This window comes from Schistocerca serialis, chromosome 2 (genome assembly GCF_023864345.2).
Source record: "Schistocerca serialis cubense isolate TAMUIC-IGC-003099 chromosome 2, iqSchSeri2.2, whole genome shotgun sequence".
NCBI lineage: Eukaryota > Metazoa > Arthropoda > Insecta > Orthoptera > Acrididae > Schistocerca > Schistocerca serialis.
In genome coordinates, this window is record NC_064639.1 from 777,792,170 (window position 1) to 778,945,602 (window position 1,153,433).

General features: G+C 42.6%; 2 protein-coding genes, 1 non-coding gene and 3 pseudogenes across 4 annotated transcripts; 5 read left to right on the forward strand and 1 right to left on the reverse strand.

The window, feature by feature from the left end:
- The first annotated feature begins 68,106 nt into the window (after positions 1-68,106).
- Positions 68,107-353,129, forward strand: LOC126455701 (ATP-binding cassette sub-family C member 4-like). The gene is made up of 25 exons (XM_050091469.1): positions 68,107-68,227; positions 128,422-128,532; positions 129,992-130,096; positions 157,777-157,981; positions 192,836-193,058; positions 204,951-205,107; positions 243,192-243,330; positions 243,509-243,619; positions 252,974-253,204; positions 259,789-260,075; positions 262,217-262,400; positions 275,013-275,192; positions 282,045-282,259; positions 290,642-290,958; positions 296,713-296,792; positions 300,534-300,684; positions 303,791-303,897; positions 308,285-308,405; positions 313,263-313,433; positions 323,317-323,444; positions 323,537-323,782; positions 325,020-325,189; positions 334,828-334,957; positions 348,761-348,871; positions 352,923-353,129. Exons 1-25 carry the CDS (start codon positions 68,154-68,156, stop codon positions 352,947-352,949), a joined length of 3,981 nt encoding a protein of 1,326 aa, XP_049947426.1. The 5' UTR covers positions 68,107-68,153; the 3' UTR covers positions 352,950-353,129.
- Positions 353,130-417,818: 64,689 nt separating this feature from the next.
- LOC126455702 (probable inactive tRNA-specific adenosine deaminase-like protein 3) lies at positions 417,819-949,270 on the forward strand. 2 transcript variants are annotated; one of them, XM_050091470.1, is made up of 7 exons: positions 417,819-417,869; positions 578,408-578,501; positions 640,369-640,457; positions 738,109-738,204; positions 878,366-878,412; positions 932,690-933,244; positions 948,150-949,270. In XM_050091470.1, the coding sequence occupies exons 6-7, from the start codon at positions 932,696-932,698 to the stop codon at positions 949,131-949,133; spliced, it is 1,533 nt and encodes a 510-aa protein (XP_049947427.1). In that variant the 5' UTR covers positions 417,819-417,869; positions 578,408-578,501; positions 640,369-640,457; positions 738,109-738,204; positions 878,366-878,412; positions 932,690-932,695; the 3' UTR covers positions 949,134-949,270. The 2 variants fall into 2 exon arrangements, with proteins under 2 accessions (XP_049947427.1, XP_049947428.1); XM_050091471.1 differs by lacking the exon at positions 640,369-640,457 and having other exon boundaries at positions 417,825-417,869.
- Trnat-ugu (transfer RNA threonine (anticodon UGU)) lies at positions 516,951-517,025 on the forward strand. The gene has a single exon. It is a non-coding gene; the product is annotated as a tRNA-Thr (tRNA).
- LOC126459657 (5S ribosomal RNA) lies at positions 794,599-794,716 on the forward strand (annotated as a pseudogene).
- A 30,056-nt stretch (positions 949,271-979,326) lies between the features above and the next one.
- Positions 979,327-979,444, reverse strand: LOC126459628 (5S ribosomal RNA; annotated as a pseudogene).
- A 96,820-nt stretch (positions 979,445-1,076,264) lies between these two features.
- Positions 1,076,265-1,076,382, forward strand: LOC126459664 (5S ribosomal RNA; annotated as a pseudogene).
- Positions 1,076,383-1,153,433: the final 77,051 nt, after the last annotated feature.

A 1,153,433-nucleotide genomic window follows, 5' to 3' on the forward strand; every position in this document is an offset into this window, starting at 1 on the left:
AGTCGTGCTTATCATCAGTAGTAGTAGTATCGGATTTGACAGACGTTTCTATGTCTCACTAGGAAATAGAGCGAGGAAAAACCGATATGAATATTTGCAATAGGTGATGCATTGAAGTACCACCAACACCCTGCAGCACGAAAATGCACATGAGGAAGTAACAACTTCTTATGAGGGAATAAGCACCATGGTCACTAGCCAAAGAAGATTTACCAGTCTTATTGCTGTTTACACCAGTATCACCACATCTCTGGAAGCACTTCTCTTGCGCAAGGAAGATCTGTTCTGATGTTTGGTAGTTTTGCTCACGTGTAGGATAATAACAGCAATTTCGTCTCTTGAGTATAACAGCCTCACACTATTAAAGGTGATAGATGTGGTATCGGTCCGAAACGCGTTGATTCTTCTTTTTAATGCTTACTGATGAGACACAACCGTAATTCGTTAATATCTGTATTCGACTGCATATGTGAGAACACAGTTATGGATTTGGATACTTATGTTTCGTCTGCTGCAATATGGCGTGCCTTTGTAATACTAATGTCTCCTTTGTTGAAATACGTGATACGTAAACCCACATAGGAGAAGGGGGAGGGTTAAAACTGAATGTAGCCAGATGCTAGATGACTGTAGCAAGGATGGAGACAGTCCTTCGTGAATATTATTGTTTTGTGCAGTACAGAACAGCACATTAGTTGGACAGTTTTTTTTATTTATTATTATTTTTTATTTCTTTTTAGACGCAGCACGTAAAGCAAGGTGCTGTTAGTAGCAAGACTTATTGCCTTTTCTTTTTTTTTTTTCTTTGGCCTCCTTCCTCCCCTATAGCCCTACCTTTTCCTCTCCAAAAATGCCGCCATCCTCTAGTGTCGACGCAGCACGTAAAGCAGGGTGCTGTTAGTAGCAAGACTTATTGCCATAAACCGAAAATAAAAGCGGAGGGATACTCTGCTATGCCTCAGGGGGCGACGACACACTACTCAGAAACACACCTCTCTCTGCAGATGTGAAGCAAGTGATGAGTTTAGAAACTAAAAAGGAAGAAATAAATAAAGACAGAAATGAAGGCAAAATAAAAAAAAAAAAAACAGGGACGGCAGCATACACAAATGAAAACGAAACTGGCGAGATAATCCCCTCGCCCATGGAATTAACGAAGTAATAACCCTCTAAGATATATTACGTGTTTTCTAATTTTCCAATAATTTTTCATACAAGGTTCACACAATTCCCATGTTACCAATTGCCATATTATCAGTACGATAGAACAGTCTACTCTAGTGATGCCCAGAAGGCAAATGTCAAATCTTGGGTATAGGCAGGTCAAGGGTAGTTTGAAAGTCCGAGTGACAAGGGTCCAGGGGTAAACTCAGGCAATTCCTGGACGAGGTGCCTTAGTCAACCCGGAACTCCTTTTGATAACCATGAACCATTGCAACTTTCAGAAATCTTGCAAAAGTAATGGTATATTTCCGGTCAGATTCCGCCAGGCGATGCTGGCTCCTCAGGTAGTCCATGAAAGAGACAGCATCGGTGAGGGAAAGGTCATAGATCGTGAAAATGGTGTGGCCCAAGAGCCACACCATTGCGTTACGTCGTGTTCGGGGGTTGGTCTGAATATCAGGGGTAAGGAACCAGTCGATTGACACATTGTCTGGTGTCGTCCCACCGATCAGCGCTAATAGCACACGTGCAAGGTCTCACACTTCTGTGACGTGAGGGCATAAGAGACGATGCTCTCTGGTGTCTACGTCACCACATCGGCCGCAAGCAGCCGAGGGCCGTAGGCGGATGGCCGCCAGGCGATGATTAGTGGGTATTAAATTGTTTACGACACGATACCATAGCGCTGAAACTTCCGTGGGAAGGGCTGGGTTGATGATATTAGCCCAAGCTTGGTGCCAGATGACCGACGGTCGTCTGTCCTCTAATTTATGTGGTGTGGGCTGGCCTCGAAGTGCCTGGTAAAGGCGCTTCGACGTGCGTGCCTTGTCAGTGGCCACTGTTAGGACGTAACTTTGATTAAGGTAATAGTCCTTGACTGTCGTCATCCGGAACGGAATATGTGTCAAACATGCTGGTGCACGCGCCGATTGTGGGCGATAACGGTCGAAAAGAACCGCTGTTGTCCCACCTGGGTCAGTTGCACGCAAAGTGGCGATACGGTGAATCAGGAGGGCCGCACATTTGCGGGGAAAGTCAATGAGTCCAAGGCCACCATCGACCTTTGGCAGTGTACAAGTCTGTGCATCAACTTTGAACAGTGCATGCCGCCACAAGAGCCAATAGACTGTTTGTGAGATTGCTCTGCCGGTTTGTTTCGGTAGCGTAAGGAGTTGTGCTACATACCATGCCCGTGATAGAATATAAGTATTAATCAGTTGGATCCGTTGATGGAGGTCGAGTCGTCGATCAGCGTGACTCACGCAAAGTCCTCTGATGCGCGTGAGAAGCCGCCTCCACGTGAGTGTTAACATGCGCTGCGGACAGGCAGTCACCTCAAGGCCCAGGATACGTTGTTCCCCCCACAACTCGGTACCATGGGCGTTCGATGGTCAATGATCGTGGTCCTAGCGGGATCAGCACCTTTTTGTTGGAATTTAACATGGCACCGGATGCTCATTCATAAACGTTGAGAACTCGGCGAACTGAATCGATGTCCCTAGCGTTTGCAACGAACACACCGACATCATCCGCGTATGCCGCACTGCGGAAGGTGACGCCTGGGGGAGCGACACCATCGACCATCCGCCCGATGTCACGCAGCATGGGGTCCAGCGCTAAAGCGAACAAATACAATGACAAGGGACACCCTTGTCGAACTCATCGTCTGATGGGAATTGGTCGTGATCGGCAGCCGTTCACAACGATTGTGGAATTTGCTCCATTCAAGAAGTGCCGGATGATTCTTATGAAGCGCTCCCCAAAACCCATCCGTGACGTAACGGCCAGCAGGTAAGGGTGGGAGACCCTGTCAAAGGCACCGGCGAAATCTAGGGAAAGAATTGCAGCCGGGGTTCGAGTGTCGGCGATGAGTAAGACAGCATCACGGTATATAGAAGCGGCGGTGAAGATGGTTCGATTCGAAACGCCACATGATTGAGTGGGGCAAAGTACCTTATTCATTACCTGTTTAATACGAGAGGCCACGCTTCGTGCCACCAACTTATAATCAGTGTTAAGAACGGTGGTAGGACGCAGGTCTTTAGCTCGACAGTGACCTGTGACCTTTGGAATAAGGGCAATACGTCCAGCTAGAAATTCGGCGGGTAGTTCGCAACCAGCAAAAATCTCCTCGCACATTTTGCAGAAGCGGTCTCCTAACAGGTCCCAAAATTGTTGGTAGAATTCATAAGGGAGACCGTCGGGGCCAGGTGATTTTTGTCCTGGACAGGCACGGAGGACAGATGTGAGGTCAGCGAGTGTGAGTGGCTCGGTTAAACAGTCGCGGTCTCGATGATCCAATGAAGTTGGGACCCCACCGATAAGTGCTCGTCTGTGGCAGCACCGATAAGTGCGACGTCTACCGCAACATCCTGGAAGAGGTGCGTATAATGGTCTGTTAGGTGTTTGAGAACTTCACGATGGTCTGTGAGGCGCGTACCATCGTCTGTTTTAAGGCGTAGAATGGTGTTCTTCTTTGCGTGATTCCTTTCAGAGGCAAGGTGACAGATGGATGGCCTCTCGCCCTCAATCAGGGATGTGGAGCGGCACCTCACCACCATCCCCTCGGCCTTCTCCCGAGAGAAGCGAAGGATTGTCGCTTTAATTTTGTTGAGGCGCATGCGTAGCTGCTCATACCTGTCAGCAGGAAGGGTTAGTGCATCGTTTAGACATTGTTGATAGAAGTCTAATGTGCTACGCTTCCAGTGTGCGACTTCGCGACTATGTTGCTGGATAACACGTCGCAGCCGTGGCTTCGCACAGCGGAGCCACCAAACTACAGTGGTAGGGTACTTCGATGCAGTAGCGATGCAATCCCGCCATGTTTGCGTGACAAGAGTGCGTAGTTCGGGCGTTGGGAGATGAAGTGTATTCATCTTCCAATAGGTGCCCCGAGGAACCGGGGTTGGACCCGTGATATGCAAGGAGCAAGAGTACGCACAGTGGTCACTAAAGGCCACGGGAATGAAAAAAATGGTTCAAATGGCTCTGAGCACTATGGGACTTAACATCTATGGTCATCAGTCCTCTAGAACTTAGAACTACTTAAACCTAACTAACCTAAAGACAGCACACAACACCCAGCCATCACGGGAATGACATGGACGGCACAGAGGGCAGGAATCAGATCGGCAGAGACATAAACACGGTCAATACGGCTTGTCCCAGTGGGATATATGTGAGTAAACTGTTTGTAGGCGGGATGAAAGTGGCGCCACGTATCATTAAGGTCAGCCGCCTGGAGGAGTGAAGCGAGCGCTTCACACCGCATAGGCGTTGGGACCTGATCAGCATCGGCTACCACACAGTTGAAATCTCCGCCAAATACGATAGGACGACGAGCTGTCAAGAAAGGGGTGATATCTGACGTAAAAAGTGTTGTTCTGTCATGCCTGTGATTAGCTCCTGAAGGAGCATAGACATTAATAAAAAGTACATCTCGAATGATACATGCAAGGACGCGACCATTGGGTAGTTTTGTAACATCGGATGGAGTTAACTCTGATCTGTATAGCAAAGCAGTGCCCCGCCTGGCATCAGGGTCGATGTTATATAGTGTCTCATAACCAACTAGGTCAGAGAGAAAGGGGGCACAAACCTCCTGCAGAAAAACCACACCAAATGCACCAAGGCGCAGAAAGTCCTTCAGAGAGCGTAGTTTTACTGGGTTGGAGATGGAGTTGATATTTACTGTTAAAAGGGAGAGGGCTCCCGGCTGACGGTCAATTGCAGGCATGAGAAAGCAACACAGGAAAAGTAACGTCAGATAAGGTCATGGTCGTATGTAGGCAGGTGTGTAAATATCGAAACTGTAACCCTGCTACTTCACCCCGAATGTTAAACACAAATACCAGGCAGCTCATGTGGGAACGAGCCCACTCAATCACGCATTTCGTCGTCAGCCCAGTTCAGTCCTCCCCCATCGGCGGGATAGTCCGAACCAGGCGGCGCAGACGGCTCAGTCGCAGCGGTATGTGAGAGGGTGCGAGTGCGCTGCAGCGGCTGTTCGCTACCCTGTTCATTTTTACGTTTTGCGGGGACTGCTCCCCGATCTCGTGATGAACTAATGAGTGCTTCTAATTGGCGAGCAGTTTTCCGCATTCCGTCCGAGTGGTCAGCGGAAACAGAGCGTGTGACTGATGAGGCCTGAGATTCAGCCTCACTGCTGCTCTCAGGAGGGGGACGTATGACGCCCTCCTCCTCCGCCTGCTGTTCTTGGCTCGTCTTCTTGCGCCTATGACGGCGCCGAGGGGACTTAGCGTCATCTGCCGGTGGGGGTGGGGTAGCAAGAACTACCTCCATCTGTTCTACAGTGACAACATCACTGGCCACAGCAGGCGCACTAGTCGCCGCCGGCGGTACTGCCACTACGGGCGTCTGGTCCGGGACAATCTCAATAGGGCTGTCACCAGATGCACTAGGTACCGGTTTCACCTCTTCTGACGGGCCCGGGGTCGATTCGTCAGTTCTCTCAGCGGTTCGGTGGGCAGCACCCGCCACTATCTCGCTGAGAAGAGGCACAAGGTTGTCACCTTCAGTGCGTTCCCGCGGCAGTTGCACAGGCCGCCCGCGCGGGCATTCCACGCGTAGATGCTCCGTAGATTGACAGAGGGAGCATGTCTGTGGTTGACCTATATAGGTAACCTGTGCCCTTGTACTCGCAATATTTAAATGTGACGGTATGTGCTGGCGGAGGTCCATACGAACCATAATCGAATGCGCCCAGTCACTCACAAGCAAATATTCTACAGAAGCAATTTATTTGCTCTAGATTTTCTATGTCTATGTCAATGTATGTGTTTCAGATGGCTCCAACAAACCTGACCCAGTCCTCCCGGCGGTGGATCCACTGGTCATTGCGTCCAGAATGGTGTCTAGAGGATGATCCACTATGTAGTACGTCCAGGATAGGATTCTAAGGTGGATCCACCAGGATTGGGTGAGGTTAATGTCAGCCATCCATAGCATTCACATAGACGTAGACCAACAGAAAATAGAGTAAATGCACTGCATCTGTAGTTTATATGGTCGTGAGTGACTCGACGCATTCCAGTGCAGTGCTATTCCTTCTGAATAAGGTGCTGTTCTGTACCATTCATAAAAATAATACTCACAAAAGACTGTATCCAGCTTCTAACGGACATCTAACACACAAACTAGCGGCGTTGCGATGATTATGTGCCATCATCATGAATCTTTAAGAGTATAAAAGGAGATTGGATAAGCGCAGCACGATGGCTTGGTTTCTTGTTATTGCTGGAGAATCTAGACATTATTGTTACGAAATATCGGTAATATAAACTACATAGAAGCTGTTATGCTCTTTATGAATTTAAATGTGCTTATATCCCCTGCAGAATCGTTTTGCGAAGAGTTTTTAGCTATTAGCAGGGCTCTAGCAATGTCGAAAATAACTACAAATGGTTGAAATCGAGACTTCGCAATTGGTAGATACACTACTGGGGATTAAAATTGCTACACCACTAAGATGTGCTACAGACGCGAAATTTAACCGACAGGAAGAAGATGCTGTGATATGCAAATGATTAGCCTTTCAGAGCATTCACACAAGGTTGGCGCCGGTGGCGACACCTACAACGTGCTGACATGAGGAAAGTTTCCAACCGATTTCTCACACACAAACAGCAGTTGGCCGGCGTTGCCTGGTGAAACGTTGTTGTGATGCCTCGTGTAAGGAGGAGAAATGCGTACCATCACGTTTCCGACTTTGATAAAGATCGCATTGTAGCCTATCGCGATTGCGATTTATCGTATCGCGACAGTGCTGCTCGCGTTGGTCGAGATCCAATGACTATTCGCACAGTATGGAATCGGTGGGTTCAGGAGGGTAATACGGAACGCCGTGCTGGATCCCAATGGCCTCGTATCACGAGCAGTCGAGATGACAGGCATCTTATCCGCATGGGTGTAACCGAGCGTGCAGCCACGTCTCGATCCCTGAGTCAACAGATGGGGACGTTTGCAAGACAACAACCATCTGCCCGAACAGTTCGATGACGTTTGCAGCAGCATGGACTATTAGCTCGGAGACCATGGCTGCGGTTACCCTTGACGCTGCATCACAGACAGGAGCGCCTTCGATGGTATACTCAACGACGAACATGGTTGCACGAATGGCAAAACGTCATTTTTTCGGATGAATCCAGGTTCTGTTTACAGCATCATGATGGTCGCATCCGTGTTTGGCGACATCGCGGTGAACGCACATTGGAAGCGTGTATTCGTCATCGCCATACTAGCGTATCACCCGGCATGATGGTATGGGGTGCCATTGGTTACACGTCTCGGTCACGTCTTGTTCGCATTGACGGCACTTTGAACAGTGGACGTTACATTTCAGATGTTTTACGACCCGTGGCTCTACCCTTGATTCGATCCCTGCAAAACCCTACGTCTCAGGAGGATAATGCACGACCGCATGTTGCACGTCCTGTACGGGCCTTTCTGGATACAGAAAATGTTCGACAGCTGCCCTGGCCAGCACATTCTCCAGAGCTCTCACCAACTGAAACGTCTGATCAATGGTGGCCGAGCAACTGGCTCGTCACAATACGCCAGTCACTACTCTTGATGAACTGTGGTATCGTGTTGAAGCTGCATGGGCAGCTGTACCTGTACATGCCATCCAAGTTCTGTTTGACTCAACTCCAAGGCGTATCAAGGCCGCTATTATGGCCAGAGGTGGTTGTTGTGGGTACTGATGTCTCAGGATCTATGCAACCAAATTGCGTGAAAATGTAATCACATGTCAGTTCTAGTATAATATATTTGTCCAATGAATACCCGTTTATCGTCTGCATTTCTTCTTGGTGTAGCAGTTTTAATCACCAGTAGTGTACATGCGTAGTCTCTATATGTATATGTGTAGAGCTGTCAGCGGCGGATGGTTGTGTTTTGTGTTCGTTTATAAATTAGTTTGTCAGGGGTGCGTACTCTGTAAGTACAGAGAGGGAAAACACTCACATTCCAGGCTGCTAAGTGCAGTCGACATACGGTCAATAGCAAATAACTTAGTACTAGGGTAAAAAAATACCCGAAATCTACATTTTGTAGATGTCCTGACATGGTTGTGGGGACGTATCAGAGTTGGAAGGTGTGAACAAAAGTAGCGAAGCCCATCTGATAAGCAATAAGGGAATATACTTATAAGAAACAAAAATATCAGAGTAGCATCAGAAATCAACTCTCTACACATGTCAACTATCTGCTGCTGATCCCTAAACGGTTAAGTGGAAGCCAGATGAATGTGTAGAACTCTGCCAGACTTTGACTTTCCATCAGCTGCATCGCTGCATGACTCTGGACGCAAGCTCTCTGATGTGTCGTAGCAACACACAGATTTGTTTCCAGACTATGAGTTTCCAATCTGCACCACCCTTTGAGTCTTGTCTAGGTGCGAGGCGAGTGTTACTATACTTTTCATTGCATTCTTATCCAAAATGCATGCATGTAGATCATCTTGAAGAGGGGAATTCTTAGGATTTTTTATAGCCTGGTGTAAAGGACACTCAAATGTCCCCGAATAAAATCAATTAATGTATGGGTATGCCAGCAATGTGACCATGCACGAACTGAAAAATACAGAAAAAATGAAAAAAAGGACATAAAATCGGTAAAAATCGAAGAAAACCTGGTTCAATTACGACAAGTTAATGAGAAATACATAAAAATGAGGGAAATACGACGAAATTCGCAAAATCGCGAAAAAACTTGCAAAAATACGTACATTGAATGTGAATAAATAAAATTTGAGAAAAAGTAGCATGAAATGCGGGGAACTGAGGTGAGTTGAGTATATCCGGACACCCACGACCGAAAAAAGCTTAAAAATTACGCTCTGGCTGCATTCGGTTTTAGCCCTCAACCTTCGTGGGTTTTGTAACACATGCTTCACCAAAGGAAACATTAGTATTACAAAGAGCCACTATATTACAGCAGGCAAAACATGAGTATCCCAATCCACAACTGCACTCTCACCCATACAGTCGAATATAGATATTACTGAATTACGGTTGATTCTCACAAGCAATGTTATTCTGTAAGTTTTAAGGAGAAGAATCAATGCGTTTATTGGACTTAAGTCATTCACTTGACTGTTCTGCAGGAGAATGGAACGATGCCCACATATATCACCTTTAATAGTGTGAGATTGGTATACTCGAGAGACGTGGTGTTAGGACGATATTGCTATATTATCCTAAACCTGAGCAAAGCTACCGAACATCAGACCAGGACTTCGTTTGCAAGAGGAATGCTTCCAGAGCTGTGGTGGTGCTACCGTAAGTAGCAATAAGACTCACATCTCCTTTGGCTGTTGATCATGGTGCTTACTCCCTCGTAAGAAGTTGTTGCTTCTTCATGTGCACTTTCGTACTGCAGGGTGTGGGTGGTACCTCAATGTATCAGCGCTCGAAAATATTCATGTCGGTTTCTCGTCACTCTATCTCCTAGTGAGAAATAGCCAAGTCCGTCAAAACTGATACTACTACAACTAATGATAAGCACGACTGATGTGGGAAGTGTGACTGAGGATACGTATGTTTCCGACTTAAAAAGACATATAAAATTCATTAATTTCGTAAGACACAGAACAGCACTCTTCTGACTTCGTTCTAGTTGGTTCATAAGCAGCTCGAGAAGCGATTATACACAGACGATGCCTTGCTTGGACACCAGAATAGTATAGAATGAGATAGTGTTATCATTTTAAAGTTTGTTACCATAGCGATTGAGGGAGGAAACTTGCAGGTTGGTTGTATGTCTGATGTTGGCCAAATATATCCTTCATTACGGTATTAAAAGCGCTGCATTACACACGAATAATACTTCGGAAAGCGTACGGCTTTAACAATATAACATTTTTTGGTGCAGGACCATATAACCATAGAAGTGTGTGCTTATGCTCTACGATCATCTGTCTCACGCCGATAACTTCCTGGTACTGACTCCAGATAGTGGAATAATGCTTCAGAATTGATAGCACGGTTGATTTATATGAAATGTTTCAAACTCCATCCATCTGGAGCTCCATCATGTATAAATCACATGCTTCTTCTTAACCATCTGTTACATCACCCCAATATTCTTATGTATACAATACACCAATAAGATATGTTACCCTCAGTGACACGCACGTATCTGGAGAGATGTTGTCTATTTGGATGGGTGCCATGGGTAATATTGGTGTTGTAGCGATGATTGGTCAAGGACAATGTGCGAGAGATCTGTCAATCTCTTACTTCATCCTACAAATGCGAGAATACACTGGAACGCCCATCCACACGGGGACAGTCGTATTTGAAAACTCTGTACTATGAACGATGCTCTGGAAATATGAAGATAACCTAATTGATCTGGTATAGGATGCCGTCTGGTATGGTTTTTATGTATGTGGCCAAATATACCTACCGTACAGTCATCTATCTGCATTCTCAATCTAGTATATGGTGCCTGCAGAGTAGTGGAGGGATGATTTAGCGATGGAGCAGAAACTGGGAAGCATTCTGCCATGCCATTGGCTGGCGTTGAAATTACACGCCAACTGGTATACTTTGATGTATATGGCTAAATGGAGGTACTGCATAGTCATTTATCTGCATTCGAAATATAACATAAGGCACATGCAAAGTGGTGGAGGGGTGATTTAGCGATGACACAGAAACTGGGTAGCAATCTGCTGTGTTGTTGGGTGGTGTTGAAATCATGCAATAACTGGTAAGATTACTAAAATTGATCAAGCCATCAAATGCTGTACATATTAGAATACCCTGCCCCATATCAACGGTGTCTTTCCTGTTCCATCCATGCACTCTTATGCTGTTTATTACCACAAAATGTTTTACTGACACCACATGCTTGAGATGGAGAGAGAACACTGGATATCTGCTATTTACCGCTGTGGAGCATGGAATTAAATGTAAAGGTCATCACCTTCTGACAATTGTTTGGAAGCGTTCCTCAATGCTGCAGACTTGTGTTGTTTCTATATGCTGCAATGTTGTCCATATGTTTTTTCTTTTCATCAGTAAAATAACAGTACCTCTTTTTATTTTTACTACCTCATGCATGTTGTGAACAGCACCTTCCAGTGACGATCAACACTGCAATAGTATTCATATTCATGACTGCAAAATCAGGAAACAATGTTCGTTGAAACTGGGGCATCCACTACGCTGTGGCTGTGGAAGATGAGATTAATTGTATAGGTCATCGCTTCGCATAGCTGTTGGGAACACTCAACTATGTCGCAGACTCTTCCAGTTTCCATAGGTTGTGATGTGTTCCACATTTTTGTTACTGAGAGACATCGCCTCTATCTTTTATTTCTACATATTTTTCTGTGAGAGCCGAGGAGCGAAATGTGTCGATGTTGGTTGAGCACCAGACACAAACCTCGAAGCCATGGTAGAAAAACAAAGTGTACCGCTGTGTATAAATCTGCAGTCATACACTCTTTGGATGTGTTAAAGCTGAAAAAGCAATGTATTAAACTGCTTTCGAAGAAACAATGCAGTAACCCTCTCTTGTAACTGGTAATCTGTCGGATATAGTCTTCCTCCAGTACAGTCGATAAAAGTGCAAGTTACACTGATCACTGGGCGCCTGCTCAAATGGAGCAGTACATGTGTATGTAACACGCTCTATGTTGATACGAAGACAGTATTTGTTTTTCGATGTATTGGAAGAGAGATGCTGTAAAATCTTATAGTAAGTTCTATTACAAGGGTTGGTTAACTGATCAAAGTTGGATATATATTGTTCACTCAAAACTATACTCAGTGATTTTGCCCATAAAACTAATAGAAATTGGCTGTTCTGTTCTTGTGGTATCATGATGGAGTTCAGTACTGTCTCGAGTGCATGTTTCAAAGGAGACGTTAGCACAATTCCTATGTTATTTCATACTTCATAACTTCAAATTATAAACTAGACACCACTTGAATTATAGCTCATTGTGGAACCTAGAAATGAAAATGTTTTCTCCCAACATCTTAGGTGTATCAGGCTGTGATGATCTATTTGCTTACGTAACTAGAACTCAAGAATTTCCTGTATCGTCCGCAGCTCGTGGTCGTGCGGTAGCGTTCTCGCTTCCCGCGCCCGGGTTCCCGGGTTCGATTCCCGGCGGGGTCAGGGATTTTCTCTGCCTCGTGATGACTGGGTGTTATGTGATGTCCTTAGGTTAGTTAGGTTTAGGTAGTTCTAAGTTCTAGGGGACTGATGACCATAGATGTTAAGTCCCATAGTGCTCAGAACCATCTGAAACAATTTGCTGTATCATAGAAACTTGACAGACATGTCGTTAGAGGTGATCTATGGATAAAAAATGACAAATGTGAGACGGTACTTGATTTCGATGTATATGAAGAGAGAGACGCAGTAAGATCTTATAGGAGGTTCTTTTACAAGACAGATACTCACGATATGTTCCGTAAACGCCAGTGTGATATAGAATCACATTGGTGAAAGAGCCCCTGCTATGTTGTAAAAACAGTAACATCTTGAATTACAGCATGTTGTTGTCAAATGCAGAATGATTATTTTTTTCTGACATGTGACTAAATGGCTTGAAAGATTGTATTCTGTAGTATTATATCATGTGTCTGAAATGTTTTTCATATACATGTGGATGACAGTTTATTCACAGATACTGCTTTAAACGCGAGGGACGCCCTCAGATCATATTATTTGTTCCTCAGTCTCGAAGAAATTGCTTAATATAGATGTTTTTCTTTAGAGTTTAAATTCTTTCCTTTTTTTAGTTCAATGACGGTTTCGAAATAACATGGAGATACTGTGGTGATCGGTAGATTTTGCACCAAAATAGTGGATTTTTTTCCAATTTTATGGAGGGCTGATATGTGTAGTCCTCTGCCATCTAATCATTTATAATCGACAGTGGATGTCGCAAAAAATGAGATACGAATTGTATCCTCCAGCCGAACATAAAAACTATGCCGATTTTGCTCATGAAACTAAAAGAAAATGGACAGAGGATATTTACTATTCTTGCTATTGTCATCTCCTTTTAAATAGATGATTACAAGAGATGCGTTGACATTAATTACAGTTGTTATAGTGCACTGGTTTCCTTGCAGAGCAGCATGCACTGGCGGGGGAGTTATTGGGACCATCCTGTGTGTGTGTGTGTGTGTGTGTGTGTGTGTGTGTGTGTGAGTGAGTGTGTGTGTGTGTGTGTGTGTGTGTGTGTGAGTGAGTGTGTGTGTGTGTGTGTGTGTGTGTGTGTGTGTGCACGTGTAGTTGTTCTAGGCACTTAGGTAGCTGAATGGGGAGTGGCTACATTTTAGCCTCATTCATCTCATGTATTTCTCCAGGCAGCCAGCATTACAGCCTTTTGTGTTAGTGAAGAACTGCCGAATGGAGCATCCGGCCGCGTGGCTCACCCTGGAGGCTGCTCCGGCCACAGCTGGGGATGACTCGGCTCCCAGACATGGCAAACATCTTTCTGGCATACGTGGTGATCCGCTTGTTTCCACGCAGTGAAATTTCAGTAAGAGATCTGGAGAGTTCTCTGGAATTTCGTTCTTGTCCCAGGAGAGTCCAGTCTTTCCGAGAAATACGTTAAACAGATTGCAAAAACATCTTCTTCTTGTCTTATGTCTATCTGTGACTAATTTCCGAAGACTGGAAACAGTATATCAATGCCACCAAGAGAACCTCTTTGTGGACCGCCAGCAGCAAGACAGAAGAGGCCCCTATATCTACCTATGGTGAAGAGAGGGAGGGTGGGGGTAGGGTCAGACTACCTCCAAATTGGTTAGTTTGTGAGCGCCTATCGAGCAGAACACAACTGTTAACTGCTGCCCCTCTGCAGTCTACTGAGGTCAGTTTTAGCGGTAGTTGTGTTATTACAATGATTTTATCCCAACCCCAGTACAAGTGTTTCATTATGACCCATTAATTACGAGTGCTGGTTTTTTCACGACACTTTCGTTGTGTAGTTAGAACAGTGATCCATTTTCCATCAGTTGTGGTAGCATATATTGGCTTTTATTAACTGGGCTGCAAGGTGATAGTCAAGCAGGCGTCTGTAGCGAATCCTGCCGTCAAACAGCGATAGATACACTCCTCTGCTGTTTTCTTACAGGTTTTGATTTGGTTTGGTCGTGTGGCTATTGCCTCCCATCGGATAGACTGTTCGCCGTGTGCACGTCTTTCGATTTGACGCCACTTCGGCGACTTGCGCGTCGATGGGGATCAAATGATGATGATGAGGACAACACAACATCCAGTCCCTGAGCGGAGAAAATCTCCGACCCAGCCGGGAATCGAACCCGGGCCCTTAGGTTGGACATTCTGTCGCGCTGACCACTCAGCTACCGGGGACGGACATGCTTACAGATAATACACTTATTAAACTCCTCTCTGTCCAACACCAGGATCTTGTCAGTTGAATATATTTCCCACCAAAATATATATACCAGGTGATCAAAAAGTCAGTATAAATTTGAAAACTTAATAAACCACGGAATAATGCAGATAAAGAGGTAAAAATTGACACACGTGCTTGGAATGACATGGGGGTTTATTAGAACAAAACAAAAAAAATTCAGATGGCGCTGGACAGCAAAACGTCAGTGACTGCGCATGACAATCGTATATAAAAGGAGCTGTAATGAGAGAGAGAATAAGATGCGCCAACAGTCGCAGCATCATCCCCAGCCTGGTGGAACGTACGATGTTTATGCAGGATGGCGCTCCACCCCATATTGCTAGACGCGTGATAGATCTCTTGCGCGCGTCGTTTGGTGATGAATGTGTGCTCAGCCGCCACTTTCGTCATGCTTGGCCTCCCAGGTCCCCAGACCTCAGTCCGTGCGATTATTGGTTTTGGGGTTACCTGAAGTCGCAAATGTATCGTGATCGACCGACATCTCTAGCGATTCTGAAGACAACATCCGACGCCAATGCCTCACCATAACTCCGGGCATGCTTTACAGTGCTGTTCACAACATTATTCCTCGACTACAGCTATTGTTGAGGAACGATGATGGACATATTGAGCATTTCCTGTAAAGATCGTCATCTTTGCTTTGTCTTCCTTTGTTATGCTAATTATTGCTATTCTGATCAGATGAAGCGCCATCTGTCGGACATTTTTGAACTTTTGTATTTTCTTGGTTCTAATAAAACCACATGTAATTCCAAGTATGTGTGTCAATTTTTACCTCTCTATCTACATTATTCCGTGATTTATTCAGTTTTCAAATTTATACTGACTTTTTGATCATCCAGTATATATATATATATATATATATATATATATATATATATATATATATATATATGTATATGTATATAGCACCTTACACCACAACCTTTTCCCGTCAGCTTATATGTGAATGGTTAAGTTTGAGTGCGTTTCTATCAGTCCCTCCAGATCCTTGCGCGTCATGCACTCCGCCTCGCCTTCCGTATCCGCCTCCCGTCCCCCACGCGGATCCTCTATGATCTCATTCCTTTCCCCCATCTGCTCTTATTCCTCGAACATATCCGCATCCTCTACACCTCCCGCCGTCTTGAACCCCCTCACCCCCTGGTTGCTCCTCTCCTCTCCCATCCCCGCCCCCTGCCACGTCTTCACCATTGTGTCCCCTCTACCCTCCATCTCTACACCCTCCATCTCCTTTCCCAAGGTGGCTTCCGTCAACTCCCCCTCCCGGATGATGCCCTCTCTCCCACCTTTTATCCTTCCTATCAACTCTGATCCTCAATCCCCCTCCTTTCCTCTGTCCTTTCCCTGGGCTCCCTCTTCCCCCCCCCCCTTCCGTCCTGTTTTCTCCCCACTAAACCTCTCCCTACCTCCCTTCTCCCCTCCAGTCCTTTTGTATTCCCCTCCTCTGCCTACCCCACTCCCTGTCGCGTCTGCCCCCCACCCCTCTTATGGGTCCTCATCCTCTTTCAGCTCCTTTCCCGGCTCCCCCCTTCGCTTTTACTCTCCTTTCCCCCCTTTTTTTGTTTTCCCATCTTCTGTCCAGTTTCCCCCCACCTGCTCTCGACTGTGGTGTTGCATTTGCCAACTTTTTAGTGCAGTGTTCCAGTGACTATTCAGTGTTGTTTGTCTTTCTCGTGTTGCGAACAGAAACCATGCTGTCGCTAGGTGTGAATTTTATGTCCTTTGCGAACAGAATCCAGACTGTCGCCGTGTTTTTTTTAATTGTCTATTGTTTTCCCTGTCTGCTTCGTATGTATTTTTCTTAGCGTCATCATCCCTGTGTTGTTGTTTTAAGTTCCACGATTTCTTTTCGCCTTGTTACTCTCTAAGTCTCCGATTTTGTCACCTGTTTTTTATTATTTGTTCTCTTGATCTTTGTCACAAAATCTGTCGGCTGAAGAGCGGCATACTAAGCTGCTGCCAGCCCGCCCCCTTCGGGGGGAATTGAAATTCAATAAATGAAAAAAAAAAAAAAAAATTGAGTGCGTCTGACACTAGTTTCAAATAGTATTGCGAAATGTTTTCCCAGCAGGATAACACCAGTTGTGTGGCATCGTCAATTTTTGGGGTGTATTGTGATTTTAGGCAGTCATTGTGTAGCGCTATGCATGTATTCGTGTAATTAGGGCCGATCTTTATGATTAAACACATAATTAGGACCGGTTTTTATTTCAGCTCCCCAACCAAAATAAATACTAACCTTAACTTCCTCTCCTGCATCTGGGGAGATTACATGTTTTGGGGGATGCACTTGGGCTTTCCGTCCAGAAGGCCCGGTGTTCGCGTCCCAGAAATGGACACCATCATTTTTAATTTCCCGCCAATTCCCAGGTGAGGGCTGGAAAGGAACATCAGCACAGTCCTGGGAAATAGAAATTCCCACAAAATTCGAAATTCCCGCCAATAGGATTGGTTGGGTAGTGGGAGGGGGAGGGCTTCGGAGGGGCATGGGATACCCACATGCAAACTGAGGAAAAGACATGATGTCTTCTGAGTGGGAGGGGGGTAGAGGTGGGCGTGGTTTGGTGGTGAAGATGCGTATTGGGGTAATTATTTGATCACTTTAATTATTTGCATATGTTTTATATCAAAATTATGCTCTTGCCACCATCTCCCTACTACTGCGGTGGTCTTATAAATTATTCAGTGATAGGGATCTGCTGTGACCTTTTGCCTTTAGCACACTTACTTGTTTAATAAGAAATATTTTTCATGTGGGGCATATATTCAGTCAGCGTGGTTTTACTTCCACTATCTTCAGTAATATTCTTACAAGTAGGTTTTTGTCGAGATATTCAGAGTAGCATGTGCTACGTTATGTTCCAGCCAGTATTCTTTGAATATTAAATATTTACAGATACTTGTAGGAAGATGTATACACTGAGGTGACAATAGTCACGGGGTAGCTATATGCTTGTATACAGATGATGGTGGTATCGAGTATACGAGGTACAAAAGGGCAGTGTGTTGGAAGTCCTGTCATTTATACTCAGTTGATACATGTGAAAAGATTTCTGATGCATTTATAGCCGCGCAACGCAAATTAACAGACTTTGATCGCGGAATGGTAGTTAGAACTAGACTCACGGGACACTCAATTTCATTAGGCGCTCGGGAATTCAGTACACCGAGATCGACACTGTCCAGAATGTGCCGAGAATGCTTAATTTCAGGCATTACATCTCACCAGCGACAACGCAGTGGCCGACAGCCTTCTCTTAACGATCGAGAGCAGTGGCTTTTGCGTAGAGTTGTGCTAATAGACAAGCAACACTGCGTGAAATAACCCCATAAATCATTGTGGAACGTACAGTGAACATATTCATTAGGATAGTGGGGTGAAATTTGGCCATAACGGGCTATGGCAACAGACGACCGATGCGACTGCCTTTGCCAACACCTCGACATCGCCTACAACGCCTCTCCTGGGCTCGTGATCATATCGGTAGGACACAAGACGGCTGGTAAACTGTGGCTTCGTCATATGAGTCCCGATTTCAGTTGGTAGAAGCTGATGGTAGGGTTCGAGTGTGGCGGAGTCCCCAAGAAGCCTTGGACCCAAACTGTCAACAAGGCACTCTCAAGCTGGTGATAGCTACGTAATGGTGTGGGCTGTGTTTTTTACTGAACAGATTATTGACTGGAAATGGTTATGTTTTGTGAGCTGTGTTCCCAACTGAGCCGATCATTGACTGGATATGGTTATGTACGGCTACTTGAAGACCATTTTCAGGCATTTAACGATGGAACTTTTATGGATGATAGTGTGCCATATCACCGGGCTACAGTTCTGGACAATTCGGCCGAATGATTTGGCCACCCAGACCTCCCGACATGAACCCCATTGAACATAAGGGACATAATCGAGTGCTCATTTCATGCACAAAATCAGTATCGCCATAACTTTCGCATCTATAGATAGCTATAGAGGCAGTATGGCCCAATATTTCTTCTGGGGACTTCCATGTATTTGGTGAGTCGATGCTACTAGAGTTGAAGCACAACTCAGGGCAGTAGGAGGTCCGACTCGATATTGGGAGGTATCCAATGACCTTTGACACCTCAGTGTAGAATCTTGCTCAGTGCACGTGTTTTGCTTAACGGGGGACTCATCTTCCCATCCTGCTGTCCAGTATGGCCACAGGGTCATACTCCTCAACACATTGCAACGCGGGATTAGCCGAGCGGTCCAAGGCGCCGCAGTGATGGACTGTGCGGTTGGTCCCGGAGGAGGTTCGAGTCCTCCCTCGGGCATGGGTGTGTTTGTTTGTCTTTAGGATAATTTAGGTTAAGTAGTGTGTAAGCTTAGGGACTGATGACCTTAGCTGTTAAGTCCCATAAGATTTCACACACATTTTTTTCCTCAACACATTCTACACGAGCATTTGTGACAGTCGATTCCGTTCCATGGAAAACGTTGTGCGGAAGTGAGTGCGTGTGACGATGTCCGACGGGCTGTAATTCACATCACTTAGCGGTTTTCAGGTATGGCGATTAGAGCTTCAATCCAAGGGTATCACTGACCTTTTAATATTGGCAATACATTACAATGAGGTTCGTGAAATTTGTGCAATAGAGTAGCGTAGTGAAAGCGAACATTATCGTCACGAACACGTAATCTGGGCCAACTATATCCCTGAAAGTCACATATTTATTTGTAGTACCGCAACTCTGTACTTGTAGAAATGAATCATAAAGTTTCGACCATCGACAACGATATGAAGTGTAGTAGGAGAGAGTATTATACCTCGAAACCCTTTTCAGACCTTTTCCTCTGGCCAGCCCTGGTACAGAAATTTAATATATTTTCTTATTCCATTTTGAAATGATAACATTCAGCTCAAGTGTCTTGTAACATTTTTCTGAAATTACAAAAGTACTCTGGAGAAGAAAGTTTTTCCCAATTGTGAAAAACTGCTCCAACGTGTAACATGGTCATGTACGTAGAAACAAATATTCTATCCAAATTTAAGTGTTGCCATCCACAGTATCTTATCAACACCATATTCAGTTGCCTGTCTGTTGCATTACTACTCTACTATACGCCAATAATCAGTAATTGAAATCAAATTAAGAAGCAAGCTTACAAAAAATCAATTACAAGTTGAAAAGTTTTCCATTTTGAAAATTGTTAAGACATTTTAAAAAATCAGTTCATTTGCAAATATTATGTGTTTCAAAGCAGAAAATCTCCTTCCATTTTAAGGTACAAGATATTGTACGACTGACGAAATAAGGTGTAAGTGTCCCCACTGTAAATAAAATAAGTGGTTTTAAAAATATTCAGAATTTTACTCACCAGAAAACTATGTCGCTGAAGAATTAACTGCACCCTGCAAACGGCTTTAATATATTATACAGAATTTAGATATGTAGAACTCGTAATACACTCCTGGAAATGGAAAAAAGAACACATTGACACCGGTGTGTCAGATCCACCATACTTGCTCCGGACAGTGAGAGAGGGCTGTACAAGCAATGATCACACGCACGGCACAGCGGACACACCAGGAACCGCGGTGTTGGCCGTCGAATGGCGCTAGCTGCGCAGCATTTGTGCACCGCCGCCGTCAGTGTCAGCCAGTTTGCCGTGGCATACGGAGCTCCATCGCAGTCTTTAACACTGGTAGCATGCCGCGACAGCGTGGACGTGAACCGTATGTGCAGTTGACGGACTTTGAGCGAGGGCGTATAGTGGGCATGCGGGAGGCCGGGTGGACGTACCGCCGAATTGCTCAACACGTGGGGCGTGAGGTCTCCACAGTACATCGATGTTGTCGCCAGTGGTCGGCGGAAGGTGCACGTGCCCGTCGACCTGGGACCGGACCGCAGCGACGCACGGATACACGCCAAGACCGTAGGATCCTACGCAGTGCCGTAGGGGACCGCACCGCCACTTCCCAGCAAATTAGGGACACTGTTGCTCCTGGGGTATCGGCGAGGACCATTCGCAACCGTCTCCATGAAGCTGGGCTACGGTCCCGCACACCGTTAGGCCGTTTTCCGCTCACGCCCCAACATCGTGCAGCCCGCCTCCAGGGGTGTCGCGACAGGCGTGAATGGAGGGACGAATGGAGACGTGTCGTCTTCAGCGATGAGAGTCGGTTCTGCCTTCGTGCCAATGATGGTCGTATGCGTGTTTGGCGCCGTGCAGGTGAGCGCCACAATCAGGACTGCATACGACCGAGGCACACAGGGCCAACACCCGGCATCATGGTGTGGGAAGCGATCTCCTACACTGGCCGTACACCACTGGTGATCGTCGAGGGGACACTGAATAGTGCACGGTACATCCAAACCGTCATCGAACCCATCGTTCTACCGTTCCTAGACTGGCAAGGGAACTTGCTGTTCCAACAGGACAATGCACGTCCACATGTATCCCGTGCCACCCAACGTGCTCTAGAAGGTGTAAGTCAACTACCCTGGCCAGCAAGCTCTCCGGATCTGTCCCCCATTGAGCATGTTTGGGACTGGATGAAGCGTCGTCTCACGCGGTCTGCACGTCCAGCACGAACGCTGGTCCAACTGAGGCGCCAGGTGGAAATGGCATGGCAAGCCGTTCCACAGGACTACATCCAGCATCTCTACGATCGTCTCCATGGGAGAATAGCAGCCTGCATTGCTGCGAAAGGTGGATATACACTGTACTAGTGCCGACATTGTGCATGCTCTGTTGCCTGTGTCTATGTGCCTGTGGTTCTGTCAGTGTGATCATGTGATGTATCTGACCCCAGGAATGTGTCAATAGAGTTTCCCCTTCCTGGGACAATGAATTCACGGTGTTCTTATTTCAATTTCCAGGAGTGTATTTACAAATGCTGCAGAAAACACAATCTCACTTCTCAGCAACAAAAACAGTAGAAAATGATGGCAACTGCTTATGGCGGCTTCTAGTACCCAATTGGTTGTGTGGTTCTGAATCAGACATTAGACTGAAACGTCGATCAGGAAACATCATGCGTCCCCAGGTACAATGCCTCCAGGTACAACACTCTCCGCTGTGTTCGTCCAACATCACCCTTTGCCACATTATTACCCATGAATTTCAGAGACTACCGCCTCCCCTCCCAGACAATTGTCCAACTAGTGCGATTCTGAAAACTGAAGCGGTATTCATATGTGAAGAGGAAACTGCTCCACTTATTGATTGTCCAATTTTGATGTTGCTGGCTGCGCAGTAAACGAGATCCATTACGCAGTTTCGTAAACAGGATACATATCGCCGAACATGACGACTCGTAATGGTCACTGATAGTCAGGTCTACACACTTCAGTCTCTCCAATCTGCATACAAGACGTGCATCGCCGATGGGAAATTTTGAATTAATAGACCCTGCAACGATAACAACTACTCCCATCGTCCCAGTACAGAACTTAACTGCACGTACCAGCCATCTAGTTCGCTATGGTATCTGATTACTGTAAAATCAATAAAAGACTCAAAGAAGGTGGTTTCTTATGAAACTGCCAGTATGTTGTACTATTTCACATATTCCTACTAAAGAAGGAAGTTCTAAGCTGGAAGCAGATATTAGGTTTAACTATATAACCCTAAGACGTATGTTATCTGCAAAAGATCAGAAAATTAGACTGTTGATAACGACTCTCTTAATAAATTATGATTGTCTATTCAGACTAGTTACTTCTATATCACAATTCCTCTGTACGCCAACGACTTGAATACTCTTTTATAGTTTAATTTTAGGGATCTACCCAAAAATATAGTACTTTTCTCTATGATGCACTCCAATATTAAATCGAACATCAATTCTCTTTTGCTTCCTTTAAGCTTATGTCGTTAGGGCACTGGGTTTCCGAAAACGTGGTGCATCAGCTTGTGTGATTAAGTTTACTCGTAAACCCCCTATATCTATCATTCAACTTGATTCACCTCCTTCTTTGCGTAAGAAACAACTAAAAAACGATTAAATTTATTTATATGCCCACGCAAAACTAATCTTTTACAAACCTCCTTACTTATCTCCGCTTAACAAGCTGAAACTAGACATGCTGTCCTTTGTTCTGTGAAACGTTCGCCACAGAAGCAAAGACCTACCTGTTTGGAAAGTCAGCGATAGAGCTTTTTGTGTTTCTATAAAAACACGTTCTACACCGACTAAATTTAATTTTTTCTCTTTTTTTATTTCTTTTCTTCAAGTGAGGGACAGAACAATTCTTTCCTACTTAATTTTCTTTAAATATGAAAGATTCCACTATATCCTAACGACATTTTCCTTTTAAGGTTACTTTATAGCCGCAATTGAAAAAATAACGTCATTTGCCTCTGAAATTCAAAGGTTATCTTTGAAATATTTTTATTCCGAAAGCTCGTCTTATGTAAAATAATGCTATTATTCCTTCCTACGACATCCCCTTACTATGCCTATTGAAAAATTAACTTTCTATGTGTAACACTACGGTATAGAATATGATTTTTGTTGTTTGAGAAATTTTCACTGTTCCTGTAGTTCTTTCCTGTGCTGATTTCAGGTCTGTTACTGGTTTGTTATATCACGTGCAGTTTTATCACAAATGAATTAAACTCAGTTTTCACTAAAATCCAATCCCACCGAGAGAAATTTTATTGCAAGTAAGGGTAATTTAGCCCGCCCGGTTGGCCGTGCGGTCTAACGCACGGCTTTCCGGGCGGGAAGGAGCGCCTGGTCCCCGGCACGAATCCGCCCAGCGGATATGCGTCGAGGTCCGGTGAACCGGCCAGTCTGTTGACGGTTTTTAGGTGGTTTTCCAACTGCCTCGGTGAATGCGGGCTGGTTCCCCTTGTTCCGCCTCAGTTACTCTATGTCGGCGATTGCTGCGCAAGCAAGTTCTCCACGTACGCGTATATCATCATTACTCTGCTACGCAAACAAAGGGGTTACACTTGTCTTGTGTGAGACGTTCCCTGGGGAATCCACCGGGGGCCGAACAGCACAATAACCCTGGGTTCGGTGTGGGGTGGTGGAGGGGTGAAGTGGACTGCGGTAGTCGTCGTGGGGTTGTGGACCACTGCGGCTGCGGCTGCGGCTGCGGCTGGGACGGAGCTTCTCCGTCGTTTCTAGGTCCCAAGTTAACCATACAATACAATACAAGGGTAATTTTCAGAATGAGATTTTCACTCTGCAGCGGAGTGTGCGCTGATATCAAACTTTCTGGCAGATTAAAACTGTGTGCCGAACCGAGGCTTTAACTGGGGACCTTTGTCTTTCGAGGGCAAGTGCTCTACCACCACGACTCACGCCCCGTCCTTCACAGCTTTACTTCTGGTAGAGCACTAGCCCGCAAAAGGCAAAGGTCCTGAGTTCGAGTCTCGGTCCGGCACACAATTTTAATCTGCCAGGAAGATTCAAGGGTAATTTTATTTTAGTAAGATGAAACAGTTGACTACACCTTTCTCGCCCATATGGCTGTTATGCGGAAAACGTTATAATTCATTGTTAACATGCTACATTGTTGTGATGTTATGTTTGGGCTATTAAAAGTTGTCTTGCAGTTTCTAAGAAATGAGTTCGTCAAGTGTTTCAATAATCCAAATGTATTCTGTTATGTTTGTGCCAGCTACCTAATTGCTAAGAAAAGTCAAGGCATTCATGGTTTCGTGGGAAACGTCTACTGCACATACTTTGGTTTAAGGTTTGATGGTTAAGACAAAAGCTGAGCACCACACAAGGGATACCGTACGTCCAGTGTATCATAAGAAGATGCCTGAAAAACCTCACAGTTGTGTTGAAGTACGAGGACCATGTAAAACATTCTCGGACAAAGTATGGAGATTTGAAGGCAGTTGGCCGGCCGATGTGGCCGTGCGGTTCTAAGCGCGTCAGTATGGAACCGCGTGACCGCTACGGTCGCAGGTTCGAATCCTGCCTCGGGCATGGATGTGTGTGATGTCCTTAGGTTAGTTAGGTTTAAGTAGTTCTAAGTTCTAGGGGACTGATGACCTCAGTAGTTAAGTCCCATAGTGCTCAGAGCCATTTGAAGGCAGTTGGCGCGTTAATTGGTCAGTAAATTCGGCTGTACAAGAGCATCTTGTGCGTTTCTTCGGTGAGTGGGACAGCGGTGCCAAAGACAAGCATTGGTAGGTAACTAAATCGCCCGAAAGAAAAAAATCCTTCAACCCGATTCACAGAATACAGTAAATAAACCAAATGTTCAACTAAGCAATCACATCGAGCTTGGATTAATGAAATAGTGCACTAAGGCATTTCCAAAATATATTGACTGCTTTCTGTATTTGATAACAAGATTTCCAGAAGTACCTTATGAGAAACAAAAAACGGATCCTCGTGGGACTAAAGATGAGTAATTGATGACAGACAATTTGTTTGAAGGTACAACCAATCCATTGGAAAAAAGAGCTTGGATTTCTTTTAAAGAATCAGTGACCAACATTTTGGGAAACAACAACAATTCAAATGATAAAAACATGGTTAAAGCAACGGTGCAGGGTTTCATGATATTAAGATGTAACTTGAGTGTGAATCCTTGTTTTCCACATTCACATGTTGCGTTTCTCTGCGAATCTTGGTATTGTCAGTGAAGTACAAGCAGAACGGTTCCACTAGGACAGGACCGAGACGGGAAAGAGATACCAGGGAAAATGAATGGAAAAGTTGTAGGTGACTACTGTTTTATACCAAAAATGGGTGGCATTGGTGATGGGAGACCATCAAGGAAGAAAAATTTCGTCTTGTATCAGAAAGAACTTGATGCAGTGAAGTCAATGAAGGAAAATTAAACTGTCACATATGTGTTGTGTTTTTGTAGTGATTATTAGCTTATTTAAGTGAACACATTCGATAGCCAACTGTAACGAAGTGTGTAGTGATGCCGTACAAAGCTATAAAAATAAATCATTTATATTTAATACAATAGAAAAATATTGCTTGTTAGAAGAAAACTTCAGATGTGCTTTGTACAAAAATCTGACAAGACACAGAAAACCAGAATCAGATTTGAAATCAGAATGAGAAATACTTTAAATATCACCTTCAGATCATAAAACATCGGTCCAAAAGTTTTAAGACGTAGCATGGTTCTTGAGATTCTATTTTTTTATCTTTTGATTAAGATTCTGGGACTATATCGCCATGGGCAAAAATCACAAAATCGGGAACTAAGTTCGCATATTTAAATAACACCCAAATATTTATTCGCCACGAGTGAATACAGTGGTACAACACGGTGTAAGCCGGCCGGTGTGGCCGTGCGGTTCTAGGCGCTTCAGTCTGGAACCGCGTGACCACTACGGTCGCAGGTTCGAATCCTGCCTCGGGCATGGTTGTGTGTGATGTCCTTAGGTTAGTTAGGTTTAAGTAGTTCTAAGTTCTAGGGGACTGATGACCACAGCTGTTAAGTCCCATAGTGCTCAGAGCCAGCCACCACGGTGTAAGAGTGCCAGTGTGTCCCAAACCCTTAAAAAAAAAAATCTAGAAAAACTTTTGCCACCGCTACTTTGATCCTCTCCTTAACAGAGATAAGCAAAAGTCTTCCTCCTCAGGCTTTTGCGTCTAAACTATCAGTTTTCCCCAACGTGTTACCATTTTCTTAAGTGCGAAGTAACGCTGAACGTGATTCAAATTAATGGTTACACCATTTTCGTAACAAATCCTTAAATCAGTAGTATATCTTGTCAAATTCAGGGCTACTACGGGCGTATATCAAACCACAAGTTCCAGAATTAGCTCTCTAGGGCCTACCAAACCACATTCGCACTTGAGTCGCCCTACAAACTCAATACTAAATCATACAGAGAACAACAACGATCATAGCCGATACTTCCTCATGAGAGCTTGCATCCTAACTGGAACAGAATCGGAGCCAATACAGATCTTCAGTACCCTACCCACCAAATATCCTCGACAATATTAGAACTGAAAAATCACACCCAGATGTTTACAATCTTTTTCGGATAATAACGACGTATTTATGCCCAGCCAGTACTTTAGTACTGAGGAAGATCCCAGAGTATGCTCAATACCTTATCGTAATTGAACACGAACTCGTAAAATATGCCGTGGAACCTCAAATAATTCTTTCCCGAAATTTGGTAATAACGACGAAAGAATCACGATGCTCACTGGTAGTCAAACATTTACACAGACTCACCAAACCACGTACCATCAAGCCCGACTACACCTGGAGCGATAAAAAACTTACAGTCGTAGATCCGTTCATAGGTCAGACCAAACTGTTACCAATCCTAAAATCGATGTTTAAACGTGTCGGAAGCATTAAAAATAATAAGTGAACAACGCTACAGCCACTTTTAACAGTGGTTGTATTGTTTTCGATGGCCTTCGGTATGCTTTGTGATGGTCACCTGCGGCGTGATGTTTGATATTCGCCGCTCGACAGGCTGGTGACTGGAAAAGCTTGCCTCATCATCGTCCGCAGCGACCTTCCTCCGCTCTCTCTTTCCACAAAAATTAATACACAACAACTTACAAAACGTATTAAATAGATTACAATAATCATATTTTAACTAGATATTTGCCTGCGGACTATTCCGTAATGAGTTGAGGTGCCACACTGTTACATAACGTCCCACACAACACGCCGTGGCACGTTGTAAAGACCCGGCACCCCTTGTACCTTTCACCTGCATACGAGACTCGCCGCCTGATAGCTCACTGAATCCAAGTAGGCGACAGTATTCTCGAGTAACATTTCGACAGACGCCTGCAGGCATACTAACAGAAATGATTTTATCGGGAAACATCGCTCGAGACTTTATGAAGCTGCTACAGGTGAGTTTTTATTCAGAAATCATTGCCTACATCCACTTGTTCCCTGGATAATCCGTGACACGACAATGATTAGCCAGTGTTGAGGATTGGACACCACCTGAATACGATACTACATATAAATGGCCCAACCATTACACTTACAGAACAAGGCACCCTGTAGGGTTCAACAGTTTTCAATGACGGAAGACGACGGAGCATTAGAGATGGAACTTACACTATCTCAAATGGTTCAAATTGTTCTACGCACTATGGGACTTAACTTCTGAGGTCATCAGTCCCCTAGACTTAGAAGTACTTAAACCTAACTAACCTAAGGACATCACACACATCCATGGCAGGCAGGCAGGATTCGAACCTGCCACCGTAGCAGCAGCGCGGTTCCGGACTGGAGCACTTACAACCGCTCGGCCACAGCGGGCGGCTACACTACCTCAACCAAAGTATCTGAGCACCCCTGTGTATTGCGGAACTAACCACTAGATGCTGCGAGGGGCGGACCCACCACTGTATATCTGTACACCACAGTGTAATGTGGAGCGGACCATTACACGTCACGATATGCGGGCCCGCCACTATACAAGGAGTCGGAGAGCATGTGTTGTCAGTAGTGAAGCAGTAACAGCAGACTGGGTTGGTCAGGAGAGATGCGTGACTTCGAAAGTGGACTAGTCATTGGATATCAGTTGAGTAACAGATCCTTCAGGAACATTGTAACCCATCGATTGGTGACCGTAAAGTAAAGCGATGGAAGAACATAGCTAAAGCAATACCAGGCAGACCTCATGTAGCGACAGAGTGGTACCTCCGAGCACTACAGAAGTTGGTTGTACAAAAATGGCATGAAATCGGTGGAAGGAATCACTCTGGGATTTAAAAGTGCTGCCAGCAGTCCTTTTATCATAATGACCGTACGCAGGGAGTTAAAAATAGTGGGGTGCGGTGGTCGATAATCTTCTGGCACGCCACAAATTTCTTTTGTCACTGCTAGGCGACACTGGAGGTGGAGTAAAGGGTGGCGCCACTGGGCAGAGAACGCCTAGAAACGAGTGACTTGGAGCCATGAACCACTCGGTATCCTGTGGCAATCCCGTGTAATGGTTTGGTTTTGGCGAATGCCTGGAGTGCGTTAACTGTCAACAGGTGTAGTGCCACCAGTGTGGTACGGTGGAGGTGATGTTTAGGTGTGAGGGTGTTTTTGGCGGTTAGGGTGTGGTCTCCTTACTGTGCTTCAAAAAAATCTTGTTACAGGACGATATGAGCATGTTTTGCGGCACTGTCTACTGCGTGCAGTTCAGGAACAGTTCGGAGATGACGATTGTTCATATCAGCATTAGAATGCAACCTGTCTTGAAGCAGCGTATGTGAGGCAATGGTTTGTGGATAATAACATTCCTGAAATGGACTGGCCTGGCCATAATCCCCATCTGAATCCAATGGAACATTTTTGAGATGGGTCAAAACTTCGCCTTAGCTCCAGACCCCAGCGTCTAGCATCTTCTCCGGCTTCGGCTCTTGACGAAGAATCGACTGTCATTCCTCAACAGACTTTCAGACACCTCACTGAGAGAGTCTCCAGAAGAGTTCAAGCCGTCTTAAAGACGACGGGTGGACACACTCAATATTAACGTTACTACATCTACATCTATTTCGTTACTCTGCAATTCACACTTAAGTGCCTCGCAGAGAGCAATTTCATACTACTTCTCTGCCATTCCACTCTCGAATGGCGCGTGGGAAAAAGGAACACCTAAATCTTTCCGTTCGAGCTCTGATTTCTCTTATTTTATTATGATGATCATTTCTCCCTAGGTAGGTGGGTGTCAACAAAATATTTTCGCATTCGGAAGAGAAATTTGGTGATTGAAATTTCGTAAATAGATCTCACCGCAAAGAACGCCGCCTTTGTTTCAGTGACTGCCACTCCAATTCGCATATCATATCAGTGACACTCTCAACGCTAGTGCGCCATAACACGAAACGAGCTGCCCTTCTTTGCACGTTTTCGATGTCCTCCGTCAACCCTACCTGGTAAGGATCCCATATAGCGCAGCAATATTCCAGCAGAGGACGGACAAGTGTAATGTAGGCTGTCTCTTTAGTGGGTTTGTCGCACCTTCTAAGTGTTCTGTCAACAAAGCGCAGTCTTTGTTTCGCCTTCCCCACAATATTATCTATGTGGTCTTTCCAATTATAAATTGCTCGTAATTGTAATTCCTAGGTATTCAGTCGAATTGATAGCCCTTAGATTTGTGCCATTTACTGTATACCCAAAATTTATCGGATTTCTTTTACTACCCATGTGGATGAACTCGCACTTTTCTTTGATTAGTGCCAATTGCCACCTTTCGCATCATACAGAAATTCTCTCTAGATCATTTTGTAATTGAAATTGATGGTCTGATGATTTTACTAGACGGTAAATTACAGCGTCATCGGCAAACAATCTAAGGGGGCTGCTCAGATTATCACCTAGATCATTTATACAGGGTGTTACAAAAAGTCGAGCGGTTAGAAGCGCTTCAGTCTGGAACCGCGGGTTCGAATCCTGCCTCGGGCAAGGGTGTGTGTGATGTCCTTAGGTTAGTTAGGTTTAAGTAGTTCTAAGTTCTAGGATACTGATGACCTCAGATGTTAAGTCCCATAGTGCTCAGAACCATTTGAACCACTTTATTTTTGTTACAAAAAGGTACGGCCAAACTTTCAGGAAACATTCCTCACACACAAATAAAGAAACGATGTTATGTGGACATGTGTCCGGAAACGCTTAATTTCCATGTTAGAGCTGATTTTAGTTTCGTCAGTATGTACTGTACAACGTGATCAAATTGTAAATATTCACAATCAACATGTGTGGGCTGACGACAATCCGCACGCAATTGTGCAATCACGTCATCAACACAGATTTTCTGTGAACGTTTGGGCAGGCGTTGTTGGTGATGTCTTGATTGGGCCCCATGTTTTCCACCTACGCTCAATGGAGCACGTTATCATGATTTCATACGGGATACTCTACCCGTGCTGCTAGAACATGTGCCTTTAGAAGTACGACACAACATGTGGTTCATGCACGATGGAGCTCCTGCACATTTCAGTCGAAGTGTTCACACGCTTCTCAACAACAGATTCGGTGACCGATGGATTGGTAGAGGCGGACCAATTCCATGTCCTCCACGCTCTCTTGACCTCAACCCTCTCGACTTTCATTTGTGGGGGCATTTGAAAGCTCTTGTCTACGCAACCCCGGTACCAAATGTAGAGACTCTTCGTGCTCGTATTGTGAACGGCTGTGATACAATACGCCATTCTCCAGGGCTGCATCAGCGCATCAGGGATTCCATGCGACGGAGGGTGGATGCATGTATCTTCGCTAACGGAGGACATTTTCAACATTTACTATAACACAGTGTTTGAAGTCACGCTGATACGTTCTGTTTCTGTGTGTTTCCATTCCATGATTAATGTGATTTGAAGAGAAGTAATAAAATGAGCTCTAACATGGAAAGTAAGCGTTTCCGGACACATGTCCACATAACATATTTTCTTTCTTTGTCTGTGAGGAATGTTTCCTGAAAGTTTGGCCGTACCTTTTTGTAACACCCTGTATAAATCAGGAACAGCAGAGGGTCTATGACACTACCTTGCGGAACGCCAGATATCACTTCTGATCTACTGTATGATTTACTGTCTATCACTACGAACTGTGACCTCTCTGAGAGGAAATCACGAATCCAGTCACACAACTGAGACGATATCCCATATGCATGCAATACGATTAATAGTCACTTGTGAGGAACGGTATCAAAAACCTTCTGGAAATCTAGGAATATGAAATCGATCTGAAATCCCTTGTCGACAGCACTCATTACTTCACTATTAGGAATCCGGATATTGTTGATCATATCGTATAAGATCGAGTTTGGGAAGGCAGTCAGCTTTGTCCCTTTCAAATGAACCGTTCCAGAATTTGGAAAATGGATGACCGGATGACGAATTTGTACCGCCGTCTTCCAGTATGCGAGACAGTGTCTTAGCTAATTCTTACTTTGTTCGGCTAAACTGCTTGTTGGAGGGTCGAGGTAGTCCTAAAGTAGTTTACAGAAGTCATACAACGTTTAGGCTTTTAGAAATTTCACATTCTATGTTAGCAGCATAGGCTTCACTACGATATTATAGAAGGCTGGACATGTGAAAAAAGAGTCCAGATGAGCCAGGAACAGTGATCTCAGTTGGAAAGTATAACATTCCCTCCTGTTTTATCCAAAAGCAGGATCAGCGTTCTGCAGAACAATGCAGAATATTCTGTATTTCTCAATGTCAAAAATAAACGTGGAGCTGAATTTACTTTGGTGACTGCATTTAATTGTAATTAACCATCCTCTACCTACATATTTTTTCTTCTTTCTGTTATCAGGAGGCATTTCTCATACTGGACTTTTTATAAATGTTTGTACAATGCTTGGCGCCTATTAAAATTTGTTTTCTATTCCCTTTTCGGGTTAATTTTAATTCATGTGAACATCCAGTACCTCTGTTTGAGATATAGAACGAAACGTATTATGAAATTAACACCAACCATACACTGAGTCCTCGATGGACAGTTGGAGTGGAAATTACAAATCCGAGAGGCAGCTGTAAGCTCTGCACATAGATGTCTCGCATACATTTTCATGTCGTGAAAGCCGTATACCGATATTTTAGTGGACTATGACGAACATATTTTCTGCTTAGGAACAGTTGGTATGGGAAATCGCCCATAAAGGCGGATGAAGCAACGTATTTTGGTCAACGGCACAGAGTGAACAAGCAATGGGAAACCACTCCATTAAAGATCTTAAGGACATGCCAAGTAGAATTCAACCATAAAAATTAACACTGATGAGAAATTAACTACTGATCATGGATCTAGGAAGCCAAGATCTGGCAGGAGACATAAGAGGGCTTCTCACCTCATCGTCGAGCGAAATCGCTCTAAAAAAGCACAAAGATGGGAAACAACCGCAAGTGAGAAAACTGGCTAAAGTGAAAGACGACATGAGAAGAATGAGACAAATACTTTAGGTCTATGTGAAACAAGACAGGAAAGATATAGAGATTTCTACAGCGATGACTTTAGCGTAATTGATAGCGGTCGTGAGAAAAGATGAAAGCATGGACTGGCAATTATAGTAAGAGGAAAAATGATCAAAAAATGTTTTCAATACTTATCATGTCAATGACCTGTTAAGGATGGTAAAAATAAATAGACACCTATGGATGTGGTAGTAATATTTCCCAACATCTGGAAACTATGGCCGGCCGGAGTGGCCGAGTGATTCTAGGCGCTTCAGTTCGGAACCGCGCTGCCGCTAGGGTCGCAGGTTCGAATCCTGCCTCGGGCATGGATGTGTGTGGTGTCCTTAGGTTAGTTAGGTTTAATTAGTTCTAAGTTCTAGGGGACTGATGACCTCAGTAGTTAAGTCCCATAGTGCTCAGAGCCATTTGAACCATTTTTTGAACCAATCTTCAATAGTTAAAAATAAATAGGGACTATTCCCAATACACAATGATATGTGCTCGATATAACGAATGCATAGATCGTTACGATGGTAATGACTCAAAAAATGAAAGTAATCTAGCTGAAGGCATAAAGGAGTGCGAAAGGGAAGTGCAAGGTTCTCAAATTATGAGGCATGCTTTTGACATGCCCTTCGGTGTCTCAAAGAAAGAAAGGCAACCTGTGCTGATGACATTCCTCCAGAATTGCTGAAAACTTAGGAGACAACGTGGAAGACCAATTACGCAGGATGATAAACGACTGCTACGAAAGAGGAATCATGTCAGAAGGCTTAATACAATGCAGATCCATCTCCATACCTAATACAGGAAAGGTAGTTGACTCCATCAGTCATAAACGATACCATTTTTACCAAGTTTATCCAGAATACTCATTAATATAGTCTAGTTAAGAGCAGTATACTGGAGAAGACCAATCTGGTCGGCATAGGAACATGGGAAGCAACATTGGCCTTCTGCATGCTACTGGAGAGAAGGGTGGATATAAATAGAAGAATTTATCTTACCTTCATTAAGTTATATAAAGTTTTCGACAATGTAAATTTGGAGCTAATCTTCAGAGACATGAAAAAATAGGACTTAATTAGAAGGATACAAGAGTGAGTAATCAACTGTAACAGAAATAAGGCGAAAAAAGGAACATCTTTTAGGTAGAGGAATAAGCCAGTATTAGAAAACAGACAAAGGTGTCCCATATCTCCATGTTTCTTTAATGAGTTCAATAAGGAAGCTGTTCAGATCATAAAGGAGAAATCAAAGAGAATAAAAGCCATTGGTGAAAGGACACAGTGTATCAAATTTTTCTGATGACATCCTGATAGTTGGGGATTCCGAAAAAGAAATAAAGAGAATGCTGCAAGCCCCATCAAACATTCTCAGATTGTGGTAATTAAAAGTGAACAAACGGAAAGCATAAGCAATAGTAGTACGGAAAAATGTGGGAGAAATTAAAACCAACATGGAAATTCACGACGATAAAATCGATCAACTGTGGTATAATCACCGAGGACAACATATGCTTAACGGAAGTGAAGAGTAAGATTGCATTGACAAAATAGGCATGCGATTAAAAGCCCAGCAAACATATGAAAATTGATGGCAGAAAATCTTTTACAATATAAATTGCATGGAGTACATCATACTACATAAGTGAAAGTTGGACTCTGGATAAAGTGAACAGGAATCAACTCGAAGCTGCTGAAATGTGAATATGGCGGAAAGTGACAATAAGGAGCTGGACAGAAAGAAAAGCAAACTTGGAATTCTTAAGGGAAGTAAACGAAGAGAGAAGATTCTTAAAGGAAATGGAAAAGAACAAATAAAAATTTATTGAAAATGTCATCAGACAATATACAGGGTGTTACAAAAAGGTACGGCCAAACTTTCAGGAAACATTCCTCACAGACAAAGAAAGAAAATATGTTATGTGGACATGTGTCCGGAAACGCTTACTTTCCATGTTAGAGCTCATTTTATTACTTCTCTTCAAATCACATTAATCATGGAATGGAAACACACAGCAACAGAACGTACCAGCCTGACTTCAAACACTTTGTTACAGGTAATGTTCAAAATATCCTCCGTTAGCGAGGATACATGCATCCACCCTCCGTCGCATGGAATCCCTGATGCGCTGATGCAGCCCTGGAGAATGGCGTATTGTATGACAGCCGTTCACAATACGAGCACGAAGAGTCTCTACATTTGGTACCGGGGTTGCGTAGACAAGAGCTTTCAAATGCCCCCACAAATGAAAGTCAAGAGGGTTGAGTTCAAGTGAGCGTGGAGGACATGGAATTGGTCCGCCTCTACCAATCCATCGGTCACCGAATCTGTTGTTGAGAAGCGTGTGAACACTTCGACTGAAATGTGCGGGAGCTCCATCGTGCATGAACCACATGTTGTGTCGTACTTCTAAAGGCACATGTTCTAGCAGCACGGGTAGAGTATCCCGTATGAAATCATGATAACGTGCTCCATTGAGCGTAGGTGGAAAACATGGGGCCCAATCAAGACATCACCAACAATGCCTGCCCAAACGTTCACAGAAAATCTGTGTTGATGACGTGATTGCACAATTGCGTGCGGATTCTCGTCAGCCCACACGTGTTGATTGTGAAAATTTACAATTTGATCACGTTGGAATGAAGCCTCATCCGTAAAGAGAACATTTGCACTGAAATCAGGATTGACACATTGTTGGATGAACCACTCGCAGAAGTTACCCGTGGAGGCCAATCAGCCACTGATAGTGCCTGCACACGCTGTACATGGTACGGAAACAACTGGTTCTCCCGTAGCACTCTCCATACAGTGACGTGGTCAACGTTACCTTGTGCAGCAGCAACTTCTTTGACGCTGACATTAGGGTTATCGTCAACTGCACGAAGAATTGCCTCGTCCATTGCAGGTGTCCTCGTCGTTCTAGGTCTTCCCCAGTCCCGAGTCATAGGCTGGAATGTTCCGTGCTCCCTAAGACGCCGATGAATTGCTTCGAACGTCTTTCTGTCGGGACACCTTCGTTCTGGAAATCTGTCTCGATACAAACGTACCGCGCCACGGCTATTGCCCCGTGCTAATCCATACATCAAATGGGCATCTACCAACTCCGCATTTGTAAACATTGCATTGACTGCAAAACCACGTTCGTGATGAAAACTAACCTGTTGATGCTACGTACTGATGTGCTTGATGCTAGTACTGTAGAGCAATGAGTCGCATGTCAACACAAGCACCGAAGTCAACATTACCTTCCTTCCATTGGGCCAACTGGCGGTGAATCGAGGAAGTACAGTACATACTGACGAAACTAAAATGAGCTCTAACATGGAAATTAAACGTTTCCGGACACATGTCCACATAACATCTTTTCTTTATTTGTGTGTGAGTAATGTTTCCTGAAAGTTTGGCCGTACCTTTTTGTAACACCCTGTATTTTCACCAGTAACATTTATGAAAGGAAACTGTTGGCAAAGAAAGGAAGAGGGCGATCTAGGGTGGATTATTTAGAAGATTTCCAGAAGACGATAGTATGCGACAATTACATTGAAATGAAACGGACAGACAATGACAGCAGCGAATGGCTGCATAGACAAGGCATTAGCCATTAAAATACGTATGAATGAACCGTAGCCACTGCCCTGAAATTCTTCGACGATGTTGAGATTGCAATCTGTCACTGAGATGTTTCAAGGCGTCCGAATTTTTTTTTCTTTCAGAACAGGGTCTAAATGGCGCCTTGGTGGCATCACATTGTACACTTCATCAAGAGATACATGGTGCTCGTGTAGGAAGTGGAATCACGATTCAGACATCATAACTCTAATGTATTGCTTTTTGCTATCTTCGAATCAGATAACCTGTTCTAAAGAGTCTTTTCGCACACAAAGAATGCAGTTATAGTTTGCAGGGAAACTGCCACTGCCATTCATAAAGAGCTCTCATCCTTACGAGTTTAATTTTCTTCATTTGTACACACCACTTTAGTTGCCAACTCCTGCTGTAATCCACAGTTTCACCTATTGACCACTGGTTGCTCTGCAGTGATGCCGGGTTTTTGGTACTGTAACTACTTTAATTCTCAGAAACTCTTTGCACGTTTTCGGCACAAACACAGTAAATAGAACAACATTTATTATATGGACAGTCGTAGTATGTAAAGTTCTTCATGTTTCACGCTAATTCTGTTAAATTCCCTTCCTATTGATCAGATTGTACGCCAAATCAAGTTTTGAAAACAGCTAATACCAGAAGATGCGCAGTACGAAAAACTAACCAAAGCTTTCGCTGGGGTACGACGGTAGAGGGATACAAATAGCACCCTAGCTTATTTGCTTCAGTAATTTAAAAAATATCGAGATAAATGTTAAGATTGTATTCTATGCCAATTATTACCGCGTAGGGAAGCTCTTATAGGGATAGTTCATCCTGCGATAGATCAAAATTTTACATGGAATCCCGCACAGTTGTTATGGTATTACTCTGAAAACAATATTTCAGTGCATTAAACATTTTTATTTTACCTCGGTGTCACTGTGAAAGTCACAGTTATCCTATAGAACAACAGTAACAAAAAATATTAAATACTGGAATTGTTCTTCAGATGTTGATAGCACTGGCTTTCTCTGAACGTAGAACCAGTTCTCTTGCCCTTCGTTACTTCAGTTTTAGCTTCCATTGGTGAGGAAACCCGACGCGAATCGTAAAAATCGAATTTAAGAGGTGCGGTGTAAAATACCCAATTATCAGACCAGGTTTAGAATTTCTGTAGTTTCCTTAATCACTTCAAGCGAATCTAAGATGAATTCTTTGAGTGAGCTAATGCTCCGAGGACATGGACGTCGAATGATGTGAAACTTGAACCTTGCTTCCTTTCATGATAATCCATATCTTATTGCCAGTCTATACAATGAACCTCAATTTATAGACGCAAATAAAGAGACAAAGCAAACCGCAACTGATTGACGTCTTCCTGATCGTAGGAATATCATATTTCATAATCCAGCTTGTAAGGTGTCTGTATGAGGAGAAATGTGCTACTGTACGAATTATCAAATGAAGTAAAAATGCTGGGTAGATTGTTTTTGATTAGCTCTAGAGAACCTTCGTGCGACTGCACGAATTATAAACTGAAATACTCAAAAACAGTTTTCCTGGATTTTATAATACATGATTAGTTTTTTTCGATTTGGCTATGTTACTGTCGAGGGGCCAACCAAACGCTTTTATCGCAATTATTCATGAAAACTAGTCACAGGAGTTAAAAAAGAAATGTATGGGCAGGATTATACGGCGATAAATAATTAATGTTCACAACTCGCAATAATGTTGATTAACTATTACACAGTTTGTTACTGTCTTTGTAGCACTGAATTACAGTAGTAATTGTTTAACACTGAATCAAAGTAGCGACCGTGCTAGAGCTTAACGAAAGTCAAAGCAATATCTCACGTGGAATTAACGCGTAAATTACGGTAAAACCTCGGAAATATTTCAATGTTCATTCAGCTTATGTATTCAAATTAAAGTTCCACCCGCCACATTAGTTAACCAAATAAAACCATAAGCTCAAATCACTCTCGCAGTTAATCATGGAAATGTTACAGAGTTTTGTGCTGTTCATCTAACGTGAATTATTCTGAGTCCACAAGCTAGCTCACTCGCTGAAATATTTAAAAGCATTCGTCGCCGACGCACGTGTAAAAACACAAGTCCACGAGCTAACGCTAATTAATTTTCCGGACACTTCTGAGACACGGTGGTTCAAGGTGTGGGTTCCTGTAGTCATGTCCTAGTTCATGAACCACGGGCAACGTATGAGTGGCCAAGTAAGTGGTCCCGACAGTCGGGATACCAGTTACTTTGGAATAAGGCTGGGCATCTCGGACATATTCTGAGTCGTGGTCACCTTTGTGCTCATACGGCAAAGACTACCAAATCCACCGGTTAGTTCCTCCACCGTTAGGGGTAAAACTCAATGGGACTCGGGGCAAGTAAGGCTAGCAACCTGCTTCCCTAGTACTTTAAATATGATGCTGGCAACAATCAGAGCAAAATGCCTCGGACCTTTGGAGGTGACGGAGTCCCACCTCTAACTGACAAACCAGGGACTCCTAAGATACGACTTGGCAAACAAATGGTAATGAGATGGGGAGCTATTAATATCAATGGGGGCTACTCTGGGAAGAAGGTAGAGCTGGCAGAGGCTGCAAGTAATATGGGGCTGGACATTTTAGCTGTTAGTGACATTCGGGTAAGGGGTGAGAAAGAAGTGGGAGAATACAAGGTCTACCTGTCAGGAGTCAAAGCAGGAATAGCACAATGGGGTGTAGGGCTTTACATCAGGAAAGAAATGGAACCCAGCGTAGTTGCAATAAGGTATGTAAACGAACGACTGATGTGGATAGATTTGACAGTGTCTAGCAAGAAAATTAGGATTGTGTCAGTATATTCGCATTGTGAAGGGACAGATCAAGATAAGATGGATAGTTTTTATGAGGCACTCAGTGATGTAGTTGTTAGAGTAAAGGACAAGGACAGTGTTCTGCTCATGGGTGATTTTAATGCCAGGATTGGAAATCGAACAGAAGGGTATGAAAGCGTTATGGGTAAATTTGGAGAGGATATGGAGGCCAACAGGAACGGGAAACAACTCTTGGATTTCTGTGCCAGTATGGGCTTAGTAATCACAAACTCCTTTTTTAAACATAACATTCACCAGTATACTTGGGAAGGCAGGGGAACCAGATCTGTCATTGACTATATAATAACAGATCAGGAATTCAGGAAGGCTGTGAGGGACACACGTGTATTCAGGGGATTCTGTGATGACACTGATCATTATTTAATCTGCAATGAAATTGGGATTGTGAGGCCGAAAGTGCTGGAGGTCAGGTCCATATGTAGGAGGATAAGAGTGGAGAAACTTCAGGATAAGGAAATCAGGCACAAGTACATAACAGTGATCTCAGAAAGGTACCAGTTAGTTGAATGTAGTCAATTACAGTCATTGGAAAAGGAATGGTCAAGGGACAGGGACACAGTACTAGAAGTGGCTAAAGAATGTCTTGGAACAGTAGTGTGTAAAGGTAGGATGAAGGAAACAGCTTGGTGGAATGATACAGTCAAGGCAGCCTGTAAAAGCAAAAAGAAGGCGTATCAAAAATGGCTGCATGCTAGAACTCAGGTAGACAAAGAAAGTTATGTTGAAGAAAGAAACAAAGCCAAACAGATAATTGCAGCATCCAAAAAGAAATCTTGGGAAGACTTTGGAAACAGGTTGGAGACTTTGGGTCAAGCTGCTGGAAAACCATTCTGGAGTGTAATTATCAGTCTTCGAAAGGGAGGTAAAAAGGAAATGAAAAGTATTTTGGACAGGTCAGGAAAACTGTTGGTGAATCCTGTGGAATCCTTGGGCAGATGGAGGGAATATTTTGAAGAGTTGCTCAATGTAGGTGAAAATACGATCAGTAATGTTTCAGATTTCGAGGTACAATGGGATAGGAATGATGATGGAAATAGGATCACATTTGAGGAAGTGGAGAAAATGGTCAATAGACTGCAGTGCAATAAAGCAGCTGGGGTGGATGACATTAAGTCGGAACTCATCAAATACAGTGGAACGTAAGGTCTTAAATGGCTACACAGGATAACTGAATTGGCCTGGGAGTCGGGACAGGTTCCATCAGATTGGACAAAAGCAGTAATCACACCAATCTTTAAACATGGAAACAGAAAAGATTGTAACAACTACAGAGGTATCTCTTTAATCAGCGTTGTGGGTAAAATCTTCTCAGTTATTGTTGAAAGGAAAGTGCGAGTATTAGTTGAGAACTAATTGGATGAAAATCGGTGTGGGTTTAGGCCTCTTAGAGGTTGTCAGGACCAGATCTTTAGCTTACGGCAAATAATGGAGAAGTGTTATGGGTGGAACAGGGAATTGTATCTATGCTGTATAGATCTAGAAAAGGCATATGACCGGGTTCCTAGGAGTAAGTTATTGTCTGTTCTACGAGATTATGGAATAGGAGGCAAACTTTTGCAAGCAATTAAAGGTCTTTACATGGATAGTCAGGCAGCAGTTAGAGTTGACGGTAAATTGAGTTCATGGTTCAGAGTAGTTTCAGGGGTAAGACAAGGCTGCAACCTGTCTCCACTGTTGTTCATATTATTTATGGATCATATGTTGAAAACAATAGACTGGCTGGGTGAGATTAAGATATGTGAACACAAAATAACCAGTCTTGCATATGCGGATGACTTAATTGTGATGGCAGATTCGATTGAAAGTTTGCAAAGTAATATTTCAGAGCTAGATCAGAAATGTAAGGACTATGGTATGAAGATTAGCATCTCCAAAACGAAAGTAATGTCAGTGGGAAAGAGATATAAACAGATTGAGTGCCAAATAGGAGGAACAAAGTTAGAACAGGTGGACGGTTTCAAGTACTTAGGATGCATATTCTCACAGGATGGCAACATAGTGAAAGAACTGGAAGCGAGGTGTAGCAAAGCTAATGCAGTGAGCGCTCAGCTACGATCTACTTTCTTCTGCAAGAAGGAAGTCAGTATCAAGACTAAGTTATCTGTGCACCGTTCAATCTTTCGACCAACTTTGTTGTATGGGAGCGAAAGCTGGGTGGATTCGGGTTACCTTATCAACGAGGTTGAGGTTACGGATATGAAAGTAGCTAGGATGATTGCAGGCACTAGTAGATGGGAACAATGGCAGGAGGGTGTCCACAATGAGGAAATCAAAGAAAAACTGGGAATGAACTCTATAGATATAGCAGTCAGGGCGAACAGGCTTAGATGGTCGGGTCATGCTACACGCATGGGAGAAGCAAGGTTACCCAAGAGACTCACGGGTTCAGCAGTAGAGGGTAGGAGGAGTCGGGGCAGACCAAGGAGAAGGTACCCGGATTCGGTTAAGAATGATTTTGAAGTAATAGGCTTAACATCAGAAGAGGCACCTATGTTAGCACTGAATAGGGGATCATGGAGGAATTTTATAAGGGGGACTATGCTCCAGACTGAACGCTGAAAGGCATAATCAGTCTTAAATGATGATCATGATGATGATGATACTGAGACACGACTAACTCGTCGCTCATGCATAAGCTTTCACAGTGCTAGTTCTGACAAACGTCTGACACGTATGACTGCCAAATGACTAATGACCAAGTTCAAAATGGCTGCCAGTTATTTAAGCACTCGTACTGTAGCTAGTTAATTCAAGACCCTTCCGTCTTCTGGTCCATACTTATAAAGTATTGATTTTACAATACACATGAGTATGATCCATCAGTTAGCATGTAAATTTTCTGGGCTTATCACTAATGTCTTTGGTTTTCTTATAACTTAATTAGTTTGTTCAATATTTGGTATTTTGCTAGCGCAACCGCTACTTTAAGCTATCTTGTTAACAAATAAAACTAATGCATTTAAACACTATGCTACCACAACTTTCGTTGTTTTTTTTTTTATTATTTTGGTGAAAATTCACTTTTTTACGCACAGAGTACATATTCTATCCTGTAACTCAAAATACATAACTTTTTTTAATCTACTGTTATATTCTGCTGTAACTGCATGAGCCCCCAACTGTGGACACTTAATTTATAAAAATCGCACAAAATGTTGCAGAGGAACCAATTTTCGAAATTCATTTTAATTATAAAACCTTTGATATTTGATAACATAAAAACTACTTTCTTGATTGAGGGCTTGTTTTCACACAAGCATTCGTCTTATTTTTCTCTTTTAACAATGTTACCGAATTTTCTGTAACTGTTATGGACCAGCTTTGATTGAATTTATGTTTATATAATGTCTATGGCAGCCACTCAGTTCAGCCATGACGGTTACTCCTTCCATACATTCCGCCAGTAACTACCATGTCCCAGGTTTTCCCAATCCACTTGTCGAGCTCCGAGTTTTCCTCCTCCCTTCCTGCAGACATGGTGTTTCTCATAGTCTCAGTTTCCACTAATCACTGAGACTGAAAGCTGGCGCCATCTATTGGCGATCTTCTGACACTTGCGTCACGCCTCCTTGGCTGTCAAAACATTCGCTTGCCTAGCTGCTACTGGTTTTCTCCCGTCATAACAGAAAACACGTGCATGGCCGCGTCTGCTTTACGAAGCTAGCGTTCGCTTGTATAGGGATGAATCCCAGCAAGAGGCAATATTTTGTGTAGTCCTTTTCACACTGAGCCTTGTTCCTGAGATCATGGATGGAGGAGTTCTCTTTGGGTACCAGAGTTAGTGTTACAGGTAGATGACGTCACTTACTTGCTTTCTTACTTCTGGTGGGACACGCGTTTTTGTCTTCGGCTTGTACTGTTTGCAGTGATAGTGTGGAGCCTTGTTTTCCGATGCCATTTTCTCCATCTGTGGGAATACTGAGTGACGCAGTGTATTTGCATTAGTTTCCATTACAAATATATAAGTGGCTTGCTTAGGCAAGATTTTTCATTTTGCGAGAAATTAAGTTCATGGTTACCAGAACATTGTTTGGTCACTTATTTAGCGGTTACCATACATGGACTCTAGAAATCGTTATATCACTGTTAACCCTTTTCTATGTGCCTAATTCCATGATAAGATTTGTTTTAAAAAGATTTAAACTATCCGTGTACCTTTCTGTTTCATTCTTTCGTCAGCAGTGACATAGCGACTATTTATCGTCTCTCACTGTAAATATCGATATCGCCAACCTGACAAGCAGAAACAGCAACATCTTTGAGTCCGATTTCGGTTCGCTCCTTCGACCATAGATACTAGTAGACTGGCCTTGCTGTGCAGAAGCTATAGGGCTGGCGTGGCTCCAACATAAACCTCGTGACTGTTGGCAAAACGTGGCGGGTTTTCAAATCAGCGGTCTGCCATCCTACGTTTGTATCGTATTTTACCCACATTTCTCAATTGACTGCCAAACGGTTCCAACAAAAATTACTTTTTTACTTGCGAATAATTATGTCAGAACTACGTTTGACCTGGATTTGTTCACAGTACCATTTGTACTATCTAACAAATACATCGAACGCCCCTCTGGTGGGCAGCGGGACGAAATTACTATAAACTCTCAGTTAAAGTAAAATGTCGTTAAAATTCTTTTAAACAGTAAGCGTGGGCTCGTGTCAAAACTTTAAACATTGGATTCGCCGCGTTTTGAGCTCTAGTCACTTATAAAAGAAAATGGAATATGGGAATTATGTCAACTATAGGTGCCAAAATTGTCGACTTTAGGAGCAGGTCCATTTTAGAGTATCAATTTTAGGTGCACTTCAAATGTCAGTTCCTACTATTTTTATAAAAGTTTAAAGTTTAAACTACTAGTTTAAAAAAATGATAATTTAGATGAAAGGTGAGACTTTGAAGTTCCAGAAAATAATTTTGGAGCCTACATTTACTCAATAGTATTAGAAGTTAGAAAAAAATTCTCTTCATGTGTCGACTATAGGTGCTCACTTGTATATACAAAAAGGCGCGTGTGTGCAGATGGCTTATAGTTTTTCCGTTTCAGGGCCTGTATCCAAAGCTGCCTTCGGTTTTCATCCTCAGGGAACCTATGAGTAGGAACGAGAAACTGTTATACTTACTTCTGTAACCGAATTATCACAGATACTTTCCAAAATGTAATATGAGTCTGACTTTACAGGCATCACTTTCAACACTTTAATTTACGTGATACTCTATTTCAAGTGTGAAAAACATATAAAAGTCACGTCAGCAGATTTCAATAAACAAATCTGCACTACCATAGAAACACTTACACGTGAAATGTAATGCCATTTCCCCCGACAAAATGCTGAGTACAGCCATAAGCGCAACACGAAACAACCATGTTTTGCCAACATTCACGTGACTTTAGCCCAGAGATGTTGGAGCCACGAAAATAACGTCAGGGCCAGCCTATTATATTTATGGTCGAAGGTTCGCTCTGTACCTCCGATTTGAGTGTCACGATGTATTCTCTGAGCAGCACGTAAGGTAACATCTTTGACTCTGATTCCAGTTCGCTCTGTACCTCCAATTTGAGTGTCAAGGTGTATTGTCTACTCAGCTGATAAAGTATGGAATTGTCTACTCAGTGCCGGCGTAGATTATTCTTTATACGCACCTACCAGTACCACACTTCCTATATGTCCATGGGAATGTTGCCGACAAAAAGACGCCCGCAGCTCTCGTTGAAAATGCATCTAACATACGTTAACTGTGAGTTTTCTGAGCTGAGATTTAGATTGAAATAAATTTTGATTCTCTTTAGTCTGAAATTCCACATTTCTGTTTGATGCCTGGTAACGTACTTATCTCGACCGTTCTTAAACATATTGCATAGTTGTGTGATTCGAAGCATGCACCTTGCGTAATTTATTTATACGGCTTTACATAACTGCGCTTTGCAAAAGCAACGTGATTAAATTTCAGATCAGTGTGCACGAAAGAGATATAATACAGGTCTCGTGGCGAAGCAGAACAGATTTTCGTTGCCGTTGTTGCACAGGTGAAAATTTATATCAGAGCCATGACAAAACATTATTTTGTGGGTCTAGGGAACTGTCGTCATTCATTTGTTTCTATATGAATTACGATTAGTGCCAGTAACTGTTCTGTTTGTTGTACACATCATTGAGTATCAAAGTCTTGACTGTCGTTAGAAATTTCTGTGCCATTCTACATTCATAGTGTTGCACAGAAAAAGTCCTTCTTCAGAGATTAGCGCAGTCATTACGCAAGAGCATTACGAAGTTACGCACGGAAGTTATATACTAAGAAGCGCAAACGTACATGTTACATAATTAGAAGTTTAAATCGAGAAGGCTGCACAAACGTAGGTTACTCATAACAGGTTATATACCAAAGTTATTCATTAGAAGTTCAAGCACAAACGCTTCATAAGCAGAAGTACAAATACAATAGAGTACACAGGAATCACCTTTAGAAGCTCAAACCTCGAAGGCTACAAACTCAGCTTTTTTTTTTTTTTAATTAGGCCTTCTGAATAAGATTATTACAGTACAGGAAATGTTGGCTGACCCTCTATCAGATTTGTCTCGTTCGTTTATTCGTGCACCTGTCTGATTTCCGTATCTATCTTAGAGGCACAATACATAAGCGTTTCAAACGTGAAATGATACAAATACTGGCTCCAGAGTTAGAGAACAGATAGCGTGTAAGACTTCATTCCCACTTCGCTAAATACAAATTGTAGCGGTAAGATTCCGGCAGTTACAACGGTAAGAACACCACGTGGGACGGAGAAAAAGCGTGAGAGGCAGAAAATGTGGGGGAAGGGGAGGGTTGACTCTTTCGTATCTTCAGCCCAGCGGGTTCAAGCAACTGACTTCACGTTTCACTTGTGATGCTTTCAATTTTTACAGTGCGTTCCAATGTCGGGGAGGATACTCATCAGACGGACAGGGAGAATGAGAAAAGCTCCAGTACTGGCCACTGCCTTGGGTCAGTGTGGGATTCCTTTAGTGCTCCCGACTGCAGCTCGTGCTCTAGTGGGTAGTGTTTCTGTCTCTGGATCACCGGGTCCCGGTTCGATTCCCGGCCGGCTTGGGGATTTTCTTTGCCCAGGGACTGGGTGTTTGTTGTGTCCTCATCATTTCATCATCATTCGTGAAAGTGGAAAGATTGGACTGTGTACAGATTGGGAATTTGTACAGGCGCTGATAACCGCACAATTGAGGGCCCCCACAATTGAACGCCCCACAAACCAAACAAATATCATCATCAACGCTCCACTCCTCCAGTCTGAGAAGGAATATATCAGTTATGGACTTCTCGACGTCTATGTTGTGGAGGATGGAGTTAAACTGAGAATGGAGACAGTTGGGGGACGGGCGTGGCCTTAAACAAGGAACCATCCCAACATTCGCCTCAAATGAACTCGGGAAAGCGTGGAAATTCTAAAGTGGAAAGGAGGGACAAAGATTTCAACCCCCATCCTACAAAATGCTGTAGCCCACTGTACAGGTCACGACACCACCATGATGAGCTAGGGGATCTACCAGCATTTCATTTACCGATTCTACATCTACATCTACACTCTGCAAACCACTATGAAGAGTATGGCAGAGGGCCGGCCGAAGTGGCCGCGCGGTTCTGGCGCTGCAGTCTGGAACCGCGAGACCTCTACGGTCACAGCTTCGAATCCTGCCTCGGGCATGGATGTGTGTGATGTCCTTAGGTTAGTTAGGTTTAACTAGTTCTAAGTTCTAGGGGACTAATGACCTCAGCAGTTGAATCCCATAGTGCTCAGAGCCATTTGATTTAGTATGGCAGAGGTTAGGTCCCATTGTACCAGTTATTAGGGCTTTTTTCTGTTCCATTCACGTACGGAACTGGGTAAGAATGAATATTTAACCACTTTGTGCCCGCTGTAATTAATGTGTTCTTGTCCTCACGATGACTGTGGAAGCCATATGTAGAGGTTGCAGTATACTCGTAGAGTCGTCATTTAAAGCCTGTTCTTGAATCTAAGTACGTAGGCTTTCTCGGAATAGTTTACATCTGTCTTCAGGAGTCCGGTAATTGATATGGATATTCTTGGGAATGCAACAAGCTCTGAACATCGCAACACACGCTGATGAGGAAATTGAGTAGGATACGATTGTTTGGTCCATTTTTGGGTGCACACAAATTGCAAAGACAACCCGTCAAACTATATTAACGCTGATTAAAGCTGTAAAAATTCGCCAAAACGCAAACATGGATACATATCCAGGTACTCGTTCCCCTCAGCAAGAGAAGCAGTTATTAATTATTAGGATGACAATTCTATGAGCGAGACTGTACTCATGGTTCGCCAAAAGGAGAGAACGAATCTAAGTAAATATTCACTTCAAACAAGAGCAAAAATCGTTAATTCTCTTTGTTGATAGTTTAAGTAAACGTGAAGATTACCCATATCAAAAAGCAAAATGTTTAATGGATCCTGACCACAGCTGAAAGTTATACTAAGCGTGTTCCGGAGAGTGCGATCCACTCACCAAGTCGTCACCAGGAACGGTGTCTTGTGTAAACCTAGATTCCCCTGCTATTCGCCGTCGAATGGTGCATCTTTACAGAGTGGGGGGTGCCGTACCAATCGCAAAAACCGCCAGATAATCGCCAAGCATTTTCCTAATCGGGAGGACAAAATTTTGAACAGAGGTCGTTGGTAAAGTTCCATGTGTTTTGCGTGATGGCTTGCTTGACCAATCGTACAGTCGCACTCGCCGAAAAAAAAAAGGCGGGACGTTCGTTGGCCACAAGCCACGTTTGAACAAAATTCAACGGAGAGCTCCCAAGACCCTAGGAAGAGGAGTAATAAAAAGTAATCCGACCATTAATGGTACATGTGCACGTACAGTTACTCGCACATCACACGCCTCAGAGCTTTTCATGGTGGAGATGGGCAAATGAGCTTGCTGATGTGAAACACAAAAAAGTGGTGTATAAAAATGGATTAGTTTGCAGTTCTTCTGTCAATATAGAAATATTATAACAAAACAAGTAAATAGAAGACCAGTCCGCCTGTCTAATTCAGAGAAGCTAGGTATTACAAATGATAATCTCATGAAAGAGGGCTAAAACAGGCTTTTTCAGACTGACTGCTTGCCTCTGTCCCAAGCCCCAAGCCTGTCATGTTCTCGCAGTTCTGCTGCATGAAATATGTTGGAAGCAGAAGAGTTGTTAAACATCCTTCCTCGAATACCAGTTCTCTCGTTTTACTCAGCAGATGTTCACGAGTAAAACACCTTCCTTCCAAAAACTAAAATTTAATGCGTACCAAGGCTCACTGTCATAAATACGATTACCAGACGTGCCTGTCATGTGGCTTATATCGGTCTGTTACCATCCAAGCAACGAGTCTCTCCATTCCTTAGATTTCTTCGGTCACACCTACTCCATTAGGATTCCAGCCACTGCGTACTTATTCTAGGAATGGTTGCAGTAACGTCTTGTATAAGCGATCTTAAGAGATGGACTGCAACGAGAATCTTCTCGACAGTAGAATTGTATTTACGTTCCCATTCTAAAGCGTGAGCTTGATTTCGCATTACTTTGCAGTGTTCTCCCAGGAATTTAAAATGAGATGACGGTAACTAGAAGCTAGCCACTAATCTTGTCTTGATAACAAGTTCCCCTCTCTGGCTGATTCTTTGCGTGAAACTTCTTTCCCTCCTGGAATGTCAGATGTTTGAGCTTACTAAGTGCTCTAAGATTTAGCAGCAGAGGAAAGAAGATAAAATTATTTTCTTGCAAAATAACTACACCAAGCTGTTAAAAGCTTTTTTTCCTTTTTTACCACATTTCAACCGGTTTCGACCCTAGGGGTCATCGTCTGGCTGAACCTGAATACGATACACAAACAAGAGCATACAATTTTTTACTAAGGGACAAGAGAAAATACATAATGCAATATAACGATCGTTAAAACAATCAAGCACTTACTTTTAAACGGTTTATGGTGAATAGCATATCTTAATAGTTTTGAAAAGTTTCATGCGGCTATTTTGTAAGAAAATGTCTTTTATACAATCTGTGCCGAACAATTTCAAGAATAGTTATAGTTAGTTAGTTACTTGTTCCATAGATCATTTGAACGATTCTTTATCGATGTGAAACGAGTCAGTTTACAGGAAACGTATACAGGATTAGTGTTAACTTTAATTAACACGTACCTTCTTAGCCTTACTCATCCAGTTCTACTTAAAAACAGCTCTCTTTTTTCAGGCTACCAGTTTTTAAATAGAAATTCACCCATGAAATACAAAACGTTCTCCAGGAAAAATGAGTTTTATTTAGATTTATAACTTGCTTTGCACTACCTGTCATAAGAATTTGTTACTGCGCTTTTAGCTCCTTTCTGAGCCACAGACGGCTTCAATAATGAGAAATAAATTTTACTTTTTCCTCTAGTGTTAGAGGTATGGATATCACCGGTCTTCTCAAATTCTGATGGATTATTTATAATGAATTGCTTTAGCGAACACATGTATTGCGCCAGAGCAGTTAAAATCCCTGACTCCTTGAAGAGGTAACAAAATGATGACGCTGCTGAACGCCAAATACCATACTGGAAATTAAATGTATTCGCAACTGCGAATATGATTAGACTTCAGCTGCACGACGGATTAGTGGCAATCAGAATTTGTTCTGGGACGGGACTCGAAGCCGGCGTTCGCGAGCGGTTCTGTTAACCACCTCAGCTGTCCAGGCACGGCTCCGGGACCAACTCAAACTTGTGTCAAACTGTGTGTCTACGTCCTGCTCTCGCAAGGTTTCTCAGATTCCCACACAAGGAGAGACTTACGTTATTATTGTTGTGGCCTTGTTTAGGCATGAAATAATATATACAGTGTCTGTGTAGTACGATGTACTACGTAACATCCTTCAGACATACACGCATGTTTGGACATTGAAAAGTACATCTTACAACATGGACACTGCAATTACTACATATTACATTTACTGCTCACTTTTGTGGAATCAATACTTTCTTATTGAGTGGCGAAATACCCCAAAAATCTTTCCATAAGACTGGATTGATTGGAAACATGCAAAATAGCTGTGCCAGGAAATTGATTGTTTGTTTGCAAGACTACCAGTTACATGAAAAGCAAAAGTATCTAAATTTAATTGTTTATGAGAAGCTCAGTAATATGCTAAGTCCAGTTCAAGTATTCATCAAAATACACGCCCAGAAATTTGGAGCACACCACATTATTTACTGACTCCTGTTCATGTAGCCTCTGTTAGTATGACTGTTTGTTGTACAGAACCGAATATAACGTGTTTTCTCAAAATTTAGCGAGAGTACGTTTAACCAATTAACAATTATTTGAATAATGTCATCAACAGTCTCTTGCGAGCCTTTCTCTCTAATGGGATTTATTGTAAAACTAGTGTCATCTACAAAAACGATCAATTATGGTCGTTGAATGTCAAGGGGAAGATGAAGTTTTCAAATGGCTCTGAGCACTATGGGACTTAACACCTGAGGTCATCAGTCCCCTAGAAGTTAGAACTACTTAAACCTAACTAACCTAAGGACATCACACACATCCATGCCCGAGGCAGGATTCGAACCTGCGACCGTAGCGGTCGCGCGGTTCCAGACTGAAGCGCCTAGAACCGCTCGGCCACACCGACCGGCAGATAGAAGTTTAACTTACCGTCGACGACTACAGTAAAAATGAACGCCAAGTCATTACAAACGATCCACTTGCTCGGACTAGGGTGGGAAATCGGCTGTGTCCTTTCCAGAGGAACCATTCCGAGTTTTGCCTCAAGTGATAGATGGGAACAATAGAAAACTTATGTCCCAAAGGCTAAAAAGTGACTGTTGAACTGCCGTTGCCCCGGAAGCGCGTCCACTGCGTTAACCACCATCGCACCCAGCAATCTGATCAGTACACAGACGTGACGAGAGTCACGGGATAGCGATATGCATGTATACATGTCACGCTAGTATTGGGTATACAAGGAATTAGAGGGGAGCGCAATGACAGAGCTGTCATCTGTATTCAGTTGATTCATGTAGAAATGTTTTCGACGTGGTTATGACAGCACGACGGGAATTACCAGACTTTGAACGCGGAATGGTAGTTGAAGCTAGACGCATGGCACATTCCGTTTTGTAAGCCATTAGGGAACTCAGTATTCCGAGATCAACATTGTCAAGAGTGTGCCGAAAATACAATACTTCAGGCATTATCCTTTCGCCAGGGAAAATCCAGTTGCTGATTTCCACTCTTAACGGCGGACAGCAGCGGCATTTGCGTAGAGTTGTCAGTGCTAACAGACAAGCAATACTGCATAAATAACCACAGAAATCAATGTGTGTGGTACAATGAACGTTTGCATTATGACACTGCTGCGAAATCTGGCGTTAATAGGCTAAGGCAGCAGGTGACTAACGCAAAGGCCTTTGCTAACAGTACGATGTCGCTTGCAGCGTCCCTCTTGTGCTCGTGACAACATCGGTTCGATCCTAGACGACTGGAAAACCATCGCCCGGTCGGATGAATCCCGATTTCAGCTGGTAAGAGCTCATGGCAGGGTTCGAGCTTGGCGCAGACCCCACGAAACCGTGAATCCAAGATTCAACGAGACATTGTACAAGCTTGTGGTGGCTCCACTGCAACCTCCCAACAGTTTAAATATGTATAACATTCACATTTAGTGTAACCTCCCAACAATTTACTTTACCATAACCTCGCAATAGTTTATTATTCCGCAACCTCGCAATAATAACGTGACTAACCTCCCAATAAAAAATGTGACCTTTCAATAATTAACTGGCTGTGAATCTAAACTGGTAAATTTGGACGTCAGCAGTGCTGCGTCATGGCCCTGAAAGACCATACTGAATAAATTGAAAATTCTTACCTCAGTGAAGTCGCCGGATAACGTGTATATATCTGCTCCTTTATAAAATTTTCTGGCACAGCCCGGTGCAATGCTGGCCGCTAGATTTGTCATGTATAGAAAGAAGCAACTGATTTTTCTTTACGATAATCGGGATGACCATGGATTGCAGAAATTAGTAAATTCTTTAAATTCAGATGAATGATTCTCAAATGGTTAATTTTATATAAAAAGATTATTACTAAAAGATTTTTTGAAACATTTACATGGGGCTTGATATAAGAATAGTACAAATTTACTTGTAACAAACTACATATGCGCGCGACTGCTTTTACCTTATACTACATCGCTCAGGCACCGCCATCGCTCCCCACGATAGGCCCAGCCAAATCCATACACACGACTGCTAGCTACTACTTACTCCTACTGCTGACACCGCTGTTACTGCATGTTGTGACTTGGCAAGACAGCCAAGTCACAATGAGATAGCCGAAAGGCACGCGTTTAAGCTCACGCAGGCTGGCGTGAGGTCTGGAACAGTTAAAGGAATAGAGACTAGCAAAAAAGGTACGTAGCTTCTGGAATACTTAACTTTAATCCATAATTGGTGAACATCGGTCTGACGGTACATGCATCACAAGATAAATAGCAAATGATAATGGCGCCTTGCTAGGTCGTAGCAAATGACGTAGCTGAAGGCTATGCTAACTATCGTATCGGCAAATGAGCGCGTAATTTGTCAGTGAACCATCGCTAGCAAAGTCGGCTGTACAACTGGGCGAGTGCTAGGAAGTCTCTCTAGACCTGCCGTGTGGCGGCGCTCGGTCTGCAATCACTGACAGTGGCGACACGCGGGTCCGACGTATACTAACGGACCGCGGCCGATTTAAAGGCTACCACCTAGCAAGTGTGGTGTCTGGCGGTGACACCACACTGCAGCCAACACTGCTCTCTGGTCTGAGATTCTCTTATAGCTTACATATCGCAGGCAGCGCGTGAGCAATCCATCGAAATTACACCTGCTCGAGTGCGCTAGCAATAAATTCCTTAGTCATGGACCTCTTACATAGTCATGGACCTCTTACATAACCCTCCACTGGGGGGGGGGGGGGGGGCGGCAAAAATTTGGCAGCGATGGTGAGTCAATTGGATTTGCCATGAGCAACAAATTTTTCTATAATCTATTTAGTTTACTAAGTCTACAGTCACAGAGTATATACATGTATATAACATTATTGATAACTAATGTAAGTACAGAACGTATTAAGAAATTAAATAGAGTGCACATGCACTGCGCAAGTCTTTACCATTTTACAAGGATTTAAACATACTGAGAAATGAAATAAGGTGCACACGCACTGTATAAGTCTTTACCATTTTACAAGAATTCAAACATATTGAAAAATGAAATAATGTGCACACGCACTGTATAAGTCTTTAGCATTTTACAAGAATTTAAACGCACTGTATAAGTCTTTAGCATCTTTACATGAACTGATCACATTAAGAGATGAGATAAAGTGCAGACATACTGTAAAATCTTCAGCATTTTATAAGAAATAGGAAAGGAATGGGAAGGATAGCATCATGTTTGTAGCACAGTGGGTTGCACATAGCTGCACTAAAACTCCATATCTTTCTACGGAAGCATGACACCAAGTGAGACAATCTGAAGTTCTCTTCCCTGAAGTATTTATCAGTGTAGTCAAGATACTGAAATGTTGTATTAATATTGTATGTTATCATTTTGGTAGTACAGTAGGTACACCAAACAGTAGGACTATAATGACATCTCCTTCGGTCAGAGTGGTGGACAGCTTGATGTCAACACAACATTCTTGTAGAACCCATACTCTTACATCAACGTAGAATTAGTGCAAAAACCACATAGAGTGCTCCATGATCATCAGGATGGATAGGGCATATGGATATTGCAGTAATTGGTGGTAATTAGAAGGTGAAGGATACATTAACTCTTATGCTAGTCATCATTCAGAATTACACTAGTGTATCAACCAATTTGAATAATTATTGGCACTCACTGGCCAGATACAAAGCATTTATGTAATATTTATGGAGTATTACATAACATCATAAGTCATCTCATTGCAGTAATCATTGGCAATCATTGGCCAGTTACAAAACATTTATGTAGTATGTATGGAGTATTAGAAAACATCATTCATAAGTCATCTCATTACAGTAATTATTGGCATAGCATTTATGCATAAGTCATGTCATTACAGTAATCGTTGGCATTCATTGGCCAGTTACTAAACGTCTATGTAGTATGTATGGAGTATTACAGAACATTATTCATAATTCATCTCATTACAGTAATTATTGGCATAGCATTTATGCATAGGTCATCTCATTACAGTAATCATTGGCATTCACTGGCGAGTTACAAAACATTTATGTAGTATGTATGGAGTATTACAAAATATCATTCATAAGTCATCTCATTACAGTAATTATTGGCATAGCATTTATAGAGTATAACAAAACATTATTAAAAAGTAATGTTATTGCAGTAATTATTGGCACTCATTGGCCAGTTACAAAGCATTTATTATGCATTATTCAGAAGTCATCATTCAAAACAGGAGTTATTGCGTGTAGGCGCTAAAGCTGCTAGTGTTTACATAGGATATCATGCAAATGACATAAGACATATTTAAAATGTAAGACATTGGAACTATTATTCAAGGTGTTTAGTCCAATAATACATAGACATAATGGAATTAATACATCAGAAAAATCTGCATTATATTTAGGACTAGAAATATATCTTAAACTGGTAGCTTTATTTAGTTGTATACTGGTAGTAGTTGGGACTGGTAATAATAATTTTTTTGTGTTAGCAGTGCATTGCATTGGGATCGATAGTCAATTGCTGGGGCATGAAAATATTTGTTTTCGACTTATTGCTGGAAATAAGGATTAATAACGTCATTCATCATGAGTCAGCTCTAGCAAGGAAATGAAATAAGTAGAGCATATGTGATCACATTCATGAATGATACACACAACTGGGTAAAAAATGCAAATATTAGAAAAGGTTTAATAAATAAGTGCTCATAGCGTATTAATATCACGAAAAGCTTCTCCTGGAAAAAATACAAAGTGGATTATTGAGCTGAAAGAACAAATGTATATTATGCTGAAAAGTAGTAAACTTCGAATTGACAGGTAATGAAACGTGTACTTAATATGTATGTACTCTAGCTGTCTTTCCCAAAGCTATCAGTCATTATACTATACAACATATGACATACTGTCAAAAAGAACTGCAACAAATACTTAAATAACTACATAGCATTTCTTGTTGTTGTTGTTGTGGTCTTCAGTCCTGAGACTGGTTTAATGCAGCTCTCCATGCTACTCTATCCTGTGCAAGCTTCTTCATCTCCCAGTACCTACTGCAACCTACATCCTTCTGAATCTGCTTAGTGTATTCATCTCTTGGTCTCCCTCTACGATTTTTACCCTCCATGCTGCCCTCCAATACTAAATTGGCGATCCCTCGATGTCTCAGAACATGACCTACCAACCGATCCCTTCTTCTAGTCAAGTTGTGCCACAAGCTCCTCTTCTCCCCAATTCTGTTCAATACCTCCTCATTAGTTATGTGATCTACCCATCTAATCTTCAGCATTCTTCTGTAGCACCACATTTCAAAAGCTTCTATTCTCTTCTTGTCTAAGCTATTTATTGTCCACGTTTCACTTCCATACATGGCTACACTCCATACAAATACTTTGAGAAACGACTTCCTGACACTTAAATCAATACTCGATGTTAACAATTTTCTCTTCTTAAGAAACGCTTTTCTTGCCATTGCCAGTCTACACTTTATATCCTCTCTACTTGGACCATCATTAGTTATTTTGCTCCCCAAGTAGCAAAACTCCTTTACAACTTTAAGTGTGTCATTTCCTAATCTAATTCCCTCAGCATCACCCGACTTAATTCGACTACATTCCATTATCCTCGTTTTGCTTTTCTTGGTGTTCATCTTGTACCATCCTTTCAAGACACCGTCCATTCCATTCAACTGCTCTTCCAAGTCCTTTGCTGTCTCTGAAAGAATTACAATGTCATCGGCGAACCTCAAAGTTTTTATTTCTTCTCCCTGGATTTTAATACCTACTCCGAACTTTTCTTTTGTTTCCTTTACTGCTTGCTCAATATACAGATCGAATAACATCGGGGACAGGCTACAACCCTGTCTCACTCCCTTCCCAACCACTGCTTCCCTTTCATACCCCTCGACTCTTATAACTGCCATCTGGTTTCTGTACAAATTGTAAGTAGCCTTTCGATCTCTGTATTTTACCCCTGCCACCTTCAGAATTTGAAAGAGAGTATTCCAATCAACATTGTCAAAAGCTTTCTCTAAGTCTACAAATGCTAGAAACGTAGGTTTGCCTTTCCTTAATCTTTCTTCTAAGATAAGTCGTAGGGTCAGTATTGCCTCACGTGTTCCAACATTTCTACGGAATCCAAACTGATCTTCCCCGAGGTCGGCTTCTACTAGTTTTTTCCATTCGTCTGTAAAGAATTCGCGTTAGTATTTTGCAGCTGTGACTTATTAAACTGATAGTTCGGTAATTTTCACATCTGTCAGCACCTGCTTTCCTTGTGATTGGGATTATTATATTCTTCTTGAAGTTTGAGGGTATTTCGCCTGTCTCATACATCTTGCTCACCAGATGGTAGAGTTTTGTCAGGACTGGCTCTCCCAAGGTTGTCAGTAGTTCTAATGGAATGTTGTCTACTCCAGGGACCTTGTTTCGACTCAGGTCTTTCAGTGCTCTGTCAAACTCTTCACGCAATATCATATCTCCCATTTCATCTTCATCTACATCCTCTTCCATTTCCATAATATTGTCCTCAAGTACATCGCCCTTGTATAGGCCCTCTATATACTCCTTCCACCTTTCTGCTTTCCCTTCTTTGCTTAGAACTGGGTTTCCATCTGAGCTCTTGATATTCATGCAAGTGGTTCTCCTTTCTCCAAAGGTTTCTTTAATTTTCCTGTAGGCAGTATCTATCTTACCCCTAGTGAGATAAGCCTCTACATCCTTACATTTGTCCTCTAGCCATCCCTGCTTAGCCATTTTGCACTTCCTGTCGATCTCATTTTTAAGACGTTTGTATTCCTTTTTGCCTGCTTCATTTACTGCATTTTTATATTTTCTCCTTTCATCAATTAAATTCAATATTTCTTCTGTTACCCAAGGGTTTCTACTAGCCCTCGTCTTTTTACCTATTTGATCCTCTGCTGCCTTCATTATTTCATCCCTCAAAGCTACCCATTCTTCTTCTACTGTACTTCTTTCCCCCATTCCTGTCAATTGTTCCCCCATGCTCTCCCTGAAACTCTGTACAATCTCTGGTTCTTTCAGTTTATCCAAGTCCCATCTCCTTAAATTCCCACCTTTTTGCAGTTTCTTCAGCATTTCTTAACTAATAGAAAATATATAAACTTCATCATTATCATCATCTGCAAAGAAAAACTTCATTATTCATATTACCATATTCTTCATATAACTATTCATCACCATTTACTATCATCTGCAAAAAATAGACACTTCATTATTCATATTAATATTTTCTTCAGATAACTATTCATCATCATTCATTATTTCATATATTAGAGAGTTTCTTACTTCTAGCATATTTCATCACTAAAATTAACATGTGTAGTTTTGTCCGACAGCTTGCCACAATCGCCTCATATTCTGAAAGAAAAATAATTAGACAAGACTGCTATCATACAGCGTGTATAGTATATTCTTGTTAATGCTTGTTAATTCTGATCCATTTACTCTTCATGACAAGGTATTGCATTTTCTTTCGTTCATTCCGATGGTGAAATTCCCATTTCATAGTAAACCACTGTGGTTTGTTTAATTTATTTCTTTTACACGTTATTGCTTTCTGAAAATGATGAATATGGATTAATTTCTTGCATTTAAATCATATACCCATTAAATGAAAACTTGTTTCTAATGATATGACTAAGCATACAGCACAGCATGACAGAAAACGTATTAGGTCAAAGCCATAGACAATTTTCAAGTGCAAAAATGTACACACAGTATCATAATGTGGTAGCAAAAAATGCAGAATAGTCAAGATATTGAGATATCATAAGGCAAAAATGTCCAAGTCAATTGGTGTTCGTTACATCTTAAAGATGCAGACAGAGAAAAATTAAACTTTCGATAGGAAAACCATGCTATATACATAAAAAAATGGAAAATGTGCACGGTCTGATATATAATGACAAGAAAAGCGACCTGCTATCCTTACCTTGCCGTGCACTTCTCAATAAAAAATATGATCATCATCAGTAAGTAGTCACATAGATATAAGTGCATAAGTGGTCACATAAATGTCAGGAAACTGCATTACAATGTGATAAATCATAAAGCGCGTTTATTCAATAAAGGGTTCAATATTGGAAACATTATGATTGCCCTTGCTTTTTCTGGTTCTCAAAGTTTCGACGTGTACTACATTGGGGTGAGGAATGCTGCGAATTCTATATGGACATGCGTATAGAAGCTCAAATTCACTGCATCTACTCTTTCCTCTGTTGGATAAATAGTGTGTGCGTACTAATATCTTCTGTCCAATGCGAAAATCACGGTGTGTACAGACCTGTTTTTGCTGTCTTCTACGGCGCTCTGTGGCACGTTTGATGTTATTGAGCGCAAAGTCAATTATTTCATGGTGGCGTAGTCGACGAGATGTAGGAAAAGATACTAATTCTTTAATTTTGTTAGGTTGTTCAACATTTTTCAATATAACAGTCGGAAATAGCATAGTAAATTAATTTGGTATCGAGTTAATTACATCCTGAAATGAGAGTATGTGTGTATCCCAATCAATATATCTTTAATGGCTGTATATTCTAGATAGTTTACCAATTTCTTTCATCAGTCGTTCAGAAGGGTTCGAAGAAGTGTGATACCTGGATATATAGATCGGAGAAATGTTTCTAGCTCGTAACATATATGTCCATATCGCAGATCGAATTTGTGGTCTATTGTCGGACATTACTTTCAATACATGCCCTACATTGAATAAAAAATGTTTTACAAATCCATTCGAAATAGATTTAGCAGTAGCTTTGCGTAACGGAGTAAAGGTAACAAATTTCGAAGTGACTTCAACAGCGACAAACATGTAACAAAATCCTCTATTAGATCTGGGAATCGGACCAAAAATGTCTGCAACGGCCATGTGTCTTAATTTAATGGGTACAATATGATGTAACGGAGGAATATGTGAAGTCGTGTCTGATTTAGTTCTCTGGCAGATTTTACATGACGCTAAAACTCGCCGAGTACATTTCTCCATGTTGGCAAAATAACAGTTCTGTCTCAGTATAAGAAAACTTTTTCTCGCTCAATAATTTGAGTAACTTAAATGAGTATACCAAATTAATTTGTTAACAAGTTCGTCAGGAATAAATAATAACCAGTGGTTTCTGTCAGGGTGAGAGCTGCGGAACAGAATGTTCTTGCGTACAGTATAACGGTTTCTAATGGTAACGTTATTCCTATCTTGCCGAAGGTGTTTAATTTCTTTCCATATGTTGTCTTTGTTCTACTCTTGTGTTATGTCTCGTAATGACGACGAAATGAAATTTTCAAATGCAACTTGTTGAATGTACATGACACTAAAATTTGCTTGGCAGAAATTGGTTGCGATGTCTTCCTGATTGTTGCTGAGAGAACGGGATAGTGCGTCTGCTACAATGTTTTGTGTACCGGGAATGTGAACAATTGAAAATTAAATTCCTGTAAATAGAGCTTCCATCTGCTTAACCTGTCATGTGTAAATTTAGCTGAAGGTAAAAACTGTATAGCTCTATGATTGGATAAACGGTAGTACGTCTTCCATAAAGAAAACGTCTAAATCGCGTAAATGCCCATACAACACATAATGTTTCAAGTTCTGTAACAGAATAATTGCGTTCAGCAGGTGACAGAATTCGACTTGCAAAGGCGATTTTTTTTAATTACTGCAGTACTGTCGTCTTCAATCTCCTGAAAAATGTGTACGCCTAAAGCGGTGTTAGAACTGTCGGTGGCAATCGAAAAATTTCTCTTAAGATCTGGGTGGGATAAAAGTGGTGTGTTCAACAAAGCTTGTTTTAAATTAACAAATTCAGACTGTGCTTGGCTATCCCAGGACCAAACAGCGTTTTTACCCGTCAATTGGCATAATCTAGGGGTGTCTAAAGGAGAGTAATGAATAAATTTATGGAAAAAGTTAATTAATCCCAGATAGCTTAGTTGCTTCTTCGTCGTTGGAACAGTAATGTAACGCAAAGCTTGAAGTTTTTCCGGGTCAGGCGCAGTGCCTTCTGCTGAAATTACATGTCCAAGAAATTTTATAGAAGTTTTGCCAAAGTGCGATTTGCTAAAGTTAACTGTGAGTCCTTGTGCACGAAAAGTTTGCAACAGTTGTTCCAGAATCAAATTGTGTTCAGACCAGTTAGCTTCTGCAATAAGGATGTCGTCTACATACGTTGTGATTATGTCTTTAAGTTCTGTCGAAAGTATAGTATTTAAATCGCGAATGAATGCTGCTGAAGAAATTGTTAGATCGAATGGGAATTTGCAAAATTGATAACAATCACCAAAACAGAGAAATGATGTGTGCTTTCTGCAGTTCGGATGGCGCTGAATTTGCCAAAATCCCGATTTCAAATCTAATGTGGAATAAATAGCAGTACCATGAAATTTCTGTAAAAGTTCTTCTAGTGTCTGTGGGCGATCTGTTTCATTAATAATAATGTCGTTGACATGACACTAATCAAGTACGAGGCGAAGTGATCCATCCTTTTTCATAACAGTATGGACCGGGTTTATGTACGACTAACTGCCGGTTCAATAATACCTTGGTCCAGCATAGCTTGCGATTCTTTCTTAAATTGTTCCCTGTGAATATATGGAATGGGATAATGTCTGGCTTTAGATGTGTCATGCTGTTTAACTTGAAATTCATACATGAAACCGGACATAGTACCAGGAATGTTGTCAAAAACTGGAACTTGCTGTAAAATAATTTCGCGTAGCTGAGTACGTTCGTCATCTGTATTTGCACTGCTCTGTTTTACCTTACCTGAAATCATTTGGATACCGTCATAGTCGGCTTCGTCTGGTGTATTGTAGTTGTGTACGTACGTATCTGTGAACAATGTGGAATGACAGTCTATGTTGCGCGATCTAGAAATGACCTCTGCCCGATTAATTGCTTGTTCTTCTGCAGATAAAGCGTGCTGAAATTCTAATGCCAGTTGTACCTTTTCATCCTTTAACATTAAATAGGAATTTTGAAAGTCAATAATTGCGTCATGTTGTACCAAAAAAATCGTACCTAAAATAACGTCTGTCGTTAATAAGGGAACAATCCAAAAATTTGAGTGGAACATATGACCTGCAATACAAAACGATAAGTGTGTCTGTAATTTTACATCTACCCCTTTACCAAATACTGCTCCTTTTACTTTAGTTTTGCCTAATGGTAATGTAGGATAGGTGTTCTCTTTGTTACATTCGTTGAAAGTTTCTTCATTTATAACTGACTTAGGTGATCCAGAATCGATTACTGCTGAAAATGTGGATTATCCAACATTTACTTCAAATACAGGGTGGGAAATAGTTTTTTGAATAACTGGTTTTTCATGCAAAAGTGTGTCTCGGATATCGTCAAAAGTTATAACATTCTCGTGAACAAGATTCTGTGTGTCAAAAGTATTGCTTACGTTGCTGGAAGATGCAATCTGTACTGTATCTAGTCATATTCTTTCTGACGTGCTGTTATTTGCTGGAGGATGCTGTGGCATATCGACTATTTGTACTGTTCTGTTATTTCGTCCTGACGTATTAGGTTCGGGATAATACCGACTGTCTGGTTCATTCATGGTAATCTGTCGTTGTGGCTGATTCTGCTGCTGATAAGATCTACTGTTATTAAACGTGCGCTGAAAACTGTGTTCATTACTTTTACGTCTGTCATGATAGTCATTACTATACGGCGCGTTGCGATAGGAATTGAAATGATGTGTTTTCTGTACATATTGATTTCCTTGATGCTGTGCGTTACTATTGGGCGGAGCCGACGCTATACGTGGAGGCAGCGAAACAGTAAAGCTTGGTTGCCCTTGCAGACCACATTGTTGGTTAGGTATGATAACCGGCTGGTTTTGTTGTTGTTGTGCGGAAAAACCTCTATTATTATCAAAATTTGTTTGGTGCTGCTGATAATTTTGATGATACTGATAATTAAATTTTTGTCTTTATTAAAGTTCTGGTGGTTGTCATTCCTGGAGCGTCTATCACCTTTGCTATTAAAATAGCGTGGCTGATCGTAATTACTGTGTGCTTGTTGGCCTTGGTTATGATGTGAAAACTTTTTGTTTATGAAGGAATAATCTGATTGCTGAACTTCCAAAAGCTGTAACAGATCTCTGAATGCCGAAATATTTTCTTTCTTCTGTCCTGTTAAAAGTGATACTCTTAACGATCGTGGTAATTTTGAAATACATAATTGGATAAGTGCTGATTCACTGTACGACTCACTTAAGTATTGGTTCTGTTGTACCATGTGTTAAAAAAATTGCGTGACAGTGGGAAAATTTGAGTTCTCATAATTCGGTAAGCTAATTAACTGATCCTTGATTCCGCGCTGTGTCGTCTTCGACCAATACGCTGACAAAAAAGCATTCTGAAATTCTTCTACCGAATAACATTGTCTCGCGATTGGTCTCATACGAGTTGCCGGTTCGCCTTCCAAAAAACTGCAAATAAATTCAAGTTTGTGTGTTACGGGCCTAGTTGATGGAAAAGCAAAGCTAAATTGTTGTATCCAGTCCAAAGTGTGAATCTGTGTTCTGTCATTCTTAAATACCTTAAATTTTCTAACGGACAGAAAGTGCTTATAATCAAAATTATCGTCTCTGAATGTCTGAACAGGTTCAGGATTGTATGATAATCTGTTCGTCTGTGACTGTTCGGAATCTAAGTCACGTACTCTCTGTAAATTACCTAAATTATAAGGGCTGTGTGAGTTTGAGAAATGTTCGGAATGTGGCGTATGCTGTGTCGTGTTAGAGGCTGAAATATTTTTCATCTCCGTCACTTCTTGCTGTAAAGATAACAATTTTCTACGTCATGTATTATAGGACGAACCTATCTCACTGACTGTCTGCTGTATGTTTTGGATTTCGGGTGTTTGATTGAACGAAATTGGTGACGTATCGTCTGATTTGGTGTCATCGTTATTTTCGATAACGTCAATACGACTGGTCAGTTCATCAATTTTTTCAGTCAGTGCTTTTACCTGATCGTCATTTTTAGTGTCACAAGCATTAATTTGTTTTTGCGTTGTACGTGTGGTTTCGTTTAATTTCTTAATGTCTGCTTTAATGGCTTCAGGATCCTGTATTATTTCCAATTGTTCAAGTCTGCTGGTCACTGTTTGAAAGTCTACTGTGTGTGTGTCTGTTTTTGTTTTAAGACCGGAGATTTCATCATACAATTCCGTGTTCAACTGTTTGATAGTACTGATTTCGTCTGATACTGTAGCAATGTTGTTGTCTATGTATGTTTTTGCTTTCGTAAACAACTTACGCTTATCTTCCCGTCTCTGTGTAGTAATTTTTTCCATGACTTGTTTCTTTACTTTGTTCTATTCCTCTATCAATTTGCGGTAACGCATTTCACTGTTTTGTAGGTGGTGATTAAAACGTTCATCAAATTTCTTGTCGACTTTCGCATCCAGAGTGCATGAAAGTTCTGCTGACATTAATTTAAACTCGTCGTGTAACTGTGCTGCGTTTTCTGAACATTGTTTAGCAACTGCACTAATTTCATCTCTAAGTAATTTTGTTGTGGCTGCATGTGTATTACTTAATTCTTGTGCAACAGATCTAATTTCTTCACTACTGTTCCTACCACAAGCTTTAATTTCCTCACGTAATTGTTGTTTAGTTCATGACATTGCACGGCAACGGCTGTATTCTGTTCACAAAGTTGTTTGTTCTGTTCACTAAGTTGTTCGCTTGATTCATTAAGGTTGTCGTGTTTTCCATGCGACTGTTTGAGATTTTCATTAAGTTGCCTATAATTGTTGTAGCAATACAGCCATAACTTGATCCAAGCCAAAATTAGCGACTCTTTTCTCTGTGCTGTGTGATGGTGTATCTGCATGTGTCACGTTTTGTGTAACCATTTTGACATTGTCTGTTTCAGGAAAAGCTTTGATAATAGGATGTGCACTGTTGGTCACTACATCGGAATCAAATAAATCTGACATATTTTGCGTACATGGTTCGTCTTCGTTTGAAACATTTATCTGTTCACTGAGTAAATTTCGCAAATCCGGTGTGTTAAACTGGGCAGTGTTCATTGTGTCGGAACTTATCGCGTCAACAATTGTCGTTAAATTTAGTGTGGACATAATTGAATTTGTTTGTTCATCATTTGAAATAAAATCATTGCTGGTGGTCGGCACCCACTGATTGTCTGAAATTGGAGGATTATCATTAAGAGTGTCGCTAGTATTATCAGTCAGATTATTCAAGTCGGCTTTTCACTCATTACGGATCGCGATGTACTGTTGGCAGTTTTTCGCGGCATTTTCACAAGTCATAAGTAGGCACAAAATCAAAGACAAAGCAAAATGGTACAAGTACAATAACAACAAAGAGCAATAAATTGCCGATGATCTGTGAATGAAAGAGCGACAAATTAGTAAATGCGTTGTGCCAGATGCAAACTACATTTAACATTAGGTAGATAAGAGCTGATATATATACAGTATAACTGACGACTTCTCAGGAATTCACAAAAAAATACGATCCTGGCCGATTGTCTAAAAGCGTAACATCCCAACAGTAAAAATAATATGTATAACATTCACATTTAGTTAACCTCCCAACAGTTTACTTTACCATAACCTCGAAATAGTTTATTATTCCGTAACCTCGCAATAATAACGTGACTAACCTCCCAATAAAAATTGTGACCTTTCAATAATTAATTGGATTTGAATATAAACTGGTAAATTTGGACGTCAGCAGTGCTGCGTAATGGCCCTGAAAGATCATACCGAATAAACTGAAAATTCTTACCTCAATGAAGTCGCCGGATAACGTGTATATGTTTGCTCCTGTATGAAAATTTTCTAGCACAGCCCAGTGCAATGCTGGCCGCTAGATTTGTCACGTATAGAAAGAAACAACTGATTTTTCTTTACGATAATAGGGATGACCATGGATTGCAGAAATTAGTAAATTCTTTAAATTCAGATGAATGATTCTTAAACGGTTAATTTTATAAAAAAAGATTATTATTAAAAGATTTTTTGAAACATTCACATGGGACTTGATATAACAATAGTACAAATTTACTTGTAACAAACTACATATGCCCGCGGCTGCTTTTACCTTATACTACACCGCTCACGCACCGCCATCGCTCACCACGACCGGCGCAGCCAACTCCATACACACGACTGCTAGCTGCTACTTACTCCTACTGCTGACACCGCTGTTACTGCAGCCAACACTGCTCTCTGGTCTGAGATTCTCTTATAGCTTACATATCGCAGGCAGCGCGTGAGCAATCCATCGAAATTACACCTGCTCGAGTGCGTTAGCAATAAATTCCTTAGTCATGGACCTCTTACATAGTCAAGGACGTCTTACACCATAATGGCTCTGTTTACATGGAATGGTCATACTGAACCGATTATTGACTGGAAACGGTTATGTTTGGCTCCTTGGAGATGGTTTGCAACCACTCATGGACTTCATGTTCCCAAACAACGATCTACATCTACATCTACGTGATTACTCTGCTATTCACAGAAAGTGCCTGGCAGACGGTTCAATGAACCACCTACATGCTGTCTCTCAACTGTTCCACTGTCGAACGGCACGTGGGAGAAACTAGCACTTAAATTTTTCTGTGCGAGCCCTGATTTCTCTTATTTTATGGTGACGATCGTTTCTCCCTATGTAGGTGGGTTCCAACAGAATGTTTTCGCAATCGGAGGAGAAAACTGGTGATTGAAATTTCATAAGAAGATCCCGTCGCAACGAAAATCTCCTTTGTTTTAATGACTGTCACTCCAGTTCACGTATCATGTCTGTGACACTATCTCCCCTATTTCGTGATAATACAAAATGAGCTGCCCTTCTTTGTACTTTTTCGATGTCATACGTCAGTTCCAACTGATGCGGATCCCACACCGCGCAGCAATACTCCAGAATAGGGCGGACAAGCGTAGTGTAAGCAGTCTCTTTAGTAGACCTGTTGCACGTTCTACTTGTTCTGCCAATGAATCGCAGTCTTTGGTTTGCTCTACCCACAATATTATCTATGTGATTGTTCCAATTTGGGTTATTTGTAATTGTAATCCCTAAGCATTTAGTTAAATTTACAGCCCTCAGATTTGTGTGACTTATCCCGTAATCAAAATTTAGCTAATTTCTTATAGTACTATGTGAATAACTTCACACTTTTCTTTACTCAGGGTCGATTGCCACTTTTAGCACCATACAGATATCTTATCTAAATCATTTTACAAGTCGTTTTGATCATCTGATGACTTAAAAAGATAGTAAATGACAGCATCATCTGCAAACAATCTAAGACGGCTACTCAGATTGTCTCCTATGTCGTTAATATAGATCAGGAACAATAGAGGGCCTATAACACTTCCTTGGAGAACGCCGGATATTACTTCTGTTTTACTCGATGACTTTCCGTCTTTCACTACGAACTGTGACCTTTCTGACAGAAAACTACGAATTCAGTCTCACAACTGAGGTGATACTCCGTAGGCACGCAGTTTGGTTAGACGACGCTTGTGAGGAACGGTGTCGAAAGCCTTCTGGAAATCTAAAAATGTGGAATCAATTTGACATCCCCTGTCAATAGCTCTTATTACTTCATGAGTATAAACAGCTAGTTGTGTTTCACAAGTTTTCTGAAACCGTGCTGACTATGTGTCAATAAATGATTTTCTTCGAGGTACTTCATAAGGTTCGAATACAGTATATGTTCTAAAACCCTACTGCAAAGCTACGTTAGTGATACAGGCCTGTAATTCAGCGGATTACTCCTACTTCCCTTTTTGGGTATTGGGGCGACTTGACCAATTTTCCAGTCTTTAAGTACGATCTTTCTGTGAGCGAGTGGTGGTATATGATTGCTAAATATGGAGCTAATTTATCAGCATACGCTGAGAGGAACCTGACTGGTATACATTCTGGACCGGAGGCCTTGCCTTTATTAAGTGATTTAAGCTGCTTTTTTACACCGAGGATATCTACTTCTATGTTTCTGATCTTGGCAGTTGTTCTTGATTGGAATTCGGGAATATTTACTTCGTCTTCTATGGTGAAGGAGTTTCGGAAAACCGTGTTTAATTGCTTTAGTGGCACTGTCACCAGTGATTTCGTCGATGTAATTTTTATGGAAGACAATGGGCCAAGCCGGCCGAGGTGGCCGTGCGGTTCTAGGCGCTGCAGTCTGGAACCGCGAGACCGCTACGGTCGCAGGTTCGAATCCTGCCTCGGGCATGGATGTGTGTGATGTCCTTAGGTTAGTTAGGTTTAAGTAGTTCTAAGTTTTAGGGGACTAATGACCTCAGAAGTTGAGTCCCATGGTGCTCAGAGCCATTTGAACCATTTGAACAATGGGCCACGTCACCGGCACATAGTTGTTTGCGATTGGTTTGAAGATTGAAGACAATTCGAGCGAATGGTTTGGCCACCCAGATCGCCCGACGATAATCCCGTACAGCATATATGGGACATAATGGAGCGGTCAGTTCGTGCACAAAATCCTGCACCTGCAACACTTCCGCCGTTATGGGCGACCATAGAGGCCGCATGGCTCAATCTTTCTGCAAGGGACTTCCAACTGTTTATTGAGTCCGTGCCGTGTCGAGTTGCTGCAATACGCCGGGAGAATGCAGGTCCGACACATTATTAGGAGGTATCTCCTGACTTTTGCCACCCCAGTGTGAGACGGACACTGGTGACGTTGGTGAGTGCCGGTGTCCAGCCTGCCAAGAGCGTGGCAAACAATTGGCGCCAAGCGTCGCTCTCGGAGAGAACTCGTTCTTCCACTCGGGCGCGCGGCCTTCCAGCGGGTGCTCGGCGCCGCCGCCCGCCCTCGCGCTCGCACGTGTCCCCTTCCAGCGGCTCCAGCGGCGGCCGGCGGCGCTCGCAGACGGCAGACCGCGCCGCCCTGACACGGCGGCCGCAGCATCCTGCGTCCAGAAGCAGCTACCCGCACACTCGCTATGGACGCCGGCAGGAAGCGCACGCGCGCCAACCCGCGCAAGACGGCCAACCCGCTGTCCGTGCTCTGCTTCTGGTAAGTCGCCGGCCACCGGCTACCCGGCAGCTGCTCCTCGCAGCTCTCGGCGGTACTGCGCAAATTTCACGCACTATCCGAGAGGTGCGCTGCGGCGCCGCTCCCACCTGCACTATAGACGTTCAGCCGTACCATCCGTATTCAAGTGAGCACTTATTTTATAGACATACTACGACAAAGGCGTCTGAGGTAAAAATGGTTTCGGAATTCTTCAGATGTCTCTATTACCCGTGCGTGTGAAGTTACCAGCGCTGAACGAAATGAACACGGTGGAAGAAAAAATACAGACCGTCCGTATCCTGTCTCAAAGCTACTGAACTAACTTCGATACTAACAAGTAGAGGATTCGGGAATATCTTGTGAGTATTTAATAGCCTCTTTGTTACATCATTACCCTCCTACAAATCAATAATCAGTAACTGAAATCAAATTAAGAATAAGTAGTATCAAAAACCATTTGCAAAACAAAATCATTTTCAAATGCAAATTATTGCCAGTTACACAAATTATCAATTTCAAGACAAGAAAAACTGATAAGACGTTATAGAAACTAGGTTGCTTTGCAAATATCACGTATTCCGAGGTAGAACTTCTTACGTACGAACTACTCCTTAACTGTCCACGCGTTACGTAACTACTTCTAAAAGTGTTCTGTAACTTGCTTACCAAAAAACTCTGTAACTAAAAATGAACTATATCCTCCAAATAGCTTTAACATATAATACAGCACTTAAACATGTAGAACTCGTAATATTTACAAGCGCTGCACACAACACAACCTCATCAGCCGCAACAACAAAAACAATAGATAATGCCGGGAACTGCTTACGGCGGTCCCCATGTGATTCTAAAGTCACCCATTAGACTGAAACACAGTCCAGGAAACATCATGTGTCCCTACGTACAGTGTCCTCCAGGTAAAACACTCTCCCCTACGATATCATCGAATGGGCAGCAAAATACAGTGTGACTTCCACCTCGGTTTTGACACGTGTGCCGCTTCTCGCATCTGTTCCATGACATCTCAAATTACTTTGGCTTTGTTAGTGGACGTTACGGTCACAAAATTGCACCAGAGCAACAATGCATAATTACCAGTGATTTTGGCAGCTAGAAGCTGCGAACATTCGAGCATTGCAGAAACTTTTTCCATCGTACATTGTGGTGCAGTTGGTAAAGACCGGTCTTACATTCGGGAAGAGCAGGGTTCTGGTCGCGTTCGGCAATTTTGATGAAGTTTTTGCCGGCCGGTGTGGCCGTGCGGTTAAAGGCGCTTCAGTCTGGAACCGCGTGACCGCTACGGTCGCAGGTTCGAATCCTGCCTCGGGCATGGATGTGTGTGATGTCCTTAGGTTAGTTAGGTTTAAGTAGTTCTAAGTTCTAGGGGACTGATGACCACAGAAGTTAAGTCCCATAGTGCTCAGTGCCATTTGAACCATTTTTGATGAAGTTTTTCGTGCTTCCACAAAGCCGTTTCAGACTGATGCTGGAGTCCTTCGTTGATTTACTCATGTATCCTAGTTCATAAGCGATTGCTTTTTCTCTTCTCTTTTCTTTATTTCTTCTTTCCCTATTAAGTTATCTTTCCCACGTGCTAGCCCTGTTTTCTATGTCTTGATGATTGAAGAACTTCGCACTAGTGTTCGTAGCAGATACAGAATCAGTTCTTCATTTATACAGCGTACTGAGGGAAAAGAATTAAATGAAATGTCGTCATACTACCCGAAACCATCTGAAACAAAATTGGCAGTGAAGAAATTTAGTGATTAGCGAATGTTGTAGCAGTTCATAATTTGATCGCTAGTATCATCTGAAATATCTCCCATTTTTCCTACAAAAATCTGCCAAATTACATCGATATGCTTTTTAAAGGCTGTACTTACTCTAAGCATTTCTCTGTGGTGGAAATCCCCCGGATGGTTCGAAGTATATGCTCGTATTAAGAGCGTCGGCTTACACATCCGGGTGTTTCTCTTTATGCCACGTAATGGCCTCAGAACCTGCGATAGAGGCGCCTCATCTACTGGAAAGATTGCGAAGGTCTGGTTACAAAAACTCCAACAGACATTTCCTATACTGCTTGTTAAAATAGATTCCCTTGAGTTTTGGCAAGACTCTTCCGAATTTAGAAACACTTCCAGAGACTATGTCCACTGGCAATCAAGCTCACTAGCGAGTGGCTGATTTATTTATGACTGTCCTACATTGTTACCTACATCCTAAAGCGTAAAAGTTGTTACACTTGTAGCTTGGACGTAACAAAGGTGCGTTTCGTTCGAAAACTCTAACACTATTACATAATTGTTAAGCAGGTCTATATTTATCTCTTTTCAATATTCATTTTTCCTATTTTCTTATGTTACTGGGAGTTCAATACCGTTTTGCCCTCCTTTGGCGAGACAGATAGAGATAGAACACTGTAGATGAATAACATACATAAATGGCAACAGTGGAAAAGTAAGGCTTGCGTTCTGCCGTGCTATGGTACCTTAAATGACTTGATGCTAGGCGATTTTGCGCGTGTAGCATCGTACTAGTATTAACAACAAACCTTGTTAATTCAAAAAATGGTTCAAATGGCTCTGAGCACTATGGGACTCAACTGCTGTGGTCATAAGTCCCCTAGAACTTAGAAATACTTAAACCTAACTAACCTAAGGACATCACACACATCCATGCCCGAGGCAGGATTCGAACCTTTAGTAACCTTTGGAATGTTAATCTTTTTAACAATTGCTGTATCAACGAATTGGAAATGTCCTCTATATATTAATTACAAAGACATGCATACACTATTAATGTATTAACTATCACCACTCACGCCCACTTGCTTAAGTGACTTTACAGATGCAACGAACCAAAGGCGCGGAAATATTATAGAACCCGTGGTAAAATCGAAACGAAGTTTCATAATAGACACAGCCGACAGTTAAATGAGATCCGACATTATCGATTCAAAACATGCCTCCCTCAAATTGGATTACAAGATGAAAAAATTTAAAATTCTTTAATATGCGTCAAAAATGAAAATTATTTTCCCAGTCATCGTAAAAGAAATAAAATGTCTCAAATAATTATTATAATAATTATTTTGCGTATGCTTTACATTACGTAATTTTATCCTTTGTCTTATATTTCGTAATCCATTTTCTGTAATGTCTCACATTTACAGTTCAGAACATCGAAAACTTGTAAATCAACTTGAATTGAGTGTAAAATTGCAATAAGCCTGAAACAAATAATAACTATTTTCTTACTTCTAAAGGAACCCAGAATTTCAGTTATGCTAGACTGTTCAAAACATACTGTACTTTTGTCTATGTGCACAAAAACTAATTACTACTTGAATTTCGGGGAGTTCATTGAAGCAAGGAACATATCCTATTCGTCGTAGTCTCATTGCTTTGCAGTTTCAGTACCGCATTTCTCTTCGCCTAAAAGCTCGGCGCCCGTAAAAGGTTGAACGCAAAGTGCTTCACATTAGTTTTTATTGAAGCATGCTTTCCAATACTAATCTAATCGTTCTCAATCTTTATGCCTTTGTGTAGGTAGTATCACGAGAAGTTGCTTCGTTACACAACACACCAGCGCGAACCAATAGTCTTAAACGGTTGCGTAAGCACCAGCCAGATCCTTTACGTAAAAATGAAGAAAGCAACTGAGAATTCTGTACCATTCTGCACACTCAGATCCTTATTGGTCTGTTTCGTAAGCCTACTTGCTATTCTGCTATAAACTAGTAGTGCCTAGGTATATGAAGCAAAATTCTTTCATGTTCTTTTTTTTTTCCACGCAGATTCAGTGTCTGTCCTGCTTGTATCAGGAGCAGTTAACAAAAATTTTAGGAGAAGAACACTTTCTATAAGTTAAGTGTGTGTTCACATTGATTGTAGGCTTTCATTGTGCCTCTCGTCTACTAAAAAAAGCATGGACTAGACAATTTGCACAATGCTTGGAAGAAATAATAATAATAATAATAAACAACGATATATTCAAGAACAATATGATTAATAAAATCAATAACTGCTGACGTACTGTTGGAAGAGTTGCCAAAACTTCATGTATTTCTTTTATATTTACTGTAACAGTCTCAGCTGCAATGAGTCACACTTGATAACTAGCTTTGCTCAAATGACAGAAGCCACGGAATGTTGTCACAGATATACTTTAGCGCTGTTCATTTCATTTTGGAACTTATGACTACGTTCTTTTTAAAGAATTTTGACCTTTCATAACTCGTGTTTTACACATCAGAAAATTATCATCAAAGGTGACAAACTAGTTATTAAACGTGACTAATAATTACAGCTGAGACTGCTACAATAAATATATTAATGATTATTAGTATCAGTCGAAAAAATAATAGTAATAACATAAAAGCGGCAGTGAATGGAAATAAAGGAGAACGAAAGTAGGATTATCAGATACGGGGATAGTGGTCAGACTGAAAGCCATGTTGAAGAATGAAAGATAGTAAACAGCAGAGGGAAGAAGAAAATTTCGGAGTCTTAAATGTTTTATTCAGTGCGGTGTTGAAGGCAACATAAATTTACTTCTGAACGTACGTACATGCGTAAACTGTTCATTGCCAGATGTCGCAAGAATATACAGGATGAGGTTCGTGTGGTAGGGGGGAGTGCTATACCTGGAGGATAGTGTAGCCAGGAATACATGACGCTTCCTGATCGGTGTTTCAGTCTAGTGACTGATTTTAGCATCACATGAAGGACGTGTTTTGTGACACATGAGATTTTGTTTTGTGCAGCGTTTGTAAATATTACGAGTTCTACACAGTTCAGTGCTGTAATTATTAAAGCTATTTGGAGGATATTTTTAAGTCTTCAGTTACAGAGTTTTATGGTAACTGAAATTATATATTTTTAAAACCAGTTACATAATACGTAAATGCTTAAGCCATACGTCGTGCGCCATCTTGTACCTTAAAACGGAAGAAGATCTTCTACCATGGAACACGTGATATCTGCGAATGAACCTAATTTCTTTAATGTCTTAACAATTTTCCCTGTTTTCAAAATGGAAATTTGTGTCAGTTGACAAATGCTTCTATTTCAGTTTATTTAACTGGTTTTTGATGGTACTTCTTCAGTTGATTTCACTTAATGATTATTTGTGTGTATTGGATCAGTAACGTAACACATAGACTATTAAGTACCGTATTAACAAGATTTTTCTCGATTGCAGTGCTTTTTAATCTCAATAAAAAAAATTTAAAATTCTTCTGGGTCTGCAGCATTATATATGTCTTGTAAGGACATCATGTGTGCATTAAGCCAAAACGCTGCTTTGTGTAACAGTTGTTATTATTGTGACTTTATTTTCATTGGCTATAGGCCTATTTCGGCTCAAAGGCCACTTTCAAGCACTCTGCAACATTTAGATCGTATATCTGTGAGTTTACGTAATAAATAATTATTTTGTACTTTTGACGTAAGACTTACTTCGATATTAGGTTGTTGACGCTCTTGCTGTCATATATCTTACTTGGTTCGTTTTTAAGCAAAGCACAGACGAAATTATAAATATCTCGTTAAGTAATATCTCAGAAATGGAATATTTCTTTGTTGGCCAGTATCGTAAAGATCTTGTTAACATTTTGCAAGTTTGACAGCTTCGATTTGTCACCGATGTTACATGGTTACAGATTTGTTTTTATAAATCTATGGAGTTGTATGGCAGTAAAATCTTTGCAGGTGTATATTGGTGTTCGTTTTATGAAATTATCCGTGGTCAATAATTTCAATAAAATTATCAAAATAGTTTTTATGTTTTAAATCGGTATGTTCGTTTAAAATTTTTTCTGGATATTTGCGGGTGTGTATATAGATTTCTATCTCTTCCAGAAAGTTCAATATTGCGCCTTTTGGTGTTATGTGGAGAATTTGCATCGACTTTTCAATCTAGTTTATGTTGTGATTTTCAGTTTTTACATGGTTAAATAATGTAGATGGGTTTGTGTCACTGTTTCTGGTATGTTCTCGGTATCTAATTTGGAAATTGCTGCTTGTTTGGCCTATATATTTGTTGCTAGACACAAGATCATGTTGTACCTTGGAACAGTTTGCCACATTTGGAAAATGTATTTTTCCCGGAGTAATTTTTGTATTTCAGAAAAAGACTGCAGCACACTTAAAGCAAATGCTATCATTTAGAAATGGAATAAGAAGATATATTAAACTTCTGTTCGGGACTGGCTAGAGACAAAAGTCAGAAGGATGACAAAAGACCAAGAGTACCAAGAACCGAGGGCGAAATTTAAAACGTACGCAGAAACTGAAATACATATTTATATAATACTGCAATAATTATATCGTGATGCCGATACTGGAGAGGCGATTGACAGGCACAATAAGGATGAAATAGCTTCCACCTTCAGCTCCTCTGCAAAAGGACCTCTGTATTTTGACACGGCGTGGGCAGCGGACGTTGCCTGCACTTGCCGCCTTAGGCAGACCCGCTGCCATGCTTACGTAACTGCTGGCGTGAAAGGTGAGCTGCAGTTTAACGATTCTGTACGCTGCATCACTGACTCATAACGTGTTCCTGCCAGCTGAAGCTCGACATCTCTTCATTCTAGTTTGTTGTAATTTCAAACGAGGCTCCTACAAACTTATATTTCATTTTCGTCTGTGCTTCGCTAGTTCTCTGAGGGGGAAGCGTGCATTACCACTGACGACAGTCTTGGACGGCTTTGGAAGCTGTGTTACGTAACGTATATTCCAAGTTCTTATGGAGTGAGCAAGGGGAAAAACTGAAACGTAAACTGAGACAACTGTTCGTCGAATCGAAACACCAGCTTTTCGGCCGTAATCAAAAAGTCTGTCCTTCTCATTTACAGACATTAAGTGTGACCAAGTTAGTACTTTGTTTGTTTGCTTAAAAAGCAGGTCGGGTGGTCAGAGGCGGCGAAGGTCAATCAATTTGTCAACGGCGTAACACTTCTTGCCAATTTATTCATTTAGTTACGTAATTACAGTTACATAAGAGTGATAATTATTAGTTTCATGGACAAAACTCGTGGGAGATGAACATTGAATATTTCGAACGAAACAGGCTTTCTTATAGATATTCGTGCAAGAACCTGCAATAACTTGCAGTTTTTCGTTCAATTTATCATCATCATGCTGCATCTCAAAACATCGACCAGTTGAAGTGACGCAGTAGTTAACCAGTGGATCTTATTCGCGAGGAATGGGATACACGTTCCCCAAATCACAGCATAATTTAAACCTTTCAGAACCACTGGCTACAATTGTGTGCATTAAATTTTACTTGATTTAGCTACAAGAAAAATATTTTTCATCGATGGAAACCTGATGCACATGTTTGTGAATTTTTCGTTTTTTCGTAGTGAACAAGTGCTGCCACCTGTTATGCATCAATGTAAAAATATCAGTAAGTGAATATAGTACTGCTCAGCATCTTGTGTTCATCAGAAAACATTTTATTGTTGTTTTTTACGTGGTAATTATTGAATCATCAGTTTATTTATGATACCACTGATTACTTCAAAATCAATTATTTTAATCCATAAAAATTATATTTTGAAACATAGATACATGTATATGTACAAGTATTACTTGTAAAAGCATTAAAACATCATCTATGAGCATGAGAGCTTAAAAAAGAGTTCCCACCCTCCAGCAAAATTTTGGTCTGAAAAGGTTAAGTTTTCCTGGATTTTCATAAATCACTGAAGGCGGTATTGAGATGGATTCCTGAACCAGGCACTGCCTTTTGTTTTCGTCACTTGTTCAGTCCAATATCGGCCGCCTTAAACTCTGCACTTCTGCGCTTCTTTTTCATAACTTCGTGATGATCCGTAACATCTGCACAAATGAAGCGATCTCCAAATGAGAGGGAGAGTGGTAATATATGCCACGTGTATTTCTTAACATCTTGAGAAAAACGTGTAACTTGCAAACTGTTATACTTTCAAAGTTTAAATTCGGCGAATTAATTGTCATTCGTGAACTCCTTAAGTAGCCAGCTTATTCGACGATCTGAAGCCGTTGTCAGTTTCGAAACTCAAAGGGAAGGGAACAGTGAAAAAATACTTTGTAGCGTTTTTATAGCACGTACATCTTTCGTAATTAATAATATAATGCCCCGTTTTATCCTTTGAATTAACAATGTGAGAACGTAAGTGGTTACACAAGTTGAGGCATTATGGTGATGGTCCTTTTCTTTCTTTTACACAAAATCACTGTTGTGGTTCTTTTCTGCAGGTTTTTGTTCACACATTTCGTCATCCACATCTGTATTCACATGTTGAATCACTTTGCTGTTTCCGATCACATGTCTATAGTAGTGCATACTAGTATCCTTTACCCATTGCGCTCCAAAACGGTTCACCAACGTTTTCTGAACGTCAACCACCTTTGCCTCTGCAACAGGAATGCTAATTGGCAATGGGTTTAGGTGCACAGAAGACCCTGTTTTGGATTTCTCTAGGAAATGGATGCCGAGGTTCTTTCCCCGCGTTGCTTGGGCTATGCTTTGTATCAGTTCCCGTACTCTTCATCTTGGCTGTCAACACACACAGTACTCAGAACTACAACTCACAAAACACTGTCTGGCGCCTGCTCTAACATCCTAGAAGCAAAGCAGTTAGGGTGCCGTGGCCTGGCACGAAACATTATGACTGGTGCGTACACGATGCAGATTTTGAAACGGGAAAAAAATGGAATAGTTCTGTTCACTTTGTAGGGGTTGAAACTCGTTAATACTGGTTTATTTCCTTCAATAATAATAATAATAATAGTCTTATCGCAGCCTCCTCGGTGATCTTTGGGGTCAATGCGTGACCAGGGAAAAATCATCTTAATAGTGGTAGTTGTCCGTTCCCATCAGCCTAGTAGATGTATTGTGTAGATGATTACAGTTGGTGCTTGCGTAATGTAGTTTTCTCTGTTGTCATTGACAAGAAGGTCACGATTGAGAAGGAAAAGTGTAGAAACAGTTGTCGACACTTACAGTCTCTCCAGATGAAGTGTGAGGCTTGCGATGAGGGTAGCGTGATCCGCTTCAGAGAGGAACAGATAGGATAATACGTACGACCAAAGGAAAATAAAATCTGACACATTAAATACAAATGTATACGGTATAGCTGTGATAAAATTCAGGAAACACACACACACTTCACGCACGCACGCACGCATGCACGCGCACGCGCTCGCGCGCGCGCGCGCGCGCGCGCACACACACACACACACACACACACACACACACACACACACACCTACATTTTACTTGGTCGTGCTGTCGGTACCGCCACTCGAAAGAGGAAGTCAATTTAATATTCTCACTCGACGTACGTATCGCCATTAACAACAAAGGAAACGCTAAACGAACGATTTGGTACGTACCTTTCTTCCCCCATCCCAAGAAATGATGCGATATATGTTCCTTGTACCACAAATATTGCGGTCACTTCACCGTCAAGTGGCAAAGAGTCATGACAATTTAGTGACTTTGGCCACAAAAGCGAGTTACTCGTTTCTGTTACTTTCGTGCAGAAGATCAATTACCAGAGTTCATAATTTAGGTTTTAAGGCGAATTATCTTTCGCCCCAAGGTACTTGCTTTTCTCACAATTTACACAACGACGAACTCGTAATGGCTGTATATCTGAAAACAGGCGCTGCTGCTGCCCGAAGGCCAGACAGGGCGTGATTCAGACAGCAAAGACGGATTACAATTCCGCAGACGTCTACGGCTGCTATTACACTCGTGAACCCTCCGTTGCTGTCCGCTCGCTTCAGGAGCGGTGCTAACTGGGACAGCAGATTGCTGTGTTTCTCAACAGAAATGCCGCTTCGCTGACTCCTCGCAGATGCACCACCGGTGCGTACAAGGTACGGAAAGGCCTTCAGCGTAAGCGATCTGTGTTAATTAGTACGTGCAACAGCAAAAGCAAGTTCAGTGCTGTTTTTACAGACAGCGGCGTTCACAGTCCACCCCTTTCTAGCCTCTTACGTAGAACATGCCCGAACAGTTATTTACCATTTGAAGTACCTGTGCGGCTGGTCCCGGCGGAGGTTCGAGTCCTCCCTCGGGCATGGGTGTGTGTGTTTGTCCTTAGGATAATTTAGATTAAATAGTGTATAAGCTTAGGGACTGATGACCTTAGCAGTTAAGTCCCATAAGATTTCACACACATTTTTTTTTGAAGTACACACGATTAATACGCTTAAAGATGTCAGCACAAGGTTTTCGACTAGTTTAGCTATGTGACGTGAGGCGTGATTAATGATTACATTTACTGGGATACTATCGGTTTGAAGCGTTCTCGGTAAATTCTCCAAAAGAAGATTACTGTGATACAGTGATTTCTAATGCTTGTTGTGAAATGTGTTGTATAAATATCCTGAACAGAGTAAAAATTGTACGAACAAATGAAACGCAGTTCCAGTCCCGTTAGTCGATATTTATCTGGCCATGAGCTGCAGTGTGTCGCAGCCTTGGCTTTCGCTGTCAGCGCCTGTCCTGAATATTACTTCGAAGTACAATCCAAACATGACATGCAGGGCGTCACTGAACTCATATTTTCAATAGCAAATGAATATTAAAAAAAAAGAATTCATAGCCTCATAACAAAACGAAATATCACGGGTGATAAGAATTACGACTTCTGAGTTTTCGAAAATGTAATACTAAGACTAAATATAGCTTTTCTCACTGGTTCATCCAGACTTGTCTAAAACTATGTCTCCATCACCGAGTCATGTCTCTAGAGCAGAGTTTCCCGAACTGTGAAATCTCACGGTTGATAAAAATTTCAACTTTTGACTTTTCTGGTATTCCGCGGGAAGTTAATAAGTGTTCCGCGGAAAACTGTTAATAACATGCCCGTTTTTCTGAAATTTTGAGGATACTAATTACCTTTTTAAATTTTATTCTGATTTCTGTGTTATTAATTATAATTTAAAACTGAAGCAATCACTGCATAAAACACATTTTTATCATTTTCAAAATTTTTATTAACGTTCAAAATAAACAAGGAGAGCTGTCAGTGTAACAGGATTCTCGAAGTGTTCCGTCAGAGGTTGGGAACCTCTTCTCTAGAGTCTAGAACGACCAAAACTACTGCAAGTCCGAAAATGGTGGATCTCACTCTGAAATGTTGTTCATGTGACTGGTTGCTCCTTTTGTAGACTATAATCGTGGCGTGGGCTCTGTATGTTACACCATACCTCTGGAACGCTAGGAACAATTTCAATTACATTTGTGACTTACTACCTACACAGAAGAGAGTGAGGGAGAACTATGGAAGTAAGACATCCGTAGTATCCACCGGAGTGTGAAATTTAGTTTACCTCTGGCAGAAACAACGGCTCTAAAACACCTGTGTATCGAATAGAAATGACTTTGGATGACAGATGCAGGTAGATAAGTCCATACAGGTACATGAGAGCCATGTGCTTCAACAATCGCAATGGGTGGGAAGCAATGGCGCAACAATGTTTTGGTATCTTCATCTCAGGGTAGCACTTGCACCCTACGTCCCCAACTAGTTGTTGGATGTATTCTAATCTTTGTCTTTCCCCACACTTTTTACCCTCTGCAGTTCCCTACAATACCATGGAAGTTATTACGTGATGTCTTAACGCATGTCCTATCATCGTGTCTCTTATTCTTATCAGTGTTTTCCATATGTTCCTTCCTTCGTCGATTCGGCGGAGACCCTACCTTATCTTACCAATCCATTTGATTTTCAAAATTCTTCTGTAGCACCACATTCGAACGCTTTGATTCTCTTCTATTTCGTTTTTGTACATTCTCAGAAATTTCTTCCTCAAAATAATGCAATTGTTTGGTATCAGTAGACTCCTCTTGGCCAAAAATGTCTTCTTTGCCTGTGTTAGTCTGCTTTTTATTCCTCCTAGCTTCGTCCGTCTTGGGTAATTTTGCTTCGAGGATAGCATAATTCCTTAACTTCTCTACTTCGTGGTCCTCAGTTTTGATGTTAAGTTGTTCGCTGTTTTATTTCTGCTACATATCAGTACCTTTGCCTTCTTTCGGTTTACTATCAGTGCATATTCTGTGCTCAATGAACTGTTCATTCCATTCAGCGGATTCTGTAATTCTTCTTCATTTTGGACTCGCATTCGGGAGGACGACGTTTCAAACCCTTGTCCGGCCATCTTGATTTAGGTTTTCCGTGATTTCCCTAAATCGATTCAGGAAAATACTGGAATGGTTCCTTTGAATGGGTACGGCCGACTTCCTTCACCATCCTTCCCTAACCCGATGCGACCGATGACCCCTCTGTTAGGTCCCCTCACCCATATCAACCAACCAACCAATCTTATTCACACTCAGCGAGGGTGACAACGTCATCAGTGTATCTCATCACTGAAATCCTTCCACACTGAATTTTAATCCTACTCTCGAACCTTTCTTTTGCGGGAAGTGGCAACCAAACGACTATTCGAGTTGGTGTGTAGAATCTATGAGACTGGCGACGTACCAGCAAACTTTCGGATAGATATGATCCACAAAATGCCGAAGATAGCAAGGCCAGATAAGTGTGAGAACTATCGCACAACCAGCTTAACAGCTCATGGATCCAAGTGCTGACAAGAAAAATATGCAGAAGAATGGAAAAAAATATTGATTATCAGTCAGATGACATCAATTTGGCTTTCGGAAAGATATAGGCAGCAGAGAGGCAGTTCTCGCGTTGCGATTGATAACGGAAGCAACACTGAAGAGATATCAAGACCCGTTCATAGGATTTTTCGACCCACGGAAAGGGTTTGACTCTGTGACGTAGTGCAAGATGTACGAAATTTTGAGGAAAATGGGAGTAGTCTTTGGGGAAACACAGGCAAAATACAATATGAATGAGAACCAAGAGGGAACAATAAGGTTGGAAGACAAAGAACGAAATGGTCGCATTAAAAAGTATATAAGACAGAAGTGAAGTCTTTCGCCTCTACTGTCCAATCTATACGTCGAGGAGGCAACGACGGGAATAAAAGAAAGGAATTAAAAGAAAGGTAACGCTTTACCGGATGTTTGCAATGGGGGAGAGATCTACAAACTTAATGGCCAGGGCAACAGTCAAACACGTTCTGTGTCGAGACACGTTAGGACAACATGTAGTCTTACGTTATCTTGTTGGAAGATAATGTTACAGAGACTTCGAAGCTAGCAAACAGTCACGGCCTGAACAGGTCGGAAATGTAGCACCTGCTTTCCAGATTAGCAGCTGGTCGAACCACAGGTGTTCGTATTGTGTACCCAATGACTCGATGCAGGCCAGTCCATTACAGGGATGTTATTGTCGTGTAACCACTCCGCCACAGGCAGTGCATAATGAAAAGGTGCTCGATCGTGTTGAAAGATACAATCGCCATCCCCGAATTGCTCCTCAACAGTGGGAAACAAGAAGGTGCTTAAAACATCAATGTAGGCCTGTGCTGTGATAGTGCCACGCAAAACAACAAGGGGTGCAAGTACCTCCATGAAAAACACGGCCACACTATAATACCACCGCCTCCGAATTTTACTATTGGCACTACACACGCTGGCAGATGATGTTCACCGGGCATTCGCCATACCCGCACTCTGCCATCGATTCGCCACCACACAACGTTTTTCCACTGTTCAATCGCCCAATGTTTACGCTCCTTACACCAAGCGAGGCGTCGTTTTGCATTTACCGGCGTAATGTGTGGCTTATGAGCAGCCGCTCGACCATGGAATCTAAGTTTTCTCACCTCCCGCCTAACTGTCATAGTTCTTGCAGTGGATCCTGATGCAGTTTGGAATTCCTGTGTGATGGTCTGGATTTATGTCTACCTATTACACATTACAATCCTCTTCAACCGTCGGCGGTCTGTGTCAGTCAACAGACGATTTCGGCCTGTACGCTTTTGTGCTGTAAATGTCCCTGCACATACCCGCTTCGCTATCGTTGGACGTAGGGATGTTTAGGAGTGTGGAAATCTCGCGCACAGACGTATGATACATAGACACCCAATCACCTGACCACGTTCCGCGGAGCGCCCCATTCTGCTCTCTCACGATGTCTAATGACTACTGAGGTCGCTGATTTCGAGTACCTGGCAGTAGGTGGCAGCACAGTGCATCTAATATGAAAAACGTATGTTTTTGGGGGTGTCCGGATACTTTTGATCACATAGTGTACATGTAAACAGTGAGCTATCTGTGTACACTTGAGCTTCGTCATTTTGTGAGTGACGTAATTGTGTTTGAAATGAAAATTTTTGGCAGCTGTATGAGTTGTGGCAGGGTTAATGCTTGTTTACATCGCTGCATAAGGCAAAAAATAAAATAATAAGAAATGTGTTTGGCTTCGTGAACGGATAAAGAAAGGGCCTCAGCTCGGTTACTCAGCGACCTTGCTTTACGAAATTGACTAGAAGACGTGGAAGTTATTTCAATAATCTATTCTACAATTTGTGAATGGAAAACACTATTGTGCCGTTTTGAATAAATTAACCTTGAATGAAGAATTCATCTTTCCAGATTTCTGTACCCTTTTCTTCTCTCAACTATTTTCCTCGAAAAAGAATCGGCCAACTTGAACCAAGGGATTTTAGTCTCGTTGACGTGGCTGTTCCTTGCCTGTATTGTTCTTAATTCATTTGTATATGTACTCCTAACTGAACGAATATTGCACTAAATCTCAGATATTTTGTACCAATCCATGTTCAGATCACGTGCGACAGCCTCGAGCGCGGCAGCACGTCGCTGGTTGCTTTCGTAGTCAAAATCATTAAAATCCCACAAACACCTATGAATAGCGTCGATACCCAAAATGCGAACAATTTTCTCCCTTCCCCGCATCATGTTCCGTTTTTTTCACACACGTGATTTCAATGTTCATGCAATTAGTACAGCCAAAGTTGAAACAAGCCGAAAATGTTTAGTTTCGCCAACGAGTTGCGCAAATGTGCGCCGCGCATGCGCGGTGGCCGGTAGCACAGTTGCGTGCAACTTGGTGTCGTCGTCGAAACTAGGGTTAATGTTCAGCTGTCCTACAGCGTCGCCCCTCATTTGAGTGCAGCGCCCGGAGCATTCACGTAATTGTGTGAAACAGTCGAAACTGACGTTCTTTGAGATGCTGTTCAACATTAGCTTGAGCCGATCGTTCGCGTGAATTTCTGCTCGTTGTCGTTTTGTAGTAGCTTCATAATCATAATACCAAGTACCGTCATCCCTCAAAAGTTTTTGCTTTTCAGTCAAGTCGCGGCATGCGACCACGTGTCGCTGTTTTCGCTCAGGAGTCGAGTAGTGCGGGACAAACTCTGCGAACACTTTTCTCCTCTTTAAACCATTCTGGAGAATGTCTTGAATATCTGATGTAGAAAAGTTGCTCAGTTGCCACGTGTGACACACCGGTGTTGACACTCTACGATCGTACGTCCACTACTTAACACTGTTGCTCATAACTGAATGGTCGAATGCTCACCTGTTGTTTACAACTGTTAGTTCAAACTGCGCTCGTAGTTCCTACGCTGACATAGCTTATACTCCAGAAATACGAGAATCGGTCTCGGAAGCTTTTGGACGGACGGTGTAGAATGTAGATGATGTTACATAAACTTAACTCGTGCGGTTGCGCTGAGTGCTATCATTTGCGTGTCCAAGAATGTTGCATACTTTAGACGAAAATTTCAGGCTCTTTGCATGCCGCTTTCATGTTGTCGCTATTTTAATGTCCAACAACATATATTAGTGATGATTACTCCTTCATTTAAAAAAAATCTTGAGAAGTTCCTACGGGACCAAGCTGCAGAGGTCATCGGTCCCTAGGCTTACACACTACTTTTTTTACACTCCGTCTTCAATCCACAAGTGGCCCATCGGTACCATCCGACCGCCATGTCATCCTTAGCTGAGGATGTGGATTGGAGGTGCGTGCGGTCAGCACACCGCTCTCCCGGTCGTTATGATGGTTTTCTGTGACCAGAGCCGCTACTATTTGGTCGAGTAGCTCCTCAATTGGCCTCACGAGGGTCAGTGCTCCCCGAAAAATGGCAAGAACGCACGGCGGCCCGGATGGTCACCCATCCAAGGCAACGCCCGACAGCGCTTAACTTCGCTGATCTGACGGGAACCGGTGTATCCACTGCGGCAAGGCCGTTGTCGTCTTACACACTACTTAATCTTAAGCTAAGGACAACACACACACACATACACACACACACACACACACACACATATGCCCGAGGGAGGACTCGAAACTCAGAAGGAGGAGCCGCGCGAAACGTAGCAAAGCGACTAAGACCGCGCGGCTATGCCGCTCGGCTGTCCGTTCTCACTCACTGTGTCGTGCGGTACTAAAATACCCTCGGCGGCGCAACGGTGGGTTCTTTGAGTTGCTCCGGAAGCAGAATGAGCGGAACTATAACATATAAAATAACAGTTCACTTCATTACAATACAGATATGAAGATTTACTAACTTTGTATAATTCCACAGGAATTTCCTGAGTATTTACAACTGTCTCTGAATATTGAAGTGCAACCCGATACAGACAAATTTACAAGACTTTTCATTTGCAGAACAACGGAAATAATGTCCACGTTATGTTCTGCCTAAGACATTTAACACACTGGTGGCCTATCTAAGACGATGCTGCAGTCTTGATCATTGACTGCGAACTGGGCTGAGGACGGCGTTCCTCATTGGTGCGGCATGCAGCGACTACGCTCCTCTGTGATTTCGGTGCGAGGTGCCAACATTTCTTCGCACTATCGCACATTGATTATTAGTGATCCCACTCTATAAAATGAAATTGACTTCGGTTGAAGAGAGGCCGTCGAATATTAGTGCAAGTCGCAGTAAGTACTCAGATACTTGCTACACTGGTGGCACGTAGCACATGAGATCGCGCACTCGACCGGAAGCCATGATACTGTCTCATCATACGAACTGTTACGACACAACCATAGTTTCTGACATTTTCATGTGAGCTAGCTTAGGGAGTGTTACACTCTTAATACCGTTATGTTCCAAATGCTATGAGCAATAAACGCATTCGTGTAACATGTTTGCCCCATATGGTACGCCACGTGTCACTACTTTGAGCGGCGGGGTCAGGGATTTTCTCTGCCTCGTGATGGCTGGGTGTTGTGTGCTGTCCTTAGGTTAGTTAGGTTTAAGTAGTTCTAAGTTCTAGGGGACTTACGACCACAGCAGTTGAGTCCCATAGTGCTCAGAGCCATTTTAACTACTTTGAGCGCAACCTTTATACACTACTGGCCACCACGAAGATGACGTGCTACAGACGCGAAATTTAACCGACAGGAAGAAGATGCTGTGATATGCAAATTATTCGCTTTTCATGTTGGGGCCGGTGACAACACATACAACGTGCTGACATGAGGAAAGTTTCCAACCGATTTCTCATACACAAACAGCAGTTGACCGGCGTTGCCTGGAAAAACGTTGTTTTGATGCCTCGTGTAAGAAGAAGAAATGCGTACCATCACGTTTCCTACTTTTATAAAGGTAGGATTGTAGCCTATCGCGATTGCAGTGTATTGTATCGCGACATTGCTGCTCACGTTGGTCGAAATCTAATGACTGTTAGCAGAATATGGAATCGGTGGGTTCAGGAGGGTAATACGGAACGCCGTGCTGGATCCCAACCGCCTCGTATCACTAGCAGTCGAGATGACAGGCATCTTATCCGCATGGCTGTAACGGATCGTGCAGCCCCTTCTCGATGCCTGAGTCAACAGATGGGGACGTTTCCAAGTCAACAACCATCTGCACGAACAGGTCGATGACGTTTGAAGCAGCATGGATTATCAGTTCGGAGACCATGGCTGCGGTTACCCTTGACGCTGCATCACAGACAGGAGCGCTGCGATGGTGAACTCAACGACGAACCTGGGTGCACGAATGGCAAAACGTCATTTTTTCGGATGAATGCAGGTTCTGTTGACAGCATCATGATGGTCGCATCCGTGTTTGGAACATCGCGGTGAACGCACATTGGAAGCGTGTATTCGTCGTCGCCATACTGGCGTATCACCTGGCGTGATGGTATGGGGTGCCATTGGTTCCACGTCTCGGTCACCTCTTGTTCGCATTGACGGCTCTTTGAACAGTGGACGTTACATTTCAGATGTGTTATGACCCGTGGCTGTACCCTTCATTCGATCCCTGCGAAACCCTACATTTCAGCAGGATAATGCACGACCGCATGTTGCAGGTCCTGTATGGGCCTTTCTGGATACAGAAAATGTTCGAATGCTGCCCTGGCCAGCACATTCTCCAGATCTCTGACCAATTGGAAACGTCTGGTCAATGGTGGTCGAGCAACTGGCTCGCCACAATACGCCAGTCACTACTATTGATGAACTGTGGTATTGTGTTGAAGCTGCATGGGCAGCTGTACCTGTACATGCCATCCAAACTCTGGCTCAATGCCCAGGAGTATCAAGGCCGTTATTACGGCCAGAGGTGATTGTTCTGGGTACTGATTTCTCCAGATCTATGCACCCAAATTGCGTGAAAATTTGATCACATGTCAGTTGTAGTTCCCTTGTAAGAAGTAGCGGCTCCGGTCACGAAAAATGACGGCGGCCAGAGAGCAGTGTGGCTGTACACATGGCCCTTCACATCTGCGTCCAGTGGGCCTATCGACTGAGGATGACACGGCGGTCGATCGGCACCATTTACCGTTCCGCAGGCTGTTCGGAAAGAGTTCAAAAAATGAAGCACATTATTGAATGATGCACGAAATCATGTACAACAAATTAAGTACCCACTGAATATTTAAAGCTCAGTGTTTAAATTTCAATCTCAGAATTTTAAACACTGCTCGAGGATATTTCTCTCGTGGAATTTCACTCAGTTACGTCACTAAGGTATGAACATATCAGCGGCTGTCCACTGCTTTGATTGTTCAGTAGCGCGTCAAATGTTTCTCTAGTATATTTTGTTCCTTACTTTTAAAGAAATCATTTCGCAAAACGCTTTACCAATTTTTCAATATTGTTTTCCTTTTTCTTGGGGTAATTAATATTTGCAAGCCATACACATGATGCACACTCGTCATGCATTAAATTTAATTCCTGTTATTTGCCATATTCCATTTCATTCATCACATTGTTAAGATACGCCGAGACGTTATCTCTTTGCGAATAAAGTAAATTTTGTTCCAGTATTTTGACCGAAGCAAGACAGTAAAACGAGTACAACTTTCTGTCGACGACGAAGTCATTCGGGATGAAGTATACGCTCGGACTGGACCAGGGCAGGAATGGAAATCGAAAACGTAATTTTCAAAGCAACCATCTCGAAATTCATTTAACTCGGAAAGAGCAAACTCACAAAAAGTAAATCTGGATGGCCGGACTGTTATTGGAACCCTGTTTCTCCCAATGAGAGTCAGTTTTGAGAGGTCAGAGAACGAGGGCCCATGGGTAATTTTTGTGTGCCACATAACCTTGTCGGCGACGCCTGCGTTCACATCGTCGGATTGTTGTCAGTATTTCTAAAGCTCTGTATATCGTCGCAGTTCGCTGTCGGTGACAATAAAGCGCCTGCGGTGCAGTACTCTACAAAGGAGTGTAGCCAGTGTTTCTCACACTCGATCTAGCTAAGCCGGCCAAACTGTTTCGAAAGCTTTAGGAACGCCCAGAGTTAAACTGATATCGCTTCTTTGCTCATTTCATAAGTTCCGAAAGACATGCAGGTGCCAGGAGGCGCGTTTCTTGCGACTCTTAACGAAGGGGCCACTGTATCCTTTTTATACACCAATCTGGTCGCTAGCTTTCGAAAGACAAGGGATTGAAACTGTGGGTCACAGTCACCTGTTTCATTGCGTTCCGAGCGTATTGCCAGTGCTTGTTAAAAGCCTTAGGATGTACTGGCGCAGCCGGCCGGAGTGGCCGAGCGGTTAAAGGCGCTGCAGTCTGGAACCGCACGACCGCTACGGTCGCAGGTTCGACTCCTGCCTCGGGCATGGATGTGTTTGATGTCCTTAGGTTAGTTAGGTTTACGTAGTTAGTTCTAGGGGACTTATGACCACAGCAGTTGAGTTTCATAGTGCTCAGAGCCATTTTTTTTTGTACTGGCGCAAGCGAGACGGGGGGCCTACGACACTTCACAAAGAGCTACTGTACTTTATTGTTACCGCTGCTCGAGGCATGCCACACACGCTTTCCAGAAGAAAGTGTTATGAGGAGGCAAGGACCCTCCAGAACCTCGAGGAACTACGCCGCCGCCGGCCGCTGTAGCCGAGCGGTTGTAGGCGCTTCAGTCCGGAACTGCGCTGCTGCTACGGTCGCAGGCTGGAATCCTGCCTCAGGCATGGATGTATGTGATGTCCTTGGGTTAGTTGGGTTTAAGTAGTTCTAAGTCTAGTGGAATGATGACCTCAGATGGTAAGTCTTATAGCGCTCAGAGCCATTTGAACCATTTGAACTACGCCTCCCAAGCCTTCACTCGGGATGGCGCGGGCAGTTTGCTGTAAATTTAGAATATAACTCCTTACCCGTTACCAGCAAATTTTAGCTGAGGCATAGAGCAATGCGCTGGTTTCCAGAATGTCCAAAACGTGGGCTCAGCTGATTCGCTAGAGAGACAGTTCGATAGCAAAATAGGGATGTCAGGATGACTTGTTCAGAACTAAGTCCTTTCATAGGATAACATCGCAAACTCGGAAGCTCTTGATTGTAGGTTCGTTTGAGCATTTGCGGGCTCATGTGCATGCACAGAACTGAAGTCGCGCATGAGTAGCACCATCTCTCACATCTGGCTACTTGAAGCATGGCTGTTAGCTGTATGATAAGTAGTAGCAAGTAGCCAGATGCTACACGGAGAAATTTTTCTGACATACCCAAGCTGACAGATTCGCGCGTGCGCAGATAAGAGAACAAAACTGGCTTCTGTGGCTCGGAGCTATGAACTGAAATCAAACACATTCACATAAACATGAAGGACTAAAATACGTTATTAGTTTAGTTTTCTGATCTTATTTTCTTTTCGCGTTGTTAGCAATCAAGCATTAATCGTCTTGTAGAACAATGAAATTATTTTTGTCGGTTTGCTAAAGAAATTTGGTTCTTATTAATCTGTTCCCCAGAGGTAGTCAATGTATCTGAATCGAAGTGTTTCATTCCACACTCTAGGCTAATTTTAACTGTTCACTCAATTATAAGCGCACACTTTAATTTTCTGGAACGTATGGCACTATACGATAATAATGAACCAAACATGAGGTAATACAGAACTGATATAAAAATAAAATTGACACCCCGAAAACCGCACTGAAAAGATTAATACCAACTACTTCACTGTACGAGGTTGCGATGCTCCTGGAGTATTCCCTGATGTCTCTTTCTTTTATGGCACAATGTAAGATCTCTTAACGGTGTATGCGTGCGAGTCCGCAGCTCGTGGTCATGCGGTAGCGTTCTCGCTTCCCACGCCCGGGTTCTCGGGTTCGATTCCCGGCGAGATCAGGGATTTTATCTGCCTCGTGATGACTGGGTGTCGTGTGCTGTCCTTAGGTTAGTACAGTTTAAGTATTTCTAAGTTCTAGGGGACTGATGACCATAGATGTTAAGTCCTATAGTGGTCAGAGCCATTTAAACCATTTTGTATGCGTACGAACATACGAAAATGTTCTCTTGAAGATGACTATGCAGGCAAATTTGGTCAGTAGTACTGAACAAAATATTTGCTTCAGATATATTGACAACTTTAAAAGAATTTTACAGATCTGCTCTCCGTGAAGCACAATAATTTTCGATCACAAGGCACTTGTCTTGTTCCTCATCTAGGCTTGACGTTATTTCCTAATTTATGTTGCTTACGCCTTAAATTTACAGAATGCTATTCTTTAATACATTACAGGCTGGCAGCACACCCTGTTTTATCATTTTAACTCCCCATACGTCTTTATATTTACTCCTAGAGTAGAATATAACCTGTCAGTTATACAGTTTCTTAGTTTCACAGATTATCTTGTTAATATTTCATACAGTTAGAAATATACATGAAATAACTTATTGCCCTTACTGCTGGTGTATACAAGGAACTACGTTTTTTCAGTAAATTAGTATTCCTTCTTACTAGCTTTTTGCAGTTCTATGTAGATGCAAACCTGATTGGAAGTGCTACGTAGCAGTGCTGCAGAGTACGAATAAAAAAGAGCAGAGCAAACACCAAGCAAGTGTATCCTACGTCATCGTAGTTGCTCACGAGCAGTAACGCTTGTTTTCTGGCGCTCCCTGGCAACTGCTCAAATAAATCTTTGCTTATGTCCATGCCATTGGGCAGAACTTTGTAAAATCATCTGACGGGTGCACTGAAACGCGCACAGACACAGAAGGGATAGTGAGTCTGGAAAGAGAACTGAACACTACTTCTCCTCCAGGCGCCGAACAGAACACTACTTCTCCGGCCGTCTCACAGGACCCAGTCCGTCGCCTAGGACCTCCGACAGTTCGCTTTCTCTACACCAGCAGCATATCATGACTTCTGCTCCACTACGCTTGGTAAGATGGCACGAGCTCAGGCAGGCGAATGAGGAGACTCGGAAATTATTGGTAGGCGCGGTGTAAGGACTGAGCATAATTTTAAGACTCATTCAGCTTATTTATTATTGTAGTATGCAAGCACCAGATAACCGACATTTTGAAATAATCACGTAGGCACTGGGCTAGCACAGCTATTTCGTGTTTTGTAAACAGGTAGATTTACAATTCATGGTACACCCTTCTGGAGGTTGTAGAGGGGGACTTAGTAGCTCAAGGTTTACATAGGAACCCAAGTCCGGAAACGGTTTATTTCCTTGTCACAAGGAAAAGAAGAGCTACTCAGTCGCGTGCTAGATGTTTCTTACGCAGTTCGGGGGTTACGGTAGGCTACCCACATTGACAAATGGTACGTTGACTCGATGTCACGTGATGTCCTCTGTTTCCGTCTGCGTTGTTTTCATGCTTCATGGTGACGGGTCAGTTGACATGACGGTGACTAGTACTGCAGTAACAGGAAGGCTAAGCACACGTTCGCAGAGTATACCATTATGTTGTTATTTTACGGTGAAAAAATGGTTCAAATGGCTCTGAGCACTATGGGACTCAACTGCTGAGGTCATTAGTCCCCTAGAACTTAGAACTAGTTAAACCTAACTAACCTAAGGAAATCACAAACATCCATGCCCGAGGCAGAATTCGAACTTGCGACCGTAGCGGTCTTGCGGTTCCAGAATGCAGCGCCTTTAACCGCACGGCCACTTCGGCAGGCTATTTTACGGTGAAGCTCGCCGTAATGGAAGAGAAGCTCAACGTCTGTGCCGTGACTACTTTCCAAATCGTGTGACTCCTTGTCACTCCATTTTTGCCAGAGTTGAACAACGGCTGCAGGAAAGTGGGAAATTCACAAGCGATACAGCAACTGTGGTGCTCCAAGAAGGTGGTGCGCTGTCGTTTTGGAAGAGGAAGCACCTCATGAATTCGAAGGGAACCCATCGATGAGTACTTGAGCCATTGCACGTGACTTGCATGTGTCTGGCTTGTTCACATGATCGTACCACCGTCAAAGGTACACGCCATGCTCCCGGCGGATTTTGTGCCACGTGTCAATTACTGTACTTGGTTTTTACACCAGTGTGTGTATTTTCCTCAGTTTAAAAGCGAATTTTGTTCACCAGCGAAGCGCATTTCACAGGGAAGGAGTTTTTAAAGCTCGAAATAGCCACATTTTGAATCAAAAATATACCACAGCCACGTGTGCACGAAGATTTCAGCACACCTTCGGCATAAATGTTTTGGCGGGTATCTGCGAAAGTGGTGTGATTGGGCCGTACATCCTTTCTCCCCTCCTAAAGGAACTCGATATTTCTGCAGCAAGTGATGGCGGTGTTTTTGGAAAACGTGCCATTGGACATTCCAGCATGATGACGTGGCAGTACATTCTGCATTTCGCGACCGAAACCATCTGAACGTAGTCTACAGCGACAGGTGTATCGGTCGGAGTGGACCATATGTTTGGCCACCAAGATCCCCAGATTTAACCCATTTGAACTTCTTTTTGTGCGGCCACATGAAGAGTCTTATAAACGTAGGCTTCCGCCGCCATTATCGCGGTCAATTAAACACCCTGAAGAAGTTCCCTTGTAACTGTGAATGAAACGTCAGTAGTTTTACGTTTTAACAATGAAGAGACTTATTTACTGGGCCCTGTCCAGTCTGTGGAAAATCTGGTTGCACGGATCATGGCTATGACAGAAGTGACTAATCACACACGATGTATCTTGGACAGAGTTTATGCGAACTTACTGCGTAGATACACAGTGTGCACAGAACGTGGTGGTCGTCATATCGAACAGCTTTTTTAATACCACAGTAAATAGGTGTAAAATCTATACATCTTGTTTTCCTTGTAACATGGAAACGAACCGTTTCCTGACTTGGGTTCCTATGTAAAATTTGATCTACTAAATCCTCTCTACAGTCTCTAGAAGAGCGTATCATGAATTGTGAAACACACTGTAGATGATTTATGAGACGATAACCTAATGCACTCCATTTTATTCCTGTCTTTACCAAGACTTTAGTATTACTCATGTTCAACAGTCACTTAGCCCGTGTACTCGCTACTTCGGATCCTCAATGAGATCCTATGATTAAATACACATCAATATTTTCTAACTGCAGTTTGTAATAAATTAATTTGGTTTTGAACTTTATTTCCTTTCTTAATTAGATGAGCTTCTTGGCAGTAATTAAATATATTAATAGGTGGTCAACCCAAGTCTAACGTTTCTAGTGCCAGTTTGTTAAACAAATATATCCGGTTCGCAGAATTCAGTTAATTGTTCAAATGTGTGTGAAATCGTATGGGACTTAACTGCTAAGGTCATCAGTCCCTAAGCTTACACACTACTTAACCTAAATTATCCTAAGGACAAACACACCCATGCCCGAGGGAGGACTCGAACCTCCGCCGGGACCAGCCGCACAGTCCATGACTGCAGCCCCTTAGACCGCTCGGCTAATCCCGAGCGGAACTTCAGTTAATTCACGTGAGTCTATCACAACCGAGTGATCACTAATAATTGATACGTGAAATTATCTGACGCCCACGCTCAGAGAATGTCAATGCACCCGCCGACAGTTGTCAATAAGGGGGTGGACTCTATCCTGAGTGGATGCACCTCCCAGTTACGTAAATTAGCACCGAGAAAGGTGGCGCTGAGGTTCAGGAAATGGATTTGCAGATTGACGATATACAACCATGATTTACATTTTTTCCATTTTCCCTAAATCAATAAGAGCGAATGTCGGTACTTTGAAAGGGTGCGCGGTTACGCCCTAGCCGGTGGTTCTAAAATTTTAATTTGTCCGACATGCAGCAAAAGCTTGTACCTTCATTGGATGGTTCTAACTCTCTTTAATTATGGTACTGGGCTACCAAGTGCCTCTCGTACCATATACTGAAGTTACGTGTGCGAGGCAATTCATATAATCCCCAAATTAATTTGATAACTTTTGAAGGAAACAATGTGGGCAACGGATAACTATCCTTGCACACAAAAGCAACGCATACTGGGAGAGGCGGTAACCACTTGCTGTAAGCATGCCTGGCCGGCCGAAGTGGCCGTGCGGTTAAAGGCGCTGCAGTCTGGAACCGCAAGACCGCTACGGTCGCAGGTTCGAATCCTGCCTCGGGCATGGATGTTTGTGATGTCCTTAGGTTAGTTAGGTTTAACTAGTTCTAAGTTCTAGGGGACTAATGACCTCAGCAGTTGAGTCCCATAGTGCTCAGAGCCATTTTTTTGTAAGCATGCCTCATCTAGGGATATAACTACTGTCTCAACCTGATACGAATACTGCCTATGACAATTACTACCATTGAACATCTTTTATGGGGACAGTAACTATCTTTCAAGCTCATTGTTGATTATTGAGTAGATTTGCTTAGGAAAGGGGGTATCATTTTCGGTTCCAACTTCATAATTTTTACTGCCATAGACCTGACATTTATTCTTTAAACAAAACTCTTTTTCATTTGACTCTACACACAAATCTAAAAGAACTATGCAAATGGCCTCTAATTTCATATTACTGTGCACCACACTATGCGAAAGTTGGTGGGATGAACATTCTGCTCTCTCTCTCTCTCTCTCTCTCTCTCTCTCTCTCTCTCTCTCTCCCTCTCTAACCGGGCCAAATATCTCACGAACTAAGCAACAAATGAAAAAAACTACAAAGAATGAAACTTTTCTAGCTTGAAGGGGGAAACGAGATGGCGCTATGGTTGGCCCGCTAGATGGCGCTGCCATAGGTCAAACGGATATCAACTGCGTTTTTTAAAAATTGGAACCCCATTTTTTATTACATATTCGTGTAGTACGTAAAGAAATATTATTGTTTTAGTTGGACAACTTTTCCCGCTTTGTGACAGATGACGCTGTAATAGTCATAAACATATGGCTCACAATTTTAGACGAACAGTTGGTAACAGGTAGGTTTTTTAAATTAAAATACAGAACATAGGTACGTTTGAACATTTTATTGCGGTTGTTCCAATGTGATACATGTACCTTTGTGAACTTGTCATTTCTGAGAACGCGTGCTGTTACTGCGTGATTACCTGTAAATACCAAATTAATGCAATAAATGCTCAAAATGGTGTCCGTCAACATCAATGCATTTGGCAATACGTGTAACGATTTTCCTCTCAACAGAGCGTAGTTCGCACATACATTGACAGTACGCTGACGCATGTTGTCAGGCGTTGTCAGTGGATCACGATAGCATATATTTTTCAGCTTTCCCCACAGAAAGAAATCCGGGGACGTCAGATCCGATGAACGTGCGGGCCATGGTATGGTGCTTCGACGATCAATCCACCTGTCATGAAATATGCTATTCAATACCGCTTCAACCGCACGTGAGCTATGTGCCGGACACCCATCATGTTGGATGTACATCGCCATTCTGTCATGCAGTGAAACATCTTCTAGTAACATCGGTAGAACATTACGTAGGAAATCAGCCATACATTGCACCATTTAGACTGCCATCGATAAAATGGGGGAAAATTATCCTTCCTCCCATGCTGCCGCACCGTACATTAAACCCCCAAGGTCGCTGATGTTCCACTTGTCGCAGCCATCGTGGATTTTCCGTTACCCAATGGTGCATATTATTACCGCTGTTAGTGAATGACGCTTCGTCGCTAAACAGAACGCTTTCAAAAGTCTGTCATCATCCCGTAATTTCTCTTGTGCCCAGTGGCACTATACACGACGTTCAAACTCGTCACCATGCAATTCCAGGTGCAAAGAAATATGGTACGGGTGCAATCGATGTTGATGTAGCATTCTCAACAGCGACGTTTTTGGGATTCTCGCGCAATTTGTGTGCTACTGATGTGCGGATTAGCCGCGACAGCAGCTAAAACATATACTTGGGCATCAACATTTGTTGCTGGTCGTGGTTGACGTTTCACACGTGGCTGAACACTTCCTGTTTCCTTAAATAACGTAACTATCCGGCGAACGGTCCGGACACTTGGATGATGTTGTCCAGGATACCGAGCAGCATACATAGCACACGCCCGTTGGGCATTTTGATCACAATAGCCATACATCAACACGACATCGACCTTCTCCGCAATTAGTAAACGGTCCATTTTAACACGGGAATGTATTACGAAGCAAATACCGTCCGCACTGGCGGAATGTTGCGTGATACCACGTACTTATACGTTTGCGACTATTACAGCGCCATCTATCACAAAGCGAAAAAAGTGGTCCAACTAAAACATTCATATTTCTTTACGTACTACACGAATATGTAATAAAATGGGGGTTCCTATGAAAAAAAACGCAGTTGATATCCGTTTGACCTATGGCAGCGCCATCTAGCGGGCGAACCATAGCGTCATGTGGTTTCCCCCTTCAAGCTAGACGAGTTTCGTTCTTTGTAGTTTTTTCGTTTGATGCGTATTTCGTGAGATATTTGGCCCGGTACTATCAATGGACCACCCTGTATAGTATGTAAAAGAACCAAGAGGGAACAATAAGAGTGGAAGACAAAGAAGAAGTGCTAGGACTGAAAAGGGTGTGCACGCATCTCGTGGTCGTGCAGTAGCGTTCTCGCTTCCCACGCCCGGTTTCCCGGGTTCGATTCCCGGCGGGGTCAGGTATTTTCTCTGCCTCGTGATGGCTGGGTGTTGTGTGATGTCCTTAGGTTAGTTAAGTTTAAGTATTTCTAAGTTCTAGGGGACTGATGACCATAGATGTTAAGTCCCATAGTGCTCAGAGCCATTTGAACCAATTTTTGAACTGAAAAGGGTGTAAGATAGTGATGCAGTCTTTCGCCCCGCTACTATTTAATCTATACATCGAAGGAGCAGTTACGGACGTAAAAGAAAGATTCAAGAGCGGGAGTAAAATTCGGGGTGAATGGATATCAATGTTAAGATTCACTGATGAAATTTCAGTCCCCAGTGAAGTGAAGAAGAATTACAGAAATTGTTGAATAGATGAACAGCCTAATAAGTATAGATTTTGAACTGAGAATAAATCGAAGAAAGACGAAAGTAATGAGAAGTAGCAGAAATGATAGCTGCGAGAAACTTAACATCAGAATTAGGGATCACAAAGTAGACGAGCTCTAGGCCGCAAAATAACCCACGATGGTCGGAGCATGGAGGACATAAGAAGCAGATTAGCGCCGCCAAATAGATCATTCCTGGCCAGAGACGTCTACAGGCATCAAACGTAGGACTTAATCTGAGGAAAAATTTCTGAGAGTTTACGTTTATAGCGCAGCGTTGTGTGGTAGTGAGCATGGACTAAGGGGAAAACAAGAACACAAGAGAATCGAAGCATTTGAGATGTGGTAGTACAGATGAATGTTGAAAATCGGGTGAACTAATAAGGTAAAGAATCAGGTTCTCCGCAGAGTCGACGAGGAAAGGAATGTATGGAAGACACAGACAAGATTAAGGGACAGGATGATAGAACACTTGGTAAGACATCAGGGAATAACTTCCATAGTACAAGAGGGATCTGAAGAGATTAAGGACTGTAGGGGGGACAGTGTTTGCTGCCGAAGTAGCCGAGCGGTTCTAGGCGCTACAGTCTGGAACCGCGCGACCGCTACGGTCGCCGGTTCGAATCCTGCCTCGGGCATGGATGTGTGTGATGTCCTTAGGTTAGTTAGGTTTAAGTAGTTCTAAGTTCTAGGGGACTGATGACCTCAGAATTTAAGTCCCGTAGTGCTCAGAGACATTTCAACCATTTTTGGGGACGTGTATTGGAATACATCCAGCAAATAATTAAGGACTTCGGTTTCAAGTACTACTTTTCAGACGAAAATGTCGACACAGGAGAGGATTTTGTGGCGGATCGCGTCACACGAGTCAGAAAACTAATGACTCAGAAAAAAAATTAAAAAATATAAAAAATGTGCGAGGACAGAAAAAGGAAGAGCCGATTACACAATAGACGTAGGGAAACGGCGAAGGTGTACTCTTATAGCATAATCCATCATAACACAGTCTTTACAGCGTCACTGCGTCAAATTGGAACTGACTGACAGGATAATATAGAAGAAATCTAATGGCAAGATACGCGGTTAAACAACGACGCTAACGATTATTATAGCAGCTATAATGACGCCATTAACCACGGTACTAAACTAGTAGTGAAAAGGAATATGCAGGTAATAATCTGTTATACTAGATAGTTAAAAAGATGCAAATTATGAGAAACATAATTACTTTTCTTAATTAGCACTGAGATCCTGTTTACTACTCGCTCTGTCGTGATAAGCCGTGTGTCTCACACACAGACTGCACTGACAGTCTTAGAGATTATTCCACAAAATTCTGGAAAAGATGTCCATAATAAACTCGCATGATACTTCGATGTAGAGTTTTCTACACACATTCCAGAAAAAGACTGACGCAAGTACGAAGTCATCTATATAATACGTTACGTCAAGATCACTCAATAATCACAATGTTCACATTACCGGTTTCGGCGATTGATTTCCAATTTCAGACGCGATTAATCCACTAACAACATCGTTATGATATAAAGAGTGATTCAGCGATTATGTTACAATCTTTCACACTTAAACTCAGGCGAAACATCATCGCACTCCTGAGGACTATGTTATGCTTTGGCCTTACGTTGCACAAATTGTTTCCAGGTGGACATTCATCCGCCAGATCCATATACACTGAAGCGTCAAAGAAACTGGTATAGGCATACCTATTCAAGTACATAGATATGTAAACAGGCAGAATACGGCGCCGCGGTCGGCAACGCCTATGTAAGACAACAAGTGTCTGGCGCAATTGTTAGATCGGTGACTGCTGCTACAATAGCAGGTATAAAGATTTAAATGAGTTTGAACGTGGTGTTATAGTCGGCGCACGAGCGATGGGACACAGAATCTCCGAGGTAGCGATGAAGTGATTTTCCCTTACCACCTTTTCACGAGTATAACGTGAATATCAGGAATCCGGTAAAATATCAAATCTCCGACATCGCTGCAGCCGGAAAAGGATCCTGCAAGAGCGGGACCAACAACGACTGAAGAGAATCGTTTAACGTGACAAGTGCAACCCTTCCACAGACTGCTGCAGATTTCAATGCTGGGCCTTCAACAAGTGTCAGCGTGCGAAACATTCAACGAAACATATCGATATGGGCTTTCGAAGCCGAAGGCCCACTCGTGCACCCTTGATGACTGCACGACACAAAGCCTTACGCCTCTCCTGGACCCGTCAACACCGACATTGGACTGTTGATGACTAGAAACATGTTGCCTGGTCGGACGAGTCCCGTTTCAAATTATATCGAGCCGATGGAGGCAACCTCATGAATCCTGGGAGCTGCAAGTCAACAGGGGACTGTTGAAGCTGGTGGAGGATCTGCAATGGTGTGGGGCGTGTGCAGTTGGAGTGATATGGGACTCATGATACGTCTAGATACGACTCTGATCGTTAACCCGTACGTAAGGGTCCTGTCTGATCATCTGCATCCATTCATGTCCATAGTGCCTTCCGACGGACTTGGGCACTTCCAGCAGTACAATGCGACACCCCACACGTCCAGAATTGCTATAGAGTGACTCGAGGAACAGTCTTCGGAGTTTAAACACTTATGCTGGCCACCAAACACCCCCGACATGAACATTATTGAACATATCTGGGATACCTTGCAACGTGCTGTCCAAAAGAAATTTCCACTTCCTCGAATTCTTACGAATTTATGGTAGTGGAGTCCATTACACGTCGTGTTGCGGCACTTGTGCGTGCTCGCGGGGATCCTATACGATATTATGCAGGTGTACCAGTTTCTTTAGCTCTTCAGTGTATAAGCTGACGCACAGCTCCAGTCGTCAGTTAGGCAGTACCTCAGGATAGTAACTTATAAATGAATCGGGTACAGTCGCCGCCAAACTGGACTTTATACAAGTGATATTAGTCACTGTTCACTAGATGTCCAAATGGTTCAAATGGCTCTGAGCACTATAGGACTTAACATCTATGGTCATCAGCCCCCTAGAACTTAGAACTACTTAAACCTAACTAACCTAAGGACAGCACACAACACCCAGCCATCACGAGGCAGAGAAAATCCCTGACCCCGCCGGGCACTAGATGTCCAAGTGAACATTGATCTATATAGACACGTGTCATGTTCATATTCCAGTTAAGCATGGAAGAACTTTATGTCAATACATCATTGTAAACTGTTACTAATCTGTGTTGTCTTCTACTTTTAACAGTCCTGTTGCCTAAGCTTATATGATCATGTGACAAATCTGTGTAGTTGCTGCGTGCAAGCGAGCCATCTTAAAAAAAAAAAAAAAAAAAAAAAAAAAAAAAAAAAAAAAGTTCAAATGGCTCTGAGCACTATGGGACTTAACATCTGTGGGTACCAGTCCCCTAGAACTTAGAACTACTTAAACCTAACTAGCCTAAGGACATCACTCACATCCATGCCCAAGGCAGGATTCGAACCTGCGACCGTAGCGGTCACGCCATTCCAGACTGAAGCGCCTAGAACCGCACGCCCACACCGTCCGGCGAGCCACCTTAATATAACAGCCTTTATTCTGTGGTATGGGGCTCTCTTGCGGCCACATTTATAAGTTCGATGTCAAGTACATTTAGTGAATACAACAGGTGCATTATAACGGCTTCCTGCGAAACACTGCGTGTCCATGAACATGTAAAATGTATTTCTTTGCTTATAATTATTTCCTTTTTTTTCGCGTACGGAAGAATCACTTTATCATTAATGAAGCATTTCAGTCGTGAAAGCGCTCGTGTTAGCGAGACCTCTTTATACAAAGAGTAATCGTAAAGCTTTAGTAAGTAAAGTTACGTAATTATTTATTATTTGTCTGCAGGCACATATAAAGTCTATAATTCCGGTACACATTAAACTTCCCGCAGCACAGCAGCATAACACGAGGCTGGATGCGCCAAACCAGAATGACGCAGCCCTCCTTCAGTTTGTCAGTGGGCTGTGTAACTTTGTTTCTGGCGCCTCTAGCGCCGTGCTACTGTACTGGGGTTTGGGGATTTGAGTGTGTGCCAGGACTGCAGACATACAATGTACCTGTAAATATACAAATAATTAATTACATTCCTTCATTCTTTGGAGGTGATAAAGTTTTATGATTACCCTCGCAGTGACTGATGAGAATTATTCTTGTCTCCAAAGCAAAGGTGCCGAGCTTTCATTCGTATGATGGAAGACACTATGGATACAGCTCCCTGCGGTATACTTATAAATGTCAGTTCTTGATAGCAATATTACTGTGAACAATAATTTGTAAAGTTAGTAATGAATACTTGTTCTTTAAAAAAAATGTTATCGTCTATGACGCGGTCTTTGCTCGAGTTAAATCGCAGTGTTTACGAGTGGTTACCATCCGTTACGACGGTCCACAGTGGTAATCTAACGTTTTCTTTCGACCTTTTTGTTTTTCCTCACTGTTGATTAATACACTGTAAGTGCTCGCTGCGGTTTACCTTTCGCCAATTGTACACATTGTGGTTTTGCGCTGCCTGAATGTCGCCGAAGTTGTTTACGCCACAAGCGTAGTTCCATGAACAACACTGGTCCCTCAAGCTCCTCACGGAAGTCTTGGTGATCCATTCAGCTGCTTTTGTTGTCATTGTGTTGTTTTGGCATTATTGTCATAATCCATCTAGTAGTGTTACCACGGAGTGGTTTCATCGGCATCCTGTACCGTCTCTCGGCATCTCCAAAACTATTTTTTTTTTCATGCAAAGTGTCCTGATGGCTCTTTGTGACACCAACACTTTCACAACATTCCTCTACATCAGTTTAGTTTTTGGTACTCGAATGACAACTATAATGAACCACTAGGAATTCCAAACTGCAGGTTAATTTGATCGTTATTATTTATGTTAATATTATAGATACTTCTTTACTTAAGCTGCAAGAACTTTCGGCGTCTGTTTACTCTTACGCCCTGGTGACATTCACTGCTTCTACTCATAATATAGCGGCTGCTAAGCAGTTTGAGTGCTAATTCCCTCTACTGGTTCTAGCTCATTTGCCGTTGTAACGTTTAATTCGTAATATATTCTTTTGTTTCTCCTTTCTGCGTTGGTGTGGAATCTATTTTCATTTCATTTTATTACTTCCAGAAACCGTGTTATGTCTTTCTCATGTCAAATACAAAAATTTATGTCATCACCAGACCTCATCTTGTCAATGACTTTGCCATACAATCGTATTCCTATATCTTTCTCTCTTCCAATCCAGCTCCTCTCTCCCTACAAACTAGAGACAAGTGGAGATAATACAGAGCAACATTGCATCCTTTACAATTCCACTGGTACCTCTCACTGCCATTCTTACTTATGCCTTTTGGTTTTCCCGTATGTTGTTTAATGGTTGCGGCATTCGAAGATTCTTCACAGTTCCAACTATCTGAAATAAATATTGTATGTTTTTACAATCTATAAAACACCGTATTAGCGTAATCATCTCATGTTGTGAAGTGACACCGTAACTCTCCACTGACGAGATTCTGCCAGTTCCCTTTTTCAGTCCCCCATTAATAAACACTTCCAATCTCTTCCGCATATTAGCAAAACTTTTGTGTTATATGTTGAAAATTCCATTGCGCGTCTTTTTTGCGTCTTCTCGGATTTCCTTTAATTCAGATTTCGCATGCTCACTACGAAAAAGAAATTAGTTCATTACAAATTATGTGGAGACTAAGTCAAATGATGCTTTAGATAAATAATTAAAAATTTGTACTGCCATAAAATGGGCTTTTCGTATCCTCACCACCGTTTCGCTACAGTCAGATCTTTACTTGTTAGTACAAGAATATAGCCTTCCTCATGGAATATCATGGGCTCCGGAAGCATTTATTGCACAAACTCAGTTTACCTTACACGTACAAGCATTACGTGCTCAGTGCCACGGATAAAAGAAAGAAGAAAGATTAGGGCCATCAAGCCCTTTGTTACATCGGCCCAGGTTTTCGCACATGCAGTACCTTTTTCACATGATAATTAACTAACAACTAACGATTTTAATATGACAAACAGTATTAAAATGATTGAGTGTCCATAGCAACAATGTGAGTATATAATACAGAGTACGAACATATGAGTTGGTACTGGCAGACTTCTGCTACTGCTGCTGCTGCCACTAATAATGTAATAATAATAATAATAATAATAATAATAATAATGACAATAATAACGTTAATGATAGCAACAGATTTAAAAAGAATTTATAGGTGTACAACATAGATGTTTTCTGATGTAAGGAAATCGATCGTCCCCTTTCAGCCAAGTTAACTCAGCAACTGCCTCAAGTGATTTAGTGAAACTACAGAATGTATGACAAAACTGGGATATGTACCGCAGTCCTCCGATGAATATAAGGAGCTACGTCGACTCCATGTTTCTGGATTTCGAAAATGTTTTGGTTTACTGCTACATTTGCAGCATTTAAAGAAAATAAGTTGCTATGGGATATCTAAACAGGTTTACGATTCTGCTCGAACAGTCCACGGGTGTACTGCCGGTTCATAGTGTCCAACGGGCACAATATTTCGGCGATCAGACACGTCGCCGTCGTCAGGTGCGCTGACGAACTGAGCTCCTGAGCGCGGGCGGCCGTCTTAAATCCCCTCCCCTCGCGAGGCGTTCTCTCCACGGTCCACGCCCACGCGTCAGCGCTCGGTGAGACGTTAGCGTCGGCGTTTGTGGTGGCGTCGCTGTAATTGCCTCGTCCGCCCTAGTCGCCCGTTCGTTTCCTTTGCTGAGCGTCTTTTTAATTAGACTCAATGCTGGTTCCCATGACCCGCTGAGGTTGTAGCCGCAATCTCGGTTGATGAGTCCGTCCCTTCGAAAGCCTCTCTAACGACGCTGTCCCAGTATTTAGATGTCTGTGCCAGGACCCTGGTATGTTGGTAGTGCATTTCGTGGTTTTCGGACAAACAGTGCTCTGCGACCGCCGAATTGTTGGGGTACCGAAGTTGAGTGTGCCTCTCATGTTCTCGGCAACGATCTTCGATGGTGCACACTGTCTGTCCAATATAAGTCTTCCCACATTGACACGGAATCTGGTATATGCCTGCCTTCAGCAAACAGAAATCGTCTTTGACAAAAAATGTTGAAATGTGTGTGAAATCGTACGGGACTTAACTGCTAAGGTCATCAGTCGCTAAGCTTACACACTACTTAACCTAAAGCATCCTAAGGACAAACACACACACCCATGCCCGAGGGAGGACTCTAACCTCTGCCGGGACCAGCCGCACACGTCTTCGACACTTCCCAATAATGCCGCGTTTTATTTAGTGCGCAAAAGACAGTTCCTATTCGGTGTTTCCTCAATATTCGTCCTATTTTCCCCGATAGTGCGCCAGTGTACGGTATATAGGCAGTGGTTATCTCTTTCTCCGTGCCTTCTTCCGTCTACCCGCTGTACTGTAGAGGTGGGGCGGAGAGCGCGTCTGATCTGCCATTCCGAGTACCCGTTTTTCCGGAATACAGCTTTGAGGTGTTCCAGCTTTTGGGGCAGACTCTGCATCAGACATGGTGCGCGCCCTGTGCACCTGTGTTTCTAGCACCCCATTCCTCTGCGCAGGGTGGTGGCTTGCAAATACATGTCGGCGTGCGTTTTCTTCATACATACCCCGTGGCCCAGGGTGCCATCCGCTCTTCTTTTCACCATGACGTCCAGAAACGGTAATCTTCCTTCTGCTTCGGTCTCCATAGTGAATTTGATGTTCGGATGTATGGAGTTCAGGTGCGTAAGGAAGTCTAAGAGCTTGTCCCTTCCATGGGGCCAGACCACGAACGTGTCATCCACATAACGTAGAAAACAAGTAGGTTTCCATTTGGATGACGCCAAAGCATCCGCCTCGAAGTACTTCATACAGAAATTCGCGACAACATGGGAGAGTGGGCTCCCCATTGTGACTCCTTCTGTTTGTTCATAGTATTCTCCATTAAACAGAAAATACGTGGATGTCAGAACGTGCTAGAAAAGGTCGGTCGTCTTCTCGTAAAATTTCTGTGCAATGAGCTCAACTGACTCTCGAAGAAGCACCCTGGTGAACAATGAAACAACGTCAAAACTCACCGGGATGTCTGAGTCTTTCAGCATGAAGTTGTCGAGACGTTTTACGAAATCCACAGAATTACGAACGTGATGAGGGCATCAACCCACTTAAGGGCTTTGTAATTCTGCCAGGTATTTGGCCAGCAAATATGTAGGTGCCCCAATGTTGTTGACAATTGGGCGTAACGGCACCCCTTCTTTGTGGACTCCAGGGAGTCCATAAAGTCTTGGCGTTACAGGTCCTTGAGGTGTCAATTTCTTGGCAACACCATCTGCTAAATCTGCGTCCTTGAGAAGAGCTCTAGTCTTGTTCTCCACTTTCTTTGTGGGATCAGCGTTGATCTTCCAGTAAGATTCGTCATTTGACAGGCTCTGCATCTTCACCATGTAGTCCTTATGGGAAAGAACAACCGTAGCATTGCATCCAACTGGCAACACTACACAAGCGAATATTTCTACAATGAGTCCAACCAGCCACAGACTGCACACAGCAGAGCCAGTGATTTTCATACAGAGCAGTACGTGGCGTTACCAACACAAAAACCTAAACAGGTTACTTACATAGCCCCCATGCTCCAGACAAAAAATTTTACGAATTGTTTTGGGCAGTGTCCAATACTGATTTGAAATTTTTTTTAATGATTACGATAACAAAGATGTCAAATGCACACAGTTATTAATACACTGTTGGTCAAAAGCAAAAATTATCCTCACAGTCCATAAAGACAGTCCTGATCATTCATCACAGTAGCAATTGCAGTTTTTTTTCTCAAAGTTTGAGCAGTAAAAGAAAATGGACACGGAAGTTTTCATTCCTGACGATTTAGTTAATAAGCTCATCTGGTACATTCATTTCGGCTACGCACAATTTGTTCCACGAAAATGTTATCATATTCTTCGGACCACTTGTTATTTTAACAATATGGAAAAGAGAATTCGGAGAGCGCTGTCAATTTGTAAACTTTGTCAAAAAGCTAAACCATCTAGCATCTCACATCGTGCTCCGTTTTTTTCCTATCATTCCTTCTAAATTATAACGTAGAAGTTTACCAGCACAGTCATTCATAATTTTTCTAAGGCGACGTTTCAAAGTGAATTAAGTTTATTGACTATTAACCCATGTTGACACATGTTATGAACGATTATTGTGTATAGACGTGTATTGTTATGGTTGATTAAGGAAATGAAAGGAAGGGCCATAGTTAACAGCGTAGCATACATACACTATCAGATCAGTAGTATTCGGTCACCTGTTAATGGAAATTAACTTCGGGTGTGTCCGCATTTCCTGTTAAGACTCTGCTGGGGACGCTGTTAGTGGTATATCTAAGTGTCTCTGGAGGAACGGCGACCTATTATTCAAGATTCGAAGCCACCAAATCAAATAATGTAGGACGCTCGGGTCTGGATCGAATTCAACGTTGTGACTCACCCCGAAGATGTACCACTGGTTCAGATCGGGACTCGGGGACAGTCCACATCAGGAATGTTACTGTGCACAAGTCATTGCCTCATAGATGTTGCTTCATAGTAGGATGCATTGCCATGCTGATATAAGCATCGAATGGTTCAAATGACTCTGAGCACTATGGGACTTTACATCTGAGGTCATCAGTCCCCTAGAACTTAGAATTACTTAAACCTAACTAACCTAAGGACATCACACAGATCCGTGCCCGAAGCAGGATTCGAACCTGCGACCATAGCAGCCGCGTGGTTCCGGACTGAAGCGTCTAGAACCGCTCGGCCACAACGTCCGGCTATAAGCGTCATCGACTCCGAACTGACCCTCTAGTGCACGCAGTACAATGTACTGTAAAATGTATTAATATCCTTCTGCAATCAGCTTTTTCTTAAGCGTAATAAGGGGACCACAGCCTAACCAACAAAGACACGCCAATACCGAAACACCACCTCCTCCATATACTTCACGGTTGGCACTACACGTGATGGCAGACAACATTCTCCAGGTATTCGCCGAAGCCAAACCCTTCTTACGGATTGCCAGAGGGTACAGCTCTGTTCATCATTCCAAATCACTCCTTTCCAATCATCCACTGTCAAGTGAAGTCGCTCCTTACACCACCTCAAGTATCGCTTAGCATTCATTACAGAAATGTGTGCCTTTTGGAGAGCTGCTCGACCGTTGCACCCTACTCTTTTTTACCTCCCTCCGAGCTGTCAGTTCCTGGCTGAACTGCTGGTAGCTTTTTGGAGCTTCCAAGTTATTCCTTCCGCTGATCTCGTGCGACTTTTACAACCACGCTCGGCAACGTACGACGGTCCCCATCCGTCAGTACACGAGGTTTTTCCTGGACTTGGTTCAGCTGTGTTTGGAAAATTTGGAAATTTGTAGTAAGGTCTTATGGGACCAAACTATTTAGGTCATCTGTCCCTAAGCCTACACTCTACTTAATCTAACTTTAACTTACACTATGGACAACACATACACCCAAGCCCGAGGGAGCACTCGAACCTCCGACAGGGGCAGCCGTACGGACAGCTGTTCGCGTTTCCACTTCACGATCACACCACCAACAGTCAACTCGGGTGTTGTAGAAGGGTTGAAATGTCGCTGATGGAGTTGTTTCGCAGGTGAAATCCAACGCGTAGTCCACGTTCAAAGTCACTGAGCCACACTAACTGACACATTATTTTGTTACTACGTCTCCATTGGCAGTACAGTACTCCTCGCCTTTTCTTTTATACTGGCGAGTCGGCCACTCGTGACATCCAGTGTTCAACTCCGCATTACACATGGTTGTGCGGATACTTTTCATCAGACAGCGTAGTTCATTTCTCTCCAATAGAACCAAGGCGACCAAGTATACGAGCTGGATCAATATTAGTATTAATACAATGCTAAAATATTGTTGGACAACAGACAGAACTTCGGCGTGCAGTCTCTTAATCAAGAATTGCTTCTGAGCCTCCCTCTGTTACCTGCCAAACAATGGCAATTAAAAATTTCTTGCATTACCACTTAACTCCGGTGCGAGAGAGAGAATATTAGCATACATTAATGACAGCAATTTTAAGTCATGTTTCTGAAAAATACAGTTAAACAAATAACACCAATAATTCGGTCAAACGTAATTCAACAGTAAAGAGAAATTAGTTATTTCGGCAGCAATCTCACAAAACTACCACGTGTTTACCAGTGGCACTGCAAAGGTTTAGCAGAACGCTCGAATGTCGGGTGGCGACTGTGCGAGAAGGTGAGACGAATAATTAACTTTGGTGAATGGCGTCGAAGCGCAATTCATTGGAAGTAGTGCGATGGGGAGCATGTCAGATTAGATTATATTAGATTAGATTTACGTTCATTCCAATTGATCCGTAGTGTGGAGGTCCTCAAGGATGTAGAACATGTCAGAAAAACAACAATTCATAACAAATATTTACAATTCAAACAAATAAGCTAATGTACCATTCCACAGGTCCCAAGCGGAATGATCGTCATTTTTTAATGAACATCATATGAAAGAATCATTTTACAAGTACTAATCCACTGAATTTAAAATAAAAGTTCTTCTTAATTTATTTATAAGGTAATAAACGTGTAATACAACTACTATAATACTTATTTACAATGAACACATTACTGCACTGAAATGGTACAGAAGTTAGATTGTACTTGCACACACACACACACACACACACACACACACACACACACACACACACACACACAAACACATAATTATTTACAATGAACACATTACTGCACTCAGTTGGTTCTACTGAGAAATTCATCAATGGAGTAGAAAGAGTTGGCCACCAATAAATCCTTTAGGCTTCTCTTAAACTAAATTTCATTGGTTGTTAAGTTTTTTATAGCTACTGACAAATTATTGAAAATGTGTGTTCCTGAATAATGCACACTTTTTTGTACAAGACTAAGTGACTTTAAATCCTTGTGAAGATTATTCTTATTTATAATATTGATTCCATAAATTGAGTCCGCAGCTCGTGGTCGTGCGGTAGCGTTCTCGCTTCCCACGCCCTGGTTCCCGGGTTCGATTCCCGGCAGGGTCAGGGATTTTCTCTGCCTCGTGATGACTGAGCGTTCTGTGCTGTCCTTAGGTTAGTTAGGTTTAAGTAGTTCTAAGTTCTAGGGGACTGATGACCATTGATGTTAAGTCCCATAGTGCTCAGAGCCATTTGAACGATAAATTGAGCTGTTGGTTTGAAAAAGTGATATATTTTTAATGACAAATTTCATCAAAAAATAAATATATTGGGAAGCAGTAGTTAGTATCGCTAGTTCCCTAAATAGGCTTCTGCAGGATGTTCTTGAGTTCACACCACATACAACTCTTACTGCACGTTTTTGTGCCCGGATAACTTTAGCTTGGCTTGATGAATTACCCCAAAAAATACTCCCATATGACATTATGGAATGAAAGTAAGCATAGTATGCCAGCTTTTCCATATTTATATCCCCTATGTCTGACACAATTCGCACTGCAAATAGAGATTTGTTAAGATGCTTCAGCAGTTCTGTGGTGTGCTTTTCCCAGTTGAATTTATTATCAGGCTGTAATCTCAAGAATTTAACACTGTCCACTTCTTGTATCTGCTTGTCATCGTATGTTAGGCATATACTCGTGAGACACCCCTTACAAGTTCTGAACTGCATGTAGTGTGTTTTTTCAGAGTTTAGTGACTTAGGAATTGGCTAGGAACCAGTGATTAATGTCCACAAATATTTTATTAGCTGATTTTTCTAAGACTAAACTTGATTTGCTATTTATTGCAATGTTTGTATCATCAGGAAACAAAACGAACTTGGCATCTGGTAATGTTACTGATGAAAGGTCATTGATATACACAAGTCAAAGTAAGGGCCCTAAAATGGAACCTTGTGGGAGCCCACATGTAATTAGTTCCCAGTTGGATGAGGCCTGATAGCTTGATACATGTCTCTTTCCTAATAACACCCTTTGTTTCCTGCCGGAGATATAAGATTTTAACCATTTTGCAGCATTTCTTGTAACACTGTAATATTCTAATTTACTTAAAAGGATATTGTGATTTACACAGTCAAATGGCTTTGACAGATCACAAAATATATCACTACCCTTTAGAAATCCGAACTGTAATTTTGACAGTACGTTATTTGAGATAAGATGGTTATAAAGCCGATTGGACATTACATTTTCTAAAATTTTTGAGAATGCTGGCAAAAGTGAAATTGGACGGGAATTTGATGCTATTTCTTTATCTCCCTTCTTAAACAATGGCTTAACTTCAGCATATTTTAACGATTCAGGAAATATTCCACTGATAAACGACTGGTTACACAGATAGTTTAATATGTTACTTAACTCATAATCACATTCTTTAATTAGCTTTGTTTATATTTCAACAAAGGCAATTCAAAGTCACACCGTTCGTTCTTCTGCTGTCCATAGATTGCGTTAACAGTAGCTAACCACATTGCACTGTGGGGATTCAAAATGTTCAGCCAGAGAGTGCAAGAACGGCAGCATACTCGTGCACATCAGCGGGAGGACGCTGGTTGGAGCTCCAGGATATTCTCCAGAGGTGCGCTGGTATTCGCAGTTCTATGCTGCGCTGGGAGCTGCGTTGCAAGGAGAAAGGAATTCTCACAATCAACAACACACCTCGTTTGTTCTGCTATCTTGGTGCTCTGGATAATAATAGACTCCTTATCGTTGTTATGTTTGCTATACCAACTGGCACATCTATTTACAACCCACAAAATATATTTTACCTCGTAACAGGAATTCTTGTTCCTGAATCGATCATTGTCTTTATTTATCTACACTGTTTCATGAATTTCAAACTACGGCTAAGTTCCATTAAATTCATTCTGTAACTTCAAAATATCTTGTCTAGCTGCGATATATTTATTTACGATTCGGACGCGTTTCACGTTTTATTTTAAAGACGCTTTCAGTCCATTTCTTCAAGAAAATAGAGATTTGTTTTTACCTATAGATTTGAGGCAGTTTACACCATAATTTTTACGTGAATGAAATGTTACTTACCGTTACTCATCCGTATTGCCAAAATATGGTCGTAGGTTTCATTACACTTTTGAAAAATGGGCACATAATCCTTTCAAGATCTTTTGGTTTTGCAGTTTTCATAGCTCGTTTTTCGTAAGGTAAATGATGTGAAAAAAAAAAACATCACTGCTGATTTGGTGCGAATTTCGGATTTCTCTCATGAGAACTGCAAATATTATCTTCGTAACATTTCTACTCCTTCCTCCACTCCCCCTCCGCCTAACCATTAAAGGATTTTGAAATCAAAGTCAAAGCTGTGTAAGATTGATAGAAATTTATTTACTCTAATGACTGACAAAAATCATTACAAAAATTAAAAGTCAAACCAAACTGCAAAATGACGCTAACACAATGAGGGGATACTGAAAGTATGGAAAACAGTATGAAAAAAGTGCAACAAGATCTGCTATTCTGGGACAGCTCGCAAAATCAAAGTTAACGTTACAACAAATGCCACAGATTACAACCAACGTTATCAACACAAGTTTCATGGCAAAACGAGAATATACCAGTTTATGAGTTCCACAGCAATTGCAACACATACATTTCTCCAAAATAAAATCAGCGAACCGTCCAGCCATCAGCATCAAACGACGGCTGGGGGACGGGTGTTCTTCACAGGAGACGGGGATCGAATGACCTTGAAACATCTCTTTCCAGATCTCTCTACTTTCAAAACAAACTATTTGGAGGGAATGACTCAATGCTGTCGCCAGTGTGATAGAGGACAACATCGCTTGTTTCATTAAAAAATGGGGAACGCTCCAGAAACTTCTCACACTTTACGTAAAAATGCACCTTAACTAATAGGCTATTGGTACCGGTATGGAACAGTGTCACAACGATTGGTCGGCTTATTCATGCCAAGTATACTCAGTTCGATTGAGTACACCAAATTGTGAAGGGAAAGCAACAGACTTTTCCACACTGGTTGGCTGTCATCTCAATGTCTTATCCTTTGATTTCCGAACAGAATAGGCAAGAATGTGAGGCGTCAGTTACCCCCTGGGAATAGTAGTTGCTGCTTCACCTCATGCCTAGAAGGCCCGCTGACACTGCTGACAAAAGCACGAAGCAGACCGAAGCCTTACTTTCGCGAACACTACCCGACTCCCAGGGTACATTAGCCCTTCGCAATGAGACTCAGTAGCTGCAGAGAGGACCCAAGACCACACCGCGAGAACGCCTTCCCAATGTAAAACACACAAAGCTGTCCTCCTAGAAAATGTGCCCCGTAAACTCTAAATAAAATTAGCCCCGAAGTGGTGGCAGAAATGAATTATTATCATTTAGCAATATGTCATCATAGTGGCACAATATCTTTATGAGTTACGGAAAATAATGTCATACACTAATCAATAACAATACTGCACTATACGTGAAAATTTCTATAGTGTGCTCACATAAAAGCAAAATCTGTCAACAATGAGAAATAGCCTAGCACTTCGTTCTCGTTTTCCTTTTTTGGCAATATTAGAGTTCTTATCCTAGAAAACAGTGGGTTACTGACTAAGAATTTTTGAATATAATCATATTGCAATTACCATTAACCTGGACACATAACACATACCTAACAAATTAGCACCATATTATATGCAATAACACGCCAGTGATCATCGACGTTCTTCTCCAGTACACTGAGTCACTGTCCATAGAGTATATCTCAAAGTTTGCCATTATAAACTTCTTGCACAACGTTGCTGACAATAGGGATTTACGCTGAAGAAAAATAAATGTCCCATTTAAAATTTGAAAGAGTTGTACTCTCTGATTTAACTCATATAGAGAACATTTCGATATATCTGCACAAAAGCTAGTTTAATTATTGCGTCCGCTTATATGAAACAGAAAAATTGAAAGCAACATTCCTTGAGGCACTGCACTGGTCTGGTTTGCAAATCAAATAAAATTATTTGTACGATATCGCGAATTGTAACTTATTGTAAGTGTTGAATATTTTCCCCGTCTATTACTGCGCCGAGATATAGCATCTAGAATTTCGTGTTTTCTGTCTTGCAAATAGTTTAAAACCAATGCGGCATGCAATATAACGTTTGTATTGTCCGCCTAGTTGCCTGGGCGGTCATTACTCCACGGCCTTCGAGCTCGGCGCCAAGCCGTGCCAATGTCGCGCCCTGCTGCAGAGACATTGCCTTCTTAGACAAGCTGCAAGTAATTTCAAGTACCAGTTCCATGCAAGGCCGTACGGAATGCGGATAACCTTACGCAGTACAATAGCGCTGTGTTTGACGTCCAAGACATTTCTAGACCACACTTTATGACGAAAACAATCCTTAACGTGGACGAAATGTAGTATTATAATGCCTTTCTGATGTAGCTAATTGTTTCTTTTTAGAAGTTTTCGTGGAAGCGGTTCATATTGCAAACATCTGCAATAGCCTGGCTCCCCAGCTAAACTTCTTACCGTCATCTCTTCGTTACTGATTGTTGTACATCTCACATTTGCTTTCCTTCTTTTAGTGTCTATCAACTCGCCATTCCTTTCATGTGAGCTACTACTCAATAACAAAAATAGTCTCGTTTCACTTCTTTATCTCCGATAAAACTGCCACTGCCTTCCGCGATGGCCGAGCGGTTCTAGGAGTTTCAGTCTTGAACCGCGTGACTGCTACGGTCGCAGGTTCGAATCCTGCATCGGGCATGGATGTGTGTGATGCCCTTAAGTTAGTTAGGTTTACGTAGTTCTAAGTTCTATGGGACTAATGACCTCAGATGTTAACTCCCATAGTGCTCAGAGCCATTTGAACCATTTTTTTTTTTAACTGCCACTGATGACCTGTGTTCCATTCTTATACGCTCTCATAATTACTTTCCCACTCCTACATATAAGGTCGTCTCATCACCGTCCCTGAAACTGCAGGGTGTACAAAATTAAAGTTCCATTTTCAAAACTCTGTAGAAAGAGAGTTTGAGTAACGAAGATTTTTGTGAGGTAAGTGATTCACGAAAGGTATAGGATATTGTTAGTCAGGGCCATTCTTTTGTAGGGATTTTTGAAAGTCAGTTTGCGTTGCGCTAAAAATATTGTGTGTCAGTTTAGTGTTGATCAGAATAAGTAAAGAGAATAATGTCTGAGTACGTTCAGTTTTGCTCAGCTGTTTGAAAAGCAAATAATGTAAGAGGTTAATCAGCACAGTCATTCATAAATTTTTCTAAGGGGACGTTTCAAAGTCACACCAATAACCAAGAAAGGCAATAGGAGTAATCCACTAAATTACAGGCCCATATCGTTAACGTCGCTATGCAGCAGGATTTTGGAACATATATTGTGTTCGAACATAATGAATTACCACGAATAAAACAGTCTATTGACACACAGTCAACATGGGTTTAGAAAACATCGTTCCTGTGAAACACAACTAGCTCTTTATTCTACATCTACATCTACATCTATACTCCGCGAGCCACCTTACGGTGTGTGGCGGAGGGTACTTATTGTACCACTATCTGATCCCCCCTTCCCTGTTCCATTCACGAATTGTGCGTGGGAAGAACGACTGCTTGTAAGTCTCCGTATTTGCTCTAATTTCTCGGATCTTTTCGTTGTGATCATTACGCGAGGTATATGTGGGCGGTAGTAATATGTTGCCCATCTCTTCCCGGAATGTGCTCTCTCGTAATTTCGATAATAAACCTCTCCGTATTGCGTAACGCCTTTCTTGAAGTGTCCGCCACTGGAGCTTGTTCAGCATCTCCGTAACGCTCTCGCGCTGACTAAATGTCCCCATGACGAATCGCGCTGCTTTTCGCTGGATCATGTCTATCTCTTCTATTAATCCAACCTGGTAAGGGTCCCATACTGATGAGCAATACTCAAGAATCGGACGAACAAGCGTTTTGTAAGCTACTTCTTTCGTCGATGAGTCACATTTTCTTAGAATTCTTCCTATGGATCTCAACCTGGCGCCTGCTTTTCCCACTATTTGTTTTATGTGATCATTCCACTTCAGATCGCTCCGGATAGTAACTCCTAAGTATTTTACGGTCGTTACCGCTTCCAATGATTTACCACCTATGGCATAGTCGTACTGGAATGGATTTCTGCCCCTATGTATGCGCATTATATTACATTTATCTACGTTTAGGGAAAGCTGCCAGCTGTCGCACCATGCATTAATCCTCTGCAGGTCCTCTTGGAGTACGTACGAGTCTTCTGATGTTGCTACTTTCTTGTAGACAACCGTGTCATCTGCAAATAGCCTCACGGAGCTACCGATGTTGTCAACTAAGTCATTCATGTATATTGTAAACAATAAAGGTCCTATCACGCTTCCCTGCGGTACTCCCGAAATTACCTCTACATCTGCAGATTTTGAACCGTTAAGAATGACATGTTGTGTTCTTTCTTCTAGGAAATCCTGAATCCAATCACAAACCTGGTCCGATATTCCGTAAGCTCGTATTTTTTTCACTAAACGTAAGTGCGGAACCGTATCAAATGCCTTCCTGAAGTCCAGGAATACGGCATCAATCTGCTCGCCAGTGTCTACGGCACTGTGAATTTCTTGGGCAAATAGGGCGAGCTGAGTTTCACATGATCTCTGTTTGCGGAATCCATGTTGGTTATGATGAAGGAGATTTGTATTATCTAAGAACGTCATAATACGAGAACACAAAACATGTTCCATTATTCTACAACAGATTGACGTAAGCGAAATAGGCCTATAATTATTCGCATCTGATTTATGACCCTTCTTGAAAATGGGAACGACCTGCGCTTTCTTCCAGTCGCTAGGTACTTTACGTTCTTCCAGCGATCTACGATAAATTGCTGATAGAAAGGGGGCAAGTTCTTTAGCATAATCACTGTAGAATCTTAAGGGTATCTCGTCTGGTCCGGATGCTTTTCCGCTACTAAGTGATAGCAGTTGTTTTTCAATTCCGATATCGTTTATTTCAATATTTTCCATTTTGGCGTCCGTGCGACGGCTGAAGTCAGGGACCGTGTTACGATTTTTCGCAGTGAAACAGTTCCGGAACACTGAATTCAGTATTTCTGCCTTTCTTCGGTCGTCCTCTGTTTCGGTGCCATCGTGGTCAACGAGTGACTGAATAGGGGATTTAGATCCGCTTACCGATTTTACATATGACCAAAACTTTTTAGGGTTCTTGTTTAGATTGTTTGCCAATGTTTTATGTTCGAATTCGTTGAATGCTTCTCTCATTGCTCTCTTTACGCTCTTTTTCGCTTCGTTCAGCTTTTCCTTATCAGCTATGATTCGACTACTCTTAAACCTATGATGAAGCTTTCTTTGTTTCCGTAGTACCTTTCGTACATGATTGTTATACCACGGTGGATCTTTCCCCTCGCTTTGGACCTTAGTCGGTACGAACTTATCTAAGGCGTACTGGACGATGTTTCTGAATTTTTTCCATTTTTGTTCCACATCCTCTTCCTCAGAAATGAACGTTTGATGGTGGTCACTCAGATATTCTGCGATTTGTGCCCTATCACTCTTGTTAAGCAAATATATTTTCCTTCCTTTCTTGGCATTTCTTATTACACTTGTAGTCATTGATGCAACCACTGACTTATGATCACTGATACCCTCTTCTACATTCACGGAGTCGAAAAGTTCCGGTCTATTTGTTGCTATGAGGTCTAAAACGTTAGCTTCACGAGTTGGTTCTCTAACTATCTGCTCGAAGTAATTCTCGGACAAGGCAGTCAGGATAATGTCACAAGAGTCTCTGTCCCTGGCTCCAGTTCTGATTGTGTGACTATCCCATTCTATACCTGGTAGATTGAAGTCTCCCCCTATTACAATAGTATGATCACGAAACTTCTTCACGACGTTCTGCAGGTTCTCTCTGAGGCGCTCAACTACTACGGTTGCTGATGCAGGTGGTCTATAGAAGCATCCGACTATCATATCTGACCCACCTTTGATACTTAACTTAACCCAGATTATTTCACATTCGCATTCGCTAATAACTTCACTGGATATTATTGAATTCTTTACTGCTATAAATACTCCTCCACCATTGGCGTTTATCCTATCCTTGCGGTATATATTCCATTCTGTGTCTAGGATTTCGTTACTGTTCACTTCCGGTTTTAACCAACTTTCCGTTCCTAATACTATATGCGCACTATTTCCTTCAATAAGAGATACTAATTCAGGAACCTTGCCCTGGATACTCCTGCAGTTTACCAATATTACGTTAACTTTTCCTGTTTTTGGTCTCTGAGGACGGACGTTCTTTATCAACGATGATAATGTCCTCTCTGGTAAGCCGTCAGGTATTTTATCGTTTCGCCCAAGGGGGGGGGGGGGGTCCCTCTAACCTAAAAAACCCCCGTGTGCACGCCACACGTACTCTGCTACCCTAGTAGCTGCTTCCGGTGTGTAGTGCACGCCTGACCTGTCTAGGGGGGTCCTACAGTTCTCCACCCAATAACGGAGGTCGATGAATTTGCAACCATTATAGTCGCAGAGTCGTCTGAGCCTCTGGTTTAGACCCTCCACACGGCTCCAAACCAGAGGACCGCGATCGACTCTGGGCACTATGCTGCAGATATTAAGCTCAGCTTGCACTCCGTGTGCGATGCTGGTTGTCTTCACCAAATCAGCCAGCCGCCGGAAGGAACCAAGGATGGCCTCAGAACCCAAGCGGCAGGCGTCATTCGTTCCGACATGTGCTACTATCTGCAGCCGGTCACACCCAGTGCATTCAATAGCTGCCGGAAGGGCCTCCTCCACATTACGGACGAGACCCCCCGGCAAGCACACCGAGTGCACACTGGCATTCTTCCCCGACCTACCCGCTATTTTCCTAAGGGGCTCCATAACCCGCCTAACGTTGGAGCTCCCTATAACTAATAGGCTCGCCCTCTGTGACTGTCGGGACCTTGCCGGAGAATCGGCCACTGGCCCAACAGGCGAGGGATCCTGTGGTGGCTCGGAAACGATGTCATCACCACTAGGAAGCACCCCGTACCTGTTGGAAAGGGGTAAGGCAGCTGCCACGCGGCCAGATCCCACCTTCGCCTTTCGGCCAGGCACGCGCGAGCCCACCACTGTCCGCCATTCACCCTGGAGTGATGGCTGACCGGTAAGATGCTCACTGCCGGAAGACGCAGCGACATCAGGGGTTCCATGTGATTCCAAGGCCACCGAAGTAGGCATAGGTCTCACCACAGTTGCCCCAACGCCACTACGAGCCGACGCCTGCGCCTCGAGCTCGATGAGCCTAACAGACAAAGCCTCCACCTGCCCCCGAAGAGTGGCCAATTCTCCTTGCGTCCGCTCACAACAACCACAGTCCCTACACATGGATTGATGAGTGCTATTGACAAGGGATTTCAGATCGATTCAGTATTTCTGGATTTCCAGAAGGCTTTTGACACTGTACCACACAAGCGGCTCGTAGTGAAATTGCGTGCTTATGGAATATCGTCTCAGTTATGTGACTGGTTCTGTGATTTTCTCTCAGAGAGGTCACAGTTCGTTGTAATTGACGGAAAGTCATCGAGTAAAACAGAAGTGATTTCTGGCGTTCCCCAAGGTAGTGTTATAGGCGCTTTGCTGTTCCTTATCTATATAAACGATTTGGGACACAATCTAAGCAGCCGTCTTCGGTTGTTTGCAGATGACGCTGCCGTTTATCGACTAATAAAATCATCAGAAGATCAAAACAAACCGCAAAACGATTTAGAAGAAATATCGGAATGGTGCGAATAGTCGAAGTTGACCTTAAATAACGAAAAGTGTGAGGTCGTCCACATGAGTGCTAAAAGGAACTCGTTAAACTTCAGTTACACGATAAATCAGTCTAATCTAAAAGCCGTAAATTCAACTAAATACCTAGGTATTACAATTACGAACGTTTTAAATTGGAAGGAACACACAGAAAATGTTGTGGGGAAGGCTAACCAGAGACTGCGTTTTACTGGCAGGACACATAGAAAATGTAACAGACCTACTAAGGAGACTGCCTACACTACGCTTGTCCGTCCACTTTTAGAATACTCTTGCGAGGTGTGGGATCCTTACCAGATAGGAGTGACGGAGTACATCGAAAAAGTTCAAAGAAGGGCAGCACGTTTTGTATTATCGCGAAATATGGGAGAAAGTGTCACAGAAATGATACAGGATTTGGGATGGACATCATTAAAAGAAAGGCGTTTTTCGTTGCGACGGAATCTTCTCACGAAATTCCAGTCACCAACTTTCTCCTCCGAATGCGAAAATATTGTGTTGGCACCGACTTACAAAGGGAGGAACGATCACCAAGATAAAATAAGGGAAATCAGAGCTCGTACGGAAAGATATAGGTGTTCATTATTCCCGCGTGCTATACGAGATTGCAAAAATAGAGAATTGTGAAGGTGGTTCAATGAACCCTCTGCCAGGCACTTAAATGTGATTTGCAGAGTATCCATGTAGATGTAGATGTAGATTAGTGTATGTTATACAAATAAAATTATGGTGTCTTAACGACAATCCTTGGAGGCGGTTCCGAAGCCCACAGAGCAGCGGCTCGAGAGCAATGACAAAAAGTATCGTCGACAGTGGAAAACCTTGTCTAACCGATTGCCCCACCATGCCGTTCACTGAGGAGGCGCCGCAGAGTAGTCACATCACGACAGTTACAAATCTTTAGAGGCACTTCATGTGCGTCATCGCTTCCACAAGATAGTTGTGGCTCACCTTGCCAGAGGCGCAAGCAAAATCTGTCCACACCAATATGCCCCCGAGGCGACACGTTGTTGCCTGTGCAATCACATCAAGGTAGTCGCTGAGTACCGCTTGTATATTGCTATCCCCCCTCAGCTGCGTTTGGTCGAATAACTTCACTTTTCGCAGTAAGAGTTTGAAATGCGCCACAAGTATGCTAGTGTAGATCTCGTAGTCGCAATTAAGAATCGCTAGGGGCCGGTAGGCCTGTATCCTGTGCTGCCGGATGGTTCGTGGATGGGGTTGATCATTCCTTCCACAAATGCGGGTGGGAGTGGGTCATTGGGGAACAAATATTCGTGGTACATGGCAGTCCATCGTGGAGTCATGAGATCTTTAAATGTACATCAAAACTCTAACGGAAGCCCATCGGCTCCCTTATCGAATGCTTCCATTATGTCGTCCTCCGTGACTTCCCCCGTTGAATGGTTCAAATGGCTCTGAGCACTATGGCACTTATCATCTGAGGTCATCAGTCCCCCAGAACTTAGAACTACTTAAACCTAACTAACCTAAGCACCGTAGCGGTCGCGCGGTTCCAGACAGTAGCGCCTAGAACCGCGCGGCCACTCCGGCCCGTTAAAATGACTTTGTTCCACGAAGTCATTGGCAATTTCTTTTTCTGGTATCATGTGGCAAACATCTGACAGTACGATCGCCTGTATTAAAGCTCTGCGCCTACGTCGATTTTCTCTGATAACGTCGTACATCGACGGCGATTCTCCGCAGACTCACTCAAAGACCTTTGCGCGGACTTTGACCACTTCCAGATGGCCCGCCCGGTTAGTCGAGCCGTCTAACGCACGGCTTTCCCGAGTGGGAAGGGGTGCCTGGTCCCCGGCAGGAACCCGCCCGGCGGACTTGAGCCGGGCATCTGTGGATGGTTTTTAGGCGGTTTTCCATCTGCCTCGGGGAATGCGGGCCGGTTCGCCTTATTCCGCCTCAGCTACACTATGTCGGCGCTTGCTGCGCAAACAAGTTCTCCACGTACGCGTACACCATCATTACTCTACCACGCAAACATAAGGGTTACACTCGTCTGGCGTGAGACGTTCCCCGGGGGGGCGGGGGGAGGGGGTTCACCGGGCGCCGAATCGCACAGTAACCCTGGGTTCGATGTGGGGCGGCGGGGGGGGGGGGGCGGGTGAAGTGGACTGCGGTAGTCGTCGTGGGGCTGTGGACCACTGCAGCTGCGGCGGGGACGGAGCCTCTCCGTCGTTTCTAGGTCCCAAGTTAACATACAATACCTCCAGATGGGGTCGCGTCAAGGAAATTTTTTAGGCCAGCGTTCGTTTTATGGCAGCACTCAGATCTAGTAAAGGAGCTTGCACAGAAAGTTCGTGGAGCATAACGTAATAAAATTCCATCGTGCGGCACCTCCACGTCATCTGCGTCCTTCCGTATGCAATCAAGCCTCACCGCAATACAGGTTTAACACATTCCAGCCACCATCATCACGTCGACAGGTATGTCGGATGGCGTCGTTCACGCACGTGCCAAGTGTCTTTGACTAAGCATTGCCGGTCACGTTCCCTGAGGTATGCTATACTCAGTTCCCAAGTACTGTGACTCCTCTACACCCATTAACGACGTAGGGAGACCGCGCACGTGTATGCTTTATGATATGAGAAGGCGAGAGGCCGTAATTCCGCATCGAGGATGGTGGAGTCGAGACTACGTGTGGCATAAATTCGATCGAGGTGACTTTCAGAACGGCTTGTAACATATGGTGCAGCCGCGTCTCCCATGTATTGGTTAGATTCATGTCCTGTACCAGTTGCCGCAGCTTCTGGCTTGAATTATAACGTGGGTACTGGTCCTTTGGTGCGAGAAAGCAGTTGAAGTCGCCCCCGAGTAAGAAATGTTCATAGCGGCCTAAGAATAGTGACGCAATCTCCTCTGCGTAAAATCGGAGACGATCGCTCCTTCTGTCGGACTTTGACGGGGTATAGATATTGATGATCTGTACTCCCAGCACTATTAGGGCCAGTCCTCGCTCTGACGGCAGGTACCCCACGTCCTCAGCTACTATGCCTTCGTGTATAAGTATCGCTGTTCCGCTTCCGCCATGTACAGCGGGTGTAATGTATGTATCGTACCCAGACAGGTCGGGAAACTCTACTTCCTGCAGAAGGATGACATGACGTCCGTCGCACGCAGTATGTGCCGTAGTAATCGCAACTTGACTGGCGTTCTAAGGGTATTAATTTTAACAGAGGCTGTTCGATATGCCTGTTGCTACTGCTCAGTGCGTGAAGCGCACATGAACGCTTATGTTGCTGCTGTAATAGTTTGGCGACATTCACCATAAACGATGTGAATGTCTCAACACCTTTACGAGCAAGTTATAGCTACAACATCAAAACACAGACTGATGGGCTTCAAGTGCACTAGTAAACACAAGAACCATAACTGAGTTACGTTTTTGCCTACACTTGATATAAAAGTACTGACGTTTGTGGTACCTTTCCTCCAGATGGAGATTTGGAGCTTGTACTAGGTTCATCTCAGTATCCTGTAGAACCTGACCCCCAAGATCTGGAGTACACACAGTCCGCCGCCTCCCTACACGTTCGTCTGTCTGTAAGGTCCTATGAGCACACACAACCGCCCAAAAAGGATTTGAAATATTGTGTGATGTAGTTGCTGTCTCTGAGGGTACTCCTTTTGGTACAGCCGTGCTTCGTCTCTACCGTTTCCATCTGATTAGCTGTGCACAAGCACATCTCGGTCTGTTCCAGACATGAATACCGGATCATTCAGTTGGTTACAATACGGTGCGTCAATCACACTGCCTACAACACACAAGGAACACAGTTTTCATGGTCAGAGGAACTGTCATTCGTCAGCGTTATCTACTGTGGCAACGATACATTTCCGGACACATGTTCATAGGACCTTTTCTACTCTATTTCCAGTCAGGAATTGGTCCCTGCCGTTTGTTGGTTTTATTAATGTTCACCCTGTATACACAGTTTGTTTCAGATAAAGTGTATGCTTCTGTAACATGCAAAATAATGGGTGACGGGAATACTTATTGAGATAGGTCCACATAAGAAACGTCACACTTTTTGCGGTTTTATGAATATAGTTATTTATTTTTCAGAGAGGTACAGCAACGAGAAACACTTTTTTACATAGAAAACTTGTTTTTTTTCTATCATGTAGATGATGTGTTGAAACCATCCGTATACGAATCCATTTAGATTACATTTTTATCACGTTTAGTTTGGGAGCTAGAAACTTTCTATGCTATACGTAATACTCGGCTGTGTGCTGATGAATGTTCAAGTGGAGGTTATTGTAGTTGTTGTTGTCGTCAGTTTGAAGAGTGGTTTGATGCAGCTCTCCATGCTAGTCTATTCTGTGTGAGCCTCTCTACCTCCGAATAACCACTGCAACCTACATCGTCCTAAATCTGCTTACTGTGTTCATCTCTTGGTCTCCCCCTACGACTTTTACCCCCACACGTTCCTCCAATACTAAGTTGCTGATCATTTTATACCTCAGAATGTGTCCTATCAACCGATCCCTTCGTTCGGTCCAGCTGTGCCACAAATTTCTTGTCTCCCCAATTCTGTTCAGTACCTCCTCATTAGCTAAGTAATCTAGCCATCTAATCTTCAACATTCTTCGTAGCACCACATTTCGAAAGCTTCTATATGCTTTTTGTTTAAGCTACTGACCGTTCATGTTTCACTTCCATACATGGCTACACTCCAGACAAGTACTTTCAGAAAAGACTTTTTAGCTCTTAAATCTGTATACAATGGTAAAAAATTTATGTTCTTCAGAAAAGCTTCTCTTGCCATTGCCAGTTTATGTTTTGTATCCTCCCTACTTCGTCCATCAACAGTTATTATGCTGCCCAAATAGCGAAACTGTCGTTTCCTTATCTACTTTCCATTTCGCAGCTCGTGGTCTTGCGGTAGCGTTCTCGCTTCCTGCGCGCGGAGTCCCGGGTTCAAATCCCGGCGGGATTAGGTATTTTCTCTACCTCGTGATGACTGGGTGTTGTGTGTCCTTCATCACCATTTCATCATCATAGACTCGCAAGTCACCGAAATGGCGTGAACTAAAAAGGACTTGGAATACGGCGACCGAACTTCCCCGTATGGGGCCTCCCGGCCAGCAATGCCTTACGATCATTTCATCTAATTCCATTAGCATCACCTGATTTAATTCAACTACATTCCATTTACCTTGTTTTGCTTTTGTTGATGTTCATCTTATATCCTCCTTTCAAGACCATGTGCATTCCGCTCAGCTGTTGTTGTGTTGATGTAAGTGAGGTGTTCAAATGTCTGTCAACTTTCTTGTATGCACAACGCATTTCGCCTTCTGAGAGACTTGTGGACGAAAATGAAGTCGCCGGTCTCAAGGAGCGACAAGCTTCCTCGATGCGCTGTTAGATGTCATGTTCGATCAGACATGCCGACCTTCGTCTTAGACCGCCTTATACACGGCAGGCCGGACCGTACAAACAAACGGGGTTCAGTGTGCCCAGGACACCGACGTCGAATAAATGTGGCATATTCATCTAGCGAGTACGTCGACGTGTTGTTGATGCTCGGCGAATACTGATTCGATGCCAATGGAGCAGACCTGGCGTATGCCATGAGATATCCTGGTAGAAGAGCTTCTTTCTTCCGTGGTGAACAACGGCTTCGTTGAACAAGTAGTCTGAGAAATCACGGCTTAAAAGACGAAGACCAGCAAAAAGTGAGGAGATGGAGGTATTTGTTTTAGCTGTAATACGCCACGGTCCTCATGTTAGATTACGATATGTTGCTGCACTTACCGGTATAAGCCTTACATCTGTGTGACATATAGTATGAGGTCAATTGAAGAGCTACTTTCTGCGAATAGACCATGCTTAATTTCACTCCGGACACCCTTCAAAGTCTGCAGGCTTTCGTGGCCGTTGTCACTGAATTAATTATGAGAAGTGAAGAGTAATCAAACTTTTAGGAGAAGTTCTTGTCTCGCTATACATAGGTAACGTCTCGACTGGCTGACTTACTCACTGACTTTTCATTGCCCAGCCCAAAGCACTAAGAATAGAAACTATAAATTTGCAGACGGTGCTGATCGTATACTGCTGGCATCTTTTAAGAAGGGATGGTTTGAATTTCCACTTCTAAGGGAGTGGAATAGGAGATGAAAGGCTTTTTGAAAAATGTTGCTATTGCTGTTAAGGCAATTTTGAAGTTAGAAGTACGAAAATTAGCATTTGATTTCTCAGTCAGAAATAAAAATAATAGAAACATGTTTCAGCGATTTTGGAAATTCATCCACTAGTGGGGTAAAATATTGGATGACTTTTTTTAAAAAATAAATCATTATTAAAAAGCTACTAAAGTACTTTAAATCTACATCTATGAAAATTGGTGTTTGACTTCCCGATTGGAAATAAAAAAAATACGTGTTGCAGTGTTTTTGGAAATTCGACCATCTAAGGAACAGAAATAGGGCATAAAATTTTTTATGAGATTATTTCATTATGGAAGCATTTTCATAGGTAAATCTATGAACATTTGTATTTGGCTTCTCTGTTAGAAATACATGTTACATTGTTTTTGGAAATTCAACCCCTGAGGGGATGAAATAGGGGATGAAAATTTTTAAGAAAACATTTCGTTAAATTAAGAAAATTTAAAGCTATATCTACGAAAATTGATATTTCACTTCTCCGTTACATATAAAGATATGTGTGTTAGAGGTTGAGAGTTTCTGTGGAAATATCACCGTAAGGACGTAAATGGCATGATTAACAAAAACCTTAGACTCTAGGTTCCAGAATCGCTTTTTGGACAGAAGTACTTCGGAAGAGACGTTACCTGTGTGGCCTTAATTAGCGTGATCAATATTTCGCTTAAGGAGAAAAAAGAAAGATCTGTGCATACCTTGCAGTCCAAGCAACTGAATTCCTGGAGAACATCAATACCGAATAGAAAGAGAGGGTGGTATAAACACATATATTACAACAGTAAGAAACGTCACACAATTCTCGAACCCGTTTCACTGTTTCACGGTGAACGTTGGTGGTAGCGTTTCTCGCCAAAATATCTATAAAGAAGCTATATGAGAACTGACCTCCGTAGCCGTCGTCCCTACTACACACTTGTGCAGTGACGGTTGGCTCTGGGGTGGTGGAAGAAATTTTCACCGCTTGCATGGGGAGGCGCAAAGTTGCTGACCTGTTCACCAGACTTTGCACCAATGTACTGGAATAAATTCCAAACCACTGCGCAGGCGTCTTATGAAGTGAGGGCGTGTCACACCGTTGATGGTGATACGTCCGTCGCATGGTGACAAACTCGGCGGAGTAGGCTATGAGCCGGCACTGGATTTTACTCTCTCTCTTCTCTCATCATCTTACGAAACAAACAAACTTGACACCACACTATATACATGCCCTTCACAGACATCTTCACTCATCAGATATAATTAAGACTACTCTTACTCATACACTGCGTGGAAAGGGATCATTTAGCCCAGTGTAAAAAAACTGAGACGCCTGCTAAACCCACTGGGCAGAACAGGTAATAGGATTGTGTAAAGAGCCAAAGGTTGAGGTCAGTTTCTCCTTATAATTGTCATTTATTGTAATTTAATAACCTTTACAACCAAAGCGGCACATAGCCGGATCTGTACCGAATGCAACTCTTTCACGGCTGAAGGCCTCCAACAAGAAATCTTAACAAGATAAAAATCCAGATAGCAATAAAATAATTTAAGGAAGCAACATATGCAAAGTGCAATACGAATGGCTGAGGGCCACAATTAAACTTCAAAATTTTAAAATATATTACCATAATCTTTAAAGACAGAAGGCCGCAATGTTTAAGCTTCAAAGATAATTTTAAAAATTAATTTTGCAAAATTTTAAGAAAACAAAAACAGATAACCATATGCCTAAAATTTAAAGTAGCTGACAACAGACAATTAAACACCGGTGACACTCAAAAAGCCTCCAGGGAGGTCGGTCTGCCCTAGTTCACTTAAGCGAGACAGGTGGTGAGCCCAACTATACTTGATCCGTCGGAACCCAGCCAAGGGACAGCGACGGACCGACCGACACAACGACTTGCTTCCCATCAATCAGTACATGAGAACTCAAACAGAAAAGGTTACCAACGTGATAATCCACAATGGAGTATGTATTAACTGTCAAAACCTTGGGCAACTGAAAGCACTACTCAACCTTGACGTCCTGGGTCAGTGAACCACGATCGGGGAGCTACACACACGCTCCGACACTGTGCAGGGACCGGCAGCGGACCCAGCCGAGCGCGCCACCAAACGACCGACTCCTCTCAGAACGCCGACAACATCTCAAATGGTCACCAGTGGAAATAACACCAACTACTCACACAACCTGACAAACACTTGCACAAAGACGTGAACGATACGCAACAGTAACTAAACACACACGAAGACACACACACACACACACACACACACACACACACACAAAGCCGACTCACGAACGATCGGCGAGCCTAAACGCGTCGTCCGGTAGGACGACCGGCCGACGATCCAGCAAGACCGTGGTCCGGCTCAAGTGATGCGTTCCGGCAATGGTCGGGCGAGCCATGTCAACGCAGACCTCGCTGCTGCTCCAACCCGACTGTCCTAGTGCCACATTGCCACTCCCCGACTAGCAGGTCCGGACTGCGTTCCAGACGCTTTCCAACTGACTGGTAGACCCGAACTCACGACTCGAACTTCAAAAATGGTTCAAATGGCTCTGAGCACTATGGGACTTAACTTCTGAGGTAATCAGTCCCCTAGAACTTAGAACTACTTAAACCTAAGGACATCATACACATCCAAGCACGAGGCAGGATTCGAACCTGGGACCGTAGCGGTCGCGCGGTTCCAGACTGTAGCGCCTAGAACCGCTCGGCCACTACAGCCGGCGCGACCCGAACTCACGACACGAACTCCTCTACGACAGACAACGACCGGGAAGTAATAGCAGTCAAGCAAAGATACTGCGAGAGGGGATATATTGATACGCGCTGCTAACGCCGCTCACGGTCAGACAAAGCAGCAACTCAGTGACAGTAGATATTGAAATTAACGTAGTGAGGTGGAAGTACGTTAAAAGCAGGGTGCAAAATACATGATGGCAGGAACAGGAGCCACGCACGGCTCAAAAATGTTTTCCCCGTAAGCGGCCTTCTGTATTCCAACTAACAACGCTTTACGAATTTTTTTTTCTTTTTCTATATGAACGTCACTTGACAAGAAGAAGGGACCTGTTGGTAGGACATGTTCTGAGGCGTCAAGTGATCACTAATTTAGCATTGTAGGGCAGCGTGGAGGGTAAAAATTGTAGAGGGAGACCAAGAGATGAATACACTAAGCAGATTCAGAAGGATGTAGGTTGCAGTAAGTACTGGGAGATGAAGAAGCTTGCACAGGATAGAGTAGCATGGAGAGCTGCATCAAACCAGTCTCAGGACTGAAGACCAAAACAACAACAACAATATGAACGTCGTGAAGTCTGCAACAAATCATAAGTATTATGGTAATCGCAACCAGTTTATCTCAATAACTAATGTACAGATTGTTATTCGACTTCTTTTTCGAGAATACAAATTTCTTCTTATTCTACCTAAAGTATTAATTAAATGAGCACGAAAATAATAAATGCAATGTAATTTCAGGTCCTCCAGGGTCGCTGAGCATAACTCTGGATTATTAATTAAAGACATTAAAGGTGCTACACAGCACTACAATCGTTGCGTTGAGCGATTCAGTAACACTGCATTTTCATGCCACATTTTCTGAGCTTCACTGACAGTCTCGGCGTCTGTTCCAGTTGGACGCTGCCCGTGTTCCGCGAAGGCTACACCCGTGATCTGGAGGTAGAGGATTTGTGCGACCCGCTGGACCAAGACTATTCTGCACCCCTTGGTGACAGCTTAGAAAAGTGAGTATACTGCCTTGACCTTTGGAAAGGCTCTCCACCACATATATTTCTGTGTTGATCACTCTTACCTTTATCTGTCTCAGGTGTTATTAAACATTTCCTGTTCAATAAACGTCATTAATTTATCTGCTACAGGTATTTTCATTAACAAGAAATTCTGTGAATTTTGTCAACACACTGTTGATTTTTGAAGTTCTTGTTACCGTTTTCACACATAGAGAGGAATAGAGACTTTTTATAAAGTCGGTTTCTTTAAAACACCAAGTAGTCTTCTTTCCTTCTGTTACCCAGCTGATTAACCACCTACGTGCTATATTCAGAGTGTCTTGCTTTATTTCTTCAAATGCATCCTGCATGACTAGTAACAGTAGAGTCAGTAGATGGTAAACATGTTTCACGCGAGAGCTACTGTGCTTTCTTACGTCTTTAAATCCCGCGTTTGCGACACACATAACCGTCTTCCGACTGTGGAACACGTTTTTGATTTCGCAAAATTGACTGTATTTTACACTGTTTCTTACTCCAGAGTACTGTGTGTGGATTATTTTAGTTCGTAGAGATACCCAGTATGTAGAAATTTTTCAACTATGGCGTATGCTTTATTTATGGGAAGACGGTGATGGCGCATTCTGTAAATTTCATTCACGCGTCTGTGAACGACTTAATGTAGATCTTCTGCTACGTTTTATCGTACCTGCCTCACATGAAGAACCTCTTCTCCTTCAGTGACCACTTGACTGGTTCGAGTAATTTATTTTTCTTGTTGAGTTGCATCAAAAATCGTGGTTTTCGACTGTAATGGCAGCTGATTTGGAACAACAGACAAAGAATAGTTAATGCAGTTCATCGAACACAGAACATCGGATAAGAGTTAACTACCTTATTCACGTTTGGCATAACACTAATGACTGTCTCATTGTCCAGTAAGGCGTATTTTATCCTTGGAGAGATTATCAGGTGTCTATCGTCTAACTTCTGTTATGTCTTGTAACTTCATTTAATTGCATAAAAAGGCTTGAGGTACCTACTACAAATCCGTATTTATACTGAAAATCTACTTCCTTTCTCTTGTTGTCGCTATAATGTCTGAAAGACATTAATTTTAATAAGATTACATCCAACAAGCTTCACAAACCTTTCAGCCTGTTCTCGGAGCTATTTATTAAAAGTCCTATCAACTACTGCCAATGGAAAGAATTGTATCATGTTTAAAAAATGGATGTTCCTTTGTACAAATCCACACTGTGCTACATATATAATATTAGATTCTTATATATGTCAGCAACGGAACACTGATATAACGTGGAACAAATTTCTGTGGAAGCGTTGAGAATCTGAGAGCACGGGACAACAGGCGTTACACAATTAGATTACGTGACTTCGAGTCTTTATTTTCTACAGCATGTTACATTTTTAGGCAGACCGTTCAAGTTTTAACTTTACGTATCTACTGTTCCAGAGAATGGGACAAGAAACACAACCTGTGGATAGCGATTGCAAAATGCTTCTACAAGGATTACATCCGGCTTGGAGTCATGGTCTTCATCTTCGATTGCGTCTTGAGGTACGTCAACTGCGTCCCTCACGGGCACTGCATACATTTTAACTATTCTAACTTCAGATCTAATTTAAGCAGACTTTCTATGCATATCAAAGTTGATACAGAATAGATTAAACGGACACTGATGACTTTATTTGAATCAGAACCTTAGAATTCAGAAAATATAGGTACTAAAACGAGAGTTTTCTTGCGGATAAACAGTAATTCCTCTTATTTTCCTACTTGCAGAATCTCGTCTCCTTTGCCGAGATGACCAAAATAGCAGTGATTTGACAGACCCCGAAATTAAACTAACCTTTTAAAATTTGTGTTTTTTAGATTACGTATAGACGTCGCTCCTTAATATCTTATGTACAGAGGCTTAGTAATGGCGATTTGTTCCTTGTAGAGGTGTCTAACCTAAATGGAACCTGTAGTACTTCTACAGGATTATCTTTTTTCCAATCTCTTTTTTCAGTCCTAACTTCACCTAAACCGAAAGGAACAAAACATCGCCGTTACCAAACACTCATGGCAATGATCTTCCCTTTGTGACCTCTGACGTTTTCTCGGTGTTAATGAGTGAAGTATTTATTGAGTGTCTTGCCGAAGCGACTATTCCATTCCGTGCATACTCTGGAGTGTCTCCAGAACTCTATAAAAGCGTTACGGAGCCTTGCTGGTCGAATACAGCGGCGTCTCTCCGATGTTTTTACTTCAGTCAATGTCATTAGCAGAGTGGTTCCAATAACATGACTGGGTTCAAAAATGGTTCAAATGCCTCTAAGCACTGCGGGACTCAACATCTGAGGTCATCAGTCTCCTAGAACGTAGAACTACTTAAACGTAACTAACCTAAGGACATCACACACATCCATGCCCGAGGCAGGATTCGAACCTGCGACCGTAGCAGCAGCGCTGTTCTAGACTGAAGCGCCTAGAACCGCTCGGCCACAGCGGCCGGCCACACGACTGGGCTTATTAAATTTTGCAACCGTAAGAAATACTATACGACTACTGGAAACACATTTAGTGGAACGTTTATCTTTTGCATATTGCGACGGTATGATGCCACATCCACAAAAGGCCATCCGCCCAGCGAGCTTGTTACACATGCCTCAGAGAACCGAACCGAACCGAAATAATTACAACAGGGAGCCCCTTTTTGATTTCTATCGCAATGAAGTACCTGTGTAATAAGCTGCACGCATTTTCATTGAACCACCAAAAGTAGATTAGAAGTACACGAGTGACACTACCTTTCCCCCTGACCCCTGATTCTTTTTAAAGAACTAGACTCCCATGTATAAAACTGTTTCAAGCGTCTAATTGCTTCAAAAATGAGTTAATGTGTTAAATACACTACTGGCCACTAAAATTGCTACACCACGCAAGTGACGTGCTACAGACGCGAAATTTAACCGACAGGAAGAAGACGCTGTGATATGCAAATGATTAGCTTTTCAGAGCATTCACACAAGGTTGGCGCCGGTGGCGACACCTACAACGTGCATACATGAGGAAAGTTTCCAACCGATTTCTCATACACAAACAGCAGTTGACCGGAATTGCCTGGTGGAACGTTGTTGTGATGCCTCGTGTAAGGAGGAGAAATGCATACCATCACGTTTCCGACTTTGATAAAGGTCGGATTGTAGCCTATCGTGATTGCGGTTTATCGTATCGCGACATTGCTGCTCGCGCTGGTCGAGATCCAATGACTGTTAGCAGAATATGGAATCGGTGGATTCAGGAGGGTAATACGGAACGCCGTGCTGGATCCCAACGGCCTCGTATCACTAGCAGTCGACAGGCATCTTATCCGCATGGCTCTAACGGATCGTGCAGCCACGTCTCGATCCCTGAGTCAACAGATGGGGACGTTTGCAAGGCAACAACCATCTGCACGAACAGTTCGACGACGTTTGCAGCAGCATGGGCTATCAGCTCGGAGACCGTGGCTGCGGTTACCCTTGACGCTGCATCACAGACAGGAGCGCCTGCGATGGTATACTCAACGACGAACCTGGCTGCACGAATGGCAAAACGTCATTTTTTCGGATGAATCCAGGTTCTGTTTACAGAATCATGATGGTCGCATCCGTGTTTGGCGACATGACGGTGAACGCACATTGGAAGCGTGTATTCGTCATCGCCGTACTGGCGTATCACCCGGCGTGATGGTATGGGGTGCCATTGGTTACACGACTCGGTCACCTCTTGTTCACATTGACGGCACTTTGAACAGTGGACGTTACATTTCAGATGTGTTACGACCCGTGGCTCTACCCTTCATTCGATCCCTGCGAAACCCTACATTTCAGCAGGATAATGCCCGACCGCATGTTGCAGGTCCTGTACGGGCCTTTCTGGATACAGAAAATGTTCGACTGCTGCCCTGGTCAGTACAGTCTCCAGATTTCTCACCAACTGCAAACGTCTGGTCAATGGTGGCCGAGCAACTGGTTTGTCACAATACACCATTCACTACTGTTGATGAACTGTGGTATCGTGTTGAAGCTGCATGGGTAGCTTTACCTGTACACGCCATCCATGCTCTGTTTAACTCAATGCCCAGGCGTGTCAAGGCCGTTATTACGGCCAGAAGTGGTTGTTCTGGGTACTGATTTCTCAGGATCTATGCACCCAAATTGCGTGAAAATGTAATCACATGTCAGTTCTAGTATAATATATTTGTCCAATGAATACCCGTTATCATCTGCATTTCTTCTTGGTGTAGCAATTTTAATGGCCAGTAGTGTATTTGACAATAAGCATACAAGTTTAGAAATGGTTTGAAATTATGTATAAAGTTTGTTGGAGCTCACTAAGTGCTCTCACTATGAAACGCTGGATGGATATAGTCTGTTCACTCCGTTTTAAGTAAAAGCTAGTTTTTCAGTATATCAATGTTAATGACGTCATATCTCCTGAACTATAAGTCGTACAGTTATATAATTTTACGGGTACTTTCAGTGATATATGGGAATACAGTCTGCAAAATGTCTTAAGAATAGAGTTAGTAGTACAAAAGCAATAAATTAAAATATCATGGATAATGCTGAAGTTTCACTGCATGAACAGTGAAAATATAGTAAACGATCAACTTTCATAGTTTGGGGGGGGGGGGGGGGGGGTGAGAGGGCGAGGGGTAACGAGAAAATATTTCGTTAAGGTTTATAATTATGTGTAACTTTCATTGGAATTCTCAAATACTAGATTAATATAATCTGCCTAGTTTGCGCGCTGTGAGGTACACCGCATCGAGACGTACACTGAGGTGACGCGAAGTCATAGGAGAGCTGTATGCAAATATGCAGATGGGGGCAGTGTGGCGTACACAACGTATAAAGGGGCAGTGCATTGTACTCAGGTGGTTCATATGAAAAGGTTTCCGAAGTGATTATGGTCGCACGGAAGGAATTAAAAGACGTTGAACGCGGAATGGTAGTTGCAGCTAGACGCATGGAACATTTCATTTCAAAAATCCTTAGGGAATGCAATGTTCTGCAGATCCGCGGTGTTAAGAGTGAGTAGGGAACACGAAATTTCGCCGGCCGCGGAGGCCGTGCGGTTCTAGGCGCTTCAGTCCGGAACCGCGAGACTACTACGGTCGCAGGTTCGAATCCTGCCTCGGGCATGGATGTGTGTGCTGTCCTTAGGTTAGTTAGGTTTAAGTAGTTCTACGTTCCAGGGGACTGATGACCTCAGATGTTAAGTCCCATATTGCTCAGAGCCATTTGAACCAATTCGAAATTTCAGACATTACCTCTCACCACGGGTAACGTGGTGGCCGACGGCCTTCACTTAAGGACCGAGGGAAGGGGCCTTTGCGTAGAGTTGATATTGCTATGCTAACAGACGAGCATCACTGCGTGAAATAACTGCAGAAATCAATGTGGGACGTATTACGAACGTATCCGTTAGGACAGTGGGGCGAAATCTCGCGTTAATGGACTATGGCAGCAAACGAAGGACGCGAGTGCCTTTGCTTACAGCGCGACATCGCCTGCAGCGCCTCTCCTTGGCTCGTGACCGTATCCTTTGGACCCTACATGCCTGGAAAAACTGTGATCTGGTCAGATGAATCCCAATTTCAGTTGGTAAGAACTGATGGTATGGTTCGAGTGTGGCACATCCCCACAAAGCCATGGACCCAAGTTGTCAATAAACCAATCTGCAAACTAGTGGTGGCTCACATAACGGTGTGAGCTGTGTTTACTTGGAATAAACCAGATCCTCTGGTCCAACTGCAACGATAATTGACTGGAAATGGATATATTGGGCTACTTGGAGATAATTTACAGCCATTCAGGGACTTCATGTTCCCAAATAACGACATCATGTCACTGGGGCACGATTGTTCGCTGTTGGTTTGAAGAACGTTTTGGACAATTCCAGCGAATGATTTGGTGACCCACATCGCCCGGCATGAAACTCATCGAACATTTAGGGGACATAATCGAGAGGTCATTTCGTGAACAATATCCAGCACCGACAACACTTTCGCAATTAAGGACGGCTACAGAGGAAACATTTCTGAATATTTCTGCAGGGCATTTCGTACGACTTGTTGAGTCCCTGCCCCGTCGAGTAGTTGCACTACGCCGGGCGAAAGGAGATCCGACACCATATTAGGAGATATACCACGACTTTTGTCAACTGAGGCTCACAAATGCAGGTACTCCGTAAGAGGAATATGAGAGTAGTTACGCGTGTCGAGGGCTGCTGTTAACTGTGAGGTAGACATATTATAGATCAAACTGAAATTATCAAAAAAATGGCTCTGAGCACTATGGGACTCAACTGCTGAGGTCATTAGTCCCCTAGAACTTAGAACTAGTTAAACCTAACTAACCTAAGGACATCACACACATCCATGCCCGAGGCAGGATTCGAACCTGCGACCGCAGCGGCCTCGCGGTTCCAGACTGCAGCGCCAGAACCGCGCGGCCACTTCGGCCGGCTTAAATTATCAGACAGAGCTAAGAAACTGATACGGCATTCAAAACAGTGTACTGTACGACTGATCGTCTGGTCAACCATTGCAAAGAACTTCTGGTTCACGTCATCTATACCCAAATCTACGCTCCCCAAGTCACTGTACGATGTATACTGGAGGGTACACGCTCTAGCAGAATCATTTCCTCGCCTTCCTATTCCATTCGTAGATGGCGCGCAGAAAGAAAGGTTATTGGTACCACACTCAATAACATGAATTTCTATAATATTGCCCTCAAGTTTGAGGAAGTAATATGTTGCTTCGTATTGAGAAATGTATCATCGGAATTTTGAGATTTTACATGATGAATGGGCTTTGCTTGTAGCCTCCCCAGGTAGTAAAGACCTGGCTACCGTACGTCCCGACCAACGTGTCATCGTGATCTGTCATCTCTCTGTTTGAGAGACCTTCTGACTAAACAAGTCCATGGCGAATCGTTCTGCTCCTGTTTGAATCTTCTCTACCTCTTCCGTTAATACTACTTGATAAAGAACCCATGCCGTCGAGGTATGATCAGGATTTGGACAAACGAGCGTCTTACAAGCGACCGCCCGCGTGTGAAAATTTCGCTTCATTATTATTATTGCGATGGATCTCAGTGTGGTGTCTGGTTTCCCCACACTTAATTTCATGTGGTCGTTCCGCCTTGAATCGTGTCAGTCAGCTATTCATCGACACGTGGTAGGTGTGATCATTTCAAGGACTGATCGCTGGTCGTCTGATCATACGATGTCGGCACTTTTTGTTTACTAATGCATTTTACGTTACTTATGCGTAATAAGTACAAGAGACGTATAGGGTTCATAAACCACGCCACGGCGAATAACTGTTGTTAGAGACAAAATTTTCCCTTACGCTTCCCGGCGACGATAGGCCAATTTTATATCTGATTAATCCCCTGAGGGGCAGCAGGATGTAGGTGTAGGCACTATGCGGTGTTGGTGTGTAATGTGTGTTGCCTATAATCCAGTCCTCTGCTTTGCGTGAGAGGGGGTGGAGTGGGGTGGGGGGTAGGCTGACATTTTAAAATACCTTTCTCCACTTACAGATACTCAAGGATTTCTCGTTGAAAATCACTCTGCAATTTTCTGGAGCAGGTAGTAGGCTGATACAGCACAACTGGTCTCTAGAACCCGTCAGTTTGATTAACTCTCATCCTTCCAGATTTGGCGAATTCAATTAAACGACGCCTGGGAGCATCAGCGAACATCAATTCCGTATTCTGAGAGGTGGTAGTAAATTCTAAAACAAGAAAAAAAAGTGCTTCGCATTCACTCTAGGGCAAAAAAAAAAAAACCGCCGCACCATAGAAGAATTATCCGAATTGGACGGAAATCGGTAGATGTGTTGTACATGTACAGAAAAACAAACGATCACAATTTCACAAAAAATTAATAATTTATTCAAGGGAAAGAGCTCCACAAATGGAGCAAGTCATCTCTGGCGCTTATGCAAGCAATTATTCGGCTTGACATTAATTGACAGAGTTATTGGATATCCACCTGAGGGAGATCGTGCCAAATTCTGCCCAACTGGTGCGTTAGATCGCCAAAATCCCGAGGTGTTTGGCGGGCCCTGCCCAAAATGCTCCAAACGTTCTCCATTAGGGAGTAATCCGGCGATCTTAGTAGTCAAGGCAGGGTTTGGGTTCGGCAAAAACGAAGACAAGCAGCAGAAACTCTCGACGTGTACGGGCGGGCGTTATCTTGCTGAAATGTAAGCACAGGATGGCTTGCCATGAAGGGCAATAAAACGGGGCATAGAATATCGTCGACGTGTCGCTGTGATGTAAGGATAAGTCATTGATGGTGCACAGTTCCACGTAACTCCTTTTTTTCCCCTTGTCTTGGAGTGTATACCGGCTCTAAGAAGCATACCTTGAGTGCTATGAGCACTTGTTCACCTTTACTATAATGAGACACGTCGCCTCCGCTGCAAGCTCTTTCTCGTTACAAACGACTTACAGAATGCAGTAAACAAGTGACATAACAAATCAGAACACATTATTCCTACACTGTGCAAGAGCACAGCTTACGACGTAATCTCCTTGATATTAAATACTACCTGTACGTTTGATCCTTCGCTAAAGGAGATTTGCAATTTCCTATGAGGAATAACAGGGTTCGACTATGCTGGTAAGTACAAACATCAACTGTAGTGTAAAAGCATTTCGAAAACTTATCGAAACACAAACTGGTTTCATTAAAACTAGCATATGCACTGTACTTACCCAGGACTGTGAATACGGTTTACGGCAACAGCACTAAGAGATGTTTATTGCATGCTGTATCCACGGACACGTGGAGGAATGTGTCATTTGGTTACTGCGTTCTGTAGGTCGTTCGTTACGGAGAAAGACACTGCAGTAGAAGACATGTGTCTCACAGCAGGAACGACGAGCAAGTGCTCACAGCTCTTAAGGTATGCATTTTAAAGCCTAAGTTTACTTGACATTTTTGTCTTGTTTTGGTCCATACTATCACGTATCAAATTATGGAACATATTTTTTGAGACGCTATATACAAGGGCGTGCTGAAAAGTAATGCCTCTTAATATTTTTATGTGAAACCTCGTAAAGCTTTTTAAATAAAACCAACATTATTAAAATTCTGTACATTTATTCTTCAGGTCTACATACTTATTTCTTCAAATAGTCATCCTGACAACGAATACGTTTCTCCCAATTAAAGATCTGTTTGTAGATGTCGTCGCAGTAGATATCTGCTTGCACCGTCTAACAATACCACTACTTGCAAAGTAGGTTAGAAATCAGATTAATAATGTTGCTCACGCAGCATATGTTCGCTTTATCGGGCAACAACAAAGTTGTTGAATGTGGATGGTACCGTTAGAATGGAAATAATGAAGTCACTGTAAAAAAAGTCATTAATTTTGGCACTTATCTTGAATGGATTCCCACGTAGAGATCCTCGAAGTTGTTATGGCTCATCTTGTTGATTCTAGGGTGATTCCACTTTGACTGCTAGAAGGTCCAGATCTGTATTTTAGCAATATTTGAAGACCTAACAAATGCGTTTTTCAGGAACTTCTTAATGATCAAACAATCCCAGATCAGAACAATGGTATGGCAGAAATAATTTTTGACTCAGTGTTCACGATCCACTTCTTGTAAATTCACATATACTTCTTAATTGTCACATCATCAAGAAAACAGTTTTGTATCAATCTTCATTTATTTAATTTCCACTTTAACCAAACACAAGACTTGACGGTTATTTTACAAAGCGAAATAACAACTTAACATCTGCAAAGTGAAAACAAAGACTGCTCTGTGTGCATTCGTGCCAAAACGGTTACAAGTAAGTCAAAGCGAAATAACAACTTAACATCTGCAAAGTGAAAACAAAGACTGCTCTGTGTGCATTCGTGCCAAAACGGTTACAAGTAAGCCAAAGATTATGACAGTCTCACAGACATGAATACACACAAGAACCATATCACTGCAATATATCGATACATCGGAGTACCTATACATTAATAAAACCAAATTTGAATATTCTCACAAAAATATGTCTGTTACTTCGCAGAAAAGTAGTACGATACTACTGGTATCGAGAACTGGGGTTGGAGTGCCGTAATGGTCACGTAAATAAAGAACCATTACAACCGCCTAATCACTAATCAAGTGAAATCCTCGAAGGTGTTCTTTAAATGTTGGACACAGATGAAAATTAAATGGGACCAACTCTGGGCTATATGGAGGTTGATCCATGACAGTGAAGCCAAAATGTCGAATTGTTGCAGATGTCTCGCAGCGCTCGTGTGTGGTCTGGCATTGTCGTGCTGAAGGACAGGGTGATCCATACGTGGACGAACTCTCCGAATTCGAAACTCAATTACAGTACGCTGTTCCTCACGCGCCTACATAGTTATATTACACGCTGGCCTGTTACAGGCTGCAACGCGGACGCAGAGGGCTGCAACATGCGTCAGCAAAACGGGAAAGTCGTGCGAGCAATATCCACGTGAAACGTGTATAATTCAGAAATGTGGCCAAATCGTACAAATATTTCAGTCCCGCAGCGATCGGTACAATTTCATATGCTAACTAGCTGAGAAAGTCGGCGTTACTCGGGTAAGAATACATGACATGGGAGAGGGCACGAGTATCATTCTAGATGTGAGATGCATGCAGACGTACATCTCATTAAACATATTCTGAATACAGCTACCTTGTTGGTAAAATGGTTTGGTCGCAGTGCTTGGCAGTGGGTGAGTGTGGTGGGCAAAAATCCGCCTAATATGGGGCAATAAATACTCTTAGACAAAGCTAAATAATACATGACTTACGAACTTTACCGTATGTGTGAAAATGTTGTTATTGTTTCATTCACGATGCAACGTAATGGTGGTGTAACGTGGTGGGTCGATGTGGGTGATCATGGTTGCCACATACCTCAGTATAATGCGTAAAGAGGAACACTTAGTTATCTTAGAAAAATCTGTTTTCTCCGTAACTTTTGAAATTTACCGCATTTGTGAATATACTCGCTTATACGATCCTCACCCAGTTCCATCCATACTGGCGGTAACATTATGTTGCACTGACATAGTAAACCACGGGTAACAACACAGGGCCAATTCTGGTTTAGTAGTACTGGCTTAACGTAATGATATTTAAATGAAGCTGGAGAGGAATACTATGTGGTCAAAAGTATCCGGACACCTGGCTGAAAATGACTTACAAGTTCGTGGCGCCCTCCATCGGTAATGCTGGAATTCAGTATGGTGTTGGCCCACCCTTAGCCTTGATGACAGCTTCCACTCCCGCAAGCATACGTTCAGTCAGGTGCTGGGAGGTTTCTTGGGGAATGGCAGCCCATTTTTTACGGCGTGTTGCACTGAGGAGAGGCATCGATGTCGGTCGTGAGGCCTGGCACGAAGTCGGCGTTTCAAAACATCTCAAAGGTGTTCTATAGGTTTCAGGTCAGGACTCTGTGCAAGCCAGTCCATTAGAGGGGTGTTATTGTTGTGTAACCACTCCGCCAGAGGCCGTGGATTATGAACAGGTGCTCGATCGTATTGAAAGAAGCAATCGCCATCCCAGAATTGCTCTTCAACAGTGGGAGCAAGAAGGTGCTTAAAACATCAATGTAGGCCTGTGCAGTGATAGTGCCACGTAAAATAACAAGACGTGCAAGCCCCCTCCATGAAAAACACGACCACACCATAACACCACCACCACCGAATTTTACTGTTGGCACTGCACACGCTGGCAGATGACGTTTACCGGGCATTCGCCATACCCACACTCTGCCATCATATCGCCACATTGTGTACCGTGATTCGTCACTCCACCAACGTTTTTTCATTGTTCAATCGCCCAGTGTTTACGTTCCTTACACCAAGCGAGGCGTCGCTTGGTGTTTACCGGTGTGATGTGTCACTTATGAGCAGCCGGAACCCAAGTTTTCTCACCTCCCGCCTTACTGTCATAATACTTGCAGTGGACCTGATGCAGTTCGGAATACCTGTGTGATGGTCTGGATAGATGTCTGCCTATTACACGTTAGGATCCTCTTCGACTGTCGGCGGTCTCTGTCAGTCAAGAGACGAGGTCGGCCTGTACGCTTTAGTGCTGTACGTGTCCCTTCACTCATACATCGGAAACAGTGGACCTAGGGATGTAGCGGTGTGTAAATCTCGCGTACAGACGTATGACACAAGTGACACTCAATCACTTGACCACGTTCGAAGTCCGTGAATTCCGCGGAGCACCTCATACTGCTCTCTCACGATGTTTAATGACTATTGAGATGGCTGATATGGACTACCTCGTAGTAGGTGACAGCACAATGCACTTAATATGAAAAACGTTTATTTTTAGGGATGTCCGGATACTTTTGATCACATAGTATATATATATATATATATATATATATATATATATATATATATATATATATATATATATCTTGTTTGCACAATACCTCCCGATATACTATACTTGCAGTGGTTGACGAAAATGTGCTAAATTATGAAAAGGATTACACTAGCGAAGAATAAGTGAAATGTATATCCGAAATCTCTGTAGTATACCGTTCCATTATTCATTTGTTAGTTACGAGTATTTTTAGTTTTAAGTCTATCTGGATTGTTGCTTTTGTATCTCTGTTGACCGTCGGTAAGTGTGATTGATGTTATTAAAGTCCGAATAACGAAACCGCTCTAACATTGTATTATGTCGGACGAATGGAATAATAAATGTATTTTCACATGTATGGTAAAGTTTTTAAGTCACGGAGTAATGCTGTTCCGAAAAGCATTTATTGCTCCACATTTCGCAAATTTTTGTTTGCCACACTCACCCACTGCCACGGACCGCGTCCAAACTCACATACTAACAGCATGAGACCAGGAGCTATCTACCACCACAACCAGGAGTGGATGGCAGTGAGTGGTCATGGAGAAAAGTCTGTCAGTACTTACACACCACAGACATATATTACTAGACTGGCAGTACCGTATACAGTGTCATTGGTGTCACTGAAGCCAGCACTTTAGTACAGCAATATGGTGGCGAGCGTAAAGGACGTGCAAACAGCTGTTTATTTACTGATGAAAGAGTCGTAGGAAGCCGGGAAAAACTGATATAACTATGTTACCTTTAGAGTTTTGACAAAATGGTTAATACTTGCGTCGTGTCTGGCTGTAATTTCTCGTACAGCGGACGGAAGATACAAGAAAAGGAACATGTCACAATGCAAGAATAACTAGAAACATCTTACGTATTTTTTATTTTGTGCTATATGCAGCCCTAAATAATTATATTAAATATTGTCTCATCTGAAATACCGGCCCTGATTCAATACTTTATGTATATTTTAGGGAGTTTCGTAAATCTACTATTAACAGACGTAGCTTAATGATGTGTTTTTAACCATTTTGATCAACTTTGGCTTTTCTTAGAATAGTGTGCTCGTTATGAAAGTGCTCTTATAAGAAGAGGGTGGTACTTTTGGGTGATAACAAGTGTCTTTATTCATTTGAGTGTTCTTACGAAGACTACGGTTGCTTTAATAGCGTGTACATGTAACTTGATTTTCTTCTGATAACACAATACTACAACGTATGTGTTAACCTCAACTAGAGCGCAATTATTTGCTCCACTGCAGAACTTGATTAGACCACCTCTTAAAGTGACAGCGTGAATGTGGTTTCAGAAAGTCGTAGTAGTACTGTGTACGAACTTGTTGACATCGCCATCTTACCTCACCAAACGTCAGGCTTCAGTAAAATATGCATCTCTGCCAGTCTAGTATGAATGTGGTACACACCAAGTCTTTTATACAGAGATATAGTTTTTTTGTACCAGGTGGTTATAATTTAAGTGCTGCCACTCACAATTATCCAGTCTGGGTTGTTGTTATCGCATGGAAGCAAAGCTTGGTAAGTGTCTTAATGCGTTAATGGTGAACCGATTTACGCTGGGAAAAAAATTTGTTACAATTTTGGCCACCAGGTGCAAATCTAGCGCTGTGAATTCAAGAAAGACGTACAGAAATGTTTCCTTATGTAATGAATTAGAAACGGGACGTGAGAGGAATGGATCAAACAAGTGACAAAGGCAGAATGTTGATTTTTATTATTAACCGCCGCTTACATAATCTGTTCAATATGAACACAATAGAGGTCGAAGAGCTGCTGGATCCGTGAAACGACTTGGTCAACAGTTGCTCGCAGCAGTTCCGTTGGAAACTGAGCAACGTGTTCCTGTATATTGGTCTTCAGAAGAGGCACAGACCGAACGTGTCCCTGGTGAACGCGTTCCTTTAGATACCCCCAGAGCCAGAAGTCAGATCCATTTAGGTCAGGTGGTCTTGCAGGCCATTCATCTGGAAAATGTCAGTAGATAACACTTTCTGGTAGGTTGCATTAAGCAGTTCTTTCAGTGGGAGAGTGACGTGAGGTGTTACGTCATACTGTTTTCAAACAGTAGTTTCCAAAGCAGTAATCACATGTTGCACAAGGAGGTCTCGAAAACGCGCAACCGTCACGGTTCGCTTGACAGGCAATCTGAGTGTAATTTCTTCAAAGAACAACGGATCGAGAATAAAAATGCTTGGGTTCAAAAATGGTTCAAATGGCTCTGAGCACTATGGGACTCAACTGCTGAGGTCATTAGTCCCCTAGAACTTAGACCTAGTTAAACCTAACTAACCTAAGGACATGACAAACATCCATGCCCGAGGCAGGATTCGAACCTGCGATCGTAGCGGTCTTGCGGTTCCAGACTGCAGCGCCTTTAACCGCACGGCCACTTCGGCCGGAAAAATGCTTGGGAATCCACACCACAGTCACATATGAGGAGTGCAATGGCTCTTCGTGCATAACACGCGGTTTGAGAGTACCCCGAATTCTGCAGTTCTGTGTATTCACTCCATCCTCTAATGTAAAATGTGCCTCGCCAAAACCATAGAATAATACCTGGCCACATGTCAATTTTCGATTCGTGCCAGAAACCAAAAGTAAATTCAAGATAGTTGCTGTGAACGACGCAGTTCCAGTTCCGCACAGTCTGGATCCTGTACAGGTATCAGTGTAAAACAGACTGCAAAAGCTTTCAGTACTGTTGATCATGGGATGGACAATTCTCGTTGCACTGCACGAGCCTTAGCACTACCTTGGGCATGTGCTGTATGGTCAGTTACACCAACAGCGACCTCTTCAATACAATTTCCACCGGGATAGGACGCTTCCTCTTGCAGGTTCCACACCAAGCTCACCAGTGTTTTCGAATTTCATTATCACCTTCTTTAAATCATCTGATGACACTGGGCCTCTCCCCAGACCTTTCAGTCAGCGACGCTCTCTCAATTGCAGCACTCAAATTGCTTCCGTTCGCATAAAACAGTTATCTTTTCGATAGACATACTATTCATTCGTGCTATGGCTTGTCAAAGGACAGTGTGAATTTCATATCGTTATACAAACAGTGTACAGTGCCAGAATTGAACCTGGTGGCTACAACTGGAACTAATTTGTTTTTGAGCTTAAGTCGGTCCCGTGTTAACGCTTTAGGATATCTACCAAGTTCCACTGCCATACGATAATTGCAGCCCACACGGGACGTCCCTGTGTAGCTGCTCTTTTATTATACTCACCCAGTATAAAGTGGAGCGTGTCTAATGCGGAAACAGAATGCAAATTTTAAGATTTAATTAATAAGTCCTTGTATATTGCGAAATAAAGCTTATACACTACTACTGCATTAGAATATACATTCGTTATTTACATCTCTATAACGACGCTACTTTTAACGCGAAGATTGTACTGTCATGTCGATGCTGTTATGTGAAAGGGGTTAAACATGTAAGTAGGCAATTTAGGTTTTTATGTTGGTAACGCTACGTAATGCTCTGTATGAAAATCGCTGACTGCGCTGTGTGCAGTCTGTGGCTGGTTGAACTCATTGTTGAAATATTCGCTTGTGCTATGTTGGGCAGTTGGATGTGAACAGCGCGTAGTGTTGGGCAGTTGGAGGTGAGCCGCCAGCAGTGGTGGATGTGGGGAGAGAGATACCAGAGTTTTGAGCGGACTATCTGTACGTGCGTCCGTCAGAAAAAGGAAATTTGTTCAATTGGATGTCACAAAATTATATATATATATATATATGATTTTTCAATTTGATAACTATGCCTATCAGTAGTTTTATTTAGCTGGCAGTATTGGCGCTCGCTGTATTGCAGTAGTTCGAGTAACGATGATTCTTGTGAGATAAGTTATTCATGAAAGGTTATTGTCAGTCAGGGCCACTCTTTTGTAGGGATTATTGAAAGTCAGATTGCGTTGCGCCAGAAATATTGTGTATTAGTTTTTAGTGATGATCAGAATAAGTAAAGAGAAAACTGTCTGAGTTTTGCTCAGTTGTTTGAAAAGCAAATAACGTAAGAAGTTTACCAGCACAGTCATTTACAATTTTTCAAAGTGGACGTGTTAAACAATGATTCAGCCCAGCAGGTCAAGCGACCCAAAAAAAATGTGATTCTTGAGTTTCTCCCGGCGTATTTGATAATCAAAATATCCACGGGTATGCTGCCGGTATAGTTGTGACGACCACGGCGGACAGAGCCATCACACCGACGTCACCTCAGACGCCGTCGCAATCTGTTCCACCGCGCGACCGTGGCGCGGGGCGCGGACGGCGGAGGGAGCGCGCCGCGGGCGGAGGGTGTTTAAATCGACCGCCGCCGCGACCGAACCCAGTTCCCTCTGAGCAGCCATAGCGTACGGATCTCCATGCCGGCACGTTCACAGGAGCTCAGTCCGTCAGTTCACCTGATGATGGCGACATGTATGATCGCCGAAATATTGTGCCCGTTGGACACTATAGACCGGCAGCATACCCGTGGATATTTTGATTTAAAAAAAAAATTGGTTAAAATGACTTAACATCTGAGGTCATCAGTCTCCTAGAACTTAGAACTACTTAAATCTAACTAACCTAAGGACATCACACACATCCATGCCCGAGGCAGGATTCGAACCTGCGACCGTAGCAGCCGCGCGGTTCCAGACCGAAGCGCCTAGAACCGCTCGGCCATTCCGCCCGGCAAAGAAATGTACTGCCTGTGTTATTTTCTGCCAGTTTCAGTTTATTTGCAGTACTCTAAGAGACAGTATGATGTCGAATAGAAAGTATACGAGGTATGTCCACAAAGTAAGTTCCGTTTGGTTATATAAAACGAACGTGTACAGATACAGAAAAAATATTTATTGTACAAAAATCTACAACTAACTACTTTTCTATATAGCTTCCGAAATTTTGTAGGCACTTGTCATAGCGTGGCACCAGTTTTTGTATGTCTTCTTCATAGGAGGTTGCCGCCTATGTATTCAACATTGTGATGACATGTTCTTTCAGCTCGTCATCATCATTGAAGTGTTGACCACCAAGGACAGATTTTAGGTGTAAGAAGAGATTAAAGTCGCTAGGAGCGCTGTCCTGGCTGTACGGAGGATGATTAAACGCGTCCCAGTGAAATTCCCGTAAGAGTTGTTTGGCCACATTCGCCGTGTGAGGTCGGGCATTATCGTGGAAAAAACAACACTTTTTGACAATAATCCTCGGCGCTCGTTCTGTATTGCGCGGCGCAATTTCTTAATGGCCTCGCAGTAACCATGTGCATTGATAATTTGGCCTCGTGGTAAGAAATCAGTCAGCAAAATGCCTTTTCTGTCCCAAAAAAGGGTGCACATGACTTTTCGAGGTGTCAAGATTTGTTTAGGCTTAACCCTCGTTGGGGATGAAGTGTGCCTCAATTCCATTGATTGCCGTTTTGTTTCAGGGGTGTCGTACGATACCAAAGTTTCATCCCCCGTGACTATCCAAGAAAGATACCATCGCTTTCTTCATTGTTACGTGTCAAAAACTGAAGTGCACTGCCCATCCGTTGTTTTTTGTATTGTTCAGTAAGAATTTTGGGTACCCAACGTGAGCAAAGTTTTCGAAATTTGTTTTTCAGTAAGAATTTCATGAATTAGTGATCGAGAGATTCGCGGAATTTTCATAGCAAGGGCACTAAGTGTAAACTTACGATTGTGCTAAATCTTCTCTTCAATTGCGTGAACCAGTTCATCAGTAACCACAGGTGGGCGTCCACTTTGTTCTTCATCGTGCACTTGATCACGTCCTTCATTGAAGAGTCTGACCCATCTTGTAACCATTGAATCACTCATAGCATTTTGTCCGTAAACCTCGTAGCTTTGTCGATGAATTCCCTTTGGTTTAACTTTCTTTGCATTTGGAAAACGAATCACAGATCTGATTTCACACGCAGCGGCATTTTCAATTACAGCTGACATTATAAAGAAGCACTACAAAGCACACGTCGGCAGCAGCGATCTGAAAATGGCGTACATGTCTTCTCCTTGAGCCAGAGTTAACTGCCGTGCATGCTCGGAACTGCGATCATAGCGCTGCCGAAGATAGAAATAGAAACGGAACTTACTTTGTGGACGACCCTCGTATATTGTTAACACTTAATGAAAAGATTAAAGTGATCGAGGCGAATGGGAAATAATGTTGTGTTTCAAATGCGGTAAATCATAAATTTATGAAACTATAGGAAACAAGGATAAGATACGGGATGAATGGGTGAAAGGGAATGAGCAAATGAAAGGAAAGGCGAAGAAGACGGGAAATGATGAAATAAACAAGATAGTGTGGGAATGGCTCGTAAGTGCGCGGACGCATGTTGCAGATTGATGCCCTGAAAGTTGCTAATGAGCTTGGGAATGCGGAGTTTAATGCATCTACAAGATGGCTGGACAGTTTCGAAGCTAGACACAACATTGTGTGGAATGAAGTAGATGAGGAAGTTAAGGATGTGCAGGAAAATTTAGTAACGGAATGTAAGACAATACTGCGGAGCCTAAATACGAATTATGATCCGGAAGACATGTTCAAAGCCTGTGAAATGTGACTGTTTTATCGCTCACTGCCTTCAAAATCTCTAGCAATTCGAAGTGAAAAGTGCATCGGCAAAGAAAAATCCCGGGAAAAACTCACAATACCGCCGTGTGGAAAAGTGTAAAGTGAAATAGAGAAGCTATTGACTATTAGAAAGACAGAAAAAAACAGTTGTTTCAAAAACAAAAGTCGGTAGGCTTTCAGTCACAAGCTGAAATAATAAAAAGGCGTGGATGGTGAGTGGTATTATGGAACAGTGACTGGGCTATTTCAATGCCAAAATGAAAAAAGGAATTCCAGAAGTTCTCTTTTCCTAGACAGTGCAATCGCCCACCCGAAAGTATCAAATATGTAATTGGATTAGTTCGCGCCGGTTGCAACCAGCCTCACATGGAGCGCGGGATTATTTACACATTCAAGTCCCATTACAGGAGATTTTTCATACAGTCTCTTACTCTTAGTGTTGAAGAAGTCTAAAGTGCATTTGCTCATGCAAAGCCAGTTTTTATAGTATCTTGAACGCAGTAAATAAGACTGGACTAGCAGTAAGGGGAATAAAGCCAGAACCGGTCACTAAGTGCTCCAACAAAGCGGGGTTTGCAGGTGATGAACAAGGCGCTTCTGTACTCATCAAAACTGAAGAAAATGCAGCAGCAATTGCTGAATTATTTCAAAACAAAACATTTTAAGTGGTCGAAATGACTGTAGTCAAAGTGATGTCTTTCTGTCAACTCACTCTACTTTTTCTTTAGCAACAGATCTAACAGAAATCCGCAACGCAGAAGGTGATGAGAAGAACGCAAAGGAAGAAGAAAAGGAGCAAAATGTGTCTGGAAAAATTAATACGCCTGAAGAAGCTATTACATGCGTAAACGATGTTATGCAATTTGTAGGGCCCACACACTCTCCAAAGCTGTTGGAACTACGGTACAGTGCAAAACTGCGTAGAAACAACACATCTGAACAGGAAATTCAGATTTCCCTCTTTGATATGTGGCGAAAAAATAAAATGAAAAGCAAATAAACACTGGCACTATATGTATACACCACAACAGACGAATTTACCGTTACAGTAAAAATATAGACATACCGTATTATGTATCAATTATTGTAATTAGTATAATACTCTAGTATTGTATTGTGCAATATACAGGAAGTGAACATTTAGCGTACAGAAGTAAAGATACGTAAATACATGCATAATTAAAAAGTTATACTTTTTTGCATGATGCTAGACAAATTTTATATAGCCTAATGTGTTTTGTTTGGAATAGAAACTTGTTCAATTTCGAAAATTGTTTCAGTATCAAGTGATTCCGTTTTCAACGAGTTTTACTTACGCATACGTTGCCCTGTGATCGTGTCTTGATTGCATGTCGACGATGTGTTACTGTGTCTGACACCTCTCCGAAGTCTTAAGAGTCTGGCTCTTCATCTTTGGATCCAAGTTGTTTTTTTTTTCCCCGTGTCTGTGCGGATTATGTGAGAGAATCTTGTTCTCCTCCTAGAAGATCAAAATGTTTGAGGTTAGAATGCGTTCTAGGACCCCACAACAGAAGAACGTCAGCGATATTAATGTGTAATCTGTGTGCACCTGACCTTTTACCAACTTTGTGAGCAGGGGTGACATGCAAATTTTTTTCCAATTTATTCGCTGTGCAAGAGATTGTCGATAAATATGAGCTAGGAGAGGCACTGATTCCGCAACGTAGTCAATGTAAAGCCAAACTGCAATTCCGTCAGGGTCTGGTGCCTTCTTCACTCTGAATATTTTTGAATGTTCAGGGGCCTGATATCCACGGTTCTCGTTTTTTAGTCTCTGCAGCGGCAGACTTGGTATACTGTTATCTTCATTCCTAAATATACCCGTCACAGTTTTCGTACGGCTATCTATGGCCAGGAGCGAGATAATGCATGAAACTCTTGATCAGAGTTATGTCGTGCCTGGCTTTCAGAAAGAGTTTACAAAGTGCGAGTTAAAGCCTGATGTTCTAGAGCCGCTTCCAGTCTCGCCTCCCGATCTTCACTGAATTCTTGAGACCGCGCTGTCTTTTAGCCTTTCTAGTGTATTGAGCAGCACACAGCCATTTCCTAGCGATTTTTACTCGTAACTAAATCAAAATATAATAAGTAGGCACACAAATCACATAGCAGACTCAATAAATTCGTCTTTCCTGGCCAAGACGTCAAATATAAGAAAACCTATGGCAAGAAGCAAAGCGATTTAGTTAAGCGTTTAAAACAAAAAACGATATCAGTAAATCTGTATAGGCTATCTTAACCAAGTAAAGTCAGTATTAGTTTCTATTCGTAAAGGTAAGACTGCAGCTCTTAATTCTGTCGCTGACGTGAACTTCAGAAAATACTTACGTCGCTGAAGTAAAAAGAAAAACAAATGTGCCATCTATTGGTTCTTTCTTGCACTAAGAAACCAACAGTGACATATATTCTTTCTTCCGTTTACTACACCGAACTGCTAAGCTGAACTGACTACTAAAACTTTAAATTAAGACATATTTTTTTCTGTGAGCCGATTTCGATGAAGGAAAGCCTATACGTCGCCCCAAACTACGCTAAAGTTATCCATGAAAACCCCATGAAAATTTGCCAAGTAGTTCTAGAGATTAGCATGTTCAGACAGACAAAGATTTTAAAAATCGTCGTATTATATTTTGTTGCGCTCCCTACATAATCCACAATCTGTTTTTAGCAAATATTTTCAGTGCACAGACACGAAAGTTGTACAGTTTTGTTATTGGTATCTAGATGATAATGGTACTCAGTACGTCCTATTGGGCAGCGAATGCTGAACTGAAACGAAACTTACACCCTGTGTGCTCCATAGAAGCACAGTACATCCACTAATCTTCCTAATGTAAGTAAACAATTCGTCAAATGAGGTCATTAGCATTATTACATTCTTAGCTTACGAAGTTACTGTCTACAGGAAAATACACGATTATTCATGAAACGACTGTTGGAATAACTATGGATTTCCCATAGTCTCCGGCAGTGACCAAATTCTTTATGGAGCAGTCTGAGCAACATGCATTAAATTTGTCTCCATTTCGTCCGTCTTCATTTTATCGTTATTTTGACGATACGTTTGTGGTGTAGCCACATGGCTGCTCTTGAGCAGTTTCTTGAAAACATGAATAGCACGCATCCAAGCATCTAGTTCACTGTCGAATCCGACAGAGAGGGAATGTGGCCATTTTAATCTTTTGTGCAACGAAATCTGTTGGGTCTCTCGGCCACTCTGTGTACAGGAGACTGATGCAATTTGATTCATATCTCAGCGCACACAGTTTCCACCATCCAGTCCAGAAGAGATCGGCTTTAAATAAATTGATGTACAGAGCTACAACTGGTTCTGACGAGGACCACTTTGATTCCTAAATGATTCATCCAAAGTATGTTTTCCGAAAGAACGGTTACGGTTATAAGAATCAACGGTAACAACTGTAACCCGACCAGCGGATATAATCTTAGCAGTACATGCAAGCAAGCAGTAGACGCTGAACAGAAATAGAGACATTGTGTACGCTCCTACAGGAGATGTGGCGCCACCGGTGCTTAAGTAATTTCTAACCAATCACAAGCCTTCTACGAGATATAGACAGCACAGCAGCAGTAGCCATGACAGTCAGTTGCCCTTGATGAAGAGAATGATGGTAATGGTCGAAAGCTTGTGGTTTTATCCAAAGCTGAAGGGAAGGACTTCGTTCTGAAACGCAGGAAGACATCGACAAAATTTACACTTTCTGTAATGAATGGCAGCTTTCTTTAAACGTGCATAATTGGAAAACAACTCTGACAAGAAAGAGAAATACCTCTATAGCATCCAACTGCGAGATGATTGGTAAATATGTAAGCCCATGACAATCTTTATTTACAAATACAGATACTTTCCATTTTTGAACAGAAATTTGTTAACATCGAGGATAGATTTAAGTGTCAGGAAGTCATTTTTGAAAATATTTGTATGGAGTGTAGCCATGTATGGAAGTGAAACATGGACGATAAATAGTTTGGACAAGAAGAGAATAGAAGCTTTCGAAATGTGGTGCTACAGAAGAATGCTGAAGATTAGATGGGTAGATCCCATAACTAATGAGGAGGTATTGAATAGAATTGGGGAGAAGAGGAGTTTGTGGCACAACTTGACATGAAGAAGGGACCGGTTGGTAGGACGTGCTCTGAGGCATCAAAGGATCACCAGATTAGTATTGGAGGGCAGCGTGGAGCGTAAAAATCGTAGAGGGAGACCAAGAGATGAATACATTAAGCAGATTCAGAAGGATGTAGGTTGCAGTAAGTACTGGGAGATGAAGAAGCTTGCACAGTATAGAGTAGCATGGAGAGCTGCATCAAACCAGTCTCAGGACGGAAGACCACAACAACAACGAGACCATAAGAAATGCTGAACGGTATAGAAAACTCCTTTCCGTTGTGGTGTTGGAGGAAAGTCCTTAGAATTCCACGGACTGCAAAAAGAACGAATAGGTCAATATTACAGCAAACAAAACCATATCGCTCCTTGGAAAGTGTGGTACTGAAATGGAAACTGATCAACTGTAGATAGGGCACATCATGAGAAGAAAAGATTCGCTGGAAAAGACTTTAATGTTGGAGAAGATCGAAGACACAAGGAGAAGCGGGCGAAAAATGATGAGACGGATCGATGGCATCACAGACGCAATGCATTCCAATCTGCAAAGTATTTGGGAGATTGTACAGGGCGAAAGAAATTGGCGTGGAATCACGGAGAGTCGTAATCGACTAAACAATTAGAGAGAGAGATTGGGGAGGGGAGGGGGGAGAGAGAGAGACTAAAAAACGAAATTGAATGGGACAAACACTAAAATCTGTAGTACGTCACTCTAAAATTTTGAAGGCTTCGATTTGTTGGAAGGGTTCTGTCAAAACCCAATCCATCTGCAAATGAAATCACATATAAAACGGTAGTGCGATTGATTCTAGGGTACTCCTCCAGCTCGTGGATTGATTCTCTAGTAGGCACAACAGTAGACATCGAATGAACGCAGAGATTCATTGCTAAGATCGTAACAGGTCAGCATTGCCCCTAGGAGAGTATCTGCAGGCAACTTAAATGACAATCTTCGGAAGACCGGCGATGTTCATGGGAAATCCGGTTCAGTATATTTACAGGATCGGTATTTGAGGACAACTGTGTCACAGTTCTACTGCTACTATCACGTATCTCTCGTATGGATGATGACAATAAAGTAAGAGAGATTATGATGCGTTCCCGTTGACACTGTTGTGTTCTTCAGTCCAAAGACTGATTTGGTGTAAATGTCCACAGTAGTCTACCCTGTGCAAGCCTCTCCATCTCTGCTAAGTACTGCAATCTGTTTCCATTGGAAGTTGCCACCTGCAGTCAAGCCTTCGTCTCCCTCTTCAAGTTTTACCGCACACAGTTGCCTCCACCACTAAAGTGACAATTTCTTGGTGCGTCAGGATGTGTCCTGTCAACCGATCCTTTCGTTTAGTCAAGTCGCCTCACGAATTTCTACCCTCCCTAATTTGAGTCAATACCTCTTTATTAGTCATCGGATCTACCCATCTAACTCTCAGCCTTCTTCTGTAGCAAAAGATTTCAAAATCTTCTGTTTTCTTCTTGCCTGTACTGCAGATCGTCCACGTTTCACTTTCGTATATGTCTCCATTACAGACAAACGATTTCCTTTTTTTCTTTTACTTGCGCCTTTCTTCCACATCTGCGCAAGGTCGGCATGCTTATTATCGTATGTCGCATATTTAGTTTATAAGCTGGTCACACGCCCTTTCAGTCTCCAAACCGTTACCTCCACACTGCCCCCCCCCCTCCCCCAGGCACAGAATATAATTATATACCTTAACTGTCTGCCTGCAGTGCAATTGATGAGGAAGTGACGAAATTTTTCTGAGTGTTTGCTTATCTTATACATGAGGTCGTACTAGGGTACAGCCCGGTATTCAACTAGTGGGATGTGGGAACTGCCTAACATCATATCCAGGGCTGGCCGGCACACCGACCCTCGTCGTTAACCCATCGGTTGCATTCGATCAGGGGCTGGCGCACCTCCCCGCCCGGAAGCGGCGTTTTGACACGCTCGGCTACCCCGACAAGCATGACGCTTCAATTTATATTTGGTGTTAATAAATTTCTGTTTCCTTTGGAAATGCTTTTCTTTAACGCCTGTTTACAGTTCATATCCTCTCTACTTCGTTGATCGTTATTTTTCTGCTCAGTCGCGCAGGGTAACCAAGTGGTCTTGGGAGGCTTGTCACGGTCCGTGCGGCTCTCCCCGTCGGAGATTCGAGTCCTCCCTCGGGCATGGGTGTGTGTGTTGTGTCTAACGTAAGTTAGTTTAAGTTAGATTAAGTACTGCGAAAGCTTAAGGACCGATGACCTCAGCAGTTTGGTGCCATACGACCTTACCACAATTTTTTTTCCAAAATTTTGCTGCTCAAGCACCAAAACTCACCAACTAGTATCCCAGTCACATTTCGTTGATTTATTTTCGATTGCATAGTCTTATTTAATTCGACTATACTTCATTACTCTAGATTTACTGTTTCGCATTCATCCTATAACCTTCTTTCAAGATGCCATCCATTCCAATCAAGCGATGATCAAAGTTATTTTGTCTCCTTTCACAGTATTACAATTTCATCTGCAAATATTATAGCGTGCATACAGAGGCGAATTGATAATTATTTTTCCCTCACTCAATACGTGAATGAAATAGTACATAAAATTGTAACAAAATAGGCTTTTCCTAGTCTTGTACAATGGGTTCAGAAATCTATGTGTAAATGTGGATATATTTTCGGTTGTATAATGGGCGATAAGAAAGCTTCCATTCGAGGGCTGTACAGTCCGGAATCGGTATGCCAATCAGGCGAAATTGCCGCGAGCACTGAGGCAAGCATCCAACCGGCGGACCAGGATGAAGATACTCATTTGGTAAAACACCTTACCCTGCTGTCCGAAAAAGTCGTAGCTGCCTGCTGTGCATTGTCGTTCGACAGGAATCGTCGATCATTGCAGACCGTTTACAAGGTACCGAAGGCGGGATAATATCGTGGGAAGATATCTAGATTATAGGCTGGTGCTTCAGCGCCTTCCCCTTCAATTGGCGTAACTTCTGCATTACAAAATTTGCGATGTGGTGAGGTGGGTTATTGAACTGGATTGTACTATTGAATGCGTGAATTCCTAAGGGACCTAATTGCTGAGGTCATCGGTCCCTAGACTTACACACTACTTAAACTAATTTATGCTAAGAACAACACACCCACCCATGCCCGAGGGAAGACTCGAACCTCCGACGGGAGGGGCCGTACAATTCGTGACATGGCAAGTCTAACCGTGCACCCACTCCGCGCGTCTGACGTGCGTTATCATGAAGCATCAGCACCAATTGGCGCACAGTACCATAAGGATGGTTTTCCGACGGGCTCGTTTCCCCATACACATTCTTCATTCTCTGATAGATGTCTACGGGTGTCTGTCCTCCGGTTGCTAAGAAAAGAACAACAGCACTTTGGTCCTATTTGGCCACATTTAGTAATAACGTCGTCGTAGTTCCCGTTTCCGCATTTCATGCACGCACGTCCGAAAGCCATGAATGCCACACTGATCCCTGGTCTACATGGCGACGCTTATATAGGCGGATTGGGGTCGCGCTGAGACGCATATACACTGCAGCAACGCCCACAAAAAGAAACGGTTTGATCACTGCTTATACTTATCCATTTAGAGTGCCTATAGGCATACAAACACATTTTTTGTTTGGTTGATTTGGGGGGAGGAGAACAAACATCGAAGTCGTCGGTCCCATCGGATTACGAAAGGATGGGGAAGGATATCGGCCGTGCCCTTTCAAAGGAACCATCTCGGCATTTACCTGAAACGATTTAGGGAAATCACGGAAAACCTATATCAGGATGGCCGGGAGAGGGTTTGAACCGTCGTCCTTCCGAATGCGTGTCCAGTGTGCTAACCACTGCACTATGTCGCGCATCTCGCTCGGTACTTGTTGATGGCCTTCTACAGCGTACGTATCAGCTGTATGTCGCCAAAGGACAAGGAAGAAAAAATTAAAGAGATACAAACTCCTACAAAGTCTTACCCTCGGTCGTTCTTCCCGCGAAGAATTCGCAGCTGGAACAGGAAAATGATGAAGTTACTGTAGTAGAAAAATAGCACGTGCCACATACCCAAGATGATTCACGGAGTATAGCTGCAGTGAAGGTGAGTAGATATTTGGCCAAAATACAGTGCCACCATGATTTTCTATAGTATTAATTTCTTTTACAAGACATTTGCATCTGCCTTAGTAAAAAAAATTCTAAAAATCGATGTGTCACACAATTTTGGTATCAATTTCCACATGGAGCTCAGTCTTACAAAACAGTTATTCAGATTTCTCAGCAGTATATACAAAAATGAAAAATTGTTTCAGGATCTGTCTTGTGAAAACAAGTAGACGCTAAAAGCGGTGTGAAACTTTCTGGCTAACCAAAACTGTGCGGCTAACCGGTACTCAGACCTGCGACATTTCGCGCGCAAGTGATTTACCGACTGGGCTATCCACTCACGACTTACGATCCGCCCTCGCAGCTTTATTTCCTCCAATACCTCCTCCGCTGCCTTCAGAGAAGTTCTACATATACTACTGGCTATTAAAATTGCTACACTAAGAAGAAATGCGGATGATAAACCGGTATTCCTTGGACAAATATATTATACTAGAACTGACATGTGATTACATTTTCACGCAATTTGGGTGCATAGATCCTGAGAAATCACTACGCAGAACAACCACATCTGGCCGTAATAGCGGCCTTTATACGCCTGGACGTTGAGTCAAACAGCGCTTGGATGGTGTGTAAGGTACAGCTGCCCATGCAGCTTCAACACGATACCACAGTTCACCAAGAGTAGTGACTGAGGTATTGTGACGAGCCAGTTGCTCGGCCACCATTGACCAGACGTTTTCAATTGGTGAGAGATCTGGAGAATGTGCTGGCCAGGGCAGCAGTCGAACACTTTCTGTATCCAGAAAGGCCCGTACAGGACCTGCAACATGCGGTCGTGCATTATCCTGCTGGAATGTAGGGTTTCGCAGGGATCTAATGAAGGGTAGAGCCACGGGTCGTAACACATCTGAAATGTAACATCCATTGCTCCAAGTGCCGTCAATGCGAACAAGAGGTGACCGAGACGTGGAACCAGTGGAACCCCATACCATCACGCCGGGTGATACGCCAGTATGGTGATGACGAATACACACTTCCAATGTGCGTTCACCGCGATGTCGCAAAACACGGATGCGACCATCATGATGCTGTAAACAGAACCTGGATTCATCCGAAAAAATGCCGTTTTGCCTTTCGTGCACCGAGGTTCGTCATTGAGTACACCATCGCAGGCGCTCCTGTCTGTGATACAGGGTCAAGGGTAACCACAGCCATGGTCTCCGAGCTGATAGTCCATGCTGCTGCAAACGTCGTCGAACTGTTCGTGCAGATGGTTGTTGCCTTGGAAACGGCCCCATCTGTTGACTCAGGGATCGAGACGTGGCTGCACGATCCGTTACAGCCATGCGGATAAGATGCCTGTCATGTCGACTGCTAGTGATACGAGGCCGTTGGGGTCCAGCACGGCGTTCCGTATTACCCTCCTGAACCCACCGATTCCATATTCTGCTAATAGTCATCGGATTTCGACCAACGTGAGCAGCAATGTCGCGATACGATAAACCGCAATCGCGATAGGCTACAATCCGAACTTTATCAAAGTCGGAAACGTGATGATACGCATTTCTCCTCCTTACACGAGGCATCACAACAACGTTTCACCAGGCAACGCCGGTCAACTGTTATTTGTGTACGAGAAATCGGTTGGAAACTTTCCTCATGTCAACACGTTGTAGGCGTCGCCACCGGCGCCAACCTTGTGTGAATGCTCTGAAAAACTGATCATTTGCATATCACAGCATCTTGTTCCTGTCGGTTAAATTTCGCGTCTGTAACACGTCATCTTCGTGGTGTAGCAATTTTAATGGCCAATAGTGTACTTTGCGCGAATGCGTACTCGAATTGCTGAGTTGGCAGACCACTTTCCGCTGAAACGCAAGTGTCCCAGGTTCGAGTCCCGGTGCGGCAGACAGTTATAATCGGCCAGGAAGTTTTAAATCTCCACTGCAGAGTGAAAATTCTATGTAGTGAGTGAGGGCGGTGTCGATGTGGCAGGATAATGCAGCCGGTGCTGCTGGGGTACCTGCTGGACTACTTCACGCCGCCGCGCACCATGAGCAAGCACGTGGCGGCGCTGTACGCGGGCGGCGTCGTCGCGGCCACCGGCCTCAGCGCGCTGCTCTTCAACCACTACATGCTGGACGCGCTGCGCACCGGCATGCGCGTGCGCACCGCCTGCTGCTCGCTCATCTACAGGAAGGTGAGGCCGCCGCGCCGCGCTCTTCTCTGATTCTGTGCCTTTCTCCCATCACCTAGCGGTTGGCCGCGCACGCGATTTGCTAGCGATCACAGCAACACGGCGCTGAATCCGACCTTGCCCTTATGTCATACACTGAGGGGAGGGGTGGGGGGGGGGGTAGACGAAATTATATGGCATGCTGATCCTATTTATAGACGCTGCCATCGGAGCACAAAAAGGCTCCTGTTTAATGAAAGAGTCTGACTGAAAAGTGAAGTACCAGTTGGCTCAATCTACCTTCTTCACCACCTTTAAATTTTTTTTGCAGAAATATTGGCATGCGGACACATTTAACATGCGCCTCACCTGTCACCCCTACAAGCTGCCCTAATTGTAACTCGCTCACACCCACTAGTCCATCGCTGTAAGTCTCACATGTCCATCCACTCCCAACTGCCCATTGTCTCTAGCTCACTCCGCCCTACTGGTTTTCATTACCTCTGTGTAACTCTCCAGCTTATCACGGTCTCCTGTCTCATAGCCACAGTGACCATAGTTCTGTCCTGCTACTAGTGTGTGTTCTCACTTCACTGTCTCCTCCTGCTCTCTCGTACTCTTATTATAGTGAAGAGCCAAGTGAACTGCTACACTTGCCTAATATCGTGTAGGCCCACGGCGAGCACGTATAAGTGCCGCAACACGACTAATATCTGAAGTAGTGCTGAAGGGAATCGATAATATGAATCCTGCAGCGCTGTCCATAAATCTGTAAGAGTACGCGGGGGTGGAGATCTCTTCTGAACAGTACGTTGCAAGGCACCCAGATATCCTCAATGTTCATGCCTGGAGAGTTTGGTGGCCAGCGGAAACGCTTAAGCCCCGAAGAGCCTGGAGTCACTCTGTAGCAATTCTGGACGTGTGTGGCGTCGTATTGCCCTGCTGGAATTACACAAGTCCGTTGGAATCCACAATGGACATGAAGTGATGCAGGTGACAGACAGGATGCTTACGTACTTGTCACATGTCACAGTCGTATCAAGACGTATCAGGAGTCCCATATCACTCCAACTGCACACGCCCTACATCATTACTGAGCCTCCACCAGCTTGATCAGTCACCTGCTGACATGCAGGATCTATGGATTCATGAGGTTGTCTTTATACCCATACACGTCCATCCGCTCGATAAAATTTGGAACGGGACTCATCCGACCAGGCAACAACATATTTCCAGCCATCAACAGTCCAGTGACGGTATTGACGGGCCCAGGCGAGGCGTAAAGCTTTATGTCGTGCGGTCATCAGGGATATACGAGTGGGCTTTAGACTCCGAAAGCCCATATCGATGAGGTTTCGTTGAATGGTTCGCACGCTGACACTTGTTGATGGCCCAGCACTGAAATCTGCAGCAATTTGCGGAAGCGTTGCACTTCTGTCACGTTGATCGATTCTCTTCAGTCGTCGTTGGTCCCTTTCTTGCAGGATCTTTCTCCGGCCTCAGCGATGACGAAGATTTGATGTTTTATCGGATTCCTGATATTCACGGTAGTCTCGTGAAATGGTCGTAAGAGAATATCCCCACCTCATCGGTGCCTCGGAAATGCTGTGTCCCATCGCTCGTGTGCCAACTGTTACACCACGTTCAAACTCGCCTAAATCTTGTAACTATGAAGGCTTTCCCGGCGTAATAATTGATAATATTCTTCTCGGGTATGCAGCCGGATCATAACGTCTTCATGACACAATATCTCCACCGTCCAACTGGCCGCCGTCTTCAGGTGAGAGTGCTGGTGCACGATCTCGCCGGCGGTCCCTATATAGGCCGCAGAAGACCCACAACGCGTGCGCGAGAAGGTGCCCTAACTGCCCTCTAGCGCAGTAAACATACCGCGCCGCCAGTGGTGGAAACAGGCGAAATCGAGATATCGCTGTCAAAAATTTAAAAAAAAGAAAAAATTTTAAATTTTGTTCCGACGATCGAAACATATACCGTTGTTTTTTAATGTCAGATAACACCGGGTCGCAAGTCTTACTTAAAAGATAACGCTTGTCTCTATTAATAAGATTGTCAGATAAACGAATCTCTATGGATTCTTTTAAAACACAGTCCCAATAGCGAGATGCAGGGGCAACCATTTGTGTCTCGTCATATAGCATTCTGTGTCCCTCGGTGAGACAGTGCTCCGCCACTGCAGATTTCCCAGGTTGAAGCAGCCGTGTGTGCCGCTGATGCTCAACACATCGATCCTGAATGGTCCGGATTGTCTGACCAATATAAGCCTTCCCACAGTGGCAAGGGATCTTGTACACACCGGGCTTCCTCAAATCCAAGTCATTCGTAACAGAGCCAAGAAGCGCTCTAATCTTGGCTGGCGGACGAAAAATACTTTTGATATGATATCTATTCAGAATTCTTCCTATCTTCGAGGAAATGCTCCCAGCAAAAGGCAGAAAAGGCACCGATTTGCAGGTATCTTCTGATGGTTCAGGCGAAGGTCCAAACTGGAAAGCACGACGGATCTGTTTGTCTGTATAGCCATTCTGCTTGAACACAACCTTAAGATGGTCCAATTCTTGTGTCAAGCTTTCTACATCTGGAATGGCATAAGCTCTTATCGCCAACGTCCGCAGGACCCCCGTACATTGGAACGATGGATGACAGCTAGAAGCATGCAGCTAACGGACCGTGTGCATAGGCTTTCGATAAACACTGTGTCCCAGTGTCCCATCATCCTTTCTGTACACCAGAACATCCAGAAACGGAAGCTTTCCATCACTTTCCACCTCCATGGTAAACTTGATGCTAGGATGCAGGGAATTAAAATGATCTAGGAGGCGGTCAGGAGCTTCCCTCCCATGAGGCCACACGATAAACGTATCGTCAACGTACCTCCAGAAACAGGTTGGTTTTAAGGACGCCGTCTTCAGCGCCATGTATCTCGATTTCGCCTGTTTCCACCACTGGCGGCGCGGTATGATTACTGCGCTAGAGGGCAGTTACGGCACCTTCTCGAGCACTCGTTGTGGGTCTTCTGCGGCCTACATAGGGGCCGCCGCTTGCGCTGGGAAGTCAGTTCCGGCGAGATCGTGCACCAGCACTCTCACCTGAAGATGGCGGCCAGTTGGACCGCGGAAATATTGTGTCATGAAGACGTTATGATCCGGCTGCATACCCGAGAAGAATATTATCGCTTAAATCTTGATAACGTGTCATTGTAGCAGCAGTAACCGATCTAACAACTGCGCCACACACTTGTGTTACATAGGCGTTGCCGACCGCATCGCCGTATTCTGCCTGTTTACATATATCTGTATTTGAATACGCATGCCTATACCAATTTCTTTGGCGCTTCAATGTATATTTTTGCCTCACACCCAATTTTACGTGCGTATTCTACTTGTAGATGGGGGGGGGGGGGGTAACTTTGTATCTCTGTATCTTGGAAACGGACAAAGCTATCGAGAAAAGTTTTCAAGATTGTTTGAAATCGGGAGCTTACTAATATACCCCAAAAATTTAAGTCATTTTCTGTGCATAGCCATCTCAGAATAAGCGGCTCGGTTTTTGTGCCCGAAACCGTGTTTTTCGGGCTTTCTCAGGAACTGCCCATGAACTACCTGGTGTCTCCATAAACCCCTTAAGGCGCACCGTAGACCACACCTAATACAAAAAGAACCAACCTGTTTGCTCAGTTTGCCTAAGCCGGAATAAGTGAAAAATATTCCAAATTTGACCCTGTAATATAGGTTACAGTTAGACTAGCCTTCTGTCTGCTACGCAAATGGTCCCTAGACCAAGGGCTGCCCAAAATACCTTTCTACCACTAGTAGAACCCGAGGTTTGAGCTCCGGAAAAAAACCGTTTATACGTACGGCATTTTGGAATATATTAGGTAGAGGATGCTGTCACATGCGTACCGATAACACATCAACAGCAAAGATGACAATGCATCAAAACAACTTAGTAACCGGAAATGTCGCAGTATGCCTGAAGAGATGGTGCGAATGGGACTCTTATACTGAAGGAATGGAGGTAAGTGTCCCGTCTGGTTACCCAGATCTGGGTCGTCCCTTGTTTTTCTAAATCATCTAAGACGGATATCAGGATGATTCCTTCGAAAAACACACTACCAATTTCTTTCCCCTTCCTTAAACAATCCCTCTTATTTGTCTCGATTTCAAATGGTTCAAATGGCTCTAATCACTATGGGAGTTAACATCTGAGGTCAGCAGTCCCCTAGACTACTTAAACCTAACTAACCTAAGGACATCACACACATCCATGCCCGAGGCAGGATTCGAACCTGCTACAGTAACTGTCGCGCGGTTCCAGACAGTAGCGCCTAGAACCGCTCTACTGCTGCGGACGGCCTCAATTTCACACCTCAACCGTTGTCCATTATCCTGCGGGGAGAACTGTCACGTAGTACGTCCAGGCACACATGGCTCCCTGCCCGATATTGGACGCTCTTGCTGACTTGTTCACAGTTGTTACGTTTTTATAGGTGCCCTTCATACCCTTCTAGGATCACGAGTTTTGCCGCTTATCCAAATGCTAGCTATATAATTCGATACCTGAGGCAACTTGAGGTTATCGCCCTGCATCATCACATCCATATAGGGCCGAATACTACACATGGTGTTCTTGAATCACCTTAACCGGATGTACCCCTGCGAGTGAGTGACAGGATATGTTGATTAGGCATTGATTTCACAACTGACATGCTGCGCTCGTTAGCCCTTAGCTGCTGGCGTCTATTAAACCAGATTAGAGCAGGGCTAAGTGATCACCGTCTTAGGACTCTAGACATGTACCAACGTCTATTTGGCCTCGCGTATTCTCCACGCTGGGCAGACGCATCCGATCCAGCCTGCTGTGGCCCGCCATATGCTGGCGTATTTGGGATCCATTGTTAGTATCGGCATGTTGAGTAAAATCCAGTACGATTCTCTCACCCTCCCAAGGGACAGAGGAGACTTGGGCCTTTTTCATGTTCAGGACGGAGCGAAGGCCCTATTTGTAAGCTATCCCATGAAGATGTGGCGACATTGCCCGCCATGCCTTACAAGCCTGCTGCTGGAATCCTTAGTGCCAATCTCTCTCTCTCTCTCAATCTCTCTCTCTCTTAGGTACTGTTATCGCACATCCCAGCGCCTTTTTCCTACATTGGTCAATTCTTTCTTGAACTAATCCGCACCGCACTGTGGCCCACACGCTTGACATCAGCGAAGGCGATATATACCTATATGTAGTTGAGTAGGACACTGGACGTGACTGAAAATACCCCCCAAATTGAGTGCCGTGTCGTGTAGCTGGCGGTGAGTCTCGTCATACTTGATACAGTCGTTCAGTCCTCTTGGTGCATAACGGTTAATGAGAAGCAGGTGCACCAGTCTCGCCTGCATCAAATGCACCCCGCAAACTCTCCACTGTGTGTCACCTGTGGAGTGATCGATGACCATCGCTTTGTCTGGAGGTCCTCGAAGGATGTTTGGCAGTTGGTGCACCAGGTACTGGCTTTCGTCACACGCGTGACTTCCAATCGGATAAGTGCACAATCGCTCCTCTTCCCGGATGGGATGTATTTGCCGAGATTCTTTGACGGTAAGAAGACAGTCCTCGATTTTTGGCACTGCTTAAATGAACGACGCTGTGCGGTACTACGGAGCCCCTACTACCAGCAATATTTCTCAGGTTTTCTGTGGGTCGCGTTCCATAACCCACCTCGCAGCTGAATTATCCATGACATGAAAGGTTGAAACACGAACTCTTTTTGTTGGGACTGAAGTACCAAAGGCGGCCACATTGCTACAAGAGGACATCCATCGTTAATCTCGCAGCGAGTGATGCCATGGAGATGACCTGTTTTGTTTTTCTTCCTGTTTGGCAGCCGACGAGGATGGGCTTAAATTTACCTTTCCTCGGGTTTATCAGGCATGCAATAGCACGAGCTTATGCAACTCACTGGTGATGGCACAAAAAAATCTTTTCTCATTTTTCTTGATGCATTCTGGCCCCCTTGAATCCTATGGCGTCCATCCTTCTCAGTTCTGATGGGGAGCACGGGAAATTCGTGGTCACTTTGCCCCCCACATCCTCTCCCTTTTTCGTAAAAAAATAGAGAAGTGCTAAAGTGTCTGGCTGGAAACTGAAATGTAGTGTCGAACCCCGACTGGGTCCCCTTTTTTACATTCTGCTTAGCATTCAGATCTCATTGATGTGGAGATTCACCAGAAACGAAACGTGGTTGCGATTCCACGTTACACTGTAGCTCCCCTTTTCCCAGTTGGATAACTGGTTAGGAACGTGCAAGTGGCCTAAGTGACATCCAGTTGATTCCGATTGTTTCACGATAACTACAAAGAGATGCAAGTCCAGTCGCGAAAGTTATATGAAAGTGATGATATCCATCTACTTCCAAATTGTGCACCCACGAGTGGTAGTTGTCTACTCATGTGCTCTGCAGCAGCGTCGCAAGTGTTCGGGAGTTTATAACTTGAGTAGTGTTTCTGGCTTTATGTGTAGGACATGGTGGTTGTCTCGTCTCGTCCTTCGTTATATGTGTGTCTGACGGCGGTGTAGTCCGCTCCTGTTGTTTGTCATGGCGTCCAAGCGTTCATTTTATAAGCCATTGCCTAAAGTGCAGGCCGGATCTTTCGAAATCCACGACTGATTAGATGATACTTTTCATGTTACCTCGGACCAAGTGGATATCTCCTCTTTTGGCACTGAGATTTATGTGTTCTTGATTAAATTCGTGGATCCCCTTCAAGTAGACTAATACGAATTAAAGCATCGTAATCAGGCTTCCTTCCGGCGTAGAGGTGGTTTGAACACTATGATGCTCCTTGCAGATGTGGTCATTAAATATATCAATGTTCAAATATTCAGTCTTCTTCCGGAGGTGGAGAATTTACCATAAGGAAGTTCGGCGCAATGCAGTGACGCGAGAGGAATTTACTGTGAACGCTGGTGAGGTCAACACAGGCTCGAATGTTGTAGCGTTATAAGTTCGATAGAAATGCAAATCAAAAAGAACAATCCGTCTCATTTGCAGGTTTGTGGATATTCTATTCATATTACATACAGTGGTCACGTGGGGACGTGTTTTCTGTACACCGAAAGTGGAAATCTTCGAATAAAATGCCTGCGGTGAGTTTTTGCTTTACAGTCTTCCTCTGAACAGCGCGGTAAATTAGGGATTATTGACTTCGTATGCCCTGGTAATGAACTTGGAGCTACGTTTTCCCTCGTTTCTGGTGATCATCCAAAAGTTTCCACTATCTCTGCGATTGCTTTTCCACCGTAGTAATCAAAGCCTGACCCCGTACCTGCTACCGCTTGCACGTTGGCGCACTCGATTCATAATAATCGGCGCCGCAATCAGGATGGTGATGATTTAGTTGCTCCTTCTCCTGTCCCATCTTCCCCTGAGCCGTGTTTGTCTGTTACTCGTATAATTGGCGTAGTACCATACAGCTCTGGCGCTCTGGAGATCGGGGAGGGAGTCTCTGGTACTCCTGCTGCCCCTATGGAGCCGCCCCGGAGCTAGTGTGTATCGAAATCGTCTTCTTCGCAACCACCACCACAAGTACAATCAGTAATACAGCAGCGCCCTCGTGTTCCTCTGTCTGCTCTCAACGACGGGGATCGTGATTTGTTGCCTACTGTCACTCCCGTTGCAGAAATTGTTATTCAAGAATTGTCTCCCGCTGCCTCTGAGATCCACACTGATTGCCTCCTTTAGAGAGTGGGCATACCGTGCGTAGTGACTCTTCTGTGAGGCAGGCCTCTAACCCTGGGAAGTCACAGATTGTTATGAAAGTGGTACAAAATCCGCCTGCGCTGCCGACTGCAGTGGCTATTATGCCTCGCAACCGGCGTAAATAACGCGTACAGCAGGAGCGTGCAGCAGCTCGGAAAACAACGAATTGTAAAGATTCAGTTACCGCCTGTACTAGCCACTCGCTCTCGGATTCGTCACTGGGTTCCACGCTGGACTGTGGCGAGCGACTGATGGAGTAGTCATGCTGCTCTGTCGCTGTTTATGTGTTTTATCTTTTGAATGATGGAATGATTTCTAAGACATATGCACCAGCCACATCAAATGGTTTTTTTTTGTCATCAGTCTACTGACTGGTTTGATGCGGCCCGCCACGAATTCCTTCACTGTGCTAACCTATTCATCTCAGAGTAGCACTTGCAACCTACGTCCTCAATTATTTGCTTGACGTATTCCAATCTCTGTCTTCCTCTACAGTTTTTGCCCTCTACGCCTCCCTCTAGTACCATGAAAGTCATTCCCTCATGTCTTAGCAGATGTCCTATCATCCTGTCCCTTCTCCTTATCAGTGTTTTCCACATATTCCTTTCCTCTCCGATTCTGCGTAGAACCTCCTCATTCCTTACCTTATCAGTCCACCTAATTTTCAACATTCGTCTATAGCACCACATCTCAAATGCTTCGATTCTCTTCTGTTCCGGTTTTCCCACAGTCCATGTCTCACTACCATACAATGCTGTACTCCAGACGTACATCCCCAGAAATTTCTTCCTCAAATCAAGGCCGATATTTGATATTAGTAGACTTCTTTTGGCCAGAAATGCCTTTTTTGCCATAGCGAGTCTGCTTTTGATGTCCTCCTTGCTCCGTCCGTCATTGGTTATTTTACTGCCTAGGTAGCAGAATTCCTTAACTTAATTGACTTCGTGACCATCAATCCTGATGTTAAGTTTCTCGTTTTTCTCATTTCTACTACTTCTCATTACCTTCGTCTTTCTCCGATTTACTCTCAAACCATACTGTGTACTCATTAGACTGTTCATTTCGTTCAGCAGATCATTTAATTCTTCTTCACTTTCACTCAGGATAACAATGTCATCAGCGAATCGTATCATTGATATCCTTTCACCTTGTATTTTAATTCCACTCCTGAACCTTTCTTTTATTTCCATCATTGCTTCCTCGATGTAACTGACCCTTAGCATAGACAAATGTAATGTATTGCGAATACATAGAAAGAAGGATCCTTTATTGTATGATTATATGATAGCGGAACAAACACTGGTAGCAGTTACTTCTGTAAAATATCTGGGAGTATGCGTACGGAACGATTTGAAGTGGAATGATCATATAAAACTAATTGTTGGTAAGGCGGGTACCAGGTTGAGATTCATTGGGAGAGTGCTTAGAAAATGTAGTCCATCAACAAAGGAGGTGGCTTACAAAACACTCGTTCGACCTATACTTGAGTATTGCTCATCAGTGTGGGATCCGTACCAGGTCGGGTTGACGGAGGAGGTAGAGAAGATCCAAAGAAGAGCGGCGCGTTTCGTCACTGGGTTATTTGGTAACCGTGATAGCGTTACGGAGACGTTTAATAAACTCAAGTGGCAGACTCTGCAAGAGAGGCGCTCTGCATCGCGATGTAGCTTGCTCGCCAGGTTTCGAGAGGGTGCGTTTCTGGATGAGGTATCGAATATATTGCTTCCCCCTACTTATACTTCCCGAGGAGATCACGAATGTAAAATTAGAGAGATTAGAGCGCGCACGGAGGCTTTCAGACAGTCGTTCTTCCCGCGAACCATACGCGACTGGAACAGTAAAGGGAGGTAATGACAGTGGCACGTAAAGTGCCCTCCGCCACACACCGTTGGGTGGCTTGCGGAGTATCAATGTAGATGTAGATGTAGATGTACAGATTGAAGAGTAGGGGCGAAAGGCTACAGCCTTGTCTTACACCCTTCTTAATACGAGCACTTCGTTCTTGATCGCCCACTCTTATTATTCCCTCTTGGTTGTTGTACATATTGTATATGACCCGTCTCTCCTTATAGCTTACCCCTACTTTTTTCAGAATCTCGAACAGTTTGCACCACTTTATATTGTCGAACGCTTTTTCCAGGTCGACAAATCCTATGAAAGTGTCTTGATTTTTCTTTAGCCTTGCTTCCATTATCAGCCGTAACGTCAGAATTGCCTCTCTCGTCTCTTTACTTTTCCTAAAGCCAAACTGATCGTCACCTAGCGCATTCTCAATTTTCTTTTCCATTCTTCTGTATATTATTCTTGTAAGCAGCTTCGATGCATGAGCTGTCAAGCTGATTGTGCGATAATTCTCGCACTTGTCAGCTCTTGCCGTCTTCGGAATTGTGTGGACGATGCTTTTCCGAAAGTCAGATGGTATATCGCCAGACTCATATGTTCTACACACCAACGTGAATAGTCGTTTTGTTGCCACTTCCCCCAATGATTTTAGAAATTCTGATGGAATGTTATCCATCCCTTCTGCCTTATTTGACCGTAAGTCCTCCAAAGCTCTTTTAAATTCCGATTCTAATATTGGATCCCCTATCTCTTCTAAATCGATTGCTGTTTCTTCTTCTATCACATCAGACAAATATTCACCCTCATAGAGGCTTTCAATGTATTCTTTCCACCTGTCTGCTCTCTCCTCTGCATTTAACAGTGGAATTCCCGTTGCACTCTTAATGTCACCACCGTTGGTTTTAATGTCACCAAAGGTTGTTTTGACTTTCCTGTAATCTGAGTCTGTCCTTCCGACAATCATATCTTTTTCGATGTCTTCACATTTTTCCTGCAGCCATTTCGTCTTAGCTTCCCTGCGCTTCCTATTTATTTCATTCCTCATTGACTTGTATTTCTGTATTCCTGATTTTCCCGGAACATGTTTGTACTTCCTCCTTTGATCAATCAACTGAAGTATTTCTTCTGTTACCCATGGTTTCTTCGCAGCTACCATCTTTGTACCTATGTTTTCCTTCCCAACTTCTGTGATGGCCCTTTTTAGAGATGTCCATTCCTCTTCAACTGTACTGTCTACTGCGCTATTCCTTATTGCTGTATCTATAGCGTTAGAGAACTTCAAACGTATCTCGTCATTCCTTAGTACTTCCGTATCCCACTTCTTTGCGTCTTGATTCTTCCTGACTAATGTCTTGAACTTCAGCCTACTCTTCATCACTACTATATTGTGATCTGAGTCTATATCTGCTCCTGGGTACGCCTTACAGTCCGCTACCTGATTTCGGAATCTCTGTCTGACCATGATGTAATCTAATTGAAATGTTCCCGTATCTCCCGGCCTTTTCCAAGTGTACCTCCTCCTCTTGTGATTCTTGAACAGGGTATTCGCTATTACTAGCTGAAACTTGTTACAGAACTCAATTAGTCTTTCTCCTCTTTCATTCCTTGTCCCAAGCCCATATTCTCCTGTAACCTGTTCTTCTACTCCTTCCCCTACAACTGCATTCCAGTCGCCCATGACTATTAGATTTTCGTCTCCCTTTACATACTGCATTATCCTTTCAATATCCTCATACATTTTCTCTATCTGTTCATCTTCAGCTTGCGACGTCGGCATGTATACCTGAACTATCGTTGTCGATATTGGTGTGCTGTCGATTCTGATTAGAACAACCCGGTCACTGAACTGTTCACAGTAACACACCCTCTGCCCTACCTTCCTATTCATAACGAATCCTACACCTGTTATACCATTTTCTGCTGCTGTTGATATTACCCGATACTCATCTGACCAGAAATCCTTGTCTTCCTTCCACTTCACTTCACTGACCCCTACTATATCTAGATTGAGCCTTTGCATTTCCCTTTTCAGATTTTCTAGTTTCCCTGCCACGTTCAAGCTTCTGACATTCCACGCCCCGACTCGTAGAACATTATCCTTTCATTGATTATTCAATCTTTTTCTCTTGGAGAGATCATCATGACACTTCTTCAAATACAGGCCACATGTCAAAATTTAGGCAGTGGCGGGGATCGAACCCGGGACCGAAGGCGTTTTGATTGTGAATCAAAGACGCTACCCCTAGACCACGGGTAACCGAGTGGAATCAGAGCTGCGCCTAGCTACGCTGTGTCGGTTTGTGCCGAAATCGTGTTTCTGCAATAGGTTCTAAGTTGGGCAAGAAAATTAAAATTGTTACTTTTGCGAAACCACATAATTGTCTCCACTGCAATGCGTTTGAAATTTGGGTCAAAGGCGCCTGGAACCTTTACAATCTTCCTCTGAAATGGTGCAAGATCATGGCACCTTGCGACACCATCTTCGTGCTTGACGATACTTGAAACAGCAGTGTCGGCACGTGTGAAAATAGGCCACAGCTCAGAAGTTCATGTAAGCTGTAAGGTGGATTAATGATGTCACATTGGTACCAATTTCACGACAATTTTGACCAGCGTCACAGTGGACGTGTTATACGTTGAGAAGGTCGTCACAGCTCCTCATACCCACATTTCACCCCTTTTTTGATCTCTCTGCGATGGAGATCAGAACCGCGACACTCAGCACTGAAATCATGCGGTTTTCTTCGGTGGCCGACGAAAACACTCCAGACACACTGCTTATCAGAATCTACAAAAGAAGGTCTCAGGGAGTGGCAGAAAGGGCGTCAATGAAACCACGCCTTCGCAGACATTTCGTGATCGAAAATGACAGTTCGCAGTGCGATGAGCAACACGAAAACGTTCTTCGCGACTTTTGACACTGCTGACGCCCTTGGACGTTTCAAACCTTCTCTTAGGACATCGTGGGGCTGCTTCCCCATTGAACGTGATGGTGCCTCCTTGGGGCGCAGCGCGATCGCAGTTTTTGTTCTCGCGACTAGGGACCGTTCAAAACCATTCGTCGAAGTTTGAAAGTGATCCGAAGCAGCAAAGATTACTTACGCTTTATCAACCCTCCTGTTTTCCGCCCTCGTGTGGCGTGATCATGCAGCATGCGGGAGTGAAACATTAACGCGTGCATGAATAAAATGGCAAAGGCTCCCTCTAAGATAGTTCGGTAACAACCTCGGTGCAACGCAATTTCGTTAACGGTTGGTTGATTGAGTGGGGGGAGGGATCAAAGATCGAGGCCAATGGTCCCATCGGATTTGGGAAGGATGGTAAAGGAAGTCAGCCGTGCCCTTTCAAAGGAGTCACCTCGGGATTTTCCTGAAGCGATTTAGGGAAATCATGAAAGCCTAAATCAGAATGGCCACACATAGGTTTGAACCGTTACCCTCCCGAAAGCGAATCCAGTGTCAACTTTATTGAGCTCGTTACAAATATTCCTATGAGAAAATTTGACACTAAATCAAACTGGCGGCTGCTTTTGCGCCCGAGGATATGCAAACCACACCCAAGGGGTACCGTAGGGGTTGTCTAACCTGCAGGCTCTAGAACAGCCGCCAGGCTGATTTTGTATAGAAATTTCTGAAGGAACATTTCTAAATTAAGCAACAAAGATGCGTGGGTGGCACCAAACGTGTTGCAGAACTAGAGGGTCTGACAGGGACAATTTACCGTTTGATTCAAACACTTGTTAATGTTGCAATCCCATATGTTCGTGCCACAGGAGAGCAGGAAGAAGGAGGTGTGAAAAAGCACAAGTAACAGTTGCTGCTTCGGGTCATGTTCAGACTTCGTCGAACGATTTTTAATGGTGCCTAGTGGTTCCAACCGGTACAGGAGAGCAAAAATTGTGGTCGCACTGCACTCTAAATTATTAACGTTCAAAGGTGGTGCTGCTCCACAATGTCCTTACAGAAGGGTTGGAACCACCGAGGGTGTCAGCAGTGTCAAAGGTTGTCAGGAACGTCTCCCCGTTGTTCATCACACTGCAAACTGTCATTTTAGACCGCGAAATGCGTGGAAATCAACGCCCAGGGTAGGGATGGTCTCATTGATGCCCTTCATGCTACCCCCTGAGACCTTTTCGTGTCGATTTTGAGCGAAGATGCGTTTGAAATGTTTTCGACGGCCACCCATAAGAAAACGGTATTTTCAACGTTGGGTATCGCGGTTCGCACCTCAATAGCAACGACGTCGAAAGAAGGACTGAAATATGTGCGTGAGGGACTGTGACAACCTTCTAACCGTATGACATGTCCACGGTGGCGTTGGTTAGAATTCTAGTGAAGTTCGGCGTCAAAATTACATCATTAATCCACCTTATGACTCGCATGATCTCAAAATCTATGGCCTATTTTTCAAATGTATCGACACCTTGCTGTCTGAAACAGCGCCGAGCCCGAGGGTGATGTCGCAGGGCACCAAGCTTCATTACAGAGGAAGGTTGTAAAGGTTGTAGGCATCTTTGAACCAAATTTCAAACTTATGCCACGCAGTTAGAGGCAATTACGGAGTCCACTGTGGGACCAAACTGCTGAGATCATCGGCCCCTAAGCTTACACACTACTTAATATAACTTAAAACTGACTTACGCTAAGGACAGTACACACACCCATGCCCGAGGGAGGACTCCAACCTCCGACGGGGGAACTGCGCGAACAGTGACAAGGAGCCTCAGATCGTGCGACGGAGTTTCGAAAAAGTGATCGTTAATGCTATTGAACAATGTATTTACCAGTTTTCCTTTCTCTGAATTTCTAGGTGTTCGTAATGTGGTGCCTGAATTGTCGACAGGAACTTCCTTAGTCCTTCGGGAAGGCATTCTCATTGCTGAGGTAGAGGTGCTTGAGTCTGATAGAGGCGTAGGCTATAGACCTTCTGACCTCACCTTGGATGTATTATGTGCTTCGTCTGGTTCTGGTCCCACAGTGGAACGTTCGCTTTTTTATAAGGAGGAGATTATTTATCTGTAACATATGAGTCCTCGGCGTCTATTGTTGGGTGGTGATTTTAACCGTGTTCTGCGTCCTGTAGATCGGTCTCCCCATTTTAATTATTGTCGATATGTAAACGAGTTGATATCTTCAATGCACTTGAAACATATCTTGGAGTGTAAACATCTAATGTTGGTCAAATTTACGCATTTCTTTGTGACTTCTAGTAGCAGAATTGACCGTATTCGTGCAGTCGACGGGATCCCTGCTAGCTTTGCTGATCACTGTGCCTTGGCCGCTAACTCTACAACTTGATCGGCAACCTGTGAAACTATTCCGTTCTTATTGGATGTTATGTGTTTCTCACTTGGCAGATCCTTCTCTCGATGATGTGATACACCACGAGTGGGAGCGTTGTCTTCAACCCGCTGGGAGGCACTATGCCACTCTGGAATGGTGGACAGCCCTAGCTAAACAGAAGCTCCGTCAATCTTTGATCACTTATTTTGCTGCGAGGGACTTTCGGAGAACTCAAGAATGTTATTATTCTCTCTTTGCGCTACTTGCATGACTTTGCAGATCGCGCCCCTCTGCAGACAGCAGGTGTAAGAGGCATTAAAGCGAAGTTGTTGCATTGGACCGGCGACAGATGGAAGGGCTGCGGATGCGATATCCAAACCATGATCACTAGTGGCGAAGGAACTTACTTCATTACACCATCTCGTTCGGCGTCAAGCTTGGTGTTGCCGCTCTTGCGTTACCCCCCTTAAGGGGCTCCGGAAAGGCTCAAAATCATGAAAAGTTCAATTTTTACTTTTTTGCGTTTTCTGAATCTGCAGACTATTACCTTTTAAAAGATATATAATTTATTCAATTCCGAAGACTACAACTATTTTTAAATTTTTTTTGAAATGTGTTCTACATGGGCGTGACCCACTGTGGCGCTGTTAAAATAGTGTTATTGTTAACGTCCGTGTTCATCAGGTACATTTTAGTGATGTGAGATAAAGTATGTGTTGTGGCTAACCTGTGATGGTTCAATATATATCGCTGGTGTGATTGTCGATTGTTTCATGTTTATTTACTCTGTCGTTATCTCGAAAATATTGGTAATTAATTCTGTTTCCTGAGTCTCTGTTTTGTTGAAGTATAATAATGAGTAAAAGTAAAGTTATTAGAAATCCTCTGAAGGCTTTTAAGAAAAGGAGAAATGTTGGAAAGCCAAAGGTATGTGTTATTACTGTAAACAATAAAGACGATAACCAAGTGAGTGAACCTAACCTCTCAAGTACACCTGCCCATAGCAGTCAAAGTGGAAAAGAAAATACTTCACAGAAGAAGCTTGGTTCAACGAGTGAAAACTATGAATGTTTTATGGGCGAATCGGATGTGAATGAAATATTTGATATGTCGGTTCTCAAAGGAATTTTTTCAAACTGTGTAAGATGTATTCATTGTAGTGAAGTTGGTCTGGAACTCTCCATAATAAAGCACGTAGGACTTGCTAGTGAAATACAACTGAAATGTGATAAGTGTTCATACATGACCACCTTTTGGAACAGTGTTGCAGTAACTGCAACTGAAGAAAATGGTAGCAAAATCTACGAACACAACAACGAGCGATGCTTGCTTTAGACAAGGAACGCCTTCGGGCTGCAGACAGGGCTGTAAAGAGTCTAGAAATACAAGCAAGAGTAAACAGGAGGAGGTACAAGAGGAAGCTGGAGGAGGAGTTTGCAGAGGATGAAGATAATCCATCCTATGGACCTGGAATGCACTAAAAAGTTATCCAATCTTTGTCGCTCGACTCCCAAAACTTTTATTTTCTCATGCTAATTACATGTTTTCTAAGGATCTTCCAAACATATTTGTTTCAAACTTTCAGTAAATGTTACACAGTACCTTCTGCATAATTTAACACAGCCTTTTCCCAAAAAACTGTATATTTTTGAATATATAAATAAAAAATTGCAAAAAAATGTTGTGAATTTTCATTACAATTGAAAAAAATCATCTTTAATAACTGAACTAAAGTTTTGTAAAATCCCTGTGTTAAGTTGTAGCCCATATTCCAATAAATAATCTGTAAAAAGTTCAACTTCCTTCCTCAAATACTTTGTGAGGAAAGATGTAATTTATAAGCGTTATTTTAACATTGCAAGTATAGGGCGTTCCGGAGCCCCTTAAAGCAGTTCACAGTCATCAGCTGACGGCGGAAGCGGACGTAGTTCACGCCTTACATCAGTACTATGAATCTCTACGATGTGAAAGCACGTAGCGACTTTCCCTTCGACCCAGAAATTCGGACCCTTTCTACGCTGCTCGTGGCCGGACAGAGCACCGAATTCATGGCCACCTTTCGACCGGATGGCGTATATGATCTCACAAATCGTTAGGTAAGGATGGGCTCCCCAAGGAATTTTACGTGCTTTTTTGGCCCTTTATGGGGGTGATACTTATGTCCATGTTGAACGAGGTGATGATGTGAGGGAGGGTGGGGGGAGGGGTGGGTGGGTGGAGTTGTGCTTGCTCCATTCAAGGTGAGGAAAACTGTGTTGATACCTAGACATCCTGTTGAAAATTTTCGTTTCGTCCTCTCCCGTTATTGCGTTTTCATTAGAAGACAGTGGCAAGGGCGGCTAATCACATGATGCGTGCCTTGCTGGGGACTGTCATCGGCCATTGTCAGAGTCGCCTGCCCGGTCGCTATAATCTTACCCCTGTGAACAAACGCCGTGATGTGGTTTCGGTTGCTGCCGTTGCTTCTGTCCATTGTGCTTTTGCCTTTATGGATATCGATAAGGCTTTCGATCGTGCATTCCTGCTTCGGATTTTGGAGATGAACGGGCTGACTGTCGAGGCTCGTATGGTGTTATTGAACTTGTTCGCGGGCATTGCAGCTTCGGTAATTGTCAATGAGCACTTAACGCTCCCGCAGGGGAGCTCGCTCTCGATGTCTTTGTTTGTCTTATCTCTAGAGCCACTGCTTCGGAAGGTTGCGCCCAGCTTCAGGGATTGACACTTTCTGAAAGGACTCTCACTGTTCGCGCGTACGCTGATGATGCTTTGCTTTTTCTCCGTCAACGTGCTGAGATACCTCTGCTGAAGGCGATCAACGATCATCATTGCTGCGCCTCGTGAGCACGAATGAACGAGGGCAAAAGTAAACTTATTAATTTATGGTGTTTCGATGGAACAGTAATTATATGGGTAACAGCTGCAGATCGACATACATCACGATACTGATCGTTGTCCGCTCCATATGGCGACTGTAATTGGAAAACGGTTACTGATAGGATCCAGGGGCAATACTGGAACCTGAACGACGCTGTCGTACCTTTCTTCAGAAGGAACAAATTTTGGATACGTATGTGCTATGCAAGGCATAGTACATCGCGGAACTTTTCCCGCTTTCCTCCATGGTATCCAAAGAACTAAAACAGTTGTCCGGACATCTTTTAATGAAGCGTCACAGCTTCAGATTATGATATGAGATTGTGACGAAGCCTCGTTCTCCCGGCGGACTGACCCTTTCTGGCATTTAAAGAAAGGCGTTCGTCTTATATGTTCAGTGCACTACATTGACGATCACTCAGGAGTGATATACTTTTACGTCTTGGCTGTTCCCCTTAGCACGTCCAGCGAGTCTTGATCCCCTCTTGACGGTGTGTATTGTATTGTTTATTTTACCTAGAAACGGCGGAGAGGCTTCGTCCCGCCATAGCCCTCAGTGGTACACGACCCCACAACAGGCGACAGCAGTCCACCCACCCCAGCGCCGCCCCACACCGAACCCAGCGTTATTGTGCGGTTCGGCCCCCAGTGGACCCCCGTGGCAACGTCTTACACCAGACGAGTGCAACCCCAAATGTTTGCGTGGTAGAGTAATTATGGTGTACGCGAAAGTGGAGACAGAGCTTGCGCAGCAATCGCCGACATAGTGGAACTGAGACGGAATAAGGGGAACCAGCCCGCATTCGTCGAGGCAGATGGAAAACCGCCTTACAAACCATCCGAAGGCTGGCCAGCACACCGGACCTCGACACTAATCCGCCGGGCCGATTGGTGCCGGGAACCTGCTCGCCTTCCCGCTCGGGAAGCAGCTCGTTAGACCGAGTGGCCAGCCGCGCGGGCTCTCTTGACGGTGGTCGTCTGAGTTTTAAACTGCGACACATTCGAGAGTTCCACCTAGCTGTAAACTAGTTGGGGGCTGGCGTATTGCAAAGGCCGGTGCTACGAACAAAATTTTTTTTGGTCCGCTGGGAAGGGATTCCTTGGTCCAATCCCGTTGAACTGTTTTCACCGCGATTCTCCCGTAGAAGTGTGTGGACCAACATCAGCCTTCCGGTTCTATTAATGGCATCGACCTCCTAGTGGTACAGAGTAGTCAACGATTCGATTTCCACCAACGAGCGTCTATACCGTATCGGGATTAGTGACGCAGATGAGTAGGTGTGCGTCCCTAGATACTCTGCAGTTCCAGTTTACTTGTCACGGCCAGCTAGCTAAATGGTCTTGGCTCGGGAAGTAATTGGCTTTCCTTTTCGTCTGTTGAATCTGCATTTTCCACTGACATACCTTTGCGGTCGGCTACTTCTTTTTTTCCGAGGGCAAAGACTAAAATGTTCGAATGTGTGTGAATTCCTAAGGGTCCAGACTGCTTAGGTCATCGGTCCCTAGACTTACACACTACTTAAACTAACTTGCGCTAAGAACAACACTTACACACACCCATGCCCGAGGGAGGACTGGTACCTCCTGCGGAAGGGGCCGCAAAGACTAATACGGTCATGTGGTTGGTTACTCACTTTGTACGTTTTGTCGTTGTTATGAAGGTGATGACCATATGGCTTTTCGCCAGTTTATCTTTACGGCTTACTGGACCTGCGTGCAACTGCCACGATTTCGGGAACCGTTTACCAACAGACACTGAATAAATCTGGCAGCAGCTGCTGCCCTCATTGCGCTTTTGTTTTCTTGCATCTGTTTTTGCTATTTATTCTTTCCTTTCGCGCTGTTGGTATTCTTTTTAGGGAAAAAAGAGGCATGTGAGAGAGCAACTCAGTAACAGGGGAGAAAGGGGAGGGGGGGAAACGTCATGGCCAGACCTCGGGATTCGACCCCTGCCCACTTTGTCTCCGCCAGCCTGAAGCTCTGAAGCTGACTGTGCCTACTACTGACTGCTGTTAGCACAATGTATTTCCTGTTTTGCACGAGTACTCAGGTACTTCTGTTGTACTTCTTCTAATTAATTCCTTCATGTCCACGTTTATTTTCTTTATTTCAGTCATCTGTACATGTAGAACACTCAGTAGAGTACTTTTACGGATTTAAAAAAAAATAAAAGAAACCGAAAAGTTGTAGGATCGAATTCCGGCTGGGTCACTTTTTTGTATTCTACCTTTCAACCTAGCATTCACCTCTAGATGATGTGGAGATTCGCCAGAATCGGAACGTGGCTCGGATTCACGTTACACTGTGGCTCCCCTTTTTCCTGTTAGATAACTGGTTAGGGACATGCGAGTAGTATAAGTGATATCCACTTGATTCCAATAGTTTCAGAACAACTACATAGCTGCGAGTCGAATCGCGAAGGTTATAAGAATATGAAGATATCCACTTACTTAACGTTGTTCTCCGAATTTTATTCGAGGCCCCCAAATAAAATACGCTACGGAACGAACCACAAGAGGGCTGAAAATATCATTCTCGTGTTTCGACGCTTACTTGTAAGTTATCGGTCAGCTTTTCTACTCACACGTTCCACGAAGTACATTATCCACCTCTGTCAGTAGCCCAGTCGTAAGGGGTTGCATTTTAAGGATAGAGCTACGTTTTAAGGAAGCTCTTTCATACGAACCAATTCATCCTTGTTTATTACTTTTATCGTGGTCACTTGAGCACCTAAGTAAGAGCACGAAGTGGCAGTTAGAGAGAAAACTGATAATGTTTGGATAATTTAATTCAAGAGAAACACGTAAAATAAAAGGTCAGGGTAGATGTTACCTACCACAAATTGCTCAATACGCATATATTAAAAAGCTGTCGCTGTTGGCTGCCCCTTCGTTGGACTACAAATAGCAGAGCTTGCTGATGACACGGCCTACTTGACCATCTAGGCAATATCAGACAACTGCAAGAACAACTCAACGCCACTGCGACGTGGTACAAGATTAACGAACTACAGTTTAACCCGGCTAAGACGACTGACACTTACTTCAGTAAGAAACGCCCGCAGATGCTTGTTACACTGAGACTGAGTGGACAAGACATTCCATGAAGTACGAGTACTAAGGCACGGCCTTAGGAGTTACCCTGGACAAACAATTCTTCCTCCATAAACATAGATCTTAGAAACAAAGCCACTGGAATGGCTAAAAAACTTTTCCACTTTTTTAAACCTCGGACTTAAGCACTACGAACAAATTACGACTGTATAAATACACAGTCCTTTCAAAAATGCTGTACGGCAGCTCTGTTTGGGGTATGAATAGCCAAACGCAGATCAGTCGCCTAGTGGAACAAAATATGAATCTTCGATGGATACTTGGTGCTGGCGTCACACCAGGGTAGCTGATCTACATAACGAACTCCACACGAACAGGGTAAATGAAGTGATCAGGCAGCGGTCGACGAAATTACATAAGAAAGCAGACAACTTGAGAGGCTCGGTGTATCGTGTACGAACATTAGGGTGGACAATGCCGCTTCCTTGGTACCGTTGTGAAGTACCACCATCATTAGCACAATGAAAATATGAACTGATACAGTAGGTAGAGGTGTCTTACGAACGAACGCAAAGGCTCTGCTAAGTTAACCTCAAAAATTAAAAAAAAAATAAAGTGAACACACATCCCTACTTGACACCAAGGAGTATAGATCGTCGTTGACTGTGGGACTTCGTTCTACAAGGCGACAATTTTTTTTTTTTTTTAAATGAGAGATGTTGTCCCTACGTCTTATAGAAAGATATGCCTCCAAACGTCGTACACACTACATGGAATGCACGTCTTGTGTTTTAAAAGCTTATTCAATGACAAATCTAAATACGTAATTGCCTCAGACGTGTTACAGACAGTTGGTGTCACAGTAACACTATCAAATTTTTTAGTTCAAACAGCGTTTAAATAGTATAATATAAATGTTGAAAACTGAATGTAAATGTTGAAACTGAAGAAATATTACGGACAGTTGCTGTCACAGCAAAAATGTCAAATTTTTTTGTGTAAACAGCGTCTAAACAGTATAATCAGGACATAAATAAAATAAATTATGCTATTATAATTAAACTTCATGTTTTAGAAGACTTTTTTAGTCAGGGACAGAACATGACAGAAAGTCCTTTTGTCGCCCTTCCGTGCTCATTGTAATCGTTTTCGCCTTTCCTTTACGTGTGTTTAGCGGCCAAGGAGTTACAAGACGGTCGCCCTGTCTTGAACTTTCCAGTGACAAGACTTGTTTCTCGTTCTTTCAGAACCTGTTCACCACTTCTGAGATACTCACGTATGCACTGGATGAACCGGTCAGAATTCGCAAGGCCCTTTTTTTGCTTTTTTTGTTTTTTTTTCTTCCTTTTTTGTCAAGAGTCGAAAAGTCGACCTTAGAGGCCCCACTATGTGTAGCGAACAGACGATCGTCTGAGGAGATTCATAAATTAAATTAATTTCATTTACTGTCTTCCAAATAATTCAGTTTGTCCGATTAAATCCGGACATTTCACACTGCACTTTTGAATTGTTTTATCGGCTTTCTGACCATTGCAGTGAAGTTCGTTAAATACATTTCAGGTCAGAGAACTCATACTACGATAAAGAATGGGCTTCGTTGCCAGCAGGAAAGAGGTATGGTGCCTCACTTACAAAATCATATTGGACTGCAAGATGTCTTATGCCAGTGGAATAAAATATCATACACAGTCCAGTCACAATAATGTTACCACCTGTAAAAGCCTGAATAACCACCTTTTGCGGCCCAGGTGTTACAGACGCGAAATTTAACTGACAGGAAGAAGATGCTGTGATATGCAAATTATTCGCTTTTCAGAACATTCACACAACGTTTGGTGCCGGTGGCGACACCTACAACGTGTTGACATGAGGAGAGTTTCCAGCCGATTTCTCATACACAAACAACAGTTAACCGGCGTTGCCTGGTGAAACGTTGTTGTGATGCCTCGTGTAAGGAGGAGAAATGCGTACCATCACGTTTCCGACTTTGATAAAGGTCGGATTGTAGCCTATCGCGATTGCGGTTTATCGTATCGCGACATTGCTGCTCGCGTTGGTCGAGATTCAGTGACTCTTAGCACAATATGGAATCGGTGAGTTCAGGAGGGTGATACGGAACGTCGTGCTGGATCACAACGGCCTCGAATCACTATCAGGCGAGATGACAGGCATCTTATCCGCATGGCTATAACGGATCGTGCAGCCACGTCTCGACCCCTGAGTCAACAGATGGGGACGTTTGCAAGACAACAACCATCTGCACGAACAGTTCGACGACGTTTGCAGCAGCATGGACTATCAGCTCGGAGCCCATGGCTGCGGTTACCCTTGATGCTGCGTCACAGACAGGAGCGCCTGCGATGGTGTACTCAACGACGAACCTGGGTACACGAATGGCAAAACGTCATTGTTTCGGATGAATCCAGGTTCTGTTTACAGCATCATGATGGTCGCATCAGTGTTTGGCGACATCGCGGTGAACGCACATTGGAAGCGTGTATTCGTCATCGCCATACTGGCGTATCACCCGGCGTGATGGTATGGGGTGCCACTGGTTCCACGTCTCGGTCACCTCTTGTTCGCATTGACGGCACGCGGAACAATGGATGTTACATTTCAGATGTGTTACGGCCCGTGGCTCTACCCTTCATTAGATCCCTACGAAACCCTACATTTCAGCTGGATAATGCACGATCGCATGTTGCAGGTCCTGTACGGGCCTTTCTGGATACAGAAAATGTTCGACTGCTGCCCTGGCCAGCACATTCTCCAGATCTCTCACCAACTGAAAATGTCTGGTCAATGGTGGCCGAGCAACTGGCTCGTCACAATACGCCAGTCACTACTCTTGATGAACTGTGGTATAGTGTTGAAGCTGCATGGGCAGCTGTACCTGTACACGCCATCCAAGCGCTGTTCGACTCAATGCCCAGGCGTATCAAGGCCGTTATTACGGCCAGAGGTGGTTGTTCTGGGTACTGATTTCTCAGGATCTATGCACCCAAATTGCGTGAAAATTAAATATATGTCAGTTCTAGTATAATTTGTCCAATGAATACCCGTTTGTCATCCGCATTTCTGCTTGGCGTAACAATTTTAATGGCCAGTAGTGTATATGTCAAAAATTTAACGGCAGGTAGAGGGGAGCGAAATAAGCAGATGTATAGGAATGTGTGTGTGGTAATGCCGCCTTGAGCCGGTAGAGAGAGCTAATGACTGAGCGTATAAAAGCTCTTCGCTAGCTGAATTCATCATTTCCCGCGCGGATCGCGAGCAGCGTGCATCGTTTCACGAATGCGGAGCTGGCCGACACGCACTTCATGTATGGGACTGCACAAGGAAATGGATAAACTGCTCAAAGGATGTACAGGGGGTGATTCCCGGATAGTAATCAGCTGGATCGCCGAACATTCGAGCGTCTTCATCGGGAGTGACGCACGAGTGGATCGTTTTATGCTTTCTGACGTGGAACTGGCATTGGAAGATATCGCAGTGGAAGAAAGAATACTAAACACAGTAGAGGATATCGACAAGCTCGAGAGCTGTAGACGTGCGTTAGGTGTGAGCCATCAAAGTCCTCTGAGGACTACGTGAAGGCGGAACGTCCGTATCATTTACAGAGGGTGCGAGCAATGACCCCTGACGATTATCTTCCACGTCTCAACTTTGCTCTTTGGTATCTTCAGCAGACTGCAGCCAAAGAAACCTTCCCTGCAGATGTTTTATTCACTGATAAAGCTACCTTTACGCCGTCGGGTATGTTGAACATCCATGATTTTCATTTGCGGGCTCATGGTAACCCACATGGCACAATAGCACACGCCTACCAAGGGAGGTTTTTTGTAAATATTTGGGCAGGCATTCTGCACAATCAATTAATAGGACTGTATATTCTACCTAGTCGTATAACTGGCCACTCGTACAAAAATACGTTCTTTCTATAGGAGGTCTTGCCTGGACTTCTGGGCCGTGTTCCTGTAGCTGTCCGCAGACGAACGTAGTTCTAGCACGATGGAGCCCCATCCATCTCACTTCAGTCGAAACGTCAGGAATAACATGGACGCTGTCTATGGACAGGATAGGACGGGGCAGTCCAGTTCGCTGACCACTGCGTTCTCCCTATTTAGCCTGCACCAAGAAGCCTGGTGTGCGATAGTCCCGTCTGTCTGTTGCTACTGGACATGTGATCGACTTGCCTGACGTCTTTTCTAATGTCCGCCGATCCATGCGCCGTGGCTATGAATCGTGTATCTCTGTTGGTGGTCGCTTTTTCGAGCACCTCTTGTAAACTATTAATAAATTTCTGATTTCATTCGTCTTTACGTGCCTTTTCAGTTTCCTGTGATCGATACTGCTGTACAAGCTAGCGCTGTAATGTGTCATTACCGCATACATATTCCTGTACCAAACCTGCTTAGTTAGGTCCCCTCTACGTGCCTTTACATTTTTGACATATTGTTTAGGACTACCCTGTATAGTCTCCACTGCTACTACCGCCACCGGTCGAATGCGATTGGTTATTTTGTCGTGAATATTGTTGCTAATGTCAATGACTTGTTGCTGAAGACGAACTATAAGAGTTATGCATTTGTGAAAACATCGGGGCTGGGTCGTCTTTCCTGCCGCGTAGCTGGGCTCAGCGTAGATACGTAGTATTTAAACCGTTTCTTTCGAAGTGTACATTCTTCGCTTATTTCCACATCTCAGATATCTTACTCTGCGGGAACCATGCAATACGACTAACGTAATGTCATTTGAGTGCTGATTAGTGGGTGGTGTACACAATTGCAATTCATTTCAGAAAACGAGTTTGATATGGAAACTGAAGAAATATCATTTACGAACAGTTAGTTACAGGAGCGCAGGGAACATAAGGAAATAAAAGACTTCGAAGCGAACTTCGTACTTCCAAGATACTGTCTATTTTGTTTCACCAAGAATTCGAATTCTTAGTCTCTATATCAATCTTTTTTCTGCACAGTTCTTTTCGTTCGTACTGTGTCTAGTAGTTTGCACTACAGCTGTAAAGTTTTACTACGATGCTCGATTCGTTTTCTTTCCAATAGATACTTAATATTCTTCTTGCGATAACCATTTCGATTTACTCAGGACACATACATACCCGTATATTCGTAACCGCCTATCGCAGTCTCCACTGTATAGCTAAAGCGTATTTTGCGATTCTCGTTCGATTTCTTTATGATAAATATCTTTTCTTTAGGTTTTACTGTGTCTCGTGGTTCCTACAACAGCATCTGTAGGGTCTCTGTTGCGAGACTCGATTCGCTTCCAATCCGATAAGGGTTAGAGTTGTTCATTTCATAGTTGTTTCGATTTACTTCTGATACATACATAATATTCGTAACTTTGTACTGAAGCTCCTCTTGAGTAATACAGCTCAAGTGTATGTTGCGATACTAGCTTCGATTTCCGTACGCCAATGTTTTTTTAAGTTTATACTGTGCGTCGCGATATCAGTTACAGCAGTAGAGTTTCTTTTATGGTATCAGAACTGGGCTCGTATTCTTTTTGATAAACTTTGCTCATTGGAGATGCATCAGACAAGTCTTCAGACAGAAGATAGCAATAATAACAGTAATCTCTGTCACTGACTAGTTGTAGCACGACGTAATTTTTTTCACCGAGGCAGCTAATAAAAACTGTTTTATTTACTTTTCAAACTATGGGTAAAGATATGAAGTTATAGTCCCCATATTATTTGTGTCGTCTGGGAGCATGTCCACTCCGTCACTGCTCAAAGCCGAATGCTAGTATTGCAATTGTTGTTGTTGTTGTGGTGTTCAGTCCTGAGACTGGTTTGATGCAGCTCTCCATGCTACTCTATCCTGTGCAAGCTTCTTCATCTCCCAGTACCTACTGCAGCCTACATCCTTCTGAATCTGCTTAGTGTATTCATCTCTTGGTCTCCCTCTACGATTTTTACCCTCCACGGTGCCCTCCAATGCTAAATTTGTGATCCCTCGATGCCTCAAAACATGTCCTACCAACCGATCCCTTCTTCTAGTCAAGTTGTGCCACAAACTTCTCTTCTCACCAATCCTATTCAATACCTCCTCATTAGTTACATGATCTACCCACCTTATCTTCAGCATTCTTCTGTAGTACCACATTTCGAAAGCTTCTATTCTCTTCTTGTCCAAACTAGTTATCGTCCATGTTTCACTTCCATACATGGCTACACTCCATACAAATACTTTCAGAAACGACTTCCTGACACTTAAATCTATACTCGATGTTAACAAATTTCTCTTCTTAAGAAACGCTTACCTTACCATTGCCAGTCTACATTTTATATCCTCTCTACTTCGACCATCATCGGTTATTTTACTCCCTAAATAGCAAAACTCCTTAACTACTTTAAGTGTCTCATTTCCTAATCTAATTCCCTCAGCATCACCCGACTTAATTTGACTACATTCCATTATCACTTCAATTTTTTGTCACTTTGTGACAATGCGGATTCAGCAGCACTACCCCCTCTCCCCGAAGTCTGAACTGATCCCCTATACATTTGTTTGCTTTTCTAGTGCTGCCATCGCTCATTAAATACATCTGTTTCCATTCTGCTATTACTTTGAGACTTTACATCAGGATAATCAGTCTTGCTGTTACTTCATACAATGTAAGCTTTCACGGGTAGTACTGACATGACTTAAAACTTCCGGGCTATTAGGCCGTGGTCGATGTATGGCACATTCTGCCATTTTACCTCTGAAGATGTTTCCGGGAGTCTGAGAGGAAACGTTAGGAGAAACTTTTATACATCGACCGCGGCCTAATAGTTTTAAGTGATGGCTTGCTGTTAGTGTCTCAACCAACTTAAAAGTTTTTTCATCCATTCCGTCAAGTGACTTGCCTCGTGGGGAATGGTTGATTTCCCCCCATCCACAGAGACTTTTGAGCAGAGTGGCTTGTTGGTGCCGCGAAGATGATTGTCCTTAGCGCCGCCGTGGCCGGAACTTGTCGCAAGCACGGACGGCGTGGCGATGATCAGCTTCAGCAGATGGAATCAGCAACATCTTCCGGAGGCCAGCGGCATCGCCGCGGTGGTACATCTGCATCTGCATCTACATAATTATTCTACAATTCAAATCAAGTGTCTGTCAAAGGGTTCATCGAACCACCTTCAAGCTGTTTCTCTACCGTTCCACTCTCGAACAGCGCGCGGGAAAAACCAACACCTAAATCTTTCTGTGTGAGCTCTGACTTCTCTTATTTTATTTTTATGATCATTCCTCCCTATGTAGGTGGGTGCCAACAAAATATCTTCACACTCTGCGGAGAAAGTTGGTGATTAAAATTTCATGAGAAGATCCTGGCGCAACAAACAATACCTTTCTTTTAATGATTGCAACCTCAGTTCACGTATCATTTCCGTGCTGCTCTCTCCCATATTTCGCGATAGTAGAAAACGACCTACCCTTCTTTGAACTTTTACGATGTCCTATGTCGATCCTGTCTAATGCGGATCCTACACCGCACAGCAACACGCAAGAAGAGGACGTACAAGTGTAGTGTAGGCAGTCTCTGTAGTATGGTTCAAATGGCTCTGAGCACTATACGACTTAACTTCTGAGGTCATCAGTCGCCTAAAACTTAGAACTAATTAAATCTAACTGACCTAAGGACATCACACACATCTATGCCCGAGGCAGGATTCGAACCTGCAACCGTAGCGGTCGCTCGGCTCCAGACTGTAGCGCCTAGAACCGCACGGCCACTTCGGCCGGCTCTCTGTAGTGCAACTGTTGCATTTTCTCTGCCAACAAATCGTAGTCTTTGGTTTGTTTCGCCCACAACATTACCTACTCGATCGTCCCAACGTAAACTATTCGTAATTGTAATCCCTAAATATGTAGTTGAATTTATAGGCATTAGATTTGTGTGATTTATCGTGTAACCGGAATTTAGCGGATTTCTTTTGGTACTCATGTGGATAACTTCACGCGTTTCATTATTTAGAGTCAAATGTTCAAATGTGTGTGAAATCTTATGGGACTTAACTGCTAAGGTCATCAGTCCCTAAGCTTACACATTACTTAACCTAAATTATCCTAAGGACAAACACACACACCCATGCCCGATGGAGGACTCGAACCTCCGCCGGAACCAGCCGCACAGTCCATGACTGTAGCGCCTTGGACAGCTCGGCTAATCCCGCGTGACATTTAGAGTCAACTGCCTCTTTTCGCACCATGTAGAAATCTTGTCTAAATCGTTTTGCAGTTTGTTTTCATCACTGATGACTTTACAACATGGTAAATGTCAGTGTCATCTGCAAAGAATCTAAGAATGGTATTCATATTGTCTCCAAAAATCGTGTATGTAGATCAGCAACTTCCTTGAGAAATGTCAGATATTACTTCTGTTTTACTAAATTACTTTCCATCACTTATTATGAACTGTGATCTTTCTGACAGGAAATCACGAATCCAGTCATAGGCACGCAATTTGATTCTACGTCTACATCGATATTCTTCGAATCTCATTTAAGTGCCTGACAGAATGTTCATCGAACCACCTTCACAATTCTCTATTATTCCAATCTCGTATAGCGCGTGGGAAGAACGAACACACACCTATATCTTTCCGTACGGGATCTGATTTCCCTTATTTTATCATGGAGATCATTTCTCCGTATGTAGGTCGCTGTCAACAAAATATTTCCGCATTCGGAAGAGAAAGTTGATGATTGGAATTTCGTGAGAAGATTCAACCGCAACAAGAAACACCTTTGTTTTAATGATGCCAGTCCCAAATCCTGTATCATTTGAGTGACACTCTCTCCTGTATTTCGCGATAGAAGTCGCCTGTGAGGAACGGTGTCAAAAGCCTTCTGGAAATTTGAAAATATGGAATCAATTTGACATGTTCTGACTTCTGAAATTTTCCCGGCGTATTTCTTCTTCCAATAATTTCCGGGTATGCAGCCGGATCCCGTCGACATTCTGCCACGATATTTCGGCCCAGAGACGTCCGGCCATTATCAGGTGAGTACACAACTACTGAAGAGCCCAGGTGCAATCGCGGTATTTATGCCGAATCTCGCGCATGTGAAATGTACTGGCATCCTACAGCGCATGCGTCAGGTGTTGACATGCGCAGCATAGCCGAGTTGTACGTGCTGCCCTCGGTGGTGGAAATAAAGGTTCATCTAGTCATTGAGTATCGAATGACACTGTCGATTCCGCTGTGATTGTATAATTTTAATAACAGGATTCCAATTTTTATCCAGCTGAAAGCCGTTGTCACGATTTATAAGATTATTGGCAAGACGTATTTCCACTGATTCCTTGATTACGGAATCCCAAAAACCGGAAACCGGGGATAAAATTTTTGTTACATTGTATTCCATTGAATGTCCCAAAGAAATACAGTGCTCTGCTACTGCCGATTTTGACGGTTGCCGCAGACGGGTGTATTTTATCCCCGGTTTCCGGTTTTTGGGATTCCGTAATCAAGGAATCAGTGGAAATACGTCTTGCCAATAATCTTATAAATCGTGACAACCGCTTTCAGCTGGATAAAAATTGGAATCCTGTTATTAAAATTATACAATCACAGCGGAATCGACAGTGTCATTCGATACTCAATGACTAGATGAACCTTTATTTCCACCACCGAGGGCAGCACGTACAACTCGGCTATGCTGCGCATGTCAACACCTGACGCATGCGCTGTAGGATGCCAGTACATTTCACATGCGCGAGATTCGGCATAAATACCGCGACTGCACCTGGGCTCTTCAGTAGTTGTGTACTCACCTGATGATGGCCGGACGTCTCTGGGCCGAAATATCGTGGCAGAATGTCGACGGGATCCGGCTGCATACCCGGAAATTATTAGAAGTTGACATGTTCTGTCAACAGCACTCATTACTTCGTGAGAATAAAGAGCTAGTTGTGTTTCACAAGAGCTGTACTTTCTGAATACGTGTGGGCTGTTTGTCAGTAAATCGTTTCCTTCGAGATAACTGACAATGTTCCAACACAGCATTGTTCCAAGATCCTAAAGCAAATCAACGTTAGCGATACGGGTCAGTAATTCAGCGGGTTACTCTTATTTCCTTTCTCGGGTATTGATGTGACTTGTGCAGTTTTCCAGTCTTTAGGTACAGGTCTTTCGTCGAGCGAACGGTTGTATATGATTACTACATATGGAGCTATTGTATCAGCATACTCTGAGAGGAACCTAACGGGTATACAATCAGCTGTTTTGCCACTCTGAGGATATCTACTTGTAAGTCCCTCATGCTTCTTGGTAGCGGCGGACAAGGCTGCGGTGCGTCGCCGTGGACCGGATTGGGGCGTCTGGCGAAGTGTCCGGACCGGCGGGCTGAGCCCGAACGTGTTGGAGAGGTCAGTCGCTCAACAGAGACGAACGAGCGTGCCGGGCAGAGCCAGGGGCGAGGGCCTCGAGAACTGGTCAGCCGGACCTCAGTACGGGCTGCGCCGGGGCCAACGAAATAACGAGATACAGGGGCCCCGACGCTTGCGTCACAGCACGTGACACTGCAGGTCTTACGAGTTGCAGCAACTGTCTCCAGCGAGGAGCGAGTTGTTATTTCAGCCCAGTTTAATGCTTGGTGGCTGCACGTTTAAATACGCTCGCTCTCGTTATAATTTATGTCAAAGTTAAGGATTTTATTTTCATTGACGTCACAAGTTAGTTATGCAGCCCGTATTTCCTGTGGACCCCGGGTCTGCACGGGGTGTCGAACCTGTAGAACCGGATAGACAGCGATCTCAGTGTTGGCTGAGAAAGGGGCTTCTGAATGTCGAGAGGAGCAGTACCCCGACTGTTTTTAGGAGCTGATGAGCTCACGCTGGTGGTTTAATGGTTGATACAATGCACTGTACGGCGTGCGAGTAGTACACTGGGTTTGACTGGTAGCCACCAAATCTGCTCGGAAGTCGGTAGTTGTACAACAAGCTGTTGTTCTTTAGTGGTGTCACACAGTAGTGCGGGTGTGTGCGGTGTAATCGAGGGCAGTTCTACTTGTTAACTGCATGCTGTGAGTGTGTTTCAGTACCAAAGTGTTTTGTTCCAACTACGTCGTGAGCGTGACTGCATAGAATTCATCTTGTTACTTATTCTATGTGAATAATCAGTTGTTCGTATTACTGTAAAGATTTTGTTAAGATATATGCGTAGGTAATTTGTTAGACACTTGTATGTAGAGTGCTGTGGTAGCTATCTGACGACGGTAGTAGTAGTAGTAGCCAATATGTAGACTGAAAATTGTTTTACCATTTTATGTTTTACTGCTGCAACCTCAACGAACTGTTTTAAATCTGTAACATATAAGAGCAAATGATAACGTGTAAGTGAAAACGAAAAAAATGTGTCCTATTTCAGGTCACCCACTGAAGCTGCCTTGTAACCAGGGCGAAACGTGTCTGGATGCACAAAATAAATATAAAAAAAACTTGATGTTCAGCATGCAAAAGCGTTTATCTTTTAGCTTCGGTAGTTTACATTTTTTTATTAATTTCGTGGAGCCGAACTTAAGGATCTTTACGGGCTATAGAAGTATTTTGTTTTGGTGAAAGAGCATTTCTATTCTGTTGTAAAATAAAATAAATGTTAATTTGAGCCTCACGTCTGCCCAACCCCCAACCCGAACCTCACTCCACCTAAAGCCTTAGCTAGAGATGAGATACAGTCCATGCTGAATACTTTCGTAATATTTGAACTGAATTTTTGCTCAGATTGTCCAAAAACTGAAAATTACTCTACATTCTAATGCTTCAATTCGTGTGATATCCGCAATATTTTCGACCAGCACACTCTCTTCTCCCTGAAGGCTGCCGAACGTAGTACAAGGACTGAATGAATGAAAATAATAGACGATTGTCCTCCTACCGTACTCTTGTGTCTTAATCCTCCGAAATAATGACTCACACCTTCGATTAAGAACAGTATGAATCCCATCTACCGATTATCTGCAAAAATAAGACACTCTCTAAGTTGCGTTCAACATTAATTGTGGCTTTGTAGGCCTATAGTACATGGTGTACTATCGAAAAATGGCAGAAATTACATCATCCAGAGATGTATTTATCTGAAGGAGTAAACAGAATACGGATGTCATCGAAAATGGTTCAAGTGGTTCAAATGGCTCTGAGCACTATGGAACTTAACATCTGAGGTCATCAGTCCCCTAGAACTTAGAACTACTTAAAACTAACCAACCTAAGGACATCACACACATCCATGCCCGAGGCAGGATTCGCACCTGTTACCGTATCGGTCGCGTGGTTCTAGACTGAAGCGACTAGAACCGCTCGGCCACTCCGACCGGCACGGATGTCATCGAGTGCCGCTCACTGTGATGAAAGAAATGCTCTTGCCGCCGTGTCGCAGCGTGTCCGATCACTACTGGCTCTTAGGCACATGTCTACAGTTAAGGAAATAAATGTTTATGCGTTAATACCGCCAACGTCGAGCGCCTTGAACCCAGTCAATCAGTCTTTGCGCATAGTGACTTCGCCAGATGTGGGACACGAGAGTGTTGCTATGAAAAAAGTCTCGGTGACCCTGCGAGTTGAGAGGTTAGAATTCAGGAAAGCTTTTACTGCAGTAATACAATCTAAGACAAAAAAAGAGACACACCATGAAGTAATTACCCGAATAGGGTGGAAATCCGTAATTATGATGTACATGTACAGACGAACTAATCATTACATTTCATAATTGGATGATTTATTCAAGAGAAAGAGCTTCACAAATTGAGTAAGTCAATTACGTGTTGGTCCACCTCTGGTCCTTATGCAAGTAGTTATTCGGCTTGGCATTAATTGATAATGTTGCTGGATGTTCTCCTTATGACCATTCTGTCCACTTGGCACTGATACGCTCCCAGACTCTCCCACTACTTCACACACAACACACCACGGACAACAGCGCATTCAGTGGGCTGTTTAAATGGCAGAAAAGCATACTGAGCAAAGACGCTGATTGCAACGGGGTAGGTTGGGCTAGAATAAAACGTCGAAGAGATTGGGTGGGTAAGACACATACGTGCGCGCCAAAAAGACACATATGTCCGCCGAAAAAGAAATGTACATTAAATGTGTCCTATCTCGAAAACCATTCGGAACAAGGTATATGCCCATATGAGGTATTTTGTTTCAAATGATTGTTCTAGTGATATCCCTGAATACTGACCATTGCTCCTGGGACACCATTCCCACTCAGCATACAATTCCAGTTCACTAAAATTAATACTGTATTAACAACAAATATGCAGATTAGAATTACGGACAAACAAGCATATTTTTGCTAAACGAGTATCCTCACTTCATTAATTATGGTCTCACGGAGCGTTGATTGCCACTGTTTCCTGTCTACTCCGAGCTAAGCATGCTTCTCAAACACCGAAAGGAATCATATTGTCAACATTAACTGAATTCATTGGTGCTTGACAGAACCTGACACTGGTATTAAAAAATAAACCATTTCCTAAGGTTCTCCAACAATAACATCAGGGAAATGTTTCCTTTTTAGTATTTTTTTATTTTAGTACAAAAGTTGTTTGCAATTTTAGTACCTACATGCACCTGACAGTTGTTCTAATATCTCATGGAACGTCGTGTAAGATGAAACATGATAACAGGAAACGCAGTCAGTCTTAAGTAGATTGAAAAGTATGTACCCGCAGCCATACATTACCCTTCTCCATTGACAAAATCGGCAGCACCGACAATCATCCTCTTGACATCCAGCATAGCTGCTTATTTCCCAGATTTCGACATGTCTGTATGTTTTGTCGAATAAATTAGGAGTTTCCACATATGTGAAATATTTGGAAAATCATAGCCCAACTGTCAACTTTCGCCCCAACTTAGAGCTAAATATCAGTCTGTCACCACAACGTATATTCCAAAAATTAATATAGACGCAAAACATGTATAGTTAGTGTTCTGTTCGCTTTCTGTCTGCATGTGTATGACGTCACATATCACAACGCTATTACCTTACAGTTCAAAGCCAACGCCGAGTATCGGTAGGTTCAGTTGGGACATGTGTGTTTCAGTCGCTGCGCCTGAGCCGCACCGCTATGGGAGAGACAGCGGCTGGCCAAGTGGTCAACCTGCTGTCCAACGACGTCAGTAGGTTCGACCTGCTGTCCGTCTTCATGCACACCATGTGGGTTGCCCCCATCACCGGCCTCATTTGCGCCTACTTCATCTACGTCGAGATCGGTGCTGCTGCTTTTGTCGGGATAGCAATCGTGTTCATCGTGGTACCTACGCAAGGTAAGCAGGAGAATTTCAAGATCTAATAAGAATTTTTGAACTTGCATTGTGTATCCATTTATTTATTTCTTTGGTATTGCTATAAATTAAATCTTCAGCCTCAACATTTAACGCAGGTTGTTTAACACACTACTACTACAGTGTAATAGTGGCAAATACTACAGCATGGATTCATACAATCGTTATACCTTCGATACAGCTAGAATAATCTATGGTAACAACCCACAACCTAAGCCCTTAAAAGTAAATATCAGGATTATGTAACTCTATCTGATCTAATCCGGATTCCTAATATTGGACACTAAGATGGAGTTTGTTCATCCTTCGCGTTCATGATTGCTTGAACTCTGCTGCGGGCACTTTCAGTGAGGTGTCTGCCGAAACTACAGATGTGGTGAGAGCAAAAACCACAGAAAATAGTGAAATTCGACCCTGGGATATGAAGCGAAGTCGACGTTCTAACTCATCCCAAAGATGTCCCACTGGGTTCATGTCGGAAATGTGGACAAGTCAGTCTATTTCAGGCATGTTATTATCCACAAACCATTGCCTCACTGATTCTGCTGTATAACATGAAGTATTATCAAGCTCATACAATCGTCGTCTCCGAACGGTTCCTCCACCGTATGCAGTACACAATGCCGTAAAATTTTTTCACATCTTTCCGCAGTCAGGGGCTCACATCTATGCACATGATGGCACATAACCTTCTCCAGGCATTCGTCAAACTCAAATCCTTCTATTGGAATGCCACGGGGTAAAGCGTGATTAATCACACCAAATCACTCGTTTTCAATCATCTGGTTCTCCAGTGGTGTCGCTCTTTGCAACACCTTAAGCACCTCTTGGCAGTGATTGCAGATACGTGTGGCTTATGGGGAGCTGCTTCACCACTGCACACAATTCTTTTTAACTACAGTACCTACGCGCGATCATTATGCTAGCTGGATTGCTGACCGGACGTTTAACGGACTGTCCGTCAGCACTTGCGGTCTGTCTGGTCTCCGTTTAGCTCAAGTTGTTTCTTCGCACTTCCACTTCATAATTACATCACCAACAGTCGACTTAGGCAGCTCTGCCGGCCGGAGTGGCCGTGCGGTTCTAGGCGCTTCAGTATGGAACCGAGCGACCGCTACGGTCGCAGGTTCGAATCTTGCCTCGGGCGTAGATGTGTGTGATATCCTTAGGTTAGTTAGGTTTAATTAGTTCTAAGTTCTAGGCGACTGATGACCTCAGAAGTTAAGTCCCATAGTGCTCAGAGCCCATTTGAACCATTTGGGCAGTTCTTGGAAGGGGTGAAACGTCCCTGATGGACTTGTTACTCAGGTGACACCACATGACGGGTCCATGTTCGAAGTCAAGGAGCTCTCCTGAATGATCCATCTTGCTGTTATTGCTACTCTAATAACAATATCTGTAGCTTCTGCCTCGTGTGACATCTGGTGCTCAATTCCACATTGCATAGGAGTGTCCGAATAATTTTTATGACATAGTTTATGTACAAATTATGACCTAGTATTCATGGAGGAACTGGTCTTCCGACACTTCGCAGCAATATTTAACTATTCAAGGAATACAAGGTATAACTATTCATTGTAATTGCAGAATATATTGCTACAAGCGGACTACACTCTGCCCCCTCTTCCCCAGTTACACTCACAAAAAATTGCCTTGTATTAGTCGTTTGTCTCTGATCTTTCTTAGAGTTTTGACTATCCGCATTGTTCGACAGGTCACGTATTGATCTTCTCATTACTGTTAGTGGTATTTCTTCAACTGCATCAGTCGTTAAAACTTGCTAGTCTGTAATCCCTAGTGACCTGAAAGCCGCTCGGGCTACTTTGCAGATTTCCTCCGTCAAGGTGCAATTTTAAAATTATTAGTAAATGCGTGTGAGTGCCACTGAAGGTTTTCCTGAACTGTGTGGTTGTTAGTGGGACCCTCTGCATTCTATTCACGGATGTGTTAGTTTCGCACCTCTCCATAATCATGTCACAGGAGGGCGTGAAGCAGTGGCACTCAAAAAGAGTATGTATCCTTTTTCTGCTTCTGTACATGAGAGCGAAAATTGCGGTCACGCTGCACTCCTAAGAGGTGCGATAACTTTCTTGGGGATGCAGCCCCACAGTGTCTGCAGAGGAGAGTTGAATAATCTGACGGTGCCAGCGGTGTCACAGATTGAGAAGAAAGTCTTCCCGTTGCGCATCGCACCACGAAATTTGTTGCAATCAACGTCCCTAGGGAAGGGGTGGGTTCATTGACGCCCTTTGTGGCACCCCCTGAGGCCTTTTCATTTCGATTCTGAGCGGCGTTGTGTTTGGAATGCTTTCCTTGGCCAGCCATAAGAAAACTGTTTGATTTCAAAACTTAGCTCGCGGTTCTGATCTACATCGTAGAGGCGTCGAAAGAAGATGTGAAGTGTGGGCAAGAGGGGCTGTGACGACCTGCCTGTCGTGTGACACATCAACGGTAGCGCTGAGCAGAACTGCTGTGAAATTTGGTGCCAGTTCCCATTAATCCACTTTTACACGTCACATGAACTTCTGAGCTGTAGCCTTCTTTCCGTATGTGTCGAGACCTTGCTGTGTGAAGCGTTTTCGAGCCCGAGGCCGATGTCGCAGGGCGCCATGCTTTTGCATCTTCACAGAGGAAGTTTGAAAGCACCTTTGAGCCAAAGTTTCAAACTTATGCGCCGGAGTGGGAGACAATTACGGAGTTTCGAACAAGTGAGTTTTTAATTCTGTAGTGCAGTGTAGTTGCAACGCCAACATTTTATCACTTGAGACTCAGTAATTAAGATGAAAGAAACAAACACGCCCATTAACAAAGTCGCGTCAGCACAAACTTAAATAACGCTTCGCAGTTGCACAAGCCGAAATACACGGTACAGTAATTAGAACAACGAGTGCCGACTACGTAAGTGTAAAATTTCAAACATAAATAGCCAGGTGCAATGTGTCGTGATTTTAATTAATGCGCATCTGAATTCAGAGCCGATAAATATGGGAAGTAATCCATAGTAACAGTTTTCATGACTGAACAGTTCAAATATAGTTGAAACAATGCGTCATACAAACTACTGTTGTTTGATGCGCAAATTAAAAAGAAAATTTGTTACGTAAGACTTTCCAATTAAATGGGTATATTAGGCACTGTTTCTCAGGACATTTATTCCATAATAAAATTTTTCATCAGTAATATATGTGTCCTTCAAATGAACGGTTAAGTTCGAATTCTGTTATTCGTTAGAGCATCAAGCGGCTGCCGCATATGCTGTGGACTATGCTGTATACACCATCAGTTCTTACGTACACTTCCTGCCTAAATTGAATACATCGTTCACATTCAACAAATTATGTTGTTATGTGACTATCAATCCACAGTTGTCCGTTTATGTCCTAACCTTATTAATTTTACGTAAATACGCAAGATATGGATCATTTTCTTAAAAGAAAAAATGACCAGCTCTTTGGAGTGGTTCGTATAATGTGCTTAGTCTTTCGCGGACACTTCGGAAAAACCCATGAACCCGCCGTGCTGTACTTATCACGTCCTAGTCACGTTGCTGTTCGGCAAGCATCCACTGATTTGTTTTTTGGTGCTCGGTCAGCTAAGCCTCGTCCCTTTGCTAGGTTCCTCTGCGTAACCAGTGACAGGCTCCTAGAAACCAAACTTTCATGTCTATGGGGGGAAATATCCAGAAAAGGATGGGGCGCTGTAATGACGACTTTTTATGTGCCTCTGCCCTGACTTAATTTATCTTCACCCTTCTTTCTGGAGCAGCAGGTGGAGAGGAGAATGTGGGCTCATTAGGCACTTATATGACATCATCATATGTCTTCATCCTTTGTAGTTCATGGGGAACGCAAGAAACACCCGGCTGCTCTTACTGTAGTGTTAGATGGAGTTTATCTTGCTCGATATCATTTCCTTGGCATAGATTGGAAGTAGTGCCGCAGTGGTCAAGACATACCATCGGGAATGTGTTCTAATCCGCGTAGGGGCCATCCACATTTAGGCTATCCATGCTTCCTCTCAATCGCCTCAGACAAATGTCGGGAAGGTTCCTTTGGAAATCACACGGCTGATTTCGTGATTCATCTTCCCCTAATCAGAGTTTATGCCCAGTCTCTAATCAACTCGTCGCCGACGGCTGTAAATCTTCTTTCTTTTTCATCCCAACACATTAATTATCAATAGTACTTGCTCTACTACACTTCAGCACATCTGCTCCATTAGTAGCACACCACCTGATAAAAAGTGAAGCGTCCAGAAGACATGGTCGGATGTCAATGTAACTTCGTACACGTACACAACATAGGCGAGTAGAGTTGCAATTCTCTGTGACAGGTAGATCGGCCACCGGAGCGCATTAGCGTTTTCCGTGTTTAGTGTTGTTACGAGGCTTGGTACAGTATATAAGGGGTGGCATCAGATGGTGAGTGATCACTGTGAAGGACACGGATGCTGCGTACTCATGCGAGACACCGTTATCGTCAACTGGCAGAATTCGAAAGAGGTCTCATTGTGGAGGTCCATTTGGCTGGCTGGTCGAATCGTGCATTATCCTCATTTGTAGACCATTTGGATGTGACAGTGGCATGACGTTAAGACTGCATGCGAACGTGAAGGAAGGCATACTCTCATCAAGATTCCGGGCGACCACGTCTGGCTACTACAGATTAGGACTACCATATTGTGCACCAATCAAATCGTAACGTCTTCACACCTGCGTCTGCGCTCTGAAAACAACTAGTGTTCTCCATGCACATTCTGTGTCATCCCGCACCATTGGCTGGGGACTATCAGCAGACGGGCTGGGGAATTACCATCCCAGCGTAGGCTATGGCTACCACCACAATACAGACCGCGAAGTTCGAAGTGCTGCCGTGACCGGGAAGCAAGGACAGAAGACGAACTGCTTCGCGTTGTGTTCAGCGATAAATCGTGGCCCATCACTACCCCGGATGACCATCTTCGGCGAATATCGAGGCGATCTGGGGAGAGGTCCCATTCTTCTAGTGTTTCGAAGAGACACAGCCGTGCTACTCCAGGTGTCACGGTGTGGGAAGCCATCGGGATAGAGTATGACTTCAGGTCACAGCTGGTAGTGATTGAGGGAACTGCGACAACTCAACGGTACGTCGCGGACATCCTGTGTCTTCGCGTCTTATCTCTCATGCAACAGGATCGTGGTGCCATTTTTCGGCAGAACAGCGCCCGTCCACACATGGCACGTGTTTCTGTGAACTGTCTGCTTGACACTGAGGTACTCTTGTGGCCAGCAAGATCGTTGGATCTGTCCCCAACAGAACAAGTGTGCGATCAGCTTGGGGGTCAATCCAATACCGTTTCCACTATCCGGGATATCAGGAACCAGTTACAACAGTTGTGGGCCAGCGTGCCCTCGGAGATGCAACGGGTTTATGACACCACCCCCAAACGAATTAGTGCACGCATCCGGGCTGGAAGGGGTACAACGTCCGACAGATACGTGGTCTCATGCCAAATTCTTGACAAATTTGATTCGATTTTCTAATCACTGAAATAACCTCAGATAACCTCTCAACCTGCGAAGTCTCGTTTCGTGCTCTCCTCCGCTTCTGCCTGCTTCACTTTTTTTTGTCAGGCAGTGTGCATTAATAACAAATTAATTTGGAGAACAATACTACCTAAGTAGACGATACTAGCCAGGCCTCCACGCGACTGGTAAAACCATTAAAAATATTGAATACCAAAAGGTACTTATAAGAGGTATCATGATTACGGAACAGCATTACCGTTAGAATTATCGGTATCGTGTATAATTTGCACAAGGAGAGATACAGTTAAGGCTGAAAAGGAAAATAAATTGGTCCTATTTATGCGCACTGGTCTGTAGACACACTATATGTCGTTGTGCAAATGGAAATCAATTACACGGTAACTGACTACCGATGTTTAACTACCACATAGGCTCCGAGCTGGAGCATTGTTTTTCGAAGGTACAAAGTCAAGTTTGTCTTTATGTGAAAAACACGTTTATATCACTCGTCATTCCCATACTCTACAGGAGAGAGAAATTTTACTTCCAACAGAACGGCGTATCAACTAGATGCACGAATTTCGTTCGTTCACAATCTTCCACGATACCCTACTGTATAAGACGAGTAAGCGCGACTGAGATCCTCCACCTTTTTCAGATTTGGCATTGTCGGTCTCATACGTGCAGGGGAACCCTATAAGATGTTACGCGACACCTATCACCGACTATGCCGGTACACATTCTGCAAACTGTTGAAATGTTCTGTGCAGGAACTGCAGCTGGTGTTTTGACAAAATAATGTTGCTCAAGCAACATTCTTCCGTAATCAGAAGTACCTGTACCCTGCTGGTAGTATTTTTATGCAACTGTAGTAACTGTGAAATGCGAACGCCCTCGTTATGTTTTAGTATTCACACAGTTTTTACTCTTCCTAAAATCTGTACCCATTTTGAGAGTGCCTACGTGTTTTCTCTTGTATGCCCAGGTGTTAAAATGCTTCAAATACTAAAATAGATGAAATAAAAGCAGTATCCCTGGTACTTTCTCAAACAAATTTGCCACGGATGTTTATGCATTATTGTTATCGTAATCCTTCAAAACCAACCTTTCTTCATGCCCATTTCCTTTACTACATGAATCACGGCATCATCTCCTGTGCACCATCTTAAGGATCCATAATGGTCTGCTTTTCTTGCAAATAGGTTAAAGGACCATTGAAATCACGTACAGACATTTGTGTTGTTGCTTGTGGTCCAAAATTTAACAACGTCGCCATCCTGATGTTTCTGTGCATTGAAAACCAGTTACTCGTATCCATGTTCCTTCTGCGTGGTTTCTAAAGTCATTTATCCAACCTCCACTTCTCTCTTGGAATCCAGCGAACAAATTCCCTGGCTCATTTACAACCCATTCGATTGGCTACATATCCCTCCCATTCTCTTTATTTTCGTTGCAGTCGTCAGATCCGCGATGTTATTTTCACACGTTTCGATTTTTTAGCCACTAGTGTTCTCCTCGCGTTTCACGACCCTGCCGTAACTCCATAACTTCAGTACGAGATATGATACATCTAGCTTCTTGGCTGTACCTATTCATAACACTAAATCTTTCTCCATCTCCTTCTCTCTTTCAGTTATACGACTCAGGGACAAACTACCCACTCCATTAACCTGCATCTGATCCATAACCGCGCTGCGTAGGTTCAAATGGTTCAAATGGCTCTGAGCACTATGGCACTTAACAGCTGTGGTCATCAGTCCCCTAGAACTTAGAACTACTTAAACCTAACTAACCTAAGGACATCACACACATCCATGCCCGAGGCAGGATTCGAACCTGCGACCGTAGCAGTCGCGCGGTTCCGGACTGAGCGCCTAGAACCGCTAGACCACCGCGGCCGGCCGCTGCGTAGAGATGAAGAGTAAAGCCTTACTTAACTTCTCATGTGATTAATATCTCATGGTTGGGATTCACAGTCATACAATATTTCTTAAAAGACATCATAGTTGCCGTTAACTGTATAAAATATTTATTGTTACATTCTGTCAGAATGTAAAACTATCCGACTCAAAATGCAGCCTTTTGACTGTGAGAGTCCCACAAGATCTGATGAGTACGACACTTATTACATCGTAAAATGTTGTTAAATATATACTTAACTGTCGATGTTATCATCGTTCTAATAATCTATCACACATACAAGTTCAGGTGCACTGACAAATTAAGAAATTAAAGCTTTACTTATTATCATCGGCGTATGTTTCCTCCCGGCAGATGTCAACTTTTCTTTCTGTCCAACTGCGAACGAATATTTAATAATAATAATAATAATAATAATAATACAGTTTTCCTGATAATACAGTTTTCCTATTTATTTCACTTTTTCCTTTTCATCTCATTTGCAAACTTTAATCCATTATTTCTCTTTTCCCCGGACTAGTCATCAACCTTCTTTCTGTAACAGGTACTGTCCCTTCCGTACTACGGCCGTGAATTTCTACTAGTGTGTCATTACTTGCACTCGACAGGAATGTTATGTCATGAGAAAATTATTAAACTCATTGTTAATAAGACACACATAACTGTACTACCTATTTTGTTACTATAAATTAAATGTACTAAGCATGTCTGATTAAATGTAAGGCAGAGTCTGAAGAACCCAGTTCTGCCGTGTAACGCATATTAATAATAAGTCTGCTCTCTCTTAGTTCCCCTGTCTCTTCTTAGTAATATCCGATTTGCGTCTCTCAACTGTTTCCTAAACAAGACTCAGATTTTGAATCGTCCATGGCGCAGTACACACAACACGTATTTCCTGATTGACAAATCAGAAGCTTAGTTCAAAAATGAATGACCTGTAGATTAAAACTGAAGAAACTGCAAAAAGGTGGGAATTTAAGGAGATGGGACCTGGATAAACTGAAAGAACCAGAGGTTGTACAGAGTTTCAGGGAGAGAATAAGGGAACAATTGACAGGAATGGGGGAAAGAAATACAGTAGAAGAAGAATGGGTAGCTTTGAGGGATGAAGTAGCGAAGGCAGCAGAGGATCAAGTAGGTAAAAAAACGAGGGCTAGTAGAAATCCTTGGGTAACAGAAGAAATATTGAATTTAATTGATGAAAGGAGAAAATATAAAAATGCAGTAAATGAAGCAGGCAAAAAGGAATACAAACGTCTCAAAAATGAGATCGACAGGAAGTGCAAAATGGCTAAGCAGGGATGGCTAGAGGACAAATGTAAGGATGTAGAGGCCTATCTCACTAGGGGTAAGATATATACTGCCTACAGGAAAATTAAAGATACCTTTGGAGATAAGAGAACGACTTGTATGAATATCAAGAGCTCAGATGGAAACCCAGTTCTAAGCAAAGAAGGGAAAGCAGAAAGGTGGAAGGAGTATATAGAGGGTCTACACAAGGGCGATGTACTTGAGGACAATATTATGGAAATGGAAGAGGATGTAGATGAAGATGAAATGGGAGATATGATACTGCGTGAAGAGTTTGACAGAGCACTGAAAGACCTGAGTCAAAACAAGGCCCCCGGAGTAGACAACATTCCATTGGAACTACTGACGGCCTTGGGAGAGCCAGTCCTGACAAAACTCTACCATCTGGTGAGCAAGATGTATGAAACAAGCGAAATACCCTCAGACTTCAAGAAGAATATAATAATTCCAATCCCAAAGAAAGCAGGTGTTGACAGATGTGAAAATTACCGAACTATCGGTTTAATAAGTCACAGCTGCAAAATACTAACACGAATTCTTTACAGACGATTGGAAAAACTAGTAGAAGCCAACCTCGGGAAAGATCAGTTTGGATTCCGTAGAAACACTGGAACACGTGAGGCAATACTGACCTTACGACTTATCTTAGAAGAAAGATTAAGGAAAGGCAAACCTACGTTTCTTGCATTTGTAGACTTAGAGAAAGCTTTTGACAATGTTGACTGGAATACTCTCTTTCTAATTCTAAAGGTGGCAGGGGTAAAATACAGGGAGCGAAAGGCTATTTACAATTTGTACAGAAAGCAGATGGCAGTTATAAGAGTCGAGGGACATGAAAGTGAAGCAGTGGTTGGGAAGGGAGTAAGACAGGGTTGTAGCCTCTCCCCGATGTTATTCAATCTGTATATTGAGCAAGCAGTAAAGGAAACAAAAGAAAAATTCGGAGTAGGCATTAAAATTCGTGGAGAAGAAATAAAAACTTAGAGGTTCGCCGATGACATTGTAATTCTGTCAGAGACAGTAAAGGACTTGGAAGAGCAGTTGAATGGAATGGACAGTGTCTTGAAAGGAGGATATAAGATGAACATCAACAAAAGCAAAACAAGGATAATGGAATGTAGTCTAATTAAGTCGGGTGATGCTGAGGGAATTAGATTAGGAAACGAGACACTTAAAGTAGTAAAGGAGTTTTGCTATTTGGGGAGCAAAATAACTGATGATGGTCGAAGTAGAGAGGATATGAAATGTAGACTGGCAATGGCAAGGAAAGCGTTTCTGAAGAAGAGAAATTTGTTAACATCGAGTATAGATGTAAGTGTCAGGAAGTCATTTCTGAAAGTATTTGTATGGAGTGTAGCCATGTATGGAAGTGAAACGTGGACGATAAATAGTTTGGACAAGAAGAGAATAGAAGCTTTCGAAATGTGGTGCTACAGAAGAATGCTGAAGATTTGATGGGTAGATCACATAACTAATGAGGAACTATTGAATAGGATTGGGGAGAAGAGAAGTTTGTGGCACAACTTGACCAGAAGAAGGGATCGGTTGGTAGGACATGTTCTGAGGCATCAAGGGATCACCAATTTAGTATTGGAGGGCAGCGTAGAGGGTAAAAATCGTAGAGGGAGACCAAGAGATGAATACACTAAGCAGATTCAGAAGGATGTAGGTTGCAGTAGGTACTGGGAGATGAAAAAGCTTGCACAGGATAGAGTAGCATGGAGAGCTGCATCAAACCAGTCTCAAGACTGAAGACCACAACAACACAGTTCAAAAATGGCTCTGAGCACTATGCGACTTAACTTCTGAGGCATCAGTCCCCTAGAACTTACAACTACTTAAACCTAACTAACCTAAGGTCATCACATATATCCATGCCCGAGGCAGGATCCGAACCTGCGACCGTAGCAGTCGCGCGGTTCCAAAATGTAGCGCCTAGAACCGCTCGGCCAGGAAGCTTAGTTTTGAAACTCCTATTTAAATTACCGAATGCACACCAGGCTGTTCCGCTGTCTCTTCTTAGTAATGTCAGATTTGCATCTGTCAGTTGTTCGCTCAACAACACTCAGACATTGAATCGTCCGTGACCCAATACACACAGCAAATACTTCATGATTGGACGTATTGGAATCTTGGTTTTGAAACCCTATTTAATTACCAAGAACACACCAGGCCGTTTTTACTGTTATGTTTCTTCCTTCAGGTGTCCATTTAGTCATTGTCTTCAGCTGCCCGAATGCAAAAAAATCATCAACTGGGTCCATAGCTACATTCTGTAAACTGCTACTCTTTTCTTTTCGACGTGTTCATTGAACATTATGTTAGTCTTATTACAACAGAATTTCAAATCTACTGTCCAACTTGCTCTATTAAGTTCTTCCATTCGTTGACTGAAACCTATCTGCTCACAGGTAACCGGTAAAATATCACCGGATAAACGAATGTGATCCACTTAGGCTTCATTAATCAGTATTCCTTCTTCATTCTCCCAGTTTAACAATTTTAAAAACTCTCTTTGCGAGTGCCGGGTACAGTTAAAGCTTATGGAGACTCGACTCATATTAGTTGATAGTTTCATGATAAACAGACATATGGCAGCTCCATCTCTAATTTCAGGTTCTCACTAATGACAACTTTGTCAAGTTGTATGCATGTAAACAGTGGTACGTGCCAAAACAAGGTTGCTAGTAACAGTAACGTGTGCAGTGTTCCGTACCTATCCAACGTTAACGTGAATTTGCGTGACAGAGTAATAGCACAAACTATAAGAGCCGTCCTTAACATTGTGCTGAATCATGTATTCATTTTTTAAGTTGTTATACTTCATTATTTCAAAAATTCGTATTGCCAATCTAACTATCACAAACTGAAACAACGCAGACCTTTAAAATTTTTATTTTTGAGAGGTTTCTCATCAATTTTTCATTAACTCGCTATAAACAGTATTGCTGCGACCTTCTGTTATTGTATTAGCTCATATTTCAATGAAGCTCTTACTGCATATGCCCCAACTAACATTTACTGAATAACGTATATTAATCTGTTGCATTTCAGGTTGCTTTTTAAAAAACATTGTTAAATATTACGCTTTAGTAGTACATCTTCTTGTATTTTAATTTTAGTTGTGTGACTTTCAGCGTACATGGGGAAACTGTCGTCTCACTACCGTGAACAGACGGCAGAGAAAACAGATAAGAGAGTGCGTCTTACAGAAGAGGTCATTTCTGGCATGCAAGTTATAAAAATGTATGCCTGGGAGAAACCTTTCGCCAGTCTTATAGAGATGGCAAGAAAGTGAGTATTTCTTTACATTTGTGAGTAGTGTTCCATAATGTAACTGTCCTTAGCAACTAAGATGTCCATTGTTATATGAATGCAGCATCTTTCTTTTAAATTAATAACAAAATTTTGCTGTCGTATCAGCTGGCTTATATGTGGATTTAATGAAGTTAATGCTATACTGCAAGTATGCGTTGTAATCTGTAGCTACAAATGCGTCACAGGCTTCAGAAATAAGCCCTGCGGAGCAGAACAAATTTTTGAAACCGAAAGTTATTTTGTTTATATGTAACATCCTCAATGTAAAGTTTTATTCTCCCAGATATTCACTATTTCATATGTCAACTTTATATACTCCTTCTACTCTTTTTTGTCAACCTAGATAATCGTCACTTCCTTAAGCGATGTTAGTGGACGAAAAAGGTTTTCTGGATTTTTATAGGATTATCTTGCTGTCCGCTATTTCGGTCTCCTGCCGTTTTTAAGCTACTGCCTGTGTTTCCAGAAAATAATCGTCGACAGAGCCACGTTACTTCCCGAATGGATTTTTCGCAATTATTCAGCTTTCCCGCCAAAGTTTCTTGTATTAAATTTATGCTACTGTCTCGATAACATCATATTCCCTTAAACCACATAGATTTTATTTTGGTTTTGGGAGAGAACTCTATAACCTTCACAATCTGTCTGGCGAGGCAGTTAAAGTATTTACGTGACATGTCGTAGTATAGTGTTCACTAATACTGATGTGAAGAACCAAATTTGGTACGAAATTTCGCACTCATAGTTCGCATTTATTTCCATCTTACCTCCTTATACAAAATAAATAACAAAAGGATTAATTGGTTTACCAAAAAATCGAAAATATATTTCGTTCTAGCGCATACGTCAAGTTGTCCACAACTTTACAAACATATCTCCATAAGAGCTTAAAACATTGGTCCGAATCAGGACCCGGACACACACCTTTCATCGAGTTCGTGTTCCTGTCTTTCACATGATTTTAAGCTGTCAGGAAGGTTCACAGCCGTTTTCGTTCAGATGCAGATAGAAAGTTTCACGTTGGAAGCTTAACGTCGCGTCGATAGTGATGTCTTCAGAGAAGGTGACGAACTCAGTTTCACAATAAACTGGACAGAAATCAGCCATTGACTTGGAGACATAGGGAAACTATGGAAATCTAGTTAAGTATGGGCATACTAGGATTTTGATGAGGCTAGCGTCACAATCAAGTGAGGTTATTGCTCTGGGCGATTCAGAGATAGTATAAGTATGTGACATGGAAGATGTCAAAAGTGTAACGTCGCCTTCTGTCCTATGGTCTTACAGATAATGGTATACATGCCGGTATAAGTAGCATTCATTTCAGAAGAGCTACTGAAAAAGGACCATGACATTAGAGACAGTAAACGTACACTATGTGATCAAAAGTATCCGGACATCCCCAGAAACATACGTTTTTCATATTAGGTACATCGTATTGCCACCTACTGCCATGTAATCCATATCAACGACCTCAGTAGTCATTAGACATCATGAGAGAGCAGAATGGGGCTCTCCACGGAACTCACTGACTTCGAACGTGGTCGAGTGATTGAGTGTCACTTGTGTCATATGCCTGTACGCAAGATTTCCACACTCTTAAATATCCCTAGGTTCACTGTTTCCGATGTGTGAATGAAGTGGAAACGTCAAGGGACACTTACAGCACAAAAGCGTACAGGCCGACCTCGTCTGCTCACTGACAGAGACGGCCGACAGTTGAAGAGGGTCGTAATAGGCAGACATGTATCCAGACCATCACACAGGAATTCCAAACTGCATCAGGATCCACTTCAAGTACTATGAAATTTAGGCGGCAGGTGAGAAAACTTGAATTTCATGGTCGAGCGGCTGCTCATGAGCCAAACATCACGTCGGTAAGTGCCAAACGACGCTTTACTTGGTGTAAGAAGCGTAAACATTGGACGATTGAACAGGTAAAAATCTTTGCGTGGAGTGTCGAATCACGGTACGCAATGTGGCGATCCGATGGCAGGGTATTGGTATGTCGAATGCCCGGTGAACGTCATCTGCCAGAGTGTGTAGTGCCGACAGTAAAATTCTGTGGCGGTGGTGTTATAGTGTGGTCGTGTTTTATATGGAGGGGGCTTGCATCCCTTGTTGTTTTGCGTGACACTACCACAGCACAGGCCTACATTGATTTGAGCGCCTTCTTGCTTCCCAATGTTGAAGAGCAATTCGGGGATGGCGATTGCATCTTTCAAAACGATCGAGCACCTGTTCGTAATGCACGGTCTGTGGCGGAGTGGTTACACAATAATAACAACTCTGTAATGGATTGGTCTGCGCAGAGTCCTGACCTGTATCCTATAGAACACCTTTGTGCAGCACTGCGTGAAGAATGGGCTGCCATTCCTAAGAAACCCTCCAGCACCTGATTGAACGTATGCCTGTGAGTGTGGAAGCTATCATCAAGAATAAGGGTGGGCCAACACCATATTGAATTCTATCATTACAGAATGGAGGGCGCCACGAACCTGTAAATCATTTTCAGCCAGGTGTACAGATACTTTTGAGCACATAGTGTATGTCCCAATTAGTGGCTAAAAATCAATTCAGAAAATAAACCATAGAAACTCATACACCATGTACACCCTTGTATCTGCTGTGCTTTAATACCAGCATCAAAGCCTTTTGATGGGTGTAATAAAATCAAACACTATGCATTCTGAAACTGAAAATTATACATATTCTGATTTCTAGCTGAAATCAAGCATTGATTTTAGCCATGGGCGACCTGTTATTTTCATATTACGTATGTAGCAACATATTTTCTGCGAAATAATGAATACTTGGATTATATTTTTAACATTCAGCCAGGTAAAAACATAATCAACGAAGTTGTAAACATTTTATCTGCGTTTATTTCTGTATATAATTTTTACAATCGCCAGAACTACCATTTATTAAATGAATTCCGCTTCTTCAGTAAGCAGGACTGGAAGACAACGTATCAGTTTGCTAGAAATCTGAAAAATACGTGTAAAATACAGAAACAGTTTGGAGAGCAGAAGAAGACCACATGGGAAAAGTTGATTACTAACAAAAATGTTGTAGTGAGTCGTATAATATTACCATTTTATCGCCTCAAAATCTTCGTCATACATATAAGTTTTAGATCTGAGGATCAACATAAATGCTCCTTGTAGTGAGTATTCATGCAGATTAACAAAAAAAAAAAAAAAAAAAAATGCTTCAAATGGCACTATGGGACTTAACATCTGTGGTCATCAGTCCCCAAGAACTCAGAACTACTTAAACCTAAGGACATCACACACATCCATGCCCGAGGCAGGATTCGAACCTGCGACCGTAGCAGTCGCATGGCTCCGGGCTGCGCGCCTAGAACCGCGAGACCACCGCGGCCGGCCAGGTTAACAAAAATTTGCTACTATGGTCTACAAATGTATACGCCAGCACAGCTACTGATGTTGTACTCTGTGTTGCGTACTATTATTGTCCTTATAATAGTGCCTCTTATTCAGCTACACTAGCACTCATGCTTTATATGCAAGCCAAACCGAAATCTAGCAATAAAGTTTCAGATGGAATAATACTATAGGTCTAAGCGATTGAAATTTGTACATTACAATTTTCTTTACATTCATATCGTAATAAATACAGGTACAATGCATTTACATTTCAGTGTCCGATGCGGATAAACCTTCATGTCTATTTGTCTGAAATGGAGGTTTTTATTCTTTCTCTTACGTGCCAAACACGAGAAAAATTAAAAATTGGCGGCACATGATCTTCCTTTAGTTTTCTTCCGACAACAGAGACCTCGATTTGAAACATTCAAGCAACAAATGTTTGCTGCACAGCGTGAAAGGTTTTTTTTTTTTTTCGTTGAAAATGTTTCCCTTTCAAGGCAGAGTTTGAAACATTCCTTCGCCCTCACCAGTGGGAAAACTGTTACTGGTGTTAATGGTTACGTAAGAAGAGGTTCGTTTCGTGAACAAAAATTAAACGCGCAATAATTAATGTTTAACGAACTTTCGTACGAACTTTTACGAGACTGGTGTATAAACTGTGACCTTTATCAGTAAATTCGTAACCTTTTTGCACAAATACACATTTTTAAATAGAGGACGACATGCATCTCTTCGGTAATAATACCACTCCTAAGTTTCAGCCTATAATTTAAAGCGTTATCGCGAAAATTTTCGCATTTTTAAAACAATCTTGCATACAGAAAGAAATACAGTAACCGGTTCCTTTCTTTCACCGAAAAGATATAGGTTTTATGAAGACCTGAGTTTCATCCGCTACACCACAAACATATTGCCATACACATATGCACGTTACAGTCATTCAAAAAATGGTTCAGATGGCTCTAAGCACTATGGGACTTAACATCTGAGGTCATCAGTCCCCTAGACTTAAAACTACTTAAACCTAACCAAACTAAAGCCATCACACACATCCATGCCCGAGGCAGGATTCGAACCTGAGACCGTAGCAGCAGCGCGGTTCAGGACTGAAGGGCCTAGAACCACTCTGCCACAGCGGCCGGTTACAGTGGTTCATTCGCGAAGCGCCCCACTACCAAAGCTGGGGTCGCACGCCTGCATGGTGTCGTTCGACTCTGACGCAGCCGGTTCGAATCCTGACAGTGGATGAAATCTTCACTGCAGGTATTTGGGTGGCGAGGGGAGGAGAGGTGATGGATGAAAGGTCCTGGTCACCAGACTTTGCACCATTGTTCTGAACTAAATTCCATCACACTTCCATTGTGTCCCCTGTAGTGAGGGCATATGACACTGTTAACCGTGATCCGTGAGTCGGATGGGGATGAAAAGTGCGGCGGCCCTCTTGGTGCTATTCGGGAGGAATAGGCTTATATGCCGGTTCCGTATGACATCCTCTCCCTTCTCTCATCATCACACAACAAAATCATTACACCACTGCAGTCACCTACACGCAACAGAGTGATGAGACGGCTCTCATATACAGAGTGGAAAAATCACTTTGTGCACGGAAGAAGAAAATCCTTTCCTCAGGGTCTCCCATCAAACAATGCGATGCTTTTTTTTTCTCTCTTTCTTTCTCTATTCCGCACTACTCCAGCTTCCCTACAGCGAAACATAACACGTCGTATGCAAGTCAGAGGAAGGTAACGGAAAACCACTACTACTAAAACCTCGGTGAAGGCAGCAGTGTGTGATTCCCGTGTTGTTTCCACCGCTCACTAATGAGCGCGTGACCCGCAGAAAAATTCTTATCTGGCAGCAAAAGGACGATTTTGCTCCCATGACGTACATGGGTCTCTTAACGCTCACCATTGCGCTTGCTCCTGTTATAGAATGCTGTTTCACTTGAGGGTACTTCTTCTCCAACACAACGTTATTCAGCTGCCATAGAAAGCACATAATGTGTCGATGTACTGAAGGACGGCATCTCTGCCATTTCAAACTGTCAAACTGATAGCAAGTACGGCTTCGCCTAGCTTAATGCCACATATTTAACATAATTTCAGTGTTAACAGGAATCAGTATTTGACTGTCAACTGCGTCATTTCTTTAGCTAGGCAAGATTTTGGTTCGCTTAACATTTCGCTTACCGCAAAGGCATCAATCAGTCACTCCTTGAGTACTGCAACATCTTGATTTTATTTACAAATGGAAATGGAAATGAAGTCCCATGCTTCCTGACAGAGCGTAGGGGAACGATGCGGGAGACCCGCATCGCCGTACTAGGCTAGGTCCTATTGGAGGTGGTTTGCCGTTGCCTTCCTCAGACCGTAATGGGAATGAATGATGATGATGAAGACGACACAACAACACCCAGTCATGTCGGGGCAGGTGGAAAACCCTGACCCCGCCGGGAATCGAGCCCGGGACCCTGTGCTCGGGAAACGAGAACGCTACCGCGAGACCAGGAGCTGCGGACCATTTAGAAATATTTCGTAAAAATTTAGGTGTGCCATGCCGCGCAGTTAGAAAAACGTTTCAAGTGTAAATTATGTTTTCAAACTATTTGACACTGAAACTGTGTACCAAACCAACAGCCGAAACCAGAGCCTTAACTTTTATCTGCAATACTAATCGGCAAACACGAACCCGCCTCATAGCTTCAATTTTCTCCTTTCCGAACAGCACAGATGCTCTTCTGCGTACCTTTTTGGACTAGCGTTTACGAAAAACAAGTATATCCTATGCTGGTTTAGCCACAGAGGTTGTTTTCTGAATATTCATTTCACTGTATGGTGGATTATATTTCGTCTTCACACTTCCTGACAGTGTTCAACTGTTACAGTTTCAGAACAACATATAAGAGGCAGTAGAATGAAATAGCGTTCGCGGATATTCTGTTTGTCTCATCACTCGATCGTACCAAATTTCAGTTACGGAAAAACTGTTCTAAATGTTCAAAAACAAACCGAAGCCAGTGCTGAAGAATACACTCAAGAATTCTAGTATACCGTACCCTCTGGATCCGCTAAATGTTCGCCACTGAAACAATAATACACTCACGTATGAAACACAGCCACATGCACACTTCTTCCTTTTCTTGTGCCTTTGTCCCGCATCGGTGCAAGGTCAGCATGGGTATTAATGGATTTGGCATGGTTAGTTTAAGGAGGGGCCAAATGCCCTCCGTGCCGCCAGCCCGTTACCCGTGGAACGGAAACGTGTACCACAAGCGTTGGCGCCAAGTGTTCATGTGAATGTGAGCGAAAGTTTTTTTAAATGTTCGCTAGTGGCATGATCAAGGCAGGTCTTGGGTACCAGCCTGGTATTTACCTATTGTGATGTGGGAAACCGAAGCCACACAAACACACACACACACACACACTCACACACACACACACACACACACACACACACACAAAAAGGTTTGCGTCTACGCACCTATTCATCCAGCTCAGCAAGTCGTTAGAGGATGAGTAGTTTCAGAGATGTGGTCGGCCGATTATTAAATTTTATGCGATTACTCTCTTTAGCAGATTTGTACCAAATTACCATCTCGTGATTACAGCCCGTCTCATTACTGATTCTACACACGCGCACACACACGCACACACGCACGCACACACACACACACACACACACACACACACACACACAGAAACACACACACACACACACACACACACACACACACAGTAGCACGGAGTGATTCATTTAATCCGACGACGATGTTTGAGGCGGGACTCGAATCCGCTGTCTCTACTTTCGAGACAGCAACACTGCCCCGAAACCACAGACGCCAGCGACTAGTCGCTTAACCGCTTCTATTAACCAACCCACTGCATTACCGCAAGCAGTTTCTCTCTTTTTCATTTCGGTACCATCACTTATCTCTGCTAACGGTAAATTGTCGCTGTCAGCGACCAAGTCGTATTCATCTTCATGGAAACCGTCACTAATACACCCTTATGCGGTAGCGCTCCAACGGAAAACGTCCAGTTCCATTACCGGTGATGGAAAAAGTATGATCAGTATTTTCCTGGCAGGAGGAGGAAAAGTGAGAGTGTACATTGAGTCAACTCAATGGTTAAGGCTCTGCCCATCCCCAGGCGCGTAAAATGAGATTCAAACTTCATTATAGCTATCCTGTTTACCTTAATCGTTTGAGGCGAACGATTCGTTCACAACGGTGAGACCAATTTCATCTCTCGTCTTTATCCGATCTCAAAATTGACGACTCCTTGAACCATATAATCTTGCTTCCAAATTTTTCCGTAGTACTTCATAGACAGGTCACGTCACGTAGTTGACACTGATCCCGTTCGTGGTGTCGGAAACTCGGATTTTGCAGCAAGCCCTACATATACTATTTCTGGGAGAACGCGATAGTGTGGTGAAACATCTTAGTTCAGAAGAAGTCTAGAAACACTATTTGTAAATACTAACATGTTACCTCTGTTTAAAACAATGTGTAATCGTGGCTTTTTGTCAAATATTTCCGTATTGTCCAACCACAACTAACACGAATGACTTAAGAAAATCAACAAGTTCATGCCTTAGTATGAAAACTCGCTCCTCCTGCCGGATGATCCTTGAATAAAATGAACTGAGCATCCAGCAATGTTAATGTGGTAACAGGTGTCGTTCGCTCTCTTCTCATAGCATCTTGTAATCTCTACACGTATAGCCTATCGTGTTACTGGACGAGTTATCTTACACTGACTGCGAAGCACGTGGACCTTCCATGTCGCTAGCACGAAGTTTCAGCATATTCCCTTTGTTTACTCATTGCTGCTTCCACCTATTACAAAACTACAACAGTTCTCTGCACGAGACTCATCAGTCATCCAGGAATCAGATTTTAATCGGCAGTCTAGACCCAGGCTAAAAATGGATGCCATTTCAATATTTTAAATGGTTCAAATGGCTCTGAGCACTATGGGACTCAACTGCTGTGGTCATAAGTCCCCTAGAACTTAGAACTACTTAAACCTAACTAACCTAAGGACAACACACAACACCCAGCCATCACGAGGCAGAGAAAATCCCTGACCCCGCCGGGAATCGAACCCGGGAACCCGGGCGTGGGAAGCGAGAACGCTACCGCACGACCACGAGATGCGGGCTTTCAATATTTTACCATGATTCTTTATAGCCCAGGATGATATAGCACAATACTCTTGATTCTAACAGACAAATAGGCTGAGAGAGTACCTTCCCGTGCCAGGACTTCCAAATCCTCTATGACTTTGCAAAATACACTCCTGGAAATTGAAATAAGGACACCGTGAATTCATTGTCTCAGGAAGGGGAAACTTTATTGACACATTCCTGGGGTCAGATACATCACATGATCACACTGACAGAACCACAGGCACATAGACACAGGCAACAGAGCATGCACAATGTCGGCACTAGTACAGTGTATATCCACCTTTCGCAGCAATGCAGGCTGCTATTCTCCCATGGAGACGATCGTAGAGATGCTGGATGTAATCCTGTGGAACGGCTTGCCATGCCATTTCCACCTGGCGCCTCAGTTGGACCAGCGTTCGTGCTGGACGTGCAGACCGCGTGAGACGACGCTTCATCCAGTCCCAAACATGCTCAATGGGGGACAGATCCGGAGATCTTGCTGGCCAGGGCAGTTGACTTACACCTTCTAGAGCACGTTGGGTGGCACGGGATACATGCGGACGTGCATTGTCCTGTTGGAAGAGCAAGTTCCCTTGCCGGTCTAGGAATGGTAGAACGATGGGTTCGATGACGGTTTGGATGTACCGTGCACTATTCAGTGTCCCCTCGACGATCACCAGTGGTGTACGGCCAGTGTAGGAGATCGCTCCCCACACCATGATGCCGGGTGTTGGCCCTGTGTGCCTCGGTCGTATGCAGTCCTGATTGTGGCGCTCACCTGCACGGCGCCAAACACGCATACGACCATCATTGGCACCAAGGCAGAAGCGACTCTCATCGCTGAAGACGACACGTCTCCATTCGTCCCTCCATTCACGCCTGTCGCGACACCACTGGAGGCGGGCTGCACGATGTTGGGGCGTGAGCGGAAGACGGCCTAACGGTGTGCGGGACCGTAGCCCAGCTTCATGGAGACGGTTGCGAATGGTCCTCGCCGATACCCCAGGAGCAACAGTGTCCCTAATTTGCTGGGAAGTGGCGGTGCGGTCCCCTACGGCACTGCGTAGGATCCTACGGTCTTGGCGTGCATCCGTGCGTCGCTGCGGTCCGGTCCCAGGTCGACGGGCACGTGCGCCTTCCGCCGACCACTGGCGACAACATCGATGTACTGTGGAGACCTCACGCCCCACGTGTTGAGCAATTCGGCGGTACGTCCACCCGGCCTCCCGCATGCCCACTATACGCCCTCGCTCAAAGTCCGTCAACTGCGCATACGGTTCACGTCCACGCTGTCGCGGCATGCTACCAGTGTTAAAGACTGCGATGGAGCTCCGTATGCCACGGCAAACTGGCTGACACTGACGGCGGCGGTGCACAAATGCTGCGCAGCTAGCGCCATTCGACGGCCAACACCGCGGTTCCTGGTGTGTGCGCTGTGCCGTGCGTGTGATCATTGCTTGTACAGCCCTCTCGCAGTGTCCGGAGCAAGTATGGTGGGTCTGACACACCGGTGTCAATGTGTTCTTTTTTCCATTTCCAGAAGTGTAACTCACATGTTTTAGCGGAGAAGAGGAGTGTCACAATTCAGTTTATTGATGTGAAAGGACCGATGAAAGACCCAAATGAAACACACAATTCACTGCTTAGTGATGCTTAGATCCCGATTTCCTTCCTTGAGATGCAAACAGATCTTGTCGTAAATGGAAGTTAAAAAAAAGGAAAGAAAAAGCTGACTGGAGTTACACTGATCGTCATAAAACAGTGCTGAACTCAAGACAAGATGGACTGCCGCCATTGTTGGCAAGCAGGTGCCACACGTACGAAATGATTACACATTTTAAGATTTGAAGGACCAACATTTATGGCGCTACACACACACATATATATATATATGTATAAATACGGCGTCGGATCCCATGGTAGTGGATAGATGTTACGGCAGGTCCCGGATGTAGTTCTGTTAGACTCTATCCCATGCTGCTTGGATCTGAGCTCACAGTTCCCGCAGATTCGTCGGTAGAGGTGCGGTCTTGATTGCATGCTCCTTGGCATCCCGCACATTCTCCAATGGGAAGAGATCTGGCGATGGCAATCCAAAGTTGAAATGCAAGCTATGAAGGTGGCAGCAGTATAAGGTCTCACGTTATCCTGGTGAAATATGGCAGTGGCGTGAGCGTTCACGAATGACAGAACCACCGGTCATCAGTCCCCTAGAACTTAGAACTACTTAAACCGAACTAACCTAAGGACATCACACACATCCATGCCCGAGGCAGGATTCGAACCTGCGACCGGAGCGGTCGCGCGGCTCCAGACTGAAGTGCCTAGAGCCGCTCGGCCACAACGGCCGGCAGCGCTGTTGGCAGCCGGGGTGCTCTCAGCCCTTGTGAGGTAAACTGAGAAGATACTTGACTGAGAAGTGGCGCCTCCGGTCACGAAAACTGACAACGGTCAGTAGAGCGGTATGCTGACCACATGCCCATTCATATCCGCATCCAGTGACACCCCTAGGCTGAAGGATGACACGGTGGCCGGTCGGTACCGATGGTCCTTCCAATGGCTACTCGGACGGAGTTTAGTTTAGTTCACATCAACCGATGGACACATATCATGGCCCCGCTCACGCTCCCCGAATGCGCTGCCGACCGTCCGATAGTACTCACTGACACTGCTGACGCAGTGCAACACACCCACCCGGTCTGCCGTTGATTGGTCGCATCCTTCTGTGTTCATTTCTTTTCAAGACGATCAATATACATATTACACAACACGGCTTCTCTGTTAACGTTCGAGCTCTGCTCTCAAGAAACGTAAGAATAGACTACTTCACTTCTTCCACTCTACTGGATACTAAGCAGCAACACGGAAGATCTTCTGTGCTTTGCTGTTAGTAGCACATAACTTGCCCTATGCCACGAAAGGCTATACTTGTAGACATCACAATACGTACGAAGAAGACACTCGTCATTTAATTTCATTAAAGGATCATTCGCTAGGAGGAATGTGCTTGTATGCTACTGTCTGAAGAATTTCATTTCCTTCCGTCACGGAAGAGCCACGATTTCAGTCTAACAGATAGCGTTTCAATAGCTCTTCTGGGCCAAAATGAACGTGTCACGGTTTCACCACATGATCCCTCCCCCTCGCCGTCAATAGTCTCTGAACGCACAGGACATGTTCCTCCCATTCCATTTCGTTCTGTGCCTCTTTCATATTTCTAATTCGCAGATCTGAGGAACTTCACTTCTGAGATTTCTCGTTGTCTAAGACATTTCTATCAGGCCCCAAAATTCTGCTCCGTGTGGCAAAGCGGGAATTGGAATTTTCACTGTCATCATTTACCGTTTATCGTTCGTTCGGTTCGTTTTCCAGTGACTAAGATTTCTACAGTATACTGTATGGACACTTTTAGAAAGTTGCCAGTATTTTGCAAAATTACCTGAACAAATTTGTTCTAAGAATTTCCCCTAGCATTATAAACACAATGTTCAACATGATGCACAGTGTGGTGTTTTCTTGCGGTGCCGAAGGCATCCATCATGCTAACGAGTTCTTTGTCGCACGTCTGTTTCGTTACCCCATCATTCAAAGAAATGTATAAGCAATAATTAAAGAGTAGTGTTTTCGAGATTTCGAGATCTTTGTGGTCTCTCTGGAGCGCTGCGACTAGTTCTCCAGCTCCGATACAGTTGTCTTTCATTCATCTTTTTTTGTGAGATGAGGGAGGGGGGATGTTCAAAATGTGTTTTCTCATTGGTGTCTCAATTTGGGGGACCGTGTCGACAGGTACCCTCCCTCCCTATCCCACAAATACAACTCACCGACTATATCTACATCTTCATCTGCCATTTACATACATACTCCGCAAGCCACTGTATGGTGCTTGGCGGAGGGTATCTGGCACCACTACTAGTCATTTCCTTCCCTGCTCAACTCGCAAACGGAGCGAGGGAAAATCGACTGTCTATATGCCTCCATACGAAACAAATTTCTCGCATCTTATCTTCGTGATCCTTAAGCGAAATGTGAGTTGGAAGCAGTCAGCTTCAAATTCCGGTTCTCTAAATTTTCTCAGTAGTCTTCTGCGAGAAGACTCCATGGATTCCTACAGCAAAATGTCGACACGCGCGAGAAAAGGCCACATCCCTTATGAACTTTAAGGTGGGATAATGTTGTCACATTGGCACTAAATTTCACCACCATTCTGCCCAACACCACTGTGGACGTGTCACGCGATGCGAAGGCCATCACACCCCCTCTTACCAACATTTCACTCCTTCTTTTGACGTCTCTGCGACGGAGGTCAGAACCGCGACACCCAGTTTTTAAATCACGCGATTTTCTTATGAGTGGCCTACGGAACCATTCCACACACACTGCCGCATAGAACCGGCACGGAACGCCCTCAGGAAGCGGCATAAAGGGCGTCAGTGAAACAACACCTTCCCTTGAGGCGTTGATACCCATACACTTCACTTCACCGTCGAAAACGATAGTTTGCGGTGCGTGAACAACAGTTCGGTGTTCTCGACTACGTTCGACACCGATACCGCACCATTGGCGTTTCAGCCCTTGTCTAAGGACATCGTGGGGCCGCAACCCACTGAACGTGACATGGGCTCTTTGGAGTGCAGTGCGACCGCAGTTTTTGCTGTGGAATACAGGGTGGAACTACCAGGATCCGTTCGAAAGCATTCGGCGAAATTTGAAAGTGATCCGAAGCAGCACAGAGGTTTATGCTTTTTCAGCGCTTCTGTTTCACTCACTCCTTTAGCGTGATCAAGGGTGGGGGGTGGAGGTTACTACATTATCAAGAACCCCCAGTTCGGCAATACCGTCAAGGCCACCCACGTACCATTACCGAGCACTTTAAATGTGTACTTGTCGTAGACAAGCTCCTGAATGTAGGCAACCCCACCTAAAGGTCGTTAGGAAGGCCGTGAGACTAAGTTGGTGTAGAAGTTCCTCACACATAGCCGCGCGGGATTAGCCGAGCGGTCTTGGGCGCTGCTGTCATGGGCTGTGCGGCTGGTCCCGGCGGAGGTTCGAGTCCTCCCTCGGGCGTGGGTGTGTGTGTTTGTCCTTAGGATCATTTCGGTTAAGTAGTGTGTAAGCTTAGGGACTGATGACCTTAGCAGTTAAGTACCATAAGATTTCACACACACATTTTTCCTCACACGTACATTCTTAAGTGCTCAACAAATGTGCAGATACTGTCAAACTGGGACCCTTTGCCATATCATTCACGTACATGATAATGTAGCACTCCCCCGTAGTCACGCCACAGGAGGGGCGAAATGGAAAGCTAAAAAGCATAAATCCCTTGGCTGCTTCGGATCACGATAAAATTTCGTCAGATGGTGTTGAAAGGTCGCTAGTGGTACCAGCCTATACACGAGAGCAAAAAGTGCGATTGCGACCAGCATAAACGAGAGGAAAAAGTGCTATTGCGTTGCGCCCCAAAGGGGACAGATTACGTTGAATGGGACTGCGGCCCCACGATGTCCTTAGAATAGGGTTGATACGCCCACGGGGCGGCAGCAGAGTCAGACGTATTCACGAATGTCGTCCTGTTTCTCATCTCACTGTAAACCGTCGCTTTCGATGGTGAAATGTGTGGAAATCAACACACCAAGGGAAAGTGTTGTTTCATTGATGTCGTTTATGCCACAATCTGAGGTCTTTTTGTGTCGATTCTGAGCGACATTATGTTTTAAATGTTTTCCTCGACCATCCATAAGAAAATCGCGTGAATTCAAAGGTGGATGCTTCGGTTCTGACCTCCATAGCAGAGGCGTCTAATGGAGGGGTAAAATTTGGTAAAGAGGAGGTATGACGACCTTCCCATCGTGTGACAGGACCACGGTGGCATTGAGCAGAATTGCGATGAAATTTGGCGCCACTGTGTCGTCATTAACCCGCCTCATATCTCACATGAACTTCTGAGCTGTGGCCTTTCTCTCTCATGTGTCGACACCTTACTGTTCAAAGCGTCGCTGAGACAGAGGGTGACGTCGCAGGGCGCCACGGTTTTACACTGCTAAAGGTTGTAGGCATCTTTGTGACAAATTACAAACTTATGCATCGCAGTGGGAGACAAATACGGTGTTTGCTAAAAGTGAACCTTTAATTTTGTTGCGGTGTGTAGATAATTCGTCCATCACAGGAATCGATAATCTCGGCGATTTTTGCCTTTTAGTGATGCCGATACTGGCAAGAAATCGGCGCTAGGAATTTCAAGACCGTATCAAAATCTCTAGAGTAGTTACTGAGACTAGCGCGGACATTCATAAAGAATCGAGCAAGGGACTTCAGTTTATATGTGTAGAGAGGAAAAATTTTATAAAATATTTTTATTTACTTACTAAAACATGACTGCAACTTACGTTTTATGTTTGCATTCAGTGATATTTTTCTGTTACGGTTCTGAGGATGATGAATGCAATCTAAGTTCTACTAGCAAAAATACAGGTTTCATGTGATATAATTACCACTTAACAATTTTCAGAGTTTTTTTTCCATTACTTATACTGTGAAACCTGTCTTCTTGCCAAATGTCATGATTGTAGGTCAATGTGAAGTACCCTGTAGATCCGTGCGACCTAACGCACTGCTTTCCGGGCGGGAAGGCGTGCCGGTCGCCGGCACGTATCCCCCTGGCGGATTAGTGTCGAGGTCCGGTGTGCCGGCCAGTCTGTGGATGGTTTTTAAGGCGGGATTCCATTGGCGAATGGTGGCTGATTCCCCTTATTCCGCCTCAGATACACTAAGTCCGCGATTGTTGCGCAAACACTATCTCCACGTACGCGTACACAATAATTATTCTACCACGCAAACATTGGGACTGTACTCGTCTGGTGTGAGACGTTCCCAGGGGATCCACTGGGGGCCGAACCGCACAATAACCCTGGGTTCGGCGTGGGGCGGCTGTGGGGTGAGTGGACTGCTGTAGCCTGTAGTGGGGTTGTGTACCACTGACGGCCACGGAAGAGACGAAGCCCCTCCGTCGTTTCTAGGTCCCCAGTTCAATATAATACAATACCATACGATACCCTGTAGATTCTGATGAGTGAATTTGTGAGTACCAAAATACGTGACATATTTGGCCACATCTTTTAATTTCATTGACTTATATCCTTAAACGTTTTAGGCGCCAAGTGACCGTAGATCATAGAATGTGACGTAAATTTCAGCTTGATGCGTCTACCCTTCCCTGAGAAAAAGAAGTTTAAATAGACTGACAAACAGTCGGATAACAATTGACAAAGAAGTATTTTTTGTGTGGTATAGTTACAAATCAACAATTTTCGGATTTTTACGCTCACCTGTACCGTAAAACCTTGCTTCTGGTTCTAGGTCAACGGGAAGTACCGTATAGGTACAATGAGTCGGTTTGCGAGTATCAAAATGACATACACGTCGGTATCTTTTGATTTCATTGACTTAGAAGCTTCAATGTTTTAACACCACCAAGGGAATGCACAGCTTCGTACATGACATAAATGTGAATTTGGTACACCTACCAGTTACTCGAAGAAAGATACCTTAAAAGACGGACAGACACCGAACGACAGACGGACAACAAAGCGATCCGGGTTCCATTTTTACCGACTGAGGCACAGCATCCTAAAAGAAGTGGCTGTCTTGTCTTGCCTTACTGTTCTCCCTGTGCTTTATCTTACCGGTTCCACCTGCGTAATCGCGGACTGTCAACTGCGTCAGAGTTGTTCTTGGTAGCAGAAGGTATGGACAGCCAGCGAATGGCAGAGTATACCTGACCGGAATATTTTCTGCAGACGCCCAGGCCGTATCTCACCCACGTGAAGTTGCCCTCGGGAAGCAACTCAAGTGTTTCTTATACAATGAAGCGCCAAAGAAACAGGTATAGGCGTGTGTAATCAAATACAGAGATACATAAACAGGCAGAATACGGCGCTGAGGTCGATGACGCCTATATAAGACAACAAGTGACTTGCGAAATTGTTAGATCAGTTATAGCTGCTACAATGGCAGGTTATCAAGATTTAAGTGAGTTTGAACATGATGTTATAGTCGGCGCACGAGCAATGGGACACAGCATCTCCGCGGTAGCGATGAATTAGGGATTTCCCCGTACGACCATCTCACGAGTGTACCATGAATATCAAGAATCCGGTAAAACATCACATCTCCGGCATCACTGCGACCGGAAAAAGATCCTGCAAAAACAGGACCAACGACAACTGAAGAAAATCGTTCAATGTGACAGAAGTGCGACCCCTCCGCAAATTGCTGCAGATTTCAGGCCTGGGCTATCAACAAGTGTCAGCGCGCGAATCGTTCAACGAAACTTCATCGATATGGGCATTCGGAGCCGAAGGCCCACTCCCATACCCTTGATGACTGCACAACACAAAGCTTTACGCCTCAAAAGGGCCCGTCGTCACCGACGTTGCACTGTTGATGACTGGAAACATGTTGCCTGGTCGGACGAGTCTCGTTTCAAATTTTGTCGAGCGGATGGACGTGCACGGGTATGGAGACGACCTCATGAATCCATGGACCCTGCTCGTCAGCAGGGGACTGTTCAAGCAGCTGGAGACTCTGTAATGACGTGTAATGCAATTGAAGTGATAGGGACCCCTCATACTTCTAGATACGACTCTGATAGGTGGCACGTATGTAAGCATCCTGCCTGATCACCTGCATCTATTCATGTCCATTGTGCGTTCCGACAGGCTTGGGCAGTTTCAACAGGACAATGAGACAGCCTACACGTCCAGAATAGTTACAGAGTGACTCCAGGAACACTCTTCTGAGTTTAATCACTTCCGCTGCCCACCAAACTCTCCAGACATGAACATTATTGAGCACATCTAGGATGCCTTCCAATGTGCTGTACAGAAGAGATCTCCACTCCCTCGTACTCCTACGGATTTATAGACAGCTCTGAAGGATTCGTGGTGTCAGTTCCATCCAGTACTACTTCAGACATTAGTCAGACCCATGCCACGTCTGTTGCGACACTTCTGGATGGGGGAGGGGGGGGCTACACGGTATTAAACAGGTGTACCAGTTTCTTTGGCTCTTCAGTGTATTAAATATAACTGGTGCTTCTTTTTATATAAATTCTTGCCCGTTTCCAGATCCGTAGTTTTCATGCAACTTTATTCTATATAGGTTGGCTGAAAAACTTGGAAATTGATGCAAGTAAAACTGTAAATCGTTTCAGTAAATTGTTCTTTGGGAGGGGGGAATTCACAGTCATGCATCATTTTAATTTCATTAATTTTGCTTTTATTCACAGCACTGGATACAATCATCAATTCCAGACACATCAGTTGGAATAAGACTTTACTCGTGATTTGGCTGTGTACACTGAATTGCAATCATCTCAAGAATGAACAACATACCGTAGTAAATCTCATGTAAAAACACCTCACCACGAACAAAGGCTTTCTTTTGTCACGGAAGGCATTCCTACCAACGCTAACGACACTGATCGTATCTGGAAGTACGGACAAAGCGCCACACACGGTGTGGTCGTTTCTTTGTAGGGGATAACGGAATCTGTTGTACCTCGCTTGTGGTCCGCAGCGCAACCGCACGTTTTGCCTGCAAGACGACACAGTACAGTATTTCGAAAGCAAGGAAAACAAGGTCTCGCTAGTGCTTGCGTAAGGTGGATAAAAAGTAAAAGAAAGAAAGAAGCGAATATCTTATTATGTACTCGTTTGCCGTCGAGGAAGAAGCTGTCTGCAACGAAGAATATTATAGTGGAACTTCTGCGGTCCGTAACAGGAGGCACTAATAACATCCGCTGGCAACTTCGCAAAGCTTTTCCACCACGATCTGAGCTCTGCACTTCGTTGCGAAAATGATGATAGAGATAACATGTTATTGTGCATGTAATCGTGTAAGTACCATTATATGCTCTCTCCGAATTATAAACTAAGATTGTTAACTGCTGAATATTGGCCTAACATTTCAATTTTCTTAAAGATCGTACCCTGAAACATAGTGCTCCTCAAGAGACTATCTACATTTTGTTTACTGAGATTATCGGTATGCACGCGACAGCATTTTTACCAATATGTCCCAAAACGCCGCCCATAGAAACGGAATTTTTCCGGGGCTCAAACCTCGGCTGCTGTTGGTGATGAAAAGGTAGTGTCAAGTGTTTCTGATAGCCCTTGGGCTAGAGACCATTTGTATACCCAAAAGAAGGATCGTCTTAGTGTCACTGTCCCACAGTACAGGGTTACACTTCCTCCTGCTCAGGCAAATGAAGCGAATCGGTTGGTTCTTTCTGCATTTGATGCGGTATACTGTGGCCTTGGTGCGACTTATGGAGGCACTATTAGTTCATGGTTGGTTCCTCGGAAACCTCCAGAAAAAGTTTTTTTTACTATATTTTCGCCATCACTAACGGACCAAATCCGAGCCGAGGATTCCAAGATGGCTATGCACAGCAAATGACCGAAATTTTGAGGGTGTATTCCAAAGATCCCGATCTGTAACATCCTTGAAAATTTTCTTGTTATCTTTATCCCTTTCCGAGGTACAGAGGTTCAAAATTACCCTACGCGTACACTTAAAGAATGCACGGAAAAATTAAATAAATCGACTGATGACGAGTACACCCGTACTAAACTCATGATTTCATTAACAAGCGGATATACCCGTGAATAAATGAATGAATAAAGCATTTGCGTAAATTCATGGCAGGTTTCTGAGTAAATCCTCAAAAAAGCATTTTCCACCATTTTTTCGCCGTCAGCAGCGGATCAAACCTGCAACCGTGGATACCAAGACGGCTACGCACAGACAATCGCTGTAATTTTTACAAGATTCCAGTCTCAGACAGCCTTGAAAATATTCTAAATATATTTATCCGTTTCCGAGATAATTGGAAATTTGTGGTAAGATCTTATGGGACCAAACTGCTGAGGTCATCGGTCCCCAAGCTTACGCACTATTTAATCTAACTTAAATTAACTTACTCCAAGGACAACACATACCCATGCCCGAGGGAGGACTCGAACCACCGACGGGGGAAGCTACGCGGTCCGTGACAAGGTGCCCAAGACCGCGCGGTTTCCGAGATACACAGGTTCAAAGTGACCCTACCTCTCCATTAAAATACGCAAGTAAAATGCGGTGTGAGGTGATAACGTGGTTTATAAAGTGACGCAGTACGGAGAAATATGCTGTAAAGTGTCTCCGTTATTACTAGAAGTGTTCTGCGAACTCCACATTGTAGTAATGAAGCACGTGCAAAATTTTTGTACACATAAAATCCTGTCTGAGATGCGAAATAAGTTTTGCGTAATTTCAGTTTCAGCTAAATTAACTATCAAAATTTTACTGACCCATCAAGTTCTTTTCATGTGAGTGGCAGGTCCTGCTGTGCCAGGAAAAAGAAGAGAACCAGCGGAGAAATGCTCCTACCGCACCACAAAAACGGCAGATATACTGCTCTCCATTAAAACACTCTGATTGCAAAGTGAGGTACCAGCTGCTTAGCTCTACCTTCCTCAGCAAAAATATTGGCATGGGAACGTATTTTTTTATGCTGGGAGAGAAGGAGACAGTAGCAGCTGTTGACATGTTGTTTAAATTCATTTTCTGTGAACAGAATAATATGGAGCTGTAATTTTGTATGAATCTATAAATCAGCGAACTCAAAAATTTTGAAAATGTAATGTGAGGCGTCATGTGTTGAGCGGTAGGTAAGCTTCGTGAACGCTTTAAGTGCACTGTTTTGATTGTAGACAGCACAGTGCATACTGTGTGCAGTGAAATTAAACAAAAATATAATAACACATTTTCATGTCGTGAACTAATATTACGAACAATCTGAACCGAGAGCGTACGGTGTTCCAACCGCTGCTAGGCAGCTGTGATTGTACGGTGACTTTTGAGCACAACACGGATTATTTAGTGCATACCGCAGACTATCGGTTCAAATTACAAACATATTTACGTTATTTTTTATTGTGGACAGTTGTATTATGAAATGTGCAGAGCCGCGATCGAACTGAAACCCATAAATCTGAAACTGTGACTAGTAACGGCTATCAAACATTATGACGTCGAGATACGTCACGCATTAATTGAATGAAGCGCGTCTTGCATTCTTCGCTGCGTGTAGATGCGTTAAATGAGATAATGCCACAACCATCGCGCGTTCCAGCTGCGTAGCCAATATGTGGCTACGAGCAAGACGACGATAATTAGTGGACGTCGCCGACTGGCCGACAGCACGAGCTAAGTGGAGACTGACTTTGAAAAACATTGATAATAAGCTCAATTCTCGTGAATTATATCTCTAAATAATGCTGTAAGGACTTCTTACAGGTGTTATTTTCTCACTGTCATTGATTTTACGTAACTGCAAATTACCACACTGAACTGCAGATGTTTTTCGTATCAGTAACATTCAGAATTATACTACAGGCCCCAAGTGTTAATTCTTTAAACCAATTAACTTATTGCAAACAACTGCTGTTACTAAAAATGATACCAGAGTTATTCAGCCTATGTGTGTGTGTGTGTGTGTGTGTGTGTGTGTTATTTTCTGGTATTATTTTTTACTTGCAAATTTTTTGCGCTAATTCTCGTATTGATTGTTGTGAATCGAGCAGTGGTGCTGTTTCCGCATTACGTTAGCAAACAGCAGCCGACCACGATTTGTCCAGTGTGTGTGGTAAAATATTTTGCTTCGCTGAAACTCTTTGATTTGGACAGAGGGTGAATGCTCATTATGCTACAGTTTTATGACTCTTGCTTGCGTGGATGAGCGTAATATTCAGTTAATCCTGGAAAGAATAAAATATTCTTGGCTTCAGTCACCAGTCATAGACCTATAAGTGGGAAATCAGGGGAGGTATCAGGGTTCCTCCATTCTAATTAGGTGAACACGATCATATCTAGTTAGATTAATATCCGAAGGCGTCCTGTTTCGTCACACATGGCCAAATTTTGTGAGAAAACTGACTCACTTACATCACATACGTCGACAATATACAGAACAGTAACACGGCATTATATGGCTGTTATTGAACCATGTAGCGAGAGGACACTGTTGTAGCAGTGACCGCCCCAAACCACGTCCCTACTGCTACAACCGCTGACGCGACACACATCACGCTAAGGACGCTGGCACAGGCCGTCAGCCCACGTGGGGGACTACTTCGTTGAATAGGGCAATGAAATATTACTCATAGTGTAAAAACTGTGCCACACTATCAATGCATATGTTGTCAAAAATATTTTCTTTAGATTAATTATTGTGAAAATCTTGAAGAATTATTTTTAAAGAATATTATGACATACATCACTTTTGCTCCTTTATTTCCGCTTACAGTCCTAAGGGAATAATCAGTTAAATGAAGCCACTGGCTTTGCTACAGCCATTGTGTTGGTTCTGTTGCCGGTACTGTCAAACTTCAAATTGCCAGTGAAGTTTGTTTTAGGTGTGTTAACAATTGTACAAGATACAGTTTTTTGTTTCTTGACTTATTAATTACGCTACAGAACTGTTGAAGTTGCATATATAATTTTATTGTGTGTCTTTGTGCGTTTCATGTTTATTGTTCTACTAACGTGTCTTGCAGTGTATGATAGAAACTTTCTGAAATGACTTTTGCAGGCACTAACAAAGATCTCAGTGTACCCCAAAACACAGTGTAACTTGATGTTTTTCTTATTTTCAGATGAGAAAGAAAGATAAGAAAAAGGAAAAAAATCGTAGAATCAGCGGGATTTCTATCCTAAACCTTTAGCTTAATATCCTTGATCGTAGCCGATTGGGCTACTGAGACACATTTATAAATAAACCATTAATGAGCTATTTATCAAACAGATACTGCACTACTCCATGGGAACAAACACTAGATATCGAACTCTCTACAAGTACTATAAACGGCGTCATTCTTTGAGTTACGAATAATATATTCGTGAATAAATTTGTCTGACTAATCTTCTTATTCGAATATTTTTTTGTAAATGTTGACCTCACTCTATTAATTTGATACCTCATTCGTCTATTTTACATTCTTCGCTTGGCTATGAAAATTTGGATTTTTTAAATCTCAAAACACTAATTAAGATCTTCTTAAGTGGCCCAATTATTCTTAAGCTTTCGAATATTGTTGGCCAAATGTTTTGAGTGCAGCGAGAACAGGACGTACTGCAAATAACACAATGGATTTTTGTCCGAATTTTTCATAGACAAGCTGTGACGAATGCGACTTACTCCTGTCACGAAATTTTGCCATATGTGACGAAAAAGAACCACCCTCCTCTCCTCAAATATTAATCTTTCACCGAGAGAGATGGCGCAGTGGTTCGACACTGGACTCGCATTCGGGAGGACGACGGTTCAATCCCGCGTCCAGTCATCTTGATTTAGGTTTTCCGTGATTTCCCTAAATCGCTCCAGGCAAATGCCGGGATGGTTCCTTTCAAAGGGCACGGCCGACTTCCTTCCCCGTCCGTAGCTATTACGATGAGACCGATGACCTCGCTGTCTGGTCTCCTTCCCCGAAACAACCAACCAACCTATTAATTTTTCAAGTTGAATTAACAGTCTGTAGTATGCACCAAACAATCCGTGCTGTACACAAACGTCATCGTATAAGCACAGCAATCTCGCGGCGGACAGCACGCCGTACATTTCAGGTAAAAGTACGTTCTCAGTTAAAAGTTCTTAATATCAGTCCCTGAGAGGGAAAGGCGTTAACATATTTCTGTTTAATTTCACAGTCCACGGTATGCACTAAACAGTCTGTGCGGTCTCCAATCAAAACAGTGTATTCAGGTAGATTAGCGGTTAGCACGTAACAGTTTTTAAGATTAATGAGCCGAGTAGTAGTTCAGACTAATTAGATTAGATTAGTACTTGTTCCATAGATCATGAATACGACACTTCGTAATGTTGTGGAACGTGTCAGGTTAATAACAGGTGTCTATACAAGATATTACATTACACAAAAATTACATGACACTTAATGTTTTTAACTTTTTTGTGGGAGTTGGGGAAATTACCCACTTATAATATCCAAAAATTCATCTAATGAGTAGAAGGAGTTGGCATTAAGAAATTCTTTTAATTTCCTTTTAAATGCTATATTGCTATCTGTCAGACTTTTGATGCTATTAGGTAAGTGACCAAACACTTTTGTGGCATCATAATTTACCCCCTTCTGAGTCAAAGTTATATTTAACCCTGAGCAGTGAAGATCATCCTTTCTCATAGTGTTGTAGCAATGAACACTGCTATTACTTTTGAATTCGTTTGATTGTTAATAACAAATTTCATAAGTGAATATATATATATTGTGAGGCTACAGTGCAGATCCCTAGCTCTTTAAATAAGTGTCTGCAGGGTGATCTTGGATGAGCTCCAGCAATTATTCTGATTACACGCTTTTGTGCAATGAACACTCTTTTACTCAATGATGAGTTACCCCAGAACATGATGCCATAGGAAAGCAGAGAATGAAAATAGTCATGGTAAGCTAATTTACTCAGATGAATATCGCCAAAATATGCAATGACCCTAATAGCATAAGTAGCTGAACTCAAACGTTTCAACAGATCCTCAGTGTGTTTTTTCCAGTTCAACCTCTCATCAATGCATACACCTAGAAATTTTGAATATGCTACCTTAGCTACCGATTTCTGATCGAAGTCTATATTTATCAATAGTGTCATTCCATTTACTGTGTGGAACTGTATGTACGTACTGTGTTTTGTCAAAGTTTAATGAGAGCCCATTTGCAGAGAACCACTTAATGATTTTCTGAAAAACATCGTTTACAATTTCACCAGTTAATTCTTGTCTGTTGGGTGTGATAGCTCATCAGCAAAAAGTACCAGCTTTGCATCTTTGTGAATATAGAATGGCAAGTCATTAATATATATTAAGAACAGCAGAGGACCTAAGACCGAACCTTGCGGCACCCCATACTTGATTGTTCCCCAGTTTGAGAAATCACCAGTGTTTTGCATATTATGTGAATTGCTTATTTCAACTTTCTGCACTCTTCCAGTTAGGTATGATTTAAACCATTTGAGCGCTGTCCCATTCATACCACAGTACTTGAGCTTATCTAGAAGTATTCCATGATTCACACAATCAAAAGCCTTTGAGAGATCACAATAAATCCCAACAGGTGACTTCCGGTTACTTAGAGCATTTAATATTTCATTAGTGAAAGTACATATAGCATTTTCCGTCGAAAAACCTTTCTGGAAACCAAACTTGACGCTTTGTTAAAACTTTATTTTTACAAATGTGTGAAGCTACTCTACAATACATTACTTTTTCAATAATTTTGGATAAGGCTGTCTGAAGAGAGATGGGGCGGTAGTTGTTGACATCAGACGTATCCCCTTTTTATGCAGTAGTTTAATAATGGCATACTTCAGTCTATCTGGGAAAACACCCTTCTTCAAAGAGCTATTACATATGCGGCTAAGAATTCCACTTATCTCTTGGGAACAAGCTAATAAGCAACGAGACACGCAAGTTTATGAATTCCGTGTCCGTGATATACACCTAAATCACAAAACGTATCACCGTCCAAACTTATTTTTACGATGGCCATGGACACAATACACACTAGCACTCTTGCGGCACAACCATCACCTCGTTGGTCTTGCTCCAGACGCGTTGCTCACGCTTTTCTCTCTCGACCTATCAATATGTTTCTACGTCGCTCAACACATCTCGCTTCACACTACACTTTCAAAATTTCTAAGTACATGGAAAATGAATTTAAACAACATGTTAATAAATGAGAAAACATGTAGCAGACATGTAGCATCAGAACAAATGAAAACACTAATTATATTCATGACGACTGCGCGACATAAACAGAAATATGGTTGGACAAAGAAATAAATTTATAGCGCTCTTCCGGAAATAACTCTTTCAATCTATTATGAAAATAACACAGAAAAAAAGGAAAAAGAAACCACAGGAAACAGAAAAAAAAATCTCTATCATACTGTAGTGTGATGTTCTCTCGAACCTCATATGATAAAAGTCTAAAACACAAATGAAGTCTGTTGTCTGGGTACTGCTTGTATTCCCGTAAGCTTAAAATACTACTGTCATCTTTTGAGCATATACAAAATTACACGTAAATTGTCTTTACAACAGATAGACAATAAGAATTACCTTTTCGTGTCTTTTAAATTATTCTACCAAAAGTACAAATAAATGACACAGTCTGTTTAAGAACGAATGTCATCTACCCTGCACTGGCGTGCAACAAAACATAACACAACTGATACTTTGTACGGAACCTTGCTAATCACGTTTTGGCTCTTATTGTGATTAGTCCTTTAGCTACAAGTGTTGTGAAATTGATGCTTGTTATTTTGTTTTATGATACTCGCGGTCTCTCAAATTATTCCTTATTACTGACCTACGCAATAAACTGAAAATTACAGATTTTTACATATTCCAATTCTATTTACAACATTAAATAAGTCTTTTCCATTGCTATCTTTCCTATTTTATTCTTCAATTTGCATCTTGTAGACGAATTCGGAGAAAAAAATTGAACTATTAGTACATTAACACTCATCATACTACGAAAAATCATGAAAAATCATCTGCCTTAGTTGGCTTTGCAAACTAAAAAATAATAAAACCTCCATATTTGAGTTTAAAAATAAAATTACGTACTTTTTGCACCTCGATTCATTTTTTCTGGACACAGTTAGTTGGAAGATACATCCATGTACGGACAAATTTACAATGCCCTGTCTTATTTGCATTTACCAGTTGTCATCCTGTTGAAATTACTACTCCTGTACGTCTTCTCTAGGGTTCATTTACTAACCCTTCTTCAATCTCTCTTGATGCGCACCATCACTATAATCATCCCATCTAACATTTTTTACTGATCCAACAAAACATATTATCCAATTACTTCCACGCCTTTACTGAATTCATTCACTCCCTCTGCCTACACTACAGCAAAGTCCCTTGCAACTTCGAACTATGATATTTCCTTTTGTTCCTCCTATCTTATCTTTCTCTTCTTGGCATGACACAGCCAATAGATCGCGAATGATTTTAATTGTTGCATACATTAAAAGCGAAGATCTCAAGCCATGCAATAAGACCACAGGCACGGCATGTATCAAAATATTGAGGTGACTTAAGTCATGGGATAAAGATATGTCTATCTACAGATGGCGGCAGTATCGCTCTCACAAGGCATAAAAGGACAGTGCACTGGCGGAGCTGTCATTTGTACTCAGGTGATTCATGTGAAAAGATTTCCAACGTGATTATGGCCGCGCGACGGGAATTAACAGACTTTGAACGCAATATGTCAGTTGGAGCTACACGCATGGGACATTCCAATGCGGGAATAGTTAAGGAATTCAGTATTCGAGATTCACAGTTTCAAGGGTGTGTCGAAAACACCAAATTTCAGGTATTACCTCTCACCACAGACAACACAGTGGCCGTCGGCCTTCACTTAACGACCGAGATCAGCAGCGTTTGCACAGAGTTATCAGTGCTACCAGACTAACAACACTGCAGAAATCAATATGGGATGTACGACGAATGTATCCGTTAGTAGTGCGGCGAAATTTGTCGTTAATGGGCTATGACAACAGACGACTGACACGAGTGCCTTTGCTAACAGCATGACATCGCCTGCAGCGCCTGTCCTTGGTTGGTGACCATATTGGCTGGACGTAGACGACTGATAATCCTTGGGCTTGTCATATGAGTCCCCATTTCAGTTGGTAAGAGCTGGTGGTAGGTTTCGAGTGTAGCGCGGAACAAATGGCTCTAAGCACTCTGGGACTTAATATCTGAGGTCATCAGTCCCCTAGACTTAGGGTTCCGGATGTTACGTTCCATAGTGCTTAGAGCCATATGAACCATTTTTATAGAGGCAGCATGGCTCAGTATTTCTGCTTCCAAAACTTGTTGACTCCATGCTACTTCGAGTTGATGCACCACGCTGGGCAAAAGGAGGTCCGACACGATATTAAGAGGCATTCCATGACTTTTTGTCACCTCTCTCTCTCTCTCTCTCTCTCTCTCTCTCTCTCTTTCTCTCTCTCTCTCTCTCTCTGTCTTTCTCTCTCTCGCTCTCTCTCCCTCTTTCTCTCTCTCGACACACGTTGCTTCATTCGTCTACGAACGAAATACTGGAAGTCGGGTTATGTAAGTAAATATATGTGCGAAATACATGGATTTAGCCTGATCTGATTTCTTAACACCTTCTACACTAGCGTGACAAAGATGTACGCGGTAACAGTAGTTTATCCCAGTAAAAACATCGAAAATCACGGAGCACAATGAAGGTCATAATCACAGCGGTAGCCGCGGTATCCTGATTTTGATCATGAAACATTTCAGCCGTGGCTTTTCCGACCGTCAAAGGAAGCCGCAGCACTGCTGGAGGCTGGTCGGAAATACCACGGTGCAAAAACTCGTTGGTGTGAACCGTGGACATCTCAACCGGTTTGTAACAGGACCTTCCCTTCTCATTTTCTCCATAGTACATAGGCATGTTTAAATTTCTTTATTCATAATCTGATTAAAAACGGAAAGATTAAATTACTGTTAGTGAAAAGAGCAGCAATGACATTTGTGTTCTTGCTTGTCACAAATATTGCATGTTTTTTTCCGAAGGTGTGGTTAGACAGGACTCTAAGAGTACAGCTTAAATTGCTGCTCGTGAAACAAGCGTCAATGACATTTAGTCATGTCGCAAATATTTGGTTGTTGATTCTGAATATGTCGCGCTTTGCGAGGATGTCTGTGGTTTCTTGCTGACTGACAAAACAGTTTTGAGTTGTCAGATACAGATGAACTCTTTCTAAGTGAACACACCAATAATGAGACACTCGTGCATATTGTAAGATGCTAAGGAGGGCGACTGTGGCACACGTAAATTTTGATATGTACTTTTCGTGCATCTGTAGGTGTGTAAGAGAACACTGCTCAATTCTTTTGGTTGTTACGCGAGTATAGACAAAAGGAACTCTGAGTCTTGTATTGAAAAATAAGGAATCCGGTGTTCTTGTGCTACGAGGAGAAAGAAAGACATGCACAAATAACCAAGTGAAACATGACGTTTGGTACTAAGAAAAGAATTTCGTACTTATCAGAGTAGCTGTAAAGCTTATCATTTGTCAAAACAATTGTGAAAAATCGATGATAGATTTCTTAGATGTGACAAATGTTTTCAATTTTATGAATGGAGTACATTTAACAATATCAAACAATAGGGGCTGCATTTGCGAGGTGATAGACTCCTGAAACTTATCGGAGTTACTGGTAGACATTTCATAAAGCGCTATGGCGAGCGGTGTTACTCTATGTGAAAGAAAAACTTTGCTGTTGGCAAAAGGCATGAGCTCCAACCTTACTCATTTCATGGATTCTTCTACTGTGCATGGACTGGAGTGCATAAATGGGTAAATTAGTAGAGTGACACTGTCTGTTGTCAACTGTTCATAGTTACTTATTGCTTAAGCTTCCATATTCTTACACAAAAGCGGAGGCGAGATTCCAGCACTTCATAGTCTCGTAAATTTGATAAGGCATCGACGGGAAATACTATTTTTGCTCTTACTAAATTATGCTTACAATTTTCTTAAAAAAAAGTCACTTCAGTTTAACCCAATAGATTATTCATTCATGTAAATTGTACAATTAAACTGTTCCGTTTAATTTCTTTGCGCACTTTCCTATCATCTGTTCACTTCCAAGTCACAGTCTAGGTAGAAGACCTCCCAGACATCTCTGAAGCTTGTTTCCACCATAGCACGTTTGGGTGTCACCAAAACATCTTATACCGTAACAAAACTGTACGGCATCCAATTGCGTATAATGACAGATGGTGCTCTAGAGCACACCGTGATGAACGTTGTCCACTGGCCGATATGATATTGGTCAATATTGGGCTGAGCTTGCCTCTAACATTATTACGTTATTTTAATTTGACTAACTTAACCCTGAGTTGGTCCCGTGGGATGTCATATATCCTCTGACTTATATTTTGTCGTATGCGTTGTATTTCCACATTTCATTTTCTCCTCCCCACTCGTTCTGTAACGAAGATTGCGACAATGAACAGCCAGTCAATCAGCGGCAACCAAGGAAAATATGAAATTATTCAACTATCGTGTATCTCACACCCCGCCACACAAGTTACCCAGACAGACGACAGTGGTAAACTCTTCATTGTAAGATAAGTATTTTTTGTACTTCTAAATTTGTATCTGTTAGTTCTACAAATCTGTTGAACAGCGAGTAATAGTAACGCATGAATCGCAGAAAATCTGCATACTGAAACTTCTAGAAGACAGTGAAGGCTAAGCTGATGTTGGGTACGAATGTGATGCATGGCCAGACCATTAGAGTGATAGTGATATATAATACGAATCCTGAAAGCAACGCTGAAGCTGAAACTACTTCAAACTTCGAAGAAGAAAATGAAATTTCAGATTTTTTAATAGAAAAAGAAGGAGTTATTAAACGGAGCACGGAAATAGCCTACCACGCAGAAATAACAGAACAAGTGTTTTTAACATCATAAGAATGCATCCACATTGTGTTAGAAATGAAGCAAAACTCCAGTGAATTGTTTCCAACTATTTTGTACTGTCGATTTGTTGGGGGTTATGGTCGATAACAATGCCAGTCTACATCGAAAGTACACTGAAAATCATAAAAATAAAGTAAAAAGAAAAGACCTATCTGAATTAAAATCTTGTATCTGTCCGATGTAGGGTCTACAACTCTACATAGTCAGTGTAAACAAATGAAACAGACTAATATAGGGAAAATGCTAGGTGTCCAGTGACTTAGTGCTTTAGATTTCTTTTTCAGAGTCATTTGTTTGGTCACAAATTAAACAGAAAAAAAACTAAAACTGTAGCAAGCAAACCAGGAAAGTACAGTATTAAAATTTTTGTCTTTAGCCTTCCATTCACGAAACTTAGATATACACTGCCAAAAAAATTCACACACTCAAAATTTATTGTTGTGACTTTATGTATGGAGAACGTGAAATGATTACATTTACAGATCAATAGCACGAGTGGTCTGAGGTATCAGTTGTTGACTCATTCTGAAACACCCACATTGACACATGTTGTACGAGGGTTGGAACTTTAATAGTGGCAGCTACTTATTTACAGCTCGTAAAAAATAGATACGTGTTTCAAAGTTTAACTGACCTTCAGAGTAGTCACCAGCATTGTGTATAATGCATTGCCATCGATGTGGAAGTCGTAGAATACTCTTATCAGTGCCAGTTGTGTTGACAGGTCGAGCGACATGGTCTATTGCCCCGACGGATTTGTGGCAGTCCTGAAGCGAATGCCGTAAAATGTTTCCTTCAGTTCAGAAATCGAGTTGAACTCTCGAGGGCATAAGTCAGGAGACTGCAGTGGGTTGGATTGCACTTAGCAGTCCCCATCAGTCAAACAAATCAGTAACAGCTTGCACTGTACGTGCTTGAGCATTGTTCTGCAAAATGATGGTCAGATCCTGCAGAAAGTGTCATCATTTCTGTCTCTAAACTGGTCGTAGGTTGTGTTCCAAAAATGGACGGCATAGAGACAGAAGTGATGACACCAATGGCACCAATCGAATTGTGCATGTCGATGCTGTGGCGCGAGTGGATGATGGGCTAGTGGTGTGCGTGCCCGTAATCCCACAGCTAATAACCGGTTCGCAACAGTCCATGTTGACACGACTGCGCTCACAAGCTGTCTTATCTGTGCTGTGGTTGTTGTACGATTCGCTAGTGCTGCCCTTTCAATACGACGAACCTGGTGGGCGTCTGTGCTGTGTGGACATCCGGAACCTTGACTACGGATGTGAGAATGCTCATGTGACCACTGATACTAGCGTGGTTGCACCGCTGATGCAGCACGTTCAACTTGTGTGGCAGTTCTCCGAAAGGACCATCCTGCCACTCTGAAGATCACAAATTGACCTCTATCAAACTCACTGGGTTGGCTGTGGGAAGCGAGTGTGCGTATCCGTGGCATGGCTGCCTACTTGCGTCACAAGTTTAAACCACACTGAGCCTTCTGGCAGTGACCATTCCCTATTAAAAGGTAGACACAGATGGCATCCTGTAGCTACATCACTACGCTATCAGCACATGTACTGTCCCCCAGGCGGCATATGCCACCATCGGATCAAAATCAACATCGTCTTTCCAAATGTACTTTTTGTCAGTGTATATGCAGGGAAGCAACCAGGGTCAACTCGATCATTTTGTGAATGCTGCTGGAAACATGTCATGTCAGCTGCCATAGCTGAAACGACGGCAAAACGCGTAACTAGTTCAGGAAAGAACATAACCGTAGGTAACTGGATTGTGGGCATATGCGTAGGCATCTGGATCAGATTGGGCGCGGAAGAACGATTTTTCGCTCGGCTAGTCACATTACTTTATCGGAGTACTTGCTTGGACGATGAAAAAATCGGCCGATGATTAAATCTTCCGCAAGACACAAAATTATCAGCCGAAGGGGAGATGCCTATATTGTTGGATATAGGGTCGCAGGTGCATTGTTTTTAGTCGGACAATTGTTGTGCTAAGTATGAGTGTTTCAAAGGGAAGTACAATTCAGTACTGATACATAATTGTTGATTTTCGTGGTAGAATGGAGACCCGCGCTTAATGGTAAAAAGTTGAAGAATTACAGCGGCTGCCAATTAAAAAAGAAACTATGACTAGAAATCTCTGAAGCATTGACACAATGTTGATAGAACTAATTTTTGGAGAGAAAATGCAAATAGGCCAATACCACCATTTTGTTAAGCATAACAACTACATATTAACGATATTTATGTATTTATTGGTGAATCTCTTTAAAAAATGGTTCAAAGGGCTCTGAGCACTATGAGACTTAACATCTATGGTCATCAGTCCCCTAGAACTTAGAACTACTTAAACCTAACTAACCTAAGGACATCACACAACACCAAGTCATCACGAGACAGAGAAAAGATGACTCTCTTATTACATGACAGTAGTTTATTCATCCACAGACAATGTACGATCATTTTCGTCAGAAAATATGTAGCGTAATGAAATACTAGTGAGTATGTAGACAAAACAAGGGTGCGTAGTACCCTACACTCCGCGACTCAAAATTGCGTGTAGAACTTTGAATAATTACAAAAATGTATGAAAAATTATTTTGCGTGGTACTCAGAGTTGACGTTTGCATAAAAATAAATCAGAGATCGAACACTTTTGTTCAAATTATTCATTAACGTTGAAGCAGGCACTTGATTAAACTGCTTGTGACACATGGTACCAGTCCATGAATATGGTTATTTTCCACATATGTATTGCAAACATTCGATTACACTATGTCTAGAAAGATATCATTGGACAGTATCGAATGACTTCAGTAAGTTTATTCTTATAATACTGCTGTTTCTGTGAAGTCCCATTACGATATTTTCAATGAGTTGAGTAATAGCTGATTCCGTTGGGCCTACTCTTGACTTCGCAAAAATTGCATTGATTTTCATGCAAGAGACAGAATTTTTCAAGTTAATTTGTAACTATGTTTCATGACTGTCTCTGTTACTTACGACAATACTGTTTATGCAAGACAAGTTGACACTGGACGCAGTGCTTGATGGAAGTGACCGTAAACGCATTTCCCATTAGTGGTCTTAGTTTGAGCATGTAGTACAGATAACAATGTTAATGGTCTACAGTTTCCCACTTCATGTATATCGCCCTTTTCATACAATGGTTTTATTTCTTAAAGTTTTAATCAATTTGAATATTATTTCTGATAATGTATTTCTAATATGTGAGAATGGTTCTGACATGACAGTAGCACACTTAATTATGACAGTATCAGGCATGCAATATACATTTATTTTAGGTTACTAAACATTACAGAAGCTAGTGGTTATTATGGCCAAACTGCCGCGGAGCAGATCCTTTTAGTGAAGTAAAGTATTCAGAAAAATATTTGTGAATGTCATGTGCCTCTGACACTAGACCATATCCTATTGCTACAGAAACTTGATGGTATTGGTATCAGAGGTACATCTACATCTGCATCTATACTCTGCATACCACTGTGAAGTACATGGCAGAGTGTATGTCCCATTGCACCAGTTATTAGGATTTCTTCCTGTTCCATTCACGTATGAAGTGTGGGAGGAAGTATTGTTTGAATGACTCTGTGTGTGCAGTAATTATTCTAATCTTATCCTCATGATCCCTCTGTGAGTGATGTAGGGGGTTGTAGTATATCCCTCATATATATTTCATCAGTAGAGTTTCTCAGCATAGTTTACTTCTATCTTCAGGAGACTTCCAGTCCAGTTCCTTCAGTATCTCTGTGACACTCTCTCACCGATTAAACAAACCTGTTGCTATTTGTACTGCCCTTCTCTGTATTCGTTCAACATTCCCTGTCAGTCCTGTCTGGTACGTGTCCCATAGACATGAGCAATATTCTAGAACCAGTTGCATGAGTGATTTGTAAGCATTAGCAAACTCCTTTGTAGACTGGGTACATTTCTGTAGTATTCTATCAATAAACTGAAGTCTACCACTTACTTTGAACCTATATGATCATTCAGTTTCGTATCCCTATAAAGTGTTACACCCAGGTATTTTTATGAGTTGGCCAATTCCAACAGTGACTTATTGGTATTAGTCATAGGATACTACAATTTTCGATTTGTGAAGTGCCATTCTGAAAATTTAGAACAGGTTGAGAATCTCTGCACCACGTTGAAATCTTATCAAGATCTGACTGAATATTTATGCAGCTTCTTTCAGATAGTACTTTGTTACAGATAACTGCATCATCTGCAGCAAGCTGATTTTACTATTGATATCGTGTGCAAGGTCATTGATATACAATATGAACAGCAAGGATCCCAACACACTTCTTTGGGGCACAAGTAGAGTTACTTCTACATCTGATGATGGCTCTCCATCCATGGTAACATGCTGTATGCCCCCTACCAAAAAGTCCTCAATCCAGTCACAAATTTCACTTGATACACCATATGATCATACTTCTGACAATAAGCGTAGGTGCTTTTTGGAAATCAATAAATACTGCATTTACCTGTTTACCTTGATCCAAAGCTTTCAGCGTGTCATGTGAGAAAAGTGTGAGTTGGGTTTCATATGATCAATGTTTCCAAAATTGAGAAGGTCATCCTGGTCATTATATTTGAGCTCATAATATGTTCTAAGATTCTACAACAAATCAGTGTCAAGGATATTGGATGGTAGTTTTGTGCATTGCTTCTACTGCCCTTCTTGTAGAGGGGTGTGACCTATGCCTTTTTCCAAGAACTGAGCACGGTTTTTTGTTCGAGTGATCTACAATAGATTAAAGCTAGATGAGGGGCTCGCTCAGCTGCAAATTCAGTATAGAATTTGACATGGATTCCATTGAGGCCCTGAGCTTTGTTCAGTTTTAACTACTTCAGCTGTTTCTCAACACCACCGATACTAATACTTATTTCATTCATCTTTTCAGTGGCGCGAGGACTAAAATGGGGCAATTCTGGATTTTCCTTTCCAATGCAACATTTGAAAACGGAGTTGGACACTTCAGCTTTTCAGATTTTGCTTTACTACCCTGAATTTCAGTTCTTGCCTCATTCACTAGGGACTGGACACTGGCTTTGATACCACTAACAGTCATTCCCAAGCAACTGGCTTAGATCATATCTTACTGGCCACAAGCAAGTAGTAGAAAGACAATGAGATATGTTAATAAATCAATCGGACATTATTATGATTACAAAGATGTAAATTATCCGTTTTTTATAGATGAAAATTACCTAGCATTAATCAAACAGTGTCATAGCACTATCCAGTTTGCAGATTACACAAGCCATTTAGTCAGTTGGAAGACACCAGAAATGTTACAGACAACACTATCCGAGACATTAACTAATGTTGTGAACTGCCAAAACAAACTAATAATAAATAAAGGTATAACAGTAGCGTTAAGTTTTCATAATGTTGATAGAAACAGTGAAGAGGATATAAAAATGCAGATATCAAACACAGATATTGCAAGTGTAGTGAATACAAAAGTTTTGGGATCTGTCTGCAAGATAACCTTAGATGGCATACTCACATTGATAATATACCATATACTATTTAATAAGAGTGCTTGAATGACTGTCTAATGATTGTTTATTGTGCTAAATAAATGTAAATATCGTGTGATTAGGGCCTCCCATTGGGTAGACCGTTCACCGGGTACAAGTCTTTCTATTTGACACTACTTCGGCGACTTACGTGTCGATGGGGATGAAATGATGCTGATTAGGACAACACAAAACCCAGTCCCTGAGCGGAGAAAATCTCTGACCCAGCGGGGAATCGAACCCGGGCTCTTAGGATTGACATTCTGTCGCACTGATCACTCAGCTACCAGGGTGGACTGTTGTGCTAATATACCCTTTATTTTGAAGTTTGGGGCCACTTTCTTGGATACTCATCATCCTGTCTAAAACTCTTCTGGATGCATAAAAGGATAGAGAAAATCATGGCTGGAATAAAAAAAAAGAACAAACCTTGCAGACCACTATTTAAAATGATGAGGATTCTTCCTCTTCCATGTATTTACATCTTTGAAAGCACACTGTTCATTAAGAAATATGCAATAACAAATCCTAATGTGCTCCTCAAAAATGAAAATGTGCATCAACATGATGCAAGACAGAAAACTAACATGCTCCAAATAAAAACCAATTTGCATCAAAAAAGAACATTACACCTTGGTAAAATTATTTACGATAAGCTGCCAAAAGAAATGAAAGTAATAACTGATCTAAGAAATTTAAAGCTGTATGAAAAGAATGTCTGTTAATGCATTGCTTCTATAGTCTGGAAGAGTTCCTCCAAAACCTTTGAGAGCCTAAAAAGAGTTAATGTTACACTTATAAGCCACATTGTTTATCATCTACTAAAACATTGTGCAAATCGGACTATCTGCTTATAGCGTGTAGGCTAAAGACTATAACCATTAATATTAGTTTATTCACATTTTCAGTCGTAATTTTCTAGCTAAAATAGTTTAATTATAAGTTAGAGATGAAAAAATGTATTAATTATTGTAAAAATGAAGATATTTGCACTGAATTGTCCAATATCTGATGTGCTGTGCTCTACATGTTAGATTTACTGGACCAAATAAATACAATAAAATACAATACAGTACGCTTATGGAATACACCATTTTGTTACAGAAGTAACAAAGGACAGTTTTCTGTGGGAATTTTTTCACCATCTTCTCTTTGTTTACCATCAAGGTGTCTTACAAAATTATGATGCATGCAACATATTTTTGTAATGTTTTACCAAAATCAAGATTTGTATCAAGAGACTGGTTTAATATACTCCACAATTACTGTGAAGAACGCCTAAAGAACACCACAATTTGTGAGCTCTACATAGTCTGTTAATGAAAACTTATTTCGCATATGGCAAATTCCTTTTTTGAATAAGGCCTTAACTCAAGTTCTGATAAACTAAATTATTCAGTACCAACACACATATATGGCATTGCTGTTCACTGTGTGTCATCTTGTAAACAACTTATATCAGGACTGTTTAAATTGTTTTGTGAAAATAACATCCAAAAATTTGTGTTTTTAAATGTATACAAAAAGGTTGAAGGTATTTCCACAATTCATCACATATATCTCTCATTTATCAGTGAGTGAGTAAGAAAGCATATTGGTCAAACTCAGCAAAGGAAATATTGATCCTTCAGATTTAAGTCAGCAGAAATAGGAAATAAAAAAAAACTACAGTGTGGTGGTAGACTGTAAAAAACATACCACCTTCGTGATGCACACTGGATAAATATCACTGAAATTCGCATGTCCCACCTGCTTGAAATTTAAAAAAAGGGAGGTGTTTTTAATCTCTTCATGTACTTCACTTGTTCTCCATATTGCAGGCATAATTCGAGAAGTTAATAAATTCTTTTCTGTGGATCGTAGTTACTATACTCAAATAGTTTCTCATGGATGATCTATGATGAATAAATTTCTAACTGAAGTGTTTGCTACTGCTTCACCATCTTGCACCATAACCTAACACCATCATTGTATTATGGTATGAAGCTTGTACATGGAATCAGTAGGTTCAATTGATTCCCAATACAGGCCTATTGGTTGTCTGCAGTATGAAATATGAAATACAATGGAAACTGTGAAAATGGGACTGTCATTCCAGAAACAGATGGTTAGGAATCTAATAAAGTTACTGTGCTCACAGGAAACTCTTGGTGACACTATTTCATTGAGGTACCATTAAATAAACTGTATAACATTCTGAGTAAAATGTATTTATCAAATCAAGGGCTGCAAAAGTGAGTGAGAATTTAAAAATGTGTATTTAGAAAATTTATGTTGCCGTGTCACTATGACTGGTGTATAATCATTCTGAAGTATTCAGAAAAGATTTTCTTTTCCAGGCTGGAGATGATAGTTATCCTGAAAACTTCCTATATTCGAGGTATTTTTATGAGTTTCAATCTATGTACAACTCGGTTGGCCTTGTGTTGTGCGTTGGTCACATTTGTACAGCTGGGAAATGAATTGACTGCAAACAAGGTAATTTCTTTTAATGACCAAACTCAGAATCAATGAAGTTACTTAACATAGTTTTTTTATAGACTAGGGAAGAATTTTTTTGTTTTTCTGAAAGTACCTGTACATCATTTGTATTAAATTTATTATATGCATCAAATACATATACATTAAACAAATGTGACTTGTGTTGTCTTTTCAGATATTTGTTGTTCTCACATACTTCAACATTCTTGCACAGTTAATGTCGATGGTTTTTGTAAGAGGAGTGGCAGAATTAGCTGAAGCTGTAGTTTCTGTCAGACGTATTCAGGTAACAACTTAATTTGTTGTGTTCCTCACAGATTTTAAGCAGATGTAGAAATATTTGTATAGGCTTGTATCTGCTTCAATGTTTACTTTAATTGTAAATACAACAAAAAACACAAAACAATTAAATGTCTCTTACTGCTCCACGCATGTGCAACAGGTTGCAGAAATCTGTAACATACAACACTGCTGCAATCACTCACCTCCAGCATGCCACACGTGAGTGGTTAATCAAGAAAGTTCAACAAATACTGTGAACACCACTGTTCCAAGAAATATTTCAAAGGAAAATAAAAATGTTTAGCAGCAGTTGCAGTTGATGTCCATATCCTACAAATACTTGCAAAAATAAATTAAAAAGAAAGGGAATAGGAATTTATTTTGAAACGCTTTTATTGGGAACTGTGGGTTACTTTGCAGAATATATTACATTTTTCACAGACTCCAACTGGGTTGTGTACATCTTACCAGTGAGCCAATACAATTAGTTTTTCCTTTATTAGTCCTCAGTTGCTTTTTCATTGTTTAATCTTATACTCCGAGTTTAATGGCAAGTATTAACACAGTTAGTTTTACAATCTCAGTTTATATGGTAATATTATCAATAGAAGCACTGCTGATTACCATAACTCTTGTTATTAATTGTATGAGAGAAATTAGATTTGTGTGAAATGACAAGGTACTTGGGTAGAACTACAATATATTTGCCCCATACATATACAATGAAGAGCCAAAGAAACAGGTACACCTGCCGAATATCGTGTAGGTCCCTTGCGAGCATGCAGATGTGCTGCAATACGACATGGTATGGACTCGACTAATGTTTGAACTAGTGCTGGAGGGAACTGACACCATGAATCCTGCAGGGCTGCCCATAAACCTGTAACAGTACAAGGGGGTGGAGATCTCTCCTGAACAGCACGTTGCAAGGCATCCCAGATATGCTGAATAATGTTCATGTCTGGGGAGTTTGGTGCCCAGCGGAAGTGTTTAAACTCACAAAGGTGCTCCTGGAGCCACTTCGTAGCAGTTCTGGATGTGTGGGATGTTGCATTGTCCTCATGGAATTGCCCAAGTCCTTCAGAATGAAAAATGGACATACGTGGATGCAGGTGATGAGACAGGTTGCTTACATATATGTCGCCTGCAAGAGTCATATCTAGATTTGTCAGAGGTCCCATATCACTCCAACTGTACACTCCCCACACCATTACAGGGCCTCCACCAGCTTTAACAGTCTCCTCTTGGCATGCAGGGTCCATATTCATAAGGTTGTCTCCAAACCTGTACACATCCATCCACTCGATACAATTAGAAACAAGGCTTGTCCAACCATGCAACATGTTTCCAGTCACTGTTGACTGGTCCAGGCAAGGTGTAAAACTTTGTGTCATGCAGTCATCAAGGCTACACGAGTGGGCCTTCTGCTCTGAAAGCTGATATCAATGATGTTTCGTAGAATGGTTCGCACGCTGACACTTGTTGTAACCCAGCATTGAAATCTGCAGCAATCTGTGGAAGGGTTGCACTTCTGTCACACTGAATGAATCTCTTCAGTCAATCCCGTTCTTGCAGGATCGTTTTCCAGCCACAGCGATGTTAGAGATTTGATGTTGTATTGGATTCCTGATACTCACGGTACACTCATGAAATGGTTGTATGGGATAATCCCTACTTCATAGCTACCTCATAGATGCTGTGTCCCATCACTCGCATGCTGACTGTAACACCATGTTCAAACTGTCTTAAATCTCGATATTTTGCCATTGTGGCAGCAGTAACCCAAGATAACAACTACACCAGACAGTTGTCCTATGTAGGCATCACTGACCACAGCGCCTTAATCTGCCTGTTTAAATATCTGTGTATTTGAATACGCTTGCCTATACCAGTTTTTTTGGCGCTTGAGTGTAAATTAAAATGTCAATATTACGGTATGCCATTCTGTTTAGAACTTAAAAGCTTTAAGAATGCTTTAAATGTTTCAAAAATAACTCAAAATCAGCAGGTGGATCCCCGTGCATCATGATTATTACTGCGTACTAACCATCACTTCTACATCTACTGCACATGCTTCAGAATGCTAAATGCTGTATAATTGGAAGAAGTATTTTGTATCACTTCTAAGTATGAATGGAATCCCTGGCCTGGGCTTCACTTCCCAGAATTTTTGTGGTCTATGAAGAACTATAAATTGTAACATAGGGTTCTTACTCAAAGAGGGCAAAATGAAGTGAAACAAAGCTACAGAACCATGCTTAATAACTAGACAAGCAAGTTACAATGATGCTGCCGTACATCACTGCTAAACAGCTGGGCAGCCTTACAGCACACAAGAATCACATTTGAAATTGATCATATTGCTTGGGATTTATATGTGACCAGTGACTGATCACTGCTATTTGCCCACACACACGTGTGATATACAAAGTGATCAATTGCTTTTGCGATTGATTGCTGCAGTCTCCTACTCATCTATGGGACCCTTTAAATAGAAGAAACTGGATCAGTCTAAGAGGAACATAATAGAACAAATCTTGAGTAGAGCTATCAAGAAATGACAATTTCTTTCAAGGGGAATAATCACATGAGCTTGCCAAGAATGGCACAAGGAAAAATAAGTCACTAAGAAATCTTACACATGGGTTTGGTGAAGAAATGTGTGGTACGAGAAGTGCAGATGACAAATATAGGATTTTGTAACTACATATAGAGAAGATGAAATATAAATTTAAAAAATCAGAAAATTAAATACAAAGATCAAATAGATAGAGCTAATAAGGAAAGCAAGACTGCATGAAGATAAATAGTGTTGAAAGAAAAAATGGAATGTAACATAACAGTACAAGTTGAGATAGGCGATAGAGCTAATAAGGAAAGCAAGACTGCATGAAGATAAATAGTGTTGAAAGAAAAAATGGAATGTAACATAACAGTACAAGTTGAGATAGATTCTTTATTGTGATTTATAGATTACTATAAAATGTATAGCTGTTCACTAAAATTTTGGGATTGATCAATGTTGGAAAGATCATAAATGATGATGCAGGTACTCCAAATAACTCCAGTAATAAAATGTGTAGTATGATGCTTATTGTTATGGATGCTTCGTGGATCAGAAATCAGTGCTCGTTTTCTTTTATGGGGAGCTTCTTGTGATCAGCCTGAAAAATACTGGTACTTTGGGGCACGGATGGTACAATACTCTTAATTTTTTATTCAATTGGCATGCTTTCAAGATGCACTGTTTTTTAACAGGTGTGCAAATTAATATAAAAATTGGTTAAAGGAAAGGTTGCAGGAAAGCATACAGTCCAAAAGGCATGTTTTAAATTTGGCTTTCTGAAAATGGTAATCATAAAGAGACCTGAGGACATTTAAAGGCCAGGGTTTTAGTGCGTGAGACAGGGAATTTGAAACTGCCTTGATGAAGCTGATTCACAAAATACAATTTCAGCAAACAGTAGGTTGTGAAATACATATTTTCATTATTTTAATGAAACATGTTTCATTGCTGCTGCAAAGGGAACAGGGGTCTGTTCATACTAGCAAGTAATATGGATAGAATAATTCATTGTTTAGTAACGTATTAATAAGATTGGTGCTGTACAAACTATGTTTTACTTATATTCCTGTAAAAACTGCTGTAAGAAGGTAATCTATTACTTATTAAAGTCCACAGCTGAAATGAGTTATTTGTATGAGAACATTTTTCCTACAAAATATGGGTGGCTAGGCACAATAAAATAATGTGAAAAAATTACACGTGGAGAAAACAGTAAATACAATGGCAGCTAGGCTGTTAATGGATATTATATTAGCAAATGTTTAGGCCAAGTGACTTATAGGACTGTGTAATGGAAAAGAAAGGTATCCCTCACAGACACATTTCTGAAGGGATAATCTAAGTGAAGATTTCACAAGAAGTGAAGTGAATTAGTTGAAGTGACACATATAAACTGCTGTTCATTCCAGAGATGGAATAATTGGTATCCCCGCCAATATATAAGACTACATAATGGTTTGCATGTATCCACATGACTTTGGTTTCAGAAGAGTCATACTTTGTGATGAAGAAAGACAAAAGTGTAGTACTCATTCAACCACAATTATTCAGGCAAGAATTGTATTGTCAGGACACTGGGTTTAAGAAGAATATAGTGAAACCCTATAATAATAGTCAACAGAATGCCGCTCTGAAGTGACTGTCACTGGAAAAACTGTTCTTAGCTGTAATATCCCCAAAGGTTCAGTAAAAGATGTAATTTGGCTCTTAAGCAGCTGGAATTATGGCTTTACTAAAGTATTTCAACATGGATTTTCTGAAAGAGTCAGATAGAAAGCTTGAACTTGAAGTATTACTTGGTTCTTTCAATTTGACATCAGTTATTGATTTTCCTACTCGGGTGGTACAGGAAAGCAGCACACTGATAGATAACGTTTTCGTAGACCAAGATAAATTTATTCAAATAAACACTTTTCCTGTTAAGAATGGTCTGTCTGATCATGATGCACAGCTAGTTACAGTACCGTATATGAGATAGCTCCATACAGTAAAGCAGAACAGTCCTCCAAAATAGTGTGTTCTATTAACAATTTAACACTTCAAAATTTTAGGGGAAGCTTGCAGCAGACTGGGATGAGGTGTACAGGGAACATGATGCTGATTTAAAATTTAACCTATTTCATGATATCTTTGTGAGTGTATTTGAAAACAGTTTCCCTAAGAAAACAGTGAAATATAATTGTAAGAAACCACGTAAAAAGCTATGGCTTACTAAAGGGATAAAAATATCTTGTAAACAGAAAAGGGAAATGTATCTTATAGCTAGGAGGAGTAATGATCCCAAAACAGTGAAGCGTTATAAAAACTACTGCATATTAAGGAAAGTTATTAAAAAGTCCAGAAGTATGTGCATTATGTCTGAGATTAGCACATCTGATAATAAAATTAAAACAATTTGGAATATTGTGAAAAGGGAAACAGGGCAACCGGGAGCACAGGAAGACTGTATTTCTATCAAACACAATGAAAATAATACAGGGAAACATTCCACATGGGAAAAATATATCTAAAAACAAAGATGATGTGACTTACCAAACGAAAGTGCTGGCAGGTTGATAGACACACAAACAAACGCAAACATACACACAAAATTCAAGCTTTCGCAACAAACGGTTGCTTCATCAGGAAAGAGGGAAGGAGAGGGAAAGACGAAAGGATGTGGGTTTTAAGGGAGAGGATAAGGAGTCATTCCAATCCCGGGAGCGGAAAGACTTACCTTAGGGGGAAAAAAGGACAGGTATACACTCGCACACACACACACACACACATATCCATCCGCACATACACAGACACAAGCAGACATTTCAGCTTGTGTCTGTGTATGTGCGGATGGATATGTACCCCCTAAGGTAAGTCTTTCCGCTCCCGGGATTGGAATGACTCATTACCCTCTCCCTTAAAACCCACATCCTTTCGTCTTTCCCTCTCCTTCCCTCTTTCCTGATGAAGCAACCGTTTGTTGTGAAAGCTTGAATTTTGTGTGTATGTTTGTGTTTGTTTGTGTGTCTATCGACCTGCCAGCCCTTTCGTTCGGTAAGTCAAACACAATGAAAAGTTTGTTAACAAGAAGTCAGAAGTAGAAAACATTTTTAATAATCATTTTTAAGTGTTGTAGAGAAAATAGGTTCTAGCTATTCATTAGAAAATGCAAGGCAGTATTTGGAAGAGGCAGTACCTATGCAATTTGATAGAATTGATATTCAACCCACCTCACCTACTGAAATTAGGAAAATAATAAATTCACTCAAAAGAAAAAGCTCACATGGAATTGATGGCATTTCCAACAGAGTACTAAAAGCTTATTCCCAACAAATAAATAGGATTCCCAGCCACATATGTAGTAGTTCACTGAAACAGGGAATTTTTCCAGATAGACTGAAATATGCTATTGTTAAACCATTGCATAAAAAAGGGGATAGAGCTGATGCTAACAACTACTGCCCAATCTCACTTCTGACAGCTTTATCCAAAATTCTTGAAAAAGTAATGTATTCAAGAGTAGCATCACATTTTTGTAAAAATGAAGTACTAACAAAAGATCAGTTTGGTTTTCAGAAAGGCTTTTCAACAGAAAATGCTATATATGCTTTCACTGACCAAATATTAAATGCAATGAATAACCTAACATCACCCATTGGGATATTTTGTGATGTCTCAAAGGCTTTTGATCGTGTGAATCATGAAATTCTTCTCGATAAGCTTAAGTATTGTGATATGAGTGGGACAGTGCACAAATGGTTTAATTCATACTTAACTGGAAGAATGCAGAAGGTTGAAATTAACAGTACAGATAGTCTACAAATACCAGCAGAGTCCTCTGACTGGGGAGGTATCAAGAATGGTCTCCCACAGGGTTCAGTCTTGGGTCCCTTATTGTTCTTAGTATATATTAACGACTTGCCACTCTGTATTCATGAAGATGCAAAGTTAGTTCTTTTTACTGATGATAGAAGTGTATTAATCATACCCAAGAAGCAAGAATCAGCTGAGGAAATTTTCGAATAATGTATTTCAGAAATTATTAAGTAGTTCTCTGCAACTGGACTGTCACTAAATTTTGAGGAAACACAGTTTATACAATTGTGTACAGTAAATGGCATAACACCATTGATAAATATAGACTATGAATGGAAGTCTGTTGCTAAGGCAGAAATACTCAAAATTTCAGGGTGTGTGCATTGATGATAAATTGAATTGGAAGGAACACATCAATGATCTGCTGAAACAGTTAGGTTCAGCTTCTTATGCTATTAGGGTTATTGCAAATTTTGGTGATAAACATATCAGTAAATTAGCCTACTATGTCTATTTTCATTCACTGCTTTCATATGGTGTCATATTTTGGGGAAATTCATCATTAAGAGAGAAAGTATTCATTGCACAAAAGCATGTAATCAGAATAATAGCTGGAGCCCATCCAAGATTACCTTGCAGACATTTATTTAAGGAACTCGGGATATTCACAGTACCTTTGCAATACATATATTCACTTACGAAATTTGTCATTAATAACCCATCCCAATTCAGAAATAACAGCGAAGTGCATAGTTACACCACTAGAAGAAAGGATGATATTCACTATTCTAGATTAAATCTCACTTTGGCACAGAAAGGGGTGAATTATGCTGCTACAAAAATCTGTGGTCATTTGGCAAATAGTATTAAAAGTCTGACAGATAGCCAACTAACATTTAAAAGCAAATTAAAAGAATTTCTGAATGACAACTCCTTCTACTCAATAGATCAATTCTTAGATATGAAGTGATAACAGAAAATAATTAATTAATTAGTGTAAAGAAAACTTAGGTTAAAGTGACATATTCCACAACATTATGAAATGTCATATTTATGATCTATGGAACAAGTATTAATGTATGTCTGTATGTATGTATCACCCTTTTTGGACAGCTGATAACGATGAGGCCAAAGGGTATTAGGGATTTCAGTTTATGTGGGATGAGGGAACAGTCTTTGCTCAAAGCATAAAGACTTTAAGCGATTTGTTGGTCACTAGTACACTGTGAGGTAGAATTTGCTGTTTAGTCCACATAATTGACAACAGTGGATATTTCTTTTCTCATTCAACCAGGGATCATCTCATGATGATAAATGACTTGTCATAATAATACAATGAAAATATGCATTCAAACAGAAAATTATATTTTTATGGGGATAGGGTTGGTGGTTAGCCATGGCCTAACTGAAAGAACTGTCCCAACATTTATCTCAAATGATTTAGGAAACTATAAATGAAGATGGCCGGGCAGAGCAGACTCCCTCCTCCTGAATATAAGATCAGTGCCATAACATCATGACTTGGCTGGTCCCTGCTGTAATCATTCAACAACATTATTATCTGTAAGAGACTGGTGATGTACTAAATTTCTGAGAATTATGAGTTTTTAATTTATAACATGTACTGTAATAATTGTTTTATAATGACAGAAAGGTAGCAAGTGGAATAGAATTCACAGTAAATAATGGAAGGTCAAATGATATGAGGATATGGTAAATACACTATGTGATCAAAAGTATCCGGACACCCCCAAAAACGTACATTTTTTATATTAGGTGCATTTTGCTGCCATCTACTGCCAGGTACTCCATATCAGTGATCTCAGTAGTCCTTAGACATCATGAGGGAGCGGAATGGAGCACTCATGGACTTCGAATGTGGTCAGGTGATTGGGTGTCACTTGTGTCATACATCTGTACATGAGATTTCCACACTCCTAAACATCCCTAGGTCCACTGTTTCGGATGTGATAGTGACGTGGAAATGTGAAGGGACATGTACAGCACAAAAGCATACAGGTCGACCACGTCTGTTGATTGACGGAGACTGCCAACAGTTGAAGAGATTGTGATGTGTAATAGGCAGACATCTGTCCAGACCATCACACAAGAATTCCAAACTGCAAGAGGATCCACTGCAAGTACTATGACATTTAGGCGGGAGGTGAGAAAACTTGGATTTCATGGTCGGGCAGCTGCTCATAAGCCACACATCACGCCGGTAAATGCCAAACAACACTTTACTTGATGTAAGGAGCATAAACATTGGATGATTGAACAGGTAAAAAACGTTGAGTGGAGTGATGAATCACGGTACACAATGTGGCGATCCGATGGCAGCGTGTTAGTGCCAACAGTAAAATTCGGAGGTGGTGGTGTTATGGTGTGCTCATGTTCTTCATGGAGGGGGCTTGCACACCTTATTGTTTGTGTGGCACTATCACTGCACAGGCCTACATTGATGTTTCAAGCACCTTTTAAGCACTTTTAAAGAGCAATTTGGGCATGGTGACTGCATCTTTCAACACGATCAAGCGCCTGTTCATGATGGACGACTTGTGGCAGAATGGTTACATGACAATAACATTCCTGTATTGGACTAGTCTGCACAGATTCCTGACCTGAATCCTGTAGAACACCTTTGGGATGTTTTGGAATGCTGACTTCTTGCCAGGCCTCATCGACTGACATCAGTACCTCTCCTCAGTGCAGCAATCCATGAAGAATGAACTACTATTCCCCAAGAAACCTTCCAGCACCTGATTGAATGTATGCCTGTGAGTGGAAGTTGTCATCAAGGCTAAAGGTGTGCCAACACCATACTGAATTCCATGATTACCGATGGAGGCCACCTCAAAGTTGTAAGTCATTTTCAGCCAGGTGTCCGGATACTTTTGATCACATAGTGTATGGGACATGCTCCCTATTATGGAATTGCAGAGTGGGAGAGAGATCTTTCTAGTTTAATTGCTTAAGTGATGTTATTTTTTCTATTAGGCATTCCTTTTGAATGAAGAATTAATTGAGACAAGAACCTCAACCATTTTGGCTGTAAATAATGTGAATCATGAAAATAACAAAGAGTTAAAGGGAGAGATAGCAGTTAGTTTGGAACACGTCTCTGCTAAATGGACGGAAACTCTCACCAACAATACTCTGGATGATGTAAACTTGAGAGTTTATAAGGGTGAACTGCTTGGAGTTGTGGGCCCTGTTGGATCTGGCAAGGTATGTTGGAATTCTGTGCTTTCAATAACAGTAACAGCTAATGATGTTCTGTCTTTACAATTAAAATAGTGAATCCAGTGAATGATCTAATATCTGGTTTAAGGTCTACTGGTTTATTTTTGCTTCACGGAGTTATATTACTTTTAATGGCCTCAGAATAGTTATTCACAAACCACATATTCCCAACTGTTTGTACTTCATTCACATGCAGTACATACATAGCTGAAGAGTTGTGTACGTATAGTTTTTAGATACCTATTCTGAGATTATGTCCATTGATGACAATGGCATGTATAATTGTGTGTAGGAGATGATGATTTCTATTTTGTACTACTGACAAAGATGATGTGTCCACATCTATGGTGCACATCGGAATGAACACATGCTAGTCTTAACAAAGTTCTTTTGTAAACTAACAACCTTGTGGAAACTTGTGGGAACAACGATTCACAAAAAAGTACAAATAATCTTAGTTGCACAAACTTTGTTGATTCACTAGGAAAACATTTGCGACACATAATGAGGATACATATTACTTCAAAATCAGAGGTACTTCACATTTTCATTTTCAATCTTAGTCTTCAGCTAATCATGTCATTTCTTCTGGAGAGTGCAGCTCCTGGGACAAATGAATATTCATGCTACATGCCCTGTCTTGGTGCAGACTGGCTATTAAAGGGAAGAAACTGCAAAGATACCTGTGGAGGCTTGTCCAGCAATGGCCTTGTCAGTGGTTGCGTAAGTTGGCATAAGTGTTGGGTGTGCATGTTTATCTGGTGACATTGCAGAGTTAACAGCCTGTGTGTGAAGCAAGATAGGCATCAGTTGATGATGGCTGCCCAACTTTCAATGTCATCCATATAAAGCAAATGGTTGAAGGAAACCTGGGTCGTTTTGAAGTTCACATGTTTTAGTAACAACAAAGAGAATCTCAAGTTGTATTGACTGGATCTACCTGTTTATTTGCTGTGTGATCATCATCACAAGTGTCCTGCACTAAAAGAAGGGGTGATGCCTGCAGGATGTCAAAATGGGAAATAATCCTTTTCGCGTTCTTTCTTTCCTTCACACCAATGTACTGTCTAAACACCCTCACTGTTGATTCAGAGTTGAGTCTCCGTATGGATGTCAATGTGAAAATTATATAAAAAATCTGCTATCTGCTCCAAGAATTGGTTCAGCGACATCCACAATCAGAAAAGTCTGCTGGAAATTCTTCTAGAAACCCAAACTCACCACCTCAATGCATTGTCAAAAAATAGGTATCTTCAAGTTATTAGTGGCAGTGAGCCAGGATGCAACAGAAGATTGGTCTTCAGACTTTGCCGGTGGATATAGGCTGATGTCGGATCCCAAGTAGATTAAATATCTGTGGGACACACACACTTTCTGGATGTATAAGTGATGTGGTGTTCCAACTTTGTGATCCATGATTTGTCAAGTTGATGTGACAAGAAGAGTCACATGTCCAATAGTAGTAAGGGATTTGTCTTCTTGAGAACAATTGTTATGAGTCAGGAACAATTTTTATGAGCCACTGTCATATCATGTGATATGGTAGATATTTCAGTTGTTGCAGTGGTACAGTATCTTTGCACATTATGGTGACCTGTCATGCCTACACTACCGTGTTGGCAATTACACAAAGGTGTACATTCTGAAGCCAACCGTTCAAAGTGGGAATGATACCAACACTGTCATAAGTGTGTGCTGATATCATGGCAAGCACTGGATTGTGCAATAGGCTCAAGAATACTGGGACTTGCTGGAAGTTGCCTGGAGTGTTATTTGCAGCCACAGCGTACTTGACCAGAAAAGGCAGCTGTTTGATCAACAATGATGCCAATGTTGTGTCTGACACTTCAGCTTCAGAATGAGGTTTTCACTCTACAGCGGAGTGTGCACTGATATGAAACTTCCTGGCAGATTAAAACTGTGTGCCGGACCGAGACTCGAACTCGGGACCTTTGCCTTTCGTGGGCAAGTATTCTACCATCTGAGCTATCCAAGCACAGCTCATGCCCTGTCGTCACAGCTTTACTTCCACCAGTACCTTGTTTCCTACTTTCCATATTTCACAGAAGCTCTACTTCAAACCTTTCACATGGTGAAGTGAAAAATTTTCCATGTGGCGTAGAAGATACAATGCAGTTTTCGCAAAATTGTCCACAAGCTGCAAATCACATATAGTGTCTCGTACTTGTCCCAAATTTATTGCTACTGTTGGAATGGTAGTCACTTTCTCAGAATTACAAACGACTGTCATGGTGAAGTGGTGTGTATGATGCTGTCCTCACATTTCATGTGTTTTTTTCATCCACCATGCCCTCTGTCAAGTCACTACTTGTGAGAACAATAATCCACATAAATGTGTGACCTGTTTTAGTTACACACACATTTTAATGATTCACTAGGAAAATTCATGCAACACACGGTTAGGATGCATATTACATGTAGGTGTAAGCTGCATTTTGATATACCACAGACACTGAGATCATTTGAATCCACAACTGGAGATATTCCACATTTGTGTTTTCTCTTAGTCGTCGACTAATCAAGTTACCACACTTTGTCATTATTAAAATGTTGGTTCAGTTTGGAGATAATTTTTCTATTGATTCTGTGCTACTAAATTTTTTCTTTCAGTTTCATTTGTTCTTTTTTATGAACTTTCTGAATTTTGTGTTCTAAACACTTTTTTTATTTATTCTCATGTCCTCATTATATTTCAAAAACATGTTCTTGATTTTAAATGAAAAAATTAATTAAACTGTCATTTTACCAGAGAAAGTCATTTCCTCACCCATCATCTCAGATTTTGGTAGAATTTTGTTTGTTTGTTCTACTGATGGAGAAAAATAAATATGACAAGTTTTTAGTATTTTTTATCACTCATTGTTTCATTTTAAAGTTCTTCAACATTTAAAAGTTTTGTTCTTAACATGGCAATGGCACAAAACCCTTGCTAATATTTTGAAAATAAACTACTATTTTTTTATCATCCAAACTATGTGAAATTTCATTGTTATTTACAATATAGTGCAAGGATTGGGAGGTATGAGAAAGATGTATCTTACATTTTTTGTATTTTATTTAGTAAAAAACACAGTTCACCATTACATTAAATATCACATAAAGGAAAAAGGATAATCCTTAATATCTTTTTTGCAAAATAATTCTCAGGGCATAGAATGTCACTTGCAGTGTGAGGAGTCAAATCTCACCTATAGTCACCTTTTTTAAGTGTTGTCATCTTTTGTTGCCTTTTTTAATTTTTGTCACATTTTTTGACCTTTTTGATCTTTTATGAAAAAAATAAGTTACTTATTTTTTTGTCCAGTTTCTGTATTCATGTTCATTCATTTAGCTTTTTAAAACGTTCACGTGATGAAAGTAGATAAAATCTAATCTGTAGAGCATCTACAATTTGGGATAGACTGTACCTTTTTGATCTTTTTTAACTATTTTTCCTCTATTACAACTGCTTCTATTTTTGTGCCATATTCTAATTTTACTGTAGTAATAAAAGTGGTGCTGTGATAGAAGAAGCATGTTCATAGAATTGATAGAAGAAGCATGTTCATCATATTGCAGATTGAGTTACGATAAAACGATCATTGTTAAGGATAAAAAAGAATTACAAACAACCATTACACTTTGGTCAGAGAGTAATTGTTGCATAACAATGTGTCACCTAAGAACATGCTTGTTGGCAAGGCAGATGATGCAATGTTAAATGAGAAATTATGTGCAGTACTTTGTGAAGCCAACTTCTTCCAAAATAACTTCCATCTGATCTTCACATTCATTCAGTGTACTAAGCTTTTCAGTTACTTGCCTGATATCAACTAGACATTCAAGAGGAAGCAGGTAATCCTCAAGCCAAAAATGTTTAAAGTATGTGATCAGATAGGGATCAGATGGACCTAACATCAATAAAAATTGTTTAGGCTTTTAGATACTGATGTCCAGGAGATCTGAGGCAGACAACTTATAGCCACCAGAACTTGTAACATTCATACAATGTGTAATGCCTATGTAAAGGCTTTGGAGTGCTTATGTGAAGAAGCATCCCAATTTGTGGTCAATATATACTATTATTTTGACAGTTGGCCACTTTGCTGAGAAGAATTTAAAGGAATTTAATCTAATTTTAAGATTCCACATCTTAAGTTTTTGAGGCATACAACCACAAGGTGCTTTACTTTAGGACCTTCAGCCAAGAGTAGTTTGGAACAGTGGGATGGTATTCAGTATTACTTTCTTAAGCATATACCTCTATAAGCAAATTCTGCTAATGTTTAGTCCAAACCCTACAATCCCTCCCATAAAAGCAGAACTTCATTTCATCTGCAGAACTATTCAATAAGTTCACATTCAAAGCCAAACACTTTCAGTTCACAAGTTGCATACAGAAACAGAAAACATACTTTAAACATTTTTGGATTGAGGATTACCTGCTTCCTCTTGAATGACTAGTTGATATCAGACAAGTAACTGAAAAGCTTAGTAAACTGGATGAATGTGAAGAGCTGTGGTTTGTAAATATTACCCAAAAACATTACATTGCCACTCACAAACATGTGATGGAAAAGACGTGCTTGTCGAGTGCACCACTGAAAAATCTTACGTTATTAGACCACAAAGAAATAATAAAGACCATAAGCTGTAGTGGCATGTTACAATTTGCAAAAATAATTACTTATTACACAAGTAGACAGCCCTACAGTTTGAAAATGATGGCCCATCTTTGGATGACAAAGGTATTGACAATTATTGATAGCAGCACATCTCAAAAAGACTTATCATCCATAGATTTAAAAGTATCCAAATGTTTCAAACCTTGTTTAGGCTTCTCTTACTTTGTCCAATGGAAATGTGGACACAGAAAGAAGATATTCCATTCTGAAGCATAAATTAGGAGAAGACAAGACAGCAATGACTGGAAGATTTTTTTTAAACAAACAATGGAAACTCTAGGTAGGAATACCAACAATGTAGGAAAAGATGGATTGGTACTTACCATTAAAATGACATGTTAAGTTGCAGACAGATTTTTGAAACTGTGTTTTAACTCTGAGGAATGCTATGGGATCTTACACCATTTTCTCTCCGTGTCCATTGACTCGCAGCACATTCGGTATGCACGTGAAGCACATGCAGATTATGCTGCTTATAAGGAAAAATGTGAAAGGGAAAGAAAAACTGAATTAGAAGAAGAGCAAAAAGAGGAACAAAACCAAAGGCATCGTGGAAAGAAGTTTAAAGATCAATGATGTGAAAAAAATCAATTGAGTGTGAGACAGCTGCTCTGAAAGAAAAGAACATTAACTACGTAAGGAGGCACAAGAACGTATCTCTCAAACTCTCTATCAAAAATGATTTCAAGGGAGCAAAACTGGCCCTGGGTATGCTTGAGGGTGCACAAATCATGAAAGTAGAATAAACTTTGAAAGAAAAGAAGGTGGAAACCATTCAAAAAATCTCGAGAAAAGAAAATCTTGTACGATTACTTCATTTTTTGCTAAGATTTCTGAGAAACAGTGGCTCAATAACATTTTGTTGATCTTCTTCTAGTGTAGAATGTCATTAGACTTAAAAAATGTGATGTGGATTTTGTCTGTGAATTACGATTACCAATATCAAATTATCAGTACTGAATTACCAATTTACCTTCATACATTAATGAATTTGTATGAAAGAAAAAGAATGGCCATACCTCATCCTGGAACAAATAGAGAAATTTAACCCTGTGCTTGGGAAAATGAATTTAACGGGATTTCTGCTCTTTTTTTCCCCAAACAGATTATATTTTCAATTTCTTTTCTCGGGAACCTGAAGTAAACCACTAAGATTTCAAAAGCACTGAATAAATAAAAGTGATTTGCCATAAAAATGAATCAGAGAGAGATAAAAGCTAAATTTTTGTATGTTTACTTATCTGCATAGGGAAAAGGAATGAACAAAGTTTCATCTAAATCTGGGATGGTGGATGAGGTGGCCTGGATGACTTGACATGGAATGACCTCATTGTCAATCCAGAAAACTGTCTTGACATTCAACAGATTTTTTTAAATATTTTTATTTCTTAATTTTTGTTTGTAATGTATATATTACTGCAGTAAATAGACACAATTAAAGTCTGATATTATTTGTAACTAGAATTAATGTATTTCTGTTATAGTTTACTGGCCATGTGCCTAGAAAGTAAATTGCTGGAAATGTTTTTCACATCTCCTTTTAGTTTGTTGAAGCAGAAAATTATAAATCAGACAATGAATTTCATATAATTGCTGTTGGAACTTTTAGTGCCTTCCTCACAGATGAATATGGATAGCTTGAGAAAGTTTGGAAAGGAGACCCCAGGTTGAGATGGATTCATCTGTTGTGTCTCAAAGTGAGAGTCAAAATTCATGTTTGTGATAGATGTTTAATATGTTCTAGTATTTTAATTCAGTTAAGTACATCCAAAACAAATATATTTGTATGTGAGGTGTGTAACATACTGAAAGGATAGGGTTTTTTCAGTAGAGTTCTATTTAGATGTTACTGCAAAAAAAATCATTACTATTTATATATTTCAGAGTTCTCTTCTGCAAGCAATATTAGGGGAGTTACCTCTAAAGGAGGGATCACTACATACAACAGGAAAGTTTTCATACGCGTCCCAAGAGCCTTGGGTCTTCGCAGCAACAGTGCGCCAGAATATACTGTTTGGTCTTCCTTATGACAAAGTGCGATACAAACAAGTCATACATGCATGTGCCCTGCAACGTGACTTAGAACTTTTACCTCAAGGAGACCTCACAGTGGTTGGAGAAAGAGGAACCTCGCTCTCAGGAGGACAGAAAGCTCGAGTTAATCTGGCCAGGTAAAATGCTTTGCTCTTATAATCGTCTGCTGATGATGAGTATTAAGTTTAAAACGTAACACTGACCTGTATGAAATGAGATACACATACATGTGGGTTCTTGTGTATACAGGGTGTTACAAAAAGGTACGGCCAAACTTTCAGGAAACATTCCTCACACACAAATAAAGAAAAGATGTTATGTGGACACGTGTCTGGAATCGCTTGATTTCCATGTTAGAGCTCATTTTAGTTTCGTCAGTATGTACTGTACTTCCTCGATTCACCGCCATGATTTCATGCGGGATACTCCACCTGTGCTGCTAGAACATGTGCCTTTACAAGTACGACACAACATGTGGTTCATGCACGATGGAGCTCCTGCACATTTCAGTCGAAGTGTTTGTACGCTTCTCAACAACAGATTCAGTAACCGATGGATTGGTAGAGACGGACCAATTCGGTGGCCTCCACGCTCTCCTGACCTCAACTCTCTTGACTTTCATTTCAAAGATCTTGCCTATGTAGAGATTCTTTGTGCTCGTATTGTGGATGGCTGTGATACAATACATCATTCTCCAGGGCTGCATCAGCCCATCAGGGATGCATGTATCCTCGCTAACGGAGGACATTTTGAGCATTTCCTGTAACAAAGTGTTTGAAGTAACGCTGGTATGTTCTGTTGCTGTGTGTTTCCATTCCATGATGAATGTGATTTGAAGAGAAGTAATAAAATGAGCTCTAACATGGAAAGTAAGCGTTTCCGTGCACGTGACCACATAACATATTTTCTTTCTTTGTGTGTGAGGAATGTTTTCGGATAGTTTGGCCGTACCTTTTTGTAACACCCTGTATATGGAACTCATGGTGAAATTTCAACGCCAAACTTGGTGTACATATGACTTACTGTCTTTACAAAATTTTGTTGGGCATAAGAAACTGTTAAGCACTACTATGAGTAGGGATGGGAATGGTTTCCTGTGTAAATAAGCATAGCTAATTAATCCCTGGAGCAGTTGTAATGAAACAGAAGGCTTTAACTATCAGTTTTGCGTGCACACTGCTTCATAGTTCAAGATGAAGTTTGTGCTTGATTTGGCCACTAGAGGCCATCCAGCTTGTTAATATGACAGCAGTTATGTGCGCAGCCTCCCAGCTGCACCCCTGTCAGAAACAATGTCTATGAAGGTGGGAGTGCAAGGCTCCTCTAGCCACTTGTGTGTTGCTAATTGTAGTGTACCTTGCCTTCCATGTGTGTGTACTGTTCGAGCAATAAATTATAGTGTTCTTGGGTTAGAACACATAACATACATAAGACTTACTGTATGGAGGAAAAAATGAATTGATGTGGTGTGAGTGATTGGGAATGATAATAACTGCATACAAAATATTGGATTTTAATCAAACAAGCTCTCTCTGAAAGGTTTATAATGCTTCTGAACACTCATTTCATTGCATAATTAATTTAAGAATTAAAATTACAGGATGTTGTTGAAGTTTGGTAAAATATGCAAGAATTTAACTAGAAAATGGCTTGGTAGAATTTAAGTTGTAGATTTATTAGTGCCAGTCTGAGGAGCCTGTGTTATTAGAGTAACCCATTGTCTAGTATTTGCTGCTTTATGTGGAATGTGCTTCTCTAATGAATTTTCTGTTAACAAATTACTAAGCCATAACCTACCTTAATGTTGCTAGTATGGACTATTTATCTGTCATACCGATTATTGTAAAATTAGAAATAAGATGTTGCTTTCCTTCTGTAGGTAACATTCCAGCAATGCTGACAGACAAATTTTCTTGATCATTGTTCTATGATGTTGAGTGCAGGAAAACATTTTACTATTATACTTGTTCAATGCGAGGCTCATTTACCTTTTCATTACATTTTTGTTCTTTTTCTCTGCTTTTCTTGCATACAAACAACTTAATTCTGAGATGATTGTGTTGATAAATAGTGGTTAGGTTTCCAAATAGTACAATTATGATATAGAATATTACACAGTAGAAAATGCCTAACTTCCGTATGAGCTTCTTTTTGTGTGATTTCCTCAATAGAAGCTAAATTACAAAAATAAGGAAATTGTGACTGATTGTGATTTCTCCTGCTCTTGTAGCAATAAAGCTGTTGTTACCCATATGATGTATTCAGTAACGTGTTTCAGGGCAGTATATCGTGAGGTTGACATATATCTTTTGGATGATCCTCTCTCAGCAGTGGATACCCATGTTGGCAAGCATCTATTTGAAGAATGCATCAGCAAATTCTTACGTAATAAAACCCGAATACTGGTCACACATCAAATTCAAAACCTGCCAGACACCGACCGTGTTATCATCATCAATAATGTAAGTTATAATTAAAAATGACATCAGTATGCCATGGCTATTCATGCCAACTGCAGACAATACTAATACATATTTAGTATTTCAGTCATTCCTTTCTAAAGGACATTTACTCATTAATGTATAAAATGTTATGATTTAGAAATGAATATCTCATGTGATGTTTTTAGTGACCCTATCAACCTTTTTCTTCTCCCCCTCCCCTTGCTCCTGCTCCTCTCTCTCTCTCTCTCTCTCTCTCTCTCTCTCTCTCTCTCTCTCTCTCTCTCTCTCTCCCCGTCTTTTCATTTTATTTTGCTATTATGTGGTGAATTGTACTGAAGTGGATCAAAGTTGCTAGCTCGACATTGCTAAAGTAAGCCTCACCCAGTTATTGTTGGGATTTATCACAAAAGAAGTCAGTGCCATAAAACTGGCTATAATGAAGAAAAGGCAGGCATGTAGAAGATGCATGGTAGTCATTGTTTATTGTCAGCATCATCCTCTTTTGATACATTACTCACCAGGAGGTTGGACTGTTTTATAATTATTATTATGCACTGGTTCATATATTTTTACATGGAACTGAGAATGGTAAAAATTCAGGTAATAAGGTGTCAGTGTGTTAACTATGTTCTGTGAGAAACCAATGAACTGCTCTACATGTGACAAATGCAGATGCCTTCTGCAGCTACCAACAAAACAAAGGACATAGTTTTGCACCATCTAAGCTCTTTGGAAACGGTCAGTTGCCCAATGTTACCACAGGAACAAACTACACCTCTTTCCGTTTGCATGTGACTTTTACTTCATCTGCTGTACTCTTGTATTTGGTCATATCCTCATTGCAGATGTTTTGTAAATTATAAATGTTTGAATACATTAATGCTTATGAGGGAAGTGGCTTGCTCAGCTTCATTGATCGTTGTTTAATGAGGTTGATTGCATAAAGGTGATTTACTCCTTACATTTCTTGCAAACATTTTCTAAGAAAGTACACCACAATACCAACCCTATTTTCTAAGTGTAACTTGTTAATTGCTTCATATGTTGACCTCCATAGAGGAATCATTATAGGGGTACTAATACGTGACTTCACAAATTACATTTTGGGACAGCTAAACAAGAAGATTATTCTGATGACTTATTTTCTGATCTTAGCTTCTTTAAAGAAAACATAAGGTAACATTCACAAAATTTCTCCACATGAATGAAACAACTCAAAATTGGGTAATAGTTGTTAAAAAATTCAAGCAAGTAATGAAAAATTCATGCAAAAAATAAACTTACGTTGTAATATGCTCTTTACATTTAAAGAAAGGGGAGGGGGCCACAAGTACATGCAATCTTCCACTCAAAAACAGAAGTAAAAGCGTATGTAAAAATAATCGAAACTCAAAATTTTACATTTTTAGAAGAGTGATGTACAAATTTCAAAACTATGGTGAACATTTACAGTCATTCATAAACAAAAACAGAGGAAAAACATAAAAATGATCACAGTATAAGTGGCAAAATAGGTAGAGACCCGAAGATGCAACTGCAACAAATATTTTATAGCTGTGTCAGATAAATTTACTGCGAGAAAGAAAGCAGGTGAAGTGGGCAAAATTCATAAAATTCTGTAAGAAACGTATCATATTCACTGAAGTAACATAGGAAGAAATTTCAATGATTCAAATCTAGATGATGATACTTTACATTTCATAATGCTCCGCAGTAGCAGTCTACCAAATCCACTAACACATATATTAAATATTGAAACAGGAGAAAATTTTTGCCATATTATTTAAAAGAGAGTACATAATATCCAGTTTTTAACTGTTTCATTCATTCATGTGTTGTGGCCTGTAGATTGCATGAACCTTTTGGGATGTGAAATGAGTCGAATTACACATCAATTGGCAGAAGCAGTCATTGCAAGCTATTATGGAAAGTATATTAACAACAAACTGCAGCTATTGCTAGTCTACTAACATTGATAATTATGGGACTTACTTCTAAATTACTTTATTGATCACACAGGATTTCACTCTGCATGGTGGTTGATGGGAGTTGCAGAACTAATAAAAGTTGAAGATGGGTTATGACTTTGGACTGATATTCAGTTGCTTTAGGTCTCTGGAAATCTTAGTCTTCAGTACAATGCAGTGTACACTGACAGTGTTATCACCATTCTATGTTCAGTAGCAATGTTTGTTTTGTGTGTGCGTAACTCCCCAAGTCATGTCTTCTTTCACAATCAAAAGTAGATGATATGTTATACTCACTGTTGTCTGCTAACAAAGTCAGTAGCAAGGGAAAGATATCTGTGCTGGTCAAGTGCCTTCAATTTCTATTGATCCTACTAGCCCCTAGTAGTCACTGTGCTAGATGCATTCAAGTAGTGTGTGAGTAATATATATTATTAGCAGAAAAGCAACTGCTCAGAAAATGCCACTGTTCTTCCTCTTGCTTCTCTTTTTATCTGATGCTTCAAACTATGTATGTATCTAACTTACACAAAAAGCTATCTACTGTCTATATAATGGTATGTTTGAAGCCTGCTACTTATAGAAGTATTTGTATTAAGTGGGTATTTATGTCCCAAATGCTAAATGTTATATAATAATAGCAGATACAAATTAGGAAACTTTGAGCCAACAGGGTGATTTCCAAGCTTGGTAAAGTCTTTGAAGTAATGGTAACAGAATTTTTGGTTGTTTTTAAAGTATTAAAATAGTACATTCATCACAACATGGGTTCATGGAAGAAAGGGGTGCCTATTGGCAACAACAGATTTTGATGACCATAATCTGAACTCATTTGATGACAGTCATAAGAACACAAGAGAAGAATTACGACATTGCGAATTTCTGCATAACAAAAATGAAAAAGATATACAGAAATAAGTAATTACTGTACTCATTAAGCAAACACCACAAACCTTAGGAGCTTATATAAATGAGTATATGAATTGTAGCCACTTTCTTTCTAATTTATTCGTTTATATTTAGACAGCAAAGTGTGAATAGCACTAAACAGCATAGTAACTAGTTATTGTTAACACAATATACAGATTAACTTTGTATAATTTTTTGTCTTTGACCCATGCCACATCCCTAAAGGTTCTAGTTCTTGATGGAATGTACAGAATATAATGGATGGATGAATGAATAGTGGAGATGACATAGATAACATGCACAAGAAAGTGAGATTTTCCTGCTGCACTCAATGAAAAAGTTTATTAATGAAAAACGTTGAAGACTGTATATAATATGGACTAAAATTCCCATGACTATTATTTATTTTTTCTATGTAGAAGTACACAAACATGTTATATAAAAAGAATTTTCACCATCAAAGTATATCAGATTGGTGTGCTGCTAAGATAAATGTAAACGTCCTTGGAAACATGTTTTTATAAAATTTAAGAATGTGGCAGTGACACCCTCTAAAGAAATCAGATCATGTGTCATTGAGAGACAGCGAAACCCACTTTCTGAGTAAGAACATTCATGAACATGCACTGCTAGGAAAGTTAATTACTGATGATAAAACAAAACATCAAAATGGAAATGGGGGTGCCAGGTGAAATTGGTAGAATGATTTTTCAGCTTAGTATCCAACATGTTAAAGAAAATAAAAGAAATAAAGATCTTTGAAGACTATCTTAAAAGGTATCCAATGGAAAAGTGAGTACTGGTAATCTAACCAAAACTAAGATAGGAATGGCATTCTTTGTGTGTAGGCCCTCTAACACACCTTGCTGTAAATGTGGGTTCTTATAATTATTATTGTAAATATACTTTAAATTCACTGAAATTATGACTCTATGTAGTGTAAAGTGATAAATATGGCATTAATTTTGTGAGGTCATAAGTACTCTACTGACAACATTTTCCATGTTTCAAAAAGTGTGCCATACCCAACAGTTGGTGCTGAAATGGGCAGAATGTGTTCACAGGTAGGATCTAAATAAACAGACAAATAAGTGTTTTATGCCCTGTATTATTCTTGAGTGATATAAATAGTTTAATGAAGACATGAAAGGACTCTTTTCAGGTGACACAAATTTATTGGTCATAGCTCAAAACTCATCCATACCTAACATGATCAAAACAGTAGCCAACCAGACTCAGTGGAGGATACATATGGCACATGCAATGTCCCCCCCCCCCTTCCCCCCACACCCCACCTCCTTGCGGGGCCACCCACATTGCCACCCACACTGCCTCTGCCAGTCATCCTGCATGCTACTCGTTTGTTTCTTTCATCAGTCGACTCGACTGAATTGAGTTATTGAGTAGTTGTACTTTCCTATGTACCACGCACGTCCACATCATCGGAATTTATATGTTTCTGTCTGGCACAAAGACTGCTAGCACATACCTACAAGAAAAGACTCAGCCATTCTGGTGACCTTGATACATTATTCTGTCTGGTGTTCTACTGTTTTCTTGTACAGAGAACCTTCGATACATAGCATTATAAATACAGAAAACTGCAATCATAATGATGATGCTATGACATACTGGAAAAGAATTGTTTTTATTCCAACACTGGACCATGTTATGACTGACATGAGAGAATGTTTTGTTGAAGAAAACATTTATTATTTAAAATTCAACATATTTTTGCCCTCACAACTACTGAAGCATGATGGTAATGATCTGTTACCTAAATTGAATCAGTGCTTAACTGAACTGCCATTCTTTGAAAAGCAAACAAGCATAAACACCCTTAATGATTGTGATTCTGTTATGCAAGCCTTGTCTGTTTGTCCTGGATCTGGCCATCCTACTTTCCACATGCTGTACAAAATATTTGCTCGTCTGCCTGCATCTATTGCTACAGTAAAAAGAAGTTTTTCAACACTGCGGTGTATAAAGACATGGCCGAGGTTGACAACAAAGGAGGATTGACGTAGCAGCTTACCTCTGTTGAACACTCGTCCTGACATTGATTGTCCTATTGATGACATAATTAACCAATTTTCTAGGAAGAATAGGTGCACAGATTTCATCATTTAAGGAAGAGAACCACAATTGTAACTTTCTTATATCATAAGTTGGCAAATGTCTTGTATATGTGTATAATCAGTTTAAATAAAAATTTCTTAAACTTTGCATGTGACTTGGTTATTTTTTTATTACAGTAAAAGTAAAGGTAGCTCAAGATATCTTTAGCACCCCCTTCTTGAGGTTTTTCTGACCAGACTTATTACTAGATCACAGCAGTGGTAGCATGTACCAACTGAAATTGGGGGCGTTCGCATGCAAATTCAAAACTGTCCATACATTTGAGAATTCTTTACAAAATTGCTGTGAAACACACCATATTTTACTACAAAATACAACTGTAAATGAAATAAATTAGCACCTGTATATGACAGAAAAGCATGCATATGTGTAGTTATTGAACACTAAGTCTATTCTTTTGTCTTTTTTTTAAAACTGAACAACATTGTAATGTTTCCAAATTAAGTACGCTCTGAATCATATTCTTTACTTTGGAGACTATTGCTAATGCACTCAACCTTAGTCTCAGTCATTCTGTTTTTGAAAAGTCTTGATCCTGTTCAGTGTTTAGAAGAATCTGTCAGCCTCAGCAATTGTCATAGATGTCAAGGACACAACTGTCTAAAGTTAGCAGCACATTTCTGTAAACATTGTTGCCATTTATGAATTACGAAATAAACCTCCAGACATTATACACACTAACACAATTTTTAAATATAACAGTTCATGAAATATATACACATATCCACATAAGGCAAAACTGCCACTGCATCACATGTTACATTTGCTATTTCAGTATTATCAAAATCATATTACAAAATTTCAGACAAACAAAAATGACCTGCTGGTACTAGAGATGGACATTACGAAATACAGTTTGTAAACTTTATCTCCAGATGGCTAACAGGCTTGATGGAGCCATTTTATATCTGGAGTATTTTTACTAACATAAGGATTCATCCTGATTAGATTTGATTAGATGTATTTTTTGTCCCAGTTGATTTGTAGTGAGGACATCCTCTGGGATGCAGAACACATCAGAAACCAAGAGTACACAATAAATATTTACAAAATAAGAGCAGATATTATGTGTATCTTAAACAGATCCCAAACAAAATTGCCCTTGTGGACGTGGAACTGGTAGAAAAAAAATTAAACATATTTATATTTAAAAGTATATAAAACTTGTCATCAAATATTAAATGTTCAATACACTTAGATGTATATGATAATATATGATAATTCTTAGGATATTGTAGCCACATGTCATCAATGAAAATATTTAAAAAAAATAAATAAACATTTTACACTACTTTCTTACAATGATCACATTATTGCACAATATTTGTGCAGGAAGCCAGATTATATGCAATATTCACATTATGTGATACTGTAACATCTGCTAAGAAATTGATCATTGGAATGGAAGGAGTTGGTCACCGATAGACTCCTCTCAAACTGAACTTTATTATTAGTTAAACTTTTTATGGCTGCTGGCATGTTATTGAAAATGTGTAGTGCTGAATAGAGGACACCTTTCTGCTGAATCAAAGTAAGTGCCTTTAAACCTTTGTGAAAGTAATTCCTATTTCTATTTCTAGTATTGATTCAGTGAACTGAGCTGTTGGTTTGAAGGGGGGGGAATTGAATGAGAAATTTCATTAAGGAGCAAATATATTGGAATAATTCTTATTGCATGTATCTGGTCTTGAAAAACTGTAGCTTGGCTTGTTGAGTTACCCCAGAAAATATAATTCCTAATGACATTATAAAATGAAAGTAAGCATAATATTTTTTTATCGCCTTTGTGAGGTAACATTCACATAGGAAATAGAGATTTGTTTAGGTGCTTCAGCAGTTCTGTTGCATGCTTTTTCCAGTTAAATTTATTATCAAGCTGTAATCTCAAGAATTTACCGGTGTCAACTTCTTCTATGTGCTTGTATTTATATTTTAGGCATATACTGACAGGCAACCTTTTACACGTACTGAACTGCATACAGTATGTTTTTTCAATGGTTAGTGACAGAGAATTGGCTAGGAACCATTTATTGATAACCATGAAAATTTCATTAGCCAACCTCTCTAAAGCTGTACTTGATTTACTATTTATTGCAATATCTGCATGGCCTGCAAACAAAACAAACTTGGCATCTGGTAATGTGACTGTGAAAGGTGATTGATATACACTGGAAAAAGTAAGCACCTTAAGATGGAATCTTGATGGACACCATGTTATTGGTTGTTCCCGGTTGGATGGTGCCTGATGATTTAATATATGTTTCATTCCTATTGAAACCTTTTGTTTTCTGTCAGAGATATAGAATTTAAACCATTTTGCAACATTTCCTGTCACACCACAATAACCCAATTAACTTCATAGTATACTGTGATTTACACAGTCAAATGCCTTTGACAGATCACAAAATAAACCAGTAGCCTGTAATTTATTGTGTAACAAATTAACTACATTTTTCACTGTTTAACTACATTTTGCAAGTTGTGATTTGGATAATATTTTATTTGTGTTCAGATGGTTAAGAAGATGACTGTATATTATATTCTCTGAAATATTTGAGATTGTGGGCAAAAGTGAAATTGGGTGGAAGTTTGATGGTATTTTTTTTAACTATTTTCTTATACAAAGTCTTAACTTCAGCACATTTCAACCGTACAGGAAATGTTCCACTGATACAAGACTGGTTACACAAATAACTTACAATGTCACTAAACTCAGAGACATAGCCACCAGTTTTTGATTTTAAGGATTTTAAGGTGGACATTACTTTCACTGGTGTTGTGATGCTCCACTCATACTATTGTAATCATTTTTAGTGACTTGTCTGAGTTACTCTATGGCAGCATCTACTGAACTCGACACCCCTGTCTTTTCAGTAACATTTATGAAATGCCTATTGAAAAGTTCAGCAACACTGCACACTTTTTTTGCACATGTACCATTTACTCTTAATGCTATGTAAGCCTTTTCATCTCTGGTTCCTCCAGTCTCTTCCTTCACTTTATCCCATTTTTTTTTTTTTTTTTTTTTTTTTTTTTTTTTTTTTTTTTTTTTTTTTTTTTTTTTTTGTCATCAGTCTACTGACTGGTTTGATGCAGCCCGCCACGAATTCCTTTCCTGTGCTAACCTCTTCATCTCAGAGTAGCACTTGCAACCTACGTCCTCAATTATTTGCTTGACGTATTCCAATCTCTTGTCTTCCTCTACAGTTTTTGCCCTCTACAGCTCCGTCTAGTACCATGGAAGTCATTCCCTCATGTCTTAGCAGATGTCCTATCATCCTGTCCCTTCTCCTTATCAGTGTTTTCCACATATTCCTTTCCTCTCCGATTCTGCATAGAACCTCCTAATTCCTTACCTTATCAGTCCACCTAATTTTCAACATTCGTCTATAGCACCACATCTCAAATGCTTTGATTCTCTTCTGTTCCGGTTTTCCCACAGTCCATGTTTCACTACCATACAATGCTCTACTCCAGACGTACATCCTCAGAAATTTCTTCCTCAAATTAAGGCCGGTATTTGATATTAGTAGACTTCTCTTGGCCAGAAATGCCTTCTTTGCCATAGTGAGTCTGCTTTTGATGTCCTCCTTGCTCCGTCCGTCATTGGTTATTTTACTGCCTAGGTAGCAGAATTCCTTAACTTCATTGACTTCGTGACCATCAATCCTGATGTTACGTTTCTCGCTGTTCTCATTTCTGCTACTTCTCATTACCCTCGTCTTTCTCTGATTTACTCTCAAACCATACTGTGTACTCATTAGACTGTTCATTCCATTCAGCAGACCATTTAATTCTTCTTCACTTTCACTCAGGATAGCAATGTCATCAGCGAATCGTGTCATTGATACCCTTTCACCTTGTATTTTAATTCCACTCCTGAACCTTTCTTTTATTTCCATCATTGCTTCCTCGATGTACAGATTGAAGAGTAGGGGCGAAAGGCTACAGCCTTGTCTTACACCATTCTTAATACGAGCACTTCGTTCTTGATCGTCCACTCTTATTATTCCCTCTTGGTTGTTGTACATATTGTATATGACCCGTCTCTCCCTACAGCTTACCCCTACTTTTTTCAGAATCTCGAACAGCTTGCACCATTTTATATTGTCGAACGCTTTTTCCAGGTCGACAAATCCTATGAAAGTGTCTTGATTTTTCTTTAGCCTTGCTTCCATTATTAGCCGTAACGTCAGAATTGCCTCTCTCATTCCTTTATTTTTCATAAAGCCAAACTGATCTTCACCTAGCGCATTCTCAATTTTCTTTTCCATTCTTCTGTATATTATTCCTGTAAGCAGCTTTGATGCATGAGCTGTTAAGCTGATTGTGCGATAATTCTCGCACTTGTCAGCTCTTGCCGTCTTCGGAATTGTGTGGATGATGCTTTTCCGAAAGTCAGATGGTATGTCGCCAGACTCATATATTCTACACACCAACGTGAATAGTCATTTTGTTGCCACTTCCCCCAATGATTTTAGAAATTCTGATGGAATGTTATCTATCCCCTCTGCCTTATTTGACTGTAAGTCCTCCAAAGCTCTTTTAAATTCCGATTCTAATACTGGATCCCCTATCTCTTCTAAATCGACTCCTGTTTCTTCTTCTATCACATCAGACAAATCTTCACCCTCATAGAGGCTTTCAATGTATTCTTTCCAGCTATCTGCTCTCTCCTCTGCATTTAACAGTGGAATTCCCGTTGCACTCTTAATGTTACCACCGTTCCTTTTAATGTCACCAAAGTTTGTTTTGACTTTCCTGTATGATGAGTCTGTCTTTTTTGATGTATTCATATTTTTCCTGCAGCCATTTCGTCTTAGCTTCCCTGCACTTCCTATTTATTTCATTCCTCAGCGACTTGTATTTCTGTATTCCTGATTTTCCCGGAACATGTTTGTACTTCCTCCTTTCATCAATCAACTGAAGTATTTCTTCTGTTACCCATGGTTTCTTCGCAGCTACCTTCTTTGTACCTATGTTTTCCTTCCCAACTTCTGTGATGGCCCTTTTTAGAGATGTCCATTCCTCTTCAACTGTACTGTGCTATTCCTTATTGCTGTATCTATAGCGTTAGAGAACATCAAACATATCTCGTCATTCCTTAGTACTTCCGTATCCCACTTCTTTGCGTATTGATTCTTCCTGACTAATGTCTTGAACTTCAGCCTACTCTTCATCACTACTATATTGTGATCTGAGTCTATATCTGCTCCTGGGTATGCCTTACAATCCAGTATCTGATTTCAGAATCTCTGTCTGACCATGATGTAATCTAATTGAAATCTTCCTGTATTTCCCAGCCTTTTCCAAGTATACCTCCTCCTCTTGTGATTCTTGAACAGGGTATTCACTATTACTAGCTGAAACTTGTTACAGAACTCAATTAGTCTTTCTCCTCTTTCATTCCTTGTCCCAAGCCCATATTCGCCTGTAACCTTTTCTTCTACTCCTTCCCCTATAACTGCATTCCAGTCGCCCATGACTATTAGATTTTCGTCCCCCTTTACATACTGCATTACTCTTTCAATATCCTCATACACTTTCTCTATCTGTTCATCTTCAGCTTGCGACGTCGGCATGTATACCTGAACTATCGTTGTCGGTGTTGGTCTGCTGTCGATTCTGATTAGAACAACCCGGTCACTGAACTGGTCACAGTAACACACCCTCTGCCCTACCTTCCTATTCATAATGAATCCTACACCTGTTATATCATTATCTGCTGCTGTTGATATTACCCGATACTCATCTGACCAGAAATCCTTGTCTTCCTTCCACTTCACTTCACTGATCCCTACTATATCTAGATTGAGCCTTTGCATTTCCCTTTTCAGATTTTCTAGTTTCCCTACCACATTCAAGCTTCTGACATTCCATGCCCCGACTCGTAGAACATTATCCTTTCATTGATTATTCAATCTTTTTCTCTTGGTAACCTCCCCCTTGGCAGTCCCCTCCTGGAGATCCGAATGGGGGACTATTCCGGAATCTTTTGCCAATGGAGAGATCATCATGACACTTCTTCAATTACAGGCCACATGTCCTGTGGATACACATTATGTGTCTTTAATGCAGTGGTTTCCATTGCCTTCTGCATCCTCATGTCGTTGATCATTGCTGATTCTTCCGCCTTTAGTGGCAATTTCCCACCCCTAGGACAAGAGTGTGCCCTGAACCTCTATCCGCTCCTCTGCCCTCTTTGACAAGACCGTTGGCAGAATGAGGCTGACTTCTTATGCCGGAAGTCTTCGGCCGCCAATGCTGATTATTTATTAAAATTTAGGCAGTGGCGGGGATCAAACCCGCGACCGAAGATGTTTTGGTTATGAATCAAAGACACTACCCCTAGACCACGGGTCATATACCCCATATTGTCTTTATTTTATCTGATGTGACTATTCTTTTCTGATAATGCAGTTGCTTTGATATCTGTATTACTATCTTCGATATTTTGCAGCATGTTTGGTAACTATCTATAGAATTTACATCAAAGCTGTTTCTGACTGACAGATATAGTTTCCTTTTTGGCTTACAGGATACCTTTATTCCTATAGTAATCTTGTAGATTGTAGGATATACAATATGTGATCTTTTAAAGAATACAAGACTCTTTCTTACTTTTAGTTTGTGTCCATATCTATACTTTCTACCCTATATCCATATTACTGCCCATATTTATGCTGATCTTCTTTGTTACTGCCCATCTTTATTCATAAATATCAATTCAAACGCAACTTTTTTTTCAAAATTTCATTTTCTGATGGCAACACAGAATTGATTTCCTTTGTATCCATCACATTCATACAGATACGCCAGCACGTTGTAAAATAAACCAGCGTTTTATACTTCAAGGCAATGCTACTTCAATTTCTTGTTTTTGATTCTGTTCTCATTTGTTTATCCTACAGTGTCCCTCTCTAAACTGAGAGTCATGCCTGACCTTCAAATAGAATCACTGAATAGTGCACTCCTTCTTTTTCATGCGTGAAATTTTCTTCAGTGAAAGAAATCCAGAGTCTGAAAGTCTCTCGCCTTCTCCTTGTATGTGTGTATGACACTCCAAGACAGTTGACTTTGTTCCATTTTCTTTCATTACAGAAGTATAATTTCATTTCTGCCATTGCCATCATATTATATCAGTGAAAAGAATGTGTTATCTATGGTATCCAAAAATGTTGATTATCTCTCAACAGAACTGCAAATTGTACATCAGAGGTAATAATTTATTTCATGTTTCTGGAAAATGAATGTCATTATTTCCCAAATTGCCTCTTTTTCCTCAAGCAAAATGCATTCCATTCATCTTGGAACTCATATTTTACTCAGTAGATTACAGACCCTCTTTTATCCTATCCAGCGTGTTTCTGGTAGTGCCCCAACAGAAATTTTGTTTTATGCCTGCATGCCGCATCACCATTACCATCCTCTCAACAAAAAGAAGCTGCAATCGCACTGATACTATCATTCCTCTCTACCCATGGGAGAAGAACACATTTTGAAAACAATAATCAATTCATTGATAGTGTACATACAACAGATTGCTCCATATTTAGTTTTATTCTGTGTCTGCATTTTCTGTAAGCATAGAACCAAATATTTACTGTCATTTTAGGGACGCATTGTGATCCAGAGTACATACGCTTCACTTATTCAAAATCCATCATCTGCTGCTGCACTAGTGTTTATAGAAGATAACAACAATGAGGATCAGCCAGAAGAAGATCAAAATCAAGAGAAGAATTGCAAACAGTTTGTAAGAGGACATAAACAAGCAACTAGAGCATCTATAAGGGTAAGTAAATATTCAGTATACTAATAGAAACTTTTTTATGAAGAATCACTGTTATGTACAATATGATTTTATCTAACTTAATCATAAATTCACATGCATGTAATGCAGAAACCTACATTATCTGAGTGCATAATGCCATTGTTTTTGAAATGCAATAATATAAATCCTAAATGATCCATGAATTTCATTAGGACAAAGGTGTATGAAAACCAAGCTGAATCATCTCTATGTAAAAAGCAGAGAATTTGGAACTGTTTGAACACTGCCAACAAACCAGTTTAAGCCTCTTGATTTCTCGGAATTGAAGGAAGCATAATGTCAGACACTTCTAAGAATTTTACTCTCTTAGCAAACGAACACAGTGCTTCATTTAACAGTGTAGAGGAAGTGTTTTGCTACAGTGTTATGACTGTGAATGTTAATTACATCACAGTCAGTTTTATTCTAAATGAACATTTTTAGATGACTGAAAATACACTGACAGTCTTTGTAACTAATCTTCACAAAGTGGTAGGAATGTGATGGCATCATAACTCAAAAATATCTAATTGTAATACATTTTTGAGTAATGACACAGCCACATTTCTCCTACTTTGCTAACCAGAAGAGATTTATTTAGAATGAAACCCATTGTGGTGTAAGAAACATTTCTGAAATACTTTTGTGGTGGTTTTTATTAACATTTACACTATTTGGCTGTGGGGCTCAAAATGATTAATAATGTGATGACTGTTTCACAACAATGTCACAAATAATATTTTTATAGATGAAAAGTCACACATCCTAAGAGAGCAAATGTGAATATCCAGTAGGTTTCGTAATAATGAAATTCAACTACTTATCTAATTGAAATCTGTATTTATACTCTGCATATCATTATAAAATGTGTGGTAGAGTCACATTTGTACTCTTCATGAGATGAAATTAGAGTGAAGATCCTATAAGGGAAATATGAAATAATTTGAAATATGCCATCCATTTGTTCCAAAACTTCACATAGTTGCAAAAATAGCTCTTTTGATAGTCTAATAAAGACAATATTTTCAATCACTGTTGTTAGAGTAGTAACAAATACATGTATCTTGAACCAGGGTGATATTCTGAACAAATGTGCGCTGATGGTTTTGACACTGTAAACCACTCTGATTACTGGCAACACCACTCTGCCAACCCAGAAGATCATGGTACACAGCAGTTGTTGTTTGGCAAGGAAAATAAATTAATAGCTTCTTAAATGTAATTAAGTTATTTATTTGTCCATATAAATCTCTTTTTCAGTACATATATTGTACACAGGATATTGGACAGAAAACCTCTTTAGCTATTGGTTTTTCAAATGTCAAACATACATTATTTAAATTTTTATAACAAATTGGATCTATACAGTTAATAATTACAATTTTTTAAATACTGTATATTTATAACTTACTTCTACAATTAAAGATACAAATTACATTTTTTCTTGCATAAGATACTGTGAGATTGAATAGTAGCAGTCTTTCAGAAGGTAGGCTGTCACAGATGTTTTAAAGCTCTGTAGTTCAGGAGGAGATTTTGTATGTCTTGGTAATCTGTTGTATAGTTTTGTTCCTGCATGATATACATCTTTTTGACATAAAGTGATGTTACAATGATTAACATGTATGTCACTGTCTGACCTGGTACTGTAATCATAGACACTTTTGTTTTGAGGAAAAAGGTTTTCTTTTCTCAGTATACTTTTTTTGACATGCGTGACTACTTCCAGTATATAAATGCAAGGAAGGAGTAGGTTCTGTAGATATTTAAAGAAAAATTTTGCATGGTTTTCTGCTGCTCACTTGTTTCATTATTCTCATTTTGTTTCCTGAAAACTATTATGGCCTTGTGTACATTTCCCCAGAAAATGGTACCCTACTTCAGTATTGAATGTACACAATCAAAGTATACAGTCATAATTGTTTCTCCACTAGTATAGTTGCAAAGAATTCTTACTACATAGCTCATTTTTGCTAGTTTTGAATTTAAGGATGTGATATGAGTGCTCCATTTAAGATTTTCCTGGATATGAATCCCAAGAAATTTAGTTTCATTGACAGCACTAATGTTTTCGTTATCTACATATTATGGGTTAAGCTGCATTTTTATTTTGATCAGTGTGGAAATTCATAAGTACCATTTTTGGGGATTAACTATTAGCCTGTTACTGGCAAATCATTCAGACAATCATTTTGTAATATCTTTTGGAGATGCAGTAAGATTTTCTTCTTTATTCCCTTCAGTCAATAAACTAGTGCCATCTGCAAACATTACTGGTTCGGGATCCCTAATGAGCAATGGGAAATCATTAATGTACACAAAAAAAGAAATAGAACTAAAATGGAGCCCTGTGGAACACCATGACTTAGTCCACATGGTTCTGAAAGGTGTAACTGGAGTTCATTTCCTTTCCTTTCATGTACTTAATTTCAGTTACCTGAGAGCAAAATTCCAAATATGATTTAATCCACTGATTTGGCACACCTCTTACAACATACTCACTTCATTTACACTGAAACCAATCTCCAGAAGAACTGAGACAGCTTCAATGTGAACTTATGTCTTCCATAACACTTATAATTTGTGTGTGCCATGATTTTAAAGTATAAGTTCCATACATTTAGACATTATTTTTGAAGTGCCTTTTTGTTGTGAAATGGGAGTAATCTCATTTATTCTGCAAAAACATAAAAAAGGATACAATTTTACACCAATCATATCATAGTCTTATGAAGCCTCAGTAGACATTGCCTTACTTATGCTTTACATTCCAATTAATTCTGTCAGAAGGTTGTTACCTAAAATATGAGTAAAGATGTATGTACCACTACTTTTGCAGGATATTAATACTGATGAAGTGATATGCAGTTATAACTGGAAACTGAAGGAGATCAAGAGACAATTGAAAGAAGTAGTTCCATATTTATAAGAAACTAGTATTAACAGAATACAAAACTGTATCTTAATACTACAATAACGAAAATTTTATGTTGTAAACAATCAACAGAAGTGAAGAAAAACAACCACTCACTTGCAGCTAATTGATGCATGGCAAATAACCACACTATGCACCATCCACCAATCAGCTACATGTGAGTAGTTGTCTTTCCTCATTTTTGTTTATTACAAATATGAGCAACTCAGTGCATCAGGAACTGAGGAGAATGTGAAAGACTTGCACAGTGCAATACATTGTAGGACTTTTACTACAATGAAGAGTATGTTCACATACAGGAAACTGTATAAATTTACAACACAGGTAAACTTTTTACATGTGCATGCTACCATGACAATGAAAGTTGTTTAACTTTTGTTTAGGACTTCTGGTTAGTTTGCCAAGCTTCAGTGGAAAGTTAAATTTGTACACACATTTGTTAATGAAATGTCATGGAGTTTCTGGGGCACTTCCATGTCCTCTTTGCTGTTGATGCAAGAGTCATAATCAAGTCTAACAGAAGTTTAACAACAGGAGGAACAATGAAATTGGCTCACACTTTGTACTTCCATTTATTAATAGCATGAGGGATATTTCTACATGCAGACACAAATTATTCATTGCACAGGAACATACTGTACGGATAATATCTGCCGTCCATCCTCATACCTCATGTTTGCATCTGCTTAAGGAATTATGCACACTGACAACAGCCTCATGGTACATTCAGTCTCTGGTGATGTTTGTTGTAAGGACAGGAGCAAAGTATTCAACCAAAAAAATATTTGACAACCACCATTGTGAGGTAAAGGTTGTGGCAAATTATGCATCTCAGAAACAAATCAGAGTTGTTTCTATTTGACAGCTACTGCTCTTTACATGTATTTATGAACAGAATAAATGTCTTATGTGGTTGGCTTACATTATTAAATTTTATAGTTAAATTAAATTAAAGTAAAAATTTAATTAAAATGTAGTCATACTGTCACAAAGGAAATGTATTTTGATCTATGAATTTCAGACAGTGTGTTCATAACCATTTTCAGAAACATTATATATCAAGAAATATGCCATGAAAACATGAAGATAAAAAATGTATATTATTTGTAAACCTACTGACACATTGCACAACATACCAAATCATCATAAATATGATTGATGAAATGTGCAAATAAATAACTGTCCATGCAGAATCGAACAACAGAAAATTCAAGATGGAATGCAACAACACAGTGGAACTTCAGTTTTACATTCTGCAGTTTTACATTTTTTGCAATGCTACACCACAAATTCTTAGCCCCTGTGAAAAACCCCTAGGAACAATGCTGAAAATTCCCCAATTTTACATTTCTTCCTGGTAATGTTTACCTTGAGTCTAAGTTCTTACTCATCACCTTGCTTGATATTGCCCTGTTTTCTTCCTATTGACATTTGATGTCTCTGAACAAGTTACAAGTGGCTCAAAAGACAAATGGTTTGCACCACAGGCGGTAGTGTAATCAAGGGAATAGTTTGGGCCATTTTGGAGAGAGGAAATTTGAGAAAGGAAATGCTGGCATAAGCCACTATCGGTGTTGCCAACACAACTTGCAACATTTACCTTCACCATGCAGTTATGGTGCAACTACTGCTAGGTTGCCGCAATAATGGAGAAACAGTTGGCACAAAGTGTCCCAGACCAAGCCGATGCATGACGAAGAGGCACAGCCACCACCTTTTCTTGTACCACTTATAACTTAGTCTCATCTTTTTGTACGTATTTCCGATGTGCTATATTCAGCAACAATATCGATTGTTAACATTTTAAATTCAAACACTGAGTCTCAACTTGGTCATAATCAGGGAAACGTAGCCCATTTCTGGCTTGTGAATTCTTATTGGCCGGTAACTTGTTAAGTCACTCAATGGTCAGTGCAGCCACCAGAGCACGCTAACACACATAAAATGAGCTCACCTACTTGATGTGTGGAGAGTGGGAGTTGCCCTTCAGTGATGAGAGTGCAGGTATGGGTGAAAGCACTTTTTGAAGTGGTGAAAATATACTTTTTGTGCAGATGATGTGATATGACAGAGACGTCACATGGAAACAGAACAACGGTTTTGTGATAGTACTCTTTTAAGACTTCCATGTTCAAATCTGACATGATACAGTTGCAACAACTACATACCCATGTATATACGTTGCACCTCACACCCCACACACTGTAGATTGTAAAAATTGGCAGCAATGATAGAGGACATGAAGCAAACTATAGCACCTAAGCTTTCTTTCCAGTTTGCATTTTACACAGTGTACAGAAATTCAGTGAGCTGACTTCTAATAAGCTCGTGACATCATATGGAGAAGTAAACTCTCATGTCTCTATTTCTCTCATCAAGCCTAAAATAGCACTTAAACGGTGGTGAGCATATAACAGTAATGGTGGCAAAATACGTTATTAAGCAGATGTTCGCATTTATGCTTATGGTTTAACCACTTAGCACTGTGATGTTTGAGATTTAATGCAACATGTGCATCAATTTTTACTTTTTTCTGGGTGAGCACAGAGGATGATTTCTCAAAAATGTGTGTTTTGAATGTATAATTTGTAGTCATAGCATGTCAGAAAACAGCTCAGTTACCTTGTATCCAATTTCAATTTTTTGATGAGTTTTTATGTGACGTTACACATCTGCGCAGATGTTAATTATGTGAAAAGCAACAAGACAAGTTAACTTTAAGTCTAATGCTTATCAAAATGATGACCTTTGATTCATAGTGTATTATTTTTGCTCAGTCTTCCTGAGATCCTTTTACAAAGTTTATTTCAGGATCCATATTTCTTTTATGGCAGCTATACCTGCTTGTGGCTCATAGCTTTAATAACTTTCTTCTCAAACAGCCTCCTAAATATGGAAAATTTTTCTTTGTAGTTATTCTTCTGGCATTCCCAAAGCTGGGTTTATAGGCGGTAGCACCCTGGCTCAGATACTTCCCAGTGCTCCCCTCTCCTCCCTTACCTATGGTTTATTTTTTTACTTTTGCTGTTTTTATTTTTCTCACTTTTTACACTGCTCTGGAAAATTAAATTTTCATGTTGCAAAAAAATGTAGTCAGTAGTGGAATCACTTAAAGGAAACAAGTCATTAATTGCACACTTTTACCTCAATTGGTGCCTTCCTTGTTTCATTCAGTAGTTCATTTCATGTTTTGTATACTAATTAGTATCTTCATGCCTCTCACAGTGTTTGATAGATTACTTTTTAAAAATAATATTAGCTAACATGCACAACAGTGACAAATGACAACAAAAGCAGTTTGTACATAAACCAATGCAAAGCACAAGGACACAGCTGTTGTGACCTGTGACATTAACAATAGCACTCCAACTGTTCTCAGTGATGAACCAAATGGCACTCTAGTGACAGTGCTGCTGGTTGGCCTTTCATGTTTTCAAATAAAATCGAAATTTTTTTACGTGTGATGAAGCCTACTGAAACTAAAAGCGCCAATCAAGGTCCCTTGGCACTCCCATTTTTCTCTGCATCCTAGCCTGAGTCTACCTGGCCTGTGCATAAACTTGGCCCTCAGTACTGCCAAGATCAGCTGTTGATATTTCCTTGTGGCTTCAGGTTTTTCTCTCTTACTTGGTCTATTAACATACCAAGGTACTTCTTATACTCATTGTCTTCTGTAGGCTTCATGACAATCACTTTGCTCACTGCAGTCCTATCTCTTACAACTGTTTCCTTTTCTCTATTTTTTCACCTTTCCTCTACTTGTACCTCATTCTTTGTGTTTGCCATTCTTTTGTCTATTAATAAATGTAGTCAAATAATTATCCATGATTGGTTGGTATCTCTGCATCCATTATACTGAAAGTGATATGTTATAGATAATATATTTCTCTTTATTAAAGAGTGTCTCTTCATACCATGGACCAGCTATTGGTGAGGAAGAGGATGAAGAGGCACCTGATATGATAGAAGCCACAACCAAAGGAGTTGTGAAAACATCACCATACATTGGCTACTTCAGATCAGGAACCAACTACTTTGTCATACTTTTGATGCTCATCTTGTTTGCATTGGCTCAGATACTGGCTAGTGGATCTGACTACTATGTGTCATATTGGTAAGTTTATGTATACCACCAAGTTTATGGTACCTTAAAGAAGGAGATTTAATTATGTGTAATGAACATTAGAAATTAAGTTTCATTTTTTCATTATTTGTAATTACTGAATTAGTTGTTGGTATTCTTAGTGGATAATGATTTATTGTTGCAAGTTATATACTGATATCATTGACACACACCAAGTAGCATGCAACATCTCCTTTCCTCATGATGATGTGGCTGTGCATTACAGTATGGACTACAACGAGTCAGTGAAAGCATTGGGGAGCAGTTCTGTTCCATCGCTCATGGATATTGGTTAGAGTTGACTCCAAGGCATGCAAATCTTGCTCAGGGCCAAGCCTAATGTACTTGATGGCACTGATGTCAGATGACATGTGCTGCCACAAATTGCTTTCATGGGTGAGGAATATTCCTGAATCCATTCTGACACAACTTCGGTTCGATGGGGTGGTGTAGTGTCATCACAAGTCACCTGCAGGATGTTGTAAGAGAATAAATGGAAGCAAATTACTAGACAGCGAATTCCTGGCTAAGAGACTATGGCAGATATGTCATTTGCCTCTTTGTATCCTTTTGATTAAATACTACAGGAGAATATCTCTGCCACATACCTTAATAGTGTCCTGTTGATAAGCAGCCTCATGTGCTTGTGATGTTGTTACATATAACTGTGTGTTCTGTGACCTGTCAGTTCAAGCAAATTATGTAAAACCTCCAAGATCGGCAATGTTTTACAGTAGCTCAAAGTTTACTGCAAGTGTCAATGCAAAATGTTTTTAATAGTTTCCTCAATTAAACTCTGTCTTGAAATCTGGCAGAAAATCCAAAGAGATTCTGGTGGTATTTAATGTATACCAGTGACAAGATACAATCAGAACCCTCACTGCATGATGTGAATGATAATTTTATCAATGACAGTGTCACTAAAACACAGTTTCTGAACACGGCTTTTCAAAATTCCTTCACCAATGAAGATGCAATAAATGTTCCTGAATTCAATTCAATAACAGCTGGCAATATCAGTAACTTAGGAGTAAACACCCTCAGTGTAACACATATGCATGGACATACTGTTATCTTTTAAATATGTTATTGTGATGCTGCAACTTCAGACTGATGTATATTGATGAAGTAGCTCCAGTTTTGGCAAATCATATAAAACAGCTTGCTTGATGAAAGATCTGCACCAGAGAAAGTTGTGTGGCCAGCTATAGCACAATAAATCAGTTTGCAATTTATTCTGATTTTCTGATGACTTTAGTAAACAATAGATGATTGCATCATCTGCAATCAATCTAAGAGGGCTCCTCGGATTGTCTCCTATGCCATTTGTATAGATTAGGAGCAGGAGCAACAGAGGCTCTGTAACAGTTCCTTGGGGAATACCAGATATTGCTTCAGCCTCACTCAGCGACTTCCCATCATTTACTATGAACTGTGACCTTTCTGACAGGAAATCATGAATGAAGTCATGCAACTGACATGGTGCTCCATAGGAACACAATCTGATTAGAAGCCACAAATGTGAAATGATCTCAAACAGATTCTGTAAATCTAGAAATATGGAACTTCAAGTATTCTGCTTATAGCACTAGTACTTCATGTGAATAAAAAGCCAGTTGTGTTTCACAAGAATGGTATTTTCTGAATCTGTGCTATATTGCAGCAAATCATTTTCTTTGAGGCATGTCATAATGTTTGAACACAGTATATGTTCCAAAATACCAGTGCAAATCAGTGTCAGTGATTGGGTGTATAATTCAGCAGATTACTTTCAATTGCATACTTGTGTATCAGTACTGTATGTGCAAATTTCCGGTCATTAGGCTTATATGTTTTGTAGAGGATCAGTGAAGTTAGATTTTGGAGAGTGACATCAGTGCAGTTCTGTCTTTGTTACATGTTACGAAAATGGAACAGCAGAATTTAGAGCAACATTATGCCATCACATTTTGTGTAAAACTTGGGAAATCCATGAGTGTGACATTTGAAGAGTTGAAACAGGCCTGTGGGAAACATTCCTTGTCAAGAGCACAAGTTTCCACTGGCACAAATTATTTTTGGGAGCCTGAGAATACGTTGAAGATGAACCTTGCTCAGGGAGACATACAACTACAAAAACCAGTGAAAATGTCAAACATGTGCATGCTCTTGTGAGGCTGTTCCTTCAGGACAAACTGTCAACCAAATGTTTTACAAAGATGTCCTTGAAAGGCCCAGGAAAAGGGTGAATCGAGTGAGACTGGACATTGCAGGCAAATGAATGCTGCATCATAACAGTGTCTTATGTCACACGGCCACTTCCATCTGGAATTTTTTACCTCAAAAGGCATTTCTGTTCTACAGATAAAAAATCAGTCTGAAGCATATACAAGGTGCGTGAGGAAAGTAATGACTTTTCTCACACAACTTGCATATACTTCAGGAAAGCTTGGGGGGGGGGGGGGGGGGGGGGGGCTTCAAATGGCATGGGTTGTGAAGAAGCCCCGAAAATTAAGGATGATGTGCTCAGTAGTGTGCCCCACCCATGAGTGGTCATTTCTGTTCTTGGCCACAGTTTGGCCTACGGCCATTTAGTTGGATGCACAGCTTGTTGGTAATAATGTCCACATAAAATGATATAGAGAAATTACAGTAGTGCTGGTGTATGCTATGGCTGCTTTCAGAGGTGATCCTGCCTCCAGTGGGATAGGGTAAGCCTGTCACAAAACTGTGTAAGATGTGCTTGGTGACTTCATCAGACAGTTCTTGCACCTGGATATTCCTCTTGGATTTGACTCCTGTTGGGGTTGGTGGGAGGGTTATGCATGTGTGATGATATAGCATGGGAAATCTGCCTGTGGACTACGTTTAGGGTATAGTGCCTGTTTGTGAAGGCCATAGTAAGACCTGTGGCATACTGGGCAAGGGAATCCTTGTCAGTGCAGAAGTACTGTCCTTCAGTGACCAGATATATGGGACTGATTTTTTGTATGTAGAAGATGACAGCTGTCAAAATAAGTCCACATGTGTCACATGGATGGGAAGACACTGCATAATAAATAAATAATTTTCCTATATTTAATCTCGCCTAAGACAAAGAGTCCTTGCAGGTAATTCAAGATCTACCAAAGACCATGTTATTCTTCATTTGAATAAAATAATGTCAGAAAAGTACAAATAAGCCACTACAAACAGTCTTTATTGTCATTCTAACAAAGAGATAGAGAGGCTGGCCAGTACTTACCTCAGCTCAGTACAGCCGATAGATACACAAAAAACAGAACCGAAAATTTACGTTCCTAGCTTTCGGAACAAATGTTCCTTCATCAGGAAGGAGAGAGGGGAAAGAAAGGGAAGAAGGGAAAGTGGATTCATTTACTCACAACCCAGGTTATGAAGCAACAGGGAAAGGAAAACAGGGAGGGTAGCAAGGATGGAGGCATGGTTGTCAGGGGGAAGCCAAAGATATTCTACTGTAAGTACTGTGCCAGCTTCAAACCAAAGATGATGCATACAGAAGTAAAGAGGTATACAGTATAAAGATAAACACAACTATGTAGGATGAAAAGATGTGTGAATGGCTAAAGACAAAAGGGAAAGAGGAGAAGACTGAAGAGTAAATGGGAGTGAGGTTGTTTAACGTAGGTTTAGTCCAGGGGGATGGCGGGATGAAAGGATGTGTTGGAGTGCAAGTTCCCATCTCTGCAGTTCAGAGGGACTGGTGTTGGGTGGGAGAAGCCAAATGGCACATACGGTGTAGCAGGTTCCTAGGTCCCTAGAATTATGCTGGAGGGCATGCTCTGCTACTGGGTATTGGACATCTCCTAGGCAGACAGTTCGTCTGTGTCCGTTCATGCGCTCAGCCAGTTTAGTTGTTGTCATACTGATGTAAAAGGCTGTGCAGTGCAGGCATGTCAGCTGATAACTGACATGTGTAGTTACACATGTGGCCCTGCCTTGAATTGTGTATGATTTACCAGTAGCGGGGCTGGAGTAGGTGGTTGTGGGGGGGTGCATGGGGCAGGTTTTGCAGCGGGGTCGGTTACAGGGGTAGGAACCGCTGGGTAGAGAAGGTAGTCTGGAAATATTGTAAGGTTTAAACAGGATGTCACGGAGGCTAGGGGGGTGATGAAAGGCAACTCTGGGTGGTGTGGGGAGAATTTTGTCAAGGGATGATCTCATTTCAGGGGTTGACTTGAGAAAGTCGTATCCCTGGCGGAGTAATTTGTTGATGTATTCAAGGCCAGGATAATATTGGGTGACAAGGGGGATGCTTCTGTGTGGTCTGGGGGTAGGAACATTGTTGTTGGATGGGGAGGAATGTATTGCTCGGGAGATCTGTTTGTGGACAAGGTCTGCAGGATAGTTGCAGGAGAGGAAAGCACTGGTCATGTTATTGGTGTAATTGTTGAGGGATTCATCACTGGAGCAGATACGTTTGCCACGAATACCTAGGCTGTAGGGAAGGGAACGTTTGATGTGGAATGGATGGCAGCTATCAAAGTGAAGGTACTGTTGTTTGTTTGTGGGTTTGATATGGACAGAGGTGTGGATGTGAGCTTCAACAAGATGAAGGTCAACATCCAGGAAGGACCAGGTGAAATTCAGATCCGAAAAGGAGTTGAGGTTATGGAGGAAATTAAGGAGTGTTTCTTCACCATGAGTCCAGACCACAAAGATGTCATCTATAAACCTATACCAGGCCAGGGGAAGCAGCTGTTGGGTCTTCAGGAAAGCCTCCTCCATGCGGCCCATGAAGAGGTTAGCATAGGACGGAGCCATCCTGGTTCCCATGGCCATTCCCCTGATTTGTTTGTAGGTCTGGCCTTCAAAAGTGAAGTAATTATGGGTTAGGATGAAGTTGGTAAGCGTGATAAGGAACGAGGTTTTTGGAAGATCTTTGGGTGGGCGTTGGGAGAGGTAGTGCTCAAGGGCAGAGAGACCATGGGTATGTGGGATGTTTGTGTAAAGGGATGTAGCACCTATGGTGACAAGAAAGGTTTCAGGTGGGAGAGGAGTGGGAATGGATTTGAGGCGTTCTAGGAAGTGGTTTGTGTCTTTGATGTAGGATGGGAGTGTGCGGGTGATAGGTTGGAGGTGTTGGTCTACCAGGGCTGAGATACGTTCTGTTGGGGCTTTGAAGCCTGCTACAATTGGACGGCCAGGATGGTTCTCTTTGTGGATTTTGGGTAATAGGTAGAAGGTAGGAGTACGGGGCTCAGGTGGAGTGAGTAAGTCTATGGAAGCCATTGTGAGGCCTTGTGAGGGACCTTGGATTTTTAGGATTTTCTGCAGCTCAGTCTGGATGGAGGGAACAGGATCCTGGGTAACAGCTTTGTAGGTTGAGGTGTCGGAGAGTTGACGCAGTTTCACCTGGTCCTTCTCCAAAACCCAAGCCACCTTCCTGGATGTTGACCTTCATCCTGTTGAAGCTCACATCCACACCTCTGTCCATATCAAATCCACAAACAAACAACAGTGCCTTCACTTTGATAGCTGCCATCCATTCCACATCAAACGTTCCCTTCCCTACAGCCTAGGTATTCGTGGCAAACGTATCTGCTCCAGTGATGAATCCCTCAACAATTACACCAATAACCTGACCAGTGCTTTCCTCTCCCGCAACTATCCTGCAGACCTTGTCCACAAACAGATCTCTCGAGCAATACATTCCTCCCCATCCAACAACAATGTTCCTACCCCCAGACCACACAGAAGCATCCCCCTTGTCACCCAATATTATCCTGGCCTTGAATACATCAACAAATTACTCCGCCAGGGATATGACTTTCTCAAGTCAACCCCTGAAATGACATCATCCCTTGACAAAATTCTCCCCACACCACCCAGAGTTGCCTTTCGTCGCCCCCCTAACCTCCGTAATATCCTTGTTAAACCCTACAATGTTCCCAGACTACCTTCTCTACCTAGCGGTTCCTACCCCTGTAACCAACCCAGCTGCAAAACCTGCCCCATGCATCCCCCCACAACCACCTACTCCAGCTCCGCTACTGGTAAATCATACACAATTCAAGGCAGGGCCACGTGTGAAACTACACATGTCATTTATCAGCTGACATGCCTGCACTGCACAGCCTTTTACATCGGTATGACAACAACTAAACTGGCTGAGCGCATGAACGGACACAGACGAACTGTCCGCCTAGGAGATGTCCCATACCCAGTAGCAGAGCATGCCCTCCAGCATAATTCTAGGGACCTAGGAACCTGCTACACCGTATGTGCCATTTGGCTTCTCCCACCCAACACCAGTCCCTCTGAACTGCGGAGATGGGAACTTGCACTCCAACACATCCTTTCATCCCGCCATCCCCCTGGACTGAACCTACATTAAACAACCTCACTCCCATTTACTCTTCAGTCTTCTCCTCTTTCCCTTTCATCTTTAGCCATTCACGCATCTTTTCATCTTACATAGTTGTGTTTATCTTTATACTGTATACCTCTTTACTTCTGTATGCATCATCTTTGGTTTGAAGCTGGCACAGTACTTACAGTAGAATATCTTTGGCTTCCCCCTGACAACCATGCCTCCATCCTTGCTACCCTCCCTGTTTTCCTTTCCCTGTTGCTTCATAACCTGGGTTGTGAGTAAATGAATCCACTTTCCCTTCTTCCCTTTCTTTCCCCTCTCTCCTTCCTGATGAAGGAACATTTGTTCCGAAAGCTAGGAACGTAAATTTTCGGTTCTGTTTTTTGTGTATCTATCGGCTGTACTGAACTGAGGTAAGTACTGGCCAGCCTCTCTATCTCTTTGTTAGTATTTGTTTCACATCTTTATATGAGATTTTCCATTAATCATTTATTGTCATTCTGACATATACACGTTTTCATGTAGCAGCTGGAAATCTCAGTTTTTCAGGGAAATGAAAATGCATATTTTACTTATCTTCAGCTTTTTCTTGGTGTTCTGTTTGGGAAAAGTCTTCAGTTCTTTCTGGTTTCATAGACCATTTTTTCTCCAAATTAGGGTTTCACAATATGTCCTTTTTTGGTCTGCTCTTTCTTATTTTTCATGTGTTACCTCTTTTTCTTTTCGAATCTTTTGTTTCTTTAGTTTACCTTCACTTTATTTACATTGCTGTAAACATAAAAGAGATAGTGTTCTAATCTTCAATATTCTAGACAGAGCAGTCAACTGAAAAGTTACTCTTCTCAGGTTACTATGTTGATATATAAGTTCTTCTGTCATTTTCATCTTATTAACGGTCTGGAATTTTTTTCAATTAAAACAAACATCTTCTACCTTTTGAATTATTTAAAAGATAACTTTTGCACAGGGAGAAAAAAAAAAAAAAAAAAAAAAAAAAAAAGACAACACTACAGTTCACATTACAACAGCATTCAACAGTAAGAAACAAATACAATCTGTTGAACACTGACTGACAGAAACATGATGCCAAAAAAATATGAGAACAACTTGGATATTTTAGTGCTCCTGCATAACCAGAGATATACACTGAACTACTTGCAGAGTAGTCCAAATCTGATCTGAGTCAGTGACTGACGTCTGGTGCATCTTCTATAATATTTATAACCTATGTATGTGCACCAGAAACATTGTGGAAATCTCCATTGTCGTATTAATTATTATACTGACATCCAGTTTTCCTATTAGTGAAAATTTAGACTAAATTATATCTTTTCACTTGTAGAAAAATCCAAGAACAAAAATGATTTCAAGAGATATGTTAAATAATCACAAATTAATGATCAAAGCTTCCAAAATATTACATATGTTAAACATAGTTTATATTTCGCATGTAAGTGATTTTACATTGAATAAAAATGTTTTTTGGAGTGAATTGCAAAAGTGGTTTAGACAATGAATAATAAATGTTAGCTGGGAGCAACCAAAGTAAAATTTCATGGTTTATGTGACATGTGCTATATTTTGAACAAATTGAGTTATGGAAAGCTACACTGCTGTCTAAAAACATTTGTCTTGGAAATTACATTCCCACACATATTTATCTGTTTGAAAGTGAAACTGAGGGAATGAGCAGTTTTCTGGAATATCATGCTTATGAGCTGTAACTTTCAAAAATGTTCTCGTTAATGACAAATAAATAAACAAAATATTATTGCTGAAAATACTCCAGTGTATTTATTGTGTATTTCAAAGTGAAAATGGCATCAAAAAATTTAAACATAACAGCAGTAACAAGATGTTCATTTTTATCCAGTTGGCCTAATATTGGTATATTATAAGCTGCAAAAATGACTTTTTTAACATATCATTTTATCATTAAGCTTCAAAACTGCTTCTCTCATATTGTGTCTGGCATATAATGTAATGTAAATTATAAAATGTAGTTTGTTCCTTTAATTTGAAGGAATTTTCTAATTATAGGAATTCAATCTTGTTGGCAGGACTACTCAGGAAGAAAAAAGGAAACTACATATGTTGCCAGATAATAAAGAATTTTATAATGTGAGTGAAGCTTCTCAGGATGAAATAATTATTCACAGTAATGGAACAGCCCAAGCAGGAAATCATGATGAACTGCTGACCACAGAAAATTACATCTCCCTGTATGTTGGGATTATTGTTGCTTTGCTTGTGACAGCATTCACACGTTCACTTGCCTTCTACAAAATCTGTGTCACTTGTTCAAAAAACCTTCACAACAAGATGTTCACTAATCTTATGAAGGCCCCAATGAGATTCTTCCATACAAATCCATCAGGTACGTAAAAATAAAAAACACGTAGTAACAACAACAACAATAATAATAATAATGAATATATTGTATTGACTACTAAGTAGTACTGTTCCTGACTGCTATTTTCATTATACATTGACTGGCTCTTTTGAGGGACAAACACAAAAGTGGTAGTTAGTGACAGGTAAAATGGCTCCCAGGGTGCTTTAATATTGTTAGTGTTTAGTGTTGTTCCCAGGCCTCATAGGGTACATAAGGGTCATGAAGAGTGTCAGATATTGAGTGTTCTCTGTGAAGAATGTGGAGATGCTGTTGTATTTGTGTGAGACAACTCTGTCAACACCGGGTAATATTTGAGTGTGGCCTCATTGTGGATCTCCATGTGACCAGCTGGTTGAATTGTGCAATATCCAGATTTGTGGGTGCATTTTCAGACATGACAGTGCCCCGATGTTAGACTGCATGGGAGTGTAAAGGCATGTACACTTGTCCTGAACGTTGTGGTTGACCATCTCTGATCATCATAAGGGAGTATCACCATATTGTCCACCAAGCATGCTGTAACCTCGTCACATCTGTACCTGCCAAGCAAAGGAGTTGCTGCAACATTCTGTATCATCCTGCACCTCTGATTGGAGATTCGGAGCAGCCATATAGGGAAATACTATACCACCACAGCTGCATTTTGTGTGGTATCATGACTGGAAAGTATGGACTGCTGATGAATGGTAACACATTGTGCTCAGTGATGAATCGTAGCTCTGCTCTACTCCATATGACAGTTTCAGTGAGTATAGTGATGACTTGGAGAGAGGTGCCCTTCTTCCATTGTTTTGGGGTGGTTCAGCAGTGTTACTTCTGATGACAGGCTGTTAGGAACCATTGGGTATGGCTTCAGGTCACAGCTTGTAGTGAGTGAGGGAACCCTGATGCCACAACGGTATGTTATGGACCCATTGCCTCCTCATGTGTTACCTCTCTTATGATAGTATTGTGGTGCCATTGCTCTACAGGACAAACCTTGTCCACACAAGGCACATATCTCCTTGAAGCCTCTGTGTGATGTTGAGGTTTCTCCCATAGCCAGCAAGGCCCCCAGATCTGTCCCGTTAGACATCTGGGGGACTAGTTCGGACATTCCTAGGTCCCAGTGCCAGTATCCAGGATATTAAGGACCAGTTAAAATTGTTGTGTGCCAGCTTGGCTCAGTAGATAATACAAAAGCTTTATGATACCATCCCAACTGAAACAGTGCATGCATCTAGGCCAGTGGGGATGCCTCCTATTGGTAAGTGGGTCATCCAGACAAGTTCTTCGTAAATTTTACTGAAATAACATCGCTTACCCTCGATCAATGAACATCTACATGGATACTCTGCAAATCACACTTAAGTACCTGGAAGGGGGTTTACTGAACCACCTTCACAATAATTCTCTCTTTATCCAATCTCATCTCAAAGAGTGCATGGAAAAAATGAACACCTATACCTTTCTGTTTGAGCTCTAATTTCCCTTATTTAATTATGATGATAATTCCTCCCTGTGTAGGTTAGCATCAACAATATATTTTCAAATTTGGAGGAGAAAGTTGGTGATAGAAATTCTGTTGGAAGATTCCACTGTGACAAAAAAAAAATGCCTTAGTTTTAATGATGACCACCTCAAATCCTGTATCATGTCAGTGACACTCTTTGCCTATTTCATGATAATACAAAATGTGCTGCTCTTCTTTGAACTTTCACAATGTACTCCAATAATCTTACCTGGTACAGATCTCAGACTGTGCAGCAGAACTCCAGAAGAGGACAGATAAGCATAGTGTAGGCAATCTCTTTAGTAGATCTTCTACATTTTCTAAGTGATCTGCCAATAAAAGACAGTCTTTGGTTTGCCTTTCCCACAGCATCTTTTATGTGTTCTTTCCAATTTAAGTTGTTTGTAATTGCAATCCCTACGTATTTACTTGAATTTACAACCTTTAGATTTGACTGATTTATCCTGTAACCAAAATTTAACAGATTCCTTTTAGCACTCCTGTGGATGAGCTCACACTTTTCACTATTTAGGGTCAACTGCCAATTTTCGCACCATACAGATATCTTTTTTAAATGATTTTGCAATTTGTTTTGATCTTCTGATGAGTTTACTAGATTACTAGACGATAAATGACAGCGTCATCTGTGAACAACCTAAGACAGCTGCTCACATTGTCTCCTAAATCACTTATATAGATAAGGAACCGCAGAGGGCCTATAATGCTACTGTGGGGAATGCCAGAAATCATGCCTGTTTTACTTGAAGACTTTCCATCAGTTACTATGAACTATGACCTACTTGACAGGAAACCATGAATCCAGTCACATAACTCAGATAATATTCCATATGCATGCAATTTCAGTACAAGCTGCTTGCGTGGTACAGTGTCAAAAGCCTTCTGGGAATCTGAATCAATTTGAAATCCCTTGTGAAAAGCACTCAGCACTTTGTGTGAGTGAAGAGTTAGGTGTGTTTCACAAGAACAATATTTTCTAAATCTGTGTTGACTGTGTGTCAATAGACCATTCTGTTTAAGGTAATTCATAATGTTCAAACACAATATATTTTCCAAAGTTCACTCCATATTGACATTAAGTTTCATTTCATTTCCTCTTCCATTTCTGGGTGCTTTGCTTTTTCTTTGTCTGGCAGTGCATATTGTGTTGTAGTTTTGGTAACACATCAATACTGCCAATGACCGTATGAATATCTAGGGAACCCATCAGCTTTCCTTCCATAATACTGCAGTAATTCCCCAGCTTCATTGGACACATGAAAAGAAGGAACAGGAACATACGTTCTGTTCATTATAGTAAATGTGTTGAGCCATTTCTCCTGTAAAGTAATTTTCAGGTCCATTTATTGCATAAAGGGGTTACACATAGTGTAGTAGTGTAGCAATGAATATTTTCATAAACATGACTATTATAATTCTTAAAGATGTCCTAAGAAATCACAATAATGTTGATTCAAATGTGCAGGTCAGTAGAACACTGTCAGGTGTCGATTCTTTTGATTCTTTGAGGGGTGAGATCAACATAAAGTCAACAGTAAAGTGATTGAGCAGCTTCATGTGAAAACCCAGATAATAAAATTTATACAGTGCCGGTTCTATTAAGGTGACACTTCCAAAATGAAGAATGTCTCCAGGAGTTCTCTAACTGGGACTCCAAAGCCCTCTCTTCTGTTCCAGTGTAGGCATTGCATACAATTGGAATTTGCTGGTTCCATGGAGCGAACTGGAGACCATTGGTGTGCCTTCCAGTGATGCAATAGTCCCTTGATCATTGACCTGAAAGAGAGACGTGGGGATATCAGATCCTGTGGATGGATGAGACAGTGCTGCTGATAGCCACAGCTGTGATGGTGTACATTGATGACAATTAATGCAACTGGAGGAGTACTGGCAATGGGAATGTCAGTGGCTGTGGTACGGGTGATGGCTGTCATCAAAGCAGGATGATATTTGGATGTGACAGTGGCAGAGATGTTGTGACAGTCAAGGACAAATATCAAGCCATTGTGGAACAGTACTAACCTGGTGATGTTGCCATAAATACTCAGTGGCACAAGATGGAATGAATTCTCCTACTCTGAAAAAGCTTTGATTGTTTATCACAAAGTTGAACAACATTCAAATACCATTGATTTCAGTTGAATATGTTTTCACTTTTATTTGTATTAAAGCACACTTCAGCAGTGATCATTTCACAAACAACCCTCTTTATATTTTTAACTGTTTGACAGCCAGAATATGATTATTAATGATATTCTGATCAGTCCAGTTTCCTTCAAATGAATACTAAGACAGCAAGTTTGGTATAAGCCATAATAAGGTCCTCACAATGACAATGTGTCTTATACATATTCTCATATTGGTAAAGTAAAGTTTTATGGTATGAAAAGCTGGGAGACCCTGATGGGCATGTTCAGCTGCCTGAATGGAAATTTGTTTTCCATACTTTGTGGCCAAAGGCAACTTTCCTTCACAAAGTGTAATGTGTTGTGTGTTGTTTAAGTGTAAATGTTAAATGTAGATGACTGTAATTCATGTGTATGTAGTGTGATGTCATGTATGTGATCGATGATAATTAGGGCACATATACTACTACTCTCGATACATAGACTACTCAGTCTGATGGATGGATCACCATCAGTGTCACAAGCCCTCACTTCATGAGAAACTGGGAAGCAGTTTGAAATTTAATCCAGGACATTGGTATTGAGATTGGTGATTAGGGGCTAGATGTAATCATCCATCCTGTCCCCTCTGCTGTGTAGGCAAAGCAGGAAACTGCCTACACTGCTTGGTGTACACAGAAGGGCACCCATCCAAATACTGGCCATGCTTGACAGTGTCCATCTTCAGTGATCTGATGGGAACTAGTTTATCCACCACAGCATGGCCATTGACATTCTCATGTTGAAGTCAGATGAAAGCTGAATGGAACTGCTTTTTACATTTTGTTCTTATTATCAGTCCTTCAGACTGAAATACCCGCAGCTCGTGGTCGTGCGGTAGCATTCTCGCTTCCCACGCCCGGGTTCCCGAGTTCAATTCCCGGCGGGGTCAGGGATTTTCTCTGCCTCGTGATGACTGGGTGTTGTGTGCTGTCCTTAGGTTAGTTAGGTTTAAGTAGTTCTAAGTTCTAGGGGACTGCTGACCATAGATGTTAAGTCCCATAGTGCTCAGAGCCATTTGATTTTTTTGAATCAGACTGAAATATGATTCAAATTATCTCTAGGCACTATTCTTTTTGCAAATAATGGTGTTGCAAGGATTCCCAATCATGTAATTTTATTACATAGATGTCACTGTCTTGATTGCCATACACAAAACAGTTTCTTCTTGGTAATTACTTGAAGTGACATAGAGATGCTAGTTGGATGATAGCTAGCCACCAACTTTTATACAGAGGTGTTAATGCAGATTCCATCACAGAGATGTTATCTGGCTGATAGCTAAGCATGGACTCTCAGAAGTTCACAAAAGACACTGTTCACTGATATTGGCAGACTGTGACACAAAGTGGTGCGAGCAGAGCAAATGTTATTCACTAAATGATGGATTCATTGAATGAGAGATGTATAAACACAGGCATATGGATAATTGATAAAAACCGTAACAATATTTTACATAACAACAACATAAGGGTGTCATGCTATTGAGTCACACAATAATTTTCATTAACTGTATGTTAAATAATTGCAAAGTTGCTTCTAAGGTTCTTGGGTGTACCACCGGAAGCTGTCATCGAAGGTCTATGATATTTTGGTGAAGCACTGTTCTGCCATCGTCAGGTTGTACTGATGGAATGGGGGGTCTTTGGTGCACTCCTGGTATGTATACCTGTGGTTTCAGAGTTCTGACCTTGCAGGCTCCGTGCCATGCTCGGTGGTGAGGGGACATGCAGCTGCAGTGCCTGTAACACAGCAGGAAGAATACTTTAAACACCCAAGTACCTTCATTGTAAGATTGTCATGTTTTCACTTAATTACTGTTGTTTTACACTTCACTAACTGATTCATATGCAAGAAACTCACATGCTGTCCCTCTGATTGTCCATGTTGAACCTGAAACTATTTTTAAGTGACTTATTACTTGCAGACAGCAGCCTCCTCACAAATACTAGTTGTTGATGAGTGTATCATTCTAGATTTCTCATATAGTCTTTTAACATTCTTTACTGCATCCTTTAGATTTATTTTTCAGTTTGATGTCAAACTCGATAATTGTTTCAGGACGTATACTAAACCGATTCTCAAAAGATATGGGTGCTGTAGATGAGATTCTTCCCAAGTCATTGTTGGAAGCTATTCAGGTCAGTATTTTATGAATAATATTCTTGTGTACTGGCATGATTAAATAAACATAATAAACATGGCATCAGTAAATAACACTAACATTAAGAATGTAAGACTGTTAAAAAACAAACACCAAGTAAAAAAAGTTTTGGTAGAAGAATATGGAAGTTGTGATTACTTTTCAGTCTATCTTCAGTACAATTTGTTTATTTTTTTGGAGTCTATCGAGACCAACTTTTGTAAACTATTCAGAAAGTTAATTAATTTAATATCATTACAGAACATTGACTTACAAATTACAGTTTGGGACAAGAAAAAAAAATAGTGAGCTTCCTCTGGTTATCTACCATAGAAAGCAATGAGCTATTGGATTCCCACTGGAGAAAACAGAAGGGGCATTCATTTCCCCAGCTTAGAATTAATTAATCCATGAAGTAAATTGAAGCTTCTGAGCAGTGCTTATCCTGCAATTATCTACAGTGCTATCAAAGGATACAACAAAGAATTGGATGAGATAGTCATTTGACAAAAGGCAGTGAATAGACAGTGACACTCTGTGTTGTAATATGCTTTACATGTCATGCAGAGAACATGGGATGTCAAAGTTTATATAGATTCATGGATTCCTCCTTCCCCTCTCTCTGCCCTTCTCCTTGTCTTCCCTTTCTCTGTCCATCTCCTACTTTTCCCTCTCTTTCTGTCCATCTCCCCTCCCCCCCCTCCCCCCCATTTCTCTCTACATCACCATGTTATCACCCCCACCTCAATAGGAAATTGGTGCTTAATAACTCCACAGTATTTGTTTCCAGACAGCAAATAGTATGTGCACCAAGTTTAGGTGAAATCAATCCAAGGGTTTACACCTATGGCTTCACTCGCATATCCACATGTCACATAAATTTAACATATTCCACAAATATTTAACCTATATCGAACTTTGCCCTGTAGTTCTGTTTTCGTGTAGCTCAGTGTTTATTTACATCATATTTCATGAGCTATGTGTCATACAACAATGTAATTTTGGAGTTACATTTTTAAATGCTTGCCTCAAATCATCGAATCTATGGCGCTTTGTGAAGAAACTTTAACTGACAACAAACATGAGAGTTGCATTGCTTAATGATACATCTGCTGAAGATTTCTTTGAGCAATTGCTGACTATCGGTAATTGTCGAGTACCTGTCGAAGAATCGAGCGGATTGATTTCATTTCCTCATAATTTCTGTAACTTTGTCTCATTGAAAGACGAACTTATCAACAAAGTATTCCCAAACATCATTACTAACTACAAAAGTAATGAATGGTTGAGTGAGTGAGCAATTTTAGCGGCTAAGAGTAAAGATGTAGATGACCTAAACTACATAATTCAGAATGAGATCATTGGTAAAATGCATTCATTCAAATCTATTGACTGTGTAACAAATGACGATGAAGCCACCAACTATCCAATTGAATTTTTAAACTCTTAGGATGTGCCTGACATACCACCGCACAATTTATGCCTAAAAGTTGGCTCCGTAGTAATCATGCTTCGAAACATAAACCAACCAAAACTGTGCAACGGTAAACGTTTTGAGGTAAGTAAATTGATGACCAATGTTATTTACGCGATGATACTCAAAGGAAAATTCGAGGGTGAGGAAGTTCTCATTCAGAGGATCCCGATGGTCCCAACCGATGTGCCGTTTGAGTTTAAAAGACTTCAATTTCCGATCCGTCTTGCATTCGCCATGACCATTAACAAATCACAAGGCCAATCCTTGAAAGTTTGTGGTTTAAATCTGGAATATCCATATTTTTCAAATGGTCAATTATATGTGGCATGTTCACGGGTCGGAAGACCATATGCGTTGTTTGTTCTTGCGCCTGATAATAAAACAAAAAATGTTGTGTATCACAAGGTACTGAATTGAAGAGTGGAAGCTATGCACCAAAAAACATAAAGAATCATTAAAATACTTAATTTTTATTTGTCCTAATAAAAAATTGAACTTAACATTCAAAATCTGATTATTTATTGGCTTTAAGGCGGAACAGAGTTCGCCGGGTCAGCAAGTGAAATATAAATGCTCTGAGTAACTGGAAGTCACCCACTGGGATTTTTTGTGATCTCTCAAAGGCTTTTGACTGTGTAAATCATGGAATACTTCTAGATAAGCTCAAGTACTGTGTCCCAGTTGGGATAGTGCTCAGATGGTTTAAATCATATCTAACTGGAAGAGAGAAGAAATAAACAGTTCACACAGTATGCAAAAAACTGGTGATTTCTCAAACTGGGGAACAATCAATAATGGGGTGCCGCAAGGTTCGGTGCTGTTCTTTATATATATTAATGACTTACCATTTTATATTCACGCAGACGCAAAACTGGTACTTTTTGCCAATAATAAAAGTATAGCCATCACACCTAACAGACAAGACTTAACTGATGAAATTGTAAATGATGTTTTTCAGAAAATCATTAAGTGGTTCTCTGCAAATGGGCTCTCATTAAACTTTGACAAAACACAGTATATACAGTTCCACACAGTAAATGGAATGACACCATTAATAAATATTGACTTTGATCAGAAATTGGTAGCTAAGGTAGAATATTCAAAATTTATAGGTGTATGCATTGATGAGGGGTTGAACTGGAAAAAACACACTGAAGATCTGCTGAGACGTTTGTATTCAGCTACTTATGCTATTAGGGTCATTGCAAATTTTGCCAATATACATCTTAGTAAATTAGCTTACCATGCCTATTTTCATTCTCTGCTTTCGTATGGCATCATATTCTGGGGTAACTCATCATTCAGTAAAAGAGTATTCATTGCACAAAAGCGTGTAATCAGAATAATTGCTGGAGCTCATCCGAGATCATCTTGCAGACACTTATTTAAAGAGCTAGGGATCTTCACTGTAACTTCACAATATATATATATTCACTTATGAAATTTGTTATTAAGAATCTGAACAAATTCAAAAGTAATAGCAGTGTACATGGCTACAACACTAGGAGAAAGGATGATCTTCACTACTCAAGATTAAATCTAACTTTGGCTCAGAAGGGGGTAAATTATGCTGCCACAAAAGTCTTTGGTCACTTACCTAATAGCATCAAAAGTCTGACAGATAGCCACATAGCATTTAAAAGGAAATAAAAAGAATTTCTGAATGGCAACTCCTTCTACCCATTAGATGAATTTTTGGATATAGTAAGTGGGTAATTTCCCCACCCCCCACCCATAAAAGAAAGAAAAAATATTAAGTGTCATGTAATATTTTGTATAATGTAATATCTTGTATAGACACCTTTTATTAGCCTGACATGTTCCACAACATTACAAAGTGTCGTATTCATGATCTATGGAACAAGTACTAATCTAATCTAATCTGCAACATTTCAAATCATATGCGCTAATACAATCTTTAGTATATATGTAAATACACTTAACAAAAGTAATTTCAGTAAAAATAAATCTCTAAATTACTATAAAATCCAACATTATTCTAAATCCATTACATTAAAAACTGTTAATGCAAGTCTCAAGTAAACAGTAATACCCATTTCTGTTAAATGTGTGGCACTGGTTACTTAGAGCAGTGGCCAACAGACAAATCTGCATTTTATCTGTTAGAAACTGAACAAAACTGTTTCAAGAATGTCACTCAACAATTTTTTCTGTTATTTTATTGAAATTTATTATGCTTATGTGTCTACCCCTATGTGTCACTTCTGACTCCTACTTACTTATTTTTGTTTACTGTTTCAGGCATTGATGCTTGTGGTTGGAACATTGTTTGTATCTGTCTCTGTTAACTGGGTATATCTTATACCCATAATAATTATGGGATGTATATTTTGGTGTGTAAGGAAAGTTTACCTCAAATCTTCCAAGAATCTGAAACGACTGGAAGGAATGAGTAAGTTTGAAACAAAATTGTAAAATATATATCAAAATAGTTTAGATCTGTAGAAAAAGTTTTCATCAAGTTCGTGGAAAATGCTGCCTGTGTCACAGAGCAGCATTTTTCAGTGTTTACATGAGAATTGTAACATAGGGAAAATATCATCTGTACACTGCTGCTTGCAAAATATGAATCAATTTTTGAAATATATTATTATGAATTCCATGACACATTTATCAAATTCCAAGTGTAATCATGAAGTGAAAAAGGAAAGGAAAGTAAAATTTTTAACTATACAATTCAGGTGGAAGTAATTTAAACAAATCTGAGTTGCTTGCACACAAAGTTCTGCACAGTAAGGACCAACAGTAAGCTGCTAAACATGTTGAAAGGCTTTAATTTTTCATTATTATCTACAGTATATAGATAGGATACTATTCTCAAGTGACTGGGATTTTCCCCCTGAAGATTCAAAAAGGTTATTATTTTGGTATTCCCTTTATCAATCCAGCAACCAAACAACTGTCACTCAGTAAGGAAGTTACAACCATTGCCTTTCTGACTCCTTCACTCTCTTTAGACCCATAAAAAGTTAATTGATCAAATTTTATGGAATCACTGTGTGTTTGTGTGTGTGTGTGTGTGTGTGTTTGAGATTATAAGTCTTAAGCTGTTAAAAGTATGAAGTAGAGAGTGTGACAACTGTAAAAAGTATTTTGCACTTATATATTGTCATTTGTTATAAGTTCTTCATCCTCATGGTACAGTCATCATAGCTTAATGTTCCCTTCATGCTAAATCTGCATATATTAAATCAGTAACACTAGGAATGTATTTTCTTTTCAAAATTGATTTATTTCACAATCTGCAATTTCCACAATTTAACAGACTTCGTAACAAAAACTGATAACTTCCAACAGTCTTGTGCCAAAATGTGTACTGACCACTTCAGCCAGTTCAGTTACCGTACAACTTTGTGAGCTATTTCTTTATTCCTTAAAGATGATGACTGTAATACTGTGGTTCAATACAAGCAACAGCTGAACAAGTCTATTGCAAACATGTGAACATATATTGAAAGGGGACAGCATCTCTGTCTGTGCACAAGAGATGCAATAACTAATAATGGAGTGGTCGATGCTAATGAGTTCAGTCAATTTGTCATACTAACTTCAACTTTGACTCCCTGTCATATGTAATGAGATGGAATAAACACCGTGATATTTTTGATCTTTTTGTGACCATAATGTGGATCCCTAAATGGCCTGAAATAATGTGGATCCCTATATGGCCTGCCATAACATCGAAGTTCCTCCTAGGACAGAAAGTAACTGACTGCAATGATATCATCACATATTTCTTTCACGGAAAGGTTAGATATTTGTTGTTATTGTCATTAAGGGCGAGGTATTTGGTGCTCTTAGATTTGCGCTAAAGGATGGCAAAAGTGTGTTTTACCATAATGAACTGATTTCTCTGTTTTGAAATATGTGTTTTCTGTTATTAATGATGCATATCTCAACATTGATCATATTGTACATGAATTCATAATGAATCATGTGATATACGGCCATTATGGTATCCTGTATCAATGAAATCCTTAAATGGTGGACAGAAAAGTGCACTAGAATGGTAAGGACATTTTGTCCAATGAGGATGGCTGTACTTCATACTGAAAGCAAAGCAGAGATGATGTTGGGTCCACCGTGCAAATCAATATGATAATCGCTGGCAATAGTGCTGTTCACATGGGCAATCAACAGATCATACCACTTCAGTCCTGCGTTTATTAAGGCTGTTAATGTGGTCGTCAATATTGTGCACCATAACTCATTCAAAGCCATGAAATATGTTCACAAATATGTAGACAAAGTTAATAATCCAGCGGTATTTAATGTGATGAAAGGACAACTCACAGATTGGGAGGAACATAGTTATTCTGTATCAATCATGCCATTACTTGAGCAGAAATGAATCAAGCATATCTTTGCATTCCCTGTAGGTGACAGTCATACATCTCACAATTTATATTTAGAATGATCAGCATGTGTATTTTAATGAAAACAACATAAAAACTACAAAAAATTGACCACATTCTATCAACTGTGCTATGAATGCCAGTTAGCTGAAACACTGCTGTACCAAGGCAGTCCTCATTATTACACCTGGGTCACCAGAAGGCAGAAATTTAAGCATAATATTATCTGGCGTCATGTTGATGATCACTCACACAAAACTACTCTTATGTGCGGTGTGTGTGGTCCTACATCATTCTAACACTTGAAAATTGTTGACTGTCACATGTGCAGAACCTGCAGAGAGGCCCACAAGGCTCTACCTATAGTCATAAAGTTTGTTCGATACACCATATTATAGTGATTTCATTTATGGTGTTCAAGGGATGTAGATTGCAGTAGTTATGCAGAAATGAACAGACTTGCATAAAATATACAAGTGTGAAGCACTGTATCAAGCAAGTATTTTTCCTGACACTACTAAAACTGCATGCAGTGTTTGATATGCATAACGATTTAATAGTAGTAGTAGTAATAGTCATAGTCACAGTAGTGCAGTTGAATAACTGTTTCAAGTATTGACATGCCAGAGAAAATACAATCAAAATTATATTTTGTTTTACTAAAATATTAAAAATTAACTAGACTTCTTTCTAATAATTTTTTATTATTTATTCCACTTTTTCATCCAAGTGGGAGGAGACCGCTTTGGATGATAATGCAACTGTCCAAAGAGGGGTGGGAGGGGGTGACAGTACTGGCTGTGAGAGCTGAGATGTGTATGATGGTTAAGGTGAGTTGGCAAGGGGAAGGGGTCAGGCTTGGAGGTACTTGCCATAGAGCCCCAGTGACTGCAGCTACACCCCATTAGCTATCCTTATGCAAAATTTCAACTCAAACCATTCTCTTCAAATAACTCTCCCTCCTTTTCCCTCTCCCACAATCTTTCTCTCTCTCTTCATTTTTATGTATTAGGATAGATTAGACAAATGATAAAAAAGATGGAAAAAAGAATAATGCTCTTACTCTTTCTATGTCAAGTTAATGAACAGTTTGTTACAGTACTTGAATGAAACTTTTTACCTGATTTATTTTTCTTTCTACAGCTAAGAGTCCAGTATTTACACATGTAATAGCAACTCTGCAGGGTCTGACAACAATTAGAGCCTATAATGCTGAGGATATTCTCAAAGAAGAATTTGATAAACATCAGGTAACTCATATTTCCCATCTGACTTTTGCTTGGAGAGGTTCTTTACAACTGCAATATATTAAATTAGCTGCAGGTCCACTTGACACAATTCCACATTACAGAAGCATGTTAAGACTAAAATGGAAAATGCTCTAATTCCCATATTCAGTCCTAAAAATGGGCTGGGAATTTTTCATCATTTTAAAAGCCCCCTCCACCTTGACATAGCCAGCTGTCAAAGTAAGTGCTTCTCTGAGATCATTGGGTGTTACAGACTGCATCTCCTCTTTGACATTAAAAAAATTTGAAACTGTAATGCACATCTGTCAAAATGGTGCTGTTGTAAGATGCCATTGCTGCCTGTGTAGCAGAATGCAGCAGTTGGTTGGTGCCATCGCAACTCAGTTTAAGAGATAATAAAAGATGAACTGGTAATCTGAGCAAGATGCAGTTCATCAATAGTCTTTTTGAGTAAACATAGCTCTTTGTTAACAGTAAAAAATCACATTAGACGAAATGTGCAACAGTAATCTGGAATAAGGAACCCTTTAATATATTGTAAGATCACTACACTGGGCAAATTTCTCTCAAGTAAAGCAAATAAACAAGAATACAATTGCAAAAAATGTGAAAGTCCATTGTGATATGAGATAATAATTCATATCTGTATTAAACTAAATGAACATATTGTTATGAGTGAGGTGGCACAGTGGTTAGCACAGTGAACTCACATTCACGTGGACAGTTCTTCCAACTTGCATCCAGACATCCAGATTTAAGTTTTCCATGATTCCCGAAGTCGTCCCAGGCACATGCTGGGATGGTTCCTTTGAATGGGCATGGCCAATTTCCCTACTCATCCTTGACACAATCTGAGCTTGTGCTCTGTCTCTAATGATCTCAATATCAATGGGATGTTAAACCCAATCTTCCTTCCTCCTTCTATATTTTTACAGTGTATTCAAAACATCAAATTTCATTGTGGAGGTAGCATGCATATTCACAAAAGCTTGTTGTTCCTATGTATCTCTTCTACCACAGACAATGATTGGTATGAAGCACAAAGTTGCTGGTACTGTTTTCCCACACCTTTCCTCACCTTGTGGCCACCTAAGTTTTCATTCCACCACTCCCAAGTCTCATGTTTATCACCTGAAGGATGCAAAGCTCCATTTTTAAAAATTCTTGAGAGGCAATTGCTTTGGAAGAATTTGTGTCAAAAAGCATATGACTCCATCAACAGCTGACGTTGTGATTCGCCCAACAAAATGACCAAGCAAGCATTCACAGGCCGCAAATTTATTTACAGTACATGGTGGATTACCCCATGGTAAAACTGAAGGATAGCTTCTTTGCTTCTTTGTTAGTAATATTATGTCAGTCTGTTGCTGTTGAGTAGTCATCTGCTCCATAGACCTGTTTGACAGATATCAATACAAGTCTATAGTCTTCATGGCTACGACATCTTGTTTTCGACTGCTGCCAACAACAACAGTCTAAGAGTTGTTGTAATAAGTGTTACTAGAAGCTTAACTTAATTTCTGATATTGTGATAAAATGAACATGAACATCTCATTCAAGCACTTTTACGAGGGCAGTTCAATAAGTAATGCAACACATATTTTTTCTCGGCCAATTTTGGTTGAAAAAACCGGAAATTTCTTGTGGAATATTTTCAAACATTCCCGCTTCGTCTTGTATAGTTTCAATGAGTTCCGACAGGTGGCAGCGCTGTACGGAGCTGTTAAAATGGCGTCTGTAACGGATGTGCATTGCAAACAACTGGCAGTGATCGAGTTTCTTTTGGCGGAAAACCAGGGCATCTCAGATATTCATAGGCGCTTGCAGAATGTCTACGGTGATCTGGCAGTGGACGAAAGCACGGTGAGTCGTTGGGCAAAGCGTGTGTCATCATCGCCGCAAGGTCAAGCAAGACTGTCTGATCTCCCGCGTGCGGGCCGGCCGTGCACAGCTGTGACTCCTGCAATGGCAGAGCGTGCGAACACACTCGTTCGAGATGATCGACGGATCACCATCAAACAACTCAGTGCTCAACTTGATATCTCTGTTGGTAGTGCTGTCAAAATTGTTCACCAGTTGGGATATTCAAAGGTTTGTTCCCGCTGGGTCCCTCGTTGTCTAACCGAACACCATAAAGAGCAAAGGAGAACCATCTGTGCGGGATTGCTTGCTCGTCATGTGGCTGAGGGTGACAATTTCTTGTCAAAGATCGTTACAGGCGACGAAACATGGGTTCATCACTTCGAACCTGAAACAAAACGGCAATCAATGGAGTGGCGCCACACCCACTCCCCTACCAAGAAAAAGTTTAAAGCCATACCCTCAGCCGGTAAAGTCATGGTTACAGTCTTCTGGGACGCTGAAGGGGTTGTTCTGTTCGATGTCCTTCCGCATGGTAAAACGATCAACTCTGAAGTGTATTGCGCTACTCTTCAGAAATTGAAGAATCGACTTCAGCGTGTTCATAGGCACAAAAATCTGAACGAACTTCTCCTTCTTCATGACAACACAAGACCTCACACAAGTCTTCGCACCCGAGAGGAGCTCACAAAACTTCAGTGGACTGTTCTTCCTCATGCACCCTACAACCCCAATCTCGCACCGTCGGATTTCCATATGTTTGGCCCAATGAAGGACGCAATCCGTGGGAGGCACTACGCGGATGATGAAGAAGTTATTGATGCAGTACGACGTTGGCTCCAACATCGACCAGTGGAATGGTACTGTGCAGGCATACAGGCCCTCATTTCAAGGTGGTGTAAGGTCGTAGCATTGAATGGAGATTACGTTGAAAAATAGTGTTGTGTATCTAAAAGATTGGGGAATAACCTGGTGTATTTCAATGCTGAATAAAACAACCCCTGTTCCAGAAAAAAAATGTGTTGCATTACTTATTGAACTGCCCTCGTACAAAACTTATTACTTCCACGTGTTATTTCTGTCATAGTACATTATCAGTGCTTTGTGCCTGACTTGGAAGCAGTGAATATCCCCTCTCTCCCCATCTCTCACACAGCAACACCAATCAGTTTCCTCACACCCCTGACTCACGCAAAAGCTTAACGAGTTTTTAACAGCTATGAGTCTTTATGTACACATTGGATCACCAATGAGTAGTATGTGTATAACATGTAGATCCCTTTGAATATTCGAATGCTATCTGAAATATTGCATAAGGTTTAAACTGATAATATATCAGTATAGATTGAAATCTTAAAAATTGAAGTTTTTTAATAAAGTTAAGGTTTTTTTCTTGATTTTGAAAATTCCCAGTTTTTTCTAAGTTTTGAAGATTTACTGAAGACACTGTATTAGTGCATATGTGCCATCTTGGAGTTGTCTTAGATGGTCTGTGTACACAGGATGCCTGATTTTAGCATTTTATGAACACACTGCTACTTAATACCCCACTTTCACCATGTTTGTTTTGGTACGTGTACTGTATGTAGTGTTGCGAACTGTTGTCCTGTATCTCTCTGTTTGTCCTCTGTTTGTGTTATGGAATCTGTATGTAGTTTAATACTATTTTGTTTGTTATGTGTGTGTATGTGTGTGTCATTTATTTTATTTATTTTCATTTGTTTATTTATTGGTGTTTTGAAATATTGAGTTATTATATAGTCTGGTTATGTTCTACACTGCTGTTTTCTATTGTTTTGGTATGGTAACTAATGTGATCAATGAGTTGTCACTTTTATTGATTTGGTCAGTTAATATTTTCTTGTTCACTGCAGTGGCTGTTTGTATGTGAAAGTTTTTCCATAATTTTAGGAGTTTTCTGTTGTGATTATTCATCCCAACAATTTTAATATCCTGTTCTAGGTCAGATGGTTCATGTACTCCGATGGTTCATGTCCATAGTATGTAGGAATATATGACAATTTAGTCTCATGAAACTTGTGGTACAGAAAGTTTTTTCCCCACCTAATAACAAAAGAAAAAAAAAACCTGTAATGTGGTAACAAATATGTCATTTTATATAATATGAATGTACCATTGAAGACACTTCACAAAAATAAAGAGAAGTGAAACATGTATGGCACGATACAAACAGCCATTCATTTCATTGCATTAGATGAACCACATCAAAAAAGGATGATCATATACTTGTCAGATTCAAAAGGGAAAACAGAAGAGGTGCCTGCAGTTTGTACTGAAAAAGTCTTCACAGTATGAAAACTGAAGTGGAATTCAATATGCAATGACCAGTTTTCATGAGTATGTTATTGATGACCGAAAAGACTATAATTTTTGTACTCTTTAAATAAATCATCTAAAATCTTTCATTATAATCCTTGTATTGTTAAGTACTGTTAAAAAAAATAAACATTCAATTTTTATATAGTTAAAGATACACACAAATTTCATCTTTTTTGTGTTGTTACAGGATCTACACACTTCTTCTTTTTACATGTTCCTCACAACTGCACAAACATTTGGATTTTTACTAGATGTTATGAGCCTTGTTTATATAGCATTTATTGCTTTCAGCTTTCTGTTCCTTGAAGGTGAGTTGTGAATTTGTATATACACGTGTTACTATGAAAACATAGAATGGAAATAGTATTTATTTATTTACTTCCTATGTTATATAGTTTTTGGATGTTAATTTCTTTAACTCTCAATTAGTTAGCATTTCTATGAGTCATAATTATGACCTCTTGTTATGATACAGAACAAGTTAGCTTTACAATTATAATGCAATTTCTCAGTGAATGCTTATTACATGATTGTCTTAAGTGATTTTTTTTGTAATATATCGATTTATACTGTGTTCAGTCTCTCTCTCTCTCTCTCTCTCTCTCTCTCTCTCTCTCTCTCTCTCTCTCTCTCTCTCACACACACACACACACACACACACACACACACACACACACACACATACACACAATTTTGTTACCCAGTCAGAAATTCTTATATGGTGTATAAGATGGTATCAAGCAGATATGATTGCGTTGTTTGTGTGTGAAGTTGATTTTATTATTTGTTATATTTTTACATCACTGCATAGTTGACCAAAGATTTTTAGTGCTGAATATCTTAACTCCTTTCTGTAATTCACTGTGAAGATGACATGTTGAGCTGCAGACAAGCACAATGCAAAGGCTATTACACACTTAGATTTTGAGGCAGAGAAGAGTGCTGTCTGACAGAGCTGCAGGGGTTATGAAGCAGCCATTACTCAACCTACTGTCACCACACCCTCCACCCAACAGTTTGCACCCTCTCTGTCCTGTCACCTCCTCCCTATTCACATTCCCTCACCCTCATTGTGTGTCACTCTCTGTCAATGCACTTACCCATCTTTCCCCTTCCCTGCTCCTCTGCTTTTCCACTTCTCATTCACCTCCCTGACCCCCCCCCCCCTTCCCCACTGTCCCCATCCCACAGGCCCCCAATGCTGTGCCTATTGGCAGTGATGGCAGTTTTGTCACACTTCCTCCTGTCTCTGCATGCTCTGCCAGACAGCACTCTTCCTTCCCCCACCCATACCCTGCTATCCTTTCCCCTTCCCTGTCTCCTTCAGATTGCTGCTTTTGTTCAATGTGGCAATTGCATTTCAGTCTGCACTGCTGGAGATGGTGGTCATGTATGTGTGAGGTGTGTTTGCTTCTGTGAATGAATGTGCATGTGTTTCCTTTCCTGAAGAAGGCTTTGGCCAAAAGCTAAATGTGTAAAAGTCTCTTTGTTGTGCCTGTCTGCAGCTCAATGTATCATCTTTAAGGAGAGTAGTAATCTATTCTTTTCCTTATATTGTTCCCATTGTTTGATTACTCCTTTCTGTACCACACTAAGGCTGAGTGATGGGTGGTATAAGTCATTGCTCCTTCTAATATCATGTTAATGAATGTTGTTGTTGTTTTTAATCTGTAATTCATAAGGGAAAAATGGCAGAGGACATTTGTGTAAAGATTTTGACAGAGAGGGTCAGGTTTTGCACAGTAGGCGGAGCAGGGAACAGCCTTGCTAACGACAGATATTACAGTTTGAGGGGTGACCTGGATGAAATTGGAGTAGCAACTACACACATAAGTGTGAGCTTTGTGGAGGTCCTACAGCACCATGACTAGCCCTAGATTAATACTGGTGTGAGTCATGTTATTGAGTTAAGCAGGCTGCCGCTGACAGAATTAAATCTCATATCAGGGTCATTGTGTAAGTCATGGCAATTTGGTATATCATGCAAACATGTGGCATCACCAATATTTCAGAAAATATATTCAAAAGCCCGTGGCAAACAGTACCAAAATCAGCCAACAGATGGCAACTGCATGGGAGGATGACTTGGTACCAGCACCTGAAACATTCAGTGTGAGATTTGCCATGCTAGAAGATGAATGTAAGCTGAGTGGAACACTGAGCTTACCTTTCTCCCTGGCAGAAATGCTGTTCAGTGTCATGCGGAACAACAAACAGCTGTAGTTGATGGGTCATCAGCCATGAAGGTCATGCTCATTCTGGCATAGGACAGCCACAATATTTTGCAATGTGACATATATTTATGGCAATTCCAGTGGCAAGCAACATCTTCCCCATCATTGGCAACACTTTGTGGATGCAGTGGGCAACTATTTTGAAGGAAAGTAGTTGATTTTGATTCATTTTTGTTTTATTTTTACTGGTACACAATAACCTTACACAGAGTTTCAGTGCATGTGTTTCATGTCAACCACTGCTGTGACCTCCTGTACTGGAACCCTGTATTGTTGGCATGCAGATACACACTGCTTTACTGGTTCAATGTACATTGTGGAATTCCCATGTTGTCGCATTATTGCAAGATATACCATAGTTACCATGAGTTACAGAATGCCACTCGTATAAGTTCTGGGACTTTTGCTACAATTTGGAGATAGGGACAGGGATGTACTAGACACGACCTGCACCTGAATAAGAAAGAGAACAATAAATTGGCTAGTGTCTTGCAGAAAATGAACAAATGGCAACCATCACACAAAGCAAGATCTTGTGGGTACTGGTGTCAGAAGGGTACCTTTTTTAGATTAGAATCAGAATCCAGGTGTCCTGTTATGAAATAGGTTAAAATAACAGAAGAACCCCACAAAATGCACAGAAAAGTGCATTACAACATTAGAGGACTGAGTAACAAGATGGAAGAGCTTTTCATCTGTTTGCAAAATTTAGAGAGCTCTGAAAGGACTGACATCCTGTGTCTTCCAAAGTACCACATAACCACTGGGTTGGAGAAGTTAAATATACAAGAATACAATCTAGAATCATACTTATCTAGAATTAATATGGGAAGATGAGGAGTTGATACATATTTGACAGAAGTAGATTTTGTACTGATCAGCACATGGAAGTGAGTGCTTGCGAATTAATATTGAAAAATTGTTCACTTTTAATTGTAGCTGTATATAGCTTCTGAATTGTTCATTATCAATATGAAGTTCTTATTATGCTCTCTGTCAGATAGCAGGAAGCAGTTAAAAGTCAGTGGTGTATTAGGTTATTGCATTCTTTCATAGCAGTTTTGTTTTGCATGTTGGTATTCCATTTGCTATGGATTTATTCATTAATTGAAATTTCTTATTTGTAGTTCACTGTTGCTATCTGAGTTCACATATTGTCATTTTGTCATTTAGAGGTAGTGGGTGAAGCTATGGACACTATAAAATGGAGTGCCAGGTGAATAAATCGGTATGTTTCTGACATATTCTTCTGTTTGAGGTCAATAGAGGGGTGACAACAACAGAGGCAGCCAACAACATTTGCACGATGTAGGGGAATAATGCCATTGGACAGGGCATGGCAAGAAAATGGTTTTCTTGTTGTAAGCTGTATCACTTTGACATTAGTGACTGTCCACATTCAGGAGTACCTACAGGATTTGGTGAAGATTGTTTAAACAAATTAATCCACTATGATCCACATCATTGTACTCGAGAACCAGCAGATGCCATGAACTGTGATCATTTTACCAACGTGTGATATTTGCATGCCACGGGGAAGGTGCAAAATTCAGGTGTATGGGTACCACATGCCACAGGCCAAAATCACAAGATTAGTGGCTGGCCATATGGGCACCTCTGCTTGCTCATCATCAATTGGCTCATGAACAACACTGACCATTTCTATCCTTAGTTGTTACCAGTGATGAGAAATTATGTCTTTATCATAATGTAAGGAAAAGAAAGAAATGGTTGAGCCCAAACAAAGCAGCAGTTTCCCATAGAAAGACCTGTGCACATCCACAAAAGATAATGTTACACATCTGGTGGAAAAGTGACAGAATGGTGTTCTATGAATTGCTTCCCCAAGCTGTCACTACCAGTGCTGACATTTATTGTCAACAACTGGGATGTCTTACAGATGCAATCCAAGAACAACAACCAGGAATACTGTGTGAAGTGATGTTACTCCATGATAATCCCTGCCCACACTATACTAGACTGACAAAAAGTGTATACAGGAGTTGAGTTGGGAAGTCATTCTGTGCCACCTTATTCATTTGATCCTGCACCCTCAGATTTTCACCTTTTCTGCTCTCTGTCGAACAGCCTTCAAGGAACTTCCTTTCTGGAAAAAAGTACACTCTGAACATGGCTTAAAGAGTTCTTTGCTTCAAAATCACGTGATTTCAACAACTGCAGAATCAAGAGTTACCACAGCACTGGCAGACTGTTATAAATAGTGAAGGAGAATATATTATTGATGACTAAAATTTCTGTTATGTGTATCTATTGTGTTTATAAAATGTATGGGAAAACTCTATGAATCTATGCACCAACTTAATATGTTTTCTAGAGTATTCTGATAGGAAATATGATCTGGAAACATTATTTGGATTCTACAATTCATTGTTGGTAATTAAGTTTCTGGCATTGGTGGATAAAGATAATAGGACCCTAATTGATAACATTTTCTTTTATGAAGTTCAGAGCAAGAAAATAGCTTTATGTGTATAACAAATGCTCTCTCTGATCATGATGCACTGTTCGGATAAACAAGATAGTGCCTTGCAGTACTGATACTCCTCAGTGGAAACCAGTTAGAATAATAATGAATGACTCCAGAAAAAGTGTTTTTAAGAATGGTTTACAAGAAGTGACTTGAGATGAATTTTATAGTGAACGAAATGCTGATGTAATATTCAGTCTATTCCATGATATGTTCATATCATATTAGAAAATAGCTTTCTGTATAAGCTAATCAGAAAAGACATTAAAGAGCCAAGTAAAAAACCACACATCACAAGAGGGATTACAGTATCTTCCAAAAAGAAACGGAAAAGGTCATCATAAAGTCATCATAATTGAGTTTTTTGGTTTGTCACATATTCCTGCAGGCTCATTGTAATTGTGCAGTTCTCTGATGATGGTATGATTTATTTATGATTTCAGATTTGTTTGGTGGTGGAATGGGTCTGGCATTGACACAAGCCATGAACCTCACAGGCATGATACAGTTTGCAATGCGATTTACAGCAGAAGCAACAAATCAAATGATGTCAGTAGAGCGTGTACTTGAATACCTGCATTTGGAAGAAGAACCAATGCTGGAATCTCCTCCAGGTAATATTACTGAACACATCCTGAAAGTAGATGAGTTGCACTGTTTTTTTTTTTTTTTCTTCAGGATTTTATTATGGGAAAAAACTGTTCTTTATATTTTCTCAGTGATTTATGACACACAACCTAAGCAGAACACTCTTTATCTGTTACTTATATATATAAAGTGAAAACTGCGTGTCAAAAGTTCCAACTTCATATCAGTCTGTGAAGTGTGCATGTCTGGTGCACTTGAAAGAAGCTGAAAGAGCTGGTATAGTGGTTAAGATAATGGGGTCTCATTTGGGTGGAAGGCAGTCAAAATCCCCAACCAGCCACCTAGATTTTGATTTTCCATGATACACGCTGGGATAGTTACAGCAAAAGGATGTAGCCAGTTTCCTTCACCAGTACAATCTTGTGCTTCCCTCCACAGACTTTGTCATCAATAGGACATTAAACCTTACTGTGTCTTCCTTCCTTTAAGTGGCAGAGAAGTGTTCACAGATGGTTGATGTTCTTATTTGAGGTACAGTGCCCAGTAAAAAGTGCTTACTTGTCACTAAACTTCAATGCTTACTATGTAATCCAAGATTAAATGAATTATAACTCAGATACAGCCTTTTGTTTCTGTCTCTTGCTTTCTCCCTCAGAATTTTGTATTATATCACAATGACAATGTAATGTATTGCGAATACATAGAAAGAAGGATCCTTTATTGTATGATTATATGATAGCGGAACAAACACTGGTAGCAGTTACTTCTGTAAAATATCTGGGAGTATGCGTACGGAACGATTTGAAGTGGAATGATCATATAAAACTAATTGTTGGTAAGGCGGGTACCAGGTTGAGATTCATTGGGAGAGTGCTTAGAAAATGTAGTCCATCAACAAAGGAGGTGGCTTACAAAACACTCGTTCGACCTATACTTGAGTATTGCTCATCAGTGTGGGATCCGTACCAGGTCGGGTTGACGGAGGAGATAGAGAAGATCCAAAGAAGAGCGGCGCGTTTCGTCACTGGGTTATTTGGTAACCGTGATAGCGTTACGGAGATGTTTAATAAACTCAAGTGGCAGACTCTGCAAGAGAGGCGCTCTGCATCGCGGTGTAGCTTGCTCGCCAGGTTTCGAGAGGGTGCGTTTCTGGATGAGGTATCGAATATATTGCTTCCCCCTACTTATACTTCCCGAGGAGATCACGAATGTAAAATTAGAGAGATTAGAGCGCGCACGGAGGCTTTCAGACAGTCGTTCTTCCCGCGAACCATACGCGACTGGAACAGGAAAGGGAGGTAATGACAGTGGCACGTAAAGTGCCCTCCGCCACACACCGTTGGGTGGCTTGCGGAGTATCAATGTAGATGTAGATGTAGATGAATTTAATTCATTTGTTCACAAAGAAGTCTAAATGAAGTTTATGCATTCTACTAGAGCAGCTAGACTGGGGAAAGTGAAAATGACATTTTGGACAATCAGTGAAGCTCAAAGCTTTAAGAAGTTAGTAATGCTTGGTCATTGAAAAGGTGCCATGGAGGACAACAGACCAGTGTAGCATAGAATTAAGAAGTGATGAAATATCAAACAATGGAAAATCCAGGATGGAATAACAACAATATTATGAAAAGAGTAGATTGCCATTCACCATATAATGGAGATGTTGAGTCACAGAGAGGCACAACAAAAAGACTGCTAAACGAGTAAGATTTCAATCAAAAGGCCTTCTTCTGAATTAGACAACATACGCACACACACTCGTGCATACACAATTAAGGAATAAATACGCCCAGGAAGAACAGTAGATATAATTGTGTACAAATGGTAATCAAAAGGGCAGTAAATAAGAAGATGACAGAAAGAATGAGAAGAATGGCCAACTCAACATGAGAGTTTTCATAACAAGTAATGTGAGGGCAACTAATAATAGAAAGAGTTAATAAGATCTGTTGAAAATAATCTGAGACACATTCATTTTATATCATAAAAGCTATCTGCTTTAATGAGTTTCTTGAGCTACCTTCATGGCTTTAATTTTGACATTTCTGTTCTATTTTCTCTTTTATTTCTTGACATTTCTTTTATTTCTTGACTGCTGAAGGATTGTGGCTGTTTTACATTGCTCCTGTAAAGCAAGATAGCACAATGGTCAAGACACTGGACTGCTGAAGGATTGTGGCTGTTTTACATTGCTCCTGTAAAGCAAGATAGCACAATGGTCAAGACACTGGACTGTGTTATGGAGAAACAGGTTTAAAGTATCCATCTGGCGATCCCCCCCCAATCCCCCCCCTCTCCGGCCTCCCTTCCTCACCCTTTAAATAAAATGAAGCAAATGTGATGATAATTCCCTCGATGAGAGTACAGTGTGTTTCTTACCCTACCATTGTCCTACCTGAATCTGTAATCTATCTGTAATGAATATGACTGCTTTTAGATGTGACACTGTAAGTTTCCTCAACTGCTCCTGTAAACCTACAACACTGTACAGGGTGTTTACAGAAAAGTGTGCAAAAATGTAACATGACATAGAGAATGCTCCACTGAACAGGGAACCTGGGGTCAGTGAAGCCAGCTTAAAGAGATATGGAAGTAAACATGTCTACCGCTTTGTCTAGCACCCAGGATGGTGGATCACTCAGCTCGTGGGTCGATGAAGAATGCAGCAAATTGCGCATCGACATGTGAACTGCAGGACACATGAACATTGATATTTCAAATGCACATTGCAAATGCAGCATGCATTCTCAATGGAGAGAAGTCTTCCGAAGTAAGAGTGATTTCAGGTGTGCCGCAGGGGAGTGTCGTAGAACTGTTGCTATTCACAATATACATAAATGACCTTGTGGATAACATCAGAAGTTCACTGAGGCTTTTTGCGAATGATGCTGTGGTATATCGAGAGGTTGTAACAATGGAAAATTGTACTGAAATGCAGGAGGATCTGCAGCGGGGGCAATTGAATCAAAATGTAGACAACTGTAATGTCCTACAAATACATAGAAAGAAAGATCCCTTATCATTTAGCTACAATGTAGCAAGTCAGCAACTGGAAGCAGTTAATTCCATAAATTATCTGGGAGTAGGCATTAGGAGTGATTTAAAATGGAATGATCATATAAAGTTGATCGTCGGTAAAGCAGATGCCAGACTGAGATTCAGTGTAAGAATCCTAAGGAAATGCAATCCGAAAACAAAGAAGTAGGTTACAGTACACTTATTCGCCCATTGCTTGAATATTGCTCATCAGTGTGGGATCTGTACCAGATAGGGTTGATAGAAGAGATAGAGAAGATCCAACGGAGAGCAGTGCGCTTTGTTACAGGATCATTTAGTAATCGCGAAAGCATTATGGAGATGATAGATAAACTCCAGTGGAAGACTTTGCAGGAGAGACGCTCAGTAGCTCGGTACGGGCTTTTGTTGAAGCTTCGAGAACATACCTTCACCGAGGAGTCAAGCAGTATATTGCTCCCTCCTACGTCTATTTCTCATGAAGATACCATGAGGATAAAATCAGAGAGATTAGAGGCAACGCAGAGGCATACCGACAATCTTTCTTTCCACAAACAATACGAGACTGGAATAGAAGGGAGAACCGATAGAGGTACTCAAGGTACCCTCCATCACACACCGTCAGGTGGCTTGCGGAGTATGGATGTAGATGTAGATGTAGATATTTTCTGGTTTATTTACAACTAACATGCATACAAGTTTACACATACTGTGCTGTTTATTTACACGTACATTTTTTATTTCCTGCAAGGAAACAGAGAGGACGAGCCTGATTACTAGGAAGATATGATGAAGGTTTTGTTTACATTTCTTGTCCATAAGGTGGCTCTGCTGTATCATATTTACATTATCCCATGACAGAACATGGTATGAATCAATGACAGACCCCTCATTACTCAGTGTTACTCATAGATGTACAATACAATACAGTGGAGCAGTACTGGCAGAGTATCACAGAACTCATTGACATGCACTTTATGTACAGGAAAGTAAGTTTCAATGCTCTTGCTGCTGAAAGTCTGTACAGGGAATGCTTTCCTAACAGGCATTGTCCATCATGATGAGTGTTTATTTCTCTCAAGTGACGAATTTGGGAGACTGGTTCATTGGAAAGAAGAAACAAAGAACCTGACAACATGACTACCATTCACGCACCGAAGAGGGTTCCTGGAACATATTGCAGTGGACTGCACTACAAGTACTCATCATATTGTGTGTGAAATGGGTGCTGCACATACTAGCATATGGCAAGGACTCCACAAACAACATTTACACGCAGTCACCCACAAAGATTCCATACAATGCTTGTGACAGACTTTGCATCAAGGATTGCCCCAACAATGGACTGATCAACCAGATATCCTTTAAATTGTGCCATTTACTGATGAGGTCCCATTTGATCATGATGGTATTTTGAACACCAGGAATAGCCATGGGTGGGATGAGGAAAACCCTCATGCTGTAGTAGAGTAACACCCTCAGGTATGTTTTGCTGTGCATATCTGGGCTGCCCATTGTAGGCGACAATCTCATTGAGCCACATCTTCTACCTGGCTACCTGAATGGCCACTTGTACTTGACATTCATGCAAAGAGTTCTACCTAAATTGTTGGATAGTGTACCCTTGGCTGCTTACGAGAGGATGCGGGCACAACATGATGGTGCACCACCTCACTTTTTATTTATTTATTTATTTATTTATTGTTCCGTGGGACCACATTTAGGAGAAGTCTCCATGGTCATGGAACGAGTCAATACATGAAATTATAACACGATTGTAGAAACAGATAAAATGAAACAAGTCGTTAGTTTAAATAAAGAAAATCAAGAATGTAAAACTGGAATTTGCTTAATTTTTTATCTCTTCCAGGAGCTCCTCGACAGAATAGAAGGAGTGAGCCATGAGGAAACTCTTCAGTTTAGACTTAAAAGTGTTTGGGCTACTGCTAAGATTTTTGAGTTCTTGTGGTAGCTTATTGAAAATGGATGCAGCAGAATACTGCACTCCTTTCTGCACAAGAGTCAAGGAAGTGCATTCCACATGCAGATTTGATTTCTGCCTAGTATTAACTGAGTGAAAGCTGCTAACTCTTGGGAATAAGCTAATATTGCTAACAACAAACGACATTAAAGAAAATACATACTGTGAGGGCAATGTCAAAATTCCCAGACTATTGAATAGGGGTCGACAAGAGGTTTTCGAACTTACACCATACATAGCTCGAACAGCCCGTTTTTGAGCCAAAAATACCCTTTTTGAATCAGAAGAATTACCCCAAAAAATAATACCATATGACATAAGCGTATGAAAATATGCGAAGTATACTACTTTTCGTGTTGAAATGTCACTTATTTCAGATACTGTTCTAATGGTAAATAAAGCGGCATTTAGTTTCTGAACAAGACCCTGAACATGGGCTTTCCACAACAGCTTACTATCTATCCGTACGCCTAGGAACTTGAACTGTTCCGTCTCGCTTATAACATGCCCATTCTGTCTGATTAAAATGTCAGTTCTTGTTGAATTGTGGGTTAGAAACTGTAAAAACTGAGTCTTACTGTGATTTAGCATCAAATTATTTTCCACAAGCCATGAACTTACTTCATGAACTACATTATTTGATAATGTTTCAATATTACACACAAGATCCTTCACTACCAAGGTGGTGTCATCAGCAAACAGAAATATTTTTGAATCACCTGTAATACTAGAAGGCATATCATTTACATAAATAAGGAACAGCAGTGGCCCCAGCACCGACCCTTGGGGAACGCCCCATTTAACAGTGTCCCATTGGGACTGAACATCATTACCACTCTCAATATTGCGGAGGATTACCTTCTGCTTTCTGTTCTTAAAGTAGGAGGCAAACCAATTGTAAGCTACTCCCCTTACTCCATAATGGTCCAACTTCTGCAGTAATATTTTGTGGTCAACACAGTCAAAAGCCTTCGTTAAATCAAAGAAAACACCTAACGTTCTCAACCTTTTATTTAATCCGTCCAAAACCTCACAGAGAAAAGAGAATATAGCATTTTCAGTTGTTAAGCCATTTCTAAAACCAAACTGTACATTTGACAGCAAATTATGTGAATTTAAATGCTGCAGTAACCTTGTATATACAAGCCTCTCAATAACCTTAGCAAACACCGATGGCATAGAAATAGGTCTATAATTGTCAACATTATCCCTGTCTCCCTTTTTATAAAGTGGCTTCACTACCGAGTACTTTAATCGGTCAGGAAACCGACCACTGCTAAAGGAAAAGTTACAGATATGGCTAAGTACTGAGCTAATATACGTGGAACAATACTTCAGTATTCTGCTAGATACCCCGTCATATCCATGAGAGTTCTTGGTCTTTAGTGATTTAATTATTAACTCAATCTCCCTCTTGTCAGTATCATGGAGGAGCATTTCAGGTAACAGTCTCGGAACACTTTTTTCTAAGAGCGCTATATGATTCCCTGTTGGGACTAGGTTTCTATTTAGTTCACCTGCTATATTCAGAAAGTGATTATTAAGTACTGTACATATATGCGACTTATCAGCAACACGGACATCCCCACTACGCACTGATTCTATATCCTCGACCTGTCTCTGCAGACCAGCCACTTCCTTTACGAGTGACCATATGGTTTTAATTTTATCCTGAGACTTAGCTATTCTATCTGCATACCACATACTTTTTGCCTTCCTAATAACTTTTTTAAGCACCTTACAATACTGTTTGTAATGGGCTGCTGCATTTAGATTTTGACTGTTTCTAACGTTTTGATATAATTGCCACTTTGTTCTACAAGATATTCTTATCCCTTTAGTCAGCCACCCAGGCTGCCTGTTTGTGCTAGTACCCTGTTTTAAACGTTCTAACGGAAAGCAACTTTCAAAGAGCACGAGAAAAGTCTTGAGGAAAGCATTATATTTATCGTCTACTGTATCAGCACTATAAACATCTTGCCAATCTTGTTCCTTGATAAGGTTTACAAAAGTCTGTACAGCAACTGGATCAGCTTTCCTAAAAAGTTGGTAACTATATTTAACATGTGTTGAAGCACAAAAATCTTTTAGACTTAAAATTTGTGCATCATGATCTGAAAGGCCATTCACCTTTTTGCTAACAGAATGCCCTTCTAATAATGACGAATGAACAAAAATATTGTCTATTGTTGTTCTACTGTTCCCTTGCACTCTCGTTGGAAAGAATACGGTTTGCATAAGATTATATGAATTAAGGAGGTCTACCAGCATCCTTTTCCTTGCACAATCACTTATACAATTAATATTGAAGTCAATATTCAGTGTGGATCTCTGCAACCATCTCAGTGCTGTATTTCCTGGTCGCTAGATTGGAAGGGAAGGTCCTATTCCATGGCCTGTGAAGCCTCCTGACCTGGATCTCCTTGATTATTTCCTACGGGAATATCTAAAGTCACTTGTGTGTGGTACCCCAGTGGATATGGAGATGGAATTAGTTGCCAGAATTGTAGCTGCCTGTGATGTGATTCAAAAGTAGCTGCCTATGATGTGATTTTAAACACACCAGGGATATTTGTTAGGGTGTGTCAGAATCTTGTGCACTGATGTCATGCTTGCACTGAGGTTGATGGCTGTCAGTTTCAGCATATTTTGTAAGACGCAGTACAAATGATACAGTCATTGTGTCACTGATGGTAATTGCAGTTAAATGTAACTAATGTGAATAAAAAAGTACTCAGCAATGTGATTTCATTCCTATTAACTCCTTAAGCTGCCTTCTCTGACCCCAGGTTCCCTACCTCAAATTATTAAGGGGGGCATCGTCCACACTCTGATAAATTTTTGCACCCTCTTATGGAAATACTCTGTCTAAATTGTCAGTAAATTGTGTTTAATATCAGTCCTTTTGTATTTTAAAATATTTTCTTAATTTGCTGAAAAAGTCATTGCTAGTTGAAACTCATTATATTGCTTTAGCTCTTTTGTTTGTGACACTTTGTACCAGTATCCATGGCAAGTTTTCATGCATTCTCACAAATTATTACTTCTTCCTCTTTGCTGTGAAATGATTACTGTTTCTTGCCATTAAGGTTAGCCAATCTTTGAACTTGATTTTTCTAAGCTCATAGATGCAAAAACTGTAGTATCATGTAGGGACCATCTGAAAATTTTGAAATTTATATGTTTGAAATAAATGAGAAAAGTTTCAAACCTGTACAGAAATGTTATTAGCAGAGTAGTAGAATTTTGTGAAGTCTTCACAAACGTATTGTTTTATACATTATTGTAAAAACCTAAAGTTTAATTCTTTCAGTCCAAGTCTGCAATTCATTTTTATTTACCATGGAAGGACAGTATTTAACAAGTTACCATCATCCAATTCTTCATTCTTTGTCCAACCAAAATTGTAGAAATTGGTACATAACCTTGACAATTTTTGTGCTCTTGTGTATGCCCACAGTTAATAGCAGCAGAGAATATCAGCAGTATCTAGCATTGTCCATATCAGTATACCCCTGCTGTTCATTTGGTATGAGGTACAATTACCCATGCTGTAAAATGATACTGAGTTGTCTAAACACACAAAAATCAAGAAAGGCAGCCACTCACTTCCAGATAAGGTGGCAGAAGACTATTTAATCTCATTAATTTGTAATTTTCATCTCTTATTGCTGTATGAATTATCACTACCAAACTGTCACTCTCCGTAGACTTTGCCACCCTATCATTGAACAATTAATTTACAACACCATTGCCTGCTGCAACACAAATACAATTTAGGTTATCCCACTCCATTCCCTAGTCCAGACTTATACTAATCAGCATCCTCAACCATCCACTTCCCACCTCCATGCTCTCAGTCTCTGACCTCACTAGGCACTGTCCACCTCATGATCCTCTGTGCCAGCATTGTACTCTTTTTCTCTCTCTTGCTTATGACTGTTTACAGCAGAACTTATGAATCCCCATTTTGTCACAACTACTGGAAGCCCTCTCTCTCCCCCTCCTCCACTTTCCAAATCATTCCAACCTCTTCCTTGCACATGATGTTTTCCTCCTTTCCTGCTGACTTACTCCTTCCATACTATCCTCTACCCCTCCCTGCCTGCCTCCCTCCCAGACACATTTTTGCTTTGTGTGTGTGTGGGGGGGGGGGGGGGGGGGCATGCACTCACACACTTGGTGGGTGGAGTTGTGTATTAAAACTGGAACACAGCTGGAAGGATATTTGAGTGGTCTAGAAACATTAACTGTTAAAAATCTTGATCACATTATTCATGTGCGTGCAGCGTCCACAGCCTGAGACATTAATGATTGTATTTCAGCAGAATAATTCATACCACAATTAATAGCATGCACATGACCATTATATCAACAGCTGCTGTCTCATAATGGAACATTTGTGCAGCTAAAAACTTGTAGAGGCTCTAGAATTCATCATCAGTTCTACAGAGAAAGTGTATGAGCTGTAGATATGACTGGGAAAGCACTGAAAGACAGTGGCACAGGTTACCCAAAAGATGTATGTAAAAATATGCATACCTGATTAATTTACATAAATTCAACTAATGAAGGAGGTATAATCCTCCAAAATGCATAGTGGGAACATTAATAAATGTGATTGGTTACAATAAATTTTATTTTCTATTGACATTCATAACAATGTTAGTCATATCTCATCTATCTGGTGTTTAAAGATTGTTTCAGATAACAATAATTTTGGTGACTACAAATGAATGCTAACATTTTGCATTAGTTTTGCTATTTACCATCTCCAAAACTGAGTCTCTGGGGACTCACCATCAGTGTTTACCCATTATTGAAGTAATATTTTTTTGTAACTATGCTCTTGTTAATTTTGTAATTAGAGTCCTATGAATTCTAAATATATATAGAACTACCTTTTTTTGCAGACAAAAAACCACCAAATACTTGGCCAGCTAAAGGTGAAATAGAATTTCGGCATGTGTATTTGCGTTATGGACCGCAATCTAATCCAGTTCTTATTGATCTTAATCTTCATATTAAAGCAGGCGAGAAGGTAACAAAATAATACATTCACAAAAAAAGACAAGCTTACATCTGTATTATATCATCATTTTACTAACCCTCTTATTCCTTTTTACCAATCAGGTAGGAATAGTAGGTCGAACAGGTGCAGGAAAATCATCTCTGATTTCTGCATTGTTCAGGCTAGCCACTGTAGAAGGTGAACTAATCATTGATGGATTAGACACTGCACATGTTGGGCTGAAAGATCTAAGATCACACATGTCTATTATACCACAAGATCCAGTATTGTTTGCTGGAACATTACGTTTTAATCTTGATCCTTTTGATGAATTCTCTGATGATGTGTTGTGGAGAGCTCTTGATGAGGTACTGTATCAGTCATCATATTTTGATTACTTTCACATATTAATATTTGTCACAATATAATATATTGAACTAACTTCGATTAGTGCACTAAATTGTGTTTTTTCTCTTATTTTGCTTATAAAATAGCAATAAAACACCAAATTTCTTCATATACAGTCCAGTGACATTAATGTGACCACCACCTATTTTGACATAAACATGCAATATCAAATCCCATGAATGGTATATAAAGCATGTCCACGAGTGAGGGGGGGGGGGGGGGGGGGGAGATGAACAGATGCCAAGGGTGGAAGCATTTAAAGTATATCTTGCATTTCAAGGTGGCACTATCCAAAAACAGAGCTATGGCAGCTGTTACGCACCACAGGCCGTAGACGACAGGAGTGAATGACAGTTACGGAGATGCACATAGGTAAATAAATGTGCAAATGTTGAGCTCCTGATCACCTAAATGAAACAAGGCCATTTAGCAAATGTTGCTTGGTATGTATCTCTGCAGCAGACACCTGGTTCCTGCACCAATGCTGACTGCTTTTCATCAGTGACAAAAGCTGGAATTTGCACACTAGCACCACAATTGGATGTCCAGTGTGTGGGAATAGATGGTCTTCCCAGATGAATCATGCTTTATGCTCCATCAGACAGATGGCCACTGTTGTGTATGGTGTGAAACATCTGAAAGCAAGGGGTCAGGAATGGACAAGGGAGCATTATGATCTGGGGAATGTGTTTAGTATGCATCTATCCTTGGGAATCATGTCCACATCTATATGCAGTTCATTTTTCCTCAGCAAAGTGGAACCTATCAGCAGGACAATGCACTGTGTCACACAGTTCACAGTGTATGTGCAAGGTTTGAAGAGCACCAGAATGAGTTTATCACTCCCTTGGCCAGCAAACTTCCAGGCTTTTAACTCAATTGAAAATCCAGTGGACCACCTCAATCGGTCTGTTTGTGGCATGGATCCTTAACTGAGAAACCTAATGCAGCTGGCCACAGCACTGGAGTTGGCAAGGCTCTGCGTCCATGTCAATATCTTCCAAAACCTCATTCTCTCTTCCTCCACATCTTGCAGCAGTCTGTTCTGCAAAAGGTGGTTATTCAGGCTTTTGACAGATGGTCACAGTAATGTGACTGGACAATATATTAGTTATTTTACATGATAACAAGTTAAATGAAATTTGTAAGAATATTGACGGAATGGATATTTTATTCATTAATCATACAATAATATAGGTAGAGCTTCGAGAGATGCTAAATGACAGTCTTGGTTTGGACTCACTTGTGATGGACCAGGGAAGCAACTACAGTGTGGGTCAACGTCAGTTGGTGTGCCTGGCACGTGCAATATTACGAGATAGTCGTGTGTTGATGCTGGATGAAGCCACAGCAAATGTTGATAATTTGTGAGTACATGTTACATGCCATTCTGACATAAAATAACAACTCAGTTACAATACACACAAACATAAAACAAAACATTCTGAGTGTCGTAAGGAGATGGAAATTAAATCAATTAAATTTTTTTTTTTTTCCTTTTTTTTTCATGTCGTTCAGCAATGTAAAATGAGGGTCATGCATCTTTTTAAAGTAGGTGTAATTTGTGGGTTTCACTTAAATGGATAAAACTAAATGCTGCACTGTTATACAGTTCTTTTTCTTTGAAGTGAAACTCATCATGAATACTTACATTCCACACTGATGATCTACATTATATCAGTTGAAAGAATGTTACACTGTATATGAAAAATTATCTGCAAGAAAACTTGGTGCAGTATGGATGGTAAATTTGTTGAATGTGGACCAAAAGCAAATGTGAACATGAATTTCTCAGTAATACTAAAATGTAGACTTTCACAGCTGGAAATATCATGTCCATTATAATTATCCGGGTTGTTATGCCATGGTCGGTTGATGAATTCTGTGTCAATTCCCAACGTTTTGTCCCCGTCTGCAGAGGACATCTTCAAGGAGGTCTGTAGCTCAATGGAAGGTCCAACACACCCAGTAGCAAGCTAGTGGGGGTGTTGGACCTTCCATTGAGCTACAGACACCCTTGAAGATGTCCTCCACAGACGGGGACGAAACATTGGGAATTGACACAGAATTCATCAACCGACCATGGCATAACTACCTGGATAATTATAATGGACATTTCTCAGTAATGTTAGGTCTATTTTCAAAATTGTGCAAATTTATTACTGTGGATGAGATATGGATCTGCCACTTCATACTAGAACAACAGTCAAAGCAGTGAATGGAAACCACTAGCCCTTTACCAAAAAATATGCAGAGTCAATGACATCTGTCAGAAACAGTTACCTTATAAAGCATTCAGTGGTAACTAACAAATAACATTCATCTCTTGTGGACCGAATGAACAAAAAAGGGCATAGTAGAGGGCTGGCGTACATAAGAAAAAACAGTTTTACCTCATGGCGGTGCACTTGATCACAAATCTGCAATGACAATATGTGATATCTTAAGAACTTCTTGACTGGAAAGGGTTTTGAGTCTGAGAAGAGATCATGGCAAGAAAATATAGATTATACTCCTTCCACAATTCTACTTGTGAAGTAGAATCTACTCACTGCATATTGTGAACTATCTAGTCACAATCTTTCTGTAGCAGTGTGTCTGCTGATATGAAACCATAACTATCACAAATATTCCTTTAAGTGAACACTCCTCCATGGTGTGAGAATTTATCTTCTAGATCCACTCTTGATGCAGTGCTCAATCTATTTTCAACCAGAATGTACGTTCCAATACTGAGAAGCTTTTATAACTTTTTATTAAAATTGGTAATATGAATAAGGAAAAAGGAAAGGGGGGTTGAAGGTTTCAGTAAGGCTGTATACTGTGTGCAAATAATGCAGCTCCCAGAGTGATGCTTGTGATATATAGAAATAATTATTTGAGACTGGCTCCAGGATGCACTTTTAATACATGCAGGATCACAATACAGATTTTCTGTTAAAAAATTAAAACGCTAGAGGGGCTACCAACTTTAGAACATTATGCTCTCCATTTGCATTGATTTTCAAAAGATGTAGTATTCCAGATGAGTGCTTCCGTGGTACCTGTAAGTCACCAGAACATTTTAATACAGAAGTTATTGAAAATAAGCTCTTGCTGTCTGGAACAGAACTGGAGGTTGAGAAATGAATGCACACTAAATTGAGAAGGATTAGCAGCTTCCTGGCTCCTACTATAAAACAGGCTATCAATGATGTAGCTTGGATCTTTCTGCCCCTTCTTGATTTACTGTTGACACCATACTTTATCAGTGAGTATACATTTGTTAAATGGAATCTCCCTTTACCTAGTTCTTACCATTTATATACTTTTTTGGTCTCATTGGACAACTTTAGTTACTCATTTGATGGGCATCTTGTTTGGCCAGTCCATGTTTCATTCCTTCCGAATTGGCCAATATCTTTTCATTCATTCCGATCTTTTCCAGCTTTCCTCATCTGTAAATATACTTTTCACTGTGGTTTTTTTTTTTTTTTGTCTTATTTTCTTGTTTTTCTATTTCTTGACATTTTATGTTTTGTTTTCCTGATCATCAAGACTTATCTCTAGTTGCTCCATATACTCTATGGTTTCCTCAATTTACACTACTTGATGTTTCAAATTCCAGAGTTTCTCTATAATTCCTCTTGTTAATCTTGTTTCTGGTGTCTTCATGATGCATCCAAAAAAGAAATCCTCTTCTTATGCGCAGTGTCTGTAATAGGTCCAAGATTACAGTACATCACTTCAGTTGGCACTATCGTACATTGCCCTTCTTTTTGATATTTTTTATTTGTACAGATTCTAGATTTTTTTCTCTTCTTTTATGATTTTTTTGATTCTGTTTTTCTGAGTGACTCTACATATATGACCTGTGAGTGTATCACCATCTTGTAGTGTTTTGATATTGTTTTTATTGAAAGACATTTTCCATTGCTTGTAGATCATGTTAGCTTTTTGAGCCTTTATCATTCTATTAGTTCTTTATTGTCAAGCAGGTTTTTCATTTGTGGGAGTGACAAGTTGATAGTTGACAGGACAATGAAACACTCTCTTTGCGAATGAGGTTCTGTGGGGAAAACGACAGTGTATCGTTTCCCGCATTAATGTACATTTGTATTGTGTTTGTGCGGTATAATAAAACTGATTATTTCTGGTATAAAATCCACACAAGCATTTTCTTTTATGTAGTTTAATTACCCCTACACATTCAAGTTCTATGTTATAATTTCTGCTAGATATTTAAACTGTTTCATCTTTTTTGTGTGCTTACTGTTACGTGGTTTATTCATCTCAGTCATTTTTAATCATATCTGGCATTCTATTTTTGTTTTAAATTTTGTAGGCTTATTATTGGATTCCTGGCTTCTTGTATACTGTTAGCTATTAGTGCTAATTCATCTGTAAATCCTAAGCAATTTGAAGTTATTTCATCTTGCTTAATCCCAATTTGTATTTTATTGAGATTTTCATTGTACCATTCTGTCATCAGGTATGCGAGAGTACAGTTGAAGAGTAGTGGTGTTGGACAATCAACCTGGTGTTTGTGAGGGTTAAGTTTATCATTTTTATTAATTTGGGATAAAGTCTGAAGTTCCTTTGTATGTCCAACACTGAAGATCTGTGGATACAATCGTAAAATTTTTGAAACCTACAAAGGTTACGATTTCTTGTTTTTGTCGTCTTTTGTAGACATCCATTATAAATTTTAAAGTGATAATATGTTCTGAAAATCATCTCCATGGTCTAGATCCTCCTTGGTAGTCTCCTAGTTCCTGTTCAAGTTGATATTTACAGCGACTGTACAAAATTCTTGACAAGACTTTTTACATCTAAATCTACATGGTTATTCTGCAATTCACACTTTAGTGCCTGGCAGAGGGTTCATTGAATGGTGTGTGGGAAAAAGGAACACCTAAATCTTTCCGTTTGAGCTCTGATTTCTCTTATTTTATTGTGATGATCATTTCTCCCTATGTCGGTGGATGTCAACAAAATATTTTCGCATTTGGAAGAGAAAGTTGGTGATTGAAATTTCGTAAATAGATCTCACTGCAAAGAAAACTGCCTTTGTTTCAGTGACTGCCACCCCAACTCGCGTATCATATCAGTGGCACTCTCACTCCTATTGTGCGATAACAAGAAATGAGCTGTCCTTCTTTGCACTTTGTCGATGTCCCCCGTCAATCCTACCAGTTGAGGATCCCATACAGCGCAGCAATACTCCAGGAGAGGATGGACAAGTGTAATGTAGACTGTCCCTTTAGTGGGTTTGTCGTATCTTCTAAGTGTTCTGCCAACAAAGCGCAGCCTTTGTTTCGCCTTCCCCACAATATTATCTATGCGGTCTTTCCAATTTAAGTTGCTCGTAATTGTAATTCCTAGGCATTTAGTCAAATTGACAGCACTTATATTTGTGCGATTTATTGTATACCCAAAATTTATAGGATTTCTTTTAGTACCTATGTGGGTGACCTTGCACTTTTCTTTGTTTAGTGCCAATTGCCACTTTTCACACCATACAGAAATTGTCTCTAGATCATTTTGTAATTGGAACTGATCGTCTGATGATTTTGCTAGATGGTAAATTACAGCATCATCTGAAAAAGATCTAAGGGGACTGCTCAGATTATCACCCAGATCATTTATGTAAATCAGGAACAGCAGAGGGCCTATTACACTACCTTGCAGAATGCCAGATATCACTTCTGTTCTACTTGATGATTTACCGTCTATCACTATGAACTGTGACCTCTCTGAGAGAAAATCATGAATCCAGTCACACAACTGAGATGATACTCCATATGCATGCAATTTGATTAATAGTCACTTGTGAGGAATGGTGTCAAAAGCCTTCTGGAAATCTAGGAATATGGAATCGATCTTGAGATCCCTTGTCGACAGCACTCATTACTTCATGGGAATAAAGAGCTAGGTGTGTTGCACAAGAATGATATTTTCTGAATGTTTGTTGGTTATGTATCAATAAGTCATTTTCTTCAAGGTGATTCATAATGTTCGAGTACAGTATATGCTCCAAAATCCTACTGAAAATTGAGGTCAGTGATATGGGTCTGTAATTCAGTGGGTTACTCCTATTTCCTTTCTTGAATATTGGTGTGACCTGTGCTACTTTCCAGTCTTTAGGAACAGGCCTTTTGTCAAGTGAGCGGTTGTATATGATTGCTAAGAAAGGCTCTGTTGTGTATACATACTCTGAAAGGAACCTGATTGGTATACCACTGGACCGGAAGACTTGCCTTTCTTAAGTGATTTGAGTTGTTTTGCAACACCTAAGATATCCATGTGCAGTCCAAGAGGAATCCCTCTGTAGTTATATGGATTTGTTTCCCTCCTTTTTTGTGTAATGGTTGCATTGTAGTTGTAGTCCAGTATGGTATTTCTTGATCCAGATTTTCACCATGAGTGATGTAATGATATCTTCGCTGGTTCTTCTGCGTACTTCCTGAGTTGCACAAACGTTTAATCTTCTCAACATACTTTGTAGTTCCTGAGCTCTCTCAAAACTTTGTAGGCTTCAGAGATTTTTGGTGGGTTTATATTTTCCAGTGGTGTTTTAGTCAGTGTTATTCTGTTTGTTAAAGTGATTAAAATTCATGGCAAAACCTTCAGCTGTCATTTATTTTGCATAGTTTGCTACTAGTTTCAGTCTGTGATCATTATCGAGCTTAGCTGGCATAAACAACAAGAAAGTTATACCACAATTTGAACAAAAGTAACTTACTCTTTTAAGTCCACAAAGGTACATAAAAAATTTGTCATAGTAATAACTGTACAAGATAACTTTCGTCAAGAAGCAAGTCCACATTGACAGCTAGTAGAACATTGTGTTTGTCTGAACTAGTTCAGGGGCATTTGGATAGTGTAGTAGTTTGTTAAATGTTTCTGCTAAAGTTCTATATTTGCTCTGTTGTTGTAAACTCTTACAGTTTTTATCTTTTAGTGTTAGTATTGGAGGATCATACCTTTGAGGTTGTCTGCTGAATGTTTTGTAGTAATCATCTGGGTTTTTCTCACTGTTTGTTCCTGTCATTAAAATATGTCTTTTTGGTACTGGAATTTAAACCTCATTACTTGTTGGGTTATCTTTCTTTGATTAGTGAGCTTCAAGTGTGATTCTTCTGTTTTTCAACTCTGATATCTTGGCCAGTTTGCTTTTATCACATTCATCATTCCACCATCAGTTTTTTTTCCCCTTGGGTTTTTTAGGGCTGCTAGTTCAGCTGTTTGTTTCAGTTCATGAATTATTTCCTCTAGATCAGTGGTCACCAAACTTTTTTTCCTTGAGAGCCAATACTGCCTTTGTGGGCAGGCATCTCAGGTTTCATATGTACAGGTGTTATAATTAATTGCAATATACGTAAATTAGTATGTTAGGAGCCCCTAATAGACTAGTTATGGTAAGTCTGAGATAAGTTGGCTGTTGACCCCCAAATACTGATCATTAAAAGTCAGCACCATTTGAAACACTTCGTGTGACTGTTCTTTGTTTCAGACTGCTGCTAAGCTTGATGACCCCAAAGTTATGACACTGTAATTGTTTGATGAAGTGTTGTTCTGTTGTCTGTGAGACTGAATAATTAATTGATTAATAACAGTAGTTATAATGACATTTAAATTCATTAAGCAATATGAGCCACAATGACAAATGTTTTCTAAATGTTTTGAATGTCATTTTCCTCTACTCATTGCATTATATTACAATAGCCCTAATTTAGTTTCATATTCCTTGTTACAAAGATATACTCCATTTGAAGATGACCATGTCTATCATGCACGTTTATGAATCCATGTTATTCCATTTGAAATTTACAACCATAGCAGCAGATCAGTTGTGCACACCTGTGAGTAGTCAGTGCTCGAAGACCATCAGTAAAACTTTTTGTCTCTGACATCCTCTAATCCTGCAGTGCCAATGCTACCTGGTATTTGTTGCTCTGTCCCTGAGTTAACCAGCCAACATTAGGCCTAGCTAGCTTTTGGGTGAATTCACCTATGTCAGTTAAAATTAAGTGCATCTTACAGTATTAGTGTCTCTGTAAGTATCTTTGTTTGTTACTGAGCAGGAAAAGTACACTCTTCAGAAGTCAACTCATTAGTTACATCTTTGGATTTTGCTGTTGGTTGTGAGATGCATATTATTATAAAATATGGCTGAGAACCATGAGCCGCACAGATACTTGGTTTGGGCATCATGTGGCCTGTGAACCATTACTTGATTTGGGTAGCATGTGGCCTGTGAACCACAGTTTTTCAACCACTGTTCTCGATTTTATATTCCTAGTTTGTTCTTCATATTCCTACCAGTTTGTAAGACTCATAGGTACTCCTCTTTTTTGGGTGAGATTTTTTCTGCATCAGTGGGGTGAATTTAATTATTATTATTAAAAATGAGCTGGATGAAGACTACACAAAGTTCTTAAAGACATTAGCTGTCTGTTCTCTGTGTTCATATTTCTCTTTATTTGTGCAGTTTTTCCCCACACTTCAAAACTATTTACCGCAGACTTCTGTAGTTTCTGCATATTAATTTAACATCATCATCATATTATTATTATTATATTATTGTTATTAAGAGAATGATAATTATTCAAAATATTAATAAAAATTATCATCACAATTAAGAATTAAAGTAAAAAAATTAATACTGATGCTATGAATGACATGAGAGTGGTGTTTACTGGTCAACTGGCACAATAGTTGTAGCTAGGATGGTGGTCAACAATGATAGAATCAGTCACATTGTGACTCAGTCAGTCACATTATGTAAAAGTTGAGAACCCGGAAGTAAAAAATACAAAGATTCTGATAGGAGAAAAAATACTTTTGAAGTTGTAGACTGGAAAAGATGTAAGGCATAGAAAATGGAAAAGTAACACTTGTGAAACCTGGAGATACAACTTATCTTTAAGTTTATGTCACTGTCAGTCTTCTGTTAGCTGTTTATGCTTCAGTGGCTGGTCATTATATGCTCCCTTGTCATATATATTGGCAGTGTTATTATTATTATTATTATTATTATTATTGTTACTACTACTACTACTACTACTACCACTACTACAACCACTACCACTATTGCTATTATGTTGATGTTAAAAGTCTTTTCATTGGTGGTTATAGTACCAGTTGGCTAGAATTAAAATGCAGCTACTTATAGTGGTCCACTGTGGGTCATAATTGTCATATGGAAGTGAAACTTGGTAGATGTTCTAATGCATTAATGCAGAACCAGTTTGTACTAGAAAAAATTAATTCCAATTTTGGCCACCAGATGCAAATCTGGTGCTGTGAATGCAAGAACAACATATAGAAAAGTTTCCATATATAATGGACTACAATGGGACATGAGTGATTAGTACTGGGGCTGTCAATCATATGATGTGCAGTGCCAGATTTGGATCATAGCCAAAATTGGCACTAAAGTTTTTGCAGTGCCACTCAGTTCTGCATTAATACATTAGCATATCTGCCAAGTTTTACTGTTGCATGATAATTACAGCCCACAGAGTAGCTGCACTTCAATTATCACCCAATACAACAGCTGTATAGTGTACACAGAATAATGTGGCTGGTAGATGCACAGTCAGCAGGGCTAGTATGGAGAGAATGATAGTGGTGGGGGTTGCGAGCAGGCAGTCAGCATGCTGTAGGGGAAATGCCAAACACTGGAGGGGAAATGCCATTCTAAAGTAAAGCCTGCACTTACATTTTTTGTAAATATTAAGTGAAGCCTTCCCATTCCCACACTAGCATGGCGACCATCCAAAAAGATCTACTGTCATCTCTGCTTTGGTTAATATCTAAAAAGAAATCCACTGAAAATGCAACAAAAGCAGTTATTTATTTTCAACTGACTTGTTAACCATTTGAAACTTACAGAGCAGCATCATGAGTGGCAAATTTCAGTGAAACCTACACTTTACTTGTTGGCATCTTAAAATTTGCTTCTTTTGTCAAAACACAACAAAGCTTACACAGTGTTACCTTACTAACATGTTGTACAGATGCGGTCACAAGAGAATTCTGAAACGGTGGCTTATTAAGTTTATTAAGTAAGGAACTGAGCATCAGCAAGGTCAATAGCTACTGAGAATGAACATCCTCTGTTCAAAAATAAATGTGTAAAGTCTTCTCTGATGTTGTTCCAAAACGCACAGCGTTTTTTCTTTCACCAGTTTTCAATAGCCCTTAAAAGTTACATTCTTTTGTCGAGAAAGTCTGTAGTTAGTGGAATAATATAGTAGATGATGAAGTTTTGCATAATAATCATATGGCAAAATACTCTCCTCATTTTGTGCTATTATTTGTCAAGATCTTGTTTTAATATCACAATTAATTTATGAAATATTCTGAGGAATGTTGTAGAAATTGCTTTATATTGTTGACATACATGTTCACAAATGTGTGTGCAACAGAAGGTAATTTTTTTTTAAGCTGGTGACAGACAGCTACCTCTACCCAAGTCTAAAGAAAAATTCAATATGTTAAATAACTTTCATATGCAGTAGCATATAATGTAATATGCCCGAATTGCAAAATCACAGTGATCCCTATTTCTCGTTGCAAACTTTTTCAAATTTCACACTCTGTCTTATTTGAATGCAAAGATCACACCTATGATCATTAATAAAATGATGAACACTTCACCTTGAACCTCATACATAAAGCTGCACGTTAAGCAAACATGAAACTTTTTTCCAAATAGTTTCTGTAAAATCATTGAGAAAGATTACAGGGCATGCACCTCGATTCTGTCATCATAGCACATTGTCAGTCAGCTGAAAGGAAGCAAGCAATGTCAGCCTCCCCTTCTGAACAAACAAATGAACTTGCCCAGTGCTTTGGACGAAAACTGGTCACTGCACATGTGCTGCTGTATCTTGCATGATGGATCTTTTTTTCTGACACCTTTAATCCAGTGTCAAATCAATGAAATTTCTCCAGTATTAATTAACATTTAATAAATAAATCACTAGAATGTAATTTTATGTTATTTGTTCTGCAGCACTGACAGCTTGATACAAAGAACTATACGGCTGAGGTTTTCAAAGTGCACTGTTTTGACAGTAGCCCATCGTCTGAATACGATCATGGATTCTGACAAAGTGTTGGTGATGGATGCTGGTCGTGTGGTGGTAAGTGCTTTTCTTTCATTCCTTTTTTTTAATGAGTCTGTTGTTTGTAAATTTTGAATCCTCTCTCTGAATGTTATTTCTAACCTGTTAATTTATTGTCAAAAGACATCATCTTCAAATAAAGTATTTAAATTCTATTTTGAAACAGTAAAAATAAAATCTTTTCATATGCATATTATAAGATTATTCTTCTGTCAAGACATCATGAACTTCATTTATGATTTCTCTTGAAGAAACTTGAGATGGACATTTGGAAAGCACCAAATACACAGTTCTTGATTAGCATTAATCAATCTACATGATGTATCTGCAGTATTAGTTGTAGTTGGTTTTGTTGCTTCTGCCACTTTATACATCTGTAGATTGCTCTATCAAGAATATTGGACATATCATGGTATTACGAACTAAGAATAAATATCACAGTTAATGTACACAGACATCTTTATGCTTACAGACCAAATTTGACTAGGATAGACAGGTAGGCAGCCATGGCCTATTACTAAGAACCATCCAGGCATTTGCCTCAAGTAATTTAGAGAAACCACAGAAAACTTAAATCAGGATGGTTGTATAGGGTTTAGAGCCTTCATCCATCTCCCTCCCCAAGTACAAAGTCTTTCTGTTATTGGTACAACAGCCTCATTTGCTTTATCCTTAATGTAATGTTGTTTTGTTTGTATGTGCATGCAAAGGAGTTATTTCATAATGTAAAAGACTAGTGCTACATTGTTTCTCAAAATGAACTGCTGCACATTTTATTCTCATTATCAACTGACAGGACCTTGCCTGAAAAACAGTCATCATTCCTTCATAAAGAGAAAGACTTTGAGCTCGGAAAGAGGATCATATGGTGGTATTATCCATTATAGAGCTTTAGTATTGGGTTTTTCAGAAAAACAAGAAAGTTTTTACACTCAAGCACCAAAGAAACTGGTATAAGTATGTGTATTCAAATACAGAGATATGTAAATGAGCAGAATACAGCACTGTGATCAGCAACACCTATATAAGACAACAAGTGTCTGGCACAGTTGTTAGATCACTTATTGCTGCTACAACGGCAGGTTATCAAGATTTAAATGAGTTTGAATGTGGTGTTATAATTGGCACATGAACAATGGGACACAGCATCTCCAGGCTAGCAATGAAGTGGGGATTTTCCCGTACGACCATTTCATGACTGTACAATGAATATCAGGGATCCAGTAAAACATTAAATCTCTGGCATCACTGTGGCTGGAAAAAGATCCTGCAAGAACAGGACCACCAATAACTGAAGAGAATCGTTTAATGTGACAGAAGTGCAACCCTTCTGCAAATTAGTGCAGATTTCAATGCTGGACCATCAACAAGTGTCAGCCTGTGAACCATTCAATGGAACATCATCAACATGGGCTTTCAGAGCCAAATGCTCACTCATGTACCCTACATGACTGCATGACACAAAGCTTTATAAAGCTTTATGTCTTGCCTGGGCCCATCAACGCCAACATTAGGCTATTGATGACTGAAAACATATTGCCTGGTTGGGTATGGAGAGAACCTCATAAATCCATGGACCCTGCATGTCACCAGGGGACTGTTCAAGCTGGTGGAGGCTCTGTAGTGATGTGGTTGCATGTGCAGTTGGAGTAACATGGGACCCCTGAGTAGATACAACTCTGACAGGTGACATTTATGTAAGCATCCTGTCTGATCACCTGCATCCATTCATGTCCACTGAGCATTCCAACAGTCTTGGGCAATTCCAGCAGGACAATGCGATACCCCACACACCCAGAATTGCTACAGAGTGGCTCCAGGAACACTCTTCTGAGTTTAAACACTTCTGCTGGCCACCAAACTCCCCAGACATGAACATTATTCAGCATATCTGGACTGCCTTGCAACATACCGTTCAGAAGAGATCTCCACTCCCTCGTACTCTTACGTATTTATGGACAGCCCAGAAGGACTCATGGTGTCAATAACCTCCAGCACTAGTTCAGACATTATTTGAGCCCATGCCACATCATGTTGTGGCATTTCTGCGTGCTCACAGCGGCCCTACACTGTATTAGGCAGGTGTACCAGTTTCTCTGGCCCTTCAGTGTAATTCAAAAGTGTGTTGTGAAATGTGCAGAGATGTTTAAGTGCTATTTACTTATGTCACCTTTTCTGTCAGACCTGTACAGTGTTTTATCTAAGTAACCTTTCATTGTATAGAATGTAATACTTAACAGATACTTTCTACCTACCTTTTTAAATAATATTATTTTGGCAATCTCTTTAGGCAATTTATTTTACAATTTTATTCTTTGGTAGAAAATACTGTTATAGCTTTTATGTTTATTCTTTCTTGGTAAATGTAAGTTCAGTCTAGACCTCCATCCACGGTCATGGACAGAGCAGTTTGTGCAGAAGTATCAAGTTTTGATGTGCATAACTGAATGGTAAATGTATTCATGTTGTGTTGTTAAAAATCTTCGAAATCTGAACAGATCTTTACAATGAGCCCATATCCATTTGTGGTTATTATTCTTATACATCTTTTCTGTAGTTTGAAAGCTACACTACTGGTGATCTGAATTTAAAATAAAAGTATCTGATGTTTCAACTATGACACACAACTATTAAGTGGTGAATGAACTCAATCTAAAATTTATCACCATAATGTACGTATAATCCCTGCATAATAAGATTTACCACAATTAATGTACTGTTGACACACAATAGGTAGTATGTCATGTATTCCACCAACCTACCAGCCTTAAATCAAATGAATGTCAAAAGGGACTATGAAACTGAAGCTAAAAGTTATAAGTTCATCTTGGTTATTACTACAAGTTTGCTACAGTTTACCAATCACTATGTGGAAACTTTGAATGTTTTGTTAATAAATTGGTGTCATTGTTAAACAAATTAATAAAGTGAAATGTGATTTGATAATTTGTGGATACTTGAACATTAATTTTCTTACGAAAATTAGCAACAGGTAGGCCATTTTGAACCTCACTACAGTCTTTAAATATGTCTGCTTGTGTCTGTATGTGTGGATGGATATGTGCGAGTGTGCGAGTGTATACCTGTCCTTTTTTCCCCCTAAGGTAAGTCTTTCCGCTCCCGGGATTGGAATGACTCCTTACCCTCTCCCTTAAAACCCACCTCCTTTCGTCTTCCCCTCTCCTTCCCTCTTTCCTGATGAGGCAACAGTTTGTTGCGAAAGCTTGAATTTTGTGTGTATGTTTGTGTTTGTTTGTGTGTCTATCGACCTGCCAGCGCTTTTGTTCGGTAAGTCACCTCATCTTTGTTTTTATATATATATGATGTAAGATACACTCAGACCTCAGCCACAATCGGACACTGAACTAAACCCAATGGTGACAAGTCATAATTCATGCTGGACCAGGACTCGAACCTGAATTTCTCTCTCTGCATGAGCAGTCCCCTTAACCACTTGGACCATCTGAGCAAGCTTCCCACCCAATGCAAATTCTCAACTTATCTCCCATACATATAATAGTATAAGTGCCTGTGCCTTCTAAGAACAATGACACCATCATTGTGGATGTATACTATGGACGAACTTTTGAGGGAATCAGTTGAAGCTGCAAGCAATTAGGATAATCGACAGTGGGTGCTACATGTGCAGAGTGTGACAATTTGAGAATTTTGGGTGGGTGGGAAGCTTGTGGTGATAGCTGTATCAGTTAAGGTGATTGCTCACATAAAGTGGAGAATCTAGGGTTGAGTCCTGGTCTGCCACAAATTTTCACATGCCACCAATGGATTCATTTAAATGGCCAATTGTGGCTGAGGTCTGAGTTCCTCTTATGTCATGTACAATTTATATATGGCCATGGTCAATTTTGGCTGAGGTCTGAGTTCCTCTTACATCAAGTATATGTATGGACACTGCATCAAAAATGGTGTTTGATACTACACACATATACATTCTGTTGTGACTTGGCAAGACAGCCAAGCCACTATGAGGTAGCCGAAAGGCACGGGTTTAAGCTCACGCAGGCTGGCGTGAGGTCTGGAACAGTTAAAGGAGTTGAGTCTAGTAAAAAAAGTACGTAGCTTCTGGAATACTTAACTTTAATCCATAATTGGTGAACATTGGTCTGACGGTACATGCATCACAAGATAAATAGCAATTAATAATGGCGCCTTGCTAGGTCGTAGCAAATGACGTAGCTGAAGGCTATGCTAACTATCATCTCGGCAAATGAGAGCATAATTTGTCAGTGAACCATCACTAGCAGAGTCGGCTGTACAACTGGGGCGAGTGCTAGGAAGTCTCTCTAGACCTGCCGTGTGGCGGCGCTCGGTCTGCAATCACTGATAGTGGCGACACGCGGGTCCGACGTATACTAACAGACCGCGGCCAATTTAAAGGCTACCACCTAGCAAGTGTGGTGTCTGGCGGTGACACCACACATTCTCAAAATGAAGTGAAGCCCATGTGGAGTGTTCTAAAAAAAAAAAAAAATGGGGAAAAACTGAACATCATGTAAAAATATAACACTGCCACAAGAAAACCATGTGTGACAAATGAGGTTGTTGCCACAGTATCCTGTGAAGACTGTAGGTTATGGTTTCATTGGGGCGAATGTAACAGCGAGGAAATGGGGGTAGATAATGAGGCTCTTCCATGGCAATGTAGGTTATGTAGAAAGGACAGAAAAATCGCTGAACAGGAGGCAAAAATTTGTGCCCCTAAGGCTGAATTAGAAAGTGTGTATTTGGAATTATGTAGGTTAAGGGGGGAAAAGGAGACACGGTGCCAGGAAAAGGTAGCAAGCAATGGGCAGAAAAAGGGAAATTGTTGAAACAATTTCAGAAATTCAGTTAGTAAATCAGTTTGGCTTGCTATCTGAAGTAGCGGAGGAAGGGCATCATCCAGATGGAGTTGAATGTAGGTTGAAGCAGAATATTAATCAATTCAGAATAGGGAAAGAAGAATTCTGCTTCTAGGTAGCAGACATGGAAGTGGCTTTAGGCCAGCAGCATCAGGTGAAATTAGGTGCTGGGATCCAGCTTTGTGAAACCAAGTGCCAACCTTAGTCAGGTGACAGAAAACTTAGGTCAGCTATGCAGGGAATTTGAGGAGGAAGACCAGGTAATTATAGTTAGGGTAGCAGGAAATAGCCTGGCTATGAATCCAAGATACAGTATTTGCGAGTGACCAAACTGGATACACAAATGTGGGGTTTGTAGAGGTCTTTCAGCACCATGATTGGCCGTGGGTAAACACTGCTGTAAGGCATGTTAACCCTGAGCTGAACAGGATGGTCCAGACACTGGCAAAATCTCACATAAATGTTGTTCCAGTTGATGCTGTTGGAAGGTGGGGATACACTGCACACGGCCTGCACCTATATAGGAAGGGGGAAGATAAGTTAGCTCCTTTATTAGCATATAATGTAAGGGGGGCTACAGTCACACAAGGATGAGCCATGTAATTAATGGGACCAGGCAGACAGTTTTTTAGGTTAAAGCCAAAGTCTAGACAGACAACAATCAAGAAAAATAGAATAAAAGAGCTTCATGTACAGTAAACAGGGATAAAGCTAAGGCTAATATCAATTTCCTTCATCAAAATATCAGGGGAATAAAAAATAAAATAGATGAGCTGTTAGTATGTTCAGCTGATCTCAAAAATAAGAATGAGACTGATATACTTCATCTGTCTGAATGTCATTTAACTGTGGGGATGGAAACTGTCAGTATAAATGGGTACAATAGATACAATAGAGCATCTTGCACTTGCAGGTCTAGCATGGATAAAGGAGGAGTTGCCATTTATACAAAACAAGGGTATAAATGTAAAACTGTAGAAGTAAGTAAAATTTGTGTCAATCAGCACTTTGAAGTTTGTGAATGTGAACTACAGCTAGATAATGTAATGTCAGTATTGGCAACAGAATACAGGGCCCCATTGGGAGATTGGGAGCTATTCATAAAAGAGTTTGATTCCCTATTATGCTGCCTATCAGACAAAAAGAAGAAGTTATTAATCTGTGGTGATTTCCATGTTTTACAAGCAATTCTTTAGATTTGGTTAGTTTTTCGTTCCATAGATTTGTGCTGAGGAGATCATCGTGGATGTGGAACATGTCAATTTTTATTTTTTATTTTTTATTTTTTATTAAACTGAAATAACAATGCTAATAGTATGAGTATATACAATACATCATTTTTTTAAGCTGAAATAACAATACTAATAGTATGAGTATATAAATACATCATATGTTTCGTCTATAGAGTAGAAGCAGTTGGCCGCTAGTAAGTCTTTCAGGCTCCTTTTAAACTGATCTTCATTTGTAACTAAATTTTTTGTGTTTGCTGTCAAATTATTGAAGATGAGTGTTCCTGAGTAGTGGACCCCTTTTTGATCTAAAGTAAGTGCTTTTAAGTCCTTGTGCAGATCATTTTTGTTCCTGGTATTGTATGTATGAACTGAGCTGTTTGTTGCAAAAAGAGATATATTATTTAGGACAAATTTCATTAAGTAGTAAATATACTGAGAGGCAGTAGTTAGTATACCCAGTTCTTTGAAGAGGTTTCTACAGGTCGTCCGTGAATTTGCTCTACAAATTATATGTATTACATGCTTCTGGACTTTGAAAACTTTTTTTTGACTTGAAGAGTTACCCCAAAATATTATACCACATGACATTATGGAATGAAAGTAGGAAAAGTATGCAAGCTTTTTCATTTTTATGTCGCCTATGTCTTCTAACACTCGAATTGCAAATAAAGATTTGTTAAGGCGTTTCTGCAGTTCTGTGGTGTGCTCCTCCCAACTGAATTTATTATCAGGTTCTAATAGGAAAAGTGAACTAGAAGTGTTATTAATGGCATATAACTTCAGATCAGTGGTCAAGACAGTAGCACTCTAATAGATAATGTATTTGTACAGCAAGAGAATGTAAAAGTAACACATGCTTTCCCTGCGATAAATGGATTATCAGACCATGATGCACAATTGATTAACTTACAAAACCTAGCAAGGTGTACAGTTCAAAAACCATTAAGTAAAAGTGAGGTTGCTCAACCCAGCAGTCAAAGAAAGTGTGCCATTTAAGGGAATGAGGTAGATAATAAAAAATTTAAGCTGAAAAAAAACCTTGATTCCTATGTGCATTTCTAAAGCACCTAACACTTTTGACAGCATAACGGTTACCATGAAGCTGATCAGTGTAACACGTAACTAACTAACATGTGTTGCAAATAATATGGTAAAGTCAGACATAAATAAGAACATACAAATATAAGGTCAATGTACATCTCCACTGTCACACAAGATGAAGTAGGAAAAGTAATACGAGGACTAAAAAAATCCAACTCCGCAGGCATTGATAATTCCTCTGCAATATTCTTAAATAAGAGTACTCTAAACGTAATAAAACTACTTACATACTTATTTAAATGCTTACTTCAACCAGGCACGTCCACTGACCTGTTATCTAAATTAAATCCAATAAATAAAAAGGTGGGAGAGATAATGCAGATATCTACAGGCTCATCAAAACTGTCTTTTGCGTTTCAAAACTAACAGATAAAATTAACCCTTAATTGGTACCATACAATTTTGTAAATTAACTGGTATCATGTTGTCTGTTAGAATCCAGAAGTTTCCTATTGTTTTATACAATATTGCCTTAACTTACTAATTGTTCAGGTATTACGTGTGCAAGCTTTCAGGACCAGGTTTTCAAATCTTGTCTGTTACAGTCCCCTACAAGCAGTCTCTCCTTCTCATCCCCTCTGGTAACTCCCCTTGACCTGCGGTTCTGGGTGACTTTTCTGAACTCTACCCTTTTTCCTAAACCCCACCAGTCCTTTCCCTCCACCTTTCTTCTTCTCCTTCAACCCTTCTGCCAGAAGATGGTGCCACTGACTCAAAAGCTTGCATACATAATTAATGAACAACACAGACATTTGTGTGTGAACTGTACACTAAGCCTGACAGACAAGAAACAGGATTCACCTGGAGTACTTACCTAATGAAAGCTTTTAGCATGATAGATCATAGGATCCTGCTGTCAGAAATTAAAAAGTATGGTATTCAAGGTCTGTCCAGCAGTTGAGTCAGTTCCTTCTTGAACAATCATAAGCAAACAATTAATATCAAGCACACTGCCATCCTAAAACTATTTCTGAATACTTGTCAGAGTATAATCTAATTAAATATGGTGTACACAAGTACCAGTAACGGGACCACTTCTGTTCCTTTTATAAATAATTGATCAAAGCTTCAATGTGGATGCCCATAAAATGAACATATTTGCAGATGACAGCACAATTGTGTTAAAATGGGAAAGAAGGAACAGTTGAGGCAATGAACAGTCACAAAACAACTTAGCAACTGGGAACAGAATAATCAGTTTTTAATAAATGGTTGAAAATACTACCACACTAAAATTTCACAACCCTCCAAGCAAGGACATCCCGTTTCTCTCTGTCAGCAATGAACCAATTGATAACAGTACAGAAACCAACTTCTTAGGGTTATGGCTGTGAACAGTATAAAATGTAATAAGCATATGGAATATCTTAACACAAAATTGAGCAAGGCCTGCTACTGTATTTGCTCACTAAAAATCTGCTGTGCTGAGAAAGCAGTAAAGAGTGCATATCATGCATACTTCCTTTCTCACCTTCAATATGGAGTCACATTTTAATGGAGTCACATTTTAGGAAAACTCAAATGACTATCAGTGCATCCAAACAGAAAAAACCCATTAGAATCATATTTGGATGCAAATCTAGAGGCTCCTGTAAAGGTTTGTTTAAGATTTCTGGTATCCCTCCTATACCATGAATCTATATTACGGAAACCATTACATTCAATAAAATGACAGTTGATTACTTGCTGTAAAAATAAAAGCAAATACTGAGGACAAAAGCTTGGGAAATTTTTAAAATTATTTTTACAGTATCACTGCATTTACTCCATTGAGGAGTATTTAAATGTATAAATCATGTTGCTTAAATATTTAAATGTACAAAATATGTTACATAAATATTTAAATGCATGAAGTGTGTTATTCATAATTTTGAATATGTATCCATAGAAATCATTTTCACTTGTACACATATAAACTAACTTGTCCAACATCTTATGCAGCAGCTGCTTTTGTAGACTTCATCAGTAGCACTACATCCCTTGGTGGGCCTTGGCTTCTTCAACAATCTTCCTCCGCATTGCTTGGTTGTTTGCTGCCCTTTTTCCACCCCCAGGCTCCCATAATGGTGAGATTCACTATTACATCATCAATCCATCTTCTTCTACAGCTCCCTTTTTGTCTAGCTGAATGGATTACACCTTTCATCATTTTCTTTGGAATTCTCCTCTGTCATTTTCTGCACATGCCCTAGCCATCGTATTTGCTGTGATGTCACAAATTTTACTACATCCCTACCTTGTATTAACACTTGTTATTCAGTGTTATGGTGTATTCTCCAGCTTTCTTCCTCCGTTATTGGACCATAGATTTTGTGTAGTATTTTCCACTCAAAGGTTCTTAGTGCATTTTCATCATGCTCTGTCAACATCCATATCTTTGACTCTTATGTGACAATTTGGCAGACTAGGGAGTTATATATTAGCAGTTTTGTTTTTGTTGTGACAAGGCTATTTCTGAAAAGTTGCGTATTTGCAAAGTAATCTCTGGTTCCTGCTTTCATTCTTTTCTTTATTGTCTTTACAATACTGTTGTAGACTACAGGACCAATAAAAATACAATAAAATACATTTTGTGTTTTGTAGAGATTGGTCTCCAATAGTGTACTGCATAAATTAATGGCAGTATAGTGCTGTTACTTCTAATTTACCAAAATCTGTATCTTCACATTGTGACACACTCCTTATGTACTACTTTTATACAAGATAGCTTCAGACTGGAGTTATGATGTCAAAACTAGACACAAAGAATGAAACATCTATATCAATAATAAAACTGTAAAACCATTGTGTTTGTCTGTTTGAACAAGTTGATCTCCAAAACCACTAGATAAATTTTCATAGGATTTTCAAATTTAACTTGAGTGTAGCTTGGTGCAATATAAAGGCTTTATTTAATCAAAATCATGACAATAAAAGAAAAGATACTGTAATTTAAAATTTTATCTAACATCATCTGCTCAGCTTAGTAGTTGAGATGTTTCATTATTACAGTAGAGTACATCAAAGAACCAGTAGATGGCATTGTTAGTGTTTGTTAGCTGATGACAAATGTATTTTTAGAAGTTTACATCAGTGATAGAATTAAGGTTGCAATCTTGTCTTTATGAATTCAGGCTAATGGTGGATTTACTTGACTAGGATTTATTGATTTTGCTTTGTGTGTTAAAAACTTAATGACATTGCTTGGCTTCTTTTGATAGGTTTTATTTATATTCTTTGCTAGGATAAATGTATTTATTAAGTTGGTTTTTTGATTTGAGTGCCTACTTTGTACATTTTTATTTCATTTCATTTATGAATAAAAATGCCTAGAAAACAAAGAAATGGTCAAGTCTTTCTAAATACAACAAAAAGACTAAGAGACTGAGAACTATGCAGTCTCAAGAATCCAGTGAAGGCATGAGTTGAGACTTTTTATGACTTGAGAACATCAGGCTTTACTTGTCTCCAGCATAACATCATAGAAGTGGAAGGCCAGACACAGCATGTTGTGGATGTGGACCTTAGTGTTTGTTTGCTTTATCCACAGCCAGCTCTACTTGTCTCTCTCTCCCTCATGTAGGTGAAGTAAACATGCTCTTCATTCATATCCCCAAGAAGCTTTATAAACCGAAAATAAATTTCATGTGTGTAAAGTCTCAGGCACAGATATAAATAAATACCTGGGCAATGCCACATTTCTCAGATAATAAATAAATAAATAAAATTAATGCCAATTTAAGAAAAATATGGATTGCTACTCACCATATAGTTGAGATGTTGAGTCGCAGAGAGGCATAACAAAAAGATTTCTAAACAAGTAAGCTTCCACCTAAAGGCCTTCTTCTAAAGTAGACAACACACACACACACACACACACACACACACACACACACACACACACATCGCCAAGGCCAGACTGCAAGCAGCTGCACAAGATGGGAGCAGTCTGGGTGATGGGGAGGGGGAGGGTGGGGGGAGGGGGGTAAGGAGGAGGCTGGGGCAGGGTTAGAAGGATAGGGGTTGGGGGTGGTAAAGTGCTGCTTGTGGGAGCATATTGGGACGTGGTGGAGAGAGGATAGGGCAGCTAGGTGCAGTCAGGAGGTTAGACCTGCACCACCCTGTTATCCCTTTCCCTCCCCATCCCAACCTTCTCCTTACCCCATCATGTTGTAGTTGCTTTCAATCTCATCTTTGCAGCCAGAAACAGTGGTTGTAAGTATTAGAGTTGCGCTTACACGAATGCGTGTGTGTTTTCTACTTTAGAAGGTCTTCTGGCTCGAAACTTACTTGTTTCACAGTCTTTTTCTTGTGTCTGTTTATGATTCAGCATCTCCACTATATGGTGAATAGCAATCTATCCCTTTTTTTAAAATTGTCAGTATTCCAGACTGGACTTTCCCATTTGGCTGTACCATTTGGTTTTGGATCCTCTATCAGCTTCCTGTGACACTGTGATTCATGGATTTCAGTCTGTATCTGGATTGTAGGTTTCTGGCATTAAGATCAAGTTCATATCTTGTCTACTTGATCTTAATGCCAGAAACTTGTTTGATTCATCTATTTTTGTCATCAACTTTGTCACCATTCTCTTGGGAGTTGGTGGATGTAGCTATGGGAGCATAACAGCATACTAGTTTGTGCAAGACAACGTCTAAGCAATGTAACAAGTTTGATCGTTTATCTCACGGAAGAACTGACATGGAGAATGATAAGGCCCACAGAACAGTTGTTAATCTCTCCAAACAAGAACCAGATGATGGTTCTATAGCAGTCCCACAACATCTGCCAATTTTGGAGATTATTAGTGGAATAGAGTAGTGCATTTGGCATCTCTTGCACAACACAGCTGAGGATGTTAGACTAACCGCCAGCCAAATACTGTCGAAAGCTAAGCCACCGAAATCAACTATTAGCCAGGAGGAACAACATGGCTTATGCTTATTGCATGAGAACAAAGACTTGGTTATCTTGTCAGCTGACAAAGGAAATGCCACCGTTGCTCTGAAAACTGAAGACTATCACCTGAAGGTGCTACATTTATTAGAAGATGACACATACTGGAAGCTTAGTCATGATTTGACACAGGCCATAGTATGAAAGACAGGGAAGTTATTAAAGGAATCTGGTTTACCAGATGAAGTGGTCAAGAAATTAATACCTCTCGCCACCAGACCTCCCAGGCACAAGGGACTGCTGAAGATACATGAGGAACATGTTCCTCATAGGCCCAGTGTTAGTGCAATCAGACCACTCACCTACAGACTGGCAAAACATCTTGCAGGATTATTAGTGCCAAAACTGGGCCATTGTGAATACCATGTTGTATACTCACAGACATTTGTTGAAATGCTCAAGAAAATGAAAATAGGTTGACACGATGTAATGCTTAGTCTGTAAGTGGTGTCACTTTTTATGAGAGTGCCAGTACAAGACACGCTGGATATTTTGATTCAACAGTTTCCACCAGAAATCACCAAATTGTTCTGTTATGTTCTAATGACAACATGTTTCTCGTACTGCAACAAGTTTTATGAAATGATGGATGGTACAGCAATGAGCTCACCACCATCTCTTGCAGCCATGAATTTCTTCATGGAGCACTTTGAGGAGCAGTATTGTGTCCATCTTGCTTCCTTAGATATGTCAATGACACCTTCCTGATATAGCCTCATGGTGAAAATACACTGCAGCAATTTGTGGATCACATGAATGGTATCCATCCCAACATTACATTTACCATCAAGATGGAGAAAGAGGGCAAGCTACTGTTCTTAGACGTTTTAGCTAAGTGGAAGCCAGGAGGCTGGCTTGGTTGTTCAGTGTACAGAAAGCTAATGCACACTGATTGATATTTGAGTGCCAGTAGTTTTCACCACCGTGTACACAAGAGAGCGGTCCTGAAAACGTTAACACACAGAGCCAAAGTTATTTCTGATGATGACCACCTACAGTCAGAATTGCAGCACTTGAGGCACATGTTCAAGGAGAATGGCTGCAACAAAAGAGACACTGCAAATTCTTTCAGGTGTCATTGAAGAAGGATGCCTTGTAAATCGACAGAAGAAGCCAAGCTGGCAGATTTCCCACCATACTGTGGGACATCAAGCAGCAAGTTAGGATGTGTACTGCATGAACATGGATTGAGACCAGTGTTCTGGCTCGCCCCCAAGATAAAAGACATGTTGCGCCTTGTTAAAGATGTCATAACTCTTCATGCACCCAGTGTGTATAGTGTGTATAGTGTCCCTTTCGAGTGTGGGAGGAGGAGGAGGTGGAGAGAGAGAGAGAGAGACGGAGAGAGAGAAAGAAAGCAAACGCAGAGATTACTCAGTGTTTTGTTGTTTCCTTTTCTCCACACGTCTCTTTCTCCTCTTGATTGAACTACCTAGTAAGCTTAGAAAAAGTATTAGCATCAGTGATTTGGGTTTTCTTTTATCAGCAGTTACTATTGAGACAATCATCTTAGCTTCACAGAGTATGAGTCTTACGGGTCTTCATTTTTGTCTTTCATTATTTTGAATTTTGTTGTTACAGAGTACTGAATTTAATGCACAAGAAAAAAATTAACTTCATTGACTTCCTTTTATATTAAAGCTGTTAAGTTGATAGATATAAATAAGGTATATTTTAAATATCCTTTGCAGGAATTTGGCCACCCATACTCATTGCTCCAAAATAAAGAAGGATATTTTTACAAAATGGTGGAACAGACTGGAAGCTCTATGTCAGAGAAACTTAGGAGTATTGCTGAAGAGGTAAGCACAATGAATTATTCTTTGTTATTCAGAAATTTCCAATTAATTGAGTTTGCAATTTTATGTTTGTAAATGTACGTAGTTCTATGAATTAACACAGTTGTTGCATTATTATTGGGTTGGTACATAAGTTTGTAGTGTTTTTCATAAGTTTAATAAATGAACACATACACATAACAAAGACGTTAGTCATCAATAACATATTTTCCTTCATTATTTACAACTGCTGCCAATGTTTGGGTAACTTTTGAATACTGCAACTGTACAAATAAAGTGGTTTTGAGGTGAAGAAATCATCAAGCCACTTTTGGAGTGGACTTTCATCCAGAAAGGAAGTTGCTCTTGAAGGTTGCTAAGCAGAGAGTGGAAAAGATCCAAATCTAAGGGTGCAAGATCAGGTGAATAAGATGTGTGTGGAATGACTTCTCAACCCAAGTCCTGAGTAGTCTTTTTTGTCATTCTGGCAGAATGGAGATGGGCATTATCATCGATTAACATCACTTCATGCAGTCTTCCTGGTCATTGTTCTTGGCTTGTAATTGCAAGACATATCAGCTGTTGGCAGTAAATGTCAGCAGTGATGGTTATACTTCAGGGGAGCAACTCATAGTACACCACACTATTGCTGTTCCACCAGATGCATAACATTATCTTTTGTGGATGTGTGCAGATCTTTGTATGGTGGGAGGGGGGGTTGCTGCTTTGTTTGGGCTCAACAATTCCTTTCTCTTCCTTGTTGTTGTTGTTGTGGTCTTCAGTCCAGAGACTGGTTTGATGCAGCTCTCCATGCTACTCTATCCTGTGCAAGCTTCTTCATCTCCCAGTACCTACTGCAACCTACATCCTTCTGAATCTGTTTAGTGTATTCATCCCTTGGTCTCCCTCTACAATTTTTACCCTCCACACTGCCCTACAATACTAATTGGTGATCCCTTGATGCCTCAAAATATGTCCTATCAAGTGATCCCTTCTTCTAGTCAAGTTGTGCCACAAATTTCTCTTCCCCCCAATTCTGTTCAATACCTCCTTATTAGTTATGTGATCTACCCATCTAATCTTCAGCATTCTTGTGCAGCACCGCATTTCTAAAGCTTCTATTCTCTTCATGTCTAAACTATTTATCATCCACATTTCACTTCCATACATGGCTACACTCCATACAAATACTTTCAGAAATGACTTCCTGACATTTAAATCTATACTCGATGTTAACAAATTTCTGTTCTTCAGAAACACTTTCCTTGCCATTGCAAGTCTACATTTTATATCCTCTCTACTTTGACCATCATCAGTTGTTTTGCTCCCCAAATAGAAAAACTCATTTACCACATTAAGCATCTCTTTTCCTTATCTAATTCCCTTAGCATCACACGATTAATTCGACTACATTCCATTATCCTTGTTTTGCTTTTGTTGATATCCTTATGATATCATAAAGACATCATTACTCATCACCAGTAACAATACAGGATGGGAATGGTTGGTGTTGTTCATGAGCCAGTTGATGACTAGCAAGCACGCTGACCACCTGCAGATTTTTTTGTCTGCAAATTTTTGAACCCTACCCACTGCATGCAAATGCTGCGCAAGGGGGGAATAATTACAGTTCATGACATTTGCTAGTTCTCAAGTGCACTGCTGTGCATCATTGTGGATTAATGCATTTAAATGATTTCATCAAACCCCTAAGGTATTCCTGAACATGGAGAGTCTTTAATTTAAAAACGATCCTCCTTAAAATTAGAAAATCAGTATCTTGCCATGCTCTGTCCAGTGGCATTATCCCCATATATGGTGCAAATGTTCCTGGCTGCCTCCACTTCTGTCTCCCCTCTACTGAACTCAAACAGAAGAATATGTTGGAAATGTTCCGATTTTTCCACTTGGCACTCCATTTCCTAGCATCCACAGCTCCACTCCCTGTCTCCAAATAACAAAATGACAGTATGTAAACTAAAATAGCAACAGTCAAATACAATTAAAAATGTCAATCAGTAAATAAACCCATAACAACCAGAATACCAACATGCAAAACAAAAATGCTACGAACTTATGTACCAACCTAATACATAAAATAATCTTCATTCTATACTTTGTAAGTTTAAATATTCTTCATGACTATATTTCCTGTTTATTTTATCTTAAAATATACTATTGCAATATTTTGTACCTCTAACAACCTGGTGTGGGCATTACTTTCTCTAATGTACATTGGAAGTCGACACTTATTTTTAAAGTGGTTTATTCTCGGTCGATTCTTGTGAAAACTGTTTCTGAGTAAGCCACTAGTTAGTTACAGTATGCCATAAAATTTTGTAGGAAAACTGCTGTGGTAAAGATGTATAGGGTTGTGTCTCTTGTACACAGTAACTTTCATTGTATAATGACCAGGAGATACCACCTTGTGGATTTTCTGGATAAATATTTATAAATGCTTTGCTGCAAGACTTTCTCTTTGTGTTTTTGTTAAGACATATCAACAGCAGTGCAGTGCCTGTTTGGGTTGAAGCTGTTGTCAAACTAATTCATGTGATATATTTATAAGAGAAACAAGATGCTCAAATCTGTGTAACACTCTGAATGGTAACAAGAGCTCACAGTAATGTAAGTGGGCAGAAAAAAAGCCAATTGCTTGTGGTTGTGGCTTCTGATGATGCCTACTGAAACCTATCACAACATTAATTTGGTCGGAAGATGTAGACATGTACTACATTTTTGCATTTCATGTGGGATTTTTGATACAAACAGTTAATGATAGCTGATCTGCTAACTACATGAGCCATTCACTCCTGCATCAGTATTACTTAATTTTACATTTGATAAAGAGAATGTGAGTTATTATCAAAACTCTGAATTAGAAGCTTGAACTAATACATCAAAGGCAATGGAAAGATGAAGGTTATTGTGGAAGACTTGCGACTTCAACTTGTTACTTTAAAATATGGTCTTACACACAAAATATATACATATGATGTGGCATTAGCTGCAAGCAGGGAAAATGTGAGTGATTTCTGTTTTAATTCAAGTGGGCTCCACTGTAAACTGAATTATTAAATTCTGTAGATACTCAGATGCAATACCACTACATGCTTAGCCTAATCCCTCAGCACCTGGTGCCTGTTATGCTTTTAAGATTTGCTGCTATTTAGTTTTTCTTTAAATTATGCCCTGAAAACTATGACAAGTGAACTTCCTACGTGGTTACTTCCACAGTACAAAATATGTGTTTCCACATACACAATAAAGGTATAGCTGTCCCGACAGATACAGATGAAGTAATGCTGGCTTTAGGAGCTTTTACAAAGAAGGCCATTACAGATTGATCACAAGTTTGGGTTTTACCTGAATGGGGAATCAAACAATCCTTCTAAAAGAAGTATCATATAATTCTCCTCAACAGATTATAGGAAACTAACAAATATTTCTTTCTCATGAGAAAGTGGGAGAGTTGCCACTCCTCTGGGTACTGGTGTTCTTTTATAGCTGTTAATTGTATTTTGTATTGAAATCAAACATCAACAATTGCCCATCATATTTTAGGTTTAGTCACAAAAACCATTTTTGACTCAATTACGAGTCGTTCTCCAGCTATTTACTGCTTATTCCAAGGAAACATTTTTGCTGGAGGTGAAAATCAGGCTTGTTGTATAAACTTGCACATCATATATGTGACAATGCTGCATTTCATTTCAGTTTCTATGAAAAACCTATACCTGTATGGCCTGACAAGGATTCAACCCTTACTTCTTCATAATTCAAGTCCATTGTATAATTTCCACACCTCTCACTGCAGTCATATCTTTTATATTCAGTTCTTTGCCTCCTTTGTATAACATGTTTTCTTAAGTTAAAGTGACATAACTCTTCTGCTAAAACAGCTCTTTATTTAGCAAGCTTAAAAAAATTTAGTTCCTCTCCCTCTATGTTTACTTTGCTATACTTCTATAATTTTTGGTGAGTATTCTCACTTTGTTTTACTATGTTTATTTTTCAGTTTTTATCTTTAACTTAATGTTCTTCTTTGTAATTAGCCTTTCATTTATTCTTTCAGTGTTACAGTGAGCAGTGTCACCTTTGAGACTACATTGCTGTGAAGTACAACAATAGAACAAAATACCTCAACTTAGGGTCTTCTACTTGGCTCTTATATCTGAATATTGCCAAAGTTTACAGTGAGCTGTTTTAAAGTTCACTGTTATACTTATGTGTTATACACATCCAGTTACTTTAATTCAAACTACATGGTAGTTTGCATTAATACCGGAATTTGTACATATGAATAAATGTAAATTAATGTATATATTTACTTTTTGTACAATTTTGTGTTAACTGTAAGTAATTTGTACATAGTGGTAATGTAAAAAGCTAAAATGTCAAATAAAGAGATTGATTTTATAAATGTCTTGCTTTACTTGGAGGTCATGACAAAATTAGAAAAAAGGGAAAGTAAAATATCTGAAACATAGTTACATGTGCCAGAAATTTTGCATTTATCTTATTCAGAAAAGTTGCTTGTTCTGCATTCAACCACAGCTTAAGAAATTACTGAGGCCATTTTCACCTGTAATTGGCCTCTTTCTACTTGTTTCTGTAAGTTTTCAATAATTTTTGTTGTTTCAAAACAAAATCTATTTTGTATGAGATGTTTGCTTTGATGTGTGTGATGTATTAAATCAAGTTATTGAAGCATCAGGGCTATATTTTTATACCTGTTGTTGGATTTATTGTAATGTGTCAGACAATTCCTTCAAAGCAAAACTGACAATTAAAATTACCCATATTAAACAACTGAAAATCCAGGGTGGAATAATGTCAGTATTTGAAAAGTTAGATAGTTACCCACAGTATAAAGGATATGTTAGTTGAAGACAGGCACAACAAAAAGACTGCTGAATATGTCAGCTTTCAGCCAAAAGGCCCTCTTCTAAAGTAGACAACATACACACATTCATACAAGCACAACTTACATGATCACTTCCTCTGGCCTCTGAGACCATACTCTACCAAATGCACATTATGGGAGTTGTAGTCTGGATTGTGGGGGTAAGGAGGAGGCTAGAGGAGGGAGGGGAAGGATAACGTGGTAGAGATGTAGGATGGAAAAGTGCTGCTTGTGGGAACATGCTGATAAAGTTGGGTAGTTAGATGGAAGGCAGGGGGGTTGGAAAGGAAAGAAGTGGAGGAGGAAAGAAAGGACACTGTGGGTGCTTTGGTGGAACAGAAGACTGTATGGTGCTGACTTACGAGCAGGGAAGGGGATGGGTGAGTGAAAGACAGAGACTAACAAAGATTGAGGCCAGGAGGGTTATGGGAACATAGGATACATATTGCAGGGAGAGTTCACTCCCGTTAAGTTCAGAAAAGCCTGTGTTGGTAGGTAGGATCCAGATGGTGCAGGCTGTGAAGGAGTCATTGGAGTGAAGAACATCGTGTTGGGCAGCATGCTCAGCAACTGGGGATCCAGCTGTCTCTTGGTCAGAGTTTGTCAGTGCACATTCCTGCTGACAGACAGGTTGTTGGTTGTCATGCCTATGTAGAACACAGCACAGTGGTTCAAGCTAAGCTTGCAGATCACATTACTGCTTCCACGGGTAGCCATGCCTTTGATGGAATAGGTGATGCTTGTGACAGGACTGGAATTGGTCATTGTGGGAGGATGCATGGGACATGTCTTGCACTTAGGTCTGTTACAGGGATATGAGCGGTACGGGAAGGCAATGGGAACAGGGGTGGAGTAGATATGGACAAGGATGTTGCCTAGGTTTGGTAGATGACGGAATATCAGTGCGGAAGGAGTGGGAAGGATAGGGGGTAGTATATTCCTCATTTCAGGGTACTATGGGAGGTAGTCGAAACCCTGGCAGAAATGTGACTCAATTGCTCCAGTCATGGGTGGTACTGTCACAAGGAGACTGCTCCTTTGTGGCCATATGGTGGGACTCTGGGAAGTGTTTGTCGGTTGAAGAGATAATTCACAGGAGATCTATTCTTGTACAAGGTTGGAAGTGTGATTTTGGTCTGTGAAGGCCTCAGGAAGACACTTAGTATTTTTGGAGAGTGACTGCTTGTCACTAGAAATGTGACATCTGTGGGTGGCTAAGCTGTATAGTATTGGTTTCTAGGTGTAGAATAGGTGGCAGCTGTCGAAGTGGAGATATTTGTTTGTAGGTAGTGGCTTCAAAGGTGAAGTAATTGTGGGTGAGGGTATAGTTGGTCTTGGTGACCAGAAAGGACTTGCAGGTTTGGAATCAGTTGGGCATTGGAAGAGGTAGTGTTCAATAGCAGCAAGACCGAGGGCATTAGGGATATTAGTGTAAATGGAGTTGACATCAATAGTGATGAGCAGGGTGCTGTGTGGTATACGAAGAGGACCTGTGGAGAATTAGTTGAGGAAATGGTTGCCGTCCTTTATGTGGAAGGGTAGTTTACAGCTAATAGGCTGAAGGTATAGTTCTGCAAGAGCAGGGATTCTCTCAGTGAGGGGCACAGTAATTGGCTATAATGGGGCATGCTGGGTAGCTGAGTTTATGGATGTAAGTAAGCATGTAGAAGGTAAGCATGTGGGAAGTGTTAGGAGTGAGGAGAGAGACAGACTCTGGAAAGATGTTCTGGGATGGGCCTAAGGATTTGAGGAGAGATTGGAGATCCTGTTGGTTTTCTGGAATGGGGTCTCTGTGGCAGGGGCTGTAAGTGGAAGAATCTGACAGCTGGCGGAGTCCTTCTGCAAGGTACTCCTTGCAGTTTTAGATCACAATGGTGGAGCTTTGTCAGTAGGTAGGATTTTAAGGTCAGGATCAGTTTTTTGGTTTGTGTAATGCAGTTTTTCCCACAGATGTAAGGTTAGCTTACATCTTGAGGGGTGTGGGGAATGATGATGAGGCAAGGTTAGAGGTTAGGAAATTCTGTAAAGTTAGCAGGGGGTGATTTATTTGGGGGGCATGGGTGTGGATCGTGATTGGCAGGGCTACCTTTGCATGCATTCATGTGATGTACAAGCTTAGCTGAAACCACTATGCTGCATTCTACATTGGCATGACAACCAACAACCTGTCAGTCCACAAGTGGCCACTGACAATCTGTAACTAAGAGGCAGCTGGACCCCTCCAGATGCTGGGCATGCTGCCCAACACAATGTTTTTCACTTCAATAACTGCTTCACAGCCTGTGTCCTCTGTATCCTTCCTGCCAAAACTAGCTTATCTGAACTGTCCAGGTGGGAACTCTCCCTGCAATATATGCTACATTCCCACAATGCCCCTGGCCTCAACCTTTGGTAGTTCCTGTCCTTCACCCACCTATCCCCTTCCTTTCTTCCACTCCAGAACTATACAGCCTTCTGTTCCACCAATGCACCCACTGTCTCCTTTTTCCCCTCCTCTATTTCTCTTGTTATCACCCCCCCCCCTTCTAACTTCTTGACAGTACGTACGTGCTCCCACAAGCAGCACTTTACCATCCCCCACCTCTACCCTCCTATCTCTACCCACCCCCGCTCTAGCTTCCTCCTTACTCCTATCATCCAGTCCACTTCTCCCATCATGTGTACTTGCTTGCAGGATGGACTCTGTGGCCAGAGACAATGGTCATGTGTGTCTGAGTTATCTACTTTAGAAGAGTGTCTTTTGGCCAAAAGCTCACATGTTTAGCAGTCTTGTTTTTTGTGCCTGTCTGCAACTCTACATCTCCTCTATATAGTGAGAGTAGTAATCTATTCTTTTCATAACTATCCACATTAGGTTCTTAAAAATTCCTTTTTAGCACATGCCGTTTCTTTGTACATGCTTTCATATGCATATTTTATATACTGCATATAATGAATTAGAGCTATTTTTACAGAGTTGAAATCAATAAAGGCTTAATTTGAAGACTGAAATAAGAAGATATGCCTGACAGAAGATATAATACTTTATGAATGGTTTTTATTCTCAGAAAAGAGTGACTGTTATAAATTTATTGCATGGTGAAATGTTGGCTGAGTTGCTTAGACTGTCCTCCACATTCGTTAGTGGGGAGTGTCCGGGGCACATGTCGCATCCTAGATGCATTAATCTTGCACAGGCATGTGATTATCTGTCTGAGTGGGCTTACATAAGCCTTGTTTCTCATAGGGCACTAGTGCAGCTTACTGTTTCAACAGGGCTACAGTTCCAGGTACGGTAATCTCTTTAAAAGTAATCACACAAAGACAACCAAAAAATCTTCTTTAAATTACCCACTCCATCTACATCTACATGATTAATCTGCTATTCACAATAAAGTGCCTGGCAGAGGGTTCAATGAACCACCTTCAAGCTGTCTCTCTACGTTTCACTCTCGAACGGTGCGCGGAAACAATGAGCACTTACATTTTTTTGTGGGAGCCTGATTTCTCTTATTTTATCATGATGATCATTTCTCCCTATGTAGGTTGGTGCCAACAGAATGTTTTTGCAGTTGGACTAGAAAACTGGTGATTGAAATTTCATGAGAAGATCCCGTCACAACAAAAAAATGGCTTTGTTTCAATTATTGCCACTCCAATTCACATATCATGTCTGTGGCACTATCTCCCCTATTTTGCAATAATACAAAACAAGCTGCCCTTTTTTGTACGTTTTCAGTGTCATCCATCAGTCCCACCTGATGTGGATCCCACACCGCACAGCAATACTCCAGAATAGCGCAGACAAGCGTGGTGTAAGCAGTCTCTTTAGAAGACTTATTGCGCCTTCTAAGTATTCTTCCAGTGAATTGCAGTTTTTGGTTTGCTCCACCCACAATATTTTCTATGTGATTGTTCCAATTTAGGTTATTTGTAATTGTAATCTTTAAGTATTTAGTTGAATTTACAGCCTTCAGATTTGTGTGACTTATAGCGTAATCGAAATTTGGTGGATTTCTTTTAGTACTCATGTGAATAAATTCACACTTTTCTTTATTCACAGTCAATTGCCACTTTTCACACCATACAGATATCTTATCTAAATCATTTTGCAATTTGTTTTGGTCATCTGATAATTTTACAAGACTGTAAATGACAGCATCATCTGCAAACAATCTAAGACGGCTACTCAGATTGTCTCCTATGTCATTAATATAGATAAGGAACAATAGAGGGCCTGTAACACTGCCTAAGGGAATGCCGGATAGTACTTGTGTTTTACTCGATGACTTTCCATCTGTTACTACTAACTGTGACCTTTCTGACAGGAAACCATGAATCCAGTCACATAACTGAGGCCGATATTCCATAGGCATGCAGTTTGGTTAGAAGACGCTTGTGAGGAATGATGTTGAAAGCCTTCTGGAAATCTAAAAATATGGAATCAATTTGACATCCCCTGTTGATAGTATTCATTACTTCATGAGTGTAAAGAGCTAGCTGTGTTTCAGAAGAATGATATTTTCTGAATCCATGCTGACCATTTGTCAATAAATCATTTTCTTTGAGGTACTTCATAATGTTCGAATACAGTGTATGTTCCAAAACCATACTGTAAATCGACATTAACGATATGGGCCTGTAATTCAGCAGATTAATCCTACTTCCCTTTTTGGGTTGTGGTGTGACCTGTGCAATTTTCCAGTCTTTAGGTACAGATCTTTCTGTGAATAAGCAGTTGTATATAACTGCTAAATATGGAGCTATTGCATCAGCATACTCTGAGAGGAACCTGACTAGTATACAATCTGGACTGGAGGCCTTGACTTTATTAAGTGATTTAAGCTGCTTTGTTACACTGAGGGTATCTACTTCTGTGTTTCTCATGTTGGCAGTTGTTCTTGATTGGAATTCAGGAATATCTACTTTGTCTTCTTTGGTGAAGGAGTTTCAGAAAACAGTTTTTAATAACTCTGCTTTAGTGGCACTGCCATCAGTGACTTCACCATTGTTATAGCACAGTGTAGGTATTGATTGCATCTTGCCACTGTTGTGCTTTATGTATGACCAGAATGTCTTTGGGTTTTCTGCTAGATTTTGAGACAGAATTTCGTTGTGGAAATTCTTAAAAGCATCTCGCGTTGAAGTATGTGCTATATTTCAAACTTCTGCAAAACTTTGCCAGTCTTGGGAATTTTGCGTTCTTTTAAATATAGCATGCTTTTTCTGCTGCTTCTGCAACAGCAATCTTACCCATTTTGTGTACCAAGGGGGATCAGTACCATCACTTATTAATTTATGTGGTATATATCTCTCAATTGCTGTCAATACTATCTCTTTGAAATCATTCCACAACTTTTCTATGCTTACATGATCAGATCAGAATGAGACTTGAGATGTCTATGGTATCTAAACTATATTGGTAACAGATCAGATTCTGCAGTGAATAATATATTTATTCTTATTGATATAGGTCAAGCTTTATTTGAAAAACTGACACTTTTCTATATTTGTAAGGAATTATGTGGGGCTGCAGTATCACCAAGTTCAATAAAGGGGCTGTCCAAATAAGTTTTACATGCTAAATTAGGAAAGCATGCTGTAAGTTCTGAGCCAAAAATTTTTCTACATTATAGCAATGTGGTAATCACCTGCAAAAATATAATACTTCTAGATAATAAAGAACTGTAACAAAAATGTGAAGATGGTAGTACCCTTGAAGTCTGAAATATTATCAAGAGAGTTAACAGTCAGGCAGAAAAGACTGCCTTCTAATTTACTTTTAATATACACTACTGGCCATTGAAGTAGCAAAACCATGAAGAATGCTTGTGACAGATGCCAAATTAGCATAAAGTGTCATACATGCTTGGATATGCAAATGATAAGCATTTCAGTGCAATCTCTCAATTTAAGTAAGAGTAACACCATCTACATTCTGTATACAAGGGAAGATTACGTAGCAAGTTTGTTATTCAGAAATAACATTTGAATGTAGATCATTTGTGAGAAGATCATGTTATGCCATGGATAAGAAGCAGAAATGTGTAACAGCATGTGTTATAATTCCATAGAGGCAGTATTGTGGTCTATTAAGATTGCTATTTATCAATCCATGATATTACTTTTTAGGTTGGTGGGGGTCTCATGCATGACTGTCATGCAAATACAGAGCACCTATGTTCAGGGACGGGGGCACACTCAATACCATGCAACATCTTAGTGTCACATGACTAGTGCCCAAGAGGACAGCCGTATTTTTCACTCATCTGTTCAGCGATGTACAACCATGTCCCATGCCTTGAGTCAGGAAACAGGCTTGTTTGCAACAAGGCAACTATCCACATGAACAATGTGATGATGAACTGAGCACCATAGACAGTAAGCATGGTGGCATTGTTGCAACTTCCTGGATGTGACAACAAAGAGAATTGGATTGATAGTGATGAAACCAATGGTAACACTAGACACAGGAGTGAGACCACATTGTCTTTTCAGATGAGTCTTGGTTCTGCGTACACCATCACAATGTATGTATCTAAGTATTGGAGGCTCCAAGGAGCACATATGTTACCAGGTTGCATTATCATTGTACAAACCCGGTACCTGGCTAGATGGTATGAGTTGCCATTGGCTACACAACATGATCACCTCTGATTTGCATAGCTGGTAATTTAGGCAGCAGCTGTTATATTTGTAATGTGTTAAGGTCAATTCTGTGCCCTATATTTGAGGTCTTGTGACATTATCTTTCAACCAGAGAATGTAGGATCACATGTTGCCTGTGCTATTCTGAGCTATTGCAATAAAGAGGGGTGTTCAAAGATTGATCTGATCAGCACAGTCCCCTGATCTCTCACCTGCTGAAAAAATCTGGTGATATGTTGCCAAGAGAGTGGTAAGTCACCATTTGCCAGCCACTGTGATTGCTGAACTCTGGCACACAACCAAAGCAGCATGGAATTACATACCAATACCTGCCAACCAAGCTCAGTTTGTTTCAATGTCTAGTTGTTTTACTGGGTTATAGTTGCTGTAGCTACCAGAAGTGGCAACATTGTGTACTAAATTTCCCACCCTATCAACCCTCCAAATCAGCTAAAAATTAAATAATGTTTCTTCCAGTTGTACCATATACATACAATTCCATTATTTTCTATTCCTGCTGGTGTTTCAGTTTTAATGACCAGTAGTGTATTAACATTAACAGAGAACATTGCAGCAGACATAATTTACTTGTATGCTGCTTAAGTATCAGTGTTTTAGGTGTAACACAGTGGCATAATGAAAAATAGCAGATGAGATTCAGTTGCCTGTAAAGAAATTAGTCAGTGTACTACTATGCACACATGCGTCAATTGCTCAAAAAAGCATCCTGTTTTGGGAAGAGAATGACTTAATGCCTTTACAAATGAAAAATGATCCCAGGTAACAATGTTTACTGAACATATTTCATATTCTGAAGCATAGAAAGCTTTTTAAGCTTTAACAAAAGCTTTTTAAGCATCTACTTTCGCAGTTAATAACTTTGATTGAAAACACTTCATAAGGCATAACAACATTTTGTTGAAAGCAGCAGACACATACCTTACTAGATTTCACTTGTGCATGTAAATAGGAAGATATATCTTGTTACTTCAAAAAACAAATGCTGATTTTTAACAGTTTTTTGTTTGATAAACGTCTGCCACAGTCCATGTCTGTAAAAGTGCTTTGCCTCAGTGTTCTGCAGTTAGTTTTTCAACCACACTCTTTAGGCTCATGTATAAAGAAATTGTGATCTGTTGAGGAAGTTGTATGAATTCTATTGCTGAGGGAAACAGCAAATGAAATATTTAGAACAAACTTACTGGTAAATTTAAAGAAACAATGGAAAATCCTTACTGGAAAATTTGGTACAAATAATTCACCAAAATTGGTCCACTTTTCTTCCACATTTATTGAAATGATGGTTCCCTGTGATGTTGCTGTACCATCAGTCCTTGACTCACTATCTAAAGTGCCAGAATATACAAAGAACGCTCATGTTCCTCACCAGTAATCCAATTGGTGTCAAATTCCTGCATTTAACAATAATCACTTGCCTGGTAGCCACTTTTCCTTTTTCCATTTTAAAATGGCTGGTTACACACTGGCAACACTGCCATCCTCCCCTGCCCCCCCCCCCCCCCCTGCCCTCCTGCCTCTGAAATCTGTCAGTTACAAAGCAATTTTAATCAGATTATAACATTTTTGAACCTCAACATCAAGAAGCAGCATATAAGGCAGCATGTGTGGCTATATAATGTAGCACAGAAGATGCACATATTTCTTGAACACCATGTCCCAGCACAAACGTATTACTGGCTACATGTATGCATTGTGATATTCTTTGAAAATTTCACTTATTAAATTTCCTGTGGATGAATGGCAACATATTTCTCCATTGTAGATCACAAAATCTCAGAGTCCTGGATTTCAGCAGAACCAGCCATTATGTGGCACTGTGGAACAATGCATAGGAACATTTTTCTTTCATGCCCATCAGTTTCAGATTTCAAAATACTCTTTCACATTCCCAACAAGTTAGATTCAGAGAACAGTGACAATGGGTGAAATTTATGTACACCATGATAACAACATCCCCCTGCCATCTGCTGAGAAGTTGGAGCATCACATTGTAGCTACTGTTTCAACCATGAAACATTCCCATGAGGTGCTAGAACGATAAAGACTAAATCTGACCAGAAATCAACATGGTAATACCTCTTAGGAGACTTAGTCTAAAAGTTGATCACAAAAGAGGCTTCCTCCAAAGATCAGTGCAGGTATAAAACTTGAAACATTGCTCTCATATGTAGAGTTGGAATTCTGTGCTACTGGAAGATTAATAGGTGAATGAAGAATTGCACAGACAACTTCAGTAGAAAGTAAAGTTCACAAGGCAACAGGCAGACAAGGAGAAACAAAACAGCATGTCTGGTGATATTCGTTCACCACTTTTGTTAAAAGCGAGTGATGCTATTAAGATCAGGATAACCATCTCAAAATTTTAAACAAAAAAACTGTGATACTATGTGGCACATGGATGACTGTATCTAGATGAGTGTATCTACTGCAGATTGATCTTTGTGATGAAGATAAATGATTATGTGATGCCAAATCACTTCTTGTGAAAAAGGATACAGTAAAGTTTGGCTAATGCAGTGTAAGAAATGTGCATATTTTGTTACCAGCATTGTGTTTGTGTGTTGTTTTTGGTGTGGTAATCATGTTTGAGGAAATGTGAAATAAAAGGGGCAGATCCAGGATTCAGGATCCAAACACATCAAGAAAGGAAGCCATACGAGGAGTTGGAAGTGAACTGATCATTTGTTGTGGTAGTTTGGCAATGGCAAACAGTTTGGGCATCACATTGAATGCTCTGATTGGAGGAAATCAGTTCCAACATATAAAGTGTCAGCTAACAAGCAATTATAATTGCACTGTACTCAAGACATGGATGTCATTCGAGAGATCCTAGTGGGGTGAGGGATAGAGACAGAATGAATATCCTTATATCAGTCATTGTGGGACAGAGGTTAAGGCACTGTTGAATGTTAGTATGAGTCTTAAAAAAAATTGAGAGGCTCTTGTGGATCTTATACACAGATCCTCTTACCCATTCCTCCTCTATGAGCAATTTAATTTGGACAATATACTGAAGAGCTCTCTACCAACTGTCTTGAGGTTGATCTGTTGTGAGTCCCTTGTTGTCAGAAGATTTTTTTCCTGACCGTGTTTTGCAGCACTGCACTGTGACACAATCATTCTCCAACTTCAGTGTCTTTCAGTGGAACAGGCTCACAATTCCTGATGATTTCAAGTATTAAGAAACTTACAGCTTTTCTGGTGGTGAGAGAAAGATACCATTGTAATACAAAGGAGAGCAGAAAGAGATTATAGTAAGAGTTAACAAAGTCAATCAATTGCACCACTAAATCAGTGAAAATATGGAAGGCCATAAGAAGGCTTTCAGAAACTGGTGGACGGTTTTGTATCATTCTGAAATGGGCAATGGGAATCTCCTGACCAGCCAAGGAGACATTTTCCAGATAATGGCATTATTTATATACTCACTTTATGTTTTTACCTAATACTTCAAAGTATTTATGTAATTTTACACACAGCACTACCAGTTGTCTGCATGCTGGCAAAGTCAAAAACTATACACACACATGAGTTAAAAGGTTTACTTATCTTTGTGTCTTGATGAATAAGAAGTCTGCAACACTACTTGTAATATAACACACACACACACACACACACACACACACACACACACACACACACACACACAAAAAATAGCCCTCAATGTGATGGTGAAAAGGTAAGGTTTTCAACAGATGACAGCATCAGTCCCGAAAATTTTGGATTGCACCTTGTATCATGAAAAAATCTCTCAGTTAGGACCAAATTTAAAGCCTTTAATGCAGTGATAGTGCCAGTGTATTCATATGGAACATAAATGTCAAGCACCACAAAAAAGACAAAGAGAATCAGCTGATCTTTGAATGGAAAATATGAGAAAAATTTTTAGATCAATCTGCGAAGAAAATGCATGGAGACATAGAAAGAACCAGGAACTGTATGACCTAATGAAACAACTGAACATCATGTAGAAAATAAAATTGCAGAGAATAAGCCTGGCAGGGCACATTGTTAGGCTAAAGCTGTGTTTATTGGTAATCCTGGTTGAACTTGTCCAGTTGGAAGACTAAGGAAGTAATAGGAGGATGAACTGCAGAAGGACTTTCAGCAGCTGGATGTCCATGAGAACTGGATCCAAAGTGCATAAGATCACCATCTATGGAGGAACATTGTAAGGTCGGCACATGATCTTCAGGGTCCATGATTGCTGATGTGTATGTACATCTGTATATGTGAAAATTATTCTAATCTAACTGATAATATCAATACCCACTGGCATCATATTTTTTTTATATTATTGGCTCAACTGAATTACAATACTTAGAGCTATTTATAGTCATTACATTATCATGACAGATCCTGTATCATTATGAGATAATCCCTGGATGAATAAATAAACCAAATTAAAAGTCATTTTTATTTGTTTCGAATTGCATAATATGAGTCTTTGTGAGATTAAGAGAAGCTGTTTATTGTGAACCACTTTTATACCTGTTCTGTTATTCTCTTGACTGTGTCTGTCAATAATGCTGGCCACTGTGGTCGAGCGGCTCTAGGCACTTCACCCCGGAACCGCACGGCTGCTACAGTCGCAGGTTCAAATCCTGCCTCAGGCATGAGTGTGTGTGATGTCCTTAGGTTAGTTAGGTTTAAGTAGTTCTAAGTCTAGGGGACTGATGACCTCAGATGTTAAGTCTCATAGTGCTTAGAGCCATTTCGTTTTCTGTCATTAATACATTAGGTCCCTCTATTAATACTTTTGTGTCATCAGCATACATTGTTTAAAGAGTCCTCCACTGTCCTTGATAAATAATTTATATAGGCCAAGAACAAGATTGGGGCCAAGAATCTGCGGGTTTTGATCAACGCTGATGAGTCTCTGTTTAGAAACAACCAACATTTACATCAAACATTCTTTATTCATGCACGATCACATGAAAATATAAAACAGCATGCGAAAATAAAACAAAGTCCAAAGTTTTCACTGAGGCTCACTGTATCTGAAAATAGAGCAATCCTTCTTCCAGAATCATTGGCAATTGGTCACCACAGAGCCTTCCCCCACCCCCTCCCTGCTAAAAGGATGGACACACAAAAGAGAAGGTATAGTCCGCCATCTAGTAAGGAGGATGGACTGGTTGACCTGCATGTACAAACTGGACCAGCACATGAGATGTCAGTGGCAGGGGAGCGGCAAAGAGGGGATGGGTATCTTGGACATCCCATTGGTCCCAAGTTAACTGTTATTCTGGCCATATCTGCCTCATCTGGAACAGGGACTGAGCTGAGGATGGTTACATGTGAAGAGGGTGTGGGCTCATACAAAGTGCCCCAGCATGAAGGATGAAGAGTTATTGATCTTGGAGCTGTAAGGAAAGCTTGTCATAAGCACACCCAGAAGTGTTCATAGAAAAGCAAATCTTATCAATGGTAATCATAGGGGCACTATAGGAGAAGGGTGGGGTGAATATTGTAGCTTGGAAGAAACACTAGAATACACAGAGGTAACAGCAGCTGATAGCACTTGCAATGATGTAATGTCATATGCAATGTGTGGTTGAACCTGAGGAAGTTGACATCACATATAGAATCTGAGCGAGGCAAGGGAGGGGGATCGTCACATCCAGCCATTGAGGGACTGATGGGTATAGACTCAATGTATGCAGGATATGGTTGGTGCACAGGCAGAGGGGTGGTATGTGTGGGTTCGGGGCCACCATGTGACAGTGGAGAACTTGACTTGAGAGGTTGTGGGATGGATTCCTCAATCATCCAAGCTGGTTTAACCCACTGAAGTTAATAATTCTGATGGCAGCTGTTGATGAGGACATCCAACATATTAGCCTCGCATGTCAGTACCTGATGTGGACCAGAGTAAGGTTGCTGTAGTGCCGATTTGACTGTGATCTCACAACATAATAAACTTGCAAGAACCCAGGGCCAAGGATGCCAGTTATGTGTGACCAGACATGCTAGTCAAGAGTGGCAAGGTCAGATAGGTCAATGGTTGCAGCACTGTCAACAAACTCAGCTGGGAGGAGTTATGTCTCACCATGCGGGACCTCGGCAAGTGATGCTTGAGATCTGCCTTGTAAGCCATGCAGATTTGTAGCATAACACAGGGAAGGGTATTGAGCCACTCACCACCATGGTACATGAGGGCCACTTTCAGAATCCTGTGCCAATGCTTGATGAGCCCATTGCTCTGAAGGTGGTACACTGTAGAAATTCATCCACACCACAGAGGATGCAGAGTTTGTTAAATAGCAGTGATTTGAACTGCCTACTCTGATCAGTGGTCATGGATGTAGGGCACCCAAATCTTGCTATCTAGGAAGACAGAAATACTTGCACTTTAAAATATGCCATAATGCCCCAAGAGGAACTGCCTCCATACACAGTGTAACACAGTCACTGATGGACAAGATATATCTGAAACCATCAGACACAGGTAACAGTCAAAGAAGGTCAAGGTGCAGATGTCGGAAATGGCCTCTTGGAACATAAAATTTGCTTAGGCAGGGGCTGCTATGTCTGTCGACTTTGCTGTGTCGACATGGCACAAAGGTGCAAGTCCACAGACAGCAGTCCTTCACACCTGCCCATACAGAGCACTCTGTGACAAGCCATGTATTAGCTTTAGTGCCAAGGTGTGAGAGATTATGCAGAGCGGCAAACACTTGGATATGTAAAGCGGCCGGCACAATAGGCTGAGTAATGTCCATGGACGTATCACACCGCCATGGCCAGACCGAGCCTGTTAGGTAGCAAGAAACTATCTGTAGGAAAGTGGAAGAGGCCTGACATAGGTTTTGGAGAATGATGTCATTGTCCTGTAAGTGGGACAGTTCATCGAAATTAATAGGAGACAAAATAGCATTGACATGTGACAGATAATCAGCCACCACATTTTCTGAGCCACAGATATACTAGATGTCCATCATGTACTAATAGATGAGATCCATCTGCTGAAACCTGTGTGGGAGATCACTGGCAGGGCTGTGAACAGAACCTGCAAGGGGACCTTTCTTAAATGTCTGCGTGGAAATATTTGATGGCCTTATACACTGAAAAAAGTTTGTTGTTGAAAGCTGGCCATTTATGGCGAGCTGTAGACAGCTTTTGGAAAAAAGTGGAATGGCTGAGTTGTGTTACCAATGTGCTGTTAAAGAACTGCACCTATTGCAAAATCACTAGTGACCACCATGACAGAGATGCGAGCATCTGGCAAGGGGTGAGCAAGAGCGTTTGCAAGTTATAAAGCTGTTTTGAGATCCTCAAAAGCTTTCATCATACCGTCAAACCACTGTAACCAATGATTACTGAAAGTTTTTGCCAAGTAATGCATCAGTAGGATGGTCTTGAATAGCTGCCACCATTGGCAGGCTGCACTTGTAAAAATTGATGGCCTTGAAAACTGGTGCAATTTGCGAAAAGTCACTGGGAGTGGCAGACCATGAATGCAGTTGACCCAATCTGGAGGAAGATGTACAGGGTGTTTCATAATGAATATATGGGTTTTAAGGTTTTGTATCATTTATTATATTCAGCTTTCAATTAAAAATAATACATCAAATGAAGGAGCAACTCAAATAGTTTTTCTTAGAAGAGTTCAGTCCGAGCACCATTCGTCACCCAGCTAGTCGATAGGCGAGTTCTTTGAAACCTTGACAAGTGTGCAATTGTTGCAACAATGCTGTTTCTAAAGTCAAGAAGATCAGCTGGTAGCGGAGGCACAAACCCACAAAAATAAAAATAAAATGGCGTCAGATCATGTGTGGACATGGAGGTCACACAAAACAAGCTCTGTCATGCGATGTCTTGTAGTCAGTCCTGTCGTCAGGCACAATCGCACACTGGGTTACACCAGTGAGGCAGTGCACCATCTTACTGCCAAATCAAGTTCTGTGATTCAACTTCTTCCAATTGAGGAAAGAGCCATAGTAATAGCACTTCAAGATAAGAAACATCAGTTAAAGTTGCTTCACTAAAAAATAAAGGCCTATAAACTTTCTGTCAGAGTATGGCACAAAAAACATTGAATGTTGGGGAGTCTCTTTGCAGCTGTATCATCCCATGGGGATCAGCTGATCCCCAGATGCACACACTATTTTTGCTCACATTTCCAATAAGGTGAAATGTCGATTCATCACTGAAGACAATATAACCCAGAAAATCTTTATCCTCACACAGCAACATTTCGTTTCCACAGTTGACAGGTTTGGGGCAACACGTGAAACACTCTCTCTTGTTCAACACATTCTTCAGTCACACATGCACACAAGTATACAAACAAAACTGTTTGAGTTGCTCCTTCATCTGATATATTATTTACAGTTGTAAGTTGAATGTAACAAATGCTACAAAGTTTTAAAACCCATACATTCATTGTGAAACACCCTGTATAACCTCACAGTAGACAGTGTACCCAAGAAAGATAACAGAGGTGCATTGAAGTTGTGATTTATCTTAATTAACCTTGACTCTGTTACATGCCAGCAATTCCTGTACTAGGCCAAGTGTAGCTCATATTCTTTTTCAGAGGAGGAGAAAAATGAGAATGTCATCTAGATATGCATAGCAGACAGAGCAATGAAAGAGAAATGAGTCTATGAAATGTTTTTGGGGTCATGAGCATGTAACAAAATTCATAAAGGACAAGGGGGGTGATCAAGGCCCTTTTTTGGTATGTCACTCTGTTCCATAGGTATTTGTAAATATACCTTGAGACAGTCAAAAATACTGAAAATGTGTGCTTAGCTAAGTAGTTGGGTGGAGTCTTGAGTGTCTGGGACAGGATACTTGTCTATAGTGGTATGTGCATTGAGACAATGGCAGTCATGGCAGAGGTGTTCTGTGCCATCCTTCTAGGGGACCGACTGTATGGGGGAATACCGATTACTGTCAGATGGTCAAGCAATGCTTGCCCACAGAAGTTCATCAACTTGAATTGAATTGAATTTTATTTGATCCTGTAAGATTACATTGTGTACAGTAAATGTACGTGTAATACAGGATATGTCAAAGTATTAACATTCTTTATCACTTATTTTTCTACACCTTTAGCTTACATTTTTACATCACTGATAATGAGTAACAATATATACAAATTTAATGGCATAAGTATTCTGCAACACTGTAAAACTCTTTTTCATTGAGATAGTCTTTAACTTTCTTTGGAAAGTCATTGTGAAGTACACTATCTTGCAGGTTTTTGGACAGACTTCTTAGTAGTCTGATACCGGAGTACTGGGGTCCTTTTTCTAGCATTGCCAGTTGGTAGGGTATGCTCCGTACTTCATTCTTCTTTCTTGTATTGTGGGTGTGTACACTAGCATTTGTAATCCAGTCCTCACTACCTTTTGTGATGTATATTATTGTTTTGTATATATACAATGATGAAAAAGTTAAGATACCTAAATTCTTGGAACAGTTTCTGCATGTTTCAGAGGTCTTTCTTCTTAAAATGGTCCTAATTGCTTTTTTTGTAATGTGAACACTTGTTTTGTCTCTTGTTTGTTTGAGTTTCCCCACACAGTCACTCCATACTGTAAGTATGGTTCGAAAAGTCCATGATACACTGTACACAGAAGGTTCTTGTCTCAATACTGTGATAGCTGCATCATTAAGAATATGACAGAGCTCAATTTCTTACAGACATTATTAATATGTTTTTTTCCATTTCAGTTCATTATCCACAAGAATACCTAAGAATCTAGCAGATTCTGCTTCTTCCAGCCTTGTTCCATCAACCTCCAAATCCATGTCCTTGTTTTTAAACACGGCATACATAGTCTTTTTTAGATTTATAACCAGTTCATTTTCCAACAGCCATTGAGCTGTGACATTTGCAGATATGTATGCTCTTCTCTCAAGCTGTTCCATATTTTGGTCACTATTTAGTATTGTCATGTCATCAGCATACAATATTTTCTTTTCTTCCTCCTCAACACCTATATCATTAACAAATACATTAAATAACAATGGCCCCATTACTGAACCCTGCGGCACTCCATATTTGATGGATCTGGTTTCTGATTGGTACGAGTTTCCTAATGATACATACTGCTTGCGGTTGCACAAGTATGATTTTATCCATTCCCCTGGTTGCCCCCGAATGCCATAGTTGCTTAATTTTTGTATCAGCATTTCATGGTCAATGGTGTCAAATACCTTTGAAAGATCCAGAAACATTGCAGAGACAACCTTTTTCTCATCTAAGGACTGTAAAATGTATTCTGTTAGACTGACAATTGTTGATTCTGTAGAGTTACCCTTTCTGAAACCATGTTGTGAGGGCATGAGAATGTTATGTTTGCCCAAATAGTTAACTAATCTGGTATACATAAGCATTTCTAGGATTTTTGAGAAACCTGATATCAGTGAAACTGGTCTGTAGTTGTTGGGATCATCCTTACACCCTTTCTTGTACTCTGGAACTACCTTTGTTATCTTCAGTTTTTTTGGAAAAATTGCATCTCTGAAAGAACAGTTTGCTATGTTCAGCAGTGGTGTTATTATCTCCTCACATACCACCTTTATTACATGATTTGATATCTCATCGTCACCAGCTGATTTCTTGGACTTCAGTTTCTGTATAGTTTTCCACAATTCATCTTCTGTGACTAGTCTTAAGAACATAGTACTGCATGATCATTTTGGTACCTTAATACCCTTCTGTTTTTGACTATTTCTTTCTAATTTTAGGTTTTCTACTACACTGATATAGTTATTATTCAGTATGTTTGCTATTTCCATACCATCTGTGACCACTGTGTTGTCTATTTTAATTGACCTAATACCTTCTTCTTTGTTTGACCCATCTTTTTCCTTTCTTTCAGCATTGATTGCATTCCAAGCTGCCTTTGCCTTGTTTTTTGAGTTCGCTATAGTGGTGTCAATTGCTCTTCCTTTTGCTTCTCTTATTGTTTTTCTATACTTCTTTTTTAACGTTTTATATTTTTCAGCTTCGCCCATCCATCTCACGTCCTGAAGCTTCCTTCACTGTTCTAGTATTTCACTGGTAATCCACTGTGTTTGATCTTGCTGCCTTTCTTGTCTCTTTACTTTGGGAAAATGCCACATTAAAATGGTACTTAATTGTTGAAATAAATGCATCATATTTTTCATTTACACTCTGGGCCTGTAGGGTTTCATTCCAGATTTCCTTACTTAACATTGTTCTAAAGATGTTGATATTTTGTTCACTGATGATCCTAATTTCTTTGGTTGTCTGTTTTGGTTCTGATACTGTGTCATTACTGCAGTCTTAACAACGTATAGTTTGTGTGGAGGTAGGCGGTGTGCTTTATGACTTGCTGGGGAGACAGCTGTTGTGACAATTTTATGTGTCATCTCATTTGTAATAGCATTCATTTGTACTGGTGAAGATGACAAGGGGATGTCTTGAGCGGGATTCAGTAGCACACAAGAGTCACTAACCTGTTGAGATGGAGTGGTTCAGTTATGCATTGTGAGTGAAAAGGTCGTCAACAGCAGAGCGCTCGGTTTGGAGCTTAGTGATGGAAGCGGCAAGGCAATTCACCAGACAAGAGCACTCAATGAGAGCTGCATCAGTGTTGTCAGAGGAGGAGGGGGAGCTGAGGGAGTGACTGAACATGGAATATGTGTACCTAAAGCATGGTGCACTAAAGCAGTTGACAGGAAGTAAGGCGACAGGCTGAAGTGAATCAGGAAATCAAATTTAAGTACTAGGTCTTTGATTTTGGCCACGTGGAAGGCCCATGTGAGCAGTTCATCAGGAATGAGTTTAATAGGTGATACAAGCATGCAATTGACGTAAAGTATTGATTTATTTTCCATTCGAAGGAAAAGTTTGATTGGTATCACATCTGCTACAGTGAAGGAGAGTGGGACAACACTAATGTCACATACAGTGTTGACAAGGAAATGTCAATGTGAACATAAATGCAAGGCTTAAAGATGACCTCGTGGAGTGAAGGATCAGACAGACTGCAACGTCTGTAGGCACGCTTTGTCATCCTCATGAGCTGTGGCACCCACTGTGGCCTGCATGAAGCATTTAGGAATGTACAGGGTGGTTGACAGTTGTGAGCAGTCACTCCAAAAATTGTATAGATCCAGCATAACAGATATACTGGTTGGAGGGCTGTGCATAGATCAGGTGGGACCACTATGCCTCCCACAGCAGCGGAAGAAGAGAGTGGAAGGGGGTTCCGCACTGACTCAGCTGCAGTTCGTGAAGTTCGGTGAGAAGTGGCTGGTGCTTCCTGTTGCTGGCTGTTAGGTGGTTGCAATTCATTGTGCTTCTCAAGGTGAGCCCATGCTCGACCTCTACCAGCTGACAGAAAGTATAGGTGCTGGCATACCAACCTTAGTAGCAGATGCTGCACTGCACGAGGGAAGCAGGCGGCAGTGTCAGATAATAGCGTGTGCCTGGTCAGGCAACGCTAGCTTATCCTCATACGATGATGAGGTATGAGGAAGCAGTTGTAATTGTAATTCTTGTGGCATTTAACTAACCATAACGCCCAGAGTGCTAAGTCGTGCATGACCTCTGTCATGACCTGAGCACGGAGGCGTCACCTCAGTTGGGAAGGGGTTCTGCCACCTAAACTCTTGTAAATGATGCTAGGGATTGCATCTGCTAGTGTACATGAAAGACGCTGAATGAGGAGTGCATGAGTAGAAGCATATTTGTAACACTCAGGTGGGTTTAGTAACAAGATCATGATGCTCATGCAAATGGTTCACCAGATAAACAAAACGAGTGCCATTGTCTACGATACTGTGTGTGTCCAACAAGTTGTCCACCAAGGTAAACTACATCATGGGGTTGTCTATTTGTGTCAGCAACAGCTTTGGAAAGCATCTGAAGGCAGATTGTGTGGCAGAGTCAGTAGGGTGTGGACCATGTGAGTGTTCAAAGTAGCATGCACTGGTGTTGACTGTGCAATGGTGACAGGCATGATGTTTCGATGAAAGTCTGGCAATTATGTTGGTGCATATGGAAAATACAAAACATTCATTAATAAAGTTAGCACCTTATTTGAAAATTGTTTTCCCCTGAAGGTAACTCAAATTAAGCAGAAGTCTAATAAGAAACCATGGATCACACAAGGGATAAAGATATCACGTGAGACAAACAGGAAACACTATCTGATACATAGGGACACCTTTGATAGTAGCATTATAGCTCATTACAAAAATTACTGCAAAATATTGAAGATGGTTATCCAGAAATCTAAACACCTGCATTATGAGAAGAAGATAAATGCATCCAGAAATAAAATAAAAACAATATGGGATATAGTTAAGTCAGAGACAGGTAGGACCAGAAATGAGGAGGAACAAATAGCTCTAAAAATAAATGAAACCCTGGTAACAAATGCATGTTGTGTTGCAAACCGTTTAAACAAGTATTTTGTCTCTGTTACTGATAGCAAGGGGTTGTCAGGTTCAGTAAATAATGCAATGGAATATCTGGGACCAGTGCACGCAAGCAATCTCAGTAAAATTTACTCTAGCTGGTTATATTTGTCAGAACAAAAGTAAGGGAGGTGGTACAGCAATCTATGTCAAAAAATATTTAAGATACAAAAGCCTCACAAAGTACAATAATATGCAAATAGAAACAGACTTTGAATTCTCCTTAATTATCTTAACAGACTATACCCTATTGATACTGAATGTATATAGAGCCCCTGATGGGAACATCCAAACCTTCAAACACTCCCTCGAAGCACTACTCACAAAAATTCACTCACTAAACAAAAATCTATTAATAAGTGGAGACTTTAATATTGACTTCCTCACACCTGGAAAAACCAAAGATGAATTGTTGAATATTACAAATTCATTCAACCTATCCCCAACTGTAAACACACCAACCAGGATCACAAAAAATTCAAAAATAGCTCTAGATCAGATTTTCATAAATGCAGACAAACTACACAACTCAATCGAAGTCATCAGCACAGGTTACAGTGACCATGAAGCCCAAATACTAACAACAAATTTAAATTACATAGGACAATATCCCACAATAACTAAAATGCAAAGGCAATTTAATGATGATAATATAAGGCTTTTTAACTATCTGTTAAGGGCTGAAAACTGGGCAGAGGTCTATAAAGAAAATGATGTAAACTACATATTTAATTCCTTCCATGAAACATTTCTCCACCACTTCAATACTGCATTTCCACTGAAATCCAGGAAAATCGGAAACAAACACACAAACTCATGGGTAACAAAAGGGATAAGGATTTCCAGCCAAAAAAAGCGTGACTTAAAAAATCACATGAAACACCATGACGTCGATGATCAGTTTAGGTCATATTGTAAGACCTATTTTGCAGTCTACAGGAAAGTTATCCAACAAGCAAAAAAATTATACAATGATAAATTTATAAAGGAATCTAACAATAAAATGAAAGGCTTGTGGACAGTTGTAAAAAATGAAACAAACAGTAAGCAGCATGTTGTAAACAAAACATTAAAACTAAATCTAAATGGTGAAGTCACATCACATTCCCAAAAAATAGTAAATGGTTTTAATCACTATTTTAGCAAAATAGCAGAAAACCTGATAAAGAACAACTGCCACACACCAAATACTCAACACCAAACACTAACAGAAACCATACCAGTACAGGCATCAATGTTTCTTCACAAAGTCTCCAATACTGAAGTACTTACAGCTATAAGAGGACTAAAGAATAAGTACTCCAGTGGAAGTGACAATATTCCTGATTTAATTGTAAAGAAATGTGGAGAATCCATTGTAGAACCCCTAACCCACATAATAAATGCATCCTTTACAAATGGAGTTTTCCCTGACCTACTAAAGACTTCTAAAATTATCCCACTTCACAAAAAGGGCTCTAAAAATGATGTAGCCAATTACAGGCCCATAGCACAACTCAGCTCATTCTCAAAAATATTTGAAAAAGTATTTTACACCAGATTGGAAGACTTTACTAGTAAACTATCCTTATTGACAAAACACCAGCATGGTTTTAGAAAGCAAAAGACAACTACCACAGCTATTTATGAGTATCTCAACAAAACCTTAAAAGCACTGGATAATAAGGGAATCACTACTGGTATCTTTTTAGATTTGTCCAAAGCCTTTGATGTAATTGACCATACCATACTCCTTAAGAAGTTAGCAAATAAAGGTATAAGAGGAATTGCAAACAAATGGTTAGAATCTTACCTGTCAAACAGATTTCAAAAAGTTGAAATTAATTTTGAAAAAAAGAATACAACCACCCATCAATCTACTGTCCAATCCTCTGACACAATGCCACAAGGCTCAATCCTGGGACCCATACTGTTTCTGGTATACATTGATGATATAAGCACAAAGCTTGCTGCAGGACATACCACACTATTTGCCGATGAGACAAGTATACGAATAACGGGTACTGATACAGAGGACCACAACCAAAAAATTAAACCACTTATGTCATCACTCAGCAAATGATTCAATGAGAACAAACTGATTATAAACATACAGAAAACAACGTACATCGACTTCAGACTCTCATCCCAAAAACAAGAAACGCCTGATGTGTGTGGACTCTGTCAAGTTTCTTAGCATATGGCTTGCAGAAAATCTTAAGTGGGAGACTCACACAAATTATATCTCAAAAAAGCTCTCAACTGTGTGTTACATTTTAAGGATACTCAAAAAATCAGTCACAAAATCTGTTCCCATACATGTATATTATGCTTACTCCCATTCTACATTACAGTATGGAATCATATTTTGGGGGAACTCACATGGAGGTAGATATATTTTCAAAATGCAAAAAAAGGCAATACGCATAATATGTAATCTAAGACATAACGAATCATGCAGACAACATTTCAAAACAAATGGCATTATGACACTGCCCTCTGCTTACATTTATAATATCGTCTCATTTGTCAAGTCATACCTGTTAAACAATGACTGCACACTAAAATTCAATGGAGATATTCATAACTATGCAACAAGGTAGCAATCTGACCTACATATGATTCAGTCCAGAACTACCTGCTACCAAAAAAGTGTTTTAAATGTTGGGATACAAATGTATAATAAATTACCCAATGAAATCAAAGCAACAAAGAACCCAAGAGCCTTCACACATAAGTTAAAAAAATATCTCTTGGACCATTGCTTTTATGCAGTTGATCATTTTTTTTTTTGAAAGGGGTTAAAAATGTAAAAAATATGATAAATGTTCAATTAGGTCTGAAAATTATATACTGTGCATGTCCTCTGGATTACTTTACTATTACATTTGTATTGGCTGTTTGTATTTTACCATACAACATTTGTATTTACTGTTTTGTTAAAGATAGCTAACTTCCTCACTGCAAAATAATGTAAAATCAATTTATTAAATATTACCTGCAAATATGTTCCCTTGACCTATCCAATATCGCATGTACAACCTTACATTTCTATGATTTGTATTAACGGTTTTGTTTAAGATAGATAATTTCCTTGCTACAAAATAATGTAAAAATCAATTTGTAAAAATTACTTGTAAATAGCTCCCTTAACCTATCCAATATCATATGTACAGCTGTACAATACTATGATTGCCTGGATCAATAAAAACACAATACAATACAATACAATACAAAATGGGGTTGACACTTACTTCACCCAAAGAAATAGAATCCATCATAAAGCCCTTGAAATCAAAGCATTCTAGTGGTTAATATAATAGAGGGAAACATTCCATGCGGGAAAAATGCATTTAAAAACAAAGATGATGTGACTTACCATACGAAAGTGCTGGCAGGTCGATAGAAACACAAACAGACACATACATACACACAAAATTCAAGCTTTCGCAACAAACTGTTGCCTCATCAGGAAAGAGGGAAGGAGAGGGAAAGACGAAAGGAAGTGGGTTTTAAGGGAGAGGGTAAGGAGTCATTCCAATCCCGGGAGCGGAAAGACTTACCTTAGGGGGAAAAAAGGACGGGTATACACTCGCACACACACACATATCCATCCACACATATACAGACACAAGCACACATATATGTGTGGATGGATATGTGTGTGTGTGCGAGTGTATACCCGTCCTTTTTTCCCCCTAAGGTAAGTCTTTCCACTCCCGGGATTGGAATGACTCCTTACCCTCTCCCTTAAAACCCACTTCCCTACGTCTTTCCCTCTCCTTCCCTCTTTCCTGATGAGGCAACAGTTTGTTGCGAAAGCTTGAATTTTGTGTGTATGTATGTGTCTGTTTGTGTTTCTATCGACCTGCCAGCGCTTTCGTATGGTAAGTCACATCATCTTTGTTTTTAAATGCATTCTAGTGCTTATGATAACATATCAACAAAGTTAATAAAAGAGTATTCATGTGAGCTAAGTCATATCTTAAGTTATATGTGCAATCAATCACTTGTCACAGGAACATTCCTGGACTGGCTTAAATATGCTGAAGTTATACCTCTCCACAAGAAAGGGGACAAAGAAATGTCGTCAAATTACTGACCAATCACACTTTGCCAGCTTTTTCAAAAATCTTTGAAAAGGTTATGTTCAAGCATCTACTCAAGCACCTTAGTGAAAATAACACAGTTTGAGTTTCTTAAGGGTTCTGATATTCAGAAAGCTGTTTACACCTACAGCAAAAATTTCCTTAATTCATTGGACAACAAATTAGAGGCAACTGGCATATTCTGTGACCTATCAAAGGCATTTGACTGCGTGAATCACAGCATTCTTTTAAGTAAGTTAAAATATTATGGCATCACTGGTAGTGCTGCAAAGTGGTTTCAGTCATATCTTACTAACAGAAAACAAAGGGTGTGATTATGTAACACTTCAGCAGTAGGCAATCAGACATTATCTGACTGGGAAGAAATTACATGTGGTGTTCCCTAAGGTTCCTACTATGTCTACTACTGTTTCTTGTGTATATTAATGACCTGTCATCTGTTACATTACCAGATGCCAAGTTTGTCTTATTTGCAGATGATACAAACATTGCAATAAATAGTAAGTCAAATATAAATTTAGAAAGGGCAGCTAATCAAATTTTTACTGACATTAATAAGTGGTTCATAGGCAATTCACTTCAAAAAGACCCACTATATGCAGTTCAGAACTTCCAAGAGATTTCCTTCTGGTGTGTGTATAAAATATGATGATATGGAAATAGGAGAAATTGAGAGTGTAAAATTCTTGGCATTACAACTTCATAATAAATTCTGTTGGGAGCAACATACTAACGAACTGCTATAGCGCCTAAACAAGTCTGTGTTTGTAATGCAAATGATGTCAGACATAGGAGATATAAATATAAAAAAACTGGCGTATTTTGCTTATTTTCTCTCCATTATGTCATATGGTATCATATTTTGGGGTAACTTCACAAACAGAGAAAAAAGTTTTAGAGCACAGAAGCGTATAATAAGAGTAATGAGTAGTGTAAATCCAAGAACATCATGTTGAAACCTATTCAAAGAATTGGGCATATTAACCACAGCTTCTCAGTATATTTATTCCTTAATGAAGTTTGTTGTAAATAATACATCTCTTTTTCCAACTAACTGCTTAGCACACAGTATCAATACTAGGAATAACAACAATATACATAAAGATTTAAAAACACTTACTCTTGCCCAAAAAGGAGTCCAGTATTCAGCAACGCATATTTTCAATAAGTTACCAGCAAGCATTAAGAGTTTAGTTTCAGACAAGCTACAATTTAAACATAATTTAAAAGAATTTTTGGTGGCCAACTCCTTCTATCCCATCCATGAGTTTCTCAACAAGTGCAGTAGATCATTTTAATGATGCAACCAAGTAACTTTCTACTGTGTGAATGATGGATGTATGTAAAGCAGATGTAAGTCTTAAGTCTGTAAATAGTGGAAGTTTAATTTTAAATCTTGTACATAATCTTACTTTTCTTAACTGAGGATCACTGAAATGAATAATTTACTTTAATTTTTGACAATACTTGGTTGTAATAGCCAAGAAACTAGCAAATGTCCGAATGATGGATTTAATGAAAGCAGATGTAAGTATTAAACCTGTAAATATTAGAAGTTTAAATTTAATTCATATACATAATTTTACTGTTTATTGACTGAGGATCATTAAAATTAATGAAACTCAAGTTTTTCTAATTACATTTTTGTAATGTGTTTATCTGACATGTTCCACACCCAGGAGGATTCCATCTTTTATGGGTCTATGGAATGAATAATTAATCTAATCTAATCTAATGCCCAGCACTCAAAGGTCATGTGGAGAAGTGGCCTGTATGGCCACACAATGAACACAGGATGGCCAACATGGAAGAATCATAAAACAAGGTGGATGAAATGAAAGCAGGGATGTCGATGTGTGTTGCCAGAGATCCATCATCTGTGTTATGTGTAGGAGGGGGCAGCATATGACCAAAAGCAAACCCCAATGCAGCAGCATCAAAGGCTGACACATAAGGTGCGAAATCGCGACTGAGTACAGAGTGATGCAGCAGAACCACAGCTGGTACGTCGGCCAAGGTCTGCATGGTGCAATAGATTGGGTAGATTCAGCGGTACACTGGTGCAGTTGACTCAAGTTTTCCATTGGCCGGTGCAAAGATGGGCCCATTAAAGGACAGAGTGTGATCGGTGAGAAAGTCGGTGTTGAAGGTGTATGAAGCATGTAATGGCAGACCACACTGTGGAGGGGGAAGCCTTGTATGTGTCCCCTGAAACTGTACAGCCAAGTAGTCTGTAGTGGAGTGAGGTAGAAACTCTGCAGAGAGGCAGCCAGAATCACGCGCATCCAGACTGAAGCGCCTAGAACCGCTCGGCCATAGGGGGCCGGGCGTTATTAAACCATGGTGTGTCTTTTCCGTCCTTAATCCACTTACTAGGCACAGAATCCTCCAGACCACGATTTACAATGTGCTTAAACTTTGCCCATAATTAATCTACATCCATGTTATTGGAACTAAGTTACGCCAATTCTCTGTCTAAGTGAGATGTTAAGAACTGCTTATCTTCTCTGTCTAGCAGAAACACTCTCCTAGCCTTCTTGTCTGAGATATTAACTTTCGTAACAATAGTTGTAATAATGACGTCATGATCGCTAATTCCTGTTTCTATACTGACATTGGCGATAAGGTCCAGCCTATTTGTAGATACGAGGTCTAAGGTATTTCCATCGCATTTGGGCTGCCGAACTAGCTGCCCAAGTCAGTTTCCAGATAATGTGTTCAAAAGCACTTGGCATGTCTGTCTGTCTGCACCCCCTGGAATGAATCCTCGGTAGGTTAAAGTCGCCTCCAACTACTAATGCATGATTTGGGTATTTACACGCTACTGACCATAGTCAGTTTTTGGATGACTCTAGAACTGTCGAAGCACAATCGGGTGGCCGTTAAAAGCATCCAACAATTAGCTTGGTTTCCCCTGGACCTGTTATACGAGACCACATAACTTCACTCTCACTCTCAACTTAGACCTCAATAGTAACAATGTTTTTGTCAACTGCGGTGACTGTGCCCTCCTATGGTCTCTACTCTGTTTTTCTTATATACATCCCATGACTCGCTAAATATCTTAGAGCTTTCCAGTTCGGGTTTCAGCCAGCTCTCGGTTCTGAGAATAATTTGAGCATGAGAACTTTCCCAGATGGTAGTAAATTCGGGAACTTGTTACGAATACTTCGACAATTTACCGATAAAATTTTGACAGTCGAAGTGTTTTTACTCTGAATGTAGTCTCACATCCCTTTCTGTGTATTGACTGGCAATTCTTCATGCAAGTACCTCAAACTATCGTGCAGCCTAAGAAACCATCATGTGCACTCCACAAGTACTCTGCTACCCGAGTAACTGTTCCTTTGTGTAGCGCACCCCTGATCTGTCAAGGGAAGTCCTACAAATCCCAACTGATAAGGTCAGGAAATCTGCAGCCAAGACCGTCACAGAGTCGACGAGTCCTTTAGTTGAGACCCTCCACTCGGCTCCAAACCAAAGGATTCCGATTCAGAAAATTTATATTGTATGAAAGACAAGTTTCCGACGAGTATTTTGATACATATTATGCATGTATAATTATATAAACTTCGAAAAATGCAAGAGGGTCTACTACGGTACTGTTCCCTAACTTAAACCGTCACAGGTGAGACAACTCAATCATATGCTGAGGACCATGGAGCCCAACTTAGACGACAGACAACTTCTGCGCCTTGGCTGCTATTGGTCATGCAAATTTTTTGCAAAGTGCGACGAGATCACCACGAATTGGTGGAGTGAATTGATTGCCTCAGTTAACATAAACACCTCTTGAATTTAATATAGTTGAGTCAGCATTAGTTCATCCATAACAGTTGCAGCGGACTGGCACGGCAGCTGTTTGTGCCTACCGCAACCAATAAGCCAATAATGTAACGCGATTTTGTAAACGTCTCTCTGGCAGTTCCTCAGTGTTGTCAAAGTTATGTAAACGGCTACTGTTCTCACTGCAGCCGTTAGCACTTTGCAGTAGAAAGCCGGCAATAGTGTCGTGAGCTGCCATGGATCTTCTTACGCCGTATCGACTGTAGTACGCCACTAGAATAAGATGGCAGCTGTCAAAAGGAGCATTCGAACCAAGTCTTCGAAACCTGAGCATCTGAGCTTCTCAACACAAGCAGTGGTCTGACTCCAACGAAAGCCCGGAGGAAAAAGTAGTATTCTTTACTACCAACAGTAAGCTGTGCACCACACCATAACAACAGACCAGCAGTGAATCTGCAGAAACATTGAAAAAGCTTAAGGGTGGATTCTCCAAACTGCCGAGAGTTACTTTCATTTTAGATGGATCATTGCACAACAAATACAATGATGTGGAACAAGTCATTTGACATTCACATCCCAAATTAGTATGTAAATATGGCTATTCCTAAAAGAACTGCCGCTCTCCTTGATAACAGTAAATCAACGTAGCTATGAAACGTAGCCTAGTGCTACAAATTCACCCTAAGAACATTACAAAAATAAAAATCTTAAATGCAATTCTAGGCCTACTCTATAATTTATTGGCAAGTGAATTAACGTATTACATTATTTTACCGGTCTCATTCATACTTTTAACTATGGGCATAAAGAAACAGTTTAGCCCTATCTGAAAAAAGATTGTCGCTTTTATCTTAGTTGCCTCGAATATACGTTACTTACCATTATGTGAGGCGTCTGTGACTGTTAGTCTAGCTGAATACAGATCAGCAATATATTTTTCGCGCCAAAACATTTTGGGAATCAAAAAGACAGGTGTCTTGCCTGTCTCAGAGCCATAATAAACGTATCTGACGTACAGGCATTCCATTCGTAAGCCGTGGTACGCTAAGCTGAATCGCTGTTATGAGACGTTTTGGATATATTTCCGTGCAGGACTTATTTTAAATTATCGTTCCACCGGTTTATTCAGTGTTCCAAATTCACAAAAGGGTAGAGACTTCAGTCAAGTGGTCTACAGCTGGTATGGTAATCTTACAGAAATAATCCGCCGTAAATTGGAATGGATGAGACTGTCGTAATAAGTCCCATTAATTTGCATGCAGAGCCGAGTTAATCGCAGGGGGCGCGCATCTCCGCCAAACAGCTTCAGCCCCCTGTCATGTGGTCAGGTTCTCTCGCGGAGCGTAACCAGTTATGCCCGCCCACACCGCTTCGCTACAGATATAAATTTCCCAGCGACCGACGCACATGTAACAGGTCCGATGAAATACATCTTAATCACTCGGCAGATCCCACGGGGCACTTGGCCCGTTCGCAGTGGCCTTTCTGCGCAGTCTGCACTTTCACGCCACCGCTACAGCTGTTTTTCTTCTTCGTCCTCGACAAGAACCGTTGTGATGAGACGGAAAGCTGAAGTAAACGTAGTAGGGAATACCTACTGATTAAATCAACAATCATTTCGAAAACTTTCTTTTCTCACTCCCAGTTTCACACATGTTTTCGAAAGCTCGATAATCACGAAATCAAGTCCAACTTGTTTCGGGGAAGTTAGAATAAAGTTTCTTTCCACACCATTCTAATAACGCTGGAAAGAAGAAAACAGAGCGTTTGTTGTGCTTGTTAGCAGAACGTCTTCTTCCTCTGCACCAGGAGCCGATTTTCGGTATCAATATTAGGACGACAGCTAAATTATTTCTATATTAACTTGCAAAGATGTTACCCTACTGTGCTGCATCGTTCAAATAACGCATTTAACGCTAGTAAAATTTGAATTTATAATCAGGAAACAGTCTGCAGGGATAATAGGTCAAGACTTCTGTACATAATTTATGCACCCCTTCCCTGGTCGGGCTCAATACCATACGCCAGTGTCGTCCTGTGAAAACCACTTCAAAACCTGATGCCGGAAGAAATTTTCATTTGCAGGATTTGTTTGATACGGGGTGGGCCTTTCAATAGAATAAGTGTATGAGGAACTGCTAGGGGTACCCCTCTGTCTGAGGTTTTTTTTATTAAGGTCGATGGTCCCTTGGTGCCATCCCTCTAGAACTGGCTACAGGACAGCAGCTGTTTTCATCGTCTCCTTTCGTTTCATTCCATACTTGTTCAGAAGAACAAAAAACACTGCGCTATACTGTATATAAAACTCAATACAGTTCGTCCATATGCTGGAGATACACAACTGACACCACCATAGCAGGTCGGATGAAGGCACTGGCAGACCATGTCCATAAGCATGTTGCCCGGTGCTGCAAGCAATACGGGATTTTCATTCCGTCTGTAATGGTCATTGGCAAGAATGAAAATGTTTTTGATGTGACATTGTTTTGGTAAAGTACAAACGAAATATGCACGACTGAGTAAAATGTAAGTAGTGTGTTCCATGTCGAATTCAGTAAGACGGTAATGCATGTAGGGAGTTTAGTTTCAGCTGTGCGTAAAAGTGTAAATATGATTGTACAATATCAACAATGACGCTAATGCACTGTTGTGGAAACTGCAGTGTTCCTTTGATGAAGTTCCCCAAACAAATAAGATGTGAAGCATAAACCCAGAGTCTGTGATAACATTGTTTCACAGAGGAGCGACTCTGGAGGTGCTTTCGAATCGCCTACGCGAAAAAACTTTGGTTTAGATAACATTTTTAGTCGCACGCAATATGGATTGCCTGTTCTTCAGGCCGAATTCGTCTAGTCTAGGCACGAGTGAACTGCTGATGTACGTATAAAGAATCGTACTCCAATGTATAAAGCAGCTTAAAAGATCTAATTACTTTACAAATGAATTAATGTCTTAAATATTTGACGTTAAGCACGTAAGCAAGAAGCAGCTTAGCAAATGTTGGAAATTATGTTTAATGTTTGTTGGGAGTCGGGAAGTGTACTCATTACGAAACACTGGATGAGTATACCCTAGGCTAGTGGTTCCCAACCCGGGGTTAATTACCCATAAGAGGTAAAATGAAATTTTCTGAGTGGTAAAAATTAAACGATTTGGTTCTGTTTCAGTCACGAAACTAAATTATTTTCAAAAGACCCTTACTATTGTCACAATTTTGTAAAACTCTAACATTGGTTATATAAGTTATCGATTATTAATTTTTCCCAATTTTTGGCATTAATGAGGTGGAGGTTACAGGTTCCTCACATAGTCTACCCACTACACACATATGTCATGCTTTGTCCCGTACATCGCTGACGACAAAAGTGAGACATATACGTGACAAATGCTAAATAACTCAAGAAAATGTCTTCTCCAAGTTATAGATAGTAACTGCAGTAGTCTAGAAATTGCTTCGTTACTCTCTTCGAGAGAGATAAATGAATTAATTGACAGCAAGACACAGTAGTAACTGCATAAGGACTACTATAGTGCTGCACATAGTTTTATTATTATTGTTATTATTATTATTATAGAGGTTAGACACAAAGCATTGACAGCTTGAAGTCGTCCAATTTTTGCCAATTAGGAAGTAAGAACTGCAGCAGTCAAGTGATTTACAAGCCGTAAGTACAGTGCACATATATGAATCTGTTTGATTTTAAATGGGACTGCAGTGAGCAGGTCAAACGAGTGCTCACTGGAGAGGAGTAATGCATGGTATTTTGTAACAAGTGTCTGTCCTAACTGTGGATAGTTAGTTTTCTTGCCTGAGCGGGAGTTGTGGGAAGCACTTGTGATGCACCATTAATTGCTTCGTCATTCATTCTCGAACACACACTCAAACTAAATATCATTCCTTTTTCATCAGTTTAAAAATAAAACTATTTTATTCTACAATTTAGGTAGGTGCTAAAGTTGGTGATAATGTGTGGGATGGATGGGGTGGGGTGGGGGACGGCAACAGAAGGCAAGGGGGAGGGGTTACTAATTGTACTCAGTGGTAAGGGCCCAAGAAAGATTGGGAACCTCTGGTCTAGGCAATCCACGCTCTGTTTTATGCATAAACCAGTTTTTCACCCATTTCAATGTTTATGACATCGTGCCTCATGAACTGTGTGGCGTACAATGATACAATTTTGCAGGCACATCAGTGATATAAGTGGATGCCGTCTGCAAGCAGAATTAGTAGTAGTAAAAAAGTAATAAATTAAAACATTATGCCTGTCATTGAAGTTTTATTGTTGTATGAACGACTTGTCAACTGTTAGATAGGCAGCCCACAACTGTGACAATGAACTATGATCCATAAATCATGAGCTAGGTCAGCCACTTAGTAATGTAGATCAAAATCAATGAAGAACTCGATATGAAAATCTTACAAGCAATTATTATCTCAGGAAAGCTTCAACAGCACAGGAATTTGACATTTGAAACAACGAATAGATTCTGACTTTCGCCAAAGCTAAGCATTAACAAAAGTTTATAGGTATTGCATATCACAGGTGTCATTTGATACTGCTGTTCCTCGTTTTCAGTTGTTACTGCCGACAAATCTCAAACTCAATCAGGAGCATCTGAAGTTTCAATGTTCCTGAGTCAATAACTTTGTAAACATATAGTACCCCAAGAACTAATTTTTACATGACATTCACAAAACTGTTCATATCTTAAATGATTGATTTTATCTGCTTAGTATTTAAAGATAGATTACTCTGACACCTAAATAGTAAACATGTTTCAACATACCTGCTAGTAAAGTTGATATGTATCCTACATACAAATAAATTCCACCTATTAATCAATCTAATTCTAACCACAGTACGTTTTCACTTATGTTCCAGCCATATTGCAATCCATTTCATTGCAAAATATTAAATATGGTACCAGCATGTATAAAAATCCATTTTATGAATATAATAGAGGGCAAATAATTTAGTATGTCCATGATGTACAATTGACAGCTGCCTCTCTGCTTCAATTAATATTTCGTCATTTATTATAAATTTTAAAAAATAACGAAATAATACAAGTTATAAGAAATTACAAACACGAGAAACTAATATGAACCACAACGAAACAAAGTATGGAGATCTGTGTGTGGCCATGTACCAAGAGGAAATGAGCTTGGGGGTCCCATGGCCAGCAATGGACAGATGTCATCAGCTGTCAAAACGTTCTTCCCGAGTAACCTTGATGGTGCCGGGATGTGACGTGATGGGAAAGGATGTCCAGTCTGGATGCCACCATTTGAAATGCATTGCAGAATGTTTTGACAGGATAGGACGTGATGTGAAGTGACGGCAAGTGTGAATTGGCCTACAAAGTGCAGTAACATGGTACAAACTTTAAAATCAACTCTGATGTCAACTACAACACTCGTTTGCTTACGAAACTTCACAACTAATCATGTTAATGCATTTATTGCATTACTTTCATACGTCCTATTTTTCATTATTGATAGGAATAACTGAACCTGAAGAATTTTTGTTTTTTTTTCTGACAGCTACCTCTTTTTCGGTTGTTAGATAATGAGTGTCGCAGGGCAAGTGTTTGCCTAGATGAGCCTGGGAAACCACCTTCCAATTGCTGAGTACTATTTGTTCACAACTTCCTGAAACTGAGGTCGGTTCACACTAGACGTCAACGGAATGAGACATCACATCAAGTTACGTCACTTCTACGTCAAGATCTATTCACATCAGACATCATGTCACGTAATGTCAATTCGCATAGCCCAATACCGAACAGTCAATGTGAGGTTAAGAGATACCATCTGTGATACAAAAAATCTGAATATAGTATCGTAATTGAGGAGCTAACAACGATAAAATTTAGTAATAGCGAAATCAAACTTCATAAGGTATGTTCTTGATCAGTTTTGTATGCTAAAGTACTGAAAAGTAAAACAACATTTCAGAACACTGGCATTTATTTTCTAGCGAAAATACATATGAAGAAACACATCAGACAATATTTGCAGAAAATAAACTCAGCCTATTTACCTCCATCCGCCCCGATGGCTGAGTGTGTTGTTAGTACTGGGATGTTATTTAAACTCAAATATGACACGTTAACGCTACAGTTCCGGAACGGTGGCCTCAACCTCACAAACGTGCGAAACAAAGCTCTGGCACTTTACATGCGAGCGATGATACGAAATTGGCAACAACGTAAGCATAGCATAACGTCAGCTCTGATAGATGTACTTGTTCCGCCTTCGTACGAATCCCCTATTGCGGTGGGCAATATTTCGCCTTCTCTTGCACACACTGCCTCATTTCTTGTTGATTACAGTGATGTTCGTCTGAAAGTACCTTCGACGAGAATACCCACGACTCGGAAGATCTATTGGTGCTTGATGGATCAACATGGCCGCAACATAATGGAATTCAAATATCCGTCGAGAACGTGGAACCACATTTGGTGTGCAGTGCATACTCCATTACTATCAACAGCAACGGGATCGATATGTTATATTCTTATAAACCGTAAACTTGTGACCAGGAGTCGATTACATACGATTCATATGGTCGATTCTCCTCTTTGCACAAACTGTGGACTGTTAGCAACGGAAGAACATGGTTTAGTGCGTGGCGCAGCGAGGGACGTCTGGTCGCTGACGCGTCGAATATTGGCCTTCCTTCGGCGCACTACCTACACAGAAATCACATCGGATGTACTCTTTCTACCGGACAAGACCTTTTTTCCCAAACAAAAGACGTATGCGGTCAATTGGATCGCTGGACATGCGACGAAATATTTGTATTCGTACGATATTAAGTCCGTGATGGATTATTGGATTATTTACAAGAACAACACGAGCTCATACGGAGTCATACGAAATACAGGACTTACTTTTCCAATTTTTTAGGAAGTGTTTTTCACCATCCCAGAACTGAGAAGACTCCTGCAGCAGAACGACTAGAGACAATACTGTGCGGTTCAATTGAATTGGCACATGGTACACTGAGAAGAAAACTGGTCCCTACCTGTTGGCGCCAGTTATGACTGGATTATGTTCACGTGAAAAAAAAAAAAAAAAAAAAAAAAAAAGATGGTAAACACCGAAACCGCCTCAGATAATGGTCCTTCGAATGGTCAACGCAGGAGAAATACATGCCGCCCACATTGCCAGAGATGGTCAAGATTATATGGCTTGCTGCCAGATTTATGATGCGACACCGCGTGCTGCAGGGATTGTGATGCAGATGATAACTTCATTTTCACTCCCGCCCGTGACTAGGATTGTCATTTACTTTATTCATGTCACAAAAAAGGAAAAAAACAGAGGGCGGCCTTTACGTTGATTTTATATTTTGTGGTTTTCAAATTGTTTTTGCTGTCTCGATACTTTCCCCTAGGACAGCACAATTGTACGAATAAACATTGTTTTTTTACCCTGCCTTCCTGTTACAAAAAAAAAAAGTGGTCGTGTTGTTGGACCATAAAGCGAAGGAACCGCGTTTTTATTTTTATTTTACTTTTTCTTTTTTTTAAAAAAAAGCGCGCTAACGCGTTGCTAAACAAAAAAAAACAAAGTTGGTAGAAAAAAAAGTGGTCAGTGCAGTGGTCTGTCATGCCAAGGGGGCGGGGTTCGGTTCTGGGCTGGGTCGGAGATTTTCTCCGCTCAGGGACTGTGTGCTGTGTTGTCCTCATTATCATTTCATCATAATCAGTGGAAGTCAACGGGAAACCATCACTGGAATCACTTCCCTAGCCACTCATGCGGTGGACCTCTCTAAGGAGGCTTCCCCCATGACAAGACCTGCCGTAAGGCAGGACACAAAGTATTATTTACCTCCAGGGATGGTTTGAGAACATTTTTCCACACAAGCGGCATATTATTTCGCTCCCATTCTTCAACACAAGCGTCATATCATCCCTGACCCTTCCTTTCCGTTCCACCCTCTTACATTACTTCTTCTTTCCTGGGGAATCCTTTAAAAATAAATCCGAATCTGTTGAGCATGGAAATGGGCTGATTTCGCTTCTAATTACGGTACAATATGCATCCTATGAGTCCTCGGGCACCCCTCTCAGGCTGATGCCCCAACTTATGTTATTTAACGAACTGCTTCCTCAAATTACGTTCTTATTTATACACAGTGTAAGCGTCAGCTCTGTTCTGTTATTTTGAAATTTACATCATTTTCTGCTTTCAGATATCTGGCCTCGCTTGCAGGAAAAAAATCCAAGTCATGATAGGACATATGCAATTTGCCGCGAAACAATACAAAACTATAAAAATAAATTAAGATTAAGAAGACACAAAATCTGGAAACGTATAGTTCTGGATCAAGGGCAGTCGGTTGACTTTGGCCTTCTGATGTTTGTATCCAGGCACAGCTAACACTGATGATCTAACAATACTGTACCTGTATGTAACCTAGATGTTTGAAGTGACTGTCGTGCTGTGCCATGGCACACCAGTAATAAAATGTGTATTGCTAGAACTGCACGACAAAAGTGCATCTTGTTCCCTTTCACACCGCATCTCTCCCCACAGATGCCAAAGTGCTGGGAGTCAGTAAGCAGGTTTTGTTTCCTGTGCTCCCCGCAAACCCCATGTCGATTCTTAACAGGTCAGGACTGAACCACAGTACTCGTTGTGGCTCTAGTTTGTCAGTAGTCGAAAAATCCTTAATGCAGTGAAGGCAGTTAAGGACAAGAATAGCATGATCATACCACTTCCACCAACAAACACAGCAACTGAAAATTTCCAACAAGAAAATGAAACTGAATCACTGACAACAGGTCCAGCACTAGAATCTCCACTTTCCTCAAAAGCAGCTGAAATAAATGATTCAACTAGGACAGAAGTTTCCAAAGCAGCTTCAGCAGAAGCAGCTACATACTACGCAACTGCATCATTAACAAGAAAAAAAAACACCTGATGTGCCAGCAGCCAATGACCTTTCATCAGTATTGGCCCCTCCTCACTCTTCAACTGTGAAAGAGTTTTTACCAGCTTCAACATCATCAGCAGTGACAGAAGCAAACAGAAGAAGCACAAGAACCAGGAAACTTACAACTCTGCAGGATTTTTGGTACCCGACCTCAGTTACAAGACTAACATAAGGCAGATACCTTCAGATACACCAACTTCCAAGTCTAACTGGCAACAGACTCACCTCCACTGTCATCAACAGAAGAGTAACCACGCCACCAGCTCATCTAAAGGATTTTTTAGCATCAGGTGTAAAGGGAAGGATGCCATCAAGATAAGTGAAAACAAATGCCTAACAGTGCTTCACCAAAACATTCAAGCCATAAAGAACAAAGCACAACAACTAGAAGTAGAATTGGAAACTTTTGATAGCAATATTTTGTGTATCACTGAACACTGGTGCGAAGGGGAAGGAAATTGAACACATTGCATTAGCATCATATGACCTTGCATGTTACAATAGCAGAATCTCAATGAATGGTGGAGTTTCATGAATCTATGTAAAAAAGGCATGTCATTTAAAGTTAGACACGATCTTTTAGATCTAGGTGAGGACAAACATTTCGAACTTTTCACTGTTGAAATAATAGGACCTGGCATAGCAAAAAAATTAGTCATATTTTGTGTGTGTTGCTCTCCCAGTGGAGATATTTATATATTTTTTTCAAAACTGAATCAAAGCTTAGACAAGGTTTCTGGACCAAAAGCAAATGTAATTATCAGGGGTGACTTAAACATTAATATGATGAAGCCTGATAAGGCTAGCAACATATATGTGAATATTCTAAGCTGTTATAGAATATCCTCCCTTGTTAATTGTCCAACTAGAATAATGAAAGAATCTTCCTCATCTATAGATCATGTAGCTACAGATATTGATAGTAAAAAATGTCATATTGTTGTCCAAAACCTGGGCCTATCAGACCACCTCTGCCAGATCTTAAAAACTAACATACATGTAGAAACTCCTCCTAAACTGTGTACATAAAAAAGGATGATTTCCAAATCAGCCCTGTATGAGTTTAAATCCCAGCTAGAATATGAAGATTGGGGGAAGTCTATGCAGAAACTGATGCAAATCAGAAATTTATCAAGTTCATGTCAATCTTTAAACTCAGATTTGAAGAGATGTTTCCCAAAACTCTTTATCAAATTAAAACTACAAAGAGAAAAAGAAATGGGTGACTACAGGTATCAAAAAATCCTCAGAAACTCTTAGATATCTCAATTCCATAAAAAATAATCAATCTAAACCAGAAGTTCTGCAATTCTACAAAAAGTACAGGAAAATATACAGAAAGGTGCTGTTAGCCGCAAAAAAACTTTCAAACAACAAAATATTACTTCAAGCTGAAAACAAGAGCAAAGCAGCCTGGAACATTGTCAAACTGGAAACATCTAACTCTGCTAAAAAGGACCTCAATTCACATATTAAAAACAAAGATGTACCAGTACGTAACCCTAAAAACTTCTCTGGTTTTGTAAACTCATATTTCAGTAGTATTGCAAAAAAATTACAGCAGAAATTTCCAGATACGTATGATTTACCTACTCAGAACCAGCCAACAAACTCAATGGTGCTCTTGCCAACTACAGAAACGAAAGTGGCACTAGTATTACACCAACTAAAAAATAAAACTTCAGTAGGACTTGATGAAATACCAGTCTGCATATTTAAAGAATGTATAGACTCCATAAAGGGCCCATTAACAGATATAATTAATGAATCTTTCGAATCTGGATATTTTCCAGAGTACCTAAAACAAGCAAAAGTTATACCTATCCATAAAAACAGAGGTGTGGAAAATGCAGAGAACTACAGGCCGATCTCTATACTGTGTATTATTTCTAAAATAATAGAAATACTAGTCAAAAAGAGACTGCTAAATTACCTGAATAAATATAACTTTCTTTCCAATGACCAATTTGGTTTTAGGCCCAGAAAAGTCACACAATCTGCTATAGCACAGTTCACTAAAGTAATTTTAGAAACACTGGACAAAGGTGAAAATGTTAGTGGTATCTCTTTAGACTTGTTTAAGGCCTTTGATACAGTTGACCACAAAATCTTACTTCATAAATTAGGGAAAATAGGAATAAGAGGTGTGACAAAGAAGTGGTTCAAATCATAGTTGGGAAACAGAGTTCAACGAGTTGAGATATCACAAGTTTCAAACAATTCCCTTGTAAAACACCTGTCTGACCCAGAACATGTGAATATAGGCGTCCCACAGGGAAGTGTATTAGGTCCAATATTGTTTCTTATATACTTTAACGACTTCCGACAAAGTATCAGACATAGAGAAAAAATACTTTTTGCTGATGACAGCAACATAGTAATAACAGGTGAAAATCCAACACAACTGTCCGAAAGAGCAAACGAGGCTCCCAGTGATGTCCACAACTGGTCATTAAAAATAAAGTAACCCTAAATGTAAACAAAACTAACTATATTAACTTCCAATTGAACAAAAAACACAATGCCACTGGAATAAAAGTTAATAATAATGAATTAGAATGTGTAACAAGTACCAAATTCTTAGGGATGAATGTAGACAGCCAACTGAAATGGACAAACCATGTCAACATTTTGCCCAAGAAATTATCCACAGCATGCTACGCTCTTAGAATCCTTGCACCGGTATGCAATAATACCTTTCTTAAAATAACATATTACGGATATCTACACTCAGTACTCAGCTATGGGATCATATTTTGGGGAACAAGTGCCAGTAACATACAAACTGTGTTCAAAGTACAAAAAAGAGCCATAAGGATAGTAACAAACAGCAACAACAAGGCCCACTATCTAGAATTATTTAGAAAGCTAGGCATTCTAACTGTTTCTTGTGAGTATATCTTTCAGAACATAATGTTCATTAAGAAAAATCTCAACATGTATAAAACAAACAGCCTAATACATGACCATCAAACAAGATCTCGTTACCACCGCCACCTAGATGGAAAGAACAAGGCAAAGAAGCAAAAAAGTATATTTTATAATGGGATAAAACTGTATAACAAACTACCACAGGAAATTAAAGAAATAAATGAGCCCCTCACTTTCAGACAAAAGCTTAAAATCTTCTTAGTAAGTAAAAGTTGTTGTACTGTAAAAGAATATTTAACATAGATGTAGATTATTAGCAACATATAACATTATCACAAAAATATGATGTAATTATAGATGTGTGTATGACTAGCAATAAAAACTACGCAAAATATGTGAAATCTGCTTCATTGTAAATGTAAATGTGTGTTCATGTATTATAAACTGACAACATCCATACAATATATATTGTTCCACGAATGAATAAATAAATAAATAAATAAATAAATGCAATACCAACTAAATTGTAGAATTCGTAGCTCTAAGAGTGCATGTGATTATGCAGTACACCTCACAGGATTAAGAAGTTGCCAGTTTGTGGAAAGGACATACTTCTGACCTTGAACTTACATAATTTTCGCCTTCTTTTCTGGCACAGAAAATTGTATTTTCTGTATCTCAGTGATGCCTTTTGGCCTTTACAGCCACGTGGTGTTCTTCTTCAGTCTACTGCAATAGCTTTGCCATGTAGCACTAAATGGAGGACTAGTAAGTCATCAGGGGACTTTCTTGTCCACAAATACAAATTTCTGTTGTGCAGCAATGGGAAGGGAGTCCTTGGGCAAACTGGAGATGAATGACAGCATGTATACTGCTGCCACATTTATGTTGTGTTTAAATTGATGTTTCATTGTATTGGATCCATCCTTCTCAGTAGTTCCAGTGTGAGCTGTACAATGAAGCGAGCAAGAAAGGTTGAGACTGTGTTCTTAGGACAGTTCTGTAAAAGTCTGCATTCATCTTGACTGCAGAACAACTCTGAAACTACTGCCTTACTGAGGAATCAGGATAATTTCCTGTGAACAGCATGACAACTGAAAACTCCACAGGTAGTGACTACTAAGTCACAGCATTTCCTGTCGCACTCACCACTGTTAAATCTGTGGCTAACTAGAGTTATGAACAGTCATTACTAGAAATCCGAGTGTGTCCTTAATGAATAAAATGCCTTCACACAGTTAGTTTACCTCAAACTATGTGTGGTGATTAATGATCACAGATGTGATATGACCACAGTGAAAAGACATTTTCAACTATGGTAGTTAATTATGCAAAAACAGCTATTGATACCATATTCATGGAAACGTCCAATGAAGAAAATTGCACAACAGAACTAGTATTCAATGGCCTCTCAAGCCATAACATGCACTTACTTTTGTTAAATGTTAATATAATCAGGATACAATGTCTACTAAATCTAATTTTAAGAGGTACCCAGTAAGTCAAAGTTGATTATTTTAAGAAACTCCTCAACGGCATGAAGTGTAGTGATGTACACAGATCTCATGGTACAAATGAAAAGTGCACCACTTTCATTAATAAATCCCTTACTTATCTGAATGCTGTTATTCCCCAAAATTCAGCTGGATTGGGTCAAACTCTACAAAGATGTCCTGGATAACTCAGGAAATGTAAGCAAAAAGAAAATTGTATCTGTCAGTCAGAAACAGCTCTGATGTTTATGCTACAACAAAACAAATGCATTACAAAGAACAGATAATCACATCAAGTAGCAAAATAAAGAAAATATAGGATAAAGCGAAGGATGTGACTAATAGAACCAGAGATGAAGAGGAGGACACAGCATTCAGAGTAAATGATACACTGGTAACAGATGTGTGCAGTGTTGCAAAACTTTTTAATAATTATTTCATAACTGTTACTAAAAATATGAGATCATCAGGTTCAGTACATGCTGCCCTGGAATAACTCAGACTAGCCATTACAAATAACTTTAATAATATGAATATGATCCTCACTACAGCAGCAGAGATAACCTTCACCATAAAATCTTCAAAAGTAAAAAAATTATGGTTGTTATGATAAAATATCAACAAAGTTAATTAACGTGTTTTCTGCAGAGTATGGTAAATTATTAAGTTATTTGTGTAAACAGTCTTTTGTTGGAACATATTCCAAATGCTTGGTATATGCTGAAGTTAAGACTGTATAAGAGAACAGATTAAGAAATATCATCAAATTTTCATCCAGTTTCACATTTATCTGCATTCTCGAAAATTTTAGAAAAGAAGTCATACAATTGGCTTTGTAGCTATCTGACAGGCAATAATAAATTTTTGAAGTCACAGCCATCATTTCTAAAGGGTTTGAATACTGAAAAGGCTATTTACATATACAGTGAGACAGTATTTAATTCATCGGACAATAAAATACAAGCTATTAGTATTGTCTGTGATCTGCCGGTCATCTGACTGAGTAAATCACTCTATACTTTTAAGTAAATTACAATATTTGAATGCAACCACAAATGAAGAAAAAATGTTCAACTCATGTCTCACTGACAGGAAACAAAGTGTGTGAACAAAAAAGTCTTGCACTAAGCATGCTGATAACCTCACTGGTGGGTGACCACAGATCACAAATACCATATTAAGCTATCAGACATTGTCCAATTGGAAAGTAAGTGAGTGTACCACAAGACTCCATCTTAGGGATCTTACTTTTTCTTGGGTATACCAGTGATCTCTCCTCAGTAATAACAATTAATTTAGAGAGATTCCTTTCAGTTGTACTAATTATTTATTCAAACTATGACCGGTTTCAGGATTTTAAATCCCACCTTCAGGTGTATGAAATTATTGGATTTTGAAACACATAACATGTAGTCGAACCAGTCAGTGCAAGAGCTCTAGATCACTGCATCTTGACTGCCCATCTTCAAGCAGCCGCACAGTGTCACCATCAACTACAACTGAATTGAGTCAGTCATGGTTGGCGTTCATACTGTGTGGCTGCCCAAAGGTGGACAGTTTCTTCCAGGATGCTGTGATTTAGAGCTCTAGCACTGACTGGCCTGACTGCATTTATAAATCAAACAATGGAAAATCCAGGATGGAATGTAACAGTGTTAGGAAGAGGAAAGCTGCTACGCACCATATAGTGGAGATGCTGAGTCGCAGGTAGGCACAACGGAAAGACTGTCACAAATAAGCTTTTGGCCAACAAGGCATTTGTCAAAAACAGATGACAGGCATGCACACACACACACACACACACACACACACACACACACACGACTGCAATCTCCGATAGCTGGACCTACACCAGGTGTGGTTTCAGCTGCCAGAGACTGCTCTCATGTGTGTGTGTGTGTGTGTGTGTGTGTGTGTGTGTGTGTGTGTGTGTGTGTGTGTGTGTGTGTGTGTGTTGTCTATTTTTCACAAAGGCTTTGTTGGCTGAATGCTTATTTGTGACAGTCTTTTTGTTGTGCCTATCTGTGACCCAGCATCTCCACTATATGGTGAGCAGCAACTTTCCTTTCCATAATATTGTTAGAAACCTAATAAAGATATTCAAAGCTTAAACAGAACAAAGAAAAAAAATAGACTAATGGCTGGTTGGGATATGGTAACTAAAGCTGACAAAGGCAATAAGCTAATTGTTATTGGAGAGTGTGATTACATTAACAACACCTTACAATTTTTAATTAAAATGATACTCGCAAACTGGCTAAGGACCCCACTAGGTGCTACAGACAAAAATTAGAAAGTTAATAGATAACAATAATTTCTAGTTCTTTCCAAAAGAGGAAGTATATCTGGAAGCAATAAACCCACAGCTGGTCATATTGAGAACTCAACCTAAATTACATAAAAAGGGTACTCCAATTCAACCAGTTGCCAATAACATCAACTCCCTAACTTAAAAACTAAATAAAGAAAATGAATAAACATTCACTATTTAAAAAATGAACAAGCTCACGCAATTTTTAATGATTAACGTCCAGATCTTGCAAAGTTTGCATCATTACACTTAATCAAACTTAAAACTAACATTCCATTTAAAGATAAAATATATATTTTTAAAGCTAATTATTGAGACACAAATGGATGAATACTGGAGAATTAGTAAAATTTATAGTTTCACTAGAAACTGCATTAGACATTAACTGTTTTTCTTTCAATAATAAGGTATATTGCCAGTAAGATTGGCTGGCTATGGATGATTCTCTTGCTGGGACAGCTGCAGATATATTCCTGAACCATGTCGAATTTAAATTTTTCAAGGAAAATCCTGAAATTAAAGTTGAAACTATTTACTGCAAAAGATACAATGATGAAACATTAACATTTTACCAAGATTAATAAGATGAAACTGATAAGATTGTGCAAATCCTATGTAACATGCATCCTAAGTTCCTATTCACAGTAAAACATGAGTATGACATGTTAATTAAGTCCCTGGATTTGAGTATCACAAATTGTGGTGGTAGGCATCAGTTTAACATTTTCAGAAAGCCTGTAACTACTGATGCTGTTATTAGCACCCAATCATGTGATCACTTTAAATATAAGAAGGCTTTTTTACTACAGTGGTTCTTAGAATATTAAAGCTATCTTTGGACCATATTCAGACTGAAAAGAAATTACAATTTTGATACAGATTGCAAGAGAAACAATTACAGTACTGGAAAAGTGGATGCCATTTTGAATAAAGTGAAATGGAAAACTAAAAGAAATCAATTACTGGAAGATCCAGATTTGTCAGTATGGCATACAGGGTGATCAGAAACAATCCGAAAAGCCTGTAAGGGTGTTGCAGGGTAGGTTGTGCTGTGAAATAATTGTTAAGAAAAAAATGGATACATTGTGCCATTTCTAAGTTAATTAGCCTTGAAGTTATCAAATCAGGCTGTTTTTCATGCAAATTCAATGTCACGGAATGTGTTCATCATTTGGCTTCCTAAAAACAAAAAAAAGATTGATATGAAAAGTGGGCATGGTATGATAGTCAGGATCAACCTGAGCTGTAGGCTGAGCAGTATTGTGCACTGTCATCTATGCTATGAAAACAACTGGCACTAATTGTATCTGGTGAGCCACTTGAATTGATGCATGAAATGGCCTGATTAGATAATTTCAATACTGATTAACTTGGATATGCAGAAATGTATCACATTTTTTCTTACCAATTATTTTTCAACACAACCTACCGTGCAACACCCCTACAAGCTTTGCAGACTGTTTCTGATGGTGCTGTAAATGAGCCACATTTTGCACAAAATATGGCTTTTAGTTAGAAAGAAAAATAATAATATAAGTTATATGACTGCAGATACTCTACAAAGGAATTAGAAACTTTCTGTAGATAGCCTCCATAACAAATTTAACTAGTTTGATGTTTACAAAATTATATGCAAATACTCTGATTAGCAATACAAAAGTCATACGGGCCAAAGTTTCAATATCTGCTTCAAAGTAGATACCATTCAATGTGTGTACAGAAATCCATATTTGGTCAGCACCTGTTAAAGCGTGAGCATTCAGTGGACACCATTAATGACTGTATAAAAATTCTGCACTATGCTCCAAAACCAAAACTTCTATTACTCAGTGATCTAGAAGAAATATAAATCTATAGTCATTATAATCATTACAGAAGTTGTCCCCAAGATCTACTGAAGAACAGACTGATTAAAAACAAATCTTGTGCACAGATTATAATGTTTTTCTGCAGTGAGATGCTTTTTGCATTATTTTGTTATTATTATTTTGAGAAGGTACAACTACACAGGAATCCTTGGAAAGCAAGTAGTAATACTATGTTTTAGGCCCAGCAGTGTCCCCTTATTGGCCTAATGCTTAGATTTGGGCACAGAAAATCATTGTTTAGGTACTTCAGAGTTTGTTATGGTTACACGGCAACTTAGTTTCTCTGAAAGTGACTTTTTTAAAAATATTTCTTTCATGTCTTGTAATTAATTGACCACCTTTATTTGGATGTAAAAGTTTTGTAATTAAACCTTATACAACACTGAGCATGAGGTGGAATATGCATTGTTCTACTAGCTGGCCTGCAGGACATAGTACCACTAGGATGGCAGTATTAGCGACTGTGTATTCCCATGACAACCAGTGGTATCCTGTACCATGTATCTTTGCTTCACTGTTTCTATGACCCATGCTATATTCTTTGGCAACATGTACCTGGTGTTCTATCTACTGCACATTTGTTTTAAATGTTTCACATATAGCCTACCTGTGGACTATAATTAACTTTGGATGATGTTGGTATATACAATATGAAATTTTCCTAATTTTACCCATGCTGTTTGTGAATTTTACCTCTCATCGGTTTACACTGCCACTCATGCATGAAATGGTGAGTAGAGCTCTCTTTTTACAACCTCTAGCATCCATGTTATAGTCAGCAGCTGCTGACTGGTACTTTTGATACTTACTGCTCATCCATGTATTGGATTTGTGCTTCATTGGGGGTATACAAATAATGTTATTTTTGTAACCATGTTGCCTGTATGTTAGTCTGTAAGGTGAATAGCTATATCATACTATAGCTATATTAAGTTCAGAGTAACTGATCTGAAGATAGTCACTTCTGACTGAAATCAGTTATCATAATTAATAAATAAATATTAGCTGCAATCTACAGTAATGTTTCCATAAACTGTTAAACACAGTTGGTGTTGTTGAAACATAACTACTAAAGTTGTATGTTTCTTTTGTCTGCAGATACATCATTGTAATAAATATCAAACCACGTATAATTTTAGAAATTTCAGTTAATGAAACATTCATTGACATTAATAAATTTTTCAAGGCCAATTCTTTGTCATTAAACTTTTAAAGACAAACTACATGCAGTTCAGAAGTTGTAAGAAAGTTTCCCTCCAGAATACACCTGAAATACGATGACAAGCAGTTTGAGAGGTTCACAGTTTTAAATTCTTGGGATTACAGCTTGATAATACATTCAATTGGGCAGAGTGTATCCACAGAGTTGCTGAGGTGCCTAAAAAATTCTACATTGACAATGTAGATATGTCTGACATGGATGATATAAAAATAAAAAAGTTTGCACACTTCATTTTCTTTCATTTCATAGTGCGACGCAGGATAACTTTTTGGGGTAACTCGTCGAACAAAGCTAAGGTTTACTTATTCCAATATTGTATAGTACAATTTTTTATTTGTTGTGTGAATTCAAGAGCTTCCTGCATAGATCTGTTCAATGAACTGGAGATACTAGCTACTACAGCTTCCTAGTATACTTATTATTTAATGACGTTTGTTGTAAATAATCTCTTTTTCAAAACAATAGCTCAGTCCACTGAAACAGAATTAGAATTATGAAAAATCTGTGGTGTCGACAGTTCGTATTGATGACAAAACTTAATACCTGTGAACTCTAAGTGCTCTGTCGAGCCTCCATCTTAACTTTACTTTAGTCAGTTCTTCGTTATACTTCATTCTGTATGGCCACAGTGTGAAGTGTAAATATGTGCTACATCAGTTACAGTTGGGCCATGTCCAATGCCGCCATTACTACAAACTGTGCCATATCCATTCCGCTCACGTGGCGTTCCAGTTGTGTCTAATTTACATGCACAATTTAGTGTTTCACTTAACATGGACCCCTTACCTCGCCTCAGTGGCCCGCCACATGCACCACAGGCGTGTTATGCATCAAATAGTTTCCATGCAGGTGGCATTCTCAACCCCCCTGCCCCCCCCCCCCTCCCCACTTGCGGGGGTCCTCGTTTCCGGTCACTCAACTGCCTGCCGCTCCCACAGCACTGCCTGTGTCTGCCATGCCGCTCTCTCTCCTTCTTCTGGAAGTGGATCATTTCCATCCAGCACTCATCACTCACGGTCCAGTTTCCGGGCCTCCCTCATGTGCTGTCCATCCTCCTTTCGCCGCTGCCTGCACCAAAATCCGAGTTTGCGAAGAAGACTATAATGGAACGACTTCCCTGCTCGCCACAAGAGTTAATAATCAAGATTCTATACGAGGAGCATCTGGGGGAACGCACTGCCTCACAACTCTAGCGCTGCAATTGATTGCTCGTGAATGAGCATACCATGCCTGACGCCACACTATGGGCTGTGTGGTATGCCAATCTACAAATCCATCTGTTACCACACTTGTTCGAGTTCATCGGCTCTGCATCGCTGACCAGTTGTGTTCGCGGCTGCGGCAACATCAGCCAGCTCATTCCACACCATTTGTCGGCACAGCCCCCACCTGCATATTGACCTTTGGCCGGCAGAGGCACGGCTCACTTCGCCATCACCTCATCTACTTCACCTGCCATCATCGCCTCAGTCTCTCCGCTTTCCAAGCACTCCAGGATCGCCCACGCACCTTACATACTGGACTATTTACTGGAACAAATCAACGAGGACAAGCCGCCTCTGCTGTTGCAGTCTCCACCCCCTCCTCACCCTGCTCACCCTTTCTGCTAGTACCACAAAGTGTTCGGCGACGACGCCAAGAGGTGCAGGTTGCCATGCAAACACCCAAATGCTGACTGCAGGAACGAAGAGACGCCGAGTTCTGTGGGGAACGTAACTGGCGTCCTCTTACATTACACTTTGTTCACTCGTCTGCCCAGCCAAGTGGTCGTCTCTATGTGACTGACATTGCATCAGGTCTAGCTTTTCTGCTCAACACTGTTGCTGATGTGTCGATCATAACTACTTTGATGGCTCCATCTGCTTCTTCACAGATGAAGTCACTTCTACGAGCTGTCAACGCGTCGACGTTACCTACCCCAGGCTCAGTAAAGGTTATGGTGACCCCATCTCCTTCTCTACGTTTTCTGTGGATGTTCTACATTGTCGACTTCGATGAACCGATCCTCAGTATGGATTTTTTGTCTCATTACGAACTATCTCCGAACATTGTACAGGGTTCAGTGCTCCACCGTCCTATGAATGCTAACATACCGTGCACCCACAACTATGTCCAACGCTCTGTTTCCACCACAACATATGATATCACACGTGAGTGCTCTGCTCTCGTGGGCAACATTGTGACCTGCGTTACCGACCTACTGTTAGAATTCGACTCAGCGACGCAACTCTTCCAGGACAATGAGAAGCTGAAACAATGCATCACATCCACTTACAGCGAGCTTTTCATGGCTCGTACCTTGCTTCTGCAACTGCAGTCCACGGTGCCGCCACCTAAACAAGATTGCTCGACCGAACGTAGCTCGAACTCTCACCAGGTTAGCCCACAAACTTTACTTGTGTGTGACTTTCCAACCCCCTCGTCGCGCTCGCCTCATCCAATGCCGTGTGTTTCAAATAGTGCTGCTAATGACAGTTGCACGTGCGATGCCACCACACCCACCTCTCGGACAGCTACAGCGCATGTTGATAAACATTCCCCCTCTCTCACCAGCCACATGACCCAGCAGCCATTGTGGCCCCACGTGCGACGCCAGCGCTGCTCTCGCCCACGCAAGTTGTCCACTACAATGTTAACAGCAGACAGTCGCCGCCTGTTCCCCTTCACTCGGCACTGTGCGTGCACCCACCTGCTCCACACAAGCGCACGCCGCGCTCCCGTAACAGACGTGTACTTGGTGCTATCTTTCCCCACTCGCACTAATGACTATGCCCCGTCATGCCTATTCGCCCGAAGACTCGGCGCCAGGATGTTAACCAATCTCATGCGCAATTCTCACTTTCTTCCGTCTATGATGGAACGACACACAAGATAGTTACCAATTCCGACCCTCCTATTAGGCATAAGGTCCGACGCCTCATCCCTATCAGGATGCACGCGGTCCGGCGGCAGATTAATGAACTTTAGGCGCCAGGTGTTCTGCAACCTTCAGACAGCAACTGGTCTTCACCAATCCATCTCGTCACCAAACACGACGGATCTTTTCAAATGTGTGGCGATTACAGACGCTTAAACGCTTGTACCATCATGGACAATTACCCAGTGCTGAACATCAATGACTTCACTCATATGTTATCGGGTGCCACAATTTTCAGCGTTATTGACTGTAAACGCGCCTACCACCAGATTCCTGTGAAGCCGGAAGCCATTCCTAAGACGGCCATTATCACTCCGTTCGGTTTATTCCAATACCACTTCATGCCATTCGGCCTAAAGAACATGGAGTAAATGTGGCAAAGTTTCATTGACTCTATCTTGTGACAGTGCGAAGTTTGCTTTGCTTATGTGGATGATATTTTCGTTTTCAGCAGCTCAGCGGAGGAACATGAAAATCATCTGTCTGCGGTCCTCCAGACCTCGAACTCCAATGGTGTCGAGGTCAACCAAGACAAGTTTGAGTTGCGCCAGGCGTCAGTCTCCTTCCTAGGTTATACCATCTCCACTGACGGAATACAGCCTCCGAAATCTCGTGTGCAGGCTATCATGTCTCTGCCGCCCCCGGCTAGTTACAAAGAGCTACGCTGTTTCCTCGGCACCATCAATTACTATCGTCGTCATCTGCCTTCCGCCGCCGCTGTTCAGGCACCCATGATGGACGCGCTATCAGGCAAACAAACTTCCAGTATCAAATCCGTTTTCGATAGAGAGCTCCTTGCTGTTTACGAGGCAATAAAACATTTCCGCCTTGACGTCGAGGGACGTCCGTTTTTCGTCTTCACCGATCACAAACCACTGGCAGAAGCGTTTTGCAACCCACCTGAGGACCCACCCCATCGACGTTACCGCCACTTTGACGTGGTTTCTCAATTCACAACCGGCGTCCGTTACATCAAGGGTGCAGATAACGTCGCTGTGGATTTCTTCTCACGGATCAGTGCTGTTTCCCAAATCGTTGATCTTTCCGATCTAGCCTCCCTCCAAGCTTCTGACGAAGATTCTCAGGCTTTGCTACGAGTCCCACAAACATTACTAATTTCACAAAGGTTAATTTCCTGTCGTTTCCGACGAGGTGTGGTGTGATTATTTCACTGGCACCCTAAGCCCTTTGTTGCCCCCCCCCCCCCCCGGGCTGCGCCGACAGTTTTTGACGGCCTGCATAACCTAGTCCACCTGGGGGGTTGGAGCAACCACACATCTTGTGTCAGTACGTCTTGTTTGGAAGAATATCAAATGGGGTTGTCAAACCTGGGCACGCAGCTGCATTGCTTGCCAGCGCAACAAAATCATCCACCACACCTCTCCGCCTCTGGGCAAGTTCGACATTTCTGCAGGACGATTGTGTCACGTTCATACTGATCTAATGAGGCCTCTTCTTCCTTTGGAGGGCCATAGATGTATCTTATCAACTATCGACCGTTTGTCTCGCTGGGTCGAGGCTGTCCCTCTCCCTAACATTAGTTCTGAGATGGTAGCCAAGGCTTTCATTGGCTTGTGTATCATTCGTTTCGAGTGCCTGACCATTATCACCAACAATCAGGGTCGACAGTTCGAATCCTCCCTTTTCACTATCCTCTGCAATATCTGTGGTATTAAAAAAATACACACTACTGAAAAACACCGACAAAGCAATAGGTTGGTGGAGAGATGGCACCACACCCTGAAGACAGCCCTTCAATGCCATGATTGTCTCTGATTGGAAGCTATCCTTTGTCTACGCTCGACGTATAAACCTGAGCTACAGGGGACTAAATCCGAATTTGTTTACGGTGAGAATCCGGTCCTACCAGGGGAACTTATTCTTCCCCAGGTTAGTGAGGATCTTCCCCCCTCACTAGATTTCATTAGCCAGATGCGACGGCTTATCATCAAACGCGTTTGCACCTGCCCATCAGTCACTCACTGCCCAATACTTATGTTCCCATCCCACTCTTCGACTCCTCCCAGGTCATGCTCCATGATGATGCAGTTAGGCAGCCTCTTCAACCTCCTTATCTTGGCCCATACAAGGTCCTGTGGTGGGGGGACACGAGTTTTGATATTGTGATTAAAGACCGCACACAGACAATTCCTCTGCATCGCCTGAAACTGGCTTTCATCGACCCTGAAGGTCTCACACCGCCACAGTCGGACTCTGCAGATGATCCATCCTTGATCAAGAACGAAGATGTACTCCCATCAACCTCACCGCACACCTCTTCCACCAAAGACTGTTCGCCACCATCTACTGGTTTCCCGTCCTCGTCCCCTGTTTCACCCTGCACAGGTTTCATGCCCTCACCTCCAACGTCGGAGACACGCACACCTACTATCAGTTTGTCCTGCAGCGTACCACCTTACCGAGTGAACGACGTTTCTATAGTGACGTTCGACGACCGAGGGCTCATTCTTTTGACAGATACCGAGGTCTCGCCCTCAGACGGTCCCTTACACGTCAACATTGCACACAACCTCACACTCCTGCATGAGTGTGACCTAGCATCTGTACGTGATTTCCTTTCTACGAATGGTTCGATCCACTTAAGGGCCACACACGCCTCCACCACACCATCAGCTGCCCCGCCCGCTTACTCCTAGGCCGACTGCCATCTCATCTGGCCACAGTGGCTGACTGACTATGAAGTGGACCTGTATCTCGCTGCTCTGCCTGCACAAGCCACCTCGTTTGAGATGGAAGTACCTGTGGTGCACCTACCTATGTGCACGATCTCCACTAATGTCAACACTTGGACATCTGTAGTATTCCGTACTACAGGGGGGGGGGGGGGGGGTGGGGGGGGGGGCTGTGCGGCGGCGATAGTTTGGTTCTGAGCACTGTGGGACTTAACATCTGAGGTCATCCATCCCCTAGAACTTAAAACTACTTAAACCTAACTAACCTAAGGACATCACAAACATCCATGCCCAAGGCAGGATTCGAACCTGCAACCATAGCACTCACGCGGTTCCGGACTGAAGCGCCTAGAACCGCTCGGCGACCGCGGCCGGCTGGTGATAGTTTGTATCGACCACAAAACTTAGTATCTGTCAACTCCAACTGATCTGTCGAGCCTCCATCTTAACTTTACTTTAGGCAGTTCTTTGTTATACTTCATTCTGTACGGATGCAGTGTCAAGTGTAAATATATTCGAGCTATGACATATATGGGAATTAAGTTTTCTATATCCCAATTACTGATCCAATTCCCATATATCTTCATAAAGTTTAAGTCTCTTACTTTGGTCTAGAAAGTTTCCATTTTTCAAGAATACATATTTTATTAAACATGCTGACAGACATAAAAGTTAACTACTTTTGAAATTCAGTTTAAGAAGCACGTAAAGGATTTTTTAGAGGCCATCTCTGTCTACTCCACTGGAAATTTCTTAGTGATTTACTCATATGTATGTATTACCATCAAGAAATCTATTACTTAAAATCGAACTTTCCTACATCTTCAACACAATAATGTGATTGAGGCAAGTAAATGTTATAAAGTGATTTTTCTCTTTGACAATGAGTGGCTACAATAGCTAAGGATTACCATATGCACATCACTGTATTGGACATTTACATCTCTTGTAACAGATTTTTTACTGTCATTTAAAATTAAAATATGTTTAACAGCTTTTCACTTATTCCACATCAGTTATGATCATTTCTGTTGGGATTTGATGAAGTTACAATAGCATATCTTTCTTTCTTTCTTTCTACATATATATAATGTATTCTTGTTTTCTGACATGTGCTACATAACTGAGGGTTTCCTCACAATGTCTTTATGTAATTGAAAGAACATCTAACCTAATCTACTGTAGGTGAAGCCATCAGTTTGCAACTGCAACTCAAATATGCAATCAAACATTGTCATAATTCAATGTAATAGTTATACTGCTTTTTTAACTTTTCCATAAATCATGAGTGGAGCATACTGTGCGACAAGGTCTGAGGACTGATAAACAGTCACTTGTCACACTTGTCATAAGGTTCTCATCCACAGCTCTGCTCACACCTTGCCGCCTTTTTACACACTTTAACACCACACACTAATGTGGCTTTTTGCCAGAGAAGAAACAAATCAAATGGCCTATGTAGACACACTTTATCCTGCCTTCAAAGAAGAAGAACACATCTTGAATGTTTTTGACTAGTTAGTTTATGTTAAACACACCTTAACACCACACACTAATGTGGCTTTTTGCCAGAGAAGAATAAAATCAAGTGGCCTATGTAGACACATTTTATCCTGCCTTCAAAGAAGAAGAACATATCTTGAATGTTTTTGACTAGTTACTCTGTTAGTTTAGTGTTTTTACAATTTGGATGTTGACAGAGTACAGGTGATGAATGTCATGGCACAGTCATGTGTTATCTGGCCCCATGCACTGAATATAACATTAACATGCTAAAAATTAATGAATTTTGCAGACACATTCAACAAACATGAAAGGAAAGGTCTGAATGTGATCTTGTTTGGGACCAGCAGTGTACATGATTTCATAATTGTTGTGCTCACTTGTTTAAAAATATTTTCTGGTAGATTTTTTTCTGCATTCCAGTATTTCTAAAATAATTCTAAACTTCTTCATCCACTAAAATCAGAATAGGCTCCTTCTATGGTTAGGAACTGTCATTTTGTACTCTCTAAGCACAAACTGGTCATATTTTGTAGTTTTTCTAAATGATATAATTCCTGAAGAATGGTCCACGAAAATTCATTCAGTTGATAGGGAGTGAGAAGGACAATACAACAACAAGAAGTTGTCACAGTTAGCTCCATTTGTGGAGCTCCTAAATTACATTTTGCCTCCAAGTAGAGTCACCAACCATCTCAAAGTAAAAACTATTGTCAATAAAGTATTGTCAGCAACCTTAAACTGATAGACTGAGTGACACCTCATGAACCTATACTGGAAACAGCAGAGGAGCTGCCTAGAATCTGAAGCCCTGGATAGGGAACCACGATAGGACCACTGTTGCTCTCTATGTATATAAACTGTCTGACAAATAACATGAACAGCAATCGGAAAATGTTTGCTGATGATGCTGTAGTCTGCAAGAAAAAGTCGTTGTTGAGTGACTTGCAGGATATAGGAATTAGGCAGATTTCATTTTGATGTGATGAATGGCAGCTTACACTAAACTTAGAAAAATGTAAGTTAATGCAGATGAGTAGAAAAACAATCCAGTAATGGTCAAATATAGTGTTAGTAAAGTGCTGACTAACACATTCATGTCTGACAAAGTGATATGAAATGTAACAAGCACATAAGGTCAATAGTATGGGAAATGTATGGTCAACTTTGGGTTATTGGGAGATGTCCAGGATAGCATAGTTCAACTATAAAAGAGACTACATAAAGAACGCTTGTGCATTTTGTTCTTGAGTACTTCTCGAGTGTTTGGAATCCCCCTCAGGTTGAATTAAAAGAATACATCAAAGCAATTCAGAGCCATCTTGCTAAATTTGTTACTGGCAGTTCCGATCAACAAGTGTGTCTTTTGGAGTTGCATTGTGCGCTCAAATGAGAATCCCTGGGGGCAAGATGACACTCTTTTCACAAAACACTACTGAGGAAATTTGGAAAACAGGCATTTACAACCGACTGCAGAGCAATTCTAGGGTGGAATGTACATTTTGCATAGTAACCGCAAAGGCAAAATGTGAGAAATTAGGACTTGTACAGAGGCATACAGACCGTTGTTTTTTCGTTGTTCCATTTGTGAGTGGAACAGGAAAGGGAATGACAAATAGTGGCACAAGGTACCCACCGCCATGTACCATATGGTGACTTGTGCGCTATGTATGAAGCTGTAGATGTAGTCAATCACACACTTTTCTGTTTTTTCAACATAATAAGGTTAACACTGTTATAAGTATTGGGTGATGTATCATGTCCTGATTTCAAGATTTTGGAGTAGTATTAACAGGACTGGGAATGGAAGATTGGTGCAGCTGATTCATGAAAGTATAGGAGGTGGATGTTGGGCCACACATGGTCAAATACCCGTTGTCATAGGTAGGAAAACTAGGTCTTTTCTTGGACAACAGGTTTCCCTGCCTAAAGAGTATCTCAGTCAGTTCAAAAAATACTAAAACAATCACTCACAAGACAGATTTTAGCACCTCAAATATCACACATACCAGATGTCACAAAAAAACAAAAACAAAAAAACAAAAACAATCCATTGGCAAGAATAACATGGGGCATATCACAGACTTAACATCCATCAAAAAATGCAATTATTGAAAAATAAAATACAACTATTAGAAGTTGAGCTCCAATCATTGAACTTCACAGTTGTTTGTATTGCTGAACGCTGGTGAAGAGACACAGAAATCCAACATGTAGTATTATCATTGTATGAAAGGGCATACTCCTACTCCAGAACTACTTCAAGGGGTGGAGGATCATGCATTTATATCAGAAAAGGAACACAGTTCAAATAAAGACATGACCTCAGTACAGCAAGTGAAGACAAACACTTTGAAATATCAGCTGTCGAATTAGCAGGGCTTGATATCACCAAGAAATTGATCATTTTGTGTGTGTATAGATCTTCCTGTGGTAGTGTGGACACTTTTTTCAATAAGTTAACAGAAGTACTCGATAAAGTCTCAAGTACAAAGGTCAACATAATTCTGTGTGGGGACATTAACATCAGAAGTAATATCATAAATGAATCCAGCAGTACCTTTATAAACATCCTTCAAAGTTTTGGCATGTCCCTATTGGTCAATAGTGCAACAAGGGTTACTTCAATGACTGCATCAGTAATTGACCACAAGGCCACAAATATGTGATGTAGCTGTAAAAGATATTGAACTATCAGACCATCTCTGTCAAATGACAACAGTGAAATCAGGCATTGAATCATTCCCTAAACTACAAACCTACAAATGACATCTATCAGAAATCAAAATAAAAGATTTTTTAAAAGAACTAGGAAAAAAAGCTGGGATAAAGTGTATAAGGAAACCAGTGTGAATATGAAATTCTCTAAATTCTCCACATTTAAAATGAACTTTGAACGCACACTTTCAAAAGTATGTTTGTCTATATCATCATCTCACAAAAACAGATGGATAACAGTAGGTATTAAGAAGTCCTCCCAAACACTTAAACACATCAGTTCCATGAAAAAGATTTGCAATGATCCAGAATTCTTAAATTTCTATCACAGATACAAAAAGATCTATAGGAAGGTGCTGAGTGCTGCAAAAAAGTAATTTAATGAGAAAATAATATATAATGCAGAGAATAAAAGCAAAGCAGTCTGGGATGTTATAAAAACGTAAACGGGGAGAGGCAAACAATCGCAGAATAACATACTTCTAAGGGAGGGGGATAAGGTAATAAATTATCCACAACACTTAGCAAACTACGTAAACGAGAATTTTTCAATTATTGCAGAGTAATTACAGCAAAAATCCCCAAAACAAATATAACACCTGTAAATAATGTTGCACTAATACAATGATGTTACTTCCAACCACAGAGAATGAAGTCAATGAAACTGTTCAAACACTAAAAAATAAAAAGTCAGTAGGCTTAGATGAATTACCAATGTGTGTACTGAAACAATGCACAGGAATTATACAAAGCCCCTTAATAAATATAATAAATGAATCCTTCACATCAGGGACGTTTTCAGAGCAGTTAAAACAGGCAAGAGTTGTACCTTTGCTTAAGAAAGGTAATGCAGAAGACCTAGAAATTTACCAGCCATTTCCCTGCTGTCAGCATCCTCAAAAATAATAGCAGCAATTATGAAAGACAGATTAATGAATTAACTTATTAAATACTGTCTTTTAAGCAAATCACAGTTTGGTTATAAAGTGGCAAAAATACGAAGTCAGCCAAAGTAGAATTCACAGAAGTTGTACTTGATGCTCTTGACAAAGATGAGTGTGTCACAGGCATATTTTGGATATTTTTAAGGCATTTGATACAGTCGACCACAAGATTTTATTAAATAAATTAGAAGCACCAGGAGTAAGAGGAGTAGCTAATGACTGCTTTCGATCATACCTAGCAGATAGGTTAGAAAGAGTAGAGGTAACACTTCTTCAAATAGATCTAAAAATTTACTAAAGCACTTATCAGAACCAAAAAATGTTAGTATAGGGGTTCTGCAATGTAGCATATTAGAACCAATACTATTCCTGATATATATCAATGACTTTCTCACTAGTGTTACTCATGGTGAAAAAAAAATCTCTTCGCTGATGACAGCAATATTATAGTCAATGAGAAAACAAGAGAACTCGTTGCCAAGAAAGCAAGTGAAATTCTAAAGGAAGTTTATGACTGGTCAATAAGCAATAAAGTGACACTGAACATAAAGAAAACTAATGCCATGTATTTCAGTTTGAAGGGGAAAAATGACAATATTAAATGAAATGTAACTGACACATCTATAGACTGTGTAACAAATGCAAAATTTCTGGAATGAATATTAATTCTCAGTTGAAGTGGTGTGAACACACAAAGGTGCTTGCAAACATATTGTCATCAGCATGTTATGCCCTTAGTAACCTATCATCAGTGTGTAACATGCAGTGTGTTTTCGTTACATATTATTCATATGTAGACTCAATTCTTAGCTATGGTATTCTTTTTTGGGGAACGAATGCACAAAATATGAACACAATTTTCGAACTCCAGAAAAGAGCCATAACAATAATAACCAAAAATACTAGTCGAGTTCATTGTCTATTTATTTATTTAATAATACAATACAATATATACAAGATTATTGGAAATGGTTAGGTCTTTACAAGATAAAATACAGTTTGTATTGCAAAAAAAAAATGGTTCAAATGGCTCTGAGCACTATGGGACTCAACTGCTGAGGTCATTAGTCCCCTAGAACTTAGAACTAGTTAAACCTAACTAACCTAAGGACATCACACACATCCATGCCCGAGGCAGGATTCGAACCTGCGACCGTAGCGGTCTCGCGGTTCCAGACTGCAGTGCCAGAACCGCGCGGCCACTTCGGCCGGCTAGTTTGTATTGCATTCCTAAGGACTAGATATTGAAGTAATTTAGCAAAGAATCATACATGCAACAAATATTAGGGGCAACATACAAAGTAGAATATTCATAATGTATCTTTATTTTTGTTGTTTGGTTTCTAGGTACTCTGTCAGACTGTAAAAGCAATGATCAATTAAATATGCCTTTAGTTCAGCCTTAAAACTACTTAGTTTGGTTAATGATTTAATATGGTTGGGCAGATTATTGTAAATTTTTATCCCAGTATGTAGAGTGCCTTTTTGGCACAATGATGTTCTCGCCTTTTTCATATGCTTTTCAGATTTTTGCCTTGTATTATATGCATTTATATCTTCATTTTTAATAATATATCTGGGCGTCTGTCAATATATTGTTTGGTGAAAACTGATGTTTTGTAGATAAAAGTGCAAGAAAGAGGAAGAACTGACAGTTTTTTGATTATGGGTCTGCATGATTTCGTATTGTTTACCCCTTCAATAACTCTTAATATTCTCTTTTGCATCCTGAAAAGTTTAATATTTGTTGTTGCATTGCCTCAGAAGATTATGTCATATTTAATTACAGAATGTGCATATGGGTAGTATACATTTAACAGGCTGGCTTTGCTGCAGGAAGTTTTTAAGATCCTTATCATATAGCAGGTCTTGCTTAGATTTCTTTGCAAGTATTCAGTGTGTACATCCTATTTTGTGTTGTTGTGGAGCCAGAGCTGTCAACACTTTCAAGAACTCTGTCCCTTAGTTCTATTTGTGTGTTTGGGTGGTGTTTTCCTTTTAGATTATAGAAGTTCAGTGATACTGTCTTTTATTTTTTTATAATTGCCTTGTTATAGCTGAACCACTGATCTACACTGTTCATTGTTTGGATAGTGGAGCTTTTAGTTTTTCTTCTCTTTTCCCATTAATAAGGAAGCTTGTATCATCTGCAAACTGGAGGGTAGTTTGACAATACTTGTTGTACATAAGATCATTGACTTAGAGGAGAAACAGAATGGGTCCTAATACTGATCCTTAAGGGACGCCATATTTCACATTTTCACATCATGGATAGTAGTAGCTGATTTTGGTGTGGTCAGTATATAGCACTTCAACCACCTGTTTGCGACCACATAGGTAAATCCTGAGCCACTCACTGGATATACCTCTAATTCCTAATTGATCGCACTTCTGCAGTAGGGCATTATGGTCAATGACATCACAAGCTTTTGATAAATCAAGACATATGCCCATCACAAACTCAGTTGCATCCAGTTTAGTATAGATTTCATTAAGAAATTCAAATATTGCACTTTCAGTTGATAGCCTTTCCTGAAAGCATGCTTTGAGGGAGAGAAAATTTTATTTTTATTTAGGAAATTAGACAATCTCCTATAAAAAAAATTTCTAAAATTTTTTAAAATACAGGCAGTAGGGTATTGGTCTATGATATGAAACACCTTCTGGATTTCCTTTTTTGAGCAGTGGTTCTAGTTTTGCTGTTTTTAAGCATGAAAGGAGGTTCCGGATGCCAGTGAGCTGTTGCACAAGGGTGTCAAGGGTCTAGCTAAGGAAAGACAGCCTTTTTTAATAATTGCATCTGGTATTCCATCAATTCCACATGAGTACCCAGTTTTCAAGGTTTTTATAAGGGATAAATTTTCTTCAGTATTTGTGGGTGAAAGGAACAATGATGTAGACACATTTCTCAAGCTATTGGATGATGGAGGTGATATTTTGTTGTGTTCTTCCATTCCACTCACCAACTGTTCACTTATATTTGCAAAATATTTGTTGACGGTCCCTGCAATTTGTAAAGATCTGTTCAAAACACTGGGGATTTTAACTGCTCCATGTGAATACATTTACCAGTCAGTGATACACATCAAAAATAAATTGGTAATTACTGCACAAACAGCTCTCTCCATGATCATGCAACAAGAGGTAGACCTAACTTACATCTACCAAGAAAAAATGAACATAAAACTCAAAACAGCATTTTCTACCAAGGAATAAAACTGCACAATAAATTACCAAAAGAGATTAAAGAAATCGCAAAAATACACTTGTTTAAAAAGGCAGCTAGTAAGCACTTGTTATGCAATACATTTGATACATTGAAGGATTACTTAGATAAAACAGAGTAGGGGTTTGATAAAAATGTTGTACTAATAAATAATAATAATAATTATTATTATTATTATAAAACATTCCACAACAACATCACTTTATGTTTTTTTCCTTCTTTTTTCCTTTCTAGAAATACTCACCCCCAAGCTGTGCACATCACAATACTAACACCTCTTCCTCTTTCTGAGCTCAACATTTCACTCATTATGGAGGGATGCTGCCTTAGTTTTCCAGGATAGCAAGTGGGAAGTTGTGGTCCAGAAAATGGCCCAGAGATCACCAGAGAAAGAGAGAGAGAGAGAGAGAGAGAGAGAGAGAGAGAGAGAGAGAGAGAGAGAGGGGGGGGGGAGAGAGAGAGGGAGAGAGAGAGAGAGAGAGAGAGAGAGAGAGTAGTGAGTGAAGTGTTATAAAACAATGTGTGTATAGTTCAAAATGGTTCAAATGGCCCTGAGCACTATGGGACTAAACTTCTGAGGTCATCAGTCCCCTAGAACTTAGAACTACTTAAACTGAAGTAAGCTAATGACATCACACACATCCATGCCAAAGGCAGGATTCGAACCTGTGACCATAGCGGTCGCATGGTTCCAGACTGTAGCACCTAGAACGGCTCAACTACCCCGGCCGGCTGTGTGTATAGTGTGTACAGTGACTGATAGTGAGATATGAGCGGTGCCATTACATTATGTAATAAGTTATTTGTAAAAATAGTATTGTATACCAGAAGTAAATCTAATGATTATGTCTAACTAGAACTCTGTAAATATATGTGTATAACAATTAGCTTATTTTAAGTTTGTCTAAACTTGTAAATGTCCTATATCCTATATCCTTGTACAAAGAGATCTACCGATTAATAAAGCTACTACTACTACTACTACTGCTGCTGCTACTACTACTACTATTACCACTACTACTACTATATTGTGAGAAACATAAAAATTCTTTCCAGAATGAGATTTCCACTCTGCGGTGGAGTGTACGCTGTTATGAAAATTCCTGGCAGAATAAAACTGTGTGCATGACCGAGACTCGAACTCGGAACCTTTGCCTTTTGTGGGCAAGTGCTAGAGCACTTGCCCATGAAAGGCAAAGGTCCCGAGTTCGACTCCCGATCAGCCATATATTTTTAATCTGCCAGGAAGTTTCATAAAAATTCTTTGATTATCTGATACTTATTTGTATTATGCCCTCTCAACGCTAGACAGTGAACAAAAGAAAGAACAAAATTTAAATTAATAAATGTTCTCAAAAAATGAGGTCTTCTTGTTGGTTTCCAGTTATAATCTCACTCTCCTGAGTTTTTATAAGCTTGTTTTAATCATGTTCATGTTTCCACTAAGCTTAATATATCAAAATTTGAGCATCACACTGTTGTGCACCGTCTATTACTTGTGACATTTTATATGAAGCTGCTTGAAATGCAACATACGCTTTGCAATTGTGTTGCAACATTTTTAATTCCAAACAGAAAACACACCACAGATCAACAAGTTCTTTTTGTGATTCTTCAATTTCTCCAGTCGTATTTTATGACGATATAAATCTCGGGTGAACAGCCTGTTATGAGTGTGCATAGGACACAATATTTCGGTAATCGACCACGTTGCCATCTTCAGATGCGCTGATGTACTAATCGGTGGTAGGCCGGCGCCATGTATATATCGTGACAGTGGTTACATCCTTAGCAAGGTGTGGGAACCCGCGATCACCTGGATTAAGAAGAAAATGGATATTTCCCAGAGTGTACCGTCTTTGGGGGAGGAGGGAAGAATAACGAGAGCAGTGCCGGCAGACCCTCCTGAACGAGAAGACCTAGGACGCGGCGCCCAGATGGCGGGAGAAAGGACGCTGTACTGGACCGAATGCGGGGCGCGGACCGCACCGACTGATAGAAAGCGCCTGAGGGAGGGGGATTGTCCTATATACATGGCGCCGGCCCACCGCCGGTCAGTACATCAGCGCACCTGATGATGGCAATGTGATCGATTGCCGAAATATTGTGTCCTATGCACACTCATACCAGGCTGTTCACCCGAGATTTATTTCGTCAAGTTCTTTTTGTTGTATAAGTATTAAAGTATATTGTGTTATCTTCTGTAGGTTCAAAGTGTTCTGCATGTTCAGCACAGTCTTCTCTGTACCTCAGCATTAACTCTCTCACTTCAGTGTCATGAAATAAAATGGAATAGATTTTAAGATATTGCACTGTATTATTACTTTTCACTTTCCAATTACTACTTCAAAAGATACATGCCTAGTGATAGCATAAGCACAATACATAATTGGGGAACACAACACAGGCAAGTGAAACTGTAGACTCTGCAGTCCACTTTCTGCCATATAGCAAGAAAAATTGTGGGGAAAAGGCGTTGCAACAGTAATAACAAATTGCATTACATTTTGCTGACAATCCAAGGGAGAGAACTAGATATGTCAGGTGACACAGTAGATAAATGCATTGATTGCACTCTTGAATAAATACTGAAGTTCAGAAGCATCCATCAAAGGAAACTATTGGAAATTACAAAATTGAAAACATGTTGTATTGACAAATTCATAGTTTAGGGTGAATATAATTATCTGCTAGGTGTGGTGTGGGTGTTGATTAGGGGATTGGGGGTGAGCTGTAGTTCTGTAGTCACTCTAGGATCTGCCGCTGGAATCATATAATTACACACACACACACACACACACAGAGAGAGAGAGAGAGAGAAGGCATTCGCAATGACACATGCTACATTGAGAGGCTTGATGGTAGTAAATTACTAAGCAAAAAATATTTATTACACTCTGATTTAGGAGGAAGTGTAATGAAAAACTGATTATTGGAAAGACATTTCTTAGTTTATTAAAACGTTTTAATTTATATTTTAATTTGAAAATGGGTTTCTAATGCTGTTTCTCAAAACAGTAGGCTGATACTGACAACAATTTTCACAGTGAATCAGTTCCATATTGCTTTGTGGTTTAAAAGTCGGCAGGACTCTGTGTTACGTAAGACAGGAAACAAAAAGCGCTAGAGATAGCGTTCACTGATAAGTTTTCAGTGGCGTGTGCTGTGAGCTGCGGTTTTTCATTCAATTTATTAGTATGCTTTCGGTGAGCATCAGTTTCCGACTGATTAAAAGAAACTGAATTCATCCCTTGCTACGTTTAGCTACTCTACTTGACCGTCAAAATATAGACACATAATTGGACATATGTTAGTTTCCGGCTTCTCCCAAGCCTGCCAAAGATGTTATTCCAAAGTTCACAGCTATATTTATCGCTGCACACATGTTTCCGGAGTGCGGTCTCTTTCCGCGGTGAGTTCTTTGGCTAGCGTTCTGGTGTTTACGTCGGCGTGGTCTGCTATCCCAGACAGTGAGTTGTCTTTAAATGCAACGTTGTATCGTACTGCAATGTGTTGTGTGTGTTATTGTAGTTTTGTCGATGTAATCGTGTGTAACCTTCTTTTACATGCATAATACACAACTGTGCCCTTTTTATGTCCAGAATTTTTTATAACTTTGTGGAAAGTATCTGAGAAGCTTTAAAAGTCACGTGCGTCTAATGGACTAGAAGATGCAATTCTGATGTTGGAATGTTTTAAATAAAAACTCGAACCAAAATCGTCTGCTGGACGTTTCGTTTTAGGAATTGTAAGAAATATGAAGTCCCATAAACAGACCCGTCACTGAACCGTATTCAGACCATTTATTTAAAAGTTTAAAAGTTATTTAAAATATTCCTCACCAAAGTACGAAACTTAGGTTACGTAAGTTTTTGTTTTAAAGAATAGCTACAAACTAAACGTTTAACTTTCATGTGTGTGTGCACAATAGCACTATGGAAAGTGCAGTCATGCCTTGTTTAGTATCTGCGTGAAGTCCCGCAAATTTGTTGGCAAAACTAATACTGACAGTATCGTTGTCTTTTGTAAGTAAGTACAATGAATTTAGTGACTCGCGTAATATGCCTAATGTATGTACCCAGAAGCGTAATTTCTGTTTTATTACTGGGATCTCTTAGGTTTTGTTGGCGTAATTAATAATGTGCTTTTGGATGTTGTGGCTGCCACTTGTCTGCGATTTCTTATTAAAGTTATATTGCGTCTATGGGTAAGGTGGCATGTCTGTTATTGTGCGCTTTTGTCATTTATGCATTTGGCGAGCTGTGCGTTTCGCATAGTCGTTGTTGATTCTAGATTTCAACGTAATTAGGTTCATCTAGACACTTGATCTATGTGTAGACTTTCAAATTAATCGATTAAAGAGGCAGTGGAGGAAATACGTATATGTCATCTCTTTACTTTCGTTACTGGCATTTCAAGCGTATAATTTATCAACAAAATCATTACGAGTAGTTCATGGTAATGTATTTAGTTACCGGCGTGCCATTTCACTATAAATTTTGGTGATAAACATATCAGGAAATTAGCTTATTATGCCTACTTTCATTCAGTGCTTTCATATGGCATATTTTCGGGCAATTCGTCATTAAGAGAGAAAGTAGTCGTTGCACAAAAGCGTGTAATCAGAATAATAGCTGGACCCACCCAAGATAACCTTGCAGACATTTATTTAAGGAGCTCGGGATATTCACAGCACCTTTGTAATACATTTATTCAGTTATGAAATTTGTTATTAATAACCCATCCGAATCCAAAAATAACAGTGAAGTGCATAACTACAACACTAGAAGAATGGTTGATCTCAACTATTCTGGGTTAAATCTGACTTTGGCACAGCAAGAGGTGAATTATGCTGCCACAAAAATATCTCGTCATATGCCAAATAGCATTAAAAGTCTGACAGATAGCCAACCCAACATTTAAAAGCAAATTAAAAGGATTTTTTAATAATAACTCCTTCAACTCAGTAGATGAATTTTTAGATATGTAGTAGTAAAGAAACCTTACGTTAAAATGACACATTCCACATCATTATGAGATGTCATATTCATGATCTATAGAACAAATATTCTACATCCATACGCCGCAAGCCACCTGACGGTGTGTGGCGGAGGATACCTATTCCAGTCTCGTATTGTTCTTGGAAAGGAGGATTGTCGGTATGCCTCTGTGTGGGATCTAATCTCTGATTTTATCCTCATGGTCTCTTCGCGAAATACACGTAGGAGGGAGCAATATACTGCTTGGGACTCCTCGGTGAAGGTATGTTCTCGAAACTTCAACAAAAGCCCATACCGAGCTACTGAGCGTCTCTCCTGCAGAGTCTTCCACTGGAGTTTATCCATCATCTCCGTATCCGTATATCCTGTAACAAAGCGCGCTGCTCTCCGTTGGGTCTTCGATCCCTTCTATCAACCCTATCTGGTACGGATCCCACACTGCTGAGCATTATTCAATCAGTGGGCGAACAAGCGTACTGTATCCTACTTCCTTTGTTTTCGATTTGCATTTCCTTAGGATTCTTCCAATGAATCTCAGTCTGGCATCTGCTTTACCGACGATCAACTTTATATGATCGTTTCATTTTAAATCACTCCTAATGCGTACTCCCAGATAATTTATGGAACTAAATGCTTCCAGTTGCTGACCTGCTATATTGTAGCTAAATGATAAGGGATCTTTCTTTCTATGTATTCGTAGCACATTACACTTGAGATTTACAATTGAGATTCAATTGCAATTCTCTGCACCAGGCGTCAATCCGCAGCAGATCCTGCTGCATTTCAGTACAATTTTCCATTGTTACAACCTCTCGATATACCACAGCAATGTAATGTACATTGTATAGCACAAGTCAAACAGATGATCGGAAACCACATATACATTCAATATTGCTACATGTAGTATACACCACACAGAAGATATATTAAACATGTATTCTTACTCAATCATTCAGTGTACAGAAGTGAAGTTCGTAATGAAAGATGCTTTCCCAGGCGAGTAATCTTGGGAAGACAAGACCTATAGGTATTAGAATCTAGCATTTTGTGTTGTTGATGTATGTTGTTATTGTTGTCTGCAGTCCAAAGACTGATTTATCCAGCTCACTTCACTTGTCTATCTGGTGAAAGCCTCTAGATTGTAAGTATTACATCAATCCTTGTTCAGGAAATGCCCAGATTCTTACAAAAGTTTCATGGTGATGCTGGCTTTTACATAACTGGTGAAGTTATGTGTTTAATAATAGAAACAGATGCATGGTATGGTCGACCTTGATAGATGGAGTCATTTCATTTTGTGACTCAATTATTAGTTTACTGCAGTGTTCAGTGGTTTGACAACTTCTTATTCTTCAGCACTTGATGGGCCCTGGCCTTCTCAACAATCTTCCTCCATATCTCTCTGTTTTCAGCTTTTTTCTTCCATCCACAGTTTCCCATTTTGGCAAGGTCAGCCAGCACATTGTCCATCCATCTAGCTCTTGGTCTGCCCTTCCTTCTGGTGGAATACACTCTGGCATTCATTATCCATTTTTGACAACAGCGTTAAAGATATTAGGTTTTCTTCTGTTGCATTCCCAGACATCAACTAGTATAGATCAGTATGTCTGTTATCGCTCGAGAAACCATTCTGGTGCTATGTCAGTGTCATTTCTGAGTGTCTTTTCAAATTACCGATGCTACTACTATATTACTACTACAGGTTCAACATCTTGAAGTTTAAGGTTCTCCTCAGGCCTGTGACTGATGTAGCCCGCCACCAATTCCTCTCTCGCACTAACCTCTTCATCTTGGAGTAGCATTTGCACCCTATGTGCTCAGTTTTTTGTTGGGTGTATTTCCATCTCCGTCTTTGCCTACAGTTTTTACTCTCTGTCACTGCCTCTAGAAACCATTCTCTGATGTCTAAACATATATTCCTTTCTTCGCTGATTCTGTTCAGTCTACCTAATGTTAAACATCTTTCTGTAGCACCACAGCTCAAATCCTTTGACCCTCTCCTTTTCCGGTTTTTCACAGTCCATGATTGATTACCATAGAATACTATGCTCTAAAGTCTAAACGTACATTCTCAAGAATTTCTTCGTCTAATTAAGGCCTATGTTTTATACTTATAAACTTCTCTTGACCAGAAATGCCCTCTTTGCCTTTGCTAGTCCGCTTATTATGTCGTCATTGCTCCATCCCCGTGAAGAAGAATTCTTTAACTTTGTATACTTTTTATTCACATATATTGATAAGTGTTTTTGCTAATCTTATGTCTGCTACTCCTCATTACTTTCGTCTTTCTTCAGCTTACTCTCAGTCCAAAGTGTGTGCTCATCGCTTCTTTGATGTATCTTTTGAATGGCAGGGCTGAAGGACAGACTCCCAGTTTCACACTCTTTTTAATCTGAACACTGTATTCTTGGTGTTCCATTCGTGTTGTTTCCTCATACATATCGTACTTATATTAGCCATCTTTCCCTACAGTTTGTTTCCATTTTTCTCGGAATTTGGAACAGCTTGCACTGTTAGACAGTGTTGTGAAATTTTTTCAAGTCAACAAAGCCTACGAAGTGTCTTGATTTTTCTTAAGTCTTCCTACTGTTATCAAGCACAATGTTGGAACTGCCTCTCTGTTGCCTGTACCTTTTCTAAAGCCAAACTTATTGTTATTCGAGATATTTTACATTTCATTTTCGATTCTTCTGTATATTGTTCTTTTGAGAAATTTGGTTGCATAGCTGTTACTCTGCCTGATAGTCCTTACATTTACCTGCTCTTGCTATTTTTGGGATTGTATGGATATTTTTACGAAAGTTTGTGGTATATCTCCAGTTTCATTGATTCTAATACCAAATTGAATAGTTGGTTGGTTGCCACTTCCGTAAGTTATTTTAGATTCCAATGGAATGTTACCCATGGGGCCTGCCTTATTTGATCTCAAGTCTTCTAAACGTCAATAAAACCCTGGCACCAATACTTGATGTTCTGTGTCTCTCATATCGAATCCCATTTCTGCTGTCATGTCCGCCCCCTTATAGAGGTCTTCAGTCTACGCCTTACAAGACGCAAATTAATTTGACATTGGCTGTGAGTGGGCAGTTGATTGAAATCCATGGGGTAAGTAGAAAATTTGTTCTGTACTGGGATTCGAACCTGGGTCTCCTGCTTAGTAGGCAGATGCTCTGAGCACTTAGCCATCGGCGCAGATTAGTCCTTGCATCTACACGGACTACCCTAGCACGCCTACCGTCAGACTCAAATTCTCAAAAAATGGTTCAAATGGCTCTGAGCACTATGGGACTTAACATCTGAAGTCATCAGTCCCCTAGAACTTAGAACTAATTAAACCTAACTAACCTAACGACATCACACATATCCATGCCCGAGGCAGGATTCGAACCTGCGACCGTAGCGGTCCCGCGGTTCCAGAATGAAGCGCCTAGAACCGCTCGGCCACACCGGCCGGCTCAAATTCTCAATTTATCTACACACTACTAATTTACTGTCCCTTGCCCATTATCCTTATTACTTGCGGCGTTTCGCAGATTCCCATAAGAGTTTGAGCTAGGTGTGCATATGCACTGAAGAGGTTGTTGGCCGTCTTGCCGACTTGAGCATTTGCCTCGTAAGCAGGAGATCCAGGTCTGAATACTGGTCCGGCAGAAATTTTCAACTTTCCCCATTGATTTCAGTCAATGTCCTGTGTCAGCTAATCTCTGTAATTTCCTTGTGTCTTCATTCATAATGGCTGCTGGATCGAAATGGTGTATGTTCTTTAGGACATGCCCAAAAGAACAGTCACTTCGTGTATACAGGGCGATCATTTTATCTGAAGGCATTAAAGTATCTCGAAGATTACACATCGGATCAAAAAATGTTGTAATTCCAATTTGCCTCGGAGGGGAACATCCATGATACAGTCAAACCTCGATATATCGAACCTCGACATATTCGAGACCTGTCTATATCGAAATTTTTCTTCTTTCCCTTCACTCGGGAGCCAAAAACATTGATATTTCAAAGAAAACCCGCCATTATATCGAAGTTTTTGGAAGATTCAAGAATGGCAGACATTACTTCTATAAATCAAAGTTCAGTTGACAAAAACTCTTTATATCAAAGTCACCTCTATATATCAAAATCTTTCATATGGCATCTCTCTCTGCCGAAGTGCATGCAAATAGGAATCCCAGTCCCTCTCCTCCCTGCATGGATGCATCAGCAAGATCTGCGTCATGTAGTTCCCACGCCCTCTGTGCAGGTACGATTTCAGGCAGGTTTTTTTTACTGACGTAAACTGTAACTGTCAGCTATGGTCTCAAAGCGGAAACGTCTGACAGCCGCTGAAAAGCAGAAGTTCACTAATGAAGTTAAAGCAGGAGTGAATAAAAAGACGTAACTACAGAGTTTGGGATTCTAGCAATGATCCACAATGATCGAGAATGAGGACAGCTTGATTAACACAGATAAAGGGACAGATTGGAAACGATAACGAAAGGTTGAGTTTCCAGATTTAGAAGAGTGTTTAGTACAGTTGTTCCGACAACAGAGGTACAGTAATGTGACTATTGGTTGACTTATTTTGAAATAAAAGCCAGATTACTTTGCGGCAGCGTTGAGATACGATACATTTTGTGCGAGTGACGTGTGGTTAGAAAATTTCAGGAAAAGACGTAGTATTGTTTTTCGAAAAGTGAGTGAGGAAAGAGGCAGTATAGATAAAATTTGTGATGAGTAGAAGGTAGATGTGCATAGGACCCTTCAAGATTACAAAGCAGATGATGTATGCAGATGAACTTTGACAGTTTTCACAAATGTCTTCCAGACAAAACACTGACTTGTCCCGGAGGCAAGCTAAGCAAAGATCGTGTTTCCATTCTGTTAGCAGCAAATATGACTGGCACAGAAAAACACAAACCACTTATGACTGGAAAACATAAGAAACCGCGATGTTTTTCCGGGTGTAAGTCTTCTCTGTGGAACATAATGCGAACAAGAAAGCACGGATGACTTCAGAAGTGTTTTCCAACTGGTTAAAGGCTGTAGATAGGAAAATGACTACTGAAAAACGAAAAGTTGTGTTGTTTGTGGACAACTGCAGTGTGCACAATGCTATCCCTCCGTTGAATCTGTGACAGTACAATCTTTACCACCTAACATTACGACGAACCTGCAGCCCTTAGAATAAGGAATAAACGCCAAAGAAAAATACAGCTACGAAATTGTCCGAATGACAGTCCGTAATATTGACGATGACAACCCCACAACTGTGATCTATGAGAATGCTGGAAAAGCGTAAAGAAACACGAAGGAACAAACGATCGTCAATTGTTACCGAACATGTGGGTTTTCGACGACAGATGAAAATGAGCAGCTGGTGGGTTTAATACGTAAGCACGTAAAATCATAGTTTGATTCTGACACTGGATTATGGTAATTCTGATTAAAGTTTTTATTTTATACAATACTTAAAGGAGACGTCCCGTATCATTATCCTCGAATCCGATTGGACAAAAGTGGCGACTCGCTTTAGCACCGCTCACGTTTGTTTTGAAGATTTCGTGGATATAAACAACGATATTGCAGTATCAGGATCGCTGAGAGAAGCCGAAATTGGTGACTCCGTGAAGACAGTAAAGAAAACGACAGACGAAAACGACAGGGAAAGGAGGAGAGAGACGTCGAAAAAGCCAAAGAGGCTCTCGATACAGTCAGGGTGTTCTCAGCCGTCGTAATCATAGTCAATGAAATTTACTCACAGGTGATCGAAAGTTTAAAGCAAGTCAAAATTACGGACTACGTTTAAAGCCAATGATTTCTGGAAATTTTTATGTATGTACTGCGTATTCTTTTACTGAATATAATTTTCTTACGATGAAAGAACTTTATTTTAAATTAATAAATTGTTCTCTAATTTATAAGAAATAAAATAATATGCATAACAATGTGATTACTTTTTTGTACTACCTGTACTAAATACAGGCCCACACCTAGACACACGCGAAAAAATCGTGGGTTGTAATTTTTTTTCCGGGAACCCCGTTATGTCGAACCCTCGATGTATCGAATCTCTAGGGAAGGCAAAATTCATTAGATATACGAGATTTGACTGTACAACACTCGACCCGCCACCCCCCTACCCAACTCCGTGCGTGGGTGGCGGTGGGCAGCTTTGAAATCTTCAGTTTTTTAAGTGCGCATTATGATTCTATAGAAAATCACATACGTTTTGTCTGAAGCATTTTCTTCGTTTCACCACAGATGGCGCAGTAATCTGTGGAACAGAAATGGGTCCACAATCGTAATTTACGACATGCTACGCAACGGCCCTTCAGTATCTAATGGCATATGGGGCCCCACGTCCATGCTGCGAGGGTTGAACACGCCAGTATTTCATAACTACTAATTGTAGACTCCATTTGCAACGTTGTATTCCTCCGTCATGCCGAACAGGGGACTACTCGACGCCCCACTGTGACCGTGGCTCGAGGCGACTACTCTTCCAGTTAGTGTGTTCGAACGTAGTACTGCCAACTTCAATACACTTAGTGATCCTCATTTGAAATGACCGTGCGTAGGACAGAAGCATATCTGCGGGAATGTCAGTACAGGGGTTTCTGATGTCCTCAGGGGCTGTTGGCACTTGCTGGTACGCCTTATCTTTTAAAAATGCCCACAGAAAGAAATCCGGCGACCTAGCGGGCCAATTAATAGAGTCAACTCTGCCGATCCACCGACCAGTGTAAACACGGTCTAATACCTCCCGTTCTTCAGTTGCGAAAGGCTCTGGGCAGCCATCTTGCTGAAGCCACACACATAGACGAACGTCCAGGCTAACATCTTGCAGTAGTACAGTAGTTATTCCAAAAGCGTTCGATATTTGCTTCCATTTAGCGTGCCGTCGGTAAAATACGGACCAGTGAGTTTGTTCCGCTGTATGCCACACCATACGTTAACCGACAAAGGACGTTGATGGTCAAATTGCCGTAATCAGAAGGGTTTTATTATCCGAGGGTTGTGGTGCTCTGCCGCTAATACAGCTATTTCATTAGCTTCCCCTATAACACGTTTGCTTCGATTCCTTTTACCGATCTGCACGCTGCCATGGTTCACGACCTTGTAAAAGAACGAACGAGAGCGTGCTTTCTCTAGAAAATATTATGCACATTAGACAACGGCAGCCTCAACGTTTCTCTTACGCTCTCTGTAAAACAGGATCATTTCAATTTTTTCCTCAGTGGTAGCAATATTCGTCGTCCACTTGAACGTTTGTTCTCTAAATTAAAGGTAGATATGCAGGCAATGAACACTGCGCAAGTATTGAAATGTTTCAAGCCACTATCTGTCCTACCTCTGCACAGTACGTGAGCTCCAGTCGCGGTGTGCTGCCTGTTACAATATGTCATATTTCGCTAGGGAGCCATGGTGACAAGTCAAGTAGTCCCCCTGTTCGATATGTTGGAGGAATACATCGTTAGGAATGGGGTTTTCAATTAGATGCTTGTCGTAAATTACCATGTCTATTCCTCCGATTACAGCGACATCTGTGGCGAAACGAAGAAAATGCTTCAGGCAAAACATGTAAATTTTGCCGTAGAATCGTAATCTGCAATAAAAAATGGAGGTTCCCGTTGAAGATTTCAAAGTTGCCACCCACTTACAGGGTGATATCATGCTATATGTCCTCCGCGACAAACAAATCTAAATTATAAATTTTTTCGATCCAGTGTGTAGTTTTTGAGACAGTTCAATGTCTTCAGTTAAAATGAACACACTGTATTCTCCTTACAGTTATGCTCTCTCTCTGTGTTTAACAGCAGAATTCCTGTCGCACTTTTAATGTTGCCCTCCTTGCTTTTAATACAACGCAAGGTTGTTTTGGCTTTTCTATATGCCGAATCAGTCCTTATGACGGCTAGTTCTTTTACGATTTCTTCCCATTTTTCCTGCAACCGCTTTTCTCTTCACTTCCTGTTTATTTCATTCCTAAGTGATGAATTGTGTTGCTGTATGCCTATCATTACTTGAAAGTTTTTGTATTTCCTTCGTTCGTCAATCAACTGAAGTATTTCTTCAGTTACCCAAGATTTCTATGGAGCTGTTTCTCTTGTACCTATATTTGTCCGTCCAACTTTTGTGACTGCCATTTTTAGAGAAGTCCATTCCTCTTCATTTAACTGCCTATTAAGGGTCTCGTTATCGAACTATTTGTAGTCTCAGAGAACTTTAGACTCATCTCATCATTCCTCAGTACTTCAGTATACCACTTCAGTATGCCACTTACAGATGGCAGGCCCGGTTGGCCGAGCGGTTCTAGGCGCTACAGTCTGGAATCGCGCGCCCGCTACGGTCGCAGGTTCGAATCCTGCCTCGGGCATGGGTGTGTGTGATGTCCTTAGGTTAGTTAGGTTTACGTAGTTCTAAGTTCTAGGGGACTGATGACCTCAGAAGTTAAGTCCCATAATGCTCAGAGCCATTTGAACTTTCAGATGATTTTCTTAAACTTCAGTCTGTTCTTCTCTTCACCATTACGAAATTGTGATTTGAGTTTACATTTACGTCTGGGTAAGCCTTAGAACCCAGTATCGGCTTTCTTAATCTTTGTCTGACGATGATGTAATCCATATGGAATCTCTGTGCCTCTTCGAAGTATTCCTCCCCTTGTGATTTTTGAACAGTGCTATTACTAGCTGAAATTTACTGCAGAACTCAATTAGTCTCTCTTTCCTCTCTGATCCCTATTACCAAACCCACATTCTTCTGCTATTCCTCCTCCTACTATTCAGTTCAAATCTGCCATGGTTATTAGATTATCATCTCCGTTTACATACCTAGTTACTCGTTCAATGTCCTCATCCACTTTTTCTGTCTCCTCATATTCTGTTTGTTGCGATATCGTCGAGTGAACCTGAATTATTGTAGTTGCGGTGGTTTGATCTCGATTCTGATAACAACAATCTTATGCTGAATGCAGTAACTCACTCCCTGCTCTACCTTCCTATTCATAACAAATCCTACGTCCCTTCTAATATTTACTGCTATATCCACCTGCCCAGAAATTCTTGTCTTCTTGCTATTTCGCCTTTCCACTGCACCTAGATTGCGCTAGCCTGTACCCAGCCTCTGAACGGGCTCCCGAGGGGAGAAAGAGGACAGTCTGAGGTTAGTACTGCAGGACCAAAAGGGGAGTAGTGCCGCAGACACTCAAGTCTCCGTGTTAGCCAAACACGTATTCACAAGAATGTAGTGATACCCTTTGAGAATCGGTGGTGTCATTATATACATATAATGAATAAAAAGTAAGAAAACGGGGACTATAATTACGTGAAATAAACACTCAGACACATATGTAAAAGCAATAAGATTCCCAAGGATTACCTGTCAGGTGGAACATAAAACTTATTAAGCCTAGAACTTTGCAGATATCGTAATTTGACGTAATTTGGCCCTAGAGAATATCTAAGTATATTGGTAAAAATCTGAAGATCTTTTCAGATTGTGTAATAAGAACTCAATTGTTAATTATGTTGATAAAGTACTATCTTAAATATTTTCTTATATTTTGTCTTGAAGTTAGTGTACTTTATAAAAGTGAGGGGTAAGTTGTAGCCTTGTTACGAATTGCATGTTACAGTTAAAGAAAACGTATGGAGCAATTTAGGTGTTCTGTAAGTTGATACAGAAAGACGAAGTTGCTATGACGAGAAATATGTACGAGAATGTGTGTTAACTATATTATATTAAGTATTCCTGGATTGGCGAAACTACACCAGTCATTCACTTGGAAATTAGGCTCAGTTCCAGCGTTATTAACAAAAGATGATGAACCGGGTACATCAACAAAACCTATACTGTATTGTAGAAGAGAAGCCCTCTCTTACAGAAACTGAACGTTAAATATGATGAGCGTCTTCCTGATTACTGTCTACACATTAAGCATGAAACATGAGTGACTAACTGCCCATAATATTTCACGCTGGATGTCTTATAATAAAATGGTTTTCAGCCGTGGAGGGTGAACCTTTGACAATGCCAGCCACTCGTACTGGCAAAACGTCAGGAAGATCGTTAAACAGCGGCCGAAGATCCCGACACAGAAGCCAGCAGAGCATTACAGTCTTGTGTCCCGCCAGACTTTTGTTTAAAGTACAATGGATTGTGGTGCAATATGTTTGTAGAAAAGTTCAAAACTAAATAGAAAACACCTGATTTTTTTTAAAGAGTCGAACTCCCCTGTAGAAAACAGTTTCAAACTTCTAATTGCTTTACAAATACGTTAGTGTGTTAAATGTTTGACGTTAACCTTGTAAGTGAAAAAAACGTTTAAAAAGATCTGAAATTACAGTTGCAAGTTTATAAGTGCTCTCAAATACTGGTTGAATATAATCTGCAGCCATTCATGTTCATTGCGCAATCCGACGGACTTGGACAATTACAGCAGGACAATGCGACACCCCACCAGTCAAGAATTGTTATAGAGTGGCTTCAGGAATACTGTTCTGAGCTTAAACACTTCCGCTGGCCACCACATTCCCCAGACATGAATATTACTGAGCCTATCTGGGATGCCTTGGAACGTGCTGTTCAGAAGAGGTCTCCACCTCCTCGTACTCATATGGAATTATGGACAGCCCTGCGGGATTCATGGTGTCAGTTCCCTCCAGCGCTACTTCAGACAGTAATCGAGTCTATGCCACGTCGTGTTGCGGCACTTCTGCGTGCTCGCGGGGACCCTACAAGATGATAGGCAGGTGTACCAGTTTCTTTGGTTCTTCATTGTAAAAGGAGACTGTCACAGTCGAATACTCCATAAGTCTTGATATTGCACTATTCCACCAGCTGGGCAAATGCAGACCTTCAATGAAGCCCCTGTTCAAACTCTGTCCGGTGCTGACAATGCTTTCTCAAATGAACGCTCGGCATCTCCGACTACTTCACAGTTATCACGCCCTCTACATATCCTCCCAGGACTAGTAACAACAATAAACACGAACGACACTAACGCACTTTGGTGGCGTCTACCTGTCACAGACAATTGCAATTATGGGTGGTGTGTTCATGTACAATGTCCCATTGACATTCGACCGTGTACTTCACTTCTTTCATCAGGCTGATGTAACCAGTATTAGTGCAGATACTTCAGTTGGTCGCTGAGGACGGTGTACGTCGGTATTTACGTCATTTGTAGGCTAATAATTTCAGCTGTTACAAGTCGTATGTTTTTAGTTTGGGTAGTACCTCCTAGAACATGTGGCAAGAGCAAACCGTTAATGCTTATTTTCCCCTGGACAGCAGATCAAGTATTGAAGGGTGGACACATGGACGCAAAATGGCTAGTCTGTACTTATGGGACAGTTAAAACCGTGCGGAAAACATCAGGTAGTAAATTATGTGACATGTCTGTTGGAAGACTGTTCAGCACAGATAAAAAACAAACAACACACTGATGTATGTTCGCATTAAGGTACCGCATATAAAAATATCTGTACTCATAAGTGTTCTTACATTAACATGGTATGGAATTATTAATTATTGTCTTATGATAAACATACATCCGCTTTATTGTAACTGACACAGTAATATGTAAATGAGCATTAAACACATTTTTTGAACAATGGAAAGCTTTGTTACTTAGGTACATAGCACAAGAATTATTGTCCGCTAGGTTACTGGGTGTTATTTACAGTGACAGTCATTATATATTTAGGTGCACAGTGAAAAGAGAGTAATCTGCCGTCACCTGGCAAACACATTGGAAACTGCCAGGAGGATACCAACTACAAAGGTGTCCATATTTTGGCAGAGTTCGTTTTTCTATACAGCTCCCCATATAGCTAATTCTCATGGCGATAAATTAAAGTCGTGTTATCCATCTTCTTGTCATGGAGTCAGTACCCAGCATCACGTTACGGGAATAAACATGTAACTTCATATGCTCCATCTGGAGATGAGCCTCAAAGGTTCGGAAAGTAATTTATGGGAATAGACGAATGTTTAAAAGAAAGAAAAAAACCGAGCGATTTCATTTTCAGTGTTATATTCAAAAGATAGTCATGGGTTTTTGTAGTCCATTACCTTAAACATTATGTCATCCCGCTCATGAGTTCATTACGGAGACAAAACTAGATCAACGTTGTCCTGGCTGAACTAACTATTCCGCCGGTCGGAGTGGCCGTGCGGTTCTAGGCGCTACAGTCTGGAGCCGAGCGACCGCTACGGTCGCAGGTTCGAATCCTGCCTCGGGCATGGATGTGTGTGATGTCCTTAGGTTGGTTAGGTTTAATTAGTTCTAAGTTCTTGGCGACTGATGACCACAGAAGTTAAGTCGCATAGTGCTCAGAGCCATTTGAACCATTTGAACTAACTATTCCGGCATCGCGTAAAGTAACTTACAGAAGCCTCAGACAAAACCAACCTAGGAGGCCAGATGGGATTTAAACTCAGTTATTATCTAAAGAAAACCCAGTACCTCAACCAACGCAGGAGTCCACTTTTCCATGTTGTTGTTGTTGTGGTCTTCAGTCCTGAGACTGGTTTGATGCAGCTCTCCACAACAACTAATAATTCACTATTTCTGATCTCAAACGCCTGAATTTTTAACACTTAATTTCGTAAGTTCATAATATGCAGAATACCTTACTTTGAGGAGCCAGTCCCGTACTCCGTACTGCATATATACCCAAATGCACCCATATGAGGCATGGCGGAGGGTACCTTCTACCACTACTAGACATTTCTTTTCCTGTTACACTCGAAAATGAATGAATCAAAAACGTCTGTCTATAAGACACGCTCCGAATTTTATTATTTATTTTGTCTTGTCTCGTATTAGCGGACATTACGCGATATGTATGTTGGCGGCAACAGAATCTTTTTGCAGTCAGCTGTAAATCCTGGTTCCCTAAATTTTCTCAACAGAGTTTCGGGAAAAGAACTTTGCCTTTTTGCGAGGTTCCCATTTAAGTTCACGAAATATCTCCGTAATACTCGTGTGTTGGTCGAACCCATCGGTAGAAAATCTAGCAGGACGACTGAATTGCTTCGACGTCTTTCTTTAGTCCGACCTGTTGGTGATCAACAAACACTCGAACGGTCTTCAAGAACGAGTCGCACTATTGTTCTATACGCAACCTCCTTTATAGCTGAGTTGCACTTTCCTAAAATCCTCTAAGTAGACTGAAGTCGACCACCTACCTTCCCTACAACTGACCTTAGGTGCTCGTTCCATTTCATATCGCTTTTCAAAGTTACGGCTGGATATTTAATCGACCTGATTGTGTAAAGCAGCATACCACTAACACAGTAATAGAGCATCACATGATTGTTTCTCCTACTCACCTACATTTAATTAGAATTTTCCGAATTTAGAGCAAGTTGCCATTAATCACACGAAATTGAAATCTAAGTCATCTCACGTCTTTCTACAGTCACTCAACGACGACACTACCCCTACACTACAGCGCCATCAGCAAGCAGTCGCAGATTACTGCTCATCCTCTCTGTCAGGTCATTTGTGTATACAGAGAACAATAGGGGCCCTATCACACTTCCCTGGGGCACTTCTTACGTTAACCGTGACGAACACTCACCCCCGTGGACAACGTACTGGGTTCTATTACTTCAACTGCCTTGTAGCCACTCAGATAATTGTATGGGGACCTATTCTGTATGCTCGAACCTTCATTAGATGCGTGTGTCCACTAGCAAGTAAACTTCCGCAAGTGGCTTACAGAAGCTACTTCTGCAAGTTCTTTGACGTGAAACACTCCCAGCAAGTCGATTTCTGTAGGTTTCGTTAACTTGCAGAAGTAGCTTCCGCAACTTAGTGGAAACAGTTTCTTGCTTCTTGCTGCAAGTACCTGCCGAACTTGCCACTTCCTGCAAATTTATTGCGTGTGTTCAATAACGCCACGAAAACGTCAGTGTCGAAAACGAGAATGGAGCAAAGCCAGACGGGCGAAAACAAATTTAACGTTGGAGCCCCTGTACATATACCGGGTGTCGCTTCTGTGGGTCATCTCTGGTGTTTCGGCAGATATTTGCAATTTAGTCTTTGCATCGTGTAGCTGGCGTCAGACCAAACAAATGCTGCTCATGATGTCTTTCATACGACGGCCAAGCGTCGACGAAAAATGATTTTTAAATGGGAATACTACGTTCCCATTCCAAAAAAACGGTCCTTTATTGGTCAAGTGCGTTACTCATTCTACCGATGTGTGTGAAAGTGGCAGTATAACAGAAAGAATAACCACGACTCCAGCAGCGCCTGTGTGTGGCGATCGCAGTCAGCGCGGGCCACGATGCTCTCGCTGTTGGAGTCTTCGTGTTTTAATGTCTATGTTAACACTCGTCGATAAAACCAATAGCGTAATAGACTAATTCGAGACCGCTCTGTCGAAGGGCAAGCAAAATTACACTTTAAAAATCATCTTGTTTGTAACAGGGAACAAACTGACGCTCATTATCGAAGCTGGCCATCGCATGAAAGACGTGATGACCAGCATTTGTTTGGCCAGACTCCAGCTCGTATTTCTGCAAAGTACATTGGTTAAGTCAAGAGGCATACCTGGAACAGTTTTTCGATTTAAAACTCACTGTATTTTTAATTTATGATGGAAAATGGGGTGCAGAATCGAAAATTAGAACATCCAGAATGGATTGCAGACTTCTCATTTCAATGGACTTGGTTGCACACTGCTCCTAGTAAGACATTGCAAGGTAGCTTCGTTCAGACTTCATGGGGATGTAGTAAATAGTGTTGTACAAGGTACACAGTGTGACGTAGTCCAGTTCCCTAAGCTCACTGGCATTAAAGAAAATGCGAGGTTCGAAGAATTCGTATTGGCCTTGAAAGAATTACAAGGATAGTTTTATAAAGGTTTCGGAACACTGTCAGTCTTGCATCTGTTTTCAAGCTGTCTTCGAGATCGTTTGCCGTTTCAGTTTAAAGCGTCCCTGTGCACGGGCAAATGTAATTGATTGACCTGCAAGGTAATTCCAGTTTTAACGAGAAATCTTTTTAATTTAAAATTGTCCAGGACATCTACATTACTTTCCTCAGGTAGAGTTTCAAAGTCTCCCTAATGAGTTCAAATGGCTCTGAGCACTATGCGACTAACCTAAGGACATCACACACATCCATGCCCGAGGCAGGATTCGAACCTGCGACCGTAGCGGTCGCTCGGCTCCAGACTGTAGCGCCTAGAACCGCACGGCCACTCCGGCCGGCCCATAATGAGTGCTACAACATTTCTGCACATTTGTGTGAAACACCTTTTCTCGATTATGGAACTAAATATGTCACTATTACGTGGCAACCTGAATGCGAAACTGTGAAATTTTCTGCGTCTGTTTGTATGCCGACAATTTGTACTAGATAAAAATTATATTGTCTTCATCGCTCCGGAAATGATTAAATAACATGAAAATTTGTTCTGTTTGTGGTCTGTGTTGTTGAAAAATGTGAAACATAAAATAAACTCGTACGCAGTGCAACTGCAGTGCCATTTAAATGCGGCGCGTTTGCTGATTTCCTCTCTCCGCCCCCTACCCTCGCCCCCCTCCCTACCCCCCCCCCCCCCCCCGCCCCCCCGCCACGCATCCCATCATCCCGTCTTAACGGCTTCAACTGTACGAGCACGCTTTCTGTCCGCTCCAAATTCTCAGCTCATCGTACACTACTACGTTGCTTACGGGCGCTGCATCAAAAGCTGTATTGAATCTGTCTGCTGCCCTTCATCCATGGTTCACGGTATGTCATGTGAGAAAAGGGCAAGGTGAATTTCGCTCGAGAGAAGCCTTTGAAATCCGTACGGATGGATGCATTTCTGTCTCAAGGGGGGGGGGGGGGGAATGTTGCATTATAATCGTAGAATAAGCTCAAGAATTCTGTAGCCAACCGACGTTGATTACGGTTTCTAGCTACAGGACATTGTTTGACGTCGACGCTGCAGACAGACAGAGCTCAATGTTTCTCTGGAGCAGAGGCTTCCCTAACCGGCAGTAGATGGATACAGGGAGAGAGCTGGAGCGCCGTGGCCGGCTGCCTGTCGCTCCAGAGACGGATAGGCGGCGGCGGCCGACACGCACGCCGGAAAATCCGATAGCCACGTCCCGCTTCATCCGCCCCGACACACATCCATTTCCATTCCCAATGTTTGATTCAACAACTTTCACTCACTCCCGGCAACAACAGTTCTCTCTGATTTACGGCTGCCGCCGGACAGCTTCATTAATCCTTCAGTGCGCACCATGAATAGGCAAACGGTCAACCGTTTCCCGATAAACGAGTAACAGCCCTTTACAGCTTCCATCGACAAGTAGTTCTTATTTCGTCCGCCTGCTGCCACCCAAATGTCCTATTAGAGGTAATTTTAAGCTAAGCCCTATCGAAACTCAAATTTGGTGAATTCCATTTAATAATAAACGGACAGAAAAAAATCGCAACACTAATGTAGAGTTAATGCAATTTCGGAAATACATTTGTTTAGGTAACATATTTAAGTAATTAACATTGCAAGATCACAGGTTAATGTAAGTGCGAGTTAAGTCATTGCAAATGTGAAATCCTGTACATCAATAACCGGTGTAACCGCCAGAATGTTGAATGCAAGAATGCGGACATGCATGCATTGTGTTGTATAGAAGCCGGATGTCAGTTTGTGGGACGCAGTTCCATGCCTGTTGTACTTGGTCAATCGTGGGATGGTTGATTCTGTTTGTTGTTGATGTTGAAGTTATTTTCCGGTGATGCCCATATGTGCTCGATTGGTGATCGAGCAGGCCAAGGCAACATATCCATACTTTGTAGAGTATATTGGATTACAACATCGGTATGTGAGCGAGCGTTATCCTGTTGAAAATCACCCCTTGGAAAGCTGTTCATGAATGACAGCACAACAGGTCGAATCACCAGATTGACATACAATTTTGAAGTCAGGTTGCATGGGATAACCACGGGAGTGCTCCTGCTGTCATACGAAATCACACCCAAGACCATAACTCCCGGTGTTGGTCCAGTGACTATCACGCAGACAGGTTCTAACCAACACACGGCCATCACTGGCATTGAGGGAGAATCAGTTTTCATCAGAAAACACAACAGCCCCTCATCCTGACCTCCAGTGAATTCAAAAATAGTGGTGGTTTGGGCTCAGTGGAATGCACGTTACAGGGCGTCTGTCTCGGAGCTGCTATTGAAGTAACCGACTTTTAAGAGTTAGTTGTGTCGCTGTGGTGCCAACTGCCGCTCAAATTATTGCTGCAGATGCAATACATTGGACAGAGCCATACGCCAAACACAATGGTCTTCCCTGCCACCGAACGACTGGTCCCGGCGGAGGTTCGAGTCTTCCCTCGGGCATGGGTGTGTGTGTTTGTCCTTAGGATAATTTAGGTTAGGTGGTGTGTAAGCTTAGGGACTGATGACCTTAGCAGTTAAGTCCCGTAAGATTTCACATACTTTTTTCACCAAGCGAGGTGGTGCAGTGGTAGCACACTGGGGCCCTATTCTATATCGTTAATACCGATCGGTGTAGTAGGTTAGTCTCGGTAGTGACGTCATTTTCGGTTCTATATCGAAATATCCTATTCAGTAAGCTTCTAAGGCCTGTTACTGAACGGTGCTCCCACCGATTTTACGACAATTGTACCGCGAGGTTTTGGATTTCGGTGTGGCCCTGTCGATTGGTGAGCTGTGCTTTATGTACACCTATAATTTGTTATATTAAACATATTTAGCGTTTTTAGCTTTGGATTTAGTGATTGTGTTACTAAAGAATCACCAGAGGACGCATCCGGTTGGAAAGTAAGTTCATAATAGACTATTTTCCTTTGTTAGAAATATGGTTAGTTTAAGTTGTTACGGTGAATGATTACATAAAAAAAACGTTTTCGGTCAATATTCTCTCAAAATACGTTTTATTTTTATGCAAATAAGGGTTTAAAGATCATTTAATATCAAGACATCGGCTCTGCTTACGTATATTACATGGGTGTGAACTGACGTAACTAGTGACTTCGTGTACATTTTCCCACAAATGGTTTAGTTAGTAACTACCGAAACGTGTTTACATCTTTCAAGTAACAATGGTAAGCAGTTGTGTGGTGCCTGATATTGGAAACTTTCCAAACTATCACGCATTTATGACTTACGCAGCACCATTTGGCAATGAAGTCAGCCTACGTTCCTACACACAATAGTACGAGAACTGAACCCTGCCTTTCTGTTGCTTGGCGTGGCAAAGTAGATACTGAAGTTATGCGATACTGAAGATCACGGGTTCACGCACGGATGGGAGCAATTTTTTTTTCCTCTTCATGTATGTAACACGTTCTGAGACATTGTTATTCGTGTAAATTAAGATTTTTCTGCAATATTCGTTATTACTTACATGTAAGAGCGCACGTCCTTAGTAATGATTTCGTGACTTCTGTTTAAAAAACGAAATTTGAATTGCTGTGAGTGCAACAACCGACAGTGACCTTTATATTTTTTTTGTCTGAAATAATTCACCATTTTTTCCGAATATGTAGCGCTTTCCGAGTATGCGGTTAGACAGGAATGTAAGAGCACAACCTTTATATTTTTTCTTGTCAGAAATAATTCACCATTTTTTTCGAATATGTAGCGATTTCCGAGTACGCGGTTAGACAAGAATCTAAGAGCACAAATTACTGAGAATGTAACTAGCAGCAGTCATCTTCATAAACTTGCTTGTCACAAGTATTTATCTGCGATCGAATCCTCAACAACAGTAGACGGAGATGGAAGATCTCCGCCGTAATATTTTTAGGCTCTAGCACCATATAAGAAACATTTTCATTCATGAGATGCAGGAGCTCTTGAAAATGCGTTTTTTCAATCTTGTTTTTAAGGCCCAAATCGTTGACGTATCTTATAGGGAAGTGGGCTGCTTAATCATTTGGATCTCTAGGAGCGAGTTATATCCACATTCTGTTTATATTCTTATTCTTTGAAACTCTCGAAATCAAATTTTCGGGTGTTTTTATAGATGTATTAGTACACTATTCATAACTTATTTTCCGAAACGTAAAATCCAAAACACCGTGTCAGTGTGAATGAGAATAAGATGATATAATGCGACAATCTGCAGAATACAGTCAAATACGAAATCGTTATTATACATGCATGGAAACTGTAAAAATTTCTATGCATTTCAGCTGAGATTCGTGGAAATGTATACATTGCGCCTGATACTGTTAAAGAGGAGGCAAGAGCGATGAAGGCAGGCACGTCAGCTCGATGGAATACGGCGTCATTCGTTATGGCAAGGTAAACTAAATTTTCTGTACTTCGAAGAATAGCACGCCTGTGTCGTCTGCTAGCCGCTTTGTGTTCGTGGCGCTGTGCGCGCTGCAGTGCGCATGCCCGGATCTGCGGCCGCTTGCTTTTGATTGCCTTGCGACGCGAACCGACAGCAGCGCTTCGGTTCTCTAGAATAATGCAAGGGCTCTAATTCGAGTACTAGACCGTTCGGTGCTCTTGAGTACCGAAACGATCGGCGGAAGGATACAGAGTAGGCACCCTGGACTCGCATTCGGGAGGACGACGGTTCGAACCCGTCTCTGGCCATCCTGATTTAAGTATTCCCTGATATCCCTAAATCGTTTGAGGCAAATGCGGGGATGGTTCCTTTGAAAGGGCACGGCCGATTTCCTTCCCATTCCCTCGATAATCCGAGCTTGTGCTCCGTCTCTAATGACCTCGTTGTCGACGGGACGTTAAACACAAATCTCCTCCTCCTCTTCCCTCTCAGTAGTGACACGTGGCCGTCCGGAATCCAGTTTTCTTGCGACCGATATTCTTACGTTCTCGTAACCACTCCGGCCAGCAGTCATGTTCAGTGGCTACATTTCAGTCTTTCTGCAGTATCGCAGAACGAACATGCAGCTTCTCTTAGCCCTATTAAACGACCTATTTCAAACTCAGTGAGGTGTCGATAATGGCGTGTTTGTCGCCATAAGGGCATTCTTGATTAACATGAACTCACTACGTCCAATCTCAAAGATAAATATCGTTCACAATCGTTACAGCGCGTGTCTAAAGCATACCTGACGTGCATTCTCATAGTGGCGTTACTAGCACCACTCTAATCTTTCAGATTAGAAACAGGTGTACCAACTTTGGTTTGTGCTGCACAACTTGTTCTTGGTGTTGAGATTTTTTTTTTTTTTCGGTGTATTTTGCTATCGTGTCTAAACATCATTCTGGGAAGATAAGTAGCCTGCTAAGCGTGTACATATGCTTGATGAAGAATTTTTGACGTCATCTAATATACAACGGGTTATCCACATAAACACTTGCAGTAGCTTTACAAGAATAAGACCACAGAGCTTCCTTCAACATTAAAGTCTTGTAAGCAATAACATCACGAGGTGGAGTACTGTCCAGAGATGTACACAATGATTTGTCCACAGCAATAGCTGGACTAGCAGAGACGAATACTACCAAACAAATGGTTCAAATGGCTCTGAGCACTATGCGACTTAACTTCTGAGGTCATCAGTCGCCTAGAACTTAGAACTAATTAAACCTAACTAACCTAAGGACATCACACACATCCATGCCCGAGGCAGGATTCGAACCTGCGACCGTAGCGGTCACGCGGTTCCAGACTGAAGCGCCTTTAACCGCACGGCCACACCAGCCGGCTATTACCAAACAGTCTTGGATTGCTGGCTGCTATGTAACCGATTTCTTCTTTCCTTTTTAGCTGCAGTACTTGATATTTCGCAAAAAAGCAGCCCAGGCCGCAATATTGGTAAATTATTTATTTCTAACTTCAGTAATCGGTTTAGCTCTACACAATAAACTTCAGGCCGGAGGCGCCAGATGACTCGAGGAGCCGGTTCACAGAGATGCTGTGAGCATCAACTGGTACATGTCACCAGCTGGACTGTCAGTTGGTCATCTCACGTCATCTGGAACCTCTGGTCCGAAACCGGTTGAAATAAATAGTTTGTTGCGATTTGGACTGTTTTGTAACATATGCGTGATTGTAGTTGTGGATTCTACAGCAGACTTAGATCTTCACTTGGGGGATCCAAATCAAAGATCAAAAATGGAGTTTCCCTCTGCGATTTTGGAGAGGAGACGATGGATGACTCACCTGCTGGACAACACCTTTTGCACTCTATAATGCAACGTAGAAGACAACACTGAACGTGGCGCCACTAAATAATGATCTAATTTGCTTTAACAGTTGCCCTTACACAGTAGTGACATGTTCGAGTATAATGACTTTTCTGGAGACTAGAAATCTACTCTGTAGGAATCAGCTTGGGTCTCGAAAAAAACGACCGTGTGAAAGCCAGCGCGCGCTATTCGTCCACGAAACTCAGACGGCCATGGACACGGGTTCCCACGTAGGTGCCGTGTTTCTTGACTTCCGCAAGGCGTTTGATACAGTTCCTCACAGTCGTTTAATGAACAAAGTAAGAGCGTATGGACTATCAGACCAATTCTGTGATTGGATTGAAAAGTTCCTAGATAACAGAACGCAGTATGTCATTCTCAATGGAGAGAAGTCTTCCGAAGTAAGAGTGATTTCAGGTGTGCCGCAGGGGAGTGTCGTAGGACCGTTGCTATTCACAGTATATATAAATGACCTTGTGGATAACATCGGAAGTTCACTGAGGCTTTTTACGGACGATGCTGTAGTATATCGAGAGGTTGTAACAATGGAAAATTATACTGAAATGCAGGAGGATCTGCAACGAATTGACGCATGGTGCAGGGAATGGCAATTGAATCTCATTGTAGACAAGTGTAATGTGCTGCGAATACGTAGAAAGAAAGATTCTTTATCATTTAGCTACAATATAGCAGGTCAGCAACTAGAAGCAGTTAATTCCATAAATTATCTGGGAGTAGGCATTAGGAGTCATTTAAAGTGGAATGACGATATAAAATTAATCGTCGGTAAAGCAGATGCCAGACTGAGATTCATTGGAAGAATCCTAAGTAAATGCAATCCGAAAACAAAGGAAGTAGTTTACAGTACACTTGTTCGCCCACTTGTGAATACTGCTCACTGGTGTGGGATCCGTACCAGATAGATTTGATAGAAGAGATAGAGAAGATCCAACGGAGAGCAGCGCGCTTCGTTACAGGATCATTTAGTAATCGCGAAAGCGTTAAGGAGATGAAAGATAAACTCCAGTGAAAGACACTGCGAGAGAGACGCTCAGTAGCTCGGTACGAGCTTTTGTTGAAGTTTCGAGAAGATACCTTCACAGAGGAGTCAAGCAGTATATTGCTCCCTCCTACGTATATCTCGCGAAGAGACCATGATGATAAAATCAGAGAGATTAGAGCCCACTCAGAGGCATACCGTCAATCTTTCTTTCCACGAACAATAAGAGACTGGAATAGAAGGGAGAACCGATAGAGATACTCAAGGTGCCCTCCACCATAAACTGTCATGTGGCTTGCGGAGTATGGATGTAGATGTAGTGATAACGTTCGTTCCTAATGTATCCTTACCTGTTTAGTATAATTTGGACCTCTGTACCACCCTTGAGTGATGAAATAGTGAACGCAGCGAAGGATCAAATAGGCAAAAAGACAAAGCCTTGAAGAAATCGTTGAATAACTCACGAGATATTGAATTTAACTGACTAAGGAGAAAATATAAAAGAGAAACGAAGTATGCAAAAGCGAATACACACGTCTAAGGAGTGCAAAATGGCTACCCATGAGTGACTGGACAAGAAATGCAATGACGTAGAAGCATGTAACGAGGGGAAAGGTGGGTGCCGCCTAAAGGAAATTAGAGAGACCTTTGGACAAAAAGAGAAGCACCTGTCTGAATATCAAGAGCTCACATGAAAAACCAGTACCAAGCAAAAATGGGAAAGACAAGAAATGTATTTGTAATTGCGAATATGAATCACCTTCGGCTGTATATGGGGATAGCTACAGTGAAAATTTGTGCAGTACAGGGTCTCGAACGCGGATTTCCCGTTTTACGCGAGCGGTCGCCTGAATTGCTTCGTCCGTCGGAGCACGAATCTTGCCCAGACGCTAACTTCCACGTGTCGTCGTCCATGTGCCAACCTGTACTCGTACGTTACTTATTTTCCCGTCCAGGAAGGACATTTTTATTGGGAGTCGACGTTCTGGTAATGGCCAATAAATACGAAATGGCAGTGCCTGTGTTACTAAGAAGTACCATGCAATGCGTCATCGGACCTGCTTGCATGTACGTATGTTCGTAAACAACTTGATCTATTTGAACCACTGTGGATGTATGAACCACCTACCTCTACAAAGTGTTGTGAGTAGGGATGAAACAGAAGTGTAACTAATCGCGCGCAAATACTCAAGACTATATTCATCCAGTATTTGAGAATGAGAGGACCTAATGACTTGTATCAAACTTAACACATAATTTCAAATGATTACGAAACTATTTTTCTCTTACACGTCGCACAAAATGATAAAAGGAAAATTTTTATCACTTACTACATTTTCACTGTTCCTGCAGCTAAACAGCCACACGGGGAACAGTGTTATAATTAATTATTTGTTTACTTATTAACTCTATTTGTAACACATTTTTCAGACATTATCCACATATACCTCTGAATGATTGTACGACATATAGTATAGGAGGTAGGACGTCATACAGACCGAGATGCGTGAAAAACTAGGTTTTCTTAAAACTGAACAGAAATTACTCAGCTTATACTTGTCCAGTGCGTGATAATGAGAGCACTTAGCGACTTACAAGAAACTTTTTTTAAGCTAATTTCTCACATTTTGTAAACATTTTCTCGCGTAGATGTCTTCGTAAAATTTTTAACACATTACCCCATTTACAGTGTAATCAGAAGTTTGAAGCTCTTCCGTAGAAAGAGGATCAACTCTATAATAGTATGGGGGTTTACTGTTTACTTACTATGTGCAAAGATCACTGTGGGATTAGGAACCAGCTACATCCTGTCTGGGCGGGAATGGAAAGTAACTCAAAAACATCTGCTTTAATTTCGACCAAATTTGTTAGCTACATGAGAATGAGCTCTGCAACGAGCCAATAATTTTGTCAATGTGTTTTGGGATCTAGGATCAAGCCACGTGGCTAAATAACAAAGATAAGTTTAACATCCCTTCTGGTATTGTGGAAAACATCAGAGAAAATAATTGGCAACCAATGTTGCATAATCGCAATAAAGTCATGAGATGTTCAATTGACTCTTTTATTAGAGCATGTTACGCGTTTCGGGATTACACCCATCTTCAGACATCACAAACTTCAACTCCTTCCTAACCAACTAGGCATACAGCCTTGACATCTCAAAAGTGTCAAATAACACATGACTGCGACACAAGCAGTATACGCTCTAAATGGTTCAAATGGCTCTGAGCACTATGGGACTTAACTTCTGAGGTCATCAGTCGCCTAGAACTTAGAACTAATTAAACCTAACTAACCTAAGGACATCACACACATCCATGCCCGAGGCAGGATTCGAACCTGCGACCATAGCGGTCGCTCGGTTCCAGACTGTAGCGCCTAGAACCGCACGGCCACTCCGGCCGGCAGTATACGCTCTGCTTCAAGACTGCTTGTGTCGCAGTCATATGTTATGACAGTCATATTTGAGTTGTCAAGGCTGTATGCCTAGTTGGTGAGGAAGGAGTTGAAGTTTGTGATGTCTGAAGATGGGTGTAAGCCCGAAACGCGTAGCATGTTATAATAAAAGAGTCAATTGAACATCTCATGACTTTATTGCGATTGTACAGCATTAGTTGCCAATTATTAACGTAAAAATGATCGCAGGCCTCAGATGGGGTTTTATGTCCTGTATATCAAACAACAGAGTTAGCTGCTGGAAAAAGATTAGTACACTTGGTAAGACGACGTCGATTTTGATCTGACGACAACATATGCCAACTCAGGGATAGTAGATGTACAGATAATGGTTTCAGAGAGCCACAATCTGTGTCTACCCTTCAATAGGGAAAGCTCAAACGAGGAAGCTCATAGTGTTGCAAATGTGGGAAGCAAGCAGGCGACCATGTCTTGGAGATGTACTCTTACTTCCTACGGCCAACTGTGCGAGTTTGAAAATGATCAAATTGTGGCCTTCCGAGTGGCGGGATGGTCCTTTCAGAGAACTGCCACACAAGTTGGACGTGATACGTCAGTTGTGCAGTGATGCTGGTATCAATGGTCACGCAAATGTTCTCCCTCCCGTAAGCAAGATCTTCAGGAGCATCGTATTGCGATGCCAGCAGTAGCAGATCGTACAGCTACCACAGCACAGATAAGAGGACTTGTGAGCCCAGACGTGTCTTATTAAGTATTGTGAACAAATTATTACCAGTGGAACTATGGGCTCACTCACCTGTAGCCCATCTTCCACTCACGCCACAGAATCGACGGGCACGGGTCGACTGGTGCCTTAGAGAATCACCTGGTAGTTGGATTAGCGCGCCATGGTCTTCAGCAATGAAAGCAGATACTGCCCCTAAGCAAGTAACGTTCGATAGCATGTACAACGTATACCTGGTGAGCGCTGTCTCTTACAGTGCATTCGTCCAAGACGCAGTGGCCCCACCCAAGCGTTATGTTCTGGGATGTGATAAGCTACACTCTGGTTCTCCTTTGGTGTTCCTGGAAGGGAACCTAATCAGTGCTCGGTATGTCCAGAATGTTGTTAGACCTGTCCTTTTGCCGATCTTGCAATAGGAAGGTGATGTGTTTTTTCAATAGGTTAATGCTCGCCCACACATTCCCCGTGAAACTCACTGTGCTCTGCAAGACGTGCAGCGTCTTTCCTGGCCAGCACGATCGCTGACGTATCTCAAGCCGAGCACATGTGGGATATGGTGGGATGAGAAGTGACTCGTGCATCTCGTCAATCAACAACTCTTACAGAACTACGCTAACAATTGGACCACGTGTGGCATAACATATCTCAGGACTCTATTCACCATCTGTACGATCGACTGGATGCCAGAGTCAGCACATGCATTGCTGCCTGTGGACGCTGCAGCACGTACTAATACGGGTGTTTCAACGTGATCGATACCTAGTTCGTCAATACCGCTTGTGCTAGTGATGTGTAAATGTAATCATTTTATGTACTACATATGCATTGTTGGAAACAATAAATCTTGAGTGAATTGGAAACCTCTAAAAGGATGTACTTGTTTTCAGTCAAAGTGTGTCACATACGCGTATGTTCAACATCTTTTAAGCCCTCAGATCGATTTCAGCCAAACAGGGTACACATATTACTTGCTACCTGGAAAAGAATACTGTGGGGGTAAAAACCATGAACCTCCCATTGGTGTGAGGTGGGTTTGATATCAGAATGATGCACGGAGAAAAAGGAAAGAGTTGGAGGAGGTGTACAGAGATGAGAATGAGGTGATGGAGAGAGAGAGAGAGAGAGAGAGAGAGAGAGAGATATTTGAGAGGGGGGGGCGGACAGAGGGGGAAGGAGGAAATGGACAAGTAGATGGGGAGGAGGAGATGGACAGGCAGGGGGGATGAACAGAGAGAGGGGGAACAGAAGGTGTATAGAGAGATGGGAGGAAGAAGTGGACAGAGAGTGAGGGGGAGGAGGAGATGACAGAGAGAGCGAGTGGAGGAGATGAACAGAGAGTGGAGTGATGAGGAGATGGACTAATAGAAGACTGGAATAAATAAACACACGGGCAGCACTGTCTTTCTAAGCTAATGTGTAGAAGACCCACCGTAAAATCAATAGACAGCTGTGTCAATAGTATCAGCTCTCTCTCTCTCTCTCTCTCTCTCTCTCTCTCTCTCTCTTTTTTTATATATATATATATATACTCCTGGAAATGGAAAAAAGAACACATTGACACCGGTGTGTCAGACCCACCATACTTGCTCCGGACACTGCGAGAGGGCTGTACAAGCAATGATCACACGCACGGCACAGCGGACACACCAGGAACCGCGGTGTTGGCCGTCGAATGGCGCTAGCTGCGCAGCATTTGTGCACCGCCGCCGTCAGTGTCAGCCAGTTTGCCGTGGCATACGGAGCTCCATCGCAGTCTTTAACACTGGTAGCATGCCGCGACAGCGTGGACGTGAACCGTATGTGCAGTTGACGGACTTTGAGCGAGGGCGTATAGTGGGCATGCGGGAGGCCGGGTGGACGTACCGCCGAATTGCTCAACACGTGGGGCGTGAGGTCTCCACAGTACATCGATGTTGTCGCCAGTGGTCGGCGGAAGGTGCACGTGCCCGTCGACCTGGGACCGGACCGGACCGCAGCGACGCACGGATGCACGCCAAGACCGTAGGATCCTACGCAGTACCGTAGGGGACCGCACCGCCACTTCCCAGCAAATTAGGGACACTGTTGCTCCTGGGGTATCGGCGAGGACCATTCGCAACCGTCTCCATGAAGCTGGGCTACGGTCCCGCACACCGTTAGGCCGTCTTCCGCTCACGCCCCAACATCGTGCAGCCCGCCTCCAGTGGTGTCGCGACAGGCGTGAATGGAGGGACGAATGGAGACGTGTCGTCTTCAGCGATGAGAGTCGCTTCTGCCTTGGTGCCAATGATGGTCGTATGCGTGTTTGGCGCCGTGCAGGTGAGCGCCACAATCAGGACTGCATACGACCGAGGCACACAGGGCCAACACCCGGCATCATGGTGTGGGGAGCGATCTCCTACACTGGCCATACACCACTGGTGATCGTCGAGGGGACACTGAATAGTGCACGGTACATCCAAACCGTCATCGAACCCATCGTTCTACCATTCCTAGACCGGCAAGGGAACTTGCTGTTCCAACAGGACAATGCACGTCCGCATGTATCCCGTGCCACCCAACGTGCTCTAGAAGGTGTAAGTCAACTACCCTGGCCAGCAAGATCTCCGGATCTGTCCCCCATTGAGCATGTTTGGGACTGGATGAAGCGTCGTCTCACGCGGTCTGCACGTCCAGCACGAACGCTGGTCCAACTGAGGCGCCAGGTGGAAATGGCATGGCAAGCCGTTCCACAGGACTACATCCAGCATCTCTACGATCGTCTCCATGGGAGAATAGCAGCCTGCATTGCTGCGAAAGGTGGATATACACTGTACTAGTGCCGACATTGTGCATGCTCTGTTGGCTGTGTCTATGTACCTGTGGTTCTGTCAGTGTGATCATGTGATGTATCTGACCCCAGGAATGTGTCAATAAAGTTTCCCCTTCCTGGGACAATGAATTCACGGTGTTCTTATTTCAATTTCCAGGAGTGTGTGTATATATATATATATATATATATATATATATATATATATATATATATATATATATATATATATATATTAGGGTTGGAACTTTAATAGTGGCAACTATTTATTTACAGCTTGTACAAAATAGATACGTGTTTCAAGGTTTCATTAACCTTAAAAGTAGTCAACAGCGTTGTGTATAACCCGTTGCCAGCGATGTGGAAGTCGTAGGATACTCTTAGCAGTGCCAGTTGTGGTTGACAATTCGAGCGGCGCGGTCTATTGCCCGACGAATTTGTAGCAGTTGTGAAGTGAATGCCGTGAAGTGCTTCCTTCAGTTTAGAAGTCGAGTTGAACTTACGAGGGCTTAAATCAGGGGAGTGCAGTTGATGGTATAGTACTCAGCAGCCCAATCAGTCAAAGAAATCAGTGACAGGTTGCACTGTACGAGCTTGAGAATTGTCCTGCAAAGTGATGGTCAGGTCCTGCAGAAAGTGTCATCGCTTCTGTCTCTATGCTGTCCATTTTTGGAAAACAACCTACGACCAGCTTAGAGACAGAAGTGATGGCACTTTCTGCAGGACCTGACCATCACTTTGCAGGACAATGATCAACAACGTATAGTGCAAACTGTTACCGATTTGTTTGACTGATGGGGTTGCTAAATGCTATACCACCTACTGTACTCCCTTGACTTAAGCCCTCGTAAGTTCAACTCGATTTCTAAACTGAAGCCGGCCGGAGTGGCCGAGCGGTTCTAGGCGCTACAGTCTGGAACCGCGCAACCGCTACGGTTGCAGGTTCGAATCCTGCCTCGGGCATGGATGTGTGTGATGTCCTTAGGTTAGTTAAGTTTAAGTAGTTCTAAGTTCTAGGGGACTGATGACCTTAGAAGTTAAGTCCCATAGTGCTCAGAGCCATTTGAACCATCTAAACTGAAGGGAACACTTACAGCATTCGCTTCAGAACTGCTACAAATTCGTCGGGCAATAGACCGCGCCGCTCGAACTGTCAACACAACTGGCACTGCTAAGAGTATCCTACGACTTCCCATCGCTGGCAACGAGTTATACACAATGCTGGTGACTTCTTTGAAGCTCAGTGAAACTTTAAAGCACGTATCTGTTTTGTACGAGGTGTAAATAAATAGTTGCCACTGTTTATGTACAAATAGACAGCCACTGGCAAACAATGCACTAAGTGCCACTCTGCAGCGACAGAGCATCATTGTGCCACACCTAGACGGAGTAGCGGCCACACACGATTTCCTGAGGTGTGCGGTATAGATGAGAGTAGGCTGCAATCCCCTCGGTCGACTGTCATTGACGAGGACAGGAAACAAAGAAGCCCCGCGGCGCAGCCCTGAATAATGGATCGTGGCCAGCGCAGGCATCGCCACTTGGCCGCGCGGCGCGGCCCCGCCACCGCCAGACAACGCAACATGCAGCCGGCCGCGGTCAGTGGCGTGTACATCTCCCGGCGGGCAGCGCGGCCATCTATTTCTAATGCTGTTCTTGTCGCCGGGCGCTCCGAACCGTGTTCCCCAGTGACCCGCTGCGTCCCCAACCACCGCGGGCACTTTTCCCACTTTCAGGAGCGCGCCGATTCGCGAGTGTCGACACTGTTCAGCAACCAATGAAATATTCTCCAGTCAGCGCCAAACATCAAGTAAAGGCGTAAATTATTTACTTGTGTGGTGTCATCAGTTTTCACTAGGCGTATTTTATTTACAAGCTTCATCAGCTGTAAACCAGTGTCAAACTAATTTTCAATAATATCCCAAACAATTCCTGTTATAACCCGATCACGTGGCCAAAGTAGCTAAGGCATGCCTGTACACTGGCACTCGACTCGGAGATAGCTGGTTTGAATTCTGGTGGGGAAAGTAAGTTTCGTCACCAGTATTTGGCTAGCAAGGAGAGGAGACCCGGAGGCATAAAGTTAGTGACCATCAGACACTGCGTCATTGTCCTGGATTATATTCCAGATCTCTCCACAGTATGTTATGAAGTGTGGGCATGTGACACCGTCGATGGTGATGGATCGTCATCCCTCTGTCTGATGTATACATCAGGCCCGGCGACCACTTGTGATATCATCATCCTACAACACAAACACACCTCTACACTGTACACACTCATTACAGTTTCCTATATTCAGTGAATGCACTTCAGACACAACTCTAACGATTTGCCAAGGAAAGAAAAACCAATCCACTCAAGTGGATGTACGTGCGTCTTTAGGTGGTCCACAACTCAACCGCGCCATAGAGTACTCTATTCCTTTTATATGGCCGGCAGGGGTGGCCGAGCGGGTCTACGCGCTACAGTCTGGAACCGCGCGACCGCTACGGTCGCATGTTCGAATCCTGCCTCGGGCATGGATGTGTGTGATGTCCTTAGGTTAATTAGGTTTAAGTGGTTCTGAGTTCTAGGGGACTGATAGAAGTTAAGTCTCATAGTGTTCAGAGCCATTTGAACCTTTTATATGTAGTAGACGTGAGCTTAAACTTCTCACTTAATTTCATTTAAGTAATCGCCTGATCCCTGCGTCAACCAAAACTTGTAGCCATTGTTACACAACCATTTTCAGAAACAATCGCGTAATGTATGCAGATTAATAACGAGAGACACATTTCATCAGATCGTTTAACTGACGCCAAGAAATATGATAAAGAGCAACACTAGTGACTGTCGTTAACGCCCAATGTATCCTTACAATTATTTTACTCTTGATTGGGATTTGCGTGCCTTGTAGAAGTGAGATAATGTTGAAACCATTCTGGACGGTGCAGGGGCAGGAAGAGCTGGCAACTAACCTTAGAGCCATTTTGCAGAAGGCCTCCCGAGGGCGAGGCGAGGGTCAGTAGCCCACAGTCAGCCTTTTGTAGTGCCACCCGGAACGTCTAGCTGTATGGTCAAATACGGGTAGGACATCCCATGGCGCAAACCTCAGGCGAAAACATTTTACAACCTGGGAGTGAAGTGAGAAGGAATCCTTTTTAGCAGAAGGCACTATTGTGCTCAAATGTAGAAAGTTGACTTTTTCTCTCGAAAGCACTGTCACCAGAGAGAAACATCTCGAAAATGGAATGGGAACTCAGTTTTAGGCCTTCGGAGACATGAGATACTATTAGTTCTATTGTCTCTATAAAAGAAACAAATGTTTACGTAATGTAAGAATCACAGGGATTGGCCCACTTAAATAACGTACAGGTTAAGCAGAGCAGTTAGGCCGTGGCCGTGAAGACCGCCTCATTGGTCACAGAGAGAGCTTGAGAGAGAAAGTGAAGCAACAATTTTCTGTGAGATAATAGGAGGAAGTTTATTGGTTAACCAAATAGAGGAGAGCCCAGGGAAGGGGACTAGCGTGTTCTAAGGAGCATTCTTATTGATCAGCGCTCAGAAGATCCAGGGCCCAGCCAATTTGAACTGAAATAAGAAATGCAAATTTGGCAATGCGTGGTATTCTTGTAGTAAACATTCGTGCAGGCTTCAATTCATCTTGGTCTTCATCTTGAACTACTTCATCTTGTTCAACGACACCACTGGGCCACTAAGAGCCGCTGGTCTGTCGCAGCCAGAGCTGATGTATCGAGAAACTTAGAGAAATGTTTGGCTGATCTATGCTTTATTGTTGGTTCCGTCAGCTGATTTTGCAGGCACTTCAGCTTTCACCTACAACTTTGAAGACTTGTATTTCGTATCAGTGAACAGTCTTCTTTCAGCTCCAACAGCAGGTGTTATGTATCCCCTTCTGTAATATTATCCTTTTCCAATTACTATCATGGCAGTCACTGGGCACTTTGTGACTGAAGTTAATTCACTTGCTCGATTATCAGTATCTTTACTCCCCCCTCACCCCTCTTGTCAGATATACCTAAACCTTATTATATGAATATTACGACTGTTTGTCATTTGTTTTGTCAATAATTTATCGGAATAGATCAGAGTAATTGTGATTCGTGTCTCGTTTAGCAGTCACAGGTTTCCTCATTCATTATTTTGGAGGGCATCCCAATTTTTGCGACGCCTGCCAGGCTTATAGTTCATTTAAACCCAGGTCGCCCCCACACCATTTCGTCTATAATAACTCAACGGACGAAAGGTGATTACATCCAATGGGATACCTGTATATCCTATACAGATTATGCGACATAACTTGTTCCTCTTCTATCACCAACCTATTTTAGGTCCTTGGTCCGACGAAATGGTGTTGCAGTGAAGTATCAGAGGCCAGCATACCGAAACACTCTGAAACTTTACCCGCACAGTTGCATATCGTTACACTAGCCACCTACTTAAGTGAACTTCAAGAGATAAAAAACCAAGACGACTGACTAACTGAAACTGCAAGTGGATGCATGTCGCAGAAGATGGTAGTGCACTAAAAAATCTAAAGGCGGTGTTTACCCTGCAGTGGATATCACGTGGCTGATGATAATGACGATGACAATGCAGATGACAAAGAGGAACAAATAGCTGACGCACTACGGTGTCTATAATATAAGATGTTGCATTTGGAAGACAGAAGCAGCAGCATGTTACAGGAAGGGTATGAAATGTCATGACACATGGTTACGGAGTTACTAATGGTTCAAATGGCTCTGAGCACTATGTGACTTAACTTCTGAGGTCATCAGTCGCCTAGAACTTAGAACTAATTAAACCTAGCTAACCTAAGGACATCACACACATCCATGCCCGAGGCAGGATTCGAACCTGCGACCGTAGCGGTCACGCGGTTCCAGACTGAAGCGCGGCCGGCTACGAAGTTACAGCTTGTGGATAATCATATACGTGTAAGGGTCTATGGGTTGCACACAGCCGTATGGTACGAAATACGCGCTCGCCAGCCGGCCTATCTGGAATGCTGACAATTTGCGCGGTCAGTACACGTGTGTTCGGCCGGAGTGTGAGGCAGCTCATAAGCCACTGGCTGATGTCCGCAGTGCGCAGTATTAACTACCGCGGCCTCGGGCGCGAATATGTCTCTTTTCTTAGCTCACCATGGAGCCTTTCGATACGACCGTAATTAGCCGGTGTTAGCATGTCAGACACACTGATAAAGGGTGCGCGTAGCGTGCGCGTTTTACAATCAGCCTTTGTTAATAAAACTGTTTAAACTTACTTCTCGTGTTCGCGTATTGCTATTCCTCAAGGAGCCACCGCTTACAAATCCTGTTAAGTATTTTGCCTAATTATCATTCGGGGCAACAACTAAAACAACCCCCTTATATATGGTCATTGTACATTTCAACAGTCTTACAGGTATTTCCAAAACTGAAGCCCTGCAAGTGTAAGCGAAATCTCATCACATTTGTTCACACGAGAGACAATAATGAGATTCTTCAACAAAGTGGATATAAAAAAGCTATGTACGTTGATGAACCAAAACATTATGACCAGTCGTGGAAGCAATACGGCAGCGATTCAGCGTGATATGGATTACACAACTTCTTGGTATATTTCCGGAGTTATGTGGCACCTGATGCCTACCCACAGTTTAAGTAATTGCACAGGTCGGATATATATATGGACATCGAGGTAGTGTCCGACTGTGTCCCAGATGTGTTCCCCCAGGTTGAAATCAGATGAATTTGGTGACCAAGACATCAACGCGAATTTGCTGCAGTGCAAACCACTGCAGCTCAATTCCAGCTATGTGACAAGAGTTATCCTGCTGGAAGATGACATTGCCGTTGGGCAAGACATAAAGTATGAAATGATGCAGGTTGTTCACAATAATGTTCACAGAATCCACAGCTGTCGTTGTGCCTTCCTTACTACCGCAGGCCACATGGAAGCCCAAGTTAATGGACATTTTCTGCATAGTACTGCTCCCTCTGGCCTGTATCCGTGGTGTGGTGCATCTTTCGGGCAGACGTTTGCCTCGACGATGGTGTATTTGTAGACTACTATCGACCTGGTGTAACACGAAAGATGACTCATGTGACCAGTCGACACGTGTCCATTGACCTCGACGATCCCATGCCCAATTCATTCGTAACTGATGTTGTCATTAGGTGAACTTGGGAAAACGTAGGGATCAACTGCTGTGGACGCCTATATTCAACAATGCGCGCTGGATGGTCTGCTCTGAAACATTTGTGCCTTCACCAGCATTGTACTCTGTCGTTAGATCTGCCACAGAATGCATCTATCCTGCCTTACATAGCACATAACCCTTTGACCTGTACGCCCTGCAATGAGGGATGAACGTCCAACATCTTGTCGGAAAAACTAAACCTGGGTAGGCGGACGGCAGCTCGAACCACCTTACTCCCGAATGGGGGTCCACTGTGACGCCTCGCTCGGTAATGTAGTTCATAGCTGACTATTTGTGCTAATCGAAATATTAATATAACGTATTTTTACATATGCTGAATCTGCTGACATGGTGTTCGTTTACAGGGTGTGAATTTTAAAATGGAAGTGATCTTGCTGTGTGTCAAGAACATCGAACAGTTTTCCAACCACAGAGTACAACAAACGTAGGCAAGCAGAGCTCCCAGTTAACATAGATCAGCCTATGGTCGGTAGAATATAGTCCTACGCCAAGCACACAGAGGATTTAAACTCACTTTGGTGTTGCGCTTACGTAAGTGCGGCATACACCGATAAGCCAATACCTTATGGCCACTGTCCACCGTGACGTTGGAGGCCGCCTGGTGGCGTTGCGGGCACGGTGGTGCGGCGACAAAAGTATGATGGCGGAGCAGACACGAACGGGGGGATCGCACGAGCGAAGATATGGTCTACAAACGGGAAATCCATTGCGATAAGAGACATTGACAAAGGGTAGATTATTCTCACGCGCAGCCTGTGAATAATGGGTGTCTCGAAAAGGGCGAAACTGGTTGAATGTTCACATACTTCTGTCGTGACGCTAACGGTAATTTCTGCGACCGTCCACAGAACGTGGGGTCCTGAGGCTTGCCTGCTCTGTAAAGCAGGAGAAATGATGATCTATGGCATCTCTGCCTAAAGAGTACAATGCTGGTGCACACAGAAGTATTTCGGTACACATCGTTCATCGTACATTGTTGAATATGGATCTCCGCAGCGGAGTACCCCTACGTGTTTACATGTTGACTCAACGATATCGTCAGTTATGGCTGTTGTGGGCGCAGGGCCATCGGGATTTGACCGTCGAACAATGAAAATGTGTCGGCTCTTTGGGCGAATTAAATTTCCGGTACACTAGGTCGACGGTCGTCTCCACAAACTTCGTCATCGAGGTGAACGGCGGCTCGAAACGTGCAGCGCGCCACGGGTGCAGGCTGGTGGGAGCAGTATTACGCTATGGGAGACGATCTCCTGCGCTTGCACGGGACCTGTGGTAGTATTCGAAGACAAGCTGACAGCTGCGTACCAGCTGCGTAGTTTCACGCCTATGTTTTGCCCAACGGCGATGTCATCTTTCAGCAGTACAATTGCCCATGTCTCGGAGCCAGAACCGAGCTACAGTGGTTTGGGGAGCATTAAAATGAACTCTTACGTTGATGTCTCGGCGACCAAATTCGTCTGATCTGAATCCTATGGAGACCATCTGGGCCGTTGTCGGGCGCCATCACCGCGTAGGCAAAGCAGCGACCCGTTAGTTGCGCGAATTGTATGACCTGTGCAGACACGTCTAACGCCACATACCTCCACAAACCTACCAACAAACTGTTGGATCCCAGTTACGCAGAATCAGTGATGTATTTCGTTTCAAAGACGGACAAACAAGCAGTTAAGGAGGTGGTCATAATGTTTTGGCTCATCAGTGTATCTTACCAAATCATGTCATGTACTATTTCGTCAGCTACGCGACCGACATGTTCACGTACGTAATCTCACGGGGCGACTTAAATTTCTTCGCTATAACTACTACTTTTACATTAATTATAAATGTACCATTCACGAGCGAAGCTATATTCGCATGTGGTGACTTAAACAACGGTCGCAAATGGTTACGGTAGTGCGATAAAAATCTACAAACTATTAGAGAGACATCATTTGAGCATCGTACCTCCGCAAGTGTCTGAAGCAGTGGGATAAAAGATCGGTTAATTGGGCTTGTTGTCTTATCGAATGGTTTTATGGGACTCAGGTACGAAACTAGAAATTGATCACCTGCTGCCACTGGAAGAGGGACGTTTTGCTAAATGGCTGATCACGGTCTTCCGCCCTTCACCGGTGGATAGCCTGTACTGTTAGAGTCAGTTAGCAACTGCAGTCATCAGACCTCACGCAACAGATTCTTTTTCGTGGATATTGATGAACAGCATAATTTACAGAGATAAAGTAAACACAAGAAACGAATTAGTCGTTCGTATTATCAACAGTAATCCTACTAGCCAAGACATCCTTAAAAACATAATAATAGTAATCCCAGGCTACACATAATACGAAGAGAGCTGAAGAGTATGTAGGGATCAGTGTTGTACTTAGAGAAGAGTTTCCCTAGAAACGCAAGATGCTTTTTGTTGTTAGTACATCAATCTAGTGACGGATTTTACACTCCTGGAAATTGAAATAAGAACACCGTGAATTCATTGTCCCAGGAAGGGGAAACTTTATTGACACATTCCTGGGGTCAGATACATCACATGATCACACTGACAGAACCACAGGCACATAGACACAGGCAACAGAGCATGCACAATGTCGGCACTAGTACAGTGTATATCCACCTTTCGCAGCAATGCAGGCTGCTATTCTCCCATGGAGACGATCGTAGAGATGCTGGATGTAGTCCTGTGGAACGGCTTGCCATGCCATTTCCACCTGGCGCCTCAGTTGGACCAGCGTTCGTGCTGGACGTGCAGACCGCGTGAGACGACGCTTCATCCAGTCCCAAACATGCTCAATGGGGGACAAATCCGGAGATCTTGCTGGCCAGGGTAGTTGACTTACACCTTCTAGAGCACGTTGGGATGCATGCGGACGTGCATTGTCCTGTTGGAACAGCAAGTTCCCTTGCCGGTCTAGGAATGGTAGAACGATGGGTTCGATGACGGTTTGGATGTACCGTGCACTATTCAGTGTCCCCTCGACGATCACCAGTGGTGTACGGCCAGTGTAGGAGATCGCTCCCCACACCATGATGCCGGGTGTTGGCCCTGTGTGCCTCGGTCGTATGCAGTCCTGATTGTGGCGCTCACCTGCACGGCGCCAAACACGCATACGACCATCATTGGCACCAAGGCAGAAGCGACTCTCATCGCTGAAGACGACACGTCTCCATTCGTCCCTTCATTCACGCCTGTCGCGACACCACTGGAGGCGGGCTGCACGATGTTGGGGCGTGAGCGGAAGACGGCCTAACGGTGTGCGGGACCGTAGCCCAGCTTCATGGAGACGGTTGCGAATGGTCCTCGCCGATACCCCAGGAGCAACAGTGTCCCTAATTTGCTGGGAAGTGGCGGTGCGGTCCCCTACGGCACTGCGTAGGATCCTACGGTCTTGGCGTGCATCCGTGCGTCGCTGCGGTCCGGTCCCAGGTCGACGGGCACGTGCACCTTCCGCCGACCACTGGCGACAACATCGATGTACTGTGGAGACTTCACGCCCCACGTGTTGAGCAATTCGGCGGTACGTCTACCCGGCCTCCCGCATGCTCACTATACGCCCTCGCTCAAAGTCCGTCAACTGCACATACGGTTCACGTCCACGCTGTCGCGGCATGCTACCAGTGTTAAAGACTGCGATGGAGCTCCGTATGCCACGGCAAACTGGCTGACACTGACGGCGGCGGTGCACAAATGCTGCGCAGCTAGCGCCATTCGACGGCCAACACCGCGGTTCCTGGTGTGTCCGCTGTGCCGTGCGTGTGATCATTGCTTATACAGCCCTCTCGCAGTGTCCGGAGCAAGTATGGTGGGTCTGACACACCGGTGTCAATGTGTTCTTTTTTCCATTTCCAGGAGTGTATAATGGCATAAAGAATGTGTACTACAAACCACCATAATTAGTTTTCATCATTTTGTATAGGTTTTGTTGTAGTTAGATATGAGTTTGGTTTTGTCTAGCATTTGTAAACATTTCGAGTTTTATATATTTAAGTGCTATGTAATACGTCGGAGATATTTAGAATATACCGTTAATTCTTCAGTTACTGAATTTCATGGTGAGTTAAATGCTATATATTCTTAGAACTATTTACACTGAAGCGACAGAAGTCATGGGATACCTCTTAATATCGTGTCGGACCTCATTTGCCCGGCGTATTGCAACAACTCGACGTGACTTGGGCTCAACAAGCCGTTGGAAGTCTTGTGCAGAAATATTGAGCCATGTTGCCTCTGTAGCCGTCCATAACCGCGAAAGTGTCGCCGGAGAGGGACTTTGTGCCCAATTTGATCTCTCGATTACGATCCGTAAATGTTCGATGGGGTTCATTTCGAACGATCCGGGTGGCCTAATCATTCGCTCGAATTGTCCAGAACGTTCCTCAAACCAGTCATGAACAATTGTGACCCGGTGACATGGCACATTGTCGTCCATAAGTTCGATCATTGTTTGAAAACAAAAAGTCCATGAATGGCTGCGAATGGTCTCCAAGTAGCCGAACACTACCATTTCCAGTCAGTGATCCATGTAGACACAGCCCACACCATTATGGAGCCACCAATAGCGCTGTGTTGCAACTTGGGTCTGTGGTTTCATTGGGTCTGAGCCACATTCGAACCCCACCAACAGCTCTTGCGAATGAAATCAGGACTCATCTGACTACACAATGGGTTTCCAGTCTTCTAGGGCCCAACCGATACGGTCACGAGCCCAGGAGATGCACTGCAGGCAATGTCGTGCTGTTAGCAAAGGCACTCGCATCGGTCGTCTGCTGCCATAGCCAATTAACGTCGTATTTCGCCGCACTATCCTAACGGATATGTTCGTCGTACGTCCCACTTTGTTTTCTGTGTGTACTTCACGCATTGTTGCTTGCCTGTTAGCAATGCCAACTCTAGCAAAAACACCGGTGTTCTCAGTCGTTAAATGTAAGCTCTCGGCCACTGCATTGTGGTTGGTGAGAAGTAATGCCTGAAATTTCGTATTCTCAGCACATTTTTGACACTGTGAATCTCTGAATACTGAATACCCTAACGATTTCCGAAATGGAAAGTCACATGTGTCTAGCTCCAGCTACCATTCCGCATCGCAAGTCTGTTAAATCCATCCGTGCTGCCGTAATCACGTCGTAAATCCTTTCACATAAATCAGCTGAGTACAAATGACAGCTCCGCCAATGCACTGCCCTTTTAGGGATTTTATACACGATACTACAATCATCTGTATTGGTGCATATTGCTATCGCATGACTTTTGTCACCTTCTTGCGTATCACACGTTGACAGTTACGCCGTATTTCGTCGATCGTGCACCACCTTGTCACCTTGGAACGGAAGGAGGTTTTTCACCGCGGAACACATGATACATGCAAATGAACTGAGTTTTTAAAGTCTTAACAATTTTACCTGCCTTGAAAATGGAAATTTTTATGAGCTTCCAATAGCTTTTATTTAAAAATGTCTTTAATTTTAATTGCTTATTATAACACTTGTGGTTAATTTGATTGCACTTCGTGATTTTTAGCGTGCAAAAGAGTAGTAATGTAACAGATAGGCGATTAATACAATATTGCCAAGATTTTCTCATTTGCTGTGTTTCTAAATTTCAATAGAACATCTGTTGTTAGTTACGAGACCATGTTGTACCTTGGAACATGCTTTCACATTTGAAAAATCCTTAATTCAAATGGTTCAAATGGCTCTGAGCACTGTGGGACTTAACATCTGAGGTCATCAGTCCCCTAGAACTTAGAACTACTTAAACCTAACTAACCTAAGGACATCACACACATCCATGCCTGAGGCAGGATTCGAACCTGCGACCGTAGCGGTCGCGCGGTTCCAGTCTGTAGCGCCTAGAACCGCTCGGCTACTCAGGCCGGCAATCCTTAATTCTACGAAGACATTTTTGTAATTTCAGAAAAGGACTACATCACATAACAGTGAATGCCATAATTTAATAATGGGATAAGAAAATATGTTAGTACTACGGGGCTGGCTAGAGTCGAAAGTCGATATAGTGTACCATGGTTCAACGCTACATGTCAATGGCAGATTTTAGAACGTTTAATTAAAAGCTTACGTAAATTATTCATGTATTTTTGTACCAGTAAACTGTTTCATTGAGATTAGTAAATGAAATATGGGGTGTCCATACAGATTTATCCTGTTGTTGTTGTTGTTGTTGTTGTGGTCTTCAGTCCAGAGACTGGTTTGATGCAGCTCTCCATGCTACTCTATCCTGTGCAAGCTTATTCATCTCCCAATACCTACTGCAACCTACATCCTTCTGAATCTGCTTACTGTATTCATCTCTTGGTCTCCCTATACGAATTTTACCCTCCACGCTGCCCTCCATTACTAAATTGGTGATCCCTTGTTGCTCAGAACATGTCCTACCAACCGATCCTGTCTTCTAGTCAAGTTGTGCCACAAATTTCTCTTCTCCCCAATTCTATTTAGTACCTTCTCATTAGTTATGTGATCTACCCATCTAATCTTCAGCATTCATCCATAGCACCACATTTCAAAAGCTTCTATTCTCTTCTTGTCCAAGCTATTTATCGTCCACGTTTCACTTCCATACATGGCTACACTCCATACAGATACTTTCATAAAAGACTTCCTGACACCTAAATCTATACTCGATGATAACAAATTTCTCTTCTTCAGAAACGCTTTCCTTGCCATTGACAGTTTACATTTTATATTCTCTCTATTTCGACCATCATCAGTTATTTTGCTTCCCAAATAGCAAAACTCATCTACTATTTTAAGTGTCTTATTTCCTAGTCTAATTCCCTCAGCATCACACTGATTTAATTGGACAACATTCCATTATTCTCGTTTTGCTTTTGTTGATGTTCATCTTATATCCTCTTTTCAAGAAACTGTCCACTTCGTTCAACTGCTCTTCCGGATCCTTTGCTGACAGAATTACAATGTCATCAGCGAACCTCGAAGTTTTCATTTCTTCTCCATGGATTTTAATTCCTACTCCGAATTTTTCTTTTGTTTCCTTTACTGCTTGCTCAATATACAGATTGAATAACATCAGGGATAGGCTACAACCCTGTCTCCTTCCCTTCCCAACCACTGCTTCCCTTTCATGCCCCTCGACTCTTATAACTGCCATATGACTTCTACACAAATTGTAAATAGCCTTTCGCTCCCTGTGTTTTACCCCTGACACCTTCAGAATTTGAAAGAGAGTATTCCAGTCAACATTGTCCAAAGCTTTCTCTAAGTCTACAAATGCTATTTGTTTATCCTGATAACAAAACAATTTAACTCTTTATTGGATACTGTAAATGAAACGTGCGGTATACTACATATGCCTCTACTAATTAAGCATTTAATACAGGTAATACATTGTCACAATACTGCAACATTTCTGGCGTAATTGTGCCAGTGGCATCTCTGATGTTTTGTTGCAATGTCACAGTATGAAGAACTGCCGTTTTGTCCAAAGTATCTTTCAAATACCCCCAAAGAAAGAGATCTAAGGAGGTAATGTAAGGTGATGTCAGGGGGTCATGGGTCTGGGTCGTCTCTGCCAGTCCACCTGTTGGGAAAGGTTTCGTTAAGAAAATCGCGTACTTGTAGAGACCAATGAGGGGGATCACCATCTTGCTGAAAGATGATAGTGTCTTGTACATCCTGCAGCTGGGTGACGGCATAATTCAGGAACACGTCTAGGTACACTTATCCACTTTTATTGCTTTCAGTGAAGAAAATGGGCCAGTCACTCGATCACATATTAACCCACACCACACCTTTGGACTCTCACAAACGTGTTCTCGTACAACATGAGGATTTTCTGAGTCCCTAGACCTGCACCTATTGGCGTTAAATGAGCCACAAACTCGATATGCAGCTTCATCGGGCAACTACACAGGCCCTCATCCAAACGGTTCAGCATGTCCATCGCAAATTGTTCACGTTTTGGGCAGTCATCTGGTTGTAATGCCTGAACAATTTGGACCTTGCATGAATACAATGTATGCGCTTGAAGCTCCCACGAAACTTGTATAATCGATTTCTGTGGCGACCCCGTGAACGCGGTTTGTACTGCCTGCACCGTCTCATCCGAAACAGACGGTCTGCCGCTGCTTGTCCGTTTCTTAATCGAACTCGTTGCTAAAAAAAATTCCATCCGTGTTATCATTAACTTGACATGAGCTGCTTTCTTTCCGTAATGGGACACACACTTTCGCAGCACGGTAATCAGTGATGTGATTTCTGATAGCCAAACAGCACAGTGATTGAACTTTTTACGGTGTAGCTCACACAGTGCTCCTTGTGGCGAAAGTGTTGAATGAGATACAGCTGTACAGAAACTTCACGGGTTCTCCAGTAGACCTGTACCAAGAAGCAAACGTTGCCACCATAAATATAATTAATATTTAATTTTGAAATCGGGGTAAGTATTTATGGATGCCCTGTATTTCTTCGACAATTTTAGTAAATAAAAATTGTTATACTTCATCAGCGCAAATATTTATGGATGCCCTGTATTTTGTCGACAATTTTATTAAATAAAAATTGTTATACTTCATAATGGCAACAGTTCCGAAATTTTTGTTTCATAAAATACATCTTTGCAGGAAATACGATTACGATGGAGTGTGACGTGGTCACAAAGGCGGAACAGCGATTCAGTGTGTCAAGATGTAGAATTTGTAACTGTTTTGCTTGCAAGGTTTTAATATTTTGTTTGATTACCAATTACGATCAGTTATAATCTTCATATCTGTTTGTGTTAGTAAAATGGTGTATAAACCATAAACTATGTAGCCAATAATGAAAGCATCAGAAAATTAAAGAAAAAAATTGTGCATGACCCGAACGGTGGAGGCAGCGTCAGCTCACTGAGCTCTCAGTTACGGCTGTGGACCGATGCACAAAGAAGTATACTCCAATGAGTTATTTGTGTGCTCTTGCGTGACGTACTGCACCGCGGATTTAGTCGGAAAATTGTACTGGGTTAATTCTCTGCTCTAATACAGTATCAGTATACTCCAAATAAGGGTCGACAGCCCGCGCTTTGACTTGCCAGACGGGGGTTCAGCTTCTCACTGCTCCAATTAAAAGCTTAACTGCTACGACGAAGCCGCGCGGGATTAGCCGAGCTGTCTCAGGCGCTGCAGTCATGGACTGTACGGCTGATCTCGGCGGAGGTGCGAGTCCTCCCTCGGGCATGGGCGTGTGGAAGGAAGTTTGTGGTACGTTCTGTGGGGCCAAACTGCTGAGGTCATCGGTCCCTAGGCTTACACGCAATTTAATCTAACTTAAACTATCTTACACTAAGGACAACACACACATCCATGCCCAAGGGAGGACTTTAACCTCCGACGGGGGGAACCGCGCGAACCGGAGCAAGGCGCCTTAGACCGCACGGCTATCCCGCGCGGCTGGGCGTGTGTGTTTGTCCTTAGGATAATTTAGGTTAAGTAGTGTGTAAGCTTAGGGACTGATGACCTTAGCAGTTAAGTCCCATAAGATTTCACACACATTTGAACACATTTTTTTGCTACGACGAAGATTCCGAGAAGCAACCAGCGGACTGGAATATGGTACGTCTCGATAGTTCATTCACCGCCACCAACTGGCCACTAACAACTCTCGCCGATAATCACCTCAAAAGAGGAATACAGTTAGAAGTCAATAGGGAAAGAGTCAGACAAAAACATCACTATTAAAATTTCATGGAAACAAATGAAATTTGTTTCAGTTAATTATAGCCAAATTCGTCATTGTTATCCAACACCACCTCTAGCTAGATAATGAATGGTTCCCTGGTCTGCTCTGAAGCCTCTCTCTTTACAAGTCCGCACTTACTGATTCATAACACTCGCCGAGAAATAACAGGAAAGTACCGGACCCGAATTCCATTCCTGCGCCTGGGTACGAACTGCGGATTCTGTCTTCCGTCGTGCAACAAGTAACTTGGTTGCTCGTGAGGGATCACCTACACACGAAAGACATTTATCCCTCTGGGAAACGTGACGATCAATTCCTTTATCGATTGCTGACGGATACACAACAGCATACACTCTTGCGCTTGTCCGACTGGAACCGACCTCCACGCATATCTTTATTCAGGTCGCCAAATGTGTGAAAATCACGCTGTGAACGGTCCGGGCTGTACGGAGGATGTTGCAGTGTTTCCCATCCAAATCGGTGAAGCGTGGCCTTCGTCCAGTTCGCAATGTTGGGGCCAGCGTAGTCATGTAACTGGATAATTCCGTCAGACAGCATTCCTGGACGTTCTGACTTTCGCGTCGTAGTTTCTGCGCAATTATCATCGAAGCGCTACACATTGATTGTTGTTTCATGCTCGGGGAACTCGACGAACGGACGGCCCCTGCAGTCGGAAAAGAAGGGCATCATGACCTTACGTAGCTGCCATCATTTAGAGCACGAGAGTGAAAGGCAAGACCAACATTGGACACATCTTCCCCGCCAAACAAATATGAAGCTTGAAACTCCTCTGTGTAAATTAATTTTAAAAGACGTACGGAAATGTGTGACGTTACATCTCTGACAGTAATAAAATTCTGATTGAAAAACAAAGAAAAACAAAAATTCGAACAGAAAGCTAGTTAGTCCTCCCACGAGTTATAAAGAAATTAATTCTCAACCGTCTGACTGCGAGTTTTAAAATATCCTCTAACGTCTCCTAACAACTGTTCTGCAATGCTTACGAAAGTAGCAGACAACTTACCTCGTATTCCGCTGCGACTGCGTGATCAGCAACATGCTAAATTATTTCAGAAAGCAGTACTGCGGTCCATGCAGAGTGCAACGCATGGACTAAATGCGACAGTTATTGCCATACTTTTATAGATAGAAACTGAACGATCAGGAGGGGTTTGGTCAACTAACCTTAAATGATGTAAAGAAAAATGAAGGAAATCAATAAAAAACTTTTATTTTTATATTCAGAAAATTGATGATCTAAAGGCTGACAAACTTTACACAGTCTTTTAATTATTCCACAATGTCTGTACTCAATAAACACGTTTCTGGCCACAGCAAAGATACGGATATTACTCTGAGTGCACCCATACACATATCTGACAGAATCCCTCCAGTGCGCAAGCAACCCCCAACTACGTGCAGCAAAAAGGCAAATTATCAAAAAAATATCAGTTAATACCAAAGTCTCCTCCGGCGCTACTAGCACGATCACGGCAGGTTGCGACCTCTCATATCGCGCAGCTTCTCTCCACAGCACAATGCGTCCGACCGCTTCCGACTCCCCTCGACAAGTGCTCGCTCACTACTACTCGCGATACTAATATCTCAGACTTAGAGTTAGTGTATGCACACAGCAGAATCATAGATGTCCAACTTTTAAGCTGTTCATACAGGTTTCGGTAAGATAATAGTTCAAATGGCTCTGAGCACTATGGGACTCAACATCTTTGGTCACCAGTCCCCTAGAAGTTAGAACTACTTAAACCTAACCAACCTAAGGACATCACACATATCCATGCCCGAGGCAGGATTCGAACCTGCGACCGTAGCTGTCGCGCGGTTCCAGACTGAAGCGCCTAGAATTCGGTAAGATAACTATGACCTTCTTTGTCGAGCGCAGGCCCTCTGCTCGTCGAGTTTCTCGAACACTGAACCATAATCAACTTACAGCACTATGGAGAAAATGCGACGTGCTGTGTAGCAGAAACGCGCAGGAATGCTGTCGGATGGAATCATCATGTTGGCCCCATACTGCCAATCAGACGAAGGCCACGCCTCAGCAATATGGTTGGAAACACTGCAACATCCTCCGTACAGCTCGGTTCGTTCACCTTGTGATTTTCACGTATTTGTCGACCTGAAGATAAGTATGTGTAGACGTCGGTTTCAGTCGGACGAGGGAGTGCCAAAAGTGGCTGCGGTTGGGGATCCGTCGACGGCCGTCCGCGTTCTGTGAAACAGGAATTGATCATCTCGTCTCCCAGTGATACAAGTGTCTTAACACGTGTGGTGATTATTTTTGAATAGAACCGCTCCGCGGTGTCGTCGTGGCGGGAGTTAGTTTTTTATTTGACTGCCCCTCATACACAACGAAAACGCCACTTCCTCCCTGTAGGGCACGCGACTTTTCCACCACACGAGGACTGCTGATCGACTCCTCGATTTCGCTAGTTATAAACCTTCCCATGAAATTATTTAATATATAGGCCTATCGGCCAGTCAGATTCAGGAGCAGAATTTCGGCACTTCCCTTGACCATCTCCTGCTCCCACTTACAACACTTCTGTAACTTGCTGCTTCCTATGAAGGACTTTTATAAGTTTCTGTGTAACCGGTGGTGGATACAATAACCCTCCTGGGGAAATACTCGACGTTGAACCTACGGCATATGTCCAGACCACTACCCGTTTAGGGAGCTAGGGATAGACCTGTTCACCAACTCTTGAAGAAAGCTTCCTACCCCCAGAAACCGATCTTATCTTAGACAGTGGCCATAGGCACGGCCAGAAAATGAGATGTTACAAGACGACACCACGTTATCTTCGACGTATAAAAAAGAAATTCCAAAACGAAACAAGCACCCAGTGAATGAAACCACAGAAAGGGAGAATCTGCGGGCCAGGCCAGTACACGAGCTCAGGAGAGGAAGCTATGCGTCGTCGCTCAGGTCAGATGAGGGCCGCTATCTCTCTCACAAACCAGGGGGGCTGCGACACCGCCGCGCTGCAATTTACCGCCCGCTGCTGGAGCGCTTTTTGCCGTGCGTCCTGGAGACCTTTCTGCTAGTCACACATCTGCCGCCGGATAATGCAGCTGTTGCCGTTCACACTCCAGAATGAATCTTGTGATACTGTGGCGAACTGGATGTGCTGTTAAATCTAATAACAGACAGCAAACACAAATTATAGAAAAAAGAAAAATATAAATCCACTTGCATTATGAATGTTGGTGTTTTAATCCTTGATAATCAAACTCACGTAAAATTTACGATTGCTGTTAATACCATTTCCCGGTTCCCGCAACCGCACGGGGTAGCCGTGCGGTCTGGGGCGCCTTGCAACGATTCGCGCGGCTCTCCCCGTCGGAGGTTCGAGTCCTCCCTTGGGCATGGTTGGGTGTGTTGCCCTTAGTGTAAGTTAGTTTAAGTTAGATTAACTACTGTGTAAGCCTAGGGACCGATGACCTCGGCAGTTTGGTCCCATAGAACTCACCACAAATTTCCGGTTCCCTCCACTTGTCAATATAGGGTATAGAACATGACTTTTTGTACTTATTCTGTTTTTGATATACGTTTGGACACTTTATAACTGTAATTTACTAGTGCATAAACTATAAATTATGATCATATTAACTGATTCTTCCGTCAATTCTTGGTAGAACAACATTATAATAAATGAAAATCACTATTTTACTGCCCGCATCTCGTGGTCGTGCGGTAGCGTTCTCGCTTCCCACGCCCGGGTTCCCGGGTTCGATTCCCGGCGGGGTCAGGGATTTTCTCTGCCTCGTGATGGCTGGGTGTTGTGTGCTGTCCTTAGGTTAGTTAGGTTGAAGTAGTTCTAAGTTCTAGGGGACTGATGACCATCGATGTTAAGTCCCATAGTGCTCAGAGCCATTTGAACCAGCCAACTATTTTACTTACGTTCTACGCGAAAAATTTATTGTTTTAACCAGTTCCAAAGGAAGCAGGTTTTGACAGATGTGACTATTACACGAATTCTTTACAGAAGAGTGGAAAGTCTGATAGACGCCGAACTCGGGGAAGATCATTTCGGATTCCAGAAAAGTATACGGATATGCGAGGCAATACCAATCCTACGCCTTATCTTAGAAGATAGGTTAAGCAAAGGAAAACCTAGGTCTGTAGCATTTGTAGACTTAGAAAAAGGTTTTGAAAATGCTCTCATGGTAGCAGGTGCAAAATACAGGGAGCAAAAGGCTATGTACAACTTGTACAGAAACGTGACGTCAGTTACACTGAAGCGCCAAAGAAACTGGCATAGGCATGCGTATTCAAATACAGAGATATGAAAACAGGCAGAATACAGCGCTGCGGTCGGCAACGCCTATATATAAGGCAAATGTCTCGCGCAGTTGTTAGATCGGTTACTATTGCTACAATGGCAAGTAATCAAGATTTAAGTGAGTTTGAACGCGGTGTTACAGTCGGCGCACGAGCGATGGGACACAGCATCTCCGTGGTAGCGATGAAGTGGGAATTTTCCTGTACGACCATTTCACGAGTGTACCGTGAATATCAGGAATCCGTAAAGTATCAAATCTCCGACATTGTTGCGGCTGGAAAAAGATCCTGCAACAACGGGACCAACGAAGACTGAAGAGAATCGTTCAGCGTGACAGAAATGCAACTCTTCCGCAAATTGCTGCAGTTTTCAATGCTGGGCCATCAACAAGTGTCAGCGTGCAATCCATTCCACGAAACATCATCGATTTGGGCTTTCGGAGCCGAAGGCCCACTCGTGTACCCTTAACGACTGCACGACACAAAGCTTTACGCCTCGCCTGTGCCCTCCAACACTGACATTGGACTCTTGATGATTGGAAACAGCCGGCCGGGGTGACCGAGCGGTTCTAGGCGCTACAGTCTGGAACCGCGCGACCGCTACGGTCGCAGGTTCGAATCCTGCCTCGGGCATGGATGTGTGTGATGTCCTTAGGTTAAGTTAGGTTTAAGTAGTTCTAAGTTCTAGGGGACTGATGACCTTAGAAGTTAAGTCCCATAGTGCTCAGAGCCATTTGAACCATTATTTTTATTGGGAACAAGTTTCCTGGTCGGACAAGTCTCGTTTCAAATTGTATCGAGCGGATGGATGTGTACGGGTATGGAGACAGCCTCATGAATCCATGGACGCTGTGTGTCAGCAGGGTAGTTTCTGTAAAGATGTGGGGCGTGTGCATTTGGAGTGATATGGCACCCTGATATGTCTAGATACGACTCTGACAGGTGACACGTATTTAAGCATCCTGTCTAATCACTTGCATCCATTCGTGTCCATTGTGCATTTGTTTGATAACTCTTAACTGGTTGGCACTGTAGGTAAACTGCAGGAACTGATGAGAACAGCTGAACTGTTGAGAAACGGTGGGGTATCGGTATGCAGTCGCTTAAATCATGGGCTTGGCGTATGAATGTCATCTTGCGAACCATTTGGCGATACATAAAATCAGAGTAGGATATATTCTAATATACGACGACAAAGGACAAGCTTGTAGATGAATACAGACAAATGCTTCAGCTTCGCTATGATCTGGGACCCTGTCGCTTCGTCATCCACGTCCAAAGGAAAGGTCAAAGGGACGATATGGCTCTAGCATTTTACATAAATGTGTTCACTGCGGTGTAGCATTTAGGTGAATGAATTTCAGCCCTGTACTGCTTTACAATATGTGTTTAACTGGAATGAAGAGTCGTGCGGCTGTCGTAATGTACGTTATTGCATAGCTCGTCACTAGTTATCAAGTAATAAAGAAAATCAATATTGCAACTTCGACAGTTTTCTGCAATTTGTAACGTAATTTGAAGAATGTGTTCACTGACATCACCCAACACTTGTAGATTAACACGTTTTCAGATGATTCGAAGTAATGGAAGAGTACGATACTCTTGACGCGCAGTATTTAAAAAATGTAATACACAATCATTGATTAAGTACATTATATTAGAGTTAGAAACTATCGTCAAGTTAGTATAAGGTGACAACAGTAGAAAACGAGTTCTTTTCTGGGAACTACGCAAAACTTTCTGGGCTGAAAAATCGATGTGAAGATGTTCAAATACAATCTGAATTTTACTTCGTCTTTTTTCTATAGAAATGAGGAGAGAAGAAATCTTTTAATGGCCACGTCGGTCAGAAATTCATCTTATTTTCAGATGAGAAGTCTTCTCGTCACTCGGAAGCGACATCGAAATCTTGCGGCGGAAACACCGCAGTTGCGGACAATTTTAAGTTTAGTGCAGACATAAAAGTCAAGTTCGGCGTTTGCAGGAAGTTTCTTGCACCGCGACGCCGTGCTGCGGTATGCAGCTAAAAGCTTCCGGCGTCGCAGCCATTGTTATTAGGGTCTTTAGTTCCGAGGCTGTCGTAATAACAGCGCTGCGATGTATCGGTAACACGGCTCGGCGCGGTAGCCCGAGAGAACGTACAAGCCGCCAACACGTACTGCTGCAGTTTCTCGGCAGTTGCTTCTATTAAAAAATTTATGCACGAAGAACGTGCTGCTCTACTAACTGCATACTGAATACAAGTATTTTCTAAGAAATGTAAACTGTTAACTGTAAATGGGAGTATTTCATAAACCAGCGGGAAATGCTGCTGTCGGTGCGCATAATATGCGAATACCGATGGCAGACAATCAAAACCTCGTTGCTCCATTTTGCTAAATCTTACAAGAGAAGCAAAAACGATTTCTTAAAAAAATATATAAAGTGAACCAGATAAAGTTGCTGCATGTGTAACTATGTACAATACTGGCCATTAAAATTGCTACACCACGAAGATGACGTGCTACAGACGCGAAATTTAACCGACAGGAAGAAGATGCTGTGATATGCAAATGATTAGCTTTTCAGAGCATTCACACAAGGTTAGCGCCGGTGGCGACACCTACAACGTGCTGACATGAGGAAAGTTTCCAACCGATTTCTCATACACAAACAGCAGTTCATCGGCGTTGCCTGGCGAAAAGTTGTTGTGATGCCTCGTGTAAGGAGGAGAAATGCGTACCATCACGTTTCCGACTTTGATAAAGGTCGGATTGTAGCCTTTCGCGATTGCGGTTTATCGTATCGCGACATTGCTGCTCGCGTTGGTCGAGATCCAATGACTGTTAGCAGAATATGGAATCGGTGGGTTCAGGAGGGTAATACGGAATGCCGTGCTGGATCCCAACGGCTTCTTATCACTAGCAGTCGAGATGACAGGCATTTATGGCTGTAAAGGATCCTGCAGCCACGTCTCGATCCCTGAGTCAACATATGGGGACGTTTGCAAGACAACAACCATCTGCAAGAACAGTTCGACGACGTTGGCAGCAGTATGGACTATCAGCTGGGAAACCATGGCTGCGGTTACCCTTGACTCTGCATCACAGACAGGAGCATCTTCGATGGTGTACTCAACGACGAACCTGGGTGCGCGAATGGCAAAACGCCATTTTTTCGGATGAATCCAGGTTCTGTTTACAGCATCATGATGGTCGCATCCGTGTTTGGCGACATCGCGGTGAATGCACATTGGAAGCGTGTATTCGTCATCGCCATACTGGAGTATCACCCGGCGTAATGGTATGGGGTGCCATTGGTTACACGTCTCGGTCATCTCTTGTTCGCATTGACGGCTCTTTGAACAGTGGACGTTACATTTCAGATGTGTTACGACCCGTGGCTCTATCCTTCATTCGATCCCTGCGGAACCCTACATTTCAGCAGGATAATGAACGACCGCAAGTTGCAGGTCCTGTACGGGCCTTTCTGGATACAGAAAATGTTCGAATGCTGCCCTGACCAGCGCATTCTCCAGATCTCTCACCAATTGAAAACATCTGGTCAATGGTGACCGAGCAATTGGCTTGTCACAATACGCCAGTCACTACTCTTGATGAACTGTGGTATCGTGCTGAAGTGTAGTAGAAGCCCAGTTATTGATAACATTAGAGAAATTCACGCACTTTCAAATCTCTCTTGGTTAAAGGAGATACTGGTCACTGGAACTGAGGGTTTTTCACAGTCAGATGGAGTTACGAGTGTTTTTTTTTTTTTTGCCATCGCCGTGCTCGTCCAAAGATTCTGACTGAGAAGTGAGCAACTAGCTGCCTTAGTCGTCATTCCGCCTTCCTCGGCAAAAATTTTGGCATGCGAACATCGTCGCCCTCTTTAAATGCAGAACATTGTACATCATTTTGCCCAGTCTCTCTTTGTAGTTAAATGCTTCTACTCAGCAATTCCATCGGACTGCCACTGTCCATATATGTCTCTCTCCCACTGTCTCCTTTCCCTCACAGTGACTTAGAGTACATCCCACTGCCACTGGCATCTCTCACTCACACTGTCTCCTTTTGTCCTTCTTTCCCATTGACACTCTCACCGCACCTGGGCAACATAAAAATTCCGGGGCGTCCAATTTATTCTATCCCCTGTACCCACGTGTTTAAAATTTCAGACCAATACTCATTCTCCCTTTTACCTACATGTTAAAGATCGCTGGTGTGGGAGATCCAGACCACACACGCCCCCCCCCCCCCCCCCCCCAAGTCTATTTATGGTCTCCACTCATCTCTCGTTTGCTCCCACTGCTCCTGTCTCCATAAAATTTTCTTTCTCTTTCACTACTACTGTCTTTTACTGACTATCAATATCACCTTTCTCTTTGGCTCCCACTGCTATTGTCTTCATCGATCTGTCTTGATCTTTCACTGACACTTTCTCTCTCCCACCACTGTCTCCTCTCTTTTCCCCCGCACTGTCTCTCTGCTACTTTCTTTGAGCAAACAAAAGCACGAATATGTTCACATGCCAAAATTATTTGTGAGGGAGGCGGAATGAGGACTGAAGCTGCTGGTCCCCAATTTTTTCTTTTTAAAGAGCAACAGATTCGCCTTTCTTGTGCTCCAACAGGTGCATTTTTCAGCTGGTTCTCTTCTTTTATCTGGTACAGCAGTGTGCGCGGCTTATACAAAATGAATATGTAGGGTAGTAAAGTTTTGTCCCCCCCCCCTCTCCCCCCATGAATCATGGACCTTGCTGCTGGTGGTGAGGCTTGTGTGTCTCAGTGATACAGATAACCGTATCGTAGGTGCAACCGCAACGGAGAGGTATCTGTTGAGAGGCCAGACAAACGTGTGGTTCCTGAAAATGGGAAGCAGCCTTTTCAGTAGTTGCAGGGGCAACAGTCTGAATGATTCACTGATCTGGCCTTGTAACATTAACCAAAAATGTTCAAATGTGTGTGAAATCTTATGGGACTTAACTGCTAAGGTCATCAGTCCCTAAGCTTACACACTACTTAACCTAAATTATCCTAAGGACAAACACACGCACTCATGCCCGAGTGAGGACTCGAACCTACGCCCGGACCAGCCGCACAGTCCATGACTGCAGCGCCCAAGACCGCTCGGCTAATCCCGCGCGGCGTAACGTTAACCAAAACGGCCTTGCTGCGCTGGTACTGCCAACGGCTGAAAGCATGGGCCAACTACAGCGGTAATTTTTCTCGAGGGCATGCAGCTTTACTGTACGGTTAAATGATGATGGCGTCCTCTTGGGTAAAATATCCGGGAGGTAAAATAGTCTCCCATTCGGATCTCCGGACGGGGAACACTCAGGAGAACGGCGCTATCAGGAGAAAGAAAACAGGCATTCTGCGGATCGGAGTGTGGAATGTCAGATCCAGTAGTCGGGCAGGTAGGTTAGAAAATTTAAAAAGGGAAACCGATAAATTAAAGTTAGATATAGTGGGAATTAGTGAAGTTCCGTGGCAAGGGGAACAAGACTTCCGGTCAGGTGAATACAGGGTTACAAATACAAAATCAAATAGGGGTAATACAGGAGTAGGTTTAATAATGAATAAAAAAAATAGGAGTACGGGTAAGCTACTACAAACAGCATAGTGAACGCATTATTGTGGCCAAGATAGACACGAAGCCCACGCCTACTACAGTAGTACAAGTTTTTGCCAACTATCTCTGCAGATGACGAAGGAATTGATGAAATGTATGATGAGATAAAAGAAATTATTCACGTAGTGAAGGGAGACGAAAATTTAATAGTCATGGGGGACTGAAATTCAGTAGTAGGGAAAGGAAGAGAAGGAAAGGTAGTAGATGAATATGGACTGGGGGTAAGGAATGAAAGAGAAAGCCGCCTGCTAGAATTTTGCACGGAGCGTGACTTAATCATAGCTAACACTTGATATAAGAATCATGAAAGAAGGTTGTACCCGGGGAAGAGGACTAGAGACACTGGAAGATTTCAGATACATTATATAACCACAATTTATTGGTTATGAACGGTAAACGAAAACTGAAGAAACTGCAAAAAGGTAGGAATTTACGGAGATGGGGCCTGGATAAACTGAAAGAAACAGAGACTGTAGAGAGCTTCAGAGAGAGCATTAGGGAACGATTGACAAGAAAAGGGGAAAGAAATACGGTAGAAGAAAAACGGGTAGCTTTGAGAGATGAAACAGTGAAGGCAGCAGAGGATCAAGTAGGCAAAAAAGACGTGGGCAGGTAGAAATCCATGGGTAACAGAAGAGATATTCAATTTAATTGATGAAAATATAAAATATAAAAATGCAGTAAATGAAGCAATCGAAAAGGAATACAAACGTCTCAAAAAATGAGATTGATAAGAAGTGCAAAACAGCTAAGCAAGGATGGCTATAGGACAAATGTAAGCATGCAGACGCATATATCACTAGGGGTAAGATAGATACTGCATACAGGAAAATAAGGAGAGCTTTGGAGAAAATGGAACCACCTGTATGAATACCAAGAGCGCACATGGAAAACCAGTCCTAAGCAAAGAAGGGAAAGCAGAAAGCAATATGTAGAAGGTCTATACAAGTGCGATATACTTGAGGGCGATATTATGGAAAGGGAAGAGGACTTAGATGAAGGTGATATGGGAGATATGATACAGCGTGAAGAATTGACAGAGCACTGAAAGACCTAAGTCAAAAAAAGGCCCCGGGAGTAGACAACATTCCATTAGAACCCCTAATAACCTTGGAAGAGCCAGCCATGACAAAACTCTACCATCTGGTGAGCAAGATGTATGAGACAGGTGAAATACCATCAGATTTCAATCCCAAAGAAAGCAGGTGTCGACAGGTGTGAAAATTACCAAACTATCAGATTAATAAGTCATGGCTGCAAAATACTAACACGAATTACTTACAGACGAATGGAAAAATTTGTAGAAGCCTATCTCGGGGAAGATAAGTTTGGATCACGTAGAGATGTTGGAACATACGAGGCAATACTGACCCTACGACTTATCATAGATTAAGGAAAGGCAAACTTATGTTTCTAGCATTTGTAGACTGACAGAAAGGTTTTGATAATGTTGAATGGAAAACTCTCTTACAAATTCTGAAGGTTACAGGGGTAAAATACAGGGAGCGAGATGCTATTTACGATTTATACAGAAACTAGATGGCAGATACGAGAGTCGAGGGGCACGAAAGGAAAGCTGTGCGTGAAAACGGAGTGATACATGGCTGTAGCCTATCCCCGATTTTATTCAAACTGTATATTGAGCAAGCAGTAAAGGAAACAAAAGAAAAACTTGCAGTAGGAATTAAAATCCATGGAGAAGAAATTCTGTCAGAGGCAGAAAAGGACCTGGAAGAGCAGTTGAATGGAATGGACAAAGTGTTGAAAGGAGGATATAAGATGAACATCAACAAAAATAAAACGAGGATAATGGAATGTATTCAAATTAAATCAGGTGATGCTGAGGTAATTAGATTAGGAAATGAGATACTTTAGATAGTAGATGACTTTTGCTATCTGGGGAGCAAAATAACTGATGATGGTCAAAATAGAGAGAATATAAAATGTAGACTGGCAATGGAAAGGAAAGCGTTTCTGAAGAAGATAAATTTGTTAGCATCGAGTATAGATTTAAGTGTCAGGAAGTCTTTTCTGAAAATATTTGTATGGCGTGTGGCCATGTATGGAACCGAAACGGACGATAAATAGTTTAGACAAGAAGAGAGTAAAAGCTCTCGAAATATAGTATTACAGAAGAATGCTGAAGATTAGATGGGTAGATCAAGTAACTAATGAGGAGGTGTTGAATAGAATTGGGGAGAAGAGGAATTTGTGGCAAAACCTGAGTAAAAGAAGGGATCACCAATTTAGGATTAGAGGTAAGCGTGGAGGGTGAAATTCGCTGTGGGGTACCAAGAGATGAATATACTAAGCAGATTCAGAAGAATGTAGGTTGCAGTAGTTACTCGGAGATGAAGAAGCTTGCACAGGATAGAGTAGCCTGGAGAGCTGCATCAAACCAGTCTCTGGATTGAAGACCACAACAACAACAGCCGGCTGTGTGGCCGTGCGGTTCTAGGCGCTTCAGTCTGGAACTGCGTGACCGCTACGGTCGCAGGTTCGAATCCTGCCTCGGGCATGGATGTGTGTGATGTTCTTAGCTTAGTTAGGTTTAATTAGTTCTAAGTTCTAGGCGACTGATGACCTCAGAAGTTAAGTCGCATAGTGCTCAGAGCCATTTGATAATTATCTCATCGATGGCAATTCATCTAAAACGCCCGGGTTATGATTTGTATCTTAAAAAAGTGAAAATGTTATTAGAAATATATTGCTGAATTTGCATTTTTACATAATTTTTGGTAGTCATTTTAAGTATTTTCGGGCGTATTAAGACCCTTTTTAGCTCATTTTTTGTCACTGCAGTAACATTTTGGTCATATTTTTACAGGCATAAAGCATCCATTTTACAGACACAGCGCGTTATAAAGTTTTTTGGTGTGTTAATGCTGATTTAAAACATTTTTGGTTACCTCAGAAGCCCTGCGATGCCCCTATAATCTCTACCATATGTTCACTAATTCAATTAGAACTACATTTCGTGCCAAAACGGATATTACGTGCATATTTTTATGCATAAGTGCAGTAACTTTAAACCTCTCTATTTCGGTAACGGATAAGGATATCGAAAAAGTTCCAAGCTTCCTCGAGAACATAATCTTAAGAGTATATGATAAAACTTTCGACGATTTTCCATGAATAAATATTATAGAAGTGGTCATTCGCACAACTGGTTCTTTTGCTAACCAAAACTCATGGTGTTCGGGTTTATCTTGGTAACGGATACAGAGTTTCGAAAACGGGAAAATTGGGTAAAAATGTGAGTCATTTGGTATATTAAATTATTTAGATAATTGCGGCCAACCATGCAAAAACTCAAAAAATCTGGTTTTTCAGTTTTTTTGTATAAGCACGGTAACTTTGAACCTCTGGACGTCGGATAATGACACCGGAAAAAGTTTCGAAGTTCTCCGAGAATTTCAACTTAGAAACATATAATAAAAATTTCGACAATCTGCCATGAACTGAAAATATAGAAATGACCATTCCCACAATTTGTGCTTTTTGTACCCAAAAATCATGACTTTTCGGCGTTTTCTCAGGAACCGCAGGTGAAAAAGTGGTGCTTTTATAAGTCGTCTAAGGTCCACCCTAGCCCACAGTGTAAATCAACCATCCGATTTACTCAATTTGCCTGGGCTGGAGGAAGTGTGTAATGTTGAAATTTTGACCCCGTACTGTGGGATAGCTACAGTACTCCCGTTCTCCCGATAAAGATTCAAATAGTCCCTAGGTCAATGGCTTTCGAAGACCCTTGTCACCTTATGCCTGTGATCAATATAATCCGAGTCCTGAGCCCCTGAAAATTCGCGTTTTCGAGCGCATCTTTTTGGAACGTATTAGTTTCTTTGATACTGATAGAACAACTTGAACGACATTCGTACACAGTAAATATACAAATTCAGCCATTTCTTCTAATCTGTAAAGAGTTCATAAAGTTTCTATGTGAGAGTTCACAGACGGACCTTGTAAATTTCAATGAAATGGCGGAATGTTTTCAAGCGCCATTGGTGTCATTAACCGCGAATCCTTTTGTACTTTTGTCAAACTGTGAAACAGATGCAACACGCAGTTGATGGTTTGTAGGTGTTTTAAGTGATATGCGTCACATACTTTGTACACATGGATAAAGACGCGCATCGTGCAGTGACAAAACATTTTTGTTTTAAAAGATGAAATATAGTTCAGACATACCTGAAATTAGAGAAATTTAATAACTATTCTGACGAGTATTGGAAAACGCATATCACTGCCTCTCGGATGACAATAGGTAGTGGACCGAAATGGAGTAAAATATACAGCGGATCAGTTACTGGGCGTTTCAGCAGCCCGCCTTGCTCCTTCCCAGTTAGAAGAATGCTTGAGTTCTAATTGGACACTGTTCGCTGAACAAACCCCGGCGAATCGGACTGATTCAACCCTACCGGCTATAGGCATGCGGCAGTCAGGAAAAAACTGGAGCCGTCTCAACTGCGTCAAAACCAGGCATGATAGATTCATAACGTTCCTTTGTAAATTGTGGATCATATACAGCCTTGAATGTGACTGTAGTGCAAAGGAACAAACAGTAGACCACACTATTCACGAATATGCACTACAAAAATTTAAAGGAGACCGGAACCACATCATAAAGGTCTCTCTCAAGGCAATAGTATGGTTAAGGCCCCTGGTCACAGAATTATGGAACCGTGAAATTATTGATGTCTCCAAATGTTCATTTTCTGTATTTTTACTTTAATTTGCTAACATTTTCGTGTGTTGTTTTGTATCCTATTTTTATGTTGTACACGTGTCGTATTTTTCTGTAGTTTTGTCATGCTATAAATGATACTAAAAGGTAAGAAAGTAAAATACTGGATAAGTATGATCATAAGAACACTGCGTTGCAAACAACCGAATGAAGTTTTTTCTGAATTAACGGTCGATAAATGTCGTGGTGTCGTGCTAGGGGACCGTCCACTGTCGCTTTAGGTTTCCTGACTTCTGACTTGGTAAGCAGTTCATGTGATCGGCTGTATAATATCCTGAATAAAATTCTTAGTCGAAAAATCAACAGTGCGCAATAGCTGCAGCGTTTGTTGGTTCCAGATCAAAAGCATTCGGCGGAGGATATTTGAATGCAGTGTTTGTAAAATATGAATCATAATTTGAAAGATTTCTCGCATTGTTGAGTGGTGACTAAAAGCTAGACGTGCATCCACCGTTACACAAAAAGGCAGAAGTACGGTCGAACAGAGCGCTGGGAGCGAAGTTCCTCGCGACGAAATCCTTGTATGAAGTAGTCTAGGTCAACTTGCGGTGCCAAATTAGAGTCAAAATTAGAACGTCGACGATTACATCCTTCGCCTTTGTAAGGAGCAACTGTTTGTCGTTACTTCCGCTGTGATGGTGAAACTGAAAGTGCTCCGCAGAACGTATTGGCGGCATTATCGGCGTCATCGTGACTAAGAATTTGTAAAAAGTGGGCGTGTCCACCAGATGGCGCTTCCACCAACGCAGGCTGTCTTCAATCACCCGATTGCCATGTGAAGTTACATAAGCACGACACCAGCCTGACATTTACGTCTAGTGATAGGTTCAGTTTCATTATGAGGAGATTCACATCTAGCTCAAGCTACGTTATTTTACTCCCATTTTTTATTTCCCTCGATTGAACTCTTGAATGCCGCGCTAGTAGGGGCCTTTTTTCATTTCTACCCACTATATTTTCCCGACATGGCACACAGTGACTTCTTCCTCTTTCCTTGGAAGAAGAAAAAATTGCATGGCTACTACTTCTGGAATGATGACGAGCTGATTCTTGGGGTGAAACGTTTCCTGACTGGCCAAAATGAGATTTCTACAGTCAGAGCCACCGTCAGGTACTCCATTGCTGGGACAAATGTGTCAATTGAAAGGCGAATATGTAGAGAAGGGGTGACACAATAACCAAGTTTCATTGTCCCAGCCTGTTTTTTTTACGTGTTGATTCAAGTTGTATGATTGCGCCTCGTAGTTGATTATCTTGATACACAGTCGTCGGCTTCTGCAGCTCACACGCCAACATAGGTCTCGGACTGTGCTACAGACCAGTCTGTTATCCGAGATTCCAGAAAGTAACATAGAAGCAAAATTCTCACCCTCAATGTTTTTTTCAGGAAAAAAACATTTTAATAGAGCTGGAGACCAAAGTGATTCGTTGTCTGAAGATAATTCATTCTCCGACACACTCGCACTAATGTCCAAATGAAATGACCGATTTCGACCGACATGCGCCATTCTCAGATCTACATGAATAGTTTTTCAGTAGCCCTCCAGGGGTTTATATTTTCAATACGGGAACATCCTCGTGTGCGCTGCCTGGCAAAAAAGTGAAGCCCCTAGAAAATTTCGTCGGGTGTCAGTGAAGCTTAGTGCGGATACTCACCATCGGGGAGTATATAAATGATTAGAGTTGCATTTCTCTCTGACTGATAGAATGGCCTGCAGAGTGTATTAGCGTCGTTCGTGTTTAGTATTGTTACCAGGCCTGGTATGGTATTTAAGGGAGGTCGATAGCGCCAAATGTTGAGTGATCAGTGTGAAGGACACGAAGATGCTGTGTACTCGTGTGAGACAGCGATATCCACTTCTGACAAAGTTTGAAAGGGGCTAATTGTGTACCTCCATTAGGCCCGCTGGTCGCATCGAACCATATCCAGAGTTGTTGGACATTCCGATGTGGCAGTGGCCCTGTGCTGGACTGCGTGGGAACGTGAAGTCAGACATACTCGTCATCAAGGTTCCGATCGACCACGTCTGACCACCACAAGGGAAGATCACCGTATTGTGAACCAACAACCCCTTAACAACTGTGCCTGCCATCCGAGAACAAGTATTGGACTTTCCGCAGTATTCATCCATCACCATTGGTCTGGGATGAGCAGCAGCCGAACTAGGGAACTACTGTCCCATGTGTAGGCTGCCTTTAACACCACAACACAAACGGCTGCGTTTGGAGTGGTGCCGTGACCAGGAGCACAGAATACTGATGAATGACGTTGGATTGTGTTCAGCGATGAATCGTGGTTGTGGGCTGCTCCATATGACCATCGCCGGCGAGTGTGTCAGCACATGGGGAGAGGTTTCATTCTTCCAGTATTCTGGGGAGGCACATCGGTGTTACTTCTGTTGTTATCGCGTGGGAAATCATCGGCTGTGACTTCAGGGCAGCTGTGGTGCTAGTTGACGGACATCCTGCCTCCTCATGTGCTACTTCTCAGCCGACAGTATCGTGGTGCCGTTTTTGGACAGGACAACGCTCGCCCACACATGGTACGTGTCTCTGCGAACTGTGTGCATGATGTTGGGGTACTCTCGTGGTCAGCAAGACCCCAGGATCTGTCCCGGGTGAAAAACGTGTGTGGGACCATCTCGGACGTGGAATTTGTCCCTGTGCTGGTATCCGGGATATCAACGGCAAGATAAGACGGGTCATACTGACGAGTTCTGTGTAAATTTCGCTCTGTTTTCCAATCACTGAAATAAAAAGAAATGACGTACAGTCTCAACCCGCGAAGGCGCATTTCCTTTTCTCATCTCTTCTGCGTACTTCACTTTTTTTGTCAGGCGGTATACTCGTATGGTAATTGGCAACGTGGTTTTCACAGTGGGGAGATTGAGTCATGGGATGTATTTTATTATATGATGTCACATTATTTTAGTGTATTTTAATTTTGAGGTAGTATGCATCAGTCCTCGTTCATTTTTTTTTATTTGTTTGCCTTATACACAGCCTACTCACATTAGTGTGACTTAATGTGACCTCTAAGTTGGACGCCAAAATGCAAGAACCACTCACAGGCGGCGGGCGACAGCACAAACAGTCGAGCAGTAGAGGGTATGTAAAGCGTGTTGAGGAAGGGGGGGGGGAGGGCGACGGGGGTGGAGAGAGACGGGAAACGGTGCAGTCGTTGTCATAATGCGGAAACGGAGCGATTTGTCTGACGTACAAAAGTAAGGCCATGACCATTAGTTTCAGGCCAAGGGTGGAAGCATTTCCGAAACATCTAAGTTTTTAAACTGTTCACGTGCTGCTGTGGTTAAGGTACACCGTGCATGGCAAAATGGCGCTATCCAAAGACTGTGCCGAGACAATTATGGTGCACCATAGAACAAAGAGGATAGGGTGAACGATGTGGCTGTGGAGGGTATGTGCGGGCAAATAGCGAGCAACTGACCGCATCTGAGCAGCCACCTGCTTCATACACCCATGCTGACTGCTGTTCATTGCCGGCCAGGGTGGCCGAGCGGTTCTAGGCGCTTCAGTCCGGAAACACGCGCCTACTACGGTCACAGGTTCGATTCCTGCCTCGGGCATGGATGTGAGTGATGTCCTTAGGTTAGTTAGGTTTACTTAGTTCTAAGTCTAGGGGACCGATGACTTCAGATGTTAAGTCTCATAGTGCTTAGAGCCATTTGAACCATTTTTTAAAACCAAATCGAGAACCTATGGGACTACCTCGATCGGGCTGTTCGCTTCATGGATCCTCAACCGAGAAACAGCGCCCCTGTCACGGTACTGGAGTTGGCATGGCTGCACATCCATGTCGGTATTACCCAGAAGCTCACTGACCCTCTTCCTATGCGGCTCGCAGCGGTCCGCTCAGCAAAACGTGGTTATTCAGACTTTTGACAGGTGGTCACCATTAACCCTCTGCTGGACACCTGGGGTCTTTTGATATCCCATACCAATTACACTTCGTCCACTTCTTTATTTACTGGACCTGCAACGCTCATGGTACCTGACATCTCTCTCTCTTAGTTCTGATCTAAATGACTACTATGCAGAAATACGATTAATTAAATATTTCTTTAATCTATGACAGTTTAAGAACCGACGAAAATGGGCACTTGGGGTCTTCAAAGACCCGGCTGGTTTAAATGACTCAGTGTTGCCAGAAAATGGCTGAAGTTGGCACAACTTATTAAGAATGAAGGTTACTCAGGTGTTAAGCTTCAGACAGCGTTGTTGATGCGAGGGAAATAGATGATGGCTGGCTTTATTAGGTAAGCACAGTATTTGTTTTTAAATATTACAGTTTTGCATACATGTCTGATATTATTCATAAAAAGAAAGGAATATCTGTTCACTCTGGGAACTCTAGGAAAAACTATTTTCTTATAACTTAGGTTAGAATTAAAATACAGGATTAATTTTTTGTATAAGGCTGACGGAAAACTTCTTTGGGCTGAGGAAGCTGATAAGATTTTTCTTCAGATGTGGGATGATGCTGATGTCGATAATGGAAGTATTTCTGACCTGAATGATGATGAATACTTGCCCTCAAATAGTGAAGAGGAGGGAGGCAGTGATGTAATGGAAGAGGAAGATAATGTAGATGACGTCATTCACAGTGATGATGATGTGACTATGTAATGGCAACACTGTGTAATGGTGACTATGTAATTGGAAAAAATAGAGTGATTTGGTACAAAGAGCCTCCAACTAAGTGCCAAACTCCACCTCGTAATATAATTCGTGATAAACCTGGTCCGAAAGTGGTACGCTCCAGTCCAATAAAAGAAGCCCTGAAGCTCCTAATTATCCCACAAATAATGTCCGTCGTGGTAAGGGAAACTAACAGAGAGGCTAGGCGAGTGTACAAAAAGTGGAATGAAGATTATACCTAAGGTATGGAAGGAACTAGATGCGGAAGAATGAGAGGTGTATATTGGTTTGCTTGTATCTACTAGAGCCAATACGGATCAGGCAGGAAGGGCTTGAGTGAACAGTGGAAGGAAGAACATGGCAGGCCTATTTTCAGAGCAACAATGCGCCTAAAAAGGTTTCAAGGAATCACACGTTTTCTCAGATTTGACAATAAGGAAACAAGGGAAGATCGTAGGAGTCGTGATGAATTAGCTGCATTTAGAAACATCTGAGATATGTTCATTTCACAGATTTCTTCCATGCACAGACCAGGCTTTGACATAACTGCTGATGAACATCTGGTCGCGTTTGGAGGTAAATGTCCATTTCGACAATACATGAAAAGCAAGCCTGCTAAATATGGCATTTCATTGTACTGAAGTTTTCATTTTCTTTCCAGTGTGGAATATAACAATTTGATGTTATAGCAAGGAAATAATGGCATAACCCAACAATAAACAAAGTGGTCCAGTCAAACGAATTGGGTCCGCAGCTCGTGGTCGTGCGGTAGCGTTCTCGCTTCCCACTCCCGGGTTCGATTCCCGGCAGGGTTAGGGATTTTCTCTGCCTCGTGATGACTGGGTGTTGTGTGATGTCCTTAGGTTAGTTAGGTTTAAGTAGTTCTAGGGGACTGATGACCATAGATGTTAAGTCCCATAGTGCTCAGAGCCCCTTCTTCAAACAAATTGGGGTCTTGAAAGAGCCCAAGTGCCAAGTCATGTAACTTTTCCAACGTGCCAGCGGAGGGTTAATTTGAGTTGACGGTGTAGATCTCAGGATGGGCGATGTCAGCCAAAACCGGTCGTTTCGGTTGAGATTTGTGTGACTGTATGAGACAATGAGTTATTTTCAGTTTTCTTTTTTTTTTCCTATGTGGAGTTGCGCGCACATAACGCAACACGGCAAATGCCACTGGTCAAGCCAACGTATGATACAGCTGACTTCAACGCTTCCGCCCTTGCTACCTGCCTGTACCGTTAACGGACAACTTTTATTCCATTAACTTTTATACCTAGGACAATGTAGTTTTTTACTGATTCCGTATGGTGTGATCTGCTGTTATCTATTGTTAGCATACCGCTTTTTAGCCATTTATTTTTAGACCCAACTTGATAAATTCCTCAGATTATTTGTGGGAAATTGGATACTTGTTGACTGCATCTGATGGCTAAGGTTAGGATTCGGATGGTTTATCGCCGTTTCAACGTTGTCCTCTACTTCTCCATACAGCTTACGGCGAATACTGTGATGTTCTTGCCAGATACGCGTTTCGTTGTTTATGGAGTGTGATGCCGACCTGACTTTAGTTATAGTTTTTGAGTTTATGGGATACCATTGTGAAACGTAATCGGCTTGAGACTCTATGCGTATTTGGTCTTGCACCAACACTTTCTTTCATTGTCTTGGGCTACTACGTTACTGGCTATGCCTTATTATTCACTCAAGAGCACTTTCTAATGTCATTCCAGTTAATGCACCCTTTTTCTCGCGCAGTCGGCGCCCCTTCGGTGCGCAAGCACGTTACTTACTTAGTGATCTTAAACTTTGATGTTATGTTATTCTTCGCACACTCACCTACTGTTTAGATTTTTCCATACCCGTACTACCTATCCTGACCCAACTTGCTGTGTGCTGTTATTAGTTAGATGGCTTCGTCATTTTATAGATAGATCGTTAGTGTAATGGCTTATACTCCCAGGAAAATAATATGTCATTATCGGCTGAGAACTTGCAGGACTGCCCTTAGTTAAGTAGGGTTTGAGATCATTGGTGATTTGTTTCACCGTGGTTGTGCCGACGTGTTAAAGCGATATAAAGGACACCATATCATATCCTTTCACTTTGATTTGTTGTATAACATAGGCTCACAAGATATTTTTGAACATTCTTAGCGTGCTCTTTGCATTGCGTTTTTCTCTTGATATGTCATCTGCCGTTGGCTTTTGCGTCAAGTTGTACTTTGATAGCGTGACAATTAATTGTAGCACCGGCTGTGATGGTACCTAGGCCGTAAATATGCACATGATTAGAGTGTTACATTTTACTTTAAATGAGGATATGTCTTCATATATACTAGGGGTTCCTCATCTGTAAGAATCGTGTAGAATTTTTATTAAAAAAAAAAAAGTAATTGACAAGCTTTGTTCGGCGGTTCTCCTGGTTGTATACTGTCTATTTCTGATCCTTTAATGTTTTTGCGTGTTCTCTTATAAATCCTTTATATTAAATAGTTTCATGACTGACAAATATGTACAAATGGTTGAAATGGCTCTGAGCACTATGGGACTCAACTGCTGAGGTCATTAGTCCCCTAGAACTTAGAACTAGTTAAACATAACTAACCTAAGAACATCACAAACATCCATGCCCGAGGCAGGATTCGAACCTGCGACCGTAGCGGTCTTGCGGTTCCAGACTGCAGCGCCTTTAACCGCACGGCCACTTCGGCCGGCAAATATGTACACATGGTTATTCTATTGTGATGGATGTACATAGAGATTTGTTTTACCGCCACTACTTTCGTTTTGTAGCTTTAAATGCTTTTATGATTACCCGCCACTTTCTGTAAAGCTTGTTTAGTACACCGTGAAATACACTACAAGCGTGCACTTCTATTAGGCAGGGCCTGAAGACGGACAAAGGAAAGCCGAAATTGGTAGTCAAAATACAATGAAGCGCCAAGGAAACTGGTGAGAGTGGCGCAGTTGTTAGATCTGTTACTGCTGCTACAAAGGCAGGTTATCAAGATTTAAGTGAGGTTGAACGTGGTGTTATAGTCGGTGCAGAGCGATGGGATACAGCATCTCCGATGCAGCGGTGAAGTGGGGATATTTCCCGTACGACCGTTTCATAAGTATACCGTGAATATCAGGACTCCTGTAAAACATCAAATCTGCGGCCGGAAAAAGATCGTGCAAGAACTGGACCAACGACGACTGAAGAAGATAGTTCAGCGTGACAGAAGTGCAACCCTTCCGCAAATTGCTGCAGATTTCAATGCTGGGCCATCAACAAGTGTCAGCGTGCGAAATATTCAACGAAACTTCATCGATATGGGCTTTCGGAGCTGAAGGCCCACTCGTGCACCGTCGATGACTCCACGACATAACGCCTTACGCCTCGCCTGCGCGCGTCAACACCGACAATGGACTGTTGATGCCTGGAAATATGTTGCCTGATCGTACGAGTCTCGTTTCAAATTTTGCCGAGCGGATGGACGTGTACGGGTATGGAGACAACGTCATGAATCCATGGACCCTGCATGTAAGCAGGGGACTGTTCAAGCTGGTGGCGGCTCTGTAATGGTGTAGGGCGTGTGCAGTTGGAGTGACGTGGGACCCCTGTTATGTCTAAATACGACTCTGACAGGTGACGCGTACGTAAGCATCCAATCTGATTACCTGCATCCTCGCCGTCCGCTGTGGCCGAGCTGTTCTAGGCGTTTCAGTCCGGAACCGCGCTGCTGCTACAGTAGCAAGTTCGAATCCTGCCTCGGGCATGGATGTGTGTGGTGTCCTTAGGTTAGTTAGGTTTCAGTAGTTTAACGGACTGATGACCACAGATGTTAAGTCCCATAGTGCTCAGAGCCATTTGAACCGACGGACTTGTGTAATTACAGACTTGTGTAATTACAGAACTACTTAAACCTAACTAACCTAAAGACATCACACACATCCATGCCCGAGGCAGGATTCGAACCTGCGACCGTAGCGGTCGCGCGGTTCCAGAGTGAAGCGCCTAGAACCGCTCAGACACACCGGCCGGCCCCACAGATCCAGAATTGCTTCGGAGTGGCTCCTGGAACACTCTTCTGAGTTTAAACACTTCCGCTGGCCACCCAACTCCGCAGACATGAACATATCTGGGAGGTCTTGCAACATGCTGTTCAGAAGAGATCTCCACCCTCTTGTAGTCTTCCAGATTTATGGACAGCCCTGCAGGAATCATGGTGTCAATTCCCTCCAGCAGTACTTCAGACATTAGTCGAGTCTATGCCACGTCGTGTTGCGGCACTTCTGCGTGCTCGCGTGGGCCCTACACGTTATTAGGGAGGTGTGCCAGTTTCTTTGGCTCTTCAGTGTAAAATAAAATGCGACCTGATTTATCCGGCTTTTGGTGAATTTCACTGATAATTAACGGATAAGTTCGGCGTACGGACGTGCGTGTCGTGACGTATTCAGTGGAGAAGCCCCTACAATAGGTGGCGGCGTGCCGGCAACTGTAGTCGCCAGCCAGCGGCGGTACAAATTATCTGCGCCCTTGCAGGGCCGGGCGCCTCTGCAGCCGGCATAATACATCACAGAGCGACGCCGGCAGCAGGCCTGAGAGGCTCCGTGACCGCCACTCGACCGTGAACCTGATAATGAAAGTCGTTACTGATTTAAAACTGCGCCGCGCCGCGCAGCACTCGCTCTATCCGCCCAAAGCACATTTCTCACCCGCGGCCAGAAATTCAGTCACGGCGCCCAGCACAATATTCTGCTCTTCTCTACCCCCGCCGCGCCGCGCCGCTCACTGCAGTCGCTCATCGGCCTTTTCCGTGGAACTCTCGCCGACACAATCCTCAGATTTATGTGGTGCTGATAGATAGGAGCGGACAGCAGCGGACGGGCAACAAAATTAACTGGACTGTTAAAAAAAAATTTTAAAAAAGTGAGATACATGTACTGCTGCAACACTCTTTCCCCTGCATCGGTGCCTCGCCGTGAGCAATGTGATATACGTGCTGATGGACGGTTGCTTCCGTTTTCTTTTATGAGCAGAAAAGTTTCCACGAATAATGGAGTTAAAACGAGTGCTTACTAGAAACGATAATTTATCCATTAAGACGGTGTGTGAAAACAAAAATTATTAAATAATTGGTAAGACAAGGTGCTCCTTAGAAGGTCGGCCACTGATCCTATGCACTGAGGTGACAAAAATCACTGGTTAGCGATTTGCGCATATGCAGATGGCGGTAGCATCGCTTGCAAAAGATCTCTGCATCATTTGGTTCAAAATGGCTTTGAGCACTATGGGACTTCACATCTTTGGTCATCAGTCCCCTAGAACTTAGAACTACTTAAACCCAACTAACCTAAGGACATCACACACATCCATGCCCGAGGCAGGATTCTAACCTGCGACAGTAGCGGTCACGCGGTTCCAGACTGAAGCGCCTAGAACCGCTAGACCACCGCGGCCGGCTTAGAAGGTACCCCATGACTTTTGTCACCTCAGTGTACGTTAAAAACGGCGCTAGTTAGAATGAGTCTGCCGCGCATACACACTGAGAAACATGTTCACAAACGCCTCCTCTCGTGCAAATCACCGACGTGAAGCAAGCTAACGAAGTAGTGTCAGAACTGACGGCAGTGGAGCGCAAAACAGAGCAACGCGTTGAAATCAAGTTTTGCTTCAAATTAGAGGAAATGGTGACGGAGATTCATGGCAAAAAGCGCAGGTGACGCCTGTACATAAGAAGGGTAGAAGGACGGATCCTCAAAATTACAGACCAATATCCTTAACATCGGTTTGTTGCAGGATTCTCGAACATATTCTCAGTTCGAATATAATGAATTTCCTTGAGACAGAGAAGTTGCTGTCCATGCATCAGCACGGTTTTAGAAAGCATCGCTCCTGCGAAACGCAACTCGCCCTTTTTTCACGTGATATCTTGCGAACCATGGATGAAGGGTATCAGACGGATACCATATTCCTTGACTTCCGGAGAGCGTTTGACTCGGTGCCTCACTGCAGACTCCTAACTAAGGTACGAGCATATGGGATTGGTTCCCAAATATGTGAGTGGCTCGAAGACTTCTTAAGTAATAGAACCCAGTACGTTGTCCTCGATGGTGAGTGTTCATCGGAGGTGAGGGTATCATCTGGAGTGCCCCAAGGAAGTGTGGTAGGTCCGCTGTTGTTTTCTATCTACATAAATGATCTTTTGGATAGGGTGGCTAGCAATGTGCGGCTGTTTGCTAATGATGCTGTGGTGTACGGGAAGGTGTCGTCGTTGAGTGACTATAGGAGGATACAAGATGACTTGGACAGGATTTGTGATTGGTGTAAAGAATGGCAGCTAACTCTAAATATAGGTAAATGTAAATTAATGCAGATGGATAGGGAAAAGAATTCCGTAATGTTTGAATACTCCATTAGTAGTGTAGCGCTTGACACAGTCACGTCGATTAAATATTTGGGCGTAACATTGCAGAGCGATATGAAGTGGGACGAGCATGTAATGGCAGTTGTGGGGAAGGCGGATAGTAGTCTTCGGTTCATTGGTAGAATTTTGGGAAGATGTGGTTCATCTGAGTACTGCTCGATCGCTTGGGATCCCTATCAGGTCGGATTGAGGGAGGACATAGAAGTAATTCAGAGGCGGGTTGCTAGATTTGTTACTGGTAGGCTTTATCATCACGCGAGTGTTAACGGAAATGCTTCAGGAAGCCGGCCGCGGTGGTCTCGCGGTTCTAGGCGCGCAGTCCGGAACCGTGCGACTGCTAAGGTCGCAGGTTCGAATCCTGCCTCGGGCATGGATGTGTGTGATGTCCTTAGGTTAGTTAGGTTTAAGTAGTTCTAAGTTCTAGGGGACTAATGACCACAGCAGTTGAGTCCCATAGTGCTCAGAGCCATTTGAACCATTTGCTTCAGGAACTCGGGTGGGAATTTCTGGAGGAAAGGAGGCGTTGTTTTCGTGAATCGCTACTGAGGAAATTTAGAGAACCAGCATTTCAGGCTGACTGGAGTATAATTTTACTGCCGTCAACTGATATTTCGCAGAAAGACAACAAAGAAAAGATAAGAGAGATTAGGGCTCGTACAGAGGCATATAGGCAGTCATTTTTCCCGCGTTCTGTTTGGGAGTGGATCAGGCAGAGATGATGATAGTTGTGGTACGAGGTACCCCCAGCCACGCACCGTTTGGCAGATTGCGGAGTATGTATGTAGATGTAGATATATATATGTTTTTACGGGTGTGCTATGTTGAAGCAGTGAGTAAAATTCGTGGCTATGAGTGGTTTAAACCTTTTGGAGACAAAAGGGAAGTGTAGAGGGTAAGTGGCGTTCGGGTCGACCTTCAATACGCGCAATATGAAGCAACAGCAAACAAGGTGACGGATGCTTGCGGATGGTCGGCGGCGGTCTTTGAGAATGGTAGCAGAAGATTTGAAGATGAGCAGAGACATGTAAGCACTGTTGTTCATGAACATTTGAAAAGCTGAAAGAGCTGTGTTCGATTTGTGCCGCACACGCTGACACACGAAGAGAAGCAAACTAGCATGGAAACGTTTGGAGATTTCATCGACGTGTCTGACTGGAATCCACAGTTTTTGAAAACCGTCATTACAGAGATGAGGCCTGCTGCTACCAATACGATGAGAATACCGAGGGCCAGTCAGTGGCATTGTGTTCATAGTGTTCCCCACCTCCCAAAAGAAGTCGGCTGACAAAATCCAGATTAACCCTTGTGGTATCAAGGGGAGGGGGAGGGACGTACTCTGTGCCCACTTTTTGAAAATACTGTAATATACTCAGCTACTGTATGTTATAAAATTTTGAAAAGTATTTATAGTTTCTGATGAAGTCATCCACCAGATTCCATAAATATTGTGATTTTTTTCAGTTACATCTAACCCATAAATTTAATCTCATGAGTAGACGTGAATTTTCACGTTGAATGTCTCATTCAAATTTTCGTGTTCAGGACTCTAAACATCGGTATCTCTTAAAAAGTATGTTGCCAAAGAAAGTTAATGATGAAGGAAGTTTGTACTTTAAGATTTATTTGTTCGTGGTCATCAACTAACCCCCCCCCCCCCTTTCCACTCGGTCCCCCCTGATAGTACGCGTAAGTTCTGGAGTGCACTTGCGCATCAGTACATCGTTTAAAGTCTTTTGTTAGTGTAAGCCAACAACAATTAACAAATTTTCTTTTTTTTAAGGTGGCATAAAGTACCTCTCATCCCCTGGTAAAACATGTTACTGAAAATGCGCCGGTATTCCGGGTTTAAGACGATGTTGATCGCCTTTTTCAACAGTAAGAGTTTGATGCATCATGAATTTCCATCCGAAGGTCAGACTGTGAAGTTTACGAGGAATTTCTGAAAGGGCTGCTGCAGCGCATGCCGCTGGGTTCAGTCAGAGCTGTACCGTAGTGGATAGTGGAATTTTCTCCACCACAACGGCCATCTGACTTGCATGCTCGACTTCCTCGCTCAACGCAAGGTGACTGTTCTTCAGCACCCTCCTTATTCTCCAGATTTGGCGCCGGCAGACTTCTTTTTGTTTCCCCTCCTTAAATTAGGACCTGAAATGCTTACGCTTCGCAGAGGTAATGGATATCCCACAACACGTGACCACGGACCTCCGAGCGATTCCACAAGACGCCTTTGCAGACTGATTCCAACAGCTTGACAGCCGATGTTAGAACTGTGTTGTAAAAAATGGTGATTAATGCGAAGACAAGTAAACGTATTTTGTTTGCAACTCTTGCTTCCGTTAGTTTCTGAGGCCATTCACAGGATTTTTCAGACTCGCCCCTTACCATAGGGCTTCCTTCAAATTCACGCAGTAGGTAAGATGGACACATTAACATTGACATTTGTTTCAATTTCAAGCGAGCTGAAATACTAAACATATTTGTTGTTTTGCGTTTTGGGACGAAAACGTTACCGTAAGCTACATTGTGGAAAAAGAGATTGGCGGGTTGATAGTCGAATTTCCTCTCACTTCCTCTTCTCAGAGACTATCAATTATATTTTAGTAATATGTTAAGCTTTCCAGGTTTTGACGGAACTGCGGGAACGCAGTGGTATTATAAGCTCAGAGTAAGACTGAATTTACCTCAGAAGGAAAGTTCATCACTTATTTCCCGACGGATTTTGTGCTATCATAGAGGGATGTGATTTATCTGCAACCAATGTCTTTGTCGCCTCCTGCATATCTTTGAGGACAGATTCTCACAATGATAAGAGCAATCCTCATAATGACACACGAAACCATCGTCTAGCGCCAGCTGCTTGCGTTTAATGAATGCATCACCATTGCTCACATGTGTTGACTATACACACCAGTTTTTTTGTTTTTTGTTTTTTTTCCCTTTTGGCGTCCTACTCCCCAGCAGTTGCTCCAGTCAGCAAGAATTATTTCTCTGTAACAGCCCAACGAAAGTTCCAGAAGCCCCACATGGCGTTCCTTTTGTTCTGAAGAAACGCTTAAAGTCAGAACGCCAACTCAGGTTTCTGTAATAACTCCATTAGAGTCGAAGGATGGGATGGCGCGAGTGGAGGTGGGAGGTGTCTTTCGATTTGACATCAGTAGCCTGACTGGCGTGCCAGTGTTGCTGCTTATTTAATGGGACCACAAAAAGTGGTGTGAATATAACATTTTGATTTTATTTTTTTGTGGAAAGTTGTTGTTTGGAGTTTTCTATTTAATTTGATCTATGTTTCGTTGATTCTGGATGACTGTAAGTGTTTTTAATTCATTTTAAAATACTTTACTGCACAAGTAATACCTACTACAGGTTTCATGAGCACTTGCTCACGAACCATATCTCGGGAATCGTTTGTTCTAGAAGGCGGTGATTTATGTTGATTTGCTGCTGCATAGGTTTGCTGCATTGATTGCTGTGATATCACTTATAATGCAGGGTATCATCCACATTTTTTAAGGAGTATTACACCTTTTGGTACGAATGTTTGGATTTGTTATTCACTGATTTTGAGTATCTTGCCGTTGGTGGGGAGGCTTGCGTGCCTCAGCAATACAGTTAACCGTACCGTAGATGCAACCACAATGGAGGGGTATCTGCTGAGATGCCAGACAAACGTGTGGTTCCCGAAGATGGGCATCAGCCTTTTCAGTAGTTGCAGTGGCAACAGTCTGGATGATTCACTGATCTGGTCTTGTAATATCAACCAAAACCGCCTTGCTGTGCTGGTACTACGAGTGGCTGAAAGCAAGGGGAAACTACAGCCGTAGTTTTTCTCGAGGGCATGCAGCTTTTACTATTTGGTTAAATGATGATGGCGTCCTCTTGGGTAAAATATTCCGGAGGTAAAATAGTCCCCCATTCGGATCTCCGGAAGGGGACTACTCACGAGAACGTCGTTATCAGGAGAAAGAAAACTGGCGTTCTATGAATCGGAGCATGGAATGTCAAATCCCTTAATCGGGCAGGCAGCAAACTAAACTTAAAAAGAGAAATGCGTAGGTTAAAGTTAGATATAGTGGAAATTAATGAAGTTCGGCTGCAGGAGGAACAAAACTTCTGGTCAGGTAGGATTATAAATACAAAATCAAATAGTGTTAATGGAGGAGTAAGTGTAATAGTGACTAAAAAATAGGAGCGCAGGTAAGTTACTACAAACAGCATAGTGAACGCATTATTGTAGCCAAGATAGACACGAAGCCCACGCCTACCACAGTAGTACAAGTTTATATGCCAACTAGCTCCGCAGATGATGAAGAGATTGAAGGAATGTATGATGCGATAAAAGAAATTACTCAGGTAATTAATCGAGACCAAAGTTTGATAGTCATGAGGAACTGGAATTCGATATAGGAGAAGGAAGAGAAGGAAAAGTAGTAGGTGAAGGAAAAGTAGTAGGTGAATATGGACTGGGGGTAAGGAATGAAAGAGGAAACTGCCTGGTAGAATTTTGCACAGAGCATAACGATCATCGCTAACACTTGGTTTAAGAATCATGAAAGAAGACTGAATACGTGGAAGAGACCTGGGGACACCGGAAGGTTCCAGATTGATTATATAATGGTAAGCCAGAGATTTAGGAACCGGGTTTTAAAATGTAAGACATTTCCAGGGGCAGATGTGGAGTCTGACCACAATTAATCAGTTATGAACTGTAAATTAAAACAGAAAAAGCTTCAAAAAGGTAGGGATTTAAGGAGATGGGACCTGGATAAACTGAAAGACCAGAGGTTGTAGAGAGTCACAGAGAGAGCATTAGGCAACGATTGACAAGAACAGGGAAAGAAACACAGTAGAAGAAGATTGGGTAGCTTTCAGAGATGAAATAGTGAAGGCAGCAGAGTAGCAAGTAGGTAAAAAGAAGAGAGCAAGTGGAAATCCTTGGGTAACACAAGAGGTCATTGAATATATTGATGAAAAGAGAAAATATAAAAATGCAGTAAATAAAGTAGGCGAAAAGGAATACAAACGTCTCAAAAATGAGATCGACAGGAAGTGCAAAATGGCTAAGCAGGGATGGCTAGAGGACAAATGTAAGGATGTAGAGGCTTATCTAAAAAAATGGTTCAAATGGTTCTGAGCACTATGGGACTTAACATCTGAGGTCATGAGTCCCCTAGAATTTAGAACTGCTTAAACCTAACTAACCTAAACACATCACACACATCCATGCCCGAGGCAGGATTCGAACCTGCGACCGTAGCGGCAGCGCGGTTCCAGACTGAAGCGCCTAGAACCGCTCGGCCACACCGGCCGGCGAGGCTTATCTCACCAGGGGTAAGATAGATACTGCCTACAAGAAAATTAAAGAGACCTTTGGAGAAAAGAGAACCACCTTTCAGGTTTGAAGAGAGGAATATAATAATCCCAGTCCCAAAGAAAGCAGGTGTCGACAGAGGTGAAAATTACTGCACTACCAGTTTAATAAGGCATGGCTGCAAAATACTAACACGAATTCTTTACAGGCGAATGGAAAAACTGATAGAAGCCGAACTCGGGGAAGATACTGATCTCCGTGGCAATGATGGAACACGCGATGCAATATTGACCCTACGACTTGTGTTAGAAGATAGATTAAGGGAAGGCAGCCTACTTTTCTAGCATTTGTAGACTTAGAGAAAGCTTTTGACAGTGTTGACTGGAATCCTCTCTTTCAAGTTCTGAAGGCCGCAGGGTAAATTCAGGGAGTTATAAGAATAGACGGCATGAAAGCGAGCAGTGGTTGAGAAGGGAGTGAGATAGGGTTGTATCCTGTCACCGATGTTATTGAACCTGTACTATTCATCGTTTAAAGTCTGTTAATTATCGATCCTCTCTTTCAAGTTCTGAAGGCCGCAGGGTAAATTCAGGGAGTTATAAGAATAGACGGCATGAAAGCGAGCAGTGGTTGAGAAGGGAGTGAGATAGGGTTGTATCCTGTCACCGATGTTATTGAACCTGTACTATTCATCGTTTAAAGTCTGTTAATTATCGTTGTGCGGCCGTAGTCACCTGAGTCCAAATGACGGATATGCGAAAGCGCTTCTCTTTTGTACATTGTGTACGCGGTCTGCCGCGTGTCGCGTGTCGCTATCCCATGACTCTCGTCAAGCCAGTGTATGCTTTATATTTGAGCTTTAACCAGAATGTGATGTAATTAATATTAAAAGACAGTCCTACGTCACAGAAAGCTCTTTATTAGGTCAAAAACGACAATTTTCAGCCGGGTGGGGCATCATAGCATTATCTGGAAGTACAATCAAAAATGTACATAATTCCTTTCGTGATTTACTATACTCAACAGCGAAAACTAGAAACGTAAATGTGTAAGTCGTACAGGGGAAGCAAGTGAAAACATTTGTCAAATACGCCTAAATTAGCGGGTCGACGAATATGAAAACCATCGTAATAGATGGCATATAAACCACGAAGAATAAACGTACAGAGGAATACCTCGTGCAAAGTGGGTCATCAGTCATAACGGCGAAGAGTAAGGCCACTCCCAAAAACTGTAAATATGGCCCCGGAGCAAACTGTTGGTGGCTGATCGGTGCTCACACAGTGTATACATTGAAGCGACTGATAGCGCTAGTTAAGATAACAAAATGGTTCAAATGGCTCTGAGCACTATGGGACTCAACATCTTAGGTCATAAGTCCCCTAGAACTTAGAACTACTTAAACCTAACTAACCTAAGGACATCACACACACACCCATGCCCGAGGCAGGATTCGAACCTGCGACCGTAGCAGTCCCGCGGTTCCGGACTGCAGCGCCAGAACCGCTAGACCACCGCGGCCGGCAGTTAAGATAACAGTCAATATGTAGCGCCAAATGCAAATACAAAGCCGTCAATGAAAAATCATTATAGTAGAGAGAAATAAATTTTGGTAAGCGAGCTACAAACACGCTGAATAGGAAATAAGTTGTATAAGTATTATTACAGAATCCTGTCCAATACCTGAAGCATGGGGAAAGAAAACTGGCGTTCTACGGATCGGAGCGTGGAATGTCAGATCCCTTAATCGGGCAGGTAGATTAGAAAATTTAAAAAGGGAAATGGATAGGTTGAAGTTAGATATAGTGGGAATTAGTGAAGTTCGGTGGCAGGAGGAACAAGACTTCTGGTCAGGTGACTACAGGGTTATAAACACAAAATCAAATAGGGGTAATGCAGGAGTAGGTTTAATAATGAATAGGAAAATAGGAATGCGGGTAAGCTACTACAAACAGCATAGTGAACGCATTATTGTGGCCAAGATAGATACGAAGCCCACACCTACTACAGTAGTACAAGTTTATATGCCAACTAGCTCTGCAGATGACGAAGAAATTGAAGAAATGTATGATGAAATAAAAGAAATTATTCAGATACTGAAGGGAGACGAAAATTTAATAGTCATGGGTGACTGGAATTCGAGTGTAGGAAAAGGGAGAGAAGAAAACATAGTAGGTGAATATGGATTGGGGCTACGAAATGAAAGAGGAAGCCGCCTGGTAGAATTTTGCACAGAGCACAACATAATCATAGCTAACACTTGGTTTAAGAATCATGAAAGAAGGTTGTATACATGGAAGAACCCTGGAGATACTAAAAGGTATCAGATAGGTTATATAATGGTAAGACACAGATTTAGGAACCAGGTTTTAAATTGTAAGACATTTCCAGGGGCAGATGTGGACTCTGACCACAATCTATTGGTTATGACCTGTAGATTAAAACTGAAGAAAATGCAAAAAGGTGGGAATTTAAGGAGATGGGACCTGGATAAACTGAAAGAACCAGAGGTTGTACAGAGTTTCAGGGAGAGCATAAGGGAACAATTGACAGGAATGGGGGAAAGAAATACAGTAGAAGAAGAATGGGTAGCTTTGAGGGATGAAGTAGCGAAGGCAGCAGAGGATCAAGTAGGTAAAAAGACGAGGGCTAGTAGAAATCCTTGGGTAACAGAAGAAATATTGAATTTAATTGATGAAAGGAGAAAATATAAAAATGCAGTAAATGAAGCAGGCAAAAAGGAATACAAACGCCTCAAAAATGAGATCGACGGGAAGTGCAAAATGGCTAAGCAGGGATAGCTAGAGGACAAATGTAAGGATGTAGAGGTCTATCTCACTAGGGGTAAGATACATACTGCCTACAGGAAAATTAAAGAGACCTTTGGAGATAAGAGAACGACTTGTATGAATATCAAGAGCTCAGATGGAAACCCAGTTCTAAGCAAAGAAGGGAAAGCAGAAAGGTGGAAGGAGTATATAGAGGGTCTATACAAGGGCGATGTACTTGAGGACAATATTATGGAAATGGAAGAGGATGTAGATGAAGATGAAATGGGAGATATGATACTGCGTGAAGAGTTTGACAGAGCACTGAAAGACCCGAGTCGAAACAAGGCCCCCGGAGTAGACAACATTCCATTGGAACTACTGACGGCCTTGGGAGAGCCAGTCCTGACAAAACTCTACCATCTGATGAGCAAGATGTATGAAACAGGCGAAATACCCTCAGACTTCAAGAAGAATATATTAGTTCCAATCCCAAAGAAAGCAGGTGTTGACAGATGTGAAAATTACCGAACTATCAGTTTAATAAGTCACGGCTGCAAAATACTAACACGAATTCTTTACAGACGAATGGAAAAACTAGTAGAAGCCAATCCCGGGGAAGATCAGTTTGGATTCCGTAGAAACACTGGACCACGTGAGGCAATACTGACCTTACGACTTATCTTAGAAGAAAGATTAAGGAAAGGCAAACCTACATTTCTAGCATTTGTAGACTTAGAGAAAGCTTTTGACAATGTTGACTGGAATACTCTCTTTCAAATTCTAAATGTGGCAGGGGTACAATACAGGGAGCGAAAGGCTATTTACAATTTGTACAGAAACCAGATGGCAGTTATAAGAGTCGAGGGACATGAAAGGGAAGCAGTGGTTGGGAAGGGAGTAAGACAGGGTTGTAGCGTCACCCCGATGTTGTTCAATCTGTATATTGAGCAAGCAGTAAAGGAAACAAAAGAAAAATTCGGAATAGGTATTAAAATTCGTGGAGAAGAAATAAAAACTTTGAGGTTCGCCGATGACATTGTAATTCTGTCAGAGACAGCAAAGGACTTGGAAGAGCAGTTGAATGGAATGGACAGTGTCTTGAAAGGAGGATATAAGATGAACATCAACAAAAGCAAAACAAGGGTAATGGAATGTAGTCTAATTAGGTCGGGTGATGCTGAGGGAATTAGATTAGGAAATGAGACACTTAAAGTAGTAAAGGAGTTTTGCTATTTGGGGAGCAAAATAACTGATGGTGGTCGAAGTAGAGAGGATATAAAATGTAGACTGGCAATGGCAATGAAAGCGTTTCTGAAGAAGAGAAATTTGTTAACATCGAGTATAGATTTAAGTGTCAGGAAGTCATTTCTGAAAGTATTTGTATGGAGTGTAGCCATGTATGGAAGTGAAACATGGACGATAAATAGTTTGGACAAGAAGAGTATAGAAGCTTTCGAAATGTGGTGCTACAGAAGAATGCTGAAGATTAGATGGGTAGATCACATAACTAATGAGGAAGTATTGAATAGGATTGGGGAGAAGAGAAGTTTGTGGCACAACTTGACCAGAAGAAGGGATCGGTTGGTGGGACATGTTCTGAGGCATCAAGGGATCACCAATTTAGTATTGGAGGGCAGCGTGGAGGGTAAAAATCGTAGAGGGAGACCAAGAGATGAATACACTAAGCAGATTCAGAAGGATGTAGTTTGCAGTAGGTACTGGGAGATGAAGGAGCTTGCACAGGATAGAGTAGCAGGGAGAGCTGCATCAAACCAGTCTCAGGACTGAAGACCACAACAACAAACAACGGGGTTCATGTGTGCGAACCTGTTACAATGAAATGAAATAGAAAGGATTTAGAAATAAGAAGAAGAATATCGGCGGAAGTGCGTAATACTATAAACCGAATGGGGAAACTGACGGACAGGACGAAGATAAAGTAAAAGAAAAATATACAATACAACATCCAAACCTAAGGTACGTAAGCGGGAGCGCTTGTCAGAAAAAAATAAATCGTTAAGCATTCCTATAGCCTACTAGGAAGGATGTTTTACTCAATGCCCATCCCGTCCCCCTGTGCATAATTTTTTTTTTTTTTTGCTGTGTGGATACTGCTTTTAATTTGTTGTAGGTTTCTATTATGTTTCACTCTAAAAAAATTTTAGTTTTGTATTTGCTTTATATATTATGGAATATTTGACGTTTGCAGTTGTGTCTTACTTGATACTGGAGGTTCCTGTTCATGACAGCAGAAATATATGCTAATTTCAGGATTATAAACTTGTTGTGTTTTGGGCTATTCGCTCTTGACAGTTACTCTTTTAGTTTTAGTCATTCTGCAAAAAACAATATTTAAGTTTTTTTTACTGTTTTTGAGCGTGACCTTACTCTTTGCCGCTATGACTCTGGACTCATACTGCACGGGGTAAACTGACGGTTACACTTTTTAAGCAATCCTCTGTACGTTTATTCTTATAGCGTCTATACTCTGTACCATCTCTTACGGTGTTTTTCGCTTTCGTTTACCGGCTATTTTGGGCATAATTGACAAATGCTTCTTTGCAGTAATCATAACATTTTTTAAATGCTTCCCTCCCCTTTATGCCCCGCATATTTACATTTCTGGTTTTCGTTGTTGGGTATAGTAGCTCAGGACAGGACCACGCCAGGTTATTTACTATGTCTGTTTTTCATTGTACTTCGAGAAATCCTGATGATTTCCTACGTGGGTACCGGCCGCTGTAGTCGAGCGGTTCTAGGCTCTTCAGTCCGGAACGCGCTGCTGCTACGGTCGCAGGTTCGAATCCTGTCTCGGGCTTGGATGTGTCTGATGTCCTTAGGTTAGTTAGGTTTAAGATAGTGCTTAGAGCCATTTGTACCTTCGTGGGTGAAATGCATCGTTTGTTAGCCAGTGAAGAGATTTCTGCAACCAACAACCGCCTTTTAACATTAATCTCAGTAGATCTACATCTACATCTGCATGGATACTCTGCAAATCACATTCAAGTGCCTGGCAGAGGGTTCATCGAACCATCACAATAGAAGTTTGATGTGTCACCGCACCACAACGGATTGGAATAAATTTTTGAATGTGATTTATTTTTGTAATTCACCGTTATTTATACTCGAATCAATTCTGATACCTCATAGTTCTCTTTCATTAACATACTAGCTGTTAACCACGACTTTGCTCGCATATCGATAGTTTTGTTATGATGAATGATGGTAAGTAAATTACTGTTCGTGCAGTAGAATCAGCTGCCGTCACATGTCTGCTCGTTTGGGTAAGCATGGTTCTCGATGTGTGCCTCGCTGTCCCCACTCATTCTGTTCCAATGCACGACGCGGTGGCATCCCTGCCGAGCGCTGCATTCGTAGGAGCATAAAGATTGTATAAGCACTGTATTCATTACTTCGAATCGTATCAACCAATAAAACCATTTTCACAAATACGATAAAGATCAAATGCCAAAGAGCAAATAGCTTTTTCAAAGAGCAAATATTTCCCATAATTTGCGTAATATTCTTCTAATGAATAAGTATCTTCTGCTACACACTTTCTGAAGTAGCTTATGTTCTTCGTAATGGTTCAAGCGATCACCATACCTAATTTCATCGAGATCGGTTCAGCTCGTTTGTCGTGAAAACGTATTAGAGTTACTTTCGCATTTATAATATTGACATAGATGAAAGTTTCAATTATGATATCATTTTTCCCATGATCCGATTTTTATGAAATAAAGCCTGTACGATGTTCCAACATGTGCTCAAGTTACCTGCGAAAACCCCTTGCAAGCTCGTCTAGTAGTTTTGGAGATTAGTGTGCTTTCTTTCGGTGATTCGATGTTTTTATATATATATATATACAGGGTTGTCCATTCTACATCTACATCTACATCTACATTGATACTCCGCAAGCCACCCAACGGTGTGTGGCGGAGGGCACTTTACGTGCCACTGTCATTACCTCCCTTTCCTGTTCCAGTCGCGTATGGTTCGCGGGAAGAACGACTGTCTGAAAGCCTCCGTGCGCGCTCTAATCTCTCTAATTTTACATTTGTGATCTCCGCGGGAGGTATAAGTAGGGGGAAGCAATATATTCGATACCTCATCCAGAAACGCACCCTCTCGAAACCTGGACAGCAAGCTACACCGCGATGCAGAGCGCCTCTCTTGCAGAGTCTGCCACTTGAGTTTATTAAACATCTCCGTAACGCTATCACGGTTACCAAATAACCCGGTGACGAAACGCGCCGCTCTTCTTTGGATCTTTTCTATCTCCTCCATCAACCCGACCTGGTACGGATCCCACACTGATGAGCAATACTCAAGTATAGGTCGAACGAGTGTTTTGTAAGCCACCTCCTTTGTTGATGGACGACATTTTCTAAGCACTCTCCCAATGAATCTCAACCTGGTACCCGCCTTACCAACAATTAATTTTATATGATCATTCCACTTCAAATCGTTCCGTACGCATACTCCCAAATATTTTACAGAAGTAACTGCTACCAGTGTTTGTTCCGCTATCGTATAATCATACAATAAAGGATCCTTCTTTCTATGTATTCGCAATACATTACATTTGTCTATGTTAAGGGTCAGTTGCCACTCCCTGCACCAAGTGCCTATCCGCTGCAGATCTTCCTGTATTTCGCTACAATTTTCTAATGCAGCAACTTCTCTGTATACTACAGCATCATCCGCGAAAAGCCGCATGGAACTTCCGACACTATCTACTAAGTCATTTATATATATTGTGAAAAGCAATGGTCCCATAACACTCCCCTGTGGCACGCCAGAGGTTACTTTAACGTCTGTGACCGGGCCAAATATCTCACGAAATAAGCATCAAACGAAAAAACTACAAAGAACGAAACTCGTCTAGCTTGAAGGGGAAAACCAGATGGCGCTATGGTAGGCCCGCTAGATGATGCTGCGTTTTTTTTTAAAATGTGAACCCCCATTTTTTATTACATATTCGTGTAGTACGTAAAGAAATATGAATTTATGAATGTTTTAGTTGGACCACTTTTTTCGCTTTGCGATAGACGGCGCTGTAGTAGTCAGAAACGTATAAGTAGGTGATATCACGTAACATTCCGCCAGTGCGGACGGTATTTGTTTCGTGATACATTACCCGTGTTAAAATGGACCGTTTACCAATTGTGAAAAAGGCCGATATCGTGTTGATGTATGGCTATTGTGATCAAAATGCCCAACGGGCGTCTGCTATGCATGCTGCTCGGTATCCTGGACGACAAATGGTTCAAATGGCTCTGAGCACTATGGGACTCAACTTCTGAGGTCATCAGTCCCCTAGAACTTAGAACTACTTAAACCTAGCTAACCTAAGGACATCACACACATCCATGCCCGAGGCAGGATTCGAACCTGCGACCGTAGCGGTCTCGCGGTTCCAGACTGTAGCGCCTAGAACCGCACGGCCACTCCGTTCGGCCCTGGACGACATAATCCATGTGTTCGGACCGTTCGCCGGATAGTTACGTTATTTAAGGAAACAGGAAGTATTCAGCCACAGGTGAAACGTTTCCCACGACCTGCATCAGTAGCAGACAAACTGCGCGAGAATCGGGAATCTCAAAAACGCCGGTGTTGAGAATGCTACATCAACATCGATTGCACCCGTACCATATTTCTATGCACCAGGAATTGCATGGCGACGTCTTTGAACGTCGTGTACAGTTCTGCCACTGGGCACAAGAGAAATCACGGGACGATGACAGACTTTTTGCACGCATTCTATTTAGCGACGAAGCGTCATTCACCAACAGCGGTAACGCAAACCGGCATAATATGCACTTTTGGGCAACGGAAAATCCACGATGGCTGCGACAAGTGGAACATCAGCGACCTTGGCGGGTTAATGTATGGTGCGGCATTATGGGAGGAAGGATAATTGGCCCCCTATTTTATCGATGGCAATTTAAATGGTGCAATGTATGCTGATTTCCTACGTAATGTTCTACCGATGTTACTACAAGTTGTTTCACTGCATGACAGAATGGCGATGTACTTCCAACATGATGGATGTCCGGCACATAGCTCGCTTGCTGTTGAAGCCGTATTGAATAACATATTTCATGACAGATGGATTGGTCGTCGAAGCACCATACCATGGCCCGCACGTTCACCGGATCTGACGCCCCCGGATTTCTTTCTGTGGGGAAAGTTGAAGGATATTTGCCATCGTGATCCATCGACAGCGTCCGACAACATTTGTCAGCGTATTGTCAGTGCATGTACGAACATTACGGAAGGCGAACTACTCGCTGTTGAGGGGAATGTCGTTACACGTATTGCCAAATGCATTGAGGTTGACGGACATAATTTTGAGCATTTATTGCATTAATGTGGTATTTACAGGTAATCACGCTGTAACAACATGCATTCTCAGAAATGATAAGTTCACAAAGGTACATGTATCACAATGGAACAACCGAAATAAAATGTTAAAACGTACCTACGTTCTGTATTTTAATTTAAAAAACCTACCTGTTACCAATTGTTCGTCTAAAATTGTGAGCCATATGTTTGTGACTATTACAGCGCCATCTATCACAAAGCGAAAAAAGTGGTCCAACTAAAACATTCATATTTCTTTACGTACTACGCGAATATGCGCTAAAAAATGGGGGTTCCTATTTAAAAAAAACCAGTTGATATCCGTTTGACTTATGGCAGCGCCATGTAGCTGGCCACCCATAGCACCATCTGGTGTCCCCCTTCAAGCTAGACAAATTTCGTTCTTTGTATGTAGTTTTTTCGTTTGACGCTTATTTCGTGAGATATTTTACCCGGTCACGATCAATGGATCACCCTGTATAGAGAGAGAGAGAGAGAGAGAGAGAGAGAGAGAGAGAGAGAGAGAAGCGTGTTCCAACGGACAAAGACACGACAATTTTACAAATTTGTTATTAGTATCGATAGATATTCTCTTTAGATAGATACTAGTATAGATAGATATTCTCCGGATCCTGTACCGGTTATCTGTGAAACGTCTATTCCGTCGTGTTTTAGACTCTGGCGGGATTGTCCAAAATTGTGCCGGATTTAAATTGAAATCTCCGTCCCTTTTTATTAGATTTTCCGACACTCTTATTCCGGAAGACTCCTTCATTACGCTAACCCAGACACCAATTACTCCGGCCCAGAAACTTGGAGCCTGCACGTCGGTACTGCTGTGGTCGTACCTCATTGCGTGATTATATGCCAGCTCGTCTCAGTGAAATTTAATTCGCCTGTATGCTTCAGTTGGGCGTGTCACGGATGTTTCTTGCACGTCTCCTCGACTGTTTTAGTACACTCTGAACCACGCTGATAAGGAAGAGTGTACGCAACTATTTTTCATAAGTCAAGATCGTCTGAAAGCTTATGAAGCGGGAAAATTATCAAAAGAATCTAAGCCGCAAAATACATAGCAGGGAAGCCGGACATGTGAAACGCAAGACGTGATTTACCCTCTATAAATGAAATGAAATCTGCTAGCATAAACATCGTCGGTGTCTGTTATAAGAAAGCGTAGCGAGAAGTCAAGATACTGCTCTATTAGACTGGAGATTCTGTGTGCATCCAAAGCACCAAACCAGACACACAAGTTCCGAGAAGAGAACTTGAAAAGTTCAAACGAAGCATTGGTCGGGAGACCTGTGGATCAGTTGGAAACGAGAATGGAGCTTTACGAATAATGATGAGGTGTATGAATGGTCGAGAAAGGTAACAGGCTTCATTGGGAAACGTTGGATGCTGACCCTCCTTCAGTTACGTCCTCCGTATAACAGCAGGCTGATAAAAATATCACAGATAAGTAAGTGAATTGAAACTGAAGATGTGAACAGTACAGTATTCAGCCAATTTTTTTCTCACAAACTAATCATACGAAAACTGCGAAGTTTGTGTCACTTCTCAACGTAATCTAGTGCGCTGATACACGTTTTTCACATGTCGACGCCATGATTCCCTGCCCGCTGCGAACGCTTCTTTATGGCTCTAGTTTCACCACTGGAAAAACGATGACACAATAGCGGCACAGTTTATAAACATTTCAAAGAAAATATTAGATCTACAACTTCGCTTCCGCCGTTTCGCAATAGACAGCAGTAGCGGCAAGTGGGGTTCAGGTGGTTGGTCATAGGTGTAATACAGTAAGCTTAGGCATCTGTAAACATAATGCCATAAAAATATTACTCGATTTGTGATTGGCTGGTTCAAATGGCTCTGAGCACTATGGGATTCAACGGCTGTGGTCATCAGTCCCCTAGAACTTAGAACTACCTAAACCTAACTAACCTAAGGACATCACACACATCCATGCCCGAGGCAGGATTCGAACCTGGGACCGCAGCAGTCGCACGGTTCCGGACTGCGCGCCTAGAACCGCGAGACCACCACGGCCGGCATTTGTGATTGCATCATAACGTTATTCTCGATTAAGTACGTCAACTTACGTATGCATTTCTCGCCATTTGCGGAAAGTTTTAATTTTCTGCTTTAACATGAAGGAATGTGCGGCTGTGGCTCTTAAAATGTTGGGTAAGACCAATGGTGAGGGAACTCTTAGTGGAAGAATATGCAGAGAATGTTTTGAACGCCTTAAGAACGGTGATTTTGATGTCGAAGACCGGTATGGCGGTGGAAGACAGAACGTTTTCGTAGCTGCTGAAACAGACGAAGACAGTCACAGGACATCATTATCGAAAGCAACTGATGCTTTCGAGCCCAGCACTGAAAAACAAACGGCCACAATACAGCGACAGACACGTAAAGGTAATTTTGTAGCAGGTCAGTGCTCGACCCCATGTCGCAAATACAGTCGAAATATACGTGGAAACGTTGAAATGGGAAGCCCTATCCCTCCAGCCGTATTCGCCATACGTTGTTCCCTGTCACTATCACCTTTTTCGACCAGCGACGTGGCTGACCAGCACTTCCGATCAAAAGAACAAGTGCAAAATTGAATCGATTCATGGATACCCACAAAAGACGCGCAGTTCTTCCGCCACGGGATTCGTATGCTATCCGAAAGGTGGGAGAATGTAGTGGCCAGCGATGAGCAACACTATGAATCATAATTCTTTTTTTTTGCAAGTTTTTCACAGTAAAGCCCCGAACTTCGAGTAAAAACGGCGGAAGCAAAATTGTAGACCCATTAACAGTTAACAACTAGTGGTCTCAAAGATAACGTCAGCGTCAACAGATAACGATGAATGACTGAAAAGAATATTTATGTAGGGAATGAAGAATTTGTGGGCAAGGATGTTCACACATGGAGGAGCGAAAATAATCGAATCAGGATGTGTATTAGCAAACTGCGAATACAGGACCACCGCAACAATATAATTTAGGGGAAACAAATCAAAATTTTTGCTGGACCAGGAATCGAACGCGGATTCCCCACTTTACGCAGCCGCCTTATTCGCTTCGGCTATCTGAGCGAGCTTCACGGAAGGACCTAAATTTCCATATTTCCTAGAGTCTTCTGCCCATAGTAGTCGCACAGTGACGTGATGCCTGCGCAGGCAGAGACTTCAAATATTCTCGTCAGATCGCCTTGGCTTTGGCATGAAATACATTAGTGAAGTGCCTGTATTTGAAGCTTTTCGTAAAGTTCGGGGCAGTATTCCTTCGTGCATGCATGGTTTTGTTTCCAGTGAATTGTATAACTGTGACGGCCCAGTACACATTTCCCGAATAAATTTCGTGACTTAATAAAGCTTTAAATCGTCAGCAGTGTCCGAAGGAATATTGCATCGAAATTTACAGATACTGTCAAATATAAACACTGCACTAATGTAAAATTATTGAACATGAAACTTTGAAGATGAAAAGTATGTTGCAGTTAGTTTGTTACGTCAAAATATTAGAAGAGCATAAATTAACATTAATCTCAGAATAATTCAGATGAAGTGCATCTTACAAATCATATTGATGTATTGCTCTACTACGATCATCGTTTTACCATCGAAGGAAGAATACTGATTATTGATGGATATTTTTTAGCATTCAGATGTAGGAAAAGGAGAAATTTCCACTTCCATAAGGCTGGGAAGTGGGAACGGAAGTATAAAAATGAGGTTATTCTGAGGTGATTACCACTTAGAAGCTTTTATTATACATACAGAAATTTATAGAAAGTTAATGGTAATGATTATTACACTACTGGCCATTAAAATTGCTACACCAAGAAGAAATACAGATGATAAACTGGTACTCATTGGACAAATATATAATACTAGGACTGACACGTGATTACATTTTCACGCAATTTGAGTGCATACATCATGAGAAATCAGTACCCAGAACAACCACCTCTGACCGTAATAACGGCCTTGATACGCCTGGGCATTGAGTCAAACTGAGCTTGGATGGCGTGTAGAGTTACAGCTACCCATGCAACTTCAACACGATACCACAGATCATCAAGAGTAGTGACTGGCGTATTGTGACGAGCCAGTTGCTCGGCCACCATTGACCAGACGTTTTCAATTGGTGAGAGATCTTGAGAATGTGCTCGCCAGGGCAGCACTCGAACATTTTCTGTATCCAGCAAGGCCCGTACAATGGCAGTCTGGTCCCTTTCATCCCCCAAACCAACCAACCAAGGCCCGTACAGGACCTGCAACATGCGGTCGTGCATTATCCTACTGAAATGTAGGGTTTCGCAGGGATCGAATGAAGGGTAGAGCCACAGGTCGTAACACATCTGAAATGTAACGTCCACTGTTCAAAGTGCCGTCAATGCGAACAAGAGGTGAACGAGACGTGTAACCAATGGCACCCCATACTATCACTCCGGGTGATACACCAGTATGGCGTGACGAATACACGCATCCAATGTGCGTTCACCGCGATGTCGCCAAACACGGATGCGACCATCATGATGCTGTAAACAGAACCTGGATTCATCCGAAAAATGACGTTCTGCCATTCGTGCACCCAGGTTCATCATTGAGTACACCACCACAGGCGCTCCTGTCTGTAATGCAGCGTCAAGGGTAACCGCAGCCATGGTCTCCGAGATGGTAATCCATGCTGCTGCAAACGTCGTCGAACTGTTCATGCAGATGGTTGTTGTCTTGCAAACGTCCCCATCTGTTGACTCAGGGATCGAGACTTGGCTGCACGATCCGTTACAGCCATGCGGATAAGATGCCTGTCATCTCGACTGCTAGTGATACGAGGCCGTTGGGATCCAGCACGGCGTTCCGTATTACCCGGCTGAACCCACCGATTCCATATTTTGCTAACAGTCATTGGATCTCGACCAACGCGAGCAGCTATGTCGGGATACGATAAACCGCAATCGCGATAGGCTACAATCCGACCTTTATCAAAGTCGGAAATGTGATGGTACGCATTTCTCCTCCTTACACGAGGCATCACAACAACGTTTCACCAGGCAACGCCGGTCAACTGCTGTTTGTGTATGAGAAATCGGTTGGAAACTTTCCTCATGTCGGCACTTTGTAGGTGTCGCCACCGGCGCCAACCTTGTGTGAATGCTCTGAAAAGCTAATCATTTGCATATCACAGCATCTTCTTCCTGTCTGTTAAATTTCGCGTCTGTAGCACGTCATCTTCGTAGTGTAGCAATTTTAATGGCCAGTAGTATATTTCAAACCTGAGGGATTTTTTCCTTTCTTATTCTTTAACATCTATACACAATAGCAGCAATACTTGGTGAGAAATTATTAAATAATATTTGCAATGATTATAATGAAATCAGTGGTGAAATAATGAGATGTTGCTCAGCAGAGTTTTGTAGCATAGTAAGCTACTTACATAATGAATCTCTTCGCAGAGTTTTTTTTTTTTTTTTCACGGATGCTTAAATGTTGTCTAGCAGTTTCACGAAAAGAAGGTAAAACGATAGTAACGAACTACTAACCGACCTCAATATTGTTTGTATTTTCAAAAGATTTTAGAAATATGTACAATAAATTTTGTAAACAAGTAGTAGTGCTGAAAATCTTGGTCAGTATGAATCTTGTAATATTTCGACATATTGACAACTCGATGATGATCGTGAATGCAGCATATCGGTGTTAACTACCCCCCCCCCCCCCACACACACACACACAGTACTACTTCACCTGGGCACGTACTACACATCTTCACAAGACTGACATCGGCTCTCTCGTGACGTGGCGGTAAGCGACGAGCGTTTCCAGTTGTCAAACGTCATCGAGAACTTCCTCAGTGTTAAATAATTTGGATTTTACAGAAAACTGTCAACTAAACAGCGTATATTCACCGTGGCACGTATTGAAATGAGGAATTTTTACAAGTTTGGTTATATTGTGACTTAGCTAAGGCTTTTGATTGTAAGAACTGTGACAACGTTGCACAGTTAACGGCTAATTATTACAGCAAGATTTTAACCTTACCTACACTAGAAAAAGTAGTGTGTTGCTGTCGCCCATCACGCTCCGTAAACACTCTGTATTCGGAACATTCACAGAGTTCTGTCTTGTATCCGTTGTTGTTTCAAACCTACATCAGTAACATCTGGTTTGAGTATAACAGGATGCATATTTTGTCCTCTTTCACAGATGAAGCAAATACGGATATAAATAACAGCACTGTTACCGAAAAGACATGTAGTTAAATACGAGGTACATTCTTGTCATAACAAAATACACGTGAACATGTGAATCGGTGACAAAGACAGCAGCACCGTACACAGAACTGTGTCAGCAGCGGGGGAAATTTCATTACAAGAACAGCGTGTAACACTCGTTTTCTCCGTTTGTGTGGTATGACACCTATTATAATTCGTTACCAGTCGAGTGAGACATGTGGTTATGGTGGCATGGATGTGTGTAAAGTGCATTCTTGAGTGCGGCAGTTCAAAGAACGTCGTGCGATAACAAACCAAGGCAATTTCGGCCATGCATCAGCCGGTCTAACGACACGATCGAGCGAGCAGAGAAAGTTGTTTTGTTGGATCTCCGAATGAATGTGGAATACATCGCCTCCAAAGCTGGCATTTCCGCGGAATATGAGCTCGCAATCTTGCATGAGAAACTGAAGATGCGAGAAGTGTCCTCCAGATGGGCGCCACGAATGTTGATGGACGACGAAAGGATTCTGGCGTAGCATGTTGCCAGGCAGTGTTTACGCGTGATGACGGCTTGAAAGGCGTCTTCGTTTCATCGATTGTTAAGCCTAGGTTACACAACGACATTGGGTTGCGCCACTGGTTGCGTGGAATGAGTTGGACGCAAGTGGTTTCATATATGACTGTAGATACGGCGACACCAGTATACACTTCAGTTTCGTAGTTTCGTGGGTCCTTGAATCGTGTCTGAAATGAAAGTTTTGGCAGCTGCGCGTCGCAGATGTTGTGATGGAGTTAAGGCTTGTTGCGTGGAAACGTTGCATAAGAAAAAAAAAAAAAGAAACGTGTTTCGATTCGTGACTGGATGAAGAAAACACGTTAGCTCGGTTGCTGAGCATCCTTGATGAAATAATTTATAACGGAAGATCCAAGAAGTTCTTTTAATTATCTTAGAATGTCACCAGAACTGTTCACGTTTCTTCTAAATAGAGTTAATTATGCAATAAGGAATAAAGGTACTGTAATGCATCAAGTACTGTCGCCAGAACTGAAATTACATATCATATTGCGTGCATTACAATCGAGAACACTCGGCATGCTATAAGATACGGTTTTAGTTGTAGACGACGCTGTTTCATTAGCACCAATAATTATTAACATTAAGAGTAATAATTATCAACATTGTTGTTGTTGTGGTCTTCAGTCCTGAGACTGTTTTGATGCAGCTCTCCATGCTACTCTATCCTGTGCAAGCTTTTTCATCTCCCAGTACCTACTGCAACCTACATCCCTCTGAATCTGCTTAGTGTATTCATCTGTTGGTCTCCCTCTACGATTTTTACTCTCCACGCTGCCCTCCAATACTAAATTGGTGATCCCTCGATGTCTCAGAACATATCCTACCAACCGATCCCTTCTTCTGGTCAAGTTGTGCCACAAACTTCTCTTCTCCCCAATCCTATTCAATACTTCCTCATTAGTTATGTGATCTACCCATCTAATCTTCAGCATTCTTCTGTAGCACCACATTTCGAAAGCTTCTATTCTCTTCTTGTCCAAACTATTTATCGTCCATGTTTCACTTCCATACATGGCTACACTCCATACGAATACTTTCAGAAATGACTTCCCGACACTTAAATCAATACTGGATGTTAACAAATTTCTCTTCTTCAGAAACGCTTTCCTTGCCATTGCCAGTCTACATTTTATATCCTCTCTACTTCGACCATCATCAGTTATTTTGCTCCCCAAATAGCAAAACTCCTTTACTACTTTAAGTGTCTCATTTCCTAATCTAATTCCCTCAGCATCACCCGACTTAATTAGACTACATTCCATTATCCTTGTTTTGCTTTTGTTGATGTTCATCTTATATTCTCCTTTCAAGACACTGTCCATTCCATTCAACTGCTCTTCCAAGTCCTTTGCTGTCTCAGACAGAATTACAATGTCATCGGCGAACCTCAAAGTTTTTATTTCTTCTCCATGAATTTTCATACCTACTCCGAATTTTTCTTTTGTTTCCTTTACTGCTTTCTCAATATACAGATTGAACAACATCGGGGAGAGGCTACAACCCTGTCTTACTCCCTTCCCAACCACTGCTTCCCTTTCATGTCCCTCGACTCTTATAACTGCCATCTGGTTTCTGTACAAATTGTAAATAGATTTTCGCTCCCTGTATTTTACCCCTGCCACCATTAGAATTTGAAAGAGAGTATTCCAGTCAACATTGTCAAAAGCTTTCTCTAAGTCTACAAATGCTAGAAACGTAGCTTTGTCTTTCCTTAATCTTTCTTCTAAGATAAGTCGCAAGGTCAGTTTGCCTCACGTGTTCCAGTGTTTCTTCGGAATCCAAACTGATCTTCCCCGGGATTGGCTTCTACTAGTTTTTCCATTCGTCTGTAACGAATTCGTGTTAGTATTTTGCAGCTGTGACTTATTAAACTGATAGTTCGGTAATTTTCACATCTGTCAACACCTGCTTTCTTTGGGATTGGAATTATTATATTCTTCTTGAAGTCTGAGGGTATTTCGCCTTTTTCATACATCTTGCTCACCAGATGGTGGAGTTTCGTCAGGACTGGCTCTCCCAAGGCCGTCAGTAGTTCCAATGGAATGTTGTCTACTCCGACGGCCTTGTTTCGACTCAGGTCTTTCAGTGCTCTGTCAAACTCTTCACGAAGTATCATATCTCCCATTTCATCTTCATCTACATCCTCTTCTATTTCCATAATATTGTCCTCAAGTACATCGCCCTTGTATAGACCCTCTATATACTCCTTCCACCTTTCTGCTTTCCATTCTTTGCTTAGAACTGGGTTTCCATCTGAGCTCTTGATATTCATACAAGTCGTTCTCTTATCTCCAAAGGTCTCTTTAATTTTCCTGTAGGCAGTATTTATCTTACTCCTAGTGAGATAGGCCTCTACATCCTTACATTTTTCCTCTAACCATCCCTGCTTAGCCATTTTGCACTTCCTGTCGATCTCATTTTTGAGACGTTTGTATTCCTTTTTGCCTGCTTCATTTACTGCATTTTTATATTTTCTCCTTTCATCAATTAAATACAATATTTCTTCTGTTACCCAAGGATTTCTACTAGCCCTCGTCTTTTTACCTACCTGATCCTCTGCTGCCTTCGCTACTTCATCCCTCAAAGCTACCCATTCGTCTTCTACTGTATTTCTTTCCCCCATTCCTGTCAATTGTTCCCTTATGCTCTCCCTGAAACTCTGTACAACCTCTGGTTCTTTCAGTTTATCCAGGTCCCATCTCCTTAAATTCCCACCTTTTTGCATTTTCTTCAGTTTTAATCTACAGGTCATAACCAATAGATTGTGGTCAGAGTCCACATCTGCCCCTGGAAATGTCTTACAATTTAAAACCTGGTTCCTAAATCTGTGTCTTACCATTATATAACCTATCTGATACCTTTTAGTATCTCCAGGGTTCTTCCATGTATACAACCTTCTTTCATGATTCTTAAACCTAGTGTTAGTTATGATTATGTTGTGCTCTGTGCAAAATTCTACCAGGCGGCTTCCTCTTTCATTTCTTAGCCCCAATCCATATTCACCTACTATGTTTCCTTCTCTCCCTTTTCCTACTACCGAATTCCAGTCACCCATGACTATTAAATTTTCGTCTCCCTTCACAATCTGATAATTTCTTTTATTTCATCATACATTTCTTCAATTTCTTCGTCATCTGCAGAGCTAGTTGGCATATAAACTTGTACTACTGTAGTAGGTGTGGGCTTCGTATCTATCTTGGCCACAATAATGCGGTCACTATGCTGTTTGTAGTAGCTTACCCGCATTCCTATTTTCCTATTCATTATTAAACCTACTCCTGCATTACCCCTATTTGATTTTGTGTTTATAACCCTGTAGTCACCTGACCAGAAGTCTCGTTCCTCTTGCCACCGAACTTCACTAATTCCCACTATATCTAACTTCAACCTATCCATTTCCCTTTTTAAATTCTCTAACCTACCTGCCCGATTAAGGGATCTGACATTCCACGTTCCGATCCGTAGAACGCCAGTTTTCTTTCTCCTGATAACGACGTCCTCTTGAGTAGTCCCCGCCCGGAGATCCGAATGGGGGACTGTTTTACCTCCGGAATATTTTACCCAAGAGGACGCCATCATCATTTAATCATACAGTAAAGCTGCATGCCCTGGGGAAAAATTACGGCTGTAGTTTCCCCTTGCTTTCAGCCGTTCGCAGTACCAGCACAGCAAGGCCGTTTTTGTTATTGTTACAAGACCAGATCAGTCAGTCATCCAACAACACATCCAATCAACATTAGCAACAATAATTATTCGAAACAGGTCGCATTAAGAAGAGAATGGTTTCCAAACTACTCTCTTGAAGATAGATCTGTAGGTCCTACAGTGGTAATATTTCAAAATTCTAACATATGTGAATGGGGTGCACTGCAGCGACTTTTGAAATAGATGAATATTGAATAAAGAATGCAGCTTCATGAATTTGTATAGCCTTCCCTCCTGTCAAAGTTATTCCTTAACAAAGAGTTGGCCAACTCGAACGATGGGATTTTAGTCTTGCAGACGAGAGCTTTGCCACCGCTAGAATTACAGTTGCTTGTATTTTTCTTAATTAATTTTATATGTGCTCCTAACTCAATAAATTTTGCCCTGCAGCTCAGATATTGTCAAACCGTCTATGTTATAATCGCACATGACGCTCTCAGCGGCAGCAATGTGTTCCTTATTTTTGTAATCAGCAATAATGAAATCCCACAAACATCTAAAGCATAGATATCCAAAAAGCGAACATTACTCTCCGTTCCCCACTTCATATTTCAATTTGGTTACACTCTACGAACACGCTTAACTTCAGAACTCATGCAACTAGTGTCGCCAAAGTTGGAACACGGCGAAAGTGTTTAGTTTCACTAACGAGTTGCGCAAACGCGCGGCGCGCGGCCGTTAGCGCAGTTGCCTGCTACCTAGTGTCGTCGTGTAAAGTGAGCTTTACAGTGGATGAGACATGGAAGGCGTTTCTCAATACTGAAACGAAGTGCCAGTAAACTAAATGGAAGCATACACACTCACACCACCAGAAAAAGATTTCGGTAAATGCCATTATGATACTCATAATGTTCTGGGGCAGCTATGGAGTAGTCCTTACCCATTGCGTTCATCGTGACAGGCACATCCTACCGAACAAGTTCCTCCCAGTACTGCGTGGAAAACTGCCTGGAAAGGCTGGTAGTGTGCTCTTTCACCAAGACAATGCACCAACGCATCGAGCAAACGCGACGCTTAAGTCTCTTAGTGACAACAATTTGAAGTTATTTCTCACGTTCCCTGCTCACTAGACCCGGCTTCTGGCGACTTTCGGCTGTATGCAACGATGAAAGACGTTCTCAGTGTTCACGCGTTCACTAAGGTTGTCGCTATTGCATCATCAGTTTTCCAGTGGTCAAACTAAAGAAACGTTCGCTGTGGCCGTGCAGTCATGGCGCCGGCACTGTGAAAAATGTGTATCGGTGTAGTAGATGTCGTTCAGAAATGACACAAGCATCACAGTTGTCGTATGTTTACCTTGTGAGAAAGAAATCGGCATTGTAACTAGAATACACTTCGTATTTGAAAATGTCGGCAGAGCCCAAAGCAAATTGATTGTGTTAAATTTTTACAAGGCTCAATACATATGCTTCAGTAATTCTTTTGGAATTCCTGAAGCTATAAATGTGATTTATTCAAACACTGACATACAAGAAGTAGACTGATTTCAGTTTTTCGGACTAGAGAAGGACTACGACCTGAATGAGAAAACCCACAGCTTGAAGGGCAGCAGTGCAGATACATTTACTGTTGACAGAATTACGGATTTAGGTGATTTGAAACAGAAGAAATTGGTTTATTCTGTTTCCATTGCCTAATGAGCTATAGCTCACCTTTATGAGAAATTTTGCTTAGTCTTGCACTGTTCACTGAAAGAACGTTGCACTTTCTTCTGAAAGAGTCAATGTTGCCAACAACAGATCCTATGATGGAGTTTGTAGCGATAATCCAAAACATTATAACCGCCTGCTTAATAGTGCGTTGATCCACCTTTGAAAAACCAATACAGCAGCGATTCGGCGCGGCATGGCGTCGACAAAATGGGATGCGAGAGGTATGTAGTATCAGAGTGTACACACAGGTCATGCATTCGCGTAAATTACGGATCGGTAGTTTGTGGATTCGGAGTTGGCGGTCGATAGTGACCCAGCTGTGAAATGTCGGATTCAGATTAAGCGAATTTGGTGGCGAAGACATCAAGTTCGCCACCACGCTCCTCAAAACACTGCAGTACGATTCTGGCCTTGTGACACGGACAGTTATCATACTATGAAATGGTAATTGAATCGAGACCCTAAGCTGTCGGCAGGCGTTGATATACACCAACGGGGACAGTTGAAAATGTGTGCCCCGACCGGAACTCGAACCCGGGATCTCCTGATTACATGGCAGACGTTCTCTATCCATCTGAGCCACCGAGGGCACAGACGATAGTGCGACTGCAGGGATTTATCCCTTGCACGCCCCACGTAAGACCAACATTCCCAACTTAATGTCCACACACTACATTCGTAGTGCCCCTGCCCACTACACTCATTATTCGCAGCAGACAATCTTACCGAGTCCCGTAAGAGTTCGGGCTATGCGTTTGCATCCAGCACAGAAGGGTCACTTGCGAAAGAATAGATACTATCTTTATATAGTTAAGGCTAACCGGCCATTGACCTTCTTTTGTGCTGGATGCACATGCATTGCCCGAGCTCTTACAGAACTCTGTAAGATTGTCTGCCGCGAGTAATGAGTGTAATGGGCAGGGGCAATACGAATGTATAGTGGAGACATTAGTCCGCAGCTCGTGGTCGTGCGGTAGCGTTCTCGCTTCCCGCGCCCGGGTTCCCGGGTTCGATTCCCGGCGGGGTCAGGGATTTTCTCTGCCTCGTGATGACTGGGTGTTGTGTGATGTCCTTAGGTTAGTTAGGTTTAAGTAGTTCTAAGTTCTAGGGGACTGATGACCACAGATGTTAAGTCCCATAGTGCTCAGAGCCATTTGAACCATTTGAGTGTAGACATTAAGTTGGGGATGTGGGTCTCATGGGGGGCGTGCAAGGGATAAATCCCTGCAATCGCACTATCCTCTGTGCCTTCGGTGGCTCAAATGGATAGAGCGTCTGCCATGTAAGCAGGAGATCCCGGGTTCGAGTCCCGGTCGGGGCACACCTTTTCAACTGTCTCCGTTGATGTATATCGAGGCCTGTCGACAGCTTAGGGTCTCGATTTAATTATCATTTCATTCTAAGAGAGCTGCATGGTGACCGATGCTATCTGTTCTTTCGGATATGGCCGAAAGAACAGATACCATCTTCATATAGTTATCATACTGGAAGACCCCATCGCTATCAGGGAAGATATCAGTGATGAAGAGATGCAGGTGGTTCACAGTAATGTTCTCGTAATCCACAGCTATCATGGTGCCTTCAGTTACTACCACATGTCTGATGGCAACCCCGGTAAATGTCACTCATAGCCTTATACGGCTCCCACCAACCTGCGTCCGTCACACGGTGCATTTGGTCAGCATTCGTTCGCCTGAATGACAGCGTATCCGGACGTGACCATCGACGTGGTGTAATAAGAAACGTAATTCATTCGACTAAGCAACACGTGTCCAATCATCCACACTCCCCCCACTGCAGTCGTAATTGACAATGACGTAGTGTCAACATGGGAACACTGCGAAGCCTCGTGTGTGCTGAAGGGTGTGCTCCGAAACATTTGAACATGCGCCAGCATTGTGCTTTGTGTCAGATCTACCACAGAGGTTCGTTTATTCTACTTTCTGTGATGAGACCTGCACATCCAGTATCTAGTGGCGCAGTTTCAGTTTCGCCGAACTTCAGATTTCCATAGACCTTCACGACAGTAGTATGCGATCAATCGATTAACTTCGCCGTTTCAGGGATACTCGTTCCCAGGCACCGGAAAGTAACAATCTACCTTTTGTAAATAGTCTTCACGGGTTTGCCACCGGATCACGTTGTGCAAATTCCACAAAATTTCCTCGGAGCAACTGTCTGACATCTTCAGTCGTACCTAGCCACGAGCAAGATTAAACCACTGGAAGATGTCGGACAGTTGCTCCGAGGAAATATTGTGGAATTTGTACAACGTGATCCGGCGGCAAACCCGTGAAGACTATTTACAACAATCTGCCTTTTGTCAAACTCGCTTGTTGTTGTTGTTGTTGTTGTTGTTGTTGTTGTGGTCTTCAGTCCTGAGACTGGTTTGATGCAGCTCTCCATGCTACTCTATCCTGTGCAAGCTTCTTCATCTCCCAGTACCTACTGCAACCTACATCCTTCTGAATCTGCTTGATGTATTCATCTCTTGGTCTCCCCCTACGATTTTTACCCTCCACGCTGCCCTCCAATGCTAAATTTGTGATCCCTTGATGGCTCAGAACATGTCCTACCAATTGATCCCTTCTTCTAGTCGAGTTGTGCCACAAACTTCTCCTCTCCCCAATCCTATTCAATACCTCCTCATTAGTTACGTGATCTACCCAGCTGATCTTCAGCATTCTTCTGTAGCACCACATTTCGAAAGCTTCTATTCTCTTCCTTTCCAAACTATTTATCGTCCACGTTTCACTTCCATACATGGCTACACTCCATACAAATACTTTCAGAAATGACTTCCTGACACTTAAATCTATACTCGATGTTAACAAATTTCTCTTCTTCAGAAACGTTTTCCTTGCCATTGCCAGTCTACATTTAATATCCTCTCTACTTCGACCATCATCAGTTATTTTGCTCCCCAAATAGCAAAACTCCTTTACTACTTTAAGTGTCTCATTTCCTAATCTAATACCCTCATCATCTCCCGACTTAATTCGGCTACATTCCATTATCCTCGTTTTGCTTTTGTTGATGTTCATCTTATATCCTCCTTTCAAGACGCTATCCATTCCGTTCAACTGCTCTTCCAAGTCCTTTGCTGTCTCTGACAGAATTACAATGTCATCGGCGAACCTCAAGGTTTTTATTTCTTCTCCATGGATTTTAATACCTACTCCGAATTTTTCTTTTGTTTCCTTCACTGCTTGCTCAATATACAGATTGAATAACATCGGGGAGAAGCTACAACCCTGTCTCACTCCCTTCCCAACCACTGCTTCCCTTTCAAGCCCCTCAACTCTTATAACTGCCATTTGGTTTCTGTAGAAATTGTAAATAGCCTTTCGTTCCCTGTATTTTACCCCTGCCACCTTCAGAATCTGAAAGAGAGTTTTGTCTGAGCTGGCTCTCCCAAGGCTGTCAGTAGTTCTAATGGAATTTTGTCGACTCCCGGGGCCTTGTTCCAACTTAGGTCTTTCAGGGCTCTGTCAGACTCTTCACGCAGTATCGTATCTCCCATTTCATCTTCATCTACATCCTCTTCCATTTCCATAATATTGTCCTCAAATACATCGCCCTTGTATAGACCCTCTATATACTCCTTCCACCTTTCTGCTTTCCCTTCCTTGCTTAGAACTGGGTTTCCATCTGAGCTCTTGATATTCATACAAGTGGTTCTCTTTTCTCCAAAGGTCTCTTTAATTTTCCTGTAGGCAATATCTATCTTACCCCTAGTGAGATAAGCCTCTACATCCTTACATTTGTCCTCTAGCCATCCCTGCTTAGCCATTTTGCACTTCCTGTCGATCTCATTTTTGAGACGTTTGTATTCCTTATTGCCTGCTTCATTTACTGCATTTTTATATTTTCTCCTTTCATCGATTAAATTCAATATTTCTTCTGTTACCCAAGGATTTCTACTAGCCCTCGTCTTTTTACCTACCTGATCCTCTGCTGCCTTCACTACTTCATCCCTCAAAGCTACCCATTCTTCTTCTACTGTATTTCTTTCCCCATTCCTGTCAATTGCTCCCTTATGCTCTTCCTGAAACCCTGTACAACCTCTGGTTTAGTCAGTTTATCCAGGTCCCATATCCTTAAATTCCCACCTTTTTGTAGTTTCTTCAGTTTTAATCTGCAGTTCATAACCAATAGATTGTGGTCAGAGTCCACATCTGCCGCTGGAAATGTCTTACAATTTAAAACCTGGTTCCTAAATCTGTGTCTTACCATTATATAATCTATCTGATACCTTCTAGTATATCCAGGATTCCTCCATGTATACAATCTTATTTTATGATTCTTGAACCAAGTGTTAGCTATGATTAAGTTATGCTCTGTGCAAAATTCTACCAGACGCTTCCTCTTTCATTTCTTACCCCCAATCCATATTCACCTACTATGTTTCCTTCTCTCCCTTTTCCTACTACCGAATTCCAGTCCCCCATGACTATTAAATTTTCGTCTCCCTTCACTACCTGAATAATTTCTTTTATTTCATCATACATTTCTACAATTTCTTCGTCATCTGCGGAGCTAGTTGGCATATAAACTTGTACTACTGTAGTAGGCGTGGGCTTCGTGTCTATCTTGGCCACAATAATGCGTTCACTATGCTGTTTGTAGTAGCTTACCCGCATTCCTATTTTTTTATTCATTATTAAACCTACTCCTGCATTACCCCTATTTCCTCGCTTATGCCAGTGGATTTCCCATGTGCGGCCCGTATCGTCGCTACAATGATTCCCCCTTCGTCTTTGGTCCACTTATGAACTTTCCTTGTCGCGTCGCGTGTACACAGTGCCACCAAACGGTGTTCAGTCTTGCGATGTCCAGCATTCATAATGTTTTAGCTCGTAATTGTATGAATTTAACTGCCATTCAGCACGTAAATTTCATGTAGGTAATATAGTGGAGTTTAAGGGTGGGTTAAGGGATTTTCTCTTTCCATTTCGTTTTATCCGTGAGGATAATTCTGTACGGATTCGCTGGACTCGCATCCGGGATGACGACGACTCAGACACGCGTCACGCCATCCTGATTTGGCTTTTCCGTGATTTCCCTAAACAACTTCAGGCAAATGCCGGGATGGTTCCTCTGAAAGGGCACGGCCGATTTTCTTCCCCATCCTTCCTTAATCCAAGCTTGTGCTCCGTGTTTAACGACCTCGTTGTGGACAGAACGTTAAACACTAATCTCCTCCTCCATAAGGATTCTTACAAGAAATGTATTAGTTATCATATATTTCTATATTAGCAGTGTAATATTATAATACTGGTGTCTCAAACCTTTTGGGTGAAGTTAAAATAGGTGGTACAGGGACCACAATTGATTGTATTGATACAGAGAACCAGTGGCTGGCTGGCCTTTGTGGCCGAGCTGTTCTAGGCGCTTCAGTCAGGAACCACGCGGCTGCTACGGTCTCAGGTTCGAATCCTGCCTCGGGCATGGATGTGTGTGATGTCCTTAGGTTAGTTAGGTTTAAGTAGTTCTAAGTCTAAGGGACTGATGACCTCAGATGTTAAGTCCCATAGTGTTTAGAGCCATTTGAACCATTTTGAACCACTGGCTGGAAATGAATATTTATTGTATTTGGACATAAATACCACACATCGCATAACAAAAAAGTTGCTCATAGTAATTGTTCAAAGCGACGACCGCCAGTCTCAGTGCATATACTGCAACGTGTCCAAGCAGTGGAACCAAGGAATTTTGAGTCCCGCATTCACTTCTGTCAATGGATTACCGACTGCAGTGCTGTAGTGCCGAACTTTGTACAGTTGGTATTGCTCGCGGTTGATGCCTCATTCATCTGTCATTGTGTTTTCAACAGCCGCAACAACCATGTCTGGCTTGAGGACAATCCTCATGTCACACACATCGATGGCCACCGGCAACGATTTTCTGTCAACATGTGGGTTGCCATTCTCCGAGATCACCCAACTGGACCTTGTATGTATCTCAGTACTTTAAACATAGCTGCGCTACAGCAACGGTTCCACGTAAATCAGACTAAGAACAGCCGACCAGTTGCAAAGGATAAAGTAATCTTTACCTAGGTTTCAATAGATATAAATCTATCTTCTTCAGAAGACGGCAGTATTATAACATGAAGTGATATGTCCTTATCGTTTAGGCAAACATCCGCATAGTTACATTAATCATATAAAATATAGCCCTGAAAACAGGGTTTGTCAAACAAATATAAAAAAAAAAAAAAAATTATTTGTTTGACAAACCCTGTTTTCAGGGCTATATTTTATATGATTAATGTAACTATGCGGATGTTTGCCTAAACGATAAGGACATATCACTTCATGTTATAATACTACCGTCTTCTGAAGAAGATAGATTTATATCTATTGAAACCTAGGTAAAGATTACTTTATCCTTTGCAACTGGTCGGCTGTTCTTAGTCTGATTTTGTATGTATCTATTGAACTGGGGACCTAGAAACGACGGGGAGGCTCCGTCCCCGCCGTAGGCCTCAATGGTACACAACCCCACTACAGGCTGCAGCAGAATTATTCAACAGGACCTTACTTGCTGCCTCCCCATTTGACTGATCCACGTTACCTTGTGTTCCTCGAGATACGCTGTCACAGTTCTTGGAGACTGTCCCCTTGTCGTCCGCGAAAGGAAGTGGTTTAACACGACGGTGTACCAGCTCATTTCGATGTTGATGTCCGCGAGCACCTGAACAACACGTAACCTCATCGTTGGATTGGAAGGGGGGGTCTTGTCCCATGACTAGCGCGATCACCGGATCTTCTGCATTTGGACGTTTTCCTCTCGTTACATCAAGGTGTTGGTGTATAGAAGTCCTGCAGAAACGGAAAAAGACCTGCTTGCTGGGGTCCAAGTTGCCTGTCTGCTGGTTCAACAGAATCCAGGGACGCCTGAGAGAGTGTGGCAGTACTTCATGCGGCGTTGTCACGCATACGTGGAGACTGGCGGTAGCCAATTTTGACAGTTTCTGTGAGCTTCGTTGTTGTTATGCGGTGTACGCTGTGTATGTTCATAACACAATAAATATGCCTTTCCGATTATTGATTCCCTGTCTCAATATAATCGGTTGTGGACCCGCCATCGTCAGTTTCAGTTTGACCCAAAAGGTCTGAAACACTCTGTTTTTCTTAAATGTACTAGTAAGTCATGCTGTTAGTGTTTGACTTCCATACACATTGGAGAGAGTTCTACCTGCGTTATCCACGGTATACGATTTATGTAACGTAGAAGTAATGTGAAAGCTGTTGTTCGGCGAAGGCCCGTCGATGTCATTGTATCGACGTCTCCTAGTGTGAAGTACAGTGGATACCATGTTGCTTTGTAATATTATTGACGATCATCAGCAAGATGTATACCATTTTATCTGCTGATTTGGTACCACAAATTTAGGGGCCGACTATAGGAACATTTGAAGAGTTGAACACCGAACATCGCCGTCGCACCTGATTCAGTCAACAGAATGAGTTATCGAATAGCCCAGCCTGGCGTTAATTGCGATGAGATAGGAGAATATCAGTGTTTCGCTACAGGCTCCAAGCTTCTGAGGTACTTAAATGAGGAGTCTATCGTAATAAGATAGTCAGGGAACCCAATAAACAGCGACTTAGATTTATGTTCCATTAGAGCTTGGTATCCTCCACTTTCTGAGATCTTGCAGACTACCTCTTGCGTCAAGATAGAAAACGCGAAGGGTTGGTAAGTTTCACTTGACACTAGCACGGGCGCCGGGAAACGAATAAGCATCAACAGACGCAGCGAACGCCTGGATAACTTCCGGGTCTAAATAGAGGAGGAGGGGCTCGACAACGAGGTCATTAGAGACAGAGCACAAACTCGTATTAGGGAAGGAAACCGGCCGTGTGCCCTTTCAAAGGAACAGTCCCGGGGTTTCCCTGATGCGATCTGGGGTAATCACGGAAAACCTAAATCAGTACGGCCGAACGCGGGGTTTGACCGTCGTACTCTCGAATGCGAGTTCAGTGTGCTGACCACTGCGCCACCTCGCTCGGTCCTAAAGCGACGTACGAGGATGGAAAGTCAAGACAAAAAAAATGGTTCAAATGGCTCTGAGCACTATGGGACTTAACATCTGAGGTCATCAGTCCCCTCGAACTTAGAACTACTTAAACCCAACTAACCTAAGGACATCACACACATCCATGCCCGAGGCAGGATTCGAACCTGCGACCGTTGCGGTCGCGCGGTTCCAAACTGAAGCGCCTAGAACCGCTCGGCTACACCGGCCGGCTAAAGTCAAGACAATTGAGATGAAATTCTCGTAGTATATCAGTAGCAGACAGATAAAATTGTCGCTAGCAACTCTGGAATAAGACGAAAACTAAGTGCGCAAAATACCAAACGTAAGGATGAAATTAGTAAGACAGCAGGCACAGCAAAATACATTGCGCAGCAACTGCGTCAGCAAAAGCTCAGACATCAGTTCTGCTCCACAGTATCGCGCTTAGTATATAACAATAGCCTTCTTTGTTTTTAAATTTATGAAAATAGTTTTAGTGGTGGCGAAGTAAGGTTAATACTTGTACGTGAAAAGGGGAAATATACTCGTAAATTATCGATGGATACCTACAGCTCAAAGCCTACCACTAATATTTAATCGCGAGAAGAGGCATCTGCAAGAGAAAAAAATTGGGCATTTGCGAGCAGCATTCGCGCATTGAGGGCTCAGTGCAAACTGATCATACATATTTTATATTTACGTAGTAAATCAGTACTGCAAATCAGATTTTATGTTTACTTGCAGTAATGTTCGTCTATTATGCTTTTGACGGACTATGAACGCAGTGTATGTTCTAATGATGAAAATATATTTTTATGTGATATGATCACAATTTATCAATTTAAAAATTAACAATTTTAACATTTTTTCCTCTAATTGTACTGTGAAACTTGGTTTCTTGCTAAGTTTCATGATTCTACGTCAACGGCAAGTGCTCTATAGGTTTCGATGAGTGAGTTTTCAAGTATCAAAACATGTGACATGGAAGGCCGAATCTTTTGCTTGCATTGACTTAGAAGAATGAAATTTTTGCACCGCCAAGAAACTATAGACCGCTTTACGTGACACGGATTTTAACTTGATACGCCAGTGCGTTCAAGAGAAAGAGAGACCTTAACAGACAGACAGACGGATAAGAAGATAACGAAAAAAATATTTTCTAGTGTTATGTAGTTACAAATCAAAAATTTTCATATTTTTTACTTTACTTGTACTGTGAAACCTTGCTTCTTGCCAAATTTCATGATTCTAGGATAACGCGAAACCCTATGGGTTTTGATGAGTGAGTTTTCGAATATAAAAAAAATGTGACATTAATGGTCGTATCTTTTAATTGCACTGACTTAAAGCTTAAAATTTTCACACTGGCTACGGACCATAGTCGTTACTATATGACATGAATTTTAAGTGGATACGTGTATCCGTTCCTGAGGAAAAGAGGTTGTTAACTGTCGGAGAGACAGACTGACAGACGGACGGACGCAATGGACGGACAACAATTGTGTTCCGTGTTTAGAGTTTGAGGCACGGCACTCTAAAAACCACCTTCTTTATCGATTTTTTGTCTACAGTTTTTATAAATTACTATACTAATTATTTAGTGTCAAGTTAGCGTTATGTTGATTGTTGATGTAAGGCACAGTTCCTTTAAATATACTTCTGGCGAAGTAATGCGCCAGGCAGCTTATTAATGTCGTGAGAAATGTTCTGTTGTTTCATTTCCGCTGCCTTAACTTTTCTCTTATTAATGTTGTGAGTAATGTTCTGTTGTTTCATTTTCGATACCTTAACTTTTCTCTACAACTCCAGATAGCAAAGTCGGTGCGAGAGCCACGTAACAAACTAGGAGAAGGCTGGACAAGTATTGGATGGAATTAACACAAATTCTGGATATTCCAGTGAAACTACTCTCAATTAATGACACAAGAATTTGTTGAATGGATCTTCCAGTTGTTCCCTTTCCTGTACTTTGTAGACTGGAAAAGCGTAATTGCCGCTCTTAAGTTCTTTGATATATGCCGAACTGTAAATCTAAGTGAAAAAGCAGAAACGAAACGAGTTCGAGAAGAAAGAGTGACTTAAGAGGAGAATGTACCTTCTATCTCCGTCATGTTAAATTGACCATTTTCTGTGTACGTTCCCTCAGGACGTTTTAACAATAGAACATTGAATTTTTCCACATACTTTTCACTGTGTGCTGATAAACTGACATTTTTTTTAAGACAAGTATTCTAAGTTGTAATTTTGAAATGTTTTTATAGTGACCCGTTGTTCGGTCAAATTTTTAAGATAAACAAGATCAATGGTTCCTTTATAATAAAGCTAGATAGATTAAAAAAAGTCATTGCATGCACGTTTGTGAAGGCAATGACTGATGAATGTCTTTGCTCTGGGATAACTGGTTTCAGAGAAAAGGAACATTAGGCTAGAAAAAACAAACGTTTTAGGAAATTGAGTTTTAGATGTTATTACTGCATATGCAGATTCTTTAATACATTGCCTCTATGCACTCATCATTTACATTCACAGCTTCTTTAACTGCATCTCTCATAAATTATTGTCACAGGGATTTGCCAGCGGCATGCAATAAAGAATGGCATTTCTGAAATTGTGTAGGATAGCTTGGTAAGTTCGTAACAGCAGATAATGTTTTCCTTGCTGTTAACCCATTTCCACCAGTACGCATGCTGTGGACAAACCTAACATTATTTTCATGATTTTCACTATTTTCTTTCCCCAGACCTTTTGTTGCCAGATCTGGAGGTCGATCTCGGCATTTCCTTGCTCAGAAAAAAAGAAACTGTTACGTTATTGTTATAAGAAATAACTAAACCCAAGACAACAAACGATGTAGCTAATAGTTGAAAGCAACGGTAATAAATGTTCTTGGCTTATGAGTTCCAAGAAGAGAAGTCACAGAACAACCAGTGGGCGTGTGTGACTCTGCAAGCTGCCATCTGAACTGACATTTCAGACCTTTGTATATTATATATTTGGTCTAAAAACTTCTGTATTCGCACAAAGAATACTTCAAACCATCATAATCACCAATAAAAACAAATTTCATATTTTCATCATTTTCAAGGTATCATCTGCTCATAAGCGATTTCGCCGCACATCATGTCATGTTGATGTAATGGGTTTTGAAAAGATCTAAAGCCTTCCACCCACTAGAACGACAAGCAAATCAATGGCTCCTGGTTGAACAAAGTTGCACAAAGCGGTAGGCCGGTAAAATTTTGTTTGCGCGCAAATGTGTTGTTTTCTTTGATGTTGAAATGAATAATCCTGGTCACGTCAAGCCCCCAGCCGAGAATATATACATATGTGCTCGTATAGAGCTTAAATTGATGGTCACCTGACCACTATCGACACCCTTTATTTAAGCTTCGCTACCTGTCACTATTCCACACGCGTGTGTTTTGTCGCCAATGTGTCTGAAAAGGGCTATGGAAGAGATTCTCTGTACCATTACATTACTGAAATCAAATTAAAGGTCTAGCATGATTAAAAAAAGGTCTCTATTCTCGTGAGGTTTACCGTAAACTAGTGTCTTTTCGTAATTAGATTTACTTTTAATTAAATGTTTGCAAGTTTATGGAAAAGTACCAAACTTTACTGGTTCATTAATTTGAGAATAAGTGCCATGTAAGGCAGACTTAGTGAAGAAGAGTAAAAGTTTTTAAAATTTTGTCTGTTAAATTACCGCAATATCGTATATATTAAAAAAAATGGAAGCCAACGAAGTCTTCATATTCTTGGATATTACGACGTGGACGAGCCATCAGTTAAGCACGCTAAAACCATGATACTAATCAACCTCATCATATCTGGCAATAAGGTAACGTAACTCCTAAGACATCAATGATTCCAAAATATAGTTCATGTTTCCGTGGGTCTACCATATTGCCTAATGATTTACATCATTGTCGTAAAGGGAAAAAACTATTGAACGACCTGTGGGCGTCGAGGTCAGTAGAGGCAGAGCACAAATTTGAATTCGACAAGATGTGCCAGAAAAACAAACGTGTCAGTTTCAGAACAACCCTCCCTGGATTCATGTTAAGTGATTTAGAACATCCGCGCTGAAAACCTGAACGTGGATGCGTGGACGGGTATCTGGGTCTCACACCACATCAACATCCATGCTCTGCAAATCACTGTGGAGTGCATGTCAGAGACTAGCTCCCATAGTAACACATCTTAGTGTTTGTTCCCATTCCATTGCCGATGGTCTTCGACAGTCTGCCAGGTTAGGTGTTTCAACATCTCATTGACGCTTGGATCAAGCAAACTTGTGACCATTCCTGTTGCTGTGCTTTGTGTACGCTCAATATCTTTTCTTTGTTTTATTTGATATGCTTCCACAAATTTGAAAAATAATCTAGGATGTGTGGCACAAGTGTTTTGTAAACAATCTCGTTTGTAGATTACCAAATTTCCCAGTATCCTACCAGTGGACCGAATTCTGCCACTTGTTTTACCTACGAATGACCATCCCATTTCATAGCCCTACAGATTTTTACGTACATGTATTTATATAAGCTGTCTGATTCTAGTTAAGACTCGTTGATACTGTTATAATAGGATACTAGTTCTCAGCGTTGTATAAACTGCACAATTATACATTTCTAAGAATTTCAAATAACTTGTTATTCTTTGCACCACTTTGAAATCTAACAAAGCTCCGACTGGACATTTGGGCCGTTTTTTTACGTACATGTATCTATATAAGCTGTCTGATTCTAGTTAAGACTCGTTGATACTGTTATAATAGGATACTAGTTCTCAGCGTTGTATAAACTGCACAATTATACATTTCTAAGAATTTCAAATAACTTGTTATTCTTTGCACCACTTTGAAATCTAACAAAGCTCCGACTGGATATTTGGGCCGTTTTTTTCAGCTGGTACTTCATAATAAATAACTGCGTCATCTGCAGATAGCCTGCCAGGTGTTTAATATACAAAATGAACAGCAAGAGTCTCATCACACTTCCAAAGGGCGCGCCTGCAGTTACTTCTACATCTGTCGTCGTCTCTTCATCCATGCTGCATCTTCCTTGCCACGAGATCTTCCACCAGATGGAAGTCAAAGACATTGGAAGATAGTTTAATGGATCATTTCTGCTACCCTTCGTGCAAATGAGTGTGACTTTTGTTTTCTTCGAACCACCCCATTAAACTTCCTGGCAGATTAAAACTGTGTACCGAACCTATACTCGAACTGGGGACCTGTGCCTAAGAAGAACGAAAATTTCATTCCCGAAACATTCCCCAGGCTGTGAATAAGCCATGTCCCCGCTATATCCTTTTTTGAGGAGAGCCGGTCCTGTAAGTTTCGCAGGAGAACTTCTGTGAAGTTTGGAAGGTTGGAGACGAGGTACTACCGTAAGTAAATCTATGAGGACGGGTTGTGTGTCGTACTTGGGCAACTCAGTCGATGGAGCACTCGTCCGCGAAAGGCAAAGTTACCAAGTCCGAATGTCGGCCTGGCACTTAGTTTTAATCTGGCAGGAAGTGTCAGCACAGTGACAAAGTGAAAATTTCATTGTGGACCCATTATCCATGTTTCGTTAAATGTTCATCTCGTAGCTTCAAGGCACTAACTATAATATTCAGCTGCGTACCTAGTCCTTTGCCGCCTCTGACATAATCGCAGTGTAATTGGCAAAACTTAAAGTTTTTATTTCGTCTTTATCCAACTTTCTTCTTAATCTCCTTTGCCGCTTGCTTAACATAAGTTTGAATAACGTGGGGAACAGGCTACAACGGTGTCTCACTTCCTTGTGTATGACGAGGTCCATTTCACATCCGTAGAATCTTCTAACTGCAGTCTGGCTCCTCTATAAGTTGCTGATAATTTTTCGCTGACTGTATTTCATCAATAACAACTCCACATTTCGAAAGAGAGTATTAAAGTCCATTGAAGTCAACACTGTCAAAAGCTTTTTGTGAAGCTACACATGCTATAGCTGTCCGTTAGCCCTTCTTCCGTCTCTTCTAAAATAAGTCGCAGGGCCAGTATTGACTCGCGTGTTCCTACTTTTCTCCGAGTTGCTGATATAGCGTAACGCGCTGGCTCTCAGGACAGGGAGGTGAGCCAGACTAGGGTGGAATCTGCGCACATAGGACAGCCTGAGTGTGGTTTTTAGGCGGTTTCGCACACTCGTTTCGGCAAATTCTGGGCTGGTTCCCAACTTCTGCTTCAGAGAATACGATGTATAAATAGATAAAGTACAATAACGAACAGAAAAAAGTTGCGCACTCGTCTTCCCTTTCTTAGCTTACCTCAACGACTGTGGCGTAAGGAAGAGCATCCAGCCACAAAATAAAATTTTCCAAATTCTGAAACAGCGGATCCCGTACCAGACGGGATAAACGCTACAGAAAAGAAGAAGAAAAATAAGGTCCTACATCTCTATCGAACCGTAACTGATCTTCTTGGAGGTTGGCTTCTAACAGCTTCTCCGTTCGTCTGTAGGTAATTCGTGTCATTATTTTGCAACGATGACTTCTTAAGTAAATGTGCTTGGGTATTGGATATGTTTTCTGTCAGTTACAGTGTGACTACTGTACTATAAGTACTCTCGAAGATTACTTTTATTCACAAACTCCGTGTTTTTATTTTAAAGCTGGCTTTGTTGCATTTCTTCATGCTATCATCTTTCGTCTTAGTATTGGTCGAGAGCCGGCGGGAGGCCATTCACAGCTTTGAGTGTTCGTTCTTGGATGTAAGAGAATTGTTAAATGATATGGAAATCGTTTAGTAAAATTTGGCAATATCGTCGGATGTTACACAACGTTACCCTTGGTACTTGTACAATAAAAGACGTTGGGATTCAATTTGTCTGCTTCCTTTTTAGTACCAATGACTGCCCGAGAGAATAAACAGCATAATGTAGCTGAGTCTAAATAGGGACCTTGGCTGTTTAGAAAAGCTCCCTTCTCCAAAACTAGACCAGATTACTAAGGCCAAGAAGCTGTCAGATACTTTGTGTGGGTATTTTAAACCGGTTGTTGTAGTTTAAGTAATTAAAGCGGTATTGTTTGAAGACTGGACCTGTTATGCGCGGAGCAGAAAGCTTGGGAGGGGGGCTTGGCCTTACTTCTCGCACAATAGAGGTCTCCTTCCGCGATTACGAGAAAGCCGCACTGCGGCACAGCTCTGGTAGAATTACTGAATAACACGCAGCAGCAGCCTATGTAGCAGCTTACCCCACTTTTGTGATTGTTTTCTGTACATTTTATTGTTATTTACTTCACATAAATAAATTATGTAGCATTTTATGTGGTGTTTGCAAAGTACGATGAAGTTTTTGGACGAACATTGTTTCTTAGTCGATCAGTGCAACGCAATTCAAAGTGAATTTTATTTATTTTCGAGAGACTACGTCCATTGGGGCATTACTCTGGTGTTATCTCTGTTACGAAAAGAAATGCGAGTGTTAGGTGTAATGGAAAAAATGACGATAACCATGTGGCCGTGTCTTGGAATTAAGGCCGTTAGATCCACGGATTTACGAGAACAGAATAAACACACTGAAGTAGTTTCGACATATGTTTAATTGCTCGCCGATACGATGTTTCAAGTATTAATTCTCTGAAATTATAGCCACATTCAGTTGAAAATGAATACACTGTTGCACTTTATGCCGTAAGATACTCCGTAGGTAACTGTGAAAGTCAAAGTATTATTTTGATTTACCTTAGTGTATGAGCTTGATCTTAGGGTTTGACATCCGGCCAGGGTGGTTCAAATGGCTCTGAGCACTATGGGACTTAACATCTATAGTCATCAGTCCCCTAGAACTTAGGACTACTTAAACCTAACTAACCTAAGGACAACACACAACACTCAGTCATCACGAGGCAGAGAAAATCCCTGACCCCGCCGGGAATCGAACCCGGGAACCCGGGCGCGGGAAGCGAGAACGCTACCGCACGACCACGAGCTGCGGACCCGGCCAGGGTGGCCGAGCGGTTCTAGGCGGTACAGTCTGGAACCGCGCTGCTGCTACGATCGCAGGTTCGAATCCTGCCTCGGGCATGGATGTGTGTGAAGTGCTTAGGTTAGTTAGGTTTAAGTAGTTCTAAGTTCTAGGGGACTGATGACCTCAGAAGTTGTCCCGTAGTGCTCAGAGCCATTATTATATTAGGGTTTGACAGATAGTTTTCCATTGCCAGTTTTGTTACAGTTTATAAAATAAGAGGGGAACATCGACTTATCGATAGCAATGATAATGTTAGTGATGGCAGTGCCACTAAAGCAGAGTTACTGAACACGGTTTTTCGAAATTGTTCTGCCGAAGAAGACCAAGTAAATATTCCAGAATCCGAATCAAGAGTAACGTAGATATCCTCGGCATAGCGATGCAGATACAACCGCTCTCTCGTAGAAAGATCCGTATCTAAAGACCGGAAAGTTGTACAGGTGTCACGGTACTGAAGAAAGTAAATGGAAGTAATCCGTTGGCTTAGAGACCCGTATGTATCAACCCGTATCACTCGCTCTGCGCCAAGTCGTGCATGAGTTAAGTGTCTACGTCTCTGCCAGTATTGCTTCGACAAAGTTAAGTTTTACCACTTTTCATCGAGGAAGCGCGAATATTCACATAAAATTTTATCAAAATCCGTGATGGTCTAGCAGGGTCAGTTGACACAGAGCGAATGGCAGTGAATCGATGCCTAGCAAAAATGAGAGTTTAGCATTTTATTTACCTACAGCTGAGCCTCTTTGATAGTTGCACTTCATACTTCGACGCATACGAATATTTTTGTTGATGTAATTGCTCTTGCTTCCAAAGCTAATGTGTTAAAGATTCTTGCCGTTTCTGCCTCAGATGTAGCCACAATATTGTGGAAATGGTTTCGTCTGGGTCGGGAAACAGTTTTATTGCTCTTGATGTTTTATTATCACGTCTGCGTGATTTTCCTTTCAGCTACATGTGTGGAGGGTTATTTGGTATCTTTCTGCGGATAGTCGGGTCTTCTGGTTTCTACTAGTAATTTTTTTGTTCTTCAAGGAAAACGACATGCTTCAGTAAATATCTATACGTTGCAAGATAATCATAAAGAAACTGTCCTGTAATGTGCCGTAAATTTTCTACCTCCCATGACCATTAGGAAACTAAAGACAGACAAATGGCCTGTCATATTTTAGTTACTGTCGATTTTTATGGCGCTACATACGTTCCCTACTATAAAAACTGTGTTACAAGTCAATACAAAGTGTACTATTCGCTTTAATTCGATATCGTATACGGAAATGTAGCTTACTGGACGTTTGACACACTGCATCGGTATGGCTAACGAAAACCAGACGGAGTGTCGTGACTGTTGTGTAAGACTGTGGTAAAACCAAATGCTCATGAATAATGTGTGATTATGTCTGAGGCTGTGTATTTGCATCTGTTCCATGCAGTTTTGAAATCACTCTGTTACGTCGTCTATGATGCTTGTTCTGTGGCGTGCAAATGGTAGCAATTTATCCAGAGGCACAGAAATCGGTTGTCGTCTCAGAGAAATGTTATATGGGCTAGTACGGGTTATGTTACATGTTACCAATCTAACAATTAATGCCAGTTGCAATTGCGTGGATGATGTGGCTACTTATGAGGAAATGTTGTACAGTAAAACTGAAGTATTATTCCGTTACATTTTGGCGAAACGTCGGCCTAATATAGAGACTGGCAGCAAGCTCTTTAGATAATGATATGTGAAGTCAGTCTGCAAATTATGTCATAAATATGCGTGGAAGTATGAAGTGAAACTGACAAAGAGACTCACCTCTAGGTAAATAAAATGCTAAGCTCTCATTATTGTCAAGTCAATTACGATAGGCATCGATTCACTGCCAAGTCTATTACTGATTCGTTCTATGGGATAGCAGAAATCGACTTCCACTGAGATGGAGCACATCACGTGTCCCTACTACTTCCTCATCAGTAGTAATGAAAGGCTACGAAATCGGACGCCATCATTCACTTAAGCACAGCCAGTTAGCATCAACTCTTGTCAATGGTATGATGTCTTTATGCACAGTGCTAGGATTCGAAACCATCATCGCTCTCTTGGTAGTTGTCATTTATTATACTGCCCATGCTGTAGCTGTCCCTATAGTCGTAGTAACTTCTTTAAACTCTACTGTGCCGTTTGCCTGCGTTTATAACTTATTAGCCGTCGTCATATCCCTCGCTTTTTTTTCCTTACCTCGTTCCATCAACCGAATTTATTTATTTTCATTTGTCGTATACTCGTTCATTTCACTCAGCTTGTTTTAACTATTGTTAAGCCCAGTAAAATGAAACTGTCCATTTCGGAACTGTCTGTTAGTTCAGTGAGTTAAAGCATAAGGCCAGTGGGACCTTTTGTCTGTGAGAGAGAGTAATTTCAAAATACCTTAATGGTACCTAAGGTCCGTAATAGGTTGTACATCCCGTTAACGACTATGCCATTACAGGCGGAGCAGAATCTCGAATTGAGGAAGGGTGGAGAAGGACATCGGACATGTCCTTTTCAAAGGAACCGTCCCAGCTTTCACCTTAACCGGTTTAGGGAAACTCCTGAAATCTAAGGCTGGATGGGCGGATGGGGATATGAACTACTGTCTTCCCAAATGCAATTCCAATGTCTCATGACCGTTCCACCTTGTTTGATCAAGAGGCGAGTGTTATAGGACCATAATTTTTCACAATATGTGTATGACCTAGTAGATAACGTCGAAAGTCGCATGAAGCGTTTCGCAGATGATGCTGTTGTACAGAGAGAAGTCGCAAAATTAGAAGAATTGTAGCGAAATGCAGGGAGGTCTGCAGAGGGTCGACACTTGGACCAGGGAGTGGCAATTGACCGTCAACATAAACAAATGTAACCTAATGCGAATACGTAGACAGAAAGACCGTTTATTGCATGATTACAAAATCGTAGAACAATACTGGAGTCAGTTACTTCCATAAAATATCTAGAAGTATGCATACGGAGCGATTGGAAGTGGAACGAGCACATAAAATAAATCGGCGATAAGGTAGATGCCAGACTGAGATTCACTGGAAGAATCCTCAAGGAATGTAGCCCATCAACAAAGAAAGTACCTCACAAAACACTTGCTCAACCAATACTTGAATATTGTTTGTCAATATGGGTCCGTACGAAATAGATCTGACACAGGGTATAGAGAAGATCCAAAGAAGATCAGCATCTTTCGTTACAGGTTCGTTTAGCAAGAGCGAAAGCGTCGCGGTGATGCTCAGCCAACCCCAGGGGCAGACGCTGCTAGACAGGCGTTCTGCATCACGTTACGGTCTACTGTTAAAATTTCCGAGGGAGTAATCTCCTAGAAGAGGTTTCCTCCTATGTGTATCTCGCGAAAACACCATGAATATAAGATTAGACAGATTCGAGCCCACACGGAGGCTTATTAGTAATCGTTTCTACCGCGAACCATATGCGACTGGAACAGGAAAAGGAGGAGGTTACACTGGTGCACGAAGTAGCCTCCACCACTCATCGTAAAGTGGCTTTCGGAGTATAGATGTAGATGTAGATGCATATATATAAAATGAGTGGGCACAACAAGGAACAGCGAAAGTGTACAAAGAAGAGAATCGCCTATGGTCACAGACTTATTTGGTTGTCGAAAAACTAAAAGAAATGTTATAAGATCTGACCAGGTAACCACACGGGGAGAGAGGGCTAGTGTCTCGCGTAAACTTCAAGATCTGGTTTTCATGAGAAAAGCTGCAAGTAGTCTGCAGCCGCCGCACAGTTAGAGGCCGCGAAGATAAAAAAAAATAGTCATGTAAAACCTTTTTCTTTGTTGTTGCTTCAGCTTCCTAGTCTATTGAGGGCAGAGCGGTACAACATCGCAGTTTTCACTCAATAGGTTTTAAATATATACACTACTGGCCATTAAAATTGCTACACCAAGAAGAAATGCAGATGACAAACGGGTATTCATTGAACAAATATATTATACTAGAACTGACATGTGATTACTTTTTCACGCAATTTGGGTGCATAGATCCTGACAAATCAGAACAACCACCTCTGGCCGTAATAACGGCCTTGATACGCCTGGGCATTGAGTAGAATAGAGCTTGGATGGCGTGTACAGGTACAGCTGCCCATGCAGCTTCAACACGATACCACAGTTCATCAAGAGTAGTGAGTGGCGTATTGTGACGAGCTAGTTGCTCGACCACCATTGACCAGACGTTTTCAGTTGGTGAGAGATCTAGAGAATGTGTTGGCCAGGGCAGTAGTAGAACATTTTCTGTATCCAGAAAGGCCCGTACTGGACCAGCAACATGCGGTCGTTCGTTATCCTGCTGAAATGTAGGGTTTCACAGAGATCGAATGAAGGGTAGAGCCACGGGTCGTAACACATCTGAAATGTAACGTCCACTGTTCAAAGTGCTGTCAATGCGAACAAGAGGTGACCGAGACGTGTAACCAATGGCACCCCATACCATCACGCCGGGTGATACGCCAGTATGGCGATGACGAATACACGCTTCCAATGTGCGTTCATCGTGATGTCGCCAAACACGGAAGCGACCATCATGATGGTGTAAACATAACCTGGATTCATCCGAAAAAATGACTTTTTGCCATTCGTGCATCCAGGTTCGACCTTGAGTACACCATCGCAGGCGCTCCTGTCTGTGATGCAGCGTCAAGGGTAATCGCCGCCATGGTCTCCGAGCTGATAGTCCATGCTGCTGCAAACGTCGTCTAACTGTTCGTGCAGATGGTTGTTGTCTTTCAAACGTCCCCATCTGTTGACTGAGGAATCGAGACGTGGCTGCACGACCCGTTACAGCCATGCGGATAAGATGCCTGTCATCTCGACTGCTAGTGACACGAGGCCGTTGGGATCCAGCACAGCTTTCCGTATTACCCTCCTGAACCCACCGATTCCATATTCTGCTAACAGTCATTGGATCTCGACCAACGCGAGCAGCAATGTCGCGATACGATAAACCGCAATCGCGATAGGCTACAATCCGACCTTTATCAAAGTCGGAAACGTGATGCTACGCATTTCTCCTCCTTACACGAGGCATCCCAACAGCGTTTCACCAGGCAACGCTGGTCAACTGCTGTTTGTGTATGAGAAATATTCAAATGTATGTGAAATCTTATGGGACTTAACTGCTAAATTCATCAGTCCCTAAGCTTACAAACTACTTAACCTAAATTATCCTGAGGTCAAACAGACACACCCCTGCCAGAGGGAGCACTCGAACCTCCGCCGGGTCCAGCTGCACGTATGAAAAATCGGTTGGAAACTTTCCTCATGTCAGCACGTTGTAGGTGTCGCCGCCGGCGCCAACCTTGTGTGAATGCTCTGTAAAGCTAATCATTTGCATATCACAGCATCTTCTTCCTGTCGGTTAAATTGCGCATCTGTAGCACGTCATCTTCGTGGTGTAGCAATTGAAATGGCCAGTCGTGTAGAACCAAATGAACGTAAGACGAGGTACTTAATTTTTGTAAATGGTCAAAAACATGTTCGCATTTATGGCATTAAAAACAGTTGAATTTTTTCGTTTTAAATTTGGAAAAAAATGAAAATAAAAGAAAATATGGCACAGAAAGGTGAAGACATTAAAATGAAGCAAAGCGTATTTGCTGATAGTTGAAATATGTGCACTAGGAAAGGTAGTTAAGAGAGAGAAGAGTGGACGTTCTGTTGGGCCATAGCGTAAGGGTGTATATATATATATAAAAAGCAGTGGAACGAGCTCTAACTGGAAGATGATAGCAGGGCTAGGGTGGGGAAAGGCTACGGCGCAGAGATAGAACAGGGTCATGGGGTGTGGGTGCGGAATGGTATGAAGAAGAAAGGGAATAGGAAAAGATGGAGAGTGGCGAGGGGAGCTCTAGAGGGGCGTGAGATAGGGAACAAGAGACCTGAGTTACTAGAATGGATAAATATCAGAATGACGCTCATTGTCTGGTAGAGGGTGTCGGTTCAGGTTTTGTCGGGAAAGTATATGGAGTGCGTGTTGGTGTAAGATTAGTGAGATGTGTACGTGTAGGCGCGACGCCGCGCCTGGATTAGACATTAGAGGAGAGACAATGGGGTTGTTGGAGTCTTGAAAGAGCTGGGTCGGAGGCACAAACACAGCTAGTCTTCCCACGTATCATCCGAGAACGGAACGCTAAGAAACCTTGGTAGCGTATGGCACACAATAAAAGGCGTCCTCTCCGGCAGATTTCATGGTGGTCTGCAGAGTACAGGTGCTGCTACAGACCCTGCTGGTGGGCGCGTCGTAAGCGCTCGGGCCGTGTTGGACGCCTCGCCTTCCGTTGGAGACCGCCGTGTTCTCTGCCCGGCCTGGCCCGCTATCATCTGTATCCCTTACGGCGTCCGCGGGCGCGATCTTTTACCGACCTCGGCCGCTCGTTGCGGCCGGGAAATTGCGAGTGAGGGGGCTCTCTGGCAACGAATAGGGACGAATGAAACCGCGCGCCGGACTGAGTGCCCATTAAAGGCCGCTTCCTGGTTAGTGACGACGCCCTATACGTCTTTATCCTGTCGGCGCCAACGAGGCTGTACAGCGAACTGGCCACATTATTTCATCCGGACCTGTCCCTCGGAACGTATGTTCTAATTTTCTCGGTTATTGCGTCAGCTGCGGTTGTTGCGTTTAAACGGAACCACGTAATTTGAGATAAAACTAATTGCATGTTGTGCTTTACCGTAATGAAAGAACCGAAACAACATTTTCTCACAGAGGCCATTGGTTTTGGGCGTCGCGAACAGTCAGATTTGTGATGTTTTTGGAGATATGTTCCCAAAAGAAGAGCGATGAAAAAGTTTCCGTTTGGAGGCCCTACAGTCCAGAATCGGTATGCCAATGAGGTAAAATCACCGTGAGCATTCACTTCATCATCCGTCGGACGCACCGCGTTGAAGAAACTCATTTTATAAAACCCCATGTCCTGTTGCGGGAAGAAGTCTATAACTGCCTGCTGCGCATTCTAAAATGGTTCAAATGGCTCTGAGCACTATAGGACTTAACTTCTGAGGTCATCAGTCCCCTAGAACTTAGAACTACTTAAACTTAACTAACCTAAGGACATCACACACATCCATGCCCGAGGCAGGATTCGAACCTGCTACCGTAGCGGTCGCGCGGTTCCAGACTGTAGCGCCTAGAACCGCTCGGCCACTCCGGCCGGCTGCACATTCTCGTCCGGCAGGAATCCCCGACCCTTCACGACCGTCTTTAAGGAACCGAATTTGTGGTAATCGCATGGGGAGAGATCAGGACTATAGGGCGGGTGCTCGAGTCTCTCCCGCTTGAGTAAGTGTAACTTCTGCGTTACGACAGTTGCGATATGCGATCAAATCTCGACCAGCACGGAACTTGACGCACCATTCCTTAACAGATATTCCACAGACATGCCACTCTATACATATTTTTCATTCTCCGATGGATGTCGACCGGTGTCTGCCCTTCGGCAATCCCAGAAAAGTTATTTCAGTTTAGACGGATGTCGTAATAACAACCGTATACCGCAAGCGCGTCGGAAAGACACGAATGCCACACTAATCGATTGTCTACATGTTGGCGCTTATGTAACCGCAGTCGCAGTACGTTGCATGTACACTTCATCAAAGCCCACGAACAAAAAGTTTTTGAGCACCCCTTACATTACCCACCCTCTTAAAACAGCACAGTATTTACCTCGTCGCGCTGTAGATACTGCAGAAATGACCCTCCAACGCTGACAAGTCATGTGCGTGAAGTGGTGCGTATGCACCACTCGGTACAGTTAGGAGGACGCGGAGACGTGATACAACGGCAGAAAAGAGCTATTGTACAGTGACGGCAAAAGAATCGCAACACCAAGAAGGAGTTGGGCCACCTGAAAGATGATATTTATTCAGACTTCGAGCCAGTTGCATAAAGTGCCGCTAGTAGCGCCACTATGAGGATGCAAATCAAGTTTGCTTTTAATACACACTGTAATGGTCGTGAGCGCTAATTGCCTTTGAGACTGGATGTGGTGAGTTGATGCTAGTGAAGGAAGCCTTTAAGGCGACGAAGACGCCATTTCCAACACGTCACTGAGTTACAACGAGGTCATGAAATGGACCTACAAGAAGCTGCATGCTCCTTGTGCGATACTACAGAAAGACTTGGCAGGAATGTAGCCAAGGCTGGCAGAGGTCGTTACGGGAATGTACGGTCGCAAGCAGACCGGGCTCCCAATTGCCACCTGACACTGCCGAGAGGGAAGAACATCGTGTTCGGCGTATGACTCTGTTGCATCATATTGATTTCTGCAACAGCAGTTTTGAGCAGCAGTTAAGACCACAGTCACAACGAACTGTTACAAATCGGTTACTTCAAGGACAGCTTCGAGCGAGACGCCATGCAGCATACGTTCCACTGACCACAAACCTCTGCCATTTGCGGCTTCGGTGTTGTCAAGCAAGAGCTCATTGGGAGGCAGGGTGAATGCCTGTTGCATTTTCTGATGAAACATGGTTTTGCCTAGCTGCCAGTGATGGTCGTGAATTGGTCAGAAGGAGGCTAGTTGAGGCCCTGCAACCAACCGGTCTGCGTGCTAGGCACACTGCACCTACACCTGGAGTTATGGTCTGGGGTGTGATTTCGTATAACAGCAGGAGCCCTCTCGTGCTCATCCCACACGCTCTGACGGCCAATTTGTACGTCAGTCTGGTAAATGAAATGATCGTATGCCATTGTTGGCTGGGAGGTCCCATGCGGGTTCGGCCACCAAGTGCAAGTTTTATTTCAGTCGGCGCCACATCGGGCGAGTTGCGGCCGATGATGAGGATGAAATGATGATGAGGACAACAACACCCAGTCCTCGAACCGAGAAAATCTCCAACCCGGGCCCAGTGCATCTGAGGCAAGCACGTTAACACCCAGCTAAGAAGGCGGACTCGTCGGTCTGGTGATTCGACCTGTTGTGCTGCCATTCATGAACAGCGTTCCAGGGGGTATTTTCCAACAGGATAACGGTCGCCCTCATACCGCTGTTATGTAACCCAACAAGCTCTACAAGGTGTCGACATGTTGCCTTGGCCTTTCCGTTCACCGGATCTGCCTACAACATCATCGTCATTCACAAACGGCATTAACCGTCCCTTTATTGACCAACCAAGTGCAACAGGCATGGAACTCCATCCCACAAACTGACATATGGCGCCTGTACAGCACAATGTATGCACGTTTGCATTTTTGCATTCAACATTCTGGCGGTTACACCGGTTATAAATCTACCAGCATTTCACATTGGCAATGGCGTATCTCGCGCTTACATGAACCTCTGAGCTGGCGATGTTAATCTTTTAAATATGCTATCTGGACAAAAGTATTACCGAAATTTTATTACTGTAAATTAATTATTTCTTCGCATTGCTATATTTTTTCCGTTAATGTACACTCCTGGAAATTGAAATAAGAACACTGTGAATTCATTGTCCTAGGAAGGGGAAACTTTATTGACACATTCCTGGGGTCAGATACATCACATGATCACACTGACAGAACCACAGGCACATAGACACAGGCAACAGAGCATGCACAATGTCGGCACTAGTACAGTGTATATCCACCTTTCGCAGCAATGCAGGCTGCTATTCTCCCATGGAGACGATCGTAGAGATGCTGGATGTAGTCCTGTGGAACGGCTTGCCATGCCATTTCCACCTGGCGCCTCAGTTGGACCAGCGTTAGTGCTGGACGTGCAGACCGCGTGAGACGACGCTTCATCCAGTCCTAGACATCCTCAATGGGGGACAGATCCGGAGATCTTGCTGGCCAGGGTAGTTGACTTACACCTTCTAGAGCACGTTGGGTGGCACGGGATACATGCAGACGTGCATTGTCCTGTTGGAACAGCAAGTTCCCTTGCCGGTCTAGGAATGGTAGAACGATGGGTTCGATGACGGTTTGGATGTACCGTGCACTATTCAGTGTCCCCTCGACGATCACCAGTGGTGTACGGCCAGTGTAGGAGATCGCTCCCCACACCATGATGCCGGGTGTTGGCCCTGTGTGCCTCGGTCGTATGCAGTCCTGATTGTGGCGCTCACCTGCACGGCGCCAAACACGCATACGACCATCATTGGCACCAAGGCAGAAGCGACTCTCATCGCTAAAGACGACACGTCTCCATTCGTCCCTCCATTCACGCCTGTCGCGACACCACTGGAGGCGGGCTGCACGATGTTGGGGCTTGAGCGGAAGACGGCCTAACGGTGTGCGGGACCGTAGCCCAGCTTCATGGAGACGGTTGCGAATGGTCCTCGCCGATACCCCAGGAGCAACAGTGCCCCTAATTTGCTGGGAAGTGTCGGTGCGGTCCCCTACGGCACTGCGTAGGATCCTACGGTCTTGGCATGCATCCGTGCGTCGCTGCGGTCCGGTCCCAGGTCGACGGGCACGTGCACCTTCCGCCGACCACTGGCGACAACATCGATGTACTGTGGAGACCTCACGCCACACGTGTTGAGCAATTCGGCGGTACGTCCACCCGGCCTCCCGCATGCCCACTATACGCCCTCGCTCAAAGTCCGTCAACTGCACATACGGTTCACGTCCACGCTGTCGCGGCATGCTACCAGTGTTAAAGACTGCGATGGAGCTCCGTATGCCACGGCAAACTGGCTGACACTGACGGCGGCGGTGCACAAATGCTGCGCAGCTAACGCCATTCGACGGCCAACACCGCGGTTCCTGGTGTGTCCGCTGTGCCGTGCGTGTGATCATTGCTTGTACAGCCCTCTCGCAGTGTCCGGAGCAAGTATGGTGGGTCTGACACACCGCTGTCAATGTGTTCTTTTTTCCATTTCCAGGAGTGTATTTGTACGCGCCAGTGACAACACCGAGAATGAAGTTGCTGAACTTGTTGGTGCATGAACGTGGATGGTCTAGCGTGTCTACAAGTTATGTGGACCACTCGTAGCCATGTAAGACTGCTAACAACAGTGGTCGAAAAAAGATCTCAACTAACTGGGACTGGGGTCTTGTCAATGACAATCGGATTGAAACTCGACAGAACGCAGGGCCAACTCAACAAGTTTCCAGCAACCATTCAAAGGCAATTGCGTGCTATGGACATTTCGCGTCGATTAGCTCGCAAAAGACCATTGCTCACAATGACAGAGCTGCACGTGTAAATCGACCAAACAGCACAGAAACTGCATAGTGCCCGGCTGGAGGCCTGTACTGTGGGCTGACAAATCATACTTTTCCTGTTTTCACGTGATGTCCGGTGTTTCGTGATAAAATCTGAAGGTTAGTGAAGAGAGTGAATTTCCTTTTAAAACTGATATTTATTATTTCAGAACAGTTCTGCTATACACTTCTTTTCCAGTATTATGCACCTTAGTATTTACGTTGGAATCAAAATCATTGTAGATTTAATCAACAATTGCTGTCTCTATAATATATTTACAACAATCATATTTACTACATGTAATCGACGAAAATTACATAATATCTGTTGAAAAAATAAGCTGTTGTTTATAATTATTTACACATCTCCTGTCAAATCACTGGGAGTCACGTTAGCGCAGCTTCTTCCTCAACAACTTTTATACATTGTTGTGCAATTTTCACACACTTGCATTTTCTTCCGTAATCTTGAGCGGAGCCGCATGTAATCAGTAGCAGTATCTTGCCTGGAGCTGCTGTCGTTTCATGTGAATTAGAGAGGGATGAATTTGATTCTCTCCACCCCAGTTTCTAGCATCCAAGCACTTCCCCAACTGTAGCTGGACTGTTTTCGGTAGGCATGGTGGCATACTGCGTCAGTAGCGGGTGGCAGACGAGAGTGTGCGACAGCATTGCTTGCCTGACCCGCAAGTACATTGAATTCTGATATCATTTAAAGGATCATCAAATTTACTCTTTCCTGTTTTTGTGAAGAGAGAGAGAGAGAGAGAGATAGTGAGAGAGAGAGAGAGAGAGAGAGAGAGAGAGAGAGAGAGGATGAATTTTCCTACTGCTTCTGCAGTGGCCCCAGGAGACAAAGCTGTATCGGTGAATATTCGTGAAATGTTATGAAGATGAGGGAATTGGTGGAATAGTTTAGAAAGCCTGCATCTTCCCTTCAGCAGACAAGGCTGAAATTGTGTCGCAACCACATACTGAAAGAAGAAATAGGATTGATTCCTTGCGATCGTGGACGAGCGAGGAGTCACGTATATCTTTAGAACTGTAACAGCTCGTCCTGACGCTGCCTTTAGCTTCCTTCATAATGGTAATGTTTTTGGCGTCTGGAGCAAGAGTTGTAAGTAGCTTGAGAAGTTCAACAGCTTGGCCGACAGTAGGCAGGAAGTGGTTATGTGTTGTGAGTGTTGGTCATACCATTACTTGGGTCTAGTCGTTGAGGTTACCAACATCACCCACGATATACATATGTCAACATTCTCGGTGTCCCAATATTGACTTTTCTTGTATATCTTCATGATGAGATGGTTGAGTATGCTGTGGACACACCTAAGAAGACAACATCCGTGTTCAAAGGGCCATACGCATACGTTTTTGGTTTGATGACTAAGACACCGTTTTGCACCTCGACTGACCCGTTAAATCAACCCTTAGAAAATTTCAGCGGCTGTTTGGGGCATTGGGTGAAACATAGCAGTCAGCATCCTCACAGTTTGGTAGGTCTTTGGGACCAGTCATTGATTAACGGCTTGAGCTGTATAACTAAAGAAGCCTTAGTGACTGCCTTAACCAGCAGACTGAGGCTGGAGATGATATTGTACTAAATCAGGGGATGAGGTGCTTTTGGCTTGTGTTGCAAACGGTGTTATCGAGCGAGAAGACGCAGTGGTTGAAAGAATGGGCTCACATTGGAAGATCGACATTTCAGATTTCCATTCGGCCATCCAGATTTAGGTATTCCGTAGTTTCCACAGTGATTGTGACAGTCTACTGGGTAGAGCACGAGACCAGCCTTGTAAGTCCCAGGTTCAGTCTCGGATAGTGGCGGAGGTTTTTCCTCGTTCCAATCCCTCTAGGAAGGCCCCAGGACTACTCAAGCTGCTATCAGATCAGTACTGGGGATTTTCCCAAGGGTTGAAACACAGCCATGGAGATAGGCCCTCCCCTTCCCCCTCCCCCTCTTAGTGCCGCGCCGAAGAAAGGCTGTACTCTGCCTGCAGTCGACCAATAGCCACATGCTTTACCTTACCTACGATTTCCAAAAGTCAATTGAGGCGAATATCAGGATTATATCTTTGAAAGGGCACGGCCAGTTTCCTCCCCAATCCTAACTAACTTGTACTCCGTCTCTAATGTCTGCCCCATCGACGTGGCATCAAATCCTGACCATCCTTACCTTCTTCCTTTTACAGTTAAAATTATTTATAGCTTTTGATTTTATGCGCACAGGCAACGAAGCAGCCTCAAATTAGTATGGAGCGATATCCAGAACAGGGATACTTATTGACAGTGGGAAAAAAAACACCTTACTTGGAAGTTTCAGGAGCAACTGAAGCCTGCTGCATGCAATGCTATACTGTCATATACACTCGTGAGCGACTGAGTTAGATACAACTGCTAGTGTTGGATGTGGGATGTGCAGCGTGTCACGCCAGTTTGACCTACATGGTAAGGTCTGATACAGTGAATTCAGTAGTACACTGGACAGACTACTTAAATGCTACTTCGCCTAGAAAACTTTGACGGATTTTGGTGTAGACCCCGTGTTAGCGAGGATCATTCGGAGTTGTTAGTAGTTCGTGTGCTTGGGACTTTCGAAGGAGTGTCATTCAGTGAAGTGATAATGTAAACTAATCTAAGACTCCTCACGTTATATCAGCAATTCATTTTTCCTGTTTAGCAGAACAGTGTGGCAGCTGGACCTTGTCTAACATGGCGACAGTGACGTCATGCGTCGCGGCTTTGCTTCGTAGAGTAGTTTCTGCAGTTCAGTATTTAGCCTCACTGGTTTCGCGCTGGATGCGGTCGTGACAGTTGGTCGGTGCATGGGCTAGATACACCACGTCAGACTTCTTTTACACTGCAGTGAATGGATATGAGCACAAGCGAACGAGCATTCGCAGACAGTTTGGCAGTGTTCCCGGGTTCCCGGGTTCGATTCCCGGCGGGGTCAGGGATTTTCTCTGCCTCGTGATGGCTGGGTGTTGTGTGCTGTCCTTAGGTTAGTTAGGTTTAAGTAGTTCTAAGTTCTAGGGGACTGATGACCATAGATGTTAAGTCCCATAGTGCTCAGAGCCATTTTGGCAGTGTTCATTACTGTTCAGTTGTACCTGTGAAGACTGGCGGCAACGGACGAGAACACGCTGCCTTATTGTTTTCTTGGCGCTAATGGTCGTCATATCGGTTTCGCTCGATTATAACACTACTTGTAGCCACGATGCAAAACTTTGATACTCGTATAGGATTATTTTACGTGGCGAGCGCGCTGTTTTCGAGAAAGCAAGCAAAGTGGCGTAGCGAAAGAACCATGTGGGGGTTTAATTTGTACGTAAGCGAGAAACGCATGGAGGGAGTGCATTTAATATTGGAATGAAGATCCAGCCTCCCTTCGCATTATCCCAGATCCTTGCACATCCGTTAACGGAGTCTTTTCGCTGGCTTCTCATTACAGTTGTGAAGGAAATGTAGAAGTGGAAAGCTTCAAATGGCTCTGAGCACTATGGGACTTAACTTCTGAGGTCATCAGTCCCCTAGAACTTAGAACTACTTAAACCTAACTAACCTAAGGACATCACACACATCCGTGCCCGAGGCAGGATTCGAACCTGCGACCGTAGCGGTCGCGCGGTTCCAGACTGTAGTGCCTAGAACCGCTCGGCCACTCCGGCCGGCTGTATAAGTGGAACACTGATTACCAAAAATCAATATAACCTGAAGAAGCTCTAATTATTACACTGGTGTGCGAAACTTAAGGTACCCTGAGTCTCACACTCCACCTTTCTGTTAAGTAATCCACTTCTTTCAAGGAAATACAGACCATCTATGTAACATAGCATGCCTGATATACCACAAGGCCACTATTAACAAACCTTCCTTCGGTAACTGTAAATGACATAATAAAATACAAAAATGTATTCTTAACTTAATACTTCACTTATACACTCGTTCATTTTCGTATGGTATTATTAGGGCTATATTTTTCCAAGTCTGATCGACCGCGAAATTTAAATCACAGCGAAAACCCAGTGAAGCTTTGGGCAAATATGTTTAGCAGTGTCTCTGGTATGCTCTATATCATGTCATGTCGCACTATTCAGTTCTGAGCGCACAGTGGGCGATAAGGATGCCTATAATAGTGTCTCCCGCCAAGCGTGGATGTCTACTGAGGGATTTCACCTGATTTACATGCACCCCCATATGGTAACTGTCATTTGTTTCCTTCTTCCTGACCTTTCTCGGCCGCACACTGCAAGTGCTATGAGGACTCTCCAGCAGTGTTTCCAGTGGGAAGTGTTTGATCGCCCACGATACAGCCCGGGCGTGGTTCCCTCTGATTTTTCATCTCTTTGCTCATACGAACAGCCAGCTATGAGGACAGCATTTTGGCACAGACAGGGAGTTGCCGACCAGCATAGGGACGTGGCCCTTCTATTACGAGGGTATCGGCAAGTCGCTACAATATGTGAGGGAGCAGGCATTCGGATTTAGGTGGTTAAATGATCAACAAGAAATTAACTGCTAAAACCTGACTCCCGAAAGAGGGTATACATTGGTGCGTAGAGAAGTGGAGAGGCGATCATAGGAACCCAAAGTACAGCTCGTAGGAGTCATGGCATGGGGGAGCGAAAAAGCAGTGTGAACAGGACAAGCGCCGGTGGACACGAGAGCGTTTCGACTTCGCGCAGTCACTTGTGCGTCCGCTCCTGAGGCGCTACATGACTTCTCTTACGCCACCTCATTGGCCCCGCTGAACAACGTTCACTGAAGGCGTCCTTCGTTCAGTAGACACACTATGAGAGCTTTAACACGTCAGCATCACAAGCTGAAGGCGTGAGGCCGTGGGCAGCTGCCCAGCGTCCAAACTAGGTACTCAATAAAGAGATTTTTAAAAAATTTTCCTATGAATGTATCATGCCTGTCTTCTCAAATTCGGAGGTATCTCCACAAATATCACTATTAATCTTTACTGTTTTACGATCATCCCGTTGACTGTACATTGTTTTGGTCTTACTGTAGTTGATATTCAAGCCTACGGTCGTACTTGCACTGTTCAGTTCGTCCATTCTGTGCTGAATTTCCTTTGAATCCTAAACAAACGGATGTCATCCTCTAACTGAAGATGGCGCAGGTGATATCCGTTTGTGCTTATTCATTCTTCATCCCAGTTTAATTGTTTGAAGACCCCCTTTTTCTGCGTCATTCGTCTTCTGACTGGTTTCATGCTGCCCGTCACGAATTCCTCTGCTGTGCCAACATCTTCACCTCAGAGTAGCATTTATAACGTACGTCCACAATTACTTCCTGGATGTATTCCAATCTCTGTCTTCCTCTGGAGTTTTTACCTTCTTTTTACCCCTTAGATGGAGACAAAAAATAATTTTGGTGAAATGGAGTCGCATTGCCTGAGTCTTTCTCAATTATAAACTTCATACTCTCCTGGTACAGCCATCATTTCAGCTACAAGAAGCTCTTCTTAGAGCAGCCTATAATATATCCTAAGAATTTTATGTTGTTTAGTAGTGGAATGGGGTCAGGTCAGTAGATCATCAAAAAATTAAAAACCTTAGACGCAATTTACTGAAGATGCTTTTAGAAATTCGCCCAGACTGATGTAAAATACTGGTGCAAGAGACGGAGAAACAAAAAAATAAGATCAAAGAATATCACATAAAAAGGAAATCCAGACACTACTGAATTCTTTCAATAGATGACTTCACTCGACTTTCACTTTTTGCGATGCGTATCCTTACGCTGAAATCCAGAAGTAATTACATGGGTTTATGGTTCAAATGGCTCTGAGCACTATGGGACTTAACAGCTGTGGTCATCAGTCCCCTAGAACTTAGAACTACTTAATCCTAACTAACCTAAGGACATCACACACATCCATGCCCGAGGCAGGATTCGAACCTGCGACCGTAGCAGTCGCGCGGTTCCGGACTGCGCGCCTAGAACCGCGAGACCACCGCGGCCGGCACATGGGTTTATGGTGAGGCAGCGAACGCACTATATGATTTCCCGTTCTTAAGTACGCATTTACTTGTATTTTTTATGGTTATTGTGGTTCAATACGATATACAGTATACGGAAAGAAATGTACATCCCAAGAAAATTGTGTATAGATTTTAATTTCTTTCCTGTATACCATGCGTTATTAGCAACAATAACCCTTTTCGATCTAAATTATTTTATTCTATGTCTTCTCACTCACAGCTACGTTGTAACTTCATGATACGAATCAGGCAATGAAATTCATAGCACGCAATGTAACACCAAAAATACATGTATATTACCGTTGCATATTTAAAGAATTAATCCCATAATTACTTTTAAAATCTGTGAAGAGAAACATCACTTCCTGTTCGACAAAACTCTTCTGTGGACCGTAATTAATCGTGTCATTGGTGCATAAACCGCGCAGCGGTTGTTAGAATTAATTATTTACTGGTTTAAGAGTGCTGTATGAATAACTCTGGCCTTTGAGATTACGGAGCGCCGCTGCGGAGAAAAATGAAAGTCAGAGGTACAGGGTCGGCCTCGGGCATACGTTTTAAGTTCTCAGAATGCCGCTACTGTGTATCTATGATCAGTAATTGTTAAATTAGTGTCAAAGATAATATGTGTGTGCACGTGATGTTAGTTGCAGGCTCAGGACGACAGGTTGTAGGAGACGGAAATATTTGAGGAAAATATCAGAGCTGAAGACAAGCGATTCCAAGGCGGTCAACAGGGCCAGAAATATATATTTCTGTAAACACGGGTGCGGAGGTGCGGTATCACTCTACTATACACCCTAATGTAGATTTGACCAATGTCAGGATTGCGAGTCTTGTTTTCAGTAATGCCGGACGAGGCGAATAGTTCAGAGAGGTTACTTGTCGCATTTAAAACATTTTACGGCATTTTAAATTTTTGTCAAAGTTTTTACTGAGTGAGTCGGCCGGAGTGGCCGAGCGGTTCTAGGCGCTACAGTCTGGAACCGCGCGACCGCTACGGTAGCAGGTTCGAATACTGCCTCGGGCATGGATGTGTGTGATGTCCTTAGGTTAGTTAGGTTTAAGTAGTTCTAAGTTCTAGGGGACTGATGACCTCAGCAGTTAAGTCCCATAGAGCTCAGAGACTTTTTTTTTAATGGGTGATTCCACAAATGCCGTTGGTAGGCGCAAGCAGTATGACCGGAGAAATTCCTGTAAGTTTTGGCAGTAAATTTCTGTTTTCAGTAGTGTAGTGTGTTGCAACATGCTAAAAGGCCACATACCTTTCAGCAGTAGTGTGTTTTTGGATTTAACGTCATGTCGTAGGCGATTTTACGAGAGACAGAAGAGGTAATCAGTCTGTCCTCTGAAGAAAGGAGCGGTCTCGACGAGGACTAGTCCACTGTTGTGAAACGAATATCGCGAGTAACAGTACTTAGCCTCTTGGCAGGCCGCCAGCCGATTACGCTTAGAACTGCGGCGTGTGGCCTACCTAATCCCTTGTCTGTAAGGCGTGCGAAGGCAGTAATCAGGTGCTGTAGAGGTGATGCTAAAGCGTCGTCGGCAAAGAGATTTTAACACCAGTACTCTGCAACCCTAAGGCAACAACAATGAAGAAAAATGACTATAGCGACCGCCAAATTCTACGTAAATTCGCAACACTACCAACATCCGAGGAGGGTATTTCCACAGTGAAGTGTGGTCCCATATGTCTGCAACATATCAAGAAAAATTGGCAAAATGTTTCGCCAACACGACATCAAGTATTTGTACCGCTAAGACTGAATCCCTGCTAGGATTAGTAAAAGATGAACTGGGATTCCGAATGTCTGGCTTGTAGCACACACTGTGTGAGTGGGGAAAAGCATACTTCAGACGAAACGTTTGTACGATTGAAGAAAGATGGACGAACATAAACGTCACGCCAACCTCCAGCAGGCAACGAAATTCACAGTCACTGAATATTGGCTGGAAACAAACTATATAATGAGAAATGGAGAGAGAAAAGCCTTGAAAACATCACTCTTTAGGGATAATGTATGCACAGAGTTTATCGAAATCCAGCTACAGAAGAACCTAATCAACAAACACTATAGATTTCATCGTAGCCAAGCATGACATCCGGCACAGAAGTTGCTCCAAAGGCAACACAGGCAGTACACCGAGCAGGATAAAGGCGGAGTGCTGACCGAGGTCCACCTCTCGACTCCCGAAAGCGAGCTACCACAGCCACCGCCACGGTCGTCGCGTCACAAGGGCGACGCCCTGAGTGCTTCAGGAAGGGGGAGGGGGGAGATGTTGTAGAGAAATTATGTATGCTCTTCTTTTTTATGAGGGTTTTGAGGTCAGTGGTCCTAGAAAATCTGTAAGCCCCTGGTGTAAACGACAGTCGGAGAAGCGCATATGACAAATGTGTTGGTTCTGGGCTATATCGAAAGACTGCAGTAACTATAATAAGTGCATTATCGGCCAAACCGGCAGTTCCTGTAATTCAAGGTCTAAGAAGCATTTGCAACAACGTAATAAAACTGTCTTGGGATTTTGCTGAGCAGCGACCGAACGTACTACGAGGAGCATTTGAGAATAGTACGCGTATTATCCACATAGAGCCAAAAGACGTGCTCTCAGTTTGTTGGAAGAGCTTGATGTTTATACACTGAAGAGGAAAGAAACTGGTACACCTGCCTAATATCGTGTAGAGCCCCCGCGAACACGCACAAGTACCGCAACACGACGTGGTATGGACTTGACAAATGTCTGCAGTAGTGCTGGAGAGAATTGATACAATGATTCCTGCAGGGCTGTCCATAAATCCGTAAGAGTACGAGGGGGTGGAGATCTCATCTGAACAGTACGTTGCAAGGCATCCGAGATACGCTCAATAATGTTCATGTCTGGGGAGTTTGGTGGCCAGCTCAAGTGTTTAAACTCAGATGAGTGTTCCTGGAGCCACTCTGTAGCAATTGTGGACGTGTGACGGTGTCGTATTGTCCTGCTGAAACTGCCCAAGTTCGTCGGAATGCACAATGAACATGAATCGATGCAGATGATCAGACAGGACCCTTACGTACGGGTTAACGATCAGAGTCGTTCCTAGACGTATCAGGGGACCCATATCACTCCAACTGCACACGCCCCACACCATTACAGAGCGGCCACCAGCTTGTACAGTCCCCTGCTGACATGCAGGGTCACTCATCATGAGCTTGTCTCCATACCCATACATGTCCATCCGTTCGATGCAATTTGAAACGAGATTCGTACGACCAGGCCACATGTTTCCAATCATCAACAGTCCAATGTCAGTCTTGACTGGCCCAGGCGAGGCGTAAAGCTTTGTGTCGTGCAGTCATCAAGAGTACACGAGTGGGCCTTCGGCTCCGAAAACCCATATCGATGGTGTTTCGTTGAATGGTTCGCACGCTGACACTTGTTGATGGCTCAGCATTGAAATCTGCAGCAATTTGCGGAAGGGCTGCACTTCTATCACGTTTAACGATTCTCTTCAGTCGTCATTGGTACTGTTCTTAAAGGATCTTATTCTGGCCGCAGCGATGTTGGAGATTTGATGTTTTACCGTACTCCTGGTATTCACGGCACACTCGTGAAATGGTCGTACGGGAAAATCCCCACTTCATCGCTGCCTCGGAGATGCTATGTCCCATCGCTCGTGCGCCGTCTATAACACTACGTTCAAACTCACTTAAATCTTGATAACCTGCCATTGTAGCAGCAGTAACCGATCTAACAACTGCGCCAGACACTTGTCTTACATAGACGTTGCCGACCGCAGCGCCTTATTCAGCCTATTTACATATCTCTGTATTTGAATACTCAAGCCCATACCTGTTTCTTTGGATCTTCAGTGTTCAAAAATTTCATTTGTTTCCTATTTACCTTAAATATAATACTGAGATGGTCTACCGTTTAAAGATTTACTTTTCATTTATTTAGATGTCTGTAACAATCGTTTATATGTTTATGTATATTCTTTTTGGTCCCTGTTTGACTTGAATTATACCTGTACTTGTTCCTCACGGATAGTTTTCTGAAACTGCACTGTTATCTACCATGGTAGACAAGTCGACTAAATCATTACCACCGCAAAATTGCTATTAAAAAAGACTTGATAATGTTTTAACATGAGAAAAAATAATAGACCATGTTCTTTAGTGCCCAGATAAACAAAAAGCGTTTTTTGCCCTCAGAATATGAGCGAAATAGCAGTATATTTATTCATGAATGTCTTCACACAACACATTTAAACAAATGAAAAACCTTGTTACTCAGATTAAATTTCTTGAATCGTATTTAATGCAAAATTCCTCGCTGTTTAAATCCATGTAGAAAAAATTATATTTAACACTTATGAATGTGGTTAATGAATTATTCTCTTGCTTTCGTCTTAATTTTTTAGCTTTTCAAGTTAAATCGCAGCAGTACTGCACAGTGCAGCCGCCGAAAACTGTTTCCACTTCGAACAGTACATTATATTTTTAGGTAACTAATAGTGTGTTAAATTCACGCCAGTCTCACGAAAGTATCAAAAATGATTAAGGAATGTGGACATGCGCCTATAGCAATAATTAGTGGCTGATCGAAATCTATAGATGTATACCGTCAAATATTTTATCCCTCTTTGTTTATACAGGGTGCGGCAGAAACGGTGACCTGCTCGAAATTGCGCGCCATTATTGAACACGACCATTATCTGGCAAAAGTGGTGTCTGCAAATCTCTGTCAAACCCAGCTGTTCGCATATCGACGGCATTCCTCGTTACCCCTCCCCCACCCCCCCTCTTTTTCAGATGGACCGCTATTTCATGAGTTTAGCTCTCTCCAGCACATTCATATTTAAGGGGCTAGTCAAATACTTTCGGTAATTATAAGTACATGTTGATTCCTGCATTCATTTATTGCTCTCTCTGTATGTGAGTTGCTTTGACTAGCCATTGAAGGTTGATCTCGGCCATATACGAGTATATACAAATTCTAGTAGAATATTTCCTATTTCTAAGCTATAATCTTTTTTAATTAGTGTTGAATACCAGTCCACATCGCTCAGTCTCCTAATTAATTGGTATCTGTGGTGTCATCGCCAGAGACCACACTTGCTAGGTGGTAGCCTTTAAATCGACCGCGGTCCGTTAGTATACGTCGGACCTGCGTGTCGCCACTATCAGTGATTGCAGACCGAGCGCCGCCACACGGCAGGTCTAGTCTAGAGAGACTCCCTAGCATTTGCCCCAATTGGAGAGCCGACTTTGCTAGCGATGGTTCACTGTTACATACGCTCTCATTTCCCGAGACGACAGTTTAGCATAGCCTTCAGCTACGTCATTTGCTACGACCTAGCAAGGCGCCATATTCAGTTACTATTCTGAAAAGATAATATTGTGAATCATGTACCGTCAAGAGCGGAGGAGGAGGAGATTAGTGTTTAACGTCCCGACGACAACGAGGTCATTAGAGACGGAGCACAAGCTCGGAATAGGGAAGGATGGGGAAGGAAATCGGCCGTGCCCTTTCAAAGGAACCATCCCAACATTTGCCTGAAGTGATCTAGGGAAATCACGGAAAACCTAAATCAGGATAGCCGGACGTGGGATTGAACCGTCGTCCTCCCGAATGCGAGTCCAGTGTGTTCGTCAAGAGCGACGTTCATCATTAATGGATTAAAGTTAAGTATCAAACTAATTACGTCCGCTTTCTGAATTCTAATTCCTTGTCATGTTCCAGACCTCACGTGAATATAGTTCTTCCCTCCTCACGCCAGCCTGCGTGAGCTAAAACGCGTGCATTTCGGCCTCCTGTAGTAACACGGTGTTGGCTCTTCGGCCAACACAATAGTATCCTATGCAGTTGGGATGGGTGTTGATTGCCTTCCGCGGTCCAGACTGTTGTGCGCTAGCTCTCCATTAAATTCCTGGCAGCTTGCAAATTTTCCACCCCAAAAAGTATAGCCAGGTGTAACGGCTTGAAAATCCTGTGCCAAGCTGTTTACGACCGGTTTCCTGGCGATTGGGAAACAGCAGAGGGAGGGCTAAGGGTGAGGAACAAAGCTCATATTGTAATTGATGGGCGCTAACTTAATTTTTCAGATGCCCGCCACTCGCGCTCGAAAAAGTCTCATACTGGACGAGCTTGAAGCAGTACACGTCAGACAATGTAGGTTATTATGATAACAACATGACTTGCCTCTGTAACTGAGAAAGGTATTTTTGTAAGTATCTTGTGGCGGTCTGTAGACTGCGGGCCGATGGAGCGGGTATTGTTCCAAGTGCGTGGCTCTCCGCTCGTCTCCTGTTCCGCGGAGTCGATCTGGGGGCGGAGCGGGGACGGAGCTGCGCCTCGGCGCGGCCCGCCGCCTCTGGTTACCGCTCTTGTCCGTCGCTAATTAGGCAGCTCTGTCAGCCCATCTCCCGCGGTTACAAAAGGCGGCGCGTGCTGAGGGAAGCCGCTCTGAGGAGCCGCCGCCCCTATTGTGGCGCCGCAGACGCGGCCCCCGGGATTCGTTTCTACCTCTGGCGGCTTAGTCGCCCGCTGTTCGCAGAATTACCAGACACCCGCCGCCGCCTTTGGAGCGCTCGCGGATCGTCTCGCGGCTCAGCGGGAGCAGCCGCGCCTCGGATTTCCTCAGAAATTAGCTAATTCAGTCGTGATCCGCGCGACAACACAGTTTCCAAAAAGTGTCTAGTCATTCATTTGTTCGTCTTCTGTACTGTCGTGGCCGGTTTCAAGGCGAAACTAAAGCCGCTAATTGGGGTTGGCGATCCACAAATAGACCCAGAAATTCACTTTACATCGAGGCCCCTATTTGCACACTGTACTGTTCATGGCGGGGGTTTCTTAGTGTGTCACCTGGACACAGATCAACACGGGTTTAGACGTGTTTAGGAAGTATCCAACGTGCTATGCTCAGCTTGCCCTTTCCTCGCACGATACATTGCAAAACATACGAGGGTCACTCCAAAAGAAATGCACACAATTAAAAAAAAATCCATCTTTTATTCTACATGTCTGAAAGTTTTACAGTGTGTAGATACATTCTTTAGGAACAATATTTTCATTTCTCAACATAATTTCCTTCCCTCTCAACTGCGTTACGCCATCTTGGAACCAGCGCCTGTATACCCGCACGATAAAATTCTGGACCAACCTGCTGGAGCCACTGTTTGGCAGCGTGCACAAGGGTGTCATCATCTTCAAACCTTGTTCCACGAAGAGAGTCTTTCAATTTCGCAAAGAGATTATAGTCACATGGAGCCAGGTCAGAGTTTCAGTGTTGTCCATCCGAGTTTTGTGATCACTTCCATGGTTTTTTGACTGACATGTGACCGTGCATTGTCGTGCAACAGCAAAACATCCTGCTTTTGCCGATGTAGTCGAACACGACTCAGTCGAGCTTGAAGTTTCTTCAGTGTCCTCACATATGCATCATAATTTATGGTGGTTCCACTTGGCATGATGTCCACAAGCAAGAGTCCTTCGGGATCGAAAAACGCCGTAGCCATAACTTTTCCAGCAGTAGGTGTGGTTTTGAATTTTTTTTCTTGGGTGAATTTACATGACGCCACTCCATTGATTACCTCTTGTCTCTGGTGAAAAATGATGGAGCCATGCTCCATCACCTGTCACAATTCTTCCAAGAAATTCATCTCCATCATTCTCGTACTGCTCCAAAAGTTCGCTGCATACCGTTTTCCTTGTTTCTTTATGAGCCACTGTCAACATCCTGGGAACCCACCTGGCACAAACCTTTTTTAACGCCAACACTTTCTGTATTCTGCAAACACTTCCTTCCCCTATCCCACCGTAGCGTGACATTTCGTTCACTGTGATGCGTCTGTCAGCAGTCACCAATTCGTTAACTCTCTGCACATTGGAGTGTGTGCAGTACGAGGCCTGCCGCTGCGAGGACAGTTCTCAATATTGCCGTGCCCGCTTTCATCACTTAACCTGCTTGCCCACCGACTAACTGTACTGCGATCGAGAGCAGCATCTCCATACACCTTTTTCAACCTCTTGTGGCTGTTTCCCACTGTCTCGTTTACACAGCACAGGAATTCTATGACAGCACGTTGCTTCTGACGAACGTCAAGTGTAGCAGCCATCTTGAAGACATGCTGTGACCTCACCACTCACGGGAACAGGTTGAACTAAGTTTGAAAACAAGCGGGAAGGATGTACCTACACACTGTAAAACCTTCACACATGCAGAATGAAAACTGTATTTTTACAAAAATAGTGTGCATTTCTTTTGGAGTGACCCTCGTTAGATGAAGGCAACAGGCGGATTCCATGTTCCTAGATATTGCAGACTGTTAAAGAAGGCCCGAGCATACGCAATAACACAGCGCAACAAGACCACCTTTTTTTTTTCAATATACATCAACGACCTGACGGATACGGTGGGCGGCAGTCTACAATTGTTTGATGATGACGTTGTAGTGTACAGGAAAGCATTGTCTTTCAGTGACTGTAGGAAGTTACAGAATGACTTGTATAGAATTTCTATTTGGTATGATGAATGGCAATTGCTGTAAATGAGAGAAAATGTTAAGTTAATGCAAGTGAGTAGCAAAAACGACACTGTGATGTCAAATGCAGCAATAGTAAAGTGCTTCTTCAGAGGGTCACGGCGATTAAATATACAGGGTGATTCACGAAGATATGGAAATATTTTAATATATTATTCCACAAGTAAAACTAAAGAAAAAAGTTTATATAAACGTAGGTCCCCAAATGATTAGTTACGGAGTTACAGCTAATAAGTTTTTGCCTGGAATTTAGCAACTTCGCCAATATGAAGCCATCGCAGAAGTGTACTCGGTTAAATACAGCACAATTTCCATTTATTTTGTGGCTGTTGGTCTGGTGAATGTAAAAAAACATGTCCCAGACGTGTATCTACAGTAGTTTTCCAGAACATCCCGAGAAGCAAAGATTATTATACGAGGGTGAGTCAAATGAAAACCTTAAATTTGTAATAACAAATCGAAATTTCGCGCTGTTATCCTGTAAGCTAATAAGCGTGCTACACACAGCGTGTAGAATGGCCTAAAGGTGGCAACATAGTGCAGATGCACACATACCGTCGCCGTATCAGAATAAAGATGGCCGCCCCACTTGCGCCTTGCACCGGGGAAGAACAGCGTTCTGTTATTCGGTTTTTGCGCAGTGAAGGTGTGAAACGGATTGAAATTCATCGACGAATGAAGGTTCAGTATGGTGATGCATGTTTGTCACAGCAGCAAGTCTGCGAATGGAGTAGGAAGTTCGTAAGTGGCATGACTTCAGTGGAAGATGCTTCTCGTCCAGGTCAAGCACAACGAGTTGTGACTCCACAGAACATTGCAGGAGTTGAAGCCATAGTGAAGGAAAACCGCTGAATAACACTGAATGACATTGCAGCATGTTTACAGATTAGTCGTGGGTCAGCACACCACATTGTGCATGATGTGCTCCAGTTTCACAAAGTGTCTGCAAGATGGGTGCCACGGCAGCCGACTCCTGAAATGAGAGAACGACGTGTTGATGCTTGTGAAGAACTTCTTCGGCGCTTTGAACGAGAAGGTGATGGCTTCCTTGCAAGAATCGTTACTGGGGACGAAGCCTGGGTTCACTTCCACCAACCGGAAACGAAGAGAGCGAGCAAGTAATGGCGCCATTCCTCATCACCAAAACCAAAGAAGTTTCGAACAGAACAACTAGCAGGGAAGGTTATGCTGACTCTCTCTTTTAGAACGAAAAAGGCGTCATTTTGGGGCATTACATGCCTAGAGGGACCACGGTCACCAGAGCATCATACACTCCTGGAAATGGAAAAAAGAACACATTGACACCGGTGTGTCAGACCCACCATACTTGCTCCGGACACTGCGAGAGGGCTGTACAAGCAATGATCACACGCACGGCACAGCGGACACACCAGGAACCGCGGTGTTGGCCGTCGAATGGCGCTAGCTGCGCAGCATTTGTGCACCGCCGCCGTCAGTGTCAGCCAGTTTGCCGTGGCATACGGAGCTCCATCGCAGTCTTTAACACTGGTAGCATGCCGCGACAGCGTGGACGTGAACCGTATGTGCAGTTGACGGACTTTGAGCGAGGTCGTATAGTGGGCATGCGGGAGGCCGGGTGGACGTACCGCCGAATTGCTCAACACGTGGGGCGTGAGGTCTCCACAGTACATCGATGTTGTCGCCAGTGGTCGGCGGAAGGTGCACGTGCCCGTCGACCTGGGACCGGACCGCAGCGACGCACGGATGCACGCCAAGACCGCAGGATCCTACGCAGTGCCGTAGGGGACCGCACCGCCACTTCCCAGCAAATTAGGGACACTGTTGCTCCTGGGGTATCGGCGAGGACCATTCGCAACCGTCTCCATGAAGCTGGGCTACGGTCCCGCACACCGTTAGGCCGTCTTCCGCTCACGCCCCAACATCGTGCAGCCCGCCTCCAGTGGTGTCGCGACAGGCGTGAATGGAGGGACGAATGGAGACGTGTCGTCTTCAGCGATGAGAGTCGCTTCTGCCTTGGTGTCAATGATGGTCGTATGCGTGTTTGGCGCCGTACAGGTGAGCGCCACAATCAGGACTGCATACGACCGAGGCACACAGGGCCAACACCCGGCATCATGGTGTGGGGAGCGATCTCCTACACTGGCCGTACACCACTGGTGATCGTCGAGGGGACACTGAATAGTGCACGGTACATCCAAACCGTCATCGAACCCATCGTTCTACCATTCCTAGACCGGCAAGGGAACTTGCTGTTCCAACAGGACAATGCACGTCCGCATGTATCCCGTGCCACCCAACGTGCTCCAGAAGGTGTATGTCAACTACCCTGGCCAGCAAGATATCCGGATCTGTCCCCCATTGAGCATGTTTGGGACTGGATGAAGAGTCGTCTCACGCGGTCTGCACGTCCAGCACGAACGCTGGTCCAACTGAGGCGCCAGGTGGAAATGGCATGGCAAGCCGTTCCACAGGACTACATCCAGCATCTCTACGATCGTCTCCATGGGAGAATAGCAGCCTGCATTGCTGCGAAAGGTGGACATACACTGTACTAGTGCCGACATTGTGCATGCTCTGTTGCCTGTGTCTATGTACCTGTGGTTCTGTCAGTGTGATCATGTGATGTATCTGACCCCAGGAATGTGTCAATAAAGTTTCCCCTTCCTGGGACAATGAATTCACGGTGTTCTTATTTCAATTTCCAGGAGTGTACACAGATCTCCTAAAAAATCTTCTGCGGCCAGCAATCAAATCAGAGCGACGTGGATTGCTGTCAGTAGGTGTCCTTCTGCAACATGAAAATGCAAGGCCCCACGCTGCCCGTACAACAGTTGCAACAATCACAGACTTGCATTTTGAGCGTCTTCCTCATCCACCATACTCACAAGACCTTGCCCCAAGTGATTTCCATATATTTGGACCACTCAAAGACGCAATGGGAGGAAAGAAGTTCCGTTCTAATGAAGAGGTATGCCACGCGGTGCATGAGTGCTTGGGCGGACTACCAAAAGAATTTTTTTCTAAAGGAATTTATGCGCTTTGTAAGCGCTGGAGGACTTACATTGAGCGTGGGGGAGATTATGTTGTAAAGTGATTCGGCTTTGTACCACTTCTGCACAATAAATAATATTTAGAAAAATATTTAAGGTTTTCATTTGACTCACCCTCGTACAAGTAAATCTGTTTACTTTCCATTAAGAATGTAACAACGGTTATGTAATTGTTGGCAACCGTTAGTGAGTTGTTTCAGCCGTTTCCTAAACTTGACACGAGTTAGTTTTCTCTATTGTTCAGTGAAACAACACAATAACAACAGTGTATTTAAGTTAAACCACATAGTAACTGTTGAAGTTTGTCGATTATTTATGAAACATGGATGCCTTTTAATTTACGACAGAGGAATACACCGATGTTGTGTTTATTTATGGCAAATGTGATGGTAATGCTAAGGCGGCTGCAGTTGACGAATATCGCGTACGTTATCCAACTCGGGGGATTCCGAACGCACGAACCGTTAGCGTAGTATTTCTAATGTTACGGGAGACAGGTTCCCTATCTAGCGTTCATAATCAGTACGAGCTCTCGAGACGTGGAGACGATGATGAGGATATTATCGATGCTGTTCAACGTAGCCCGGGTACCGTACACGATGTATCGCTCAATGATTAGGCATTTCAGAATCTAAGGTATGGCGTACACCGAAGTACAATAATCTGTATCCTTACCATAAACAAAAAGTGCATCATTTACATCTGGGACATCCTGCCCTTCGTTTGAAGTTGTGCAACTGGTTAAATACTAATCGGCAGTTACACAAATACATTTTATCTACTGATGAGGCACTGTTTACTCGAGATAGTGTAAGCAATTTACGTAACGAGCACATATAATCTGAAGCAAACCCACATACAACAGTGCAACGCAATTTCCAGCAGCGATTTAGCATAAATGTGTGGTGTGGTATAGTCAACACACACTTTATTGGACCATTCATTTTCCCAGGACGTCCAACTGGGGGGGGGGGGGGGGGGGCGTACCCTCATTCCTTCAAGAAGAAATGCCTCGCTTGCTCGAAGATGTTACACTTGCTACGCGATTGCAAATGTATTTTCAACATGATGGTGGGCCTCCACATTTCACCAACGCCTTTACTACACATTTAAATCAACATTTTCCTCAGAAATGAATTCAAATGGTTCAAATGGCTCTGAGCACTATGGGACTTAACATCTGTGGTCATCAGTCCCCTAGAACTTAGAACTACTTAAACCTAACTAACCTAAGGACATCACACACATCCATGCCCGAGGCAGGATTCGAACCTTCGACCGTAGCAGTAGAAATGAATTGGTCGTGGTGCTACGCGTCTGAGGCCACTCAGATCGCCCGATTTAACCCCAATGGATTTTTGTGTACAGGGATGGATGAAAGACATACTTTATGAGGGCAAAGTCAATACACGTGAGGCATTACTTGCTCGTGTTATGAGTGCAATAGGCGAAATTAAGAACAACCCTGTGAAACTGAAACGAGCAACAAAATCTGTTCATACACTTGCAGCTAAATGCATTGAACTCGGTAGAGACATTTTTGAACATTTATTGTGAATGTATTGTTAAATTGTATGTACACTGTACAACTTCCTTAACACTGAGCTTTGTTTTTTCCGGTTTAACATGAATTCACGTGTGCTACGGTATTAATAAAAGCAGACTATCTGACACATTCAAATGGTTCAAATGGCTCTGAGCACTATGGGACTTAACATCTGTGGTCATCAGTCCCCTAGAACTTAGAACTACTTAAACCTAACTAACCTAAGGACATCACACACATCCATGCCCGAGGCAGGATTCGAACCTGCGACCGGAGCGGTCACGCGGTTCCAGACTGAAGCGCCTTTAACCGCACGGCCACACCGGCCGGCTCTGACACATTCATACAGTTTCAGTTAACGTTAGTACCATCATTTTTCCAAAATTAAATTCGCTGCAACTTCTGTTGACAACTTTGTGCAATTGTCTGGAATTTAAAAAAAAAAAAAAACTGGGCCAAGTAGTTAATAAATCAAGAACTTTACGAAATTACGTCTTTGCTTCTCTTGATGTTCTGGAAAACTACTGCAGATACACATCTGGGACATGTTTTAGTAGGTTCACCAGACCAATAACAACAAAATAAATGAAAATCGTGCTTCACTTTAACTTCATGCAGTTTTGCGATGCCTTCATATTAGCGAAGTTACTAAATTTCAGGCAAAATCTTTTATTAGCCGTAACTAAACATTTGCGGACCTATGTTTATATGAACTTTTTTCTTTTGTTTTACTTGTAGAATAACATATTAAAATATTTGCATATCGTTGTGAATCATCTTGTATAGGCGTAACGTAGGAAAGATGCATGGAACAGAACGAATATGTAAGGTCCAATGTAAGAAAGGGAACTGGTCGACTTCGATTTACTGTGAGAATCATATAAAACTATACCACACCTACAAAGCAGACTGCGTACAGAACACCTGTGCGACACGTTCTATCGTGCTGCTCGTGTGTTACTGAAATGCTCCGTGAACTCAAATAGGAATCCATGGGGGGAAAACGAAGTTCTTGTCACGAAACACCAATCAAAAAGTTTAGAGAGTTGTCGTAGATACACTGGAAAACGATCTTACTGCTACCAACATACATCTCGCATAACGAGCGCGGGGACAAGATGAGAGAAATCGGTGCTCGTGTGGAAGCATATTGACATTTGTTTTCTACTATCTACATCTGCGAGTGGAACGGGAAAGGGAATAACTAAACGCAGCAATGGGTAACATCAACCTTGCAATGTATGGTGGCTTCCGGAGTATGTGTATGTAGATGCAGATATATCATTTTTACCTCTTCCTTTTCCATTCGTGGCCGTGGTGGTCTATCTGGTAAAGCGCTATACTCCGGCCCTGGAGGTCCTGCGTTCTATCGCAGGCAGGAGTGAGGTCATGGGTTCAGTCCCAGGCAGTCCGTTCATACTGTCATCAAATGAGTACCGGGGATTTTTCCCGGGGGTAGAAGTCGGCCAAAGCGATGGGCCCGCCACCCTTGCCCCCCTAGTGTCGCGGCACTCGACCTGCAGCCAGGCTAATGACCCGGTCACGGTTTTGGGCCTTACCTTTTCCATTCGCAAATGGTCCAGAATAAAAAATAATGGTACCCTGCTGTATGAGCAGAAATCTTTTAATTTTGGCGTCGTGGTCGTTACTCGAGGTTTATGTTGGAGGAATTAATGTATCTTGATGCACTTTGAAACTAGGGTTCTTGAAATTTTGCGAGTAATGAATAACTTCTTTCGTCTAACGTTCTTTGAGCATTTCTGCGATACTCTCGCGCTGACTGAAACCAAAGTGCTTCTTTGAATGTCTTTTACCTCTTGTTGTTGTTGTTGTTGTTGTTGTTGTGGTCTTCAGTCCTGAGACTGGTTTGATGCAGCTCTCCATGCTAATCTAACCTATGCAAGCTCCTTCATCTCCCAGTACCTACTGCAACCTACATCCTTCTGAATCTGCTTAGTGTATTCATCTCTTGGTCTCCCTCTACGATTTTTACCCTCCACGCTGTCCTCCAATACTAAATTGGTGAACCCTCGTACCAACCGATCCCTTCTTCTAGTCAAGATGTGCCACAAACTTCTCTCCTCCCCAATCCTATTCAATATCTCCTCATTAGTTACGTGATCTACCCACCTAATCTTCAACATGCTTCTGTAGCACCACATTTCGAAAGCTTCTATTCCCTTCTTGCCCAAACTATTTATTGTCCACGTTTCACTTCCATACATGGCTACACTCCATACAAATACCTTCAGAAACGACTTCCTGACACTTAAATCTATGCTCGGTGTTAACAAATTTCTCTTCTTCAGAAACGCTTTCCTTGCCATTGCCAGTCTACATTTGATATCCTCTCTACTTCGACAATCATCAGTTATTTTGCTTCCCAAACAGCAAAACTCATTTACTACTTTAAGTGTCTCATTTCCTAATCTAATTCCCTCAGCATCACCCGACTTAATTTGACTACATTCCATAATCCTCGTTTTGCTTTTGGTGATGTTCATCTTATATCCTCCCTTCAAGACACCATCCATTCCGTTCAACTGCTCTTCCAAGTCCTTTGCTGTCTATGACAAAATTACAATGTCATCTGCGAACCTCAAAGTTTTTATTTCTTCTCCATGGATTTTAATTCATACTCCGAATTTTTCTTTTGTTTCCTTCACTGCTTGCTCAATATACAGATTGAATAACATCGGGGACAGGCTACAACCCTGTCTCACTCCCTTCCCAACCACTGCTTTCCTTTCATGCCCCTCGACTCTTATAACTGCCATCTGGTTTCTGTACAAATTGTAAATAGCCTTTCGCTCCCTGTATTTTACCACTGAAACCTGTAGAATTTGAAAGAGAGTATTCCAGTCAACATTGTCAAAAGCTTTCTTTAAGTCTGCAAATGCTAGAAACGTAGGTTTGCCTTTCCTTAATCTTTCTTCTAAGATAAGTCGTAAGGTTAGTATTGCCTCACGTGTTCCAACTTTTCTACGGAATCCAAACTGATCTTCCCCGAGGTCCGCTTCTACCAGTTTTTCCATTCGTCTGTAAAGAATTCGCGTTAGTATTTTGCAGCTGTGACTTATTAAACTGATAGTTCGGTAATTTGTCAACACCTGCTTTCTTTGGGATTGGAATTATTATATTCTGCTTGAAGTCTGAGGGTATTTCGCCTGTCTCGTACATCTTGCTCACTAGATGGTAGAGTTTTGTCAGGAGTGGCTCTCCCAAGGCCGTCAGTAGCTCTAATGAAATGTTGTCTACTCCCGGGGCCTTGTTTCGACTTAGGTCTTTCAGTGCTCTGTCAAACTCTTCACGCAGTATCGTATCTCTCATTTCATCTTCATCTACATCCTCTTCCATTTCCATAATATTGTCCTCAAGAACATCGCCCTTGTATAGACCCTCTATATACTCCTTCCACCTTTCTGCTTTCCTTTCTTTGCTTAGAACTGGGTTTCCATCTGAGCTCTTGATATTCGTACAGGTGGCTCTCTTTTCTCCAAAGGTCTCTTTAATTTTCCTGTAGGCTGTATCTATCTTACCCCTAGTGAGATAAGCCTCTACATCCTTATATGTGTCCTCTAGCCACCTCTGCTTAGCCATTTTGCACTTCCTGTCGATCTCATTTTTGAGACGTTTGTATTCCTTTTTGCCTGCTTCATTTACTGCATTTATATATTTTCTCCTTTTATCAATTAAATTCAATGTTTCTTCTGTTACCCAAGGATTTCTACTAGCCCTCGTCTTTTTACCTACTTGATCCTCTGCTACCTTCACTACTTCATCCCTCAGAGCTACCCATTCGTCTTCTACTGTATTTCTTTCCCCCATTCCTGTCAATTGTTCCCTTATACTGTCCCTGAAACTCTGTACAACCTCTGGTTTAGTCAATTTATCCAGGTTCCATCTCCTGAAATTCCCACCTTTTTGCAATTTCTTCAGTTTTAATCTACAGTTCATAACCAATAGATTGTGGTCAGAGTCCACATCTGCCCCCGGAAATGTCCTACAATTTAAAACCTGGTTCCTAAATCTCTGTCTTACCATTATATAATCTATCTGATACCTTTTAGTATCTCCAGGATTCTTCCATGTATACAACCTTCTTTTATGATTCTTGAACCAAGTGTTAGCTATGATTAAGTTATGCTCTGTGCAAAATTCTACCAGACGGCTTCCTCTTTCATTTGTTAGCCCCAATCCGTATTCACCTACTATGTTTCCCTCTCTCCTTTTTCCTACTGTCGAATTCCAGTCACCCATGACTATTAAATTTTCGTCTCCCTTCACTACCTGAATAATTTCTTTTATCTCATCATACATGTCATCAATTTCTTCGTCATCTGCATAGTTGGCATATGAGCTTGTACTACTGTAGTAGGCGTGAGCTTCGTGTCTATCTTGGCCACTATAATACGTTCACTATGCTGTTTGTAGTAGCTTACCCGCACTCCTATTTTTTTTATTCATTATTAAACCTACTTCTGCATTACCCCTATTTGATTTTGTATTTATAACCCTGTATTCACCTGACCAGAGGTCTTGTTCCTCCTGCCACCGAACTTCACTAATTCCCACTATATCTAACTTTAACCTATCCATTTCCCTTTTTAAATTTTCTAATCTACCTGCCCGGTTAAGGGATCTGACATTCCACGCTCCGATCCGTAGAACGCCAGTTTTGGTTGGTTTTTGGGGGAAGAGACCAAATAGCGAGGTCATCGGTCTCATCGGATTAGGGAAGGACAGGGAAGGAAGTCGGCCGTGCCCTTTCAGAGGAACCATCCCTGAATTTGCCTTTAGCGATTTAGGGAAATCACGGAAAACCTAAATCAGGATGGCCGGACGCGGGATTGAACCGTCGTCGTCCCGAATGCGAGTCCAGTGTGCTAACCACTGCGCCACCTCGCTCGGTGAGAACGCCAGTTTTCTTTTTCCTGATAACGACGTCCTCTTGAGTAGTCCCCACCCGGGGATCCGAATGGGGGACTATTTTACCTCCGGAATTTTTTACCAAAGAGGACGCCATCATCATTTAACCATACAGTAAAGCTGCATGCCCTCGGGAAAAATTGCGACTGTAGTTTCCCCTTGCTTTCAGCCGTTCGCAGTACCACAACAGCAAGGCCGTTTTGGTTAGTGTTACAAGGCCAGATCAGTCAATCATCCAGACTGTTGCCCCTGCAACTACTGAAAAGGCTGCTGCCCCTCTTCAGGAACCACATGTTTGTCTGGTCTGTCAACAGATACCCCTCCGTTGTGGTTGCACCTACGGTACGGGTATCTGTATCGTTGAGGCACGCAAGCCTCCCCACCAACGGCAAGGTCCGTGGTTCATGGGGGGTTTTACCTCTTAGGTTAAACTAACTTGATAACGGTCCTAGACTGACGAACAGTACTCAATAATTGCTGGAACGAGTATTCTCTATGTGGCTTCTTTCATGTGTGAATTGCGCTTTCTTACGATTCTTCGAATAAATCTGAGTCGTGCATGTGGCTTCACCACTGGTAAATTACATGGTGTTAAATACTCTGAACTGAAGCTCCTGTCGGCCTGCGGGGTGAACCCGAACTCCATCGACAAATTTTCTGAGGTTGTTCAGGGATGCATTCTGATTGCTTTGATATAAGGGAACAGTGGTCTTCCGCAGCTCCTTAGAGAGGAGTTACGTTTTGTTTGGTTTTTACCCCCATTTATCTTTGTATCTGTATTGTACTGAAAAATATCTGTACAGCAGAACAGATGTTGGCGATATGAACTGTGAGTCTTATTTCTAAATAAACATTTTCCGTACGGTCATAGTTCTTGCCGTTGATAACAGTAAAGCCCAATTTAATTTCTGCCGTTAAGCTTGCATTCAGTAAAGCCGTTATTATCTCGGATTTGTTTTCCCACCAGTGTTAGTTAATTGTACGGTGACAGTGATACACAGCAGTGTGGATAGGTTGTCCGGTTAAGAAATAACCGATTAGCAACTAGCGTATGCGTTCATTGAATGCATTGGAAGATCAGCACAACGATGCTATGCTCAAAAGTTCCCACAGCTACATAACACACACCAGCCTGGTATTCACCTAGAAGGACGTGGGAAACTTCCTATAAACCACATGCAGGCTGGCCGGCACGCCGACTCTCGTTGTTAATTCGCCGGGTGGATTCGATCCGGTGTCGCCGCGTCTTCTCGTGCCCCAGAATCGGAATTTCAATGCATTCTACTTAAAGTGAAACTAACGTGGAAGTGTGTCTTTGTCACTTCATTAGGTATGTGACATGGCTGTGGGGTCTCGTACGGCAAAACGAACAATTTAACAATATTTATGACCCCTCGAGCACTAGTCGCGTGACGCCGTTGAGACCCTGTACAGCGTTGAGCATGGCCGTGTACCCGTCGATCCCGTATTCGGCAGACGCTCGGTGGATGTCGACAAATGGGAGCAGAAATGTCGCGGAACGAGAAACCACAGTCTCGATTGGAAACTGTTCTGTCACTGTCGACAGAAAGTTTCTCCTTCCTACACAAGAACAGCCAACATTCAATGGATTTTTCCAAATGAGAAACGCGTTAGCTAATCTTTGGTTATCCTCCTCAGTCGTGACTTTATGTTTTATGGATGGAAGGTTTTATTATGAGTGCACTGTCGTAGAACAAATCAGATTAAAATCTAAATTTAAAAAACCTAGAGTAGTTCCCAAAATTTTAGAATACGTTCAAAATTAATACTATTCATTTACTTTATTTATTTCTCTGACGCCACCATGGCCGTGCTAAGTCTTGTTACACTTGGCAGTGACCTCTCCTTTCTTTGAAGCCTAGATTTCCTTCATTCTTTGTGAGTGGGCTTGCTTAGGCTCCTTCATCCAAGAGGCACCTGCGTGTTCTGTTAGATTGTTCGTCTCGGTGTAGCCCGTTCCTTATTGCGGAAGAGATCTTTGTTACAGGCTTCTTCAGGTTTGCTTTGTAGGAGTTTCAGGTCTTCTGTAGTATTTCTAAACCAGGGCATTCTGGTTTTTGGATTTGAATAAAAAGTGGAAAAACATATTGCTCATCTTGGTTCCGTCAATTCGCTTGAGGTGATCGTACAGTTGTAGAGTTTTTTACGGACTATGCCTGAAATTTTATGTCATTTGTCGTAGACTTCCTTGTTGGAACACTCTGGACAGTCAGTATTAAACACCTCGAAGGTTTGGAAACAGTGTCATTGGAAATTTGAATGTGTACTCGTAGGTCGTTGGCGAATGTAGTCCCAGAGCTACATCCAAGAAAGACCTCACTGTATTGTGATGAAATAAAAAGTCGCTTATTGCATAGTGTAGGGTATATTAACTACACCACGTTCTAGGCCCATTCTAGTCCAAATTTACTAAAAATTAGCAGAGATTATCTTCATTTCTCGAAGATATGTTGACACTGCCATAACGTTTTTTTAATTGCATGCTGCCATCTACTGGGAGCATGGAGAAACTAAAAAATGTAACGTCCTCAAAGCACATGGTATTAAGTACCGGATGGTTGTAATTAAACTTTCGCTACTTTTGTTAGTGTAGTAGCCGGCCTGAGTGGCCGAGCGGTTCTAGGCGCTTCAGTCTGGGCCCGCGCGACCGCTGCGGTCGCAGGTTCGAATCCTGCCTCGGGAATGGATGTGTGTGATGTCCTTAGGTTAGTTACGTTTAAGTAGTTCTAAGTTCTAGGGGACTGATGACCACAGAAGTTAAGTCCCAGTGCTCAGAGCCATTTGAACCATTTAGTGTAGAAGAAAAACATTATAGGAATGATGTTTACATTGCGCACTGTAGGATTTTTATTGTTTGTAAATTTAGAGTCATGACTTGCCGTTACGTGCCGGTACTGGTACGGCGATGTAGGGTTGAAACACAAGCTTCAGTCTGCTTTATAGTCAACATTGATCTGGACAAAGTGGGAATTGCTCATGGGAGAGGCCGACTGCCAATTGCACCACAGATTGTTGAAGAAGTTACTGTTGCCAAAATTGAACATGGTGGACGCAGTGTGCCATATACAAGCAGTGTCACTACAGCTGGAAACTCTAATTTCTGCATCTACATTTATACTCGGCAAGCCACCCAACAGTGTGTGGCGGAGGGTACTTTACGTGCCGCTGTCATTACCTCCCTTTCCTGTTACAGTCGCGTATGGTTCACAGGAAGAACGACTGCCGGAAAACCTCCGTGCGCGCTCGAATCTCTCTAATTTTACATTCGTGATCTCCTCGGGAGGTATAAGTAGGGGGAAGCAATATATTCGATACCTCGTCCAGAAACGCACCCTCTCGAAACCTGGACAGCAAGCTACACCGCGTTGCAGAGCGCCTCTCTTGTACAGTCTGACACTTGAGTTTGCTAAACATCTCCGTAACGTTGTCACGCTCACGAAATAACCCTGTGACGAAACGCGCCGCTCTTCTTAGGATCTTCTCTATCTCCTCTGTCAACCAGACCTGGTACGGCTACTGTTCGAAAAGTGCTCCGAACAGTTGTGAAATAGTATTTCTAGTGCGGCTCCCAGCTGTCATGCATGCAGATGGTCGTTACATTGAGCAACTTTTGTAACCTGGAACGTAAACATAGTACGCAATTAAAAAATGTTACGCTGTCATGGAAATTAAAATGTGCTTCTTTCAGTGATTTATTCATATTTGTCTTTTGCATGTCCTTACAAATGTTTCCACAAAGTTACATTCTCCTACGAGCACTCGTTTGTCATAGTGTCCCTCTCGAGTAGCGAATGTTTAATTATAACGACCCTGTATGTGCCAAAATCAAGCACAGCGAGTTCTGTTCGTTACTTGCGCTAGGGGGGAAAAACCACCATGGAACCTTGGATGTAGCGTAATGTGCTAGGTGAGGGCTTGAAGAGGCTGTATATAGAATGTGGGTGGCGTGACTCCTACGTACTGTGAACGCTTGCGCTGAAATGCTTTAATGCCATGCGGTGTGTTGATGTTCAGTACTGGTGAAAACACAACATTGCGAGAACTAGTCCTAAGTGCCTTGAAGTCATCCGGTAGTAGTGTGATTGCGGCTACCGGTACGTGTAGTGTGGAGTGGCCGGCACACACGTGCCCCATCGCGGCCCGCCCCCACTGCTGCCCCCGGCCGGCGCGTCGCATTGCGGCCGCTCCGCCGAAATGTGCGCCAAGGGGGCCGTGCGCTGTGTGCTGGAGCCAGTTTGGCTGCGCGTGTCCGCCAACTCAACCACAGCAGAGCGCAGCGCAGCGCAGCGCAGCACGCGGCTGCAGACTGCCGTGCTGCACTCGGCCCCTGGCATCTCCACTGTCTACTGGAGATGGGCGAACTCTTCCACCTTTATCAACTACACTACTGGACATTAAAATTAATACACCAAGAAGAAATGCAGATGATAAACGGGTATTCATTGGACAAATATATTATACTAGAACTGACATGTGATCATATTTTCACGCAATTCGGGTGCATAGATCCTGAGAAATCAGTACCCAGAACAACCACCTCTGGCCGTAATAACGGCCTTGATACGCCTCGGCATTGAGTCAAACAGAGCTTGGATGGCGTGTACAGGTACAGCTGCCCATGCAGCTTCAACACGATACCACAGTTCATCAAGAGTAGTGACTGGCGTATTGTGACGAGCCAGTTGCTCGGCCACCATTGACCAAACGTCGAACATTTTCTGTATCCAGAAAGGCCCGTACAGGACCTGCAACACGCGGTCGTGCAAAATCCTGCTGAAATGTAGGGATTCGAAGGGATCGAGTGAAGGGTAGAGCCACGGGTCGTAACACATCTGAAATGTAACGTCCACTGTTGAAAGTGCCGTCAATGCGAACAAGAGGTGACCGAGACGTGTAATCAATGGCACCCCATACCATCATCCCGGGTGATACGCCAGTATGGCGATGACGAATACACGCTTCCAATGTGCGTTCACCGCGATGTCGCCAAACACGGATGCGACCATCATGATACTGTAAATAGAACCTGGATTCATCGGAAAAAATGACGTTTTGCCATTCGTGCACCCAGGTTCATCATTGAGTACACCACCACAGGCGCTCCTGTCTGTGATGCAGCGTCAAGGGTAACCGCAACCATGGTCTCAGAGCTGATAGTCCATGCTGCTGCAAACGTCGTCGAACTGTACCTGCAGGTGGTTGTTGTCTTTCAAACGTCCCCATCTGTTGACTCAGGGATCGAGACGAGGCTGCACGATCCGTTACACCCATGCGGATAAGATGCCTGTCATCTCGACTGCTAGTGATACGAGGCCGTTGGGATCCAGCACGGCGTTCCGTATTACCTTCCTGAACAGGCCAATTCCATAACCTGCTAACAGTTATTGGTTCTCGACCAACGCGAGCAGCAATGTCGCGATACGATAAACCACAATGGCGATAGGTTACAATCCGACCTTTATCAAAGTCGGATACGTAATGGTACGCATTTCTCCTCCTAACACGAGGCATCACAACAACGTTCCACCAGGCAACGCCGGTCAACTGCTGTTTGTGTATGAGAAATCGGTTGGAAACTTTCCTCATGTCAGCACGTTGTATGTGTCGCCACCGGTGCCAACCTTGTGTCAATGCTCTGAAAAGTTAATCATTTGCGTATCACATCATCTTCTTCCTGTCGGTTAAATTTCGCATCTGTAGCACATCATCTTCGTGGTGTAGCAATTTTAATGGCCAGTAGTGTAGTTCACCCTTGCGCTGTCGTTTTTGGGACCTGTTCGTTTCCACTCATTCAGCGTTCCTTTTTTTTTTTTATCTACACCGTCTGTCAAAATGAAATGTCCAGAAGGGGAGAAGGAAACGAAATGAAACTTCACGGGTTGAGAGGGTATTTGGGGTTACTTCAGTGATTACAAAATCGAAGCAAATTTACAAAATGGCTCTGAACACTATGGGACTTAACATCAGAGGTCATCAGTCCCCTTGAACTTAGAACTACTTAAACCTAACTCACCTAAGGACATCACACACATCCATGCCCGAGGCAGGATTAGAACCTGCGACCGTAGTGGTCGCGCGGTTCCAGACTGAAGCGCCTAGAACCGCTCGACCACACCGGCCGGCGAGAAAAAAAACTTGTCTGTATAACCACATTTATGAGTGTGACGTTGCACCCTGTCTGGCCTGGATTCGTGCAATGATTTGGTTAAAAAGGGTCTGATGAGACCGTAGTACCCTCTCCTTAAACAAGTTGGCCTACAAATGTTGTAAGTACATTAAATGTATTCACAATTGGGAATAAGGGCAACCATCAGCTGTAGAATCGAATGACGACAATGAAAATTTGTGCTGGACCGGAACGCATGGTTGATGACATATGGAAGTTTCTATGAATATGAAGATGATATCTGTTCTTTCGGACATGTCCGAAAGAACAAATACCATCTTCATATAGTTAAGGCTAACCAGCCATTGACCTTCTTCTGTGCTGGATGCACACGCATTGCCCGAACTCTTACGGGACTCGGTGAGATTGTCTGCCGCGAGTAATGAGTGTAATGGGCAGGGGCACTACGAATGTAGTGTGTGGACATTAAGTTGGGAATGTGGGTCTCACGGAGAGTGTGCAAGGGATCCCTGCAGTCGCACTATCCTCTGTGCCCTCGGTGGCTCAGATGGATGGAGCGTCTGCCATGTAAGCAGCAGGTCCCGGGTTCGAGTCCCGGTCGGGACACACATTTTCAACTGTCCCCGTTGATGTACACTACTGGCCATTAAAATTGCTACACCACAAATATGACGTGCTACAGACGCGAAATTTAACTGACAGGAAGAAGATGCTGTGATATGCAAATGATTAGCTTTTCAAAGCATTCACACAAGGTTGGCACCGGTGGCGACACCTACAACGTGCTGACATGGGGAAAGTTTCCAACCGATTTCCCATACACAAACAGCAGTTGACCGGCGTTATCAGGTGAAACGTTGTTGTGATGCCTCGTGTTAGGAGGAGAAATGCGTACCATCACGTTTCCGACTTTGATAAATGTCGGACTGTAGCCTATCGCGATAGCGGTTTATCGCATCGTGACATTGCTGCTCGCGTTGGTCGAGATCGAATGACTGTTAGCAGAATATGGAATCGGTGGGTTCAGGATGGTATTACGGAACGCCGTGCTGGATCCCAACGGCCTCGTATCACTAGCAGTCGAGATGACAGGCATCTTGTCCGCATGGCTGTAACGGATCGTGCAGCCACGTCTCGATCCCTGAGTCAACAGATGGGAACGTTTGCAAGACAAAAACCATCTGCACGAACAGTTCGACGACATTTGCAGCAGTATGGACTATCAGCTCGGAGACCATGGCTGCGATTACCCTTGACGCTGCATCACAGACAGGAGCGCCTGCGATGGTGCACTGAACGACGAACCTGGGTGCACGAATGGCAAAACGTCATTTTTTCCGATGAATCCAGGTTCTGCTACAGAATCATGATGGTCGCATCCGTGTTTGGCGACATCGTTGTGAACGCACATTGGAAGTGTGTATTCGTCATCGCTATACTGGCGTATCACCCGGCGTGATGGTACGGGGTGCCATTGGTTACTCGTCTCGGTCACCTCTTGTTCGCATTGACGGCACTTTGAACAGTGAACGTTACATTTCAGATGTGTTACGACCCGTGGCTCTACCCTTCATTCGATCCCTGCGAAACCCTACATTTCAGCTGGATAATAGACGACCACATGTTGCAGGTCCTGTACCGGCCTTTCTGCACACATAAAATGTTCTACTGCTGCCGTGGCCAGCCCATTCTCCAGATCTCTCACCAATTGAAAACGTCTGGTCAATGGTGGCCGAGCAACAGGCTCATTTTTGAAGAGATTAGGATATTGTTGACGCACAATACGGCGATCCTGCCTCGTTGTAGTCAGACGTAGTCGACCGGAACGTTGACGATGAGTATTCCTGCTCTCACATTGCCATGTTGTCCAACATCGGAACACTGTCACATCCGAATGCCCCAAAAAATTGGGTATTGCACGAGTGGACCAGCAGACCCACAACAGGTCCTTTTCAAACCCTGACAGTTGTCGATATGGTGTCTCACACGAGTACATGGCATCTCCATGTCTTTCTCAGTGATCCTCAGACCCCATATATACCCTACCTGGTTTAACAACAAAACTAAACACGGATAACACTAATGCAATCTGGCCGCCGTTCGATCTGTCACAGAGAGCTGTAACTCGTAATGACTTGCACACCCACCAATGGTGTGTACTTGTATTTAGTTACATTGATAGCCGACTAGGTAGTTCACGGTTGTTGTCTGGCTGTGTGATTGTGTAACGCTGTATGGGTTTTAAAAATGCCAGTATGAAAAATCAGAAGTACTGTACCCGATAAGAAAATACACAGGAGCTCGATGATGAGTGGAGAAAGCGGGGCGGTGAAGAGGGGGGGGGGGGGGGTGTATAACCCATATTGGTTTCGCAGTGAATGGCGATATAGTTTGCGCTGTGAATGGTTTTCGGTACACTTGCTTCTGGTCAGTGTCCATTGGAAGGTCTGCCTTCCGCCTTACTTCAAACTGATACTTAATTGATACGCCTGTGAGCGTGGCGGGTCAGAATGCAAGCTCGGTTTTGCGAAGATAAATTTGCTTCTAGTGTAGCTGCAACGCCCGCCCCCCTCTCTCTACCTTCCACACACTACTGTTTTGCTGACGCACCCATGGCGTATAACAGCTACGTTATTATAGCAGAAAATAAAAAAAAAAACAATAAAATGCTTCTATCGAAAACATTTTCTGTCATGGCATATATCCCATTCCAATAAAAAGCAACTACACATAGACAATAAAACAGTTGTCATTTCAAAAATTTAAATATGTGGATATGTTTAGTATATACGACGCATTCCGCTAGGGTAAGAAATTTTCGAGGTTCTAACTAAGAAATCTGGTGACCGGAGTATACAGAACTGAAATTAATATGGACTCCAGGTAGTCCGATTACCTTTTAATTTCTTCATAGAATTAACAACTGTGCCTCAGAAAGTGAGAGTACTGTTTTGAGAAATTTATTTAACTTCATTTAAAAAAAATTTTACAACTCATATGCCGTTGACAATTTTTTTTGTGAAAGTTAAAATGGAAATTATAGGTACTTTTTTCTCAAGAATACGGAGTAACACATCGAAAAGGGAGTCCCTGCGAATCGGAACATTTTACACAGAGGTTAAACATAAGTTCTAAATTTCAGTTTATCCATGATAAATGGTAACAAATTGCTTCCACGCGAAACATTTGGGGAGTGGTGGGGGATACGAAAACACTACTAAATTTATGTGCTAAAATTTAACACTGTTGCAGGAAACACTTCGCATCTGATATATGGCATATTTTCGGAATAGTGCACATAATTTCAACACTTTCGTGGTGCTATCCGCTAGGAACTTCAGGAATCAGCCACACACATACCGAGTTTGTGAGTAAAGGATACAGGATGAATTCTGGTTGGTTCAAATGGCTCTGAGCACTATGCGACTTAACTTCTGAGGTCATCAGTCGCCTAGAACTTAGAACTAATTAAACCTAACTAACCTAAGGACATCACACACATCCATGCCCGAGGCAGGATTCGAACCTGCGACCGTAGCGGTCACGTGGTTCCAGACTGTAGCGCCTTTAACCGCACGGCCACACCGGCCGGCGTTGAATTCTGGCGTCAGTACAGCATTACGCTACAATATAGTGTACCACATAGGAACACAAGTGCTGCGTACCGACTGAGGTGTTCACTGAACTGCTAGCATGGAATGCATGTGAAACAGAGTGATCGTTTTTCCTTTACAGAGACAATTTTCTTAATGATCGGATGCACTCGTAATAAAAATTGGATATCGTGATGATTAATTGTCCGTTAGTAGTAACAACGCATATCAAGCAGAGAAACCTTCAGAGCGAAGCATAATGCAAGAGCCTCTGTTGCTTTTGTTTAGTGGCATGTGTTTCATAGTTACTGTGTTCTGAGAAAGTATTGTTTGAACACGTTTCCGTGTTGTAAAATTGATTACTAGAGTACTGGACCTAGTTAAGGGGTCATTGATGAACAATATAATTTTATACAGTCCGCCTCCGGTAGCTGAGTGGTCAGCGCGACAGAATGTCAATCCTAAGGAGCCGGGTTCGATTCCCGGCTGGGTCGGAGATTTTCTCCGCTCAGGGACTGGGTGTTGTGTTCTCCTAATCATCATCATTTCATCCCCTTCGACGCGCAAGTCGCCGCAGTGGCGTCAAATCGGAAGACCTGCACCCGGCGAACGGTCTACCCGACGGGAGGCCCTAGTCACACGACATTTATTATTTTATTTTATAAACAAGCGACACCTTCTCAATGTTTTTTAAAAGTAACGATTAAGAAATTCAGTGATGTTGTCAGAAACGTAATACATGAAACCAAGGTAGCGGTGAGAAGGCTCCCAAACTATGTATGAGCAGCCTTATAAATTAGGATGGTGTTTAATTATAATTTAAGCCTGTATTCTTTTAATTAAATACTATATCCAGTAAGTGATGTAGTGAACCCTTACAGATTCCAGCTGTACAGAGTAATATGAACTCTCTCCTTCGGTTGCAGCTCATACATGTAGATTACGTAATTGTTTATAAAATGGGTTCTTGATAGGGTTTTAGCGTGTTCTAAGTTGGTTACTCATAACGTTGATAAGAGATTGCACATGGTTATAACGAAGGAAATTCCACTATCAGATTGACAGGACGGTGTGATGACTACTTCTCTCATTAAAAGTTGCTTGTATTGCACGAAAGTTTCAGTTTCAAGTGATGCAAACCACACGGAATAATCACAAAAGAAGCCATTTTAATTTCACAGATCTGAAAGATGCCTCTTAAGAGAAGATACCAATTAGGGGTACTAGAGGCAGACTCCCAGTTTGTCGGGAAGTATATTGATTTTCATAAAAATGGCACTGAGATGGAGGAACAACATCATAGAAAAGTGATTACCTCTTTTGTGTGTACAAAAGCTTGTAGGAAAACGTTTTATATGCATTGGTAAAGCAATGGCGCGCATTTTAGAAGAATACATCAGCTTAATATTAGTCAATATATTCCAAAGTGACAAACTCAACAGTAAAACTTGAGAAGTAAAAATAGACACACTCAATAACAACATGTACGAGGTCGTTTGAAGCGCAAATACGTGTAGGTTCTTTAAGTGAAGTAGCTCTGCAATTAAACAGTGTGAATCGGAGACTATCCTATGCACATGTTAGAGAATAAAAACTATGAACTGAAGATAACTAGCAAAATTCCAGATGTACGTGGTAAAAACACTCTTTCGAGGCAACGCAGCCTTCTTAACATATATCACCATTTTTGTTGCTGCTTTGAGAAACCGTATTCCTCATGCTAATGCGTGTTTTTTCTAATGTAGGTGACTGACGCTGCCACGACTAATAATTATTGTTTGCTATTGCACGTGCGAGAGAAGAGCCGTTACTGTATTCTCATCCGTTTCCCAAGTATAGGTGAGTACAGCATTACATTATGTCTAAACTATGCAAATCACTGCAACAGAGCTCACGTTGCGGTATACTGTGTATTAAGTGTTCCTCCATTCCATACACGGATGTATCTTGTAAAGTATTGTTACTGGTATTCACAGTCTCTTCTAGGTTACCACCATGAAAAACTGTTCTTGTAATTTTCTAAGCTTTCCCAAGATTAACTCAGTCGAATAATATATTGTTTCATGTGCGAAACTGCTGCCTTTCCACACAACTATACAGAGAGAGAAAAAAAAAATCCGGATAAGTAAGAATAGCACTCACGCACCGAGGGTTCCATACAAACTTAACTTTGTGGATAGATAGTTCATCCATCTCTGGAATCTAGAATTTCAACGTTCTTTGCCTGTTATCTATGCGATACTGGCAAGGTATCAAAATATGTGACATAAATGGCAATATCTTTTGATTGCGTCGATGTAGAAACTTAAATGTTTTCCACCGCCAAGGACCATAGCCAAAGTGTGCAATATAAATTTCAGCTTGATACGTCTACTTGTTCCTGAGAGAAGGGTCTTATCAGACAGACAGACAACCAGTCGCCTCACATGACAAAAAATATTTGTTTCGCGTGATATAATTACAGATAAACAGTTTTATAATTTTTCCCTTGCTTCTGCCGTGGAACCTTGTTTCCTGCAAAATTTCGTGATTCTAGGTTAATGCGGAGTACCCTATGGGTTTTGATGAGTGAGTTTTCGAATATCAAAATGCATAATTAGTCGTATATTATGACTGCATTGGCTTAGAAGGTTAAATGTTTTAAGTCGCAAAGGGAAAGTAAACCTTAACATGTAACGTAAATTTCAATTTCATACGTCTTCCTGCTCCTGAGAAAAAGGGGTCTTAACAACGGACAGACAGAGGGATAGCAAATTCAAAAAATGTTTTTTTCTTTTGATGTTATTACAAATTAACGATTTTAGAATCTTTTCCTGTACTTGTACTTCGGAACCTAGCTTCTTGCGAAATTTCGTGATTGTAGGTCAACGGGAAGTACCCTATAGATTTTGATGAGAGGGTTTGTGAGTAAGAAAATATGTGACGAAAATCGCCGTATCTTTTAATTTCATTGACATACAACTGTAAATTTTTTACACCGCCGAGGAAGACCTTAGTATTTGATATAAATTTCAATTTTATACGTCTACCCGATCCTGAGAAAAAGGTTTCTGAACCGTCGGACTAACTGACTGACAGACCGACAGACGGACAACAAAGCGAATGTAGAAGGGTTCCGTTTTTACCATTCGACTTACGGAACCCTATGAAAAGGCACGAACTCACATAATCATCATTTGATTACAGGATCACATAAATAAACACTAGCGAACAAAACTTTGGTACCGTGGACTTTCCGACCATAACTTTGCAATCAGTAACGTCATGGTGTTTTCGACCATAAATGTTTTAGCCGTGGGTTTGTTGACCGTCGAAGGAAGCTGCAACAGTGGCGGAAGCTCTGGTCGGAAACGCCATGGTACAAAACGTTGGTCAGAAGAGCCACGGGTGCCTGCTGCACCTGCAGAAGGGTCGGGAACGCCGTCGTCGGAAAATCCACCGAGCCAAACTTTTGCCGTGTTTTGGATCAAGAAATGTGTTTAGTGCTGCAAGCGAAGGTGAAATTAGCCCAAAAATACCGATGCTGAATGCAGGAGTATCTAGAAAATGTGCCAACAGTGGACACTTCAGGATGTAAGGGGAAATCAAAAGTGCTACTGTCACTGCCCATGTTGTAGCTGAAAGAAACGAAAGTCGAATGATAAAAGAAATATGCAGTTTTTAATAGTAGTTTGCAAAGACACGTTTAAAACCTTTTGATAATTTGAAGCTACTGCGGACACAAGAGCCACACATAGGAAGAAAATACGAGTACAGGGTGTTCGACTACTGTAGAGGCGAGTAGAGGATAATGAAAAAAGCAAGTAATGCTTATAAACATAGGTCCGGAAACCAGTGGTTTCCCTGAAACGACGTATGCACAATGCAGTCGTGGCAATGTTACAACACTGTTAATATCCAAGGCTACATTTATTTCGAAACACCACAAGTGAGGCGTGAATTACGAAATGGCAAGCTGCTATCGTTTGATTTTATCATCATTCCGGTTGCATATGAGTACCGATAAATAGCGTTTCGACAACAAGTGTATAGGTCATGGTTCGCCAGTACCATGGCCTCCCAGGTTCTGCTACTTGAATAAGTTCGATATTTTTTGTGGGGTTATTTAAAAGGCTTGGTGTATTACAGCCCGTTAGATGGAGTCGATAAACTCGAGGAACCTATTGTAGATCGTTATTAGTGCATTCTGAAACCGCCTGGATATTTAGATGTACAGGGACACCGATGAGAAACCATACTGAAGCCTTCCTCCACATGAAAGGCGGCAATGTGGAGAACTTACTGTAACGTGTTGTCCCGAGTGCACATCTGATTATATTATAGGGCGTTCAAGCACTCAGCAGTCGTAATATACACTACGAGGTGCATTCAAGTTCTAAGGCCTCCGAATTTTTTTCTCCGGACTGGAAAGAGATAGAAACATGCGCATTGTTTTAAAATGAGGCCGCGTTCATTGTCAATACGTCCCAGAGATGGCAGCACCGTACGGCAGATGGAATTTTACCGCCAGCGGCGAGAATGAGAACTGTTTTAAATACTTAAAATGGCGACGTTTTCCTTACTTGAACAGCGTGAAATCATTCGTTTTCTGAATTTGCGTGGTGTGAAACCAATTGAAATTCATCGACAGTTGAAGGGGACAAGTGGTGATGGAGTTATGGATGTGTCGAAAGTGCGTTCGTGGGTGCGACAGTTTAATGAAGGCAGAACATCGTGTGACAACAAACCGAAACAACCTCGGGCTCGCACAAGCCGGTCTGACGAAATGATCGAGAAAGTGGAGAGAATTGTTTTGGGGGATCGCCGAATGACTGTTGAACAGATCGCCTCCAGAGTTGGCATTTCTGTGGGTTCTGTGCACACAATCCTGCATGACGACCTGAAAATGCGAAAAGTGTCATCCAGGTGGGTGCCACGAATGCTGACGGACGACCACTTGGCTGCCCGTGTGGCATGTTGCCAAGCAATGTTGACGCGCAACGACAGCATGACTGGGACTTCCTTTTCGTCGGTTGTGACAATGGATGAGACATGGATGCCATTTTTCAATCCAGAAACAAAGCGCCAGTCAGCTCAATGGAAGCACACAGATTCACCGCCACCAAAAAAATTTTGGGTAACCGCCAGTGCTGAAAAAATGATGGTGTCCATGTTCTGGGACAGCGAGGGCGTAATCCTTACCCATTGCGCTCCAAAGGGCACTACGGTAACAGGTGCATCCTACTAAAATGTTTTGAAGAACAAATTCCTTCCTACACTGCAACAAAAACGTCCGGGAAGGGCTGCGCGTGTGCTGTTTCACCAAGACAACGCACCCGCACATCGAGCTAACGTTACGCAACAGTTTCTTCGTGATAACAACTTTGCAGTGATTCCTCATGCTCCCTACTCACCTGACCTGGCTCCTAGTGACTTTTGGCTTTTTCCAACAATCAAAGACACTCTCCGTTGCCGCACATTCACCAGCCGTGCTGCTATTGCCTCAGCGATTTTCCAGTGGTCAAAACAGACTCCTAAAGAAGCCTTCGCCGCTGCCATGGAATCATGGCGTCAGCGTTGTGAAAAATGTGTACGTCTGCAGGGCGATTACGTCGAGAAGTAACGCCAGTTTCATCGATTTCGGGTGAGTAGTTAATTAGAAAAAAAATCGGAGGCCTTAGAACTTGAATGCACCTCGTATACTGCAGTGCCTGTGTTGCTCAGAATTGTAATGCAAAGTGTGAGGTGACAGGCTTTGGGGGGGGGGGAGGGGGGGCGGCGGATGTGAAGACTGCAGTTTCTGTAGTAAAAATCGCGGCAAAGTGGCAGTCGAGAATCTGGCGTGTTTTCTCCTAAGATGGGTGTGTCGGCAGTCGTGACAGCAGCAGAATCGTCCTAGTTTCGGCACTGGCCGACAGATGGCGGTAATTTAAAATGAATACGCTCAGTTTGGCGTCTAGCCACGTAACGGGGAAACTCAACGGTCGGCACGCTGACTCATGGCGGGCTTTCTCTGGGCCGCTTTTAGCATAGAGCTAAAGTGAATGTATGATGTAGAAATAAATAAAAACCGATCCCAATGTGGCACAAAGGAGCTTGTAGGCTCATTTTAAAGCAGAAAAATGGTCGGTTGTGTTCATATAATAGCGCCCCCAGTCGCCCTGGTAGTTTTTGAATTATAATAAATTGAATATTTTACTAAGTCAGATTGTAAAGAATTGGACATCTTGGAGACGCATTGACAAAATTTTACGAACGAAGTGTCAAATGAAAGGTCTGAATGAGTAGTATCAATATATCTATATAACGTTTTTTATATATTTTATCAAATGAGGAGCCGGAATGCTGTTTTCGTGATTAAAAACGCAGAATTTTGATAAATAAAAAATAGGAACTATAAAGATAGCGGCAGTACGGAAAAATAGACATAAGGAAATAGGTAATACAATAATAATATCAGTTATTTATGCACTGGAAGTATTTCAAATAATGAAAAGTTCTATAAGAATATTTTCGTACCGCGATGTCGTGTCGAACATTAACTCTGAACAACCGCTGGGGGACATAGCGGTTTCAGCTTGCAGTTGGCATTCGGATTGTGTTTGGTTTATTATTGTTTTTTCGAGAAGTATTCTCCACTCGGAACTCTGTTCATCTTGGGGTTTCAGCTATTTAAAAAGAAACATTAAGTGAATAATTGCTAAATGATTGTGATTAGTATTTGAGTGACGCTGTTGAACTAACTCGGTAAATATCTGAGGTCTAATCTATATCACTTAACAGTATTTCGGTCAAATCTCTCCTGAACAAGTCAAAATAAACTCCAGTTAGTTAAAACGGTGTTGTGTTCACTAAAAATTATTCCTGCCTGCTAACATGTGTTCTTATAAACTTGACATTGATTTAAAATTGCTGGGGATAGTGCAGCGGATGTGGTTGGCACCCCTCGCACCTAACGTAGCCAATTTAGTTAATAAGTCCAACCACATTTTAGGGAACCCCAAGCGGATGCATGCTGTGTAGGTCCTTGGGTGATAATTGTTCTTTTTTTTTGTTTTTTTCATGCAGAAGCACGTGGGGGCTCGAGCCATTTAGTTTTACTAGATGACTGACTTTGAACTAAAATTCTTGTGAACCAGTGCGTTTCTCCCGGTCTCGCGCATACAGGAAAAAGCCGTAGCACGTCGCAAATGGTTTTCTCGATCCAGCGAAGTTCGCAAATGGGTATATCTCGTCCGTAGTAGCTCTCAAATGTTCTTTCAGACATGAATGCATGCCCAAAGGAAAAGGAACTGCGGCAGGGTTCGAGTCCCGATCTGGCATAAATTTTGTTATCATTCCATTATACAGCCCATGGTTGTCCATATTCGCAAATTCGAATACACTTCATGTATTTCATAACGCAGTGCCTGTTCCTTTGGACATGCATGCCCCTCCGAAGGAGTATTGAATCATAATTCTGAACAACAGAGGCATTGCAATATCGTATTTATTCGCCGACACCATGCAAGCGGCTTTCATTTAAGATGTCTCCCCTGTGCCGGAATATACGTAATGAATGTACGAGTGCAGGCTGTAGACACATGGTTGACGGCATATGGAAGTTTGTTTGTGGCTGTGGAGAGTGCTCGGATAGCCTAGTCCTAAGGCGACCGTTCGCGATAAGCGGAAAATACGTGTTCGAGACAGTTTCCATTGTCGTCATTCCATTTTAGAGTTGATGATTGTCCACATTTGCAACTGGCAATACGTTTCATGTATATCACTCGTAATACATCGCACTGGGGAAACCATTGGTTTCCAGACCTTTGTTTATTCGAGCTTTTAGCTTATTGCTTTGTTCTCTACTCACCACTTTCGTTTGTCCTTAGAATAGTCAAACACCCTGTATGTGCTAATAGAATCGGTGTGCTCACACAGTTTCAATCCAGTTGCATTACAACATAGATGCAGTTTGTTTGAATGATGGCCCAATGTTGATTACAGTGTTTTGCGTTTGTAGTTTTACGTAACTGATTTGATACAGGGTTGTACGAAATAAATAAAACGATGACTGCAAGTTGAGCCGATACAAATCTAGAGAGAGCTAAACTTGTTTCGGATTAGACTACTTAGCTCTCCCTACACTGCCTAGTTATTGCCAAAATACGGAAATTTTATTTGGCATTTGGTGAAGTTAACTGTGCGGTGCCACAACATTTGTGGACATTGGAAATTTGCGGTAAGGTCTTACGGGACCAAACTGCTGAGGTCATCGGTCCCTAAGCCTACTCACTACTCAATCTAACTTATGCTAAGGACAAAAAAAAAAAAAAAACCACACACACACACACACCCATACACACACACACGCCCGAAGAAGGACTCGAACCTACGACAGGGGTAGCCTCACGGACCGTGTAAGATGCCCTAGACCGCGCGGCTACCCCGCGCGGCAGCATCAGTGGTTCTTTCTTTTTGTCATCAATATTAAAATAATTGAAATGAACGTCAACATAGCTTCGTGAATTGCGTCACAACATTGGTTTTAGATTTTAATGGTCACATTCTCCAACTGTCCGTTTAATGGGCTTAGTGTTGCAAAGTAGGAATGGTTGTAGCTTTCCGTGACAGTGCTGCATTTAATGACTAAATACGTTTTATCTTTCCTCACAGCCTCTTTGAACACGGTTTCAGTAAATGTGCATACTGTAACTTCTTGATGATATGATATACAATTTTGTTTACCACTTTCGTAATGTTTTTGACTCCTGCTGAGGAAGGGCAAAATGATAAGTAGCTCTTCTTGTGTTATGCACGAGCTGTTGTTGGCTATCATGGGAGACATAGTATTGTAACGCTCCTGTTCAGTGTGTCAGGAAACGGCCTACATGTACTCATTTCCATAGTACTTCCATTGCTACGGCAATAGCCGCAAAGAAAGTGTTAAAAATATTCGCATTTCAGCACATTAACCGAAATCTTCCTCGAGTGGCTTATGTCGTTCATACTGGATAACAGCAAATGGGAAATTAATGCAAACCTACGTTAACACATTTTCTTAAAGAATCTGCAGGATATTTTGTTATCAAATGGTGACGTAGGTAAAACACTTGTGCGTGATATTGTAGCAGCGGGACTTTTCACTTGAGTTCACTTGGCTGGATTCATCTGGAAATGCCAGAAATCCCTTTGACTATACAACCAATGGTTTCTCCTTTCAACAACGAGAAAAAATATATTCGAAAGGAAAACGTGACTGCAGCAGCAAAATAAAAACGTATTTGTTTTTATCGGTCACCTGCACAGCTCGTCACGTGTGAAAACAAATGCAGCCACCAGCTTTGACCTGACCCCGCTTAATACTACGTCGAGGGAGACGGCAGTCTGTTCCTGAAACGCTAATGAAAGCTGACGGACTTGCACGTTGTGAATGAAATATCTAGTGATTGAGGCAAAGCGGCAGTTTAAAATAACGTCGTCTGAGGTTTAGTAAACACGTTTCGCGCGCCCTTTTCGCACTTGCAGTGGCGCCCCGGTGCGCTCAGTGAGGCGTCTGTTGTGGAATTTAATCCATTTGAACATGGCGTTAAAAAAGAAAAGGGGAAAAAAAAAATACCGAGAGGCGCGCAGGCGGAACACAAGCTGTAGCGAAAGTCCTGCAGCTGCCACGCGGGGGCACAATTGATCGTAACTACTATTTGTTGCAATGGGTCCCGAGAGATGTTTTATTATTGAGTGAATGGTACCGGTCGCCGCTTCACATTTACGACGCGATGCGTTTCAGTGAAATCTGGCCGCAAATTCGCCGTAACTGTTCAAACCGAAACAGTTTAAGCTTCTCTGACACTCGCACAGTCAACAGCTCGAACATTACAAGCAAAATTTCAAAGTTTAGAACGACGTTTATTGTGGCCTTCCCACTCAAGTTACTATGACCATCTCCTAGAAGAAAGATCTAGTGTCAAGTAGGTAATAATGTACGTCACAATATACACTTCGACGATGTAAGTGTATAACGGAACTGATAGGCACAGTGCTCTTGTATCATACTAAAAGCAGTTCTGGTTGAAGCCGCCATGTGTTGCATTAAAAATTCCTACACTGAATCAAGAAAACTGTGAACTAGTTTGTGGTTAATGTTATTTGAGATTGCTTCTCTCTGAATGAAGGCAGTGTTTCTATAAATGAGCTCTTTGGCTAATGCATATCCGCTCCTCAGAGAAGTAATCAAAGGTAACATTTGTTGTCTACAATTTTCTGAATTAGCTGTTGCTTTAATAGTATCCACAATTCGCAGTAACTGGAATTTACACTCCTGGAAATGGAAAAAAGAACACATTGACACCGGTGTGTCAGACCCACCATACTTGCTCCGGACACTGCGAGAGGGCTGTACAAGCAATGATCACACGCTCGGCACAGCGGACACACCAGGAACCGCGGTGTTGGCCGTCGAATGGCGCTAGCTGCGCAGCATTTGTGCACCGCCGCCGTCAGTGTCAGCCAGTTTGCCGTGGCATACGGAGCTCCATCGCAGTCTTTAACACTGGTAGCATGCCGCGACAGCGTGGACGTGAACCGTATGTGCAGTTGACGGACTTTGAGCGAGGGCGTATAGTGGGCATGCGGGAGGCCGGGTGGACGTACCGCCGAATTGCTCAACACGTGGGGCGTGAGGTCTCCACAGTACATCGATGTTGTCGCCAGTGGTCGGCCGAAGGGGCACGTGCCCGTGGACCTGGGACCGGACCGCAGCGACGCACGGATGCACGCCAAGACCGTAGGATCCTACGCAGTGCCATAGGGGACCGCACCGCCACTTCCCAGCAAATTAGGGACACTGTTGCTCCTGGGGTATCGGCGAGGACCATTCGCAACCGTCTCCATGAAGCTGGGCTTCGGTCCCGCACACCGTTAGGCCGTCTTCCGCTCACGCCCCAACATCGTGCAGCCCGCCTCCAGTGGTGTCGCGACAGGCGTGAATGGAGGGACGAATGGAGACGTGTCGTCTTCAGCGATGAGAGTCGCTTCTGCCTTGGTGCCAATGATGGTCGTATGCGTGTTTGGCGCCGTGCAGGTGAGCGCCACAATCAGGACTGCATACGACCGAGGCACACAGGGCCAACACCCGGCATCATGGTGTGGGGAGCGATCTCCTACACTGGCCGTACACCACTGGTGATCGTCGAGGGGACACTGAATAGTGCACAGTACATCCAAACCGTCATCGAACCCATCGTTCTACCATTCCTAGACCGGCAAGGGAACTTGCTGTTCCAACAGGACAATGCACGTCCGCATGTATCCCGTGCCACCCAACGTGCTCTAGAAGGTGTAAGTCAACTACCCTGGCCAGCAAGATCTCCGGATCTGTCCCCCATTGAGCATGTTTGGGACTGGATGAAGCGTCGTCTCACGCGGTCTGCACGTCCAGCACGAACGCTGGTCCAACTGAGGCGCCAGGTGGAAATGGCATGGCAAGCCGTTCCACAGGACTACATCCAGCATCTCTACGATCGTCTCCATGGGAGATTAGCAGCCTGCATTGCTGCGAAAGGTGGATATACACTGTACTAGTGCCGACATTGTGCATGCTCTGTTGCCTGTGTCTATGTACCTGTGGTTCTGTCAGTGTGATCATGTGATGTATCTGACCCCAGGAATGTGTCAATAAAGTTTCCCCTTCCTGGGACAATGAATTCACGGTGTTCTTATTTCAATTTCCAGGAGTGTATATGTGGTGGTGGCTAACCTGATCACAATATAAATTCACTTGTTGCCGCACTGAATAGTTCATCCTTGGTCATTTTCCTTTTTATTTGTGTCGGAAGTACTAAACAAAACAGATGTTTAATACAAAGAGTATGAACTATACAAGGATAAGTTTGACATAACTGACGATTTAGAAACAAAGAATTTGGAACAGAAGGCTATAAAATACTACACAGAACATAAATGGGCAAAATAAAGTATTTATACTATATAAAATATTTATACAAGTTGTGACCAGTGTTTGGCTACACTGGCGGCATTGCTTGTAGCGAGTACGAATCCCCATCCTGTTCACGAATCCGTATAGAGGCGGCATGTCATGAAGCGACCCGCACATTGAGTCTCTATCTTGCTCGGTGTCCTATTTATTGAGGTTACCCTTGGAGCTTGCAACACCTCTGCGCAGTCTGTTTGACTTCCACGTACACCATCTCACTTCATGACCACGTAGCAATTCTTCAATTTTGATAGTTCGGATGAAATGTGAACTTCGTAGTTCAACCCTGACGTTTCCGGGGTCTGATTGAAGTGGAACAGAAGACTGAAAGAAACTTTTCTTGACTTCGGACGAGAGTATGGCGGCTGATTTTCGTGAAGCAGATGGACTGAGAATTGACAGGTCTTTGCCACTTCACGTTTGATATCAGGCGGGGCTATACCTGCAAGCAAATACAGCTTCTGCGCCGGAGATGGTTTCAAACAGTCTTCGGGTTTCATTCAGGGCCATAGCGATTTTCTTTGCATGAGATGGTTTGTACCACACAGGACAAGCAGAGTAGCAGAGTATTACGGCAGTTGTCCTTACTGTCTGAGCCGCGCGGTCTAGGGCGCCTTGCCACGGTTCGCACGGCTCCCCCTGACGGAGGTTCGAGCCTTCCTCGGGCATGGGTGTGTGTGTGTGTGTGTGTGTTGTCCTTGGCGTGAGTTAGTTTAAGTGAGATTAAGTAGTGTCTAAGCTTAGGGACCGATGACCTCAGCAGTTTGGTCGCATAATATCTTACCACAAATTTCCAAATTTGCTGTCTGATGATGGACACCCCATTCAAATCAAGTTATCTTATGCAGCAGAAAAGATACGTGATGAAACCTTTGCCGTGGTGTTGATGCAATGTGCGTTGAACGTTAGAGATTGTTCTAAGCTAACAGTGAAGTAAACTGGTGCATTATTGTGTTGCACGTGCTTGGCTTTCCAGTTTCCGTGAGGCTTCTCTGTACCAAATACCAAGATATCCTTCTAGGCCAAATTCACTTAATAGCTTCTCGCGTGTGCTCAGAAATCAATGCAGTCCAGAACGTAGCAAGACTCATTGTAAAAGATGATTTGTTACCTTACAAGTCGGGTGTCTGTCAACATGTTCTCCTGTATCCGCAGTCCGTTGTCAGGTTTCATTCGTTCGATTTCCTTCGTCTTACGGCTTTCACGCAATATCATTGCAGTTCCGAAACGCCATGTTTGGACTACAGTTTAAATATCCAACGGTCTACCAAAGACCTAGTTCTAAATCCATGTCAGGGTCCTGTGGTGGTCTTAAGTGTCAAGGGAATGTAATGATCCATCATGAATCATCTGCTGCTGAAAGAATGTTAGGCCCCTCCCACTGGAGGTTCGAGTCCTCCCTCGGGCATGTGTGTGTGTGTGTGTGTGTGTGTGTGTGTGTGTGTGTGTGTGTGTGTGTGTTGTTCTTAGCACAAGTTAGTTTAAGTAGTGTGTAAATCTAGCGACCGATGACCTAAGCAGCTTGGTCCCTTAGAAATTCACACACATTTGAAAAAAAGAACGTTAAACGCTACTCTAGAGTCCATAATGCTGTATGTAATACTCACATGGGACTTTAGCCCTGTGTAAATCTAATATCAAGCGTGGTTTAAATATTGTTTATGTTTTATGTCACTCTCATATTTCCTTCAAAGTGATAGCAATTTTCAGACACTGTGGCGCACAAAGAAATCAGACTTAGTGTCATCACCAGATGAAATTACTTTACAATCATCCAGCATAACTGTTAGTTCTTTGATTGCTGTGCTTTATTACATGGATGAATGAAAATATTCAGTTAACTCGAAACAATACTTTGTCGCAGGAGTGCTTGACAATTTACACCTTTCACTGAGTATTAACAAACTGTTCTCTTGAAGTACAGTGCCCACAATTTACGAAAGTACATTTCCGTCTGAGACTTGAATAACTATTTAATCTTGCTTGATGATGTTGGCTGCTTCAGGTGAGGTTACGAACTGGGGGCTGAGCGCTTCCAGGCTCGGGTCCATATTGACCTCTGTGTGAGGGCGCTACTGTGTTGAGAGACAGGTGTGGTCCTCAGGAGCGCCTCTCTTTCGTTGTTGCGGATTGCAGTTTAATTATTCGCTGGAATTCTACGACTGTGTTCTATACGGGGGTGTGTCATCAGACACTACTAAAACCAAGAAATAATGCACGGTATCTGTATTGTGAAATATGACATTGCAGTTTGATAATGATATTATTTATGTTGCTTGTCCAGAAAGTAACAGACGTTTCGAAGTAAAAAATTAACAATATGGAAAAACAAATTTTGTTATATATATTTGTTATATATAAAATTTGTTATATGTATTCCGCAGCTCGTGGTTTCGCGGTCGCGTTCTCGCTTCCCGAGCACAGGGTCCCGGGTTCGATTCCCGGCGGGGTCATGGATTTTCACCTGCCTGGAGATGACAGTGTTGTTGTGTCGTTTTCATCATCATCATTCATCACCATTATGGTCGGAGGAAAGCAATGGCAAACCACCTCCACTAGGACCTTGCCTAGTACGGTCCTGCGGGTCTCCCGCATCGTCCCCTATGCTCTGTTACGGAGTATGGGACTTCATCATCATATTTTACAAGTACACTCTTAAGCTATTATCTACATAATTGCCAATCAAGTTGAGCCACTTTTTATACCGTGGCACAAATTTTTCAATACCGTCTCTGTAGAAATTTGCGGCGTGCCACTGCAACCACTGGTTTATAACTGCATGCAGTACGGTATCAGTTTCAATGCGTTGTTAGCGGACCATGTCTTCGTGGCTGGAAAGAGACGGTAGTCGTTGGATGCCAAATTTGGGCTGTATGGTGGATGATCGAACTCCTCCCATCGGAACCCCGTAGGAGCTCTCGGGTACGTTTGGCTGTGTGTTGTCGAGAAATAACAAAAATTTTGCACTACTTTTTCCCAGACGCTTGTTTTGTATCGCCCGCCCCTCTGAATCAGCTGTTGTGCCAAGTTCAAGGAAATCACCGAGAATCACTCCTTAGAGTTCCAAAACTTAATAGCCATGACCTTTCTTGCTTACAGCGTTTGCAAACACTTTCTTGGTTTCTTGAGAGAATCTGTGTGTTCCTATTCCATCAACTACCTTTTTGTTTCACGGTTGCTATGCTTCACCCAAGTCTTGTCCCCAGTTACCATACGATCAATAACCTTGTTACCATTTTCTCGTAATCTACGAGGAAGGTCTCTTCTTCAACCAGTCTCTGTTTTTTTGGTGTCTTACGTTAGGATTTTGGGAACACAGGTACCACAGAATTTCTGGTAACCAAGCTTCTTCGCAGGAATTTCATTCGCCAAATTCCGTGAAATTTTGGGAAGATGTTACGAAATTTCTCTGATAGTGAAACAACGATTTTCACGATTTTTGTGGTTGATTTTCATCGCTAGTTCGTCAGTCAAAGGTCTAGGACTACCACTGAAGTCTTCATCGTGAGCACTGGTACGGCCATTTTTAAAATTAATGCATCATTGTCTCACTTGGCTTTCAACCATTTTTCTTTTACCGTACGCATCACAAAGATCGCGATAAATTTCAAGCGGTTTGCATTTTTTTTCCAACAAAACCCTAATCACAGAACGTACCTCACAAATGGCGGAATTTTCTATTGCAGCGTTAGTTTTACCACGTCACAGAAAGTAAAGTAGCTGAGGGACAGACCACGCGCTACCACCGCTGGATCCGTACTGAGTGCAGGAACGTTATGACACCAAGACGCGGCTGTGCCCCGCCCACCGCGACGACAGAACAAAACATTTGGTACTTTCCGGATACCCCTCGTAAGTGCGTAGAAAAAGTGTGAAATGAAAATTTATTAAATGGAATAGTGGAGAAATGAAGACGAGGAATCCTATTGTTACCAGATGGCACAAGTGTACGGGAAGTACGCCAAGTCATATGCGCGTTAGAATCTTTCCACGTACTGATTCATGTGTGCACTACCAAATAGGAGTCAGGTATTGCTTACATTCTCGCACCTTGGAAGACTCCTGCGGGCAGAAACTGTATTTGGAAAGAGTGGTAAAGAAGTATTCTTAACAGCGAAGAACGTTTTATTTAACGAGATTTCCTGCATCAATTACAGTATCTGGTACAGGAAAACGTAGCTGAATAACGGCTATGTTGTGGCAGAAGAGTGTTTCTCACATCAGTTTTTTATGTTTTTCTTCTCTGAGGTTACTAAACTGTAGCTGTGACTCTCGTCTTACGCGATGGTACCCTCTACACATACAAATACTATGCATACAGCTCGTATGTATTGATATCTACGACCAGTGCATGTAAAGAGCAGAATCTGCCTCCCGTTCCTACTCTCCAATTTTATTAAAATCACGGACTCGCAGTGTAAATACGTCATTACGCGTAACTTTTAAAATAAATGTATCAAACATTACGGCGTCATTTGGTATTTAAACAGCGCCTAATTGGAAGTATCATCTCATTTGTTTGCAGGTCACAGACACCCGTTGCCGAGAATATTTGCTTTACGTGTTAAAATTTGTTTTGTTCATTCAGGCACCATTTGCATAAATCAACGTATTTTGAATAACAGTGAAAAGTGCCCGCGTTCTGTCGATGACTTTCGGTTTGCCAACAGCTTTTTGGAGCGTGAGAAAAGGATTTAAAAAAGAGGAAAAAGGGTAACAAAAACTTCGCTCGATTATGTGCTTGTAATACTATGACAGGAATTGAGCAGTTCTTGCTGATAGCATGAATGAAGACTGACGAGCAAATAAGGCGTGCCGGCCGGGGTGGCCGAGCGGTTCTAGGCGCTACAGTCTGGAACCGCGCGCCCGCAGGTTCGAATCCTGCCTCGGGCATGGATGTGTGTGATGTCCTTAGGTTAGTTAGGTTGAAGTAGTTCTAAGTTATAGGGGACTGATGACCTTAGAAGTTAAGTCCCATAGTGCTCAGAGCCATTTGAACCATTTGAAATAAGGCGGAAGTGATGTTATACTCCATGGAAAATATCTACAATAACTGAGGGCACAGACAACCAAACAACTATTCAAGTTAGTTTTTGGAAACTGAGAGACTCGAGACATGTTATCAGACTTCCCGTAAAAAATGATTCATACAATCGCGAAGACAGCAAGAGCAGATAAGTGGGAGAACTACCGCAGAATCAGTTAAAAGCTCAAGCAGCCAGGCTTCTGACAAGGGTAATATATAGAAGAATGGAAAAGAAAGTTGAGAATCTGTTATACGACCTTCAGTGTAGTTTAGGAAATGTAAAGATGCCAGAAAGATAATGGAAGCAAGACTGATGAGAAATCAAGACTCGTCTATTGGATATGTCGATCTTGACAATGCGAAATGGTGCAAGATGTTTGAAATTTCGAGAAAAATAGGAGTAAGCTGTAGGGAAGGACGTACGATATACAGTATGTACAAAAACTAAGAGGGAACAATAAGACTGGAAGACCAAAAATGAAGTGCTCCGATTAAAAAGGGCAGATTAAAACTGTGTGCCGGACCGAGACTCGAACTCGGGACGTTTGCCTTTCGCTGGGAAGTGCTCTACCAACTGAGCTACCCAAGCACGACTTACGCCCCGTCCTCACAGCTTTACTTCTGCCAGTACCTAGTCTCCTACCTTCGAAACTTTACATAAGCTCTCCTGCGAACCTTACAGAACTAGCACTCCTGAAAGAAAGGACTCTGGAAAGGATGTAGTCTGTCGCCGCTATTGCTCGATCTATTCACCGAAACGCAATGCCGGAAATGAAAGAAAGGGTCAGGAGTGGGATTATAATACAGGGAGAAAGGATATCTGTGATGAGATACGCTGATGGCATGTGCTATCCTCAGTGAAAATGAAGAAGAATTACGGGACTGATTTGTCGAGGATATCGGTTGAGAGTGACCCGAAGAAAGAGAGGTAATGGGGATTAGGAGAAATGAGATTAGCACTAGACGTGGCATTAAAGTTGGTGACCATGAAGCAGATGAAGCTAAGGTATTCTGCTACTTTGGGAGCAGAATGACACATGATGAACAAGCAAGGAAGACGTAAAAAGCTGACTAGCGCCGCCGAAGGAGGCATTCCTAAGCAAAAGAAGTCTAGTAGTGTCGAACATCGGCCTTTATTTCAGGAAGAATATTCGTTTAGAACAAAGCGTTCTCTGGAAGTGAATCGAGGATATTGGGAAAACCGGAAGAGAGCAGTGTGTAATATATGGGGGACACTGACAAGAAGAAGCGACGCGATAATAAGACATTTTTCAAAATGAAATTCAGTCGTCAGTTGCACAGATATTTTTATTTCGCTTTACCGGTTTCAAAAAGTTAACTGTTAATGTGGATGTTTTTCAAAAGCGTTTTATATAAGTTCCTTGTATTCCTTAGTTATACTTTTTATCTGCATTTATTTACGTTCCTTGCTGCTGACACAACAGCTTTCCCTGTTCATACATATGATTCATTTACTGTAAATTATCAATGCGTTTTTATGATAATCACATACAGTATGTACAGTTTTAGACATGTCACAGCATTATGCTTATGTGAAGAAGATACTGACATGTGCAAAACCAACAGTAAGTAAGTTTCTGTAATACGCCTTTTATACTTAACGTAAATGTATGGCCTCGCTCTAATGATTTATAATAATCGTAATTTTGTAGGCTTCTGGAGATGACAAATTAATTTGTTGATACCGGTAAAGCGAAATTCTGGAAAGTATACTACAGTTGCTGAAAAAGCAACTGGTATGAAAAATTTCTTTTCCAGTGGGTCCGCAGCATATTCTTTTGTAAGTACAAGTTTTCTGCTGCACTATATGTCTATTTACTTTAGTGATATAAATTACACGACGAGCTCGTTTCAGCGATTTGCCATTATCAAGTGTACGTCTTAGTCGGTATGACGTAGTCCATATGGCATCCTGGGGCGTAAATGTCAGTTGTCTTTTTGCCATCGATCACGTTATTTGTATGTTTACTTTGTATTTGCGTGATCTATTACAGTTATTTTTTAGACATCTGTCAGAAAAATTGTCAAAAAATAACGTTATAAGATCACACAAATAAAAAGAAAAGTTATAAATAGCGTGATTGTATCATAACAAAAAGATAACCGACAGGATGCCATATGGACCACGTCATACCAGCTAAGACGTACACTTGATAATACCAAATCGCCATAACGAGCTCGTTGTGTAACTTGTATCACAGAAAACTTGTACTTAAAAGGTATGAACAAAATAATAAAATGATAGGTTATGCGTTTAGGTATCAGGAAATAACTTCCATTGTACTAGAGGGAGCTGTAGAGCGTAGAAACTGTACGGGAAAACTTAGAGACTGGAATATATACAACAATTGAGGACACTGTGCGCACGTGTTACTTTGAGAGGAAGAGGTCGGCACAATAGAGGAATTCGTGGCTTGCCGCATCAAACCAGTCAGAAGACTGATGACTTAAAAAAAAATACCTGGGTATCTCAGTTCCTTCAAAAGCTTGTATGTGTTGAAGCTTTTCTTTTAGGTTCCTCTACTCTCCACATCAACAATACTACACTACACAAGACCGGATACTGTATCCGGGCTTGTGTAGTGTAGCATTGTTGATGTGGAGAGAAGAGGAACCTAAAAGAAAAACTTCAACACATTCCTTGTTATCTCAGTTCCCTCAAAGGCTTGTATGCTAGATAGGTTCACTTAGGACGCAGCACTGACGCAACCGATGAATGGGCACCATACGACTCTACTTTTTCTTAGCACACTACAGTACCGAAATGGAAGTTAGAACGATACGAATTATTTCCAAGGCGAGAGAGCTGGACCTTGCCGCTTGCCTGGCTCTTTGACTAGCTTGCGCGGCAGCCGACGAGCTTATCTCAGTGAAACTGGAAGTTACCTGAAAGAAAGTTCCTCGTGAAATTCATTTTATTTGCTAGCTACGAGTTTATTTCTTCTCGTCGGGTACTTCATAACTTCTGCGTCCCATCATCGCTCTGAGACGCGGTAATGAAGACTTCATTGGCGGACTAAGCAGCTCTTTGCCGTACTCGGTGCATTATTAAACTCGGTATGACAATTGGGCATATTAAAAGACCAGTCGTACGCCTGTTTGATGGCTCGCATCCTAATGTACCTTCCTGGTAGAACAGGGAGCTGCGCAATTTAGATCATAACTATTTTTCCGATAGTTGCGTCGTTAGAGTAATGGCTACTTCTATAACCTTTTTTCGTGTTTTATTTGCATTCAAGAGCAGTTTCCCCTCCTTGCGAGCCTCTATTACGTTTCCTTCATAGCAGAATTATATATCTCTTCTGTCGATTTCTAGTGAACGCAAATATTTTTTACATCCAGCTGGTGGGTTGTCGTAGGTGACGAATTAACAAACTTAAATCTCATTTGTACCGAGTGTTTTACCTGAATGTAGATTCTAAGACCAAAAATAAATAAATAAATAAAGTAAAAAGAAAGACGCACCATGGAAGAACTATCCGACCAGGACGGAAATCGGTAGATGTGACATGCATGTACAGACAAACAAATGATTGCAGACTCAGAAATATCGTATGGTTTATCCAACAGAAAGAGTTTCACAAATCGAGCAAGTCAATAACGCGTGGGCCACCTCTGGCCATTAAGCAAGCCGTTAGCATTGGATGACAGAGCTGTCGGATGTCCTCCTCAGGGATATCGTGCAAAATTGTGTCCAGTTGGCACGTTTATCATCAAAATCCCGAGCTGGTTGGAGGATCCTGTCCATAATGCTCCTAACTTTCACAATTGGGAAGAGATCCGGCCAGTTTTCTGACGAATGTAGGGTTTGGTAAGCACGAAGACAAGCAGTAGAAACACTCGCCGTGTGTGGGTGGGCGTTATCTTGCTGAAATGTTAGCCCAGGATGGCTTGCCGTGAAGGGCAACAAAACGGAGCGTAGAATATCGTTGACATACCACTGTACTGCAAGGGTACCTCGGATGACAACCAAATGGGTCCTGCTATGTAAAGAAATGGTACCATTGTGTCAGTGTGAATTAAATGGTAGACAGTTTTGCTAATGAGGCCAATCACGTTGGAGAAAGTAGTCGTTATGGAAGCACAGTTACGAATATCCTACGCGTTAGGGCGTTCAACCAGAGAAATGTGGAACAGAGAACGACTAGAATTCCTCAGAAGCGGGGGAAGAGCTTAACAACAAGCGCACCTTTCGCTACCAGAGCGATGTTCAAGTAGCTTTAGAACTGCCACCGCACTCTGAGTATTCCATCGCGTCTGCGTCAAGAAACGTGCTTCGCTCGTACATCGCCCCCGCTACGTTTCTGAAGTAAACAAGAAATACCAACTATCGTATTCGGTTGTATAAATCGGAGTGCTTCCACAAATGATCTATTTCGGGAGCTGCTAAAGTACCGATGCCCGTTGCTGCTTTTACTAATGTCACCATTGTCAGGAAAGCAGCTTATTTTGGTCTCCCTTGACAAGCGCCTTTAGTAGTAAGCTAGCTACCAGTGAAGCACTTTAAATTGTATTAAACTGATAAGTTGTAAACTTTTTACCACTCTGCGCTGTATTATTATTTATCAGTCTAATAGTTACGCCACAAATATGTGTACATCGACAGCTGCTGCCTTATGTTACTGCCACAAGTGCACGAAATCCACATTCCCGAACGATGTATTCCGATCGTAATTTCTCAAACTGTCATAGTCTGACTCTTCCCACTTGCAGTGAGAGTTCCGAATGCATTGTTGATGTTCACTGCAGCGCAATAGTCGAGTCAACCATGCTGAAGTATTTGGACGTAACGATCTTACGTCGTAAAACGTCTACCTCTACATCTGCATATATACTCCGCTATCCACCAAGTGGTGTGTGGAGGAGGGCACTATTTGCGCCAAAGTCATATTTCCCCCCCCCCCCCCCCCTTCCCCCTCTGTTCCACTCGCGGATCGCGCGAAGGATAAACGACTGTCTGAACGCCTCAGTACGAACTCTAATTTCCCTTATCTTTGAATGATGATCATTGCGCGATATGAAAGTTGGCGGTAATAATATATGCTCTACATGCTCTTCGAAGATCGGATTTTGGAATTTAGTGAGCAGCCTTTTCCGTTTAGCGCGTCGTCTATTTGCAAGTGTGTCCCACTTCAAATTTTCTATGGGATTTGTAACGCTCTCGCGATGGCTAAATGTACCCGTCACGAATGTTGCCGCTCTTCTTTGGACTGTCTCAATCTCTTGAATCAGATCCAACTGGTAAGGGACCCAAACAAACGAACAATACTCTAAGACTAGACGAACTAAAGTATTGTAGGCAATTTTCTTTGTTGAAGGATTGCATCGCTTCAGGATTCTACCAATAAACCGCAATCTAGAGTTCGCCTTACCCGTTACTTGTATAATCTGACCGTTCCATTCAAATGGCTCTGAGCACTAGGGGTCTTAAAATATGTGGTCATCAGTACCCTACAACTTAGAACTACTTAAACCTAACTAACCTAAGGACATCACACACATCCATGCGCGAGGCAGGATTCGAACCTGCGACCGTAGCGGTCACGCGGTTCCAGACTGAAGCGCCTAGATCCGCACGGGCACACCGGCCGGCAATCTGACCGTTCCATTTGAGTCCATTTCGAATAGTCGCACCCATATACTTCACGGATGTTACCGCTTCCAAAGACTGGGCATTTATTTTGTACTCGTACATTAATGGGGATTTCCGCTTTGTTATACGCAGTAGGTGACAGCTACTAATATTGAGAGATTGAGTTATTACACCACGCATTTATTTTCTGCAAATCCACACTGATTTGTTCACAACTTTCGTGTGATACTGCTTCCCTGCAGACTACAGCATCATCGGCAAACAGTCTAATGCCGCTGTCAACACCATCAACCAGATCGTTTATGTAAATTGTAAAAAGCAGCGGACCAATTACGCTGCCCTGGAACACACCTGATGTTACGCTTGTTTCTGTTGAAGTCTCCCGATTCAGTACGACATACTACTGTCTGTCTGTTAGAAAACTTTCTATCCAACCGCATATGTCATCGGATAGACCGTAAGTGCACACTTTTTGGAGCAAGCGACAGTGCGGAACTGAGTCGAACGCCTTTCGAAAGTCGAGGAATTTGGCATCAACCTGGGAGCCGGTATCTAGAGCCTGTTGTATATCATGCACAAAGAGTGTCTCCCATGACCACTGTTTCCTGAAACTGTGCTGGTTTCTGCAGATGAACTTCTCAGAGTCTAGAAAGGTCATTATGTCTGAATACAAAATATGTTCCATGATTCTACAACAAATCGATATCAGTGAATTTGGCCGGTAATTATATGCATCCGATTTTCTCCCCTTTTTACAGATTGCTATGACCTGGGCCTTGTTCCAATCCCGTGGAACTTATCGCTGTTCCAATGATCTCTGATAGATGATCGGTAAGAATGGTCTACATTTGTAGCACAATCAACATAATATCTTACGGGGATACCATCTGGGCCAGATGCCTGGCGTCTAAGGATCTTAACTGTTTTACAATTCCAGACACACTAAACACTATGTCGTCAATCCTTGCGTTTGTTCGATAATTGAAAGGGGTAATGGTGCTGCAGTCCTCTACCGTAAACGAGTTTATGAAAGCTAGGTTTAGAATTTCGGCCTTCTGTTTATCATCATCCATTACATTACCCGTACTGTCAGCAAGAGAAGGTGTTGAATTAATTGTAGCGTTCATAGATTTTACGTTCGACCAAAATTTTTGGGGGTTATTTTTAGAATCTGCAGATAAAATATTGCTTTAAAAGATTCTCTCATTGACCTTATGACAACTGCTTTCATTTCGCAAAATTTCTGTTTGTCAGCGGGGCAGTGACTACGTTTAAGACGACTATGCAAAATTCTCTGCTTTCTCAGAATTTTCCTAATATCTTGGTTGAACCAAGGAGGATCCTTTCCATCCCCTATATTTTTGCTAGGCACATATTTCTCTATCACGTGGCGGACAGTCCCTTTAAATTCCATCCAAAAATGCTCAATATCTTTGTGTCCCGTGGTGAATGCTTGGAGCTGGCTTTGAAGATATTCATTAACGACACTTTTATTTGCTTTCCCAAACAAGAAAACTCTACGCTGTTTTTTTTTTCCCAACTGCCACTGACATACAAGCCACAACGACATTATGGTCGCTAATACCTTCTTCTACTCGTAGATTAACCTTCTCAAAACGATCAGGTCTGTTTGTCGCCAAGATATCTAATATGTTCCCATCTCGAGTTGGTTTTCTAACTAACTGCTCAAGGTTGTCTGTTGAGAGCGCTCCTTGAGTAACTTCACACGAGTTTTTGCTTCTGTCGGTACCATTTTGCAGCCCGCCTACGAAGCTGTTTCCTAGCCCACGTGCTGGGTATGTATTTTGCTATTCACTGGCTATTTGCTATTCATGGCCCGCACATGGCAACCATGGGAAGCATCTGAAATACATTATACCTTTTACAGCAATTATGTGGGAATAACTACCAGCCCGGACAGCCGAGCTTCAGTCTGGAACCGCGTGACCGCTACGGTCGCAGGTTCGAATCCTGCCTCGGGCATGGATGTGTGTGATGTCCTTAGGTTAGTTAGGTTTAATTAGTTCTAAGTTCTATGCGCCTGATGACCTCAGAAGTTAAGTCGCATAGTGCTCAGAGCCATTTGAACCATTTGACAACCGAGCGCGCTCCAGTTAGACGATACGCTAACATTTCGAAAACTTCCGCACACTTTCACGTGGTATAACACGACGCAGACAAATGGGGTACACCAAAAATATGTCTCTAATTTTGATCAAAATACACCATTGGCAGCGGATATGTTACATGTTTTTTTGAAGACAATTAAATTCTCTACCCCCTATGGCCGCAGTTGCTAATGCATGATTGTGTGGTGGCGCTCGACCAAGGGTAAGTGATTCGAATCCTGGCGGTCGAAATAGTTTTTACCGCCAGTATTTGGCCAGTGGGGAGAGGAGAGGTGGGGTCAAGTTCCTGATCATCAGACTTCGAGCCAACGTCCTGGTTTAAACACCAAAGCGCTCTGCAGTGTCTCGTGAAGTGAGGGCACGTGTTGATGGTTATCCGTCTGTCGGAGGGCAACGTTAAGTTTGGCGGCCCCCTTAGTGCCTTTCGTGAGGAGTGGGCAACGGGCTATGTGCTGGCACTGGAGTTCACCATCTCCCTTCTCTCATCATTATCATCACTATCAGCATTATTATCATCATCACATCTACATCTACGTGGTTACTCTGCTATTCACAATAAAGTGCCTGGAAGACGGTTCAATGAACCACCTTCAAGCTGTCTCTCTACCGTTCCATTCTCGAACGGCGCGCGGGAAAAACGAGCACTTAAAGTTTTCCGTGCGAGTCCTGATTTCTCTTAGTTTATCGTGATGATCATTTCCCCTATGTAGGTGGGTGCCAACAGAATGTTTTCGCAATGGAAGGAGAAAACTGGTTATTGAAATTTCATGAGAAGATCTCGTCGTAACGAAAAACGCCTTTGTTTTAATGATTGCCCCTCCAATTCACGTATCATGTCCGTGACACTATCTCCCCTACTTCGCGGTAATACAAAACGAGCTGCCCTTCTTTGTACTTATTCGATGTCATTCGTCAGTCCTAACTGATGTGAATCCCACACCGCACAGCAGTACTCCAGAATAGAGCGGACAAGTGTAGTGTAAGCAGTCTCTGTAGTAGATCTGTTGCACCTTCTAAGTGTTCTGCCAATGAATCGCAGTCTTTGATTTGCTCTACCCAAAACATTATCTATGTGATCATTTCAATTTAGGTTATTTGTAATTGTAATCCCTAAGTATTTAGTTGAATTGACAGCTTTCAGATTTGTGTGACTTATCGCGTACCCAAAATCTAGTGGATTTCTTTTTGTACTCATGTGAATAGCTTCACATTTCTCTTTATTCAGGGCCAATTGCCACTTTTCGCACCAAACCCATATCTAAATCATTTATATCTTATCTAAATCATTTTGCAATTCGTTTTGGTCATCTGATGACTTTACAAGATGGTAAATGACAGCATCATCTGCAAAAAATCTAAGGTGGCTACTCAGATTGTCCCCTGTGTCGTTAATATAGATCAGGAACAATAGATGGTCTATAATACTTCCTTGGGGGGCGCCGGATATTACTTCTGTTTTGCTCGATGACTTTCCGTGTATTATTACGAATTGTGACCTTTCTAACAGGAAATCACGAATCCAATCTCAAAACTGAGGCGATATTCCATAGGCTCGCAGTTTGGTTAGAATACGCTCGTAAGGAACGCTGTCGAAAGCCTTCTGGAAATCTAAAAATATGGAATCAATTTGACATCCCCTGTCGATAGTACTCATTATTTCATGAGTATAAAGAGCTAGTTGCGTTCCGCAAGAACGATACTTTCTGAATCCGTGCTGACTATGTGTCAATAAATCGTTTTCTTCGAGGTACTTCATAATGTTCGAGTTCAGTATATGTTTCAAAACCCTACTGAAAATCGACGTTAGTGATATGGGCCTGTAATTCAGCGGATTACTCCTATTTCCCTCTCTGCGTATTGGTGTGACTTGAGCAACTTTCCAATGTTTAGGAACGGAACTTTCTGTGAGCGAGCGGTTGGATATAATTGCTAAATATGCATCTGCGGACTCTGAAAGGAACCTGACTGGAATACCATCTGAACCGGAGGCCTAGCCTTTGTTAAGTGATTTAAGCTGCTCTGCTACACCGAGGATATCTACTTCCGTGTTCCTCATCTTGACAGTTGTTCTTGATTGGAATTCAGGAATACTTACTTCGTATTCTTTAGTGAAGGAGTTTCGGAAAACCATGTTTAATAACTCTGCTATAGTGGTACCTTCATTAGTGACTTCACCTTTGTTTTCGTGCAGTGAAGGTATTGATCGCGTCTTCTGGTCATACATAAAGCACACCAGTGGGCCGGCCGCACTTAAGTCTGGAACCGCGCTGCTGTTACGGTCGCAGGTTCGAATCCTGCCGCGGGCGTGGATGTGTGTGATGTCCTTAGGTTAGTTGGGTTTAAGTAGTTCTAAGTCTAGAGGACTGATGACCTCAGATGTTAAGTTCCATAGTGCTTAGAGCCGTTTGACCATTTAGGTAGACGTCCTTTCTGTGGTTTCCTGGGACCCTCTAACCTAGAAAACCTCCCACTACCCGTGTAGTCGCTTACTGTGTTTAGTGGACTCCTGACCTATTGAGCGGAACCCGGAAACCCACCACCTGATGGCGCAAGTCAAGGAATCCGCAGCCTACACGGTCACAGAACCGCCTGAGCCTCTGATTCAGACCCTCCGCTCGGCTCTGCACCAAAGAACTACAGTCGGTTCTGTCGATGATATGGAGATGGTGAGCTCCGCCTTCATCTCGGAATCAAGACTGGCAGTCTTTACCATTTCTACTAGCCACTCGAAATCAGAGAGAAACTCCTCTGATCCAAAGTGACACACGTCATTGGTACCGACATGGGCCACCTGCAGTTGGCTGCACCCTGTACTTTTCATGACATCTGGAAGAACCCTTTCCACATCAGAATGACTCCCCCCAGTATGCACACGGAGTGCACACTGGCTTCCTTCCCTCCTTGGCAGCCATATTCCTAAGGGGCCCTATTAGGCGCCTAATGTTGGAGCTTCCAACAACCAGCAACACTCTGTGAATGCCCAGACCTTGTGGGCTGAGAAGCTTCCTCTGGAACAGGGTGGACGACTGCATCCAGCTCAGAGATTTCGTCAGCCACAGATAACACCTGTAACCAGTTCGTGAAACGAGGCCCTATGGTCAGCCCCACAGAAAGTCTTTCGCTGCTTGCCAGATGTGTACGTTGAATCACACTTCCACACACAGAACAGCTACACTTGTGTTTTGTTGTTTCGTAGGTTTTATAGTTGCTGGGGACTTAATTAATTAATTGTGTTAACGGAAGTTTTCTTTCATTCGTTGTTGTTCTATGCAGTCAGATTGCGTACAATTACTAGTCAGGGCCAACCGGTTACGAGACTTCGTAGCCGGACAGACAGCTACTAAAAAAAACATAAAAGTATTTGCATTAATATTTAAATAAGCCCCCAAGCAACATGCACAGCATACTCAGCTCCTGTTGGCACAGATGTATACAGTTAGGGGTCCGGTGATGCCTTATAAGTCTTGACACCCCTGTGGGTTGAACTTCGCGTGAAGTTGGCAGCCTGACTTGGAATGATCTCCCACTTGACCACGGGTGAGGTGTGAATTTCAGTGCAGGCAGTACCCGGGACAGCCACAGCAGTAGATCGATTGGGGGACACGTGAAACGTGCTCGACATCCCTCACATCTCCGCGTCGACTCCCGCCAGTGATGCCCCTTGGCAGCAGCCTGAAGCTGTGTGATGGAAGCCAACATTGCCTGGGGCTGTGAGTGAAGGGTCACCAACTCAAGCATTCAACAGAAACATTAGACTACACACACACACACACACACACACACACACACACACACACACACACAAAATACACACTTTTAGTATTACAAATACTGTAATGGAGCATGTTCTAAATAAATAAACGAAAATGATTCTAAATTTTACAATGCTCATCAGCTGGTAAATGCAGTAATATACCAACAGCCACCTCTTGATGGTGCCATCAATAATTTTCACAAATAATACCTTTGATTTGATATCAATAACAGCATGTAATTATGAAAATTGTATACATGGAAGAACCCTAGAGATACTAAAAGGTATCAGATAGATTATATAATGGTAAGACAGAGATTTAGGAATCAGGTTTTAATTGTAAGATATTTCCAAGGGCAGATGTGGACTCTGACCACAATCTATTGGTTAGGAACTGTAGATTAAAACTGAAGAAACTGCAAAAAGGTGGGAATTTAAGATGGGAACTAGATAAACTGAAAGAACCAGAGGTTATACAGAGTTTCAGGGAGAGCATAAGGGAACAATTGACAGGAATGGGGGAAAGAAATGCAGTAGAAGAAGAATGGGTAGCTTTAAGGGATGAAATAGTGAAGGCAGCAGAGGATCAAATAGGTAAAAAGACGAGGGCTAGTAGAAACCCTTGGGTAACAGAAGAAATATTGAATTTAATTGATGAAAGGAGAAAATATAAAAATGCAGTAAATGAAGCAGGCAAAAAGGAATACAAACGTCTCAAAAATGATATCGACAGGAAGTGCAAAATGGCTAAGCAGGGATGGCTAGAGGACAAATGTAAGGATGTAGAGGCTTATATCACTATGGGTAAGATAGATACTGCCTACAGGAAAATTAAAGAGACCTTTGGAGAAAGGAGAACCACTTCCATGAATATCAAGAGCTCAGATGGAAACCCAGTTCTAAGCAAAGAAGGGAAAGCAGAAAGGTGGAAGGAGTATATAGAGGGCCTATACAAGGGCGATGTACTTGAGGGCAATATTATGGAATTGGAAGAGGATGTAGATGAAGATGAAATGGGAGACATGATACTGCGTGAAAAGTTTGACAGAGCGCTGAAAGACCAGAGTCGAAACAAGGCCCCTGGAGTAGACAACATTCCATTAGGACTACTGACAGCCTTGGGAGAGCCAGTCCTGACAAAACTCTACCATCTGATGAGCAAGATGTATGAGACAGGCGAAATTCCCTCCGACTTCAAGAAGAATATAATAATTCCAATCCCAAAGAATGCAGGTGGTGGCAGATGTGAAAATTACCGAACTATCAGTTTAATAAGTCACAGCTGCAAAATACCAACGCGAATTCTTTACAGACAAATGGAAAAACTGGTAGAAGCGGACCTCGGGGAAGATCAGTTTGGATTCCGTAGAAATGTTGGAACACGTGAGGCAATACTAACCCTACGACTTTTCTTAGAAGAAAGATTAAGGAAACCTACGTTTCTAGCTTTTGTAGACTTAGAGAAAGCTTTTGACAATGTTGATTGGAATACTTTCTTTCAAATTCTGAAGGTGGCAGGGGTAAAATACAGGGAGCGAAAGGGTATTTACAATTTGTACAGAAACCAGATGGCAGTTATAAGAGTCGAGGGACATGAAAGGGAAGCAGTGGTTGGGAAGGGAGTAAGACAGGGTTGTAGCGTCACCCCGATGTTGTTCAATCTGTATATTGAGCAAGCAGTAAAGGAAACAAAAGAAAAATTCGGAGTAGGTATTAAAATTCATGGAGAAGAAATAAAAACTTCGCCGATGACATTGTAATTCTGTCAGAGACAGCAAAGGACTTGGAAGAGCAGTTGAACGGAATGGAAAGTGTCTTGAAAGGAGGGTATAAGATGAACATCAACAAAAGCAAAACGAGGATAATGGAATGTAGTCGAATTAAGTCGGGTGATGCTGAGGGAATTAGTTTAGGAAATGAGACACTTAAAGTAGTAAAGGAGTTTTACTATTTGGGGAGCAAAATAACTGATGATGGTCGAAGTAGAGAGGATATAAAATGTAGACTGGCAATGGCAAGGAAAGCGTTTCTGAAGAAGAAAAATTTGTTAACATCGGGCATAGATTTAAATTTCAGGAAGTCGTTTCTGAAAGTATTCGTATGGGGTGTAGCCATGTATGGAAGTGAAACGTGGACGATAAATAGCTTAGACAAGATGAGAGTAGAAGCTTTCGAAATGTGGTGGTACAGAAGAATGCTGAAGATTAGATGTGTAGATCACGTAACTAATGAGGAGGTGTTGAATAGAATTGGGGAGATGAGGAGCTTGTGGCACAGCTTGAGTAGAAGAAGGGATCGGTTGGTAGGACATGTTCTGAGACATCGAGGGATTACCAATTTAGTATTAGAGGGCAGCATGGAGGGTTAAAATCGTAGAGGGAGACCAAGAGATGAATACACTAAGTAGATTAAGAAGGATGTAGGCTGCAGTAGGTACTGGGAGATGAAGAAGTTGCACAAGATAGAGTAGCATGGAGAGCTGCATCAAACCAGTCTCAGGACTGAAGACCACAACAACAACAACAACACCAGTCATTCAGGTGATTAAGAAAGTGATATAACTAACTTTGAGCACTACTAGATATCAATATCTGTGAGCACAGTAGTGAAATTAAAATAGAACAATAGAGAGACAAAAAGACATGCAACTTGACAACAGCACGAGAGCCGAGCACACTCAAATGAAGGATAACAGTAAAAAACTTATAATTAAAGTGCATACATGAAATTAGCTGGTAGCTGTTTTACAAAGATACACATGTAAGATACCTCTCTCCAATGATGTATAAAGAGTTAAACAAAATCCTAAAGTGCCTCTTGTTCTCCCCTCCTTTCTGTTCTGAATTTGCTGTGAACTTAGTTCCGTTGGAGGTACACAGGACAATACTGCAAGGCTTGCTGCCAGGCATACAAGACTGGCAAGCATAAGAAATACAATAGCCAAGGAATTTTTACTGCAATTGTTCAAAGTCACAGCATCCTATACGGTATAAAAACGTGGAACTTGTACAGACACTACCAATCCACATCACTCAGAAGTACGACAATATAATGTGAAAGTTGCCAATACAAGCGCTTACACGCTCCGCAATTTATCATACCAGCTACTGGAAAATCACTCACAAACTAGAAAGATAATCAGGTTGCCTGGGATCACAACAGTTGTTTATCAAATTCAAAATTGCTGTACATAGCTGGAAATGGGTGCTCATCATAAAATCCACAGACCTAAGTTGAGACAGATTCCCGCGCCAAGTTTGCTTCCCCCAAAAGTTGAGTGGTTTACCGTATGAATTCCAACCGACATCTCGGTGGCAACAGCGTACACCCCAAGTCAGGCTGCCAACTTCACGCGAAGTTCAACCCACAGGGGTGTCAAGACTTATAAGGCATCACCGGACCCCTAACTGTATACAGCTGTGCCAACAGGACCTGAGTATGCTGTGCATGTTGCTTGGGGGCTTATTTAAATATTAATGCAAATACTTTTATGTTTTTTTTTAGTAGCTGTCTGTCCGGCTACGAAGTCTCGTAACCGGTTGGCCCTGACTAGTAATTGTACGCAATCTGACTGCATAGAACAACAACGAATGAAAGAAAACTTCCGTTAACACAATTAATTAATTAAGTCCCCAGCAACTATAAAACCTACGAAACAACAAAACACAAGTGTAGCTGTTCTGTGTGTGGAAGTGTGATTCAACGTACACATCTGGCACGGTTCTTCCTCAATAAGACCAGATATTTTAAACACCATTTATACTGAAGTAATTAAAAAAAACCAGAAATACTATAATTGCACATAGAAACCAGAAATACAGTCTAATACAAGAATACGAGCCAGATGCTTTGTTGACTGAACCTGTGACCAAGAGGCATTATTCTTTAAGACATTGAAATAAATAAAAAAAAGGAATATTTTTACCTTCATATATATTGAGGAAAAGCACATTACAGCATCCCTAATCCAACAACATCTGGTGTCTAGCCCATCAAAACAATACTACAAGTTATGAGCAAGCACTCTCCATGGGAACTTCTCAACAACGACTCACCACTGCTACATCTCAACAAGCACTCTCCACCACGACTTCTCGATAAGAACTGCCAGTGGAGGCGGCTGAATAATACTCTTTGGCGCAATCTCTGGCGCTGTGGCTCAGTGTAGCCACCTTTCATATGCCCCTCCTCCACGGGCCAGAATTTGATGGTATTTTTGCCAGCATTGATGGTGAAAATACCACCAAATTCGTCAAAAAAAAAAAAAAACAGACAAAAATAAAAGATAATATTAATAAGTAAATATCACTTCACTAAATAAATTTTGGCTTTGCACTGACAATTCCATAACCTAATATATAAAATACAAATGCTTTCATACATGTGATTTACATAATAGTTTACACAAGTACCATTCAATCAATGGCACCAGCAATGTCAAATAGGTGTAGGTAAGAGTCTCATAACATTTCACAAACAGTAAATACACAAAAAAATCAGTTTATACAAATATTCACATAAAATGCTTTCCATAGTTCAATAAAGAAGTAGTTGACAGTTACAGCAGTAGCACCCAGCAATGGTCAACAGGTGCAGACACCAACGAGTGACATCATTTCAGCAGAAGCAGTCCATCAGTGGCACCCAGTAATGTTGAGCAGGTGCAGACACCAAAAAGCGACATTATTTCAATAGATGCAGCCCATCAGTGGCACCCAGCAATGTTGGACAGGTGCAGACACCAACAAGTGACATCATTTCAGCAGAAGCAGTCTATCAGTGGCACCCAGTAATGTTGAACAGGTGCACGTAACAGTCCATAATATTCACTATCACTAATTATACAGTTTATCAGCAGAAATTAAACATTTCCAGGTGGCACCCAGCAATGTTGAATAGGTGCAAGCACAAACAACAGTTTGAATGCACACACAATTGCTTTTACAAAATTATTATCAATGCTCTTACACTAAACATACAAATTATAATAAACACACAAATGATATCAGATAATTGTCATATTAAATATTACAAATACACAAATATCAGTAAACCTATAATATTTATGGGTGTCAGTGCAAGCCACAACAAACAAGTAAAATAATATTTAGGAGATAGGTCGGTACCAGTTATTTAGGATTAGGAAAGGAAAACACACAAAACAAACTCACTCATCTTTCATCCACATTAAGTACTACTGTGTAATTGAATAGTGTTAACTGTGTAAATGCAATTCTGTCCAAAATTTTATGTTCAACTTGTGTATCAAGTAGTAGTGGCAGCAATGTATAACAGTCAATTATAGTTAGTCAACGTCGTAGTCATCATGTCAAGACCAATATTTGCCAAGCCAAATCAAAATGTACGGTTGCTGAACAACTGTCAGTGTGCCAAGATATGCAATTACTTCCTCTCTCCAAAAAAAAGTATATACTCCTTATTGATTTAACAAAGTGTGTGTGTGTAGACAATCTTCTTTCCACTTGAGTGTTCTAGTCTGCCATCTTCATCCTCCTTGTTCCATATAAACCAACAAAAAAAAAAAAAAAAAAAAAAAAAAAAAAAAAAAATTATGCTCCTCACTTACTTCACCTCTTATCCACCAAAACTGCAATAATCATTATCATCACGTAATCTTAATACTTCAATAATACCTCTTACGTCGATACATATAAACCTTATCATCAATATCATTTACTTTACCTCTTGTCCACCAAAACTGCAATAATCATCAACTTCACACAATCTCAATAATACCTCTTCAATACGTCGATACATATAGACCTTATTACCAATATCATTTCACTTCCATAACAACTCTTTCCTCTCGTCAGTCTCCTCGAACAACTACAGATAAAATCCTACAGCAAACTTCAATTCATCATCCCATACAATCCGAAGACACAATGTCCACACGCAACCTCTGTGTAATCCACCTGACCCATATCTTCTACTCATTATGAATTATAAAATACATTTTGGTTACCTTGTCCATCTTAAAATAAAAGAAATGCATACATGACCTCTAACAGCCTTCAGTTTGAATAACTTTCAGTAAGTAGGTGCGAGTACGTAGTATGAAAGATCACATAAGACTTTGAATGAATAAATCGTAATATTTCACAGTGTGTACACCACTTCAAGAATCATGGCAAAACAGAAGCAAACATGTGGAGTATTTCTTATGTCAAGTGTCACTATTTCAGTTGCTCACGAAGAATGCAGTGTAATAACTGTCAATGGTCTAAACCTAATGTTGGTATTTCATGTCGTTAGCTTCCTTTCTATTAGCATAAATTTATACAGCTTCCATGAAACCTCCAGCTCATGGCAGTTCATTTTCTTATCTTAAAAATATAAGGCACTGAGCGTAAGCAAAACATGCAACAGCGAGTAAATATACCAGTAGAGAACAGACTGTTAACAAGTGAATGTAGCACAATTCCTACAATGAGGCTCTGCCAAGCGAACAATCTATAATTAATACCATAGTGTGACCTAAACTCCATGTTCATGCACTGTACATCAGCATTGCTATATCCTAAATTGAAGAGTAGTTATGACAACAAAACAGAAATGTGTAAATATGCAATCCATACGCAATGCAGCAAATATATATCTCACATAATAAACAGGTGATTAGCATCATGTCAGCATAAGCAAATAAATGTTCATATGTAATCTTAATAAGTAAACATGAAGGCGCAAGCAGATAAATCACAAAGTATGACTTACATAAATAACCATATCAGTACAATTAATCGGGTGACAATTATAATTTAAATAAATACGCGCAGCAGGCACATAATAGAAAAATATGACATCAGTGAAAAAGCAGTGCAGCCAAGCGATGCATAATATACACAAGTAACAACCCTGTTCATTAATCAATCATTGTCAAAATCAGTTAATGTACGCAAGCACGTCGCTTCACAAGTAAATTCATAGAACATAAAATTTAGCACAAAGTATAAATCACGTAATCGCGAGCAGCAAATTACGTCTAAAGTACGTACCTAAGTGGAAATATGTTACCTGAAAAATAAACTCAGTTAATAGTTACCTTTTTAGTTTATTAGTTTCTTCTTCGAAATTACATTCTTCCTGAAATTTTCTCGATAGCAAGTCCTCTTAACGTCGGACACACACAGAATTTACCTGAAGTTCTTAAATATTTTATACAACCGTATCCTGAAAAATACTGAACGTTAATAACATAATTTATCAAGTCATTATAGCTTTATACTGAATTTAATCAGAGAAATTAGACTGTGTATTTGTTTACGGCTGTCGGTGCATTCGCACTGAGCGCTCGATCAGCTGTAGGTACGCGTGACGTAGGAAGTAATTGTTTACGGTCAACGACTGCCTTGTGCGGCGCGCAGACTTGACTGTTGCTTTGGGTATGTGCCGCCGCCGGAACACGGCGCGGTATCCTTGTATTCTCTGCATGTTTACGTATAACTGTTGATGTCTCAAAAGTATGTCATTCCACAAAAATTTTAACGTTCGATATATGATGTATTCCCTTAGAGCGCCGAGATTTAAGAGTTTCTACTTCGACAGTCTTATCATGAATAATTTTGCGAACTCTATATGGACCGTTATAAAGCAGAAAAAATTTGCGACACAAGCCTTTTCCTTTGTGAGACAAACGATGAGACTTAATTAACACCTTTTGACCAACTGACAAGGTTTTTAAACGACCAGGACGTTTAGCTGATATCTCTCTTCTAGCAGCCGCAGATGCAATATTTTGTAGAGACAGGTTGACAACTTCAGAATGCCGCAGTTTCCGTGAAGGCGGAAAAGGAACGATTTCAGAAATGCGATTTGTCGGTGCTTTATTTTTTAATATCAATATAGGCGGTAAAGAAGTTGAATCATTAGGGAGTTCATTCAGAATGTTTTGAAAAATATGAAGATACTGATCCCAAGCTCTGTGATTCTGATGACAATAAAGTCGACACAATTTATTGATTTCCTTCATCCATCTCTCTGAAGCATTAGATTGAGGGTGAAAAAGTGAAATGAAAATTGGTTTAATCGTACGACGCCGTAGAGTACGAAGCCAAATTTTAGAGCGAAATTGTGATCCATTATCTGATATAACCTTATCAACATGACCCACTTCTTTAAGAAAATGTTTGATGAAAGCATTAGATACTGAATGAGCTGTTGCTTTGTGTAAAGGTGTAAAACACGCATATTTTGATGTCAATTCCACTGCTACTAAAATGTACGCAAAACCATTAGTAGAACGAACCACTGGACCGAAAAAATCGATTGCAGCCATGTCCTTTAATTTCGCTGGAATGATAGGAAACAACGGTGCTCTGTGAGAAATAGTTGGCGGCTTAGCCTTTTGACATAATTTGCATTTGGCAAGAACAGATCGAATACGTTTTTCCATATTACTGAAGTAGCAATTTTCTCGTAATTTATGAAAGCATTTTCTGGGACCAAAGTGCGCATAACTGAAATGTATATACCAAATCAATTTATTAACCCACTCATCAGGAATGCAAACTAACCAAACAGAGTTGTCGACCGATTTTCGTTTAAAAAGAATATCATTGCGAACTAAATAATACTGTCTAATCGCTACGCTTTCCTTTCTCCTCCACTTCTCCTTAATGTCCTTCCAGATTGGATCCTTATTTTGCTCCTTAGCGATGTCCTGGAGCGAAGACGAAATAAAATTCTCAAACGCAACACCTTGAATATACATCAGACAATAATTGTTTTCTTTACAATCCTCTTCAGCACTTTGTTTCAAACCCATCGGTGCACGTGATAAAGCATCAGCAATAATATTTGAATAACCCTGTATGTAAACAATACTAAAGTCAAATTCCTGTAGATACAGCGCCCATCGTGACAATCGTCCATGAGTTAATTTTGCTGACATAAGAAATTCCAGAGCTCGGTGATCGGTGTAAACCTTAGTATGTCTGCCATACAAAAATATGCGAAATTTTGTGAAAGCCCAAACAACAGCCAAGGCTTCAAGTTCCGTAATCGAATAATTCTTTTCTGATTTAGAGAGAACACGACTTCCAAATGCAATAGTTTTCTGTATTACAACGCCGTTTTCTTCTATCTCTTGAAACAAGTGTGCACCTAGGCCTTTGTATGATGAGTCCGTCGCCAAACAAAAATCTTTTGATAAATCCGGATGTGAAAGAAGTGGAGCAGCAACTAAAGCATCACGAAGTTGTTCAAATTCTGATTGAGCTTCCTCATCCCAACACCAATTAGAATTCTTTCCAGATAGTTCACATAAACGAGGTGTGGCCAAATCGTCCAATCTAACAAAGCGCCTAAGAAAATTACAGACACCAAGGAAACTACGAACATCACGTTTTGTAGTACGGACAGCATAATTACGAATAGCATCTAGTTTCTCTGGATCAGGAAGAATACCTTCTGTAGAAATAATATGACCAAGAAATTTCACCTGAGAACGACCAAATTCAGATTTTTCCAAGTTCACTGTAATGCCAACTCTTGCAAAAATACGTAATAATGAATCCAAAATTTTGTTGTGCTCATTCCAAGAACGTTTAGCAATAAGAATATCGTCAACATATGAAGTAATATTGTTACGAAGATAAACAGGTAAAATTTTGTTTAAACTACGAATGAATGCTGCTGAAGATAAAGTAAGTCCAAATGGTAATTTCCGAAATCACTTCTGGGTAAAATAGTCATATCCGGTTATTGTTTACTGACTCTCTAGATAGATTGATAGTTGAAGAGTTGTTCTGATAGACCAGTAGAAGAGTAGGCGGCGGTGCAGAAAACTAAAAGGGAAATAGCACTACTACAGCTCGGGGCCCTGTGCACGCTACATATTCACTTAGTGTAGCGAATCCCCTGAGGACATTAACAGCCACACGTAAATTCCAGTTTGTGACTTCGTGGCAAATCTGGCCGAAGTGCATACGTAAATTGATGTATGTCATTCTTAGAATTCCGAAAGATCTTAAATTTCCGAACAGTTAAGAAGTGTTTATAGTCAAAGTTTTCTCCTCGTGGCGACAAAGACCTATCGCGTCTGTCCCAGTCCGAATGTCTATTATTGTCAAGTTCGCGTGCCTGGCGCTCTCTTGTTGCGTCCCGTAAATGAAAAATTGTTTTCTTCAAACCCCTCTGCTATCTGTGATTCTAAATTTTTTCTGCTGTCTTTTCCTTCAATTTGTTTGACTTGCTTCCGTAACGCCTCAAATTCCCTTTTAACGCGTTCATTAAATTTTCCCTGATTTTCAACATGTTTATTAATGTTCTGGTACTCTTCGGTTTCTGCAAATGGTAATGGAGCTGTATCATCCGAATCTTTGTCCCCATTTAAACTAAGACTTGTCAGTTTATCTGAGATCTCCTTAACTCTTTCCGATGAGTCACCTATTTTTTCTTTCTGTTTATTTACGTCTTCCGTAAGTGTCGCGACTCGGGTTTCGGTATTGTCACATTTAGTAGTTAACTGTTCATACTGTTGCGTTAAGTTATTTATTCTGTCATTTGGTACGGATTCCTCGATTCTTTCAAGTATTTCTTCCTTATCGTGTTCACGTTGTAAATTTAACTCTGAAAATTTTTGTACTATCACATGATCTCTTTCTTCCTGTTCTCTATCCTGTTCCTTTTGTCTGATTTCTAATGAAATTAATCTATTATTGCGAGCATTCAAAATCGGATGTACTTATTCTCTAATTTCTTTCTTTGATTCATCTTTCATGTTTTTGAAACATGTCCCTATTCGTGAATCTAACCGTCTTGTCATTGTTCCCATCTCAGTTCTAATTGTTCCTATTTGTGATCCCAGTGAGTCTAACCGTGATCCCAAATTTAATATTGCACTCATCAACTGCTCCATATCTTCTGTCGTTAAGCTCGTATTCTGAAAATTTTTTGATTGTGAAAAATTTTGAAATGGTTCCGGACTATTTTCCCTGCTTATTAAATTGTTTTCTACTTCATTATTCATCATACTGTTCTCCTGTGTTGGCGAGTTCGCCATGTCAACAATTTCGTTATTCTGACTATTCATCATTTTGCCTTTTTCATCGATCGCGTAATCATTTACAAAACATACAAAACTCGTCACTATACGAAAATTACACACAATGGCACTTTATCACCAACAATACCATTCACACGAAATGATTCCCTCAAACACGATTAACGAACAATTGAAATCTTCATAATTGCACAAAATTGTCAAACCCGTATACAAGACAACAAAAATTAAATTCTGCAAAAAAAAAAAAAGTACCATTAGAAGAATGACAATTACCAAATCTACACATGCAATATAGACTACAATTACTAAACTACAAATTACTACAACAATACTACTGTCTGCTATTTTTACAATCAGAAGAATTCCAAGAGACGATCCGAAGCAGCGGTCGCCACGTGCTTGGGGGCTTCATTAAATATTAATGCAAATACTTTTATGTTTTTTTTTTTTTTTAGTAGTTGTCTGTCCGGCTACGAAGTCTCGTAACCGGTTGGCCCTGACTAGTAATTGTACGCAATCTGACTGCATAGAACAACAACGAATGAAAGAAAACTTCCGTTAACACAATTAATTAATTAAGTCCCCAGCAACTATAAAACCTACGAAACAACAAAACACAAGTGTAGCTGTTCTGTGTGTGGAAGTGTGATTCAACGTACACATCTGGCACGGTTCTTCCTCAATAAGACCAGATATTTTAAACACCATTTATACTGAAGTAATTAAAAAAAACCAGAAATACTATAATTGCACATAGAAACCAGAAATACAGTCTAATACAAGAATACGAGCCAGATGCTTTGTTGACTGAACCTGTGACCAAGAGGCATTATTCTTTAAGACATTGAAATAAATAAAAAAAGAGGAATTTTTTTACCTTCATATATATTGACGAAAAGCACATTACAGCATCCCTAATCCAACAACATCTGGTGTCTAGCCCATCAAAACAATACTACAAGTTATGAACAAGCACTCTCTGTGGGAACTTCTCAACAACGACTCACCACTGCTACATCTCAACAAGCACTCTCCACCACGACTTCTCGATAAGAACTGCCAGTGGAGGCGGCTGAATAATACTCTTTGGCGCAATCTCTGGCGCTGTGGCTCAGTGTAGCCACCTTTCAATGTCCATATATTGCCGCTTGACGCAGCCACCCTGTCCGCTGGCGGGAGGCAACACCGACTCAAAGGAAGGCCTTGGCGCTTGTTCGTGACGTCACGTCAGCTAGGCACGGCGAACGCCAGGTCTGTTGCAGTCATACTCGCAATGGTGGTGTCTCCCTCTCTGACACAGGAAAATGTGAAACTATTGGCGGTAGTTGGCCAACACACGTTGTTCTCAGAGATTCCTGCAATCAATCAATTGTGCAATTCATTATAGTTCTTAACAAATAGTGTGCTCCTGAACTTAAATTTCCACCTGTTTTAAGGATTGACGTACAAAAACAACTTCATGGTTCAGCAGCAACAGAATTCGTGCTTCTTTACCTTATTTGTAAATCTGAGGAAGTTACGTTTGTACTGGGCTGCTTTTACAAGAAACTGTGAACATATTAGTGCTCTTCTTTAGGTGTCTTGGTTGAATGTGGGGTGAAGAGCACTGAATGTTAATGAAATATCTTGCGATTGTACACGTTGGGGGAGGGGGTGGGCGACAGAAGAATAGGCAAAAGAGAGATACTTGTTTAATCAAATAAAAAAATTTTATCTTATAAAGTTTCTCCTTTCAGTTGCAAGAGGGGAATATTTATCTTCTCTAATGTGCATGCTTAAAAAAAATTTAAGCTCAGCGATGTCAAACGAAAATAAATAAATGAATAAAAGAAACGAGTTCATTGTAAGGGGGTTGGGGTAAGTTTTGATAGCAAAATGGATCAAGTAAATATAGTTACTTGAATGTAAAATTTACGAAGCTTGCAATGGGGCAAAGCATCTTCTCATATTGATCTACGTTTGTTTCGACAGGATTCAGTAATGCAGAACTATGATCTTCATTTGTAGCTTTACGATAGTAAGAAAATCTTTCATCTAAATAAAACTGCAGAATCCAAGAGATTCACAGTGATAAGAACGTCCAGGCGTTTCTGCATGCAACAGACCTGGCGTTCGCCGTGCCTAGCTGACGTGACGTCACCAACAAGCGCCGAGGCCTTCCTTTGAGTCGGTGTTGCGGGAGGGCGTCCTGGTCAGACACATTCGCCGTGAATGGCTACTATCGATACGACCCGAATATGGAATGCGCATGGCATGATATCAGAATAGATAGCGGAAACTGCACTGTGGTACAGTTCAGAGTCTTTCACGCAGATGGTGCTACATTGCAATAGTAACACTTAGTTTTGGATAAATAATTCATAGCAAATTGTCTTAGGGCAGGGGGTTCTCTAATTAATACAAATACTTACGTTCTTGCTGTTTGTTGGTGCCTGTGGTCCTCTTACTACACAGAGCTTGATTCTGATTGGTGTAAAGGCCGACCTCCCCTTCATCACCCCATTTCCTTCCCTCCCATTCCCTCCTCTCCCCTCCCCCTCCCTGTGGGGGCTTGACACGTGTCGCCAGTGACCTTGAATATGGCATTCACAATTGCGTCGGCTGTAATATGACAGCGTCATGTAAAGGTTTTCTGTTATGCCCACTGTCATACGCTAGTGAGTACATCATTGGGCATCCAGGAGCATGTCCTCAGGCTATACACTGAGAAATGGGTTGCAAATAGCAGTTGAGGATTGAAGATTGATGTAACCTGAACTGATGACATGCCTGTGTCTCTACTTATTCATTCTTTCTTAATTGGCCCAACGTGATTGCATCTTTTTGCCAGTTCTATTTTAACGATGTGTGACAGAGTTCCTGTTGAGGACACTGACAAAGCCGAAGGATTTGTCGTGTTATTTGAGGCAAAAAGAAGAAGTAATGACCTTTAAAATCGTGAGGTGCTACAAACTAGATGGCGCCAGTTGGTCCGCATCTCTTCCCCCGGCACACAAGGAGAGGGACAGGCCGGCGCTCGTGGCAGAACTTGGCCAGGCGAGCCGCAAGTTCCGCTGTCAGCGAGATAACAGCGCTCAAAGTGGGCGGCCGCTTCTCAAATATTTGTCCGCACTCTGGCCGCCTCGGCTCGCCTCACAAGGGCGCGGCTGCGGTCGCATTGCTAATTAACTGAGCCAACTCCCGCCCAGTAATTACTCTGAGTATGCGACGCTCCACTCACAAGGCCGTCGGCTGGTCACACACCATGCGGTCCGCTGCTCGCTTGGTCATTACGTTTCATTCCCCGCAAGTCTCGGCGTGTGACAGCCGCTAAGGGTTACCCGCTTCTGCTCCTTACCCGGAAGGTTCGTGTGTGCCTTCTCTTACTTGCTAACGGGATGATATTGGCTAATTTGTGGGCGTGTTCGTGTTGATCCATTTTCTTCACATTTGCTCCATCACGGTGCCTCAGTTTACTACCTTCTGCCCATGCCGAACGAGCTGGCGCAGCTGTTACAGGCACTGGACGCATGTTGTAGAGAACATAGCTTCATATCGGTTCCCAGCTGTTCTGATTTAGGTTTCCAGTAATCTACATCTACATACATACTCCGCAATCCACCATACGGAGCGTGGCGGAGGGTACCTCGTACCACAACTAGCATCTTCTCTCTCTGTTCCACTCCCAAACAGAACGCGGGAAAAATGACTGCCTATATGCCTCTGTACGAGCCCTAATCTCTCTTATCTTATCTTTGTGGTCTTTCCGCGAAATGTAAGTTGACGGCAGTATAATTGTACTGCAGTCAACCTCAAATGCTGGTTCTCTAAATTTCCCCAGTAGCGATTCACGAAAACAACTCCTCCTTTCCTCTAGAGACTCCCACCCGAGTTCCTGAAGCATTTCCTTAACACTCGCCTGATGATCAAACCTACCGGTAACAAATCTAGCAGCCCGCCTCTGAATTGCTTCTATGTCCTCCCTCAATCCGACCTGACCGGAATCCCAAACGCTCGAGCAGTACTCAAGAATAGGTCGTATTAGTGTTTTATAAGCGGTCTCCTTTACAGATGAACCACATCTTCCCAAAATTCTACCAATGAACCGAAGACGACTATCCGCCTTCCCCACAAGTGTCATTACATGCTTGTCCCACTTCATATCGCTCTGCAATGTTACGCCCAAATATTTAATCAACGAGACTGTGTCAAGCGCTACATTACATTACGGGAGTCTTTTTCCTATTGATCTGCATTAATTTACATTTATCTATATTTATAGTTAGCTGCCATTCTTTACACCAATCACAAATCCTGTCCAAGTCATCTTGTATCCTCCTACAGTCAATCTGTGTTCCATTCCGGGAGAGTACACATTAGAAGAGTGTAATCACTGCCTTCTTATGGCCGACAAGCGTGATGTTCTGCTGGATGTGTGATGTGTATATATGTCACGACTTCTTGTGAAATATGGTTCAGTCTTTATGTTGCTCTTGTTGAGTTCACAAGTGGCTCTTGTTGAGTTTGCAAATGGAAGGGAAATTAAAATCAGTTTATGTCGAAGAACAGCAATGGATCCCTGTTTGTATGGCACTCCCAGTCCGTACTATACTTGTGATAAGTTCGGAGGTCACTCGATGATATCGGTCAACGACCCGTTGAATGGAAAGGAAGGGTGACTGGGATTAAAAGTCTCGTGGATTCGAGCTCGTTCGATACCAAAAACAAGCTCACACCGGGTAAGTGTAGAAGAGGAAATAAACTTAAGCCTTTTTGCAGGAACCATTCCATAATTCTTCGTAAGTGATCCAGGGAAACTATTGGAAACCTGCATCTCTCATGTATCGTAGACGAAAATAGCCTCGTGTATTACATGGTGCCGTACTTTATTAGTTTGTGGCGTTTCAAGACTCATTTCTGCAAAATGGTTTTTAAATGCCGGCCGCTGTGGCCGAGCGGTTCTAGGCGCTTCAGTTTGGAACCGCGCGACCGCTACAGTCGCAGGTTCGAATCCTGCCTAGGGCATGTATGTGTGTGATGTCCTTAGGTTGGTTAGGTATAAGTACACTACTGACCATTAAAACTGCTACACCAGGAAAATGACGTGCTACAGAAACGAAATTTAACCGACAGGAAGAAGATGCTGTGATATGCAAATGAATAGCTTTTCAGAGCATTCACACAAGGTTGGCGCCGGTGGGGACACCTAAAACGGGCTGACGTGAGGAAAGTTTCCAACCGATTTCTCATACACAAACAGCAGTTGACCGTCGTTGCCCGGTGAAACATTGTTGTGATGCCTCCTGTAAGGAGGAGAAATGCGTAGCATCACGTTTCCGACTTTGATAAAGGTCGGATTGTAGCCTATCGCGATTGCGGTTTATCCTATTGCGACATTGTTGCTCGCGTTGGTCGAGATCCAGTTGCTGTTAGCAGAATATGGAATCGGTGGGTTCAGGAGGGTAATACGGAACGCCGTGCTGGATCCCAACGGCCTCGTATCACTAGCACTCGAGATGACAGGCATCTTATCCGCATGGCTGCAACGGATCGTGCAGCCACGTCTCGATCCCTGAGTTAACAGATGGGGACGTTTGCAAGACAACAACCATCTGCACGAACAGTTCGACGACGTTTGCAGCAGCATGGCCCATCAGCTCGGAGACCATGGCTGTGGTTACCCTTGACGCTGCATCACAGACAGGAGCGCTGCGATGGTGAACGCAACGACGAACCTAGTGCACGAATGGCAAAACGTCATTTTTTTCGGATGAATCCAGGTATTGTTTACAGCATAATGATGGTCGCATCCGTGTTTGGCGACATCACGGTGAACGCACATTGGAAGCGTGTATTCGTCATCGCCATACTGGCGTAGCACCCGGAGTGATGGTATCGGGTACCATTGGTTACACGTCTCGGTCACCTCTTGTTCGCATTGACGGCACTTTGTACAGTGGACGTTACATTTCAGATGTGTTACAACCCGTGGCTCTACCCTTAATTCGATCCCTGCGAAACCCTACGTTTCAGTAGGATAATGCACAACCGCATGTTGCAGGTCCTGTACAGGCCTTTTCTGGATACAGGAAATGTTCGACAGCTGCCCTGGCCAGCCCATTCTCCAGATCTCTCACCAATTGAAAACGACTGGTCAATGGTGGCCGAGCAACTGGCTCTTGACAATACGCCAGTAACTACTCTTGACGAACTGTGGTATCGTGTTGAAGCTGCATAGGCAGCTGTACCTGTACACGCCATCCAGGCTGTGTTTGACTCAATGCCGAGGCGTATCAAGGCCGTTATTACGGCCAGAGGTGGTTGTTCTTGGTACTGATTTCTCAGGATCTATGCACCCAAATTGCATGAAAATGTAATCACATGTCAGTTCTAGTATAATATATTTGTCCAATGAATACCCGTTTATGATCCGCATTTCTTTTATGTGTAGCAATTTTAATGGCCAGTAGTTTAGTTCTAAGTTCTGGGAGACCGATGACCTCAGATGTTAAGTCCTTTAGTGCTCAGAGCCATTTGAACAATCTCTTGCTTATTAGATGGATGGAATGGTTGTAAGGTCGACAAGGACGACAAGTATCAATTTCTGTTCAGCTTTCCAGAACGTGTTTACCATAATTAAATATGTAGATTTCTCCGAGACTCCTTCTTTAGTAGTTCGAGATTTGCTTCCCGCTGTGATAGTGTTTTAAGTGGCTGCACATTGATCTTAACGCATTCGGTAGGTAAATCTGCTGTTGGATTGGACAATAGTTCACAGTTGTGGTATCTTACGTTTCTTTCATTAGCATGTGGCTTTTCTTATTTTAGAATAGAGCGAGACGGCGCAGTGATTAAGACACAGGACTCGGGTTCGGAAAGAGGGAGATAAAATCTCAGTCCGGACATCCAGATTTACGTTTCTCGTGCTTTCTCTAAATGTATTGCGGTGGATGTGTGAACGGTCTCTTTTTTACGTGGTACAATGAATTTCCTTTCCAATGAAAGGAAAAAAAGTTAAATTCAAAATTTTAATATTCCGTATGTAGAATTATGGATATTTACTTATCGTCACCCATTATCCGAAATTATGATAGCAAATTTTGTGGAAGGTGATAGACACACGCAGTTTTCGTAGCCCTGCATTTTACCCATAGCTGTGTCTTGTGAGTCCATGGGACATCCCTTGAATTACTTTGATACGGAAATCTTGGTGATGAAGTTCATCGAGATTCGATTATCAAGGAATCTTTGGAAATATATATAGCGGGACTACTTGTTGACCAGCAAGGCGCCTTTCAATTGGTGAAAAGCATGTGACATGGTCTTTTCTGTGACTTTTTTGGCCAGACAAAATTTTACGCTTCTTGCCAGGTTCAGCGACAGGTGAATTTATAAATTTGATGACCGTGCCTTAACTCCTCGGGCGCACAGTTCAACAGAGAGTGTGAGTGTACTCTGACCGTTATGCATGCGCCGGCGCGCCTCAAATGGGCGGAAAGGTAGACGCGGGTGGTTCCCCTGCACGTTACAGGGTGGTTTCCCATGAATGTAAGTCAAATGGCGGAACTGGTAAGTCTACTAACATCTCACCTGATATTTGGCTGAAAGGTACTGATCCGTATCTCGAAAAATCCGTCTGTCCATAGAAACACAAAATGATTATTGACAAAAAAAAGAAGACAGATTACGGTCATACAGCTGAGACATATGCGGATGCGTCACGACACCAATTACTGGTGTAAGTGTACCGATCTATACCATTAATCTGTAGTCGTAAAATTCATCTAGAGATGGCTGCCTGGTTGTCAGCTGGAAAATTAAAGAAAAAAGTCTACGTCTACATATATACTCCGCAAACCAGTGAAGAGGACCTTGTGCCGTTGTTAATTATTGTCTTTCGTGTAGTACTCGCAAACGGTGCGATAGGAAAGCGAGCGTTTACGCGCTTCTTTACGCTTCCTGACTTCTTTTGTGTTCGCGGTTGTTACGCGCGATGTACATCGATTGCAGTAGAATCTTTCTGCTGTTTCTGGTAAATGACAATTTTCTAATCTTCCCCAATAGCATTTCCCGCAAAGATAGCTTCGTCCCTCGAGGAATAGACATTTGACTCGATGGAGCATCTCTGTAATTATCGCGTGTTGATTGGAGCTATCAGTAATAAATATAGTAGAACACCTCTGAATTGCTCCAGTTTTTTCTGTTATCCGACTTGGTGGGAATCCGAAACATTCGAGCAAGTCTCAAGAATGGGGCTACAGATGTTCTGTATACGATCTCCTTTAACGATAAATTAGACTATCCTAGAATTACCCCTGTAAACCGAGATCTAGCATTTGGCTTTTCTACGACCAAACTTACGTCCCCGTTCCACTGCTGGAGCTTTGCATCATATAATAGCGCGATTTAGTGAAATGCGGTGGAAGAAATAACAGGACTTATGCTCAGGTCGTTACAGGGTTATCTACAGAAAATTGAATAGCAGTAATGCAGGAGTAGGCCGAATAATGAATAAGAAAATACAAATGTGGGTAAACTACAAAGAACAGAATAGAGAACGCATTGTCGTAGCCAAGACAGACACAACGTCGACACTTATTATAGTAGTACGAGTTCATACGCCAACTACCTCCATAGATTCTGAAGAGAGTGAATGAATGTATGATGAGATAAAGAAGACGAAAGTTGGTGGTTGCTGACTGGATTAGGTTGTACGAAAATGAAAGGAAAGAAAAATAGTGGGAGAACATGGACTGAGGGACAAGAATGAAAGTGGAAGCCGCCTGGTAGAATTTTGCACAGAGCATAAATTAATCGTCGCTAACGCCTGATTTTATAATTATGAAAGAAGTTTGTATACGAGGAAGAAACCTGAGGACACTGGATGTTTTCATACTGATTTTATAGTGTTAAGACACAGATTTAAAATCTATATTTTAGACTCCAAAATATTTCCACTTGCAGATGTGGACTCTGACTTAAGTTAATGACTATGAAATGTAGATTAAAACTGAATAAATTGCGAAAAGGTAGGAATTTAAGGAGATAGGATCCGGATAAACTGAAACAACTAGAGGTGTTTGAATGTTTCAGAGCGAGCATTTGGCAACTTTGGACTGAAACAAGGGAAAGGAATACAATAGAAGTGGAATGGGGAGCCTTGAGAGATGAAATAGGGAAGGCAACAGAGGCTCTTATTAGAAGTCATTGGATAACTCAGGAGATATTGAATTCAACTCGAGAAAGGAAGAAATATAAAAATGCAGCAACTGAACCACGCATAGCGAAAACAGACATCTAAAAATTAGATATGACGGAAAGTGCAAAGTAGTTAAGCAGGAATAGTTAGGGAGCAAATGCTAGATTGTAGAGACATGCATAACTAGTGGCAGGCTAGAAGCTGCCTACAAGAAAATTAAAGAGACATCTGAAGGAAAGAGCAGCAGATGTGGAATATCAAAAGCCCAGATCGCAAGCCAGTACTAAGCAAAGACGGGGAAGCTGAAAGATGGAAGGAGTATATATAAGGTCTGCACAAGGAAGATGAACCTAAAGGCAGTGTTATAGAAATGAAAGAGGACGTAGATGAAGATAAGATGGTAGGTATGGCACTGCAAGTAGAGTATGACAAAACACCAAAAGGCTTAAGTAGAAAGTAAGGCCTCTAAAGTAGACGATATACCCTCAAAATTATTGACATACTTAGGAGACCCACCCATGGCAAAATTATTTCATCTGGTGTGCGAAATATCCTCACACTTCAAGAAGAATGTGATAATTCCTATTCCAAAGAAGAAAGGGGCTGGCAGGTATAAATACTACCAAATTGTCAGTTGGATAAACCATGCTTGCAAAATATTGACATGAATTGTTTCGAGGAGACTGGAGGAAACTGATAGAAGCCAACATTGACGGAGATCAGTTTGGTCCCCGGGAAATACAATGCGATGCAACACTGAGCCGACGACTTATCCTAGAAGAAATCGAGAGATGTAACTTACGTTCATAGCATCTACAGTTTTAGGGAAAGTTTTGACACATGTTGAGAGTCTTTGAAATTTTGAAGGTAGCAGGGATTAAATGCAGAGAGTGAAAAGTTATTTACAGCTTGTACAGAAACCAGAGAACAGTTATAAGAGTCGAAGGATGTGAAAGGGAAGCCATAGTTGGGAAGGTAATTACAAGGTTGTAGCCTATACCAGATGTTATTCAATTTGTACATTGAAGAAGCAGTGAAGCAAACGAAGGAGAGATCTGGATAAGCATTAACGTTCAGGGAGAAGAAATAAAAACTTCAACATTTGCAAATGACAGTGTAATTCTGGCAGAGCCAGAAAAGGACTTGGAAGAGCAGATGAATGGAATAGACAGTGCTAATACAGTACGGAATAGTATGGGTAGAAATTAGAAAATTTTATTAAAACTCACTGACATTGCCCCAGACAAACTCAAGTCATGCCAGAGACAGAGGTGGCAGCAGGAAGCGGGCAATATGTTGCAACCTCGGTCGGGTCGACAACACATTACAACACTATCTGCTGAGGAGTACATGCGTTCAGCAAAAGGGAGGCTTCGATAGAAGACCAAAGGAAGTGAGACAGGCGTATTTGTTAGCTAGTAAGGCATGTTGCAAGGAACCCTGCCTCTCTGACAAGCGCACACAGCGAGGAACTGACACAGGAGTTAACAGCCTGTTAAGTGGATGTAGCAGAATAAGGACACATGCGGTCATTATGAACTGAGTCTCGTATCCTAGCTCCACTCTTGCTCCCTTTAAACATTCCAGCTCTCCAGCTCTCGTCATGAGTTGATCATTGGGCTCGATCCACTCGATTCTATAGTTATGATGCTATAGTGAATCTATGTCCTAGATACTCTAGCACAGTATGTGAACTCGACAAATATGTACTCGAGATGATGATCTACACCTGGTCTACTTATGCTGCTCCCTGCCTACCATCTACCGATGGACAAACTGGCTGTCTTCCGACAACGCCACATCGCCGGGTGGTGCCAGCACTGAACTTCAACACAGAAGCCAGCAACAGGGCCACTTGAGGTCCACGTACCTGTTCAATACCTAGGCACCTCTGGGTACTGATGCCTACCAGGGGCAGGGAGGAGATCAACCAACCACATGACCTCTGACACGAGGTACATTACAGATGGGTCATCAAGGGTCACAGTAGAATTTGGAATGGGACCGAGGACGCTCCAACATTTAGCTTCAGACTTCACGCTGGGCAATGGCCGCGCCTACTCGCTGGCAAGCCGTCGTGGCATGAGAGTGACTAAAACTCACATGGGCGTGCAACCGGGGAGTTGGCTGGACAAACGTCAGTTGGAATCCAAGATGCAGCTGAATGAGCAATAGCCAAGACTGGTGCCGATGAACGACGACGTGTAGCCGTTGAGAATAAATGACTGAATTCTAATAATGTTTTACAAGCGTCGTTGATGCTTCACAGGTTCTCAATAGCTATCCTGATTTCACGCAGAGGTCTCTCAGCTTGGCCTTCTGTAGAGCCTTGAAAAAATTTTATGAGATGAACTTCAACAAAAGCAAAGCAAGGGTAATGGAATACAGTCGAAATAAATCAGCCGATGGATTAGGAAATGAGACACTAAAAGTACAACATGAGTTATTTGTTCAGCAAAACATCTGATGATGGCTGAAATCGAAAGAATATAAAATGGAGTCCGACAGAAGCAAGAAAAACATTTCTGAAAAAGGGCATGTTGTTAACATCTAATAATTATCAGTTTAAATGTTGTGGAGTCTTTTCTTAAGGTATTTGTATGGAGTGTAGCCTTGTTCGGAAGTGAACCATGGATGGTAAGTAATTCTGACAAGAAAAGAATAGAAGTATTTGAAACACGGTACTGCAGAAGAATACCGAAGATCAGATGAGTAGATGGAAAAACAAATGAAGAGGTATTGAAGCGAATCAGGGAAAAAAGGAAATTTATGACACAGCTTGACTAAGAGAAGAAATCAGCTAGGAGGTGTGCCGAGGCGTCAGAGAATTGTCAGCTTGGTAATGGAAGGAAGTTTGGAGCGTAATAGTTGATGATAGAGACCAAGACTGAAGTACAGTTAGCAGGATCATCCGGATGTAGGTTGCAGTAATTATACAGAACTGAAGAGGCTTGCACAGGATAGACTAGCACGGGAAGCTGCGTAAAGGCCGTAGGCAAAAGGGGGGGGGGGATCTCCAGGGGGTCCAAACCTCCCCTATCACCTGAATGAAATTATTCATGAAGTAGTTGCTGTGTAGTGAAATTGAAACATATTTTGATTTTCAATCATACGATGAAAAAGATTAATCACTATCGAGAGTCAGCTAGGCCAACGATAGATTTAAACTATTTATACATCTATAGTACTATCGGCTATCGCCCATCTTGTTTGAGCAAAGCTGTTGTTTTGTTAATGTAAGCACTACCGTTTATTGTTTTTGTGCTGTGTGCTGTTGTGATACTTTCTATTTGTGGTTAAGTTCGTAACGAGAAGGAAGAGGAAAATGATTTTGATTCATTCGCTTGTATTACGGTAGGTTAAAAGTATTTATGCATTACTATAATAGTCCAATTACCTATCTACAGCAGTTTATTGTCACAATGCTGCGGAGCGGTAAATATCGTTATAAATAACGTTAAATTAAAACCAGTGCATAAAAATGAACTTGGATTTGCCTGTGTCGTTGATCAACAAAAATATCGCCCAAACGGGGGTCGTTGCATTGCTTTAAAAAAAGTTTACTCAATAGCCTATCGTTAGTAGGAGGCCAAAGGGCAAAAGATCGCCCAATGTGGTCGCCTGCGTGGTACTCAGTTATGAAAATCAGTTCCGATACTAAATGATGGGTTTTGGTATAACAGCATATTCTATATTTCGTTCGTTTCTAAAAGATTTTTTCAGCGGGCTGCTTGAATTCGTCCGAGTCGACTGCGCTCTGCATCGCTCCCTCCCTCTTTCGTCCAAAATCTATTTTCTCCCTCGTGGTGCTGTTATAACTAAAGTCAGTAATTCCACACACAATTAAATCTTAAAATATGCAGGCATTCATGCACTAGCAGATCACTAGACATGCACAATTAAAGGAAAAACATGCAATGTCAGAATTCAGTCTCTTGTTGTGATGCATTTTATTTTAAAAGTACGGACAACAACCAGTTTTTCCAAAGTCTCAACCTACTTTGGGAAACTCTGCATGTTGGGCCACTGAGCTAGCAATCCCTGGATTCGGGAGGCAAGGTGGTTTGAATGCATTCTCCAATAATCTTGAAAATGGTTTTCTATGGTTTCCCATATTCAATTTAGGCAAATGCCGGGGTTGATACCTTACCAAAGGCCACAGCTAATTCCGTCTGAATACCTTCTTTTCCTGAAAGATTCCAGTTCCCTAAAGATGCAGCCCCTCTGCTTGACTGAAAAGAGCTACATCCAGGGCGAGCCGAACATCTCTTTGGAGACTCCCGGCACTAAAAGCCATATGATTAATAAATAATAATCAAAGTTCTCCACATTATACTCAAGCATTTGTCTGTCGGGACGTTCTTTAATGCAGAAAATGATTTTTCTTACATTGCAAGAAATGCGAGATGCATACTTAAATGAGGAAACTTGGGAAACTATAAAGCTGAATAACTCTAGATCCTTTGCATTTTCACCACCACCAAAAATTATTCTAGATTGTCTGTCGAACAAAGACCTCTTTATTTCAAAAGCCCTACCGGTAATAATCACGGTGTCCCAAAAAATTAGCACTCGTCAGTTCCTGATCACTTCATCAGCTCAAATCCAGACTGAAAGAAGAAGAGTGTAAAATGCCCTTTTAGAGTGAAACTGCTTCTTAGTGGTTTGCTAAAATACAGCACTCCTAGGTTAGGAGATTACATCTCCACTTTATGAAAACCTGACATCGTTGTCGAATAAAATGATTTATCTTTCTTTATGCAAATTTTAAGAATAACTGAAAAACACAAGAATCTTTAAGGTCCTCTTTAACAAATCAGACCCTCCACCCCACTTTGACGAAGTCCTGGCTACGTCCTTGGCTGCATCAAAGTAGACTTTGGACTGAATATCGCAACAGTACGTTAGAATCCTTCACTTAGATGTTAAATCGAGTGACTGTGTCAGGCAGTGCCCTGTTAATACTTTATTCGAACATTAAAGGTTTTTCCCGTATGCATCTGCATTAAATTTAATATCTCCACATTTAGGACAATCCGTTCATCACCCGGCTACAATCCCGAAATCTCTTGGAGTAGCGCGATAATCGTCAGTAAAAATGACAATCACTGCCAAATTATCATATCTACATACATTCTGCGCAAGCCATACGGTACGTGGCGGAGGGCACCGAGTACCATTACCAGTCATTTCCTTTCGTATTCGACTCGGTAAAAGAGCGAGAGAAAACGACTACCTATGTTCCTCCGTATGAGCCCAAATTTCTCGTATCTTATCTTCGTGGGCCTTACCGAAATGTACGTTGACGACCGTAGAATCGTTCTGCAGTCAACTTCAAATGCTGATTCTCTAAATTTTCTCAGTTAGTGCTCCTCGAAAAGAGTGTCACCTTTCCCCCAGGGATTCCAAATTGAGTATCCAAAGTACCTCCATAACATTTGCGTTTTATTCGAACTTGTCGGTAATAAATATAGCTCTCCGCCCCCGAATTACTTCGATGAGTTCGTATAATCCGACCTGGCGTGGTCCCAAAGACTCGAGCAGTATTCAAGAGTAGGTTGCACTTGCGTCCCATTCGCGGTCGCCTTTACGGATGAACCGCATTTTCCCAAAATTCTCCCAATAAACCGAAGACGACCACTCGCCATCCCTACCACAATTCTCATATGCTCATTTCATTCCCTATCTTTCTGCAGCGTTACGCCCAGATATTTAAATGAAGTGATTGAGTCAGGCAGGATACTACTAATGCTGTATCCGAACATTATGCGTTTGTTTTTCCTGCTCATCCGCATTAACTTACATTTTTCTGCCCTTCCCTGTGGCACTCCTGAAGATACACTAGTCTAATATGAAATCTGCCTGTTGCCCTCCATCGATGGTTCGCAGCCTGTCATATGAGAAAAGGGCAAGCTGAGTTTCGCATGAGCGATGCTTTCTAAAACCATACTGATTCGTAGACGTAAACTTCGAGGACTAAAAAAAATGTGTTCTTACTGAGAAAATGATCAAAGATTCTGCAGCAAACCGATGTTGGGGATAGTGGTCTGTAATTTTGCGAATCCGTTCTTTTGCAGTTCTTATAAAGGACAGGGTTGTAGCCTCTCCCCGATGTTATTCAATCTGTATATTGAGCAAGCAGTAAAGGAAACAAAAGAAAAATTCGGAGTAGGTATTAAAATTCATGGAGAAGAAATAAAAACCTTGAGGTTCGCCGATGACATTGTAATTCTGTCGGAGACAGCAAAGGACTTGGAAGAGCAGTTGAATGGAATGGACAGTGTCTTGAAAGGAGGATATAAGATGAACATCAACAAAAGCAAAACGAGGATGACGGAATGTAGTCGAATTAAATCGGGTGATACTGAGGGTTTTAGATTAGGAAATGAGACACTTAAAGTATTAAAGGAGTTTTGCTATTTGGGGAGCAAAATAACTGATGATGGTCGAAGTAGAGAGGATATAAAATGTAGACTGGCAATGACAAGGAAAGCGTTTCTGAAGAAGAGAAATTTGTTAACATCGAGTATAGATTTAAGTGCCAGGAAGTCGTTTCTGAAAGTATGTAGCCATGTATGGAAGTGAAACATGGACGATAAATAGTTTGGGCAATAAGAGAATAGAAGCTTTCGAAATGTGGTGCTACAGAATAATGCTGAAGATTAGATGGGTACATCACATAACTAATGAGGAGATATTGAATAGAATTGGCGAGAAGAGGAGTTTGTGGCACAGTTTGACTAGAAGAAGGGATCGGTTGGAATTGGTGGAATTAATTTTGAGAAAAGGGTAAAATTAATAAAGAAAGTAAAGGTGCGGTCGTTACGTTAACAATTAATTAGCGTTAATTAGATTTTGAGATTTGGGGAAAATTACGGTCGCCAGTTCTATGGACAACTACTATAATAACTGAAAATGAAAGATTAATGCACATATAATTAGCACTAAAGGCGTGGCAACTGAAGGTTGACACGTGCTGTGTGAAAACTGAATGTTTGTGAGAAGTAATAAATTTCGCTACACTCTGACTTAATTTAGCAAAAGAATTAATAAAACCGGAAAATTGAAAGTTAATTTAGTGACTGAAATTAACAGTGAGCTTTGTTTCTGAAGCACTACGAAATTCAATAAAAGAAGGTTAGTCTTGGGCTACCTCAACATCATATCAAAAGATACTTGAATCTACGCTATTTAGAAATAAGACATTTAACTTTGAACTTGAATTAAATGATTGTGAACAATGAACAATAGCAAAATTTAGTACGTACCAAGCTGAACTGCAGTCACAGGTAAGCTAAAATATGGTAACAAAACTCGCACTCTTAATTTCTGCTTGTGTAATCTAAATATTGTAGTCAGCTATGAATACTTTAACTGAACTTTGAAATTAAAGTAGTGAAATGGAATGATATTACTTTAATGCTGGCGTATGAATTTCAACGGCACTCGGGCTCATTCCAGAAAAGGAAGGGACCCTGCTTGGTAATGCAATTGGGACAATGAGCAACAAAGGTTCATGCTAAGTTTCTGTAATTTTGTGATGTAACAGTTTGAAAAGCTGAGGTCTGTCATACAGTTCTAAAACTTTACGTGCTTTTAGTCTCCCTGTTGGTTGATTGAAGGTTTGCAGTCGTCGATCGGAGAGGTGGCGACAGTCATTCATTGTCGCCCGTCGTTGTTGCAGAAGCTGGATGTTGGCGCGCCTTCTTCTCGCCACGGTCACCAGGCGAAACGGGCTCTTGATGTGCGCCAGCTAATGCTTCCCGTCCGCGACACTGTGTCAGAAACTATCATAGCAAGTCGAGCGCAATTACATGCTGCCAAACCCCGAAATCGCGGCAACTCGCGGGAGTGTCACACAACACACCTGCTCCAACGCCCTACTCCCGCCAAACTCTCCTCTGCCCGCGCTCCACGCGGCCAAGTTCACACTACCAAAGATCCTAAACACTTTGGTTCTCCACACGACCTATCGATGTAATCGTTCGATAGCATAGCTTTCCCTAGGCAAGACCCAGCGTAAAAATACAAACAGTATTTACAAAACAAACCAATTATACATCGACATAAATGCATAAATAAATATATATACAAATAGTAACACAATTACAATATATAAAGACACAGAAATGTCATATCTTCAGGTAACAAAATAAGGAAAAAAATTTATCGTACAATAGATGGAAATAGGAGGATATGCATTTCCGGCGTTACAAAGGGATCACCAATTTAGTATTGGAAGGCAGCGTGGAGGGTAAAAATCGTAGAGGAAGTCCAAGAGACGAATACACTAAGCAGATTTCGAAGGATGTATGTTGCAGTAGGTATTGGGAGACGAAGAAGCTTGGACAGGATAGAGTAGCATGGAGAGCTGCATCAAACCATTCGCAGGACTGAAGACCACAACAACAACATATAAGGACGTCCTTTTTTTTTTCAGTCGCTAAAACTACGCTCGGAAGCCCAGGCAACACCCAGTGACGGTAGAATTACTTTTTTGGCTGCGACGTCACTGTGCTTTCCTCCCCGAACGCCGTTCCACATCCTGTGATGCCATTGACTTCACCCACTGTGGTGGCAACCACGGAAGGGGAATGTATTCAGCATGGGGAGCATGTTGCCAGCTCGAACAGCAGCAGCAGCAGCAGCAGCAGCGGAGTTTTGCGCCGCGCCGCGCCGGCCCGGCTCGTGGCCAATATTTCAGAGCGGCAGGGCGCAGAGCGCAGGACGGTGCGTGCGTGCGCTGGCGGGCTGCCTGCCACGGGCACGGCCTCCGCCCTGCTGACCGGCCCGGTCCCTCTGATTTAGGGCGCGCACAGTAGTTTAGCCGCTCGAGCGCCGCCGCCAGGCCACTTGCTGCCGGTCTCGTTGGCCCGACTCCAGTCGCTCAGGCGTTAGCCCTAAACTCTGAAAAATGACCACCGCACATCGTCCACTTGGTGTTACGCAAACGCTTCCCAGACTTTCCTTTTTTTTTTTTTTTAAAAAAAATTTCTTCCGTGCTCAGGTTTCTCGCAGTTGCAGTGATGTTTACACAAATGTGGCTAACTGGGCACGTCTTCACATATACATTTCAGTCACGCTTGGTACAAAAGTCTGTGTCAGTATCTTACGGCACGATAAAGTAGCCTACAAAGACCATGTCCACCAGTATTTCCTTATGTTACATTTACCGGACCTCCTTAAAATACGAGAGGCGTTCAATAAGTAATGCAACATACACTACTGGCCATTAAAATTGCTACACCACGAATATGACGTGCTACAGACGCGACATTTAACCGACAGGAAGAAGATGCTGTGATACGCAAATGATTAGCTTTTCAGAGCATTGACTCAAGGTTGGCGCCGGTGGCGACACCTACAATGTGCTGACGTGAGGAAATTTACCAACCGATTTGTCACACACAAACAACAGTTCACCGGCGTTGCCTGGTCAAACATTGTTCTGATGCCTCGTGTAAGGAGGAGAAATGCATACCATCACTTTTCCGGCTTTGATAAAGGTCGGATTGTAGCCTATCGCGATTGCGATTTATCGTATCGCGACATTGCTGCTCGCGTTGGTCGAGATCCAATGACTGTTAGCAGAATATGGGATCAGTGGGTTCAGGAGGGTAATAGGGAATGTCGTGCTGGATCCCAACGGCCTCGTATCACTAGCAGTCGAGATGACAGGCATCTTATCCGCATGTCTGTAACGGATCGTGCAGCCATGTCTCGATCCCTGAGTCAACAGATGGGGATGTTTGGAAGACGACAACCATCTGCACGAACAGTTCGACGACGTTTGCAGCAGCATGGACTATCAGCTCGGAGACCACGGCTGCGGTTACCCTTGACGCTGCATCACAGATAGGAGCGCCTGCGATGGTGAACTCAACGACAAACCTGGGTGCAAGAACGGCAAAACGTCTTTTTTGGGATGAATCCAGGTTATGTTTACAGCATAATGACGGTCGCATCCGTGTTTGGCGACATCGCGCTGAACGCACATTGCAAGCGTGTATTCGTCAACGCCATACTGGGGTATCACCCGGAGTGATGGTATGGGGTGCCATTGGTTACACGTCTCGGTCACCTCTTATTCGCATTGACGCACGTTACATTTCAGATGCGTTACGACCCATGGCTTTACCCTTCATTCGATCCCTTGCGAAACCCTACATTTCAGCAGGATAATGCACCACCGCATGTTGCAGGTCCTGTACCGGCCTTTCTGGATACAGAAAATGTTCGACTGCTACCATGGCCAACACCTTCTCCAGATCTCTCACCAATTGAATATGTCTGGTCAATGGTGGCCTAGCAACTGTCTCGTCACAATACGCCAGGCACTACTCTTGATGAACTGTGGTGTCGTGTTGAAGCTGCATGGGTAGCTGTACCTGTACACGCCATCCAAGCTCTGTTTGACTCAATGCCCAGGTGTATCAAAGCCGTTATTACGGCCAGAGATGGTTGTTCTTGGTACTGATTTCTCAGGATCTATACACCCAAATTGCGTGAAAATGTAATCGCATGTCAGTTCTAGTATAATATATTTGTCCAATAAATATCCGTTTATCATCTGCATTTCTTCTTGGTGTAGCAATTTTAATGGCTAGTAGTGTATTTTCCTTCTGTAAGCAGGTTGGCTTTATTCAGGATCCCAGTACACCATATTTTCTTCCACTCTTTTGGTTACGTAATCTCCGTTCAAAGAGATGACCTTACGCCACCTGACTGGCAGGACCACTATCTCCACATGGTACCACTCTACTATTCGACGTAGGAGCCAACGCCTTGCTACCATCACCATCATCATCATCTAGGTACTGCTTCCCGCAGGGTGCATCCTTCAGGAGCTTTTGTCACTTATCACCTGGTTTACCTCTGGCAATGAACAACTAAGGTGAAAAGTGCGTAGTTTCACCCCGTGGTTCGGAGTCAACGCTTTAAACGGTGGGTCCCCTTATAACTGCCTTACAACATATCACCAGTGATTTCAGCATATATCAAGGGGTCGGCGTTGAATTCGTGGGCACTGAGTCCGAAATTAGTATGAATGAACAAAGAAAATCTACAACAAAGGAAATACCAAAACAAAATGAAATTACTTTTACGTGACAATGTCGGTGTTTTTTATCCGGTGGCCGGTTGCCACTAGAGCTCAGAATATCTATTCATATTTGTGCAATTTCCATGTATGTCTTCGGTGGCTATATTTCTCAGCACTGGAACAGTCACTTTTATCTCAACCTACCAAATTCCTTCTGAACGTCAGTGGAACCATTGAAGGGATTCTTCCTCTTCGTTTACTGTGATTCATTTTAGTCATGACGGTAGTCCCTCTATCCTTTATGAAACTGAAATGATCTTCAGAAAGTATTTTTCCACTGCAGTTTTAATTGTTCTTCGGACTGTTAATATCATGGAGGCTTACAATACCAAATGTTCGGTACTGCGTACAGTTACCTGCCGACGATTATCTTGTACGACGAGTGCGATTAAACAATTTCAAAAATTCTGTTAATCCTGGACGATGTCATACTGTAATACCAGGATCATGTCAAAGAAAGCGTAAATGTTGTGTATATGGTTTCCAATCATATTCAGCACAGAAACTTTCGTTGTTTAGTGCTTGGATTTCACCTTTCCCAGAAAAATTCTGTCGCCTATATATACGAAATTTGCTTCGGATAACCAAGAATAAGCAAAATACAAGTTAGTTTAATTTGTTCTAATAGCTGCTGTCTTGACTAGATGATATATGTGCCGAACAATAATAATATCAGTAGTGATAATTAGAACAGTATAATGAAGCAGAAGCCTAGATGTTCTTAGAACTTTCCAAAACCAGATAGCAGAGCAATCTTTTCTGAAATGTCACTAGCGTCGGTGCTAGTTTTTATATTTGCATCGCCCCTTTATACCTGAGTATTAATGCTACAGTTCATCCTGTCAAATATTTTGTCCATTCATTTGTGTGTGACTTCTGCTTTGTCAATAATCTGAATTCATTACTTATTCTGCAGCTTCGCTAATGAGAGTTGTCAGCGAACATTAACACTATGTCTCCTTCGCACTTTCACTATTGTTAAGATGAACTTTTAATTCACTCGCTTCATTACTTCTTAAAAATATGCAATAACCAGTAGTTGCACTCCTGAATTACTCTCTCTTCAGTAAGCCCTTACCTTTTTACGTCTTCATTACTGTCACTCGTGTCAATGTGGGAATCACTTTCTTTGCGGATACAACAGCTCTAATATCCTGATAATTTTAAAAACTTTATTTTACAGTACACTGTTACAGAAATGGTTTATTTACATCTGCTGTAAGTTATATGCGCTCGTCCTACGCTTTTTTTAGATCGTGTATGTTATCAATGTACAATATGTTGCATTCAGCCAATAATTTGAGCTATGTGAGCAAGTAGTGTCACAAAAAACTGACAAGTATCGTATTCTGAGAGGCGTTTTTTTTAAATTGCTTCCTCCCAGAGTTGGTATGTTTGTCAGCGAAAAGGCCATTTTACTTGACGTCGCATACATGAATTGGAAATTAATATAGTATTAGGAAATGAAAACTGAACACACTTTACCAAGTTTTTCACATATTATACAGACTGTACACTATGTACTGTCATAAATGGTTCAAATGGCTCTGAGCACTATGGGACTTAACTTCTGTGGTCATCAGTCCCCTAGAACTTAGAACTACTTAAACCTAACTAACCTAAGGACATCACACACATCCATGCCCGAGGCAGGATTCGAACCTGCGACCGTAGCAGTCGCGCGGTTCCGGACTGAACGCCTTAACCGCGAGACCACCGCGGCCGGCTGTACTGTCATAATCACTGGGCCAGATGAATGAGAAAGGATTGACAGACAGTAACAGTATCTTGTGCTGTCACCTCTGGCTACAGTGTTGTTCTACATTCGTGTACAGAGACGTGCGGGAAACTATTTTGGGAGCTGGTATTCCACGCTACTTCCACCAGTTATAGTGACTGTACCAAGGGACGTTATCGACAAAGCAAGCCACGCCAGACACTGTCGGAGCATATCCCACACATGCTTAACAGATGGTACGATGGTGTAATGGAAAGTAAAGCCTTCGAATATTTTATATGAAAAGTCTTAGACGTTTTTCAAATAAAATAAACAATATTAACATTTTACATATTTATTCATCATTTCTACAGATTCATTTTTCTCAACAGAGTCATCCTGGCGATGAATTCATTTCTCCCAACGAGAGACCAGTTTATTGATACTATCACTGTTGACGGAACTACAGCCCCAACTCTGCTTGCACCGCTTCATCACCATCAAAGTTAAGTTCTCGGAGGTGTTTTCTTAAGTTTTTGAAACAGATGAAAATCGTATTGGATCAAGTTGACGTTAGCAGCACTGTTGCCGTCATTAGGAACTGAACAACCCAGTATCGCACGTTACTAATGTCGATACAACCATCAGCGTAAAAAACTTTCATTATTGTACGGATTTCAATTGGATTACGTTTTCGGCGGTTAGAAACTCGATACAGCACACTGTTTCTCACACAGCAACGTAGGTAAGATGCACACCACCTTGATACACACAACATTTCGGAGCCCTCTAGCGGAAGAAGTTGTAACTTACGTCAGCGAAGCGGGAAAGTTTACTGAGTAACATGCATGTCATGTAACTCCTCAACCGATGTTGAGTCGTAATTCTGATGACTGTGCTGTCCAGGAGAGTTTGACGAACGTGTTGGAGAGTTTTTGTATGTCCATCCTTTTAGCAAGAGGTCTCTGGGACGACGGCCGTTACTATCTTGACAAAAAATAAAAGCACCTACAGCTGTCCTTATGATTTTATTTTATTTTGTCGCTACCAGTTTCAACGCTTCATTGTGTCATCTTCAGGCTGTTTTGATGCGGTACAGGTTGATACGATCCACATGCATAACCCATCAGTTGCCAGCATTACTGGATTCGTGTTGGCAGTTGATGGTTTGAGTGCTGACACATTATCTGCGAATCCAGTAATGCTGGCAACTGATGGGTTATGCATGGGGATCGTGTCAACCTGTACCGCATCAAAACAGCCTGAGTATGACACAATTAATCGTTGAAACTGGTAGCGACAAAATAAAATAAAATCATAAGGACGGCTGTAGGTGTTTTTATTTTTTGTCTTGTTGGAGAGCTGGTTGGTTAACGTGAGCTTACCTCACAGGCGTTTCAGGAACGGCGACTGAAATAGCTGGATAATGTTATGGACGTATCTTGCGTAGTTCTGGGTCATTTACAACAAAAAGCAGAAGCTTACTGCTTAGTAATCCGTACGACTTAGGTTGGTCTTGTACTCACATATCGCTGTAGTTTTTTAGTAGTCGAAATAGCTTATTTGATGTGACAGTTTTTTACTTTACGTTCTCAGGCTTGATCTGTTTTCATTTTTCACTAGTACAGTACTAAAACGAATACAACCGAGCACATCGTGTCTGTGCAAGGGAAAATAAGACAGCCGACCGAAGTGGCCGTGCGGTTAAAGGCGATGCAGTCTGGAACCGCAAGACCTCTACGGTCGCAGGTTCGAATCCTGCCTCGGGCATGGATGTTTGTGATGTCCTTAGGTTAGTTAGGTTTAACTAGTTCTAAGTTCTAGGGGACTAATGACCTCAGCAGTTGAGTCCCATAGTGCTCAGAGCCATTTGAACCATTTGAAAATAAGACAGACATGCATTTGACACATGGGTCACAATGTGCACGTTTTATCCTTAACTACAATACGATCAACAAAAGATGTTTTCTATTTACTGTTTTGCAAGTAGGTCATTCTTAACGACACATGTTCGTGAATGTAATTTCGTTTTGAGCTAACCGGTTAAAAAAATTGTTAATTAAAACCGAATACATCTAGCTGCTTTGTTGCTGAGGGGATTAAGTTGAATTTTCTACACAACTGATACAGCATAAATCCTAATAGATCTTATACTGATTTATTTTCTACGGGATTTAGTTTAAGAATAAATTATCTCTTCTTGTTTATCAGGTTTCTCCTTCTTATAAGCAGAAGTACTGAAGTCCTGAAGCACTCTGGCACGCCGGAACATCAGCAAACGTGCTTGATTCTCTCCGAAGGTAAGTCCAAATCGACTACAGCCAGTTGTGTTAACATTATCCATCTTTTTAGATTTCCAGAAGGCCTTTGATGTGATTCCTCACAATGGGAATAAACAAATTACGTGCCTGTGGATTATCGTTGCAATTGTGTTACTGGATTCGTGATTACTTTCTGTCATATAAGTCACTGTTTGTAGTAATTGACGGAGTCATCCAGTAAAACACAAGTGATACCTGACGTTAGACAAGGAAGTGTTACAGGCCCCTTGCTCTTCATAACATATATAAAGGCTTCAGCACACAACTCGTATGAGCAGCCCTCTTAAATTGTTTCCAGTTGATCTTGTCGTTTTCCACATAGAAAAGTCATCAGAAAATCAAAACAAACTGCAAAATGGTTTAGACAAGATATATGCATGGTGCAGAAAGTAGTAAGTTTCACTAAACAAGAAAGTATGTGAGGTCATTCAAATGAGTTCTAAAAGGAATCATTTAAATTTCGCTTACACACTATGTCGTACAAATTTAATGGCTGTCGATTAATTTAAATACCTAGGAATTACAATTATGAACATCTAGAACTGGAATGATTACATAGAAAACTTTGTTAGGAAGCCAAACGAAAGACTGCGTTTTAGTATCAGAGCACTTAGAAGACGCAACTGATCTACTAAATAGACTGTCTACACTGCACATGAAACTTCCTGGCAGATTAAAACTGTGTGCCGGACCGAGACTCGAACTCGGGGCCTTTGCCTTTCGCGGGCAAGTGCTCTACCGACTGAGCTACCCAAGCACGACTCACGCCCCGTACTCACAACCTTAATTCCGCCAGTAGTTCAAGGTTCGCAGGAGAGCTTCTGTAAAGTTTGGGAGGCAGGAGACGTGGTACTGGCGGAATTAAGGCTGTGAGTACGGGGCGTGAGTCGTGCTTGGGTAGCTCAGTCGGTAGAGCAATTGCCCGCGAAAGGCAAAGGTCCCGAGTTCGAGTCTCGGTCCGGCACACAGTTTCAATCTGCCCGGAAGTTTCATATCAGCGCACATTCCGCTGTAGAGTGAAAATTTCATTCTAGATACACTGCACTTGTCCGGCATCTCCCAGAGTACTCCTGTGCGGCATGGTATCATTACCAGATATGATTGACAGAGGATACTGAAAAATATTTAAGAATGGCAGCCCGTTTTACATTATCGCGAAATGGGTGGGAGATTATTCCGAAATAGCTAGGAGAGAGAACTTTGGGGGAACCAACCGTGACAAAACTATTCCATCTGGTGAACAAGATGTATGAGACAGGCGAACTATCCCCAGATTAACGAAGAATGTGATAATTCCAATCTGAAAGAATGGAGGTGCTGACAGATGTGAATATTACCGAACTATCAGTTTCATTAACCATGGCTGCAACATACTAACACGAATCCTTTACAGAAGAATGGAAAAACTGATAGAAGCCGACATCGAGGAACATCAATTTGGATTCCTGAGCAAAGTAGGAACACGCGAGGGAATACTGACCCTTAGAAGACAGGCGAAGGAAAGGCAAACCTACATTTATAGCATTTCTAGACTTAGAGAAAGTTTTTGACAGTGTTGGGTGGAATTCTGTCTTTGAACTTCTGAAGGTTGCAGGGGTAAACTACAGGGAGCGAAAGGCTGCCGACAACCTGTACAGTAATAGGCAGGCAGTTGTAAAAGTTGATGGACGTGAATGGGAGGTAGTGGACGAAATGGGTGTGAGACAGGGTTGTAGCCTATCCCCGAGTTTATTCAATGTGTGCGTTGAACAAGCAATAAAGGAAACGAAAGAAAAATTTGGAGTAGGAATTAAAGTTCAGGGAGAAGAAATAAAAACTTTGAGGTTTGCCTGTGACATTATACTTCTGTCAGAGACAGTAAAGGGCCTGGAATAGCAGTTGAAGGGAATGGACAAGGTCTTGAAAGGTGGGAATAAGATGAACATCAGCAAAAGCAAAACAAGGGTAATGGAATCAAGTTGAATTAAATCAGGTGATGTTAAGGGAATCAGAGTAGGAAACGAGACGGGTGATGCTGCTTCTCAGTCAAGTAGTTCCTCAATTGGCCTCACAAGGGCTGAGTGCACCCTCCCTGCTTACCAACGGCGCTCGGCAGGACCGGACGCTAGCCCATCAAAGTGCTAGTCAAGCCTGGCAGCTGGCAGTGCTTGCTTAACTCTGGTGATCTGACGGGAACCGGTGTTATCAGGACGGCAAGACGACATTTGTAAAGTACCTCTTCAAGTTTCTACGTAGCAATGGGAGTTTTCTCCTCGGCCCACCTCATAAAATGTAGGCTATAACAACATACTAGTATTTTTTGTTGTTTTTTCTGTGCTGGGAAAATAACTGTTTCTTTTTATAAATATAATGAGCTAATTATTCTCTTTGGCACTGATTATAAAGAAAAGAGTCTTATATGTAAAACAGAATCTATAGTGTTTCAAAATGTAGAAGAATAAGTCGTAATTACGATATCTTTGTGAAGTGATACCTGACATTCTTCTTTTGTTACTTTCTTTGTTGCTTTTCTCCTATTGGCCTTGGTGTATCAATATGTTCCCAAGTGGAAATGTGGGTGAAAAGTGGTTCAAATTGCTCTGAGCACTATGGGACTTAACATCTGAGATTATCAGTCCCCTAGAACTTAGAACCACTTAAAACTAAGTAACCTAAAGACATCACACACATCTATACCCGAGGCAGGATTCGAACCTGCGATTTATCGGTCGCGCGGTTCCATAATGAAGCGCCTAGAACCGCTTGGCCACACCGGCCGGCTAAATGTGGGTGAATCGTGTTGTGAACGCAAATAGCCGGCTTGGGCGATATCTGTTTAGCCGCCATGGGGCCATCTCACCGAAATAGATAAGATTTGTAGTAATTGCTTAGAATCTGCATATCAAGTAATTAAAAAAGCCTGATTGCCTAGTGGGAATCAAAATTAGCGCATTTGAAATTTTCCAACCTTTCGACGTCGCGAAAATACGAAGGCAAAGCAGTTATTCCTCTAACAATATTTCTTGCACGTTTAGTATTTCGCATTATTCGTCCGTTTAACTGTCAGGGTTTGGAGAGTTGAAAGGCGACATTTGTAACTTACTTCTGTGAAGTCCCTAGTAGCAACGGAAGTTTATTCTTGGGCCCACCTCATGAAATGTAGACGAAAAGGGCTCCAGCAGCCTATGCATTGTAGCTTACCGCAATGAAACTGTATGCTGGACCGAAAGCGGATCTTTGCTTTTTGCTATTACAGTCCTAAGGTCTAACATAGCATCCGCATTTGTTGCGCATATTAGTACAACAATACATAGCTGGGAAAGATCTCTGAGTAAAATGAGCCTCGTGGTAATGAGTGAAAAACTTGTGAGGAATTAATGTTACCCAGAGTGACGACCTTTTGCTAATGCTTGTCTGTAGTAAAAGTAATGCTATCAACTGTGAGCACAATGGACAAAAAATTAGTCACTCTAAGGAGACGTCTAACACTGCCTCTGACCTTGCTAATGGCCGCGATTCGGCGAGGAAGAGAATCCACGAGTATATTCAGATATGCCATTTCCAGCTGAAACCAATCACTGATGATTAGATTCCTTATAGCGTACCAAATTTAAAGGGATGTTCATTGCTATGTTTTACCTGCTGTTTGAAACTGTCCTACGAATTTTCCATAGGTTTCCATACCTTTCTTGCAAGATGGGAGTGTCCGCAACATACTCATCGAGATAAGGCCGAGAATGTTGACATAAGCATCTTGGTTCATGTTAACAGTAACCTGAATGCAAGCCCCAGCTATGGTGTGGAAAATGCTCCACAAACATCACAGAATCACCTCCGTTCTGATCTATACCCTGCACACTGTGGCTCATTTGCCATCAAGCACCGCCACCTTTCATCAGTTGAAACGAAGCAAAATGGCGATTCGTTGGACTACATTACACGCCACCAATCAGCTATTGTCTAGCGTCTGTGTTGTTTTTCCCTCTGAAATCGTGCAGCTTTATGTGCGCTCACAGCAACGTTCTTTTGTGACTCCAAAAGTCAATTGGACGCAACTCCCTCCCGAATGTTCGCTCGAAAATTGGTTCAGATGGGCGACTCCCATTGACAAAGCATGACACTCGTTTCCTTGCCCTGTCGGTTAGATATTTTTACAAGCACTGTTCTTACTTCATTTTACATAGCTGCGAGTAACACACCATTAGTTGCAGACACCTTAGAAAGTCCACGATTATACACCAACAAATCGGGTAACTTCTTTCACGGCTTGGTCTCGAACTCGTCCATACACTGCAGCTGCTTTCTGCCATATTGCCACGTCTCAGGGTCAACCCCTCTTACTGCAGTGATTCCATATACGTGATTGACATATACACACACAAAGCTTCACTGCCGTGCCTCACGTCAGAGGCGGAGGGTGATATGACTGCCTTGCACTAATTTTGTACCATTTACAGCAAACCAAAGGGACCAGTGTGCTCTTTTGAGGGGATTAATTTTTTAATGTATTGTTTTCAGAGTTCTTCCTGGAAATAAATAACATTTACTCAGAAATTTATATTCAAAGATGATAGTCGTGGCAATTCAAATAACCTGAATCAGTGCTGTTGGAGGAATGTCCTCGGAACGTCTGTAGTACAGGGTGCGGCAGAACCGACTAAGCAGTTTCTATAGATCACCGCTGGGACTGTGTTGGGGGTAGGCAGTTGCACGTGGTCTGCCTTTGTTCAGTCGTTGACCCCATTTCAGTAGCCAACATGGTCTGGACCGCTGCACATCGTGCCTTTGCCGTTCGCGCTAATTATGAAAACAACAGACCTGTGATCGCTACACAACGAGCTTTTCGGCGACAGTTCAACATTCCACGCAAAAATGCCGTTTCTAATGCAAACACAATTCGGTCCTGGGTTCGGCAGTTGTAGGAAACTGGTAGCACACTAAGAATAGATATACAAGGCCGACGCAAATCCATCAGAACGCCAGAAAATGTGTAGCGGGTGAGAACAGCAGTTCAACAATCGTCCCAACGTTCTGCACGACGACATGCTGTTGCATTGGCGATTTCAGACCGCCGTTTGAGAAGGATCCTGCAATGCGATTTGAAGTTCCATTCTTTCAAAATATCTATTGCTCAACAATTACGCCCAGCAGACTACACCAACCGTCAAAATCTGTGTGAGCAAATGCTTGCTCAGATCCCTCCGAATGCAGCTTTCTTCAGTAGTGACGAGGCACATTTTCATCTTAGTGGGTTCTCCTAAAGTGACAGTGTTGTGTGCCATATCACAATCTGGTGTGGTAGGCCCTTACTTTTTTGAGGAGGAAGGAGTGACCGTGACAGTGATTCCCACACGTTATATTTCAATGTTGCAAAATTTTCTGCCACCCAGAATGGACGAGATTGGTGAAGAATATGGACTGAGTGACTTGTGCTTCCAACAGGATGGAGCTACTGCTCACACAGCTCAAATTTCACATGATGTTTTGAGAGAAACGTTTCCGGGACGCCTCGTCTCTTTGAGGGGTGATGTCGGGTGGCCTGCGCGGTCACCAGATTTCAGCATTTGTGACTACTTTCTTTGGGGATATCTGAAGGTTTTCAAAAGCCACCCTCACGCCCTACCAGAGTTAAAAGAGCGGATTATTGACGAAGTGAATGTCATATCCCACGATGTGTGTGCAAGAGCTGCTCGAAACTTGAGGGATCGTCTACAACAATGTATTGGTGCTAACGGCCTCCATCTTGAGGACATTGTTTTCAAAACTAAATGAATGTAAAATGGTATATTGTTAGGATTGGGGAGAAGAGAAGGTTGTGGCACAACTTGACTAGAAGAAGGGATCGGTTGGTAGGACATGTTTTGAGGCATCAACGGATCACCAATTTAGTATTGGAGGGCAGCGTGGAGGGTAAAAATCGTAGAGGGAGACCAAGAGATGAATACACTAAGCAGATTCAGAAGGATGTAGGTTGCGGTAGGTACTGGGAGATGAAGAGGCTTGTACAGGATAGAGTAGCATGGAGAGCTGCATCAAACCAGTCTCAGGACTGAAGACCACAACAACAACAACATCCAGATTTACAGTTTATTGCTCAGTCGGTTCTGCCGCACCCTATATAGTCGGCAATCGAAAAGTTTCCGTTGGAAGGCCGTACTGGGCCCAGAATCGTTGTACCAATCATGCAATGAAGCAGTCATCTCATTAACGCACCAGGTCGAAGATACTCGTTTGGTAGAACACCGTGTCCTGCAGAAGATGTCCGTTTTAGCCCGCTGCATATCCTCATCCGACAGGGAAAGTCCATCTTTCAACGCCTCCTGTAATGGACCGAAGGCGTGATAACAGCTCTGGGAGAGATCACGACTATAAAGCAGGTGCTTGAGTGTCTCCCAATTGGGATGGCGTAAATTCGGGGTTACATTTGCAATATGGGGACGTGCGTTAACTGGAGCAGCAGCACGCCTTGTCTCACGGAACTTGATGCACTATTCCACAACGCTGGTTTTCGGCAGACTTGCTGCCCCATACACATCCTTCATTCTCCGATGGATATCTTCCGCTGTTCGTCCATTGGCAGCCAAGAAAAGGATAGCAACATGTTGGTTCTATCTGAACTCTTTGTTTATGTTTCCTCGTTAGAAAGACACGAATGCCACATTAATTCCTTGCCTGTATGTCGGTGCTTACATAGCCGCACCGGAATCATGCTACGTTGCATATTCGCTGCAGCAAGTCCTCAAACGGAAATTTTTTAACCGCCCCACATATACGAACGACTAACAGAAAAGGCACTCCTGTTTATTATTTGCCAACAGCGTGGATTATTAATGTCAGGATTAACTGCTGTAAGGAAGTTGATCAACCAATCGTTCTCGACCAGTCTTGGAAATCTGACCGAGCGAGACCGCGCGGGGATTTGCACACTGGACGCGCATTCTGGAGGACGATCGTTCTGATTTAGGTTTTACCATTCTGATTTAGGTTTTACACGATTTCCCTAAATGGCTCCTGGCAACTGCTGCGATAGTTCCTTTGAAAGAGTATAGTCAATTTCCTTTCCAATTCTTGAAACATTTCAAGCTTGTGCACTGACTCTAATGATCTCGATGTCGACGTGACCTGACATGACTGTGATAGTTCTTCCTTCCTTTATTCTTGGAAATCTGTCACGATTCTGGTGTGTAAAGCGTGTGGTTGTCGCTGGTGATGGAATGATGATCTTCGAAACACATAATGGACGCACAGCTCAGTACAGAAATTTCATTTGAATCTGATGCCATTACATATTATTTTTGTTATTATTGTTATTATTGTATGGGAATTTAGTGTACAAAGCATATTAGTAATAGTTAACGAATTAAAAACGATGTATGAGACAGGCGAAATTCCCTCAGACTTCAAGAAGAATATAATAATTCCAATCCCAAAGAAAGCAGGTGTTGACAGATGTGAAAATTACCGAACTATCAGTTTAATAAGTCACAGCTACAAAATACTAACGCGAATTCTTTACAGACGAATGGAAAAACTGGTAGAAGCCGACCTCGGGGAAGATCAGTTTGGATTCCGTAGAAATGTTGGAACACGTGAGGCAATACTGACCCTACGACTCATCTTAGAAAATAGATTAAGGAAAAGCAAACCTACGTTTCTAGCATTTGTAGACTTAGAGAAAGCTTTTGACAATGTTGACTGGAATACTCTCTTTCGAATTCTGCAGGTGGCAGAGGTAAAATACAGGGAGCGAAAGGCTATTTACAATTTGTACAGAAACCAGATGGCAGTTATAAGAGTCGAGAGGCATGAAAGGGAAGCAGTGGTTGGGAAGAGAGTGAGACAGGGTTGTAGCCTCTCCCCGATGCTATTCAATCTGTATATTGAGCAAGCAGTAAAGGAAACAAAAGAAAAGTTCAGAGTAGGTATTAAAATCCATGGAGAAGAAATAAAAACTTTGAGGTTCGTCGATGACATAGTAATTCTGTCGGAGACAGCAAAGGACTTGGAAGAGCAGTTGAACGGAGTGGACAGTGTCTTGAAAAGAGGGTATAAGATGAACATCAACAAAAGCAAAACGGGGAGAATGGAATGTAGTCGAATTAAGTCAGGTGATGCTGAGGGAATTAGATTAGGAAATGAGACACTTAAAGTAGTAAAGGAGTTTTGCTATTTGGGGAGCAAAATAACTGATGATGGTCGAAGTAGAGAGGATATAAAATGTAGACTGGCAATGACAAGGAAAGCGTTTCTGAAGATGAGACATTTGTTAACATCGAGTATTGATTTAAGTGTCAGGAAGTCGTTTCTGAAAGTATTTGTATGGAGTGTAGCCATGTATGGAAGTGAAACATGGACGATAAATAGTTTAGACAAGAAGAGAATAGAAGCTTTCGAAATGTGGTGCTACAGAAGAATGCTGAAGATTAGGTGGGTAGATCACATAACTAATGGTTCAAACGGCTCTGAGCACTATGGGACTCAACTTCTGAGGTCATTAGTCCCCTAGAACTAGTTAAACCTAACTAACCTAGGTACATCACACACATCCATGCCCGAGGCAGGATTCGAACCTGCGACCGTAGCGGTTTCGCGGTTCCAGACTGCAGCGCCTAGAACAGCACGGCCACTTCGGCCGGCACACAACTAACTAATGATGAGGTATTGAATAGAATTGGGGAGAAGAGGAGTTTCTGTCACAACTTGGCTAGAAGAAGGGATCGGTTGGTAGGACATGTTCTGAGGCATCAAGGAATCACCAATTTAGTACTGGAGGGCAGCGTGGAGGGTAAAAATCGTAGAGGGAGACCAAGAGATGAATACACTAAGCAGATTCAGAATGATGTAGGCTGCAGTAGGTACAGGGAGATGAAGAAGCTTGCACGTGATAGAGTAGCATGGAGAGCTGCATCAAACCAGTCTCAGGACTGAAGACCACAACAACAACAACGAATTAAATAAATAATATTTATAAATTATAGTTTAATGATAGTTTACAACCTTGCTTCCCCCGTTTTTCTCGAAGTTCGGGTATTTATTGTGAAATACTTAAAGAAAATTATGATTGCCCATCGCTGGCCACTACATTCTCCCATCTTTCAGATAGCATACGAATTCCGTGGCGGAGTGGAGCTGGGTCTCTTTTGTGGGGATCCATGAATCAATTCAGTTTTGCACTATGATCGGAAGTGCTGGTCAGCCAGACTGTATGCCACTGATCGAAAAAGGCGGTAGTCAGAGAGAGCAACGTATGGAGAATACGGCGGGCGGGATAGGACTTCTCATTTAAACGTTTCCACGTATATTTCGACTTTTTTTGCGACATGGGGTCGAGCACTGACCTGCTGCAAAATTACCTTTACGTGTATATCGCTGTATTGTGGCCGTTTGTGTTTCAGTGCTGGGCTCGATCGTATCAACTGCTTTCGATAATGACGTCCTGTGACTGTCTCCGTCTGTTTCATTAGCTACGAAAACTGTCTCTATTCCACCGCCATGCCGGTCTTCGACATCAAAATCACCGTTCTTAAGGCGTTCAAAACTTTGTCTGCACGTTCTTCCACTAATAGTTCCCTCACCATTGATCTTACCCAACATTTTAAGAGCCACAGCCGCAGATTTCCGTATTAAAGCAGAAAATTGAAACTTCCCGCAAATGGCGAGAAATGGTTACGTAAGTTGACGAACTTAATCGAGAATAACCTTATGATGCAATCACAAATCGACTAATATTTTTGTGGCATTATGTTTACAGATGCCTAAGCTTTTTGTATTACACCTATGACCAACCACCCGAACCCCACTTGCCGCTACTGCCGCATACAGCAAAACGGCGGAAGTTGACCTAACAATAATGCACAGTAAGTTCTTAGCCGCTCTCTGCTCTAGAATGTGCATTCTCTTGCTCTGGGGCATGAAAGGCAGCACAATACTGAAATCGCGCCCATTGTCACAATTACGTGTCTGACAGAGCCCTTAGGCCTTGAATCAGATCGATGTTATGGATTCCTTGGGCATGTCGGTGCAGGCTGTTTCCCAAACTTTCCACTGGAAATGGTTCTGTCGGCATAATTGCTACATTTGGCTTGACCCAATCGGTAAGATTTATTGTCATGACTAGATTTGTGTTTGTTGTGTTGGAATAAGAACTTTGACATGTATTGCCCGTCATATTCTCTTTCTCGCATTCTGCCTCCTAGTGTTGGATGTGACGAAGTCTTCTGAACTTTGTCACTTCTTCTAGTTGCGCGCTTTAAAACGTACATAAACTTTCTGTGAATTAAATTTTGTTATGTTCTACGTAAGTGTTTCTTGGCAACCGCTTTTAGTAACTGTAACGCTTTTGTAGTTAATTTAAAGTACCTCGCGGTGAGGAACATACTTGATTTTAAATTTTGCGGTAGAACTTTGTACGTTTATCTCGCTAACTCATATCGCGGCTTTGAAGTACGTCGTAGCTCTGTCATGTTGTTTACAGGACTCGTTTTGCTCACACCACATGAAGTGTCATAAGAAAAGGGTAGTTCAGTAAAGTGACAAATATTATATCTCGCTGTTAGCAGCCACATGTAATGAAACTGCTGAGCGTCATATTCTCTGCCATGGGCTAAAAGAAAAATCTTAATTTCTTTGAACTTTACACTCATTCCGAACAGCGCGCGCGTGCTGCTGGAACGTGTGTTGCGAATACACTTTTTTTTATTGCCGCCATTCTTTTGCGAGGAGACATCTCGCGAGAGGAAATTGCATTCTGTGTTCTGATTTAGGGAGCGTGAATTGAAAAAAATGAGGCAACCTGCAGTAGAGGACGCAATAAGTCATTTCGAAGAATGACATTTTCGAATCGTGCTGCTGTGCAAAACAACTAGTCGTGCAAGCTGCTATTGCGGTCACAAACTTTCTAGTATTAGCTGTTCAGATTTTGTTTCCGGTTCTGAGACTTCCATAATTCACGGTGCCACTTTATTTGTGAAGGGAGTCCTGGTATGATAGATCGTGTGCTGTGCTCCCTGTCTCCTAATGCTTCGAAACTAAATGGTTCTGTCTCGTAAAGTTATCATCATCATCATCATCATCATCATCATCATCATCATCATCATCATCATTACCGCCGTCAACAACAACAACTTCTTCTTCTTCTTCTTCTTCTTCTTCTACTACTACTACTACTACTACTACTACTACTACTTCTACCGCTAGTAATACTGCTAGTTCGTCCATTGCTGATTGACTGCCTCTTTTAGACTTCACCTTATGAAATCATCTCCAGTTTTACGCATCCACCTATGTTGCACATAGTTTCTGGTGTCGTATTCTTCTACTAAGTCCCTATATTTCTATTAAGCACAAGGATAGGTCGTTTCTGATGATGAATTTCTCAGAAAAGTTTTCTTAGTCATCTCTATAATGTCCTCATCTCCTTTATTGTATCTTACACATTTATTTATCTCTGTTTTCTTATTACTCCCAACATATCTCTCACAGCTTTTGAATGGATATCACAATTGCGTAACGTGTATCACTGTTGTAGGTTAAAACCAGTAGCAGCCGTTAAAGAATTAAGATTGCAAGCAAAATGATAATTATGTTTGTGTATGGTAGCGTACACTGAGGTGTCAAGAACAATGGAATAGGATTATGTACATACAAACGTGGCGGTAGCATCGCGTACACAAAGTACAAAAGTTGTGAGCGTTAGGGGGGCTGCCATTTGTACTCATGTGATTCATGTGAAACGGATTCCGACGCGATTATGGTTGCACGACGGGAATTGACATAGTTTGAACGCAAAATGGTAGTTGGAGCTAGACACAGGCAATATTCCGTTTCGGAAATCGTTGTGGAATTCAGTATACCAGAATCCACAATGTGAAGAGTGTGCTGAGAATACCACCTTTCACCACAGATAACGCAGTGTTCGACGGCCTTCACTTAACGACCGAGAGCAGCGGCGTTTTGCGTAGAGTTGTCAGTGCTAACAGACAAGCAACGCTGCGTGAAATAACCGCAGATATCAATGTGGAACGTACGACGAACGTATCCGTTAGGAAAGTGCGGTGATATTTGGTGTCAGTGGGCTATGGCAGCAGACATCCGACGCGAGTGGCTCTGCTAACAGCATGACATCGCCTGCAGCGCCTCTGCTGGGCTCGTGACCATGTCAATTGGACAGCAGACGACTGGAAAGACGTGGCCTGGTCAGATGAGTCACCATTTCAGTTGGTAGAGCTGATGGCAAGGTTCGAGTGCTGCACAGACCCCACGAAGCCATGGCTCCAAGCTCTAGCAAGGTACTGTGCAACCAGGTGGTGGCTCCGTAATGTTGTGGGCTGTGTTTTCATGGAATGGACTAGGTCCTCTGGCCCAATCAAAGCGGCCATTGATTTGAAATTGTTATGTTCGGTTACTTGGAGACTAAAAATGGTTCAAATGGCTCTGAGTACTATGGGACTTAACTTCTGAGGTCATCAGTCCCCTAGAACTTAGAACTACTTAAACCTAACTAACCTAAGGGCAGCACACACATCCATGCCCGAGGCAGGATTCGAACCTGCGACCGTAGCGGTCGCACGGTACCAGACTGTAGCGCCTAGAACCGCTCGGCCACCACGGCCGGCTTACTTGGAGACTATTTGCAACCATTCATTGACTTCATGTTCCAAAACAACCATGGTATTTTTATGGACGACAATGTACCATGTCGCCGGGCCACACCTGCTCGTGATTGGCTTGAAGAACATTCTGGACAATGCGAGCGAATGATTTTCCCGCCGAGATCGACCGACATGAATCGTGTCGAACATTTACGGGACATAAGCGAGAGTTCATTTCGTGCACAAAATTGTGCGCCTGCAACTTTTTCGCAATTATGGACGTCTATAGAGGCAGAATGGCTCAAGATTTCTGCAGGATACTTCTGAGTACGTATTGAGTCCATTCCACGTCGAGTTTCTGCACTACGCCACGCAAAAGGATGTCCGACACGATATCAAGAAGTATCACATGACTATTCTCGCCTCAGTGTAAGTACCTAATGATCTCAAAGTCATATTGGTCTTCTGTTTACTTCGTATTGTCCATCCGTTGGTCATTTTTATTTGCCCTAAGTAAATGATTTTGTTGACTGTTTCAATAACTCCGGATCGAAGAAACTACGTGAATATTTCTTTAACTGTTAGATACAATTAGGAAATAAATGCTGAAATTTTCTGTTGTGTGTACTTCAACACTGTCTTTGTTTGTGGTTGTGACACTAGTAGATAATACTCAGATCTGCCATTTTAGATGACCACCCTAAGATAATACCTGCATTTATAAAAAGGTAAAGTAAAGTCTGTAGTGCAAACGATGACTAGGCTATCGGCCTCTCTGCTGGTCGAGTGTTGTCGTTCTTCGCCGCGGCAGTGGGAGGGAAACGGTGGCGGAACCATCGCCCTGGCCGATTTTAATCCGCGGGAAAGATCCCCAGTAGTCATTGGATAGCATGCTGAGTGGTCTTGGGTCCGTCCTGGAAGGAACGGAACGAGGAAAATATCTCTACTCCTATCCGGGGCCCGCAGCTCGTGGTCGTGCGGTAACGTTCTCGCTTCCCGCGCCCGGGTTCCCGGGTTCGATTCCCGGCGGGGTCAGGGATTTTCTCTGCCTCGTGATGGCTGGGTGTTGTGTGATGTCCTTAGGTTGGTTAGGTTTAAGTAGTTCTAAGTTCTAGGGGACTGATGACCATAGATGTTAAGTGCCATAGTGCTCAGAGCCATTTGAACCATCCTATCCGGGTTGAACGTGGGACTTTCAGGACTGGTACTTTAACGACTAGGCGACCATGGCCACCATCTACATATATGTGCCGGGTGATTCATAAGTACCTTTGTGATTTCAGAAGACGAAACCACAAGAAATCCAGGAAATAGACGCATGTCAGTGGATAGAACATGTCTCCAACTCGCAGTGCAGGTGATCAGTGTAGGCACGATTGTGACGTGGTAACATCAGTACCATAGTCAAACTATTGCCTTATATGCGAACTTTCAGCATGCTGGAGTAACTTGGGCCAGCAACTTCTGTTAATCAATAGAACGAAAACCCAATCCAAGTTGCAAATATTTTACTTTTCTTTCGATGACTAGTTTCGGATCGAGAACCATTTTAGAATCAACCTAACGGCATTTCCGAAGATGTCAACAAAATGTATAATGTACATTCAGAGTTCCGTAGACTTCCCAACACATCGTGGTCGATATTAGCAACTGCATTGAATACCATTCCTTGGAACTATTCCAAATGAAGTACCAGTAGAGTCCGGAACACGGGATGTATAACATAACCCCATAAAGAAGAAAACGCATGGAATTAAGTCAGGTGACCATGGAATTCACTGAAGAAGAGAAGAGTCATGTTGGCAAGCGTGTTCAATCAAACGGTGAGGCAGTTTAGCCTTGAGATAACCTTGAACGTCTGGAAGAAAGTGTTGTGGACCGTTGTCTTGCTACAAAATGAAGTCTCCACTGTCTTTCTGTAACTGTGCCAAAAGTCATTACTGCAGCATGTCCAGCTTGACGAAACCCGTCACGGTTCTCTCCGTAACGAAAAATAGTGCATAAACTTTTGAAGAGGACATGGCACAAAAAAAGTTGACTTCAGGTGAACCACGAATGTGTTCAAAATCTCATGTTGACGTTCTGTGCCCCACACATGCATGTTCAGACGATTCACCTTTCCAGACATGTGAAACGTGTTTTCGTCACTGCAAACCAGCTTCTGTCGAAAACCCTCTTCCTCCAATACCCACTGGAAGTTATTGCAGAAGTCAGAACAATGCTTCTTGCCTGAATTTTTAGCGCACGTAATTACTACGTCCGGTTTGGCTTTACATGCAGACGTTTGTAAAGAATGCACTAGGCAGTGGATTGCGGTATCTGCATTTCTCTGTTCGCACATGCTGTTCGTTTGTTTGGACTTCTGACGAATGATTCCCACGCACACTCCACCTTTTGTGCTTACAGTCCACGTCAGCTTTATTTTTTTTTTCTTCACACCACATGAGCAGCCAGTCTTAAGTGTTGTACAACCCGTGGATTGTTATGTGCGTTGGAGCTTCTGCCCGACATTTGGAAATTGTCGCTGAAACTTCACAAAGGACTCGGATTTGGCGAATTCATGGACACAAAACACGCACATCAATCGACTATAAGCCATATTCTTACACACTTACACTTCGCAGCCTCGCCACGGTGCATATTACGAATTGAAACTTGGAGACATGCTCTATGCCAGGGCTGGTCATAGTGTGCTCAGTGTTGCCAACTCTAGAAACCCCGAGTCGCCAGATTCAATATCAAAAGTCGCTAGAAAGTCGCTAAAACTGATTTTTCTAGGAGTGTACTGAAAATTTCTTGCTGTGAATGGAGCAATAAGCCACTGGGGGGGTAGGGGGGTGGGGGGAATAAAGTATTAACAAAAACTGTCTCATACGTAATTGCTATATTGTCTTAATTAAATGACGTATCGCTTGCAACAACAGACATATAAAATACGCTAACGTTTAATTAAACATGTTATCATAATTGACGCAAAACCTAAATTGTTGGTCAATCACAGTAGTCAAATATACTAGAAATATACAACTATATTTGTAACAAAAGAAATCAAGAACTCAAATTAGGTTACAAAACATTTACATACCGTGAGCTATTCGTCGTCGTCACTCAGAACATCGAATAACTCTTCTGTTTCATGCTCTGACAGAACTGTGGTTCATGTAGAGGGTTGAACGTCGCTCAAAAGATGATGTTGCAGTTCGACTGGTTTTGTCGCAAAAGAGTAACTTTTGTTCGTTCCAATAAGCTCCAATACGTCTGACGGTATTGTTTCTTCAGCTGGTCTCTCAGTATGATCAAAGCATTAATTGTCTTTAACGATAATCTGTTACGTTGTTTAGTTTTTATAATGTTCATAGAACTGAATATTCTTTCCACTTCTGCATTTGAATGTGGTAGGCATAGAACAGTCATTGCTAGCTTTGAAATCAAAGAAAAAGGATTGTCCCCTACGGCATTTTTATACTGCAAAACCTTACTCCAAAATCGAACAGTGTTAGTAGTGTTATTCCACCTAATGAAGTTGATATTACGCGATTCTTGCAGCATACCGTCTATGAAATTGCCACTAAAACCCAATTCTTTGGCTATATCCGGTACAGCATTATTTTTATTAACTTCTAGTGTTTCTTCAACATTCAGCATTGAGATTTTTTTCAGGATCGTAACGTTACTTGGCAGTCTTTGTTGACTTTCTTTTATGAGTTTCGGACTAAACTGAATGCATCTCTTCTTCAAATAAACTTTATTTTCTTCAGACAAACTTGACTCAGACAATTTCTGTTCAAACATAAAGCGAAGGTTCGGATTTGCGTACATACATTCGCTAGGAACTGGTGTTGTCAACAAATCAACAGTTGGAAAAACTATGTTTTGTTGAGTGACTGCATGAGAAATACAAATGTATCTAGTAATTTAGTGGGGTCATTGTCTTCTCTTTCAAATGCTTTTATTGCTATTTGTACGTCTTTTAAAGCATGTTTAAGGTAAAACATGTAAATATGATTTGAGTCGTCACAATACATCTTGTACAAAAGATCGGCAGTGTAACAATTGTCTTGAACCATGGCAAGTGAAAAATGTAGCTTTTGTTCTTCCCACTGCTCCAGAATTCCTCGTATTGCTGATTCAATTCAAAGCCAACGTGTTGCACAGACCTTCAAAAATTTTAGTGGCTGTTTTCCACAATTTATTGTCTCATAAACCTTTTTATATTCCTCTTGTCTTTTGGGTGAAATGGAGAACCAATTGTAGGTTTCCCGTACAAGAAACTCTATGTTTCTAGCTATGGTACTCACTGAGGCGTGCGAAACTGCAAGCTGAAGAGAGTGACAAATGCTTCAAAACATATTCTCTCTTGAGTTGTCGAAAAGCCCATTGTTTATTCCAACCATTGCATAAGCATTATCTTTGCCAATTCCTACCATATTAGCTATTGGAAGTTTGAGATCTTTCAAAGAATTCGCAAGAACAGCAGCCAGATTTCTTGCATCTGCATTTTCAACTACAGCGAGTTTGAGAAATACTGATTTAATGGTTTGGTTGTTTGCACTATAGTACCGTATAACGATACCCAGCTTTTTAGATATTGATACATCTGTGGATTCATCTATTAGTACACTGTATTTTTGGTTACTTACATCTTCAACCAATGATTGTGTAAAATATGGAGCCAAAACTTCAGTTATAATGTTAGTGCACTTTGTACGACGTAATTGCATGTTTTAGCGCTCTCATCACTGGAAAACACCTTCTTGCGCAGTATTCCTAAATGATCTACAGATAAAATAGAACAATGTTCCGCAATAAATAAAGAAAGGGCGCCTTCCGCTCTGCTTGCTGTTCTAACTGTAGTTTTCAGAACAATTTTCACAGGTAAGGTGGTTTGTGTTTTTTTTTTAAATCAATTTTTTGTTTATGCTTAATAGTTTTCGAATGCTTTCTAATATCACACAATTCAGCATAAAACTCTGTTGCACATACTTGACATCTTGCCTTGGATAAGTCTCCAACGACTGGTTTCGGCCACCCATTGAACTCAGATTCTGCTTCCCACGCATCCCGATATTTTTGAGCGTACTGCTTCTTCTTCTGCGGGAAATCCATTATGTAAGCCACCACAAGATATGTTTCACCAGTTTATAATCACTGAAAATACATTAAAACTCAGGCGAACTAGGGGTCGTGAAACAATCTACTCACTCGGTAACTCGATATCAGTCCTATTGTTCATTGTTTAAAACGTAATAATGTCTTAGATACCCCCCCCACAGAATTGTTCTTGCGTAACCACTGTGCATGAGGTAATAATTTGACTGCGAGTTAACATTTCGAAAAATTAGAGGTTGCTGGACAGAAGTGTATTTTATTATACTTAATATTACACATGGTTTTCGTCAATTCGAAAAATAAAGGGAGTTCAAAAGTTGAAGAATTATAGATCGATACGCTATCGACGATAACAGGCTAGTGGGTAATGAATAATGAATTGTTCCATAGTCGACGTTTTCTTACTCTGTAGGCAATTCCCACATTCAGGTTTACTAAATGCTGAACAATGCTACATGATCTGCTAAGAACTTAACTTAGTAAATCTAGAACAAAGTCAGTGTAGTACCAATTCTATAGTTAAAATCTTAGTTTTGTTATTGAAAATACTGGCCCAAAATAGTTTTGATTTGTACTTCAAAAGTCGCCAGTACTCCAAAAGTCGCCAGATAAGTCGCTAAATAATTTTTGTCGCTAAAACGTTTTTCTTGTCGCTAAGACGAAGGCAGAAGTCGCCATTTCTAGCGACAAAGTCGCTAAATTGGCAACACTGAGTGTGCTAAATCGCTTAAATCGCACGCGAGCCAGATTTGTGGGCCACGTGCATGCCGTGGCTCGGCCTGTCTCGGCTTTGCTCGGTTCTTTTCGGAAGTACCCGGTAGAGTGCGACATTTCAGTTAGTATTGCGGCGTGGCATTTTCCAGTCGACACACCTCTCTTCAGTTCAGCAGAATCGTTGTGTCAGCCCTGCTTACCTTTCGCTATTTGTTCGTGGTATGGACGTTCACAGGTCCAGTGACTGTTTACACAAAAGGAGATAACACAAGTCTTTAAAAATGAGTGGGAATGACAGAAGAGAGGCATGAGAATTCTCAGTATCTATTAGGCAATTATGTAATAGTCGGATGCTGCGAATTTCCTATGAAGCGACGTTATAAAGCCATTCAGGAAGAATTTAGACGTTTAATACAAAATTATAACTGTTGTCACTTACAGCAGACGGTACGCCGTATGCGGTTGAAATCGCTCAGTTTTTAAATCGCGTGGAGCTATCAGATTGGGAGGCTACTGATTGTTGCCTCTCATCCATTGTTGCAAACAGCCCCCGACAAAAATGGGAATGAACGTATGCCATTGTTGGCCGGGTGCCCCATCCGGGGAAGTTCGGCCGCCAAGTGCAAGTCTGGATCAGTCGACGCCACATTGGGCGACTTGCGTGCCTGCAATGAGTATGAAATGATGAGGACGGCACAACACATAGTACATGAGCGGAGAAAATCTCCAGCCCGGCCGGGATTCGAACTCGGGGCGCCCTTGCATGGGAGGCAAGCACGTTACCATCCAGCTAAGCAGGTGGACAGCCCCACACGTTTTCTTTAGGGTTAAGATCGGTTGACACAGTCGATCAGTGATAGGGTGCCTATGGTTCGTCAAAGCATGAACGTATAGCTGCAGCCTTGTTGACATGCCTGTTTTCACGTTGTTTGGCGAATGTGTGAATAGCATATTCATCATGACAAAGTTGAAGAGAGGATGACACTTGCACACCAAGATTGTTGAAATAAACCTCTTGGTTCCTGTTTACGGTAGCCTCAATGAGCGGGCCTTGTCATGGTACGAGAAACGCCCCTAAAATATCACAGAAGCTCGTGCAGCCTCAACTACTCCCTCCATGTATTGCGGTTTAAATACTTCAATGGGTCGTCGGTGCCCTCGATGCTTAATATTATCTGAAAAGACGCAAAATCGAGACTCCTCAGACCGCACAACACGTAAGGTAGCTATTTCATGTCCCATGGATCATTTGCGATGTGGAACGAGTCATTTTACATTCACGTCACAAATTAATTGGTAAATATGGTTGCATTCTGAACATTGATAAGTTTTTTCGAAAAATTAGCATTATTAAATATGAAGATGTGGGTTAGTAATGTTTACCCACCGGCTTTTACACATTGCATGACAGACATTCTTCTTTGTAATAGAAGGAATTGTCAAGGCGAAACTTTTTCACTTTATTTTCAAATTTTACTTTGCTGCCTGTCAGTGTAAGTGGTCAAAACTTTTAGTTGCGACATTGTATAACCTTTTCTTTGCTAAAGACTGTCTTAATGAGGAGTAATTAACGTCGTGACATAATGAATGAAAATAAGCAAAATATGCCAACACCCTGATGATGGGTCTCACGTCAAAATTTGGAATGTTTCTAGGTGAAATTTGCCCGGACTACGTTGTTTTAAGAGTTCCAAAATACGCTTTCTCTAGTTTAAATTATCATCAGTATTGACACCTAAGAATTTTGAAGTTTCCACACTATTTATTATTTCCTCGCCATGAGTTACACTTATCATTGGTGTAGTGCCTGTAGATGTACAGAACTGAATATATTGTGTCTTTTTAAGACTGAGGGTGAGGCTATTGGCAGAAAACCAGCCATTGATACTTAAAAGAACCTTGTTTACTATTTCATCTGTTGCTGTATGGAAGCTTGGATTGATTGCTGCAGTAGTGTCATCTCAAAAAACAACTATTTCTGCTTGTCGTGCGTTAGACGAAAGATTCGTTTACATATATGATAAACAATAGCGGAGTAATATTAAGCGTTGGGTAAACCCATAGGGTATTTGTCCACAGTCAGATCCCGGACCACATTGGTTGAATTATTAAGTACAAGTTTCGGCATTCTTTTGGTTAGGTATGACTTTATCCGTTGGTTGGCTATACCATCAGCCCCATAGAACTTCAGTTTGTCTAGGGAAATATTGTGCTTCACGCAGTCAGATACAACAGATAGGTCGCAGAAAACACTCTCTGTCGCTATTTTGTTATTTAATGCTTGTAAAATTTGGGAAGTGAAAATGTAAATATTCTTAGTACAGCAATATAAACAGCTCAAATATAAAGTGCAATTTTCTGGGGATATTGTTGTTGCTCAGGTTAGATACTATTCCAGAATATATCACCTGCTCGAAAATTGTGGAAAATGATGTCTGCAATGAATCTCTGTTAACACCTTTCTTAAAAAGGTGTTTAATAACGGCATATTTCAGTCTCTGTGGAAAATTGCCTTGAGTTAGTGATGCATTAAACTGCATTACACATCGTTCAGCTACTGCCCAGTTTCTTTGGTATTGCCAGCTGAAGACGTGTCAGTGCGAGCAACGGCCTTTTTCGAGGTACCCGACTGCAAATGTAAATTGCATGGAGTTCCCTTCGCAATTTTATCCCGAAAAGTGGTTGAGGTATACCTACATTCAGTAACAGCAGCAACTGCTGTCGGCTTTGAAACCGATTGTTGTTGGCAAAGCGTGGCAGTCGTCTCCGCTCCCTTGCTGGTTAGGATGGTTTTACGAGCGCGTTTCTTACTCCGTGTTACATGGTACAGGCAACTTCATTCACGATGTTGTTATACGGGCACTTTCAAACACGATAGCCCGTTTCTGCCACGCTCTTATATTGTCCTGCGCGATGTATCCGCGAATATTAGCGATAGTTTCATAAAAAAAATCAGTAGGCTGTTCTTTTATTTTGAAATAAACATTTTATTCCATTATTTAGTAGTTACATAATTCCAACCCCTTGGTTATTATCAGACTACATTATAATAAAAACTGGTGTGCTTACCACATGTTATGATACACATAGCAGGATGGGGGAAAGCAGTATGAGATTCCGTCCCCAATAAGTGTTTCGCACAGTCATGTTTGAAAAGTAATGCCTCCGAATCGTTTATGTTAATGCTGTTAAGAATTTTTAAATAAAGCAAACGTTATTAACATTCTACATCTTTATTTTTCATGTCTCCATATTTGCAACGCTCTGCCTCTAGAGGAATCCGAATTGTAGCGTGTAGCTTGACGGTCTGCAATGCAACTATATCGGTGCGTGAGACACAGCATGCCGTAATCGAGTTTCGAATCCGATGAGTTCGTCCACACATGCAGCACACACTCTTTCAATATGACACTGCCAGGCCACACGCGAGAACTGCGACATTATTCACTGTCATCGATTATCTTCCATGGAGTCCCGACTTGGCCCCATCCTATTTTCGTCTGTTTCCAAAACTTAAAGAACACTTCGACGACTTTCTTTTGATAGTGATGAAGCGGTGCAAGCAAAAGTGACGTGGTGGCTCCGTCAACAATTGCAAACACTCTACAATGACTGTATCAACAAACTGGTCTCTCGTTTGGAGAACTGTTTTCGTCATCAGGGTGACTTTGCTGAGGAATAAATATCTAGATTCAAGAGTAAACATGTACTCGTGTAATGTTAAATAACATTTGTATTATTTAAAAAGCCTTAAGAATTTTCACATAAAAAATTGGAGGTAATATTTTTCAGCACGCCCTCGTACATATGTTAAATGGAAAAACCTCAGCCCTTAAGAGGGTTTTGTCACCGTACCAGCATACATAATACATTAAAATACGTTAGCCTAACTGTTGAAGTGGAAGGACATGGCTCGGTGAACGTCTTAAAATCAAATGTGATATTTTATTTTAAAACATTGACCACCCCACGTGTCTTTCCACGTGGCTTTTGGTAAAATTATGTACATAGTAGGGTACTTACATTTCTTGCCGTGCTATGTGTTAATTGTTCGATTTATAAACGGTTTGATACCTCTTCTCTAGGGGCAACTGATGAAAAATGAACCATTCACGAGTTTTATTATGTGTTTTTCAGTTAACATTGTACGTTTTCTTACCTCCCCCTTTTAATTGCCGTTTACACTGATTCTTAAGTACTCGCACTCTGCATCGCTCCAAGCGTACACTGAAAGTGTTTTTACGGAAGATATCATCCTTCGTGCCTCTCTACTTTCCGTTTATATGTCCTGCGCTGAGTTCGCCGTGTACATATCAGGTATTTCAGCAACACTGTAAGCATAAAACTGTCCTTTGCCCCGTTGTGGTTCACAAAGGGTAGGAACTGCTCTAACATAGTTTGAGTTCCTTTACAGTGTGCTAGTATTTCGATTGTAAATTTGAAGTTGCTGGTTACCGTTTGAAGACCTGTTTCCTCAACATAGAACTTAGCTTTCGTATGTATGACTTTTTTTGCCGTAGTTCAGAATTGTCTGATACCGTGCAGTTGAAACAATATGCCAAAAACATGCCCGCCCACATGTTTCCAAGGTCGTTTCGAGTTCGCTGCAGAAGTTTGTTTGGGAATCGCGTACATATGCTCGATACAATCTCGACATAATCCAAGCGATTTCCATATTTATGGACCCCTGAAGAAAGACATTCGAGGCCATCGATTTGCTTAGGACGAAGAGGCGCACGCTTGAATGCTATCATGGTTCCGTAGGCAGCCGCAAACGTTTTTCCATGAAGGCACTGACCGACTTGTCTTACAGTGAGATAAATGTATTAACCGTTATGACGACTACTTTTGAAATGATAGATAGTTTCTTAGTTTTCCTATCTATCTGGTTTTCATTTTCCGACGTACTTTTAAATCGTTCGAGTCGAATGTTTAAATGGTTTCTTCGAAAACTCGACAATAACTTTTTTGTCCCGCACTTGTGCCATTGATCGGTCTTATTGACCTCGTTGCCAATGGGTCATTGAAACCTTATCATCTTTCTTCCTCCTAATCTCCCTGTGATAATTTCTCATAGTTCGGTGAAAGAGGCCCTAACACCATGTGGCCAAATATCAGGAGCTCAACTGTGTCAGGCAATCATGCAGCATACTCTGCTGCAGGTGAGAGATCCGTTCTGGAAACAAACCTTACAGCGTGGATACGACATTTCATACGTTATGTTTTCTCGCTGAAGTGACAATTCAGCCAAGAAAGCAGCAGAATCTCCGGTTTGGAATGTAGCTCGAGGTGAGTCGTGCCCTGAAAGCCCAGTTGACAGCATTGATAACAAAGGGTAATAAAATTCTAGGATCTAATCTTACGGTGGTACACATAGTTTCAGAACAGCACCGTCTTCGATGCTGAGTGAAAGATTTACTCCGGATGCAGTTGTCTGCTGTGAGCTCATAGGCTCCTAAGGCCTGTTGATAAAGTATCGACTTACCTATATTTTTTCCGGAAATAATTCGCGTGGCTGTGTGAATAGAATAACTAGATTTCCGACATGAAGAAATAGCACACCAGTTGCGTTAAAAACAATTTTTGTACGTAACTGCTGCGCTATTTCTTCACATCAGCACTCTTGAAAAACAACTGCTTAAAATGATGAACAAAAATCTAAGTCTTGTGATTGCTCTTTGCGGTGGGTGGAGGCGTGTGAAGGGAAATTCTGACGTAAACGGTGCTTGGCGCCAGTAATAGAAACAGCAATGTTTAACTTCATCACGCACTATTGACCCTGCAATTGCTAGGTCGCTGGTGTTTGCAGAAATGAAGAAACAGCGAAGGCCGTGCGGAGTGGCCCGCCGTTTGAGGCGCCACGTCACGGATTGCTCGGCCCCTCACGGCGGAGGTTCGAGTCCTCCCTCGGGCATGGGTGTGTGTGTTGTTCTTAGAATAAGTTAGTTTAAGTAGTGTGTAAGTCTAGGGACCGATGACCTCAGCAGTTTGGTCCCTCAGGCATTCACACACTTTTGAACATTTGAACAAACAGGGACGTCGACATGAAGGGTTCCGGATAAATCCGATATGTGACGAAATTGAACGACTGACCCATCGGACACATTTTATTGCGCCACTTACTTGCAGGTACCATTGTTAGCAAAGTGGCTATCGCAAGGCGTGAAAGTGCATCGTTTGCCTTTCAATTCTTGCTCTAACGGGTTTAAGGAGGCTGCTAATTTGTTGATATACGGAATATCTAATAATAAATCAATACTTAAATATACAGTTCTAAAACTGGCAGTACATTTACAATGTGCAGCCGATGTTGTTGTAGGGCGGTGCGTCGGTATTATTTCGTCGATGTAACGATATTTCATTCTTTCCTTCTTTCTTTTCTAAGTACGTGGAAAAGAAATCTTCCTGGAAAAGCCTGGAGGGTGGGGGGACAAAAACACAGATTTCCTTTCATCTTCACTGTTACCGTTCTCTGTGAGTGTCATTATGCTGAAGTTCATCCTTCAATTCTAGAATAACATTTTATTGTTTAAACTCCCGTGTATGAAACAGCTTCAAACATGTGACTGATTTACAAATGAGTTAATGTGTTAAATATTTGACTTTAAGCATGTAAGTGACAAAAAGTTCAGAAAAGTTTTGAAACTCCATTGAAAATTTGTTGGAAGTCACTAAGTGCTCTCACTACGAAATAGTGGATGAATGTAACGTAAGTAATTTGTGCTCCGTTTTAAAGAGAAGTTAGTTTTCCACCCATCTCAATGTTTATAAAGTCATATGTCCTGAACTGCGTATCGTGCAGTGATATATTTGTGCAGGTCGACGTCGATACTATCTGCAAACTGTGTTGCGAATATAAGTAATAAATTAAAACATCATGCCTGATGCTGAAGTCTGACTGCAAAAACAGCGAAAATGTAGTAAGCGACGAACTTTCTTCCTTTCTTCATATTATAAGGGTGGGGGGAGTGGGGTGGCAACGACAGAAAGTTTTTTGAAGTTTTCAAATTACGTGTAAAATTTGTCGGACGTCGCTAAGTGGTCTCATTCACAAATAGTGGGTGAGTATAGACTGGATATTTGAGCGCCCGTCACTTGAGCTGTCTCGAGACAAACACGCAGTTTCTAACTGTAACACTTTTCTTAACGTGTAGAACATTCAACATAAGATTTTACCTTTTCATGAGTAGATTATGAGAACATTTTAAATTTTTAAATTTAGTTAATAATGAATACTGAAAATCAAAAATTTGTTACTCCAGTGAGCCCTTAGAGCTGTCTCGCCACAGGAATGGGTTCCGCGATAGCGGCTTAGTAGTATAGATTTTTAAATACGTATCAAACATGAATTTTCTGTAGTTGCTAGAAAATAACTTAATAATGTGCAAAGTTTGCAGTTTCATTTTTTATGTTGTATACTTCATGGCGAAGAAAAGGAGACGAAAATTTAATAGTCATGAGGGAAAAGTAGTAGGTGAATATGGACTGGGGGTAAGGAATGAAGGAGGAAGCCACCTGGTAGAATTTTGCGCAGAGCATAACTTAATCATAACTAACACTCGGTTTAAGAAGAAGGTTGTATACTTGTAAAAGTCCTGGGGACAGTCGAAGGTTTCAGATAGATTATATAATGGTAAGACAGAGATTTAGGGACTAGATTTTAAGTTGTAGGACATTTCCAGGAGCTGATGTGGACACTGACCACAATCTATTGGTTACGAACTGTAGATTAAAACTGAAGAAACTGCAAAATTCTGGGAATTTAAGGAGATGAAATAATGAAGGCAGCAGGGGATCAAGTAGATAAAAAGACGAGGGCTAGTAGAAATCCTTGGGTAAGATAAGAGTTACTGAATTTGATTGATGAAAGGAGAAAATAAAAAAATGCAGTAAGCAAAGCTGGCGTGAAAGAATACAAACGTTTCAAAAATGAGATCGACAGGAAGTGCAAAATGGCTGAGCAAGGATGGCTAGAGGACAAATGTAAGGATGTAGAGTCATATCTCAGTAGGGTTAAAATAGATACTGCCTACAGGAAAATTAAACAGAACTTTTGAGAAAAGAGACCCACTTGTATGAATATCAAGAGCTCAGATGGAAAACCAGTATTAAGCAAAGAAGGGAAAGCAGAAAGGCGGAAGGCGTATATAGAAGGCGATGTACTTGAGGGCAATATTATAGAAATGGAAGAGGACTTAGATGAAGATGATATGGAAGATATGATACTGCGTGAAGAATTTGACAAAGTCAAAAAAAAAAAAAATGGCTCCGGGAGTAGCCAACATTCCATTAGAACTACTGATAGCCTTGGGAGAGCCAGCCATGACAAAACTCTACTATCTGGTGAGTAAGATATAGGAGACAGGTGAAATATCCTCAGACTTCAAGAAGAAAATGCTAATTCCAATCCCAAAGAAAGCAAGAGTTGACGGGTGTGAAAATTACCAAACTATAAGTTTAATAAGTCACGGCTGCAAAATACCGACACTGACTGTACGACTTGTATTAGAAGATAGACTGAGGAAAGGCAAATCTATGTTTCTAGCATTTGTAGAGTTAGAGAAAGCTTTTGACTATGTTGACTGGAATACTCTCTTTAAAATTCTGAAGGTGGCAGGGGTAAAATACAGGGAGCGAAAGGCTATTTACAATTTGTACAGGAACCAGACTGGAGTTTATAAGAGTCGAGGGCCATGAAAGTGAGGCAGTGGTTGGGTAGCGAGTGAGACACGACTGTAGCCTATCTCCGATGTTATTCAACCTGTATATTGAGCAAACAGTAAGGAAACAAAAGAAAAATTTGGAGTAGGAATTAAAATCCATAGAGAAGAAAAAAAACTTTGAGGTTTGCCGATGACATTGTAATTCTGTGAGAGACAGCAAAGGACCTGGAAGAGCAGTTGAACGAAGTGGACAGTGTCTTGAAAAGAGGATATAAGATGAACACCAACAAAAGCAAAACGAGAATAATGGAATGTTATCGAATTAAATCAGTGTGATGCTGAGGGAATTAGATTAGGAAATAAGACGCTTAAAATAGTAGATGAGTTTTGCTATTTGGGGAGTAGAATAACTGATGATGGTCGAAGTAGAGAGGATATAAAATGTAGACTGACAATGGCAAGGAAAGTGTTCCTGAAGAGGATAATTTTGTTAGCATCGAGTGTAGATTTAAATGTCAGGAAATCCTTTCCGAAAGTATTTGTAAGGAGTGTAGCCATGTATGGAATTGAAACGTGGACGATCAATAGATTACACAAGAAGAGAATAGAAGCTTTCGAAATGTGGTGCTACAGAAGAATGCTGAAGATTAGATGAGCAGATCACGTAACTAATGAGGGGCTACTGAATAGAACTGGGTAGAAGAGGACTTTGTGGCACAACCTGCCTAAAGGAAGGGACCGATTGGTAGTACATGTTCTGAGGTATCAAGGGATCACCAATTTAGTATTGGAGGGAAGCGTGGAGGGTAAACATCGTAGAAGGAGACCAAGAGATGAATACACTAAGCAGGTTCAGAAGGATTTAGTTCGCAGTAGTTACCCGGAGATGAAGAGGCTTGAGCAGGATAATATAGCACGGAGAGCTGCATCAAACCAGTCTCTGGACTGAAGACCACAACAACAACAGCAACCTTAGCCTGAAGTGAAGTGCAGCAATAAACGAAACCAGAGGACACGTGTAAAACTTTTGCAATTTTATAGTTTCAAATACTGACAGTATTTGGAATAAGTGTAATCTTTGGGGTAAGGGTAGTCGTGGGAATGAAGAACAAACATCTTTAAAAATGAAACGAACGACGCGAAATAATAATCATGTTTTATGACACGTCCTTGTTTATACATTTCCGTGCAGATAATTTTGAACAAAATTCTTTACAGTGGATTACAATATCTCGGTGTAAAAGAGATTTGACGTAAGAATGTTATCTTCATGTAAGTTTCGTTTTTCTTTATTTTAGTGGATAAGAATGTTGTTGATTTAGTCACCACTGCATAGGTTACGTACAACTGTCCATGAGTAAAGATTTGGTAAATACTGGTAAATACTGTCCTGCTCTTCGAAGAGTTTGTGCTTGCGGCTTGTTGATAGTGTTCGCAAATGCCATTTAATAGGCAACTGTCTTCTTGTCAGTTGAAAAGGCATGCTTGGATCAGATCCATGGTATTACAACAGTTGTGTCGGTATCAATCAGGTGAGCATTAATTATAAATAGGTTACCTGAGCTGAAATTTTGCACTTTTATATTTCTAAATAATGACAGTATTTGGAATAAGTGTAGTCGTTGGGGTAAGGGTAGTTGTGGGAATGAAGAGGCAATATCTTTAAAAATTAACCGAATGACTTGAAATAATGATATTGGATTTGTAATGCATCCTTTTATATACATTTTCCAGCACGTAATCTTGAACTAAATTTCGTTACTGTAAGCACGTTCGGTCGTAGTAGCAATAGGTAAATCACATTTCGCCGGCCGCTGCGGCCGAGCGGTTCTAGGCGCTTCACTCCGGAACCGGTCTGCTGTTACTGTCGCAGGTTCGAATCCTGCCTAGGCATGGATGTGTGTGATGTCCTTAGATTAGTTAGGTTCAAGTAGTTCTAAGTCTAGGGGACTGATGACCTCAGATGTTAAGTCTCATAGTGCTTAGAACCATTTTAAATCACATTTCATGGCGACAATGACAAATACGTGATTTCGGAACGTATATTCGTTTAGAAAAGTCAGCCTTTACGACAGGCAGAGATAATGGAGTACCGTAGTGGTCACGGCCGTTATCTATGACAATGCTGTAAAAATTTACCCTCGCACTTAGTACTTCAAGACAAATAAAATCGTATTTATTATAAGATAATACGAAAATGGAGTCTCTTATTCGTGATTAATAGGTTAGCTTCGTAAAGTACAGGTATGAGAAGCTGGAGTATCCATGATGCCATTTTGCTTATGATAGTTAAAAAGTCTCTTTTATGTTAAAATTTTTCACAAATAGTAAGTGTTAGTGCAAAATCGGCACGCAGTGTCAGAAACCGATTAAGAAACTTTTCAGTCGATTCCTCATTCATCCCTGTACGAGTAGAATGTGTTGACTAAAAAGGAATGTTGACTTGAGAAATAATACGCATGATAAGATAAAATAAAATATGTACGTGATGAGTAACTGAAACCCTCAGCTGCCGACAGGTGTTGTTGATATACCTCGATGTGGACAGCTGAAAATGTGTGCCCCGACCGTGACTCGAACCCGGGATCTCCTGCTTACATGGCAGACGCTCTATCCATCTGAGCAACCGAGGACACAGATGAATAGCGCGACTGCAGGGACTTATCCCTTGCACGCTTCTCGTGAGATGGATAGAGCGTCTTCCATGTAAGCAGGAGATCCCGGGTTCGAGTCCCGGTCGGGGCACACATTTTCAGCTGTCCACATCGAGGTATATCAACAACAGCTGTCGGCAGCTGAGGGTTTCAGTTAATCATCATTTATTCCAGTGAAAAGCTGCACAGTCATCAACAGTATCTCTTCTTTCGAGAACAGTTACTGTCTTCAAAATATATACAGTGCATGCAAGCGGATGCAGTAATGCTCTAATAATTCACCCGACTTCCGTATTTGCTGCCTCATAATAGAATGTAAACTGAATGCTGCTTTTATAGGTTTCTATTGAAGTTTTTGGTAATACTTTATTCTCTATAATCCATCTGATTTCGTCCATGAGAAAAGCACCTGTAGTTATTTCGTCCCAGTACACATGTAAGAAAACGAACTAAACGTCTTTGAGATGACTCTTGAAGCCTTGGAAGTAACTGTGCGGTCGTGGAGGCACGGCCTAAGTAATTAGATATTCTTGTGTCTGAAACACAGAGGCAGCGAAGCGCCGAGTTAGCGCAGTGAGTTTGGGAGAGCACGGCGGAGCACTTGGCGGTTGCCTGGCAACTGGCAGTGGGGGGATGCGGCCCGCCCGCGACAGAAGACGCCGACCACAGCTGCTTAAGCCCCCCTCCGTCCCGTCGTCGCCCGCAGACCTACTAGCCAACTGTTCCCGCCCTTAGTCGGACGCCGAGACGCCAAGACGCCGAGACACAAATAATTGATCCGAGCTGAGAACAAGGCGCGGCCGCCTCTTGTTATCCAAAGTGACGTCATTAATCTCGGCAAGTTTTAATGGCTGCCGCTCAACAGCGCATTGTGCAATCCCGCCGCGGAGCAGTGTCGCGCCAGAAATGCAGGTCGCCTGTTATACCTACCCTAGTGGCGTCCCGCGGCGCGGCCCGCTGATTTCCATGTCCTCTGCAACAACAGAGGCCCCCATCGCTTGCGCAAAAAATATTAGAGACTGGTATTTTTCGCGCACATCGGAAACACGAACAGAGGAGTTTCTGGCTGATGAAATACGAGATGTGTGAGAAAAATATTTTTAGTGATTTTTTTATGTACCGAAGGTTTTACGAGGTCACTCCAAAAGAAATGCACACTATTTTTGTAAAAATACCGTTTTCGTTCTGCATGTGTGAAAGTTTTACAGTGTGTGGATACATCCTTCCTGCTTGTTTTCAAACTTAGTTCAACCTGTTAGCCGTGAGTGGCGCCGTCACAGCACGTCTTTAGGATGGCTGCTACACTTGACGTTCGTCAGAAGCAACGTGCTGTCATAGTATTCCCGCGCTGTGAAAACGAGGCAGTGGGAAACATCCACAAGAGGTTGAAAATGGCATATGGAGATGCTGCTGTCGATCGCAGTGCAGTTAGTCGGTGGGCAAGCAGCTTACGTGAAGAAAGAGGGCACGGCAGTTTTGAAGATTGTCCTCGCAGCAGCAAGCCTCGTACTTCACACACTCCAGACAATGTGCAGAGAGTTAACGAATTGGTGACTGCTGACAGACGCATCACAGTGAACGAATTGTCACGCAACGTTGGGATAGGGGAAGGATGTGTTTGCAGAATACTGAAAGTGTTGGCGTTAGAAAAGGTTTGTTCCAGGTGGGTTCCCAGGATGTTGACACTGGCTCAGGAAGAAACAAGAAAAACGGTATTCAGCGAACTTTTGGAACAGTACGATAATGGTGGAGATGAATTTCTTGGAAGAATTGTCACAGGTGGTGAAACATGGCTCCATCATTTTTCACCAGAGACGAAGAGGCAATCAATGGAGTGGCATCATGCAAATTCACCCAAGAAAAAAAATTCAAAACCACACCTACATCTGGAAAAGTTATGGCTACGGTGTTTTTCGATTCCGAAGGACTCTTGCATGTGGACAACATGCCAAGTGGAACCACCATAAATTCTGATGCATATGTGACGACATTGAAGAAATTTAAAGCTCGACTGAGTCTTGTTCGACCATATCGGCAAAAGCAGGATGTTTTGCTGTTGCACGACAATGCACGGCCACATGTCAATCAAATAACCATGGAAGCGATCACAAAACTCGGATGGACAACACTGAAACACCCGCCTTACAGTCCTGACCTGGCTCCATGTGACTATCATCTATTTGGGAAACTGAAAGACTCTCTTCGTGGAACAAGGTTTGAAGATGATCACTCCCTAGTGCACGCTGCCAAGCAGTGGCTCCAACAGGTTGGTCCAGAATTTTACCGTGCGGGTATGCAGGCGCTGGTTGCAAGTTGGCGTAAGGCAGTTGAGAGGGATGGAAATTATGTGGAGAAATGAAAATATTGTTCCTAAGGGATGTATCTACGCACTGTAAAATTTCCAAACATGTAGAATAAAAGATGAATTTAAAAAAATATATAGTTTGCATTTCTTTTGGAGTGACCCTCGTACTTTTTTCAATTGCAATTGTCTCCTTCAAAGTAGTTCCCTTCGGAGTCGTTGTTCTGTCTTGGTAGCAGCGGTGAAAGGCTTCCACTGGTATGGCCTTTAGCATGTCGGTCACATTCTTTTGAATGTTCTCAAGAGCCACAAACTGACGTCCTTTTAAGACAATTTTTCAATTTCAGGAAAAGAAAAAGTGACAAGGACTCAGATCAGATGATTAGGGGGGCTGTAGAGCAACAGGAAAGCCGTTTGAGGTCAAAAATTCCGTGATGGAAGTGGCCCGTGACATAGTGCGTTGCCATGATGCAGCATCCACTTGTCTGTAAGGTTTGGTCACACTCCGTTCTCCCTTTTCCTGAGCTTTCCAATGCCATCTTTGTAAAACACTTGGTTGACATTCTGTCCTGGAGGAATAAATTCTTTATGCACGATATATTATCAACTGTCCAAAAAGCAAATCAGCATTGTTTTTAAGTTTGATTTGCTCATTAAAGCTTTCTTCCGTCGAGGAGATGTCCGAGTGTGCCACTTCTCACTTTGCCGCTTTGTCTCAGGATCGCACTTAAAAATCCAGGATTAATCACTTTTGGTCACCCGACTGAACCATTCGTGATCATTGGCAGTCCTCTTGAGAAGATCAACGTGCACATTTCTCCGATTGTACCTCTGCTGAGTTGTGAGGTTTCTCGGCACAAACCTTTCGCCTGTGCAAACTGTCGGTCAAAATTTATTGTACAGCCAAAATGTGTAACGTGTCATCCATCATCCTTACTCAAAAACGTCGGTCTGATCTCACAAAGTCCGCAGCTCGTGGTCGTGCGGTAGCGTTCTCGCTTCCCGCGTCCGGGTTCCTGGGTTCGATTCCCGGCGGGGTCAGGGATTTTCTCTGCCTCGTGATGATTGGGTGTTCTACATCTACATCTACATCTACATCCATACTCCGCAAGCCACCTGACGGTGTGTGGCGGAGGGTACCTTGAGTACCTCTATCGGTTCTCCCTTCTATTCCAGTCTCGTATTGTTCGTGGAAAGAAGGATTGTCGGTATGCCTCTGTGCGGGCTCTAATCTCTCTGATTTTATCCTCATGGTCTCTTCGCGAGATATACGTAGGAGGGAGCACTCTTCGGTGAAGGTATGTTCTCGAAACTTTGACAAAAGCCCGTACCGAGCTACTGAGCGTCTCTCCTGCAGAGTCTTCCACTGGAGTTTATCTATCATCTCCGTAACGCTTTCGCGATTACTAAATGATCCTGTAACGAAGCGCGCTGCTCTCCGTTGGATCTTCTCTATATCTTCTATCAACCCTATCTGGTACGGATCCCACACTGCTGAGCAGTATTCAAGCAGTGGGCGAACAAGCGTACTGTAACCTACTTCCTTTGTTTTCGGATTGCATTTCCTTAGGATTCTTCCAATGAATCTCAGTCTGGCATCTGCTTTACCGACGATCAACATTATATGATCATTCCATTTTAGATCACTCCTAATGGGTACTCCCAGATAATTTATGGTATTAACTGCTTCCAGTTGCTGACCTGCTATTTTGTAGCTAAATGATAAAGGATTTATCTTTTTGTGTATTCGCAGCACATTACACTTGTCTACATTGAGATTCAATTGCCATTCCCTGCACCATGCGTCAATTCGCTGCAGATCCTCCTGCATTTCAGTGCAATTTTCCATTGTTACAACCTCTCGATACACCACAGCATCATCCGCAAAAAGCCTCAGTGAACTTCCGATGTCATCCACAAGGTCATTTATGTATATTGTGAATAGCAACGGTCCTATGACACTCCCCTGCGGCACACCTGAAATCACTCTTACTTCGGAAGACTTCTCTCCATTGAGAATGACATGCTGCGTCCTGTTATCTAGGAACTCCTCAATCCAATCACACAATTGGTCTGATAGTCCATATGCTCTTACTTTGTTTATTAAACGACTGTGGGGAACTGTATCGAACGCCTTGCGGAAGTCAAGAAACACGGCATCTACCTGTGAACCCGTGTCTATGGCCATCTGAGACTCGTGGACGAATAGCGCGAGCTGGGTTTCACATGAGCGTCTTTTTCGAAACCCATGATGATTCCTACAGAGTAGATTTCTTGCCTCCAGAAAAGTCATTATACTCGAACACAATACGTGTTCCAAAATTCTACAACTGATCGACGTTAGAGATATAGGTCTATAGTTCTGCACATCTGCTCGACGTCCCTTCGTGAAAACGGGGATGACCTGTGCCCTTTTCCAATCCTTTGGAACGCTACGCTCTTCTAGAGACCTACGGTACACCGCTGCAAGAAGGGGGGCAAGTTTCTTCGCGTACTCTGTGTAAAATTGAACTGGTATCCCATCAGGTCCAGAGGCCTTTCCTCTTTTGAGCGATTTTAATTGTTTCTCTATCCCTCTGTCGTCTATTTCGATATCTACCATTTTGTCATCTGTGCGACAATCTAGAGAAGGAACTACAGTGCAATCTTCCTCTATGAAACAACTTTGGAAAAAGACATTTAGTATTTCGGCCTTTAGTCTGTCATCCTCTGTTTCAGTACCATTTTGGTCACAGAGTGTCTGGACATTTTGTTTTGACCCACCTACCGCTTTGACATAAGACCAAAATTTCTTAGGATTTTCTGCCAAGTCAGGACATAGAACTTTACTTTCGAATTCATTGAACGCCTCTCGCATAGCCCTCCTCACACTACATTTCGCTTCGCGTAATTTTTGTTTGTCTGCAAGGCTTTGGCTATGTTTATGTTTGCTGTGAAGTTCCCTTTGCTTCCGCAGCAGTTTTCTAACTGGGTTGTTGTACCACGGTGGCTCTTTTCCATCTCTTACGATCTTGCTTGGCACATACTCATCTAACGCATTATGTACGACGGTTTTAAACTTCGTCCACTGATCCTCAACACTATCTGTACTTGAGACAAAACTTTTGTGTTGAGCCAACAGGTACTCTGAAATCTGCTTTTTGTCACTTTTTCTAAACAGAAAAATCTTCCTACCCTTTTTAATATTCCTATTTACGGCTGAAATCATCGACCCCGTAACCGCTTTATGATCGCTGATTCCCTGTTCTGCGTCAACTTTTTCAAATAGTTCGGGTCTGTTTGTCACCAGAAGGTCTAATATGTTATCACCACGAGTCGGTTCTCTGTTTAACTGCTCAAGGTAGTTTTCAGATAAAGCACTTAAAAAAATTTCACTGGATTCTTTGTCCCTGCCACCCGTTATGAACGTCTGAGTCTCCCAGTCTATATCCGGCAAATTAAAATCTCCACCCAGAACTATAACATGGTGGGGAAATCTACTCGAAATATTTTCCAAATTATCCTTCAGGTGCTCAGCCACAACAGCTGCTGAGCCAGGGGGCCTATAGAGACATCCAATTACCATGTCTGAGCCTGCTTTAACCGTGACCTTCACCCAAATCATTTCACATTTCGGATCTCCGTCAATTTCCTTCGATACTATTACACTTCTTATCGCTATAAACACGCCCCCCCCCTTCACTGTCCAGCCTGTCTCTGCGGTATACATTCCAATCTGAGTTTAGGATTTTATTACTGTTTACGTCTGGTTTCAGCCAACTTTCTGTCCCTAGTACTATATGGGCGTTGTGACCGTTTATTAATGAGAGCAGTTCTGGGACCTTTCTGTAGACGCTCCTGCAGTTTACTATTAGCACATTAATATTGTTATTCCCTGTTGCATTTTGCCTACTCCTACCTTGCCGCGTCTCAGGAGGCGTCTTGTCGGGCCTAGGGAGGGAAGTGATGTCCTTAGGTTAGTTAGGTTTAAGTAGGTCTAAGTTCTAGGGGACTGATGACCATTGATGTTAAGTCCCGTAGTACTCAGAGCCATTTGAACCATTTTTTGATCTCACAAAAGCACGCACACGTTCGACATTTTCGGCGGTTTCTGAAGTCGAAGGTCTCCCTTTGCGCATTTTATGTTCAACGTGTTCTCTGCTTTCCAAAAATGATTTTTGCCAGCGAAAAACTTGTGCTCTTGCCAAGAAATGTTCCCGACTTGCCTGTTTAAACTTTTCAAAGGTCACGTTCGCGGATTCCCCAAATTTAAGAGAACATTTTATGGCATAACGTTGCTCTACATTCCACTGTTCCATTTTCGTAACACGCAGCAAAAACACATCTTCACTGATGGCGCTCTCAAAAATAACTTGATGGCTGTACTGAGCATCTGAAAGGGATGAACACACTGGTCCACACAAGTGGACCAACACGGCGTTGCCACAGCGCCCGCGGTGTTCTCAGTCTCATTATTTATGTCACACACCTCGTATGCCCGTATGTCTCGTCTTCTGTCTCTGTGTCACGAATTCTCGTTCGTAAAGGCAAGTGTTTAGGCTGACTCCTAATTTTCAGGTGTGAGATCGAAACGCAACTCCAGTAATGACACACTTCCATGCCGTAACCGATAATTTTAATTGAATCTACATATGCTTGGTCGTGCACGTACTGGGGCTATTTCCACTTCGACAAACTTCAATCTTATCGAAATCGAATGAGTTTTCCATTATAAGTAACATCACTTGTCTCTGGTGTTAGAATGCTGCTGGTAAAATTAATAACGCGCGATTAGTAAAATTTTGTTCAGCAATTCTATTTTTCTTTTTTTCATCAATACTTTGACTAGTCTGATGAGGTTCCCCACAAATTCCTCTCCTGTGCTAACTTCTTCACGTCAATGTAGCAATTGCACCGTATGTGGGATGTATTACAATCTCTAACTTCCCGTACAGTTTTTACCCTCTATAGCTTCCTTTAGAACTATTGACGTTATTCCTTGACGCCTAAACACACTTCTTCAGTGTTTTCACATACTAGTTTCTTCTCAGATTCTGCGGAGAACGTCCACATATCTTGTTCACTTAATAAGCTTCCGTCTGTAGCACGACATCTCAAAAGTTTTAATTCTCTTCTTTTCCGATTTCTGCACAATCCAAGTTCCACATCCATGCACTGCTGTGCTATAAATGTAAGTTCTCCAAAAAATTTTCCTCTATGTTTAATATTAGCATACTTCTTTCGGCCAGAGGTGCTCCATTCGCTTGTGGTAGTCTGTTTCTCATTGTCTTTTCCGCCATTCACTGTTTTGCCGATTTCACCCTCTACGTGCTCCACAATTTTGGTGTGTGAATGGTTACTAATGTCATTTCTCCTATACCTCTGTAGTTTCGTATTTCTGCTGTTTATTGTCAGCTCATATTCTGTGATCTGAGCTGTTCATTCCGTTCAGTAGAGCTTGTAATTGTTCGTTATTTCCACACAGGATAACAATGTCATCAACAAATCTTATCACTGATATCCTTTGACACTGAACTGTAATCTCAGTCGTGGAACATCCTTTTATTAGTTTCTTTGCTCTTTCGGTGTAAAGATCGCGGCTTACCTCTTTTTGGATCCAGGTACTTCTCGCTAGGTCTTACATTGTATTTTTGTTCTGTTCGTTCTTGTGTATATTGTATATTCCTCGTTACCTATGGCGTATACCTAATTTCCTGAGGATTTATTAGACTCTGCGCCATTTTACAGTGCCGACCGCTTTTTGTCGGTTGAGAAGTGCAACGTCAGAACTGCCTCTCCAGTGCCTTGAACTTAACTGAAACCAAATTGATCGCTGTCTACCATATCGTCAGTTTTCTTTCCCATTCTCTACATCTACATCTACGTGATTACTCTGCTATTCACAATAAAGTACCTGGCATAGGGTTCAATGAACCACCTTCAAACTGTCTCTACCGTTCCACTCTCGAATGGCACGCGGGAAAAACGAGCACTTAAATTTTTGTGTGCGAGCCCTGACTTCTCTTATTTTATCGTGATGATCATTTCTCCCTATGTAGGTGGATGTCAACAGAATGTTTTCGCAGTCGGAGGAGAAAACTGGTGATTGAAATTTCATGAGAAGATCCCGTCGCAACGAAAAACGCCTTTGTTTTAATGATTGCCACTCCAATTCAAGTATCTTATCTGTAACACTATCTCCCCTATTTCGCGATAATACAAAACCAGCTGCCCTTCTTTGTACTTTTTCGATGTCATCCGTCAGTCCCTCCTCATGCGGATCCAACACCGCACGGCAGCACTCCAGAATAGGGCGGACAAGCTTGGTGTAAGCAGTCTCTTTAGTAGACCTGTTGCACCTTCTAAGTGTTCTGCCAATGAATCGCAGTCTTTTGTTTGCTCTACCCACAATATTATCTTTGTGGTCGTTCCAATTTAGGTTGTTTGTAATTGTAATCCCTAAGTATTTAGTTGAATTTACAGCCTTCAGATTTGTGTGACTTATCGCGTCATCGAAATTTAGCTGATTTCTTTTAGTACTCATGTGAATAACTTCACACTTTCCCTTATTCAGGGTCAACTGCCACTTTTCGCACTATACAGATATCTTATCTAAATCATTTTTCAAATCGTTTTGATCATCTGATGGCTTTACAAGACGGTAAATGACAGCATCACCTGCAAACAATCTAAGACGGTTACTCAGAGTGTCCCCTATGTCGTTAATATAGATCAGAAACAATAGAGGGCCTTTCACACTTGCTTGGGGAACGCCAGATATTACTTCTGTTTTACTCGATGACTTTCCGTCTATTACCACGAACTGTAACCTTTCTGAACGGGAATCACGGATCCAGTCGTACAACTGAGGCGATATTCCACAGGCACGCAGTTTGGTTAGAAGACGCTTCTGAGGAACGGTGTCGAGAGCCTTCTGGAAATCTAAAAATATGGAGTCAATCTGACATCCCCTGTCGATAGCAGTTATTACTTCATGAGTATAAAGAGCCGTTTGTGTTTCACAAGAACGATATTTTCTGAAACCGTTCTGACTATGTGTCAATAAATCGTTTTCTTCGAGGTACTTCATAATGTTCGAATACAGTATATATTCCAAAACCCTACTGCAAATCGAGGTTAGTGATATGGACCTGTAATTTAACGGATTACTCCTACTTCCCTTTTTGGGTATTGGTGTGACTTGAGCAATTTTCCAGTCTTTAGGTACGGATGTTTCCGTGAGCGAGTGGTGGTATATAATTGTTAAATATGGAGGTGTTTTATGAGCATACTCTGAGAGGAACCTGACTGGTATACAATCTGGACCGGATGCCTTGCCTTTATTAAGTGATTTAAGCTGCTTCGTTACACCGAGGATATGTACTTCTATGTTTCTCATCTTGGCAGTTGTTCTCGATTGGAATTCAGGAATATTTACTTAGTCTTCTTTGGTGAAAGAGTTCCGGAAAAACCGAGCGAGGTGGCGCAGTGGTTAGACACTGGACTCGCATTCGGGAGGACGACGGTTCAATCCCGCGTCCGGCCATCCTGATTTAGGTTTTCCGTGATTTCCCTAAATCACTCCAGGCAAATGCCGGGATGGTTCCCCTGAAAGGGCACGGCAGACTTCCCTCCCCATCCTTCCCTAATCCGATGAGACCGATGACCACGCTGTCTGGTCTCCTTCCCCAAAACAACCAACCAAGTTCCGGAAAACCGTGTTTAATAACTCTGCTTTAGTGGCACTGTCATCAGTGACTTCACCGTCGTTATCGTGCAGTGAAGGTATTGATTGCGTCTTGCCACTGGTGTGCTTTATGTATGACCAGAATCTCTTTGGGTTTTCTGCCAGATTTCGAACCAGAATTTCGTCGTGGAAATTATTAAAAGCATCTCATATTGAAGTTCGCGCTATATTTAACTTCTGTAAAACTTCGCCAGTCGTGGGGATTTTGCGTTCTTTTAAATTTGGCTTGTTTTTTTCGTTGCATCTGCAACAACGATGTGACCAGTTATATGTACCATGGGGGTTCAGTACCATCACTTATTAATTTATGTGGTATATGTCTCTCAATTGCTGTCGATACTATCTCTTTGAAAACATTCCACAAGTTTTCTACACTTACATGATCAGATTGGAAGGACTGAAGACTGTCTGTTAAAAAGGCGTTAAGAGCATTTTTATCAGCTTTTTTTAAATAGATATACTGTGCGTTTCTTTTTGATGGTTGTAGGTGTCACGGTATTCAGCCTAGCGGCAACTGCCTTGCGGTCGCTAATCCCTGTAGGCGTCACAATACTCACTATTTGTCCAGGATTATTTGTTGCTAAAAGGTCAGGTATGTCCTTTGGTTAGTTAGGTTTAAGTAGTTCTAAGTTCTAGGGAACTGATGACCTCAGATGTTTAGTCCCATGTGCTTAGAGCCATTTGAACCATTTTTAACTGCGTCGTCTGCAACTGGTTCGGCATTCCTCGGTGGTGTGTTGTCGCCATCTGTTGATAGATCCGGGAAACTCAACCACACTGTACTGGCGTCGTCTGCTGGCATGGCTTTGTCGATTAGCTGTTGCCGTTTGCTTTTTGCTTCGTGTTTACTTCCCCTGGCAGACATAGTTCCTTGTTTACCGTGACTTGAGAGAGATTACTCTCGGCGTAAACACTGTAATGTGACGGTAGTGTCATTCTGTACAGTGTATGAGTGTGAGTGTGTTCCTCTGGAATACATTTATTAACAGTGACGATGAGTGTGATGTACTTTGAAGTGACATGGAATACCTCTTGATATCGTGTCGGACCTCAACTCGATGTGGCATGAACACGAAACGTTGTTGGAAGTCCCGTGCAGAAATACGAGTATTAAGCAATGCTGCATCTGTAGGCGTCCATAATAGCGGAAATGTCTTCGGTGTAGGATTTTGTGTACGAACTGACCTCTCGATTAAGTCCCATCATTGTTCGATGGGATTCATATCGGGCGATTTGGGTGGCCAAATTCGCTCGAACTGTCCAGAATGTCCTTCAAACCAACCGCAAACAACTGTCGCCCAGTGACATGGCACATTGCCATCCATAAAAATTCCATCGTTGTTTGGGAACATGAAGTCCATAAATGACTGAAAATGATCTCCAAGTAGCCGAACATCCAGAGGGCCCAGTCCATTCCATGTAAACACTGAGCACGTTATTATGGAGCCACCACCAGCTTGCGCAGTGCCTTGTTGACAACTTGGGTCCACGGCTTCGGGGGTCTGCGCTACAGTCGAACCCTGGCATCAGCTCTCACCAACTGACCAGGCCATGCTTTTCCAGTCGTCTACGGTCTAACCGATATGGTCACAAGCCCAGAAGAAGCGCTGCAGGCGATGTCGTGCTGTTAGCAAAGGCACTCGCGTCGGCCGTCCGCTGCGATTGCGCATTAACGTCAAATTTCGCCGCACTGTTCTAACGGATACGTTAGTTGCACGCTCCACATTAATTTCTGCGGGTATTTGGCGCAGTGCTGCTTGTCTGTTAGTGCTGGCAACGCTACGGAGACGCCGCTGCTCTCGGTCGTTCAGTTAAGGCCGTCGGCCACTGCGTTGTCCGTGTTCAGAGATAATACCTGAAATTTAGTATTCTCGGCACACTCTTGACACTGTGCATCTCTGAATATTGAATTCCGTAACGATTTCCGAAATGGATTGTCCCACTAAGTGTAGCTCCTACCATCCCGCGTTCAGAGTCCGTTAACTCCCGTCATGCGTCCATAATCACGTCGTACATCTTTTTAAATGAATCACTTGAGTACAACTGACAGCTCCGGCAATGCACTGCCCATTTATACCTTTTACTCTATACTACCTCAATCTGTATACAGGGTGGTCCAATGATCGTGACCGGGCCAAATATCTCACGAAATAAGCATCAAACGAAAGAACTACAAAGAACGAAACTCGTCTAGCTTGAAGGGGGAAACCAGATGGCGCTATGGTTGGCCCGCTAAATGACGCTGCTATAGGCCAAACGGATATCAACTGCATTTTTTTAAAAATAGGATTGTTTATTACATATTCGTGTAGTACGTAAAGAAATATGAGTGTTTTAGTTGGGCCACAGATTTCGCCATGTGATAGATGGCGCTGTAATAGTCACAAACGTATAAGTACGTGGTATCACGTAACATTCCGCCAGTGCGGACGGTATTTACTTCGTGATACATTACCCGTGTTAAAATGGACCGTTTACCAATTGCGGAAAAGGTCGATATCATGTTGATGTATGGCTATTGTGATCAAAATGCCCAACGGGCGTGTGCTATGTATACTGATCGGTATCCTGGACGGCATCATCCAAATGTCCGGACCGTTCACCGGATAGTCACGTTACTTAAGGAAACAGGAAGAGTTTAGCCACATGTGAAACGTCAGCCACGACCTGCAACAAATGATGATGCCCAAGTATATGTTTTAGCTGCTGTCGCGGCTAATCCGCACATCAGTAGCAGAAAAACTGCGCGAGAATCGGGAATCTCTAAAACGTCGGTGTTGAGAATGCTACATCAACATCGGTTGCACCCTTACCATATTTCTATGCATCAGGAATTGCATGGTGACGACTTTGAACGTCGTGTACAGTTCTGCCACTGGGCACAAGAGGAATTACGGGACGATGACAGATTTTTTGCACGCGTTCTATTTAGCGACGAAGCGTCATTCACCAACAGCGGTAACGTAAACCGGCGTAATATGCGCTATTCGGCAACGGAAAATCCACGATGGCTGCGACAAGTGGAACATCAGCGATCTTGGCTGGCTAATGTATGGGAGGAAGGATAACTGGCCCCCATTTTATCGATGACTATGTAAATGGTGCAATGTATGCTGATTTCCTACGTAATGTTCTACCGATGTTACTATAAGATGCTTCACTGCATGACAGATTGGCGATGTACTTCCAACATGAGATGGATGTCAGGCACATAGCTCGCGTGCGGTTGAAGCGGTATTGAATATCATATTTCATGACAGATGGATTGGTCGTCGAAGCACCATACCATGGGCCGCACGTTCACCGGATCTGACGTCCCCTGATTTCTTTCTGTGGGGAAAGTTGAAGGATATTTGCCATCGTGATCCACCGACAACGCCTGACAACATGCGTCAGCGCATTGTCAATGCATGTGCGAACATTACGGAAGGCGAAATACTCGCTGTTGAGAGGAATGTCGTTACATTCCTATTTAAAAAAAACGGAGTCGATATCCGTTTGACCTATCGCAGCGCCATCTAGCGGGCCAACCATAGCACCATCTGGTTTCCCCCTTCAAGCTAGACAAATTTCGTTCTCTGTAGTTTTTTCGTTTGACGCTTATTTCGTGAGATATTTGGCCCGATCACGATCAATGGACCACTCTGTATTTTCATATCGCTATCCCAAGCCTTTTGTCACCTCAGTGTAATTAAAGCACCTACCTCTATTCAGATCTCAATATGCGATCCCACAGTTTAAAATTGCAACAAATCATGACAGTTGGCGTTTCTTGCATGTCCTCTTGATGGTGTTGAAGTAGTAATGGCCAACAGTGAAAAAAAAAAATACCTGGATAGCAACAGTGTCGTAAGAATCTGGTATTTATAGCAGTACACCAGCAAGCCTGCCTCTTTATTCGAGACCTATATGTGAAATTATCGTGGAACATGTGCACTAGGAACTGGGAGAGCACTTGGCGCTGGGAAGTGGCTGGCTAGCCGCAAGCTGTTTTGCGTCGTGTGTCGGGCCGCTCCTCGGCAAGCTGAGCAGGCGCCGTAGAGCGCCCCTGGGAGTGGCTGCTACCAGTGTTGCATCTGTGCGCCGCGGGATGCTGCGGGCACCGCCCTGATTCTAGTAGGCCAGCGCTCTCTGACGGCCGAGAGCCGTGATTTACACTGTTGGGCCGAGAAGCACAAGCCGCTAAGGGGCCACCGAGGGAAAATGAAGAACGGTGTAGTAAGGTTGCTTTTGTTATGCGTGTTGTAAAATGTAAACAACCTGGCTCGCTACTGACTGCACCAAAACTCCGTTTACAGGTGCTCCTGTGCTGTGACTTCACACGTTTTGAATACCAGTTGGCCGTTCTCAGTCGCCATCGTACGCTGCTACTATCGTCACGTGATGAAACACTGGGACACATCTTCTTCAGGACTGGGATACAATTGTCATTCAGTTTCACGCCCTCCTCCTTCCTGTTGAAATTCTTGGGTTGTTTAACAATCTCTATTGCTTATCCGTATAGCTTTTCATGGTATCTGCTTGTGGCTGCCAGTACTTGCGTCCCATCAAAATGAATGTGGTGGTTTCGTACCTGCAAAGCATGTTTCACAGCAGCTGATCTGTCAATTTTCCACCTTTCTGCAATTGCCCTCGAACTCTTCTAGTCACTTTTCGACCGTTCTGTTTGTAGTAACCACGTATATCTTTCCACAACTACACGGAATACTATAAATTCAAATTTTTTCCAGCGGTTTGCGAGCATCCTAGGTCAATTTTGGATGATCTTTTATCTTCTGGGTGGGTTTGTAGATTACTGCGATGTTCGTTTTTTCAAGATTTTTCCTATGCCGTCAGTAACGTCCTTAATGAAGGGCAGGAAAACTTTCGATTTCACAGGCGCTTGTGTATCGCCATGATTACTGCGCGGTGGTCTTAACACTCCGTTTATCTCAGCGGGGAGGTGTACGTGGTTACTACAATAAGAACGGTCAAAAAATGTCTAGAAGAGCACAACGGTAATTGCAGAACAGGGGAGACTGACAGATCAGCTATTGCGGAACATGCTGCGCAATCGGGGGACCACCACATTCATTTTGATAGGAGTCGAGTACTGTCAAGCACTAGTGGCTACCAAGGAAGGCTGTACAAAGAATTCGTAGAGATTTTTAAACACCCCAGGAATTTCAGTAGGAAGGAGTAGTGCGTGGAATTAAATGCCCTGTGCTGAAGATGATGTGTACCAGTCTTCCAGCATGGGGTAGTAATCGAGAACGGCCAGTTGCGCTCTGGTATTTAAAACACGTGAGGTCACGCCACTGCGCGGGTGAATGCGTAAACGTAATTTTGCTGCAGACGGCAACGAGCCAGGGTGTTAATTGGACACTCAAAGAAGATACGATTCCCCTTAAAAATATCCTCCGAAGATAGGGGGACGAAACTTTGGGTATGAATGTGAAATCCATTCGACCACGCATAATAGCCCGAAACATTTTATTAGTTGTGAGGATGCTTGTTGTCACACTCCGACGCGTTTCTTTTCGAGCTGTACCTGCAATTCGCGAAGTGTTCGGCAAATTCACAACGAAATAGCTACAGGAACAAAGCTGTGAAAACTGATGAAAATACTTGAACGAACATTTATTTTTTTAAATTATGCGTGCGGAAAGTTCTTCACGCATCCGTACTGTTGTGACCAGGTCGAGCGTTTTAAATACATCATAATATTACGTGACGAAGACTAGAGAGAGGCCTGGGAGACTTTCGATACCGACTATCACCATGTGCAGAGTGTTCGTTCGCTGGAGAACAGTCCGAGGGGCTGAGAACTAAGCGCTCATCTGCTCACACAATTTAACCGGTAAACTCCACACGAACCGTTGCACTGCAAAATTCGCTCCAGATTGCTGACGGAGGAGTAGAAAGGCGGTCACATATCTGCTAGTCAGGAGGTGGCGTGAAAATAAAAACGCGACGAGAACATTCTGAAACTTATTTTGGCAGGAGGCGAGACGTTGATCTACGAATAAGACGTGGAAATGAAAATGCAGACCTCACAGTGAGCTCAGAATCAGCTCCATCCAGAATGTGGGTGCTTCGCTTATAAAAGTCCCTAATGCTATCATTCAGTACGGCAATGACACCCGTCTTATATGGTGGCAATAGGCATAAAAATTAATTCTTTTAGAAAAATTAATTCTCTTAGACTTTAATTTGAATAATCTGAGCGATTATATTTGATGTATGCAGCAGGTTCATATATCATCAAAATAAAAGGTAGCCTGAGTAGCGAGTATGAAATTCGGTTCTTCCGGATGGAAATGGAAATGAGCGTTTGGCGTCATTGGCCGGGAGGCCCCTTATGGGGCAGGCCGGCCGCCTTGGTGCAGGTCTTATTACATTCGACGCCACATTGGGCGACCTGCGCGCCGGATGGGGATGAAATGAAGATGAAGACAACACAACACCCAGTCCCTGAGCGGAGAAAATCTCCGACCCAGCCGGGAATCAAACCTGGACACGTAGGACGGCAATCCGTCACGCTGACCACTCAGCTATCGAGGCGGACGGTTCTTCCGGATAAGATCACGAAACTGCACTTGATATTTAATTTAGACGAGATTTTAACTCTTTTCCTCGCTTCAGTAATTTAGTGATGAGGATAAATAAATAATTCACAGCTATAGTTTATAGCAATTATCTTTGGCTTTATTGACATTAGACGTATGTCACTTAGAATGCAGTCCGCGTAGGTACACTGCAAAAATAAACTAAACTTTTGACTTGAAACAGTTCTCGAGGCATATACTATCTGATCGATGGAATAAACTTTAATGTTGAAGTAAGGCCTAAACGAAATCTGTTGCAGAAGTGATACTCATAAAATGGCGGCTATGTCTTTTAAATTTTGCCGGCCGGCGTGGCCGAGCGTTTCTAGGCGCTGCAGTCTGGAATCGCGCGACCGCTACGGTTGCAGGTTCGAATCCTGCCTCGGGCATGGATGTGTGTATGTCCTTTGGTTAGTTAGGTTTAAGTAGTTCTAAGTTCTAGGGGACTGATGACCTCAGCAGTAAAGTCCCATAGTCCTCAGAGCCATTTGAACCATTTTTAAATTTTCTAGTAGTCAGCAAGTAGAAAGAAAATAACTACAGTGAGGTTTGAAATACGCACGCAAGAGTGTCTGGGATCTAACCCGACTGACAGTTAAACATAAGGAAAAAGCGTAAAAATGACTCAATTTATATGTTATAAATTGATGTTCAGTACTGTCACAGACGGTAGAAAGCGATCAAATCGCTGTAAGTTCGTATAATTATTGGACAAAAAGAGAAGAAAATTATCAAGTGTTCTTCCATTTTTAACTAATGAAATATGTAGAAGAAGTGTAGAAAACGTTTAGTCTGAAATACACGAGTATCGGAGTATTATGATTCGAGTAAGGAGAGTATTTCACTCACTCATATTAGCGAAACACGATAATGAAGATCAAACACAGAAGGCTTAAAACGTAAAAAATAATTTTGAACATAGGAACGACTGTACGAAGGTAAACAATGATTCATCTGAAGCACTTTGTCCAAGAGGTATCAGCTCACCAAGAACATTCTACGACGTCAATATCTGGTTCATTCTCAAGGCCAGCGATGATTTTTTCCAGTGTTATACGTTACGCAGAATAACACATCTTTCATCAAGGAGAAGTACTCAGATGATATGCGTAACTAAGCGTGGATGCTGTAGTACACATGGTGTTCGAAACAAACACAAAAAATATAGAAGTGCGAAACAGCTTTTAGTCTACAGGGAAATGATAATGTATTGTCACGCGCTTTTATACTGCGCTGGTGTGCTACGTATGCCAGCACGTGCATTAATTAAAACAGGAGATTCTAAAATCTCCCGAGGCCCAGGGCCGCAACATAATTAATGGCGGACTTGGTATAGTCACGTAAATAAGGTGACGGGATAAAATATTATTCGCCACTTTAAAGAGTACCTATTCGGTATGGAGTGCTGTAGATAATGTGAGCATCTATCACTGACGCAAGTCATGGAAGAGAAATGGTGTTTATATGCCAGTGGATTGTACGGAATCAACTTCAGTAAGAGGCGTCGGAGCTATAGGGTTTGGACGTTTGCATGACTACACCATGAATGAATTGGCCCAATTTGCTACTGTATAAACGAGAACTGTCCAGCGTGATACAGGGAATGGTGTGCCATTCAGGGGCATGTGGCATGGCGTAAGAAAATTGATGATAAAAAAAATCCTAAGGGACAGAGGCCGGAAACGAGTGTAATGCGTTGTCAACTGCAGTTGCTTTCAAACCCGACATCAGTTCTGCTATCAGTGAACGGAGGCCCATATCGATCGGTTCCCGAGTGGCCATTGCGAAGGAAAGGGAAGCTCATCAGTGGACATTTGGAGTCGGATACCTTACAGAAGTGCGTCGCTCGCAGCGGCACACAAAGCTTCACGTCTTCAGTGGGTCAAACAACACAGAAATGGGACAGTATCCGAAAGGAGTAGTCCGAGGGGCGAGTCGCGATAGTACTTCTTTGCAAATGATGCAAGGCATCTTAGAGATAGCTCAATGAGGCGTTTGACTTGTAGTAAGTGGAGCATGTAGTTCAGGCCGGAGGTGGTTCTGTGATGTTCATGGGACTGTTTTTTGTACCTTGGCGTAGGCTCACTCATTCAAATTACCATGAACATTCTCGGTGACCAAGTGTTGCCCTCTCTTCTACAGCTTCATGTTCAGTGTGCTGTGGTCACTCCTATCACCCAGGTTGGCGGCAGTCGTGTTCCCAAGGCTTTACGTTTAGGTTCCTGGTTTAACTAATAGCCAGGCACCCTCCACTGGCCCGTTCAGTCACGTGATGTTAATCACATAGAAAATGTCTGCGACTGGTTGGTACACCGGGTGAAAACTAGTAATCACCCCCAGTTTGGTAGCTCTACCTGACCTAATCATCAGTGAGTGACTTCAGGTTGATTCAGCGAACCTGCGTGATATCTCCTGCCCGTAATTAACTTTTTGTCCTGTGTATTTACTATCTTAGCGGAAATGAGTTGAGATTGCGCACATAATTAAGAAACTATCTCGGCATATCAATCGTTAAATAGCAGGAGAGGACCGTAGGCGATAGGAATATTACAATTTCCGACACTATTGTCAGCTATAATTTCATTATCAATTTATTAGCAACCGGTTTAGGCGATACACATCATCATCTGGCCATTTAAATGTATAGTGGCTGAATTTTCCAGAAAGACATCAATCAAAAAGTCCCACCTGAAAATAACCTGTAAGTATAGTAAGCAATCACACATGGTGAGACTGCAAACCTTTGGTATGTGGTTTCTTCCTAAAACAGCTGATAAGGATACCGGTAATTTTCAGGTGGGACATTTTGCCTAATGTCTCTCCGGAAAATTCAGCCGCTATATACCTACAGGGCCTGCTGATGAAGAAGTGTATCGTCGAAATCGGTTGCAAGTAAATTGATAATGAAATTACAACTGACAGTAGTGCTGGATATTGTGATAAGCAACTATCTGACGTGACGTATTAGTATGCGACTGTTTCACGACCTTGAGCTGTGTTTTCCGCTTTAACAAGTTTCAAAAAAATGAATTTCCTTAGTGAGAATGGACAATCAGTGTATTGTAGACCTGTTCCTTTGTTTCGGCCTTATAAAATCGAGTAGGAGGTCTGCACAAAAGAAGCAAGACTCAATCCTGCTAATTGGTGTTCGTACCCAACATTTTCAATTACTGGTACTTTTGTTCCAAGTAAGACCTATTTCGATGAAGATACTTTTCCATTCGTTCGTTCAACTGCTGTATATAATTTTCCATGAGAACCGACATGTTGACTATCCACCCGAGCGCATAAAAAAAAATCACTGGTTCGCTTTGGTAGTCCGCAACAAGTAGTTCTTTATGATCAGAGAAGTCTCATTTTTGTGCCAGAGTAGCATTCTTTTCATTTATGTAATAGTTACTGTTCATCGGCAAATTTATAGAAAAGGAAATAATGTGTGAACACACTAATAGAACTCGCTGTACTGAGTGAAACGAGGTAAGCTATTTAATTTTGACGGCTTTTGTTTTGGAAAGCAAGGAGCAGATGCTTTCTTAGCAGTCGATGTTTCAGCTCGTAATCCTGTTATAATTTTTTTTGGTGGGAAATGTCTCGTTGGATGTGAATTATTGATTTCCTAATCATGTTAAGAATTATCAGTGCGTCAGCGAGGCGTTATGAAAACAGCAGAAGAGATCTACAGTTATCAATACTTATACAGCCAGAAATATGTTACGAAGTTATGCACGAAGAGAGATTTTTAAATCTAATTGGTGAGATTTCAAAATTACAACAATTAAATTTACGTGAAATTCTGGGAGTGGAATAACGTCGTATACGCTTCGCTGCTTTTCGTTTCTGCAGTGTGCTGTTCATCGTCCTTACACGTCTTCAAGGAGGGAGCTCTTTTTCATTTGACAGTTCGTCGGCTGAATTACGCGTGAAAGATACGAAGTGAAAATAAAATGTGGAACGCAAACCAACATATATGATTGTATTCAGCGAGGCAAGATATGTTTCACAGATTATTAGTCGTAAGAGTATTGAGATTGCGACTGTCGCACTATAGCAAAACATTTCTGTTGTAGTTTTCGATCAGGGCACTGAACGATGAAAACGTGTACGTGGTTAAAAAAACGTTATTGGGTACTGTGCGGAAGCACCGAAGACTGACTTTAGCGTAGGCGCTTATACAGTTTTCTTTTCAAGAAAAATTAGTAATTTAACCGTTAATAATTCTTCTCTGAAAAAATGTTATGGTTTCATCACACCTGCAAGAAAATTTAAGCTCAGGAAGAAGAAATGAAAACTTTAAAGTTTGTGAAATGCTGAAGACACAGCAATTCTGTCAGACACGGCAGTGGACTCCGAAGATCAGTTGAACGGAGTGGATTATGCCTTGTAAAGAGGCTTTAAGATGACCATAAATAAAAGAAAAACAAGAGTAATGAGGAAAGTTTAGAATTTAACGTTCTGTTGCTAACAAGGTCATTAGAGACTACTGAACACAAACTCGTATATGGGATGGATAAGGTAGGGAATCGGCCGTGCCATTTCAAAAGAACCAACGAGGCATTCGCCTTAAGTAATTTAGAGAAATCATGACAGAGCCTCAAGCAGGATGGTTCGACGGGAAATGCAAGGCTAGTATCTCAACCACTAAGTCATACACGGTGCAGTAACGTTAATGTGACCACTGCCAGTCTTCGACATCAACGTATAATAACCACTCAAGACTGCTGCTGGCAGCATTAGAAGTGGAGGGTATAAAATGATTCAAATGGTTCTGAGCACTATGGGACTCAACTGCTGAGGTGATTAGTCCCCTAGAACTTAGAACTAGTTAAACCCAACTAACCTAAGGACATCACAAACACCCATTCCCGAGACAGGATTCGAACCTGCGACCGTAGCGGTCTTGCGGTTCCAGACTGCAGCGCCTTTAACCGCACGGCCACTTCGGCCGGCTGTGGAGGGTATACACAGCGTGTCGCGGAGACGGAGAAAACGATGGCGTCGTTGCCGTAATAAGGAAACGGAGGGATTTATGTGACGTCCAAAAGGCCTTGATCACTGGCTTTCGCAACAAGGTTGGCAGCGTTTCCAAAACGGCTAAGTCTGGAAAGTGATCGCGTGCCGCCGTGGTTAAAGTACATCCTGTATGTGAAAATGGCTCTGTCGAAAATCGGGACCTAGGCAGCTGTGGTGGGCCACAGGACATAGACGACGGGTGTGAAGGCTGCGGAGGTGTGTGCGGATGGATAGAAAAAATGTTCAAATGTGTGTGAAACCTTATGGGACTTAACTGCTAAGGTCATCAATCCCTAAGCTTACACACTACTTAACCTAAATTATCCTAAGGACAAACACACACACACCCATGCCCGAGGGAGGACTCGAACCTCCGCCGGGACCAACAGCACAGTCCATGACTGCAGCGCCCTCGACCGCTCGGCTATCCCCGCGCGGCGGGTGAATAGACGTGCAACTGTTGTGCAGCTGAGTGCCCAGATGAACTAAGGGATTATCAACCGTGTCTCTTCAACGACTGCTCACCGAATTTTGCGACGTATGGGCCTCCGCAGCAGGTGCCTGATTCATGCGCCCATGCTGATTGCTGTTTATTTTCGGTGAGAAGACTGGAATTTGCACGCCACTACCGCAACTGGACAGCCACTGAGCGACGACAGATGGCCTTTCCAGATGAATCACGTTTTATGAAACGTCAGACAGATGACGTTGGTGTGTACGGGATGACCGTCTGAAACCAAACGAGGAGTCGGTGTTATGGTGTGCGGAATGTATTCGTGGAATACCTGGGTGATCTGGTCATTCTTAAAGGCACTGTGGATCAGAATAAGTATGTTTCTATCCTCTGGAACCATGTCCACTCCTACATGTAGGTTGTTTTTCCTTGGCAGGATGGCACCTACCAGCAGAACAATGCAACGTCTCCCACTGCTCAAAATGTGCACGCGTGGCTCGAACAGCACCGGCCACCAAACTCCCTAGATTTAAACACAGTCGAGGATCTGTGGGACTGCCTTCCTAGGGTTGTTCGCATCATGGATCTTCAATCCAGAAACCTAGCGCAGCTGGCCACGGCATTGGAGTCGGCAAGGCTACACATTCCAGTCGGTACCTTCCAGAAACTCACGGACACTCTTCCTGCGTGTCCCACAGCTGTCTGCTCTGGAAAAGGTGCTTATTCATATTTTTGACAGGTGCTTATAGCAATGTGACTGGACAGTGTAAAATAAGGGTAATGGGAATTATATTAGGAAATAACATGCTGGAGGTACAAGGCAAGTTTGACAATATGGTCAGAAAAATAACTGACGACTGGCAAAAGAAAGAAAAGTTTTCCTTAAAACGAGAAATATGTTGTCATCTAAAACAAATTTAAGTATTATGAAGTCTTATGTGAACAGCCGTTTCTAGAGTGTGGGCTTGTGTGGATATGGAACGTGGGCTGTGACCAGATAAGGATAGAATAGCTTCTGAAGTGTACTATAACAGAAGGATGCTGAAGATTATATGGGTGGATCGAGTTTATTGGACACGTGTGGGATCATCAAGGAATAGGTAGTTTGGTAATGGAGAGACGTTTGGTTGGATAGAAATTGTCGAGGACTTGTATGCAGTAAACATGTCAAAATACTCTGATGTGTAGGGGTCAGTCGTTATGCAGAAATTAAGATACTTGCACTGGACAGAGAAGCATGGAAAACTGCAAATGCCGGCCGGGGTGGCCGAGCGATTCTAGGCGCTACAGTCTGGAACCGCGCGACCGCTACTGTCGCAGGTTCGGATCCTGCCTCGGGCATGGTTGTGTGTGATGTCCTTAGGTTAGTTAGGTTTAATTAGTTCTAAGTTATAGGGGACTGATGACCTTAGAAGCTAAGTCCCATAGTACTCAGAGCCATTTGAACCAAAACTGCAAATCACTCCTCGTACTAATGATTACAGTAACAATAAAATTCAAGGGAACGAGTGTTTAATGTAATTACTGACGTAGCCACTCACACAGTGTATTAGTTTGCCGTTGTCTTGACTTCACATTTGCAGACAACCTGGTGTAAATTTATGTCGTACAGTGTCGTTTAAGTAGCGCAAATATCTTCGCCGGTTTGGATGATTATTGCTCGGTTACACTGCTTCTCTTCTTCGTAGAACTGAGCTGTTCTTGGGTATTAATAAGGTTTTCTTGTGTTCTGTGAGGGAATTTCAGCTCTGTGTGAAGCTGATTAAGTCTGTCGCGTTAGCAGTTGTTAAGTACATTTGAACCAGGAGCGTTTCAGGCTAAACCTACCATTCTGTAGTTTGAAAGGACTTCATACAATGTGCCGTGGACATTTCTCGTAAGATTAAGATATAATTAAATGCCCAGTTACATTCATTAAGTTCCTGGTAATATTGTAAATACAGGAGGATGAGTATCTTTTGTATCAACTGTACCACCGAAATAAACTGATGTAAATAACATCTAGCCTAAATGACTTGACATATTCCAAGGTGTCTAGCCTGCTTGGCAGTTCCATTCTTCTACACGATATTGTGATGATTGATGTAACCAATATAAAAAGCAAGGGTTTCGAATCTGTTGTATGTTTATCCAATCGCGCCACAGTGGCACACAGAATACAAGGTATTACACTTTAATACGATTTAGACCTTCTAAGACTGGGTACGTACCGCAAACAGTGTGACTGTAGTAAGCTGTATGTGTGGCAAACCACTAGGTTAGTTGCGTAGATTTACAAGACACGTCGATTGGGCATTGCATCATATTAAACCATGGAAATAAGTTATTAACTAACTACCATCGTGGTTAATCAAGATTTCGGAAATACCATGAGCAAGGACTGAATGTTCAATTCAAACAATGTTTGGAATCCGATACTCAATTTATTAAACTCTCGCCTGCCCTCTGAGTCTTCATAACGAGGAACTAACGTGTTCCGGAGCTCCATCGCCGAGGGAAAAAAAAACACCGTCCGAAAAGGCCTTGAAGGCCCAAAGGTAGCGACGACCGGCCGCCGTGTCATCCTCAGCCCTTGTGTCACCGTATACGGAATGGCATGTGATCAGTGCACTACTCTCCCGGCCGTTTTCAGTTTTCGTGACCGGTGTCGCTATTTCTCAGTTATGTAGCTCCTTATTTGGCGTCAGAAGCGCTGAGTGCATCCCGCTTGCCAACAGCATTTGGCAGATCCGGACGGTGATCTATCAAAATGCTAGCCAAGCCCGACAGCTCTTAATTTCGGTGATCTGACGGGAATCGGTGTTACCACTGCGGCAAGTCCGTTGGCGCCGTTGATGATGTTTGGTTTGTGGGGCACTCAACTGCGTGGTTATCAGCGCCCACACAAAGTCCCAATTTTGAGACAGTCCAATTTTTACAGAATCCAATTTAGCTACTGTCACAAATGATGATGATGAAATGATGAGGACAACACAAAAGCCCAGTCCCCGGGCAGATAAAATCCCCAGCTCGGCCGGGCATCCAACCCGGGACCCCGTGATCGAGAGGCAGGAACGTTAGTCACTAGACCTCGAGCTGCGGACTCCGTTGCCGCCGAGGAACAAGGGCGCGTTTGAAATAAACGTCATAAGGCTGGTTCCTGATATGGAACTTTGGTATTAATAGCGACTAACTGCCAGCAATAACTCACACTCTGAATTTCAAACAGCAAGCCTAGGAGAATCACTGTCATCAGACGACAAAGAAGATTACATCACTCGTTATAATTTACAGATCAGTGGGATCTTCAATGCCACTGAAAGTGGAAGTACGAGGGCTGTTCGTTTTTCCTCCGAGGTCCGATCGGTCGCTAAATGAAAACCACTGTGAAAACCAAAAATAGTTTTTTGCAACATTTAACTACACCTTCGGAGTTAGACATTTGTCGTAAGGTTGCAGCAACTTCGCAAATTCCGCGTCATAGAAGGTACCCGCCTGTGCTTTCCGCCAATTCTCTACGCTAGTCTGCAGCTCCTTGTCTTTGGCAAAATGATATCCTCATAGCCAGCGGTTCATGTGAGCAAAGAGATGAAAATCTCTGGGAGCCAAGCCCGCGCTATATGGTGGGTGATCAAACACTTATCAAAAACCCATCTCTGTCGCACCTTCAGTGTGCAGCCCACCTGAAGTGTGCGGCGGAGCATTGTCAGAAGGACAATTCTTGTGGCAACACTCCTCTTCGCTTGTCCTGAGATGCCCTTGATAGACGAGTTTCTCGAATCACCTATTCCTCTGGCTGAACCAGATCATCGTTTGACAATCGCTTCCTGCTCTGACCGTCTGCATCGTCTGTGCGTTTTGCTTCAAAGTACCTGCACCATTGCCGCACTTTGCTGCCACGCGTGACAGTTACGTTATATAGGCGTAATAAAATCAGAGAACCCCTCAGCATGAAGAAATCGAATGACAAAATGCACTTGACACTTGGCAGGAAACTATATCGTGCTAGACAGCTATACGTGCCCACTACGTACTCAGAACTGAAAAGTGCGACGTAACGCGATTGACGGGCGTACTAGAGACACAGCACAACACATTTGTGGTTTTAATCGCACCAGATGTCATACTTGATAACAAAAAACTTGCCCTCGTAGTAACAGTCGTGATAGTGACAATTTTGAAATCGATGTATCAGAGGAACAGCGAGTTCGGCATACGTTATTAGACTCATATTGGGGAGGATGAAGGTTCAAATCCGTGTCCCGTCATTCTGATTTATGTTTCTCGTGATTGCCATAAATTTCCTGAGGCAAATTTGAAAGTGCGCATCCGATTTCCTTCGCCGCCCTTTCAAAATTCATGTTTATGATCTCTATGACGTCGTCGTCGTTGGGACGTTAAATTCTAATTTTCCTTTGTATTTGTATTCTGCTCATACTTCTCACAGATTTCCATTTATCTCCTCATTTGCCATATCTTTTATATTATTCGTTGTTTGGCAATCCCCTTTCCCTTCGTTTTAAGATTAATTGGAACTTTGCTCAATTTTCAATGCAAAGTAGTAATATGTACTCTTTGGTCCAGGGTGATAATCCAAATATGCAGAGTATTTGTTTACGCTTCTACAAACAAAAAATGCAAATTGATAAAGAAATCACCGAGAGAGTATAATACTCATGCATTTCATTATTGACCTTAGTATAAAAAGAAGATCACGGCTCCAGAACAGTGCGACCACAGGATAGGACTTGTGAAGGTTAGTTGACGTGAAGTAAGAGCTCGTTCAGGTAACGTAAGGAAGCAAAGAGACCTTTCGATGCTTTTCTGAGAATTTTTCCGACACATTATTTCCGTACATGTCCTCACTTCAGGTACACTCACCTATGAGAATCTGCTCAGAGACCATCTCAAAGTGACTTTAGACGTAACATTTTCTATCGGTGACGTCCCAGAGTAGTGACTCAATAGGAAAGTAGTCTGGAAACCGAAGACAAAGTTTAACGTCTTGTCGACAGCGTGGCCATTAGAGACGGAGCATTAGCTCTACTCTCCAACGTCGAAGGAATGAAGTGGCGATGTCCTGTTGTAACGAACTACACTCCTGGAAATGGAAAAAAGAACACATTGACACCGGTGTGTCAGACCCACCATACTTGCTCCGGACACTGCGAGAGGGCTGTACAAGCAATGATCACACGCACGGCACAGCGGACACACCAGGAACCGCGGTGTTGGCCGTCGAATGGCGCTAGCTGCGCAGCATTTGTGCACCGCCGCCGTCAGTGTCAGCCAGTTTGCCGTGGCATACGGAGCTCCATCGCAGTCTTTAACACTGGTAGCATGCCGCGACAGCGTGGACGTGAACCGTATGTGCAGTTGACGGACTTTGAGCGAGGGCGTATAGTGGGCATGCGGGAGGCCGGGTGGACGTACCGCCGAATTGCTCAACACGTGGGGCGTGAGGTCTCCACAGTACATCGGTGTTGTCGCCAGTGGTCGGCGGAAGGTGCACGTGCCCGTCGACCAGGGACCGGACCGCAGCGACGCACGGATGCACGCCAAGACCGTAGGATCCTACGCAGTGCCGTAGGGGACCGCACCGCCACTTCCCAGCAAATTAGGGACACTGTTGCTCCTGGGGTATCGGCGAGGACCATTCGCAACCGTCTCCATGAAGCTGGGCTACGGTCCCGCAAACCGTTAGGCCGTCTTCCGCTCACGCCCCAACATCATGCAGCCCGCCTCCAGAGGTGTCGCGACAGGCGTGAATGGAGGGACGAATGGAGACGTGTCGTCTTCAGCGATGAGAGTCGCTTCTGCCTTGGTGCCAATGATGGTCGTATGCGTGTTTGGCGGCGTGCAGGTGAGCGCCACAATCAGGACTGCATACGACCGAGGCACACAGGGCCAACACCCGGCATCATGGTGTGGGGAGCGATCTCCTACACTGGCCGTACACCACTGGTGATCGTCGAGGGGACACTGAATAGTGCACGGTACATCCAAACCGTCATCGAACCCATCGTTCTACCATTCCTAGACCGGCAAGGGAACTTGCTGTTCCAACAGGACAGTGCACGTCTGCATGTATCCCGTGCCACCCAACGTGCTCTAGAAGGTGTAAGTCAACTACCCTGGCCAGCAAGATCTCCGGATCTGTCCCCCATTGAGCATGTTTGGGACTGGATGAAGCGTCGTCTCACGCGGTCTGCACGTCCAGCACGAACGCTGGTCCAACTGAGGCGCCAGGTGGAAATGGCATGGCAAGCCGTTCCACAGGACTGCATCCAGCATCTCTACGATCGTCTCCATGGGAGAACAGCAGCCTGCATTGCTGCGAAAGGTGGATATACACTGTACTAGTGCCGACATTGTGCATGCTCTGTTGCCTGTGTCTATGTGCCTGTGGTTCTGTCAGTGTGATCATGTGATGTATCTGACCCCAGGAATGTGTCAATAAAGTTTCCCCTTCCTGGGACAATGAATTCACGGTGTTCTTATTTCAATTTCCAGGAGTGTATTTCAGCAGGCATCGTGATGTGGGTAAATAATGAGAAACTAAACGAGAATGTGCCATTTGAACCTACCCCTCGGAAATTCGAGTCCAATGTTTTAACAACTCCGACATCTCTCTCAGACACTCAGACACTCTACGATCGTCTCCATGGGAGAACAGCAGCCTGCATTGCTGCGAAAGGTGGATATACACTTTACTAGTGCCGACATTGTGCATGCTCTGTTGCCTGTGTCTATGTGCCTGTGGTTCTGTCAGTGTGATCATGTGATGTATCTGACCCCAGGAATGTGTCAATAAAGTTTCCCCTTCCTGGGACAATGAATTCACGGTGTTCTTATTTCAATTTCCAGGAGTGTATTTCAGCAGGCATCGTGATGTGGGTAAATAATGAGAAACTAAACGAGAATGTGCCATTTGAACCTACCCCTCGGAAATTCGAGTCCAATGTTTTAACAACTCCGACATCTCTCTCAGACACTGCGCAGGTAAACCGAGGAGAATATACGGCAAATCTGGTGTTTGATGGCTACCTTATTGGACGTAATATTGGTCAAACATTTTCTTCCGGAAGTCAGCACTACGGAATTTTAGACTCAGATCGAAAGAGCTTAGTAGGTGATAGAAATATGTCAAGCGCCATTCCTACAGGCAGGATTTGGCATCATATTATACCAACTTTTTGAAACTAATATAGTTGTCTTAAATGTAGCCTCATTCGTTTAATGGCACCAGGATGTGGCATACGTAATGTGGTTTTCAAACAATTCCTTTGCGGCACGGAAGCTCGTTTTGTCCAGCAATGTACAGATTATTCATTTCCTAGACTCATCTCTCTTACAGAAAGGAATGGTCAGACAATTTTCTTCTGCTTTTTTTCTTTCGTTAACGACGTTGGCCAGTGTTTCTGTGACGCATTGTTCTCTGCTGTCACCTACCTGACTCGTTCCATGCATAGTGCACTCCTTTGGCGCTATACGTGGTTCACCGTCGTAGCGTAGTGGTTTATGCCCTGGACTTTCGTTTTGAATGAGGCGATGGAGAGGCAGGGGTGAAGGATGGGCTAGAAATCAAATCCTTCTTGGGCCATTCATACAGAGATATCTGGGACCTCACCAAAGATAAAAAGTCAGTCGTTAGCTGTAAAAGAAAACCTTTGTTTGGTTTACTTAACCGCTCTCGACAGTTTAAACTGTCATCTCCAGAAGTGAAATAGGCTTAAATCATTGGTAAAGCCAATGTCAAAAGAAGAATCAGACGGTTGTGTCCTACAAGGAATTGGAAAAAATAAATATATGAAGCAAGTATGTTAAAAGCATATGTATAAAGATTGAACAGCAGAAGTAAAAAAGGTTTGTTAAAACAGATGTAAAATAGTTAAGCTTAAGAAATGGCTCTGAGCACTATGGGACTTAATTTCTAAGGTCATCAGTCCCCTAGAACTTAGAACTACTTAAACCTAACTAACTTAAGGACATCAAACACATCCATGCCCGAGGCAGGATTCGAACCTGCGACCGTAGCGGTCACGCGGTTCCAGACTGTAGCGCCTTTAACCGCTTGGCCACATCGACCGGCTAAGCTTAAGATCCACAACATAACTTTACTACAGAGTCAATAAAAATACATGATACGTGCGATGAGTGTCAAATTTCACATCGAACGTAGTATGTGCGAGAGAAGTCAACCACCAAACTAATGACATGGAGGGCATTGAACACGTTTGTGTACGACGTGGGAGCACTAGTGGTCATACAAACTGTAATATATTCTGCGATAGTTGAAGCGCAAGTAAGCATTAAATCTTATAAAACTATATAAAATCTTTAGCAAAAGACAGTAATCCATGGACCAAGTATTAAGCAAACAGACATATAAAAATAACGCCATTACTATGTAAAGGGATAAACGAAGGAAGGTAAGCTGTTCAGATTTTATCATCATTTAATGGTGGCGCCATGAGCCATTGGAACAACGGCGATACGTTGAACTGATTCAGTATCCTGGAGACGAGACGGGCTGCTGGACGGGCGTTAGCAGGAAACACAAATAAGTGAGCTGCAGTCTGGCTTCTGCAGAAGGAAGTGGTCGCCGCTTAGTCGAAGGCATGGCGGGGGCCCCAGCACGTGTTTACAAGTTGACTTGTGCGGAAACGTGTCTATAGCGTATGTAGATGCTATGTAAAACTTGGTGTGTGGGAAATAATAAACCTTGGTAGGCGACTATGAGCATAACCATGTTTCGGATCCTTCATTACGCACAATTTTTCGTCGAATTGAAATGAAGCTCCGTCTCTAATGACTGCATTGTCGAATGGAAGTTAAGTTCAGGTCTGTTATCTGTTAATCGCAGGACGTACAGTAAGGATAGAGAGTTTTATTTTATTAAATTACTTATAATAATCAAGGTGAATCGCTAGTTTGCATTATGATTAGAAATCAATGTGAAGGACGTGGAGCGGCGTGGGTGAACATGGGAAGGGAGGTGGCGAAATACGAAAGTCACTCCAAAAGAAATGCACGCTATTTTTTTTTAAATCCATCTTTTATTTTACATGTTTGAAAGTGTTACAGTGTGTAGATACATCCTTTAGGAACAATATTTTCATTTCTCCACATAATTTCCGGTGAGCAGGACCAGCGGCAAAAGGCGAGAGCCCTCCGTTCTTGCTGACGTCCGCAGGACGGGAGAGAGGCGGAACTGCCGCCGAGACCCTGCAGCGACCACACACGCACCGACCTGCTTCCTATGTTTCCTTTTGGTTAACAGGTTAGCGTGGGTATGCTAGTTTATTCAGCAAGACGCTGTAAGGGGTGGCGTGACATTGGCTACAGCAACTAACAGGAAATGTGGCACCATGGTAGCTCTGCGATTTTCAGGCAGGTTCGTACTGTTGAAACTGGCGATGTGGGAGTATTTGAAAAACTTGGTGGAAAGACAGAGTTGTAAATTAAATTTTTCCATGAAAATCGTAAATATTCCCAGACTGGCTGGCCATCCTATAATATAACAATATCCAGGAGATATTTTATGCAGCGTGCATCGTAACTGATTGCGACACTCTGCCGATTCATTCTACTGTCTAGAATAAAGAATGTTATACCGACGATCAATGTGAAAGGGATGAGTAACGTCTCGTGAAACGTCAGTGTGTGTGAAACGTCAGTGTGTATGATGTATTCTGAGTGGTAGGCTGCGCGTAGTAAATGATGAATTCCCAAATAGATTATAAGTAACACACCACAGGAAAAAAAGTTCAACACAAGGTAGCTTCTGAATGGTAGAACTGAAAGGATCCACCTGATCTCACATGCATATTTAGGAGTCAAGAAGAAGTCACGAAAAATACCAGGTCCGGTGACAACATCTCCGGGAAGGCCAGTGTCAGAGGAGACGAAGAGATCGAGGTGGATTATTTTGCGTATCTTCGGTGGACAGCCGCTGAAGTATCGAGTCTGCGGAAGGCCAGCGTCGGACGCGAAGGCTCCGAAAGCGAGGGCTGGCGGAACGCCATAGCGCAGCTGATGTGAGCTCTGAATGATGGACCGGGAGGGCCAGCGTTATGCCCGGAGCGTTGGCTTGTGTGCTGCTGCCTGCCTGCTTTGTTTTTGTTTATTGTTATTTCATCCACCCGTGTCTCATATGGCAGGTCGAGTGGGCTGTCAGCGGTACAGGCAACTCGTTTTCCAGCCAACTGACAATAAAAAATTAAATGAGACGAAAAACAAGAAACAGATAGGAGAGATATTTACACTGAGTTTAAGACTTTTTAAAGGTGAAAAATGAAAGGGAAGTTCTTGGTATACGATAGATGACTTCTTGCACTGATAGTTAAAAATAATCATGATAAAAGATAAAATGAAACACAATAAGCATCCTTTAAAAAATCTAAAACATGTTGCGAAAGTACTTCCGTGGTACTAGAAACTGGAAGGACCTGCAATGGCATAGCGAGTCCGTTATTGAAGGGGAAAAAGGTTGGCCGGTGATGAGGGTAGGGATGTGGTGGCCTAAGGATGGGGGATTGGTGCTTAGCGGTGGTGGAGTAGTAGTGGCTGTTGGGACAGATGAGGAGGTGAAGTGGAGGGTCGAATTGGTGACACTAATACTTGTTGGGAATAGAAAGGCAGATGAGGAAAAAAGGGGGCAAGGAAATGCGTGGAGAGGGGGATATAACGATGATGACGATGATGACGATGATGATGATGATGATGTTTGGCTGGTAGAGCGCTCAACTGCGCGGTCGTCAGCGCCCGTACAAAGTACGAATTTTTACACAGTCCAATTGTTTTCACAATCCAGTCTACCCACTGTCACAAATGATGATGATGATGATGATGATGAAGTGATAAGGACAACACAAACACCCAGTCCGCGGGCAGAGAGAATCTCCAACCTGGCCGGGAATCGAACCCGGGACCTCCGTGATCTAGAGGCAGCAACGCTACGAAAGAGGGAGATGACCCATGGAGTGGACTTATAGCTGGTAGTATGGATAAGTGTCGGGGCGTAGTTCATGATATGGGTGGCGGAGATGATTCATATTTCTTTGGGAGAGCTTGTAAACAGTGTATAGTTGGAAGATTGGTGGGAGTAGTTGATAAAGGTGCGGCAGCATATGAGGTTTGGAAAGTAGAGAGTAAAGGATAGGATAACGGGTGTCGAGTTTGCGGATGGTGTCGATTGTTCGGATTGTTCAATGTGATTGAGGAGAGGCGAGGACTTGATGGGTTGGTAATAGATCCTCGTTGGGGAAGGTAAACGGATGAGCCTCTCTGCGACTGAGCGGCGTCTAAAGGCAGCGGACGAAAGGACAGCGGACGGAAGGATGTTGTGCGGCCCTCGGCGAGCACTTGACGCGGGCGCAACATAGTTCCAGCGAAGGCAGCGCTGCTGTCGCCGGTGCGTGCTCTGCTGGAGAGCGAGGCTGGCATCCCCAGCGGCACCTGCTAGAGGTCGTCGTGTCAACAGGCGTACTATGGTTTGTTTACAGTAACGTTTCCGCGGTGTACCAACGATGCTCTACGCGTGACAGTCTGCGGTGCATGAGCGCCTGCGGTAGTGGAGTAGACTACCCGCTCATCGCGGTCGGTATACGGGAAGTAGTTGTGACCGGCGTGTGGCCCGGTATATGGTTACCGCTGAAACAACCGGTTTCCGGTTTTATCAAAACCGCTCATTGTAACTGCTTTCTGAAATAACCGATTTCGGTTTATTATTCGTATTATTTCCTATAATAAACCCAGAAATAAAAGAAATTAAAAATTTTGGCTCTCTCTGTATCAACATATATAGAGTCAAAATATCAGAATAATTGATAAATAAAAGAAAACTTCATTCGCACACAGTTCACAGCTTTTCTCGAAAAGTGATGAGTGGTTGAATACGATTAAAAAATCATCAGTATTTCTGCGCTGATTCTGGTGTTTTGAAAATCTGCCAAAAATGATGCTGTATTCAGAGATCGTACTACTACGTGGTAATTACGATTAATCAGTGCTAAAGAGTGCAAACTGAGGTTGAAAAACTCTGTTTTTCGTGTTAATATGTCCGTTCTCAGTGGCTAGAAGCAGATAATGGCGTATTACGTACACAAAGGCAGCAGATCAGGTACTTTATATTTCTTGTATACTATGAATGAATTGATGTTCAGTTTTTAATTTGTTACTATTACCGTAACTTTTTCCCTCTCTTATTATATCATAGAAATTGCTTAATCTTTTAAAGCAAATGACGTATTGTACTTAATTGCGTGTGAAGTGCCAAGAGCAAAATTCGGAGGTGGTGGTGTTACGGTGTGGTCGTGTTTTCAAATGGTTCAAATGGCTCTGAGCACTATGGGACTTAACAGCTGTGGCCATCAGTCCCCTAGAACTTAGAACTACTTAAACCTAACCAACCTAAGGACAGAACACACATCCATGCCCGAGGCAGGATTCGAACCTGCGACCGTAGCGGTCGCGCGGTTCCGGACTGCGCGGCTAGAACCACGAGACCACCGCGGCCGGAGGAGGGGGTTTGCACCCCTTCTTGTTTTGCGTGGCACTATCACAGCACCGACCTACATTGGCGTTTAAAGCACCTTCTTGCTTCCCACTGTTGAAGGGGAATTCGGGTATGGCGATTGCATCTCCCAGTACGATCGAGCACCAGTTCATAACTCACCGCCTGTGATGGAGTGGTTACACGACAATAATATCCCTGTAATGGACTGGCCTGCACGGAGTCCTGACCTAAATCCTATAGAACACCTTTGGGATGTTTTGGAACGCCGACTTCGTGCCAGGCCTCACCGACCGACATCGATACCTCTCCTCAGCGCAGCACTCCGTGAAGAATGGGCTGCCATTCCCCAAGAAACCTTCCAGCATCTGATTGAACTTATGCCTGCGAGAGTGGAAGCTGTTATCAAGGCTAAGGGTGGGCCAACACCATATTGAAAAATGGTTCAAATGGCTCTGAGCACTATGGGACTTAACTCCTGTGGTCATCAGTTCCCTAGAACTTAGAACTACTTAAACCTAACTAACCTAAGGACATCACACACATCCATGCCAGAGGCAGGATTCGAACCTGCGACCGTAGCAGTCGCGCGGTTCCGGACTGAGCGCCCTAACCGCGAGACCACCGCGGCCGGCACCATATTGAATTCCAGCTTTTCGAATGGATGGCGCCACGAACTTGTAAATAATTTTCAGCCAGGTATCCGGATACTTTCGATCACATAGTGTAGCTATTGATATACAGGGCTATTACAAATGGTTGAAGCGATTTCATAAATTCACTGTAGCTCCATTCATTGACATATGGTCACGACACACTACAGATATGTAGAAAAACTCATAAAGTTTTGTTCGGCTGAAGCCGCACTTCAGGTTTCTGCCGCCAGAGCGCTCGAGAGCGCAGTGAGACAAAATGGCGACAGGAGCCGAGAATGCGTATGTCGTGCTTGAAATGCACTCACATCTGTCAGTCATAACAGTGCATCGACACTTCAGGACGAAGTTCAACAAAGATCCACCAACTGCTAACTCCATTTGGCGATAGTATGCGCAGTTTAAAGCTTCTGGATGCCTCTGTAAGGGGAAATCAACGGGTCGGCCTGCAGTGAGCGAAGAAACGGTTGAACGCGTGCGGGCAAGTTTCACGCGTAGCCCGCGGAAGTCGACGAATAAAGCAAGCAGGGAGCTAAACGTACCACAGCCGACGGTTTGGAAAATCTTACGGAAAAGGCTAAAGCAGAAGCGTTACCGTTTACAATTGCTACAAGCCCTGACACCCGATGACAAAGTCAAACGCTTTGAATTTTCGGCGCGGTTGCAACAGCTCATGGAAGAGGATGCGTTCAGTGCGAAACTTGTTTTCAGTGATGAAGCAACATTTTTTCTTAATGGTGAAGTGAACAGACACAATGTGCCAGAACTGCGAGCTCGCATCAACGATGCTTTCGAACTCATTGATGGGGACATGCTGCGCCGAGTGTGGGAGGAACTTGATTATCAGCTTGATGTCTGCCGAATCACTAAAGGGGCACATATCGAACATTTGTGAATACCTAAAAAAACTTTTTGAGTTTTTGTATGTGTATGGAAAGCATTGTGAAAATATCTCGAATAATAAGTTATTGTAGAGCTGTGAAATCGCTTCAATCGTTTGTAATAACCCTGTATTTTTATTGTCTGCTCCTAAATGTATATTTTTTTACTATTTGTAATAATAATGTGTATTTTATGTATGAGGAAACTGATGGTTCTGTTACTGATTCATGCATGAGGATCGACACGCAGAAAGGTATTACTAGGGAAGAAAAATCTGGGGAAGCCCCTCCGTGTACAGGAGACGGTGAGCACACCAAGAGGAACGGCCAACAGTCACTCGATGGCCTTTAAACTGTCAGCCTCGTGTGGTGGAAGCGGCACTGAATTATCTACAATTTTACTGGTAATGAGCTTCGGCTGGACCCAGTAGATACTTTCTGCTCTGTGGACCGCCGCACAGTTCGTCGCATTTTCACCTCCAGCCATTGTACTGGTTCCTTGTTGATGAATCTGTAGCTCCTTTACTGTGATCCAATACATTTGTGAAATTAGATGTTCATGTATTACGAAACAGTTATTGACCTTGGTCACGTAACCTGTGCGAGAATCTTATTCCCAGTTCCTAAAGTTATCTGAGTGACCATGATGTTGAAACTATTTATAAAAGGGTCGTGTGATTCTGTTAATAATAATAATAACTGAAATGTTTAAAATGCGAGTAAAATCACTTGTCAGTTACAAGAAAGATCGCATTTCTTGGACTGCATAATCTAAACTGAAAATTTACTTGTTGAATAAAGTAACTAACATGCTATTCCATTTTAGTTTTAAATCGTTCTTGAATAAACAGTTCAAACAAGTATTAAATTTTGTGTAATACATGTTACTGTTTTAAGAGAATTCGAAAGAAATGTCGTATGTTATGGTAATGCGAGGATCACCATACTCTTGAAGTAGGTTTGCTCATTACTTGAATATATATCACAACAGTCTTTCAAAGTTAGACATTTCATTTCGCAAACGTTATTACGAGGGAGAGATTTGCTAATCTTACAGTATTTCATGGAAGTGAACTACAGATGTTGACAAATACATGGAAACACCTGGACAAATGCATGTTTGAATATGAACGCAGATGCTATCCAAGCCTATAAGTTGCGCTCTTCTATTCGAACTGCATCCTTGCAGTGTCCTGTATAAGTTACAATTGTCAGTCGGGGTCCGAACAAAGTTTGGAGCAGTTGTGTGTGCATTATGTCGGAGCCAAGTGAAATCTAAAGTGAAAAAAATGTTGGTACTCCTACGGTGGATGCTTCCGTAACCAGGGTAACCGAAGTGTTTGTTGTTCAAGGGCCACCGTATCGAAGATTTTTACTGTGTAAGGGTAAAGCAGAAAACATCGATTAAGTCACAACGCGGGCGAGATTGTGTGTTGAGCGATCGTGACAGACGCTCATAGAAGAGGATTGTGATGAAAAATAAGAAGAAGACAGTCGCAAGAGTCAATGCAGAAGTACAAATACTTCAGATGGCTACATTTATTGTAGCATAGCGTCGTATTCGTCGGTCGACAGCGTGTCATCTGCTCCAGTTCAAAAATGTCCAAATGTGTGTTAAATCTTATCGGACTTAACTGCTAAGGTCATCAGTTCCTAAGCTTACACACTACTTAACCTAAATTATCCTAAGAACAAACACACACACCCATGCCCGAGGGAGGACTCTAACCTCCGCCGGGACCAGCCATCTGCTCCAGTACTGCGTAGGGATATTTAAGAAGTTAACGCCACTTTATATACCGTATAAATGACTTCTACAATAAAGGAAAAAAATCGCAACACCAAAAAATAATTAATGTAGAGAAATGAAACTGCGGGAATACATTTGCCTAGGTAACATATTTAAGTGATTGACATTGGAAGATCACGTGCATGCATTGTATTGTACAGGAGCCGGATGTCTGTTTGAGGGATGCCGTTGGATGCCCGTTGCACTTGGTCGGTCAATGCAGGGACGGTTGATGCTGTTTGTGGGTGACGTTGGAGTTGTCACCCGACATTCCTCATAAAAATGTGCTCGATTGGGGACTGGCAACAAGTTGACACTCTGTAGAGCCCGTTGGGTTACAACAACAGTATGTGGGGGATCGTTATCGTGCTGGAAAACATCCACTGGAATGCTGTTCATCAAAGGCAGCACTACAGGTCTAATCACAAGATTGGTGTGCAGATTCGCAGTCAGGGTGCTTGGGATAACCGGGAAAGTGCTTCTGCTGTGATATGAAATTGCACCCTAGATCGTAACTGCCCCGCTGACAAACAGAAATTATGCGAAGTGAAAGCAACTGTCAAAAGGTCAACGAGATATTCTTTTAACGAATTTGAAAGCAATATTTTATCTGTAGATTCTAAAAATAACCACAAAAAATTTTGGTCGTACGTAGTATATCTAAACGCTACAAATAATTCAGTACCTTCTCTTGCTGATAGTACGGGTAATGTAACGGATGGTGAAAACAGAAGACCGAAATTCTAAACCTAGCTTTAAAATACACGTTTACGGTAGAGGACTGCAGCACCATTCCCCCTTTCATTTATCGAACAAACGCAAGGATGGCTGACATAGTGTTCAGTGTATCTGGGACTGTAAAACAGTTAAGATCCTTAGACGCCAGGAAGGCATCTGGCCCAGACGGTATCTCCGTAAGATATTATCTTGACTATGCTACAAATATAGCACCATTCATATTCATCAGAGATCATTGGAACAGCGGAAAGTTCCACGGGATTGGAACAAGGCCCAGGTCATAGCAATCTGTAAAAAGGGGAGAAAATCGGATGCGTATAATTACCGGCCAAATTCACTGATATCGATTTGTTGTAGAATCATGGAACATATTTTGCGTTCAGACATTATGACCTTTATAGACTCTGAGAAGCCCATCTTCAGAAACCAGCACGGTTTTAGGGAACAGCGGTCCTGCGAGACTCAGCTGGCCCTCTTTGTGCATGATATACAACAGGCTCTAGATAGTGGCTCCCAGGTTGATGCTATATTTCTAGACTTTCGAAAGGCGCTTGACTCGGTTCCGAACTGTCGCTTGCTCCAAAAAGTGCACGCTTAAGGTCTATCCGAAGGCATACGCGGTTAGATAGAAAGTTTTCTAACAGTCAGGGAGCAGTTTGTCGTTCTGAAAGGGGTGACTTCAACAGAAACAAGCCTAACTTGAGGTGTGCCCCATGGCAGCGTAATAGGTCCGCTGCTTTTTACGATTTACATAAACGATCTTGTTGATGCTATTGACAGCGGCATTAGACTGTTTGCCGATGATGCTGTAGTCTACAAAAGCAGTATCACACGAAAGTTGTGAACAAATCAATGAGGATTTGCAGAAAATAAAGGCTTGGTTTAATGTCTGGCAGTTATTTCTCAATATCAGTAAGCGTAACCTACTGCGTATAACAAGGCGAAAATCCCTATTAATCTACGAGTACCAAATAAATGCCCAGTCTATGGAAGCGGTAACATCCGTCAAGTATCTGGGTGTGACTATGCGAAATGATAAAATGGAATGATCAGATTACACAAGTAGCGGGTAAGGCAAACTCTAGATTGCGGTTTATTGGTAGAATCCTGAAGTGATGCAGTCCTTCAACAAAGGAAATAGCTTACAATACGTTAGTTCGTTCAGTCTTACAGTACTGTTCGTCTGTATGGGACCATTACCAGTTGAGTCTGATTCAAGAGATTGAGAAGGTCCAAAGAAGAGCGGCAAGATTCATGACTGGTACATTTAGCCATCGCGACAGCGTTACAAATATCATAGAAAGTTTGAAGTGGGACACACTTGCAGATAGACGGCGCGCTAAACGGAAGGGGCTGCTCACTAAATTCCGAAATCCGATCTTCACCGAGGATGTAGAGCATATATTATTACCATCAACTTTCAAATCGCGCAATGATCACCATTCAGAGATAAGGGGCATTAGAGCTCGTACTGAGGCGTTCAGACAGTCGTTTTTCCCTCGCGCGATCCGCGTGTGGAACAGAGGTGGGGAAATATGACTTTTGCGTGGATTGTGCCCTCCGCCACACACCGCTTGGTGGCTAGCGGACTTATATATAGATGTAGATAACTCCAAGTGTAGGTCCAGGGTGTCTAGTACGCAGACAGGTTGGTTGCATGCTCTCAATTTGCTTCCTTCTGACCACCTAGTGGCCAACATTGACACTAAGGCAGAACCGGCTTTCCTCAGAGAATACAACAGACCTTCACCCAGCCTTCCAATGAGCTCTCGCTTGACACCACTGAAGTCGCCAAATGGTGGTGGTTTGGAGTCAGTGGAATGCATGCTACAGGGCGTCTGGTTCGGAGCTGTCCTTGAAGTAACCGTTCGTTGTGTCACCGTGCTGCGAACTGCTTCGCAAATGGCTGCTGCAGACTTCAGTATGATGCGGCAGAGTCATCCGCCGAGCTCGATGGTCTTCCCTCTCGGTAGAGCCAGTTGGTCGTCCAGAGCCCGGTTTTCTTGCGACCGTACATTCCTTTGACCACCACTGCCATCTATCATGTACAGTGGCTACATTCCTGCCAAGTGTTTCTTCAATATCGCTGAAGAAACATATGGCTTCTCGTAGCCCTATTACACGACCTTATTCAAACTGAATGAGGTGTTGATAATCGTCTCTTCGTCGCCTTAGAGGCCTTCTTGGCTAAAATCAACTCAATGCGTCCAATCTCAAAGATAACTGACGCTCACGACTGTTACAGCGCGTATTTATGGCAAACCTGATCTGCAACCTCATAGTGGCGCTATTAGCGCAACTCTTATTCGAGTGGTGCGAAATCGGAGTAGACATCATCTTTCACACGTAGAAACTTGCCTACCGTCTTTCGTTTATGTCTTACAACTCCTTCTTGGAGTTCTGCCGGCCGTGGAGGCCGAGCGGTTCTAGGCGCGCAGTCCGGAACCGCGCGACTGCTACGGTCGCAGGTTCGAATCCTGCCTCGGACATGGATGTCTGTGATGTCCTTCGGTTAGTTAGGTGTAAGTAGTTCTGAGTTCTAGGGGACTGATGAGCACAGCTGTTAAGTCCCATAGTGCTCAGAGCCATTTGAACCATTTGGAGTTGCAATTTTTTTTCGTTTGTGTGTAAGGAATGTGTATGCAATTGAAAACATGTAAAGTGAATGAGTTATGTGCACTTACATTTGTTCCAGTGGATGTTTTTTTGTCTCGTTTTGCTCATGCCTTTCTGGAAGGAAGCACAAAATTTCGAGTGCAAACGCACTCACATAATCCACTGTCGCTCACAGCGTTTGATAATATACTGCATGACAGTTGCAGCTTCCGACATGTGCTTTACATGCAATGTTTTCGTTTACAGGCAAAGATTTTCCATCAGTCAAAGACGTCACTGATATCCTGGCAAATCTCATGCCTTATGTCATGCATAGAATATGTGTGGGAGGTACAAATTAATAGCAGAGTTGTGTATTTCTTGTTGTTGTGTACTACTTCGTACACAACGGTCAGCAGAGAGGGGCAGCAGCTCTCGTCGTAGGGAAGCTTGACAGGAGCAGAAACATGTAGCAAACACGTAAATACAGCAAAGAGAAACTTTACTTGACTTGACTTGTAGACTTTTCCAAGCGTTGCAAAGAAACTTTACAAAAGAATAAACAGCAAGCAAGTGCAGCCATTACAAGTAGCAAAGAGCATCGTGCAGTGTGATGCTCCCACTATTAATACACAGCCGAATTGTCGAAGGCTGAGTAAGACTGAAAACTATCGAACACTGTGAATGAGACTGGACCATGTAGGTGGCATCGGCCATCATCAGCCACTCTATATCGCTGCGGCAGAGAGCGCTCGTAGTCGGAGCCACTGAAGGCATGGCTCATTGGGCGCGCGTCGTTGGATCCATCGGGTATTGAGTCCATTCACCAGTGGGTCAAAACATTATGTCCACCTGTGACTCTTCAAGCTTTCCCGGCGGATGTGTTGTAAATAGTCTTCACGGGTTTGCCGCCGGATCATGTTGTGCAAATTCTATAATATTTCCTCGGTGCAACTGTCTGACGTCTTCAGGAGGTTCAACCTTTCCACCAGCAAGGTTGAATCACCTGAAGATGTCGGACAGTTTCTCCGAGGAAATATTGTGGAATTTGCATAACGTGATCCGGCGGCAAACCCGTGAAGACTATTATGGCCATTGTTTAATAGCGTGTTGTTTCCCTTCCCAAACACAGTACAACGGAGATTCTGCTTGGCATGGATTCTGCAAGTCCCTGATAGTATTCCAGAACTTTGTGGCACCAGATGTCTACCTATAGGCCAAGCAATTGCCTGAAATTACGGGATGGTATGTTACGAGCACGCAGCTGGCATCCGATATGTGTTCCAGTGGGTACAGATCAGGTACATTTGCTGGACAAGACATCAATGTGAGTTCACTATAATGCCCCTCAAACGCCTGTAGCACGATTCTAACATTGCAACGTGGACACCTATCCTGTTGGAAGATGTCATCGCTGTAGGGGTAGACTTCAAGAATGAAGCAATGCAGGTGGTCCGCAATAATCACGTAGTTCACTGCCATCATGATATCTTCGATTACCACCACAGATCTCATGGAAGCCCAACTCACTGCACCCCTAACATAATTCTGACCTCACCGACCTGATTCTGTAAGTGCGGTGCATGTTCGTGTAGCCATTCTTCTGGATGATGGCATGTAAGGACGCAGCCATCGACGTGATGTAATAAGAAATGCATTCATTCTACAGGCGACACGTTTCTATCGATCCACGGTGAAAAAGTGATATTGTGCCCACTGAAATTATAGCTTACGATGTTATTGGGTCAACAGAGGAACTTGTGGGGGTCGTGTGATGTAGAGCTCCATGTTCAAAGGTGGCCTTTGAACAGTGTGCTCCAAAACACTTGTGCCTGCACCTGCGTTGTGCTCTATTGTCAGACCTATCACAGATCGCTGCCTATCCTAGATTACACAGTGGGGGATCATCCGACCTTTACGTTTTGTGATGAGACGTGGTCGTCCAATACCGTACGGCTTACTCTTTATACACTTTTCATAGGTGCTCACGACAGTAGTACGCTACGGGCGACCAGCTTCGCTGTTTCAGAGATTCTCGTTTTCAGGCGTATGCCACAACAATGTGCACTTTGCAAAACCGCTTGTATCACTGGATTTCCGCATTTACGGCGCCTATCCTTGCTATAATGACTATCCATTCCTGTCTATTTCGCTTACATTCTTTACTTACTGCATCACGTGCACCATTAGGAGGCATGCAACCCCGCGGTGTGCAATGTTCATAATGTTTCGGCTCATCAGTGTATATCTATGCAGTGAGAATAGCCTACTGCGCACGTTCTCAACATCAAACCGGGCCACTCACTTGATTTTGGGACGACACTGCTTGTCTACAATTTGCCGTAATGGAAAAACTCGAATATTACATGTAGTCGCCTTGTTTTATATAGGTTTCTGCAGGTTTGAGTTTTAATAATAGCTGTGATGCAGTATTGTCGTTGCCATGGATGTAAAGATAAGTATGTAAAAGGAGGACCATTAGTTTTCGTAAGTATGTACAACAGATGCATAATTGTAAATATCATATTGATATCAGTCACTTTATGTGTTGAGAGGTATGGAAACAAGTCTGGTATTGTAGATAATTTCTGCGATTTTATGGCCTTGCGTGTAGGACACAAGTGTCAGATAAATCTGCACGTGTGTCTGAGCAAACTGCAAGTCAGTGTATAGTGCTGGTGCTACGTTCATATGCAGGTAAATTTATACGTGACCGTCTGATTTATTTCCTTCCATTTATTTACGAGTTCAAACCCTTGTATGTATCTAAGTATTCCTGCATGATACAGTTTCTTATACAGTGCCAATGTAATGTATTTAGTTAGAACAGATTCGGCAATAAGAATCAGTTCTATAAAAAACGCAAAAAAAAAAAAATATTATTGTCTGTCACTTCTTTTATTACTCCAAAGTTCGAGAACTGATCTGGTTTTTTTTTATGTGTAGTGTATAGCTCACTTTTCCGATAAGGTAGAAAATAGAAATGTAAATAAAGAAATATTGAAAATGATACTGGACAAGTGGGTGGCGCAAATCGCTTACCGTGTTTAGTGTAACAGTTTCATAGTTAGCCGGCCGGTGTGGCCGAGCGGTTCTAGGCGCTTCAGTCTGGAACAGCGCTACCGCTACGGCCACAGGTTCGAATCCTGCCTCGGGCCTGAATGTGTGTGATGTCCTTAGGTTAGTTAGGTTTAAGTACTTCTAAATTCTAGGGGCTGATGATCTCTGATGTTAAGCCCCATAGTGCTCAGAGCCATTTACCAAGTTTCATAGTTCCAAATGCGTTATTTCTTCATGACACTTCGGCGTCCTCTACAGTGTCATTGTAACGTAATTAATTAGAACAGTGATTCGACGTATGAATAAGTGCAACAGAAAAAATAAAAAAATAATTTTACCAAATGCATTACACTGTACTGTCCGTGACAATCATAATTATTCTGCTACTGGTTTCGCCACTAAACCATCTTCAACGGCAAAAACTTATCGCAGATTTAATACATGTCATATATGCTTTGTCATACAGTTCAGTGTCCGCCCCGATAGCAGAGTGGTCAGTGTGACGGATTGACGTCCTACGGGCCCGGGTTTGATTCCCGGCTGCGTAGGGGATTTTCTGTGCTCAGGGACTGGGTGTTGTGTTGTCTTCATCATCATTTCATCCTCATCCGGCGCGCAGGTCGCCCAATGTGGCGTCGAATACAATGCGACCTGCATCAAGGCGGCCTGACCTGCCCCTTAAGGGGCCTCCCGGCCATTGACGCCAAACGCTCATTTCCATACAGCACAGTGTAATGCATTTTGTAAAATTCGTACATGCTGTTGAGCAGCGCCAAAAGAAGATAAAAGAAAATGTTGGCTATCACGTTACCGAAGAAGGGTAAATAACGTGGAATCTGAGTTCTGATACTGTGGCGAAAAAGCACAATACCTTTGCTCTTCACGTTCCTGACGCAGCTCAGCCTTGGTATCGAATTATAAAGATGACATTAAAAGCATATACAACTTTCACTTTACTTGTGAAGGTGATCTGTCGGTAGCAGCGAAGAAATACGCTACTGGCCATTAAAATTGCTACACCAAGATGAAATGCAGATGATAAACGGGTATTCATTGGACAAATATATTATAGTAGAACTGACATGTGATTACATTTTCACGCAATTTGGATGCGTAGATCCTGAGAAATCAGTACCCAGAACAACCACCTCTGGCCGTAATAACGGCCTTGATACGCCTGGGCATTGAGTCAAACAGAGCTTGAATGGCATGTACAGGTACACCTGCACGTGCAGCTTCAGCACGATACCACAGTTCATCAATTGGTGAGAAATGTGGAGAATGTGTTGGCCAGGGCAGCAGTCGAACATTTTCTGTATCCAGAAAGGCCCGTACAGGACCTGCAACATGCGGTAGTGCATTATGCTGCTGAAATGTAGGATTTCACAGGAATCGAATGAAGGGTAGAGCCGGGGGTCGTAACACATCTGAAATGTAACGTCCCCTGTTCAAAGCGCTGTCAGTGCGAACAAGAGGTGACCGAGACGTGTAACTAATGGCACCCCATACCATCATGCTCGGTGATACGCCAGTATGGCGATGACGAATACACGCTTCCAATGTGCGTTCACCGCGATGTCGCCAAACACGGCTGCGACCATCATGATGCTGTAAACAGAACCTGGATTCATCCGAAAAAAATGACGTTTTGCCATTCGTGCACCCAGGTTCGTCGTTGAGTACACCATCGCAGACGCTCCTGTCTGTGATGCAGCGTCAAGGGTAGCCGCAGCCATGGTTTCCGAGCTGATAGTCCACGCTGTTGCAAACGTCGTCGAACTGTTCGCGCAGATGGTTGTTGTCTTGCACACGTCCCCATCTATTGACTCAGGGATCGAGACGTGGCTGCACGATCCGTTACAGCCACGCGGATAAGATGCCTGTCATCTCGACTGCTAGTGATAGGAGGCCGTTGGGATCCAGCACGGCGTTCCGTATTACGCTCCTGAACCCACCGATTCCATATTCTGCTAACAGTCATTGGATCTCGACCAACGCGAGCAGCAATGTCGCGATACGATAAACCGCAATCGCGATATGCTACAATCCGACCTTTATCAAAGTCGGAAACGTGATGGTAAGCATTTCTCCTCCTAACACGAGGCATCACAACACTGTTTCGCCAGGCAACACCGGTCAACTGCTGTTTGTGTATGAAAAATAGGTTGGAAACTTTCCTCATGTCAGCACGTTGTAGGTGTCGCCACCGGCGCCAACCTTGTGTGAGTGCTCTGAAAAGCTAATCATTTGCATATCACAGCATCTTCTTCCTGTCGGTTAAAAGTCGCGTCTGTAGCACGTCATCTTCGTGGTGTTGCAATTTTAATGGCCAGCAGTGTAACAGTCGAAATACCCTAAGAGCTATACGGGCTAAAATACACCGTCCGAAAATCATGTACCTTGCAGGAGATGCTGCTGACAGAATGCTCGTTCTACGCTTCCGAATGCTCACTCCATAGATATTTGTACTCTATAGCGCCACCGCGGGATCGCTGTCGGTGACATGCGACGTTTCCAAGTGTTAGACACCGGTGAGGGCGTTGTCTATCAGTGATAGCATACTTGTAAATGTGCTTTGTATGGTTGGCGTGTCTCGTTGGCACGAGTATACGTCGCACGGCGTGTTCTCGTTTTCTCGAACACCCGGCGGCGGGCTCAGCTGCTGAGCTTGCCGATTAATCACTCGTCGCTCGCGGCCGGCGCGCGGCCACCCTTATCCCCGCATCGTCTCCGAGGCTCAGGCCGGGCGCCCTAAGAAAAAGCGCGCCTCGTCCCGAGACTTATGACGTGCTTGCGGCCGAGGGGACAGGCGGCGGTAATTCCGGCCGGCTAACTGTGCGGCTCTTTCGACTGCGGGCTGCGGGGTCATTACAGATAGCCATCACGCGCGCCGCTGCGCCGCTACACCTAATTCATCGCGTTACTTGCCCGAGCGGGCTGCGCCGCCCCGGACGTGAGCTCATTATACACAGAATTGTACCCGCTACGTGATCGGACCACGGCCTGTTTGTGTGCCGGCTACTGAGCTCTGCTGTTTAAAGGCCGCAGGGTGGGGGGACGGGCCGCAGCGGGGGCGTAATCCCTACTGTGTGTGTGTATCTCTCTGTGTGCGCTCCTGCCTCCCGGTATCTTTTTCAATTTGCAGTGGGCCGTTCACTACCCCTCTCACGGAAGGAGGGGGCGGTCGCCGGGCCGGGGCACACAACACAAGACGACGCCAGATCTCTACCCTGCTCGTCGGGGGCCGAGCCGCCTTTATAATTGCGTCTCGAGAGGAGAAAAATCGGACGGCATTAGGCAGTCGTCTGTCTGCCGCTCTTCTCGAACAGATTCCGCCCATTTCTTGTCCGAATCGGCGAACCAGAAGAACAGCAATCCGTAGCTTTAGGACTGAGGGAAAATTTCACTGCATTAAGGAACGCGAGAGATAGGTGGGTAGATAAACCGATACAGAGTTAGGAAGGAAGAAAAAGGGGAACACGGCATAAAGTCTGAATTGGATCGAGAGAACAAATACGTAAATTACGTCGATCTGTAGTGCAATTTGCTCGTATAGCGTAACGTGTTCTGTGCTGGCTAGCGAGACTGGGGAATGAGTCAGACTCGAACTGACGCCAGTTAAATCATCCAGGCAGAGTGCGGTTTTTAGGCTGTTTTCCATACTCGTTAATGCAAATACCTAGTATGTTCCTGACAGAAACAGTGACAAACAAAGCATTAAAATGCAAATATACACAGACCAAACCTTGATCCTTATTAGTCAGATGACCCACGTGAGTTTTATCCGAAGGATAACTGTCCAGTGTGGATATAAAGAAGTCTACTCATATGTGTACTTTTGCTGCTAGATTTAGGAAGTAATTGTTAAAAGTACTTTCAGCTTATGAATTATCAGTCTTAGCATTCTACTTTGGTTTGTTATGGAATCTGCGTCACTGACTGGCTACCCCGTCTCCGGTTTGACAATATCCCATATACTTTTAATCTTATTGTCTGCATTATTAATTTCTGTCAGGACGTGCATACGTAATGTTTTAATGACTTTCCTTTCATTGTAACAGTATTTTTGTAGTATGCAAGTAATGTCGGATCTTGACTTATTCTGGCCTTTATACTTGTCTAAATTTCCCTCTTCCTCTTACACAAAATTTTAAACCCCATTTTTATTCATTGCTTACTTATTTTTAATGGATTTTCTGGATAGCTTTTTAGGAAAGCTGGTTTCAAATATTAGGCCAAATTTATTGTGGAAGAAATTCTACATCTACATCTACAGTGATTTTGATATTAGCGTCTCTTTGTTTATACAAATCATGCCATACTACCTGTTACTCCTTCAGGCGCAAGCAGCTGTCTACCAGTGTCTACACTTCATGTGATGGAGGTGCACTTTTCTGATAAAGAACGTATGCTGAGACCAATACCACTTCCTTTGTTCTCTCTTTCTTTCGCTGTTTCCTTCCGGCAACAAAAGGTCATCATCGGCATAAATGAAATTTAATTTTAAACATTTGCATGTTCTGGTGTTTTGTAGATTCCTCGCGTCAAATCAGCTTAAGTCCAGTTCCTCCGAAGATGCACCCCATTTGTACACGTAGTGTTCTTGGATCTTGACCACATTCTCCTCCTGCTTCCCCAGAAGGCAACATTCAGCCGCCAACTTGCGCAATTGACCCTGAATAAGGAAAAGTGTGAAGTTATTCACATGAGTACTAAAAGAAATTAGCTAAATTTCGATTACGCGATAACTCACACAAATCTGAGGGCTGTAAATCAAACTAAATACTTAGAGATTACAATTACAAATAACCTAAATAGGAACGACTATATAGATAATATTGTGGGTAGAACAAACCAAAGACTGCGATTCAGTGGCAGATTCATTGGCAGAACACTTAGAAGGTGCTACAGGTCTACTAAAGAGACTGCTTACACCACGCTTGTCGGCCCAATAGGGCGGAGTATTGCTGTGCGGTGTGGGATCCGCATCTGGTGAGACTGACGGATGACATCAAAAAAGTACAAAGAAGGGGAGATAGTGTCACAGACATGATACGTGAATTGTAGTGGCAATCATTAAAACAAAGGCATTTTTCATTGCGGCGGGATCTTCTCATGAAATTTCAATCACGAGTTTTCTCCTCTGATTGCGAAAACATTCTGTTGGCACCCACCTACGTAGGGAGAAATGATCATGACGATAAAATAAGAGATGTCAGGGCTCTCACTGAAAAATTAAAGTGCTCGTTTTTCCCGCGTGCCGTTCGAGAGTGGAACGGTAGAGAGACAGCTTGAAGGTAGTTAATTGAACCCTCTGCCAGGCAGTTAATTGTGAATAGCAGAGTAATAATGTCTGTAATCATCTTGACACTCACCTGCGATAACAGTTTTAGGTCTTGCTCTCCCACTGCCTTCAGGTATTTCTCTCCGACTTCCAAAACGGTTGGGCTGTCAGTTTCAACTTACAGTTAATGATCCTTTAGTCCTCTGCCGAGACTTTCTGGTTCTGAACCCGTAGTTTCTGTTGGAGCATCTCGGAGGGGAGAGGGGGGGGGGAGAGGAAACTAAAGAATTTTCTTAGCAGAATTAATGATGCCTTAGCGGTCTTCAATAGTTCTGTTGCTTTCTTGACCAGCAGCTTCATCCCACTTAGATGTCTTAGGTACTTTCAGCCAGTCCTCTGTCTCCATCTGACAGATAGAGCACCATTATGCAATTAAACCCTTGAATTTAGGACCTTGACTTGTGTCCTCCCCAGTTTTTTAAAGGAGGGCGTTATGGACTAGCTCCTCTATCTTTAATGTAATGTTGACATGAGGGTAGTCTTGTTGCATACATGCCGTCCTAACAACCGAGACTGCAATACTATAGGCTGACTTTTTGTTTCTGTCTCCATTTGTTCTGGATGCTTTTCTCTTGTGAACAGGGAGTAACACACTTCTCCATCTTTCTCTTGCTTCGTCTTGAGAAATAGATGGTGTCTGTTTACTCCCTTCACGTTGAAACGTCTTTTCTTGGAGGATATTCGGTTCAAGACCTTTTATTTCCCTCCATTTGTTCTTAGAAACACATTCGTTTCTTCCTCCGTGTCACAGACAGGGCTTTAACCTTGAACTGATCCCGTTTGTCGGCAAGTTTTTCCACTGCGGAACTGGTTGCGTCCTATCGACCTGCAGAAATAGCTTCTATCGGCTCAGCACCCCATGTTTGAACATTTGAGGTATCTTGAACACAGAGCCCCTCAATTTTTTTCTGCTGTACTCTCCATTTTGTTCTCGCGAATATAGGAGATATACACTTGGTCCACACCAGCGGAGCCCAGCACTGATGTAAGGCAAATTACTCAGGGAGGTTGCCCAGTATCCCTGAGTCTCCATTAATGTACAACATTCCTATGTGCCACACACCCCTCGGGACAGATCGGGTTCCACCTTCGGTTGGGCGAGTGCTTTCTTTTCGTCTCACTTATTCGATACGATACATATTTTCATGTGAATCGGATACTCCAAGGGAAAGTACTTACCCGCCTTATCTCTTAGAAGATCTAATTTTGCATAGAATCAAGTTCTCCAGAAAGAAGCAGGAGCACACAAGAGGGTATTAATACAATAAGCTTCAGGTCACCCATGTTTTCACCTAACAGAAGAATATCCTCTTCGCGTCGCATTATGAACCTAAGACAGTGCTTTTCATTATTTGTGACACATTTGCCTATTCAAAGTAGAGAGTAAAGCAAGGAAGACTAGGTCCCAAACTCCGATGGAAGACGAAGTCAGTATAAATAGAGCTCACGCTACGAGTGGATAAGGATGAAGAAAGAAAGCAGCCTTCTCGTTCCCAAAGAGAGCATTCTGGCATTTGTCTGTTATGATTTAGGAAAACCGCTATAAACCCTGATCTTGATGACCAGATTGTGATTTGAACCTTGTTTTTCCTATATCGAATCCAGTTTATTAATCACTCGCTGGGTCCCAAGGGAGCACACCTTTCTTATATAGATAATTTAATGTTTATTTTAGTGCATAAAATTACAACAGCGGATTTGCATATTGCCTGGAAGCGTGTAAAAAAGTCTGACATCTATTCACTAATTTTCTAAGAATTAACTAAGTTAGATTAAGGTAAAACAAGTATCTTCGTATGTATCGTTAAAGTTACGATCATTATTTAATTATTTACGTTTTTTGACTGAGGAATAGTGTTAGGAAATATGCCTGACTAATTTCATACTACGATCGAAATGTGACTGGATTCAGCTGGTATTTAATGCACTATGCAAGTGTCAACAGTTTTCCTGGAGATCGTTAGCTACTCGTACGTACATTTTGAGATGAGTCATAATAATAATGATGATAATAATAATAATGCTCTTTTCATTAAATATAAGCAGATCCCATTCACCTCATCCACTTATTCTAAGTTTCAATCAACAGCCTTTTGATATGTTTCCGGTACAGTGTATTAGGTTGCAAACTGACTTCATCTGTTTGGTAGTATCAGAGAGGGAATAAGTAGCGGAGACACGTTGGACTCTGGAGAGTAATAGTCTACATCTACATCTGCATTTACATCTACATACATAGTCCTTACGCCACCGTATGGTGCGTGACGGAGGGTACCCTAGGCATTTTATTTCGCGTTCCACTCGCATAAAGTGCGAGGGAAAACGACTACTGCCTATATGCGTCCGTATGAAACCTAATTTCTCGTATCTTATCTTTATGGTCCTTACGCGAGATGTATTTGACGGCAGTACAATCGTTCTGCAGCCAGCTTCAAATGCCGATGTTTTTTTTTTAATTTTTTTTTCCAATAGGGTTCCGCGAAAAGAACGTCTGGAAGCCTCACCGTAATACTCGCATGTTGACTGAACCTACCAGCAAAAGATATAGCACCCCCCCCCCCCCCCCCCGCCCCTCGCACCCCGCTTTAATCCGACCCGGCGATACTCATGAATGGATCGCTCTAGTGTTCTGTATGCTGTCTCCTTTTGTCTCCTTTACAGATGAATCGCACTTTCCTAAAATTTTCCCAGTATAAAAGAAGTGGACCAGTGGCCTTCCCCACTTCAAGCGTTACATGCTCATTCCATTTCAGATTTCTTTTCAACGTTAAACCTAGATGTTTAACTGACCTGACTGAGTCAAGCACCTCACTACCGGTACTGTATTCGAACATTACGCGATTGTTTTCCCTGTTTACGTGCACTAAGTTACACTTAGAGTCAGCTGCCATTTATCGCACCAAATATAAATTTTGTCTAAGTCTTGTTGTATCCTCCTATAGCTACTCAATGATGGTACCTTCACGTTCACCACATAGTCATCAGGAAACAACCGGAGATAGCTGCTCATTATTTGGGGGTCAGACCATGTATATACAGAGAGAATAATAGCGACACTATCACACTTCCCTGGGACACTCTTGACGGTACCCTTATCCCTAATTAACACTCGCCGTCGAGGACAACGTACTGGGATATATTACTGAAAAAGTGTTCGAGCCACTCTCGTATCTGGGAACCTATTCCGTATGCTCGTATCTTCGTTAAAAGTCTGCAGTGGGGCACCGTGTCAAACGCTTTCCGGAAATCTAGAAACAAGGAATTTACCTGTTGCTCTTCATCGATGGTTCGCGGATACAAGTTTCGCGCGAGCGGTTCTTCCTAAATTTGTACTGATTTGTGGACAGATGATTTTCTGACTCCAGGAAGTTTATTCTATTCGAACTCAGGATATGTTCAAGAATGCTGCAGCAGACCGATTTTAGGGATGCTGGTCTGTAATTTTGCGAGTTCGTTCTTTTTTTTTGAACGTGACTTGTTGGTCTTTTCCAGCTTTAATCCACCGGGCGCTGTGCACTGTCAGCACTGTACACCTCGCAGCGAGTATTGTCACTGTTACATACCGAGCATCTATCCGTCGACTGAGAACAAGTAAAGTCCTTAGTGCTAATTTAATTTTGTTTCAGTGACAACGACCTATACATGTCCATTTATGGTGATGCCATCGTGAGTCATTAGAAGAGGTTAGGCTACAGCGGCATGCCCCGTAGTGGAGCTAAGTAACCAGGCTAGGCGGATGAGATCGATGAGAACTATGTTCTGCCATTGGAGTGGCATGGGAAACAGCCATTGAATTGGCATGGAGGACCCCGTACTTTAGTGTAATGGCTGTCAAGGAAACGACGATGACCAGTATCCTGCTTGAAACATGGTGATTTTTCAACTCTAATATTTCTTTTTTTTGTCGTTGAACATTCATACGCTTGAATAAAGAAAATATAGATCTAATTTTTGCAGTCATGTCTCGAGACGCAAACAGCTACAAGAATACCATTGTACCATTTGGGTTTAATACGATTCGAGGGTTTTCAGGACAAAAGCCGGTTTATTTTATTTGGAACATTTTTAGTATGAGAACAAGACAGAAGGGACTTAGGATATTGTTGTCGAGATAGAGCAGAGCGAAGTCCTGTTCCGAATGGGTCTCTGCAAGAGAGGCCATTTGCGGTGGTAGCGACGCAACCGCTTGAGTTAACTGCCTCTTCGGAAGGCCATTCCGGCTCCTTTATTTCTGGCAAGCGAACATAAAACGATTTACGTGCCAGTTTCCTGAAGTGGGCAATACGTCAACTTGCAGTTGAAACTCTCAGCGATAACTGTACTTAAGGGAGTATGCTCAGAACTACTGAATAAATGCTTTCCGTTACGTTGACCCAAAGCTGCATAGAGATTTTTCAGTTAATCCTGTTTGTTTTTCTATGGAACTCATAATTTTGGGGAAACTGTGCACCTCGCATGTTGAGTGGAAAGAGCAGTTTTAAGCTCATTTTCATCTAAATAATTCTGTCTTGGTGTAATGTGTGCGGAAGGAAACATCGGTCGGCTTCTGATCGAGCATGCAGAATGTCTGGGAAACTAGAGAGGCGGCAGACAGAAGCGGTTCAGATGTGTACAATGCGATCCGCGTTCTCTGTGTTGACTGTAGGCCGCTATGTGGAAATACAGAGAGCTCTGAAATGTAGATCAGTTCCCGGAACAACCGCCGTCCTCATCTCGAGAAATATCGATAATATAACTCGACGTCCGCAATCTCCGCGAGGACTGCAGGATTCCCTATTTCCTTGCATGTGTGGCGGTGGCCTAGTGCTCCTGCGGCTTGTGGAGGGTGTCTTGAGAGATGTCTTCCTATTTGAGTCAACTATTACTCTGAGCCGGCCGGTGTGGCCGTGCGGTTCTAAGCGCTTCAGTTTGGAACCGCGTGACCGCTACGGTCGCAGGTTCGAATCCTGCCTCGGGCATGGATGTGTGTGATGTCCTTAGGTTAGTTAGGTTTAAGTAGTTCTAAGTTCTTGAGGACTGATGACCACAGATGTTAAGTCCCATAGTGCTCAGAGCCATTTGAACCATTTTCTTTTTTTTTGGTGTTACTTGGTCTCCATTCAACCTTTACGCCAGACTTATAGGGAACCATCTCTGAATTCTTTTTTTGGGAGGAGAACCCAGTCCTACCAGGGTAACTTATCCTGCCTCAAGCACCCAAGGATTTACCCCCCCCCCCCCTCACCAGATTTCATTAGTTGTATAAGCACTCACTTCAAACATACAAGGCTACACCCACCTCACCTATTCCCCGCCGGAGGTCATCAACATGAGTGCCAAAAGGAATCGCCGGCCGGGGTGGTCGAGCGGTTCTAGGCGCTTTGGTCTCTGAAGCTAAAAGAGTGGTGCGATTACTTATAATGAATGTATCTCGTAAATATTTGTTTACGGCGCAGAGACGCCAGTGTATGAGCCTGAGAACACGTTTGCGATGATTCGATTCTTCTTTAGCAGCATAGCAACACTGATAGACTGGGCAGTTTAAATTATATTCATTAGAGTGATAACAAAATTCAGGCAAGAAAATCCGCGCTCACAGTCCGTGTGACACACTACAACAGGAAATAGTAAATAATTCTGTGGTGTGCGTACTGTAAGACCTTCCGTACACACACCATCAGATTATTTGACTTGTCGCTCCAATGCAGTTGGCGAGTGTCAGCAATATGTCTCGTGGTCTTATCGTGGTGTGTTTATCTTCTGCCGTTAGGTCAGACGATAGAAATGCCACTTGCACGCTTAGAGTAGCAGATTGACGGTGACCAGCTTTAAACAGAACTTGATTAATTTTCACACACATTTATTAAAATAAATAAAAGCATAGATATTACGTAACTTGATTCTGGATGCTGTTTACAATTGACAACCTGAAGTTCCTTTGGTCTTGGTACGTTAATTTTATTCTCAGATATGTCTGATACTTGACAAAGTGTCTATACATTTCTCTTCATGGCTATGTGCAGGAATGTGATAATCTTATTAGGCGCAGACTGAAACTTGACTATAAACTGGTACAGACAAAGGCAGACTGGTACAGACAGGTGCAGATAGATGCAGACTGACTAATCGGAGGTCTGTACACTCGTTACAATACCTCGCGCGTTCAGGTATCACTGCGCGAGTGTGATCCGCGAGGACAAAAGGTTCTACGTTAGCAGCAATCTCATTGGCTGCGTGACATATTAATACGCGGATCGGCGGAAGCAGAATTTGGTCCGTCTCTAAGACAGCGCCATCTCGTAGTGCGGAGACGGACGAGCGCTGCGCCTGCGCTGTTGTGCTTAGCGGGGTGCGCTCTAGTGGGAAAGTTGTGTTCGCGCTGACTACGCGGAACTATGTACACAACAGATTCCTACCTAGTGTGGTGGACAGGAGTTGATGTAGTTTATCTACTCTTCAAGGAAATACGTGTACCTCGACCTCTAGAGACACTGAGTAAATCGCTGTGGTGTTGCACCATCATGCTGAAAAATTATGCACTGCTCTTGTTTCCTCCAACTGGTGGATCATGTGCACTTGAGGTACGTTGTAGGAAACGCCATTTGTAACTGTATAAATAAAGTAATTCCGCGATGAGGCCCAGTGGACCATACGATGACAACTGCCCTCCATATGATCCTTGTCAAATGTTGTTATTCGGATGGCAAATGGTGTCGATCATACATCAATTGCCATCATTTTGATATCATATGGTGTCATTCGCATGTCATATGGTGTCATTAGAATGTCAAATGGTGTCATTTGAATGCCAAATGGAGTCATGTGGACGTCAAATGGAGTCATTCGGATGTGGTATGGAGGAACACGGGCTCAATACTCCTTTATCCCAGCTGTTCTCTGTTTTCCAGACCTAGGATCAGATATTTTCATTCATTCAGTTGGCCTCACGAGTCAGCCCTGTTGCAGTCCGCCCACCAAGCAAAAATCTCAGGCTTTAGATGAAGCTGATCCATTATGAATATTTTAGAACCTTGGTTCCTAAATTTTTCTACCTGGCGCCCCGTTTTATTACCCCAGAACATTTCGTCCCCCCCCCCCCCCCCCCAATGTTTATTTATTTTTGCTTCTTTCGAAGAACTTTGTTTGACAATGCTCTGTAATACACACTTTAGTAAAAGAGGGTTATCAAATGCAGAGCAATACGAAACTATAATGTTTCAAAGTTGTAGGTAATATGTTTCTAGTTTCTGAGCTGTCTGTGTATGGAACCACTGTCCTAGAGCAGTGACTGTGTATTGAATATAAATATAGAAAACTGCAACCAGTCACTTTCGAACTATTTCTTTATTCCCAAATACTAATTTTCGGGTCTTTTGGCGCATCTTCAGATGGGGCATACGAAAGGTACAGTTTTATTGTCTTTGGGGGATGCGGGGTATGGATTTCAACATTGTTGCTAGTATCCAGCAGGTAGCTTCCGTTTTAATTGGCTATTGGACAAACGTTAATCTATTTTCGCTATGAATATAAATACTGATCGTCATCCTATACCCGCCAGCAACCAGAATAAACACAAAATTTCAAAAGTGACGGAGTGCAGTTTTCTATTTTTATATTTGAACAGAAGCCCTGGCAATACTGGGAACTGAACCAGCGTTCTGTGCACGTGAGTCAGACATTGGCTGCCCCGCTACGTAGGCGGAAGTAACAAAGCTTAGAAGGAAAGGAAATGGACCTCTCACTCTCTTACCCATTAGACCACGGGAAACATTCGAATTTAGGTCAACTAGAATGCTTTCCTGAGCACCAAAAGTGGCAAGAGGTCATCTTATGTGAACGTCATGCACTGGCTGCATCTCTAGGAACGTGGAAAATGTCTTCGTCAGGAAAGTCAGATTTTGCAGGCATCAGTAATCTTCGACAAGCGAATGCAGAAAGTAACATGTAGTCTTCCACAGGAACAGGCAGCTGCTTGCAGTGCTTGAATTATTTGCACTTTATAGGCACGGTACAGTGTTTTGCACTGTAGGTGTGTCTCTATAGGAGGGCTGCTGAGAGGGAAAGCGAATGGCTGTTGGCTTTGATGTGAAGAAACATAAGAATTTAGGCTGATGTGCTTAGAATATATTCGTGTGTGAACACAATTCGACATTAAAAATTAATTTCAATTATGAATGGGTGTATACGAGGTGTGATTGAAAAGTAACGGGGATTTTTGTTTTTCTTAAAGAATATTTATTCATAAATATCAACCTTGTGCCCTTTAAAGTAATCCCCCTCAGATATAGTACTCTTGTTTCACCGCTTTTTCCAATCTTGAAAGCACAGCTGGAACTCACTTTTTGTTATGGTGTTCAGCTCCTTTAGCGTTTCTATTTTTATAATGTCAGTGGTGAAAAAACGACGTTATTTCATGGTTATCAGCCTCGGGAACTGAAAGAAGTCGCAGGTAGCAATGTCCGGTGAACACGATGGCAAGGGCAATATAAAGTTTTTTTGTGAAAAAAATCACGATCAAGCATTCAGGTGTGACTGGGAGCATTATCATCCTGCAATTTCCACTAGTGGTTTTGCCACAATCCTGGTCTTTTTTTCGGATTGCTTCTCGCTAACGGCGCATAAATTCCAGTTACTATTCCTTATTGACCGTACGACTATAAGGCAGGAGCTCATGATGCTCTATACTATTGTAAGCGTAGAAAACAGAAGAACCTTCACATTTGATCGAAACTGTTGAATTTGTTTCGGTCTTGGCTCTTTAGGCAGTTTCCATTGAGACGATTAGGCCTTGTTTTCGACGTCACTTGTTATAACTTTCTTCAGAAGTTCTGGATCGTTGTCGACTTCATTTAGCAGTTCCTGGACGATGTCTACGCGACGTTGTTTGTGCTCTAAATTCAACAGTTTCGGAACAAACTTTCTTGCTACACGTTTCATGCCCAAAACATCCTAAAAAATTGCTTCGCATGAGCCAAAGTATATGCCGATATCATCACCAACAACTATAATGATGATTCGGCGATTCTCCAGAAAGACTTTCTTTACTTCTTCTACATTGTCGTCAGTAATTGATGTGCTGGGGCGACCAGGATGGTCATCGTCTTCAACGTCTTCTCGACCCTCTTTGAAACATGTATAGCACTTTGCCAAAAGCTACTGTCAACATTTTCATTGAGGTGATGCAGTTTATACCATTTTTCAAGCAAATTGTGATGCGTGTACAAACATATAGACAGACAGATAGACAACGAAACAAACAAAAATTCTAAAAATTATTGTTTGGGTTTCTATTGCTGTTATAAAGAGTCCTTATTCTAAGTTTTCTTAAATATCTCGAATGTACAGATATCGGTGAGTTACAATTTTATTATATGTATAGATATAAATAGTATGTATATAAATAGTAAGCGTAAAACAGGTCTAATCAACAAATAGCGTGGCTAAGATAGTTTGAAATTTGATTCCAGCATGGCCGCAGAATTGATTTGTTAATTCTGTTGTCGTAGTAATAAAGGAATTAGCAGGGGAAAAAAAAATCTCTCCGGGCAGCACGTTAAAAGAGCACACTGGTCGCTCTAGAGTTCTGTAGATGTCATAGAACTGGTACGAGACGGTCTCGTGACTCTCCACTGTCAAGTCATGGCAGCGGAATAGTGGGCATGAGCTAATCGTGCGTATGGAATCACGTTGGACATGAGTCGATTTGGAAACGTGACAGAATGTCATATTGGAGCCACCATGTCTGGTCGTGCTCAAGATCATACTGCGAATGAAGTCTGTCCAAACTGTTGGTGTACCAGAACGGATTGTTGAACGTGTCTAGAAGGAATGGTGCACCGTTCGTAACCAAGTAGCACGACGTAAGAACAATGGTGGTAAAAAGATCGTAACGGTCGGGGAAAGCAGACAAGGGTACGCTGTCAACGGTAACCAGTTTAAAACTCGACTAGAATTACTGCTGTTAGTAAATTCAAGTCCATCTCAATTGGTTTTAGAGCGAAAACTGCGAAGGGAACTACATGTAATAGTCATTTCATCTACACCTACATCTACATTGATACCCTACAAATCACACTTAAGAGCCTGGTAGAGGGTTCATCGAGCGACCTTCACAATAATTCTCTGTTATTCAAATCTGGAACAGCGCGCGAAAAAACCGGACACCTACGAGTATGTCTTTCCGTGTGAGTTCTGATTTCCTTTGTTTTATTATGATGATCGCTTCTCCCTACATAGGTCGACGTTAACAAAATATTCTCGCATTCGGAGGGGAAAGCTGGTGATTGAAATTTCGTGAGAAAATTCCGCCGCAACGAGAGACGCCTTTTGTTTCAGTTATGTCCACCACAAATCATGTCAGTGATACTCGCTCCCGTATTTCTCGATAATACAAAACGTGCTGCTCTTCTTTGAACTTTCTCGGTGTACACCTTTAATTATATCTGGTAAGGATTCCACACCGCGCAGCAGTACCAAAAGAGGGCGAACAAGCGTAGTGCAGGCAGTGTCTTTAATGGATCTGTTGCATCATCTATGTTCTGCCAATAAGGCGCAGTCTTTAGTTCTTCTTCCTCACAACATTTTCTGTGTATTCTTTCCAATTTAAGTTGTTCATAATAGTAATTCTTAGGTACTTAGTTGAATTTATGACCTTTATATTTGACTTTTTTAATCTGTAACCGAAGTTTAACGGATTTCTTTTGGTTCAAATGGTTCAGATGGCTCTGAGCACTATGGGACTTAACATTGGAGCTCATCAGTCCCCTAGAACTTAGAACTACTTAAACCTAACTAACCTAAGGACATCACACATATCCATGCCCGAGGCAGGATTCGAACCTGCGACCGTAGTAGTCACGCAGTTCCAGACCAAAGCGCCTAGAACCGCTCGACCACCCCGGCCGGCGATTCCTTTTGGCACTCATGTTGATGACCTCACACATTTCACTATTTTTTGTCAATTGGCATTTTTCACAACACGCAAATATCGTTTCTAAATCGCTTTGCAGTTTGTTTTGATCTTCTGATGACTTTACTAGACCATAAACGACAGCGTCATCTGCAACAAAGCCGCGCGGGGTAGCCGCGCTGTCTGGACATCTTGTCCCGGTCCGCGCGGTTCTCCCCTTCGGAGGTTTGAGTCCTCCCTCGAGCATGAGTGTGTGTGTCATCCTTAGCGTAAGTTAGTTTTAGATTTAGTGTGTAAGCTTAGGGACCGATGACCTCAGCAATTTGGTCCCATAAGACCTTACCACAAATTTCCAATTTCCAAATCTGCGACAACCTATCACGGCTGCTCGGATTGTCTTCTAAATATCTTATATAGACAAGGAACAATAGAGGGCCTATAACGCTACCCTGGCGAACGCCAGAAATCGCTTTTGTTTTACTCGATGTCTTTCCGTCAATTACTACGAATTATGACTCCTCTGACAGGAAATCGCGAATCCATTCACATAATTGAGACGATATTCCGTAAGCACGCAATTTGACTACAAGCCGCTTGTGAGGTACAGTTTCAAAATCCTTCCGAAAATATAGAAATAAGGAATCAATCTGAAATCCCTTGTCAGTAACACTCAACATTAAAGAGCTAGTTGTGTTTCATAAGAACGACGCTTCCTAAATCCGTATTGACTGTGTGTCAATAGACCGTTCTCTTCGAGCTAATTCATAATGTGTGGAATGATGTACCTCTTAAAAGCACATCGCACTCAACGACATATAAAGCTGCACGTTGTCAATGCGCCGAACAACACGAAAACTGGGCAGTAGTGAATCGCCGCGAGTAGTGTGGTCCAAGTCACGATATCGCTTTTCAGGGATCGCTGTATGCAAGCGTCAAGTACTCCGACGGGTCTCCGATGCCTTCAAATCGCAGTTATGGAACCTGCAGTTCAGGCGAGTGGTTGATCTTTTACGTATTGGGTATTTTTCGTAGCATGACTTAGACCGCATCATTGAGGTTACCGTGGTTATGAACCATGATGTTTATTTCAGTTCTGTCGATTTTCGGTAGCCAACTGTTTGCCTGTCTTCTACACGTCCACGACGGGGTATGCTGTGGCAGCAGCCGTGTTCCCAGGACTGCACGACCACGTTCCTTTTTTGACGAACTCTCAGGCATCCTGTCGCTCCTCGACTTTCTCGCCAGATCAGCTAATTTATACGTGCGGTGTCTGTTCTTTTTGACATGTCGGAAATAACAGACACCACGCACATAAAAACGGGGGAGGACCTGAAAGTGAAGCACAATAATTGTTATCTCCAGTGGTATTGCGGCTGGACTGTTGAAATTTCACGACGACATCGTTTGAAGTTCGTGCTACAGAGAGTATTTTGTTTCAATGTACAGCTCTAGTGAGACAGGCCTGAACTCCTAAATAAAAATAGAGCGCATGTTACTGTCGTCAACTTGTGAAGAGCAGCTAAGCGTAGTTCGATATTCGTCATCCGAAGGACATAAACCGAGTGCAATTCCCAGGAGCATGAGTGGCGTGAGTAGGAATCATTGTGTGGACGGTAGCAATGTCTCCAGGTGGTGTGCGTTCTGCCAAGACGGCCGTGTGAACATTAGTGAAAGCCATGCCCCGGGCGGCCGGCAACAGTTGCAACCGCGCAGTATGCCGGAACCAGTGCGACAGCAATTTTGAACGACTGGCATGTGTAACTGAGAAACTTATCGCGGCAGCTCATTATTTCTTATGGTGTGGTCTACGATATTTTCCGTGACGCTGTAAAATTTCGTAAAGTTAGTGCTCGCTGGGTGCCTAAGAGCCTGACACATAACAAAAAGGGCCAAATTTGGGTGGGAGGTGCTCCACCATCCACCATACCTCGCACCGTCGGACTTCCACCTGTTTGCTCCCATGAAGAAATTACTGGCCGGCCAGCGATTTGAGAAAGATACGGAAGTGAAATCAGCCGACAGCAGATAGCTATACTCCAATCTAATGGACTTCTACCAACAGTGCATATTCACACTGCTACCACGATGTGATAAATGTGTTGAGCGCGCTGGTGACTATGTAGAAAAGCTGGTAAAAGATGTAAATGCATTTGTTTTTTTGTTTTGTTACCTATTAAACATTTTAATAATAAAATTATTATGAGTTACTTTCCGCTCTTCCCTCGTAAATGCGCCTTGACGGCAAATAACACCCTCAGTGCGGATGCACTCTTCGTTCGACCTCTTGCAGGAATCAGTTGAGGCTGCGAGTCATGAGAGTAACGGACAGGGGACACTACGTATTTAGTGTGCCATTTATGGGAATTTGGGCTGAACGGGAAGCGTGTTGGGATAACCAAAGTTGTTAAGACAACCGCTCACGACAAGCAGGAAGCCCCGGTTCGGGTCCCGGTCTGGTATAAATTTGATTTATTTCAGTGTCCAGTTGCACCTGATGTTGGAATTTCTGTTTTGTCATGTCATATCACTCAATCTTAAACCGCAGAAAATATCTAATACAATTTGGAACTGCAGGTGAAACCAAGCGCTCCGTATCCCCGTAATTATGTAGCTCTGTAGGAGTTAATCACCAGTGAATGGCTTCAACTGGACATGGAATTCTTGAAGAAACGGTTAGACTCTCTTCCTTGGCGAACTGAGATGACTATCAAGGTTGGACGCTGCGTTACATGGCATTAGACTGATGTGCCCTGAGCAGAGTGGTTCTTTTGCCTGGCGTGCTTGTTTCGTTGAATACAGTATGTAAAATAAAGAATAAGATTTGTTAGATATGAACATAATGTTCAGGTGAACTAAAGATTCCTCAGCTGAAGACTTCTACGTGCTTCAGCGACCACACTGTCGCAACACTCTGTGTCATATCGATCGGAGGTCTCCGCGCTGCTGCCTAAATTGGTTGGAAAATTGAGTATCAGTATGACCTGCGTTAGGGGCGCAAGAGTATTGAGGCAGTCTTTAGTATTTAAATTCTAGTATGGATTCTGTTGCACGTTAGTTGTGTTAGCTTCGCACAGATTATCAGGAGGGATTAACCTTCGCGATTCTCTCTCTCTCTCTCTCTCTCGAAGAGTCAAAATTTTGCGTTCTCAAATCCATAGCATTCCACCGAATGGGTATACCAGATTCCAAATAGAGGAAAAATTTCAGTTGAGAGTAACATAAAAAAACTCGTTATAATCATGTACATGACAACAACATGGCTGAAACTGAAGTGTAGCTTTTGTTGTTTTCAAGACAGAAGAGAGGTCAATTGGAAATTTGCTATTTTTATATATCTACATTGAACTGGAACCAGTCACTAAGACACGATAGAGGTAAAACGACTTCGGAAAGAAGTTTCCTGTTTTAGGCAGGTGCACTACTACTGTAGTGTTTAACATCCACTTTTTTTAAAAAAAAATGATGTCGTTACCTGCACGGAAATAACTGATATAGACAATAAAGTAACTGATGTGTTGAATGAAACCCACCATTTGTTTTCATCTTGAACGGATCTGTTTTCCTTCAGAACATAACGAAAAGTTCTATCTACTCGAAATCAGACCTTATGTACCACATCCTTTGAGTTAGTTTAAATGTCAGATATGAGGAGATAAAGCTGCTTTTGATATATGATGAAGTTACGTGTGGGAAGTGCGGATTATCAACCAAAATAGTACAATCGTGCCTCCTTATACACATGTGTTAACTATTCAGCTTTCATACACTGTGAAGCAGAGAAGAAGGCGACATGGAAACCTCTTAGGCCGGATAAGGCTAAAAAGACGATCTCTAAGGCAAAGTGAAAAATGTCTACCGATGTTTCGCCTAATAAGGAGAATTACTTACAAAGAAAAAAATTAGAACCATTAAAATATTAACTTAGTAACTTAAGTGAAGCCCACTCGGTTGGCCGTGCGGTCTAACGCACGGCTTTCCGGGCGGGAAGGAGCGCCGGTCTCCAGCAAGAATCCGCTCGGCGGATTCGTGTCGAGATCCGGTGAGCCGTCCAGTCTGTGGATGGCTTTTAGGCGGTTTTCCATCTGCCTTGGCAAATGCGGGCTGGTTCCCCTCATTCTGCCTCAGCTACACTATGTCGGCGATTGCTGCGCAAACATGTTCTCCACGTACGCTTACGCCACCCTTACTCCACCACGCTTACACCACCATTACTCCACCACGCTTACACTCGTCTGGTGTGAGACGTTCCCTGGGGGGTCCACCGGGGGCCGAACCGCACAATAACCCTGGGTTCGGTGTGGGGCGGCGGAGGGGTGAAGTGGACTGTGGTAGTCGTCGTGGGGTTGCGGACCACTGCGTCTTTGGCGGGGACGGAGCATCTCCGTAGTTTCTAGGTCCCCGGTTAACATAACTTAAGTGAACTTTAAAATTTAGAAATTAATATTTAGCCTAGCATTTCCCTTAGTGCTGTCGTTCGTGACACCATAGCACTGAGTGAAAAAAAAAGACAAATAACACACACAGGTAGCTTTGATACTGGCACTGGTTCGTTTGGAATCTCTTTGTCGTGCCAGTTTCGTCACCCATCGTACATACTTCCCAGTACCTGCGTCGTTTTCACCGTGTTCAGGCGGTTGCGTGTTGTTGAAAGCACCATATTGGCAGTGAAACTGGCCTCAAATACTAAATGCTGCCACAGCACTCAGAATATTATAACACGCACACTGCATTCTCCTGAGGGCTTCCGTCTTCATATGAACTTTTGGTCAGTCCATGGGTAATAAAGCTTAGTGACACCGTGTGTAAACGGTCTGCAGTTGCTGTAATTTTGGTAACACGATCACTCTTTACCAGACAGTTGGCTGCTCTGATGCGTTTTATCCCTACAACTCATGACTGCAGTCTTCACTAATAATCTCTACTGAAAGAAACGTTATGCTCTGCCATCTATATGTGAACAGTGTGGCCATTATTCTCTGACTGCTGTCTTTTGGTTATTTCAGGATATGTGTCTCAGGTGACAGTTGAGTATAGCCACGACAGTTGTTAACGTGGCTACAAGAAACTGCTATAGCAGATAAATGAATAAAAGAAACAAAAGAAAAGAGGAGAAATAATGTTCTGTGCTCGTTGTTCTGATGTTTTGGGTAACTGTGCAGAGTGCAACGCGTTCCCCAACACAAAAGTCATGCAGTTAAACCATTCATATGCTGACAGTTTATGGCGATTACAAAATCAGCCAGACGTGAAACACACAAAAAAGCGTCGTTACTCTTCGTTTTATGATGTACACGCTATTAATTTTCAGAGTACGACGGAAGAACCGAGATATTTTGTTACCTGGTATATACGCATTTATTGCTGTACGGCTTTTTCAGAATATTCCATACCAATATAATGTGATGTTCATTGTCTCTCGTTGCAGGTCAAGGCGTTGTGGATTCACAAACTGAAATGGTGGTCGTTCTGTTACATTACGAGATAAATTTCATTTTTCACGAAAAAATTTACCCTGGGTTTCTTGGCTTAGTCAGGACCATTTATCTGAAAACGACATATAAATGATATTAACACAGTTTTCTTTCCGTTGCACGATATAACTTTCATACGTTATGCACTTGGGAAAAGAAGCGTTTTCCTTAGTATAGTCCTTTCTTTATGCAAAGGAACACTGTGGACTATTGATATTTCATGTCTTTGTCATAATGCAGAGCTCTGTGAATCTTATCTCGCTTTGAGCCACCATTAATCTCGCATACGTGTCTCCACTACGCTGAAATTTCTTTGCGTATTTACCATATAAGTATCGCAGTATGAATCATTTTCACGAGAGTATATTGGAAGCTGTTTGCTGCGATAACGTCTGGCATGATCCAAGATGTACAGAAACAGAATACCGTTTAGAGTCATATCGTGATACACCCGTAGAGAATAAATATCAGTTGAGTGAGCATTCGGATGTGCAGAATGAGACTTATGTCCGCACAGCTCAAGTCCCGTGCTTTTGGGACGGTGCACTATATCCCGTATAGCGCTTAGCGTACCTTGACTGTAATTACTTCGTTGCTACAGATAGATCACCTTCAGATGTACAGTGAAACTTTGTGTACGCCTTTTACAGACATCTTAACAATTTGATACCAGGAACTGAAATTGGCTTAAAGATGTGAAGAGCAGTGGCATCGTGCTTTTTCGCCGCAGTATCATAGCTTAGATTCCACTTTATTTACGTTTTCTCGGTAACGAGATCGTGAGTGACAGCCAACAATGTTTTTTACGTTTTCTATTGCACTGTTCTATTGTTCTAATTCTGTTGTTCTAATTAATTACGTTACAATGACACTGCAGGGGGTGCCGAAATGTCACGAATTTAACGATGCGTTTGGAACTGTGAAATTGTTACAGCAAACACAGGAAGCGATTTGCACCACCTGCTTGTGCGTTACTACATTAAATTTTTCTTTATTTACGCTTCTGTTTTTTGTAGACAAGTAAAATATCTGGAACATTTTTTTGCCATCTCATCAGAAAAGTAAAAACATACACTATGCATAAAAAACAAAAAAATAAATCAAAATCAGTGCTTGAATTTTGGGCTAATAAAAGGAGTGAGAGCCAAAGATATATATAATTTTACGTTTTCTGTAGCACTGTTTCATATGTCGAATCTGGTCTATTTAATTGCGCACAGTGTCACTGTATGGAAAACTATTTCCTGCAGAAATACTTAGATACTGACAAGAGCCTGAGAACCTAATAGACTGAATGACATTAATCAGACTGTCATGTATAAATTTCATCTGCGTGTTAACGTAGCACCGATATGTATACACTGACTGGCAGTTTACTCAAACGCACTTACCGATTTATCTGGCACTTGTCTCGTAAACATATGACCATAAAATCGCAGAAATTATCTCTACGGTAGAAGTCTTTATAATACCGTGTCTCGATATTTTTCAGCACGTAAAGATATTTTTTGTATATACCTATGTAAATTAACTGGTCCTTTTCTCACATACTTCTCTTCACATCCGTGGCAACGAAAAAATCTTACCATAGCTGTTAGTGAAGCTCATACGTTCAGAAACGAATATAAAACAGGCGAATACGTTTAATGTGCAAAATTAGCTATTACGGCAAATTGTAGACAAGCAGCAAAGTCCAAAAATTTGATTTTGAGAACGTGAGCAGTAGGCTATGCTCACCCCATATATATATATATATATATATATATGGACACAGCCAGTGAGCATATCAAAATTCACTTAGTATTAATCTGATTTTTTACACATTAATCAAGGTGACATTTTGTTGCTCGTTATCAGTGAAGACAACATTCTTATTACGGAAGCTCAATAAAATGTTTCTATTTTAATTGCTGATTTTCTGTCACAGGGGTTAAAGAATCTGACACTCGCTGGAGAGAAAGTGAAGACCAAATCGGATTGACAGCAGGAAGAAGTTACACTGTTCTCCCGACAGCTTTCAGAGGTATGTCGATTGGTGTCCAACACTGCCTGTTCATTAGTTGTGTTTTTTGTCTTGTTTACAACTACTTCTCTACTCTCCTTCCTCCCCATCCCCCTCCCCCGTCCTAGAACCTTACACTTATTAAGTTAGCGATCATGATTTAATTCGGGACCAAGTGTGCCGTTGTACAGGATGCTTTTCGCAGTGGACCACTATGACCAGGTGGTTGAGCGGCATACATAAAATATGCTGGTGCGGCAGGTTTAGTCTCACCCCTGAGTGCCTCTATAACGACAGTCTTTGCGCTGACGCCAACGGGAACGACGGCTTGCACTCAGTTGATGATATTATTACCTGTTTGACGACAGGAAACACTATGACAATGTACTTTTCTACAACTGACTCTCACTGGGCGGTTTTATCGTTTATGAAAGTGTTTCTAAACTGTTTGTATATCAGTTTTACGGACGACAACTTCTCTTAAGTTGCAGATTTGCGCGCCCTATACTGGTGGCTAGCCATCTTGGTGACCTGTCCTTACGCACGTAAACTATCGCTTGAAGATGGCGTAGCATCCGAAACCGGCCAGTCGTGTGAAATAAACAAGAATTACAGCGTGTGGCTGAAATGCTGTTGTTTCAGAAATTTTGTGTGGCTGTGGTACCTGACTGTTAAGAAAAGCAGCTTTCTATGGAGCCCATTAGTACCTTCATCAATGGCGGCAGCCACCACTGTATGTTGTCAAGTGCAATTCGAGATAACTGAAGTGTGTCTGAACGGTATTTGTGGTATATCATAGAGACAAGTCAGTCTGCACATTTCAGTCATAATCTTTATCTCGCAGTGAGTTTTCTAATCGCATCTTAATTGTACCGTTTCACGCCCCTACGCTTTCGTGGAGTTTTATCGAATTCGACACCCTGTAATCTTTATGTTTGTGGTTTCCCTTGGATTTGCAGACACCAACTTACTTCAGTAATCCAGCGGCGATCTCAGATGCAATGAAATGACCATCCCCGTGGCTAGCTGCATGAGTTCCGTAATCATCGTTCATGCGAAACACAACACGCTCTCTTATCGCATGATGCCTCTGGAGGAGTATCATGGATACACGCAACTCAGTAGATTCAGTTTTATAAACTTTCCTCACGGTACCAGTCAACACTATTAAAAGAATATGCTTGTATGGAATGTGTAAACACATCTGCGACTGATTTGATAAAATCTTTGAGAAGCAAATCGCAGAAAGTTGTTATCGATGGAGAACTGTTGTCAGACAGAAGGAATAGCGTTCCAATGGAGGTGTAATAGTGCCATTGCTGGTAATGTTATCTACATATCTATTACTAATAATAAAACTGTAAAATCGCCTTGTCTGTCTGAAAACAGTATCTCCAAAACTACGAGGGTTGCCCAGAAAGTAATGGACCGCATTTTTTTCTTCAACAGTTCTTTATTAAACATAATGAGAATTACACACACGAAAGAATAGTGTTTTATCTACACATCATATTTTTCCACGTAATCTTCATCCCGTTCTATGGCCTCCCTCCAGTGCGAAACAAGGGCGTTTATATCCCTTGTCCTGGTGGCGGAGCCAGTGCTGCATTGCGTGAATCGCTTCCTCATCGCCTTCAAAATGTCTTCCACAGATGGTGTCCTTTAAAGACCCAAACAAGTGGAAGTTCGAGGGGCTAGGTCAGGTGTGACAGCCGTGGATGGTCTCCCCGACCGCTGCAAATCGTGGAGCCCCGTCGAACCGCCTTCTGATGACCTCATCCTCCGTGCCCAGTGATTAACTGTACTTCTGTCGACAGCAGATGCTCCATAGACTTTGCACAAGCGTTTGTGAATATTTACCACAGTTTCTTTCTCTGCAGTGAGATATTCAGTGACGGCACGTTGCTTGTAACGTACATCACTTACAGACGCAATTTTGAAACTGTCCTGCAGCTACTGTATCTGTCGGAAGTGGCGGAAACGTGGCGCACTCACTCAGTAGACTTCAAATAATACATACGTAACGTTTTGCATTCGTAGCATTGTTATCGACACAGAAAAAAAAGTGGTGCATTAGTTTTTGAGTAACCCTCGTACTTCACGAAATTTCATGGGGTTTCCACAGGTAACGTGACCGTAACTTGGGGCAAGGTACAGGCGTTACTTCATCAAAATCAATTCTCGAAAAAATACCATAATTTAATGTTTTATCTAAAATCGTCGTGTCTGTCTGTTTGAACACTCTAATCTCTAACCCGTGGTCTATGGGTAGCGTCTTTGATTCATAATCAAAACGTCTTCGGCCCCGGATTCGAATCCCGCCGCTGCTTAAATTTTGATTAATAATCGACATTGGCGGCCGAAGACTTCTGGCATAAGAAGTCACCCCTCATTCTGGCAACGGCCTTGTCATAGAGGGCGGAGGAGCGAACGGAGGTTTAGGATACTCTCTTGTGCTAGGGTTGGTAAACTGCTCCTAAAGACGGAAAAATAAGCAATGATCAATGGCATGAGGATGCAGAAGGCAAAGGAAACCACTGCATTAAAGACAGGTAACGTGTATCCACAGGACATGTAGCCTGTAATTGAAGAAGTGTCATGATGATTTCTCCATTGATAAAAGATTCCGGAATATTCCCCCATTCGGATCTCCGGGAGGAGATTGCCAAAGGGGAGGTTACCATGAGAAAAAGATTGAATAACCAATGGAAGGATAATATGCCACGAGTCGGGTGTGGAATGTCAGAAGCTTGAACGTGGTAGGGAAACTAGAAAACGGAAATGCAAAGGCTCAGTCTAGGTATAGTAGGGTTCTGTGAAGTGGAAAGAAGACAAGGATTTCTGGTCAGATGACTATAGGGTAATATCAACAGCAGCTGAAAATGGTATAACGGGAGTAGGATTCGTTATGAATAGGAAGGTATGGTAGAGGGTGTGTCACTGTGAACAATTCAGTGATAGGGTTGTTCTTAACAGAATCGACAGCAGACCAACACCGACAACGATAGTTCAGGTATACATGCCGACGTCGCAATCGGAAGATGAAGAGATAGAGAAAGTGTATGAGGATATTGAAAGGGTAATACAGTATGTAAAGGGATATGAAAATCTAATAGTTGTGGGAAACTGAAGCGCAGTTGTATGGGAAGCAGTAGAAGAAAGGGTCACAGGAGAATATAGACTTGGGACAAGGAATGAGAGAGGAGAAAGACTAATTGAGTTCTGTAACAAGTTTCAGCTAGTAATAGTAAATACTCTGTTCAAGAACCACAAGCTGAGGAGGTATACTTGGAAAAGGCCGGGTGATACGGGAAGATTTCAATTAGATTACATCATGGTCAGACAGAGATTCCGAAATCAGATACTGGATTGTAAGGCTCACCCATAGACTCAGATCACGATGTAGCAGCGATGAAGAGTAGGCTGAAGTTCAAGACATTAGTCAGGAAGAATCAATACGCAAACAAGTGGGACACAGAAGTACTAAGGAATGACGAGATACGCGTGAAGTTCTCTAACACTGTACATACAGCAATAAGGAATAGTTTAGTAGGCAGTACAGTTGAAGAGGAATGGACATCTCTAAAAAGGACCATCACAGAAGTTGGGAAGGAAAACATAGGTACAAAGAAGGAAACTGCAAAGAAACTATGGGTAACAGAAGAAATACTTCAATTGATCGATGAAAGGAGGAAGTACAGAAATGTTCCGGGAAACTCAGTAATAGAGAAATAAAAGTCACTGTAGGACGAAATAAATAGGAAGTGCATGGAAGCTAAGACGAAATGACCGCAGAAAAAATCTGAACACTTCGAAAAAGAAATGATTGTCGGAAAGTCAAAACAACGTTTGGTGACATTAAAACCAAGGGTGATAACATTAAGAGAACAACGGGAATTCCACTGTTGAATGCAGAGGAAAGAGCGGATAGGTGGAAAGAAAACATTGAAATCCTCTCTGAGGGGGAAGATTTGTTTGACGTAATAGAAGAAGAAACAGGAGTCGATTTAGAAGATATAGGCGATTCAGTATTAGAATGTCCGCCTCTGGTAGCTGAGTGGTCAGCGCGACGGAATGTCATGCCTAACGGCCCGGGTTCGATTCGCGGCTGGGTCGGAGATTTTTTCCGCTCAGGGACTGGGTGTTGTGTTGCCCTTATGATCATCATTTCAAGCCCCATCGACACGCAAGTCGCCGCAGTGGCGTCAACTCGAAAGACTTGCACCAGGCGACCGGTCTACCCGACGGGAGGCCCTAGCCACACGGCATTTCCATTTCCAGTATTAGAATCAGAATTTAAAAGAGCTTTTAGGGACTTAAGATCAAATATGGCAGAAGGGGTTGATAATATTCCATTAGAATTTCTGAAATCATTGGGAGAAGTGGCAACAAAACGATTATTCACGTTGGTGTGTAGAATATATGAGTCTGGCGACATACCATGTGACTTTCGGAAAAGCATTATGCGCACAATTCCGAAGACGGAAAGACCTGATAAGTGCGAGAATTAGCGCACAACCAGCTTAACAGCTCATGCATCCAAGGTGCTTACAAGAATAATATACAGAAGAATAGAAAAGAAAATTGAGGATGCGCTAGATGACTATCAGTTTGGCATTAGGAAAGGTAAAATAAAGAAAAATCAAGACACGTTCAAAGGATTTGTCGACCTGGAAAAAGTATTCGACACTGTAAAATGTTGCAAGATGTTCGAAGTTTTGAGAAAAGTAGAGTAAGCTATAGTGAGAGGCGAGTGATATACAATATGTACAACACCCAAGAGGGAATAATAAAGCCGCGCGGGATTAGCCGAGCGGTCTAGGGCGCTGCAGTCATGGACTCTGCAGCTGGTCCCGGCGGAGGTTCGAGTCCTCCCTCGGGCATGGGTGTGTGTGTTTGTCCTTAGGGTAATTTAGGTTAAGTAGTGTGTAAGCTTAGGGACTGATGACCTTAGCAGTTAAGACCCATAAGATTTCACACACAATTGGAATAATAAAGAGTGGACGACCAAGAACGAAGTGCTCGTATTAAAAAGGGTGTAAGACAAGGATGTAGCCTTTCGCCCCTACTGTTCGATCTGTACATAGAGGAAGCAATGATGGAAATAAAAGAAAGGTCAAGGAGTGGAATTAAAATTCGAGGTGTAAGGATATCAGTGATACGATTCGCTGATGGCATTGCTATCCTGAGTGAAAGTGAAGAAGAATTACATGATCTGCTGAACGGAATGAACAGTCTAATGAGTACAGAGTATGGACTGAGAGTAAATCGAAGAAAGACGAAGGTAAGGGGAAGTAGTAGAAGTGAGAACATCAGGGTTGATGGTCACGAAGAAGATGAAGTTAAGAAATTCTGCTACCTAGGCAGCAAAATAACCAATTACGGACGGAGAAAGGAGGACATCAAAAGCAGACTAGCAATGTCAAAAAGGGCATTCCTGACCAAGAGAGGTCCACTAATGTCAAATATCGGCATTAATTTGAGGAAGAAATTTCTGAGAACGTACGTGTGGAGTACAGCACTGCACGGTAGTGAAACATGGACTGTGGGAAAACCAGAACAGAAGAGAATCGAAGCATTTGAGATGTGGTGCTACAGACGAATGTTCAAAATTATGTGGACTGATAAGGTAAGGAATGAGGAGGTTCTACGCAGAATCGGAGAGGAAAGGAATGTGTGGAAAACACTGATAAAGAGAAGGACAGGATGAGAGGACATCTGTTAAGACATGAGGTAATGGCTTCCATGGTACTAGAGGGAGCTGTAGAGGGCTAAAACTATAGAGGTAGACAGAGATTGGAATACATCCAGCAAATAATTGAGGACGTAGGTTGCAAGTGCTACTCTGAGACGAAGAGGTTAGCAGAGGAGAGGAATTCGTGGCTAGCCGCGTCAAACCATTCAGAAGACTGAGGGGAGCCGGCCGCGGTGGTCTAGCGGTTCTGGCGCTGCAGTCCGGAACCGCGGGACTGCTACGGTCGCAGGTTCGAATCCTGCCTCGGGCATGGGTGTGTGTGATGTCCTTAGGTTAGTTAGGTTTAAGTAGTTCTAAGTTCTAGGGGACTTATGACCTCAGATGTTGAGTCCCATAGTGCTCAGAGCCATTTGAACCATTTTTTTAGACTGAGGGGAAAAAAACCTCCAAAACTACATCTGCTGTAGGTGACTGTGGTGAACCATGGCTGCGGAGATGTGTACAGGGGAACAGACGTGCAACTGTTGAGCAACTGACCGCCCAGACGAACCAAGGGGCTACTAACAGTATCTTCTTAACTAACGCTCAGCGAACGTTACGGCTTATGGGCTTCCGCAGCATAGTTCATGCACCCATGCTGACTGCTGTTCATTGGTGACGAAGGATGGAATTTTCACGCCAATATCACACTACCGAGTTAAGTGGCGCAGAGGTTAGTACTCTAGACAGGCATTCGGAAGGACGATTGTTCAAACCCGCATCCGGCCATTCTGATTCAAGTTTTCCCTGATTTCCCTAAATCGCTTCACGCAAATGCCGGGATGGTTCCTTTGGAAGAGCACCGCCGACTTTCTTCCCCATCATTCCGTAATCCGATGGGAATGGGCAATATCAGAACTTGGCGTCCACTGAGTGGCGACAGGTGACCTTTCCAGGGGATCACATTTTACGGCGTGTAACGTCTGAAGGCAAACACACTACATCAATCGTCTGATGGATCCAAGCCGGAGGAGGGAGCATTATGGTTTGGGGATCTTCTCGCGGCATTCCCTGGGTGGTCTCGTCATTCTGGAAGGCACAAAGAATCAACACAAGTATGCATCTATCCATGGGGACCATGTCTAACCCTGCATGTGGTTAGTTTTTCCTCGGCACGATGGCATCTACCAGAAGGACAATGCAACGTGTCACACAGCTCGCAATATACATGCGTGCGGTGTTCGAAGAACACCAGGATGAGATTACGGTACTCCCTGGCCACCAAACCCCCTGGACTAAAACCCAGTCGAGAATGTGTGGGGCCACATCGATCGGGCTGTTCGCACCATGGACCTTCAACCGAGAAACCTAGCGCATCTGACCACGGCACTGCAATCGGCGTGACTTCACAGAACCTTCTAGAACCTCACTGACTATCTTTCTGCATGTCTCGGAGCGGCCCGCACTGCTAAAGGTTAGCCAGGATTTTGACAGATGGTCACATCACTGCAACAGGACAGTGTATTAGCCGGTGTCTCAGACTTTTCACACGCATATACATCATAGCATGTTACCGATAGATGTTGTACTAATATTAAATAAGCTGTGCACTAAAATCAACCTTCCATATGACTCATCGCAAAATGCTGTTAATATAGAGATAAGTTGTCCACTTTCGTAACCTAAGATATGTGGTTGCGTCTGAATATGAGACTGAGTCATTGCTGGATTCAGTCAGATTATACGTATCTTGGAATAGCAAACTTTGGTTATGTGAAGTGGAATCATCGTACAGATGAATCAGCCAGCATGCTTTCGTTATTTGGCTGAATAACGGAAAACTAAATTTTGTGTGTGGAAATACAAAACAGTTTTGCAATTTACAGTAAAATGTGGTAATGTACATGGGTCTCGGTTTGATTAACGGAAAGGAAAGGAGGGCTGCAGCACTGTTAGGAGGCCGGCCGAAGTGGCCATGCGGTTCTAGGCGCTGCAGTCTAGAACCGCGCGACCGCTACGGTCGCAGGTTCGAATCCTGCCTCGGGCATGGATGTGTGTGATGTCCTTAGGTTAGTTAGGTTCAACTAGTTCTAAGTTCTAGGGGACTAATGACCTCAGAAGTTGAGTCCGATAGTGCTCAGAGCCATTTGAACCACTGTTAGGATTGCTTATACCCTTGGAGGATGTAGCAGAAACGCCGCAAAATATATGACGATAAACACGTAAAAGAGAGGCGCCGATTATCTCGCAGAAACCTGATTGGGCTATTCCAAGATTAGGGCAGAACCTCGATATATTTTTATCTTCCTACTTAAAATTGTTATGGAACCTTGAATATAAAACTAAAGTAATAGTAAGAACAAACATGCAATAATTCAAAGAGCTGTTCCTGAATGGATCAGCAGAAAAAAACTAAATTTGCGGTACTTAAGTTCTGTCTCACACACTTTATAGTTATTCGCAGAACATGCAGGGTGTTCCAAAATAGGGAACTAGCGCCGTAGGTGAACATTTCGTTTCCATTGATAAAAATTACACGTTCCTTGTAGCAATGATAAAAAATGTTTGAAATGATGTCCGTCAGCCAGAATGCATGCATTTCAGCGCCGCATAAAATTATCCCGCAATGTCTCAAATTTTTATGTTGCCCGTTACACAGTGTGATAGGCAGAAAAGACCTTGTCAGAATGAGATTTTCACTCTGCAGCGGAGTGTGCGCTGATATGAAACTTCCTGGCAGATTAAAACTGTGTGCCGGACCGAGACTCGAACTCGGGACCTTTGCCTTTCACGGGCAAGTGCTCCACCAACTGAGCTACCCAAGCACGACTCACGCCCCGTGAGTCGTGCTTGGGTAACTCAGTTGGCAGAGCACTTGCCCGTGAAAGGCAGAGGTCCCGAGTTCGAGTCTCGGTCCGGCACACAGTTTTAATCTGCCAGGAAATTTCAGAAAAGATCTTGTTAATCAGTTTCTTATCAGTTTCTATTTCGCCGTCATACAGTAACAATTTATGTGATCGTAAAGAGAAAACACTGCAGGAGTGAGATCCGGCGAATGCTCTCACCATGCGACACGATCATTTTGTCTAATCCGACGATGAGCGCATCAGTGGTGAAGGTGGTCACGAACATTAATTTTGAAGTGGTGTGGTGCTTAAATCACGTTCTCTCTGTCCAAATATTTTGGCCAATATCTCGGACTAACACTAGCTAATGCGCACCAAAAAAACCAGAGCTACAAGTTTTCTTGCAACTCTTGTACTCTGTCCACAAGCAGATGCAGTTTACCATGGATGAAAAGGGGCCTGCAAGTTCGACACGCCTTCGGACAGAAGACGACACCACAACAAACACCTGAAGGGAATAAACCCACAACGACAAAAAAGTGGCAGGATTTTGGGGCGACGAAAGATCAAGTGAACGTTTCGCCCGCCGGAAAGTACTAAATCTCTTGCAGGTTCAGTAAAGTATGAAACCTGGCGTCTACCAGATAACGCGTGGGTGCTGAAAGGCGTACTTCGAACAGACCATTCTCAACGTTGAAAGAAAGAGCACCGAACTAAGACGGCACACCGATCTCCAACAGCCAACGAAATCAGCAACTGCTGCAAACTGCATAATCCGTAAAGTGAGGCATGAAGCCACAAAAATTTTGAAAACTATGTCCTTCTTTTGTGACTGTCTTAATAAAGAGACCATCGAAATTGGTCTACAAAGAACATAATCCACAAGAATAATGGATTTAAATTGATTGAAGTGCAGAACGCACGGTCTACATCTACATCAACATCTACATACTCTGGAAATCACACTTAAGTGTCTGGCAAAGGCTTCATCGAACTTGGAAGAGAAAGTTGGTTACTGAAAATTTGTGAGAAGATTCCGCCGCAACGAAAAACGCTTTTGTTTTAATAATGTCCTCCCAGAATCCTGTATCATGTCAGTGCCACTCTCTCCCCTATTTCGCGATAATACAAAACGGAATTGGTAGCGGGGGAGCGGGCGAGGGAGAGAGAAAAAATTTATATGACTGAGGACCTCAGTCAGCAGCAGTTATCTGATGATGATGGCACGCTACGCCGTCGAAATTTCGTTCTATAACGGGCAAATCAACCGGCTGTATGTCTGAGAGACTTTCAAGAAAGGTCACGTTAGGTGACCTTTTAAAATTCCAGTCCACAAGCTGACAGAGAATCGTTGCTCGTGAACTGAGATGAGCGTGACTTAGTCATTTTCATGACTTTTTTTTACAAAATAAGCGTCGATTAAACTGGCTGCACTTCTTTACATTAATGATTCAGCATCCAATAACTGAGAAATTCCACAAAGAATGCCTATAACGCTGTCGCCCAGCTGATGGGTATGACGTGTTTCCAAGAGTTTTATCCGATGTCGCAAGACCATAGGATCTACATCAGGGCCGTCCAGTCATGTGCGGAGTTACTGCAACATGTGCAACTTCCTGATCACAGTATGCACACTTACTAGACATGTAAACAGGCATACAGAACCGTCACCGCTCATTTAGTGTATGTTTCTAAGCACAGATGTCGCAGCTTCACTTTATCCACTAACTAGTATACACTGTACTCGGAGAACACTCGTGTTCTTTTCACTGTGTGCAATGCAGTCATGCAATGCAATGCAGTCAAAGTTATCGTGTTATTCCATCGCCCTATCAACAAACGCCGCGGTTCTACAACAAAACATAAAAACAGATGGTGCATAAATACGCCGGATTGCCTTTACGCCCACGGTAGGCACCTAAATATCCTTCAAGGCAAGGGTATCGACCATCTCTCTTAATAATTAAAGGATAATTTTGAAGCACATAAGTATATCGTGAACAAACGATTCGATATCAGATTTTTCAGTTAACAGTGTGCAGGGTGAGGAACACTTACTGAATAATAATTTTAAATTAGAAAAGAATGAAATCTGAAACATGATTGTCATTGGTGATGTGAAACGATAAAGTTTACATCGGGTACAAGAGCACGGTACTTTGTTAAACGCAAGCAGCCGCAAAGATTTTCGTCATTTATACTAGATCGATACCTTGATTTATTCATTTTGCATTATGGAGAAAAATCTTTCGCACACATAAGTAGATCCGAATATGGGCTTAACTCTTGCAGCTTCGTGATGCAGGCATGGAAGTTCTTGCTGCGGAAAGTTTTTGTAGAATTCGTTGTGCTTCGTACTGCAAAGAACTTGTCTCTCAGCCGTGTATTGCACTGCAGATCGATCAGGCCTATCTGTGGAGGATTCGGACCATGTTCAACTGATACTGGAAACGGCCCTGCACAGCAACGAATGGTGGGAGACACACTCGCAACATTTACAAATCGTGCTCGAAATTGCTCCTTAATTTTTGCAATTATTGACACATCTTTTTGAAATCTAGCACTTAAGTGGACAAATAAAGAGTAGGGAAATGTGCAGTGTTTTCAAACAATAGTTGGGTCTTCCAAAGAGCAAGCTTGGTTTAAAAATCATTTACTTTTTCCAACTTGTCAAAAATAAATTATTTTCAACTTGCAAACTATCGCTTAGGCTGGTCACGTGAGACGTAATGTGCACGAGAAATCCAAGGTCTGATATCCAGCAACAGTCTTCCAATTTCGGTTCACTCTTTCCATTCTCATGTAGGAAATGTACTACGACTAAATGTAAATCAAAAAATCTTTTCAGCATTTTACCTCGACTGAGCCAGCGTACTTCGGTATAAAAGGTACAATATGTGATCAGAAGTAACCGGACACCCCCAAAAACATACGTTTCTCATATTAGGTGCATGGTGCTGCCACTTTCTGCCACGTACTCCATATCAGCGACCTCAGTAGTTATTAGACATCGTGATTGAGCAGAATGGGGCGCTTCGCGGAACTCACGGACATCGAACATGGTCAGGTGATTGGGTGTCACTTGTGTCATACGTCTGTACGCGGGATTTCCACACTCCTAAACATCGCTAGGTCCACTGTTTCCGATCTGAAAGTGAAGTGGAAACGTGAAGGGATACGTTCATCACAAAAATGTACATTCCGACCTCGTCTGTTTTCTGACAGAGACCGCCGAGAGTTGAATAGGGTCGTAATGTGTTAGGCAGACATCCATCCAGACCATCACACAGGAATTCCAAACTGCATCAGGATCCACTGCAAGTACTACGACAGTTAGGCGGCAGGTGAGAAAACTTGGATTTCATGGTCGAACGGCTGCTCATAAGCCACACATCACGCCGGTAAATGCCAAACGACGTCTCACTTGGTGTAAGGAGCGTAAACATTCGACGATTGAACGGTGGAAAAACGTTGAGTGGAGTGATGAATGTGGTACATGTTCACATACGTGTGTGAAGTCCTACGTGATCAAACTGCTGAGGTCATCGATCCCTTGACTTACAAACTACTTAAACGAACTTAACCTAACTTATGCTAAGAACAACACACGCACACCCATGTCTGAGGAAGGACTCGAACCTCCGGTGGGAGAGGCCGCGCAATCCGTGACAGGGCGCTCTAAACAGCGCGGCCACTCACAAGGTGGCGATCCGATGGCAGGGTGTGGGTATGGCGAATGCCCCATGATCGTCATCTGCCAGCCTTGGTGTTGTGGTGTGGACGTGTTTTTCATGGAGGGGGCCTGCACCCCTTGTTGTTTTGCGAGGCACTATCCCAGCACAGGCCTACATTGATGTTTTAAGCACTTCTTGCTTCCCACTGTTGAAGAGCAATTAGGGAATGGCAGTTGCATTTTTCAACACGATCGAGCATCTGTTCATAATGCACGGCCTGTGGCGGAGTGGTTGCACGTCGATAACATCTCTGTAATGGACTGGCCTGCACAGAGTCCTGACCTGTATCCTATAGAACGCCTTTGAGATGTTTTGGAATGCCGACTTCGTGCCAAGCCTCACCGACCGACATCGGTGCCTCTCCTCAATGCAGCACTCCGTGAAGAATGAGCTGCCATTCCCCAAGAAACCTTCCAGCACCTGATTGCACGTATGCCTGCGAGAGTGGAAGCTGTGATTAAGGCTAAGGGTGGGCCAACACCATATTGAATTCCAGCATTACCGATGGAGGGCGCCACGAACTTGTAAGTCATTTTGAGCCAGGCGTTCGGATACTTTTGATCACATAGTGTATGTCGGCGTACTCTTCTCCTAATTCCTCCAAGAACAGCCGAAACTGGCCATGGATAAGCTGTTTTCAGATACTTCAGAGTATGCAGAACAATGTCCATAATTTTTCTAACGTTAGTGATTTTGCTCAAAGCGCCTCTCGATGTGGAATGCAGTGAAATCCATACAACGTCTCTTCTGTGCCGCCCTAGATCATTGCGCATCGGCGCTGTGAGTCCTCTGATGGCCCCGCATTGTCTGTGCTCCATCCGTGGCTACTGAGATTAACTAATTCCAGTGTTTACCGACACCATCAATGTCTTGCTCGACAGCTTTGAGTAAGTCTACACCTGTCATAGTCCCTTTCGGAGGCACTAAATCCAAGACGTCCTCTGGTACATGCAGAGCGTTTTCGATACCTCGTGGAGTATATCACTACCTGAGCTGTATCTGTAAGATACAGTCCTTAGTCTCATTTACCAACTGTCTGTGCACATCGCCGACCATAACACTTATACGTCGTGTCAGTATTTGGAAATGCCGATTTCTTGAAACGTGCTAACGTACGTGGGACACAAAAGTTGTACATCATCAGTGAAATAGTCTTGTACAAAACCCCCTTCGAAAACGATTTCCCGGGTCTTGCTGATCTTAATGCAGTTTTGAAATTTGCTCGCAGTGCAGGTGTACTGTGATTGTCATTCTGGAAAATTGAGAACAGTATGTTGTACATTAAAATAGATGCAAATGTAACGCAAGAAACGTGCCGACGTTGGCAAGTTGAAGAGGTAGCAATTATTATGACTTGAATTATAAACCCGTTGATGTGCCTCATCCATTTTCTTAAGCGCACTTAATTTGGCTTGCCGTTCTTCACCGTTCAGTACACGAAACTCATCTGTATGAAATGAGCTGTAGTGTCTTTCAGTCGTGAACTTGTACTGGCCGCTATTGTTCGGTGGCACAACAAACACTGAGAGTTTTCACCTACTGCTGTGTTGAAGTTCCCAGTCGTGTTAGCGACTGAGACACAGCTGATGATGATGTTGTCGTTTGGTTTGTGGGGCGGTGAATAGTGCGGTCATCAGCGCCCGTGCAAAGTCCCAATTTTTTCATAGTCCAAGTTTTTTTACACAGTCCAACCCAGCCGCTGTCATGGATAATAATAATAATGATGATGATGATGATATGATGAGGAAAACACAAACATCCAATCCCCGGGCAGAGAAAATCCATCACCCGGCCGGGAATCGAACCCCGGACCCCGTAATCCAGAAGCAGCAACGCTAGCCACTAGACCACGAGCACTGAAACGGAGATCTCCCGTGGGTTGCCTTTTTGCCATATTCGCCAATTCTCTGTACATCCCTCGGAAGGCTACAGTCGCCAGAGGGAAGCTAGGCTGGGTGTGCTTCGGTCCTCCTTGTACCGCGTAAATAAGGAAGCGGAACTGTCGCCGCTCATTTGGTGTACGTGTCTAGTCACAGATGTCGCTGTTCCGCTTTTCCCGCTGGCGGGAGCACCTATGGCGCACTTCCGCACTTCTTCACAGTCTGCAACATTTGGCCGGCCGTGATTTACATGAATGAAGTTATAAACTTGGACTGCAAAGTTTTTATTTTCAAATGAACCATCCGATTTTACATAGATACATCTTTAACAACATGCACATGCCACGTAGGAGTACTTTTACAATTACATTTAGGATCGAAGTTTGTATTTACCTTTCACAACTGTAAAATGTGACCCCTCCCCCCCCCTCCCCCACGACGCACGAGATAAATCCGGATGATTGCGAAATTCATCTCATATTTTTACGATCTGGAGCTACTGGGTCGTCGCATTCACCCAAGGTTTTTGGAAGGAGACCCTCAACGTTCCCGCCCCCACCTCCATCCCAAAAAATAAATAAATTCCACCCCCATCCCCCAAAAATAAATAAATCGCATATCCTCAGATCAGGCGACCAGTGGTGCAGTGCGCCATCTGTACGCTCCATACAGTTGATCCAACTTTGAGGCGAGCGTATAGAGCCGTAGTTTCGACGAAAATCACGCTGCATAGTTGTTAGTGAATTTTAGAGGTTCGAAAGGAGAACTCAGAATGCCTACTGTTCCTGTGTTATCGCTGCCTCTCTATCTCGACTCACATTGGCTAATGAACGAGTGAGCAACCCAGCTGTACTAACGAATCCCCTGCTGGCAACACATGAGCCTGCTGATTTCAACAGGCGCCGTGGTAAATTTTAGTTTCGATACGTAATTTAAAACCAATCCAACGTTACATGTAGAAGATGAAGACTTGTGACATCAGATCAGTCTCTTTAAAACACGTTATGTTTTCATTAACATGGACATTATGGTTCTTTGGGCGTTTGTCAGCTATGGACAGCTAGTGTGCCAGATCATTATGACCACTGCCCACTGCGAGACTGAATGCCTCTTGTGGCTGTGACTATTGGGAAATCATTATACCAACGATACAGACCGCAAAATAACCAAAGTAAATGATAACATCATAACTTTCATGTCGGGTAGCAGTATTTCTGTTTTGCCTACTGGAGTACTAGGGATGTCACCCCGAGACGAAATTAATTTGGTAACATCACCAAGTGTATTACATATTTTACTGTCAGGTAATGCAAAATAAAAGTTTTTATTGCATTTACCGACCGTTCTACTGTTGATAATTACTGTTCTACAATACGGTAGTTACGTATATATCTGCTTCATATATGCATGTTCGTTACAGTGAATGCACTGAATGTAGTTTACTTAGGGTCGGCTTTTTCTTTCACACACACCACAATTATTATATTCAGCAGTCGATTTTGCTTTCCCCGTCGTTTTTGAGTTCATGGACTTTTTCTTCTCGTGTCAGCCCTTTTCTGTTGCTTTACTTTCAAACTTTGTAGCGTTTTGTGGTCTGTCAACACCACTGAGTTTTCTTCCTCCTTTTCTCTGGCGTTCCCAAAGTTCGTGTCGGTGCAATATTTCCAAACGAGGTAGAGATCCCTGCTTTGGCTGCATCACTTGTCTTAGATGCAATTTCTGCGCTTACGGATTCATTAGGACTCTTGGTTTCTGAGCTTCCAGGTCCACCAAAAGCGTTGGTTCCATGAGAATATTTTTCCGTAATTGCTAGGCATCATCTGCCTGTAAAAAGAAAGGTACTATGAGCTACCGTCTTGCCCCAAAGAAAATGTGGCGTTTTCCCAGGTATCGGGGTGAAATGCAAGTTGAAATATGTATTTCATTATAGCGGAAAAAGGTGGAGTAACTGGACACACACATAGTTCCACACAAAGGATACAATAGGTAAAAATCTATTGAAATCACCATTATTGACTTTAAATGTATCTGCGATTATTTTACAGCGTGAATTTTAATACATGCCACAGTCTTTTAGCTCTCAGCGACGAAAAATAACCATTACAACAACACAGTGCAGACGGATAGGACAATATTACTCTGTGGGGGACGTTTACCTGAGTTTCCATAGGATCTGTGGAGGTAATGGAAGGCACTATGATAGCTGTGGACAACGTGCACATCATTGCAAACGAACTGCATCCCCTTATTCTTGATATCTTCCCCTACCCAATCCATAATCCATAATCGAGCTGCAGTTCTTTAAGGAGCATAATAGTGAACTCACGTTGTTGACTTGATCACAAAATTCGTCTGATTCTAGCTCATTTGGACGCATCTGCGACACGGTCGAGCTCCAGCTTCGCGCCCACAAACGACTCTGAAGTAGACGATATCCAGACTATAACAAGTTTATTGAATACCCCCCTCCCACACGCACACACACAAAATGTCCAATGTTATGGAAATAAAGGTGAAGAATAAAGTAACAAAAATAACACAATAGGTACAAAATAACCGTGGATCACAATAAGGCCGGACTGCGTCTAAACGCCGAAGGAAACTAAGTTCACAGAGAAGACGCTGGTGGAATGCTCCGTTCGGTACAGGAGGAGGAACAGATTAAAGTTTAACGTCCCGTCGACAACGAGGTCATTAGAGACGGAGCGTACGCTCGGATTAGGGAGGATGGAGAAGTAAAGTGGCAGTGCCCTTTCTAAGGAACCATCGCGGCATTTGCCTTAAGCGATTTAGAGAAATCGCGGATAATCTAAATCAGGATGCCCGGACGCGGGTTTGAGCCGTCACTACCCGAACGCGAGTCCAGTGTGCTAACCACTGTGCTATCCCGTTCGGTCGTTCGGAACTAGACAGTGCCTGGAGCCAAATCGGGTATGAGAACTTTCTGGACGCTACGTTCGGCGAAGATAACTGACTGGATGCAAAGTCCGTATCCTTTAAATCTGAGTCCTAGGATGACGACTCTTCTTGTTTATGTCCAATAAGAAAGGACTTAAGGACTGAAGGTCGGAACGTCTAATTCAGAATAACTTCAATAATAATTGACACACTGTGCTTCTTCAGAAACTAGCGTTCCTGAACATCAGCCGGTGTGTGCCCGGAAGAAGAATCGATAATGACTTCTGACAGTGGCGTTTGTATCTAACGATGGACTTTGAGATCAGTGCTGTTTGATAGGTTGTGTACCTTGATCATGTCATGATATAATGGTGTTGCTAGGTGACACACGAAAAAATTGTGATGATGAAGGTGCGATGATTATTATGACCGACTGTGGACCCCTGTAGAACCGCAGGTAGCGACTAGAGGGCAGCAAGGTAAATCAAGGGAGCAGGAGAAAATTAGAGGACGGTGTGGGGGGCGCGTTGCGGTTAGGGTTGGAAAGAGTGGTGTATCTCGGGACGGATTTTATCGTTGAGGAATGGAAGTTTGTTAAAATTCCGGTGGGAGAGAACGGATAAGGCATGGGGGTGCATGGAAGGCGGAATATGGATGTAGTGGCGCGGCAGGGTATTTGGATTGGTGAAGAGTGGTTGGGAAATTGGTACTCAGATGGGGTTTTGTGATTGATGAATTGGATCCGAAGGAGCTCTAGGAAAGCTGGTGCTGTCCTGTTCCCGGCTTATACAGGGCGTATCATAATTAAAGGCGTAAACCTTTACAGTTGAAAGTACACGATACTAGAAGCAAAAAAGGCTCAGTAAACATATGGCCGAAAATGCATACCTTAAAAGCTACGAGCAATTTTACATCTTAGATACTGTGAAACAAATCTCTTCTACGTAAGTTATTTGCTTTCCATATTTTGGGAAGTAGTAGTATGGACCAAAATAAGAAAAAAATGTCTGGCAAACGTGTGCTATAAAAAGCATACCTTAAAAGTTTCGAGCACTTAATCATTAGAAGAGTCGTGTTTCCAGGTAGCTAAGATGAAAACGTGCTCATAGCTCTTACGGAATGCATTTTAGAGCACATGTTTACTGGACCTTTTTTTGTTGTTTTGGTCCGTTCTACCAGTTCCCAAAATATGCTCGTAGCTCTTATGGTATGCATTTTCGACCCTATGTTTACTGAGATTTTTTTGCTTCTAGTATCGTGTAGTTTCAAGTGTGTGCATTACGCCTTTAAATATGATACACCCTGTCTAGCTGCCTGCGTCAGAATATTGTTGGAGCTATTTCCCTGTAACGTAGCGCAGGGACGCGAGTAGGTCCCTTGTTGGTGGCGCTCTGCAGGCACCTGCTTCGCCACCTGATGACGGGTGTTGACGGCGTCGTGATATCGAGGCGTGCAGAGGCAGTGCCGGCTACCAGCGTGATACAGCTGCCCGAAGGGTTGCCGATCTAGTAGGCGAAAACCTCCGGCATAGCACACTGGTAAGTACACTACTGGCCATTAAAATTGCTACACCACGAAGATGACGTGCTACAGACGCGAAATTTAACAGACACGATGAAGATGCTGTGATATGCAAATGATTAGCTTTTCAGATCATTCACACAAGGTTGGCACCGGTGGCACTACCTACAACGTGCTGACATGAGGAAAGTTTCCAACCGATTTCTCATACTCAAACAGCAGTTGACCGGCATTGCCTTGTGAAACGTTGTTGTGATGCCTTGTGTAAGGAGGAGAAATGCGTACCATCACGTTTCCGACTTTGATAAAGGTCGGATTGTAGCCTATCGCGATTGCGGTTTATCCTATTGCGACATTGCTGCTCGCGTTGGTCGAGATCCAATGACTGTTAGCAGAATATGGAATCGGAGGGTTCAGGAGGGTAATACGGAACGCCGTGCTGGATCCCAACGGCCTCGTATCACTAACAGTCGGGATGACAGGCATCTTATCCGCATGGCTGTAACGGATCGTGCAGCCACGTCTCGATCCCTGAGTCAACAGATGGGGACGTTTGCAAGACAAGAACCATCTGCACGAACAGTTCGACGACATTGCAGCAGCATGGACTATCAGCTCGGAGACCATGGCTGCGGTTACCCTTGACGCTGCATCACAGACAGGAGCGCCTGCGATAGTGTACTCAACGACGAACCTGGGTGCACGAATGGCAAAACATCATTTTTTCGGATGAATCCATGTTCTGTTTACAGCATCATGATGGTCGCATTCGTGTTTGGCGACATCGCGGTGAACGCACATTGGAAGCGTGTATTCGTCATTGCCATACTGGCGCATCACCCGACCTGATGGTGTGGGGTTGCCATTGATTACACGTCTCGGTCACCTCTTGTTCGCTCTTACGGCACTTTGAACAGTGGACGTTACATTTCAGATGTGTTACGACCCGTGGCTCTACCCTTCATTCGATCCCTGCGACACCCTACATTTCAGAAGGATAATGCACGACCGCCTTTCTGGATACAGAAAATGTTCGACTGCTGCCGTGGCCAGCGCATTCTCCAGATCTCTCACCAATTGAAAACGTCTCGTCAATAGTGGCCGAGCAACTGGCTCGTCGCAATACACCAGTCACTACTCTTGATGAACTGTGGTATCGTGTTGAAGCTGCAAGTGTAGCTGTACCTGCACACGCCATCCAAGCTCTGTTTGACTCAATACCCAGGCGTATCAAGGCCGTTATTACGGCCAGAGGTGGTTGTTCTGGGTACTGATTTCTCAGGATCTATGCACCCAAATTGCGTGAAAATGTAATTACATGTCAGTGCTGGTATGATATATGTGTCCAGTGAAACCCGTTTATCTTCTGCATTTCTTCTAGGTGTAAGAATTTTAATGGCCAGTAGTGTAATTAACGGGAAATGCGTGACCTGTTACGTAGAAATCTGGTGCTAGATACCTCTGGAAATCTACCAAGGCTTTGTCGAAACCATGTATTGCGTTCCAAAGGTGGACCATCAAGATATTAAGCATATGGCCATATTGTTTTGGAACATCGATGTATTCCGAGGTGAAAATATGTCGAAACTGATCTGGAACGCAACACACAGGTCTCTCATTCGGGACAATCCGTGGTTCCTGTTTGTCGCTTAAGGCAAATGACAGAATGATTCTTGTGAAAAAGAACTTGAGCTCTGTTCTAGTGCAGACGAAACGAAAAACCGTAACCTTCCTTTTCTGTTTCTAGCGCTACACGCACGGTGTTGCGCTTCTAGCCTACCGTAACCGCTATTCCCGTGACAACGGCACGCTGAGCTCTGCTCGCCAGCAGCGGCGAACAAGCTGCAGGGTGGGGGGCCTCGCCATTCAGCGGAGCGCGCTCACTCTCGCGGCAGTGGCCCCCGTATTCTGCGCCCGCACACCGGTGGGACGGCGCGCCGCGGCGCGCGGGTCGCTTTCCTATTGTTAGCGCCGCCGCACTTCTGTTTGTCTACGAGTCATATCCTAGCGCACGAAAAATTACACCCACTGCTACAATGGCGCCGTGCAAAAAGCGACAATAGCGGCGGCAAACATTTCTTTCCGGCGCGGCCACCGTTGTGGCATGCTGCTTGCGGTGCCCGATTACGGCGAATTGTGTGTCACGTATAAGAGAGCGAATGTGGCAGTGAAAGCACTCGCGCGGAGAGTGCAGAGACAGCAGTAAAATGTACGGATACGTGTGAAAATGTAGTAATTCTAGTGACACGGTTACGGTAACTCATTTTTAAAGGATTAAACTTCGGATTTTATCTCTCTTACGTTACCTCTGAAAAATATCGTTTTATTTACTTTCCTACTAGTCTGGACGGAATATCAGACTGAGTTTTCCGTGCCATACATTACATTACATTATATTATATTATTATATACATTATATATATATATATATAATATACATTACATTATATTCCTTGAACATGAATCCATTGCCCAAGTGGAGATTTTGCTGGCGGGTGGGTGGGTGGGCGGGGGGGGGGGCGTCTGTCTTTTTATTTGGTTCTGATTTTCTGTTTGGGCAATGGAAAGTTTCTTAACAGTTCAGCAAAACATAACTTAACAACGGCTAGTTTGCTTTACACGATGGTTCTCCAGTGTCTATTAAAGTTATTTGCCACCCATACAACAAGGGCCTACAGCCCACTCCAATAGGTAACCTGAAAATAGTCTGAAAGCTTTACCTGTCATCCTTAGTCTAGTTGTAGGCATGTCTCCACCATCTGCTGAAAAAAATTTGCCTCCAGTATGGTAACTAATAGAAAGATAAGCATGTAAAATAGAATCTGCTGCAGTTCCTATCACGTTCCCGAGTTGAAAGTCTGATGCTGTTCCAATGTTCAACTCTACAGATTGAAATAACTGCGGGCCGGTCAGAAGTAAATTTGCTGGTCCTGGAAATTGAAAGTTCCACTGCTACACTTGCAGCGAGGAATCTGAGATATGTTACTCTGCAAATCATTCTTTCTCTACTTATAAAAATATTACTTGCAACTCTCAATGTCTTAAACACCTATTAGATACTCACATTTTAGTTTGCACAAAAACACAGTTTAAAGAAAAGTTGAGGCATGCGGTTATAATTTTTATAACGACATCCACGTACTGACTAGCACGGACTGAGTACACAGACTAATGTTCTAATGTAGGTGAGTTCTTAAGGGACCGAACTGCAGAGGTCATCGTTCCCTAGGCTTACACACTACTTAAACTAAACTATTCTAAGAACAACACACACACACACACACACACACACACACACACACACACACACACACATGTCCGAGAGAGGACTCGAACCACCGACGGGAAGAGCCGTGCAGTCAGTGACATGACGCCTGTAACCGCGCGGCCACTCCGCGCGGCAGTACACAGACTGCTCAGCATAGACTAGCCACATAGACTACAAACACCGCCAGAACGATGTGTATATCGTTCGTGGGCGCGGATGTCAGGCGAAACACTTATTTTCTCGGAGCGAGCCCTCCACTAGAGGCCAAGAAAGGCTTCTTGCATCGTACAAAAGTCCGAATACCTCTCCCAGTTGTGATTCCAACTGAATGCCAATTTATTCCGTTGTAGAGGAAGGTATTCTTGAAAGATGAAATTAATTATAATCCTCTACTTACGTAATGATGAAAGCTGTCGTTCTTCAAACGGAACTCTTGCAGACTTTCACTTCTGAAAATGCTGAGTGAAAACTTTCTATACCTTGAACTATAAGGAGCGACCAATAAGTTTCCGTTTGAGGGCACTGCTGCAGCGTATATGCAACGTAGTGCGGTTCCGATGTGGGTATATAAGTACCGACGTGTAGGGAAGGGATTAGTGTGGCATTCGTGTCTTTCCGACGTGCATGCTGTAAATGCGGAAACGTGAACTATGACGACGTTGTTACCAAATGTGTCCAAACAGGACCAACGTGCTGTTTTTTTGTCTGCCGAAGGACAAACACCCGTAGACATTCATCGGGGAACGTAGAATGTGTGTGGGGCAGCATATCTGTCGAAATCCACCGTAATGTACAAACTACGACAACGGCTGCTGCTGCTTGATCATAAGGCACGCCTCCACATCGCAAATGTAACGGAGAAATTGCGCCAGTTCAATTGGCAGACACTCGGGCACCCATCCTATAGTCCTGATTTCATCCTATGCAGTTATCACGCCTTCGGTCCCTTAAAAAATGTCTTGAAGAGTCGACGATTGTTGTCGGATGAGGACGTGCAACCGGCCGTTACCAAAATCTTCAGGCAGGAGAACACGGTGTTTTAACAAACGGATATCTTCTACCTAGTGCATGGGCGAGGTGGTTGACGTAATGTTCACGGCGATTTTGCGTGATTGTCATACCGATTCTAGATTGTACGGCCTTCGAACGGAGACTTTTTGATCGCTCCTGATATTATAATAACAAACATGAAAATTGGCGCTGAAATCTGGAATCTCTATGTTAAGCAAAATGGTTGTTCCAGAATGAGATCTTCACTCTGCAGTGGAGTGTGCGCTGATATGAAACTTCCCGGCAGATTAAAACTGTGTGCCCGACCGAGACTCGAACTCGGGACCTTTGCCTTTTGCGGGCAAGTGCTCTACCATCTGAGCTACCGAAGCACAGAGGAGTGCTAGTTCTGCATGGTTCGCAGGAGAGCTTCTGTAAAGTTTGGAAGGTAGGAGACGAGATACTGGCAGAAGTGTAGCTGTGGGGACCGGGCGTGAGTCGTGCTTCGGTAGCTCAGATGGTAGAGCACTTGCCCGCGAAAGGCAAAGGTCCCGAGTTCGAGTCTCGGTCGGGCACACAGTTTTAATCTGCCAAGAAGTTTCAAAATGGTTGTTCATTTGTAACGTCTTACTGGTTTTATATTTTTTCTGTTACCAGCTACTAGACGAATCTATTCCTCCCTCCTTGGTCCTTCTACCTCCGTCCTATTGCAAGATGATATACTAAGATATGCTGAACTCATACTATATTATCGTAAATTTATTAAGTTAGGATAGGTAACATTTTCTGTGAAACTTCCTGACAAATTTTCAAGCAAATCCTTGTACTTACACAACCAATGCAAGCAGAATGTCAGCTCGTATGTATTTTTAGATCTGGGAAATTATTTCATGATAAACTTGCGCAGCAAATATGGTTTATCAGCCCCATTGGTACGTTCGGTCTATTTTCACATTAATGCCTCACAGAAGGCAGTGAATCTAGCTGTGACAATGAAGTGACAAGTATATTTATGACATGATGAAGTACTCTACGACAACAAGTACAGGCATTGGTATAGATAAGGAATAAAATGATTTGACTTGCACGCCGGAGAAATTACTGTATGATAATGTAGTATTATTATCGGGGGCGCTTAATAAACTAGCAACGGAATTGCAATGTACTGACTCATCTTCCTAGCGATGGTTCTCTTCTTTCTATGCTACTGAGAGACGTAAGTAGATAGCTGGGCATCATCTTTGTACGGGTTGCGTGATTCCACATATGAAATACAACATTTTAGCATCGCCACCAGTTTGGCAGTATATTGTTAGTAATGATCTCCAACATTTATTCCAATCGTGCAGCAGTAATTGTGCTCCTCATAGTTTCTTCAACAAATGATTTTATGAAATTTCTCAGACTTGCGTGAAATCCCCTTTATCACGATATCAGTGTGTATGTAGTGAACATCCAGATGCGCAGAAGGTGATTTTTGTCGTCAACATACGTGCCTCTAACGTCACATGTAATAAAGATATCTCTGGAATGACTATTCTGATGCGTAAAACAGGATTTATGTCGCCTCTCAGGTTAAGTGATTTAGGTATGGCGTGGCGTAGGGTTTACTAGTAAGCACTCTGCAGGTTTTGAATTTAATTACATCAGTAGTGCAGACAAATCCAGTATAAAAGAACCGTGGATATTCTACATGGGTTTCATAACCGTCTTATAGTTTGCATTAGGTATCTGGCATGAACTTCATCGAAAGCTATGTCGAGCAAAATTGAAGAACATCTTCATGCTTAGGACAAGTGTTACAGCTCACATGTCACTATTTTTTGTTTGGAGAAGAAAGGAGACAGCCGCCGCTATCTTCTTATTGGCGCACTGTACTTGAGCGTATTGCCGATTATATATTATAGTAAATTATCAGAAGTAACTGCTCCTCCTTTCACGAATTTCTTTTGCATCAATCGCAGAAACACTACTTCAGCATTACGTTTACAAATTAACAAATGTGTAAAACGGAACAAAATGTTTAATCTTTAAGTTTCAATATCTGTGTATAAAGCGTAAACAAGCAACGCTGTACCGAAGCCGCTTGCCTATTCCAACTTGGTGGCGACTACGTGCACTGTAGGCTATTCTAGTTCCAGAGCTATTCGTGCTCTAAGAATCAGGTTGCTGTTACCAGGCGAAAGCCTTTACGACAAGGACTCATTACTGTTTGACATTAATTTCGGCCTTGAGACACCCCGAAATCTGGCATACTTCACACTGTTGGCCCGGACTTTTTTTTTCTTCTCTCCTATCCTTACTCAGAAAAAGGGTATCTCTGTCCACGTGTGCCATTTCTTTATTATTTTTAAATTTTGCATCGAGAGATAAGTACAGGCTGGAGGAAGTAAGAGTGGCCCAGAGAACAGAGTTCAAGGGTACAAAGAAACAAGAGTAGAGGAGAGGAAATGCAGTACTAACCTGAATGTATCTGATGTTAAAAGTGACCGCCATTTATCTGTTGGCTCTTTTGGGCACTGGTCTGCAAATTGCTGAAGGCAAGTCGAAGCTGGACTGCTGGAATCGCAGCAGTCTCATCCGAAATGTTCTGCTACAGTTCTTGAAGACAGTGACGGTTGTTTCGACACACCTTAGACTTGAAGGCTCCATATACAGAGTAATCGCACACTGAGAGATCACGTGACTTGGGTGGTGACAGTGATGTTAAGTTTCGGGGGGGGGGGGGGTAGGGGGGGTAGGGGGGGTAGGGGGGGGAGGGAGGAGTTCAACTGCACGGTCATCAACGCCCGTACAAAGTCCCAATTTTTTACTCAATCCTGTCTAGCAACTGTGACGAATGATGATATTGATGATTATGATGATGATGAAATTATGAGGACAACACACACACACCCAGCACACGGGCAGAGAAAATCCCCAACCTGGCCAGGAATCGAACCCATGACCCACTGATCCAGAGGCAGCAACGCTAGCCACCAGACCACGAGCTGCAGACTGACATGGGTGGCAGCTGTGCTGCGACCATACCGACCTCTGCTAACAACTCCGTCAGGCGTGAATATTGTGCAAATGTGCTCCAAGGTACTGCCGGCTGTAGGGGCAGTTGCTCTGTCCTCTTGGGAGTAACTGTAGATCTTTTCCTCCTCCGTTAATCCTGCCACAGATGGTCCGGGTCTCTTTTATTTGCGCCATCTTCCATTACGTCCATTACGTGCCACATGATTGGCAAGCTTAGAAGAGGCTCACGGAGGGATTTTTTGCGATACACACTGACTCTGTAAAGGATAGGCACAAGGTACAGTTATCCCAGTTATGTGTGCTGCTGTTCCACATATCTGTTGTTAGTGGCTTAGTGCTGATTTCTGGATGTAATTTAGGATTCCTCTTCTCTTATTCTTGACAATATACGACAAGACTTTGTTGTTTCAAATTTGGTATCTACTTTAGTACAGAGTACTTTGGAATGAATTTGATTCTGTGTGTCCCATTTGGGAGATAGTGTCATGACATTTGTACAAATCGAAATACACTGTGATGTGGATAGGATTTGGAAGAAAAGATGGCATTCATTTTGATGTTCCTTTATCTGTGACTGTCGCAAAATAATTGACCACTGTTATGTCCTTATTGGTATGGCATAGTATTAGTGAATACAATTTACAAATGGTTCAAATGGCTCTGAACACTGTGCGAATTAGCTTCTGAGGTCATCAGTCGCCTAGAACTTAGAACTAATTAAACCTAACTAACCTAGGGACATCACACACATCCATGCCCGAGGCAGGATTCGAACCTGCGACCGTAGCGGTCGCTCGGTTCCAGACTGTAGCGCCTAGAACCGCACGGCCACTCCGGCCGGCTACAATTTGCATACCAGTACTAAAGAAAACATTACTTCTACGTGTAACTGACACAAATGTACAGCGAAATTTTCTTAAATGATAGGCTATAAATGTTCGGGTTCTCCTAAAGGTAATGCAATCCACGACCACATTCAGAGATCATACAGTTTTGCAATAAAAATTTTCTGATTTAAAAATTTTCAGCCGTGTTAAGCCGTAATTGGAACACGACGTTTTTGAAGAAGGCCATAGCCTGAAACTAGCAGTGTACATTTGTTTTTTTGTTCTTTTTCTTCTCATATTATCTGAGAAAAAATTATGGAAAACTTAAGACAAAATTTTTACCTACTAATGATGCTGATCATTGTGTCACCTGTTCTCTGACTAGCATGTTGCGACCCAACACGACTTCATTTCTTCGTCTTAGAATAGCACTTGCACCGAACGGTGATTATTTTCTGGCAGTATTCCAATCTCTGTCTTCCTTTCAATTTTTGTCGCCACTGTAACTAAAATTGTTGCTTGAGGTCTCAACACATGTCGTATCATCCTGTTTTCTCTTGTTGTCGGTGTTCTCTATATCCTCCTTCACCAACGATTCTCACTTCTTACCATATCATCCCACCTAATTTTCAACATTCTTCTACAGCACCTCATCCCAAACGCTTCAATTTTCTTTTGTTCCGGTTTTCCCATAGTCCATGATTCACTACCGTACAGTGCTGTGCCCCGAACGTCAATTCTCAGCTATCTATCCCTCAACTTAAGGAGAATGTCCGATATCAGTCTACATATACTTCTTCTCGATGATTACTGTGCAATGCACAGTTAAGTTCCTGGCGGAGGGTTCATAGAACCGTGTTCAGATTATTTCTCTACCGTTCCACTTTCAAACAGAGCACAGGAAAAACTAACAAAAAAATGGCTCTAAGCACCATGGGACTTAACATCTGAGGTCATCAGTCCCTTAGACTTAGAACTATTTAAACCTTACCAACCTAAGGACACTACATACATCCATTCCCGAGGCAGGATTCGAACCTGCGACTGTAGCAGCAGCGCGGTTCCGGACTGAAGCCCCTAGAGCCGCTCAGCCACAGCGGCCGGCAAAACTAACACACAAACCTTTCCGTGGGAGCTCTAATTTCTCGTACTTTATTACGATGATCATTTCTCCCTTTTTAGGTGCGCGTCAGCACATCATTTTCACATTCCGAAGAGAAAGCTGGTGACTTATATTTCGTGTGTATCATATCCGTGGCACTTTCTCGCCTACTTCGTGATAATACAAAACGCGCTGCCGTTCTTTGAACTTTTTTGATGTCTTTCGTCAGTACTGCATGGCAAGGATTTCATTCCTCGTAGCAATACTCCGTAAGAGGAAGGACAAACGCAGTGGAGTCAGTCTCTTTAGTAGATATGTTGTATCCTCCAAGTGTGCTGCTAATAATACGTAGTTTCTTCTTCGCCTTCCTCAGAACATTATCTATGCCATAGTTCCAATTTAAATTGATCGTGATTAGCAATTATAATCCTACTTATTTTTTTGAATAGACAGCCTTTAGATTTTTGTGGTTTATCTCGTAACCGAAGTTTAACGGAATGAAAAAGAAATGAAATAATCGTATGCCATAGTTGACCAGGAGGTCCCAGTCGGGTTCGGCCGCCAGGGACAGGTCTTATTTCAGTCGGCCCCACATTGGGCGACTTACGATCGATGATGGGGATGAAATGATGATGAGGAAAACACAAAACCCAGTCCCCGAATGGATAAAATCTCCGACCCGCCCAGGAATCGAACCCAGACCCAGTGCATGGGAGGCAAGCACGTTACCACCCAGCTAAGCTGACGGACTTCAACGGATTTATTTTAGTATTCGTGTGGATGACCTCACACTTTTCATTATTTAGAGTCAATTTCCACTTTACGAGCCATACAGATATCTCGTCTGAATCATTTTGCAGTTGATTTTTTTCTTCTGATTACTTTACAGGACGGTAAATAACATCATCGTCGGCAAACCACCTAAGAGAGCTGCTCAGGTTGTCTCCTGAATAGTTTATATAGATTAGGAACAGCAGAGGGCCTGAAACACTCTTAGTCGTTGACTTGCCGTCAGTTACTACATAGTGTGATCTTTGTGACAGGAAATCACGAATACAGTCGCAAAAATGGGAGAAGTCAGTTGCGGGTACCGGTGTCAAAAGCGTCCTGGAAACCTAGAAATAAGGATTCTTTTTTAGATCCTCTATTTTCTGAATCCGTGCTGGCTATATGTCAATAGGTCGTTTTCTTCAAGATAATTCATAATGATCGAAAACAGCATATGTTCCAAAATCCTACTGAAAATCGACATCAGTGATTCGAGTGTATAGTTCAGCGGATTACTTCTATCTCCTTTCTTCAGTATTGGTGCGCCCTGTGCAGCTTTCCAGTCTTTAGGTCGGATCTTTCTTCGAGCGAGCGGTTTTTTAATTACTGCCAAGTATGGAGCTATTATATGGACACACTCTGAAAGGAAGCTAGTTGGCATACAATTATTATTGTAATCTGTTTCGCTACATCGAGGGTATCTACTTCTAAGTTACTCATGTTGTCAGCTGTTCTTGATTCGAATTCTGGAATATTTACTTCGTCTTCTTCGGTGAAGGCATTTCAGAAGTTTGTGTTTAGTAACTTCGCTGTAATGGAGCTGTCATTTGGTAATTTGCCGTTGCTATCATGCAGTGAAAGTGTAGCTTGTGTCTTACCGCTGTAGTACTTTACATTCGACCAGATTATCTTTTGAATATTTGCCAGATTTCGTTGTGTAAGCTATTAAAAGCCTCTTGAATTGAAATCCTCGATCGGTACTAACGATGATGCTAGAGATGATGAGCTCTGTCTATGTCTCACAAGCAAGACTGGCAGTTTTCAGCACTTCACATAGTTGCGCTAAACCAGAGAGAATCTCTTCCGATCCAGTGTGACACACGTCATTTGTACCACTATAAGCTACTACCTGCAGTTGGTAGAATCCTGTTCTCTTCACTGCGTCCGGAAGCACCCGTTTTACATCTCCTCATCTGGGACGAACCCACTTCCCAGTCTGCACACTGGAGACTTCTTTACCTCCTTTGCTGCCGTATCCCTAAGAGGTTCCACAAGGTGTCTAACGTTGGAGATACCTCACAGCTTCCATTAATTCCACGCTCTCTGAATACCTGGATAATGGATGCTTCTTTTGAAGCAGGACAAACAACTGCCTCGGTTTCAGCATCTTTATCACTCACATACTGGCCCTGAACCCTGTTTGTCAGACGAACTGGGAGACTTTTCGATTGACCCCTCGAAAAGTCTTTCGCTACTAGCCACACTTTGAAACGACCTCCCACGCGACTACCGTTCTCCTCAATGCGGGCAAAATGGTTCAAATGGCTCTGAGCACTATGCGACTTAACTTCTGAGGTCATCAGTCGCCTAGAACTTAGAACTAATTAAACCTAACTAACCTAAGGACATCACACACACCCATGCCCGAGGCAGGATTCGAACCTACGACCGTAGCGGTCGCTCGGTTCCAGACTGTAGCGCATAGATCAATGCGGGCAGTAACTAGGGTGGTCACAGTAGCATAATTGTCAGAGGATCCCTTCGATCCTATGTCCCGTGCCCCACAGTGATGCCCACTGGTGGCGGCCTCAAGGTGAATGAACAAAGCCAGCCTGCATGTAGCCGTGTGCGAAGGATCAACAATTCACCTCACATCCAAACTCAGCAGTCAGTGGCCCTACCCATAGGAAAGACGGCAGAATTCTAACAGTTATTAAAACGCGGGGCTGTGCGTAGTAAACACAGAAACAAGCAATAAATTAAAAAATTTAATGTACAAAGCGCAAAGGTAAATCAAAATAAGTCGCTTCTCGTTAAGAGTTCATAAAACAATATACGAGCAAACGCTGTGTTGCCCATTGCTGCTGTAGGAACATAAGTGTCTGCCTAACTAAGCTGTCTTAAACTGCTACGGTAGACTTCTTTTGGCCAGCAATGCCATCTTTGCCTCAGCTCGCCTGCTTTTTATGTCCTCTTTGCTTCGACCCTCATATGTAATTTTGTTTCCAACGTAGGAGAATTCCTTCACTTCATCTACTTCGTGGTCACCAATGCAGATGCTAAGTTTATCGCTAATCTTATTTCTGCTACTCTTCATTACTTTTGTCTTCCTTCGATTAATCGTCAGTCCATATTTTGTTCTTGTTAGACTGTTAATTCCACGCAAGAAATCCTGTATGTCTTCTTCACTTTCACAGAAGAGACGACTTTTATCACCGAATCTTATCATTGATATTCTTTCCCACTGAACTTTTAATCCCAATCCTGAACCTCTCTTTTTATTTCTCTTGTTGATTCTGCTATGTGTAGATTGAACAGAAGGGGTGAAATACTGCTTCTCTACGTTACCCAGTTTTTAATCCTAGCACTTCGTTAATAGTCTTCCCTCTTGGTTTCTGTACATGTTGTATATTGCGCATCCATCCCTATAATTTTGTCGTACGCCATTTTACATTCTCGAGCGCTTTTTTACGTCGACAGATCCTATGAATGTGCCGTAAGTTTTCGTAAGTCTTGGGTCCTTACCGAGTGCGTCAGATCTGTGTCTCCGATGTCTTTACCCTCCCAGAGGCCAAACTGATCGTCATATAACAGATCCTCAATTTTCTTTTCCATTCTTCTGTACATTATTCTTGTTAGTTAGTGTGTTGCATGAGCTATTAGTCTTCGCACTTACCTGCTGTTACTACCTTGGGAATCGTGTGGATAATATTTATCCGAAGTTTGGTGATACGTCTCCAGTATCATTGATTCTACACACCAACTTCAGTAGTCGTTTGGTTGCGACTTCCACAGTGATTTCAGAAATTCCGAATGAGTGTTATACATGCCTTCCGCCTTGTTTGATCACATACTTTCCAAAGCTCTGTAAAACTCCTATTCTAATACTGAATTACTCATATCTTCGATATCGGTTCCTATTTTTTCTTCTATCACGCCGTTACAGTTCCTTGTCCTAATAGCGGCCTTCGTTGTGTCCTTTACTTCTGTCAGATCTATCCTCTGCATTTAACATGGAATTACTGTTACCCTCTTAATGTAAACGCCTTTGCTTTTAATGTTTAAGTTTATTTTGACTTTTCTGTATGGTGAATCTGTCCTTTGGACGACCATTTCTTTTTCCATTTCTTAACGGTTTTCCTGCATCCTTTGCGCTTTACTTCCCTACACTTCCTATTTATTTCATTGCTGAGTGATATATACTGCTGTGTTTCTACCTGTCACTAAGCATTTCTGTACTTCCCTCTTTCGTCGATCAGTTATAGTATTATTTCTGTTACCGAAAGTTTCTTTGTAGTTACCTCCCTTGTACCTATACTTGCCCCTCTAACTTTTGTTATTACCCTTTCTACAGATGTCCATTTCTCTTCAACTGCACTGCCTACTGTCGTATTCGTTATTAGAACATCTATAGCCTTAGAGAACTTCAAACGCACCTCATCGCTCCTCATTAATTTGGTATCCCACATCTGTCCATGTAGATTCTTCCGGATGGTTCCCCTAAATCTCAGTCTGCTCTTCATCATTAGAAATTGTGATCCGAATCTATATCTGCTCCTGGGTACGCTTTATAATCCACTATCTGATTTTGGAATGTTTGTCTCATCGTCATGTAATACAGCTGGAATCTTCTCGTGACTCTAGGCCGTTTCCAAGTATCTCCTTCTCTTCCGACTTTTGAACATCGATCCTCCTCATGTGATTTTTGAACAGTGATCATAAGTACAAAAACAAAGTCCTCGATTACATATTTTTAATAAGTCATGAAAAATGAACAATATGTATCCATCGAGGCAAATGTTGGCGATTGCCAAGGAAAAAAAACTTGTTTGGGTATGATATTATGGGATTCGTTATTAACAGGCTTCAGGCCTTGAAAATTCCTCTTGAAAATTTTTGCAGCGCGGAAATATACATCTTCCTAAATGTTAGACATGATCATTCTTCTCGCATGTAGGTAGATCCTCTAAAGTGCGGTCATGTAATACACACAGCCCTTACACCTGTACGTGTTATTAGCAGACACCGCGAGAAAGGCGGTGCATTGCTGCATCAATTTAGGTATTCCGAGATCATTACATTTGGAAATTATGATTAAAAATCGGAGCACAGATTAGTCCCTGGTGAAGAACCTCAGTAATCAGAGTCAGCTTGGCATTGATGATTCAAAAGGTCCCAGTGGCATATTACCTGCGTGTACAGTTGGCAAACCTGGCAATAGACGTTTAATGGAACCGTAAATTATATTTTCTGTTTGCTTTCTGCTGTTGAAGTTTTGCTCTGAGGCCAATAAATAGCCGCGAGGGTGGGCGAGGTACACTCAAGTGTGGGGTAAGGGCGACCTGCTAACAGAGCAATAAGGCAGCGCCGCCACCTTAGGCTGACGTCGAGAGAGACTGGATCCAATTAAAGCGTCGTGAAGAGGCACGGGCAGGCGAGCAGAGGAAACTAAACGTCCTCACGTAAGGGAGGCAGCCTCCGGAAAAAAACAGGTCGCGAGCCAAATGCAGCCTCTAAATAAGGGTACCTACTGTGAAGCTCAGAATACCGAGCACAAAAAACATTTTTTCAACATGACACCTTTCTCTTGATTTTCGTCTTGTATGCCACATTGATCCACAGTGATTTTTTTTTTTTTTGCAGAAACCGAAATAGAAAGTCTTTATAGATTTCGTTGCGCTGAACTCGAAAATCACGGTTGAAATTGTCGTCTAGCCCAGGGATATAAGTAAGTAGGGACTTAACATATATTGCTACTGTAACCAATAGGGTATATAGATTAACTGAACTTACCTAGTTTATTCACTGCATTCCTCTTTTGGGTGGTGTGTGGAGCACCTCTCTGTAGCATCCATCAGAAAGCAGCCTATGTAGCAGTAATCTACCGTCCTGTGTACCTCTGGCCCATGAAGGAAATGTCCTGGTGGAAACGCTCGCCAAGCTCATCACTGAACACACCACCGTTCTCCGGGCACGCATGGAGGTGGGAGCAAAAGATGTGCATCTTTAGGATCATGTTGCAGCCAATGACCTTATAAGGACGATAAAAACTTTGTAAACCCAAGATCACATAAAAATTTTCTTTATTTGTAAATAACCTGTTTCGAAAGACTTTGCTATCATCTTCACGTCTTCATAAATTTTTATTATAAAATGTGTTCCTCCTGAGGTGAACCTCACTCCAAGTTATCATGCAGATAAAATGTAGCACATTATATAAATGTTTGTCATAAATAAACCATTTAAAATCGAAAGGCGCCTTGTGCACATGGTCATGTCCATCAATGGATCGCTCAACAGATGATTGTTACGTCATAGAAAACACAGTACACAATAATGTGCACGGTAGTACAACTCTTTATCATTTACCTTAGAGGGCGTATAAGTACGAATGAGTTAGTCCACAAGGTCCCTGTGATATACGGCTCTCCCGTTTCCCAAGAACCATGTTGTCACGTTACGAATACAATGCAACACATGCAGCTGATGAGGGGTTAGAATGGACACAAAGTGTGTGCCCACCAATAGTTGGCTTGTCTGTGGACCAAGGAATATCCCCTTTGTGATTTTCACTGTCCTGAATCGTGAGAACTTCTTACACAAGTTCAAATAGTTCAAATGACTCTGAGCACTATAGGACTTAGCATCTAAGGTCATCACTCACCTTTAACTTAGAACTACTTAAACTTAACTAACCTAAGGACATCACACACATCCATGCCCCAGGCAGGATCCGAACCTGCGACCGAAGCAGTCGCGCGGTTTCGAACTGAAGCGCCTAGAACCGCTCGGCCTCAGGGTCGGTTCTTACACAAGTACTGAAATGCTGCTTCATTCCTTACACTGCCTTAACAAATGCTGTCAAGAGTCCCAACTTAATGTACAATGACTGCAGAACAATTTTGTTCGGATTCACTAGAGGTTCTTCGCCAATATTTTTTGACCCCGGCACAAGAACTGTTCGTGAAGGCCATTCCTTGTGTGTATAGTTTTTTCTCTTGTCCGACTGTCTGTCTGACGAGGTAGCAGCAGTTCTTTTGCAAACCCAACACTATCGCAATGAGTTTGAAATCACATACCATTCATTCATGCTTACTGTAATTAACACAATTTGCATTGGCTTTCAACGTGGTATACCTTCTTTTAGCTAAGGCGGCATGTGCGATAGGTGTGGATGGTCTTTTATTACTGCCTTCGGGGTTCTTTTTGAGAAGTCTGTAAAGAGTCTCCACTCGTCTTGTTTGTAGGAAATGTTCAGGTCTCCCAGCAAATCGTCAATGTTATTGCAGAATTTAATGTCGCCGTCAGTACTCAAAAGACAATCAAGTCGTTTTTGTGTCAGCAGAGAGATTCTACCACTGCAGTAGTGAGGCCAAGAGTTCGGCTTTACGCTTTGGAAGATCGAACTCCTTGAGTCCACACTGTTTAATTTTGTGTGCTTCTCCAGAAGACGATGGTGGTGTAAATGTAAGGTCAGTGTCATTGGTTGTACGCGTCGGTTTAGCATCATCGCTATCATTGCTGGATGGTGGTACATGTGTGGGAACAGAAACTGGCTGTTCTTCAACCACAGGGCTGATAATAGATGGGATGTCAGAGTGTTGACTATTCTTCTTCTTCTTGGAATTGACTCCTTTCCTCAAGGGAGGCAGCACACAAAACTAGCAATTTGATGGATGATTTGCGTGTTCGCGCCAAATAACAGGCACACCAAACTTCGTGGAGACATTTTTACCATGCATCCAAGCACTCAGTGTGAATGAACATGCGGTGCAACACACATATGAAGTCTACAATTTATCTTGGTCTCCAACTCGAAACCTGAAATAGAAGGCCTTGCTTTATTCAGTGGTCGCCTTCTTGAAAGCCTCGAAGCTTAGCAGGTATTTTACTACAAGTGTGTTGCATTTCTGTGAAAGCGTACACATGCGCAACAACACAATTTTTCAGTTTCAACTCTTCACCTCAGATATAGTCACCACCAACCGCCACGACACTGGTTCCAGTAACAAAAGAACTAATGCAGCGCAAGAAACCACAGCCGTAACAAACGACGATTAAAATTTAGTCTGGTTTGTACATTCGAAAATGCTCACGTGCTAGGATAGTGCCGGTGCGAAGCAGAGGTGCCAAACCGTACTGGAAGTGTCCAGCTCAGTCACTTACCGCAGAGGAATCCCTGTCACAGGGTCTTTGCATGTAGCTCTTATAAGGCCCGTATGTTTGACTGTAGAACGTAAACAAGTAAACAACTTACTTACTTGTAACGCTGAGCTAGGAGACAACTTTAACCTTGATATTCGTGTTCAGTGCGTCTAAATGTATAAAGCACCTCTACTTTCTTTTCTTTAAGTAATAAAAATTGAAAATTTGTTTAGCAGAGTTATTGTAAAATTGACCTGCAAAACATAGTGGATCAACAAAAGCGGCAGATAGGCGTGAGGAGAAGATGCCAGTGGTGGGGAAGATGGTGATCAGCATTGTGCTTTGTGGACTGTTTTGTTACTTTTGGGTGGATTGAACTACCGATATCGAAAGTCGTAATTGACTCATGAGGTAGTGATGTTATGGGACGTGAAGTCATATGTGCCCATCCAGAGGTAGAAAAGAAAACTGACATTTTTTATTTTGATGGTAAAATTTTCTGGGTTGTTGGTATTACTCTGGAAACTTCTTTACTGCTTGATGTTTTGATCCTTCTGCTGAGATCTTCTTCAGGATTTCACTGATATCCTCGAATTGCTGAAGAGTAATATGATGTATACCAACAAATGTTCAGACTTCACGAGAAATGACAATGGCCACAAAAGCCTGCTGACGTATATTTGTATTTACTTTCTTTCTAGTTCACATAAATATAGTGTTGCACTACGAACACCTTGACCGAATGCAACCAGACCTGTAATCCAGTATTTCTGCTATGTCCCTGCTAATGCCTACCAATACAGTTACCAGACAGACACCTGTTGTAGTTAGCTGCCATGCTCCATTTGTCCTCTGGAACCAGCTGGTAATCCTTACTGGCCACCACATGGACCATTACGACCAAAAATACAAACTTGTTGTCTCCTGCAGCCGCCACGAGAGGCACCAGCCTCGCTGCCAGCAACATGTGCATCAGCAACTGTGGCACTGCGATCATGGCAATAGGTTTCATCCAATTCACGTGCTCCACTTGCTTATCCTTCTGCCTTCCTGTTTAAGAAGCCACTTAATGACTAGCAGACAGCATTTCCCCTGTGCATGTTCTCGGCTTTACACCAGCCACAGCCAGTGGCACATCCATCAGACCTTATCCTCAACATCCGAGCATTTGCTCAGTCCATGCTCCTTGCTTTATGCTGGCCACACGCAACAACCCATCTGTTGGTACTTGCGCTCAATTTCTGAGCATTCGCTCGATGCACACTTTGAGCTTTATAACAGCCATACCCAGCGGCTCATCTGCCAGGACTCGCTTTCGATCCCTGAGATATGCACATGTAATCAGATATACTTGGAGCTGCAGCAATCTTTGTCCTTCCTACACTGAGACTTGGCCTCCCAATGCTCGGCCAATCCAGTATTTGGCAAATCAGCTTGTTACTGTCGCTGTGTTCAGAGACTGTCGTCTCACTTTGTGGTCCAAACTATTTGTGCTCTTATTAATCAATGCTATAGTACAGAGAAGAGGGAATTTACATTACTAGTAAACAATATTGCTTGTTGTCTGTGTGGGGTTAAGTTGTTCTTCATCAAGCCCCATGTTCGACTCATCAGTGTCCATACCTGTCAGATATGTTGATTAAACTTTCATCCTTAATTGAGCTTATCCTTTCAGTACCGAAGAAAGCTATTCCTGCAGAGAGAATGGTATGAGTATGTGATGATTATTGGTTGTGCCTAACTTTACTGGGAGATAGCAAAGAGAGGTCTCAACACAGAAAGCCTAGAGGGCATGTGAGTGCAGCTTCTCACTATCTCTTAGAGTTAAAGAATGGTGAAATCACTGACATGAGGGTCACAGGAGCTCAGATAGCATAGACAGCAGACCATAGCACAGCTACTGCAAATGAGTGGTGACAAGACGGATTCAGGGTGACAATGTGGCAAGGAGAATAGGCACAGCTTCTTCCAGAAGGACTACACCATGAGAAGAAAGTAATATTGTTCCACTGGCTGTACACAATAGACCAATGACGATAGCCAGTCAGAGAATTACAGACAGAGTGTTCAGAACAGATTTATGGAATACAGTTGTATTTGTGTTGTGATTACAGCGTTGTTGAATTTTTTGAATGACAACCTGCTCGCCACTGTACTATCTGTTATATATATACAGCAGAGTGTATGTGTGTCTGTCTGTGATCTCCTCCCCAACAAATGGATCAATTTCTGCCAAATGTCGCATAAAAACAGTGGGTCTCAGCAGTATCAGCAGTGTAATGCTTATGACCACTTAGATCCAATAGGAGTAAAACGTCAGCCCCTGAGAATAGGCTGGCCTGAACAACAGGCATGTTGTGTGGGAACATTACTGGTCTGCCAAATCAACCTGCTTGTCAGGGCAGCCTACGTGTGAGGGAATGAAATGGTTTTCTGGGCCCTGACATATAGAGTGCCCTTCCTGATGAACGTGGTATGCTTGAGCAGTATCAGCCTGCCTTATCGACCTGCTTTGCATGGCAGACTTTACGTCAGAGGCAAATAAATGATTTTCAAGCCCCTGGTGTGTAGACTGCCATGCATGGCAGTCATGTACTGGCAGCAGTACTGGCCTGCTTAGGGAACTGTATTGTAAGGGCTACATGCTGATGAGTGTGCTTGAAGACAGGTTAGATGAGTGGAGAAGAGGATGGATGCAGTGAGAAGGGGTGGAAACAGAGAGAGAGAGAGAAAGAGAGAGAGGAAGGGAAGATGCATAAGGCAGGCTGGTGTAGAGGGGTAAGGGGCAGCTGGAAATGAAGAGGGGAGGTGGAGATGGAAGGAGAAGGGAGCAGGAGGGAGGGAGAGGAAGATAAAGTCTGAGAGAGAGGCTGGAGGAAATTTACAAAGAGAGGGACGAGGAGATGAAGAGAGGAGTAGGGACGAGAAAACGACAGATAGATGTGTAACGATGAGATGGAAAGATAGAGGGAGGAAGAGGCTGACACAGAGAGGGGAGCAAGAGTTGTATTCCATATCTGTGTCACACTCATACACAGTTGAAGCCATGGAAAAAGGGCCAGTTTATTATAATTTTCACCACGGCAATTGCAACCTTTAGTCATTGTCAAGTGCCAAAGGTATTGAAAACAAAGCAACTGTCAACATTATTAAAACATGTAAAACCAATGTAGGATCATATCCTTTTTAAATATTTTATGTAATATTGACAACTGCAATGTTTCTAGCACCTTAACCACTTGAAAATGAATCGAGGTCAAAACTGAAACTTTGGAAATTGTAATATACAGTCGATGTTTAACATTTTGCTCTATTTAAAATAGATCTGGAAGCAGAGATCTCGAATTGTCATGCGTGGTTTACTGCTAACACTATGCCGCAGACTGGGACATTAAGCTGGATTCTGTGGTGTTCAGCAGTGAGTCTTGCATCCTTTTGTAGTGGTCAGATATACACTAACAAGTCCGTAGGCAACCTCGTGAAATGTCGCAGGAAGCATACCTCTTCAACTCCTGGAACAAGACACTCTTTGGACATAACTGGACTAATTTCGTAACTGTTGAAGAGACGTTGATTGTTCGCCAGAATGTGACATGAATGGTAGATCCTGCTGTCAGTAGAATACCGAATGGCCTGTTCCAGCGAGATAACGCACTCTGCAGATCACAGCGCAGTCACCTGATTTGTCACCTATAGAACAGAGCAGACGTATGCTTTCATACCAGCCTCCAAACAGTGATCTTCATTAGCTGACGCAGCCAGTGACTTAGGCATAAACATTTTCACAAAGATTGGTAAATATTGGACTGCTGCTTCATGGGGTAACACTTTCCATATCCGTCTCTGTATATTATTGTTTGGAACGCAGCCCCATGTCTAGGCTACGTTGGAAGGTGACAGTTTGTTTGTGTGTTGGCGAAGCCAGTGAATGTGACTACAAAATCTAGAGTGTTGAGACATAATCATCTACAAATTTGTTCGAGGTCAAAGTTATTTCCAAAGGTGATGATTCAGTTGTGAGTTGGCGAAGTCAGTGAATAAGATAACTATAATTCTTGTTGTGGTGCATATTGTATGAGGGCTATATTTTTTCCAAGGTATGATTGGTCGCGATATTAAAATCGCAGTATATTCTTTGTAGCTTTGAGCAGATGTGTTGCGCAGTGTCTTTAGTATGCCCGTCGACCACCGTAACATCGCACTTTCCTGTTCTGTGCGCACAGTGAGTACGTTAAGATGCCGAGAGCAATAGTGTTTCCCGCCAAGTATGAAGTGCGTGCTGTCATTCTATTTATTGATGGTGAGGGGTTTAGTCTGATTTCATGGATCCCACATAACGTAACTGTCAGGTACGACAGCATAGTGCGGCAGTTGTGCAGGAACTTCTGAGCAAGATATACAGACGTTCATGGTGCAAGAGATCAGAGAAGGAAGCGAGTGTCAACCGATGATGGGGTCAGACAATGGATCAGGCGATTCGATAAAATCATCTACAGAGAACAATTTAGAACAAGCGGAGTGGAATGTAATCATCAGGCATTGTTCTTCTTCATGAGAGTGCTCGGCCACACGCTTTATCTATAGCTAAAATGCTCCTGCAGCGTTTTCGATCGGAGTGTTTGATCACCCAACGTATAGTCCGGACTTGGCTCCTTCTGATTTTCATCTGTTTGCTCATTTGCTCACGTGAGCCGCTGTCTATGAGGACCAGGTCGAGTTGACAGAGGAGATAGAGAAGATCCAAAGAAGAGCTGCGCGTTTCGACACAGGGTTATTTGGTAAGCATGATAGCGTTACGGAGATGTTTAGCGAAGTCAAGTGGCAGACTCTGCAAGAGAGGCGCTCTGCATCGCGGTGTAGCTCGCTTTCCAGGTTTCGAGAGGGTGCGTTTCTGGATGAGGTATCGAATATATTGCTCCCCCCCTACTTATACCTCCCGAGGAGATCACGAATGTAAAATTAGAGAGTTTCGAGCGCGCACGGAGGCTTTCTGGCAATCGTTCTTCCCGCGAACCATACGCGACTGGGACAGGAAAGGGAGGTAATGACAGCGGCACGTTAAGTGCCCTCCGCCACTCACCGTTGGGTGGCTTGCGGAATATAAATGTAGATGTAGATGTAGACGCAGACAAGAAGTTGCACCAGCACAACGAATTGACGCAAAGCACAGACGGCTGCCTTCTATGACGAGGGTATTGTGAAGCTGGTACACCATGTAGAGAAGCAGTTGGAAAGTGTAGTTAATGTTGCAATTAAAATATTTTTGATTTTCATTGCTCAACGCATTTCCCGACCAATCGGACCCTGAAAAAACGAAAAACCTCTAATTTTGATGAATGGTTTATGTGCGCCATTTTGATGGTACCATTAGTCAAAGAAGGCCGATGGAATCGCTAAGTTCAGTATTTACGTATTTTCTAGAAACTATTCTTAACGTGGAAGGTGCTCTTGAGCGTTGTAGTTACGAATCAGTCATACATGATCATTGTCTTCTTTCAGGAGGCAGAGACTTTACAAAAAGGTGATGTAACATGTCAAACCGGTTGACGTATTCCTAAAATAGCTAGAAAAATATTTATAAAGCGCTAATACGCCTGTAGTTTCCACACGTTGTAAGCCAGTTCTCGGAGTACTGGATCCCTGTGTTTACTGTCTACCCTCCATCACCCCTACTTCCAATAGGGCAGACATTATGACCACAGAAATTTGTGTATGTGTAAAACCATTTAAATGACTGATTCTCAGTTGTTTAGCTGCTGTGTATATATCAAGAGACGATTATTCAGCAACAACAAATGGTCATCATAATGATCGTGTATATACACAAGCAAACGTTTTAATCTGTCACAAATAAATAAATAAAAAAAACGTACCTTGCAATAGACGGTGAATACAAAAGCACTTTTCTGTTTGGTTTTAAATTCACTATCACTGTGTATGTTCACTGATGACCGGATATTTAGCGAGTATCTATGCGAACTTCACCACTCCCCAGCCACTCCTCACATCAGTTGTGTATAACTTTTTCAACCACAGGTTACTTGCCGTTTGATATGTGATTCTTTTAGCAGTTTTCGACTGATAAGAGTATATAACATTTCCTTGGTCTTTGACATACAAACGATCCATTAAACGTCTCCATCCTGCATTGTTCGCGTGCTATACTCCAGCTACCGTAGCGTTATCGAGAAGAACACGTAGAAAAACTAGCAATTGTATCTACCTCGGAGTCAAGCAAGTACTTAATGAAAACCACGAATTCAGCGCGATGGATGCTGTGGGCAAAAACTAAAATTCGTGCGAAACAGCAACCTAACAAATGAAGCAGGTAATATAGGACTGTGTAACCCCATTATTCGGGTTGCCGCAGTCATTTATTGCTGTTTTTGCGACTCAGCCATATTAATACCTGCTGCTATCGATACGGGATGCGCAGCGCTACATTGGCGTATCTCTTGGGAACTAGCGCCAGAGCGCACAGTGATTCGGCCTCTGATTGCAGCTTTTCACGGTTTTGAGACTTACTCTAAGTAAATAGCGATGCGACTTGTGAGGCCGAGGAGGACAGATCAGATTCCTTTTGCTACCCGTCCAGACCTGAGCGAGATGTTTTTTAGTTATGTCACTGCTGGTAACACGTTAAGTCTAAAAGTATCTGACAATCGATCTAGGGTGATAACACTGTGCGCAAGATATCCGCGTCAGCCTATGTGGAGGAAACTCGCAACCTTTCTGAAAGCTATTTTTATCTTTCAGCTCCTCACGGCATATTTTCCAAAATAGCTCTACTCTTCTGCCTGACAGCTGTTAACACCTCGTATGTGCGTGAAGTCGTAATTTTATTTTCAAGGCATTTCAGTTTCGTATGGAGGTATATTAGTTCGATGTCATGCTAACACGCGTAGTCAACTGGTATAGACACAGTAAACATTAAATAAAAAAATTGGAAAAAACTTACAAATAAACATTTTACTGATAGAAATTGAGTTATTGTAACCTGCCTTTTTAGGAGATTTTAAGCTGTATTATTTCTTGTGAATGGCATACCTCCATATGTAGTCTTTTGTCCAATTTGCCGTTAATAGTCTACATTGTTCTTGCAGCATCTCACATCTGAGGCCATATGGAACTCACTGTTAATTTATGCTGTCGATGTTCTTGTAAGATGTTGCTCCACAACTGTAATACACTATCCGATAAAACAATCTTCACAATACTACATAATGCGGAACTGACAACTCTGTCTCACGAGAGACAGTGTAAAAGAGGTGGGCAGTGTTGTGTCATTGGTGAAGAAGCAATAACAACAGAGTGGTTGGTCAGGAGAGCTCACTGACTTCGAAGGTGTAGTAATCGTCGGGTGTTACCTGCGTAACAAAGTTGTCAGAGAGGATTAAACACTTCTAAAGCTGCTCACGTCGACTGTGATTGTGAAGTGGAAACGCAAAAGAATAACCAGAGCTATCGAACATTGCGGACGGTGATTGTAAAAAATCGCACGAATTCAGCGTAAGGAACCACTCGTGACTTGAAAAGTCCTCCCAGCGGCGTATTCACCACGATGACTGTGCGTAGGTAATTATAAAGAATTGGTTGCAATGGTCGAACAGCTCCACATAAGCAACTTGTCTCTGAAATCAGTGCTGAACGAGACTTGAGGTGGTGTAAAGAGCGATACCACTGGACGCCGGATGACTGGAAACGAGTGATTTGGAGTGAATAATCACACTGTACCCTGTGACATTCCAGTGGAAGGGTTTGAATTTGGCGAATGGCTGGAGAACGTTGTGTGCCTTCGTGTGTATTGCCAACAGTGAACTGCAAAGGAGGTAGTGTTACATTGTGGATGTGTTTGCGTGGTTAGGGTGTGGTCCTCTTTTTTGTGGCTAACAAAACGCTAAATAGTTTGAACACATTTTACAGCAGTGTACTACGTACAGTAGAGGAACATTTCGGAGACGATATTATTTGCATCACGACAATGCACCCTGTCGGCTTTATCATTCCTGACAATCCCAGCTTGCGGGCCCCTTGGTCTGTACTAATAGCGCCTCCGCAAGTTTCTTCGTAGCTCTGATACAGCAGTATCTATTAAGTATGGTAAGCAGCAACTCGATTTTCCTATGACATGCACTATATTAAATGGTTCAGCGTCCGGTGTTTTATTCGACTGGCTACCACGACTTCTAACAGCTCGTCTTCTTTCGCGTGGAATATGCCTGGACCACCGTGCACAAGGCATGTGGAGAAGTTGTTTGGAAATCGAAAAATCAGTATACTCATGAAAAATTTATAAAAACACAGATGCAAGTCGCCTTCGTTGTCAAAGCACTTAGTGAGCCGTGTGAAGAACGTTCTGATCCCTCCGTCAAAAATGTTTCCCGCCGCCGGCGTGGTGGCATGTTTAAGGACACTCTCCGTCACATCGTCGACAGAAAACTTTTTTCACCTGCAAACAATTTGAGGAAGATGAAAAGATGAAAATCTGAGCGGGCCAGGTAAGGGCTGTGACTGGGATGGTTAACGATGTTCCAACCGAAGGAATCCAAAAGCTGCCTTTTCGGCGTTGGCTGTGCGGGGACATGGATTGTGATGGGAGAAGCACACTGTATTTTTTAACATTCGTCTTCTTTTGTCCTGCATCGCACTATGTAGTTTTTTTAGTGTTCCACAGAACTGCACGCCATTGATTCTTTATCCCGGGGGCAAAAATTTTGTGAGGAGAATCCCTTTACGTTTCCAAAAGAAAGAGACTCTGATTTATGGGCCGAAACAACGAGTCTGAACTTATCGTTGATGGTGTGGAGGGATGTCAACAGTGCATACATTGATTTTAGTTGCGTCATATGACACCACAAGAAAAAGAATCCAACGTGGTTAAATCGGGAAAACTCGGTGGACCGCCCTGTCCTGTTTACTGCTGGCCGCAGACAGCGTCTAGATGTTTGCTAACGATGTGTGTGTGTGTGTGTGTGTGTGTGTGTGTGTGGAGGGTGCACTCGAAACAAAATTATTAATCGCCTAACAAAAAGCACAAAGATTTCAAGAAAATAAAAGAAGAACAGTCAAATGGACATTAAAAAAAAAAAAAAAAACGCAGGCCTATTATGACCACAGCTGATAGGCGTCACATAACAGTTAATCATCTCTAGTCGAGTTGCTTCTGAAGTAGCAACACTGTCTCGAAAGTTGGTTGCACTGCATTTTATGGGATAGCTGATTGCAACTGTGTGCTCGTGCGTCAGTTGTGAGAAGCTCGCATTGTTGAATTGTTACAGCAATGGGGCAGTTTGCATTAGGACAGCGAAATGATATTGTGGAATGTTATATGAAGGCAGGCTTCAAGGAATGTAAAGAAATGTTTCAAGCGAAGTATGCTGGTAGGCAACCACCTCACGACCAGCACTATTCAAGATCCATACAAGAAATGGAGGCCTGTAGGATCCGTTTAGAATATCCAGAGGAATAGGTGATCGTCAGTGAGGACTCCCGAAACTATAAGCAGAATTCACATGGATATTGCGAAAAATTCCCGCAGCGGGTTGGTGTATCTCGTACATACTGTCATCGTGTACTAAAAGATATGAAATTAAAAGCCGGCCGGGTTGGCCGTGCGGTTCTAGGCGCTTCAGTCTGGAACCGCGCGACCGCTACGGTCGCAGGTTCGAATCCTGCCTCGGGCATAGATGTGTGTGATGTCCTTAGGTTAGTTAGGTTTAAGTAGTTCTAAGTCTAGGGGACTGATGACCTCAGATGTTAAGTCGCATAGAGCTCAGAGCCATTTGAACCATTTGAATCGGTGAATTGCTACGAGTAATGAGGATAATAGTCATGGGGTAGTGTATTTGTGGTGTGTAGGTAAGTGCGAATTTGAATCTGACGGGAGGCATGCTAGGGTAATCCGTGCAGTTGCGACGACGACTGTGTCTGGATAGTGCAGTGTTCAGTGCATCTACGTAGTAAGCAGGAGATCCGGATTCGGTTCCCAGTCTGGCACATGTTTTCAACTTTCACCATTGATTTAAATCAATGGCTGCTCTCAGTCAGTGTCTGTAATTTCTTTGTGTCTCATGAAATATATGCTGTTTAACACATCTGTCATTTTTATGAAAAATAAACTTCTTGTTTCTAATTGCGTGTTTCACACAAAAATCTAGTTTTAATTGCAAACGCAAATTCTCAGTTACAGATCTTTCATAAAACATTATTTATCAGGAATGTTAAAATTAGAAAAGTGCAAATTAAATTTTTTCCGTCTTTACGTATTTTACGCATCACGAAAATCTCCGTAGAACGCGCGCGTCCGAAATCTCAGGCGAGCACCCTGCCGTGCTGCCACGCTGTTTGTCGAAATAACGACCCTGCTTTGGCCTATGGTCGAAAAACTTCAAAGACGGGTGTATATAGAATTGTTAGAGTTGCATCGAAATGCTGTGGTTGACTGATATTTGTATTTTGAACTTCAGGTACCATAAATACAAATAAAAATAAAAATTAAAAACCAATTAGAGGGGTCACCTTGTCAGTACTGTGTATATTTTTGGTCATGCCTTGTACACGTTGGTTCAAATGTCTCTGAGCACTATGGAACTTAACATCTGTGGTTATCAGTCCCGTAGAACTTAGAACTACTTAAACCTAACTAACCTAAGGACATCACACACATCCATGCCCGAGGCAGGATTCGAACGTGCGACCGTAGCAGTCGCCGGGTTCCGGACTGAGCGCCTAGAACCGCGAGACCACCGCGGCCGGCCCTTGTACACGTGTCGTTCGTCTGAGTCACCTTATAATTTGTATGTTTTTAAAAAGAGAAGCAGAAGTGGGTGATTGATGTAGTATCATTGCCACAGATACTACTACAACGGCGCACCAACACAAAGTTGGCGGCCCGTCGTCTGCCGAGCACAGCGCACTCTAGCGGGCTGTGCAGCTCGACGGAACTGGAGTGTGCCTCGTTCACTTCTTAGCTAGATTTCAACCTAGGCAGACGCACTTCCATAATCGGCCCTCAGCCAGTTCTGTGATGTTTGCCTTGATTCTCTGAGGAGGGCCCATGAGGCTTAGTCCCTGAGCATATGTTGGGTCAGTTATAGCCGTCGCTGCAATCCTACAAACTAATAAAGATAAGTAATTTTGATTGTACTATGTTTTTCTTGAATAATAATCCTTCTCTCTCACAGTGTGCCGTACAGCATATTATTGCAACCTGGACTCCTTCAGCTCCTATCAACTCGACCTCCTACTTATTTGCATTTAGCAACGAGCTGAAAACACCCACGCGTTTTGTGCCTCTAAACAGTTGTTGTTGTTGGGGTCTTCAGTCCTGAGACTGGTTTGATGCAGCTCTCCATGCTACTCTATCCTGTGCAAGCTTCATCATCTCCCAGTACCTACTGCAGCCTACATCCTACTGAATCTGCTTAGTGTATTCATCTCTTGGTCTCCCTCTACGATTTTTGCCCTCCACGCTGCCCTCCAATACTAAATAGGTGATGCCTCGATGTCTCAGAACATGTCCTACCAACCGATCCCTTCTTCTAGTCAAGTTGTGCCACAAGCTCCTCTTCTCCCCAGTTCTATTCAATACCTCCTCATTAGTTATGTGATCTACCCATCTAATCTTCAGCATTCTTCTGTAGCACCACATTTCGAAAGCTTCTATTCTCTTCTTGTCTAAACTATTTATCGTCCACGTTTCACTTTCATAATGGCTACACTCCATACAAATACTTTCAGAAACGACTTCCTGATATTTAAATCTATACTCGATGTTAACAAATTTTTCTTCTTCAGAAACGCTTTCCTTTCCATTGCCAGTTTACATTTTATATCCTCTCTACTTCGACCGTCATCAGTTACTTTGCTCCCCAAATAGCAAAACTCCTTTACTACTTTAAGTGTCTCATTTCGTAATGTAATTCCCTCAGCATCACCCGACTTAATTCGAATAAATGATATTCGCTACGATGACTTTTCGCACATCGATATCCTCATATTATTCGTTCTCACCATTTAGAACGAACGATTAACCGTCGTGAATTTCTGAACCTTCAGCTGTGGTACTGAGGGCGGCAGTGTGACTTACCTCAGTAGGACACTTCGCGGAGGCGGAAAAAAGAGAAAAGGAAAGCTTTTAGTTACTAGGATTCGGCGCCCGCCTGCCGCGGGATTCCTGGCAGGCACAAAAAGACGAAATAAAGCCGGGAGGCAGCCGGATGAAAGCAAAGTTATGCCTGCCGCCGCAATATCGGCCCGCGGCGGTCGGGCGTCGGCGGTAAGCGGCAGACGAGCCGGCGTGTCGCAGCCAGCAGCCGGGGCACGGAGAGGCTGCGGGATCCGGGCCGGGAGGAGACTGGCGGCGCGGCGGCCAATATCGCCGCGTTATGCCCCCTGCCGACAAAATACTCGCAGCCAGCCAGCCGCCTCGGCTGCTGCTGCTGCTGCTGCTGCTGCTGCCGCTAGCGTCTGACAACCACCGGCCCGCCACGATCCACGGCGGGACTGGCGCCCTCGACACGCCAGCGACGCGGTCGGAATTTAGGCCCACCGTTGCACCAAAGCACACTGTTCCCGCAGTTTCTCCGCAGACATTTAAGACAGCCGTATTTACTGTAGGAGATTAGTAAACAACATTCAAAACTAGTACTTTCTCTCTCCTAGTATTTCCCACTCCACTATCGTCTGTCCGATTACTGTAGTGACTGTAGAGCCAACACTGCTTTTTGGCATCTACACCACTGGCCATTAAAATTGCTATACCACGAAGGTGACGTGCTACAGACGCGAAATTTAACCGACAGGAAGAAGATGCTGTGATATGCAAGTGATTAGCTTTTCAGAGCATTCACACAAGGTTGGCGCCGGTGGCGACACCTTCAACGTGCTGACATGAGGAAAGTTTCCAACCGATTTCTCATACACAAACAGCAGTTGACCAGCGTTGCCTGGTGAGACGCTGTTGTGATGCCTCGTGTAAGGAGAAGAAATGCCTACCATCACGTTTCCGACTTTGATGAAGGTCGGATTGTAGCCTGTCGCGATTGCGGTTTATCGTATCCCGACATTGCTGCTCGCGTTGGTCGAGATCCAGTGACTGTTAGCAGAATATGGAATCGGTGGCTTCAGGAGGGCAATACGGAACGCCGTGCTGGAACCCAACGGCCTCGTATCACTAGCAGTCGAGGTGACAGGCATATTATACGCATGCCTGTAACGGATCGTGCAGCCACGTCTCGATCCCTGAGTCAACAGACGGGGACGTTTGCAAGACAACAACCATCTGCACGAACAGTTCGACGACGTTTGCAGCAGCATGGAATATCAGCTCGGAGACCGTGGCTGCGGCTACCCTTGACGCTGCATCACAGACAGGAGCGCTTGCAATGGTATACTCAACGACGAACCTGGGTGCACGAATGGCAAAACGTCATTTTTCCGGATGAATCCAGGTTCTGTTTACAGTATCATGATGGTCGCATCCGTGTTTGGCGACATCGCGGTGAACGCACATTGGAAGTGTGTATTCGTGATCGCCATACTGACGTATCACCCGGCGTGACGGTATGGGGTGCCATTGGTTACACGTCTCGGTCACCTCTTGTTCGCACTGACGGTACTTTGAACAGTGGACGTTACATATCAGATGTGTTACGACCCGTGGCTCTACCCTTCATTCAATCCCTGCGAAACCCTACATTTCAGCAGGATGATGCACGATCGCATGTTGCAGGTCCTGTACGGGCCTTTCTGGATACAGAAAATGTTCGACTGCTGCCCTGTCCAGCACATTCTCCACATCTCTCACCAATTGTAAACATCTGGTCAATGGTGGCCAAGCAACTGGCTCGTCACAATACGCCAGTCACTACTCTTGATGATCTGTGGTATCGTGTTGAAGCTGCATGGGTAGCTGTAACTGTACACGCCATCCAAGCTCAGTTTGACTCAATGGCCAGGCGTATCAAGGCCGTTATTACGGTCAGAGGTGGTTGTTCTGGGTGTTGATTCTCAGGATCTATGCACCCAAATTGCGTGAAAATATAATCACATGTCAGTTCTAGTATAATATATTTGTCCAACGAATACCCGTTTATCATCTGCATTTCTTCTTGGTGTAGCAGTTTTAATGGCCAGTAGTGTATGAAGAAATGCAGTCGGAGCTAATGCAAGAGGCCAGGTTAGCGGCTCAGGTCGGAGCTGATACAGCCACTCACAACTGGACCTTTTCTTTTCTTTTTTTTTTTCTTTTTTTTTTAAGTCATCAGTCTTGTGACTGTTTTGATGTAGCCCACCACGAATTCCTCTTCATCTCAGAATATCAGTTGTAGCCTACGTTGTCAGTTATTTACTGGATGTAATCCAATCTCTGTCTTCCTACACAGTTTTGAACCTCTATATCTCCCTCTAGTACCATGGAAGTTATTCCGTGATGTCTTAACAAATGTCCTACCTTCCTGTCGCTTCTTCTTGTCAGTGGTTTCCATATATTCCTTTCCTCGCCAATTCTGTGGAGAAGCTCCTCATTCGTACCTTATCAGTCCACCTTGCAACATTCATCTGTAGCACCATATCTGAAATGCTTCGATTCTCTTCTGTCACGTGTTTCCTACAATCAATGTTTCACTACCATGCAATGCTGTACTCCAAACGTACATTCTCAGAAATTTCTTCCTCAAATTAAGACCCTTGTTTGATACTAATCTCTATCTCTTCACCATAGATATTCTATTTGTCAATGCTAGTCTGCTTTTTATGTTGTCTTCACTCCGTCCATCATGGTTCATTTTACAAAATTGTTAATTCTTTCGTGCCCTCTTGTTGACAGACAGCCTGTTGGCTTCTGTCTCTGATTCTTCGCCCGATGTTTCTTTGATGATTTTCCTGAGATTACGCCAGCACGAGTGACTACCATTCTCAAAGCTTCACCTTCCATTGATGCTGGTGGTGAAGCTTTGTCAACGCCACCCACTAATAAAGAATGAGATTTTTCACTCTGCAGCGGAGTGTGCGCTGATATGAAACTTCCTGGCAGATTACAACTGTGTGCCGGACCGAGACTCGAACTCGGGACCTCCCCCAGGCTGTGGCTAAGCCATGTCTCCGCAATATCCTTTCTTCCAGGAGTGCTAGTTCTGCAAGATCCGCAGGAGGTCTTCTGTGAAGTTTGGAAGTTAGGAGACGGGGTACTGGCGGAATTGGAGCTGTAAGGACGGGTCGTTAGTCGTGCTTGGGTAGCTCAGTTGTAGAGCATTTGCCCGCGAAAGGCAAAGGTCCCGAGCTCGAGTCTCAGTCCGGCACACAGTTTTAATCTGCTAGGAAGTTCCACCTACTAATGCTGGCGAAAAGTCAAAAAAATCATGAAACAAACGTCGGAGGAAGAACCTGAGACAGAAGTCAACAGCCATATTGCCGTGTGTTATTTTGCTGCATAGGCAGCAGAATTTCCTAACTTAGTGCACTTTGTGATCTCCAATTCTGATGTTAAGTTTCTACCTCTTCTCATTTCTGCTACTTCCCATTACTTTCGTCTTTATTGGATCAACTCTCAGTCCATAACCTCTACTCATTACACTGTTCATTCTTTTCAGCAGATTCTGTGATACTTCTTCACTCTCATCGAGGATAGCTTTGTTATCAGCGAATATTACCATTGGTATCTTTCCAGCATGGACTGAACAGTAGGGGGGAAAGACTACATTCATGTGTGCACCATTTTTAATTCGAGTTCTTCGTTCTTGGTTCTTCAGGTCGTATTGTTCTTTCTTGGTTCTTCTGCTTACCGTATATCGTCCGACTTTCCCTGTAGCTTACTACTATTTTTCTCAGAATGTCGAACATCTTGCACCATTGTACATGGTCATGCGCTTTTTCCAGGTCGAAAATTCTATGAGCGTGTCTTGGTTTTTCTTCAGCCTTGCATCCATTATCAAAGGCAACGTCAGAACTGCCTCCCTAGAGCCTGAAATGATCGTCACCTAATACATTCTCAATTTCATTTTCTCTCCTTCTGAATATTATTCTCATCAGCAACTTGCATGCATGAGCTGTTAAGCTGATTGTGCCAGAATTCCGGGGCTACGTACTTATAAGGCAAGTCGTGTCTTCAAGAAGTCGTGTCGATTACTACGCGCTGCAACAGAACGGAAGCACCAAAGGCGCAAAACATTGATGCAGCAGGAAGACAGAATCACTGTGGCCTGGGAGACCTAGATGCTTCACAACGTCCGAGCCATCGTTTGTTGTGGCTTGTATGATAGAAATCGATGCAGTAGCAAAAACAAGGATGGGCCAAGTCCATATAAATACTCGTCATTTTTAGTCAAAGGTGTTGCATGAGTCAGCGCGTCTGGTCTCTGCGGCTGCTAGCTACTGCCCTGCCGCTGGGGCCGATGCTATGGACTTACCGCCCTCCAGCGGACAGGCAGCCTAGGGGGCTGCTGGAGCTGCTGCTGGCCTCCTACGCTGGTGGTCTAATGTTCGATCCTGGGGCCGGGAAGCAATTCAGCCGCCGTCTCTAGCGAAGGATTCTTGCGTGTCGTGTCGTGGGTGCAGACGTAGTAGGTACAAACAGGTTCCTTTAATAGACATTACGGCGCTAGTTAGTCACCGTGTCTATGTATAGGCTTGGTATTTCGTGGCTACAACTCATGTAGAGTCAATGTTTGCTGAATAAAGTCAGAAATTTTAAAACGATTTTCGTCGTTCACTACAAATTCCATTTTTTACCTTTCGTAATAACGGAGTTTTAACCACCTAGTCAGACTCCCTCTCATTAGGCCAATCGACTATTTCCGTTTTTCTCCAAACACTGTAGCCCAGTCCAAAGCAAAACTCACGTTTGAGATGCGACGCAACGTCCCAGAGCTCAGTTTGGTCATGAAGACCTGTGTCAGACGTTCCCTGAATTTTGGAAGGAAGATGACATCCTGTTTCTGTTTCATGGGCAGCTCTTCCACATGCTATGACCTCAAGCAGTTTCTTCTTGTCAAGCATGTGAAAAGTTTTGTGTGCGAGACACCTTTCAACACTGCCGAGGCTCACCTGCCAAGAATTCTCGTTGCCTCTGACATTACTCGATCAATACAAGGTTGTTAGAATGTGTATGACCAAACTTCGTGCAACAAGATTGTGCTTCAGTAGCAGCTGGGTATGCCACTTTAAACACCTCTCATGAACGTAGCACGCTGTGCCATCTATGCAGATAAATACAGTTGGTTTCACAAATATATTTATTTGTGTTCTTATCGTCTTCGAACTAATGGTGAATTTCTTATTTTATCACTTTCGCTTATGATTTCAGATTCTATGTGTTGAATCCTGCCTAGTCGTCGACAGTGGGGTGTCTAGAAAATCTGCTTTGTCGGATCGCTAGGCAATATTGAAACAAATCGTATTAATGAATTTTGTTTGCAGCGGAAATGATTATTATACATAACTTGGTATTTACATAGATGTGTTGCAAGCAAAGGGCGATAGACAAACTAAACAATGTCCTTCAGTATATACAATTCCCAAGTCGCTGGTTTTGAAGTGCCAAATCTTGATGCTGCAGTAGAAGTGGTCCGTGACCTGTCGGGCGCGGCACTTACGTTCTCTTCGCATAGAGGTCGCTGCTGTCGCGTTGTCGTCCTGGAGAGAGGTCGGTTAAGCCGTCGGCACACGGACCGTGCATTTGAGCGTTGAGCGTGCCGAGTTTCTGACGTCATAGCGTGGAATAGCACGCTCTAGAGTCTTTCCGAACGTGCAGAGCAATATCTGGCATGTCAGATCTTCTGAGTGTGCGCCTGAGCGTTGACCAATGAGATAGCACAACGCCACCTACGTCACACGCACGCCGTCTCCCTTCAGTACAGAGTGGTGAGGTGCCATATTGGCATTCATTTCAAGCCTATAAAGATGTATGCCGTTTCTGAGCACCAGCCAATTTAGAATCAGTGGAAAACCCGTTGTTAACTTTGTGATTCGTTCCAATAAAGTAATGAGAAACATAATATTCGTGGCAAAAGAATTATTGTAACTTGCGTATTATGAGAGTAGGCTATTTGAAGGCAGCGACACACTGAAGATCCACCCAAAACGCATTGTTCTTGGTACAATTTGTTATAATTAAATTTCAATTAGTAACATATTACGATTAAGGTTTTCAGGAGGCCGTAACATAGTATGAGTAGATTCAAGGATTGTGTTGTTGGTTTAGCGTAGTGAGTAACATCCCTATCCTATATAGAGTTGTTTGTTGGAGCGGTGGTTCGCGGCGTGGAATTTCCAAAAAAAATTTTCTAACATTCACGATTTTATTAGGTTCAAATGGCTCTGAACACTATGTGACTTAACATCTTAGGTCATCAGTCCCCTAGAACTTAGAACTACTTAAACCTAACCAACCTAAGGACATCACACACATCCATGCCCGAGGCAGGATTCGAACCTGCGACCGTAGCAGTCCCGCGGTTCCGGACTGCAGCGCCTAGAACCGCAAGACCACCGCGGCCGGCGTTTTTATTAGGTTCTCATACTTTATTATTAGTTTAATATAAGTATATACTATAATATTTGATGTTATGTAATTATAAGTTCAGCTTTTTTTTTTTTAGGAGTGACTTTGTTCGATTGGCTTAATCTACAGGACAGCTTGCGCTGGTTGTATAAAGATATTTTGCTCCTTTTTCTTTTACGCTTCGTAATTCACATGTTGCAAAGATTCTGCTACTGGGTAGGAACTGATCAAGTAAGACTGACCATGGGGTTTTACTAAAATGTGGGAATGATGAAACAATGTTTATCTTATGCGGAGAAGTATTCCAAATTTGTACCGCACTGTTTGTAATGGAACTTTTATAAGCCTGAGTCCTTATTGATTGGACATGGTACTTTACTTTTAGTGGACGATGGAGGAAATGTGCGTTTTAATAGAGCTAACGTGGGAATTTTACGCGCACCCGTTGAGTAAACTGTGTGATTTACGTACTAGAAACAAACCCTAAACTGCCGCTGGAGTGCGTTGCGATCGTTTATACCACGTTGAGGACCATATACCGTATGCACAAGTCACATCGTTCCTGAGCGTTCAGCAGCACGTTGCACTTGGCACGCTCAACGTTAACGTACGGCAGCACGGTCCGTGTGCTGACGGCTTTAGCGTGCAACTGGCTGGCGTCGTCTCACAGCTCTCTCTGCTCTTACGTTCCCGACTGGCGTGCGGGCGCTTGAGTTTACGCCGTAACACTATGGTTCCCTATTACTTATTCTCCCGCATCATCTCTGAATGTTTGTCCTACAATTAAGGAAACAACGTCTGTATGAAAAACACAAGGAAAAAGAAAACCAATGGAACAGGAACACAACCCTGCATCACGCGCTTACTAAGTCTGAAGAATCAGATCTGAAACTTTTCTAATTTGTTTTAAATCAAGTCACGTCGTGTTGATACTAGGACATAGCCTACTGGTTCATGGTTACTTGTTTCGAAAGTGACTACTGATGGGCATCTGCAATATTCCAAGTGATGTATAGTTATGTCTTTTCCACAGACAAAAGCTTTTATTTATTTTTTTCTTCTACCTGGCCCTTGCGGAACTTCGTACGCAAAGTGTTTTCAGAGTCTTACGTAACATGAAATCATCACGTACGCGATGGATTCACGATAAATAGGTGACTGGCGATGAACAGATGATCTGTCAGGCATGTGAGCCGTCTTCTAGAGCCGTCTTCTCCTGCCACGAGAGCCTTAAAACGGGCAGGGAGCGGGAACGTGTGGTGTATGAGGCTTTGCGGGTCATAAATAAAACATCGGGCTGTGCTTGGCAGGCATATTTGTTTCAGATTTCCATGCGCGGCGGGAGCGGCACGCGCAGAGATTACGAGCGGACAGCAGGTGCGGCTGCCGCCGCAGAGCCCGCGGTCGGCATTATTGAATCCGGCAGGGCGGGGGTGGGTTTGCGGTGGGGGTGGGGTCGGGGGTGAGGTCTGCGTGCCTGACTTATGAGCACCTCCGGCGGGCTGACCAGACACCTTCTGTCGCGGCCTCCTCTCGCTCTTCGTGCTTCCGGTATCACCTCTCCATTCAGTGTATCTCATGGCGCTGCTAAACTCCTGACATACATTTACAACAGCAGAACACTGTGAAGAGCGTGGCAGAGAGCATTTCCCATTGTACCAAATTTTAGGCTTCCTCTTTGTTCCATTCACGTATGGAGCATGGGTAGAGTAATTTTTTAAAGCCTCTGAGCTCGCTGTAGTTATTGTAGTCCTGTTTTCGCAGTCCTTGCGTGAGCGATTAGTTCCTGAAACTTTGTGAGCAGGCTGTCACGGGATAGTTGTTTATCTTCAGACATCTGTCAGCTCAGGTTTTCCAGCATTCCTGTCACGCACTCTCATGGATGAAACATACCTGTGACGATCTGTGTTGCCCTTTTCTGTAAATGTTCTGTATTCCCTCACCTTCCTCATCCCCTCCTCCGCAAAATCTCTGTAGTTCCGTTTGGTATGGGTCCTATGCACTTGAGGTACAGTTTGGGATGCCAACGGCCTTGCCGCAGTGGTAACACCGGTTTCCTTCAGATCACCGAAGTTAAGCACAGTCGGGCTGGGCTAGATCTTGGATGGGTGACCATCCGGTCTGCCAAGCGCTGTTGGCGAGCGGGGTGCACTCAGCGCTTGTGAGGCAAACTGAGGAGATACTTGATTCAGATGTAGCGGCTCCGGTCACGGAAACTGACATAGGGCTGGGAGTGCGTTGTGCTGACCACATGCCCCTCCATATCCGCATCCAGTGGTGCCTGTGGGCTGAGGATGACACGGCGGACGGTCGGTACCGTTGGGCCTTCCAAGGCCTGTTCGGACCGAGTTTACTGTAGTACAATTTGGGATGTATCTCACGAGTGTTTTGTAAGAAATCTCCCAGTACCCTATCAATGAACCGAAGTCTGCTTTACCTACGATCAAGCCATTGAATATCTCTACAAATTTTCATATCAAGGTATTTGGATGAGATGACTTTTCCATTTGTGTCTATCTTTTTCGATTTTTCGGGCGCTCAACGCCCTGTTCCATTTGTGTTTAAGTGATATTGTAGGACAGGATCCCACGTTTCTGTTTTCTGTGAAATGTACAGTTTTAAATATTCAGCATTTACAGAAAGTTGCCACTCGTCTCCCTGCTTTTAAATCTTATCAACATCTGACTGAATATTTATACATCTTTTCTCGGAAATTACTTAATTATGGATAACTGCATCATCTGCATAAAGCCTGAGTTAACCATTGATATTGTCTACAAAGTCACTAACTTACAACTCAAACAACGAGGGTCGCAATACATTTACCCGGGGCACGCCTCGAGTTACTCCTACTTCTGTCGATGAGTCTCCATCCAAGATAACATGCTGCATTCTCCCTACTGATAAATCCTCATCCAACCACAAATGCTGTTTGATATACTGTGTAATCGTCCATTTGTTAATAAACGATTGTGTGGTGCAATTTTCGGAAGTCAGGAAATACTGCATCTATCTAGTTGCTTCGATGTATAGGTTTCGGGATGTCATGTGAGGATAAGCGCGAGTTGCGTTTTTCATGACACATGTTTTCGGAATCGATGCTTATTGGGATGAAGGCGGTTGTTCTGATCAAGATAACGCATTGTGTTTAAACTAAGACTTCTGCAACAGATGGACATCAGTGGAACTAGATGGTAACTATATCGATAGTTTCAAAATCATACCATTTGCTGAAGTTCTTCTGTGAAAGACCCTGCACGCGTTGAAGACGGTACGGATACGTGAGTTGTCCTTGGAATATCCTTCCAATATCACGGGCTAACTGACGCGTCTTGTGCTAAATGTACTTCGTGCGTGCTTTATAACCAGGTGGACGCGCAAGAGTTGACCATCTTGATCCAGTATTTTTGATGCTATGGATCGCGCATCAGCAACGCCACATTGAACGCTGCAGAGGTCAGATGAATGGGCTGTCCCCTGTCTGGAAGCACGTTCCGAAACACCCTTTAAACATAATGCCCATAACCACTTGTATGGCCATACATTAAAAATCATATCTTCCTGCTCATGAAATGAATATTCTGCTATGGTTAACTGGAACTCTTGGTAGGTGGACTAATTCAGTAGCCGGCCGGTGTGGCCGAGCAGTTCTAGGCGCTTCAATCTGAAACCGCGGGACCGCTATGGTCGCAGGTTAGAATCCTGCCTAGGACATGGATGTGTGTGATGTCCTTAGGTTAGTTAGGTTTAAGTATTCTAAGTTCTGGGGGACTGACGACCTCAGATGTTAAGTCGCATAGTGCTCAGAGCCATTTGAACCATTTGAACTAATTCAGTGCTGCTACATAAGTCACACACTCAGGCCTCAAATTTACGCAAGCATCAAATATAAACGTGTCACCGTAATAACATAATGCCATTGCGGATACATTTAATGCATCAACAAAGTGACTAGTTCGATTTATCACCAGCGTATGCAACAGAATGAACTATGATTATTGGTGACAAACTAAGTTTGTTGAATTTCACCTTCAATGCATTGATCTTAAATTTACATTGTATCTCAAAAACTAAGGATTTTGGGACATTATTTACACTGACTTTATTTCTTGTTTTGGAGTGAGGGGTATGCCCTCGAAATATGTAATGGTAATTGCGAGAAATCGTGTGGATTGCGTGACAGTTCAATAAGTTTATTATCCACGTATGAGTACCTATCAGTGACAATTTGACATCTTATTTTTGTTGATGTCCACCAGTGTCATCTCAGTCGTTCTTATGTTCTTCTATTTCGAATTGTTTACTGTGTCAGCAATGTATCTACATGAATAAAAACATCCATTGTGAACATTTTCGTAGTTTATTTTTCAACTCGTGAATAATTTTGTTGGATACTTGCTACATTTATTTATGTAAATATGTTCAAGGACGTGCTGAAAAGTACTGTCTCCGAATTTTCTACGTGAAAGATTTGTAAGCTTTATAAATAAAAGAAACGTTAATAACATTTTTCATCTGTATTGTTCATGTCCACATATTTGCAGCCCTTTGCCACTAGATGGCTCCGACCTGTAGCGTGTAACATAGCGGTGTGTAACATAACTATGTCGGTCTGCGAGAAACAGTTCGTCCACATATCGAGCATCCTATCCTTTAGCATGACACTGCTTTCTCCAAAACTTAAAGAACACCTTCGAGGACTTCACTTTGACAATATTTAATCGGTGCAAGCAGAGGTGAGGCTGTGGCTCCGTCTACAGGGTGAAATATTCGCCGGCCGCGGTGGTCTCGCGGTTAAGGCGCTCAGTCCGGAACCGCGCGACTGCTACGGTCGCAGGTTCGAATCCTGCCTCGGGCATGGATGTGTGTCATGTCCTTAGATTAGTTAGGTTTAAGTAGTTCTAAGTTATAGGGGACTGATGACCACAGAAGTTAAGTCCCATAGTGCTCAGAGCCATTTGAACCATTTTTTAAATATTCTACAGTGACCACATCAACAAACTTGTCTCTCGTTCTGAGAAATGTGTTCCTCGCCAGAATGTGTCGGGAAATAAATGTGTAGACGTGAAGAATAAGGATGTGGGATGTTAATAACTTTTGTTTTATAGAAACCTTTAAAGCGTTTTTCAAATGAAAATTTAGGATGCACTGATTTTGAGCACGCCCTCGTAATTTGCGATGATTACGTTAGAAAGTAACTCCAATAATCCTATTACTGTTATAACTAATCACGTATTTTAAAAGTGTCTGACTCATTTATATACAAAATGAAATTTTTATGATGTCTCTCGCTTTTTAACATGAGGCGAATGCCATGATAGATCAAGCCCTATTTTCAACCAGTTCTTAGTCTGCACTGAGTTTGGAAGATATTGACGGGCTCTTTGAATCCGGGGTTGCGATATTGCACTTGGCTTGAAGAGCGAGGACGCAGTGTAGAAGACGGGTAAGGCTGAATGCAATGCATGCAATCCGCAATTTTATACTGCACCATGTAGCTCGCGTTTCACAACCTTTGCAGCGAACGCTGTTCAGTAGAGCTCAATGTTATGCCACCCGCAACCCTCAAAGCGAACGAAAGTTGGTCTTCAAAAACGAAATAACAAACAAAACGTTGTATTTCATTTCGAGTGTCCACACCAACGACAAAGCGAAAGGGAATAACATGAGCGTGAAAATTCGCAGTAGATTCCGATTTGATATTCTGTTGATGTCGCCGGCACGGAGAGCGCGGCGGAAGCAAATAAAACAGCGACGGCCAATTTGTAAGGGAATGAGAGTGAACAATGAAAGCGCCATCAATCAATCAGGCCGGCTCAGATCCATATTTCAGGCGCGCCGCGGCGAAAGAGCGGAGCCGTCAGTCTTGTCCCGCTCTTACGGAAGGGGGCGAGGCGGTGCGTATCTGTTGCTAGCAAACCAGGGAAAGCGTCGGACAGCTAAGAGAACGGACAAATTGTTATTATTTCGACAGGCTGTATTCGAATGAATCGTATAACGTTACAATATTTTCGTCCTAATGGCACTGAATGTCTGCAGATTTCTTCGATAGTTTCGTGGTTGCTGCTATAAAAATTGTCATCCTTCGTTTCTGTAGCATATGGCGAACTTTGACAAAATGAAGTGAGATCTATACATGCGCGATGAGAGGTGCGAGGTAGGCTGACTGAAACTTCTCATAGTAAAATGCGTGTGTTTAGGAACTTCGCATCCGCATGTAACTCCCAAAATGAAGTATCTCTCACTACAAACTTTCATATGAATCTCTCTAACTTCAGTTCATTATTTCGTTGCTTGTTTGGTTGATTGGTTTGTTGGGGGAAGGAGACCAGACAGCGAGGTCATCGGTCTGATCAGATTAGGGAAGGATGGGGAAGGAAGTCGGCCGTGCCCTTTGAAAGGAACCATCCCGGCATTTGCCTGGAGCGATTTAGGGAAATCACGGAAAACCTAAATCAGGATGGCCGGACGCGGGATTGAACCGTCGTCCTCCCGAATGCGAGTCCAGTGTCTAGCTTGTTTGGTTATCATTACATTGTTTTATTGTATTATATTTACATTAAATATGTTTTCTTTGGTGCTGTGTAATTTATTTGTTGCTTTCATCAAGCCGACAGATTTATCTATGTTGTAACGAGATAGTGATCTACGTCCATGTCACGTCTTCTTTGTAATCTTACGTCTAGCTTGACTGAGCTGTGTTTTCTAATAAAGATCGAGATCCTATATCCACCTGCTACGTCATACCTAAACAGGAGGTTAAATGAGGTGTCAGATTAATACCAGGATATATACACATAGATACTCTACGCTTTGCTGATGACCAAATAATTATTCAGAAAATAAAATGACCTTCAGTTTGTGATACACTGCCTGTGTCATGTATGTAAGGATACAATCCCTCATTTCGTTTAGTAAACTGTACTATTGTTTGAAGTGAATATAGAAGTCAGAATAGAGAAAGGGCGATTATAATGATGAGACCAGTGATGGAAATCGGCGAAGCCTGTGTTGCAGGCCTGTCTGCAACATGATGATGCGTGACCGTGGTAAGATGATTAATCAGTTTTGTGTCAGAATTAACTTTGCAGTAAAAAAACGCTCACGAATCGGATCAGATTTTGTTAACATGTAATTAAATGAAGAAAGGTTCAGTTTCTGGAATGTGCTGTGACTATTTAAGGCGTGACAATGGCCGCCAATCCATTGCACCATCGTATTAAGACGACCAACAACGAGTATTTGCTGAAAAAATATTAAGAATTACAAAATGCAGACAAGGAGTAAACTGCATAATACAAATCAATAGGATAAAAATTTAAATTATTCCAGCTCAGTTTATCGAAATTACCATCGTGAGACACAACCTCTTACTTCATCCGGCCACTAAGCCGCCTATGACAGAAGAGAACAGTACAAGACAATGCTGAGACACTTAACATTTTTCATATAACAAAATAATATCGTAAATAAGTCACAGAACTTCGCTGAGATCAGCGGGGTGTGATAATACTAACTGTGGAATTACAAGGACTACCATCTAAAACTTTCGGTAAGAAACTAAAATAATAGCCTTCAAAGGGGAATTTTCGTCCGTTTCAAAATAGTTCGGACGAGAAGAGGAAACCAGTTTACAAACATCTTGAAGCACTAAGGAATCGTCAATTTGATAACGGAGGGAAGTGTGTGCCTTGACAGAGACGAGAGGGGGGTGGATGTGGCAGGGCGTTTTGGAGACTAAAGCCAGACTAGAGTTAGAAAGTGCAAATACAGGATGACGCAATAGTCCGTTATCATTTGAAAATTCAATACTTCACGGAATAATGTAGCTAGAGAGGCGAAAATAGACACACAAGCTTGAAATAAGTAATGTTTTATGAAAACCGAAAAAAGTGCACAATATGACCAACAGATGGCGCTTTATAAAGGGCTATTACAAATGATTGAAGCGATTTCATAAATTCACTGTAGCTCCATTCATTGACATATGGTCACGACACACTACAGATATGTAGAAAAACTCGTAAAGTTTTGTTCGGCTGAAGCCGCACTTCAGGTTTCTGCCGCCAGAGCGCTCGAGAGCGCAGTGAGACAAAATGGCGACAGGAGCCGAGAAAGCGTATGTCGTGCTTGAAATGCACTCACATCAGTCAGTCATAAGAGTGCAACGACACTTCAGGACGAAGTTCAACAAAGATCCACCAACTGCTAACTCCATTCGGCGATGGTATGCGCAGTTTAAAGCTTCTGGATGCCTCTGTAAGGGGAAATCAACGGGTCGGCCTGCAGTGAACGAAGAAACGGTTGAACGCGTGCGGGCAAGTTTCACGCGTAGCCCGCGGAAGTCGACGAATAAAGCAAGCAGGGAGCTAAACGTACCACAGCCGACGGTTTGGAAAATGTTACGGAAAAGGCTAAAGCAGAAGCCTTACCGTTTACAATTGCTACAAGCACTGACACCCGATGACAAAGTCAAACGCTTTGAATTTTCGGCGTGGCTGCAACAGCTCATGGAAGAGGATGCGTTCAGTGCGAAACTTATTTTCAGTGATGAAGCAACATTTTTTCTTAATGGTGAAGTGAACAGACACAATGTGCAAATCTGGGCGGTAGAGAATCCTCACGCATTCGTGCAGCAAATTCTCAATTCACCAAAAGTTAACGTGTTTTGTGCAATCTCACGGTTTAAAGTTTACAGCCCCTTTCTCTTCTGCGAAAAAAACGTTACAGGACACGTGTATCTGGACATGCTGGAAAATTGGCTCATGCCACAACTGGAGACCGACAGCGCCGACTTCATCTTTCAACAGGATGGTGCTCCACCGCACTTCCATCATGATGTTCGGCATTTCTTAAACAGGAGATTGGAAAACCGATGGATCGGTCGTGGTGGAGATCATGATCAGCAATTCATGTCATGGCCTCCACGCTCTCCCGACTTAACCCCATGCGATTTCTTTCTGTGGGGTTATGTGAAAGATTCAGTGTTTAAACCACCTCTACCAAGAAACGTGCCAGAACTGCGAGCTCGCATCAACGATGCTTTCGAACTCATTAATGGGGACATGCTGCGCCGAGTGTGGGAGGAACTTGATTATCGACTTGATGTCTGCCGAATCACTAAAGGGGCACATATCGAACATTTGTGAATGCCTAAAAAAACTTTTCGAGTTTTTGTATGTGTGTGCAAAGCATTGTGAAAATATCTCAAATAATAAAGTTATTGTAGAGCTGTGAAATCGCTTCAATCATTTGTAATAACCCTGTATATAGAGTAGCAATGATTAGCATAACAACTGATTTTTAGCTAAGAAAATGTTCTTCATAGCAAATGCTGTACATGTAGGCTGTCATTCATCAACAATACCTGTAGACGAAAGACAATGTTGTGAACAGCACTGTACAGCGTATTAGTAGGTACGGTGAGAAACTGCTGTCGGATGTTGTATTTTAAGAGCCGTGATGTGGTCGGACGATCTCGGTAGACTTGCGACATCAGGTAACCCGACAACCAGCAATCACACGGATTGAGGTCTGGGAACCTGGGAGACTAAAAACGATGGCAGAGGTGGCTCAGCACGCAATCCTCACCAAATGATGTCCGCGAGGGATTTTTCACACGTGTAGCAGTATGGGGTGGAGCACCATCCTGCGTAACGGGTATTTATCAGCCAGGCTGGGGATGATGTAATCCTGCAACGTGTCGGCCTACCTCGCACCAGTCTCGCTGACGGTTTGAAATGCAGCGCTGTTCATTTCCTCGAAGATTGCGCCAACTGTTGGCCGGTTTTTGCAGTCGCTTTTGGTTTCAATAAAATACCGTGTCATTTCAGGCACCTGTGTCAAGTTTTACCTCTCTACCTACATTATTCCGTAAATTAGTGTACTTTCAAATATTTACGGATTTCTGCGTCACCCTGTAGATATAGGTTGCAGTAGACACGCAGAGATGAAGATTCTTGCACAGAATCGACTACTACAGACAGCTGCATCAAACCAGTCTTCGGAATGAATTTATTATACGCAAGAACGTATTTATTGTTAAAGAATACAAATACTTCATGCCAACGAAGCGGTAATATGCTTGTCGTTAGTGATACCGTAGGAGTTAAACGCAAGCTACATCTACGTGATTACTCTGCTATTCACAATAAAGTGCCTGGCAGAGGGTTCAATGAACCACATTCGTGCTGTCTCTCTACCATTCCACTCTCGAACGGCACGCGGGAAAAACGAGCCGTGCGGGCCCTGACTTCTCTCGTTTTATCGTGATGATTGTTTCTCCCTATGTAGGTGGGTGCCAACAGAATGTTTTCGCAATCGGAGGAGAAAACTGCTGATTGAAATTTCATGAGAAGATCCCGTCGCAACGAAAAACGCAGTTGTTTTAATGGTTGCCACTCCAATTCACGTATCATGTCTGTGACACTGTCTCCCCTATTTCGCGATAATACAAAACGACCTGCCCTTCTTTGTACTTTTTTATGTGATCCGTCAGTCGCACCTGATGCGGATCCCACACCGCACAGCAGTACTCCAGAATAGGGCGGACAAGCGTAGTGTAAGCAGTCTCTTTGGTAGGCCTGTTGCACCCTCTAAGTGTTCTGCCAATGAATCGCAGTATTTGGTTTGCTCTACTCACAATATTATCTATGTGATCGTTCCAATTTAGGTTATTTGTAATTGTAATCCCTAAGTATTTAGTTGAATTTACAGCCGTCAGATTTGTGTGAGTTATCGCGTAATCGAAATTTAGCTGATTTCTTTTAGTACTCATGTGAATAACTTCGCACTTTTCTTTATTCAGGGTCAATTCCCCCTTTTCGCACCATACAGATATCTTATCTAAATCATTTTGCAAGTCGTTTTGATTATCTGATGACTTTAGAAGACGGTAAATGACAGCATCATCTGCAAACAATCTAAGACGGCTACTCAGATTGCCCGTATGTCGTTAACATACATCAGGAACAATAGAGGGCCTATAACACTTTTTTGGGGGACGCCGGATATTACTTGTGTTTTACTCGATGACTTTCCCTCTATTACTACGAACTGTGACCTTTCTGACAGGAAACCACGAATCCAGTCGCACAACTGAGGCGATACTCCGTAGGCACGCAGTTTGATTAGAACACGCTTCTGAGGAACGGTGTCGAAAGCCTTCTGGAAATCGAAAAATTTGACACCCCCTGTCGATAGCACTTATTACTTCATGAGTATAAAGAGCTATTTGTGTTTCACAAGAACGATATTTTCTGAATCCGTGCTGACTATATGTCAATAAATCGGTTTCTTTGAGGTACTTCATAATGTTCGAATACGGTATATGTTCTAAAACCCTACTGAAAATCGACGTTAGTGATTAAGGTCTGTAATTCAGTGGATTACTCGTACTTCCCTTGAGTATTGGTGTGACTTGAGCAATTTTCCAGTATTTAGGTACGTATATTTCTGTGAGCGAGTGGTTGTATATAATTGCTAAATATGGAGCTATTTTATCAGCATACTCGGAGAGGAACCTGACTGGTATACAATCTGGACCAGAGGCCTTGCCTTTATTAAGTGATTTAAGCTGCTTCGTTACACAGAGGATATGTACTTCTACGTTTCTTATCTTGGCAGTTGTTCTCGATTGGAATTCAGGAATATTTACTTCGTCTTCTTTGGTGAAGGAGTTTCGGAAAAACGTGTTTAATAACTCTGCTTTAGTGGCACTGTCATCAGTGACTTCACCGTTGTTATCGCGCAGTGAAGGTATAGATTGTGTCTTGCCACTGGTGTACTTTATGTATGACTAAAATATCTTTGGGCTTTGTGCCAGATTTCGAGACAGAATTTCGTTGTGGAAATTATTAAAAGCATCTCGCATTGAAGTACGCGACGTATTTCCAACTTCTGTAAAACTTTGCCAATCTTGGGGATTTTGCGTTCTTTTAAATTTGGCATGCTTTTTTCGTTGCTTCTGCAACAAAGATCTGACCCGTTTTGTGTACCACGGGGGATCAGTACCATCACTTCTCTATGACATAAAAGTTTTCTGTGCGTCGTACTGCGTCAAAGCGTAAACATCTTTACTGGAGAAACCAGAGTGGGGACGTGCTGTTGTCTATTGCTTCTTGCATTGTGTACTATGGTTGGTGCTTATCGGCGAATGAGGCGTGGGCCCCTGTTTTCCTCTTACTGAGCGCAAGTGGCAATTACTCGCAGGTAGGGCCCACGTCAGGCGTTGTTGGTGCGGCTTATTGGATTCTGAGGGCTGGCAGCCAGGATGGGGCAAGCTTGTATCCATCGTCTCTGTTCACGTTGTAAAGATGTTTTTATTATTTCTATGGCATCTCTGATCTTGCGTTGCGTCAAAGCTGGTTGCTTGGCCAGTACACCAGTTTCGTCACACATGGTTTCCTTGTCGCAATCTTGTCGGTGTTCGGCCACTGCAGACTTCCTGTGCTGCCCCAGACGAATGTAACAGTCGCATTTTCGGTTGTGCATTGCTATCGGTGTACCGGTCTCACTTCTAACAGGAGGAAGACAGGAGCCCACGCCTCGTTCACCGATGAGGACCAAACATACAAACCGTGCAATGAGAAAGAGACAACACGTAATTTGGACCTGTAATTCCGCCCACCGTCGTAACCTATTATAATAAGTTCCCACTCCTTCCACCTCTAGTGACCAATCACGACGACGACCTTTCGAAATTATGACGTAACGTCATGCTCAGTAAATGGAAATGACAAAATATAAGCGTCTCTCCACAGCTAAAGCACGTCAGTAGACCCAGAAGAAGGCCACAGTAAACGTGGCCGAAACGTTGGTTCTCCAGCAAAGTTTTTTCATTATGACGCGGTACGATACTCAGAAAACTTTTGTGTCAGCCGACTCTGGCCGCGGTAACCTACGAAGCTTGTCTAGTCTGCATCGAACTAACAGCCATTCAACCTGTCTGACGTCAGTTCCCAATAATTAAAGGTAGATACCATGCAGAAGTGGAATACTAACGCGTTCGTTAAAGGTACAAATTACATGTCAGTCTGGCCCGTGCGAAACAAGTATGTCGGTTTAATTAAATGAATGAGAACACTAACGTATATTTTACTTCGCTTTTTCGACGGCCAGGAAGTTCCTCCAGATTGTAAAGAGTGAGAGAGAAAGAGGGGGGGGGGGGGGAGGGAGGAAGAGAGAGAAGAACCGTAGCATGCCTGGCAGGACCGAAATTACAAAGCGACGCGCCAAATCAGCGAACGCACAAAGCACACATTAGTGCCGGGGAGCTTTGTGCAGTGTGATGAGAAGGCCGCATAATGATAAGCTTCAATTCAATGCCGCACGCCGCTGCCGACGGACTCTTGCCATTGTCTCAATGTGGGTTTTGTACAACAAATTTTTGTTACGTGCTGTACACTGCTGAAAAGAGCTCTAAAACACACACACACACACACACACACACACACACACACACACACACACACAACGAAATCGATATTCACGCTTCCGTTTTAACAGACTGGGATGGTCCACACAAAATTAAAATCTAATCAACCAGCACAAACTTGAGGTTAAGGTCACGCTAGAACTCTTTCCTTGTTCGTTGCACATATCAAAATACACATATCAAAAACACACCAAAGAAGAAGGAGGACACCTTCCCATTGTTGAACAGCCGAACTGATGTTTCTCCGGTTCTGGAACCACAATACAACCCACTGCGAAACGTTCCACCCTACGCTTTCTCAAAATTTGGCGAAACAATAGTTTGATATTAATCTATATAATTCATCACGCATGAAATATGAGCTAAAGGAATTGACAAACAATCATACATCAAAGAGAACAGTACCAATAATGGAACCTCATATAGACAGGGAACACGAATCTAAAGGTTTACTCGCGACTGAAATAAAATACTGCTCCGGTGCAAGTAGGATCGCGCGCTGAGGGTCCCGTACAAACTTAATTTTGTATAGAAGGTAATTTTTTTCCACCGTGTACAAACTCTTGCGATTGACCGATGAGAGGATACGAAACAAAAAAGGTCTAATGAACTTATGTAGGGAAATGCCATGGTTTCAATACTAGAGACAATTTATTCGTCACACATACGCGCTGTACCATGCTGCCACAGTTACAATATGCACGGTTTCCTCCGAGGGTGGTACTGTTCCTCGTACGGCATGCTCTTGTGTCCTCTCCTGCCATAGTAATTGGTAATTTTGGGTCCAATTCACTTCTGTTACTGACTCACCTTGTAGTGGATGTGATGCAGCGTTGTACACAATGGTTTCGTATTCGAATCGAGAGCTTGCCGGCATGGTGTTTACTCATGGAAAGGTAAATGGTGACGTGCAGCAAGGAGACCTATCCCCGTCGACAAGAACCACAACATTCAATGTTTACAACTGTCTTTCGCCGTTTGTCTGAGACAGGGTCGTTTCAGGGAGCAGGAAATCATGAAGGACGTCCCCGAAATGTTCGGACACCAGGCTTGGAGGAAAATGGGATTAACACTGTGGAAGGCGGCCGTTGTGTCAGTGCCAGGCAGTTGGTCCGCCAGAACAGAGCAAGCCAGAAGACCATCTGGAACATTCTGCATGACAATTGTTACTATCCTTATCAATTACTTTGTGTGCGGGGCTTACTATGGACAGACTTTCCACATAGGGAGCTATTTTGGCACTGGTTTCTTCATCAGGCAACTACGATCCCGGGATTTGTTCATCCATCCTATTCACCGATTAGGCCACCTTTACGCGGAGTTGTATCTTCAACTCTCGTAACAATCGTCTGTGGAATAGTATGCAGAAGTCCCATGGTATGGTGGCAGCTGATCTTCAGCATCGGTGCAGCCGGAATGTGTGGGCCAGATTAGTTGGGAGCCGTATTTTGGGAACAGTCCTCCTTTCATGTCCCTTAGCAGGTCGGAGTTATCGGCGTTTCTTGCCGATGACTTTTCCTCCCCTGCCTGAAGAAGTGCCATTGACGATTCGATGGGTTATGTGGCTGCTACATGATGGTGCTCCAGCCCACTTCACCGATAACGTTCTGACGCTTCTCAATCGTGTTTTCCCCAGTCAATTGATGGGACAAGGGGGTCTAGTTCCATGGCTGCTCGTTCATCGTATCTCAATTCTTGCGATTTCTGCTAATGGGGCCATCTCAGAAGTATCGTGTGTGCAGATGCCCATTCCAGAAGTTGAGACCTTGGAGCAGCGTATTCATGCTGCCTTTGACACTGTTCGGATGCAGCCTGGCTGATGTGAACGTGTGAGACAGAACTTGTTACGGCGCTTACACGCATGCGTTGATTCACTTGGAAACCATATTCAACACACACTGTAACTGTGGCTGCATGGTACAGCGCGTATCAGATCGCATTCTTTGTAACAGTGTACGGTTGAATAAATGGTCTCTAGCATGGAAACCATGCATTTACGGACATAAGTTCATCGTTCCGTATCCTCTCATCGATCAGTCCCAAGAGTTTGTACACTGTGGAAAAAATAAACCAGTGTAGATAATTCATCGATTCTGGAAATCAAGAATCTCGACAATTTTTTCTTGTTATCGACATTGATACTGGCAAAATGTTGGTCCCAGGGATTTCAAGATTTACGAGAATATTTTAAGTTCAATAATATAAATGTAATATAAAGTCACGCAGGAGGCAGATGACTATTGTTATTATTATCACCAGCTCTTTGTTCAGGCTGTTTGGGTCGCAAAGGTAAAAGATTTCTGAAAAGGAACGATTTTATTGCTCACATGACGCCTTTCGGAATTCATCCATCATCAGATATCCAGAAGAAGACTAGTTTGCATGTTTGTTTCACATACAACTTGAAACTCCATATCTGCGTACAGTAATCGCTCATGGATATCAGGTGACGGATAAATATCGAAACGCATCATCTGAGAAATGAAGTTATTCCTCGCCTGAGGTCTGATGTTGCCATTACGAAGCATCAACCTGAATGCAGAACTGCTGTCTGTTTTAATTTCAAGTATTACGTCGGACAACAAATGAAAAAAGAATTATTTTTTCATGTTATGTGATAACAAATTATCAATTTTCGGATTTTTTGTTTTACTTGTACTATGAAACCTAGCTTCTTGATAAACATCGTGATTCTAGGTCAACGGCAAGTACGTATTGGTTGTGGTGAGTGAGTTTGCGAGTACATGTGACGTAAGTGACCGTGTCTTGTGATTGCAGTGACATAGAAGCTTCAGTGTTTTACATCGCCAAGGGACCATACGCCTCAGTATGCGTTTAAATTTCAACTTGATATATCCACCCAATTCTGAGAAAAAGGCTTTTTAACAGTCGGACAGACAGTCAGTCAGTCTGACGGACAACAAAATGATCCTATAAGGGTTCCGTTTGTACCAACACTTTCTGAGTGCAGCATGTACGTAATTTTACAATGTAACCTTTTCTCTATTTTACTTTGTTATGTATCCAACTGTTTGATCAGTTGTGCCCATGAGCAGTAGCGAAGACGGAAATGACCTCCGAACTGCTATGATGAAAATCTTATAATTGCGAAACTCAATATTAAATGAAATTTAGATTAACGTCTTTCCTGTTAAGTTTATTGATTTCAAGTTTTCATGATAGCTTGGTCAAATTAGTTCAACTTATGGAAATGAATAAAGTTTAACTCTCTTTGCTTTTAGTTGTGGAGCTTCCTCTATTAAAGGTGAAATAAAGGTTTGTGAAATTTGTTTCAAATTAGATTTTTGGCGGACTCGTACCTTACACTCACTTCAGTCCCAGCTAATAGTTTCATCACTCTCAAAATATTATTTCGTGTTTGGTCTATAAGGGTATATCTTTTAATTTTCTTCAAAAATTTCATTTCCCCAACTGTATTCTTCTTCTGTCTTTCGTAGATAATGTCCAAGCTTCGCTTCCTTACATAGGGGTGTGTTGCAGTGACAACGTGTTGACTATTGCATTGTTAACGTTGAGGCTTTAGGAAGCCAGCGAGGGCACTCTTAAGACAAGAACCAGAGACAAAATGCAGAGGGCTAACGCATTTCTTAGCGTTTAGGTCACATGAGGTTTGCAGACGCTCCGGCAGCTGTCCCAGGGCAGAAATTTGAGCTCAGAGAATTTGCTGAAAGCTCCATACACCGTTTAGACCAGTGGTTCCCAACCTGGGGGTAACTACCGCTTGAAGGGTAAAGTGAAATTTTCTGAGGGCTAAAAACTAAACGATTCGGTTCTGTTTCAGTTATGAAACTAAATTATTTTTAAAAATCATTACTATTTTCACAATTTTGTAAGACTCAAATATGGATTATATAAGTTATCAGTAATTACCTTTGGCCGGCCGAGGTGGCCGAGCGGTTCTAGGCGCTACAGTCTGGAACAGCGTGACCGCTACGGCCGCAGGTTCGAATCCTGCCTCGGGCAGGGATGTGTGTGATGTCCTTAGGTTAGTTAGGTTTAAGTAGTTCTAAGTTCTAGGGGACTGATGACCTCAGAAGTCTCATAGTGCTCAGAGCCATTTGAACCAAGTAATTACCTTTTCTCAGTTAGTAACCTTAATGAGGTGGAGACTACAGGTTCCTCCATAGTCCACCCACAACACACATATGTTATGCTTTCTCCCGTACATCGCTGATGATAAAAGTGAGACATATGCGTAACAATGCTAAATGCCGCAAGAAAATGACTTCTCCAAGTTGTAGATAGTACCTGTAGTAGTCCAGAGATTGCTTCATTACTCTATTCAAAGTGGATAAATGAGTTAATTGGCAGCAGAACACAGCAGTAACTACATAAGGGCTGCTATAGTGCTGTACAGAGTATTATTATTATTGTTATTGTTATTGTTATTGTTATTATTATTATTAGAGTGGTTAGACACAAAGTATTAACCTCAAGTCGTGCAATTTCTGCCAGTTCAGAAGTAAGTAGCGCTGCAGTGAAGTGATTTACGAACAGTAAGTATACCGCATACATTTGAACTAGTTTGGTTTTAAATGGGGTTGCGGTGTGCAGGTCAAGCAAGTGCCGCAATGGTGTGGAGTAATGCAGGGAAGCGTGTTTTATAACAAGTGTGTACTCTCCCCGTGGATAATTAGCTTTCTTTACTGAGAATTAGTTGTGGCGGGTTGCACTTGCGATGCACGACGAATTCTTTCGTCATTCATTCCAACGCACACACACACACCCACACACACACACACACACACACACTAAATATCATTCATCTTCTTTCATCATTTTAAAAATAAAAGTGTTCCAAGAAAAGCCTTTCATTCTACAGTTTATTTAGGTGGTGAAATTGGTTATAATGGGGTGGACGGGGGAGGGGAAGTGAGTGGCAACAGATGGCAGAGGATAGGGCGAGGAGGACTGGGGTACTAGGTAATGTCTGATTGCACTCAGGGGTAATGGTCTAAGAAAGATTGGAAAACAGAGGTCTGTACACTGTTGTAAGATGTCCCTTTAGAGGCGTGTCTTAATATATGCAGCAAGCTTAACACTTGCTCCTGAGAACAGCAACGTCAATAGATTCATAAAGGTTAGGAGTTAGATGGGATATGAATAAAACTGTTGGAACAGCGGTCCTCACTTCAGAGAGAGAGAGAGAGAGAGAGAGAGAGAGAGAGAGAGAGAGAGAGGTGCCTAGTCACACGTCAGACTGGCCGAAGCCTATAAAATGCCGGCGTTGACTTGGCGGGCAGACATTGAGACGCCCGCTCCTTGTCGCTCGACGCCAGTCTCAAGTAAGCTCCATTTTACGTCTTGCTTTTTCACTTGCAGTGCTGTTCAAATCTTTGTACTTTACGATGCAGCTATCGATTGTTACTTCTCTAAGTTCTCACCCCATGGCCTCAGACATTGGCTCCTTTTGTACCAACAATCAAATTGTTTACTTTTTCTAATACTTAGAGCTATCCCTCTTTGTAGTAGTTAGTCTGAATGAAAAAAAAAAAAAAAAAAGACAGTGGTTTCAGATCCTTGAGGTCCTTGAGTCTCCCGCAAGTACCCTTATCGAGTTCCAAAATCCGCACATCTCGTAGTTGCCCTCTGACAGTGTTTGGCGCTGATCCGAGCAATCACCTATCATCACTTGAAGTTTGTCTTTCTCCATTTGCTCCTGACCGCTCGGAAATTACAGCACCTGGATCTCCCTTTAAGCTTCCTCTATCCTAAGCCAGGACACGACAGGTGGCTATTAATTTATAAAATTTTGTCTTTCTAATCTTCGTTGTCTTGCCACCAAGCGTTCCGTGTACTGTACCACACATTATGGTTCAAATGGCTCTGATCACTATGGGACTTAACTTCAGAGGTCATCAGTCCCCTAGAACTTAGAACTACTTAAACCTAACTTAAGGACGTCACACACATTCATGCCCGAGGCAGGATTCGAACCTGCGACCGTAGCGGTCGCGCGGTTCTACACTGTAGCGCCTAGAACCGCTCGGCCACACCGGCCGGTGACCGCATATTATCTGAAACTTGTATGGTTCATTACTGACGTAACTTTGATTGATAGCAAATATTGTAGCCTAACAAGTGAAATGTGTGACATCTTTTCGTTTAGTAGGCCATTCAACTATTACAGTCTACCTTTTGTCAGAATCACTTATGTCATCGGATTTACCTATGTGCGGCCTGTAACGTCGGCAGAGTGATTTCGCATTCCTCTCTGCTCCATTTATACAATTTCCCTACGATCTCACATGCGTGCAACGCCACGAGGCAGCATTGAGTCACACGGAGGCCAGTGGTCGTAATATTTCGGCTCATCAGTTTATTTCTGTTAATCCATGAAACTTATTTTCGATTATGGAAGACATACTGTCGTGGCAGATGTTGCAAATGTATGTTATCCAAAAATATTTATAGTCACAGTTCCGATACAAATTGTAACATATGATTAGCACGAGGCATTTTTTTAAAGTAAGTACCGTTTTTAAATAAAAATAAAACAAGTAGACTTTTCTTAGCAATTTTAGTTTTACATGAAAGCCGGTAATCTATTCTAACTTTCAAGGAATTTATGGTATCGTTAAACCAGCTTTTGAATTCCATCCTCGTAGAAATCTGGTTGCTCGTTTTGATATCTTCATCGCCGTCGTGGCGCTGCCCACTCAGATGGTTCTTCAAATGTAGTCACGTGACAGTCGCTGGGCACTAGACTGCGGTTGTACGGAGTGTGATCGAATTGTTCCTGGCCAAATTATTTGATGAGCTTTTGATTTTGACAGGCCACGTCTTGACGGGCATTTCCATGAAGCAAAACGATCCCCGTACTCAGAATACCACGCCTTTTATTTTGGATTACATGGCGCAGTTTCTTAAGATTTATTGTGGTAGAATTTATGGTGTCACCACGACGCAAAAAATTCAATAACAGCGCCGCCTTCATGTCCCAAAAAACAGCATTCACGATTTTCAGGACTGAAATTGTTTGCTTGAACTAGCCATTCTTGGGTGATGTTGAATCCATTTCATGGATTGCAACGTAAGGACCATCTTTCGTCACCTCCGACAAATGGCTCGTCACCTTCCCCACTGTACAGCTCTACGAAAGTAAAAAAGAAAATGGCTAAGCGTTTGCTTTTCTCCATCTCAGTCAGCATTTTCAGTATCCGGTATAAGAATAACTTTCGATAATTTGAACGTTTCGGAACAACTACATAAAGAACACTTCTTGAAACATGAATAAACTCATCAAATAACGTCGAAATCGTAAAGCGTCTATTCTCTCTCCTTTTTCGTCAACTTTCTGCACCGAATTGTCAGTAGTGACTGAAGGTCGCCCTATTCGTTCTTCGTCATGCGTATTCGTACGGCTATCCTTAAAATTTCTCACCCATTTACTAGCATTCCACCGTCCACAATGTTTTCTCCATAATTCACTGACCTGACGATCGATTTTAGCTTCTTTCACGCTTTTAGCACTAAGAAAACGAGTCATAGAGCGTATTCCTCAGTCAGTGGGCTTCTTAGTCGGAGCAGGCATTTCAGCTACTCGCAAACAAACTTTTGAATGGCGTCTTTGTCTGATAACACGGTGCGGTACACGGCACACATGCGCGAAATGCCGACTGCGGCGCTGCAGCGGTGAAATTCCAAAACGGTACTTACTTTGAAAACACGCCTTACAGTTTCAATAGCTTAATTTTTATATTCAGATCTGATTAATCATGTTGTTGTTGTTGTGGTCTTCAGTTCAGAGAATGATTTGATGCAGTTCTCCATGCTACGCTATCCTGTGCAAGCATCTTCATCTCCCAGTATCTACTGCAGCCTACATCCTTCTGAATATGCTTAGTGTATTCATTCCTTGGTCTCCCTCTACGATTTTTACCCTTCACACTGCCCTCCAATACTAAATTGGTGATCCCTCGATGCCTCAGAACGTGCCCTACCAACCGATCCCTTATTCTAGTCAAGTGATGCCACAAATCCCTCTTCTCCCCAATTCTATTCGGTACCTCTTCATTAGTTACGTGATCTACCAATCTAATCTTCAGCATTCTTCTGTGGCACCATATTTCGAAAGGTTCTATTCTCTTCTTGTCTAAACTATTTATCGTCCACGTTTTACTTCCATACATGGCTACACTCCGTACAAATACTTTCAGAAACGACTTCCTGACACTTAAATTTGTACTCGATGTCCCGGGTTCCGGGTTCGATTCCCGGCGGGGTCAGGGATTTTCTCAGCCTCGTGATGACTGGGTGTTGTGTGATGTCCTTAGGTTAGTTAGGTTTAAGTCGTTCTAAGTTCTAGGGGACTGATGACCATAGATTTTAAGTCCCATAGTGCTCAGAGCCAGTTGAACCATTTTTGTACTCGATGTTAACAAATTTCTCTTATTCAGAGACGCTTTCCTTGCCATTGCCAGTCTACATTCAATATCCTGTTTACTTTCACCATCATCAGTATTTTACTCCCCAAATAGCAAAACTTGTTTAGGACCTTAAGCATCTCTTTTCCTAATCTAATTGTCTCACCGTCACCCGACTTAATTCGACTACATTCCATTATTGTTTTGCTTTTGTTGATGTTTATCTTATATCCTCCTTTCAAGACACTATCCATTCCGTTCATCTGCTCTTCCAAGTCCTTAGCTGTCTGTGACAGAATTTCAATGTCATCGGCGAACCTCAAAGTTTTTATTTCTTCTCCATGGATTTTAATACCTATTCCGAATTTTTCTTTTGTTTCCTTCACTGCTTACTCAATATACAGATTGAATAACATCGGGGAGAGGCTACAAACCTGTGTCACTCCCTTCCCAACCACTGCTTCCCTTTCATGCCCCTCGACTCTTTATAACTGCCATCTGGTTTCTGTACAAATTGTAAATAGCCTTTCACTCCCTGTACTTTACCCCTGCCACCTTCAGAATTTGAAAGAGAGTATTTGATTAATGATAAGTTTTGTAAATACAAACGTTTTGCGAAAGAACTTAGTCATAAGTTGTGAAGTTAAAGGAATATGTTATACGAGGCTTGTACCAGCATTCAGTGGTATGTAAAAGATACGTAATTCTATTCATCGTTGTACATAGCGATGTGTAACCGATGATCCGTGACACATAGATTTTATGACTGATTTCATTTACAGAAATTTGTCCTTTCAAAACTCATGATTAATCAGACCTGAAGATGGACGTTAAGTGATGGAAACTAGTAATCATTTGTGATAGTCTGCAAATGAGATTGTTAAAATTAATATATTCAAAATAATTTCAGTACTACAGAAACCTATGTGAAGGATGTGTCAAAATATTTCAACATATAGGATCCTTACTGCACTAGTTTGGTGTTAGGTTCTAATCTCCATGACACGATCATTTGTGCTGTTATTTAGTGCGTATATATTTTAAGGAACGCAGTCCCACCTTTCGGCAAACCTTTGTCTGTGAATGACTCCTAGACTGCCGCCATAGAATTACCTGGCGTTTGCATTGACTGAAGAGCTTCCTTAACGACGCCAGCGCGGCGAGAATAAAAGTCGCGCCCTCTAAAGTCGAAGATATAGTGGTAACATTCATTTCGCCACGACCTTCCTTGTTAAAGCGGACGACGACGCCTTTTTAATTTCTAATGGAATTTAAATAGGACTCCATTGTCCTTAATGAAAACTATCTAATTACTTCCACACACTCTGGCTTAAGCTCCTTGAAATTTAATTTCTGCCTTCTCGCCAGGACTGAGAGAAGAATAAAAAAACGGCGGGAAGCCAAAAAAAGAAAAGAGAGAGAGAGGAGGAGGAAAGCGCTGCACGAAATTGCACGGACGGAGTGGGAGGGGTTGGAGGCAAGCAGGCAAGCAAGGCGTGCTGTCGCCGGCCGTGCTCACCGTCAGAGTTTTATTTTCGAGGGGCCAGTGGGCAGAGGAGCAGCCGCCTCCCGCCTGCCGCCGCGTGGCTGAACGCTGCCGCGCTTTGCTGGACGCCAGCCGACGCCGCCGCCGCTGCTATTCCTACGCCTGCCGCCCACGAAGCCCCTCCAACGACACTGCATTGTTTTGCCTATCGACGAGGCGTTTCGGTAGCGTAGTACAGCGGTCGTCAAACTTTTTTGCTTAAGAGCGACACGTCCGGCCGGGGAAGGTGTCACCACTCAAAGAGAAATTGAATTTTTGCGAAAGTATGGTTATTCATAGACGCTTACCACTTACACATTTTGATTCTACTTATTTTACGGTATCACGGCCGAATTCACCAACATCAATTGAAATTAAGCATATTTTAAAATATTACTGTCGCGGTAAGTATTTTTAAATGAAAATGATATTTTGAGAAAAACACGGTTTTTTCTGAGAGCTTACAGTGACCAATTTTCCGTACCTAAGCGGCTACTGTGGCCAGTGCCATCGCAACAGGACCCCACGTTTGCTTTTCTTATTTCCTAGGCGTCTTCACGCCCTACTACCTGAAATAGCACCAAGCGGCTACAGCAGACCGTTTTACAGTCGACCTCTTCTACTCGTATTAGGCCAAATTTAACATAACAGAGACAGTTTTAATTAATATAGCTTCATTAATTCAAAATTGCCGCAAAGGTATAAGTACCGGTATATAAAAGGTGTTATGCATGTCTGTCTGGAAGTAACTAACTATTATGGGGGTGAACAATTAAACCATTTTTTCCGACGAGTAGTGTGGCAACTTTTCCCAACAGGACGCCATGTCGGCATTAGTGATCCACAGAAAAAGCTATCAAACTGAAATAAATAAAAAGGAACCATATTTGTAGACCAAAAGAAGTTATTTAAAAATTGATATTGTAATAAATTATTATTCTCCATAAAAGTGAGGTACCAGGCTCAGTAATAATATAAATGACTTACCTTACATCAGACTACTCAAAAACAAAAAAGTTTGTACTAAAAAATAACAGAACAAGCTTCCTCTGTCAGTCTTATTGACACCAATGGCGATGTATATCAGAATTAGTCTGACCACTTCTCGGCAGGCAGCAGCGCTGAACAGCGCCAAAAAATACGCACTGGACACTTTTTCCGTCCTGGCCACGTTACCACACCGTTGTCCGCGCCCGGTAGCTGGGTGGTCAGCGCGACAGAATGCCAATCTTAAGGGCCCGGTTTCGATTCCCGGCTGGGTCGGAGATTTTCTCCGCTCAGGGACTGGGTGTTGTCCTAATCATCATCATTTCACCCACATCGACGTGCAAGTCGCCGAAGAAGCGTCAAATCGAAAAACTTACACCCGGCGTACGGTCTACCCGACGGGAGGCCCTAGTTCAAAATGGTTCAAATGGCTCTGAGCACTATGGGACTTAACAGCTGAGGTCATCAGTCCCCTAGAACTTAGAACTACTTTAACCTAACTAACCTAAGGAAATCACACACATCCATGCCCTAGGCAGGATTCGAACCTGCGACCGTAGCCGTCACGCGGTTCCAGACTGAAGCGCCTAGAACCGCTCGGCGGAGGCCCTAGTCACACGACATTTATTATTACCACACCGTTCCCTACCGGTCTTACTATTAGTTGATAACCTACATAAATTAATAAATTATTTTAATTAATAACAGTAACGACAATGTGAGACTTAGTCACAAATGTTTACTTAGTGTTTTGAATGCCATTTTTCTTTCACTCATTGCACTGTACTACAACATCCTTGATTTCATTTCATATTAATTCAACATTTGAAAATAACCGTCCCTACAATGCGCATGTTACTACCGTTCGACAGTTATCTCATAGCAGCTGATAGGTGTTAGTTGCGCACGCTCGTGACTTGTAAGCAGTGGAAGACAAACAAAATATCTCCCCTTCTCACTTCTATTTACCCCGCAAGCCCCGGTACATACCACTTTGCCTATGACGTAAGCGGCAACTTAATGTATGAGGGTGGTTTGAAAAGTTCTTAGAACGGAATAGAAAAAAAGTGCTTACATCACAGAACCTTTTTTATTTTTTCAATGTAGTCTCCTAGTCTCGGTCCAACGATGTTGCAGTGCAGTGTTCCTAACTCGAAAATGAGTTTCCTTCAGGTCTGCAAAATAGTTGTCAACTCCGGCTATTAATTCTTCGTTTGAAGTTAATCTTCGTCTACCAAGAAAAATTTTCAGGATTGGGAAGAGAGTCTGACGGAGGCATATCAGGTGAATAAGGCGAGTGTGCAACAATTCATACCTTAGTTCGTGTTATTCTGCCATGGCGACGGCACATATATGCGGGCCCGCATTGTCTTGATGGAAGATGACTTTGTTCCTTGCCTTTCTTCGCGTATCTTTTGTTGCAATTTGTCCATGAGGCTAGAATAGTATTCTCCAGTAATTGTTTGCCCAGTGGGGAGATAATCTACAAACAGAATCCCCTTCGCATCCCACAACATTGATGCCATGACCTTGCCCGCCGAAAGAATTGTCTTTGCTTCTTTTGGTGGCGGAGAATCAGCAGGTTTTCAATGCTTTGACTGTTGTTTTGTCTGTGGGGTGTAGTAGTGCACCCAAGTTTCATCTGTGGTCACAAACTGGCTGATACGCCCGGTAAACGCGCTGGGCAGAATAGGTAATTACGATTGTGGAAAGGGGCAAATAAGGATGGGGTCAGTTTCACCTTCTAATTGTAATTTATTGTAATTTAATAACACATTTACAACCAAAGCGACACATAGCCGAACCTTTACCGAATGCAACTCTTTCAGGGCTGAAGGCCTCCAAGAAAGAAATCTTAACAAATCAACAAGATAAAAATCCAATTAAGATAGCAATAAAATAATTTAAAAAAGCATCATAGCTAGGTGGAAAGCCTCAAAGCAAAGTAGATAGAACAAACATTTGCAAGGTGCAATACCAATGGCTGAAGGCCACAATTAAGTTTCAAAATTTTAAAATATACCACCATAATCTTTTATAGGCAGAAGGCCGCATTGTTTAAGATTGAAAGATAATTTTAAGAATATGTTTGCAAGACTGAAAGCCCCCAATTAATTTTGCAAAGTTTTTAAGAAAAAAGAAAAAAATAACTATAAGCCTTAAATTTTAAGTAGCTGAAAACAGATAATTAACCACCGGTGGGAAAGACAATGAAGACAACGGCACTCAGAAGTCTCCAGGGGGTCGGTCTGCCCTCGTTCACTTAGGTGAGACAGGTGGTGAGCCCAGCTACACTTGATCCGTCAGAACCCAACCAGGGGACAGCCACGGACGACCGACACAACGACTTGCTTGCCATCAATCAGTACATGAGAACTCAAACAAAAAAGGTTACCAAAGGATAATCCACAATAATAATGCCTGTATTAGCCATCGAAATTACACACCATCTCGGACAGCGACAACAGGTGGGGAAAGGACGCTGCCTGAAGTTTCGTTAGTGGCCAGGGCAGGTAATCGGAACACTAATGGCCACAAGGCAGAATCGTGATGACTGGGTGTTGTGTGCTGTCCTTAGGTTAGTTAGGTTTAAGTAGTTCTAAGTTCTAGGGGACTGATGACCATAGATGTTAAGTCCCATAGTGCTCAGAGCCACAAGGCAGAAAATTCCGCTGGTACGCTTGACTTTGCCTGGTCCGCAGCAACCGACCGACTCCCTCAGAATGCAGACAACATCTAAAATAGTCGTCAGTGGAAATCACGCCAATTACGCACACAGCCTGACAAGAACTTGCACGAAGACCTGAACGATACCCAACAGTCACTAATCACGCACGAAGACAAATCGGGAGTCGATGCACACATACACAGCCAACTCAAGAACGATCGGCGAGCCAAAACACGTCGTCCAGTAGGACGAGCGACCGACGATCCATTAAGACCGTGGCCCGGCTCAAGTGATGCATGACAGCAATGGTCGGGCGAGCGATGTCGACGCAGACCTCACTGCTGCTCCACCCGACTGCACTAGTGCCGCATTGCAACTCCCCGATTTGCAGGTCCGGACTGCGTTCCACACGCGTTCCAACTGACTGGCAGACCTGAACTCGCCAGCCGAAATGGCAACCCGAACTGATTTACGACACACAACGACCGGGAAGTAATAGCAGTCGAGCAAAGATATTACGAGAGGAAATATATCGATACAAGCTGCTAACGCCACTCACGGTCAGGCAAAGCAGCAACTCAGTGACAGTAGTAATTTAAATTAACGTAGTGAGGTGGAAGTACCTTAAAAACAGGATGTAAAATACATGAGGGCGGGAACAAGAGCCACGCACGGCTCATCGGCAAAACAAAATTTTTTTCGTTTCTCAGAAAACGGGCCAAACATTGTTCCGATATGTCCATTCTCATGCGTTTTTGATCCAGCATCAAAAGTCACGGCACCCATTTTGCAGAAAATTTTTTCATTTATAATTCTGCAATTAAAATGTGATATACTCTTTCAGATGACATCTGGAAAGCGTGAGCAATTTCACGCACTTTCAATCGACGATCCTCCATGACCATTTTGTGCACTTTTGCAGTGATTTCTGGAGCAGTGACATATCTTGGCCGATCACTGCGCGGATCAACTAATCTCTCCGAACTAAATTTAAATTCATTTGTCCACTTGGCAACAGTTGAATATGAAGGAGCAGAGTCCCCCAGCGTATTGTGGAAATCGGCATGAAAGTCCTTTCTTTACGAAGTACTTAATCACTGCTCGGATCTCGATTTTTTTTCCATGTTCGCAAATCGCTACACGGGAACAGCAACAGAGCCACGTCAGCGCCACAGCTCTCTTCCAAGAGCTCTGACGTGGCACGTGTTTGTAGGCAATAGTCAGATGAATATGACGTGAACAACTGGTTGCGCTAACGCTGACATGTGGTGGTGATTCCGAGAACTTTTCAAACCACCGTCGTAGCTCACGGCGAATTCACCAAAGTCAATTAAAACTAAGCACATTTTAAAATATTACCGTCACGGTAAGTATTTTTGTTTCTTAGTGAGCAAGAAAAAATACACTTACAATGGTTGACCTTTTCGATTCTGCTATTTGTTGCTGGACGCATATTATTATTAAATACGGCTGAATACCGCGGGCAGCACGAACATTTGATTCCTGCCGCAGTTTGACGACCACTGGTTTAGTAACTAGAGTGTAGTTTTCTGCGAGACAATACAGAATGTGGACAGAAATGTGGAAACACCAAAACGCAACATATTACCATGCCTAATTCGGTGTGACCGAGCGGGGTGGCGCAGTGGTTAGACACTGGACTCGCATTCGGGAGGACGACGGTTCAATCCCGCGTCCGGCCATCCTGATTTAGGTTTTCCGTGATTTCCCTAAATCGCTCCAGGCAAATGCCGGGATGGTTCCTCTGAAAGGGCACGGCCGACTTCCTTCCCCATCCTTCCCTAATCCGATGAGACCGATGACCACGCTGTCTGGTCTCCTTCCCCAAACCAACCAACCAACCCTTCCCCAAACCAACCAACCAACCAACCAACCTAATTCGGTGTAGCAAAACCGTTGCTATTTAGAACAACTTCCCGATGTCTCGGAATGGATAAATGCAGGTCCTGTATGGTTTTCAAAGGAATCTTATGCCATCATTCCTGCAAAATAGTGGCACGTTCAGGTAAAGAGGATAGAGGTGGTTAGTGATCACTCACCCTTCTCTCTAAAGTAAACCACGAATTCTCAGTGATATTGAGATCCGGTGACTGTGGAAGAGAGATACAATTCATCCTCGTGCTCATGAAACCAGTTCTGGACGATGCAAGGTGTGTAAACGGGGGCGCTGTCGTTTTGGAGCGCGCAATCACCTTAGGAAAACAAATATTGTAAGATGGTATGGACCGGATCAGCCTAAATGTTCACATATTCCTTTGTCGTAGTGCAACCTTGCCAAGAATCATGGGGCTCCTGGAATGCTACGAGATGGCTGCCCAAATCATAACGGAACCCCCGCCATGATTCACTTTAGGGACATAAACTCGGCCAGAAGTTGGAAACAGTGTGGGTCAAGACTCCTCCGACCAAACGACTTTCTTCCTTTGCTCCATAGTCCACATTTTATTACTTCGGCTCCATACTTTCCTATTACGGGTATTCGGTGAATGCCTGTGTGCGGTATATCTGCAACGTCCGTCAGTTCGACCATTTCAGTGTTCCATAGGCCCAGTTATATTGGATGCGGCGCGAGAAATCACGTGGTTACCATGTGCTGTGTTTACTTCATCGACTCCTCACTGAGTATGCAGCCACAAACGTGGCATCAGAAATCAAATACCGAAACACGATCTCTCATTTAGCCACTGTCCTAACTTTGCCCATCGATAATACGGAATTATTTACATCCTCGTCTGTCGCTGCTGTCAAACTCTGGGACAAGCTGCCCTGCGCTCTTCGCAAAATTCAATGCGCTGTTGCTTTTAACAAAGAGCTGTAGCACTTCCTTTTGTAGGCTCATAACGTTTCTCTAAAAATTAAAATAGGTGCACTGTTTTCTCTCTAACACTAAAACGAAGACTCCCATCTCACCCCAGTTACGTTCCTCTCACTTTTCCTTTCTCTGTGAGTCTAGCCACTTTCTTTTCCCTTACCTCGATTAATAGTGTTTATCTACCCCCGCCCCCTTCCACCCCTGCTCTTATGTCCATTGCTGCTGGCGTTTACAGTTTATGTCTACCTGCTTCTAATTTGTATTTATTGTTTCATTTCTCTTGAAGGAATCTACACGTTTTTTTCTACACTATAGTGATCTCTAGACAATGTGTTCTACGTTAGATGTAACTTATAATACGCTTATTATAATGAACATAATGTAAAATATCTGGAGTGCCTGGTGAAATGTAATTGAGGGACTGATGGCAGTAATTATGCCAGGGTAAATAACTAGACGCTGTTTTCGACATCATTGCAACTGTCGAGACCGCTTGTTAAAATTATTTGTTTCGTCGTAGGCAGCACTGCCGATTTTCAATTACGTTTACATTTTGGATCAGTTTATGTGCTTTAATTTTTCGGTTGTGTGGGACTGACACAAAAAAGGCTGAAGATGAAGCAGCATCATTTCGAAATCGATCATGTGTGCTAAATATCATCAATAAAACAGTAGAGTGCACCATCTAATTACACTATATTAATGAAAACAGCATAACGTGCCTAAAAGTCAATCCATGAAGATGAATCAAACCAAAATAAATTTATTGTACTGACTTTCGTAGTAATAGCCTGTCGCCTATCGATAGATTAAACCGAAGTACATCTAATACGGTTATAATTAGGTGTCCTGGGAAGTTTATACGGGCATCCTTACCTCTGTAGCGTGTTCCTCAAATCGTTCTGACAATATGAGAGCGATATGGCTGTGCATTATCATTAGATACTTGTCATCAGTAGCGTAGTTTTGCTGTAGTGGGCGCCTATGTATGCGCAATATGTTACATTTGTTTACGTTCATGGTCAGCTGCCAATTCCTGCACCATCCATCAGTCCTCTGGAGATCCTTCTGCAAATTAGTACAGTCTTCTGGCATTCATACTTTCTCATAGGCAACCGCATCATCTGCGAATAGTCTTAAAGCGCTTCCGACGCTTTCTACTTGATCATTTATGAGCACTGTAAATAGTAACGGTCCTATCACAGTTCCTCGGGGTACTCTGAAAATTACCTTTACCTCTGGCAGAAGTAAAGCTGTGAGTACCGGGCGTGAGTCGTGCTTCGGTAGCTCAGTTGGTAGAGCACTTGCCCGCGAAAGGCAAAGGTCCCGAGTTCGAGTCTCGGTCGGGCACACAGTTTTAATCTGCCAGGAAGTTTCATCTGTCGAATATGTTTCGTTAAGAGTGACATCTTATAAAACAGTGAAATTACTACAATGTACCGAGGTTTAGCCGAGTTGTAGCGGCTTTCTTCAGGGGAGGGCCAAATAGTTGTTGGGAGAGCGCTCCTGAGACAGCGAAAGCTATACTTCGGCGTGAGAATCAAGCGAAATGGGCAGGAGGTGTGATATCAAGCCTGTGATTGCGTTGATATCTTGGTATCCATTTCCGAGGTACTGGGCAGTGGCTGGGCTTTTCACTTTATCAAGGATGTACAGTCAGTGCATCTATTCGGAGAAAACTGCTGCTGACAATGTCAGCTACTGTGGACAACACAGTATTTTTGACGAGGGTCGCCGTCGACTATAGTGTATTGTAACAGGGTGTAATGTAGACAAACCGTAATGCAGTAAATCGCGGTGAATTTAACATTTAGGCGTGTTAGACCACTGAGTCAGCTTCCATTATTTTTTCTTTCTGGATCACGTCTGAAGATTGCGCGCTCACTGAGGTGCATCGTTTGCGATGGGGTTAAGGTAATTTTTTTTTTCTGTTGAGTCTGTATTTATTTGCTCATTTGAAGAACGCCAAGAGTGTAGTTACTTAAAATCTCGAAATGGGGAATAGATGCGAGGGTTCCAGAATGAAATTTTCACTCTGCAGCGGAGTGTGCGCTGATATTAAACTTCCTGGCAGATTAAAACTGTGTGCCGGACCGAGACTCGAACTCGGGACCTTTGCCTTTCGCCCCCAAGTGCTCTATCAACTGAGCTACCCAAGCACTACTCACGATCCGTCCTCACAGCTCTAATTCCGCCAGTATCTCGTCTCCTACATTCCAAACTTCGCAGAAGCTCTCCTGCATACCTTGCAGAACTAGTGCTCCTGGAAGAAAGGATATTGCGTGAAAGGCAAAGGTCCCGAGTTCGAGTCTCGGTCCGGCACACAGTTTTAATCTGCCAGGAAGTTTCATAGGTGCGAGGGTGTTGGGGGGAGAACCCAGCGCCGTTAAGCTTCGTGAACTGCAGCTTCAGTTACTCATACTGGAAGGTTAAGTCCGCCAGCACCAGAGAGTCGGAAATCGAACCGACGCCGCAATGTCTGCATCGCAAGGCTTTTCGTCTGTATGCGGCCGCGTGTCCTTGCGCTTCCGCGGCCAGTTGGTGGGATACCTCGCAGTGGCAGGCGGCTTGACAGTCGAGCGCACGATGGACGTGACACAGGATGTCAGGACATCCGATCACGGCAGGACTGCGGCTGCCCGACACCACATGTGTTACAAATCGCATTAAAATCATGTGTTGACAGTAGCTATCATTACAGTTTACTAGGTGTTGACGTTTCAATTGAATCAAATACATCTGGTCACACATTTTAGACTGCATTTGCTGTCTTGTTCGTTCTTGATGTCGAGTGCAAAGAAAACAGAGCGATTCTTTGCTATAGTTTTTTAAACTGCGCTACATGCCTAAGATAAACCAATTTACAGGTAGCATACTCATGCTGGTAGTTGAGAAATCCCCAGTGTTTCTACAGTAAACCTCCCGTCGTCTTCCAGCGTTCAGGAAACTAACAATATTAATTTGGCGTTGAGAAATAATCTATTGAGCTGATTGCATTGATTGCTCAAAGGCGTGGAAAGAACTGCTGTATGCTATCTTCTGGTGGCACCTATTATAACTTTAGCTACAATTACCAAGTAATCTGTTTTGTGATGAAACTGAATTAGAATTGTATCGCTTCTATGTGTACTGGCAATATACATACGTGCCACCTACCAACTGATAAACATGGAAAATAAATGGTTACTTCGTAAATTAAAATAATCTTTCAAAAAGTCTCATAAAGTTTCAGATTCCTAAATAGATTTAAATGAATAATCGAAGAATGAACGTCAACGTCTCGATTGGTTTTATCGTCAGATACACACTTACGTATTACACCACACTAGTACTTTTAAAGTTGACCATGATACAGAGGAAAAACATACATTAAAAATAATTTACTCTGGTCATTGAAATAATAGGAATGTTCGTTAATTTTTCTACCTCACTGACCAAGATGAGTTATTTATTATTGTCAATCTGCATTCCTAGCCTACACACGTGCCAGTCGTAAAAGCATCTAGCCTCTAATTCTTCAAGACATAATGAACATTTTTCTCAGACAAAATTTGCTTTTATTGTTCTCATATTGGAGCGAGGGAAAAAAGAAAACTGACAAAGGTTATAAACTCGCGCACAGACCGTCTATGGATTATTGCGATCGCTACCGCATAGGTTATCATTATCGCAAGATTCCGGCGTTACGCTCAAGTAGTATTGCACATGTTAATGGTGTTTCCATTGGCAGATCAGATTAACTTGTAACAACGAGTGACTTGACTATAGATATTCTGCTTCCATTTCGCTATAATAGGGGTCGTGTTTCTACTTCCAGGTACAGCCTCAGTTCACAAGTGATTGTCATGGTTGAAGATAAATAGTTGGAGCCAAACAGTGAAGGTGACTTCGGATTTGATAGGTATCAGAAGTGTTACCTCTTAGTTCAATACATAGCGAAATGGAGCTATTGTCAGCAGCAAGTTTATTCTCCACAAGTCTCGAAGAACGCCGTGACAGCGGTATAATAACATTTGTATCCAGTAAGACCCAGCATATACTTAAAATTGGCATCCTATTAACGTCATCTCCATCGGCTAGCGAAAATGTGCGATTGCAGTTCATAGTAATTTTTGACAGACAGAGTCGGTTTCTGACCACAGATCCAAATATTTGACACATATTCTCCCTAGACAGAAAAACCAGAAAGTGAACTGCATTTCACCAAATGTAGACACCCATAATAGATAGCTGTTGTCCTTTTGAACAGGCGTCATTTATCTTGGTGGATAACTAAAAGGCAGAGATTTTAAGGACTAAACATTTTATTGTATTGCAGCTATGAACGGTTTGAGTCGCGGGCTAGTACATATATTAGTTACATTTCCACGAACGCATCATATACCCTAAAAACAATAAAACGATCATGACTTTCCTTAATCATGATTTTAAATTTTTTGGCTGCACCCTCTCTTGAGTTCTATTTATCTTAAGGGACCTTAACCGAGCTATATGATGTGTTGCTGTAGCTGATGCAAATAATTGTTCCATAACAATTCGTTAAGTTATTCATGTATTAATAGCCTCCGAAACAAATGTGAGTTAATGTATAATTTTATGTATGTAGACTGACGTGTGTTGTTAAGACAGCTTTAAGATTCTTGTGCGCGTGACGGTAACATTACCAGACATTCAAAAAAATGTTCAAATGTGTCTGAAATCTTATGGGACTTAACTGCTAAGGTCATCAGTCCCGAAGCTTACACAGTACTTAACCTGAATTATTCTAAGGACAAACACACACACACACACACACACACACACACACACACACACACACACACATTCCCGAGGGAGGGCTCGAACCTCCGCCGGGACCAGCTGCACAGTCCATGACTGCAGTATCAGACTTTAATGTTGTTTCCTAATACTAGGCTGCTGATAGCAGATGACGCAGCTGACAACTAGAGAAGATTATGTGCATCATTGCTATTCATTCGCTCAGTCGAAAAGTCAAGCGCAGCTCGTGGTCGTGCGGTAGCGTTCTCGCTTCCCACGCCCGGGTTCCCGGGTTCGATTCCCGGCGGGGTCATGGTTTTTCTCTGCCTCGTGATGACTAGGTGTTGTGTGATGTCCCTAGGTTAGTTAGGTTTAAGTAGTTCTAAGTTCTAGGGGACTTATGACCCAAGATGTTAAGTCCCATAGTGCTCAGAGCCATTTGAGCCAAAGTCAAGCAATTTAAACAATAAACGTCGGCCGTAAAGCTCAAAACATAAATCTGGGGATAAATTTTAGTGTTGTGGTTTTTACGTATTCTGACCAAAGCTTTCGGAATACATTGGTACCAGACTGCAACTACTTGATAGTTGCATAAGTTTAACTTCATTTGTTGCTTGTTCTGTGAATAACATGCGCGGCCGTTCATTATGATGTGAAACAGGGTAGCAAGGCACAAACTCATTGTATGTGAGATACTGCCAGCAAGTGATTTGTAGTTGTACAGTGGTCATTTAGACACTTGCACTTAGGATTCTTTTGCTGTGGTCGTAATGAATTCGATTTACCTAAAAAAAAAAGCAAACTCAGTTTATAGCATTGCCCTCGTGAACTGCTGGTAATCTGAAAGTTAGTTCTTGGGCAACACAGAATTCAGTGTTCTGTATTTCAGCCATGATTAGTTACACTCAGTTAATAACTGTCCTGAAAATTTCGTAACCTTTCGTCGTCATCAAATATAATATCTGTTGTCAGCAAAAATAAGTATTACTGATTTATGAATTTCTCCAGATTTATATATAACTGAAATGAAAATGCTATCAGTGATTTCTGCGCACTCTGAAGATGTAATTTCAATATTCACACTACTAGAAATCCGTAATAGAATTATCTGCATTCTGTTAGCACAGTGAAATGCAAACCAATATACCCACTTACCTACAAAAAATTACCAAGTTTGACCTTCGGTATCTAGGTTTCCCTAGGATTATGCACTGCGTTGGAAAGAAGACCAGCATCTTGTCCTTACCTCTCTTTCTTCCTCCATAGCTCTTTCTTGCCCCATAGCTCTTTCTTGCCCCAATGACTTTTAGTGCCTCCGCTATTACGAAGGTAAAATGTTGGCCTGCACAAATTGGAAGTCGAGGGAGCATTAGTTTCTTGCCAAAGAAAGTAATGTTGATTAAGTGAAGTTCTGTGTTTCGAACCAATTAGAAAAGAGCTCCGAAGCTGTTTTTTTCTCCTCTAAGCTTAATTTACCGGTTGTCGGAACGACCAAGCGAGAGAGGGTGCTCCCGCTGTAACTTCGGCACGGTCAATTCCTTCCGCTAAGCGCTAAGCTGTGAAATTTAAGGACCTAATGCAGCACAAATGCTTTCTTTTGTGAAATTCGAGCAATAATCCAATACGTAAAGCGTTTACTGTGATTGGAAATAAAAATTTCATGTCTGTTGGGAGTGGTTTCTGTGAAGCAATAACAACTAATTTCAACATTGTCGAATGGAGCTCTGAAAATACCGTTGTTGACTGTGAACTTGAATAACAAATGTATGAGATATACGTGTCTTTCTAATCCGACCTAAACCTGCTTGGGAAAGAGTTGATGAAAACTCTATTCTCTCGCGTGCAGATGTTCAAAATTTTTCCAGCCAGAGTTATTAACACCACACACCCAGTATAGACTCGAATGAGAACGTCGTTCTGGATAAGAAACATGATTTTTCCAACTAACTTATCTAAGGTAGGCTTGTGAGATGGCGGGTTCAAATGGCTCTGAGCACTATGGGACTTAACCTCTATGGTCATCAGTCCCCTAGAACTTAGAACTACTTAAACCTAACTAACCTAAGGACATCACACACATCCATGCCCGAGGCAGGACTCGAACCTGCGACCGCAGCGGTCGCGCGGTTCCAGACTGAAGCGCCTAAAACCGCTCGGCCACAATGGCAGGCGCTTGTGAGATGATTGCCGGCCGCGGTGGCCGTGCGGTTCTGGCGCTGCAGTCCGGAACCGCGGGACCGCTACGGTCGCAGGTTCGAATACTGCCTCGGGCATGGGTGTGTGTGATGTCCGTAGGTTAGTTAGGTTTAAGTAGTTCTAAGTTCTAGGGGACTTTTGACCTAAGATGTTGCATCCCATAGTGCTCAGAGCCATTTGAACCATTTGTGAGATGATTGGTTCACTTTCTCAAGTCGAGTTACAGAGGTCTTAAATCACTTTCAGCATTATTTCTCGTTCGCTTAGTCTCTGCGTTTCTTTTGAGGAGATGTAGTGCATTTTCATTCAACAGTCGATCCCCTTTAGCTGAGTGGTCAGCGAGTCTTACTCCCATGCAGCGGGCCCGAGCTCGATTCTCTGCCGGGTCAGAGATTTTTTCCGCTCGCGGACGGTTGTCTTGTTGCCCTTCTCATCATTTCATCATCATAGATACGCAAGTTGCTCGACGTGGAGTAACTGAAAAGACTTGGAACTCGGCGGCCGCGCTTCCCCAGGCAGGGACTCAAGGCCGTCAGTGCTTTATGATCATTTCATTTTCATTTTTTCAGTCCACAGACTAGTATTTGCTTTTGTGTTTTTTTTTGCGAGAGACAGTGTCATAATGTGGTATATAAAGTCATTCTTTCTTCATTATTTCACTACAAAAAGAAGCGTCTCCGCACTATGGAGAGACAGGTGGCACTGTTGCTAAAAAGAGTACAATCCGCATTTATTCTCGATTTCCTCTCATACAACTCCAACCCGTTCCCATCTTAGTGTGCTCCAATACTTTCTCTTCTTCTTCTACTACTACTACTACTACTACTACCACCACTACTACTAGTACTACTACTTCTTCACCGTCCCACTTCATACTCTCTTACCCTGTTCTTTCCTGTTTTTAGTTTATTGACTTTCACAGTAATGCGCCCCGTGGAAACAGCGCCCAGCCAAAGCGCCCCAGCTGGTGTGCCCTCGCTGTCACTGCGTGTTATATATCTGCAGAGGCTCACTCGTGTATTCCGTGCTTCTAGTTTTAATTTTCCACACTTTCAAAATCTGTCTATGACTATGTAGGCAAGTTTGTGATGTTGGCAATGAAAATAATCAGGTGTTCATAGCTACTATGTTCTCAGAAGACAATTAGCTTACTTCAACGAAACTCCACATCCGGTGGGAAGATAACCAGAAAGGTGACTTGTAGCATGGCGAAGTAAACTGGTGAGTCAAAACATCCTCATCACTTCCTTAATAGGGTGTGGGTCCACCCTTGGAATGCAGTAAGAAGCGATTGTGTGTGGCACGAATTCGACAAGTCCTTGGAAGTTTTCCGGCAATCTGTAGCACCGGATGTCTGGGGACAAGTCATGCAGTTACCGTAGCTCACGGGCCGATGAGCGAGGAACTGCCGCCCGAAAGCGTGCCAGATGTGTTCCATTGGGTTCAGACAAGCATAATTTAGTAGCCAAGATATCAACGTGTCTTCATTAACATGCGCCTCGAAAACAGGACGATTCTGTCCTTTTGTACGGTCAGTTATCCTGCTGGAATATTCCATTGCCGTCGCGGAAGATAGGAAGCATGAAGGGATGGAGGTGTTTCGCAATAATGTTCATGCAGTGCACAAATCTGGTGCCTTCGAAAAGGAAAGGGAGGTCACAGTTTAACGACCCGTCGACAGTGCGGTCATTAGAGATGGAGCACAAGCTCGGATTACGAAAGAATAGGTATAGAAATCGACCATGCCCTTTGGAAGGACCGGTCCTGGTATTTACCTGGAGTGATTTAGGGAAATCACAGAAAACCTACATCTGGACGGGGATTTGAACTTTCGTGCTCCCAAATGCAAGTCCAGTGTGCTAAACAAAGCGCCACGTCACTCGTTGATGGTGCCCTCGATTACTATGACAGGTTCCGTGGAGATCCAGGTGAATATCCCCCAGAACATGACCAATGGAACAATGGTATCTGTCTTCCTCAGTACCTTTAAAAATATTCCCAAGAATTTTGGCATTCGCGCTCTTTTTAACTGCATGATGACTCATTTCAAACTCCCACGAGCACCCCTAACTGTAACTCGCTCACTCCCACTAGTCCATAGCTGTAAGTCGCTCATAACCATCCACTCCCACTTGTCCATTCTCACTCATTAAGCCAAACCATTGAAATTACCTCTTTATGTCTCTCTGACTGTCACTGTCTCCTGTCTTACAGTCACAGTGTACTTCTTTCTGTCCTGTTACTGCTGTCTCCTCTCAGTCTCCCTCTTGCTCTCTCTTACTGCTACTATCTCATTCCTTCCCACTGCTGCTGTCTATTCAAACTGTCACTATCTCTCTCCTCCTCGTCGTCACTGTCACGGACTCTGTCTCTCAGTGTCACTGGCTCTCAGCCACGTCCTTTCCCTCCTCCTCTTTATTCGTCTCCCATTGTCACTGTCTCCGTCGCTCTCTTCCTAGCGCTGTTTTATCACTGTCTACTATTTCCCACTACCATTGTGTCCCTCTCTTTTTCTCACACTACCATTGTCCCTTTCGCTTTCTCCATATCACAACTACTGTCTATTGTTTTTCAGTGTTTGTTACTTTCCGTCTCTTTCCGACTGCCACTGTCAGCACAGAAAACCGCAAACATGTTCGTCTGCCAAAATTTTTGAGAAAATTTGTAAAGGTGCTGAGGAAGGTAGAATGAGGCAGCTGATACCACGCTTTTCAGTCAAATTCTTTTAATGAACGGCAGCATATTCGCCTTTTTTGTGTTCCGACAGAAGCGTTTTTTCGGTGGCCCCTTCTTTTCCATGTTACAACAGGGTATGTCACTCATATGAAAAGCACTGAAATTGAAATGAGGCAAAACTATATAATTTTACACCTGAGACCGAATTTTGTGTCCACAAAAATTTTGCATGTGCTTCATTACTACAGCATGGGCTTCCCAGGACCCTTCTCATGATAATAGAGACACTTTACAGCACATTTATCCGTGCTACGTTTACGTCTCGATGCGGATTTTGCGTGCGTGTTTTACGTGTACAGGTAGGTTAACTTTGAACCTCTGGACATCGGAAACGGATGAAGGTGCCCAGATAATTTGGAGGACTGCACTTTAGGAGTGTATCGTAAAAATTTCAGGTATTTTCTGTGCATAACCATCTTTGAATCCACGGCTTGGATTTGGTACCCAGAAACCATGTTTCCCGGGTTTTCTCAGCAACAGCCTTTCAACCAAATGGTGCCTCCGTAAGCCCCTTCAGATGACCTTAGGCTACATCTAATGTGAAAAGAATCAACCATTTGCGCAAGCTGGAAGAAGTGTATAATACTCGAGCTTTGATCCTGCACTGTAGGAGAGTTACAGTAAGGTGATCCTTCTCATGGGTATACAAATGGTCCCTAGCCGAAGGATATTTAAAACACTTGATGCAATACTAATTGACTATGTCGCTGGCTCAAATGGGAACACGAAGGGATCGTCTACTGCCGAGCCCCATGTTCAACAATATGCGCTGAACGGTGTGTTCGTAAACTCCTGTGCCTGTACTAGCGTTGTAGTCTCCCGTCAGATATGCCACAGATACTTTGTAGTATCACGTCGAGAGAATTTGATATTTCATTGTATTCTCCTGTCTTACGACACGTGTGCGGACGTGATTAAAGTGTCAACAAAGTAGAAATGATTTCATTTTTGGTAAAAGCTGGTAGAGGCCAAATATTTTGAAATGTATTGCATAATCATTTTACGTACGATCTGGACAGATTAAAAATGCTACACATTGTTTTATATGTGAAAAGAAAAGAAAAAAACCTACGACGGTAATATAGACACTCAAAGATATAGTCGCGCGAGTGGCAGCAGCGATACTAAAGAGATTGTTGTACATTGTATCCTGGCTTTGGTTGCCGACATGGATGTAATTTCTATTTTTTTTTTTGTGTTGTCTTCCTAGCGGGAGTAGAGAGATGTATACAGGGTGGTCCATTGATCGTGACCGGGCCAAATATTCACGAAATAAGCGTCAAACGAAAACACTACAAAGAACGGAACTTGTCTAGCTTGAAGGGGGAAACCAGATGGCGCTATGATTGGCCCGCTAGATGGCGCTGCCATAGGTCAAACGGATATCAACTGCGTTTTTTAAAATAGGCACCCCCCATTTTTATTACATATTCGTGTAGGACGTAAAGAAATATGAATGTTTCAGTTGGACCACTTTTTTCGCTTTGTGATAGACGGCGCTGTAATAGTCACAAACATATGGCTCACAATTTTAGACGAACAGTTGGTAACAGGTAGGTTTTTAAAATTAAAATTCAGAACGTAGGTACGTTTGAACATTTTATTTCGGTTGTTCCAATGTGATACGCGTACCTTTGTGAAATTATCATTTCTGAGAACGCATGCTGTTACAGCCTGATTACCTGTTGAAACGTCGCCTTAGAAAAATTATACATGACTGTGCTTAAACTGACACACAGTACTTTTAGCGCAACGCAATCTGACTTTCAATAATCCCTACAAAAGAATGGCCCTGACTAACAATAACCTATACCTTTCACGAATCACTTACCTCACAAAAATCGTCGTTACTCGAACTACTGCAAAACAGCGAGCGCCAATACTGCTAGCCAAATAAATGATTCTAACTACTGAAGGCACTAACTACTGATAGGCACTCTAAGCAAATGAAAGATTTTGATAGAGAACAAACAATGTATTTACCTTAATAGTGTTCAGACGTCATAATATATAAATTAGTTCATGATATCCAGTATTACAAATTTACTTTTTCTGGCGGACACAGGTCCAGATTGTCCGCTCTTAAAATTCTGCCATCTCTCTCCCCACATCCATCACTGCTGGCGGCTCACCTCCAACTGCGCAACGCTACGCGCTGTTAACATCCAGCTGCCCAACACTACAATGGCCAACAACAGTGCAAACCAGCCACAGACTGCACACAGCACAGCCAGTGATTTTCATATAGAGCGCTACGTGGCGTTACCAATAAAAAAGACCTTAACAGCCTACTTACACTGTAAATACCACATTAATGCAATAAATGCTCAAAAAATTTCCGTCAACCTCAATGCATTTGGCAATACGTGTAACGACATTCCTCTCAACAGCGAGTAGTTCGCCTTCCGTAATGTTCGCTAATGCATTGACAATGCGCTGACGCATGTTGTCAGGCGTTGTCGGTGGACCACGACGGCAAATATCCTTCAGCTTTCCACACAGAACGAAATCCGGTGACGTCAGATCCGGTGAACGTGCGGGCCACGGTATGGTGCTTCGACGACCAATCCACCTGTCATGAAATTTGCTATTCAGTACCGCTTCAATCGCATGCGAGCTATGTGCCGGGCATCCATCATGTTGGAAGTACATCGCCATTCTGTCATGCAGTGAAACATCTTGACTAACATCGGTAGAACATTGCTTAGGAAATCAACATACATTGCACCATTTAGATTACCATCGATAAAATGTGGCCAATTATCCTTCCTCCCATAATGCCGCATCATACATTAACCCGCCAAGGTCGCTGATGTTCCACGTCTCGCAGCCATCGTGGATTTTTCCCTTGCCTAATAGTGCATATTACCGGTTTGCGATACCGCTGTTAATGAATGACGCTCCGCTAAATAGAACGCGTGCAAAAAATCTGTCATCGTCCAGTAATTTCTCTTGTGTCCAGCGGCAGAACTGTACGCGACGTTCAAAGTCGTCGCCATGCAATCCCTGGTGCATAGGAATATGGTACGGGTGCAATCGATGTTGATGTAGCATTCTCAAAACCGAAGTTTTTGAGATTCCCGATTCTCGCGCAATTTGTCTGTTACTGATTTGCGGATTAGGCGCGACAGCAGCTAAAACACCTACTTGGGCATCATCATTTGTTGCAGGTGGTGGTTGACGTTTCACATGTGGCTGAACACTTCCTGTTTCCTTAAATAACGTAACTATCCGGCGAACGGTCCGGACACTTGGATGATGTCGTCCAGGATACCGAGCAGCATACATAGCACATGCCCGTTGGGCATTTTGATCACAATAGCCATCATCAACACGATATCGACCTTTTCCGCAATTGGTAAACGGTCCATTTTAACACGGGTGATGTATCACGAAGCAAATACCGTCCGCACTGGCGGAATGTTACGTGATACCACGTACTTATACGTTTGTGACTATTACAGCGCCATCTATCACTAAGCGAAAAAGTGGTCCAACTAAAACATTCATATTTCTTTACGTACTACACGAATATGTAATAAAATGGGGGTTCCTATTTTTAAAAAACGCGGTTGATATCCGTATGACCTAAGGCAGCGCCATCTAGCGGGCCAACCGTAGCGCCATCTGGTTTCCCCCTTCAAGCTAGACGGGTTTCGTTCTTTGTAGTTTTTTCGTTTGATGCTTATTTCGTGAGATACTTGGCCCGGTCACTATCGATGGACCACCTGGTATATTGTCGAATGAAAGGGATAGTCCTCCATTGCAATCAGATTTGTGACTTTAATGATTGGTGTCTATATAGAAAAGTCGGAAGGATTAAAAAAAAAAAAAAAAAAAAAAAACATTGTAATTCGAAAGAGCTCCTCTTGGTGAATAGACAGCGAATGTAATCATCGTCTAAGGCAACAAAACAGGAAAAGGTAATACATTCTTTTAAGCACCCGACAGTGGACATGATATATGTTTAAGTTTTACCAACAAGATTTACATTCTGTGACGGAAATAATCTCAAGAGCCTGCATCGAATTTATAATAACACAGATCAAAACCAGCGACGAGCGACATTGCCATCTTTTCTCAAAAGTAATATTCAATATCCCGGATGTGGATTTAGTCTCGCTACAACGATCAAGGATCTGCTGCCATTTTCATTCCTCTCCCAGTTTTCTTTGAGCCTGTGCGGAACCATGAATACTAAATCGTAGTCTGCCCCGATAGCTCAGTGGTCAACGTGACGGATTGCCGTCCTACGGGCCCGGGATTTTTTCCGCTCAGGTTCTGGGTTTTGTCTTCATTTCACCCCCATACGGCGCTCAGGTCGCCCAATGTGGCGTCGAATGTAATAAGACCTGCACCAAGGCGGCCGGACGGGCCCCATAAGGGGCCTCCTGGCCAATGACGCCAAACTCTCTTTTCCAGTTTTCCAATAATAAATTGTAGATCGCCGCGATTGTGGAGCACCGGGATCGACATCGCCGAGATTCCGAACAAAAATTCTCCCTCCAGCGAATCTATATCCTGGAGATGCAATAATAATAATAATAATAATAATAATAATAATAACAATAATAATAATAATTATTATTATTATTATTTTCAGAGGATCTTCAAGATTTTTGCTAAGAAAATCCCTGTAATTAACTTCACAAACATTGATAATATTCTTGTTTTTCTTTTCATTTTTTTATCTGTATAGTCGCTCAGTACAGTACATTCAAGAGAGAATTATTAAATTATTGCAATTAACCTGGGGAAGGGATATTATAACTTCCAGGTTGCGTGATGAGACGTTGACGCCCGTCACCTTGCCACCTCGTCTTTCAGTCACTTCCTGTAGATGCTCATGGCAACAGAATGCGAGCAGCCGTCAAGCTTTGCCGTTTCGCAGATGCTCGTTCCCAGACAGCGCCGCATACCAGTCTGCCCTTCGTCAATGTCGTATCCGCCTGTTAGTCGTTTCCTCTGCACACGAGGCAGGCCGTGCGGGCAGCAGCCTCGCCAGTAGAACGTGGGTAAGTGGCTCCCATCATCACCGGGATTACTTTGTACAGGCAGGTCTGTTTACTCCGGAGTAACACGTCGCCTACAGGGCGTCTGTGGCGCCATCCTCGCAGACAGGCAGCGTACCTGTCGCAGCAGAGAGCGCTGTCCGCAGGTCACTATTTTGCTACGCCAGGTCACGTGCCCTTGCAGCGCCACGCTGATATCCATCCGCTCCCGACTATTTAGGTTACCGCCGGATGGTGCAAAGTCAGTTTCGCCGTACGTCTCAAGTCTGCGGTGCCAGCAGTTTCGGCCGGCCGCATCGGCAGTTTAGTCTTAGCACTACAAGATGACAATACTATAGTTGAAGTAAAAAACGATGGCGATCGAGTTGAGACTAGTTCTGCGCACTTACGTTACACATTCTCTGACAGCCATTGAGCGTTCAGCAGTGTTCTCAGGGCTCTGCTATGAATGCTGCACGCGATGGTAGCGAGTTACTCAGTGCATTTTTATTCCATTTGTTGCGAGTTGTCATGATTAATGATGGTGGTGAGCGACAAGTTCTACTCAGACAAGTGTGAGACGTAATATGCAGGATACCCGCTTGCATCAAGTGCAAAGAACGTGTTTGCGCGTACCGGAACCGTCGCTTGGAACCTGCAAGAATACAATCCCCGTCTGTTTCTCGACCTGCGCGAACCGCCATCTTTCGTTGATCGGACTATAGCAGTTTCGTCCCAGTGCTCCAACTGGCCCAATTCGCAGCGGTTTCTACCAGCAGCATGTCAGCCTTCACACGCCGGCAGTACCGGCCTAATAAGACCCAGGTCTTCAGGCCGCCACGTACCACGACCCTGGGGTTCGTCGTTTAGGCACATCACAGACAAAGTCACGGGAGAGATATTGCTGTTGTATGTACGTATGCTGACAGTTACCCAAGGACATTAAAATTGAGTTTGTTTTTGTTTATAAACATTCTTTTAAATTGTCTTCGATCACTCCTCAGTCCGAGGATGTTTTAGTCAAATTCTCTTGTCTCATCTAATTTCCCCATATACGGTCCGTATCGATGCTAGAATGATTTCCCGTTCGCCTCAGTTACACATACGTACTTTCCTTTCAACGCCGCGCGGAGTGGCAGCTTGGTTTGAGGCGCCATGTCACGGATTGCGCGGCCCCTCCTGCCGGAGGGTCGAGTCCTCCCTCGGGCATGGTGTGTGTGTTGTTGTTAGCATAAGTTAATTTAGCACTGTGTTAGTTTATAACCGATGACCTCAGAAGCTTGGTCCCTTAGGAGTCCACAAACATTTGAACATTTTTCCTTTCCGCGTCACCTGCCCGCAACCAATCGGACAGCATTCATTGTCGCTGTGTGGTGTGGTCAGAATATTGTGACTCATCAGTGCATCTCCGCACAGAGTCGTTCGATGTTAAATCCAAGTCTTTTCGCGACCCGTTCTGCTCCACTGCTGAGTAAACTCAGGTGACTGAATTCGTTAATTTTTTTCACCACTGGGACCTCAAACACCTATTATTAGTCGGGTGAATCGTTATTAGCTGTAGTTATTTGTACAGGCAACATAAGATGCCAGGTTAGGACAGATGTGGGAGTTACGTGTTGTTTGCTATAGGTATAGCCCTTATGGGACCTTAGAATTAATTGAAGTGGTGGTTTACTTCTCAGATCCAGAGGGTTCAGAACTGTCCTTTCAATGTGAAGAAGCAAGGAAATACTAGAAGAGCTTAGAAAATGCCACTATTCTTACCGCATTTTTAAAAAGGAAATCTCGTGGAGTTTGCGACAACTGTCTGGGAAAACCAGTGATTTCTATTACAGATAAAATTCGCGGCATAACTTTGCTTTAACATATTCAGGTTGTCACCGAGGGCATATTTCCTCCCACTGGAGCATTGTTTTGAATAGCCAGGGACACGACTGATGCGATTTTGTATGCAGTAAAAATAAAATGGTAGAGAATAGGAAGTTTCTCTTTACTTAGTATTTCGTGAAGAGCTCATCTTGTGAGGCAGAAGCAATTGCGCAAGTCCATTTTGTGAACTGAAGAAACGATACAGTAGTTACCGAATCAACAAACTTTTATTGCATACACGACTGGTTTCGGAACAGTTATAGTTTCATAATCTAGTACAAAAAATAAAATCACTTGTTATATGAGTTTATCCTCTCCCCATTGTTGTCATGGAACAAAAGTTCTGTGTCAAAGGAGTAAAAGGAGGAACATAAATTCCATGAAAACCGTTACCTCCGTTCCGCCAGATCGAGAACACTAACAGAAAAATAGTCTTCCATGACATAGAGAATATATACTGGATTGAACCTCGAGACCTGTGGGCTGTACTTGGCGTCTTAGGTATTCGCAGCATTTCATTGAACTAGTTCAGGTTTAGTCAGTGGCGTTTAGTAGTCGCAGACGGTCTCCGTCCACTATGACGCACGGTATATGAATAGCTATACGCTGACATACGTGCCGTTACCGTCCTCACACCAGATGTGCTCAAAGACGTAATGAACCATTGCGTGGAAGCGTATGGTCGATATGTTTTCACCATTGATGTTCGTAATTCTGAGCTAATAAAACAACTTGCACTATAAACAATTCTCCCAGGTAAATGTATGTCTGATATAACAGATACAGCACTAAAGTAGGTGACTTCCTTCCGTACATTATCTAAGCACAGTACTTGTGGACAAGACGCGGAGAAGAGGATTTATAAAATCCGTGCTGTCTTTCGAAAAGTAACGCATTGAGTCTTCAGTAATTATACTCTGACTGCGCCCTCAAATTTGCAATCAGAAAACTATAAAATACGAGAAAAATATTTTGTTTTGCTCACAGAAACACAAATACTTTTACATAAGTGATAGGAAAAAAAATATTGAAAAAAATCACATCTGTGTTATAGTGTTACATGCGCCGATTCATTTTAACGCTACCGTACTTCTGTAAAACTTGGATTCTCGGTCCCTGGGACAACCAGAACCTTGAGCACTTCCACAAGCCCTATCTTGCCCTTTTTATGAAAAGCAAGTGGAGTATATCACCGACACTGAAGCGTTACAAAGAGTTTATGTCGACAGCACTGAAGTCATGTTACTGGACTTCTCGTGAGATCCAGAATGAGGTTTTTACTCTGCAGCGGAGTGTGTGCTGATATGAAACTTCCTGGCAGATTAAAACTGTGTGCCGGACCGACGCTCGAACTCGGGACCTTTGCCTTTTGCGGGCAAGTGCTCTACCGACTGAGCCACCCAAGCACGACTCACGACCCTTCCTCACAGATTCAGTTCTGCCAGAAGCTTCGTCCCGAGTTCGAGTCTCGGTCCGGCACACAATTTTAGTCCGCCAGGAAGTTTCTCGTGAGATGGTTGTCACGTGTTCGCTTCACAATTCGTACATGTCTCTTTCCCCAAATACTTTACGGTTAATTAAAATGTTCTCAGGTTGAAGATACTGTGGACATGCTCATAGATACTACAACGACAACCTTAAGCATATAATGAATATGACAGTATCAGCTCAGATATATAGAAGAAGCTGCACAGTGTCGCCGTGCGGGCACTAAATAGTCTGGAGGGCTGATGATATTTTCGAATACAAAAGTCACATACTTGAAGAAACAACCGATTGAAACCCAATATTCGCTAGGCTCTACGACGGCAAACCGTAGTCACTAAATGCGCTATCACCGCAAGTTTGATTCCTAAATCAGAGTTCATAGCCGCAAAGAACATGCACACAACTCAAATCTAATGAAAGATTGAAAACATTTGTTCTTGGGAATATGATTGTTTGACCCTAACGATACGAGTCGATAGCTTTGAGTCGTGGAGTAATGCTTCCATGGCGTGTGGCTTGAAAACGAGCGCAAGAAGAGATAGATCAGGACCATTACGAAATTTCTTTCGCTCTTATGTCACTTTTTTAAATGCCTTACTTGTAATGTAGCTCGATGTCTACGTTAGGCTGAGAGGTTACAGTTCGTTCGAGATGTGGCATGTCCAACGATTGTTTACACGAAAATTTAGTTGTGATGACATGCTGTTTTCTAGCGTAACTGCTGCGGATGTTTTACGTTGAATTACGTTATATCCGCCATCCAACGTAAGTTACCAGTGTGCCCATGGTGATAGGTGCATATGTGCAGTCTGTGTGGGGATCGCAGTTGTATCTTAAAGCATCAGAAATGATCGCTAAATTCTGTAAATTGTACTGACCTCGTTTCTTCACTCCAAGTAGTTGTCGGAGAGCTGATATTTAGTCTCAGGAAAGTTATTAAGTGACGTGATCGAGATTTCAGAAGTCATTACAAAGCCGTGTGGTTACATCGATAGGCGGTCCACAGGCAATAAAATCCAAACGTATCATAAATATTTTTTCATACACTAATGAACAGCGGATAAAAAAAATTGCTAAGATGTAACTGGTCTGCTTAGCTCACAGTCTAATGGCACGAAGTACATTTCTACAAACTGCCGAACCAAATCTGAAATCTGAGTGCCGTCTTTCGCCAGCAATTGCAGTGAGGCGGTAACCCTAGTAACCTTACTGGCTGCCAGTTACTCTCATGGGGAATCATCATAACAACAGTGCACGAACTGATTCGGACTGTTCATGACTTTCACATTGATTGATATGTTAATTATTTCATTAGTACATCCTAATGACTGCACTGACGAAAGATCCTTCATACTTACGTAAATTCCTGTTTGAATTTCTATTTGATAAATAATGAAGCTATTAATTTCAGCGCTCATGCTGTATCTCAGCAACCTTGAGAGCATGGGATCGCCACGCCGGAGCCAAGCCAGCTAAATAAAAACGCCTACTTATCTATGATGCCGCGTGCAAACAACACGTGTTCCTTGTTCGGGTACACTGATCAGTAGTTTCTAATGTCGACAGCTGACTGTTAGAGAACGCAGTATGGTTCGTTGATAAATAAAGAAAGGTTGCAAGAGCCAGAAATGTTGCACTAGATTATGTTAACAGCTAACTAATTTTCAGCTGGTGAAACTCTTGTTGTGGCTCGTATTTGACACAAACTGGATTTCTATGAGTGGGTTTATTCTACATTTTGTTGATGTCGTGGGTCAATGACGACATATAGTACCGGTCATTTAAATATTTCCGGAAAGTGTGTAAAAGCCGACCAACATACAGTATGAAGTACATATCACATCACCGTTGCTGTATCACGGCGTTACCAAACTGCAGCCTCTGAACGCACGTCACCGTCAAAGATTCTATAGATCTGCTCTCCCAGTTATGTGACGACACTGTTGTAGATTTATTGAAGCACACTCTGACGTCATCATATTTTTATATAATGGAGACTCTTTTAACCAGACGGACGGCGTTGCAAAGGGGAGCCCATCACCTCCAGTTATAGCCAGTCTGCGTATGGAGTGTTTTGAGGACGTCGCTCTTGACACGGCTCGTGCAAAACGTAGTTGCTTTTATCGTTACGGCTACGACACATTCGTTGTCTGGTCTCAGCGATGTGAAAATTTGGAAGATTTCGCGGACCACATGGACAGTATCCATGAAAACGTCAGGTCTACGATGGAGGTACAGACAGGTGTGCCTTGCCGCTCCTTGAAGTCCTCGACTGCCGCAAAGCAAAAGGGTATCTCAGCCACAGTGTTTACCGGAAACCCACCCACATGGACAGGTATCTGCATGCTAAAAGCGTTCACCATCCGTCGCAGAAACGCTCTGTTCTGAGGATCTAGGCGCAACGATCGGAAGCCGTTTCAGACGCTAAAAACCTGCCGAAGGAACTGAGCCACTTGCGGAAAGTACTCAAGAAAAACGTCTACAACAACCGTCAGATTTCGCAAGCCATCTTGCTGAAAACACGTAAGCAGAAGGATCACGAGGAAGACACGAAGAAGATTGCGTTTTTGCCGTTGTGTGTCTCAGTAACGGAAAGGTTGGCCGGCTCCTAAGGAGGCATAAAATCGATTCGATCTTCAGGGCTCCAGCAAAAAGTTCGACAACTCAAGGGGCCTACGAAAGATAATGTAGAAGTCACAACGTCAGGAGTATGTAAGATACGTGTGGGTGTGACAGTTTGAAATCGGGCGGACAATCCATATTACTGGACAGCACTGTGAGGAACACTAGATGTGTTTTTGCCTTCGATACCCTAAGAAATCAGCGGTAGTAGAGCATCCTCAAGAAAACCGTATTACATACGACGAGACATCTGTGATTACACGGAGTAATATACCGAAGAAGCTGTTACACCTGCCTAATATCGTGTAGGGCCCCCGCGAGCCCGCACAAGTGCGGCAACATGACGTGGTACGGACTCGCCTAATATCTGAAGTAGTACTGGAGGGAACTGGCACTTTGAATCCTGAAGGGCTGTCCATAAATCCGTAAGAGTACGAGGGCTAGAGATCTCTTTTGAACAGCACATTGAAACGCTTCCCAGATATGCTCAATAATGTTCATGTCGGCGGAGTTTGGTGCCCAGCAGAAGTGTTTAGACACGGAAGTGTGTTTCTGGAGCCACTCTATAGCATCCTGAACGTTTGGGGTGTCGCATTGTCCTGCTGGAATTGCCCAAGTCCGTCGGAATGCACAATGGATAAGAATGGATGCAGGTAATCAGACAGGATGCTTACGTACGTGTCACCTGTCAGGGTTGTTTCTAAACATATCATGAGTGCCGTATCACTTCATGTACTCACGCCCCACGCCATTACAGAGCCTCCACGAGCTTGAATAGTCCCCTGCTGACATGCAGGACCCGTGGATTCATGAGGTTGTCTCCATACCCGTACACGTCCATCCGCTCGATACAATTTGAAACGAGATTCAGCCGACCAGGCATGTTTCCAGTCATCAACAGTTCAATGTCGGTGTTGACGGGCGCAGGCGAGGCGTACGGCTTTGTATCGTGCAGTCATTAAGGATACACGAGTGGGCTTCGACGGCGAAAGCCCATATCGATGATGTTTCGTTGGATGGTCCGCACGCTGACAATTGTTGATGGTCCAACATTGGAATCTGCAGAAATTTGCGAAAGAGTTGCACTTCTATCACACTGAACGATTCTCTTCAGTCGTCGTTAGTCCAATTCTTGCAGGATCTTTTTCCGGCCGCAGTCATCTCGGAGATTTGAAGTTTTATCGGATTCCTGATATTCACAGTACACTTGTGAAATGGTCGTATGGGAAAATCCCCACTTCATCGCTACCTCGGAGATGCTGTGCCCCATCGCTCATGCGCCGGCTATACTACCACGTTCAAAGTCACTTAAATTTTGATAAACTGCCATTGTAGCAGGAGTAACCGATCTAACAATTGTGCCAGACACTTGTCGTCTTATATAGGCGTTGTCGATGGAATCACCGTCTTCTGCCTGTTTGCATATCTCTGTATTTGAATACGTATGCCTATACCAGTTTCTTTGGGCGTCAGTGTAGTCTCTGGGATAAAACAATAAAAGAAGCGATCGAGATATGAATTTGTGTCAACGCGGCGGCCAGCAGCTAAGCACGGCTTGGCGCCCGACCATCGGAAGGCTGAAGCGAGCGCGGCGGGCGCGCGACGAAAACGTTAAAATAAGGCCGGTTCCCACTAGAGCGCGGCAGCGCGTCGTGCGGCAACGGCAGCGGCAGCGGCAAGCGTTTTCCGCTTTGACGCGGCGGCTCGCGGAATTGGTGTTCCCATCTGGAAGCGGCAGACGCTATCGGTAGCCAATGACAGACAGCCACTGAGATATGGGCCGGGACCCACTGAAACGCCCGTGCGATTGATTAACTATATCTTACACCTACATGAAGGAAAGACGAAGTTGGGTGAAGACATAACAGTTTTTCATTTTCTGTACAATGTACTCTTTCACATATTTCATTATTGATGTTTTCTCATTTCACCATAAACAGATTTCATAACTACCGTTCATGATTATTTACTATCTCCTAACACATTGAAACAATGTACGATAAAAGAGATTATTCCGATAGTTAAGGGAGACAAAAATTTAAAATGTGATACGGTAGCAGGTACACGAAAACAGTAAGAACACAAAGGCTAGGAGGAAGGGATGAAAGTGGAAGCCACCTAATAGAATTTCCCACAGAGCATAATGTAATCATCACCAGCGCCTTGATTAAGAATCACGAAATAATAATATACATTTGGAACAGAGTTTTCGAAACCAGATTTTAAATTGTAAGACTTTGACGGTGCAGACGCACATATACAATAATTTATTGGTTATGAACTGCAGTTTACAACTAAAGAGACAATACACGGTAGCAAATTAAGGACACAAGATTATCTACAACTTGTACAGAAACCAAACTGCATTTCTAAGACTTCAATGACTTGAAAGGCAGAAGTAGAGAGGATATAAAATGAAGACTGTCAATAGCAAGAAAAGCGTTCTGAAAAAGAAAATTTGTTCACATCGAATATAAATTCTAATGGTTGGATACTATTTTACAAAGGTATTTGTGTGGAGTGCAGCCTTGTATGTAAGTGAAATGTGGACGATGAACAGTTCTCTCAAGAAGACAATGGACGCTTTCAAAACGTGGTGATCAATAAAAATGCTGAAGATTAGATACGAGGATCGTGTAACTAAAGAAGAGGTGCGGAATTAAATAGAGGAGGAAGAGGAAATTACGGCACAACTTTTGGCTACAAGTGGGGTAAGTTGACAGGACGTATTATGAGGCGTCAAAGAGTGAGGGCAAAGGGGTTGGGTGATAGTATTCTGATAATAATCATCCGTTGAAATCCTATTCTACTATTTTATCTATTAATGTAAGCAGTGAATTTACTCTTCCATGCACTCCTCCACAAAGCATTTAAACCAAAACTGAAATCAGCTGAACACCAAATCTTTCAACCACTGTCTGACAACTACTGCATTCACTTTCAACTTTCTACAACTATCACTGGCTAGCCACACATACATACAGATATAAGGAGAACAGAAATAAACAAACATTAGTTTTCAGCATATAATTCTTTAGGTTGGCAACATGTACATAAACAAACAAAACAGGAAGGGACATGAGGTGAACACACTGTAGTTACGACTTCAAATCAAAGTTTTCAGTAAAATGTCTACAGCTAGTGACAGAAGAAAAAAGAGCGAACATGAAAATGTGCTTACGTTAGTTCAACCTCCAGCATGTGACCAGGTGAGGGGAAACGTATATGTCCGCCAAAAACTCGATTCACTGTAAGAAAACAGCTATTCACGTAAAAAAAAGATGTGAACTGTTTTATAATCTGCAAGTATCACATATCAAAACAAAACTGAATCATTCTAGATTCCACCAAAGATGCATTAAAGTAAAAGGCGAAACGCATCTTGAACCAATAAAGTATACTGGATCAAGAAAAAAACATTTGTTACTTACCAAAGGAAATAATCAATAGCTGTAGATACATAGCAAATTACATCTTATGAAATACCAGCAAATTAGTTTCGGCTTAACTTCTAATTCCACATGCTATTAAATGCCGTTTAAAAAATTGATCTATCCCTTTTGAAAAACTTTAGTTACTTTCATATCTCGGTAGATAAACAGATTTTGGAACTTTATCATGCGACGAAATACATGACTTTTTACAAGTTATCGTTTGCAAAAACACACGTTTCGATTTCTTGAACCGTTTACGAAATTTGCGGTTGATACAACCAGATGGTTTACGACGAGCAGGACGAAGTATCGGTCGCGTCGCGAGCGACCTGCGCGAGGTCACCGCACAGCCCGTCCGCCGACATATCATTCAATATCTGGAGAATGGTGATAGCTATCGTTCTGCTCTCAGCTTTAAAAGCAATTTCGATATGTTGACTAAATTTCATACGCAATAATGTATTACCTAAAATGAACTGTACGCAAAATCCACGCAATGCGTTTTTACCTCTGCACACTCATTAAAATTTCGTGTAAAGGTTTACGTAAATGCGATACAGCAAGTAACCACGACGAATAACGAAATGAAATTCGGTCTTTTATCGAGAAAAGATATCTGGCTGTAACATGCCCAAGAATCAAATTTTTCTACCGGATAGTTTCCTTGGAATCGGGTGGTAAGTATTTCATAGCTGCCACCGCGTCAACGCTAGCGGTTCGGCGAAAGTTCGTGTGGCCCGGGGTTCCGTACCTGACGTCACGCTCAGCGCGTTCTGTGATTGGCGGCGTGCACCTGGAGCGCGGCACGCGGCAGCGGAAGCGGTTCGACATGGTCAAAAGGCCGGTTCCCACTAGGGCTGCCGCGCGTCAAAACCGCGCGTCAGCGGCGTGGTTGCCATGGAAACGGCCTCAGCGGCACGGCGCGGCGAGCTCTGCGTCGCGGTTTGCCCATGTCGAACCGCTTCCGCTGCCGCGTGCCGCGCGTCGTAAACCATGTCCACGCCGCCAATCACAGAACGCGCTGAGCGTGACGTCAGGTACGGAACCCCCGGCCACACGAACTTTCGCCGAACCGCTGGCGCGGACGCAGCGGCAGCTATGAAATACTTATCATCCGATTACAAGGAAACTATTCGGTAGAAAAATTTGATTCTTGGGCATGTTACAGCCAGATATCTTCTCTCGATAAAGGACCGAATATCTTTTCGTTATTCGTCGTGGTTATTTGCTGTATCGCATTTACGTAAACCATCACACGAAATTTTAATGAGTGTGCAGAGGTAAAAACGCTTTGCGTGGACTTTGCGTACAGTTCATTTTAGGTAATACATTATTGCGTACAAAATTTAGTCAACATATCGAAATTGTTTTTAAAGCTGAGAGCAGAACGATAGCTATCACCGTTCTCGAGATATTGAATCATATGTCGGCGGACAGGCTGTGCCGTGACCGCGCGCGGGTTGCTCGCAACGCGACCGATACTTCGTCCTGCTCGTTGTAAACCATGTGGTTGTATCAACTGCACATTTCGTAAACGGTTCAAGAAATCGAAAAGTGTTTCTTTGCAAACGATAACTTGTAAAAAGTCATGTATTTCGTCACATGATAAATATCCTAAATCTGTTTATCTACCGAGATATGAAAGAAACTACAGTTTTTTCGGAAGGGATAGATGAATTTTTTAAACAGCATTTAATAGCATGTGGAATGAGAAGTTAAACCGAGATTAATTTACTGGTATATCATAAGATGTAATTTGCTAAGTATCTACAGCTATTGATCATTTCCTTTGGAAGTAACAAACGTTTTTTTCTTTATCCAATGTACTTTATTGGTTCAAGACGCGTTTCGCCTTTTACTTTAAGGCATCTTCGGTGGAATCTAGAATGATTCAGTTTTGTTTTGATATGTGATACTTGCAGATTATAAAACAGTTCACATCTTTTTTTACGTGAATAACTGATTACTTACAGTGAATCAAGTTTTTGGCGGACATATACGTTTCCCCTCACCTGGTCACATGCTGGAGGTTGAACTAAAACTTAGATTATGGAACATAAGCACATTTTCATGTTCTTTTTTTTTTCTTCTGTCACTAGCTGTAGACATTTTACCGAAAACTCTGATTTGAAGTCGAAACTACAGTGTGTTCACCTCATGTCCTTTCCTGTTTGGTTTGTTTATCTACATGTTGCCAACCTAAAGAATTATATGCTGAAAACTAATGTTTGTTTATTTCTGTTCTCCTTATATCTGTATGTGTGTGTGTCTAGCCAGTGATAGTTATAGAAAGTTGAAAGTGAATGCAGTAGTTGTCAGACAGTGGCTGAAAGATTTGGTGTTCAGCTGATTTCAGTTTTGGTTTAAATGTTTTGTGGAGGAGTGCATGGAAGAGTAAATTCACTGCTTACATTAATAGATAAAATAGTAGAATAGCATTTCAACAGATGATTATTATCAGAATACTATCACCCAACCCCTTTGTCCTCAATCTTTGATGCCTCATAATATGTCCTGTCAACTTACCCCTCTTGTAGTCAAAGTTGTGCCATAATTTCCTCTTCCTCCTCTATTTAATTCTGTACCTCTTCTTTCCTGGGTTCGATTCCTGGCGGGGTCAGGGATTTTCACCTGCCTCGAGATGACTGGGTGTTGTTGTGTCGTCTTCATCATCATCATTCATCCCCATTATGGTCGGAGGAAGGCAATGGCAAACCACCTCCACTAGGAACTTGCCTAGTACGGCGGTGCGGGTCTCCCGCATCGTTCCCCTACGCTCTGTCAAGGAGTATGGGACTTCATCATCATCATCATCATCACCTCTTCTTTAGTTACACGATCCTCATATATAATCTTCAGCATTCTTATTTATCACCACGTTTTGAAAGCGTCAATTGTCTTCTTCACAGAACTGTTCATCGCCCACGTTTCACTTACATACAAGGCTGCACTCCACACAAATACCGCACTCCACACAAATACCTTTGTAAAATAGTACCCAGTCATTAGAATTTATATTCGATGTGAAGAAATTTTCTTTTTCAGAACGCTTTCGTTGCTATTCACAGTCTTCATTTTATATCCTCTCTACTTCTGCCTTCTCAATTACTGCTTCCATTTCAAGTCATTGAAGTCTTAGAAATGCAGGTTGGTTTCTGTGCAAGTTGTAGATAATCTTGTGCCCCTGTGTTTTATCGATGACATCTCCAGAGTTTCAAAGAATGTTTTAATTAAGATTGTCAAAACCTTTCTCTAAACATGCAAATGCTATAAACACAGTTTCGCAGTTCTTCAGTGTGTCTACTTAGCTAAGTGGTAGGATCAGTATTGCCTTGCGTGTTCAGACATCTCACAGGAATCTAACATTGTGCCTATGTTAGTTTGTACAACCCCTCCCCCTCTCCTCTCTGTATATTCCTTCCACTTTCTAGCCTTCTCTCATTTGCTTAGTTCTGGCTTTGCCAAATGAGTTCTTGACATTTGCTTCTCCTTTGAGCAAAGTTTTCTTTGTTCTTTCTCATTTTCATTCCCCTATGTTTTCCATGAGCAAAATTGCATTGCAATTTTGGACTTTCTGTTAACGTCATGTTTAGACTTTCTATTTCCGTTGGCCTACTTTATTTGCTACATTTTTATATTTTTCCCTCGTGTCAAATTTAATATATCACGTTTTATCTAAAGATTTTTACTGTACCTTCTTCCCGTTCACATACTCTGCTGCTTTCACCACTTCTTCTCTCAAAGATATCCATTCGTATTCTAGCGGATTCCTTCCTCTGTTTCTGTGAGTCGTTGCATTACGGTAACTTTAAGGTTATCGAAAAACTGTGGGTCTTGACTTATTCAAGTTCCATTTCCTTAATTTGCTACCATTTACTGTCTCTTTAGTTTTAAACTGCAGCTCGTAACCAATAAATTATTGTAGGTTTGCGTCTGCACCAGGAAATGTCTTATAATTTAAAATCTGGTTTCGAAAACTTTGTTCCAAAAATATATTACTCTTTCGTGATTCTTAAGCAAGGTGCTGGCGATGATTACATTATGCTGTGTGGGAAATTCTATCAGGTGGCTTCCACTTTCATCCCTTCCACCTAGCCTTTGTGCTCTTACTGTTTTCGTGTTCCTGCTACCGTATCACGTTTTCAATTTTTGTCTCGCTTAACTATCTGAATAATCTCTTTTATCGTACATTGTTTCAATGTGTTAGGAGATAATGAACAATCATGAACGGTAGTCATGAAATCTGTTTATGTTGAAATGAGAAAACATGTATAATGAAATATGCGAAAGAGTACATTGTACAGAAAATGAAAAATTGGTATGTCTTCACCCAACTTCGTCTTTACTTCATGTTGGTGTAAGATATAGTTAATCAAACGCACCGAGCGTTTCAGTGGGTCCTGCGCCGTACCTCAGTGGCTGTCCGTCATTGGCTACTGCTAGCGTCTACCGCTTCCAGATGGGAACGCCAATTCCGCGAGCCGCCGCGTCAAAGCGGAAAACGCTTGCCGCTGCCGTTGCCGCACGCCGCGCTGCCACGCTCTAGTGGGAACCGGCCTAAACCGCGACGCAGAGCCCGCCGCGCCATGCCGCTGACGCCGTTTCCATGACAACCACGCCGCTGACGCGCGGTTTTGACGCGCGACAGCCCTAGTGGGAACCGGCCTTAACTCATATGGCGCTGGAGCGAGCACCAGTGACGTCACAGAAAGCAACGCTGCTATATAAGGATGGCAACAGCAACCAATAGTCAATCACCACTTGATAATGGTCGAGGAGCACTCTGCCAAAAGCTTGTGGATTTTTCACTTGATGCTGCTGGTAGCTAGAGAGAATTTTATCAGCATCTAAACCAGTTTTCTAGCGTCTCACAATCAAATATCTGCTTTATCCTAGCAAATGTTGACAATGCCTTGAAATAGCTCACAGTTCTTTCGTAGTCGAACTACTTTTAGTTCAGCTCACAGAAGTGCGCTCACTGCTGAACAGCAGAGACTTTCGACGCAAGTTTATACTCATTTGCCGTGTAGCACGGCCCTTGCTCATATGTTGTCAAGTGAAACCAATCTCCAGTAATGAGTACGGTGCTTTTCATACTCCAGCAAGTGCTGTGAGGAGGTAACCCCAATAACTGAGGCCCAAGCCATGTTCTGTTTTTCTCGTTCGCAGTGCAAACCATTTCTGGCAAACAACATTCCAGTCGCAGCAGTTGGTGCGTGGGTCGAATCTCATTTTAAGTGGAGCGCGGCCCGTATATATAAGATAAAAAGAAAGGGCGGAAAAAGAGCTCGCGGAAAGGAGCGTCGGACGTGCGACGTGAGCGCTGCGGCCGCAGAACGGGTGGTCGCCCGCTCCGCTCCGCAATATGTGTTGAGGGGAGCAACGCGGCGAATAGCGAGCAGCAGTGGCGACAGCGGTGCGACGCGGTAACTTATCATAATTGAGCAGTCACGTAGAGGCCGGCGGCCGTCTGAAATATGCGGCGGGCCAGGATTCTCATTACCCGCGCGCCGCATTCCTTGATTAGTGGCGACAGCACCGGGCCCACAGCGAGCGGCCGCTGACACTTTGCGCTGGCCCGCGCTCCGCGCAAGCCACACCCACAGGAGACCGTCGTGCCTCATGTCAAAATTTGGGTCCTCCCGTATCTCAGAACATCTCTTATTACACACAGCCCACCAGCATTCGGTCGGACTTTCAGCCTTCAAAACAACTGTCAACGATAAAATCATTAGGGGTACAGTTCCATTCTACCAAAACTACGGTTCTGTAGTTTTGGTACACTATATGCACTGAAGAGTCAAAGAATGTGGGACATCTGCCTGATATCGTGTAGGACCCCCGAGAGCACGCACAAGTGCCGCAACACGACGTGGCTTGGACTGGACTGATGTCTGAAGTAATGCTGGAGGGAACTGACACCATGATTCCTGCAGTGAGAGTACGAGGGGACTGGAGATATCTTCTGAACAGTACATTGCAAGGATCCCAGTTATCCTCAATAATGTTCGTGTTTGGGGAGTTTGGTGGCCAGCGGAAATGTTTAAACTCATAAGAGTGTTCCTGGAGCCACTCTGGAGCAATTCTGGACGTGTGAGGTGTCGCATTGTCCTGCTGGAATTGCCCAAGTCCGTCGGAACGCACAGTGGACATGAATGGATGCAGGTGATCAGACAGGATGCTTACGTACGTGTTACCTGTTAGAGTCGTATCTAGACGTATGAGGGATCCCATATCACTAAATGCAAACGCCCCACAGCATTAAGAGCCTCCACCAGCTTGAACAGTCCCCTGCAGATATGCATGGTCCATGGATTCATGAGGGTGTCTCCATACCCGTATACGTCCGTCCACTCGATACAATTTGAAACGAAACTCGTCCGATCAGGCAACATGTTTCCAATCATCAACAGTCCAATGTCAGTCTTGACTGGTCCGGGCGAGACGTAAAGCTTTGTGTCGTGCAGTCACCAAGAATACACGAGTGGGCCTTCGGCTCCGAAAGCCCATATCAATGATGTTTCGTTGAATGGGTTGGACGGTTGCATTTATTGATGGTCCAGCATTGAAATCGCAGCAATTTGCGGAAGGGTTGCACTTCTATCACGTTGAACATTTCTCTTCAGTCGTCGTTGGTTCCGTTCTTGCAACATCTTTTCCAGCCGCAGCGATGTTTTACCAGATTCCTGATATTTATGGTATACTCGTGAAATGATCGTACCGGAAAATCCCCGCTTCATCGGTACCTCGAAGATGCTGTGTCCCATCGCTCGTGCGCTGACTATAACGCCACGTACAAATTCACTTAAATCTTGATAACCTGCCAATGTAGCAGCAGTAACCGGTCTAACAACTGCGCCAGACACTTGTTGTCTCATATAGGCGTTGCCGACCACAGCTCCGTATTCTACCTGCTTGCGTATAACTGTAGTTGAATACGCATGCCTGTACCAGTTTCTTTGGCGCCTCAGTGTAAATGACATAGTAAATGGTAGGATTACCGGTAGTACTTCTTGGCATTGGTAAGGAAAGAAAAATAAATGACAGTTTGAGAGATAAACTGGGGGGCCCATGTTTTCGCTTTGTTTTTTGCACATAATTATAATCGCACATTCACTGTTAGTTCATTGAGTATTTTATGTCTTTACAGCATATAAAAAGAATTTTATAAGTAATAAAAATTAGTTAATTGACTAACTTATGCACTTTGATGTAAGCAGAGCAATTACTTTTGATGCAAGCACGGTCTACATGCAGAAATGTAAAAAAATCATGTTATTATTGTTGCTCTTTTGACGCAATAGTACGTTCTTCACGATCAGTGCAAGGGTTTCCTGTTATTATTGATATATGCGAAAGTAGTTTATGGATAACAGGTACACTGTAAGTTCGGCGATGTACTGAAGCGATGTTCGATATATTTTTGTTTTTAATTTTACCTTTTTGTTGAGGAATTAAGTTTTCTAGCACTATATGATAAACCTGTATTCTTTTCTTTATTTTTACTACTACATTCCTCCGTATCATGTTACAGATCAACAGTTTTAGAATTAAACGTTGAAAGTATCAGTTTCGCAGTTAATACTGTTTATTTTTAAATAACAGACAGGAGGATAATTACGTAGAACAAAAATGTTCCGTATATTATGCAGCCTTTTATATGTATCCTCAATCAATTTCTAGACAATTCACCCCTTCCGGTTTCTAGGGGAATCCAGTAAGACACTGATGGCATATGTAAAGAAAGCAATCAAATGGTTCAAATGGCTCTGAGCACTATGGGACTTAACAGCTATGGTCGTCAGTCCCCTAGAACTTAGAACTACTTAAACCTAACTAACCTAAGGACATCACACACATCCATGCCCGAGGCAGGACTCGAACCTGCGACCGTAGCAGTCGCGTGGTTCCGGACTGAGCGCCTAGAACCGCTAGACCACCGCGGCCGGCAGAAAGCAATCGTTACCAGGTTACACCCGATACGTATGCAAAACATCTACCATACAGGTAATGCCGGTACAACGTTAACTTACCAAAGCTACTAGGAAAACTACCGTAGTCTACGCTTGCTTGTAATTGTCTACGGTAGCCTATGGTAGTTTCACAACTCTTTATAGTATTTCCTGACAAAAATAGCGTCCTATAATAACCATCTATGGGTTTCCATTAAGTGGTTTATTTGTTCTCCCACTGAGGCGGAGATTACCTATTACAAGGGCAGTACTTAACAATACGCTGAAACCTTCCTTATACATTTTTACTGCTCGATGAACCTCATAGGTTCAAGTAGAGCAGCCTATACGCAACCGTAGGTAGGTCCAAGCGCGTCACGGTCGAAAGTACACTTCTGGCCATAGTTTTACGTGTTGTGCGTATAGAGTTCAGTAGAGAGAGTACCTGATTAAATGTGTCATTTAGAGGTGTGCATGGTGTGAAATTTAGTAAGCAGCTTTACTAACACTGGTATCCCTAGTGGTTTTCGGTCGGTCTGGAGAAACTGATAGACAGGGAAACACGCCGGGTTGCGTTATCTTGTTCAAACGGCCTCGAAGGTAAGGCAAAGCTACAGACCGCAATTCGAGGGCCATTCAGTAAGTAATGCAAAACATTTTTTCTTCTAGAAGCAGGTTGGTTTTATTCAATACACCGTATTACTGCCCACTGTTTTGGTTACAACACCGTATACAACTTTTTAGCATAGCCTCCGTTCAATGCGACGCCTCACGCTACCTTACTGGGACGGCCTGTATGCCCTCATGGTACCACTATATGGACGATATCGGAGCTAACATCCTGCTGCACTAGTAACCTCTCTATCATCCACGTACTGCTTTCCACGGAGTCATCCTTCGTTGGAGCAGACGGTTGGAAGTCGGAAGGTGCGAGATCCGAGCAGTAGGGTGGATGAGGAAGAACAGTCCAATGAAGTTTCATGAAATCCTCTCGGGTGCGAAGGTTTATGTGAGGCTTTGCTTTGTCCTCTGGAAGGAGAAGTTAGTTTGAATTTTTGTGGCAACGAGTACACTGGTGTTCAACATCGCAGGAGTCACAGCTGTGTGCAGCCGGCCGGCACGTGGAAATCAGACAGGTTTGCGCGACCTTCTTCTAATGTTGACGGACACCTCGCCCAACGACTCACCGCGCTTTTGTTCACTGCCAAGTCTACTTAGACATTCTCCAAGCGCCTGTGAATATATGCTATGCTCTGTTTTTCCGCCAAAATAAACTCAATGACATCTTTCTGCTTGGAATTTACCTCCGTTACTGACGCCATTTTGAAGGCTATGTATGGCGGCACCACATATTTGAACTTCATGAAACTACAGAAGCATTCCACGACGTCCCACAACAAATTCTACCTTATTTCAACTGAAATTTGGCGAGTTGAACAGCCCTGGTACATTATGCAATCCATTTACACCCTGTGCCATCAAGCAAGGTTTTGGGCTTGCAGGATGATGACGAAGATAGTCTCGCAACATTCGGTTTCCTCAGATACTCTGTATATGGTTAGGACCATCATGATGCTCTGCACAGAACTGGGGCATGTGTTAAAGTACGATGTGCTGCCATTCCTGTGTCCAATTTTGTCGTTGGGCGCCAGCGGTCAGTGCACTTCTCTCTGGTGCTATGTCAGAGAAAGCCGCGACAATCATCACTGTGCTGACTATCCGTGATGCCTCGGAAGTTGCCGCACTATTCGTGTGGATACTTGTCATGCTGGAAACTAGCCCGTTTCCTGATTCAAACTGCATAATATAGATGTATGATCCTGTACCGCTGAGCGAAACCTGTGTGTGTCCTCTCGGGCGCTAGTCGCGTGGGACCCTACAGATCCTAAATGGCGTTGAGTATGGTTCTCTTGAACCTACAGATTCCGTGTTTGCGCAACTGTCAGAGGATTCTGACTAACGATACCAACAATTTCGGGGAATGGTATGCAACAGTCTAGGTGGGTCATGATCCTGCCGCGGCCGCCTTCTGTGGCCACGAGGGTGAAAAATGAATTGTTAATTATCCCTCAAAACAACCTAAAGGTGAGAAATAATGAGAGTTCCATTAACAGAGAGAGTGAGAAACTTTCAAACAAAGGTTATCAAGATACAAAGCACCCACCCTCCAATTTCGAGATGTAAATGGGACCATCGCTCACAACAACACGGAAAACTGCAAAATACTAGCAGGCTACTTTGAGAAACTCTTGAATTGTGAATCCATCCTTGAAAAATTTGAATCCATTCCAAACAACCGTGAGAAGCCGGATTCAGAACCACCGACGACTGAAGAACTACAGAAGGTCATCTCAGAACTTAAAAACAACAAGGCGTCCGGAGAAAATCAAATAGTGGCCGAACTATGGAAAAAGGCTGACAAAAATGCAGTTACATCCCTAAAATGTGTTTTCGATCAAATCTGGAAAGAAGAAGAGATCCCCGCAGAATGGAGAACAGCTCTCATCCACCCTATCCATAAGAAAGGTTTGAAGACAGACCCCAACAATTACAGAGGAATATCACTGCTGGATATAACGTACAAGATTCTTTCTAAAGTCCTTTTGAACAGGGCAGAGCCGCAATTGGATCCGCAAATCGGGGAATACCAGGGAGGTTTTAGAAAGGGTAGATCATGTTCGGAACAAATACTAAACCTCAAAAACATCATGGCTTACCAAAAATCAAGGGCAAAGACATACGTAATCTCCTTCATTGATTTCAAAAAAGCATATGACTCGATTGATAGAGAATCTCTGTTATCAGTCCTGGAAGAAATGGGTTTGGATAAGAAAACAACTAATATTATAAAAGCGACCCTTACGAATACATTTTCGAAAGTTAAATTTATGGGCGAACTATCGGAACCCTTTGAAATAAAACGGGAGTGCGACAGGGCGATGGGCTCTCACCGTTGCTGTTCAATTGTGCTCTTGAGAAAGTAGTCAGAGAATGGAACACAAATATTAAGAGTGGTATAAGACTGGGTTGCAAAAAGAAGAACCTTAAAGCAAATTGCCTTGCTTTTGCAGATGATATGGCCCTGTTTGCTGAAACAATGGAAGAAGCACGGGAGCAAATCCTTGAACTAAAGAAACAAGCAGCTAAAATTGGTCTTCACATCTCCTCTGAAAAAACTAAGATATTGACAAACATCAAGCACTCATGTAAATACCTCAAAGTTCAAGAACAGAAGATTGAAATAGTAAAAGAATTCAAATATCTCGGAGAATGGATTACTTGGAATGCTGGGGAAAGCAAAGCAATGGAATCCAGAAAAAATAAACTTGAATTGGCCTTCCAACTAACAAAAAATACATACAACAAAAAATCCCTTTCATGGGGGTCCAAAATTACACATTACAAGACAGTGATTAAGCCAGAAGCACTGTATGCAGCAGAAACACTTAACATGAATTTCAAAGGCCAAATGGAGAAACTTGAGATAAAGGAAAGAAAAATTTTAAGAAAAATCATTGGGCTAAAATTTCAAGACAATAAGATTATATACATTAAAAATGAAACTCTCTACAAGAAAATTGTAAAACTTTCAGATTCTATGCGAAAAAGGAGAATAAATTTTTATGGTCATCTTCTCAGAATGAATTCCAACAGATTAACTAAACAAATCTTTGACTTCTTCCGTAACCGAAAAACGAAGCCCAACTGGTTTAAAGAAACTGAGAAAGACCTAGTGGAATTAAATATTTCAGAAAATTCACTTATTGATCGAACTGCTAAATTAATTACTAAAGATGAAAACATAAGGTTCCAAGACAAATCCACACAAAAGTCCAAATCCTTCATTTCGGAAGAAGAGAGGAGAAGAAGATCAGAAAGAATGAAGAAATACTGGGCCCTAAGAAAAGAACAACGCACAAAGAAATGATTGATCCAGCGTACCCCAAAGAGGGTGAAACGAAAGAAGAGAAGAAAAGAGAGAGAGTGAGAGATCGGAATGGGGGTGGAGGGAAGGAGAAATGCAAAAGGGGGAAGAAGGAACAGAGATCTTGTCCTCCACTGGGTAAAAGCATTACCTTATAGTGGGTACATGTAAGGATCTTGCCATTCACTGTATTTAGTTTGTGGAGCGAAGGAAAAAATGTTTTCTCCTCCCTCCCCCCTCTCCCAACCCCTCCTGATTCTTAAACGCCAGTCTTTCAATGATTTCAAGTACAGAATCTCCCTACTTGTATGAGAGCAAGTGTAGTTCAAGCGAAGGGAAAGCACGAGTGGTGAGCAGATTTTTACTCGGAGAGGCTTAGAAGACAGGGCGTCATCCTCAGGTATTGCACAAGACGAGATCCTGATGCGCGAGGCAGTTGCCGTGTCGCTAGGCGCGGCTTAGACGGCGAACAAGGGTTTCCACTCGTCTCGTGACTGACACTGAGAAAGCATCCGGTAAGCCGCTGCAGCTGACGAGCCCACGGCGCACGGCGATCCGTGCAGAGGCAGCCATTAGCGTCGTGCTAGCGGCTCGTCTGCAGCGATCCTAATCGAAATGAAGCATTTCACGGCCACACGGAGCCACAAGACTAAGCTGTGACAGTGGAGATGCAAGTGTGGAAAGTCGCCTGTGCTCCGTCTACTCGGAACCATTTGATTGATTCAAGTGCTAAATGGTATGCTATCGCCAGCAAGAGGTAATAGTTTCTTTAGAACTCAAACATTTTGTCGGCAGTTGACATGTCATTATACTCTGTGAACCAGAACTTCACCCAAAGACGTTCAGAGTTGGCAGTAAGGACAAAACGCAGAAAAAAGTCCAGTTAACATGGGCTCCAAAATGCATATCTTAAGAGCTAGGAGCACTTGTTCATCTTCGCTACTGTGAAACGTATTTCTTCCACTGAAGATTGGTTGGTTGGGTTGAGGGATTAAAGGGACCAGACTGCGACGGTCATCGGTCCCCTTCCACTGAAGAAACACTCATAGTTCTTAAAGTACGAATTTTAGAGCCTATCTTTAGCAGTCGTTTTTCCGTGTTTTGATCCACACTACAAACCCTGCAGGTTTGTTGGGGGAGTTATGGTTCAGATGCAGGTGTAGGCTGTAGACTATTACTTCTACTACACATCCAGCCATACGCCGTAGTGATATTGTTCCTCATTTAAAATTTTCCTTTCTCCTCCGTTATTATTGTGTATTGCTCTTTCATAAGTGACTGAGGGTGTTATTTAACGGTTACTTTCGTAATGTAGACTCGTACATTAAAATGAAGCCAGATGTAAACACACAGCACAAAAACTTTGTCACTTCCAGCACGCGTGACCTAATACCGTGTAGCACCACATGTAGCCTTGAACATGAGCTCACTTTGGCGAGGAATAGTGTACACAAGGTTCTTCAGGTGTTCTATATCCAGCTGAGACCACTCATTGATGCCTCCATCCCTCAGAGTTACCAAATTTCTGGGATGCTTCACCCACTACTCCAAACAGTCGAAGTAATCTACGACTACATCCGTACTCCGCAAGCCACCTGACGGTGTGTGGCGGAGGGTACTTTGAGTACCTTTATCGGTTCTCCTTTCTATTCCAGTCTCGTATTGTTCGTGGAAAGAAAGATTGTCGGTATGCCTCTGTGTGTGTTCCAATCTCTCTGATTTTACCCTCATGGTCTCTTCGCGAGATGTACGTAGGAGGGAGCAATATACTGATTGACTCCTCCGTGCCGGCCGGAGTGGCCGTGCGGTTCTAGGCGCTTGAGTCTGGAACTGCGTGACCGCAACGGTCGCAGGTTCGAATCCTGCCTCGGGCATGGATGTGTGCGATGTCCTTAGGTTACTTAGATTTAAGTAGTTCTAAGTTCTAGGGGACTGATGACCACAGATGTTAAGTCCCATAGTGCTCAGAGCCATTTGAACCATTTTGACTCCTCCGTGAAGGTATGTTCTCGAAACTTCAACCGAGCTACTGAGCGTCTCTCTTGCAGAGTCTTCCACTGGAGTTTATCTATCATCTCCGTAACGCTTTCGCGATTACTAAATGATATTGCAACGAAGCGCGCTGCTCTCCGTTGTATCTTCTCTGTCTCTTCTATCAACCCTATCTGGTACGGATGCCACACCGGTGAGCAGTATTCAAGCAGTGGGTGAACAATTCCACTGTAACCTACTTCCTTTGTTTTCGGTCTGCATTTTCTTAGGATTCTTCCAATGAACCTCAGTCTGGCACCTGCTTTACCGACGATTAATTTTATATAGTCATTCTATTTTAAATCACTTCTAATGCTTACTCCCAGATAATTTACGTAATTAACTGCTTTCAATTGCTGACCTGCTATATTGTAGCTAAATGATAAAGGATCTTTCTCCCTATGTATTCGCAGCAAATTTCACTAGTCTACAATGAAATTCAATTGCCATTCCATACACCATGCGTCAATTCGTTGCAGATCCTCCTGCATTTCAGTACAGTTTTCCATTGTTACAACCTCTCGGTACACTACAGCATCATCCATAAAAAGCCTCAGTGAACTTCCGATATTATGCAAAAGGTCATTTATATATACTGTGAATAGCAACGGTCCTATGACACTCCCCTGCGGCACACCTGAAATGACTCTTACTTCGGAAGACTTTTCTCCATTGAGAATGACATGCCGCGTTCTGTTATCTAGGAACTCTTCAATCCAATCACACAATTTGTGTGATAATCCATATGCTCTTACTTTGTTCATTAAACGACTGTGGGGAACTGTATCAAACGCCTTGCGGAAGTCAAGAAACACGGCATCTACCTGGGAACCCGTGTGTATGGCCGTCTGAGTCTCGTGGACGAATAGCGCGAGCTGGGTTTCACACGACCGTCTCTTTCGAAACCCATGCTGATTCCTACAGAGTAGATTTCTAGTCTCCAGAAAAGTCATTATACTCGAACATAATACGTGTACCAAAATTCTACAACTGATCGACGTTAGAGATATAGGTCTATAGTTCTGCACATCTGTTTGACGCCCCTTCTGCAAAACGGGGATGACCTGTGCCCTTTTCCAATCTTTTGGAACGCTACGCTCTTCTAGAGACGTTCGGTACACCGCTGCAAGAAGGGAGGAAGTTCCTTCGCGTACTCTGTGTAAAATCGATCTGGTATCTCATCAGGCCCAGCGGCCTTTCCTCTTTTGAGCGATTTTAATTGTTTTTCTGTTCCTCTGCATCTATTTCGATATCTACCACTTTGTCATCTATGCGACAATCTAGAGAAGGAACTACAGTGCAGTCTATGGGGATCAAGATCGAGCGATTTAGCTGGCCAATCGACGTGCGGTAGGGTTCCTTAGTGTTCGTTAAACGAATATAATACGCATGCAGCCCTCTGAACACTGATGTTGTCACTTGGGAAGACTGGAGGGTCCGCAGCACCCCGATGTAGAAGAACAAGCAACACCTGGTCAGCGAAAATGTTGAACAAAGGATCCTGTTTCATGTTCACGATAGCCAGAATGTGTGTGCCCAAGTCATGCTACGAGAAATACCCTAGAAACACCACTGAACCACCCCCACTCTGAACTACATTCTCCAAACACTCCAGGTTAAACCTCTCACTGGGTCGTCGAGTGCACTTGGATCATTTGAGATGAGTCAAAACCGCAACTCATCGATGCACACTCTACTCCTCCAGACAGCCACGCCCTGGTTTCTGTATTGCTTGGCTCACTGAAGATGTGCAGTTTTATGTGCCACTGTGAGCAGTGGCTTTTTGTGAAGTACATGGAATCAAATGTCAGTTGCATAAAGTTCCCTTCGCAATATTCGCTCGGACAGTGGTTACGATGAACCTACATTCACTGACCGAAGCAGTTAGTCCCCATCGTTCAGTCTTTTTAGAACCATTGTTGTTATATCGTGTTACGTGGCTGCGAGTGGAGTGATCATGAGCACATTCAAACATGATTGCTTATTTCTTCCATTTTGTTGTGATACACGTCGACCTAATTTACTGTGCTGATTTCATGCAAAGCTCTCACACCTCTCCACTGCCATGATTTACATCAACTCTCCAAATTGACCAATTTGCAATTTTAAATAGGTGACTAATATTTTGTCTGGTGAGCTTATGTATCCGTGCGTCTGTTTATCAATCAAGCACAAACTTCTAAAGCAATGTTATAGAAATTTTTTGTTAACGTAGCTAGTGTGTGTGGTTCACTCAGAAGGATATCGCAGTATTGAAGTTTTTCTCCATTTTAAGATATAGGTTGTTTATACTACGTTGTGCGAACTTTTCACAAAAGCATGTCATCTGCTGTGGCTAACAGTCAAGCACGAAGTCCATAGTGCAAGATGGCAGTAGAGTGCAAGGTGGCGCTCCTTTTGTGTTGAATAGTCTGAGAAATGTCACTGCTGCGCTGGACAAACACCTAGACAGCAACTTTTTTTTCCTCAATGTTTCACACCTAGACGGCAATTGCTTTTATGTTTCCTCATTGTTTCTAGTTTTACGTTGTTACACCATATGAACTACACACATTAACAGGTATGGCTGTGTGTTTGTCTGACAATTATTTTGCGTCAACATCTTCCTAACACCTTGCTGGGGAGGCATTATGCGATCCACCAACCTAGCTCAGTGAAGTGCTGGTTACTTCGTGCTGCACTCTCATGGCCCGTCTGTGTGTCTAGAAATGCGCCTTATTGTAACAGTACCTGACTGATCAAGTAAAAATACTGCCTGCTCTGGCGTACCTGTATTCAACTGCTGTGTCGAGAGCTACTCCATGCCGGCTGTCGAGCCGATGTGGATCATCCAGCCTCGTCTACAACTAACTCGTGCCTCCGCTAGCTGTGGTCTGTGGTCTCCACCTAGACTTCATGCTACTGGGGCTTGAACTGGCGCCATCCATCTGGGGCCTCCTGCGGCCTGCTATCAGCTAACTCCTGGTTGTCGCCAAAGGGTCCTAGGTTTGCAGTCTGTGCCTAGGCGCACCTGCACGTGACCTCCTACGAGCAGCAGCCTGACTCTCACACATGCGCTCTGCTATGGGTGGAACACCTGATGTAGGCACAAGCTGCTTCCTCATCTGCTGAGGTAACGCTGTTCAGGGAGGCGCTGCCTTCAGTGGCTTTATGGGTACTTGCTGAATACAATATGTTGTTGATACTACTACATTTATGATTACATGAATGCTGAGGAACTTATTCTCTGCACCCTTCATCTGCTCGCCATTCTTAAATGTCTTCCAGACATTTCACAGTATCAATAATCGTGACACTATACTATCTGGTGTCAGGAGTGCCCATTGAATTTGAGTAATGTCGTGAGTTAGTGTACGTAATCAACAGCGCAGCATGGTGAGTGGAAATAAATTGTCCTTGCTGGTTGTTCTCCTTTCGAGTGTTGTACGATGGCTAAGCACATGAATTAGCAGTTTGGTTTTTGAGTGCAGTTTGTTGCAGTAGACTCAGACGTTGATTTGAGTGAATTTAGACTAAACTCAGAAAGCTCATGTTAGTTTGCACCCAATTAATGTGCCTGGCTGTCATGACCACAAATGGTTCAAATGGCTCTGAGGGCTATGGGACTGAACCTATGAGGTGATCAGTCCCCTTAGCGGTCGCGCGGTTCCAGACTGAAGCGCCTAGAACCGCTCGGCCACACCGGCCGGCGTCATGACCACTGTTTGTGTTAAATGTAGAAGGTATGGGCATTAAGCCAGGAAGTTCAAATTGTGTGCACCACTCAGACATAAATATTAAATAGTAGTGAATGTGTTATAGTATTTCTAATACAGATAGTCTCCTTTTTTTTTGTTCTACTATGTTTTGTCCTAGTGTGGTAGATACAGACCTTACAGTGAGTGAATCAGAGAAACAGATGATTACTAGTTAAGAACCAGTTCAGTCTTTTTTAGGTCAAGTAGCTAAAATGAGGCTGGTTAATGCATGGGCAGTTGGAAGGAGGACAGTTCCTCGTTAGTTTTTGGCCCCCATCCTGGCTGCTAGTTCCACTGGACTAATTGATCCTTTTCCAGGTAAGGCAGGGGACTATGTGTTAGTATTTGTGGACAGTTTGTTGACAGCGCAAATCCGGATTTTTAGACAGATATACAATTTTATGTATATCAAATTAAACTTAATAGATGAAGTTTCATGGATAAGAAAACTCAATGTTAATATCTATGAATTAATGGAAAGTGGCAGCACAAATAGGCTATTGCTGCAAGAAGAACAGCAGTGGGAATTAGACGAGTTTTTATGGGTGTTATGACCTGACGTATCAAGGAAAGTATGCACAGATTTCCGAAGCACTTAGTCGGAACCATAGAGCTAGCAATGGCTTTTGAAGAAACTGATGCTTTAACCTGAGTCCATGACACAAGAAGTATTTTTCCTCTGTCCACAAACCTTTGTGGGCATCATACCCTGAATGTGCTGTCAGGGAGAGTGTAGAAAATGTGGGAAAGTTGGACACTGAGAGTGGGACTGTAGGCAAAATAGGGGGCATACTGAGAATAAACGAAATGGAAATGACGAACCCTTAAGCGGCAGAGGGAGCTCCAGAACTCCTGAGTAGTGTTCCCAGTGAATTGTAGCATGACTGAAACGTGTATGGGGGCAGAATTTTACTGGACTAGCGACGTAGTGGATGGAAGGGAATGAAGCTTTTTTTTATTAGGCACAGGTGTCAAACCATGATGCACGTGCCTTTCCATAACAACAGCAATAATAACAAGAATTTCTCAGCGATGTGACTGTGTTCTAGCGAACCAGTTAGCAGGAATTCATGGAAGGGCTCCACGTTATGACGTCATTCATTATTTGCTAAGTGATTCACATTTATTAAACAATTTTCTTCTTTAAAAGATGGCAATAATAGTAAAACACAATGGAATAATCTTTTAGAAATAGCAAAATGATACCAGACTAAATGCTTTTAAATTAGAGAACGAAGATTTAAAGCGGCCCTGACAAATTTAAAGCAAAGTTTTTGGTCAACCGTATTGTAACAATGACTTGCACAAATTTAATAACAGGTAAAGTGTTTAAACAAATTTAAATGTCCGAAGCTAACAGAATGGCTTTAATTGCAGAACAAAATTTTGAAGGTCAAATGTAACAACGACTAGCAGAAATTTAATAACAGGTAAAAAGGTTTAAACAGATTTAAATGTCCCAAAGTGACTGAATGGTTTTAATCTACAAATCACGATTTAACACGTTGTTTTGAGAGAGCTGACAAATTTAAGTGACTCAAGGGCCAGCAAATGACTCGGCTGACTAGGGAAAACTTAATACAGAAAGGGCAAGGCGCCAAAGGAATTCAAGCCAAAAGACAAAAATACACAAACGCAGGTCAATTAGTACGATAACACACTTTCAGCAAAATGTGTAGCTAAACAAACAATCCAGAATAACGTACAACCACCCCGACAAACGCCTATTAACGCATTAAACAAAGAATTTCAAGAATAGTACAGTTTAAACACTGGCAAGGACCAAGAATAAGCTTATTAACGTGTTGTTGTTGTTTTTGTTGTTGTGGTCTTCAGTTCTGAGACTGGTTTGATGCAGCTCTCCATGCTACTCTATCCTGTGCAAGCTTCTTCATCTCCCAGTAACTACTGCAACCTACATCCTTCTGAATCTGCTTAGTGTATTAATTCCCACTATGTCTAACTTTAACCTATTCATTTCCCTTTTTAAATTTTCTAACCTACCTGCCCGATTAAGGGATCTGACATTCCACGCTCCGATCCGTAGAACGCCAGTTTTCTTTCTCCTGGTAACGACGTCCTTCTGAGTAGTCTCCGCTCGGAGATCCGAATGGGGGACTATTTTACATCCGGAATATTTTACCCAAGAGGACGCCATCATCATTTAACCATACAGTAAAGCTGCATGCCCTCGCGAGAAATTACGGCCGTAGTTTCCCCTTGCTTTCAGCCGTTCGCAGTACCAGCACAGCAAGGCCGTTTTGGTTATGTTACAAGGCCAGATCAGTCAATCATCGAGACTGAACCAAACTAAAAACGTGGCTGAAGTAGTTTTTAAACAACCATATGAACTTCCCTTCCGGATTGAAATGCTGGTTCCATTAATAACATAACAATCAGATACTAGTACAAGGCGGCCGGCGGACCCAATCAGGCTCCAAGAAGCAGATAAGAAAACTCGCTTTACAATACCTGAGGGTCCCAGCACAGAAAATTTCACAATTCTATGGCAGCGCACACACTATACTAATAGATCTGGCCAGATCAGGATCTAAAACGATTAATAGAGCACATCAATCGTAAATGTTCATGACAGAACCAGTAGCATCTGCGACCGCTGTCACATTCCCCCCACTTCCACAGACGGTGACAATAATAATGCCAGGCATCTTTTGGCAAGGAGAAACACTATTAAAAAGAAAGAATAAAAACTATTACCACAATCTTCACATCCAGGGATCGCAGCTAAGTTACTTTCCAGGAAAGCAACACAGGGCGCTCAGCGAACACAGAGGTTGGTAGGCTCAGTCATGTTGTGTAAGCGATACAGATCACATTAGGTCAGATCCAAACTTCCCGGAAGACACACACAATCACCACTCAGGGAAGAATCATAAAGGGCAGGGCGGTAACAACAGAGCTTGCTAACGCCACCAAAGTAGATCACACAACGCGGTCCGACAAGAGGAAAGAGGTGTCCCTTCAGAGCACCAGAATCAGCTAATGATAATCAAAGTCGTTCCCGTTGCAAGAATTTCCTCAGGGCGAATCGGTCAAGACACCGACCACAGTGCGTGGCAACACACGTTTCCTCGTCGTCCCCCGCTGACTGTCCATTCCACCACTCGCCCGTTTCGCAAACACGCAAACATTTCAGACAGGAATTAGAATTATATATTGATATCTTCAGCTGCTGACGGACGTTGATATATATCAACGGGGACAGGTGAAAATGTGTGCCCCGACCGGGATTCGAACCCGGGATCTCCTACTTACATGGCAGACGCTCTATCCGAGGGCACAGAGGCTAGTGCGACTGCAGGGACTCTTTCTCGCACGCCTCCCGCGAGACCCACATTCTCACCTTATACGTCCACACACTACATTCGTAGTGTCCCTACCCAACACACTCATTACTCGTGGAAGACATTCTTACCAAGCCCCGTAAGAGTTCGGGTAATATGTGTGCATCCGCACAGTAGAAGGTCATGACCGGTATTGCCAGAACGATATACTTACATGGATATGGTGTCTGTTCTTTCGGACATGTCCGAAGGAACAGGCACCATATCCAAATATTTCAGACAGGAAGACGGAGGGCAAGAACGCCGCCCAGCGACCAGAGGGGAAACGAATGCCAGTTTATCACCAAAACTCGTATAGTCAGAGAAAGATACACGTAACTTATTGCAGGGTGTTCCAAGAGGAAGCTCCATAGTTGGCATTTTATCTTAACGATTTGTGGTTGTGTAATGGATGCTCTTTTTAGCTTAACCTAATTTTTTATAGATTCTGTTATACGACACCAGTATGCGAAAGTATTTTAAGTGACCGATTAGAACAGGGAAAAAATATCACAGAGCTCGTACTGCGCCCAATAATAGAGAAAGGAGCTGTAATTGTTCTTGGAAAGTACGCCATGCTGTATGACTGTAGCACAGCACCGCTACTCGTGATCGCTGTCAGACAGGTGTCGCTGGTGTCTTTCAGTTCCTGGAGTTAGTCTTTGGGACGGCTAGATATGCCCTGATACTGTTAATCTCTTCTAGTCAAAAACAGAAAATGACTGTCATCAACTTGTGCTTATTTTCTTACGCAGGTGTCTTTGCAGAAGATAAACAGGGTGTATTCCATGATCTTGTACTGGGGGCTTTTCATAGTGGTTGTAGGGGATGTCCGAACAAGAACAAGATTTTCAGAAAGCCGGGGCGAAACTACTTTCTCTGTGCAACGAGAAGAAACGGTTACGACGCTGGCGCAAGTTAGGTCGGCGTCAACAAATTCTTATCTGCTTCTCTCGTAGTTACCTGTAACGTTGGATGCTGTCTTACGCGGGAAGTTATCTGTAGGCGCGGATTTTCTCGAAGTATTTTCTTGTTGTGCCGAGAACAGACTGCAGCTGGAAAATAAACTGGCGTGAAACTGAAGTTTGGTTCGTTTTTATAGTATGTATGCCTAGCATCACCGGATACACTAGTTGGTGTATTTTTTCGAAACATGGATCCGGTTTCACGGTTCCCTTGTTCCTTCTTTGTGAATGTTTGCAAATGTTAAGTAGTTTTAATTGAAACATTGCTGCTGTAATTGCAGGTTTAGTTACACAGAAGAGCGTGTAGAGTCTATAAAACAGCGAATTATTTGCTCATGAAACTTCAGTGCCGTAAGAAACTAAGTACAGTTATTTATTGACCCTTAAAAGAAAAAGCTCCTGATTTTCTTATGCAGCTTTAAATATTTCTCTTGTACTCCTCATCTTATATACTGTAAACTAACAGTCGTTTTCTTATTTTCTTACGTCGATCTGTATTAAGTCTTTGTTTTCCTTTTTATATAATAAGTGTGTCTGTGTATTACGTCATAGGGCTGTAAGCTTTCGTATTTGCTTCAATCCCCGATAGGGGCGGGGATTTTTCCTCGTCCGGGACGGTCCCGGATTCACTCTGCCTGCTCTCAAACCGAGCGAGGTGGCGCAGTGGTTAGCACACTGGACTCGCATTCGGGAGGACGACGGTTCAAACCCGCGTCCGGCCATCCTTATTTGAGTTTTCCCTGATTTCCCTAAATCGCTTCAGGCAAACGCCGAGATGGTTCCTTTGAAAGGGCATGGCAGACTTCCTTCTCCATCCTTCCCTAATCCGATGGGACTGAAGACCTCGCTCTTTGATCTGTTCCGCAAAACCAACCAACCAACCAACCAACCTGCTCTCAAATGAGTGCGGGGTATCTTTCCAGGGGCTAAAAGAGGGCCAGGGCGAGGTGCTTGCCACCCTCCTCCTCCTAGTGCCGCAGCGAGTACAGAGATGGCACTCTTGCTGCAGTCACAGGCTTGCGCCACAAACTTATCTTTTATCTTTTACATTTAGTGAATGCTCTGTCGAAGATAAAGACTACGAAAGTGTTGTGACAGACAATTCGCAACTTTTTACCTAACACAACTATTATTGATGTAAGTTCACAAGGTTGATGACTGAACAACAAACGAAAAGTAACAAAAACGATGCCAGTAAAAGTCTCCTAATTGAGGCATACACTTCTAATTTTCCACAAAGGTTCGTGGTAACACACACACACTAGCAACAGTCCAATTCAGAGACGAAGACGTAATCTTCAACGGTCGCAGTACACGACGTCGGCATCCGGCGTGAACTGAACTTCGGGGCTGGTTCTAGCCCCTAAATAGCTGTCCCTAGCCAGTCAGTTTTTGGCCTAGTGATACTTCCTGCAGGCCGTGGCTCGAGCTCCCTCTGCAGGAAGTAGTGCTCGGAATGTATGTAAATAGCCAATGTTTACCAAGGTGCTTTTGGTACGCCTTGTGCATAGACAACGTCGTCCTCTATGGCGTAATATGGGTTGCCAGCCCTCAGGGCCTACCTTGGCTCCGGTATAACACAAAGTTTTATTAACATTGAACACAACCCCTTTTAAACCTGTAGCGCATCTGACCAACCTAATATCTAAATTCTTAAAATTCGCGTTTTCCACTTCACCTACTTTACTTTTCTCGAATACTACAGCGTCCTGTCACATTTATGTGACCACTTTTCAAAAGACTCAATAACCAACTTTTTCAGCGCGGAACACTGCGAAAAGTGCGGGAAGAGAGTGTATGAGGTTCTTGAAGATACCGACAGGGATGTGAAGCCATGCCGGCTTCAGTGCCGTGACCGGCTGTGCTACGTTTCTAGGTTGAGGATCCATGACGCGTACAGCCCGACCGAGCTTGTGCCACAAATTCTTGATCTCGTTGATAAACGGGGACTTTTATGGTCAGGCGAGTACAGTAAACTCGTCCTAGTGATCTTTGAGCCACGCACGTACACTGCGAGCTGTGTGATACGCTGCAGTGAACTGATGGTAGATGCATCGTGTCGTGAAAAACAAATTACATGTAGGGATTGACATGGTCCCAAGGGTAGGTGCATAGTTGTGTTGATCCATTGTACCTTCCAATTCCAAAATGACGAGATCACTCAAGGAATGTCACGGAAACATTGCTCAAACCATAAAACGTGCCGGGTGTTTGCTTTGACGTGCTTTACGCCGTACATGCCGACGGACAACAACATGAGTCATCTGCAACGGCCACCTGTCGCTACTCAGTGGATGTCGAATTGTGGTACTGGCGTGCAAATTCCAGTCTTCGTCGCCCATGAACAGCAGTTAGCATGGGTGCATGAACTCAGCGCCTGCTGCAGAGGCCTACATCTACATTTACATATATACTCGGTTAGCCACCAAGCGGTGTGTGGCGGAGGGCACAATTCGCGCCAAAGTCATAATTATTCTCTTTATTCTCCCCCCCCCCCACCCCCACCCCTCCCTCTGTTCCACTCGCTGATCGCGCGGGTGAAAAACGACTGTCTCGTCGCCTCAGTACGAGCTCTAATTTCCCATCTTTGAATGGTGATCATTGTACGATTTGAAAGTAATAATGTATGCTCTACATCCTCGGTGATTTCGGAATTTAGTGAGCACCCCCTTCCGTTTAGCGCGCCGTCTATCTGCAGCTGTGTCCCACTTCAAACTTTCTATGAGATTTGTAACGCTCTCACGATGGCTAAATGTACCAGTCACGTATCTTGCCGCTCTTCTTTGGACCTTCTCAATCTCTTGAATCAGACCCAACTGATAAGGGTCCGATACAGACGAACAATGCTCTAACACTGGACGAACTAACGTATTTTGAGCCATTTCCTTTGTTGAAGGACTGCATCGCTTCAGGATTCTACCAATAAACTGCAATCTAGAGTTCACCTTACCCGTTACAGTGTAATCTGATCATTCCATTTGATCATTTCGGATAGTCAGACCCAGATACTTGACGGATGTTACCGCTTCCAAAGACTGGGCATTTATTTGGTACTCGTAGATTAATAGGGATTTTCGCCTTGTTATATGCAGTAGGCTACACTTGAGAGATAACTGCCAGTCATTACACCAAGCCTTTATTTTCTGCAAATCCTAATTGATTTGTTCACAACTTTCGTGTGATACTACTTTCCCGTAGACTACAGCATCATCGGCAAACAGTCCAATGCCGCTGTCAATACCATCAACCAGATCGTTTATGTAAATCGCAAAAAGCAGCCGACATGTTACGCTGACCTGGGGCACACATGAAATTAGGCTTGTTTCTGTTGAAGTCACCTCGTTCAGGACGACATACTGCTCCCTGTCTGTCAGAAAAATTTCTATCCAACTGCATATGTCATCGGATAGACGTAAGGGCGCACTTTTTGGAGCAAGCGACAGTGCGGAACTGAGTCGAACGCCTTTCAAAAGTCGAGGAATATGGCATCAACCTGGGAGCCGGTATCTAGAGCCTGTTGTATATCATGCACAAAGAGGGCCAGCTGTGTCTCACAGCCGGCCAGTGTGGCCGAGCGGTTCTAGGCGCTTCAGTCTGGAACCGCGCGACCGCTACGGTTGCAGGTTCGAATCCTGCCTCGGGAATGGTTGTGTGTGGCGTCCTTAGGTTAGTTAGGTTTACGTAGTTCTACGTTCTAGGGGACTGATGACCTCAGATGTTAAACCCCATAGTGCTCAGAGCCATTTGAACCAATTTTTTGTGTCTCACATGACCGCTGTTTTCTAAAACCGTGCTGGTTTCTGCAGATGAGATTCTCAGGATCAAGGAAGTTCATTGTGTCTGCACAAAAAATATGTTCCATGATTCCACAACAAGTCGATGCAACACTGGCTGATCAGTCGTTGAGGAGACACTGTTGACAGCCAGTTGGTTCATCTGGGTAGTCTGCCTGTACACATCTCCTCAGCCGTCGGTCACCCTGTCTTCTATGGCTCATGGTCCACCGCAGTTGCCTCTTCGCTGGTTTCAGATAGCGCAGTTTTGCCATGCACGATGTGCTTTAACCACTGCGGTAGGCGAACAGTGTACAAGCTTACGCGTTCCGGAAGTGCTTCCACCCTTGGGCTGAAAGCCAGTGATCATGCCGTTTTTGATGTAAGGTAAACCGCTCTCTTTCTGCATTGCGACAATGATTGCACTGTTTCCCGCGTCCCCCTCCAAATTGCTTCAAATGGCTCTGAGCACTATGGGACTTAACATCTGAGGTCATCAGTCCCCTAGAACTTAGAACCACTTAAACCTAAGCTGAGCACTATGGGGCTTAACATCTGAAGTCATTTGTCCCCTAGAACTTAGAACCACTTAAACCTAACTAACCTAAGGACATCACACACATCCGCGCCCGAAGCAGGATTCGAACCTGCGACCGTAGCAGTCACGCGGTTCCGGACTGAAGCGCCTAGAACCGCTCGGCTACAGCGGTCGGCCGTCCCCCTCCCCCCCCCCCCCCTCCCCGCCCCCGACATGCTTCTTTATATGCACTCTTCTGCTAGTGCTGCCACTTGCCGTCCGTGAGTGGTTATTGCACGTTGACGTCGAACATAGGCAGAGGTCGCATTAATGTTTATCATGAAAAATAAATCTCTGATTGTGGCGGAATTGCTTTTCTAAGTTCATGGAAATTAAAAAGTTCGACTCGATTCAATAAATGTATTCAAAATGTTCAAATGTGTGTGAAATCTTATGGAACTTAACTGCTAAGGTCATCAGTCCCTAAGCTTACACAGTACTTAACCTAAATTATCCTAAGGACAAGCACACACACACCAATGCCCGAGGGAGGACTCGAACCTTCACCGGGATCAGCCGCACAGTCCATGACTGCAGCGCCTAAGACCGCTCGGCTAATCCCGCACGGCTAAATGTGTTCATCTATAGATCAAGAAATGTTACGAATTGAAAGCTCTCTGATGATGATATGATGCATGTGTTCTGCAAAACCGCTACGTACAAATTATTTGTTCCAAAACTCACAAAAATACATGTAGTTCAAATACGACACCAGTGAATCAGTCCAGGCTGGGAACTAAGGTCCGTAAACGAACTGTCACATCCAGGAGTAAAGAGCCATTCAGAGACAAAGTCAGTTACTACGTCGCTGCTCAATTTGCGATTGTCCCTATCCTCGCTGTTACTTGTTGGCGGCGATTCTGAGCCGGTGTAAATTTCTTCCGACTGTTGCTAACGTAAGTTCCTGCGTGCGTATCTGATGCCCTCTGACCGAGAACTGGTGAAGACTGACTCCTGATTGCCGATGATAAATGCTGGTCGTTCACTAATGCTAAACACTTGGCTCTGTCGACGATAAACTGTGCTAAAGTCCTGATGAACCGTGCCGATAAACTCCTCGCTAGGTTGCAAGCTATGAAGCCACGCGGATTACAGCACTGAATCCACGCGATTGACTGGTGCTGCAGGCGATAACGTGTACCTCGCTCGTGGTACTGCAAGCGAAGTGAAGTTATCGTTGTGCGCGATTGGTGCGCGTAACGAGGCACGGAGAAATGGTGCGGTCGGCACCTGTGGCATCTGGGGACAGCCGCCAAAGTCTTCGCCAGTCTTGGTCCCGCCTGAGTGTAGGCACACCGATATGCCGTTGCGTCAGGGAGGTGGACTACGCGGAGGGGTTGCGATGTGGGATACAGCTAAAGACGTAAAGTCATACTGACTTGTTGAACAGCATTCCTGGACAGCACTGCCAGTAAGACCATTACTCATGAAATGCAAAGGTCTGGTATCGCGTCCCAGTTTCGCTCAAGACACACTACACCACCCCTCGAAGTTTGCCATAGTATTTCTGGGACACTCTGTATACTAAGCGGTGGAAACATTCCTCAGAAGATTACATACTGTTATATGGTTGCACCTATTGAGTATGTGGAGACTTTTAGCCTGGTAGTATATCTAGAATTGCTTCCCTCAGGAAACTTTGTTAGCGGCACGGCTGCGCACGAGGAGGTGTATGAATGAGTTGTATTTATTTATAGCAAAATTAAAACATAATTATAATTTATTTACTGCTGTCATTTTTTGTGGTGACACGTTTAGCTCAGCGATTTCCACAGCCACGTCAAGCTTTTGATTCCTTCTGTAGAAACATCGCCGATTCGTAGTAGATACATAGACCTTATTGGCAGAAATTTGAGCGAATTGTTTAATTAATACAGTCACTACTAAAAGCCTTCTGCTTTACGTAGTTGATACTCTTTGATCTAGTACGAATGCAAAAGCGGTTTGAGGCGTTGCTGTTACAAACAGCGCTGTGTAACGGGCATTCTACGAGACTAGAGGCGCTGATTCGGTATCCGCTTAGACATTTGTCATACACATGTTTTAGGAGGGGCGTTTGAAAAGTCCGTGCAAAAATGAAAACTACCGTACTTACGTATTTGGGGTAAAACTCTTTATTTTTCGACATAGTCTCCTTTTAGATTTATACTCTTCTGCCAAAGCTGTTCTAATTTGTTGATCCCTTCCGTATAATAGGAATTGTCCAAGTCTGCAAAATAGCTGTTAGTTGATGCAATCACCTCCTCGTTAGAATAAAATCTTTGTCCCGCCAGCAATTTCTTCAAATTAGGGAACAAATAGTAGTCCCAGGAAGCCAAGTTTGGAGAATAGGGGGAACGTGAAACGAGTTGGAATCCTATTTCCATTAATTTTGCAACCACAACTGCTGAGGTGTGTGCTGGTGCAATGTCGTGATGGAAACGACCTTTTTGTGGTCGAATCGCCTGCGTTTTTCTTGCAGCTCGGTTTTCAAACGGTCCAATAATAATGAATAATATGCATCTATAATAGTTTTACCCTTTTCCAGATAGTCGATGAGGATTATCCCTTGCGAATCCCAAAAGACAGTCGCCATAAACTTTCCGGCCGAAAGAATGGTCTTCGCCTTTTTTGGTGCAGATTCTCCCTTGGTAATCCATTGTTTAGATTGTTGTTTGGTCTCAGGAGTGTAGTAATGTACCCATGTTTCATCCACAGTGACGAAACGACGCTTAAAGTTCTGCGAATTCTTCCTGAACAGCTGCAAACCATCCTTGCAACACTTCACACGATTCCGTTTTTGGTCAAGCTTGAGCAATCGCGGAACCCATCTTGCGGATAGCTTTCTCATGTCCAAATGTTTATGTAAAATATTATGTACCCGTTCACTCGAGATTCCCACAGCACTAGCAATCTCACGCACCTTAACTCTTCTGTCATCCATCACCATACCATGGATTTAATCAATGATTTCTGGAGTCGTAACCTCCACAAGGCATCCAGAACGTTCAGCGTCACTTGTGCCCATATGGCCACTCCGAAAATTTTGAAACCACTTATAAACTGTTCTAATGGAAGGTGCAGGCTCACCGTAATGTTTATCAAGCTTTTCTTTAGTCTCCTGGCGAGTTTTGCCTTTCATAAAGTAAGCCGGCCGCGGTGGCCGAGCGTTTCTAGGGCTTCAGTCCGGAACCGCGCGATTGCTACGGTCGCAGGTTCGAATCCTGCCTCGGGCATGGATGTGTGTGATGTCCTTAGGTTAGTTAGGTTTAAGTAGTTCTAAGTTCTAGGGAACTGATGACCTCAAATGTTAAGTCCCATAGTGCTCACAGCCATTTTGAACCATTTTTTCATAAAGTAATGTTTAATCACCACTCGAAATACTTTTTCGTCCATTTTTTGACAATCACTCGACGTCCTTGATTCACGCGAATACCACACACAAATAAATAGACCAATATGGCTGAAACTTGGTGTGCGTTCTTTCCAAAGATGCTACTAACTAAACATGACCTTGATACGCGTCGGTGGTGCCATCTCTCGGATTTTGCATTGACTTTTCAAACGCCCCTCGTATTTCCCAAATAGAACCCGGGCCTGTGTATCGTTTCACTGCTATAAGATGCATTTCGCTATTATCGTAAATTAGTTCCTGTGATCCGCATGCCTGGCCACCGAGCATAGAGGATATGTTGAAGTTTAATGTTTGCATTTATTATGGCAAAGAATAGTTTCTAGACTTGAATATCATTTATTATTAGACCCTGTAAATAAAGAATTGTCGCCAATGTAATTGTAATACAGTTTTATGTAACTGAGCTCTTAAATTATTTTTGCCTTTTATCATAAAATAATTACGAAATTTGCGTAAACACACTTATAACTCATTTGACGATAGTTTAGCGGTCTCTGCAATCATAGGTGATCGCAGTAGCTGCCAAGCGCTGGTGCTACTACTAGAGAGCAGCTGATACGGCCGGTTTGTATTTCAAGAGGCGTTGCCAGAATTACAGTTTGTAATTACCAGAGTATCGCAGAATTAAGGTAGCATCTGTTTTTTAATTGTCGGTTATACTTCTATGTTATACACCGCTAGCCGTTAAAGGCCTTGAAGACGGCTTGAAACAAACGTCAATTGGTATGAAGTGTCATAAGTGCTTGGATTAGCAAATGGTTAGCGTTTAGGCGCAGCCGCACGGAGTAACGCCATCTGCATTCTGTATACGAGTACAGGGAAGGGTTACTCAGCTGATTTCTCATTTAGCAATCGTGTTTGAATATTAGTTGTTTGTGAGAAGACGGTAATTTTTCTAGTGCAAGATGCGGAAACGTCCACCAGTCTATATGAACATCATGGACTGTGGAGGCTGCAATTTATCATTCCATGATGTTTCTGACACTTTGGTCGAGTTCCCACGAGTATCATGCAACTGTGGAATCCATGGGTTCAGGAGAGCCGTATTTAGCGTCATGTAGGATGTCGTCGGCACTATACGATCACTGCCAGAGAGGACAGCTGCTTGTTCGCCCGTCACCTACGTTGGGTCATTGACGTGTTAACGCCTACGGCTTTCCCTTATTTTCGAGGTCTCCTTGACGCTTTCAACAAGCTAATGCAAGACTGCAGGTTGTGCGTTCTGTCTTGATCCATGACTGTATAGGAAGTGTTCGACTGTTGTCAAGGGCGGTAGATTCTCGAGATCCTCAAAAATGGTTCAAATGACTCTGAGCACTATGGGACTTAACATCTGAGGTCATCAGTCCCCTAGAACTTAGAACTACTTAAACCTAACTAACCTAAGGACATCACACACATCCATGCCCGAGGCAGGATTCGAACCTGCGACCGTAGTAGTGGTCGCGCGGTTCCAGACTGAAGCGCCTAGAACCGCTCGGCCACACCGGACGGCTCGAGATCTTCCATCCACTGAAAACATCTGATCGTGGTTTGTCTGTCGTCTAAGCTCATATGGTCGATTCCCGTTCGGGTTAGAGCCATTCTTGCTGCCATAAGTGTCAGCTCTGCGTACTAAAATTCACATCCTGTACACCCCTAAATCACCTCCGAATTTAATAATGTATTCTTCCTACTTTCTTTATATGCATGATAAGTAAAATTTCGGTATTTACGTTCCTTTGTGGTGGTTCAGCTTTAAAGCGTCAATTGGTTTTAGAATGTTACTAGCCTGTGATACATTCGCAGGTAATTCACACCAAGTCAACAACGTCTTAAAACAAGTGGAACTTCAATGCCCCCTCCCGCCCCTGGGTCATGCTGTTCCTTTGTAACTAAACACATTCGCGTTCATGGTTCATGCATGATATGTAATGGATAGGCGTAGAGATGTGCTGGTGATTTAAAACGGTGCAGTAAGACTGGTTCAAAAGATAATGTTGGTTTAAATCCGTTTAATAGCGAGTTTACATGGTATAACTGGATGGCAGGGGCAAGGCATAATATAAAAAAGTAATTATTTCTGGGGTTTTAATTCTAAATTTAAGGCTCAGTCATTATTTTCTGAAGTAATTGTTTTAAACACAGAAGTGTTTGCAAATGGTTTATTTCTTGTGTTCCAGGCATCAGTTTTGCACTTGGACTCGACGACAGCTGCAGCAAACAAAAGGTAATAGCACTTCATCAGAGCTTGTACAGAGAGGTCACTCGATATATCATAACATTATTCACAAAGTTACTGACTTTGTTTGCAGTATGCACACGGATATTATGTTAAGTCCTCATACGATGAAAGAAAGGTATTTTAAGAAGGATCTTGTATATCTACTCGTTCAAAATCGTATCTGAGGCTCTACTGCACTGACAGAAGTTTTTTGTCCATACAGGAGCCAAACTGTTTCGGAATTTTATGTGCATCCGAACATGAGCGGACCAGTTCCGTTCTGATGAACTGATGTTTGTTCGGCATTTAAAATCCTGGTTGATAAAGTGCGCAAATGTTGCATAGTGGACAATTATCGCCATCAGCTCGATGGAGAATTAACAACATTCTAGAAATTGTATTTCGAAAAGAGAGCAATACTAGCTTGAAATTCTTACGAAATGTTACTGGACTCTTTTCACAGTGCGTAGAAGTTAATTCTATATCATTGACACCATATAGTTTACTTTAATATAACTGCTCAGAAGCAATAATGAGATGGTAAGGATGCGGAGATCCGGGAGTGGTAAGCTACCATGCCCGCTTTCAGCAAAATGAATTTTCACAATTTATTTCGCAGCAACAGTTTTACAGTACGGAAAATCTTCCGGTCTATTTCACACTAGAAACAGTACAAGATCCAGACGGTGCGGCGACTGAAATTTTGGAAATTTGTGGTAAGTTCCTGTGGGTCCAAACTGCCGAGGTCATCGGTCCCTAGGTTTACACACTACTTCAAAAATGGTTCAAATGGTTCTGAGCACTATGGGACAACATCTGTGGTCATCAGTCCCCTAGAACTTAGAACTACTTAAACTTAACTAACCTAAGAACATCACACACATCCATGCCCGAGGCAGGATTCGAACCTGCGACCGTAGCAGTCGCGCGGTTCCGGACTGCGCGCCTAGAACCGCTAGACCACCGCGGCCGGCACACTACTTATTCTAACTAAAACTAACTTACGATAAACACAACACACGCACCCATGCCCGAGGAGGACTCGAACCTCCGACGGGGGGGGGGGGGGGGGGGGAGCCGCACAAACCGTGACAAGACGCCCCTAGACCGCGTGGCGTGGCTACCCCGCGCGGCTACTGCTGAAAGCTCATGAGCCGCAGGAACGTTGTGAATATGCTCTTCTGTTTCTGGCACTTAACGAAGTTGATGACATGTGGCTGGGCAATATTCTATAGAGCTAAGGGGCACATTTTACAGTGCAGGGTGCAGTAAATACACACAACTGCCGAATTTGGCGTAATGTTAACCTCGTGTTGTGCACGAATAGCCATTACACTCACCATATGTGACTGTGTGGTATGGATTCACAAGCACCTTTATCCTCGGTCCGTTCTTCTTTGAAGAGAATACACCCATAGAGCCTGGCAGGTGTACCGTGACACCTGCACTTTATCGAAACCTTCCTGTGCAGCATGCGATTCTTGCTTTGGAAGAACGAAACTGTGTGAAAATCGCTGTGTTTACGGGAGATGGCGCAACACCTGATTTCGCTAATTCAGTGCAGCCTTCCACGAGCACGCTATCTCCAAAGTTTTTCCAAATGCATGGCGCGCAAGGTCACCTCATCAGAATCCATGTTGGTTTTCGATCTGGGGAAATCTAAAAGAACGTGTTTAGCAGGGACACGTTGCTAGCAGCTGTTAATCACGTCGTTTTACGGATGCAGCATCTCCTTACGTCTCCGCTGCTCATATTGAACGAATATTGTAGGCGCCCGTTAATAATAAAATCAACATTATGTACTTATCACTTGTTTGAACTAGTCTGCCCCCGTTCCCCTAATCCATTGCACATAGAAACTTTTCTGTACGTCTTTCTTGCATTCACAGCGCCAGATTTGCACCTGGTGGCGAAAATTGGAACTAATATTTTTCCAGTGTAAATCGGTTCCTCATTAACGCATTAGAATACTTTTGAAATTTCGATGCCATATGATAATTACAGCCCAGACTGTACCTTCGTGCGTAACTGCACTTTAATTATAACCAACGGTTACTTGCAAAGCCCACTGTCGTTACCGCGCTTGTGCACCGTTTTAAAACCAAGCACCTTAAGTCAAGAAGCTGCGCTAGCTTACATTATATCGATACCAAAGCATCAAATAATTTTCCTTGGCATGGACAAAAATACATACTTCTTTGTTCTTCATTTAATGACTTTTCTGACTCTCACTGACGCATACTTTTTCCCTACTCTTCACAATTTATATAAATAAATACGTAAATATTCGTGTGTTCAAAAGCGTTATCTCCGAAAGTTCTTCAACGATTGCTTTGAAATTTTGATATAACTTTGCATTTGAAGAGACGCTTCTGTCTATACACCTACTGGAGCGTGTTATGGCATATAAATATGTAAATTATACATAAAGGGGATACATTGTTTATAAAAACCTTATGTTCGATTGTTCAAAGTCTTAAATTACCGAAGTTAATCACCGATTCATTTGAAATTTTGACGCAATGTTGCATTTTTGCATTTGAACATGTGGGTGTTTTTATGTTTTTACTTTAGCGCCTCTATATATAGCAAATGTTCATTTGCTCAAAAACTTAAATCTCTGAAAAATCTTCACCGATTGCTTCGAAATTTTGATACAACATTGCATTCAAACACGCCCGTATTTTTACATAGCTATTTTTAAACATATATAATACAGGAATAAATGTGAGTATATAAACGGGAAACGTATTACCAATCATCTCAAGACGTTCTTTACTAATTTACTTCAAATGTTTACCTAATACTCGAAAGAACATTCGGACAGACATAGACTATACATTTTAATATATATAATACCGAAACGTTGTTGGGTAATAGAAAAGTTGACTTTATGGCTTACCGCTTATTATTAGATCCGAAAGAGGGGTGGGAGGGAATGGGCATAGAAAGCGGAAAGGAAGAGATGGACAGAGAGATGGGGCAGGACGAGACAGCGAGAGAGAGAGAGAAAGAGAGGTGGCGAAGACGGACGTAGACCAGAGGGAAGGAGGTGATGGACAGAGAGAGGGGGAGAGAGAATTGGCGTGAGGTGATGTTGAGAGAGAGAAGTTGGACAGAGAGAGAGGGGGAGGAGGTGATGGAAAAAGAGAGGGAGAATTAGGAGGAGATGAGAAGAAACTTGGGAGGTATGTTCAACGCCCTTACATAGGAAAAACGCGTGCATTGTCTTTTCTTTCTTTTCCATTTAAGCAGACTAAGCCACAGCAACCCGTTTAAATACAAAATCCGTCAGCAGTAATTCGCACTCTCGTACCCTAGACACACAAACACGAGAATTTCTGAAGATTATTGCATGCAAAGGTATCAATCGCCTTCTAACGGAAACTGAAGGCAGTCAGTGTGATCCATCTGTTTCAGCTACCCGCGCTTCCTGTTGAACTGGAGAAAGTCGGAAAATCCTAGTGGCGCAAAACTCTGAGTCGTTACCAATACTACCCCACATCTACCCCTACATCGTCATAGTGTACACTCCGCAAACTACTGGATATTGCATGGCCTAGGGTACATCGTACCAACATTAACGATATTCTGTTCTCTTCTATTCGTGTACCGAGCGAGGGATATATGTCAGCCTATATGATCCTTTAGGTACCGTATTATCTCTCTTATTCTCATGGTAATTACGATATAGTGTATATACGACGGTGAAAGCAAAGTGGTCGCACCGTCATCTTCGAATACAGGTTCCCTAAAATTCACCTAGCAACAATTCGCGACAACTACGTCGTCGTTCTTCCAAGGATTCCCGAGGATTTCTTTTACACTTTCTGGTGGACTATACCGACCTGTTACGACGCAAACAGCGCATCTCTGACTTCATTCAGTCCCTGTTGTCATGCCTCGTTGAAAAGGACTCCAAACAGTAGAACAATATTCTAGACTTGGCTTCAGTAGCGTCTTGTTGAGATTCCCCTTACAGACGCCTCGCATTTTCCCAGAACCCTTTCAGAAATTAAAACCTTCCACTCGCCTTCCCTTATATTTATTACACATGTGACGGTTCCATTTCATATCACATTTTAGTGTTACCCCTAAATACACTCCTGGAAATGGAAAAAAGAACACATTGACACCGGTGTGTCAGACCCACCATACTTGCTCCGGACACTGCGAGAGGGCTGTACAAGCAATGATCACACGCACGGCACAGCGGACACACCAGGAACCGCGGTGTTGGCCGTCGAATGGCGCTAGCTGCGCAGCATTTGTGCACCGCCGCCGTCAGTGTCAGCCAGTTTGCCGTGGCATACGGAGCTCCATCGCAGTCTTTAACACTGGTAGCATGCCGCGACAGCGTGGACGTGAACTGTATGTGCAGTTGACGGACTTTGAGCGAGGGCGTATAGTGCGCATGCGGGAGGCCGGGTGGACGTACCGCCGAATTGCTCAACACGTGGGGCGTGAGGTCTCCACAGTACACCGATGTTGTCGCCAGTGGTCGGCGGAAGGTGCACGTGCCCGTCGACCTGGGACCGGACCGCAGCGACGCACGGATGCACGCCAAGACCGTAGGATCCTACGCAGTGCCGTAGGGGACCGCACCGCCACTTCCCAGCAAATTAGGGACACTGTTGCTCCTGGGGTATCGGCGAGGACCATTCGCAACCGTCTCCATGAAGCTGGGCTACGGTCCCGCACACCGTTAGGCCGTCTTCCGCTCACGCCCCAACATCGTGCAGCCCGCCTCCAGTGGTGTCGCGACAGGCGTGAATGGAGGGACGAATGGAGACGTGTCGTCTTCAGCGATGAGAGTCGCTTCTGCCTTGGTGCCAATGATGGTCGTATGCGTGTTTGGCGCCGTGCAGGTGAGCGCCACAATCAGGACTGCATACGACCGAGGCACACAGGGCCAACACCCGGCATCATGGTGTGGGGAGCGATCTCCTACACTGGCCGTACACCACTGGTAATCGTCGAGGGGACTTTGAATAGTGCACGGTACATCCAAACCGTCATCGAACCCATCGTTCTACCATTCCTAGACCGGCAAGGGAACTTGCTGTCCCAACAGGACAATGCACGTCCGCATGTATCCCGTGCCACCCAACGTGCTCTAGAAGGTGTAAGTCAACTACCCTGGCCAGCAAGATCTCCGGATCTGTCCCCCATTGAGCATGTTTGGGATTGGATGAAGCGTCGTCTCACGCGGTCTGCACGTCCAGCACGAACGCTGGTCCAACTGAGGCGCCAGGTGGAAATGGCATGGCAAGCCGTTCCACAGGACTACATCCAGCATCTCTATGATCGTCTCCATGGGAGAATAGCAGCCTGCATTGCTGCGAAAGGTGGATATACATTGTACTAGTGCCGACATTGTGCATGCTCTGTTGCCTGTGTCTATGTGCCTGTGGTTCTGTCAGTGTGATCATGTGATGTATCTGACCCCAGGAATGTGTCAATAAAGTTTCCCCTTCCTGGGACAATGAATTCACGGTGTTCTTATTTCAATTTCCAGGAGTGTATATAATTAAACTCTCGCTTCTTGAGAGGGGCCCCCATGAAAAGAGAGTGATAGTATTACATTGAAACAGTGTCGAAACATTTGTAAGGACATGAGGAAGAAAGATTACGAATAAACCTTGCAAAAAACATATTTCAATTTGCACATGAGAGTGTAAAATTCGTTCATTGTGTACCATGTGTACGTTCTGAGTTAAAAACGTTGCTCAATGTGACGACCATCTGCAACCACGACAGCCTGGAATCCCACTTTAGATACCATTACACAATTGTTCGCGGAACTTTTCGAACGGTGGACCATGGTATATTCATGTCGTGACACAGCTCGTGCGCTGCATGAATACCACAGCATTCTAGACCCGTGTTGACTGTCTGCAACTGCGATGCACACTGATGCTTGTGTTTCAACCATATGTCGCTGCACTTGTACGGACACCTTACAGCAAGTCATGGTACTAACATCACTAAGAATGCAAATTTTACAGCGCTCAATGTGAACACCATTTCTATAAAGTTGGGTACTCATACGATAAATAGTTTTCCGTCTACAATGTCTCAGGTTGCGAAAGTTGCATCATAACCACTCTGTAATTATATAAGCTGACGTGCTCAAGATGTCCAACGACGATACTTTCCTATAGACAACAGCGTCGTCAACGAACCACCTTACAGTGCTGATATTGTCTGACAAATTGCATATCTGTATGGGGTGTGTAGAAACATGTGTCAGGAACTTAAGAGTTTTATTCTTGACATCAAAATATTACAAATAATTCTTATGAACAAGGGCTCGAAAAACTTTCTAATTATTTGGAAAGTAAGGAACTATCGGTCGCGAAATGGAAACCACAGTGAAAATCAAAACTGTTTTCTTTGCATATTTAGCTATACCTTCCAGGAACTTCTCTACATAGTCGCCGCTCCAAGTTAGAGATTTGTCGGAGCGTTATACCAAATTTCCAACACCATCGTCATAGAAGGCAGCCGCCTGTGCTTTCCGATAGTTCTCTACGCTGGTCTATGGTGCGTGGTCTGCTCCCAAGTGTTCTCTTCGTATCCAGCGTTTCATGTGAACAGAGACGATACTCAGGACGGGCCAAATAGGACTGTGTTGTGGGTGATCGAACACTTCCCATCGAAACGGCTGCAGGAGCGTCTTCACTGCCCCTGCAGAGTGCGGCTGAGAATTGCTATGAAGAAGGAAGTGTGTGGCAGTTGTGTTAGGTGGGCTGCATCCATTAAGGCGAAGCCTCTCAGCAGGACCTCCTACTTGGCGGGAGACATTGTTGTTCTAGGCTTTTCACAACTGAAAAGAGCGGCTTGATGCGATCGACGGGCATACTAGAGAACCTGCCCAAAACGTCTATGAAAAGCCTCGTCGGATTTTCACATTGGTTTCCATTTCGCGACCGATCGCTCCTCACTTTCCGAATAGCCCTCGTGTATTTACAAAACACATTTACAAGTATCAAAGAATTTATTATTCATGGGACTAAAATGATACAATTAACGATCACATTTACAAAAATTTCTCGAAATGACTACCAGCTGCTTCTGTACATCCTCCGATTCCGCGTTCCATACTTTGCCATACATTGCGGAAAACCTCCTGGTGTGTTCCGTATTTGGTCGAATTAATTTCGGATACTGTCCCTCAAAACATCGATATTGCGTGCAGCAGTTGAATACACCAAGAATTTTAAATGTCTCCAAAAGAAAAAAATCCAGTGGATTGAAATCTGGTGATCAAGCGTTTCATGCAGTGGATCCCCCTCGACCAATCCGACTGTTCGGAAACTGGTTATCGAGATACTGGCGAACTAGTCGTGTAAAGTGTGGTGGAGCACCATAGTGGGTAAAACACATTCGTTGGATGACGTCTAGAGGTACATCATAAAGTAAATGAAGCAACTCATGCATAGAATCTGTAGATATGTTTGTCCAGGAATACGTCGGGGAAAGAAGTGGGCGATGACCATGAATGATTCCACTTCACGCGTTGAAGCTGAACTTCTCTTGATGTCTGTCTTGTCGCACTTCATGAGGGGTAGGGTAATGGTAATTGAAGATCTCATTACGTGGAAAGCCATCGACATCATTGCCTAAGGTAGTTACTAAGAACTGCAGGCACGCAGCAGATGGACATGCGTTGACAGAAGGCGTTCTTGGCTGAAAGTCTACTTTATTTAGTCCTTGCACCCGTTGACGGTGATGCTGGTATAGAAGAATTTTATGCAGAATGCTCCAGATATTAATATAATTAACGCTTTCCCTCTGGTAATAGTCCTTGTAATAGTTGACCGTCTTTCATCCAAAGCACGAAGAATACGTTCTTCAAGTTGAAGCGTTCGTACACCTGATGGTCTCCGATCACCTGCTACTCGTTTCTCAATTAAGCCTGTCTTTCGCTAGCGTTGGTGGAGTCGTACAAACGGTCCTGCACAAGGTAAACACCTCCCGGAGTAACAAAACTGACGTGCTGCGTCCGCTTTACCTTCTATCTGCTAGTCCGTACATGTTGAGCATGTTATTCATTTCAGACACAGAATACATCGTCGTGGTGTGTTGTGATAGAAGTTAGTCTAAAGCAGAACAAACGATGACCATACAAAACAAAGTAAATGCCATGACATCTGTAAACAAGATAGGGAGCAAACATTTGAGATACATTATACAACCAGGAGTCGCTGCAGGGGATTCCTTTCATACCTCCTTCGTATCGAAAGATTTTCGGAACATGTTCATATAAACTTTCTATGATTTTTTGATGTGAAGAATAAGTTCCTTAAGTTCCTGCACATGCTTTTATACAACTCTGTACATAAAATATTACAGGTCGTATTACGCTTCGCTCGCCCGCATAGCTGTGCGCGTTAAAAGCGCACGCCTTGGAATAGGGAAACGCGTCGACCCCGTTTCGAATCCGTCCGGCGGATTAACAAGATGGACAGTTGTACTGGTCAGCCTAGATGTGGTTCTTAAGCACACATCCCACTGCGTGGACACTGGGCTGGTACCCATCCCCTGTCTCAAATGGACTCCAAACAAACATTTAGAAAACTTTCTCACACTTATGCATAGAATTTACTCTAGACGCAGACACCGACTCCGTCCTGCAGAATGAAAAGGACACTGATGACTTTAAATATTTAGTATCCTCAAACAATAATCAGCATCAGCAGCCTATTATGATTCCTTGGGGGACAGCCGATATTAAGAGGGACGTTCCGAAAGTAAATTTCGTCATTGTTTTTCACACGCAAATCTTTTTGCCAAAATCAAATACCATGCATCACACGTTGCAATATGTTTCTTCATAGTCGCAACCGACGCTGAGACATTTGTCGAAGCGTGCAGTCAGTTTGAAGAAACTACTCTGCTAAAAGTCAGTGCCCTGTGAAACAAGGAGCTGTCGTACGCCGCGAAACAAGGAATTGTCGTATGGCCGGCTCCACCTCAGCACTGGTTTAGGAGTGACGTCCCGAGAGTGCGGATTTCAATGCAGGGAACGGGTGAAAGTCAGGTAGGCCAAGATTGGGGCTGTATGCCGGGTGATCCAATCTCTGTCATCCGGAGCGGCTGATGTAATGCCGTATGAGCCTCCCTTTGTGTGGTTTTGCGTTGTCGTCAAAGAGCGCAACGATTTTACTGAAGTTCGCTGGTCTTTTTCGTCGAATGGCGGACCTGAGTTTGGTGAGGGTGTCACAGTAACGTGCCACATTAATGGTCCCTTACTGGAAGAAATCAAGCAGTTTCACGTCTTTTGCGTCATAGATCACTGTGGCCGTAACCTTTCCTGTGGAGGGTGACAATTTCAAGTTTTTCTCACCGGTGAACTGGTGGAGTCACTGAGGCGGGCTTGGATTATGGTGTGCAGTGGTGAATTCTGAACAAGAGCTCACTTCTCTCGCGCGCATATCGCATCGTGTGATCGAGGCTATTTGCCGTTCTTGCACTCTTGTGATCAGGGATCAGGTTTGTCGGCACCCGTCTTGCAGACAGTTTTCGGTAACCCAACACACAAGGAGCATATGATGGGCCTGCGTACGGCAGATTCGCAGTGTGGACGCCACGTCTGACACCATTATGCGCCAGTCCACTAACACCATGTCCTGTACTCTAGCAATGTTGCTCTCATCCATGGATGTAGAGGGGCGCCCACTTCGGCCTTCATCCTCCACACTCTGCCTTCCTTCGAACATGCAACACGAGCGACCGACCATTTGTTGAAAATGGTTCAAATGGCTCTGAGCACTATGGGACATAACTTCTGAGGTAATGTCCCCTAGAACTTAGAACTACTTAAACCTAACTAACCTAAGGACATCACACACATCCATGCCCGAGGCAGGATTCGAACCTGCGACAGTAGCGGTCGCGCGGTTCCAGACTGTAGCGCCTAGAACCGCTCGGCCACTGCGGCCGGCCCATTTGTTGACACATGACCTCTTCACCATACATTGGTGAATGACACACTAATCACACGTTCCCATTACTACCTGATAATAGCATACACTTCCACTGCCGACCGCGTGGTCAATACACGTCCATCTGCTATCCTGACGTGTACTCGAGTAATCTTGGGCACGCTGGTTTGCTGCCACTCTCTCTTTTTTCGGCGCTCTGTGCAAGCGTCATTCCTCCTCCGCTGACGCCTCTTCCATCGCTGAACCAGCGATGGGTGTCGATTCATAAGGCGTATGTTTGTCCCCCCTGGTGTACCATCTTCTCGGTTTTTTTTTTTTTTTTTTTTTAATGGCGAATGTTACTTTTGGAACGTTCCTCGTAGATTTGCTTCTGTGGAATATTTGACCTCCAATAGAACGTACTCGGTTCTACACATACCTGTTAATATACCTGCCCGGCGTAGTGCAGCAACTCGACATGGGGTGGACTCAGCAAGTCACTGGAAGTCCGTGTGGAAATACTGAACCATTCTACCTCTGTAGCCGACCGTAACAGCGAAAGAGTTACCGGTAGAGGATTCTGTGCTCGAACAGCCCTGTCAATTGTGTCTCATAAATGTTTGATGAGATTCATGTCGTTCAATCTGGTGGTCAAATCATTCGCTCGAACTGTCCAGAATGTTCTTCAAACCAAACACGAATAATTGTTGGTGCGGTGACATGGCGCATTGCCATCCACAAAAGTTCCACGGTTGCTTGGGAAGATGAAGCCCATTTATAGTTTACGAATGGTCTCTAAGTAGCGAAAAACAACCATTTCCAGTTAATGATGTAGTCCTGTCACCGTAAACACTGTCCAGACCATTATGGAGCCGTCACCATCTTGGACAGTGCCTTGTTGACACCCTGCGTCCATGGCTGCCTGGGATCTACGCCATACTCTGTCCCTGCCAGTCAGCTCTTAGCTGCTGGAGTCGGGACTCACCTGACCAGGTCACGGTTTTCCAATCGTCTGGGTTCCAATCGATGTGGTCACGAGCTGAGGAGAAGCTTTAGAGGCGGTGTCGTGCTGTTAGCAAAGGCACTCGGGTCGGCATCTGCTACCTTAGCCCGTTAACGCCAAATTCGCCGCGCTGCTCTAACGGATATGTTCGCCCTACGTCCCACATTGATTTCTGCTGTTGTTTCACGCAATGTTGTTTGTCTGTTAGTACTGGCAACTCTACGCAAACACCGCTACTCTGTCTCGTTAAGTGAAAGCCGTCGGTCACTGTGTTGGCCGTGATGAGAGGTAATGCCTGAAATTTGGTATTCTCGACACATTCTTGATACTGTGGACATTTCTAAACGGAATGTTCCACGTGTCTATCTCCAACTAAAATTGCGCGTTCAAAGTCTGTTAATTACCGTTGTGTCGCGTAATCACTTCGGAAACCTTCCCACATGAATCACCTGAGTACAAATGACCGTTCCGCCAGTGGACTGTCGTTTTACATCAACCTGCGTGCATATGGAGTATCGTCTCAGATGTGTGACTGGATTCGTGATTTCCTCTCAGAGAGGTCACAGTTAGTAGTGATGGACGGTAAATCATCGAGTAGAACGGAAGTGATATCTGGCGTTCCGCAAGGTAGTGTCATGGGCCCTCTGCTTTTCCTGATTTATATAAATGATCTTGGTGATAATCTGAGCAGACCCCTTAGATTGTTTTTAGATGACGCTGTAATTTACCGTCTAGTAAAATCATCAGACGATCAGGTCCAATTACAAAATGATCTAGAGAGAATTTCTGTATGGTGCGGAAAGTGACAATTAGCACTAAAGAAAGAAAAGTGCGAGGTCATCCACATGGGTGCTAAAAGAAATCCCATAAATTTGGGGTATGCGATAAATAGCACATATATAAGGGCTGTCAGTTCGACTAATGACCTAGGAATTACAATTACGAGCAACTTAAATTGGAAAGACTACTTAGAAAATATTGTGGGGAAGGTGAAACAAAGACTGCACTTTGTTGGCAGAACACTTAGAAGATAGAACAAACCCACTAAAGAGACAGCCTACATTACACTTGTCCGTTCTCTGCTGGAATATTGCTGCGCGGTATGGGATCCTTACCAGGTAGAATTGACGGAGGACATCGAAAAAGTGCAAAGAAGGGCAGCTCGTTCCGTGTTGTCGCACAATAGCGGTGAGAGTGTCACTGATATGATTCGAGAGTTGGGGTAGCAGTCACTGAAACAAAGGCTGTTTTCCTTGCGGCGAGATCCATTTACGAAATTTCAATCACCACATTTCTCTTCCGAATGCGTAAATACACCCACCTGCGTAGGGAGAAGTGATCATCATAATAAAATAAGAGAAATCAGAGCTCGAACGGAAAGATTTAGGTGTTTCTTTTTCCCACGCGCCATTCGAAGTGGAATGGTAGAGAAGTAGTATGAAAATGGTTCGATGAACACTCTGCCAGGTACTTATGTGTGAATTGCAGAGTAACGATGTAGATGTAGATGTAGACGTACATCTCGTGTCCGCCATCGGTATATGTGCGTATCGCTATCCTATGAATCAAATGGCTTTGAGCACTATGGGGCTTAACTTCTAAGGTCATCAGTCCCCTAGAACTTAGAACTACTTAAACCTAACTAAACTAAGAACATCACACAAATCAATGCCCAAGGCAGGATTCGAATCTGCGACCGTAGCGGTCGCGCGGTTCCAGACTGTAGCGCCTAGAACCGCTCGGCCACCCGGCCGGCTATGACTTTTGTCACCTAAGTGTATTAGTCAGATATTAATCGAATCAATAACGTATTTGCGACACTCTCGGCATGACTGTATCTAGGTTAGTAGTCGAGGACGTGGTTCTCAGTGTGGAATGCCTTTCGGAAATCTAGGGAGACGGAATCTACCTGTGCACCGGCATCTTTTATTTGCAAGATGCCGTGTACGAGTGAAGCAAACTGTGTTCCACTGGAGTGTTTTTTCCTGAATCCGCGCTAATGCTAGACTTGCTTTCATCCGCTAAGGTCATGATGTTTGAGCTTAGAACATGCTGTGGGATCCTGCATTAGACGGACGTGAGCGACATTGGCCTGCATTTCAGTGTGCACCCCGCCGAAATGGCTCTTGCAGGACAGTTCTGCATCTACATCTACATCCATACTTTGGGTACGTCTGTCGGTTCTCCCTTCTATTCCAGTCTCGTATTGTTCGTGGAAAGAAAGATTGTCGGTATGCCTCTGCGTGGGCTTTAATCTCTCTGATTTTATCCTCATGGTCTCTTCGCAAGATATGCGTAGAAGGGAGCAATATACTGCTAGACTCCTCGTTGAAAGTATGTTCTCAAAACTTCTACAAAAGCACGTAATGATCCTGTAACGAAGCGCGCTGCTCTCTGTTGGACCTTCTCTATCTCATCAACCCTATCTGGTACGGATCCCACACTGCTGAGCAGTATTGAAGTAGTGGGTGAACAAGCGTACTGTAACCTACTTCCTTTGTTTTCGGATTGCATTTCCTTAGGATTCTTCCAATGAATCTCAGTCTGGCATCTGCTTTACCGACGATCAACTTTGTATGATCATTCCATTTTAAATCACTCCTAATGCGTACTACCAGATAATTTATTGAATTAACTGCTTCCAGTTGCTGACCTGCTATTTTGTAGCTAAATGATAAGGGATCTATCTTTCTATGTATTCCCAGCACATTACACTTGTCTACATTGAGATTCAATTGCCATTCCGTGCACCATGCATCAATTCGTTACAGATCCTCCTGAATTCAGTACAATTTTCCATTGTTACAACCTCTCAATATGCTACAGTATCATCCACAAAAAGCCTCAGTGAACTGGCGATGTTGCCGGCCGGTGTGGCCGTGCGGTTCTAGGCGGTACAGTTTGGAACCGCGTGGCCGCTACGGTCGCAGGTTCGAATCCTGCCTAGGGTGTGGATGTGTGTGATGTCCTTAGGTTAGTTAGGTTTAAGTAGTTCTAAATTCTAGGGGACTGATGACCTCAGATGTTAAGTCCCGTAGTGCTCAGAGCCATTTGAACCATTTTTTGAACTGGCGATGTTACCCACAAGGTCATTTATGTATACTGTCAACAGCAACGGTTCTACGACTATCCCGTGCGGCACACCTGAAATCACTCTTACTACGGAAGACTTCTCTCCATTGAGAATGATATGCTGCGTTCTGTTATCTAGTGACTCTTCAATCCAATCACACAATTGGTCTGATAGTCCATGTGCTCTTGCTTTGTTCATTAAACGACTGTGGAGAATTGTATCGAACGCCTTGCGGAAGTCACGAAACACGGCGTCTACCTGGCCCTCTGAGTCTCGTGGACGAATAGCGCGAGCTGGGTTTCAGACGATCGTCTTTTTCGAAACCCATGCTGATTCCTACAGAGTACATTTCTAGTCTCCAGAAAAGTCATTATCCTCGAACATAATACGTGTTGAAAATTATACAACTGATAGACGTTAGAGATATGGGTCTATAGTTCTGCACATCTGTCCGACGTTCCGTCTTGAAAACGGGGATGACCTGTGCCCTTTTCCAATCCTTTGGAATGCTACGCTCTTCTAGAGACCTACGGTACACCGCTGCAAGAAGGGAGGGAAGGGTGGGGGGCATGTTCACGGCAACCTTCTGCTCGAGGCGTTGGTACCGCAAACAGTCGCCGCTGCCTCGCGCTGGTCGGCCAGTATTGCGCTAAACAGGTCGTGGGGGCGCGAAGGGTCCGCAGGGGCTCGGCCGCTCCGCCGAGCGACAGCCAGACGTTTACGGCGTAATTTATCGCGAGGCGCGGCCCGCCGCCCGTAAATCCCCCGTGTTTTGACGAGCCGCGCCTAATAAATTCCGCGGCCGCTATCCTCCGCAGGTGGCTAGCCGGCGCGGCGCCGGCAGATGGATGGCTCGTCGGGCAGAAGCCGCAGCCGCAGCCGCAGCCGTAGGCGCGCGAGCGCTCGCTCAGGGATCGACTCTGCAATCGATTCCGACTGCCGAGGGGCGCGCTCGTTCGGTTGTTTCTGAACGGCGAGGGGGACGGGTGGGAGAGTGGCTTATGCGGCTGGCGGTGGCCGTGGCAGCGGAAAGGCACGCTGCGTGTGCTGAGCCAGAGGCGCGCGGTATCGGGACAAACGGAAGCGGAGGACTCGGAAACAGATTAGGCACGCTGCCGCCCCTGCCGGGACTCCCGCCCGCAGATACAGATATATCTCCGGGGCGCGCCTCTCGCAGATCGTCGTGTCCTCCTGTCGATACGTGGGCGCGCGCGTTGCCAACAGACCGAATGGACTAAGAGTCGCGTCGTCTTTTTTTCTCTCTCTCCATCTCGTAGGCGGCCCGTTGCCAATTCGATACGCGCAGCTGGCTACGTTGTGTCGCTTCATCGAAAGCTGGCCTTTTATGTGACGCGCATATTTCTATAGTAGGGCTCTTTCCCATTGTGCTAACGATCCTCGAAGACGGAATGTGTGTTGAAAGATATTCACTATAAGTCGTCGGCGGATCGCATCGGTGTGTTAACAAAAGATTTAGCTTAATTAAAGGAGGGAAACAACGTCATCCGTGGTTGTAAACGCACGCTAGTGCTGCAGTGCTTCTTCTGGAGGTCGTCCTTTCGATGCGTGGTGATTGCAGAAATTATTATATATTCGCACATGGACATGTATGATTAGCTGTTTCCGCGACTATTTAAAATGCATGCTAATTTTGTAAATGCGAAAGTACAAGTGACAATTATTGAACTACATTAAATAAAATCGTCATAACCTCTGAATGGTTTGCATTAGGACGTTCAAACTGCACGATTGGCCGCGGGGCATGATGGAAAGTAGTATGCGCATGCGCACGCGCACGCGCCTTGTTGTCGACCATTTGACGTGATAATAAGCAAAACTAGCGCATGACTGGCGGATGACTGTGTGATGTGCACTGTCTAGTCACGGAACAATCAGTGCAATATTCCTTGATGGCACGGTGACTACCAAGTGGTACGTGAAGGATTCGGAAGATGATTTCATCCCCATTATCCAAAGTTACCATGATTTCGACAAGATGTGGTTCGTGCAAGACAGAGCTCGACACCATCGAAGCAGGAGAGTGTTTAATGTCCTGGAGGAGCAGAGTCCACAGGCATGGGCCTCGATTGGCCGCCACATTATACGAATCTGAACACATGCGGCTCCTTTTTGTTGGTCTGTATTGAAGACAAGGTGTACAGCACTAACCTCAAAACTACTGCTGAGATGAAAACAGCCATTCAGGAGGTCATCGACTGCATCGCTTTTCCGACACTTCAGCGGGTCATACAGAAAGTCGCCATTCGTCTACGCCACGTCATCACCAATGATGGCAGGCGCATCGAACATGTCATAACCTAAATCCGAGTACCTATAGTGACGTTTACTTGCTTAATAAAGAGTGTGCTCGCCGTAATTTGTAACTAATTTGCGGTTTGTTTTCGTATAGTTCAATAACTCTCACTCTGTAAATATGTTACGCTTTTATGACTAAACCGCTGAACCGATTTTGATGAAATTCGGCATGGAGATAGCTTGGACGCTGAGGAAGAGAAGAGGTTGCTGTAGAAAGTGTAAAGTACAACATATTTATTGATTTTAATTGTATAATGCGAAATATGGAATAATAATTACTCTTTGGAAGAGCTATTTACTCTTTCACTTTTGAACATTATCGCACGTGTGAAAATGCTTTAATTGTTTCACATTTTCTACATAATACGATTCAACATAAGGAATACAATGCTTATACAGTACTCTTCGTGTTTAATCCTTACTTTCATACTAATATCAGTCACAGGCCCGTCGCATTTTAGCCGCTGAGCATCACTTGTCTTTTAGAACTTCTAAAATGCGTTCCGATTTACGTGAACAGCTCTTGCTCATGTGGTTATTTGCCATTGGATCATGTATCGGAATGTTTCCGCTCGCGGCTGGGTGTGCATGTTGTCCTCACCCATGCTTATACAACCCTCAACGTTTTTAATCCATACTTCCATACTAATATTATAAATGACAAAGTAATTCTGTCTGAACCGATGTCGATCAAATTTGCTGCGAGACAGCTTAAACCCGCAGGAAGGCTACTTCACAAATATGTAGTACAAGATATTTATTGATTTGAAGAATATTACGCCAATTGGGTAAAATATTTCTTCTCTTTCACTTTCGAACTTTATCATATTTGTGGAAAATGCTTTTATTGCCTGATATGTTACACGTAATGTGGTTCAACGTAATTAGTACTGTTCTTATAAAATTCTCAACGTGTTTCATTCATACTTCTTTACTAATATCAATTGTATTAAATGCGAAAGTAACTATCACGTTTTAACGGCTCTATCGCTGAACCAGTCCCGATGAAATTTGGTTATGGAAATAGCTTGAATCCTGAGGGAGACCATAGGCTACTTTACAAAGGTGTGTTATATTCCTAAGTTGTATTAACAGTTTTAAATAAGGCATTCGTGAGTGGGTTGCAGGCGACGCTGATGCGATAGGCTGCGACACTTAGCGCTTGTAGATTGTTCCGTAACAGTGCGAATCCGATGTTACTGTGCGCGTTGGTTTATGATAGTTGCTACACCACCTGGCATAGCTGGAGAGTTTTTGTGGAGATGCAACAATAAAACACGATGGTGAGCCCGAGAACCACACGAGAACCACATTTAAAACTATTACTATGTGCCTTGAAAACGTAACTCTGATGTAGTGCATAGATCAAAGACAGCTCGCGTTGCGATAGTTACGCCAACGCAACATATCTCGGAGCAATCTCAGGTCTGCCGTAACTTGGATGCAGTACGTCAGGTGGCCTTAATACCTACAGAGATGGTAGAACAGTCACATGCCCGTCGGTTCTTATACGTTGCTCGACACGTGTCTCTTAAAGCTTCCAAGACGCTTGAAGAGCCGGCCGGATTGGCCGAGCGGTTCTAGGCGCTTCAGTCTGGAACCGCGTGACCGCTACGGTCGCAGGTTCGAATCCTTCCTCGGGCATGGATGTGTGTGATGTCCTTAGGTTAGTTAGGTTTAAGTAGTTCTTCGTTGTAGGGGACTGATGACCTCAGATGTTAAGTCCCATAGTGCTCAGAGCGATTTTTTTGAACGCCTTAAGACTCACAGCGACAGTCATTTAAAGGCTGTACAATAAACGTAGATACGTCGCACTTTTACATGTGGAGCGTGTGAGGTTTTTTGTGGGACTGCTTTTGATTACTATCTGTTAATTGACTATTTTAATCATAAATTAGTCATATTAGGGGGATGGATAAAACTGCAGGCAGTATAATGCATTGAAATGGAAGAAGAAACGATTGGTATTAGTTACTGTGGTGTGCAAAATCTTATATCCACTACTGTGTGAGCCAGTGGAATCTCTAAAAGCGGTTCTTCTGTACGAATATAATGAATCGATCATTTTTAAATATAATTAGGAAATACAATGCACGCTTTCAGATTCGACATACTGCCAGGTAACAGAAACACATATATTAAGCACCTATATACCAGCACTGCACATTTCTTGACACATACGCCTTTATACCACTAAATACACAGTCGTTTATAAATCATTTTTGTACTGACTCACCGTCACTGATCATAACAAAAAATACTGAAATGCGAGTACAGCCGCAGGTAGCAGGTAGTATATATAATATATAAACAAAACGTACCCAGACACTAGACGTAAAGCTTGTTCGTTTTTTCTCTTACAATACTGTTCGGAGATTTTTCTCTGTCGTCAGGTGACAGTTCTGGTGCTTCGATGTGTACTTTCATCGAGAGCAGTGCATTTGGACTTAACACGTAACTGCTTACGAGCTGTTACTAGTGAATATGCATATTTCTACACACATTGTGTCTGTGAGGATCGTTACCACAATGGCTTCTAAACGCTAAGACTTCCTTAGATGCTCTCTCGTTTTTCTTGATCGTGTCGTAAAGATCCGGTTACCTCAAGAACTCCCTGCATTCTGTGCAGAAGCATACCTGATCTTGAGGGCCCGGGACACGTGTGATGTATTTCGACTCCTAAATTCTTTATCTGTTTCGAATCCTTGAGTGTCCTTCCTCTCTACAACGCTTGTACCCAGTAGATAAAGTAGTCCAGAATATTCAGGTCACCCCCTCCACCTGCAAAGGCTGGGGACGGTGGTGTCTTTCTGCTGCGTCCCAGGCCACGTGGGTTTTAGAGGGAACGAATTAATAAATGCAGTAGCGAAGGAGGCTTGTAGAGATAATTAGTTTAGTTCACCATCCCCGTAAGTGCTACCACTTCGCTGTTGAGGCACCGAGTCATGCGTAGATGGGTTGAAGAATGTTTGAAAGTGATGGACAATAAGTTGCGCCTAGTAAAGTCAACAGCTGGGACTTAGGCATACATCCTTCCAGCCTCACAGACGAAATGAGGCCCTCCTCAATCGTCATCCAATGACGCACGGCTTCTTGCTCCAGTGAGAGGATCCTCCAATGTGTGAAGCTTGTAAGGCATGGATCTCCGTGCGCCACATTTTTGTAGAGTGCGGGCAGAAACTAATTTACTGACTGATTTGCCCTCTGTTTAACTGACAATGACGCGACTGTGCTACTACCTTTAACGTTCCGTGAAATGTCCGACATAGTTTTAGAGAAATGTTTTTAATGAGTCGTTCGGGTGGCTGGCTCCTTCATGTATTTTGTAAGTTATTAGCCAATCAAATATCCCTGTGTAGTTATTGTAGCTTACCTCCTATATTATTTATGTTTTAATTGAAATTGAAAGACCATTGGGCAATATTTACTGTATCGTAAAGGATGTGAGATAGTATGATTATGCGGTTCATCGGTAGTGGGATTGAGGGCAGTTTTATCTGAATCGTGTCTTACCTCTTTCATAACGTATTGGACATTTTAACCACATTCATTTCTGCTAATTATAGTAAGGATGCTATCACCTCGTCGTCAAGCGCCCATGAACTCCGCCAAAGAAGAAGAAAGAAGATGAAGAAAAAGTGAAGGACATTTATTTCTAAGTTGCAGTGTCACTCGTGATCCATTTGTAGAGGTATCGCAGTTTTGCTAGTGCGAAAGACGAGAGAATGTGGAATATAACATCGCGCTGGATCAATGTTATTAGAGGCAGAGCACTAGTTCTGCTGCGAAATGAACCATACAGGTCTCGTCCAAAGAACTATCCTCAGATGTATCCGAAATAATGTTTATTTTAATCTTTCATCTTTCCCGTGGCTGCTTGCAGTGACGTTTCAAGAATAATTCTACAATCCTCCCTCCCCCCCCCCCCCCCCCTCAAAGTTCCAGTACGGAATAAGGGACTTATTGATAAGCTGTTTGATGTTACCGGCCTACTTCTTGTTGTCAGGCATGTCTTCCTATCATCTTCTTTCCCATTGTTCCAGTCTTTCACAAGATTTGTCCAAAACACTAATGCAGAAAATAGACGAGAATATTTTTGTGTACTTCATAAGATTGCCATTGAACTGAACTTGTGAATAACAGAGGCTCCCGAACACTATCTGTGCTATTTTGCGTCGGAATACGCAGCAGTCTCGAATGTATTTTTTGCGCCATAAAAGTGTGATGTGAGAGTTCCCGCCTAATGGATCGGCAACCCTTCAGGCAGCTCCATCACGCAGGCATCCAGGACTGCCCCGTGTACGCCTCAGCATCACAAGTGCAACACGGCGCTGTAAGACTGGCCTCCAGGAGGCGAAGCCGGCACCTACGGAGGGCGCTGCAAACACGGCACCTAGTCGAGTCCGCGCGCCACGTGACACGGAAACAGTTCCAACAATACTCCGCCGCAGGAAGCTACATTAGCCGGCGACAGGATAGCACCTGTCAGTCAGACTTCCGTGGACCATGAGACGGCTGCTACTCACCCCATCAAGTTGAAGTCTATCGTTAGGGACAACGGTCGCTACCAAAAGTCTTAGTTGGGTTTTTTCTCGGACTTTCATGCTGGCCGATATCCAGGAACATTAGCTTCTGTAGCCGCGCAATATATTCATCATTAGTGACGTAATTCTGAATAGGACTCAAGCTCTGAGTGTTACGTATTTGAACCTAAAACCCGGGCAGTCGTCGACCTCGGACTCACTTACCGGCTACGGACTTAACATCCAGCCAAAGATACTGTCCAACATAGCGTCCAGCAAGTGCTCACACCCAGTTTGACTCCAAGCAGTGCTTTTCTCGATGAACTTTGTCTGCAATCAGTGCCTTCGCTATCTCAGTGCCAGTCTGGCCATATTGTGATGCACAGTTATTTTTATCTATTGTGTTACACTTGTTACTGTGTTCTTGGATTCTAATGCCCTACCGTCGAAGCAAGACCTTTTTTTTTTTTTGTTCAGTAAACTTGTTATGTCGTATCGCGAAGAGCGACACTTAAAAAATATCATTTGTCTATACGAGTTTGGTGAACGTGAGAAGATGTTTTTCATCTGATAGTGTAGTGTGATGATGACCCTTTGATTCGATCAGACAGACTTCTCATTGCGATTTTCTTACATTTCCAGTTTCAGTTCTTGGCGTGTTTCGGTCAGAGCCGCCTCTGTAGCTGAATACAGCACTTAGCGTTGATGTCCCCGGAGCGGAAGGACCCAGGTTTGATTGCCGGTACCTCCTCAGATTTTTTTCTGACGTATGGAGGTCCAGAACTGGGTGCAGTTGGCCTCGTGAGGTTAAATGAAGAGCTGCTTCAATAAAGAAGCCGCGACATTATCAGGATTCAACCACAGGCAGTAAGGGCTGGAGGGCTTGGCGACATGCTGATATCGTAACCCACGATCGTAGTTGGCTCCCGGTACTGTCTTGTAGGCAGCAGTTGGGCAGTTGAAAGGCGTAATCTTCCAATGTTGTTTATGTTTTTCGTTTACAATAAGAGCTGGCGATAATCTGCGGGATCATGCTTCGCAGTGGCTGGAACTTCTTCGAGATACTTATGTGTTCTCCAATGCCAACAAACCAATTCATTTTGAAAACGCCCAGTAATTTCACTAACAGCCAATTACGCTTATGGAGCTTGATCATCAGGTAGAAGGCCGAGCAACCTTCGCTGCGAGTTCTGATAATTTACTTGCAGAAACTTAATCTGCTATCTTTTTGCGGAGCTGCCTAGTCACTCTTTTGAGTGTTCTGGCCTCCAATAGAGATTTTACTATCCTATCTCTCAACATGGTAGCGAACATAAAAGTAACATTCTTTGCGATGTTACGAGGGCTTTCTGGAAAGTAATGCTTTCGATGTTTTTACGTGAAAACTCTTAAAGCGTTTTAAGTAAAGCAAACTTTATTAACATCCTATACATTTATTCTTCGTACCTGCATATCTGCATGCCTCTCCGAACTGTTGCGTCCAACATGGCGATGTCTAGCTTAAATATGTCGGTGCGTGAGAACCGGTGTGCTGTAATTGAAATTAGAATTCTAAGAGTTCGTCCAAACCCTATCCTTCAGCGTGACAGTGGCAGACCACACACTAATGCTGCGACATTTGCAACAATTCGACGCCTTGTGTTCACTGTCATCGATCATCCTCTATACAGTCTCGACTTGGCCCCATACGATTTTAATCTGTTTGCAAAATTTAAAGAGCACCTTCGAAACTTCACGTTCTGTAAGCAGAGGTGAAGTCTGTAGCTCCCTCAAAAAAAAAAAAAAAAAAAAAAAGGGTCAGACATTCTATAGTGACTTTATAAACAAACTGTTGTCTCGTGTGTTCATTGCGAGGGTGCCTATGTTGAAAAGTAAATATGTAGACATGAAGAATAAAGAAGTAAATTGTTTTATTTTAAAAGGTTTTTAAGACTTTTCACTTAAAAAATACGGAGGCTTTACTTTTCAGTATTCCCTAGTAGTTTTGATTTTCGGGCTTTGCGGCATTTGTTGATGCCCCTTAACTGTTCTTGGAAGAAAAGAAGAAAATAAAGAAAAGTTAAGATATGCCCGTATCGTCGGCGTATAGGACGCTCTCTCTATCCACTGACTTTGACATATCATTTTGTTTCATCATCCTCATCGTCATCAGAAGATTCTTCGACAGTAGTTTTACACGCTTCCCATTTATTTGATATCCTATTCACTGCGTACACTATTGCCTATGGTAAACTTACCGACACAGCTTAATCGTGGTCTATTTCTTAGTCACTTTGCGTTCATATACCATTCTATTATTACATTATTCACTTCCAGTGGACATCCAATATGTTGTATTCGTGTAGTTACAGTGGATTTCCACAATCTTCACCTTAAGCTATTCTTCGAAGTACATCTTTATTCATAACTTTTTACAGTGCATTTGCTTCCCTCCTCTTCGGCCCTAGAAGTTCAGCTTTCTTAACCTTACTCAGAAAAATTTTCATTCATACCTTTTTTGAATATTTTTCCTAGTACCAAGCCCATTACTTCGAGACATTGAACTACTTTTTTTTCTTGGCAGTAACATTTTTGGCGAGTAATTCTACGCCGTAATTTGCTGTGGCTATCCCTAAGGGTATTATACTGAAAGTAAGGAAGAGATGCGCTTGTATAGTGTGTATGTGTGTGTCTGAAATATGAGACGAAGATTGGAATGTTAGTGCCTGAAAATTGCTCATGGATTTCCCAGCTGTGGTGTCACCCAGAGATTGTAACGCCACACCAAAGTCAGCTGCACATTTCGATACCACAGACATAAGCGATGTCTCGCTGTAATCCTCTACGGTGTCTCGCTGCAATCCTCTACGACGAATGGGAGAGGCTGAAGAAGAGACGCCCTTTCTCTCAGCACAGCAGTGTCCTTGCACGGAGGTCAATATAGAGATTGTACTTCGAGATGGTGGGTTGGTCGATCAGATTAGGGAAGGACGGGGAAGGAAGTCGGCCGTGCCCTTTCAAAGGAATCAGCCCGGCATTTGCCTGAAGCGAGTTGGGGAAATCACAGAAAACGTAAATCAGGATGGCTGGACGGGGATTTGAACCGTCGTCCTCCCGAATGCGAGTCCAGTGTGCTATACTTCAAGAGAACAGGTCGTTAACTCATGCATGAAGTGATACTTTAACTGTAAGTGACAGTTGTTGAAACACCCCCTTAGAAAAACTTATGAATTACTGTGCTGTTAACCTCTTACGTTACTTGATTATCAAACAGCTGAGCGGAACTGAACGTACTCAGATGTTTCTCTCTTTACTTATTCTGATCAACACCAAACTGACACACAATATTTTTAGCGCAACGCAATCTAACTTTCAATAATCCCTACAAAAGAATGGCCCTGACTAACAATAACCCATACCATTCATGAATGACCTACCTCACAAAAATCTTCGTTACTCGAACTACTGCAATACATCGATCGCCAATACTGCCAGCTAAATAAAGGATTTTAACTACTCAAGGCACTAGCCACTGATTGGCATAGTTGGCAAATGAAAGATTTTGATAGAGAACAAACAATGTATTTACCTTAATAATGTTCAAAAGTCGTCATATATATATATATATATATATATATATATATATATCAGTTCATGATATCCAGTATTACAACTTTACTCTTTCTGATGGACACACGTCCAGATCGTCCGCTCTCAAAATTCTGCCATCTTTCTCCCCACATCCACCACTGCTGGCGGCTCACCTCCAACTGCGCAACGCTACGCGCTGTTCACATTCAACTACCCAACACTACAGTAGCAAATATTCCAACAATGCAAACCAGTTACAGACTGCACACAGCACAGTCAGTGATTTTCATACAGAGCGCTACGTGGCGTTACCAACATAAAAACCTAAACAGCCTGCTTACATTGTAAATTATCAAGAACTCCTGTGGCAAGGGATTGTATCAAGTTAACAAATCGTTTTGTCATTCTTGTAATAAAGTGAAGTAATATTTCATATGTTGTAGCTCCAGTGAACCACCTCCCAGAGCAATCAAAGACCACACTGTTACGGTCGAACGATTGTAATCTTAACACCAGCCATATATTCCACACAATTGTAGTCTGGCTGTGTGTGTGTGTGTGTGTGTGTGTGTGTGCTGAAGTTCGCAGCGGTATGTTTGTTAGCATGTGTGTCGTTGAACTCAGAGATGTGACTCTGTATTGGGTGGAGTTTCGTCGCAGCTGCACGGAACCTACCCCTGGGACCAGACTGGAATCTACAGTGGCGGCGGTTCCTGCATCGGTGAACCGCCGGACTGGTCAGACGTTGGGGCCGTCCTTCCGGTATTTGTGCGCCTTCGTGACCGTCCGGCTGGCGCAGATACTGTATCTGGCCGCTATTCCGAGCGGCGGTAACTCACACCCGGCGCCGCATTAGGTACGGAGCACTCGCGATTAATGACGCGAGCCCGGCGCTCCTCGGCCGTGCTCTGGCCGCGGTTAACAAACGACCGGCTCACGTGTAGCTCCCGTGGGCCGCGTCCGTGTCCGTGGTCGTGCCCCGTCCAAATGAGAATCGCCGCCGTCTATATGCGCGCCCGTTTGCCTTCCTCGCGGCACGTGCGCCACATCGATTCCTTCGGTCGCTATCAACGCTTCCCTCCTCTCTTTTTTTTACTGGTCGTCCCAGACAGCAATCGGCCGTGCCTGACGCGAAGTGTCTCTGTTTTCGGGAAGATCACTGTGGGTGGAGACGGCTGCTGTTTCATGCGTACCTGTACTTGGCACCAGTGTCTTCAGCTCTCCTTTTTTATTCCGAAAGGCATGAAACGTTGTGCCAGGGGACAGAAACACAGTATAATACGCGTGCGGAATATCGAAGCTGATATCTGATTGGAATGAAGCAATTAGAGCTCTTCTTTTGTAGAAAATAGTTTGCGAATTCCAACTGTGCAATAGACTGTTTCAGCCGGTCGCGGTGGCCGTGCGGTTCAAGGCGCTTCAGTCCGTAACCGCGCGACTGCTACGGTCGCAGGTTCGAATCCTGCCTCGGGCATGGATGTGTGTGATGTCTTTAGGTTAGTTAGGTTTAAGTAGTTCTAAGTCCTAGGGGACTGATGACTTCATATGTGGAGTCCCATAGTGCTTAGAGCCATTTAAACTATTTGAATAGACTGTTTCCTTCATTCATACATGTTTCAACATATTTTGTGCTATCTTCGTTGGGTTTCTAATTAGTTTTTCTGTCCTACGTGAAACTAACTTCTATCTTGGGTTGACAGTGTTACAAGATGTACATTTCCACATACTACCATACTCTTCGTATGTACGTAATGTGACACACGTAATCCTGAATAACATCATTACGCATGTGAGCTCTGAAAAGGAACCGTCACAGTGCGTAGAACATGTGTCAATAAACAGCAAATATATACACAACCAATCACAAAGCACTCAAAACGTTAACAGCATGCAGAAATATTTAATCTGCCACACTATCAACCCAAAACAGTAGTTAGTTTTATATATGACGTAGTAAACCACACAGTTTCAATATCGAAAAACAGAGCTCATTACGTCGTTATGTTTATACTACATTATTACAAAAGACACTAGGCTTTGCAGGTGGTCAGCGCATAGTGCAGTGACTGTACGAGGGCGAAATATACTCAAATGGTTCAAATGGCTGTGAGCACTATGGGACTTAACTTCTGAGGTCATCAGTCCCCTAGAACTTAGAACTACTTAAACCTAACTAACCTAAGGACGTCACACACATTCATGCCCGAGGCAGGATTCGAACCTCCGACCGTAGCGGTCGCGCGGTTCCAGACTGTAGCGCCTAGAACCGCTCGGCCACCCCGGCCGGCCCCGAAATGTATTGCCACGATGGATTGGAAGAGGAAATTCGCTAAGCACGTCCGACGTGCTGCTGATAAAATTCCTATTTAGACAACTAGTTTCGGTCTACTGATCATCAGCAGGTTCACAAAAATATTCAGAGTATCATGATAGGCGGATTATAAAACCGTTAACATCACATGATAAAAATCATGAATTAGACGCTCTTATCATATCATAAAATAGATTACATCGTCAATCTACAAAAAATTGTGCTACGAATGCTAAGTAGTGCTCTCATCCATGTTAAAACTGCAGTCGCATCTAACGCTGTGAAAAGAGGCGTCAGCCTATGGAGTAGTAGATCATTCATCCCGTACTCTATGGTGCCTTGGAGTTCATTCTCGAGCGTAGAGAAAAAAAAAAGGGATTGCTTATAAACCTCTGTGATATTACTAATCTCTGTGATGATAATAGTTCTATTTTTCTGAACGATCTCTGCGGAATCAATACGTGAAGGGATCAAGAAAATTCGTAATTTTGGCCAGAGAAATATATGGATGCGGTAGTTTCCCTTGTTTCTCTCTTTTTTTCTTTTTATACATTGGCTTGTTTATTTGAGTCTCTTCCATACAAGATCTTCAGAATTACTGTTACACTTTTACTACACCTGAACAAGCCTACCAGCTGATGAACGGCCTGCGTGTATCAAGAACTACTGTCCGCCTGCTTGCCTGAATGGCAACGTGCGTGCCTGCCACACAGCGAGCCCGAGTTCGATTCCCGGCCGGATTGGGAATTTTCTCCGCTCGTGGACTGTGTTGTGTTGTCCTCATCATCCTTTCATCATTATCACCGACGCGCAAGTCGCCCAATGTGGCGTCGACTGAAATAAGAATTGCACCCGGCGGCCGAACTTCCCCGGTTGGAGTCTACCGCCAACAATGCCACACGATCATTTAATTTCATTTCATCAAGGAGTACTGCGTAAGTCGATAATGTAAAAGAAAATAAATTGTAACTTGGCACGGAGACCTTAAGTGTAACAAACATACAAGCTGCGTTTACAGTGCACTGTGTGAATATTTCGGCAGCCTCGCTTATAAACAGCAAGGAGAAAATTTGAATGATGAGAGTCGATATTACGTATGGTATATACTTTATTTAATAACTACGAATGTGCTTCTGTCATAATTGGCTTTGAAAGTTGCGACGGGTTGGTAAATAAAGTGCGATTGAAAAGTTCACACGAATGTGCATATACAAATGTTGGTTAAAAAACGTTATTGCAAATTTTGGCTCTCTCGTAAGTCTCAGGGGATGATTTCCACACTTGGTGCATTAGTACACTGTTCCACACCCGCGCATTAGTTATAATTTTTTGAATTAATTATTCGCTCAGACATGAGTGCAGTTTATGCTAGGGAACAAAAATCTGGCGATTATTATAGCAAAATCAGTTTTCACGACACAGTTCAATCACTATTTATTGGCGGTGTCCTTTCCTTTCACACAATGAAATTAGCACTGGTGAGACGGTTTACAGTTTTACTTTAATAGTAATTTGACTCCGAGCCCCCAGTAGCAGTAATGTAGGCTCCTATAAACGAAAACTACTCACTCAATTCGAACAGAACCACAAGTCCCACTGTCTTTGTTCTAGCAGTTTTGGCGCGAAATCGTAGATCGCCACATGTTCACTTACAGCGATGTATACCTCGTAATTCGTACTCACACAAATAATCGTAGCTCTTTCAGTTCACCAAATATATACATGCACACTTGCACTATTAAACAGTATTCTTTGTCGAAATAAATCGGCGCGAAAAAAAATTCTTACTCAAACGACCACATGGGCCTCCCAAAAGTGGGGCTTGCTCGCCACCCACTGGCTCCCCGACTGCCGAACGACTGACGAACGACCGACCAACGACTGACCCCTGGCCAAGATGGCCGCTCGCTTATATAGGCTCGGATGTCTACCCCCCTGGTTATGCAAGTACCAATCTCACCAGTTAAGGTTACAAATTTTGATACATACATCCCTCGACAGAAATAAGTACATCATCGGAACCGCGATAAAAAGCACATCTTATTTACTATGTTACATTAATTTCTAGGATTATTCTATCGCCCGTAAATCAAGTTTTAGTTTTTGCAAAATTTCGCCACTTAGCGCAAATTTGTTTGTTTACATTTGTGCTGCATAGTTTTAATACAGAACTGCATAGTTTTAATACAGAACTGCATATAGCACCGTTTTTAGACGTAATCTATAGCGATCTACACATTGCGCTGCTCAAAATATTCATATTTATAATAATTAATTAATTATGGGCGACAAATGTTAATAATAATTTGCAAATAATGAAAACTATTGCAAGTTAAGTGTATAGTATAACTTAACTAGTTTAAAATACGTGTGATGCCGTTCTTTACGTCATGAATTTTCTATTGAATTTTATAAACAATTTCCCCTCAAACTTTGTTTATTCCTCTTTACGGGCTTAATTATTTATGAATCTTAACATATGACTGCGTCACTCGATCCGCTATGACGAAAAGTTTTTAATGGGTGCTCGCTCATTCCTGTAAGTTGTTATTTACTACTTTTATTAATCTTTCAGTATTCGCGATATTAACCGATTTTGAGGTTACTCTAACTTTTGCGTCTCGTGACTTGAAGTCGATCTTTCAGAAGGTGCTTATTGCTGACCACAATCCACTGCCGCATCGCTCTTCACCGTAAGTTACATAGTTTTTGCTTAATGCGCGAAAACCAAACAATGGCCCAAGTTGCGGGCCACGTGGCCGCCCGGCGGCGGGGACATCCCACCGACCGTAGCAAATCTCGCGCGGACGCTCCTGCGAATCGCGCACCACGTCGCGCGCTCGCTCTCTACAAAGCAATCCTTGCATACAAGACCTATTAATCTAGTAACGGGGGTTTGTACCGTCATAAAGTACACTATATGATCAAAAGTATACGGATAACTGTTGTTGTTTGTTGTTGTTGTTGTCTTCAGTCCTCAGACTGGTTTGATGCAGCTCTCAATGCTACTCTATCCTGTGCAACCTTCTTCATCTCCCCGTACTTACTGCAACCTACATCCTTCTCAATCTACTTAGTGTATTCATCTCTTGGTCTCCCTCCACGCTGCCCTCCAATGCTAAATTTGTGATCCCTTGATGCCTCAGAACATGTCCTAACAACCGGTCCCTTCTTCTTGTCAAGTTGTGCCACAAACTCCTCTTCTCCCCAATTCTATTCAACCTTCAGCATTCTTCTGTAGCACCACATTTCGAAAGCTTCTATTCTCTTCTTGTCCAAACTATTTATCGTCCATGTTTCACTTCCATGCATGGCTACACTCCATACAAATACTTTCAGAAACGACTTCCTGACACTTAAATCTATACTCGATGTTAACAAATTTCTCTTCTTCAGAAACGCTTTCCTTGCCATTGCCAGGCTACATTTTATATCCTGTTTACTTCGACCATCGTCAGTTATTTTGCTCCCCAAATAGCAAAACTCCTTTACTACTTCTAGTGTCTCATTTCCTAATCCAATTCCCTCAGCATCACCCGACTTAATTCGACTACATTCCATTATCCTCGTTTTGCTTTTGTTGATGTTCATCTTATTTCCTCCTTTCAAGAGACTGTCCATTCCGTTCAACTGCTCTTCCAAGTTCTTTGCTGTCTCTGACAGAATTACAATGTCATCGGCGAACCTCAAAGTCTTTATTTCTTCTCCGTGGACTTTAATACCTACTCTGAATTTTTCTTTTGTTTCCTTTACTGCTTGCTCAATATATAGATTGAATAACATCGGGGACAGGCTACAACCCTGTCTCACTCCCTTCCCAACCACTGCTTCCCTTTCATGCCCCTCGACTCTTATAACTGCCATCTGGTTTCTGTACAAATTGTAAATAGCCTTTCGCTCCCTGTATTTTACCCCCGCCAACTTTAGAATTTGAAAGAGAGTATTCCAGTCAACATTGTCAAAAGCTTTCTCTAAGTCTACAAATGCTAGCAACGTAGGTTTGCCTTTCCTTCATCTATTTTCTAAGATAAGTCGTAGAGTCAGTATTGCCTCACGTGTTCCAACATTTCTGCGGAATCCAAACTGATCTTCGCCGAGGTCGGCTGCTACTAGTTTTGTCCATTCGTCTGTAAAGAATTCGCGTTAGTATTTTGCAGCTATGACTTATTAAACTGATAGGTTGGTAATTTTCACATCTGTCAACACCTGCTTTCTTTGGGATTGGAATTATTATATTCTTCTTGAAGTCTGAGGGTATTTCGCCTGTCTCATACATCTTGCTCACCAGATGGTAGAGTTTTGTCATGACTGGCTCTCCCAAGGCCGTCAGTAGTTCTAATGGAATGTTGTCTACTCCCGGGGCCTTGATTCGACTCAGGTCTTTCAGTGCTCTGTCAAACTCTTCACGCAGTATCGTATTTCCCATTTCATCTTCATCTACATCCTCTTCCATTTCCATAATATTGTCCTCAAGTACATCGCCCTTGTATAGACTCTATATACTCCTTCCACCTTACTGCTGTCCCTTCTTTGCGTAGAACTGGGTTTCCATCTGAGCTCTTGATATTCGTACAAGTGGCTCTCTTTTCTCCAAAGCTCTCTTTAATTTTCCTGTAGGCTGTATCTATCTTACCCCTAGTGAGATAAGCCTCTACATCCTTACATGTGTCCTCTAGCCACCCCTGCTTAGCCATTTTGCACTTCCTGTCGATCTCATTTTTGAGACGTTTGTATTCCTTTTTGCCTGCTTCATTTACTGCGTTTTTATATTTTCTCCTTTCATCAATTAAATTCAATATTTCTTCTGTTACCCAACGATTTCTACTAGCCCTCGTCTTTTTACCTACTTGAACGTCTGCTGCCTTCACTATTTCATCCTTCAGAGCTACCCATTCTTCTTCTACTGTATTTCTTTCCCCCATTCCTGTCAATTGTTCCCTTATGCTCTCCCTGAAACTCTGTACAACCTCTGGTTTAGTCAGTTTATCCAGGTCCCATCTCGTTAAATTCCTACCTTTTTGCAGTTTCTTTAGTTTTAATCTACAGTTCATAACCAATAGATTGTGGTCAGAGTCCACATCTGCCCCTGGAACTGTCCTACAATTTAAAACCTGGTTCCTAAATCTCTGTCTTACCATTATATAATCTATCTGATACCTTCTAGTATCTCCAGGATTCTTCCATGTATACAACCTTCTTTTATGATTCTTGAACCAAGTGTTAGCTGTGATTATGTTATCCTCTGTGCAAAATTCTACCAGACGGCTTCTCTTTCATTTCTGTCCCCCAATCCATATTCACCCACTTTGTTTCCTTCTCTCTCTTTTCCTACTATCGAATTCCAGTCACCCATGACTATGAAATTTTCGTCGCCCTTCACTACCTGAATAATTTCTTTTATCTCATCATACATTTCATCAATTTCTTCGTCATCTGCAGAGTTGGCTGGCATATAAACTTGTACTACTGTAGTAGGCGTGGGCTTCGTGTCTATCTTGGCCACAACAATGCGTTCACTATGCTGTTTGTAGTAGCTTACCCATACTCCTATTTTTTTGTTTACTATTAAACCTACTCCTGCAATACCCCTCTTTGATTTTGTATTTATAACCCTGTATTCACCTGCCCAAAAGTCTTGTTCCTCCTGGCACCGATCTTCACTAATTCCCACTATATCTAACATCATCCTATCCATTTCCCTTTTTAAATTTTCTAACCTACCTGCCCGATTAAGGGATCTGACATTCCACGCTCCGAACAGTAGAACGCCAGTTTTCTTTCTCCTGATAACGACGTTCTCTTGAGTAGTCCCCACCCGGAGATCCGAATGGGGGACTATTTTACCTCCGGAATATTTTACCCAAGAGGACGCCATCATCATTTAACTATACAGTAAAGCTGCATGCTCTCGGGAAAAATTACGGCTGTAGTTTCCCCTTGCTTTCAGCCGTTCGCAGTACCAGCACAGCAAGGCTGTTTTGGTTCAAATGGCTCTGAGCACTATGGGACTCAACTGCTGAGGTCATTAGTCCCCTAGAACTTAGAACTAGTTAAACCTAACGAACCTAAGGACATCACAAACATCCATGTCCGAGGCAGGATTCGAACCTGCGACCGTAGCGGTCTTGCGGTTCCAGACTGCAGCGCCTTTAACCGCACGGCCACTTCGGCCGGCTCAAGGCCGTTTTGGTTAGTGTTGCAAGGCCAGATCAGTCAATCATCCAGACTATTGCCCCTGCAACTAGTGAAAAGGCTGCTGCCCCTCTTCAGGAACCACACGTTTGTCTGGCCTCTCAACAGATACCCCTCCGTTGTGGTTGCACCTACGGTACGGCCATCTGTATCGCCGAGGCACGCAAGCCTCCCCACCAACGGCAAGGTCCATGGTTACTGAACAATAATATGGTTGTGTCTCCCCATCACGTTTACGACGGTTTTAATTTTGCTGGGGACACTTTCAGCAAGGCATCCGAATGTCTGTGGAGGAATAGCAGCCCAGTCTTCCTCAAGAGCCGAAAACAGTGATGGTAATCTGGGCCAAGATTGACGTCCCAGGCGTTGTAACTCATCCCAAAGGTGATCCACTGGGTTTCGGACAGTCCATTTCTGGAATGTTTTTGTCCACAAACCATTGCCTCACAGATATTGCTTTATGACTGGGTGCTGATACTGTCAGTCATCGCCTCAGAGCTTTTTATGCGCTGTTCACAGTACTCAATGCTCAAAAATGTGATCGTATCCTTCCGCATTTAGCGTTTTCATAAGAAGAATAAGGGGATCCCATCCTAACCACGAAAACCATCCCCATGTCGGAACGCCACGTCCCATGTACTTCATTATTGACAGGACACGTGATGGCAGGTAAGACTCTCCAGGAATTCGCCAGTCCCAAACCCTTCCATCGGATTGCCAGAAGACACAGAGTTGCTCATCACTCTAATCATTCGTTTGCAGTCAGTCACTAACCTAACGTAACCTTACCTAACCTAACCTAACCTAACCCTCCATTGTCGCGTAGCTGTGACTGCAGAAATGTATGGTTTATGAGGAGCTGTTCGACCATTGTACCCCATCCCTTTTAACTCGCTACGAACAGTCGCTGTACTAGCCGGACTGCTGGTCGCAGATTGAAACTCACGAGGGACTCCTTCCTCTGCGACTTTTTATAGCCGCTCTCCGAAACACTCGACGTTCTCTGCCTGATCTCGGTTTAGCTGTGGCTATTCCTTCGCGTTCCACTTCACAGTCACATCACTAACCTGAGCAGCTTTTGAAGGCTGCAACGCCGCTGGTGAGTCTGTTACTCAGGTGACCTCCCAGACTAATCCACGTTCGAAGCCACTGAGCTCTTCTGATACATCCAGTCTGCTGTTACTGCTTCTCTCCTGACAACGCAGCACTCCTCGCCTTCTTTTATACTGGCGGGTCCGCCTCTCGTGACAAGTGTCGGGATAATTTTAACCCGATAGTGTACCGGAAATCTATAAAGCACAATAAAATAAATTTGATGACATGAATACTGACTGTTTGCTGCAAATATTTCGTCGGTAATATTAGAGTCACATACGCTTTAATCCGTTATGAAACAGAACAACTCTGTATGCATTTGCACCAACTTCTTTCTATGCACTATGTGATCAAAAGTATCCGGACACCTGGCTGAAAATGACTTACAAGTTCGTGGCACCTCCATCGGTAATGCTGGAATTGAATATGGTGTTGGCCCGCCCTTAGCCTTGATGACAGCTTCCACTCTCGCAGACATACGTTCAATCAGGTGCTGGAAGGTTTCTTGAGGAATGGCATCCCATTCTTCACGGAGTGCTGCACGATATTTATCGATGTCGGTCGGCGAGGTCTGGCACGAAGTCGGCGTTCCAAAGCATCCCAAAGGTGTTCTATAGGATTCAGGTCAGGACTCTGGGCAGGCCAGACCTTTACAGGGATGTTATTGTCGTGTAACGAGTCCGCCACAGGCCGTGCATTATGAATAGGTGCTCGAATGTGTTGAAAGCTGCAGTCGCCATCTCCAAATTGCTCTTCATCGCGGGAAGCAAGAAGGTGCTTAAAACATCAATGTAGGCCTGTGCTGTGATAGTTCCACGCAGAACAAACAATGAGTGCAAGTACCCTCCATGAAAAACACAACCACACCATAACATCACCGCCTCCGAATTTTACTGTTGGCACTACACACTCTGGCAGATGGCGATCACCGGGCATTCGCCATACTCACACCCTGCCATCGGATCGCCACATTGTTTACCGTGATTTGTCTCTCCACACAACGTTTTTCCACTGTTCAATCGTCCAATGTTTACGCACCGTACACCAAAGAGGCGTCGTTTGCATTTACTGGCGTGATGTGTGACTTATGAGCAGCCTCTGGGCCATGAAATCCAAGTTTTCTCACCTCCCGCCTAACTGTCATAGCACTTGCAGTGGATCCTGTTGCAGTTTAGAATTCCTATGTGATAGTCTGGATAGATGTCTGCCTATTACACATTACGACCCTCTTCGACTGTCGGCGGTCTCTGTCAGTCAACAGACGAGGTCGGCCTGTACGCTTTTGTGCTGTACGTGTCCCTTCAGGTTTCCACTTTACTATCACATCGGAAACCGTGGACTTAGGAATGTTTAAGGATGTCGAGATTTTGCGCACAGACATATGACACAAGTGACACCCAATCACCTGACTCAGTCGATGTCCGTGAGTTCCACGGAGCGCCCCATTCTGCTCTCTCACGATGTCTAATGGCTACTCAGGTCGCTGATATGGAATAGCTGGCAGTAGGTGGCAGCACAATGCAACTAATATGAAAAACGTTTGTTTTTGGGAGTATCCGGATACTTTTGATCACATAGTGTATGTTCGATACCCGTTCAGTTAGGTGTGCTCCCCTCATAAATAAACAGTATTTCAGAGATAAACTACTCTTTCTCAATTTACTAATTACCTGCTGATAAACAGAAGACTGCTCGTGGCGCGCCTCCGGGTCATCACAATCCTCCCTCGGTCAAACTCAAGTTGATCGCGTGGCTTCCCCATTCTACACACGGAAATCACGCTCACTGATACGACATACACAGTGCTTGTGTCTGACTAGCAGTCGTTTCTCGCCAGGTGACGCTGCTATAGCTTGGACGGTTTGTATCGATAGTAGGTCGTTGGTCATAATGTTCTTGTTAATCAGTGTGAATATGTACACAGGGAGAATAAAAGCTTAGGATGTTTATAACTTTCGTTTTATTTAAAAAGCTTTAAGACTTTTGACGCTAAAAGTTAGGAGGCAACACTTTTCAGCACGCCCTCATAACAGCCGATCCTTGTAACCAGGATTACAATTTGTCGAGAGCTGTCTGGATATTGCTAGAAAATGTGTTATCGGAGAATACTTCCTCATCTGCAGAAAGCAGTCTCGCATTACGGTGCAAACCCCAGTTGCGCTCCCACGCTCCTCTCTCTTTCCTTACATCCGTGCAGCTAACATCATGGCAGACTGTGCCCTATAAAGTCCGCAGCGTGGCGGCTCACCCATACACTGGTCTTCCACAGCGGGACCCGGTGTGCAACAAGGGCGATGACCGCCGTCCTCAGGGGTGTCAAACTTCCCCGGGCTGGGTTGTGACTAACCACGGCCCCAGAGACTAGTTTCTCTGGCGATTGCTCTTCTGCCGGTGTCTTCCGCTAACTTCGCAGGCACCTGCGTCCGACGTCGCATGCGCGTGGTACGCTTCCCGCCGTGTTGCCTCATGCAGTGCTTGCTCAAAAACATCCGGACAACCACTGTTGTTTGCTCAAAGCGTTAAACATTTCAATACAATTATTTCGCTCCAACCTAATGCCGGCCGGAGTGGCCGAGCGGTTCTAGGCGCTACAGTCTGGACCCGCGCGACCGCTACGGTCGCACGTTCGAATCCTGCGTCGGGCATGGATGTGTGTGATGTCATTAGGTTAGTTAGGTTTAAGTAGTTCTAAGTTCTAGGGGACTGATGACCTCAGATGTTAAGTCCCATAGTGCTCAGAGCCATTTGAACCAACCTAATTGTACGTAATTAATTTGAGGTGTGATATTTTATGTAGCAAATAAGGTAGTAATATGAAACTTCCTGGCAGATTAATACTGTGTGCCCGACCGAGACTCGAACTCGGGACCATTGCTTTTCGCGGGCATCTGCCCGTGAGTCGTGCTTGGGTAGCTCAGTTGGTAGAGCACTGGCACGCGAAAGGCAAAAGGTCTCGAGTTCCAGTCTCGGTGTGGCACACAGTATTAATCTGTCAGGAAGTTTCCTATCAGCGCGCATTCCGCTGCACAGTGAAAATTTCATTCAGGTATTAATATATTGAAAAATATTACGGAATGAAATAGAGAGAGACAGACAGAAAATAAATAATATTTTCGCTAGTGTGTAAGTACTTTTAGGTGATCCTAATTTTTAGACGTAACGCCTCTCCAGTTACGATTACTGATTGCCACAGTGATGGCAGAGACCATTAGATATGTTCTTAATATAAAGAAGAGGTCGCGGTTGCGAGGGTATCTTGCGCTGCGAAGTAGTAAGCGGTTAGTACCAACTACGCAATGGCAAACTAAGAGAGCCGTTGGTTTCCTTCAGAACTAGCTGCTAAAGTAGACCTCATTCAGTGATGGAATGCATTCTTAGAGTAACAATAGGAAATATTGTCGACCAAGACAGTGTAGTGTTTTCCTTAAACAGGGTTCTGTTGGGTCGTTCAGCTCCAAAATAGCCAGAATTTATCATAGTTAGTGTTATAAAAGCAGACTGTTTCCGGACAATCCGTGCCAGTGAACTGCACGCCAGTATTTATGTTTGCTGTGTCTCAAACGGCCGGCCGATGTGGCCGAGCGTTTCTAGGCGCTTCAGTCTGGAACTGCGCGGCCGCTACGGTCGCAGGTTCGAATCCTGCCTCGGGCATGGATGTGTGTGATGTCATTAGGTTAGTTAGGTTTAAGTAGTTCTAAGTTCTAGGGGACTGATGACCTCAGATGTTAAGTCCTATTGTGCTCAGAACCATTTGAACCATTTTTTTTTTTTTTGTTCAAACGGTGCCCATATTGTGCACCTGTATTGTCACTTCAAAATCTTGGAGAGATGCTCTGCCCACTGACATGTATATATTTTCTATATCTCTGTATTTTAGAGATGTGAAACAAATCTCTTCTACTGCATGCTCTCTGCTTTTCATATTTGAGATGAGGTGTGTGGACAAAAGCAAGAAAAAATTGTCGTGTCAACACTGGCTCTAAAGTGCATATCTTAAAAGGTATGAGCTCTTGCTCAATAAAAGAGCTGATTTCACATTTGCGAAAGTCAAGCTCATAGATCTTAAGGTATGGCTTTTAGAACCAATTTTTACTGAGACATTTTTGCTGCTAATATCGTGTTCTTCCAGCTGTATGCGTTAATTAATTGTGATACACCCTGTGTTAGGGGCACTTAAATGAAAACTAGACAGATGGAAAAAAAGTAAGCAGACTATTTATTATTTGAAAAATAATCACTATAACTGTTAATATATTTATCCAGTTGTGAGACAAGATTGTCAGTGCATTGATGAAAAAATTTTCGTGGTTCGCTACGGAACCATGATTGCACACAGCCGTGCACCTCTTCATCCGAAGCAGATCGACGACGACGATTGTCTCTCTTCAGAGGTCCAGTAACATGGACAGAGATCGGGACTGTATGAAGGATGTCTAAGGGCTTCCCAGCGAAACTTCTGCAGCGTGGTCGAAACAACAACAGGCACGCTAGCTCCGAAAAAGTCATGTTGACACCTTGACTGCAAGGGCGCGCTGCTCACTGATTTCCTGGTATACGGTGCGACAGCACTTGGGCACTTCGCAAAAATCGAAGCGTGTTATTAAGTCCAGACGCCTAGGAATACTGACGGTTGGCATCATTCTATTGCAGGGTAATGACTGCGCACATGTTGGCAAGGCTATTTTGACCACGCTGCCGGAGTTTCGCTTGGAAGCCCTTACGCATCCTTCGTACTGTCACGATCTCTTTCCACGTAGCTTCAAAATTTTTGGAGCCCAGAAGAAAGACATTTGTGGTCATGATTTGCTTTGAACGAAGAGGTGCACGCTTGCTCATACTCATGTTTCCGTAGGTAATTGCAAACATTTTTTCGTGAAGGCATTGAGTCTCGTCTCGCACTGGGATAGTATATTAACTGTTGTGGCTTGGCAGGAGAGCCAACCCAGGAATACTAGAGGAAGCCGAAAGGCACGCGTTTTAGCTCACGCAGGCTGGCGTGAGGTCTGGAACAGGAAAGGGAAATTAGAATGTAGAAAAACGGACGTAGCTGGAGAAATACTTAACTTTAATCCATTAATGGTGAACGTCTGTCTGACGGTACATGATTAACAAGATCAATAGCAACTGATAATGGCGCCTTGCTAGGTCGTAGCAAATGACGTAGCTGAAGGCTATGCTAACTATCGTCTCGGCTAATGAGAGCGTATTTTATCAGTGAACCATCGCTAGCAAAGTCGGTTGTACAACTGGGGCGAGTGCTAGGAAGTCTCTAGACCTGCCGTGTTGCGGCGCTCGGTCTGCAATCACTGATAGTGGCGACACGCGGGTCCGACGTATACTAACGGACCGCGGGCGATTTAAAGGCTACCACCTAGCAAGTGTGGTGTCTGGCGGTGACACCACATTAACAGTTGTGGCGATTGATTTTGAAATAATAAACAGTTTGCTTGCTTACTTTCTTTCTGCTTGTCTCGTTTTCATTTGACTGCTCCTTATATCTGAGTACCGAGCGAAGTGGCGTAGTGGTTAGCACTGAGGACTCGCATTCGGTAGGACAACTCTTCCAATGCCCGTTTGGTCATCCAGATTTAGGTTTTCCGTGATTTCTCTAAATAATTCCACGCAAATGCCGGGATGGTTCCTTTGAAAAGGGCACGGCCGATTTCCTTTCGCATCCTTTCGTAATCGGAGATTATGCCCCATCACTAATGACCACACTGTCGACTGGACGCTAAACTCAAATATTTCTTTCTTTGGTTTTATATATGTGTATTGAACTAAATTTTGTAGGTGACGAAAGGTCAAATTCCTTCCATAATTAGAGCGGCACGTGGATTGCGTCAAGGAAATATTGTGTAATCGTACCACTAACATTGATACGTATGTATCCCACGATAGGTTATCGCAAGACGAGCGGGAATTTGCTGTATGTTATTACTACGTATCGATGTCCCACTGTTAAAGTGGAGCCAGTGAATGGTTTCCAGAGTTCCTATAATTACAGATTGTACGCTGTTCGAGAGTGGAACGGTAGAAAAAAAAATGGTTCAAATGGCTCTGAGCACTATGGGACTTAACTCCTGAGGTCATCAGTCCTCTAGAACTTAGAACTACTTGAATCTAACTAACCTAAGGACCCACATACATCCATACCTGAGGCAGGATTCGAACCTACGACCGTAGCGCCTAGAACCGCTCGGCCACGCCGGCCGGCGGAACGGTAGACAAATAGCTTTAAGGTGGTTCAATAAGCCCTCTGCCACACACTTAATTGTCAATTGTAATCACGTAGACGTAGTTGAAGATGCAGGTTGTGCTGTCTTCAAATTTCATTGTTAACGCTCTGCTCGCTAGATCCCCGTACTGATGTATCAAAATAGTTCGCGTCTGGTTATAGGCAACTAATGGAAAAATTTGCAAAGCGTGGTGCTGCCACGCCTTCCAGGACAATAAATCCCACGCACGTATTTGAGTTTGCTGTACTGGAAACGGTGTGCATATTGAGCACCGGTATTGTGAGTTTAATATCTTAGAGAGACACTCTGTCCTTTGGCATGTGTCTATTTCCTGCATGTCTCGTAGTTCTTGCGCTGTCGACTTCTGAAACCTAGAATGCACTTATGAATAACCCTGTACGTCCCACCCACTCCCAACTATGAAAAATGAAGAAGGGAGATTTTTTTTTTTTTCTTATGGCTACTTCTGACAATGACACGAAGAGGTGGCGCAGTGGTTAGCGCACTGGACTCGCATTCAGGAGGACGACGGTTCAATCCCGCGTCCGGCCATCCTGATTTAGATTTTGCGTGATTTCCCTGAATCGCTACAGGTAACCAAGTAATTAAATTAACGATACATTAACATATTTCACTACATAAGAAAACACTGTCACTACAGAAAAAACTGATAGTGTGTTAAGATAAGACCTTAATTCCAAAAGTAAGGCTTAATACCGAGGGATCCCTCTCGAAATGGGAGTGGAATGAAGGAATGCGTAGAAGACACATTTCAGCAGGTGCCACGGGAGAGTCAGAATTGAAGTGTAATCTCGAGTGGAAGAGGGAAGGCTTGGATGAGGCTGGTTTGCCAAGCCGGAGGGCGTCGATCGGCACGTGTCTGCGTCGGTGCGCGGCATCCAGCCTGCTCGGGCAGGCGCCGCACGTAGGCACGCCGCGGAACTAATAACGACGCCTTACAAATAGCGCCGGCACCGCGCCACTGGCTGCTGGTGCTGGTGCTGCGGACCACCGACAACAGATGCTGCCCGCTCGCCCGCCGTCTCCTTCCACCGTCTTTCTACTTTCCTACGTGGCCATATTTTTCAAGAACCTTTGGAGCAGAGTTTTCGCTGAGCGTAGCTATAGGTTATCCGGAAACTGAGTCGTCTCTGTGCTTCAACATTGATCAGCCAGAACATTATGACCACCTACCTAAAAGCCGGTATGTCAACCTTCGGCACGGATAACAGCGGCGACGCATCTTGTCATGTAAGCAGCGAGGCCTTGGTAGGTCGCTGGAGGAAGCTGACTCACACAAATCACCTAATTCTCGTGAGTTGCGGGAAAGGGGGGCGGTGAGCTCTGGCGCCACGTTGAGTCACGTCCCAGATGTGTTCGATCGGGTTCAGATCTGGTGAGTTTAGGGCTCAGTGTATCAACTGGAACTCGCCACTGTGTTCCTCGAACCACTCCATCACACTGCTGGCCTTGTGACATATTGCATTATCGTGTTGAACAATGTCACTGCCGTCGGGAAACACGATCGTCATGAACGACTGTACGTGGTCTGCAACCAGTGTACGATACTCCTTGGCCGTTATGGTGCCTGCAAGTGCTCCAGTGGATCCGTGGATGCCCATTTGGATGTTGCCCAGAGCATAATGGATCAGCCGCCAGTTTGTCATCGTACCGCTGTACATGTGTCAAGGAGCTATTCCCCAGCAAGACGACTCAGTTTCGCCCTCCTATCGGCAAGATAAAGAAGGTATCGGGATTTATCAGCGCATGCAACGTCCTGCCACTGCGCCAGCGTCCAGTGACGATAGTTACGTGCCCATTTCTGTCGTCGTTATCGACGTCGTGGTGTTAACGTTGGTACATGAATGGCTCGTCAGCTGCGGAGGCCCATCATTGGGAGTGTTCGGTGCACTGTGTGTTCAGACACACTTGTACTCTGCCCAGCATTAAAATTTGATGCTAGTTCCACCACAGTTCACTACATTCCTGTTTTAGCAGTCCGCCCAGCCTACGACTTCCGACATCTGTAATGTGGGGTGGATACCCAACCCCAAAACGTCTGGTCGTCGTTTCATCTAGGTGTCGCCACTTCTTGAAGACACTCACCATAGCACTCCTCGAACACCCTACAAGTTATCAATTTCGGAAATGCTCTCGCCGAGGCTCCGGGCCATCTCAATCGCGCGCCTTCCTCACTCTACACACGGACCACGCGATTATTGATACCACATGCACGACGCATGTGCCTCACTAGCAGTCATTCCTCACCAGGTGACGTTGCTATCGCCTGACAGGTTCATGTCGATAGTAGGTTGGTGGTTGTGATGTTCTGGCTGGTCGTGTACGCCAATGTGTTGTTGTTGTGGTCTTCAGTCCAAAGATTGGTTTGATGTAACTCTCCACTCTGGTCTATTGTTTGCAAGCCTCTTCATTTCTAGGATCTCTACTTACGGTAGTTTGCTGCAAAATGCCCCAGAGCGCGCTACTCTCCTTCCTTATTTCTAGGCGCTGGCCTACCTCCTGCTGTGATTTATCGTGGTAAATATTTACAAGTGTGTTTTTTTAGCACTACAGGTTGAATCATCAGCCGGGTAATCGAAGTAGGTGCTTCAGCGCGTTGACCATTTTGGTAGCTCACACTTTAATGTTTTTTGTGCGAGAAACAAAAATAATTTCAATAAAAGGTTAATCTAAGTAATGTACAGTTGAGTTAACATCCTAATTTTGCTACTTACATTTATCCCATAATTGCTACATGTACATCCTATGAAGTGTTAGAGGCTGTGATTGATCTAGTGAGGTCGTCATTTGTAAAGTGGCTTCAATAGTTTGGCACTACAGGCTAACTTAGTGAGGTCGTCATTTGTAAGTGGCTTCACTAATTTGGCACTACAGTCTAACTTAATTGTGAAACAGCTACTTATGATAATTAAGGATAAATATAATTACTAATCTTTTCAGTAATATTCCTTGTTAACTCTAGTTATAATAACGTTAAAATGCACCTCTTTTTAATATGTTTTTATTAGATCGCTTTCTTGTCTGTCTGTCCGTTTGATACCAATTTTGCAGTTGATTTTACACTAACTTTGCGATTAGCTAGAGACTTGAAATTTTAAACAAAGCTCAGAATTGGATGACACTGAAGTATAAACTCGATTTTTGTCTGTCTGAACCTCCTGTCTGTTGGGAACGTGGGTGAAAAGGGTTGGCAGCACCTGACAGCTAGGTTGCCCTGAAGGATCAGCGTGTTCTGTGGATACTATCGCAATGCGTTACAGGTAGTATGTGCGAAACTGGGTAACCGCCACTAGATGGTACTGCTACATCTGCAAGCTGTAGTATCGCCTCTTTAGCACTGGCCTCAAGGCGCCGCAGGACCAAGCCCACCTTGCCATCCAATTAGTGCCTGTGGCCGCGCCATAAAGATAGCCGTGCTGCACCTCAGCTGTGTATTCACCGTTCTCTCCTACTGTTCTCGTTACAGACTACTGATTTAACCTCAAATTTCTCTATGCCCTAGGTTTTCGGTCTTTGATTACTCCCCTCGTTATTGTACCATGCCATCTCTGTAGTAGTTTTTAGTTTTCCCTCTTGTTGTCGACCGACCGTTCACATTTGCCTAATCTCTGTTGATGGCCCCTAGCCGGTCGAAAAGTCTCTGGTGGTTAAGCGGTTCTACAGTCATTTTTATCTGCTTTTCCTCTCCTGTGCCAGCCTCTTCATGTCTTATAGTTCAATTCTTTTATCTTGGCGGCTCGCGCATGCCCGCCCAGACGCGGGAGATTGCTGCGTTGCCAGTTGCACGCGCCAAGAGGAGCAGCGCCATAGTATAGTTCGCAAACTTAACGTTTAGGGAGGAGCGCGCAGTTTATGAAGTAAAGCCACCACGGGCGCATTAACCCTTTCGCTGCTACAGAGACGTGCGCGATTTTGTCATCACTGCACAGCTCGCCTGTGCAGACACATGGTGTTTCGACTGCTTTGACACATTTTATCATTCGATTTCACAAAAACTATTTGGCCCAAAAATTTTATTTTTACGCATCTTCTTGACTGATACCTTCCCCCCCCCCCCCTCCATAAATGACTTAATTTTGTTTCGATGATCAACGCAAAAAATGGTTCAAATGGCTATGAGCACTATGGGATGTAACTTCTGAGGTCATCAGTCCCCTACAACTTAGAACTACTTAAACCTAACTAACCTAAGAACATCACACACATCCATGCCCGAGGCAGGATTCGAACCTGCGACCGTAGCGTTCGCGCGGATCCAGACTGTAGCGCCTAGAACCGCTCGGCACTCCGGCCGGCTTGTTCAACGCAGTTGTTGTGCGGCATTAGATGTAGTAAACCATTGCACGAAATTTTGAAGAGTTTGCAGAGGAAAAGTCCACAGCGTATACTTTCCGTATGGTCGATTTTAGTTGCCACTAGAAATTTCAAAAAATCGCATTCAAACGAATAAAATTCATGAAGTGAGACACTTCGATATTGTTTTTAAATAAAGAAAATATTAAGCAGCGAACAAGGTTTGAATTCAGAACCTTTCGCTTAGCGGCCAAACACCTTAACCATTACGCTAACGCAGCTCGTCATTCAATTGTCCTCTCGGAAGACTTTAAAAAATCACGCAAAATACCGACAAACGCTGTTGTTATGACTATGAATTACTCATTTCTCGTCGAAATACAATAGGAAATAAGCAATTACCCCTGTTCTTTATTGCGAAAAAGCGGTTAGTGAGAATGATACAAACACCTTTCCTTGCTATCGCCTGAATTAGGAGGCATATTGCCTTTTTGGTTTAATTAATTAATAGAATATGAAGCAATTGGTATAAAGAATGCTTTTTCCAAACTTTCTATAAAATAAAGTCTGCTATCAAGAAATTCCTTTTGTTCAATTACTTTATCTATGACTGAACGTTTCTAAAACTGAAGACACCCGTCTGTGCTCTGCACTGCAGTCGAGCTCTGGCAACGGCGTTCTCTGTTCATTGGCTGACTGTGTTTTGTGACGTCAGATGCGTAGAATGAACCTAAACTCGGCCGGTGTCGTAAATGACGCGCCAGTAGCACCTACATCTTCAATTATTCGCTGGATGTAGTTCAATCTCTGCCTTCCTCTTTTTACCATCTACAGTTAGCTATAGTACCATGGAAGTTAAATATTTTCAACGTTTCGCGGTCCTGTCAGCAACTGTATAAATATTAATTTTAATTTTAAAAACCAACAGCCCCAGTTGCAAAGTTCACCTAGATTTACCTGGGTTTCAGTCGGGATAATCCAACCTTCTTCAGAATAAAAGTAACTGCCGCTTATCCATAGTGGACATCGTGAAGCTAAAACTACAAATCCATAAATTATCGTAAGACTGTAAAAACTTACCTGAAACTGCCTCGGCCCCACTTCGCGATGAGGCAGCCACGAGTGCTGTACTGGAATTGACCGTAGCGTCACGAGGCCCGCCTAGGCGGACGCAATACCTTGCGCCTGCGCATAAACTCTGTGATGAGTACTTGTTGGGACAATAAGCGAACCTATCTCGGAGAATGTACTTAGATCGACTGTCTTAACATTTATGAAGTATTAGTTGGTCATGATCAGTTGGCCGAGCGGTTCTAGGCGCTACAGTCTGGAACCGCGTGACCGCTACGGTCGGAGGTTCGAATCCTGCCTCGGGCATGAATGTGTGTGATGTCCTTAGGTTAGTTAGGTTTAACTAGTTCTAAGTTCTAGGGGACTGATGACCTGAGAAGTTAAGTCCCATGGTGCTCAGAGCCTTTTGAACCATTTTGAACCATGATGTGAGGAATACATCACGTGCTTACAACGTATGGTCTGTCTAGGAAAAATTTGTGCTTAATCACGAAGTTTAATCACCTAAAAAGAACTTAGGTGTGGGAAGGATAATATAAAGCCAACATCGTCCTTATTAAGACTAGGTCTAAAAAATTTTTGAGACGTAAATGTTAAGCATTTGCTTAGCTATAGTTACAACGCATGAACATCCTATTGACTTAGCACACAAATGGTCATGAATGAACTTATGAACAAGCCTACATCTAATCTGTAACATCCGGCAATACGGGCCATATAAAATATTTCAAGTTTAATATATTTGACCTGAAATGGTCTAGAATCAAGTCAAAATAAACTGATGCACGTGCCTGATTGAGCTTCATGGCGAAGTTATAGTTATGAGTTACAGAAAACACTAGAGTAGGGTATAATGTGGCGGCAATGGGGTGCTCAATTTGTCTTCATGGAGCTGATCCACACACATACTGTAAAAAATGTGTGTGGAACACTGCCATCATAATTCGGGCCTGTTGACCACTGCCATTGAACTTAGGGAATGACAGCGGAATTATGTTGAATGCTAAAGTGTGACTTGGCGAACATCGCTCCAGTCAACACACTTAAAACTATTGACATGACAAAAACAACCTTCTTAACGACCAACTGCAGCTGTGAAATAGAAGCTTCTTTGAAGGTTTACAGCCATTATTTCATCCACCGTAATGTTAATGCGGTCCGCAGCTCGTGGTCGTGCGGTAGCGTTCTCGCTTCCCGCGCCCGGTTCCCGGGTTCGATTTCCGGCGGGGTCAGGGATTTTCGCTGCCTTGTGATGACTGGGTGTTGTGTGATGTCCTTAGGCTAGATAGGTTTAAGTAGTTCTAAGTTCGAGGGGACTGATGACCATAGATGTTAAGTCCCATAGTGCTCAGAGCCAATGTTAAAGCGGGATATGCTTTACCCTTGCGAATACCATGGAAGTCATTACCTGATGCCTTAAGAGATATTCTATCATCCTGTCCCTTCTTTTTGTTTTGCGTGTATTCCTTTCCTCTCCGATTCTACGCAGAACCTCCACACTCCGTACCTTATCAGTCCACCTAATTTTCAACCTTCGTCTGTAGCGCTACATATCAAATGCTACGATTTTCTTCTATTCCGGTTTTCCCACAGTCCATGTTTCACTACCACACAATGCCGTGCAACAAACGTACATGTGCTTCTGTAGCCGCCCATAATTGCGAAAGTGTTGTCAGTGGAGGATTTTGTGCCCGAACTGACCTCTGGATTATGTCCCATAAATGTTCGATGGGAATTATGTCGTGCGATCTGGGTGGCCAGATCATTCCCTCGTACTCTTCAAACTAGTCGTGAACAATTGTAGCCTGTTGACAACGCACTGTCATCTGTAACAATTCCATCGTTGTTTGGGAACATGAAATCCATGAATGGCTGCAGATGGTCTCCAAGTAGTCGAACGTAACCATTTTTAGTCAATGATGTGTTCAGTTGGACCAGAGGACCCAGTCCGTTCCATGTAAAAACAGCACACAGCATTATGGAGCCACCACCAACTTGCACAGTGCATCGGTGACAACTTGGGTCCGTGGCGTCGTGGGGTCTGCACCATGCTCGAACCCTACCATCAGCTCTTACCAAATGAAATCGGGACTCATCCCACCAGCTCACGGTTTTCCAGTCTTCTAGGGTCCAACCGATATGGTTACGAGCCAAGAAGAGGCGCTGCAAGCGATGTAGTGCTCTTAGCAAACGCACTCGCGTCGGTCGTCTGCTGTGATAGCCCATTAATGCCACATTTCGCCGCACAGCGCTAACGGATACGTTCGTCCTACTATCTACGTTGATTTCTGCGGTCATTTCACGCCGTGTTGCTTGTGTGTCAGCGCTGAGAACTCTAACCTGATGCTGCTGCTCCCGGTCGTTAAGTGAAGGCTGTCGGCTACTGCGTGGTCATGGTGAGAGCCAGTGCCTGATATGTGGTATTCTCGGCACACTCTTGACACTGTGGATCTCAGAATATTGAATTCCCTAACGATTTCCGAAATGGAATGCCCCTTGCGTCTGTCTGCAACTACCATTCCGCATTCAGAGTCTGTTGATTCCCGTCGTGCAGCCATAATCACATCGGACATCTTTCCACGTGAATCACCTGCGTACACATGACAGCTCCACCAATGCACTGACATTTATACCTTGCGTACGCGATACTGCCGCCATCTGAATGTGTGCATATAGTTATCCGATGACTTTTGTCACCTCATTGTACATATGCTTTTTTTATGACTGTCGTCGTATTACACTTCTTGGCTTCCATAGTTTCTTGTATCTGTCCCATCTTTTTCCTAAAGCCCGTTGAATTCATCGCATCTCTAACATCAAGCATCCATTTTCTAGGTGGACTTCCGCGTTCCCTTCGTTCAGCTGGTGTCCATCCACAGATTCTTTTTGCTCATTGGTTACCAAGTTAATATGTTTCTGTCGATGGCATCGAGAATAGTGTCTGTTTCACCTTTAATTTCTCGTATTCTATAATTTCTGATGTTTTAAAATATGGGAATGGGACAACTTCTTAGCAAAAAATTCATCTCAAAGGACAAGAGTGAAACGTACAATTATGGATAAAGGGATGTAAGGCTAAAGGTTAGGGCCCATGTACCATTATGTGTTATTTGCTGTTACTACCTTCTTGACGTAATAAGGCTGACCGTGTTTGCGTGCAACAACACGACAACTTTCAAAAGCAGGTTCGATTGTCTCCTCCGAATCGTCTTCTGCAATCGTTCCAACGTGGCGATTGGAGGAAAGCACAGGTCATTCCCGTTTTTGAGAAGTCCCGTAGGACAGATGCGCACAATTATAAATGGTTCAAATGGCTCTGAGCACTATGGGACTTAACATCTGTGGTTATCAGTCCCCTAGAACTTAGAACTACTTAAACCTAACCAACCTAAGGACATCACAAACATCCATGCCCGAGGCAGTATTCGAACCTGCGACCGTAGCGGTCACGCGGTTCCAGACTGAAGCGCCTAGAACCGCGCACAATTGTACCCTATGTCGTTGACGTCAATCTGTTTTAGAATTAAGGAACATGTTTTATGCTCAAGAATTATTCTTGGAGAATGGAAATTCTGTTTATAAAAATCAACAAGGATTCCGCAAACATAAGTCGTATGAAACTCAGTTCGCTTTGTTCCTCCATGAGATCCACTGTGCCGTAGACAATGGAGCTCAGGTTGACCTCGGGAAGGCATTTGACACTGTCCCGCACTGCCATTTAGTGAAAGAATGCGAGATTATCGAGTATCGGCACAGATTTGCGACTGCTTTCAAGACTTGCTTGCAGACAGAACTCAACACGTCGCTCTAAACGGAACAAAATGGACAGATGATAAGGTAATTTCCGGTGTACCCAAAGGAAGTGCGGCAGACCGTTATTGTTTACAGTATATGTAAATGGTCCAGTAGAAAGTGTCGGATGCTCACTAAGGCTGTTCGCAGATGATGCGTTTGTCTATAACAAAATAGCAACGCCAGAAGATAGTGACGCTTTGCAGAATGACCTCCAGACAGTTGATGAATGGTACAGGCTCCAGCATTTGACCCTGAACATAAATTTAACTTATTGCGCATACATAGGAAAAGAAATCCACTACTGTGTAGCTTCACTATTGATGAGAAGCCGCTGGAAACAGTATCTGGCGGAAAATATCTAGGAGTAACTATCCGGAGCTACCTTAAGAGGAAAGACCACAGAAAACAAATAGTAGGAAAAGCAGATGCAGACTCAGATTCATAGGAAGAATCTTAAGGAAATGTATTCCTCGAAGGAAGTGGCTTATGAGGCGCTTGTTCGACCCATTCTTCAGTATTGTTCATCTATCTGGGATCCCACCAAGATAAGACTGATAGAAGAGATAAAGAAGATCAAACGAAGAGCGGCACGTTTCGTCTCGGGATCATTTAGTTGGCACGAGTGCGTTACGGTGATACTCAACAAACTGCATTGGCAGACGTTACAAGAGAGCCGTTGTGCGTCACGGAGAGATTTACTACTAAAATTTCGATAGAGCACTTTGCGGGAAGAGTCGGAGAACCTATTATTTCCCCCTACGAACGTCTCTCGTAATGACCATGAGGTGAAAATTCGAGAAATTAGAGCCAATATAGAGGCTTACCGACAATCGTTCTGCCCACGCGCTATTCGCGAGTTGAACAGAGTTGGTGGGCTCAGTTAATGGTACAAAAAGTACCCTCCGCCGCACACCGTTAGGTGGCTTGCGGCGTGTGATGTAGATGTGCCCTCTGAACAAGTTGATTCGGTTTTCGAGTTTTCCATACGACGCATAAAACCCAGAGTGGTTTGGAACACAAGAACGCGGTGAGGAAATTAGATAACAGCACAGCTTGCTTATAAAAAAATGTTACACTTACTTTCATCGCATTTAGCGTTGTTTTGAACTTCGGATGGGAAGTGTGGGGGGAACAGTGGGTGCCTCCGTAACACGGGTGCTTCCTTCATACTCAGATGTCACATGATACACACAAGTCTCGTCGCCTGTGACGATACTGAGTGGGAATGGAACAACCTGCCACTAATTCATCGTTAATTACTGGAGAGAAAACCTCATTTGTATGGCTTTATTCCCGTCTGAGAGTTGCTGCGGTATCCAGGGGAAGACGTCTTCCTGTAATCCGAGTAATTACGCTAATTGATTTGCTGAATTCGTGTGCCGTATGCCTCACATGAATGCGACAGTTGGCTTGAATCGCCCGTTGGACAAGGCACACGACTTCATCTGAAGCGTACGTGCTTGGGCGACATGACCTTTGCTCGTCTCGTACATCTGTTCTGCCTTTATCAATATGCTGAGGTGAAAATCACATTTATCTGCCTGACATTACACACGTTCTGTAAAGTTCCTCTAGTTGACAGACGTTTTCTTTAACGTAAAATCCTTGTTACGCTTCGCGCTTTAATCACCGACAATGTGTGCGTCAAATCCTCCGTCTGGATACTATACAGGACTACAAAGGGTGTCCGAGGAGTAATGGTCAGTATTAAAGGAATGACAGGAATGATCATTTGAAACAAGAGTTTATTAGACATAGGCTCCAAAATCCGTACATTAAGAGCTATGAGCACCTCTTAGTTAGTATGAAACAAATCTCTTCTAATACAACTGTGTAGGCTTCCGCGGCTAGAATCAGTTGACATAAAAGTTTTATAAGTATCTTACCGCGTCATAATCTAAAAAACTGTATCGAAGAAACCAATGTTTCGGCCTCGGTTACAATGGTCTTCTTCTGGCTCTACTGACTTGTAGACCCAAAGAAAGGTCACTGTAACCGTGGTCGAAACGTCAGTTCCTCCAGTACAGTTTTTTACATTATTATGCGTTACAATACTTAAAATAGTTTTAATGTCTAATCTCTTCTACTGTAACCTCTGTGCTTTCCATATTTTGAGAGTCGATAGTATGGATAAAACAAGAAAAAAATGTCAGGGAACATGGACTCTGAAGTGCAAATTTCAAGAGGTATGAGTACTTAATAATGTCCGGGACTGTGAAAAACAGCTCCTCTACTGAAAACGTGCTCGTAGCGCTTAAGGTATCCATTTCAGAGCCCATGTTTACTAGACTTCTTCCTTTCGAACAATTCTTCCAGTCACATCCCTCAATACTGACCGTTCCTCGTGGGACACTATACAATTAGAAGCGAAATGGCACAGTTACTTCCATCTACGGGCGGTATTCGAGAACACCATCGTCTCTTCTGCGGGGACATGATGAAAAGTAATGCCTCCGAAGTTTTAGGTAAAAACTCTTAAAGCTTTTTAAATAAAACGAGCGTCATTAACATTCCACATCATTATTCCTCTTATGTGCAATTTATTTCTCAACGTAATCACCCTGGTGACGAACACATTTCTATCGATGGGAAACCAGTTTGTTGATACCGACACAGTAGAATGTTTGACTATCCTCACGGAGCCACAATCTCACTTCTGCTTTCACCGCTTCATCACTGTCAAAGTGAAGTCCTCGGAGGTGTTCTTTTTGAATTTCGGAAACAGATGAAACTCTGATGATGCCAAGTCGAGACTGTATGGAGGATGATCGATGATAGTGAACTGAAGGTATGGCCAGGTCACCCACGAGCGCTGCGACAGGAGAGGGTGCTCCATATGTGCCTGAAATCTTCCAATTCGAAGCTAGATTACAGCATGCTGTTTCTCACGCACTGACATAGTTACGTTACACACCGCCATGTTACACGTTACAATTCGGAGCCATCTAGCGACAAAGGGCTGCCTATTTGTAGACACAGAGACTGCGGATGTAAAAGCGTTTTTACGTACAAATTTGGGGGCATTGCTTTTCTGTACACCTCTTGTCTAGACATGGAATGTATTTTTTTCTTTATTGTTATTTCACTCCCCAAAATGTAGCGGGCTGGCAGTGGCACAATACGCTCTTTCAGCCAAGAGAATTACAGAAACAACAGAGTCAAATGAGAAACGAACACACAACAGAGAACGGTATAAAGTGATGAAAAAAAAGAAACAAGAACTAAAATAGATGAGTATAAACTGTAGATTTAAAAACAACGTAGATGAGAGGCACACACACATACGAAGAATGAACACTGTGAGTCGACACGAAAAACAAAGAAACACCATTGGGAACACATATGGATGATGCTGGCGACACTGTTGGTGCTGCTGGAACGGAGCACTGCACACGGCACTGGAGTAACACTGACACCACAACGAAAACGTTAAAAATCACTGCACTGAAGAGGACCTACCACTTGGTGAAGGGAGGAGGGGGGGGGGAAGAAAAGGGAGGGGGAGACATGGTAGGGAGAAACCAGGAGAGGGGTAGGAGGGGGGCAGTGGGGGGGTGAATAGGAGAAAGAAGGTGTTCGGCAGGAGAAAAGGAGGAAGAAAGAAAGGAAGGGGGAGGGAGGGAGAGAGGGAGCCCTGAGGAGGAGGGATTAGGTCTGGTAGAGGGGTAGATGGAGGGCACGAGGACATCATCCGGGAGAGGGAGTTGGCGGAAGACACCTTGGACGAGGGTTTGGAGTGTGTGGAGTTGGAGGCCAGGCAGGATACTGTGTACAGGTGCAGCAATGGGCTAGGATGGGAGAGGATGGGGGGAACGAAAGGATGGGAGGGGGGGGGGGGATCCAGTTTGTGGGAGACGTATAGGATCTGTATTCGTTTGAGGAACAGGAGGAGATGGGGAAGGGAATCAGATTATAAAGGATCCACATGGCTGATGGGAGATAGATGCAATAAGCGAGGCGGAGTGCATGGTGCTCAAGGATTTGGAGGGAGTTTTAGTAGGTGGGGGGCATAGATCCATGGAATGTAATTCACACACGGTTTTTATACATCTGTGAAAGCTCTTGTTATTATACTTATTGAACCAGCATCGTATGTCGTATGTGGACGAATCTGGACACTGACAGAGTGGCAGTACTCTGTGGGAGTTAAGTTAGCAACCACTGTTAAAGGCGAACGGAAAAATTACATCTTTGAGAGACATTCACTACATACCAACCACTACTTTCAATCAGCGTGGCTGGCCGCTGTGACCGAGCGGTTCTAGGCGCCTCAGCCTGCAACCGTGCAACCGTTACGGTCGCAGGTTCAAATCCTGCCTCGGGCATGAATGTGTGTGATGTCCTTAGGTTAGTTAGCTTTAAGTAGTTCTAAGTTCTAGGGGACTGATGAGCTCAGATGTTAAGTCCCATAGTGCTCAGAGCCATTTGAACCGATCGCGTCAATAACAGGTTCTGCACATTTTAATAATAATAATAAATAGTAACAATAATAAAAAAGCACAATACATCATTCTCATTCTAACTTCTTAACTCGAGAACAAAAGTATGTAAGAAGTTACGTAACTGACATCCCGGGTTCTTTGTTGAGTCTATGTAGAGCGTACTAAGAATTGAGGAAATGCCCCTATTCTATCTCTTTAATGCAATAGCAGTATTTTTATATAACTCGTTATTAAAAGTTGGTGGCGCTGTTTATAGAATAACTCATGGTTTCTATATACCATGTGTTGGTAAGCATCCTCACACTGAGTTACCGCCAGAAGAACATTTCTTTTAATGTAAATGTTGAAATGAAGTTTTTAGTGCATTAGTTGATTAGTGGCTTTGGAGTGCAGCGGATTTCTTATTTTTTCAGGTAGCGATGGGATCTGAAGATTGTGCTGCTTCGACGACACCCAGCGATGAACCAACCGGTGACGGAACAACCTCGGTCTCCGATAAGCCACCAGTGATCCCCCACCCGATACCGGTTTTAGGACAAAATGTGTTGGAAAGCGCTCCTCCACTTGTCGACGTTTATGTCGATCTCATCGAGAACCGCAAGCTGACGGGCAAAGTGATCAAGAATCTCTGCGCGGTGAACCCAATCCCGTCGCTGCACCACCTAAAGCGCGTCAGGAACTTCTACATCATCCTGGACTACGTGAAGGACGACACGGCCGAGTCGTGCCTGCGCGGCCTGCGGGCCAGGGGCCTGGACACGGAGGGCCTGCGCTGCCGGCCGGAGGTGCGCCAGGTGCCCCGCCAGCCGCCCAAGACGCGCAGCCAGTTCCGCGCCGCGAACGCGCTCTGGCCCTGCAACTTCCGCGAGGACAAGCAGCTCGAGGCGGTGCTGGCGCAGAGCGCCTTCAGCGACGACGAGCTGCGCCACCAGGTGCGCCTCATGGAGCGCTGCCTCGAGGCGGCGGAGGTCGGTATCTACTGCGTTTACTTACACTGCTGGCCATTGCAATTGCTACACCGAGAAGAAATGCAGATGATAAACGAGTATTCATAATACAACTGACATGTGATAACATTTTCACGCAATTTGGGTGCATAGATCCTGAGAAATCATTACCCAGAACAACCACCTCTGGCCGTAATAACGGCCTTGATACGCCTGGTCGTTGAGTCAAACAGAGCATGGATGGCATGTATAGGTACAGCTGCCCATGCAGCTTCAACACGATACCACAGTTCATCAAGCGTAGTGACTGGCGTATTGTGACGAGCCAGTTGCTCGGCCACCATTGACCAGACGTTTTCAATTGGTGAGAGATCTGGAGAACGTGCTGGCCAGGGCAGCAGTCGAACATTTTCTGTATCCAGAAAGGCCCGTACAGGACCTGCAACATGCGGTCGCGCATTATCCTGCTGAAATGTAGGGTTTCACAGGGATCGAATGAAGGGTAGGCCCACGGGTCGTAACACATCTGAAATAAAACGTCCACTGTTCAAAGTGCCGTCAATGCGAACAAGAGGTGACCGAGACGTGTAACCAATGGCACCCCATACCATCACGCCAGGTGATATGCCAGTATGGCGATGACGAATACACGCTCCCAATGTGCGTTCACCTCGATGTCGCCAAACACGGATGCGACCGTCATGATGCTGTAAACAGAACCTGGATTTATCGGAAAAAATGACGTTTTGCCATTCGTGCACCCAGGTTCGTCGTTGAGTACACCATTGCAGGTGTTCCTGTCTTTGATGGAGCGTCAAGGGTAACAGCAGCCATGCTGCTGATACTCCATGTTGCTGCAAACGTCATCGAACTGTTCGTGCAGATGGTTGTTGTCTTGCAAACGTCCCCATTGTTGACTCAGGAATCGAGACGTGGCTGTTTGTGTATGAAAAATCGGTTGGAAACTTTCCTCATGGTAGCACATTGTAGGTGTCGCAACCGGCGCCAACCTTGTGTGAATGCTCTGAAAAGCTAATAATTTGCATGTCACAGGATCTTCTTCCTGTCGGTTAAATTTCGCGTCTGTAGCACGTTATCTTCGTGGTGTAGCAATTCTAACGGCCAGTACTGTATTAACTGCTGTTTTTACATTTTAAAACGCTCCTCCTCGTACGTCATCTCGGATTTGCTGTAGCGTTTGGTGAACTTCCACTAGCTGTCGCGGCTTGAATCCACGAACTCTTACAAGGGACCCTACGAACATCCTTTCGCCGATTTAATTCTTACTGACTGGGTGTATAGTGCAGACTAAGACTCCAATATGTGTATTTAGGGAGACGCGACTATCAGTCATTTTCGAGAAAATCGAGTTTGGAAACTTTAGGTGTACGTTTATACTTCGTATGGTCGCTAATATGCAGTCTGCAGCTGAACGGGTAAGCCCTTGGTTTCGTAAACACAAGGTCGCTAGATCGAATCTCACTGTCGGTACTACTTCCTCTTGAGATTGCACCAATATTAGGTGCTGTGCTTCGATACGTGTGGTGCTCCGTGAAACTTTATGACGACCGAGAGCGTTTCATGGTTCAAAAATGGTTCAAATGGCTCTGAGCACTATGGGAATTAACGTCTGAGGTCATCAGTCCCCCAGAACTTAGAACTACTTAAACCTAACTAACCTAAGGACATCACACACACCCATGCCCGAGGCAGGGTTCGAACCTGCGATCGTAGCGGTCGGGCAGTACCAGACTACAGCGCCTAGAACCGCCCGGCCACCCCGGCCGGCAACGTTTCATGAATGTAAAAAAGTTTATTTTGCAATAAACACATTAAAAAAACTATGGACGTGCAGAACTTCGGCGTTCATTACATCTGTTGTACGACGCGATGATTATATTTTGCCATGTTCGTATGATCAGCATCATCCTGTGCCTTGCAGCACTGGATATGTTACACATTACACTTCTCACAAATGTGGAAACAATAATAAAATAAAATAACTATGCTTATTTTATTGAAAGTTATCGTGTATCACTTTTTCGTTTCCACCCACCTTAAGAAAAAAAATTCTCTTTTTCCATATTAAAGATTAGGAAAATAGCAAATGAATGATAAAATACTGATACTTAGAACGATCATAACAAATCTGTTGTTACAGTAGCATGGGAAAGAAAAAAGAAAATGCCAGCAAGATTCGATCCAGAGACCTCGCGCTTTTGGAACTAAGTACTTACTAACTCTGCTGCGGACTCCTTAAACAGTAGTGGCCCTACAAAGATTACAGTACAAGCATTCCATTCATTTTCTGACTCGATTTTCTCATCTAATTTCGTCCATTATAAATGTGTTTTTGAAATGCTACGACCTGTGAAAACAGTGCATTTATTTATTTTTTTTTTTTTTGTAAATAACTTTTTGCCATCAGTCACGATTTTCTTTTATTTGTGTTTTACGCGGCTCGTTTCGAGAAAAGATTCCTATTTACAAGTGTGCATTTCTTTGTATTATGCCATTATTTCGTAATGTTTTCGACATGTAAGGTTCTGCTTTGTTTTGTTGACTTCAAGTTTTCTTATGATCCATTTGTGCAGAATGTGTGTGATCCTGGCGTGACGCAAAGAAATACACACTTGAAAGTGATAATCATTTCCGGAAATGCGTCCTGTAAAAAATAAATAAAAGAAAATCGTGACTGGCAGCGGAAAGTCAATTGTCTCAGAGACGGTTGAGAGTTTCGTCTGCCTTCTTACATATATTATAGTCCTAGTCGTGCCCTACATACCAATATGAATCAAAGCGGTGAGAGGAAGTTCCAATGGTCCACTTGTTAGCGCTGTGCGGTGAGCGAGAGTAATCACTCATTGTATTGCTCCGTAACTTCCTCCAAAGCTTTTGTTGGCGTACCTGGATAATTCCTATGCACTGCCTCACCAATGCTATGAAACTTCGTTTCCTCTGTACGACTAATGAGTGCCCTGTAGCCGTCTGACTACTTTCAACAGCTGCCACGTCCGACCACTGGACTGGATAACAACTGGTTTCCCCTATCCGTTCTATAAAGAACAGAGGATTATAGTCTAAAGTTAAACAGGATAAGGACTTACACTAGAATTCGACAGTCAAAATTTCCATTGAATCAAGACGCAGTTCATTCTCTTCTAATATCCTCCGTCAACTCCGCTTATTTCGTTGCACAACGATCCTAAACAGTTCATGTGCACTCCCTAAACAGCAGCATCCACTTCAGCAACAAGCAGTAGCCACGGTTCCAATGTCCGTTCTAGATGACACACATCCAGACACTTTCTGAACTATCCACACGTAAAAAACAAAATTACTGGTCCCTGGATATACAATTCCGAAATACTCCTCGACATAAACTGCACCCCAGAGGACTCAAAAACTCGCCTCCTCCACCCATCTGTGACCGCCGACCGACTCTTATTCTTCCCGAGCTGCTCACACCTTCACGACATTCATCTACAGCCATACTCCTCAAGCCACCTGACTTTGAGTGGCGGAGGGTACCTTGAGTACCTCTATCGGTTCTCTCTTCTATTCCAGTGTCGTATTGTTCGTGGTAAGAAAGATTGTCTGTATGCCTCTGTGTGGGCTGTAATCTCTCTGGTTTTATCCTCATGCTCTCTTCGCGAGATATACGTAGGAGGGAGCAATATCCTGCTTGACAACTCGGTGAAGGTATGTTCTCGAAACTTCAACAAAAGCCCGCACCGAGCTACTGAGTGTCTCTCCTGCAGAGTCTTCCACTGGAGTTTATCTATCATCTCCGTAACGCTTTCGCGATTACTAAATGATCCTGTAACGGAACGCGCTGCTCTCCGTTGGAGCTTCTCTATCTCTTCAATCAACCCTATCTGGTACGCATCGCACACTGCTGAACAGTATTCAAGCAGTGGGCGAACAAGCGTACTGTAACCTACTTCCTTTGTTTTCGGATTGCATTTCCTTAGGATTCTTCCAATGAATCTCAGTCTGGCATCTGATTTACCGACGATTAATTTTATATGGTCATTCCATTTTAGATCACTCCCAATGCGTACTCCCACATAATTTATGGAATTAACTGCTTCCAGTTGCTGACCTGCTATTTTGTAGCTAAATGATAAGGGTCTATCTTTCTATGTATTCGCAGCACATTACACTTGTCTACATTGAGATTCAATTGCCATTCCCTGCACCATGCGTCAATTCGTTGCAGATCCTTCTGCATTTCAGTACAATTTTCCATTGTTAAAACCTCTCGATATACTACAGCATCATCCGGAAAAAGCCTCAGTGAACTTCCGATGTTATCCACAAGGTCATTTATATATATTGTGAATAGCAACCGTCCTACGACACTCCCCTGCACGACACTTTTCACATGCAGACGTTCCGGGCAAGCAGTCTCCAGATCAAAAAATAGGCACTGCGATTCGCCATATCCTGCTGACGCTCATAATACTACCGTAAAGCGCTGCTGCCTGCCGACTTTTTCAGGAGTTTGTCTCCCAAAGTTTACTAGGAAACGAATGCCATTCCTTAGGTAACACACTCGCCTTTGATGATCACCAGTCCTTAGCCGGATTATGGTACTCCTCCCTGTCGGAATAGACTTCGGAACGCCCAACGGTATCGACCGACCGCTCCTTCAGTCTCAGCCGATAGGCATCACTGGGTGCTCATATGGAGGGGCATGTGGTCAGCACACAGCTCTTCCGACTGTTGTCAGTTTCCGTGACCGGAGTCGCTACTTCTATGTTAAGTAGCTCTTCAATTGGCCTCACAAGGGCTGAGTGTATCTGCCGTATGGGAACCCAGTCCTTTACCTTCAGACCGGAGAAGAGAGGCAGTCCTTCGGACATCGGGAATCCAACGCTGTCGCTCACAACGGTGCCAAGCAGGCTATAACAAACTGCAGGCCGTGTCTCAGTGTTATTATTATTAGTAGTACTATTCTTATTATAGTTACAGCGAAGCAGTCGAAGTAGTCCAACGCTCAGGGCGCAGATGCAGGAAACCTGCACTGCCATCCTAGGAAATGTCTTGGTGCACGTGGTGTGTCATTGCTTTCCTCCGACCTTCCATGAAGTATCAAATGTGTGCGAAAACCCCACATAATATTAATCATGGGTAAGACAGATGCCAGACTGAGTTTCGTTAGAAATGTAGTCCACCAACAAAGGAATTAGCTTGCGAAATGTTCATTCCCACCTACTTGAATGTTGCTGGGATCGATACCAGTTAGGATTAATAGAGGAAAGAGAGAAGAACCAAAGAATAGCAGCAAGTTTCGTTTGAGGTGCATTTCGTAACCGTGAAAGCGTCACTGAGGTGCTTAGCGAACTACAGTGGCAGACGCTGCAAGACATCCACTCTGCATCACTATGTGGTTCACTGCAAAAGTTCCGAGAGCATACGTTGCTGGAAGAGTCAGCCAATATATTGCTTCCTCTTATGTATATCTCGCGGGAAAACCATTAAGATAAAATTAGAGAGATTCGAGCCCACACGGAGGCTTGCCAGCAGTCGTTCTCCCCACGAACCATTCGCGACTGAACAGGAAACGTACACAAAGTACCCTCCGCCTCGCATCGTAAGTTGAACAGATGTAGATGCAGATGTTCCTGTGTCGTGTGACTGACTGTGATGAGCCCTTGTACGAGGCGCGTTTGAAAAGTCCGTGCAAAGTCTGAGAGATGGCACCACCGGCGCGTATCGAGGTTATGTTTGGTTAATAGCATCTTTGGAAAGAACGCACACCAAATTTCAGCCATATTGGACTATTTCTTTGTGTTTGGCATTCGTGTGAATCAAAAAATGGACGAAAAAGAATTTCTTGTGGTGATTCAAGATTACTTTATGAAAGGCAAGGAGACGAAAGAGAAACTTGATAAACATTACGGTGACTCTGCACCGTCGAATAGAACTGCTTATAAGTGGTTTCAACATTTTCGAAGTTGCCATATGGGCACAAGTGATGCTGAACGTTCTGGACCCCTGTGGAGGTTATGACTCCAGAAATCATTGATAAAATCCATCATATGGTGATGCATGACAGAAGAGTTAACGTGCGTGAGATTGCTAGCGCAGTGGGCATTTCGGATGAACGGGTACATAATATTTCGCATAAACATTTGGACATGAGAAAGCTATCTGCAAGATGGATTCCTCGATTGCTCACGCTTGGCCAAGAACGGAATCGTGTGAAGCGTTGCAAGGATGGTTTGCAACTCTTCAGGAAGAATCCGCAGAATTTTAAACATCGTTTTGTCACTGTGGATGAAACATGGATACATTACTACACTCCTGAGATCAAACAACAATCTAAACAATGGGTTACCAAAGAAGAATCTGCACCAAAAATGTCGAAGACCATTCGTTCGGCCGGAAAGGTTATGGTGACTGTCTTTTGGGATTCGCAAGGGATAATTCTCATAGACTATCTGGAAAAAGGTAAAACTATTACTGGCGCATATTATTCATCGTTATTGCACCGTTTGAAAACCGAGCTGCAAGAAAAACGCCGGCGATTGGACCGCAAGAAAGTAATTTTGCATCACGACAGTGCACCAGCACACACCTCAGAAGTTGTGGTTGCAAAATTAATGGAAATAGGATTCCAACTCGTTTCACATCCCCCCTATTCTCCGGACTTGGCTCCCTCGGACTATTATTTGTTCCCCAATTTCAAGAAATACCTGTCGGGACAATGGTTTTATTCAAACGAGGAGGTGATTGCAGCAACTAATAGCTATTTTGCAGACTTGGACATTCCTATTATTCGGAAGGGATCAACAAATTAGAACAGCGTTGGACGAAGTGTATAAGTCGAAAAGGAGACTAGTCGAAAAATAAAAAAGATTTACCCCAAAGACGTAAGTAGTTTTTATTTTTGCACGGACTTTTCAAACGCCCCTCGTACAGTGCAGTGTTGGGTTTGCGTTGTTGTGGGGTGCCGGCTCATATCCTACACCTCTGGAACAGCACCAACGGGCCCACCGAATACCTCCGACGGACGGATCAGTATCAACAGTGTCACGTGTGCTCATTTCATGAAACAATACGGAGAGGTATGGAATTTAATCCAGGCCCTTAGTTCAAAGACTAGTGATCACTTCACGTCACCTTCTCTCCTCCCTATGCTGTCCAAATACTAGTAGTGTAAAGAAATTCACACCAACAGAATTCGAACCGGTATACATCCGACTCGAACGCTACCACACAGGCGAGCGTTATCGCCCTGGCTGCAGAGGCGGTTGAAATCTGTAGTAAATTAATAAAATTATCCCTTCGTTTATAAACATTTATCAGTACAGCTCCAAAATAAACGCCTCATTGGACTTCAGAACTAACTAAAAAGAAGAAAAGCAATAAGTAACAAAATGAGGCACAGAGATGGAAAGAAGGAGAGAAAGAGATTGAGACAGCTACAAGTTACTATGTAGCTTCAAACAGACGTTAAAAATGATGAAAAAGAATAGCGGTAATGGTTAAAAAGGCTAATATTGTTTCATCTGCACTTGATGAAGAAGGGAAATCCACCAGTCGCAGTACATGAGCCTGTATCCGGAGCGCTGCCGCACCTCCGGTACCCGGAAAACATGACATCCTTTATCCTTGCAGATGTTCACATTGGTCTTTAAGATTTTGGCCCGTGCTGTGTCGTCCATCATATCTGTCCGGAACTGTAGCTCCTGTTGCCAGGACATACTGTATTCCACTGGTTCAAAATGGCTCAAATGGCTCTGAGCACTATGGGACTTAACATCTGAGGTCATCAGTCCCCTAGAACTTGAAACTACTCAAACCTAACTCTCAATGGAGAGAAGTCTTCCGAAGTAAGAGTGAGTTCAGGTGTGCCGCAGGGGAGTGTCATAGGACCGTTGCTATTCACAATATACATAAATGACCTTGTGGATGACATCGGAAGTTTACTGAGGCTTTTTGCATATGATGCTGTGGTGTATCGAGAGGTTGTAACAATGGAAAATTGTACTGAAATGCAGGAGGATCTGCAGCGAATTGACGCATGGTGCAGGGAATGGCAATTCAATCTCAATGTAGACAAGTGTAATGTGCTGCAAATACATAGAAAGATAGATCCCTTATCATTTAGCTACAAAGCAGCAGGTCAGCAACTGGAAGCAGTTAATTCCATAAATTATCTGGGAGTACGCATTAGGAATGATTTAAAATGGAATGATCCTCGGTAAAGCAGATGCCAGACTGAGATTCATTGGAAGAATCCTAAGGAAATGCAATCCGAAAACAAAGGAAGTAGTTTACAGTACACTTGTTCGCCCACTGCTTGAATACTGCTCAGCAGTGTGGGATCCGTACCAGATAGGGTTGATAGAAGAGATAGAGAAGATCCAACGGATAGCAGCGCGCTTCGTTACAGGATCATTTAGTAGTCGCGAAAGCGTTACGGAGATGATAGGTAAACTCCAGTGGAAGACTCTGCAGGAGAGACGCTCAGTAGCTCGGTACGGGCTTTTGTTAAAGTTTCGAGTTGTCCAGCAGTATATTGCTCCCTCCTACGTATATCTCGCGAAGAGAGCATGAGGATAAAATCAGAGAGATTAGAGCCCACACAGAAGCATACCGACAATCCTTCTTTCCACGAACAATACGAAACTGGAATAGAAGGGAGAACCGATAGAAGTACCCAGGGTACACTCCGCCGCACACCGTCAGGTGGCTTGTGGAGTATGGATGTAGCTGTAGATGTAGATGAACCTAAGGACATCACACACATCCATGCCCGAGGCAGGATTCGAACCTGCGACCGTAGCAGTCGCGCGGTTCCGGTCTGAAGCGCCTAGAACTGCTCGGCCACCGCGGCCGGCTATTCCACTGGAGTTCGAATCAAGTCATAACCGCTACTATTCGTCCTGGCACATCCTGAGAACATCATGCGCTTCATACCGAGTGCTGGTGTCAGTTATCTTCCCTTTGCGCTGTTTCCACAGTGTAGCAGTGCTGTTGTAAGCTACCGAGCATCACGTTCGCTTCCTCTTTGAAGGTATCTTTTGTAGATCTGCGGTTCAGTATGTGTCTGACAATCAGATCAAAACAGTGCAGCTTCTCTAACACGTATGATGTCGTACGAACTACTACCTCTTAGTCTGTCTCTGCTTCAACTGGGGGCCATTAATCGAGGCGCTCTATACCATTCGTTTAGGTGTTTCCGTTTCTCCACAGTCAAAACTATCGTTGCTTATCGTACCAAGTCTATGGGTAAGAACTTTGTCCCGTCAGCAAGAGGGTATACATCTTCGAAGGGATTAGGTGACTCATTTTCACACGTTCCTAAAGGTTTCGGAGAATGCTGTATACCCTTCTTCTTGTGTTAGTAACGCTCCCTATTCGTTGCCACTCATCAGTCATTCACGTTTCTTGCCAGTAACCACTTAATTCCTTACTTTTTCCAAATTACCTCTTTAGAAACATTAATTGGCACCCGTTCTCCTGATTTGTTGGTCGATTGGATACATTCCAAGTAACACTAGTAGTCGTTCTACCGATGTTGTCCGTTTTGCACCGGCCATTGTGGTCGAGCGGTTCTAGGCGCTTCAGTCTGGAACCGCGCTGCTGCTACGGTCGCAGGTTCGAATCCTGCCTCGGGCATGGATGTGTGTGATGTCCTTAGGTTAACCTGTGGTAACCTACCATCTGTGTTGCGGTAGTGGCTATTTTATGCATGAATTTACACCTTTTTTCACAGACTTCAGAAATGTAAGCATTGTATGTCCTATCTTCATTCAGATATATCGCCAATGATCAGTTTACCACATTGCTGCTAATTGAAACGGCAGCTAGTTTTTGGTAACTTTCTCATCAGTTACATAGAAATTCATGTTCGCGACAGCCCTTTGTTTTGTTCGTGCCTTTACTTCTACATGAACAGAGATGTGTTTTACTTTTGCTCTATCTGACAAGCGCTCTGCACCTACTCGTCAGTAGTGATTTCGTTCAAATTTGTGATGTATGCAGAGCTTGGCCAAAAACGAAAGTGACAAAATCGAGGAGAGGCATAAGACATTTATATGAATGCATGGCGTCTTTTCTTTGGGACATGTCCGAAAGAGCAGACACCAAGCAGAATCCGTAGATATAAAACATACGTAACTTGGAGGGGATCACTGCTGTCAGCTGCAGAGGGACATTACGCGGAATCAGCGGCGACGAGAGAAAATATACAGGGTGGTCCATTGATCGTGACCGGGCCAAATACCTCACGAATGCAGCATCAAACGAAAAAACTACAAACAACGAAACTCGTCTAGCTTGAAGGGCGAACCCAGATGGCGCTATGCTTGGCCTGCTAGATGGCGCCGCCATAGGTCAAACGGATATGACCTGCGTTTTTTTAAAATAGGAACCCCCATATTTTATTACATATTAGTGTAGGACGTAAAGAAATATGAATGTTTTAGTTGGACCACTTTTTTCGCTTTGTGATAGATGGCGCTGTAATAGTCACAAACATATAAGTACGTGGTATCACGTAACATTCCACCAGTGCGGACGGTATTTGCTCCGTTATACATTACCCGTGTTAAAATGAACCGTTTACCAATTGTGGAAAAGGTCGATATCGTGTTGATGTATGGCTATTGTGATCAAAATTCCCAACGGGCGTGTGCTATGTATGCTCCTCGGTATCCTGGACGACATCATCCAAGTGTCCGGACCGTTGGTAGGATAGTTACGATATTTAAGGAAACAGGAAGTGTTCAGCCACATGTGAAACGTCAACCACGACCTGCAACAAATGGTGATGTCCAAGTAGGTGTTTTAGCTGCTGTCGCGGCTAATCCGCACATCAGTAGCAGACAAATTGTGCGAGAATCGGGAATCTCAAAAACCTCGGTGTTGAGAATGCTACATCAACATCGATTGCACCCGTACCATATTTCTATGCACCAGGAATTGCATGGCGACGAATTTGAACGTCGTGTGCAGTTCTGCCACTGGGCACAAGAGAAATTATGGGACGATGACAGATTTTTTGTACGCGTTCTATTTAGCGACGAAGAGTCATTCACCAACAGTGGTAACGTAAACCGGCATAATATTCACTATTGGGCAACGGAAAATCCACGATGGCTGCGACAAGTGGAACATCAGCGACCTTGGCGAGTTAATGTATGGTGCGGCATTATAGGAGGAAGGATAATTGGCCCCCATTTTATCGATGGCAATCTAAATGGTTCAATGTATGCTGATTTCCTTCGTAATGTTCTACCGATGTTACTACAAGATGTTTCACTACATGACACAATGGCGATTTACTTCCAACATCATGGATGTCGGGCACATAGCTCGCGTGCGGGTTGGGGGTTGTGTTGTTTTTGGGAAGGAGACCAGACAGCGAGGTCATCGGTCTCAACGGATTGGGGAAGGACGGGGAAGGAAGTCGGCCGTGCCCTTTGAAAGGAACCATCCCGGCATTTGCCTGGAGCGATTTAGGGAAATCACGGAAAACATAAATCAGGATGGCCGGACGCGGGATTAAACCGTCGTCCTCCCGAATGCGAGTCCAGTGTCTAACCACTGCGCTACCTCGCTCGGTGCTCGCGTGCGGTTGAAGCGGTATAGAATAGCATATTTCATGACAGTTGGATTGGTCGTCGAAGCACCAAAGCATGGCTCGCACGTTCACCGGTTCTGACGTCCCCGGATTTCTTTCTGTGGGGAAAGTTGAAGGATATTTCATATCGTGATCCACCGACGGCGGCCGTAGTGGCCGAGGGGTTCTAGGCGCTACAGTCTGGAACCGCGACACCGCTACGGTCGCAGGTTCGAATCTTGCCTCGGGCATGGATGTGTGTGATGTCCTTAGCTTAATTAGGTTTGAGTAGTTCTAAGTTCTAGAGGACTGATGACCTCAGAAGTTAAGTCCCATAGTGCTCAGAGCCATTTGACCCACCGACAACGCCTGACAACATGCGTCAGCGCATTGTCAATGCATGTGCGAACATTACGGAAGGCGAACTACTGGATGTTGATAGGAATGTCGTTACATTGTGTTGACGGGCAGCATTTTGAGCATTTATTGCGTTAATGTGGTATTTACAGGCAATCACGCAGTAACAGCATGCGTTCTCAGAAATGATAAATTCACGAAGTACATGTATCACATTGCAACAACTGGAATAAAATGTTCGACTGTATCTACGTTCTGTATTTTAATTTTAGAAACCTACCTGTTACCAACTGATCGTCTAAAATTCTGAGCCATATGTTTGTGACTATTACAGGGCTATCTGTCACAAAGCGAAAAAAGTGGTCCAACAAAAACATTCATATTTCTTTACGTACTACACGAATAAGTAATAAAAATTGGGGTTCCTATTTAATAAAAAAACAAAACCGCAGTTGATATCCGTTTGTCCTATGGTAGCGCCATCTAGCGGGCCAACCATAGCGCCATCTGGTTTCCCCCTTCAAGCTAGACAAGTTTCGTTCTCTGTAGTTTTTTAGTTTGACGCTTATTTTCTTGAGATATTTGGCCCGGTCACGATCAATGGACCACCCTGTATACTGCACCAGGATTAGAACTCGGGATCTCCTGCTTATTAGGAGACAGCGCTATAGCCACTGCGCGGACTATTTCGGCACGCCTCACAGCCGACCCACATCCCCACCGAGCGCCAGTTATCCGTAGGCCCTGTCCATTTTACTCATTGTTCGCTAATCTGAGATTTCCACAGGAGGTCTGAAAGAACAGACATCACTCATTCATATAATTGATATGCTTAGCTGGGCAATGGATCCACTTTCTTCAGTGGGCGAACAGTGAATAAAATGGACAGGGCCTACGGATAGGTGGCGCTCGGTGGGGATGTGGGTCGGCCGTGAGGCGTGGCGAAATAGTCCGCCTAGTGGCTGTAACGCTGTCTCCTGGATGGCACAGTGGTTACCGCACCTACCTAGTTATCAGGAGATCCTGGGTTCGAATCCAGGTCTGGTACACCTTTTCGCTCGTCGCAGCTGATAGCAGTGATCCCCTTCAATTTACGTATAATGAGGTATTTCTGTTAGCGCAGTTTCCGGCGGCGGCTGGCACAGCGCAAACAGTACAGAACGGTAATCCGAGGGTCGTGGGGTTGAGTCTCTATTTTATTTTCAGTTTTTGCATTACTTTCACAGGAAATAGACCGAAATAATACTCGGTATATTGTATTTATTAATATTTTCATAAAAGACAAGAAAAGGAAAGACAGAGGAAAATTAAAGATTACAAGTAAATGTGCAGGGAGCGATTGTAAGGCGTACACGAGAACTTCGTATACGAAGTTAGATACTTTTATTTTTTTTACAGTTGACGAATTACGCGTGCTGGTGTGAAATTCACCATCGCGGAAGCGTTACGGAGATGACAGATAAACTCCAGTGGAAGACTCTGCAAGAGAGACGCTCAGTAGCTCGTTACGAGCTTTTGTTGAAGTTTCGAGAACGTACCTTCACGGAGGAGTCATGCGGTATATTGCTCCCTCCTACGTATATATCGCGAAGAGACCTTGAGGATAAAATCAGAGAGATTAGAGCCCACACAGAGGCATACCGTCAATCTTTCTTTCCACGAACAGTACGAGACTGGAATAGAAGGGAGAACCGATAGAGGTACTCAAGGTACACTCTGCCACACACCGTCAGGTGGCTTGGGGAGTATGGGTGTAGATGTAGATGTAGATAAAAAGAGGGAAAGCAGTAAGTTTATCGGCATCTTTTGCACGTTATAAACGCCGCATTTTTACTATTACAAGGTTGTTCTGAAGTCCCTGTAGAAAAACAGACTCGATTAACACTTACAAAACCAAGTGTCATCGCACAGTTTGTCAGTAAACTCCGCCAAATATTGGCGAGGATATCTGGTGATGTGAAATGGACTGTATCTTGATGCAGTTTTCTCGGTGTATAATTTATTTTTCTCTCTCGACGAAATAAGAGCAGTTTTGAAGCTTTTTGAGCAAGTTCTTTGTCCGACGATACAAATAAACACCGCAGCGATGCATTAGGTACCGAGTGCTGCTCCCAGGTCAAAATGAAACTAGCGGGCTCAGAAGCCGTGTGCGCTTTAATCACGAACCCTTGTTAGAAAGTTATTTGCAGAGCCCTCGTGGCCGTAATAGTATATTATCCTTTGCCTTTCTTTTTCATGTGTTTTATGAAAATATTAATAAAAGCAGTATACTGAGCATTATTTCGGTTTGATTGCAGAGTGAATTACGTCAAGATTGAAAATGAAAAAAAAGTATGTTTATTGCCTCACCCGATCGGTGCCAAAAATGCTATTTTTTCTTAACGCTCAGCTTCCCATTTCTGTCAATTTTATTTCTGGTCAAGTCCAGCATACACCGTAAATTTGGACGAAATTGGTGATGAGAAGTAGGCGCGGTGCCCTTGTGAGCTCTAAAATTTCCATTAACCAATATAAGGACATCACACAAATGATTTATTATCTATTTTTTTATTTGTTGGTATTGAATTTTGACCTGGTGCCTAGGTTCTATAACAGGTCGTGTTAACGTCTTTTATTACAAATTATTAAGTGACCTCACGCGGACCGAACGAGGTGGCGCAGTGGCTAGCACACTGGACTCGCATTCGGGAGGACGACGGTTCAATCCCACGTCCGGCCATCCTGATTTAGGTTTTCCGGGATTTCCCTAAATCGCTCCAGGCAAATGCCGGGATGGTTCCTTTGAAAGGGCACGGCCGACCTCCTTTCCCGTCCTTACCTAATCCGATGAGACCGATGACCTCGCTGTCTGGTCTCCTCCCCCAAACAATCCAACCACCTCACATGTATCCTGCTGCACAAAGTAAGAATACTGTCTAGCTATGTTATGTTAATGTGTTAGTAAATTGCAACTAGAACTTTAACTAAATTGCAGTTACGATCGCGCAGGTCAGCCGGAGACTCGGCGGCGACGGCGTGGGCGCTCTGGTGGCTGACCCTGCATCTGGCGAGGTGGTCGCTGTGGCGTACGACGACCGCGGCAGGCACCCTCTCAAGCACGCCATCATGATGCTGGTCGAGATGGTCTCCCGCGACCAGGGCGGTGGCTTCTTCGACTGGGAGGTCGACAGATTCCCCTTCGAATCAGCTCATTCAGAAGGCCCAGAAACCAGAGTATGTGACCCAGCTGCTGTTAGTAGCGGAGAAGTCAATACATGCCCATCAGAGGCGCTTTCCAGCTCTGAAGAAGTCTCCTTACTGCTGGACAGCGATGTTGCTCGCTTGGCAGAGTGCTACCGAGATGTTGCCTCGAGTAAAAGTTCCTCTGACCAGAAGTTTGAACGTAACATTTCAAATAGTGCTACACCTATTGTGAGACCAGATGCCGGTAATGGTGTCGGGACGGCAGAATTAGACGAAAAGGCGAAGGGAGATCAGTACTGTTCTGTAATAACAGGCAATGATATTTCATCAGGATGTGCTGATGGAGCGACTGGTTGTGGAGACGTGCCTCGTGCGTTAGCTAGTCTCGTCGGTAACAAGAAAGAGGACTGTTCTACCATTCAGTGTGATAGTTTGCCTGAGGAAGCCGTCAGGAGTTCTAGACAGACACTGGGGGAGGCGCCCTCGGAGGCGGACTGTGGGTCCGGCACAAAGCGGCGGCGCACGTCCTCGTCGGCGGCAGGTGATGCTGAGGGCCCGTACCTGTGCACGGGGCTGGACGTGTACGTGACGCGCGAGCCGTGCTGCGCGTGCGCCATGGCGCTGTTGCACAGCCGCGTGCGGCGCGTGTTCTACGGCTGCGGCCATCCGCCGGCAGGGGCGCTGGGGTCGCGCGCCGCCCTGCACACGCTGCCCGGCACCAACCACCGCTTCCAGGTGTTCCGTGGCGTGCTCGAGGACCGCTGCCTGCACGCGCTGCGGGCCACATAGCGGCACTCAGCGGAGGCTTAACGGGGACCATGCTGTGCCTTACCGGATGAGACTACGCCTTGTGCTCACACAGTGGGCTGCTACACATTCCAAGTTTATAATTGTGTATTATGCGTCAGTGTATTGAACTGTGCATTATCTGTCTCAACTGTTTAATAAAGAATATTTTTTTAAAGAAGCAGGTGTCAATGTGCCGTTGACCCAGAGTAATGTTTACCATCGTACAGGGTGAACCACTGCATGAACCCGAACTCTATCGACAGTATTTCTGAGATTATTGGGGACTTTTTCTACGTATTTTGGTGTAAGGGACCCGTGTCTCTGGGCATTCGTTAAGTACAGCTGCATTTAGACTTATTTAACATATTTTTTAAAGAAACAGGTGTCAATGTGCCGTTGACCGAGAGTAATCTTTACCATCGTACAGAGTCAACCACTGCATGAACCCGAAATTTATTGACAATATTTCTGAGATTATTGGGAACTTTTTCTACGTATTTTGGTGTAAGGGACCCCGTGTCTCCGGGCATTCGTTAAGTACTGCTGTATTTAGACTTATTCGCACCGCAGCTACAGTAGTTTTAAGCCATTATCGAGTGTTAATGTATAATAAGGGGCCATACATATGAAAATAGCAACTTATGCACATGGTGTTTTCCTTTCGTTTTGGTGTACACATTGTTTCGCCTTCTCTTCTAAAGTACAGAGTATTCCGTTTATCTGATGACCGTACGCAAGGCGCAGTAGATGGCGGGCAAATGCTCAGATGCTCGAACAGTCCACGGGTATACTGCCGGTTCATATTGTCCAACGGGCACAATATTTCGGCGATCAGACATGTCGCCATCGTCAGGTGCGCTGACGAACTAATCTCCTGAGGGCGGGCGGCCGATTTAAATCCCCTCCCCCTGCGGCCCGGCAGTATATCCGTGGACTGTTCGAGCAACAAACACGCCGGGAGAAACTGAAGAGTCGGAAATGTTCAGATGTTCGTGAAATCGTATGGGACTTAACTGCTAAGGTCATCAGTCCCTAAGCTTACACACTAGTTAAGCTAAATTACCCTAATGACAAACACACACACACCCATGCCCGAGGGAGGACTCGAACCTCCGCCGGGACCAGCCGCACAGTCTATGACTGCAGCGCCCTAGACCGCTTGGCGAATCCCGCGCACCGATGGCGTGCAGCGAGCACTACATTGCCGGCGAATCAGCTGCCATGTCACTTGTTTACTTCCACAGTACTAAATTTAAAATGTATGCAAATAGATTTTGTACTCATACATGTCATGCGAAGACATGCTGAAATTGCCTGCCATTGTTTTTGACACTTTTTGACACGTTATTCATCACACGATGTTATTCTCTTTGAGAAATTGAAGTAATTGACTCGCGGATATTATCCGTGAGTTCCTGTAATGTGTACGGATTTGTTGTGTAAAATTTATCATCACTGTGTGATTCTTGAAGTTTTCCCGGCGTACTGAATGTTTGATGAGGTTTCGGGATTGCAGCCGGATCATGTTGACTTCTTCCATCTGTGTTTCGGCTGGCAATCGTCCAGCCATCTTCAGGTGTAGACACTCACCTGAAGACAGCTGGACGATTGCCAGCTGAAATATTGTGGCAAGAAGTCAACGTGATCCGGCTGCAATCCCGAAACCTCACTGAATATCCTTTAGTGATCTCCCACAAAAAGAAATCGCAAGGTGATAAATCGGAATTTCGAGCGGGCCAGATATTATTGCTAATGAACCTCTCATGCAACACATCATGAATTGTGTGCAGAAAAAGCATTGGTCGTATGAGCGCTTGCTGAATCTTCTTGAAAAAAAAAAAATGAAGGCGAAGCTTCTTTCTCTTTCACTTGGATCATTAAAACACGGCTTCAAAATGTTATGCAGGTATCTTTCACTGTTAACTGTGCCGTTAAAAGAATTGGGCCTACTATTCTGTCACCAATAGCTGCGCACCACACTATTATTTCCTGATCGTGAAAGCGTTCGTCGTGAAGCAGAATAGGTCTAACAGCGCACCAGTGTCGACGATTTTGGAAATTGAGACACCCCTGTAAATGGAACCAAGCCTCGTCTGAAAACAGAATGAGGTGAGGATCCATATCGTCGCCATGCACTTATTTCAAAACTCATTCGCAAAGTCTACACCTGTGCACAGGATCACCAGGTTTAAGTTCTTGCATTGCTGCTGCTTTATAGGGCGTTAGTCCAAGTACCTGACCAGCTCTTTGTACAGAAGATCAAGAAATTTGCGTTTGCTGTTGTGAAAGAGGTCTAAGAGGCTTTTTAGGGGAATTTTCCGTGTGACAGGCAATGTTATCGAGATGAGCTTCTGTGAGCACTGTACGCCGTCGTTTACGCTTCTTGTCATGAACACTTTCCGTTTCAAGAAATTTATTCACTGATTTGTGAATTAGATCACGACTCGGAATTCTAACATCTCGAAACAAGTCGATTCAGCTATCTACAGGCAATACGAGCGGTCTCCGTATGTGCGTACGAATCCTAGATAAACACTCGTTGTGGAATGGAATAATTCGGTCTTGCGTTCGCAGATTTCGCTGTTCCATTCGTTTGTTTCGCTGTTCGAAAGTCGCTGGCCAAAAACACGCGTAGTGTCCGACCGACCCGCGCCGCTCCAGTGGTCAGCCAACGCAGTTCTGCGCGTGCGCTCATGAGATAAAAGGAACACTGTGTTTGCATCAATTTTCTTTCGCACCTATCTTAAAAAGTAATTATTAAAAAGTAGTTATTAAAATAATGCTTCCATTCTCACTAATAGAAATAACGTTGTCTTCCATGGCTTCTTTCCCAGTCTCTCTTGAACAATTTTCCATGTTGCTCTGATTTTACTCTCTGATTTATCAACTTCAATCAAGATGTGCATACTCCTGGACTTGTACGTATTCGTAATGTGCTGCAGTCGGTCTGGATTGACTGATGGGATACTGGGTAATTGGCAATAACAACAACTGTCTGAGAACATCAACAAACGAAAAGAGTATCCAATGGCCAATTTATGTCACAGTGACTGACAATAGATGACTATCATTTTACTTTAATACACTTGGTAGGTGTAAATATTGTAACACGTTAATGAAGAAATAAGCCTGGAATGAGAGAATCTGTGAAAAACATGCCTCTGAAAATGAAGCCTTCATTTAACACTGTTATGATGTGTTGACCAATTTTGAATACACTTTAGCTCGAAGTTAACATTATTCTAATAATTCAGCCACATACGTACATGTCAGTTACAGGCAACAGTGTTCCTTGTCTGTCCACAGAACTTTCATAGACCACTGAATCAGTTTGACTAGGATATCGAAGCCCTTCGAAACCGTCACCACACCAACTCGTGATGATAACGTAACGATCCATTACAAATAATTACCATGTTTTTTCCGTACATTTCTGCGGTAAAAGAATAATTTCTTTTGAATTTCTGATTTTCTTTTCTTCTGTTACTGTTTTATTCTTCTTCTGAAGAAGAACCATTCTTAAAACACTTTTCTGATAGTCATTCCGGCAAATAAGACGCTTTTCTGCAACTATCCAGATAGATATCACCTACTTATCCTAAGCTCAATGTAGGAACATGTATGTTCGATGCGCAGCAGCCCGTGGAACAGAAAAAAATTGAATCCTAAAGAATTTAGCAACCTTGCGTCTGAAGAAAAGTGTTATGCGGCTATACGTTTCACCAATCTGTAATTGTTATCGAAGTAACAGTTTATTTACACATTATACATATAGCGGAAAAATAATACGGAAATTAACATCGGAACAACATAGAAGAGAGACATTCACAAAAAGTTAAACAACTGCATTTTAAGTAAGGAACACAACAGAACAAGCACGCGACAACAATATAACAGTCTAATTTTAGCACTGATAATTGACTTACTTCTCAACAAAATAAACAGTTAAGGAAAAACTGTAAATAAAACTCTGAATACTACCGATAAACGCAAGCAAATTATACTTTCATTTCTCCAACGTCTTGTTGTGGTACGCCACATGTAACCTCCCCCTCACTTATCGACCTTAATGACAGTGAAAAATGAAACCGCGTGTACCTAATGGAAATTTGGGAAAAGCAATCGTCACCGAAGTTAATCTGTCGGTAAAGAGGGAGGAAAGGGTTACATCTAAATGAAAGGAAAAATGCAAATGAAATTGGTGGAAATTAATTTTGAAAAGGAGTAAAGTTAATGAAGAAAGTAAATGTGCGGCCGTTACGTCAACAATTAACTAGCGGTAATTAGATATTTGAGATTTGGGGGAAATTACGGTCGCCAGTCCTAAGGACAATTACTATAGTAACTGAAAAAGAAAGGTAATTACACATATAATTAGCACTAGAAGCGTGGCATCTGAAGGTTGACACGTGTAGTGTGAAAACTGAAAGTTTGTCAGAAGTAATAACTTTCGCTGCACTCTGACTTAATTTAGCAAAAGAATTAATAAAACCGGAAAACTGAAAGTTAATTTAGTGACTGAAATTAATAAGAAGTTTTCTTTCTTAAGCACATCGAAATACAGTAAAATACGGTTAGTCTTGGACTACCTCAACAATCATTTCATAAGCTACTTGAATCTACTCAATTTAGAAATAAGAGATTTAACTTTGAACTTGAATTAAATGATTCTGAACAATTAACAATAGTAAAATTTAGTACGTACCAAGCTGAGCTGCAGTCACAGGTAAGCTAAAATATGCTAAAAAAACTCGCACTCTTAATTTGTGCATGTGTAATCTAAATATTGTAGCCAGCTATGAATACTTTAACTGAACTTTGAAATTAAAGCAGTGAAATCTAATTATATTATTTTAATGCTGGCGTTTGAATTTCAACGACACTCGGGTTCATTTCGGAAAAGGAAGGGATCCTGCTTGGCAATACAATTGGGACAATGAGCAACAAAGGTTCATGCTAAGTTGCTGTAATTTTGTGATGCAACAATTTTAAAAGTTTGAAAAGCTGAGGTCTGCCATACAGTTCTAAAACTTTACGTGCTTCCAGTCTTCCTTGTTGGTTGAATGAAGGTTTGAAGCCGTCGATCGAGGAGGTGGCGACAGTCACTCATTGTCGGCCGTCGCTGTTGCAGAAGCTGGATGTTGGCGCACCTTCTTCTCGACACGGTCACCAGACGAAACGGGCTCTTGATGTGCGCCAGCTAATGCTTCCCGTCCGCGACACCATGTCAGAAACTATCATCGCAAGTCGAGCGCAATTACACTCCTGGAAATGGAAAAAAGAACACATTGACACCGCTGTGTCAGACCCACCATACTTGCTCCGGACACTGCAAGAGGGCTGTACAAGCAATGATCACACGCACGGCACAGCGGACACACCAGGAACCGCGGTGTTGGCCGTCGAATGGCGCTAGCTGCGCAGCATTTGTGCACCGCCGCCGTCACTGTCAGCCAGTTTGCCGTGGCATACGGAGCTCCATCGCAGTCTTTAACACTGGTTGCATGCCGCGACAGCGTGGACGTGAACCGTATGTGCAGTTGACGGACTTTGAGCGAGGGCGTATAGTGGGCATGCGGGAGGCCGGGTGGACGTACCGCCGAATTGCTCAACACGTGGGGCGTGAGGTCTCCACAGTACATCGATGTTGTCGCCAGTGGTCGGCGGAAGGTGCACGTGCCCATCGACCTGGGACTGGATCGCAGCGACGCACGGATGCACGCCAAGACCGTAGGATCCTACGCAGTGCCGTAGGGGACCGCACCGCCACTTCCCAGCAAATTAGGGACACTGTTGCTCCTGGGGTATCGGCGAGGACCATTCGCAACCGTCTCCATGAAGCTGGGCTACGGTCCCGCACACCGTTAGGCCATCTTCCGCTCACGCCCCAACATCGTGCAGCCCGCCTCCAGTGGTGTCGCGACAGGCGTGAATGGAGGGACGAATGGAGACGTGTCGTCTTCAGCGATGAGAGTCGCTTCTGCCTTGGTGCCAATGATGGTCGTATGCGTGTTTGGCGCCGTGCAGGTGAGCGCCACAATCAGGACTGCATACGACCGAGGCACACAGGGCCAACACCCGGCATCATGGTGTGGGGAGCGATCTCCTACACTGGCCGTACACCACTGGTGATCGTCGAGGGGACACTGAATAGTGCACGGTACATCCAAACCGTCATCGAACCCATCGTTCTACCATTCCTAGACCGGCAAGGGAACTTGCTGTTCCAACAGGACAATGCACGTCCGCATGTATCCCGTGCCACCCAACGTGCTCTAGAAGGTGTAAGTCAACTACCCTGACCAGCAAGATCTCCGGATCTGTCCCCCATTGAGAATGTTTGGGACTGGATGAAGCGTCGTCTCACGCGGTCTGCACGTCCAGCACGAACGCTGGTCCAACTGATGCGCCAGGTGGAAATGGCATGGCAAGCCGTTCCACAGGACTACATCCAGCATCTCTACGATCGTCTCCATGTGAGAATAGCAGCCTGCATTGCTGCGAAAGGTGGATATACACTGTACTAGTGCCGACATTGTGCATGCTCTGTTGCCTGTGTCTATGTGCCTGTGGTTCTGTCAGTGTGATCATGTGATGAATCTGACCCCAGGAATGTGTCAATAAAGTTTCCCCTTCCTGGGACAATGAATTCACGGTGTTCTTATTTCAATTTCCAGGAGTGTACATGCTGCCAAACCCCGAAAGCGCGGCAACTCGCTGGAGCGTCACACAACACACCTGCTCAACCGCACTACTCCCGCCAGACTCCCTCTGCCCGCGCTCCACGCGGCAGAGTTAACACTACCAAAGATCCTACACACTTTGATTCTTCACACGACCCATCGATGTAATCGTTCGATAGCAGTTTGCCCTAGGCAAGACCCAGCGTAAAAATACAAATAATATTTACGAAACAAACCAATTATACATAAATATATATATATATATATATATATATATATATATATATATATATATATATATATATATACAAACAGTAAAACAATTACAATATATAAAGAGACAGAAATGTCATATCTTGAGGTAACAAAACAAGGAAAAAAAATAATAGTACAATAGATGGAAATAGGAGGATATGCATTTCCGGCGTTGCACACATAACGTGATAAAAATGATATTGAATAACTTCGCAACGGAACTAACATCGTAACGAAATAAATATTGTCTAAGAAAAATAACAAAGACTGTAATCAATTAATATGATCTGCGAATATAATAGCAATCTCTGTTCTTTTTGCAAAAGGATCGGTCTCTCTTCCCTTCTGTTTTTTCGAAGTGTAAGGAGCCATTTTGGTGACGAGGCACGAAAGTGTGTAAGTTTCAACACTTAGCCTAAATATAATCAAATATTACTTAAAAAGTGTCGCTAATGTTTTACTGTAACGTATCATATACTCATGAAGTGAGTGACTTAAATGCTTTATGCAAATTTTGTATGGGAAAACTGGTGCAAAGATCAGCGCCATTGTTGTAGATGATAACGATCCAGAGTCGTGATAAATATCTAAGTATTTGATAATTTTGACAAATAAAAGTAAATGTAAATGTAGGAAATTTTTCTTGATTAGCGGTTACTCCTTTGAAACAGTATAAGTAATCAGTTTTTCCAGTATTGAATCATATTTGAGTTGGGTGAATTCAGTAAACTTTTTTCGATCCCCTCTTAAAGAAATTGCGAGAATCTCCTTAGCGATACAATTTTCTTAAAAGTATAAAAATAATTAAGATAAGTCAACTGTATTTATAAATACAATCATCAACCTGCAATTTATGTGTTGGTGGTGTCTTTTAATATGAAAAAATCGAACCGCGCAAACTAACTGCGCGACGTACCACAGCTGCGTCACTGACGTAATTAGTTTTCCAGTTGTCAAGCAGCCAGAATAAAACTAACTCCTACTTTCCGTAACACATAAATACCATTTTTAAAATTTTCCCAGCGAACTAATTATTCAAAAAGATTTCGGGCTTGCAGCCGGTCGTCGTTAGCTTCCATCCACGATATTTCGACTGGACAACTGCCAGTCATCCTCATGTGAGCCATCAAAGACTGACGAAGACGCTTTTTTTTTTCTTTATTGATTTTCAATTCCCCCCGAAGGGGGCGGGCTGGCAGCAGCTTACTACGCTGCTCTACAGCCTACAGACTTTTTTTTAAAAAAAGGAAGAAGAAAGAAACAAGAAAAAACAGGCGATAAAATGGTGATTGAAAGTGGAAAATGGTGTAAAAATGCGGAAAGTTAAAACAGAAAGCAAAAGGGGACGGCAATGTTGATAAAATACACAGGAATCATAGCAGACACACAATTAAAAAATATGGCGACAGTCTGGTTTCTGTTTGCAAGTGATAAAAAGCACACCCAGCGACAGTATGATGGCTGTTCGCTACACTTCCCAAAAGACACAACACGGAGCACGCACTGGAAAAACACACTGTAAAACACTGCACGAAAAAGGCGGCACAAAGATGGCACTCCCGATCCAAGGCAGATGGGGGGGGGGGGGGGGGGGACCTGGAGTAGGGGTAAAAACAAGGAGGGAGGAGAGGAAAAAACGAAAAGGGGGGGGGGAACCAAGGAGGGAGAGGACTAATAAAGGGGGAGACGAAGACGCCCTCCGTTCCGCAATATATAGCGTGCAGGGAGTATTCCGCGCATGCGTCAAAATCATATTGACAGACGAACCACACAGCCCGCCGGCAGCTCCCTCGCTGGTGGAACTGCAGAACTCAGCTGTCTTCGACGTTGTCAATTGCCGCGGCCATCAGAGTACTCTGACGTCTTTGTCTGGAGCAAATCTTAGAGATGACGGGGTCCACGAATTATCTAGCTGGTAGCCATTGTCACGACTCATGAGATTGTCTGTCATGCGAATTTCCACTGATTCTTTTATGACGGAGTCCCAAAAGGATGTTGCTGTGGCCAAAATTGTTGTCTCGTCATACTCCATTGAGTGTCCAGTGGAAATGCAATGCTTAGCAATTGCAGAATTACTAGATTGCAAAAGGCGAGTACAGCGTTGGTGTTCAGTGCAACGTTCTTCCACTGTTCGCAATGTTTGTCCTATATATGACATGCCACACTGACAAGGTATTTTATAAATTCCCGCCTTCCGCAATACCAGATCGTCTTTCACTGATCCCAGCAGGTCGGAAATCTTCGATGGTGGACGGAAAATCACTTTGACTTCGAAACCGTGGAGGATTCTTGCAATTTTGAAGGAAATGTTGCCAACAAAGGGAAGAAAAGCTAAACATTTAGTAGGCGTTCTCTCTTCTTTCTCCACTCCCTGATTCTTTGGCTTAATTGCAAGTGCCTTGCTAATTTGCAAGGTAGAATATCCATTCTCTTTGAAAACCCTCTTCAGGTGGGCAAGCTCTTCAGGCAAACTACCTGCATCTGACACTACATGTGCTCTGTGTACAAGTGTATTAAGTACACTCATTGTTTGCGATGGGTGATGGCAGCTGGACGAATTTAAATACAAATCAGTATGTGTTGGCTTCCGATAAACTGAATGCCCCAGAGAGCCATCACTCTTCCGTCTAACTAGCACATCCAAGAAAGGGAGGCAACCATTTTTCTCTAATCCCATGGTAAACTGAATGTTCTCATGAATGGAGTTGAGGTGATCTAAAAACTCCATTAATTTGTCTTCTCTATGAGGCCACACTACGAAAGTATCATCCACGTACCTGCAAAAAACAGTTGGTTTGAGGGCTGCTGATTCAAGTGCTCTCTCCTCAAAATCCTCCATACAAAGGTTGGCCACCAAGGGAGACAAGGGGCTACCCATGGCGACGCCGTCAGTCTGTTCAAAATATAAAAACCTACTTCATCTTCTGGAGCAGCATCTTTTGTAGACTGTTGCGTTTTCGTGGCCCTATACCGTTGAGTCACGAACAATGACATTAAGTTCTGCAGTAACGAAGACGTGAAATAATTGCTAGACAAGTAGGCTACACACTTAGCGACAAAAACAGGAACAAATTAGGCAGTAATTTCCTAGACGTGTAGCGATAATACACAAGGCTTTCAAACGCTGGGAAATATTTCAGACTAACATTTCGTAATACTCTGTAGCTGAAACCATCCAATGACACAGCGTTAACCAGTCCTTAACAATAAGAATCGCGAACAAGTGCTCAATACATTACCTATAAGATACACGATCATAAATTTTAAAGACCACCAATAACACACCATTAGTAATTCGTACAAATACGTCACGTAATAGAGTCTATAGCCTTAAATTAAAAGTAAAATGACCACTTAATAACAAATTAGATACAAATAAAAATAAAAGCAAAATTATGAACCGCAATGGAAGAAGAAGATAAAAACATAACGTAAGTACTAAGTCAACTAACATAAGTACTTAAGTACCTCATTTTTAAAATGTGACTACGCCTATTCAGGATGTTTTAGTTTTGTTTCTAGCCCATGCCCTCTTAGACAAATTATAGATAAAGGTATAAGGTCTCCAAGGCACTAGAGCCGTGAGGAACGCTTGTACTCGACATCTGGCGACAGTGGCGTGTATCTTGACTCTTCCTTCAAATCCCCACCAACCTGAGCCTGCTGCTCAGCTGCAACGCTCAATCTTGGTTGCACAGCCGTTCACGACACTACTCCCCCTCGCTTCCCTCGGAAGGTGCGCGTTGCGTGCAGTGATTAATAGTTCAACCGCGCGACTGCTACGGTCGCAGGTTAGAATCCTGCGTCGGGCATGGATGTGTGTGATGTCCTTAGGTTAGTTAGGTTTAAGTAGTTCTAAGTTCTAGGGGACTGATGACCACAGATGTTAAGTCCCATAGTGCTCAGAGCCATTTTTTTTGTAGTGCCTAGAACCGCTCGGCCACTCCGGCCAGCTGCGGTGATTAGTTTTTCGAGTGCCAAGGACACTAACCTCATTGACATCGTCAGTTACCTGAATTGCATCGGCGAGAGAAAAGTTCTGGGACAGAAAAGTTGTATGATTGTACGAGTTTCTGCCGACCGGCACAACAATTAACGCTGCTCACTACTGTGAGATTTTAAAACAACTGCGTTGTGCCATTCAAAATTAAAGGAGGGAAGTGCTGACGAAGGGAGCGTGTTTTCTTCACGACAGTGCTCGTTCCCATACTGCCCATGCAACAGCCGACGTCCTGGCCCAGTTCGGATGGTACAAAATCACACATCCCTCCTACACCAGACTCGGCGCTTAATGATTTTCATCTGTTTTCTGACTTGAAGTCACACCAGACCGACGACGAGTTGAAAACTATGTCGAGCTCTGCGGCCACAAGTCGAGCGCTGTGACCAGGATATACGAAAAATACCGCAGCACATGCAAATGTGCATCGATTGTGATGGTGATTACATCGCAAAATAAGTGGAAGTCTAGCCTCTCCATCAATGTAACATTAATTGCCAATATGTTTTCTATATGAAAAAAATGGAGGCCTTATTTTACGTACATGTCTTGTACTTATACGTTAGAGTAAGAGGGACCGAATCCCTGACAACACACAAACTTCACATTGTTTCGAAATATCTAATGCTCACAGGGAACCTAGGAGGCAACTGAAGCAGGGATAAGTTGTAGGGTGCAGCTTTATTCCATCCAGTCCACAAGTATGCAGAAAAACAGGACCGTGGTTTGAAATGAACCACTGGAGAAGCCATCTAGAATGGTACGATTCTTGAGTAGTTTTCATTTGTTCAGAGAGATTAGAACTGCGACCATAATATCTTACAAAGGCAGTCGCTAACGTCTTGTCTGAGGAACACATTTGATCCACTCTTAGTCCTCTTCATCTGTATCGATCCGAAGAAAATATTATTAACTCTCCTGATCAACAGCAGATACGTTTTAAAAAAGTGGTGACAATAGTACTGCATTGTCCTCAGCTCGTGGTCGTGCGGTTAGCGTTCTCGCTTCCCACGCCCGGGTTCCCGGGTTCGATTCCCGGCGGGGTCAGGGATTTTCTCTGCCTCGTGATGACTGGGTGTTGTGTGACGTCCTTAGGTTAGTTAGGTTTAAGTAGTTCCAAGTTCTAGGGGACCATAGATGTTAAGTCCCATAGTGCTCAGAGCCATTTGAACCATTTTGAAGTACTGCATTACCCAAGAAACTATATTCCTTACAGAGGCAACTAAAACAAAATTTTGCAAACGACAGTAAAAAACTTCACTGTTTGTATGTACACTTATAATAAGACTGTGCGTGTGAATCAGGGAGAATAACAAGATACAATCCAAGCTGCAAGCGAATGTTAGTTATCAAATGTAAGAAACACATGTTTAATGCACACCAGTAAAACGTAAGAAAAGCTACAAGTTTTAATATTACCAAAATCAATCTTATTGACCATGCATAATATTACCGTATGCTGGGCCCCAAATATGATCACCCTCATGCGATAATCACAAAAATGTTTGACAGGTAGGCGAGGAATATTAATTGGCTTTTACCTGTTCAACTGATTGGCTAAGAAGTCAGCCTGAATTAAGCGACAGGATACCGTAGAATAGACCATAATATGAGATTATTAATGTGTCTGAAAACATGTGAGACAATAGCGTATCCAGTGGCAAATTGATTTTGCGTGAATTACCAACATATAACTATCGAATTATTCGGGCACAGGTGGATCGAGTATCTTTGTGATACATCAATCAAGAAATAAGCGTGAGATATGAAAATCTTTTTGTGAATAACTTCTCCTGGGGACCTGATGTTTCGCCTCAACTATCATCGTTTACTTCAGTGACGCTGCGATAGTGGAAGGGGGGATGGCTTCACACAAATTTGTGTGGCTTAATGAGTGGATTTTCTCAGATGGCTGGTGCTGCTACCTGGAGTGATGATAGCGTTGCAACTATGGGAGAGGCCTTACGCTATGCGTGCTATCTGATAAGGCAACTCATGATCGCCCATGGTATCTCATCATGGTCATGGGACAGTAATTTTTTGAAGACGGTGATCAGAGCTGATTACTCCATGGTATCTCTCTCCTAGCACATAATTAGTGCTACGTGAGTGAATGTATCTGCTATTCTAGAAGTCTGTTGTGACGTGGAGCTTCTGACAATTTGAGATATGGTAGTCGTATGTCATCTCGTTGCGCATGCTCATCTCAGCGTTAATAATTTGGTAAATTAAAATAAGAAAGGTGAAGTCCTATGTAGATGTATGTAAAATGTTATTAGAATGAGGTTGGTGAAAATCATATCGTGGTCGGAGAAAAGAATCACAAGATATTTAAATTTTAACTGAGCTTGATAATCAGAATTCACATGAGCTGGTGGCAGCTTTAGACAGCCATTGTGGCGGAAAAAGTCGAAGGCGCACATCAAAACGCAAGTCTCCATGACAGGAATTCTGACTATTGCTTTGGAAATTTGATGGCTTGTAAAATAATATCTATGGTGACCGGAACAAAAATACTGCGTAATTTGCAGGGATGGACAGCCCTTAACTATGACCTCGTGGAAAAGTCTAAGACAGTCATCGCCAAACTGAGGCTCGTGGCAATTTGATGGCTTGTAAAATAATATCTACGGTGACCGGAACAAAAATACTGCGTAATTTGCGGGGATGGACAGTCCTTAACTATGACCTCGTGGAAAAGTCTAAGACAGTCATCGCCAAACTGAGGCTCGTGGCCGACTTTCAGACCGAATGGAGTATTTGTGTGGTTCTCAGCCGGGTTTTGTAATACTATGCGTCTACCGACCAACAGGCAAATCCAAAAACGTCAGTCAGCATTAAGTGTGATGTTTCCCTTCTCACAATCAGTGATAAACAAAAATACGATGTGCTTAATTTAATTTCAATTGACGTTAGTGAAGTTGACCATGAGTTGAGTAAAATTGGCTGCTTACCTCAGGGAAGAGGAGTAAGGAGCGGGCCACTGCTGGTTTAAGAGTACATGAGAGGGGAGAATGTTTTATTGTTCGTCTTCCCCTACTGACAAGTTAGCGGTGTGCTCAACTCATTCCGATCAGCTGCTATGGTACAAATTTCAAACAGAAGTAACGTGCATTCATGATTGTGCATTGTATAGACACTCATCTCCATATGTGTTACATTTTTGTAGTAAATAATATGAACGTAAGTTAAAGTCGTTGTAATACAATGCACTGAGTGCAAGGAAAATTACATTCAAAACATTTAGTAAACATATGTGGTCGTGTCTCTGGTGGCATAATGTATTTAAGTTTAATAACAATTAGTGTTATTCTTCAATTAATCGTTTCATACAGACGACACAGCAACAGCCTTTCGTCAGGAAATTATCGTGTCAGAGCTTCAGAGCTGCTGAGGTTGGCAGCAGTCTGAAACAGAGGACAGCTCACATGACGTGTTGGGCACAGACAGCCACCTTATCCCTATATATTGTCTACTGAGTGCTACTGTACATATGTGGTCCGACGCGACATCTCACAATCTCAGTATTCGCTCTTGAGCAAAAAGGTTTGACGACCACCGATCCAAGAAGACGCAGAAAGTGAACGGAAAAATATTTCGAAATAAAGTTACGAATTCTGCTAGGTAGAGGAGAGGGGGAAATTAAGTCATGTAAGATTCGGAGACGGTCTACACTGGAGCCATTTATTTAAACTATTATAATATTATAAGAATTAATATTCCTCAAGTGCATGGTCTTACGTCACTGCAATCCAGGATGGGCAGCAGTGGGCGATACGCGATTGTTAAGGAAAACGCGGTTGGTGTTGAAAGAACTCAGACACGTGGCAAACTTCAGCTCTACCTGTCTGGTATAAGAAGCTTTGCTTTTGCTAGTGTTGAGTTTACAACAGCTAATCAAGTGCGGTCTTGTAGGAAGTGAATTTGGAAGGTGTTGACAAAGTACATTTGAATTCGTGACAATCTACACAGACTTCAACAATGGTTGATAATGAGCAAAGCTTGTGCCAAGGGAGACACCATCACTCCAGCACATGTTGGTAAATAGGATGCCGTGACTATTCCAGTGTTCATTGTCTTAGTATAGTGAGTTTATCGTCGCAGATGACCACTTGATCGAAACAATGGGTTAGGTTACTTTTGAGGCTTGGAAAATATTGGTTCATAATTCTATGGCTTGGTTCTAAAAGGGCCAATGTCAAAAATCTTAGTTTTAAGTTATAAGCTTCTGAATATTTTCTGTCATTTTCTGACAAGTACTGGCAATATATTTGGGGATGTTTGTTAATATCATTATAGTAAATCAACTTAACTAAAGCTTACTTGTCAATAATAAATTCCTGAAATATTCAACTTCAAAATTAAAGGACTTAAGAGGACGTTGTCCCTTTTCAAAAAGACTCTCTTAAATTATTTGACATTGTCCCTTTCGACATAAGGGTCAGGTACACTGAATAACCAGAAACAGGTAATTTTGAGATACGTATTTCCTTATACTCATTAATTAAATCATTTTATTCATTCCTCAAGAATTTAATAACTGATGGCAACTGTTACATGTTCCAAAAATCACATTTTATCACCGTAAATCATGAAAACACTGTTTTCCCTCGTAATTAGAAGGGAAACTGTTTATTTACATTTCTTAATATAAGACAAATAATTTGTATACACTATGGTTGATACTGTAGAAGGGGAGAGAAAAAATATATCACTCGTTTCCGTCATCACCACCATCTTCATCCTCCCCTTCGTAAGATATCTGTTTATCTCTTTCATTTGACTGTGTATTGGCTCTCAGGTGATTGATGAACTACATGTAGAAAGGACGACTGCTTACATTGATGTATGGAAGGAGGCCTCTTACGTCCTTTAATTTCTTTCCTGAAATGGGTATGATGGCATCAGAAATAGGTGCAAGTTTTGGCATAGATAATCGTCGAGTTTTCTTACTGTTCAGATCTATGACCTTGAATGGTTCTCCTGAGGAGTAACTGTGTTTGTAGGAGACAATTCCTGGCATTTTGTTCCAGCTCCACTGCAGTTATGTGTTGCTTTCGGGGAACCATACGTATTAATTTGGCCCAGTCGCTTGGCAGTTCTACTTCAACAGTTGTTGTTTTATTTGTCTTCTCAAAGGCTGCGTGAATTGAGTCAGCTTCCAAGTGAGTATGTCCAACTTCAAGAAACTTGTGGTTGATTTCCAAACGTCTTCCCTGAATCATGAATTCTCCCACTATTCTCAGAAACATGATGGCAATAAAAATATTTCTATTTTGTCCGGTACACGAATCGCTGTACAGGTGTACCTCAACAATTTCGTCGCCCAGTTTTATCAAATAATCACATAGACAAGAAGCTATTTCTGGGCCACCTCTTCCTGTCACTGTTTCATTCCAAATGTAACATACTGGAGAATATTCTTTATGTCTCTTCACATAGATGGTCAAGTAGAAGGTCCAAAGTTGTCTCTTATAAAATCCCACACCACAGCGTAGAAAAGGAGTGGGTAGACATTTCTGCAAATCAGTTGCCAGGGTTACTAGATTGAAATTCTGCTCGGCTTTCTTTTTATCACTGTCTTTCTGATCGTAAGCAGCCTGGGCTAAATCCAAATATTGCTGTCATTCCACTTCAGCCTTACAACGTTCAGCATCATCAGTACAATTCCTGAGTAAAATGACGTATGTGCCACATTTTGCACAAGTGCTAGTCTTTGGTTTAGGAAGATAAGATTGAAACAGATCACAAAACGTCTTCGATAACACCCTCGCTTCACTTCTTGGCTTCATACCTTTGGTTTGGAAAAAATTCTTGATAGAGCCGGTACATTGCTGAAATACTCAAGTCTGAAGATAAATATTTGTTAGAAGAATGAGATCGAGAAAAATGGCTTTCGTAGGAAGGAAACAAGTTAACGTGTTAACGTGTTCCTTTATTAAACCAATGTGGTCAGATTGAACTTTTGGAGGATTAGAATGTTTACCACATCCATCTTCAGAACACACTCCTCCTTCAGAGCCCCGTATTTTCTCCACAATTATTCCTACCTTCTTTTGTGTTGAAGAAAATGTACTACTGACATACTTCTATCTCAGTCTGCAAAGGAGGACTGTAAAGAAAGTACTTCCTGGAATAATATCTTCGCCTGCTTGCAGCTCCTTCAGGTTTGTTCTTTAAACGCTCCGCATGTTTCTTTTCCACAGACACATGATTAGCTATGAACGGATTTTGAGCTTCTGGGGACAATTTTTAATATTCTATGAACATTTTCCATCTCTCATCGTCATTACCTTTCCTCCAAAATTTTCCTATGATTTCAGAACTTTATCAGGTATGAATTTTCCTTTCTGCGTCACATATTCCTTTCCTGCAGGTTTCAATTCTTTCCTTCGACTTTTCTCCCATAATTTTTCATATCGCTTTCTTTTTCTGGATGAATCCTGTGGATCACATTTCTTCCTCCCCCTCCCACTGAATTTTATTGTTTCATTGCCAGGCTGCTGTTGAATTAGATCAATTTCTTCAATCCTTGAAGATCTTTTAACTGTCTTTCTCACAGCTATATTCCCTCCGTCACTGCTTTCATCACTACTTTCACCACCACTTGGAATGTATTCATGAGAATCTTCAAATACATCTTCATCAGAATCTTCAAATAATGACGAACATGCATTTTCTTCTGTACTGGTACTGGGATGACCTTAAGCAAATAAAAATGAAGTACATTTAATACGTGGTTGTTAATATTTTAGATTGGCATTAAGTAGAAATACCAGTCAATTTATGGTCTTGTGATGGAAAAATTAGGGATAAATGCTCTCGATACCAGTTTATTTTAGTAACCTTACCTTCAAGGTAAAGTGACGACTTCAGCGGTGATATTTCAAGTGCAGTTTGTTCCTCAACCTCTTCCTTATCGCTTCTATGAAACATGATGTTTGTGCCCACCATGACTGTCTAGAGTCCTCACTAACAATGCGCCGAATGATTAGAGGAATTGTTAAAGGAACAGTTCTTATTATTGTGTATTCCTGACAGATTTAAATCCAATGTCACAGCACTGTTTCAATTGTTGAAACCATTTGTGAGCAAAATATGGCCAATATCGAGATTGGCCCTTCTTACAACAAATTTAAAATCTGACGGAGGGATATTGACAAGATTGGCCCTTTTATACCGATTGGAAACTTGATAAAACTCTTTGGGGATTACATCTAGAAACCCTAGTATCTCTCACCCTATGTGGTTTAGACATTGGCCGTTTTAACATTGTGAAGAACATGTGAAACTATATGGCATACACCAATTAAACCAGTTTTGATAAATATTGACATTGACCCTTTTAGAACCAAGCTACAGAATTAACCTGGAATTGTGGTTTGAAGTCCTGCATGGCAGGTAGCATAAATCACATGCTGCACGGCATTGCGGAATTTTGTCAGCTTAAAATTGACACTTCATTTGCAAATAATTTTGTTCTTTAGTATTGGCATTGTCGTATTGAGAGGAAGAAGCTACTGTCACGCGAGCCCTGTAAATTCTGTTGTAAGCACTTTACTTTGTGCAATAGATGTAACTAACGTATACCTATAAAAGTGGATGACACTGGGCCTCAACAATATATTAAGGAGACCCGGACGTCATGAGGGCGCAAAAAATTGTATTTCTTATTTAGTAACATTCTGTGATTCTTCCTGATTATAAATATATATGCTTTATGAGTAGTACATCATCATTTTCGTCTTTAAATGCCTTTATAAAGCAGCTGCAGCGCATGAATGCCTAGTTGTCACACTACTGTCATACACAACGCTTTCCCTACAATGTCTCATTATTTAATTTTGGAGTCGCTATTCCCATAGCAACTCTTTTGTCTAAAATCCTTGAAGAACATGTCGACTATACAAGGAGCAGGGATTTACTGGAATCGATTTTTCCTTCGATACTATTAGACTACTTGAGGTTGGTTATGTTTTTCGCCTGCGTGCGTGTTGCAAACATGTTGTGATTGCATATTTGAACCATTTTATATTCTAAAATTCGAAAAACCAAGAAATTTATTTTCTGTCGTAAATTTTATGGCAAACAACACAAGGATGTTGTCGGAAACCGTAAAAATGAAGAAACTGTTTCGCCACAGTGAAGTGAGCTTAGGCATAAAAGTTCGCCAAGCAGATGCTTCAAAACGCAAATTGAAACATCATTACCGAGAATGAACAAGACTTTGGTGTTGCAAATAATGGAAATAACGGTTACATTTCTATTGGTAAGTGCAAGCTTTCGGAATTGCTTTTGTCTTTACTAAATGTAAATAATGCCGTGGTAAAAAATCCCTTGCGTTTTGTGAGAGCATAAGTGTGAGAAGAGGCCTATTCACCAAAATTGTAGTGGAAATTCAAGTGTGTAAGGTAATGAAATGTACATGGCATCCGTCTCCTGTAGAATGTACGAAATATAGTAGAGTGAATATTCGCCTTGCTTGTACCATGAGATGTATTGGAAAGGGAAGAAAAGCTGCACCGATAATAATCTATGCCACTACCTGTCAAATTTGAGAGGTTTTATAAACGTTTCCATATTGCCCTAACAGAAGTCAGTGGAGCATCTATGCAGAAAGCAGCGAAAGAAACCGTAGATATTTATGTATCTACTGATACTGTTGCTGCTCTGGACAGTTTCTGACAGAAAAGAGGACAAACCTCAAATGGATGGAGTAATTACAGTTACCTCTGTAGACAGTAGCAGGGTGCTGGACTATGAATGTCTCGCAAAACACTGCCAGGGTTTTTCCAGTAAGATAACTGAACCCAAACGTGACAAAAACTTTGAATGTTTCAGTGGTGGTATGAAAAGCAAGGGGTCAGCCTCTAATTTTAGTAGGTTAATAGCTGTACATAGTGTGTGGTATACTTACTACCTTGGTAATGGTGACTGTAAAGGCTTCAATAATGTTCTTGCTGATAAACCATACGGTTAAAATAAAATTAAAAAAAATACATTTTGTGCTAGTAAAACATGTGCAAAAGGGAATGGGGCAAGACTTCGGAAACTGCAAAGCTCTACAGAAAGAAAACTCTCTGACGGCAAAGAAATTGTTGGAAAAGACAGACTCACCAAATCAGAAATAGAAAACCTTACAGAATATTTAATTTAGCCATCAGGAGAAACAGTAAAAATGCCAGTGAGATGAAAAACGCAATTTGAGCAATTCTGTTTCACAGAATATCCATTGATAAGCATGCACAACATGCCTCTGCCCAAAAGGAAACACTTCATGATGCAAGTATAATAGGTGTGAAGCAAATGGACAGAAACATAACACATGCACTCCCCATGACAGAAACTGTTATGTTGATGGAAGCTGAAGAAATGAATTAAACTTTGTGTTAGTGGTGGGACTTGAACGTCGGTCTCCTTGCTTACTAGGCAGATATGCTAGTCATTACACCTTCTAAACAGTATAGCACATACTACTCTAATCCGTTGCCTTCCCTAACACGAACTTCAATTCAAGTCTTCAGCTTATTTCCCCAATTGGACATTGGATACTGGACTGGGTAACTCCATACAGCTGTATTAGCTACACTGATGCAGTGGTGTAATGGTTAGCACACCCGTCTCCTAAGTAAGGTTACCCGGGTTCAAGTCCCACACACAGCACAAATTATAATTCATTTCTTCAGCTTCTACCATTATCGTAGATAAAGATGAGACTCAGATGTATCAAGGAAAATTTAATTATGTCGGATCTACAGAAACTGTTTCTGTAGAAGTAAAACCAGTGCATAGAGATCTTTAAGATTCTAAACTCCTGGAAAAATGTTTACATGGCAAACACGGAATCCAATTGAAAGTTTCGTTACTTGCTGTTTGGAGCACTTACCAAAAACTGTTTTTGTTGGTATGTGAGCTTTTCAGATTGGTGTGATGGATGTCATAATGCACTTTTAATGATGAAGTAACAAGCAGATTAAAAACCATGAGCAGACTGATCATAAAAACAGGGGGCAACATGAAAAGTGGTCTCCTACGAGTGGACAGGCAACATGGCGCTGAAGCTGAAAAAGCTGCTGAAAGCATGACAAAGGAGAGCAGAATAACAAAGAAAAAAAACTAAAGCAGATGAAAAGGACACACAGAATCAACAAGATTTTGGAGCTGCAATGTTCTGATATGTTATCACTGAGAAGAAAATGACATGCAAATCTTTAATTTCAATTTCCTGTAATCAACGTTTTTGCATACTTAGCTATCATTATATAATCCAATATTAAAGCCACAAAAACGAAATTTTGTTTGAGTAATGATCTAATACTTGTCTGAACAGTGAACTACATTATTTAACAATGTATTAAATATTTTAAGCTGGAGCACGTCATATATTCTTAAATTAGTCAGAAAAAATTGGCTTTAAAAAGATGCTTTTAAAAAACTACGCAATACAGCAAATTTTGTATTACTGTTTCAACAAGCTAAGAAGTAAAAGGAAAGAAATTGTTTTGAGTTTTTATTCTGAATAGTACGAAAGTACAGTGTACCTAAAATAAAAATTACATGTACGAATGATAAAACTAAATGTTCACTCCACTACGTGTTCCACAGTTTTGAAATTTCCTTCACTTACTGGTGTAAATAAATTAATTAATGTTTCCTCGCAATATCTATTAAAGTATTTGGGTTATTAAATTTCAAAGCACTGGTAAAAAAATGTTCGAATGTGTGTGAAATCTTATGGGACTTAACTGCTAAGGTCATCAGTCCCTAAGCTTACCCACTGTTGTTGTTGTTGTTGTGGCTCTCCATGCTACTCTATCCTGTGCAAGCTTCTTCATCTCCCAGTACCTACTGCAGCTTACATCCTTCTGAATGTGCTTAGTGTATTCATCTCTTGGTCTCCCTCTACGATTTTTACCCTCCACGCTGCCCTCCAGTACTACATTGGTGATCCCTTGATGCCTCAGAACATGTCCTACCAACCGATCCCTTCCTCTAGTCAAGTTGTGCCACAAACTCCTCTTTTCCCCAATTCAATACCTCATCATTAGTTATGTGATCTACCCATCTAATTTTCAGCATTCTTCTGTAGCACCGCATTTTGAAAGCTTCTATTCTCTTCTTGTCTAAACTATTTATCGTCCATGTTTCACTTCCATACATGGCTAGACTCCATACAAATACTTTCAGAAAAGACTTCCCGACACTTAAATCAATACTCGATGTTAACAAATTTCCCTTCTTCAGAAGCGCTTTCCTTGCCATTGCCAGTCTACATTTGATATCCTCTCTACTTCGACCATCATCAGTTATTTTGCTCCCCAAATAGCAAAACTCCTTTACTGCTTTAAGTGTCTCATTTCCTACCCACTACTTAACCTAAATTATCCTAAGGACAAACACACACACCCATGCCCGAGGGAGGACTCTAACCTCCGCCGGGACCAGCCGTACAGTTCATGACTGCAGTGCCCTAGACCTCTCGGCTAATACGGCACGGCACTAGTAAAAAAACTATAGGCCATAACATCTAGGCTCCCTCAAGATTTTTCCAGACTTACCTGCTGTTTTACCAGCATCTCCCAGAGTGTTGTTGTTTAGAATAATTCGTAGTCAGAGTTCATATGGCTGAGCGCAATGGAGCGCACTGCAGGTAAGGTCAAGTAAGTTTTACAGGTGGAGAATGTGTAAATTGACCTATAAGTCGCAGGTCCAACAGGTAGGTCTGTGATTTACTTGAATTACACATTACTGAGGGCATCGATTATTTTCTGTTGATGAAAATCGATGTGTTTTCTTTCGATTAGCACCAAAAATGTAATATAAAATTGACATCAGATATGAGAGGGTGTAGAAGGGAATATTTCAACATGGTGTCGGGAAACAGCATGTTACATTGCAGTAGAATTAATAATTAAGTATTTAGTTGTGAAATATTCTCCTTAAGTTAGTTCTGGATTTTTAATCCCAACATTGAACAAAACGATCTGGAGGCTCAAAAGTGTCCTGCTTGTAGCAGAAATAGAGAGTGTGATAACGGGTTGATCACTTCTGCTGATGCTGAAAACATCACCTAGTCGGTTGTAAACACACAGCCACAAAGAGTTCCAGCCGATGAGTGGCTGAAGGACGTGGTACTGGCTGGGGCGTGCGAAGCTGGAAAGTGGTGCAGCCTTTCACCTCAGCAGCGGAGGCATATGGAGCGGTAGCAGACGACGTGATGTCTACTTTCTTACAGGCTAGGCTCCCATGTTCTGTATCAGCTGTTGGGTGCACTTGCAACACTGCCAAACAGAATGGCTGATATTGTTGCAGATCCAGTAGTTCCCACTTCACCATGGGTATAAGGGGTGTAACTGACGTGGATAGAATTAAGAGGAGCTAAGTAGTGCAGAAGTTTTTAGTCCTTACACACACATCAAATAAAGTTTTGCATCACGCTGGTTCGGAGAATTCCGGAACATGTACAGAAAATTGGATAGAGATCAAAATAAACACCATTTCCACCAATTTTATTGTCCATGAAAACCACACATTGCATGTTATACCACCATACTGCGAGACCTTCAAAGGTGTGGTGGTCCATATTACTGCACACATCGTTACCTCTATTACCCAGTAGCACGCCCTCTTGCTCTGATGCAAACCTGTATTCGTCGTGGCATACTATCCACAAGTTCATCAAGGCACTGTTGGTCCAGATTGTCCCACTCCTCCTTCAGAGTAGTTGATGGGTCACATCGTCTATAAACATCCCTTTTCAATCTATCCCAGGCATATTCGATAGTGTTCATGTTTGGAGAACATGATGTGCACGATGGGGGCGCGAATTGTCATCCATGAAGACGAATGCCTCACCAATATGTTTCCGATATGGTTGCATTATTGGTCGGAGAATGACATTTACGTATCGTACAGCCGTTACGGCGCTTTCCATGACCACCAGCGGCGTACGTCGACCCCACATGATGCCATCCCAAAACAGCAGGGAACCTCCACCTTCCTGTACTCGCTGGACAGTGTGTCTAAGGCGTTTAGCCTGACCGGGTTGCCTCCAAACATATGCAACACTCATCGGTGAAGAGAACGTGATGCCGATCCTAAGCGGTCCATTCGGCATGTTGTTGGGCCCATCTGTACAGCGCAGCATGGTGTCGCGGCTGCAAAGATGGACTTCGCCATGGACGTCGGGAGTGAAGTTGCGCATCGCGCAGCTTATTGCTCTCAGTTTGAGTCGTAACACGACGTCCTGTGGCTGCACGGAAAGCATTATTCAACATGGTGGCGTTGCTGTCAGGGTTCCTCTGAGCCATAATCCGTAGGTAGCGGTCATCCATTGCAGTAGTAGCCCTTGGGCGGCCTGAGCGAGGCATGTCTTCCCGTCTCTCTGTATCTTCTCCATGTCCGAACAACGTCGCCTTGGTTAACTCCGAGACGCCTGGACACTTCCCTTGTTGAGAGCCCTTCCTGGCTCAAAGTAACAATGCGGACGCCACAGAACCTCGGTATTCACCGTCTAGGCATGGTTGAACTACAGACAACATGAACTGTGTACCTCCTCCCTGGTGGAATGTGTGGAGCTGATCGGCTGTCCGACCCCCTCCGTCTAATAGGCGCTGCTCATGCATGATTGTTTACATATTTTGGCGGGTTTGGTGACATCTGTGAACAGTCAAATGGACTATGTCTGTGTTACAATATCCACAGCCAACGTCTGTCTTCAGTAGTTCTGGGAACCGGGGTGATGCAAAACCTTTTTTGATGTGTGTATATACTCACCAGGAGTCTTGTCTGAAGAGGACTCGGGATTAAAATATCAAAGTTATGTATTGGTAAAATCAGTGAAAGCTTGACCACTGGTAATCAGTCTAAACAATTCAGTGCCTGCAGGTATTGATGACACTCGGGAAATGACAGATGAAGTAGTGGAGCAACTGGCAATGTCAGATGTGTGAAGTGTTTCGCTGTCATCACTAACTGCAATGTCAGGTAATCTCACGACGGAATTGACTGTTGAAATAAGTAGGATAACGAAGTGTCAGGTCAATTGTAAAAAAAGCAGAGGTCGGTAAGATCAATTCCACTGCACAAAGGTCAATGCTGATATGTCAGCCGAACTTAAGAAATTAAAATCATACGTAAAATGTTACGTTAAGTAACAGTTTGACCAATACATAGTACAATTAGAGCGCCAGGTAGACTTAAAGCTGCAAAATATTGTTTTACTAATGGAATCTGATCTTAGTGAGGTGCACAAAAATTTCGAGGAACAAGACGGACATGAAAAGGTTGGAGGGTAACGAAATTGTCTATTAGATTTTCATCGAGGAAATGAAGGTAAGTCTTCAGCACATGAGTAGACAGTGGTTCAAGAATTAAGTAATATTTGTGAGAACATAATGCTTGATCCGCATACTAACATTAAGGACCATGTGACCGAGACTAATCGCATGCTGGGCGCCGAGCGAACAACATGCGAGTTGTTTCAGCTAGTGCATAACTGAGTAATTGATGAGAAACGGGTCAAAACCGACCAGGAGATTTCAATGCTGTGAAGAAGTGTGTTACAGCATTCGCCTGTTACTTCTGTGGAAACTGCATTTGTTCATTGTCGGAAATTTAATTATTTCGAACCACAGAGATATGCTCAGCCGCTCGGTCTGAGGCGTCCTCTCACGGTCCGAGTGGCTGCCCCCAGCGGAGGTTCGAGTCCTCCCTCAGGCATGGGTGTGTGTTGTTCGTAGTGTAAGTTCAAGTTGGATTAAGCAGTGCGTAAGCTTAGGGACCGATGTCGTCATCAGTTTGGTCTGATAAGACCTTACCACAAATTTCCAAGATATGTCCATCCGGGATTATTGATACAGGAATTTATGGTGCTACTTGGCCCTTGTTGTGCAAAAGAACAAATTTCAGTTGTAGAAGGACACTTAGAGGTGACGCCCTTATGCGGGCAAATGATGTAGCTACAGATTATAATGATTTACATGAGTTTAACAATTTTTTTAAAAAGAGTACTGTACTTCAGCGACAATTTTTGGTACGTTCCTGCAGCAGCAACAAGTAATAGCTAGACTGCAGCACCGTGAAAGAGTTTAGTAAGAACTGTTGAAAACGGATTAAATGTCTTGACAGGGGCTTGGCTATATAACTGAAAGCTGCAGGTATAGAATGCATTTTCCATTTCTATATTCGTAGATATTTGGTTTCTGTACACCATGATAATTATGTACGGTTCCTCAAGAGAGTAGAATGCTTGCACGGCCATTATGGCGGCCAGCAGAATGTACAGAAGCAGCAGAATGCCGTAAGTCTGGTGTGTCTTCCACGCGCTTGGGGCAACAGGCAACAGAGGAGCAGCCGTTGTGAAGTTAACGCAGAGAATGATGTTGAGGATGTTTCACATGACACTTTAAATTAGATAGTGTCTTGGTGGAGGCTGGCGAGTGACAATACGACAGAGGTCCGAATTTTGAGCATAAAAGTGGTAGAGAATGTTCACAAAGTGAGTATGAATGCAGTGCAAAAAGGAGCCGCTACAGCTGAACTAGGTCGCATGAAGGAGCAGTCAGTGGGAGAAGTAGGTCAGCCAAGTACATGGGCCAAGCAGTGACTGGGGTTTTCTAGTGAACTTGGTTGGAGTTTCTAAGGGGTCCGTAGGCCCTTACTATAAATTTGCACTCGGCACAGGTCGATAGGGCGAACAATCGATTGTGTCGTGTTGCGAGAGCGAGTGTGGAGTTGAGCCAGTGCCATGTTGCGGGTCGAGGTGTGTGGAGGTCTTTGTTGAAATACAAGGCTTTAACGGAGAAGGGAGTCGCCATCGCCGTGGTTAGACCCATTTGTAGTAGAATAATACCGGGAAGGTGAAGAAGTATTATTACGAAAGTGATCAGTGACATTTCTAGGGCCGATATTTGGTTTCGCATCTACCGCGCCGGCATCACCTTGGATTGCAGTGTTGGATGCAGTGATGGATTAGCGTGTGACGATAATGGAAAATGAAGAAGCCTGTGCTGAGATTAGCCGTAATTAGATATGTATGAAGAAGGCAGTGGCTGTCTCCTTTTTTTTGTGTTTTTCAGACGAATATAAGTTCTTAATTAGTGAAACTGTGTTGGTGTTTTTCTTGTTACCAGTCATTTCATTATTACAGTATTGAACAGGACGAACTGGAAAGTAACAACTTCCGTAGCAGTCAATTCCGATTACCAGCCCCATTAGGTAAACGGTCATATTAATAGTAAATATTGGGCTGCTATTCGATCAGTTCAGGTTGGGGTAAATAAACGGAGGTGTTACAAGTTCAGAGATTGGAAGCCTTGGTGAGTGGGGGTGACGCTTGCTTGCAGAGCCAAGTTTGAGTGCCGTTTGGCATTGCAATGCTGTTGACTAACAGGAACCGACTGGAACAGAAACAATAAACAATAACAGTTCATTGAGCTGGCAAGTGTGGGAACTTTTGGCTCCAAAACACAGTATTAAAGAATGAAACGGTAAATGCATTTCCATGTTGCAAGCGAGAGCATTCTATCAAGGTAGCTCAATAGCAGGCAGAAAAGTGACTCTTGAGGGAAGTGATGTTATGTATAAATTCGTATGCTATGGACCTTGCGAAAATGAACTACCCATAAGGTTAGAAAAAGATGATGCAAATCTTTTAAACTACCATGCTGAATGATGTGAAGCACAATGCCTTTATGAATTGCCATTTCATGAAAGGATACTTAGAGAGTTTAAATATTTGCCTGTAGAAAGAGTAAATATAGAAAATTTGACAGCTATGCCCGAATTTGATAGAAAAGCCAAAAGTAAAGACTTATTGAATGAAGAAAAACCAGTATACATTCCACTTATGCTAATTCTAAGGATATTGGTTGATGGGTTGGAAAGTGTGGTACTTTATAGCCTTGCCAAGCAATATGGACATGGCAGTAACGCTGATCTTCAGTCTTAAAATCCTTGATACTACAGAGAAGTTGTGCAAAGCAGTCCTGCATTCAGTGACACTACCAGTGCAATTTAAGGACATTGTCATAGATCACATGATTTCGTCGTTCCAAAAATCAGTATTAACACGATTATAGGTGTATATTTTTTGAACTTGTATATTTGTAATGAAAATTTTAGTTTGGCCTTTATGAAAATGTATGACATAGAGAAGGCATTGACTGAAGCAAATATGAGACATAATCCAAGAAAAACTAAGGTTATTGGACGCAACATTCTGAGATTGTATTATGAGGTTTAAGTTAAAAAGGCTAAAATATACCTAAGTATAAAGAAAATGTGGCTGGGAACTAAGATAACTGTATGAAATGTGGAATATATACTAGGGAAATGTTCTTGGATGAAGGAGGTAAGTGTTTTGTGTCACAAACAATTGATTAATCTGTAAATATTATACATCAAGCTAAGGAATTTGTAAATTAGTGGTAAGTTCCTACGGGACCAAACTGCTGAGGTCATCGGTGCCTAGGCTTACATGCTACTTAATCTAACGTAACGAACGCTAAGAACAACACACACACCCATGTCCGAGGGAGGACTCGAACCTCCGACAGGGGGGAACCGCGCGAACCATAGCAAGACGCCCGAGACCGCGCGGCTCAAAAAACTAAGGAAACACTAACTGAGCAGAGTAGAGCATCAGAAAGAGGGAATGACCATTTATCATGTGTTTATTACATTCTGGATTGACGTGCATCTGAAACTCGAATAACATTAAGGTTGTCAGTGTCAAGTAGAGACTGAACAGCTGGGAGCGCTACAAAATGTGGACAATTAGTTGTGTACATATATAAAGGTCTAATGATTAACTAAATGAAGCGAAGGCAGCCAAGCAAGTATGATATTCAGTTGATGAAAATAGGACAGAATATTAACTGACCGAAAAAATAGATGATGTCATAAGTTGTAGTCGTGATCGCTAAAAATGTATGGACTGTAATATTGCGATCTGCAGGTGGAATGGAATATATATTGTTTTAAAACTGTTTATGGGACGTTAGAAACACGAACACGTGTGCTAGGAACGTTCTAATCGCATGCATACGAACGTGGATTTATACATAAATAACTACATTCCACCGGCTTATGACTTAAGAATGCAACGAAGAATGGAATAACTGCTTGGAGAAATATATTCCGAGCAAGAGGACATATCTACTGCCACTTCACAACCGAAGGAGTTGCTTTAATTACCACGCCAGCACCGACGAGCTACCGTTGACATCACAATGCATCATCTTTAAAAAAATAAGGTGCAATGCCAAGCGATCTCCTCTGTAAAGACTAAAAACATCTTAAACAGTTCCACCTGCAATTTCTTTTTGCTTTGTAACAAACTTTCCTCAGCCTCAGATTTCCTTAAAGAAATGTAATCTTCGTAACGTGTACTTGCAATCGGTCTTAACATTGTTAATTTCAACATAAACAGCAGTCATTATTACTTGCTGCTTCTATCTTTCTTCATATTTTATTGCAATTGTTATTGCATGTATTTTACGTATTCTTTTGGAGGGGTGGGTTTCTATGTATGTGGGCATTTTATTACCAGCTGTGTTTACGTGTTTGTCTGTATGTTCCTGCCGGTGTACGTTGCGGCATCCGCCATTGAATTCTGAGAGCCGACTACTTATGGATTCGCAGTTGTGAATGTGAGCAACCATCAGCTGCATGATGGATTTCCCGCTTACCGCGAGCGGTCGCCATACCAATAGGCTATCCGAGCAGAGCACGACTCACGGCCAGAACCAAACTTCCTCATGTCGTCAACCACGTGTCTACAACGTATACTCGTAAATTCGTTATTTATATTCCCGTACAGGGGAGAAATTTTACTTGAAATTCACTTGCCCGGTGTCGGCGAATAAATACGATATTGCAGCGCCTGTGTTATTCCGAATTACGATGCAATTATCACTGTATAACACTGGCACTGTAATATTGTAAACGATGTTAACTTTCTACATCGTTATTCTTCGTGTCTACATATTATTACTTTTAGTAGCTGAAGCGAAAGATCAACTCCTCTAACTAAGCTAAACTAAACTCCTCCAGAACAGGCCATGAAGGCCTAATGGTCCCGACCGGCCGCCGTGTCATCCTCAGCCCGCAGGCGTTACTGGATGCCGATATGGAGGGGCACGTGATCAGCACACCGCTCTCCTGGCCGTATGTAAGTTTCCGACACCGGAGCCGCTACGTCTCAATCAAGTAGCTCCTCACTTTTCCTCACAAGGGCTGAGTGCACTCCGCTTGCCAACAGCGCTCGGCAGACCGGATGGTCACCCATCCAAGTGCTAGCCTAGCCCGACAGCGCTTAACTTTGGTGATCTGACGGGAACCGGTGTTACCACTGCGGCAAGGATGTTGGCAGATAAACTCCTCCGCGTACTTTAATTCACGATATGGGCCCAAAACGTTTGTGAAATTACGGTAGGCCACCCTGAAAGAAACATACGTTAACGAATAACGGAGGCAGTCCTGAGCAGTCATCATTCTGCTTATTTGCCAAGCTGAAACGTTATTTTTCGTAGGACAATACATATTTGTAACATGCATTAGGGTAGGAACTGCTTGTGGGGACGGTAGGTCTTGATAAAACTGAACAGAATAGAAACAGGTTCATCATGTGGTATTCAGACAGGGGCTCTTTTTATATGTCAAGCATGACAACAGCAAACTCTCATTTTGAAACACGTAAGGGACTTGTTGCCGATGTACTGATAATCAGGGTTTCCTAGGTAGATGTGGAGGTCCGTTCAAGACTTCAGAAAGTTCTTAGTGAAGAGCGAAGTGGGTGACCGTCAAAAGCGACTCACATACTAATATAAAAGATTAATGGAAATAAAAAAAGAAAAGAAATGGAAGTGCCACAACGACAAGACTTGATCTCCATGACAGTGTCAAATAAATATTACCAATTTGTTAGTATCTCATATAGCAAATTTCAACTACGACGGTTTCCATAACTTGCACGATGCTGTGATATATCTCTCGCTAATTATTATACACGTGTTTGTTATTAATACTGGTGAGTCACCTCAGATGCAATTGTCTTTAAGCTCATGGGCGTCCGAATAAATTTTTCCATCTGCAAGATTCATAACTTTTATGTAGCTGGTCCGATGAGTCTGAAAATTTGTCGTGCCCCAAGAACTAGATTTGACAAGAAGTACATAAAAGTTATTGTTTCTCAAAATAATGATAGTAATATACTTAGAGTTTTGAGGGTAGACTGCTTTGGAACCTAATTGGTACGAATATTTGAATATTGTATGCAAAGTATGTATGTTTACGTTAGTAATATGGATATGGACGCCACCTTTTTGATTCAGCGATCTGAAATTACATCGTCGTGTGATTAATTACAAGGATTGCAACGAGTTATGAAGTAAAGCTAGAGAATATTCATCAAAATATTTATTCATACTCCCAGCATGTTACATAGATTGAAAATTAAAAATTCGAAATAGAGAAAAGGCACAATTATTGAGACGATCCTGCTGGATGTCAACACATATACCACATTAATACCCCATTGTAGGACAAAAACCGTGAATAAACGTTGAAGAAGGCTTATTCAATGTTAATGCCATCTACCATACTTTGTTTCCGCTATGGGCGCAGGTTCGAATCATGCCTCGGGCATGGATGTGTATGCTGTCCTTAGCTTAGTTAGGTTTAAATAGTTCTAAGTTCTAGGGGACTGATGACCTCAGATGTTAAGTCCCATAGTGCTCAGAGCCATTTGAACCATATGAACCATATTTTGTTTCCCTATAAAACGTCACGTTCGTTCACGTTAATGGACATGTTCTGTGATTGGTACAGAGTGTAACGGAATGAGAGCATATATTTCTACTGGTGAATGAGGATGGTGTACTGAACAACATTTCATCAGTATTTACGCCACTCGGAGGCTAATAATTATAGCTATTACAAATCGTATATTTTTAGGTTGGGTAGTATCTCTATCTAAGCCTGGCAGAAGCTAGCCATTAATGTGTATTTTCCTCTGCGTAGCACGTCAATTATCGAAGGGTGGATGCAAAATGGATAGTCTATACTATCAACTGTCGTTCACTTCGCGAACCACGCACGGCCATGCAGAAAACATCAGGTGGTATAGTTTGTGACGTGTTTGTGGAATGACTGTTCGATGCAGAGAAAAGACGACCAACACACTGATATGTGTACGAATTAAGTTACCACGTATAAAATTATCTGCACTTATATCCGTTACTCCCTGTTTTTTTTTTTCTTTTAATGTTGACTGCCGTAACTGAATTTGAGCAAAATGTGTTTTGGAAGCTGTATTTCTTTGGGTTGATTAGATAAAGTGTGGCCCAAGACAAGATACGACTACATGAATGTGGAAACTTTCAAAACCATCCTCAAATTGGTTGGCAGAACTAACATTTACAAGGTAATATTCATCTCTGCAGTTTGTCACATTACCATGCAGCCATGCCAACTGGAATGCAGAATTCGCACCTCTGTGGCTGCACGTGGCTATGTGTTGCCGTGAAACTTTGAGAGAGCCCCTATCCTGGACACGACATTTCTTCAGACTTGAAATTTCACCCATTTTTCTCCTCTCTTCCAGCGCTGAAAATGGTATTTTCTTCTTTCGAGTGATGTGTTTGGCATTAAGTATAGACGAATACACGTGCAATACAGCATCGCTGTGTTTTTCTCCAAGCTCTGTCGACTAAAACTGAATGCAGAATCAGGAAGGTATCATTGGTTTTCTTTTTCCACAACGAGGTGGTAAACTGCTGTTGTGATTCCGGTGTGCATCTAGGGGAGCGGTAATCCTCATGGGGACTGGATACGGATGACTGACATGTATACTGTTGCCATGGTGTTAGACTCTTTCATACAGCATGTTTTAACTTAAACCGACGAACTTCGAGGGGATGTAGAAGGTGTCTTGAGGAACAAAATGAGAATAGGAACCTGTGTCCGGATACGTCGTCCAACGACGCTACAAAGCATCGAAGTTATAGGCGCCGCGACTGTGTATGTATGTATATGCCGGGTGAAGATGTTACAGAATTTCTGGGGCGCTGGAGAAGGATGACTGTATCAATCTGTGATAAAAGATCTTGGTCCGGAAACGAAAGAGTCGAAAGTTGTTCTGATGCCTGTGACAGTGGCAAACATGCACCGGTACTGTTGTTGCTAAGATTTTAGGCAACTTTCAAAGTTGGTAGTATGGACCAAAAGAAGAAAAAATGTCCAGTAAACATGGCTTGTAAAGTGCATAGCTTAAGAGCTATGAGTACTCGTTCAATAGATGATACGTGTTCTACAATAGCGAAGATGAACAAGTGGTCATAGTTCCTAAGGCGTGGATGATAGAGCCCATATTTATTGGACTTTTTTTTCTTTCCTTGATCCACACTAATACCTCCGAAATTTGCCTAAACCGTCAATCTCAACAACAAGAGTACCGGGCCATGTATTCCGATGTTAGAGGTGCCACAACGATTTTCACTTATATATTTCGACTCGTTCTTTCGCAAAGATTATTATACAAGTAAATTTGTTTACTTTCCATTAAGAATGTAGAAGCGTTTATGTCATTGTTGGCAAACGTTAGTGAGTTGTTACAGTCGTTTCCTAAATTCCCTACAACTATATTGAAATCTTTCTGCAATTGTTTGGAATTTAACGAATAAATTGGGCCAAGTAGTTAATAAAAATTAAAAACTTTACGAAATTACTTCTTTGCTTCTCTGGATATTCTGGAAAACTACAGCCGATACACGTCTGGTACATGTTTTATTAGATTTACCAGATCAATAACAACAAAATAAATGGAAATCGTGCTTTACTGTAACCTCGTACGGTTTTGCGACGGCTTCATATTAGCAAAGTTGCAAAATTTCAGACGCAATCTTTTATTAGCCGTTACCCCGTAACTTAACATTTGCGGACCGATGTTTATATGAACTTTTTTCTTTATTTTTACTTGTAGAATAACTTATTAAAATATTTGCATATCTTCGTGAATCATCCTGCATACGTACATATACAGACGCCGGCGCTCTATAGCGCCGTTGATTAGCGTTTCTATACTCATTTTGGTCCTCAAAACACCTTCTACATCCCCTCGAAGCTTGTCGGTGTAATTTTGAAACACACTGTGTAATCAGCTCGGTAAGGGCCGAAGAAAGAAGAGCCGGAAGAAGACTGAAGACATTACTTTGGCACTCATCTGTAAAGAAACCTATCCATCTTGGCTGTAGATTAGCGACGAAACCGCAGCCACACCAGGCAGTCGGTATGATTTTCCGTGAACAGAGTGTTAACTAAGAAAACATGAGATACACATTGATCGCTAAAGCTGCAGTATTTTTCATCGTCGCAGTGTTAAATCTGCAGTTAGTGAAATAACATACAATGACAGCTTGAAATTCGAGAGAATTCGGTGATGAATGAAAATAGTGTACCCAGATTCCATTATTCCAGGAGGGGGGAAGTGCACCCTCTCCTCCCTGCCCCTCTGCCCGTTGCGGACGCGAGTGGGTGAGTAGGTTCTTGTTAGTATCTGTTTTTTTGTGTTGTATGTGTCTGTCTGGAGTATAACGTGTAAGACAAACAGCTCAGACAAGATGAGAATGGAAGCTTTAGCGATGCAGATCTACAAAAGAAAGCAGAGCACATTCTGAGACATAAAAGAATCATCAGATGGTACTGAAGAAAAACTTGAGGAGGTGAAAATTGTAGAAACGAAGGCTTGACTACAGTAAGCAGTTTTAAAGGGGCGATGGTTATAGTATCTGTGCGAAGATGAAGAGGTGTCATATATTGACGACATAATGACTTATATGTTGTTACACTGAAGGCTATTTGGAGCCATCAAGGGCACTCCAAGGCAGAAAACCAGAGACACAGTGCAGATAGTAGGCGAAAAAAAAAATGGTTCAAATGGCTCTGAGCACTATGGGACTTATCATCTTAGGTCATCAGTCCCCTAAACTCCTTAAACTTAACTAACCTAAGGACATCACACACATCCATGCCAGAAGCAGGATTTGAACCTGCTACCGTAGTGGTCGCGCGGTTCCAGACTGAAGCGCCTAGAACCGCTCGGCCACTCCGGCCGGCCAGGCGAAAAAGATAGCGTTTAGTCTACCGGAGTTAAATAGTAACACAAGAGCCGTGCAAGTTGCAGACGCTCTGTGCCGCTGTTCCAGGGGAGAAGTTTCCGTTCAGAGAATGAACTGGTAACTCCATCCAATGCCAAGACGCTGTCGTAAGGCATCACTGTAGAAGATGGCCACGAAAATCCGCGTCTTAGCAGAGGCAGCAAGCTTTATACTTGCTCCTGAGGACCGCAACGTTAGTGGGTCTACCCACGTTAGAGTGATATCAGAGGAGTCCCCACCCACAGAAGGGCCGAGAGCGGAGCCAAATGACGTAAAACACTGTTGTAGCTGGTCATAATAGGAGTAGTAGTGACGCTTAGCTTCCACCTGAACGCTGTTGATATTAAACTCGGAGTCTGCATTGTAAAATCCATAAGCGTCACTACCTACCGAGTGGTCGGGGAGGAATTGAAATTGGTTGGTTGGGGGTGCCCTGGATGTGCACAGCGACTCTCCAGATTGGCCGAAACTCGTTAAATGCGGGTGGATTGGTGAGTCGACTACAGGAGTGGAGAAATGGTGCGACGCCACGATTCTTTAAAAACTCATGTCTTTGTATTCAGTGGGACTTCTCAGCCAGGTCGCTAGGGCGCCGCAGTCGGCCCTTATGTGGGTGGGGACTGCTTTGATATCACTCTAACGTTGGCAGATCCACTAACGTTACGGTTCTCAGGAGCAAGAATAAAGCTTGGTGCCTCCGCTAAGACGTGGATTTTCGTGGTCATCTTCCACAGTGATACCTTACGACAGCGCCTTGACTGTGGATGGAGTTACCAGTTCATTCTCTGAAGTGACGGCTCCGGTAGCCTAAACGCTATCTTTTTCGTCTGCTCTCTGCATTGTGTATCAGATTTTCTACCTTGGAGTGCCCTTGATGTTTCCAAACATCCTTCAGTGTAACAACTACAAACCATTATGTCGTCGATATGACACCTCTTCATGTTTGCACAGATACTGCAACCATCGCCCCTTTAAAACTACATACTTTAGTCAAGCCTTCGTTTCTCTCTACAGTTTTTTACCTCCTCAAGTTTTCCTTCAGTACCATCTGATGTTTCTTTTATGTCTCAGAATGTGTTCTGCTTTCTTTTGTAGCTCTGCATCGCTAAAGCTTCCATTCTCATCTTGTCCGAGGCGTTTGTCTTACACGTTATACACCAGACAGACACCCATAGCAAAAAAGTAACCTAGAAATACTAACAGGAACGTACTCACGCACTGGCGTCCGCAGGGGGGAGAGGGGAATGGAGGAGAGGGTGCACTTCCTCCCTCCTGGAATTATGGAATCTGGGTGTTGCTCGTGGCCAGCCTCGGTAAGCTCCGACATGTGTGTTTTTCTAACTTGGAGTGCTGTTCTCAAGTTTGTACTTGGCGTGCTGCTAGTGCTCGCTACTTCTGTTAGCAACTGCCCTCGTGGCTTCAGATTCTGACTTCTGTTGTGCAATAATTGCCTCCTTTGCTTTTTCTAATGTTTAGAATTAGCCTTCGTTGAAGTAGCTAGTCTGGTCAAAAATAAATAGCGTTAATCAGACCCCTGTATTCCATGAGTCTCCTCCTGCAATCATCCTGTCGAGTCCCAGAATCTGCATCTTCTTTAAATGCCCTGTGACAGTGTTTGAGGCTGATCCTAGTCATCCTCCTGCCTTCACTGAGAGTTTGTCTTTCTGCATTTGCTCCTCGCCTTCTGTCTTCCCTCTATCCTGTGTCAGGACACGACATAGATAAACATTTCTGGTGCCGTGTTTGGGGTGATTTCCTTAACGATTTTTGAGATAGATAGGAGTTTTGCACGTCACGACTGGACTGACGACTTTGAGATATAAGAAACGGCACTTGCGCTCCAGTGAGAACAGACGGAGCGGGAAGAGCAGAAGAATTACGCTGAGGTCCGGAGATCGACGCCTGACGACTGTAGACGCGGCCACGGCAACCTTGTGTACTCGACTTGATGAGAGCGCGGGGGTCTCGGGAACGGCCGAGCGACTACGAGACGGTGCTGCGGTAACGGGTAACCACACGCGGCGAGAGCGTGACCCGGCAGAGGAGGACGTGAGTTTCAGCGGTAGCGATGGCCAGCGAGCAGACGGCTGGAAGCAGCCGGCAACGCCCTAAGCAGCACAGCTGAGGGCAACGCGACACTGTGGGCGTCGCGCGGTTCCACCTGCTTAGCTCAGCTCAGTTCAGTTCACCTCACCACAGCAGAGCGCTCCGCTTTCAGCAACGAAGCTGTCTCGTATCGCTGCAAAACGCATCAGCAGATAAAAGTCTGGCCTCATCTAACAATGCAGATGCCAGTGGTGGAGCAGTAGTATCTAACATTAGTAACAGTGATGGCCTTAAACTCATTACCCGCTAGGGTAGCCGAGAGCGCTAATGCACTGCTTCCGGGACTCAGGTAGGCGCGCCGGCCCCGGATCGAATCCGCCCGACGAGGGCCGGTATGCCAGCCAGCCTGGATGTGGTTCTTAGGCGGTTTTCCACATCCCGCTCGGTGAATACCGGGTTGGTCCCCACGTTCCGCCTCAGTTACACGACTCACAGACATTTGAAAAACGTTCGCACTATTTCATGACTTACAGTAGACACAGACAGCTAGGGTACACTTATTCCATCCTGGGGAGTATGGGGTGGCGGCAGGAAGGGCATCCGGCAACCCTCTGCCACTAACATTGCCAAATCCGTCATAACACGGCCGACCCTGCGTTCCTACGGGATAAAGGCCTACAGAAAAAGAAAGAAAGAAAGAAGAATGGCCTTAAACTCATTCCCCAAGCTTTTCATGGTACAAAATCCGCTTTAAATGAATTTATTAATACTGTGGACATAGCTTTTGAATTTGTGTGTGTTGACCACCCAGTATTGTCAAAATAGTTAAAATGCAGTGTCCTGCATGAAGTAAACTGCTCGAGTGGAAACTGGGAAGAAGTAAGAAATATTTTGTTGAAAATTGCGCCTGTAAGCGTACTTTAGATTTCTATGCCTGCAGTATGTTTGCTAGTAAGCCATCAAAGGGGGGATCGATTGCAAATTAGGCCAGTAAAGTACATCAGTTTCGTGAAGCTGTCTCTGGTGCAATGCCAGAGCTTCAGAACTGGCGAGATCTTTGTCATTAGTGGGAAAATTAAGCAGAGCGGTATTCATTCAAGGCATCTACAATGAGTGCATACAGGCAATTGTGTGGACAAGGAGGGGAGGGGACATCACTCTCACTGAGGCTGTAGAGGTAGCTTTGACTGAAGAGTCGGCAATTATGTCCACCAAGGAAAAAGGATTTGGTGACAAAAGTCATCATGGCAAGACGGGGAAGGTAATCCTTTAGTGTTTCTCATGTGGATGTATAGGGCACACGTCTAACGATTGCAGAAGTAATATTAAATGTGAAACTTGAGGCAAATCAGGGCATTTAATGCGAGACTACCTACTTGAGAAAAGAATTCGCAAAGTACAATCGTCTCTAGCGTGTCGAGTGTCAGAGGCTCCAAAGACAGTCAGGTACGAAAGTGGCAATTTATTGGGATATGAAGGTCCGTGTAAGAAAGCGAAAGCTGTCGTGTGTTTTGCATGTCATAGGACAGGACACATGGCTAAACAGGGTACTGAGACCACAGGGAATGCTGTGAAAAATAAGAAGCACGGGAATGGAAGAAAAGTGTAAGATTACAGTCACCGTATGTTGAATTGGGAAAGATATTCAAAGTCGACTGTGAAAGTAAAAATCAGTTTGTGGAACTGAATTGCCCACAGAGTACACAGAGTCCATTAGAATTGCTTCTAGATAACGGAGCACGAAATTACAGTACCCAGATTTTTCAAAAAAGTTACAATCACCACGGATGCGAGCCAAGACGCTATTGGTTCAGTTGTTAACCAATGGGAGTTAGGTAAAGACTTCCCAGTAGCATATACATCCGGAACTTTGAACAATGCAGAGCGAAATTATAGCACAATTGAGAGAGAGTTATTGGTCGTAGTCTGGGAGATCCAGCATTCATACCTTATATTTATGGTCATAAGTTTATGATCTCTACAAAACATAACCATTGCAGTGGATCGGAAATATTAGCAGTCCTTCCTCACGCTTGATGAAGCTAAGATTGAAACTGGTGGAATATGATCGTGAAACTGTGTACAAAAAAGACAAGAACAACTGTGTAGCAGCGCAGGAACAACTGTGGAATGTCAAGGATAAGGAAAGTACAGTCAGCTGATACCGAAACAGGGGCAAATGAGAATGAGGAAGTGCCGGTAGTCGTGGAAGACGAACAATAGGAGATAACTGCTGAAGAAAACGCGGATATTTTTGCGAGGATTCCATGATGCACCCATAGGTGGTGTGAGGTAACGGGCGAGTTGTGGCGCCCTGAAAATATTCCAAGTTCAGAGCTGGCGTGCCTGCACTGGGGCCTCTATGCGAGCCACGACTCGACGGCGGCCGCATGGTGCCAAACGTTAGCTGGGGTCCAGGCCAAATGTGGGTGGGAATTCCTTGGTGACACTGTGTCGATGAAAGAGACTTGTATGCCAGGAGTGTCAAAGATAGCGGAGTTTGTGAAACCTTAATGGCAGACATTTCACAGAGCTGCCGAAGGTAAACTGGGACACAAAGTGTACCGGAAACCAACGCACACTAATGGGTACCTGCACGGGGAGAGCCACCACCACCCAGCTCAAAAGTATTCTGTTCTGCATACGTTAACTGCCCGAGCCTACCGGATAAGCGATGAAAATAACATCAAACACGAATTAAAGGAGCTACAACACTCGATTCGTGCCAACGGCTATGATGACAACATTATAAAAATGGTAGCTAAAACCTAAGGGAGCAGAACACGAGAAGAAGGCAAAGAAGAGAAGCTTCCACTGGTACACTTACCATATGTCAAAGGCGTCAGTGAACGGCTAGGCAACGTCCTCCGCCGACGAGGTTTCAACAGATTTTTCGAAGCAGTCACAGGATCCACGAAATGATACGTTCCACCAAGGATGTAGTCGACAATCTTAACACTGCAGGAGATTACGAATTACGGTGTGAGTGCGGAGCTGCCTACATAGGATAAACAGGGAGACCGGTCAGCTTACGAGTAGCAGAACACGAACGCTATGTACGATTACAACAACATAACAAGTCGGAGATACCGGAACACCACCGTGACTGTGGACAACCTATCAGGTTCCAGGAGGCCCGAGTACTGGCGAAAGAATCGTGGATGCGAGAACGCAAAATACTGGAGGCGATCGAAATTATTAAATAGTCTGACAACATCAACAGAGAAGATGGCTACAAACTCCCAGCGTCCTGGCTGCCGCCCATCCCAGTCCAACGGGTCGCGAGCGGTCGCGGGGCAGAAGCTACACGGGATACGGACGTATCTGCACAAACTTCCGCGCACACCAGGAGGAAAACTTGCCGACCAGAAGCCGAACACTGATTGGCGGACAGCTACCAATTGTTGATGACATGGACATCCACGAATAGCCTCTTTCCTTACATCTCCCCTTACGTCATGACTAGCCAATCATATTATAGGGCCAACAGTGACGTCAGACATCGATAGTCTGTAATAAATAGAAGCACCTATCTCCATGCAAAACCAATCCGTCTTCCGCCCCAACACCTATGCCACCTACTCCCATAACCAAGCCCACTTCACCTTCTCCCGTCTCGACACCCTTGTCTAAATCCCTCTCATGGCGCGACAGCACCGTATCTTGTTTATTAACATTCGTTCCCTTCCCGCCAATAAGAACCTCCTCCTGCACACCCTCGAAACCCACCGCGTGGATGCCTTCCTCCTCAATGAAACCTTTCTTCAGCCCCAGCATACTGTACACACATCGCCCTTCCTCTTCCATCACTCCGAAAATCCCCTCCCGATAGAGCGAGGCGGGGTAGCCATTGGCTACCACCTTTCGACTTCCTTTCCCACATCGACTGTCCCTTCTCCTCATACGTGATCGCCGCCGAACTCAACATCTATAGTCATTCAGCCACCCAGTTACAGCAGTGGCATCGGTTCCTCTCTTCCCTCCAGGGCGACCTCGTTCCCATTCCCCAGCACACCCGCCCTGAATCCAATACCACTCCAGATGTCGTCCTCTCCTCCCCTAACCTCCTTGGCCGCATAGCGGTGGACGTCCTAGACCCCATTGGTAGTGACCATCTCCCTGTCCTCCTCACTGTTTCAGACAGTCGTCGCCCCTGTCCCGATCCTCGCATCGACTCTCCCCCGAAATACGTCCATGATCATTCCCATGTCAACTGGAATGCCTACCGGGATACTCTCTCTACCTAGGTCGATAGCCACACCCTCACCTATCACCACCATGATGATGTTACCCATGCCGCCTCCTTTCTTCAGCAGACCAGACATCCCTTCTGTCGCCATCCATCCGCACCCTCCCACTTTAACCCCACAGGCCGTCCTCCTCCTCCGTGAATCCTGCCATCTCTACTGTGGCTTCCTTCACATGCAGGACCTGGAGACACTACGACGTCACCAACAACTATGACGACACATCAGGAACTTGCTCGTGGCTAGGAAACGCCAGGACTGGCGACAGACATGCACCCATCTTAATGCTATACTTCCTATCAACTTGTCCAAGTACTGGTCAGCCTTCCGCCATCTTACCGGATCTACCCCCCCCCCTACTACCCACTCCTTCAAGGTGACCAGCCCTTCTGTGACAACCTCAGTAAGGCCAATCACTTTGCCTCCTATCTCTCCGATATCTTTACCCTCCCTGACGATCCCCAGTTCGATTACTCCCTCTTCCCAGATGTCCGTGATCGAACTGACACCTCTGTCCCTCCTCTCGACCCTGGCTTCCAGTACTTGGACAACATTACACACAACGAACTCAATGCCCGCATCACTACTCAGGATATCACCACTGCAATTCGCAAGAAACGCAAGACCGCTCCCAGTCATGATCGTGTATTACCTATCGCCACCTCTGTGAAGCTCCCGCCTCCTTCCTCTCCACCCTGGCCAACCTATATAATGTGGTCTTGTCCATCGGCTACTACCCTGACCTGTGGAAAACCTCCCATATCCTGATGTTCCTTAAACCCGACAAACCGCCATCCCCTGTCTCCTCCTACCGTCCCATCAGCCTTACCTCGGTCTTTAGAAAGGTCCTGGAATCCATCCTCACCCAACGCATACACCTGCATCTCCGCCAGCGCTGCCTCCTTCTCACTGCCCAGTGTGGCTTTCGTCCATCCTTCTCTGCCGATGACCTCCTTCACCTCACTCATCTCCTCTCCGAACAGCTCAACTCCCGTCAATCCACCATTTTCCTCTCCCTCGACCTTGAGCGTGCTTACGACTGTGTATAGCATTCTGGCCTCTTCTTCAAGTTCCAAGCCTTCGTACTTCCTATTAACTACGTCTGTCTGATCAGGTCCTTTCTTTCTCAACGTCCTTCCTATGTCACCATCCATAACACAGATTCCTATAACTTCTACCCCTCTGCTGGTCTGCCCCAAGGTTCTGTCCTCTCCCCTCCTCTCTACCTTCTGTATACGGCGGACATGCCGCCGTCTTCACCCGTCCACCTTCTCCAGTTCGCCGATGACACCGCCTTTCTTACCCTCACCCTCACCCTGCAGCTCTCCCAACACCTTCTCCAATCCCATCTTGACCTGTTCACCACTTGGTGCAACCAGTGGTTGCTCAAGGTCAATCCTTCTAAGACCCAGGCGATCACTGTAGGAAATCCACCCTTTCCTTCCGTCTCCTCGATTCTTCGATTTCTATATCACCATTTATGGCCGTGCTATCGCCCTCACCCCCATCCTTAAGTACCTTGGCGTCACCATTGACCGTCGACTCTCCTGGACCCCCATCTCTGGACAATCCAAGCCAAGACATGCTCTTGACTCCATCTCCTCAAGCTCCTTTCTGGCCGCACATGGGGTCTGGACCCCTCCACCGTCCTCCACACCTACAAATCCCTCATCCACCCCATCCTCTGCTACGCCCACCCTGCCTGGATCTCCGCCCCTCCTACAAGTCCCTTCAAATCCTAGAACGCCATGCTCTCCATCTCATCTATCGCATCTGTCTCCCCTCCCCCATTCGGACCCTGTATGACCTTATTCCGTTCCCGCACCTCCTCCTTCTCCTTGAATGGATACAGATCCTCTACACCTCCTATAAACTTGATCCCCCTCACCCTCTTGTCTCTCCCAACCTCTCCCACCCCCGTCCGCTGCTGCGCCTGTATCCCCATGTCCCACCTGCTCTCCATCTCTCCACTCTCCATACCCTCTCCCAAGGTGGCTTCCACCAACTCCCTCTCCTTGATGATGCAGTCATCCCCTCCATCTACCCCTCCTATCAATTTTGATCCTCCCTATCCCCTCCCTGTGTTTCCTTAGGGCGCCCTCTCTCCCTTCCCTCCCTCCTCCCTTCCTCTCTCCCTCCTCCCCCCAGACTTCCCCTACCCCCGTACCTTCTTTCCTCCTCCTTCCATCTCCACTGCCACTGGCATCTACACTCTCCCCTCTCTCTCCTCCCCCACCTTTTCCCCTTTAGGCAGGCCCGCAGACTCGCACACGTCAAGTGAACATTCATGTGCCGGAGCATAGTGCTGTCCAGGATATATATACTATATACTATATATACTATATATATCCGATATATACTACTCACCATCAGTTCTGTGTGTGTGCCATCGTGTGTTACTGCTTCATCGCCCCATGCTCCATTGTTCACGTGTGTTATCTCAGTCATCAGTGCTCGTGTACAGTGCTGACCGTTTTTTATTTTTTTTACTACACCTGTGAATGGCTCCGTGTTTTTTACTCATGTGTCTACTGTTCTTTGTCCACTATTATGTTATGTTTTTCTGTCTTCATTGTTTCTATTTGTACTGACTGTGGCTGAAGAGCGGCGTATATTGCGGCTGGCGGTCCACCTTTAGTATAAGGCTGTTGTAATTCGGCTGAAACGTCGGTTTTAGTTTATTACTGTTGTTAGTTTTTAGCAATGACGCGGCATAATACCTAGAAGAATTTTAATCACTATTTCACAGTTCGTATAAAAATTAATAGCAGCCAGATGAATCATGATTCCACGAAAAGAAACATGTACATTATCATTATTTGCACAACGAATCTGATGGTGTAATCAGATTTTCAAAATCTTGATTAGTTTAAAGTTTAGTATCTTTTGGTAAATTATACAAGTAACACCCAGCAACGAATTTCCAAAATCTAAACGGTTCATTCGATTTTGTAGATCGACGTGTCTTTAGATAGCTATTAATGTAAACCTAAATTGGTATAAATTACAGGCATGTAACTTCAATAATACATGAATTATTGGACGTCAAAGTGGCTGATTACTATCGATCGCGTCAGGCCATGAGTACCCCACAGTTACACGAAAGAACGGCAGCAGCATGCTTATAAATATATTTATTCGTCTACGTCTTTGTATATATCCGATATATACTATTTATGAAGAAATTTGTTAAATATTTACTGTTTTAGAAAGCACAGAGACTTTAGGCTGCTGGCCTACCTTTTGTTGTTATTCCTATGATATATGTTTATTTAATTTGTTTATGTATTTAATAATGTGTGTTAGAGCGTGTTTATGGTCCATCCGTAGGAATATTTATTTAATTTCGCGTTATTTAAATGTAAATCCAGTATTTCGGATGTGTTTCATTATGTTTGTGAGTGTGTGTTGGCTTGAAGACATGGTAGGTGCGCTCTAGCCAATCACAGCACTCGTTAATGGGGAGACTGTATAGGAGTGCAGGAGACGACACGGAGAGTTCTAGACAGTAAGGGAGAGGACACGAGAGAGTCCTGGACAGTACGGCGCGACGGACTCACGGTGGCGGGAAAGGCTTGGAGAGTGGAGCAGTTTGCGCGTGGTGGCGGATTTCGTAGTGTCGACTTGTGCGATTTCCATGGCTTCTGTAGTGAAAACGTAGTATGCGTTTAGAAGTGAATATCTCACGAGCCATGTTGTCGCTCATAACTGATTACGTGGAGTAGGAATCTATTGTTTCCCTATTATACGACTTATATTTTATTTAATTGCTAAACCATCGGCTCTAATAATTGTCTTACAGTAATAAAGGACATTCTTAAAGGTACTTCTGCTATCGTACCCATCATTTAATGTCGTTAAAATAGTACCTGCAGAATTTACGTAATTGCAATCTTTCATTTATAAATTTCTATATAACATGCAAAATTCGCAATTGCCGAGTGATAGGAACCTTCGACCATTCGATTCATTTCTATATTCGTATAGTATACTATAGACTCAGCAGTATTTTGCAAGTAATGCGGCAACTACGTATCCCAGCCCCTAAACAACGAAACCAGCCAAAACCTTTAATATTTAAACTTTGAGTCAGAGGGTACGTAGTTGACAGCCACGACATCCCGTCGTTTTATCATTAATTGAAAGCCCGCAGTGGTCATCAAGATATTGCATGAACTTAAGATCGAATTAGGAAATACCATGCATGGTCCCGTATTGAGGACTGAATCAGAAAATGTGCTAGTGTCAAAAAGCGAAATAACGCCAACAAGAAAAAAATGTGGTTGGTTATAATCTCAGGTGTGGCAGGTGTGATATTGATATCGTCGGTGCACTGACGACAACAGACAGAAATCATAGGTATATACTAACATTCAAGAATGCCCTAACGAAGTTCATTGCTGCAGAACTTATAGAAAAGCAGGACGCAGATACAATAGCTCGTGTCCTCGTGGAAAGAATAATTCTTTGATTTAGAACACCGCCAGTAATACTCAATAACAATGGTATCAACTTTTTGAGCGACAAACTAAAGAGAGTGTGCAGATTGTTAAGGATTGGCAGGGTACAGACGTCCTGTTACCATCTCCCAATCTAACTGAACTATAACAGAATTCTTGAGACACTATATCAATAGGGCTCAATCAAATTGGGACAAATGGCATCCATTCGCGGCATTCGTGTGAAATTTAACGCTCCATATACCCATGAATTATACACCATAGGACTTATTTTTCGGTAGACCATGTAACGTACCGGGTGTATTGTAGAGAGATTCCGCAGGTGTTACTTATAATTACCAAGGCTATGTACCTGTATTAAAAGAGAAAACGAGACAGACACACCAGTGTACCCAAAATAAACAGTGTAAGGAGAACAACAAAGAATACTACGATGTTGTTGTTGTTGTTGTGGTCTTCAGTCCTGAGACTGGTTTGATGCAGCTCTCCATGCTACTCTATCCTGTGCAAGCTTTTTCATCTCCCAGTACCTACTGCAACCTACATCCTTCTGAATCTGCTTAGTGTAGTCATCTCTTGGTCTCCCCCTACGATTTTTACCCTCCACGCTGCCCTCCAATACTAAATTGGTGATCCCTTGATGCCTCAGAACATGTCCTACCAACCGATCCCTTCTTCTGGTCAAGTTGTGCCACAAACTTCTCTTCTCCCCAATCCTATTCAATACTTCCTCATTAGTTATGTGATCTACCCATCTAATCTTCAGCATTCTTCTGTAGCACCACATTTCGAAAGCTTCTATTCTCTTCTTGTCCAAACTATTTATCGTCCATGTTTCACTTCCATACATGGCTACACTCCATACAAATACTTTCAGAAATGACTTCCTGACACTTAAATCAATACTGGATGTTAACAAATTTCTCTTCTTCAGAAACGCTTTCCTTGCCATTGCCAGTCTACATTTTATATCCTCTCTACTTCGACCATCATCAGTTATTTTGCTCCCCAAATAGCAAAACTCCTTTACTACTTTAAGTGCCTCATTTCCTAATCTAATTCCCTCAGCATCACCCGACTTAATTAGACTACATTCCATTATCCTTGTTTTGCTTTTGTTGATGTTCATCTTATATCCTCCTTTCAAGACACTGTCCATTCCATTCAACTGCTCTTCCAAGTCCTTTGCTGTCTCTGACAGAATTACAATGTCATCGGCGAACCTCAAAGTTTTTATTTCTTCTCCATGAATTTTAATACCTACTCCGAATTTTTCTTTTGTTTCCTTTACTGCTTGCTCAATATACAGATTGAACAACATCGGGGACAGGCTACAACCCTGTCTTACTCCCTTCCCAACCACTGCTTCCCTTTCATGTCCCTCGACTCTTATACTGCCATCTGGTTTCTGTACAAATTGTAAATAGCCTTTCGCTCCCTGTATTTTACCCCTGCCACCTTTAGAATTTGGAAGAGGGTATTCCAGTCAACATTGTCAAAAGCTTTCTCTAAGTCTACAAATGCTAGAAACGTAGGTTTGCCTTTCCTTAATCTTTCTTCTAAGATAAGTCGTAAGGTCAGTATTGCCTCACGTGTTCCAGTGTTTCTACGGAATCCAAACTGATCTTCCCCGAGGTTGGCTTCTACTAGTTTTTCCATTCGTCTGTAAAGAATTCGTGTTAGTATTTTGCAGCTGTGACTTATTAAGCTGATAGTTCGGTAATTTTCACATCTGTCAACACCTGCTTTCTTTGGGATTGGAATTATTATATTCTTCTTGAAGTCTGAGGGTATTTCGCCTGTTTCATACATCTTGCTCACCAGATGGTAGAGTTTTGTCAGGACTGGCTCTCCCACGGCCGTCAGTAGTTCCAATGGAATATTGTCTACTCCGGGGGCCTTGTTTCGACTCAGGTCTTTCAGTGCTCTGTCAGACTCTTCACGCAGTATCGTATCTCCCATTTCATCTTCATCTACATCCTCTTCCATTTCCATAATATTGTCCTCAAGTACATCACCCTTGTATAGACCCTCTATATACTCCTCCCACCTTTCTGCTTTCCCTTCTTTGCTTAGAACTGGGTTTCCATCTGAGCCCTTGATATTCATACAAGTCGTTCTCTTATCTCCAAAGGTCTCTTTAATTTTCCTGTAGGCGGTATCTATCTTACCCCTAGTGAGATAGGCCTCTACATCCTTACATTTGTCCTCTAGCCATCCCTGCTTAGCCATTTTGCACTTCCTGTCGATCTCATTTTTGAGACGTTTGTATTCCTTTTTGCCTGTTTCACTTACTGCATTTTTGTATTTTCTCCTTTCATCAATTAAATTCAATATTTCTTCTGTTACCCAAGGATATCTACTAGCCCTCGTCTTTTTACCTACTTGATCCTCTGCTGCCTTCACTACTTCATCCCTCAAAGCTACCCATTCTTCTTCTACTGTATTTCTTTCCCCCATTCCTGTCAATTGCTCCCTTATGCTCTCCCTGAATCTCTGTACAACCTCTGGTTCTTTTAGTTTATCCAGGTCCCATCTCCTTAAATTCCCACCTTTTTGCAGTTTCTTCAGTTTTAATCTACAGGTCATAACCAATAGATTGTGGTCAGAGTCCACATCTGCCCCTGGAAATGTCTTACAATTTAGAACCTGGTTTCTAAATCTCTGTCTTACCATTATATAATCTATCTGATACCTTTTAGTATCTCCAGGGTTCTTCCATGTATACAACCTTCTTTCATGATTCTTAAACCAAGTGTTAGTTATTATTATGTTGTGCTCTGTGCAAAATTCTACCAGGCGGCTTCCTCTTTCATTTCTGTCCCCCAGTCCATATTCACCTACTATGTTTCCTTCTCTCCCTTTTCCTACACTCGAATTCCAGTCACCCATGACTATTAAATTTTCGTCTCCCTTCACAATCTGAATAATTTCTTTTATTTCATCATACATTTCTTCAATTTCTTCGTCATCTGCAGAGCTAGTTGGCATATAAACTTGTACTACTGTAGTAGGTGTGGGCTTCGTATCTATCTTGGCCACAATAATGCGTTCACTATGCTGTTTGTAGTAGCTTACCCGCATTCCTATTTTCCTATTCATTATTAAACCTACACCTGCATTACCCCTATTTGATTTTGTGTTTATAACCCTGTAGTCACCTGACCAGAAGTCTTGTTCCTCCTGCCACCGAACTTCACTAATTCCCACTATATCTAACTTCAACCTATCCATTTCCCTTTTTAAATTTTCTAACCTACCTACCCGATTAAGGGATCTGACATTCCACGCTCCGATCCGTAGAACGCCAGTTTTCTTTCTCCTGATAACGACATCCTCTTGAGTAGTCCCCGCCCGGAGATCCGAATGGGGGACTATTTTACCTCCGGAATATTTTACCCAAGAGGACGCCATCATCATGTAATCATACAGTAAAGCTGCATGCCCTCGGGAAAAATTACGGCTGTAGTTTCCCCTTGCTTTCAGCCGTTCGCAGTACCAGCACAGCAAGGCCGTTTTGGTTATTGTTACAAGGCCAGATCAGTCAATCATCCAGACTGTTGCCCTTGCAACTACTGAAATGACTGCTGCCCCTCTTCAGGAACCACACGTTTGTCTGGCCTCTCAACAGATACCCCTCCGTTGTGGTTGCACCTACGGTACGGCTATCTGTATCGCTGAGGAACGCAAGCCTCCCCACCAACGGCAAGGTCCATGGTTCATGGGGGGAATACTACGATAAAGACCAGAATTCGAAAGACTTTAAAACAGCTGAGCAATGATGAAAGCTTTAGAAGGGGCAGAAGTGGCGTGTCCCATACACTGTAGTAAGGACAAATGGCCCAAATGTGGTCATTCGTTTAAATAGAAACAGTGGCCAAGCGGTTCTAGGCGGAACCGCGCTACCGCTACGGTCGCGGTTTCGAATCCTGCCTCGGGCATGGATGTGTGTGATGTCCTTGGGTTAGTTAGGTTTAAGTAGTTCTAAGTTCTAGGGGACTGATGACCTCGGATGTTAAGTTTCATAGTGCTCAGAGCCATTTGAACCATTTTAAAGAGAAACAAACTTTTAACGGTGCATGGCAATAAGTTAAAGGATTTCTACTGTAATAGAACTTTTTCTTGAATTTCAGATGAGTAACCTGACAGGAGTGTTGCACCTGGTGGGCTATACTACCGTCGTGTATACAGTTGGACAGTTTGAACAGTTCAGTATAGAGAAATTTCCTTCATCGCCGGACTTATAATATGACAGTAAAGACAGGGCAGAAGTTTACGGCCTGACGTAGAAAATCGTCAGTTATATTAATCTGGTAGAGCTTCAGGGAAAAGCTGATGAGACAGAGAGACTGGCTCATTTATCAGTAGAATACTGTAAACAGAAGTTAACAAGTTTGGGAATAAATGATAAAGAATTTACTCCTGTAGAGCAAGCCTTAGTACGGCATATCAAAAAGATCCAAAATTTGGAATGCCTAATTGGACAGTTAACTAGACATGAGGCGCTTAGGAAACGAGGTGTCTTAAATTTTGTAGGTGAAATTAGTAAAATATTGTATGGGACATTAGGTGAACAGGATGACTCCTATTTTAAATCAAAGATTGATTTATTTGACAATGAACAGAGGCAACGGCTTAAGCTGACCCAAGAGCAAGTAACAGTAGTAAAAGCAACTCTGATGAGTTTCCATCATACAGTAGCTAGTCTTGCACGTAACGAGGATATGATTGTTAAAAACATGGGAAAGCTCCATTGGTACATGAATGAATATGCTAATAGTACTGATCCAAAGATACAGCACTACGTTGTGATCGCTACTATTAATGAACAGTTACTACAGTTGGTCTCAATTTACACTGAGTTAGAAAGGGTATATGAGATGCTAATTTATGCCATAGTAAAAACTCAGAAAGGAATACTGGAACCTCATATTACTAAACTAGTGCAAATAGTGCGATACCTGCATTTTATTTGGGACGATATTTAAGACAAAAAGTTTCAAATTGCTCTCTCAGAGAAGAGCGGGTACCGATTATTACTCGTATTGATGTTGACGCTTTTGTATCTGGCCATATACTAAATTATGTACTGAATGTGCCATAAGTAGAAAAAAAATTGTTTCATATGTACAAAGTATTACCGCTACCGTCTGAAGTTGATGGAAGTCACGGTTTGTTTATGTATATACAGCCACGAAAAGATAATTTTTTATTTGATGCATCCAAGAGGCACTATGCAAAACTGAGAAACGAAGAACTGTTGCGTAAAGAGATAGATCAAATTCGCAAAATTTATCAGCAGAAGTTACTTTTAATGACCACATATGATCACGAAACATATGAAGCAAAGACGTTGCAACAAGCAAGGGAAATTCCCAAACATTGTGTCAAGAAGTTGCGAAACTAAATGACAGTATTTGGACTCCATTGAGTCGGGACCAATGGTTATTCGTTGCTCCAAAAGAGGAAAGCTTGACAATTCTGTGTAATGAGAACAAGCCAACAGATGTGATGGTCAAAGGAACAGGGAAACTAGCATTTTATGGAAAATGTAAAGTGTGTGGAACTCAGTCGTTCGTACAGCCCGAACAAATAATAAGAATTAATGTGGCAGTGAAGACATAGTGCCAGCTTTATGCATGCATGTATTACAAATAAGGAAAAGAGGAACATTTCTGAGTTACAGTTAGACATGCCTTTGGAGCAGGTAATACAACATTTAGATGACCTTAAAGTAGTAGGTCATAAAAAACGGAAATAGATGAGGAAATAGCTTTTCAGGAGCGGCATAGTTTCTCAAAAATACCTTGGTATCATTATTCGTCTTGGTACGAGGGCAGTTCAATAAGTAATGCAACACATTTTTTTTCTGAAACAGGGGTTGTTTTATTCAGCATTGAAATACACCAGGTTATTCCCCAATCTTTTAGCTACACAACACTATTTTTCAACGTAATCTCCATTCAATGCTACTGCCTTACGCCACCTTGAAATGAGGGCCTGTATGCCTGCACGGTACCATTCCACTGGTCGATGTCGGAGCCAACGTCGTACTGCATCAATAACTTCTTCATCATCCGCTTAGTGCCTCCCACGGATTGCGTCCTTCATTGGGCCAAACATATGGAAATCCGACGGTGCGAGATCGGGGCTGTAGGGTGCATGAGGAAGGACAGTCCACTGAAGTTTTGTGAGCTCCTCTCGGGTGCGAAGACTTGTGTGAGGTCTTGCGTTGTCATGAAGAAGGAGAAGTTCGTTCAGATTTTTGTGCCTACGAACACTGAAGTCGTTTCTTCAATTTCTGAAGAGTAGCACAATGCACTTCAGAGTTGATCGTTTGACCCTGGGGAAGGACATCGAACAGAATAACCCCTTCAGCGTCCCAGGAGACTGTGACCATGACTTTACTGGCTGAGGGTATGGCTTTAAACTTTTTCTTGGTAGGGGAGTGGGTGTGGCGCCACTTCATTGATTGCCGTTTTGTTTCAGGTTCGAAGTGATGAACCCATGTTTCATCGCCTGTAACAATCTTTGACAAGAAATTGTCAACCTCAGCCACATGACGAGCAAGCAATTCCGCACACATGGTTCTCCTTTGCTCTTTATGGTGTTCGGTTAGACAACGAGGGACTCAGCGGGAACAAACCTTTGAATATCCCAACTGGTGAACAATTGTGACAGCACTACCAACAGAGATGTCAAGTTGAGCACTGAGTTGTTTGATGGTGATCCGTCGATCATCTCGAATGAGTGTGTTCGCACGCTCCGCCATCGCAGGAGTCACAGCTGTGCACGGCCGGCCCGCACGCGGGAGATCAGACAGTCTTGCTTGACCTTGCGGCTATGATGGCACACGCTTTGCCCAATGACTTACCGTGCTTTTGTCCACTGCCAGATCACCGTAGACCTTCTGCAAGCGCCTATGAATATCTGAGATGCCCTGGTTTTCCGCCAAAAGAAACTCGATCACTGCCCGTTGTTTGCAACGCACATCCGTTACAGACGCCATTTTAACAGCTCCGTACAGCGCTGCCACCTGTCGGAAGTCAATGAAACTATACGAGACGAAGCAGGAATGTTTGAAAATATTCCACAAGAAATTTCCGGTTTTTTAAACCAAAATTGGCAGAGAAAAAAAAATGTGTTGCATTACTTATTGAACTGCCCTCGTATTACCTAGGAGTTGTAATTTACTACTATTTTTATATGTTGTTTGTGCAGATACTACAAATGTTTTAGAGACTGCTTTAAGTACTTGTGGAAAGGCATGGGCGATGATTGTTGTGGCAAAATGTGTGTGAGGACGACCATAATAAAAACATGTGAAGGGTCGGAAATGACACGCATAGGTGGTAGACGGCCCTTTCGGTCAAGCAGAGAAAATAGTGAAGAGCGTGATGCAGGTTCCATTAAGTTTGAACGCAATGAGGAAAGAGTTGCTTTACTATGCCAGACCAGACCAGAGATAATGCAAGGCATTGCAAAGCTCCCTTACTACATAAGAAATCAGTGTTTTGAATCACATAAGTGAACTGTAAACAAGGATTTTGTAAGATTGCGTGTTTTCTTTCAGATTTCTTATTGTAATGATGATATGGAATGTACTGTTTTGATACGTTTACGTATAAGTGACGTGAAGAAAAATAAATAAAGAAATATGGACATGATGTAAAACCAAAAGAGAGAGAAAAATATTTGATTTTGTGTTGTTTTTCTATCTGTAATATTAAAAAAGGTAATACGTTTTACGATGATGCTTCGAAGTTGTATATGTATATGTATGTGTATATAAGTGCTGTAAAAATGAAACAGTGTTTTACGCTGATGTGCAAAAGTGAAGTGAAATACGAAATGTAAGGAGAACCGAAATCATTATCCAACAATGTCTATATGTTGTTTCTAGACCTCAGATGTTTTAACGACAACAGAAGCCAGATTGCAGATTTGTTGCCGAATAATTGTCAACAAGTTTTTGTGATTGGGGGGGGGGGGGGGGTATATGGTATATCATATATTGACGACATAATGACTTGTACGTTTTACAGTGAAGGCTATTTGGAGTCATCAAAGACACTCCAGGGTAGGAAATCAGAGACACAGTGCATAGCGCAGGCAGAAGTGGTAGCGTTTAGGTTACTGGAGTTAAATAGTAACGCTAGAGCCGTGTCAACGGCAGACGCTCTGTGTAGCTTTCCCAGGGCAGAAGTTTCACTTCAGAGGATTAGCTGGTAACTCCATCCACGGCCCAGACGCTGTCGTAAGGAGTCACTATAGAATATAGCAACGAAAAGGCACGTCTCAGCAGAGGCATCAAGCTTGATACTTGCTCCTGAAAACTGCAACATCAGTGGGTTTATCCACGTTAGAATGCTACTACAACCGTCCCCACCTACAGTAGGGCGGAGGGCGGGCGAAGTGACGTAAAACACTCTTGCTGCTGGCCATTATAGGAGTGGTAGTGACGTTTACCTTTCGGACCCGAGTAGGAGTAGGGAAGGAATCCAAATGTGGTAGGCCTGAGGCACCCTTGAAGTGCAGAACGACTCCTCAGATTGGCCAAAGCTTGTTATGAGCCGGTGGATTGGTGGGTCGACTATAGTAAGGAAGAAATGGTGCGTCGCCACGATTCTTTAAAAACCCATGTCTTTGTTTTCAGTGGCAGTTCTCAGTCAGGTCGCTGGGTCGCCGACTCCGTGTCGCTCGTGGCCAGCCCCGGTAAGCTCCGACATGTCTGATTTTCTTACTTGGAGTGCTGCTTTCAAGTCTGTACTCGCGTGCTACTAGTGTTCGCTGCTTCTGTTAGCAACTGCCCTCGTGGCTTCAGATACTGACTTCTGTTGTGCAACCAATTGCCTCCTTTACTTTTTCTAATGTTTATAATTAGCCTTCATTGTAGTAGTTAGTCTGGTCACAAATAAATAGTGTTAATCAGATCCTTGAAATCCAAGAGTCTCCTGCTGCAGTTATCCTGTCGAATCCCAAAATCTGCATCTCTTGTATGTGCCCTGTGATAGTGTTTGGCACTGTTCCAAGTCATCATCCTGCCTTCATTGGGAATTTGTATTTCTGAATTTGCTCCTCACCGCTAGCAAATTGTAGACCGCCCTCGAAACCCCTATTTTCCCTCTATTCTATGTCAGGACACGACAGAATTTTACGCATGGTAGACCCGTATAGAGAGCTACATAAAAGCAATCTTTCATCTGAAGGCCGCATCAATAACGACGTAATGTAATGTACTTGTGCTCTGCCCCTCTCAGTGGTTTTTATAGATGCAGATGCAAATACAGATGTAGATGTAGATCCAGTTACCGATTCCTTGTATATTCATGGGTAACGGCGGAGTTCGCTGCACATCCTTGAGCCAAAATCGAGTCCACGGCAAGGATTGTTTGCTTTTAATCGAGGTGAAGAGAAATCCGCAAAATATAGGGAATTATATCCAGCGAACTCGAAACTAAAGTCAACTATGTACCATTTTTGGCTAAACCAGTTATAGGACATATAAACAAAACCATCAGTAATTAGGACACAAGGCAATTACAGACATTGGCTGCTAGTGGGCATTGGTTTAAATCAGTGGGTAAGTTGAAAATTTATGCTGGAGTGGGATACGAACCAGGGTCTCGTGCTTCCTAGCAGATGTGATGACCACTGCGCCATCCGAACAGAGTGGTTATCGCAACTGGACGAACTACCGTAGCACGCCTCCTGTCAGACCCAAATGTCAACTTATCCACACGCTACGAATGCAGTCATTGTCATCATTACTCGCTGTATTTCGCCAATTCATGTAAGAGTTAAGGTATCGTAGGCGTCCGTACTGAAGAGATCATTGGTCGTCCTCGCCTTAGACATTGGCAGCGAAAGGGCGTTGATTTCAATCAATGATGAAAGCTTTTGTGTCGGCGCGGGATTCGAACCCAGATCTCCTGCTTACTAAGCAGATGCGCTGACCACTGGGACATGTCCGAAAGAACAGACACCATGTAATTATATACCATTAGTAACCTTTATCGGTTAAGTCGTTTACAGGGCATCTATCTCTGGGTGTGTATCGTATATGAAAGGCCCATTTCAGTATTGAGCAATTTTACTTGCATTTGTCCTTTATTGCTATTTGTAACGTAGTTTCGATCCATATAAAAGAACTGTAGTTGCCTCGAGCGAATGTAAGGATGCTGTAGATTCTATCGTCATCGCGTCTTTGTGAAGACTCCTTTGTCAGTATGTTTCATTAAACATTCAAGGTTAATTTTTATGGTTTGTAATTCTGTTTCAATACGCCAACAACTCAGCCTCCCTACATATCTAGTATAAGGTACTTAATGTTAGGCGGAATTGTGACTATGTAAATACGGCTTAGATCTTTAGTACCGCTACATTCGTATGATGACCTAAGCAAGAAAAAACACGGGCGAATAAAGTGTTGGTTTCTGACGGGTTTTTTATTCGGAAAAGGCAAACAGGGAAACAAACTGTTGTTTCAATGCTTTGATTAGCATCGACGGCAACGTTTGTGGCCACTGGGGTCATCGTCCTCCCTGAGAAAAGAGCAGTTGCGTGGAGGCAGAAACAAACGGAAAACTGGTTCACTTTGTACGGTTCGTGTAAACATCGAACAGAGTGAAACTTCGGCGCAGAGTGTTTTCACGTATAGGTGGACTGCTGGTTGATTTCATTCGCTTGTTTTAATGGGCGCCAGGAATCTGTTTATGTATTGATCAGTAGAAGGCAACGTGTATCTTGCCTGCTTTGTGTTCATCTTCCTCGTGTGCTTTTAACCTTAATGTAGGAACTGTAAGAACTAAGATGGGGAATATTGTAACGGAGCTGATATTCTATGGTTGAAAATTATTCAGAAGAATATTTCTTTGGAATTCAGTTACGGAGAACATGTGACTAATACCAGATGATGCGACATAATGAAATTTATAAAAGATATAACTGAAGAGCCAAAGAAACTGGTACACCTGCCTAATATTGTGTAGCGCCTCCGGGAGCACGCAGAAGTGTCGCAACACGACGTGACTCTACTAATGTGTGAAGTAGTGCTGGAGGGAATTGAAACCATGAATCCTGCACGGCTGACCATAAATCCGTAAGAGTACGAGGGGTCGGAGATCTCTTCTGAAGAGTACGTTGCAAGACAGCCCAGGTATGCTCAATAATATTCATGTCTGGGGGTTTGGTGGCCAGCGAAAGTGTTTAGACTCGGAAGAGCCACTCTGTTGCAATTCTGGACTTGTGGAGTGTCGTCTTGTCCTGTTGGAATTGCCCAAGTCCGTCGGAATGCACAATGGACACGAATACATGCAAGTGATAAGACAGATTGCTTACTTACGTGTCACCTGTCAGATTCGTATCTAGACGTATCAGGGGTCCCATATCACTCCAACTGCACACGCTCCACAACATAACAGAACCTCCACCAGCTTGAACAGTCCCCTGCTGAGATGCTGGGTCCATGGATTCATGAGGTTGTCTCCATACCCGTGCACGTCCATCCGCTCGGTACAATTTGAAACGAGACTCATCCGACCAGGCAACATGTTTCCAGTAACCAACAGTCCAACGTCGGTGTTTATGGGCCCAGGCGAGGCGTAAGGCTTTCTGTCGTGCAGTCTTCAACGGTACACGAGTGGGCCTTCCACTTCGAAATTCCATATCGACGATGTTTCGTTGAATGATTCGCACGCTGACACTTGTTAATGGCCCAGCATTGAAATCGGCAGAAGTTTCCGATGGGTTGCACTTCTGTCACGTTGAACGATCCTCTTCAGTCGTTGTTGGTCCCGTTCTTGCAGGATCTCTTCACGGCCGCAGTGAAGTCGGAGATTTGATGTTTTAACGGATTCCTGATATTCATGGTACACTCGTGAAATGATCGTACGGGCAAAGCCCCACTTCATCGCTACCTTGGAGATTCTGTGTCCCATAGCTCGTGCGCTGACTATAACACTACTTTCAAACTCACTTAAATTTTGATAACGTAGCACTGTACCAGCAGTAACCGATCTAACAACTGCGCCAGCAACTTGCTGTCTTATGTAAGCGTTGCCGACCTCAGAGCTGTGTTCTCTGACCGTTTACATATCTCTGTATTTGAATACGCATGCCTATACCAGTTTCTTTTGCGCTTCAGTGTATTATGGCATTCTAAGGTATTTTCAAACGCTAATACTACTATGCATGTATTTATATTTATGTGAAAGCTCGATGGTTCCTGCGGGAGTCAATAATTTGTGACTAAGGAGTTAATGGACGAGGGTCGCAGCAATGCAGCATGCGATGCATTGGAAATCTGAGTCTGTCAGAAACCGTGTCCGGATGACCTGGACATGAGAAGCGGTAAATCCCTGTTCGAGTCCCACTCCGGCACAAATTTTCAGTTTTCGTCATCGCATTACTACAACGCCCTGTGCTGGTGGAAGTCACGAATTCTCACATTTCCCTTCCCTTCCTTCCCCATTTTTCTTGTCATTTAAAACCTAGTATTGCCATCAGGATTCGACATAAAACTTGGAAGGAAACTTATGACGTAACTGTAAGTCTTATGTACATTTGTGTAATTAATCGGCACAGTAACGACAGAAGAGGAGGGAGATTGAAGTCGATGACGTCGATGACGTGGTCATTGGTAACGGAACCCAATCTCCGGTTGGGGAAGGATAGAGAAGGAAATTGGTCGTTTCTTTTTCAAAGGGACAATCCTAGTATTTGCGTTAAGTGATTGAGGGAAAGCACCGAGGACCTCAATTTGGATGGCCAAACGACAATCTGAACAGTGATAGTCATGAATACGAGTTGTCACGAATTCCAGTTCAGCGTCTCACTACTGCACTTCGTCACTCGGTCTGTTGTGAGGGCCGGCCGCCGTGGCCGAGAGGTTCTAGGCGCTTCAGTCTGGAACCGCGCGACCGTTACGGTCGCAGGTTCGAATCCTGCCTCGGGCATGGATGTGTGTGATGTCCTTAGGTTAGTTAGCTTTAAGTAGTTCTAAGTTCTAGGGGACTGATGACCTCAGAAGTTAAGTCCCATAGTGCTCAGAGCCATTTGGACCATTTTTTCTGTTGTGAGGGGGTGAGGTGGTTAATATTGTACTGGCCTACGATGAACGTTTCTTGTGTTTCGGCGCCACTTTGAACGCTTTGAGATAACGCTTGTGTACCTGGCTTCCTTCAGTGATTCCGAGGATTCTGCCCTGTGAAGCTGGTTCCTAATGACTTGTTTGTGGTATAACATTGTACGAGGTCTTTCTGAAAGTGGTTATTTTGGATGTCCGCGCCAGATGTCGTTGATGTAGTGCTAATGCTTGGTTGCGTTATTCTAGCGTAGTTGGCGTCAGCAGTGGAGTGTACCAAAATGGAGTCTGATATGGACGCGTATATAAAACAGTGATGAGTGATTGAATTCCTCACTGCTGAAGAAGTTGCGCCTATTGAAATCCATCGACCTTTGCTAAAGGGTTACAAGCTCGAAGCCCGAATTTTCACGGTAAGGCCAGAGAAGAAGACCAACTTTCACATACAACAGGATAAGGCCAGGTCCAACACCGGTTTTGCGACCACGCCACTCATTGCAAATTTCTTGCCACATCCACCGTACAATCCCGATTTAGCGCCTTCAGACTTCCATCTCATTGGGCCTCTGAAAGACGTACTACGTGGCGAACATTTTCAAGACTCGGTTGCTGTTATCAAAGCTGTAAGAAAGTGATTAGCCTCAGCTGGTTCCGATTTTTACAAGCGCGGAAGGCAGGAGGCTCTGGTTCATCGTTGGTGAAAGTGCATAATGGAGGGTGGTGACTATGTTGAAAAATGACACTCTGTAGCTGAAATATTGCTGTATTTAGCTGTGCTGTTGTGGAGTTTCCACGAATAAAAATTGAAGGTATGGCTTTCAGAACGATCCTCGTATGATTCACCTAGAGGCTACACCCTGCTTGCGATGCAAGTGTACACGCGACAGATAACACTAGCTCAGGTAATATTAATTTCATAGCCAGGTGGCACAATTATAGTTTGGGGGGGAAAGGAAAGTTTCGAGTGACAGCGTTGACTTGTAGATACCGAGAGACTGGCTCAGCTGCCTAATAGGAAATGGCTTTTATTCCACGTCTTATAATGACCCCTTTCCTGGTGGCTCAAGAAACTTGTCTATTAACTGTATCTGTGGAGTGTAGGCGACTGTAATGGGTGTGTATACATTGTAGTGTCGTGTCTGCGTTGTATAATGGTGAGAGAATGGAGAGAGTGGGACCGGGTGTCGGCTAATAGCCTACTACTGTTGAGAACCAAACAGCAACCGCCGGGCTTGTCTGTCCTCTTCGACGGGCGTATGCAGGCCGCCTAGTCTGTCTGGTTGGTATTTAGTATTTTTATTTTAGTTATTATTGCCTGCCAAAACCCCGCATTGCCTGGTTATTCATTTTGCCAATTTCTATTACAAACAAAAACAGATTTCGTTACCACGTATTCGTGAAAACATCTTTGAAATTATGAAACAGTCGTACAAATAAAGATGCATAATATACAAATGTATAAGCACAGCGGCTTCGCGTTCCTACAACGCGATTTTGTAAACGTCTATATGACAGCGCTTCCTCACAGCTCTGTAGCCGGATATTGTTTCCACCTACACCCATTTGCCCTTCGCAGATGAAAGCTGTCAAAAATACTACCAGGTGTCAGAGACTTCATTGAGCTGAATCGACTGTAGGAGTGTTTTAGTAGTAAAGAATAAATGTATCCAAATCTTCACGCATGCTGAGGCATTTTTTCACGTATTTATTACATCATATCTCTTGACCTATGTGTCGTACAACGACTTATTTGTGTAGGCATATTCAGCGTAATACGTGAATACTGTCTAGGAAATATGTTGCTAATTTATCAAAGAAGAAATAAATTTAAACTTTACGCATGATGCGGCCTTTTTTGCACGCATCTCAGTGTTTATGACGTGATATCGCCCTATCCAGGTGTCATACAGTCATATAATTTTGTAGGTACATTCAGTGGTACTAGTGGGTACTGTCTGCAAAATGTGTTGTGAATAGAATTAGTAGCACAGACGTAATAAATTTAAATGTCGTGCACCGTGTTGCAGTTTTTCATGCATCTCAGTATTTATGATGTTATATCTCCCGAACTACTTGAGGCACCATAATAAAATTTTGTAGGTGCGTTTTCCAGCATATTTTTGGATAGTGCCTGCGAAATTTATTGCGAATTGAGTTAGCTGCACAGCAGTAACAAATTTAAATGTCATGCATGATGCTGCACTTTTTCACATATCTTAGTGTTTTTGACGTCATATCTTCTGAACTACGATAGGTAAGTGGTTCTTAGCCTCACAGTGATTGTTGACTGACAGTAAGGGATGTGTATACCAACTTCGGTTGAAGTCATGCCAGTGTTTTAGGAGAAGACGTGGAACATACACACAGACATACATTCATTCTTATAATTTGTTTGGTTTTTTTAACATAATGTCCTGTGGTGTTAAGTACAATTCATTGTGGCCTACATGTGGAGTAGGATCGTCGCTTCAGCGCAGGTTGTTTGTTCCTGTAGAACCTCAGCTACTCACAACTTGCCCACTATGAACCCGTCGTGGGTAGCCAGTGGGAAGCGCAGGAGACCGCTGACCGCTGTCCATCGCCGAAGCGCGTCGGATCCAAGCACAAGCTCTCTCTAGCACCGGTTTCAAACCAGCTATGTCGTGAATTCTCTCCTACAGCCTTTTTCTTCACTCTTTGTCCCCACACCGAAATTAACGTCTACTCATGAACTCCATGACTGGCAAAGGGTCTCACAAGCCGACCTTGCCGTACCCATATGCATCCCATTTATTTAACAAACAGAATGGAAAATGTTGTGCTGGATGATTCAGACAGTGTTGGAAAGACAGAAAATTTTAGTGACTAGGGGAAAAAAAACACAAAAGGAGACCCACAGGGTGCAATTTTGGGTCCACTCCTACTCTTTACACGTGTGAGTGACGGTCCACGTAACATTTACCAAGCAAAATTGGTACTTCTTGCCGATGATACAAGTAATAAATCCTGTTAGAGGGAAAGCAACAGAAGAGTTGGTAAATGATATTTTCCGAAGTATTACTAAGCGATTCTCTCAAAATTAGCACTCCCTAAATTTTGAATAAAACAGACTACATGCAGTTCTGTACAACAAACAGATTTATACCAACAATTGATGTAGCACATGAACAGGAGTCCGTAAATATAGTAGAATACTCCAAATTTTTGGGTGTACATCTTAACGAAAACCTGAACTGAAAGAAGCATATTACCGAGCTTCTCAAACAATGAAATTCAACTGTTATTGCTCTTCACATAATTGATAATTTTGGAAATAAACTTATCAACCTCCTAACACATTTTGCATATTTCAATAATGTCTTACGGAATGATTTTGTGGGGTAACTCATCACTTAGAAAGCAAGCATTGATTGCACAAAAGCGGGTAGTAAGAGTAAAATGTGGTGTTTACCCACGGACGTCATGTAGGTACCTCTTCAAGGAGCTAGGTATTTTAACTGCTCCGTCACAATATATATTCTCTAAAGACGCTCGTCGTAAATAATCCATTACAACTTGAGAAGAACAGTGATATCCATACCTACAACACTAGAGAGAAAAATGACCTCTATTACTCATAGCTGAATCTGTCAGCGGCTCAGAAAGAAGTTAAATTTGCAGCAACAAAAAGTTTTTCGAGCATTTACCCAATAACATAAAATGTCTGAGAAATAACGAGGAAAGTTTTGACTCCATTTATATAGAATAATTTCTCCAGAACAAGTCCAAGTCCTTCTAATCAATTGGCGAATTTCTACTTAAAAACTGGTATCCAGAAAAAAGAAAAGAAAGAAAAAGAAGAGATGTAATTGTAATAGTAGTACTAAAAGTAATAATGCGTTCATTTATGTAAACATATTCTATAAACTGTCTCATTCCACATAATTTATATAAAGGAATCGTTCAGATGATCTGTGTAACGTGTAGCTAACTAATTAACTGTACTGAATATATTGGAATTGTTAACTTTTAACAAAATCTTTCATTGAAAAAACTCCTTTCAGAAGACCAAATTTTCGTCAACCTGACCAGGCCCCCCTTGTACCTGCGTAGACACAACATTATCACCTGTGTCCCACGCCGTCACTTCATAAGAAACTGCGGAGAGGTTTCCACATTAATCCAGTATACTGCCCTAAAATCTGGTGATCAGGAACTTTACGCCACCTCTTCTCCACTCCTCTCCCAGTCATTCAAATTCCAGTGGTGAAACGTCTTCTACCACTAGGATTCCAGTTCCAGATCAAGCTTAACATATGGGCACTAAAGCAGTTCGGTCACGGTTATTTGTTGCAATTACAATCACTTTGCAAGACAGTTTACAGGTTACTCGCACCTACCGTAGCGGCGCTGAGACCGCCTCCGCTCCTTGCCAGTGCACTTGTCGTCTGAGTAAATAATGCGTGTGACAGTGGCAAGTGAACTCGAGAGCGCCCAAGTACGAGCGGAGACGGCGTGTTCAAAGCTCCCCCGGGGCTCAGCGCGGCAGACGGCTCTGGGGTCTACACAGGCGGCCCGCTTCCTGCGGAGTTGCCCTCGGGGCGCGCCACGGGCTGCGGTTTCCACAGAGTGCCTCCGAGGGCGGATCCTCACAGCGGGCATCATTAAGGTAAAGACCGCGAGCCGCGCCCAAAACTCCGCCGCCTCCGTATCGCGCCTCTGGCAACCGGCGCCAGCCTCACAAGAGCTCAGTCTGCGTCAATACAGGCACAACAGGACGCAGCTGACGTAGCCAACGACTGCGTCTGATGCCTGGGAGCAATGCCGAACTGAAACTTGAGTGGAGTTCAGCAAATTGTGACTTGCCTTACCACAAACGTTGATGTTCAGGTTCATGCCTCTGAACTTAATAATTACAGTAATTTCATCTAAATTCTCCGGTAAGAAAGGGATGATATTATCATCACAATTATCATTGCCACCAAAGTCTTTTACAATTTCCAGCTCCTAGCTGGGTCTGTCTGCAACATAAACATCTCCATTTTTTCCTGTTCTCCCACCAAGTTTCTCTCTGCATTCTATCCCGGTCTTTTGTCTTCTTCTCGCATTCCTTCACTTCTACTATCCTCCTGTTCTCAATATTCTTGTAACAAGGAACCTCTCGATTGTGAGATCGCAAAAGGCCAACGTTGTTTACGACATTCTACGACCCGTATGTTGTCTGTCAAGCAACCACAGCATTGGCTGCTAATGGCAAGAGGTGGCGGGCCTCGAGGTATACAAAATTGAGTACAGCATGAGGCTACGGAGCGTAGATGAACTGCTTAGTCGACGACTAACTCACTACAGTACTACTAGTGTTCAAACAAAGCAGGGCAATGACAACGATAAACAAAGCAAACATTGCATTATACGGGGTGTTCAAAAAGTCTCTCCGCAGTGCCGTATGATTGTTAGTCGCGCGTTCCGTCTGCCGCAATGAATATACCGAAATGAAACTCGGTGAAATACAAGTTATTAATTTACTGAATATTCATGTTTACTCACAAATTTTCACATTAAATGTGTAAAGTGCGCCCCCTGTTGTTGAATACACAATTCAATTCGTCTGATCATATTTCCAAACACAAGCTGTAACATTTCTTCTGTAACAAAAGCAGTGAAAGTGGATATTGCAGTTTTCAATTCATCGATGGATTTTGGACGGTTTTTACAGACAGTTACTTTTGCTGCACCCCCGAAGAAAAAGTCAGGTGGTGTTAGGTCAGGCGATCGTGGAGGCCAACGTCCCTGTGAAATTATGTGATCACTGAAAACATTTGCAAGCAGTGACATTGAAACGCGAGCTGTATGCGCGGTTGCACCATCTTGTTGAAAATAACCGTCCAGTATTTCACTTAACAAAAGTTCTCCTATGAGTGGGTACAGACTATCACTGCAGTGTCGTTGTGCATTTATTGTTTCGTTGAAAAATCTGGGATCCACAATCCGACGTCTAGAAATTGCAATCCAAACTCCTGTTTTCACAGAATGAAGTGGTTCCTCATGAATACACAATGGATTTGCAGTGCTACACATAGGAGAATTTTGCGAGTTCATGTACCCGATAAATGAAAACACGCCTCATGAGTGCAAAATGGTTTCATTTTTTTGAACGAAATTTTTGAACCATTGACAATAGTGCAGTCTCTTGCCATGATCAGTATTTTTCAGTTCTTGCACGACTGTCACTTTGTATGGGAAAAGTTCTAATTTTTTCCTATAGCTGTGTGGGCCGTTCCGACACTAATGTCGATTTCCTGGGCGAGTTTTCTTACTGATTTGTTCGAACTATGGTCATTTTATCGGAAATATTGAGTAGTTAATCCTCAGACAAAACGCTAGGACGACCACTTCTCGGTGCATCTGTCACTGAACCCGAACTTCGAAATTTGTTAATCAAATCTTGCACAGTATAGCGATGTGGGAGTGTCGTCTCCGGAAAAACTGAATTAAATGTTTGACGAACTGAAACTGTGTACTTACCGCCGGCTTTGAACACTCGTTCGACTAAAAACACACCTTCTTCAATGGTTAGCATTTTAACAGTGACAAAAACGAAACAAACGAACAGAGGAACTAAACTCAAACGTTCACGTCAACACGTAATGCACACATCAACGATGCTCCTGACGCTGGCATAGATAAACAAAACATGGACTGTTGGGAGAATCCACTTGAAGAGAAGTAACCGAGGCATGTGAACAATCATACGACACTGCAGAGAGACTTTTTGAACACCCTGTATCCACAACAATAGTTGCCGAAGTTGACATTTCGTCAGAAAGGAACCCAAGGAATTTTTGCAGAGCTAGAAAGAAGTGGCAGACGAAATATTAGTGCCTTATACGCTCCTTTCAGCGGACACTGTACATGTGGAGTACAATGATGACGATACGTGCTTAACAAGTCAAGTGAAACAGATGTCGAGTCATGAAGTTCGTCATCCATGTCGGACAGGGAGCCATAAATCCCGCCTTCATTGAAACGTAGTAAAAGACAATCTTTGTCCAAGAAGCGGGTACTGAACACAATTACGTACATGGAAGATCATCCGCAGCGTAGTAAAAAACTAATTATGAAAAGATTTCGAATAAGTCCGCAGCAGCGTAGTTTATAAGAAAAACTACGGGTATTCAAAGGTGGGCATGGCGCACTTGCTACAAAAACTGTTGTTGATTGTTTCCGCCTTTCAAGGATTCTCGATACAATTTGCAGGATGTGGATGATAATGGCTGCTGCGTTACGTGCATCAAATTGCGCGCGACATAGATTACAATGATTTCACGGAAGCAGTGGATGGTCGCATAACTTCAGACTGAGCTACAGAACTGGAAGACCTAAGACAACGAAATTCCAAACTAAGTGTCAACTTGACGATACACGGCAAGCTGTGGAATCGTAGATGAGATAAACGAAGTTATCCAATCAATCTGTAAGGAATTTGTCTGCAATTCCGACCAGTCTGGATTTGAAGAGGAAATGCATATGAAACGAATCCTGGAAATTAGAGATACCAAGAGAGTTATATCAACATGTTAACGTCAGTGCATTAGCGCATTTGTATACAGTTACGCGGACTGTTAATCTGGATGGTAAATTGCCCGGAAAGTTGTTTATTGTGCTGGGAGAAGTTGGAGGTGCTCTGCCCCCTACAATTCTTTCTCGTTGCGTGATCTTGCATGGACAGTAGGGATTGTTTCTGTCACAGCAAGCAATAGTGGGAAAATGGGTGTAAGAGAACTACAACTACGGTATGAGCACTGCTTTTGACCAATAGCAGCTCAAAATAACTTTCTTTCGGTAGTCCGCGTATAAAAATCATACTCCTTTGGAGCAAACTATCCCTTCTGAAAAGTGTGTGACACTGCAGTTCATAACATCTGGAACCATCGAACAAGCTCAGCCTCTGGATGTTTATTTTTTCCGTGGCTATGAAACATATTATCGCATTACCTGCAGCCACGCTTTAAAAGGTAGCCAATTTCATGATAATCTCCACGACAGACTGTTTCGAATTCTGTTGCATTCCATCACATTCCATGAGTTCCCGCCACCCCGTTAGACCAATGTGATTCTATGTCCATTCTTTACGAGTAGATACATAACTGAACGCCCTCACAGTTTGTAACTCCCAAGGAGTCCGCCTTCGATCTTGACGGTGCGAACATTTGTGATCACTGTGTCGCCCATTTTTCGTACAGCGTTCATGGTGCAAGTTAAAGGTTTGTTTGGACGTTTTTTAAATGTCGACGACGTACAATTTATGAAGTGTAATATGTACAACCCATAGAAGGTTGATCTCAGCGTTTTCCAGACATTTTCTGTCGCCCTCCTAATGCACATGGTGAATCATAACAGCTAATATTGTTCCTGTCAAAATTGTTAACACAAGACTTGCAAACGAACCTTACTAGAATGATCTTGCGACCTCACATTTAAGGCGTTCCTTCTAAGTCTCTTGCCTCCTACCGTCATTTCATGAGTCTCTCTCGGTATTCTGCTAACTCCCATTCTTTTATCATGCCCATACCAGCATAATATTGTCTTATCACGGGTATGTTGCATGGTCTTCTCTTTTACTGCTCCTCTCATCGTTCCATTCGTTATTATATCCATTCTAGTAAGTCCTAGCCTTCGTCTTCACTAATGAAGAAGAGACAGGTGATCAGAGGAGAGTCTTGAGAGATGAAATTTCTAAGAAGCGCGAATACCTGAGTATTGGAACATAATACGCACGGTAGAACATTTGCTTTCGTACATTCTAACTCCATATCAGGTTTTTTGCACTCTACAGAAATCCAAGTGCTTGCCTTCTCCTTTCACTTATCTCCTTATGAGTTCTCTCACTGTCTTCGATTGTATTTCCCAGGTACTTGAAACTTTCCACTTTCTTTAGTACCTCCTCTCTAATGTTTATATCCATTGCTACTCCTGTCTTATTCCTCCTCGTCGCCAACACTTCACACTTCTTTGCATTCAGCTGCAGTTAATTACATGTTCCACAGACAATTTAACTATTATTCTATGTAAATAATGTGAAATGAGTCAATTTACAGGATATAATGGACTCTACTGAACCAGCTACACTTAAAAACAACATTTATTTTCCAGGCAGTCAGTTTTAAAATAGAAAGTCATCCACGGAACTGAAAGAGTTGTCTAGGACAAATGATTTTAGACTAGCTTTAAAACTTGCTTTGCAGTCTGTCAGAAATTTTATGTTATTGGGCAAATGACCCAAAATTTTTGTTGCTGCATATTGAATTCCTTTCTGAGCCGCTGACGGCTTTAACAATGTGTAATAAATGTGTTATAGGTACTGAAATCACTGTTCTGAAATTTTGATGGAATGTTTATGACGATTTTCACTAGCGAATATATGTATATGACTATACTGTTAAAATGACTTACTCGTTGAAGGGGTACCCACAAGACTACCGTGGGTGAATACTACATATTATTCTAATTGTTCGGTTTTGTGGAATCAATACTTTCTTTCTGAGTGGTGAGTTACCCCAGGAAATTATTCCATTCAATCCATACTGCTCTACCACTCCCCACCAAACATGTAATCATTCTTGTACCTCTCCTTCTCCATTCCCCACACCATAAAATCATCTGCAAACACCATTGCTTCAATATATTCACCTCATATCCGCACTGCCACTCCTGACATCATGTGGTCCATAAGGGTGATGTAAAGTATTGGGAATACTGGACTCCCTTGCTTCAGCCTTCTGTTCTAATCAGTCTGTCTTACCTCCTCCTACGCTTACACTACTCTCACTTTCTTGTTACATTTCCTTTATTGTTCTCATAGTCAGCCTTCTAATTCCCATTTTCTGAAAAGTTTCCCAGATCTTGCTTTTCACACTGTCACACGCCTCCTCAGTGTCCAGTAACACCATTACTAAAACCTTACCATAATGCGCTGTCGTGGATTAAAAACTAAATCTATTGTCGACCTGTGATTCCTTCTTCTGTTTTCCTGAATCTCTTTTTCCAGGATCCTCTGACAGCATGACACGTCGAAGTAATTCCCCCTTTAATTTTAACATGGGTTTCAGCCGTCGTTTTTTCCAGTTTTCTGGTGTCCTTTCTTTCCATACTGTTCTCATGATCTTATCGAGCCACTACACTCCAACAGTTCCATCTGCTTACACCATCTCCACACGTATTTCATCCCGTCCAGGAGATATTCCTGCGTTTATAGTCTTCATCGCTTCCTCTATCTCTGTACAGGTTATATGCATCTCGAAAACCACTACATCCCCAGGCTTCTCGTTTTCGTCTTCCATATTTCCACTGGGATTATCTAACTCTTCAGAATATTTCTTCCACATCTCCTTGACTTTTTGTTCATTCTGAAATTCCTTTCCTTCTTTATTAATAATCCTGACATTTGCCACTACGCCTTTCTTCTCAGCCTTAGCCATTCTGTTGTGTGCTTTCCCCTCATAGTTCTCGTCCGTCATTTCTGCCCTCCCTTCCATTTCCTCGTCTCCCATGCCCCCATTCCCTTCGACACCTTCTTCATCTCAGTGTACTCCTTTTCTGCTTCCTCGGTGTTCTCTGGAAATCATATATGGAATGTTTTGTTTTACTTTGCAGCTTCCTGTCTTAATCTGTCATTCCACCAGAATATTTCATCTTTTCTTATCAGTGGTTCTTCCACACACTTTTCCTGCTGCTTCCACCATCGTTGTTTTGAACCTTCCCCAATTTCCCCATAGTAACTGTTTTTTATCCCTTCGCACGAACTCATTACTAAGCTCATATTTTATGTAATATCAAATTAACAGATATGTACATAAATATTAACCAAAATTGGTGAAATACGTAAGTAAATGTACAATGAGGCAAATATATACGAAATCCTAAATTTTATTTTTTATTGTTTTGCTAGAAAGTAGAAGTTGACATATAGGCTCGTCAAATATGTATATTAATTCTTTATCAGTTCACTTTTGCTACAATGTACTGAAGTACAAGTGTCTCCCTCTCAAGCATTTGGGTCACACTAGAAAGTTACGAACAGTTAATTGCAATACATTTTTCTAAATATTCTGTTTCCACGCGCTATCTTCTGTCTGACAATATGATTTAATAAATAGAGAAATATCGCTCAACTTCAGAAGAAGTCAGTGTATATGCTTATACAGAGGGACTATGTTATCCATAATACTCTCAGGGGATTCTACAATTTCAGCATTAAATAAGCGAGGTAAATAACAAAATCTATCCAGGGTACCGATTCAGCACAGATTGCAGTTTACTGAAAACTATACCACCCACTTCACCTGGTATACTCAAAACTTCCGAAGTAGATCTTCCATTATTCCCTCCGCCTCTTGGACAGGCATACATGAAGTCTCCGTTTCTTGAAACTGTTGGAAAGTCAAATGAAGCGACTTGCGATGTATGAAAGTGAACTGAGAGCTTAACAACTATTGAATGCTGCCAAGGATTCAGTCGCAGGCACTGCAGCATCAGGAGAAAAGTTATCCATCAGTGGTTTCACAGCTTCAAAGTGCTTAAAGCAGAAACCCATAGCTTCAGTCAAAGTTGCTCATCTTGTTATCAATGGCTCCGGAGATAGAGCTACACGAGGTAGCTGCTGCATGCAGTGTTGTATACCATAAGGACATTTCAAGAAAACCTTCTTCGTTGATTAAGCCAACGTATTTACTTCTGGGAACTGGCGTGTGGCTCTCTCTCTGCCACTCGTTGCTACGTATGGAGTTTGGATGAAGTACATTAAACGATTTCCCCGCTTTCAACATGTACGGGGCTGCTACATCTACGTTCATCAATTGGACCCTCTCTTCTTTTACGCCATCTGGCCATAGTAGCTTAAGCCCATCATTAATGAATCTACCAATTGTTGAATTATTTGTTGCCTCCAGTAGTTTACAATAACTTAAATAGGGTTTAGATGCAGCCTCAAAGTCCAACTAGCCCATCATTATATTAGCGATGAAACGGCCTATGGTATCGATCGTCTCCTCAGCAGAAATCCATATATGGGATTTACCAATGTTAGCCCTGATTTTTTCTAATGTGTCAAAGTAACAAGAATCCAATAATTCTTCCTGAAAATGGACTTGTTGGGAAAGTTGCTGTTGCAGTATTGCTGTAAGAAACGTTTAAGCTCAGTTACTTGAAGCTTGTTTCGTGGTATATTCGAACAAACAATCCAAAATACAGTTCTTTGTAAAATTCACTACTAGATGATGTAGACTGTCTCCGCAGCCGTGTAAGTAGCACCTGTAACTTTGAACCTTGTTTATTCCTAATATGTAGAGTACTTCGTAAATATAGTTCAGTCTGAGATTCCATTGTACGTCTTATAGTTTTATCACAAGTTTGTCAGAGGGCTATTTTACCATCAGTAGCTGAAGCATTGTCAATAGAAATCAATGTTTCCAGCTTTCATGACAACAAAGGTGCACTGCTTCCTTTTGCTCTTTCATTCCTCTAATTGTTATTACTAAAAGGCGGTGATCGCTAGCTATGGCTTCAGAGGGCATTACCTTGACAACTGTGAGTGTTGTCACTGTGTTCTGGTCAAATATTACGTAATCTAACATAGATTTAATCGAAAAATCATTGACCTTATGACTTTCCTTCCTCTCAAACCAGTTGTTGTTGGCTGATAGTCCATTCCTTCTTCAACAGTAACGATGTTCGTCCTTCCTCCCAATAGTCTCTCATATCCTTCTCATTCCTTGGTCCGTCGGCATTTAGGTCTTTTATGTCTGGTTAATTGTCTCTAGATTTTCTCTTCGGTGTCCTCTTCCTCTTTTACGAAACATCCATCTTGTGATTCATATATAATTTCATGCAGAATTTTTTATGTCCTTCCCTTTCATTTTCATTCCGACTTTTCATCATTTACTCTCTTCGCCTCCTCTTTCAACCCCCTTTCATAACTGCTGCCACTACGTTCATCCTTCTTTCTCATTCCCATACCAGTAGCCCTACATACACTTTTCAGTTCCTTACTTCTTTTCCTCTTCCCCAGCGTTTGCAACAATCCTAGACTATTAAGTCAACCACTACCACCATCTTCTCTCTCAGCATCTGTATGTTCAATATACCAAATCTTAGTCCTTGGAAATAGCTACGTTGTCTTCCACTATGCTCATTCCTTCCGAGAATTGTTCCATGTTTAAAAGCATGTACTTTATCCACTACTGGCTTTCTGGACCCATCATATCTGGATTTGATATCGGAGTTCCCGCTCTGGTGTTTTTGGTCCGCGGAGGGTATATCATTTCCCTCCTACATTTCAATAGCCAGGAGCTGCTGATGAGCATCCACCGATCCACAAATTTGTGGAAGAGCACTATAAGGCTATGGGTTCTCCGAGAAACTAGGGTGCAAGGTGCTTGAAATATTTGAGAAAAACATTACGACCACCTCCATAACAGCATGTTGACCCATTTTTGAAATTCTGCGTGGCATGACTCGACAAGTTCTTCATAGGTTGCAGAGGTATGTGGCGTCAAATGTCTACATAGAGGTCGAGCAATTCCCATAATTTACGGGCCAATGCTTTGCGGGCTGGGAGCTGGTGGAAGATACGCATGAGGGTTATTCGGAAAGTAAGAAGCGATCGATGTCGAAAGGGAAACCACAGTGATGTATTCGACAGTGTCTCTAGCATGCCAGTCGACGGCGTCACGTCGCTCCTTTCCGTTCTGAACACACATTAGCGCAAAAGATGCCTACAAAATAGTTTCTTCCGCCAGATATGAGTGCGTGTGATAGCTTTCGCCTGATTTCATGCAGCCCACATAACGTATCTGTCTTTCGTTTCCTTCTTCATGATAGTTCTCAGCTGGACACTCCAGGGGCAATGAAGACGCTACTGCATCGTTTTCGAAGGGAAGTGTTTGATTACCCACCATACAGCCCAGACTTGGCTCCCTGTGATTTTCGTTTCTGCTCACATGAACCGCTAGCTACATAGACAACATTTTGGCACAGACAGTAAGCTGCAGGTCAGCACAGAGAACTGCCAGAAAGCACAGGCGGCTGCCTCCTTTGGTGAGTGTATTGCAAATTTGGTACAATGCTACGACTTTCTGAGTCGGACCTACGAATACATTGAGAAGAAGCTGTAAAGCGTAGCTAACTGTTGTAAATAAAGCGTTTTTCGTTTTCACTGTGGTTTCCATTACGTGACCCATCCGACCTTACTTTTCGAATAGTCCTCATACCAAAGCACACACATGAGGCGAATTTGGTGGCCAAGAAATCGAAGTCCGGTCACTATCGTAGTCTTCAAACCACTGTAGCTCGATTATGATCCTCTGACATGACGGTTAGCCTGCTGGGATATTCATTGCCGACGAGGAAGACACGAAAAATGAAGAGATGCAGATTGTCTGCGTAAATGGTCACGTAATCCACACTGTAATGATACCTGTGATTACTATCACAGGACCCGCTAAACAACAGGTCCACCCATGACTTGGCGGATGTTAAGAGCTGACGTTCGCCTGGATGACAGTGTTTCCGAACACGACCAACATTCTGATGTTACAAGTAATGTGATTCATCCAACCAAGCTTTTTGTTCCCAGGCAACGGGCCAAAACAGTCTGATCCATGTCAAAATCGCTCATATGAGCGATTTCCACGACTGCAGTGCCACTTGCGGCTCGTATTTGTACTACAATGATTCCCCATTAATCTTTGTTCCCATTATATACTTTCCTTACAGATTCACATGCTCACAACGCGACCAAGGGCATTCAGTCTCCAGTAGTCACAATGTTGTGGATCGTCACTGTAAATGTGAGGCTTGGACTTAATGATAGTAGTAGAGCAAAACCAGAATGAGCACACTTTTGGTATCAAATTGATATAAAAATTAATTAAATTGTGACAGCTGATTGATTTATGACCTTATCATTCTGCTAAGTTGGGGTTGGGTTGGTTGGGTTGGGGGTTGGGTTGTTTTCGGAAGGAGACCAGACAGCGAGGTCATCGGTCTCATCGGATTAGGGAAGGATGGGGAAGGAAGTCGGCCGTGCCCTTTCAAAGGAACCATCCCGGCATTTGCCTGGAGCGATTTAGGGAAATCACGGAAAACCTAAATCAGGATGGCCGGACGCGGGATTGAACCGTCGTCCTCCCGAATGCGAGTCCAGTGTCTAACCACTGCGCCACCTCGCTCGGTATTCTGCTAAGTGGTTCATGACCTCCTGAGGACTGATTTATGCTAAGTCCCATAGTGCTCAGAGACATTTGAACCATTTGCTCAGAGGACTAATTTATGACCCCTGAGGAGAATCCATTCTTCTGAGAAAGCCCCCAACTCCTACCCCTCCACCACCACTTCCCACACCCCTCTGACAAACGCCAATTCACCTCCTCCCCCTCTGCCGATACAAGCACACTTTCAGACATGCCTCATCCTACTCTACCAATTTGATTGACTAATTAAATCGATCAATTAATTAACCCCTCCTCTTCCTGGTAAATCACAGGACCCTGCCCCCTCCACCCAACCTGAAAACTGGTGGAAAATAATTCTGTGCTGTAGAGAAAGGATTGCATGACAAGAAATTCAGTTAAATATAAAGGACATACTCTTTATTTATAGAATTCAGTGGCAGGGAATGGATATCTTATTTCTTTGTTGGGAAAAGGTCACCATTCTCTGCTGTATTGGAAGATGCAGGTCTTGTAAAATACCTCAGAAAGAAGTAATTAACTGGACCAGCTTTTTCCGATCACACAAGGAATACCGACATGAAATAGACATCAACATAACTCACTGCACATATTTACACTGTTAAAAATCCGTCGATCATATCTTTGCACTGACTGCAGGGCAGACATGCTCGCTGGGATATTGCGCGCTCATATGTCGGCCGCTCCGCCGAGCTGAACCGTGCGCCGGTGTCCGAGAGACCGCACTACACGCACTTGGGACACGCGACCCCTGTCAGCCACCACATCCCAGCTGTTTTGCAGTATTTGCACACTCCACTTGGCTACTGCCTGTTGTGTGCCGCTTCTCAAGAGAATTCTGACGAATAACTGAATGCTAGTGGTACTAAACAATATTGAGCGATGATTCCAGGATGGATGGAGATGCTACATTTGTTTTTCTTGCGACTGTGTCTTAGGAAGAGACAAATAATCGTCTTATAAGCGACCAGCTATTAATATACGATTACAAAGACTGTGTTATTTCCATGCTGCGGAAAATCAGTCTTGGTCCTAAAGACATACGCAAGAGTCACTAACGATATCAATGTTAAAAACTTCACATGCTTTATAAATCGAGGTATGGTATTGCTTCCAAATGAAGTGGTCTTCCACACAGACACAGCGACATTGAATATAGACAGTGATCGCTGGGATGTGTACTAACAAACCGAAAGAGCTGGTGCACGTCGCCAGCGGTGTAAGCTCATGTCAAAATTACTCTTCTCACAGATTTTGGAAGTTATTTGGCTAAGTAACGTGGTACTGAGCCGGTATTTAAAACTCTCTCATGCCGCTGCTAGATATTCCTCACGATAACAAACAGTATTTGTAAAATATTCTATCTCAGTGCCATGTAGACAGTGTAATAAGTGTTCTTTGATATATCCATGGGGTTATCGGCAGGAAGGGATGATGGCCTGTTGTGTGAGCGATCACTTAACAATAATTGCAATGCTTGACTGAAGAGAAATGTACAAAATCCTATGGCCAATATACTGGCTTTTCAGATTTATAGTGTTACGCTTTCTGGTAGCAATACTGTCTGCGATTTAGAATCAAGTCTCTCCATTCAACCAGACACTTGCGCCGGAACCTATGAAGATGTGTTTTAATGATTATAGTCACTGGTGAATCATATTTGTGGCACTCTCGTACCTCTAAACGAGTCATCCCATACAGCAAAACCCCAAGGTGGTTTTAGACCGTCCCTCAGCATCTTGTAATTATTCCTCAGTCTCTGCCCCGCTCTCCCTACAGCTTTGGCCATTTATCATTTCAGTTTAAGTCAGACGTGAACAGAAGTTCGATAGTGCTATATCTGTTTGCATTGCCGCCCAGGGGACTGCAATATACTGCTACAGAATGAATTGTGTGTCTGATCCCGTGCAGGATTGTGTAGGTCTTTTAAGCACTAACAAACAGTATTTACAATATGCTTTCCTATACTCTTCCAATCACAACTAGGTGGTGTTAGCTAACAAATCCTTACAGAACAGTTGCTGTATGGTTTTCAACAACATTCTGCTGTATGGCTATGGAGATAACAGGGATATATGCAAGTTGACTGCTGTGTTTGATTTTTTTCTGGAAATCAGAAATATCTGCTTCTAAATTGACAGGGATTTGTGTTAAAGGATGATAAAAAGTAGATGGGGTAAACAGTTGAGGAGGGTTCTAACAAAATATGATTTAATGGTAGACTGATGGTGCATTATAAAGAGAGAGGGATGTTGCAGCAGTTGATTTATCATTTTTCCCGTTGCTCTCTGGGTGCGTTAGTTATGTGGTGTAACTTGCATTCGATTTGCATACAATTGCATATTCTGTGTCTGACTTACAGCGCTACCTACCTGCAATTGTTAACAGCAAACCTCTCCACACCACACTCAGCAGAGAACTTCCAATGCATGTCTGATGAATCATGTCTATCGATGTAAAACCTATTTCAAAATCCTTCTCTAGATGAACGTCGATGTGTGTGAAGTGCTCCAATTCTCTGCACATCTTGGATGTAAATTAGATCTTCAATTTTATAACTGCAGTGATTCTAAGTTAGTTGCAGGGGTCTATTATGTACTGAAATCCCTGCGTATACATCTGTTTGACGAATGTTATGTGTGTGTGTGTGTGTGTGTGTGTGTGTGTGTGTGTGTGTGTGTGTGTGTGTATGTGGAAGACAGTGTGTTCTGTTCACGGAGTTAGAACAGTGTGGTGTGTAATTTCACATATCAAACGCCACTGCTATGTGTTTTTGTTTATGCCCTCTATTCCAAGAACCTTCTTGGTATGGAATGCATACAATACAAGTATTCTACAGAATTGATAGCACAAGTAATTTATGTAAAGTGTTTCAAACTCTTTGTCTGGGGCTCCATCATTCATAAACCAAATGTTTCTTCTTCTCCATCTTAATCATCTGTTGTATCACCACAAAACTCTCACACGTTTCAGGCTCATATCTACTGTACATCAATAGGAAATACTAAACTCCTCAGCATGCAAGCATCTAGAGACATCATGTGTAACTCGGCAAATTATTTGAGTAAGACTGGTATGGAACAGTCTCTGCAGAACAATAGTTACAGTAGTGGAATGAGAGAACTGGTCTGTATCACTATTGACAGTCAGTACAAGTTTGGAACAAATGCTACGCTCTCTCCAAAAGCAAAATATCAAAATGTATTGATTACATGGAACTCATCTCGCTTTGTTCCTTCATGAAAAGTCGAATGTAGTGGGAATAGTACCCTTCTTCTTCGGGTCAGTTTCAAATTAAATCAGAGACAGTGTTAAGGGGGGAGGGGTTAGTTTGAGGCAGAGGAAGAGCTACCAGCTGCAGAGAGAGAGACCATATAGAGTTTTGCTCAGAGTTCTTAGACTATAGGTTCAACAAAGGGGTAGCTCATTTAGAAATAGAGAGCTCAGTGCTAGAGTTTTGATTCTGTGACTTTATCCCACGAATGAGAGAATATTTTCTGACTCCATCCACACAGGAGGTAATGGCAAACTGCAATAAAATCTTACCAAATTTATAAAGTGTTTTGGCTGAGGAACATAGTTCCTGTGCCTCCTCTCTGCTGATGGCTGTTTCCTACACTAAGAAACTGTATTTGTCCCATGTGTTGTAGGCAGGGCAAACAAATGAGAGATCCTTCCCCTACGATTGAATTCTATAAATAAACAGTGTTGATGTAATAACTCACTGAGGGTGGTGATCTTGTCCTCGAATAATTGAGTAAAATGCGTTGAAATTACAGGAAACCTGATAATATTATGAAAATCGATGAAAAATACATTAAATTGGTGAAAATGTGACAAAAGAAATGTGGATGGATGAGGTTACTTGTATGCTCGCCTGAGTGTATGAAAGTCATCCCATTCCTCCATCAGTGGGATTGACAACTGATGGTTCATACCAACTGTGCTCTATAGGTGTAAGTCATGCAGAATACCCGCTTGTTCCACATGTGATTAAGAACTGTAAGTCATAAAAATGAAAGATGCAGTGTCCGAAGATTTGGAAGTCAGGATGACTACCACCTAGGACACTGACACAGCGATCATATATGTGGGTGCAATATGCAGCACCGATATGAGGAATCATTTCTCAGAGTCTCTTCGAAAAACAGAGCACTGAGACAACTGCTGTCTCATCATGGTGGAACCTGAGATTAAATGTAGAGATCATCACCTTCGGACAGCTGTTTGGAAATGCTCCACAATGCCACAAAATCTTCTAGTTTCCATATGCTGCAATGTTCTTCACATTTTTGTCAATAAGAAACACCTCCTCGGTCTTTTATTCCAACTGTCCAGCACCATAGCTGAGTGAACAGCGTGCAAGCTTGTCATGCTGGAGCACCCAGGTTCGATTTCCGGCTGGGTTGGAGATTTTCTCCATTCAGGGACTGGGTATTTGTGTCATCTTCATCATTATCATTTCATCCTCATCAACGAGCAAGTCGCTGAAGTGGCGTCATCTCAAAAGACTTGCATCAGATGATCACGTCTACCCACCGGGAGGCCATCGCCACACATTTCATTTCACTTTATTTATTTCAACAACCCTGTGTGTCGTGGGAGTAGCATAGTTTACACTATGTGATGTTCTGCTTTCTGTGAGAGCCAATGGATCGAAACGTGTTATTGTCGCCACACATTTCATTTCACTTTATTTATTTCAACAATCCTGTGTGTCGCGGGAGTAGCATAGTTTACACTATGTGATGTTCTGCTTTCTGTGAGAGCCAATGGATCGAAACGTGTTATTGTCGGTTAGGCACCTGTCGCAGACCTCAAAGTCGTGGTGGATAAACAAAATGTATGGCGGTGTACAAAACTGTAGTCATACATTGCTTGGATGTCTTACAATAGAGAAATATGTATCAAACTGCCTATGAAACAACAACACAGGAACCATTACTTGTGAATGATAGTCTGTGGGGTATGCTCATCCTACAGTATAGGCAACAAAACTTTACACTGGTCTGTGCAAGTGACTTCGATCATTGGCTGCCTACACCAAAGGAACCAATACCTGTATACACTCCTGGAAATGGAAAAAAGAACACATTGACACCGGTGTGTCAGACCCACCATACTTGCTCCGGACACTGCGAGAGGGCTGTACAAGCAATGATCACACGCACGGCACAGCGGACACACCAGGAACCGCGGTGTTGGCCGTCGAATGGCGCTAGCTGCGCAGCATTTGTGCACCGCCGCTGTCAGTGTCAGCCAATTTGCCGTGGCATACGGAGCTCCATCGCAGTCTTTAACACTGGTAGCATGCTGCGACAGCGTGGACGTGAACCGTATGTGCAGTTGACGGACTTTGAGCGAGGGCGTATAGTGGGCATGCGGGAGGCCGGGTGGACGTACCGCCGAATTGCTCAACACGTGGGGCGTGAGGTCTCCACAGTACATCGATGTTGTCGCCAGTGGTCGGCGGAAGGTGCACGTGCCCGTCGACCTGGGACCGGACCGCAGCGACGCACGGATGCACGCCAAGACCGTAGGATCCTACGCAGTGCCGTAGGGGACCGCACCGCCACTTCCCAGCAAATTAGGGACACTGTTGTTCCTGGGGTATCGGCGAGGACCATTCGCAACCGTCTCCATGAAGCTGGGCTACGGTCCCGCACACCGTTAGGCCGTCTTCCGCTCACGCCCCAACATCGTGCAGCCCGCCTCCAGTGGTGTCGCGACAGGCGTGAATGGAGGGACGAATGGAGACGTGTCGTCTTCAGCGATGAGAGTCGCTTCTGCCTTGGTGCCAATGATGGTCGCGTGCGTGTTTGGCGCCGTGCAGGTGAGCGCCACAATCAGGACTGCATACGACCGAGGCACACAGGGCCAACACCCGGCATCATGGTGTGGGGAGCGATCTCCTACACTGGCCGTACACCACTGGTGATCGTCGAGGGGACACTGAATAGTGCACGATACATCCAAACCGTCATCGAACCCATCGTTCTACCATTCCTAGAACGGCAAGGGAACTTGCTGTTCCAACAGGACAATGCACGTCCGCATGTATCCCGTGCCACCCAACGTGCTCTAGAAGGTGTAAGTCAACTACCCTGGCCAGCAAGATCTCCAGATCTGTCCCCCATTGAGCATGTTTAGGACTGGATGAAGCGTCGTCTCACGCGGTCTGCACGTCCAGCACGAACGCTGGTCCAACTGAGGCGCCAGGTGGAAATGGCACGGCAAGCCGTTCCACAGGACTACATCCAGCATCTCTACGATCGTCTCCATGGGAGAATAGCAGCCTGCATTGCTGCGAAAGGTGGATATACACTGTACTAGTGCCGACATTGTGCATGCTCTGTTGCCTGTGTCTATGTGCCTGTGGTTCTGTCAGTGTGATCATGTGATGTATCTGACCCCAGGAATGTGTCAATAAAGTTTCCCCTTCCTGGGACAATGAATTCACGGTGTTCTTATTTCAATTTCCAGGAGTGTATTTAATAGGATTTCCACACATGCTCGATTCCAGCACTCAAACGGTATTTGGTTTTGATATTCTGGAAGAGAGATCTTATCAAGTTCTATGCTGGGTGACGTTAGCGAAATTTTTATAGTTCTTATTTTTCTATGTTGAATGGTACAAAGAGGGTATTTGGGTGACAGATATGAATGCACCCTGAAAACGCAGATCTCCTTCAGACTGCAGTACCTGTATGTAGTTTGGAAACACAGCACAGTGCAGAAGCATAATCCCCATCCTTCAGTTCCAGTATGATGTAAAGTATTCCTAATTTCCCCGATAAGAAACACCACCATACCTTCACATACTCTCTTTCCTGCTACATTGTGTTTCAGGAGAATGCTTCAATTGGTGCTGGCCTTACATATTTTGCATGGTTGGTGGAGCTACAACAACATGTTACCATTTCCACCGATTAGTCAAAACACGCTCTTCCCACATTAATTCAGCTCACCCTATATCTCCACGGGATGCAGAAGGTGGTAGGTATAGCACGCTCTGACTTGCGCTCACTTCCGACTTAAACTGAAACGATCTCATGGACAAAGCTGAAGGGAGACTGGGGCAGAGACTGAGGAATAGTTACCAGATGCAGAGAGACTATATAAAACCATGCTGGTGTTTTGCTGTATGGGATCTTTAGCTGATAGGTTCGAAAAAGCTAACTCTTATTGAGGTATGAGAGTGCCACAAATATGATTCACCAGCGACTGTAATCTTTAAAAGGCATATCCATAGGTTCCAATGCAAGTGCGTGGTTGAATGGAGAGACTTGATTCCAAATTGCAGACATCATTGCTACCACAAAGCGTAACACTATAGATCTGAAAAGCCAGTGTATTAGCCATAGGATTTTGTATCTTTCTTATGACGTGAATTAAGCATTGCACTTATTTTTAAGTGATTCCTCACATAGCACGCCATCTACTGTAAGTGATTGTTCTCAATCAACCATCATCATCCGCTGCCTACAACCCCATGGATATATCGCAGAACCTCTGTTATGCTGTCTACGTGGTATTGAGATAGAAGATGTTGCAAATACTGTTTGTTAGCGTGAGAAATATCTGGCAGCGGCATGAGGGAGTTGTAAATATCGGCTGAATACCACGTCCCTTAGCCGTCCTAAATTCTGCGAGAAGGGTAATTTTGTCATGAGCTTACACTGCGGGCACCGTGCACCTGCACTTTCTGTCAGTTAATACACACACCAGTGATCACCGTTTGCTTTTTATGCAGGATGGGAATAACATAGTCGTTCGAATCTTGTTTTAATAGCTTGTCGTTTATAAGACAATTATTTCTCTCTCCCTAAGGCACAATCTCAAGGAAACCAAATGTAGCATCTCCATCCATCCTGGAACTATCGCTCAATATTATTTGGGGCCATCAGCATTCAGTTATTGGCGAAGTATTATACTTAGTATGGGATGTGCGATAGATTCCATGTGATCAGAAGGCATATAAAGCATGCGTTGAGATGTAAGGCTACTGTGGCCTGTGATCCGATATGTGCAAATAAAATAACTGTATCAGGTCGTAAGGGAGGTATGGATTTGGCATGGAAAATTGCGATGTCAGCGCATCGATTACTGTAAGGGCGATGAAAAATTTTACATTGGAAACGATGTCCAGTCATAGAGATGATGTGGATATTGATATTTACGGAGCCACAGCCATTGGGACAAGGTATTTCCTAAAGGCCTACTTCACTTATTGTCGAATGTCACCAGACTGGAGCTGTAATCGCGATATTTAATTGTAATTACAATGATAAATGTGTGGCTGGTTTCTTAGGACGACACCGTTTGGCATGTAGAACACTTAGTGGAGGAGGCTGGTGGCTAGAACAAATTGACATTCCTGACTTAAGGCTGTCACAAGTGGCGGGAACAAAGTAAAGTTTCAGCCAGCCGGCTTGTCAGTTCTTGGCCGCAACTGCAGGGACAAGTCCCAGCGGCAGCCCTCACAGCATTCCCTGGATAGCTGAATGGTGAACTAATACTCAGTATGCATTTGGGATGTCTCCACAATAACGTGTGTTCCATGTATTCTAGGTGGAAAATTGAGCAATTCAATATCGATCGCTGCCAAATGTTGGCGCTGGACGTGTTGGTAACATCCGAATTCCTACAACTCCAGTTATCCCAGGAAGCCCTCCACAGGCAGGGTGCTGCACTTTGGCACACATACGTGTCCACAACTGTGGCTGTGCTCACAGCAGCAGTTTCCTCTGACCCCTGAGCATTGGCGCTAGTGGTGTACAAAGAGATGATTGCATTGCGTGTCGACATCTGGGGGTGAGAGGGTTGTATGTAAGAGAGTTTACCGCAATCTCAGGTATCAAGCCACTACTAGAATTATGATTTAGTGCTTCTCAGTACATTGAAGAGCACTATATTTTGTAGTGGTATTTGTTGTTGTTACTATCTTATGACAGACACTTTCCCTTTCCTTCTTTGTCCTGCTGTAGATGTGAGAACAAATTTAGGATTTCTGTAGTGTTTTATAAAACACACTTAGCAGATCCATATTACTGTATAAATTCACTCCCAAATTTTAAATTCCAACCACCATTTTGAACAGCTCCATTTCCAATTGAGACGTCAAATCCTCGATTGGTCAATTTATTGTTTCCAACAGAGGTATTGAGAGCACACACGTCAATCCAACCCCTCTACAGATCGTTTAAGGACATAGCACACAGTTGAGCTAAAATGTGAAATTCCCAGCTACCTCTAATGTAATGGACCTCCTGCCAAATGATTTAACTGTGCCATTATCCGGCAACAGGAGGCAAGGGGGAAAAATCCGGAAGGGAGACGAGCAGAGTTTGGAAACCAGACAATTGTGCAATCGAATCCCACCACATGCACCAGATCCAGTATGCACTAACTCAATGCCAGGAAAAATTACCTGCACACAAAAGGTACTCATTTAATTAATCAATTAGTCAATCAATCTGATAAAATGAGGGAATATTTCCAAGGCATCCACAGCTGGGAACTTGCCAGATGTGCACTACATTGTTCACAACAAAATGTGATGGGTTCGTGTGGGTCTAGAGCTTTGTGTCGTGCAGTCATCGAGGGTACATGAGTGCGCCTTCGGCTCTGAAAGCCGATATCGATGGCGTTTCGTTGAATGGTTCACACACTGACACTTGTTGATGGCCAGCATGGAAATCTGCAGCAGTTTGCGTAAGGGTTGTACTTCTTCAATGTTGAACGATTCTCTTCAGTCGTTGTTGGTCCCATTCTTGCAGGATCTTTTTCCGAGCGCAGCGATGTTGGTGATTTGATGTTTTACCGGATTCCTGATATTCATGGTACACTCGTGAAATGGTCGCACGTGAAAATCCCCACTTCATCTCTACCTCAGAGATGCTGTGTCGCATCGTTCGTGCACTGACTATTGCACCACCTTCAGACTCACTTAAATCTTGATAACCTGCCGTTGTAGCAGCAGTAACCGATTAAGGGTATGTATGCCGTTCTTAGCATAAGTTAGTTTAAGTAGTGTGTTAAGTCTAGGGACTGATGACTTCAGCCAGAGGGAGTGGCCGAGCGGTTCTAGGTGCTACAACCTGGAACTGCGCGACGCTACTGTCGCAGGTTCGAATCCTGTCTCGGGCATGGATGTGTGTGATGTCCTTAGGTTAGTTAGGTTTAAGTAATTCAAGGGGACTGATGACCTCAGAAGTTAAGTCCCATAGTGCTCAGAGCCATTTGAACCATTTTTTTTTTGACTTCAGTAGTTTGGTCCCTTAGGAATTCACAGATTTATTTTTGTATGATATATAAATGGCTATTGGGATTCCTTTCCATTCTCTTTACCTTTAGCTGACATAAAGTAAAAATGTCATTATAAGATCTTCCCTTCTGGAATCCACTATGCTCTTTTTGCTCTTCAACATCCGTCAACATCTCAACATCTCCTCAGTCCCGTCTTTTAATATCCAACCATTCAACATACCAATATAGTTTGTAACACTGACTCCACGTTTATTTTCACATACCTTATTACTACCTTTCTTATAAATGGGCCTTAGATTTACCAAATCCCATTCCCTGGGTACTTCTTCTCCCTCTAACTCTAACATGCATACATTAATCAAATTACCAAGCATTTCCCATTTGAATATAACACGTTTTTAAACTGGACTAAACAGTCCATGGAGAGTCGTAACCCCATACACATAGCCCTGAAAACTTTCGCTTGCATATTTTTAATAGGTATGACAATCCTTGTAGCGTTGTAACAGATGGCGTGAGGTGCATACATTAGATAATAGCCAGGAAGTGACCTACTGATGCATCAGTTACATACTGTATATTTTTGTTATAAATATTACAGGTACTGACGTAGCTGTTAGAACCTCACAAGAAAAATTTTTCAGGACTCTTTGTATGGTTGTAGGAATCTATGTGAAACTAGGACAAATTATTTTATACTTTATAATCCGATTTAGAAACGTGTCACATTGAAATGGTTCAAATGGCTCTGAGCACTATGGGACTTAACTTCTGAGGTCATCACTCCTCTAGAACTTAGAACTACTTAAACCTAACTAACCTAAGGACATCACACAGATCCATGCCCGAGGCAGGATTCGAACCTGCGACCGTAGCAGTCGCGCTGCTCCAGACTGAAGCGTCTAGAACCGCTCGGCCACATCGGCCGGCTGTCACATTGAAAATTTGCATTTATTTGAGTAATTATGTTAAACTAAATGAAGTGGCAATAGCTAGATGTCTGCATAGCTGGAGATATTTGCAGCAGTTACTAGGCTGATGAAGGTCTGTGTTGAATGGTTATCCAGTGTTGGGGGATGCGCATGGTTATTTCGTCGTCGTTCATTGTTATGGTGATGCGAACCCTCCATTGTTCTTCAGGGGCGGTTCAGACAGATGGCTCAGTCAACTGAAAATTGCTGGGAGAAGCCCTGACAGTCTTCCCACTTGTAGCCTCCTTCTGAAAAGCAACTCCCCTCTTTGAAATAAATTTAGTGATGTGGTAACTTACTACATAGAATACAAACATACTCCATAAATCATTAGATATACACTGCCTCACAAAAAAGTGAAGCACTGTTAGTATCCAGAAGACACAATTGAATGTCAATGTACGCACCAACAGCATGTATATAAGTGAGAGAATGGCCACCACACTTCATTTGTCTTGTTCGTATTCATGTTTTGTATTGCTACCAGGCGTGGTATGGTATACTAAAAGCCGTCCACTCTTTATTGAGTATCCAAATACCTGGATATTGGTAGCTTATATTTTATTGGGATGATCTTTTGCCCTATATCAGAAACCTCCCGTAGTGGCGAGCTTGCTATTGAATAAATACAGTGATTAACACTCCCTACCTTCCCCTGAGTACCAAGTAGTCTGAAGTCTCGAAAATATTAACTGGATTTTAGACCTAGGTTCTGTTCAAAAATGGTTTAAATGGCTCTGAGCACTATGGGACTTAGCTGCTGTGGTCATAAGTCCCCTAGAACTTAGAAATACTTAAACCTAACTAACCTAAGGACATCACACACATCCATGCCCGAAGCAGGATTCGAACCTGCAACCGTAGCGGTCGCGCGGTTCCAGACCTTAGCGCCTAGAACCGCTCGGCCACTCCGGCCAGCCCTAGTTTCTGTCACAGATAAAACACACAATGGCAGACTAACTACTGGACTTTACATCAACCGACCAGGGACCGAACTGTTACGTCACAGAGCAAAAAAGTAGAAGAAATGAGTCTTAAGTTTACACTAGTATGGGCAAAGGCTGTACCAGACAGTGGTGGTGACAGAGCTATGCAGCAGAAAAAAACAATCAACAGCATAAGTTGTTCGTGTACATGAGTACGTAATGGCTCTGAGCACTATGGGACTCAACTGCTGAGGTCATTAGTCCCCTAGAACTTAGAACTAGTTAAACCTAACTAACCTAAGGACATCACAAACATCCATGCCCGAGGCAGGATTCGAACCTGCGACCGTAGCGGTCTTGTGGTTCCAGACTGCAGCGCCTTTAACCGGACGGCCACTTCGGCCGGCACATGAGTACGTGTTGCTACATCGTCACCAATTGCCAGACGCAGGTTGCACATTCAGGAAAATGTCAATAGATGGAGAGACAGAGCTATATTCCTTAGCTCATGTTATGTGAGGCAAAAAGCATTACCTCAGATGCAACAACACACTTCAGAGAGTTGACAGTGCAGTTAAGACTCTGTAACAAATTGTTAAACAATCACAGTGGAATGAGGACTACAACCACTATTAAAGAAGTGGGCACATTAGGTCATAACAAACAGAGCCTTACGTCATTACCTCCCATGCATCTACATAAATACCATGGTTCTCCCGCTCTTAGGTTAGTTGGTCATTAGGATCGATGGCATTTGAACCAAAACACTCAATTCAGTGAGTACTATAGTGTAGTGACATCTATGTTTTAGATATTCCTGCATGTATTCTAAAAATGCTGCTTGCTGTTCCTGATATGACAACATCCAAGTATCCATGACCCGCCACTCATGGAACTTCACATTCTCCACCACCTACCGCATCACTGATGGGGAGACTGAGGGTATTCCAACACACATACATTGCATGGTGCTTATCAGACAGACATCACCTTTACTGCTGGGTGAGAAGGCCATCTGGTGCCTCTGTTCCTGATCATCGCTGCAGGCACTTCTGGGTGCCAGGAATTCCCCTCTGGTGGAGCCAGGATTAGCTGACTACAACTTGTGACAGTGTGGTACATCCTGATGGGTCATGACAGGTCACCATCATCTTCTGGAACAGGACTGAGGGCGCTCTAATAGTGTGGAGAAACACTCTGAAGGTTTTGTCTACAGACTACCAAAAGCCAGCACACAAGATTTCAGCCAGACTGCTGAAGTAGCGGCCTTGGCGACCAGCTGGTCTGAACTGACAGCAGGAATCAGCAGAACTGCACCATGTCACTGGCATGAGTCATCACCTGTGGCTGACGAAAAGAAACTTAATAATAAATAATAACTTGCTAATCACATTTTACTAGCGCTAAAACGTACTTTGCAGGTCCACAACGCCAATTTGCAAATGTAGAGGTGTCTTTGCTCAGTACCCCTATAGAATTTTATTAAATATTTTCTAGTATCTTTCTCGGATAGGGAGCGTGAGGTTAGTGGTCACATGAGGAAAATGGGAAGGTGCATGCATATTGGGAAAAGTATAACACACTAAGTTAGAGGACATTTATTCACAACGTGGAGTGTACTTCTGAACTTTATCAAACATGTAACATACAGAAAATCTTAACACTTTGGCTCTATACAAACAAACTGTATGAATCATCATTACTCAACAGGGGTCTGGCTGGATCTTGGATGCAACGTGGGTGCACATATACTAACACACAAAGACCCAAACATTTACAAAATAACCGAAGGTAAAGTTCACCGTTTTCTACAGGAAGCTGAGTAGATGAAACTGGATTGGGCTTAGTAGCAAAAAGAAGTACGAAACTCAGTCGGAAACATGACACATAAAGAAACTGTGACCGATTAAGGAGCAAGTACTGCCCCATCTGGATCCTTTTTTGACTCGTGAGAGTCGTAATAATAAGTGATGGGTGAAAAGGGATTGTCGGGAAATTATTCTTTATATCTGGAAATGACGTTTCAATGGAAGTGTGCAAATGCCCACTCTACCCGCTCTCGATGCTTTGGCTGTTTGCTACTCCGATCGAAATCTGTTTCTCTGTAAAGCTATATTGTGACGTTCTAGGTTGAAGAAAATATCGATATAGGAGTTGTACTTGTTCTCCAGATGCCTCAAATACACACATCAAAAAAAGTTTTGCATCACCTCGGTTGCGAGACTTACGGAACCTGTACAGAAAATTGGAATAGAGATCAACATAAACATAATTTCCGCCCTTTTTATTGCTCATGAAAACCACACATTGCATGTTGTACCATCAATAAGCGACACCTTCAGAGGTGGTGGTCGAGACTGCTGTACACACCGGTACCTCTAATACCTCAATGGCGATTCAGCGTGGATCCCGCAGAGTGGTTGGTGTGTCACGTCGGCCATAAACAGCCCTTTTCAATCTATCCCAGGCATGTGCGATAGGATTCATGTCTGGAGAACATGCTGGTCGAGCGATGTCGTTATCCTGAAGAAAGTAATTCACAAGATGTACACGATGGGGGCGAGGATTGACGACAGTAAGTTATTTCGTGCCTCACATTTTAGCTTTTGAATTACTCAGTGGAAACAACTGCATCTCATTAAAAACGTTCAGTAGCCTCAAATCGCCTCACCAAATACTCAGTGCCAGCACGCAGTATAATGAGAACAGGGAGATTTCCACAAGTTTTAGTACTGCTCATTCATTCATCATTCTTGACTTGGCTGCTTGTTGAGCTGGTCTCTTCCGCAGACAAGTGCCCAGGGTCAAGTAGTCCCTCGGTGAGCAGTAAGTGTGACATCGACCCAGTGGGGAACGCCCATTCGCATCGACCAGTAGTAGACGAATGGTAGTGAGAAAGGTGGCTGTCGACATCCTCTGTTATGTCAATGTGTGGACTGGTTTGCCCTGGGTCAAGGCAACTTGGAGATCAGCGGACCACAGAAACAGGTACAGGTGGGACAGGTGGGGGACGGGACAGAAGCGCCTCTGGCCTCGCCAGTACCCGCTGTGAAATGGTATACTCACCTTCAGTTGTCTGCAGGTGCACTCACCTCTGGAGCTCTAGGCAACTCTGCTCTTCTTGGGGAGAAAGAAGGCAAGGTGATTCCTCCTCCCCCCAATACGCCCTGCCCACACAGTAAGAAATGCGGATATTCCTACACGCTCAGCCCAGCTGGCTGCTGATGGCACCTACATTCCAAGATTTCTGCCAGCACTGATCCATGTTCTATTTGTCTTCACCACTGTTGTAGAGTACTACACAATATTAGTCATACAACGCTTAGACCATAAGTACACCCCTAAACAGAACACCAGCATTACAATAAAAAGCTTACAACCTCTAGGATGAAATATACACTCCTGGAAATTGAAATAAGAACACCGTGAATTCATTGTCCCAGGAAGGGGAAACTTTATTGACACATTCCTGGGGTCAGATACATCACATGATCACACTGACAGAACCACAGGCACATAGACACAGGCAACAGAGCATGCACAATGTCGGCACTAGTACAGTGTATATCCACCTTTCGCAGCAATGCAGGCTGCTATTCTCCCATGGAGACGATCGTAGAGATGCTGGATGTAGTCCTGTGGAACGGCTTGCCATGCCATTTCCACCTGGCGCCTCAGTTGGACCAGCGTTCGTGCTGGACGTGCAGACCGCGTGAGACGACGCTTCATCCAGTCCCAAACATGCTCAATGGGGGACAGATCCAGAGATCTTGCTGGCCAGGGTAGTTGACTTACACCTTCTAGAGCACGTTGGGTGGCACGGGATACATGCGGACGTGCATTGTCCTGTTGGAACAGCAAGTTCCCTTGCCGGTCTAGGAATGGTAGAACGATGGGTTCGATGACGGTTTGGATGTACCGTGCACTATTCAGTGTCCCCTCGACGATCACCAGTGGTGTACGGCCAGTGTAGGAGATCGCTCCCCACACCATGATGCCGGGTGTTGGCCCTGTGTGCCTCGGTCGTATGCAGTCCTGATTGTGGCGCTCACCTGCACGGCGCCAAACACGCATACGACCATCATTGGCACCAAGGCAGAAGCGACTCTCATCGCTGAAGACGACACGTCTCCATTCGTCCCTCCATTCACGCCTGTCGCGACACCACTGCAGGCGGGCTGCACGATGTTGGGGCGTGAGCGGAAGACGGCCTAACGGTGTGCGGGACCGTAGCCCAGTTTCATGGAGACGGTTGCGAATGGTCCTCGCCGATACCCCAGGAGCAACAGTGTCTCTAATTTGCTGGGAAGTGGCGGTGCGGTCCCCTACGGCACTGCGAAGGATCCTACGGTCTTGGCGTGCATCCGTGCGTCGCTGCGGTCCGGTCCCAGGTCGACGGGCACGTGCACCTTCCGCCGACCACTGACGACAACATCGATGTACTGTGGAAACCTCACGCCCCACGTGTTGAGCAATTCGGTGGTACGTCCACCCGGCCTCCCGCATGCCCACTATACGCCCTCGCTCAAAGTCCGTCAACTGCACATACGGTTCACGTCCACGCTGTCGCGGCATGCTACCAGTGTTAAAGACTGCGATGGAGCTCCGTATGCCACGGCAAACTGGCTGACACTGACGGCGGCGGTGCACAAATGCTGCGCAGCTAGCGCCATTCGACGGCCAACACCGCGGTTCCTGGTGTGTCCGCTGTGCCGTGCGTGTGATCATTGCTTGTACAGCCCTCTCGCAGTGTCCGGAGCAAGTATGGTGGGTCTGACACACCGGTGTCAATGTGTTCTTTTTTCCATTTCCAGGAGTGTAGATTTTTTGGAGGTTGAATTTATTTATACAGTTAACGACAATCTGGAACATATAATCAAGTGTTGTGTGTATACATGAATTCAAGAGATGCTCCACATTCGTAATACACTACTGGCCATTAAAATGCTACACACGAAGATGACGTGCTATAGATGCGAAATTTAACAGACAGGAAGAAGATGCTGTGATATGCAAATGATTATTTTTTCAGAGCATTTACACAAGGTTGGCGCCGGTGGCGACACCCACAAAGTGCTGACATGAGGAGAGTTTCCAACCGATTTCTCGTACACTAACAGCAGTTGACCGGCGTTGCCTGGTGAAACGTTGTTGCGATGCCTCGTGTAAGGAGGAGAAATGCGTACCATCACGTTTCCGACTTTGATAAAAGTTGATTGTAGCCTATCGCGATTGCGGTTTATCGTATCGCGACATTGCTGCACGCGTTGGTCGAGGTCCAATGACTGTTTGCAGATTATGGAATCGGTGGATTCAGGAGGGTGATACGGAACACCGTCCTGGATCCCAACGGCCTCGTATCACTAGCAGTCGAGATGACAGATATCTTATCCGCATGGCTGTAACGGATCGTGCAGCCACGTCTCGATCCCTAAGTCAACAGATAGGGACGTTTGCAAGACAACAACCATCTGCACAAACAGTTCGACGACGTTTGCAGCAGCATGGACTATGAGCTCGGAGGCCATGGCTGCGGTTACCCTTGACACTGCATCTCAGACAGGAGCGCCTGCGATGGTGTACTCAACGACGAACGTGGGTGCACGAATGGCAAAACATCATTTTTTCGGGTGAATCCAGGTTCTGTTTACAGCATCAGGATGGTCGCATCCGTGTTGGGCGACATCGCGGAGAACGCACATTGGAAGCGTGTATTCGTCATCGCCATACTGGCGTATCACCCGGCGTGATGGTATGGGGTGCCATTGGTTACGCGTCACGGTCACCTGTTGTTCGCATTGACGGCACTTTGAACAGTGGACGTTACATTTCAGATGTGTTAGTACCCGTGGCTCTACCCTTCAAAAAATGGCTCTGAGCACTATGGGACTTAACAGCTATGGTCATCAGTCCCCTAGAAATTAGAACTACTTAAACCTAACTAACCTAAGGACATCACACAACACCCAGTCATCACGAGGCAGAGAAACTCTACCCTTCATTCGATCCCTGGGAAGCCCCACATTTCAGCAGGATAATGCCCGACCGCATTTTGCTGGTCCTGTACGTGCCTTTCTGGATACAGAAAATGTTCGACTGCTGCCCTGGCCAACACATTCTTCAGATCTCTCACCAATTGAAAACGTCTGGTGAATGGTGGCCTCGCAACTGGCTCGTCACAATACGCCAGTCGCAACTCTTGATGAACTGTGGTATCGTGTTGAAGCTGCATGGGCAGCTGTACCTGTACACGCCATCCAAGCTCTGTTTGACAATGCCCAGGCGTATCAAGGCCGTTATTACGGCCAGAGTTGGTTGTTCTGGGTAGTGATTTCTCAGGATCTATACACCCATATTGCGTGAAAAGGCACTAAGAATTACATGTCAGTTCTAGTATAATATATTTGTCCAATGAATACCCATTTATCATCTGTATTTCTTCTTGGTGTAGCTATTTTAATGGCCAGTAGTGTAGTATGTTACCTAGGAAATAACGTGAAACAAAATAAACTAGTTTTGTGCAAATAAGATCATTACATAATGGAAATGGAGATCTCTTTCAGGAGAGGGTATGTCTGATGATGCTTCCTACACACCTTGATGTTAGAAAGTACACATTCCATAAAGAACAGCACATGTTGAGTGGGTTGATCACTCAGTGTCCCTTTACTAATATCGCACATCAATACAGAAGCTTCTTGTCACTCTCTATTATTTCTGGTGTTTCCTTCTCACTGAATTGACTTTACGTACACTTTAATGCAAATTCCGTTGACTCAAACATAAATGCTAACATGTAATAAGCAAAAATTCACTGTACCCTCCCAACTTGACCCATTTTCTTTTCTTTTCGAAATCCCTTCCTGGACACGCACAGTATACATGGTGAACTACTCCAATGGTTAGGCAAAGCATAAAAAAACTATAAATCATGATAGCTACTAAGACACACCTGATTGGAGCTGTGTGCACTCGAACTGGTTATCATCATGCAATAGTTCTCTCCCTTTTCTATCCGTTTTCCTTGTCATAGGGTCGGTTTGTTTACGTATGACAGATTAATATTACATTGCTCTTCCATTGTAATGTGGTTTCGGTATCCTTCTTACGGTTCCTTTATACGCGGTCACTTGCGTCGGAAGGGGGTTGGTCTCTCACTATCCTTTAAACAATCAGTCCACCTACCTGGATAGGTTTCAGGTGGTCTGCCCCTTCGCTCTGTGATGGGAGATATTGGTTTAGCTGATAAAAGCAGAGTTGACGAAAATTCGACTAAATAGCTACCAGGCAAAGGCCACATAACTCCAATGTATGGGCAGTTGCTGAAAGTCGGCTAAACTATCAAGCGTTCGGGATTTTTGCATGACTCATTTGAAAGAATGTCTATAATTACGTTCAAGTTGGTTTACTGTCTTTAAAACACATAGAATGGCTATTAATCCGTATTTAATATTCCGACATCACTTATGCAGTGTTTCTGTCTTTTTTAACAAGTTCGCACCCCAAAGCAACAAGAAGATATTTAGTCAGACCTGATATTTTGAATGTCCTACACAGTTACGGATCCACGACTACTTGCGAGTTAATACATTCAGCCGTAGAGCACGGTTCTTGTAACGAAGGTCTCGCCATAATGTCTCGTAATCTGCACGAAACGCGCAACGTGGAAGTTGTGTACGATATGAAATGTTCACATGCGAATATCTTCTAAAATAAACCACTCTCAAAGCTTAAACTTACACAAAATAATACTGTAGTCACTTTTCGCCAACGACACGAGTACCAGTCTAACGCGGAAATTTCTTCATTTTGGTACAGATTTGATCAGCACGATTTAACATTGATGGTTACCACAAGACGGCTCCCGAGCGACTCTCTCGACTCCTAGATCTGAGGCACAAAGCCCTACTCATTCGTGCGAGAAATGCCGAATTCCTATTGGCTTGTATGTTAAGAAGCCAATCATATTATCTCGAGCATTTCAATTCTCGCTGTATTTCTAAAGTCAGCCAATCAGATTAACACAAGTAATTTAGACTCTAAATCTCGTAATTTCTAAACTACATAAAATTTAATGAAAAAATATACGATTCCTTTTCACAAAATAAATTACTAATAAATTTAATACTCAGTGCCCCTTCTTTCTGTCTTTCACAAAATCAAGCTCACTGGGACATGCGTCACAAATTCCCCAATTGCACAACAACTTTCTCACCGATACATTTACATAGTTTTAATAAAATATCACATTCTCACTTTACGTATGTCGTCCGTTCACTCTCTCATCCTCTCCAAAACACCTACCCAACCAAAGACCATGAAATAATAATTTTCCAAAGTAGCTTTAATTTCGTCATAAATATATGGTAATTAAACTAAAGAACATTAGATTATATGAACATATCCTGTTGGTTGTAGTTTCATTTGATACTATAAATGAATAAATTGCAGTCCACAACTGGATTTCGAAATTCCAGCACGGATATATGTGTTTTAGGTAAAAATTGGTATCGCCAAAAGTATGGAAATTATTGACTGGATATTTTAACAGTATGGTTTTGTCATCCGTAGAATTCGGTATACTAAAAATCGATTAATATTTAAAAGTACTTCTTCAGAATCACAGTGAGTATGTGTAACGTACTGCACGCAGCGCTAAGCAAGTACACGGCTCGTTCGGCCCACTAGTCAGCGTCACACTCTGATCACGAGAACACACTGCAAGCAAAAAAGAAGAGCATGTGCCAGAAACTGCGTGCGCTATGATCACAACTTCTAGCACGACAGGTGCTTCATGGCTACGCAAATTAAATTTAATGCAAATTATATGGTCAGAGAACATATAAAACGACATATTACGCCTCCAAAGAAGCAAACAGGCTGAAAAATCAACTGCTGCGCTCACTGCAAACGCCATAAAATAAGCTCCTGAACTTATTAGGCACCTCGTCTATTGCTTTTGATTCGATGACCTGAGGACTCAATTGGATAATTTACTTTATTAGTAAGGGAATCACAGACTTGATCTGGTAAATGGTAAATGTATTCAGAAGAGACTGAAACGAAGTAAACCAGTTTAAAGCCTTTAATGTAAAAATGAGGTAAGAAAGAGCTTTATAATAATTTTACTTCAACAAAATAAAATAAAATAAATGAATACTTACTTGGGTCAGCACTAGCATGATACTGGATAATTATGGTTGTAGTCATGCTCAGACTTATGAATGACACAACTATGAAATCACACTGTGATATAAAATATTACAGTAATAAAAGAATTAAAGAAGGCTGTATGAATCAGAACAACGTGCACAACAGATTATGAAATAATGAAAAGATTAGAAAGATCATCACAAGTTGTGTGAACGTCCTATAAATCAACTTCACAATGAATCGGAAAGTAGAATTTGAGGGTGATTCGGAATCCCCGCCTAGCCGAAATATCAACAGAGAGAACACGTCAGACTTACGTGGGCTGCAGACGGCAGCGGCAGCTCGTGTCTGCGCGGGGTGCAGCTGACACGGCAAGCACATGACATGGTGCCACCCTCTGATGATTGTTTACCAATATACCACTGCTCATCAGTTGTGGCGTCTCACGCTAGTCGCTAAAATCTTACGTAATCTGAATTGCATAGCAAAGTATTTTAACCTCGCCTGATTCTCGTTTTGTGATTTGGACTTTTCCCTGCTGATAGTATGTGCTTAGACGATTCGGTCGTGCTCTGGAATTGTGTTGGTGTTAATTCACCAAGTGAAGTCTACTGTCAGTCACCACAACAACCATCTGTTTCGTTCCACTGTTCTCCTTCTTAACACTAGTGTGACGAATCATAAGCTGTGTTTCTACCTACGCAGAGTTGAATAGAAAATGGAACGTGATTAGTTAACTGAATACGGAAAAATATCCTTTTGAAGAAGAAATATTTACTGTAGAACACACGCATATAAGTGTGTGAAGCATGTGGAGCACATGATGCACAATATGGGACCATAAACTGGAAGTGAATTTCTATCCCTTCACTCAGTCACGACTTCCGAAGTTTAACGAGCACATTGCAGCTGTTGTCATCGGTGGTTGTGAAACAGATGGCTGGTGACGAGTCACCACGTCCTGCACCGCAGTGGCCGCTTACTATAGCTGGTGTGTGCCGAAATGTTGCGATTGCGAGTCGCAGATCTCATCATCTTCATGATAACCGACTGTGGATGAGGAAAAATCTGTAAGTTCCAAGTAAGTTCAACGCTAAACTTTGAATACTCGGCAGAAGACTCTGGTCATGAAATAATGGACGAGCGCGGAACAGTAGTCGCCTCCAGACCATGAGTGCTGTCCGAATTTTTCATAGCTTTCTTTTAGACCTCGGAAAGGCATCTCTACACAATCTTTCTAGCCGATAACCACTACCAGTCTCTCATTCTACTACTGCCTAAATGCTGCTTCAGTGAGGGATGTGGAAGTTAGTTCACTAGCTTCCACCAACAAGCTAACAATGTATCCACCTATGAGCTTCGAGTTCTCAGAAACAGGAACAGATTGTAGCCACATTCCAAAGGCCGGACTCACTTGCAGACAATTCTGGAAATTTTGGTGTGAGCTTTGCTCTGCATTTCCACAGAAAGGCGGGAAATTTGACAGTCACATGTGTGGCTATATATCTAGCTTGGGGAACGGAGTCTGAAACCAAACACAGCAGGATTAGACAAATGGTCTTCTAAAGACACCACCGAAAGTTTGCTAACACATGGACTTCTAGACGCTACCACTACCAGTCTCTCATCCCACTACTGAAACAACTTGACGCTCCTTCGATCGTATTTCCATCTCATTGGCCAGCTTCACTCAGCTGTTTGTGGTGTCTGCTACCACGAAAACCACACTTTGAGTGACGGCTGGTTCCTCAAGCCCATGTGCGGTAATCACCAGTAGCCCTGCCCAAACGAAAGGAGATCCTGTTGCCCCAAACCCAGATACGTTAATGGGAATGCAGTGTTAAGTAAAGAGGGACGAGTAATCTACATTGCTACAACCAAGACCCTAACCACTCATATAATCAGCACACAATGCAAGTGAAATGTCAGCAGATAAGAACGGAATCAGAAGACAAATGAGGTAAGAAGAAAATCATATGCAAAGTAAGTATGGAAATAAGATAAAAATTGGAGGAGAAAGCTTGAAAAAGGTAGCCGCTTCACACTCATTACCAGTCAATCGATCTTCCTTGGTTCTATGATTCATCACTACTTGGGTAGACAAACATAAACGTCAACTACCTTAGCGCTGCAGGTCATATGCAGAAACTTACCTCAGCATTCCACATGCAAGTACTCAAAAATTTTGTGCAGCACTACCTTTTACAGTTGGCATCTACTTCCTATTATTCCGTCCGTAATACTACTGCCCTTCACATAACTGCTAATTCAAAGATACCTTCTTAATTGCTCAATTAAAAGTTCGCACCACGAAATAGCCCATAAGATTTTGTTGGCCACATCTTACCAGTTGCAAAACTGTTAACACAGATAACTTATCACAGATGTCACTTCAACGGTGATCACTAAGATGCTAGACTGTCACACCCTCATGTATTGAACTACTCATTAAGTTTCTTAACATTTGACACATAGCGAACTCCTCTAGATCTCTTAGTTCGCAACGTTTCCTGCTCAACTACGTTTTGATGCAGGACTTTGCACACCCAAAATGGACCACAATACACACTGAAGGATTTATTGCAGTGAAACTATCTTCTGTTCAAAAGTCGATGAGCTGTAATAAGAACACTGTTCCCCTCAACCAGGCATACGTCCCACAGTTTTCCTCTCTGGCATAGTTTCCTTCGCTAAGCAGCCCTCCTAATACGAGAACTCTCAGCAGCCATCGGAATGACTTGTGCATGCTTTTATCTCCCAGTGGATAGAAAGTCGGCTAGCTCCCTAATTTTCTCTGCTGGTCACTTGTTCTTCAGTACCAGTAAAGGTGCCATCCTGATTGCTCCATGTGGTAAACTTTTGATGACTTCCTGGTAACAATGGAAGAAGACATACCAGTTTGAGGACAATATAATAATCGACCCATCTTCTCCAATTCGGGCATTACTCGAACAATGGGATTAGACACAGGGTGTATACATAGAGGTAATCCTCCTCCAATAAAACAGGTTCTGCCACTGTTGAGGTTTAAACAGAGAGCCATTGCCTCATACTACTTTACATACTCTTACCACATCTTTCTGGAAACCTGCAGCAAATGCTTTGTGTACAGCTTTTGTGGTAGCAAATCGAAGCAGCGTAAAGACAACGAACTGTGGCATCACTTCAACAGTGAATAATACATATTGATGATCAAGCCTTGATCTTGTCACTGGACTAAATAAATCTGTTGCAGCGAACTCAAACAACTCCACTGGTACAGTTGAAAAGAGTTGCGTCTAGTGCAGTACGCAATTCTCTAAAACCTCCCATATTCTTCTCTCAATACTGCAGAAGTATGCCGACTCCCTTAGCTTAGCGAAGCACTTTTTTGTGCTAAAATGTGCACAATTAAGGTACACATACCGTATTAATTTGTTAAACTCTTCTGGTATGCACAGAAGCCAGTTGTCGTCTGTTCAATTTCTTTTTCTGATAAGTATTCCATACCTGATGAGACAGTATTTTCTAATCATAACTTCATTCCTGTCTCCCACCTGGTCCGTATGTCCCATAATATCTGATCCTTGTTCTATTCCTGGAGATGACAGAAATTTTCGGAAGGCACCCGTTTTAGGTATTCGATTTCAAACAAAGTTCCGCATTGTCCTCGATCTTTAATCGTTCAGTAGCACATGATAGGGTGTCCACAACTATGTTAGCTTTCCTGAGAATATAAACAACACTGAACTTGAATTTTTGTAGGTATAGTGACCTTTTCACTAAAAGACCACATGCGAGTTTACACAAACAACTTACTAGAGAAGGCAGCCACAGTTCAGAGGCATTATGAATGACAATAACACCGCTCAACACTCAATTATCATCAAAATTATCGTAAATTTTGACAATTAATTAGTCAAGAATGATTAGGCGTTTCCAAAAGCCGCATGGAGGTGTTTTTTTCGCAGCTACTGGTTTCATGTCAGTATAGACGCATCTTCAGATTTGTAATGACTATTTCAGTAATATAGCTTCACAGCTACGGAGTACCAGCTTTGGGGAAGTTATCCACGTTATGAGTCAAACCACAATGATTGTCGTAATAAAAGTGAGTACACCCAAAATATGCTTATCAAAATGTACAAAGAGTGACTGGTAAATGAGCCACGCTAAAAAACACCCAGTAGGATATACGAGGGTCGTTCCGAAAGTAATGCCTGATATTTTTATTCATAGAAACTACAGGAAATACATAAATTACAACAACACAGCTAAATAGAGCAATATTTCAACTACCACCATCCGTTATGCACTTTTGTCAACGATGAACCAGACCCTGCTTGTCGCGCTTGTAAAAATCGGAACCAGCTGAAGCTAACCACTTCATCTACATGGATACTCTGCAAATCACATTGAAGTGCCTGACAGAGGGTTCATCGAACCACCTTCACAGTTCTCTGTTATTCCAATCTCGTATGCATCGTGGAAAGAATGAACATCTATATATTTCCGTACGAGCTCTGATTTCCCTTATTTTATCGTGGTGATCGTTTCGCCCTATATAGGTCGGTGTCAACAAAATGTTTTCGCATTCGGAGGAGAAGGTTGGTGATTGGAATTTCGTGAAAAGATTCCGTCGCAACGAAAAACGTCTTTCTTTTAATGATTTCCAGCCCAAATCCTGTATCATTCACTCTCTCCCATATTTCGTGATAATACAAAACGTGCTGCCTTTCTTTGAACTTTTTCGATTTACTCCGTCAGTCCTACCTGGTAAGGATCCCATACCGCGCAGCAGTAATCTAGAAGAGGACGGACAAGCGTAGTGCAAGCAGTCTCCTTAGTAGGTCGGTTACATTTTCTAAGTGTCCTGCCAATAAAACGCAGTCTTTGGTGATCCTTCCCCACGACATTTTCTATGTGTTCCTTCCAATTTAAGTTGTTCGTAATTGTAATATCTAGGTATTTAGTTGAATTTACGGCTTCTAGATTAGACTGGTTTATCGTGTAACAGAAGTTTAACGAATTCCTTTTAGCACTCATGTGGATGACCACACACTTTTCGTACTATTCAGATATCTTTTCTAAGTCGTTTTGCAGTTGGTTTGGTCTTCTGATGATTTTATTAGTCGATAAACGACAGCGTCATTTGCAAACAACCGAATACGGCTGCTCAGATTGTCTCCAAAATCGTTTATATAGATAAGGAACAGCAAAGGGCCTATAACACCACCTTGGGGACCGCCAGAAATCACTTCTGTTTTACTCGATGACTTTCCGTCAATTACTTCGAACTGTGACCTCTCTGACAGGAAATCACAAATCCAGTCACATAACTGAGACGATATTCCATAAGCACGCAGTTTCGCTACGAGCCGCTTGTGTTGTACAGTGTCAAAAGCCTTACGGAAATCCAGAGATACGGAATCGATCTGAAATCCCTTGTCAGTAGCACTCAACACTTCACGTGAATAAAGAGGTAGTTGTGTTTCAGAGGAACGATGCTTTCGAAACCCATGTTGAATGTTTGTCAACAGACCGTTTTCTTCGAGTTAATTCATAATGTTCGAACACAATATATGTTCTAGAATCCTGCTGCATATCGACGTTAACGATATTGGCCTGTAATTTAGTGAATTACTCCCACTACCTTTCTTGAATATTGGTGTGACCTGTGCAACTTTCCAGTCTTTGGGTACGGATCTTTCGGCGAGCGAACGGTTGTATATGATTGTTAAGTATGGGGCTACAGCTTTGACAACAGCATTCGAGTCTTGAAAATTTTCGCCACGTAGTACGTCTTTCAGAGGCCCAAACAAATGGCAGTATGATGGCGGTAAATCGGGACTGTACGGCGGATGTAGTAAGACAACCGAGCCGAATTTTGCACTGTGTTGTGTGGTCGCAAAAGTTGTGTGGGGTCTGGCGTTATCATGTTACAGGATAAATTTAGTCTTCCTCTCTAGCCTTAGCCTGGAAATGTGGGCTTCCAGCTTAGCCGGTTTCGTCTTATTGCTGAATTGACAGTTTCCCCAGGCTCCAAGACATCCGAAAGAACCACATCCTTGCTACCCCAGAGGACTGTGCACATCACTTTGCCTGCAGACGGCTGGGTCTTGACGCAGAATTCGCGTGTCGCCACTCCATGGACTGTCTTTTGGATTCCGGCTAATAGTGGTAACATCACGTCTCATACCCGGGGACGATGCTATTCAGAAAATTGTCACCTTCAGCTTCATACTAGTCCAGCAGGTCCCGACAAATTTCTGTTCGACTAGTTTTTTGTTCTTCTGCAAGCATCCGCAGGATCCAGCTCGCAAAGGCTTTTCCATAAACCAAGATGTTCCAATATTGTTTCCAAGACATTACAGTCAAAATTCAGCTCTGCACACAAATCTATGGTCGCTATCGGCCGATAAACATGAATAAGTTGATCAAACGCTCTTCATTGAAGGGGATGACAGCTGGGCAGGGCCGACCGGGCCGTAGCTTGTCATGCACACCCTCTTCACCACCTTGAAAATGCCGTATCGATAGCCTCATGTTGATCACGTCTATTGTATCGTCTCCATACGCCTTTAGCAAGAGTCGATGGATCTGAATCAGCTCAATTTCTTCAGCAGTGAGTAAATCAATCACACATCGCTGCTTTATTCTTGCGTCCATATCAGATATTCTGGAACACTGCTGCTCTGCTGGCGCCAGCTACCGCAGAACAACGGAACCAGCTGCAAATGAAAGAGCAAGGTTCAGGCATTAGCACCAGACGAAGAGGCATTACTTTTGGAACGACCCTTGTGTTATAAGATTCGGTAGACACCAGCTGTATAAAACTAACTGCAGATGCTATAACGCAATAGAGTTCAGCCGTCATTTTAGACTTTCAGAGCCTCACTGGCCGTTGGTTCATACACTGACGGAGAACTTCCAAGTTACTTCGGCCCAATTCACTTGATAGCTCACACTAAGGAGGATTCTTAAGAACATGAAATTCCATTAAAGTTCCTCAATATGGAAAGAGTCCTCTCACTATGCAGTACTATACACTAACGTTACAGGCCAAATCCTTTACAATGATGACTGTATTTCAGCTACACCGCAATATGCAGAGTCCGAAAGTGAGTGGATTCCTGTTAAGTCCGCCATCTAGTATGATTAATAATCTATGTTCACACACAACACGGTTTCCGTGGCAGGGAGCAGCCTAGCGCAGTTGAAACGTCCCCTTTGAACAATTATACACGACTGTGCTTAACCTGACACACAATGTTTTGTTAGCGCAACGCAATCTGACTATCAAAGATCCCTACAAAAGAATGGCCCTGACTAACATTAAACTATACCTTTCACAAATCACTAAATCACTTACCTCACAATAATCTTCGTTTCTCCCACTACTGCAATACAGCAAGCGCCACTACTCCCAGCTAAATAAAAGATTCAAACTACTGAAGGCACTAACTACTGATAGGGGTAGTTAGCAAATGGAAGATATTAATAGAGAGCAAACAATGTATTTACCTTAATATCATCACAAATCATAATATATATATATCAGTTCATGACAAACTGCAAACCTCCGCCATCTCTCTCCCCACATCCACCACTGCTGGCGGCTCACCTCCAACTGCGCAACGCGCTGTTCACAGCCAGCTGCCTAACACTACAATGGCGAGTATTACAACAATGCAAAGCAGCCACAGACTGCACACAGCACAGCCAGTGATTTTCATATTGAGCGCTACGTAACGTTGCCAATAAGAAAACATAAACAGCCTACTTACATAGAGAAAACATAAACAGCCTACTTACACAGTGACGGCGTCCTTGTACCACGACGACTGTCCTCTGTACTTCGAGAGGTGCAGCTTTCATCCACTGGAGCGAATATCGGATGGAGCATCCGCTCTCAACTAGCTAGTGGCTGCAATCTGCATGAGCAAATTACGGTCTATCCGAACAACTACTTCAGTCATAGTGTTCTCATAGCGGAAATGTTCCGAAGAAAATAGCCGCGCGGCATTAGCCGAGCGGTCTAGGGGCTCCAGTCATGGACTGTGCGCCTGGTCCCGGCGGAGGTTCGAGTCCTCACTCGGGCATGGATGTGTGAGTTTGTCCTTGGGATAATTTGGTTATTAGTGTGTAAGCTTAGGGACTGATGACCTTAGCAGTTAAGCCACATAAGATTTCACACACCTTTTTTTTTTTTTTTTTTTTTTTTTTTGAAGAAAATATCACAGAATTAGTTTTAGTAAGTGCGATATAAAATTTTAACTGATGGAATGTATCAATAATATGATGCCATGTTGTTTGAAATGTAATCATGATCGGTATCTACAGTCTTAGTCAGTGGAATGTAAACCAGAAGTTCTACAGTGGCTGACAAAAATTCAGGTCTATGGAACTAAAATGGATACAAATTTCTTTCTTACGCTTCAGATGGATTCTTAGTTTCTGATATACCGTAGTGATTCTGTAACTGTAAGTATAACATTCACTTACAGCAGATCTGTATTTAGTAGGAATTCAAGTAAAAGGTGAAAGTGTTTTCATATTGTGAAAAATAGTTCTGTTGATTGACTAATTGAAAGTCGTCTGCCGAGAGTGTTCACAAAATGAAGGGTGTAACCTCCCCACAAAATTAAATTGAAATTAAAAATAATTATTATGGATAACGATTCTAATTTTTGTGTGACCTCAGAACAAAATTGGTTCCCATTTATAATCTCCGTGCACAAATGCATTCAAATTTAATGTACCCACAAAATTTTTTTCTCATTTAATGTAAGCTCGAAACAGAAAAATTCCTAAACCTCATAATAAAAAATAAATTCAGTAATCTGGTAAAATTTGGACGACAGCAGTGCTGCGTCGTGGCCCTGTAAGATCATTATGAATAAAAAGCAAAAATTGTTACCTCAATAAAAAAAACGGCGAATATATCTGCTCTTACCTAAAATTTTTTTTGGTACAGCTCCGTGCAATGCTGGCTTATACATTTGTGATTTGTGAAAGGAAGCAACTGATTTTTTTGAAATGAATGCTTTTTTTTAAAAAAAATTACTTTATATTACCAAAATTATTATTAGGACATTTTTAAAACATTTGGATGACAGTTCAGATACATTGCTAGATATGCGCGACGCTGCTTCCTTACCTTATACAATAATACTCAGGCTCCGGCATCGGTGCACCGCGACCGGCCCACCCAACATGATACACCAGACGGGACTGACAAGCGCAGACTACCTCAGACTAGCGACTAGCAACAACTAACTGCTACAGTTACACAGTTCGTACTGCAGTCAACACTGCTCTCTGGTCAGCGATTCTATATCGCAGGCAGCACATACCTCTTACGTAAATTTGGCAGCGATGGTGAGTCAATTGGACTTGCCATGAGCAACAAATTTTCCTTAATTTACTAAGTTTACAGTCACAGAATATATACATATATATATAAGTGCAGAACATGAAATAAAATATGGTGCACATGCACTGAGTACAGAACATATCAAGCAATGACAAAATGTATACGCAATGAGTACAAATCATATTAACAAATCATATTAACAAATGACATAAAGTGGACACGCACTGTAGAGCAGAACATATCAGGTAATGACAAAATGTGTACGCAATGAGTACAAAACATATTAACAAATGACATAAAGTGCACACGCACTGTAGTGCAGAACATATCAGGTAATGACAAAATGTGTACACAATGAGTACAAAACATATTAACAAATGACATAAAGTGCACACGCACTGTAGTACAGAACATATCAGGAAATCACAAAATGTATACGCAATGAGTACAAATCATATTAGCAAATGACATAAAGTGCATACGCACTGTAGTATTTTTTTACCATTTTACAAGAACTAGGATAGGAAAGGGAAGGATTGCATCATGGTTGTAGCACAGTAGGTTGTACGTAGCTGCGCTGAAAGTCCATATCTTTCTACAGAAGCACAACACCAAGTGAGACAATCTGAAGTTCTCTTCCCTAAAGCATTAATCAGTGTAGCCAAGACACTGAAATGTCGTATTAATATTCAATGTTATCATTTTGGTAGTACATTAGGTACACCAAACAGTGGGACCATAATAACATCTCCATCGCTCAAGGTGGTGGACAGCATGTCGTGTCATCACCACGTTCTTGTAAGGTACACCAACGTAGAATTAGTGCAGAAACCAAATATAGTGCTCTATGATCATGAGGATAGACAGGACAAACGGATACTGCAGTAATTCCTGGTAATTAGGTCAGAAGGTGAAGGACATTAAGTCTTATGCCAGTCATCATTGAGAATTACACTAGTCTATCAACTGATTTGAGTAATTGGTGGCACTCATCGCCTAGTTACTGAAGATCTCTGTACTATGTATGAAATATTACAGAATAATGTTCATAAGTCATCTGATTATAGTGAACATTGGCACTCATTGCGCAGTTACAAACCATTTTATGCATTATTCAAAAGTGATCATTCAACAAGAGTTAATTAATGGCATACTATTTACATAATTCAGCTAGTTATAGTAATCATTGGCACTCATTGGCCAGTTACAAACCATCAGAAGTCATCCTTCAAAACAGGAGTTAAAGAGTGTAGCATCAAGCTACTAGTATTCATATACATAGCATGTAAGTGACATAATACAAATATAAGAAACAGTGGCATTCATTTGCCAGTTACTAAATGTATAGCAAGTATTGAATATTACAAAACATTTTTCAACATTCAAGTGACATACGACATATGTAAAATAATTATTGGCACTCATTGGCCAGTTACAAATCATCAGAAGTCATCATACAAAACAGGAGTTAAATAGTGTAGAGCATGTATGCATTATTACAACATATCATTCACTATTACTCAGAACTCATCATTCAAGTGACATATGACATATTTAAAATGTAACACACTGTAACTATTACTCAAGGTCTGTGATTAAAAAAACATCATTCAGTATTACTCAGAACTCTCTTAAACTGGTACCATTATTTGGGACTGTTAATACATTTTTTTTATACTAGTCATGCATTGCGTTGGGATCGGTAATTAATTGCTGGGGCATAACAATATTTACTCTTGACTTATTGCTGCAAATGAGGATAGGTAACGTCATTCGTCATGAGTCAGCTGTAGCAAGGTTATGAAACAAGTAGAGTATATGTGATCACATTCATGCACAACACACACAAATAGGTAAAAAAAATGTAAGTACTAGAACAGGTTTAATGACCAACTGCTTATAGCACATTAATTTCATGAATAGCTTCTCCTGGAAAAAAAATGCAAAATGGACTATTAAGCTGAAAGAAGAAACGCATATTATGCTGAAAAGTAGTGAACTTCGAATTAACTGGTAATGAAATGTGTATTAAATATATATGTTCTCTAGCTGTCCTTTCCGAAACCTTCAGTCATCATACCATGCGACATAAGACATACTGTCAAAACGAACTGCAACAAATACTTAAATAACTACATAGCATTTCTTAACGAACAGTAAATATATAAACTTCATCATTATCCTCATCTGTAAAGAGAAACTTAAAAGTGGTGCGTTTAGTGGTCATATAAGATTTATCACTATCAACACCTGTAAACAAAAACTTCATTTTTCATATCACCATAACTTCATTATTATCATCACCTGTAAAGAATAACTTCATTATTCATATTACCATATTCTTCATCACTATTCATCACCATTCATTATCATCTGCAAAAAGACACTTCATTATTCATTATTCATATTACCATTTACTTCATACAACTATTCATAGTATAGAGTTCCTTATTTCTAGCATATTTCATCACTAAAACTAAGATGTGTAGTTCTGTCTGACAGCCTGCATCAATCGCCTTGTATTCTGAAAGAAAAAATTAGTTAAGACCGCTATCATACGATGTGTATAGTATATTCTTGTTAATGCTTGTTAATTCTGATCCATTTACTCTTCGTGACGAGGTACTGCATCTTCTTTCGTTCCGAAGGTGAAATTCCCATTTCATAATAATCCACTGTGGATTGTTTAATTTATTTCTTTTACACGTTATTGCTTGCTGAAAATGATAAACAATGATTAATGTCTTGCATTTAAATCATATACCCATTAAATAAAAACTGGTTTCTTGTGATATAATTGAGCATACAGCATAGCATGACAGAAAATGTAATATGTCAAAAACATAGACAGTGTGCAGGTGCAAAAAATAAAAAAAAATGTAAAATAGTCACGATGTTGAGATAAGGCAAAATGTCAAAGTCAACTGGTGTTTGTTATATCTTAAAGATTTCATAGTGCATACAAACAAAACAGGAAAACAATCATACATACATGAAGAATGGAAAATGTGCATGGTCTGATGTGTAACGACAAGAAATGCCTTTCTTTGTTCAGATTGTATGTTGTGTAGTTGATAGAGGCGAGAGTTGAAGACTTAGTGGAGAAAGAATTTGATAAAATTAATTTGTCACTATACAAAATTGCATAATTGGTCATAAAATATGTAAGCTTATCTGGAAAAATGTGCATGGTCTGATGTTTAACGACTAGAAAAGGGACCTGCTAACCTTACCTTGCCGGGCACTTGCCAAGAAAAAATACGATAATCATCAGTAAGTGTTCATATAAATATAATTGCATAAGTAGTCATAAAATATGTAAGTTTATCTGGAAAAATGTGCACGGTCTGACGTGTAACCACAAGAAAAGCGACCTGCTAACCTTACCTTGCCGGGTACTTGCCAAGAAAAAAATACGATAATCATCAGTAAGTAGTCACATAAATATAATTGCATCATTGGTCGTATAAAAATCAGGAAATGGCATTACAGTGTGATAAATCATAATGTTTATTCACTTAATAAAGGGTTTAATATTGGAGACATGGTGATTGCCTTTACTTTTTCTGGTTCTCAAAGTTTCGACGTGTACTACATTGGGATGAGGAATGCTGCGAATTCGATATGGACCTGCGTATAGAAGCTCAAATTTACTGCACCTATTCTTTCCTCTGTTGGATAAATAATGTGTGCGTACTAATATCTTCTGTCCAATGTGAAAGTCACGGCGTGTACAAACCTGTTTTTGCTGTCTTCTCCGGCGTTCTGCGGCACGTTTGATGTTGTTCAGCGCAATGTCAATTATTTCATGGTGTCGTAGACGACGAGATGTAGGAAAGGTTACTAATTCTTTAATTTTGTTAGGTGGTTCAACATTTTTCAGTATAACAGTCAGAGATAGCATAGTAGATTCATTTGGTATGGACTTAATTACATCTTGGAATGAGAGTATGTGTGTGTCCCAATCGATATGTTTTTTATGGCAGTATATTCTACATAGTTTACCAATTTCTTTCATTAGTCGTTCACAAGGGTTCGAAGAAGCATGGTACCTGGATATATAGATCGGAGAAATGTTTCTAGCTCGTAACATACGTGTCCATAAAGCAGATCGAAACTGTGATCCATTATCGGAAATTACTTTCAATACATGCCCTACATGAAATAGAAAATGTTTTACAAATGCTTTCGAAACAGATTAAGCAGTAGCTTTGCGTAACGGAGTGAAGGTAACAAATTTTGAAGTGAGTTCAACAGCGACAAAGATGTAGCAAAAACCTCTATTAGTTCTGGGAATCGGACCAAAAATATCTACAGCAGCCATGTGTCTCAATTTAACAGGTACAATGGGTTGTAACGGAGGAATATGTGAAGTCGTATCTGACTTAGCTTTCTGGCAGATTTTACATGACGCTAAAACTCGTCGAATACGTTTCTCCATGTTGGTAAAATAACAGTTCTGTCTCAGTATAAGTAAACATTTTCTGGCTCCGTAATGTGTGTAACTTAAATGAGTATACCAAATTAATTTGCTAACAAGCTCGTCAGGAACACATAATAACCAATTGTTGCTGTCAGGGTGAGAGCTGCGAAACAGAATATTATTCCGTACAGTGTAATGGTTTCTAATGGTAACATTATTCCTATCTTGCCAAAGGTGTTTAATTTCTTTCCATACGTTGTCTTTACTCGCTCTTGTGCTATGTCTTGTAATGACGACGAAATGAAATTTTCAAATGCAACTTGTTGAATGTACATGACGCTGAAATTTGCTTTGCAGAAGTTGGTTGTGATGTCTTGCTGATTGTTGCTGAGAGAACGGGATAGTGCGTCTGCTACAATATTTTGTGTGCCGGGAATGTGAACAATTGTAAAATTAAATTCCTGTAAATAAAGTTTCCATCTGCTTAATCTGTCGTGTGTAAATTTAGCGGAAAGTAAAAACTGTATAGCTCTATGATCTGTGTAAACGGTAGTGTGTCTTCCATAAAGAAAAAATCGAAATCTCGTAAATGCCCAAACAACACATAATGTTTCAAGTTCTGTAACAGAATAATTGCGTTCAGCAGGTGACAGAATGCGACTTGCAAAGGCGATGTTTTTAATTACTGTAGTACCATCTTCTTCAATTTCCTGAAAAATGTGTACGCCTAAAGCAGTGTTAGAACTGTCGGTGGCAATGGAAAAATTTCTAGTAAGATCTGGATGTGATAAAAGTGGTGCATTCAACAAAACTTGTTTCAGGTTCATAAATTCAGAATGTGCTTGGCTATCCCAGGACCAAATAGTGTTTTTACCCGTAAATTGACGTAATCTAGGGGTGTCTAAAGCAGAATAGTGAATAAATTTACGAAAAAAGTTAATTAAACCCAAAAAGCTGCGTAGTTGTTTCTCCGTCATATGTACAGTAATGTCACGTATAGCTTGAAGTTTTTCCGGGTCACGCGCAATGCCTTCTGCTGAAATAACATGTCCAAGAAATTTCATAGAAGTTTTGCCAAAGTGCGATTTACTGAGATTAGCTGTGAGTCCTTGTGCACGAAAACTTTGCAACAGTTGTTCAAGGATCAGATTGTGTTCAGACCAGTTAGCTTCTGCAATAAGAATGTCGTCTACATACGTTGTGATTCTGTCTTTAAGTTCTGTCGGAAGTATACTATTCAAACCGCGAACAAATGCTGTTGAAGAAATAGTTAAACCGAACGGTAATTTACAAAACTGATAGCAGTCATCAAAACAGAGAAAAGCCGTGTACCTTCTGCAGTTCGGATGGAGTTGAATTTGCCAAAATCCCGATTTCAAATCTAATGTGGAATAAATAGCAGTACCATGAAATTTCTGTAGAAGGTCTTCTAGTGTCTGTGGGCGATCTGTTTCATTAATAATAATGTCGTTGATGTGATGCGAATCAAGTACGAGGCGGGGTGAACCATCCTTTTTCTTAACAATATGAAGCGGGTTTATGTACGGACAAACTGCCGGTTCAATAATTCCTTGGTCAAGCATAGCATGCAATTCTTTCTTAACTTGTTCTCTGTGAATATACGGAATGGGATAATGTTTGGCTTTAAATGTGTCGTGCTGTTTAACTTGAAATTCATACATAAAACCGGACATAGTACCAGGAACGTTGTCAAAAACTAAAGCTTGCTGTAAAAGAATTTTGCGTAGTTGCATGCGTTCGTCGTCTGTATTTGCACTGCTCTGTTTAACTTTATCAGAAATCATTTGCATAACGTCATAGTCAGGTTCGTCTGGAGTATTATAGTTGTGTACGTACGTATCTGTGAACAATGTGGAATGACAGTCTATGTCACGTGATCCGGAAATGACCTCTGTACGATTAATTGTTTGTGCTTCTGCAGATAAAGAGCGCTGAAATTCTAAAGCCAGTTGTACATTTTCATCCTTTAACATTAAATAGGAGTTTTGAAAGTCAATAATTGCGTCGTGTTGTACCAGAAAATTCGTACCTAAAATAACGTCTGTCGTCAATAAGGGCGCAATCCAAAAATTTGAGTGAAATGTATGACCTGCAATACAAAATGATAAGTGTGTCTGTAATTTTACATCTACTCCTTTACTAGATACTGCTCCTTTTACTTTAGTTTTGCCTAATGGTAACGTAGGATAGGTATTCTCTTTGTTACATTCGTTGAAAGTTTCCTCATTTATAACTGACATAGGTGATCCAGAATCGATTACTGCTGAAAATTTGGATGATCCAATCTTTATTTCAATGACAGGGTGTGAAATGGTTTTTTGAATAACTGGTCTTTCCTGCAAAAGAGTGTCTCGGATGTCGTCAAAAGTAATAACATTTTCGTGAACAAGATTCTGCGTGCCCAAAGCACTGCTTGCGTTGCTGGAAGATGCAACCTGTACTGTATCTAGTCAAATTCTATCTGACGTGCTATTATTTTCGGGAGGATGCTGTGGCGTTTCAACTATTTGTACTGTTCTGTTATTTCTTCCTGACGTATTACGTTCGGGATGATATCTACTGTCTGGTTCATTCATGATAATTTGTTGTTGCGGATGATTTTGCTGCTGGTAAGACCGACTGTTATTAAACGTACGCTAAAAATTGTGCTCATTAGTTTTACATCTGTCAGGATAGGCATTGCTATATGGCGCGTTGCGATAGGAATTGAAATCGTGTGTTTTCTGTATGTACTGATTTCCTTGTTGCTGTGCGTTACTATTTGGTGGAGCCGATGCTATACGTGCACGCGGCGAAACATTAAAGCTTGGTTGACCTTGCGCATTACATTGTTGGTTATGTATGCTAACCGGTTGGTTTCGTTGCTGTTGTTGGGAAAAACCTCTATTGTTGCCAAAATGTGTTTCCTGTTGCTGATAATTTTGACGATACTGATAATTAAAATTTTGTCTGTTATTAAAGTTCTGGGGGTTGTCGTTCGTGAAGCGTCTATTACCTTTGCTATTGAAATAGCGTGGCTGATCGTAATTGCTGTATGCTTGTTGACCTTGATTATTATATGAAAAATTTTTGTTTATATAGGAATAATCTGATTGCTGAACTTCCAAAAGCTGTAACAGATATCTGAATGCTGAAATATTTTCTTTCTGCTGACCCGTTGAAAGTGATACTCTTAATGATCGTGGTAATTTAGAAATACATAATTGAATAAGTGCAGATTCACTGTATGGTTCACTTAAGTACTGGTTTTGTTGCACCATGTGTTCAAAAAACTGCATCACAGTGGAAAAATTTGAGTTCTCATAATTTGGTAAACTAATTAACCGATCCTTGATTCCACGCTGTGTCGTCTTCGACCAATACGCTGACAGAAAAGCATTCTGAAATTCTTCTACCGAATAGCATTGTCTCGCGATCGGTCTCATACGAGTTGCCGGTTCGCCTTCCAAAAAACTGCAAATAAATTCAAGTTTATGTGTTATGGGCCAAGCCGGTGGAAAAGCAAAGCTAAATTGTTGTATCCAATCCAACGGGTGAATCTGTGTTCTGTCATTTTTAAATACCTTAAATTTTCTCACGGATAGAAAATGCTTGTAATCAAAATTATCGTCTCTGTATGTCTGAACAGGTTCAGGACTGTATGAGAATCTATTTGTCTGTTATTGTTCGGAATCTAACTCTTATACTCTCTGTAAATTACCTAAATTATACTGGCTGTGTGAGTCTGACAAATATTCGGAAAGTGGCGTATGCTGTGCCGTGTTAGAGGCTGAAACATTTTTCATTTCTGTCACTTCTTGCTGTAGAATTGACAATTTTCTACGCAATGTATTATTGGACGAACCTATCTCACTGATTGTCTGCTGTAAATTTTGGAATTCAGGTGTTTGATTCAACGAAATCGGTGAAGTATCGTCCGATTTGGTGTCATTATTATTTTCGATAACATCAATACGACTGGCCAATTCATCATATTTTTCAGTCAGTATTTTTACCTGATCATCGTTTTTAGTCTCGCAAGCATTAATTTGTTCTTGTATTTTACGGATGGTTTTGTTCAAATTTTTAACGTCTGCCTTGATGGCATCGGGATCCTGAATTAATTCTACACTCCTGGAAATGGAAAAAAGAACACATTGACACCGGTGTGTCAGACCCACCATACTTGCTCCGGACACTGCGAGAGGGCTGTACAAGCAATGATCACACGCACGGCACAGCGGACACACCAGGAACCGCGGTGTTGGCCGTCGAATGGCGCTAGCTGCGCAGCATTTGTGCACCGCCGCCGTCAGTGTCAGCCAGTTTGCCGTGGCATGCGGAGCTCCATCGCAGTCTTTAACACTGGTAGCATGCCGCGACAGCGTGGACGTGAACCGTACGTGCAGTTGACGGACTTTGAGCGAGGGCGTATAGTGGGCATGCAGGAGGCCGGGTGGGGCGTGAGGTGTCCACAGCACATCGATGTTGTCGCCAGTGGTCGGCGGAAGGTGCACGTGCCCGTCGACGTGGGACCGGACCGCAGCGACGCACGGATGCACGCCACGACCGTAGGATCCTACGCAGTGCCATAGGGGACCACACCGCCACTTTCCAGCAAATTAGGGACACTGTTGCTCCTGGGGTATCGGCGAGGACCATTCGCAACCGTCTCCATGAAGCTGGGCTACGGTCCCGCACACCGTTAGGCCGTCTTCTGCTCACGCCCCAACATCGTGCAGCCCGCCTCCAGTGGTGTCGCGACAGGCGTGAATGGAGGGACGAATGGAGACGTGTCGTCTTCAGCGATGAGAGTCGCTTCTGCCTTGGTGCCAATGATGGTCGTATGCGTGTTTGGCACCGTGCAGGTGAGCGCCACAATCAGGACTGCATACGACCGAGGCACACAGGGCCAACACCCGGCATCATGGTGTGGGGAGCGATCTCCTACACTGGCCGTACACCACTGGTGATCGTCGATGGGACACTGAATAGTGCACGGTACATCCAAACCGTCATCGAACCCATCGTTCTACCATTCCTAGACCGGCAAGGGAACTTGCTGTTCCAACAGGACAATGCACGTCCGCATGTATCCCGTGCCACCCAACGTGCTCTAGAAGGTGTAAGTCAACTACCCTGGCCAGCAAGATCTCCGGATCTGTCCCCCATTGAGCATGTTTGGGACTGGATGAAGCGTCGTCTCACGCGGTCTGCACGTCCAGCACGAACCCTGGTCCAACTGAGGCGCCAGGTGGAAATGGCATGGCAAGCCGTTCCACAGGACTACATCCAGCATCTCTACGATCGTCTCCATGGGAGAATAGTAGCCTGCATTGCTGCGAAAGGTGGATATACACTGTACTAGTGCCGACATTGTGCATGCTCTGTTGCCTGTGTCTATGTGCCTGTGGTTCTGTCAGTGTGATCATGTGATGTATCTGACCGCAGGAATGTGTCAATAAAGTTTCCCCTTCCTGGGACAATGAATTCACGGTGTTCTTATTTCAATTTCCAGGAGTGTAATTGTTCAAGTCTGTCGGTCACTGTCTGAAAGTCTATTGTGTGTGTGTGTCTGTTTTTGCTTTAAGATCGGAGATTTCATCATGCAATTCGGTGTTCAACTGTTTGATTTCATCTGATACTGTAGCAATATTGTTGTCTACGTATGTTTTTGCTTTCGTAAACAATTTACGCTTATCTTCCTCTCTCTGTGCCGTAATTGTTTCCATGACTTGTCGCTTTACTTTATTCTGTTCCTGTATAAATTTACGGTAACGCGTTTCACTGTTTTGTAGGTGGTGATTAAAGCGTTCGTCAATTTGGCTGCTCTGTTGGTCAAATTTCGCGTCTACTTTTGCATCCAGTGTGCGCGAAAGTTCTGCTGACATTAATTTAAACTCGTCGCATAACTGTGTTGCGTTTTCAGAGCATTGTTTAGCGACTCCACTAATTTCGTCTCTAAGTACTTTAGTTGTGGCTGCATGTGTATTACTTAATTCTTGAGCCACAGATCTAATTTCTTCACTGTTGTTCCTAGCACAAGCCTTAATTTCATCACATAATTGTTCTTTAGTATCATGACATTGCGTGGCAACGGCTGCAATCTGTTCACTAAGTTGTTTGTTCTGTTCATTTAGGTGATCGTGTTTTTCATTCAACTGTTTGAAATTTTCATTAAATTGTTTGTTCTGTTCATTTAGGTGATCGTGTTTTTCATTCAACTGTTTGAAATTTTCAGTATGTTGTTTGTGATTGTTGTCCTGTTTTTCATTGAATTGTAGCAATAATGCTACAACTTGATCCAAGTTAAAATTACCGACTCTATTCTCTGTACTGTGTGATATGTGCAGTTGTCACGCTTTGTGTAACCATTAGGTCATTCTCCGATTCACAAAAAGGTTTGCCAATCGGATGTGCACTGTTGGTCACTACACCGGAATCAAATCTGACGTGTTTTGTGAATATTGTTCACCTTCGTTAGAAACAATTATCTGTTCACTACGTAAATTTCGCAAATTAGGCGTGTCAAACTGGGCAGCCTTCATTGTATCAGAACGTGCCGCGTCATCAATTGACGTTACATTAACAGAGGACACAATTGAATTTGTTTGCTCATAATTAGCATTAAAATCATTATTAGTGATCAGTACGCACTGACTGTCTGTAAATGGAGGACTATCATTAAGACACTGAGTGTCGCAAGTATTATCGGTCAAATTATTCGAGTCGGCTATTTCACTCATTGCACATCGCGATGTACTGTTAACAGTTTTTCGCGGCATTTTTACACAAATCATAATTAAGCACAAAATGAAACAAAGACGAAGCAAAAAGTGGAACAAACACAATTACAACAAAGAGCAATATATTGCCGATGTCTGGCGTGAGGTCAGTCGCTTGACGGCGCGTTTCGGGGCGGGCCCGCCCGTTGCCGGCGCGCCGTAAGGCACGGAAGCTCGCACTGGAGCGTATCGCTTCACGTCGAGCGTGCCGCGACGGTCCTCACTCGGGGAAGTGATGCGTCTCACATAGCCTCTCCTTCCCAAGTGGCTCTTTCCGCCTTCCCGTGGTGCCAGACGTCAAGCTTGGCATTTTGCCTTGCGTCAAAAGGGAGAGCTGCGACCCAACCCGATGCGAAAGCGAAGGGTGCGTGGCACAGGGGGAGCTGTGTCGAGGGACCGAACACCAGTCCCTTTCTGTTCGCAGGGCACAGACCAGCAGGTGCTCTGCATGCCGGCGACCTCGTTTGTCGGCGTGGGATCACGGCGCGAGTCGGCAAGGGTGCTTCGCCGCGCCCCTGGGTAACCGGGGCGTGTTCTGCCAAACCCAGGTGGTGGTGACATCGCCTGGGCCAGGTTAGATGGGCCCAGACCGCCGAACGACTGGGGGACCGACTCACCACCTGAGTAGGAGTGGGTCCTCGGCCTTCGGGTGGAAACTCGGGCTAGTAGGCGGCGAAGGGCGAGGGGTGCATCCGCCTCTCCGGAGTGCGGGGTGCACTTGCCGAGGAGCGTCGGGTGAAATCGTCGACGACGAGGCCTTCGATGGGGACCAGTGCGCTGGCAACGGCGCGTTGAACCCTGCAGCTCTGGAGTGCCCTTGACCTAGGGGCGAGGTCGGTGGGCGAGCTGCAATAGTCCCCCCCCATGCCAGAGGAGCCGGTCCGGGGCAAGAGACGGGCTCCCACCTTTTTATCACTCGTTACCAAGATGGCTGAAACCGAAGCGAGTGATACGAGTGCGCCTTTACGGGCTTCTATGATGTCTGTACCCTCACCACAGGACGGGATGGGACAGGCAGATGATGAGAGCGTAGTACAAAGACACGCAAGAATTACCATGCTCTTAGAGCAAAATGTTAAGAATGGTAAAATTAGTCAAGCGGCTCTTAATACGATCAGAAATGAACTATCGGCATGGGCCATAGCTCATGCAAGACTGGAAGGCCGCGTATTGGAATTAACAAAAGAAAATGAAAGACTAAGAAAACAACCTAGTAAGACTTGGGCGGCTGTGGCTGCACAGGCGCCAGCTAAACAGACCTCAACAAGGGACACAATAGAAAAAGTCGCTAAACGGTCAGACACGGCAGTCTTCTTGAGGACCCTGCCTGGCCAAGATACGAGCGTTAAGAAAATACAGGAGCTGCTAACTAAAACTGTAGACCCAGTGAAGGATAAGATCAAAATCAAAAGAGTAAAACCCAGTAGAAACTCAGTTATTGTGGAAGTCGCTAGTGAGGAGGACAAGGAGAAACTCTTAAACAATCAAAAACTAAATGCAGTTGTTAAGTGCGAACCCCCCAGAAAAAGAAACCCTTTAATAATATTATACGATGTGCCCACGATTATGACCAATGAGGAGCTTCATGAAACAGTTAGATCACAGAATTTTGAAGATATCAATGAGCAAGAATTTAAAAATTCTTTTAAGCTGAAGTTCAAAACAGGACCTCGAGATCGCGATGTGGTACATCACGTGGCCGAGGTCTCGGCACAATTATGGAAAAAAATAAGATCAATGGGCAGATTATATGTAGGCTTTCATGCCATTAACACAAGGGATTATATCGTGGTACCTCGCTGCCACAACTGCGGCGACCTGGACCACATTCTGAGGCACTGTACCAGGGGGTCGGCTTGCTCCAGATGCGGTGAAAGTGGTCACAACCGCAAGGAATGCAGAACGACAGGGGTCTGCATTCCGTGTAAAAATCGGGGGAAGAAATCCTGTGGTGCCACGGGACGGAACTGCCCCACTTACCGGATGCTTGAACAACGCCTGATCTCAAGAATCGACTATGGCTGAGCAGAGCACAGCTAACAGGATGCTCAAACACAAGTCCCCGAGTAAGAGAAGGAGGGATGCTGTGAGAGCTAATAAATTTAAAGAATTTCTAAGGTCGCTTTCGGGCACCTTATGCATCACAACAATTGAGAAGGAAATACAAACAGATCCCTTTATGGTGGACAGAGGCATACAAACCGATCCTCCGGACAGAAACACAGCTCCCCCTCCCCTAAATCGGGGAGAAAGGCCGAACAACAACATCCAACGGCAGAAGCATCCTGTAGTGGTAGCGGCCTCCCGGGCCTCTGCACAAAAAGTTGAACAAACAAAAAAACCTCTTCAAGAAAGTACAGTCACCAGCACCAACCCAACTGAGGCAGAAACTCCAGTAATCAGGCTACCGCCTGTAGATCCGATCAGGGTGTATCCCAATTTAGAATTCACCATGCAATTGGCAAGATTGGAGCAGCCGGCTATCCTGACCACTGCCTTACGACATGTGGTCCGGGTAGGACACGAAGACGGAAGAAAGGTCACCTTCTCGGTAATGGAGGCTGTGGACAGGATACAATTAAAGTCAGTGAATCTTCCCACCGACTTCGGGGCCCTGCGGGACTTACTTAAGAAAGTGTTCGACAGACGTGGGGAGAAATTTGACTTGAATGACATCTATACTCAATCAGTCCTAGCTCATGGTCGAATCGCCTTTGATTGGAGCAAGACATGGCCTGATGACAGATTACATACTTACTTCCCATAATGACAAAACTAACTGTTGGACAGTTGAATACGCATAACAGCAGACTCGTGATGCAGGAGCTCCGAAGAGAGGTGGAGGAGAAGAGGCTTGACGTACTCTGCTTGCAGGAGCCGTACTCTCAAGCTGGAAAACTCTCATTTGCAGCCGCTACATGGCAGATAGCTTGTAACGGGGAAGCCCCCAAAGCGGCAATTGTCATTACCAATCAGTCCATACGAGCAACAACACTTGAACAATTTTCCACCACTCATTGCAACGTCGTGGAGGTACAGGCTCCCATGGGAATTATAACTTTTATAAACATGTATTTCCAATACGGGGATAATATCGAACAACATCTGGATCACCTGACCAGAGTAGCCACGGCGTTGCGAGGTCGCAAGCTGATAATAACAGCAGATATAAATGCAAAATCCCCCCTGTGGTACAGTGGCACAAGAGATGAAAATGGAGAAAAAGTAGAGGAAATGATTATGGCTCTGCAACTTGTGGTTGCAAATAGACCTGGCAACCCTCCCACTTATGCAGCGGGAGGGGGGCGCGGCACTAATATAGATGTAACGTTAGTTACACCAAATTCTGCTAACATCATTCAGAATTGGGAAGTAAAGGAGAATGCGACAACAAGCGACCATAATCTAATAATGTTCAGCTTAGGAAACGGAGGCTGTCACTGGGCCACAGGGTGGGAGTTGCAACTGAACTTCAAGAGAGCGGACTGGGAGAGACTAGCGAGAGAGTGCGACATACCTCCATTGCCTGAAGGTGAAGCACGACAGGACCTGGACATAGACAAGCGGGCCGAAGAACTGGTAGACGCAATAACCAGAGCGGTCAAGGCAGCTGTTCCAACCAGGAGGAGAGCCATGGCGGCCTCCCCGTCACCATGGTCAGCTGAACTTCAGGAAATGCGTCAGTCTGTCAGAAGGCTGAGGAGGCACTACCAGCGCAGTGTCGTCTGGTGGGAAAAACAGCGATGGTTACAGCTATACCGGGAGGCAAAAGACGAATTTCAAAAAGAACTAAAAGAAGTCAGGCTACGTAGCTGGGAAAGGTTTGTGATGGACCAGCTGGCCATGGACCCATGGGGAATACCCTATAAATTAGTGAGGGAAAAGATCCGGTCCCCAATGATGTTATCAACAGTTAGACGCGGGGATGGGATGACAGAGTCTTGGCAGGAGACTGCCGAGGTTCTTCTCCGGTCCCTGCTGCCTGATGACGATGAGGCCAGCGACACAGAGGGACAGTCCCAGCTACGAAACCAAGATATGGACAGAGTTGATAACGACAGAGCGGTCTACCCCTTCTCTGAGGAGGAGGTGGCTGGCCATATTAAAGCAATGAAAACTGGAAAAGCCCCCGGCCCAGACGGCATTGTGGCGGAGGTGGTGCAGTTCCTGGCACCTCAACTGGTGGCACCATTAACCCAGTTATACAATGAATGCCTAAGACAAGAAAAATTTCCGAAAATCTGGAAAGAGGCAAATGTTGTTATAATAAAAAAGGGACCCAACAAGGACCCAGCGGATGTTAAGTCGCATAGGCCAATTTGCCTATTGAACATCCTTGGGAAATTATTTGAGAAACTGCTAGCTGACAGATTGACTGCACACCGAGTGCTGTGTGGGATGAGTGGCAGGCAGTTCGGCTTCAGGCCGGGCAGATCGGCAACTGATGCGATCGCTCTGGCGGCCGAGGTCTGCGACTCTACCCCATACAAGTACGTTGTTGGCATCATGGTTGACATCAGTGGCGCCTTTGACAACCTGTGGTGGCCTTCGCTCTTCTCCTGCTTGCGGGAGAAAGAGTGTCCAGGGTCGCTATATGGTTGCCTGAGGAGCTATTGTGAAGGGCGGGAGGTCTGGCTATCATCCCCTAGCGGCAGAGTAGGAAAATCCATAACTAAAGGATGTCCCCAGGGCTCCGTACTAGGTCCCCTGTTCTGGGACATCCATATGGAACCACTTTTGGACAAATTAGAACAGAGTGAAGATGTGCTAGAGGTGATAGCCTACGCGGATGACCTCCTCTTGCTGGTCGGCGGCCGAAGCCGCGAAGACATCGAACCAAAAATAGACAGAGCGATGACCGAATTACAACTGTGGTGCACAAATACTAAGATGACGATCTCACCGACCAAATCGACTTACTTATTACTGAAAGGACAGCTGGCGAGGAACCCTACAGTCAGAATAGGAGGCTCACCAGTAATAAGACGACAAGAGACTCGCTACCTAGGCGTCATCATCGATGAAAGGTGGAACTTTGGAAAGCACATTGAGTCCGTATCCCAAAAAGCATTACAATTATTAAACAATCTCATATCAATCGGTCATAAACGATTTCATCTTCCACCTCACCTAATCAAGTTGTATCATAACAGTATATTAGCATCAGTAGTGGGTTACGGATCGGGAGTCTGGGCACATAGGCTCACAAGGGTGATGCCTGCCATGGCAGTGAGAAGAGTACAGAGAAACATGCTTCTAAGATCCATAGGGGCGTATAGAACTTCTCCAGGAAGTGCACTCTTAGTAATAATGGGGCTCTGTCCTTTAGATATCAAAATTCGTGAACAAGCGGCTTGGTACTGGGTCAAAAAGGGGAACAACGTGAAAACAGAAAACATCATGGGAATACCGGTAATAGATAAGAAAGAAATACGTAGAAAGGGCGAGGACCTATGGCAAAGGTCTTGGGAAACAGATGAAACAGGCAGAAGAACCTTTGAGTTCTTGCCAGACGTAAAAGAAAGGTTGGGGATAAAGTACTTTGAGCCAACGCGGGGTTTAATACACTTTCTCACTGGTCATGGGCCCTACCCGACGTACTTGTGTCGGTTTGGGAAAAAGGCTACACCCGAGTGTGACTGTGGTGCTTCGGAGGGCACTCCCGACCATGTGGTTTATGAGTGCCCCCTTTTCGATGATGTAGCAATGACGCTGAGACAACAACTTCCGCACAATAATACATACGACCTATTAAGACAAAAAGAAACTTTCGAAACTTTAAACAAATTGGCAGACGAGGTTTCACGGAAAGTATTAACGGCATATCTGAGTGATTTACACGTTTAGGACATTTACCAAATGTGTCCCACTAGGGGATACATGAGGGTAGTTCACGATTAGTGACATTTTACCGAACGCGACAATTACCCTCATCCTATACCGCCTGTACGTGGACTGGTCGACTTCATGAGTTGCAATCCGCCACGTGCAGGACTAGGGGGATGGGGGTTCCCGAATGAAGACCAAAGCACCGGAATTGACGTAGGTTAGTAATAGTTGTAGCTTTAGATATAGATACTAAGTTAGGAACCTGCAGCGACAAACAGTCCTGGCCAGCCCAGTGTCAGGGGCACGCTCATCGGGATTAGCTCGATGAGCAAGGCCACAGTAGTAGGTTTATATTTATGCTGACACACCTGTAACGCTGCAGGCAGTTAGAAATTAACCAGTAGGAAATATTAAGTAAGTAGATTTTAGCTGTAGTCTGCCCATTATCTTATTCTGTCTGTAGCTTCAATAACTAACATAGCGTAATATACAATAACATTGTGAATTAGCTGCTGAATATGTATTATATATATAGATTAGCTACGACCCACTAATCACTAAGGTAGTGGGTTCTTTTGTATAAATATTAATGATGAATAAAGAGATATATTTTTTTTTTTTAAAAAAAAAAAAAAAAAAAATATATATATATTGCCGATGATCTGTGAAAGCAAGAGTGACAAATTAGTAAATGCGTTGCGCCAGATGCAAACTACATTTAAGTAAATAAGAGCAGATATATGACTACTTCTCAGAAATTCACAAAGAAATACGATCTTGGCCGGATGTCGCCAAGTGTAACCTCCCCACAAAATTAAATTGAAATTAAAAATAATTATTATGGATAGCGATTCTAATTTTTGTGTGACCTCAGAACAAAATTGGTTCCCATTTATAATCTCCGTGCACAAATGCATTCACATTTAATGTACCCACAAAATTCTTTTCTCATTTAATGTAAGCTCGAAACAGAAAAATTCCTAAACCTCATAATAAAAAATAAATTCAGTAATCTGGTAAAATTAGGACGACAGCAGTGCTGCGTCGTGGCCTTGTAAGATCATTTTGAATAAAAAGCAAAAATTCTTACCTCAATAAAAAAAAGCGGCGAATATATCTACTCTTACCTAAAAATTTTTTTGGCACAGCTCCGTGCAATGCTGGCTTATACATTTGTGATTTGTGAAAGGAAGCAACAGATTTTTTTGAAATGAATGCTTTTCTTTTAAAAAAAAATTACTTTATATTACCAAAATTATTATTAGGACATTTTTAAAACATTTGGATGACAGTTCAGATACATTGCTAGATATGCGCGACGCTGCTTCTTTACCTTATACAATAATACTCAGGCTCCGGCATCGGTGCACCGCGACCGGCCCACCCAACATGATACGCCAGACGGGACTGACAAGCGCAGACTACCTCAGACTAGCGACTAGCAACAACTAACTGCTACAGTTACACAGTTCGTACTGCAGTCAACACTGCTCTCTGGTCAGCGATTCTATATCGCAGGCAGCGCATGCCTCTTACAAGGGTAACAACCAATACGATCACTAGATTACTAAACTCTCTTAAAATGTAAAATTGCAGCTGGTACCAATTCGCGGTATTGTCAGTATGGAGTGTAAACCGGTCACTTTGTGGGATGGGCGTTCAGTAAGTAATGCAACACTTTTTTCTCTGCCTATTTCGGTTAAAGAAATGTGGAATTTTGTGGAACGTCGTGGAAAATTCCCGCTTCAGCTCCCATAGTTTCATGAAGTTCTCATAGACAGCGGCACTATACGTAGCATGCAAAGTGGCGTCTGCAATGGAGGTGCGTTTCAAACATAGAGCTGTAGTTGAGTTTCCTTTCGTAGAAAACCAGAGTATCACGGATATTCATAGGCGCTTGTAGAGTATCTACGGAGACTTGCCAGTTAACAAAAGCACGGTGAGTCGCTGGGCGGCCGCGCGGGATTAGCCGAGCGGTCTGTGGCGCTTCAGTCATGGCCTGTGCGGCTGATACCGGCGGAGGTTCGAGTCCTCCCTCGGACATGGGTGTGCGTGTTTCTCCTTAGGATAATTTATGGTAAATAGTGTGTAAGCTTAGGGACTGATGACCTCAGCAGTTAAGTCCCATAAGATTTCGCACACAGTCTTTGGGCGAGGCGCCTGTCATCATCATAACAAGGTCGGACAGACTTGTACAGTCTCCAGAGCGCTGATGGGTCGCACACAGCTGTGACTCCTACAACGTTCGAATGTGCGGATATTCTCATTCGATTTTCGCACCAGAGAGGAGCCCACTAAACTTCATTGGACTGTTGTTCTTCATTCATCCTGTAGCTCGGATCTCGCACCTTCCGACTTCCATTATTTTGCCCCGCTGAAGGATGCACTCCGCAGAAAGCAGTACGTGGTTTATGGGGAGGTAACTGATGCGGCAAGACGTTGGCTCCGTCATCGAACAGTACAGTGGGACCGTGCCAGCATTCAGGGCCTCCCAGTAAGGTGGCGTGAGGCCGTCGCATTGAACGGATGAACGGAAGTTACGTTGCAAAATAGTGTTTTGTAGCTAAAAGATCGGGGAATAATATGATGTACTGGAATCATGAATAAAACCAACCTGACTTCTGAAAAAGAATGTGTTGGATTACGTACTGAACGCTCTTGGTACTTATTTTGTATGTGACATACTATTGAAGACTTTATAACTTTATTAATTAGAGCGTAAACTATAATTTATGACTTTCTTTGAATAAATAATGGAGCAGTAAAATTTACAATGGTTTAGTAACAATGCAAAATTTTCTCCCCTTTAGTGTTCTAGGGTTAACGACCGATTTAGTGTAAACATTATCAACGCTGTTCTTTCAGGCTAATGCTTTATTTCGCTCGTGAATAAATAACTAATTGAAATTGATAGTTATCATCTACTAAATTGAAGGAAGAGCTACTAAAGAATAATGGTCGCTTACGAATTATTTTCTTGTTTTTTTGTTTTTTATTCTCTTCGAAAGTAAAAATCCGCAAGAAATGTTTTATGGAAATAAATTTATTAACATTTTATTTCGAACTTATCTGTCCACGTCGGAGATGGAGGAACTGGTTAACTAACAGTTTTTAAATAACCCTTCGGTGGGCGCGCATGCGGCAGTTAGATTTTAGTTTTCTGTTAGTATCACTGATAGCATTACTGTTGCGTCCACATCCAGATACGTATTTGTTATTCTCAACAGATTTCACCACTTCTACATTTGCGCGATTCATGCTTTCTCCAGTTTGTTCGCTATTGTCGTTTGAAACGTGAGTGTTGCGTTTGCGGTGTGTTTGCCGCTACGCGCCTTGTGATGTAAGTATTTTCTGTACTTGTGTTTTTCTTTCGCCTCAAGGCAATCTTTCTTTTATATTAGCATATAATGAATATTCGAATCGATTCTAAGTTCCCATATGCAATTTTCATTACTTTTTACGATCATGGATATTGATTTGCTACAATATATTACTTTTACAGAAACATGCGATCCATTAGGTCTCATAAAAGCGTGGAAATGGAGAAAAAAAGAAGGCATTTGACAGGCACCGTCTAACTGTACGTCCTGAAGACTATGAGATGCAGATGCAAGTTGACTAATTTATTGACAACCATAAACAGGAGTGGAGTTTTATGAATGGTCCATTTCATAATGTGTTCCCTTGTTACTTTCTTTTCACGTGAATCAGTGCAGTTAAGTGACATAATTAAAAGAACCATGAAGGCAATAAAGAATATCGGCTTGTTATAAGTTACAATGACAATAATAGACGATTGTGAAGGCAACAAATAAATAAAAGATTATTTTTATAGAGCCATGTAATGTTATGTTATGTCTTCTCCTATTAAATATGACTGGCTCTTATACAAATATTATTTTTTCTTAGGTTAAAAGTGTAATACTAATTGCGGTGTAAAATCCGCAACGCGCCCACTCATGGCAGGCCCGCCTACCTAACGGTTAAAGCAGATCAGATACGTCGTGTATTAACGCTCTTAAAGCAGCTTTGTAGTGTTATTCAGTACTGTAATCGCTGACTGATGATCATGTCCAGACATCACATATCATATTCCTCACAAGGCCAAGTATTAGTAAGCTGTGCCAGAGGCAATACTTTTATGAGCTGCTGAATTGAAGTATATCATACAAACGCAGGTTCCCAAGAAGGAGCGCATAGCACTCGCATGCTGCTAGGATTCCGGCATACCGAACTGCTTGTAGCGGTTTACAAAATGTGAGTAAGGCACTAACTGATGCGACGTGGATGAAAACTTATTTTTTGTATCTTCACAGACGTCAAGCTTTAACATATGCGGGACTAATTTGAAGTCTGAGCGTAAACAGGCAACATGCGCTTACCACTCGAGATGAAATTTAAGATTACTGGCCGCTTTGTGGCGCACAAACATCTTACGGCCGCTGTTTGCTGAAGGTCGGCGGAAATACTTTTACCCGAATAAGCACGTTTACCGCAATTCCGTTCCGTTTCGATGTTTGCTTGTCTGCGGCCTTCAAAGAGTGCGCGGCCGCTCCCGGCGCCACTCGCCGCCGCAGGGGGTCCCGCGGCGGAAACGAGTGTGGCGGCGGAGCAGCGGGGCGGCGCCGGCGCCGGCGTCTGCGTCGTGTTTGCCCGCGCGGCTGCCGGCTCGCGGACGGCTCGCGTATCAAAGCCGCGCGCCGCAAACAAGGCGGGCTTGTTAGCTGCGCGGGCGGCCGCACCGGGCCTGGAGAGGCGCTGGAGCAGACGCTGGAGGCTGGAGCGCCCTCGTCAGCCGCGCCCTCGGGAGAGCCTGGCGGGCGGCCGGGGCGCCGCCGTCGCGGCTGCGGCGGACACTCGCCGCGCGGTGCTAAAAACGGCAGCAGCACTCACTGTGCGCCACCACGGCGTCGCTCTCGACGACGCGGCCAGCAGAACTGCCAAACTGCCGCGGGAAACGCGAAGGTCCGGGTTCCAATCCACGTCCATTCCAAATTTACGAAACAGTCTGTTTATGGTACACAGCAGTAATCAGCTACACACACACACACACACACATATATATATATATATATATATATATATATATATATATATATATATATATATATATATATATATACGTAGTCGTTGTAGTGGTTCTCAGCCTGATTTTATCCAGCTTACAGTATTCAAGCCTTCATATTCCTCTTCGGTGTTCAGCTTCTCCCTCCCCCCCTCCCCGTCAACACACATACACACTTCCATTTCCAAATTAATGATTCCTTCAGGCTTTTTTAATGGCAACGGCCTTGCCGCAGTGGGTACACCGGTTCCCGTGAGATCACCGAAGTTAAGCGCTGTCGGGCGTGGTCAGCATTTGGATGGGTGACCATCCAGGCCGCCATGCGCTGTTGCCATTTTTCCGGTTGCACTCAGCCTCGTGATGCCAATTGAGGAGCTACTCGACCGAATAGTGGCGGCTTCGGTCACGAATACTATCATAACGACCGGGAGAGCGGTGTGCTGACCCCACGCCCCTCCTATCCGCACCCTCCACTGAGGATGACCCGGCGGTCGGATGGTTCCGGTAGGCCACTCGTGGCCTGAAGACGGAGTGCTTTAGGCTTTTTTAATTGTCACGTCATCCCTCCCTGCCCCATGCGAGGCGGGGGAGGGGAGGGGGGAATGGACTGGCAGTGATACAACCAACTCGCTCTTCAGCCAGTGGAACTGTCCCTATCTTAGACGCTAAAACAGAAAAGGAAACATATGTACCATTAAATTAAAATTGTCTTGGAAGATGATGTTAATGGAAGGATGTAAGTGATAATGTTATTTTCACGAATTGTTTAAAACCAGCGGTAAACATGTGAACTCACTGTAAGTAGGCTGTTTAGATTTTTATTTTGGTAACGCCACGTAGCGCTCTGTATGAAAATCACTGAGTGCGCTGTGTGCAGTCTGTGGCTGGTTGGACTCATTGTTGGAGTATTCGCTTGTGTAGTGTTGGGTGTGAACAGCGCGTAGCGTTGCAAAGTTGGAGGTGAGCCGCCCGCTGGACGTGTGTCCGCCAGAAAAAGTAAATTTGCAAAGATGGATGTCATGAATTGATAGATATATATATGATAACTTTTGAACATTATTAAGGTAAATACGTTGTTTGTTCTCTATCAAAATCTTTCATTTGCTAAGTATGCCTGTTAGTAGTTAGTGCCTTCAGTAATTAGAATCTTTTATTTAGTTGGTTGGTTCAAATGGCTCTGAGCACTATGGGACTCAACTGCTGAGGTCATCAGTCCCCTACAACTTTGAACTACTTAAACCTAAGTAACCGGAAGACATCACACACATCCATGACCGAGGGAGGATGCGAAACTGCGACCGTAGCGGTCGCGCGATTCGAGACTGTAGCGCCCGGAACCGCTCGGCCACTCCGGCCGGCTTTATTTAGTTGGCAGTATTGGCGCTCGCTGTATTGCAGTAGTTTGAGTAACGAAGATTTTTGTGAGGTAAGTGATTCATGAAAGGTATAGGTTATTGTTAGTCAGAGCCATTCTTTTGTAGGGATGATTGAAAGTCGCATTGCATTGCGCTAAAAATATTGTGTGTCAGTTTAGTGATGATCAGAATAAGTAAAGAGAGAAATGTCTGAGTACAGTTTTGCTCAGCTGTTTGAAAATCAAAAATCGTAAGAGGTTTTCCGCACAGTCATTCATAATTATTTCTAAGGGGATGTTTCAACACAGCATAGTTAAATACACTTGGTAAACACTTACGAACAGTAAACACTCGAAAAAACGCTTGTAAAACACTCAACATGGCGGAAAATAAACTGACCATTAAAAATGGGCACCTACACGTTCAGAACTTGGCCTGTAACAGTTAACTGTTGATGAAAAGAAAGATGGGTATGAAGGGAGATACGAGAGTGATGGCGATGAGGACTGAGGAGAGGTAAGAAGTTGTGATGAGACACGGGTGGCGGCGGGGTATAAGGAGAGAGGGATAGTTGGTACTGGGATCTGTAGATAAGAGAGGAAAAGAAGGTGGAGGGGTTCCTTGAGGTTGAAATGGCTCTAAGCCCTATGGGACTTAACATCTGAGGTCATCAGTCCCCTAGACTTAGAAGTGCTTAAACCTAACCAAACTAAGGACATCACACACATCCATGCCCGAGGCAGGATTCGAACCTGCGACCGTAGCAGCAGTGCGGTTTCGGACTGAAGCACCTAGAACTACTCGGCCACAGCGGCCGGCGGTTCCTTGAGGCCTCCTATGATGTAATCCCTCTTAGTCAAGTTGAGCCACAAACTTCATTTTCTCCTGTAATTCCTCGATACCTACTTCGTCTAACCTTCTATAATAACGTTCAACAAGTAATGCAACAGTTTTTTTTTCTCGGGCAATACAGTTGGGGAAATGTGGAATTTGTTGTGGGATATTATGGAGTATTCCGGCTTCAGCCCATACAGTTTCATGAAGTTCCGAAAGGTGGAGGCACTATATGTAGTCTTCAGAATGGCTTCTGCAATGGAGGAGTGTTTCAAGTGGTGAGCTGTCAATGAGTTTCTTTTGGCGGAAAAACAGAGCATCGTTGAATTTCACAAGCGCTTGCAGAATGTCTACGGAGACCTGGCATTGACTAAAAGCACGGTGAGTTGTTGGGCGAGGCGTCTGTCATCATAGCAACAGGATAGCAGCGTGCCGGCCGGCTGCACACAGCTGTGGCTCCTGCTGTGTTGGACACTTTCATTCGCGGTGAGCGACGAATCACACTCAAACACCTCACTGCACAACTGGATTTTTCTGTTGCTAGTGCTGACAGCCTCGTGATGACTGGGTGTTGTGTGATGTCCTTAGGTTAGTTAGGTTTATGTAGTTCTAAGTTCTAGGGGACTGATGACCATCGATGTTGAGTCCCATAGTGCTCAGAGCCATTTGAGCCATTTGAGTGCTGACAGATTCAACCAGCAGTTCTAAGGTGTGTGCGTGCTGAATTCCTCGCCGCCAACAGAAGATCGTAAAGAGCAAAGACGATCTGTTTGTGTAAAACTGCTTGTGAGTTACGAGGCTGATCGTGACTATTCTTTGCCGAATATCGTGGCAGGTGGTAAACCACGGGTCGTCCATCACTTCGTCCCGTAAACAAAACAGCAAAATACCGAGTGGTGCCACGCCACTTCTTCAGCGAAGAAAAAGTTCAAGGCAGCTTTTAAAGTGGTGGCGACGGTCTTCTGGGGCTATAAAGGGGTTATTTTGTTTTATGTCCTCCCCCAATGTGCAACGATCAAGTCGGAAGTGTATTGTACCACCATCGGGAAACTGAAGAAACGATTTCCACAAAAATGCAAACGAACTTCTGCTTCTCCATTACTATGCAAGGCCTCATACAATTCTGCGGGCCCAAGTAGAACTCACAGAACTTCATTGGACTGTTCTTCCTCATACACACTACAGCCGGGATCTCCCACCTTAAGAATTCCATCTGTTTGTGCCAGTGAAGGATGCACTCCACGGGAAGCAGTAAATGGGTTATACGGAGGTTACTGAAGCAAAAAGAAGTTGGCTCCGATGTCGACCAGTACAGTGCAAGAATCCGCACAGGATAAGGCGGTCGTTGCACAGTGACCATCTTTCGTCCTAAATGCTCGGAGAGATTCATTTGTTCGGAAGAAGAGGCAGACACTGTCTGCTACCTTTCGAACGGTCGGCGGTGACGAAATCGAGGGGCTCGCCCTACAATCTTTCTCAAACGATTTTACAGAAACTGTCCGGTAACAAAATTCATTTTTGCCTTACTTTTAGCTTTGTAGGTCGGGTTCATTGCGATGTGACCGTACTTTCATTAATGGTCATAGTTATTGTGATATTTACGTGGAAGTAAGACAAAAAATTTGTAGCGAAAAATAGTGTTCGCTGTAATTTTGCGTTTGGTACACATTACGTAATACGTTGCTGCATTTGAAATACAGGGTGATTCAAAAGTCATGTCTGTCATTGGACAATGGTACATTGGTGAGTCAACAGTCCTGGTCCATAGAATGAAGACGTATTTAGGGATATAACAGGAACAATCACTCGAAGCAAAAAAGTCAAGTAAACATGGGACCCAAAATTTATATTTTCAGAACTATAAACACATCTTCGAAACTGTGGAACAAATCCCTCGTATTGCATCCTCTTTACTTTCCATATTTTGGTAGGAGGTAGTATGGACCAAAACAAGAAAAAATTACCTAGTAAACATGGGCTAACTAAAATATGTGCCTTAGGATCTATGAGCACTTGTTCATTTCCACTACTGTGAAACACTTCTTCTGCCTTACAGCTCTTATGGTATGGAATTTAAAGTCAACATTTACTGTACAGTTTTTTTCCTTACTTTGGTCCTTTCTACTTCCTTGCTGTAGAAGAGATTCGTTTCACAGTACCGAAGACGAATAAGTGTTCATAGCTCATAAGGTGTGCATTTTAGAGTCCGTGTTTACTAGATTCTTTTTGCTTCGGATGACAGTTTCAGTCAAACATCTGAATACTATATTGTCCTATGGGGCATGACTTTTAAATCACCCTTTATAATTAATATATTCAATTTTTCTTCATATTTCGTTGGAGGTCTCTATCTCTTACCAATCTCGAGAAAACTGATCTGACGTTGCAGACATATTTGAGACCGCTTCGCGTCAGCGATAAAACCAGAGTGAAATATCCACAACATTCCGTATATTTCATAAACGGATTCAGATATCGAAATGAGATTTTGGCAAATGATAGCACTCAAAGAAGATAGTATTTCGCCGTACGGTTGTTATGCAAAACGTCGTTATCTACCACGTTATTACAATATCTACAGACTTTTTCGATGAAAGAATCTAATTTTTAAAGGCCATCAATAGCTGGTGAATCGAAAGTTGCTGCAGATTGTGGAACAACATAAATGAAGACATTACACATTTACTTGCTACCGAGGATGTGCTTTTTTGTAGGATACTGGAAACTTTGAGGTTCGCCGATGACATTGTAATTCTGTCAAAGACGCAAAGGAAGAGCAGCTGAACGGAATGGACAGTGTCTTGAAGGGAAAATATAAGATGAACATTAACCAAAGTAAAACGAGGATAAGTGAATGTAGTCGAATTAAATCGGGTGATGCTCAGGGAATTAGATTAATAAATGAGACGCTTAAAGTAGTAAATGAGTTTTGCTATATGGGGAGCAAAATAACCGTTGATGGTCGAAGTAGAGAGGATATAAAATGTAGACTGGCAATGGCAAGGAAAGCGTTTCTAGACAAGAGAAATTTGTTGACATCATGTATAGATTTAAGTGTCAGTAAGTCGTTTCAGAAAGTATTTGTATGGAGTGTAGCCATGTATGGATGTGGAACGTGGACGATAAACAGTTTAGACAAGAAGAGAATAGAAGCTTTCGAAATGTGGTGTTAGAGAAGAATGTTGAAGATTAGATGGGTAGATCACATAATTAATGAGAAGGTTTGGAATAGAATTGGGGAGAAGAGAAATTTGTGGCACAACTTAACTAGAAGAAGGGACCTCTCGGTAGGACACATTCTCAGGCATCAAGAGATCACCAATTTAGTATTGGAGGGCAGCGTGGAGGGTAAAAATCGTATAGGGAGAGCAAGAGATGAATACACTGAACAGATTCAGAAGGATGTAGGTTGCAGTAGGTACTGGGAGATCAAGAAGCTGGCACAGGATAGAGTAGCATGGAGAGCTGCATCAAACCAGTCTCTAGACTGAAGACCACAACAACAACACTGGCCTTACTTTTCCTTAGTTCTTCACTTAACAAACTTAAATCACTCTTTCAGAATTCTCTAGCAATTGTGTCTGCAAAACTTATTAGTGTGGTGAGACTGTGCAAACTCAGCTGTGTTTTGGCAAAAGAAGCAAATCTTAACTTGTGAGCAGGGAAACGCAGGTTTTGCTCAAAACTCCGCACTCGAGGAACTACCCTGAATGTTACAAAATAAATCGCTGCAGTTTCGGCAGAATTCTTTTTAGATACTAACGAAATCAGAAGTGACAGATCTTTTTAAATGGCCATCATCCAAGCGTGGACGTGAACGGGCCCCTCTTAATATCTACAAAAAATGTGAGCATAGGCTTCAGTTTAGAACGGCCGTTCCCCCTCCAGTGCTCGACATTTCTGCTACAGTGCCTGCCATCAGCCCACATCACTAACGCTCTCTCCACGGTATTGAGAGTGGTCTCTACCATGCGGGCATACAGGCCCTGCGAGAAAAATGGCATTAGACCATCACACTGAACAGAGATTAAGTTGAAAAATAGGGTTTTGTAGTCAAAACATTGGAGAGTAATATAGTTTATTGGAATCATGAATAAAACCAAACTGCTTTCACAAAAAAATGTGTTGCACTACTTACTGAATGCTCTTCGTAATTTTCAATATTCTTCTGTAGCAAAAGCCTCTACTCGCTTTTCGTCTAAACTATATACGTACTGTCCAAGTTTCAGTTCCTTAGAAGGTTACACCCCATACAGATACCTTCGGCAAAGACTTCCTTAACACTTCCTATCAAAAATTTCCTGTTTTATACAAATGATTTTTTTGTTGCAAGCAGTCTGCATTTTATGCCCGATTTACTTCGGCCACTTGTGCTGCCTGAATAGCAATAGTCATCCTCTACTTTCATCATCTCTTTTCCTAATCTGATTCCCTCAGCATCGCCTAATTTAATTCGAGTTCATTCCATTACCATTGTTTTACTGTTATTGATATTCATCCTGTAACTTCTTCTCAAGACATTATCTATTCGTTCAACTGCTCATGCAAGTTCTTTGCAGTCATTGACAGAATTATAATCTTCTCATCACACAGCGAAGTTTTATCTCTGCTCTCTGAACTTTAATTTCCTGTCCAAATGTCTCCTTGGTTGACTTTACTGCTGAATCAATGTACAGACTGAATAACACTTCGGAGAGGTTACAACCCCTTCTCGCTCCTCAGTCACTTTTTATGTCCAATGAGTCATATACCTACAGTCTAGTTCCTGTACAAGCGGTAGGTAACTTGACGCTCTCCGTTCTTTTGCCTTGCAGGTCAGGAGTCTATTCCACTCAACAAAGCTTTTCCTAAATCTTCAAAAACTACAGAATTAAGTTTGCATTTCTCCAGTCGATCTTCTAAAATAAGTCGTAAGGTCAGTATGGTTTCGCGTGTTCCCGCAAGGAATCCAGTATTTCAAACTGCAGAAAGTACCCTAGCGAAATATTTTTAGAAAAAGAGTGTTAGCTAACTCATTCAGTTCATTGAGAATGTGGTCAAGGAATTTATTTTTCTGTGGAATCCAGTTTATCTATTCGTTTGTAAATAATACGTGTCAGTATTTTTTCACCATGATTTATTAAACCAAACTGTTTAGAACTGATACATTTACCTTCAGATTGCTTACATACTTTTATCCAGTCATGTGGACGTCGGTTTAAAGACGAGTTCCCTAGGACAAATAAAAATTCATAGTTTCAAAAGTGTGACTTTGATGTTTGCACTACAAGCTGGTGGTAATATGGAACTTAGGTGATATTCCCACCGGGAACATTCGTTTTTATTGTCTTTATTAAACAAATAACATTTATATTGTTCTTCGTGTTCACACATACACTCGCTGTGGTCTTAATTACTCTTAAAGTTTGTTAGGCAACAACACACATTATCTCGATTCATCACTTGGTTTGTACCACACAAATCAAATGAAAACAGAGACGTCACAAGGTGCCTGAGCGTCAAAGTTGCTGCGATATAGTAGTAAGGCACGAAGATATGTCACTTCTGGAAAAGGGATCTTATACTATTGCTAAGTCAAACTGAAACGTACTTTAGGTTAAACTTAGGGTACTAAACAGAAATATAGAATTTACGAATTTTCTACAGTATTAACTTATTTTATAAAATAACATATAAAGAAAAGTGGTTAAGAAAGAGTGTAATATCACACATGCTATTTGAATAGTGCTATCAACAGTACTTTAAAATTTTATTGCATATTTAGTGCCATAAAGTTTATTGACCTCAGTTAAGACACGTAATCTTATAAAATCAATAGCTTCCTCTGCAGGTAGGTAGAGAAACTTCATTTATAGTGAAGAGCGGAAAATATCTTAGTGAAATAATTTTAGAAAAAGAGTGTTAGCTAACTCATTCAGTTCGTTGAGAATGTGGTCAAGGGCTGGCCGATGTGGCCGAGCGGTTCTAGGCGCTTCAGTCTGGAACCGCGTGACCGCTACGGTCGCAGGTTCGAATCTTGCTTCGGGCGTGGATGTGTGTGATGTCCTTAGGTTAGTTAGGATGAAGTAGTTCTAAGTTCTAGGGGACTGATGACCTCAGATGTTAAGTCCCATAGTGCTCAGAGCCGTTTGAATCATTTTTTGTGGTCAAGGAATTTGTTTTCCTGTGTTTTTATGCCCATTTATTCTGATATATAGTGACTATAGTATCTGCTAAGTGCAACATTTTTTTAAGCTGTTCTCTGTGTTTCTCACTGAACGTTTTTCTTCGATAACGTGAACTCAAATATAGAAACAATGAGGTGGTGTCTGTATGTTATCTGAAAGTTTCTAGCTGTTTGACCAATTTAGATCATTGGGCATTAATCGTATCTGAACCTGTAGATTTCTGATTTAATCCATGGAGCAATAAAAGAATTTACAATCGACTCTTGATAATTCTAACCCCGATAAATGGAATTTGGTGATAAATCGAAACATAAGCAACTTGAAAAAATCTCGACAAATCCATGAAATCCTGTGTGTTTTGGTGCACTCGGTAAATCGGACCGACTATCACGACAAACTGTACCGCAAACATTCTGTAACTCGAAATCAGTAATACTCTGTAATCCGAATTGTTTCGTCAGTCTTTCAGGTAATTGTTTCGTCGGTCAATTATTTGTGACACTTCTTCGTTCTGTCAACAGTGCACAACTTACTTCGGTACACAAATAAGTTGTAAAATCACTTGAAAGAAGTACATGTCTCTCATTTTAAGAGAAAAGACAGGTTATTGGGGCCATGGAATGTAATAGAGAGACTACCGTCTATAATCCCGAAATAGAAAGATAAAACTGCTGAAAAAGCTTCGTATGGAGGGAGGAAGTGGACCCGGCAAAGTAAGTTTCCGTATCTTGAAGATTCATTACTGAAAAGCTTTGCTCGATGTAGGGAACAAATCATACCAGTCGGAGGTTATATGCTTAAAAAAGATGAACCATTCGCTGTTATTCTGGGCACTTAAACGTTCGCCGCTACTGAGAGTTGGCTCACTAACTTTAAAAAACGTGTCTTCGTTTTTAAACGATTTCTAGAAAAAATACGAGCGTTGATGACAGTTTGTATTGTACGGAGAAATGAATGAAATGGAATTTTCCTTACGTGTTCTTGGAAATTTCTGTGTGTCTTTTATTTGAAAAGTTAAAATGAATAAAAAATAATTCAGTAGACAGAAATTAACTTTCTTTCGAGTTTGGCTGTTACTTTCTGCTACCCTTATTTAAAACAAATACGAATATTATTGAAAGTGCCCTGTTATTTTTTAATTTATAGTCTTATTAAGAATTTTTCCTGATTCCACCATCACCAGTCGACGTTTCGTTAAATCGAACTCTCAGTTATGTGATCTTTTTGTTAAGTGTCTTGATCTTCGAAATATCGAGATTCGACTATATATTGCGAGTTAATTTTCGTTGCAGTTTGTTGTTTGCAGAGAAAATGATTTTAATATTCTTTTTAAATACGCTTGCTGTTTAGTGCGATGCAGAATCTATACATGGGATCACTATAAATGTAGGTTTGGCTTTTGTGGAAGTTGTGCTGGAATGAATGTTGTGGACATTATTGATTATTTAATTTGTGGTTATTATTTTTATTTTGTTATGGAGTCAGTCAGTTACTGAAGGATCATAACCATTAGTATAGGCAATGACATCGATTTTATTCAGATGATCATTGGGGCTGCATGGAGTTTTTGCATACAATGTGCCACGGCTCTGAAGTACGCCATTTTGTCTTAGCTAGGATGACATGATGAGTTGCTGTTCTGTCTCGGCTGGGATGACATGATGAGTTGTCAATGCCGAAACAGCCTTGACAAAATGTAGACCCGCTCGTATATTTCCAAGGTTATTTAAACCACATTGCAGAAATTTCTGTGGGGATCTCTGATCTCTCGCCATGCGATTTCCTTAGTTCTGAAGCCCTGAAGAAAGACATTCTTGGGCGTGCGTTTGCTTCGGACGAAGAGGTGCACCGTGGGTACAATCAAAGTTCCGTCATCAGTAGCAAACATTTTCCCAGGAAGGCATTGACTGTCTTGTCTCACAGTGGGATAAATGTATTAACAGATATATAGCGACTATCCTTATTTTTTCCCATTTGTCTCTTTTTCATTTGACTGACTCTCATAGATGCTCTAAGATGTTGAAAATTTATTCTTTTATGTATTATGTGTTCATCTGTGAATTTAATACTTTTATGACGTATCAAAAAGTTTTATTGAATCGTACGATTCGCTTCAACATGTATCGATGTACTTAGAGATGATCTACACTCTTTTATCTACAAATTTGACAGATATGGTGTATATTACAGACAACAGATTTCGTCTACACTAAGTCATCATCAGAACTAAAAGTCTAAGAAAGACAAAAATGTTTAATTACCTTGACATATAGAAAGTTAAAATGTGTTAAACACTTCAAGCTAAAGAGAAAAATAAAAATATATCCAGTATATTGCACTTTTTAATATCTTTGTAACTGTTGCATATTTTAGATTGCTAAATTTTTACTTTTGTTGCTATCTCAGTATATTCCAGACCGGTTATGTCTACCAAATACGATCAGAACATTTGAGAATAAGAGAGTACATTTCAAACAGGTCGCGAGCTCCAGTTTGACGATGTCAAACTTCATAACATATTATCTCTCTGTTTCTTTTTCTCTTCTTCTTTTTCCCAGCACGTTTATTAATAGGGTTCTTTTGGGCGTTCAGAGGAGTCAGTAATCCAGTTTATTTCTAGACCACCTGAGTCTTCTGCTTAAGATCTTGCAAGCTAAGTCGCTGGCGTACTTACCGCCTAGACTCAAAGCAAACTGCCAAGCATTATTGATGCTGCGCCGCTATCCATGCCCGAGTTCGACTCTTGGTGTTGCCAGATGGAACGACAACCACAAGAATAGCAGTCGGAAAATTTAAACTCTATACACCCTTTTACAAAATGCATGACGGACTTAGAAAAGAGGAACGGATAGCTTTCTTTGACGTGTAAGTTAACAGGAGAATGAATGCATCCCTGCGTCATAGTGTATATGGAAAACCAACGAACGTTGGTCTCTGTCTCCACGCTTCCAGCCATCGCCATCTGTCACAACTATATTCGGTGTTATCGACTCTGGTACATAGAGCTGCCAGACAAGGAGAGACTTGCCAAGGAATTACAGCTCCTACGAATAGTTTCCTAACAAATGGGTGCCCAGATCGACAAACTGAACGACCATTTGCAGTCAACATGAACAAGGCCTGAGGACTAATTTGAGACTAACAAAGAAAACGAAAAGCCAACATCGCTTATCTGTTTTTACGCAACCTCCAGAAAGATCGGTTGGTTCCTATGTATACGTAGAGTGTACTTTGTCTCTATCAAGAACGATAAATATTTTCTTTGTAATGATAAAGACAAAAGCCACCGAATGTGTACCGCATGCCATGGGAATGTGGGATGCCTTCGAGGACAAGTGCAAAGAAACCAAATAAATAAAGTAAACAAATCGTTGGCGAACAATGCCTCTAATATAATGTAACGGCCCGGGTTGCTAATTCCTATGTAGACAACGAAGGGCAGCAAGATGACTGGCTGGCCATCAGGATGTTGACTACGGTTGACCTCAGTGGATTTGCAATGCCGGGGCTGTGGCAACGCCAGAGAATGTTGTCAGACGATAAACAGCTTTACTGGTAACTCATTTTATACAACAAAGTTGGCCAGTGCACGTACTCGGGAAATGCAGAGATGCTGGAGTGCGACGCAGGCAGTGCTGCCGGCAGCTGGCTGAGGCAAGTAGGCCGTGTCAGATCAGCGAATATGAGGTGAAACGGCAATCGGAGAGTACAGTCGGCAGTTCTGGAGGTGCCAAACCGGGCGCGACATGGGCCGGGACGAGCCCAGAATCTCCAGAGAAGACCGAGTGCAAGGCGGCGGTGTGCGGTGAGCGGCTCCACCGGAGTGAATCCAGTTCGACGTCCGAGCACATAAGGCTAGCTAGTGCTAGCAGGCCCGTAACTGTACGGGGTGATTCAAAAAGAATACCACAACTTTAAAAATGTGTATTTAATGAAAGAAACATAATATAACCTTCTGTTACACATAGTTACAAAGAGTATTTAAAAAGGTTTTTTTTCACTCAAAAACAAGTTCAGAGATGTTCAATATGGCCCCCTCCAGACACTCGAGCAATATCAACCCCATACTACAACTCGTTCCACACTCTCTGTAGCATATCAGGCGTAACAGTTTGGATAGCTGCTGTTATTTCTCGTTTCAAATCATCAATGGTGGCTGGGAGAGGTGGCCGAAACACCATATCCATAACATACCCTCATAAGAAAAAATCGCAGGGGGTAAGATCAGGGCTTCTTGGAGGCCAGTGATGAAGTGCTCTGTCACGGGCTGCCTGGCGGCCGATCCATCGCCTCGGGTAGTTGACGTAAACTGTTTATATCATCGTTTAATACACCACCTATCAGGAGGTTTAACACCATACTTCGTTCGAAACGCACGGTGAACAACTGTCGTCGATTCACTTCTGCCGTACTCAATAACACAAAAAGCTTTCTGTTTAGCGCTCGCCATCTTAGCATCAACTGACGCTTACGCCTAGTCAACAGCGCCTCAAGCGAACAAATGTACAACTAAATGAAACTTTATAGCTCCCTTAATTCGCCGACAGATAGTGCTTAGCTCTGCCTTTTGTCGTTGCAGAGTTTTAAATTCCTAAAGTTGTGGTATTCTTTTTGAATCACCCTGTATATCGTAGACGGTGAGGTTGGAGGAGGCAGCCAGCTGACACAGAGGCTGCATCGCTGCTGAGGATAGAGTTGAAGACAGGACTGAAGTTGAAGGACACTACTGTGGTCGCGTCAGAAGCACGTCCCCAGTGCTAGTGACCATCGGATAGGATGGAGGCCTATACATACTCATTCGAACCGTTATTTTGAAAAAAAAGAAAAAAAAAGAAAGGATCGTCACCTGTTGTTACGTTCTCCTTCGCTGCCACAGGCGCCCTACGTGGACTAAATACCTCTGTCATAAGGCAGCTTGCAGAGAGCAGGACACTGAGGAAGCAGTATTACAGTGCCCACCACGGGACTGTCGTAACTGGCGGTCTACTTGTGGCCCGGTGCAGATGCGGTCTGGTATTCAGTCTGAAAGCTACGTATTAGCAAATGTCTTTCTGTTATACTCGTGTAACTCACGGTAGTGGTACGTTAATGGGGATGTGAAAAGACTATCTATACAGCAAATGTGAGGTAGGGTTGAGCAGCTGAGCAGCTCAAGACACATGCCGATACTGAATATCCTGCGAGTTGCTTTTATGATTAATACTTGTTCATAAACAGTCATACGGCTGTACTGCATTGAGTCCACATCTCCACTGCTCACATTCTATCTGTAAGAGAGGATGCGCTGTAAGTTTACTTTTGGCTTGTGTTAACAGGTTAGAGCAAGTTGGTCATAATTTTGTTCTGTATGTGAAGATCCACTATATTTATTTTGCACTGTTGATGAAATATATGCCGACGTCGCAAGCAGAAGATGAAGAGACAGAGAAGGTATATGCGGATACTGAATGAGTAATTCAGTGCGTAATCGGAGGTAAAAACCTAATAGTTATTGGGTATTCGAATTCTGTTGTTGGGAAGGAATAGAAGGAAGTGTTACGCGAGAATATGGGCTTGGCAGTGGGAATGAGAGAGGGGAAAGATTAATTGAGCTCTGAATTAAGTTTCAGGTGGCAATACTTATACTCTGTTCAAGAATCACAACAGGAGGAAGTACTGTAGGGGAAGGTCCGGGGATACGGTAAGATTTCATTTATTATAGATTGCATCACGGCCAGGCAGAAATACAGAAATGAGATACTGGATTGTAAGGGGTACCCAGGAGTTAGGTACGGGCTCAGATTACAAGTTAGTAATTATGAACAGTAGGTTGAAATTTAAGAGACTAGTCAGGAAAAAAAAAAAAAAAAAAAAAACAGTGCGCAAAGAAGTGGGAGGTGCGATACGGAAATACTAAGGAATGAAGAGATGCGCTTGAAATTCTCTGAGGACATAGTTACTGCGATAACGTAATGACTAGCCCAGTAGGCAGTTCAGTTGAAGAAGAGTGGACATCTCTAAAAAGGGGAATCACGGAAGTTGGGAAGAAAAACGTAGGTACAACAAACGTAATTCGAGGAAACTATGGGCAACAGAAGAAATATTTCGGCAGATCGACAAAAGAACGAATTACAAAACTGTTCAGGGAAATTCAGCAATACAGAGGTACAAGTCACTTAGGAATGAAATAAATAGGAAGTGCAGGGAAGCGAAGGGGATATGACTACATGAAAAATATGAAGAAAACGAAAAAGAATTGATGGTCAGAAGGACTGACTCAGCATATAGGAAAGTCAAAACAACTTTCGATGAAATTAAGAGCAATGGTGGTAAAATTGAGAGCGCAATAGGAATTCCACTGTTAAATGCAGAGGAGACAGTAGACAGAGGGAAGGAGTACATTGAACGCCCCAATAGGGGAAAAGCTTGTCTGAAAACGTGATAGGGAAAGAAACAGGAGTCAATATAGAATAGACAGGGAACCCAATATTAGAATCAGAGTTTACGAGAGCTTTAGAGAACTTAAGAACAATTAAAGTAGAAGGGTGGACAAAATTCCTTCAGAGTTCCTAAAATGATTGAGGGAAGTGGCAACAAAATGACTATTCACGTTGATGTGTAGAATGTATGAAACTGGTGATATACCATCTGACTTTCGGATAAATATCATCCACACAATTCCGAAGATAGCAAGAGCTGACAACAGCGAGAATTATCGCACAATCAGTTTAATAGCTCATGCATCCAAGTCGCTGATATACAGAAGAATGGAAAAGAAAATTAGGGATCTGTTGGATGACGATCATTTTGGCTTAAAAAGCTAAAAGCAGCAGAGAGGCAGTTATTATGTTGCGGTTGATAATGAAAGCAAGACTGAAGAAAAATCAAGACAAGTTCAAAGGATTTGTCAATTTGGGAAAAGCGTTCGACAATGTAAAGTGGCGCAGGATGTTTGAAATTCTGAGGAAAGTAGGGTAAGCTATGAGGCTCTGGCTCTGAGCACTATGGGACTCAACTGCTGAGGTCATTAGTCCCCTAGAACCTAGAACTAGTTAAACCTAACTAACCTAAGGACATCACAAACATCCATGCCCAAGGCAGGATTCGAACCTGCGACCGTAGCGGTCTTGCGGTTCCAGACTGCAGCGCCTTTAACCGCACGGCCACTTCGGCCGGAAGCTATGAGGAAAGACGGGTGATACATAAGGTGAACATGAATAAAGCCGAGAAACTGCAAGGTCGGATTTCTGCCGACGAATCGAATTTCCTCTGATCACGAGCCGTGTCTGTAGCCACAGATGACGATTATGTGGCTTGATGATGGCAGTTATGGTAACGGTTGCTTCCTCTCTAAAGAGAGCTGATGACAGAAATCCTGTAATTGTGACGGTCTGGTGCAAAAACCATCGACAAAATCCTTCTCGTGGAGGAAAATCCTCTGCTGATAATCCTTGCAATCGTTGCAGGTGGCAGGGATAGTAGCAGTTGTCATGTAGGATATATATAATCGTACAATGGTTTACAGTGTGTTGGCGGATGGCTTGCCTGTAGCTTGTACTAGGGTTCGTCTCAATATCCTATAGAACACGGTCATCCAAATCTGGTGTACGCACAGTCCATCGCCTCCATGCAAGTTCGTATATTTGGAAGAACCCATGAGCACACAAATGCCCATAAAGGGCTTGAAATGTTGTGTGATGTAGTTGGTGTCTGTGAGGAAATTTGTTTAGGCATAGCCGTGCTGCCTCTCGACGTATAAACCTTATACTGTCAAATCGAAAGGCCAAAGACTCAATCCAGTTACAGGGTTTTTGCTCCCAATCGTTGGTAGTGATGGACAACCACTTGCATACACTTTTCTTGATGCGGCCCGCCACGAATTCCGATCTTGTGCAAAGCTTTTCATCTCAGAGTAACATTTGTGCCATATGTCATCAGACATTTGATGGATGAATTCCAATCTCTTTCTTCTTCTGAAATTTTCATCCTCTGCAACTCCCTCTAGAACTGAAGAAGCTTTCTCTGATGCCTTAATACATATCTATCAGCTTGTCCCTTGTCCTTGTCAGCGATCACATGTACCTTTCTTCCCCTGTTCTGCGGTAAACCTCTTCGTTTTTATCTTCTTTCCGAATTTTCAACATACTACTGCAGCATCACATCTGAACACTTCGATTGTCTTTTCAAGTTTTCCCACAGTCAATGATTCGCTGGCATACAATTCTGTGCTCTAAACGTACATTCTCAGAAATTTCTTCCTCAGATTATGCCACTAGGAGACCTCTCTAGGGCAGGAATGCCTCCTTTGCCTAAGCTAATATGATTTTTTATATCCTCCTCGCTTCGTTCATTGCATGTTATTTTGCTTCCAAGGTAGCAGAATTCCTTAACTTCGTTTAATTCGGGGACTCCAGTATTGATGTTAATATAATTTCCCATACTCCTCATTACTTTTATCGTTCTTCGGTTTACTCTCAATCCTTATTCAATACTCATTAGATTGTTCATTCCATTGACCCATCCTCTAACTCTTCTTCAATATCTCTGAGCGCAGCAACGCCGTTATCAAATCTCATCAGCGATCTTCTTTCACTCTTGAACGTTTCTTTTATTTCCATTATTGCTTCCTCTGTGTGGATTCAACAGTAGGGGCAAAAGGTTACATCCCTGCCTCACAACCTTTTTAACCCGAGCGTTTCGTTAGTGGTCTGCCGTTATTATTGTTCTTTTTCTGCTCTTGCACATATTTTACATTGTCCGCCCTTCAGTGTAACTTATCCTTATTTTTCTCCGAATTTTGAAAATCCTGCACCATCTTACAATGTCGAAAGCTTTTACTTGGTCGATAAATCATGTGAACGTGTCTTGACTTTTCTTCAGTCTCGCTTTCATTATCAGGCTCAACGACAGCACCGTACAGCCTCTCTGTTGCCCTTGCCTTTCCGAAACCCAAACTGATTGTCATCTTCGATTCTACTGTATATTATTCACGCCAACAACTTGGATGTATTAGCCGTTAACCTGAGTGTGGGACTGCTCTCGTTACCTTTAGGATTGTATGGATGATATTTTTCCGACAGTCTAATGCTATGTCTCCAACTTGGTAGATCCTACTTACCAGCAAATTTTTGAGAAATTTCTCGTGGAGAATAGCGGTTTCTCTTCGTACTATAAAACGAACATAAACAGTCTCGACCGCAATGAATTTTTATTTCTGTGGTTCCAACATGGCACTTGGTCTGAAGACGGTCTGAAACTGACAGAAACCGGTGACCACAGAAATAAAGGTTTCCTGCGGTCAAGACTACGTGCACTCATTTTAAATTTGGTTGCGGTTTCCCTGAATGATTTCAGAAATTTAGAAGGAATGTTATCTAGCACTTCAGTCTTAAGACGCCATCAATGTTCTCTTTCCACCTACCTGATCTTTCCTCTGCGCTTAGCAGTGGAATTCCCATTGTACTCTTAATGTTGTTTTGACATCTATATCCTGAATCGGTCCATTCGACTACCATTTCGTTTTCAATATCTTCACAGTTTTCCTGCAGTCAATTTATCTCGGTTTCCCTGCACTTCCCAGTTATTTCATTCTTAAGCCAAATCCAGATTCATTATTCTGATTTACATATCCAGTTTGTATAGCTCTTACAACAAAACTATGATCAAAAAATGTATCAAATCCTTCTCTTACTGAAATGAAATGATCGTATGACATTATTGGACGTAAGACCATTAGACTGAGATAATATTCTTATCAAGTAATGACACTGTTCATCTCTGTGGAAGAAAAAGAACTATAATAAAACAGCAAGACAAGCATAATGATTTATCATTAGGTCAATGCACCATGAAATTTATAATTCGACTTCTGTATCAAAAGGTTAACGGAAACATTTAATGATACGATAACACTACATCTACACCTATATCTACACCTAAAACGGCTATTCGGAAAGTCACAGATGAAGCTTTGCACAGATGCGTTGGGGAGTGTGTCCAGTATGCCCGTCGATCGCGTCATGTCGCTCTTTTCCGTTCTGAGAGCACAGTGAAAATGTAAAGGTGCCTAGAACAATAGTGCGTCCCACGAAAGACGAGTGCCTTTGAGAGATTTCGCCGGATTTCACGCAGCCCGCACAACGTGACTGTCATACATTCCCTTCTTCGTGACAGTTCTCCACCGCACACTGCAGGGGCAATGAGGATGCTCTGCAGCGTTTTCGAGGGAAGTGTTTCATCTTCCACCATACAGCCCGGTCTTGGTTCTGGGTCATTTTCATGTCTGATCACATGAACTGGTGGCATCAAGAAGCTGCAGGTCAGCGTATGGAATTGGCAGAAAGGACAGGTGGCTGCCTTCTATGAGGATGGTATTGGGAAGCTGGTACAATACCATGACAAAAGTCTCAGCTGGAGCGGCGACTACGTAGAGAAGTAGTTGGAAGGTGTAGCTAACTGTTTCAAATAAAAAATTATTTATTTTCACTGTGATTGCATTTCGCGACCGAACGGATGTTACTTTTCAAATAGCCTGTGTATATCCCGCAAGCCACCTTACGGTGTGTGACGCAGGGTACTTCGTTTACCGCTGCCACTTCCTCTTTTCCTGCTGGCTGAAGTGGCCGCGCGGTTCTGGCGCTGCAGTCTGGAACCGCGAGACCGCTGCGGTCGCAGGTTCGAATCCTGCCTCGGGCATGGATGTGTGTGATGTCCTTAGATTAGTTAGGTTTAACTAGTTCTAAGTTCTAGGGGACTAATGACCTCAGCAGTTGAGTCCCATAGTGCTCAGAGCCATTTGAACCATTTGAACCTCTTTTCCTGTTGCAATCGCGAATGGTTCGCGGGAAGAACGATCGCTGGGAAGACTCCGTGTTGGTTCGAATCTCCTTCATGGACTTTCACGAGACGTAAATTGGAGGAAGCAATATATATCGGTTGATTCTTCTACAAATATTAATAGTAAACCATACCATGATGCAGAAAGGATCTCATTCACTGACTGCTAATGGAGTTGGATGAGCATATTCATGACGCTTTCGCGCTTACTAAACGGACCTGCAACGAAACTTGCTGCTGTTCTTAGGATCTTCTTTATTTCACAAAATGCATAACACTGTACTGTGTGTAATAAAGATATTTTGTTTTGCTACCGGTTTCGGTTCTGAACCATCATCAATGGCTGAAACTATCACAGATTTATCGCATGTCACACATGCTTTAACATGTTACCACAGGAAACCATAATTGTCAAAATGATACTAAATCAAAAATTGTAACAAGAAAAAAATATGCAACGTATGTTAAAGCATGTCTGACATATGATACATCTGTGATAATTTTCCTGCCGTTGATGACGTTTCAGAACCGACACAGATAGCAAAATAAAATAACATTATCACAGACAGCACAGCGTTATGCATTTTTTAAAATTTGTACATGCGATTGACCATCGCCTAAACAGGATGTTCCTCATCAAGACGTATATAAATCCTATTTAGTAGAGATCCCAGACTGACGAGGAATATACAGGTATTGGTTGAAAAAGGATTTTGTAAGCCATCTTCTTTGTTTTGGGACTACACTTCCTCATTGTTCCTCCAATGAAGCTCAGCCTGGCATCTGCTTTACCTGCTATTATCTTCATGTGCCCGCTCCACTTTAAATCGCTCCGTAGTCGTGCTACTACATATTTTATGGATGTAACTGCTTTCGGCGATGACTCTGCACCCCTTTAACCATACAGTTATGCACCTCTCTATTTATTCGCAGTATGTTGTATTTATTTGTGTTGCGGGTCAACTGCCACTTAGTGCACCATGGGCCCATCCTCTGCAACTCCTCTTGCATTTTGCTGCAATTATCTACAATTATCCAGCGTTGCGAGCTCTCTGTATACAACAGCATTGTCTGTTGTAAGTAGTAATGGTCGTGCGACGCTCTGTTGGGTTACACCTGAATTTGCTTTTACGTCTGAAGGTTTCTCTGCGTCTAGAAGCTCTTCAATCCAGTAACACAGGTGGTTTGATATTCCATATGCTCGTATCGTGCTCATTAGGCGGCAGTGCTGAGATGTATCAAACGCCTGCCGGAAGTCAAGAAACATGGCATCTACCTGGGTTCTGGTGTCTGCTGCTTTCTGTGTCTCGGTGACGAAGAGAGCGAGCTAGGTTTGGTTCAAATGGCTCTGAGCACTATGGGACTCAACTGCTGTGGTCATAAGTCCCCTAGAACTTAGAACTACTTAAACCTAACTAACCTAAGGACAGCACACAACACCCAGCCATCACGAGGCAGAGAAAATCCCTGACCCCGCCGGGAATCGAACCCGGGAACCCGGGCGTGGGAAGCGAGAACGCTACCGCACGACCACGAGATGCGGGCCGAGCTAGGTTTCATACGACTGTTGTATTCGGAGTAGATGTATGAGATTTTCGGTTTCCAGAAATGTCATAACACAGGAGCATGAAACATGTCTCAAACTTGTACAACAGGCCGACATCAGAGATATAGGCGTGTAACTCTGTGCGCCTATTCGATGACACCGGAATGAGCAGCGCTTTTTTCCAGTCATTAGGAACTCTCCTCCAGCGATCTACAGTACGCTGCTACTGGAAGAGGAACAAGTTCTTTCACACAGTCTGTGTAGAATCGCATTTGTATTGCGTCAGGCCCAGTAGCTTTTCCTCTGTTGGTAGACTTCAGTTGCTTTTTTATTCCATGGTCACCTCTTTCGGTGTCTGTCACATTGTCTTCACGAGACTGTTTAATGGAGGAACTACCGTTTCGCTGCCGTTGTGGTCAAAGACTGTCTGGAAAGATGTCTTTGATCCATTTACTAATTTAACATAAGAGCAAAACTTCTTAGGATTATCTGTCGACTGGATGGATATAATTGTACATTTCAATTCTTTGAATACTTCTAGATGGCTCTCCTTACACTAAATTTCCGTTCGCTCAGCATTTGATTCCCTATGAGGCTTTGGCTACGTTAAAATTTGCTGCGAATCTCTCTTTGTTTTCGTAGAAATGTTCTAACATGACTATCGAACCATGGAGGGTATTTTCCAACCTTCACAAATTTACGCAGCACGTACCTGTCTAAAGCGTATTTCACGATTTTCTTAAACTTTGTAGCAGTAGCAGCTACACATTTTCTGTCTGCCAAAAGACTGCTTACTTTTTTAGAATAGGAAGTATTGTGGAGAGTAGATTTTCATTCATTCAGTATCTTAATAATGAGTGATTTATACCTTCGTACAAAACAACGTAAAGTAGCTTAATGACAACATTGTCTAAATGCAGGTGACATATTTTAATTGTAATGTATGTTAATTAGCGAATACTTTTATAGACCATGAGTGGAAGCTGGAAACGCATTATATAAAACCAGATAATTCATTCATTCAGTATCTTAATAATGAGTGATTTATACCTTCGTACAAAACAACGTTAAGTAGCTTAATGATAACATTGTCTAAATGCAGGTGACATATTTTAATTGTAATGTATGTTAATTAGCGAATACTTTTATAGACCATGAGTGGAAGCTGGAAACGCATTATATAAAACCAGATAAGCATTATAAATGTGAATGGCTACAGAGCCTTAATAAGAATTTATCCTGCTTTGTATTCGTACATAACGACAGATTTGCAAACAGCAGAGCGATATTTACTTGTGGTTACTGGTGCGATATATCGCGTAACTCTAAATGCATCCACTTCAGTGCTACTTCAGCCGCTATAGTAGTCCGTTGTCGAAGATAATCCAGTGTTGCGTTGGAGTATGTGGCTGTCACCATCTCCTTCTGTTCTGGCCTCCACCATACCGACATTGATAAGACCAGAAATAGGCGTAGTGACGTTTTGTACATAGCTTGGACCGAGTATAGATTGTGAGATGACCGCTTTGTCTGTTGTTCCCATACCCCTTCCTCTCAGTAAAGGTCACTATTTCTCAGTCATATTTTTTGTACTGTTTAGTAGTTAACTGTGTGTATAGTGTACGGTTGTCAAATAGCGCGAGCGTATATGGCTGCTCAGTATAATTTCGAAATTCATAGGAAGTTGCGGAACAATTGCTAAGGGACAGTCTTTGTAGATGTTAGTCCGTGTCGTGGCAGCCGAGGCATGGACCAATGAGACGAAAAGACGGGTATCTATGCCATTGATGACTTTTTGTCATTACATGTCTCCAGTTTATTAGAGATTACAGGAGTTTGTTAGAGGTTACATGAATATTTAGGACAGCTTCTAGGAGCAAAAGTAGATACTATTGGGGTATTAACACACTGTATATATACTAGCTCCAAAATTTAATAACACGTAATATAGCTATATTAAACTTGGACCATGTATAGAAAGAGTAGCTACAGTGTAGTACAGTAGGTAACTGAAAGAAACACGCAATGAGACGAACTGAAATAACAATAATAACAATAATTAAACTGAGGTCACCGCGATTCGTGATGGTCCCCTGGACACTACAAGAAGCGGGACATGCTTCTTAGAAGGGTGTGTGATCATAGGGACAGAAATGCATTCTCTGCAGTGTGCGCTCACATTGGTCACAAAGTTTGTAAGGAACGGGGGGTTCCTTTCTTCCACTAGCGCGGTTGACATCTACTGGATGGTCATTGGTGTATTTTGTGATGTGAAGTGGAGATCATTGCATTTGTCGTTAACGGTTACAGAGCAAATTATGAATTTGTATTAAGTGGATTTCTACGCTGATGAGAGGAAAGATACTGTGTTATCTTCCCAGATTATTTTCCATTGCAATTTTAAGTTTTGTTTCCAAGATGTAAAAGTCGCAATTTCTCCGAAACTACTCACCTGGTTGAGGAGGGTGAAACAAGGGTGAACTAGTGCCTTTGAAATCCACAGTCCTTGCAACAAAAAAATACTATTCTTTTACAAAGCTAAGGAGTTACTACACCTATAACAATACGTTCTACGTCGTTAGGCGTGGAAACAGATTCATCCCGGAAATATATGAGGTTATCAGCTTAGGTAAATTACCCTTTACAAATTTTCCGCTGTCCTCCTTAACTGGAGAACATTTCTTCAAGAATATAGTTTTTTGTACATGAAACTGTCTGATAAACCATAATTTATACGGGATAAGTATGGGAATCATTGGCGATATCTCCAGCTGTGGTGCGTATTCCTAACTTAGTGTAGCTGCCGGATAAAATCTGTTGTGCTCTATTTTAGAAACTGTTCTGTAGATAAGCTGTGATGCACATGTTGAGTAAATATCGATTAACCCACGACATTCTTCCTGTTGTTTCAGTGTGCATGTTGACTGAGAGTTTTCGAAGCGATTTCCTTGCCGTAGCTGTCACCATACAACTTGTGGCAGTCTCTCTACTCATTTAGTTTGTGATACTTGTTATTTGTCCCGGGTATCAGGCCTGTGAGTACAAAAAGACGGTGGTAAATTCGACCTGCTGTATAGCTACTGATCTAGTCCAAATAAGTGCTAGTTTTCAATAGATTGCGTGCTTATAAATCTCAAGGACTATGCTGATATTTTATTCTACGTTACGATCGTTAGTATTGCCTTGGTTTAACTCCTTATAGTTTCGAAAATAATTTATGTGCGACAGCGATGCACACTCATACAATGTAAGTTCTGGGTATATAGCCTCACTGTCACTTGCACCTGTTACATCCAGTTACATCGTCTCCTCATCAGTACGTAATGATAACATTTTTTGCAAGTGAAGAGAGACGTAGAAAAACTATGAGGAAAACTCATGTGACTGCGAAATGCCTAAAGAAAGTGTTTTATGCGAACAATTACAAAAGTAACGGTTTAAAAAGCAAAGGAAATAATGATATATTTGAAAAATAAACGATATCATTGTACTGATAAGTGTTCATCTGCGGTCTTCAACCGATTTATATCTGTAAAGGTACTCCATCTCTCTCTCTCTCTTTCTGTCTCCCTCTCTCTCTGTCTGTCTGTCTGTCTGTCTCTCTCTCTCTCTCTCTCTCTCTCTCTCTCTCTCTCTCTCTCCCTCTCCCTCCCTCTCTCCCTCTCTCTCTCCCTCTCTGCCCCCCTCTGTGTGTATGTGTATGTGTGTATGTATGTATGTATGTGGCTATCTTCCGAGGCCTTATTATGTATGTTACTTATCTACGTCTGTAATGTAATTTACTGAGCTAATGTAAAATGAATAATGAGATAAAAGGTGAGTTGACATTTATTTTTAGAAGTGTTAAACCTAGTTCGGGTAACTTGTTTTCAGAATTACAGCACTATCTACAGCGGAGAGAAAGCAACATCGCCTTAGCGCAGCAGTCCACCGTCATTACGCTTCACATTTAAAATTTACATTACTATTTTACAGGCTCGTTACTATCAACGCAGATTATTTAATAATTTTTCTTATAGCAAGCTGAAGCCCTGGATCAGGCAGTTTAATGATGAATTTTCCAGTCATTTTAAGGTATTGTGTGGAATTAGACCATGGCCTGTGTTACCGCTAAACGAGGTCGAATTTCATTACAAAAAGTGAACATTACATTTGACCCAGCACGTTGAAAACCAAATTAACAGCTAGAAGCATATTTACTTTCACAAATACGTAATTGTCAAGGAGCATTTGGTTGTGTTTCAATGTGTTCATAAGGTATGGATCGAATGTGGCTTAGAATTCGCATAGTGTTGCTAGAGCGTTTCAGTTGTAGTAATATTATGCCACACATAGAAAATTTCACTGCAATAATAATAGCAATCTTTAATTACTATAACAAACTGAAATATTAACACATTTACAAGGAATATATAAAACACAATTTAATCAGAGTAAAAGCAAATTTAGCAATCTTGCTTTCTCAGCGTGGTGTATCGACTTTTCTTAGTATGGTATGTAGGGCAATTGCGAATAGCTCCATTGATATCGTACAGCCCTGTTTGACTGCACTATGGACTCTAATGGATTGCATAGACTACCCGTTTGCAAGAAGTCTTATACTAAAACTTTAAGACACGATATCTCCCCGTTCCACAAGTAAGGAATACTTACGCACAGATACGTAGTATAAAATGACGATTGATAGCCGTCTTCCAACGTAAACATGGCTTTTAGGGTCGAGAGATTCCGAAGAGATATTCGGCATTTCTTAATTTAAGAAGGAGGATGGATCTTTAAGGGAACCGAAATCTGTCAGGAAAGAAAGGAATTCGGATGAAATTGACTGAGGCCTATATTAAAGGGTGCATTCTTGCTATGCATATTGTGAATACAAACTGACCTTTGAACTTTGGTTTGCCTACATTCAAGCGCAGCGGCAATGATCTTTGACCTTTGGCCTTAACCTTGACCTTGACCTGAAGACCTAATCATGCCCCACCCTCCCTTCTCCCGTGCCATACCCCCATGTCCAACCAATCATACCATAGTATTACAAACAAAACATCTAGCCAGAAAATTCAAATTGGTTGAAGTAACCGACTTGTGCTATTGGGTAGTTAAAAAATCATGCACCGTCCTCCTCTCTCTCCTCTTCAGCCAATCACAGTGAAGTACTGAAATGATGCGTATAAAAATGTCGTAAAGTTACATTATATACATTCACATGTATATCTCTGATGTAATCTTATAATGACGTGTAAAAATGGTATCAAGATGGATTATTAAGGTACACATATACAGTGTACTTCTTTTAACTTGGAAAATCAAATATTTCGGAAAATACCGATCAAATGAAAAAATTATAATGGCAGTGTAATCGGCGAGAGAATTATGGTGGTTGGACGGAAGAACAAACAGAACTCAGTCACCCTGATGATGAGACTCGAGGGAACTAACCGAAACCAAGATCCTGATGGTGTGGGGACTCACCAACATATGCCCCGAGGGCAGTAAGGTTTTACTGTACAGTGAAACTTGCAAAACTAAATTATAATTTTACATCTTTAGCGAAAGTATAAAACAGAATAATTGCAAACAATGGAGAAACTGACTTTTTTCGATTACGACGCTATCTACCACGAATGGAAAATATCTCTCTGTTGACTTCAGGAATTTTTTAGCTTACAATGAAAAATTGAAAAAAGGGGGTTTCCATTTGAAAATTAGAAGTTGAACCTGCATGGTGGGGGGGAGGGAAGGGTTGACAAACGTCCACCTCGAAAATATTTACTATTCACCTGAAACATTTTTTTCGTACGATGCCTATTTTTCGAGATATTTAGCTGTTCCAGGTTTTAAAAAAAGACACTTCATAACTCAGCCATAATATTAAAATGATGTACAACTCAAAGATGTGAGTTATGCACCTAAAATCGTGTACTAAATTCGGTACAAACACTGCATTTCATACATCAAATACTATGCTCCTTGCACACGCGTGATTGCTCTCCTCCTCCCCCCCCCCCCCCACTCTCTCTGTCCCTCACACACACACACACACACACACACACACACACACACACACACACACAAATATATATATATATATATATATATATATATATATATATATATATATATATATATATATACGCCCACACACACTACATTATGTACCACCTCTGTAAATACTGTACTGTCACCACATTTAAATTAAAGTGTATCTTATCACGTTCTTTCTACCTCTGCCTCATAATCGAATTTCACTTTGCATTGTCTCGTCATTATGATATAATACAGTGGGAATCAAATGGAAAAGAAGTTATGTAAAGTATTGTTATAAAAAATTAACGACAGACTTTGACAATTTACAATCACACACGCGGTGAAAATATATGAATTTAATGCATGTACTACATCGTCTTCCAAATTTCCTAGAAGATCATCTATTCTTCTTTTTCCATTGACACTACATCCGAGGATGGGACTTGGCCTCCTCGATAATTTTCCGCCATTCCTTTCTGGACTTCGCTGTAGACCCCCTGTTATGACAACCAACTCGGGTAGCGTCCTCCACAACCTCGTCATTCCATCTCAACATCGTTCGTCCTCTTCCTCTTCTTCCTCCAGGTTCATTGCAGCAGGCTTTCCTTGCATGATCTGTCTCATTGAGTAGTCGTGTTGCTTGTCCAGCCCACCTCAGTCCACACAACTTTATGAACTTGGCCACATTATCCTCCTCAGAGCAGTCATAAAGCTCGTCATTCATTAGCCTTCTCCAACTCCCATTTTCGTACACAGATTCATCTCAATATACTTCTATCGAGTGATCTCAGTCTCCTTTCACTCTGCTTTGTAATCGTCCATTCTGAGCCTTAGGTAAGTAATGAGCGTCTTATAGAGTCGGCACTTGATCTGTCGTGATAGAAGCTTGGATTTGAAATGTCGCAGCATCCCAAAATAACATCGGTTAGGAGCACTTAAGCGGCCATAATTTCAGTCGAATTGCTGTCATTTTCTTCTAATTTTGCGCCAAGATAAGTGAAACATTTCACTCGCTCAAAACTCATTCCATCAAGGGTTATACTCTGTGTTGTAAGGATTGATTTGTACGATTAAACATACACTTGGTTTTTACTTCATTAGTTTTCAAGCCCATCTTCTCTGCACTCAGTTTGAGAGCTGAGAATGCACTTTGTAGATCTGAAGATGTTCTACTCATTAGAACCAAATCATGAAGGTGAATTTAATGCACGTTCTGCATCGTCTTCCAAATTACTTAGAATCTATTACAGACTGTATTTTGTTGCAATTTGAATAGGTATTTGAAACAACTCTCTTAGAATGCCAAATTTTGACTGCTGTATCTTTCTTAATAAAATCGAAATGGCTCTGAATTGTATTTTATGGGCAAACTGTACACAATATAAATAATATGTCTTAAGTGTGACAATAGACCAATTCGTTATACTGGAACAGAGAGAGTTCTGTGGAATAAATACAATTATACCTTTAGCACACTTTAAAAATAACAAAGAGTACAGAACCTGTAAAGCATTCTCGCTAAAGCGTGCGTGTTGCCCCTCATTCATTTCTATAAAATCATTTAGATTACCTACACCTTTATGTGTAGCGAAATTAATTCGCTGACAGCAAAGTCTCTTGACATCAGCTGTGTTAGTTATAGGTCTACTATACAATTGCGACATATGAAAAATTTGTGCCGGACCGAGACTCTAAACGGCATTTCCCGCTTATCAATAGCAGACTCCTTAACCATCATCCGTGCAAGTTCCCTGGACTGGCCCACACCTCCATATGTCACACTATCTGCATGCTCATGCCGTTGTCCATATTTCACTCTTGTCCATATGTCACTACTGGGTAACAGATCTATATCTAATACAGCTGATATCAAGCAAGGACGTACCAATGATTTAATGAAACAGTGGGGAGGGTGGGGGAGGGGTCTAATTTGTTCAAGAGGACTTTAAAAACGCTCATGTTTTTCATTATTTATTTATTTATTCATTTTATGTACGTAATTTGCCTTTGGGAGGCCTTCACACAAACAGTATTTAGCCAATAAAATTAAGGAGGAAAAGTTTTTCTTAAAAAAGTACACCAAATATTCTCAACAGTCCATAAGAAATACCAAAACGCACAAGTAAATATTTATTTAGCAGTACAATATCAACACTGTGCTGCATTTCATAGTAGAACATCTGTATTATAGTAAAACTTGACTACATGATATATCGCCATTCCACAAGTAAGCGAAATTTATGCACAGATACGTAGTATAAATGACGATTGCTAGCCGCCTTCAAACGTAAATATGCCTTCTAGTGTCGAGAGACTCCGAAGAGATATTCGGCTCGTCTTTGATACACCTTTCTCCATTTAAAAGGGGAGGCTCTATCTTAAAGGGAACTGAAATCTGTCAGGGAAGAAAGGAATTCGTATGGAATTGACTGTGGCCTCTGGTAAGGGATACGTTCGAACCACTTCACCTCCTGAATTCAGTGCTTGTCAGCTCAACCCCTCAAGGCACAAAGCTACCCCAGTCAGTGGAGAATTGGGAAAATCTGACTGTTGAGCATCGTTTTCAAATAAAATAAAATACATCACAACAAAATATGAAATTCTTATACTGCATGTTTTCCTTTAATTTAATTTAACGTTTCATCATTTCATAGTGCATGACTGCATGCTTATTTTACGATTTAATTATGCAGGGGATTCGTGGCTTCAGTTATTATAGTATTACAAGAGTGTAAATAAATTTTGTTCGGGTGGAGGGCGGGGGGGGGGGGGGGGGGAGAGGGGAGGAGTGGGATGCAAGTCGCAGTCGGATCGGATAAATTTCAGCAGCCCGCTGAAGAAATATTTTAGAAACAACGAACTGAAGAATTTGCTGTCATCACACACCCCTTCTGCTCTCCACAAATCCATCCCCATCGTTCCGTATCGGAAACGCTCTTCTTAATATGGGTACCGCCCGAGTGGCCAGACTGGGCTAATGATGATAGAATTTTGAGCGAATTTGCAAAGAAATGTAACGGTCTCCATTTGGGCGATATTTTTGTTGATAAATGAGATTTCTGGACGACACAAGCATTCAAGTAAATTTTAGTGTACTAATCTTAATGTTATTTGTAATGCTGTTTACCGTTCCAATGCCTTGTAAGATACGGAAATATTGCAACCCCAAAGCTCTACCAGTGTCCAAATAACGGTTCCAGTGTTAACATTAAACTGCTATAGATAGATAATTATGCCATTATAGTAGTGCATACATTTTTTAACTTTCCATGGCGCGAGTGGTCGAATCAAAATTGCTTTTCCTCTTCTCTCTTGTTACAAGCTTATCCAAAGTTAGACAGTCAGAAACGATAAACTGCAGCACTTACATTAAAGTCAGCTACAAGTAAGAACGAAGCTGTTTAACAAAATAACAACTGTACACAAGTAAGGTCAACAATTTACAATAGTTGGTCTCGGCTAAAGTAGGCATAGATAATATATATCGATAGGTTATCGATGATCTCTTTATCGAGAGTGCGTATCCCTTTTCGATCGTACGATTGAAAACAAATTACAAGAGGCGATCAAAAAGTTTCGGTTCGAAAGCGATTTAGCCGTGAATTGATATACCACTCAGGCAAATTTTCCTGAGCACTGATGCGATGATCCCATCGACGCTCCAGATTGAAGACATAACTGGCTGCTGCACATCATTGTTCGACAGGAATCGTCGACCCTTCAAGGCCTTTTCTAAGGGACCAAAGGCGTAATAATTGCATAACGAGAGGTCTGGACTATAAGGCGGTTTTCGATTGTCTCCCTTTGATTTGGTGTAACTTCTGTGATACGGTATTAGTGTGCGTTATGATGAATCAGTAGCACCCCTTGTAACACCTTTCCACAACGGTGACCTTCTACAGACATGCTGTCTCATACACATTCATCTTCTCGGATGGGTTCCAAGAAGAAAATAACATCACGTTGGTTCTGTTTGGACACATTTGGTAATAACGCCGCCATAGGTCACGTTTCCACATTTGCCGCTTGCCCGTCGGAAAGGTACGAATGCCACACTAATTTCTTAGTCACATATCGGTGCTTACACATCGTCTCCGGAGTCACGCTACGTTGCACATATGCTGTAGAGCAAGCGGTTCTGAGGTACTAGGTATCGACCCATGCTGAAACACCCATATTACTATGTGGTCTAGCCAGCACGGGCGGCAATGCAGGCGCTATCTCTGGCATTCAGTTCATCGTACAGATGGTGAATACTGTCCTAGGATACGTAGTGCCACGCCTACTTGACCTGTTTACGTAATTCTGTAAGAGTTATTGGTCGACGAGTCGCAGAAGTCACTTCTAGACCCATCATACACGCGCTCGACTGCAGACAAGTCCGGAGATCTTATTGGGAAGGAAAGTTGCTGCACCTCTCGCAGAGCACTTTAAGTTTCACTGGCAGTGTATGGGTGAGCATTATCCTGTTGAAACCATACAGCACCTTCCTGTTGCAAGAACGGCAAAGGATAGTTCTTAACAACATTCTACATGTGCTGAACGTCCCCTCCAGAAACACCAAAGGTGAACAAAAACAGTTGCTTATCGTACCCCGTGAGGTAACAGGCGAATTGTGACGCCCTGAAAATATTCCAAGTTCGGAGTTGGCGTGACCGCTGTGATTCACAGTCTAACGGATTATGATGCACATTTTATAATCATGAGTATTTGCGAGCAGAAGGAAGAAACAGCTAAAATAAATTCAGCTGATGTTTCTGTGATTGCAGAGAATATGGAGAAATAATATTCACTAAATCTATCACGGTGGTCTAACGTAGCGCTATGAAATTTTTCTTTATTGATTCATTCAACTTTTTGGCGTGCTGTCTGAAAAAATACGGCTCACATTTAAAGTCCAATGAGTTAAAAAGCAGACATATCCCCGAATGCAAGGACTTTAATTTAATCAACAAGAAACGCGTGCTTCCGTACAAGTTTGTAACTGACTGTCCATTTTGTTGAAGGGAGATCTGCAGCCGGCTGAGGCATTCAAAAGGTTGCTGACCAACGAAATAGCCGTCAACATACAGGATCACCAAGACGTGTGCAAAGGGTGGACCTTACTTGAGCTCAAGGCATTAGTAGATTACTCTGAGGCATATTTAATAAACGACATCTTACTTCTGGCATTTGTTCTGAATCTCTCGCCCAGCAAAAAGTCCCAAGTGACTGGAAAAAAGCGCAGGTGACTCCTGTATATAAGAAGGGTAAAAGAGCGGACCCGAAAAATTACAGACCAATATCACTAACTTTGGTTTGCTGCAGAATCTTTGAACATATTCTCAGTTCGAATATACTAAACTTTCTTGAGACTGAGAATCTTACGTACACGAATCATCACGGGTTTAGGAAGAATCGCTCGTGCGAAGCTCAGTTTGCCCTTTCCTCACATGATATACTGCGAACTATGGATGAAGGGCAACAGGCAGATTCCATGCTTCTAGACTTCCGGAAGCGTTTGACACGGTGCCCCATTGCAGGCAGTTAACGGAGATGCGAGCATATGGAATAAGTTCACGTGTGTGGTTCGAAGACTTCTTAAGTAACAGAACTAAGTATGATATCCACGACGTCGAATGTTCATCAGAGAAAGAGCATCCTCAGGAATGATCCAGGGAAGTGTGAGAGGACAGCTGTTGTTTTCTACATACGTAAATGGTTTGGCGGGGAGAATGGGTTGCAATCTGCGGTTGTTTGCTGATGATGCTGTGGTGTATTCTAAAGTGTCGAAGTTTAGTGACTATGGGAAGATACAATACGACTTAGACAAAATTTCTAGTTGGTGTGATGAATGGTTACTAGCTCTAAATTTGGTAAAACGTAAGCTAATGCTGATGAGCAGAAAGAACAAACGTAAAGTGTTAGGAAACAGTATTACTAGTGTATTACTTGACACAGCCTAGTCGTTTAAATATCTGGACGTAACGTGTCAAGGCGATGTGAAATAGAGCGATCTTAGGAGAATTTTAGGAAAGAATAGTTCACCTGTAAGCAGACTGCATATAGGACACTGGTGCGACCTATTCTAGAGTACTGCTCGAGTGTTTGGGATCCGTACCAAGTCGGACTGAAGGAAGACATCGAAGCAATTCAGAGGCGGGCTGCTAGATTTGTTACCAGTAGGTTTGAACAACACGTAAGTGTTACGGAGATGCATCGGGAAGTCAAATGGGTATACTTGGAGGGAAGGTGGCGTTCTTTTCGAGAAACACCACTGACGGCAGCAGCTGTGTCAAACGGGCCGTGGATTGGATGGAGTCAGATGTAGCATTACTACCAGCAAGTTTCCATATTGCGGACCAGGGACCAGCGCAAGCAATACCTGAGGCAGGTGGGCTGACCACGGCACTGGCAGGCAGTTCCCACACTTTCTGGCCATCGCTCTCTTTCCGTTTATGTAGGTGGAAGCAGTGTCTCTGGACAACAACTGGGTACCGTATATGTATAAATACCCACAATTATTAGCCAAAGGCATCTCAGGCAACACCAACTACGAGGGGAGGTCCACACCAGACGACAGGGTGACATCGTTTTGCTGGTTGCTACCTCGAAACGGTCTCCGATGCCAACGAGCGATCTGACTGCTGGTTCTAAGTCCACTCCAATAGACTTGGCGCCTTCCAGTTGGTGGGCAACCATAGGGCTTACTGTAGCCACAGCTGGACGATAGGGTGCGGCGTTACTACTACGAAACAAAGCTACGAGTACTGTACCTTGATTTCTAGTAAAATGTTTGACTGTTAATGATATTTTCCTGAGCCACCACCAGGCAACATCCTGAGGACGACCCACTACCCAAACTCAACCCTGACACTGTAGAAGACTCCCAACCTTGGCTTCTGTATCTGCATCTTCATCTGTACTTCAAAGTTTGTGAAGGAAGGTACTTCTGTTACCACTAGCTGTTTCCCCCACTCCTGTTCTATTTGCGAACGGCGGAGAGAAGAAGGATTATCGGTAAATGTCCGTATTCCCTAATATCTCGAATTATCTCATTGTGGCTTAGTTCCCAGCGTCTGCCACTGGAGTTTATTGAGCGTTTCCACGACGCTCTCCCAGCGAGTAAACGATCCCGTGACGAAGTATGCCGTTTTTCGTTGGATCTTATCTCTTTCTGCTATTAATCCAACGTTCTGAGGTCCCACACTGATGAGAAATGCTCAAGAATCGGCCAGACAAGAGTTTCGTAAGCCACTTCTTTCGTGGATCAATTATATTTCTTTAACGTTCTTCCTATGAACCTGAGCCTAGCATCTCCCTTTCCTAAAAATTGTTTCACATGGTCAATTCACTTTAGATCGCTGCAGACGGGTACTGGTAGGTATTTAATAGGACATACTGTTTTCAGTAATTTGTCACCAACCATAACCATGCAGTAACGGATTTCTTCGCCTATTTATATACAGTACCTTACATTTATTTACAAGGTGCATAACTTTGCTTCCGCCGTTTTTTCCCCAACATTTGAGGCTTTAATGAAACAAATTGGTTACACATGTATCATTCAAAGTATTTTCCATCGCTGGCCACTACTTTCTCCCATCTTTCGGGCAGTGTACGAATCCCGCGTCGAAAAAATTGCTCATCTTTTGAAGCGATCTACGAATCGATCCAGTTTGTGACTTCTTCATGAGATCGGAAGTGTTGGTCAGCGAGGCCATGTGCCATTGATCTAAACATGTGATAGAGGGAGCAATGTCATCAGAATACGGCGGGTGGGGTAAGACTTCCCATTTTAACTTTTCCAGTTACGTTTTGGCCTCCTTTGCAAAGTGGGGTCGAACGTTGTCGTGCTGCAAAATTACTTTATCGTGCCTCTCGCTGTATTGCGGCCGTTTGTCTTTTAATGCTCTGCTCAAACGCATTAATTGCGATCGATAACGAGCACCTGTGATTGTTTCACTTGGTTTTAATACCTCATAGTAAACGACGCCGATCTGGTCCCAACAAATGCAGAGTATGATCTTGGAGCCGCGAATATTCGGTTTGGCCGTCGACGTGGAAGCATGATCGGGATATCCCTATGATTTTTTGCGTTTAGGGTTATCGTAATAAACCAATTTTTCGTCCCGGTCACAATGCGATGCAGAAATCCCTTCCGTTCTTGCCTCTGAAGCAATTGTTCACAAACACACAAACGCCGTTCAACGTCTCTTGGTTTCAGTTGACACGGGACCCAATATCCTTCTATTCGAATCATGCCCATAGCCTTGAGACGTTTTGAAATGTCTTGCAGTGTCACTCCCACTAATCGTGCCAATTCTTCTCGAGTTTGACGAGAGTCTTCATTCAGCAATGTCTCCAATTCCATCTTCCAAAACATTCTCTGTTCCACCACTACGCCGGTCTACGACGTTAAAATCACCGTTATTGAAGCGTTGAAACCACTCACGACACGTTCTTTCACTAATAACGTCCTTACCATACGTACTTGAGAACATTCGATGAGACACATCCGCTGCTTTCTTCGTGTTGAAACAAAACAGTAACACCTCCCGCAAATGACGAGAATTAGGCTTTTAAACTGACATTTTCAATCAAGAACAATTTTATGATGCAGACACAAATCAACTAATGTTTGAATGAGGTTATGTTGACGGAGGTCCAAGCTAACTACCTGACGTCTGCGATCTGTTTTGTTTCGCCACCCATCGGCAAACGACGGAAGCAAAGTTGTACACCTTGCACATTAAGGGTGAACTGCCAATCCTTTTACCAGTCATCAGTTCTCCGCATGTCGTTCTGCAAGTCGCTACAGTTTCATACAGACAATCACATCACCTGCAAACAGCTATGTGGAGCTTCCGACGTTATCCATTACATCGTTTACGTACATTGTAAGCACTGATGGCCCTACCACACTACCGTGGGGTACTCTTGATATTGCATCTGTCACTTCCGATCCACTGAGTGTGACACGTCGAGTTTTATCTGAAAGAAGTCCTGAACCCAGTCACAAATCTGATCGATCCTCGGTGATCTCGTATTTTTTTTCACACTAAATGACATTGCGAAACCTGGGCCCCGATGTCTCAGGCGTTTTACTTTCAGGGACGAACAAAGGAAGTTGAGATTCGTAAGATCTCTTTTTGCAGAATTCACGTTGATTTTTGTACAGAAGATTTTTCGTTCACCGAAAATGTCATAATACGTGAGCATATTTAATTTTCCTTAATTCTACAACAGACTGTCGCCAGCGATACAGGCATACAAGAAATAACAACGACTTACTTAAGTGGTTGACAGACATGATTGTGCACTACACCATGAGACCATGTGTTGCAAGAGTAACGGCGCAGATATTTAGCATATTCTGCACATTACATTCGTTATCGTCCAAAATACTTCCGAGGGGACTCTGTAGCCGACGTTCTCTGTTGATAAACCGTGTGTCCCATGTTTTGGCAGATCACAAATGTACCGCTGATGCATGATTCCAGAAAAACCCTTGGGGAGATTCGATGTGGTCCATAAAATAATTGGATGGTCGACCTAAATTTAAATTGTGTAAATGACCATCTAATCAAGTGGTGACCCAATCTCGTTATGTTACGCTGCGAGTTTGCGGCCGGAAAACACTTGAGAGGGGTCCTGCGATGCTGCAGACGACTCAAGAGACCCGACACAGCGTATCACACGGAATACGAATCGGTTAATCACGGCGTCTTCTCTGCCGGCGGACATATAGAGAAACCTGCACAACACAGAAGCCCTACCACCTCGGCTGTATGGATTACCTAAGATCCATAAGAACAACGTTCCACTAAGACCGATTGTTAGCGCTCCTGGCTCACCGACGTGTAAACTGGCAAAACACTTGGCCTCTCTGATCCAGCCGCACGTGGGGAAGACCGACACATATATAAAGAACTCAGGACATTTCATTGAGAAGCTGAAGAAATTGAAACTTGCACCAAACGACATCCTGGTCAGCTTTTAAGTTGTTTCTTTGTTTACGAAAGTGCCACTCAGTGACGCTCTGGAGCACATCGGTTCCATTCTCCCGCAAGACATCACAAAGCTCTTCCATGCATGTCTCATCACGAGCTGTTTCACGTTGAATGGCAATTTCTACAAACAGCTGGAAGCCATCGCCATGGGTAGTCCTCTTAGTCCAGTGGTGGCCAACTTCTTTATGGAACATTTCGAAGCACAGGCACTGGCCTTGGTGACTTGCAAACCTAGGGTGTGGTACAGATACGTCGATGATACTTTCGTTGTGTGGAGCCATGGTGAAGAATAGCTCGGTGACTTCCTAAGACACCTGAACAGCCTCCATGCCAACGTAAAATTTACCATGAAAGTAGAAAAGTACAAAAAACTGCCAATTATAGATGTGCTGGTCACAAGGGATGGCGAAAACCTAGGACACACCATGTATCGAAAACCGACACACACGGACCGATACCTGCAAAAACTATCGAATCACCACCCGAGCCAGAAAAGAGGCATGATTAAACGCTGCTAGCGCGAGCAGGACGAATATGTGAGTCGCAGCACCTCAGACGCGAAATGCAACACCTGGAAAGGTTTCCGAGGAGCAATGGGTACTTCATAAACTATATTAGAAGTGTAACATAGCCAAACACTCGGTGAAGTAAGGAATCAGAAGAAGAAAGGAAGGGTACAGCCTTTCTGCCATACATTCCCAGAGTGACGGACAGAATCGGCCGTATATTGCGCAAGCAGGGCGTAAAGACGATTTTAAAACCGACAAGGAAGATCAAAGAGTGTCTTAGATCGGCAAAGGAGAAAAGGGACCCACTTGCAATGTCGGGAATATTCCGTATACCATGCACAAGCGGAAAACTTTATGTCGGAATGACTGGACGATCAATTAACACCAGGATCAAAGAATATAAACGACGTTGCAGGTTGTGGCAGGTGGAGACATCGACCGTGTCAGAGCACGCACTGAGAGAGGCCGACGACGTAATAAAATTCGCCGACACGGGAATTCTGGCTGTAGAGAAGCACTATCACAACCGCTTGTTCAGGGAAGCTGTAGAAATACAAAAACATGCGAGCAGCTTTACCCAGAAAGAGGAAAGCCATAAGGTAAACGGATCGTGGCTTGCCGTACTGCAGCGAACGACCGTCGCAGGTAGCAAAGGGAGAACAGCACCGGAAATGACCGCGGAGAAGCCCTCGCACGTTGGTGCGCCAGCTACATATATTCTGCGACCGCGAGCTCGGCTCCAGTTCACCACCGGCAATGGAAGGAGAAACTTTGACACTGCCAACCACTCGTGCTGGCGAAACGTCAGTAAAATCGTCAGATGAACGTCGGACGAAAAACCAGAGACAGAAGCCAATAGGAAGTTTGTCACTCAAGAGATTGTTAAAAAGTCCTAATGGTAGAAAAGCAAGTCTCCATCGTGGGATCCTTGAATTTGGGAGGCGATTGCACAATCGTTCATCTGGCAAGTGCACGAGAATTTATTTAATCGTGTCCCGGAGTAGAGAAGTTGCATAAGATTGTTTACATTGGAGTTTGGTGTACTGGAAATGGGAGTCCCAGAACAAAGCTTGTGACCTGGATTTTCGTTCCCTGTAATACTGTCCACCGAGCTTAGTGAGCTAAGAAACTTGTGACAAGCCTCTGGAACAAGCACTTGGGAATCAAAATATTCGTGGAGATAAGATTTTCAAACGTTCATTTCGAGGGCATGGGGCTCTAGTTCCGGGTTGAGCTGCTGTAGCAAATGATAAATTTCCGAGCCTACATTTGCCAGAAGGAATGCGCGCTGCTCTGCGACATTTATGGTACTATGCGCCAGAAAATGTGGCTCCGTCCTAGGCACGTAGTTCACCTATGGGTCGGTCTTTCTGTCGAACACCTGGAATGGCGGACGTGGCATCCAGTAGCCTTTCACCTGTGAGTCGATGCTGGACAGCCAGTTGGAAAGTTCCTGATTGGACGTGGTGATGGCAGCCTTCTTCATAACCACAGAGTGCATAGCCTGTTGCATGTTCTGGAGCAGCAGCAGTGCCTCGGTACTAACATCCAATGTATTAGATATGTTGCAATGGAAAAACCACTAACAAAATCTTTGTGATGTAGGAGTCACACACACACACACACACACACACACACACACACACACACTATCCAGCTGAGACGCAAAAATACTCGGTTCATAGAAAAATACCTTGTCGGCAATTGTTACTCCTCTGGCGGTTCAGGCACAATGAGAACACAGCCCAGGTAAAAAGTGTAGAACAGATTTATCATAAGGTATGTGAACTAAAGCTCCTTCATTAAAAATGTCAATTATAAGAAACAGTGAATCCACACAAGTTCGTGAATTGACAGACGGCCACAATGACAGCCAAAGTCAAAAGTCTTAAATTCACTTCGAAAGTGGAACAGTGCAACGAAAGGTAAGTGCGACGTCAACACCTTGCCGTCTCCAGCGTAGAGGCCACGTCCTGACTATGTCTGAGGTAGTCACTGACTGCTCCCACGGTCGGTGGCGACTGGCGAGCGGCAAGGCGTCGAATGTTCCGAAAGTTTCCTGTAAGAGCTCTGAATGGTGGACTACGGCTGCAGTTGGTGCCTGGTCCAGATAACTAAAGATCTGTCCGGAGCAGCTCTGCAGCCTCTTAAATACCCTGGGGTGCCAGTATACAGCAGGAAATATTTGCGGCCACGTGACCGGCGGAAGCAAGGATGACCGTGGATCTAGCGAGCTCTGGCGACGCTCAAGCGTATGTCAATTTTGCTCCCTTCCGCGATCACGCCAAAGGGGGGCACGAAGCAGGAGGCTGAAAAAGCATAAACACCCTTTGCTGTTTCGGATGACGTTCGTACTTCGTCAAATGGTTTTGAATAGTCCCTAATATTTCCACGTTGCATATCAGAGCAAAAATTGCCGTCGCACTACACTCGAAAGCGGTGAAATCACGTACAGTGGGGTTTCAGCCCACGATGTCTTTAGACTAGAGTTAAATCTTTCGGAGGGTGTCTACAATGTTGAATGTTGCCAAGAACGTCGTCCTGTTGCTGATCGCGCTGGGAACTGTATTTTTCAACCTCGAAATGTGTGGGAGTGAACGCCCCAAGGGAAGGGGTGGTTTACTGCTGTTCTTTCTGAGAAAGATTGTCTCGCTATCGTGTGGGGTTTCAGAAAATGTAAAGGTTATTAGTGGGACCGAAATTCACACGGGTCAAAGGCGCTCAACATATTTGAAGGATTGTCGTTTACTGCATGAAAGATTGACAGGGTGGTCTCTTTTCTTGCAGCAGTTTTATTATGACATTTGTTACGTGAGAGGATCAGAAAACTGTATTGCGGACGCGCTGTCACGTTTGCCTGAAACCGATCATCGGCTTATGGAGGACGAGTCTGCGGGAGTTTCGTATCGATTCTGAGCGGCAGTATGACTGAAATGTTTTCCTCGGCCACCCATAAGAAGGCCTCCGTTGCAGAGGGGTCAAAAGAAGGGGTGAAATGTGGGTAGGAGGGAGTGTGTCGGCCTTTCCAACGACTGGCTTGTCCACAATGTATTTAGGCGGAATTATGGTGAATGTGACATCATTAACTCACGTTAAACCTACAACAACTGAGCCCTCCGCCCCTGGTAGCTGAGGGGTCAGCGTGACAGAACGTCAATCCTAAGGGTCCGAGTTCGATTCCCCGCTAGGTCGGAGATTTTCTCCGCTCAGGGACTGGGTGTTGCGTTGTCCTAATCATCATCATTTCATCCCCATCGACGCGCAAGCCGCCGAAGTTATGTCAAATCGAAAGACTTACACCCGGCGAACGGTCTACCTGACGGGTGGCCCTGATCACAAGACATTTACATTTTTAACTGAGCTGTGGCCTTTTTGTCGGATATGTCGACACCTTAGTGTTTGAAGTGACGGAGAGCCCGAGGGTGACGTCGCAGAGCGCCACGCTTTTTCACCGTTACAGAGGAGGTTTGTAGGCACCTTCGAGCCAAATTTCAAACCTATAGGTCGCAATGCATGCCGCAATGGGAGATAATTACGGTGTTTCAAAATAGTAGTACTGTCTTCTTTTTGGGCTGTGTAGATCCGCACACAAGCCTTATAATGGCTGTTTATAAATCTGTTCACTTCAGTAACTTATTTACACTCCTGGAAATTGAAATAAGAACACCGTGAATTCATTGTCCCAGGAAGGGGAAACTTTATTGACACATTCCTGGGGTCAGATACATCACATGATCACACTGACAGAACCACAGGCACATAGACACAGGCAACAGAGCATGCACAATGTCGGCACTAGTACAGTGTATATCCACCTTTCGCAGCAATGCAGGCTGCTATTCTCCCATGGAGACTATCGTAGAGATGCTGGATGTAGTCCTGTGGAACGGTTTGCCATGCCATTTCCACCTGGCGCCTCAGTTGGACCAGCGTTCTTGCTGGACGTGCAGACCGCGTGAGACGACGCTTCATCCAGTCCCAAACATGCTCAATTGGGGACAGATCCGGAGATCTTGTTGGCCAGGGTAGTTGACTTACACCTTCTAGAGCACGTTGGGTGGCACGGGATACATGCGGACGTGCATTGTCCTGTTGGAACAGCAAGTTCCCTTGCCGGTCTAGGAATGGTAGAACGATGGGTTCGATGACGGTTTGGATGTACCGTGCACTATTCAGTGTCCCCTCGACGATCACCAGTGGTGTACGGCCAGTGTAGGAGATCGCTCCCCACACCATGATGCCGGGTGTTGGCCCTGTGTGCCTCGGTCGTATGCAGTCCTGATTGTGGCGCTCACCTGCACGGCACCAAACACGCATACGACCATCATTGGCACCAAGGCAGAAGCGACTCTCATCGCTGAAGACGACACGTCTCCATTCGTCCCTGCATTCACGCCTGTCGCGACACCACTGGAGGCGGGCTGCACGATGTTGGGGCGTGAGCGGAAGACGGCCTAACGGTGTGCGGGACCGTAGCCCAGCTTCATGGAGACGGTTGCGAATGGTCCTCGCCGATACCCCAGGAGCAACAGTGTCCCTAATTTGCTGGGAAGTGGCGGTGCGGTCCCCTACGGCACTGCGTAGGATCCTACGGTCTTGGCGTGCATCCGTGCGTCGCTGCGGTCCAGTCCCAGGTCGACGGGCACGTGCACCTTCCGCCGACCACTGGCGACAACATCGATGTACTGTGGAGACCTCACGCCCCACGTGTTGAGCAATTCGGCGGTACGTCTACCCGGCTTCCCGCATGCCCACTATACGCCCTCGCTCAAAGTCCGTCAACTGCACATACGGTTCACGTCCACGCTGTCGCGGCATGCTACCAGTGTTAAAGACTGCGATGGAGCTCCGTATGCCACGGCAAACTGGCTGACACTGACGGCGGCGGTGCACAAATGCTGCGCAGCTAGCGCCATGCGACGGCCAACACCGCGGTTCCTGGTGTGTCCGCTGTGCCGTGCGTGTGATCATTGCTTGTACAGCCCTTTCGCAGTGTCCGGATCAAGTATGGTGGGTCTGACACACCGGTGTCAATGTGTTCTTTTTTCCATTTCCAGGAGTGTATTTATGAACTGGGAAATCAGAATCTATAGAAATGGAAATCGAAGTGAATGAATGTGGGCATTTGTGATTACTATTTCAAACTTTATTAGAAAAACTGCGAGAGAGATGTGGAGGAAACACAATATTTATATGTTACTACTGATGCAGTGGAAATGTTGTCATAGATCAACAGATTACTGTATTACAACTAGTACAACATTCTGTTTAAAGAGGAAAAATACACAGTTTTACGAGGGTGTGGTGAAAAGCAATCTCCCAACAACAGACCAAACTTTTGATACTGTTACAGTGAAAGTGACTTTGTTATCAGAACCACATCCTCACTCTGCTTGCACCGCTTCATCACCTTCAAAAGTAAATTCGTCGAAGGTATTCTCTAGGTTTCGCAAGCAAATGAAAATCAGATGGGCCCAAACCGTTATTGTGCAGAGGGTGATAGATGACAGTGAACCCAAGGCGTCTGATTACTGCAGCTCTCGCAGCGCTCGTGTGTGGTACACCATTGTCATGCTGAAGGCAGGATGCCCAAAGTGGGGACGAACACTTCGAATTCGAAACTGGAATAGAACACGCTGTTTCTCACGCACTGAAATATTTACATACCACCATTTTACACCCGACAATTGGAGCCTTCTAGCCGCAGAGGGCTGCAAATATGTATACATGAATAAAGATATAGAATGTTAATAATATTTATTTATTTAAAAAGCTTTAAGGGTTTTCACATAGAAAGTTCGCAGGTATTACTTTTCAGAATGACCTCGTAATTGTGTGCCCTGTCTTACTTAGCAGTCAATTCTCTGCATTTGCTCCACCTCATACTGTTCCAGGACACCGAGATACCGTGGCGATGATGACGTGCGACACTGGTATTTCATGATTGTGCGTTGGAAATAATATCTGTAGATCCATTATATAACTACTGCAGGTGATGGTAAGATTCCTGTACTGCGGCAGCTGTCGCCGCGAGCTTGACGTCGCCGGATTGCCGTTCCACAGTGTGCACAATTTGAAATAGTGCACTGACATATTTGCGGGGTGTATTCGTCTATGCAGTATCCTACTACATGGCACCTGCGAAACAGTTTCAGCACAATGATTGTTCTGACACATTTGAAGCCTTGTTCAGATGTGGGCATACTGCTCGAAATGTTCAAAACTGATGTGTGGACGCAATCTTGAACCAGTGAGCCACTGATCTGTGTCCTCTGCGCTCGTGAAAAATGTCTTAGTTTATCAACTCAGTGTTAATCATTGTCTTTCTGCGGTCCACAGCGATGGGGTCCTCATACTAATTGAATTGCTATATCTAAGGTGTAGCACATGAAAAACTAACCCACTGGCAATACCCTCACGTCAACAATCAGCGTCTCAGATTCGTCACCACCCTACCTCCAGTTTCGATAGTCGAAAACAGGCTCTCTTAAGGCAAAGATAACCACAGATGCAGCTACGCATTTATCTTCTTTTTATATTTGAACGTATCGATATTTATTGCTGAACGCATGAGTAAAAGAAAAAAGAAGTTTGTAGGCTGCCTAGAGTTTTATCTTTACAGGTTACTGCCTTGTAGAGCTCTGCTTCACTGACCAGTCGCTACTTCATCCTCTGCCTAGAGTATCGCTAGACGAAATTATGACAGTAGCACGTGCTGAGCCCACGAATCCTCTGCCCGTTAATACGAGGTTCTAAACACCAGTGCCAATTTTTCCTCAAGCAGCAACAACGGCGTGGTGTTAGCGCATTAGAATACTGCGTGTGGCACACGTGATGCATATTTCATTCGAACGAAGAGTACTCTTGTTTAAGAGTTCCATTGTGAAATACGTGATGCGTATTTTATTTTGTAAAAGAGTGCTGTTATGTTGACTTACCCTTGTTTGAAGTTCCATTATCAGGTCGTACTTTTTGTATCCAGTATCAGGCCTTTTTGTCTACAGCGTATCTAAAAGAGGGCAGGCTTTTATGTTTTCTCGAACTTTTCTTATTACGATATCTGGATCTCCTTTAGGGCAAAACACTGTCTTATACACGTTTCAACGAATTTTTACGATCTAACGCTTTTTTCCTTATCTGAAAGAACAGAAAATATGGGACATTTACAAAGAAATTTAATACCGGTATTTTTACGAGTTGTGAATACTAGAGTCAGGTACAGTATCGGAGGAAATAGAATCGTAGCTCAGTGAAATATCAACGGGTCTTACTGGTTCTCATTTAGGTGAAATAGCAGCCACTGAGCTAGGACACTAAACAGTCGCGCTTTTCAGCGCCTGTGATAGAGAACGGCTGTAGTTCCACGCCTGAGTTATGGCGGGAAGCCGCAGAGCTAAGAATGGTCCTTAGCTGTGCTGGCACTTACAGGTTGCCCCAGCAAGCCGCTGAAATGGCGAACCTGCCGGGTGTAAAAAGCAAGAGACGAGCTGGTAGAGTGGGTTACCTCTAAAGGGCGCTCTTCGGGTCAGGTCGTAGCGATACGAGCTGTAGAAAGGAGGTTAGAAATGAAGCTGCCTGCCGCGATCGTGGGTGGGGAGACGCGGGGCGACGATTATGAGAGAAAGGGAAAAGGGCTGAGCGGCTTCCAGATAAGACGCTCCGCCGCTGAGGGCGCCGCGGAAAGGCGGGAGCGTGCCAGATATGCAGCACAAAGGTGTAAACTGAGCAGCAGAGCGTCTGCATTTAACAGGGCGCTGCCCAGGTGCTACTTGCATTTCGGGAGAGATAAATGAATGACCCATCTAGACTCACCTTACTCGAAGTTGGAAAACGTCTCCAGTATCCCAGTATTAACGTCGTATTCAGAAACAACTTTCGAAAAAAGAAAGGAAGATTAGAGATTAACGTTCCGTCGACATAGAGGACGTTAGAGACGGAGGATAAGCTCGGATTGTTTCAAGTATGGGGAAAGAAATCGGCTGCACCCTTTCAAAGGAATCATAGTGATATTTGGCTGGAGCGAGTTTAGAGAAATCACAGAAAACCTAAATTAGGACGGTCGAACACGAATTTGAGCCGTCGTCCTCGCAAATGCGCGTCCATAGTGCTAACTGATGCGCTGTCTCACTCGGTACGACTATCGAGGTTGTGTAAAAATTGTGACACTGGAGTGTATCGTACAACATTAGTACGTTGTACAACACTCTCCACCTACATTCCTTCGTATGAATTACGCAGAGTTCCAAAAGAAGTGAACGTAATTCAATTAATATTCATGGTGGATTGGTTATTGAAAAAAAAAAAAAGTTTTCCATTTCGTGTTTCAGGAGGAATAGCAAATGCTTTAGCAGGTGGTAGTATTGACTAATTAAAAAGATTGCAGAGATATAAGTTCTTATTTCGTGTGTTGATACTCCATTTTTGTTTTGAATTTCAAATTCGAAGTTGGTCTTGAGTTAACATAATTGAACTTTTGTACTCTTGTCGTGATTTTTTTGCCAATTCCGTTGTAGCTACACGTATTTACCAATTCTGAGTCTGCCGGCATGGTATTTCTACACCGCTTTTACAATAGAAACGCTGCTGCAGCTTGTAGAGACTACCGTAGACAAGTTCCTAACGGAAGAGTACAGAATCTAGATTGTTTGTTGCCATGCCCAATTGTGATATTTCATCTAAACATGCAAATGAACACAGTGTGGATTAAGTAGAATACATTATTGATGAGGTAGAGCGTAGCCCTTGAACTAACACATGCAGAATTTCAAGACTCCGTGTTCCACAAGCACGTATATCCCATACAACAAGTTTGCACAGCCACTATCCTTATCATTTACAGCGGATAAACATCTTCGAGAACGAGATGAAGGCGTACGATTGCATTTTGTCGTTGAGTAATTGAAAACCGCCGAGAAATCGCTACAACACTATTTGCTGATGCAGGCACCTCCACTCTTGACGGTATCCATAACGCTCGCAAATCACTTGGGTGGTCCTATGAAAACCCACATGCCTTGTGTAGGCATTTTCAAGAACTCTTCTCTGCAAATGACAGATCAAAGACTGAGCCTGTTGTGTTATCAGATTCTCTGGACTTCCTTGAAAATGAGCGTTCAGCATTACTGGGATAAGTTCATGTGCATTAACGAGCATTTCGCTCTCATTTAAGTATACGGCCGAAAGAGTGAGCCTTCAGGAATTGTGAAACAAACCCTGACTTCCAGAACAGCGTTCCAAAAAGAGCGCAGATTCACCAAGAGATGTGGAAACTCACAGGCGTCTATCCTCTATTGAGGCCTAAGCGCTGTAGTGTGCGAGTGAGAAAGACGAGAACCTACATCATGGGGAAACCCAGTAGAAGCCGTTTGTGGCCAAGGAGATGCAGCAGTGTTAAATATGGCGGACGTAAGATCGGCCATAAAGGGAAACATAATAATTTTTCATGGTGATCACAATAAAACTTGAATATTGATCATATCTACGATAGTTTAGGATTTAGTGTTAAAGTGAAATTCACAAGTTTTGTGACAAAGACCTGAATTCTAATATCTGAACACTTTAGTCGATCTTAACGATCGACATATCATATAGAAGCGCATCATTAAAATGGCAAATGTTGTAAATATCAGCTCTGGAATTTCATTTGTTTAAAAGATATAGCAAATTGAAATTATCAGTATTTTCAGTTAAGCATCAGATCATCATTTTCTCCACACAATACACACTGAACGATGACAGCAAGTCACCTTATTGAATCATTAGGTAATAGAATATTTGTTGCAGGGTTTAGTGCATAATAATTAATTTGTTCTTTCTTTATGTATCAGAAAGCACATTGGTACGAGGCTACTGGCCGTGACATTCAAAGTTAAGAAGGAAATAATATTGGTTTTATGTAAGAGAATTTAACGTTTATTATGTAATGGATATTATTGTTACTTTATTTAGAACTTGAAAGTGGTCAAGCTTTGATTATTTAAATATGTTAAAATGTAAAATAATGTAGAATAAGCTGTAGCCAACCAGATGGACAGCTTCAGGAAAGGGAACTGACCCAGTCAGTTGAGCGAGGATGTTCGGCGCGCGGGAAACGCGGCCGGGGACGGAAGAAGATAGTGCTGTTGGAGACGCGAAGGCGGACAGTTGGGCTGGAGACACCGAAGCGTGCAGTTCGGATGCAGACGCGAAGGCGGACAGTCGGTCTTTACGCAGGTAGGAAGTGAAACGACGTAGAAAATTTTGCGTTGTGTGGTATCGCGAGACTTGGTCTCTGAGCGGTGAGCAGCCTCGCGCCTGGTGTGAACTCTGACTTTTCGCGTAGATAACTTGTATTTCGCGATGAGATTGCGAATGATCGAGCTGTGGATATGCGCTCGAATATAACATTAAATCTAAATACGACCACTCCCGCTGTTAGTTTGCTTTCTGAATAAACATTATTCTAACCAAATCGCAACTGTGTGGCGTACATCATTTATGGATCATTAATTTGGTTTCTGATATTATTATTACTCTTATTATATGTTACGTTAACTTTGTATTTCGCAAACTTGCCGTCAGTGAGACTATTTAACCAAAGGGTCACAAGTGTCTAATTTAGGGCGTATAATGCGACACGTGCAGTTCAAACCCTAGACGAGTTTGAGCCAATACATTTCGACGAAGAGGAACCGCATGTGAGCCCGAACATATTTGGGATTTTAGCTCGCATTACAAGGGAGGATCATGACGGCTCTACACATATTATATTTGTCAGGTGACACATCATCTAAACTAAACATCGCCTAGAAGATGAATCAGCAGCTATGATCATATTTCTTGGGCACTAAGATTCCTAGGCCTTATCCCTAAAGATTTTTGTTTGTGAGGGTGGTAGAAAGTCAAAGTATACAAAGAAAAAGTAAACACGAGATACGAGCTGATCGTTAGTATTATAAATACTACTGCTCCTATAATATACCGCCGAGAAAATTGGACACATGAAATAAGGAATATTTTAGTCGAATTAGTCAATACTGCTGTAACCTAGGCTGGCTCCTACACCCAAATACCAACCACACACCACTGTAACGCGGGTTACCGCAGTTCCAAGGCGCAAGCAACACAACATCGGGACATGACGCCTCCAGCAGCGGCTACGTACCTAGCGACGCGATTTCCTGGTATTCTTCTGCCGGACGACCTCATAGGACGCATCCTAACCGCTTGCCAGGCAGTCGTCATTTTAGTTCAGAGTTACGGTTCTGGGTCTTAACGACGGTGCTTAAATTGCATGACGCAACCACCGATCTGAATGTCTTTTACCTGTCGAAGCTTTAGCGTCTCTACGAGGCATACTAGTCGGCTCATGTTGCGAAGGTGTACTGGTAGTGCAGACAGAGTCAGCTAGTAACTGACTGTCTGTGAGTTGACAAATGACTTTCACGTGCCACGTGCCTCCGCGAGTTGCCAAGCGGGTGTCTTCCAAGTGTTTCAAGAAAATAACATCTTCGTCCCCCCCCCCCCCCCCCCCCCACGCCCAGAGATTCCCATTAGAGCATTAGTGTTCGTGGAGACTTTGATTAACATTTGCATGTTGATCGGACCTTCCGTCTAGAACAGGCCTCTGAACAGCTTTCCTGAATTTCACTCAAGAACAACTGCCAAGATGAGAAAAACAGAAGTAGACATCCTCGATGTAGCAAAGCAACTTAAATCACTGAATAAAGGCATGGCATCCGGTTCAGACTGTATACCAGTTAGGTTCCTTTCAGAGTATTCTCATACAATAGCTCCATATTTAGCAATTATATACAACCGCTCGCTCACAGAAAGAAATCCGTACCTAAAGACTGGAAAACTGCTCACGTCACATGAATACCCAAAAGGGGAAGTAGGAGTAATCCGTTGAATTACAGGCCCATCTCACTAACATCGATAAGAAGTAGGATTTGGATCACATACCGTATTCGAACACTATGAATTACCTCGAAGAAAACGATTTACTGACACATAGTCAGCACGGATTCAGAAAATATCCTTCTTGCAAAACACAACTAGCTCTTAATACTCATGAAATAATGAGTACTGTCGACAGGGGATGTCGAATAGATCTCACATTTTTAGATTTCCAGAAGGCTTCCGACACCGTTCCTCACAAGCGTCTTCTAACCAAACAGCGAGCCTATGGAATATTGCCTCAGTTCTGCGACTGTATTCGTAATTTCCTGTTAGAAAGGTCACAGTTCGTAGTAGTAAATGGAAAGTCATCGGGTAAAACAGAAGTAGTATCCGGCGTTCCGCAAGGAAGTGTTATAGCCCCTCTATTTTTCCTGATCTATATCAACGACGTAGGAGACAATCTGAGTAGCCGTCTTAGATTGTTTGGAGATGATGCTGTCATTTACTGTCTTGTAAAGTCACCAGATGATCAAAACGAATTGCAAAATGATGTAGATAAGATACCTGAATGACGGTAAGTTAAATAAATCTGAAGTCTGTAAATTCAACAAAATACTTAGGGACTACAATTACAAATAACCTAATTTGGAACGATCTCATAGATAATGTTGTGGGAAGAGCAAACCGAAGACTGCGATTCATTGTCAGAATACTTAGAAGGTGGAACCGGTCTACTAAAGAGACTGCTTACACCAAACTTGTCCTCCCTATTCTGGAGTATTGCTGTGTGGTGTGGGGTCCGCATCAGATGAAACTGACGGATGACATCAAAAAAATTCAAAGAAGGGCAGCTCATTTTGTACTATCGCAAAGTAGGGGAGATAGTGCACAGAGATGATACGTGAATTGGAGCGGCAATCATTAAAACAAAGGCGTTTTTCGTTGCGACGGGATCTTCTCATGAAATTTCAATCACCAGTTCTCTCCTCAGTTGCGAAAAGATTCTATTGGCACCCACCTGCATAAGGAGAAATGATCATCGCGAAGAAATAAAAGAAATCAGGGCTCGCACAGAACAATTTAAGTGCTCATTTTGACCGCGCGCCATTACAGAGCGGAACGGTGGAGAGACGAACGTGGTTTATTGAATCCTCTGCTAGGCACTTTCTTGTGAATAGCAGAGTAATCACGTAGATGTAGATGTAGATAGGTGTCTTCAAGGTCCGACCAGGTGGGGATCCCAAACAATCGAGAAGTACTGAAGAAAGGATCGTACAAGAGTTCTCTTCGTGGTCTCGATTACGACTGAGCTAGACTTCGAAATGTCCCATAAACCGAAGTCGACCATTCACCTTCCCTAAAATCGACCACACATGCTCATTCCATCGGATTCCTTTCAAACATTACGCCTAGATATTTAATCGACGTGGCTTTTTTAGGCAGGAAGCCAATAATACTGTATTCGAATGTTCCAGAATCGTTTTTCATACTCATCTGCATTATCTCAGTTTTTTGTTTTGCATTTAGACCGAGCTGCCATTAATTACCCCAAATAAATATTCTGCCCAAGACACCCTGTATTCTTCAGCAGTCAGCCAATGGCGACGCTTTCCCACACACTACAGCGTTATCAGCACACAGTTGCTAAATGCTATTCAATGCGTCCTTAGGCAGCAAAAGTTAGAATAAAAAACAAATGTATTTATGCTGACGCTTCCGAAGTCACTGCAAGACAGTCTCTACAACGTTGAGACAGGCGTGGACACATTCCACGTAATGTAACATTCTGAATGCTATCAGGCTCATTGCTAGAAATTTTTTATTTATAAAAATAGTTGAGAATGCAATGAAATTGTTGTGTTCTGCTCCACGTGCTAATTTACCAACTTAGCTTTCAGCGATGGTGTTTCAGAAGCTATCTACTCGGACTAATGCGCACTGATCTAGTCACACACGGCACAGTTGAAGGGTCGTCCCGCTCGGCAGCTGGCACAAGGCTGGTGGCGTGTTGCTGCCGAGGCAGAAAGCGTGCAAAGCAGGAAATCGACCAACCACAACGCCACCGCGAGTCGACGGGCGGGGCGGAGCTATAACAAGGAGAAGTCTGGTGTGTGTCAGCAGAGTAGCGGCGGTAGTAGCCAGCACTGTGGCAGTGGGCAGCAGCTGACGGACTACATTTCGTGGCGTCGTCGGACGCTCGGTGGGCGCACCATCCAGAGTTATCTTCGTCCTGGAGCAGCTGGCTCCTGGCTTGACCATCGACCAGCAGTACCAAGTGGTCTTGTAGTGTGCGTCTATGGAGATGAACCACTGTCAGCAAGCTGACAACGCAAGTGGGCAGCCCTGCATGCAAGTAGCATGGCCGTACGGTGTTGTCTTGTCTGTCACAGCAGTTATTCGGGCAGCAGCAGAGCCACAGTGTCTGGGAGTGTGCGTCTGTGGACACGAGAGACAGCTGACATCTACGTCTACATCTATATTTATACCCCGCAAGACACCCAACGGCGTGTGGCGGAGGGCACTTTACGTGCCACTGTCATTATCTCCCTTTCCTGTTCCAGTCACGTATGGTTCGCGGGAAAAACGACTGCCGGAAAGTTTCCGTGCGCGCTCGAATCTCTCTAATTTCACATTCGTGATCTCCTCGGGAGGTATAAGTAGGAGGAAGCAATATATTCGATATTTCATCCAGAAACGCACCCTCTCGAAACCTGGACAGCAAGCTACACCGCGATGCAGAGCGCCTCTCTTGCAGTCTGCCACTTGAGTTTGCTAAACATCTCCGTAACGCTATCAAGCTTACCAAATAACCCTGTGACGAAACGCGTGGCTCTTCTTCGGATCTTCTCTGTCAACCCGACCTGGTACGGATCCCACACTGATGAGCAATACTCAAGTATAGGTCGAACGAGTGTTTTGTAAGCCACCTCCTTTGTTGATGGACTACAGTTTCTAAGGACTCTTCCAAGGAATCTCAACCTGGCACCCGCCTTACCAACGATTAATTTTATATGATCATTCCACTTCAAATCATTCCGTACGTATACTCCCAGATATTTTGCAGAAGTAACTGCTACCAGTGTTTGTTCCGCTATCATATAATCATACAATAAAGCATCCTTCTTTCTATGTATTCGTAATACATTACATTTGCCTATGTCAAGGATCAGTTGCCACTCCCTGCACCAAGTGCCTATCCGCTGCAGACCTTCCTGCATTTCGCTGCAATTTTCTAATGCTGCAACTTCTCTGTATACTACAGCATCATCCGCGAAAAGCCGAATGGAACTTCCGACACTATCTACTAGGTCATTTATATATATTGTGAAAATCAATGGTCCCATAATATTCACCTGTGGCACGCCAGAGTTTACTTCAACGTCTGTAGACGTCTGTCAGTTGAGAACAACATGCTGCGTTCTGTTTGCTAAAAACTCTTCAATCCAGCCACACAGCTGGTCTGATATTCCGTAGGCTCTTACTGTGTTTATCAGGCGACAGTGCGGAACTATATCGAACTCCTTTCGGAAGCCAAGGAAAATGGCATCTACCTGGGAGCCTGTATCTAATATTTTCTGGGTCTCATGAACAAATAAAGCGAGTTGGGTCTCACACGATCGCTGTTTCCGGAATCCATGTTGATTCCTACAGAATAGATTCTGGGTTTCCAGAATTGGCATGATACGCGAGCAGGAAACATGTTCTAAAATGCTACAACAGATCGGTCAGAAATATAGGCCTATAGTTTTTCGCATCTGTTCGACGACCCTTCTTGAAAACTGGGACTACCTGTGCTCTTTTCCAATCATATGGAACTTCCGTTCCTCTAGAGACTTGCGTTACACGGCTGTTAGAAGGGGGGCAAGTTCTTTCGCGTATTGTGTAGAATCGAATTGGTATCCCGTCAGGTCCAGTGGACTTTGCTCTGTTGAGTGATTTCAGTTGCTTTTCTATTCCTTGGACACTTATTTCGATGTCAGCCATTTTTTCGTTCGTGCGAGGATTTAGAGAAGGAACTACAGTGCGGTCTGACTTGTGGCAACCTGTGATAGTGGCCCTGGTATACGGAGAACACGGTGGTCACATATTTTTGATTAAAAGTGAGTTGTGGAGCAACGAAACAGCATGAGCTTGGGAAGGTGCCTAAGAAGCCGAGTGATCGTCTAAGCTGACAATGCGAACATGCAATCCCGAGGGCTAAAAGTAAATGACAACTGGTGTTGTGTTCCGTGGGTGTAGGTCTGTTCAGTGCTGCTCCTGGAGAGCAATGGGGTGGTATCTTGGGCTGTGTGTGTATCACGATGCAGTGCTCCACAAGAGCCAGTGGAAGTTACAACTACGTTCTTATTAGGTCGCTTTCTTATCTGTCTGACCTATTGAATAAAAATCATTAACGACGGAGACTGAAGACTTCCAGCATATCGCCCTCGTTCAGCTAACGGCCTTGTCAAAGAGGCCGGAGGAACGGACAGTGGTTCGGGGCGCTCTGTTGCCCTTCGTGTAGGAAAGTGCGCCTAAAGCTGGAAGAATCAGCAATGATCAACGCCATGAGAATGTCGAAGGGAATCGAAAGCACTGTATTAAAGACACAGAATGTGTATTCTTAGGAAATATGGCCTGTAATTGGAAAAAGTGTTATGATGATATCATGATTTGCAAAAGATACCGGGCTAGTCCCCCAATTGGATCTTCGAGAGGGGACTGTCAAGCAGGAGGTGACCATGAGAAAAAGATTGAATAACCAACAAAAGGATATGTGCGAATCAGTGCGTGGAACGTCAGAACTTTGAGCTTGGCAGGAAAGCTAGAAAATCTGGAAAGAGAAATACTAAAGCTCGATCTAGATATAGTGGGGGTCAGTGAAGTGAAATGGAAAGAAGACAAGGATTTCTGGTCAGATGCGTATTGATGAGAATAGGGTAATACCAACAGCAGTACAAAATGGTATAAACGGAGTGGGATCCGTTATGAATAGGGACGTAGGGCAGAGAGTGAGATACTGTGAACATTTCAGTGATAGGATTGTTCTCATCAGAATCGACAGCAAACCTACGCTGAAAACGATAGTTCAGGCATACGTACCGACGTCGCAAAGAGAGGATGAAGAGACAGAGAAAGTATAGGAGGATATTGAAAGGGTAATTTTATGCGTAAAGGGTGATGAAAATATAATAGTCATGGGTGATAGGAATGTGGTTGTAGGGGAAAGAGTAGAAGAAGGGTTACAGGCGAATATGGGCTTGGTACTAGGAATGAGAGAGGAGAAAGACTAACTGAATTCAGCAGTAAATTTCTTCTTGCAATAGAGAATACTCTGCTCCCAAGAGAAAGACGTATGACCGGAAAAGGCCGGGAGATACTGGGAGATTTTAGGTAGATTACATCATGATCAGACAAAAATCCTGGAATCAGATATTGGCTTGTGAGACGTACGCAGGAGCAGATATAGACTCACATCACAATTTAGTAATGATGAGGAGCAGGGTGAAATTTAAGAGATTAGTCAGAGAGAATCAGTAAGGAAAGTAGTGGGATACGAAAGTACTAAGGAATACGGAGATACGCTTGAAGTTCTCTGGAGCTATAGGTATTGCCTTAAGCAATAGCTCTGTAGGCAGTTGCGTTGAGGAGGAATGGACATCTCTAAAGAGGCAATCACAGAAGTTTGAAATAAAAACTTAGATACGAAGAAGGTAGCTACGAAGAAACCATTGGTAACAGAAGAAACACTTCAGTTAATCGATGAAAGAAGAAAGTACGAAAATGTTCAGGAAAATTCAGGAATACGGCAGTACAAGTCACTTAGAAGTGAAGTAAATGCGAAATGCAGGCAAGCTAAGGCGCAATAGCTGCATGAAAAATGTGAATAAATCGAAAAGAAGATGATTGTCAGACGGACTGTCCCAACATACAGAAAAATGAAAACCGCCTTCGGTGAAGTTAGAAGCAAGGGTGGTAACATTAACAGTGCAATGAGAATTCCACTGTTAAATGCAGAGGGAGAGCAAATAGATGGAAAGAGTACAATGAATGCCTCTATGAGGGGGAGAACTTGTCTGATGACGTTATAGAAGAATAAATAGGAGTCGATATAGAAGACACAGAGGATCGAGTATTAGAATCGGAATTTAAAAGAGCTTTGGAAAACGTAAGATGGAATAAGGCAGAAGTGATGGATACCATTCAATCGGAATTTCTAGAATTATTTGGGATAGAGGCAGGAAAACGACTGTTCACGTTGATGTGTAGAATGTATGAGACTGATGATGTAGTATCATAAATTCGGAAAAACATCATCCACACAATTCCGAAGATTGCAAGGGCCGACAAGTGCGAGAATTATCGCAAAATCACCCGATGTAGTTGAACTACGGTGCTACAGAAGAAAGTTGAACATTAGGTGGACTGATAAGACAAGGAATGAAGAGATTCTATCGAGAATCAACGAGGAAACGAATATATGGTAATCACTGATAATTAGAATAGACATGATGATAGGAAATCTGTTAAGAAATTCTGAGTAACTTCCACTATACTAGAGGAGCTTTAGAGGGTAAAAACCGTAGAGGAAAACTGAGAATGAAATGTATCTAGCAAATAACTGAGGATGTAGGTTGTAAGTGCTACTCTGACATGAAGATGTTGGCACAGGAGAGGAATCCGTGGGAGACCTCATCATACCAGTCAACAGACTGATGACTCAAAAAAAGGTGCAAATTTTGCAGGTTTTTTCAGATTAATTTCTTGATGAGCTTGAAATTTTAAATATTGCTCAAAACTGGGTGACAATGCAATGTTAACTCGTGTTCTTGCTGGTCTTTTTTGTGAGGGTGTTAATGGGGATGAACAAGCGCAGCAGCGCCTGACATCTATTCTGCCCTCCATGCATGACATATTGTGCTTGTAATACTGGGGTTTACTTGTGAATAGGCTTGGCTGAGCAGAGAGAGGACAAAGGCGATAGATGCTGAGAGAGGTGAGTTTGAGATGGGCACAGACTAGGAGGGGGGGGGGGGGAAGAGGAGAAGATAGACAGAGAGTGTGGGCAGTGGAGGAGGCGGACAGAGCAGCAGGATGGGAGGAACTGGACAGAAAGAGAGTGAAGGAGGAATTGAACAGAGAGAGGATAGAGCAGCAGATAGCCAGAGAGGTGGAAGAAGAGGTGGAAAAACGGAAGAGATGGACAGAGAGGGAGTAAAGGAGCAGTTAGCCTGAGAGAGGCGAAGAAGGAGAACGACAGAGAGGTGAAGAGGAGATGGACAGAGATAGGGGGAAGAGATGGTCAATGAGTGGTGGAAGGGATGTATGCAGTATATGACATATACACAGTTGTACTAATGTGAAGCTCTGGGTATTACTAAAATAAAAATTACACAAAATTAATTTTGCTCTTTTTTTTTTTTTTTTTTTTTTTTTTTTTTTTTTTTTTTAGGAAAACAGCAGTTACACATATTGATATAAAATTAGGAGGTATGTACAACACTATTCCATTTCACATATTGTCAAGCGAAACAACACTGAAATAAGCCTGAAATTTAACTCGTCTCTCTTATAAACTCATCAGTTTGCTTAAAATTGACTGAAAAAGCTTCAAACAAAAGAGTAAAAAACAGAAAATAACGATTTTGATAAAAATAAATTTTTGATATATCACGTTTTTAAATCGGACTAAAATGTAAAATAATTTCTCCCAGCTACATATAGATTCCTACCATCATACGGATAGCCTGGAAACTTGCGATGTAGAATTTTTAAGGGCTATGAAGATACTTGTAAGATCTAAAACGAAAACCATTGAGTGCATGCAACACATAATTGATGCAAGGATAGATCACCTCCTTATAGTTATGTACTGCATATCGCCCACGTTTTTCACTTTAAATCTTACCAGTATTTTCAAATCCATTAAAAATTCATAATCACAAATTTGCAGGACTGAATGTGTGGAGTTAGGTACCTGTAAGGGCCAAGGAGGAAGTATTTCATGCATTGTAGTCTGATTTACAAACGCGGTATTTTAAAAGTTTATTTTTATTTTAGTATTTATTTTTATGTCTTCCAACTATATTGTCCACATTTTCTTATTGGAAATAGAACAGGCACTAGTGCTACGTAATGTACATGGATTGTGCATCCGTGCAAAGTTGACAATGTTGTTTCACTGCTTGTAACAGATTTTGTGGGCGATTGGTTACGTCTGGTTATGACTCTCTCGGCGAACACTATTTCATGCACTCCTTTTAGCAGTTTTGGGCGAAGCAAAATTTGGGTATGTGATTTTATGTTGTAAATGTCCTTTTGTTCTTTAGATAGTGTTCTAACATTTAGGATTTTAACTATTCAAGGAATGGTCCTGAATATTTGACGTGAAATTCTTTATTCTTGTTATCTGTTTAAAGATTTCTTTCAAGGATCTGTATTTATAGTGACTGTATCGCTTGTTTCAAAGTTTTTTTGTGAGTGTGTTATCAGCAGATTATGTATTCCGATAAGAAAAATACAAGTTCCCACAGCGCCAAGTCACTACGTTGCTGCTTATCGTAGTGTGCCACTAATAATGACTGAGCAATAAGGAAATCCTGTCGAAAAGACAGTCGCCATAAACTCGAGTCGTGCCTCTGCTGTATTTCACGATAAGAGTCGGCTGCCGGGGCCATTAGGATAATTTCGTGACTTTCACCTGAGTTCGGAAGCTGCAGAGCCGGCGGGCAGGCAGTGGCGCGTGTCCTCCTCTGCCGCCGTGTCGTACGTCGAAAAGAAAAGAGATCCGGCGAGGAGCCGGCGCTGGCAGTGAACGTGACGGAGTGGCCGTCTGTCTGCTCCTCCCTCTCCCCCTCTTCCCCCCCTCCCCTTCTCGCGAGTTGACGCGAGTGGCAGTGAGTGCGCGCGCACCGCGGACGCCTTCGCGCACCCGCTGGCCCAGCCGCGTGGCCCGCTGTTCCGCGGCGCGCCGTCAGTCGTCGCGGGAGCGCCGGCCCCTTCGCGTCCCGCAGCCCGCCATACGCCCCGCTGCTGCTGGTTGCCTCACGGTACGTCACGCGCCAAGTGCCGCAAGCGCTTGCTCTCCGCTCAAAGTTTCTGGATTTTTAATTCTTCCTGTCGTCACTCACATTGTGCATTTACCACTCACTAAATAAAGTCTGATTTTCTGTGGCGCGAAAAATGAAAATTTTAAAAGTAATGTTATGGACACGAAACTGACAACTGGTGTCAGATCCTTGGTCATAGTATGTTACTGTTTACCCTCCCAACTCGCTCCGCACGCCCCCCCCCCCCCCCCCACCCACCCCTCCGTCCCCCTCACCTCCTATCAATGTCACTTACTGTCATCAGTACTTTTAACGTGCCACAAATGTCAAATACTTTAATAATAGCACAGAATACACAAGATCTTTCTATATATGCACTTTCTAATAATTAGAGTTCCGTACCTCAATTGGTAAGAACGGAAACCTCAAAGGCCCATTTTTCTGTCTGTCTGTCCATTGTTAAGACCCCTCTTTCTCAGGAACCAGTGGAGGTAGGATATTGAATTTTATGTCAAACACTAAGGTCTACGCTGCTTTGGCGGCGGAAAAAAAAAAGGTTCTAAGTCAGTGCAGTCAAATGTTATCGCTAATTATGTCAAAAATCTTGATACTATCGAACTCACACATCAAAACAAATAAGGTACTTTCCATTCACCTAGATTAATAAAATTTGGCAAGAAGTTAGGTTTCGCTGCACAAGGAAAGGAAAAAAGACTGAAAATTGTTAATTTGTAGTAATTTCACATAAAGAATCCTACTTATTGTCCGTCTATCTGTGAAGATGCCTTTTTCTCAGGAACGAGCAGAGATATATAGTCTTAATTTATGTCAGATAGTAAACTCTACAATTACTTGTCGGTGTAAATAACGTAAGCGTCTAAGTCAATGCAGTCAAAAATACGGGCTGTATGTCACAAATTTTGATACTCGTGTAATCTACAGATCAACTATTTCTGTACGCGATAAAATTTGATGGGCCTGTTTTGTTAAGAAGCACAATGTAATGTTTCCTGTTTACACTCTTTAATTGGCAGTGAAATTCAATTAAACTGCAATCCCCTGTATGGAAAGTACATTACGTTTGTACGAGTACAAGTTGTGACGTAGGAACGACGACATAAGGAAATTTGGCTCTGACCGTGGGTCGTGTACGAATACTCAAAGCGGTTAAGGCGACCGTTCGCGCAAAGTGGGAAATCCGGTTTCGAGTCCCGGTCCGACACAAATTTTCATTTTGGTCATTCCTTGTACAGCTGATGGCTGTTTGTATTCGTAACCGCGAATACATTCGTGTATCATTGAATTTGTACGCAAACATCACATCGCGAGTCATTCTCGCACTAGTCCGGTTTTATTTACACCAGACAACTTCTGATGCGTTGGGTCGACAGTCAAAACGCACTTTTTGAAGGACACAATCTTCCCGCCTTTGAGTGCTATGTTTTATTTTTCTATACACGATTGCAATTTCGGCAAGTTGCACTATCGAGTGCTTAAAATAGTGACTTAGCATATGTCACATATATCCAGCCGCTAGACGAACATCGAGATGTTTGTATAACGGCCGGATACTATTGTCATAAGCTAAGGACTATTTTAAGCATTCGAAAAAGGCTTAAGTGCCGAAATTGCAATCGTGTACTGAAGAATAAATCGTAGCACTAAATGACGGAAAGACGATGCCCTTCAAAAATTATTTTACAAAGTCGGTTAGCATACTGCTTAACATCATGAAAAACATTCGTTTGAACAATCTCAGAAGTGCATTGTGCCATGAAAATTATTTGATGATTAAAATACCAACAGACTGTGTTAGCTTTGACAGCGTCACAATTTGCGAGATAAAATCGAAGTATACACTCGGCATTATCATAATTTCATTTAGAACCACGGCTGTGAACATAGGACTGCACATATGGCTATGTGATCGTGTAAATTAGGCGAATACTGTCCTTCTGTCCTTTTCGTCTATACTTGAGAAGGCAATCTACTGTTTGTTTTCTAAGTGGAGGGTTTTTCCACTCTCTGCGTTACTTCGCTCATCCCCCTGTGCTCTGACGCTTCTGCCTGCGGACTAGCGAACCGCATCGAATGTGTCGTTGACAGGAGGTTCGTTGAGTCTGCGACCTGGCGCCTGAACAAGGCCAGGCTCTTCAGGTCGGAAAGCCATCAACGCGCGCAAGTCCACAGACAAACGATAGAAAAGAACCGTTTGTCAAATACAGTTCGTAATTTCTTGTCATCTTCTAGGCTCTGTCTTAGAGTCATTTAGTTGTCTGAAAGTCACCTGAGAAATTTAAAAGCTCATATGTGCATGACAAACGAAAAAATAGGAATGCTGTCACTAAAACATTCTCTGCTCCCCTCCCCACCCCCGCCCTGCTGGATATTCTCCATATTATCTATAACTGAAATTTATTCATTATTCCGTTTTTAGGCACAGTTTGTCGCCAAATTGTACAGTCATATTCCTTTATGACAGTTAAGGGTTTCAGCTGCTTATACAGGTTTTGGGAACTCGCATTATGCAGTTTCTTGTCACTTTTGTCCTAGAATTTGTGTAGGTACTCCGCTTAAGCTGTATGTTCACAGCGTCGTATCACACGAACTAATTTAAATGGAATGTTGTAATGTCGTATAGTATATCACGGGCTTACGAACTTAATAAACTAACTGTTTACCTACATGAATTTGTAATTACATTGTATATAAGCTATTAAGTTTCCATATTATACTATGCAACAAAATATCTACCTGATAATTTTACTCTTTCATTGTCGATGATACTATAGTTTACGTTAATTCTGTGTTTGCAACTTTTCTATAACTGTAAATTAAATAAAACCTCACGAGATGTTATTGTTGCACAGAATAAATATGGTTTGAATTTTATTCGTTTAGTGGAATTAATAACTTTGGAATATGAAGATAGAGTGTCCCACAACCATAACCGTCAGCAACGAAATTTTACATTGGCAAACTGAGCAGCAGTACATTTGAAAAACTCTCTTTTATTCATATACATCTTGACAGCATTTGGTGGATTTATATGAGTTAATCAGTTCTGACTGTTGAAGTCATCAGAACCAGTGCACTGTTACGTAAAAGACCATGATGAGCACTAATGGCAACTTGAGGTGCAAATGCGATCAAGAAATTTTTGAATAAAAGATTATAACCGAGATATTAGCTGAATTTGATAATATTCGGTTAATGATATTGTCAGTGGCTCTGAAAAATAATGAAGTGCAGTTAAGAAATGTGTACATAACGATTTGTATATCTTTAGCTTGGTAATGGATCAAGTGAAAAGCTCCATAGTGACAGTCTTAGACAACGCTTATTAACGTGCAGCAATACTGCCGACAATACCGCCTGGGTTTCATGTGTGATTGCATTGGATTTACATATGATTTCTACCCCTCTGTGAAAGGTGGACGGCTTAGACCAAGATATCTCAATACGTACATATCCCTCCTCCCTCTTTTGACTGTCAATGTTTTCTTATTTTCTCAAACATTTGCGACTTCGCATCATGAAAAATTTTGCATTTGTTATTTCTGTGGCATGCTGTTTCCAGCTGATTTATGCACTGACGTAACTTTTCACGGATCGTGATTCTAACGAGAAACTTCTGATGTGCTTGCCACAGACTACGGGAATTACGGAGACGTTATCAGTCATAAAGTAAAGGGAGCCGTAAAAGGTCGTAACCGATAACTTCGGAGTCCACAGCTCAATGGCTTTCCGTTGGAAACCAGCACATCATAATTGACAAATCGTAAATTTTCTGACATCGTGAACTGATCCGTTGAAAAGTATTTGTTTCGTGATGAAAGTGAGATATACATAAACGTGAGACCATATTTTTCTAAGTCTGTGTGAACTATTACGAGAAATAGAAAACAGAAGTCACGAGCATGCGGCAGAAGGAAATGACTGACTGACTGGCTGACCGATCATCGCCCAGTCCGCTTGGGATAGAAACTTGAAATTTGGATAGGGTGCTGATTTTTCACCGTTGGCATCGTTTAGTATGGGACGGCTTGAAATGCCACCCCTGAGGGGTTGAAGTAGACGATGGTAGGAATTTGAAAATGTATGGTTATTAAGGCAATTTTGAAGCTCGAAGTACAAAACTGTTATTTGGTTTCTCGATCTGAAATAAAAAAATACCTGCTTCAGCATTTTTGGAAGCTCAACTCCTAAGGGGATAAAATAGGGGATGAAAGTTTGTATGAGAACATTTCATTACGAAAGAAGTTTTGAAACTAAATCTCTATAATTTTTATGTGGCGTCCCGGTTAGAAACTGAAACAAAAATGTGTTTCGGTATTTCATTACATTAAAACGTTTCTAAAGCTAAAGCTATGAAAATATGTATTTGACTTCTAAATAAATATGTGTCAGGGAACGAAAGTGTCTATGGAAATATCACCACAAGCACTCAAAGGGATCATTAATAAAGAACTCAGACTCTAGCTGCCAGTATCGCTTTTTGGTCAGAAGTACAGTCGGAAAAGATCATGCTTCTACGGCCTTAATTAGAGTGCAAGGTTTAGAAGGTGTTTCAGTTTGTGAACAACATAAAAATTCGGTTAAAGGAAAACAAAACATAAATATGTGAAGACCATACAATCAACGCGAGTGAAGCAGCGCGCGCTAAACTAGCATACAGTATTTGTAAAAGTAACTGAGGTAGAAGGAGCTAGTAGTTCATGTATAAGCCTTCTCCGCTGAAATCCCTCACTTCCTCTCCTCTTGTGCTGTTTCAGTCCCTACAGTTTCCGCTTTCTCTCGCTCCATCCTTGCCACCCTTCTTCTGTCTAACCAAAACGCAACTTCACGTCTCGGAACAAACACTGCCCCTTCCTCCAAAAAACTCAGTGGCTCCCGTTTCCCCCTGCACACATATATCTCTATAAAAGTTAAAGGAACGAAATGTGAGGCTCTCTCTTATCACACTCCTGGGCGTCACAAGCGTCTCTTCGGCCCGACGAGATCCTGCAGCGGTAAATATCGAATTTACAGCCGGGAGTTTTGCAACTTGAATCCCGATGCAGCCGCTCTAGAGCCAGTACCTCGAAAACGAAAGGGCCTGTCCAGTGCTGGGCTTGTGAGGAGTGAGTACCTCACTGGTACTTCTGACACCTTCAACTTCGTGACAATAGAGTGCACAGGACAGATTATCGAATGTCACTTTTACTGATATGTCTACGTAGCTACTGATAAATTAAATATCAAAATAAAAAGAGGGTACTAATGTAGGCGCGTGATGTGCTACTATCGTAAAAATGCGAGAGTAGTCTTGGAGTTTTAATTACCACCTCGAAAAAAAAAGTTATGAGCATATTTTTGTTAGCAGGTATATGTCTATAGTCCTAGCGCACACTGAAATCCCCACGTCACACTACTGTAGCACGGCGCAAGAGGGCTGTATACAAAACGACACACCCCATTGGTAAAGTCAAGTATCGTTCGATAATTTCGTTCTCAGTAACAACGGAAATGTTGAAGCTGTGGCAGTACAACCCAGAGTGGTAAAGAAGTTGTTTCGACTGGCCTGACACAACTAGAACGTTTCCCCTGTTACTGAAACGAAATTACTGCACAAAACTACATTTAATAATGGACTGTGTCGTTTTGTTTTGGCTCGTCTAGTGGGATGCTACTGTACTGTGACGTAGGGATCTCACCGTGTGGCGGGGCTGCAGACATGTACCTGCTAACAAAAGAATAATAAGTGCGTAGCTTTTATGTCGAACCGGCCGGAGTGGCCGAGCGGTTCTAGGCGCTACAGTCTGGAACCGCGCGACCGCGATGTTCGCAGGTTCGTATCCTGCCTTTGGCATGGATGTGTGTGATGTCCTTAGGTTAGTTAGGTTTAAGTCGTTCTAAGTTCTAGGGGACTGATGACCTCAGAAGTTAAGTCCCATAGTGCTCAGAGCCATTTCTTTTATGTCGAATCAAATCTGCAGGCCTCGCTGTCATCTGCATTTACGTTCAAGCATGCATTTCTCGCTATGTTGCCGTATTTTTGCCCAACCCCCGTATATGGATCTCGGGAGCTATCGTGTACCCATGATCGTACAGCGAATAAAGTGGCTAGATTTGTTCGCATATCAACTTGGGCTACCCGACGTGTCTACAAAGTATTGTAACACAGCGTTAGAAGAGTGGATGTATAAAGATACTGACAGGCGATGGAGGCGAGTATCATGGCTTGTAAGCGACAGCCGGTATCAAGTTCGCCAGAAATTGCTGCTGTCAGTGAACGCAGTCCCATCTTCACCAGTTTCCGAGAGAATAATGCGAAATTAACTTCATGCAACGGGTGTTTGGAGTCGGGTACGTGGCTCAAGATCGTTTCTCACAGCGGCACACAGCTGCTCATCTGCAGCCAGCCAGAGAATGTGCAAATAGGACAATGGCTGAGTGAAGGCGTGTACTGTGGACTACCGAGTAGTGATTTTCAAATAGTGCAACACATCGTGATGACCTATGACCCAATGGGACGTCTGACTCCTAGTGTGTGAAAGGTGATTCAGTAATGCACTGTAACACACACACACAACAGCACGATGCGTCACTAAGGTTAGATTCGGCTTGGCACTGACTGAGTTCTTGGATGACCTCCTGACGGACATCGAGCCAAATTCTGTCCAGTTTGCTTGTTAGATCTTCAAAATCCGATCTGGTTGGAGAGCCCTGCCCATAAAGCTCCAAATGTTCTCAGCTGGGGAGAGATCCGGCGACTTTGCTGACCAAGGTACGGTTTCTCAAGAACGAAGAAACGCAGTAGAAACACTCGCCGTGCGTGTGGAGCATCATCTTACTGAAATGAAGGCCAGGATGGCTTGCCATGAGGAGCACCAAAACGGGGCGTAGAATACCCTCTACGTACCGCTATATTGTAACGATGGAGCGGGTGACAACTATAAAGGTCCTGCTACGAAAAGAAATAACAGCTCAGACCATCTCTTCTGGTTGTCGGGCTCTATGGCAGGCGACAGTCAGGTTGGTATCCCACCGTTGTTCGGGGGTGTCTCCAGGCACGTCGTCTGTCTGGAGTCTCATTGACCACAGTAGGATTGTCATCAGTGATCAATCCCGCTTCCAACTGATCCCCGATGACAAGTGAAGACGTGTCTGGATACCCCCAGGAGAGCGGTGAGGTACCAACCTGACTGTCGCGCACCATAGGTTCATTGAACCCTCTGCCAGGCACTTTATTGTGAATAGCGTAGTAATCACGTAGATGTAGATGACTGTCGCCCACCATAGGTTGCGGCCCGACAGTAAGGAGTGGTGGTATGTGGCGCTATTGCTTTTCATCCACGGCACCCTCACAAGACTGCCGTACCTCGACGATCTTCTACCCGCCGTTTTGTTACCTTTCACGGCAAGCTATCGTTGGCTTACATTTCAGTAAGATAATGCCCGTCCTCAATGGGCGAGAGTTTCTACTGCTTCTCTTCCTACTGGCCAAACCCTACTTTGGCCAGCAAGGGTGCTGGATCTCTCCCCAACTGAGAACGTTTGGAGCATTGTTGGCAGACCCTCCAACCATCGGGTTTTTGACGATCCAACTCACCAGTTAGACAGAATTCGGCACTGCATCCCTCAGGAGGATATCCAACAACTTTGTCAATGAATGTCAAGCCGGATAACTGCTTGCATAAGGACCGGAGATGGACCAAAGGGTTAGTGACTTGTTCAGTTTGTGAATCTTTTTTCTCTTGAATAAATCACCCAATTTTTCTGAAATTCTAATCAAGATTTCTGTTCCATTCGAATAATTCCTCAGTGCTGTGTCTTTTTTGTCTTACTGCCTCAGGAGAGTGTATTTTTTTAGTGCTTCTCGTACTATATATTGGGACATGACACACGACTTTTGTTTCAACGTTCTCATTCACCGTTACCCATCTACGTCTACATTTACACTCCGCAATGCCACCTTACGGTGTGCGGCGGACGGTACTTCCTGCCACTTCCCTCTTTCCCTGTTCCGGCTGAGTATGCTTCGCATGAAGAGCGACTGTTGGTAAGCGTCTGTGTGGGCTCGAATCTAATTTTATCTTTGTGGTCTTTTCGCGAGATGTACGTAGGAGGAAGGGATGTATTGGTTAACTCTTCTACGAACGTACTTTTTCGGAATTTTAGCAGGAGACCATTCCGGGGTGCAGAATGCCTTGCTTGCAGCCGCTGTCACTGTAATTGTCTTAGCACCTCCGTGACGCTATCGTGCTTATTAAGTGAAACGCTAATAAAAATTACTGATCTTCTTCGGATCTTCTCTGTATCTTCTGTCAAACCTACCTGGTGCGGACCACAGACCAGCGAGCGATATTAAAGTATCGGTCTTACAAGTGTTTCTACATTTTTATGAAATATGTGCTGGGATACCCAAGTCTTTATAGATGACAAAGGGTGTGTTCGAGGACTGAACCCACACGTTCTGGGTTTAACGAAAACACAAGCAACCTGTTGCACCTCGACTTGCCAGTTAAATTATCCGTACGTCATCTAGGTCTGTTTGAAACAGCGAATGAAACTTAGCAATCAGTATATCCGCAATTTGGTAGCTCCGCGGTACATCTCTGGGCGGCTTCAGCTGGAAACGGTGTAGCTTGAAGATACTTGTCCAGTCTCTTCCTCGCCAAACTGAGACCATCATCATGGTGGCGCTGCACAGTATTAGGGAGCATATCATATAAAGAAATATAGGCACGCGTTGATAGAGAAGGGCAAGAAAGCTGGGTATAACAGAAACAGGGAGGAAAACTTACCAGTTCCTTCCTATCATAAAGGAAACATCAAGAATATTTCCTTCCTAGCAAGGGAGCTCTATACTACCTGTCGGGACGTGGTCTATATCCCAGATACGTACTGAAAATACGACATGGCACAACAGACATTTTTGCATGCGAAGTTATCAGCAACCCGGACCACATCGTCAGGGAATGCGTATTTAGACAAGGTGCTAAAGAACAGGACAGGACGTCTTTGCTAATACAACAGTCTGTAAGATTATAAGGACTGAGGATCTGTGGCACAAGGTGAACTCGGTGGTAGCAAAAACGTCAGCTTATAAATTGCAAGCCCTATGGCTGAGAGACAACCAAGAAGAGGTCACATATCATGACAGGGAGGCGCACCACGACAAGACGTTCATCTGCAACAACCTTCCGGAAGCAGTGGCGTAAGGGCTTCGGTGTGGACCAGAAAGGATTTGTTGGGACGCTGACGGCCATCACCCAATTTCTATTGTTTGGGTGGCACAGCAGCGCAGCCTCTATGAATTCTGGGCACCTCACAGCGCCGGGAACTAACTATCCAGACAAATGAGAACTCTGCGATGGTTCTGACATAGAGCACAGCAGTGTAGTGTGGTGCTCTGAGGTGTAGTATTCTATGGCAGTGTAGAACAGAACCATAAATTTGTAAATTTGTGATCCAGCAATGCAGCATATTGGAACAGTGTTATAATGTGCCTTCTCGATCCCGGATGAACATATATCTCAGCGCCATATGGCTAAATGGAACAATTAGAGTATTTAAAAATTATTATTTTTTCTTTTTAAGTAGATCTTTTTTCTTTAAACAGCGTAATGGTTAATTATACTAACACATTTGATATTATATTAAAATATTATGTGCTATATTCACGCCAATTCATTTCAACATTTGGTCTGTTCTTGTTTTTAGATAACAGAGTAAAAATAAATAAATAAACAAATACATATATATTAACGCGATGTCTGCTGCGAGTAACCAACTTTTCGTCCTGTGTGCTGAATACTTTAGTAGTCCAAGGAGTATGTTATTTTGAGTCAGGGTAATGCTTCGAAAGTGTATCGTGAGTTAATAACTGGCTTGAAGTAAAATCATTTTTAAAGGAACCGGAAGATTCATAACCTTCTTTTTGAAGTGCCAACATTTCGTAACTTAACAAGATGGCTTTCGATAGTACCTCAGCGTTGTTATTTGTACATTGCTTTTTTCAGTGTATGCTTATGACTCACAGTTTTCCGTGTGTTTAGCACATAGTTTCTCTACGAAGCATTTCATTTTCCAGCGTTAAAAATCCGAGAATCCGCCGACAGGTTTAGAGAGAGAGAGAGAGAGAGAGAATGAGAGGGAGGGAGAGAGGCAGAGGGAGAGACAAAGAGTGAGAGAGAGGAAGGTCGGAAGAGAGTGGGAGGAAGTGATGGAGGTAAGAAGGCAGAGAGAGACGGGGGGGGAGGGGCGAGAGAGAGGCAATGGGAAGGGAGAGAGGACGAGAGAGGGAGAGGGGCGATAAGAGAGATGGTGAAGGAGGGGGAGAGAGGCAAGGGGCAGAGAGGCAGATGGGAGAGAGAGAGAGAGAGGCAGAGGGAGGAAGGGAGGGAATGAGAGAGGTAGTTGCCAATTGCTCTTTCGAAGTCTATACGGTTCGCTTTCAGTGCCCGCGTCTAGAAATAGTGCGAGGTTTCTTCCCAGGAGAACGTTAGGCAAATTAGGACGGCGAATTCAGAACCTGTAAAACGAACGACTCCGAACGGCATAGCGTCTCATTATTACGCGACGGCGTGTCGGGGCAGAGCGGTGTGCGTCACGAATGGCGCACGGCCCGCAGGTGGGCGCTAACAGGCTCCTGAAACGCGACGGGCATAAATTAAACGCGCCCGATGCAGAGTGCAGCGCGCCCTATTAGTCACGCGGAAAGCAGCGAGCACCGTTACTCGTGACGCGTTCGAACGGCTGCTTCCGTTTCTGCACTTCTTCAAATTGTTGTAATTTGTCAGGCATGTAAAAACAAAACTGAGGTAACAGATCATAGTGGAACTAAGGGAGAGGCAATGGGAAGCTCAGTGTGCACTGGGTCAACGCACGTCGGGGCAGAAATGAAGATAAATGACGCCGCAGGAAGAACTTGGAAAATTTATGGCTAAGTGCCATCCATCACCGCTGATCCAATTACACTTGTGCACAGCCGATGGGACCGTCTGATATCGCCAGCATTCAGAAGCACATATCTCGGGTCGCGTTTCTTCTTCTTTCTCGCGCTCCCTTATTCGTTTTGTCTTCACTTTACTTCCAATTTCACTACTTCTGAATACTTTCGTTTCTCCTATTTGCATCATCAACTAGATTTCAATCATGAAGGCACGACCTACTCATGAAAATGGCAACTGTATTTCGTTACTCTGTGAAATTTTATATTTAATTAGATGTAAAACTGTACTTTTGACGGTGCTGTACGATTTGATGCAAAAATTATGTTGAAAATTAAATAGCGATATTTCTTCGTGTATTCTTACTCGTCTAAAATTTTACTCCTGTAGATGATTTGACAAGTGTCAAACATTTAACTTTTATTGTAACAGCGATGGTTGTGTAATGAAATCGATGCACCAACCGAAATTAATGTTCCCCGTCTGTAAGGAGTACCTTGTTGATGACAAATGTTCGGAATAGCTTTAACTGTGTTCCGATTGGTGTTACTTACAAGTAATAGATTTTGATCAGACGCCTACAGCACAAGGGAATTTTCATAAATCTGTGGAAATAACGCATTAAACAATACAATATGGAAGGCCACACTCATCTAGACTTTCGAACACGTCTAGCTGAATTTAGAACCAGTCTATACGTATCGTATAGACATTCTCACCTGTTTCTTTGCGGCTCCGTAAACTTTCCCGGCGTAGTACTTTGTAATATTCATGTCGGGTCTCCAGTCGGAACACATCGCCATTGGGACACAATATTTTGGCGGTCCACCTGGTCCATCTTCAGGTGAGAAGGCCGTCACACTAACTCGCCGTAACTGATGCGAGTTCCAGCGTGTTAGTGCGACGGCCTTCTCACCTGAAGATGGCGGCCAGGTAGACTGCCGAGATATTGTGTACAGATGACGATATGTCCCAGCTGCAGACCCAACACGAATATTACTTGTTTTTTTACTTGAAACAAAGTCTTTTTAATACTTTTTTCAGAGATAATGGATTGTTATGCACTGTTCCAGTATCGAAGCGGAAAGTAAGGTATTTATTCTGTGGAAATGTTCTTCTTTTAACTGACCCATGACTGCCTTCGTCTGGAATTTCTTTAAAGTGTATTTACTTTCACTACATAAGAAACCTACTAACGCGAATATTAAAAAATTCTTTGAATAAATCCAATGTATTTTTGCACCGCTTCCTATTGGAGCATTATTTGGTCCAATTATTGGCACCCCATCAAATACGATTCATTTAGCAGGGAATACACGTGTTGAAGTTATACTTCACTTAGCAGTACAGATTACCCTCACATCAATTTCGTTGTTACGGAATGTATTAACACATAGCTGTTACGTATCTTTTCATAGAAACGCTTTTAAGCCAGTGTAATGGTTAACCACGTGGTATACGATTCCATTGTCGGCTGATGCAGATAAATTTAAAGCACGTGTTTTTTCGAATTATCTCGCATAAACCGCAACGTCCGCACTGAAAATTATATTTACAAAATGACTACGAGGTGCGGTTTTCAATTAATTGGAATATAAACCATTTAATACACAAACACAGCTACATTACTTAACCACATCGCATGGTTGCAGTCGGCAGTGTATCTGGCCCTCAGCGATCTGTACTACTGGGCGGGAAGTACGTGGTGAAGACTGGGACACAGGTGATGTGGGAGAGAGCGTGGCCCTTGTGTGCAACAGAGATGAGAAATGAGGTCTGTATGCTCTCATTAAACTCGCCAACGTGTGCTATGACGCCATTTTAGAACTCGCCGTCTCTACACGCTTGGGGATTCGATTTAGCTCGAACATTGTGGGCTATGCAGGCATAGAAAAGAGAGCGAATACTCACAGCTCGGGAAGCGAGGACTCAAGACATTGCTCCTAGGTACATAGCTGTTCGGCATCACGATTATGAACCAATGTATTGACCGATAGGCTATCAGTGAATATTGCTCTGTGTGTGTGTGTGTGTGTGTGTGTGTGTGTGTGTGTGTGTGTGTGTGTGTGTGTGTACATATATGTACGTATATATATGTATGTATGAATATGTATACAAGATCTTTACGTAAGAGTGTGCAAAAATTTAACAGAACATAGAGGATGCTCCACTGAACAATATGAGGTAGGGACCCTGGGGTCGGAGAAGCCAATTTAAGGAGATAATAGGAATTAAATCACATTGCCGTGTAATTTTTTATTTACGTTAGTTACAGTTAACTGCAAATCAGTCTCCCACACTCGCCGATCGAGAGAAATAAACACTCTTCGAGATGAATGATGCCTGTTAGGAAATTGTTCCCTGTACAGTTTTTCAGCAGCGAGAGCATCGCAACGCACTTCGCCATACACAAATGGCATGCCGTAAGTTCTGCGGAACTGTGCCGGTACTGCTCCAACGTACTGTACTGTACATCTCTGAATAGCACCGACTAATGAATGGGTCCGTCGATTCATAGCACTTTCTGTCATGAGACAATGTAAATACGACACAACAGAGCCACTTTATGGACAAGTAAGGTAAACGAAACCTGCATCATGGCTTCCTAGTAATCAGGCTCGTTCTCCTTGTTTCGTCGCAGGAAATAAAAAACGTACATGTAAATAAACAGCACAGTGCATTTACACTTATATGCGTGTTATTTGTAAATAAGCTGGAAAGCAGTAATGCTAGACAAAGAGGTAGCTCCTTAAGCTGGCTTCTTCGACCCCAAGTTCCCTACATCAAATAGTTCAGTGGAGCGTTCTCTGCGTGCTGTTACACTTTTGCACGCTCTTAAAGAAATACCCGGTGTATGTATGTGTTTATATACAAGGTGATCCAGAATTCGTCTGGCAAACTTTCATAGGTTGTCCAGAGATAAATTCTTGGTATTTTGGTATAGGGAACCCACAGTCTCCGGCAGCTCGTTACAGAGTTATTGCTTGTAGTTTGGATGGCAATGGATTGGCCGCGGAGCTCCTGTTTCATGGCCATCTCGGGCACCAGACGTGGTACAAATGGACTTCTTCTGGGGACATACGAAGAGCTTAGTTTACGAAACTCTGATCAATACTCTCAGGCTGACATGTAGGACAGTCGATGGCGTTTCGCTGTACACTCCACCTTGATCGTAGTGGTCGAAATTTTGATCGTTACCTGTAAGAGAACTGGTCTTCCGGCCGCGGTGGTCGAACGGTTCTAGGCGCTTCAGTCCGGAACCGCGTGGCTGTTACGGTCTCAGGTTCGAATCCTGCCTCGGGCATGGATGTGTGTGATGTCTTTAGTTAGGTTTAAGTAGTTCTAAATTCTAGGGGACTGATGACCACTGATGTTAAGTCCCATAGTGCTCAGAGCCATTTGAACCATTTGACATCGAGGGAGTGCAAAGAAGGGCAGCTCGTTTCATGTTATCGATCAATAGGGGTGAGAGTGTCGCTGGTATGATACGCGAGTTCGGGTGATAGTCACTGAAACAAAGGCGGTTTTCTTTGCGCGAGATCTACTTACGAAATTTCAATCACCAACTTTCTCTTCCGAATGCGAAAATATTTTTTTGACACCCACCTTCGTAGGAAGAAATGATCATCATGATAAAATAAGAAAAATCAGATCTCGAACGGAATGAATTAGGTATTCCTTTTTTCTACGCGCCATTCGGGAGTGGAATGGTAGAGAAGTAGTATGAAAATGGTTCGATGAACCCCCTGGCAGGCACTTAAGTGTGAATTGCAGAGTAGCCATGTAGATGCAGATATAGATACAGTTCCTTGGTGTTTCGATTTTTTCCGTCAGTGTCTATACTGATCAGTCAGAACGTTATGACCTACCTAATAGCCGGAATGTCAGTCTTTGGCACCGATAACAGCGGTAACTTGTCGTGGAATGGAAGCAATTAGGCCTTACTAGGTCGCTGGAGGAAATTGGCACCACATTTGCACACACCAATCACCTAATTCTCGCATATACCGGAGGGGAGCCGATGAGCTCTGGCACCACGTTCAATTACACGCCACAAGTGTTCGATCGGATTCTGATCAAGTGGGGGGGGGGGGGGGGGGGGGCACCACGTTAATTTGAACCACTCCATCACACTCCTGGCCTTGTGACATGCCGCATTGTTTTCATTATTTTGGAAAATGCCATTGTCTTCGGGAAACATGATCGTCAGCAAGGAGTGTGCGTGGACCGCAACAACTTTACGACGCTCCTTGCACGAGCTCCACTAGAGACATGGATCCCCACGTGAATGTTCCCAAGAGCGTTATGGAGCCGCCGCCAGCTTGTCTCCATCCGGCAGTACAGGTGTCCACTGGAAGGCGACGGATTCGCGTCCTCCCATCGGCATGGTGAAGGAGGTATCAGGAATCACGAGACCATGCAACGCTCAGCCACTGCGCCAACGTCGAGTGCCGATGGTGGCGTGTCCATATCATTCTTAGTTGACGATGTCGTGACGAACTTTGGCACATGCATCATTAGGAGTCTTCTGTGTACTGTGCGTTCAGGCACTTGTACTCTGCCCAGAATTAAATTCTGGTGTTACTTCCGCAACAGTTTGCCGCCTATTGTGTTTTATCAGTCTGCCTAGCCTACGACGTCCGGCATATGTAATGAAGGGCGACCGCCCACCCAGACGTCATCTGGAAGTGGTTGCACCTTGGTTTCTCCACGTGTTAAAGACACTCACAACAGCACTCCTCAAACGCCCGACAAGTCGTTCAGTTTCCGAAATGCTCGAGCCGAACCTTTGGGTCATCAAAATCTGCCCCCGTCAAACTCAGATAGATCGCGCGCCTTCCTTATTCTACACAACGACAGCACGTTCACTCGTATCACATGCACCGTGTGTGTATCTCACTAGCGGTCATTCCTCGCTAGGTGAAGATGTATAACGTGGACAAGTTTATATCGATAGTAGGTCGGTTGTCATATATTTCTGGGTGATCGATGTACACTACTGGCCATTAAAATTACTACACCAAGAAGAAATGCAGATGATAAACGGGTATTCATTGGACAAGTATATTATACTAGAACTGACATGTGATTACATTTTCACACAATTTGGGTGCATAGATCCTGAGGAACCAGTACTTAGAACAACCACCTCTGGCTTTAATAATGGCCTTGATGCGCCTGGGCATTGAGTCAAACAGAGCTTGGATGGCGTGTACAGGTACAGCTGCCCTTGCAGCTTCAAAACGATACCACAGTGCATCAAGAGTAGTGACTGGCGTATTGTGACGAGCCAGTTGCTCGGCCACCATTGACCAGACGTTTTCAGTTGGTGAGAGATCTGGAGAATGTGCTGGCCAGGACAACAGTCGAACATTTTCTGTATGCAGAAAGGCCCGTACAGGACCTGCAACATGGGGTCGTGCATTGTCCTGATGAAATGTAGGGTTTCGCAGGAATCGAATGAAGGGTAGAGCCACGGGTCATAACATATCTGAAATGTGACATCCACTGTTCAAAGTGCCGTCAATGCGAACAAGAGGTGACCGAGACGTGTAACCAATGGCACCCCATACCGTCACGCAAGGTGATACGCCGGTATGGCGATGACGAATACACGCTTCCAATGTGCATTCACCGCGATGTCGCCAAACACGGATGCGACCATCACGATGCTGTAAACAGAACTTGCATTCATCCGAAAAAATGACGTTTTGCCATTCGTATACCCAGGTTCGTCGTCGAGTACACCATCGCAGGCGCTCCTGTCTGTGATGCAGCGTTCGTGCAGATGGTTGTTGTCTTGCAAACGTCCCCATCTGTCGACTCAGGGATCGAGACGTGGCTGAACGATCCGTTACAGCCATATGGATAAGATGCCTGTCATCTCGACTGTTAGTGATACGAGGCCGTTGGAATCCAGCACGGCGTTCCGTATTATCCTCCTGAACCCACCGATTCCATATTCTGCTAACAGTCATTGGATCTGGACCAACGGGAGCAGCAATGTCGCGATACGATAAACCGCAATCGCGATAGGCTACAATCCGACATTTATCAATGACGGAAACGTGATGGTATGCATTTCTTCTTCTTACACGAGACATCACAACAACGTTTCACCAGGCAACGCCGGTCAACTGCTGTTTGTGTATGAGAAATCGGTTGGAAAATTTCCTCATGTCAGCACGTTGTAGGTGTCGCCATCGGCGCCAAACTTGTGTGAATGCTCTGAAAAGCTAATCATTTGCATATCACAGCATCTTCTTCGTGTCGGTTAAATTTCGCGTCTGTAGCACGTCATCTTTGTGGTGTAGCAATTTTAACGGCCAGTAGTGTATTTGTACACTGATAAGCCATAACATTATGAGCACTGCCCACTGCGACGTTGGACGCCGCCTGGTGGCGTTGTGGACACATGTTCCGGTAACAAAAGCGTGTAAAATTACCATATCATTTATTATTATTATTATTATTACCATCATAATCATTATTATTTTGGATGTAGGTTATTATTATTCATTACTGGGTTCCTGTGTACGCTCTAGGTTTTCCAAATGTTTATTTCGATTTTGACCGCTTTTTATATTTAGTGATTGTTTTTGTACCATATCATTCAGTACTCACTCTTCGTCTTTGGCATATTTTCCTTTTTGTGTCGTTATCTTGCTGTACGCTGCCTCTCCATTGTTTCTAGAACGTGTCGTATTTCATGCCGTTACTGTCTGTATACCGATTCCACCTGTTCGTTCTGCCACACATTGAACTGATTATCAAAATCCACGTAGAACAACATGGCGCAGTTGTTAAGAGTCATAGGTTGCCGCTCCTGTGAAAGACGTTCAGATGTCCGTCTTTTCATCCTGTTCATGTGTTTCCTATGGTTTTTCTAAATAATATGATTTAATTGCATGGACGATATCCATTGACGATATCTTAAGAATGGTCACTGCCTGTTTCCATCCCTATCTTAATCCAGTTGTACTGTATTAATGTCCAGAGGTGTCTGGAAGGGTTGCCAGAGGAGTAGTAGTATACGAGAGAGTTTCTTAAAAGGAATAAGTCATAAAGGCTAGAAGTACCCGAAATGTATGGCGGTGTACAGTTTGCAGTCGGGTGCGTATTGGAGGAGGAGAACAGGCTACCAGCCAGTCAGGGGGTTCATGGCACGTGTAGATCGGGAACAAAACAGAGTCAGAAGACGATTCTGAGGTAGAGGTGAGGACAAGACGTCTTGTTACGCTGAAAGACGGGACAACAAGAACCGTCTGTGTGTCGCAGCGCCGCAGCCGCGTCACGCAACCAACATGTGACACCCCTCACTCGATCCCCATTGGCCGTTCTACTGGTGTGTATGGGCATTTCAGTATTTTACATGTCAGTAATTTACCGGAACAAACAGCCTTTATGCTAAGAAGATGACTCTACTCGTCACACTGATCACAAGAGTTGGCATGGAAGCACTGGAAATGAAAGTCTTAGGTAGGAAAAAAAAATCAATTAATTATAAAAGTACTACCCCCCCCCCCCCCCCATAAATAATGAACCTTGCCGTTGTTGGGGAGGCTTGCATACCTCAGCGATACGGATAGCCGTACCGTAGGTGCAACCACAACGGAGGGGTGTCTGTTGAGAGGCCAGACAAACGTGTGGTTCCTGAAGAGGGGCAGCAGCCTCTTCAGTAGTTGCAGGGGCAACAGTCTGGATGATTGACTGATCTGGCCTTGTAATATTAACCAAAATGGCCTTTCTGTGCTGGTACTGCGAACGGCTGAAAGCAAGGGGAAACTACAGCCGTAATTTTTCCCGAGGGCATGCAGCTTTACTTTATGGTTAAATGATGATGGATGGCGTCCTCTTGGGTAAAATATTCCAGAGGTAAAATAGTCCCCCACTCGGATCCCGGGCGGAGACTACTCAATGGCCTGTCGTTATCAGGAGAAAGAAAACTGGCGTTCTACGAATCGGAGCGTGGAATGTCAGATCCATTAATCGGGTAGGTAGATTAGAAAGTTTAAAAAGGGAAATGGACGAGTTAAAGTTAGATATAGTTGGAATTAGTGAAGTTCGGTGGCAGGAGGGGACTTGGATAAGCTTAAAGAACCAGAGCTTGTAGAGTGTTTCAGAAAGAGCATTAGAGAACGATTGACAAAAACGGGGGAAAGAAGTACAGTAGAAGAAGAAAGATGAAATAGTGAAGGCAGCAGAGGATCAAAGTAGATAAAGAGACGAGGGCTAGAGGAAATCCTTCGGTAACAGAAAAGATATTGATTTTAATTGATGAAAGGAGAAAATAT

What these genes read in the sequence shown, in the direction of transcription:
- LOC126455701 (XM_050091469.1), top strand. Translation starts at nt 68,154, where the DNA reads ATGGACGCCGGCAGGAAGCGCACGCGCGCCAACCCGCGCAAGACGGCC. An exon ending in ATCTTCGATTGCGTCTTGAG is followed by an intron (nt 130,097 to 157,776) that starts GTACGTCAACTG and finishes TCGATGTGGCAG; the next exon opens with GATAATGCAGCCGGTGCTGC. An exon ending in CAGCTTTCTGTTCCTTGAAG is followed by an intron (nt 308,406 to 313,262) that starts GTGAGTTGTGAA and finishes TTATGATTTCAG; the next exon opens with ATTTGTTTGGTGGTGGAATG.
- LOC126455702 (XM_050091470.1), top strand. Translation starts at nt 932,696, where the DNA reads ATGGGATCTGAAGATTGTGCTGCTTCGACGACACCCAGCGATGAACCA. An exon ending in GCTGCCTCGAGGCGGCGGAG is followed by an intron (nt 933,245 to 948,149) that starts GTCGGTATCTAC and finishes ACGATCGCGCAG; the next exon opens with GTCAGCCGGAGACTCGGCGG.